This window comes from Cygnus olor, chromosome 8 (assembly GCF_009769625.2).
Source record: "Cygnus olor isolate bCygOlo1 chromosome 8, bCygOlo1.pri.v2, whole genome shotgun sequence".
NCBI lineage: Eukaryota > Metazoa > Chordata > Aves > Anseriformes > Anatidae > Cygnus > Cygnus olor.
Window position 1 is genome coordinate 15,421,892 of NC_049176.1, and position 1,153,433 is coordinate 16,575,324.

Consider the following 1,153,433-nt stretch of genomic DNA (forward strand, 5'->3'; position numbering starts at 1 on the left):
CAGCACTCCCTCGCCTTGCCGTCGATGGAGGGTAGGGAAGGGATCCCCCGGACACATGGTCATGGCACAGTGCTGCTTCAGAGCATGTCCAAACCGCTGCTCTGGGTGCTGAGCTGCTTCCTGGCATGATTGTTCTCCTGATACCTTTGTCATCTGGCAATTCATAAATTATCAGGTGAACTTCTGCTTGTGTAAAAGAAAGATTAAAGCTTTTTTTTTTTTTTTTTTTTTTTTTTGTATCTCTGTGCCTTCATCTGTAAGCAGGTATTGTTCGTTTTTATTCCTTGTATAAAATTCATCAAATCAGGTGACAAAGCAGCCGTGCATGCTGCCTGGCAGCAGTTGCGTGCTGAAGGTACTGGAGAGCTGAACTCAATGACCTAAAAAAGTAATTTGAGTTGTGTTCATTGCATCCGTGCATGCAAATGTGCTTATAAAAACATCTGCTTGCACACTAGGAATGACATCTAACATTGTTTAAGAGGCACAGCTGGATAAATTGTGCTTGGTTGTTAAGTTTATTGGTGCAGCGCTGCTGGCTAGTGTTTCTTTTCTTTCCCAACTCACACTCAGAGCTACCCTGGGCCTGGCTTTCCTCTTTCTGTTTCAGAAAGTCCATCCAGGGACAGAAAAGACAGAATCACAGAATCATCTAGGTTAGAAGAGACCTCCAAGATCACCTAGTCCAACCTCTGACCTAACACTAACAAGTCCTCCACTAAACCATATCACTAAGCTCTACATCTAAACAGATAAGGTCATCTGCTAAGGGTGTCTCAAATCCCATGTGGAGCACCAGGGCCCGACAAGCTGAGCTCCCAGAGCACTGCCGCAAGTGCAGGAGCTGGAACCCTCCTCAGGCTTCCCAGCAAGAAATCTGGCTGTGCTTGAGCAAGGCAGTGGCTGCTCAGGCTTTTTACCATTTATGACCATTGGTGTAAGAACGTGTTTTTAGCTTTCTGGCCTTCACTTGATTTCTCAATTCATTGTTGAATAACTACAGACACTAGTCTGTCTGGGTTTGTGCTGATTCTCCGGACAGTGACCAAACCATGTGTGAAGAAGAGGTTCAAGCCCAGAAGCCTGGAGGATCCTCCATCTGCCCACAGGTTTTCCCCAGGGATGAAGCAGCCCTGCCCGGCAGCACTCAGCCCCACACCTCCGTATGTCAACACACCTTGGCAGGTGGGCATGGAACGGAAACGTGCCAGACTGCTGCAGTGCCGTGCGTCGGTGAGCGGCCATGGGCAGCGTGGCAGTGGCGACACGTCCCTCCCTGCACTGTCCCACCCATCCTGGCCACGGCCTGCATGCAGCTGGGGGGGCGGATGGTTGGATTCCAACCTCATAAACTAATCCGTGTGTTTCAAAGGTCATAACGCGCTGGCAGTGGTCTTAGAGTGGAGCTGCCAGAAGTAGAAATGCCTCTGAAGTCAAAGGGTGCCAGAGCTCCCACTTGTACCCTGAGAACATAGTCCTGCTGGAATCACCATGCTGCCGTGGGAGTGATGACGCTCGCTTTACTCATTATCCTTCTGCTTCGTTTAGCATTAACTGTCTGCCCTGTACTTGGCAAGGGGACATAACCTGTCAGGCACTGTTACTCCCGCATTTTCCGAGCATCGTTCTCTTCTGGTAACTGTTTTCCCTTCCGTCCATAGTGGTGTGTGCCCTGCATCAATCCATTGCTGTAAACATTTAATAGCTTTTATATTCAGCCAGTGCAGGAAAACAAACAGTGGTGAATTCCTGGCTCAAAGCCTTGGCAAGCCAGCCTTGTACAAAAGGTGTGGGGGGGACCCCTTACCCATCTCCGGTTCCCGAACACGTCCTACGTAGTCAGTGGGATCATTGCAGCTTCCCGGTCTGCCTCTGGCTCCTGGCCCAGGGCTCCTCCCTGCCCTCCTTTTTGTGCTGTATTCCTCCGGAGGACTTAGATCCGGAAGAATTGCGCAAAGTGCTGCATCTCTGCATGGGTTGCCTAAGCAAGTCATTTGTGGGAGAAAAAGTGGGACCGGCTGTGCCCTAGCAGCATGGTGTCCTGGGCGGTGTAAGACAGGGCCACGTGGCGCACAGGGACGGTGCCCAATGTGTGTGTGCATGGAGACTTGTGTGACCAGCTGTGTGCCACTGGAAAGCCACAAGATGTCACACTTACTTAAACCACCAGCATATATAAATTCATCTCTTCAACGTATAAAACACATTTGCCATCTTTTGTAGGGTATGCTTCATCTCTGTAGCACAGTTAGACGCTGCCCTGTTAGTGCCTAGGGGAGGCCCAGGGATGCAGCAGGTATCATGGGTGTGGGTCAGGATAAGGGTCAGGAGGAAAAGCCGTGTCCCTTCCCTGAGAACCAAATGGCAGTGGGAGTAGGCTCATACAAAATGGTGATCACACAGCCTCTAGGTAGCATGAAGTGTTACCGGCTTGTTTTTTTGGCCTGTCTGAAAGATTCGAGAGCAGTTGCTCTCACTGGGACCACCTGCTTATTTGTTGTTGTTCTAAGGTCATTCAGCGCTCTTCATACAGCTATTGTACAGCATGAAACAGCCACCAGCATATACTGACCGTGTCCCTCTAACAATTCCAGGATGCGAGCAGGAATGGTGATAGTGCACTTGGACAAACAGCAGGAACCAGTCAGTTACATGCAGTAAAGATCAGAACGTTTCCTTCACTTACTTCTCTTTGCATCTTTTAATGGCTACGTACTTCCCTCGTTGTCCTGGCGGTGGGGTGGTTGTTCTTTGTTTTTAATAAAGCTTTAGGTTGTCCTACACACCACACTAACATGCTAGGAAGGGTGTTTGCTCTGCAATTAGGTAGCCGGAAAGTAGTGAAAGGTATTTCTGTCTGAGAAAGAGGCCATGTCTCTAGCTGAACTCTAACAGTGTTCCCGACTCTTTGCATGGCGCCTCCCACCAAGCACAGTGGCTTCAGCACCAGGGCTTTGGCCCTGCTGTGCACCTGTGGCTGTGTCCTGCTGGCTGCAAAGAGAAAGTCAGTCACTGGGCTGCTTCTAATCTTTAAGCCACATGATGGACAGAGAAAGTAATTAATTTCTACCATTCCTTGATGCATTATTTAATTAAAATATAGGGTGATGACTGGGTAAGGCCAATGGAGAGCCAGCAGTTTGTTTTCAGCACTGATGCCAATGTAAGTGAGGCTCCCTAGGAGATCCCATATTGCTCGCTGGACCAGCCCCAGTTCTGTAGAGGGGCACTGGCCAACAGGGCTGCAGGCTCGAGCCTACAGCTGCGGTCCTTAGACACTGAAAACCCCATGCAGTTACTTTATTTTAATGCAAAAGATAAAACTCCACACACAGGATTTTGCTAACCTTACCTAAAGTAAATATAAATACAGTAGAATATTTATTGTTCATTAGGATTTATAAAGATTTTGTTTTTAAACGCTAACAATTAACAACTGCACAATTTGATGTGGGCATGTGCACATGCACACAAACCAACCTGCCTCTTACCACTCAAGTTAGTTCACAAACTAACTAATGGCACAGCTGACATTCCGGCCTGTTAGGACTAGGGTCAAATAGTTTTTGGAGGTAGAACTGAGCAGATCTATTTGCTCTGCCAGTTAATCCAACATTTGTGAGTCTTAAAGCACATGGGATTGGCATTTTGTAACATAGAGTGAAATGTCCAAGGAAGAGAAGGGCATGGCCCATATCCTCCTTTCTAATTCAAAAGTTCCCTTCAGCCAGTAAATGACTGAAAACCATACAGCTTACACCGTACAATAAACCTAATTTTGCTCTTTCCTCAGGCCTGCGGTCCTGTGGCACCACCTCAGCATAAGCATCTCATGCCCAGATGGGCAAGCAGCTCCTCCTGTTCGAGCTGCAGCTGGACACCTGAAAAACACAGCACGGGACACCAACCAGTAGAGACAATTACATGGATCTGTCTGGAAATGTCATTGATTTCTGTCTGGTAAGTAAGTTCCTAACCCTAAACTAAGTAATAAGGTTGCCATAAAGCATTTGAATCCCATTATTTCTTTATTTCCCCTCCCAAGCAGCGTATAATAGACACTGGTTCTTTTTCTTCATGCCTCACAGTGGAAATAAATTCCTTCAAGGAAATAGTTTTCAGTGTGCTTATCAGCCTTAAAAGAAATTGAATGGCTATACTTCTTAGCGCTTACTCTCATTTGTTGTTCCTTCTCAGCATTACCATGAAAGTTATCTCCTTCTTAAATTGCTTTTACTTTTCAAGTCAGGCTTACAAGAAACCAACCCGTTTCATTTGAAATCTGTCATTTGTATAAATAATTTGTACAAAGAGCAAAATGATGTTAAACATCCTTATTTTTCAGGACTGTCTCACTTCTTGCAATGGATACTGAACAAAAAGCAGTTGACGAAAAATGGTAGGGCTTTCACTAGGGACGATTATTAAGGGAAGCATAGATTCAAAGTTCCATTAAGGAGCTTTTTGGCCCTGTTGTGAAAAAATGCTCTTGAATGCTGGTGATCATCACTCACTTTGCCTTAGTGTCAGGTGGAGGGAAGACGGCAGAAGTCAGGTGGGTTATCAGTGGCAGGAATTATTCTTGGGCTATTCCTTGCAGCCCAATCATGCTGCAAGAATCTGAGGCTGTCTCAGCAGCAGGGGTTCTGTTGACATCTTGTTCTCACATTGAAAAACTGCAGAACTTTCACAGGGAAAACTGATAGTTGCCAGTAGGTTTTAATCTCAATACCCTCTGTGGATTTTTTTTCCCATTTTCTTTTTTTATGTGCATTGGAATTACAGCAATGTATTTAATGTTTGGCAAGAATATTTACAAATAGACACTTCCTATACATGCAACAAAAATTTAACTTTTAGCAAAATCCATCTTCTCAGAGGAAATGACATGTCTCCTAGACAGTAGATGCTGGCTAAACTAAGAGGACTTGGTGTAAGTAAGAGGACTTATGGTAAGTGCAACAGCCTCTGTGACTTTTTCTGAAAAACTGGAGGATGAGGGAAGCCAGCAGATCATTAAACAGGAGATGTGGCTGCATTTGTGTAAGCAGCTCCCTGGTTTGCTGGGCACAGTACTTTTCACATTCTTCACTGGTACTAAAGGCAAGTGCCTTACACGTGGGAAAGACTTTATTTATTTATTTATTTTTTACAATGATAAAACTTGCAGCAATCTCAAAGGCAATGGGAACTTTTATTTTGATTATTTCCAATGTACTGACATTGTCCTCTTATGAAACCTTAACTGTAGAACACTCTTGAGATACTGCATAGAAAATACAAATAGGAAAAAACATATATACACTTTCATAAAAATAGAATACATCTTGGCAAAATTACTTGTGTACAGTGTATTGACATTATTGAACCAAACTTACTACATCTTTGGAGAAAAATGTTCTATTTGAAAGAAAACAAAAAACAAAACATTTAAACTGAGGTGGGAGTACTGAAATGGATATGGTTTTGAGCTAAATAAATGGCTATACCAGAATGTCAAATGTCAACTAAAAAAAATTATAAAATACTTGCTGTATAAAGTAGAAGTAGCCATGTTGTTTTTTTTTCTTCCAAACAATAGCGATGTTCCTAAACTTGCACAGAAAACAAATGTACCAATTCCAAATTCTACGGTAGATTCTTTAGCTGAAAACAAACTTTACTAATGTCATGTTTCAGCACTTGCAATCATTAAGTACAGTGGTATTTGTTTTATTTTTTTGAGCACATGACATAGTATATGTACAGGCCTAGTTCTATCAGGTATTTGATAAGAAAAAAAAATCTAACAGATCTAAAATTTAACACACTTAGCAACCTTTAACATATGTAGACCATTTGAAATTGCCATTTCTTCTTCTGGTTAGGCATTTCTTTAGTTGCTTTTAACAGAGGCTGCTCCTTGCTTACTGCTTTTGACCACATACTTCAGCTCATACATTGATTTGTTCTGCTAGTTTTCAGAACAAACTGTGGAAGATGACTACTAATGTAGCCAGTTGTGTAATAAATACAGGAAGCGGTAACGGGTCCTCAAAGCCATGGATTTTCCTCCTGACTTGGAATAATGGGACTGTATAGGCAGCCTTGGGGTAGGAAAAAGAAAAGAGCATAGCACCGTTTTCAAGTTACATGGTTCACAACTGTTTGGCAGGCAGTAGAATCAGTCTGGAAGTGGTAATACCCACTGGCATTTATGAATGTGGTTAAAATACTGTGATTACTGTCAAGTAGTTTGGGTGTTTAATAGGGATAGGCTGACACGGCTATATAAACAATGAAAGTTGTCTGATACTCAATGTTTCCATCAATGCTGTAGGATAAGGCTCTGACTCTCATGCGGTATGTCTTTGGCTCTCGCAGTGGTCTGATGGTGAACACAACTCCTTTCAAATTCTCATCTCTCAGGGCAAATGGGATTGTGGGGTCCTCATCTGCCATTAAAAAAGTTGTCCTTGGATGCATGACTTGATCTTGTGTATAGGCAACCAGTCGGATTAGATCCTGACCAGCAGCTATGCCAAAGGGGAGGGAAAGGAGTTTGTATTCCAAGGCGTAGGTACTCAGGGCACACTCCAGATCGTTGGCTGGGCAGTTTTTGAGACAGAACCTGGGAATAAACAGAGCACTGTAAGTCCTACTCCAGTACCTGCCATGTAGTGCCTAATCCCTTGGCTAAAGATCTTCCCATAGATCCTGTTGTGATATACAGATTCAAACTTCCCAAGAGAGCTAAACTCATGTGCTCTTTATCCATTCTTCCTTAAAGTTGCATCCCAGTTTAACATCCCATCTTCCTCAACAGGATCATCTCAGAAAACACCAAGAGGATATATAAAAGAAAAAACAACAAAGGCAGTATTTGCCATTGAAGTGAATGGTGCATGTTTTAGTGGCCCTGCTCTTAAAAAATAGAGTTGAGAATATTTGTGTAAAGCATACTGGCAGCTCCATGTGATGGGTCTGTGTGTTAAATCATAAAATAAAGAATTTGGAATAAAGAAGGGCAGAATTAATTTTACTTCTACTAATCTGTAGTCAAAATAGAAGGTCCCTTAACTCTGTTCATCAGTGAACATTTATCCATTTCAACTTAAATGTCATTCTAGTTCGTACTCAGAAACCATCTTTTGTGATCAGACTGAACCAAGCTATTTCCCTGCTTACATTTTAAGATTAAAAATAGTTAATATGTTGTTTATTTTTCAGAAGAGGAAAAACATAGAGTAACTTAAAGAAAAACTGCCTATGAACTGTAGTGTTATTCTCACAATGAAAATAATACTTCTAAAACTTTGAAAATGATGGCAAATTAGGACTTCACAGAAGTAAGTCAGAAAACTTAGATGCAAAGGTAGCCCTGTAAATGACAAATGAATGATGCTGAATCAGGAAAAAGGATTAAAGCACACTGCCTGCCAGGGTTCATTTAAGAAAAAGACATTCTGATGCTATTTCCATGTGAATTAATAGTAACATTCTGCATGGATACTGAGAGCCAGCCAGCTGCCTGGACCTCATACTTTCTTGTTCTGCTGGAAACAGGAAATACTGCTGCTCTATACTGATACTGCTACTACTGATAATCTTGAGTTTTAATGTTTCACCTTTTGCTAGAATAAGCTTTATTTATGTCAGTTAAACTTAGATAAAGTTTATTCTGATGATTAAAGGTTAAGTATTTGAGCTTGGAGTGGGCAGGAAAACAAGACCTAAAAGGTGCTGCAAATAAAACATACCCAGAAAGAGGTTCTCGCTGATAGTTCGGTGGACAAGGTGTGTCTATGCACTGGTAGCTGCCTCTCATGTTGAAACACATTTGATTTGATCCACAATCAATGTTCTGTTCGAGACACTCATCAATATCTGAAGGTTACAAAAAAATAGGTAAATTAGTTGCTGGTACCATGACGAATTTAACAGAATTAGAAACTAGTTGGATCAGTAAAGGCTGAACAGAAGACAGAGGGCACCTGTACCCACAAGTGAGATCTTTCAGAACCCTGTCTTGCTATCTGAGGCACTGGAATTACTGGTTCCAATAATATGCATTTATTATATTTCATAAACCATAGTTGTCTTGTCAATAGAGGCTAATTAGTTTTTTGTTTTTTTTTTGTGGAGCAGAAAATCTGGCCACCTTTTTTTTTTTCCTTCTGTCCTTCTCATTTTCTCTCTTTTTTTTTTTTTTGACAGAGACAGGTTAAGGATTTTATTGGCTTTGACCCTAGAGTTGCTGTGTACTTGCATGAGTTAAATGTGTAATGTGTAAACGTGTAACGTACAAGAGGTAACTTCAGAGAATAAGAAGTTGCAGTTGTCTAATTTGCCAGTATTATAGAAAGTGTTATAACGTGAAATACTTGCCATTTTGAATGCTGTATCTCAAAGCAAATTCAACAAGTGCTTATACATGCTCTGAATATGATCTATATCTTATGATTTACGAACACGTTTCTGAACACTTAAAGAGACTTCTGTACCTTGGCAGGTTTTGCCATTGGGTGTAAGACGATAACCAGGTGGACAAGTACACTGGTAACTTCCTAGGGTATTTCTGCATTCATGCTGACAGGTATCTCTGGTTTCACATTCATCAATGTCTGTGGAAAAGAAACATGGAAAGATGGAAAGATAAAAGTCAGGCTTACCAGAACATAGGTATTTCTTGTTCTATTTATGTACAAACATATGGACGGAGCTGGAAGTTACGGGGATCTTGTTTTCTAAGGGGGTTGAAAGACTAAGCCTAGCAAATTCCTTCCCAACTTACCTGCTTCCATTCCCTATAGCTTTTAAAACCTTATGCTTTTTTTCTCTATAGCTTTTAAAGCCTCATAGCTTTTATGGCTTTTAAAGCCACCTGTCCTGGTTTCAGCTAGGATAGAGTTGATTTTCCTCCTAGTAGCTGTTATGGTGCTGTGTTTGGGATTTGGGATGAGAAGAATGTTGCTAACACCCTGATGTTTTAATTGTTGCAGAGCAGCGCTTACACTAAGCCAAGGACTTTTCAGCTTCTCGCTCTGTCCTGCCAGCGGGCAGGCTGGGGGTGCAGCGGGAGCTGGGAGGGGACAGACCCAGGACAGCTGACCCAAACTGGCCAAAGGGGTATTCCATACCATATGGCGTCATGCTGAACAATTAATAGGGGGGGCTGGCCAGGTGGGGGGACCGGCTGCTCGGGGATAGGCTGGGCATCGGTCAGCGGGTGGTGAGCAATTGCACTGTGCATCACTTGTTTGTACACATTATTATTAGTAGTAATATTATCATTATTATTATTATGTTCCCTTCTTTTCTGTCCTAATAAACTGTCTTTATCTCAACCCACAGGCTTCATTTTTTCTGATTCTCTCCCTTGTCCCAAAGAGGGAGGGGGAAGGGTGAGCAAATGGCTGTGTGGTGCTGAGCTGCCGGCTGGGTTAAACCACACCACCACCTTTGAGGGGATTCTCACTTCCTTTGACAGCAGCTATAACAGGTCTCTACTAGCTGGAGGGACCAGTCTGATACAGAGTTCTAGGAAGAAAAGGGGATACACAAGCTACATAAATCCACAAAGGTTACAGATATAGTCTTGTCCCAGAAAGCAAGCCAAGCTGCCTGACGATAAGGTTTTAGGCAGTATGCTTAGCATATGCACATATCAGTTTTCTTTTCAGAGAAAGCCTTCACCCCAGGGAGTTGTTCTTACAGTTAATCCCTCCTCTGGCAAAGCTGTTTCCTCTCCAAACCAATCTCTCTCATGCCATGGGAACGAATCTCAGTATCTGGAAAGGCTACCAATAAATGCTCTCAAACTTTTTTTTTTTTTTTTTTAAAATCTCCCTCCCAAATACAGAAGTAGCAGACCACTTCATTTAAAATTTTCAAAGCAGACTAATGTGATTTAGATCATATATAATTATTACTTCTTTTGAAATTTCTGCCTGCTTCAGGAGGGTAACAGAGCTCCTACTCATTACTCTCATGTGCAGGAATTAAGACTTGATTAAAGCAGTTGAAGGAAGGTCTTTGCTTCCCCTCTCTTTGTTTGATTTACAGGTCTTGCATTAGATAAAAATGCAAACACAAAAGAGAAACAAATGTGACACTAAATATTTAATATGTGTTGTTATCAAATCCTGATGGTTGTCTACTCAAAGGACCCTCTTAAAAAAAAAGGAACATTATTGGGATGTATTTTTCATATTAAACAGTAAATTTTAAATCTACATATTTATTCCTTTGAAACAGAAGTACAAGAATATTAACTACCTGGAACTGGAAGCTGGGGTATGGATCATACAGTTCTAGTTCTTTCAATTAAAACAGCTACACCCATAACAAACTGTATCTATGAGACTACTGAAATGTCATTATAATGTAAATACAAGGTTAATGTGATGTCTACTTATCTATAACTTATCACTGAATAAAAAACATTCATATTTTTCAATATTATATATTGCTATATAATTGTAGCAATAACTCTGGTGGTTAGAATCTAGCTGTAGATCACTATTTATCCTGAAGGTATATTGCTCCTCCTATGATGTGTCATTGGTATATATATTAGGTTGAGGCACGTACCTAAAGCATTACAAACTGCTATGTTAAACGTGTTGGGAAAAGTTCTCATAAGAGCTAGACTGCAGTACCCTTGGTCTTAAACTCAGCAGTATTATCAAAAAATAATTGACTGTATATATATATATTTTTTTTTAACGATACTCAAAACATGAGTTAAGGTGGCAAAAAACTGGCCTAAGAGAAGCTTATTTCAGAACAATTAACTCATGCTTTGATATTGCCATGTTTCCTTTGGTAAAACAGCACCGCTGCTGCACCCTCATGAAGCATAAAGCGAGTGCAGGCTGCGTGTGTGGCCGTCATCTTTCGCGGGCAGGCAGGGAGCTGAAGGTAGGCTGCGCGCTCCTGGCTCCAGACTTGCAGTTCCAGAGGGTCTGGGACCGCTGCCACGAGCGGCTGCCTCATGGGAAAGACCTGAGATTTCTAACTTTTGAGAAACGTGTTTTTTTGTTTTGGCTTGAACTTCATTTCTTAACATTTAGCGCAAATCTGTTAATGAGCAGTGCAGGCGCTGCTCCTTTCGTTTTTCATGAAGAGCTGAATTACCTTTTTAGTATTTGTGAAAAGAACAGAATTTTGTCGAAAAACCTCAGAGAAGCTCACACAGTAAGGAACAAGTGAGCTAAATGCTTGATAGACGTGCCAGACACCTTTGTTTCCTGTTGGTCAAAAGAGTGGGCTCTGAGCCTTCGTACCTCTTGAAAAACAAAAATAAAACCTGGGACAGAGGTTGCCAGTTAGCATAACTACCCTGCTCTCCTCATCATGGAAAAGGAAATGGCAATGCTATCGTTGTCACAACTTGCAACAAACACCAATTTGTTTCCATGTAATCCATCTCCACTGCTCAGTGAATTACGTTACAGCTGGCTGTATACCATAACTACAGAGAACTTCAAAGCCTCTCTTTATACAGCTCGTATGGCAGTGACTTGGCTCTTGTCTCTGTGCTGTCGCTGCCCCAGTGTGTTCCATTCTAAAATCTTGATTTAAAACCCTTCTGAACCAGGTTATTGCTACCATCAAAGTCTGACATAAGCAACATTGCCAGGACTGGAATGGTGGTCTTCTGTTTTTTTGGTGTGAGAAAATTTGCAAAGGTGAGCTACCATAATCAGAGGAAAGTGATCAATGGAGGGAAATATTTTACTAAAACACAGTAAGCAGCACAATTAAAACATAAGGAGGTTTGAAAATATTTTTGCTATGCTTGCTTGGGAAATAAAAACATGCATAACTCACTGAATATTCATCATGGTAATATGAAAAAAATACAGCACCACAAACCATAGGCCCCTAACATATACGTAACAGTAACCTAAGAATAAGGTCTAAAACAAAAGAATTACATAGATATGACTGACATTTACCTACACATCTGTCATTTCTTGCCTCATAGCCTTCAGGACAAGTTTCTCTAATGTTCCTTCTAGTCCTGGAGAAAGGTATTCTGCTGTTCCTATACTCTGAGAAGGAGCTGTAGAGATTTGAGGAGTGCCTGTAATATTGTTGAGGTTGATAGTTGTCTCTCACAGGGGAGAATTGAGCATAGTTATAGCTATTGTAATAGGCACCGTTATTTGGCAATCTCTCCAATCCAGCGCAAGATTTCCCATCACCTAATAAATGTTGTCCAGGTGGACAGATACACTTGAAGCTGCCGGGGGTGTTGGTGCATTGAAATGCACAGGGTTTAGGCACTTGTTCACATTCATTAATGTCTGCTCATGTGACATGATCCAGAGCAACAAACCATGTGGAAAGGAAAAAAAAAACAAAAACAAAAAAAACAACACATAACTATATGTGTGTATATATATATATATATATATACATATATACTAAACGCAGTCTGTGTAACAAACTGAAGACAAAAGTGAGATCTTGAAGGCAGTAAAATACAAAGAACACAAATGCCAAGCAGGCAGTCTTTCTTCTATCCTGTACAGTAATATACCTTTATTCTTCTTGTAAGGCTACCTGTGACATAAAACTTCTCATATAGGACAAAAAATCTGTTGAAGGTCTTGCCTTGAGCGCTACTGAAGGTAAGATGTGACTAAAAAACAGGGAACCAAATCTCTTCCCCTGCTTTTGCAGCAGCAGAGCTGTGTGATAGCCTGACTACTGCTGACTGTAGTGAGCAATTCCTGTTGCTTACCCAAGAAGAAATAAGCGACCCCTAGTACACAAGCCATTCATTGTTTCCCTGTAAGCTGTTCACTGCTACTACAGAATTTTTTAGTTTTTTACTTTCTTTAGTGCTCTGCAGACGAGTGGGAGAAGCTGTGGGGCTCCTTCTTAAAGGAGGACACAGCACAAAGCACTCTCAAGAAGTACAATTAGTCTTCCAGGTCCTTCAAGCTGGTACTGACGTAAGCTCGAAATGCACTGATACGGTTGATGCACTCTGTCAGGGGAAAAATCCCGTCTCGAGGACATGTTGCAGGGCTGCAAGGGAAGGAGGCTGGGTATGTTCTAACCTTTGACATTGTTATTGGTCATTCCAGTTATGAAATTTTAACACTTATCAGTACATATTAATTCTCTTTCATATAATTTAAGAACGGAGTTATTTCTGTTTGCTTAGGGAATCCTTTTCTCAGTACACTTCAGTTTCCCTTTAAACTGTAATCCCAAATAACTAGACCAACCCTAGCAGTAAACTGTCATCCTTAAAACCAAAACAGAGAAGTGAGCATACAGAGTATGGCAGCAGGTTTAAGGATGTAACACAATGAGTGTCCTTCACTGAAAATAAATTCAGGATGAGTGGTGGATATTGTAGGACCCCCAGTCTCTCTGGCACTAGCAGAAAAAAGTTTACCAAAGTTTTCACTGAGTTTCTCTGGCCCAACTGAAAATTTGACATACACAGTATTCAATTCCAAACTTGCATACATCCAGTACTAGAAGAAGGCAAAAGACGGCCAATTCCAACCAGGAATGTGCAATTCTGGAATGACCAGAAATAACCTGATATTACTAAGATATTATTAAGATACATGACATGTTTATTAATTGACATATATCCCGCAACTTTTTAAACTACAATTTAAAGGTTATTTTAATGGTGACTCAGTAAGGGTTTATTTCGTATTAGTGGAAAGTGTGTATTTCTAAATTATTACTGTAAAAATGCCATTAAACTAGCATTACGGTGGTTTCATTTGAACATATTTTGAGCATAGTGTGTAAACCTATGCATACTAATGCATAGTATGCATGCATACTAATGGTATTTTGAGAGTAATGCTGTTTAGAAACTTTTAAAGATTTTTTTGGTATTAGCAATTTAATGCTTTGAGAATCAGAAATCCAGGGGTAATTTATTGTAGAGTACTGCAGTATTATCCAATTGTTATTTCACAAACACATAATTTAACAGATATATGTCAGTTATCATTGGTGTAATATTGTCAGGTGTTGTAAACAAAAGAACTTTATTTTTAATAAGGTAACAACTAGTATGATTTTTAAGAAAATCAGAGCAATTTCTTTTGCAAGGAGCAACCTATGCAATATCAACAAAACTGAATACAACAAGCCATTGCATTTACACCATTGCCATCCTTGTGAAATTTGATCACTTACAGACTGGTAAGCCAAACTTTCCCTGGACAGTATCCCTTTGATCATGCACCATAAATACTAAATATTTACAAGAATAAAGTGAAATGACTTTGAAACTAAAATAGTTAAATTCTCCGGCTTTCTTTTATTTTAAGAATATTATTTGATTTTAAATTCTAGATAACCTTACATGTGTTGGATGCAAAAATGCTTTACAACAGCTTTTGACAATGCCCTTCCATCTATAGTATGGCATGTTGAGATGGGACATAGTTCACAGAAATGTTATAGTTTAGTTGAATGGGCACACACAACATATCTATGCATGTTTTGATGACAAATACCTTACCCCATCTAAATCTAACAGTCAGTGAACTGTGGCACAAATCATTTTACACAGGGCAGCAGTGGCACAGGTGGGAACAAAGTTCGACTCTTCTGTTTCAGTCTGGGTTCCTACTTACTTTTCAACTCTCCCATGTGCTCACTGGAAACATTAACACTAAAACCTATTTTTATTAACAGGTGAACTACTATTTTTGCATATATGTTTCAAATATATTTTAAACAGATAAAAAAAAAATCGAAGGAGCATAAATGTCATACTTCCTTTTATTTTAAAGAGGGAACTTTCAGTGGTCATTGCCCTGAAAACAGTTTTAGGGCAGCTGCTGGTGTTTTCTGAAAATCTGTAGTCCTAAAGTTCATCCCTCTTATTACTGTAAGAAATTTAAATGTTTTTAAGATATGTTAAGGAGTCTGGGACTGATTTTATTTTAGTAGAGAGGAAGCTGGTGGAAGAAATTTCTTGGTCTGCAGCCAAACAGTTTCTTACTGCAATTTAATCTTTAAAAAAGCATTTCAGCCTGGCTTTTGGCAGTCCAAAACTTAGGCACTTTAAAAAGAAAAAAAATCCTATCCTCCAAAGCAGTTACTTATCACTTATGAAGCCTAATATTGAAGAACTCATGATGGAGGAAAGCTCCTCTGATATGATATGTCAGAGCAATGGAAACTGACTTCACTTAGTGTCACATACCAACAGTTATAAATGATTATATTTTAGGAGGAAATTCTTCACTGTAACGGTAGTGAGGCACTGGAACAGGTTGTCAAGAAAAGTTGTGGATGCCCCATCCCTGGAAGTGTTCAAGGCCAGGTTGGATGGGGCTTTGGGCAACCTGATCTAGTGGGTGGCATCCCTGCCTACGGCAGGGAGTTTAAAACAAGATGATCTTTAACGGCCCTTCCAACCCGAGCCATTCTACGATTCTATAACTCTCTGATTATAATCAGGGTGGATCAGCTATTGAATTTTAAATATTCTGCATATATAAATTGTGAATATAAATGATCCTAGTGCCATGCTGAGGTCTGTGAAATGCCAAGGGAATTTTTTTTTTTTTTTTTTTTACACACTTGCACTGACATCATACATTAAATAAACTCTCTTGCTATCCACATTAGAATTACGAGAGTATCTGTGAAACACTATGTGTGTTTGCATGGGCAGAATGTCTGCACATTTTTGCCAAAGGGTTCTACGTAGATAGCATAGGGGAGTAACTACATGGTCAGCATTCCTGTGTCTGTGGGGATTCCTCCTTCCCTGGTGTGATCCACCCAAATCAGAAAAAGGAGTGTTAACTGATAAGTGCAGCTTCCTCCCGTATGGGGAAAACCCTCTGCAATTCCAGAGGGTAGATAAGGGTGTTTGTGATATTTGCTTGCAGATGCAGGTTCTGGGTGTACCACGCCGCTTGCAACACACTTCCTTTGGGTGTTCTCCTTTAGTAGAGTCCACATCGCTCCCTGCTTGACTGGCTTCACATGTGAATGGATGCAGTCCAGTGTAGAGCCAAACATGTGTCACTGTCCAATCAACTCACAAATCTGATCTGAATTTTATAAATTAAGCCTGTTGTTGAGTGGTAGGTTGTTGCATCCATCCATCAGTACCTTTGAGGTCCTCAGCCCTTGTACACTTTGTTTTCAAGGTACGGGTCTGTAGCAATCTCAGCTTGGAATCACTGAGTTTTGACTACTTGTTTTGACTGGGACACTTTGTTTTATATGGGTAACTTTGAATTCAAAGCAGATTTATCTACATAGAACAGTCTTCAAATAGAATAGAATTGTTGGATGTAACTGCAGAAAGCACAGACAAAACCAGTAGCAGAAAATATGCAATACTAGCGTGATTGGACAGCTTACCCACACAAGGTCTTCCAATTCCCTGGGACCGATATCCTCTTGGACAAACACAGCGGTAACTTCCTCGTGTGTTCTCACAAATCTGGTTATAGCGGCACTGATGGGTTCCATCTCGGCATTCATCAATGTCTGCAAGCAATAGGGCAAGAGTCAGATTATTTCTTGAAAGTTCTTACAGCTTTAAATTTTTTACATGTAATGAATGCAGCTAAACCACAAGCAAATTTGGCTCTTTAGAGAGATTTGGCTTCTGAATACACTTTTCTCACCATGATCAAGAGTTAATCTTTAACAGTTTGTTACAAATCTGTGAAACAATCTTTGTTTCACAATCTGAAAGTAGATTTTGAACAGATACATAGATTTTTCAACTGCACTGCATTTACTCTTCCCATTAACTTTCAAAACTTTGAATTGAGGATTCCAGTTCTAACAGTTATGCTGTCCAAATAGACATAATCCATCTTTCTCTCATATCCCATTATATTTGGTAACCTGTGTGATATTAGTTATGTTTAGAAACAGCCCTGAGTAGCAGAAAGGACCGGCAGTCTTGATTTAGAGCTCCTGAGACAAACTCATTAGAAAGAACTCACACATGGGGCAAAACATTTCAGTCAATGAACGATTTCTAGAATTGAAGGTGACAATGCGGAAGAGATGCAGATGAGAACTTCCCTGTTCTTACTTAAGAGCAAAGGAAAACTGGAAGTGGTAAGGATATATCTATTGTGGTTTTTGTTGGGGGGGGTGGGGGATTAATTAATTGGTATTAAAAGAAGTTAAATATATATGTTCCCATAAATTAAACAAGTCAGTGCCTTGATATGTGTGAATCTTAATGACTGAAAATGGACTGTCTCAAAGACCTTTCTTTCAAAATATATTAATCATTGTCCCTGTGTTTACCATCACCATACAGTACACTAATGTTTCTACTCACCAATGCAAGTTCCATTTTCTGCTTTGGTCATTCCATTTGGGCACAGATCAATGCACTTATAGCCACCACGGGTGTTTTTGCAAAGTTGATCAGGCCTGCATACATTCTGCCGGCATTCATTTACATCTTATTAAAAAAGAAAAAAAGCAAAGAAAGCAAGAATGGAAATGAACATACTTCCTTATGTTCAATTCCTGAAGAGCAGAATAATCCATCTGTAATTACGCTGTGTGCATACATTTGAATGCATTTCATGTACATTTATTGGTCAGCCCAGTTCCCACTCTAGATTTTAGTACTGCTTCACAAACAAATTCAAAAATACATCCCGGTATCATTCGTAGTAGGAGTTTCAATCATAAGGTTTCGGATAAGATTGCATATAGTAACAAATACATATTGAACTATTTCCTTTGTAAAGAGAGAATGAAAATTCAAAATTGATTCATACCCATGCATTTTCTGCCCTTTAGCTGGAATCCTGGATCACAACCACACTGGAAACTTCCTATAGTATTGAAGCAACGGTGGTGACAGGAGTTGGGCTCTTGACACTCATTAATATCTGTTGGACAAAACAGACTGTCAATATCATAGCTGTGAATCACCTTGTCATCATTTAGATGAACAGTGTTCGGTTTAGACAACATTTTGGGCTCTGCTTTGAGCTCTATTTATTACACTACTGACACATTCGGAAGTGTTTACTTTATCACTTCTTCATAGAAGAAAATGCACATGGGACACAAAAGCAAGATTTTAATTTATTTCTAAAGATGGAAAAAGCAAAAGGTTTAAAAAAAATCTTGCTAGGATAATATTGAAGATTTATAGACACCTTAGTTGGAGATGTATCTTTTTAAAAGTTACTTTTTATTGTGTGAAAGACATTTTCAGTTCATGAAAACTAACACCAACAACCAAAAGGTAACTCCAAACCTTGGCAGCTAAATCCATCAGCTGTCCTTCTAAAACCATTCCCACATCTAACTACGCAACGGTATGAACCAATGATGTTTTCGCAGTCTTGGCCAGCATGGCAGGTATGTCCACCTAATGCACACTCATCAATATCTGTAATTAAAAAGAAGCTGTAAACCTCACCATGGCAAAATGACACAGATTAAGTAGCATCTTGAACATGATGAATTATGAAATACTTTATTGCAAACATACTCAAAATAATTAGAACACATTTTGTACAATGACAAAACTGCCCAGCCTGAACAAAGCATTTACCAAGCGATTTATTTGCCATGGGACTTTTTCTGTCAATAACAACACTCATCTTACCTTGGCATGTTCTACCATCTGCAGAGATGGTGAGGCCTTTTGGACAGGAGCAGTGGTAAGTTCCTATGGCATTATGACAGGTATGGGAACAAGGATTTCGCACAACACATTCATCTTCATCTGGAAGAAGGAAATATTAGAAAAAAACAGTCAGACTTTACAGGACTTTAAAAGAAACTACACCAAAATAACCTTCATAGGAGGTATGTGTCTGGTACAGATCCCAGGTCAAGACTAATCTAGCAATTCACAGCAGCTTCACAGAAAACAGTTCAGCAATGCATGCTCCTTCCTTCCCATCCCCATTCTGTTCCCATGGTAAAGCAGCACCTGCCTTGCTCTCTGCGTCACTCAGAACACCCCTTCATGAAGCTCCCAAATCACATCAACAAATCTCACGAACTCCAGTCTCTGCTTGTTTGGCCCTGCTCAGCTAAAGCAAAAGGCCACTGTGGTCAGCAGAACTACACCAGGTAACCACGTGCAGTCATCCTTGGGTGCTTTAGGAAAGTGGCAGAGGCATTAGCAAGGCACAAACTGGAGCATAAAAGATGCTGTGACTGAAGGTCTAGTTAAATCTTAGTAATAACCCCATGAAGCCTCCTTACATGCTACTGGTGTGAAATGTCCACTGCTATAACATTGAGAAGACTAGAATTTGCATATAGTACATTCTTCTATGTCTAATTTAAGATCCTACTCTTTACTGCTACCAACACCTACACTAAGGCTCCCAGAAATCTTGCTTGTGTTAGATATGCAGGCCTGGGCCACTACTGCAGTAATGAATGTTTGATACAATCTATTACAGATATCTCTTTACAACAGAAAAGACGGAGTTCAGTGGTTATTCTTAGCATCCCCCCATAGACTTGCAAGATTATTACGTTTTCTGTATACAATTTTAGAACTCCATTGTTTTACAGAAAATCTGCAAGTGGAAACTTTTAAGCAGCTTTATTATTTTCAGCTTTCCTGGTTTAAAATTTTTCTGATGGCATAGCATTTTGTTTTTAATTTCCTTAATTTTTAAACTTACCAGGGGCAATGAACTAAGTCCACAAAAGTATCAAATGATTGTTTCCTAAAACAAACATGACTCCAGTCATCTAGAGGAGACAGCTAAATGCTTGTTGAGTTTCTTTTCACACTCACTCCCCAGGCAACCGTTGTTTTTTTTAGTGGGCTGTTGTCTAGGTTGGCAACCCTCATCCTTCCTCCCCACAGATCATCTAAGTGCTTCACTGCTTTGCAGGCTCAGCAGATAGCATAGTTCAGCATCCCCAGCTCACATCTGAAGAAAGGCTGCCTGGGCACTACTTCTGTTCTAGATGAATACAGAAGTGAAGTCCTCATCCACCTCTGGATCCACGCCCTGTAATCAACAGTAATTTTCACTTTTTGAAGTATGTACTGCATGCTTTGAAACTGTAAATAAAGGTGATGAAGCTGCTGGTGGTTGATTACATATTACATTTGTTACATCATACCTGTACAGTAAGGCCCGATTGAGTCCAAACCAAACCCAGCAGGACACTGATTGCTACGATCTCCTACATGGTAAAGGAATCACGTTACTGTGGATGCAAATATTGCTGTATTATTAAGAAAAGCCTTTACATTTAACATTTAACAGCAGCCCAGCTATTACAAATAAAAGATTATCAAATCTTTTATAAAGACTTGTTCTACTTGGACATTAAAATAGAAACTTTAAAATCCAGATTTTAGTGCTTTTTCTGCTTGGGCACTACAAGTCAGCCTACATTTCTTGCTGTTTCGAAAAAACATTACACAGGTGTGGCAACTGTAAGTTACATCCCAGCCTAATACATCCTGCAAAGGCCCTCCTTAAAGCTTCCATTATTTCATTGTTAAAGAAGGAAGGCCAGTTCCACTCCATGTCAGAGGAAGGAAAATAAAACCAAACCAAAAATATCATCATGTCATAGTTTGTAGGAATTCACTGTAGAACACCACTTCGTACTCTTATCAACTACACTGGAAATTCTGGTAGACCCTAATGAAAATCCACATATATTTTGCTGTACACTTGTACTCTGAAAAATCTGATTCAATAAAGATGACAACTGTATAAAGCAGTATAATAATTGTTGGAGGAAATAATGCAAGTTCAGTTTTTAAAAGCATGGAGGGGTTTATGCATAGGCATAATTTGCTTTGGGAGATCTCCTTTAATCAGACCTGTTTTTTAATGGAAAAAAAATCTCATTTGGCTTTCAAATTGCTTGGGCAGTCCATAGTCTGACAAGTGGGGAAAAAACATTATTTTACTTCAGTCTAGAATACTGTTGTTGAAAGACTCAGATAGGTGTCCCACTGCTTCATTTGCTTTCAAACCTGAGTTATTTCATTTGAAAATACTGCTTCCTGTGAGAGCAATGATGTCAAGCCTCATTGTGTGTAGAAAGGGATGGGACGGGATGGGACAGGGGAAAAAAGAAGCCCAAATAGTATACAGGAAGAAAATGGATCACTCCACTGACTAATTATGAACTTCTTCACTAAGGAAAATCACCTGCATGAAATATATGCTATGTTCCCTCAAATCATGTAAGTAAAAGGATAATAAAAGCTGGATGTTAGTAATGAGCAGAGCAACAAGACACAGTGCACCAGGTCTAGGATCTACCAGTTCACTACCTCTTGGTTAGGACTTAGCAGATTTACAAGCATTTTGTCCACCCAGTGCTGCATAACTGCACACCAGTCATTATATTTTCTGTATACCTTAAAACATTCTGGAGACAAACAGTCTGAAGAATGGACTTGGGATGTTTTAGCATTTAAGTGCTGAATTTTGCATGTTCTTCTGTTTCTACAGCCTCATTACCAAGTTATGTCAATGTGAATTTGGTTTAAGAAGAAAATCCTCTCGTTTTCTTAATAGCTATGCAAAATACAAACCCTACCAAACACCTTACCCCACCCAGAAGGGACAGTAGAGGAACACTTTGGAGAGCGAATTGTACATGCAAGGAAATGGAGAAATATTTGAGGTTGCCTATCTGAAGCTACTGGTTCACGCTATTAGTAGTGTCAGCAAATGCAGACTGAGATCATTGAGGGGAACTGCAGGGTAACAGGAAGTGTAAACTGCAGCAGCTTTTACATATTATTCTGTTGATGTATTAACAAGACATACAGGTTCCAGGATCTACAATGAAGTTACTCGAGTTTAACAGCAGGTCTCTTTCAAGACCATAAACAGCTTTCAGAATATAGGTAATGAATGCTAGTAAAACAGGATATTATTCTTCCATTGCTTTATTTTTGTGAAAGAATTGAACAATACCTTTTGCAATGGAAGCATGAATTTTAAAAGCCACAGTTTCTTCCAGGGGGTTGTATTCTGTTGTGATAGAGGCAGCATGGAGTGTTTTCCACCAAGAAAGGCATTTTTCCTTTAGTATAATCATAGGTAATAGTGTGGTTCCATGTATAGGGAACACTAACTCCATCTATAGTGAAAAGACGAGTGGAATGTGCATACAGCTGCCCAGGGCCGGTTTGAATATAGTCCTCTGTGTAATCCTGAAAACAGCAAAACATCAGCCACTGAGTACAGTTAACACCATGGGGTCTTCATGTTAAAAGATAAAAAACAAACAAAACAAAAACACAACACTTTTTCAGAATATAATAGATGAACAAATTGCATTTCACATAATATATCTTCTTTACTCTTAATTTGTCTGTTGAATCTTAACAGCCTCTGTATGTTTCTTTTAATAAGAAATAGGATGTCGATCCTGATGATTGGGACTACAGCAGAGAATATCCTACAAAAAACAAACCTGGCCATATTGTTCAATAACAATATTTGAGGCCTAAATATTTTTAGTCTTCTAAGTCAGATTCTGAGAACATGCACTAAATAAACAGTCAGTAGAGAAGAATTATGCTACTGAAAAAGGGTATAAATATTGGGGATGCTACTTATGGAAATGTATCAAAATACTGAGAACTTCATAAATATGTATTGTATTGTAGGATTAATATATGTTTGTACAGGTTACCTACCACCAACTAAGTATCACCTATGTAAAAACAACTTTAAAGAATGCTCTTTCTTGCAGAGTAAAATCAGTTATCAAGCACCTGATTCTAACCCAAAATTTAATACCATGAATTATATTAAGTAAAATGTTTTTCATGGCTTACACTAAACCCAAAAGGTAGAAAAACAATTCCTTTGAACTTCATCATTCTATTAAGTGTACAGGGCCAGTGACAGAAGCTTGCTTTCTTTCTACTAGCATATCCTGGAAAAAACAGACAGAGATTATAACCTCTTGCCATACTGTCATGCAAACCACCCTCTCTAATCATTCTTGAAAAAGTTTGAGAGATTTCATTCTTTGGAAAGGAAAACTCTGGAAAATGTTTCAGAGGCATTGTGTAACAGGACTGTTTGCCGTATTAGATACCTGCACAAGACCAAATTTTGATGTTATGGCAGAGAAAGGAGTGTATCATTAACTGCATCATGACAGCATGCATGACATGAATGCATAAAATGGCCTGTGATGTAATCTGATTTGGAATCTGTTAATGCTGTCATTGCAATTTTCTCAGCCAAAGAAATGTTTCTCTGCCAGACTATGTATAATTGTAGCTGCAAACAAATCATCAGTAACATTCCAAAGTTTTTGCAGGGTGCCATGGCATAGAAAAACTGATGAAAAGCTGTAAAATCAGAGAGCCTTAAGACACACTTCATAGCTCTATTAAAAGCCACACATGCCTCTCTGCAGTACCTAGCACCAAAGACACTTCAATGCTCCCTTCTAACATCTCAGAATTTTGAGTGACCATTACTACCTTTCTGACAACATCTTTTAGTTTTCAAAGGCAGTGTTAACGTCTGTCAATTAAACCAGGCATGAAATAAGTTACACACAGTAAAACATTTTTCAGGACTTAATGTCTACCACTTTAATATAGACAGGTGAGGAAATATGTATCAATTAGAGAGGAGAGGGTGGCATCTGAGGGCAGCTTTACCTTCACATTAACATCGGCTAACGACTGGAGCTGCAGAACATGGCCACTCACAACGACATCCAGCATTAAGGCTCCATCTGAATCTAAGCCTCGGGCAATATGAGTCATTCGCAGAATCTCTCCTATGAATTTTAAGAGCATGCTGATTTATAAAACATCCTAACTAGGGACTCCTGTAAACCACACAGTATCTGAACCAGATCCCTTGACCACTTATTTTACACTAGTATTTTTATAAGGCATACCATACCTATAATATAAACATTACATGTTCCAAATTAAAGCTCTAAGGCTCTAAAGCTCTATTTAAGCCATAGATACTCAGAAAACAGTGTCATGAGCACAAGACAAAATTCAGCAATGGTGAGGTGGTGTTTTTAAAGGAATGTGGTATCTATTAAGCTTATTGGAAAGAGATGGTGTATCACAGGTAGCTAACCAGTTGCAAACTCCACTTGAGTTTCTCTCTTGAAGACCGCATCAGTGAGTGTAAACCCATTCATTGCTTCTCCAATTTCTTTTGCAGTTGTCCAATAAACTGGGCTCAGAATAGAAACAAGCTTTCTAAGGGCTGGACCTGAAAGAAATCCAATATAACATTTGAGTTTTTCTTCCTAACTGTGTATGTCCCACATCAGTAGGTGCTGAAAGAAGACAAGTGCCTGAAACTAGTATATAGCCTTAAGATTTAAACCACAAAATATATATATATTCAGAGGAAACATTTTACAAATATTCATATACTGGAAATAAATAGTGAAGATTCCCTTTTCCCCTCTCTGTCTATGAAAAGTTTAGGTCAGTTTATCCAGTGACATTAAGGAAATGAAGTAGTGAAAACTAACATTGCACAGAATTCAATATAGTTCAAGAAAAAAATAAATAAAAAGTAGCAAAAAGCCTACCAAGGCTCTGAGGGATGTTGGTAATCTTTGCTTGTATTACTCTGTTTTCAGAGTCAAGGCTGTCTGTTACTGTGGCATTCAGGAAAGCAATTCCAAATTCAATATTGTTAATGTTTCCAATGATACTGCCTTTGGCACGAGAAGGCCCACCTGTGCAGGGGATGGAAGGGAGGAAGGAAAAAAAGAAGTGCCATATGAAAACTCAGTCGTCTGATATTTTGGGGGGAGAGAAAATCCAGAAATATTGCCTGTCATGTTAAGAAATAAAGGTATTTCTGCATATATTATTACTACAATAATTGCAACAGTAAAGCTTACAACCTGCAAATAAGAGGATGCTGTTTATATATGATCTAAGATATACACACAATAACACAGTAATCACCTTATACACTCATCTCTGTCTGAAAAGCAGCTATTCTTCAGGAGCATACTGTAGTGCTAAATAACAAGTTACAACAACAGATTTATCCACCCGCAGTTGCAGGGGAGATGTAAGACAAAAAAATGTACCAGTTAGATGAGGAGAACCACAGGCTTTCATGACATTCTCACTGTGCACTGCTGTAAATTAACTCACCAGGACACGGCTGGATATTGCACCTGGAGATCTGGGAGGAGTCTCCAGGACAAGGACGTCCACGATTTAACGGGGCTGGATTGCTGCACAGCCGTATTCGGGTCTGCTCTCCTCCTCCACATGAAGCAGAACATTGGCTCCATGTTTGCCACTGCCCCCAGTTTCCATCCACTTGAAGAAAGAAAGAATGAGGAAAACAACATCTCAATTAAAATATTTTAGACTGCATCAGTCATGCTTTTGTGTCATTCCTTCTTGATGGAAACAATGTGATAAAGAAAAGATAGCTAAAAGGATGACAAAAAGACCTTAATGGGTAGGGGTGAACACTTCTTCCTTCAAGAAACACACCACCTTCAAAATTTTGTTTTTATATTGGCTATACGGGAAATGAGGAGGCTCCTCCAGGAAACGTTTCCTGTGTAATGGTTGGGGATTTGGCAAGAACTGGGCGAAATTCTTCCCTGTGTCACATCGAATAGCTACTTCTTCATGGCTGGCCAGGAAAGTTTTGAACAGTGTGAACTATGCGAGTCCCTCTGCACAGCCCTGTACGACCGCACCAAGGGCGGTGCGTCGAGAGGCCCACTGTGCACAGAATTATCTCAGGCTGCCTCTGGGTGTGCCTATACATCATGCTCTGTGGGGTGAAGATAATCATAACCACGTAATCAACTGCTGCCTAACTTCTGCGAGCTGCCCTCTCCAAGAGCTTCTGTAGAGATTCCTTTCGCCAGTCTCTCTGCATCTGTCCTGAGAATATCAAGCTACACAGAAACTGATTTCAAAACTAAGAAGCAGTGTTGAATATGCGCAGATCCATCAGAAACCAGTTTGTAAAGAACAGCTGTCAATATTCACAATCTCCTATCATCCTTTTTGGTAGTCTCTCACTAGAGAAGCAACCTATCTGTTCAGAGCTCTGAGTGCTTTTCCTCCTAAAAAGAAGTTATCTGAAATTGCATGAGGATAAAATTGATGGAAGATTACAAGAAACCAAACAAACCATATATTTTGCAAATAAAGAACACATGTAAGAGCTCAATTAGATTTGGCTCAGATTACATGGAGGGGGAGTCTACATTGCCTCCTCTTGGTAGCATGGCCTCAATAACAACAGATTTAACTATAAGAATGTGGCTGTATACAATGTGAACAGAGTATCTGGAAATGCCTTATCAGAGCTGACAGTTGCCCAAAACTGACAATGGCAAGGAGAAGGTAACAATGAAAAGTTTGCTTAACACAACCATCGGCCAAATTAAACAATAACTGGAGAAATACCAGGAGACTTTCTAGTAAAGGGAGAAACGGTTTGAAAAGTAATATTAGGTTTACATGGCAAGGGGTTGGTAGCAGGGGAGCTGCAGGGATGTCCTCTGTGAGCAGAGCCCAACAGCTGCCCCATGGCAGATCAGAGCCAGCTTCAGCCAGCTCCAAAGGGACCCGCTGCTGGCCAGAGCTGAGCCAGGAGGGCCTCTGGGAGAGCAGAGTTAAGAAAGGGAAGAAACTGCAGCTGGCAGAGAAGAGTGAGAAAATGAGAGAGAATGAATCCCACAGACACCGAGGTCAGTGCAGAAGGAGGGCAGGAGGTGCTCCAAGCACCAGAACAGAAGTTCCCCCGCAGCCCATGGAGTCCCATGGTAAAGCAGGCTGTCTTCCTGCCACCCATGGTGTACCATGTCAGACCAGATCTCCACGCTGCAGCCTGTGGAGGAGCAGGTGGATCTGGCCTGCGGCCCATGGAGAGTCCCCACAGGAGTAGGCCCCACGTTGGAGCTGCAGCCCGTGGAGAGGAGCCCACACAGGAGCAAGGAGTCTGGAGGAAGCTGCTGCCCTGGGGGAGGCCTGTGATAGAGCCATTTGCTGCTAAAGGATGGACCATGTTGTGGTTTAGCCCGGCTGGCAGCCAAACACCACATAGCCGTTCGCTCACCCTCCCCCCTCCCTCTGTGGGATGGGGGAGAGAAACGGGAAAGTGAAGCCTGTGAGTTGAGATAAAGACAGTTTATTAAGACAGGAAAAAGAATAACAACAATAACAATAATAATAATAGTATTAATAGTAATAACGTGTACGAAATAAGTGATGCACAATGTAATTGCGCACCACCCGTTGACCGATGCCCAGCCTATCCCCGAGCAGCTGGCCCCCCTCCCCCCCCCCAGCTAGCCACCCCTATATATTGTTCAGCATGACGTCAGATGGTATGGAATACCCCTTTGGCCAGTTTGGGTCAGCTGTCCTGGGTCTGTCCCCTCCCAGCTCCTGCTGCACCCCCAGCCTGCTCGCTAGCAGGACAGAGCGAGAAGCTGAAAAGTCCTTGGCTTGGTGTAAGCACTGCTCTACAACAATTAAAACATCAGCATGTTATCAGCGCTCCTCTCATTCTAATCCAAAACATAGCACCCTGCCAGCTACTAGGAGGAAAATTAACTCTGTCCTAACTGAAACCAGGACAGACCACTTGGTACAGAACAATATGGGAGCAGTTCTCAAACTGCACTCTGTGAGAAGCCCACACAGGATCAGATCAGGAAGGACAGCATCCCGTGGGAGGGGCTCCACACTGGAGCAGGGGAAGGGAGTGACCATGAATGAGAGGCAGATAAGAAAGCAACGTGGACTGACGCAGCCCCTGTTCCACTGTGCTGCTCAGGGGGGAGAAGGTAAAAGAGGGAGGATGGGAGAAGGTGGTTTTAGTTTGCTTTTAGTTCTCACTGCTCTACTTTGATATTAATTGGCAATAAATTATATTAATCTTCCCTACACTGAGTCTGTTTTGCCCATGACAGTATTGATGAGTGATCTCCCTGTCCTTATCTCATGAGCGTTTTTTTTTTTTTTTTTTTACATCATATTTTCTCGCTCTGTCCTTCTGAGATGGGAGACTGAGATAGCAGTGTGGTGACAGTTAGCTACCTACTGGTGTTAAACCACCACACAAGTATAGAAGCAGCATGAAAATCTGTGACTGGGGGGAGAAACCCAAATACGAGGAGAGTAAACAATCAAGTCAAACTGTGCTTGGCACTGCCTTGCCAGAATTTGTCCCACCAACACTGCAACCTCCATCAAGACCTGATGGAGCACTGTCCCCCTCGCACACCATGAGCAGCTGGGATCCAAGATAGAAGGGCTGACTGTATGGGGTGCAAGAAGCAGAGGCCCACAGCCCATGAGTGTAGATGTGTCCTTGGTAGGGGCTTTGTCACCAATGTGTGGGTCAGCATGGTGTCAAAAGTAGCACGGGTACACAAAAAGCTGCTGCATCTCCCACGAAAGAAAGGTATGTAAAGGAGTGTGCACAGAGCAGGGGTTTAATAATTTCTTATTATATCAGGAATACTAGTAATTTAATAACAATGCTTTCCTGGGATGAATTATGGAAGGAAGTTTAGAACTTTGTAGGTGTTTAGTAAGTCTCTAGCATCATGGTTTATCTCAAATATTGCTGATATTGATTTTGAATGCGTAAGTTCATTGACTGCCCTTTGATTTTGTGTTGTTAATAAATCAGTTTACTGCTTTGATCATGGCTTGATTTAAACCACATGAGCTTAGCATTCTTCCTTGCTCCTGGAATACATTATGAAATTTTGCTGGGAGCCTCATAAACTGTATTTACTGTAAAACAAAAGTAGAATTACTAGGTGTAGGAGAGATTTTCATATGCTATTTCCTGTTTAGGATTATTCCACCTCATTTTGGTAAAACCTAACATGTGAAAGGGGAAAGCATGGTAAGGTGACAGTCATGTAAAGAAAAAAAAAGGTGAGAGTAGATTATTAGGCTGTATGGAAATGTAAATTACAGGAATGTTCTACATTCCTCTCATAACATGAAAATATTGCATACATTATGTGACCTGCAGTATTCCAGAGAAAGCTGCATTTAATTTCTCTGTTAGGCTGAGGACTCACCAGGGCACAGTTCGGTGCTGCATCTCTGTATTTGCATATCAGCCCCTGCACATGCCCTTCCACCACTGACAGGGCGAGGATTGTCACAGGTCCGGTATCGCCTCATCTGCCCTCCATTGCATGTGCGACTACAAGTTCCCCAACTACTCCATGGGCCCCAGTTGCCATGAACTGTGAAAATAAATGTTAGATTTTATCTATCTTCTCCTTAATAACAGATACTAAAAACAGACACTCAAGCTAGGAAAATATTCCTATTGGACAGTAATTTTAAAATACTTTTTTCCTAAAATAAAAAGCAAAATAATCAAGTGAAAGATCTATGAAAGTTATCTTGTCCAGCATTCAGTGATTTCTCAGTGTGTATTAACCAGCTTTGGAACACTGTAGCTCATTAACTGACTAATATAGGAAAGCATGAAGCACATATTGTTAACAAAGGGAATCACTAGATTATGGTGTGAGATACTGAGAGATTTGATTTGCAGTATTTTGTGACAGGACAGTGTAACTTTACAGAAGTGCACAACCAGGTTATCTTGATGGTTGGACTTGATGATCTTGAAGGTCTTTCTCCCTCTAGATGTTCTGTGACTTCTGACAGTCTGGCAGGAGCTTATGCACCAGCTGCCACCGGTTTGTGTTCCTACCAGCTGGTGTTTAAAATGCCACAGTTTTGCTGATGAAGAAATCTAGTGCCACTTACCTGTGTTCAGATCCTCTAATTTTTCTGTGTACACGGAAAGGGAGTACAGACAAGTGTGTGATTTGTAGAGGACTTCTGTCCTCTTATCCATCCCTGCAAACCCAGTAGGTGGATAAGCAGCTTAACCAGAAGCACTTACTGGGACAAGGATCACTGTTGCAAAAATCAATCTGTATGTCAGATCCTTCACATTTGTGACCCCCAAACTGTGGGGCTGGGTCTGAGCAGTGGCGTGTTCTCTGCCTGCTGCCTCCTCCACAAGATACAGTGCAGGCGCTCCAGCTGCTCCACGTGGCCCACTTCCCGTCCACTGGTTAGAAAGGCAAAGCATGGTACAGTTATAGTCACTGATGTTAGAAACAACAAAGTCAGGGCTACACCAGGGTAAAGCTTACTGTAGGATGTTATTGACAGTCTCTGTAGAGTATCTCAGCTATGTAGGGATTTCTACATAGGGATTTCCAGGAGTGAAAGCTGGAGAAAAGCACGTCTTTTAGATAAGCTGTGAGCCTGACTAGATCCACAGTGAGGGATCGCTGAGTCCTTGTGCTCAGTCACTCTCCTATTTTTAGGTATCCACATATAAAGTAATGCCCAAAATTACTGCACTCATGGTACTCGTGCCATCCTAAAAACCCAGTTTTTAGTTGTGTGTCCTCCCTGGTTGCAGCTGCACTGTCTGAAGATGTGACCATTACCACCATCTCCCTGCTCCTTCTTAGCCACGCTTACTGCTTCCTTTGATTTACAGGCTCAGCTGTTTATATGAGTTATTGCTAAATTATCTCACATGCAGAGGTCTAAGCATTTGAATAGTAGGGTCTTTGCTCTCCCACGATATGGTGGCACAAACTGTTATGCATACATCCATGTGAACACTTGAGCTGGTAGCTGAGAAGAGGCAGGTTCATCACAAATCAGCTGTGAGCAATAGCATCCTCTGCAGAGGTACCTCTAGCCAGATAAATGTGCAACATCAAGCCCTCAGTTGCTCAACTACTACACAGACACTTCTCTCTTCTACCGCTTAATAGTTACAGGGGACACAGCTTAGGATCTGGCATGAGCAAAATGGAGTGTGAAGCCAGAGGAATCTAATCTGAACTGCTACATATTCCACTTCATTAAATTTCCCTTCATTATCCCTGCACTCAGCCAAATACAAAGGTCATATTTCAAAAATGAGCTTTCCTGTCCAGTCATTGAAATGTGGAAGAAAAGGATAAATGAGTAACAGAACCTCAGACAATTTAAATTAAAAAACAAGTTTAGGAAACCTGTAATTTAATTGCCAAGGATTCAAAATGCTGCTTTTGCACAGTGGAAGGGTAAAGGAAGGGACATAAGGACTGGAGAAGAAATCCCATGTTAGGTCTCTAGAGAGATGTTGAAGATGGTGAGAGGGGGCCACTGAAAACAAAAGGCTTCAATGGAATTTTTTCAGGGATTTCATTTTTAGAACTGAAAAGCATTAGATTAAGTACAAATTAAGTAGAGTATGGAAACAAGAAGTTTGTCATGTTTCTCTTCGTATCTGATGTATCTTACCTGGGCAGTGTTTCTTGTTGCAAACCTGCATCTGTGCATCAGATCCCTCGCAGTATGATCCGTCATGTGAAGGAGGAGGGTTATTGCAGAGCCTCAGTCGTGTCTGAGTACCTTTCCCACAAGTCTCACTGCAAGGACCCCATGGCAGCCAAGAACTCCACTCACCATCAACTGCAAAGGCAGCACAGCCATAAAACTGTTTAAACCATACAGCTACTTTAACTTGAAATTATAGTTCCAAAGACTAAGGCAAAAAGAAAATAAAAAGGAAAAAAAAAAAAAAAACACACTACCTTCTTTAATACCAATAAATGAAATACTGTGAATAAGCCCTTTATAAAAAAAAAAAATTCACCTCAAGCAACAGCTGAAACAGATCAGAAGTTTCCAAAGGAGAGATTTTTTCCTTTTTATTTCCTGAATCACTTCACCTGATTACAATCTTTAAACAACAGAACTGAATGCTTGATCAAGTCTGGTGTTTTCATAAATTACCTGGATCTGAATGTTATGTGCTAGCTAGGCTGAAGGTCTCAGGAGGAGAAGGGGCATGCCAGCTAACAGCTGGCACACTAGCTTCAGAGGCTACCAGTAAGCAGGAGCCAGAACTGACTTTGTTGCCAGGATCCAGAGAAATGAATCTCAGGCTGCGGATGAACATTTGGCTTCATGGTGGGACGAACATCAGGGAAAAGGGAAAAATCAATATAATAAAAAATGTACAGAAGGAAACATGCCAGTGGTTACAGGCTATGAATAAACTACATCCTGTCAAACGGAGTAGGTAGTACCAAGGCAGAAAGGAAACCTTAACATTCAGTTAATGAGGAGAAAGACATGGCTGAAAATTTAAAAAGCAGAGAAAAAAATACTGATAATGTCTTAAAGTATTAATAAGCATGCTTTACATGGCCTTTTTATCTTTTTTTTTTCAATTTTAATAGGCTTTGCAGAATAGGTTTAGAGTAGCAAGTTTTACTCTGTGATCACATGCGTAATAAACACTGAAAAACATAAAAATACAAAATCAGCATTTTAATTGGGTATGGGAAAAAAAAGAGAAAGTGCTGAAATTTCTCCTTGTATTTAGTTTTATGATTTCTATTTCCAAGAAGTGCTCCCATTCAATACATTACAAATAATGTTAAAACAAAAAAAAAAAAGGGCATTTAATTCTTTTATAAGCTAATCACTTGAAACAAATGGGAAGAATTTAGGTTTGCAAAAAAAAACAAGAAATCTACAGAGAAAGTGCCTTAAGCAGCTAATTCTAAACCAATTTTCCCTTACCTGGGCAAGGCCTAATATTACACATGACTGAATCCACAGCGCTACCATCACATGGCTTCCCACCGTGCTGAGCTGGTGGACTGTTGCAGATTCTGGTTCTGGTCCTGTTACCTTGTCCACAGCTCTTTGAACACTCTTCCCAAAGCCCCCACTCTGACCAGTTGCCATCCACTAAGAAAGAGAAAACCCCAGCTTTAATTTTTTTTCCTTTTTTTTTTTTAAACAGTATATGCTGAAATTTCCTTTCCACAAAAGTCAAGATGAATTCCACCTTGTTAGAAAAATCCAGCTGTCATGAAGATCCATGGTGATAATCGTTTATTACTAGGGCACTCAACGTAAGGCAAATGCATCAATTCATTAAAGAAATACCTGGACACAGCTTATTGTGGCAGCTGCGTACTTCTGTATCAGGCCCCTCGCACATCTTCCCACCATTTGCTGGAAGAGGGTTGTTGCACTGACGAATCCGCTCCTGAACACCTTGACCACATGTTACACTGCAAGGTTGCCATTCAAGCCATTCAGAAAATCCACCATGCACTGCAGTGGGAAAAATGATGCTCTGTTTGGAACATGTGCTTGTGGTAATAACTCTTAGATTGACAGAGCAGAGAGAAAAATACATTTGTGAAGCCATACTTTGAAACCCAACTCACTTCATATCTTCATTACTGCAGAAATATCTTTCTACAGGTTCAGAGAACACCTCAGCTGCTCTGAAATAGTTACTGTTTGTTTCTAAATGCTTTTCTTTAGAGATATGATGAAGTAATGGCTTATGTTCTGAGAATGGGATCAAGATCCTTTCATTATTATTTATATCTCTCACTCCTTCACATTCATCTGTCTCACAAAGCTGGGTGAGTATAACACAAGGAGCAAAATTACATGAAGCACAAACCCACTGACGTCTCAGACTAGGTTTAACATGCACCTAATGCATATATGGAAGGGACAAAATAAAATCTTGCTCTTATACTGAATTAATGCTGGAATCTACCAGTTTGACAGTCACAGTCCTATACTTTGTGCACCTACCCTGGACGATCAGTGGTACTCTGACAAGAACAGATCCCATTAGATTCCTTGCTACACACTCATATTCAGACGTATCTTCCTTCCGTGCTGCAACAATACGCAAGGAGCCATTAGACAGGACAGTCACCCTCTCCTCACTCACAACTGGATGACCTTGGCGGGACCATTTGATGGTTGGAGGAGGTTCTCCATTTGCCTGGCAGTTCAGCATTGCTGTGGCACCAGCTTCAATAACAGTCTCTGCAGGTTCAGTGGTGATGACTGGAGGACCTTGAAGAGAAACAGCACACGGGTACATTTTTTCATTGTGTTAAATATTAAAGGTCTGGTCAGAAAGAGGGCACAACAACCTAGTCTGTTTATTTTGACTACAATTATTATTTCGGTCTTCCACTGTCAAATGGTAGGTTACACGCAAGTTAAAACAACACTGATAGGCTGCTTTTAATGTGTAGCAACCTGAGGGCCAAGGTTGGGACTGAGGCCTAACTGTATGAACATACAGTCTTCCCATATTGCTAAAATCTGTTGCTTTTTATAAAACCTGCAGGAAGACGCTATTAATCATACCTATTATACATTAATTTATGCATAATATATTAAAATTAAAATAGCTATTATATAAATTATAAATCATATTAAATTATGCATTACACCTATTATATATTAAACCTATTATATACACATTAAACCTACTATATATATATTAAACCTACTATATATATATATTAAACCTACTATATATATATATATATTAAACCTACTATACATTAAATTATATATTAAATCACACACTATTATTGTATTAATCAGACGCTATTAATCATGATGATCTTCAGAGGACCCTTCCAACCTCAGCCATTCTGTGATCCTCTGATACCCCAAGACAACTGAGACATAAGTAATACATCCATATGGGTTAAGGCTATAATAGAAAAGGGATGTTTAGAAACTACCACCAGTGAAAAAATAATTCTAAAATATTATTTCCACAAAGCATAAAATATTGTCAGTGAAGGCTGGAATTCATCTCATGTAACTTTCTCAATGTAAAAGTTAGTTCTACTTTAATCCAGTTGTACAGACTCTAAGTCAGCTAAGAGAAATGGACCCTTTCAGAGGGTGATTCTTCCTTGTCTAAGCTGGTTTCTAAGATAAATGGGCTAAATCACTCTCTGCATTCTTTCCTTCGTTGACCTCAGTCACTAGCTTAACTACTAATGATGAAAGATGAGGTGAATCTTAACCTTAAGTGCAGTGAGGTGCCCAACCTACAAAACTTCAACAGGAGCTGCATATACCTATCCAAAGGTAGATTACTGCTCCAATCTAGAGTTATTGGACTTTTCATTTTGAGTCTTACTCTGAAGCGTTAGTGTCAGACTGCGTTCCACCACACCAGCGTCATTGGTAGCCACACACTTGTAGTCACCAGCATCTTCATTCTAAAGAGAAAATAGCAAGCAATCATATAACTCGTCAACATGTTTGTAATGAGGGTTTCAGTTTACAGTGCACCTCATGTAAGTGAATTTTCTGCAACATGGCATGCACTGGATCCTAAGAGGCACACTGTCACATTTGACAGTATTCAAACATTTTGCCTTTATTAACAGCAATACTGTGAATTATTTTTACTGTGATTGTTCTATTTCTGATTTCCTTGAATTTTTAAACTTTGAGGTATATATTTTTTTCTCCTAAATCAACTCCAGGGAGCTCTTTTTAACCTTACTTCAAAATACAGGCATGAGTTTATGGTGAGGGGTGGGTGGGGAGGATCTTGTCATTCATATTAGGAATTTGGATGCTACGAGGTTTGCACTTGGAGAACACAATTGCTTTTCAGCTGACCTGACTGGGTAAAACTCTGGCTCTTTTAAGGTCCAAAGAAAAATTCCCATGTAATTGGGCATCACCAGGATTTCACACACCCAAGATTAGTATGTAGATGCAGTCCTTCTTACAATTAAAGAGAATGATGGCTCTCTGGATTTTTTGTCACAATAACTGAACTGTATTCTAGCCTGAATTAAACCAACATTTGTTAAAGGTAAAAGCGAAACTGGATTAAATGTCTAGCCTCAGTCTTTCAAAATGATATGATCTAGAATGCCTTTATTAATTAACTGCAATGCACAAACACATTGTAACAGTCCAGTTACTCACCACAGTGCCATAAATAGCAAGAGAACCATTGTTAAGCTGTTGGATCCTGTTGCTGATCTGAACATCCACTCCTTTTTTGCTCCACTGGATGGTTGGAGGTGGATCTCCTCTGACTTCACAATTCAACATAGCATTGCCACCCAAGGGCTCAATTCGGCTAGGATGGTAATCTCCTTTGAAGACTGGAGGCTCTGAAATTCCAAGTGATAGCAACAGATAGCAGAGTCAAAATAAAATGCCCTGAGTGGAATCATTCTTCCATGACTGTAAGACATTCTGAAATGTGAATTTCAACCTGTTTCTATTTTTTTCCACTTAACCATAGACAAGGTACCAAATAATATGAAGACATCTGCATAAAACTGTGACAGTGATCACAACTGCTGTTATTTATACATACCTTTGACATACACAAAACCAATAGCTTTGATTAAGCCAACTGTGTTTTCTGCTGTGCATACATATGTACCAGAGTCATCTTTAGATACTCTATCAATAACAAGTTCACTGTGTCCATTTACATCATCATACTGTGCTGAAAGGAAAACACACAGCACAAGATTACTTCAATGATTTTAAACATATATTTCTTATGATTGTTTGAATTACAGTGCTATTAAGCAGCACAATGGCATCGTGCCATTTCATTTCTGAGATGCCTCAGAAACACACAGAAAAGTCACAGCTACAACATCTGCCAACGTGCATGTATTCACTTAAGTTGTCCCTTAATTTCACGCTTTGTGCATCTGTATTCTATGAACTGCTGAGGTTTTCTTCATATTTGAGAGAAATAGCTTTAGCTGTTGGATAAATGTCATCAGTTACTGAAAGTTTTTAATGTGTTACGTTATTGGCTACAGAACGGGGACAATTTCTTCATTCTCTTTCTTACAGCTGTGTCTCAGGCAATTTAATCACATGACTACAGAATACTGAAGATATTTCTCACACAATTGCTGCCTAACAAGTTTCTCTCTGGATTCTTTTTCTTCCTTATGCCAAACTAATTGTAGTGCTGTGTGGGGAAAAAAATCTAGAGCAGAATGACCAGTAAGATCCAGCGTTTCCCACCTGGAATGATGTTATTGTTAAAGGTCCATGTTATTTTGGGTATAGGTATCCCAGTTGCTTTGCAAGTTAATCTGAGTTGTTCTCCTTTAGTCAAAGCTACATCTCCAGGCAGTTCAGTAAAAGCTGGGAGTACGTGGACAATGAGAATGACAGTATGTGTGTCTTCTCCAGCAGCATTGTTAGCAATACAGGTGTAATTGCCAGAATCTTCAGGCTGAAAGAAAGCATATTAGGGAAATCTCAGTTGTGATATATCCTAAACAACATTATCACATGTAATGACAAGAGAAGCTCAAAACAGCATTCAGTAGAATTGCTCATCTGTACTCTTGCTTCCTCTAAATTTGAAAGATGACCTACACTTGCTTTTGCCCTTTCTGAGAATTTATCACTGCAAGTTTTTCACAGACATTTTACTCCTCAGTTGAAAATGAAATGTTTATGAGGACTTTGGAATATTAACAATGAGAAAAGAAGCAAACAAACAAACAACAACAAACTAATCCAGAAATGAGTGAAAATGAAGAGAAGAAGGGTTGTATTATGTGCAAACTAGTCAAGTCAGATCTTAAATTTAGTGAACTTACAACAACATTGTCCAAAATGAGGTCTCCATCTGGCATGGCCCTGTATTTTCCCACTATCTCTGTTAACAGTGTATTGTCCTTCTTCCAGTTTATTGTTGGTGTTGGAATCCCATCAGCCACACAAGCCAGAACAGCCCTGGAGTCCTCCATGACAGTGTACTCCACCTCCGTACTGCGAATCTTGGGTGGAACTGTGAAAAGGTTTATTTAAATATATAAATAAAGTTACCTCTATGTGTTATCCAAGCTTTACTGTGAAAACATACAATACTGGATTGAAGAAACTTGGATCTTCTGTATTGTTTCTTGTCTCAACCAGTGACCTCCCATTAAACATGCCAGCCAAATGTGTGAAATACATGCAGCAAAGTAGAAATTGAGCTCAGGGAATGTAATACTCTTCCTTAATTCAAGCATCTGGCTGATGCTACAAACCAATAAAATTCACACATTAAGGAGCATGACTTCTCCCTTACATCCTAGCTCCTCACCCTCCATGGGTTCATGCTGTCATACACAACACTGTTTCCACACAGTCCCACTTACTGTGCACAATGAGCTCCACGCTGGAACTGCTGGACCCTGCCAGGTTTGCTGCTATGCATGTGTATCGACCCGTGTCAGCAGGCTGCACAAACACAATCTGCAGAGTGCCAGTGCTAAGAACTCTTCTTCTCATTGACTCAGTTATCTGCTGTCCATCTTTATGCCAACTGATCTCTGGCCCAGGATAGCCTTCAGCTTCACACTGCAGATTGACAGATTGATCTACAGGAACAACATGCTCCTTCAGGTGAGACTTGATGACAGGAGGAACTGAAAAAGAGTTAAAAATATTTAGAAGATAATCAGATGATGTAAGAAGCGTGAAAAACTTCAATTCTTAGTGAAAACAACCCTAAAAGCAACCTTTGATTCTAAAGTAGACAGACAAATAAATGGAATAAACCTCCTAGGCTCTGCTCAGTGTCACATCAAATAGGGAAGCATTAGGTCTTTTTGTGTTGCTCATATTTAGGCTTTGACTAACAGAAAATGTGCATGAATTTCCTGTCCGTAAATCACAATAGTTTAGAAGAAAATCTACCTTGAACTTTCAGTTTGATCTTCCCCAGAGCAGTGCCAGCTGGATTTTGAGCAACACACGTGTAAGTGCCAGCATCTTCAACAGTTGATTTTGCAATCTGTAAACTGCCACTGGGAAGAACCATGTAACCGTTGCCTAAAACAAATATAAGCAAAGTATGACTTTCTTTTATTCAAATGAATGGCTTTCTCAGACATAAATTTGAACATTCATAGGAGAGAGAGAAAGTTTCTGAGTTCCTGTAAATAGGCTGGAATTACAGGCTTCAAGAAGATACCTGCTGTGATTATATTGATGCCCTCCTTTTGCCACATTATTATGGGTTGAGGTGTACCCATGGCTTCGCACGGTAATAGGATGGGATTGTTCACAATGACATCCAGCATCCCTGGTTGAGTTTGGATAACTGGTGGTTCTGTGCAACAAAATGCAAGGCAAAATGCAACTGGTAAATTTTCAAGGCTAGAAAATACAGAGGATATTAGAAATCATGTAACATGAGGAGTCTGAGAAGGCTGAATTAGCAACAGCTTGATTCTGCCATCCTTTTGAAGAGCTCAGTGGAAGTGCTCTTCTACTGACAGTCCAGTCTGTGCTTACCATTACTCTACAGCACTTGTACTTATATAGGCAATGCTTTCTGACAGAATGCATTTTCTCCTCGGCTTCCCATCTTACCCTGAACGTGAAGAGTGGCATGTCTATGAGCAGAGCCAGCTGCATTGCGGGCCACACAGGTATACCGACCTGCGTGCACTAACTGAGCGGCAGGTATTTCAACAGCGCCTACAGCAGAGATAGAGAGCGTTACAACATACAGCAATACCCTATATTCATGGTGAACTCTCTTAAAGCATTCATCTTAAGAGGTCTATACTCTTATTCTAAAAAAATTGGACAGTTGTGCTTTTTTTTTTTTGACAGACTGTATTTAATTTATTACTTCCAGATGTGCACAATCATCCCCCCCAAACCCTTCACTAATTTTCTGCATCTGAACCCCATCTATGCACAGTACCTGAAGAGAGTATTCTGTAGCCATCTCCTCTGGGAAGCAACTTTATGCCATTTTTGGTCCAATGAACTGAGGGAATAGGAACCCCTGATGCGGTGCAGGAAATTACTACTGGAGACAGCTTTGTTACCAACACATCTGTGGCTTCATCTGCTATGGATGGGGGCACTGAAAACAAAGATCAGCGTTACTTGCTCATTTTTATTTGCTGTGAATTCTTGGAATTAACTTATTGTCTTTCTTGGGAATACCAGAGACTTAAGGATATCAGTATCATAAAAGAACCGTATACAAATCTCATTTTAAGATTGGAATAATCCAGTGAAATGCTACACATACACATGTAATAGCAATATCCCCTCTACCTTGAACAGAGAGTTCAACTGCTCTTTGATCTTCTCCTGCATCGTTTGACACAGAGCACTCATAGACAGCTGTGTCATCTACAGTAGGAGAAATGATAACTAAGGAACCAGAAGACAGAAGTCTGAAAAAAGAGAAGAGAAGAAAGTAAAAGACATTGAAATACTTCTTTTCTTCTCAGGTAATCAGACGACTGATTTTACAGGCTATACAAGATTACATTTATGTATGGCTGGTTTTTAAAGTGCCAAATTCATCCCTGAACATTTTAAACCCACAAAGAAATGAAAACATCCCTCACCTGTAAGTATTCTGGTTCTGGTCAACACTAAGCAGATGGCCATTCTTTTTCCAGCTAACTGCTGGCCTGGGAATTCCAGCGGTTTCACAGGGCAAAGTGGTCTGCACATTTACAGTAACTGTAATATTAGTATGTCCAGGAGCAATAGTCGGAGGAACTAAGGACAAACAAAGCCTAATTATTCAGAATCATTATACACATATGTCCTCCCACCTCTCCCCCCCCCCCCATATACACAGAGCTGCACTGCCTGAGCACATTCACTTGATTTTTATAAAGAGTAACTTGGCAGTAATGAACCTACTAAATGTGTAGTATTGGATGTGTCAGGTCTTTCTATTTCCAGTTGGTGCGCACACAACAGATAACAAAGAATAAATATTTTCTTTTCACTTATATTTGGTTGTATTCCTAAAGCTGTCAATTCATTTTTTTAAATTTTATTTTTTAAACAGAGAAACTGAAAAGGGGCTAAACTTAATATTGGATCAGGCTGAACAAGAAAAATGATATATCTGGACTTTAGACTTGTAAAAATAAGTATATTTATCTAAAACCAAAACTTTTACCAAGGACCTGCAGATCAATTCGTTTGCGCTCAGTGCCAGCTGTATTAGTTGCCATACACATGTATCTTCCTGTGTCAGTAACATGTGCTGAGTGGATGTGTAGAGATCCATCCTCTAATATGGAATATCTGAAACAAAGCCACACAATTTTTCCTACTGTCCGATCAACAGAACCATAGGCCATTCTGATAGTACGGACGGAAGAGATGACTGTCTGCACAACAAATAACCTCAACACTTGGTGTCTTAATTTGGGTACATACAGTTTTCTCAATTATTGCAGTTATTATGACTTCATTTTTTCCAGCACATCCATTTTCTTAAGAAATTATGAAATCTGACATAGCGCTTCTACATAAACAGTGACAGATTTGCAGATATCCAAAACTTGTTTTTATGAATTCCTACTTTACCTCAAAAAAAAAAGTTAATGCTTGTATATTTTTCTTTGAAACATAACTGAATTCTTAAGCGTTTGCCCAGTTCTAGAAAATGCCTAGCTAATTTCCCCTAAAGCAATCAGAAGACAGAAAACATTCATTATAATAAATGTTAATACTAGAACATGTATATAAAGTATAATATATTTGAAGCTACAGAGTACACTCAAGGAGCTTTTGGTCTGCATGAAATCGCTTGGCTTCATCCTAAATCTTCAAACCTATCAAAAATTGTAAATATCTCCCAGATTTATTGTTCAAAATCTTCAATATCAGAAAAAAATCATTACTTTGAGGTTGTCAAAGGAGGCTTTTTTGTTGTTGTTGTTGTTTTGTTTTTTGTCTTTCTTAACAATAAAAGGGTGAAATCTTTGTTACTGCTACTTTTCTGAAGAACAACTTCTTTAGATATCTATTTTTGTCACAGTATTTTCTACATTTGGGTCTATTTGAGATGATAGTACTAATAGCAGATCTGATCTGTGAAAACAAAACTCATTTATGAGTCCTTGAAGTCAAATCAAGCTTTCTGTAACTAATACATTGCTAAATCAAAAACAAAAACAAACAAACAAAACAAAACAAAAATACTAAGGAGAATATTTATTCTGACTATTGCACAATACCTCGTATTGTTTCCAGTAAAAACAACCCCATCTTTCCTCCATGTAATTCTGGGGGTTGGTACTCCTTCTGCAATACACTCCAGAACAGCAGACGCGTTTATATGGACAACAGTAGTCTGAGGGCTACTTCGGATTGTCGGAGCCACTGTAAAGGAAAAATTCCAAAAGGTATCAGAAAAAAAAAGAATTCTGCTCTGACTGAAACTCTACGCATGAAAACACATGCAGTAACAGGTACAGGGATGATTACAATGACGGAACTAAGTTTCTTACCACTTTGAGCAGTACATAACTGCCACGATGCAGTAAGGAATGAAAAACAAAGTCTGTCTTAAATGCACTGTGAAGATCACCTTTGTTAGTTACTGTAAAAATTACCACATAGCTAAATCAGCAGAAGAGTTTAGCATATTTAACTCAGCAAAATAAGGCTGTGAAATGATATCCTTGCTATAATTAAGGAGGAACAAGAATTTTAAATGGACAGCCAAGGACAGTCACTGTGGGGGGCACAGCATAATGCAGGTACTTATGAGTTGTTAAAAGAACAGAAAGAGGAAAAAAGTTTTTCAGCATCATAAGAGTGTGAGAATAGAATAGTTTCTAATCAGTCTACAGTTGAGGAAAAAAAAAGAAGGGGGGGTTTAAAATGAAATTCAGAAAGTACCAGCGGGCCGATGGTATTAGACGGCAGGTATCAGGATGTACAGGGCCCTCCAAACATTATGTTCCTACCATCTCCTGCTTCTAGCTGCAGAGAAGCCCCAGTTTTCAAGTAACTTGCAAAACCAGTGGCCAAAACAGCAATGCAAACCAAGTCCCTCAAGATACCAGTGAATTGCTTTAACAACTTGCATAAATTTGCCCGAGAGCATTTCTCTGTCTTGGATCTGTGTGTTCAGTCTGGATGTATCTTGACTCTGTATCAGGATGAAGGCGGGATGCACAGCACCCTCTGTCAGCAGGAAGCACAGAGAGACAGAGAGGGAGCCATGGTGAGTCCCCAGCAGGTCTTCCAGCATGGGGGACAACTGTGAACTGCGATGGTGACACACATGAGGTAATACACCTGGTTTCACAGTTCAGATGCAGCCTAAGTGGCCTGCACCTGGCTACAAAGGGATTATTAATGCTTCTTTCTTGCCATTTGAAATCCAGCAGAAATACCATGCAAAGATCAAAACCAACAAGAACAGTTTCATTATTTTACCATGCACTGTCAGCACGAACTCCCTGGTCATTTTTCCTGCAATATTACTTGCCACACATGTATAGCTTGCTGTATCACTGAGGTCAGCATTATTGATTTGCAGGTATCGCCCACTGGATAGGATTCGAACTCGAGGAGTTCCCTAAGGGGAAAGAGAGAGAGTTTGATGGATTTAATTTTATGATTGTTCTCTTTCTAAAGATAGAGCATTCTTTTGTTGCAGAGTATGAACAGCCATGAAAGAGAGACAAAGATAAACAAAGGACTGAATTAACTGCTAGCTTAACTTTATTTATAGCCATGAAGATAATAGGATAAACAAGGTTTTAATAAGTTATCATTGAGTAGTGGTTCCACCTTGAAACTCCTTCTGGAGCTTGTGCCTGAATAAGGTGACTTTTTGGGTTAACTAATCCACAACGTATAGCCAAAGGGCTTTTGAGTTTTTACAGAAAAGGGGCAGCCATTAGCACATGATTATTATTTTTTCCCCAAAAATCCATGCACACCACCGGCAGAAGAAATACTAGTTTCTCTAGACTGTTCTTCAAACATTACAAGTCTTGACCAGACAGGATCCAACATAAACTTAGCCTATTAAGATTGCTAGCCAGCTTTTCTGGATATGAGGAAACCACTCTTTTCAGCTCTGTGATTGTACAGCACCTGCTCAGCAGCCATTTGAAGTCAAGGCTTTTTTTTTTTTTTTTTTTTTTTTTTTAACCACAGCTAATCTGGATTGGAGCTGAACAACTGAATGACAGTAATGCCAACTACAGGTGTTCAAAAAGCTGACTGGATAAAAAAACAGTAACCTCCCCCCCCCCCAAAAAAAAAAACCAACCACAAACCTTTACAGTATGCGCTATGCACACTTTGGATAACATTCGAAGCTGACATTCCCATTTGCTCTTTTGGTTAGAAGGTCTGCGGATAGCAACTACAACAGATATGTGAAACACTTCTGGTTCCTCACCCCTCCGCACTACCACACAAGTACTCTGGTCTAACACTAGGCACCAACACAGCAAGTCTAAGGACGCAAAACAGACAACAGTGTCGGAGCCTCACAGGTGAAATGATTCACCACCAGGATGGATTACAGACACAGATTTTGGGTCAAAACTGTTATTTCCTGTTGAGTACATAGCCTGTGCTTCTAAACAAAATAGCATATAGAAGACAAAACACAGGCAATGAAGCTATTGATTAAATCTTTCACTATACTCAAGGCATGTCAGAAACATCAACTTTTAAAAAATACAAATTCAGCGATTCTTTTAGTGTCTAAATAAAGATGGACTAGGTCCAGACACTCCTATCTACTTATTTTGGTAACACTCGATGTGCATTTCCCAAAAGCAAAGGAAGAGTGCCAAGACTACGACTGCCAAAGCCGTTCCAGGCTAGGTCTTCCTATAGTTCTGCTACGGAAAGTGGTGGTGTTGCACAATTACATCATTAAACACAGAGAAGTCTAGTGAGTTCAAAATCTGCACAGCGGAAGACAACAAAATGAGGAGGAATGACACTCTCCATTATAAGGCCGTTCCAAAAAGCAGCAATGACTTAAACCAAAGTAGCACTGCAATCTGAAAATCTGACTTCTCCAGTCATCTCCTGTCATCATGAAACCTCAATGTTTCCAAGACAAGGAGGTCCATATCACAGAACCACAGAATTGTAAGGGTTGGAAGGGACCTCAAGAAATCATTGGGTCCAAACCCCCTGCCAAAGCAGGTTCCCTAGAGCAGGTTGAACAGGATGGCCTCCAGACTGGCCTTGAATACCTCCAGAGAAGGAGACTCCACAACCTCCCTGGGCAGCCTGTTCCAGTGCTCCGTCACCCTCACTGTGAAGAAGCTCTTTCGCATGTTGGTGCGGAACTTCCTGTGATCCATTTTTTGGCCATTGCCCCTTGTCCTGTCCCCATGAACCACTGAAAAGAGGTTGGCCAAATCCCTCTGTCTCCCACACTTAAGATATTTGTAAACATTGATAAGATCCCCTCTCAGTCTTCTCTTCTCAAGGCTGAACAGACCCAGGTCTCTCAGCCTTTCCTCATAGGGAAGATGCTTCAGGCCCCATACCATCTTTGTGGCCCTCTGCTGGACTCTTTCCAGGAGATCCCTGTCTTTTTTGTACTGGGAAGCCCAGAACTGCACACAGTACTCCAGGTGAGGCCTGACCAGGGCAGAGTAGAGGGGGAGGATTACCTCCCTTGACCTGCTGGCCACGCTCCTTTTAATGCACGCCAGGATCCCATTGGCCCTCTTGGCCACCAGGGCACACTGCTGGCTCATGGCCAGGCTGTCGTCCACCAGGACCCCCAGGTCCTTCTCTGCAGAGCTCCTCTCCAGCAGGTCATCCCCAGCCTGTACTGATACATGTGGTTGTTCCTTCTCTCTCAAGGACTCTACACTTGATCTTGTTAAACCTCATTTGGTTTCTTCCTGCCCAGCTCTCCGGCCTCTCCAGGGCTCGCTGAATGGCAGCACAGCCTTCTGGAGTGTCAGCCATTCCTCCCAGCTTTGTGTCATCGGTGTACTTGCTGAGGATGGATGCTATTCCCTCATCAAGGTCATCGATGAAGATGTTGAACAAGACCAGACCCAGCACTGACCCCTGTGGAACACCGCTAGTCACAGGTCTCCAGCCAGACTCTGTGCCACTGATCACCACCCTCTGAGCCATAGGGCACCTCTCTTTCCACATGCAGAGAAAGCTCTTTCCCAGCTGCTTACTATTAGTAGACTATTATACTTTTTCCAGGTTGAGAAAGAAACCTGGGAGGGGAAACAATTCAGGGGGACACTGATGTTGTCCTGATACCTGGAGTATATATTTATCTAAGCTAAGATGAAGAATGAAAAGGATGCTATAGAACATAATAAACCTAAATCTGCTACTTAAAGTACACCTGATGAATTAAGAGGCCCACATCTGGACTAAATTTATAGCAGCATTAATTTATAAATTCATGTTAGAGAAGAACCAACTCTAGAGACTGAACTTCCTTACTCTGCTATAAATCAGAAGGCAGAAGATTGACCATATTGCACAATCAAGATGCATCAATCCTCACATACAGACATGAATTCCTAAAAGCAAAAAGAGCTAATATTACAGTTAATTCCTAAGTGTTCAGCTGAGTATCTATGTCAATCATAGCATTCCTCTATTTTGTTCTGATTTCTGGTAAATATTTGTAATAGTGTCTTTTTTTTTTTTTTAAGTTAAGATGTAGAAAAAGGAAAAATCTCAAGTACTGCTTAAAACACTAGCTTTCCAAGGTAGACTCATGTAAAAAGTATTCATGTTTAACCTCCAAGCCTTGTTCCAACTTGTTTCATAAATAAATTGCTACCCAATTAAAGAACTGAGTATTCAGAGGAAGAATTGTTTCTCTTACACTCATTTCTAGCTAGTTCTTATGCAATATTCAAGGTAACGTTCCCTACCAGCACTTCGTAAGACACAATCACTCCCAATATTCTTACTTCTACCACAGATATTTCATTCTTCTAAACTTACAATAGAAAAAGAGCCTGAAGAACGGGCTGACACAGGTAAAACAAAGAAGCAGAACTTTGTATGAAGACCTACTGATGGGCTACAACTAAGGGAGACAAAATTCATAAGATAAATTTGTTTCCTCTTTATTCACAAATAAAGATCAATATAGGGAAAATTATTAAGTTTAGTTAATAACTTAATTTAAATTGTTCGGTTGTAAATCATCTGGCTTCTGAGTCATCATAAAATGATGAGAAATTTAAAAAAGAAAAAAAACACACCATTCTGTTTAAACTATCCTCATCTTGCTAATTGTCTCTCAACCACCAGGGACTCAATGCCTTATATGACACTACATGGAACCATGAGTGAAAAAGATGCATTTGATACAAAACCTTGGTGGTTAGCAACCCGTGGTTTGTTTTTTCCCAATGTAAAGAATTTTAATTCCTTCCTAAATGCTACTAGAATATGAGGATGCATAATATACCCAAAGGAAACATATAGTGTAGTCTTCTCTCAGCTACCTTTCCTGGGAAGCCATTCAGGAGTATACCGAAGGCTTCTAGGATTGTTCAGAGGATCCAGGAGGAGCAAGGGATCCCCCTAAAGGAAAAAAGAACAAGTAACAGCGGGATGGCCACTTCACATGCTTGCTAGCTTCAGGTACTCATTTAGGACTAACTGTATTTGTGCTGGGGCAACTCAGCTTGAATTCAAGGCACTGTAACTTGACTGCACTGAAGGAGCAAGTGAACAGAATAAGAAACCTCAAGCATTGTGTGTAAAAACTAAAGGGAGCAACAAACTAATACAAATAATGTAACTGCTGTACCTCTAAAAGTTCTCCATTTTTAAGCCATGAGATCGTCGGAGGTGGTACAGCATCTGACTTGCATTCCAGTATAACTTGTCTGTTCTGCAACACAGTGAGGTCCTGTGGACCACTGGTACCAGCAATATTAGGAGGAACTGTTACAAAAATTAAGAAGAAAAATAAACACCACAGATATGAGCCACCATTAAAACTATTAATTGAAAAATTCCATTTTATTTCTCAATATTTAAGATAAAGACAAAGCTACAGTGCCACTAATTAGTTCTGCTTTTCAATACTTGTGTTAAATACACCACGTTCGTATAACTGGTGAACCTGTTTCTTAAGTCACACACTGGAAACTACTGTGACAAATTAACTTAAAGTCCATTCTCAGTGAAGGCACCAGCATTTAAGCCAGACAGAGTGGGGAATCACAGAATTTCCATAAATTCTCCATCAAGAAACAGGGGAGCTATAACCTTCAAGAAGAAACCTTAAGCATATTGTAGAACTGCAGAAGTCCTGGTGTTTATACTACCTTAACTGACATTACATTTTATGTATTCATTTGTAAATAGATTTCTTAAGTTTTTCTACTGAAAAACTAAGATCATAGACATCATTACACTTTATACTCTTTTTAATATGCACAATAAACTCAGTTCAAATGACCACTGATGTTAATTACTGATATCTGTAACCTTCCTATTTATTCAAAATACAAGACTTGGATTGCATCAGGTAGAACTTTCCCTTTTAATTGCTCGTAAGGTTTAGAATAGTTAATCTTATACAGAAATGTTAGTTATCATATGATGTAACATCACTTTCTCAAAACACATATTTCTTCTTTAGTAATACATAAGCTGTTAAACTGAGATACTGTTACATACCTTAGGAGTTTAGAGTTTGAGGAGTATTTTTTGCCTAAATTAAACTTACCATGCACTCTTACTAAATATTCCTTATCATCATCTCCCGCTGGGCTAGACGCCAAACATGTGTATCTTCCTGTGTCCTCCACCTAGAAACACATGAACAACTTCAGCAAGAATTGCAGTATCTGGGAACAATTCAGAAAAACAGTGAAATATAAACATTGACAGCAAAATTTAAAGGGCAGCACTTAAAAGTAAAGACAACAGATAAGAACTGTCTGAAAAGAAATGAAAGAGTTCTTAGAATCATAGAATGGTTTGGGTTGGAAGGGGCCTTAAAAATCATTTAGTTCCAACCCCCCTTCTGTAGGCAGGGACACCTCCCACTACATCAGGTTGCTCAAAGCCCCACCCAAACTGGTCTTGAACACCTCCAGGGACGGGGCATCCACAGCTTCTCTGGGCAGCCTGTACCAGTGTCTCATCACCCTCTGAGTGAAGAATTTCTTCCTTATATCTCATCTAAACCTACCCTTGCTTAGTTTAAAACCGTTATTCCTCGTTCTTTCACTAAATTTCTTGATAAAGAGTCTATCCTGTAGGTTACTCATTTTTCCTATAGGCACCCTTTAAACACTGGAAGGTTGCTATAAGGTCTCCCTGGAGACTCGTCTTCTCTAGTTCTTGGAAACTTGCTTCTTTTACCATGGTAGGATTGTACAGAGATTGCTTAGGAGCCGCAGGGCTCTAAATAATCTCTCTGGGTAATTTGCTTCCAGGAAGAACCTCTTCTCTTTTTGATGCTTTCTGCAATAGGTGATCAATGAAGAAGGAAGTGGCTATAAGTATCCATCTAAGCAAAGGTCAGTTCTGGGTACTAAGGAAGTTTTTTTATGCACGAATCCTCAAATATCTTTATGCTTTCTCTGTCCTGTAAACTCCTCATAGTAAAGATGAGAAGTGTTTGCTTTAGAAACAAAACCAGCTCAAATGAATCAAACTGCTTGTCCCTCTTCCTGAGCCCCGTCCCACTTGTGTTTGGTGACCTTCAGCCTAGCTGAGTGTAGCTGAATACAGTTTTAGTTTAGTGGTCTAGTTCTGTACAAGTTACTTTTCCATGGACTCTTTTATTGTCTGAATTAATCTGAAAGCCTTTGTATTGTCTTTATTTATTTTTATTTAACTTTCACATAGGTGACTGCAAAGGCATTTTTTCCCTGCAGTCTATGGCCTATACATGTGAGAAGCAAATAAATATTAGGAAAATCTCAGTTCTCTGAAAAAGAAGAAAGGCTGAGGAGGAACTATAAAATACGGAAGAAGAAAAACAAGTGACAGCAACAAGAGTCAAATAGGCAGGAAATCAACAATATAAGATTACAGATACAGACTAAAAAGAGAAATAAACCCAGAAAAAGGCACAAGTCCCTAGACTTGATTGTTCTGCTTCGTGTGAAAAAGCAGCAATAAATAAAGAATGAACTTGAATAATGCTCAGAAGAGGCAGAAGTACTTGGTTACTCTTAACCCGTAATATTACTGCCTGTTCTGTACGGAAAATTCCAAGGCAAGGCTGGAAAAATATACTCTCCAACTGCACATGCAAGCAGATGATTTTATAGAGGTTTTTGAGGACCCCTCTCAGGACGGCCCTAATAGCAGACAATTCTGTACACTCCTCTAGGGTTGGCTGTTTTGAAACAAAATGTTTTCAAAACATTTGAGACTGTTTTGAAACAAATGCTTTACCTGAGCACTGGTTATTCGAAGCACTTCTCTTAGGACTTGAACATTGTCATTCTGCAGAAGTGGGCGCCCATCCTTCATCCATGAGATCTTGGGGACTGGAATGCCAGTAGACATGCAAAGAAGTTCAAGGGGGTTGTCAACAATCACAGAGAGCTCCTCTGGTTGATCAGAACCATTGATGTGAGGAGGCTCTATAGAAGGAAAAACATTCACGTTGTTTACTGACTCAGCCTAATTCACCAACTTGTGTTCAGACTTTGTAGAATTAGTCTGCATCAGTATTATGCCTGGCTGTACAACTGGGTATATCATGATTTCCATCTACCTCTGTCTAGAAATTTGCACATTTTGTGAAATTAATTTAGTAGTCAAAGTTTTCATAATCCCAGGAAAAAAAAATATTACATAGTATCAGTGAAGATTTTTATTATCTCTTTAGCTGTTGTACCTTCAGCTGTGCTATGAACCCGTCAAGCTGAATTTCCACTAACCCAATTTGTTTGTTTATACAAAATTACTTTGCAAATCACTTTACTGCTAGTTGGCATATTTCAGTACTCCTGAAATCTTGAGTAAAAATACATATATTACACAAACATCTTTAGGTATGTTCCATATCCTGTTTGTTTTATTAAATACAGAAGATGTTTCCTGAAAATACTCCCTTATCACTAGACAATTTTTGAATTGTTGCCCTGAGTAGACACCCATTTACTGCTTCCATTTTGTTCAGCTGACAGGTTAACCTTACCCAGCACTTTCAGGGAAAAGTGTTTGCTGATATCTCCAGCTTCATTGGACGCTACACAAGTGTATTTGCCTGTGTCACCAATTTCTGCTTTTACAAAATGAAGGACCATTCCTTGGTCACTTGAAATTAGGTGCGCTCCAAGGCTTAAAGGATGTCCATTTTTAAACCAGGACATAGTAGGGGCAGGAGTGCCATCAGTAAAACACTTCATTGACGTTGAACTGCCTTTTACTACAGTCATGTCCTCTGTTCCTCCAGCATTATCCAGGCTTGGTGGTACTGCAGAGAAACAAAGAGCTGATTCACACAGAGTACACACAATAGTTAATTCTGAATATAAAATAATTGCAATGCAGCTACCCTTTTGCATATCCTCACCTGCACTCCTTATTTTATGTTAAGTAACTAAGCTAAAATTCACTTGAAAATTATACATTATTACTCATTCTAAAAAAAACCTGACACATCATGGGTGCCAATTCAAGTAAGGACTCTTCTAGGGTTAAAACACTCTGCACTAAAACAAAACAAAGAAACAAAAAACAAACATAAAAAAGTGAATGTATTTCAAATGATTATCTAAGTATGAAACACTTGTGGATGTCTGCAACTTTGTGTTGATGAGAAGGAAAAATGAAGATTAGGTTTAAGAAATTAACTGAGCAATAGATTTTTTACATATAGCTTTTCAGAGAAATTTACCAAAAATTTGAAGGCTGTAATGCTTGTTGTCCACTCCAGCTCTGCTAGATGCTACACAAGTGTACACACCAGCATCAGATACCTGCACTCGGGCAAGCCTAAGGAGAAAATCATTTTAGTTGAGCTGTAAATGGAATACAGTATCACACTTTTATTATGGCATGGTTTGGATCAAATTTTACTCTTGCTTCCAACAATGCTAGCTAGCAAAAGACAGAAAACCCAGCTAGCTAAGTTAAAATAAAAGAAAACCAACCTTAGAATTTGCCCAGCTGACAGCAACCTGATCTGGGAGGAGACAGACAGAGGAAGCCCATTCTTTAACCAGTTTATCTGCGGAGATGGAGTTCCAGTAGCAGTACATTCAATATTTATGGAGGTGTCCAAAAGAGCAGTGAGGTCCTCTGGTTCATCTTTTTTATTGGTTATTGTTGGAGGAACTACATTTTGTGAATGTTGAAAAGGAAGATGGTAAGACTGGTTCTTAAAATCATTCCATATATGTAATCTTGCCATACTTGGAAGCCTATGAAATCTTGCACCTAATGTCCCACAGGCATTTAAGAAAGAAGAGGCCCCAATTTTTTTAACAGTAAAACCTCTAACAATAATATTGAGCATTAATAAATATTCACGTGCATATTTAAAACCAGAGGCACAGCAGAATGATTATAACACTCCCTCTTATTTGTGCTGGCTGTGGCAAACGAGATCTTTGGGCTCAGAGCCTGAAGCTCATGGGGAAAAAATGGCATTGCAGGGGGGAGCAAGTTGTCAAGCATTAGAGGGAATGGGTTGAACCTCTTAAGGGCCAAATGGGACTTTGCAGTTTGCTGCCAAAGGTATCAACTTCAATGAACCTTAAATAACATGAAAGCTAGAATCACGAAGGAGGAAAGTTAGCTTATTAACTTTTAGATGTATAGGCTGAGAATTTTAAAACATACAGAAAACTTCAAAATGACTGGTTAAGTATTCTGGATCATGATTCTAAAAGAACATTGTTTTTAGCTGTCTTTTTGTTTGGTTTTATAGTTTGAAAGCCTTTTAAGTCCTGGGGGCAAAAAGGGACTCACTTTATAACGAAGGTCCGGGCACATGCAGCTCCAAGCTCTGGCTGACTTAGGATCCCATTGCACACCATTACAGTTGCATGGTAAGATGACTTAAGTTGGTTATTGCTCGAGCCTCAGCTAATACAAATTGACCAAAACAGTCTCCACTGTTGTATAGTGATGTGATGTGGTGCTTTTTTCAGTATTATTTTTTATTATATTAAAGGTCATCTTGTTACTCTTCTCACACTCATATTCCAACTAATTCTGAGTCTCAGTGTATAACTGGGACAGATGCTTACACCTCTGTGAAATGCTTCCTATGCAGAACTTTTTCACACTACTCACAGCACATCAGGATCTTATTTTTCAAAAAATAAAACGTCCACACACTACAATGGTAAAGAAGAATCATGCTGTCTTCTTTATATCATTTTGTGTAAGAAAACAAGAATTTCATCCCAAACTATATCATATTTCTTTTAAACTCTAAATAATCTATTTCTCAGGGAAGAGGGAACCTTTAACAATTAGTGTTCTACCATATTACTTTGGTTTTACTGATGTACTTTGACAAGAATTAATGCAGATCGATTAATAGGAAAAAAAAAAGGAATATCATGGTAAATCAGCCCCCAGTGAATCTCAACAAGAAAAAAATCACCAAAAGCAGAATTCCTCTATTATAAAATACACCAAAGGAACTAATTTCTGTTTATCCCAAAACACATTTAAGAGAAATTTAAATAATCTTGTCATTGACAGAACATCCTGTGTAACATACTGTGATATCTACAGTACATGAAATTGGAAACATGTGCATGTAGTATTACCCTGAAGACAGGCATTCATTTCTTGGCCCTCTCTTGAGTGCACTTACAAAGATAGGATTATGGACCAGATTTTAGTTTCACATCTGTGAAAACTCACCATATACATTCAAGTTGAAAATTTGGTCTTCTTCTCCTGCAGGATTAGTAGCCACACAAGTGTATTTTCCTGTATCAGAAGTGAGAGCTCTGAAAATGGTTAATGTGCTGCCATCTGGAGTTACTCTACAAGGAAGGTCATAAAACACGGTGAATTTGTTTATATACTACTATGACCTGGCAAATAAACATTCAGTTTTGCACATTTAAATCAATTCCCTCTATCCTCTTGGGAATTTCACTAGAGAGCCACTGTTTTCTGTAAATCATTATTTATTAGAGATAGGCTAGGAAGCTTTTTTTAGAGATGTCCTGTTTAACCTTGCAGTAAGATTTAATTCCAAACAGGTTTTCCAAGAATCCATAATGAAAAGCATCAAGATCTTTCCCCTCCAAAAGAACTTAATGGAACTTACAGAGCTTTACAAAATTGAATTAATCTGATGAACTTTCAGGGAACTTAGTAATGGAGAAAAAAAACAGATATCATATATCTATCTCAGTATAATTTTATTTTATTTTTTAAAAATCAAAGTAGTAACAAAGTATACTAGAATGATAAAAGATGAAGAGGGAGATGATGTTCTTAACCTGGCTAACCAAGACTCAGACCCTCTTTAGGCACACTTTAGGAACCTAGAATTAAAGAATGGTTCCTCTTTCCAGTCCTCTTTGCACTCTTCACATTTTAAATTATACAAGAAGATAATTCAGTGCCTGCTAACTTTTACTTGCCTTATTCTTTGTAAATCGTCACTGGCAACTGTTTTTCCATCTTTAAGCCATTGCATAACGGGCATGGGCACACCATTAGCATCGCAGACAAGCTGGATTCTTTCTCCAAGGAGGACACCGACCTCACTAGGCATTTCAGAGCCAACAATATTAGGAGGAACTAGGAATGTAGGACAGTAGGAAGAGAACATTTATCAGCAAGAGACATAATCTAAGCTATAAAAAGTAATGCTACAGTAGCTTAGTAGTATTACTAATTATTGTAGTACCTCCAACACAAAATTAGTTTAGAAAGTATATGATTACTTTGTTTCTAGAGGGAGTTCTGTGAAGATAAATTCAAAGCCCTTTTAATCATTTCTGAAACCCACTCATTTACAATATTACAGAAATCATGTAATACTTGCCATTTATTTAACATCTAGCTACCTGCTCGAACAACTCTGGCTAACATGAACAATAATATTATGACAATCCCAGTTCACACAACATCACAATACACAGTAACAACAAAATGCCAGCTTAACTCTTGAGCATATGCTTAGTACACAGTCAAATGCCCTACTGCATCAAGACAATCACACTCCCATCAACAGACACACACTTGCTCCGCCCTAACCAGCAAGCCATTTTCAGTCTGTTCTCCTAAAGAACACGAATGACAATCACGCTATCCATCACGTCTAGTCCCACTTGTCAGTTCTGAGCATTTCAATAAATTTAAGTCAAATTAGATCAACCAAGTAGCTTGATATTCAGTTCCTAAACTTGAGGTAAACTGGCATGTAGGCAGGGATACACAAGAACTAGCACCCCCACAGAACAACTGCTCTTTTGAACAGTCACTGGATCTGTGTGGCCTGCTAATGGCTAGCTGTCACATCTGTACCTGCTGGCACACCCAGCTCACAGCTCCTGTGCCTCTTCCCCAACCAGCAACTGCTGGCCTGGGAAGGGACCACAGCAGAAAGCTGCAGATGCTGTACAAGCAGTGTGTTACTGAACATGGGAGGCTAGTGAAATGAATGGGGATGAGTCATTAAGAACAGAAGAAAGCAGAGGTGCTTGCAGCATAAGAGTGATGTATAGGGAGGCAAGAAATATACAATTCCCTAACAAATAAGGGTTTCTTATTTGACTGAGGAAATCATTTTTTTTTTTTTAATAAGAAAATTCTTCCAGTACTTCTCTTCTATCTCCTTCTGTTTGCTATGAGGAAAAAAGGCAACAGGTATTATTGCTTCTGGAACACCATGTATGTATGTTGTTCCACACTTAACCAGTGAAGCTTCGATGTTCAGCAGAAGGAAGGATGTGATCAGCTGCAAACACACAGAATGCGTCAGTTCCTGACAGTTTTCAAGCTCTCCTACTATGAGAGGTAAAGAATATTCTTTTTCATGCAAATTTCTCACTAACTATATAATCTTCTAACCATTTTTTCCCACTGGTTGCAAATGATAAAAATACTGGTCCAAATTCTCCACTTCTCCGTATATGTTACCTCAGTGTCTCTAGTACAGATACAGCGTCATACTCAAAAATTACCAACCAATTCTGCCCACTGCACTCACATGACTTACCTTGAATGGAAAGAATGTAAATTTTCTGAGCTTTTCCCTCTATATTTGAGGCAATACATGTGTAGGTCCCACTGTCCAGAAGCTGAGAGCGAGCAATCTGAAGCTTGCTTCCACCAGACAAAATATGAACTTCAACAGAATCAGAATTTTCTGAAAATATGTAAACAGGTAGTCATTCCAAAGCAGGCCACAAAGAGTAAACACATCCTGAGAAAATTTTTCATCAAAATTTCAGAACAAAATAAAAAGATTCCAATCGCTTAACGTAAGAGTCAGCCTAGAGACAGATGAAAAAAAACAAAGAGACTACAAATTGCACAGCAGTACTCCAAAGGGGGAAAAAGAGCAGAAAAGAGCATGAAGGAATGTTACCTAGTGGTTTTCCATTCTTAAACCAGGCTAGTTTCGGTGGAGGAATTCCAGTAGCATCACACACAAAGGTAACAGGATTACCAATTGTTTCATTCATCCACTCTTGTTCGGGGCCTTCTATATGTGGTGGCACTACAAATCAAATGGAAGTCTGAATAGTTTGCTTACCAAATATTTTTGTAAATTGATTTTGAATTATTTGCTCTACAATATCTATGACATTATAATAAGGACTACTGCAGATAGTGTGGAGTATGCTCACCATAAACATTAAGATGGAAATTTTTATCATCTTGTCCTGCAATATTTATGGCTTTGCACACATACTGGCCAGTGTCAGAAACCTAGAATAAAAATTTAAGAAAAATTTAAAAATAATTTAAAACAAAAACAGCTTATTATATAGATCTTATATTAATGCTACAGTATAGAGATATTAACAGCTTTTGCCAACTCAAAATCCTTTTCACAGAATTAAAGGCCTCCAGCAAATGTATCTCCTACGTACATCTAGTAAAACACACCCATAAAGAACAAAATAATTGCTTAACAGTAGTGGAGTAGTGGCAGATGCAGCATCCCACAAGCCTGACCTACCTCCGCACCCTTGATTCGTAATGTTTGCCCATCTGCTAAGATCTCCACATTTGCAGACTCTGAAATTATACGCCTGTTCTTGTACCAGGTGATGACTGGTGGTGGGATAGCATTGGATTCACACTCTAACATCACCGGGGTGCCCACTCTCACGTTGAGCACTGTCAGTGAGGTTCCACTATGGTCTTTGATGCTTGGGGGGACTGTAGAAGAAGCTCAGAGTTATTTCTGCCTTTGTTTTGTGAGAGGGCAAAAAACAACCTAAGAAAAACCCAAAATACTGCATTTTCTAAGCAATAGATATTATCTTAGGAAAATAGCAAAACTAAAAACAAACCAAGGACAGTTAGGAAGCTCCTCTTCTGACTTTCCCCAGCTTGGTTTCTGGCAACACAAGTATATTCACCATCATCTGATAGTTTGGCTCGAGGGATCTGCAGAGTCCGAGCACCTGAAGTAAAAAGAGAAGTGTTGATATTTATTCTGCGGTTATGGTATCAATTTCAAATACGACAACAGAATTGACAACAGACTGTGTCCGACAGACTGAGCATAGGCACCAAATTAACCTCAGATTCAAAAATGTACACAATTGCCATTGTTTTTTATGGTTCATTAATCCATAAAAAAATCAAAGAAAATTTTAGGGTCTTTCACTGGTGCTGTTAACTGTAAGTTTGGACCACTAACACACCTTTAAGGCCTCTTTATTTCATGGTTGCTAAACCCTCTGCTAACTTGACTATGCTCTTTTCCCCAAGCTCTGTCACTATCCTACCCTTTATCCCCTATATATCAATTGTCTCCATTTGTGAAGCTACTGCCTGCGCCTGAATTACTAAACTGCATATATGCCTCTGCTGCCATTAAGCAAGTTCCAAGTCTGCACTTTAGTCTATGCTGTTAACACAGCCCCCAGCCAAGTAATAGCTGCAGGACAGGACTGAGCGCCACAGCAAATGATCTGCACTAGATATTCTGGACTGAAGATAAGCAGCAGGAGCAGAAATGACACCGACACTCACTCGTCTCATTGAGTGAGGAACTTTGAATGGGTAAGGAGATAGCAGATACAAGGATTTCTTCCTAAGAATTCAGCAATCACTAAGGGTTCACCCTGTTTCCCATGGAAGTAATGGGAGGGTTGTTAATTTTTGTTATCTAAGCCAGCAGAACTAATCCCAGCCTCCATCACTATTTCTGATCATTTCTTTGCAAGGTGAATCAAAGTGACTCAATTTTAATCAATACCTCTATCAGAGGACCTCTGTTTTACGTGACTTGCCCAACAGTCTTTTTCACACAGTTTATTTCAGTGCTTTCAGTCAGAGCTAGTTCTCCTTAGAAGAGAACCCATCCAACAGCCAAGACGTTATTAAATACTTTAAAAACACAATAGGCCAAGTGCCTTCTCTACTCACTGGAGCAATACTAAGAATACACTAGCTCCATAACTGGCTGTCACCCTTATCAATACAAAACAGACAGAAGTCCAGTACAAAGGCTGTAGAAATAGCTGAGATTCCTCACCAGGCACAATAAAAGTGTTAGCATTCAAATTGATAGGTTTTCCATTCTTGAGCCAGCTGAGATCAGGAGGTGGAAAGCCAGTGACCTCACAAGTCAGAGAGATGAAATTATTCACCACCACGGTCAAATTCTCAGGATTAGTACCAACAACATTTGGAGGAACTGCAGAGAGAAATACATTAATAGTATCTTTGACAGCATCAGCAAACAATATTCTGCAAGATCCCGATCTACTAAAATAAAGCTGAATTGCTGAGCTTTGCCAAAGGGCAAAGTTGCAAAAATCTTTCACACTTTGTGAATGGATCCTCTGCTTTTTGGATGTATCTGGAAACAATTTCATCTACGATTTTTCTCTGCTTGGAATTTGGGAAAGTTCAGTGACCTCTAAAAGATCCTACAATTCCTGACCAAAGTACTATGAATTTTAAAAGACTGTACTCGCAGAACATTTGTTACATAAGGCAGGACAAATTTTACCTTGTCAGGATATCTAAGAGGGGTAAGCATCATTTCTTGCTGATATTGTATTTTTCCTGTTCTTTCCGAAACAGACTATTTTCCCATTCTAGAGAACCAGAGTACTTTTTTTAACCAGACAAACCTGTTGTGTAATAGTGAGCTAAGCAGTTTAAAATTCTGACACACATGCATTGCTCATAGGGGTGCATTTTTAAGCTTCCAAGTCCCAGTGCTTTTAAAGAGAAGACTATTTAGACATTTGACCTTTCTACAATAACTATTTAAAAAGAAATAACTGTAAATCTTTTCCTTTTAATAAACCCCAAGTTTTAGTTTCCATGTTTTTGCAGTGTGGATATATAAAACACTTAAGAGGAAAGCAAAAGCATGTTCTTGGCTCAATTGGGTGGAAAAATCATTCCAAAGTACACATGGAATCCTCTTCTTCAAAGACAGAAATGTTAAAGTATTTTGGACCATACCCACCATACTCCAGCTGCTTTCTGTCATTTGAATGACACAAAGCAGTCATTAAGCCAAGTTTATTGCTCCTCTGTGGCACAACAGAAACAAGAAGAGTCGATGGAAATGGGAGAGTTCATTCCATATTTTTCAGCATGGAATATCTGAGGGTTATTTCCCTGATAATGAGTATAAAACAGTTCGCTAAAATTAGTGGAGAATTCTGATCTGATGACATTTTATAGATACTTACATTTATTTCCTTTTACAGTTACTTTCCCACAGATGTGATTATTGGCAGTGCAAGACAGTGGACAATTAAATAAAAAGGGCCAAATCTAAGTTATTTTTTAATGAATTTTGCTTAAACTGCATTTCAAATTCTGCAGGCTTCTACTGTGTGAGCAAAGCACCCATAAATGCGCCGCAGGTAATGCACACATGCAGAAGTATTTTTGTGTGTATAAAGATGCAGTAATGGGCTCAATTTTAGCATTCAGTGTAAAAAATGACCTGTTTATCATTTGTTAGAGATAGAGATTTTTAAAAGTGGATGCTTATTTTCAGGGTTGTTAAGGTTTAATTTTATTATTAAGGTTTAATTTTATTTTTAAGGTTTTATTACTCATCTTGGAGGTAAGAAAAGAATTTTTCAACTTATTAAAGATGATCTTTAACACTTTTATTTGATTTTACAAAAGCAGTTATTAAAAACATATAAAAATGCTAGAAAAACTTTTTTTCTGATGCTGGCAAAACAAAGATTATGCTGCTTAACGATAATACACTTTCATCAGTGCTTCACCTTGGGTGGTCCTTTCTTAACAGCATTAGTCTAATTTTTCAAATGAAATTGCATTCAAAGATTAATAGCCCCAAATTAGTAATATTGCTGAGCTAGAATGCAAAGAAGCTTCATACAAATATTTATTTTAAAACTACACTATTAGACTATGGTCATTATAAACAAATATTTTAAAGACAAGAAGTTTAAGTTAAAACACAAATGTCAAGAAAAGCAAAATTTTTTAATTTAAAAACAAAGCTCAAGCATCAGGAAATCTGGGTAGACTCCACTGAAAGAAAAGAACCTCTCAGAGAATAGGGGCAAATTCCTTCCATAATAACACTATTTTTTTGGCTAATTGAATCACTGAATTGAAAAAAGCACTATAATTTGTTTCATTTAGTATGTAAATTTGCTGCAAGATTTTTTTCTTCTGTACGTTATAACCTAAATCATCAGATGTCTTGGATTATGGGACTACACTCAAATAAGACAGAGAAGACTGCACTTGTCTTCTATCTAGTATGTAACTGTAAGATTAGCTAGCTAACAAGGATATGAGAAATGATCCTTGTCATATGTAGAAGACTCCAGAGGCTGGAATAGATGATCTTTAAAAGTCCATTCCAACTCAGAACATCCTATGATTCTATGTCTCTAAAGTGTACTGTGAAAGCAGATAAAAAATTTAGTTGCCAGTATTCCTTGGTAGGTTTCAAAATGCAATTGTGCTGCTGACTTTCTGGGAGTAATGCTTATTTGATCTTCAGTTTGGAATGGAGACGTTAAAGTGGTGGGATGAAGAGTGAGCAGAAATAAAAGGGGAAGTTACGGTTAACTCTGAAATGTTAATTAGAACTAACGTGATTTTCTGAACTTATCAGAAAAGGTTAGGGAAGGTGGTAGAGAAACATTTTTAAAATAATGGAAAATGTTTTAATTTCTTGATTATATTTGTTTTAGACCTGTGACACCAAAGGCACTAATTTATTTTAACCTTGCTCTAACTCAACAGCAATAAAAAAGAATATAAAGGAATCTTAAAAGAGGAAACAGAAGAATACGTAAGGTTTTACAATGCTTTATCTCTTTGGTTAATGTTTCTAATCATAACTTTCTTGAAAAATGCTCTTCTTAAACAAATGAAAACAGGCTGTTATTCAACCTGTTTGTAATTCATGATCATAGGGCTTAGCAACACCTACATAATAAACACACACAATAACAATTTCCACCTATAAAGATGGGGTAGCAAAAGCCATGCACTGCCAAGGTACTACAAACTTGTATTTAATTTCTAGTACATGAGAATTTCCATTACACCCAATATCGTGACTTACACACATAAGGCTAAGAATGTACCTAAATGCTCTGCTAAAACATTCAGATTGAACTAACATTTGGAAAAAAAAACAAAAATAATCAAATTATGGATTATTATACTTACCATGAACATTTAGGTTAAAATACTTCTTGGCACTTCCAGCTATGTTTTCCACAACACAGACATACCTGCCAGTATCTGTTACTTGGGAATTCAAAATCTAAGAGAAAGAAGAAGACTGTTGTTGAGATAATATATATAAGACAACTTACTCTCAGAACATCAAGTTTTGGGGTCTCCCCAGAGACCCCAAGGGTCTTTGGGGCTTACAAGTCTACAGGTTTGTTTGTTTGATTTGTATTTTTTGGCTAATGCCTTGTAGTGTTATGAAGAAGTTTATCTGAAAACTGATGATACTTCCACTGATGCTACTCCTTTCAGAATCTCTTCTGCAAAACTGTGCATCTCAAACTTCCAGAAAGGTCATTGTAGTACTTTTCCCATTAAGTTCGTTCAAAATTAATAACAAAACTAATATTCACAAAATAATTTAAATAAAAATCTTAATATTCCATATGGCTTTTACATTTTATATTACATTCCTAGATCATGCTATGAAAATAGAGAGAATTAAGCTCAGCTTTGTAACTGTTTTAACAGTTTGATTCAATTTCATCTACTGATAGGAAGGGAGCAGTTCTTCAGAATACACTTTAGAGAAACAGTAAATTTTACAATAATTAAACACCATTAGTTTTGACACAATTGTTAATTAGTTTAACACGTGTTAATTGTTTAACACAATTAAACACTTGGATAAAGATGACAGCACTATGTTGTTCTCCACAAAAATCAATGTTATTTTAAACCAAGTGATTTCATTGATGTGGTTCACAGCATGACGCCACAAACAGTTGGGTCAGTACAACTGAGGGAGCCACAGAGGAATGGGAATAAGCAGCTCAGGGACAGAGACAAGGGAAAGAAAGTCCTTAGGTTTTCAGCACCTTGTAAAAAAAAAAAACATCCATAATCACACACTCAACAAATCTGAACAGATTTGTTTTTACAGGTGATTTTTGTTTGTGATGCTAAAAAAGTTCTCCACGTTCTTCACTTAGAGCTACCTGTAATCTTCTTCCATTGGATAAAAATGTGGGTTTGTCATCTTCTGCCAGAAGGTGGCCATCCTTCTGCCAGGTAATACTTGGAGAAGGGCTGCCACTTGCGACACAGTCCATCACTGCAACCTTGTTCACAAGTACCGTCACTTCTTCAGGCAGATCACCATCGGCTCCACTGATGGATGGTGGCACTAGAAAAGAGCAAAACATTGTAAGAATACTGTGACTTAGCATGTCCCAGAGGTATTTTTCTTAAGATGTCAGAGAATAGGTTTGCAGAAGGAAACAGGTAAATCTTCAGTGACTACAGTGAAAGATAATAAAATCCCAAGACTAGTTCAGCTCGAAAGAATCAGTATAACTCAAGGGACTGCAGGAAAGCTACACTTATTCACAGCAACCATAAAGAGGAGGGGAAACTCATTTTCCAGCCAATCTGTTAAGTTCTTTGCTGCCAGAACAAAGCAGGACTCCCAAGGCAGGCCCCTCTTCCTAACAATAACCCAGTGCTTTCAGTGGTAGATATAGAAATAGAAATAAAGACAAAAACCTTGATTACATCAAGGGGCAATACAAGCAACATATAAATATCACACAAGATTTTTGTGTAATATTTGTAAATCAATCATACAAAATCGACTCTACAGGCATTCAATGGTGAATCTGAATCATCAATTCCCTTCTGACTTTGGGAGTTTTGCAGATATTTTAGAAAATCATGATGAAAATCAGGGGAGAGAAAAGTCTAGAACAAGTCAGATTTTTGAACTGGAAACTGGATAGAAAATAAGAGATACCAAGATAAAACCAGGACTTCTACATACACTTTTCTTTACAGTGAAGTGAAGCATGCTTGGCCTAATGCAATTGAGTTCCTGTAACAATAACCGAAAAACATCCAGAACTAACCACTGTTTTCATCTAATTCTGTATATTTCTACAAAACTCTAGAAATTTATATAAACATATTAAAAAAAGAAAAGCAGGAAAGCTCACAGAGCACGCGGACATCGTAATGAATGGAATCCTCCCCAGCTTCATTTACTGCCACACACATGTATCTTCCTGCATCTTCAGCCTGTACCCGTGGAATCTGTAACACTCGGCCTCCTGGAACATAAATACACTTAAGATTTAAATGTAAAATCATGCCATTTCCATCATTTCCACACCACATTTCACCAGACACCTGAGCAGGCAAAATTATGAATGGTCAGCATTTGTTCTGGATTATAAGTAACTCAAGACTTTTATTTCCCAGCTACTTTCTGTACTGGCAGATACTTTAAATTCAGAAACGTTCATACTGACATGTTAGAAAAGAGTAATTAATTCCACAGGAAAGAATAATGTTCTTCAGTAACTGACAGCCATACGTTATCTCTAGCACTGCGCTTCTTTACAGACACTACCCAAAATCATCCTCTGCACAGAAAGACCTTCCTTTTTGTACTCAGCATTATCATATCATGGAATTATATCACAGAATGGCTCAGGTTGGAACGGACCTTAAAGATCATCTCGTTTTAACCCCCCTGCCATGGGCAGGGATACCACGCACTAGATCAGGTTGCTCAAAGCCCCATCCAGCCTGGCCTTGAACACCTCCAGGGATGGGGCATCCACAGCCTCTCTGGTCAACCTGTTCCAGTGCCTCACCACCCTCTGAGTGAAGAATTTCCTCCTAACACCTCATCTAAATCTCCCCTCTTTCAGTTTAAAATCATTCCCCCTTGTCCTGTCATTATCTGCCTGAGCAAAGAGTCGATCTCCATCTCTTTTATAAGCACACTTCAAGTACTGAAAAGCTGCAATGAGGTCACCCCTGAGCCTTCTCTTCTCCAGGCAGGACATCCCCAGCTCTCTCAACCTTTCTTCATAGGAGAGCTGCTCCATCCTCTGAGCATCCTTGTGGCCTCCTTTGGACCCACTTTAACAGCCCCACATCCTTCTTGTGCTGGGGGCCCCAGACCTGGATGCAGGACTCCAGGTGGGGCCTCACAAGGGCAGAGCAGAGGGGGACAGTCGCCTCCCTCGACCTGCTGGTCACACCTCTGTTGGTGCAGCCCAGGATGCAGTTGCCCTTCTGGGCTGCAGGCACGCACTGCTGGCTCATGTCGAGCTTTTCATCCACCAGAACCCCCAAGTCCTTCTCTGCAGGGCTGCTTTCAGTGAGTTCTTCTCACAGCTTATGCTCATGTCTGAGATTGCCCTGACCCAGGTGCAGCACCTTGCACTTGGACTTTTAGAACCTCATCAGGTTCATGTGGGCCCACTTCTCAAGCTTGTTCAGGTTCCTCTGGATGGCATTTCTTTCTTCTGTTATATCAACCGTACCACTCAGCTTAGTGTCGTCTGCAAACTTGCTGAGGGTGCACTCGATCCCACTGTCTATGTCATTGATAAAGATATTAAACGTTACTGGTCCCAAGACAGACCCCTGAGAGACACCATTCATCACTGGCCTCCACCTGAACATGGAGCCATTGGCCACCACTCTCTGGGTGTGACCTTCAAGCCAATTTCTTGCCCACTGAATGGCCCACCCATCAAGTCCATCTCTATCCAATTTGGAGACCAGGATGTCATGTTGGGCCGTGTCAAAAGCCTTGCAGGTGTCCAGGTAGATGACATCAGTCAGTCTTCCCTTGTCAACTGATGCAGTCACTCCATCAGAGAAGGCCACAGACTGGTCAGGCACGATTTGCCCTTGGTGAAGCCATGCTGGCTGTTCCGGATCACCTCCTTGTCCTCCATGTGCCTTGACACTGCTTCCAGGAGGATCTGTTCCATAATCTTCCCAGGCACAGAAGTCAAGCTCAATGGTCTTCCTTTCTACCCTTTTTAAAAACGGGAGTGATTTTTCCAGTCAGCAGGGACTTCCCCTGACTGCCAGGACTTTTCAAATAGGATGGAGAGGCTTGGCAACTCCATCAGCCAATTCCCTTAGGACCCTGGGATGCATGGCACTGGGCTCCATGGACTTGTAGCTGTTCATTTTCATCAGGTGATCTCGAACCTGCTCTTTGCTTATGGTGGGAGGGCCTTTCCTCCCCCAGCCTGTGCCTAGAGGTTCAGGGAAACAAGAGACATGGGAAGCCTGAATGGCAGGGAAGACTGAGGCAAAGAAGGTGTTGAGTACTTCAGCCTTCTCCATGTCTTTTGTTACCAGTTCTCCCTTCTCTTTTATCAGAGGAGGTACGCTCTCCTTGTCCTTTCATTTCTGGCCAATGTACCTATAGAATCCCTTCTTGTTCTTCACATCCCTTGCCAAGTTCAGGTCCATCTGTGCCTTGGCTTTCCTGATCCCACCCCTGCACATCCAGACAGCATCCCTGTACTCTTCTCAGGCCACATGTCCCTGCTTCCAATTATTAGCTCCTCTCTCTCATTTGCCTAAGTAGAAGCTCATGGTGATTTTGCTACTGTAATATTTCCATGTCTCTGTCCCTGGTTGAGAGGCTTTTCTACTTTAACTGTAATTTTATCAAAGTAAAACATATTAAGGAAATAAATCAGAAATACATCACAAAGTAGATATTGTTGTATTTCATTTTTCAACAGTGCTCACATCCTCACCATTTCTGCATTTTAAATCAAAAAAGGTAACAGTTTGCTTAAATCTGATCACTGGAAAGAAATTTCTCCAGTCAAGAAAGCCTGAAAAGAAAATTAATGCAATGTTTTCAAGGAGAAAAGTTAGTAGTAGCATTTGTATGGTAGTACCAAACACCATTTCTTAAGGTCCTAGTGTGACATATTTTAATACTCACCAGGTAATACTAGTACTTTATCACTAGAGCTCAGAGGATAGCCATCTTTATACCATGTAAGAACCGGAGGAGGAACAGCATTGGTCTCACAGTACAGTGACAGGGGATTGTTGACAATCACATCCTTATTTTCTCCACCTCTTCCTGTATCCACCATGTTACCAGTTTCCCATCCTTTATAAGGCTTTTGGAAACTAGGAGGAACTACGATTGAGAAGGAAAAAAAAAAATAATTTTACAGTGGAAACAACTAGTTATGAAGTCAAGAGATACAAAAGATACTGTAATTGTTAAATAGCAGTAAGTAAAATTAAGTTTATTAAATTAACCTCCCCCCATTTAGATTAGCCAGGATAATTCTACTACTTTTCAACAGAACAAACAATTGACCAAGCTACTGAATGTTTTCCGGAGGCTAATAAATAACAATGTAAGAGGACCTGATAACAAGACACAGAGGGTATTGATTAACAATAATTATTTAAATAGCAAACTATCTGCTTTCAATCAAATTCTAATTTTGTTTAAAATTTCACAAATGACTAATGAATGTCTTCTTGTATTTACACAATGCATAGGCCAACTGGGTGCTTATGCCTGGAGCCTCCAAGTACTACCTGATACAGTTAATAAAATACGACCTCTCAGTTTAAGCTAAATTAAAACTTTTTCATATAAGGTAGAGGAAGATCAGATCTATGACAGCATTCCACTGATTTTAGACACTCTCCATGTCACAACATGTGAAACAAAGAAGAATCAAATACTGTATTTCTTAAAGATGAACTAAATATACATGCAATAGAAATCACACAGAACACAAGAGTATTAGAATAGACTAAGGAGGACTAAAGGATACAAAAATTATAAAGAATTCCAACATTCCAGAACATAAATAAGGAGGCTCAGACTACCAAAAAATAGGAATTTTATTATTTGAATTCTGTTTACCTTGTATATTTACATCAAATTCCACTTCATCCTCTCCAGCAATGTTGGATGCCAAACAAGTGTAACGACCAGTGTCTGATACTTGAGCCTCTTTAATCTGCAGAAAATGGCCACTGGCTTGGATAATGACATGATCATCTGGTTTAAGAGGCTGTAATGTATTTTTAACATGTAAATTAATAATATGGAAATCATAAATTAGGAATAGCCCTATTTGTGGTAGCAGTATGACATCATCTCTCTTGGTCAAATTCTGATTGTTTCAAAATCCTTCCTAAGGCAGCATACTGGGAATAAGAACTTTTTTTTTCTTTTTTTTTTCTTTTTTTTTTTTTTTTTTTTAATATTTCCTCTGTTTTGATAGCACTGACAACCGAACATCCTTCAATTTTTGGTCATGCTGCCAGCAAGGGCCACTTTCAATTCTTGCAAGGGAAGCAGTAGCTTAGGACACCGCTTGGGGTGCAGTCCTGAGCCAGGTGCTCCTGGACTTGCATCCTTGGCCACAGGTGGTGCAGGGGAAGGAATGCTTTGCACAACAGCGGCAAGCCCAGCTCTCCTCCGTCATTCACTCAGCCCAAAAGCTCTTCCTCCTGGAGTAACTCTACTCAAGCCCCAAGCCCTTAACACTGGAGACAGTTTTGCTTTTCATCTTTGTCAGACGCTGTGTATTTTCACCTTTCTGATCTTGGTAGCTGGTCTCCCAAGGGGATGTTGTTTTACATCACACCTAACCCTGTCTGCTAGCTGCTGCTGAAAGGAGCAATGCCACCCTTGTCTGGCTCTTATGGCATCTGATTAAAGCATGGTGACTCAACCCCTGAAGTCACTGGCCAAGCTGATGAGCTGATGGAAAACCTACACTTGGAGAACAGTTTTCTGTGAGTTTTACAATCTGATCTAACTCATCCTACAGTCACACAACCACTACGATCTGCTGCCCAGGAAGGACATGGTGTGAACATAAAACTGATGTAGTAGACATGCACAGGATTAGATGTTATTGTACCTACAAGTTACATCACACGACAACACAGACTACAGCAATATAACCTACATCTCTCAATAACAAAAATGGAACACATTAGGGAGTCACCTAATTCATGGCCTTCAAGGGACAATTCAGTCCACGGATGTGAATGAAAGCCATTTTCCCAGGGGCACAGCAAGAAAAAGCTGCTGGATGTCAGTGCTCTGACAATGGCAGCAAGCTGCTTATAGCCACTGTCCTTCTTTGAGGCCCTTTCAATTCTCATTGGCAATATAATCAGTACGCCCAGGAGGGCCTAGAATTACAGCATATGCTCAAAGCAGGCAGAGAGTGTATACACAGTCTCTCCTGTGACTCCAGGTTGTTTCTGCATGCTCCATAAATCCAGCAAGAGCTTGTCCAGCTGCAGAGATGCAGAAGTCTGCCCACATACGTGCCCTGCCAACAACAGCTAAAGCGAGAGCTGTTATGTTCTCCTTCCTTACACAAGAGTTGCACTGTTTCTTTGTTATTTACAGCAACTCCCAGTAGGTTACACATCAGTATGATTCTGTGGCATCGCCCTTCAAAACTGCTTCTCCTCCAGACCGATGCTGCTGCAAAGGCTGCGTGTGGCAGGAACCACACCTCATTCCCCCTCGCAGAGGATCCAGATGCTTTTGTGGCTTTGCACACTCTGCCAGAACGAAGTGGGAGGCTCTCTGCAACTTCTGCAAGGGCAGCAGTTAGAGGAACCAAGCATGGGGCCATTCTGCACAAAGGCCTTTGGGGAATGCAAATGCTGGCAAAGCGACATGTGGTAATACCATGGGACGCTACTTCTAGGTAGAGCCCTCCCTCTTTAAAGCACAGGCCAGCAGTAGGCCCTGGAAACCCCATGGCTGATGTCTCAGTTGTACTGCGGGGCACCCACAAAGAAACGAGGGTCAATTTGCAGAGATCTGACCAGCAGCAAGCATCCTAAGAGATTCAAGGGGTGATTCTGCCAGCAGGAGACAGGGGAAGATGACTTCCTACTGACTTTAGCAGTGCAAGCGAGCCTGCTGCACTACATGAATGTTCATTAGTAGCAATAATGAATATGCAGTTGTTTCTGTAAGAAATCCACCCATTAGAAGGAATTAAAGTAGTCACTGGCCTGTCCATCCTTGTACCAGCTGATTGCAGCAGCAGGAATGGCATGCACTTCACACTCCAGGGTAAGGCTGTGGTTTACTTTGATCTTCACTTCTTTAGGGGAGAGACCCATCCCTGAGCTATCCCCCTTGTTAATGGTGGGTGGAACTGCACACAAAAACAAAGGGAGTGAGAGAGAGCTTCCTGAGATACTGTCTTATGCAGAATTTCAAAACTGGCTGGACAAAGGGAAAACCCAGACAATAACCCTGGGAAAACCAAGTGCATTCCCCATATAATCTGGCTCTTTCCCACAACTCAGCTAATATAGTTCAGCCGTGTTCAACATTTGTAGACATGCAAACCTACTATAGCCTTACCTAGCTATAGCACTTTATTACGCATTTGGCTTAAATTCTACAAAGTTCAGTGTACTGCAGTCATTAAAAAGCATTTTAATGGAAACCAATATTCTCAGAACCATATGTCTGAACCAAAGTCCACACTCAGAGTAGCTGGTTAAAACTCAAAATTTCCATTCCACTGAAACCCCAACGTTGCAAAATCTTGTTTCCTTCTGAATCAGAATGAAAACAGAACATTTCAAAATTCTTAAACGACCCCCCAGCCTGGTCTCATAATACCTCTGAAATTATTTTAAATGCTTTCAAAATTGTTCTATTTTATTTTTTAATGTGATATCTTAAATTCTCCCTAATGCTTACAGTACCGTAATAGCTGACAGTTGCAATGGCAGTGGCGGGGGGCTGGGTCAGGGGGGTGCTATATAGTCATACTTCAATTATGAACTCTCTTCTCGTTATTCCTAGTCCAATGGGGCCTTATTAAGAACTTTGTGTAATTAAAATAACAGTATGGTTACTGTGAGAGAGCAAACCAAACTCCAATTCAGACTGAAAGGTTAGCAAATTAAAAAAGAGAGAGAGATGAGAAACTATGCTTGACTGAGCCCATAATGAAGAGTTTGAGCATTAAAATAGAATATTAGGCACAGATGCCCAAAGGACAATGTGCTGACAGGAAAGCTTGAATGGGAAAGCTTTTGTGCATATGGTCTTTTACGGGAAGATATAAAAATAGTATCCTCCTGTTTTACCTTACTCAAGAAAGTTTTCCATTAGATGTTAGGGCTCCCCTCCCCTCCTTTTTTTCTAAAAGAGTTTCAGTACTCACGAGATTCTCTGCTCACATCTATTGTGTTGCATTTGTCTGATTTGAAAATCATGACCAAAAACATTTCAAAAGAAACTGAAGTTCATCATTTCTTAAATGTCTTCACCTGGGTGGTACAAAGATTCTTGGCCCTACACCAGCACTTGTAAAGGATGCAACAGCAAACTTTTCCAGTACCTTTCTTCAAGCAATGACATGAGCTAATGCAGATGTTTGGTAAACAAAACCACTAACAGAAATCCCTTCGTGCACCAGGATAGGTAACACACTGAAAAAAATGGAAGAATGCAAACAAAAAAAAAATTATATTGGAAGCGTCTCCTTACTGTATACTTTCACTTCATAGTGTTTCAAAGTTTCTCCAGCCTCATTTGTGGCTATGCAGGTGTATCTCCCAGCATTGTCCTCCTGTGCACTTAGAATCTGCAGGGTCCGACCACCTGCCAGAAAAGATCATTCCTTAATAGTGTCTAAGTTACAATCTTTCTTTCTGATTATTTAAACGATTTCTGCAGCATGTTTTCAATCCTTTGGTCTTGATTCTGCCCTTAGATGAGCTTAAGAAACTGAATGCTTACCACCATGTATACCCTGCAATAAATGAGTGCATAATTTGCAGCAGTGCTTTGGATCACAACACCTGTTGCTTGGAAAAATCTTGGAAAATCTTGGATTCTTGGAAAATCTGTTAACATAGCTTTTTAGTAGAAATTTCTTGAAGATAGTTAGAAAGAAGTGACTTAGGATTCTGCACTTCATTCACAGAAAATGGAAAAGTAGGTATTACCACTGAAACTAAGCAAAACCAGAATATCCAACATAAATTGGTAGATGTGAGCCTCTGAACTGCATTTCATTTTCAGTGCAGTATTTCATATGAAATAGGCCCCCAACTCCCTCTCCACAGAACGGATAGCAGCAACAGCTACAATGTGAAATGAAATTTAAATATGAATGAATCAGTCGGATTTAAGACTTCAGGTGGCCTCTACAACTTTGATATCCATCAATTTCCTTCCCATACTATCTTGTTTATGATTTATATTGTCTGCATTCTCAGAGATGAGTCACTGTTTAATTTGGCTGCAGCTCTTTTCGGACTCTTCCTAAGAATTGTACCCCCATGTAATAATTCACTTCCTCGCTGTCAATATCAAGACTCATTCCTTCTCTGAACAGCTGCAGCTAATAATGCTGAAGTACTGGTTCATGCACATTACTTCAGTGTTACAAGCAAAGCTTTTTCCTGTTTTCCACCTCCATAGATGTTTTAGGTAACAGTTACTCCACAAATTAGAAATTGCAAACTACTAAATGCATAGAAAAATGACACCTCATTCTTCATCACTAGCTTTGTTGTTTTTCTCTCTCCATCAAGTTCATTCCCACACTTAATTTCAAGATACCTCCATTCATTAGTAACTCCAATGAATTTGTTTGGCATCATTTAGCTCTATGGAACAAAAGGATAAATACTTGAATACAAATAAAATACATGTAATTAGTCAGCTAGTTGTGAAGCACTTAAAAATAATGGAATTGCCAGTGCTAAAATGGTACAAATATTGCACTTCACAGAAATACATTCTTTGATTTATTAAAAAAATGTAGCAGTAACTAAACAATAGAAGAACAAAGCATTATACTAGTTCTCAACAAGAACAAAAAATTTACCTGGCAAAATGCGGATATTTCTGTTTGATTCTAAAGGATTACCATCTTTCAGCCAGGTGATTGTAGCTGGAGGATAGGAATAAGCCTCACAAACCAGTGATGTCGGGCTTTTGAGGATAACAGTGATCTCTTCTGCATTGCCATAGCTGTCTGCACCCACAATGACTGGAGACACTAGGAGCAACAAAATCATCAAACAGAGAAAAGACCGCTCTGAAAAGCCATTTTTGTGTTCAGTGTTCAGCCTCAGAATCTGGTTCCAGCCTCAAATAGCTGGGAGGCATTCCTAGTAGGCATACTGAAACCCAGAACCAGACAACATTCATTTGGTTTTACATTTTGTACTGCAGTCAAAGGTCAGCCCCTGTTGGTGGAATCCATCCACCCTCAAGCCCTTGTCAAACACAGGTCAGCAGGAAGCCAGCCACTTCTTGCACAGCAGCTGGCAGACCCGCTGCCTGATGATCCTGTGCACAGCAAACTGGTAGGAAGTATGAGCCTAGGAAATGAGGATGTGGAAAACAAACTCACCATTGTTTGTATTTGGTTATGCAATAACTATTATGGAAAAAGCAAACTGCAGATGGTTTCAGCTTTTACAAAAAGATTACAATCTGATACTCCTTCCTTGAATCACAGTAAGCCAACATACTGACTTGCTTATTCCCCACAGATAAGATCCTGTTATAGTTCTGCATTTTCTACCTCTATATTGTTTAAAGCACGGAACTGCTGTTTCTGTTGAACTACTGTCATTTATCGGTTGCATAGCCATTAAACTTTAATCATAGCCAGGCAACTTAAACCTTGCTATAATTAAAAGACTACAAAATTCCAATGTGATTATCTGTTTTTTTCCTGAGATTAATATTTTTTCTCTAAGAGCCAGCCCAGCTGTCTTACCAAGTACATTAAGACTGTAACTTTTGCTCTTATCTCCAGCTGTATTGGATGCAATACATGTGTATCTCCCCGTGTCAGTGACTTGAGCATTGGTGATTTGCAGGAAACGCCCACTGGACAAAAACTTGTGATCTTCATCCTCAGCTAGAGGTCGCCCATCCTTTACCCAGGTGATCTGTGGTACAGGATTCCCTTAATGGAGTTAAGAGAATTGCAAATATTAGCTGTTGTATAGCCTCCAGGATATTCCAAGATTTCTGAATAACAGAAAAATTCAATTTTGATGCCACCTTACAATATATTCGTTAGGAAGATGCTTTGGAATACATATTCTATAGTCTTTGAACATCCTGAAGTAATATATACCTCCTGTTAAATTCTACAGGACTTTAGAGAAGAAATACCACAGCACCTAACCTCTTGGTTACGTTTTATACTACCTTTAAACACGGGGTGCTAGTCCTGCCACATGCACTAAGGTTAAATCTGAAATTTAAAAATTCCACTGAAGTGAAAATTCCATTTAAAACACCCTGTTCAGAACCAGTGAAGATCAACACTATGAGATCAGATCAGTAAAGGTATAAATACTGTATACTTTTACCTATCACTTCACATGTCAGGGTAACACTGTGCTTCTCTTTCACTTTCATATCTTCCAGCTTATTTTCACCCACAATCCCTGGAGGCACTGGAATCAGACAAGGAGACAATAACAGCAATTATTACTTACAAACAATTTAAATATAGCAAAGACTTATTGAGGCCACGTGTGTCAGGGTGTACTTCCCTTAGTCACCGAAATCAATAAATGGTTCCCCTCTGACAGAAACAGCTCCAGATGAGAGACAGTGTAGAGCTACCCTGCCTGGACAACAGCTATACCTCTGTTCTGCACCCCTTAAACATGCTGGTCCATGACAAGGACAAGAGAGGGCCACAGACTCTGACTGTACCTCCTCACTGTTTTCACAGCTAGAGATTCAGGGTGCTGAGGCATATTCCCCACATTTCTAAGTATGGTTATCAGGGCAACATGGATGAACACTTGAGTTACTAGTAAGGCCAGGTTTGATTGTATGCACCACTAAGTTTTATAAGTTTGCAAACAAATTCCTTCACTCACATTAAGCGGCAAGTGATTCATTTGCTCAAACAATGTGCTTAAATTTAAGAGTTATTTTCCAACATTGATTGAAAGCATCCATCTAGAAGTCTAGGGAAAGAACAGATTTAAAACAAAACAACAACAAAAGCAGTTGGACAGAAAAAGCTCGCTTGTTCACATACTATGTGTGTTTTTTTTTCTTACAAGCACACTCAAAGCAATACAATAGATTACCAACAAGTAGGTGCTGTGTAAAGACATAAATGTGTTTTACGCAATTACAGCTGCCAGAGAGGCAGCTGAACAAATTACACATCTTGCTGTGGTACAAATCATGTTTCTCTGGGGAAATAAAAGATAAAACCATACCATTAAAATACCTATCCACATCCTGAATAGCTAACTCTGTACAAGAAAACTCGTACTGTATGACTGACTACTTGATGACATGTTTCCAACTAATCCTGGTCAACAGAACCACAGACACGTTACTGGATGAGGGAGGCCAAGCTGTCAATGTGTTGGTGAGGAGCCTCTCAGGCCCACAAACTTCCAGAGCACTGATGAACTGTTTCTTTCAAAGTAGAGGCAGTTGTAGATTCAGGAAAAAAGAAAATCAAAGTAGGCATGGAGTATTACGTATTTAAAAGGAGGCCTGCAATTATAAGAAAGCAGCCCAATCTCCAAGAGATTTGGGAAAATTTTATAACAAAAAAGCTGGACTAAGGGGCCAGATACTTCTCTTTAATAATCCTATAAAATGCAAACTTTCAGCCTATATGGAAGGTCTAAAAAAAGAGGAAGTAAAATATATTCAACAGCTTACTTGTGACCTACCAGTAAGTTGGAATCGAAAGTTTTATTAAAATAACAACCACGATAATATGCAGAATTCATTGTTAACAGAGAAAAATAATATGATACATGTGATCTTCCATACTAATGAAGAGTGCAAACTAGAGTAAGGGAAAATAAAAAGTTAAAAGAGATTCGAATTTCACTTGATGACTGGAATGGCAAAGATGCTGCTTCAGCACATCGAGAAGTTGGTTTCTGAACAGGACACATGGCAAGATGAGGGTTAGCAGAATTTAGTATGCAGGAAGATGGGGCCAGTACTGGCACTTTTACCCCCTTGTGGCGCAGTTATGATCACATTCCCTAGTGTGACTGTACAAGCAATGCAAAACAGACTTTGATATGTGTTCTAGTGTTCAAATATGACAAGACAAAGATGCATCAACTGGAGGAATTAGATGGGATAAAAAATAACCTATGATCATAAAGGTCAGGACATAAGTCTGGCCAGAAGTTAGTACGCATAAATAAACAGAGCAACTCATCACTTTGGCCCCAAAATAACACAGTAAGATGTCAACACATTTCAGAACTAAGACAAAGCCACACCAAATGTTTTGCAAATATGTAAGTACTAGGCTTGTTACACCAAGCTCTCCATGCAAACTGGCTCGCCTGTTGCACCTCCTACACCAATTTAGAGAAACACCAGGATGTCTCTGTATGGTTCCTATTTACAATGAGCTGGTGAATATAGTCTGTGTCACCATCAGGCCACATTCCTGTAACTTTCCTCTAGAAGGACAAAGAAATTACTGGGGGGAGGGAAGAAGAGACTGAACAAAGGAATTTTCCACTTATCCCACTTGAAATCAGCTTCACTGAGCATTTGTCTTCAAGGCAAACAAAGCCTATGCAAGAGAGATTCCCAGAAGCCTCATGAACACCCTGCTACTAACACCCTCCAAAGAAAACAGTAAAACAATGAATGCTTTTCAGTGTTTATACATCTCTTCCATTCTACCAGACTTACACTTCCATGAGCTCATCAAATAAACATGAACTGACATGAACATAAGTTATCATTTACAGACTGAATATGCATAAGTCAGCTGAAGGCAAGTGAAACTGATAGCACTCAGCAGCTTAAGGCACTTGGAAACTTAAGGCAATTTATATACAGTAATGCTGCAAGACAACTTCCATCAGGCCTGCTAATCATTGATAGAAATAATAAATAGCTACTAAACCGAAAAGCAGGGAGTGGGAGGGAAATAAAGTAAGTAATGTGACACAAATACTCATTAAGAGTTCCAAACAGCCATTAGTAAGCCTGCTGTGCTTGTATAATACGCTAGCAGGGTCACCCACTACTACCACACTTAGATATTTGCTTTACAATACCAAAAGTTCCAAGATTGAAAATTTCTGCTGGATCAGAGATCTGTTTTTCAAAATTGATTCCATCTCGTGTTTAATCTCCCTGTAGGTCCTGGCTTTGCATTCACATCTTTGTTGCAACAAATTATCATCATGCAAGTCAGCTATACACATTACTCCCAGTGCTGATTTTAATTCATGAGCATCATCATACAGGGTTGCAACCTTCTGCCTTCAAGCATTAGGTGCAACAGACACATAGAACAAGTTACACGTGGTTTTCTGAGGCTGTAGTTTTCTTTCAACTTTAAAACACCTTAAATTCAGGCTGGTGCCAAAGGAAACAGTGTTACTTCCCTGACCACTCACTCTTATCATCTTCCTTTCACCAACACTGGCATTCACAGGCTATGTGGTGAACAAGCAGGGAACTGACCTGGCTGAAAACTAACCAGACCAGGAAAAAACAACCTCCCCACTTTTCCAGATCACCTATAATCTGATTCACATTGTTCATCCTATCCAAGGCATAGAGAAGCTATGAGCAACAAGCAACTGAAGGGAGGGTGGGAATCTGGCTGTCAGCATCCCCCCAACTTCCATGAGACTGAAATAACAACGTAACTGAAGCCAGAGGTACATTGACACAGATCCTTTTCAGAAAAGGACCAACAAACCGCAAAATGTAAGTAGCTGCCAGTTATTCTAAATTATGCCTGAAGAATCTTAGTTTTTAAAAACGAAGAGTACAGCAAATTCACATGTAGAAGCAACTTCTCTTTAAAACCTGATTTTCCGACCATGTTATCAGATGCTTCTTTCTTTCGCCTAAGGATGTTTATTTTGGCATAATGATTTTTTAAATACAAGCAAAGTATACAGTATAGCCCCATATCTTTTCTTCTTCTATTGTAACAAAAATTATCATGTACCTACCTAGAACAGAAAGGTCAAAATCCTTCCTCGCTTCTCCTGCAGCATTGGTCACTACACAAGTATACTGCCCTTCATCTGATACAGTTGTGTGTGTCAAACGGAGCGTTCTACCCCCTGAGAAGAGAGTGAAAAAAATGTAGAATTATTAAAGTTCTGCTCCAACCAACATGCTCCCAAATCGTTAGCTCCAATTTCTTACGTTTTACTTAAATTTACAGGAGTATTTTCCTCTTTTTTAATGTGCTTAGTTTTGTTGAACAAGGAATAATGTAAACTGACCTTACCCCTACTCCCATAATTGTTGTGTGTCTGTGCAGCTCCTCAGCTTCCCAGTATTTTTAGACCGGTGTTTTCCATTGACTATGCTACTCTTCCTATCCAGTAATTGCCAAATTACCCTGACACATCCCTTCTCCCTCCACTCCCACACCTTTATTTTTTTTTCTTCAACCAATTGTTTTCTGGAAGAAATCAACAGATCAAATTGAAATTACTGAAAGCTTGCAGAGAAAGAGCATGCAGAGAAAATGCAACCTGCCCTAGACAGGTCACAAGTTGTATACAAACACATCAGAGGTACAGCCCAGTCCACATGAAAGTCATTGGATCAGTGCGGACACTGGATGCAGCAGGTACACTTTGTCTACAATATGCAGGATTTGTGCACATTCCTTCTACGCAGGAAATTGTGACAGGATAGAGTGTCTAAGACAGCAGGACTTTTGCTTACATAAGTACTTTGCTGTACTGGAATCTACATGACTGCACAGGAAAAATAATAAAGCAGAGAGAGAGACAGAGTGATGTACACAGAAAAATAAGTATATTTTTTATAAACACATGCATACGCTTGTATGGTTGACCAGAGGACCAAGAATATCCCCACTTTGACCTAGCAGCAAAACTTCTCATTGCATCCTTCTGGCAGAGGAACAGCAAAACAAGCTTCGGTGAGCATTTAAGTGTAAAAACAAACATGGTGGCCATCCCTTAACCTTTTCCAGTTTCTCATCAGCTGCTCTCACATTAACAATCATTACCACACAGGACACTACATCTAAACTGTTTGTCTGTGGATCTCCACTGGGTCTCATTACCAGGATGTATCCCACAAATTTATGTTCCTAGTCATGTGCTTTGAAGGAAGAAACTTAACCCGCTTGATGGATAGATTTCTTTCACCGAAGAAATCACACCTGCAGGACTGAGAAAGGCTCTGTTCTTGCAGTCTCATGTCACCCTGATCCCTTCTCCCACCCATACCCTGAACAAAGCTATGTAAAACTCAAAATGAAGCAGACACCTGCCTGTAGGAGACTAACTTTCCATGATTTAACACACTTGCATACCCAGAGCTCCAGTGCTGAGGTACGATTCTCCACATTCAGCTACAATTTAATAAAACCATCTCTCCTTTCTAAAGCTAGCATGCAGCTTAATGCATGGTCTGCAAAAATGGCAGATGTGGTGGCATAGTGAAAACTTTTTTTTTTTCCCTAAAGGAACTATATCAAGTATCTTCAAAAGGAAGCAGCAGCCTAGTATCTGAATTAACAGACAGTTGCCAGCAGTGTGTCCACACATTTCAATCATCTGCAATGCCAAGTATGTTTTCAATCAACAGAACTGAAATATTGCTTTGGCAGAGTATTTTATCTCTTAAATATTAGTCAAAGAGGTTTTTTTGTTGTTGCTGTTTTTCTTACAGCTATACAAGCACAAAGGGAGTCTCAAATGCCATGTTGGTCACAGTTCACTACCACAATATGTAGTTTTCTGAAGAACTATATAAAAGCACAAAGCTTGCTGGAAAACAAAGCACTGAGTTCTGGCTTGCTTCCCCCCTCCCACTGCAGCTAACATTCAGAGACAATAAACATCTTCTTGCGTCTCACCCTTCCTGACACTGCAATCCGGGTGGTGATATTAATGTGGGTGTAGAAATCAACAGACAGAACAGGAACAATCAAGCCCAGAAGGCATTGTTTTTGTTGATGGCAACTACGCACCAAAAGGAATGCACACCAACTCAGATACTGCACAATAATCAGACACCACCACCCCTTTTTCCATGTGCCATAATTAAAAATAGGAAAGAAGAAAACAGGGCTACATGCAATGTCAAAAGCTACACTGATGGAAAAAATTCCTGACAAATTCCAGCTTCAAATACAGTCTTAGCTGAGCTTCTAGTTTCTTTACCTTTCTGATAGTTTTCTTACGTTCATGCTGTAGGATGGCTTGTCTTTGCATGGTGGCTACATTAGAGTATTAGAAACTTTGTGAAAACTTACTTTCATGAGATTTCTGGTGGCAAACCCAAGATCAAAGAAACATCTCTGTTGTTGTCTATATGTATCAGTTCTTAGCCAAAGACTTTATTACTTCTACACAGTCCACAAAGCTGATTTCCAGACACACGAAGCCGAAGCTAAACATGTTGCCTGCTTGGTACACAACTTCCATTTTAATATCAAGGGTTGCTAACTCCATTTCCTATTGTAAACAAAAAAACACAACTGCAGCTGCTAGTCAAATACTCTCACTTCCCTACAGTATTGCAAGAAGATGGTTTACAGAAACAGGTGCCGAGCCCTCTCATTTCAGATGCCTCTGTCAATTGCTACTGTCATAAAAAGATGCTTGAACTAGTTCTTTGTAGGTTATGCCAGCTTGAAAAACGAGACCCCAGTGAATTGGGTGTGTCATTCTGACCACCTGTCATACATTTCTCCAGATTCCTTGGGTTTCATACTATACTTGCTAATGAAACGTTCTGTGCTGTCCTTGACTGATCACGCAATTCCAGCTTTTACAAAATGACATTCTGAAGGTCAGATTCAATTTGCTGCAGGGCCAGTAAGTATTTACATGCATTAATTGATGAGGCTCATGAATAGATTTCCATTTGTTTTTATATACAGACACAGATAAATGAAAGATGTATTTTGTTTATGGTCATCCGTATTCATCTGAGGGAAGAGGAAACATCGTATTACAGCTTTCTATGTATCAGCACTGACGAAGACATCTCTATCTGACGTATTTCTGGAAACACAGATACTGGACTGACATACAGCTAGAACTATGGCTTATTCCATGTCAAAGACTGAACAGTTACCACACCTTTGACCCACATATGTAAAGTTTGGTAACAATTTACACAGTTTACTTTAGCTATTTGATAAGCACTCCAGCCTGACCTGATACCATTACTGAATAGCTTGGATAACAGTTTCTTTTCTCTCCATGTCTTCACAGATTATTAAATGAAACTTTCTTCAACGTGAAATACATGCACTATAGATTCAGAAGGCCCTTCACTCCATTCCCTTTTTCAAAAATAACTACAGCTTTAAATATGTGCCATACCTGAGAGGATGCGCACCGAGCTGTTCAAAGTGACAGGCCAGCCGTTCTTGAGCCATGTTATCGATGGCAGGGGAATTCCTGAAGCTTCACAAACCAGAGAGACAGGATTCTTCTCCACAGTGCTGATGTTCTCAGGCACCTGCAGGTCACCAGCAATACTTGGGGGAACTACAAAATAAGAGAAAAGAAAAGTTACTTCAAAACAAATAAAAAAAACTTTTGCTCTCAAAACATTCTGTCAACCAAATAATAATTCACTGAAGCTAAGATAAGCTTGGCAAGTGAGGAGCAGCACAAAACTGAGATTTATTACAATAATGACTTTTTTTTTTTAAACGGTGCAACTGCATGGAAAAATTAAAATTTAATTCTACCAGTACTATTACCTTTATCTAATGACTTAAGACACCTAATGAGTAACAGTAGTTCTGTCCATTCTACATTAATTATAATTTCCAGTATCTAACAAAACAATATGAAAAATTCTAACACTGTCAAAATTACATCAGTAAGAATAATTCCACTTTGGAAGCAGTTCTACAGTTCATATTATAAGACAAAAAAAAAAAGGGTTCAAGAATTGAACAATATCTTCGAGCCTCTGAGTAGCCTGAGGAGGTTTAGTTTCTTTGTACTACCCAGAACCTTGATAATACAGTACAGCAAATACTCCAAGTAAGAAAACAATAAATGCATCTGGGTAAATAATTCTGGCCTCTCATTTTCAATAATGAGAATTCCTGTGTTCACTTTCACCCTACCTTTTGTTTTTCTCTCTCCCACTACCCCTGGTTGTTGTAAAAGCCTTTCCCACCTCAGTGCAAGACACAACCTGCAGCCCCCACTGTAAAGACACTTGAAAGCCTCTGTGATACAGTGGGATTTGCAGAGGAATATTGCAGCTAAACCCCTGTAATCTGATGTCCTGATTCAGTGGCATAGTAACGCCTGAAAGGAGTATCTCCCTTTCTTAGCGATAGAACTCCCTTTCTTTCTTGGCTTTATCCTTTCAAAACATAATATTCAGTTATATGAGGCATAAAAAAAACACATGCAAAAAATGTCCCATTCAAGTTACAGTGGCTGTACCGTAGCATGATGCTATAATCCATGCCATCAAGTAATTTTAAGTAATTTTCAAGTAAAATTATGGCAATGAATCATAGTTGGAGGTACCATCTTAAATTCTTCTGAGAGTAAAAAACAAGAGAACTTGTCTATTAGATACTTGGAATACTGTCTATATTCATGACTATCTTCTGGTAGGGGCCACACATAAGGTGTTCTTGGTTAAACCTTAACTTCTATCTCCCAAAACAGAATCCAACAGAATATTTCCTAACATGAAACTCACCCTAATATCATATGAAATTGTACTGTATTTTGGTTTTCTCCTCTTGGGAGATACAGTAGCTGGGGGGTGGATTGATATTAACAGGGACAGAGGTAAGATTTTAATTGGATTTGGATTTTTGTAATACATCTGCAATTGAAACTGCATTATGTATAATGCCTGCAATAAACATAGGTGGCAAATTTAGCTACACAACTATTTCTTGAATATGCTTGGGTGAACTTAAAGGCCTACTTTGTTCGTTATGTATGCCCCACTTTTTGCATACTCACCATGAACATTTAGATCATATTTTCTGTCAGACAGCCCTGCCACATTGACAGCGACACAGACATAGCGGCCTGTGTCTGACACCTGGGCATTTCTCAGTTGAAGAAAGCGACCATCATGAAGTATTCCTATGTCCCTTCCACTGACCAGCGGATGGCCATCCTTCATCCACGTTACTGCTGGTTCTGGAATACCCTGAACCTTGCACTCCAAGGAAATTTCATTTCCCTGGGTGACAACAACCTCTGATGGGTGGCTACCACTGTTGAATACAGTTGGGCGAGCTGCAAAAGAAAAAGAAACACAATTTACAAGTCAACTAGAAGCTACATTTCAGAATATTCACCTGCTTCTGAAAAGAACGGCAATCAAGCTTGCCGGATGAGCATTTTAATGAAGACAGTTATTGCAGGCCACTGCTGCCAACCCAGTTAGGGGCACTCTGCAATTCATAACATTTTCCACAGGGCTGAGAAACGACAAATAACCTCTCTTTCCTCCAGCCCACAAAATAAAAATGTTGTTAAAGTAACTTCCAGGTGATTTAAAAAATAAAAACAGGAAAATAACTTGAAATTTTAAAAAAGACTGCTCAAAATTCTGTCAATCCCTCCATATTTTTGGAGATTGTCTTCTTCTTGGGATTGTTTAAAAATACCTCACTTTATGTCTGACTGAAATACAGAATTAGCAGTAAAACTGTAAGATCTAAGCTCAACTAGTTGTCATCACTACTACAGTTCAGTGACAAGAAACAGTGCACTACGTAAAGGGGGCTATATCCCTGTAATCATCTCCGGTCAAATGCATTTTAAACAGATATATATAATTTCTTGTTCAAACTCCAAGTCCAAATCATAAAAATTATATTTACTTATCTCCTCTGAGTATCTTGCAGTTGTTCCAGACTAGACATTTCGCAGTTTAACATCACTATACAGATGACGCTTTCATAACGTACCTTTTTCAGAACAGAATATTTCACGGCAACTTACTGTATACTTGCAAGCTGTATTCTTTCTTTGCACTTCCAGCTACGTTTGAAGCAATACAAGTGTAAGATGCAGCATCAGACTTTTCAGCAATTGAAATCTGCAACTGCCTGCCTCCAGATAATATCCGTACTCTTCCTGAAAGGTCAGCCACAATTGGAGAGCCTGCAAGAGACATTCTTTCAGATAAAAACACAGAGAATAGTAATGAGCTTGCTCAGGTGGTGTAAAGTCCACTGGCTCATTTAAAAATTATAGAGCTGCACAATTGTCCATTTTAGAACTGCTGTATCAGAGTTTCCTTGGACATCAGAAACCGTGTAAGCAGATTCTGAGGACTTCCCATATTAATTCCTGACTTTATGACACAGAGCAACCTGAGCTAAAGTAACTCTCGCCATGCTCACATACATCCAAAGTGTCTTGGACACTTCCACAAATTCAGTATTTTCAGTAAAACCTGACTTGTTGGACATACAGTGTATGACCGGCTCAGCCAGCCCAACCAGTACAGCACATCTTACACCTATGTGATGTAGTCTGCACTCCTGGACCATCTGTGTATTGTGTCACGTGGCACATGTGAATACAATTCTGCTCAGCAGAAATGGTACAGTCACAGCTCAGCAAAATGATATGACATTTTCTGAGCAGAATTTTCAGTCTTGGAGACCTAAGATTGGGCAACTATCGTCAGCTTTATAAAATGCAGGGAGATCTTGTGACAGAAAGAATACTCCTCCCACTGATTATTCTTACAAGCTGAATTTCCATTTCTCAGTCACGCATTTTAAATCCTCCCTCTGAAAATGTGCATTACATTTCAAAGGTGATGATAAATCCGGCTCCTGCATAACATTCAAAATTGCACTACTTTCTCACTGCCCTTCAAGACTTTCAAACAGTTTCAAGTTTACTTTTTGCAATTTAAGTGTACATATTTCAGCACTGAAATACATTATTATAACATCTCATAGTGTCCCTTTTTGGCTTCCAGCAGAGAGGGTTTAGAAAGAGCTTGATAAACTTAATTTTCTCTGAAAATTTTAAGCAGTAAAAAAAGTGTTTTGTAATTAAAATCTGCTCTTTCTACAAGTCATAATTAATTAAAGTAGGCACAACACTGAAATGTACCTTCTGGAAAAAAAAAAACACAGATAAATAAGATAAGATTGATTAATAACACAAAAACTACCATACCAGAAGAATTCGTCATTTTACTTTGTCTATTATTCTGTCTTCAACAGTGCCCATGCTTAAAAGAAGGTGTTAAAAATACCTACTTTTATAAGAACACATTTGTCGATGATTACTTCAAACCCTAAAGCAAAAAGGTGTGCAGACTACTCTTAAATATTAAGATGGGATGAGAGAAAGGTTCAGTAAGCCCCCAAAGCAACTGCTATGCTAGATGCATTTTCGTCACTTGGCTGTGTGCTACAGCTGCAAAATTCAAAGTAAATTTTGAGGAGACATCTATGCTATGCTAGTGGATCACAAAGTAGAGACCCCCAGCTCAGCCCCACAGTACAGCACTGTGACTCACAACCACGCCAGCTGGGATACATGAATAACTCTTGAAGCTGTCCCACTGCACTGTGTAACAAGTAAGTGTATTAAGAGGGGTTAAGTGCTTCACTAACATATATAAGCTTTCCAGTTTTAAGTCAGTTCAGGAATCTCTGCACTGCACTGTGTGCTCCCTCCCCCTCATCCTCCCTGAACACCTTTAGGAATAATGGCATCTAGGCTAAGCACTTGTGAGTTAGAGAATGGCACAATCTAGTTCTGTAGTTTATTTTACTCAATATCGGGATTGTTTAGCTGGCTACATGTTTGTACTCCTCAGAACACACCACCTAAAACGTCCACAGGAAAAAAAGAAAAAAAATGCCAAGTCAGAATTATCACATTTGCTTTACAAAAAGGGTAATGGATGGTTACTCACCACTCTTTTTCCAGGTGAGACTAGGTGGTGGGATGCCACTAGACTCACATATCAGGCTTATCAGGCTCCCTTCAATTGCTGTCAGCTGAGAGATGTCATCTGAGCCAAAAATACTTGGTGACACTGAAAAGAAATACCAAATCAGTTCATCATTTGAAATAAAATGGTATCGGCCAACAATATAACCAAACCGACCTTACCACAAAAGTGTCCCATTGTGTTCTGAAGAAATTACAAGGATTGCATCCTCTTCCTCGTCATGCAAACCAGACCCTGCCTGAGTAGGGAATATACTTACGAACAACTGCATCTATCTTTCCAGCCTCTGAGGTCTGGTGTATGCATAGGCTCTATTTCTCACTGGCTTTCGAATGGACTTCCCAGTACAGAGCCATTTCTGTGAATTATGTAGACTGACTTTAAGAGGCTGCCTAGCTCATAGCCTTAGCTCATAAACCTAAATCATATGTCAGAAAGTAACTTTTAAAATTCAGCCACAGTTTCTCCCTTGAATTTATGTGGCAATACACTGGCTGCCACATGCAACACGAAGGGCCCCAACCCTTCAACTGTCCTACTATTGCAGACTGCCAGTTTTGTTCAACAGCTCTGTGATTGTAAGCCAGTTGCAGACAAGAGGGACCACTGTTTTCAGTGTCATTCTCAAGGACTTTGGTTCAATCACTAGGGAAAGGATAATTGCCTTCTTGAAATGGAGGAACCATTCTCTTTAGATGAAAATAGTGTAGGTAATACTTGAAAAGAGACCAAAAAAAGCAGAAGAGAACGTAGGCTGAAAATAGAGTAAAAGCTCGCTAGTGAGCAACTTATCCACTGCATTTAAAATGCACATGACAGTAGACAGCTTCTTCTTCTGACACTTCAGACTAACTCTTTTTTATTAGCAGCAACCAGATGTATGGGTTTCAGAATGACTGACTGCAAGCAAAGAACTTTATTGTACTGGACTGGCTTCAACCTTTTATTTTGTCCTGCTTCAAGTCACAAAGTTTGTGCCATTCTCTGAGGAGGTACATCTTACAGTTAACACATGGGCTGTTTCTTCTCGTTCTGGAACCAGAGTTAGCCCTCAGGATCTCATCAGTCCTCAGTAGGATACATTTCCTGGATTTAAAACTTAGAAATATGGCAGGCAGGACTTTTGGTCCCCGGGTGTAAACAAAGACTATAATTCTAAACAGTTACCCACAGATGACTTTCACAGGCAACTTTTGGTTTCTATTAAGTTTAGTCCATCAAAGCTGCTAACTAGCAAAGAATTATCCCCTCTCTCAAAACCCTACAGAAATGGTCTCACTGCACAAAAGAATAAACCCTTTTCCCTCCTGCACTAAAGGTCCTTTGCAACAGTACAAATCTTACAAATCTGAGGAACGAAGAGATCTGAGATGATGATGACAAGCTCAGTATATGGACATATGCTTTAGCATGGGAATATCACATGGCCTTGTATGATACTACAATATTGACCCCCTAATTTAAACACCAAATAAATAATGACAATGTTCAGTACTAAGAATTTTAGTTTCATCATTACAAACCCTGTTAGCTAATTCTAGTTTCGTGATTTAAAAGCAAGAAATTAATTTGCAATAGCAAATAAGGTGTATTTCAACTGGTATACAGGGAGAAAGTAATGGTGCCAGAAAAGCTAACCAAAATCAATGGTTTAAATAAACATCATATGCTACATTGATCGTCTAGTCATAGAAACATTGTACTAATGCTATTACTATGATTTAGTCCTAGTAATTTTGCCAAGCAAACAAAGCTAGGTAAAATAGTTTGGTTTTCTTTTTAGATCTGAATTTCCATGCTTCAGCATTTAGAAAAGTTGGAGGTTGTTAAGTTACTCTATATGAGTGCACAAATAGGAGCTGGATACAAAGCCAGTTAGTTTCTGCTCTAAACTATCATCATGCATGCAAACCCAATCTGACAAAAGCCTACAAAGTAGCTGGTATTAATTTAGAATCTAACCAAAGCAATTTGGAAAATGCGTGCACTTTCTTTAGACTGTTAACTACAGCAAATATAATAATATCATCCTGCACGAACCTCAGCATTTATGTATTTATGAACTACAGAAAATTTCAGTGTCTCACATCATAACTCCACTCTGAGCTCCATTCCCATTCCTGGAATAAGCTTAAATCTTACCCCAAATATTAACATTATAGTTCTTTTCAGTTTTTCCAGCAACATTTGTCGCTTCACAAGTGTAACGGCCAGTGTCCTGTACTTGAGCTCCTTCAATCTAGGAAGAAAATAAAAATCTGGGTTTTTTCTTCTTACATTGTTGTACAGGGAAGTTACAGGGAGAGGTTGCTCAGTTTTTTTGTGTTGCTATAGGTCACAGCCAACATGGGTTCACAAGGGGTAGGTCCTGTTTAACAAATTTAATTTCCTTTTAAGATAAGATCACCCATCTGGTCAATCAAGTGAAGCCAGCTGATGTAATCTTTTTGGGTTTCAGTAAAGCTTTCAATATGTTTTCCCATAGGATCCTACTGGACAAAATGTCCAGCATACAGCTAGATAAAAACATCGTACAATGGGTGAACAATTGGCTGATGGGTAGGGCTCAAAGGGTTATGGTAAATGGGGTTACATCAGGTTGGCGGCCAGTCACCAGTGGGGTCCTCCAGGGCTCCATTTTAGGGCCAGTTCTTTTCAATGTTTTCATAAACGATTTGGATGTAGGACTAGAAGGTGTTTTGAATAAATTTGCTTATGATACTAAACTGGGAGGAGTTGTTTACTCTGTTGAGGGTGCAAAGGCCTTGCAGAGAGATCTGGACAGACTGAAGAGCTGGGCGATCACCAACTGCATGAAGTTTAACAAGAGCAAGTGGCAGGTCCTGCACCTGGAAAGGAGCAACCCTGGCTATACGTACAGACTGGGGGACGAGATGCTGGAAAGCAGCCCCGCAGAGAGGGATCTGGGGGTTGTGGTGGATAACAAGCTGAATATGAGTCAGCAGTGTGCCCTGGCAGCCAGGAGGGCCAACAATATCCTGGGATGCACCAAGCACAGCATTGCTAGTCGGTCGAGGGAAGTGATTGTCCTGCTCTACTACTCTGCACTGGTGAGGCCTCACCTCAAGTACTGTGTGCAGTTCTGGGCACCACAGTACAAAAAGGACGTGAAACTGTTGGAGAGTGTCCAGAGAAGGGCTACAAAGATGGTGAAGGGCCTAGGGGGGAAGACATATGAGGAGCATCTGAGGTCACTGGGCCTGTTCATCCTGGAAAAGAGGAGGCTGAGGGGAGACCTCATCGCGGTCTACAGCTTCCTCGCGAGGCGGAATGGAGGGGCAGGCACTGATCTCTTCTCTTTAGTGACCAGTGACAGGACCCGAGGGAATGGAGTCAAGATGTGACAGGGGAGGTTCAGGCTGGATATCAGGAAAAGGTTCTTCACCAAGAGGGTGGTCGCGCACTGGAACAGGCTCCCCAGAGACGCAGTCACAGCACCGAACCTGTCGGAGTTTAAGAAGGGTTTGGACTGTGCTCTTAGTCATATGGTCTGAATTTTTGGGTAGACCTGTGTGGTGGCAGGAGTTGGACTCGATGATTCTTGTGGGTCCAACTTGGGATATTCTATGATTCTAAGTTTCAATTTTTATGTTTACATCTATCTCCCTAAATATTAGTAACAGAGGAGCACTCCTGCAAAACCTCTATAGAAACATCTAGTTGTCTATGATCTCTCAGTCCTTATCTACAGCTCTCTGTTGCACCAGAGGGCCTGATGTTACCCAGCCTCTAACACGTACCTAGCACCCTCACGATGGGGATACTCCCCAGGAAGCGATCACTGCTGGAGCCTGACCACCCAATTTACCTTCAGTACACTTCCATCTTCAGAGATGCTAAGACCTGGTTTCTTCAGCAAGGGTCGTCCATCTTTGAGCCATGTCAGCACAGGTGGGGGAACAGCATTGCTCTGGCAGAGCAGCTCCACTGCTTCACTGATGAGCACAGAGACATTTTGTTCCTCTCCCATGATGTTTGGTGGAACTATAGCAATAAATCAAAACAAAGGACCTTTGAGCATTGCAGACTCCCCAGAGTAAGACATACTGTAGAGCTAGCAAGTCTTCATTTAATGAAAACAAAATGGCAGTTACTACCTTTTTGACATAGAACTTAAGTTTCCTTTAGATCTCAACAAGCACCAAAATAATTTTGTTACCGACAGAATATCCTCTACACAAGATACATGCTAGTAAAATATAAACGACAGAGAAATTGTGTAGGTAAGCCAAGACTTGCAGAAAAATATATTTAGAAGGGAAAATCACCATTATATAAATATTGGAGAAATACACCCCTGCTAAAATCACACACACACACAAAAAAAAATAGAGTTAATGAGCATAAAGGTTCACAAGATAATACTCAAACCAAGAAGGTTAAAATGTCTTAAACTGTTCCAGACAATGCCAGCATGCATAGTTGGCTCTAAGGAGAACTCTAAGAATTTTGTCCAGAGATGGCCAAATACAGAAGACAGAATGAGAATTTACACGTTTCCAGCCAAGTGAATGGGTTAAGAAATTAATCATCAGTGAGTTGTAATTTATTATTACATTATTGTCTATTTGTTTTCTGTGGTGTCTGCTAGCTTGTTATTGTGATTGTTGGCACTGAGCACTATATTTAAATTTGTGCAACAGTTGCAGTGACAGCAAAAAATTATCACACGTTTCCAAATTACAGGGTAGGAATATCAGATTTTGGAACAAAAGTTGTCCATGTAGGAGACAAAAACGCTTCCGGACATTGAAATTGCAGCTCATTAGCTGTTCTCAAGTGGTATAAAGATTCAAGAAAGTGAATACTTTTCCCTCATTTTAAAAATTAGCTGTTTTTTCCAAAAAACAAAGCAACTGAGAAGCAATTGAGAACTAAACCTTGGAACACAGCACGTGAGCAATTTTCCATTGAGAAAGTATTCATGGCTGGAGTTGAAAAGAACTCCCTAAATCAAGGAGGAAATATTACACTGACAAGATGAGGTTAAATTAAAAGATTAATGACTGAAAACTCTTTGCAGTCCATGGCTTTGTATCAGTATTCACAGCTCAACCAAATGTTCTTTGGTAACAGCATACTGCATCACTGATCACAGATTTTCAGACTCCCAGGCAGCTTTGAGTCATTGACAAAACATTGCCACAGCAAGAGTTTTAAAGTATTTCAGCCTGAGATACACACACACACTTAGAAAATGGTGAGAGTGTAGTAGGCCATCATGCTCTGCGTTGTTGCTGCTTACTAGCAGCTCTCCACTGGAAGTTCCCTTTCCCAGATCAGAGCCAGTGGGACAATATCTGGGAGTGCTCATAATAAACTCAGTACATCACTAACAGCAAACTAAGAGCAGAAGTGCTTTTACTGGGCTGCTCAGACATGATCCAGAAGAGACTCCTATTTGTGCTCTTAATGGCATGTATGTTCTTAAATCCTTATGGCAACCAATAGGGATCACCTTTCCTTTCTTGCAATTTAAAAATCTAAGGCACGCTCATTACAGACTCTTGACATTAAGGCAACATTAGGTTTGCAATTTAAGATTTATAAAATCAAAACTTCTAGCAAGAATTAATTCATCTAGTTATATATAACTGGTGAGATTTTTATACTTGCGGTGTACTAAGACTGTTCAGTTCACCCAATAAAATGTTGACCAGGGCCAAATATAAGAGCCCTTATAGTCACATTTCCTTTACTTTTTATCTTTGCAACCCGTTAGTCCAAAAATTGCATGTCTGATTGCCCAAAACATACGGGTATGAAGGAGGGTAGCAGTGGGACTGTCCATGAGAAATACTCTGGGCTTCAATTTGAACACAAAAGATACTGAATTAATTAGCACACATGAGATTATAAAATGTCCCAAAGCGGTACTCAGTAAACCAGCAATACAGTTCTCAAGATGTCCTGAAAAATAACACTAACAATAAAGCTTTGTTTTTCTTGCACAGGAAGTACTCAGCAGAGCAGCTGATTTCACAGTTTGGAAATAATTTAGGGAAAAGTCTGGTCTCTGTGGATAAGAAATAGAGTAACTAAAAAAAAAAAAAATCTGTTTATCTTACTTTCTTTGTAGAATTCACAAAGGCCTAGATTCTTTACGAGTGTTGTGGAACTGAAAATTGGAAGCTGATCCATTACTGCAGAAGGCAAATTTATTTCCAAACATTTTTCCACCAATTACTTTTCCTCTCAGCTAAATGAATTGAAATGTGTTCAAAAGGAAACTGAGTTTATGAAACACAGAAAGACAGATACTACATCATTTGTTTCTGAAGGAATAAGGTTTAAAATCAATCTAATTATGCTCATGGCAACTATACATTATCCAGGTTGTTCCAACTCCTAGACTGGCTTAGTGTACCACTCATTTCTAACTACCTCAGCACCAAAAGCATTCCAAATTATTTTCCTCCTGTGACTTCTTAATTAGACTATCCATATGAGGTTAAATCCCAAGAGTGATATTACTTTTTGGTGACAGCCTCACTCTAGACAGCCCTGCAGCTGAGCTCAAGCCTGGCCAGCTTCTGTTACAACAGTAATTGCAAACATACACAACTTCTAACTCACTCTTTTCATTTCATCTAGCTAAAAGGGACAGAGGTTCCAAAAATAAAAGAAACAATAAAAAAAACAATAAGAAGATCCATGCCATTTCTGCAGTTATGCATACATACACACCTGTCCTCAAACTCCAAAATGTACTTTAATATTCCTTGCTCTAGATTAAAATGTTCTAGCCCACTTTAAACTTGAACTTGCTGTGCCAGAATCCTGAATTTCTGAACTGCCTCTTGCAGATGAAAAAAGTAGCCATGACTCAAGTCACGAGTGAGTATCCTAACCACAATGCCTTTACAAGTCTATTCTGAAAGCCAAACTTGAAAACAAATAACCAAACTGTTCCTATTTGCCTAAGGAAACATCCAAACTCCTAACTCCTCTTGCAAGATTTTCCAGAGAGTCTGCTTACAGTCGCCATTAAGCTAGAGACTGGCAGACCAAAAACAGTTTTCTCCCAGCTGATCTATAAAAAGTAAAAGAGAACCCACAAAGATTCTTTTATTCCAAAACCTTCTCTCCATATCTGGTACCGTAAGATTTCTAAAACAAGTGGTAGATCATTGTTCATCCTCACTCAGCTGTCCAGGGAAACTTAAGACTTGCTACCATCAAGCTCCCTGGCTTCCCTCCTGGCAGTACGTTATGCTCTTTGGTGTGTGTACATCACCAGTGATCTCTAAGAACAAAATATGAAAAGGCATCTAAAACCAGTCTCAAGAATAAGGAGGAAGCTGTAAATGTTACACAAAATGAGGAGGAAGGATGAATTTACATGAGTTCAGTCAAAAAGAATTCAGAATTAACTGCTTGACACAATTTGGAAAACTAGCAAAGCACAATGGCTAAAGAGATACGTGTCCTGCTTCTTGAAAGAGACAAAGTTGACTGGTCGGGCTCAATATAGCTCAATACAGCATCATTGTTAGCACTAAAAAAGTCACCACCATTTTGGCAGGTGTAGTAAGGGCCTGAAAACAGAATGGAAGCTTGAGATGCATACGGCAAATTCACACCAACTCATTCTGGTAAAGACAACTGAGCTCTGGCCACAATAACATCTTTTGTCCATGTGATTTACATGTTATTCACACAAAGACAAACATATTTTCTCCTAACATTTATAAATGAGCCTGTGTGTATGAAACATATAAATGCACTGCAACTATGTTTCTTCAAGGATACAAAAAAGAACAGATACCCATACTTTAATACGTGTCTGTATGCATATATAAACTTACATACATGCACATACAAACACCTCCTGATCCCTTTGTCTTTCATTATGAGTTGGAACCATTTTTCTTTAACGTTGTTAACCATCTGGGCCACATTGTGTTTAACTAAAGCTCCATGAGTGGCTTTCATTATTCAAAAAAGATTGTCAGAAAATCTCACCATAAACTCTGAGATCAATATCTCTTTGACTCTCGCCTGCAGCATTCACTGCAACACAAGTGTATTTTCCTGTGTCACTGATCTGAGCACTGGTCAGTGCCAGGACTCGGCCCCCAGACAGAACCTGCAATAGAAGCACAACACATTCAGTATACATGCCTCAAAGTAAAACAGAAGCAGAGAGAACCATTAGGTCTCATTTCAAAACAAAATACTTGTTTTGCCACTGCTTCCTACAATCTATATTTTTACCTACACTCTTCCCTGCACTCCATTGTTCTTTTTTTCATCAAGACATGCAAAAGCAAAAGTCTAACTTTACGCAAGTCTTCAGAAACTCCTGGCACTTAAAAGTCTTTGTAGGACCTGGACATTCCTCCCTCTCATTAGTTTCAAACTTTGTCACATCTTCTGTTTGTGCCCCAAATGACCCAAAGACTTACACAAATTTCCCCTCTCTCCTTTCAGATCATAAAACTGGCTTTCAAAGAGCAGCCATGCTTCCTCCTTTTAACTCAGAAGCATCTCCTTGCATCATAGTCTTCTTTTTTCCTCCCAAATTACTATTTTTTGTAATGAGATATTACCCAATCTTGGACTCTATGGATCTCTTCAGGATAGAAATGAGGTCCAATTTACTCTTGTAAAAGTGAAAAATTTGCCTATCCATACTTTTACTCAGTATGACATCAGCTGAAGGAACCACCATATTTCAATATATCCATAATGAGCGCACTTCACACAATAATTACTGTAAACATGCAACAATATCCCAGAGCAAAAAGCCTTACACTCGCATTCCAAAACCTCCAAGTTTTTCTGTTTCATTAAACTGCACAAGTTTTAAAGTCTCATACCAAAACAGGAAACAACACAGATGGCAGGATTTGAACCCAGTACCTGGAGTCCATCGCTAAAGCTGGAAACAGGGCTACCATCTTTCAGCCACGTCAGAATAGGCGCGGGGATGCCTCTTGCTTCACACTCCAGTCGCACTAGATTATTAACCACCACTGCCACCATGTCATTGCTGCCAGAGATTGATGGTGGGACTGGAAAAAGAAAATAAATCTGGAGCTGCTATGTAGGAGCATAAATCACAATGAAATTAAATGGGATGCTTACTTTTGGACATTGTTTCTCTTCCTGCAAGCACTCTATTGTTGGAAAGATTTCTAACGTTACCACTACTGTCATTTGTTTGCTCTTTGCCAAATACTGCTCTTTATTGACCTAAAAAGTCAGATAATTTCAATGAAACTACTGTAAGCAACGGTAAGCATGACTGGGCCCACAGCCCAGAGGACAGCTGTGAAACCCAGGAACCAGAACATAAAACCTGAAAATATTCCTTCAGACTTTTATAACATTCCATTTAGACCTCGTGAAAGGCATTAACAGTGGTGGAGATTAAAGAGGGAAGTATATAAGATAAACTGAATAAAGCAAATACATGCACAGAGTAATAAATCAGCCTTGCAGAACTTACGTGAACATTTACCAGATCAACCTGTATAACATCTGCCTGATGATAAAAATCATCTTAATGGTACATCTCAAAACAATTACTTTAGGTATAAGGTCTAGTGCATTTTGCAGCACTATGCTGAAACAGGAGACAGGAACATATCTAAGATTTCCAGTATATTTCTTTTGTTATTTCTATGGTTCTTTCATTCGGGCTGTTCATCAGTAAGCAAGTGTGGGTGTAGCACTGATGCATGGTTATGGAAAGAAAACAGCTTTGAAATCAAAAAGCTGTTTTCAACATGCGATCAACATTTGCATTTTAATGTGTAAGTGTTGGAAAAGGAAGATGTTTCATTTATCAGGAGAATTAAAGCTATTATTTGCTCCTACCACTTAAAACTTAGTGATATAACTTTACTTTCACTGTCAGTCACAAAACATAATACTTGAACTCTGAGAAAAAACATTAGACTGGAGTGTTCTACTCATATATATACTATGCAAGAAAAAAAAAGTTCAGAAATTCTTTAATGAAAATAAGATGTGTTAATAAATTCAACAATCTGTGACAGCCTATAACTCAGACTACCTATCCTTAGATAAATTCCAGTAATAGCAGAAAAGGTAGGAAAAACACAAGTGTGATTTTACAATCTTTTTTCCATATATATGCACAATTTCCCCATTTCATTTCAATAGCATTCATTGTTTTCTAATGCCTGAAAAAGTTCTAGTGGTGAGAAAGGAGTGCAAAAATCTTAATACAATGACTTTATAAGAATAAACTAGGCTGGAATTCAACCTGCTTCCTTTAAACAGGCCTGCCTAGTTTCATTCAGTGTTAAGCCTGCAGTATCGGGCTTTGTTTTAATGCAAAAATCAGTTGATAATTTCTACCATAGCTACTGCACCCACATCAGTCCATTAATAAGAGAAGTTGTTGAATGCAACCAACAATCGACCAAGATAGTTGCTTACTCACAATGCCAGCTGCCACACAAAAATCTAGAGCAGGCTTTCAGTAAATGCAGTGCAACTTTCTGTGGCTGACACTTCAGAGTTTGTTCTCCCTTTAGTAGTCATTCTTGCTTCTACTATGAACAGAAAAGAAAGCTTTCTCTTATCAAAATCAAACTCTAAATAAACTGGATGAGAACCTTGTTTCTGTGAAATCCAAGAAGCACTCCATTTTAAGCCCTGTACCACACAAGCTGAATAAAGTAGGTTCATGGATAACTGTTTCAGCTTCCTTTGATGCAATTAGCACTGGCTGCAACTGCATATATCCTATTGTGGAAGGGGATACAATTTTATTTGTCCTGTCTACACAACTAAGTCAGAGAGTATGAGTTCCCCAGAAAACTCTGTACATATCTGCTGAAATTCCACCACCCATAAGACGACACGCATATACTTGGGAGTTATTTTTCATTTCTTGGTCTAACCAGAATAATGACCTTGGCTCTAAGTATTTCCTGGGAATTAATCACTGGGTGGAGTTAATTGCCTTTGACCATGTCTTGAGCCATCAGTTTTTCCCATGATGGTCATTAATCACATGGAAATGTACTGCCCAACTCCTTATTTGTTAATTAACTTTAATAGGAACTATATACTGGGTATGCATATGAGTTGGGGACACTGGGCCAAATTTGGGCCGCAGTTTTGCATGGAAGACTCCCACTGAAAACCAGTTACATGCATATGCACGTATCAAAGATAAGAATTTGGATTGGGGCCTGATCCTAAATCCACTGAAATCAGTGGGAAAGCTCCAATTTGGCTTTTGACCAGGTGTCTCATGTCTATAAACACCCACACTTTCACTTCATCTTACTAGACACAGTATATTTTTCTTTAAGACTCTTGGATTATGAAAGAACATTTGATTTGTGTCCTGTCTTTATCTACTGTAGGTTTTAAAGTCATCCCCAGCAAAACGCAGCAATTGCAAGTCCTTCCAAATTAAGTGGAATATAAATACCTTTATATATATATATACTTATATTGGATTTATATTTACATATAAATATATTATATTTATGTTTGTATTTTATAAATATTTTATTTACATTATCTCAAGTGGTAATATAAATACCTTTTCCACCAATCTGGTACCTCTGCTCATTCTTCCTAAAATTGAATTCCCTTACCATATCTTCCTAATATTAAAAGCACGCATTCTTAGTATTGGTAAAACAAACCAACAAACAAAAGAAGAGTAAATTTTCTCACATTGACCCCTGCCATATCTCTTCCAGTACAATGGTGTGCTGAATGATGGTAAGACTCCTAAGCAGGCTTGAAACTTGAAAAGAGTAAAAGTGGTGCACGTAGGCGTTTTTCACAAGTTTTGCAGTACTTACCATGAACCTGAAGATTGTAAAACAACTCAGCTGAGCCTGCAGCATTGACAGTCACACACTTATAAATGCCGGTGTCAGAGATCTGAGCACCTTCAATCTGCAGAACCTGCCCTCTGTTCCGGAAAGTGGCACTTGTAGCACTGGTAAGTGGACGACTGTCTTTGTACCATGTGATAGCTGCATAATGAAATAGGAAAGTTGTCACAAGTATTCCCCATTACAAACAACAGGACCAAAGATTCTTCAAATTTTCCATCTGAATTTTCAGATACATAAAACCAACATTTACAAATCAATATATACTTATTATAATTAATAAAAGTAAAAAGTAGCTAGGAAATGAGAAAATCAGCACAAAACATCTGTGCAAAATACTAACTATGCCTACAGGTCTCAATAGCAAACTTGAAACTATCATACATGCACACCACGTACTTATGAAAAAATGTTCTGAAGTTAAAAAAAATATAACACAAAGCATACTTAAAGGGATCTACTCATCTCATACTAAGGTCAACAGAAGCTGTTTAAAAATACACAATAATATCATTTTAACCTTTTACCCTAAAGTACTGCTACACTAAACCGAACCACCTGGAAAAGTTTATGGAGTCAAAACATGAACAGTCAAAACAAAGGTCATCTTGGAGACTAAAAAAATGAAAACAAAAACTGGAAAACCAGTATTATTTCAAAGCAATATATTATAGGAACCTAACAAAAAATGAGGATTTTTTGCATCTCAGCCAAAAGATGGCACCCTCTATCAGCACAGTGCTGGTGCTAACCAATGCTTTACTGGCATCGCTTCACTCTGCAGTTACATGAAACTGCTGCTTACTGAATCATTTTTTGTAACACAAGTTTTCTGTGAAAGACTCTCATTCAAGAAGTAGTCTGGCCTGACTGATGAACAAGGCTGTGTGCAAGGTTATAACTACACAAAGCATGAATAAAATAAACCACAAACACATATATAGGGCCTGGTTTTCAAAACTGAGAGTATAAGGAGAACCCTGAAAATCATAAGTATAATCTTATCATCTGGGTAAGCCACAGAAAGCATGGCACACACACACAAAACATTTGCATTTACGCATGCCAGGGGCCCAAACCAAACAGAGATTCCTGTAGATTTCAACAGACTTTAGATAAGGTTCTAGATATGGCCCCACTTGACAGGCACACTCAATACTAAAGTTATTGTTTTAAGTTTGCTCTATACTATAAAATATTGACCTGATGAGTAGCTGTTTAAAGCGGATTTTGTAGAAGACTAACCATATTATTGCCTATGGACCAGGCACTGCTGTATGCATAAGGGTGTAGTTTATCCTTCTGGTTTTGATTTATTTTACTAAAAATAGTGAATTCCCCAATATTTATTTCACATCACTCAATATATTGGCATTTTCCATCATACAGCGTTTAATACTTCATAGCTAGCTTCAATACCACAAAATTAACTTCATATTCAGAATACCCATTATTTTCAAAAGACATATAAAAGCGAATACATGCTATCAGACTTTCTTCATGTTCTCAAAGGTACATGTGCATACCTGGCAGAGGGTTCCCAGATGCTCTGCATTCAAGATGGATTGGATTATTCAGGACCACTGTTTCATTTAACATTTTCCCTGCATCCTCCAGACTGGGTGGTTCTGGGAAAAAACAAAAGCATTAGGTTTTCATTAGTTCAGCCACCCAGTTGGCAAAACTTCCAACCGCAAAGTAATCTGCCTTCTGAGAAACTCTAGGCAATGAATTGCCCAAGCTTTAACTAACTACTGGGTGACTAAGAAATTTCTCAAGAAACTGCACCTTTGGAACTGGACTACTTTCATTATATAGCCTCATTAGTGTTAAGAGGAATAAAATGTGTAAAATGTGGGTGTTTTCTGGGGGGCCAGGGAGGGAGGGCAGGGAAAGTGATTCTTAAAAATGGACTTGCAAGAAACGGGTGCACAACACAGAACAGCAGTTCTTCTAAGGTTGCAAGGTCACTTGAACTGGTAATATTAAACTGAATGTTGTACAGTGCTTTAACAAGGCAAGACTCTCTATTACTGATATCTATAAATTTGGAATGTGCCATAAACACCAGATAACGACACTCTGAACATGAAGATCACAAGCAAAATTTGTGAGCATGGGACTGACACCAAAATCAACTACGGTGCAATTACCACAGTATAAGATGAGTGCAGCTTCTCTTTCCAAGTCTCATTCAGGGAGATACTGAAATCTTATTTCTGTTTCAATTTAACATTTCCCAGTGACTGACTCTGTTTAACACTTAAAGTCCACATAATCATACTCATGAACACTTTGTCACAGTCCATCATCACACCTCCTGTACCCTTTGAGGACTGGGTCACATCAAGCATGCACAATACTTCATGACCACTTCTGAGGTAAATATACGTAAATCATGGTGAGAGCATTTACCAAATTCATGTGCAAACAACAGCTTCCGAAGTTTCCCTGATTTCTTTTGACTTGTTTTTAGCTGAAAAATAAAATTGTTTTTAGACCGTCTAAAGAGTCGTCACATGAGAGAATGTCTCTTTCTCAGAGAAATTCATGTAGAATTTCCCCTTTGCAAGTTCACGGGCAATGCCATTTTCTCCAGGAGATTTAGATTAAATTAATAATGCCAACGGTGGTACATCAGGTCTTGATTCAGAAACATCAAGTACACTTCTGACTGTCTTGGTCAGAAAGGTTCTTGGGATAATAGAAAAGTTAACTGGAAGGTTTCTCTTTCGGTGGCCCTCAGTACCACACGAGAAAGGCCAAATCCCAAGAAAGACAGCTTTTGCCCTAGCTTTTTACTAACGGAGTGAGACAAAGAATGAAAACTGAAAGATGGATGTGCACAGGTAACAAAAATGCCAGACAGTTTAAAAGAGAAAGGAATACAGATGTAAAAAAGCTGCCTTAAAACCACCATGTTTAGCTTCTAACTAGAGGCAGAAACATCATTACCATGCACATGAAGCCGAACATGCTGTTGGGCTTCTCCTGCAGCATTTGTTGCCACACAAGTGTATCGGCCAGCATCCTCGAGCAGGGCCTTGACAACTTGCAGAATACGGCCTGAAGACTCCAGCTGTATGAAAACAGAGAGCAGGGAACCACTTTACACAATGATCCCAGGCAGAGTCACTAAGCATCTCAAGTACTGTGTTCAGTTTTGGGCCCCTCGCTACAAGAAGGACATCGAGGTGCTCAAGAGAGTCCAGAGAAGTGCAACGAAGCTGGTGAGGGGTCTGGAGAACAAGTTTTACGGGGAGCGGCTGGGGGAGCTGGGATTGTTCAGCCTGGAGAAGAGGAGGCTCAGGGGTGACCTTATCGCACTCTATAGGTACCTTAAAGGAGGCTGTAGCAAGGTGGGGGTTGGTCTATTCTCCCACGTGCCTGGGGACAGGACGAGGGGGAATGGGCTAAAGTTGGGCCGGGGGAGGTTTAGGTTGGATATTAGGAAGAACTTCTTTACTGAAAGGGTTGTTAGGCATTGGAATGGGCTGCCCAGGGAAGTGGTTGAGTTACCATCCCTGGAGGTCTTTAAAAGACGTTTAGATGTTGAGCTTAGTGATATGGTTTAGTAGAGGACTTGTTAGTGTTAGGTCAGAGGTTGGACTAGGTGATCTTGGAGGTCTCTTCCAACCTAGACGATTCTGTGATTCTGTGTAATAGCACAGTAGACAGGTGTGCTGAATACAGCCAGTCTCATCTTTGTCCTAACCTGGCGCTGATATTCATACAAGAGGTGTCTTGCTAATTCAGAGACCTCAGTGTTCCTGGGACAATGGGATTATTTATTAGCTGTACAGCTGTGAGGAGACCCAGATGGCAGCGGGGCAGGCAAGCAAGGTGAAGATGGGGCTGCAAGCAGAGAGAACTGCCTCTGGCATGATGTCAGAAACTGCTGCAGCCTGAAATAAATCAAAGCCATTACAAGCACTTCATCCCCTGGAGCATGCAAGCACTAGGAAGGGCTGTTCACTGAAAGTCAGAATCTTACAATGAGAAGGGAATGTACAAGTAGGTGCTGCAAGGGCAATGCTTATAGAAAAACTCATCTAATCCCACATCATGGTGGCAGGCAGGGAGAGCTACCTTCTAACTGACAGATGACCATACCTTGAAGGCTAAAGTGTAACTGAAAGGAGCCAGATACTGAATTTACAGTCACAAACTCTTCTGGTACAGAGGTATCTTATGGGATTCAGTCTACTTAACAGTGCTATTCAATCTGATATACCATCCTATTCAGGTAAAAAGCCCATCATTCTCCGGGATGGATCTTTTAGCATCTTTATATCGCAGCATGAGGAAAGCAAAAGGAAAAGAAGCACTAACACATTTAACTTATTGTAATTATTTTTCACGGTTTGAATTCCATAAAAGTAGTGCTTACTCTAGTATTTCCTCTGGCTGTGTTTACTGGTTGGCCATCTTTTAACCAAGTTATGGAAGGGCTGGGAATGCCATTGGCTACACACTGCAGCGTTACAGGTTTGTGTATCACAACAGCTCTCTCGGAAGTGCCAGCTGATTTGATGGTTGGAGGAACTGCAAGAAGCACCAGAAACAAAAATAAAATATCATTTGAACATATACCTTTACATACACAGTGGCAATAGCCTTCCAATAAGAGTAGCTCTATTTTGACTTCATCTACTCTCATATCCTACTTTTCAACCCACTAATACAAAACAAACAAACAAACAAACAAAAAAACAGAAAATCTGAGTATTTTCTTGCCAGCCATGTACAGTAGTGGAAATCTGCTGCCTTTTTGCCCCTCGAGTAACCTACCATGCACAGTAACATCAAATTCCTTTTCATGTTCTCCTGCCGTATTTGCAGCCACACATTTGTAGCGGCCAGTGTCTGACACTTGAGCTCGAGAGATGAGAAGTTTTTGTCCATTTAATAAGATCTTATGTCCAGCTCCATCTTCAATTGGCTGACCATCTTTTAACCACCTACCAAAAAGAAAGTACAAACTCAGACCTCTATTAGAGTAAGAGTGACAACAGTCCTAAAATATGCACATTTCTATTAAACAGAACATGTCAATAACTCTTATTTGCATTTCTAGGAAGGTTTGGAGATCTCAGGTTATATTTTGCTTTTCCAAGTGTCATGGTCTGAAGTGGTTATCATGAGAAGGGAATATAGGGGAACAGGCACTAAAGAAGTCATCAGAAAGGTGACAGCTGGGAAGCAGTACAGAGAGCAGATACCACCAAAGGAGGCAGATACAAACCTCCAAAGCAAAGTCAATCATTACTGGTAGATGATAAATACATGCTTGCATTAGCCATGGAAGAAGAATTTGGTCAACTCTTGTTATCTACCCTAACTCCTAGGAGATATATTTTGGCACAACCTACCCAACTACTTCAAAACAAAATGGGACTGAAATCCGGCAATGTACGTGCCTGCCACTGTCTTCAGTGGAGATAAGAGTTTATCCTCCATATATTAACTATCACTACATAATACAGGCAGTTTAGAAACACTGCCTCTAAGCTCACTTCATCAAATAGCAGATTTCTTTTTATTTTACTGTCATACCAATCCCCTTACAAGATAGTTGGTGAGGGTGTCCCTGTTGCTGAACAATCCAACTCCAAAGGACTATGGAGAATCACAAAGTAGTCCAAGAGCTCATCTCCACCTTCCACAAATGGCGGGACTGTAGGAGAGAAACATCCATCAGCAGAAATGTTTAAGTATCAGAAATGTCATAAAAGCTTATCAAAAGTAGTAATGTTAAAAAAAAAATCTTGACATCCATCTCAGTTTGAGACATGGACAGATTTGGAGTTCATTAGGAATCACTGTTCCTTTTTGAAGCAAAACATGTAGCCAATGATATTTTCTGAATTCAACTCACTATCCTCCATTTTTCATGTTTCTTTATTTTTTTCCAGATTTGTCTGAGCTCTCTTGTGAAAGTGTGTGCATGCTAGTGGGGAGAGCCTTTTAGTACCCTCTGTCAGTAAACGGAGAAAGCAAAGGCATAGAGAACCTGTGCCACTCCTCCAGGTCCTCTTTGCTCTGTCTCATCCTCCTGCAGGGGTGGGTGGGCTGGGAAGGAAGCACTGCGATATGGCTTCTCCCAACTCCTTCACTGTCTAGCAAGCTCAGCAAGATAAACCTGGGAATGGATGCTCTACATGTGCATGCAGTAGAGTGCCAGCACTCTTCAAGAGGGTACTTCAAAGCCTAAAAGTGTCTAGACAGGAAAAATCAAGTCTTTTTGAAGGCCTGAAATAAATCCTTCCATGTCAAGAAGGTCTCTTCAACAATTAAAATTTGTACAATTCATTTACCTAGAGACAGACAGAAGGGACTGCTGAGATTCAGACCATGGTAAAATATTCAATAGAATGAAGCAGAGAAAATCCTTCTCAGAAAAATGTTCAAAATTTGCAAAACACAATTCAAACTCAAGAGAAAGACGTTCTCCCCTCCCAAAGACAGCTACTCAGTGATCTTTTTTATCTGATTCCTTTCACATTTACAATCTCTCTCTAGGAAGAGAAGCTAGAAGAATTTTAAATGTTCCTGAGAATAATATTTACCTAACCACATGCATGAAAATTCTCTAAGAACTAACCCGAAACTAAGTGTCTTAGAACTGTCCTGCAACCCTGGGCAGAAAAACTGTGCAGTGCCCAGCTTTAACTAATTAAGCAGCAGATTATATAATGATATCAACAGAAATAAAAACCTGCTTAATCAGGTCTATATCAATATGATAAATCACTATTTCTGTTGCTCACACACCTAAGATTTCAACTTCATATTTGATTTCTTTTTCTCCAGCTATGCTTGTGGCCACACACAAATACTGGCCCCGGTCAGCCTCAATAGCATTGAGAATCTCCAGTTTCTTCCCACCAGATACGATGCGGAGGTTGCTGCTTGCTTTCACAGGCACACCATCCTTTAACCAGGTAAGGAGAGGCGGAGGGTTGCCAGCAGCTTTACACTCCAACGTCAGAGAATTGCCAGCAACCACCTGCCTGCTCTGGGCTGTTTCAGCATCGCCCTCAATTACTGGAGGAACTGTAGAAAGGAAAAAATATATTGCAAGTGATTAATTCTGTAGCCAGGAAATGTATTAAGAGCAAATGGGTTAGTTCCTCCCCACCTCCCCACCCACTTTGGCTCTACATGCCATTATGTCACGCACAATTTCATGTGAGAATTTGCTGCTGTGGCAAGCCAAGACAAAAAGGAAACAAAGAAGTCAAACGATGTAGTTTAATATTGACCAGTTGTATAAAAGAGAGAGGATATTTGGGGCTTTGAGATGGAAGAACTGAATTTGAAGGTCTTAAAACAGTACACCAGAGATCCTGCCCACAGTGTCTATTTCAGGTAAACATTGTTCAGCATGCACATGTGGAAGGAGAAAGGATGCATGGAAAATAAATTGTTCTGATACATCACTAAAGCAAAGTATCAAGGTCCCTGAAGTCAAGAGCTTTTTAGGAGTCACTTAAAGCACATGGTGTAAAGCTCCCTCTACAAAGACTTACTAAACAGGTCAGTGTTTAAACGCAACCACTGACTGCTGTTCAACCCTTGACAGGCCTGCAAAGGCTGCTTACAGTACAAAGGCAGAAAAGCTTTCAGTACACACTTCCTGTAACATGGCAAATAACCAAGTTCAATAAACTCTCACTTACCATATACATCCACCTCATATATTTTTTCAGCAACTCCAGCAGCATTAGTCACATGGCAAGTGTACTTTGCAGAATCTGACACTTGGGCCTGAGGTATTTGCAGGAACTGCCCTCTATCCACATATAGAGCTTGGGGGTTGGAAATAATCGGACGACCTTCTTTGTACCATGTAATGGTAGGAACTGGGATTCCCTTGGTTTCACATTCCAAATTTATAAGATTGTTAAGAAGTGCTGATACCTCTGTGGTAATATTTCCTCCTTTAATACTAGGAGGGACTATTTCAGAAGACAAAACAACAGCATTAAAGCCTTAGTATACACGTCTGTGCAACTTTAAATCAAATAAACATTAGAATGTTGTAAGAATAGAAGATTTTTAGCTTAATCAGACTTCCAACCCTTGCTGGTGTTACCTGTCTTTCTCCCCGCACAGTTACACCTTGTCTGTACAACACTCTACAGCACACAAATTTGGAACCATGAAGACAGCACAACACAAATGGAATCTAATGTCAAAAGGCCACCCTAGATTTAAGAAACAAGTGCCACAGCATGGGGCACTGGAAAGCATTGCTGCCCCACTGTAGGTACCTGGGACCATTTCTACCTTCTAGGCTCCAACATGTGCCAAGTGAGGTCATCTGGGCCTCTGTGACACCTGCAAACCATTTGAGCAGGGCTCTGTCCCTTCCCAGTCTCTCGGGGGGTAAATAAATAGCAATGCCTATATGTCTTGGGAGCTGCACCCTCCCAGGAACAGAAACCTGCTATTTAAAATACCAAATACATCCAAGAACCTCTGTGACTGGAATGGGAACTGCTCGGTACTCAGAACTTCTGAAGATGAAATCACTTACTTTGAGACTAAATATGAGCTTAGCAGTCTAGCTTTATGCTCCTATTTTCGAAGCTTTTGGCCCACAGTCATTTCACTTGCTCACTAGGCAGCAGTACTCACATTTTTTCTAGCAAACAAGCTCTCGTGTAAATCAGCCAATATAAAGAGTTCGTAAATCTCTGTAGAAGTAATAAAAACACAGTGCAATTGGCAACAACTAAATTTATGACTGCTGAAAGTACCAGACACATCTGGCAAACACATTAACTCCTCTGCTGCCAAACATGCTCAGTATATCCTTGACTTCCACTGACTTTCATAGGGCTCATTTAAAATGCCACCATAGAGATGTAAAGTAAAGTGTCAGTGAAGGGACCTACAACTATGAGATGGATCTTGCCAGTTACCAAACCATGATGAAATATTTTCTTAATATTATGTGTGCAAAAATATTAAAACCTATAAAATATGCTAAAATATACCCAGTTCAAAGGTGAATGCATTTCTCTATCAATGAATGCTTTCATTCACAGAGATGGGGAATGGTTTTAACACAGTGTTGTGGGAAAATATAAAAGCCAAAAGTAGAGTTAAAGATACAAAACAAAGTAAGAACTTGTGGGAATTAGCATCTAGGTTCCTCACTTACTCTGTGGGCTTCCATTTGTCTGGCCAGGCTTAAGAAATTGGAAAGTAAAGACAGATTCCATTCTACTACCACAAAATCATCTCTCCTTGCTGAAGAGCCTAAAGTAAGGTCTACTCATCTAGGGGAGATCTGAGTGGCTTTTATGCCTCTAATCTCATGACTGCCACAACCCCGATCACCAGAGAGTCCTCACAGCATTTCCTTTGCTCCCAACAGAAACAGACTTCACTGTGATTGATGTACAGGCATACTTCCATGCATGTGGTTACCCCATGCTTCAAAAATGTCCAAATGAGGGAAATAATGTAACAATTTCAGTTATCAGCAAAAAAGAGGCAACAGCTTCAGAAGCAAACCCATAGCTAACAAGGAGTCATCCATCAGCTTGAGGGCTCATGCAGATTCCCACCATTTACACTCTGGACTTAATAGTCTTATCCTACCTATAGATTCCTGCATTTGTTTTCCCCATCATTTCTGCAAGCACTGTATGCTTGCAGTTTTCAGGTATGACTGGGCTTTCAAATGCTCTTTGTCTTCCAAGTGGAAAAACTCTTCTTCTTGTCTCCTTTCACTTCTCCTTCAAGTCTTCTTTCAAAAGCTCCTTTCTGCTTTCATGAATTTTTCCCTTCCTTTTCTCCCAACTTTTTATTTCCACATTTACCTAAAACTTTTGTATATTGATCACAGGAATTAATCACAAGCCTGTTCCCCATGCAATTTGCAAAGATTCGACTATTAGTAAAAATAAAAAAGCACCCTCAGTGCGCTTTAAAGTTCTTAAAATAATGTTAACATAGTTATCCACTGCTAATGCTTCTTCCCTTATTCTTCCTTTATTATTCAGTTTACACCAGCTAGAGAGAGATGACATACCACACTACCTGAAGATTTTCTGGACCATTCTATTTCAAAGACTATTGGGTTTGATTCTTACTGGTTTTGCACTCTGCCTTGTATTTTTGCACTGAATTTAGTTTACTCCTGGATAATTAATTTATATTTGTTTGAGCATCTCCATTCAAAATAGAAATCTTATGTGCAAAATTGAAATATCTTCTAGGATCATGGATTCTGTAAACTTACTATGGATGATCAGCTTTATCTCCTTCACTTGTTTGCCAGCAGTATTAGTGGCACTACACTGGTAACGACCTTTGTCAATTCTTCGAGCACTCCGTATGTGTAGAACTTGATCTTTGTCCAGAAGCTCAACATTCGGATCGCCCAAGAACAAGGGCCTGGAATAGAGATTATTTCACTTCACGGAACTCTGACGTCATCCTTTCAACATCAATTTAAACTGACAATAATAACAAGGGGTCCTTTAATGGCAGTAACTGTATTAAAGAGTATCATTTAGCACTAGCAACAGCATTAATCTGAAGAACCACTGTAAAGAGACAAACTATTATAATGATTTTGACGCCTAGTTTTCAGAATAAACGAAAACACAAAGGTACTTTATGCAGGTCATCCAGAATACCAGCATCAGAGCCAGAGTCCTACTCCTGATCTCAGTTTCCTTTTCTAAGTACTAGGTCATGACAGTCCTTTGCTGATAACAAAATGTCCATGTTTACTAGATCAAAGTATCAACGTATTAATCTCATGTCATATCAGAATGAGTATTAGCCAATGTCTATACTGAACTATATTGTTTTAAATTCATCCTGGAAGATGAGATGAAGAATTGAAACATGCAGGCAAAAACTGTTCTAAAACCTTTAGTGGCACAAGGCACCAGCTAGAAAATTGTTTGACATTGTTACTGTCTACCAATTAAAAAAATCATGCCAGCAAAGCAAACATATTTTAACTAATACTACATTTCAAATAATCCAGATAGCATAAACTCAAAGAAATGGTTACACCTATCTTGGTTCATGCATTGTCCAGTTTCCTATACTGCAAATATGCTCTGCAAGTGCCTGCGTAATAGGACAGTTCACAAAGAAAAGCAGGATGCTAACTTTTGATTAAAAGACTTGCCATGTCACTACCAAAAATTGTATCCAGTCATAACAACTCAACATTATGTAGTTAAAAGCAGGGCTTGCTGATACTGTGCTTTTTCCTCTGTGTTCTAAGGAAGGAATAACTTAGACCACAAAAGCAATGATATACTTACTTGCCATCTTTGAACCAGTGAATGTCAGGAAAAGGAAAGCCTTTGGCTCTACATTCCAGGCTGATTTCCTGGTTGAGGATGACTGCAATTTCACTGGGGGTGTCCGCACCTATTATACTTGGTGGAACTTTAAAAAGACAAAATGTTACAGTAAGAACATTTAAACAGGGAAGGTGAGCTATGAAACTAGAAGAAATGTAGTAGTAGTGAGTCATACTAGTCCCTTGAAACAACTTTAGTTTTCACTGCAAAACTACGCCTGCTAGTTCACAACATCACTTCTACCACCACAAGCATTTCCACACCTGTGCTGCTGCGCTGCACTGCACAGAAGAAAACTCCTTTGTATCATAGAGCACAGTACCCCCAAAATACAAAACAAAGTATCAAATACCAAAATCCAGAAATGAAAAACAGCATTTTGTCTCTGCTACTATGAAAATGGCAAATTTTAAGTATTCATAAGCCATCATGAAGAGTGCTTCAGCAGCCAATACTTAATGGACAGTGAGAGGGAGAACCTTTTTATACTAAGTTGAAATTTACTGGCTTCTTAAATATCAACTGTTTTTCAGATCACCATCTTAAAAACAAACAAACAAACAAAAAAACTAACCGAGTATATCTAGGTTGAAGAGTTTCTCAGAACTTCCTGCTACGTTTATGGCTTTGCATGAATATTGTCCAGCATCATCAATAGCAGCTTTAAGGACCTTCAGTATCTTCCCGTTGTGCAAAATCTGGAGAGCACTGCTTTCCACAACCTTAAAAGAACCCAAGATATTATGTGATCCAAGTTACATCGGCCAAATATCACAGACGGATTTTTTTTTACAAGAAAATGGTAGTTTCAGTCTAAGGATAGCCTATTTCCCTTTTCAGTTACAGCACTAATCTCCTCATCTTATGCAATCTAACCAATATGACTTGTAGCTCAACATAGAATAGAGGGTGAGAAAACCAAAGAAACTTTGTTTATCAGTAATGTTTAGTTATAAAGTTGCATAAAGACGTCTCTCTTCATTTAAACTCACTTATCAGCTATGAGTAGAAGCATAGGACCCTAGGATAATCCTGAAGAATTCAAATCACCTCCAAGAATTCTCATTTCTCCAGCCACAGAATGAAGAAAATACTATTACTGGTCCCGCAAGTCTTCTGTCATCTATAGTACTGGGAAATTGCTAAGGTTAATTCTTAGTGAAATCATGAAAAAGAGTTTACTTTTGACTTGTTGAATAGATGAATTAATGGATTAGTCATATTCATCTGTCTTTGTGTAGGTGTTCTTAGTGAAGTTTAAATATACATACAGGTATGTACATGTATTTACTTTAAATGAGATCTAATACCAAGCACTCAAAATCAAAATCAACACAAAATATTCTGGAACTGCTAATGGCTATGGTTACTTTAATTAGCTTAACAGTACCTACCTGGGTGTCTTCTTTATACCAGGAGATGATTGGGAAGGGGTTACCAGACACTTCACAAAAGAGACTTACAGGATGATTAACAACTACAGATGTATTTATCACCTTTTCTTGATCTCTAATTTCAGGAGGAACTACAAGAAAGTTCAAAATCACGCATTAAGCCTTTTAATCCAGTGATTTCCCACTTCATCCTTTCCCCAAGTCACGGACTTCTATCTTCTACATTTCTCAGACACTTTTCACTCCCTCCCTGATGCTTCTGTTTCCCTTTTGGCTCTGGACATAGCTCCATATGTCCTTTCTTCTCTTTCTCAAAGAACAGACTCTTCTCTTGTCCTATAACAGACTCCCAGTGAAATCCACTGAAACACAATCATCAGCAGCATTTTAAGATAATAATCTGTAAGATGTCACGTTATTTGCTCAACATGTAAAGGAAGTTGGACTCTCTAGAGTCGTCCTTCTTCTTCATTGCTCCAGTCATCTCCAACAGTATTTGCATATCACTTATCTCACTATGAGTACAAAGAGAATGGTGCTATGTGGTAGATTAGAAAATTCAAACCCCCCTGACAAGGCCCTGCTGGCACGTGATGGAATTCCTACATTTCTCAGAAAAAGATATAATCCTGCTTGGGCATCGGAGCTCACAGGGGAAGTGAACAGGGCTGGAAAAAAAAATACTCTGTAAGAAGCAAAGTGTACCATATCAAAACATACCTCACAGCCATCTATAGATTTTCTATTTTGCAATTACGATTAGGAAAGAAGAATGTCAGGAGCAAGTCTTCTCCTATTTTACACTCCTTCTGACAAATAACTTCTCTTGTATTTATGCTTGAAAATGCAGACCTATCTATCACCCAAACTTTAATTTTTACAGTGCAAAAAGTCTTCACTTGTTACTTGCATTAAAGTTATCAACTATAACCAGAGCTCTTTACAAATGAGACTCACCTAACTCTTTGAGCAAAACAAACATGTTTGGATACAATGTTACAGTAAAGAGAAATAATAGAAAATACATGAAGTGTAACAGAACTGTAGAAATACAAGTACTTAGATTCATTTTTTTTTTTATGAATTAACTACACATGGGCAGGTTTGGGACACACAATTCCCAACAATGAAACAGAAGATGCTCTTCCAAAACACTTCCCCACTAGTTGTACTTATTATTTACCATGAACTTTCAGGTTATATTTTCTTTCTGTGTTTCCAGCTTCATTGGTTGCCACACAGATATACTCTCCATTATCAGAAGGTGTAACAGAAGCTATGACCAGCAGTGTGCCATCCTCCAGAATTGAAATTCCTGGTTCGCTGCCTGTCAGCTCTCTTCCGTTACGTAGCCATTTGATGACAGGCTTTGGAATACCTAATGAGAAATACGAGAAACTTCAACAGTTCACTTAGCTCAGAACAAGAGGGATTCAAATAATTACTATTGCTTGCTGGAAGTCTTGCTGGCAAGCACAATCCAGAGGGAGGCCATGAGCCTTCTGATTTACAGGAAGCCCCTACTGTTACAGTATGATGGTAACATAAAAAATCTTAGTGCTAAACATTCTAACATCCATGTTAGCTAGTAAGGACTTTTTACAGAGTTTCTATGTGCAGTGGTTGTTTTAATCACTGTTAGTTTGAATTTTCCACATAAAGTACCTATGCAAAACACTGTGTATATTGTACATTTTTACCATGACAGGGAATACAGAGAAACTTAGCAATTATCAGTGGTCAGCAGAAAAGTATACTTTTGTCACTGGAAAAGGTAATAATGATACACACCTCTTGCTGGACACGGGAATGCAATGCGTTGATTTGCCACTCTTTCTTGAAAAGGACTATTGTATGGAGGGTCAAGATCATCTATAGTAGGTGACTCTGAAAGAAAATTAGATGCTTAAAATTTTTTGAACTCTGCTTCCAAGTGCGAAAATACAGTCTGGCAATTCCTAACTTTTAAGTCTCAGTCACACAAGGTCAGATTCCAATAACCTGCAGTGATAAAACATACTACAAGCAGTTTTGACTTCAAGAGGAATATTTAGGAAGCAAGCAGTACAAAGAAACTTTCCAGTTTGACTGAAATTGATTCTAAAATCCACTATATTTGTTTTGAAGGCAGAGACAGCATTTCTACAAATTCTGAAAAATATTAGATAAATTCTTCTTTCCCATACCACTTCTTAGTATTCCTTTCATCCTTTGTTCTTGCATCTCATTTTAAACTTGTGTGTGGACTAAGACTACACAAAGAATATTGTTTACAATTAAATAAAATTACTGGCAGTTCTTTGTTGTTCATAATGAGCAGTTCTCAGCAGCTCTAATCCAATAAATCAGAATGTTGCCTTTAAACTATTACAAAGAAGAAATACTGCCTGCTTAAGTCAGTCATGCTACACTGCTGTATGTCAGCCGATCAAGTGAGGAGTTATACTATATATTTAAATTGGCGTATAACCATTGTTGCCCCATCACCATTTTAATAGCATACTGACTGACAGAGCTCTTCTTTCAGATTACTTCAGCAAAATTCTAATTCCATTTAAATCTATGCCATCAGGCTCTGATATTCAGAAATAGTCTGTGAAAATGTGAGATGTGAACACACACAGAATATTTTAAAAGGAGGTTTCCCATACTGGAATCTGGTTTTAATTATCTAGTACAAAACAAACAAACAAATTGTAAGTACCTTTAAGTTTAAAAAAAAAAGCAATATATTTTGAGTTTCTTATTTCTGCTAACTCCGCAAAGATTGTGTGCCTGCTCTAATTTTCCTTAATTAACATCAGAACATAACATCTAAAACAGGCTTGGATTTTACATTATTTAACTGTCAACAGCAAAGGGTACTGTCCTCCAAAACATAAACCAGACAGCACTGGCATGAAATTATACTCAGCCAGGGCAGGAGGCAAGGTTGTGACTCTAGCAGAAATACCTTGAACTTGTATTGTTATCTCTGATGTGTCGCTGCCCACTGCATTACTAGCAACACACTTGTAGATTCCAGCATCAGGAAGCTGGACGTTACTGATGCTCAGAGATCCATCCAGGCCGCGGATGAACTGCCTGCCATCTATCAGCACAGCACTTCTGCCTCTGAACCAGGTGACTGTTGGCGGAGGGATCCCCTGGGCACTGCAGGGTATGTCAACTCTGTGGCCAGCTTGGACTTTCATAACCCGAGGCCCACGCTGTATCTTTGGAGGAACTATGCAAGAAGACAAGTTAAGTCCACAGTAACGTGAAGAAAATGATGTATGAGATCATTCTTGAATGAAATTCTTCTCTGTCATTTTAGACAACATCCATTCTTATTCAATGAAACACAATTCCCTCAAGTGACTAAAAAAACCAGAACTGCATGTCCTCTACAGATAGGATGTACAATCACCTATTGCTAAACTTATCTGGAGAAGCTACATTTCAAATTCTACTGCATTACTTGCATGAGTAGTTTAAGCTCATTATATTGAGCACATTTTAAAAGCTATGGGTACTGACTCTTCACAACAACAACAACAACAAAAATCAAAAGCTTTTATGATAAAGTTAATTACAGTTCCCCTCTGACATTCTAATTTCCTTCCCCTAATCCCTTATCTTTGTATGCTTCCAAACACAAGTTCAGACAAGGAGATAAAGTATGACTGGAGATGATTTTTTTGGTCCCAAAGAATAATACAAGTCTGACTTAACTCTTTTGCTGCAATGTTTTTCTTTCTAAGGATCACTGACAATAAAAAGACTTATAAAGAATGTCTGAAACAATAACAAGTACCATTTTTTCAGGCTGTCTGTTAATGTACAGTTACAGATAAACAAAGATGTGCACTGATATGAGACCTCTCTCTACAGGAAACCAGACAGTAGTCTGTTACAGTCATTGTAACTGAATTAGTGTAGTTGAAGTCTTCAGAACTGCTGAGGGCATGAGTTCCAAGCTGGTACATTTGTGGTATATGATCCACTTCAAAGATGTGTGCTGGCAGCAGGCACTGGCAACAACACTTCCAAACTCTACATGAAGCACAATGATAGATCAGCTTCGTCTGGGCTGTGCCAGGCCACGGTTCCGGCACCCACTCTCCTCTGTATGTTAGCATTTGCAGCAGGTATACATGCACAACCTGTACTTCTGTCTGATGCAGGTGAGGAGGAATAAATAGGAGAGCATAGAGCTAACATTATGTGACTATGTAGGTGGTTAAGAGACTGTGGCTGGGGCCCCAGCACAGTGAGAGCAGGAGACAAGGGTGCGAGAATTTGATGATTTATGGTAAGAAGGGGAGTGAAGGGGACACAGGTCCTGGCTTGAGCAAGAGACACTAGAAACCTTCACTGAGGGGCAGGAAGGTGAGCACAAGGTCTTGTTTGAACAGAGAAAGGATGGTAAGATGGGCTAAGGTATTAGTCTGCAAAGGCGGGTACAGAATGCATATGCACACAGCAGGAGACAGCAGCAACTGCCTACCCATAGGAGATACAGCTGCACGCTGGTTTATCTACCACTAAAGCCAGCGTGCAAGCAAACTTGGACATGCACTGCCAACAGAGTTTGGATATGTAATTCCTATCAAGTTGGTGGGAACTTGGCATCTGCAAGCCACAGGCAGCTTTGCTATTCTCAGCCATTGTTTGCAGACTTACTTCTGAGAAACTTCTTGCACAGAGAACATGCAAGTTCATTACAACAAAAGTTTTCAGTTCTTAAAGCTCCTCTGGTTGACGTAAGAAGAGTCAAATGTCCTGTATAGGTATAATTCTTCCTTGAGTCTAAGTAACATTAAAGGAAGGTGTACATATATGTGTATATATATACATTTTTAGGTAGTATGTGTGTATACAATAATTCCGTTTCATATAATCAATACCAACAATTTGCATATGAAGATAATATGACCAGAAAATATACAGGTTGATAGCATTTAATGTACATAAGGGAAAAATGTTTCAAAATCTCCACGTGATGCTAAATCCCATGTGGAAAATTGCAGATGATCATCCTTTAACTTAAAACTTACCATGTACACTTAGCTTCACTGACTGAGTCACATTCCCAGCAATATTTGTGGCTACACAGAAATACATTCCACCATCTGAAATTTGTGTCTCACTGATCTTCATTGACCCTGAGGGAAGGAAAGTGTGTCTGGAAAAATAAGAAGCAGATACGCTGTATAAACATGTACTGAAAGGTGAATGACCTCTACTTACACATAACTGATTGCTATGAGCTATAATAACACCATTCTACAGAGCACACTGAGCTGTGCCATATTACTAAACTATGACTTATTCATTTATTCTAACTCTTTACTGGGCCATTACATTTAGAATACACAGCAAATATCTAAAATATAAGATCCAAATTACAAAATTTGGTTCTAGCTACTTAGAGGAGATATTCAAACCTGCCTTATTTCTAGAAATAGAAAAAAAAATCAGGTAGAGAATTGGAGCTCTTCAGCCCCCCATCACAAATTTATGCTCATCCCATGTTAGCAGGGTCAGAATGTTTGGGTTAAACAGCTTGATTCTACTTCATCAAGGTCTAAAAGACGTTATGGTGTTAAAGACAGGGGGTGGGGGGTGAAAATGTGTGTGTGTGTGTATGTTCTGGAGAGAATATTCTGACTCAAGAGAGTATTCTGACTCTGAGAGTATTATGACTCAAAACTGGTGTTTATAGAATTTGTCACTATTCTTGACTAAATAATTAACCACATAGCAGTGATTTTTACTACAGCTGTGGTCACAGGCTTGCAACATTACAAAATACAGTCTTGGCCAGCTAAGCCAAAGTCGTCTTCTGCAGAAGTTAAAAGCAATAGAGGAAAAAAAATAAGGAGGGAAGAAAAAATGACAGCTAAGAATTAACAGGAAGTAATTAGCACTCAAAGTTATATGCAGAATTTAGGCAAAGTTGGTGGGAATACGTGGTATCACCCATCGTCCCTTCTCTGGCAACTCTCTAATCAGGACAATGTTATTATATGGGTATACATGGTGAATTTGGAGATTGTAACAAGCTGTAGAGATGAATGGAAAGTGAAATGTACTTCATAATATCAGACAGATACGGGTGGCCTGAATGATTCCTCCTCTATTGTCCCTATTTTTCCAATGCTTTTTTTTAATAACCCCAAAAGATACCATTACAGGGGTAACTTTACTCCCATCACTTTGCCCATTTATTATATTTGCTTTCTGGTAGAAGTTCCTTTATTTCTGCTTTCATTCTTCTTTTGTTTACTGGTCACATTTCTAACATCAACTTTGGGTGGTCTCAAACAATTTTGTTTGTACTAATTCTTTAACTTTTGCTGACATCTGTAAACAATTTTATGGAATGGGCTGAGCTGGACTGCTGCTACTCTGGACAACTTGGATCTCTCCACAGTGAGCAAGTAGCCTAATTTATCTATGTCTCCTGAGGTAAAATGAGGACAAGTAATGGACCAAGAATGCAGATTCATTAATTCAAGCAATTTGCTCATAGGACTAAGCAGAAAATTCCACACGGAGTATTAACACCAAATTAACTCCCTGTGCAAAAGCCTCTTCCACATAAATTGCTTGCCCAGCAGTTATCAGTTGCTAAGGCTGTTACAGACTCACTGGAATGGGTGGATCTGAGGCCAAGGTCTGGCTCACCTTCAGGTCTGTACGATTCCTTAACATTTCATTCGGATCACTGAGAGACGCTGGGAAATAGGCACTGCAATTGCTACAGTGTGCACCTGGCAACGTTACCATATCCTGGTTTCCGAACACAGCTGTAGCCCTTACACCTTCTGAGGTATCTTGGAAACTAGCAAGCACTAGCACACCCTGTGAGGGCGCCTGGCACTGCAAACGAGTGCATACAGCCGATAATTGCCCTATTCCCTCTCTTTTTTTTACCATACTAAAATAGTATGGTAGAACTCCAACATCGTAGCCCACAACATATACTAGACAATCCCTAATGCCACAGTTTCTAAGGCTGTGTGTAAAAACTCAGTGTTTTTACAAGCATTTGACTAAGCTTTCACATTTTCAAGAATACATGAAGAGTTCGGGATTCAAAGCACAGAGAACAATAAGACCTTGTAAGTACTCCCAAACATTTATCATCTCTATTCTGCTGGGGGCCCAGACTTTACATTAGTAAGAGACCAGACTTAACATTAATGAGAGACACTGTTGTCCTGAGCATAGATTTGAAGTTTTTAAGAAAACAAAAACAGATTTTTAAAGATTTAAAATCAGGCATAGATTATGTGGGTCCCTGGACACCACCACAGTACACATACTACAGGATCCTCTTTTGGCCTGGCCTCCTGAAATTGCAAACTTCAGAGCAAATGCTGAAGTTCTGTATACAAACACATGCTGGAATGGAAGCCATACAATCACGTACAGTCTTAGCATCTTTCAGAAAGACATACACTCGGTTTGGGAAAGAGTTTTCTTAAACTTACTAAAGCGGGGTCCTCTTGGAAAACAACTTAATACTTTCCAATTGACTGTTAAGCAATTGGAAATTATATACCATTCCAAAATCTTGGTATCTTAGACACAACTTCCTTTTTCTTTTGTTTTCATCAAACATTGTTACCTTGGAGAGAACGGAGATATGAGCTGCATCTCTTTGGCCCAGGTAATTATGGGAGGTGGCAAGCTCTTTACTTCACATGGAAGGGTGACATCTTCCCCTGCAGTTACTGAGATATCTATGGGTTTGTCATATGCATTTCCTTGCTGGTCTCCAGGCCTGGATACTCTAGGTTTCACTATAATATGGAACATGTTAAGTAGATGAAATGAATATACATATTTGTACAAATGTAACACTATACCATTTTACTTCAAATTACAGAATCACAGAACGGCTGAGGTTGGAAGAGATCTCTGAAGATCATCTAGTCCAACCCCCCTGCTGGGCAGGATCACCTAGAGCACATTACACAGGATGGCACCCAGGCAGGTTTTGAATATCTCCAGAGAAGGAGACTCCATAACCTCTCTGGGCAACCTGTTCCAGTGCTCTGTCACCCTCACAGAAAAGGAATGCCCCCTCATATTCAGCTGGAACCTCCTGCACTTCAGTTTGTACCCGTTGCCTCTCATCCTGTCACTGGGCACAACTGAAAAGAGATTGGTTCCATCCTCTCAACACCCTCCTTTCAGATACTTATATATATTAATGAGGTCTCCCCCCAGTCTTCTCTTGTCCAGGCTAAACAGGCCCAGTTCTCTGAGCCTGTCCTCATATGACAGGTGCCCCAGTTCTCTAATAATCTCAGTAGCCCTCCTCTGAACTCGCTCCAGTAGTTCTATGTCCCTCTGGTACTGGGGAGCCCAGAACTGGACACAATACTCCAGGTGTGGCCTCACCAGGGCTGAGTAGAGGGGGAGGATCACCTCCCTTGACCTGCTGGCAACACTCTTCCAAATGCAGCCCAGGATACCATTGGCCTTCTTGGCCATGAGGGCACATTGCTGACTCATGGTCAGCCTGCTGTCCACCAAGACTCCCAGGTCCCTCTCTGCAGAGCTGCTCTCCAGCAGGTCAGCACCCAGCCTGTACTAGTGCTTGGGGTTATTCCTCCCTAGGTGCAGGACCCTGCACTTGCTGTTGTTGAACTTCATGAGGTTCCTCACAGCCCACCCCTCCAGTCTGTCGAGGCCCCTCTGAATGGCAGCACAGCCCCCTGGGGTATCAGCCACTCCTCCCAGCTTGGTGTCGTCAGCAAACCTGCTGAGGGTGCACTCCGGTCCATCGTCCAGGTCGCTGATGAATAAGTTGAACAACACTGGACCCAGTACTGACCCCTGGGGGATACCACTAGCTACAGGCCTCCAACTAGACTGCACCAATAAGAACAACCCTCTGAGCTCTGCCATCCAGCAAACTATCAATCCACCTCACTGTCCACTCATCTAGGCCGCACTTCCTGAACTTGTCTATGAAATTAAACATTTATTTCTTGTATCGGGTATATAACATTGCAATCCTATTTTTTTTTTTAAAGATGTGTCTGCGTTGGACTTGCTGCTGTAAATCACTGTAATGCTGATGTGCAGTGCCTGGTTAGCTCAGACACCGGCTGATGCCTACCTGCAACACCACAAATATCAGCAAGACTGAACTGTCTGCCTAAAAAGCTGGACAGCAAACAACATATGCTGTTCATGTACATGCTGAGGTCTGTATTGCATACGTAGTTTGCAACCAATACCTGAACGAACTTATACTGCAGCATCAATAACTACAAGCCATAAACATCTTGCAACACAAATCTAATAAATCAAATTTTTTTACTATACTGGGAGATGGTATGAAGCCTTAGGAACAATGAGATTAATGGGTCTTCATTCTTTTATCAGCAGGAACTTATATTCCTATAGAGGTACTTCCTACCCACTTCTATAAAGGATGAAATTAAATCAGCCCAAGTTCCTAGGTCCATGAGCACAAGGTAACAGGCACCGGGTGGTTTTAAGGGAATCACAGAGGCTGAAAAATTGGCTTTTCAATACCTGCCATTTGTAAAATTGCCTAGTATGTGGATCCAGTAATCTAGGACAGAGCCAAAAGCACTAATTAGAGATCAGTTTAAATCCTATTTGCACTGCGGGTATCATACTTCACTATCTACCTGGAGGGGGATTGCAGGCAAAACTAGAACTCAATGAGCGGATTGAAAAATGACACTAGATTTTAGCTCGTATATACCATAGACAGTCAGCTGGACTTTCCGCGTAGCATAACCAGCAGCATTTGTTGCAGTGCACACATATTCCCCAGTCTCTTCACCCCCTGGTGAAACTACATACAGACTTCCATCAGACCCTGCAGAAAACTTCCCATTGCTGGGAAGAATTACTTCTCCTTTCTGTAGAAAGAAAAAAAAAAGTCCATAGTGCCTGGATGTTAAAAAATATAGCAAGTTACAAATATTTAATTCAATAAAAGCTAAGCCTTACAGAAAGAAAATCTAATGAAAACATAAAAACTATTACAGGAATATAAAATTTGTTAGTGCCTGTAGCAGCTTAATTCATTGCTGCAACCCATTTGTATGAAGACTGCTGTATTTTCAATATAATGCTGGGTCCAATTTTTCACAGTTCTGTAGACAAAACAACTTGCAGGCAGTCTGACTAAACTAAGCAATACGTAATATACATTACAGTACCGCTTCTTTTGTTTATGGCTCATATTGTTTATGGCTGAGATGGACAAACTATTTTGAATTAACTAAGAAGTTTAGCCCCAAAATTCTATCCATTGAAATTAACTAACTAACTTTTTGCACTGTTTTAGGGTCACTGTCTGAGCAGTAACAACAGCAGAAACACAAGGATTCATATCTAGAAAACCTGTTATTTTGCTATATATTCAAAAATATATATAAAAAAATTGCAGGACCTAGTTCTTAAAAAAAAGTCAGCATTTCAACTTAATTAATTTTGATATTGGTTTCCAATGTCAGAACAGATCTTGTACACATAGCATAAAAAATTTCCCAGCAGACCGCTCCTTTTCCATATTGAACTTCCATGACTAAAAATCATCTTAGAGCAAGCCTCTTAAACAAAAATGAACTTTCAATCTGTGGCAGGTTGCCTAATCTGAAATTATCAACACATAACAGGAATATCAACAATTTCTGAAGTATTAGAAAGTATAAAGATACAGGGATAAACCCAAAGAAATCTTTCCAAAGAACAGAACCTTGATCTATGTCTGGACCATGGCCAGGAAGTACTACCCTAAGAAACAAAAGCAGTTACAAATAGAGATTTCCAGATCCCTCACAACGCAGTTTTTTGGCTGCATCTCTTGCCTACAGTTTTATGACAAGTAAAAGATGTCTTCAATTCATTTTCCACCATGAACAGCTCAAAGATGAGATGTTACCTTGGACCAGACAATAGACGGCTTAGGAACTCCACTTGCTTTGCATGGCAATGTTACTGGGATTCCTTCAATGGTGCTGAATATCTGCTGTCCATGCTGAATAACAGGCAGAACTAAAAATAAATGCAAGTATTAAACACGTGCAAAATATTTCAAACCACAGCACAACTCTTGCAATAAAGTCTCTATACTGAACTACTAATTCCTACAGACAGCAAGGGTTGGGAATTTTCAGCCTGTTCTCCGAACCCTCTAGTTGACATTTACCTGCCACCTTCTCCTCCTCCGCTCTCCAGTCGTTTATGACAGAACATGTATCTGTTCATAACAAAGCATGTCAGTCACAGGTTGATTGGTAGATCAGGTACACACAGCTTTAAACTAAATGTAGGAATTTCAGCTGATTGCAGTCATTTTAGGCAGCCTTTATCACACCATTCACTGATGACATTTTAGGCTAGATGCCTGAAACAGTACTATACAGGATCTATCCTATATAGCACCTTTCATGAGAATGGGCTCAGCATTTTTGGTGCTGAATCACTTTCTATTGCTGGACAACACTTTGAGAAGAGCAGATTTGAAAGTGAAGAAAAAATCTCTTTACAATTTCATTTAATCTTTGTTATAAATGCTACAAAGTTGTAATAACTGCACTGCTGGTTTCTGCGTGGACTGGGCAGACTGAGAGAGGAACTTGAATAAAACCACCAGATTACTTTATTAAATCACTATTAAGAGGTAACAAGAACCTCAGTACCCCTCCCTAACTGAGCTGGTGCTCAATTAACAACAGAAAGAAGAACAGATTTAAGATATGGTCAGACTTAAGGTTGTAATACCAAGAACTAGATCTTTCAAAAACCATATAAATATATTCCCTTCTGTCCTCAGGTTCTGAAAAATTCCAAAATCTACTATGCACACAGAAGACCTTATCAGACACTGCATACTTGTCTGAATTAACAAGCAACAGCTATTATTAACATAGAACAGTGTTCCAGCATCTTCAGTGAAGCTTAGAATAAATCTTCCATGATTAATTTAACACATGAGAAACTTTCAGGCTGTAGTCCATGAAGTAGATGGGATCCCACACAGCGTTAATGCATGAATTTACGGCAGAAATACAGACGGGTTACCACAATCCTAACACTTGTCTTGCTGGCAATGTAATTTCTGATAGGACTAGGAAAAAAAAAGGTTTTGCAAAAGTTCTAATTTATTTTAATTGCAATTCTCCCATGAGTTGTGCATCCTTTTATCAGTTATGAAAACCCTCAGACATTGCTTTTCATGGTTTTCAATAAACTCGCATCTGTTTTGTTAATAAAGCTAAAGATCGAGTTTGCACAGCTTGACCTTTCTAGATGTTTCAAAATGAAGATTTTTTACAACCATAAAATGGTGTTATTTTTGTTTAATTTTAAAACAAGTCTCAATTGCTCCATTCTCTCCTGTGCAGTGGACCATGCTACTTTACAAAGCAACATTACTATAAAGAGGAAAATTGAGAAATTAGTATAGCTATAATGAGAAAGCACTAGTGAGAGCTCCTGTTAGTAAGATACACACTTTTATCTTCCAGCCAGCACAAAACAAGACAGTGTTCCTTACCATACACATTAACAGTAGTAGTTTTGTTGTTTGTCCCAGCAACATTACTGGCCATGCAGGTATAATCGCCTCCATCCTGCAGCCGAACTCTTTCAAGGTGCAGGCTTCCATCACTGCGAACGTTAATGTAGGGATTGGGAACCAGCTGCCAAAATAATGATGTAACGTTTTACTAAAGAAAATACTTGCTTGATAATATTTACTTTGGGATGCAGCGCAGCTGTACTTTTACTCTTTCACATTTTTAAAAAAATGATGTGTTCCTGGAGAACTTTACTAGAGCTTTTCCTACTTTCCATCTTTCATAAAAAGTTAATTTTAAATTAGAATTTTAGTAGCACCTTGTATATAATGCTGGAGTGAGATTAATATCTAGAGCAGCAACTCTGCTCTGTCACAGAACATATGCAACTGCCACTGGTGCTTATAGACATGCATTAAAGCAAGAACAAACTTAGTTGAACTATTTTACTGCACTTTGTAGTTATACCAGTAACCCAGTGTCATTATAGATCACCTCTGATGAGTGCAATGACTTCTTGACTTCTTCTTCTTCTTCTACAAATAGATGACTTGTTTGTTTTAGGTTTTTTTAACAGTTATCAAAACCTTCTAAAAACTCTTGGCATAACCATCATGTACAAGGGATCATCTCTAAGCATACCTTCACTCTCTGAGCATTTCGTATAGACTTTAATTGGCAGCAGCATTTAAAAAGTATCTATTGCAAAAGATAATGAAAACTTGTACCTTTCACCAAAAGACATTAATTATTAAAAATTACCTGCCCTCTAGCAACATTAAAAAATTCACAGAGATCTTTACCAATCAACTGGAAGAGCTCTGCCTAGAATAAGCTCAGCAACACAGACTTGCCTTACACAGAGGCTGTCAGAATGAGAAATTGTTCCAGTCCTGCTCTGGTCAGAGAAAACTACATTCTTTTCTGAATGCAACTTGCTCCAACACTTTCCTTGGAGTGGAGCTTTTGTCGCGTGCATACAATTACAGGAAACTAGTACTACTGTACAGAAGAATTAGCAACTCAACAAGGAGGATCCTGCCAGTATTTCTCACAGAAGTTACAGCCTCTGTTATTTGCACCTTCACAGTCTAAAGAAAAGGCTGGTGATTCACAATGATACAAAAATTCAGCAGAAAACTCTAGCAAGTAAAAGGTCAAGTAGTGCCAGGGTTCTGCTTGGTAGCGATAAAAAAAAAGAGCAAGGTCTCCCTGAAGCTACAATTATGAAGGCAGGATTGCACAGCAGCCTGTTTGAGGAAAAAAAAATCACAGAAAGCATATCTAATGGAAAATACGAAAACCCACATAAAGACATTTTGCTACCAATTTTTTAATTACAGCCATGAAGAAAGGGCGTTAGGGAGCAATTTGCAAGCAAGATTTAAAATTAGGGATCTCAAATTCAGCAATTCAGCCGCTACTAAAGAAACGAAACTTCACTCAGACAACCAGCCCAGGCGCAGAGTCTGTGTAAGCTTTCTGTCTGCAGAAGTTATAAACTGGCAACGGTGTGCTCTCAAAGGAGAGAGAAAACATACAAGGTTTCATGCTCTGAGCACTGCATCACTAAGAAAGGAGTGCACGGTACAGGGATGCTTACCTCATGTCAAAAAACTAAATCTACAGAGATTTTCTAGTATCTTTATTTTAAGAAATTAGGGAAAAAGAAATACTTTTCAGTCAGCAGGGTTTAAATTCCAACACTTTTGTTATTCTGGTGGGTATTTTCCACTAGCATTCCTATTTTCAAAGTCAAAGGCTACCAGGCAGGAGCTAACAAGAATGCATGAAACAGCTTTGACAGTACGTAAAATAGAAGATAAAAGGACAATTCACAAATACTTTGGTTCCAAGTTCATGTATAGACACTCCTATTCCCCACTACCATCTTCCATTCCCTTATCCATGCCTCAGAGTTAGAAATTTCCTACAGTGGGCAGAGATCACAGTGAGGCACAATGGTCAGCATGCCACACTTCCACTTTCGTATTTCAAACACTAATAAACTGTCATTTCTCAAGGGGCTGCACCCCAAATGACAGCACCTGCGGAAACTAAGAAGCAGCTACTGCCTCACAGATACAGCCACGTGGCATCTCCTGGGGAAGCAGCAGCTTCTGCTGCATGGTGGTGGTCAGCTGTAACTTACCTCATTGACACCACATCCTTGTTTCCAGTGAGCCAGACAGATCTCACGAAGCATCTTTATTGTAAGCATAAAACCTGTCACTATATTTTAACATCAGTTTTTGGAAATTAAACCCAGTTGTCACCATGGCTTAAAACATCAATTGTTGATTTTCTATGCCAACAAATCTTACAAGAAACAAAACAGTCTTACCACCATACTGTTCCTAATCCACCTCCGGTCTGGAATGGGGTTTCCAGCAAGCAGTACACATGGCAAAGTGAGCTGCTGCCCCTCGATTACATTGGCTGTGTCTGGACTTATTCCAATCAGAGGTGTAACTTGGAAAAAAAAAAAGAATTAGAAGTAATAATAGGATTATTTTATTTTTTAAATATATATTCATGTCTTGTCAGTAATGCTCCTAGTGATGCACTAGTGATGCAGCAGCATCAGAAAAAGGTCTCCTTGTGCAAGACACTATACAAATACAGAGCAGGAAATTTTTCCGCAATGAAAACCATATGATTTACACAGAGAGGGGAAAAAAAGTTAGAAAGAAAAAAATTGTAGCAGTCAACAAACAGCATGGTAAGTGCCAACATACTTAATCTTAGGACAAAACATACCAGATAAGGTTCTGGTATCTGAAATGTCAATGATGAAGGCAGGGAAAAAAAAAAAACACACAAAGGAAGGGATGGAATAGCATAGGAGAGGAAAGGAAGCTGAAGGAATACACATACAGTGATCCTAAGATCAAGGAATGGCAGCAAAGAGAAGACATTGTCCAGTTGAAATTAGATCCAGTCCAGCATTTTCCTGGAAAATCATGTTCCTGTGGATACCAAGTTGATATACCATTTTTCCTTACCTGGGCAAAACACTGAAGAACAAAAGTAGCAGTTTTGGTGAGCACAATAAATAAGCAGTAATTTCCTCTGGGCGTAAAATTTTAAAGGCTTAGAATTGACGTCAATAGCACAGCAGAAAATTCTGTGTGATGCAACAGAACAAAATCCTGTGCATGTGCTTCATAAATTGCTTTTAAATAATGGGAATTAATTAACAATTTTAAATAGGTAAAAACATCTCGTCTATCAAAGATTATTAGCATTACAGATTTCTACCACATGTTTTAAGTTAACGAATGTTTTCTTTGATGGCAGACAGATCCATTCTAATCCTCCCACAAATGTGTACATTCCATTGCATTATTTTTCCTTTTATTGCCAATTGCCCAACAGAGATAATAAACAACTCCTTAATAGCGCAACTCTTGTCGAAGCTGGACATTTATTGTCTTCTTGGATCACTAAGATTCCTTTCCAGTTATATCATCAATGCATTGCCCTAAGAAAGTTCATTGCTGCCTTTTTTTTTCCTTTTTTTTTTCCTTTTTTTTTTTTAATACGAATTAAATGGCAGAAAACCAATCATTAGCATTCAGCATTATGGTGATTTTTCATTCCTTAATCAATTTACTTAGCAATAAGAAACAGGACCCAAGATAAATAATTGTTAAGGTCTATGCTATAATATGTAGTTGGAATTCATTCAAATTATTGTAGCCAGTAAAAAGACAATGTTCTAATGTGCAAAATTCACTGAATTTAATTACAATCTTCCATGCAAATGTTTTCTGATTCAGTTGGTGTGGCCGACTACACACGTAAATGCAGCTACAGGTGCAAATATATAGATATACGCCTGTGTATGTAAATAACCCATAGACATCCTACGTATCGTAAAAACACCACTGACTGCCACCTACTCCAGTATATTCCCAGTATGGAAATGCTGCCACTCTTTCCTTTCATGGATGTCACTGACACCAAGCAGTCTTACCCAGTCCAGTTACTGTGATTGTGGCTGGCTGTGACTGAATCCTTCCAAACTGGTTTTCAGCCTCACAGATATAAGTCCCTTCATCACTGACCCACAAATCTAGAGGGGAAAACAAACAAACAAAAACGAAAGATGAGATTCCAGCTGTTGAAATGATACTGAGAAGTTTGCGATACATGAATACCTTATCCTTTTACCTTTCACTTTTAAATATTCTCTTTTTGCTAGACCATTCCTTTCCTTCTGTCACCAAGTAGGGAAACAATGACTATATGAGTGCTTCAGTGAAAAAGCATGGCACAAATAAGATACTTTTCATCACTTATATATTGCATATACTTTAATACAGTATACACTACTGCGTATAAATAATATATAGTAGTTATTTACATATCCACACATACATATACTATCGTACAGTGCATTTTCTGTGGTATACTGTTTACTACATACTGCATTGTGTGTCTGTGTTTGACTAGATGCCCACATAACACATGAATTACTATACTGTACAGATAGAATACAGGAATTACTTCACCCATCCTCTATGTCTAGAGAGGAATAAAAGAGATGATTAAGAAAATGGAATAGCATCATTTAGTCTATGGCTGACTGAAATGCTCCAGATGACTGAAATTGCAAAGACACTCGCAGAGTACTTAATTATTACACAAATTAGTACTTGTCTAAAACAGTAAGTTTAAAAACACTTCTTAAAACAAACAAACAAATAAATAATAATAATATCATCTGTGGTTCCTCAGTATCAACACAGACAATGACCCACATTTATTTAAATAAAAGTGCAATTATTTCTATGAAGAAGAGTGAAGCCAATGACCACTCACAACAGAATTCACAGACTCATGGGAAAATGATACATCTCAACAGCAATGAAATCAGTATCAGAAACACAATCTCTGACAAAATACAGTATTTTTACAGAGGTAACATTATATAGTAGCATAACAACTTAAATGCATTGTATACATCGTATTTCCCTTTGGCACCTTTTCTTCATAAAGTTTAGTCTACTTACTATTAATTGATAGAGCTCCTGTTCTGAATTGACTGATGGAACTAACAGCAAATGGTCTTGAGAAAAGGGAAGCACCATTCAGACGCCTCCATTTAACCTTTGGTTCTGGGTAACCCTGAACATAGCATGGCAGTGTGATATTTGAGCCAATATTAGCAGATTCATCACTGGGTTCTTGCGTAAAAACTGGGGGAGCTGGGAAAGAAGAAAGAAGAGTACGGAAAGTGAATTGAGGTTGTAACATGACAGTAAAGTTCTGCTTGTGCTACTGACGACCCACATTTATCTACCATTTATGTACAACAGATCCTAGGAACCGATTCCCAACTTTAGCAACAGCACACAAAAGCAGCCTTGCATGCTGCTTAGTGATATTGAGGAGGTCAGAAATGGGTTAAACATCTCAAAATAATGAAAATACAGCCACCCCTTTCATATGAATGTGAATGCTCAAGAGTTAACACCAAGTTCTTCCTCTCCTTCAAACAGTTTTCCCTTGATTCAGAAAGTATACATGACTGACAGGAACATCCATTTAGTGGGGCATGACATGTCAGGCCCCAGGCAGTTAGAAAGATTTTGGAAAAGAGGACAGGAAGAACTAAGTTACAATAAACTTACATAGTAACTCAAGTTAGTATAATGTATTCTCTACACGAGAACTATGTTAGGTTGAGGTTTGAACAGTTTCCTCCTTCTCTGGCTCTGTCTTCCTCCTCAAAACTTTTATGCTTTGCAAAAGAAGAGTAAGGGGAAGTTGGGAATCCAAATAGGACAAGGCAACTTAGCTCAGTGAACACCACCAAATAGGAGTTCCCAGTACACACAATTATTCAAAGACTTGTACATACGTATTTGTGAGAAAAGCTCACATAAATAAGGCACTATAGCAAACTACTTACAGCCAACATCCAGAGTTATCTTTCCAGAAGCTGTCCCTGCATCATTGGTAGCCACACAGGTATAATCACCTGCATCCAGATCTTGTGTTTCCTGGATCTTCAAAAGACCCCGACGAGAATCAATAATGAGAAATGCTGATGGCCTCAACTCTAAGTCACCTAAGTTCAGACAGAAAAAAAAATAAAAATGAAATATAACAGGGTATTTACCAAAATTACTCCTACAGAACTGTGTCCAAGTTTGAGATTAGTTCACAACTTGACTGTATTCATTCAGTAGATAAATACTCTGATTTTCATTCAACTCAGTGGGAAAATTCATTCCTGCATTAGACACAATCCCATTTTATTTATATTTATTTTACAAGGGAAATATAAACTGAAGTAGCTTTGGACAGAGATCAGCATTAGGACAGTATGCCAGGCTGTATTAGAGACTATTTGTGGCAGCCACTTAATTAGAGACTATTTATGGCAGCCACTTGTCTGCCAGCTCCATGCCAAGTTGGGAACTCTGTAAAACCTAGAGAACAGCTCTGCTACATCTCAAGCTCAGCAGAAGCCATAATACTGCTGTGTAACTTTAAGAATTGGCCCACGCATTGAAAGATGTTTTGTGACTTTTGTAGCATATAGCTAAGCATGAAGCATAAGGCATGAAGCTTAGTTAAGCACAAAAGAGGCACAGCTTTTTCTTTTTAATTATGCTAGGGTAAGTTCATTATTCACTGTATTTAAACAGGAGCGAGAGGTTAAGTGCCATATCTTCTAGATTTAGAGAATTTCACAGGTCAGTCACTGGTTGAATACTACATAAGCTTTTGAGAAAAATGAAGTCCCTTCAAGATCGTTGTTCTAAATATTGCTGTTAAAGTAAATAAATAAGTGCACCTTTAAACCATTTAACCTGGGGATGTGGGATTCCAGTTGTTTTACATTCCATAATAGTTGTGTCTCCAAGAGCAACCAGAATTTCACTCTGAACTACAGTCAATGTTGGGCCCTCTATAAAGAAACAACAGAGAGAAAATGAGTTCCTCATCAAAAGCATTCACCATTTTTAAGATGAAAGACTTAACTTTCTCTTGGTATACAAAAAATATTTGCACTAAAAATCAAACAGGCTTTAAAATCATGTGAGGTGACAGATAAATACTAGATAACAGAAAAAAAGAGTAGAGTTTGGAATGTCAGAACACCTGGACCTTATATAGAATATGCAGGAATAGAAGGAAAGAATTGGAAGAGTTTGACCATTTAGAAAGTAAAAAGCTTCAAAGCCTTTCTCTCCCTCTTCAGCCAAAGTTTGGTCACTAAGAATTTTAGTACTCTATTAAAATATAGGATAGTATTTAGGGGATATGATTTGGACTAGGACTCCAGATGGCTAAGCACACTACAGGAATTTACAGAAACATGATTCCTTCTCCAAAGACCTACTGAGTTTTGCATGCCTACCCTACATTAGTATTCAATATTTTTTTTTTTTTAAACAGCATAAGAAACAGGAAGCTACTAATGCATCCTAACAATACTGTTCAGATTTTAACAGAAAACAAAAGGGACAAATCTCTCCAGAGCTTTGGGAAATTTCGACAAATATGAGCTGCATAGTATCACAAATTCTAACTGTACCACCCTGATGTTGTATTAGTTTGCTTTTTTAGTTTCACTACATCACTTCTTTTACTTACCAATGTATGTAAGGCTGGATGTCTGTTTCTCTGTCCCAGCTGAGTTACTTGCCAAGCAACCATAAACTCCCTCATCTTTTGGAATTGCCTTTCTTATGATCAAGGTGCCTTCTGGGGTCAGCCTGTACCTGGAAATACATAGGGGACCAACCAAAACGGCTAGTTAAAGAAAAAAGTGTTACATCTACACTCCAAGCAACAACAGCAGCATGACCAGATGGTTTACAAACAGGTATTGCTTTTTCTCATGATAAACAACATAAACAACTTGGTATTATTATTTCTATTAGAGGAAATCAATGCATGTTATGAAGACAATTGAGTTAAATCTTGTAAAAAACATTCCCACAGCATTCTCCTGGAGAAACTGGCTGCTCAAGGCTTGGACGGGTATACGCTTGGTTGGGTTAAAATCTGGCTGTGTGTCTGGGCCCAAAGACTCATGGTTAATGGAGTTAAGTCCAGCTGGAGGCCGGTCACTAGTGGAATCCCCCAGCGCTGAGTACTAGGGCCAGTTCTCTTCAATATCTTTATCGATGATCTGGATGAGGGGATCGAGTGCACCCTCAGTAAGTTTGCAGGTGACACCAAGTTAGGCGTGAGTGTTGATCTGCTCGAGGGCAGGAGGGCTCTGCAGAGGGGTCTGGACAGGCTGGACCGATGGGCTGAGGCCAACTCTATGAGGTTCAACAAGGCCAAGTGCCGAGTCCTGCACCTGGGGCACAACAACCCCAAGCAGTGCTACAGGCTGGGGGAGGAGTGGCTGGAAAGCTGCCCGTCAGAAAGGGACCTGGGAATATTGGTTGATAGCTGGCTGAATATGAGCGGGTGGTGTGCTCAGGTGGCTAAGAAGGCCAGCGGCATCCTAGCTTGGGTCAGGAATAGTGCAGCCAGCAGGACCAGGAGAGTGATTGTCCCTCTGTACTCGGCTCTGGTGAGGCCGTACCTTGAATTGTGTGTTCAGTTTTGGGCCCCTCACTACAAGAAGAACATGGAGGTGCTAATCACAGTATTTCTAGTTTAGAGATGAGGTAATTGAAATTAAAGAGTTATAAAGATGAAAGTTGAGGTACTATTTCCTAAACTTGCAGGCTCCTGTGGAAGAAAGTCAGAGTATTTCAGCAATCTTCACAACTTCTTTCTCATACATATAAAAGGAGGAGAGGGGGAGAGAGAGAGAGAGAGAGAGAATTTAATTCCTACCTGTATGAACCAATAATAAACATTTCATTGTGTGTCCATACTACTGTTGGCTTTGGATAACCTGTTGCAGAACATCTGATGGACACTTCAGAGCCTTCTGTAAAAGTCTGATTCTTAGGCGAAATGAGAACCCTAGGTGGTTCTATTAGAAGAAAAGAAAAGCAGCAATTAAGAAGATTGATTACACATTATAATTATAATTATATATATATACACATTATATATGTATATAATATAGCGCTTACACATTATAACAATCATTTTATTTCTGTTTCCAAACAGTTCTATAGTGAGAAAATGAGTCCTGAATGAGTCCTGATAAAGGTCACATGATTGTTCCCGTACAACTGCCTCCACTTAGCACAAATAATGACCATCAGACACACATGAACTGACTCATAAGGTCAATTACTGTACTAAAATATAACCAGTCTGGTGATAACATGTTTTTTTAAAGTTTCTTCTACCTATAACATTATTCAAAGAGTTTCTTCTTGAATTAGCAATCCTTTTTCACAGGCCACTCCCTTCTTCTTTTTCTGTACCACAGTGTACCACTTCCTCCACATAAAACACACATGCTTTTACAAAGAAGTTACTAATTCAGGATTCAGGCTACATGAATTCACATGTCTACACAGTTTGCTTCATTCTGAGATACAGAATCTGGAGCTCTTATATGTAGGCATGAATTCTGTCAAAAACCCACCAGAAATGAGCAAAGTTCACCAACACAACCCACCAAGATCATGAGGCCAGGCTGAAATAAGAATGGATTTCAGCTGTATTTTCTCAAGAAGAGAGACTGGTGAGCTTCATCAAATTCATCCACTTATATCCTTAGACAGATTGTCTCAATAAAGACCACCAAAACAATTCACTGTGATAACTGACATTTTCTTCTATGGTACTTATGATTTTGCCTACTAGCAGCAAGGAGAAGATCTACACCACTCAGCGTAAGAAAAAGTAGCGCCCTGTAGTAGGAACTGCTGCTCCTTCACCTTACTCAGGCATGACACTGGCTGCTAGATCTTTGTTTGGGGAGCTTTCCTGTTCCTTCATCAGCCACTGCTGGAGTTTTACTGTGTGTTCCTCTGCAGATGATTCTTACTAGCAAGTTTAGACAGAAAATCCTAAGCTTAACTCTTTTTGGAGAGTAAAAGATGCTGAATACACATACACAGAGGTACCTTGAATCTAGGGCTGCTCTCCATAGCTCTTTTTCATTAGTGTCTGTGGGAATTACAGCCTCCTACAGACTCAGGTGACACATCTGACGTTTTTGTTGCTGCTAAGAAAAACATGTGCAACAGCGAGGACAGCCGCAATGCGTTTATGTGTGGCATAATCCATCAAGGACAACATAAAGGTGTCATGCTAGGCAACTTTCAGGTTAATAGCATGATCTTTCCTTGTTCAGTCCGTCACCATGCAAACAGAAACAAAGCAGCTCCTTTCCCTGAAACAATTAACAGCATGCCCTTCGGACAATCACTGCAGGGGGAAGACTGTTGTCTAAGCTCTGTGGTGCAATGACAGGTGCTTAAAAAGCTGCTGACACAACCACAGGGCTCCCGCCCCATGGCACAGCCTGCCTTGCTGCTGCCCATCCGTGCTGCTTCTGCGAGGTCTGCGCATCGCCACGCAGAACTTGGAGCCCCCAGCAGCCTCAGCACACTAAGGGAGAGGGGATTAGTGCCTCCGGTGCTGATGGAGCAATGGAGACAATGAGAAATTAAACATCAAATTCAGGGCACAGACAAGAACAGCAGAAGACCTCGATCCCAGTTGCTATAGGCTGATTTGTCTCCACAGGGCATCTTACTGCGTCTGAAAGCAAGTTTGCCAAGGAACAGAAAAATAGTTTTAAAATTTATCAAATATACATATATAGTTTTAAAATATATTAGTGGTAGCATCAGCATACAAGCCCCGAACATGCTGTTATTTAACCTCTGTAGTATACTTTCATTTAGAACAATTGCAACACGCTTTGTGCTTTGGATTTCACGATTAATTCACGTCTGTTAGTATTTCATGAAAACCTATCTGCAGGCCCCTGTCCCACACATAAAGCCCCTCTGTCGAGAGAAGGCAGGAGCTGTGCCGAGGAAGGCTTTTGGCCACGGTCTGGCAGCGGGTGTCGTGGGGGAGCAGAGCCAGTGCCAGGATCCGTGGCCTCTGCTTTCAGTCACTGAGGGAACGTGTCAGCATGTCAAGGATCCTGCGATCCTTGTAAAAATGCATGCAAAACCACATGGCCACACTGCCAAAGGCAAGGAAAAAACTAAGTAATAAACAGCAACTAATTTGCACACAGATTTGCAAAACTAAACACAGATGCATCTACATACTGCCTCATCCTTTTCTTTCTTAAATTCATGGTGTTAACCTCCCCCCAGTTTCATTTTCACTTCTAGAGGGGATTCCACAGGGTCCTGAAAAGCCCCTCTAGCATCTCGTGAGGGTCTGAATCCTCCAGAACCCTGGATGAAAGGCACCAGAGGAAGGCAAAGCCGCAGCGTCAGTAATACCGGGATCAAATCCAGACATGAGGGGGTAGGGAGAGGCAAGAAATGGATGCAGGCTACAGGATTGTCCTCAAGTGATTGAGGACGTGCACAGCTTTCTCAGCTATTTTTTTGTTTTGTTTTAAATCCTGCCAAGAAACACTGGGAGATATTCTGCATGCTTTGGTCTTAGGGAAGGCCTGCGCTCCTGTTGATATTAGGAAGCTCTTTGTTTCAGATAGCAGTTACACACTGTGCTGTGACACTGTCACCCACAAAGTTATTGTCACATTGCAATAGCACCAGGTGAGCAAAAGAAGGCGCAAGTAATATTTAACACGCAAGCTATTAAATTAATTAAAAGAAGTCAACAGACACAGCTGTAATACTCAAGCTACCACCTAGGCCCCCCAAGGCCACAGTCAGCACTAATTAACCATCTCGTTTTCTTGCTCAAAAGCCAGCCGGGGGCACAGAATTGGCTTTCTTTTATGGCAGGACAACTTGATTTCTTTTGCTTTGTTGTTTGTACCAGAAGGGACGAGATTTGTGCGTGGGCAGGAGAAGCACAAGCTCCTTACCATACTCATCCCATTCAAGTCTGTAGAAAAAAAAAATAATATATATACATATAGCCTTTTAAACAAAGATCACGTGTGATTCTTCTGAAGATAGTGAAGGTTGGTATGGAGACTCCAGACTCTGAAACACTCACACTTGCACCTTTCCTTGGTCCATTTAAATCATTAGAAGAAATTTAACTTAACATGAATGAAAGGACAGCAAATGCCAATTTTTTCTTTTATTCAACATTAAAAAAATATTTATCACCATTTATTAGCAAAAAGCAAACAGTCTCGCTGACAATATTTGTCATTACTTTCTGCATCTTTTTTCCAACAGAAGCTTTTCCCCCAAGCCACGCTGTAGAGGATATTTGACTGAACCATTACTTTTATCAATATTTTTTGTGCAGCACCCTCAAGCTTATTTCTTCCATTTTTGCTAAGAGCATCTTTGAAAAGCTGAAGGATTCCAACTGTTAACCTGACAAGTAATGTCCTAACAAGGCTGATTAACTATTTAAACATATTTTGATCAAAACCAACCATGTCATAATGCAATCACTTCAGAAGTTTGCATACACTTGCTGCAGAATTTTTATTTATTTATTTATTTTTACAAGGGTTTGATTTCCATCAAATGATGGACTGAATTTGTTCATGCTCCTGTGAGCAATCTGTACCAAGGACTGCATGCAGCCCTCCCGGAAGGGGTGCCAATCCAACACTTTTCTTACAGCTGCGGGTACAATACTTAACAGCTAAACTAATCATTTGCTTGTGCTTTTTACAACTATGGCAGTAACAGAGGCCAAATACCCTGCAAGAAGCTAGTTCCCATGGGATTTGGAGGGAATGCAATGAGCCACAGGTTTGGGTGGGTCAGCATACATCTAGAAATGCTGACTTCTAAATTTGGTTCTGCTCCTTCAAATTTCTTAAAAATTCTTCTAAAGAGCTAGACTTTCCATGAGAAAGCAACTAGAAAATAATCTCTCTCATTTGATGTCATGCGCTTGCTCATTAAGATGCATGACACTTAACACATCCTGTTTTATTTAACGCCCTAATTTTTCATCCTTCATCAAGTCTGAACTCAAATTCATTGCAGTAAGTACTCTCCCTACTATGCATAATCTGAATATTACAAAAATTACAAGAAATTAATCACCACTTATTTAGATGAATTTGTGATAAATGATACAGAAGAGACTTGGAAAACCAAAAGATATTTTTAGCTGGATGAGAAAGCTTTGTTTGTCCCACTTCTGCACTGATCTGTAGAGGATATCACAAAGGAATTTTAACAAAAGAAATGCCTGGAATAATAAATTCAAGCCGAGTCATAAAAACAAGCTGTCAGCGACTGGTCTTATAGCGCAAACCTTTTTGCCCCATCAGCTCCCTTTCTCTGAATGCAGACAAGAACCTCTTAGGAACCACAGTACGGGGAGCAGATGAGCAAACTTTGGGACTCTCGCTGATTTTCCTGAGCTACAGAGAACTCGAGAGGGGCTGCTCGGGCAGTTCTTGACCCTGCTGCTAACTTGCTTCTCCTGCACAGGAAGCTCGCTTCTGAAGGGCAGCTCACTGACCACCTCTGAGCCTGCTGTGAGTGGCAATCAGCACCTAGCAGAGGGACACCTACTGATTCAGCTCTTTTTCTTTCAGACAACTTTGTCTTTTGCATCAAAGAAGTGCTGGAAGTTTAACTGCATTTTACTTCCTTTCCTTTTAGAGCAGGAAGTGCTACGGTGGGAACAGGTTACAAGTCCAACCTGTTGAGAGGAGTTGAGCCATTTACACTATGGATCCACCTTGTAATAACGTCCAAAACTGAGGGTGCACTTTAGAAGTCAGAGCACTGACTCAACACCAACACAACCCTAGGAGGCCCAAGAGACTGTACGCCTCAGTATCTCAAAGGCCACAAGTTCCGAGACCTTCCAGCCTGCTGCGAGCAGCACAGCACCATGCCACAGGCGGGCACAGTTTTTAAACAGGACTTTCGGCCAGCTGGGCTCGGTGCTGGTGACGAACAAGTCATGGCTCAGTACAGCAGCTAACACAGAACATGCAACCGGGGAAAAAAGTCAACTCCCATTCAAGTATCAGGCTGTATTTGTACAGCTGCTGGTCTAAAAAGAACATAAAAAATTAAAAATCAGATGAACATTCCCTTTCAGAAGAGCTATCAAACCAAAAAAATTTCAAAACAATTCTATTCAAAACAAGGGTTTACTACAACCCACTTGTAAAGCAGACGCTGGATTATTTTTAGAGCTGAAAACATTTGTTCTCTGCCTTAACTCCTACTGCAGAAAGAAAATGGGGATGAAAGCATTGCTTGTTCTCTTATGACCCAAAATTCAGAGGTCTGTATTGGATCTGTGCCAACAATAATAAAGGGATCTGATATGAATTTAATATGACATTCAGAATTACGTGCAGCTACATAAAGCATGAACCCATCTCTATCTATTAATAAGACCACAAATTGCCTTCTTTCAGAAGGAAAACATTACAACCCCTTTAAGCTTTTTCTCCTTACAATAAGCCATCCTTGACTCTTTTGCTGTCAAATATAAACCATTCTTTTCAATATTCTTCTGGACCCTAACAAACAGTATGGGCTGTGAACAGTTAATCATACATCCGAGTACCTCCAGAAATTTGGTTAAAATCATTTGGTTCAAGCAAAGTAAAACAATACACATACAACCATCCTGACACCACTCAGCTTCTGCATACAGCCATTCAAAAGGTTGGCTGGAGATTACATTTTCCAAACACCACAAGACAGACATTGCTGCAGGAATCTGAGTTCAGCTGCAGCTCACTGTTTGCTACATTTGCTACCTCTATTCTATTCCAAGCATCTTTCATCAGAAATAGAAGAAAATGCTTCTCAGACTGCCAACTAACCCTGTGTAAACTGTCCAAGAAGGTTATCTCAGGCACGTTTTAAACCTGTTAGCAATACCAATACCAGCCAAAACGTAATTCTCAACTATTTGATATAATCATTCTACACATATAAATGATTTGAAACTAAATATTCTGCTGTGGCAGCACTAAACTTCTCTATCTCTACTGTAAAAACCTGCCAGATGTAATTTGCTCATCGTGTTAAATCTCCCAGCTGGTCTACAGACCTTAGGGACAGAATCTAAATCCCAGGAAGAGAGGAATGAGGGAGGGGGCACTTTTCTTGCCTTTGACATGCTTGAATGATTGTCTTGATGGAAAAATCCTGTGGAATTCAAAAGTTTTCCAAACATGTATGGGCTGAGTTTTTTTCATGGCTTTCCCCCTCTCCCCCTTTAACTTACTAGAAATTTAACAGTTATAACTCAAACATAGATATCCAAATGGTAATTCAGACAGAGCAGTGAAGAAACACCTCACCGCTACATTTTGTAACAGGTCCTACATAATTGATTACACACCTATTTATTCTGCCTTGGCAGATCACGAAGAGCTGCATCCCGTCAGTAAGCATTACAATTCCATTTTTGACCTCTTTCTTTTAGAGCACCTTGATGCAGGCAATTCTTTCCCCCCCCCCCCCCCCCCCCCATAATTTTACGTTCTCCATTAGCTAATAAAGTAGTAGGATTACAGCAACAAAGTTAGTAAGGTACCCTCTCTGCTCAGAATATCATTAGCAAGCAGAAATCCTGTCAGAGTCACCAACAAGTAGCTTATCAAGACAGCCAAAACCCAAAAATAAAAGACAGAATAGTTTTCTGTAACGTTTTGCAGTTCTGACTCTTCTTAGCCACAGACTGCATGCTGGGAAACCGCGGTTCAAACCTCCACATGACCAAGGCAGTCAAAACCAAATCTGAAGTACTTTCAGATTTCAACAGAATTAGCCCCAATTCAAATTACTGCATTTTTACTTTTTTTTTTTTTTTTCTTTTCTCAAGTTTGTTCTTGATTTGAAGCAACAACATGAACCTAGAGCTTGCTTGATCTCAACCCATGGCCTCTTCTTCAGTCCTGACATAGTCTGAAAGTCCTTATCTTATCTAGTCCTTCATAAAACCTTGATTAGTTCTTAGCTTGTATTAAATGACACACGATGACAGATACAATAATACACAGAAACACTTAGAAGTATTATTCTAAGGAGATATAAAATAATCCAGAAGAACACAGAAACTCTTACCAATTTAAGTGCACATGTGTAACTGTAGTTTCACTGAAAGGGAAAAAAAAAATCACACATGCAGTCCTTAACTTTTCTCAAAGTCAGGCTCGGCTACGAATATTGGGACTGATGCTGCTAAGAACATGTGTGTGCACATACACAAACAAGAACAAAGTCTGTCTGCAGCTACCTCTTTGTGCTCTACACTTTAGGAGACACTAACAATGAAGATACCTGAGGCTTTATACAGACGTACAGCAGAATTAAGCTGGCAGTTTCAGAAGTATCAGTATCAAACCATGGTTCGTAGAGGCCCACAGCATGAGGCAGTGTCACAAACTGAGCACAAGTGCTGTTTGGTGACTTGCACAGATATTTTTAAAACAACGGAAAAACCACATTACTTTCTACCAGTCTCTAAGTTGTTTCATCAACAGGCATAAACGGCAAAAGTTACTATGAGAGACAGTTCACCAAAAAGATGAAGCAAGTTAAAACCATGTCAGAGGAAGCTTAACAGGCAGTTTTCTTGTTACCTTGTACAGTAAGGAAGACAGATGCTGTGGTAGATCCACCCTCGTTAGAGGCGATGCAGTTGTACTTGCCAGCATCTGTGAACTTTACAGTCTTCACCTCTAAAGACAGGTTGCTCAGCACCCTTATCCGCAGGGGCTCCTTCAGCCTCACATCTCTGCCATTCCTCTGCCAGGTGAGATTGTAATGCACAGTGCTCAACGTTAGGCAGGTCAAGACGGCTGCTTCACCAGGGACAGCCGTGACATTGTTAGGAACCTGAATCATGGGTGGAGGCTCTGCATAGAAAGAACAGAATAAAAAACAAAATAAGGAGAAAAAAGATTTGGGGACATTTGCTTCACTGGTGGATTCTTGGTAAATAACTTGAAGTATGCTCTAGTGCAAAACAATTGTAATATTGGTTAATATTTTATTTTCATTTCACATTGCTCAACCCATGGAACAGAAATCCCAGGCCAGCATCCTCGCTCCCTGACGAGAATACACCTGATTTATGTGAAAGAAATACTGCATCACACAGGATGAAATACCACATCTTGTATAAGAGGATGTTGTGCTGTTCTTTGAGCTAATCTTGCACCGGGAAAAGCCAACACAAGATCACAGCCCCACAACCAGGTCTGTAAGTGCTCTGAGGTATGACCATGCACGGTATAATCTGAGTTCCACTCTAGAGTTTTGCGGGCTTGTATATGAAGAAAAAAAAAGGGAAAAAGTGCTACTACAACGCTCTTCTAACAGAGATGATGAAACCAAGTCACCAGCTGCTGCAAGCATCATCATTATGTTCTTTACTTGACTGGTTTATTTCTAAGGATATGTGGAAGGAGACACTGCTCCTTTAAGTCTCCCTGATCAAGGGTGTTACTGAGCAGAGTGAAGGAAAGGCAAGGCAGTAAACAGTACGCAGAGGCACACACTTGATAGACAGTGACAAGAAAACTCAGTCACGCTAATTGATGGGCAATCAAGCAGCTTCTGCCATCACTTCAAAGAGGGACCAATCTGGCTTTGGAAACTGATAGGGGTGCAAACCTGGGGTCTTGGATATACCTGGAGCTCTTACCCCGGCAGCAGAACTACAGAAAAGGATTCAGGGGAAGAAGAAAGGTGGGAGTAGACAGAAAGGGGTACAAAAGGGTCCTGCTACACGAAGTATTACCAGTCAGTGCACTTGCTGGACAGAGCCCTGTGCCTGCTCACCGCAGCCTGTCCTATCCTCCTGCTAGATCTCTTCTCAGCTCCATGCTCTCCCTCGCCCCGATGCACACACGCTGCAAGCGCCAGCTGCCAGCTGCTGTCGAAACCAGCGTGAGAGGGCTGGGTGCCAGCCACTGGAGTCACAGCAGGGGCAGGGGCAGGGGCGCCCGCTGCCTGGGCATCACCTGCTGGGGTGCCCGGGCTCCAGCACCAGCTGCTGGAGGGGGCGATGGTCTGAGCCACCAGGCACTGGAACGGGAACGGTGTGTGTCCCTAAAACCTGCCCCTGGAAGGGGCTGGCACCAGTGGAGTGAATGCAGGGCTCAGTGCCAGGGGCTGCAGCAAGACCGAGGGTCAGGGCCCATGTCAGAGTCCCCCGAGTGCACCTGCGGTCGATGTGAAGGGGAAGGCAGCAGCAGTGCTGTGGGGCTGCGACAGAGCCCCAGGCCCCAGGCACAGCACTTGGCAGGAGCTGTGGGCATGGAGCTGCTGGGGGCAGCAGCCGCTCACAACGTTTCAGATAATTTCAAGCTCCTTCTTCCTATCTGTACATATTTTATGTTTCAGCTTCCGCTCATTGTTATTGTTTGCTTTCTGCTCTACTCATCTGTACATTTTTAATTGCATTCCTAGAAGGATGCAGCTGCAACAATTGAGCACTGGAATTTAGCTTTGAAGCCACAAATGCTAAAAATAGGAGCAGTTGTCTCGATACTTCTTGAGATATCACTGACAAAGGAGAAAACGTTTAAATGCTGGAGAACATAAATTATGTAACGCTGTGCATTCCGTATGCATTCCATGTACATGGTATGCATAAGATGTTACATAAATTATATATTTATATATTCCATTTGCTGGTTTCCCCACCACTACCCCTGACTGTTTCTTGCTAAGAAAAATCTTCAGTGAATAATATTCTGACCAGGACGCTTTAGCAGAAGTAAGACAGCTGTAAGAGCAAGACCAAATCTTTATCAGCACACACCAAAAATCAATTATCCTAAGCAAAGCAAGCCTAAGAGAAAAAAAAAACATATCTGTATTTATTAAGGGTGAATGTTGCTCCTAAACTCAGAGCCAGCCATAACTCTTCCTCATTTAAGTATCCTGTGGGGTCTCAGATGAGGTTCACAAGCTTTAGGCCAGCTCTCTGCATACCAGTGACTCCCTCATACATGCCGCATGCTGGGCGTGCAGCTCTGCTTCCCACGGAGCACAGCCCCTAACACCTCTCGCTCTCACTACCAAAGCAGTGCATTTCAACACAGAGCAGTATCAAGAAAAGCTGGACTTGCTTACTGATACTGGAGTTCCAGTATTGCACTTCAGGTTGGAGGGGTTATTTTGGAAGAAAAGATAAATCTTCTCATGTTTTCCATGGGACTATCCCTAAGAGCACGATACTTAAACTTGGAAAGCTAAGAATAGAAAGAGATGAAGGCCAGTACAGAACTAAAACCTCACCATTATTTGACTGTCAGTCCTTGGGGCACACCTCTAGACTCTTAGAACAACAGTGAGCACACAGCAATCCCCTGGTCAAACTCTAAACTGAATTCGTGGTATTCAGAGCACTTCAGTTAATGTGCCTGTACAAGCTAACAAGCCAGCTGACATTTTAAAGATTTAATACTAGTGAGACGAAGTCAAACTCAAGTGTTTGCTTTTCTTGAAACTGGAAAATGTTGACACAGTTCCAATACCTTTCACACAGCAGCTGACAAAAGGGATAATCTGTGATATACTGTCTGTCAGCTAGTCAAACTAAGAATACTTGAAAAGATTGTTTACTTTGCTTAAAGAAGAAATTTCAGATACTTTTCTTACAAATGTTTGCATACAAGGCTTTCAAAGCATCTCCCTTACATTACTCCTCTGTATGGCTCAAAACAGAACTAGCTGCTCATGTTTACACAGTGTGTCAAGTCTTGGTGGATCTTACAGCGCTTTGTAAGTGAGACAATACTGCAATTTCCCCCACACACTCCCCCTTTACTCTCAAGTGCTACCACCAGTATCACAGGAAAAAGGTTAGGAATCTCTTTCAGTTCTCTCTGTAAGGAAGAGGATAGTTGCAACATCCTAACCAAGAATCCTTGTGCACACAATTTCTGAGGGTGGAATATAACAGCTGCTGGTACTCGTACTCCAAAGCACAGACTGAAAGAAGCAAATGAGATATCTTATTCACCAGAAGCATTTTGGTAGATAAAATATGAAACAGTGCTCAGCTAGGACTTGAATAAGTATTGATGTTACTTGAGTACATTGTGTGACTAAAAAGATGTTCCTCATCTCAAATTTACCACTCGCTATAAGAAGGCTGTTTCTCTGCAAACTTCGCCTTGCACAGAATCAGTGATGTCAGGCTGTTGTTTTTTTGTTTGTTTTTAATATGCTCATCCTGCAGTGAGAGGAATGTGCACATCTGTAAAAAAGAAGATGGAGGGGTATATAGGCACAGTCTTCAACTACTGAGAGGGACGTTTTAGAGAATACGATCTCTGAGCACAAAGGATGAGAGTCCATGGTTGTAATATCCAGCATGGGAAATTCCAACTAGATCATTACGCAAAATATTTTCCTAGTGAGGGCAATTAACCACTGAACAGGCTGCCCATGGAGCTTGTGAAATCTCTGTCCTTGGAGCCATTCAGTGTTTGATTGGACAAAGTCCCTGGGAAATGTGATCGAGCTTGGAAGTTAGCTCTGCTATGAGCTGAAAGCTGAACTAGGTAACTTCCAGAGGTCTCTCCAACCCAAACAGTTTTGTGATTCTGCGAATCATGATTCAGGTTAACAATTCTGAATTAGCTAATGTGGGAGATAAAAGACAACCTTGATTTCAAGCAGCTATATGAAAACCTGAGGCTGAATTCAAACCGCTGTGCCAAGCTCTGCTATCATCACTGCCACTTTGACTCAGCTCCAGTGTCTTCCTTATTCAAGGGCACTGATTTACACTTCTACATGCCATCTGGCCTTCTGTTTGGGTGTATCAGACATCTGTAACAGATTTTTATTTCAAAACAGAAATTATTTTTCCTTTCCTTCAGACTGCACCACAATTTTGAAAAGTAAGCGACAAAGTTTGCTACAGTATGGATAGGGTTTTCACTCACCTACCCATGTATATAAGCAAGCTTTTCTTCTTTAATTTTTCCAACATAAGGTGTTTTGCGAAGGTTTCATGAACTTCATGAACACCAGCAGATCGGTGTTTAACTGGAAGGTAATTACTGAATACACACAGTTCTGCTCTGATTAAATAGTCAGGTAGGGACATGATCATTCAGTGCAATCACTGGAGTTGTTCTGTCCATTCTCTTCACCTGCTGAACTCAGTGACTTCGCCCAGAAGCCCTCTCAGTGTCTGCTCAAGTACCACACCTGGTTTTATGTCTTCTCCATCTGTGCTTAGGGTGCCCCTTGGCTTAAAGTAACTGAAGCAGAATTTTTCAGATACAGCAAAGGATTCTCAGGGAAGTAAAGCCTGCTGTTTTCCTTTGGGAAACATTTCTAGCTGATACGAAGCTGAAGCTCTTAAAATCATATTCTGCAGTCAGTAACCAGTACCCACACATCCCAGATGCCAGCCTGACAGGACACAAGCAGTATAGCTTTACATTCGCCTTTAGAGAAGACCAACTTTATTCTCTCCTCTTCTTCCATCCCAGATGCCTACACCCTATACTTGACCAGGATGCCACTATTCACTTCACAGGAAGGATTCTCTCTCATCACAACTAACTTTCACTAATAATACTAATAATGTTTCTTGGGCATAATCATTTAAGTGCACTGAGTCTAAACTAACACGAGGAAAACACCCTCAGGAATTGTGGCACTCTGTGCTTTATGCTTTGGAACTGCTTTAACACATAGGCACACCAACTATTACTAAAAGAATGACCAGGTTTACACCTTATCTTCCTGATGAAGTCAGGACCATTTTAAATTAAATAGAAAATGAAGAGAAACAGTAATTAGAATAATAAATTGGATAATCCCGTTAATCCACCTGTCAAGACACACTGATTGCCCTTAACATTGTACAAGTCAATTGTCTACAGTCACATTTTTGGGCCAGCAATCAACTAATAACAGTTATTCAAAAGTATCTTTGAGATTAGCCTGATTTATTCACTTACTTTCACTTCCTTCATCCAAGTTATTCACATTTTTAAAAATTCAAAATAATAGATAAGAAAAAAGACTTCCAACAATTTACTGAATCAGAACAATTTTGAACACAACTTTTCTAATTCCTCCTCTACAGGATAATACCTACAATTAAGGAAGCAAACATAATTTCTACAGCTTGAAATAAAAATGAGAACAACTGACATCTCAGATTTCAATTTCTGCTTCTGTGGGCCACATCTATTCTGTAAGTCCAACTGCTTGCAGGAACTAACTAAAACAAATCCCATGCTAATATTCAAAACAGGTTTCCTGAGTAAACATCAACGCATTTGTGTACATCAGCGAGAAAAAACATACTAATTAAACATATACTTAGAACTGGAAATACCTTTTATTGGTACCAAGTGTCAATTCTTTATGTTAAACATCCCAGTACAACATGTTACCATATTTCAGCATGGAAGGATGAATTAGTACCCACCTGATACATCCAGAAATGTCTGCGCACGTCCAGTCCCTGCACTGCTAGTTGCAACACATTCATAGAAGCCTTCATCAGACAAGGAGACTTGGTCTATTTCCCAGCTCATGCTAGATGATTCTCTGAAGAAAGGAAAAGGCACATTTCACTAAATTTCTGAAGGAATAAAGAGGTAAAAGGACTTGGTTTCCTGACTGCAGGCAAAGATTTTCACAATAGGTTAGGTTAGAGGAAAAACAGATTCTCTGCTGAATCAAACTGGATTTATCTATGAACTTTAGTTAAAGAACAGATAAATACATTGTCAGTCTTTTTCTAAGTATTAAGAAATGCAAGCTTTTGCAGAATGTTTCAGTTAAACTTCTACAAAGATGACTAACATACGTGAACATGTGCCATACAGTAACTAACACCACAGCATTTGCAGTCATTCACTCAGCTGATCACACCTCATTGTTGCATTTACTACTCAAGAAGCAGTAGTTCTTCTCTCTCCTTAACACCCACCAGTTTCTTCGTAGAGCCAGTCGCAGTACTGAACCCACGGCTCTTACTAGAAAGGCTAATGAGGGTTCATCTTCCCAGTGAAGAGCTTCTCATCAAATCTTTCTATTTGTAAACCCACTCTTAGGCTCATGGATTGGGGAGGGTAGCACCTACCCTACTACCTGTTTCAAGGGGACTACATCCAGGCAGCTCTTCCTGCTTTTCAAACTGCAGGGACTACCTCCACCCTAAATATTTAAAATCCAGCAATGAAGTATCCATATGAAGATGACAACAACAGAGGTACAGCCAGGAGAGCAGAAGTTATGACAAGCACTAACTACATTAGCCCAATAATCTGCACATTGATTGCCTACCCACACAAAAATAAACAGTGCAACAACTATAAAGACTGAATTGACAGATCCAGGACTAAAAACAGAGAGCACAATACAGAAGAGATATGAGCAAAATAACAGAACATGAATTCAGAGAAATACCTGCAGTTTTTTCCTACAAGTTGTGCAAGGTAAAGCTGAGAGGTAATTAATATCATGCATCTGTCACATGTAACGTTAAAGTGGATAAGAAAATAAAAACATGACTGCATTGACTGGTGGGGTCACGTGCTTAAAAGCAAACACTTTTACAGCTTAAGATTCAAAACCACATTTTTTTGTTTGATAAGAAATGGTGCAACAAGCACATGGACAATGACATAACAGAGAAAAGCGGGGGTTTGCACAGTGCCCCAGAACTCCCTGGGGCCAGTTGCTATGGTTTACAAACAAAACCAAGGAACACAAATATATCCACCATGGCTTGGCAAGTAATTTCCATGTTATGGGAAAACACTAAATTAGTGACCCCTTGTTCTCCATTTTGCTTGTCAGAATATGGTGATTTATCATCCCTTAGTAGATACAGAAAGAAAGAGAAAGCGACTTGGAAAATCTAAGGAAAACAGTGGTGACCTTAAATGGCTTCCTGGTTATTCTTCTTCCTTTATATTGATTCTAGATAACCTAATATATCATATGTCAAATGACATTTAACAGTGCTACGCTGGCAAATGGAAATGGCAGCAATTGCCAACACTAAGGATTAAAATAGTATTTCTTCCAAGTGAAAAGTGAGAAACTTCTTCAAGGAAAGTATATTAAAAGTGAAGTTATGCGATCCTATCCTTCTTTATTCCCAACTTTTGCTATATACCAGACGTAGAACATGGAAACCCTGAGAATGGAAGCATACAAGGAGTCCAGAGTGGAGAAGCTTGGTGAACACAGGCCAGGGGGTCTGTTAATAAATACATACAGAAATACAACAGCAGCGACGAGTAACGTACACCTCAACGTTTCTGCTGCACAGTTCAGCGGTAACTATGCACAACTCCTTGCAGTATGTCTTACGGCGATAAGCCAGCACCTTTCACAGCATCGTCATTTATATACCCAAACCATTTTATTTTCTCCACATACACAGTATATACATTTAGCTGGTCAAGCTGCTTATCTTTCAGAAAATACAACCTAGCCAAGCTGCAGAGTCTGAAGACCAAATCACATCCTGGTTTTTGGTTACTGTAAAAACCATTGGCAGGGAGCACAGTGATAATTCACGTCATATCGAACTTCAGCTCTTGGTCACCCCAAACCTCCGCACGCTGTATCACCTTTTTCACTCAGAGTGTGATCAGCAGCAGGCTATGGCTTGCATGACTGAACCAAAACCAAACAAGCTTTCTCTGCTCGTACTGTGCTACTTACCACATAGCTAGGCAGAATATATTCTGCATGGCTTAAGCAAATCAAATACCAAACTTGACTAACAACCACAAATACCACCAGAGTTATTTTTATTTACTTCTTTTTTAAAAATACATGTGTTGCCTTTCATGTCAGTGTTACACATACTAGTTTTGCTGTTTGTGCCCTTTGCAGGGTTGGTGTTGCCATTTGTAATACAGGATGGGTTTTAAAGAAATTAATGCTCATTTACCACTGGAATAAGGTGCTCAATTATTGTTCTTGGTCTCCTAAATCAGACTGGTCAGAAGCCTACAAGAACATTAATCAAAATCCCAATTTCCTTACCAGACTACCACAGGATGCGGAAATGTAGGAAAACAAAGCTTTTTCAATTTTAAGGAAATTTATTTTCCAACAGATATTATTACTCATTTAAAATTAGGAATTGTAATAAGAGTTGACAGCACGTCTGGAATCAAAATGAAAAAAGTCTGTTTGTTTCAAAAACCCTTAACATAAACTCACTCTAATGGTACTTTCACAGGGACAACTGTCATGCTAGAACTACAATATCCAACTTTTATCCAACAATTGTCTTTTTGAAATAAGTAGAAAAAAAAAGACAGCTAAAATGACACCTTGTCACCAAAACAAAAAACTCAAATTCATCCAGTGCAGAGCGATAACACAACTCAGTTCTGAGTTCAACTAGTAAACTGGACAAATCCCATACAGAACCTCACTACTAATAAAATGCAGAGAACTCAAATTATATCCTGTTTGCCTGCAATCAATAACATTTGGCTTGAGATATATTTTGTTAAATTAACTCAAGTGATCTATTCATTCATCTGTTCTGTAATAAGAGAAAGAAAAATGAGTCCTGATCATGAAGGTGCTGGATATGTGAAAAGCAAAGAGCAGATGTGGGTGGTTTGATAACTAAAGAATGGAAAAAATTACACAGCTACCAAAGTATGTGCCAGAGTTGAGTAAACGTAAATGGTACATCATTAAACAAAACAAAAGCAGAAGAGCTGCAGCATTTTACACTGCCAACAGCATACAAGGAAGTTTCAGAGTTTATCTATTTAGTCATCATGTACTTGTTACTGAATGTTAGAACTTCATCTTCAGTTTTCTCCTGAAATGCTTCAGGCTTTACATGAGGCTAATGTAGGCTGCTGATGTTTTTTTTCTAGTATATATTTCCCTTTGTTTTCAACTAGCAGAATCATAAAGAAGACTTTGAGTCTATTCACTTGATTTTATTTATTTTTTATTCCTACTGCATTCTACAGAGAAAGAGTAGTCCATTTTCCACACAGTAATCTGGAGAGATTTGTGATAGATTCAGTGTAAGTTTTCCTCTTTTGGGGGACTTTCTAAAGAGGATAATTTTCTAGGATAGGTCATAGATCACATGTCTAAGGGATCCATGAAAGACAAATTGAAATAAAAAGCAAATTCCTTTATGCTACATAGTCATCTATATATAATTGCAGAGGTGTATTGGGAGCAAGGTAGTTACTGATCTATTTTACAGAACTTGTAAATATATAAATTAAAAAGCATTTGCCTTCTAGACTTCTAAACACAGCTTATGGTAATTTAAGAGCACACATTTGAGGGGATTTTTGACCAAAACCATATGATCTCACCATCTATACAGATGGTGTGCTCCCTTGTGAAACATGCATATTTGTTATAAATCTCTCCATAGAATATAGATTCCCTAACGATTATCACCAAAAATAAAAGAACATAAGTAATAGGATATAAAATACAACAGTAAATAGAAATCATAGGATATAAATAGGATTGGAAAAAAGAAGTCTCTACTTACTTGAAGAACTGATCCTCTCCTAGTTTTACTCCATTTTTAGTAAAACGCTGAGTAAAAGGTATAAGACTTTCTACATGGCAAGGAACAGATCCTGGCTGTAAGTAATACCCTGGAGTCTTGCTGGGCATTGTAACTTTTGGAGCATCTAAAGAAAGGAAACATTTCCCAACAGATTATTAACAGCTACTAACATACCTCGTCTTTTCCTTTTATTAAAAGGAAAATCAATTTCTGTTTTCATTATCTGTTAAGTATAACAATTAACTTGTTCTTCAAAACTCTGAAAAATAACTTTGGAAGAAAACGGAACACACAGATACTACTTGTATAAAACAGAAAATGATGAGATACCAATTTTAACTAAATCAGATATGACAAATTTACATTACATTGAAATTAACATCTCTTACCAGGAGTAATACTAGAAAATGAAACGCTTGAAACTCTCTGAAAAAGATAATCATCCTTGTCATAGCCCATTATTTTAACAAAAAAAGCTTCATCTGGTGGAATAAAGTCAGAAATATTCCATAGTCCATAGGGCTTTCTGTCAGGATAGTATTTCACAGGCAAGGTCTTAAGAAGTTCCCCTGTAATACTCAGAAGTTCCAGTCGATCTACTCTAGCTGGAAGAAGGATCCCTGTGGTATTTAGTAGCACGAAGGTAGGAATCCCTAGAAAAACAGAAACATGCTATTTCAAGTGTGTGTTGTTTAAAAAAAAAAAAAAAAAATTAAATTCCATATGTTTGGCCCGCCATCCCATGAATGCACCATTCAGTTTCAACCTTTACTTACCAAGTAGTAGGAAACTAAACTGTTCTAAATTGTGCTCTGCATATTAGCTGTCAGGAGACACAGCACTGATTAGGGCTGAAATTACTGACTTCCAACAGGTGTTTCTGAAACAGCAGCCACTTTATTAACTCCCCGCCATGCCCCAAAGAGAAAAGCTTTTTCTTAGTCTCCAAAAGTAACAGAGTTGCAATTTTGAGGCATTTCATAGCGAAAAATGTCAGAATTTATGGGACATTAAAAATAAAAGCCACAGAGCTAACACAAAAATACATGGCAATATGATGAGAGAAGAACATTGGCTGCTCTCACACATTCAAAGCCCTAAGAACAAGAAGGCAGTGGCCTCAAAATTATCACAAGGTTCACCACAGAGATCATCCTAGAGTTCTACTTGATTCTGGGGGCCTCAACATACTCTCAAAAGAGGTTACTGCTTAGCGTGGAGTAAAATGGAAACAAACCTTGCACTGGCCTGCTGGATGTTTTCTTAAAGTCTAATGTCGGCTTCTTAGAAAACCCAGCTCGAAAATCAATAGTGCTGAGACCTGTGATCCGAACAGAGTGCCTTCCACTGCTTGATGTCTGAAAAAGCAAGTTGAAGATCACAGGCACCATGAGCATTTCAGGATTTCCAAGTTTCTGAACCATCCACCAAGTTCAGTAGACAGAATTCAGCTTTCATTAAAAACAAGACAGAAAGGAAGTGTACATCAAAAGTTATACATAAGAAGGCCTTAATAATGCTTTACTTTTAGATACTGCACCCGACAGCTGTAGTGTCTGCAAAAAGAGCCAACTGATTTGTCTCCGAGGTACACAAGTCCAACAATTACTTGTAACATGTCAGTGATGGTAATTGGAGAACGTCTGGAAGTTAACATTTTGGCTACTTTAAAAGTATATTACAAAATAGGAAATGAAATGGAAGTCAACAGGAAAAGTCAGTGTAAATTTTTCGCTGATGTACAGAAATAACAATTTATGTCCAGTGCTACAGTAATTTATACCACCCTTTCTATTTACTAAAAAGATCATTTTTTTTAAACATACACATAATCAATCTTATCTGTGAGGCATATGCAAACATTGCAGGCATTGCATATGCTGAGATAAGCTGCACGTACAGACTAGCCTCATTCAATACTGCACATTAAAGTTCTTCTCCTTCCTGGTCAAGGTCTCCGTTGGAAAGCAGAGGTTGCTCCTCATCCTGCCTGTCCCCACCCTGCCTTAAGCTCATTCCGCTTGTATCAGCAAAACCCCAGAGCGCAAAGCACCCCCAGCCAGCCACTCTTGCACAGCGCCGACCACTTTGTGAAAAGCCTTTGTTTGATGTTGTTTGGGGGTACAGCAACTTCCACGCAAGTCCTCAATCCCGCAATTCTTTTGATTTGCCTTCTTTGAGCTACCTTCTGTCACTGCATGCTGAGAAGGAAAAGGCTGCCTGCTGCCTGCCCAGGGTGCCCAGAAGCCCGGGGGCATTTGTCCTCCCCTACTTCCACACCACTCGGGTGTTAGGGAAAAACCGCTGTACTGCACTGAGCACACTGTTAGACTCTACAGACACCTAACACTGACAAACCCATGGATAATTTCAACCAGAACAGTAGGAAAAAATAAAAGACTTGAAAGGCTGTGAAGAGCGATGTCTACGATGCCAAGATCTCATCTGAATTTAGTAGAACCTACTCTGATTTTTTCTTCTGAGACAATGCAACCTATGCGACACACAATGTAAAGAAAATCAGTATCGAAGTGACATCCTTCCATTAAGATTTATCTATCTAGAGCATTATCTGATCCAATCTAAAAATACATAATTCCTTCAGTTAGTAAGCATCTCCAACACAGCCGCAGGTGACTATTAAATTAAGCAGTTGTTTCTTATAACTAACTGCCAGGGGAGAGCTGTTCAGACACTATGACAAATTGCTGTCTGTGTGATTAAAACAACCTATTTGCTTCTATTTGGTTGGCCTTTCACCTCAGAAAAAACTACCATTAAGGCCTTCTTCTATACAAACCAGCTGTTAACAATACAAAGAAATATTTAAGTGAAGTGTGTCAAACTCATGTTAGCAAGCATTAATTAGCAGTTAAAATTTTGTTAGATACGGTGACAAAATTCTTTTTTATAGCCTTACGCATCTGTATGAGGAGTTTACAGTACAATTAAACTTTTCATAAGGCTTTTCCTTGCACCCTTAAAATCTTAGGGCAAATGAAAAAAGCCAATGTAAACAACCCAAGGAAAAATAATCCATTGGGAAATTATTTCTCTTTAGGAATTATTCAGACTTTTGGATACTTGTGAAGTTTTAAGGCAAGAATAACCTTATAAAATATTACCATTTATTAATAATAAATGCATCTAGCACTGTCGTAACTAGAAGCTGGCAGTGCTATGCAAACACCTAAGAATAAACTTCATCCCAGAGGACTGCTTTCCAACTAGTAATTTTCTATTTTCAGTATATGTAGTTTATCAAGGATCGCTGGAATTGTACATTAGTGTTTCTCCTCCCAGTCTGGATGACTGAAATAAGAATAAACAGATATAAGAACAGTTCCAGCCCAATACAAAAAGCAAACACATTATTTGTCAAATGAGTCAGGAAAAAATGCTTTCTTGTCTGGCAAACAACAGAAAATAAAAATTGCCCAAAATGCATCTATAAACATGTTTGAAAAGTGCACAGGTTTTGGTTAAAAAAAAAAAAACAACAACAAACAAACAAACAAAAAAAACTAACAAAAAAGCACTAATTTTTATACGATTTGTTTCACACAACTGAAAAAATCAAGCTACTATAGCTAAATAATTTTTAATTGCATAGTTATATTTACGTATTTATATTTACAATGATGGAGATATGCAGCTGAATTAGGCTTTAAGGAATGCACTCATTAAGCAGAAATTTTCTAGACTCATTTGTCATTACACTCCTTTGAACCAGTTGCATTTGGCTGCAAGGCTGACTTGATCACAAGTTTTTTCTGCTGATTTCTCATTGCTTTTTCTCTTCCTTTCTCAATCACACAGATGATCATTTAACCCTAACCAGGAGGGAAGATTTTGTGGCATGGCTCATCTGGAAGAGTCACGTCCTACTGCTTAACAACAGACTCCAACAGCAGCTGGTGACTTCTCACTTCTGCCTCTCCCCCCAAGACTCACCTGCATCACCCCCTTGCCTTTTCAACTGGAAACACCTTCCCAACCTACTTCAAAGAATCTTTTGAGTCAGCAGACAGGCCTTTGTGGGAGGGATTTAGCAAAAATAAACTGATGCTCCCTCTTCTATTAAATGTTAACAGTCAGACTGTTCTATTGAGGGCCATCTGATGGTAGGTAATACAGCAGTATGACCAGCTTGTCTCAATGTTACACAGTGAGCCTTTAAATGTGGCATGCTCTTCTCTCAGCAGCTTCTAGAACCCAGAAATTTGGGCAGCACCGTGCAGACACACGCAAGTTGGAGGTCTCTTCCAACCTAGATGATTCTGTGATTCTGTGACTTGGCTCAGCTCCCAAAGAGGCCTCAGAGCCGCAATGGCCAGCCAGGGCCAGGGAGAGACCACAGAGCTCTCTGCACTCTGCTTCTCTGCAGGGCATGGAATGTTTATTAAATTGCATGTTTCTCCCGAAAGACTACAACAAGCTATAGAGCTGAGCTGTGAGACCTAAGGCTCCGACTGCAGAAGTTTGCCCAGTACTCAGTATGCCTGATGTTACAAAATCCAGCAGGACCCAAACCATTTTTTTTGCAGATCACCAGGGTGTCTCCGTACCATTTTTTTCAGCATTTCCAGTCCTGGCAGCATACAAACATTCAATGAGTTCTCTATATAACTCAACATTTGAGTATTACTGCTAGTCATGTTGATCTTACCTTCTTAACATTTCCACATCTTTTTGGATTCATTCTGTAACTGAATGTGCCAGGATACCACTCACATGAACAAACTGATTTACAATAATGTAGGACTCAAATAATTTACTGAGAATGAGTTTGAATTAAATGCAGATTTGCTGACTTTGTGAACCCGCTAGCAAAAATCTTTGGCCTACAAAGTACATATCATCTCCCCCTTCCAGCCCTCCAGACTTTCTGTGCACAGCAAAGCCTCTCAATGCCCCTGATCTCTACAGTCTCTGCTCACTAGACATCAGAAAATTCAGTGTTCACTTCATCTTTTTTCCATCCAAAGAATTTGACCTAAACCAGTAACTTTTAATATGTTAACGTCTCATTAAGAATTTTACACTACTGCCTTCAAAATGTATCACATATAGTTGAAAAAGGACATTTAGTATAACACAAACTCATCTGTGGGTATCTATGACAAGAAAATATAGTAAATCATTACACGACCCTCTTGTAAACTCTGGGAAAATTCATACACAATTTCTACAATAACTATACCTTAATTGTCCATGTTCCAGGCTCTGGGTCTTTGACATTTACTACCTTTGCAGAGTTGTGGATATTTAGCAGTTCATTCAGTCCTGATCCTTTACTGATCTGCTTACCTAAAAAACAAACAAGCAAAAAGAAACAAATAGAGAGTAAATACAGTACTGCCTAAAAAACAGTAAATGTAATATTTTTCTTCGTGTCTGATGTACAGTTGATATTTGACTTACTCACTACTCAGTTGAGTCAATGACATTTGCAACACTCAAAATCCCCTGTAAGTTCTTGCAGGGAATAGAACACTAGAAATGCTCCTTAATTTTCACTCTTTTCATTCATGTGGGAGCCTTAATATAACCTTCAGCATTACAGTTGCTGGGTTTCCTTACAGCTGTAAGTAAAGCAAGTTCTCTTCACAGACAATACTCAGCTCTCAGTGAAAGAAGGCAGCACAGAAGCAAACTCCCTCAAAGGGGATCCTAGAAGACACTTAGCCTAACCCACATGGCAGCTGCCAGCCCTCCCACTGTTCCATCCTGCAGACCTGTTCCAAGCTGGATAAACCCCACAATGGATAAAATCCACACGTAAAAATATTGATAAGCAAGGTTCTCTTGGCAGACAAGAATTAGCCTGTGGCTAACAACAGCAGGAACGCTTGTAAGATCCTCACAGAAGATTTAGCCTGTTAGACATCATAGACCTTGACAGAAGTTAAGTTTTCATAATGGACCATACCACACTTCATGTGTACACCTTTCTATACAAATATATGCATGGTTCTATGTAGGAACAGGTTCCCTGTAGAGGAATTTTTCTCCCCCAAGGCTGACTGAGGAGTACCATCATCAATCAAAACAGGTCTGGATGTTTCAGAGCACTGAATGGAAAGCTTAAGTTACGGATGGGATGTTCCAGTGTCAATTTTTAAGAGCTTACCAGACAAGCCTCCACTAACTTCAGTTAAACTACATAGATTTAGATGCATGGAGCTAGCTAACCTACAAGAAAGGAAAGCAGACAGATGGGGTCAAAGCTTCAGCTGAGCCTGAGAGTTGTACCCAGGATTGTGTGTTATTGTGGTTTGAAGGGACACTGAGTAAATCTCTTTCCTGTAAAGAAAGAAGAATGCCTCAGTGGAGGACACCCAGATTGTATTGCTGGGAAATAACCCTGTGCATACAATATTTTCAAGATACTATAACTTATGCTATATCCTCAGCCAAAAATCATTCAAGGAATACAAAGTATGATTTGAATTTATTTCTGGAGGGCTGGCTCCAGGTTCCTAAGGCATCAACATAACAACAAACAATAACAATAAACAGTAGATTTGTTGAAAATACTTTCAACTACAAATTAGCATCCAAATATGTGATTCTCCTTCCCCACCACACACTGTTCAGCTACAGATGGGTGCATGAGAGAGGATTTGATTCTGAATGCTCTCTCAGTTCAATGAATGTGGAGCTTGGTTTAGCACTCACCACATAAAAACAACCATCATGTGCGATCCATTAACAATGGTTCAATGAGTATACAAATATAGGATATGAAAAGCAAAAGAAAAGTATCCAGAAATTTGGAATGCAAGGACAAATACCAAGAAAGCAGAAGGAGGTGAGAAGTGGTCAGAATAGGGAGGATTTCCAGGTTCCAAGTGCATATATCCAGAGATCCTGTATTTGAAACAAAAAATAAAAAATAAAAAAAATCCTGAAATCTTGGTACTGCTTTTCAGAATTGGAAACACATTCATGGATCACATAAGTATGGTCTTCCCTGTTTGAAGACAGTAGAGATTATTTGTCTTTTTCATTCACTTTAATGGTATCATAAAAAAAATCACAAACTACTTCACCTAATGGATCACGAATCTCAATTGCTGGTGAAGGACCACTCAAGGACACAGTAACCTCTTTTAGACTTGGATCAAAAGGGATCTGCCAAGTATTTACAGCCATGGTCAAATGGTCTGTAGACAAGAGATGCACTTTGGAGGCTTGAACCGCTTCTTCGACCCATTTCAACACCTACGAAAGAAAGTAACCGTCATTATTCTGTTGAAGTATCATAGAATCATAGAATGGCCTGGGATGAAAAGGTACCTTAAAGATCATCTAGTTTCAACCCCCCTGCTCTGGGCAGGGTTACCAACCAATAGAGCAGGCTGCCCAGAGCCGCATCCAGCCTGGCCTTGAATGCTTCCAGGGATGGGGCATCCACAACCTCTCTGGGCAACCTGTTCCACTGCCTCACCACCCTCTGAGAGAAAAACTTTCTCCTAGTATCTAACCTAAATCTCCCTTGTCTTAGTTTAAAACCAATCCCCCTTGTCCTATCACCACCAACACATGTAAACAGGCATTCACCCTCCTGTTCATACACTCCCTTCAAGTACTGGAAGGCTGCAATTAGGTCTCCCCAGAGCCTTCTCTTCTCCAAGCTAAACAAGCCCAGTTCCCTCAACCTTTCTTCATAGGAGAGGTGCTCCAGCCTTTGATCATCTTGGTGGCCCTCCTCGGGACCTGTTCCAAGAGCTCCACATCCTTCTTGTGCTGGGGGCCCCAGGCCTGCACACAGTATTCCAGGTGGGGTCTCATAAGCGCAGAGTAGAGGGGGACAATCACCTCCCTCTCCCTGCTGGCCACTCCTTTTTTAATGCAGCCCAGGACATAGTTAGCCTTTCGAGCAGCAAGCGCGCGCTGCCGGCTCATGTCCAGCTTCTCGTCCAGTACTGTCAATAATATTTGTCAATATTATTATTAACAATTAATTTGTCAATATAATTAATAATATTTGTACTGTCAATAATATTTGTTATTGTTTTCTGTTGAAGTACTGTCCCTACTGTCTTGCAGAGATTCCATGTTAATTTGTTGTAATACAAGACCCCAACTTTCACCTAGGTTGTTTGTTGTTTTGTTTTTTAAATCATTGGACATCACACAGCTACCACATCACACTGAGCAAACAGGCTGGTAAAGGACTTGCCTAATACAGTGACAATACATTAATTTCAATGAAGATATTCTACAGACAGTGTAAACAGGATTTGCACTCATATCAGCAGGACGCGATAGCACAGGAATACAAAAAGAACTGACATTATATCACCTCTGCACTTGGAATACATCGGAAAAAGAACCAACACCAAGTGAAGGCACGCTTCTGTTTCTACTTCAACTGTTCACATCAAGAATACACACACACAATATGACAAAACAGATCACCTGGAAAAATAACAAGGAACAGAACTATATTGTCTTATCTGTGGCATTATCCGTTCTGAAGTGAATAGGCTTACTTGACACATTAAGGAAAATATATTTTCAAAAATATTAATAGAATCACAGAATCATCTAGGTTGGAAGAGACCTCCAAGATCACCTAGTCCAACCTCTGACCTAACACTAACAAGTCCTCCACTAAACCATATCACTAAGCTCTAAATCTAAACGTCTTTTAAAGACCTCCAGGGATGGTAACTCAACCGCTTCCCTGGGCAGCCCATTCCAATGCCTAACAACCCTTTCCGTAAAGAAGTTCTTCCTAATATCCAACCTAAACCTCCCCTGGCGCAACTTGAGCCCATTCCCCCTCGTCCTGTCACCGGGCACGTGGGAGAATAGACCAACCCCCAACTCGCTACAGCCTCCTTTAAGGTACCTGTAGAGTGCGATAAGGCCGCCCCTGAGCCTCCTCTTCTCCAGGCTGAACAATCCCAGCTCCCTCAGCCGCTCCTCGCAAGACTTGTTCTCCAGACCCCACACCAGCTTCGTTGCACTTCTCTGGACTCACTCAAGCACCTCCATGTCCTTCTTGTAGCGAGGGGCCCAAAACTGAACGCAACACTCGAGGTGCAGCCTCACCAGAGCCGAGTACAGGGGGACAATCACTTCCGTAGCCCTGCTGGCCACACTGTTTCTTATGCAAGCCAGGATGCTGTTGGCCTTCTTGGCCACCTGAGCACACTGCTGGCTCATATTCAGCTGCCTATCAACCAATACTCCCAGGTCCTTCTCTGCCAGGCAGCTTTCCAACCTCTCATCTCCCAGCCTGTAGCGCTGCTCGGGGTTGTTGTGCCCCAGGTGCAGGACCCGGCACTTGGCCTTGTTGAACTTCATACAGTTGGCCTCAAGCCATCGGTCCAGCCTATCCAGATCCTCCTGCAGAGCCTTCCTACCCTCGAGCAGATCGACACACGCACCTAACTTGGTGTCGTCTGCAAACTTACTGAGGGTGCACTCAATCCCCAAATACCACACAATCTACAACCAAGATCAGCATGGTGTTGAAAGGAGTAAAGAAAGATCTCTATAGAGCATCCACACTTACACTGTAGCATTATATTTTCAAATAGAAATTAGCAATACAAATGCATGCGTATTTCTGGTCATACACCACTAAATACCTGAAGCAAGAAGGAAAGTTCCCTTATTCAGGTGTGTTGACTAATCGCCATTTATGGACTTCGTTGTTTTTTGGTTTTTTTTGCTTGTTTTTAAATCTAAAGCACCTAATACAGAGTACTGTTAGACACAGAATGCAGGACAGAATGGAGAACAATGCTGTGGAAAATAAAGTTCTGTGACTAAAATTGAATTTGTGCTTTACAGAATTTTAATCCTTAACTGTACTGTTTTTAATCAACAATTATCAAATAAAAATTCAAAACAGATGTACATCATCACCTAACCCCTCTGTGAGGAAAGCTGGTTCCACAGCAGGCCCACCAGCCAAGACGGCAGCGCCTCTGTGAAGGCCTGCTTTGGAAGGGAGAACGCTGCATGGTGGTGAGGAAAAGAAAGTGAGAAACAGCCCTGCAGCACCACGGTGACTGCACAAGATTTTGAACCGAACAATAAGCTAACCTGGATGTGTCACCTACCAGCAATGGAGGGCTCTCAGCAGTGTATTTGTTCATACATTTTATACTAAAAATGCCCAGGAACCTTTGCATCTTTGCACATATGTAAAAGAATTTTAAATAAAGGTCATCATCCAAAAAACATGTGAAGTGGTGGAGGTGTGTTTTCATAAATTGTTATCCCTGTACTACCAGGGATGCCTCACCTGTGACATGCTGAATGCTCCCAGTGCAATGTGAAGCAAAACAGCATTGGCCATGTAACAACAGCGCTGTGTATACGCCACACAAGGGTCTGCGTTAGCAAGGAACTTAAGTGTACTTTAAAAAGAACATGCAAAAATCAGAGTAAAATCAACTATGCTACTCAAAGCCTCTGAAGTAATAGTACCCAAGAGAGAAAGACCATTTCTGTAACAGCTAGTGATACCAGCTATTCAGCAACTGTTTACTTTAGATGAGCTGTTGAATGCTGAAACAGAAACAACAAGGCTTCAAAAAGATCCAGCTAATTTTACATTTTACTTTTAAAAATTATACGTTTGGCTCCAAAAATGCTTCCCAAAGTGATTTCAATCTGCTCCACTCATGCTACACTGAGATGACTGTGCCACTTGTTTGTGGTAGGTATGTGGAAAGGTTTCTAGTTAATTCCAAGATCTTACCTTTGCAGGAAAGTTTTTAAACAAATTGTAAAATTTAATTAACCTACATGAATTTTCAGAAGAAAGGAATTTTCCAGTCTAGCTTAAATGTGTTTCATATTAAGCAAAATAAATCAGGTCACAAGGTAAACTTCTGCATCCTTGTAGAAGTTTTACCAATAGGTAAGTCACACTGTTATTTATACACAAAATTCTTTCAAAACTCAACCCACAATGCCAAAATGGCAACCCACCCATTGAGTGCTCCTGGACCAGGTCCTGCGCTTAGTTCTCACATTTGTAAAGAATCGGAAGGTCCAAGCCGTCAGCAGCTTAGCTCACTCCCATTCACTAGCCTTGTGAGAGACGATTCTCTGCAACTTGTTCAGTTTTCTAATAAAATCATTATTTCACAATAAAAATAAACTAGAATTTGATTTCTCCCCAGTGCAGCATAGCAATAACTATCAGACTTTCCCAACAGGCTGCTTTGCGACAATTTTACTTGCTGGGATGAACCCTGAATTGCCTTTTGTCAGCAATTCTCCCTTCCCTTCCTCCCCTTGCCCCCCCACCACCACATCTCCCAAAAAACACAACCAACTTTTTTATATTACTAATTAATCATGATTAATTTTTAGTTGTATTAATTGAAACTGTGTTTTTTTTTTCCTTTTACAGACATAGCCACCTGTATTAGAAAGCAAATGGAAAGAACACAATTCTACCTAGATCAATCTGGAAACACTACTAAAGCTTGACAAACCATCTCTCCGCATTATAAACCAACACAAGATACCTGGCCAAGATTGCTCTAAACCACTTCTGCACCGAATAAGTGATTTAAGTTTGTTGGGATCACAATGATAAAATTACTAATGGAGAACATACATGATCCCAGTGATCCCAAAGCACTTTGCTGATCTTTGACTTAGCTATTGCTGCGGTCATGCTGCAAAACAGATAGTTGAAGGATCTGGATTTAAAACAACCCAAAGAGGGGGACATCTTAAGCTGCAGTCACCAAAACTCCATAGCAAATAGCTTCAACAAAAGAATTTAAGGAAAGCCATATCCATCCAGATTTAAAACAAAGAGCCTGTGGGTTTTTTCCCCTCCCATTATTTCTCTTAGACTACTACATCATATTAATTCCCCTTAGAAAAGATCTCACTTTTATACAGCACAGCTCGCTTCAAGCCACTACAGTGCTATGTTACAGCTTGTAAAATTATGGGGGGCAAGTGGGAAGGCTCTCCAGTGGGAAATTTATCAGCAGCATGCAACCATTTATTTCAAAACAAAAATCTAATCAAAACAAATACTTTTATGAGCCCCAGATATCCTTTTTGGCAGAGAGGAGTGCTGAGCCATGGAAATCATTCCAAAAGCTCACTTTTTTTTCCAAAGGTAAATTATATGAGGCCTTGGAGCCTATAAAAGTATTAGAAGAACAAAGAACACTTTTAAATTAGAAAAGGTGTTTTCAGCAAACACAGTTAAGTGAATCCAATCCTCTTCTACTCCCCTTTTGCTATCTGACAAAAAACCAATTTCAGTTAACCATCAAGTCAATTCAGACAACATTCTGCCACAAAATACCAACACCGATTAAAATAACACAGAAAAGAACCTACCCATCAGCCCAGCCCTGTGCACGTCCATTGCTGAAAAAGCTAGTATACTTGTAACTGTGATGCTACTCTGGTTATTCTAAGGAAAGCTGCTGGTCTTTGGGTAAAAATAAACATATCTAGCATTAAAATGGTTCTGTTTCAGCTTCTTCTGAGCCACCCTTCTTCAAACAACAGTCAGACAGCACCTCTTGGGCATGTTCTGCAAAGACCAGCTATCAACTATTTCTGTCTGTGGAAGGGAACCAACTCTTTAGCTTCTGGCTTTCCTGTTAAGACAATCCAGCATAGTACTCGCTGCATTAAGCCATGCTGATTTTGGAAAGGGAATGATACATCTTACCAGAAATGGGAGCTGAGCATCCTTGATAAAAATCTAGTAAATAGTTCATTAATACATAATCAAACTAGATCAGAAGTCTAATCTGAAGGGCATATAATTATCTGTCTATGAGTCCATTAGTAATGCAAAAATACAGGTCCACAGGTTAGTTTCTGCATTGCTTTGTCAGATTTCATATGATTGAACTACTACTATATGATCCCAGATGTCTGCATAAAAACAGAAATAAGTTTATACATATTTGCAAGACAACACATTTCAGAAGTTGTAAATCACAATGATTTGATTGATTTCCAAAGTTGTATGCTGAATGTGATTGGTTATGGCATTTCTCAGTACATCTGGAAAAGTTTGGTAATAAACTTAACCTAACGAAGTGAGAGAGAGATGACATGTCTGACACAGAACAATTTGAACATACCGCCACCAGCACACAATAAAAATAGCATTGATCTAACAGCAGATGACCAAAATTGATATGACTAGATCCTTCAGGAAATCTCAACACAGAGAATTAGTTGTGTTCTCTTTCCATGAGAATGGAAGGTGACTTCTTCTCCATTTCTACCCTTCTCCCCTCTTCAACTCTCACTTTACAATTAAGAATGTTCATTCAAAAACTATTCATGCCCACTAATCCATTGCAAGGTTTAAGTTAGCACATAAATGCAATCATAAAGCATTTAAACTTATTTTTTTAAAACAGTAAAACACACAGAGCCCCCCCCAGAAATACATTTTTAATATCCCTTTGCTTTCAGAAAGATTCAAAATGACAGCTTCAGAGAGGAAAAAAAAAAAAAAAAAAAAAAGTCTTGTATTTTTAGATCAATTTAAGCCAGCTGAGTTAAAATTAAGGGAATCTTCAACTGGATGGATGAGTACATGCTAAATTTTGGAGTCTCTACTATAACTAGATAGTTTCAGGCATAAAAATAAATTCTGAGGAGGTAAAAATACTTGAACATTTACCAAGGTCCAGTCCAAGTCCAGAACAGAGATTTAGCTCAAACTGTAAATCTTTACCAATTCGCTTTCTGTTTTAAACGAAAACTGTCTTCCACTATGTAAGAGTTTTCCCGATACCCTGAGGATTATTCTGCTATAGTTTGATAATTTACCCTGCTGGAATGGATATAAAATTAAAAAGACTAGTATTACCATAGTTTCATCTCAGATATGTTACATGAATTTCAAGGATACTAGGTTTCCATTTGTGTATCTGACAGAACAATAACATTTACCTTCTGGTTCTGATTGCCTATTAGTATTATGACACTAACTAAATCCCTTCATCAACTTTCTGGGCACACAAAGTAGAAGGTGCCACAGACCACTCAGCATGGATTTTCCAAGGGTGGTAGTGGTTAAGGGACTGAACTCTACCCAGGTTACCATTAACGGCAGTTTGGTCTTTCTTCTTTCACTCTAACAGCTAGGCAGTCAGATGAGGACATGAATACACAAATCACTGCCAGGATTTTAAAAGTAGTACCTCCTACTTTTATAGCTTATAAGTGAAATCTTAAAACAAAAAAGTTTGTATCTTCCACTTTCCAAGTCTATGAAACAAAAATTAGTAGCGTCACCAAAACGAATAGTGTTTCTGAAGAGCAGCCATGCCCATTTTGACCTATTGTGAATACACAGTAAAATAGTGTTGGCTTGAGAGTTTCAGGAAAATCCAACAAACAGTAAACATCAGACATGGGCTCTCAAGCACATATTATGCTAATGTAGTCTGACATTAGGCACATGGAAGTGTATTACCTTATACAAATATATATAAAGTATAATCTTTAGACCCTCTAGTTCCTTCTCTATATTTTATATTCACTAAATTGACAAGGGTTCTGTCTTCATTCCTTTAATTTTAGTTTGTGCAGTTACCTTGTGTAACTCCCAAGCTATCACATTAGCCACACCACCTTAATCCCTTTGGTACTCTTTTACCAGAGGGAGAAGAGCAATACCTTTGTATCTCTCGGAATTGTTATGGGAAAAGACAGAGCAATGCTTAGGAAGTACTCTGATACTACAGTAAACCTTAGCTAAAATTTCAGTTTATGAATTGTATGCAGGCTGGCTGATGACCATGAAGCTATTTCAATTCTCTTACAGCAGAATTTGCCCTTAAAGTAACTTTTCCCTGGGATGATGCATTTTGTGTTGTGCAACTGACATTACAGAAAAAAAAGAGAGCAAAACCACCTCTGTTTTTAACACAAATATACATCAGAACTGGAAGCTACTGTGAGTAGCTTAAATTCAGAGCAGAACCTAACCTCAGTTTTTAAGCACATGTTTCTGAGAATTTTTCAAGTTCAAAAGTGAAAATGGAAGCCAAGAGAATTACCCAGATGTCGTTAGTCTGGCAATAACTTGCTTGTGAAGTTAACTTTTTTCCCCCTGAAGCTCAACAGGCGATTCTGAGAGATGCATTTCCCAACCCTGTCATTCCAATAAGGTTTGCAATACTGCTGTAACACTGGTTTTGAAGTAGCTTTTTTTCCTTTGGGACGCTTACAGAAAGCCCCCAAAACAACTGCAACTTTTGTTGTTCTGCCAAAATCTGACTCGATTAATATTATTAGAGGGGGAAGGGCAAATGCAGAAATTTATAACACTTCTCCAGAGAATTTGCTCTTGCAACCTGCCCTGCTGTCAGGTCATTTCTTGGAATGCATACTGAAACCTGGAAAATATATGGAGAATGGTCTCTATTCCCATTTGTTTATTCTTAGTCTCAAGAATATTTCTCAAACAGTCAAAGCAACAGGATTTGAAGTTAACTGTTTCATTGCTTAACTATATGTAGGCTCTTACTTCCATCCAAAGAGAAAATATTCTAGTAATGGATGTAGAAAAATATGACCAAGACACTGCATGTGAAAATTATACTATGAAAATATGTCCTAGGTTGTACATAAAACTATACGTTATACAGATCAAAAAACATTACTGAAAGAAATGTATTAGTACTGAACCTCGAGCACTTCAAAATTAGGAAACACAGGAATTAAGTCTGCCTGCTTTCAACTATCCTTAAAACATCCTCTTTGCAGTTGCTTTGTGACAGCCCTTACGTACATGATCACAGTCTATTTCTTCCAGAGAATCCAAGTTCCACATAAACCAAAGAAAGAACAGCTGTAACTACTTCTCTTGCTTGGCATTTACTGTACAATCCGTATCTTCAGAGTAGAAGCATACTCTCCCAGGCAGCATTCAGCTGCCTCAGCCATGAACCATTCCCTTTTTCTGTGATAATGCATGCTGACTGCTAGGGAGGGAAGGAGGGAGGGAGCAAGAAGGCAACAAGAAACAGGGCTAAGCAATCGACCTTAACGATATGCCGCAGTTTTGTGCTTTGACTTTGCTGCCTTTGTGTTATTCTTGTAAAACACTGGAGGGGCCTTTTACACTTTTAGCAAAGTGAAACAAAACTTAAAATGATTTCCTCTGCAGCGACATCTAAACATACACCTGGTGTTCATCCCCACTGCAGACCTTTAACGCTGACCCGGGCCATGTAGGTGTAACTCAGAGTAGTTGTCCTCAGTCAGGACTAGCAGCCAAGAGAAGTAGGATGCTTTCCAGCAGGTTTGAGATTTCTGTTCAGAGCAAAGAATTCATCGCTGTGAAGAATACTGGGCTCCATACCAGATCCGTGTGAACCTACAGACATTCACCTTCTGTGCCCTGCCCACAAACATGACTCCTTTTGTACCACTTCTTTTAACGTGTTCTGTTACTGCTCGTCCAATCTCTGTCCTCAGCTCCCTTCTTACCTCCTCTCACTCACATCATCGCTTATATTCACTCACTCAAATTCCAACCTTTTTATTTTGATTTTTAAATCTAGTCCCATTCCCCTCTCCAGTCACTCAGTAACACCCTCTTTTACACCAAAGTCAATACAATGTCTCCAGCCACCTTCACAGTCACTTTCAGTTCTCCTCCCATCAATGTTCTGAAGCCCGTATATGAAACATCCACTTCTACTTATTTTAAAAATCATTAGGAAAGCTGTATTTTTAAGCAGGAGAGTCTAACTCTAACCAAGGGAGAGTCTAACCCACGTTTAATGAGGATACTCAATGCATTTTAATTTGGAGCAATTACTGATTTTGTAGGCTCTGACCTTAATTTGCAGCCATGGAACTTTACTGCAGCCAAGGAAACCTCAGACTACTGAAACACATTTCAAGATAAGGACTTAAATGCTTTGATAAGACAAGCATAACCATCTTCCTAAGACAGAGGCAAAAACAAGAAAGCTACTGTTCTTTCATCTAGAAGAAACTTCACTTTCAAACTGACTCACTGAGATAAACCTCTGAAGACTAGGGACCAGCTGGAAAACTTCAAACTGAAGACTACTTAATGAATCTGTAGGTAAGTACAATCACATTCACAAATCATTAATAAAAGTAGAACTTCAAAACCAAAATTTGAATAGTAAATCTTTCGCTTTTAAGAATTATGAAATACTTCTCCTCTCTGACAGGCCTGGAACCATATAACCCATCAGATTTTTCCAAATATGATAAAAACTTATTTGGACTCATACTATTTGAAACCTGTAATGTTTTCTTTCTTGGACAGAGTTACCTCTGCAGATGATGGCAGACATTATAACCCAAACCTACAAGAAATCTAGAAGAAGGTTTAGGTAATAAAACCACAACTTGTATTTTGGACATTGATAATATTCTTATTTCTCCATGCACAGAAACTTTTCCAATTTCTTCTAAAAGTAAGAGAAGAAGGTCATGTTTTGAAGAGCTTCATTCAGCAAATACATGAGTAGCTCCACTTAACTCTCTTATTTCACACTTTTCTGGCCTGAAGCCAACGCAGCTTGGCCAATTGACAATAAATGTGACCAAGTTAACTGTAGCATTATCATAAAAATCTTTTTGCAGAGGTGGAAAAAGGGCAAAAAGCTTTCTTAGTCTTCTTGACAACACAAGCATTGGAAAAGTATCAAGTACTGTTTTGTTGTGTTTCCTTGTAGCTAGTTATAATATTGCTTAATTCTGTTCATTCTGAACTTAAAGCACAAAGGGCAAGGATGAGAGCAATGGTTTGAAACTTTATACACTAAAAATAGCTTTGTTTATTGGGGGGGGTGGGGGGTGGGGGTAGGATAATCAAAAATGTTGAAGAAAACAAGACATTGGTTTGGCAGGGTATTCACAGTCTTGGTTCTTTCCTAATATACAGTTCAGCATTAGTCGTCTCTAGGCCCAAAACAGTGACTGTGCTTTAAAATTTATAAACTTCATTCTTCACACATCATTGACTACTCAGATAAAAAGGAGAGAGAGTTCTGTGTCTGATGAATCTGAAATATATACCATTAATAGCTAATGCTGATTACTACTACAACTCCTGTTCATTTGCATCCATACAGTAGGGCATATGTTCCTCGAAAAGTAGTATTTCTGATCCAGAACCGAAATCTGCAGCAAAGATTTTATTTGAGACTGTAGACTTTTGGTAAGCTCATTTTCACAGTCCCCTATCCCAGAAGTAGCTGTATGTAAGCTCACTAAGGTGTTGTGGTTTTTTTGTTTGTTTGTCTGTTTTTTTCTTTTTAAATGCAATTTGTTCAGCAGTTACGGTGTAGGACTTCCAAAAGTGTTGTAGAGTTTTACCAAGGGGACCATTTGCAGCCTATGATCACTGAAAGGAGGTGTAATTATATAATGCAATGCATTCGTCCACCACCACCCCCACACCCCCACCCAAAAAAAAACCACAACCACAACCTGCAAGAATAGCACCTAACGATATCATCACTTGTCGGTATCACCCTCTGGCTCTTGTACAGGCTGTGGGTTGTCTACCCCAGAGATGAGAAGCCCCATTCTTTGCTCAAAGAAAATGCTGAGATGAAGCAGGAAAGAGGTAGAAGTGGCTACTGAAACTCCCTGCTTGAAACCTTACTCAAAATTCACAGACAGACCAACAGTTCAAACAGAAGCTGGTATTCTTAGAAATGGAAAAGTGCTAAGTTCAGAAAGCAGAAGCAGACAGCCAACAGTACAGTGCATGTCAGCTCTTAACAATATGGTACTGCCTATTACATACAAGTCGCTTCTGCTCACTTACCTCCCAAAACCAGAAGCAAAACAAAACAAAAATACTTTATCCTCAATCTGCAGACCTGACAAAGAGCATTTCCCATTGGCAGTATCGTGACTCTTTCAGTATAAAGGGATTTTATGGAGTCTCGCAGACAGAAGTTTTACCCTTCTTACACAAAAAATTGCAAAATGCAGATCAGAAACTGCACAGTCCCAACTGTCGATTTCTTTTCCTCTAACTTTTAACCTATCTAATTCTGGGCGGATAAACCCTTCGGGGAAGTTCTTCCTTTTGATCACTTTCACATCATTGCCAGTACCTTATTACGTCCCCAGTAAGAATTTCAATCTCACTAACCAACAGCAGAAAACTGCAATGCATGTCCAACATTTGTCACTGTCAAAGTTTTAGAAATAAAAAGAAAAGGAACAAACTGAAACTAAAGTTTTATTTAAAAACCTCATCCAGTTATGGCCTATACCAAGAAGTCAAAAGGAAACATTTACAACATGTATAAACAACTGCAGCTCCCCAAATAACTAATGTGTAATTTCATCTCTCTCCAAATTATTTTCTCATGCACTATTGAAATTTCATTTCTGTCTAAGAATCACTGGAATTTTCAAAGAAAATATTCATTCAAGGCTGTGAGTCAACAATTACAACAAAGCATTTCACCATGACTCAAAATTACCATTTGACAGCAGAAGTGTCAAAAGTGTTGAAAAAAAAACCTCAATTAAAAAGTATCACAGTTGCTTTGTGAACAATGGAAGCCTGCTAGCTTACCTGTTCATAACCTTATATCCTGGCTTATTAGTCATCCTTTGCTTGCTAACAAAGTGTTCATTTAAAGCTGATATTGCACTTGCATTCAGAAGAGTAAAGCCGCTGGTTTGACACTCACACAGCACAGAATTGTCCCTTATATTAAAGGCTTTCCTCCTGGAAGCTTTCCAACACAGGCAGAGGGAACTTGGAGAAGCTCTGGTTAGATATGGCAGTTCAGACTTCCCTAACATAAATAAAATTCATAGAATTGAATCCTGATATAGCAGATGGAAAGATGGAATGTCCATATACGAATTCGAGAACATTTAGAATTTCTCCTTAATCACACTATCAGGTCATTTAACGACTTAGAGAATAAACCCCTGCCTTGTTCTATATAGCAGAATTTGGGCAAATTTACCTCATTAACTTGCTTTTTGTCCAAGTGAAAAACTTGACCAGAGCTCGTCGAGGCAATTTCTTCGTAGACTTTGTAACCAATATGATCCCTGTCATCACAGTCTCCAGTTAGCACAAATACTACCTGTATTAAAAAATAAAGAAATCAAATCCAAGTCACATAGTACATGGTGAAAGCTTTTGTAGGAAAACATTTTACAGCTAGTATGTAGGCCTGACAAGAAAAGAACTGTATCACTCAGCAAGGGTTCATATTACTTTACATACAAGGACAGACATACTGTATTCATTGCTGGTGAAAAGAACAATGCAGAAAGGAACAAACAAGAATAACTTTATAAGTCACACTCATCTATCAGCACTCAGACTTCACAGAACACTCATTTCAGAACAATATAAGGACATCCACATAACTGGAATGCTGACCATATACTGGCAGAAGTTTCACTTGCACTATTTAAATTAATAAAAGGAACATTTCTTTTTAATGTTGTCAATTAAGTTCTTATTAATCAGATCAGATACCTCTTTATTTAAAAAAAAAAAAAAAAGAAAGTTCCAAGAACAGCAGTATTATGATCCCTTCCATAAATAGAGATCTCATTAAGTCTCACATAGTGGAATTTTTCCCTTCAGTACGGCAAAAACAGGGCACTAAAGACATAGACCAGCTCAGAATGTAAATCCCCTCTGTACCTGTGATTGTTTCTGTTGAATGAGCTGAAGTACTTCATGTGCAAGTCTATAATCTTTGGATCGTGCATCAGTAAATACATAGATGAAAGAACCGGGAAGAGAAATTTCTAGAGCGATCTTAATTGCTCCAATGCTCATCTCTGGACAGTCTCCTCCACCCTGTTCACAATTAGAAGAAAAAGAAATTCTAAGAAAAAGAACATACTAACAAAATTATTTTTCTTTTCGAACATTCAAGGCAGACACTTTCTCAGCTTCTAATAATTTATTCACTTTTTTTTTTTTTCCGAAGCACTGTACGGTTTCTGCAAAGTGCAGTCACAAACTCACAGACAAGCAGCAACTACAATAATTCCTTAGGGAAAATAAAGTCAAAGGAGGAAATTGTGGTTAGCACTGAAAATGGCTGGTGTCTCTTATCTCTTCTGGGAGCATCCAGCTCCTGCGACAGCTCCATTTCCTATACTCACACGCTCCCTTACTGACTGGCAAGTTAATGGCTCCAGTAGTGCGCAGCAGCCCCGGGAGGTCACAGTCAGAGGTGCAGATGGGAAGTGACCTCAGCCCAGCAGCGCTGCTCTCCGGGAGGACACTCCAATTCCAGGACAGCAGGAACTCGACCTAGACACCATGGGGTGGGCAGTGCCAATGCTCAGCAGGTGATATTCCCAGTGACCTGCACTGCTGCGTAGACAGCTGCACAGCTGAAGATTTTTCAGACCATGGATTTAAACAAAATGCTTCCAAGTATGACTGTATTTAACTTTATGGGAAGAGAAGTTGACCCTTTCAGAAATCAAGAGTTAGAGAAAAATACTGTTTAAATAAAAGTTCACTTTCACTTACGTAAAAGTTTACTTGACTTATGGAAGACAGAATTTTCCAAACAGCTGAACACAAACTATAAAACCCAACCCTGCACACAGCAACAGATCTCTGCGCTTTCAAGATTAAATACAGAAGTCATTTCTTGTGTTTCTATAATCATCATGACTTCACACATTTTACACACAAAACTTCATAGGCTGGGAAGGAAGAAGAAAAAAGATAACACAATTGTTGCATCAGTTTTTAGTTCTTCAGATGCAATCAGAAATTATGCTTTGAGATTAAACATTCACATGGGGGGGGAGAGGGGGATAAAAAGAAAAATCTGCCTCCCACAGTCCCCCAGACTTTAAGAATTTCAGCTGACCCCAACAAAACGTTCACATCAGTAACAATTTTTAATCTGTTAGTATCTCTGACCTGATTTAAAAACAAAAATATCTCCAAACTTCTCATTTACGTTAAAGAATAGGTACTTGGTCATTTTTCTTTTTGGTATGTCGGTCCTTTCTAAATGTAGCCCTACTTTAATGGGAGAAGCAAGTGGCAAATTCCAGAGTGCCTGAAAGTCAAGAGATAATTCCGATGTGCTAAAACGTTTTTGGAGACCTTCATTTAGGCAATGCTTATACAATCCTATGGGACAAAGCAATATACCCAAATGATTTTTTTTCCTCCTCTTGCAAAGCCAATGTCATCTTCAGCAAAAGACTCTCCTACTTAAAGCTTTAATTTGTAGGCAAAATCAAGATAATATCTAATTTCTCAGGTACTGAGAAGGTGGCTGTAAACTATCCCACTTTTGGTCTGCTAGGTTACTGTTTCACATAATATTTTAAGTGTTTTATGTGGCAGCATCTGCTGATAGGAGAAACACCATCAAGCTAAATGGTTGTTCTGACAATAAGCATGAACGTGTTATTTTTATAATGTGGAAGAGAAGTTTACTCAAAAGGCAGCTAGGCAGAACTAGTAAACAAAAATATATCAGCTTTATTACCAACAGTTTTCCTTTCAACATTTCCTGCCTTTCTTTCCAAACTCCAATTAAATATGATTACGATTGCCTTGTGAAGTTTTCTGAAAAAGAACAGGGGTGACAACTACAGCTCAGAAAGTTTTATTTTCCTCTCAGTTTGGACCCGCATACAGATATTTGGGTTGTTAGCTCAGCTCATCTGTATTATTCCCTTTCTTGGGTCTGAATTTAATATTGATATAACTATTTATTTAAATGGCATTGTGTCCACTTACACAAAGATAACTTTAGTATCTAATTTGAAAGGTGTTATCAAAAACTCTTAAAGAAGACTGATTTTGGTAAGTAATTTGTCATTTTTATTTTCAGGAACACCCAAATAAGACCTTTTCATAACTGCTCATACAACTTTATAGGCATCTGTACCGTGGGATCATGCAGCACTCCCTATGCTTTAAAAGACTTTATATAGACAAGATTTCATTATATTGCTTATGCAAATAAGCGATAAAAACTGTAAAAAACTGTAAAAACCATTGTAAAAACTGCATTTAGTATAAGGATACACTAAAAAATCTGGTTCCCTCTTAAAAAAGAAGTGACACTAAGAACGCAAGTACAAGTTATTGTCATGCTGCCCATAAGAATGATTCACACATCTGTTCATCTGTTAGTTACAGATAAAACGTGCAAAATACTAACACCTTACCCAGTGTCAAAGGGGTACTTTCTTCATCAATTTAAACATAAAAAGAACAGGACGTACTTTCTTCAGTGAGATGTACACAGACTAATCTTTACTGTTGTCAAGTGCCAACACAATTTCCAAGCCTATTTCCAATGTCATATCCAAACACTCAAATTGTTCTGCACCCAGATGGATTTTGTTGGAAAGTAAGAGCTGGGTTTGTCCTGATATCTTGGGAGGGTAAGTTTCACAGATAGAAATGTGCTAGGAAGACTAGCTTGTTTTATATATACATACAACTAAAATAATTTAACTTCACCTTAATTTTAGCCTTGTTCACTAAGATTTGTTTTACAATCTTTTTCAAAACGCATCTATCTCAGAATTTCCCCTTCCTGCATGTTGTTCATTCTTGCATCTTTTCACCACCTCTCTAGGAAAAATACCCATAATGAACTTTATGGAAATGCTCACATTTTCTGGGAGAACTACTGCAAGATATCCTATCAGTCCTGACCTAACCACTTTTTTAATTTTTACTTTGGTCCTTCATCAATATAAAGAATAATAGTAAATCAGTTAATGTCTTAGTTCGGTGGAATGAGCACATCTTCAAAGTAATTATGAAATATGCAATCAACCAGGATTAAAGACAGAAATCTTAAATTCATTAGACAGTGACTTTTAAACAACTTGCTAGCAAATTAAGAGTTTTAAATTCCCAAAAGCTTCATCTGATTCATACCCTTTTTCGAAACAGTTACAGTTACAGTTATTTTCCAGAATAGCTATTACGAAAACAAAAAATAAACACTAGAAGGATTTTTAATTTCCCTACAAAAGGGAAAAGCACAACAATGACTGGCATTTTCTCTCTCCTTACAAATTTACTACGGTTTTCTCAGAATTTCAATCTTTCTGCCAAATTTTAATCTACTCATTCTACCCCAACTAGCACCATCGACTTCCAAACAATCTTTTATTACAGGGATTAAACCATATGCCCATTTCTAAAACATTGTTCTTTAAGTCAGAAGTCTGTCCAGCACTACTGACTCAGGCAAGGCTCTTCCCAAAACAGATGCATTTTGCTTGATTGAAGAAGGTAAGACAGTAGGATCTTTCAGTAAAGGTAACTCCACTCCCATACCTCTCTTTCCTTCCAGCACCTGATCCAGGTCTCACTTGCAGTTCATTCTCACATCAAAGAAACTCTACCAAGGGAAATATACTGGTATACTGGCTCAAAAAACAAAACAAACAAAAAAAAAAAACTGCTCATTTCCAAAGCATGGCTGGGGAAGCAATTCACAGAGCTTGGATAAGACCAGAGAACCTAAACAAACCTGTTGCTTTTGAATCAGGAGGTGCTGGTTAACACAGGGCAGCGGAGGAAGTGCATATGTCACATTTAATGGGTCTTAGAGTCCTGTACATGAATTAGTTCACTAATTGGAACTAAGGAAATAACTTCCAGAAAACAGTAAAACAGTTCATATAAGTGTCTGTGAACAAGTGGCAGGACTAATAAAATGTAAAATAAATACTGCATTAAGTAACTAGTCTTTCTTGTATTACTGATCAATTAACCAAGTCTCTGTATAACAATGAAAACTAAGACAAAGTAAATTGTAATCACAAAGTAAATTGTAATAATAAATTAAGATGACCAGAGAACAGGCAGATGACAGTTTGTGCAGGTAAAATGACCAAGATAGACAGCCTACCTCCAGATGAAGCATTACAGAAGGAACACTAACAAGAGAGGAAGGATTAGCGGGAGGGAACTGGGCCTGGTGCTAGAACCACACAGAGAACAAACACGTTACTCACCTGAACGTAAAGCTCCCTGAGTTCAAACTGAAATTTCTTGGGATCTGTGGTTATCGTCACCGGACCAATTTCTGGGATATAAAAAATAAAAAAAGGAAAACGTAATATGAAGGAGACACAAAGCTATCAAAAGAATTTCAGCTGAAGAGTTAATGGTTTTTCAAATTGATAAAATTTGATAATAAGAAAAGAAAGAGTATTTAACAGCAGAAAGGAGGACTTTAGAAAGATATATCCCGCGCTGCAATCTGTAATTCCAAACCTAGTCATGCTACCATCATTCCAGCATTACTACTTGTAAGTGTCTTAAGGATTTATAGGCACATAAGATGTACTGTGTTGTTTCTCTCACATACATTTATTTTTGACCCATCATTTCACTGCTCTCAGGAAACACAAGGGAACAAAACCCCACAAAACAAAAGTGGCTGCACCAGAAAATCATGTATTTTACCTATACAACTCTTTCTGAAAAACACGAAGGAGAGGCTACCTGAAAAAACTACCCAGCAGCAGTTGCCAGAAAGAACTGTGGAAGCATCAGCTTTATTCATGGTGTTTGCCATGTTGTTGTATGCTGAACAATGGCACGGCACCATCCAAATGAAGCCAGCCATGTCGGCACATAACGTGTCCGAGAGCTCCACGAGCACACTAGCTGCACCACAAGCCTCCCTCTGCTGCTCAACAATTGCCTTCCTAATTGGTATCAAATGTGATTCTAGGCAGCTGTTTTCCTGAGGCTGCTATTTCCGGACAGTTTACCTCAATCTAACTTGGCATCCCCGCGCTCCGTGCGCTGCCTGCCCCAGGCCCGCATTCCTGCTGCTCCCAGCACAGAGACAGGCACTCATCTAGCTCGGCAAGCTGGTTCACGGCACTGAGCCAAGCACAAATAAGTATGCACATCGGCAAGAGACAAAAATTGATTTCCACTAGCTTAGTGCCCCAAGCCACCTCATAAAGAGATCAGCTGAGTACCAGCACACAAAGCGGGATACGATTACGCAGTCAGGATGAAAGAAAAGCATGAGACTGCCATGGTGCCAATTTAATTCAGCTGCAGCTTGCATGGAAGTGCTGCCTCAGCAGACCATGCAGCGCTTTCCAAGCTCTATAAACTTTAACATGTACTTATCATCCATGTAATCTAGACATTTGTCTTTCCTGAACAGTCCAAAGTTTTATTTCACTGGAGTTTCAACATCAGCCATCCCTAAAGTTGACTACAATCACACTTGAGTTTGCTTGAGGGGCTGTATCTATGCATGCCTTAGCTGAGTGTAGGCTTTTAATTTGGTTAAAAGTCACTCACAAGATCACAGAAAAGCTCTCCTAGAATATTAAAGTGTCTTGACGGTTTCTTGTATGCCTTTGATTTGAGCCATTTCTCTGTGAGCATTACTTATTACCCGAGTCAAAATGCTACGCTACCACCAGAAGAGCCGTTCCAAGGACTCATGCACCGAGCTCTGTGAAGTAATTGCCTAAAGTGACTAGGAAAATTAAACTAATATTCACATTTTGAAGAAAATGTATAGCACTGAAGGAGCTTACAGGATGGAGTGTAGCTGCACTACCTAAGTGTTCCCTAGGCCTCCAACCTTAGATGTAACCGCAACTGGGGGCACCTGGTGTGCTGACTCTAAGGAACAGCATGGAGTGTAGAGCGGAGTGGAGACACCATGGCTAGGCTCTGTGACAAGAGGGGGAATCAATTTTTCTTGTGCTCACTGGGATTGGTAGGCTGCACATTTGCTACCCTGAGACAACGACCTGTCATGTTTTTGACAAAATGCTGTGCTCTAGTGAACTTTGCTCATTATAATATCATTACAATACCAAAACACACCTCCATCCCAAAAGCTACCTGCCTCCAAGGTGTGACCACCCCTCACTGCGCATGCGGTCTGAATTTCTTGGAGCCTGTACCTTTAAATGAAAGCCAGAAAACTTTTTACCAATCATAAGCAAGATATGTGCGACTAGAGTCGCTCAAGCTCCACCTAAAAGATAGAAAACAATATAAGCTGGCTTAAGAGAGAGGGGATGTTGGGGAAGATACCGTCATGACTTCTGGGATCAGTCAATGGGCAGAGCCTCTCTTCCCCCACATTGGGACACCATGGGGTAAGGTTTGAACACTTGGTTATACCACGTGTTTCCGCAGAAACTTAGAAATCTCTAGAGTCTTTGTGCCTTTTAACGTGTTAATAGCCATGCTGTGTACCTGTGTATTTCATGCATGCTAGCTTGCTTTTGCAGACAGTGGATTTATTGCTGGCAATCCAAAGAACCTGTGTACCTGTAGCTGTAATAAAGTGCACTTCACTGCATTGTTCCTAGCCATGACAGTTCTCCTTGAATGCGATTAGAGTGAGGGTGTGCTACATTGCTGGTGAATCCGTGACTGTGATAGTTCAGTACCCCGAATTTGACCGGACCCATAACAGTTAATCAGCTACACCCCTTAACACAACAAACTCCTCCTGCCATCCTCCTCCTTCTGCTGCTCAGCCTGGTACCGCATTACAGGCATATGCCTGTACTAAAGCTATCTCTAAAGTGTTTTGCTTAGCATCTGTCCCCTGCCAGCCATTGTTCTAAAGCTCAGAGTAGAGTGGGTTTTATACATGTAGTAAAACCATAAGCTCCATTATGCCCCAGCAGTCTAGGGATTACATTTTTCAATTCTAGAGCAGTAAATCCTTTGGAAAGGCTTTCTTTCCCTATAAAATAAAGATCTGAAAAGTAACGTTATTTCAGCTAAGTTAAAACAGCCCATCCAGCTTAGATGGGAGGAGAACATTGCCTCTTGCTCCACAGGCAGCCAGGGCTCGCTCCAGCAGCGTGCGGGTGCCAAGCGGGGCCCTAGTCAGCATGCCGCAGGATCACGGCAAAGCACTGGCTGCCCTCTGGTCTGCTCTCAGCAAAGAGCAGATCTTTGGGATGGCACCTAGCTCCGAGCTCAGAACAGGACCTCGGGATAGGAGGTCAGGAAGGGAACCCAGGCTAGGCAGCGTCGAGCAGGGAGCTTTGTCAGGAAAGACCCAAGACGCTCTCGAGAGCTGGACAGAGCACAGATCTCTCCGAGCAGCTCTGCAGCGGGGGCAGACAAGACCCCAGGAGCGAGTGAATGGGCTCCTTCATGCCTGGAGAGATGCTGGGCTCCTCTGAGGGAGGAACAGCAGCAACACAAGTGACAGAGCCCCAGAGCAAGACAGCAACCGAGCCTCCCAGCGCCAGCCATTACGAGGGACATCACAATACCTCCGGCTGCAGGCAGGTAATCTAGGCAGGCCGGCAGCCACAGGCCAATACAAGACCAAGCGGTCACAGGCCCAGAAGGCATTTGGAAAGGCAACACCACCCATCTCTGGCCTGGTGTCACCTCACTGTCCTCACAATCTGATGGCACAGTTACGGGGAGGTTATTCAGTGCCCCTCACACGTAACTTACAGGACCACTGCTCTAGGTATAACAGGTGCTGTGACTGGCTCTCACCACCTGAATGCCCACTGACCTGTACCAAAAACACAGCACCAACTGTTTTCCAAACACTACCATGCCTCCATCGAGTGTGTGTGACATGCCTGCCCTAAGGGCTGAAATAGCCTCCACCAAGCTTTCCTTACCCTCGTTCTGCTACTCCCCAGCTGCAACCCAACAGGACTGTTTCCCCAGTGCAGATGAAGATGGGCCTTCAACACACTCCAAAGAGGAACGACTTCCAAAAAGGACTTGAAGAAAGAACGGTAACTCCTCTCCCATAGTGCCATAAAACTCTTGCAGACTGTCAAACGAGCAAGACAGTAAGGTCTCTAGAACCTGAAGGCCAAATCAAGTTACAGCTGTCAGGCCGGACATGGCTCCGTGGAACAAATGAGCATAGGCAGGTCGGAGAGGCAATGCAATCAAGACACTACTGCTAAAGTACAGTGATGTAAAAGAATGACAGGCCACAGTGGGGAATTGTTCCTGGCACTTCAAAAGATGCTGCCTGTGAAGCATGAGTGGGTGGGCAGAGCTCCTGAAGGAATTTAGAGGGTTTAGCAGCTACCGTCCCACACTGTACAGGTTCACCTTGTATAAGGACTTCCACCCAAACAACATGGAAACGCTTTGTAGAATTAAACTAAGATAAGACATGAAAAAACGTATAGTCAAGTTATACAAAATAGTCAATATTATAGAAAAAGAGGAACATATCTGCGTTCAGAACACTTTTTAGTGCCCTGAGAACAGCAGTGAAAGCACAATGCTGTTCCTTTGTGCATCAGTAATAGCACACAGATAGCCAACTCAGAGATCTAACTGCACATTCACCCACATCCCAAACTGCCTGAAGTCTCAACAGCTACATGCAGAAATCAAGCACACAAGTCACACATTCCTCAAATCAAGCATACACACAAACGTGAAACTCTAAATACAGAATATTTACACTTACACTAGGTCCTGCAAACATGCCAAGAAAAAACAACACGCACGCACACATATATATTTATAGTTACTTCACTAGTTCTTCACTGGATTGATACCTGAAATACTCCAACAGAATAATACATACATACCGGTGTTGCGATGCAAATCCATGTTTAGGTGCTGACATTGGAACATTTGGGACTAGTTTGTTACGGAGGTTTTCCACACTGCTTGTTACCACAAAGCTCTCCCTGGTCCTTCAGCAGTGATTATGGGAAAGGTGAAAACCCGATACAGATACAGCAAAACAGCTTACCTTCATTAGACAGTAACTAAGTTCTCTTGTCTTGAAAGTACAACATAAATGACAGTTCTTTCAAATTGACATGGTGATCCGAGGCTTAACATCGCACAGAGAACTGATAATGTAGGAAAGGAAACATTTTAAAGGAACGGTTGTATGTTATTAAACAAAGACTGGACTTTCTAAATCAACATCACCAAACTCTATGCAACCAATACAGCGTTGGAGCTTGTACCTAAGCAACCAAAAAAATACAACAGCATAAAACCGAGTACCTGTCCATTGGATAGACATTACGAATCTCAATGCTGGGTTTTTGTGTCAAAATTGATAAAAGTCCTCTCCTTTAGAAATAAGCAGAGAGGTCCCCAGTAATGCCAAGGAACTGGCCATTCTGAAAGGCTCTGATGCTCTTCCATGACTTTCTGCCACACCTCAAATGACTGCCTGTTTATATACATGCCAAACAGCAAGCATATTTGGAAAGCCACAAACTACCCACAGACACACAGTCGCTCATAATTATTGCTGAGGGTGTTTGCAAATTTGGCTTTCCCTTAATCCTGACCATGCAAGACATCTGCCCTAAATAGCTGGTTTGGAGAGCTGGATGTATTAGAATCTAGCAGAGAAAAACTGGAGCCATTTGCCTACCTCTAATCCATTCAGAATACTGAATTTGTTTGTTCTAGAAGGAAAAAAAACACAACCACCACCTGTAATTGGTGCTTAGCAGCCAAAAGGATTTTGGCAGAGAAGCCAAATCCTGCAGAGCTCTTTCACCCACAGAATTCCTTCTTCTAATTCAGAGCAAGGACATTGTTCTTATATATTCAGGATTAAAAGCAAGTAAATAAGCACCCAAAACAAGCAAACACAACCCCAAACCTGTGGATACCTTCCAAAAAGGAAATAAACTTCAGAACTAGTACCCCATGGAGGAGGACCAAGCACACACACAAGCAACAACAACCTGATATTTTTAATAACCAATATAATTAAGACAGCCTTTTACTACGTGTTTGGCTACATCATTCCTGTTTAGCTGTATCTTTGCAATGGAGTCAAAGAGTAGCCCTCCATGGCCTAGAATTGTACAGGAAGGCTGGGCACTCTTCAAGAAGGAAATCTTAATGGCTCAGGAGCAGTCTGTCCCCACATGCGCAAAGACAAGCCAGCGCAGAAGAAGACCAGCCTGGCTGAACAGAGAGTTGTGGCTAGAGCTTAGGAAAAAAAAAGAGGGTTTATGATTTTTGGAAAAGAGGGCTGGCCACTCAGGAGGACTATAAGGATGTTGTAAGGATGCGCAGGGACAAAATTAGAAAGGCCAAAGCTCATCTGGAGCTCAATCTGGCTACTGCTGTTAAAGATAACAAAAAATGTTTTTATAAATACATTAACATGAAAAGGAGGACTAATCTCCATCCTTTAGTGGATGCGGGGGGAAACTTAGTTACAAAAGATGAGGAAAAGGCTGAGGTGCTTAATGCCTTCTTTGCCTCAGTCTTTAGTGGCAAGATGAGTTGTTCTCTGGATACCCAGTACCCTGAGCTGGTGGAAGGGGATGGGGAGCAGGATGTGGCCCTCACTATCCACGAGGAAATGGCTGGCAACCTGCTACAGCACTTGGATGTACACAAGTCGATGGGGCCGGATGGGATCCACCTGAGGGTACTGAGAGAACTGGCGGAGGAGCTGGCCAAGCCGCTTTCCATCATTTATCGACAGTCCTGGCTGTCAGGGGAGGTCCCAGTTAACTGGCAGCTAGCAAATGTGACGCCCATCTACAAGAAGGGCTGGAGGGTAGACCCGGGAAACTATAGGCCTGTTAGTTTCACCTCAGTGCCAGGGAAGCTCATGGAGCAGATTATCTTGAGTGTCATCATGTGGCACTTGCAGGGCAACCAGGAGATCAGGCCCAGTCAGCATGGGGTTATGACACATAACCCCAATTTAGTGGATGAGGGAAAGGCTGTGGATGTGGTCTACCTTGACTTCAGTAAGGCTTTTGACACCGTTTCCCACAAAATTCTCCTCAAGAAACTGGCTGCTCTTGGCTTGGACTGGTATACGCTTTGTTGAGTTAAAAACTGGCTGGCTAGCCGGGCCCAAAGAGTCATGGTGAATGGAGTTAAATCCAGTTGGAGGCCGGTCACTAGTGGAGTCCCCCAGGGCTCAGTACTAGGGCCAGTTCTCTTCAATATCTTTATCAATGATCTGGATGAGGGGATCGAGTGCACCCTCAGTAAGTTTGCAGACGACACCAAGTTAGGTGCGTGTGTCGATCTGCTCGAGGGTAGGAAGGCTCTGCAGGAGGATCTGGATAGGCTGGACCGATGGGCTGAGGCCAACTGTACGAAGTTCAACAAGGCCAAGTGCCGGGTCCTGCACCTGGGGCACAACAACCCCAAGCAGCGCTACAGGCTGGGAGATGAGAGGTTGGAAAGCTGCCTGGCCGAGAAGGACCTGGGAGTACTGGTTGATAGGCAGCTGAATATGAGCCAGCAGTGTGCTCAGGTGGCCAAGAAGGCCAACAGCATCCTGGCTTGTATAAGAAGCAGCGTGGTCAGCAGGTCTAGGGAGGTGATTGTCCCCCTGTACTCGGCTCTGGTGAGGCCGCACCTCGAGTACTGTGTTCAGTTTTGGGCCCCTCGCTACAAGAAGGACATCGAGGTGCTCAAGAGAGTCCAGAGAAGGGCGACAAAGCTGGTGTGGGGTCTGGAGAACAAGTCTTATGAGGAGCTGCTGAGGGAGCTGGGATTGTTTAGCCTGGAGAAGAGGAGGCTCAGGGGAGACCTCATCGCTCTCTATAGGTACCTTAAAGGAGGCTGTAGAGAGGTGGGGGTTGGTCTATTCTCCCACGTGCCTGGTGACAGGACGAGGGGGAATGGGCTCAAGTTGCACCAGGGGAGGTTTAGGTTGGATATTAGGAAGAACTTCTTTACTGAAAAGGTTGTTAGGCATTGGAATGGGCTGCCCAGGGAAGTGGTTGAGTCGCCATCCCTGGAGGTCTTTAAAAGACGTTTAGATGTAGTCCTTAGTGATATGGTTTAGTGGAGGTTTTGTTAGTGTTAGGACAGAGGTTGGACTAGATGATCTTGCAGGCCTCTTCCAACCTAAATGATTCTGTGATTTTGCGAGATCAAAGTACATTTGTCTATTTCTTCATTATGTACTATGTAGCTAAAGAAATATATAGCTTTCTCCACTTTCAGGCACAAAGAATACCTGAAGATTAGATATTCCTTTAAAAATAACATGAGCAGCAATTATCTCCCACATTCTTTTGTATTTATAAGGTGAACTGACAAGTTTAGCACCAGGCAACTGCAAAGTAGACACCTGTACTCAATAAAACACACATTTTTTTCAAGTTATACGTTTCATTGTTTAAGGTATGCATTTAAAAAACTTTGATATCCCCATGAAAAATATTTTCAGAACTGCTGTACACAAAATCACTGCATCTTCATCAGAAAGTTGCATTCACAAAGCAACCACTGGTTTCACCATTCACTGTACATTAAGTATGACGATTCAAACAAAATAGTATGAGTAAGAACTTAAGGGTCAAACTATGCCAGTGAGTTATTAGTATCTTCAGATTGTCACCTAAATATCCTATTAAAAAAAAAAAAAAAAAGCAGGAGAGTCTGAAGTACTGGGCTCATGAAAGATACCTGTCACACCACTCGGACACCCAGCACTGCTGAATTCATGCCAGGTCTACGTATTCTTCTGGTCTCATTCTTGCCAATTCTCCTTCAAAAGCTCTGGGGTGAGACTGGATCACAAATAATCAGCATGCAGAGTATCCATGAACAGAAAAGGGGAAAAAATTAGGGGAGGGAGGAAATCATGCGGGGGCACAGTTACCATACACCCATCTCATGGGTATTGACAATTTAAGCACTTTCCATCCTGCCTTTCCATCTGAGCGCTGCTTCTCAGTTATGGCAATGTTGACAGTTTTGAGATCAGAAGGCTAATACAGGTTTCAATATACACATACACACAAACTACATACATATATATACACAAACACATACCCATATAGATATATATTTGGGGGGAATGGGTGCAAGTGTTGCATCAGCTCCATCTCCCAGTCTTGTCTTCCTGTACAGAACCTCTAGCACTTGTGCCAGTGCAAGTGATGAGGTGACACAGGACTGGGAACAGTCATTTGGGACAGCTAAGATGCCTAACTCAGGACAGCTGCTGAAAGAAACTGGTGTGCAATTATTCCTTAAGAGCTGTTCTCCAGCAGTGCTGAACATTGAGCTTTATTTGATGAAAGAAAATAACGCTCTCCTTCAAGCTTACTTTTCTGTATCCAGTTGATTTAAAGCTCTGCCTATAATTCTTCCGAAAGGCGATTAAGAAAAGAGTAGTAATGGTAGAGTTACTCTTAGCAAGCCTCCAGCCAGCTGCCTGTCCTAGGGGCTCGCAAGCAGAAACCCTTAATTTCCTAACAGCAAGTTGGGTGCTATATGTCAGGGCTTTGCCCAGCTACTGACCACTCGTGAGATGTCTTCAGAAATTTTTCACAGCAAGTTTCTTCTCTTTTCCAACACTGGAGCAAGATGTCACAGCTGCAACTACAGAGAAAATACTTCTCATTGCAATCTTTCAAATTATAGTGAACCTTTTTATTTCTCAAAGAGCTGCATTATGACACAGAACCAGATGAATTATTGTTTTCAACATTACTGCAATTAAAACATTGCCCCAGTTTTAACCAATTCCAAATTTCCGTAGTAGACCACTCAATGCAAGCATCTGACTGAAAACCTAAGCTAGGCTAAGCATTGCTAACCACCACCTAGAGGAAAAATAATAAAAAAAAAACCAAAAGCCTTACAGCCCTGTGCTTCATTCTCTGTAGCGAAGGACCCCTTAACTCACAGTAAAGCTGGGAGCTGTGCAGACGGACACCTTGCTGAAGCCTTCCTGCAGCACAAGCAACAACTCTGGGGGTGCTGCCCACCTCCACCACCACCCACTCCCCCAGGCCAAAGCAAGCCCCACTGGCAGCATCCTCCCAGGGAACTTGAGAGGTGCTGGAGTCAGCCAAGATGCTCAGCCCTAGTACGTGCTACTGGCTTAGTTTCTTCCTAATGATATTCCCTCATGACTCCGTCACTTTTAGCTTTCAGGCTCTAACCTGGGTATAATTATATTAATGTTTAGAAAGACCAAGAACTGCAGTGAGCAACTTTTGCCAGATTCTTAACCAAAGGGAAAAGAAGCCAAACCAACCCAGCAACCTCATGTTCCTTTAATACACTTTTTTTTTTTTTTTTAATAGTTTTCAGCCTCATGACTTATGACTATTGACTTTAACATGCAACTTCAACTTCAGAAGACTGGAAGGGGTCAGTCTGCACATACAGCCTTTCCTCCTGTCGCTGGCCATCCAGACAAAACCCATGCAGACCATCCAGGCAAAGAGCAAATCACTGTCAAGCAGCCTAGCGTGAAGGATTGCCAAAGGTCCATCCTCAGCTCACTGCTGGACACAGTCACCACCCTCATCCATCTAATTCTCCAGCAGCTACCTCAGGGCAAGTGGCCAAAGCATGGATGAATCCTAGAGACCAAAGATATAAGAGAGATTTTGCTAAAAATCTGCCTTAACAAGTTATTAATTATTATTATTATTATCTATATATCTATTATTATTTCTCATTCTTGTAACATTTAAGAGCCTTATGTTGGTTTTTCTTTGATAAAGAAAAGTAACTATGGTAAAAAATGACACTATACATGCTTATATTTCTTGGAAAAGGAAAGCCAGCTTGGGGATTTCCAGGGAAGAAAATCTATTATCTTTCATCTACTATAACCAGCATTAAATTCAGCCTACGGGTCTTGAGTGTCATTTTCTACAAGTTATTTACCAAATGCAATAACCAATAATAAAAATTAGGTGCTAGTTTGCCTAGCACAATAACAAGCCCATTGTTAACTTCTCTAAGAACTACAGTAATAAAATAGGATATGCAGAATAGCCTCATTGTCTACAGAGACAGTTAAAACAAATGTTTGCTACAAATTCCCTGTTAATTGGCTGACGCACAAAACAGCCTCACAGCTTCTCCAGCCCCTAGCACGGGTGGCACCACATCACACTCATTATGGAACCACCCACAGAAAACCTATTTCCTCAGGCTGGAAATAAGAAAAAGAACGCCTGAATTAAGTAGGTCTCCAGGATGATTTTTGTTCCAAGAAAACAATTCACTTGAACATCCCCTCTGGTTCCACTGTTAGGGGAGAAGATTTTGTTTACTGCTGGCGCACAAATACCAGGCAAGGAGACCAGAAACCTTGACGCTGTGTGGTTAAAATTCAAAGCAATGCCAGAGGCTGTTACCCCTCCCAAACGTAAGGAGACTGAAACAAGGCAAGTTTTTTTATTCTGGGGATAACAGACCCTTCTGAGTGCTGGCACCTGCAGGGGACCCACCTTCCTCCCCCATCCCCTGGTGGCTCCAACGGCCCCCAGGTCCCCCCTCACCAGGGCCGGCAGCCAGCATTTCTGAAGTGACTCTGGCCATCTCCAGCCAGCTCTCAGTGGACAATTGCCCACGCTACAGAACACACAGCCACAGCTGGCAACCCAGCTGGCAGCCCCTAGGAGAAGCCGAGGGACAGGAAGAGCCACAGGGATTGCAGAGCCTTAGCCAGGTGGTCCTCCGCGTGCAGGCCTGCAGCCACCCCAGGGACCCCAGCCCGTACACAACTGCTGCCCGTGCTCATACGCATCTCCTTCGTGCAGGAAGTCTTGGTTTTAGGCTTCTTAGCCTACTGCTGCCAAGAGTACACAAGTTTGTGACGCTTCTTTTCTTGTCTAATAACAAATCGCCAGCAGACAAGAAGAAAATGCATTTGTTGACTCTATACAGCACGCAAGCATTGCCCGGCTGCTTTGCTTCCTTCAGCCCTACAGTAAGGGATAAACAGCTGATAAGAGCCGCAACCGCTGCTTCCTTACTGTGCGGCAGGGGAGCAGCAAGCATTTACTGAAGCTGGCCCATGCTTGTAGCTCCCAGGGAACATCTGAGAAGGTCATCAGATTACTTTCTGCTTTTGTTTATTTCCCCTTGTTAACAACAATCTGAACCAAGTAAATTCAGTTCATAACGCTCTTTAAATTCTTTCTCCAGACTGAACTCCAGTTCAGTCCAGGTCTATTTCTGTCTCATCTCTGAGTCTGTGTATTTTGGCAATACTCCTTCAGCACTTGTAACAGTGCTGGATAAAGAGCTTACACTGAAGGATAAGGCAGGAATGAATGTAACTACAAATTTTACAGTCCTATTTTGTGATTAACAATCTTAACATGTTGAAGTCAAATCAAACGGTCTTTAAAACTCAACTTTTAAATCTCATTTTACACTTGGCGCTAGGTTGCGGGGCTCACTTATTTGCTGCAGCATCCCACAAAGCTCTGTGTCAAGCTGCTGCCCAAGCAGCTGCTGGCCAGGACCCACCGAGCTCCACTGCCGGCAGGCTCCGTGGGCTTCCCCGATGGCTCTGTCTGCACTCACCTCTGCTTCCCACCACATCTCCTGAACACATCCCAGGACAGTAGGAGTCCGTAGGCTGACTGGCAAAAAAGAAAGCCATGGCTTATTTTTCCAGAGTCAATTAATTAAATTACAAGGTCTTAATTAAGAGCCTGTGCTGCTTGAATAGTTATATTGACCAATTAGTTTGCTCAAAGAGACTTGGAAGATCCTTGGAGAGCGCCACCTTACTCAAGGCCAGGTCAGCTTTTTGATCAGACACACAACCAGAACCAAACAAACAACTGGCTCACGCTGGAACTGCAGCCACATGGCTTTCATGAAGGATACAGGATAACTAACAACCTTAATGATTCTATATGGTTAAAAAAATATAGATTAAAAAGATATCACAGATGTAACACAGTGCTATATTTAAATGGCTCCATTGGGGTTTCTTTGCCCACAGAAGGTTAAGTGATGTGGGACAAGGCAGAACAGCACACAACTGACCTAAAATACATTCAGATGCCAGACACAGTCCTTGAAAAGTTATTTAAATAATTTTGTTTTCTTGCACTCTTGGCAATTATCAGCAAGCCACACAATTAGCCAATCAGCCCTAAAGAGAAAAGATAATGAGACTATAACCACAGACCTAATTATACTTGCATAATTAAAACAGAACTAAATAAGTTTTCCTCAGTTTTCATACCAAGCCACCGGTTTCTCAAAAGAACACATGGAAGATTTCTGACAGAAAATTCTAGGAGAATGAAAACAAGGTTCTATGCCATGAGGCCGTGCACATGCATACATGTGCATTTCTGTGCTATAAAATGTTTTATGGTGTATCCAATTGCCATCTTTTGACAATGGATATTTCCAAGCATAACAAAAATACTCTGAGACCAGCTGCTAGGAAAGAAGTTGCAACACTCGGTACACGGCTCCTTGTATTCTGCATATGGATTTACTCTGTACCAAAAGTCTTTTTTTTTTTTTTATATATATATATACTATCAAAAAAGCATCTGTATTCAAGTCAATGACAAAGTTTTTCTTGATTTCAATTAGAACTGACCCAAGCTCCCAATAAGTCTTACACCAGATAATTAATTGCTAAAGGATTACCAACGTAAAACCGTTAGAAACCCAAACTGTTTCCTTTCAGCCATTATAACTGTAAACTCAAATCCTCATACCTCATTCTAAGTAAATGTCCACTTCACAAAACTAATCCATCTGCAGCTGGCAGAACATGGAATTTTATGGCAAATAATGTTGTCTGTATACACTGCCCGTTCACTCTGACAACACACAGTTGTTAGCGTTACTCCCGGGGCTCTAAGGATGGTTCAGTGCTGCCTCAAAAACAGCTGTGAACAAAGAAGCAACAAAGAAGCGACAATTTGCTTAAGTTAAAGCATCTATTTAAAGATGTTTGATAAGGACCAGTAACTGATGTATCCCATTAAAAGCAACTTTTTTGTCCTTTTTAAAATCTACTATTAAGATGGAAGACTTTGTAGATATTTTATTTCTATTTCTACTTTACAGACATTCATGATCCCTGGCAAGGCTCTATTGCACAAGAAAGTGACGGGAAAAAGCTGCAGAAAACACCTGCAAAATTGCTCATCTGACAGAGCCAATCTATGCAAAAAAAAAGGATTCTGAAACATTTTAGCTCTATTTTTGAAAAGATGAAGTTTGGATTGAAGCGGTGATTTGAAAAGAAAGATATAGCAAGTTTTTGAAGGCCAGCTAAACCTCTCAAAACCCTTACTAGAGCACTGTTTATTTTGGTAGCTGACAAGTCAGATGCAAGCAGTTCTCTCTCATCCCTTCGCTTTTGCCCATATCATTTGCAATTGTGTAACTTTCTAAAAAGCACCAACAAAAACAATTTTAAGCAGCAGAAATCATTCAGGAAGGAATAAACTTATTGCAGAATTACACAGAAGGAAGCCTGAGAAACTTTAACAGCCACCACAAACCCAGGGAAGGATTTGCACAGCCAGGCTGCGGAGTTCCTCCAGGGCTGCCAGAACAGCTGGGTGGTGACAACAGCCTTACGCAGCTCCTTCCTTTCTGGGTACAAACTGCCAAAGGTGCCTCGTGGTGCGGCTTCTGCTTCCTTCCACCGCTCACACTCAGAGCGGCTGACCAGCCACATCCTGGCACCCGCAATCCTCCTCGCTTTAGCTGCTGGGAGCCATTTCACAGCTGCGCAGAAAGTGGTGAAACTTCTGCCACCTCCATGGAAGAGCATTTATGTAATCCTTTTAATTTGGGGGAGGAATCAAAAAAGCAGAGCTTGTCCCCCGAGTAGTCATGCAATTAGTGTCTGAGAGTATTTGTTAAATAAATCCTGTTGTGCAGAAGTCTCCCATCCTGACCACAGAATCATAGAATATCTGAGTAAGAAGAAACCCATAAGGATCGTCAAGTCCAACTCATGGGTCCCCAAAGGACCACCCAAAAACCAGATCCTGTGCCTGAATGCGCTGCCCAAATGCTCCTCAAACTCCAGCAGCTTGGTGCCATGACCACTGCCCTGAGAAGCCTGTCCCAGTGCCCCACCACCTCTCAGTGGTCTATCCCTATAGTCCTCTTTCAGGTCATTCATGTTTACTGATTATTTGGGAAAGAAAACCTGTAAATTCCCTGACATTACGTACGTGCCATGGCACGTAAACAGTCTTCCACTTCAAATCCAATTCTCTGCTGACAGTCATTTGGGCTATTGAATTGAGACCTCAGACAGTAAAACACTATTGTGTAACAACATAATTTTAAAAATCTAATAAGGCTAGAAAAGAACCAAACCTGGAAGTCTCGTGCATTTGTCAGAAAGCTGTTTCAGCTTGCTTCGCCAGCTGTGGAACACAGCAGTTTCATCACCAACTGCTCGGGCATGTGTGCAGTGCAAACTGCACTTGCAAGCCACCTCAGGGTGAGAAAGCCCCACTCAGCAGTCCCTGTCCTAAAACTTGATTTGTCACTTTCTTTTCCATCCTCCAGGCTCTACCTAAAATGTTTTGGGCTTGAGCAGCTTTTGAAGCAGATGATGCTGCCCTACCAAGCCAAAGGACACCACTGGCATCTCTGTGGAGAAGACGCAAGCACAACGATTTTGTACGTTGTATGGGTTAAAGCTGAATCAGGTCTGGGACTCCACTGCCAAACACGCAGCACTACCAGTTAGTTACTTCTGAGCAGGCAAAGCGAGAGCCCTTGCTAAGTACTCTCAGTGCCACAGTGCAGCGTCCTCGCTCCCTGTGTGCAGCTCCCACCTCGAGAAGGCAGCCAAACCCACAGGCCTGGCTCAGCATTAACTCAGAACTAACGCCACCCAAGTGTTTCACAAGAAACTTGTTTTAATTTCACAAAAATACCAACCAGATGGCGGAGCCTGGTGCTGCCACCTTGCCAGCAGTTCCGCCCAGGTGCCACCTATGAGTCCCCGAAGCAGCATTTGTTTCATTCGCACTGGTGGCTCGCTTGCAAGCGCGCTTCCTTTTCTGCTGGCTCTCCTACGCACGCAGTAACTCTGGGCAGCTCATTACAGAAAGATTCATGAGCACTTAACTGGTTGGCTATGAATCCATCCAGATTTACCATGCTTATCCTTGCGGCGCGGCTCGCCACGCCGGCAGGATCCCACTCACGTTCTGCGCAGATTTCTGTTGCCCCTTCATGGTGGCTCAGTGCCCTGACCACAAGAATGGGACGCGGCGCATCCAGGGGTGGGATGCCCCAGCAGAGCAGGGGGTTGATGACTGTAGGGGAGCTGTTGCCCGGCTTCGGGAGAAGAAAGAGGAAGATAGTGAGAATACATTTGCTCTCAGTGCAGGTTTGAGTACTCACCAGTTTTTAGGAAGCTGGGGACAAGAGGGAAACATTTTTATTCAATTAAATATTATCTGTGGATTATAAAATTCCACTGAGTTTTACCACATTAAAAATGCAAGCACACTCCAAACTAATTCAAAAAGCAGATGTGGGGAAGGAGGGAGGAGAAGGATATGGGAACATTAACTTTTTTACCCCAAACAAAATAGTCTTTTTCCACTACACATAAGGATTACCTCAATGAGCTAAACAGGAATACTTCATGCAAAAACATTGTTTTCTGTTTTCTCATCTTTCATAATTTGTTTTAAATAATTCCACTATTTATGCTCAGGCTGCTGGCATCAGCTAAAACACAGAAATCAGCTCAGACTTCTCAGTTGCCTTGATCCTGGTATTTGCCAGTTTCATCTCCTGTCTGACACAGCCCAACAAGACCGGAAAGTATTCAGCACACTGCTGGAGACACACAGAACTTGCGCGTGGAAGCAAAATGATAAATCACCAGTAAGTAACAGTTACTCTTAGAGTAACTAAGTTAGTTACTGAATTTTAAAACTGGAAGCATTTACCACACATATTGTTTACAATAAATTGTTTGGACTGTTTAAATGACACAGAGCACAAAGCGTTCTTCCTTTGCGAGAATTTAGATTTGGGGATGCCATCAAGCACCCTGCATAGGGCGACAAAAGCTGATCCTCTTCCAGATGCAACACAACGCTGAGAAAGCCTCGCTCTGTGAGTGGGACGGTGCTCTAATATAGCCCTTCTGACAATTCAGGCCGGGATACTTTAAGTAGGATCCGCTCCAATGCTCGAGTGAGCCCAAGGGAAAGGCGGGTGCTGGCTTCCAAACCACAGCTGCCAAGTACCAGGACTGGGGGTGCTGCTGGCAAGTAGCGGAGTGCTCTCAGTGCAGCCTCAGATTTCTGTCACCCTCTGGAATTTTCTCATTCCAGCCACAAGGCTTCCACCACCAAGGGCCTGAGAAATGGGAGCCAACATCTGGCCCACAGCGCAGACCTTTCTAAGGAGAAAGCACAGCTATCCGAGCTGATGGCTGCGCTACCGCTGCCCTGGGCTTCTCCCTTACGCCTTACCTCTTGCCTCCAAAAGAAGGTTTGAAATCAGGTGAAAATTCAAAATCACGAGAAAAAAAACACAGCTATGAACGGCACTCCCAAAGCAACCCAGAGGTCCCACGCACATTAACAGTCAGGCTAAAGTGCCTGACGAACTCTCTTTAAGTTACTGTCTACGTACAGAATCGAGGAGCTGTCTGTTTCTACGAACTGCCCACCCATATGCTGATGGCGCAGACTGCAGCTACCTGGAATGCAGGAGAGATTCAGGTACAGGCATGAATATTGATTCAGGCTTTCCATAAAGCTCAGGTTCAGGTTTTTGCAGTGTAAAATGCCACGCAAATGATTAAGATCGCATCATTCAAGTTCAATCGCTAGCTCTGCCAAAGATTCTCTTTGTAGCCTGAGGCAAACCCTTAGGGCCCCATTCAGGAAAACACTTAAGCATATGAAAAAAAATGCATCAAAATCAATAGAATATATCCAAAGCCATTTGTATGTGTTTTGACACAGACTTAGCTCCTTTCTGCCCACGGTCTCCAAGCCATGAAAGAAGGGGTGCTGCTCTTCTTCTGTCCTTGCTTTACCACCACAGTAAGAGCAGGATACTCTGGACAGGACTATACATGATCAAATGAAGGTCAAGACACTGTAACAGTATCACAGAATCACAGAATCATCTACATTAGAAGAGACCTCCAAGATCACCGAGTCCAACCTCTGACCTAACACAAACAAGTCCTCCACTAAACCATATCACTAAGCTCTACATCTAAACGTAGAGCAGTTTAGTTACAGTAGAAGCACAACTGTAAAGCCATTTGTACCAGTGCTATGATCACATGGACCAAGATCCCAGTGGACCAGACAAGCTACATACACACTGATAAAAACCACCCAAACATCCAATCTTAACAGCAAACCCAACTTAACCAACAGAACAACCCTGATAAAGCTCAGATGTCTCTCACACATCCCAAGTTAAAACACTCTGTCGCAGAGCTCAGAGTACCCTTGTACAGAGCTAATGTAATGTCAGGAAATAAAAACAGGAACAATTTAATTCATCCTGTTCTCCAAAGTCACATCTAGCATTTGCTAAGCTCTTCCAGAGGCATTATGGTGCTGATTAAGAGGAATGCCTTCAGGCACAACCTTTTGCGGAACTTCAGAGTTAACGATGCCTTTGAAATGTCACTGAGGCATACGGTTCTTTCTCAATGATAACATCGAAGGGCAGCCTATAATTTAAAACACCGCACTTCTAATTGACAAAATTGAATCAAGTAGGAAAAGCAGGATGAATGCAGATCCTATCTCAAGTACAATGAAACTTCAAACAGGGCTGAAAAAATAAGAAACAGCTGAGCTAATAAAAAGCAGACCCTGGGTAAATAATCTTTCAGCAAGTACATTTTACCTACGTTGTTACTCTTGGAATTTGGGAAAGCAGGAGGAGACCGCAAGGGCTGAAGAGGAGGTTAGAAAGGCTATTTGGGAAATATGCAGTATTTAGGAAGATAGGAAAGTGGACAACCCAAGCCAGACTCTGACCTCAGTTATATTGGTGTAAATCCAGACTAATATCATTTCCTATAAGGGAATTACTCTGCATTTACTCCACGGTAACTGAGATCAAAACCTGCTCAATGAGACAGAGGATCAAAGTGGAAAAACTGGCTTTTATATCTAGACAATGGGACATTTCATTGCCAGTAACTAAGGGCCTGTTTTAAGGCTGTGCAGCCACAGCACAAAAGGTGAGATGCGCTTGAGAGACCACAAATTTTGGCTGTGGACATTTGTGATGTTAGACTTTAAGTGCATAAAACCTTTCAATCTCTGAACAAGTTTTATACAGATAAGAGAGTTAACTCAAAATGCACTTCACTTACTTAGGGCTTCATATTTTGTTTCATCTCAAATCATACCCATCACAAAACAAGACCCATCCCCATGAAGTAAGCGTGCAACAGGGTCTCCTAAGACGCCTCCCTCGTGCCCTTCCCACATCTACCCTGCGAGAATTTCTGTGCTCCCAGTTAAAACCGGGGCACGCACCCACATCGATGGCTATGCTGAAGCCCAAGGGGCTGGAGCGACCCACTTCAAAGCGCCGCCGCAAGACAAGGGCAGAGCTGGAGGCCAAAGAGGAGCAGCCCTACTGCCAGCCCCCTTCCCTGGGAGGTGCAGCTTCCTGCAGCTGCTTTACTCCACACGCAGCTACCACATTCTTCCCAGGGAGTCGCTCCTTCCACGATAAAATTGCTTAGTGCTTTAAAACGCAACAGAGCCAGCACGCGCTGTTGTCACCTTCGTACACCGTGGTAGCAGAACAATATTCAAGTGTTACAGCAGCAAGGCCGCCTTCCCTTTCCACGCCCCGATGCAGGCTCTCAGGCAGCACTCCGGGAGGCAGCGCTCCCGCACAAGCACCGCGCTCTTGCAGGCCGCAGCAGCGCTGTCGGCACCTCTCCCCACGCGACCTCCCCCAGCCGCCTGCCTCGGCCTCTGCCGCTGCCTCCCGGGGCCAAGCAGCGCTCCTGGGGCTCCAACTCCGGCAAGCGTCAGCACAGCGATGCTGGAGATCTCCGATGTAAACCACGCTGCCGCTGTCTTGGTGCCATACGGGCCAAGTAACACACAGAATGAAACTAAACGCAGAGCCATTTGCCCAACCAGCCCTCGCACGCTTGCCTGAAGCCATGCGCACACCCAACCCGCTCACCTACTTACAGCCTAAAGAGCTAGCTGGGACACAAGTTAAAAAGTCACAGCCTCCTTGAGGGTTTAGTTACAATGTAAGTTAGTATGGGGACATAAGAGAACTCAGAGTATTCCAAGCTGTTCTAAGGCTCCTTATTTTTCTTGCACAACTTTCTCCTCTTTTTCTGTTCCTCAATAAATTATAAGTGGAAAAGCTTACTAGTTCAGTGAACTACACCGAGACCTCACTAACTAAACAAAAGGCTCTGTCCTTTGGAAAACAGATTCAGACATACCATTGTGCAGCTTAAGAGAACTCAGGAAATGTTTCAGTGATATTCAGCATCCCTAGAGACACTTAACTTCAGCTCATGAAAATACACTGGTGTCCACAGCATGAAAATTACAATGGCTTCCTGCTTACACCCCCCTAGGCCATGAATGTAATTTAAACAAGATGGCAGGGATCCAGCAGTAACCTGTGGTTGCAGATTAGAGCTGCTATCCCAAGCAAACACAGGAGGCATTTGGCTAAGGCTGCAGCTACCCAAGACATTCCTTCATTTTCACTTAATTACGCAAACCCGCCCCCACTCCCGGCACTTCAGCAGGGATTTTCCAGGCTGAAAATGTGGGGTCCCATTCTGCTCTCAGCTACACCTAATTGCATACCAGTGAGGTTGCAGGAGAGCTCTACTGACTGCAATTTCTCTAATTATAAAGCTGATGCTGAGGATTTGGCTCCACTGTGCATCAGGCTGCATGAAGTTGTCTTTCAAAGCCGGCTTCGTACTTTGCACTCCTGTGGCTGGAGCAACAGCAGAGGCAGGAAGCGTTACAGCTCCCGTGAAAACACTGAAGTGCAGAAGTACAGAGTGAAAGCTCAGTCCTTCTCCATTTCAACCCTGCAGCAGGCCCAGCATCGTAAGGGGGCAGCTGTCTGCCCCAAGAGCCATCGCACGCTCTGAGGAATGGCTTTAAATCCTCTCCACACAGCGCTGGCACACCCATGATTACTTTGGGAGTCCCGCCGTATTGCACCCACACCCTGAACACATTTGTGCTTGATCCATCGTACCTGGTATCATTCACGAACTTCGGTGCTACTGGAGCATATGGTGCCACAGGAAGCCTCCATTTCACAGCAGGCTGCTAAGAGAGCTTAATGGGAATGCATTACTGACAGTAACTTCAGCACTTTCAATTCTCTTTCATTGTGTGCGATGTATGCAGCTTATTGGCTTGGTGTCTGGGAACATGTCATATTCAAATATGCAAATATTTTACCAGTAATGTGTTGCAGACTGAACTCTGCGGTTCAGTATATTTTAGGAAGATGGCTACAACTCGCATAGAGCTGGAAAACTGCACACAGTGTCTCTGCAAAAAGGAGAGCTAAGGATGCCAAAGAAAACCAACATGGAAGAGTACATGGGACACAGAACAGTAAGTTAACATCTCCTCAGAACCACACAGAGCCTGGTGACATTTGTAATACACATTACCAAAGTGCATCGTAGTCCCCATCTGTGGCCGATCCCCACAGCTAGCATCGGTCTCAGAGCTGCCAGTTACCCCATCAGCTTGCACAGAGAGGGGCCCTGGTCAACACCCAGGGTTCAAACTGTGCTGATAACCCATGTGAAGGGCAAACGAGGCGCACTGATGAGCTACATCCTCCGGCAACAGTCGTCCCCGCCACCCTTGGCAGAGTAGACTCGCAGGAGCCCCTAGGCTCGTGCTGGAGGCCCCTCACTAGAGCTGAGTGTCACTCGGGTTTAGCTCGAAACGCCCAGCCAGAAGAGGATCTTCACGGGGATGGGGTGGTGGTAGCACCCCATCAGTAGCAAAAAAATAATTTAAAAAATGACTAATAGTCACGAGATACTGGCAGTCCTTCAGCACCTTCCCACAGCCACACCCCGCTCCTAGGGGCATGAGGGTGCCCCAGAGCAGCACCAGGGAGGACGCCGCAGAGGGGTGTAACCCATTCCCCATGGGAGCTGGGCTCACCTGGGTATTCCACATGCTACGGCAGGGCAATGCCAAGACAGAACAAGCCCGAGGGACAACGAGCTGGACAGCCAGCCCCAGAGCAGGAGGAAGGCAGCAAGCAGAAAGCCTCTCACTTGACTTCATTGCTCCTCAATTCAGGGCTTCAGCTGAACTAACTTTTGCACCCTCTGCAGTCAGTGAAAGCAAATGAGACCTGTGCACTGGGTGGCTTCGTGCACCCTGACATAATGCGATCCCATTCGAGTCCTTCAGGAGCATGGAGTCACTGCACCTCTCCTTTGGAAAAACACGGAGAAGCTTGGCACAAATCTGGAGTCACCAAAGAACAGGTTGCACATGTTCTTCGAGAGGCAACGAGAGAAGTTCAAAAATAGACCACAAGGGGATATGCGTGATCTAAACCCCTCTGACCCCACTTCAAAATACAACGAGGCAAACTGACCCTATACAACACGCAAACCTTGGGCCTCGAGTCTGACCCACAGCAACAGCCTAACGTGGATCCGCAGTAGGCAGAGCTGAAGGAGCTCACAAATCAGGTTTAAAAGCAATGCACCTGACATAGGAAAACCTAACCACTGGTTGTATTGCACAAACTGAATTATGTTCTACAATGTAATTGAGGGGTAAAACCCATCCACCCTGCCAGTAGTAAAGAAAGCATACGAAGCAGCCAGCCCAGAGCACATTTTGTTAAAGCCATCCTATTTCTTCTGACAAAACTGTTGATTATCAAGGCATGGCAAGGCAATCAAGTAACACCATCAGTCTCTTTCAACACAGAAATTGTTTTGCCATTTGCAAACTCAAAAACATATGTTCCCAATTTTTTCTGCACAGTATGCATCTCCTTCAAACCAAAGCCCACAGAATATGCCAGAAATCAAAGCACTGATTAGAAAACACACACTAACTGGCATCTGAGGGCTTTCACCATCTGAAGGGTTCCTCCTGGCATTCCTTAGGCCACATTCAAAATCCGTTAACTAAATAAAGAACCTGCTCCTTTTCCAGGAATCCAGCTTATCCAGATCCCCACAGACTGAGCTGAATCCACTCTAGCAAGAATTCCAAGCAGCCTCCAACACACACGCACACAGTGTCAAGCATGAGCCAGGACACTGCAGAAGCTCACACCTCAAGCCGACACAGCACCCTACAAGCAGCTCTGAGGCTGCTAAGGAGCGGGCACGGCAGGACAAAGACAGCCACAGCCACAGCACGTGGCTCCGACCCAACAAAAATTTGCTCTGCTCACAACTGGTTCAGAGACGTTCAGGCACAGCCTGTTCCAGCCGGCTGGATCCAGCCCCATCACCTCGTGCTTCTCCTCCTGCAGCTAGCCCAGCTCTGTGTCACCAGGCAGCGCGTTCAGGGGGGCAGGGGCACGTGATCCAAATCCAAGTTTGTATTGCTGGATGGTAAAGAAGCACACAGAGCATGGAGTGCCTGAGCGGCCTCTCAGGTGTTTTCTTCTTTATTCTCCTCCTAGACAGCCACTGCCACAAACAGGATTGGCTTGGCTTCCGTGTGAGACTTCACGTGGAAACACAAAGTGTTGCAACTCTGGAGAACTGAAGTCAAAGCGGAGGAAGAAGAAGGAGCAGGAGAACAGACTGGTAAGCTGGACAGCTATGAAATCAGCTCTTGTACAGCAGGGACTGTCATTCCCTGTTTTACAAGTGCCTTCCTCAGCTGCCTCAGGCAGGCAGAGAAGACTGCTTCAGCAGACACTCCTTCCACCCTGCCTTTCAAAGGAATTGTACCATAGTTGCTGCCTGAGTCATTCACAGAATCACAAAACAGTTTGGGTTGGAAGGGACCTTAAGGATCACCTGGTTCCAACCCCCCTGCCATGGGGGTTGCCCACTACATCAGGCTGCCCAGGGCCCCATCCAGCCTGGCCTCAAACACCTCCAGGGATGGGGCTTCTGTGGGCAGCCTGTGACAGTGCCTCACCGCACTGAGTGAAGAATTTCCTCCTAACATCTCATCTAAATCTCCCCTCTTTCAGTTTAAAGCCATTCCCCCTTGTCCTATCGCTACAGCTCAGGACAGGGTGAAATGCTGTGCCAGCCACTTGTTACCTGGGGCAAGGGTTTGCTGTTCTTTACCCCCACCATTCAACCGCTCTCTGGCCTGGGTCAGTACTACGTAATGCCTACCTCAAGATCAACCAGGAAAGGGTGAGGAATCACAGGGCAGCCGCCTCAAGCAGGAAGGCAGGGGTAAGTCTTTCTGTGCAAACAGCAGCAGCCTAAATGTTGACCACAGCTTCACAGGGTCACTCAACAGACACGTGCTGCTCCCTATGTTTGTGTTTTGCGATGCATGCCTACACACCTACATTGATGTTAGTGAGAACAGCAACAAGTGGCTTCTGAACAGGCTCTGCCTGCTGCGAGTGACCGAGACACTCTTGTCGGCAGCCACGCATCACCCTCCTGCTCCGCCCAACACGCAGGACCCTCCAGAAGAGCCTTTCTTTTGCCATTGGCTGCTCTTTGGCAAGCGTCAGAGTTGTAAGTGACACAAAGAAAAGCCCACTGGAGCTGGAAGTGAATGAGTCTTCAAGCGCGTGAGGGGATAGTAGTGAGGGTAAAGATTTTAAGACAAACAATAAAAAGCTTTCACAACAAAAATCACTGTATTCAGGAGTGAATTTTAAAGCCCACACAATTACCTGGTTGCACACGGAATGGTTGAGCTGTAATGGCACTTACAGTGATGTCTGCGTGAGAAACAGCAACATATGAGGTATTTGTCTGGAGTAAGCGTCGTACTCTACATAAATTCAGGAAGCTACAGAGAACAGGCACGCACTACTAAACAGCAAGGCTCATTTGCACAACTACATCAGTCATAATTATTGGGACAGAATAACACTGGGATGCGTTACTAATGAGCTACAGAGCTTTTCACTTATTGCCACCACTTGGAGCTGGGGGTAGGAAAGCAAAACAGAACAAGTAACTTCTGTGCAATTCAGTATGCAACAATTTCAGATGCAACATGAAAAATAATTCATAATGCAAAGCAGAAGAGAATGAAATCCTTTATATCTTTCGGCAAAAATACAGATAAAAATCCCTTCCCTTCAAAAAAAAGATTCAAGAACTGAGGGTAAAACTTGCTGATGTGCATACACAGACTTAAGGTGGTAGAAAAACAGAATTTAAAGTGATGTTCTCATCAGTCTTTGGATGATGGCACCGTATTTCAGCTGTCTCAGATTCGGGAGCTTCTGGCACTGGCAATCTACATAACTAGCTACTTTTAGAGGGACCCCGATAAGTCCCTGCAGAAGATGAAGAAAACATCCATACAGTTACATACAAATGATTTTATAGATACCATAGCAACTCCATCAAGGACAACAATCAGGTTTCAAAACAGCCATTTCACACATGCTCAGGACGATTACCACAGAAGGCTCAGATAAAAATATCTATCAGGAGGTACCTCCGGCTTCTTCCCTCCCAGCTGGGAGGCGTTCGCTGCCACGTGGTGCTGCCACTGTCATTCCTGGGATGACAGCAACAACAAAACACTCAGGAGCGGTAACAACAATAAAGAGACAGCATTAGAGCCTTCGGGAAACAGAGTATTTCCTGCTGGAATTGCCAACGGTGCAATGAGAGGCAATAGTAACTCTGAAGCAGTTCCAGCACAGAAGGACGGGTTAACAATTATTATGCCCCGGTCTGGTTGTTGTTCGTTTTCAGACATGCCAAGACAGCCCTGAACAGCTGGACATTTACACTGCGTCTCCTAAAACACGAAGGAGAAAAATTCAAACCTTGGAAGCACAAGCATTATTTCTGTCATTATATATTTAAGCAGGTCCAAAATAAACCAAATTCCCCAAAAATTTACACAACCTTGATTTTTTTTCAGGTAGGATTTCCAGAAGTTTGAGTGAAGAGCACTGCTCTGAAAGATCAGTCTGGCACCTCCAACCTGCTGCACTGCAAAGCGCCGACAGCTGCCCTGCCCAAAGGGGGAGGCCAGACCTGCCAACTGGCCCACTTCGGGGATTCCAGGAACACGATGAAACCCACCCAGCTCTCAAAAGAAAAAGAGGACCGGAACTGAGTGGAGAGAATCCTTTTCTTTGTCTCTGACCTTCTTCTTACCAAACACTGCTGAGGCAATGTCTTTGTGTCCTATATAACCTATGGGGTTTTGCCACGCACTCCACTCACCACAAACAGAGGGAACCCCACAGATGACCTCTTCCTTCTTCAGGCTGTTCCAGATTGACAAATCAACTTTTCCTGAATGGGAGAAGGTTTTCTACAACTGATTTCTATACATTCGGGCTTTGCTTGAAAATGTTAACGGCCACCCATCAACCCCAAGGCTGACACAAGGGGCAGAGCACCCAAGGGCGAGGGCTGGGCAGCTGGCGAGACTCTCAGAAGCTTGCTGCAGGAGGCCCACGGGGCTGGAGGATGCTGCCCGCCCCAAGACGTGGAGCTGTGCCGTGCTGGCTGAGGCCAGACAGGTCGCAGGGAAGGCACAGGAGCAGCTCCAGCTGGGCAGGGGCAGAGGCTACGGCCTGAGTAATTTGCTCTCTATCACTCACATGCATCTTCCTCAGGGCAGAAGGGAAGCCGTGAAGGAAAGCCTGTGCTCCTCTGTTTTCACCCACAGCCTCTCATCTCCCTCTGTTGCCCATCTGATCTAACAGCCATACTTTTTGTATCAGAAAGTATGAAATATTTTAATACCTCTAATGGGCTGGTTTTAATGTCTTCTTTTTCTGCTCTGGGGGGAAAAAAAAATATTTCTTCTTCTTTATAACTTCTAAAAAACCATCAAATGTACAAAAACCAAAGCTCTCGGGACCTTCCTATGGCCTTCTGAACTTCTCCCAAGTTAGGACGTGGTCCAGCAACCTAACCTTTTTTACAGCTATGGCACTGCAAGTCTGCTAAATAAAGGAGACTACAGGTTATGAAGTTAAACACAATTATGAGCCCTTACTCCATTTTAGTCAGAGCTTTGTTCTCAGAAAAGCAAAGTGGGACCAAGGAGAAAAAAAAAGTGTTATTTCTAGCTCTCCTGTACATTCATTGTGTGGCCCTAAGTGGATAATTTAAGTTCAATACTCTGTTCTGATCTGAACAAAGCAGCTTGAAGGTTTTCCTGCTTGTCACATAGGCAATACATTGCCTGTCCGATTTGTAAGAAGGGCTAAGAGATGCTCCTGTCAGACATCTGTAGACATTAGGAGTATTAAATGGCATTAACATCATCCTGTGCACTTTGAAGCCCAGAGCCTACATAACCATATAGCTACACTACTGCGAGAACAGTTAAATTCCCTGAAAGGGAGTTGTGGGGAGCTGGGGGTCAGCCTCTTCTCACAGATAGCTATAGAACAAGAGGGAATGGCCTCAAGTTGTGCCAGGGGAAGTTTAGGTTGGAAATTAAGAGAAATTTCTTCTCAGAAAGAATAGTCAGGCATTGGAACGGGTTGCCCAGGGAGCTGTTGGAGTCACCGTCCCTGGGGGTGTTCAAGGAAAGGTTGGACGTGGTGCTTAGGGACATGGTTTAGTGGGTGACATTGGTGGTAGGGTGATGGTTGGACCAGATGATCTTGAAGGTCTTTTCCAACCTTAATGGTTCTGTGATTCTACTAAATATTGCTGTGTGCGTGCTCCTATGCACAAGCTCAGGCACAACAAACTCTGGCAGCTTAGTCCAGGTCTCCAGAAACCTTATATTCAGAATACAACTCAAACAAGACCTTTCTTCAAGATGAAGGGGACGAGTGAAGAGTCAGAGTTTTCCTGTATATTTCTGTTCCATGGAAAGAAAAAAGGTATGTAAATTCTGGCTAACCCATTAGAACAACAACATTTATAGGAGTGGGTTTCCTCAAAACTTAATGATATCACATAACAATACATATATAAAAAAATGTGTAAAGCAACCCTATTCTCTTCATTTTACTTGTAATTAAAATAAACTGCTGGAGTTTGGTCTTTAAGATGGTCATTCACACTAGAAGAATGCTTGATTGAATCATGCAGAGTCAAAGTTATTACTGGGATAATTCCATTAGCTTTACAGAAAAATGCTAGGGATGAATGTGTCCTCTTGGGCTTGTTTTCCATTCCAAAATTCCTTAATGGCATAAAGAAAAAACAGAAAAGCTGGCCACAGATGTTAAATAGAGATGTTCCAAGCCCAGTTCTGTTTCCACAGGATACAATGGGAGTTAGTTAGTAGGAGATCAGCACCCACAACACGCAACTACAAAAGCATTCAGTGATCTTAAGCCTTAGCTCCAATACAGTATTTTCCTTTGCCAACTCTCCTTGATTTGGGAGATATTTTTTCATTTTTTCCCATTGAATACAAGTCTGGCAAGAGATTTCTTTGTCAAGAGCCCTTTTCACTAGCTACAAAACTTCTGTGATAGTGTTTAGGCATTGAAAAACCACAACAGAAAAATTCCTGTGATTTGCTGGCATTGCACATTCTGACACACTCAAGACAAAACCAAAACGCTTTTCCAAAATGGAGATCTCAGCATACCACCAGATGGCTCAGTGGCATCAGCACGTGAAACCCATTACAAGTCTTTTCTGTAGACTGTAATTCTGCACTGTGCCAAAAACCTCAGGTTCAATTCAACAAAATAAACTTGTCAGTTATTACTGCTTTACCAAAACACCACAGTGCTAGCAAAGTACCACAGCAGTGGTCATGACACTACATTTAAATCTACCATCAAAGGCCACCACAGCGCATTGGCATATCACTATGCAGCATCAATACGCAGCATTTTAGTAAAAACACATTTGAAAATCCTGCTATATCCTACTGCATAACTCAAATTATTTATAATCCAGATGTACCTTGTGCAATGTCAAATACTCTTTCAGGACAGATTAATGCATGGTTTTGATGAATACTCTTCTCTTTTCACCAGAAATCTGTCCGTCCTGAGGCTGGTCTGAAAGCACTTGAGCTGTGCCACCAGCCAGCAGCAACCAAGCAGTGTTGCAGAGCGACTGCCCCTGGCCCTGAACAGGGCACAGGGTGCAACATCAATGACGAGACCAATGGAGTTACATTTGTAATTACCCATCAACAAACAGCGTGTCTGGATCAGGATAGCCTTGTACAAACCAGAAGCTCCATGGAGCTGAGGTTCAGCTGCATGTTGTGCTCCTCCTAGCGTCCCATTCGCCTCTGGGCCACGCTACCTCACAGAAACATCAAGAAAGCTTGTCTGTGGGACAGCTGTGTACAAAGCTTTTTTCTGAAGAAGCAAAAAGAAATCATCCAGTTGTGCAAATAAGCAGACAACTTGGAGGGAAAAAAAAGAAATCTCATGCTCATCAGTTTAGTTGAGCTGTCATCAGACAGAACCACACTAGGTAAGTGAATTGGACACTGAAATACAAGCCAAGCAACTTCAGTTTTAAATTTTTATTTTATATTTTTTAAAAAGATTTTTCTGAAAATTTACTTCCTCTAGGTTCATAGAAGGTGTTAAGGAGCTGGTCACAACACTATTTCCTTCATTTTCTTTTGAAGAATCTAGATTTGGTCATCAGTAGATGTAAGATAACAGATTATCAGCAGCTACGTCCATAAAGTTCAAGACACCAGCCTGTGCTGTGTCCTACTAACTCTAAGAAAGACATACAGAAATAATTTTCAGAAGTCAAGACAAAGTAAAGTTTAAACTTAAGCACCTTTCAAACGACATTAAGACCTAACAAGCCACCCGTGACAGTGAGAAGCATGGCCCCCCCGGCTGCATGAGGAAGCTGGACTTCCCTAACAGGAGACACCAATGCAGATCGCTGACAAGAACTGTCTTTCTCTTCACTCAGCTCCACGCAGACCAAAGTTTCAGCTACTCTGCTGGATGCAATCTGCCGAGGAAAGGGATCTCCTGGGGAAAGAGAGCAAACGGGGCAGGAGAACAAGGAGCCTGCAAGGGGAAGAGACGTGAAGCAAGGAGAGGAAGTGGCAGCAAGGGATGCAGGGAGCAAGGTCGTGGTGGCACAGGAAAGTGTGGTTACAGGGCTCTGGCTGTAACAGACACAAAGACCCAGAGAGCCAGTGGAAGCAAGGGGGTCAGGGAAGAAAGGAATACAATGGAAAAACCAGCCAAAGGGAAGACCAAATGAGGAAACAAACACACGTGGGATGAGGAGAAAAAAAAAAGAAAAAAAAAAAAAGCAGTGACTGAAACAAGGGATTTGAAGCTGACCTGTGATGAGAGCTAAGCACTGGAAGTATCAGTGACACCAAGGCTGCAAGTTTTTTTCTACACAAACGCACAAGAGTTGAGAAGAAAGGACCACGCAAATAGGCTCACAAACTAAAATCACATCACACAAGGCCATCTTCTGGCTCTCAGAGTTGGTGCAGATATCCAAGCCCTCTGAAAAAGTGGGTTATCAACCCTCACAATGAACCACTTCAGTGAGCAGAAACAGAAGATGTAAAGAGTAAATGTAAAGTGAAAATGTAAATATAAAGATGTAAAATCATGGAGAGAAAAAACAAAACCACCCCAACCACCATGGTGGTCTTCTGCCCCATCCCAAGGAGAAAGAGCTCCAGGGAGAACTGTTAGCTTGGCTTTCCAGCGCGGCAGAAAAGAGTTCTGGGTGCGACTGCCACAAATCCTCTCCCCTCTTGCTCGCATCTGTGGTATGGCATGCTTTACGTTCCACACAGGTTTGTCTCATAACAAAAACACAGAAGTAGAAGAAAAAGATGTGACATCAAAGGTGAAAATAGTAAGATACGTAAATGGATGTTTTTCTGATACAACAAAGACAGGCTCTTCATTAAAAGAGAGAGAACCTATGCAAGCTCATGGATAACAAAACAGAAAAAAAAGAAAGTTTTTCCCTAGTTTTCCAAGCAATTTGATTAAGATATTGGTAACAATGGCAAGCAAATGCTTTGCAGGCAGAAGTGTCCACGGCTGGGGAGAAACAGGAGGGGTGCCTGGTTTTGTTCGATGACATTCCTGCAAAAAACAAACTCTTAAGCACCGACCTCGGGAATACCCCGTAGAATCCCATAGAAACTAGCACCAGAAAGGCTACTTTCAGGGGCCTTTACGCCCCATCCTCCTCTGATTTCTTTTCGTAAGAAAAAGCAGGCGTTTGCGGCGCCGGGTAGCGCAGGCATCACCGGGCTGGGGCATCCTGTTCTGGTTTCCCCTTGCAGTCGCCACCAGGGCTGTGACAAGGAGGGAGGCAGCCGGCCGGGGAGAAGGAGAGCAACGGGAAACAGCTGCGGCGGGGAGACAAAGGTGGGCCTGCGGGCGCTGTGCGAGGGACGAGGGGCAGGGGGCCCGCAGGAGGCGCCCGGCCGCGTCCCGGGGGCGGCTGAGAGGAGCCCCCCGGCGGCCGCCCCGCTCCCGGCTCCCCGCTCCGGGGCGCCGCGTCCCTCCCTCAGCGGGGCCCGGGACGAGCCCTCACCTGGGTCGTGGAAGGGCACCAGGGCGAAGTTGTACAGCGGCCTCTTGGGTCGCTTCAGCGACGTCTCCAGGATCTTCGACGCCCCTTCGATGACTTGCACCAAGTCGTCGTACATGGAGCCGGTGACATCGAACACGAAGGTCAAGGTGGAGGCTCCCTCGGGAACCGCCTCGGCGCCGGGCTCGGGCTTAGCGCGGGGGCAGAGGGCGAGCAGCAGCAGCGGCAGCAGCAGGAGGGAGCCCGGCCCCGCCGCCCGCGCCCCGCCGAGAGCCATGTTCCGCCGCCCGCCCGGCTCCCCTCAGCGCGGAGCGCAGGAAACGCCGCGGCTTTTGTCTGCGCGCCGCCGCGGCCCCGCTCCGCCTTTCTTATCGGGCAGGGCCGGGGCTGGGGCTGGGGCTGGGGCCGGGACCGGGGCAGCGCCGCCCCGAGGGAGAAGGCAGAGCCCCGGCCATGCCGCGGGCTGCGGGAGCTGCCGCGCCGCAGGGAGCCCCGGCTGCGGCGCCGCCCGGCCCCGCCTCCCTCAGCCCAGGGCCTCCGCGCGCGGCGACCGCGGGCGGCAGAGGCTGAGGGGCCGGGACCGCGCCGGCACCTGCCGGGGAGGGGAGGAGAGGGGAGCGCTGGGCACCTCGGGCCGCTCCTCCTGCGCCGCCACCTCTCGCCTCTACAAGCGCTACCTGAAAGGTGCGGGCCGGAGCCCCGGTCCCTCCCAGACCGAATCTTCCCCTGCTCCTGTGAAGCGGTGCTGAGGTCCCTGCTGAAGGGGACAGAGAAGCTGCAGGCACCGTTTGCCTGCAGCCCGGAGAGCAGGCAGCAAGGGAAAGCAAGCGGGCGGCGCGGTGCTTCCCGCCTGCTCTGCAGCCCACAGGCAGCATGCTCGATTTAAAGCCAGGTTTTTCAGAGATGCTTAGCTGTGTCCCAGCAGGCACATAAATACCCCTTGAAAATCTGATCCTAAGTGCCTTGAATACCTCTTGAAAATCTGATCCAACCCAGTGCCGCCTGAAAGTGGAGTGGGGCTGAGGCGAGGTGGCCACAGCCCCGCTCAGTGCTGGGGTCCCGGCCTTACCACCCACCGGTGGAGGCCATCGCGCTCCCAGGTGAGCGGCGTCACCTGGTTGTAGTTGCTAAATGGGAGGAAAATCGCATCCTTGGTTTTTGGTGGGATGAGGCAAGCGGGTTCTTGTCAGCTGCGCTTGATGCGGCTGGGAAGGTTGGGCGATGCAGCAGAATCTGCCTCATTAGCAGAATCTGCCTCTACGCATCTTGAAATTGGTGCTAAAACTGCGCACTCAAACCATCATATTGTGACTGGAAAATTAATCACGTTGAAACATTGCTTATCCTAATCAAGTTATAAGTCTGGAATTGAATTATAAAAAACAGATGTTTACATTCTTTCTCCCCTTCAGCACTGATGTCATGAGAAGGAAGCACATAACCAGAGCTGTGCAACGCATTCGCCATAAAACCCCAAACCATGGAAAACTTGCCTCATCTGTAACTTTCCTACCAGAAAACTCGGACCAGGTTTGTCAAAATATTCACAAATCTTGTAAGTAGAGACACATTCAAGCCATAAAGTAGGAATATGTATTTTGAACACCCTGGAGACTGGAAGTGCTTGGATTTAAGGATTTTGTTTAGTCCTTTGTGAAGATGAATTCCTGTTACATTTTTCCTGACAAAGAAAGCTCTCATGTTCTTTCTGTCTTAAATTATTTCTCATTTAAATGTAAACAAGCTAGAACAAACCAAGGCAGTGTCCCTATGAAAAAAGCAACTCTTTGACACATTGTGCCGCTTCTCAAAAAAATGTCATTTAATGCAGGTTTTAAGGTACAACATAAAGAATAATAAATCTTACTTTGTAACAGTGGGAACTGATATTTATTTTGGTTGCCTAACACTTTCCACTATAAAATATTCTTGTAGCTTGGAAGCTCTAACACTATTATTCACAGCAGACCTTTGAAACTTGCAGGAAGAAAGCCCTGTAGCAAGAGAAATGATTTTTTTTTTCCTTCTCCAACAAAATTATTTTCATAGTTTGCCAAAGAATCATCTATTGAAAAAAATCACCATGCTCCTCTGTAGACCTGTGACAGTGTGGCAGAGCCACGGCTGAGCGGGGGCCAGGCCTGTGCCCCGGCGCAGCGAGACCCTGCTGCAGCCTGGCTCTGTTGAGCATGACTGCCCCGTTCCTCCCCCCTGCACTTACATCACTCTGAGTGTGAACAAAGCATTACCCACCTGGACTGATAGGTGGCTATATAATTGCCATGAATGGCTGTAAATTGTTAGGAGAAGTGGAATAAAGAGTTAAGTGATTTAACTCCTTTCTTCCTAGCTTGTCTCAAATATAAAAAGTATAACATTTGTACACTGTGGGGAAAATATACTAGTTCAGAAGACTGGGAAGGAAATAAAGTACATTTCACCCTTTGGGCCCTCGTCTTAATCTGCTCCATTTTGTAATATGCAGCTAAAATATGTTACTGTCTAATGGCTGCTAACAAAGACGGAGCTGCTGGTTTCAGTCCAGTTCACAGAAAACAACCGTCCACTTCAAAAACTGAAGTTTCCATCTGAAGGAGAATATCAGAATGATTGTTTTTAAAGCTGGTGCTACTCTCTAATTACAGAGCAAACTGCTGATACCAAAACAGATTCTCCTCCTTGGATCCCATGGACCACTCTCAGCAGGCTGCGCCTATGGAGCTCTTTCTCACGACACCTCTTTGCTGGTCAGCAAACTCTGCACGTATACCAGATACTCTGAGCTGTTTTGTCACAGACATTTGACAAAAGTTCCTCTGCAACTCCACGCACATTAAAAAGTTTTACTCCCACTCCTCCTCCAAGTCATCCCGCTCCCCCACCCCGTTTTTTTATTTTATTTTTGCTTTGTTTGGACTTCACTAATTGTTGTGGAAAAGGACGGAATCTTTGCTGTTTGTTTTGGGTATCTCGCTTTGGCTATCTCTGTGAGAAGTGTATGTATTGTATAGCAAGAGCTCTCCAGTTCATAGACGGTGTTTTCTCAGCCAGTTTTTAGTCCTGTCTTTCTATTTTATGTATATTCACACTCCAGTCTTGCACATGAGAAGTGTAACTTCGTACTTGTCAAAGACATTCACTACTCCAAAACTGAAAACAATGTTTTAGGTCTCAAATTCTGAGCTTTGAAGTAGCATGCAGGCAGAACTTCATTTGGGAGGGACAAGGTTAACATGCCATCCTAGAAGAGGAAAAGGAGTTAGCAGGTATGCCAAGGAGCCTGAAACCAGGTAAAGCTGCTGCTAATAGCTCTGCAACAAAAGATAAACAAGGAGCAGAAAAGAGGAAGGACAGACAGGTGAACCTGTGGTTATATTTGGCAACATCTTCACATTTATGTACAAAGAACCTAGCACTGCTTTTGGGGGGAGATTTTGTTGTGTGAATGCCATTACAGGATCAGGGTTCAAACTCAGAAGTGATTAAATAAACACTGACCCTGAATAAACACTGACCACTGAATAAACACTCACAAATTTTGTAAGCCACACGGCTGGCCTCATATGAAGACTATGCTTTTAGCACTCACGTTGTCTTTCCTCTGGGTGACCAAGGCATTTTGTCTGACAGTTAAAGGCTCTTCTCCAGACTGAACAAGATAGCATTTATACCCAACAACCCTGATGCTTTATTGTTTTAGTCACAGTAGATTCACATCTTTCTGTAAGATGCATTACATTCGCCAGCAATACAAAGCCTGCCACAATATAAAAATGGCATTTGTGTAATTTTGTTTAACTTCTGGCTTCTGAATATTCAGAGGGATCATATATTGTAGGTTTTCTTAAAAAAAAAAAAAAAAAGAAAAAAAAAGTGACTAGAAACCACCTGCTTTTGTCAAGAAAACAAACCCTGGGATTCTAGAAGGATCACCTCTCTGTAGGAATTGATGCCTTTGAATGGACTATTAGATAATTCCAGAGTTTGAAGAACTGCAATTTTCTAACCTCCACTTTTCCAAAAGGTTTGTCTGAATGTGAAATCAAGCTACAGGCTGTATTCCCTACTCCTACCCTGCAGGTATCAGCAGAAAAAGAGAAATTTGATCCAGAACTGTATTTTGAACTGTTCACATACATATGGCTACATCCGGTATCTTACGGTTACTGCTGCCTTTTAAAACTGAACCTGCATTCAGCAACGTTGGAATTTTTCATGGCTTGGACAATTAACACTTTAAGCAACTTCAGAGCAGACAGGTGAATGCTAGCAATCCTATGCATTCTGCAAACATTTCTAGACGGTAGCAAAAATCAGATTTTTAAGATGTTGTTTTATATTGTAAAGAAACTACAGGCCACATAGATATAATCTTTTGCCATTTTCAATCTCCTTTCTCTGCTCCACAGAAGTTTGCTCAAATGTCAGTTTGATTCACAACTCAACACATTTCAAAATATCACATAGTAGTGAAAAAGAGCTACACACAAGCAGTAAGTAACTGTAGCAACTGGAGTAGTTTGTTTAATAAACCGTGTGCTTCAGCCAAAGGGTCGTTTCACACTTCTAGAGCACTGAATTCTCTCTCATCTGCAAAATGAAATCACTTTCCTTTTGGTTATAAAACATTTGTTCTATAAAACAGGTCATCCTGTGATCAAGACATAGAAGTGAGGGGCCAAAAGTTTTGTCTCTGGCTTGCTGCTTTTATTAATATGAAAATGTATCAAGAGTAGGACCAAGCTAGGACCTGCTGTGCTACTTCCTTGGAAAAGAAAAAAGAGTAAATAAAATGAAGGATGGAGAAACAGATTAATCAAATATAGGGCCTGTACCTAGCGGGCAAGGCAGTCTTGATCTACTTATCGATCTTTACTTCCTGCACTACAGCCTAAGCACTTATGAGCACAAAGTACAAATGCATAACTAATCAACATGTCCTTATAAAATCTGTAACTTTGAACTATTAAGTTCCCATCTTACGAATGAGGAGCGAAAGCAGAGAAGGACTAATTGGCTTGCTGAAGGCCACACAGGAGATCTGTAGCAGAAATAGTGAGCAAAGAGCTTTAAATTTCACATAAGAGCATTTTTCTCCTTCCTCTGTTCCTCAAGATTCCTTAGCACTAAAAGAGGATTATGCATCTCTTTCTCCCCTGAATATTTGCAGGAAGGGAAACACCAGCAAATACAAAACACACGTTATTTGCTGTAGAGAGAGCCTTGAAAGTGCAAATACTCTGTATTTCAGTAAAATAATAAACTTTTTCTTGTCATTTACAAGACATGTTGTTGGCATTCCCTTGACTAAAAAGAACCCGTTCTCACAACCACTTCTGTTTTATAATTGCAGGCTAAATGTTGTCAGGTATAGAGTCATCTACACAGTGTCTGAAGAGCTACTAGGGAATATACTTCCTTCTAACCTATATTCGAGATCAGATCAGTATCGTGAGTGGCAGCTGGGCCTCGGCTGACAGCTAAGGAAGGGAGCTGGAGGTGACGGGTTCAGAGACAGCAGGTACTGGCACTAAGCCTGGTGACTGCTGCCCGTACGGCGAGTCCTGCGCAACTGTATGCATGACCACTGCTTCACATGTGGATCTCTTCCCTTCTAAGCTTCTGAGTTGGGATTTCAGAAAGGATTTCAAAACTGCTGCCTGAAGGTCCTATTTGAAACAACCTTTCCAGCAATATAGGCACTAGGTTTCCGTACAGAACTACGGGATTGTTGCTCTGCAGCTGTAAGAGAAAGCAGAGACCACCACATGAGAGGTATGCAATATAATTCTGTACAGATGCCTGTGTCAATGAGAAGAATCACCTTCCAAGTCACTCATTTCATTCCCCCAGGAAATGCCCATGTGTGTACATTAAATCACACTCACAAACCTTCCATTAGCTCACATGCGTAGAGAGCTGACGCGATGGAACCAGCTAGAGGTGATCTTGTTACAACACTTCGACTGCTTTCACCACTCAAGTAATTGCCTGCTAGATGCAGGAATTTTCACAGAACTTCTACAGTACTATTATAAAGGTTGGGGTTTGTTTTGTTTTGTTTTGTTTTTTAAATCACTGAAAGTTAGTTTATCCTCAAGAATTTCAAGTCAGGATTTTCAAAAGAGTTTACAAACAATTAGGCAAACACATCGTATTATGAAAATAACAGTAACAAGTTTAGATTGAGCTTCAAGAACACCATCTCCCTCTACTGGTAAATCAGAATGAAATGTTTCAAACCTGGATTACAGAAAAGTATACACTTTTATTCTTATTTTTAATAAAGATAGAGAATAATGTATGATTTTTTTCATAGTTAAGGTTGAAATCAACCTTAAATTATAAGCAGAATTTCCCACAAACACACAGGAACAAATGTTTTGTACATAGCAGTTACGCTGGTCTCTTCCACAGGAAGAGTTTTCTGGAGAATTAGTTGGACAGACTGATTCTAGTGATATGAGAATTCAAAGAGTGTACTTTTTACATTTTAGGAAAAAAAAAAAAAAAAGATTTTTTTAGAGAATACTTTTTCAAAACTGGACCAGAAATGATACATTTAATTAATTTGACCAGAGCAAATCTAGCAGTTATGAGTAGTTTTATGTTGTCTTATTAATACTTTTGGGTTAATTACAGTGGACTTTTGAAATTCTGAAAAAATACAAAATTTCCATTACACTATAGTCTATAGTGTGCAAACAGCGACTATCAGTATGAAGAACTATTCTTGATTATCTTAATATTATAAGCAATTCATACACATTGAAAAATAATATCTTAGATGAGGTATTTTATGTAGTTCTAATACTTTATGCAATGTGGCAATATAGCTCTGCAATCTCTTATCTGTCAGACAAGCAGCAATACATCCTGGTTGACAACTAAAATAAGCTCCTGAAAGAAGAGAAAATTATTTCAGGTATCATCATCCCGTGTTACAAAGGGCAGCTGCATGGCCACTTTGGTCTATGGACCATTTTGGAGTCACTGATAGATACTTAAATAACGGATAACATCAAAAAACATCCTATTCCTCTCATACCAGGAGCTATCCTATGGAATGCAGTTTGCAGTCTTACAGCCCATGAGCTTAATTACTGCACCTCATGCCTCTGAATGGTCTTAATTCTTAATTTCTTTAATTAATTTCTTTAATTCTTTAATTCTTAATTTCTCAGAGGAGCTAATTAGCATACAGCATCATATTAACACTTGCTGGCAGAAAGGCCTCCCAGTTCACAGAGCTGCCCTGTAGGTGTATTCTAACAAAGCTGTACTGAAAGAGAGACAGTGTTCCTTGAGCATAAATTATGAAATAAAACTACTCCCTTAAACAACAAATGAGTTTGGGAATTCACGTCATTTGCTTAACAAAGACAACAAGAAAATAAATGCTTAGTTCTCCAGAGTTTATAGAATCATTATCATACCATAGAACGGTTTGGGCTGGAAGAGATGTTAAAGACAATCTTGTTCCAATCCCTCTGCCATAGGCAGGGACACCACCCACTGGATCAGGCTGCCCAAGGCCTCATCCAATGTGGCCTTGAACACCTCCAGGGATGGGGCATCCACAGCCTCTCTGGGCAGCCTGTGCCAGTGCCTCACCACCCTTACAGTGAAGAATTTCCTCCTAACCTCTAATCTAAATCTCTCTTCTTTTAGTTTAAAGCCAATCCCCCTTGTCCTATCATCATCTGCCCAAGCTGAAAGTCACTCTCCATCTTTTTTATAAGCCCCCTTTAAGCACTGAAAAGCTGCAATGAGGTCACCACAAAGCCTCCTCTTCTCCTGAGTGAACATCCCCAGCTCTGTCAGCCTTTCTTCCTAGGAGGGCTGCTCCATGCTGGCTGTCTCAGATCACCTCCTCATTCTGCATGAGCTTTGACATTGCTTCCAGGAGGACCTGTTCCATGATCTTTCCAGGCACAGAGGTAAGGCTCGCTGGTCTGTAGTTCCCCAGGTCTTCCTTTCTACAATTTTAAAAATGGAAGTGATGTTTCCTTTTTTCCAGTCACCAAGGACTTTACCTGACTGCAAAGTATATACTTTGCTCCACTTCAGCTTATCAAGAATGTATTTTGCTTAGAAAAAAAGTCCAAATTTCCTGCATCTGTCTATGCAGGATAAGCCTATGATGAAAGCTGTGTGGCATTTCTCCCACCACCTATCCTCATCCCCATGAAAGTGTTACAAGAATTAGCTCACAGTTCCGATCTCAATTTATTTTATTTTTGTATAGACTTGGCTGATTTAAGTATTTCTCACATTATTAAATATCCTGCTTTAAATTTCTCCACCAAGACAGCACTAACTAACATCAGGCATGTGAAGTGTGTTTTCCTGGCATTTGAAGAAACCAGGTTCACCCAGTTTATAAGTTCATAATTTTTTAGTGTTTTTTTAGTCTGCAGTTTCAGTCTTTATATTTAAGCCCATAAAGACCGATGTGCCCTTTAAAATCCTGCCAGACTATAAGTTAGCACCTCACCAATAGTTACCAAGTATAACTTTCCAAAACCTCTAAATAGCCGGAGAGCTAGTTTTACTACCAAGATGGACTATATTCTCCACAGTCACACATTATTGGCGTAACGGAGATATTCTTAACATTTGGAGTGTTTTTCACAGCACTTCTCTCCTTATAGTCTGGTGCTCCTTCTACTGAGAAATGGGAGACTTCTGTCAGGCAGATCATTTCGGAGATGACATATAAGAATTTTATCCATAATAAGAATAAAAAGCCTTTCATAGAAAAGGGGATAAAAAAGCTTCCCCTTATAAAATAGAGTTGTTACACAAAAGTGGCAGAGATAATTCATCGTTTATCATCAAGTTACTTGGCAGTTTCCATTACAACCCTGTTTCGGGGCCTCCACATTTTTGTTCAACGAATGGCCTGGTCCAAAACTTTCCATATAAAACGTCCACTTTGAGCTTAATTTTGTCGCTGCTCAACCAAAAGAGCTTGGGCATTTCCGAGAGCACTCACTGCTCTAGAAAAGACCATCTCTGTTCTTTCCTGAGGAGATTCAAGAAGCAGACCCGGGCAGAGCAGGGCGCAGTGGGCCACGTGGCAGCCACAGCACAAGGACCTGCTGGTACCAGGTGGGAAGAGCGTAACGTCCCGCACCAGCACAGGGACAGATTCCACTCTGCTCGCAGCTGCTGTTTGGTCACTGAGGAGCGGACACCAGACGAGACTGGCCCACACCCCATGAGGGATGCTGAGGTAAACATGGGGCGAGGCACTCGGCCCAGCGCTGACAGCACCATCCAGAGCATGGTGGGACATCTGAGCACACAGCCCTTCAACTCACCTCCTTGAATCCACTGAGCAAGCTGAGCAGCCAGGTCCCTGTTATTAGGATTATTATTTATTTTCCTTTGTCAGATGAAAAACTTGAATTTTAATATTTCCTACAAGTCTCTGTATATGCCACTGGCCAGGTACTCTGGTGTCTCCAACCACAAATATGTCCTGCCACTCAGAGTTTCACTTCTTCAGGCACTACAAGAAGCAGGAGAAATGTCTGGTTGAACAAAAAAGCCATGTACAGCCCTCCAGCTACAAAAGCTGGAGACCACAAGCCACAGGTTTCCCTATATACAACCCATTTTCTGACATATTTTCAGGTATCATTTCATGTTCTTGATTGTTCATGCACTACAGCTACAGTACAGCACAGGTACAGTATCTTTACTGGGGTGCTACAACATATATACACAACTGTCCTTGTTAGATCCATGCTATTTCAGTTTTCAAGAGCCATTTAAAGCAAGAGTTCCAGCAAAAGTTGAACTAACTACACTTAAACTAAAAACCACGCTATTTCTCCTGGCTAGTTTATCAAATCTGATTCAATTAGTTGAAATATATATCCATTATGGGCAACAGATTCAAACAAAAAAAATGGGCATCTAATTTAATATGAATAATCAATGACATATTGAAGATCAGACTACATTATTTAGTAGCAACTTAACAGTCTCCTACTCTGATTTAAAAAAAAATAGTTTTCACCCATACGCAACTGTAGAATAATCTAGTGTTTTTTCACAACACAATTCTTTGAACAAGCAAGGACAGAAAAGAAAGCAGGGTATCACATACTGTGTTTAGTAACTAAACATGTAAAAAGCAATCAAGCACGGCATTGCTAGGCAGTCGAGGGAAGTGATTGTCCTGCTCTACTCTGGTGCGGCCTTACCTCGAGTACTGTGTGCAGTTCTGGGCACCATAGTACAAAAAGGACGTGAAACTATTGGAGAGTGTCCAGAGAAGGGCTACAAAGATGGTGAAGGGCCTAGGGGGGAAGACATATGAGGAGTGGCTGAGGTCACTAGGCCTGTTCAGCCTGGAAAATAGGAGGCTGAGGGGAGACCTCATCGCGGCCTACAGCTTCTTCACAAGGGGGAGTGGAGGGGCAGGCACCGATCTTTTCTTTTTAGTGACCAGTGACAGGACCCAAAGCAATGGTGTCAAGCTGCAACGGGGGGGTTCAGGCTAGATATCAGAAAAAGGTTCTTCACCAAGAGGGTGGTCGTACACTGGAACAGGCTCCCCAGGGACACAGTCATGACACCAAGCCTGTTAGAGTTTAAGAAGGGTTTGGACTGTGCTCTCAGTCATATTATGGTCTGAACTTTTGGGTAGACCCGTGTGGTGCCAGGAGTTGGACTTGGTGATCCTTGTGGGTCCCTTCCAATTTGGGATATTCTATCACTCTATGATTCTGTGTAAAGCCATAAAACCTGTAAGTATGAGAAAGCGTTTTGCTGGTGGTGTTTTGTTTTTCCTCTTTTTGCCACTCCAGAGATAAGGACGCAAAAGTCTGTCCCACTGTGGGACTGGTAGTCCTTCAGAGAGACTATGGGAAGGATTTGGAGAGAGGGGAGGTGGTATTGCCTTGGTAAGAACTGAAAGAGTGGGCCTCACGTAAAGCTCCCTCAGAATGAGGGTTGCTTAGCTGCCACACCCTGCCTTTGGGTTCCAGCCATAGCCACTCGCAAGGATGCTGCGTGTGGGAGCGAGGAGCCAAATTTCTCAGAGCAGCCAAGAGCTGTCATGGGTCAGCTCTTCCCTCCATTTCTTCTACTCTCCACATGCTTTGCCAGCTCCTGCGTCTGACAGGACTGAACTCCGACCTGGTGCCCCTAAAAAGTTCTGTCCGTACAGCGCTTCCGTGCTAACTAAAAGCAGAAGTTATCTGAGGAGTTATAAACTGATTTTTGATGGCAAAATTTCAGGCTCATATACTGAGACTCAATAAAATCTAATTGTTTGCACAAATACCCACAAACGCAGCTGGACTTCTACACAACCCTTGCAGGCTCTTTGGCTTTACCTTACAAAAAGCGTACCACAGCCAGGTGGCTTGTCTGCAACCACAGCGGGCATAAAATGAGGTCCTGCATGGGTACTGGGATGCCTCTGCAGCAGCATGGCAAACGAAACCACAAGACAGCAGCAGAGAAAGCAGCAGCAACACTTTTAATACAGTTGCTGGATCCCTCAGCTGCTATCATAGCATGGCAGTGGTTCCTGTCACTGCTTCAAGACCATGGTTTAAGATAAGATTTGAAGGTGCCATGTCACAGGCTCAACTTCTCTTATGAAGACTAACTTGCAAGAGAGAAATTTGGTTTGTAGCCAAAACACAGCGGCATGTGAGAGAAGCAAGCCCGTTCTACTCTAGCTCAGCAGAGCATCAAGTCATTTGGTCATTGCCTGTGGTTTGTCTCTGGTCCAAACGAGTTAGCTGTGTTTTCTCCTTATTTTGTATAACTTGATGACAAGCCCTTTCTAAAGAACCCCAGCAGATCTTTATAAGTTTGCATCATGAATAACTAACATTGGCTGAGCTGGAGAACTAATTGTTCCTGCAACAACAGCTGCTGGCCTATACCCAAGAAATTTTTCTGAGTGCTTGTAAGCAAATTACCATGGCTACACTTAGAAAGACAAATTCATATTTAAATGCTCCTTTCTTGCCACGTGTCTCTCAGGTAAGATTTACCTACTGGCTTCAAGTTCCTAGGACTAAGCATCTGAAAACCAAAGATTGTCTGCTATGCAGAAAGGGTTCAGAAATAATCCTGATCACAGCTAAATAGAAATCATAACTCATCACTGGCCTGGACTGATGCTCACTGAGATGAATGGGCTTCTTCTATTTGCTTTTCAGCCATCTTCAGATCAGACCATTGCCTTTTATACAGCCAGTGTGATCATAATCAGAATAAGCTGCGACTCAGTGTGAGGGAGTGCATGAGTCTACCTGGCAGATTAGATGTAGCCAGCTAAACTTCTTCATGTCTCCTAACCATGTACTGAATTTCCACCACGAGATTTTCTGAATCCATTGACTGACCACCTCTCGGTGCAGAACCTTTCCCTAACACCCAGCCTGACACTCCTGTCACAGCTCCATGCCATTCCCTCAGGTCCTGTTGCTGGCCCCAGAGAGAAAGTTCTGCCAAAGAAGAAGAAATGCTCACACAACAATGCACAGGAATGCAAACAGCATCCTCATATTCATTTTAATCTCATTTAGAAACAAGACAGAGAATTGAATCCCTGCTAGATGTGCACATTGTGTCTGGAGACTCCAAATGTCAAGCTCTAGAAATATCAGTGACATTTTTCAGCAAAAAGTTCAGCTGAGCTTCCAGGCAGTGCCATTTCATTGCACACTGAGTGCTATGGCAATCCAGTGCTTATGAACAGCACTGCCTTGTCCTTTAAACACAAGAATTTCTTCCTGTTCGCAGGTGTGCAACAGGCACCAACACTGCAGTGCATCTTTTGGTGCTCAGTAGAAATGACCACAGCAAAGGCTGATGTGAAATGATATTCTGCCTTTGAAGACAGCCTCTCTCTTACGGCTGCTGTTTTCTTGCCCCTAAAAGGCACCCTTTAAAAAAAGGTTTAAAAGGTCTTTAGCAAAGATCAGTACAAGGCGATCTTGAACAAAAGCCTACCAGCACAAATAAGGTATTCCATATGACACAGACAGAGATAAAAGCCTAGGTCTATCTGAAAATATTGTCTTTTATGGCATCCTCCATGGGCATTTAGTGACAAAATAAAAATCCAAGTGTCACAATAATGGCTTCTAAATCCTGCTAGTGGTAAGCGACCTATGCCACCAAACAGAAAGTCAAAAGGAGGTTGCTTCATGTGATATGGTGGGTATTTTTATTTTCTTACAAGGGTGAATGACCTGCCAACTCTGTACACTCTTGTACAGTGACATGGCTTGCCATTAAGCAAAGTGGTATTGCCCTACCTGAACTCTTTTCTATCCTGATCTCTGCAGAACAGGCACGTGATGGCAGATTTTGTCCCTAACACCAGGTTCCTTGCAGACAGAGTTCTCTATGCACAGCTTCACACACACCAACCTAGAAATAACCTCTGCTTCAGCATCCTCTCAGCATGAATGCATGCATCTGTGCCCACCTGCTGCAGCCACATAGACACCCTAAGGGAATTAATGTGAAACAGGGTTAGCTATGTTGGTGACAATTTCTGTACAGATGAGTTCTCATTTTGTGCAAAATTTTTCACTCAGGACCCACTGTGAAAAGTGAATTCATTGATATACTTTATAAACAGCTTATGTATTGTCTTTTACTGGATCCAATATGCTTACAAACAGCTTTTCTAATTACCAGCTCAAACTTAAACACAGGATCTTTTCTTTGTGCATGTCATCCTAGAGATAAGGGCTCGCAAGTCTCACAGCATCTCAGTTAGACTCTGCTGTTTTAGGGTAATCAGCAGATGTGAAACTAATTGGCCCTGCACTGCAGCATAGCCTGAAAATTTGGCTTTGCTGCACAGAGTGGTGTAGAGCTTTAGCACATCTCTTCTCACTTACACTGGACACCACATTTTTGTCACTCAGACGAATCCTGGAACTGAGTCTCAGAAGAGCCTGGCAGACGACCATCTTTCACATGTATGCACGTCTTTAAGGATTCACAAAGGCTATCTAGCAAAGTCAGGAGGCAACCATAAAATGTGCAGCTTGACTTCTGAAGTGTTCAAATTACAGGAAATTGATGATGCTTATAACTCGAGAAGGCTGCACGTTTTACACTGCTAGCCACAAGGTGGAGGCCTTTACAACCGATTAATCCAAAAAGTAAGGGCTGCTGGGAATACGCACACCTGCTTATCCAAGATTGGGTTGTTAGCACCTGTATGTACAAGCTATTTCTGCTGCATCGCCGCCGTCAGAGGTTAGCATAGGGAAATGCTGCATCTGGCGCTGCTTTCTGCATTTAAGAATCACTTGCAGTACGCAAAGCATGCAAGAACGGCACTTTCCTGCCAAGTGTCACATTAAAAAGGACATCCACTGTAACTAAGAGTGATCATAACCATGGAGGAGAAACATTTCTTTTGTGTTCAGAAACATACCTGTGTAGCTGCAATCCACTTATTCTTTTTGATAAAGTTCCTTAACCTACGATTGGTGTCTTGGGGCTGAAAGACTTGCTTTTGAAAATATGCATTTATATACTATTTTGTAGGTTCTTATACCTTTCTTTTCCCTTAATTAAAATAGGAACAGGGAAGGGTGTAAATTAACATGAAACAGAACTGTTAGCCAGAAATGCCTGTTTCCAAAACAGATACTTCTTGTGACTTTGAAAAAAAAATACATAAACCTATGTTTTTCCAGCAGTAAAACAGAGATGATGCTTTTACTTTGCTGCTTTACAGATTATTTTGAAGGAGTTTTATTTTCTCTTTCACGGATTAACAATTATTAATATTGCTATTTCCTTTGCCCACTCTTAAATAGAAACAATAGGACATACAGCAAGATGTCCCCTCTCTCTGTCCAAACCTCCTTTCTTCTGCTCCCCTTGAAGTCTCTAGGGTAGTATCACCTGCCTACAAGCGGAACAAGTTTTGTGGAAGGTATTATGATTTTACTGTTCGTAATCAAAAACTGGCAAAAATATTCAGTATAACTACCAGACAGTTATGAATTTGACCATGCCTGTTTACAGAAACCTAACAGGAAGACCAGCATTACAAAATATGGAAGCAATATTAGCAACATTGTATAGAAAAATATAAATTTAACACTTACGGAAGACACTAGACTGGCACGTATGCCTCTCTTGATCCTACAGCAGAGATTAGCACAGCCCCTTCAGGCCCCACCAGCAGCTCATATTGGTGATTCCTGACTCCTTGGGACGGGTGGAAGGGCTAAGTAAGCAGCTAGATGCCTGGTGTTTGGGTTCTGAGTTGTTATCCTCACAGATCAAGAGAGAATCTGAGGAAACTCTACCCAAGTCTTTGCTTGGGGTAGAAGCTGTAGAGATGCATTTGAATTTTGACCAGGTTTGCACACGATTGCAGAATGTAGGAAACAAATGAGATCCCAAGGAACTCTACCAGAAACTGCCTTGGTCACTGCCTCGATGATCATCAAACGCTGTCAGTAAGCCGACCTGTTAGTTCATCTAATATTCCACCTCTTTATTCCACCAAGTGCAGGTTTTCTCAATCACAATGCCACGTGACATTAACTCAGCCAGTTCCATCATTCAACCAAAAACAGACACATTGCTTGTTCAACAAAACCTACCTTCCGTGAAAACCTACTGATGGGCACTGAATATATTTTTAGCCTCTAATTCTTTGTTGAGAGAGTCTTAAGTAACTGTCCTATGACTTTTACCAGAACTGACACCAAGCAAACAGTCCCTTAACTTTCTGGGTCACCTTTTTACCCTTTTTAAATATTGAAAGGATACTGACAAACCTCCAAACTGTTAATAACCTTCCCATTTTCTTTGGGTTTTGTTAAACAATAACACCAACAGCTCTGAGGATTTTAAAAAGGCAGTTGGTGAAATTAAAAGCAGCAGAGCTGGACTCTGAATTGTTTGGATTTGCTCCGCGTTTTTGCCTATATTCCCAGTTACATTGTATTTTGATATTAGTAAAGAGCTCTACATGAAATGCAAAAATTGCATTTGATACATTGTGTTTAATTTTTTGCTCTGACAGTGAAGCAACTGTAATTTCACTAACTGGGATTATAAATAATCTGTAGGCAGGAAGTAGCAGGCCATGGGTTGAACCGCAAGCTCTAGTATTAAGTATATTCATGCAGCGGGAATTAATATTTTTTCCCAGAGTTTTGAAAAAAATACAGGGCTAAAGATCTTTGTGGCAGTCTGATTAAATACATGAAATTAGTAAAAATAATGTTTACTATGCAGTGGTCTACAAATAGGCTTTCAAAATATGCAACTACTACAAGCTGAATGTAAAGGGCTATGAAATATACACTGTGTGTAAAACACAGGGGGCATTATTATGCTACAAACTCTAGATGCTGTGGATTCTTCATTGCCTTTTTGGATAAAATGACTGAAATGCCAGTAGATGGCAATCTCCTGTCCATGACCCATTCTTTCGAGAACAACCCACTGTTCTTCATGAGTATACCCCACCATGACCTGGTGTTATTTAACATGCCCGGCCATACTGAGCAAGCACTCACATAGTTACCAAATCTCATTATATTTTATAACCAGTCCCAGATTTCAGATTTAGCTGATCGTATAAGAGTCAGAACTTTCATAAATAAAAAAGTCAAAATTGTGAAGACCACCCAGCCCAAGAATATCTGTGTGGCTCCAAAAAAGGCCAGTCCTACATAAGCATCCCCCATAACCCAGCTAATCACAGTTTTTAAAACAATTTTAACATTTGCATCTTTCACGAGTTTCTTGAATACTTAAAAATGATAAATCATGGACGTAAATGCAACTGCTCCCCCTCTGAGACACAGTCCTTCCCAGTCATCTCGAAAGCACCTGCAGCGGAGAGTATGCTCATTTGTTCTTTTTTTTTTTTTCCCCCAGCAGATGAATCAAAGGCTGAAATTTCTATTTTTTTAAATCAGGCCAAACATGCTCATAAACAGTAGTCACAAGATTCTAAAGTTCCACATTTAAAATCTTGCACTAGAACTATAATAATACACACTTAATTGAGAGAAAACCTCTTGTATTATTAAAACACACAAACACTTCCATAATGCTGAGTATTGTGATAAAAATAACTGCAAGAAACAGTTACTCAACTCCTTACAGAAGCAATTTTGGATTTATGTCTTGTGTTAACTTAGCTTAAGTATTTTTCAGCACAGAGTATTCATTTTTATAAGTCAGCTTAGCTTTCACTGACCTCCAAATAAACGCATCTGCAGACCTTGAGAGGGATATGAAAATGGTATTTTCACTTTAAGAATGACTTGAAAACAAGATATCCATAGGAAAAGCAAGGCATTGCCAGCTTTTTTTTTTTTTACATTAACTTCTCTAATTATCTTTTCTACTTCACTACAGCATTATTGTAACAATTGCAAAGGATCAGACTCTTAACAGAGGTTGCATTAGATCTACGTTCATAAATGCACAAGGCTTACCTGTGCTACTTGCTCTAGAAAGCGGGGATTATCGCATGACTGTTTCCCTAGCAAGCAGAAAAGGAATGCATAAATTCAGCTTAGCTCCAGACGGGCATGTTTTGCATCAAAAACCAAACACTGTATATGGCTAAAGTTGAGGCATAGCCTTCATAAAGTACTCAATGACTGACTGATCTGGAATATCTCAATTTTGTGAATGCCTCTACAGAAACAGCTTGAAAGACACTAAAGCTGTCTGAAACAGAGCAAGCCAACGAGCAATCTGCTTATGCGTGTTGCCTAGGCTGAATATACCCCGCTGAGAAAGGACTTCAGTTTCCAGTGCTGCCTTTTGACATTTTACAAAATAAGATGTGTTGATGCTGCATAGTTTTTGGATTCATGAGCTCACTTGTGGGTTTTGTACATCTGCTCCCATGTACAATGTCTTCTTTTCTTACATAAATACTACTAAAAAAAAGCAGGGAAATTGTTAATAAGGAAATGATGGATGGCCATAGACAAAGCTGCTTGTACCAGTAGGCTGGTGGTCTGCTGCACTGGGTAGAGTATTATTTTCTTGAATGCTGAGTGTATACATTTAATAATCCAAAGGCAAACCTTACTGTGCAAGAGCCTGCCTTATAGCAGCAGCAAGGCACATGTTTCCACACATCTAATTCACTTTTCTTTAGAAGTAGTTTTATCTATGACATACTCTTGTGTTCTAAACACAGCTTTCTCAATATCTGCTTTCATACACACTCCACATATTGAAATCAGAAACTGATGAAGCCAGGAGCTTTAATACATACAAAGCTTAGGGTTTCTTTTAATCAAAGGAGCAAAAGACTGCTTAATACTAGATGGAAGCATAAAGGAGAAGGAACACAGATGATAAACATGTCTTGGAGGCCAGACGTATGGTAAACTACAAGTTGCTTAACTGAGGTTGAGTTAGATCTTGCAAAATAAAACAAAAATGGGAAGTTAAAAGTTTTAAAATAAAAATCCATAAAAATAAACACATTACAATATTTATTAGAGGAAATACAAACCTGTTCTATCACTGCTTCTTAACCAGTGGTCCAGTGATCCCCAGGATATCAGCAATTAGTCTCAAAACAACTACACAGGAAAACAACCTATCAAGCACATTCCTACATTGTAAGCAAATGAACAAGTAAAAGGGAGGTAAAGAGGGGAACAAATGGAACCACTGATGTTAATTGTTAGCTGATCGTAAATGCAAAAAACCTGCATGAACTGCATTCATGTTTGTTTTTTGTTGCCTGTTTCCCCCAAAAGGCTAAGTAGTTCCTTTTAAAATTGTGAGAGTTTCTTTCTACTGTGTAACAAGAATGGAATTCAGGTTATGTTATAGAGATATAGCCCCCAAACATAAATTAATATTTTGCCTCAGTTAGCAATAAAGATATTGAATGTATTAATCTGAAACAAGATGTCCATGAACTGATAACGCGATGCAATGAACAAAGAAAAAAGCAAACCCAACCTTTGGCACATCAAAAGCTTCCCGTTAAAACCATGCAAGCACTAGTACCGTTGTACTGACACTGTGAGACTTCATTTGTGTATAATTTTATCATCCAAACTCACAAAACATGAAAGCAAGTGCAGAAGGTGACTTCAAGAAAGATCACAAAAGGAGTCAGCTTATTTACATTGGAAAAATTAGTAGGGAGCCAACCAGCTGGTCCCAGTTTAATACAAGGGGGTACTAAACATGACTCTAAGATGGTCATTCAGTGGACTTCTTAGCTCTGCAGATAACCTGCGGCATAATGTTTTAAAAGCTTATGTTCCAACTTGTAAGACATAATTGATCTGAAAAGTCCACAGCTTGCTCTAGCATATTGCCAGATGCAGAAATACTGGACTGAAAGATAAAAAAAAATTCTTTAGCATATAGGACAATAAGAATACCAACAGGTATTGAAGGGTGTTAAAAAAAGATCCATCTAAAAAGAGTCTTGGCAAGGCCATGGTATGTTTCTGCCTAAAACAGCAATGGACATTTGATTTCTTTGTGAATCAGCAGTTACGGCTACCAAAACATCCATGCTTCAGAATCATCCCTCATGAAGTTCCTTTCAAAGGGGACCTATGTACCCTGAACAAGAGATGTGTCAGGTCTCACATCATGGAAACATGGACTGGAAGGAAAGGCATGCAAACAACTCAAAACTGTAGTATCCAACCATTTCATCAAAAGAAGAATTTTTACGGCATAGTTGTAAATAGCATACCAATGTACCTGAGAGACCAGAAGGAGGAATCCTCCCACTCACTCAGAATCAGTATTAGGAGACCACATTCAGATGAGAAAGCTTTCCTTGCGTAGACACTGTGACATTTAAAGAAAAAAAAAAAAGTTTATTTTTCCCCCTTCATTCTCCTTTGCTAGGTTCTGCCAGTTACAACATTTAAGGCATTTTCAACTTTAAAGCAAGAAGCACGAACTCTTCTCACTATGAAGTTATCAGCTTAAACACAAAGGGCACAGAGTAAAACAGCATCCCCTGGTTTAAAAGAAAGGATATCTTTTTATTCTCAAGAGATTTCAGTAGAAAAAAAAATTATGCCAGGGATTACCTGAAAAAAATAAATATCCTGGCAAGAGCAATGCCCTGCCATATGACTTAAGCATCACTGGGATTAGATATTAAGTATGAATAATTGCAACCATACAACTTTCCTCTTTATCTCCCTTATGCAACACAAATCGAAATAAATCTGAAAACAGTGACTCATACCCATCTACTGTGCACTAAACCTGATGGTATGTAACCCCATTGTTCAGACTTTAATAATTCCATTCAGAGCTACCTTTTGTTCCTCTGCTTTGTCAGTCAACCCACTTTAATACCCATAGAGGCTGTTAAATCTATAAAGCTTCTGAATTTTTGCAGGGCTCATCTTGTTACAAAAGCTTATTACACAACGTAGCAGTTCTTTTCATGGTGCACACTGATTAAGAGTGGATACACTGCTGCTCTGTCAAAGCAGGAGCACCACACTGCTCTAGCCAAAGGATGTGTTTAAGGTAACAAGCTACATGGTCACCAGCCCCGCTGCTACTCGCATGTTTCGCTGTAGTCAGCCTCTGCATATCATGTACTTTTGTAATTTTGGTTGCTTAAGGAAGATTCCTTTCTCTGCAAAGCAAAGCATATGATTTAATGTCAACATTCTCAATCGACATAGACATTTTTTTGGTGAGGACAGGCCTAAAAACTGATCCAGAACTGTAAAAACAAGTGGCCTTTTCTGTTAAAATAAAAGTCTATTTTGCAAAGCAGGTCCCAGGACAGGCTACAGGACAATGGCTGCAATTCCAGATTTCTGCATACTGTTCTCAGCCCCAGACCTTAAGCAAGATATTTAGCCCCTTCATGTCCCAGGTTCTTTATTGCTTTGCTGAGGATAACAAAAGCAACTTAAAATTTTAATTAGTATTTTCAAGGTATCTCAAAAACCAAGTCTACATCTCTGAGTAAATGGCAATGAAGCAATTCAACAATGAGTTTCCAGTTGTCATATTCCCTTGAACAGAACCCATGGCACATGAGAAGTCGAAACTACTGGGTTTGTTCAGCTCCAGGAGGAGAAGTCTAAGGGCAGATGCCTACAACCACCTTATGAAAAAGTGTGGAGGAGACAGAGCCAGCCTTGGAAGTGCACTGTGAAACTGCAAGAGGCAACAGACAAGTTGGAATGTGGGAAATCCCAGTCACATGCAAACAAAATCTTTTTTCACAATGAAGTCACTTTTCCACAAAATGGCACAGGCCCAGAGTGTGTGAAAGCCCCTTTACTGGAGACAATCACACCTGGGCTAGATGAGGCCTTGAGTAAGCAGATCTAATTTGACCCAGATCTAATTGTACCTGCTTCAAGCAGAAGGTTGGACCTAGATGGCTTCCAGAGGTCCCTTCCAGTCTAAACTGTTCTGTGATACAATTATTCTGTGATGACAATTATTTCTTTATTCTTAGGAACCAAATAATATTCCAGGAACCAAAAGAGAAGGAAAAGGTATCTTCTGCCAACAGAAAATCTCTCTCCTTTCCCCAAGCCTTTTTCCTGTATTTTTGCCAAATTCCAAACTCTTAACCTTCTCCAGAAACACCCCGAAGGTAACTTCAACTATTTTACTCTAACTGTGATTAATTCTCAACTTTGGAATAGCATAATTTTATTTTCCCATTTCATCTCATCAGGTGGCACTCCAAATATAAAATTAAGAGGGAACCCAGACCTTTTTTTTTTTTTTTTTTTCCTCCAATGAGCCCAAATGAAAACCATAGGCTCAAGGATGTTCATACTCTGGTGATAACCAAATGTAGTACAAATATTTCTGAGCTGGGCTATTCTGTATCCTTACATTGGATTTATGCTAATTTCTGGTAAGAAGTGCCAACTCACCCACTATTACTGTATGCATTGTGGGCGTTATTTTCCAGTAGAGATGTTTTAATTACCTTTTGAACCTGGTTAAACAACAACAAAAATAATCAAGACTCAGTTCATTAAACATAAGAGAAGACAGACTTGTTCATTAGCTTGGATCAAAGCATACTGTTCATTTAATTTTCTAACAGTTTCACTGCTTTCCAATGAGGCATTTACATTAAAATAACCTCTATTGTCTCCGCCTTTCTAGAAGTTTTATCTATTACATAACCTACTTCATTTAGAGATCTCAAAGCACATTTTATTCATGAAGATATTGAACAAAAAAGCAGTCAAAGAACTTGCCAAAGTCACAATCTGTAGTTCATTGTTAAAACAGAGCTTCATACATCCAATTCCCTGCTACTCAGCCCACCCATCTTATACAAGTACCCACCTCAACAGTCAGGGAAAACTTTTGGATGGCTGTTGTTAACCAGATGTGGAAGGGGAATGGAATATGAGCAAATTTGCTCAATTTGCAAGGCGTCATGCAGCTTTCCAGACTGCAATCTCAGAAAATGTTAGTATTATTCCAACAGCAGAGCAACTTTGCTCCTGCACGTGCTCCTCCAGAAGTGTTCTTGCCATCTCTTGTGTGCAGGCAGAACATTTCCACAAACTATCCCCAGACAGGCATCCTTTCACAGCCTGCCTATGCCACTCCAACTGCTAAGGTCAAAATTTCTCTTTTACAACAGTAAAGAGCACTGTACACTGAAAAATACTATATATACAGAAATACTGTAAAGTAATAGGTAGTTCTTGCTTAAACAAGAGAAACTCAGTGAAATTCAAATGACTGTGAAAATAAAGAGCCCATCACCAGCAGCTAGTAAAGACAGTTAGATTATCTGCACTTCTATATTCACAGCAGCATTATGAGTATCAGGGAAGAGATAGAACTGGGACTATTCCCAACAATTCACTAAATCCTTTTCATTCCAAAACATGATACATTTCTAATGCATATCTCCATCATGAGCTCTGCATACAGAAAGTACGCAGCTCTGCTTTCCATGATCATCAACATGCCTACTATATTTTTTTTCTTTCCATTTGTGCCAGGTCACTGAAACAAGACAAAAAACATTGACGATAAGGACTGGGGGGCTTAATAGAGAGATTTCTTTTCTATTTCTGTGCTTCTCTGTCCTTGCAAGCTCATTCTGCAGTTAGAGCTACTTTGCCTGAGGTTGGAGGATATTTGAATAACTTAATTAGTTTTATAGAAAGATGGTCTCACAACAGAGTGATGCAGTTTTACTACCCTTTTTTTTTTTTTTTTTAAGCTTTTAATTACATCAGAGCTTCATTTAAAAGGTACTAGCTTGATGGCTCCAGATGATAAAGCTGTCAATTGATGCAGCAGGTCAAGCTTAAACAAAGACTTTCTCCACACTGGTGCTACAGTACACCCACCCTGAGATGAATGAACCAGGCATGGCTTTAATGAAGGAGAATGAGGAATGGAGGGAGAGGAGAGAAAAAAGGGGGTCTTCAAACAAAACTGGCCTTCTCAGCACTAAGTTTTCAACCATCTTTCTCTATCTGGCCATCTTTTCCAGAAGTCCCAGAAGAATAGTTATGGTGCACACCCACAGCACTTGTCTTGAGAAAATGGAGTATCTCTAGTGGATGCAGGAAGCACCCACCCTTCTACTCTGAGGGGAGAACTTGAGTCACACCACAGCAGAGTGAACTTCCAATCACATGAGACAGCCCATAGCTCTCCCCATTTAGAGTGGGTCTGTATCCACCTCCAGAGCCACACTCCCCCTTTCACCAAGGTGGAATGATTAGCGTTGTGATGCCTCATGTACACAATGTGCCATGAATACTAACAAGGGTGCCAAAAACTGGTCAACTGATGGGGCAGTCAGCACGAGAAACATCTTCATAGTGTTTGCCGGTCCTTATGCACTGCTGACTTCAACAAGTCTAACAATGATGGAAGGTCTCTTTCTAAAAACCTCCTACCTACCTCTCAAGAGGGGCCTCCTCTCACTGCCCTCACAGATTTAACTAACCATGTCGTTCTTTCAAAGCCCTCAAAATTTCATTTTCTATTGCATTTCTCAATTTAAAGCTCCTGCACACGAAGCACCAGCTTGCTTGCAAGCTGAACTGATCACTGTCATGTTAGCAGAGACCCTGGCAGTCAAACATACTGCTTTCTTTCCTCCCCTAATCACACCTCCCCTAATCACACTTCTAGAAAAACTCTATGGTCTTTTTAAATTTTCTTGAACAATTAACAAATCAAGATATAAGGAATTGAGGGTTAAACTCATATCTGCTATGAAGGACAGAGACAAAGCCTTTCTCTTGCTCTTTGGGAAGTAACACCAACACTGAGCAGAACCCAAGGCCCAGCGCTCAGGAAGAGCAATGGGGTGTGGGGCTACAAGAGCTTTTCCACTTGCAGGAAGACACCTGGAACAAAGTTTCTGAATAAACATTTTTGGAAAGGTGCAGGAAGCAGAGGCAGGGCAACCACATCAGTCCTAACAAAAGTTGGCCACACTGTTTCATCTGAGAAACTTCAACCTTTAATAGCTCGAAGACAAAATGACAGTTAGTCATCACAACTCTGAATTTAACTTTTGCATTAAAAATGAGAATACTTGCTTATGAAAAGCTGCAATTACACCACTGGGAGGAAACAAGAGGGAAACCTGGCTGCTGTAACTCCCATTCTTCCCCAAGTGAGAAGGTTTTAACAGGAGGGAGCATTCCTGTCAAAACAGGGAAATAGGTCAGTCTTCAATCCTATTAGAAAACCTGTTTCTTTTAGGAGCCAATACTAAAACCAGTGAAGTCCTATCACTCCTCCTACAATCCCCATACTCAGTGATGAACTTATCCAATTAAACAAGTTAGAAATATCTTCCTGACTCCACCTAGGAATGAGATTTGAAGCAGAAGAATATACAGCTTTTCGTTCCTTCCCAGCTAACTGCAAAGTAAGCTCAGAAATCATTTCCTGCCACGAAGAAAACAATATGTTGGCAGCATGTATGCCTGTGTGTGTTGGTGCACTGTATGAAGATCCATTGTTTGGCATGTCAGTATGTTTGTGTACATAAATATTAATGAAATAAAGGCCAAACAGGAACTGAACTCTCTCTGGGAACTGCTCCTTCATGGCATACCCAGGGAAGCAGGGAATGAAACGTTCAGCAACTGTGCAAAAACTGCTGAAAAACAAACACCGCTATCTTCTATTGTGGCTACCTTCTGCATAAAAATAACTCTGAGAAACTAAACAAGCACGTTTACGTTCCTCTCGAGTGAGGTTTCTTGTTGTTTTTGTTTTGTTTTAAACTAATTTGATTTAAATAACAGGAACAGTCCAAAAATTATTCTCATTGAGGAACTTACAAAGGAAAATTGCCTATCAATGCCAAACAAATTCTCTAGTACAATTTACGCTTTTTAGAAAGTATTTGAGAAATATATAAAGCAACAGTATAAGCTTTTTGTACTGCAGAAGAAACCTAGTCTTCTAATGACTTTCTTAAGGAGAAACAACACATATCAACAGACAGTATTTACAGGGGAAAACTATTTGTTCTGCTGTATAATGAGACAGATCAAAATACCACTTTAAAACTACGTTAATTTTAATTTATTATCATTTGTAATTTGCTTTAAACAGTTCTTGGAGCTCCAAAATGACAGGATTTTTACCACTCTGATGACAGCTATGCCAAACTCCTCCACTTTGTGCAGGTATATCATTTACATCCATTTCCTATCTTCAGCCTATATCTGTCCTAGAAACAGTGGTACAACTGTTGCATGCATAAACATAACTGATCTGTTCTTAGGCACTCTCTGGTACTAACAGCTAAGAAAACACAGAAGTACATATACTTGCCTTTGGTGTCCAGGTCTGTCTTGGGCACTAGGTCTTCTCTCAAACATATTATGCTGCAAAGGCAACAGCTGTATGAAAACACAAAGATTATTTAGAAAGGACTTCATTTCCCATACCTCAAACAGGAAAAAAACGTGCTTTCTAGGGATTGAAAGTCATTTATCAGAAAACCTTCCTGAAGGGGAAATGTTTTTTGTTCTGTTTGTTTTATTTCTAAAGTGTTTATCAAAATGATTAAGTTCCAAGGTTCTGATTTTGAGAGAATGGCCACTTGCAGAATGGGATACCTTCCAGATACCTTTTAGAGGTATCTGGAAGAGGCCACTTTTAAAAAATCTTTCTTTAAATCTGCTGTGACTGAAAATTTTGTAACTATGACAACGCTGTACCGTCTGTATAACAGGATCCTGTTACAGTATCCATCTGGTAAGAAAAGGATTACTTCATCAAATCTTACATTTAAAAATCCATGCAAGTTGGAAACGTGTTTATGCTGCATGATTTGAATGGAAGAACACAAGACAGCAGAAGAGCTGGCTCCTTTCTCACAGAATTGGACAGACCATCAAAATAACACCAAGGTTTTGAGATGGTTAAATGGTTAAAAATGAGCCATTACATTTATTAGATTACACCTCCCTCCTTTCGGAACCTCTTGCCAGGGAGACCCATGTCTGCCAACAGTTTAATTCAAAGCTCTGGTTTCAAAGAGCTGATAGGCAACACCTAAAGTAACAACACAGCTGAGACAGGAAAATCCCGTGCTTTAAATATTATGCTATTAACTGTTTTGTATGAAATACAGGAACCTGGACTAAGATTTGTCATTTTTTCTATTCCCATTTATTGCTTGAAAGATCAGGTTAATACTTATACAAAGGATTCATTAGTCAATTTTATAAGTGGATGAAAACACCCAGAACAAGGAAAGGAATTTATTATACTTTGAAAAGAAAGTCATGGGGGGAGAAAGAGAAGCAGAGAGAGGGAGAGCGAAGCACTTATAAATGAGCAAGCCATTGACCTTTTGTGTTAGTTCTGTGGAAATTAATTTTTTCATTTTTTAAAGAAAAATGAGATAGGACCTCTCCAAGCAACAGGACAGCCTGTCACATATTTGACTATTAGTTCATCTCTAGTAGGAGAGCAAAAGAGTGACGATCTGTGGAAGGAAAAGATAAGTAAGTCAAGAGAAAAGGGGAAAAAAAAACCCTTCAGAGAACATCACAGAGTAGTGGCAGCACGAATCGACACCAACATCTCCTCGGGCTTACACATCCATCAGGATCAATAAACAGCACTGTCTGGGGACATGCAGAAGTGAGACAGGTCTAAAACAGACTGATGGAAGAGTCGATCTTGATGGCTTGACAATTTTCCCAGCCAACTGCTTCAAGATTCTCGGTCCAAACTCACCTGAAAATTTAAGCCAAACTGAACTTCAGAATTTAACCACTGATTCTGTCTCAAATGTGTAGGTTGAAAAAGCATTACATTTCTACTTGCCGAGCCCCTTTGAGTCATAGTCTTGTCAGATGGTACACACTTCTACCCCCATTTTTTACTGAAATTATTAGAAATGTATTTCGTTCAGTTTAACAAAAAAAGTTTAGTTCCAATCCTTAATTAAGCACATCTTTGGTGTAGCTTGATGACTCACAAACATTTTTGATTCCCAAAACTTTAGAAAGAGAACATCCTCCATGTATAAAGTTACCCCTATGTGCTGTTCTTTGCAAAATGAGGGAGGTGGGGGAGAAGAATAAAAACATTGCTTGACCTGTGACCACTTTTGGATAAAACTTTCTGACACAAAAATCTTGTGTCTAAAGACATGATCTCCACTGCTCTCTGGCACAGGCACTGCTGAATTAGTGCTCTTGGAGCAGAAATGATGCAGAACTGCTTCCAGGGTAGACTGAGGACACTATTGATACATTTTGAGTTCCATATATGTTCTTGAATTAAAAATAAATAAATAAATAAATAATGCAGGCTTCTCAAAATGTCCTGGTATAAGGAATCCTGTCAGCTTTGTGGGATACTGCATTTGCAATGATATTTAAAAATAATGCACTGGTGCCACAACATTGGCTTCTCTGGTTTTCTCCTTGAAAAGCAATGAAATATTGTCCTTCCTTTAGTACAATGGGAGGAGTACTCCTCCTGTCTCTTGGCTACCTCTTCTTTTCTCCAGCTGTGTATCATAAGCATTTTACATACTTGGTTACACTCTTGTCATTCAGTGAAATGAAAACATCGGTCTACACTATTTTCTTTAAACTCGCCTCCTGATAAACAAATGTGTCAAAAAGGAGGCTTGCTTAGCATGAATTAGCAGTGTTTTATATGTATTAATGTTTACCCACAGGGAATTCTTTTGTTATCTAATAATCTCTGAGTTGCTTTCACCTTGCCTTCTTGCTTAGCATCCCTTCCTCATTCATTCTGCTGTCCATATCATAGCTGAAGAGATGGATTTCTACCAGTAACTTTAGAAAGTAGGCAGCGCTAAGAGAAGTGGAGCTTCCCACTCCTGCCCTTGAGCAATTTGCTTCAGTGTCAGAGATAAACTCTGTTTACATTCCTGAAAAGATCATGAGATTATTTAGATGATGTCTGGACAGTGCTTTGAACTTTTAAAAGAGCCACATAAAGCTAAGCATTAGGATGAATAGTCTCCCCTTCCTTTTTAATACCCTTATTTCCAAATACATATAGGCAGCCAAAACAGAGTTGAGTATGCCAGCAATTCTGGTGTAAATCCCTGGCATCACACATCAATATGCTCTTTCATGTGAAATTAAAACCTCCTCTTCAAGCATTAGTGGAAACAAAAGATGGGCACTTGAACAGTCAAAGGAAAAACAGAAAATGGGAAGAGAGGTGATTGGAACAAATTGAACTGAGTTAACCTGTCTATTCAACCCTAACCAAAGGGCAGCTGGAAAAAAAAAAAAAAGGAAAAAAGATTATCTGCTCAGCTGCTATCCGTGTTAGTCACAAAATATCCCATGAGGCTTACCAACAGGTCCTGACTAATAGCACACTAATTTTGACACCCATCGTTCATTGCATGTAGTTGCTACAGTGTCTTCCACCTAAAAATCCAATGTTAAAAGGGTTCTGCTTGCTCACCTTAACATAGGTCTGCTGGTGTGACCTTGGAGAAATCCAGGTTTTCTGTATTGCCTATACAGAAAAACAGAAAGATACAATTTATATCATGACTTTTGCTATATTTAAGTCAGTTTTGATGGCAAAGAAGCTTAGAATTTCATACTAAAAGTTATTATAAAACATTTACTTCAGCCAGGAATGTTCACTTGTAAGTGAAGAGCACTTAAAAATTAATATTCATTTAATAGTGAATTTAAGAATAGCAATATTAAAACAAAATACACAAATTACTAATGGTTTTGATGAAATGTCGTCCTACACCCATACCCATGAAAATCTATTGACTCGAGTGTAGCACTGTTTCCAATTACAACCAGCTGATTTATCCCATATGTTGGCTACAGGCATGAAAACACTTTTACTTGGCTTAACAATCCACTCATTCTGCAAAGTGAAGTGCTGATAGTCCTCAGCTATAGCCTAGTTCTATAGTTGTTCTTGTTTACCCAGGAAAGATGAGGAAATTAGGCTCTGAATGTTATTTCATTGCTTCAGAGCCATCAAATCCAGCCTCTTTTTGCCACAGTTTTTTTGTATAATTATTATATAATCCCTTTCATAATGCATTCAGTCCCTCTTAAAACCTCGCTTCTCCTCCTAATTCTTCTAAGAACCTCATTACTCTGTTTAGAAGCCTCCATCCAATTTCCAGCTTATGTTTGGACAATGCATATCCTTTTGTTCTTATGTCAACATCTGCCTTCAGCTTTATAGCTCTTCCCCTGCTGATACATACCCCCCAGCTCCATTTGTAGACAGGAATGATCCCACATACTCCCACAAGTCCCTGGGAAAACACTGAAGGGCTGTTCAGCTCATTTGAACAGAAAGAACCACAAAGTAAACCCAGAAGCCCAAGAGACCAAAACAGACAAAAGCAGGAAAAGCACAATAACCGAGATTTGCTGCACGGGTACACGAGACCTGTTGGTGCCACATGCCATGAAAGACACAGGCACTGAGCATGATTCCCCTGACCATGATCTGTCTTGATAATACTGAATCTGCGTGAACCCCTAAAGTACTTTTCTTCCCTTTCTACCAGGGTTATGCTAGGCATAAAGAAATTCCTACTGCTGCTGCCTGTGCTTAAGAAGGGGAATCTGCAGGGCAGACAATGGTGTTGACACTCCAGCAGACCTTCAGCAGAACCACTATGGATTGCTGTGCATGTCTGCAACATCAATTATGTTCTCAAAATAGTATGACATGTCTTAGCCACATCTTCGTAACCTTCTGCCTGCTCAGCCTCTTGTGACTGAAGGTGGAAAAAAGATTAACACAGGCAGGACAAATGGCAATGTAGCTATGTGCTGAGGAGGGTGTAATTTCTCACACATTTGAAGAAAATAATCTACGGGGATTTAAAAAATTTCACAACTTTTTTTTTCCCCTTCATAAAATCCACAATAAAAACAGACCATATTAAGCAGAAACGAGCCTACCAGAACTTATGAATAACTTGCATTCTTCCATTGGAGCCTGGCCAGTTACCCTTGGAAAGAATTCCTGTTTACTTTGTAGTGAATGTGAGAGACACGCAGTCTGCCAGAAGCTATTACGACAGTAAAAACACAGCCAGAGGCTGTCACAAATGGGGAAATCACAGAGAAAGTTAATTTGTTAACTTCAAGGACAAAGATTAAAATAATATTCATTCGGTAAAAAGTTATTTACTTTATCACATAGAAGACAAGTTGAGTTTACATGAAAGCTATTCTAGTTCAAAGGCAACTTTCAGATACTTCAATGGTTAACTTGCTTTTAAGATTTGATTAGATTTACAAAGAAAAACTTCTTTCCTTACCAAAGGTTTTGTTCTCTGTTTGGCTGAGATGAATATCTTGCCCTACACCTGCATATTTCTTCCACAAAGCCTCAGCCAGGATGGTTGCATTAGGAGCTCAGGAGATACCAGTGTCCTTGCTCAAAACACTTCCTAAAATCTGAATAACTTGTCCTGAATTCTGAGGCCTGATTAAGAAGACAAGCTCATTTCAGAGAAAAAAAAAGTGTGATATGTAGCCCTTACAGTTTGCACATTTTTGTATTTTAAGGTTAGATTTACTACATTCTGATCTTTGACATGGATGAATGCATTTTTTTTTTAATCAGTCTCCATACTTTTGTATACAACATTTGCATTCCCCCTTTCTTGGTAAATCTTAATGTAAACCATTAGTTGAACATAAAGGCACTTTCTCATTTTCATTTGCACTCTTAATTTATCTTCTCATTTAACTTGTCTTTTATAAGCAACTTTCCTCTTCCCCCACAAACTAATCAAGGGCTCATGATCTACAGATGTTTGCTGCCTCAGATGAGTCACATGCACACCAGCTGTCACAACTTTTCTGTCTCTGAATTTTTTTTCCTATTGTCTATCTCATTCCTTAAAAGCACATTCTCTAGTCTTTGTTGTTTTGCTTTATACTTGAGACCAAGAACATGTTTAAACCCTTTCCTGAACCAGAATCCAAGAACTGGTGACCTGATAACCCCATAACAGTAGTAAAAACAGGAGACAAATATCACCTCAAAGAGACACTTGAGCATATCTGGCCTTGTCAGAAACAGGAAATACCAGGAGCCTTACTTAAAATGTTTCTAACCTAAATTTGCAGCCCGAAGAGGCTTGAATGGTTTAAATAAGGTTCAGATAAACATCCAGACTTTCTGATGATTATCCAAAATTCTTCGACAATCTGCAAGTTTTGAGGTTCACTCATTAACACTACCTTGAATACATCCTGGAAGCAGCCTGCACCTTGAAGAGAGCAGGAATAACGTTATGCTTTTCCAAAGGCAAATACAAAAGTATTAACTAAATCATGTTGTTAGGAAGTTATGAAACAAGTGATGCTGTAGAGATTGCCCAGTGACTCAGGAGAAATAAATCAGAGTTTATAAATATCTTCAGAGTACAAATACCAGTAATTATTCACAGTCCCAGAAAATATAGGATCTCTATGACAAGAAAGAAAACGCTTTGAGCACCTGCCTGTGAAAGAAATTTCTAGCAAACGGGGAAAATTTGCCTATGGAAATCCTCCCTCCTTCCCCCTCAAAGGAGATGTTGATGGCTGTACATCTTGAAAACCAGATAGCACACCTCAGAAGCTGGGAATAACCACTGCTGGTGATTCAATTAGCTTAGGACAGAAATAACTTATTAAAGTTGCTGTATTTATCAAGAGCTTCTGTAAACAAGGACAGTCAAGAAATTAACTTTTAAATCCGAGTAAATAAAATCTCTACTCAGAACTCAGGTAATGTTAATTTGACTTTGGGAATGAAGCTAGCTATATCAAATTAAGGCCACTTTAATTCTGACTGTGACTAACCACCCGAAGACTTACTGCAGTTTGACTAATCCACATTAAGTTCACATTTTTAGTTAATTCAGATTATTGCTTGAGAGTTCCTGCAAAGGCAAGTCCTAAATCTCAGCAATGTTAATTGGCCAAAGGAAGGGAGTCCTTTCATTACAGCTGTCTTTCTCCATTTGTTTTGTAACACCTTAACCTTGAAATCTGTTCAACTTAGTGCATTAAAGCAGCAAAGAAAGATTTTAGGCTGCAATGGGCAAAGAAAATGTTTTTGGTAAAATTGCTCAAAATAATATAAAGAGAAAGTATTTTCAGATGCGGTTGGTACACACATCTCATTGAAGGATCTGTGCAGAGTTGAGGGTGCATACAAATGGACCAATTCTGATCTGTAATGAGAGAGTGAAGGAAAATTTAATATCTCCTGCCTTTTCTGCAGCTTCTTACTGAAAAAGAAAAACAAAAAAAAAAAAACAAAAACTGATTTCCAGTCTCAGCAACTGATTTATGTAATTATTTTTATTTTTTGTCTTTAGAGGCCAGATGTCTAGGTACTCATACAAACTCAAGTCTTCTTGGGTTGACTCTATTAGCAAGGGATCCCAACCTTGTCTCCAAGAACCTTCTTGTCTCTTCCAGCTTACCAGCACTCATAAACCTCACTTACTACCCACAAACCATAGATATACCAACATATCTATTTATTCCCACTTTTTTCATGTGCTTCAAATAAGGTCTTTGGCACTTTCCAGATACTTTTTAGAAGCCCAGATTATCAAACCCGAAACAAAATAGTTCAACCCTGGAGCACCTATTGCCAGCTAATCCTTTAAATGAGCTAAAAGCAATCAGCAGCTCTGCCTCATTAAAACCTCAAGAACAGCGTATCTCACCAAACCTTTGTCAATTTTTCCCCAGTTACAGTAATTGGTCTCCTAGGGGATACTGAATCTACCTTCACACCTTGCTTGCTTGTCTTTGCAGGTGTGACAGCATTGCCACTAAATCGTGAACACGGCCAGCTGCTGCAAAAAGGCTGATACTCCCTTTCCTTCTGCTGTGCTTCCTCTCCCATGCTGAACTCTCATAGGGTCACTCAAAATATGCAAACTATCCATCACAAAGCATTACCTTTCCTATCTCCCAGATCAATGACCACCCTTAAACAACCCTAATTGCTGATCATGCCCAGCATCACTTTAGGAAAAAAAAAAAAAAAAAAAAACACTATATATAGTCCTCGTAAGTCAGGATTTTTTATGTCAGCCCTTCTGGATTTAGTATTTTCGTCAAAGATGACTGAGAGAAACAACACACTATTTATAGAAAAACTCTTACAGGATTTTAACAGGCTCTTATGCAAAGCCATTGTTTTGCTTTCTTATTTGTTATCCCTATGGAGCTATAAACCCCTGCTTTAAATTATCAACTCATATCTATTCATATGCAGCAATGACTTTCAAGACACCACAGGCTGGCTGCTAGTGCCAAAACAATTTAAGGACATTTACTACCATTTGGAATATTTTTACTTCAAAGGAAAGGATTAATGAATATTATGGAAATGATTCTCAATCTCTGCATTTCCACTGTTTTTCTCCCAGACACCACATAATGACTTGTTAAACTATGTGTTAGTTTTACTGCAGAAAAGACATTTTTAGTGCAATGCAGCTCAGGCAATACAATCTTCCAGATGTACATACTGCTTCCCCTGTGAAAACTTTTTTTGAAGTGCCAGTCCAACACCCCTGGCACTTGGACCTACTGTCCTGGACACTGAGGTATTAAAAACTCCCCTGGTATTTCCCCATACCCAATAAATATATATCAACTCCAACATGAGGTGCAACTACTGGCATTTAATTGGCACTGCTTGAGGAAAACGTTTGCACAGACTTTACTCACTTCCAGCCTCTCTTGAGCTGAAGATCTACCATGAATCCATTGTGTCAACAGTTTTATATAACCATGGAGATGGTAGGAAACAGAGAGAAAACAAAATGAGTGTACAATGATAATACATCTAAACACATGAAAGAAAGACAATTTAATTTGTCAGGTCAGCAATGATAACATCAACAACATGCAAATTTATCTTATTTGAGTTCTTAAGAGTAGCTTGAAGTTTCATGGCACATCATCTATACTGATTCTACCTACTCTATCTAAATTGACTCCATCTTGACCTACTTTACCAAAACTTTTGTTTAGAGACATGAAACTTGTCAAATCCCAATTACCTGCAGTCTTGTCACGCTCGAGAGTAATCAAACAATGGCACAAGTTGCCTGAAAAGATTTTGGAGTCTCCATGCATGGAGATATTCAGAACTTGACTGAGCTTTATCTAAGCTGGCCTTGCTTTGACCAGATGACCTCCAGAGACTGCTTCCAATCTAATTTTCATAAGACCATTCAGGTTGGAAAGGACTTCAGGATGTCTCTGGTTCCAAGCTTCTGTTCTGTGCTGGGTTACTCTGAGATCAGACTAGACTGCTCAGGGCTTCATCCCGTAGGGTCTTGAAGATATGAAAGGATGAAGACTGCACAGTCTCCCAGGTTTCACTGTCCTCACAGTGGAAAAATGACTTCTTATATCCAGTTGAACTTATGTTTAAACTTACATCCCTCCTACCCTGCACTACAGTGAAGAGCTCCATCTTCTCAATAACCTCCTTGTAGGTACTGTGAGGCTGCTGGGATATCCCCCCAAAGCTGTCTCTTCTCAAGGCCGAACAAATTCCATCTCCTCAGCTTCTTCTCCCTTGGCAAGTGCTCCAGGAGCAAGCATCCTGGTGGTCCTCCACTGAATTCACCTCAGTTTGCAATCTTTCCTGTACTGGGACCCCAAAACAGGACACAGTATCTGGATGTGACCTAACAAGTGCTGAGCAGAAGGGGATAATCCACATTTTGATCTCCTGGCCCTTCCCTGGTCTGTGCTGCCCGGGTTGCTGCTGCCAGGGCATGGTGGGCTCCTCTCCACTCACTGCCAACAGACCCCAGGAACTTTCCTGTAGAGCTGCCCCCCAGCCAGGCAGACCCAGGCTGGATCACTGCCAGAGACTCTGCCTTCCCAGGGGCAGGGCTTTGCACTGAATTGAATTTCATAAGGTTCACTCACCTCAGCCCACCCCTCCAGCCTGTCTAGGACACTCTGATTGGCAGCTCCACTCTCAGGCTGTCACCTGCTTCTGCCAGTTTTATGTCACTGAAAACTTGATGAGACTGCTCTCCACAGCTTCCTGCAGGACATTGACAAAGTTGTTAAGCAGGACAGGTCCAGCTACAGACACCTGCAGTACTCCACTGTTGATCAGCGCCCTGGTAGAGAACCAACACTTAACTGAATTCCTCTGAGCCTGACCATCTAACTAGTTTCTTTAAATGGATGGACAGCCAGATGCATAGACTGTGACTCCTATTCTATGTTCCAATGAGCAATTTATTTTTCAATGTAACACAAAAAAGGTTTTCATTTCCTTTTGCAATATGTTCTGGAAGATGCCAGCCAAAGGATGTTGGAATCACCCAGATGTGAAAATGTCCTCAACGTGCACATTCAGTCAAGTCAAAAATCTCAGTACTGATTTCTAGAGAATATTTAGTACAATGTATGCAGCTTATTTTATCACTATAGTGATACAGAAGAGACCAAGAAATTATGATGAAAAATTATTTACCTGAGAAAATAACTCGCAACTAATTTTAACATCAGCCATTAATAGAGTAATCACTGCCTGCACAATTGGTGGTTTTAACTAAAGGAAAAGTCTGAGGAAAAGTCTGCGTCAGGACTGCCTATACCCACATAATCTGGTTTATAAACTTTTTTCAGATTTGCTGAGTTGTGAAGAAAAAGGGTAGAAAATGTTTCAGCAGTCACTTACCCCAAGGCCTGTTTATTTTCATCACAGTATCAGACTAGAAAAACCAGATTCTTTGGCCCACCCTGTCAGGTAGCAGACTGGTGATGCACTGTGGGAAGGGAAAACCTCATCTCCCTTGTCTACTAATGCATTTGATTAGGTGAACACAACAGGAGTTATTCAAATACATGTGATATAACACTGTAACAATTACATGTAGCTTATTGCACAGAACCACCTTACTTCCAAACAAGCAGAATGATGTTGTGCAAGTTTATGGTATACTCTTTGAAAAGGTACTTACCTTCCTTAAGCAAACAAGTTTTAGATATTTTAAGTCAGGTACAAGTCACCTCATCCTTAGAATCAAAGTATTCTTAATGAGTAAATGAGGCTACTCAGACTTTGCTGGAGTAGTATTTTGGTTGTTTTGTTTAAACATAAATGTATTTCCATTTCAAAACAACTCATTAAATCTTATCTCATTTTGCTGCAATTCCAAATACACCAGACAAATCCAAAAATATTTTTATGTGCTGACATCTGTTTTGAAGGGATTTTCAATGGCAGATGAGTTTAATTTCAATGGAAGATGTGTTTTGAAACCCAGACAGCTTGCCCATATTTGGTAAGCATTTCTCACTTCACCTACCTGGTTTCAAATAATATTTTTAACAGGATATGTATGCAGCATATTACTGATAGGAATGGTTATAAATGCACTCTCACTGCCAAGAGAAGACAGATCTACTAGAGTGTCTTAGTAGCCTCCTGTATAGCTAGTGGGCACCACAGGTTACGTGCAGCTCTATTGCAAGGCGAAGCCTGATTTCACCTAGTGCAGAGACAACCACATTATCTAGCACTTCTTAAAAGTGTTCTACACCAGCCAGGGAGGCTCAAGAAGTTGACGCTATGCCATAGTTGGGTGATCACAAATTTGATACACAAATGCAAGCTGACCTTCTAATTTCTCTTACATAAGAAACAGAATGTGCAAGCAACATCTTGCCCTTGCCAACTAAATCCTAGGTGGCTTGCAATTACAGCTGACAATAGGTGGAAAATTGCAGCAACAAAATGCCAGAAGCTGGTGCCTTTCTACCTTTAAATTAGTAGTTTAGTGGATCAAAGTAAAATATTTGCGTATTGCTGGATCACCCTGAAAGTATGTTAAACATTGTGTTAGGGAACAACCCTGTGAGTAGATAAGAAAACAAAATCTGAAACTATACCTTGATTTGCAGGTAGGAAAAGATCAGGGACTTAAAGAAAACTCCTACACCCGCAAGTGAACTTTTCTCTCTTCTTTTAGAAGCACCTGTGAGAGTATGCAAGAAGAGTACACCTGAACAATTCACACATGCAAATCCACACCAGCTGAAGAGCTGACTTAATTTCCAGCAGCAGAGCTCTTGTGCAATACACACACTGGATCACTCCAGGGCTTGGAGCCACACTTAGCAGATTTGCCTCCATTCCTGCTGGGAGTTCCTTGTGCTTGAGGCCCTTTTTCCCAGCCTTTGCTGGAAGCTTTCTTTCCACCTCCTGCCCACATTCATCAGGTGTAAATCATAGACAGGGATTTAGTCACTCAGGGTAAGAAATAAAAATAAAAATAACGCAAATTTTAGAGAACACTCTTCCGTTTGCATTTTAACTCTGTTCAATAAGCCGTCACTACTCCAATTAACATTTTATTAGGCCACTATTTACCCCAGTCTGTTAGGGCAGAACAAAGATTCATGGCTGATTGTTACTTAAAACATGTAAACTTACAGGAAAAGCAGCCATGGGCTGCAACACTTGAATGCGGGACACTTGTACTACACAAGAGCATATCTGCTGTCCAGCAGCCTTCAGAACAGAGGGAAAGAGGAAACATATTAGGTTAGGTCAGGCAGAGGAGAACTAAGGCAACTGGAGCAAGAGGAAAAGGGAAAAGGTAACAAAGTAAAATAGACAATAGAAGTCTAAAACCAGAACTTTCTGCCTCCATCGGGGGCTTTTGTAAGTAATCAAGACTTATTTTGTCTTGCATGATTCTTTGCTGGATTTACAGGATCCATGAGTGAAGTGTTGGGGAGGAGACAACTCTACCCATAAATAACTGGAAAAGAGAAGTAACAGATTTCAAGGTTTGCTGATTCAGCAAGAAGGCATGAAATTTTTCTTCTTCAGTGTTTAAACATACTTAACATAGAACTCATGGAGAATAACATTAACAGCTAAAAGTAAGGATGTTAGGACAACTAGGTTATGCTGACAGCCCTCATTGATCTAGCACTCGTTTAGTCTTCTAGAAATGTTGGGACAGGAACGTACAAGCCGTAAGATTCAAAGCCAGCATCTGCAAACTTTCATTCAAGGTTCCTAATTGCTCTCTGGTTCAGCTAAATGTGTGGCTCTTTTTATTTATTATTTGTGAATATTCAGGCAAACTGGCTGGTGATAGCACATGCTTGGGGAACAGCCTTTTTTCAAGGTGGTGTTGGCATATTTCCATTTTGTTTTTAGGAGGTCAGTGGTTTGGGACCGGACTGAAACATTTCAAAGCCAATATAAACATTTCTTTTCTTTCAGATTATCCCCAGGGAAAAATAACAGTTTGGCCATTGCACAATTTTAAGAGTTACAGCTTTACTTTTGCTGGGATTTTCATTCATGACTTACACTAACAACAGTACAATTACAGAACGCCTCAAAATAATGAGAGATTGCTTTGTAGCTCCAACACTGAAGACTGGCACTGCTTCAGAGCACGCACAGATAATACAAGGAGGACAATTTGTGCTATAGAAATAGTCTTCAGAGCATACAGATTAATTTTAAAGAGCACAATAATGCTCTGTAATGCTCTAGGTCATTGACTTTTTATACAAACACATAGTATGTTTTAATTGAACACATAGTATGTTTTAATTGCACAGCTGGTGGCAAGCATCTAACCAGCACTGCCTAGGAAGACACTGCAAACATACAGACAAAAGGGATGAAGTGTGTGTTAAGCTCACTCCCAAACCAAAGGGACAGGCATTATTACTAGAAGATGCTCTAAGAAGATGCCCAGATGCCTAGAAGATGCCTAGACCCACTGGAAATACTTATCCAGGCACATCTCTATTTCACCTTAAGAAAACAATACCCTAAAACATGAAAAATGGGTCTAATATCCTTAGGCAGAAAACACACACTGCACATTGTAACCTCAAGAGAAAATGAGTTAGGTGATCCCGGTACAGCTCTGACTTAACTTAGTTCCTTCCACTTCTGTTAAAATGCTTTATTACGAGCACCATGCTGATAAAATCTTTCTGAGTTATCTCAACAAATCTCCTAAACAATTAGACCACCAGGGTATTACTGACTTTAACTGGCATCCAAGCAAATAACTCAGAGACAGATTACTTCATAGATGGGTGGAGAATGGCTGTAGGTCATCAGAAAGCCAAACGCATTGCAAGAAGCAAAAGCTCTTTTGAGACCTTTGCAAACCTGCATCCCACACTCCTCCCCACTGAGGTCATGCCAGCGTGCAAGGGCTCCAAGCCATGCCTTAAGCCATCTCTACCCAGCTTTTGGTGTGCAAAACATCAGAAAACAGTAGCAAAACAGAGTGAATTTCTCAAGACAAGTATTGGGAGAGGCAAAAAGACCCAAGTGTATCTCCCCAGGTTTCATGTATTTAACACATATGGTAAATTTTGAAATTAAATTATTTTTTTAAGTGACCACCTTGCTCACATAGGTGCTAAGCTCTTCTTTAACCCTCCTTCTAAAAACCAGGCTGCAGCAAAATATGATGCACACGTGTAATTACAAGAGATTGAAAGATGCAGGCTCGTGCCACCCTGACAAGGCTGCTCAGAAGTGCTGGCTATACTATCTACCTGGCCCGTCTCTCTTGGTTTCAGCCAAATCAAGTCTGTCTCTTCTGCTTGGGTGTCACATAACCATCCTCCTCATAGACTACAAATAGCATCACAATACCTCAGTGTTACTACATGTTCTAGCTACTGCAGTCTACCCTGCTTTTCACCTGCTCCCAGCTTTTGGAACAACACAGAATCTCCATTTACATTGAAAAATTTATACTGTAGCCTCACTTCTCAAAATATGAGATTGAAAAAAGAACATGAAAAGATAAAGGACTCACTTAATCGTTGACTTGACAGTCATAACCTCTTAACCTTCAGCAATGGAATGCAGAAATCCCTCTCCTCCATGAAGGGAATAAACATGAGCTGATTTCTGGGTAAAGCACTGTGAATGCACCTGCGACCAATTTTCCATCCTTTTCTTTAAAAAGAGGAAATTTATGAATGAGAAAGGTAAGTTTTTAAAAATGGCTTAAGCCAATTCAAATTCTGTGCTGCAAAAATGCATGCACCCACTTTTCCCAATTCCTGCCCTCCGAGTAGGGCAAGTCAGTAGATCCATCTGGCAATTAACAGAGGAAAAAAATGTATATAAATTGCTTTCCAGGCACTCATCTGGCTGGCAATGAACTCATATAATCATTACTGCTGCTGACACAAGGAGAGGCATGACTAGCATTTTTAGAGAAAGCAAATTTCAGATCTAAAGACAATGATAAAAATGTACCTAATTGTGTCTCAGAAGATAACAGTGACTTATTTTGCTTGAGCTTTGCTTGAAGAGTCCAAAAAGAAACCCTTGGTCTCCCTCCCCTAAAGAGGAACCCAGAAAAAGAAAAGACATATATTACTGAAGACCAGCATATCGTTTGCAGTATCGTACGTCTCTTTTGGAGATGCAGATCCAGGAAGTATCTGGAAATTAGACTAAACATGTCATGGACTTGACAGCAAAGTGGGAGAAGAGGCCTTTGACCACAGGCATGAAAGAGCTATAAAGAGTGTGTGCCAGGAGAGAAAAACATCTAAAATTGGACCCAGCAAAGAAAGAGCAAGCTGGACAAAAAAGCAGTGTCCATGTAAGTGTGCACCTCACCCTTCCCACACAGCCACCAGTTGATTTATTCACTGCTTGAGAACACCTAATTCAGTTTGAAATGGGTCTTTACCTGTTGAGCACTGAAATTATCCACTTAAGCCACCAAAACATATTTTGTATTGTATAAAATTCTCTTCTCTTCTATTTCTATGCTATAATAGGCCTTAGTACCTCTTAGAGAAGCCCAGATTTCAAAAACAGGTGAGTACAGCCCTGCACCCCTAGAAAATAAGATACAAATATTTCCTGGCATATTTGGTGGATATTATTGCCAGCACTGTGAAGTCTGCTTTCTGCAACTTGAAAAAAAAAATCGCACTAATGCAAAATAGGAAAAAACAAAGGAAACCGTAACCACACATAAGCAGCCTGAACTTCCTCCCCCTTCCTTAGCATAGGGCTTTGGTTTTCCCTCCACCACTGTTATGTTCTGGGAGGTCAGAAAGGCAGCTATCCATGCCCTGAGCTCTCAGGCAGCTGAAGGAATAACTCCTGACAAGATGCTGAGGGCCTGAAGAGGTTGAGACTTGGTCCTATGCGTGTCAGTAGCTAGCCTCCAATTGACTTCAGAGGGCAAAGACCGTATTCAGAAAGGTTTTGTATTTTCCAGCATTTCCTTGGGTGAGGAATGGTTTGGTATCCTGTTCCTCAACAGAAAATGGGGTAGACCCCAGAGACAGAGCAGAGCTAAGTAAGTCAAAATGCTTTGGGGGCAGGGGTGTGTGGAAGGGTGGAAAAAGGAAGAAGTGGAAAAAAAAGTCGTATTCCAGGTAACAAAATAGACAAGGAGAAAGCAGTTCACTATATTACCTGTGCAGCTGCGACTACAGTGGTGTGATTTGTAGCATACATGCTACATTCTGTGATTCAACTAACAGTAACTGCAGTTATTCTTCTTCTTTACTTTTGTTAGTGTATTTTGAAACACTTTAAAGATGTGCAACAACATAAGCAAGAGATAACAGTAAATGTGGAATAAAACCAGCTTTTCCTTGTAAAACATTTCAAGCCCTATCAAGGCTACCAAGTGTTACCCTTGCCCTTCATTTACCATAGGTGCAAGACACCATTAAATACTTTTACAGAAGCAGCTGGTTGAAATAAATAGCAGAAAACCCTACATGTCCCATTTGGGACTTCAAATCTTGCAGATGAGCAGCATTGCTGGGGACACAGGTAGAAGATACAGTAAATAAACACGTCACCTATGCACGTTTGTGTGCAAGGCTGGTATGTGTGAGGGCTGAGAGTGAAGAAGAACTTTGGGAAGACCTTGGAATGGCTCAGCAGCGTGTTATGGATCAGTAGGACCAGCTGAAAGAATAAACAAGGAAGTGATCTTCCTGCACTCTGGAAAATGGACCTGCATAGCTGAGTGCCACCTTGCTACTTCACAAGGATGTCCCTGACTCGATCACAAACTTCTTTCAACTCTGCCGACCTGTAAGATCCCAGAGTGTCTGTCTGGGATACGTCCTCAGCTGTACCAGCTATAACTTTTCAAACACCAGAACATCTCAATTGAAATGGATAGAAAGAGGTGGCTGGTTCTTCCAAGGCTTGTGTTTTAATTGCTAGTCCCATTGTGCTAAAAATATCGAGCAATTCACTTACTCAAATATAAAGACTTGTCCCAGATAAAAACACACAGCAGGCAGGTAATAACAGTTCGATTTCATCAGCATAACCCTCACCAAACTATGAGCACTTTATGCTGGAGATTGGATGGGTTTAGCTGGGGCTGATACACAACTGCAGGGGATGGATATATGTGGATTTGCTTTTAACCAAGGCATATCAGATGTATCGCTCATTCTTTTCAGGATGTATGGAACCTTCCCAACATATTATGGACCAATATTTTTAATTTCACATCAGAACAATAGGAGGCTGAGTTTGCCTACAGGAACTGGTGATCCACAGAGATTCCCCTTTATGCAGTGCGTGGTCTTGTTTGGTCTAAATACAATGAGAGAACAGTCTAATGTGATTTCGGACCCCTGCCCCTTTCGTCGCTAACCTAGAGATGTTTGTGCATCAAAAGGAAGAACACACAATGTGCACTCAACCAGACACAGCCGAACTGCCTGCAGCCAAAATACAAAAGATTGGATACGTATTTTTTTTTTTTTTGTAGTATAATCATTCTGTCATGGATAATGGATGCACAGGCACAGTTTGAGCTTTTGAAAACCTAAAGCAAAGCTTTACTTTATTCCTGTAAATCTCACTGGCTTCAAATTGATGCATTCTCTTCTGCCAGCAGCACATTGCTTAGCAATGAAATTCCATGGCCCAAACAGGATTTTCAGACCTCAATCATAGTCTAAAAATAGATTGTTATTAATAATTTTTGTTATTGGGGGGGAGAGGTATATGAGATACAAGAGCCTTAATACCTCCACATCATATAAGGGGTGTGGGAAGCAAGACACCAAATAAAGACACCAGATGATCCCCAAACTCTGTTCTTTTTCAGGTATAACTAACTAATATTAAGACTAATATTAACTTAATATTAAGACTAACTAATTAACCAATTAATGTTAAGACTAACTTTTCCAGAGGTCTCAGAGTGGAAGAAGCTAAAGGTGCTGAGACAGGAAGTAAAAAACTTCTGGATGCAGAAGAATCTGGTTTGCATATTGTCCAGCACTAAGGAATTAATTAGGCAATAATTTTGCCTAATTTAGTCTATTCAAGAGTGTTTATGTCTCACAGTAATGTCATAGATCAAATCACCTCAAGTACGTGGCTTGTTTTCTTCACAAGACAAGCAGAAATGTAACCCTTGTTTTACAGAAAGGGAATTATTGGGAACAACAACAGCAAAAAAGAGAGAGACCGGATGATGTGCCCCAGATCAGCCAGCATGTCTCTGGTGCAGGTGGGAATGAGCCAGATGTCTCTCTCTTTTAGATGCTGTAACTGCAACACCACAGTTCCTTTCCTAAAAATGAAAGTCATATTTTCATACTGATGAGTCTGAGCTGCAGTGTCCAAATTGTAACCAAAGCTGTGGATGTCTGGTATCTAGGGCATTCAAAACATTCCTTCAGCGTGATTCATTACAAAGGATGAGGCCACCTCACTCAAATATAAATTCTTAATTTTTGAAGTGGTCAGTACTGAACCTCTGGCTCTGATAGCACCTGCCCAGATGCGGTGAGGTCCCCTTTGTGCCACCATTGCCTTCAATCATTCCAAACAAGGGGTAACAACCCATATGTCTGGGAGCTGGTCGCAAGACATCCCAGACCTATTTTGAACAGGCACAGTGCAGTAATAGCCCACATGCAGCACTAATTTCAGCCCCAATGAGTTTTTAAGGCTCAGCCCTGTAGGGAGAAAATTCCCCCAGCACAGCCACTACAAAATTATCCAGAAGAGGGAGTGCATAGCATATGTACATGTAAATCGGTACGTTGCTACATTGTCCTCAAACTCAGTGCAGATCATGGGGGCTCAGCAAACGTCCAGCCTGGTATCAGACTCAGCCGCGTGCCCAGCGCTACACACAGCTCAGCAAAACACCTACTGCACAGCTCATCCAACAACATCACTCCTCTCTGCTGGGTGCTTGCAGTCGGAGATTTTCTTGGACGTTTTAAATATATATATATATATATATATATATATATATATATCATTTTTTTTGCTTTTTTTTTTTTGCCTTATATAATGTCTTGCTAATCAAGCTATTCTCAAGCAACAATTTAAGTAAGTTTGGTTACAAGTCTTTTACAATCACTCTTGTCTCCTGATATAAGTAATTCAGGAGAAATGCTGCAGAATACAAATTCAGACTTAATTTCTCAGACTTATTCAAGAGCAAAGTTTGTAAATTCATTTTCTGTAAACATCAGTTTTCTCAAGTACAACATCCATTTAGGTTATTTATTTAAAACAACAACAAAAACCAGAGCAAAACAGTACCTGGACAGTGTTGTAGGTGCCCTTGACAATTAGAAATGCAGTCGACCACAAGAGCAAAGCCACAGGCAACCAGCATGTACAGTACTTAACCAGTTAAACCTAGAGTATGGAAAGGAAGCAAGAAATGGGCATGCATATTAAAGCAAGTTTATAAAGAAAACGTTTCTGCTTACGTTTTCATTTTTTTCTTAATATCTGCATGGACACATATCCTCTCCCTTCTTAGCACATGCTATTCAATATCCTACGCAGTGATGTTCTCTTTATATTGGATTAAATCTCTGACCTTGATTTGACTTTCTTCATTTTGCTTATCTTTGTCCTTCTCTGTATTTAAGAAGAAAAAAGAAAAAAAACAACAACAAAAAAAGAATGCATACCTTCATTTTGAAAGGACTGAATGGCTACATTAATTTTGTTTAGCTCCTAGTAATAGTATAATTAGTAACAGAAGTCTTTAAGTGATTATTACCTGTTTTTATGTGCCTCCCTTACCATACACTTTTTTTTTTGATGACTTCTACAGATTATTAAGAGCTAGTATTTTGTTGACTTTTGTTACTCGTTAAAAAATGAACTTCAAGGTCATTGCAGCTTTTACAATATATTTTGTTATTATGGTTTTGAAAATAAGTAACTTCCTATGTAGTTCAGTGAATCAAATCTTGAAGAGGAAAAAAAATGAAACGGAGTTCCTGACAGTGCTGGAATCGAACAATTCTATCTAAGTGGGTTAAAAAGAAAGTCAGCACTGTAATTTAAGTTATCAGTACAATATACTGCTTTATCTTGCTCAACAGGCACTCTTTTTCTACAAAAGCAAAAACCAAAATAGCAGGTTCAGGTAACAACTCCTGCTATCTTCAGCAAGTTAAAAAACTGAGGATGTCACCAGCAGTAACTTGCAACATATGAGCATCATTTCAGCTCTGTTATCAAGCCCTGAAAGTTGAAGGCCCAGGTCCTGACCAGTTTCACCTGATCTGCGATTACACAGCAGAGCAGTGGAAGCCTGAGGACAGCACATGTGTATCTGTGAGGCAGCTGCAAAGTAGGGATATCCCTCACAATTGCTCTCATTGAGCAAATTACTTCCTGAGAAGACTGAGAGAAGAGGCTTTGTGGCTTCTCCTTTCACCTGCCCCCAGTGCAGCGGGTAGTTTTCTCGCTGTGCACGTAGACTGGCCTGCGTTGCAATTCCCGGCCAAGTGTCTGACGGCAAGGTCGTGCCTGCCAACTGGGAACTTGAAGGTCTTCCGACTCCCAGAGGCTGTTCAGGGCAATAATCACATCCAGAGCATGCCGGTGCCAAGGACACAGGTGAGCCCTAAGCAATAAGGGAAAAGGCATCATTCAACAGTGATTTAACAGCTGCTGTCCCAGGCAAGAACTGGCAGAATAACTACGGACATCTGGAGAGTACATATAAATCCCAATCTATGCATTTTCCCTTTTTATAGACCTAAAGCAGTAGCTACTGCCTAATGCTACTAAGGCACTGGCATTGAAAGAAGAGATCTTCCAAAGAGCTTTTCAGGAGACAGCAAGTAACAGATTTCATTTTCCTTTGCAGACAAAGTCATTCTGAATTGTTTCCATGAAGCCCCAGCACAGGAAGGACTGGGCACACATGGCTACTTACACCACAATGCTTGGCAAAGAGAGTAGCTTTTGTTAAATGGCGTCCTAAGGACTAATAAACCACATAATAGTCTGCATTCAAACATATAGTAAAATTACCTACCTACATTCAGCTTATCAGTTTTGTCAACTGAATCAACCCTCTGCTATAGTAGCTGTGAATGGGATGGAACTTCAAAGGCTTGCTGCTAACAAAGGCTAAAAAAAAAAAAAACAAAACAGCCCCTCCTTTGCTAATACATATTCCTTATTCAAACAAAAGAAGGCAATGGCAGTAGGTGACACCTGTTGAATTACTAGTGTCAATAAGAACAGTCATGGAAAGTGGAAAATGACGACAGAACTAGAACTGTGTGGCACACAGCTGAGAGCCTGGTGTAGAGCAATGAATTACCCTCACCTAGCTTTCATTTCATCAAAAGACAAGGGTATGTTGTTTCTTTTACCACCTGCCCCAAGGAGTGGTTTGCTAATCTGCTAGAAGCTGCATCTGTTTCTAAAAAGAACCAGTTGTTATTCTACTTAATGGTTGAGCTAGAGTACAGCTGGGGAAAAAACATAAAATAAAATCTACTTCGTGGTAGAATCCAGGGCAAGCTTTTCTATAGCAGTTTCCCATGAGGAGAAAATAAGTCCTTTCTTGTTGACCAAAATTCTGGACTAAATTACAGAAAGAACAAAAGGCTACAGAACATCTCCTTGTTACACAAACCAGGCTTTCATTAAGCTTAACTTAGGAGCTGAAGGTCTCTGTATAACCCTTGCAGTCTCCAGAGCTTCTCAAAACATCTTAAAGACCTCTCTCCTTCTGCTGAGAAAGGGTATCTTGGTTCGTAGGTTACAGCAATGCCTTCCACATAAAGTAGTTTTTTGGAATACCTTTCAGTTTGACCTCCTTCAGTTTCTTTATTCCTTAAGTTTTTGCAGGGATTTGCATACACATATTAAAAGCAGGGCAATCTATTTACCTGTCTGGTCTGATAAGAAAATTAATTTCCTGTCATAGTAGGATTTTTATTTTTAAATAGAAATTCATGATGCCAGCAGAGTAGCCAAAGATAATGAAATGTTCGTAAGCCCTGGGCCCCTGACTTAAAGCCAAGAAGATACTAACACTGACAGTCTGTATTTCAGCTTTCTTTTTAAGAAGTTGTCAAGTAAATGTAATGATTCTATAGAGATTCGTAACATATTTGAGGTCCCAGGTGTATGTTTGAAGAAATAACTATCGGACTTCAATGTCCCTTTTCCTTCATAGTCTCCAAATAAACAGCACACAGAAAGGTTATTCCATTAAAAGATAAGAAAGAAAATCAACAGAAATTCCTGGTGTTTGGTTGTTTGTACATCCCCATCTCACATGCTCGGAAAGATCACAAACATCAGATGTGCTATTGTTTCTGGAGAGGGTTTGGGTCTTTGTTCCCCCCCCCCCTTTTTTTTTTTTTTTTGTTTTAAGGAGGCCACAGCTTTACAAGCTCAAAGCAGGGACTCCACACACACAAAAATTTGTATTTGTCTGGTTTTGGGGGAGCCTTTTTTTAAAATTCATTTTAAACAGTTCATTTGCTAATTTGCCATTTCCAGAATGACACAAGACATTCAACAAAAGATCTGTGCCTTACCCACAAAGCTTAGGCACCAGTGTAATGAAACAGACCAAATAGCAATTCAATTCTCCAAGCAATTTTGTTATCCCAGTTCTGCAGTAGGTCTTTGATTTTAGTCTTAGATTTTAGAGAAAATCTTCTCTCATTGCAAATCTCCTCAAACTGCCAGTTCAGCAATAGACTCACAGAATCACAGAATCATTTATGTTGGAGAAGACCCTTAAGATCATCAAGTCCAATGATCAACCTGACACTGCCAAATATTAATGTATCTGTGGAGCAGCAGCATAGGCGGCCCATGGGAAGGTGTTGCGATTTTTTTTCCCCTGTGATGAGTAAGCCCTGTTGAGTGTGTTTCACCTGAGAGCTGCTCTGCAGCAGCAGCAGCAGCATACGCATGGCCAGCATCCTGCCAGGAGCAAATGCCAAAGTAATCACTGCAGCTTGAAGTAAGAAAGCTACATAAAAGTGTGTAAACTTGGTAAAAATAGTAAGAGACAGCAGCTAAGAGAAATCCTTGCAAGTTTTCTGACTTCTTAAGAGCCCCACACTGGAAATAGGAAGCAAATGTTCATCAAAAAGATTTGAGAAAAAGCAAAAAGAAAGAGGCATGGCCAAACAGAATGACAGAAGTTATTAAGCAGACACCCTTCAAAAAGCTGAAGTTAAGTACAAATGAAGACAGGAAAGACTGCAAAACTCTGACAGGTTAAACCTAAAAAAAAGTAATTAAAAAAAAACAACACATACAAGCAGAGAAAATAGTAAGGCAGGCCAAAACAAAATTTTTGAGGAGCAATCCATAAAAGACAAAAATAATACTAATACTTTTGCAAACATCAAGAACAGGGTGGCTGTTAAGGTGAGTGTCTATAAAATGTACTCTCTAAGATCAAATTTATATGGGAGAACAACTGACATGTTAATGTATTCATTCCAAAAGAGATTGATGAGGTTCTGGTGCTGGGATCCTCCTTTTTGAGGAACTCTTATGAGGACCCGCTTCAACTAAATTGTCAGTAGAAAGGTTACTGCGCTAAGGCAGAAGTGAACATTGGGATCAGATCCAAGAGTTTCTAAAAGACTGGTGATGGATTCTGCAGGACTTCAGTGACATGACCGATGGGTTACTACCTATGCCATGGAAAGGCTGTCTTGAAACTGGAAGTTTGGGAAGTGGCAAGTAACTTAACCAACTTTTAATACGAGTATTAAGAGAAGTCTGGAAAACTACAGACCAGGAAACCTGGTATCTAAATTAGGCAAATTTCATCTGCTGTAAAAGATACAGTTTTTACAGTGAATACTTAGATAAATATGATTGGTTGGAGAGACACTAAAGATTTGATTTCAGGACTAAGATCTTCCAGAGAAACCAAAGTCTGATTAACTCGATGTAAGGACCCTAGGTCCCTGTGATCACACGGCTCTTGCATACCTCTCGTCTGTGGTGGCTGCCCCCCTTCACATTATGTGTAAGACAATTACACGCACTTAACCAATATATTTCATATTTAATTCACTCTGATTGGAGTCTGATCCCCACAAGTTATAACAAAGCATCAATTCTCCTTTTGCACTTTGTTCCAGCCCTGATTGCTGTAATCATCCAGGAAGAACATTCAAAGTTAACTCTTACTGTTGCTGGGTGAAAGTATTCATCTGCATAACTATTGCACAGAATTAGACATATGCTCACAAGGATAAGGAAGAGTTGGAAACAAGTCCATTCAGTAGCTATACTGCAAACATTTGAGTAGTTAGATATGGACCCAAGATGACGTAGGCTTGCTTTCTAAGTCAGAATCTAGGACAACAGAGTTCAATGACACTTGATCAAGTCTTCCTCTGTTGCCCAATTTAAAATTCATAACAGGCTTGATCCATGAAGACAGGTCAATTTATAGTTTTCTCTTCCCTATTGGAAGATGCTAGATATCAATATGAAAACATGCTCATCTATTCTGCCAAGTTATACTTGAATTTTCTTGATTTTATGTGTATGAACTGCAATCTGTTATGGGAGAAGTATGAACTTGTTCAACAGAAGAGCTGTGTGGCTACATCCAGGATGTTGAGAGCACCTGGGTCCTTTTATAGTCCTCCCTGTGACTGTGTGTAAACAATTTTAATAGCTGTTATAATTGCACAGAATGAAAATGCACTATAATTGTGTTTGTGACTGTATATATCTCAACTGCTATTTCAAAGAAAAGGGGTGTGGGAAGACAAATACTGTGGAAGTTACTCCCGACATAAAAAGAAAAGAGAGAGAGAGAGAGAGAGGGAGTGAGGGAGACTAATTACAGTACAAACATACAAACCCTAAGTCATGTGAGTAAACCTTTCCCCTGCAAACAGTTTTACTGACATCAAGATATGCTCCTTCTGTGAGGCAGGATTACTTATGTGACCGAGGGCTTGCAGGATTACATCCAAACATTTTTTCAGAAAGATTATGTCTTCAAGATTATTTTAATTATTTTACCCTTTGTAAAGCAGTCATTCATCTGAAATTCCTTCTGATAAATTCAATTTATCCTCTGTATTTTCTATTACCTTTCTATTGGGTTTTGGTTACTTTCTTGCAGACATAATGATTTGAACCTGAGGTTTAATTTGGCAGCAAAAGGTAAACTCATTGCAAGATTAGTTTACAGTAAAATAAGACAAGTCTGGCTTTAGTTCAGCATTACCTAGGATCAGAGTTTATATACTGCCACTCACTGATTTCAGAAAATGTCAGTATCTCTATTTCCATTAGAATTATTTGATACAAGATTTCTGTGTCAAATTATTACATTAGAAATCAAGAAATCCAACTTGCAGAAGGCTTTAAAGCTTTTAATATATAAATGACAAAAAAGAAAGTCTCCCTTTCCCATATAATTTCAATTATATTATGCCTCTATAGTACAAAAAGGCTGTATTGTAACAGCATTTAACATATTTCAGTAATGTATTATCATAATAAAGTCACATATCATATCAACACTTGTTTCTACTGAATTTTTAACCCTGTCCAACCTCACACTATTTTATTATGAATTATAAAGCAGTACATTTAGAAGATCATTACCACAATATCAGCTCAAGTATAAATGATTCACATTATGCACAATGGAAAAGAGAAAGTAGGGTTTTTAATTTAGAAACTACCTTCTTGGACAATTGTTGAAATAGTGTTGGCCCTTAAAATAGAGTGTATTAAATTATTCATCTACCAGAATACTATAACAGAGTGAGCAATATTGAAGTGTTTACACTATGGCACCTTGAACCTTATTCAAACCTTATTCAAAGTTATTCAAACCTTTATTGCTTTATCTTAAGCAATAAAAGCATATGAGGATATGCACAAGTTTATGTGCCTCTGTGCTGTGCTCTCAAATGCACCAGTTTACCCAGAAATGGGGCACTCTTGTCTCTTGCTGTAATCCCAGCACTTAATTTCCCACTGCCAAGTTTAAGATGCTAGAGAGAAACCCAGACCTCACACTAGTAAGAAAGAGAAGAAGTGCTGCCAGAGCCAATTTTAAAGCATGCAGAAGAAAACATCTGCTCTGGTAGATCTTCCATAATACACTGTACATGGGGCAGGGGAAAATGGCCTCTTGAGGGCTGTTTTGTTTTAATCTAGATACAAAGAAAAAAGCGTACATAGATAAAAGCATCTCTTACCAGTTAGGTCATCATCTGAACTCCATTATTCCCCATGGCCACACACAAAAAATTGTTGATCAAGTTCAAGACAGACACAACTCAGGTTTCCAGATTAGCGCTGACTATAGGATTGATACAATTTAGGCCTACAACAGAGAAACTCTGATCAAAGTGACAAATAGAGATCTGTACACCAGACTTGCAGTCAGAAATACTCTGTTATACCATACCTAACACAGTTTCCAGACCTAACATATAAGCAGACACTGAGCTGCAGGAAAATTCTGCTGTTTTGGAAGTATTAAGCTGAAGAGGATTCAGACTCCAGATTTTTTATTTTGAAGGTACAGAATTTATTCTGTGGGTTTAGGTAATCAACCATTTCCACAATGACCAAAAAAAAAAAAAAAAAAAAGCAGTAGATGCTTCAAATACAGCTTTTATACCTAAACAGAAACAGGCTTGGACTGGTGTACGTTTCGTTGGGTTAAAAACTGGCTGGATGGCCGGGCCCAAAGAGTTGTGGTGAATGGAGTCAAATCCAGTTGGAGGCTGGTCACTAGTGGAGTACCCCAGGGCTCAGTGCCGGGGCCGGTCCTCTTTAATATCTTTATCAATGATCTGGATGAGGGGATCGAGTGCACCCTCAGTAAGTTTGCAGATGACACCAAGTTAGGTGCGTGTGTCGATCTGCTCGAGGGAAGGAAGGCTCTGCAGGAGGATCTGGACAGGCTGGACCGATGGGCTGAGGCCAACTGTATGAAGTTCAACAAGGCCAAGTGCCGGGTCCTGCACCTGGGGCGCAACAACCCCAAGCAGCGCTACAGGCTGGGAGATGAGTGGTTGGAAAGCTGCCTGGCAGAGAAGGACCTGGGAGTACTGGTTGATAGGCAGCTGAATATGAGCCAGCAGTGTGCTCAGGTGGCCAAGAAGGCCAACAGCATCCTGGCTTGTATAAGAAGCAGCGTGGCCAGCAGGTCTAGGGAGGTGATTGTCCCCCTGTACTTGGCTCTGGTGAGGCCGCACCTCAAGTACTGTGTTCAGTTTTGGGCCCCTCGCTACAAGAAGGACATGGAGGTGCTCGAGCGAGTCCAGAGAAGGGCAACGAAGCTGGTGTGGGGTCTGGAGAACAAGTCTTACGAGGAGCGGCTGAGGGAACTGGGGTTGTTTAGCCTGGAGAAGAGGAGGCTCAGGGGAGACCTCATCGCTCTCTATAGGTACCTTAAAGGAGGCTGTAGCGAGGTGGGGGTTGGTCTATTCTCCCACGTGCCTGGTGGCAGGACGAGGGGGAACGGGCTAAAGTTGCGCCAGGGTAGGTTTAGGTTGGATATTAGGAAGAACTTCTTTACCAAAAGGGTTGTTAGGCATTGGAATGGGCTGCCCAGGGAAGTGGTTGAGTCGCCATCCCTGGAGGTCTTTAAAAGACGTTTAGATGTAGTCCTTAGTGATATGGTTTAGTGGAGGTCTTGTTAGTGTTAGGACAGAGGTTGGACTAGATGATCTTGGAGGTCTCTTCCAACCTAGACGATTCTGTGATTCTGTGAACAATACTAAGGTTTACAACACCAAGGCAGGGTGTCAGACCATCAGAACAATTCCCTGGTGAAAATCCCTTTTTTCAGTGGATATGAAAATTTCAAAGATGTCTGTTGAAAAAATCAAATCTTACCTTGGTGGTGCATGGAAGTAATTTCTGTGGATGTTTACCTGAACATCTTCCTAGTAGTATCCTTTTCCTCACTCCTTCCTTTATTTCAATCTTACTTGGTGGAAGGAAATGATGCTGAGAAAAAATATCCAGACAGGAAGTTAACAAGACCAAAAAAACACAAAAAAACAGACAACCTCTTTTGTTCTCCCATTATAAGTGAAATCAAGAAATCCAATGCCACACTTTTAAAAAATACACTTCTTTTTGCCTTGTATCAAGACAGAGAAAAAAACAAAAAACATTATATCTACCATCTGAGAAACATTTCTGAAAAACAGTCACTTTCCTAGGATTGTGGTACTGCTCCAGACAGCTGCTGTACTATTACTAATTTACTTGATCTTTGAATTTAGCTGTGACATTTTTCAATGTTAATTTGCCAAAGTTTCCTGCAAGAATAGGTGAACACAGTAGCCAGAGCACCAAGCACACCAAGCACTGCCAGCAGGGCAATCTTTCACATGTATCAATAAACCATGCATTATCAAAAAGCAACACTACAGAGATTATAGTTACATTGCTTCTGCGTTATTTGGGTTTGGGTTGTCTTCCTCTTGGTGAAGGGATGGGGAAATGAGGTGCAGAATGAAGGTGAAAGAGCCTTTTCTTCCAGTAACCAAAGATTTTGGAACCTGAATTGCAAACAGATTTGAGGATGGCAGCTCATGGGGATGGAGCTGAAAGCAAACCACCCCTTGGAAGTGAAGCAGCCTGCAGCACAGTGCTGTACTTCTCCCATCCCCTCCACCCTTCCTCGGTCCTGTCCCTCTGCAATGCCCCATGGAACTTGGCATTCCCTTCCATATTTACAAGTCAGGAATAAATATCAAGGAAACTTCAATCACAATGTTGTTTTTACAAAAAGAATGAACCGCACAACAATTAAAGTTTTCTGCTTGAGTTAATATTCTTTTTAGTTTTGTGTCAAATGTGGTAACTCCTTTGCTAAGTGAAGAGATGTACACAATCCAAGCTAAGAACAAGACGGAAGAGTAACAACAAGGTGTTTAGCATCTTTTATGTTTGTTTGTTTATTTTTTTTCCCCGGTTCCTATCTAGAAGGAACTCAGCTGGTACAAATCCTTATCCCTCCTAACATGAGCTTCTGGTATAAAAGTCTCCACCACTGCAACACTGGATCCTAGTTTCAGTACAAGCAGGAGGAAAACCATTCTCATTTAGGGGCCTTTTTCCATATCAGCTGGGTTCCCTGTGCTGCTTCAGGTTTACTTGTTGTTCTTAAACCAGATGCACATAGGGCCATTTTTTTGACCTGCAGGAGGAGTGACTTCTGCTGTAGCATTGGTATATAATAGCAAACAATGTAAATGTTGGCTAATTCGGTGGGAGTAAAATGTAGCAAGGCTTCATCCTTGTACCTGCAACCAAATGCACCGACTTCTCTGTTAAAAATGCACATGTGCAGAAAGGAGCATTCAGCACACAGTCTACTGTTCCAGATAATACTTAACACATTTCATGTGATAAGAGGGCTGCTCAGAGCTAACCCTAACCAGATGCAGGGGTTTTTACTTTCTAACAGCTCAAGAAAACACAAACGGAACCTAACTGAAATTGGAATCCAAAGCTAGATGCAAGCTAGATGTCCTCATGCTCAGGTCCTGATTTTCATTAAAAAGTCATTGCTAAATTGAGATTAGACTTTAGGTCAAAGTTGCATGTACTTACACCCTACTTATTTAAGACTGTTGAACAGTGAGCCACAGTATTAAAGCTAAAATGAAGGTATATGTGTGTGAGAATGATGAAAGCATAACTAAAAATGCCACGATTTTTAATGGGTTTAGAAGGGGAAAAAGTCTCATCTTTCACAGAATGCATCATCCAGTATCATGAAACATGTCACAGACAGATGACAGACAGAGGATGCAGACTCCTGCAAAATAAGCATCTCTGCTGAGACTCGGATTCACGGTGTGCTTCACAACACCCTTCTCCTGAGAAGTCCAAAGCGCTACCACCATCATCTTCCCCTGAAGCTTTTAATTCCAGAAAAAGGTTGATAGTAAGAGCTGGAGGCCTTCTAACAAATCACCCCAGCTGAGCCTGCTTGCTAGGAAATGCACTTTGCTCTTGGATTTTGCTCATTGTCCAGCTTCTTAAAGGGGGAAAGTAGGAGAATGAACAATTCCTATTTCTCCCATGTTCTCCAAGGACCATTTTAGTGATAAGCAATGGTTTATGTTTGCACAAACCACTGTAAGCCCCAAAATGAACACAGTCATTTAGGCAACTGATCAGTGCCACAGAATGCGCCTGCAAAAGGGTCAAGAACAAGTACTTGGGAGTTTCTTTTCTCAACTACTCAGCATTTGATTTTATTTTTGTGATTTTTTTTAAAGCTTTAAAAGCTGTAACTCAGCCCCAAATGGCAATATTTTACATGTAAATGAGAGAAAAAAATAAAACAAAGTAAATGTGGAAAAATATTTCATAGCACAAATGGGAAAGTACCCTCTTTTGAAGGATCATGGCTTAAAACAATACCTTTGATGATGTACTTGGGACTCAAGAAGCAGTGCAGCAGGTCCACCATCCATCTAGGGACACTTGCATGCAGACCACCACTGCTTGAGCAGTTGGCCAAATTGGCCAAATGTTTGAAGTGAGCTATTGCATTTTTGCATGAGTCACTTGTTTATTGTCAAATGAATCAATGACCCTATATATCAAAGTTTCTAATGTTGATTTGTTTTGTTTTCTTTTCAATATGTTAAGTTGAAACATCTATTCCAGTCATCAGGTAATCTTGCAAAGTATTAACACTGTCATCCATCCATAATAAAATTAATAATCAACAGCTAAACAGAGAGATCTTAACAGGACAAAAACCAAATATTTTGTAAAAACCACAAGCTTTGCACATTAAATTCTTTCTAATTCAAGTCGTTTGTATTTCCAGTTAGGAAAATGTGATCCAGAATGAAAAGGTTTCCCTGAAAAAGATCATCTTACCAAGCCTAAATTTCTCTGAAAATTGCAAACAGCTTCACTGTAGGAAGCGGGACGAGAGCAAGACAACAGATCTCCTGAAATCTGTGATGCCTGTATCATTTCAGCTCAAAATAGTTGGTGGAAAACTGACCACCATGTTCTTTCCCTTTCTCTGTCAATAATATTTAAATTCAGCTAAATTTGGTTCAAAGAAACTGTTCATAGACTATCTTTCTGGACTCGTGCTTCACCTGAACTAATAAATTTCTTCTCAAACACAGCATGGCTTAGCAGCAGAGTAATCCCATGAGAGATTTCAATGCAGTATTCTAAAAGAAAGCATCAAACTTTGAAGATATTTTCCTTCTGGGTTCAACACACTCGTTTATATCAATATAACAAAGAAAGCATTTGCTGTGAGAAAAAGCCTTCACTGTATTATGAATACAATAAATTAAAACTGGCCATTTGGAATTCTAGCCTCATTTAGGCCACTAAAATAAATCCACAAACATTTAATTTGTCTGAACTCTAATGATTTGTTCTTCCTCTGAGGACATTAATGCATTAAGACCAAAAACTCCCACACATACCTCTTTCTATTTACCCACTGTAAACAGAAGAGGGGCCTGAGTTACCAACTGAAGAGTGAGATTTGAACTGCCCCTAATATCAGGAGTGCCCAGTACAGGGCTTTTGGTGTGGGCCTTCCTCCCATTATCAGGCTCTTTAGTGACAGACAAATCTTAAGAAGTTAAGATAAAGCTCCTAACATGATTCAAGTCAGTGGCAGTTTTGATATTGAAATCAGATCTACATCCACATCTCTTTGTCCCTTTCACAGCAAATGCAGGGTTTTTAATGAGATTATCATCTGCCTCTGCAGAAAGTAGATGCACAAATACCACCAAGCAGTACCATTTCGGGAGCTACTGCCAGCCTCAGGCGCAATTTTCAGTCTCAAGGAATGCAAGTCAGCGTGAGCTCCATAACACTTCACTCCTGTTTCTACAAAAAATACAGCTCCAGTGGGGCCACTTCCACCCCGAGAAGTCAGTTTGCAGAGAAACCAGTTTGGGATTATCAGTGACTTGATAGAAACCAAGCTGTGAGCTGTCTGTGCCTGCTTGCCACTCCAGTCACCAATCTACTGTTCATTATCAGCACCTAATAGGCTCAGAGCCAGCAAACAGGAAATAGCAGGTGGAGAGGATGAACTGGAATTTAGGCAACAGGACACAAGCCTTTTAAGGCATCCTATTTACAAACATGGAAGAAATTGACACCCAGGCTTTTTCTTTTGTCAAGCCACTGTCTGTCATGAAGTACCTACTGGCATGTTTTCAAACTCTGATATCAAACTCTGTCAAAGAAGGGCAAGCAGGGAAGAAAAAAATTCAAAAGGTGGTGTTAACATTCATCTACTGACCAATATATTTGTATAACATCTAAATGAAGCAGCATGCCAAAGGTTCCATTTGCAGATTAAAAGACTTCCTCTATAATCCTCAGTTTGCTTTAGATTTGCACTGATGTAGTAAAAAAAAATATCTATATATACCTGATTACATTCATATGTTTTGCAACAATTCAGTTCATGAAATCAACAGCAACAACAACAAACCCAAATATTGATATATTTCCTAAGTCTGAAAGCCCCATGTGTTTTGGTTTTCTGCCTTATCTGGCCAATACACATGGCCTTATAATGTATTATGTGTTTTCTAAAAGTCAATTTTTAATCAACTGCAGTCTTAGTGACCTCCTTTGGAGCATTCAAAGTACAGTCCAGGTTTGGTTTACACATTGATAGGTCACTCCAGAACAAGATCAGTGATCCATGGAAGCATTTCATATGAAATTCAGCCAACAGCATACCCTGCCAATAGCTGACCGTACTGAAAGCCATCCTGAGCATGCATGGTAACTACCTTTTCTAGCTGAGCCTGGTCCAGTCTCCCTCCAGACAGTCATCACTCTGTTGCAGGTATATCTAGCTGTGTCTCGCATGATTTCCTCTGGATCCAGGCTGAATTCAGTCCCTGTTTCTCCTAAGAGGTCTTTCAGGCATGCCTGCACTCACCTCTTGTCCCAGTGCTTTCTGTAGAGATGCATAGCTGTAGCTGGTTTCACTTTCCAAAAAACGGGGACCCAGTTGTACAGTTGCACACACTCCCCCAAAATGCTGCTTAGCTCTTCAGGCATCTGGCAGCAGATGGTATCCTCAATACCAGTGGGAACTACTGTGTCAAAGCAGGCAATCAACTGATGTACCCAATACACATAAAACTCTCAACAGAGAGTCATCCTCACTCCCCACCATCCTGAGATGTAGGGAACACTGAGGAAATGCAGTGAGGGTGCAGCACTGAAGGACAGGAAGCAGGGCAGAGGGTATGCCAGGCAGCAGGGATACGCAGCACCATCTCCCAGGCCGGGAGCATCAGGAAGTTTCCACAACACTTGCAGTGTGCTTCCTTCAGCAACCTTGGAGCTAAAACTGAGTGGCCCTAAGGACACTCTATGCACCTTGCGGGGATACAGCTTGTCTGGTTTGTCCTTACGTGATTGAGCTCTGAGCAGAAAGGGAGAAGGATCTGGGCATACCAAAACCGTACCATCAAAACACCTACATATTACAGCAAGAAGTGTTATTAAAATGAGTGACACAAGCATAAACGGATCTACAACAGGCAAGGGAAAATATGAACACAGACTCCTCAAAGTAAATCAGAAGTTTGCTCTTTGTGCAGCTATCATAGATCATCCTATAGGTATTCCTGGACACTACTGTAATATTTCTGTCTTGAATGAAAACTGAGCAGAAATATGTTTTATCCTGTCTGTTGGAAAAATTTCTCAAACCCACTAGCAGGTTTGTTTTGTTCTCTAGGACTTTATACAAGGCTCCTTTATACAGCTAACCAGCAAGATGGATGGAAATCTTGAATTCCATGTTTTTAGCCAGCTACTTTAATTTACTTTAGCTACTTTCAAAGTGTCCCAAACACAGCAATAATCTGTAGTATTAAATAAAATTGGATTTACTTTAGCACTAATTGAACTGTGCTACCTGCCACCCCTTGTTTTGTATACAGTAGATAAATAGTACAAGTAGTTTTGTGGAGTTACTCTGGGAATAGTTTATTTCTGTTTCCCTTCTCAAAGCTGCACAGAGTGTTCCCTCAGGTTCACACTTAACCTACTCCTTGTGCTAACATTGTGCTGATGTTTTTAACCACCTGAAATATATTTGTTTTAATGACCCATATCCTGATGTCAACCTGGCCACAAAAATAAGTTCATAAAAGTACTGGGAAATAGAAGGTACAAGTTCAAAGGCAGGCATTTCTGTTTTGCCTGGTTTAGGGTCGTGCTGGCCAGCTTCCAGGGAACAATGGTTGCATCTTGTTTACACAAGGCCGAGCAGACAACCCCTTCCTGCCAGGAGTACTTGAAAGCCTGCTGTCAAAGTGGGCTACCTGCCTGGGAAATGGGCAAGGAGGCAGAGACCCGTCATCTGGAAAGGTTATTTTTCCCGCAGTCAGGAGGACAGCTAGAACTGCCCTTCCTCCTTGTATGTTGTTTTCAGTTTGAATCAAGATTGCACTCTCAAAAGCGCCAGATCCACTCCACAAGCCTGTAAACAATCATATTCTCTTTTAAATATTTACAGCAGAAAGAAAACAGGACAAGTTTTGGTCACTTTGCCGCAGGAGTATGTATGACTACTGTGTAGTTACAACACTAGTGCAGTCTTACACTTGCCTCACACCCACCCAGGACATTGCTTTATGCAGTGCTTTCTACAAAGAGCTGGGCTAAACTGTTCCCTTATTTTACACAGATCACTAGATTGGACCTCTCCAATAAAACACAATATGTGCTATGTCCTTGCAGAGGTATGGGCTGTTTACCTAAGCTTGCTAAAACAGGATTTGATCTGCAGTATGTTGAGGAAATATACCACTGTCTTAAAGGTGAAAAGAGAATCTGAGTAGTGTGTCAGTCAGCCAACCTTTAATCCTTTGAAAAGTCATGCTTAAACAAATGTGAACCAAGAATACAGGCTAATTAGAATAAGGCAACAAGTTGTCAAAGCAGTATACCTTCCTGCCTGGATGGGGCAAGTGCTCTAGTGGCTAAAGGTTTCTTCCCTCGAGGTAGAAAGGGACATTCCCACAAGGAACTGCCACCCAGAGTATAACTACCAAATCATGGATGTGCAACACGCTGAAACAAATTCCTCTCCAAATGCAGCCATCAATGAAAGATTAATATCAGACCTGGAGGGTATTGCAAGTGGGACCATATCACGTTTAGGGCAAGTCTAGAACTCATATCTTAATGCAATAACTTGGGTGAGAATAGAGGAAGTGTGCTTATAAAATTTGCAACGCAATTGCAGATGCTTTGGAGGACAGGATAAGAACTGAAAGTTGGCACAACAAATTGAAAAGGAGATCAAAAAGAAAAGAAACAGGACCCCAAAGAGCTTATCTACCCTGACCCACAGGATCGGTTGTACCAACACAACTACTTCAATTTTTCTGTCACACTAGTTCTTAAAATCCTCTAGTGGTCAAATTTCCACGTACTCTGTATTTATTTTTTCCCCAGGGCTTTACTACACTTACTGCTAGAAGAGCTTTCCAAAAAAATAAACAAAATCTCCCCTACTGCAATCTGAGGGTTTTTTTAAGGGTTTACAGATTTATGTCCCACAGTCCTTCCTTTGGCTGTCTTTAAATTGGAAGAATTGGGGTTGTTTTACTTTTTCCCTAAAAATTATATTTATATTATATTAGATCTTTGATCACACTCACTGCTTTCCTCCTGATGCTCTCTGATCAGCCCGTGCCTCTCCTGAAAAGCAGCATCCAAAGCTGGACCCAGCTCTCCAGTCAAGATCTTACTAATGCTGAGCAGAGTAGGCACATTACTACTCTTTTTCAAATAACCCTCCTCATTTCACACTGTTACAATATTACCTTCTCCATAGCAGCAGACCATTGCTGCTTAGCATTTGATTTGTGATTCCTTCTGCTGGCCTCCATTTCTTTGCTGTAGCTTCCTCGGTGCAACAGCTTCCTCCATGCCAACAAAATGACCTCTTGAAATCAAGCTAGAAGTTGAGGGCTCTAAAGTCAGAAGCCCACACCTCCACTTTTCCAGGGGAAGGCCAAATGACACAGGTGGTTATAAGCTTTAGTCAGTGGTATAGTTGTGACAGTTTGCCGGAATCTAAAATACTGTTGTAGGCAGAAGGAGTTTGCAGATTTACCCCAGGGGTTTCATCATTGCAACATAGTTAGCCTACCAAAATGAAGATAGTGCTCAGAAAGATTAATGCAACACCAAGAGGCACACTCACAGCATCTTCCATGTGAGTGACATTTCCTTCAAGCACCTGCATAAACCTGACTAATCCTGATCTTTTTTGAATCAAAGTGACACCCTGCTTACCAAGGAACTTTATTCAATCAGTACGTGTCATCTCACTGGAGCCAACAACCTCTCCCCTCCGGTCTTTCAGGAAGACCTTTGTACAGCTGGCTTCTCCTTTGATCCCTAAGCTCTTGGCAAAACAGCCATGTCATCCGGGTCAAGTAAGGTAATCTGAATCTTTAGATCTATTACCTTGCTGCTGTTTCAAAGAGTATTGTTTGGAGTCCCTTACAAGGCATTAAACTGCATTGGCCAAGAGATTTCCTCCCCTTGCCTGGACTTTAAACATGCAAGGAAATGCACAAAATTACCCTTTTTTTTTCCCCTCACCCCCTTCCTTTCTTAACTTTCATTCTTTCTTTTCTCTATTTCTCTCTTGCACTCTCTCCTCCTCTTTCTCTGTCTCTTCCTTCTCCCTTCCATCACCACCATGTATCTTACCAGCAACAGATAATAATAAGCCTCATTAAAGACTCAATTATTCAGCCTTAGGTTCCACAAACCACAGAAAGCTAGCATCCCATTTTCAGTGATGTCAAGAAGTCAATGTTTTAAAAGCCCACAGGAAATCTTGGCAAATACTATAATCCCATTACAAATGGGATTTCAATTAAAAATAAACGAGCACGCAAAATAGCCCAACACCTCCACGTCCCAAGTCAGGCTTTCATTTCTCACCCTTCCTGCTTAAAATCGATTTTTGCTATTAAAGGTGCTTTCAGAATGAGACCACACAGGACCCTGATCTTATATTTATCTACAGAAGGGTGTTGTATATGAACATAAGCATTTCCACATTGCTCTGTTGTCATGGTCCAGCCTTTTACAGGTAAAAGAGCAATTCAGCTGCTGTCAGCTCCAGGAGGCTGACAATTTGTCAGTGCGAGCACAAAATGGAGTGTTAATAGTGCAGGAGAGGGAAGGCTGGAATGACAGCTTTCTAGGAATCCACTGTTGACCTCCACTGGACTAACATCTCTAAGCGTCTGCTGAGGAGATGGAAAACCATGCTAACACATCCAGACATTTCAAAATACACTAAGCTTTGCATCAAGCAAAACCTGAAAGATATTCAGATTTCCATTTAAATCTTTTTTGCCCTAAAGTATAATGAAAGTGTCGGTTCCTCACTTCTTCACCCACCTCTCTTTCCCCAAAAACTTTTCCAATTGCCTTTTCAAATCTGGAAAAGTAATAATGTCAAAAGGAAAACATGTAAGGGTCCTAAATATCACCTTGTTAATAAAAAAGATAATAATTTGATTTTAGAAACATAAACACATCCAATTCACTTTCAGACCGTTGTTTTATCATAAAAATTCACATGGGAGAGTAGAAGTTTCCACCAAGAATCCTTCATTCTTACCTCAGCAGAAGAGAAATAATTTTTCAGGGACTAATAGCCACAAACTGCAATGCCCAAGAAAAGAGTACATATAACAGAACCTGTTATATTCACCCAACTTACTCCATCAGACACAAGAAAAATTCATTTATTTTTTCTTTTTAAGCTTCAAAATCACTCATCACTGCTATTGCTAGTGTTCCATTGCACAATCTTAAATCAACAGGTAACAAGCAGAATCGCTATTAGCTTTCTTTATCTTTCTGTTGTAGAAAACCATGCAAAAGTATAACCTAGAGAAATTGATACAGTAGAGTGGTCCAATTCAAAAAATCTGAAAAAGCAGGGGACATTGGCTCAGATAGTATCTGTTGAAGAAACTACGGAAGAACAGGGTGAGTAGTCTATAAGCACAAATCAACTAAATTTATAACTACTTCCTTTCCCCTTAGAACCTTTCACTCATACTTAAAACTTTAGGCATTGGATCCTGCTGTCACCGATTTTATGGTACTGCTTTGGAACAGACCTTTTAAAAAAAATTAAGATCAGAAGCTTATCTTGGTCTAGAAATATGCACCAACAAAAATAAAATAAGCACAGGAAGGTCAAAAGCAAACAAACAAACAAACAAAAACACAATGAAAACAGAATGAAACAATGAGCTTACCTTAAAAACCAGATCAGCAAGAGTTTACCAGTGGGACTTGGAGTGGTGAACTGCTGCTAGCAGCAGCACTGCATCAGTGGTAACAATTACTATATTAGCTTGTGGTATTTCCACTAATTTCCCACTAACCAAGCGGATGTGCTGATGTTAGCAACAGTGCAGCTTTTCCCAAATACACTCTTTTGCATATGAAAGCCAACCTGCTGACCAAGATTTGTAAGTATCTATGTACACTAAACAAATCATCTTAGCAGGAAGGACCCTTATTACTGACCCTTATTGAGCTACAACAGAAAGATCTTCCCTTCCCTTTTGATATTGCCTATTTCAGTTAGATCCTAAAATACTGTGAACCTGTAAAAAGATGAGCAAATATTTTTGTAGATGTTTTAATTTTTAAGATTATACTCAAACAACAAAACTTATATGCTGGTGAATTCACCTAAATTTCCATGAGGACATAGTCTTTGACCACGGTAAATACAAGACACCGTATTTATCCTCTATATTAAAAGTAAACTAACTCACACATGATTAAGAGTATCCCCATGGTAAATAATTTAACTCCAGAATAACTTTCCCACCTGGGTAAGTGTTGAGTTTCACTGTGTTTACTTTTCTTTATATGGGTAATTTCACCAGGGTTTAAAAAAGACAACAGGTATCTCTTGATTTTGCTAGAGCAAATGTCCCCTTGAATATGATGAACTTGCTTTCTAAGCATGGAAGCTACCACTTCCCCTGTCTGTGTTGCCTTGGAAACACAGGCAAAGATTAATTTTCTTAACCAGGCCATTGATTCCCTCTTCCTTATATACTCACAGTATATTTCAAGCACAGCTGCAAGAGTTTTGCTCCAATGAAACCACAAGTTTGCTTTCATATTGTCAGAACTGTTGGTATCAGGAGGTGCAACTGATATGATTCTTTCATTCCTACACTTCATCCACGCTTGAAATCTAACACAGAAAATATGACAAATATGTACATCAAAATCTTCAGATCAGTTTTGGGAAAGAAGAAAGTTGGCAATTTTCAACTGCTTGATCCAGCAAGTGCTTTTTGCTGTTTCATATTTTACTTACCTTTTGTGCTGTCCCTTCCCCCCTGTTTATAACCTTATGAACATTGATAATCAGAAAATCACACTTTTAATTTTGGTGTACAGCAGCTTCACAGATTTTCCCACTGGTTTGACTTTGAATTGGATGCTGAATCTGACCCAGTACATGAGAGCAATTTGTGGATGATACTGATTGTATTTCTACTTGGAGCAGAAAGAATGAAAACCCTGAAAAAATGTCAACATCTTTAGTTTCTTAAGTGGTTCCAAACAAGAGCGTATTCTCTGTTTTTAGTAAGCATGACTGAGGAACAGCCTAAGACTCATTCCAAAATGCTTTGTTTAAGAAACCATGATCTCTACTGTCTATCTTCTGTCAATTTGCCTAAAATGGATTTGCAAGTTGTCTGTTCAATGTAGAAGGTTACAGACATAAAACAGGAGTAAGACGAGCCTCTGCATCAGGTCTCCATAAAACAGTACAAGCAAGATCAGAACCTGTACCTCACCAGCCCTAGAATGACCAATGCCGTTTAAGTCAACAGAGTTAACCAAAAATTTGCCCTGAAGCTGAATTTGTCCCAAAGATGACATCTTTAGTTTCATGGCTAGTATTAGGACTTGCAATGATGAATCAAGAATTCCATGTATTATATGTCCATATTAAAAACTAAGGACTAAAAAGGAAAAAAAAAGGCACTAGGAGAATCACTGAGATTTAGCCTATATAGGGCCACAGTATGCATGGGGAACACAGAAACAAAATACAAACTCTTTGCTATTGATTCTGGGAGAGTATTGCATCAAGAAGTGTATGTACCTTACATCTGACAAGGGACACCTGGAAGCACTAAGAGAAGCAGAGCACACAGAAATAGAGCCACCACTGCAAATCCATCTCTATAGTCCTGTAAAATGTCAGCTGTAAGCACAGGAGCAGAACTCAAGAAGTCCAAAGCCATTCACCTATTTTTAACTGCTCAACATAAAACAGTAAGAGACGTTATTTCAAGTAAAGGTTTACCAACGTTGACCATTTCTAATGCAACAAATGATAATTCAGTGGGAAATGTTAATGATGTAGATATTTATGTGTTTGCTTCTTGCTCTTCAGTCATACCTTAGGAACATTTAAGCAGAGACTCTCAGTGAACCAAGGTGACTGGGAAGTTGATTAACCTGTCACTAGTAAATAATGCACTCAAAATTTGAAAAAAAATAAAATAATGTGAGGTCATTAAATGCAATCCAGTTTTAACCTATGTGATTAAAACAGAAAACAAAACACTTAGTAACATCTCTTTAATTGTAACTAATGTTTAACTGTAATGGCACACAAGGCAGACGTGGAGCATTTCAGGAAAACAGGACTTTAATAACACAAACAGGTTTTCTATGAATGCAGTGAGGCACTTTGTGAAACACAGGATGATATTCATACACTGAACATCCCACACTCTCCATACCATCTCCCAGTACAATTACTGACATGATGGTATCACCAAGCCCAACAATGCCCCAGGAGATACAGACACAGAAAATACCAGTGCATTTTCATTGATTTAGAGACAGCAGTGGCAAACCAGCATTGACAAGTAGAGATGAACATGACCTACATCTGACAAGGGATACATGGAAAAAAAAGAAACGCAGGGCAACAAAAAGCCTATCTTAATTAGCTTTTATTGACCATGTTTCTTAAACTGACCAGGTAGCAACATCACAGTAAGGTGCTAGCTGCATTTTTTCTTTGTCTGTTTTCCAAAATTTCACAGGGAGCAGAGGTGCCAAGAATATTACGTCCTAGGTACATGAGCTGCACAGCACTGGGCCAGCCTTAACACCCTAGGAAAACAAACCAAGCCCAGGGAATAGCTGATTAATAGTCTGGGCGCAGGGATGAGTGATTTCTGGGGAAGAAAATTACCAATATATACTCAAAAAACTAATCTCAGGAGAAGAGTTTTTATCAGCTTCTACCATGTTTTCAAATGCAAAGCCTATTTTTTTACCTTAATTAAGCTTACCAAAGCTAGAGTCTATCACCAATTTTGCTAGCAATGAAACAGCATTTCTAAGCAGTTCTGTATGGTATAAGAGGCATTTCCTTCAACAGGAGACTAGCAAAAAAGCTCTAAATAAATACTGAGTTTACAGATGAGTATTTCTTTAAGAAGAGGCTAACACTCCCATTTAAAAATGGCACAAGAGGAGAGGTAAACACAGATTAAGATGCTAGACTCATCATTAGTTTTCTGAGAAGCAAGTTTTATGACAGTACAGAGACAACCAATTCATGTTGTATACCAAGAGAATGTTGATCAAAAAGTCTTGCAAGGAGCGGCTGAGGGAGCTGGGATTGTTCAGCCTGGAGAAGAGGAGGCTCAGGGGCAACCTTATTGCACTCTACAGGTACCTTAAAGAAGGCTGTAGCAAGGTGCGGATTGGTCTATTCTCCCACGTGCCTGGTGACAGGACGAGGGGGAATGGGTTAAAGTTGCACCAGGGGAGGTTTAGGTTGGATATTAGGAAAAACTTCTTTACCAAAAGGGTTGTTACGCATTGGAATAGACTGCCCAGGGAAGTGGTTGAGTCGCCATCCCTGGAGGTCTTTAGAAGATGTTTGGATGTTGAGCTTAGTGACATGGTTTAGTGGAGGGCTTGTTAGTGTTAGGTCAGAGGTTGGACTAGGTGATCTTGGAGGTCTCTTCCAACCTAGATGATTCTGTGATTCTGTGAAAAAGCATGCCAAACTGTCCTTAGGACTCTCATATGGCCAACTATTACTGAAAATACAAGAGCAGAAATGGTGGTGATGTTTCTATTCTAGATAGTGGCAGTAAAAGCTATTCCAGAGAAAAACTTAACATGCAGGCCAGCCAGTGGAGTTTGGAAGAGTCACTGCTGGTGTCTTACAGACTAAGGGGAACAATTTCTGACTAGCTGCAACCAGCACGTTGCTGAAAGTAGGGGAGATATTTGAAAACGTCTGCTGAAAGGGTTACAAAAAACAGTGCTGTGCATTATCCCCTGCTGGTAGGGAAATTGAGCAGGAGCACATCAGTTGGCATACAGTCTATTTGATTAGCCACGCATGCAAGCAGACAAACTAGTTTACACCTAAAGTAAACACGGAAGAGACTCTAACCAGGCAGCTCCAGCAGGAAGGGGGAAGCAGAGGCTGGGTTTTGCTGTTGTAGAGAGCAACAGAGGTTGTAAACCAAGCAGAAATTTGAAATGCAACAGACTTGCTGAACCTGACAGATAAATTACCCTTGATTTCTGCATACTGTGCATATGTTGTCTTCATTTGTGAAAGACAAAACAGGTCTCACATGAGAGAAGTACTTTGTTGTTCTGCATCTGGATCTGGAGAGAACTTCACTTTTCACCCTGTTTAGGAGTTCTCTGGGGAAGCTGACTATCACCTTTCTTTAAAGCATTCTTCTCCCTCATATTTCCCAAAGTTTAGGCCCTTTTGGTGGGAGGTGCATTTTTGCTGACATCCCTTCTGACTCACCCATCAATGAGTCTTACCGCAGTGGCCACGTTTCACCTCAAGCACAAAGCTTAAGGTATGTCTGATAGATTGTGAACTACAGCCATAAGTCACGAAGACACAGCAGGGGATGAAACATTTCCACTACATGTATTAAAAGGCACTATTGCTACTCATTTTTCCAAACTTGCAAGGAACGCTACCAGTGTTTTAAAGCAGAGTTTTAAAGCAAACATTTAGAGACAGAATTAAGCCACATGACTATGGAAAATAAACAGTGTATTGAACCCTTCTGTAACCACACTGCAATAGTCTTAGAAAAAAACAGCTATAGAAATAATCTCTGCTGCCTGGCCTTTGGTTAAAAAATAAACAGTATCTTACAGCTGAGAAATGAAGCTGTCTTCGTGCTGCAATTCATCCTTTTCTTCCAATTATTTTTCTTTAGTCTGGAAGTGCTGTTTATCTCTTCCACAGCTCTGAGGTGTGCTAAACATGCCAACTTGCATTTCTCTGTAGCTACTGCAACTGCAGCCACTGTCAGAAACTTTGCCTTAAACACAAGCTGGCAAACTCTATTTCCGTAGTCCTCTTACAGAGATACTTCAAGCATAAAGCACTGATTTCTTGGCAGCATTCGCATTTTCAAGAAATGGCAGTAATGGTTGTTTGGAAATCAAATACAGAATCACACTATATAAAAAGCAGTCCTGGAGCCTGGTTCTGGTGTCACAGTTCACCCTTGTGATAGTTCCTTACTGCTAATAAGTGCAGAAGAACTGCAACTGTCTTACACAAAGCACAAGATCAGAATCAGGAGCTTAAAACTATGTCATGACCAGCCTGAACATCCCTTGTATGGCTGTTTGAAGTGTTACATATGCATTAAATAGCACACACAGTCATACCCCAAGGGGTAGGGAGCATTACTGACCATGTAGTACAGATGTGGAAAACAAATGTAGACGTAAGAACTAAAGTTTACCCACACTGAAGCACCACGGATAAGCCATGGCTCGGTCCCATGCTCCACAAACCATTTTAACTATGACGTGAACAGACAATGTCATATAAGTTTAGGCCAGCAGTAGGATCAAAACTCAACACATATCTAGCTTTGGTTCTATTCTCAGGTCACTGAACCATCTAATTAGTGCGATTGAGTCTCTGGTGCTGATTTTTATACAGAGAAAAAAAAAAAGAAAAAAAAAGACCCACCCCAAAAAAAAGCAAAAATGGGAAAGGAGAAGGGAGTGCAATGCTTGATATCCACGACTATTTAATAATGGAAGACACAGCTCTTCGAAATAAGGCAATTAAAGAAACTAAAAAGGTTCAAAACCATAGTGGTAAATTAGAATAGCTTCCTGCCTGCAGTGATAACCAGCTTGCCAAAAACCTTTGCAACAGATCAAAATCAGCTTATTCCTCATCTGTGCCAACAGGAGCAAGCTCTTTGCCTGCAAGCTCACCCAGATGGCAGCATGAATCACAGAATCATTAAGGTTAGAAAAGACCTCCAAGATCATCTGGTCCAACCATCCCCCTACCACCAATATCACCCACTAAACCATGTCCCTAAAATTAAATTCTTTGCTTGTTATACCCATTTCTCTCAACAAAAGAGCTGTAGGATAAAAAGGCCATCAGCGCTGATATCCTAAGACTTTGCCTGTCCCGCCAGAACAGCCCTATGGCTCCTCTTTCTGTGTTGTTGCACCACTCAGGATGTGAGACGAATTCTCCCCCAGTTCCATCTTTGCTGAAATTCCCAGGAAAAGGACCATTCCTCCACCTAGCCACTTCCCCTGCACCAGCTGCCATTGCTGCTCCAAGCTCCTGCCACTGCCAGCCTTTCCCTCAGATTATTTTTTTCTTAATGGTACCTTCCCCTTGGCCCCGTACATTCCCACGGGCATATCTGCTGCATAGGCTTCAGCCTATTCTGAAGTCCCAAAGAATTTTATGGCATGCATGTGGCTATAAATGCTGAAATTAACTATGACCCAACACTACAACTCCAAAAAGTTGTTACTCCTCTGGACTCTAGCAAAGATGTAAAAATGAATGATAAAAAATCAAATAACGTGGCTCTAAAAATAAATATAAAAATCAGGTTACTCATGAGTACCCTTTTTTTTTTTTTTTTGTACTTACACTGTATGCTGTTATTGTCAATCGACTTACATTTTTGGAATAGTCCTCCTGGCTGCACCACCTGTACAAACTTCAGAAATATCTCATTTCAACAATATAACAGCTGGATCAGGGAAAAACTTTGTAGGCTTACACAGGTTCTTACAGTATTTTTTTTCAGTATGCATTTCAGAGAATGTTGTCTTAAGATTTATGCATATATTTTTACATTCCTTGCAACAAGATAGCTAATTAACACATGCATAAGTCTTTGCATTATTACAACCTAACATAACATGATACTGCTATATGTTTTCTGGTATATGTATCTGCTACAGAACTAAATGGGTTCATTAAAGAGCCTATTTAAAGCATATCACTTTCCATTAAACTCTTTAACAGCTTTGATTATCACAGAATCTCCAACTGGTTCATCCTCATTAAATTCTGGATAACTTTTCCGTGAGAGTGTTTTAATAGAGGCTGACAAACTGTGAAGATTTCATAGATTTTCTAAGCATTTGATTATTTACATCTGTAAAAGTACTGTGCTCTAGACAGTGAAATTAATTTCAGCTGGCTTGCGCTAAATTTTTTTTTCCAGCTTCTCAAGAGATTTTGCTACTGGATTTAAAAGAAACAATATTAAGCTGGTAAAGAACAAAGTATGACGAGATTTGTAGAACAATTTATAAATCTCATAGATAATGAAATTTCAGGGAATTAGACCTGTTTGAAATAAAGGAATTACAGTGCAAACAACTGAAGAGAAAAACCTGCCCAAAATAGTGGTGTTCTTACCAGACAGTAAGCCTAGGTATATGATTGATTTTTCTGTGTAAAAATGTTTTTGTAAACTATTACTTGACTACTTTTGCCAGCTACAGGTAGGACTGGGAAGAATCTAAGGAAGGACACTTTCATACTCAAAATATGTTCAACTTCACCTAGCATTCAACATTGAAAGTCTGCAGAAGCATGCCATAATATCAGATGCACATTAAAACTACCCCTCTCTCACTAAAAAGAGCATCCCAAAGCTCTTCTACAGCCAGAGCTTCCCTAAAGGACCAGCAGCAGCAGTCCTCGAGCCATCATTTCCACAGAGTTCCTTCAGGCACTACAGATGAGCATATAGCTCTCCAAGCTGCAAGAAACTCCTTGCAATCAGCATACCCCTTGCCTTTCACACGGACAAGACATAACAGATCAGTAGTGGTAATAGCGGCAAGGGACCCCCCCCTTCCCTCAGCTGCCAGGACTGAGTGAATGCACAAGTTCCTGCTGACTGTGAGGATCGACAGAGTCTCATTTGGTCTCACTTCTCAAGGGGCAGCTGTTCCTGACTCCCAGGTCCTGCTGAGGTTGTAACTACATCCCCCACTCCTCAGCTGCTGGCTGGCTTTGTAACCGGAGCAACAGGCCTTTAATTGAAGGTCTCAGTGTGGAGGTATGGCACTTTCCTAGAGAAACTTCTGCAAACTTAATTTTTCTTGAGGTTGTGTACTAGAGATTTCATAGACATGGAAAACAAATTAGTCCTTTTGCCTTTATAGCAGCTTTATATTCCATGAAACTGTACATCCTTTTTCAGTCTCCTCTTCCTTAAGCTACACAATCTTCATGCTTTCAGGTTGCCTCATACACCTTATTTTCCATATCCCAGATAACTCACATCACTCTTGTCTGGACTGTTTGCAAAAGATCTACCGTATTCTCAAAATGCATTCCTCAAACACTGCAAACAGAATATCTCTTTCGACTTATGCAAAGACAAAAGCTTCTCCTTTAAAACCAGTAAGTTTTTGCTGTAGGAAGAGTCCCAGACCTTGGTAGTCAGACTAGGAAAAGGAAGTTACGATAAATCCTTTAGTGACAGAATGACAAAAAAGGAAACACTAATATTGCATTTCAGTTTCAGATTTCTATAATTAGTCATACCCATATGAGAATATTTTCAGTAACTTGAAGGTATCTCATTAATTATCCATTACAAAGCATGTGTAATTGCAGATGGCATAGCTGTTTCACATATTTTTGTTACGCAACTATGATTATGGTGACCTCAAACTGCCACCACAAGATATTTAACACTCATTTCAGGCCAAATGTAAAAAAGATAATAATATGCCTAAAGATGCAGATTGAAATAACTCAAACTGCTAATGCTGATTAAATTCAGTATGCATATACAAGTACGATCTTGCAAATACCTATTATGAAAAATATTACTTACTAGTTTTGGAATTGCTAAAATAACATCAGCTAGAGAAAAATGGACACTGCAGGAACTAGGGTTAAAACAAAAACTTTCATAAAATCATCGACTCAGTGCTTGGTAGCTGCCAAAAAGAATAGGCAAACCTCAGGAATTATTAAGAACATTATACACATCCATGATTCTTTCACACCACATACCTTGTGAAGCTTTGGTCACATGCAAAACATAAAAAAATTGAAAAGGTTCATGAGAGAACAATGAGGATGATCAGATGTATGAAACAACTCCCATATGAGGAATGATTGAGTGGAAACTACAGTACAGAAACAACTTGTCTTAAAGGAGGTTTATATACACTTTAACAGCCTGGAGCAGGTGAATAAGAATCAGCTTCATCTCATGAGCTAGTTCGTGCACTGCAAAAGAAAGGAAATCTTGCAGGACACAGGTTTAGAACAAACTAATCTTGTTGGCTCTTTCCAAAGCACGTGTTCAGCTGTATTTCAAGGTCCTGTAATCTGCAGCTACAGCATCCTTTGGTGAAGAGTTGTGCAGATCTACCACAAATTGTGTGAAGAACTGTCTCCTTTTGTGTTTTGGCTGTAGAGTTCTCCTCAATGAAATGTCACATGGAAGTTGTTCCATACCTTTGCTGCCCTTTCCATTCATTGCCGTTTCCGGTTTTAATACGCAACAAACTTACATAAGATCACAAGCAACTGGGCAAATGCCTAGGAAATACGTGCAGCTGGCTTTACAAAATTGATGATACATCAGACTCCAGAAATCCCTTATTTGAAAACAGCTGGGGGTGGGAGAGAACATGGGGGTAGATAGGAAGAAGGGAGGGAGAGGGAGAGGTGTCATGTACACTTACACTGTTTTAACTCTTCTCGTGCCATCCATCTACTTCTGGCAAACGCTGGAGTCAAAGCAGTGTGCCACATCACTGTGCTTAGAAGTAACAATAATTAATAAATAGTAATTAATAAAAAAATATTGATAGCATTAGGAATATTGCTGTACAGTTCATGATTTATCAAGATGCTTTGCCAAGATACTTTTTCATGACTCATTTTTCCAGGATATTTTTTCCCTTCAGGACTCCTGTAAGCTTGCCCTGGTGACTCATTCCTGTTATTTATTCTTCCTGCTAAGGGCATGGCTATTTTGTGAGGATCACTGACCAGACTGATGGATTATCATCATGATCAAAACAAAGGGGAATGGACAGCTTCAACCTTTCACACAATTCTGATGTTATTAGACAGATCGCTTATAAACTGATCTAAAAGACACAAACCACATCACTCCAGATTTTGGGGTATGTCCAACATTCTGACACACAGAAGTTGTTAAGTGGTACCTTACTCCCTGTCTTTGATAACACAAAGGCCAGAAATGTGTGATTCTGCGTTGTAAGATAGCTGATAAGCACATGCAGTTGCTTCCCGCTTGATATTGCTGTGGATCTAAAGAGCCCATTACATCCAGCCGTAAGACCTGACATTGGCAAACAAACTCTTTTCTCTATGCTGATATTTTGATTCCTTTGATCCTCCTATTTCAAAACTGGGTCCAAAAAATCCCTATTTATCCTCATTTTAGGCTAGTACTCTGAGCAAAAACTATCTTTTAAAATCCATTAAACTTCTGAACAGTGATGAAACAATGTATTCTGTTTTTTTCAAACCCAGCAGCAGCATTCAGAGGGCAAGGGTGGGCTCAAGAACAGCACTACTAAAGTCCTTGACAGAATTTTTACAGAAAATGTGGTTCTCTGATGTAGCAACACAGGCTCAAAGCATGTTTATTACATCTAGTCCTGCACAGAACAGGTTCATTGCAAATACCAGAGAAGCCTTACAGATCTTGGGCTCTCCTGTTCAGATTTACCTTGCCATTTACACACTGAGAATTTTCATATTCAAAAGAAGAGTGTGGACCAATGCTTCAGCATTTTTCCATCGGAAATCAAACAGTTTTGCTCAGTTCTTGTATTTGCAAAGCATTTGCTAAGTTAGCTTACAAGCCAATCTGCTGCATTTATAAATTCTTTCACATAGCAATATTTAGGGAGAAGCACAAAGAAAGCTTTTCCACAGACAAACGAGTTCTGAATAACCAAGTTGTAAAACCTTGCTATAGAACAACAACATAAGCTGCATAAATATTTTTACATTTCAAGACTGTGATAAGTAAGCAAGAGAATTTCTAGAATTAAAAAGGCAAAAATAATCAAATCAAAATGGATGAAAAATGTATTTACTAAATGCGCTTTCAAAACTTCCTTCCTGTGAGACTGCATGCAGTCACTACCAGTAATTCACTGTAAGCCAATTACTGTTATGTACAAGTCAATGGCAGCATGCACCTCATAAAATACAGGCTGTAAATTTAATTCCTTACAAGGTTTCTCCAGATTCCTTCATTTAGAATAAGACTAAAACAAGTGAACCAAGCTTAAACTTATCAGAAGGAAAACCTTATTGCTAGTATAAACATTAGTGAAGTGACATCGCAAAGGGGAGAAAGACTTCACCATAAATCCAATTTACATTGTCTGATCTTCTCCAGAGACAAACACTCTTAATTCCAGGAGAGGTAACCTAAAAGCAGTTTATCAGCCTGATCACCTTGTCTTTGTAGGCCAGGCCTTCTTTACTAGCCCCAGGAATTGTGCTCCTACACTCACCTGTCATTTTGGGTCACTTGTATTTTGTCTTTGTGATTACACACACTTCATTTACTCTACCTTACAGAAAAACAAAGTGTGCACAGAGACCAACAGCACCTCCCTCAAAGGAAGAAAGCAGGAAAGGGTGGCTGAGAACAACATGTGCAAAAAGGGATTTACCTATAAAAATCATTTGAAAATGCATACAATGAAGTAATATAATAATGCAGTCTGACAGCAGAACAGATGTTAGCATATTTTTTCATAGAATGTATGACTTTTCAAGTAGCCTTTCTACACAAGAGTTGTGCATTACTACAGTAATTCAAAAGCATAAAATGTGTGGTTTTTTTTTTCTGAGATGGAAACACAATATTTTTCCCCACTATTCATTTAAACTACTGTGAGCAAAACTGTCCCTTGCTGTGGCCAGATGCTTTGGAGACATAGCAGTTCCCAAAAGTCTGCAGAGAGGTGTATTTTTCCTTTGACAACTCAGACAGTATTTCCTTTTAGCCCTGTCATACTGCTCTTTCCACCAGATGGTTTGCTAGTTCCTATTCTAGCTAAGAAGGATTTAACCAGCTTGAATTAATCCTTACAGTTGTCATCAGGTAAGTGTTAATGCTCTGACACTGATCTAATCCTGTGGGATTTCTTTCCCTTCTGCCCCTACCATGCCTTTTTGGGAGGTAGGAGAATCCTTGCGGTGTTGAGCTGAGGGAGAAAAATGTGCTCCATTTCTACAATGTTACAGTACCCACCAGGTACTTTCATATGGCAAATGCAAGCAACTGGGAAAGCTTTTTCTACCATAGGAAAACTGAGCAATATAACCGCTTATATGAGAAGCAAAAGCCAGTACACATGTAAAATTTTGCACATTTGGCTTGTCACTTTTTAGTGTACTCAGGCTAGTTTGTGTTGTTCACACTTAATTTTCTTTTTCATGTTTTAATATATTCCCTTTTCAACTTTCAAAACTACAGTCTACTTTAAAATAGCCCTAGTTCTGTTTTCTTTCGTTCTATAGTCTATATGCACCACTTTACTGCTAAGACTAAAAATCCCATACACCTGCATGCCCTCTGTGTGCGTTAAGAACAATTCTTGGAATTTGGGTCATTGGCATATCACTAATCTCTGGAAACTAATTATTAAGCACATGCCCAATTTACGCTGACCTTTTTACCACATGACTTAGAATCCAACTACTCGATTGACAGACTCTTACTTTTCTCTTCCCATTGTCCCTTGGGGAAGGCAGTGTTTTCAGTAAATCTGTATCATCTGGCAGGCATTTAAAATTTTGTAGGAGACGGTAATGTTTGTCATTTGTTTATCAACAGAAGCCAATATACAAGGGGAAAAAAAAAGGTGTCAGAAGAAGCATCTTTGCCACTGATGTAGCGCCTCTGTGGTAAACCGTGCCTCCAGAAAACATTTAAGCTCCTTCTGCAGAGCATAGTGTTTCTGTTACAGAGAGCAGTCTGGAAAGCATCTATATATAAATAGGATGATTATTCAGGGTCAATCTTCCTGCTGTCTTTGCAGGAAAGCTAAGCTTAACAGAGAAATGATTTTGGCTATTATGATAAAATCAGAAGCCATCTTTTGGAGGAAATATTTTAACCAACACAGCATCAGATCTGTTTTACTGTAACAAAATCTTTTCAGCAAAAATGGGCAGTCTCCCACTTCCAGATGTTAAAGCAATTGTATTTGATTTCTTAATTTTATTTTTTATTTTTTGCAAATTTTTTGATTGTTAGGCTTGTAATCTTTCCTAGGTAAATTCTCTCAACAGCAACCAGACAACTCTAGACCTCCTAGTTTTAGTAAAGAAACATGCAGTAATTTAGCAGAATTTAGACTGTGATCTCACATTGATTGAATTTAATAACCATTCACAAGTATGAAATTAATACCTTTAAGTGTTTGCAGGATGAAGCGTTTAAGTAAACATTTTCAGACACTGAATGAGTAATTTCAGAAGAGAATATAAGCCTTCTTTAGTTACGGCTGGAATCCTGAACAAGTCATTCACATTTCCAATTTTACCTTTTTTTCTCAGTATTTTTTTTTTTAATTTTTTGCACTAGCACTTTAAGGAACACAACCAAAGTGTTTTTACAGTAGAAATGTATATTTATTCTACTTTCCTTCAATGCTTTCATGAAGAAGCAAAGGGATTTTCCCTTAGTTTTTGCAAAACACTAATCTTCAGGCAGCAACAGGTCATGCAGGACTTCTGCCCCAAAATGATGCACATGTAAACATGTTGTTATAATGGAAACTGCAGCAAACCTGCAGCTGGTATGACCAGCTTCCTGTATTAGGATTTAGCTTATATTTATATTTCTAGATGTATATAATTTCCAGCAGCCTCTCCTACCTCTCCTCATGTTTATACACATTACATATTCCTTCTTTTTATACCCTACTTTAACAGGACCACATTTCTATCCCACTGCAATGCCTGAGCTCTGGTCTCTCGCTCCTTTCACCAAGGAGAAAACAAACACAACTATTCAACCAAATTGTGTGGATCATGGCTCCTGAATTTATATAACATAATTATTTTTAAGTATAATCTTGAATAGCAATACTAGAAGATAAAAATGTAATGCAATTACAAACTGGGGGGAGACTTAGTATGCTAGAACAGCTTTGATTATTCATTTTTTCATCACAGAGAAGTGCATCATGTACTCTTAGCTTGGACTGACTTTTTTTCCCTCCTCCTACTCTATTCTGAAAATTCTTTATGATAAGATGCTGAGACCAATTTTGTTGGGCTTTGGATGAGTTTGTAAATATTAAGGCTAGAAAAGTTTAGGTCCCAAATCCCATTTTCCTCTCTCACATAACAGAAAGTTTGCTTAAAGTCAGGAATTGTCTCCCCCATCTTAGATTTTGGTTCAAGGGCCTTTTTTTAGTGAGCACACTGTGTTTGCAAGTGTCTCAGTTCAGCAAAGTTCAGCTCTATGACTGATTTGCAACGCCTAAGTAGCCCCTCCCCTAAAGCAAAACGATTATTCACACAGTTACAGTAAGTCTCTGTTGGCAGCATGAGACATACAAACTCATGAATCACAAACACTACCCATTCTTTCATATTACCAATCCCTTTCTCCTAAAAATTGAAAGTATACATTGAGAAATCAAAAGCAATTTTACCTGGGGGGGGGGGCTCCAATTTTTTACAACCTCCCCTTCTCCTCCCAATGGAGACATAAATGGCAGTCACAGTACTGCTTCTTCTCACACGCCTGGAAATTCAGTTTGGCTCAAGCTTACACATAATGAAAGCATGACAATGAGGAAAAATATTACAATAAGCCATTGTCGAGTGTGGGGGCTGCCAGAAACCCCAGCTGTGGTGACGCTCCCCAGTACCGCAGCCCTCAGTGATGGGGTGAAACCCACCTCTGGCCCTGGGGCCACACTGTTCTTGCATTCCCATCCATCCAGGGTCAACCAAACTACAGATTTACCAAAGATTTGCTTTTCTTTGGTCACCTGGGCATGTGGCCACCTCTCTGCTCCCTCCCTGAGGCATCTGCATGGCCAGATATCGGGCAGGGGAGATGTCAACCCCCTTGAATAGCCAAAATGGCGCCCACCAGCCTGTCCCCTGAGGTGAGGAGAGGCTGGGGCTGAACACAAAATGGATGCCACTAAGGCAAACAGCAAGCATGGCACCATGCTGCAGCCAGTGCTGGGGGAGGAAGAAGCTTTGCTATTATGCAGATACTAAAGGGACCTAAAAATGGATAAGGAAAAATAAGCCAAAAAGGACTGGAGTGACCATTACTGAAAGACCATTCAGCGCACCATGGAGAGCAGCTGGAGACTGTGACCGGAAGGAAGGTAGAGTGACTTCGTCCCCTTTACAAATTCCCCAATCTGAGGAGAAAAAGTCCCTTTTGGGGGTTCACCACTGCCACCATGAGGGCACCCACCATTGTCCCCTCACCTCAGCAGGACCTAAACACTGGCCATGGTACAGGAGGGGCTCCATCCTGGTGTCAGGCAAAGGAGGACAAGCTTCTCTGGAGAAGGGAAATGCATTCCTGGCATCAAGGCAGCTATGCAAAGCATTCACACAGCAACTTAAAGTCTAAAACCACAGACATTTTGTTCAGATGAAGATGCAGGCCCTTGAGGGTAGGTGGGAGGAGGAGGTAACATGTTCTTGAATACTAACTCAGATAATGGTTTTCTCCTCCTGTGGGCCAAAAGAAGCCATTCTTCACATTCTCCCTTTCCCTCTTGCTTGTCAGCACATCTGACACTTAATGTAGCTGCTGGACTAGTTTCTTATGAAAGAAACTACAGAAATATTTTCAGGATTTTTTCTGTTTTTTTTTTTTTTTTAAGCAAGAAAATTCATATTCAGTCCTCAGTGAATTTTACAACAAAGCAGATGCTTCAGGTTGCCCTCTCCACTGAGTTTTAATTAATGATATCTTCCTTTCACATTTTATGCAAGTGAGGTGTTGATTGTGTGCCAGTTGACAGGAGGGACATTACCTAAACAGACACAACACAAACACAGCAAGGCGATTGATGACTGTTCTGTTCCCCTCAGTTTCCATGCCATGTCCCCAAAATCTTCCATCACATGCTTGTCTTGATACACAGACAGTATGCTTACTACTGACTGGTGGTGGTACAAACCTGTCCTAAGATGAGTGCACTTTTCCCCTTATTCCAATGAATGACAGAGAAGAGGGGATTTGCTCAGTGTCAACAGTAGGGAGAGTTATATCTAATCTATGAATCAAAGCATTTCCAGATCTTAACAGTTGTACAACAGATATTAGTTACCTACTACCTCTAGTTTAATCATTCATAATGTCAATCGTTGTCAACTTGTTATTTTATTAATGTGAATATGCTTATGCAGACATATACTCTAAGCCTATAAATAAAAACTGAAAGTAGCAAATAATCACATTGCAGGTAATCACAAGAATTGGTTTTCCATCAAGTGCTATAGAAAGCCTGCGCCAAACAGTTTGAGTCTTGCTGGCAATGGTTTTATCTGATGAAATGGCGTTAACCTACTGATGTATGGTGATCTAACGTCTATGATTTTCCTGAGGTGCTGACGGAAATAGCATTCTACATAGGGAGGATTACCTTTTTATGACAATGTTCTATCTCAGGTTGAATTCCTAAAACTTGTTGCTCTCTGCTGTGCTCGAGAGGTTTAGATTTACTTTGGTTATATACAGTACATTTATTTACTTGCAAATGCCTTCAGAGTTATGACTGTTATTCTTATTCCCTAAAGACTGTTAATTTAAAAAATCTTTTCATTAACATCACAGCATTATTTTGCATAACATCGGTGATTACCTCTGCTATTACTCAGAACACCTTGTATAAACCTGCGTCCAACAGTTAATAAGATGATGACTTCTTGTCAAAAAAAAGAGGGCCAACAACTATTTTACTCATTCTTTCTTGAATTTAAGCCCTGACATGTGAACACACTCACGTTAAACACCAGTATGGCTATGGTCTTTTATTCAAAATAAGTATAGATGTATTATATTTTAAACAAACACAGAGATCTGGCTAGAACATGTAACAAACAACTAGATTCTTGGTCTTGTTGTAACCTGTAACAATCACCATACTTTCCAACAGGCTGCTTTAATGTTTGCTTTTATGAATATTTTCCCTTCTGCTCACTAGTTAAAAGTGGTTCAAAACAGAGAGGGAGTTCACCTGTACTAGTGGGTGCATGTTGCCCTACACACTGCATCATCTTCTGTGGTGAGATGTAAGAAAAGCAGACAAAGGAGCACATATGCCAGGTTGTAGAGAAAGGAAAATTTTTTATGTTGCTCATGCAATGTAAAAGATAACCCTTCGTGCTGCTGCATCCCCACTCAAGCAGTTTGACAGAAAGCAGAAAAAGACTTCTCAGAGCAGTTTTCTTTCCTGGACTGGAAACAAAGATAAAGCAAAAAGAAGCAGTGGAACTATCTGTGCACTCATGACAAAGACAGTCAAAGCCTGTTCTCTCAGCTATCCCTCATAGGAAAAAGATGTGGAAAAGATAAAAGGCAGCAGATGTCTTCTCCATTAAAACTACCCACCTGGTCTTTATATATTGCTTTAATGGACAGTAGCGTAGAAGCAACAGAAATTCTGCACTCCTTTGGAGTATACGTTACCTTCTTGTCTGAAGAATGTATGTGCCTAAAGGAGCTGGACAAGCTCCAGGGCACCACAGCACACCATATTTTTCTGCTCAGAAAAAATCCCATGAACTCAACAAACCTTGTTTGATTTAGACAGTTTACCAGACCTGTGTCCTTTCTCTCCCCATAATGGCTTGAAATAGTCACACAGCTACAGTGTCTGTTTGGGTGGGTTTTTCTACCTGGAAGGATAAGGTCCTATGTGGCTCTGAACTAACCAGATACCCAAAGGACCGGAGTTACTACCTAAAGCCGTTTTTAGAGACCCTTGGCCAAAAAAATCACAGGAAAATTAAAATGTGTGCTTAGTCTATATCCCACTGCAGGTACTAATAGGAAATTGCAAATTTATTCTGGTGAAAAATGCTATAACTTAACCATGTCAGATACCTTGTTTTGTCAAGTTAACAACAGGCTTTTATATCTGCGGTTTTATTACAGGAATCTAGAGCTCTGCTTTCAAAGGAAATAGCTTTAGGCTGCAACGCATGTTATACCTCCATATGGTGATAGTTATAAAACCTTTTTCTTAGACATATCCAGGAAAACTCAGAGTTGCTGTCAAAGCTGACATAACATTCTGCTTTATCTCCTTAGTGGATGAACAGACTAAAATAGCCTTTTTCTCACTGAATGCTAATACAGTTCTGTTTCTATATATAAAACATGGATTTATTGCAAACCTACTGATAAACCTAGCAGTACAATAACTTCTGCAGACTACTTAGCATTTTTTTCCCCTTTAGAAAATTGAAATATACTCAGAGTACTTCTCATTTTAAATCTTTTTAAAAGTATCTTTAGGAAAACAACATAGTTTCAATGCACTCTAACACTTCCTAATTCAACAACCATCTCAGAAAACAGACATGACTTTAACAATGCTAATTCATACATTTGAGCTCAATCTGTCAGCTAGAGAAGTAAAGTTAATATTCTATATAGGCATTAATTTATCAAATGTCCAACTAACAATATCTTGCCCAAATCAATTGACATCTTTGTTGACAGCAGCGATCTCTAACCCTGCCTGGCTAGGATTTAAACTGGTGATCAGTTTTCAGAAGACTGTACACCACTCACTGCCAGTAACATGAGTTATTCCAGCTCCCATAGACTTTCCTTTCCTATATAGTTTTGCCTGAAGCATTAGTAAATCTTCATTTTAGACATACATTCTGCATACTCTTGATAGCTGGTGGTATGCCAGCACCCTTATCCTCACCTATTTCCAGTTCTGCAAATAAATTTTTAGGCAGTTAAGTTTTTAGTAAGCTGAAGGGGGGAAGGGTGGGCAAGGAAGGTTATTTATGGTAAACTTTAAGCTGCATTTCTCCCAGATTCTTTTTACAAATTTCTTCTTTCTTTCTGCTTTAACTGGCAGGCTCTAGCTACTTCTTCACTGTGCACATGCAAGTTTGAGATCTGATGTAATTCCGACAACAATAGGCCACACCTTTCAATGGCAAGTTTCTAAGGTGTGGTAAGAATTACTGTCTCTTGTGCTTAGAGGGATGGGTAAATAGGTAAAATGCAGCTGGATCTCAAAGTGCTATTACATAATGCACCCACCTCGAGCTCCAATTATCTAGTAATGCAATATTTTCTTACAGTTCTGGGCGAGCTTTTTCTGGAACATGTTAAGTCAACGTAGGCTTTAAATGTGAGAATCTGCTCTTAGCACTATTCAGCAAACACTTTTCATTTCCTGGTAATTAGTAAACACTGGCCTTGGTATTCCACAGCTAGAGCAGAACAAAGGCAAAAGAAGCCTTGGATAAAGCCAAAATGAGAGGGTACTTTGTCTTTTTCTTCTATCTTGACAACTCGTTTATGGTGCTCCTTCCTTTTCAAATTGGCGGGGGGGTGGGGAGGGGGGGTGGGGTTAGGGTGATTTTTTTCTTTTTTTTTAATGACTTAATTTTCCCTAAATGCAGAAGATCATATAGAAATATCCCATTTACAGGCCGTTGTGCTGGCCATCACCTCTACACGCTAACACCAGATGTAAATTTGCACAGAAAAGCCTTGGCTAGCCAGATAGCTGAAGCAGATCTTGAAATTCAGGAGGAGGTGGGGTGGGCATTTGCATGTCAACTCTGGTATAATGACACTTGAATTTTAGTTTATTAGTTATGCACTGACTACCTAGAAATCACTTTTAAGTCAGATAATTATGTTGCTGTTCATCTCTAATATTTTGTTTTTAATACTACTGTATCTTGCTCATCTCCATTTAATACGGTGACGTTTTTTAGGAAGCGCAGTTTAAAAACTGTCACAGAAACTGAAACTGAGCCAGCCAGGAGAGTAGAAGATGTTCCCTTCCTTAAAAACATCAAGTAGAATAAAAATGAAGAACAGATCTTGCAGCACAGTTTGCATTTTCCACTGTTACTTGCACTATCTGCATGCTGGAGATGGCAAGAGAAAATAGGTCTGCTCTGAAACCTCTTCATTGCTCCTGAGTAGTCTTGTTTGTCCATATATCCAAACCTCTCATTATTCAGACAGACACTCCTACTATTTTCACCTTCTTGCTTTGTTTATCCATGAAGGCATGTTTGAGTAGTTTTCTCCTTTAGCATGCATATAGGTGTTATGATTTATGCTTTGTTTTCTTAAATAACCTCCTATAACAAACTCGTTCTTCTTCAACATACAGTCTCCAGCGCAGTTTTATTTTTTCACAGGTATCAGGTTAGGTACCATTCATGTTGTCATTTCTCTAACCCCAGAAGAGTGGCAGCCTGGCTAGAACTGAGCAGTACTTACACTAGAGCAGTCTGTCAGCCACAACTTTGACATAAAAAAAGTTGATTGAGTGGCCATGGAAGGAAAGAAAGAGTTCGGTCTTCAAATCTCTTCAATCCTTGTCCTTTTTACTGAAACATTGGGTAATAGAAATATTTCTCCCTCTGGAATAGAAGAAACATCACATTTCTAGCCAGCCAGCAAAAATTGTACAGTTTTTAGCCCATGCCAACCTTGACGTGAACTGATAACTTCATAGATGAAAGTAATAAAATCCCATTCTTCAAACCAAACTGATTCTTTACCACTGGACATTACATTTTCAACTACTCAATACGATTATATCATTGAGTTTTGCACATTTCTCCCACAGGAATTACAAGTTGTAAGTACTAGTGCTGATCTATGACTTCAGTAATCAAATCCTGTTTTGCAAGTCAAAATGACAGAAATCTTCCATTATATGATACCAGAATTTCCAAACCAAACATGCCCTTGTAGATAAAAAAAAAAAAAAAAAAACATAAGTGTTGTTATTTCAAGGAAAAAAGAAATATTTGGTAGCTACTACTGAAACAAAGCAGAGTAAATACAGAAGGACCGACACATTGTACTTATTACTGGATAACCACTTCACAATTAGATCTGCTATTTCCCAAATACATGGACAGTATTTACATTACAGCTTTATTATACATGGAGTGAAAATATTCTGAAAACTTTGTCACTCAGTAAATATCTTAAGCTAATTGTTAACACTAGATGTTAAAATTTAAATTTCCAACTTCCTTACCCTGTTGTACTTCATCATGTCTTCCTGAATAATGTTTTTCTATTAAACATCTTTTTGAATTGGTTTTACTTTGCTTCACTATTCTTAAAAAATCGCTAAAAGAAGTTCACAGGATAGGGATTTGTCATGTCTTTCCAAATACAAATGCATCTCTTAAAGTATGCAGTCCTAACAGTCATGAGGTCTCCCAGCCCACTTACTGTCTATGTTGTAATAAATAAATATTGTACTTATAAACTTACAAGAGTATGAACTTATAAACTTAGAAGCACAAAGATGCAAAGCTAATCATATGTGATCTTAATTCATATACCCCATATGGTTTGCCTTAAAAAAGATTTGGTCTGCCACAGGTCAGTGCAGAGATCTATGTGGGAAGCAAACACTGAGATAAAACACTTATTTCCCTGCCTTTTGTCTTCAGATTCAGTCACTTGTCCACTCCTTTGTATAAAATAAGGAAGCCTCAAGCTTATTTTGAGTCTGCCATATACCAAGGCTGTTTTGTAACATATGCTTTCATTTCATTTTTCATCATGCATACATGACCCTGCTTGAGCAAGGGAGTTGGACTAGATGATTTCTGGAGGTCCCTTCCAACCTCAATCATTCTGTGATTCTGTGATATCTTTGTCAAAACCCACTACATTCAAGTAATGAAAAGAAAAGGCTGTAGTAACGAGGCAGAAATTTTCTTTTGCTAGAAAGACCCAGCAGGTTTTTGCTTCATCGGTATGAGGTAGCTTCTACTCAGAAAAAACATTTGGCTAATTACTCTGTATCCCAAGCTATGTTCACAATTTTTGTTTGTCCTCAAGTGTGGCCCCTTCATCCTAGCACAGTTTTCTTTTTTCAACATAGAATGATACTGATAGTTAGATACCTTTGTTCTTCAACCGTGGGCACTAAATTGTATGTACCACATAATAGAGTTATAGTGACTTAAGTCATTCTTTTTGTGATACTCAATGATCAGAAAATACTTCTGCAAATTCAGTAATGCTTCATCAGCCATTCCTTACACACTATAATAGTTTATTTTTCTTTTCTTTGCTTACAAGTTTTGCCTCTGGAGGCTAGCGGTATTTTCATATATTCATACAAGCTCTCAGTTTCACAAATGATAACAGCATTTATGATGGTAGCAACATGAATAATTGCTATCCCCCAAGAGGGATGCAGAGCCTACCAAGTTCTTCCTTAAAATTTTGAAAAAAACTTATCTCACACTAGGAATTTTTTGGTTTTAAGTGCCTCCAATTAATTACTGTTGCCCTGCAGATTCACAAGCTATTCAGTGTTTCCTGGAGAAACATACAGGCTAAATTCTTTCCAGAATCCAGAAAACAACACTTGCTCACTATAGATAATACTTTCTACTGATTTTGTTAACAGCTAATGTTTCTTACATCTTGAATAATTATAGCCTTAAAAAATTTTACAACTTGTCTTTATCTTCCATTTTTTCTCCCTCCCCCATGGTGTCATATGAGATCTGACTGTGTATCACTAACTGCCTGATATGTTCTGGATATAATCTGGAGCCAGGCCATTTTCATGTTAAATTATTTTTAATGAATTTTAAATAAGAAGCTCTTACTCCATCTATTAAATATGTTTTATGTTAGCTTCAGCTTTCAAACTGCCTCAGTGCATGAAATCTCCCAGAAATTTACAACTTATATACTATGATGTGATACCTAATTTAGTTTACGCTATGAAATTCTGATCCAGTTCCCACAGAAAGAAATGAAAAACCTTGTATTGACTTGAAAATTGGATTTGACTCTAAAAGTGTATAACTCTGCTTTCATGAACAGAGAGGAGAATATGGTATTTCTTTCAGTGTTTTAAGTAAGAATGAAAATTTGTGAACCTCTTATTTGAGAGAAGGAGAGAGATAAAGACATAATACCAGTGGAGTCAGCAGAGATAATGTGATATAAATTATTTCAGATAAATTGTTCTATTCTGACAAATGATGCAAAACTGCAGTAGCTGTTAAAGCCCCAGGTAAAAATCAAGACTCAAAATAAAAATGATTTGCATGATAGAGACTCTACTGCATTTATGAGCATAAGAAGATATATTCCTCTCAGCATTTTCATCTTTTTCATTTTATGCTTGCATTTATGATCTCCTCTAGATTTCCTGCTCTTGTTTTCTTAGCGGTCGTAAACCTGCTACACTCTTTACTTAGGGACTTTGTGAGCTATTACGGATTCTGCTTGGAGAGTATATATTTCAATCCCTACAGAGCACTGCCTCAGCACTATAAGCTGGCTTTTTAACTCATATGCTACAGCTTTCATATTTGCAAATGGTATTTCATGTAGGGATAAGTTTCCTGAAAAATAAACCTTGGCCACATCAGCAGAAGTCCTGAGGTCTTCCTGTGTTCTGCATTCTATGGAAAAAATAGTCTTCCCAAAGTTTATGTTGTTGCTTCCTCAGATCTTCCAGAAGGAAGCAAAGCAGCTGAAAAAGTTTAATTATTCTGTGCTGTTAAGACTGTGTGTGACTGGCATTTGGGGATACACGTAATTGCTATGAAGCCCTTTCTGATAGCTTCCATATAGCATGGGTCAGACTGAAGCTGTTACCACTTGGTGAGTGTGAAACACGGTAGCACCCATTTGTTTCCTCCTTATATAAAACTCTCTGCAGCATTACTATCTAATAGAACTATCACTGTGTATCTAGAACCATCCCGTAACAAGGCTGGTCCTTAAAATGTGAATAATAGTCATCAATGACATGCTGAAGTAGAATCTGTTAAAGTTCTACATACTTTTATATTTACTTAAAAGACGGCAGTAACTCACCCGAAATGTGGATTTTTAGAAAATAATGTTTAATACTAGCAACATCTGAAGTGGAGCCACCCTTTGAGAAAATTATGTTGCTTAGACTAGAGTCAGATTATCGGCTTTTTTTAGTGGCTGAACTTGATCTGTTTCCTCAAGTGAAGAAGGGTATCAGATGTTAGGCCCAGCCGTTCCTCTGCACGACAGTTCCCATAACCACAAAGAGTAAGAAATCATGTTTGTGGTAACATTGAGGTTCTTCATTTAAAAAGGCTATACATTAAGCAAAGAATATAAAAACAAATTTTAGAAGACAAGGGAATACTATTAGTAAAGACAGAGAATAAGGAAACCTAGCTAAAGTTCATTTGATTAATACATTATGAGTAACAAAATAACCCAGGTAATGTTAAGCTTCCCAGTGTTAAGTAACCATATTAAATTCTACTTCTCTAATACAAAAATATATGCTTGCTGCAGCCTTCTGTTGCGTTGAAAAATAAATTATACTTTTATTTACATAATTCTCAGTAAAAGCAGCATATTTTAAGAAGCAAAAAATAAAGTAATAATGTTTTGTATTTAGGGTCTGTTCTATAGCCCCTGGAGTTAAATGTAGTCTTCCACTGAATCCCTAGCATTAAACTGAGCCTTATTAGTGTGAAGTGTTTCATTCTGGGGTGTGTAATTGCTCTCTGACCTGTCTGCCACTTACAGAAATATTGTATTTACCACCTTTCTGTAGGTGAGAAACTGAGTATCAAAATTATGACTCAAGCTCTCTACCAGGTTTTACAGCATTGCATTGCTAGGAGGTTGTGGAGAGCGGCGGTTACCAGGAAAGATTTGCTGCTACCCGATCCTCAGCAGCCCAGACTCAGCAAAACATGAAGCAAGAGCACGTTGCTCCCAGCTCTTCCATTTGCATAAGGCCAGAAATTAATTTAGTGGCCATGAACGTTGTGTGTGGTGGAGCCATGGACCCCACTGGTGCTTCCCAGCTGCATCTTTTCCACTTTCGAGGGGTGAAGCATGGCCAGACTGACTCTGTGCATTGGCAAGCATCTGCCATCTCTCTCTTTAGTAGCTAGATGCTGCCAGTTGACTGAAGACCCAAGCCCTAGATGAACTGTTAAAGGACAAAGAGGGACAAGGTAAGAGTTAACATGAAACATTCGAAACCATATCCTCCTGTTCATGAATTCACCCCTTTTTATATATTTTTCTCAGTGAAAATGATTTGTGAAGGGAGATAATAGCTGTTTATAAATGTGGCAGCGTTTGTTATTACTGTGAAATAAGAACGACTCCTGAAAAACATAAAATTATCTGAATTATGAGAGAGGCCGTTGAACCCCACAGTGCTGACATTTAGAACGGTAAATATTGGAATGAAGCAAACAAGTGAATAATGTCTTTCCACAAAACACTGCACATAATAATCGACTTTTTCAGTCCCTACTTTATTGTTATGTTGTATGTTAAATACTATTGCCAAATTAAAATATAAATTTCAAATTTCAAATGTTACAGAAATAAGTCTCACTACCTTGAGGAATGATTTTAATGTCAAACACAATGAGCTCACCAGTAAACAACAGCTTATCTTCTGTTACGGGCATTCTGCAAAGACATGCAAAAACATTTCTACAGAGGTAAAGAGCTTTGTAGTGGGGGTTTATAGTACCCCTCTGGAGCATGTATTATTATACAAATACCAGTTTCTTTTTACCTGTAGCTATGTTTATCCTAAAGTACTCCATGGCTCATGTTCTAGATATGATTGCTGATGGTATGGGGAAAGGTATGGGGAAAGGTATGGGGAAAGATGGTGGAAACGGGGAGGGAGAAAGGTTGAGGAAGGCGACCCTCTTTCCCTCTGCTTACCCCACCATCCCTCCAATTCAATTCTCCTGCTTTCAGATACAGAAGTACACAGTAAGGGAGCGGTATGTGGGCACAGAAGCTCTCCTGAGAGAATTCCTACAATTTTCAAGATTTTTTTTGTCTGCAAAGTGTGAATACTATGTTCTGTACCACAACACTCAAAGCAGAGAGGAAATGTAAAAACCATGAATCCCTAGACTGCTTTTCTAGGCCTCATGGCGGCCTGCAGCTCCCTCACAAGGGGAGCAGAGGGGCAGGTGCTGAGCTCTGCTCTCTGGGGACAGCAACAGGACTTGAGGGAACGGCATGGAGCTGGGACAGGGGAGGGTCAGGCTGGGTGTGAGGGAAAGGTTCTGCACCAAGAGGTGTTTGGGCACTGGGACAGGCTGCCCAGGGCAGTGGTCACAGCCCCAGTCCTGCCGGAGTTCAAGCGTTTGGACAATGCTCTTAGAAATGTGGTTTACTTTTTAGGTTGTCCTGTGTAGAGGCAGAAGTTGGATGCTGTGATCCTTGTGCATCCCTTCCAGCTGGAGATATTCCATGATTCTACATAATTTAGATTACAAAGACAATGTCCCAGCTACAACAGTGTCAGTGTGATGTGTTGAGGCCATCAACAGCTGTGCATCCAGTTTTGGTCAGTGAATATCTGAGGTTTATTAATAAGAAGCACTTTTAATACTTACTAATGTATGTGCTATAACTAAAGCCATTTTTGCACTTCAAAGGAATTTGCACTGTATTTATTCCCTTTTAAGGAGCTTATTTTTCATCTGGAGACAGATTTCCTGTTTTGAAGTTTTAATATTTAAAACTAATATTATCTTATATTAAGGTTGTTACCTAATGATTAAGACAGGGATTCAGCTCAACTGGTCAAGTCACTTCATATCTCTCCAAGATGTCAGCTTTCATGAGATGAGATTGCTAACATCTGCCTCCTTCATGCAAAGATGGGACAAGGTTTATTAGCTTTTTGTAAAGTTTGTTGAGTGAAGGACATTGACTTTGTGAAGTGAGGGAGGTTTTGCTGCTTCTTGTAAATTATCCTCCTGCACCACTGACCAGCGTAAGACTCACGTTTTGCAGTCCAAAGGAGGGGTTGTTGGGCTTTAGTGACCCACTGATTCACTCAGACACAAAGGTACAATTAGTAGGATGTACCTGAGCATTCAAACTTAAAACCTCTACTCCAAAGGAAAAACTGATGCCAGGTTAAGTAGCTCCCATGATTTGTGCACTCCATAATGCACCACACACGAGGCAGCCCAGCTCTTTTCTGAGTTTTGCTGTTACAGATTACTTTTCTCACTCTGTCACAACTCTGAATGTGAAAGCCTTGCTAGTGTGATGTTTCTCAGGCTTTACAGATTTTTTTTTAATATTAATTTTCAGGAAATATTTGCACAAGACTTTACAAGCACGTTGCTTTCAGAAAAGGAGGCGTGTTTGTTTATTCTCAGATTGCTTTTGACTCATAGACCTTTCCCAGATTAACAATTATTTCCAAATTACACTCTTGGTTTCAAGCTTAAGGAGAACAAGCTAATTGCAAAGAGACTTTATGCACACAGAGCTATTAATTGCAGTTAGAGTATAATATACAGGAAGGCTGAGAGAGATAAAATTTTGTTATCTGGCTGCAATCAACTCACATGGACCAGGGTTGTAAACTTTATTTCCCATCATATGACTTCTCTCTCTATTGCATGGTAGGCAGCCTTGAAAGACACCATTGTAATTTACAAGTCCTATTAAATTTTCATAAATATTAAACTTTGGTGGTGATTTACTGAGTGTCCTGTACTTTATGTCCTCTTTCATCTTGGAGTGATTTCCCTTGATAAACATTCATGAAAATGCAAGCAAAGTTAATTGACACAATTTCCCATTTTTATTCTGAGTGCAGTTGCTCTCAGTTTTACCCTGTTTGCACGTCAAGGATCAGTTGTCTCAGAGATGGACTTACTCTGCCTGAGAGAGAAAGCTCCCTGTTAATCATAACATTTTTCCACAGGCATGTCCCTAAGTCTTTTGCCAGTCATTTTCATACCCAAAGATAGCATTAATCTTGTGGAAAATCCTTATAAAACTGAAAACTGTTAGAAATCAAGAAGCACTCTTTCCCTTCCACACAGCCCCATAACTTCTCCCTGAAAAGATACATCCCAGAAAATAGATTTTCTAGCTCTATTTTAACCAGAAAGTAGTTAAGAGTTTGCTTTTCTTTAGAGATTTACTTCTTCTCTAAGAGCCATGATATCAAAAACATTGTTTGGCAGTGTTTCCTAAACAGTATTCATAGCACTCATTTGTCTCTAACCAAAGTCCACCAAATATTTAGTGACAATACCAACTACTCTTTCTTAAAAATAACAGCACCAGTTGCTGCATTCCTGAAGATTTTTATACCATTTCATACTAAGGTTTCAAAATAGGAAGATAACCAGAGAAAATAAATGTATTTTTGTAACATTTAATTTTGTTTATGATGTCATTATGTACACAGAATGCTTTCTTCAGACATGCCTCCAGCTTATGTATTATTTCCTTGCTCAAAGCCCTCCAAATATTAGTGAATATGTCAACATCAGTTAGTACAAAAGCAGCCTCCAGGACCAAAACATGATGCTAGTAAGGTTTGCAATTCTGTGCTGAAAGGTCTTACAGTTATGAGTGTGTCACTTTATTCTTACTATGAGCTATAAAATATCATTATATTAAGAATTTGCAAATATTTTTGGTTCCCTTTTTTTTTAAGGGAATGTTGTTACCATGTTCCTAAAGATTCCTGAGTTTTAGCAATTTTCTAAAGCTTCTCCACAACAAATTCTGACTTCCCTTCCACTTGCCGGGCAGTTCTCCTGTTTTTCTTTTCGCTGTAGCTGCAGGAGCCAACCTGCTTGCCTTTGGGTTCCAAGAACAAGACCACGCAGAGTTAATCAGACAAGAGATTTCCCTGCCAAGGAATGGACAGAGTCAAAGAATGTCAAGAAAATTTGTGCATTCAATCCCATCTGATCTCAGCTCTCACCTCTCTAATCCCTGCAAGGCCAACCCTGCTGAGATCCTCCTGCTATGGGAACTAAGGTATCTGGACACCTTGCAAAGCTGGGCTCGTTGCTTGAAGGTAACCTGTGATCAAACGATAAAAAAATCAGCACCGAGGCATTCTGTGGCATTCTAAAATGATTTTATTTTTATATTTTTATTTTTATTTTTTTATTTGTTACTGGAATGGTATAGCAAAATAATCCATTCCCTGCTGATTGGATTTTCAAAGTAAGGCCACAGTTTTAGCATTCAAATTTGGTTTTCTTTAACATTAAATCCCCAATACTAGTTTTTTGGAAGTACCTAAGTCCTGAAGAAAATGAAAAGCTTCGGGTGCTTTTGAAAATATCATCAGGCCTCTGTATTTTTCACATGCTTAAGCAGCAGCCTTTTCTGTTGGAAGAGACACAGGGGTTAGTCTCTTCACCCCAGCATCTCTAGATGAAGAGATGTAGAAGACAGTGGGGCTTTTCTGTCTCATTCATCATCTGTGCAGAAATTCTGCTTCTTTAGATGGGTATTGGGCCATGATTGTGTGCTGCAGTTAGAGAAATAGAGATGAATACAGAGGCACGTACAGATCTACTCTACAGCCTGATCAGGAAACAGGATGTGAAGGGGGAGCATTAGTACAATGAAACTTTTTTTTCTGCAGGCTTTAAACTTCCACATTACAAAACAGACACTGAAAATGATATATTAGTATGGGTAGTACGCATTCATAGGTGATCAGATCAGAACCAGGGATTTTCTCCATACAGGGGGATGGCACGTAAATGGGGTGGTGAATGAAAGTGGTGAAACAGCTGTGTGTGTAATGGGAGTCAGCCTGTGCCAGGCTGGGGTGCTCAGGCATCACTTTGAGAAAAGGTGGCTGAGACCTCTTCCCTGCAAGCTCTCCATCCCACAGATCACAAACCAAGAGGCTCATCCACTCTTCTGTAGCCACTTATGTTCAAGGACTCACGTTATTTCTATATCATATAAACTAACATAGAGTAAGAAATTACCTGGTTACGTATCTCGCTGTTCTCTCTGGTTTGAGCTGATAATCAAGGGTAGGCACACCAATTCCATGCAGCAGCTATAGGATTAGTGTTTGCTGTTGAGAGATACAAAACTGGTAAAATACAACAGCCTAATGCAAAACCTCCTTTTTTGTTTGTGGAGTGACACCCAAAGATTTCAAGGGGATTTTGCTCAACCTCAGAGCACCAGATTTTCCAAAGATATTTAAACGTCTAATGGGATTTTCAAAAGTACCTTAATAGATTAGGCATCTAGTTGCCCTGAGATTTATGCACCTCATTTTTTTTCATTAGATCTTCATTTGAAAATGTGATGTCTGGGTGCCAGCTGCATTTCTGGAAATCCAACAATCTTTTCAAATTTGACTGCTAGCAGTTTGCCAGTGAGCACCTAGTATGTCAGTGAGCAAACTGAAGAGTACTAGCTCTGCAGCCTAGTGATTGTGGCTCTCTTTTTGAAGCCTTAAGCATTAATGAAATTTCAGTGCATGAGTATGTCTGACTGACATGAATAAAAATAACTGTAAAGACATCAAAAGTAATTCCATGTCCTGTCCATTCCACATTAAGTTTTATGGGAAAAAGAACAGATATTTGTACTCTAAAGAAAAAATCCACTTTAGGTTTTGGCTTTAAAAGTGCAAGTTAATTTATTTTTATCTCATCTGGATGTCTGCTTTTATTTTCCACAGTGGCTGAAAACTCTCCATGCATCATATTTTTTTTTCTTTTTTTTTTTTTAATTTAAATCCCTCCTTTAAAGTTCTGTGCCCTATACTGCCTCTTCTTCTTCATGGAAATTTTTACCATGACCAAATAGGAGCAGGCTGAGTTAGGGTAAGGGATACCACTTTATTTCACTTGGCCTTTGCATGGACCTACATACTTGCTTCTGATTTGCAAGGTTGCTGCTTTCATCTGGGCAGAAAGTGGTTGCTAAGCAGCAGCATTGCTTTTGAAAAGGCAGACCCAGGGCCTGATCCTGCACCAACTCATACATGTGCTTATTCACAGGCTTGTGCCCAAGGAATGGGAAAAAAGCAGCTTATGCATACTTGCCACCTACACACTAATGTATGTCTCTGTACAACTGACACAGGTGTGTACATGCATGTATATACATGTACCCAGAGAGAGAAAAAGAAACAGTGTTTGTGTGATATGCATTTCTGGGTGCATTGGTACAATTTGACTTAAAAGCTAGTAGCTGTGCTATTAAATGAATAACTAATTGCCTGTAATTGTGGTGGTGGTATGCAGCAGATCCACTGACTTGTGCCTTCAAACGATCCATCACAAAAGCCTTGCATCAGCTTTTTCTTGTGAGCTTCTTGCCAGACTTCAAACACAGAACTGAAAATCTTTGAAGCAAACAAACAAGGTTCATAATATATACGAGAACTATCAAGTAATGTCTCAGCCATTAGTGCATTGTCGTGTCTCTGACATTATTTTTACTAAAAATCACTCATTTCCTGAAATTTATGCAAGTGTGCAAGATGCACAAGTGTAATATCATTTGGAAATTTCTCTCATTTCCTGAAATTTATGCAAGTGTGCAAGATGCATGACTCAGTAATAGCATTTGGAGATTTCACTCATTAATTCTTCACTGAGTTTTTACATTTGGTCTTGAACACAGCAGTCAGGAAAATTCATGCTGTTATTTTCATCTCATAAAACAGACCAAAAGCCTTAGAGAGTGCAAATACATGAATTAATTTTAGATGTGCAGGTGAAGTAACTTTACCAAATGTAACCTAAAACACTGGAAAGCCACCATTCCATATAGTACCGAGAACTGGTGTGTTTTTAATCTTCAGGCTGCTTTGTATGCTTTACCTAATTCTCAGTAGTGCCCTTGAGAGGTGAGTCAGGTATCTGGGTGCTTGTGCAGAACTAGGGGAGCTAAAGCACTGCAGTGACTGTGTTAAACAGTGGGTTGGATTGAACAGAGGTGTCATAAATTCCGTGCTTCGTGAGCCTTGTGGTAAATAGGCTGGACTGCAATCCATAAAACTAACTCATAAAATCCCCCAGATCTGGCACAGGCTGCCAGGTGACTTGGGGCAAACCACATAGTTTATCCACATGTTGTTTTCTTTGTGTGTATAATGCACTGCTCTGGCTCAGTGTTGTGGCACAGGGGAGATAGCGTTGTAGCAAACCAGGCAACATACACGTGCTGGACAGCTCTGGATCATTACGGGGCTACACACATGCACGTGTTTAGATAACTGTCTGCAGATCACCGTGTTCTCTCTTTCCTCCACCAGCATCTGCATTTTTGTGGCAAATCATGCAGTCATGAGTATTAAATGACATGGATGTGAACATTTTGAAGTGTAGTCACGTCTGACAAGGAACAAGGTTGTTTTTCTTTTTTTTTTTTTTTTAAACAGGCTTCTGCCTCACTCTTTCCCTGTTACTTTTATAAGAAACAGAAGACTGTAGAAGACCACAGAATCTCAGAATCACAGAATCATCTAGGTTGGAAGAGACCTCCAAGATCACCTAGTCCAACCTCTGACCTAACACTAACAAGGACTAGATGAACTTAGAGGTCTTTTCCAACCTTAATGATTCTATGATTCTATTCTATGACTGCAGCTTCTTTGTACAACTGGAGAATCTTTCGGCATCAAACAAAGGCTGGGGCCACAGTTTTGTTGAAATGAGCCCCTGTATGCAATCCCATGGACACAGAAGAAGAATGGGATGATATTACTTCAGAAGAGCATGATTAATTTGGAGGTACATGCCAGTAGCACTTAGCTCAGGTTAGATCCCTGGTACAAAAGTTGGAGCAAAATGAAACAAGCTTCAGAAGCAAACACTCTCACACTGTTGTGGTACTAAGGCCAGGTTGTTAAAACTCTGTTTGAAGTACTATAGAAAGAGGACAAGGAAAAGCTAGGGTAAATCATCAGGGGTTGTCTCATTAATCCAGACAGGATTATACAATATACTTCAGTGAGCATTGCAGTCTTCCCCTGTATCTGTGTTTATTATTTTTTCAGACTACCCACCTTACTAAGCTTTAATAGTTAATTAACGATATATGAATACATTGCCACAAGAGTGGGACTGTAGCCTAAACTTCTCATATTTTTTCCACTGCTGCTAACATGAATTCATTTTTACAAGGTATTCCAGCAACCAACATTTTAACCAGTCTGATGCTATCTTGGTCCGACATGGTCTAGACTGCTTGCTTATCTAAAATAACTTCAGCAGCCACTCAGTAGCTGTGTTCCACCATTGATTAAATAAGATACTCCTAGTACCTCCAAATCTGAATTTTAGATATATGCAATCATATATACTTCTCTCATATTCTATAGCATTGTGTAAATGTCAGAGTTTAAAACGACTTTGCATTCTTAGCACATGAAAACTTAATGCTTTGGCCAAGTCTCCAGTTCTTGGAAGAATTTATTGCTGTTTCTCTTCAGTGTCGAAAAGCAAAACTGATTTAAAGTATATTTTTAAAAAGCCAGTGGGAAGTTAAAAAGAGAAGTCATACACATGACTCATGGTCCTGGAAACAGCTGTACTGCTTTTGGTAACAAAGGGCTGCTTTTATGCCTTACGTAACTTCGGCAAAATCAATATGCTGCAAACGTACTGAGCCAGAAAGGAATTTAACCCCAAATTTTAAAAATAATACAAGCTGTCCAATCTTATATCTTTAAAAGAGGGCTCTTGTCTCTCCAAATATCTTACTGTCATTTCCAGAGAAAAGAATGAGTGACGTGTTTGTGGTAGATTGGGTCACCGGGGAGCACCACAGATGAGGATGGGTTCAGGGTTAATCACTGCTATATCAGGATTGTTTAAGAACATAAGGCTTGTTGATCAATAAAAAAAAATGACAAAACACCAAGTTGCACCTAGTCTAACTGCAGACATCTTCATAGAGATAAAAAGGGTTATATGGAACCACCAGGCAAATGCATCTGTATAGCACCTACCTTTCTCTGGACTTCAATCTCCAGAGATCTCTGTACAGGGTTCTCAAAACCGCTCATTTCCACACTTCCCAAGTACTCTGAAAATCAGAGCAGGAATGCTGCTTGACTCTCTTAGGCACAGATTCTATCTGATACCAAAAGTGCTGGGTCGTGAACAAGTAACTTTTTCTTCAGTATGTATTTCAAATGGTTATTTTTGTACCTGGCTGTATTTTGTTGCCCAGTACCCCTAACAATTTTTAATCTTGTTTTTATTGCTATGGTATTCTGATCAGATTCTATTGAGCACTGTACTAAAAACTAAAGCAAATCCATGTATCTGAGATATATATTTAGCTACCCCAGGCCTGCTTATATAAGTGGTATAAGGAATGCCCTTAGACCAGGTTTCCACCTCCAACAGTGACAACAGGAAATGCAAATTCATCCATGAATTTGTCTAATTCCATTTGAGATTTGCACTTACTATTTACCTTCATCACCTCCTGTGGATACCAATTCCAGACATTTGTTACACTCTTTACAAGAAGTACTTTCTTTAGTTTTAACTGCTTCTTACTAGTTTCAACACATGCCCCCTTCTATTGAAGGATTTAGTGACTAGCAGTTCTGTATTCATCTAGCCGCCATTACTTTTTACTCATTTTGCCATACAACTTACAAAACAAATACAACTAGCTGCTTTATGATAAGGCACTGCCTCTGCCTTCTACTGGTCTTCTTAAATATCAGGTTAGTGACACCTAGGATTACACTGCATGCAGTACTGCTGTCCTCACACTGGATCCCCTTGTGTGCCAGCTGTAGTGGCAAAAGTAGGTGCAAGAAATTCCAGTCAGCTGTCCATACCCCTGCAAACTCGATCTCTGAAATAACTCAGGTTGAAAAGCAGAAAAATCTCCCTAGAAAAACTTGTTTCTTGGCCTAGGTAATTTCCTTATCCTACGTTACAGCATGTCCCAGCAAACAATTGCCTTGGCGCAACACAGGGGGGATAAAAACCACTGGGGTTACTCTTCCCAGTAGCTTATTTCTTCAGCTGGATTTGCAGAACTACAGCAATGTTAGTAACATTTAATGAAGGAACACGTTTATCATATTCCGATTTTCTGTTAGAAGCAGATCCAGATCCTTGTGAAAATAACCTCTTTCCTTCCGGACTCACAGAGATTTCACGTAGAATACATCCCCTTTGGTCCTTTTTTTCACCCTAATTTGCAGAACCCTTTAACTCCATGTCTACTGGAGGTATGGGCTGATGTGCTTGTCCTATCAAATCTCTCAAAACTGTTCCTTTACTGCAGTTTTTGGATCTGCTCCTGGAGAATAAAAAGACATTCCAAGTAATCCAGTGGGCTGTGCAATAAACTGTTGTAGATTATCTCCACTGCAGGAGAACCTGCAGTCCTGTACAGCAGCAAGAGATGGATCCCTTCATGGAACAGCTCATATTCTTATCTTTTCCCATTCTCCTGAACAGAAAGTGAGTACAGCTGCAGCTGGTATGTCTTCCTCTGTAGCTCATTTTCTGTATTTTATCCATTTGAATCATATATCCACCAGCAAACTTATAACCCCAAGATAGTGAAGCACCTGTCCAAAAGCTCATGGCGGTGCTGTGCCCAACATCACAAAACTTGGAGACAAGTTGCTGTGGGGCAGGCGATCCTACAGGTCTGTTTCTGTCTTCACTTTGTGCCTTGCAACTCCTTTTGGTGGTGTACCACAGTTGCTGTAGTCCCTGAAATCTGCAGCACACCTGATTCTCATCCAGTATTTCTAGTACCACAGCACTGAGAGGAGGCAAAGGCTAAGTAGGCAGGACTCTGTGCAGAGCTGACTTTCTTCTGCCACATAAACTCAGGACATGTTTTCCATATCTAGGAATAGTTCTCTTGCTGTCTGATCTCCTGTTCCTTTAGATACAGCAGCAGCTGCATGCACAGTGTACCAGTGGTCTGAGATAGGAAAGCAAGTGTTTCTGCATCTGTCAGGGGGTTTGTGAAGGAATGGATCTCACTTCACCACTTCACCACCTGCTTCTCTAACCTAAATTCTGGGTAAGGGAGGGAGACAACAATGAGCTTGGGAGCAAGCAGAGAGCGTTCAGAAGTGAGAGGTGACGAGAAGTTCGATAATAAATGAAGGGTTTTCAGGCAGCAGACCTAGATGTGTGCCTGGGAATGTAAAGGGAGACTGGAGAAAATGACTGGGGACCACGATGAGCTAAACAAGTCCTAAGCTAAGGTGGAGTCAGAACTGGCAAAGTCAAATTCATGAAGAGAGTTAATTTTAGGATGAAGATGAATTGAGTCTGTAGGTGGAGAAGGGTAAAGGAAAGTGATATAAGGACTGCATCTGAAAAAGTAAAAACACCACAAAATGTCAAATAATACCACATCCATTTCAGTTTGTTGTCTGTTTTTGTTCGTTTGTTTAATTCAGAAATCCTGGAAAGCTTCAGAATGTTTCTTTCTTTCCCTCCTCCCCCAGCCTTTTTGCTACGATCCTGCTGTTACCAGGATTCTTTCACCAAACATACACTTTCCCAGTCCCAATGTTTTATTTTTCAAAGTGGTGGCTAGGAATACCGCACAATACCTGCAGGTAGCCAGTTATTTTGGCCATCAGTCTTCACTGATGACTTTAAAAAAATCTCAGGTTTTTAATCTTAGCCAGACTGATTTCTGGGTATTTCCTCCTTAAGATCAGGCTGAGTTATTCAGATTCTTAAGGTGGTGCTCTTCTGGTTATAGTTACACAGAAGAGAAAAAGAAGCATGCATGCATGAGTCATTTGCTTTATTCTTTCTTCACAACAGAACAATAGTTGTATGGTGAAAGTGTTGATAGAGGAATTGGGTAATCTGAATTTAATTCGTAATTTTGCTATGTAATTCCCTTGTGATTTAAACCAATGGCTTAGCTTTGTTAAGCCTCAGTTGCTTAAAATGTAAAATGAGTCTACAAATCTGAGTCATTTTGAGACTACAGTCATTAATCTTGGTTATAGGATCAGAAACTACAGTGGGGAAAACTTTAAGAAAAGTAACTATGGTTACTGTATATAATATAATATACTATATAGCATAGTAGAATTCCAAGTAATGACAGGGCATAATCCTGATCAGCTCATAAAAAGGGAACGATTACAAAACTGAAAGAGATTGAACTTTCATTTAAAGATTTGAAATGTGTTTTCCTTCTATACATTGTGGCTGCAACTTGTAGTTACGCCACTTCCCTTTTCCTATCAAGCATATTTTCACATCTCATTCTTGCTGTCATTTGTAAGCAAAAGGAAAAGACATCCCATAAAAGTACTACAACAGTAAAGTAACTGGATATCTTTAACAGAGAATTTGTAATTTATCACTTTGTTTTTTGCCAAGTGACATAAAGAAGACAATGAAAATTTCTGAAGAACATTCAGAAGACAGACCATAAATGAACAAGACAAAACAAGAGAAATGAACAAGAGACAAAAATTAATAGATGAAGATACATGATCTTCATTAACTTCTTTGGAGAAAAACAAGAGAACATTCTCAGTTTCTCTTCGGAATTCAGGCCCCAGCCATACAAAGTGAAAATGTTTCTGTGGACTGATATAAAATGAGCATCTGCCTTGTTTGCTGTAGTGACCACTAGAATTCACAAAGGCTGAATACACACTGTATATTTTGGAGAGGCTGTATGTTATGTTTGGTCTCCATGCATTATCTGAAGACTGCTGGTAGAAAAACACTAATAACTTTCTCTCCTTTTCCTAAACATATATCTTTCCCTTTCTAATATTAGAAACTTACAAGATAATTAAAAATGTAAATCATGCTGCAATTACTTTAGTAAATTGGCTAAAATCAATGTGTAAGACTGATCGGATGGGTGAAGTAAGTGTTACTAAAGTCTATTATTTCACGCAATTACCCAAGAGGCCAGTTCTTGGTCCAGCAGAGTTCAAAGGTAAACATGCTTTCAGCTATCACAGGAGTAGAAACTTGATGTTGCCAGGCTGGGATGGCTGATGAGCTTTAAAGCTGGAACAAGATATACATAGCTATCACACATCAATAATCATCTTGGCACAGACACATTTTTATACCATCACATTGCAAACACTTAATCTTAGGTATGATAATAACATAACAGTCCTTAACATGAAGGTCATAATGTGGTATTTCATCTTAATAAAGACTGAATTAATTAAATTCCTCTCCTGAGCATGCTGGTATGCTAATATACGACACCTAAGAACAGCAGTATGTCATATATATATGTACTTATATATTTATATAAAATTATATATTTAAAGAAATAAACTGATCATTTCACTGCAATGTGTTTGGCCAGGTAACAAAACTACAAATACTCCAGTGAAACATGAGGCAGCCTGTAGCAGTTACCATTCTCTGTGATAAAAGGACATTGCCAAAAAGTGAGATGTATGACCTTATAATGGAATTTGCAGTCCTCCGTAGAGCAGATATACATGACACTGAGTGTTGCATTTAGTTTACTCCCATTGGCAGCCAGCATGCTGGAATTTTAAATTTCTGCAACCTTTTTGTCTTCTCTCAAGTCTGTGCTGTAATGCAGATTTTTGGAGGGATGCTGGTGCTGCAGGAGAATTGTTTTTTTGCTCCAGACATGTGCCTTTACACATGTGCTGCTCTATCTTCCATAAACCTTTAAGAACTACTCCTATTTACATTTGCTGCTCTATCTTCCATAAACCTTTAAGAACTACTCCTATTTACATTTGTGTGCAAGCCTTCAAAGTACATGGTATTTTCATTACACATTTTTTCTGTGACTGCATTACATAGTGTTGGCAACATGAAGTTGCTTCTGTGCATGAACTGATCCTTGATTAAATCAATATGTGGGTAAACTAAATGTAAAATCAGCCTGCTTTCTTCCTGTTTACTTGTATTTAAATTAATAACTCTCACTAAGGAGAAACTTGGAGCTACCGGTGTCCTTTAATTTTAATGGTGACAGTTTCCTTAGGTATTATCAGGTCACACTACAGACATTAAATATGAACATCTCCCGTTAAAATTGTGAGATATTTCCTCATACTAGCATTGCAATCAGAAGCTACCAGCCTAATATTTAAAAAATCAGAACTGAGAATAGTGACCTTCACAGTTTTGGAAAGGAAGTATGTAAGCAGAAGGAGCCTCAGGTGCCTCAGTTATCCTTTCAGCCCAACCACTGAAGAGATTCCTACTGCAATAAATACAGTGACATCCTTATAGCACCAAGTTTTTGTAGCTTTCCTTACATGTCCCCTGTCTGCCATATCCTTCAAGATGAGCCCTGGCCTCTTCCAAGCTCTTGAGAAAGAACAGAGCTGCTAAAGAAACAGGGAGTTACCACCTCTGCAGAGCAGAGGAGATCCAGGCAGCAAAGATCCAGCCCCCACACAGATCTCAGGAGGGAACCCTTCAGCTGATAGGCTGGAATTAACAATGCTATAATCAAGGCTGTGCTGGAAGTGGTTCGGTACAGCTCAGTACAACCAGCTGTGAAAATCACAGGCAGTTCTCCAACCTCCTCTTAAAAATCATTTCCATCATTTGCTTTCTGCTGCATCTCCCTCTCATTGCTCCCTCCCAGGAATTTTGGGTCATCCCTAGCATGAAGCACTATGCATGTGACAAATGCCACACCCCGCGCTTGCAGAAGTCCCACAGAACTCCTGATTAGTGGAGATTGCCCCAATTTTCATTTTCTTGCGTTCTCTCTAGATTCAGGAGTTGGGCAACCTACTTCTTTTCAGTGTTGCCAGTTACACAGACTCCTTTTGTGATCTCACACAAATCAGACAGTTCTCTTCAAGGAGTCCACTCATCTGTGAAGAAAAAAAAATAAGCAGAGAATAAATATAAAATAATTATCTTCTCCAATGCATTTCTATGCTGCTGAATTAATTTACATACCGTTCTGAGGTCTTCAAACAGAAAGCATTCCGGAATTGCAAAGTATCATGACTCATGAAAGAAATCATTCCAACAGATACTCTGCTGGCTAAACTCTACCTTTGGTTCAAAGACAGCTCATTTCTGTGAAAGCATTGCTCAGGCATATTGAAATCCACAATATAGTGCAGTTGTAGCAGTCATCAATGTTTTTGGAAAACCATACCAGTAAAAGAGACATTTCACAAATGTTAAATGAACAAACAAACAAACAAACAAAAACCACGTTTTATGAACTCCTGACACGGATGAAGTCAAAGAGGATCTAAGTCCATGTATAAGAGAGTTATTTTTTCAGATACTACCAAGCTGCAGCATAATACAGCATGAAGACACAGTTCTAATAACTGTATTCTTTGTATTCCACAGAGGGAATAAATTATGAGCTTTTAGGTTTAATTCATTGCTATTGATCAAGAAACAGTATAGCTCATCTTTGGCTTGTTCCTGTGCACATCTGAAAAACAGCCTGAAAGGAGGCTCTCTCATTAACCTTTTGCTTTCCTCTCAGGATGATCTACAATGAGAATAGCTTTCCTTTTGCAGGTCTAAAATGATATTTATATTTTTCTTCTTTTTTGAAATGAAATCTCTTAGAGCATTACTGTGGCTAATGCATATAAGCCGAGTTAAACTTTAGAAATAATGCTACTCTTCTACTTGTGCAGAGATTATATATGCATAGTCTGGGTTTTAAATCAATTCTATTCACATTGGCTTTAGAAGTTAGCACTATGTTAAAAAAATAAATAAATAAAGGCAATAGGTTCTTCTTCAAGATTGTAGAAACACTGAAAAAGGAGCTTTGCTTGAAAAAAAGCACCAAAATGGGAGCTTTAGACCTACTAGTACAAATCTTTGCTCACTGCTGCCTGGAACAGTTGCTGAGCTTAATTAACAGTTCCTTAATGGAGGAGGATGCTTAATTCTCTTTTATCGTATGAGAAAAGCAGATAAAATGACCTGATTGTTTGTGAACTTACAGCCTTTGTGCTATTTTAAAAGCCAGCCCGAGATGGTGATGATGGACAGTGTATTCCTCACAACCATTGGAATGAAAATAATCTAGATACCTTAAAGGAGGCTGTAGCAAGGTGGGGGTTGGTCTATTCTCCCACGTGCCTGGTGACAGGACAAGGGAGAATGGGCTAAAGTTGGGCCGGGGGAGGTTTAGGTTGGATATTAGGAAGAACTTCTTTACGGAAAGGGTTGTTAGGCATTGGAATGGGCTGCCCAGGGAAGTGGTTGAGTCACCATCCCTGGAGGTCTTTAAAAGACGTTTAGATGTAGAGCTTAGTGATATGGTTTAGTGGAGGACTTGTTAGTGTTAGGTCAGAGGTTGGACTAGGTGATCTTGGAGGTCTCTTCCAACCTAGATGATTCTGTGATTCTGTGATTCTGCAATCTGTCTGGAAGCCCAGTCCTCAGCGCAGGAATGATCTCCTAATCTGTTAAGAGGGTGCTATGCCTGCTACCAAAGTTGTATGCTAGTGCTTCTAATTACAGTCATCAGTTAAAGACCAGATTAGGGATGTAAAATTCTGCAGAAGTGCAAGTGACACCACTGGCAAGACGCAGCCTTTTCTAGCTGCTGTGCCATAATGGGATTCACCGGTTCTTGGCACAAGAGGCAGCTGCTGGATTTGCATGTCTCGCTTTCTTTTGCCTGTGTGATCTCACAATAATGTAACTTTTCTTCTGGTTAGAGGCAATTAGGTGTTTTTTTGTTTGTTTGTTTTCCAGAGATTTCCAAATGCTACTATCCTAATGCTTGAAGAAATTCGCATAGTTGAAGATTTCTGATTTCTTTTTTAGATATTTTTCATTAGATCCCTGAGTGAAAGTAATGATGTAGTTTATGTGGTGGAAGAAAAAAAAGAGAGAGAGAGAGAGAGAAGGAAAAAGCTAATTGGGAGCTACCATGCTGCAGTACAGCCAACAAACATATTTTGTGAAAGCAACACTAAGAACAAATGGTACAAAGCTCTTACTTGCATGCACTGTCAGAAGCTGGCAGAAAGTTTAAGGGTCATGAAGGCAAACAATTTAAGAGCAAACAGTTTTACAGCCTTTTATTGTAACACTCTGAACAGGACGTTTCTGCCAAAGAAACTATTGTCCTTATGTAACCAAGAAAGACGTACAGGTATATGGAACAAGTCATCATTTTTATAATGATCAAGTACAATATATTTGCAAATATCATTGCCCAGCAACCATAAATTAATATAGCTTGAAATCAGGAAAGAGTTCAGGAAATGTTATTGGTTCATTTTAACCAATAACAAAATTCCATGTTCTACAGGAAAGCCATAAACTGGAGATTTTTTCTTTAAAGGAGGATTCCTGATCCAGCTCTTGAGAGGCTCTTGAACATGCATAGTCCAAAGGACTGAACTTAAAGCAAGTCTCTCGTAGGTGTCCCACCACATTTTACTGGGGAATCAGATTTCAGTATCAAATTTTGATTTGTTTCCCCAGACAGCAATGGCATGGCAGATACTGCTTCGTGAACACTATTACGCAGTTTACATATGCAAATCCAGTCTTTCAGGTTGGCACTACACCTTGGTTAAACACCGTTAAAAATGTTGCAGGCCAAATAAAGATGACTTGTAACATAAATAAAGGTGGTATCTCCATGCACTGAATGGATACACTGACAGTCACCAGGTAAGAATTGTCTTGAAAGAGCTATAAGAGCTATACTTTTTCAAAAATTGTAGCTATTTTCTCTATGCAAGATACATCTGCAGATTGGAGCTCCCATGATGCTTCATGATAAAAGCTGTGTTTCTGAGACTGCAGGAATGATCCTTCAAGGACGGGTAGCTAGATGAAGCTATTTTTTTTAAGACACTAACTAGTGGCTCTGTCAGAATCCTGTGCATGTTTCTTATTGGCTTAACCCAGTGTAATTAATTAAAAGTAATTCAGTTTATTTAATGTAAATTGGATGAGACACAATTTATAATCTTGGTGTGGAGGAATCATAGAATCATTCAGGTTGGAAAAGACCTCTAAGATCCTCTAGTCCAACCTTTAACCTAGTACTGGCAAGTCCACCACTAAACCATGTTACTAAGATCTACATCTACACATTTCTTGAAGAGAGTCTCTGGTTTTCCATCCAAGACAAAACTATTTGAAATCAAGGAAGTTCATTGTGGTGTCTCCTAAAATTAAGGAACAAAGTTGTTTACACCCCTTAAGAAAGATGAACAGAGACTTGATAGAAAACTGGCATTTAAAATGTAAGGACACAGTTATTAATACTATTCTTCCATACTGTGTCTAAATTTCTAATAATCTTTGCTCCTAAGTAAAGAATTCATCCAAGATTATCATGTTTTGCCTAAGAATAAATAAGGAAAGGAGATGAACTGCACTTCTCAGAGTAGCTGTTATCAGACAGACAGGTGGCAAGCGACATGCCAGAATTTACAGGAAACAGTCCAACACAGACCATTAATTCCAACACAGCCTCTACACCCCAAACACCATTAACGATGTCACTGTTAAGGATTCTAAGAGCCAAGACACTAACAAAACATGTTCTACACAAGGACTTCTGCAACCATAATGAATTGCTGAAAATCCTTCCAAAATGTAGCAGGGAAAACTTACGGAACAGTAAATTGGTATACATAATAATGTGGGAGAACACGAAAGACCTTTAATTGCAATACCTATCTATATATATTTTAAATATATATAGATATTAAGTGAGGTTTCACTAAATTTTATTCAGCTTAACAAAACATTCTGTTCATTCATAAAAGCTATTTGTATTTTTAAAGGAAGACAACTTAAATATCATGGACCTGACCCTGGTAATGTGCCTCACTAAGGCTGTGTATGTCACTGAGCTATACTAGTATGTGTCAAAAAAGAAAAGCTCCATGATGCTAGATTTAAAGATATAGTGTTGAGTTGCTTACCTGAAAGCAGGATTTGTTGTCACTTCTAGGACTTAAGTATTTTTTCTTCATTTTCTCCAATTTTAATGCAGCAATCCAAGCCACATATTTTGCTCTCACCAAATGAAATATTTTCATGTCAGGTGGTCTTTGTGACTAAGCTGTGGAGGAAATAGAGTTTAATGTTATGACAATAAGCCTTCCTGGTACCACAAATTTACAAATTCAGCCTCCACAAGCATAACTTTAGTCTTTTTTTTTTTTCTTGAAATACAGTGTTATTAAAGCCATGGTGCTGTTAAAGAAGAGTTCTCAACATCTTAATATCACTGTTACAGCATAGGACAGCTGTCAAAGTAGGAGCTCTAGGACCCTAATGAACATCACCATCACTGCTGCTCTGATGTTTGCACGTGTGCTAACTAGTTCTTCTGCTTCAGCTCCCAGTAACTTAATTGTCTGGTATCAACCTGATCCCACCAGCCCCTTTCAATAGTGTTCTTCTTTATGAATCAAGCAACCTCGCTTAGAAAACAAAAAATTGCAGTCACAGCTTTCTGCATTCTACTCATTGACATGCTTCAAGAACTATGCAATACTGCCTACTTGCCTCTTCTGTTCCACCAAACAGATTTTTCCCATCCAGAGACCTCATCTAGATAGAGTGATCTCCTGACGTTCAGTGCTTGCCAGTGGCCAAGTTTTGACTACCAGTTTTTAACGTGTATCATCCACAGTTCAGTAACATGGGGAATGGTGCAGCTGCTATCTGAGCTTGGTCATTTAAATTATGATATTTATGTAAAGCTGCTCAAGAGCTCAAGATACACTTTTGGCTAAGCCATTGGGCAGCCTACGTGAAACTCAAGCAGAAAATGTACTCATATGTGCGATGTTAAATCTACTGTTGGATTGTTATATATGAAAGAACAAACAAAGCAAGAGAGTACTACCTGAGTATTTCTGAGAGATCTTGCTTTCTTGAGCAAAAGTGACAGCTGAGGAGAGCACACTTGTATCTCACTTTCACTGCTCTCTCTTATAAGAAGAGTGATACTTGCGTCTAACATTTAGCGTAAGTTTCATAGAGACAGATACCAGAGTATTCAGCAAATTTAAATAAACTTATTTGCATGTTACAGAAGGCTTTTCCATCATCACAGGAAACAGTCACATATCAGCTGTAACAACGGTGTTTTAATAATGTATACTGATTTCATGTGAATCACAAAGCAAGAAGCACCTTTCTGGGGTTGTGAGTTTGGGTGATCATAATGCAACTGGTCCCAAGAAGACAATGCCCGAGATCAGAGTCTAGCCAGTCTCAAAAAGCACAAACATGTTCCTTTGCCACAAGGATCTATGTGAAAAGAACTGGAAATACCCACCTGTTAACTGTGCTGTAAAGAAGATGCTATGCTTGCTCTTTGACATCACTAAGAGTAGCTGATAATGAAAATTAATGGTGATTCATAAAGACGTATCCTTTCCTAAGAATACTGTAACAGCAGCTTGAGTAATACCGAGATTTACTTAATTAAGGAACATCCCCAGAACTGTTTCATTTGATCACAGTACTTGTGCCTTGTCTTCACCTCCCTCTCCTTCCCAGCTTTACCACAACTGCCTTTGATTAGCATGTCCTTAATAAGAAGCTTCATTCAAAAAGAAAGCAAAGAGTGGGAAGGTAGGCACTGAGGTGTGGCTAGTAATTTAAAAATTGAAAGGAGCAGGGACTGGAAATATATCAGAGAGAGGTGAGAAGCCAAGACAGTTCTGTTTGCTGCAGGCAGCATGAGAATCTGGAAAGAGGGCCCAGCATGGGCGCTGCGTTACCACACACATTTCCAGAGAGTGGTTAGATATGTATACCTGAGCACTGTACCTGTGGCTTAATGCCTCTGTTCACCTCTCATTAGACAAGACAACTACTTTCAGCACACTGAAGCACTTTCTTCTTGTAACCTCATAACCATCCAACTCCAGTGTTTCAAAATATGCTACTACTGAGACTCTTGAAGAATATTAGGTAAATGGGGAAATATTATCATATATGTCTTATATATTTGACAGCTTAGATTCTGAAGCTGCGTCTAACATAACCTCCTATAAATTCCCTAGTTTCTGAACAAGGTGGCCCCAGAATCACGAGAAAGTACAGGGGGAAATAGTGTGGGGAAGCATATCACTGCCTTCCGGGTGACCTTGATGCTTTAAATTAGGAAATAAGCAAGGCATCTCAGACTTCATCCAACTACATGTTTTATTTATTATGATATTACAGTAGCACTCAGGGCTCCAGCCATGAATCAGAAACCCATTATGCTATCTCCCATGCAAACACATAAAAAACAGACAAGACTTCACACACCCCTCATTTATCAGCAGTGATGTTTGAAAACTCCTTTGTCTAGGAAGATATGATTTATCTCGAAAAGCAGGGGCATATTTCACATTCGGATGGGAAAACGCCTTTATCCGAGCGGCTCACAGAGTCTGAGGCCAGAGCCGGCTGCCACACAGGGCAGGCTGCCACGGGGAGCGTCCGGCACTGCGCCAGCTGCCCTCAGGTTATGCCTGTCCACGTATCTGGCTGTCTTCAGCTACAGGCCCAGGTGAAGGGAGGCCACCATAGCTGGGGAGGAAAGGCGTGACTAGGTGTGAGAAACAAAATCATCGAACTGGGCGTGCTTGAACTAAGAGCTACCAGTAAGGGCGCAAGGGCATCCGCTCAGACACGGCCCAGGGCCAGCCTGGGCCTTCTCTCACGCCGCCGCCGCCGCCTCCTTCCCCTTCGGGCGCGTTGCCGGGGGAAGGCCTCCCGCCTCCCGCCTCCCGCCTCCCCTCACGGCCCGCCGGCCGCCACCGGCTCCCGCTCCCCTCGGGCGGCGGTAGCGCCCCCATCCTCCCGCCGGCCACCTCGCCCTAACCCCCTCGGGAGGCAGGGAAGGACGGAACGATAGAGGGCAGGAAGGAGGGCGGAGGCCGGGAGGGCGCGATGCCGCCCGCCCCAGCGCCGCCTCCCGCCCGCCCCGCAGGAGGCGGGGGGCGCCGCGGGTTCTTCCTGCTCCGGCAGCGGGTCCTCGGCGCTGCGCCCGCGCTCCCGCTCCGCTCCGCCTGCGTCCTTCCTTCTCCCTCGCTTTCTCCCTCCGTCTCTCCGCCGCCGCCTCGACCCGCTCCGCTCCGCTCCCTCTTCCCGGCTGGCTGGGGCTGCGTCTCCGCCTCGGCTTCTCCCGCAGCCTGGAGCCTCCCAATATGAACGGCGTCGTCTGCGCTCAGAGGCACCAGGTGGGGTGGCGGCGGGGCCCGGGGGGCGGCGGGGGGCCGCGGCGCTTTGTTCCCGGCGCGGGGCATGGCGGCGGGCGGGGCGGGCAGCGCCGTGGGACCGGCAGGGCGAGCGGAGCCCTCCGCCTCCCCGCCGGGCCGGGGCGTTCTGCTTTTTTCGAAACATTTCTCAAATCCCGAAGTTGCGCTGAGGAGAAGAGGCGTGATCCGCCCTCAGGCGGCGCCCCAAGGTCAGGCCGCCGGCCGAGCCCCTCAGCCTTAGCCTGGCCGCCCGAGGAGAGCGCCCGGAGCCGGGCCTGGCGCGCGGCGGGTCGCGGCCGTGGGCCGAGGGAGGGATGCGGGCACGGGCACGGCCCCCCCGACACCCGCATCGCTTCTGGGAGCGGGCTGCGGGCCCGTCGGTGCTGCTGGAGGCGGGCGATAAATCAAACGCCCTCTGGGCGTTAACGCTCGAGGGGAGGGGGAGAGCCACGGCAGGGCTGTGTGCCTGCAAGCCCGCCTGGCCGGCGGCCTCTCGGAACGCCTCAGAGGCTTTTCAAGACGGGGAACACCCCGGCCTCGGCAGTTTCACTGCTGCTCCCAAGACTCCCAGAAACATAAAAAGCGAGTTGGTTGCAGTTCTGTGAAGGGTGAAAAAATGTTGACAAAGTGAGAGGCGAGGCATCCGAGTTACTTACGAAGGAAGGATAGCAAGGCCGAGTGGTGACAGACTAGTGGAAATTCAGTATCATATAACTCTCTCCTTATTCGTCACAGTTTGTGAAGGGGAAATTCTTTTTTTTTTTTTTTTTTTTTCAATGATGGGTGTGTAGACATCACATTTATCCTTTTCCGTCAGGGATCTACAAAGTAAGGAACTAAGCAGGATGTACTGCTGCGATGGTGAGATCGGTGTAATTTTAGAAGGTGGATTTTGTCACCGCAAACCCAGCTCCTGGAGCACAGACAGGATGCAGCAGTCAGCAAATACATGCCAATTAGGAAATGGTACTTTAGCTACTGTAAATAGGTATAATTTCTTTCCTCAGTTTGAGTGTTTAAGAAGTGGGGAGTGTTAAAGGCAAAAACTGCCCAGCTGGGAGGGATGAGACAACAAACAAACCCAAACAGTTTGCTGGTTGTGTGATAAACATTTGAAGAACTGTAGGAAGTGTGTTGGTAGAAATCCATGGGGGTAGGGGGTGGGAGAGAAATGTTCAGGTTTTAAGAGACTACATATGAGGCAGAAAGTAGACAAAGACAATGAGAACAACAACAAAAAAGTTTTAACGAGGTGAAAAAGGAGAAGAGGAAGTGCAGAACTGGTATGGAAAAAGGAACATGAGACAGTGAAAGAGAGTGTGTCAGAAGCATGGCAGAAAAGCACTGGAAATGAGTCCTAACTGGGCAGCTGGTGTGTTGCAGCTGAGTTGTAGTGGAAGGAGCAGTAACATTCTAGCACAAAACCTGCTTCTTGTAAATTTTTCTAGGTCTTCAAGCACACGTTTGTGTATACAGAGCTCTGTAGCCTTGCTCTCTGTAATGCAGTCCAAGTATTGCATTTTCTTGGACTGCATGTAAAAGGTGTTGGAAAACGTCCATAGTACTTTCTCCTTTCCCTTCAGTCCTTAACTGGTGGTAGCAAATGCTCTATCCCTTTCTCCTCACTGTGGGGACATGGGGCATGGTGTGGGTTGATTTGCAGCAAAACACAACAATTTCATTTACAGGTTAGTTACCAACCAGAGTAAATGTGTAGTGGAAAATAACCAAAAAGTAAATACACAAACCAACGTTGATACATAATCTATGAGTCTTTACTTGTATTAAATCACTGGTGTAAAGAAGTTGAGTCAGTTCAGTGGTGTAAATTATGTTGGTATATGTTTTAGCCCATAGTATTTTACCCAAATTCAAACCCAGACATGAAAATGTATTATATTATGATATGGGTAAGGGACTGCAAGTACTCATAGGTCTGACCTACATTTCTTCTAAACTAGGCTGTGAAAAGCAGGAAAGCCCTCAGCGAGCAGAAAACATTTAGGAACACCAACTGTGGTGTTAAATTCCATTTATGTTCCACTGTATCAACAAGTGTCAATCATTGTATCAACAGGCACAATTTGTAATCAAAAGTTTTAAAAGCATCTCCTAAACTAAAACATTAACTGAAAAATCAATGGTTTAGCGTTGAGTCGAAGAGGTAATACCTTAATATGGTAAAAATCTTGTGCAAAATTGGCATAAAGCATCGACTTTAATTTTTTACTGAAGTACTGCACATGGAAGTACCACCGGACTAGACCCAAGTTCTCAGCTGGGAGGAAAAATAAATGGCACGTGTGGCGTTTGGCTGTGGGCAGCCTCAGCGCTGGGACCTGCCGGCCTGGTACCTCACCCGAGGCTGCAGCACGTGCTGTCCCCAAAAGTGGCTCTGTAGAGGACAGTCCTAGGTCATGGCAACGGGTTTAAGACCTCAGAGAAATTCAACAGTAATCTTAATGCAGGTTTTCTTTAATGGCTTTTAAAAATATCTTTGATGTTGGAACGTTTTCTGTGTGAGGGGATTGTAAGTACTGAACACAACCAACAATGTAAAATGTACTAATTATGACATTTAATTGCTCTTCTAACTGCCTGACCTAATCATATTTCAGTAGTGTTTGCATTGCAAGATAGGTGTAAGAGGAGAGTGTAGTGAAATATGAGAAGACATTGTTATTTAAATGAGTCTTTTTCAAAAATGCACCTATAAGTGTATATGCAGTGAAATGACGAGATGAGTTTAAGAGGAGAAAATTTCTCTTCTGGGAGTCAGCTAAGTGCAGTGAACTTATCGTGGAAAATTTTATCTGAGCTGTGAATCTTCCATAAGAAGATATACCACTGGAAATGGAGATCTCAGCCTGTGCATATGGGTAAGTGTTCGGGCACCGCAGCTACGGGATGCTAGTGACGTTTCAGTCGAGCGAGAAGGAGGCACCTGAGTCGTGGCGTTTCTCTGCCCGGCTGCAGCAGCGTGACGGGAGTGCTTAGCGCCCTCGAGCTGGCTCCTGGCTGTGGGGTGATGCCTCCAGGCTCAGCACCAGTCAAAATCCTTAAGGCAAATACTACAATGCAAACCCAGATCATTCGCTTCTTGCTTTGGTTTAAAACTGTGTGCAGGAAATAGGCCTTCTCTCAAGAAAGAATTTTCTCAAATGGAGATACCCAGTTCCTGCTCAGGAATGCTGGTTCTGTGGCTTTAAAGTCTTTAAATGATTCCATTTTGATGGAGCTTGAAAAGTAATTTCAGAGGTATCAGACCTCATGCTTTACCTAGCTTACAGTGATCTGTGACTGTTACACTTGATTAAAAAAAAATTAAAAATCCTGGAGAATTAAAATAATAATTAAAAAAAATGCTGATAGTTCTGGTGACAGTTCTTGATGGTGAGCTAGAAGGGAATATAAGCAAAAATCAGAAAAATTGATAATTAAAGGGCTACTTAAATTTCAAAGTGACCACAGAAAGGAATTTGTTTGTTGTACCTTTTTATAGCTTTTGAAGTAGCAAATGTTGTCATTCTTGGCTTTTTGTTGATTTTTAACTGATGAAAACAATTGTTCTACCATTGGTGTACCAAAACAGAGAGAACGCAGAATGCAAATAACACAAGCATATTCATTAATGCTACTTTTGAATACTAATATTAGCTGTGGTTTGCATACAACAGTATTAAAACTTACTGGCAGTAGTTAAGATGTTCAAACTCTTAGAAAACATTAGAAAATACTGCTAGGTGCATAAATGCAGAGTTTTCATTCATGTGCAAAGGAACACTTTGAAGGACAGATCTTTTGTTTAAGTCCAGAGTTATTTTGGATGCCCTTTATAGGTCTTGAAGGTTGTAAGCGAGCACACAGGACGAAGTTGAAACGCTGCCCATGAAATTAAGTTGTTCTGTTAGAACAGAACATGGTAGAACATGCCTGGAGATGCAGACGGAATGGGGATGGTTCTGGCGTTTAATTGAAATTATTTGAATAGTTGTCGTGTAACTTGAAATCTACCCAAAGCCTTGACACTGGTAATTAGCAGCAATTCCAGTGAATATTGAACAGGGGAGTACATAATGCGATGCGCAAGCAGGCTGGAAGCCTGTTTGTCTGGATATGGCAGCAATGTACATTTAATTTGCTTTGGTAATTGTGGACCTCAGAGCAGGTGAGCAGTGGCTGGATGGTGGTCCCTGGGAAGGAGAAGGCAGGTTTAAAACCTGAAATTGCAAATGCGGAGGTCTCATGGCTGTAACTCCTGTACATTTGAAAATAGTCTTGATGAAGCCCAACTTCTGCTACTTTCTTAGAACTTCTTTTTGAACTAGTTCACTGCCACGCTTGTGTTGAAATAGCATCTCTGCATCTTTGAACAAGAGAATGTTTCAAATGAGATGAATCTCCGTGGGAAGTGTGGACGCCAGGTTGTTTGCTTTGTTTTTAAGAAGTGAAACTCCTTGTTTGCTTTAGAAACTGGAGATGTTTTCCCTGCTGTACCAATAAGGCAAGAAGTATTGACTTCCAAATGCTTACAGTTGAATAATATTTGGTAAATAGAGTTCGGTTTCAGTTTTGTAACATGCCTGTAGGATCATTTTAAAAAAAACCATATGTTTAATGTACAGAGATTCTTTTCCCAGCAAAGTGTGCTGGGACGAGAGCGCACTGTGGGAAGCTGTAGTCCCTTGGGGTGCCGTGGTGCCCCCCGTGCTGGGGGTCCTGCTTGGCAGACAGGCACCGCTGCTGCTTGAGCGCAGGTGTTCCCTTCGTGTTCGTGCCTTTGCTAGTGGCCAAATGTAGTCAACGCTAATTCTGGCTACCTGGCTGTCTGCTGACTGCCACGGCCTCTCCTCAGGGTTGCGGGAAGCTGATAGGGGTGGATGGAAGCAGTTTCTTTCCCTGGGGAGCTGCTGTGCTGTGGGATAATGCCCCCTGCTGCCCGGGAGAATCGGTCCCGTGCTTGAGCTGCTGCTGATCTGCTTGGAGTCCGAAGGAGAGCCAATTCCTGACAAAATGATCCTGGCTGTGGCCAGGCAGGAGAGCCACGGGGCTCTTCTGCCTGCTCTGTAGGTGACTTCTAAGTTTTGACAAGGAGAAATGGGCTGCGCCTATTTTGAGGAAACCTGATTCCCAGCATGGCATTTAATCTGTAGCTACAAATATCACTTGGGAACTGCAGCGGGGAACTCAAGTGGATGAAGTGATCAATGTTTTCCCGAGGCGGCAGCAGGGTCATGGAAAGTTCCAGAGTGGGTGGTTGTTGCCTGCTCCCTCCCTGCTGCTGCTCCTCCTCCTCTTCTCCCCTCCCCGAAAAGGCCGGCATAAACAGCCCCCGCACGAAGGATCCCACCAAAGCTACCCCGGGCTGCAGTGTCAGCGTGGGGCTTGGCTGCAGCTGACGGGTTCTGCTCGGGGGTAGTGAAGAGACTTGTTATCCAAGAGGTTGTCGTGGAAAACAACAATTTCTGACTTTATAGTTGTTTTTTTTGGAAGTACCTAAGACTGGAGACATGCCCAGTCCTTTCAGACGTGTCCTTAATCCATCTTCGGTCCATTTTAGGCATTTAGGAGAAGAAGGATACAAGTAGACAAGTACATGTAAAGTAACAGGTAGGAGGCATGTGGAGTGGCTTCTTTTTTTATATATGTTTAGTAGTTTTTATTTTGTTACTTAAGAGTTTGTCTTCTTGTGTAAGCAAGCAGTAATATCTAGATATAGGAAGTGCTGAAAGTCAGGATTGGTAAGGAATTGTCTGAAAATTGGATTCAGCTGTTTGTTTTTTTTCTAAATATTGCTGTAGCTACTATCTTGTCTCTGTGTGGATAGGAATTGGTATGGTGCACCTGTTGTTAGACATGAGGATGTAGTGGTGTCAATATGGAATTTCTCAGGTTGTTCTCTCTTTGTCTAGAAAACTTGTTTTTGGGGGGTCAAGAACTTCTACTTTAGGAGACTAAATTTCACCAGAAATATGTGGTAGCATTATATATTGTCCTTACTTGATAATTTCTTTATTGCAGATTATGATGCACGATTATCACAGAAGAAATTCATGTCTATAGCTCTTAAGGACTTGATTACATCATCTTCAAGCCTGGATAGTTTTGGAATCCATATTGCAGCTGCAAAGACACGTCTGTTTTTGCATTTCAACAAACATCTTCCCTGTCAGAGGATACTGAAACTGAAGTGCTCTGTTTTGACACAGGGATACCATTGGAATAATTTAAGACCTCCCAGTTAAAAATTTACAGTAATATATTTGCTAGGTAAGTTAATACTGGTAGGTGTGTATTCAATAATTAATAGTTTTGCTGAAATTCTGTGACTTTAAAAACTTCCTGTCCTCTTTTTTTTTTTTAATTTTAAATTGTAACAATTGAAAATCTATGCAAATAGAAACATCTGGAAGTAAGACTGTTGCCAGTTTACAGTCAAATACTGTCTGTATTAAGTGAAGGTAAAACAAGTGGAGTAAAGCTAGAATTATTTGTGTGGAGCTTGCTATTATTTTTGTACTGTTTATTTCCAATTTTTGTATTTTACTGGGGGGGTTGTTTAATCTTTTGCATTTCTTTTAATTTCAGATGGAAATATAAATTATTGCTGATAATGTTACTAGCATTCCATGTATTATTTCCTCTAAAATTGTTGAGGAAATTTTACTTTTGCATATGTTGGCAACTCAAAGATTTGAGAGAGAGACAAATTCAGTATGTCATCTCAGGGTCATGTTTTAGTACTCTTAGTTAGCTTCCTATTTGTTAAGAGGACTTTTTTCTAAAGTGCTTAGATTAAAAAAAAAAAAAAAAAAAAAGGAGAGAGAGAGTTAAATGACTTACAAAATAGCTTTCAAATTCAAAAGATAGATAGTTTCCTGAAGTTATATTTCCAGTCTTGGTCCAAGTTGCATGAGGTGACATGTTTGTATATGGGTAAGATGTTCAGGAGAAGTTGCTTTAGCTTCATGAGGACTTAAAATACATGGTGGTGATACAGAATATATTTCAATCTGTCTGTTTTCTTTTATAGTTTTCAGCTACTCTGAAATATTTCAACCATTACACTCATAAAATCAAGCAACTTTTTTTTTTTTAATTTCTCTGGCTATTTGACTTCCCTTTTTACTTCAAATTCTCAGTTCTTAGTTTTTGATGCAGGTGCTTTTTAGGTCTGTGCAGAAATAAATCTGGTCAATATGACATTTTATGCAGTGAGCAGAAAATAGCAATGAATCTTCCAGATCTGATCTTCGTGGAGGGAAATAAAGCTTCTTGCCTAATCCAGAGGTTTCCAACTTGCTCACAGAGAGCAAGCACAGGTTCAGCATCTGTTTTTGGAGCTGGTACCTGCAGAAGTGATGTGGAAAAATTGAAAGGGAAAAAAAAAAGAAGTTGTGGAGCATCTCACTTCGAAAAATCATTAATCTGGTCAATCCGAAGTATTGTTGTTAACACATAGTCATCAGCAGTAGTACTCTTGTAGTTTTTCTTTTTTTTTTTTTTTCTGAGGTGGATGTTTTTTTGAAAAAGTTCTTACGAATGTTTGCAAGTGTTGTGTTAATTGTACTTCTATATGGAAGCAAAATGTTATATCTGAAAATGATACGCATTCTGTTCTCAGCCAGACCAACTCCAAAATGATTCCTAATGGATATTTGATGTTTGAAGATGAAAATTTCATCGAGTCATCTGTTGCCAAACTAAATGCCTTACGTAAAAGTGGTCAGTTCTGCGATGTCCGACTCCAGGTAACTTTTTTCCTCTCATGTATTATGGTTGAATGTGTTTTTTCATTGTTTTGTAGTACTATATATATTTTTTTTTCTGGAATTTTATATTTTTCCATATTTAAAAGAAGAAAGATACTACTTTGAGAGAAACACTATACAACACTAATGAGTTTTTTCAGATGAAGTAAGTTGAAGGCAGTATTGATTAATTTATTGATTAATAAATTGATTTGAATGGGGCCATTCACTTGGGAAGGTCTTTATACTGCGTTACAATATAAATGTATTTTTTAAGAAAATCTTACAACCCTGTGGATTTTTTATCTGTTTTTTAAATAAAGGTGTGTGGACATGAGATGTTGGCGCACAGAGCTGTGCTGGCTTGCTGCAGTCCCTACCTGTTTGAAATCTTCAATAGTGATAGTGATTCTCATGGAATTTCCCATGTCAAATTTGATGATCTCAATCCAGATGCTGTTGAAGTTCTGTTGAACTATGCCTATACTGCTCAGTAAGTACTTTACTGAGAAATGAGAGAGGGCAAGTTTTAATTATAAAGAATCAAAGTAACGAAGTTACGTTTCTTTCTTCAATAGGTTAAAAGCTGATAAAGAACTGGTGAAAGATGTATACTCAGCAGCAAAGAAGTTGAAGATGGAGAGAGTTAAGCAGGTACAGTTCTCAGCTCTTCCAGAGGTCTGTTCTGTTTTCTCAGTCAGACAGTGTTATGCTTTTTGGTGGTAATGGGACTAAAAAATGATTCTGTGGAAAAAGTGCTTAGCGGGTAAGCTTTTGTGTAGTGTTAATTTGAGTGATATCAGGATGTATTGCTTCGGTTTGTGTTATCTTTGTGCTGAAGGGCACTCTGAAGCTAAGTTTTTATTTGTGCACGTGTAAGTAAAATGGCTTATGAATCTTAGCTGGTTAATTACCTTAAGGTTCATGGGAGCACTGATGTGCTTGGTTGTTTTGGGGGGGGCATAATTGGCTCTGTAACTCTGTGGCAGTGGTATGTGAAAAAGGAATAACCCACACACTGCGGAATGTAAGTTTTGAACTTGGTTTCCAAAATGCTTGCTCTTGCTGAAAATGGGGATACCTTTGACAAGGGAATTGGGATTTGTCTTCACTGAATTGCAGGTAGGCAGTTTTGAACAGGTTTGCAAAGAAACGCATATATGTAAGTAGCTTTTATATGTGTAGGATGTTCTTCTAATGTATGCATATTCTTATGGAAGGCGGCACTTCATTTACAGCAGCTAGTGCGGGGAGATGACAACAGACAAACAGTCACTGTTCTGCAGTTAAAAAAACTTGTTTCTGTGTGTTGGGGTGGATAATTTGTACATACAAAAATCGTGTAAATTAAGATGCAGCTTCCTTTTTTAAAAGGTTTGTGGTGACTACTTGCTCTCCAAGATGGATGTTCAGAGCTGCATCTCTTACCGAAATTTTGCAAGTTGTATGGGAGACTCACGTTTGTTGAACAAGATTGATGGCTACATTCAGGAACATCTTTTGCAGATTTCAGAACAGGAGGAATTTCTCAAACTTCCACGGTTAAAGGTTAGCTGAAGTTTGTAGACTTACTTTTGGTATGGGACTGCAGGCAATGTGAAGGGAGTTACAAATCACCTTTACAAAAAGTAATCCAAGGAACAAACATAAAGCTTTCCTGCTCCCAAAAGGGAAGCCATAGTATGCTGAGTTTTAAAAAACAACATGAACATTCTGTATAATATTCATGCTAATGTGCAACTTGACTGTAGAGCCTATGCACTGTCATCCTTGTCTAGAATAAAACGTAACTGCAGTTGTACTTCAATGAGCTTACTAGTTTCTACTGCACAAACTGAAAGCTCCTGCTGTCTTCTAGCTCCACTGAAAAGCAGGAGTAATGCTCACTCTGTAAAGTGTGGTATGCTGCAAATAAAAGGTTAAAACCTGTGGAGTAAATCATCCAGTAATTCACTTCCCTTCCTCTTCTATTTCAAGCTTGAAGTAATGCTTGAAGACAATGTTGGCCTACCTAGCAATGGCAAATTGTACACAAAGGTAATCAACTGGGTACAGCGCAGCATCTGGGAGAATGGAGACAGCCTGGAAGATCTAATGGAAGAGGTTAGTCTTTAAGAAAATGGGATTAAACGTCTTTTTCTTTTTTTTTTAATATAGAAAAAATCAATATGAAGGATGATCCCTTTTTCTTTTTTTTTTTTTTCCACTTTTTTAACTATGACCCTAAAGAATTTAAATTTTACTGTAGGTACCCCTAAGCTGAGAAACTGGGGGGGTGTTCAGGTGAGCTGAATGAACTGTTCAGTCTGGTCTTCCGCTTTCCTTTTTTGCTCACTATGTGCTATATAGTAATCTCAAAAGTGGCATGTATCTTGCTTTAGAACTGGGGAGGTGGTACTGAAACTTGCTGTAGATTCTTGATGTTTTCCTTTGCAGGTTTTACTTGTAAATGCAAAGTAGGTAAAAGCTTCTAATGGTTGTTCCTCCCCATTGATTTATCTCCCCATAGGTTTATTAACAAAACTAGGATACCAAGGCTGAAGAACCAAGAAGAAACCTCAAGTGTATTGACACGTACAGAAGCAGCAGTCCTGCCCCAGTTCTCCTAAGAAAATCCGCTGTGGGCAGAGAACGATGATGATGATTTAATGGTGTTTACTTACTCCTTTACAGGATATATTATTTTAAAAGTTGTGTGTTATTAAATGGCTTTACTCATGAATAATAATGCTAGATGTAGCCTGGGCAGTTTTTAATGGAAAAATTGGTGGGGAATTGAAATTTCTAATTGGCTGGAAAAAATGGGCTTTAGAAATAGACACCAAACATCAAAATTTTCCCAGTTTGTTATTACAGGCACGGTAGATCTTCAGAAACACTTGTATAGGCAAAAGTACATGTTGATAACTGTCATACCTTCTTGAGTGTATATTTCCTCTTGGAATAACTAATTTTAAATTTTGATCATGTTGAAATTCAGATGCATTTCATTGAAACAGTTGCATCTGATGTTTAGACGTGGACAACAGTTTCTTCCAGAGCTTAAATTTGTGTTGTCTTCCCTCATCCCCATACCTTTCTTTTAGAGTCCACTGTTGGCTTCCCTTAACTCTTTCTGGTCAACATAAATATGTGTATTTTTCAGAGCAGAAAACTTGTTTGCGGGGATAACAAAAATGCTTGCATGAGATTGTGAATTTGTGTAATTCTGCAAATTAATGTACCTCTTGCTTGTCTAATGTTTCTGTGCTGGAAAAAACAGTAGAAGTCCTTGGAAACCGAAGATTTCTTTCAAGCTGAGAAAGTAAGGAACCTTCATCCAATGTTTGAAGATTGCCACCATGACATCTGCTTCCTTTTAGTTTTGTCATTCCGCTAGATTGAGATGAGATGACGAGAAGTATGCTGGCGACTGCCTTTTGTAATCTGCCTGTAGCTAAGTAATAATGGAGACAGTAGCCACATGGGTATTCTGTTGTTGTTTTTGCAGGTTCAAACGCTGTACTACTCAGCTGATCACAAGCTGCTTGATGGAAATCTGCTAGATGGACAGGCTGAGGTGTATGGCAGTGATGATGACCACATTCAGTTTGTGCAGGTACAACTTGCAGAGAGTCCGAGGTAACCTCAGATAGACTGGAGCAGTTCACAGCAACCTGAAGTCTTGTATACTGTAGCAGAGGAAGCAGCAGTAGCTTTAATGGTGAAATACATGACAAGAAAGCATATCTTTCTCAAAACTGCTGGACGCAATGATTTAGACTCTGTCAGTTTATCAGCAGACTGACTCAAAGTGAGCCTTTGCAAAATTAAGTGCTTTAGGTTTGACTTTTAAATAAATCTTGGGCTGTTAGAAGGAGGAAAAGGTAGAGAAGCAGTCAGCTGTAGCAGGTCAGTTGTAGCTTAGTAGAAATGTCCAGGAAATCATCTCCAAGAGACTGAAAAGAATCGTGGACTGACTGCTTGGCTTGCAGTTTTCCTGTTCGTGAGACTGACTTATGCATCTGTTAAGATTTTGGCACAGAAAAAGATTCCAGACATAAGTTCTAAGCTTTTAGCTGCCAGCATCCATTTCTTTTGTTCAGCTGTATTGGTAATGTGCAAGAGAGATTTAAAAAAGCATCAGTACATAATTTCTGAGCCAGAGAGGGCTGATGCTTTGACTGTCTTGTGTTTTTTGAGATTTTTTTTTTTCTTTTTTTACTGCCAGCCAAATATGGTACTGAATCTCAGCTCCTGCAAAACATGTGGCTTAGGACAATAGAGACTATTTAAGAAACAAACAAAAAAAATAAACAAAAGCTAATAAATGTAAATTGTCAGTTGCTTTATCCAAATATAGTTTAAATTCACTGAGCTAAAAGTATGTGCATTTTAATTCATAAGTGATGTGTGCAAGTATATATTTCTTGAAATTTTTTAGCAAATGATTATGTAAAATACTTCCATCTTGGAATGTGGATTTTAGAAGTGAAGAGAGATGAAAATGAAGCCAGCTAATATTCCTCTTGTTGTAATGTATCTTAGTAAACCTTCACAGATTTCACTACCTTTGGATGCTATTCCTCATAGTAGTTAAAAGCTAAGAGGTGAACTTTCCAAAATTTCTTCTTCAGTAATGAGGCCAAAGAGTCCTCAACTTTTTCTTTTTTAAATCCTTTTTGATAACTGGAATTAACAATTTCAGAAATTTGCATCCAGCCTTTGGAAAAGTCAGGCAGTCGAGAGAACATCAAAAGCGCATAGACAATGGGTCTGGAAAATGGGTCAGTAATTTTAAAATCTCTGAATTACAGATGTTTGCAATGTCAGTGACTGTTGAGGTAGTTTAAGGATAGAAGAATAAGCTCTTAACTGAATGAAGATTCAGAAACAAAAATGCTATCCACAAATAAATTGGTTTTCATGCAAAGCTGAGTGTAGCTGTCAAACTCTGTGTAAGGTTATCTATGAGTTAGATGGTGTGTTCTGGAGATCTTATGACAGTTTCCATAGAAATCAGACTCCAGGGAACTGTGCAGGCACTGTAAATTTTGGTCCTGTGGTTATAATGTCTCTTCTTAAAAAAACAGACAGAATTTTAACCTCCCTTTTGGTTCTTCAGACTCAGAAAAAGCCTGCATAATCCTACCAGCTGTGTCTGAAATGTGAAATTTTGGCTTTTCTTAGTTTAGCAAAATAATGTAAACTACAGTATAAATTTAATTGAAGAAGAAAAGAGAGCAGTAATCTCCTGTTAGTGGGAAGTATCAAGGGAGTAAAATCCAAGAAACGCCTAATCTGAACACAGAGAGGAACTGAACCGAAATTAATTCGTCTTCAGGGAATGAAGAGAATAGTTAATTCACTTCCAACAGCTTTATACAATTAACTCAAGTTCCAGAAGCAGAGTTCAAGTGTGGCTTCTACTTTGTGAATCATTTTTTTTCCAAGTAGATGGAGGTTTTTCCTTAGCCTTGAAAAACCTGCTAGTAATGCATATTCTTATCCAGGAATTTGAAATGATTTCTAGTCATACACCAGCAGTACAAAGGTGCAATCAGAGGATGAAATGAGTACCAAGCTAAGATGTAGGGTGGTGTTGGCAACTGTTGTTGAGTATGCAACAGTAGGTGGGCTATACATGATGCTCTGTGGAGGTGGTAGCTGAAGTGTTCTCTTGAATAGTTATGTATTAGCTCAGGGAAGCAAAGGTAGAAAGAGGAGCAGTCTCTGGCTAGGTTTCTGTAGCTGCCTTTTGATTTTGCAGAAGAAGCCACCACGTGAGAATGATCACAAGCAGATAAGTAGCAGCTCCTCTGGAAGTCTTTCTCCAAGTGCTACTGTTCAGAGTCCTAAACATGAATGGAAAATCATTGCTTCAGAGAAAACTTCCAGTGAGTATCTGAGGAGGCAGGGGAGTTGTCTAAAAGATGCATCTGGTGTTATGTACCCACCACCTCTCACACTCAAGGGTTCCCTTCAACATCTCTAAGCAGCACTTTTTCTTACTGATGATACACTAATTTGTGGGATGTTTCTAAAATAACTGGGGCCAAGCTGGGATCACCGATGCTTTGATCCTGTGTCCACAGGGCCATTAGAAATCCTGTGGAGTGTATAATTTGACCCAGAAAGTCCTAAGTCATTCGTATCAGTCTTCTCTCCTGTTCTCCTGACTTACAGGTAATACCTACCTGTGTCTCGCTGTTCTGGATGGCGTGCTGTGCGTGATATTCCTGCATGGCCGCAACAGCCCTCAGAGCTCTCCCACCAGCACGCCGCGACTGCTGAAGAGTCTGAGCTTTGAGCTTCAGCCAAACGATGTAATAGAGAAGCCCATGTCTCCCATGCAGTATGCTCGGTCTGGATTGGGCACAGCTGAACTTAACGGCAAGCTGATCGCTGCAGGTAAGAGAAGTAGGAACAGTTCTTTAAAACAGCTTGCTCAATTTGGAAGGGGTGCAATTGGTCTTTGGAAGTTTGATACCATTTAACCTTTTGATTTTAGGTGGATATAACAGAGAGGAATGCTTGCGCACAGTGGAATGCTATGATCCGCAGAAGGACGCTTGGACTTTCATTGCACCTATGAGAACACCGAGAGCTCGGTTCCAGATGGCAGTTTTAATGGTGTGTGGAGATCAGATGATATGTTGAGATTATGTAAACATAGGTGGGACAAATATTGGAAACCTTATAAAACAGTACTACAAGTTGCTTAATTGAATTTACAAGGTTACTAAAGTGGTAATGTTTTGAGTTGACCGCTTGTATGTGAAAGGTACACATTTTTTCCATTTAGGGGCAGCTATATGTCGTGGGTGGGTCAAATGGCCACTCGGATGACTTGAGCTGTGGAGAAATGTATGAGCCAGAAATAGATGACTGGACTCCTGTTCCGGAACTGAGAACCAATCGTTGCAATGCAGGTAACGCCTCTGCAGCTGATCAACTGTTATTTTCTTTATTAATTTATTAGCTTACTTATTATTCTTTCCTACATGAATAGGAGTATGTGCCCTGAATGGAAAACTTTACATTGTTGGTGGTTCAGATCCTTATGGCCAAAAGGGACTTAAGAACTGTGATGTGTTTGATCCTCTAACAAAATCGTGGACAAGTTGTGCTCCACTTAACATCCGTAAGTCTGCTGTGTAATTTGGGAGGGAGGGGAAAAAGGGCAGTTGCAAAACCATGGATTTTAAACAAAAAAGCTGGTTAAGTTTCAGCTGCTGTGGCAAGTTGTTAGTGCACTGCTTCTGTGCTGCTCTGTAACTCGTGGTGTTCGGTTGCAGGGAGACATCAGTCTGCAGTGTGCGAGCTCGGCGGGTATTTGTACATAATTGGGGGAGCAGAATCGTGGAACTGCCTGAGCAGCGTGGAGCGTTACAATCCAGAGAACAATACCTGGACTCTGATCGCACCCATGAACATGGCTCGACGGGGAGCTGGAGTGGCTGTTCACGATGGTAGGCTTCTGCAGTCTTACGCAGCCTCTTATGCTTAATGAATTTTTCATGTTGAGCTACGGTGAAAGTAGAACACGAAGGTGTATTCCTTTGTATTCTAATAAAGGGAGTAAAAAATACTGGAAGAACTTGGTTTATGCCTTCAATTACTTAAAAACTGTAACCAGAAAAATGAAAAGCTCTGACTTTAGGAGCATCTCGCCCAGCCCTTTTTTCTGTTTCTCTCTCTTTCTGTGTTTCTCTCTCTTTTCTGTGTTTCTCTCTCTTTTCTGTGTTTCTCTCTCTTTTCTGTGTTTCTCTCTCTTTTCTGTGTTTCTCTCTCTTTTCTCCCCCCCCCCCAAACATCACCCTTGCAGCTTCCAGAACTGCACCTGTTTGAATTTGGGCTTTGGAAATTATTTCAGACCAATCAGCCCTAATGATCAGAAGAGCTCAGCAGGTCAGTGCTGTGAGTCCAGAACCTAAAAAAAAGCAAGTTTCTGCCAGGAAACCCTTACGTTCCTTCGCTCTGGCTTGGTCTGCCGGGAAAGGAAGGCTGTGTTTGGAAGTATAGAGGGTGCTTAGCAGTGAAACACCAATTTTGTCTCTTTTTCATAGGAAAACTCTTTGTTGGTGGAGGCTTTGATGGCTCTCACGCGGTGAGCTGTGTGGAGATGTATGACCCTGCTAAAAACGCGTGGAAGATGATGGGAAATATGACTACTCCGAGAAGCAATGCCGGCATCACGACGGTGGCAAACACTATTTATGCAGTTGGGGGATTTGATGGCAACGAATTCCTGAACACAATTGAAGCCTACAATCCAGAATCAAATGAATGGAGCCCCTACACAAAACTTTACAAGTTTTAGGTGAATTAAATTCCCTTTTCAAACTAACAGGCGTAGTGATGTAATTGTGTTTCAGTAGAGGTACACTTGTGAATAGGGTTGGGGAGGGCATAGATGTTGCCAACAGCAACACAGAGCTTTTGCATATTGCATATTAATGTGCTGTACATATTTGTTTTGGAAAGAATATCAAGATGAAGGGTTTTTTGTGTATTTTAGAACTTTGTTTCAGGGTGGTGGTTTTTTTTTTTTTTTTTTAAGACTTTGACGATATTGCAAGAGAAACTAGATGGAGCATATCATTTCAGGAGCTTCCCCCAGTGTTTGTTTTTGTCACTTTGCACATTAAATGATGTTTTCTTTTCTGTACAATGTGTTCTTGGGGCAGGAAGTGTAAAGTTTATGGGGGGGATCGTTTTTTCATCAGGCCTTGTTTTCTTCAGTAACTGGAACAATCTGTAACAAGAAGCCTTATTTAAATAGATATAATGGCTATTTTTTTTATTAAAAAACCTGACATGCCTGCCAATACCTTATCTTTTATGATTGCCTTTTTATAACAGTTTTTATATACTCAACGGAGTATTTTATCTGTTGAAATGAAAACGGCAGATAAATGGTTATTGAAGCAAAAAGACAACCTTGGAGTTCACAGATAGTGAGTGGGACTGCAATTTACCACTGTAGTTGAGCTTCTGAGCTTTTGCCTCTGCTACAATATTGCAACTTAGTATGCAACACTTTCATTAGATCTAAATGGAGTTTCTGAACATAACATAGCTGTGACTTTCTAGCATGGGAAAATTACTTTGGCTCCAAGTATTTTGACAAAAACGTAGAGGGTGCTTTCTGTACAGCAGTTTTGTTACTAGGGTTGACCTAACATTTGTAAAACAAACTTAAGTGTGGGGTTTTTCTCATGTTTTTTAAACTCTTCCAAGTTGGCAATGAAAATGTATTCATCTGACTAGTAACTGTTTTAAGTTTATTTTTCTAATATTACAAACTGAAAATGTGATAGAACACCGATAACTTGACTTCGAATGTACTCATAGTGCTATGTTTTAGTTCACTTTCTCTATTCATATGGATAAAATGTTGGTTTGGATGACTTGGTGTTGAAGGTGTAGTGCTGCACATCTAAACTCCTGGTGCCAAGACTAGCACTTAACTGCTTGCTGCTCATGCAAACACATTAAAGGTACCTTTTGGGAAATCCTTGCACCACAGGCTTTGTGTGCTGTGTCTTGATGTTCATTTCTTTAACGAAACAGTTTACAAACAACTTACAACAGTGAAATGGGAGTTTCAGATGCACATAGGCTTCAGGCAAGCAACCTAGGACATTTAACTGAACTGCTGCAGCTCAGCCTTAGGGGGGTGAAGGGCTGTGTACCCCATGTGCCTGTGGTTTGAGATCCCTGAGCTCGTGGGTGCAGGCACCGAGGCCTGGCTCACCACATCCAGCTACTGCCCCTGGGTGTGAGAAAGTGTTGCTCCTAGGGGCCATGCAAATTGAAGTGGGGTGGTACTGAAGGTGCTATGAGAAATTGGTCCTGTGTCTGAATCATTTCAAGAAACTTCATTTAGGTGTGTTCCTAAGCATTAAGCAAGTAGGTATAGGAAATAAAGCTGCACCCATGGTGGTGCTTGTTTCTGTCCCCATGCCGTTCTGAACTCATCACCTCTCAACAAGGTAACAGCTGACTGATGCTACCACTAGGAACAGGCTTCTGCTACAGCGTGTTTCTACTTGATACCGTGTAATGCATCAGCAGCATACTACAGCTGGACAGCAGAGCAGAAAATCGAGACCAAGGAGTTACTGATTATGCCAAGCTGTAAAACTGGGTGTGTTCTCACAGGAAGAGTCTTTATAAGAAAAGAAAAGCTGAAGTAGTGTCTTAATCTGTCAACTCTCTCCCCCTAAAGTTTATCAAAAGTAGCCATGAGCTAAGGCAGACAAATGTAATGCACGTAAGTAGGTCTAATTTCCTATGTATATGGTACAAACTGCCAAATAAGATTATCTGAACACAGTGTCTTACCCACAACTGTGGGATAACAGCATCAATGGGAATATCCCCAATAAGAATTTTGCTCTGATAGTTACTTTTACAAGCTACTTAGCACTAGGCACTTCAAATCAGGGAAGAGAACTGCATTAAATTTGCATCCACAGCAGTTAAGCAAATAGAGTGAAAATAAAGCTTGTCAAAGCAACACTATCATCTAGAATTAACTGTCATTTATTATAACAATAAATTAGATTTTTATTTTTTTTTACAATAAAGATTTTTACAAATACATCCAAAAGTTAATATCAAAATAAACACTTCTAGAACTTTACTGGTCATCTCATCTCTATACAAATACATACATAAAAGAGGTAGCTTTAAAGGCCACAGCAGCAGTGAAAATGGCTGTTAGAAAGTTTTGTTGACTTAAAGCAGTTTTAGAAAGCAACAATACAATACATTCAACGAGAGATGTCACCTGAAGAGCAGAGGCAAGTCACTGTAACACAGAGGAAAAAAAATGCTTGTGTCTTTACAAGAAAAGATGACAGAAGGATGAGGACTTTACTAAAAGAATTTTTCTAGCAAGTTTCCACTGCATCAAGATTTAAGTGGATATTTTAACAAAGGAAAAACGCCACTTTCTTCTGAACTTAATACTTTTTTTTAAAGCATATTTCACATGCTTAATTACAAATGATCCTGGTTTCACTGCTGGTAACAGCCCAGAGTTTTCACTGGAAAAGGTCATACTGAATATTCTGACAAAAGTACTTAAAAAGAGGTTCAGGACAAACAGTTACATGAGTTGTGGGGTGTGTGTGTTGTCTGTTTGTTTGTTTTTAAATAAAACAAGCATTAATCCATTTCTTTCCTCATTCTATATCCTCCCTTCAGCCTTATGTAGTGCAGTACATAGGACACATATTGCATCTGTGTTTTAGTCCTTCATATCTGTAGGAGTGCAAGCATCATGGGCATCTGGCTTTGCAGTCAACTGCTTTCCTTCCAGTCTTTTCAGAGCCTAGATATCACAAAACCCTTTTTTCCCCACACTGTTCACTTCCAGAGTGCCAGGAGAAATAAAAACCTTACCCTTATTTTTCTGTATAACCATATAACTATTAGTAACAGCTCTGACTTCCAACACAAACTTCTAGCATTTAGAACACCGGTCCAGCACATCTTGGTGTGTCCCAAAATTTTGTTGTATCGATCCAGAGACCCTCACTTGAGACAGAAAATTCTACTAGCTTGCAACTGGCAGAAATTCTGACATTTAATGTTATACATGTATAACTTGTTTTTGTTTTCCCTTCAACTCAAATATAAAACGGCACCGTTGAGAAAGAAGAAGGCAGATTTTTTTGGCTCCGTGAATATTCCCTTCCCTCCCACCATGCCCCTGAGGAGCAGGACTTCATGTGGGCAAGGCAAACAAAAGGAGGTGAGCACCGCAGCTCCACACCTTGAGTCAAGTGTCACAGCCAGCCCCTGTTCTTTGCTTCCATGTGAGCAGATGCGTTGCACTGCTTAATAGTGTGCTCCAGCTGGGCCAGTTGGCAACATCCAACTTCCAGTCTTTCTCTAGAGACGAAAAGATACAAACCCAGGTTATCAGGACACAGTGGATCCCATTTTATAGACAGGAACATTTCAGCATATTGCTTTAAAACAGAATTCCAATGGATTCTAATACTGTGCTTTAACACTGTCAAAAGCAGAGAACATTCTGTACCTCTGGAAATCCAGATGTTAATCTTTTGCTGTAAAAATAAAGTAAGCTTATTGCAGAGCCAGCTAACCATTACATGCTCCCAGCTGTATCCTGCAATGAAACCTTTAAAATGCAACAGCCTAAAAGGCACACAGCAAACACTATTTCAATCTCAACACAAACCAAGCCTTCAACTAACACCAAATTTTGCCACTTTTCACAGAAGGTGTTTAGCTGCAGTTCAGCTCTGCAGTTCCTGTACATCTCTGGCCCACAGACAGAACCAAGTTCCACCCACAGTTGTTATGTTACAGAGATCCGCATTTTAGGCATGTGGAAAGTTTAACTTCAGTCTCTAGTGGGTATAGAAGGTCCTGTGGCTCTTGCACTTGCCTGACATCTGTATTTTTTCTGCTAATCCCTGGAGCGCCACCAATCACAGAAGAAGAGACACTTTTATAAGCTTGTGCTCGTAGAAGTTAAATATAAGAAACATTTTCTGGAGTCAGAAAAGCCCAAAGTCTGGTTTGGAACACAGGGCAGGCTGGCAGACAGTGATGGGTTTTGAAATAGTAGCTCGGCATGTGAAAACCTTTCCAATGCCAGTGGTTCCTCTGAAAGAAAGCACAACAAACCTTCCATCTTCACAGTGCTTAAGTAAGCACTGGCAAAATGACCGGAGCCAGGACATTCTTTCCGCATGTCTCGCTTCCTAAAAATCAACCTGCAGACACCGAACCACCACAGGTCTGCTGCATTTGTACCTCCTCACGTGGTTTGAGGGTTTTTTCCTGCACACTTTGCCTTTTCTCTAAGCTGTAAACTTGCCAAAATACCTGTTCTTGTTTTTGTCTCCAAACTTGGAATTAGTTGGTAAAAAAAAAATCCACACATCTACACACAAGTTATTGATGCAGCCACTCCCCCACATTATCTGCTGGGTAACTGCCAGTATTTGCAGACAAATGTAACATCTGAGCCGGAGCAGCCACCACAAGGTGCTGCTTGCCTACCAAGACAGTGGCTGCACAGCTTGAAACCTGCTGTCCTGACTCAAAGAAAATACAATTTATTACCATTTTTAACTAAAAAACGATATTACAAAAGACAAACTACACAGTTGTGATCTATATAATTGTAGAGGCAATTTCCATAAAATGCAAGAAACAGCAGTAACTTTTGCCTTAAAGCTGCTAAAAACAGGGGTTTTACACAAATACCTTAAAAAAGCCAAACTGCAACTCAGCAAAGTGGCAGAGCTGCTTTGGATGTTTTGCTTTTCATTGTAATACACAAAGGTAGTTTAAAAAAATAATCAGTGTTGAAAGGCCACTTACATCAGCTTTCTTGACAGAACAGGGATTTTATAATGGTAGGTACAATTCGAACCATCGCTCTTATGTTTGCATATTTACACACGCAGTAAATCTCTTGACTACAGAGACTGGTTATTTAATAGACCTTTGTTTCGAAAGAGAAACCTAAACCTGCTTACACAAAAAACATTCTGCAGCTTTGGTTTTCCAAGATACTTGCTGAAAAGAACATTTAAAAGACTCTCCTTAAAAAGCAGGATTAAATCACGACTGCAGCCTGAGGGCTACCAGACCAGCCTCTTAAATCTTTTTCCTTTTTAAACCATGCCAAGCACAAATTTATGCACTTTACTTTCTCCATGGCTGTACCCATGCAGATTTTATTCCCATCAGCTAGATCTGTTAGGTTTTCTTTCACTTGATCAACTTCTAAAACACATACATGTGTATATCTATATCTATATATTTGAATATAATACAATTCAAACTAAGGCAGTTAGAAGGATACACACCATACCCTCGGCACTTTTCACTCTCACAGGTCACTTAGGTTGGAGGATCAGCCCGCCAGTGCAGACGACTGAAGAGCAGTTAAAACAAACAGCATTTCTCTGGACATAACGCCCAGCACTGGCAGAGCCGCACTGACGACCACCCATCCTCCAGCCAAAGGAGCTCCATCGCCAGGTCCAACCTCTCCAATGCTGCAAGCGCCTCAACAGTCTTTAGAGAGGAGTTCTTAAAAACTGGCACAGAGAAATAGCTCAGCTGAGCCTTGGGTAATAAGTCACCCATATCTAATTAAAATCTCCCCTACGTTATTCTAGCAGCCGCTGTGCAATGGCTAAAATGGTAAATTGCATGATACTAGCACAGGATTTACACCGCGGAACAGTGCAACATTTTAGCTCACATGTAATTACCACAGTTCCCGCCTGAAATAATTTTAAATGGGTCGAGAGAGGGTGTTTCTGCACCTTCCAAAACACAGTGATGGATGGCGGACGGCAAATACCTTCCAGCAGACCACCGGGCCTGTCCCGAGGGGTGGCGAATGCAGCAGGGCACGAAACTGCTGGAGGCGCCGTGAGACCCTGCTCGGCGTGGCGATGGCAGCGTGAGGGTGGCGAACATGGCAGGGCGCCCGCAGGACCGGGACCAACGTACAGGAGGCGGGGGAGTTTCACGGGGATGGCTGGGGCCGTGGTTTGCAGAGCCCGCGGTAGCTGGGGACATTTGATGAGTCCGGGTATGCCTTTATCGTGCGAAGGAACGCCTCCACATCAATTCATTGTCTGTCGACACGAACTGCTACCAGCCCCTCCACAGGGAAAACTCCAAAGCCTTAGGGAGCAACCTGGAGACTCTAAGTCTCCGCATTAGCTGCTTGCCACAAAAACGAGTGTCCCCTCTGAAATCTTCCTGCCACCCAGCACCTCTGCTCCCCCCAGAGCACAGCTGAGCAGGAAGGGAGGGAGGAAGAATAAGGGCTTTGCATAAACTCCTCTCCATCTACCCAATTCTTCTGCTGAAGCAGCTCAGGGCTGTGGTATGTTCCCACTATTCAGAGGGAAAAAGCTTCACTCCAATGGTATTTTTGTCATGTTACAAAAAGCTTTGCTTTCTCTCTCTGCCCCCCCCCCCACCCCGCTTTCACCATATCTCTACCACTATAAGTGAAGCAGCAACAGGAAAAACAAACAAAGAGAAAAGCAGAGCTCTCACATCAGCACTGCTCAGATCTGTAAGAGGAAGACCGGCATCTATTAGGCAACTGGTAGGGAGGCTCAGTTCAAAAAAAAAAAAAGTTACACAGAAGTTCCTGGTGTCTTACTGGAAAAACCTGTATTGTTAACTTGTTGAAAACGCAAAAAATGGCAACAACTAGATGTCTGGGGAAGGGTCAGACCTTTGTTACATTTATGTCTTTAAGATCCGGATCTTTATATCGTAAAGACCCGGGCTGGCATCTTCTAAAGGCTGCTGTGATACCAAAGCCTGTAGCACCACACAGAGATAGGGAAGCAGTGAGAACTGTGCATGTAGCTGTGGCTATCTAACTTTAACAAGTCCTTTTCTTCTCCAGATAAGAAGGAATACTTTGGGTCAAAATCTCAAGTAGAGAGCATCTTGGGTTTATCCCGAGAAAGGAACAGTCACAGTACAAGTATCCTGCACTAAGCCACCTCCTCCAGGGGCCAGGCTGAAGTAAAAATGCTCACTGGTAATTGACACTGGGGAAACACTTCGTTCAGGAACTTCTGCTGAAGCCCGGGTAATTCAGCCTGCCTTAAAGCAGCCTCCATCCTGCATTTTTGCTCTTGGAACACCTCCTTTTAACTGAGTCCTTTTAAAAGTTCATTTACCACCCCACGTTTATTGGGTGGAGTTATGTTTTATTTCCCGTCTGTAATAGCACCTAGCTTCATTCCTGTAGTAACTGACAACAAGAGTTAGGCATAAGAGGGATTTTAAAATCCTGTGGATTAACTTTGTATGTTTTCAAAGCTTGTAACCTCTAGATAACAAAAACATCCCCCTCACCCTGTAGCACCACTCATCACAGAAACCAAAGTTCTGCTGAGAACATCTTTTTTGGCCATGAAACCTCCTGTGGCAGACAGAAATCACAAAAACACTCCACGTTTTTGGGCCCTCTGACAAAGTACGGACCTGGGGACACCTTTCAAACATCAAGAAATTGGAGTTTCCTTGATACCCGTAGCACAATACCCAAGGCTGTAACACTGTAGATTTTACACAGACAATGACAACGATGTCCACAAATGTCTGAAAACTGCTGTTTGGGAGCTGTGGTCACCAGCTGAAGCCTGCTAAGCTCGCAGACCACTTGTCTCTGCTGACACATGGATGGAATCTCTCCCTTCCCTGCCTAACTTTTCTCCCACCACCCAGCAATGAGCACTTTTAAATTCACAGAAGAATTAGGAAATCAGTATCAATCCAGGCAGGCAAGTGGAAGGTTTCCAGAACAATTTTCCTACTTGGGTTAAAATAATCTGCAAGCCATTTACACAGCTCATGGAACCACACTTCATATTCTGGTAAGTTACAGCTAATTCATATATATATATATATTATATGCATGCTTTAACAGGAACTTCAAAGAAAATATTTACCTACCTTTTATTATCCACTCATGATTTATTAAAAAAAAATAAATTTATTTATATAAATTCATGGCATTTTAAAAACTCCATTGAACCTGATTTTACAAGCCCTCAATTACACAAATTCAGAAAAAACCTTCTTATGAGCCAGAAAATTTCCAGTAAAGAACTAAGACTTGTATGACAGTTATTTTTAGATTAATGTTTCCAAGGTCTTTAACTCAGCTGTACAACAGATCGTTTATTTCCCTCTGGCTGAACTGTAAGAAATAAAATAAAATGGAAACAGAACTCGGAACCTTAAGTTTGGTTCTCCTTTTTTTCTAATTGTACTTTACTACACACAATGGCTTAATTTATGACTAAGTTCTCATAGTAATGACAAGTTCTGCTACAAACAGAACTGCAGTTATAATCAAATCGATTTAAATGCAGTCTCGCATTCTATCCTACCTTATAAGAGATGCTGACCTATAATGGCTCTGTCTGCCACTAAACCATGAATCCAAAACTGGTACGGGGTAGCGGGACCAGCACCTTGCCCTGGAGTCAAACAGCTGAAAATCTCCTGGGTGCTGTTGGCTCATCTCTAATTTCTATTCTGTCCTCTCGCATTCTGTTGTAACAGTATATCATAAGAAAAAAATCTCCATTCTTCATCCCTAGCCCCTTCTTAGGATGGCAATTATTTTATTTAACAGAACAATTTCTCTTACATTACTCTGGTATATAGTAAAATGCTGTCCCAAAACCTATTTGATGTGGTCAGTAATTGGCTTACCGATACAACTCTTGTGAAACACACTCATAAAGCTCCTCAGCAGTAAATTTTATACTGTTATATATCTAAAACAAAGAACAAAGAGCAAAGAATTACCAAAGTAAATTACCAAGTATCGCATATCAATTAAAATTATACAGCTGGTGTAACAGATAGATATTATTAATGTATTATCTAACAGGCTCTCAAGTTCAGACAGTACATAAATGAATAAAATCATGCTATGTGCTATAATATTAAATATTACCAATTAACAATCACGATTGTACATGATGGGAGGGACAGATACCACCCCAGCTCCATTTTTGAACCATTTCTGCAAAAATGTAGAAGATCTTCAATTGTTCTTCCTCCCCTCTTATTTTACCCTTTAAATCTATAGCAACCAAAGTAAGTTCTGATTTGCTTTAATTCCATAAATACAGTCACCCCATATGTACAGGTCTGAAAAACAATAGATATATTTTCCTGTATAGAAGAGGACTGCAAATCTGAAAAATGCAGTACACTAAATGGAAAAACACCTCTATTATACTGCAAACATTTATTTCTATTTCTTCTTAAAGTCCTTCAGCACAAATGAGTTAAAATTCATGAATAACTGATAATTTCAATCTATCTTCTTTTCTCTGAACTACACACAGGATTCTCCATAGAATTACCCAGCTCAACGAATCACAAAATCATAGCAGCATTTAGGTTGGAAAAGACCTCTAAGATCATCTGACCCAATCTTTAACCTAGCAAAACTCTCTATCCTCTTAAAATCACTACGTCAGGGATGGTTTGGAGACTTCAGCTTCAATGCTTTTACTCTCTACAAGTCCTTCTTAACAAACGAATGCACCAAGAGTCAGGCAAGCAACTCAAATACTGGTACAGATTCTAATAATTTTTGGTAGGTATCAACTAAAAAAATATTTTTATGTCTAATGTCTAATAAACAAAATATAATCCTCAAAATTCTAGTTTAATGGAAATATAATGATGAGACAGCTAACCTCCTGACTATTTTAAATAATCAGAAAACTGCAATAGAAGTGTATCTGACAAAACAATAATGAAAACTTCATACCTCATTGCTTATGAGGAAGTTATAGAGTGTCCAAATGTCTTGGAAACTACTGGTTGGGGTCAAAATTCTGAAAAAGAAATTTTTATTATTTTTTTTTAAGTGTAAAATGATTCTATGGAACAATTAAAAAATAGCAATCAGAAATGCTTCATGAAAAAATCTTATTTTTGAAAAATTTTCCCTTCCACCCATCCTTTTCCACTCCTCTACAAGAACTAAAAATGAGCTTATTATGTCTGCAAGGATCTTCTATGAAGGCTTTTCATAATTAAAAATTCAACTGATATTTTTATGAGCAATTCCTCTGAAAACCAGCAATATTTAAAAGCCTTTTGTTTCAGATAAGCAAAGCGTGTTGCATTAATGTGGAGCAACAGAAAACCGACACGCTTAAAAAAACCTTCCCCCACTAGCTAACGTTGTATCTCACTCTCTCCAGTACGTTAACATACAGCCCAAATTTTACATTTTCCATACCATTTTTGCTACTTCTAAGAATAACCAATTCACATCGAATACTGAAAACTGAAACTAGGATTTGACAGCCGGAGAGGTGTTATTTTAACACAAGTACTGTTATTTTATTTAGCCCCAGAAGGCGCAGAGCAGCCAGCAACATTCTTGTCCTTCCCCAAGTCTCATCCCTGTCCTACACACTACGTTCAGGGATACCACCTGAAGAAACCTGTAGCTTCAGTGTCTCCATAGAGAGCTGTGAGGCTGAGGGATGTAAGCCCTTTTCCACAAGGCTCCAAAAATGATCCAATAAGGAAGTGATTCGCTCAAAAAAAAATTACTTCTCCTAATCTAGTTAAGCAGATATAATCCAGTTATACCTCAGTGTAACCTCATTTGCATTCACAAGGAAAAAAACCAGAACATTCTTGTATTACATTAAACATCATGTAGCACTTTACATATATTAAGAAATCCTGATAAAACTCTGCTTTATGTTACATTCTAAGTATGTAAATAGATTAAGAAAATGATTTAATGTGAAAAAAACTGTGCTTTTGGGAAACTCTATTTACTTTCCCATGGGAAAGTGCCCCAATTCTCTTCCCCCCTCCCTCCCCTTGCAAGTCATAAGCCCTTATAAATGAATTAATTAGGAACTGAAAAGAAAAAACAAACAGAAAACTAACAGAATCAGTTAAAAATCCCAGATAAAAACGACACCGTATTTTAAACACGCTGGAAGACAGTGACATACTCCAGGATTTATCATAACTTGTAAGTCTGCTGCTTATTTTCATCATGATTTTACACAGGAATTACCACTGTTCACAAAAATTAGTCACACATTCTTACCCCCTTCATAAGAAGATGCACCCAGGATTTGTTCCTTAAAGTGGAATATTTAGACCTGCCAAATAAAAGTCAGCAAGAGAACCCACTGGCTAGCCTTCCTAAAAATACCTCGAAATCTTCAACAGCTACCTCAGTGAGAAAGCTATCAACTTTGACAGCATAAAAACCCCTGCACAGACAACCTGGCAAACATCCTCGTAAGTGCTGGGAATCTTGGCAGCTTGAAGTGCATTGCCGCTATGATTCCCACCGACGAGCTACGCGCAGCCAGAGCCAGCAGCCCTGTCTGCATGGGACAATGCATCAGCTTTGGCTATCACAGCCCTCAGCCACGGCATAAATAAATGAGCCTACCGAAGCCTGGGAAAGTGTGGTTTCTACTGCTGCTGATTTTTGTAACCGTTCTGCCTTCTGCTTTGCGCCAAGAGGAGAGCCTGGGTATTTAACTGTTTTCACAAAACGGAAGGCAGAGTGCTGCAGTGCCCAGAAGGTGAGGCACTACAGCAACTTCCCCCGAAGGCCATCACATGCTGCCATGCAACACGCTAGGGCAAAATTCGCCCATCCATGTATCCTCCTGCTCTGGCAAGGACACACAGGGAAGGAAGAGTGCTGGGGTGGGAAACCAGCCAAGTAAGCTCTTCACCTGGGGGAAAGTGCAGCTGGGGAGAGAAAGAAGAGCTGCAGGAATTACAGGCTTCTGGGCCCTGCGGAAGAGAAGCACGTGGGAGAGGGAGAGACCGAGGGCAGAGCAGGCGCAGGGTGAAACCATGCTCCGTCTCCTGACCGTACTGCACCTGGCGTGGGGACTTCTGGCCACCCGACTCACCACGTCCCTCTCCCCAGGGCCTGAGACCTTGCGTGTCCCGCAGCCCTTCTCAGCAAGGCTACCTTTACAGAGAACCCGTCTGAAAGTCACTCCCCAAGCCGTATCAGGCCTTCGTTCTAGGTTCATTTTTAGACCACTAGCTTTGAGCACAATATTAACTGTGGACTTAAACTGACACCTCCCAGACCGTGCACTCCAGGCACCAACCAAGATGACCCTCACTACTCCTCCTATTAATTTCTGGTGAGGGGATCAAGTTGGAAAGCACACGTATTTCTGTACTGGTGCCAAATGGTACTAGCAAACTGCTAACACAATCAGTTCAGCTCACCAGACCCCAGGTGGATGTACAATCCGGCTGTGTTTCCAGTTCTTTGAAAAAATCCAAATGAAACATGTTAATAAGTATATAAGTAACTTACTGTTCAGTCCTGCAGCTTATTTTATGGAGGCAGACTGGACAGTCACAACCGTTACTTCTAGGTTTGTTAACATGACTAACATTTGGCTCAAAGCACTACGATATCTTCAAATGAAAGGCATTTGTTGTCTTTAAGGAGGAAACATCGCTATGCGGGGAGTTCTGAAAAGAATTTATCGAGAGAGGAGCCTACACAGCAACTTCCCCCACAAATTCTTAATAGGTCAACATCCATAAAAACGCTTATTGTTGTTTTCAACTAAATAGGAGCTTGAATACAAGCTCCAGGCTTGGGATACATGGGCAGGGATTTTACACTGCTGCTGCTGTCTACTGATTTCAATTATTTCACATTCCTTTCATCTCCTGTAGCCACTATTCTGTGTTATGGAAAACAGAAACTTTAAGAGATGTACATTTGGAAATCTGGACATGTTTGCATGTATACCTACTCTGCATCTACTTCCTCATTAAATCACACTGATCAAAGTTTCCCAATGAAAAAAAAATCTACTGCAGCTACACAAATATAACTAGAAACCAACCTCTAAATCAGTAATGCAAGAAGCAAGTGGACTCTTATGAAAAACTCTCCTAACGAGCAATTTCAGTATAGTGACCGCTGCAGTATTTAACCACTGCTTTTTCTTCTCTCTCAACATCAAATGTACTTCAAAGGCAAATCCACTGACTCACTTTAGTCTTATTTTACTTATATTACTCTATGTCATGCACTTTGACTTTTAATTATTCCAAACACCCTGCTCTAAGCAGGTGTTGGCAAAGTTCGATTGTCATTAAAATGAAATTAGTTCAGGCATTGAGCTGTAGTATGGTTCTGTGCAGTTTTATGAGAATATTTAGTGCATGAGGTACAGAATGGCATGCTACAAAAAAACACAATGCCAGTATGGGTACCAGCCACAAAAATGGGGGTTAACTCTTGTTTTGGGGGGAGAAAGGAGAGAACCAGACTTAACAATTGCTACCTCATAAGCACAAGGGCTTTCCCCACCCCTCTGAATGTTTGTTTACCTGCTGGCATCAGACAAGTGATAGGACAAATGCACACAGAGTGAAATATATGATAATCAAGAATGAAAATGGGTGGGAGACAGCTCACAACGTTGTTCCTCACTTGTGCATGCACAAGACCTCGGAAATGAGCAAAGCCTATCTGGAAAGGGTCAGAAAATTAAATTAGCAAATAAAGAATAATTTGGCAGGGAAAGCAGGTCAGCCTGCCACCTACTCACAAACACTGCAGTCCTGGGCAATGACAAGCAAAGCATACGGCTACAAAGCCGCATGAGAATATGCGGCGAGTGTTCCCAAATCTGTCCATACCTCAGTATTTGTTACCCTAAGCTGATACCTCTCTTCAAGGGATACATGTAATCGCCTGTGGTGTAAGCCTGAGGGAGCCATCATGCAGCGCTGGCCAATTTGATGAATCCATGGGCTTCACCACAAAGGCATATGTGACTTAACTGTATAAAGTCAACTTAACCCATTAAAAGCCCCATTGAACCTCAATGACAGAAGATCAAGAAAGCAGAAGAGATGACAACTGGAAAAACAAACTACTATGTTGCTTAAAATCTTGGTAATTTAACAATTCCTCATGACGCTATGCTGCAATAAGGGACTCAAGCAGATGTTGTTATAATAGTCAACACATTTCAGGATTTTGTTTAACTGCCTTTTGAAGAGTTATGGGGATTTTTCCCAAAATAAAGTTAAGCTCATGCTGTCTTCTATAGTGGAAGTATTTCAGATGTTAGCTCTCAGGGCCACTTTGTCTAGATGATGCCTGTTCTGTAGCTTTACAAGGCCAGAAAGGACCATGGCTTTTATAGCTTTAATTCAGTTATTTCTAGTTATTTCTTCCAAACTTTCAGACTGGGTTAAAGGCAGTAAGGTGTAGGCACAGCATCACCTTGGCCCCACATCATGTGAAGTGCTGACCCATTTCAGCTTCACTCGACAGAGGCAGAGGCGTTGAAACACTTTAATTTCTTACAGCTCCCATCTAACTAGACAGCTGGATAAAGGACCAGATTTGGACTCTGGCAACAGAGAAGGCTGTAGGTAAATTCAAATGGAACAGAAGATTACAAAGACTTCACTTATGAAAGAAAATGTTACCACTGGAAGAAAACTGTTTGCCAGATACTGGTTTCAACATTATTGTTTTCAACAATATCAGACAACAATTAAAGGACACGATACTACGGAAAGATGAGCTTCATAAATGTTATTACTGACATATAGTTATTTTTTTCTTAGTAACCACAGGCTGTTTCCACATTAGTGCTGACCCCAGGGGGAGGGCCGTTTCTAGAGGCAACCCCGCACTGCGAGCTCCCTCCAGCCACAACCCTGCCCGCAGCCCTGCCAGCCCAGCCTGGCGCGGGTGTAACACGCCCCACAGAAGGGGCTACAAATCCCCTCCCTGCTCACTGTTTGCAGGTTACTCGAATTACGTTAATGCAGCTTGTTCAGAGATCAGAAGACTGATCACACGTAGTACACGCTGAAGCAGCGTTAGCCTCAGGCAGCGCCGTCGGCCAGATCTGACAAACTGCACGTGGACCCGTGCCCCACGTCCATGCAATGTCTAGGTGCTGTATTTCAAACAACCGTTTCTCATCCATCCCAATTCGGTTTACCTTGGAAAACTGCACGGAGCCCAGCACTCTGAGGCTGAAATTTACATTTAATTTAACTGCTCTTCTTTAGTGGGTCAAGAATGTTTCACATTTCACCTAAATTAACAATAAAAGAACCAAACAGCTAGTGCTAGGAAAGTCCAACAATTTTTGAACTAGGAACCACTCTCTGTTTTACCTGCAGAAGGAGACAGCATGCGGAGGAAGATTAAAAGTAGAGCTCTTAATATAGAGACTTTATGATAAAACTGACTAAATATCTTGGCAGCCTAAGGGAAGAAAGACAATTTCCTAACTAGACATCAAGAAAAAGAAATCTCAATTCCCTCACTGACTAGCTGAGGAAAGTTTCTCTGAACCCACAGAATTGTATTTAAATTAGCAGAACTGTTTTAAAGTTAGTTAATCCCAAAACATTCAATTCAGTGACCAGATCTGATACAGTAATGTTTTACTTTAGAAGACTACTGTTTTACTGAGATCTTAAAAAAATTATACTTTAAAATTACAAATATTTATGGATTCCTTATCTAAATCAGTGCTTCCCAAACAAGCAAAAATATTAGAAATTTGACCAGAAATTCCATTCAGGCAGAAAAAGGAGAAGTCAGGTCACAGAAAACTATATTTATACCTGACACTATCCTAGCGTAACTGTCTGACTATTGTATCTAAGAGTATTTGCTGTGAATTGTGAGCAATTTTCACGTTTGCATATAAACAAAACATTTTTTCTTAGCATACAGATGAAAAAAATAACAAAACGAATAACTAAATCAGTTCACAAAAGACTAGGATTTTTTTGTTGTTGTTAAAAAGAATTTCTTATCTAAAACTTGGGCAGGAAACACGAAGGCACAAGAAGTTTCCCATGTAAAATTCCCCAGAGGAATTTTGCATACAAACCCTTGAATCACAAGTTATACTCAGCTGAGGGAAAGTGAGGCCTTATATAAACCCCTACAGACACATTTAAATGCTGCTGTTGAAGCCTTTGAAGGTGTAAGAAAGCTGTCTAACATTCCAAACAGTATGTTAAGGGGATGTTTTAAAAGCAACAAGACAAAAATATATTTCAGATGACTGATCATGAAAAGCTCCAAGTACTTCCAATCTTCAGCTAGCACTGGCACACGCCTTAACTTCAACAGGTGAAGAAACATATCCTGCATGCAGAAAGTGGAGGGAAGTTATGATGCAACTTTAGGAGAGCGTCAAATACCTCTCAAGTATATATACCTGCTAGCAGCGGTCTCCTGCGAGGCATTCTGCACTTCTTAGAACAAAATTTATTAAGAGCTAATTATCTGTGATAAATACTTTCCTTCTTTCTTCTCCAAACCTTTTTCCTCTCCAAATAGGGAGGGTCCAAATGTCTTCCACCAGAATCAGTGGAAGAATGTTTCTACAAGTGATGAAAGACTTGGCACAATCCTGAAAACCCCTAGTTGCAGAAATACTTCTGTTGCCTCAGAGAGCTACTTGAAAACCAAGAAAATATTTCATGGATCAGGACTTGAATTAGGCCCCTTTGTAAATTAGTTCCAAATACTATCCAACATAAATAATCCACAATAAATATACAAGCGTGAACGATCACTGAAAACATGCATAAATATTGTTCCATGCAAAAATTATTTTTAAAAAATATTTTAGTTATGTAAAATGACTTATGGACCATCATCACTTTGGAACAACTGAAGGATGCCAAAAGATTTTCCGAATCAGTCAAGCCTTCTTTCTCCTCTCCTGTCTGAAATTTTATATATAACTTAGTAAAATTGCTTTAAACATGCCAGAGAAACACCCAGGTAAATTCCAAGATACTGAGTGTGATAGATGAGGTGCTGATTTTTGGCACTGTTGTACACCTAAGAAACATTTCATGGCTTCATAACTTCAAGCATAAATTTCAGAGGTTTAAGAATGTTTGTTCATTCTTGGTCAATGTAATATACGTGGAACAGATATAATGCCTTCTGCAATCAAAAGTGGAAAGGAGCCATTTTTTAAGTGAGCAAATCTCAAAAACACAGTGATAAAACAAGAGCTGCCAGGATCAGCAATATTTGAGAGAGAACTATAAAGTAACACGTATTTGTTTAAATAAGAATCCTGCTCCCAAAAGAAACAGGTAGGTTATCTACAGTTGCTAAGCCATACTAGCTATTGTCTTTATTGTAGTGCTGAATTATTGTAAAACATTTATGGCATGCAGCACTTTACAGCATACATTCTATTCTGCTATCAACATCATCATAGGAAGAAGCAAAGATAAAATTAAACATCTGTACTGTATGACAAAAGTTTCAAAACAGCGTATGATGCAAACGCCTATTAGTAAGAACTCTTCTATCAAACAGCTGTGATTTTTTTTTTCTTTTTTAATATCTGTATTTGTCGTAAGTATGTTCCGGTTATCAGTCTGAATAGCCATAGTACTGACACAGAATATATTTGTTTGTGAGGAAGTACATCATCACATACTTATCTCAAGAAGTGTGATTGTGCTTTTCTAATTGTTTTTAACAATCTGAAAATCTGAACTTCTAATGCAGTTGTACTTTCAGTACAATCTATAGAACTTCCAAACTTTCACAAGACAGTTTCTTTCTTCTTTGTTCTACAAAGCAAGGAATAGAAAATACCGTAGAAAAGGCTTACATTTTATCACTAAATGCTGTATTGCCTCCAAATATTCAAGTTTTTTTCACTAAGTTTTCTCCAGATGCTTCCTTTGCTGTAATCAAACCATTAGGTTAACTTTAAGTCTCTGAAAGGTATTTTTTTCAAAAAAAAAAATAATATATATATATATTCTAAGTACAGTCTTAGAAAGGCTGAGCAACCCAGGTAAAATGAGCATCCTCACTTTTGCAAACTTCATTTTCTGTTTGGCACCCTGTAATACATATAAACCTATGATGATTTATAAACATGAGTTCTGACTTTGGAAAACCTACTCAAAATCCTCAAACTAAGATTAAAACAGATGACACACTTTCTGAATTTCTTGCTCCACGATGCCCCCTACTGCAACTCTGAAGAACAAACACAGAGTAAGCATTTCAGAATGAAATCTTTCCAAGAAAATTCATTCATAGAATCGTAGGGTATTCCAGTTTAGTGGTAGAAAAGAAATTTTTAAGGAGTACAAAATTAATTTTTGAAACTATTTCATAAGCATTACTGATTGTCAGTGTAATCACATGGAACAGAAGATAGCCTCTCCATTTCAAATAAAGTCAAACGACTGAATCCTGACTGAATCCTGAATCTTGCTACAGACAATAAAATCATCCTCTAATCAAAAAGCACATCTTTTGAAAAACAGATTTCTCTGATATAATAGTACATCTTATTATTTTTAAGGAGTTCTTCCATAAGGGAAAATTAGATATGTTGCTTGCGCTAAAAGGAAAAAAAAAAGTATTAAAAACACATCTGTAATACAGAAATAATGATCTTGAAGCATGAAATTCACATTAGATCTCATCGACCAGATATATAAACTGATATCAAAGGATTTCTTGCAAGAACTTTAGGACTGGATTGAAAAGAACCAAGTTTAGGAGTAAGATGTGTTATTAGAACAATTTCTTCAGAGAAAAACTGACATTGTCATTACTAAAATGTAATCTCAACTGGGAGTCATCATCAATGAAAATGAATCAATTACCGACAAGCTTCTCTAACTCTGATGTCTACCTGCGTTTTTCTGTTCCTACTTTAACAACATTTAGACCCGTTCTCTCTCAAGAAAAGCAACAATTCCTCTGAATAGATTTGCCCCATTATTAGTGTGCTGTACATAAAAGATCAGACCTATTACTTAGGCTGTAACGTGAATGGTGTGGGAATGGTCTCTTACGGCCATGTGAACACACTACTTCATACCTTGTATGCTTGTACCTTGAAGTTTGTTTGGGACTTCAGAATATTTATTTTCCTGAAACATTTTCATTAAAGAAATACTGTTCTGGCCATAATAAAAAACAAAAAGGCAAGAAAAAACTTATTTGGAAGTGGTGGAAAGTAAAACAAACGTTTGCACAATTCCATCATCATTTTTATTGAAAAAAACAACCCCAAACTCTAGCAGTAACAAAGGAAGAAGAGCTCAAGTCCTAAGTGACAGAGCTCCAGACCCCTGCTACAGACTTTGGAAGTGCCTTGACCAGTCAGACCTCATACTTCTCAGGGTCCTGAGGGAATTGGCTGATGTGGTCACCTAGCCGATCTCCATCATATTTGAAAAAGCATGGCAGTCAAGCAAAGTCCCTGTTGACTGAAAAAAGGGAAACATCACTCCTATTTTTAAAAAGGGTAAAAAGGAGGACCCAGGGAACTACAGACTGGTGAGTCTCACCTTTGTGCCTGGGAAGATCACGGAATGAATCTCCCTGGAGGCAATGTTAAGGCACATGCAGGACCAGGAGATGATCCGGGACAGCAAGCATGGCTTCACCAAGAGCAAATCATGCCTGACCAATCTGGTGGCCTTCTCTGATGGAGTGACTGCATCAGTTGACAAGGGAAGACCGACCAATGTCATCTACCTGGACTTCTGCAAGGCCTTTGACATGGCCCCACATGACATCCTAATCTCTAAATTGGAAAGATATGAAGGGTGGACCACCCAGTGGATAAGGAATGGGCTCAACGTCCGCACCCAGAGAGTGGTGGTCAATGGTTCTATGTACAGGTGGAGGCCGGTGACGAGCAGTGTCCCTCAGGGGTCTGTCTTGGGACTGGTGCTTTTCAATATCTTCATCAATGACATAGATGATGGGATTGAGTGCAACCTCAGTAAGTTTGCTGATGACGCCAAGCTGAGTGGTACGGTTGATACCAAAGAAAGAAGAGATGCCATCCAAAGGGATGTGGACAGGCTGGAGAAGTGGGCCCATGTGAACCTAATGAAGTTCAACAAGTCCAAGTGCAAGGTGCTGCACCTGGGTCAGGGCAATCCCAGACATGAGCACAGGCTGTGAGAAGAACTCACTGAGAGCAGCCCTGCAGGGAAGGACTTGGGGGTTCTGGTGGATGAAAAGCTCAACATGAGCCTGCAAGGGCAACTGCATCCTGGGCTGCACCAACTGAGGTGTGACCAGCAGGTCGAGGGAGGTGACTGTCCCCCTCTGCTCTGCCCTTGTGAGGCCCCACCTGGAGTCCTGCATCCAGGTCTGGGGCCCCCAGCACAAGAAGGATGTGGGGCTGTTAGAGCGGGTCCAGAGGAGGGCCACAAAGATGATCAGAGACTGGAGCACCTCTCCTATGAAGAAACGCTAAGAGAGTTGGGGATGTTCGGCCTGGAGAAGAGAAGGCTCCAGGGTGACCTCATTGAGGCCTTTCAGTACTTAAAGGGGTCTAACAAAAAAGACCGAGAAGGACTCTTTCCTCAGGTAGATAATGATAGGACAAGGGGGAATGGTCTTAAATTAAAAGATGATAGACTTAGACCAGACATTAGGAGGAAATTCTTCACTGTAAGGGTAGTGAAGCACTGGAATGGGTTGGCAAGAGAAGTGGATGCCCCATCCCTGGAGGTGTTCAAGGCCAAGCTTGACGGGGCCTTGGCCAACCTGATCTGGTGGGTGGCATCCCTGCTTATGGCAGGGGGGTTGGAGTTAGGTGATCTCTAAGGTCCCTTCCAACCCAAGCCATTCTATGATTCTGTGATGACGGTGATCCTTCAGAGAACATTGTAAAGAGCATTACTAAGTACTGATAATGCAAGTTTAAAAGTTCACTACTAAATAAATTAAGAATACAGGAAAAATACTTATTGAAAAAAATTAAATGTTTCTTAGACAATCTCTAACAAAGTTTTAACTGTCTACGACAGAAATGTATACCTCAGTGCTTACTTAAGAAGCACTATTAATGTACAGGTCAAGCCCAATTGTTTGGATGCATCTTTTTGGACAGTTTTCTAATCTATGTGCATCAGTACAATGCAAAGAATTGTGCAAAGTGATATTGTTTTCCTAACTGACATACCTCTAGACTCTTAGATTCAAAGCCTGTAACAATTTAGGATGCCCACAGCAGTTACTAGAACTTCAGCCGCCATTACAAACCATTTCCTACAAACACCCTTTAAAGGCAGTAAGAAACTGAGGGAACTCTACTATCAAAAGAATTTAAAGCACTTTCTGTAGCTGTTCCTGCTGGTGAATAAACTTTACTGCTATAAAATAAGGACTAAGCTAAGACTACACAGGAAGTACCTTAATCTTTTTGAAGCTTCACTTTTATTACTCTGCACACTTTAGAAAAAACAAGGGGGGGGGGAGAGGAGGAAGAGAGAGGGAATATCCTGCCAAATCTGAGAGTTCAACTGATTATCAACTGCTGTGATAGAGGTTTTGACTAAAGAAATATGCTGTAGAATTGGTAACAGTGACATCCTCCAAATGTATGGCTATATTGGAATTTTGCCCCAAATCCAGTGGGCCTCACATTTGAAAAATAAATGTTCTAAATTATCCTCAGCTCTTGCCATCAGAGCTAATATATCATTTAATCATGTCACAGCTGCTGTTTCACTATAAGCAGATGTCAGTGGTTTGTCATCAAGTACTGGAAAACAAATCCCAAGTCATAAATGAGAAAATTCACTAAAAGGGATCTGAATGTCCACAACAGTTTCTTGTTCTCTTGTTACAAAGAAATGATTCTAGATACACATAGTACTGATATTTTACTGAAAATTTTAAAACTAAGCGTGCACACTTAACTTGTAGTTTAGCATCAACAGCTTAGTGATTTTTATAGCTTTAACTGACTGCTATTAAAGGAACCTGGACAAGCTTGAGAAGTGGGCCCATGTGAACCTAATGAAGTTCAACAAGTCCAAGTGCAAGGTGCTGCACCTGGGTCAGGGCAATCTCAGACATGAGCACAGGCTGTGGGAAGAACTCACTGACAGCAGCCCTGCAGGGAAGGACTTGGGGGTTCTGGTGGATGAAAAGCTCAACATGAGCCAGCAGTGCGTGCCTGCAGCCCAGAAGGGCAACTGCATCCTGGGCTGCACCAACAGAGGTGTGACCAGCTGGGGCCCCCAGCACAAGAAGGATGTGGGGCTGTTAAAGGAGGCTCAGAGGCTGGAGCACCTCTCTTAGGAAGAAAGGCTGAGAGAGCTGGGGATGTTCAGCCTGGAGAAAACTCTGGGGAGACCTCACTGCCTCTTTTCAGTACTTAAAGGAGACTTATAAAAAAGATGGGGGGCAACTCTTTACTCAACTGGATAATGACAGGACAAGGGGGAATGGTTTTAAGATAAAAGAGGGGAGATTTAGATCAGAGGTTAGGAGGAAATTCTTCTCAGAGGGTGGTGAGGCACTGGCACAGGCTGCCCAGAGAGGCTGTGGATGCCCCATCCCTGGAGGTGTTCAAGACCAGGTTGGATGAGGCCCTGGGCAAACTGATCTAGTGGGTGGCGTCCCTGCCTATGGCAGGGGGTTTGGAACCAGATAATCTTTGAGGTCCCTTCTAACCCAAGCCATTCTATGATACTATTCTCACTAGGTTTTAGGACTAGCTTAAACGCTTACCTACGAATTCCTTCAAGGATGTCATTCACAGCTGCCAACAGTTTCTGCAGACCTAAAAAAGCTTCTTCAAATGAAGACCTTGCAGTTACTGTGCTGGGGTCCAACTTTTGGAAAATTTCAAGACTAATATTACCGAAAAAAAAAAAGACAAAACAGTTAATAAAAATCCTCAAAATTAAGAGAAACTCAGTACCTATTCCATGCATTGTATTTTGACTATTAAAAAGCCAAGGTCAAATATAAATCTATACTACTACCATGTTATCTAAAGCAGTCTTGGAATAAACAGTGGAAAGACTATGCCCTAGAGCTGTACTTCTCTGTTGAAATTTTTCCTTGGTAATTGTACTCTATAACAGTATTTCACTGACTTTGACTTAAATAGATTTATCATTAAACTTCATTTGACAGTGAAACCAATTCCTCATACACAACCTGAGTAAACCTCTCAGAAGAGAAGAACTGCTAGGCTGAAGAAGCAAAGTAAACTGCCTTCTTTGCATTTTTCCAAGCAGTTTCATTCTCCAGATTTAGAACAGGATTGATACCTTTCCTTCAATAGTTGCATTGGGATAAGCTGCATTGCACTTGTGAAGAATAATCTCCACTGGTGGGAGACAAGTAGTATTTTCTTGACAAGATGAGCGTGAAATGAACTATAATTCTAAAATTGTATCTTCTTTTCACCGCAAGGTTGTTAACAGCTGGCAAGAACCAACACCTCAGTTGCAATTTCATTATTAAGGGATACCTTTGAAAGAGGTCTTCCTCTTGAAACAATGCCTATATGAAATTTTGAAGTTCACAAATATCCCAGTAAGAGAACCAATTATCTCCATTTTGGAGGCTAAACTGTTATACGCTGACACTGTCCTCTGGCGCAAATTCTCATTTGACTTGAACACTACACCAAGCCAACTCCTCACAAGCTTAAATGCAGATTAATTTGCACTGGTGTTAAGAGGAGTTACGCTGGTGCAAACCTATAGTATATTGAAATGCTAGAGTAGAAATGGCATTGGTAGGGTTACTATCATTACATATTGTATGAGTCCTTTAGAGACCACCAAAAATGGCGTTCCTTTGTGCTTGACATAGCTCAGAATCCTTCCTTTAAAAAGACTTTAGATTAAGACTACAAAAAGAAAACACAGTATTTATTCTGATTTTTACAGCATGCAAAAGCATGGTGCTTCAACAATTTTTAAGCAGACTTTTTAAAAACAACCAAAATAAAAACAGTGGTAACACATCTAGGTGGAGGGGATTTTCATTTCATGCAATTTTAAGTTTATGTGAGAAAGGAAATTCATTGCTAGATTCTGCATTTGGATACTTCACCTTTAATATGAAGGATTTTGCTTAACAAGAAAATTGTCTATGTTGTAAACCAATTGAAATAATAATTTAAAAAAAGTAAGTGCTTTTGCTTAGACTAGTACACATCCACAGGGCTTGAAAAGAAAATAACCACAAGAAAATCTAGAGCTTCGACGCCTCTTTTTTATGGACAAAGGTGAGATTTTCGTGGGTGTCTCCCATTTGTGTTTCTTAAAGGGCTTTCAACGCTATTCTCTGAAACTACTTGTTCTAGCCACTGTCATGAAAAAGAGCAGCAAGCTAGACAGACAGCTCACAGACTGTCTAGTTGTATCTATGTTGTAAATTGTATCTTCCTAACTTCTTTGTGTGACAAGCTGTGTGATGTTTTTGTCAATCTGAACTAATTACTAACAGGTTTTTCTCTAAAATGAGAAGTAACAAGCAGTTCCTATGGTATGTTTGCTTAAAAATTATGGAAGATTATGTAGAACTTCAGAATTTATTTAGCACACTGTACCTGTACAAGTTCATTGTATTCCATACACCTTCAAGGACTGACCAGATTTCCTGGTGCCTGTTTTCTTGAGACACATGAATGCTTGCAGGTAACTTTTTTTCTTCACAATTTTGCAGATTTGGTGTTGTTGCTTCCATTCTTTCACATGGAACACTTTCTGAAAGAACCATGATGTCTTCTGATAAATCCTGCTCACTGTCTGACCTCACCTTATAAAAGTTTAGCAAACAAACAATGAATGTATTTAATTCCTAACTTAAGAAAACTTGAATGCTTCTAAATGTTTTGTGGTTTTTTTTTGTTTTTGTTTTAAAAGTAATGTTCAAAGTACCAAGGCATATCTGTTTTAATTGTACCTATCTTTATTATACTCTGTATCTAAAGCATCTCTCAGGCTTCTACCAAGTCTTTCTGCTACATGTATAGATCAGGAAACTGAAGCAAAGGGAACCCTACACTAAAGCTTAACACGTACAGTAAGCTGGTATAAACCAGAGCTGCCTCTTACTTGCACACATGAAGAGACAACATTGCTCCCTGTCCCTTGACTGTTGGCACACTCCTCTGGAATGGCATAAAGTATTCACATACTCATGATAAACTGGTTCAGGAAATTTATCCAGGTAAAACTGGTCTGACAATCTAGTCCGCGTAATGGCAGTTCTTTGCAAAGTCAAATGTCAGACAAGGATGGGAGGAAACAAGTTTTCCAACAGAAAGGCTGCTTCTTATGGCAGCACTGTTCACAGAACTGTAGGATAAGTGGCCAACTGCAGTGCATGCAGAAGGTACAGCAGAGCAGAGAATCAAGACTCCCTAGCAAAAGCTGCTGGAACATCCGTCCTCTCCTTGATCTTCCTCTTTGTCCTTTCCCCTTCAGCTTTCTCCAGATGTGAAAAGAACTTTTTAGAGTTCTGACCTGTACTTTTTTCCACACATAGAAATACCTGAAGTCATCCATGCTCACTATTCCCTTTTTTATGCCATTACATTTGGGACTAACAATTACCACAAACCAAGACACCAAAATTTCTCCCCCAGCAAATCAGAGATGAGCTGGGTGCAAATGCATATTTCTCAGAACACAAGATGTATCAGGACACTCTCAACCACCACAAAGCGCATGGTATAAAAAAGTCCCTGATGCATGTGTAGGAACAGAGCTACCAAGACAATGAAAGCTGAAATAACACGCCCAGGAATAATGTCAAAAGTAGAAATTACAATTTTATTTTTAATCTTTAAGGCCCTTTTTTATCAGTTACAAATGCAATAGAAAACTAAGATGCTTTTCTTGAAGGTAACTAAGCAATGTTTTTCGGTCACCCTTCTGATACCAGCACATTTATATTAGAAAAAAGGCCTACCAAGCACAAACATAGAGACAGATATTTGCTACAAGAAAATAGATGTTAAAATTAAAATTAATTTAAAAAATAACCTAGCAATAATATTTCCTGCAATAATTTGTTGAATTTATGGGAATAATTTAGAAGTGTAAGATGGGTTTTTAATACAAATATAGAGCATCTCCAAGAACCTGTTAAGTGAATGAACACTGAAGCTCCTCTTACCTCTGTAAATGTTTGGTACAGCTTATTCACTTCGGCATAAGCCTGGGGAAGTACACCATTATAGTCGGACCTTGAACTGAAAGCATGCAATAATTTCTTGGATTCCTGGAGCAAGATACCAGCTGTTGAGGAGTTCACTGTTTTACCTGATATTTAGACATTAATATGGGAAATTAAAAAGAAATAAACTAGATGTTAGGAGATATTACTCTTAGGAGGCAAATCTGCTACTCATATCTGAATTAACTGAAGCGCATATAAAGCATTGAAAATGGTTCAGAAACATTAAACAGCCTCAAGAGAAATATTAACAACAGTGTATAGGGTTAAGACTTCTCCCTTGTTAACCAAGTCTTCCCAACTTATCCAGTTTGGCAAGAGGCTCAAGTGGCATATTTAACACAACTGAAGAACAGCAATATCCCAGAGGATCTTTATCTGTTATAAACAAATTTGTAAAAATTACATTAAATAAATGAAAGGGGTTTTTCGTTTGGTTGGTTTTGCTTTTTAAAAAACAAAGCTCCCTGTCTTCATCTGTCACATAAAGTAATCTTTACCCCTCCCCCATTTATTTAGCAAATGTAGATCATTTGGCCACACACAATGTGGTGGCAAATGAAGGGAGAAGGATTATTTGCTTTTTAAAAATAGTTCAGAAACTTCAGTGACCACTGCTGCATATGTCCATTAAAATGTTTTTTCCTTGATTTTTGCAGATACATAGAGATGTGTGAAATAGATAACCTTAAATTTTAAAAAAAAAAGCAGAAGGAGATGGACTACATTACTATTTATACTATTTATATATTATATTTATATTATATTTATAATATATTATAAATATATATCAGAAATATATATTTATATACATATAATTTAATTTAATTACAATATATACAATATATATATTTAATATATTTTAGATATTTTAAAAATATATAAACATATATAATATATATAATGCAATATCATGCTATATAAAATAATATAATTATATACAATGTAAATAATAATAATTATTTACTTTTTATTTTAATATATTTATATATAACAATATAATTATATATAATTATATGTTTAATTGAATTTATTTATATATAATATATATTATAAATTTATAGTATTTATATATTATATGCTATTTATATATAATATAAATATAATATTTATACTATTTATAGTGTCCACCCTCAGCAAGTATGCCGATGACACAAATGTGGGAGGAGTGGCTGACACACCAGAAGGTTGTGCTGCCATTCAGCGAGACCTGGACAGGCTGGAGAGCCGGGCAGGAAGAAACCAAATGAGGTTTAACAAGATCAAGTGTAGAGTCCTGCACTTGGGAAGGAACAACCGCACGTATCAGTACAGGCTGGGGGGCGACCTGCTGGAGAGGAGCTCTGCGGAGAAGGACCTGGGGGTCCTGGTGGACGTCAGCCTGGCCATGAGCCGGCAGTGTGCCCTGGTGGCCAAGAGGGCCAATGGGATCCTGGCGTGCATTAAAAGGAGCGTGGCCAGCAGGTCAAGAGAGGTGATCCTCCCCCTCTACTCTGCCCTGGTCAGGCCTCACCTGGAGTACTGTGTGCAGTTCTGGGCTCCCCAGTACAAGACAGACAGGGATCTCCTGGAAAGAGTCCAGTGGAGGGCAACAAAGATGATACGGGGCCTGGAGCATCTTCCCTATGAGGAAAGGCTGAGAGACCTGGGTCTGTTCAGCCTTGAGAAGAGAAGACTGAGAGGGGATCTCATCAATGTTTACAAATATCTTAAGTGTGGGAGACAGAGGGATTTGGCCAACCTCTTTTCAGTGGTTTGTGGGGATAGGACAAGGGGCAATGGCCACAAAATGGAGCACAGGAAGTTCTGCACCAACACGCGAAAAGTTCTTCACGGTGAGGGTGACGGAGCACTGGAACAGGCTGCCCAGGGAGGTTGTGGAGTCTCCTTCTCTGGAGATATTCAAGGCCCATCTGGATGCCTACCTGGGCAACCTGCTCTAGGGAACCTGCTTTGGTAGGGGGGTTGGACCCGATGATCTCTTGAGGCCCCTTCCAACCCCTACAATTCTGTGATTCTGTGTGATTCTATGATTCTGTGATTTAATCATACAGACTATGTGCCTTTTCAAAGTGTCTAACTACTAAAACCAGAACAATGAGTTTATTTTCAAGTTTATAATTAACTTTCTCTGAGATTCTTACCTGTACAAAGGTGTTTATAGAGACATTCAACAGTTGCAAGTAAGCTCCTTGGCACAACATAACCAAAAACAGCCACCCAGTGTTTTTTAAAACACTGCAGCAAGTTTGCTAATGTCCATGGTGGCTTCAGGTACAGTATCTGAAAGAGAATACATTTAAAAATCCATAGACATAGTCGTATACATTTCAGAACAACTCTGTTCTTCAATAACGTTATGATTTGTGCTTGCTCAAGTATAATTTCAATGATTCCTCAGAAATAGTTACACTCAGATTTAACAAATTTATCTATCTAAAAAATGTGATTCGGTAACATCATGGGTTACGCAGAGATGCTCATGTAGACGTGTCCAGTGTACAATAATAACCTTTCAACATTTGCATGAGGCTTTGTTCTCCTTTTCTCAAATATTGAAAACGTCCTCAAGTAAACTCTACAGAGATTTAATGCATTGTTTATGTAGAAATGCCAGAATAACAGTAAACATGCCTTTGATTATCTACAATTACTGAAAAAGTAAAAAGAAACATGTTTCCTACCTGTGACTATACATACATGAATATGTACATATTGCAGTGAAATTTTAATTTATTACTACAAAGTAAAACCAGAAATTGGAAAGACGTTGACAAGTATCAGTTAATTGTAAATGCCTAAATACTTAACACCTAATCAAAGCTCTCCCTTGTGAAACAACATTCATCCTATGCAAACCATTTTTTTTTTTAAAGCCACAGAGGTATATCTTCAATTTAAACTTCTGACTAACCCCTACCAGCCATAAAGTGGAACCTGAACCAAAGCATGGATAACTGGAAAATGTGTTGTACCAGAGTACTTATTTTTTGCTAACAGTACTTTTGAAAAAGTGAGTGTTTGGACATCCTGGTTAACATCCCTTTAATTCTGCATCTGAAGTGTAACGTGTGAATAACCTTATGCAAGTAGTATATAAAAGCATCAACTCTGATGGGAGATAAGTGTTTGCAACAAGTGCAATATTATATAAAATATATTATTTAAAACATGATGAAAGTATTTCTTGAAGTACATATTTACAATGCAGTGATTTAACCACACTGGAAATGCAGAAATCTAGATCTAATGAAATTAATACAAAGAGGTCTGAAAACTCACACTTCACAGCCAGCATTTCTATTACTGTATTATTAAAAGACTGCCCATATTACTAAAACACTGCACGGTCATTACTGGTTAAATACAACAATCTTGTTAGAAAGTGAAACTGTAAAATGGAACACTCTTGTTAAGTGAACTGTTACGTTAGTGAATTATATGAATTAGCTGTTTGGTTTAGCATAGGTGCTAATACCATTAAAATACCAAGGACACTTAAACCTCTTAATACTTGAAATATTAAGAAAGATGTCATATGAAACTACCTCCATCCACAGGTTTCCAAATGCAATTTTCATTTCAGTCTCCAAAATACATGATAAAGCTTCTCCTAAGTTCTTTTCAAGATCTGGAAGTATATTTGGGAATTGAGCAGAAAGATGAGCTTCGCTTCTTTCTGTTTTCTGGAATTCCGCATCTGTAAAACCAATGGCAATAAGAGGTACTTATTGCAACTGCTTCTATAGCTAATTTAGGTTGATAGCACACAAATCACTTGTTCCCATAAATAAAAGTCAGACTGCATTTCATATTTATGTTACAAAGCAGATGAGCTAATTAAGTATCAAACATTTTTACTTATACCTACTTGTATTGCAAGTATTTTTAATTATGAGCTACTAAACAAGAAAATCTTATTTCTCCAAAGCGTTATTAATTTGTGATCTCATTCCACGTTACTTTTTTCCTTAAATAACTGAGATTATATACAGCCAGTGGGGTTATCAGCAACTATGAGCAGAACACTACTTACTATTGTAAGCTGTGTAAGCTATTGTATTTGCATTTTTAGAAACATGAACAGGCAACCCAAGAATCAAGACTTACTGGTTGGGATGCAGGTAAAGCTATTATTACAAAATGTAAAGGAGTGATCTAATCGTACAAAATTTTACAACTAAATATGAATAGGACCCAAACTGGTTCAACTGGAAAAATCTATTTTCAGTCCTAAAAATTTCAGAACACCTTTTAAATGACTATAAACACAGGTAATCCATGCTGTGGGTTTGTTTCTTTTTTCTGTCAAATAAAAATATGTCTCATGAATTTCCTCAAACCCTACGAGACAGATGTTTTAATAAAGGTCTCAAACTTTCAGGGAACTGTTTACCTTTGAAAACAGAAAACCTGTCCAAAACAAGAAGTATTTTTATCCATTCAAAGCGCATAAAAACTGAGCTTAGAGTAGAAACTCTTCTCCTGCTCCTACAGTGATTACTGTCTCAAAAGTCAGCACATTTATGTACACATTAAACAAACTTACCATATTTTGACTGTTGCAGCTCAACACAATTCTGATGCCTGTTTACATTCAGATTCTGTAGAGCAGTAACCAAATCTGCTTTGCAAAATGCCTTGACCTCACTCACAATGGCTTTATTGCATAAATTTTTATCATCCCTAGAAGAGAATTAATTTCTGACATAAAACCGACATTACTATATATTAAGTAATAAAAGTAACACACTGAACGATTTATCTTCTGTAAGCTAATTTTGTAAGCTTCATTATATACAAAGTTTTCCATCGCAAGCAATTAGAACCAGTGCAATGAATTAAACCAGAATATTAACTAAAGCAGCTATTGTGAAAAAATATGTTCCAGGCTCCAGGCTTGCTTTACTGAAAACAATCATAAATACTGTACTAGTGACACCCAGTTGCTATCAACTTAGAATGCAAACACAGCAATGATTCGAAGACATATCTAATTAGATTAATATAACAAATCCTCTTTTTTTACACCCATTTCTACTGTTCTGCTGGCCAAATTGTCACAGATGCCACCTTGAGGCATACATACTCCAGCAGAACTACTACAGACATGCAATACAGACTTGGATTCTAATAGTTTCCCACAAATTCCCATTGCTGCTATTGATAAATGCATTTTCAGATGAAAAGCGCTTCTGAAGTCACCTTCAACATCTCCTGTTCTTTACTCTGACAAATCTAAAATCATACCGATACTGACTGAAATAGTATTTCCAGCAACATCCCAGTTTCACACATCAACTTACACAAACCTATGAACTTAACCCCACTTCCTGAAGCTACACAGCAAACAGTTTTAGCAAAGACCAAACTATATACAGTACCTGTCAAGTAGTATAAACCTTTTAAAAACTAGCTTTACATGACTTATATCAAACCGAGAATCAATACTCGAAACTCAGCTGTTACCATCACAGAACAGGAGGCAAATCTGTCTCTGTCTTCCATCTTTCTATGATTGCCCTTGTCAATGTTTATTATTATGTCCAACCAGGTGGGCAGAAGCAAGTACCTAACTGGATCTCAATCATTAAGACGATTTTTTTTTCAATTTCATAACTAATACTTTTGTGAGAAATCGGAATAAAATCTGAGAAAGCTACGCTTTCAAAAGTTTTAAAATTGAACATTGAATAAACTTGGTCCTACTTCAGGCCTCCTGCACATGAAGGTGATTAAGCCTACAACGTTTGTGTTTTATTGTACCCTTCTACTCCAGCTTTTAAGAGGGTGACTGCTCCTCAAAAACCTTACTGCTGAAGCAGTTCTTCACTTTAAGGTATGACTTGAAAATGCTGTATTTGGCATGAGACTACCTTAAACTTCGTAAGAAGTCTAGAAACACAGGAACTCACGTGCACAGTATGACAACAGCTTGAGGAAAGAGGCTCTGATACTGCAGACAACATTGTAAAACACGATCATCATTATTCTCGTCACTCAGGCCATCTGTAAATTTAGTTAAGACAGTGCTGACTTGTAACTAAACATAAGAAATACTTCAGTGTAGTCATGGTACTGTTTTTAAATGTAAAAGTCCCTAAACAAGGACAGAGAAGTAATCAAAGCACAAATATGAGTTTTGAATTCTGAGGTACTGCTCCACTCAAAAACACTACAGTTTTGCCAGGAAACGTCAAAGTGAAACATGCATAAGTTTCTGAATATGTTAGATTTTGCAACAACTTCCTCAAAAGCAAAAGCATAAAACATATCCTTAGCTTGTAGATAAAAAAAAAAAAAAAGGAGTAACCAGATGAATTTTCATTAAGTAATCCCTCACTTAGCAACATAATATGTGCAGCTTAAAGCGAGAAACGACCAATAAAACAACAGTGCACAAAGCACTAACACGAATAAGTTATTTGCAGACTATAGCCTTGGATACGCTCCGAAGGCTGCTGTAAGCCATTAGTGAATTTTTATTAGCAAAGTGTAAAGTCAGAGTGAAAACTCAAAATTTGGTGCTGAGGTTCACACTAGGTGAAACCACAAGGATTTAAGAACCCAAAACCAAATAAACTGCATATCTTACATGTTTTTTGAGAAGCAAGCTGCATGGATTGCCCCCACAATTTTGAATCTTGTTTTTTGAGACACATGTAGATAAACTGGACTGCAGGGATAGCTTTGTCCCGAACATGCTGCAACATTTTCCCCTTCTTCAAATTGTCCAACTCTTGTAAAACAACCCAGGGAATTATCAGTGCAAGTCTGCCGACACCTACAAGGAAAAAAACAAAGACATTTTGAAAGATCAACTGATAATACAGTTAAATTTGAATCCAAACACCATATTTATGTAAGCTCACCCCCCCCCCTTTTTTTTTCCAATAGTTTTCATTTTCAATGCTCAGGAACACCTAGCATTAAAAAATGAACAGCTGAAGTTCCCTCTTTCTAATCTAACTTCAAACTGGAAATGTACTGATTACATGTAAAAATAACAATATTAGGCAAACAAAAGGAATAAACAATTTTAATCAAATGAATACCTTGAAAACAGTGTGTAGCAATATTGTAAAACATATTTACAGTGATTAACACCCCATCACACTCACCGTAAAATGTTAAAGCAAGGTGACAGTAGCTGAAAGTACTGGAATGACCATGATAGTCACTATGCAAACACAAACATGAAATAAAAGAGTAATGGTTTGCACTAACTGTCAACCAGCATTCCTAAGATAGGAAGGGGAAGTATGGATATTGGACCATGGTTTTATTTGTAACTAATTCAGAAATTTTATGATTGTTTTGTTGGTCCACCCAAAACAAGTACTTCAACTGTTTTCTTTCCCATTCACGTGATAAGAATATAATATTTAAGATATCCATTAACATCCATCTGCATTGCAGTAAATAGGTCAGTAATCATCAACCTTCTGAACCTTTTGTGTAATGGGTCTGGTGCATGACCAGAAACTGGGAGCTGCAATATTCTTAAAAAAATGCATCTGAGCCAGCAGGTCCCAGTTTACACAACGCAACACCATTCCTAACTTGGGAAAGAGAAATACAGTCTGACACACTCTTGAAAATTGCTTGGACCCTTATTAAAGTTATTTTCCATTTGGCTGGAATAGGCGTATTCATTAGCTAAGAGAATTAAAGCACCACAAGCACTCTGATAAATTCAAAACACGTCTAACAACAGCTAACATGCACCTTCCTAATTCTGCTAACAGTAAGTCGCTAAAACATCACTACCACTTGTAACGGATTAAATGTTTCAAAGTATATTCTTGCAATATGTAAGACTTATTTACTTCTAAAAATTCATACACATTCCTGGGAATGTAAGTACACAAGTATAAGCATAGTAGGTACTACTTCATATCTGAACTTTCCCTAAGAGGTAGCCTGTTTGGGTTCACAGAACCAGCCACGGAAACAGTGTGAGCCTCTTGTCTCTGCATGAAACCTGATGTCTTTTCAAGGAGCCCTTTTTTTTCTGTATTTTTGTTTTGGTTTTTGTTTGTTTCATATAGTCTGAAATTTTTACATCTGTTTTTTCTTAAAATTTCTTGTTGGCCACCATGTATTCACATACCTGGTATATCCTCAGATTTCAGGGACTTGACAAACTCAAGGTGACTGATCATTATGTTTGTGTCAATCACCACTAATATGTTCAGACCAGAAGTAGAAGCCCCTGGGGAAAAAAAACAAACAAACAAAAACAGTTATGAGAAAATCAGTTGTATACTCTTTACTCAGGTCACTGATTTTAATGACCAGATTCAAGTAGATACCAAAGAACGTAAGACCACGACATACCAGCGGAAATATTTAAATCCTGTTCTGGAAGATCTATTTCCATACTTGTAAGTTCTCCACAGGTCTGTGCTACAGACAGAGACATCCTCTTTTCAATACGAGCAACATGCAAATCTTCAACTATCTGCATCTACAATGAAAAATATGTACACATATGAACTTAATTATGTATAAGTTATCACTTTTGAATTGTTTCCAAATGAGATATATTTGCATTAATGGTTTTATGTTGAAACTGACTAAAACTGGAACAAAAAATTTTAAGTTGGTACAGCAAATGTAAAGCTGTGAGAATCTTCTGCCCATCCTCCACTGTAAGAAGTCCACAAAAAGACATCCAAAATATGGCCTAGAAACCTTTGTTTGTGACCTAGTACCCAAAATTTTTCTTCCATTTTTTTACTACACAGACTGCAATTCACCTATCAGATGTTTCTCAAAAAGTATCTCTCTTCCTTCTGGAAAGTTACAGGTAGGCAAATGTGATAGCTAGGGTATGCAAGCAACTACAAAGGCCCCCAGTGCTGCAGAGAATAATAGAAATATTATACCTTTCTATCTCAGAAATATACCTTTCTATCTCAGAAAGTTCCTGACTGGCAATACTTCACTTTAGTATTGAAAAAAATACTCCACATATTTAGAAGTGTAGATCATAAACCATCAATGAAGAATACTAGGGAAATCCATGGAGTTGTCTAGCCACAAAACTCCATTTTTTAATATAACTAGGAAGTGTTAAATGAAGCATTACTAACCTCTTGGTCTCCTTCTAGGTTCTCACTGCCTTGAGGGGGTGGAAAGGCTTCAAAGCTCTGTAGGAAGAATTACAAAAACATACCAACACCACAAAACATCAAGGAAGACTGAGGAACAAGTGATCCCCTTGTCAGGAGTTTCGGAATATAGCTCTTTAGTATTAAACAAGTACATCACTTACCTTGTGGATAGATTTTATATTCTCTCTGACTTGGTAGGAGTCAGATGTGCATGGGACCTCAAAATTCTAGAAACAAATAGTAACAGAAGTAGGATATGTAAGTCTTTCAAAAAGAATTATTTTTAGAGAACACTGAATATTGCCAAGTGAAATTAACAGGTAACATAAAGTGTGTTTTTGATATCCATGATAAAACATCTACAACAGCATTTTAAAGGGCTTATAAGGTTGGCTTTCCTTTAAAATAAATGTAGTGGTTTACACAGTAAATTTATTTTTCCGATCTCTTGTGGGTTTCTGATTATGAACTCTTTAAAATATTTTTTTTATGACAAACACTTAAAACTATTATTGAAGTATCCAATGGCTTTAAAAGCTTTTTTTTTTAAAAAAAATCCTTTAGAGTTTGTATTAAAATTTTAGCAACTTAATTAACTCCAGTAAACCGGTGTTTTTCTTGATCTGGGCTTCACAGTACAAGAAAGATCTATTAATGGAGTTGCACAAAAGGTTATTAAGATAATTAAAGGTCTGGAGTGTGTCATGTAAGGGAGGCTGAAAGAGCAGAGACTGTTCAGCCTGGAAAGGGAAGGCTGAGGGGGCTCTTATCAATATATATAAATATCTGATGGGATGGTGTAAAGAAGATGGGGCCAGGACCTTAGTGGACTACGGACACAGCCCAAGAGGCAATGGGCATGAATCGAAACAAAGGAAATTCCATCTGAACATTAAAGTTTTTTTGTTTGTTTGTTTGTTTTACTTTGAAGGTGCTTGAACAGGTTGCCCAGAGGGGCTGTGGAGCTGCTATTCTTAGAGATACCCAAAACAGAGATACCGGACACAGTCCTGGATAACCTGCTCTAGCTGACCTTGCTTAAGTAGAGAGGTTGGACTAGACAATCTCAAGGCGCCTTCCAACCTCAATGATTCCCATGACTGTATGTGATTATCATCTTCGCATGTGCACAAAATGATTGCACTACTACATGAACTGAAATTTCTAAAAATTAATGCTAGGCATGTTAAACAACGACAACAAAAAGTAAGGATGCTCAAGATAAGAAGATACATAAATAGAGGTGCAGAGACAAACACAACTAGAACTCACAAACAAACCATATCACAGCCAAACAAGAATTTATGCAGGAAACGTACGAATTCAGTCCTAGATCCACAAGAACAAGTTCTCCTGGCATCACCTTGCTGGCAATAAGCACCTGTTTGGCAGGGAGTTTCATTGACTCAATTTGTGCATACAGCCCTGTCAGCTCAGAAAAATATTCCGTTGACTTACACCTAAATCGAAGTAACCCAAACACCTGGCAGTAAGGTAAAGCTATGGAAGCATATGTGCAAACGCAGTCCTAACACACAAGACATTTATTCTTCCAGTTTATCTAACCATTTAGCAGAGCAGAGAAGCATTTTAATGTGGTTTACAGTGTGATCAGAAGAATCCATCTAGTTGGCTATGGAAGCCTGTTTGAATTCTGCAGGACAGTCAGCCTACGTAAAAACCACCAGCCATTCAGAAAACCTGCCTGGAACAACTATCTGCATAGTAACAGAAATAACTGTGTTCTTGTTACCTGCTTAAAACATACTGCTGGGGCTTCAAAGTCTGTTTCCTCAGTCCTTGAATTACCAGTAGCTTGATGAGAATCAGCATCCTGTTTTTTCCATTTACAACAGTCCCATCGTTGAGGTGTTTCAGTTGATAGTGTACATTTATTAGCTTGCAGATTTTTCTTAGAAAACTCCTCATATCGTTCTTCATACTCTTCTTCACAAGTCCTAGATAATTTATTTGACTTCTTAGTGAAAGGCCTATCATCATGCACATCTGTGGAAGTGCTAGGTGACTTTTTTGGAATTCTGACATCTTCGCTCCATTTTTTGTCTCTGTCTGCCTTCTTACAGGGAACATGCAAATCATACACAGATGACTTAAATTTTTCCAACATAGTTTGTTCAGCTTTTGCCTTTAGTTTGCAGAGTTCAACTTTCTCTTTCCTTTTCTTCACCACCTTGTCCCTCTGAACTGCAAAGCTATGCCAGAGTCTTTTTCCTTCTGTTCCATCAAAAGGACCTTTGTTGTGATTTTCCCTGCTAGTAGCCACTACATCAGCGGTGCTTGCACTTTTTCCACATTTAATTTCTTTGGATTTAAATTGTATAACTATTCTCTTTCGCTTTTCAGATTGGATTAAAGAACTGTCTGTAGTTCTGCTTCCGTTTGGAGATTTCCCTTGGGATCTTCCATCAGCACCACTCTTAGAACTTTGGTATCGTTTCTTCCCTTGCCCATCTTCCTCTGTTTTGAATCTACAGAAATGTTACCAAAAAAAAAAGCTCAGTTGATATAATAGAACAAAAATCAAAGAAACAAACAAGCACAACTGTGCTTGATTTTGGCAGTTACAACTACGTATTTATGAGTAGCACATTGGTGTGTCCTTAACCATGAGCAACATCTGTCCTTTAAAATAACTTCATACAGCACTTTTGGTATATACATCTTTACCAGCTGTACAGCAGTTTCAATTTACCAAACTGAGAAAAGATTTTTTTGCATTTTACTACCTTTTGGTTTGAGAGTTGCCCTAATGCAGTCTAGTTCCGTCTTATCACATTGGCAAGTTTTAACGGCGTTTTAGTGATGTGTAAGGTGTGTCACCCTAAAATTCAAGTATGCAGCAGTCTTGGTCACACAGTGCCAAGCACTTAATGGCTTTCAAACAGTGCAGGTTAAACAGGCTGAGTAACTTGGAAAACGAATGACTGAGGGAAATACATTAACATTCTACAGGAATTATGACAGGAAGACTGCATAAGAATCTATTTCTTGTAAGAGCAGAGAAAATACTCAATGAATTTATGATACACTAGGTTTAAAATACCCAAAAAGTTTCTGCCCTACTCTATAACAGTGTTATCAAAAGTACTGGAGCGGCAAAGGCTGTTTAGGCAACTTGTGTAGGACAGGTTACTTAAATGCACTGACAAGCATGCAACAAGATTTTGCCACAATTAAGAAACAATCCAAAGCTTTACCATCTCAGGATTCATGAGATCATTCTTACCTTGTATCAAATAGTTTTTGAACACTGTTTACACATGCTATGCTTAAGGTGAAAGATTGCTTTCTTTGCTTTGGAATCAGCTACTTCACACATCTAGAGAAATCAATGATTTCAGGACTACAGGGGATCTATTAAAAGTGCTAATATCACTGCAGAATTATCCACCAGACTTCACTGTAGCCTTTTTTTTTTTTTTTTTGCTAACAGAACATGTGTAATATGCAGTACGGATCAAGAAAGTAATGCTCAAGACAGAAAAAAAAAAAGATTTTTTATGACAGTAGTGTTGGAAGGATATTATTCCTATCTTATTAGAGTTTAAAAAATGTTTGAACCCTGTTTTCTCCACTATCTCAATATGACCATCTTAGACAGAATCCACTCATAAATGCAATGCCAATACTTCATCCGTTAAAATGCCAGATTTTACCTGAACAAGTCAAATACAAATCTTAAATTCAAATTCAATTTAAAACAATCTGATTTTTTCTAGCAGTTCTATTTAATGACAGAGCAAAAACTTACCTGTGAAATTCTGTCTCTCCTTTCACAGCACGATTATAAGATCCTGTGTCTTCAGAGTTCTGAAAGAAGGGAGAAAAAAAACAAGAGTTTATAGAGAAAACGGCCATAACAAAACCTTCACAAGGTGGAACAAGCTATTATTTCATGCTAGATTCACTATGATTTCAAGTAAGTTAACCTTGAAAAAGGCAGATCCATACCTGTCAAGATCCAAAGAAGGTGTTTTCCCTCAACCTAGTCACGATGTGCTATATACATTATCATCTTTTGAATTGTTCTACAGTATGTGATTCCCTATGGAGTTGGATTAGATTCTCTAATTCCCTTAAGAACAGGAACCAGAGTTTGTATTTCTAAAGGTGCAGCTAATATAATAGCTTCTGTATCTAAAAGGGCTGTATAGGTGGCTAGTAGCAATTTTTTCCCAAGGTATCATGCCATCACTTTGAACCAAATTGTAGAGCAGTTAATTGGCTTTTCTCAAGAGCTCGTTACCACAGCCCCTGCTGATATCCACTCACATTACTTGTTCCTTATCAGGAAAATCCCTGATTACTCTTGGTTTGAGTGGAACTTGTTCTATTTCTTTAGCTAAAGCCTGATAACATGACAATGTAGGGCTGTTTGAATCCTTACGGCAATCTAATAAACGTATATTGTATTCCACCCCAGGTAAAAGCAAACCTTTCCTGGTCCTCAGGTTGTAATGGGACCATGAAAACATATCCTTGGTGCCTGAGGCACTGTGGTGGGTACACTCCACTCCTGTACTTGGCATAAGTCCTACTCAGGCTTATGAGTGGCAGTAGGCCTCAATGAAATCGCTCCTTGAAGGGATAGCTCGTTAACAATTGAGCCCCAGGCAGAGCTCATGCCAGGACACAACCTGATAAGGAATCTGAGATGGACTAGGAGTCAATCACTTCATCTAATGAATATGAAAGGAAAAGCCATCATGGCATCATTCCTCATTCCTCTGTTACCTCCAGAATTTGGTGAACTCTGACACTGTCTCACTCCACTGTTGAGGACTAAGGGTGGTGGTGGTGGTGAATTACACAACTTCATTCCTAAACAAATCGGCAAAAAAACTAAATCCTGGAAAATTACTGACCAAAAGGCAACGGCCTCGCAATCCTACAAATAGTGATCCCAAACAAGAACTCCTGGAACTCTCCAGGGACTGCAGTGGTCTGCACCCTCCATCTCCCCCTGAGCTGTGGGGACTTCAGGACACCCCTGAGGAGACACGCATCGCAGGGCTGACCCTTTGAGGAACAAGCTCCTCTGTGGGACAAAGTAAGAAGGAGGCTGAGTAATTCACTCCCAACAAGGGAGGAGGGATACCCCTGAGGGGATGTACATCTCAGGGCTGAACTTGAGGAACAAGCTCTCTGCAGACCAAGAGGAAGGCTGAATAATTCACTCAAGGGGATATTTGGGAAGCATGTGACTGCATTTTTAACACACACCCCCCCCCCACCCCGGACCCCGTGGTAAGTCCCAGGTGAACCTTGCCATTCACAAATCTTTAAGTTGGTGTTTCTACTGTAGCAAATGTCTTTAGATCATTGTGTTAACTAACTACTACTTAGATACTGATTAAGTGCTGTCAAAATCACATCCCTGCCCATGGCAGGTGGTTTGGAATTAGATGGGGTCCTTTCCAACCCAAACCATTCCATGATTAAATCTAACTTTGTTATTTGTTTTAATGGTATATAATAAATCTTCAATCGCTGCTACATTAGAGTTGTGCAAAATCTAATTCCATGACAGGCACCATCTAAGGATGAGCCACTTGTTATAGACAGTAACAGAGGTGACAGCAGCATGTAACGGTCTGGTATTTTCATTCAATTTATAATAATCTATTGTCAAATGCCAGGTGCTATTAGGCTTATGAACAGGCCAGACAGGGGAATAATATGGGGAATGAGTTTTCTGAATAATACCACAACATTCTAAATCCCAAACATGATATCGTTATACATGAGTACATGTACTTTGCGACAATTTACTTGCGGCCTCCAACAGAAAAGCAGTAGACCCCTCATCTGATATTTCGCCCATGGAGATTACTAAATTTTGAGTTAGAGGGTTTGGCACCTAAGTACCTAAAGGAGCCTCAATGCTCTGAGATTTTAGTGTATCTGTACCTAATATGCTTAAAGGTCCTACCGCAACAACAGGTCTTCCATTGGGCAGAGTCAGTTTTATCCTGGCTACGGGAAGCTCTTGCCTTTTCCCAACAATTCCTGTGACAGAAATTCTTGAGTTTTCATAATTAATCCAAGAGCATCCTCCACCCTGGATTGGTATTGAGGCCCCCATATCCATGAGAAAAGAGACAATATAATTATCATTTACCTTTAGCAATATAGAAGGACTGTCGCTAATATTAATTCCAACAATTTCAGCCACTTGGGACAGTTCATGGGAACTCCATGGGCTTGAGTTGAGGAGTTCTTCTGTCAGTTTCAAGACAGAAAGGCCGGGGAATCAGGTAGAATATTATCTGGGGTCAGAAAAGAGGAAGCAGATGGAACAAGGCTGTCTGGCACCCTTCCAGCATTCACACTAGGGGTCTGAGCACAACTGCAACCCCTCCTGTGCTTATCCCATAATCTCAGAAAGAGAAATGTAGGCATTTTATCTAAATGACCTGATGCAAGACCTACCTTCACAGAAGACCACATAAAGACCTCAGTCTAGGTCTCCATCCCGTCTATCGGAGAGTCTACTGTAACATCAATTAATTTCAACACGGAATTTAGGAACATTTTGTCCCTTATGGGGATTTCCTTTTGACATTTGGGCAGCCCTAACCTTTTTTTCCCTGTGGCAAGTAGCTGAGTCAGGATTATTTTTGATGAAAGATGTCGTTTTGCAGCTCTCAAGATGTTGTTATTACTCCAAGTCTGGGCTCCACTGTGTAACATGCATTTATTTGCCTCAGAGCACGTAATATTGAATTTAATAAAGAGAACACATTTCGACCGACCCCTGCATTGCGATTTTAAAGAACTATTCTGTTTCCTAGGAATTTCTGTCCAGCCTTATCCTGATGAAGCATGAGAGCCCCTGCTCCCAATTTGCAGCGCTGTCACACCTATCCTAACTAGTCCTCCACTGAATATTTGGAATATTGTAGGGATATCCGCCTTAGCTGATATGCAGTGTAACTGGCAGCAGTCACTGTGACCTGACGTGGTGGGGGAGCACCTCTGTTGGCAGGAGGGAGTTGTACCATGCAAGTTTTAATGACAGGGATCAGAGACTATATATATAAAACTATCTTGGTTAGTTCAAATAAGGATGCAGGGGCAGAAAATTCAGCCTCAGAGTCAGCATGATCCTCCTCATCAGCACATTTCAGCATGCATATTCTTTCAAGGATTTCACTCTCTGAAACTGGACACGTATGCTCTTGTTCTAACCAGCATAGAGCCAGAGGTCTGAGATTAGTTTCTTAATTGTTTTTCATATGACTGTGGGATTCAAATGGCAGCTGCTCGTGTTTTGGCATCTTTAGATCACTGTAAAGCAGCCCACAAGTCTGTTTCTTTTCTTCTAGAAACTTTAGTTTCTAGTTATTACAAAAAAAAGTGCCTACAGTAGCAACTGGGTCTGCAAAGAGCCCAATGAAAGGTCCCTTTCCTTCTGCTCCTTTTACATTTATGACTTTCTTGACACCTCTGAAATTCTTCTTGCAGGATTTCCCAATTACAATTCTCACCTACTGAACTCCCATCCCCTAGACATTTTCCTTCCTTTATATTCTATCCCATTTTGCTATTTTTTCCACAGCCTCCCCCCACGTATCCATGACTTGTGTATTTCACAAAATCCCCTTTCTGACACCAATTAAGGTCCAAGGTGTGGAGCTACCCAGCCCACGGGTATACAGAGATCACAACACTGAGCTCAGGTAGAACTGTTCAGTTACTAGTTAGGGGGAACATTTTGAAACCAGTTGCACAGGCTTGGTTAGGAGTACAGATAGTCCCCAAACAAAAAAATTGAACAGTTCTCGGTTAGAAGGCAGTTACACTACTGCTTGGTGTATCCATATTGTCAGCTGTGTCACATTAGTGTCAGAGATCAACTGGAATGCAATTTGATCAGGTCAGAACAGAAGCAGTTCGCTACTGCAGTTACAGAAGAGAACACAGAGCAGCCGAATGACAGACTCTACTGATACAAACCCTGCCCTCCGCTGATATGACTTCTGACCAGTTAGTTTATATACCTTTGCATTATACGACTCAGTTTTTGCAGAACTACAGCAGAATGCAGTAAGTTACAACAGGGAAGGGTAACATACGGAATACTTCAGATAAGGAAGCTGTAGACGGTACATCCTTTTACAAATAATTCAATCCTTCAGCTATTGGGTCACGATGACTTGGCAAGGCCATTAGGTCACTGCTGCAGACATTTTCCTGAACAGAGAGGCTTGCAAAGGCCTAGGAGACATTAGCTAGTTTGCTTGTACATTAGAAAGCACTTAAGAAATAAAAGGGTTACAGAAACCAGTGGAGCCCTAAAGAAATTAAAGAAATCTTGAGAACTTCTGACTGTGGCTGACTCTGGAGTTCCAACAACAGAAAAAGCAAAGAAATCATAAATTAAAAGGCTGTTACAGGCTGCTGCCATGCAGAATCATGTCATGTAACTTGCTGCTGGAAGTGCTGCTCAGCTCACATGATTATAATCAAATAGGAATCAAAGTGTTTCATTGGTTTATTAACAATTTGATCAACTGGCAATCAGTGAGCTAAATGCTCAGAATCAATACCAACAAAGTCAAACCATAATAAAATTACAAAATGATACAAGGTTAAATGATTTGGTACCAAAAAGTTTTAATCTCACAGACCTACATGACGTACAGTGGCACAGTTATTTACACACGCATGCTGCTGGAGATGCAGGAGCTCCAGCCCTGCGCACAGCCGTGCCACTTCTTACAACCCCCTAACGTACACAGGGATGAGAAGGGCCCCCGTGAGCTCACGCACACACCCCCACGGTGTGCAGCCCTACGGGTTGCACCCCATAGCATCATCCCACCGGCTGGAATGAAGGTCACTGGGCATCTGACCAGGAGGGTGCTCCATCAAGGCTAGGTGGAGGCTGCGATGCTGGTGGGGCCACAAAATGCAGTAGTAAGTTTGACAGCTCATCTGTTACTGCTTTCTCACTTCAGGTCTCTTCCCCTTCACCTACAAGTTCTTGAGATTTTTTTTTTTTTTTAAATACTTCCTTTCAACTTAAACCCTTCTTTTCTCAGAAGTCTCTTGATCATTCCCTGATTTTCACTTAATTTGGTCATCTTAAGCAAACTTTCCTACTATGACTTTCCTCTTAGCATTACTAGTCTTGGGTAAATGTCCTCTTAGAAGAGACTGTTTTAGGTGTTGTATTTACACACAATTTACAATCACATGGCAATCATATCAATCATATCATCTGTTGTTATGCAGGCCACATTACCAAGAGGTGGCAGTGCTGACTCTTCCAGACAGCTCTATTTAAAGCTGTTCTAAATTATCCTGTAACAAGTGTCCTTTCATTCATACTTCCTGAATTATACGCCAAACAATTAAATGCCAAAAGGCATAAAATCTTCTGTAATCCGCAGTCATAGTTACACCACACAAAAGCAAAAAAAAAAACCACAAACACCCTACAATTGTACCCAAATATGACGCCATAGAAATAGCTTACCCTTTCATCTGTATGAGCCAAAGATCTCTTATCCGTACTATGATCACACTAAAGATACACTTGCTACTATTCAGAAGTTTCCTTATCATTTTGCTATTAATAGATTAGGTTCCCACTGTTCTTTGCACTAGGTCAATGCTTGCATGTAGCAATATTTAACTTTGGCCCAAACAGACTGAAGACATGCAATAGTGAACTCAGTACTCTTCGAATTGGTATAGGCATTAGTAAAGGCAATACAGCTGTAGTAGGAGATTTCAAGCAAAATCTTTAACCTTTGTACTATAGAAGAAGAAATAAAAACAGCAAAGCCTTAGAGTAAGCTAATATTAAAAGACAAATGGAATAATAAGGAATTTGGGGGAAAAAACAGTAGTTACAAACATTTGGCTTTGAACTGTAATTTCTACATGTGCAAAAGGTTTCTAATGTGTATAACTCAGTTTATAAGGCCACAATATCACATTCATCAACAAACACTTGTAAACATTTGTTGAAAGATAAGATAATATGATAAGACAAAAGCACTCACCTTTCATATATGCTTTACAAAAACCAAAGAAAAAATCTAGCAAACTGAAGCATGGATTTATTAAATTACTGATTTATTGGCTGTATATTACACTAGTAGTAGGAAATCTTTCTAGAAGTTCAAATGAACAATCAAAAGATGAATGGGAAGCTACATACAAGCATGACCAAAACGATTATCAATGATTTTATACACACACAACACACCCTAGAATATACTAAGAATCTACATACAATTTTAGTTATTGCTTTGAATCTCATTGGTTAAGAGGAAATACCTGAGAGTCACTTGTTAAAATATTGCAACTAACCATAAGTTATATATATATATGAGACAAGATAATGAACAACCCAGGAAAATGGTAGTAGTTTTGGTTACAGATTTCAGCTCTGCATTCCTCACCAGGAAGTTACACTTAAAAAAAACAACTCACAACTTCCGACACGTATTCCACCCACAGGCTCTAGAGAAAAACATATACCAGCTACCTGACTAGAACTTAGTAATTATCTGACAAATTCAGTCCTCCTGCTGTTTTTAGTGGTCCTACCTTTCATTTTACAGTTTGATTCATCCTTCCATAACAAAACTGTTAAATAATTCATATTCCTCCCTTGAACGTGGGCATATGATTAAAAAAAATAGCAATACAACTATTCCTACTTTGTCATCCTGGCCATCCAAACTGTCCTCTTTTCCGGTTAATTTCTTCAGTTTCTTTTTAGGCATCTTCAAATTCTAATGGAAAAAAAATAAGTGTTAGTATTATTATTTACTTCAAATTTTTAACCCTTACTGGTATAAAAATAATTTAACTTCATTATGAAAAAAATACTTTGCTTTCTCTTCCAAGTATGAGCCACAGCAAATTTGAACAGTGTTGACAATCCATATCTCACTGACAAAACTACCCTGAAGAAAGGCTGGCCTTACTCTACTATCCTTACTCTACTATCTGCTTCCGAGATGTAGATTTTCTACTAGTAAACGTACCAGACAAGCAAAGCCTAACACCCTTTTATAGCCTTTATTATAACAGTGAACTTTTAAAGCAGTTCCAACTCTAATTCTTGCCTTAGACTCCCCCCTTCCCAGGAAGGGGGATGTTATATGACACGGGGCTCTTTGGATGCTGAGCGACAAAACTATACATGAAGCAATACCAAGTTTGCCATGACTTACTACAGAATTGAAATACTAGTTTTTGCCAATGATAAGCAAAGAGCAGAACTGGATGACAGAGAGGAACAGTAAGCAGTTGCTATAGCTCAAGTCAGTTAGGTCTCTCACCCCAAAGAGACTAACAGGGAAATCTGCTCCACAAACAAGTCTCACCCTGCTGTCACACCAGGACAATGCCTTCACCAGGCTGCCCCTCTGGTCCAGCCGCCCAAGGAACACAATTAGTGCTCCCTCAAACCGTGTATTTAACGCAGGCTGACGCTGGGAGACCTTCCTGCTCCCTGGTGAGCTTGTCACCTCATTACTTCTGGCCCAAAACTGGACGTGCTGCCTCTCAGACCGTGCCTCGCCCCAGGCCGACGCGCCCCATGCGAGCAGCGCAGCGAGGAGCTGGACGAGCCTCGTGCCTGGCGCGGCGGTCTGGGGGCACAAGCCGCTTACCCCCACCAACGACGCCAGCGGCGGGCGTAGAGGGCCATAGGAAAGCTTCACCGCCCGCTCCCAGACCCCGCAGCCGGCTTCCCGAAGCACCGGCCAGCCTCCGGCGGAGCGGTGCCGCAGCAACTGTTGAAGTAACCGCGGCCGGAACCGCCCCTTAGCCGAGGCCCAGCAAGTCCCGGCAGCGCCTGCCCCGGCCCTCGGAGCACGAACCGGGCGGCCTCCCCCCGGCCCCGGCCCCGGCCCCGGCCCCGGCCCCGGCCCCGGCCCCGGCCCGCACCCACCGCCCCGCCGGCGTCGCAACGGCTCGGCTCGGCGCCGGGAGCCTCAACCCCTCGCCCCGCTCCGGCCCAGAAAGCAACCGCTCCCTGCTCCTCGCTCCTCCTCCCCCCGTCCTTCCCCCGCCGCGCAGGGCCCGGCCCGCGGCCCAGCGGCGCTCTGGGAAGTGTAGGCGGTGCTCGGCACCTCCCCTCCCGCCCCGCCATCGCCGCGCCCCCCGCCCGCCTCCCTCCCTCCCTCTGTGCGAGGCGCGGGGATCTCGGTCCGGCCTCCGCTCGCCTGCCGCACGGCCCCGGAGAAGATGGCAGCGGAGGAGGCCGCGGAGGCCGCGCTGGCTCAGCTGCCCCCCGAGCGGGAGCGGGACGAGGAGGAGGAGGACGAGGAGGAAGAGGAGGAGGACGAGGAGCGGAGCCCCGGGGGCGGCGGCGAGGCCGCGGCGCTCAGTAAGGGCCGCGCGGGGGGAGGGCGCGGGCAGCGGCTCCCGGCGGGCGCTGAGGGGGCGGCCGCCATGCGGCGCCGCGGCGTGAGGGGCGATCGCTGCGGAGCGCGGCCGCAGCGCCGAGCCGGGGCCGGTAACAAAGAGCGGCGCTCGGCCGTGCCAGCCCGCCGCCCCGGGCAGCCGCTGAAGGTGCGAGAAATGGGCTGCGGGGTGCCCGGTCACCGACGATGCGGGCTCTTTTCTTGTAGTAACGTTAGCAGCCGCTTCGCAACACGTGCGGCCGCGTGCAGGCCTGTTTCTTCTTACAGTTCTCTTACCAAAAAAATCTTAGTTTTATCTCTTCCGTTAATAAGCTGCGTAGAAACCATCACCAGGCACCACGTAACTCTTTAATAGATGAGTAGGCAAGACATCGAAGTATGTCTCAGGTGAGTTTTCAGCTTTAAAAATAGATCTGTGAGAAATACAGCGATACTCTGAGTTGCAGGGCTGGCCTGGATCTATTTCAAGGTACTTGGAAGAATTTTGCTCTGCACTTTCTCCATTTTTCTAAACTATTTTTCTCTGATCTCTGTCTTCAGGTGTTCATTCCATTCCTCTTTTTATTTCTTTGTAATAGGCAAGATGCATGTCAAACTGCGATGTTTAAAAGCAAACAGACAAGACAAAACAAGGGAGCCTTAAGAACTGCTGTAAGATCTATTCGGGCCTTATCCTGTCTGTAGTAGTGGCCAGAAGTAGATGACTGGGGGAGGAACAGAGCAACCAGCCGACCATTAACGCATTCTCCAGAAATACTTTCAAACACAAAACACCTTGTGGCTCATCATTTTCTTGAGCCAAAGGTAGCGCTTTGGGGTTTAAAAGCCTGTAGTGGATTTCTCTGCAGTATAATACTTTCTCTGGCACTCACAGACTTGCAGCAGCCAGTGGCAGGGAGGTCTGCAGCATAGCAGTAGGTTATACAGAAAACTTCTGCTCTGATTTTCCATCTGCTCTTTTCATTTGGTCCATCCCAGGTTCTGCTGGAGCACTGCTGATGTCTGTGCTCCCCCTGTGTCTCATGACTTTATGGATGTTATGTACAGGCTGAAAAGTCATAGCCTGTTCTATTGTTTCTCCATGGCTAAGAACCTATGCCATAAATCTGTTGTTTCTTGTCACCCTGTGAACAGTATTGAACAATACTGTTCAATACGCAGGCTTTCTGCATTTTTTCCTAGAACTTCCTTATGCTGGGTTTTGGAGAGGATTTATACCTGTTCTTTCAATCAAAATTGTTTTAAAACCCTAAGATTGTAATCCTGATGATGCTCAGCTCAGAGCCCATCCATTCGTTCCATTCATATGTGAAATGAAGATTATTTTTCTCCCATGTTCACCACTTCTCTTTGTTTGTTTCTTCGCCCACTCAAACTCCTTTTTCCAGATTGTTCAACTAGTCATAAACAGTTCTAAACTTATGCTTTTAAACTTCATTTATCACTACTCTATGGTTAAACATATTTGGACTTACTGCTTGCCTGCCTTGTCTTGTGTTGCATTTTGCCAGAAAATAACATGCAAATATTATTTTATTAACTTTAAACATCTGATAATACAGATGGGTGAATGGTTTCTTCTGTGGATTCCAAGAATAAGCAATAATCATTCTGATGTTATTCTCAGTAGTGATTATACAATTTTTCTCCTTCACGGTTGTTAGTCACATTTGCTGTTAGAAGCGCCAAATTACTGCAAGCAAGTGAACTCAGTTGTATAATTCAAGCATATCAATGACAATTTTACTGGTGTTTTCTTGTTTCATTTGCTTGATTTTCTTAAGATGGTGTGATCGACCCTGGAATGGTGAAAAGCAACAACCTGGGTGTGAAAGTTGCTGAGTCAGAAGTGGAAACCAAAGAAAAAGGAACTGAGGAAGAATCCACAAGGGAGTCTGAAAGTAACATTTTGGATGTTTCGTCTGATTATCCAAGAGGTTTGCTAACAAACTATAAGAATATTTGTGTTGTGTGCTTGAGCAAAGGAGGAAAAAAGTAAAAATAGAGGGAAAGAAAGGTAAAGGGAATGTGTGAAATTTCATTTTTAATACATCTGATAGGTATCGATGCTTTTTCCCGTGCAGATGCATACTAAAATTTGTAGATGCCGCTTCAGAATTTGTGCATAATACAGTGGCGAAAGAGAAACCGTTATGTTGGATGAGGTATAATCTGCGTCAGGGTCTGATGCTAGAAGCATCACAGAGAGCAGCGAAAATTGTATCCCAGTGCAGAAACTGGGAATTAGGAATTGATTTTAACCTTAGCTTTAAAACCAACCGCTGTATCTTCATACATCAATCAATTACTTTATTTGTTTCACGTAAGAAAGTCTGAAAGACTAGTCTTGTAAAAACATTGTGTGAAGGTTTAAAATCACTACAGTATCAGTATCGCTATAAACTGAGATGTTCTGTGTGCTATAACCAACAAAATTGATCAGGTAAACTAATTTTCTTGTTTTTAGCATATTCTATGCTGTTCGCATAGATAAGTTGAAAAATGGGAAGGTAGTTTTAAAGGTTCTCAAACACTCTCCTAAGGAAAAAAAAAAGTGATAGAATTTAATGTATCCTGCCTGCACAGTGAATAATTGCAACGGGTCTGCTTCTGGCCAATACTACAGTTTTGCCAGGTAGTTCACGGGATGATTTTATGATTTTATACCGTTTTGTGTGTGGTTCGCATTCTATAACAACGCCATGCAGTAAAGTCACAAGTAAATGGTATGTGACTTGCTCACTTCTGCTTGTTTTTTCAAATGAAGATCATTCCAGTTTGAGAATTGTGATGTGTGTCAGCATGAAAAAAGCAAGTAGAAATATTTGTATCTTATTAAATTACCATTCTGAGGATAAATTTTGGAAGTTGTACCTTCTACTATAGTTTTGCGTGTAAGCTAAAGGATGAAAACAAGTGTTCTAATTGGTACAATAGGCCTTCCCTAGTAGTAGGTTTGAATTGATGGATTGAAACATAGTAGTAAGCTAGAAAAAAGAGTTTTTAATGAAGTATGTTTAACTTCAAAATATCTCTTGATTTTTAGAGAAACATATTTCCATTCAAAGACAGCTTGCTGAACTAGAGAAACTAGCTGACCTGAATGAAGGTGAGTTTACCTTGGCAGTATACCAGAACACAGATCTTCATGTTACAGGTATTTACATTCTTCCTTAGTTTTTATTTTTAAAACATGACATCACTTTTATTTCTTGATTCATTTGTGGTGCTGAAAGATTAAGGGTTTCATAAAAAAAAAATAGTGTCGTCTTCCCCCTCCTTGTTTACCAAATGTTGTATTTCTTTCAGTAAATTTAAGGCTTTAACGATTCCTTTCCATCAACTTTCCTCTGCGTTGTAGCACTTCTGATGTTGGCAGTGTGCATGGAATAGCAAAATGTTAATTCTAGCTATACGTCATCAGTTTAGTCTCATTTATATTTTACTTCAAGTGCCACACAAATATGGAAGCTAATTTTTGTCTTTGTGGTGTTTGAATATCATTTTAAACAGGTATGTCTTCTGTTTTGGTTGTTTCCTTTTTTTCTCTGCATTCAGTGGTATATTGGAGAGTTGCTTGAGAGTGCTAAGTGTTTTTATTACACCTCTTAGTTTTTCTCAGATCGCAGGTATGTATTTAGTGCTAATAGTGGCAGCCCTTGCGACTGAAACTAGTTTTTATTCACAGAACAAGAAAAACATCAGAGTGCACACAGGTACTGCATCGTATTGCTCTTGCACCTTAATCATCTTTTAGAATATCCACTGACAGAAATAATAGCCTGCTTCCATGGCTGTTTAATTTTACTAACAAATATGCCAAGAGTAAAACTACAGAAGTTAGCTTGTTTCTTATTTAATGAGGAGTTGGGTCATAAATAGTTCTTAGGTCTGATATTTATGTTTTTTAGCCATTATTGAATTGAATTAGATGTAGATCCACAGTAGCGATTAATAAATAAATAAATAAATAAATATTCCCTTGCCTATTCTCAACAGTCATTTCTTTCTTCTGCTGAGAATGTGACATTCTTCTGCTATGTGCGTTAACGGACTGACTTGTATTTATTACCATCACCTCATGTATTTGAGACTCAGTAATGTGTGACAGTAGCAGAGTCTGATCAACATTAGAGAGCAGTGGTGATTTATGTGAGCTGTAGGCCGCTGTCGCTGGTTTCAGTGGCATGAGATTCTTCACAGACAAGGTAGTCCACTCATAAAAAGGCCATATCAAAGCAATTTTACTGTCGTGTGAGCCTAAGTAATTATTACATGTTGCCCACATTGTGTGGCATGTTTCAGTATTCATCCTGTACTATTCAAACACAAGCCTGTCTGCTAAATTCTGCATGAGCGGTTGTTTGATTTTCAGCATTGTAAGACCCATCAGCAGATGTATGCACATTCTGATCCATAATTCTTATGTATAAGTGTGCAGCATATGTCTCCCAATAGCTAGTTTTTACTCAGGATAGTACTTCAGATGCTTGAATGCTTTTGTTGTCAGATAATGTCACTCTCACTCTTGTGTTTTTGATGCATGATTTCCAAGAAGAAAGGTTATTTTTAACACTGAGTACAGTATTTTTGCAGCTTAAAAAGTTACCAAGCACTTGTTTTACCCAAAAGCACATTTGGAGGCTCAGGGCGGAAGGAAAGACAGATTTTTACTCTTTAACATCATCAGTTGGGATGTCTTGAAAGTCTCTATAGAGTTCTATAAAATTCTTTCATTCTGCAATGCTCTTAAGAAGTTAGATGGATCAAATGGGTCTAAAATAGAATGTCCAAAAAGTAAAACTAACAGTTGTAGAAGTTGATGATCTTGAAAGTAATAGTGGTTCTGGTCCATATTCCATAAAGTAGAAAGCAGAGGCAATCCATATGTGGTAACGTTATGCACACCTGAAATCGAATGTGCCTTGCAAAATTCGTCTTCGACTCTTCCTTCTTTTTTCTTTTATCAGGCATCTCTTTTGAAATACATGGTAACTGCATCTTACATGTTTCTCATACTTTGTGTTTGTGTTTTTAGATGAAAAGAAGCCTTGTCCATTGTGTCCTGAGGAGAAATTCAAAGCTTGCTATGGTCATAAACTCCATCGTCACCTCCAGAATTTGCACTGGAAAATTTCTGTTGAATTTGAAGGTAAAGGAAGTCATATTTTAACAGTAAATACCAGACGGAGTAGTGTAGGACGTGTAGGACATTATTCTGCATTTTGTCTTGTTAAGTTCTTGTTGACTTAAGCATGAATTTCATGCATCTTGTTGTCAGCTCTCAACTAGAACCATATTTTGATAAGATGAATTTTGCCCTGGGATATAAGATGTAAATGTAAAATAGCTCTGTATTTTCTACATGACAAAATAGTCCCAATTGTGCATTTTCTCATTAAAAGAACAGCAAATGCTTGGCGTTTCATGATAATGAAATAAAACATATATATTTATTTCATGAAAACTACTTTAAAAGTTTTTGTCATATCATTAATAATCAGAGCGATTTCCACCATCACTACCACCACACTCCGCCGAAATTTTTGGCTTGTCATAAAGATTACATAGTTTCAGATAACTACTTAAAGTATTTATTTAATATCAGTATTTTGTAGCTTTTTCTCTCATACAGCCAAACTCTCTGATCTGTTTATAAGATGCATTAAAATCCCTACTAGAAATTTAAGAAGGAAAAGAGAGTGAGCAACATCTGTTGTTTGTTTTTTTCTTTTTAAAGAACTAGAGGTATGGCTTTGCAAGAAATAAAGTAACCAACCAGAATATAGACAACATTAAAGTTAAATTTAAAAATGATCCAACTGAGGTTCTGTTTTTGCATGCATCAGCATGTGTCTTCTCTTTGTTTTTCTTTAAACCACAAGACAAGTTTTTACAGGAGTCTTCACACAAGTCTGTTAGCCAGGTAGCAACACTTATAAGTGTTTGTATTGTATTTTTGAAAGTTATGTACTCTACAGCCTGAATACTCGCTGTATCTCTGTAGGAAGCTAAGAGACTTATCAAAATGAATTGTCTTTGTATGATTTTTGAACACTTCAAAAATTCAGTGTATACGTAGCTGATAAATGTCTCTGTCCATTGGTTGAATGTATCTCGCCATTGTCTTATGGCAGTATTTGGGAATCTTAGTTGAGACCATGCAATAAAAAAAAATCTAAAACATTCTAAATCAAAGAGTTTCTGGTATAGGACATAAGCAATTCTGTTTGCTTACTGTACTGTGTTGTGACATGCATTTGTTCTCTAGGGTACAGAATGTGCATCTGCCACTTACCTTGTCGTCTAGTAAAGCCAAACCTCGTTGGAGACCAGGTAAAATGCTGAATCAGAGAAATATTTGTTGCCCTACATCATGGGTGAAGTGGGTGATTTGGAGGAACTTCTGCAACCCATTCTTAGTCTCAAAGTATGGTGCTCTATCCATTCTGGCAAATGTGCATCAGTTGAGAATATAAAGCTTTCGTGTAACCTTCAAGTAGTTGAATGTAGTTGTCTATCCCTCTTATTTTTGTGGGTAGCTGCCTTATCATGTAGACAGCAGCTTTGTATGGAAGAAGTGAAGGGATCAGAGTGCCCCGCAATGGGTGCATCTCAGTCCCTTTCCTGTGTGCTGAGTAGACGGAGTATTGGCAGGCAGCTGAATGTCGCGGTGCTGCGACAGGACAGCTGTGCTGCCTCTGTGGGAATGATTATTTCAGTCCCCGTAACTATAGATGCAGGATATTTTGTATGTTGTAGAGTTACGGATAGATGACTTCTTCATCTCCCGATATTTAGGGATAGTTTTACTTGAACCGTATTTGTGTATTCTGAAACTGCGTATGTTTTATTTCACAGACATTTTCAAAGATGGGAGCCCATTACCATTGCATTATCTGTTCAGCAACTATCGCTCGGAGAACTGACATGATAGGGCATATTAATCGTCACGTGAATAAAGGAGAAACTGAATCAAGGTTTATTACAGGTAGGTTCTCACTTCTGTAAAATGATCAATTCTTTTATACCATGTAGTACTTGGGTTAGCTATGATACCTGAGTGAAAAGTGTAAGAAAAATTCCAGAAGAAAATTATTTAGGTTTACTAAAGAGAAATCTGCCCTTAATCTTTCAGAACTTGTTTTTTTCCTCAAAGACGTAGGAGTGTTGTGATTTTTTCTCTGCATTAACTAGTTTCTCTATTCTTACTGATAAATAATATTCACTTCAAAAGCAGTTTAAAGTTGTAAATGCAGGCTTCTGCAAAATAATGGAGGACATGGTATCCGTAACACAAAATCTGTCCAGAGAATTTCATGCCTTTCTTTGGCTGTATTTGTTCTTTTATCAGTCTTCAGTAAATCTCTCTAGAATATGAAAATGCTTTGCTCTTTTTAACCAAACTGCATCAACATGAATTTACAAAACAAGATGACTTTCTTCCAGTACTGGAGAATCATGATAGAGGCGTCAGTGTTTCTTTGGTAAATTATAATCCTTGTCTGACTCTCTCAAGAATTAGAATTCTGTTTCTAAACTTGGATAAACTAGATTGAAATGTCATTTTGAATGACTAGAATATCAAGTGTTTAAAATTAATTTTATTTCCTTTATCTTTGTAAGTTTTCTGTTCTCTGCAGATACCAATTTAAAATTTTCATTATTGATTACCTGGTGTGTAAAAACTCGACGGCTTTTTTTGTAATGGCCCAGACTGTTTACTTTGCAAATTGGTCTTTTTTTGTTGTTGGTGGTGGTTTTTTTTTTTTACCCCTCTCTATCTCTGTATAGATGTGTGGATTTTACCTAGTTCTAGTAAAGATGGGACTGGAAGCTATTGAGGATCATACTTAGTTCTGTTATCAGTCTGCGGTTTAGGGAGTAGTAGCTCAGTGTCTGGGGATTGGTTTTCATGTCTAAGAAGCAATAGTAGGACCTATTTCCATGCCTTTAACTTAAATAGAGTTTGTGACGTGAAATACATTAATCTGTGCATCATTCCCTCCAGAGCAGTTAGTACAGAATGGCTGATTTGTCTTTTTTACGTGAAATGCCCGTGGTTATTTTCCCTCATGGAGAGAGGTGAAAGCTACAGATGACATGTTTAATACTGAGGAGGTACTTGAATGAAAGTTGAAGGCTGTAAATGTGGAGCAGGTGGTAGAGGAGTTGAGATAATGTACTTGAAAGCACAGAGGGATAGGCAGGCCGTGCACAGAAAGGTATCTGGTTGAAAGCTAACAAGTTTTGCCTGGTTGTTTCTGGGTAAATTTTGCTACTCTTAGACTGGGGATAAATTTCTCAGGGGAATGACAATGTGCGTTTGCAGTTGTCAAATCAAGAAAGCTTGTTTTGCCACAAACTATTTTATACAAAGCCTAAGTGCTGAAATTGTCCCTATGCTTGTGCTATCTGTACACATTTCATGAAGCTGTTCGGTAACTTACAGAGATTGAATCAAGGAGTTCAATGGTATAAATTCAGCACTTTGTTAATAGGGTTTTAATTACTTAGCAACATACTACATATGAATGTGCAGAACAAGTGTGGTAAGCCTCAGGCTCAGGGGCTTCCCTTCTAAAACTGGAGTGGATACATGTGAGAGCCCAACTGAGAAACGGATCTGGTGTTCTATTGGAAGAAAATTGTGGTAGAGCTCCAGCCTAGTCAGCCACTCTTAAGACTAGAAGATAAATTGTTGCTTCTTTTTTTCCGGGGTGTATGAGTTAACTGATCCATGTGTGCCAGCTGGATTACTGCAGAGTTTAGTCCTTTTGCTACCTTGGAGCACATTTTCAATTTCACGTATCAAATGTGCTAACGTTAATTTCAATTCTCACTCTCCTTCCCACACAATTACTTTCTTTTTAGCTCCTGCTCCCAAGTCATCTCATGAAGTGCTGAAAGAGTCAGACACAGATGTGCAGGTTCTTCCCAACTACTCCACACCGCAAAAAACAGATTCCTATTTTAACCCCAAAATGAAACTGAACAGGTGAGAGAACAGGGAGTGGGAAGATACACAAAAGGGATGGTGACTTTGTAGTGAAGAATATTCATACATTTTGAAAAACAAACCCTGTGAACCCTTTGTTCAGAGGGAAGGAGAAATAGCTTTTTCAGCAACAAGATGGTTCTTGGGATAAGATTCCATTTAGATGTGTTCCATTTTATTTGTCTGGTAAGATAATTTTTGTTAATTTTGGAAAGTTCTCCATCAAAAACTCTTCTTGACAAATAACATGTGAAACCAAAAACACTGTGTGGGAAATACTATTGTCTCTGAAGCAATTAAGGATGTTTACATAATTAGTTTATGCAAAAGAACAGGATTTTAAAAGAAGAGCACACTTGAAAACTCATTTCCTTGTACACACTTTGTATGTTTTTGTGTGTCTCCACAAGATACAGTGGTTGGTGACTGCTCTCTCTCCTTTAACTGAACAGCAGCATACCTATAATTTACAGCTTTCATATTGCAAGCCTTGTTTATATAGGCTTTTCTCTCTTGGGTGCCAAATTCTCAAAAGTTCCTTCTCATATTTGCATTGAAAAAGATGAAGGAAGGGCAGGTTTTTTGTTTATTTGTTTTGTTTTGTTTTTTAAGGAGACTCATAAATTATTTCTATACCACAACTAAAATGTGCAAGCATTAGCACCAAAGCATAGCACTAGGCTTCAGCCTGTGCAGACTCCTCATGTGTTCAGTGCTGTAAATATTTCAGCTTCCAGGTTTAAAGTTAGCTCAGATACATTTGTCAAAACTTGCCTCTGAAGAATGCCATTGCAACTAAGTTTGTGGCTATTCATCTGATTGTGCTGGGAACGGAAGAGAAACTCTACTTACTTCTAAATGCTTACCACTTTTTCCAGTGCTAGAGTAACTGTAAGATGATTCAGGATCCTACTTTATGAATATTCTGATGTGTTGAGTCACTAAATTAAGTATGAAATACTGTCATATCAATTGAAAAGGTTAAAAGTAAACAATTATTGTATTTAAAAAATGATCTAGCTTAGAAGTTATAGAATTATGTTCAAGGGAACAAATAACCAAGAGGAAGAAAAAAATGTTTCTCATCTTACTGTGGCTTTTTTTTCCCCCTAGGCAATTGATATTCTGTGCACTAGCTGTTTTAGCTGAAGAGCGTAAACCAATAGAATGTTTGGATGCATTTGGTGCCACTGGTAAAGTCAATTTCTTTAATCTTTAGCTATTATCCTATACTATGAGACTGCAGAAATCAGTAGTAACTGATACTGTTGTGTTCCTCAGACTGTTCAACTATGCAGTTTTCCTCCTTAGGCCGGCAATCATTGGCTTCCATACAAAAAACACAGCCTTCAAGAGCCTAGAAGTCCTTCAAAAAGATTGTAAATAATAAATCAAAGTTGAGTGATCTGCTTAAAAATTAGTTGCCTTAAAATGTCCTTGAAATACCACCTTACTTAACATGTGACCAGGGTCCCAAATCTTTTGTGACTTTGTAAAATCAACCTCTGGTTAAAAAATTGAAATGAATCCGAGCATTCTCTACAGATTCATCTGTAATTGATTTCAAAAATTCTGAATGTGAACTAAATGTAAAGTCATTCGGTCAGTGTCCACTAACCATCTAGAACAAAAATCTAAAGAAGTCTGACCTCTGCTGCCTTATTATCAGTCTGCTATTGTAAACCCAGGGTTATAGTTAAGAACAGCAGTAGCTGCTTAGCATTTTTCATAAAAATTCTTGGTAATGAATTTATCACTGTTCTGAGCCAGGCCAGATATCACAACTGCAGCCTGTCCTGCACTTCTTCATTGTTACAGAGTTTACTATGGAAGTCAGCAATAAAGTTTGGAGACGGTGTAAGTATCTTCAGGAAGGTGACAAATTGACTACTGCACTTAAAACTTATTGTTGTTACAATTACAGCACTATGTGCTGATGCAGAAGGTCACCAACACAGTTTTTTATGGAACACACCAAAACTTGCATCACACTTCCATATTATAAGCGTTTAAAAGGATGGATTTTTTTCTCACTGATTTCAGTGAACCAGAAAACAACTCGTGGTTTTGTCACGGAGTTACAATTCTGTCTTTCCCTAGGTATAATGGGATTACAGTGGGCAAAGCATCTCAGAAGTTCCGTGAAGGTTACAATTAATGATTGTAATGAAAATTCTGTGACAATGATTCAGGAAAACTGCCATTTAAACAAAATGAAGGTGAAACTGAACACTAAGGAAGAAGACAATGACGAAGCTTTGGGAGGTGGAGAACAAAATACTGACACCATTGAGGTGACAAAAATGGATGCCAATGTTATAATGCATATGAGATCATTTGATTTTATGTAAGTGTTAAAAGTTTATCTTAATAAGCTTTCTGTTTTGCTAATAACATCCCATATCCCACCCCAAGCCCCCACCGTATGATAGGGAAGTTGGAATGAAAGAAGTAACCAACAGTCAGTTGATGATTCAAAAGTAATTGTATTGTCCCAGGACAGGTGTGGAAATGGAACATTAAATGTTTTAGAGATTACTGAGAAAATATTGTCAAAGCCTTCAACATCCAGAATGGAATATAAATATGCATGAAAATTTTAAGCCAAACTATTTTTCGTATAACTTCATTGCCTGTTTGATAAAGAGAAATGTTAAATTTGTCCTTTTTTTCCCTTGAGGCTTTTAATTAGTTAAAAATTCATTCATTTGCATGCTGTTGTATAGGTAGGACTGCATGTTTGTTGCATCGCTTGTTTTAATCCGTTCTGCAGCGTGTTCATCTTCAATTGAAGCAGTCTGCTTCTTTCAAGTTGGACTTACAGACGAATACATTCAAAACCCATACAGACATCAGAATAAATTATTGGATTTCTTTTGGTATTGATTAACATCCAGTTTGTAGCTAATGAAGCAGCATGTATTCAGAGTGAAAATTATGCAATTTAGTACATAAACTGGAATGCATACATTTGAAAAGCAAACTTGTTTTTAGAAGTTTCCTTTTCTTTTAAGGACAAGGATAAGCATCAGGCCGATGTTCTTGTAACATGAACTAGTCAGGGGGTCAGGATGCCAAAAAACAACAACAAATAACTGTCAGTTTTTGTGGTGATGTGTATTTTCCAGTACAGTTCGGCCTTGGTTCTTGCAATTTGACACTTAATCCTCTGGTATTCCAGACTAATTCATGAGAGATGTGCTGTCAGTTTTAATCCTGCTTTCTCATCTTGTTTTAAACCTGAGCATAGGTAAAGATTCTTAAAGTTTTTATTATTTTAACAAAGGTTAGACGGTTGAGCATCTATAGATGCAGAGCAAGACTTGTTTTCATTTCAGACATTTGGACCCATTCGGAACTTCTGTGAATTACCTGGATTCTGCCTTTAGAAATGTGAGAAATCTTGGAATCGTGTCCCTGACATCCACAGACATCAGTTCTCTGTATGCAAAGGCTCAGCACGTTGCCCTGCGTCATTACGGATGTAACATTGTCCGAACAGAGTACTACAAGGAGCTGGCGGCCAGAATAGTAATTGCTGCTGTGGCAAGGTTCTGTTAAAACAAATCGGATCAAATTCTGGGAGAAAATTGTTTTTGATACAAAACTTCAGAGTGCTGCTGTAGGTTGTGCATGTTGAGTTTCCAGAATTCTTTAATTCTAAAAAGCAGACTTCTCGATACGGAAGTTATGTTTCATATGTTATGTGTGCTGCTATGGGACAATGTAAATCTTAAACTAAAAGACGGGGGAAGGTAAAAATGCATAAATGGGGTAGGGGGTTGGGATGGTGGCAGGTTTTTTGTTGTTGTTGTTCTGGTTTTTTGTTTGTTCGATTTGGTTTTGGCTTTTTGGGGGAGGGGTGGGAAGGTGGTAATCTAAATAGTAATAGCCAGACTTGCATATCTGCAAGTTCTTTTGTTCTTTTCTCAACTTTGTGGTCTTTTCAGTGCTGCATAGGACTTTGCAAATGTTAATTAAACTACTTGAGTGGCTTCTAGCTAAGCATTACAGTTACACTTGCTTCAATGAAAACTGAAGTTAACGGAAACTGGCGTTCACTTAAGGTCCTCGTGCTTGAGGTTAAAATGATGCATGTAATTATTAACTTGTGAAATAAGTCTTTTGCATATAGACATTCTTACAAACTTCAGTCTGATAAATAAGTGAAGATAGTAAAACTAGTTCTTAATTGAGGAAGAAAGATAAAGGCAAGAGGATTGGACAACTGCTTGGGGAGAGGGGGAGAAAATAAAGTGTGCAGAGGTCTTAAGCATGCTGGAGCTAAAATGCCCACCTGAATTCTTTTATTAAATTCTTTTAGATTTTTCTTCTTTACATCCCTGCATGTGTTAGGTTGTCCCTTGGGGAATGTTTTTAGATACAGAATATCTGTGTGACCTTCCTATGAAACTGTGTGATGAACTGAGATTTTGGCAAGGGGGGTGAACTTCTTGACTGTTGAAGCAAAGTTTTAACTGTGCTCTGGGTTACATGCTCCAACTCCCCTAAAGGTTTCTTCTTCCTTGTCAGTGCTTACCTACCAAGGAACTGCTCACTTACCTTCCCACAGCCCTTATTTAATTAACACGTGATGATTTAACATCATGTGTGTCCCTCTAAATCTCTACTTTCTTAGATTTTCATGTAGCTTGTTAATGTTTTTGTTACAACACCCTGTCATTAAGCAGGTAGTTGTATAGAAAGATGATGCAGAGGACAGACTGCTGTTTCCAAGTGTGATAAAAAGTTAAACGTGACTTCCATAGCCTTACAGGAAGTAGAGAACACTGCACATTTAAGAAACAACTCTCTCCATATCACTTTCTGAGATCTTCAGTATCACTTTCTAGAAAGTGGATGAGATCAAGAATCTTCGAACGGGTTTAGGTGTCTGCGGAAATGTTAGTCTGCTGAATTCAGTACAATGTGTGTTTGTGTTTGTTCTTCCTTCGCAGAGCTGCAGCTCGCTGTAACAAAGGCATTGAAGTTTTACTTGCAGTAGCTCTAGAGCACTTTGTTCTAGTAGTGGTCAGAGTTTTAAGGGGACCATCTCCTGCGGATGATTCAGCAAAGAAAGTAAGATACCTCATCCACTGCCAGTGGTGTGAAGAGAGAATTTTTCAGAAAGAGAGTAATATGGTAGAAGGTAAATAGATCTTCCATTGATATTCTAGAAGGTCTGATTCCTGGATGTTTGGGTGGCTGGGTTTTTTTTGCTTGTTTAGGCCTTGTTTATATTTACATGCTTTTGGCAAAGTAGTATTCTGTAGTATTTCTGTTTAATGTAACAAGAGTATTGCGTGAAGCGGAAAAAGTATTTCCAATGCAAAATACCTGTTTTATGGTACCAGGTTAGATCCGTTGTGTGTGTGGATTTTGCCATAAATGTACTGGATTTGTTTGTAGACGGGGTGTTCTCCGGCTAGCTTTAGCTGCTGAAGGGTGCTCGATAGGCCCTTGGATCTGTCCTTTCAGTGAAGGGCATGAAGAGTGGGACACCTGTGGCTGCTGTGTTGTTCCTCCATACAGGGGCAGCTTGATGAATTTAGGTGTCAGATTGCTTTTCTACAATATCACATTCCCCCCAGGTTAGGGTCTGTTCTGCTTGACCTTGGGCAGTATCAGTAAACGCCTGATGGAGATAATCCCTGTTGTAGGTGTGGTAGGCAAGGTATGCAGCATTCCTGTGATTTATCTAATGCTTGGTGATAAATCAAGGCAGCCTCTAGGTTAAAAGCCAGCTGTTCGTGTGCAGTCTCTATACACAAGTTAGAGGTGGGAGGCAAAAGTTAAGCTAAGGAGTATCTCCTAGCCAGATGGTAGCTTGAATAAATACAAAAGGAAAAACCTTGGCTTTAGTGTTGCGGGTTCTTGGATACCAACTACTCAGCTGATGGTGTCTTTGAACAAAGTCAGGTGCAACAGTGTGCAATGACCTTCTTATTAAAAAGATTTGGTCCTGTTTTAAGAACAGAAATGAGTAACTGACAAGAACAGTGTTGTGGTAGAGATCTTAGTAAATGAATTGTTTACTTAATGCCTTACCTGCAAGCAGGCTGACTTACGGCTTAGAAACCCTGTAGGCGGCTGTATTTTGTATATGTAACTGACAGATGGTTGCATTTTTTTGTTGTTGTTGATACTATCCTTGACAGCTGCTTATATAATCATGGGAAAGAAAGCTAGTAATTTCCACATTGTTTGAAATCTGCCAAAAAATATAGCGCATTAGGTGGCTTTTTGGTGTTTTTTTCCCCTTCAGTGTCATTTCAACAGTGATTAGAGATCAAGCCATCAATCACTAAATTTTCACAAGTACTGCAGCACTGCTTGTCAGAATTGAGAGTGGTGTTGCACTTCTGCTCTTGTTTACCCTTTCAAATACATCCACTTAAGTAAACTAGTACTTCATATCTGTATCATCTCTCCTCAGCAAAGTGAGCATTGCTGGCTATTTCAAAACAGCTTAAATTCTGTTTTTCTGTTGTAGAAAACCCTTATCAGCAGCTGCCTTGTGATTGTCACGGCAGTATGCCTGGGAAGACAGCAGTAGTTCTTGGTCCCCTCTGGTAAGTACAGAACACAGTGAGGAATCAGGGAATAATTGAGGCTGGGAGGACATCTGGAGGTCACATTCAGTCACATAATAGAAATGCAAGTCTGTTGGATATTTTAGCATTACTAAAGGAAGTGTAGCAATCAGGAGTCATTCAAGAAAGAGTTAATGGATGGTAGTTTCTGAATTTAGTACAGGGTGTTCAGGTTTTGGTTATGTTCATAGAGTCCAAACTGGTTAATATATAACAAATTCACTCTAAATTTTATATTTACTGTGACTGTTTTAATACATCCTGCACAGGAGAACCTGGCTCTGTGTTCTTCTAGTTGCCAAATGTCAAGCAGCTCTATTACTTGGTACTTGCAGAAAATGTATGTAGTAAATCCTTACATGTGCTGACAGTAGCAAATAATACACTACTTGATAATTAATACTTTGATTTCTCACAAGAGAAAATTTTAAATCCTTCACTAAGTCCTTTAATGGTTTCAAAGCAAATTAAAAATAGTTGACAATTGACAGTACCTTTCTTCCAGACAAAAAATAGGGTTAGATGACTTTCTCAACTTAGTTGGGCAAGTCAGTGGTAGAAATAAAATTCCTGAGATGGTTTTTAATGTGACATCAATGCTACTGTCCTTGGAAACAAAGCAATGCTGTATTGCTGCAGCAAGAACACAGTCAGGTGCAGCGCATTGGTGTAATGTCATTGCTAAACAATTTGGGTGAGAGATTTTTTTAAGGAAACTTTTTTTGCTTTCATTAATAGGTCTAAACTTCTCACTTGTCTTGTGTTTCTTAGGTCAGGAGCCCTTTTTAATACTGGATTCCTCAGAAGAATGCTGTTTGAGGCGGTCCAATATGGCTTAGATGAAACTCAGCCGCTTTTGAAGACGTTAGTTTGTGAAGCTGAGTGTACAACTTTAAAGAATTTTTCTACCCATAGTCCTTACGATGAGAACAAACAAGGTAAGAAAACCAGCAGTCATTTTGCAAAAAGTGTGACCTGGTGGTGATTTTAGAGGGAGAATGCTCTCTGATAACTTAATGCTAACAGCAGTGTGAGCATTAGTTAGGTACACGTTAGGTCAAGAAAATATTTGTTGCTTTGAATCTTTGACTTGTCTGTGCTGTAAAAAGAGCATGGTCTGTCAGAGCCAGAGTGCTGGATTTTAACATCTTCAGTCAGTACAGCAGATTGTGAAACAAGTGAATATCGTGCGGGCAGACTGACCACTGTGAAATCCAGCACGTTCCCCACAGGAGCCAGAAACAGCATGTGTCTGTCCGTTCTCTGGTGTACTCTGCTGCCGACTTGGGAGCCCGTGCCATTAGGAAGAGAACTCAGCTGTCCTGCTCTGCATTCTCTGCGGGAATTGCAAATCACAGCACCAAAAGAAATAGTCTTCCATAGGGGAATGCTGTTTTACCATAAAATGAAATTGCTTTGACTATCCCAATGCTGATTGCTCAATCAGATAATGACAGGACAAGGGGGAATGGTTTTAAAATAAAAGAGGGGAGATTTAGATTAGAGGTTAGGAGGAAATTCTTCTCAGAGAGTGGTGAGGCACTGGCACAGGTTTCTGTGGTGGTTTTACCGTGCTAGGCTGCTGAACTCCACCACAACCGCTATCTCACTCCCCCTCCTCAGAAGAGGAGGGGAAGAAGAAAAGGAAAGAAACAACTCACAGGTTGAGATAAGGATAATTTAATTAAAGGAAAAATAATTATTAAGGGAAAATTATTATTAATTAAATAATTTACCTAAAGGGAAAAACCAAAAACAAGCAAAGGCTGTGTGGAAGCACAGAGGAAAGAAATTACTCTCTACTTCCCACCAACGAGCGATTCTTGAACACATCCTTGAAGCAGGGCCTCAACGCACTTAGCCATTGTTCGGGAGGACAGATGTTTTCACAACGAGAGCCCACCTCTCCCCTATTCTTCCTTTTCCCACCTTTTATTGCTGAGTGTGACATCGTATGGTATGGAATATCCCTTTGGTTGGTTTAGGTCAGCTGCCCTGGTGATGTTCCTTCCTCAGCTCTTGCCCACCCCCAGCCTGCTGGCTCTGGGGGGGGGTTAGAAAGAGTCCTGATGCTGTGCCAGCACTGCTCAGCAGTACACACAACACTGGTGTGATGCCAGCGCTGTTCTAGCTACAAGTGCAGAGCACAGCACTGTATGGGCTGCTGCACAGAAAGTTAACTCCATCCCAGCCAGACCCTGTACAGTTGCCCAGAGAAGCTGTGGATGCCCCATCCCTGGAAGTGCTTAAGGCCAGGCTGGATGGGGCTTTGGGCAACCTGGTCTGGTGGGAGGTGTTCCTGCCTATGGCAGGGGGGTTAGAACTAGATGATCTTTGAGGTCCCTTCCAACCCAAACCATTCTGTGATTCTATGATCCCCTGATCCCCTCTAAATTCAGTTACTGAGCTGGTAGGTAAGTTACCCGTGTGTGTGCTTCTTTAGGCTGCGATATGGTGGACGTTCTTTCTGTTTACCTAAGGTATTTTGCCATCCTACTGTTTTACAATAGACTTAACTTTGATCTTTAATTGTATTCTAGAAGAGTGTGGCGTATATATTAAAACACCAGATACTTCAGCAGAATCCTGCGTGTTACACGGTAAGTAGATCATTTGGTGCAACTCCAGCAGCTTCAAATTAAAGTACAGTTTAAGTGATGGCTAAACCAACCTGGTGTTCACATACAATTTTTCTATATTCAATGATACTTAAGTAAAAGTTATTTTCCCACTGAATAATGATTTTACTTTTTCCAGAACCATATTTTCTGGTACAAGCAAAATGCTAAATACTGAATTACGCATACCTGGCCTCACTTGTTATTACTGAAAATGGTGTGTAATTAAATTCTGGCTAGATTTTAACTCTGCAAAATGTTATCTCATATAAACATACATAAAGGTGTGCGGTTGCTATGTGGCTTTTTTGTACTTCCTGTCTTTGGCTTCACTGGCATTTTTTGTGGACTTTACTGAATATTCAACAATTTCAATGGCATTTTTTGTGGTCCAGGAAAAAGAAAAAATAGTGAAGTGGTGCGAAATGCAGCCAAGCGACAAAAATCTGACAACAGTGCTGAGCACCCTGCATTCTACTACAATATCCACAGACACAGTATTAAAGGAATGAACATGCCAAAGTAAGGCTTTAAGTTCCACCCTTATATTACTGTGACAACTAATATGTAGCTTGTATTGAATCAGCCTTACTGGTGTTAACTCCTTTTTAAATGGCTTTTTCAGGTTAAATAAGTTCTTAAACTATCTTTCTGAAGCTGGATACAGAGTAAGTAGGACCCACTTTGATCCTATGGGAGTTCGCACGAATGCGCCCTTGGCGCAATTTAAGACTATCCTTGTGAAGTACAGCACTCCCACATACACCGGGGGGCAGGCAGAAGGCCCTCTCCATCTCACTGAAGATGTCCACATGGGAGACCAGGTTCCAGCTGCTGCAGATGGCAAAGCAGGAGATGCTGAATTTCTGGAAGATACTAAATCTGGAGACACTGCCACCATGTTCACAAACGACTGCTCTACTCACTGTGCAGCTGATTAATGCAAATCGTCTTGGTCAGGACTTGGCAACTACACCCTGTTTGAGTACACCCATACTTCTTACAGAAAGAACTGCATTTTGACAGTTTGAAGCACCTGCTATTTTCATTTGAGAAGACAGTTTAGAATTATGTAGCAGAATTTACCACTGAACACAGCGTGTGTGGTCAAGGTACTCTTGCTGTGGGAATGTCTCTAGACAGTTCTTTCACGCTCACATCCACTTTTACACCAAGGCATTGTGGTTACCCCCAGGTCTTTGTACAGCCTTATTCAAACTGCTAGAACAGAATCCAGAAGAGTGGATGGGGCCAAAAGTCTTAAGTGTTTCTGAACATAAGCTTAGTATAAAATGGACTACCATTCCTAAACCCTGACCTGTTAGAAATCAGAGGGAGGTCATGTTAAGATGGTACAATAGTACAGAATGAAATGTGATGTGAACTGAAGCAAGCAAGAAATTGCTAACTCAGTGCCCTTCTAGCTCCACATTGCCCGTGTAATTCGGCCTTCAGTTCCAATTTTGTAGTTCTACCTACAGGCAAGATCCTAACACAAGTGAGAACAGAAAGGAATGGTTACAAAACTGTTACATAAACTTCAGTTCTTAACCAAACTTCAGTGATTTGTGTTTAGTCACACTAGGTAATTGTCAGAGATTAAATTTGGTTGTATACCACGAGAAGGAACAGTGACCAGACACAAGTTGAAGTTCTGGAAAAATATGTTCATAATACAATCTTTGCTGTTAAAAGATCTCTTCAGTGAATGAGCAAAGATGCAGTGTGTTGGTAGTCATTTCTGATTTCCTTAAATATATGGCAGCATTCCAGCCAAATAAGCTTGACTTTGTCCTTTTTTCCCCCACCCCAAAAAAAAACACCTTTTTTTCAGATACCTGCATATGTTTCACTTGACTATCACATTTGAAGTAGTAATTCCAGTTTTTCACAGGCTTGGTGTGCAGCCTGGCCCAGTGCCAGGTTCTCTGAAGAGAGTGTGGTGAGGGATTATTCTTATTTTCCCATCTCAGAAGCTTTCATTAAGAGCATTAATTGTCACTTATTGACAACTGAGTGCTGAATAAGAGTATTATGACAGATACAATCCTGATAGTGCAAAGCTTAATAAGCTCCTCTCAGTCCAGAATTGCTACTGCCTTTTATAACCATCTTAAATTCATGGCTGCTTCTATAAGAGTTTATTATTTTCATTTATTGCCTTCAAAAATGTAGTGCTTTTCCAAGGATAATTTGAGATCAACTTGGCAAGAGGAGTCTGAAGAAAAAGAATAGTTTCAGTGTTCCCCAATTGTTCTGAACTAAGTATATTTTTTAAGTGGAGAGGATGGTTAAAAGGTTTCACTTGCAGGTAATGCACTGCTCCCTTTAGTATTAGCGTGAGATGTAATCAGTCGCAAGATCACTTAACAGGAGTAGAGGAGCGTGCTCTAATTACAATGAAGTAGGCTAACAAGAAAATGTAACTCATGCCTTTGCAGGGAGTTGTTTTTGATTATTTTTGGCTTCTCCTAAGTAACAAGGTATTGCACATCTGTCCTCTTTGAAGCAGTTATTCCTATATTCTTAGATGGACATCAGAAGTGACAGAGAAAGCAAACTTCCATCTCATCCGTGCAATTCAGGCTTTTTCCTCTTGTCAAATGGGGAGAAGCATCTGTAATCTGGCCCATGGAGTGTCACCTGTTCCAGGAGCCTAGCAGCAAGGAGTTTGTGACTCGGGCCTGTTGGCCTTCCCTTTCTGGTCTTTATTCATGTTGCTAGACCTGCCACATTGCTTGTTGATCAGCTAGGATCGCTCTGGCGATAATTAATCGCTAGTGTTTATTTAGGATTGTTGGCTGGGGGCGTCCTATTGTTTCTTGTCTCTGTTAGAAGGCATGGCCAACATGGTGTCCTCCTGCTGCAGGGAATGGGCTCTGGGGAAGCTCCCCAGCCTGCTCGGCTGCACCTGAAACCACCACCAGCAGGACCCAGAGCTGTTCTGGTGAGCCTGGGCTATCCACGGTGCCACAGTTGCCTGTGCAGAGCCTAAGTGAGGTGGATCTGTTGGCAGGCTCACTGCTGCTTCCCTTCACGTTCCTATAGCCACCACGTATTGGGTCAGGAGCACTTTGCCAGGCACCTGTGCCACCAGCACACCACAAATCCTTGTCAGGAGCTTGAGATAAGCTCAGGCGTGATTTGACTGTTGCAAACCTTTAAGGTACTGAAGTCAGTATTAGGTCATCAGCTCACCTACCAAACAAACACCAAAGGATGATGGAAAATGAAGTTCCTATAGGATGTGGTTAGTTATAGTGGCACTTTGCATGCCTTTTAGCTGAGGCATGTGTCTGTCTACCCCTTGAGGGCTACTGCACGCAGGTGTGGCACAACTCCTGCTTCCTTTCCTGGCATGCTGGGGGTGGTGCTGGCACACAGTACGAAGGACAGAGGCAAGACCTGGGTTGGAGAGCTGTGGAGGAAGTGGGGCACTGGCCCCTAGTACAAACCTCCCTCAGGGTAGTATGAACCTGAGCAAACTTCCACTCTCAAGTATGTTTGACACAAAGAGCCAGTGGCAGATGCAGCTGGCACACCTTGCACTTGGCTGTGAGGCTCAACAGGGCTGCAGCACGAGCTATATCCGATACTCTGCCTCTCAGTTTGCAGAGCAGGAAGTTGGTAATAGACTCTACCAAAAAAAAAAAGAGCATTACTTTCCCCATTTTCTAACCCCTGAAAAAGCGAGGTCTTCAACATCAACTCATTTGATCATTCTTCAACATTCCTCTACCCTTTCAAGTTAGAGGGAAACCAGTGGTCTGCAAAAATAAATACATGTGTAGGGAACTAAAACTCAGCTGTTTGTAATGAGCTTCAGAAAGCTCAGTATCATTAAAGTCCCATCATTCACAACATGCTGTATTAATGCTCTTCAGTATTCTGGAAGAGTAAAGGTGATTCCTAAAATAGTTACCTTTGTGTTGCATCACACATTCAGGGCTGCTACTGTATTATCTCAAGCATAGGCTTCGCTGAAAATGTTTTCAGAAATTGGTTTGATGTTCATCCAAACTACGAAGAAATATATGTTTGAAATGCAGCAGAATAGCTGCATGCAAGCTCTGTAGCATTCTCTGGGTCTTCCCAGTTCAGCTGAGATTGAGGGCAACTTTAATGGAGATAAATCTCTTCAGAGGCAACTTTGAAAATCGGTGTCAGCACAGCAAGCAGCCCGAGTACAGCCTGAATGGGACCTCCCTCTTCCCCTGCCAGAGAGAAGTTAAGCTCAGTGCATCTCGGTATACCACACCTTTAGCATATGCAAGAATTTTGTCTTCAACTTTTTAAACCAGAAAAATCCAATCTGAGTTGTTTTATAGTTCTGTGTAATAAGTACAATTATTACAATTATACATATGACAACATCAATATGAAGACAAGAACATGGAAGTTTTTTTAGTTTATTTTTTTTTAGATAACGTACCTCAACCTAAGTGATTTGTTAGAGCTATCCTATAGGTTCTGTTTTTGTTTTGTTGTTTTCTGTTGAACCTACTCAGTCTACAATTAAATGCAACCAAAGGTGTTGCATTTAACCCAAGTGCTGTGAAAATCCTTGCGCTTCTCAGGATGCAGACCTCTGCGAGAGGTTGTGGCAAAGTGGTAGAAGAGCTATTAGCCTTTACTTGCCACGCACACGTGCTCCACATCACCTCTCTTTCTCATTCACAGTGTGTGATGTGCATGGGGGTTCAGCTGGTTTCAGTGGACTGTAACAGTGCTAAAGGCCAAACTCAAATCGCATTCTGCTAGCCAGGATCAATATGCGTGGAGGTCAGCTACATCTACTCAACCTTCCCTCTGGAAAATCCCATATACGGTAGCACTAACCCTCACACAACCAAAAACTAGTTAAATTTGTTTTTAAGAAGCAGCAGCATTGGAATTTCCATTAGTTCATTTATAACTTTTGCTTTTATTGTTAATTTATAAGAAGAATTTCAGCGTGATTGTAGTTGGATACTAGAGCTTACCCGTACCTAACACGCATCATGTACTTAAAGTAACATGGCTTAAAAAGATGGAATAGTAAAGTCATTTTGAAAATAAAATAGTTTATAGCACTAATGAGTCGCAGTGCAATCAATGGTTTAATCAAACAACTACATTATATATAATATTTAAAGAACATAAATATTCAGTAAATTCACTACAACATGAACATGAAAAATAAAAGCTTCACATTCCCCCACACTTTTTTAAGAACTGGGGACAAAGTGACAGACAGTTCCTAAACAGACTGCTCAGCTTCACGAACACCTCTCTTGCTTAAGGGACTGGACATTACCTTAGCTATCACAATGGGCAGGTATGCTGCAACTAAACTAGACGTTTCCCCATAAATTTTAAAGCATTTATAATCACAACACCCCCAGCCCCCCTGGATTATATTCAGTGGACATGCACTAATAGTCTATACAATGCAACACTTCACCAGAAAGGAATGAGTAAAGTATTTAATTAAAAACTAACCCCCTGTGATCTGGGGCCTGAAAACTTCAGTTTCATTGTCACAAAGAAACAGGTGTTTCCAGTCAGAGAAAATAATTATTCAAAGAAGCCTGTGTAGTTTTCACATAGGGATAAAGCTGAACTATGACAGCAGTCAGAACAGACACGTATTTACAAGTGCTAAGCTTGAAAGACAGAAGGAATGGAAGGGTAGTTCCTTCCTGAGAGAGTCCCCGAGCAGTTGGATACTTACGTACCACATGCCAAAAGCTCAGTCTAACTACACACAAGACAAAGGAGCAATACCACATGGGTTCAGGTATATTGCTTCTCACCTATTACAGCAACTCTTTTGCCTCTAGCTTCAGATGCAAGCACATGAAGGCTTCATCAGCAAGTCTTAGAGCAACGGGAATCTCGCAGTAACACAATTCCCCTCAGACGGGATGCTAATAGGTACAGCAGCCCCCATGAAGTGACAGCAAGGTCCAGTGCCAGGGAAGAGGAGCTTAACATGCACATGAACAGCAGCTACTGGACTTCACACAACAGCCTACTGCCAAGCTTTAAAACTTGAACCTAAATTTAAGACACTAAACGGTAAACTTTGTCAAGTACTAAAATTTTCTTCCAAAGTGCTATGCCACATTTGTTAAAGCTATGGCGCAAAAAAAAAAAAAAAAAGTAATCTTAGAGCAGCTTATGGTTGAAGTCCTCCCTACTCAAACTGAAGCCTAGATAAGCTCACAGCTGGGGTGGCAAGAATTCTATAAAGCAAAAGTATTTTGATGGTGCATTTTGTCAGTGTGCTGGAATTTAGAGGATTTATGTTCAACAGAAGTTTTCAAGACAATTCTTTACAGAAGACTGATACATTCACAATAAAAATCTGTTATAACAGGGAACAGAGTAGGGCTGTAAAACTTCCAGAAGATTTCATTTAATTAAGCTTGTGAGGACAGGATCATCACTGCAACAAGGGCCAGATGGGAAACTGCAGCGTGAATCAAGACTGGGATGTTCTACACAGGGAAGGGCTCTGGGTTTGCTTTTTTCTGGTTTTGTTTGAACTATGTGTTAGAAAGCAGATCGATCTCACGAATCACCTTGCACTGAAGCCCAGTAAACAGCAAGGTTTTAAAGTGTCAGTTTTCTCACTATAGCTGTATTTGCTCACAAGAAATTGTCTGAATAATAAGTCTTTCCTCAGGAATCTGATCATCTCTAGCTGCAAGACCATCAGAAAATCAATTCTCTACCATCTTTTATATGGATAACCATTAGCAAATTACAACATTTAACACATTCCTTGGCATATGTTACTATTGAATAGACTTACTTAGCCATCCAATGCTCAATACTTCACAGAGGCTACTATAACTGTGTCAAATGTAGTAGAAATCCAGATTTACCTGGACAAAATTAAGACATTCCAAACTGGAACACTCGTTCAGTTATCATGCATTGGGAACAAAAAAGCATGTCAAACACTGGAATGCACTGGAGAAGGTCATTTAGTCTCTTAGAGAAAAAAAGTCTAAATTAAATACAACCAAGAATACTGTCTAATCATATTAATAAGTATACTGAGAGAGCCTGAAGGCATCGCATGTATCGTCCATGAAGATGATGGTGGTGCCTGCTCTTAATATTGAAGAAGTCAGCTATAAAAACAGTCCCATCTCAGTTTTCCAGCACAGCTTATTTATGTTCCTTTGTTGGTGCATAGTACAGTTCCATGGGTTTGTTCACTTTCCAGTACTTCTCACTGACCAGTTCCAAGGAGAATGACCCATTTAAAACCTGGAAGAGAACACCAGAACAGAAAAGAGAAGACCTGATAGCTTGCACACGTAGTACAGTATCACTAGAAAACAGCTTACATTAGAGCAGCGCACTGACTTAAAGAAGTCACTGGTGAAGTGGAACAAGTTATGGCTAAACACTCAGTGTCAAAGAGCAGCAACGCAAGCTATTTTGGACTCCTGACTATCTCACTAAAATAGTGCAGGAAAACTGTTTTGCTAACTATATACAAATGAATATAATTGTAAATGAAGTGAATTTCAGGTTTCCTGTGTCTGTAGACAAAGAGAGTAATAGGTGTGTATTTACACCAGAAACATCTACTTTTTTCTAAGGGACACTCCGCAGTCACGTTTGAAAGCTGTTCAAAATAGATTCTTATTGTGAAGCATCTGTGTATCTCTTAACCAGAAGACTTACTTTATTCAAATGCCTAAGTATAAGACCAGGCTCAGAGTTCAGGGCAATACTGCAACTGGATTGTTGTTGTATCTGTATTCTCTGAAGTCAGCAGCTGAGAGGAGGGATTCTTCCCTAACTGTGCTCAGAGCAGCTCTTTCATACTGGAGTATAAGATTACGCTAAAGCGGAGAAATGCCACCCTTCAAAAGACACTTCCTGCTTCTAGGAAGTGCCATCTGCTCTTCAAAGAAGATTCTCAGATGACAGGATGTTTCCCCTCTTCAATTATAACTGTGAAATAAAAGTTCAGGTCCTCACCTGGAAGAAGTCAGTAGTTGCTGGCCACACCATATTTCTCCCAAATAATGTATATGCCTTTTTTTCTACTAGCCAAGCTTTGGCGATATACACTTTCCTACAAAGCAAACTATCTGCTTCTGAATAAGCAACCTGGTGCTATGAATTTTATCCCTACATCAACTCAGGAAAAGTCCAACTGCGTGGATTTTAATCAAATCTTTATCAAAAACGTACTGATGCTCAGTATCACTCTTATCACTTCTACTTACAGTGAACTGCCCGTTGGCAGTAGCTATGTAAATGGTATACTGCTTCTCACTGGCCGTGTCAAGGTTCATCTGGTTTGACTCTCCCTTGCTACGAAGCTCTTCCAGAGCCAATCTCACAGCTAGGTACTTGGACAGGTGATCAACGGTGGCATTGCCTGAGGTCTTGATGTATCTGCACCAACAACCACAAAGTTAATCAGACACTCGTGTTATGCGTATGGGAAAAAGACGTCTGGAAAACCCCCAAACATTAAGCATCGAGTGTGAAAAGGCCTTTAAAGACAGTTCACAAATAAGAGTACTAATTGCTTTTACCCGAGACATGCATGCAGCTTACCAAATAACATTGTTCCGAAGAGTCCTTACATCTTTTTGACACTCCTCCCACAGGCCTTGAGCTCTTTGTAAGTCAAAAACAGTGCTGTCCTGTCATCTGCTTGAAATGAAAAGCCTACTAGCAGGCTGCTAAGGGTTTTTGAGAACTGCTCACAACTGCTGAAATCTGCACATAGATGCAGTCTGAAGTGCCCAGACATGAATCCATAAGGTGTGAGAGTGACACCACTCTCTGCACCTGTGCTCCTTGTACAAGGTACTCTTCCTTACTGCCTTGTTATCAATTCCTCTTTAATTCTTCATGCAAGAATTAAAGTCTGACACAAATGCTGCAGAGGCCTCTCCCAAAAGCTTTGCTTTCTCTTTGCCTTTCAGAACAACCCCCAAAACTCCCTTGCAATTCCAAACCAAAAAGAAAAGCTGGCTGAATCTTATAATATATTTTTAGACACCACAGAGAAATGTCTCATCAGAAGAAAAAGCCAGGAAGAGATCTGAGGAAACTCCACAAGACTGCTCATTGCTCTGATCCAAAATTTGCAGTCTCTGCTCACACTGGATTATAAAAAAAATGTCAGGTAAAGCTTCTAGCCTACAAATCATGCTGACACAAAGCTGCTCCAAACACTGCTGACACTTATGCAAAGTTTGTTTATTCCCAAATAATCTTATAAGAAGTAAATATTATATCATCGTGATATTATACTATTATCCCAATATCTACTGTGAATTGCTAGAAACCCTTAAAACCACCTTTATCTCTGATCAAAAGCTTAAAACAGATTGCTACTGTAACACTATTTTTGATAGTAGTTGAGCAGTACCATCAACCACACGTGCACGTAGTTAAAAAGGAGGTGGTACAACCGCAGCAAATTAATTTTAAAAAGCCCCAAGAAGCGACAGACAAGAAAACAAAAGCGACAGAAGATAACAGCAGAGTACACGAGAAGGAACAGAAGACATTTACCTCGTCTGTGCGCTGTCATCGTTCTCCATGAGGGTAGGATGAGGCCTGAAGACTAATTCTATCTCACTAGCACCATCCATTACAGGGTCTATGGCCACAGTTGTGTTGTTATTGTCCAGTTCTAGCCCAGAATCATCTGATGTTTTGGTCCTCTTATTACTAGGCCCTGCTTCCTGATTGCTGTGTGTTGAGGCATTGCTGCAGTGCGAACTGTCACCATTATCTTCTGCTCCACTGCCATTCTCAATCTGCTGTTTCTTGCCCCTCTGTAACCTGATGATAAGTATGTAGAAATGAAGCTAATCCGCACTCGGAACTCACCCAATATACACGCCCAGCCTACTCATACAGCTCCTCCCTCTCCCCATCTCAGTAATGCCAGAAGTTAGACATGGCTAACATACCGCAAAGTATATACATGCACAAGCACTAAACATTTCTGAGACAGAGTTTAAAAAAGAAATTAAAAAAAAATCATTCTTATATAAAGATAACCATATACAAGACTTTGGATTTTTCCCTATCCCTCAAACTTATTTTAGGCATGTTTTAAGATTGTTTTTAACGTCACTCAGTTTTCACTCTTCACTACAACAATGTCTGGGGTCTCCTTCCCAGCTAGTTCTCAAGTTTAAATGCACACACACAATTCCAAGAGTGTGTAAACACCACATATTCCAGTCTTGGGAGGTAAGCTGCAACTAATACTTTCATCCTGGCATTACATGCATTTGTTCACACGTAATGGCAATACTTGTACAGGATTTATTGCATTACAGTCTATTATTAAAGACACAATATGTGATTTCATAAAACAGCATCTAGCTGCCACAGATGTTACAGGGAGTGATACAAAGTTTTCTCTTCATAGACAACTGTTAAAAGATATTTTAGCAGCCTTCACAGAAGAAGAGAGGAATCTCTTGCTACACAGGGAGCAAGGACAGGTGGTGCACTTCTAGCATTAAGGCAGACGGACTGACCTGAGGACAAACTACGCCATCACGTACCTGTTCATAGCCTGAATCTTTAATCCTTCCTCAATGCTGTGACTTAAAGCTTGCTGGTTATTGTGTTTGCTGATTCTTGCTAGCACTCTCTCCTGATGAGCTTCATATTCATCACGGCTTGGATAAATTTTACTGATGAGAGCATCAAAATTGGGATCTGGTCGCAGTGATCGTTTTGACACTAGCTTCTTACGACAAGTGGGACATTCTTTGTTGCTAGACACGAGGAAAAAGAGAAAACAATACTAAGTCTATGGCAATAACAGAAGTCTGCCCCAATGCTGCATTTCTTAGACTCAACGTTTACAGTAAATCTGGAAGAGGGCTTCTATCCTTTGACAGATCAAGTAATTCAAAATATTTAAACAAAATAAACCACGCATCTCCTTGCTTCAATTTTTAAAGTGTGTTTAAGCAAGCTGTATTTAGACTGAAGAATTCAAAAGTTCTATGCTGCAAATTGTTTCTTCCCTTAACCCTCTGCCTGGATTCTCACCTAGAAAAGATGCATTTTGCATGGAAGTTATATCGAAGGCATCGTCTTTCAGAGGACTCTGAAAGGATGTAACAGGAGGATGAAACAAAGGTTGAGGAACCCATTCTGAAGTTCAAGCACTAATTACTGGCAAAACTAAAACACAGTCTTATCCTTCCCACCATTTTGGTCTCATTTAACTAATGCATTAGGTTTGTACGGCTTTTTTTTTCCCCCTGTAAAAGGAAGAGGCCTCAATAATGGAAATGCGGACTGTCTTGAGGACAGTTTTCTTGTTTCTCTCTAATGAAAAGAGTATTTTTCCTAACCACTCATCAGAATTTCCACAGGCACAGCAAATTAAGTGTGCCCTCTGAAGACGGAAATAGATATGTAAATCACTGGCTAAGTTGCTGTTGATTACTTCAGAATTCTATCGCTTTTTGAGAAAATATGAACTTGTAATTGAGGTATACAAGAGAAATGATTTGTACTTCAGCATAGGTTGCTTCAGTTAAGCTTGAATGTTTTTTAAGGCCTGATCTGGTCTGCCACAGGTGGCTGAACACAAGGGAATGAAACACGAAAGGTGTGCTACCCGTTCAGAAATGTGCAATGCACAGGCACATAACTCTTACTCATCAACACCCAAGATTTGCAGGATTTTCTTGATCATATTTTCATCTGAAGCGAAATCCCTTTTCCCTGTAATGATATTTTCATACCCGCTCCTGAGGGCTGTAATGATACAGTCAGCACAGAAACGATGCAAACACTCTTTTGTCGTCATGGTGTTTTTTAACATATCCAAACAAATGGGACACATCAGTTCACTGTGCAGGCTCCTGGGTGACACCACTATCTCCAAGCCATCAGTGATTGCTTCCTAGTGTAAAATAAAGTAAAAGTTCTTTAATGAAATTTAGTGACTTTCTCACAGAGATTGCATGTTTTACTATTCTTTTACATTAAAAAAATAGATGAAACAAGAGACATACACAGCCACATCAAGCACACACACCCCTATTGCTAAAGGAATGAAAAAGACAGACAGATCAAACATCAGTATAGTTTTCTAATATTACGAGAGAGGAGGAGTTTTGGGTGGAGTTTTTAAAAACATGCTGTCAATTAAAACAGGCAGTTAGCACTCTTAAAGGAAAATCTTAAACATCAAGTTGTAACAGGTTTAAAATGAAGAAAAAGTCCTGCCATGAAGGCCAGCTCTTCAGCATGTATTACCTGAGGCGTTCTTTGCAACTCGTACAAACTGAGCTCCCAGGTTTTGCTTAAAGGCTGCGTTCCGTTGGTCTGCACAGCTTGAGACATGGCTGGGAACAGAAAAGAACACATTGCATGGTCAGGTACACCTGACTCCAAGGGCAGCTCTTCCTCCCCCAAGCAGACTTTCTTCCAGGGTCCCTTCAGACTCAGCGGCCCAAGTGCCAACAAAGCAGAAATACAGTGCAAGCGGGAATGCACCCTGCTAGCAGACTGCTCGGTGTTGGACACAGATAACCCCATGCACTGCACCACTCCAGAAAAATCGAAGGAGTCACTCAGCCACTTTCCAAAATATCAGTTAAGGGCGTTAAACAAAAGTGACACGGACCTGAAGGCCATGAAGTTTGGGCTACGTGGTGTGAACGTTTTGCACAGCGGGTGGCATTTGCAGCTTTCCGGAGACCCGCACTCACACGTGCGTACGGGTCAAACAGGTTTAGCTCCTAACCAGTGGAAGGTCAAAATCATGCAACCACACAGGAAAAACAGCTGAACACATACATTGGAAGCACCCTATAATGCCTCTCTTTTTCTTCCTGGATACACATCCCTAAGGTTTCCCAATCAAATTCAGAGAAAACTGAATGCTTCCCCCCAAATTCTGGGATTACTGTTAAGAGATAAGCAAAACTAATACACATGTTGATTGCACTCATGCCAAAGGAAGTCGGGTCAAAATGACAGCAAATGGTATTTCTGAACAGAAAATATTTTCACGTTGGAGAGGGGACAGTCATCCCTGTCTCTCTAAAAATGCCTGACTTACATCAGGAAAGCTTATCCTAGATTGTGTTGTACATTTGGAAAAAAAAAAGTAACCATAGAAGAGGCAAGATTGTAGTAGCTGACATTTCTACTAGGTGGAGAAAGCAGAAATGACTTCTTCCTTTATATATATACATACATACATACATATATATATTTTAAATCTGTTTGTATTTCCAGACCCTTCAAATTGGCAGCCAAATACAGATTCTATTTGCATCCACCAGGTATGTTATATCTAGTCCCAAATTCATCGAGTTCTACATGAAAAGAGTCAACCTCTCAAGAGAACAAGGTTACTTTATAAGCTTTAATTAATTGTTAGGGGGAGAGCAAGAAAAGCAGTGCAGTGAAGATTATTGCATTTGTTCTTCTTCAGGACCAGAGATTAGATTTCCCACCTTATTAAAAAAAAAAAAAAAAAGGGGAAAAAAAAGCCTGACAAAAAGTAGACATGATCATTACGTCTAATAAGTAACAAGGGTCTGAAGGTGTTAAAAAAAAAATGACAGACTTCCAACTCCAGTTTTTACTACGTATATACTGTCCCCTAAAAATCCAGTTTACTTGACACAGGAGATATGTTGCTCCGCATGGATCAGAAGGATGAGAGCAGCAGCAAGTACCTCGCCCCCACGCTAGCAGGGAGAAGCCACCATGACCGCGCCGCAGACTGTCAGCTCCACGTCTGCCAAGCACTGCACCACCCTGTCTGGGCATTTTACTTAAAATACTCTGAGATATGAATTTAATTATGGTATTAAGTAACACATCTCAACAAAGAAGCAATGTTGAAAAGTGTGCCAGTAGAAAATAAAGGAAATTTTTCTCTGCGACCTAATTTTCACTATTATTTAGAATAATTCCAGGTATACAAGAAGTCAGGTCCTTCAGACAAGGATTTCTGTTGTGTGCTGTTATCAGTCAGTTGTTCTAACAGAGATCCAACATTATTATTCTGTGTTTGCCTTGAATTAAGCACTCTTGAGTGCTTTTGGAGCTGAGATATTTAATTAACTATCATCTCAACTACTGAAATGCATGAAGCTGCTAAGCACACACCCCTCCCAAAATCTGCTCAAGCACACGATCAGACTGCAGCAGATTAAGACACGTAAGAGATCTTGGACTTACTGGGACTTAGCAGAAAGGCCTGCTTCCAACGTTACGCAGCTCCACCACCGTAAAAAGCTCATTGAAGCGGCCCACAGCAGAGATCATCACGTGCAGGTACCATCTTGCCTAAATGTGCATGCTCACGCTTGCTAACACAACGGCAGCTGTTCTGGTGCCAGACCGTCAGCAAAACCCTCAGGCCGGAGAACAAGTATATTAACATCATCATTTGTATTGCAGCACTGCAACATGCCAGAGGCTACACTGCAGAAGACATGGTACAAGTGTCACGATAAATAATTGATTAGCTTTCTTTTAAAAGCTTCTAATTTGAGATGGAGAGTGCTTAATTCTCACCCTAAGGTCTGCAGTGATAGCACTTTCAGACTTAAAGAGGAAAACCACTGGCCCTAAAGCTAGCTGAAAGCGGGAGAGAGCCACACACTCCTCTTGGTCACCAGCAAACACCTCCGCTGTCACTGCTACATACAAAGTCGAAATCAGAGGAACAGTGGAAACATGGTCAATTCAAACAGGCTGGAAAGCAAAATCAATCAACAATCACATCACACTATATGGAGTTTTTCACCTGTTTGACGATGAACAGAGGAGCTTCCTTAGCATTTTTCCTGCTTCCATACTTTTTATAATCCATTTCCAGATATGTACTGGGCCTGAAAAATGCATGCGAATGAGGTTTAACTTCTTTTCCTGACAACACTGTTGGACACCAGCTATGAGAAGAAATGTGATGCAATCTAAAATCTAACACAGCAGTATCAACAGCTGGCACCAATGTCAAGGATCAAACTCCACATTCTGACCTAAAATTGCACTGACCATGTAATAGCCATTAAGTAGCAGCCTCCAAATCATCTCTAAAGTGATGGCCCCCTGGTTATGCTCATTGCTGACTCATCTCCTCTCCTCACTTTGGGGAGGGAGGTAGGAAAAACCTCCCCATTAGCTGACTCTCAAGTCAAGCATTATAACCAAGCAGGAGGAGCCTGCACCAGCCCCTTGCCGTTGGGATCGGCAGCAAGTAGTCGGACAGCTATACTGACATCTGCTTTAACCAAGCGAGCACTGTACCAGTAGTCATTTTGACAGCACATTTTTTTTTTGACAGACACAGCACATTTTGACAGACAAGGCTCACGACAAGGCACGGCTGCCCTGCACTTCGCTGCTCTTGTGGCTCTTGCGCTGGCTGTGCAGCTGAGCAGCTGGCTGCAGACTGACTATCTCCGGCTCTCCTCGCCTGGCACGGAGGTGAGTCCCACCGAAAGGCTCCTTCTGGCTGTTCTGACAGCACCAAGACGTTCACAGCCTCAGTGGCAGTGCAGAGATTGCTCCTCAGTTTGGCTTTCTTTTAAGGCAGCCCATCTCCATCAGGATTTGACGCAGCGACAAAACTAAAAGAAATCAACTGGTCTGGTCTGCACCAGTCAGGATCCTTCCTAAAGCTACAAAGCCAAGAAAAAAGGCTTTGGTGAGCCAAAGAAAGTTTGCTTTTGTGTTGACACTTTGTAGAGAGTGAAAAACAAAGCGGAAAGTTTCTAGGGAGAAGGAACAACAGACTTTCTATTAACTGCTGCTGGCAAGGGGAGAAAAGATACAGAATAAATATAAAACTCATATTTATTCATCAGTCTGGACATTTATTTCACTGAAATCTCAACCTGTTAAGATCAGTCAGATCTTTGCCGACAAAGTTCACTATCCATCTGCATCCCTCACAGCATTTTTTTTAAATTAAGTCTTACAGAACAATGCTCTTGTGCTCATTTTTCCAACTCAAAATATTAAGCAGATTTCATCATAATAATATCTACTTCAGTTTTCAGCTATTCAGTACTTCAGATCTTTTCCACTTTATCAGCAAGGAAGACGGGATCTTTGGAGGTCGGGCGCTGGGAACAAAGTGTAGACAGAAACCCCCTGTGAGCCTTTTTTTCATCATTAGTTTTTGAAAAAAATTCTAACACACCATGACTTTATACTTTTTATCATTTTTTACCTTTGTGACTTTTCTACTCCCTCTGGCTACAAGAGGAAAGCAACCAGTCACATGACAATGGGCGCTACGAAGGGGAGAAGCCCAGCCCGTGCAGGCAGATCAAACACCTTTCTCACTTCCACTAATGAGTGCCAGTTGTGCGATTTATGCCGTAGCCAGAGGGCTGCTCTTGCCAGCCACTCAAAGAAAACACGGGATTACAAGGACACCTGCAATCTTTCAGACTGACTCACTCTACAGGCACAAGAAAACTCCAAGGCACAAATTTTGCAATTATGGAGCATGCACACCTGCCACTATCAAAGCTGGAGACACCCAAAAGAACCAAAAGACATGAGAAAAACATGAGAACCACAAACGCTATGAATCTCCTTGGGTTTGATTTCCTGTCACCCTCCTGTTCCTAACAGCATTTGAAAAAAAAAAGAAAACAAGTTAAGATCTAGTAAATATGATTCCATTTCTTCATAAAATTTGCCTAGTTGCTTCATGTCGTTTACAGAAGAAAACTGGAAGATAAGTCAGGGAGATGGATGAACATTACAGAATATATATACATTTTAATTCATTTGTACCCAAAGGGTTTCTCCATTCCCTCCGTTGCCATAGCATTAAAAACAAAACAAAACCCACCTGTGCTATTCTTAGTCTGTTTCAAAAAGTTTCTGTCGATTTTCTACAACCAGGGTCAACCTCCAAGTTGAATGGCTCCCTTACCAGAGCCAGAAGATGAGCCTGCCAGTGCCAGCAAAAAGCACTGCATCATTTCATCTGAAAGACTTGGCTATTTAAGCCTGACGTCCTTGGAAAAGGGGGCTTACGCAATCTTGCTCTTTGCGCTCATCCATTTGCAGACTGTTTTCCACAACTAATTTGAAGACAAATGGCTGGGGCTTAAAAACACAACAAGTCTTGTTCCTGCAGTGTTGAAAACCAGGCAGAGAGTTATAGCAAAAAGAACAAAAAATCCACCACAACATGAAAAACCCATATGAAAAGCCACTGACTCATCTCCTGCCTGCTTACTGACCAGACAATTTGTGCCAGAAAGTCATTACAATGCACTCAGAAATAACTCCAGTAGAGCAACATCCTTGCTTGCCACACACACTGTACAAGCTCCTAGGCTGAAATACACTTAATTATTTGCTCAAACATGAGCATGAGTCACAGTAGGTCAGACATTCAGGTATCCCATTCCTGAAACTGCCCAGCACAACTAAATCCAACTGGCAAAACGTGCATTTCAGACATCTCAGAGCTGCCACCAGACATGCTGTTCTGGCCACGAGGGAGCCAAAGGGCTCACCAGCAAGTCCTTGCCCTTATTTCTCAAACTGACAACGTTTCTCATTTGTGAGAATTTAAGAATACATTGGCTGCAGCTTGGAACTAACCTTGGCACTGGTCCTGCTTGAAGCAAGGACTGAGGCACTTGCTACAGGATGACATTCAGAGATTCCCTCCAAGGCTGAACCTTCCCTGAAACACGAACCAGTGCCTATTTTAGTCCAGGCAGAGGTTGGAAAGCAACTGTGCATGTGGTCGTGCCAGCACGCCTCGAGGTGTGAGAAGGGGTGGAATAGTACCAAGCAGCTGGAGCCACAACCCACAGAGCCGTCTCAGGTGTGGCCATAGCGGTGCCGGCTGCTACTTTACACAAACCTACGCATTCATTTCCAAAACTTTCATCAGCAAACACTTTTGAGGGGGGAAAAAAAAAGAAAAGAAAATACACCAGGCTCTTTTAAATAAATATACACATAGTAGTATTAAACATGTTAAAAAATCCACTAATTTCTGTTCCAAACATCAGAAGTTAAATATTTAGACTTAAAATAGTAAGAGACTCAGACAACTTTTCAGCACGCCAAGTTCAACAGCGTTTTCAACTCTTCTGATTTTATTTTTTTTTAAACAAGGATTATGTATATACATATTTAAATAAAGAGGTATCATAGTCCAGTTACTTTACAAGCTTAATGGATTTAGAATTTTCCTTTTACTCTTTCTGATACTGTAACTAGTATTAGAGACAAATTGCCTGTTTGGACAAAGTATTCTATGCAAGAAGTTCATTTGTTTATATTCATTTAATCAATTAAGGCAGTCTTTTTCTTTCTTTTTTTTTGTTTGTTTTTACTTCCTGGCTAGGAGCTTGATTTGAAAAATATATATATATTTCTGGAAAGACGCACTATTTCACAGAATTAGTCTTCTCTAGAGTTCACTGTCAGCTCAGGTTGCTTCACACTCAGCTGTAATCTAGGACAACTACAACTAGTCCTTGAGTACAATCCAGTATATATTTAAAAAAAAAAAAAAAAGCACACAACAAAAATCTGATTTTAAGTAAGATTTGAGGTATAGAAGAGTTCATTCTTTTCTGAAGTGCCCTCCCTCCCCCCCTCCTCGATCTCAAAATCCCTAGGAGACAGCCAAATCAGGCTCTGGCCTGGAGGTCATTTTGTTCCCAGCTCTGAAATTAACTGCTTGATGATCCTGAACAAGTATGTCACTGCATTCATCTGTGCCCCCTCTTCCTCTTCTGCTTGTTTATTCACATTGTCACCACTCCTGCAAGTGTCTCTCCTAATGTTTATATTGCATTCACTATAATTCTATGCTGATCGCCAAAGGGGGTAAGCTTAAGAGAGGAATGTCTTACTGAAGCACGTTTAGTTCATTCAGCTATCAGTCCTTGTCCTCTCAATACCAAGCTTCAGTGTCACAACCTCCCTTAGTGGGAAGGCTGCAACTTCTTTCTAGTTGCAAACTGCATTCAGTATTATAGCAGCTACGCGCACTGTCATCTTCTCTTGACACAATCAGCCCCTCCGCTCCCCTCATGAGGGAGCTGCAGGCCGCCATGAGGCCTGCCCTCAGCCTGCTCTGCTCTGGGCTGAACAAACCGAAGCACCTCAGCCGATCCTCACGTCTTCCCCTCTAGATCCTTCACCATCTTCACAGCCCTCCTTTGGACACTCATAGCTCTATGTCCTTTTTATGTTGTGGTGCCCAAAGCTGCACCCAGTGCTCGAGGTGAGGCCGCCCCAGGCAGAGCAGAGCAGAGCATCCCTCCCTCGGCCAGATGGCAGGGCCGTGCCTGAGGCACTCCAGGGCACGGTTGGCCCTTTGGCTGCCAGGGCCCGCTGCTGGCTCATGATCAGCTTGACATCGACCAGAACCCCCAGATCCCTTTCTGTAGGGCTGCTCTCCTGCCTCTCGTCCCCCATCTGTACGTACAGCTGGGGTTGCCTGGATCAATCAACTGGACGTGATTCTGAATGATCTGACCTAACTGGCCCTGCTTTCAGCAGGAGGCTGTCCTAGATGGTCTCTGGAGGTCCCTTCCAATCCACATTCTTTCATTTATACAGTGAGATATATATATCTCACTACCAGAGAAATTCACACGTAATTTTTTGTACAGAAAGTGCCACAGCCAGGAGAAGCGGATGGCAGGTGCCGCCAGTCACGCATGGCTCTCTGAGAGCGGAGGAAGCCGCAGCAGGGACCTCTCCTGCCCCATCCTGCCTCATATCCCTTCCACAAGGAAACCAAGCAGTATCAGGCGGCTTTTCTGGGACTACACTGCCTCCACACAGCTCAAACTGAGGGGTTACACTTCTTATTAAAACAGCAACGTGGGCACTGAGCCTTCAGATGCTGATATGTTATAAAAAATAACCACCGAGTCTTCTAAACACTGGCATTTCCTCTGCAAACATGATAAAACTGCAATTTTAAGCAAAAGAACACTTTCCTTAAATACTTCCTGAGACCCTGGAGAATAAATCAGCAGTAAAATTTATACTGAGATATTTTTGTCTGACATGAAGAATAAGCCCTAAACCACTATACAAATGTTTTCCAAGAATAGTTTCTCTCCCCTGTACATACATTTAATCTGGACAACAGCATGCAAAAACACCTTGTTTTTTGGCAAAAGCAGCCCTCTCTTTGAGAGCTTACGGTATCTGCCAGAATTTAAATCTGTAACTGTTAGAACAGAGCTGTAAATGGTGATGGATCAGTAGTCAATCTGCAAATTCATGAGGATCAGAATTTGAAAAAAAATTAAAAACGACACATACAGATTACAAAATGAATGTTACCAAGTGAATAGTTTTAGCTACTATCAGAGAACACCTAAAAATATTATTCACAGGCTAATTTCAGAATTATTACCAGACCCTTTATCAGTTAATACTCTACAGTACTGTAAGTGAGCTCCTTTGAAAATGCCTAAGACATTTAAAACCGAGTGGTTAGCAACACTTACACAAAGCCACTGTTTAAAAAAAATACTTTTGTAGACATTAACTAGAATTCTATCATCTGCAAAGCACAGAGCCAATTAAAATGCTATTAAAGATGCCAAATTAATACTAACTATGAAGCTGAAACTTCAAATAGTAATTGCATTCTCCAGAAATCAGATCTGATAACAAACAACAAGTACTTACACCATGCTTTCCACCCTTAAGATGCACCAGCTTGCAAACAAGCACATCTTTGCACTCTACTTGGGGGGTAGAAACGCTGGATTAGAAAAAAGCAAGGGAGAAGAGAAGCTATAGCTCATTTTTATATGCTCCATGAAAGGGGTGAAAGCAGCACACCAGCAATGCAATGGGCAACAGCACTGCTGGGAAATAAGAAAGCAATCAGATTTTTGTCTGACCATCATCCTTGGATCCTGAACTGGACTTCAGCCACTTGTGTTAAAGCCACCTGCATCATTACAGCCCTACCCAGCACCTCCGCTCTTCCACCTCCCTTCAAACCTTACTGCAGGAGCCAAGATGGTGTCAGCCCAGAACAAAACCTCACCACCTCCACTGCGCATCCCACTGCTGCCCCTACACCCCACCCCAGACAACTGAACGACAGCACAAAGACCACAGTTACAAGTGCTCAAAGGCAGATGATAAAACCTGCACCTTAGGAAAGCTACCAGCCTCCAGGCACTCACATAGTTAAATGCTCTCCTTGGTATCACTCTCTTTCCCAAATTCATTTTTAAGGGATTCTGCAAGTCACCCTTCAGGAACAAATCTGGAAACCTCCCCACTCCTTTTTTTTGAGCTAAACAAAAACTAAACAGAAGCCAAATGTGAATAGAAATGTATTAAAATGAAAAATGGCTGGGACTACCCGGAGGCCACACACTACCGTCAATAATCACGTATATTAATGCAAGCAATCTGACTCGGTACACATCCCAGCCAACGTTTGGTGTGATGAAACAACTGGAAGGCGGCCTACCCTTTCGTTACTTTAAATCATTTCAGTTTCAGTTACACTTGAAGGATAGCGTGGTACACGCTGAGAAATAAACACACACAATGTGACAACCATCCTGACAATCCCATTTTAACAATGCTTGCATCTGGTTCCTTGCCATCCTATTTTCTTAATTTATTTACAGAAGTAAATTAAAAGGTTAACATTCAAATGTTTTCATCGATTGCATCAATCATGCCCAACCATAACCGAGAAAACAATATAAATAAAATAAATACCAAATTTTACTTTCAGATGGGTACATCCAGCTCCCATTGATGTTAGATAGCAATCAGCTGATACAACGAAGAAGTTACTACTATAATAAAATGAATTGTACATACACAAGGGTCAGATGTTCCCCACACTCAAGGTTTTGCTGAATTCTACATTCAAAATACAAAACCAGCCTGTTCTGTATGGAAAATATATCATATTCTCCTTTTATTTATAACACAGTGGGGACACATTTCCTAAGAAGTTTGAAGTACACATTCCTACAGTTTGCTTGAAAGAAAGCACGTGATCTTTAAGACATTTTCTCAGATTCTCTCAATTGCCACTTAAAATTGAACCTGGATTTCTCAAAATGCAAAGTTCATTGGAATTTATTGGAAAGGTCACCCTAGAAAGATTCATACTTTTTCCTCTTATCCCATTACTTTCAATAACAAAGTTTTAATTAGGAAGAGACTGGACCACATGAGAAGTTGTTTTATGGCACTGAACACGTTTAGGGAAGCTACGTTCATTCCCAAAGCATTACGAAGCTCTACATTTTTAGATGGTTGTACTGAAGAAAAAAAAAGTTCATCAGTCTGTGCGGAGAATCTAGCAGACACTTCATTTCTGCTGCACAGCACTGCTATCCAGGAGAAAAAAAAAAAAAAAAAAAAAAAAAAAACACAAAACAAACAGTTGTGTAATTCATTCAAGACCCCACACTCAAAAATGTACCAAAGCAGCTGGTAAAGCCAAAGAATGCAGAGAAAGAAACCGGAGGCACAGGCACAGCTCAACAGCACTACAGAAGTTTTCCCAATATGACTGTTGCCCACAGCCACACTAGCTCTGATTTTTCACTTTTCTGGATAACTAGTCCCAAGCCTCCGTTCTCCCATAACCTGCCCCATAAAGTCAGTAAGCATTTCTCTTTAACATTAAAAAAAATTCCTCCTTAAAATCCCTAAACACCCAATACTGTCACTATGAAACCTGCAGCAGGCTCCCTGTCAGATGACATCTGCCTGAGGATGGGAAATTTCCGAAATCCAGTAGCTTGCTAGCGTGTGATCTTTCACTGCTTCTTCACTGTATTTATTCTCCTACAGAAGGAAGTGATTTGCCTGGCGCCTTAAGGCACGGAATCTTCCAGTTAATTGCCATTCACAATTTACTGGCTCTGAAGTGAATTGATCCACGGAGTTTAGCAGCATTTCCAATCTGGCCGTCAAGCTGCTCATCCTGGCCTTAGGAAACATTTGTGCTATGACCTCACACAAACCATCTGCTGCACACATTTACACCTAGGGAATAATCTGGTGAACCTAACGCTGGTAGAAGTGACCAGAAATGAGAGACAATCCTCCTACATTAGATGCCAGGAGCATCAAAAAAAAAAAGAAGTAACAAGTTAGTGTTTTGGTCATTCTCAAGGCTGCTTTACCACAGTCTTAAGAACAGCCACACACTTTTGGGCATGACAGAAGTATATGGTTTTCAGTTGATGTTTCCGTGTGTTTCCAGCAGTAGAGTAAAATAAAGTATAGGCACCGCATAGCTATATGAGAGTAACGTCCATAGACGACACTCAAATTCCAATTTATTCTAACGGCTTCTATATTCCCTGCCAAGGGCATCAGTGGCCATTTCTGCTGCCTCCCAGATCACTGCATTATTGGTCATAGCCGAAATCCTTATTGTTAATGTTACTCAGTTCTGCTTCACACCCTCCTGAACTTCTCTGAGCTACAAACACTGCAGCACACACGATCACCACCCCACTTCCAGAGAAGTTTCTCTGCACCACATTAGTTGCCTCCAGGTAGTCCAGAACTCACAGGGACACCCATCTTCCCCTGGTTGCCATACCTACAAATGCTCAGATACATCACATTTCAAAACCAGGCTATTCTAAACTAAAAGGCTGTGGGTTTTTGTTTGTTTGCTGGTTTTGCTTTAAATATTAGAGGGATTAAGTAAAAAACTTTTCAATTTTCATACAAACAGGAGAAAGAAAAAAAACACCAAAACCAACATTGCCCACTGTTCTAATGCAGCAGGTAGTACGATTATTTTAATCGTTACAACTAAAACAAACTGGTACTTACCCTCCACAGACCATCTGTATCTTGTCCAAAGTGAGTACTACAATTCTGCTGGGAGTGAAAACGAAGCTGTTACAGGAACAGTACCTGTTCACTGCTGATGTGGGCCAATAAATCAGACAAGAACTCGACATCAAAAACATCGTATGTGCCAAAGACCTTTGCCAACAATTGATATAAAAGAAAAATAGCCACGACCGATTTAGTGAAGTAACACTACTAAGTAGAACTCTGGGAGGGAGAGTAGAGTTACCACTTTCTCTGTTATTTGTTAACTTTTATGCAGTTTCTCACATTATCAAGCATGCTACTGTACATAGTGCCTATGGCTGCCCACATGAGCTTCAAAAATGAAGTTCTTATTCTAGGGTTGATTTATCTCTAAGAGCCTTCAAAATTAACAGCCAGCTGTAAAGGAGAAAGGCCAAGCGAATCTTTCCCTGCCTAGAATTAATTCCAGTGCTGTATCAGATCAGAACAGGAAGGATAAAGGATTAAAAGAAAACAAAAGTGAACTTTCAAACCCTGGAGAAGTTGAATCTGTCACAGAAACTAAACACATACAGACAGGAATGATGCACACTGCCCTAGGATCAGACTTTTTTCTTCCCCTTGACTAAGTGCATCACCTAGCTTTACCAAATAAATAAGCATGATGTACGAGCAGAACTATGGATAGAGTAAATCTCTGCAATAAAAGCACTCCATTACTTTCACACCAAAGCAGTGATAAGAACGTGTATTATGATTTATGGTTATAGTGCCGTATAACTCTCAGTCTGCAGTAAAAGACAAGCTTTACATGCATGTGACTGCGTGAAAACACCACACACCCTGCTATCGTGGAGTGCACCCCCTAGCCACAGAATTATGCTTCAGAACCAGTGCTTTCCTTTTTACAGTGCCTTCTAAGCCACACAGCGCTGCTGGCACATTTTTTGAGGCTAACCAATTTCTTGCTAACTCGCCGAAATAACAGCTGAAGAAGATGAGAATTGACCACCCCATTCACTAAAGATTAAGTTTGATGATTTCAATAGCACTGTCATTAGCGCTTTAGCTTGCTGTACATTTTAAAAGAAATCCTATGAACATACTTACACCACAATTCAAACAAAGCTTTCCACCTCCATAAGCTCAGCAGCAAAGCTAAGGTCTCTAGAACACTATTTTTTTTTTTTTTTTAACAGTTGGAAGCACAGCGATACACAGTCCTTGACTGATGAGTATGCTGAAAGAAAACCCTTCTATAGCTACAGCCACACCAGGAAAAAAAAAACAAAACCACACTCAGCTGTTTTCTGCCCAATAGGTGATCCCAGTTTAGCTGGCGACAGTGACTGAACTGCACCCTCCAGACTGTGCAGATTTAGCGCAGCGCTGTGCTCACCCCGAGGAAAACACTCCTGCCAGAGCTTCCAGGTTCCTTCCTGACAGCTGCGGTGGCATCAGGCGCTGTCAACATCAAAACCTGCAGACACGAGGGGAACCTTTAAATGGCGTTAATAACCAGGAGTACAGAGCCTATCTATTACCTCCAGGCTACATTTGTTAGAGGACCCTGGGGGCTCTACCTCCCGCTCCCCCCCACTGCAGCTGCCCCAGACTTCGGACGCCACTCGGGGTCGAGGGGGAGCAGCTCCGTCGCCAGCAGGGTGTCGAGGCTGGGCTCATGCAGGGAGCTGCTGCACCACCCCAAACTGCGGTGCTTTAGAAGCCAGCACAGATCTGCTCCCGCATCCACTGGGCAGCCACTGTGGTTTGGTTTTTAAACTTCGTCAGCAGCAAACCCAAAAGCCTGCACACCCGCTTCTTGGATTACCAGTCTGCTTTGTTACAGTGCCACAGTATCCAAGCTGCTTCTTGAAGAAACATCGTGCAGCCTCAAGCCAACAGGTGAGCACACCTCAGTCAGGTGTGCTGCTCTCCCCGAGCCACTGGGCTCACACCAAGCCAGCCACTTTGTTATCCTCCTCTTCTGCATGCACCATACCTACCATCCACCACATTTATCAACATCAAGGGCAGCAAGTAGCAGTTTTCCAATGTGTATAGATTGTGGGAGAAGTTTTGAGAATATCAGGTCAAGAAAGATGCTTGTTTTTCCAATTCTTCCACGGATATATTAGCTAGCCACAAAAAGTTCTCATCCGCTTGTGGTCTCACCAGATCACAAATAACAGTGATCTCATTTTATTAGTAAGAACAAAAGATGGCTTCCTCTACCTGGCTATTAATGAACGGAAAATAAACACAAAATTAGAGAGACAAAAGGACAGACTCCAGGAATCGTACACATGACTGACTTAACACCTCCAACAAATATACAGAAACAAAGCTGTTAGGTAAGCGTGCAGCTTTCCTCTAAAGCTGGGTGACAGCTAACAACAACTTGCATCTCTCTCAAACAAAACTGTATTTTACAAATAGTATGACAGGAGCAATACTTACACAGTTTAAAGCCAGTAATCATCCCAAATAGTTTAATTTTATCCCTTAGAGGTGAAGAGTAAAGAATGGATTAGGTTTTTAATTAGTTAGCAGAACACTGCTGCTAGCTCCCAGCTGTTTGCAAGCCAATTCCATGATCCAGAAGGGGGGGAAGGCAGACAGGGATAATTCCTAAAATACTTCTCCACTGCAACAAGTCCAAACAGCTCCATAATACTGAACTCTGCTCATTCCTCAGAAAATTAAGAATTTAAGGTCAGCTTCAGAGGCCAGTTATTTTCACCAACAAACAGAACCCAGTTTAGGCTCAGCAACATCCCTTCTCCAATCTCCTTCCTCTCTGTTTGCATCATTACCAAACTGCTGTTCCAGTCAGTAAAAATAGTTATAGGGTATTTAAGTATTACTCTGATATTTTCTTCATGCACGTCCTTTAAATTGGTGCTTCACTAAGAACAGATCCAGCACTGCTTTTAAGAAAAAGACAACTGAACCGTTGCAGGCTCATGCCTCATTTTTGAAGTTCCCTTTTCCCCACAACATTTTTTGCCTCATGTTCTTTTTATTCAGCAAGACAAAGAGAAAACTTAAAGGAAGTAAAAGAAATTCACATTCCCCGACATCTATTGCACATTTTAAACTGACAGCTGTGCTACAGATGCCAATTGTATTCCTAGTTCCTGATAAAACAGCCCTGACGATGCCAGCATTCTGCTCTTGTCAACCAAGATGCCCAAGTGAGTCTCTCCACTCAACATATTACCATACATCAATCCTAAAACACACAGCGTCATTGATAAAGGCAGACCCATGCAATTCATTTCACTGGTGCTTGTGTGCTGCTCAAACTGTAAGACATGCCAGGCAGTGCTTTTCTTGGCAGCTGCAGCAGTGCTGGTGTTTCAAAGCTGCAACGCCAAAGGTCAAAACCGTAGCCACCGAAGAAGTTATAAACCTCCTCCAGGGCAAAATCCATGTCCCATTGTTATTATGAAGCTGAATGAGGCATTTATTAAACATGATAAACCATAACTCACAGAGCCAATAACCTCTAAAGAAGTTCTAAGTTTATTTAAATCTCATCACTGAAGCATGACAGAGCCACAAAGCTTGCTACCTGAAAGCACGGATAATGCTAACGTCTGTCCAGTGAAAATTCCTCCCATCTCCAAACAACTGGCACTGCTAATCCTTCAAATCATGATATTTTTAAACGTTAAAGGTACCGCTTATCGATATCTGCTACTCTCAAAGTGAGTGCCTCTGTCTTAGCTGACAATCTGAGCGCCAGCTCTGAACTTGACACGACGTAGGAAAATGTCAAATTATCTCATTACAAAAGTTTCTAATGAAAACATAGATGAATACAAATGAGCATACCTCTTCAGGGAACTCCTATAACAAATCAAGTCTTTGTCACTGAATGAGTGACATATTTGATTAAAGAATTTTCCCCATGTAAAAAAGGATTTCACTCGCACACCAATCACATTTTTTTCATATGCAAGCGATTTCCTTTAATCCTTAAAAGCCTGCGTGCAATGCATAGTTATTGCACAGACGGAGTTATAGCCACTTCCAAGCAGAACTGGATTATGGTTTATCCGCCTGGAAATCATCTTTCTCCACTAGTTATGGTCCAGATTTCTAGGCAGTTAGGCACTTAATCTGGTTATTTTCCATAGCAGAGGGTCTGAAAAGCAAACAGCTTAACCAAAATCCCCCAAAGAAGAATACTGCTTAGAGCATTTTTTTCATGCATGCAGTATGCTGCGGGATGGGGCCAAGGGAGGCAAATGACTCTGAAGGGCCAGCTAACGCAGAGCGTGAAGTTGGCAAGAAACAGGTGCCACATTTGTTCTGCAAGCAGCGGATGGAGACGCGTCCACGGCGCCTGCCTCCCACTGACACCCGATGGCATTCCCAGGGGAGCTGCCGGGTGCTCCTGACGCCGCTCCATCAGCGGCCGTGCCTGGTGGGCGATGCGCTCCGGCTTTGGGGGAGACAAAAGACTGGCGGAGAGGACACACGCAGCGCAACGAAGCGCACCCCATCTTTGAGCAGCGACGATTCATAAACTAAAAGCAAAGGCTCATGACTCCGCTGATCGGCTCCCTCTCGCTCAAGAAGGCGTCGGGCAGTGCCCCCCTCAGGGCTGGAGTCACAGCACCCCAGCCCCGTCAGGGGGGCGGCCGCGGCCCCAGTCACCCCCCCGGCCCTGGGAGGGCTGGGGGCGGCCGGGGGGGGGCCGCAGCCCCAGACTCGTTCCACAGCCCCCGCGGGAACGGCTCTGGTGCCCCCATTTTACCTCAGGAGAGGGCGGTGGGGAAGGAAGAGCCCGACCCCCGATCCCCCCCCTCAGCTCCCCTCCAAGAGCCCGCCGCGGGACCCCCGGCACGAGTCGCCCCACAGAGAGGACCCAGCCCCGCGGCTGAGGGCTCGGGCACCGCTGCCGGCGCCAGACGCCCCTCCGCAGCCCCACTAGGGGGAGGGAGCCGGCGGCGGCGGTGGCAGCCCTGGTGGCGGCCCCGGTCTCCGGCCCCGGCCCCGGTCCCGGTCCCGGTCCCGGTCCCCGCCCTGCGCTCACCTCCCGCCGCGCTCCCGTCGCCCTCTCTCGCCGGCGGAGCAGCCGCAGCCCCAGAAGCACAATATGGCGAGCAGCAGCCTCCGCAATGGAGCTCGGGAAAGAGAGGGGAGTTACATATTCATGGCTGGGGCTGGGCAGGGGTAGCGCGGATGGGGCTGCCGACACCGAGCCGCGCAGCGCCCGCCTACCCCCACCGAGACGCGGCGGTCGGGGGCCGCTGGTTCCTTCCCCGCGCCTCAGCGGCGGCCGCCCGGCCCCGGCTGCCCGCCACCGCCGGTCCCGGAGGGCGCCGAGCCCGGTGGGGCGCCCACCGTCCCCGCCCTTCCTTACCTCAGCCCGTAGTTCTCCCGCCCCGAGGCCGTGCGAAGCCTTGGGGGCGAGCTGCGGCCCTCAGCCCCCCACCCCGGACGGGGAGCGGGTCCGGGCTACCGGCGGCTCGGTGCCTGTGGGGCGCCGCCGCCGCCCCCTCAGGACCTGGGACGGGGGCAGCCGGGCGCCGAGGGAGCTCTCGCTGCTCCCTGGTGGGCTTCAAAGCGCGCACGAAGTGCTCCTCGGGGCCCGGACCCGCTCTGCGGCAGCGAGGCGAGAACAGGCGTTTGTCTTCGGGGGTCGGCGTTTTAGCGTCTGGTAAATTAAGGGGACGGCTCTCATGAGCTCACGGTCTTTCACCGCGCCTTCACTGGTCTCATCGTTAGCTGCTCGAAGGCAAAAGCAAAGGGTCGCACCTCGTGTAGGGTACCTGAGCCTGGTGAAGGCAAAAAGCGAGCAGAGATCGTCTCGTGAGACATAAACTCATACTTCAGTCTTTAATGATGCTACAAAATAACGTAGAATTGCTCAATATGGAGTATTTCAAACGTTTTAAGTTTTCCTTGAGTTTTACAGTTAGCAGTTGCACAACTGGCATATGAACAGGTAAAGTCCCGGTTTGGATTTTTTCTCTCTTTGCAAAACTTCTTATTTTTAAGAAATTCTGGCACAAACCAGATTACTCCTGGTGGTTCTAAACAAACGTTTTTACCTAGCAGCTCTTGCTCCCCCACGCTCCTTGTGACCTACACAGCAGCCTTTATAACTAAAGCCTCACAAGGGCTTGCTTAGCAGGGTGGCCAGCAAGAACCTCTCTGTTTTCCAAGTGTGATCGAATCTCTCCACTAAATCTCACAGGCAGTAAGATAGGACTGGATTTAACAGTTGTCTTTGCTCCTGACATGTTTTCGGATTTTTTTTTCTTATTAAGTGAGCTAGGTTGGGCTTTTTAAATGTTAAAATTCAAAAGCTGTATAGAAAGATTAAAAAAAAAAAAAAGAGAGAGAGAGATCTTGATCAGTTCTATTTAGAATGAAACTGGTCAGAATCAATAACTGAAATTTTTCTCATGTTTCAGCTGTTCCTCAGCAGTGAAGAAGGGAAGACTTCAGTGAAGCTGCACCAGAAAGCATCATTCATGGAAACTGCCTCGCTCGCTTAGGGTCTTCAGTACTTGGGTGAGTGAAATAGTTCATATCTTAATGTGCGGCCATTAGTAAAACTGTTCTGAGATGAAAAAAGCCAAATGAATTGAATGTCGTAAAAATAAGATTGGCAAAATTAAAGCACACAGTTTCAAGGAAGGCAGATCTCCAAAGGAAGATGGAGTGTGAGGTATGTTGGAAGCATCTGGTAAAATCCAGGAGTATACAGTGGCACGTAAATTTAAAACAAACAACAACAACAACAACAAAAAAAACACCAACCACCACTAAGCATTTTTAAAAGCAATTGGCATAAAGAGAGACAAAAAGAAATTCAGCACAGTTAATCAGTTATGTCAGCGGTAGCCAGGTCACCATATTTATAAGAATATTTATTTGATTTTGGTTTATATTTGTCATATTTACCGGTTCATAACAGTACATTGGATCTTCTCTGAGACACAGTGTTGTCAGTACTTTTAAGGATATTAAAAAAAGAAAAAAAAAAAAAAGAAAAAAGGCCACTGTATACTTTTCAAGTGCAGGCTGTCAGTCTGCCAAGACATTGACATGAAGAGGTTTCCTGTTCAGAGGAAATATGTGGTACAGATGCACAGATCTGCTCCATACCAAATACCCTGCTTAGTGTGGGAGTGGGGAGCCTGCAGAGTCTTGGCAGCACTGAGGGCAGCAGCACCCTGGGTGGTGTGAGCAAGACATTTGGAGGGGATTTTCCCCCTCTGTTTAGCAGTCATTAGATCGCATCCAGGTACTGTGTCCAGTTTTGGGGCCACAGTACAAGAAAGGCATGACTAAACTGGAGTGCCATTGCAAAAAAATTAAAACAAGAAAGGTTGGACAGAATATGAGAAAGACACAAAAGCAGTGCACAGGTTGCCCTGAGAGGCTCCACCATCCCCTACCGTAGGGGTTTTCAGGACCCAACTGGCTCAAGCCCTGACCCCAGAGCTGAGCTGCTTTGAGCAGGATGGTGGACAGGGACTTCCTGAGGTCCCCTCCAGCCCACGTTATCCCATCATTCAATGATTCTGTTCTCACAGTACAGACAAGGAAGCCTAGGATGTGAACAATATTGTATTTCAAGCCTTGTCTTTGTGATCATTTTTGTTCTTTGCAGCTTTCTCTGTAGTAGGTAGAAAAAACATGCTGCATGATAACTGAGATAGCTTTCATCAGCTTGTGACTTCCAGTGTTCCTTGTGTAATGGAAACTTTTCTCATGCTCCTTGTAGCAGCAAAATAATAGTACAGAAAATTACCCCAGTCAACTGAGACATGCTGTTTCCATGTCCTCATTCCAGGTAAAATATTTATTACCTGTTAAAGTGATTGAAGGTCACCCATTCACTACCTTTTAGAAACTAGTATAAATAGAGAAGAAAATGGAAAATAAAGTACTCCCATTTTCAAAGTCTGGAGGCAGAGAACTGTAAGTAACACATAAAATGTGGAAGAAGGTAGGAAATGTCCACGTTGGTGTGTTACTTTGCTGATGCATTACACTAGGGAAAAATGAGTGTATAACTAAATGACAATGAGGAAAAAATACACAGGTGGTGGATTGGTAAAATGAGGTAAGGTAGTTGGTGGTGCCCCAGGTAGGCTGAGAGTCTTGTCTGCCCTAGCATTGGTAAAATCAGCCTTTCTCCCTTGCTGGCTGCCCCTGCTAAACAGGGCAAGAGAAATTTCCGACACATTTACCCTTTGTGCTCATTGCAGATTGTATACAGAGGATCGCATCAGAAAGAAGGGAGGAATGAAGAAAGGGCTCGGGTTCAGCCAGTGTTGGTTCAGAGGAACAGAATCATCATTTTGCTACAATTTAAAATTTAGTTTCATTGCAATAAAAGCAGAGGCAAACAAGTTGTTTGATCTTAGTTAACAATGAAAAACGCTTGATCCTATTAATGATAAAAGAGTGACATTAAAGAAGATTGCTCAGCACAGGTTGTGTTGTGACAGACCACATTCTAGAGAAAGTTCAGGACACAAGAAAACCCTGTATACTTGCATCTGAAGCTGTGTTCCAGTTTCAACGCTAAATTAAGATACCTAAAGAATAAACATTTGCTTGACAATGATATCTTGAACTGACAAGCACAACTAGATCCATGTGTGCCAATGATGTGACATTGTCGCAGTGTGGCTTCTCCTCTTGCTAGGGCTGTAACGATTCAGTGAAAACATCCAGTAGCAATCCAGAGTAAAGACCCTTCACTGGACGTAAGAGCAGCACAAATGTATGGTAAAGGAAGGAATTACGCCCTCTCATTAAATAACAATTTGCTTTCATACAGACATTGTGTCTGAAGTAGGGCTCTCTGGCTGTATATGGGTTTAATAGACCCAGAGTAATCAGTGATTGGGTGTATCTTTCATAGCAAGGCTGAATTTATGTCACTTTATGCAACATTTGGATGAATATCTTGAAGATAAGTGTAAGGAGTTACTTCCGATATACTTGCTAACAGTGTGGTAGGTTATGCTGAGCAGTACTAAACATCTAGAGCCATAGACTTTATATCTGTTTCAGTAGTGGGTCACATGTTCTAGACAATTGTTTGTGTATGCCTCAAAAATAATTCATTGTGTGACGGAAAAGGTCAGCTCTGCTGTAATCTAGATTAATTTCCATGATTCACAGGAAACATAATACCCCACCAAAGTATTTCTCAGAACTTTGAAAAGACAGTGACTTTATTTTGAGACTTGTAGACAAAAATACGTGTGAAGGAAAAAAACATGGCACATTATCTACTCACAGACGTAATGTGCATAAATGGGAATTGTAGCAGAATCCGTATTACTCAAGGATCAAATTGCACAAATTATGGATTCTATCTGCTTTATTCATTTGGAAAAGAAGTTCTGTGTGAGGCACTGCAGGATCTTCACTATTCAGGCCCCACTATTATATAGCTCTTGCTTTCAAAAAAGGTCGCTCAAGACCAGTACATAGCCAGCATTTGGGCAATCAGTGGTGACTCAGTGGCAATCAGAAGGAAAGTTATCTCTAAAAACAGTGGTTTGTAAGTCCTGAATAAGCTAGAGGTAGCAGAGATGGGAGCAGATAGTAATACAGTGGATCTTGTTTAGGATGAACCGTTTGTCTTCCTCTTCAATGCTTCCTGAATATGTTGAGGCATCTGACCCTAACACGTCCTTAATCAACTCAGGACTGCAATGCACTTCTTATGCAGTGTGCAGAATGGCAACAGACTTTGAGCAATCAGGAGCGTCAAATGTTTCACCAGCTTTGATGGTGAGTATCAGGCCAAACTATCTAATGCAGATTACTTATAAGAAGGCAAAGATGAGAGTGTAGGGAAAAAAAAATCATCTCAATTCTTAATAGGAAGAAATTACCTCAATTCTTAATGGACAGTGTAGTCTAATAGCTTTGGTACAGGCATGAACCATTCCAGTGTAGGTACAAGGCAAACAATCATGCAACCCTGGAATAACAGTAGTACAGTGGTATCGGTAACTGGTAGTAATTCAGCAATATTTAGTATTTTCCAGCCACTGTTTTCATAACATGATTGAACTGCGTGCTTCTGAAAGTAATCATATCAGCAAAGTAAAATCAGAAGTGACAACTAGCCAAGAACTTCAGGAGCAGCGTCAGAAAGGAAAGATATTTCCTACTTCATAAAATTAAGTTTCAGGCAATGATAAAAGGATTTTGTCAATGAAAAAAAAATAGTTCAAAATAGCAAACCTCCAAATTACAGAAATGACATATAACAAGAAAGTTAGTACATGACATTCAGATTCTTAAATATTTCAAAAGGCAAAATCCCAAACTTGCTTAAACTGAAAAAGATATATTTATAAAATCTGTAGCCTTAGGGCTGGTGCTTGAAAATATACAGTGCTTTCATAATATTCATAATTTGAGTAGACATTTTATGTCTCCTTAGTTTGTGAAATGTCTTTAAGACAGATTAAGATGGTTGTCTGAAATAACAAAGCTGGATAATGAAAAGTATTCTTTGTAAAGACTTGCCTAATCTGGACTTCTGGGGTGGGGTAGCATGCGCTTAATGGCAGGTATTAATTCTGAACTTGATATTTAAGACAGTATGTTAACAGGTGTAGAAGTTCAGGGAGACAAAGTAATTATTTAATCATGTAATTAGCTTATTAAAGATATTTTCTTTTGCTGGGAACTCTATCTAGCCATTTCCTTTATCCCTTAAATATGGTAAGAGAAGATAATTAATTGATTTTATCCGAAACATATTGTTTAGCCACTACAAAGGCAGTAAGCATTTTTTCTGGCATGTGCTGCCAACAAAAATCAAATGTGCTGCCCAAAGTAGTACCTTTCTGACAGTACTTGCAGCCATTCAGGTGCTCTAACATAGGTGTGACTTTACTGTTGCTAACACATTGTGTTCTGGTATAGACTCTAACTAAAGTGAATGGAGCTGCCTGGTATTTTCAGAGTACAGTAAACATTTTGGCTTTGATTCACTAGTGATATCAACTCTGATAGCAGAGTATTCCCCTTGCTCAGCTTATTTCAAGCGGTGAGAGCAATGTGCTGAACACACGTGGTTTTCTTCTACTTCTGGGATGTTGTGCAGGCTGCCCTGTTCCATGTAGCTAAATGGACATTCAAAATCCAGGCTCTAAAAGATGAAGTGTTAATAGATACCCTTCCATTCCCAGAAATCCCAGGCCAGGAGATAAGGACAAAAAAGTGATAAATTATTATAAGGAACTAGGAGAAAGATGCTGCTCCTCTTGAATGCTAAATCAAATCTTCTGTTAGGAATGCATCTAGAAACGAAAACAGAAGAATCCCACTCTATTGTAACTATTCTAAGAATCAATTCTAGGCAGGGAGAGTTCTTCACTTTCCCACCAAGCACATTTGTTCCCTTTAGAAGGAAATTACAGAACGTATGTGGCTGACAAACTACCACTGACCTTCTTCTGTGCCCCTGTAGGCACATGCAATAAAGATTTGTAATCTTTTCTTCTCTTCCTAGGGGACAACGTCCTGCCGTTCCACACCACGTTTCCCACTAGTGTCACAGCTAGGGGCCAGGGCTAGTTTGTGCTAGCACAGTTTTTGCTTGCAAAGGCATGAATGAAAGGCAAAATCTGGAAGACAAACTTCAAAGCTGCAAAGTGTGTGTTACCACCCAAAAGTACTTGTGCTACATGAACCATGATAAGGAGGAAGCTGGAAGCCAGAAAGCAGCAGCAATGAGTCAGTTTCTAAGTAAGGGCAGGAGAGAACAGGAGAAAAACACCCCCACAAGAGAGAGAATTTTAGTAGGGATACAGGACTCGGGGTTGCTCTACTCCCACTCCTGGATGAAATGACTCAGGCCCACCTTACTTTCCAATGTGCCAAATTATGAGGTCTGAACTCCACAGCGTGGGTTGGCAGCAAAGAGAAAACACAGGTAGAGTTTGGTGTTTGCAAAGGTGCTCCCCTAAGATACTTAGAGCAAGTCACTAGTAATATATCCAGGAAGTTCTGGAGTGAGCCAGAACTTAGTGGGGAATTGGATCTCCAACCATGTTTGTGTTTCATGCTGCCATTAACTCTTTTTTTTTTTTTTTCTTTAGGGTTTAACCAACAGACATAATTTCTGTTTTCCTAATTCTCTTTGTAGGGGCTTCTGCTTTTAAGCAATTGTTTCAAAATAGTTACAAGTGAGTCTTGTAAATTTGCTTTGGATGACTTTTTGAAATGCTTTAGTGAGGCTGTAGGTATTCCTGCAGTCAGCCACCTTTCTCTGCAAAACGGCAGTAAAGAGGACAGAAACCACACTAAGTGTCAAGTGGTATTTGGTTTTCCTATAAGTCCTTTTTTACTACTTAACTTACCTTTTGCATTATAACAAGTGGATTGAGAGGAAAGATATATTATATATATTTATCTTCTTATTTCCCCAAAATAACTGGAGATTTTCCACATACTTTCAGAAGAATCTAATTATTCTCAGGGCAGAGAGAAGTGCAAATCAACTTTGGTTGTAATTGGTTATTCAGCAAACATGTTTGTAATGTCATGTCCTCTGCAGTAAAGAAACATTAACACCTATCATATGTGGTTTCCCATGGGGGAAGTTCTGTGCAAACATTTTGAAATAGTTGTTTTTTTTAAATAACTATATATACTTTGCAAAGACAAGGTCAAAGTCCTCTGAAGCTTGGAAGGTGGTAGTGTTTGGGGGAAAAGCTCTACAAACTGAGACTACCTCATAATAAAGACGTCTCTTGCACAGATGAGCTTTTCATTTGCAGTAAAATAAATAAATAAAATTAAAATTGCATTATGCCCTGGAAACAAATTTGACGACCATAGCTCTCATCATAGAGCTCTAGGCAGTGTTTTAGGCAATGTTTAGGGGCGCCACAAGATTGCATGGTAGTAAGATTGGAAGTGGGGCCACATTTGTGTAACATCATAGAATCTAACTGTAGAAGAAAAACCTGCTTCCAAGCTGTCCTCGAGATTTGAAACAGAAGCAGCAAACTTCAAACTAAGTTTCAACAGAAACACTGAACTTGCCTCTGAACGTTTGTATACTGAAGGCCTGACTTGCAGTTGGTTAATACTACTGCTGATCTCTAGTTGCAAGGAGTTGCTTTTTCACAATAGCCTCCTGGATGGTATTTTAGGTAACTATCTGGTGCCCTCTTGTGGAGTTTTTCACATCACACAGCAGTAGGATTGAAGTACCTTACAGCGTCAGCAGAGATCTCATTAAAGTAGGGCACTAATAAGTTTAGTTAGTCACATTTGTAAGTGAAGCAATACGAAACCAAATGAAGAAAACTCAAAGCTTTCTCTGCAATTATTACTACAATCCTGCCAATGAATACCCCAACCAAGAGCATCTTTTCTGAAGTTGCTGAAGTTTTCTGCTTATATTGAAAATGTATACAGGAGGTAAATAAATATAAAGATGCCTTGGTTTATTGTGTTTATCTCTACGAGGCCATTATACAACTAGTGAACAAGAGGATATTTTAAAATAGGCAGTCCAGGATAAAGACAGAAGTAGGTAAAAAAGAGGAGAGGGCGAAAATCCGGAGGGGTGAGGAGGGGGAGGGGGGGGGCGAACAGGCACAGTTTTAGGCAGACCTGGCATACACATCAGTTATAGCAAATAAATGACTCCTTATTCCCTCTCTTTATACCTTATTTTAAAGTATTTGCCATAGCGCAGATTTACCTTGCTTTGCAGCTGGTCAATAAAAAAAAAAAGTTAACTTTATGCAGGATTGCATCAAGCGCGGGCTAATATTTGCCACTGGAGAAGCTCAACAGATTATTGTGCCATGCTCTTCAGAGGCTGGGTAAATTTTGCAAGACTATCTCTCTAGAGCTGTGTGTTTCAAATATAGTTTAAGGGGTTTTTCTTTTAACTCATCTGTTGTTTCCATTATTTCATCTTCAGCAGTGACCTCAAGAAAGTGTGAAAAATAGGTGTGTGCCAGTTGTGTTGTTTCTGTGAGCGTGTGGCCTACCAAAGCAATTCTGTCCACTTCATAACACAGCTCTTTCCTCATAAATGTCAAGAGTTGTTTAACTCAAAGACAGGTCTGCTGCTATACTCTGGACAACCCTTGAGTTTGGGGCACGTAGATCTGAGATCTAATTTATTTTGGGGTGGTAGTACATATTGCACACCCTTACATTTCAGTCCAACATAATAAATAGGATTTTGCAGTTAGAGAGTTACTGTGCAGGGAGGAGGCCCAGCTCAATTTCCACTTGTACTACAAATTGTGAATGTGAACCCAGTCAAGTCACTTAGGGCCTGTGAATAGGCTTCTACACCTGATGACAAAGATAGCAATTGTCAGGTAATCTTCTAAACACCATTATAAATTAGGCTTCTGTAGTGACCTTTGGTAAGTGCTGGGAGCAGGCATTAGGGTAGAGGTCTAAAGAAGAAATCATTTCCCTTTTTAGGTTCTGCCTCCACTGTCCTTTCCTTATTTTGAAGTTAAGGTATGGGAGGGAGATCTTCATTGTATGTTAGCTGTTTTTAAAGCACCTGGCTCCACTATTTGGAACAGTTTTGCTTTCCAAATGACCAGCAAGAACAGAATTTAGAGGAAGATAGCCTACCCCTCTTCTCTGCAGCCTTGCACATCTGGTTCAGATTTGTAGTAAGAAGAGAAATGAGATGACTAATACAGGTTTATGAATGAAGCAGATGTGTGCTTGTACCTGCACACACACATGTATGTTGGATACAGAAGAACTGACCCTTTTGGATTCAGTTAAATGAGGCATAAGGCTAGCAAGAAGTACCTGACTATTTGTTATAGTGGTTTCCGTGTCACTTGTAAAGAACCCGTATTCATGAAGTCCACCGTAAGAAGTCTGATAATGAGGAGTGCCTTGTTGCTGAATGTCTTCATGCAGTAAGTCAAGAAAGACAGCTCAGCACTTACTCTTCCACTGTCCTTTTTTCCTCAGATGAAATCTGTCAGAAAATGGATTTAGAAATTAGTGGTGTGGAAGTGAAATCCCATAGATCTGTGGTGCCATGTTAAAAGTTGTCAGAATTTATTAGTATCTTTAAAACATGCAGTGGAAAGGCTAAAACCTATTAAAGGCCAAATAGGAGGGAAAAACAGAATAAGCCAATCTTTTCAGACAAAGGAACAGATGAGTATTAATGTACAGACATTTTAAAATTCTGGCAGGAGATAACTCCCCATAATATTTGCATTTTATAGTTTAAAATTGTCAATATTAGTGCATGTTAAGTAAGTTAAAATTATTCTGTTTCCAATAACTTCTTCATGATTAGTTGAATAAAAAGATCAGTGAAATGCCTCAGGCTCCCAGTCGTTCTGAATCTATTTTTCTATATCGATTACTGCAATGTACATGAGCAACGATGGTCAGAACAGAACATTTAGCGGTGTGGTCTGTGGGGGCAGCAAGTTTACAAAGCCATTGAAAGTGGTTTTGAAGAGAGCTGACAGATTACTACAATGATTATCATTGTTACAGTCTCAGTGGGAGTCTGGTTTAATCTAATTAACATAACAGCAGCAACACAATGACAATAAAAATTAGAAGGACTAAAGAACTCTTCTATTATGTAGCCGGTGTCTGACTGGAAAAGAGAGACGTGATGAATGCAGAACAAGAGAATGCTTGAGGATGACTAATAGATCAGAGAGGCTTTTTTTTTTTTTTGTACTCATAAAAGATGGGATTTTTTCACACAGTGTACTCTAAGCACCAATTTAAGGTATTCTGAATTGGCCTCTATCTACACGCCTTTGAACTGACTGAACTAGCAAAATAGCTTTGGTCCTCTGAATCATACCGAAGTTAGATGTATAGAATGAGCTAAAGCTGAAGTTTCTGTTCAGGTTCAAACATGTAAAAGTAAGCTCCAATACAATTTGAAGTTGAGCTTAGAAAGTTAAGCAAGAGAAATCGCAGAAGGTATGATTGACAGATTCCATCATGAAAACAAAAATCCAACTAAGTTCTTAAAAGCAGATTTCATTAGGTTTTTTTGTTTGATTTGTTTAAAAAAAAATCTGTGGTGTGTTTCCACCACAACTTTGGAATATAATAATTGAAGGGAAAGAAAGGAAGGAAGGAAGGAAGGAGGAAAAAAGGAAGTAGCGATTCTCTTTAGGTAATGATTCCTACACATCTACAGGACTAAGGTATATAAGCCATACCTATTTTTAAAAAGAACATGTGTTGATTTGAGAACTTAACATTTTCTCAAGGGTCAAAGTTAGAGATTCTGAAATACCTTGAAGTTAGTGGAAGCAGGTGGGAGAAAATTGACTTTTTTTTTTCCATGAACCACAAAAATCAGTCTTTTTTTGTAATAATTTAGCAGCAAATGGAGAACACTTTATGAAGAAAAGTTAGAACAAGCCTACTTCAAACCCTGGAAACGATTTAATGAATTGGCTTCAAACAGAATGCTGTTTGAAAGGAGTTCCGGGCATCACTAGTGATAAACTAAGTTGTCATGGAAGGAAACCGTCAATAGATACCAAAATATTTGCTTCCATAAAAAAGTAAGCGTTACTGGAAGCTTTGTTATGTTCTTCTGTATTCTTTACTGAACTGCCTACTGTGTTTCAGGAACAGATTTACTGAAGTATATCAGAGAGTAGGTGGTTTCAATTTCTAAAATTTTTGTGGCTTCCTTTTCCACTACTTTCAATAATTTATTTTGCAGAATTCAAGTGGGTTGTTGTGCATCAGGAGGTCTTGAGGGGAGGGATGACCTAAATCCACAACGCAATTATAGAAATAGCTTTCACAAATTTCCATGCTCAGCATATATCCTGGCCTTAAATGCTTAACTCCAGCAGGAACATTTAGAGCCACATTCTCCTCTTTCCCTAGGAGATAAAATGTAACATCACATCATAGGTTAGTCAGACAAACAGAAATTGCAAGTGCCTTTTTAGGAGGCTTCATTCTGTCACTCACCACTGGCCCGGGAAGTCTACAGAAAAAAAATTGAGTCCAAAGAAGTCAGTGATGCTGAGTTCTTGAACAATGAAACTGCAGAGCAGATTTTTCCCCAAAGCAGCTGAGAACAAGTTTTTAATGTATTTTCTTGTGAAAGAATTTACTGTAGTATTGTGTAGCTATTGATCAGAGAATAATCGAACAGGCCACCCTGCAGAAGTATTTTTCAAAGATGCCTAGAGAGAATGAACAGCCAGTACCTATGAATTTTTACTGAAGGCAGGCATCTACTTCTCATCCAAAACCTACAATGAAAAAGCCTTCAAAAATGTCAAGATCAAATACAGTAAGAATTATAGCAGAACATTAACCAAGAGTCAAAGCATTCTCTGTGTTGTTCTCTAACACACAATTTCTCTCTTTTTTAGTTTCTTGCAGCTTTTTGTGAAAAACTAGAAAAATATGCTAAAGAGAAATTTTGGAACACTGAACAGGGATGAGGAAGCAGTGCAAGCAACTTGACAGAGTATACAAAAGGCAAGGAGGAGGAAGGAAGTGGAAGAGAAAGTGATTTGGCAATCAGCCCATGAGAGGAGGATGTAGAAATGTGGTGATTAAGTACTACCCCCATATTGTTTCCTTTTATATGAATTCCTAAACTCCTCAGAGTTTGTGCCCTACCTTGCTTTTTGTGGGATTTGGGACCATGCATTTGCATCTCCAGATAAAGAGATGGGTTCAGTGTCACTTACACCAGGGACAGAGGACACATACAAGGAGCAAATTTTCCATTTCAGAGCTACTGTTTCAGATAGCTATAATCTCAGCTGGATGACCTGATGATCTGCTATTAGGAGGCAGAAGTCAAGTCACATCTCTGAATGTCTTCTACTGAAGATGCAATCGTCCCTCTGTACAAAATTTCTCAGTTTGGAACAGTGACACAAAATGTCTCTTCATTGCCTCTGCTGAGCGCCGGGACAATCACTGCTGCTTAGCTATTGCTGCCTTGCCACGGAAATGGAGTAGCAAAAAGGCTGAAGGCGGTGCAATGGTGGTGAGGATGCAGTGAGACTCACATCGATTGGCTTCAACTTCAGATGAAGTTGACTCTATGAGGGAAAAGGTAGAAGAGGTAAAAGAATTACGTTGAGGAGGTAAAGACACTAATACTAGTCATGGCGTTTTGTGGCAAGGGTAACTATTGTCAATAAACCAAAGACAACCAGCAGGGAGCTGGGCCATGGTAGGTTGATGATGCTAGGTATAATTTTGCTTTGTAAAGACAACTGCCTGATAACTATTCATTAACAAAGTCAAGGTTGCCTGGAAGCCTTTCAGAGTGTAATGAGAAGGCACAACTTAAGTATCTGAAAAATAGGAAGGTAAGGTTTGCTGGGTCAAGAGTGACTATTGTACTGAAGGGCCTTACCAGAGGAGTGGGAGGACGTGGGCAGATACTCTCTCCAACCAGAACAGCCTACACAAGTAAACGAGAGAGGGCGCCAGATAGCAAGGAGTACTTTTAGCGTGCTAACATCTTAATAAAATGGGGAAGGGAACAGCTCGTTTGAAGTCTAGGCATAGGTTATGTTTTCAATGGGGTAGGGTGGACAGCCAAACATCCACACTTGGTAGCTACTGCATGCAACATTCATTGCAACAGTCAAGACATATGAGCATTGACCAGAAAGTATGACTTCCTGCATTCATGCCAACCCCTCCAGCCTTTGTTCAATCAGAAGAATGGCCTTTGTCACTCCACTTTAAATAGAAGTGTGAGAGCAAACTCGGTAGGAACTCTACAGCTTCCTTTATTTTTTACTGTCACTCTGGTACTTCAATTACAACCATGTGATACCAGTCTCTACCCTGAATTGGTTCCTTGTTAAACTAGAAAAATCCCAGACTTCTGTTTGCAAAGACTTAAATCAGCACAGTCAGAGCTGGCTCTCTGTGCTCCCAGGATATTGAATTAGGCTGTATGCAGCTAGGTTACAGCTTCGGCTCTGTTCATTTTCAGAGCTGTAACCAGCATGAGGTGCCTGCACTCAGCAGACAGCAGAACCATTCAGGAAAGAGGACACTGGAGCACTGTCATACAGGGTCTACCGACTCCTTTTGCAATGGCAAATCCAGAATGCATGAACTGGGCTGAACAACAATTGCTTCTACCTGTCCTCAAACACAGCATGCTTCCTAGAAACTTCTTCATGCTTGGTGGACTTTCACAGTCCTTCAGGTATTTATATAGGTTGCATTTCATGTAAAGCTTTCACTGGGCTATCTTTAAGTTTATATACTCAAACATCTCTCCTATTTCATTGGTATGAAAACCTACTGGCAAGATGACTTTTGTGCACCACTAGTAAAAATCTTCAGAATTCATTTCTTTGAATCTTTTTCACCACTGGCTCCCTCACAGCTGCAATTACAGTCTTGCCAAGCTAATGCAATACTTTTCCTCACCATTCCTTGCAGCTACACCTAAACATAGCCAGCACAGTTGTCATCTGTGCTGCTCACTCTAGTGATAACTGCCCATGATGGGGACCAGAGTTAAGGCTGCCTAGCAGGTACTTCAGTTTCTGTTTCCTCGTTTTCAGAGGATTTTCGTTTTGCACAATGCAAGACTATGAATGACTCAAGATATTACCAGGATATTACCCATGAAATCTCTCCTTGCCATTTGTTTTTGTCCATGGATTAACAATGCTACCAATGCCCTCAGCTGGGAGCAAGCAGCAAAGTGGCTAGCAGTGATAACAAGAAGAAAGAGGCACAAGTGAGAGTTTGACCTCACAAGCTTTGTTTAGATGGCTGCTCCTTTTTAGTGTTTCCTCTTGTTATTCTTTCACGTACTTGGGGGAAGAGAAGGGAACTGTAGCCAAACCATTATACATGTTCATTCCATAATCTAAACATTTTTATCCTCTCTCTCTCTCTCTGGCAATTGTTTAAGTAGCTATAGTAGTATGCCAGAGAAATGGACACTGGAGTCTAAAATTTTGCAAGATTTTATTCTGGGCAGTGCACCAAGTATCAGGTAATTGTTGGCAGAACTACAAGATTAGATTTGCATTCTGCTTTGAGTCTACAGCAGTGCACAAAATGAGAGTCGAATAGAGTCCTTCAGGCAGCAGCTGGGACCCTTACAGCGCAATTATAATGTGTAGGCAAAGTCCTAGGTAAACTTTTAAAATGGGGTGGCCTCCTGCCTAATTCCTTCATTCCCCAGTACTTGACAGAGTACTTCAAGACTACCCGGTACTTACGGAGGCTGTGCAAAGGGGCAAGAAGAGGGTTTATGGCAGCATTTTAAGGTTTTTTGTTTGTTTGTTTTTGACTTGGACAAAAACTAGCCTTGGGGTAGTTCAGTTACTATATATTTGGCATGACATCATCAGAAATAAAACAAGGCCACTGCTGTTTCTTTTATTGGTTATTTAGACAGGCAAGTGCTAATTTGCTTATCTGACCACATCAAGAGAAAACACATTAAGTCTAATACAAACAAGTTGCTCCTAGGAGAAATTCTGTCTGGATATAAGTAAAATAAAGTTACATGGTGAGAACAATCAAAGGTTGGAATAGGTTGCCCAGGGAAGTGGTAGAATTTCCCTCACTGGAAATATTCAAGATTTGGCTTAGCAGGGCCCTGGACAGCCTAACACAACAGCCATGTTGCCAACAGAAGGTTGGACCAGATGGTCTCCAGAAGTCCCTTCCAACCTAGATTCTTTTCTGATCTATGATAATACTCCTAATCATCATGTTTCAAAGTAAGTTGGAATAACAGAAGAAGGTTTTTATTTTCTCTCATGTCAGACAGTGAGGATTCCAGTGCCTACAGAAATACTAACTTTATTGTGAAATGGTAAAGGAAGGAAAAGCAATGGTTGCATTGCATTTACAAACATTATTGCAACCAACTGTGGTCATAACCAATCTGGTAAAGCTACACTGCATAGATAAACAGGAGAACAGAGGTTCCTGCAAAGCACCATCAAAAAAAGTCATGTTTTTTTTTTGTTTGTTTGTTTTTCTTCCTGAAGAGCGCAGCTTTATTGCAGTAAATGTGCCAGTATGTTCAACCCAGTACAACAAAAATACTGGAGTTGCAATGATGGATGTGTGTGTATGAAAACAAGCAAATTTTAAGTATTATTCTTTCCAATGAAAGCAGAATAAATGGAGATATTTAAACTGCTTATTAAAAAAAAAAAAAAAAAAAAAGTCTTACTAGTGATTTGATAGAGCTTATCCATTGTAAATAGATCACTATCATATAGAAATGCACAATTTAGACCAAAAGGAAATACTAGATACTTTCTGAATTCCGCAGATCAAAACTGTATGTTTCACTGCTACTACAGCAAACCATTGTGTTTGGTACTATACAAATTAGCATTATAAGAGACATAAACAACATTGCCAGCTTGGCCATGCACTTTACATGTGTGCATAAATTGCACAGCAGTAATACAGGAGTTTACTCTTCTTTTTCTTTCTCTTTTCTGATTTTTTTTTTAGACTTAGTTACCATAGAAGAAGATAAAACAAAGCAAAGTTTATGTAACCCCTTGTATTACAGACAGACATGCATTTTGCAAGATACAGCAACTGCTGTAATGATGGCTACAGCAAACACAAGCCAGATAACAAGATAAAGAAATGGATTACTTGTTACCCACATTAACAACCAGAAGAGCAACACAGTAAGTGTAAGAAAATCAGTGCAGAGGTAAATAATATGCTGGTCAATTACATTTGCTCTCTTAGCTAGCAATGAAGAACTATGTGTCCAAATCTTACTACCCAAATAAATCTTGGTTATAATTATTTGCTAAGATTCTTGGTTCCTGCTTCAGCATAAGATGATAGTTACAGTTAATATACCAGTTAGCAATACTGTAGCAGATTCTGTGACATTGACAAGAAAATGCACCACCGTGAGTGCTGGAATGAGGGAACTGCCCTCTGGACCTGCTTCTCTTGCCTGGGCAACTTCTTGCATGACTGCAGATGAGCTGGAGAGGAGCATGAGGCTAACAGGATTACAAGGATCAGCAGGCACCTCACCCACTGACATGATTAGTACATTGTGCCCTTTGTTGTGAAGGCTTATCACTGCATGGCTTTCCCATGTCAGAAGCTAAGCTTGTATGGATGGATTTATGAGGAAGGAAGTGCTCTGAGAATCTAACCTTCATGAGCAGAAGAACCTGTAAACATTTTGGAATCCATTTACTACAGTTAGAAACCTAGGAGTGCTAAGGTTTTCATAACTTATCTACAGAGTAAATTAAACAGACAAGACAATAACTTCCAAGAGATAGGGAAAAAAAAAAAAGAAGCCAAACTATTCAGCTCTTCTTTGCGTATCAGCAATGCTTTTGAACTCTTGCAACACATTCAGTGTGCAAGATGGTTTAGCAAATCCCATTTCAATCACTATGTATGCTGTCTTGGATAGGCTCCCAATAAGAAGCTTCTCCATGGAAAATGGAGACTTGGAACAGGAAGAGTACATTTAAACCCCGTGCTTAGTCTCAATGAATATATTGGTGAGGGGGGAGGAAAGGGGAGGAGGAAAGGCAACCGAAACCATCTGTGCCCAGAAGAAGCAAACCCAGATGTCATGGGGACTTAGTGCTCTCCTTCTTTAATCCTATCTGCAGGATCATTCAGCTTCTGCAGCACATACCTGCTGTATTTTTGAAGGATAGTTAATAATATGCGAACATCAGCTCACTTGGGAAGAAAGTTTTGGTCACATCTTTGTTAATCAAATGGAAACAATTTCTGCTCCAAGTAGAATCATGCTATGATTTACCTAATTAAGATGAAAAATGACAGGTCTAATTTGTAATTTTTGATGTCTTGCCTCAATAAAGTCTGTTTAAAGACAGTGGAATGCCTCTTTTGTCTGATGCATACAGTGGCACATCTTTTATTCAAACAAGAAGTATTTGGTTTTGCTCTTTAACTCCTGTAGGACCAGTTGAGGTGTACGGTTTGATCATGCTCTCTGCCAGACAGGACATGGAGTAACTTAGATATAAGATTTCATACTGGCTTTTAATTTCCAAACATCCTGAACAGGGTAGAGCCACCTACATAACAGCAACAGAATGAGAAGTTTTCCTCCTCTTTACAAAGCCAGGCAGCAGTGGAAGTCACTCAACCTGTCTCCATCTACCAAACAGCACCGTACTTGAGCCTTCCCGTTGCCTGTGCTGAAAGCCTCCTGCAAATACCACCCTGTAAATGCATTTTCACCACTTACATAGTTTTTCTTTTTGTCTTCCCAGGCAGATGTGGGTGCCGTTTTGAGGAAGTAAAGAATCCACTGGATCTACAACAGACAGATTTTATTGTGAACTTTCCACTGAGATCTACAGATTAAGCTGTGCCTTCTAGTTTGCCCTTCTACAGCTGTGGAAAGTGCAGTTAGCTGTGGTTTTATGTACTGGTTTCTATATGGCAACCCTGTTTCAAGGTGAGGGAACAAATCCATGCAGTTTGTCTGACAACGAGGAAGCTTGCCTCAACAATGAATTTGCAAAGGACTCTATGTTAGCTGTTTTGACAAGAATGTCGTAACAAATTAAAATATAGCCTCTATTGGCAGCTGAGCAGGAAGGATCACCTCTAGCATTGTCATTTAACAGATTTCATAACCTAGTGACTAAGAAGAGGAGGAAATGGTGTTTGAATTTACCAGATATGATTTGTGTGTTTAGTAAACAAGAACATTTCAACATATAATTTATTTTAATTTGTGCATATATACAAAAAAAAAAAAAAACAAAAAACAAACAAACAAAAAAAAAAAACATAAATTACTTGGCCACTAGGACAGGCAAATGGAGACATTTCTAGACAGCAGCCAGAGGCAATTCTCAGCTCTAGCATTCTTTAATTTATAGGAAAGATGATCGAGAATCACATGTTAAGAATTCTGAATTTCACAGCCCTGTTCAGAGACTTCATTCCTTTCCCAGATACCCTTACTCCATTGTCATATTATCCTAACAAACTGAGTTTCCTCCTTACTGATTCCCATTTGTATTTGGTTTACTGAAGCTCTTTACTTTTCCTGTTCTTCTAGATACAGCATTGCCTCTCCAGCCTTCCAAAGGCAGACTCCAGCTTCAAAGAGTTGTAAGGCTGGTATCAAAAGAACAAGATTAAAATAGAGCTCTCATTAAGTTCTTGACATGGCAGGAGAAAGGGCCAACAGCTCCTACAGTAAAAAGAGAGAGAGAAGGAGAGAAGAACAGGGGAGCTGTTCACCACAGGGCTGGAGGATAAATTATTTCAAAATTAAGGTACGGTGCAGTCTCTTGTTTTTGTGAGGTTACTGGTTTCAGAGGATTTTTCTATTTAAGTTCACACGGTGTCCAGACTGCTCTTCCTTCTCCATGACCAGAGTGTCTAGAGCTGTACTCAACAGAATGTTTATTTGTAATAAATCAATTTTAGAATGTGTTTTTAAAAAGCAATCTCAGTATGCAAGTTAGTAAAATGCCGTACATACTAAGAACTTGTGTATTCAGTTATAAAAAAGTATAACCTACTCAGAATATGTTTACAGGTTTTTGTTTGCATTTCTTGTGAACTGGGAACCAAGACAGTGTAGGGCCTTTACAGATACAGAAAAGCACATACCTTCTCTTGAGTGTACACAGTTAGCAGGCTGCTACTCTCCTAATTTTGGAGAAGCAATTCTTAAGCAGCATGCTTATGTTCTGCTTACCTAGTGTCTTTAAGGCCCAGGTACTTAAGTCCTCAGGAATTTCAGGTATCAAAAAGCAGAAAGGTCCTAGCCATCATTTACAATGTAGCATTCATGACCCTATTTTACTCTTCAATGACTAAGAAGAATGAGTTTTTTTTCCCCCAAGTGTTCTACCTTTCCTCTAAAAGTACATATTTCTGAGGAATAAGATGTGTACTGTTTGGATACTAAGGCTGGAAATTTTAGATTTGTAGCAATGCAAATGTCTAGTTGAGCCTCACTAGGTGAGCTAGGTGTATATATTTAGTAATAGTGGGAGGAGAACCACTGAACTCTGACATGTCACCATTAATGCATTATAAAAACATTTCATTGCTGAAAAAAAGATTTAAAATCTCATGGATTGTGAATCAGATTCAATTGTGTGGACTAAACTGACATATATGACATTTATAATTTGGTATTTTATGAGCACTGGTAGTCAGTGAGTATTCAAATGAATGTTCTTTACATGTTGAATGGCAAGAAAACAGAACTGGGAAGAAAATAAGAGGTAAGGAAGCAAGGTAACAAAGCCTACTCCTGCATTATGTTATGCACTCATTGGCCTGATCACATTTCATCCTGCATTGCTTTTTACACTACGTTCTTTCACAGAACTACCGAAAGACAGACATACCCTTAAAAACAATATAATTTCACTACCGAGATAACTTATGCGTTTGAAATATACCTTTGCCTTGCTTTTCTTCCTTGATGAGTCATTCATACTGCCATCCATACCTTCTGAAGTAACAAAAATAGGGGGGTTTGTCTGTTTTCTTTCCTTGAATAATGACCGTACACACCATTTTTCTCTCTTCCCTAGAATCATAGAATATCCTACTTCTCGTCCTTTTGGCTAAGATCATATGTAATATCTGTTCTTATCAGTTTACATCCTCAATGATTCTATGATACTGTTTAAAAGCTTTCAAGAAACTTTGCGTGTCAAGATAAGAGAATGACTGAAAAACAACAACCATACAGCATGAACCTTGTATGAACGTAGTCTTCTTTTATAATACAGCTACTCAGACAACATAAATATAATGTACACGTTAACACACCCTTCCAGAGCTTTTATTCCTATGAAACAAATAGAAATAGAATATAGTAGCACTTCATATGCTGTCTCCACGTCACACCTTTCCCTTAAGAGTCAATCAAAATCTGTTCTTCTTCTGTCTGTGGGCTTTCAGCGTTTCTTGCCAGTCTCTCAGAATTAGAGTAATAGCTAAAGCACGTCCAACTCTTACCTTTTTAAAGGTTATTTTATCAAAATACTATTTTTTGGATCCCCAACCAACTGTAATTCTGTTAGAGTATCTTCCCCAGCTAGATTTTAAAATCTTCTAGCCCGTTGAAAATAGCTTATAAGAGTAACATTTTTCTGTTACTTATATGGAAGGGATTCAGAATATATTTCACCCAACAGCCTGACCTGAGAAAAGGGCTCCTTTTATTTTTTGATGCGTCTTCCTAGTATTTATTATATGCAGCCTGGTTTAGACTTGCAGACAGTAATGATTAACAATTTCCTCTAGCAATACATAATTATTACATATCCTTGATGATTTTATTATTGCTGCTGTCTTTGTCAAGAGCACATTGTTATCTTGCTTACAGAAGTCAGCATTCTTAAATGGCTACTTTCTCTTGGAGAAATCTTACAAGGTAGTTTTGGATAATTACTTCTCTCTCCCAAAGGAAGTCATATGCATTTCACTTAAATGGTTCTGATAAGGTACTGTGCTTTTGAGGCAACCAAAAAGTTGTGGGAGAGTACACACAGGATGAACCCTGCAGCTCCCTCTTAAGCAAAGGCTGCAGTCAAGTGCTATTTTGCACCATGTCAAAGCAACTGGTTCCTTGCACGCCTTACAATTAGAAAAGAGTTGGTACGCAGGGGAAGTAACCAGAAATGTGGCACAGATTTTATCGGTTTCTCTGATGAGCCATCTGCAGTTAAACAGCCTTGTGGTCATGGTAAGGACTGCGTGACTAAAAACCACTCAAAGTATGGTGTAACTACCTGTGTTGCGATGGATCTTGTTGTCATGTTTATGTCTTAGTCACATCAGGGTTACATTACAGGTCCCTCTACAGGGAGATAATAAAGAAGTGAGAGAATGAGCACAGAGACAACCTCCTTCTGCTTCCTCTCTCAAAATAAAGCTGGAGGCTGATACAAAATAAGGCAACCTAGTAACTATGCAGTGCACTTTTTTGAGTATGAGTGCTCCCAGTATGTTCACTGGCTGCCTCATGGGTCCAGACCACGTAGTGAAGCTTGGACTCTGGTAATATAAGAAACCGTCTCTCTCCTGATGTCATGCTGCCACAAGTGAAGTCACAACAGCCACCAGAGAGGGATCTTCACTCCTTTGTTTGGGAGGAGATGCCAGCAGGGTATTCTTCACCTGGTTCCCTTGTTCACTTTCTCTGTAAAATGGAAGAGCTCTACCACGTTGCCCTTTAGGATATAATACAAAACAGCTATTTAGAGAAGTAACTATTTAGGAGATAAGTGAAGCTGATTTTTTCCCCCTCAAAGATCAGGATTTCACAGGGAAAAAAAAAATCAGGGAAAATGCTTGCTTTGTTTTTGCTGGTGGTATTTTTGTTTTGGTATTGTCACTTTATCATTGACAGTTGCTGTATGGTTGTGCCACATCAGATTAAAATCTAACAGGGCCAATTTCTCATCTTAGAGAAAGATGGGTTTGTTATTAAACAGTAGAGAAGTAGGATCTGTTATCTGGATATCTGTTCCAGACCTTGCTCACATTTCTCATGGTATTTTTTAAGATGTTTAAGGTACAAACTTTGATATTAAAGCACAGCATTTCCTTATCTTAAAAGGAAAATTATGGTCTTTAATTAGCTAGCATTTGTGAAATGCTTGGGGATCAGGTACTACCAAAGTGTAAAATGTAATTAAAAAAAACTGTTCAGTTTTAATTTTGTTTTTACCTTCATTGTAATTAGACAGGGAGGTTTCCCATTCTGTACGCATGCTGACATCTGTTCTTGAGTATTAAGCTTTTGGGATTTGGCGTATTTTCATCTGCTGAATGGCGAGACAGAACAATCCACTTTAAGGCTCATGAATTTTCCGTAGGTTCCCTCTCCACTCATGGAGATGGCTTGCATCTTTCATGTGACTGTACATTATGAAAGGCTTCTCAAATACATTTGATAAAAGATATGCCACACCCACTGGAGGCCAAATTCTCCTCTGAGTTAAAGCCTTTAAAACACGCAACAGCACACAGCATGTTTCCTCTGTCATCTACTCACACAGCTCTAAGATGCACAATGAGCAAACCACAGCAGCCCCCTTTCTGCTTCAAGCAGAGCGTAACAATGAAATACATTGATGAAAGACTCCGGTTTACATCACACCTCTAGAAGCGCGGTTCTTTTAGTATTAGGCTCAGTTCTCAGCTGAGATATTTATAGACTCGGGAAACACTGTTTTAGTGATGCTCTGGATGAAGCCAGTCTCCTTGGGGGAGTTAAGCAATCGCTCCGTCACACTGCCGTACAATTCGCATGTGCCTAGAGGGAACATCGAATAGTGAGAACTTACACTGAAGTTTCTTTCCACCAGCTTTAAGGAAGACACTGTTTAGCAGAACACTGAACTTGATGTCACATAAAGGCTTCCACACTGTCTTCAGTATTTTAAATCCGATTGAGTTCAGTGTTTGTTTAAAAACTGTAAGCTTTGATCTGAAAGTTGTTAATCATCCTGTGATCAACCAACTGGTAAATTTTTGAATGTACTTAATGCACAATCAGCTTAAGCAAAACTTATGTTAAAAAAATTTCGCAGGAGGTGACAGATGTGGGCAAGTAGAATTAAAAGTATTTAAGTGTGAAACACAGAACTTCCAGTCACTACAAATCTGAGAAAGTCGCATATGGTAAAAAGCCGCACTGAAATTATTGTTCAGGGGCAAGGAAATCCAGCTAGCCGATCTGCAGTGCCTTACACTGTGCACCACAGCTGCCTGTCTTTTGGAGACCTCCAGGGATGGCGACTCAACCGCTTCCCTGGGCAGCCTGTGCCAATGCCTCACCACCCTCTCAGCGAAGAAATTTTTCCTAGCATCCCACCCGAACCTCCCCTGGCACAACTTGAGGCCACTTCCTCTTGTCTTAGCACTTAGCGCTTTCGAGAAGAGACCGATCCCCTCCACGCTACAGCCTCCTTTGGGGTAGTTGCGGTGAGCGACGAGGCCTCCCCTGAGCCTCCTCTTCTCCTGAGTAACTGCTACATAACGGCTCCTCACAGGACTTGCTCCCCAGGCCCTCCACCAGCTCCGTCGCCTGCTCAGACCCCGCTCCAGCGCCCCCCCAAACCCACCGCCCCGCTCGAGGCTCGCCCGCCCCCCGGTGCTGCCGGCCCCCCCCGCGGGCAGGCAGCGCTCCCAGGCGGCCCCGAGGGGGGCTGGGGGCGGCTCCGGCCGCCGGGGCCCGGCCTCCCGCTGCCGGCGGCGGGCGGAGGCGGCGCCTGCGGGCGCGGCGCGGGGCGGGCGGCGGCGGAGCTCCGAGGCCGCGCTGCCCGGCAGCCCCCAGCCGCTCAGCGCTCCGCCGCCAGCATGGGCGGCTCTGCCTCCAGCCCGCTGGACGACAGCAAGTGCGCCTACATCCGAGGTAGGGCCCCGGAGGCTTTAAACCCCCGGCGGCCGGCCCCCGACGGCAGCGCGGGGCCGGGGGAGCGGTGCGCGGAGCTCCCCGCGGGGCCGCGGCCGGGGCCGGGGCTGGGGCTGAGGTTTGGCCGGGGTCGGGGTGAGGTCTGGCCGGGGTCGGTGGGACTGGTCCTTTTCTTTTGCAAAGCCCACTGAAGGCGGTGGAAGAACGGCGAGGGTGGCATTTGGGTGGGCAACTGAGACTGTCAGAACAGTGTTTTGTCCCACCGAGGGTTTCGGAGAGACAAAGTGAAAACCAGGCTTGCTTTAAATGTGTGCGTGTTGCTGTTAAACTACGAAAGGAAAGAGCACAGCGCTCCGTTTGGGGGTGTGTGCGCGTTACTTGAGCACCAGCAACTGAAAGACGAAATAAAATGCATTTTGCTCCCACCTGGCTACCTACGCTCCTCACCACCGCAGCAGCAGGTAGGACACTGAAAAAAAAAAAGCATTTTAAGGCTGGAGAGTTGCAAGCAAAGTAAAAACTTTGCACGCACTGGGGCAGCCCTGTTCCAGTGCGGTGCGTGCGGCATGGGGATCCCAGCCGTGGCCACTTCTCTTGATATCACAGCAGATCTTTCAAGAGATTCCCAGAGCAGGGAGGACTTCCAAATGTTAGATGGCTCTGACCCAAAAAACAATTGGCAAAGCTGCGGGCCTCACACGCAGAGATTTTGCTGCGGTGTCCACTCAGTACTGTCATTTTTTCCTGCCCCGTTGAGGGTTGTCTCGGGTTCATCTGAGCCGAGCCACGAGGGAGTAATCTCCGTGGACTCCGTTTTCATTGGCACTCACTCCCATGTTGCAGCCAAAACAGCACTTAGACGCTGGAGTGTTTCAAGTTTTCTGCTCTGTGTCTGAATGAAGGCAGTTGGGAGTGCCTGAAAAGCCTGAAGTGGAATTACTGAAAAAAAAAAAAAGAAAGAAAAAAGGAAAAAAAAAAAGATTCAGGGAGCTTATTAGCTTTTCACAGTTGTACAAGAGGAAATCATGCTGATCCTTGGCCTGGGCATCGCCACACTTAGAATGGAGAACTTGTGTCAGAGGCTGGGGAGCTCTTGTCTAAAAGTTGGGTGTGAGGCTGGGCTGGATGTGAATATCTCACGGCAAGGGTGCCACTGCTGTGCCGAGAGCACGTCGCACACAGCTGCAGCTTGCCTAGCACATCTCTGCAGAGCCAAATGATAAAGCAAAATCATCATGAAAACCACACTTAAAGTGTTGGCTCAAGCCTGCCGTCCTTGCTGGAAGTGAGAGTGCCCCGCTCACAGCTCTTGCTTTGAAAAATAATGAGGCGCTTTGTGCAGAGGCAGCCCATAAATTATTACTTCCAGAAGGAAAAGCAATCAGGAAGAGCATCTTAAATCGAAACGTGTCTCGAGAGCGCAGCTCGCCAAGCCTACCGCTCATGTCAGGGCTGGTGTCGGTGTGATGCAGACCCCGCTTATCATCCCGCCGTGTTCTGGGCTGATGGATGGCAGGAGCTGGCGCCGCAGTGAGCTGTCCTCCATCAGGGAGGAAGCTCACCAAGTTGCTGGTGCTGTAGGTTGAGAAGAAAAAACAACACATTTTTAGCTTTTTAAAGGTTAGGTGGGTTTCACCGGGGGGCTGGGAGTTTGGGTTTTTGTTTTATTTTTCCACTCCAAATATGATGCTGGGGGGTCTTTAATAAAAAGGGAAGGGAGATGCCTGCTCTTTGTCAGTAAAACGGCTGGTCCGTGGCAAGGACAGCTCTGGTGAGGGAGGCTGTGAGACGTCAGGCTCGGGGAAACACCAGCCTCATCAGACCAGTTGGAGACGTGAGTCCGGAGAACATGATGGGAGCATCCGACGCTGAGTTGTGCTTACTGCCTGCAGAGGCTGCGACTTCCCCTTAAGCCTGCTCCAGCTTCTCTCTTCCTAAGGAAGAAGTGGTGGCATTGAACCAGCCCAACTGCGAGTCACAGAGCGCTGCCCGTGTTTGAACAGGGGGCTTACGGGGTTTGCTGCTGGGTATGAGGTAGAGGGGATTTTGGGGAGAGTGGGGTGCTCTGTAGTGCCAGCAAGGGGGCAGGCAGGCAGGCCACACACGCTGCAGGGTAACCCGTGCCGAAACCTCAGCTGCTTCAAAGATGTCCTCTGTTCTGTGCAGCCTGCTTTTCTAACCATACCTATGGTATTTTTTTTCCACTTATTTAGGATCCTGAAGATATTTTAATGTACGCATGTTATAAGCAGTAAAATGTCTGATTTTTGTCTCTCTGAAATTAAAATAGATTCTTTGTAGGATTTTGGTGGGACTACATTAGAATTATTCAGGATGGAAAGATGCAAGTGAAATAGAGATTAAAAAATGACAGTAATAATTCACAGACTGGCAGTTGGTCATGTGAAAGGATTTTATTAAAAAAATTCATTCTCCCAGTTTGATGAGGCATGGGCTAAACCTGTGATGGGAGGTGTTTGTTGCGTGATTTGTCTAATGATGTTTAATGAGTGTTACGCCCAACAGGGAGCAGTACGGGCTGGTAGCGGGGAGTTATGGACTCAGGGTGCAATTATGCAACTGAGGAAAAAGATGAAAGTGCCAGGAGAAACAGCTCTCAGTATGCCTTGAGAGACCGTGCTGGAGATTTCAAAGGGAGCTGGTAGAAATGTTTTGGTTTGGGTCTCTGCTGTTAGACGAGGCACAGCCGAGGGGGACAGTCGCACAGCGGGGAGGAGGAGGGACAGCGCTGGGGGCTTCGTGGTTTTCCATCTCTGTAATCTTAGTGGGGCAGTGGTGGGCCCAGCTCTGCTCTGTCACATGTAGTCTGTTGTGACCAAACTTTTTAAATTTGGAGAGGCAGAGAGATTTCACGGACTCAGCGTCAGCAGGTACATCCTCAAAAAAGCATAGCATACGAAAATTGAGCTTCTCCAAAGGTTGTTTTTTTTATGCTTGACCATATCTGATCTATCCATTGCTGTAAAAGTAAAGCTGTCTGGAGGACAAGGCTTTGTAGTCAGCCGCTTTTGATTTGTTTGTGTGTTTAAAAGCAGTTTTTCTTCCTTCCTTTCCTTCTTTTCCGTCGTTTCTTTTCTCGTCCAGGCAGATGGGGCAGCTCTGGCCAAGGGCCTCAGTGATGGTGCTGCGACTCCTGAGGGTTTCCTCATTGTTCAGGACTTTTTTCCTTGCAGACCTTCCAACCATTCATCTTTTCATCTGACAGTGAGAGCTATTAGTTAATGTCTGCAACAGATTTCTTTCTGGTCATTTGCTTTGCCTATGAGTTTCAGCGTGGTACTAATTAAGATGGGAATTTTTTTGCCCAAGGATAAAACACTTTTGGTGTGTTCCTGCAAGATGCAGCGTAGCTAGAAAATGTGGATGGACTCCTCCTGTTCTGTCGAGTTTTAGAGGCTGAAGAGGAGCCTGGTGTACCCTTCACTTAGAAAGCAAGATAAGGAAATTGGCTGCTTTAGAGGAAGCCATGTGTACAAATACCATCAGCGTTACGGAGAAAAGTCCTGCCGACTCGGAGAGAGATAACCCAAGGGCCTGACACAGCTCTGGAAGCAAATCCTTGCCAGCAGCCAGCCGGTGTGCACATAGTCATAGGCAGGGGTGCTGGAGGATGGGAGAATAACTTGGAATTAATTGTGGAAAAGTTGGCCTTTTTTGGACAGGCACTCAGCCTGTATATTTGATTTTCTGCTTTAAACTGTCGCGTAGTCCTTCTGGTTTTAATTTGGTGGACGGCTGCAAGTACAACAGAATTTTGAGAAAATCTAGCTGTATTTACTGCCTTTTTTCTCAGCCTGTTACAAGTTATGTTTCGCTGTTTTTTGGAAATCCTCTCTCTCGTTTTCTGCAGGTTAGCATAACTGTAAGAGCATGCACAGTAGGTGTAAATAGTCACGCGGAATGAGGAAAAGGAAGGGAAATGGGTAGGAAATTCAAATTGCAATATGAATATGAGTTTCTATTCTTCATTATGTTCACCTTGCTAAGCCTACCAACTTCTTGCAGATCTTAAGAAATGAGATTTTGAAGAAAAATCCTTTTGCCTTTACTTGATTTCTGAGAAGTTTTAGTCCTCAGAGAGGGTATTGCCGCTGGAGCCAGTGGCAGATTGTCATCCCATAGTTTTAAAAACTGGAGCCTGCCTGTATTGGAAAGGAGAGCTGGCTTCTCTTTGGTTCTTACACCCTTTAATTCTTGGGGATGGACACTTTATCTTAGCTTTTGACTGAATGCAAGCAAAGGCAGTCAAGGGGCATGAATGATGGGAGAGGTATTTGCCACCCAACTTGAAAAGAATTTACTGAACTGGGTAACTTCCTGATTTCAGCTTTGGGAGAATAAGGCAGGAGACACCTTTTCTATTCAGTTTCCATTGCTCGCATAGTCCCATTTACTAACTTCTTTGAAAAGTACTGCTAGCAGTTTTGGAAGTCTGCAGTCAGGTTGTTTTGCAACCAGCATGGTACAAATGAGAATTTCCCTCATCAAAGCGGGAGCTAAAATTTTTTTCTTCAATTTGTCAATAAAAAGGTTGTCTGTGCTCACACCCCGTTCCCCTTCTGCAGGTGGCCAGAGGTTTTCACAAAGCCAGAAATGTCAGGTATCCATTTTCATGGCGTGGATCCCGCTTCTGCCATGGCAGGTGGAGAGACGGCTTTGGTGCCAGCCCTGGCTGGCCTGGTTGGCCCAAGTTCTCTTCCACCAAAGCAATCCATGTTGCTCACAGAAGAATGAACCCTGTGCTATGTAACACTTGCTGCGGAAGCTGGCTTCACAAACTGGAGGGTGGCTTCTTGCTGGGAAATAAAGTCTCTTTGTGGTACTGTAGGTGAAGGTAAAGCTCAGTGTGGAGAAGAAGGCACATACATTTCTGCTCTCTGTGTAGAAGCTGTGTGTGATGTTGAATTAAGCACTGGGCACTAATGGAAAGAGCTTCTTAATAGGGAAGGTGAGAAAAGTGCTCACATTGGCCCTAAAACTGTAACTGAAAGTCGCACTATAAGCGTGGTGTCTGCTGCTCTTTTGTGCTTGATGTTCTCCAAAATCTTGAAGATTTGAGGATCTTTAATTAGCGCAGCTTGGCCAGAAATTATAAGACAGTCTTTGCATTTGATAGAAATTTTACAGATATTGAGAGGAGAAAAAGAAAACTACAAGATAGTCTTTCAGATGATTAAAGCAGCTTTGTTGTTGATGCCTTTAGGCAGTAACAGCTGAAAAGCCAGTGTCTGGATTGAGAACGATGATATTCATAAGCAATGTGGTCATGGCTGCTTGTAAAGTACAGCAGCATTTCTTTTTCCAGCTTTTTCCCTTGCATATAATAAACATGCTGTTCTCTCCTCACTTAATGAACAATAAAAAGTAGCTTCAAGCTTTTGAACATGCATGCAAGCATTTTAGTTGCTTTTGCACTTGAAGGACAGTGATGAAACACGAGACTGACTCTTACATAAAAGCAAGATTAAAGCTTGTTGAAATGGCTGAGACTTGTGTGAAGAAAGGATTAGCATGTTTGGGTTTTCTAAAGATTTATTGTGTACTTTTTGATTAGTTTTACACAGTAGAAAACCATGGTGATGATTCTATGCTAGTGCTTAACTTGATATGCCTAACCTAAGATATTGATGAATTAATTTCTCCAGGTATTTAACTTAATTTTAATTTTTGAAATCCTGAGCATTAGTTGAAACAATGCTCCTGAGATATTAGTTACAACATTAGGCACTATCAGTTGCTCTCTATTTCAGATAGCAGTAAGCCTTAAGCTTACAGAGTAGGCCAGTGTAGTGCTGCCAATCCTACTATTCCGTTATTGCACCATTTTTTTTAACTAGGTAAATGTCTGATATCAGGAATTAGAAAGCAAATGCAAGGCTGCCTCTAGTTTTTTTTTCTCATTAGTTGGTTAAAAACTTAAAACACATTTAAGTTTTAAAAATCCATAGGTTACTTTTGTATGGTTCAGTTCTTCCAAGACACAAGAGAAATAAGAAACAAGCTAGTCCAACTTATTTTCAGAATACATTTACCAATCCAAAACCAATTGTTAGAAACAACTCTCTGAACCTTCCGATGTTTGCGATTGTCTTAATCCTAATCCTGTTCTTCTGTCTTGCCCTGAGCATCGTGTTTCCCAGGGAGGACGCAGGTGCCATGGAGGCTGTCGTGGATGCTGTTGGGTGTTAATGTGGTCCCTGCTCACCTCCAGAGCAGCCCCGCGGTGTCTGCCAGGTAGCTGGACACTGAACAGGGGAGGCATCGCCTTGTGTGTCAGAGCCTGGCCACGGTGGCCGGTAGATGTTGGCTGCTGGCTGTTGCAGGCGCCCGGGCATGCTCCGGGGTCTGTGGGGGTGCCCATGTGCCAGCCTGTGGGGCTGCAGCAGCTTTGCTGCCAGCCCGTGCCACACGACGCACCGGGACGGCCGCAGCAGCGGGGTGCAGCATCGCCGTGATGCCTGGGTGAGCAGCAGCAGCAGAGGTTTCTGGCTCGCTACCCAATTTATGCATCTTCCCAGGTGCGAACTGCGTGCTGTCCTTCAGGGTAAACTCTGCTTTTGAAATTAATGTGGTCGATATGTTTAGCTGAGCTTCAGGCTATGAGGTTTTACTCTATGCTCTCTGCTGACACCACCAGTGGCAGTGATGCCTTTCCAAATGATAGCAGACTCGTAAGGATACCATTGGCAATGGTGTAAGGCAATCAATTCCTATTCTCCCTGAAAATGCCTGTTTTTGGAGGTTCATTCTGTGTCCTGATTCTGAGGTCATCACTCAGGTTGAATGCAGATCCCGTGCATTAGAATCACAGAACCATTAAGGTTGACAAAGACCTTCAACATCATCTGGTCCAACCACCACCCTACCATCAATATCACCCACTAAACCATGTCCCTGAGCACCACGTCCAACCTTTCCTTAAACACCCCCAGGGACGGTGACTGCACCACCTCCCTGGGCAACCCGTTCCAATGCCTGACCACTCTTTCTGAGAAGAAATGTCTCCTCATTTCCAACCTGAACCTCCCCTGGCACAACTTGAGGCCATTCCCTCTAGTCCTATCACTAGTTACCTGTGAGAAGAAGCCGACCCCCAGCTCCCCACACCTTCCTTTCAGGGAGTTGCATAGAGCAATGAGGTCTTCCCCGAGCCTCCTCTTCCCCAGACTAAACAACCCCAGTGCCCTCAGCCACTCCTCACAGGACTTGTGTTCCAGGCCCTTCTCTAGACACACTCCAGGGCCTCGATGTCCTTGTAGTGAGGGGCCCAAAACTGAACACAGTACTCGAGGTGCGGCCTCACCAGAGCTGAGTACAGGGGAACGATCACCTCCCTGGTCCTGCTGGCTGCACTATTCCTGATACAAGCCAGGATGCTGTTGGCCTTCTTGGCCACCTGGGCAGGCGAGCATCAACCAGCACCCCCAGATCCTTTTTGCTCTGCACAGCTTTCCAGCCACTCTCCCCCAAGCCTGTCACACTGCTGCATGGGGTTGTTGTGGCCAAAGTGCAGGACCCAGCGCTTGGCCCTGTTGAACCTCATCCCACTGGCCTCTGCCCATCGACCCATCCTGTCCAGGTCCCTCTGCAGGGCCTTCCTACCCTCCAGCAGATCCGTGCCCAAATTTCATGTTCGCTGTTGTATGTGGGGTGCCTTGATCCTCACAAAGAGCATTCATGGTACAAACCATGTAAGACAATCGTTGTTCCTGGTTGCTTATTGCTTACACAGGCAAAATATGCAAGGCAGAAATGAAGGCGTGAGAGCAGGGAGTGCCAGAACAAGGAGGAACCTGGTGCAGGGTCAGGCCCCTGCAGGGTTACGTCTGCAACATGAGGCAGGGATCGGCTGGACCGTCAGGCACTTGTGATCACTAAGTACTTCCACAGCCAGCCATAGGAAGGACTGGCAGTGACTTCTTTTTGTTATAAAAACATCTGGGGTTTCCCACTGAGGTTTGTTTTCCCCACGTCAATGAAGTGGCAGGTTTTGCGGAGCTCTGTCTGCGCCTGCTGTTTCTGAACACCCCCTGCTCACTGTTGGGGCCGGCTCCTTTGCAGGACCCATGCCTGCCTGGAGCTGCTGCTGGTTTGAGTTTTGTGCACTTGAGATCCCAGCTGAAAAAGTTGGCCTCCTGTGATGAATCTGGAAACCTGCTGTTGCCAGAGAGCTTTTCCCTACTCCTCAGAGACATTTGGGCATCATTTCTTCGAGTTTACAAAAGGTGCCACCATCAGCCTGGCACTCAGCATGTAGCTACTGAGTAGCACTCATCTTTAGCCCCTTTCATTTGTTATCCAATGCGGTAATCTTTAAAGCTTTATGGGATACTTGCCTTCCTTTGCATGAAACCACAGCTGCTGTTTGTGCTTTGATTCTCCTCTGCAGAGGTTTTTGGTGGTGCCGATGACCCACGACCAGATTCTTGAAGGAGCACTGGGGACATGAAATATATTAGATGAACATTGTCTAAAGACAGACCTGCGTTTGCTGGATGTGATACAGTGGATCCTTGAGTATTTTCAAGTATTTTCTAGTGGTCACAGTAGAGGGAAAGCAAGCTATTATCATCCCTGGGCAAAAATTTAATGGCAGGGTCTGTGCAAATGAAAAAAACAAAAGGCTTTTTTGCTCTTAGGAGTATTCTATAAAGTAATATGACTGTCCGGCATTTAGTCTGCCAGACACTTTCCACTGTTTTCAATTGCAAATGAGGCTTTGCCAGTCTTCAGCTGTTCAGACTGAAGTTTCCATGCTGAGTGTCTGCCTCCAGTTGCAATTTTGAGAGAACCTCAGCTAAAATGGACGAGCTTTTTTTTTTTTTTTTCCTTTTAGGATTAAACTAAAGAAAACATGTTTTTCCTCAATTCAGATGCTCTATTGAGCATCTCAAGCGTATCCTGGGCTAGGAGGGAAGGTGTTGGGGCTGCTGATGTGGAAAAGGGACAGCACAGGAAGTATTTCTGAGTGCTGCCAATGTTTACCTGCCCACCTAAACACCATTGTTTCTAAGTTTGCCCTCTGTGCAGTCTAGCAAATAGCTGCAAAACCCACAGCTAACAGCTTGTTCACCCTTGTAGACAAAAGCGAAGCCACAAAGCAAACACAGCTTTCTGCTGTTTAGTGTATTAGGAGAGAAGGTCCACGGATCTGAAGTCCTCACCTCACCACGTATGCCTGAGGGAGACCAGGATTTGAAGGCAGCTGTTTGGTGTTTTTTTTCTATTGGCATTATTCAGTAGAAGGCCCCAGATTTGGTAGTTTTCTTTGATTTTTTTGTTTTTTTCCTTCCGAGGTTCCCTGCAGCACACCTGATGCACTGCAAAGCATGCTGCAGGCACCGGTCCACTGCTCATCCCACTGAGATGCTCTGTTGGCTGGTGGCGTTACGTTTCACGTGGCAGGAGCTGTGGCTGTTCATTTTGGGCAGGCAGCTTGACAAGCCTAGTCCTTCACTTTTCAGGAAATTGTCCATTTTAAAGCTCTCCCTGGATTTCCGCAGTGCTCAGCTGTGGCACTTCGGTAAATCAGAACAAGGAGGCAGCAGGGGCCACCTGGGAGCGTCTGCCCTAAGTGACACCCATCTTGTCCTGCTTCATGTCTTGCAGCAGAGAGGTAGGATCTAGTCCTCAAGGGTGGTATTGCCTTAAATACAAACCAAGTCCCTGCAATTTCCAGCTCTCCACAAACTTAAAGAGTTCCATGATGATAGGGGCAACCATATTGGGATGATTATATGATGTGATTTTAGATGCAATTGTGAAGAAAAGCAGCTTCAGCCACTGCTGCTTGTGCTCCGTTAGTCTACGCCCAGGAAGCAGCATCAAAATGAGTGACATGAGGAGTGTCTGAGGTTGTGGAGATTCATGAGCACACCTGGAAGGACATACCCAGATGTGAGGGTTGCGTTTGATGTGTCCCCAGGGATCAACCCCCAAATCATCCAGGTTGTCAGCTGATCCAAGCTTATGGTGAGTTTCACAGGTGCTTTAGGTGAGGAAAAGATGCCCGGTTGCAGTCAGTATTTTATGGTACGGCTGACCTGATTTTTGCTCACAAACCTGATTTATTCCCAAAGCACCTTTCATCCTTTGCACTTAGGGAGGCAGCACTATAATTAAAAAAAAAAAAAAAAGAGAGAGAGAGAGAAAGAGAGAAATATTTAACGATGCATTTAAAAATGTTTCAAATGCACATAGAAAAGGGGACTGACTGAATTAAGTGCACAGAGGAGACACAAGTTCTTGATTTTCATGTGTCCTTTAAAATACAGTCATGAGCCAGAAGTGGAGATCATTTATTATAGTCAACAGGCTGAAGATACTTCTCCGTGGCACCGTGGCCCACAGAGGTGTGGAGACCCTCATTCGCAGAAGACAAAACAACCAAGTTATGAAGTAGTGCCAAGTGCAGGTCTGTTACACTGCCCCACTTTTAACAGAGCGGGGAAGGCTTAGACAGAGACTATACCATCTATACCATCTCCTACAGAGTGATGTTGAAAAAGTCATTCCAAAACCAAAACTGAAAGCAGCAAATGTCAGCCAGCCTGGGGAAGGCGCATCCACCTCCTGTGCTGGTTGGGGTTAGCAGACCAGTTGTGTGTGGAGAAAGGGATGATGTGCTGTTGAAAACAAAGCTGTAAATCCCTGGAAAAGCCTACATGCAAAAGTAGCACAGCTGCTGGATTGCTCACGAGGATTTGTGTTTTATACAACCCGCAAAAGAAAGCTATCTTTGGCATTTCATGGAGCAGACCTTCAAGACATTGTGCTGAAGCATACCAAAATGAGCGGCGGGTGGGTGCACACCTGGTGTATCTTCCTATGCCCTCTACGGGAGCCTTGCGAGAATGGAGCCAGGGGATTTTCAAGCATGTTTTGGTTTAAAAAAAAGTAAACGGTCAGAGATTCCATGAAGTGACCTTATACGTGCTGCACAGAGGATTAGGTCCAGGAGAATTGATCAGATTAAGCCAAGTGTGCATTCTGTGAAGGATGGACATGTCTGTTTGAATATCAGATGTAAGGAATGTTCTGTTTACCTCAAATACAAAAAAATACTCTATCTAAGCAGGCTGGCAAGCTAGGATAGCCTCCTTGTCCATTCACTCAGCTTGTGGTATAAATCAAACATCACAATTTGGAGAGGGCACTGGAGTCTACTGGTGGAAGGCCACAGGATAGGCATCGCTCCCAGTATCCATGAGTTTTCTTGCATTTGACCTATATGTGGAAGGTATTTGATGTTTGTATCTCATGCCAAAGTCTCAATTCAGCCATCACAGTGTATTTAATAGAAGAAATTGATCTCTAAAAAGTTCAAAAACATTTTGAGCCATAGAAGCAAATCATGTGCTAGGTAGAAAGTGGTGTTAATGGCTGCTTCTGTCAGCCTGTTGGTCAAAAACAGGCTGAAGGAATGTGGAAGGACATGGGGGTCAGTGTGGACTGGCATGGGATTTGATGCAGTTTGGCATCCAAAATCAAGGCATCATGAAAACTTGAATTCTAATTTCACTTTACTTCAAGATATATAATGCTTTTTAGAAATTGAGGTCATTAGGATACCTCAGGTCAAAATCCCCATCAGTCCCAACTATTAAAATTGTTGGAACTTAATAAATTATTTCAGTTTAAAAAGGCATTTATTTTAGGGAATTACATCCTTTTTGATATAATAGTAATGGATACAAGAAATGATTTAAGTTGTAAGTGCCTACAAATAGAGTAGGGAAGGAAATACAGAGCCATTTCAGATGTCTCAGTTCCTGTTGTGCATTCAGCATAAACACTCCCAGCGCTTTGCAGTCTGTTACATTGGTCACACTGCATTTTTTTGGCCACTGTTAGGATTTGGCTCTCGTTTCTATCATTCCTTTTGAGATAAGTATTTTAATTATGTGGTGTATGTTTTCCTTATGGAATGGCTGCAGCATGCATGCGTGGTTTCATGGTAACGTAGCTGCTGAGCAGCCTGAGCAATGACCATGGTATTTCGTTAGGACAGCAGTTGCTTTTGCAAATTCACTTGTCCTTATTACCGGCTTTCTTAGAAGCTGTAGAAGAAATCCGTCCTTGCTGTCAGGTGTAGTTCATCATTCTCTACCACTGCCCCAGTTCCTTCCTGCTGGCGTCGGGGTGCGGCTGCTGAGAGCCTGGTGTCCAGCTGGGTACTGCCACGTCCCACCGAACCCAGGGGGAGCGCCCCAAACCCGCAGCTGAGGCTGCATTGCAGTGAAACACACCCAAGATCTGCGACGAAAGAAGAAGGAAGGCCCCGATGTGAGTTTGTCACTGGCTTCCCGTGCGCGTGGAAAACATGAAGTTGCCCAGCACATCTTGTACCAGAGTGGGGACGTCTAAAGCTGACGATGCTCAGAGATGCAGGGGAGTTACCAACGTAAGCAAGCATACAAAGTGAGTGCGCTGGTAAGGGTGTAAGATACTGTGTGGTAATGAGCAAGAGCTTGTGGTTTGTTAGTTATTAATCTTGCTACATGGCTTTTCCTTAGGGTGCCTTAAATATTTAGGCAGCAGGAAGTGTGGTCAACTGAAAAGCTGCTGAGCTGCTGTGCTTGTTCCCTAGTGCTTGGCATTAGCAGGTGCTGGTTTCATGAACACAAACCGAAATCAGACTTGCCTGGGAGGCTGCTCTTGCATATCGGGTGGCATAGCTGAACACTGTTGGGGGTTTAATGGTTGCTAGCTGCAAAGAGCATTTTTAAAATAAAATTAGCCCCTCTGATCGCTGATGTGTCTGGAGTTCTGCTGTTGGAAGAGACACACAATTTTCTGAGAGACCAAACCAAATGTAAATCAAATGCTGAATTTGAAGATGCTATACAAAATGTCAGGGTGACTTTCTGTGATCATTGCATGCAATAGCATAGACTGAATTGATGCCAGAGATGTTAGCGTGCACAGTCTTGGAAGGATGTGAAATCCATATTTCAGATGGGGCCCATCTCTCTATTCATAGTTTAAACTTCTTTTGGATGATGAGAATGGAGACATCTGTAAAAAGTAATGTCCCCTTTCCTTCCAGAGTAAGACTATGAGTTTTCCAGCTGTTGGCTGAGACAGGTTTTCCTGTTGAAATAGCTTTTGTCTGATGTAAGGCTAAAACAATATGGTTATGGTAACTGAAAATATTTCTTTGTCGGTTCTGTCCCATCTTAGTTTTAGTTGTAAATCCAAGTATTTTTGTTCATTGTTGCTTCTCATAGCAACTGTTTGATTTTTAAAATCTTATATAGTCTTCCAGTAAAGTGCATGCTGCTGATAAAATGGGAGTATTGCTTATATTCTCTTGTATAGTATTTTCTTTGCCATATAGTGTGGCTAATTTTCTTTTATCTTTAGAGTGGATTCTCATGATCTCAGAACATGCTCTTACTTTCCTTCAGAAGTCCTGTCATTGTGAATAATGCAAAAACCAGGCCATAACATTGATTCATGTGGTTGCTGGTTGCAACCACAGTAATATGGACTGTGCCATATATTTGTCAGCTGACGCTATTCTATATTCACATAACATGCCTAGAGATCTTTTTTTAGATGTGTAGAGTTTAAAGATTAGCTTATTAGGCATCTCTCAGATGTGTAATTATTCTGGGCTGAATAATACGTTAACCAGAAGATATGTAATTTATATGCAGTAGACAAGCAAAGTAGAGTGTATGTTTAAAAAATGAGCTTTCCAGAGCAGTTTTGCAAAAATGATAGTTCTAATGCATTTAAAAGACTTTTATTTTTATTTAAATAACTTAAAAAAAAAACACAGTGAAGTGCAGGCTAGTGAAACAGTTTTACTTTTTTGTATCTTATGTGTTTCTTTACGTCCTATAATTCTATGTTTTTCTTTGTTTGTTTGATTGATTTCAAGATACAGCATTCTACAAATAAGAGGAACCCTAGGAAATGAAGAATGGAAAAGGCATGTTAGCTATTTGTTCAATCTTAATGCCAGGGCTGGATTATCTCCTCCAACTTTCTTCCCATTGCTCTGTACTGGTTGTTCTTGAATGAGACAAGATTTGATTTATGCACTTTTTCTCACAGAAGGTTCTTCTGAAATACACTGAGCAGATATTTTTAATAGATCCGTGCAAAATTAAAAATTTTAGAACTTCCTTTGGCATTTAAACACTTGGTGTGGTTCTGGAGGTGCTGAGCACATGCCTCTCCGGAGGTCGCTGGTATCCAGCAGTTCTGAAAACATGAGGAGTTGCTTCACACCAGTGGCACCAAAAGTAATTTTCCAGAAATACCTTTGAATCTTCAATCACATATAGTAGTATCCTGTTAGTGACAGAGGTAATTCTAAAAATGAAATAATTATAAGGACCTGAACTTGTTACTGATTCAAAGGAACTTGTAAGAAGACTTGCATCTCCTAGACTGTAGTTAGTGGTTGTTAGCTGGGGCACACGTTTTGTGAGGGACATCCTGCGTGCAAAAGCGGAAACGCTTATGTTAAATCTGAGGCTTGTGTTGTCCTGACTTCTGAATTTCTGAAACAGGAAAGAAAAAGTCGTTGACCCACTGTAAAAGCAAATTTCTGAAGCCAGAAGATTCAGCCTGACTTTGCTTATCAAGCTCCATTTAAAGCAGAGACCATAACATGCACTTTTTCAACACTGTCTTTTCCTAACGGCCATGTTTTCGCATTGGAAATTATGAAGAATTCATGAGTCATATTGGTGTTTTTTTTTTTGTGAAAAAGCTTTCCAAAATTCTTGGCCTGTTATTCTTATTCAGTATTCCTTTTCACTGTTCTGCTTTTTAGTTAACCGAGAGCTGGCTCATTTGCATGAAGCTGCTGGCTTTATGTAAAACCTGTGGTGAAACTGTTGGTGGAATAATCACTCAGCAGGGCTTGAAAGGGTAAAGAGTGAAGAAGTTATGTCCCGGTGTACAAAGATTTGCTACTACATGACTGATCAGAAGAGAGGATTGCACTGTCTAGTAGAGAAATGAAGAGATCTTTAGGAGTAATGGTAAGGAGTAGGAGAGTCTCCAAGAGGTGTTGAACATTCAAAAACTCTTGGGGGTGTTTTGAAGTTGCACTGGATGCTGTTAGACACTGCAGAAATTCCTCGCTCATCCTGTGATGAGCAGCGTCATCAGGCTGGTGAATGCCATCAGCCCAAATGAAGACAGAAAATGGATTTATGCAGCTTTCCCTGCATTTGTTTCTTGGGAGGATGCAGCCTGACTTTAAGCCACTTTGCAAAGAATGCAAACCTGGCTTGAAATCTGGTTGTAGTTGGTAAATGCAGGCAGCCATTGGAGGAATTCAGGTTTGGATGAGAATCAAAATTAGTTTTACTCTGTTGGAAGCTGTTTGTGGATATTGGGCACTGCTGTGGGCTCATGGCCAGTTTTTGCAGAGTAGCCCTGCAGCATCAGGGAAAAGCTAGACCTTCCCATAGTCTCTCCTTTGTGTTCTGCGGTCACTTCACCAAAGAGTTTGGGGAAAGGGACAGCAAAAAATGTATAATTTTGAAATTTCAAGGCAAATCCACATAACCATAGTTGTTTATTATTACTCTGAATCCACTCCTTGTTTTGAAGATGTGCATTAACATAAACATTTTGTGACCCCTTGTGCCTTCAGCATCTTTCTGTCCTGCTATGTGTCTGTAAATGACACTGCTGCCTGACTGCCTCCCTGGTGAAATGAGCTGTGTTAGTGTGCTTAAAATGCAATTCAGTAGATAGGAGCTAAATCTGTTTCATGTAGCATTACTAATGATTACTTCTGCATTCAGATAATTAAAATCTAATCTGATGTACTTAAATTTGCCAGATAAAACTCTTATCACACAAAAAGATATTTTCTTTATTCTTAGCAACTCTTGCACGTCGCATTTTTTGGGCTGTTTTTTTTTTCCTTAGTCCCCTAAGTAAAACACTTTACAAAGTGCAGAAAGATTGATGTGGACAAACAAAACAGAGGACCATGTTCCCCTCCAAGAGAAGTATCCCTGTTGATAGTAGCTCAGATAGGGTCGATGGGGGAGAACTTTACAGAGACATGTTGGGAGAACTGCGACTTACAAAGCCAGAGCTGTAAAATTGATCATACAAAGGCAAGAACACCAAAGGTAGACTGCTAGTGCACTAATTGAGGTATCACCACCAAAGACACACCTGTAGGTATAAAAGCAGGCCATTTTAACATGTTCTAGTTTTGCTGCCTGGCCTGAAAATGTTGAACATTTAGATATATGTGTTGCTCCAGGCTGTGGCACGTAGGCAAGTACTTTGGTATGTCTGTGCACAGAGGTCCCGCTGAAGATCTCAAGGGGTGCAGGGTTACTATGAACCTGCAGGAGAGCTCTCACCTGCCAAACCATTTCCAAATATATCCTTGGGAGTGAATTTCCTCTTCCTAATAATAATCTGACCAGCTGTTTTTCTAAGCCTAGAAGCTCACGTGGTCCTACTGTACAAACACAGTGCTGGAAGAAGGTGGTTTTGGTTTGGTTTTTTCCTTTCAAGTTGTGTTGAGTTGTCACAAGCACTTCTGAATGTAAAAGATAAATGGAGAGGAAATGAGGGACCTTTTTTTTTTAAAAAAAAAAAAAAAGGAAGGAGCATTGAAACTTTGAGGTGAAAGAACTGAGCAGCCAAGGAGACTTAAACACATGTTAAGTGAGATACAATAGCTGACTGTCGCTTCTTCCCAGGAAGTCTTCTTAGAAATGGAAAAAGAAACCAAACAAACACCAGCACTAACCCCATTGTCTTCCCAGTGATCCTTTCATGAACACTTGAGAAACTGAAGCGTGTCCAGGCGGAAGAAAATAATGTATACCACTTGGCAGAATGTCAAGTGGCTGGGCTGTAACCCCTCCAAGCTTGCTTCCACGTATGTAAGTGGGGATTTTGTGAAATCAGCTGCACGGAGAAGAGATGACTCGGAGACTCTACCTGTGGATCTGCATGCCACCGCCATCCCTTCACAGCCAGCAACAGCAGAGCGATGTCCTCCTGCGAGTCGCAGTCACACGCTCTGTGGGGTTCTGGTGTTTCTCTGAATCACAGCTAAAAAAAGAAGTCTGAGAAAGAAAATACTCTTCAACAGTTTGCCGGGGCAAGGAGTAATTAGACCTTAAAGCCCAGCATTTGCACAAGAGTGACTCTAAGATAAAGGTGTGGCTTTGTATTTTTCCTCTGTTATTTTTCCATCAAAATCTTTCTGAACACAGTCCTTTTCCTTTTTTGTTACATTCCTTAATGTATGGCCTTGTAACCTGGGAGCATTTCTTCTACCCGTGATGGTCTAGATTGCTGGCAGTGGCTGGTTATAGAAAGAAGAGATCTAGTGAACATGAAGGCAATCTTTTATCTTTGATACTTCTGCAACTATGGAAAGTTATGGGTTGCTTTCGTTTTTACTTGAATCCTTCTTCTGGAATTAATTCTGAATTTGACAGCAGAAGGCGTATGTTTATTAATCGGATCCCAATTTTAGTCCAGAAGAATCAGAGGCATAAACTCTGCCAATTAAGGAACAACAAATTAAATTTAATGAGTCCTTTTAGCTTTGGGGAAAAAAAAAAAAGAAAACAAACAAAACCCACCAAATATTTCGATCATTTTGATTCCTTCTCTTACAGTGCTTTGGAAATACTGGGATCTTGCTCAACTTTGTGTGGGAGAAAAAAGGCAAAAGGAGGCCACTGGCAGGTCTCCCATGTTCAGAAGCCCCAGACAGCCAGAGGGCCATCTCCTGTCTTCTCTTTGCTTGTACTCTGTTATTTTCTTTTCAAATCCTTTTGTCTTATTTTGTCTGCTTCTGCCAATAGATTGTCCCTGGACTTTATTTAGCAGGGGCTTTTAGAGCAGCTGTATTGGTTTTGTAGGGGAAGGGAAAACTTGCTTGGCTCCATTGCAGCCAATTCTGTTGCTTTTGCACCCATTTCACAGATGGACCTAACCCAAACTGAGACCGGAGCAGGGCTAGCAGTGAGCAGCTGCTGCAGCTGAGCAGAGCCTGTTGAGTAAAACGTGGGCAAAAGAGAAAAACAGAAATACTCATTCACACAGAGGTTGTTTTGAAGTGTAAGAGGAGACTTGTTCATGGTCTCCATTTTTAGCTGAGCATCAGCACAAGCTCACATCTAACCAGACATTTCCTTAGCTCTGAAGAACCCTGAATCTGGGCGGTTAATGCTCTGGTACCACAGTAATAAATAGTATTCGTGGTGTTTCTAAACTAGCTTGAACTGTAAAGCTTGTTTGGAAGCCTTTTTGCATTGCAGAGCTGTAATTTCCCTCTCGTGTCTGTAATATGCAGAGAAAAAGAGGCTGTTGTACATGGGGTTTGGTGAGCAGGTTTGTGTAATAATTGCACATCTTTTTCCTAGACTCTTAACCTGAACTGATGCTATCTTACAGGAGTGGGAAGGAGCCTCCTTCCCTCTGAGCACCAGACGAGGCTCCAACGCTTCCTCCTGTCTCTTTTGCAGAAATAAAAATGCAGTGAATCTTGCGGTTGACCTGACTGGACAATATTATCTTCTGCAGAGAAGTAGAGAAGGGTTTGTTTGTAAAAGCGGAGGCTTTTAGTCGCATGAAAGGTGCTTGCTATAATACTTGAAAGTTTTTCTTTCAGAGTGAATGCGATATTTTTCATGGCATCACTTTTTTATCCATTTATTTCTCAGGATTTAGCAAATGTGTTTAAGGACATTGTTTTTCTAAACATGACAACAGACTATCAGCAAAGAGAATTTGTTTAGTTTGGGTTAGATGAGGCACAGAAAGATTAATCAGATATTGGGGAAAATCACTTAAAAATGCCAGAACTAAGAAACATTTCTCTGCTGATTCATTTCTCCAGCTGAAAACCACTAGTCCACACTGGTCACTATTCTGCAGTGCTGAGTGTGCATATGTATGTATGATATGATGAAAATACCTTTCTCAATACATTTAATGCAGATACAAAACAGGTTACTCAAAGTCAGAGTAAGTAATTCCGGCAAGCACACAGAATATCTTCTGGGATCGTGTAACTGCACCTTACAGCATAGTGCTGTGAAGCATTTGGTTTTTTGTAGGTTGTGCCAGCCATGGACAATTCCTGCTGTAGCATCTTTATTGCCAGCACAATCAGTGTGGTGTCATGATTGATTTTATATATATATATATATATATATATATTAGTTTGTCCATTTTAAGAAAGGGAGCAGAGCACTAAGTTGATTCTTGCTTTTCACAGGAGGTTGCCTTTTTGTCCATATAACAGCCTATGTTGTCAGCTAGTAGGGATGAATACTTCTATCTCCCTTGCTGTTTGAAATACACGTCTGTTATTTTTCCCCTCTCTGGTTAATAAAGTCTGCAGCACAACTATCACTGTGGTTTCGACTTAGAAGAACTTCCTGGAGAGCTCTAGCAGAGATCCAATTTTAAAAATACGTGTTTACTGAGAAAGCAATGTGTTGAAAGACCACAAGAGGAGGATGCTTGAGAGGTTGCAACAGGAGGATTTCTGCAAGCCTCTACGCTGGAAGTGGGAAAGAGGCAGTCTGTGGCACCCACTCTGCACCACAAAGGTGCTTTTTCCAGTTGCACATCCTCATGTTTTGCTGACCATCCTGTGCGTTGCGGGGCTGCCGGCTGTGGGGGACATCCTCTGGGCAGGTTTCAGTAATGGGGCATCCTTCTGGTTCACGCCTGAAGCTTGAGCCGTTGCCATTTCACATCCCATCTTCTCTCTGAGCAGAAAGGCCCACTGGCAAGCTGTTGGCACAAGCTAAGGACACCACACAAAGCTGGAAACGGGTCCCAGCTGGCGCACCACTGACCTAAAATGTATGTGGCTTGGACTGTAGGTCAGCAGCTTCAGGAATCTGTGTGTTGAACCCATTGGTCTTTTGGGGTTCGGAATGGCAAGGAGCTGCTCTACGGCTGCGGTTATTTCCTGTGGTAAAATTAAGACTGGGCTGTGACATTTCAAAAGCCGTCAAAAAATAAATGCCTGTACTTTGAGGCCTACGTGTAATTTAGTTCAGAGGTGAATCCTGAAATATTTTTACTTTTTTTTTTTTGCACATAGGCTATCTGAGATATTGTTCTTTGCAATCCATGACATTTATTCATTTTCAGTGTACATGGAAGCAAAAGAGAACAAAAGGCCTTGCAATTCAGTGAGAAAAATTGCAAGGAGAGGGGAACCGCTGGTACCATGATTCTCCTCTCGAAATCCACATGTAATGGAATAAAATATTAATTTGGGATAATGGCCTTTCGCTACAGCACTTAAGAAGCAATGCATGAATGGAAGACCCAGTATCCTGAGAAGGCCGTTTGGGTTGACTCAGACTGGACTAGTGGTGAGCAGAGCTACAGTGAATAGAGGGAATAAAGGGAACTTTAAGAGTCACATAAGGTAATCTCAGCATAAACAAGAAGCTGCATGGTAAGACTTGTTTGTGCACTCAGAATGTCCTATAGGCCTTTGAATAATTTTGAATAGAGCTGGCTGCTATGGCACAATTTTGGCAAAATCATTAAGACATGAGCGCTAGCATGTCCTTGATCTGTATGAGCATGTTGCATTGCACAGGATTAACCTTGTGCAGGCCTGTGTGTCTACGTCAATGTCCATATATTTGGAAAACTCTTCAATTAGTATTTTGTGAAGATGGTTACTTCTGTTATCTGTGTCTCTGACATGAGCAAGTTTTTCATTATTTTATCTTGTGGATGGCTGGGCAGTGAAGTAAGTGGCTGCAACGCCTGTCACCCGCAGGGGAGGGAAGAGGGAATACAGCGTCCTGCTTTAAAGGGTGATGTGGCACTGGCTTATGTTTTCGGAAAGCTGTTTAAACGTTCCCAAAAAACATTCTTGTTCAACTGCTGTAACATGTAATGTGATGCTGAGATCCAGGCTGAAGAAAGCCATTCAAGATGCCTTTGGTGTCCATTTAGTGGTTCAGCCTGTGGCTCATGGAGGTTAAAAACACACACACAAACAAACAAACAAACAAAACAAAGCTTTAAAACCATTGACCTTCACCACATTAGCTTAATACAGGGCATATTTTAGCTTCTTGTGGCTCCCAGGAACTAGATTAGGTTCATTTGTTTTGTTAAATCCCGAGTTCTTCTGGTGCTGCGAAATAAGGCTCTAAATAAAGGTTTGTCAGACCTTACTCCTGTTGAATTTGACCATGCGTAACTGTTTCTAGACATAGCTTTGCTGCTTCTAACCCCATTACCAATAAAGGATAAATTTCAGCAACTTTAATGATAGGCTCCTCTGACACGGTGTTAATCAAACTTTGGTTCACGTCGAGCTCATTTCTGCCTGATTAACCACAAGCCTTGGCCTTTATGTAATTTATGCCTATTGTGTTTTTTTCCTCAATCTGACAAATGCAAGGGCAGCTCATGAACTGTCGTTTATCCCCTAAATGATGATTTGATGGTAGGGGTGATGCAGAGCTCCCAGACCACCCCACCACTTGCTGTTCAGCAGTTCTGGAGAAGCTGATGTCCATGTCTTGTACGCCTCACGGAAACAGCCTGTTGCTCTGCCATTGCAGATTGATGCTAAAATCTATTTCTCTGGGCTTTTCCATCTTACAGCAGCTGGCCTCAAAGAAAATACACTTGCAGCATGTGAAGGAGGGACTTGCGTGCTTCTTGAGAAAGGCATAATGTGGAAACAATGTGATTGCAATGGAAATACCTTCAAGAGAATTTCAGGTTTTAGCAGACACTTGTGAAGGCGTGGAAGACGGGCTGTTAATGATGGGTAGCAGCAGATCAAAGGTGTGATAGTCCTGTCTGTGAATTTCCCGAGAAGAATTTTCTTGATCCAGGTCTGGGAGGGAAACGTGTCTGTAGGAATCAACCTTTCAGTGTGACTTGGTAGATGAAACACCTTTAAGCAGGATTAGTGCTCTGTATTTTTTTCTGTATTTTTAACAATGAGGAGACAGTATTCAGAAATAGGAGAATCCATAATTAAATCACAAGCTGCTCTTGCTATTGGGAAAATGAGCCTTTTTTGTAGAGTCTGACTCACTCAGCTCTGTCTCTCTGGAATACAAGATGCTCATGCAGTTGCATAAGAAGAACATTACAGGTATATAAACCTATTGAAATCTGTCATCATTATGCAACTCAGTATAAAATCCAGCCTTGCTTTACAGATCGTTCAGTAAAGAGCTATGTACTCGAGCTGTAGAAAGGGAGATCAGCGAGGCTGGAACAGAGCCTGTTATGTTAGGCTCCTCCTTTGCCGTGGATCATGAACTTACAAATGTGTTTGTTTAGCTTGCCCAGAGAGAGGAGCTTAACTTTTGGTGGAGCACAAATTCCACACCCACAGCCTAAACAGGCAGAGCTGCAAAGAAATCTGTTTTTCTTTTTTTTTTTCAAAAGACCACATCGGCTTTCACACCTTTGCATAGAGAACATGGGTTAAGCACCCAAAGAGTGCTTATATGCTGAGATTTAGGAAGAGGATGATCTGAGGTATTATTCCATCCTATGGCTTTAGTTTTGGGTGACTAGCTGGAATTTTACCATTGCAATTCAGCATCTGCATTCCAGATGGATAGTTCGGGGATCTGTGTGCACACTGGTGTGGTTGCAGCATTATACATTTTTTATGAGAGTAGTCTCCATAAATACAAAACAAGGCTGACCATAAATAGTGGGTTTCAATATTTTATCAGGTGCAAACGGCACTTTACAGTGTGTCTGCATCGGGGGGGGGGGTGGCTCCGCTAGGGAGCTTCTTGGTTTGGCTGCATGGGCACAAACAAACCTGCAGAGATGTGATTCACCCAAAGCAGAACATGGTATTTGTGTCTGTCATCTCTTTTTTCATAACAGGTATTAAATGACTCACGACTAATCGGAATACTATTTCTATAAATAAAGATCAAACTGAGGAATGCTTTCAGCAACAAAGAGAATATCTTGCGTTGCCTCCCTTTACATGTAGGACGAAGCCTAGGAGCATTTGGAGTTAGTCAGATGTAACTTCTAGGTGGTGCCATAAGTACTGCATGAGAAAGACCATAGAAAAGAGGGAATCCATGGTAATTTCCACTGCACTATTACAAGTCCCAGAGCACTGGAAGCTGGTAGGTGCTGTTAAAGAAGATATCCTGATCACTTTCATGGGTTTTCTGGTTCCCAGATATATTTAACAGGTGATGGTAAGTATGGTATTGCAGGAGCAGGAGAAGCTGAGGCTGTTTCTCCCTCTTCACAGCGAGCATCTGACATGTTTCAGAGCTGCCAATACTGAAATCCAGCTTTGCCAAGTCACAGAGCTCAAGTAAAGCATCACAAATTTTAGACATTATCTCAGTCAAAGGTTGTGTTTATCTTGGATGTAGGATGGAATTGTCCCTTGAGGTGAAATCAGAAATTATTTTCTAAACTCATTTCACTGCTACCCTGATGGGCTAGGAAAAGATTTTCTATTTTCTTATATAGGTTTGTATATGTATGTATAGCAGTAATTTTTAAGCTCACTACTGAACTCACTGAGTATCATTAAGGTACGTGGTAGGAAGAGCCAGCACATCCCTGGCTGCGGTTTGCAGTCCTGGATGGTGAATGTGGGTATGGTCAACTCATCCTTTCAGGTTTCCTTCTGGCAGCTCTGCTTGCAAGCTTGTGGAAGAAGCACAAGGAGAGCGTCGGTCATTCCCAATCTGTCTCAGCACCTCACAGTAGTTTGAAGTGCTGGGCACTCACCAAGTACAGTAGTTATTCTTTTATGTTTTATTTTGTCTAGGGTTTGCTTTTATAAAGCAAATAAGCTAAGGATTTTTACAGTCCCCGTCCCGTGGGGCACAAAGTATATTTTCCAGAGGGCTTAAATGGTTTAAGAAGATAAATCTCCCCACCCTCCAGAGGGACTCGTATCACTGATAGTGGTATTTTTTGAAAGCCCCGCTCAGAAGCAGTCATGCTGCAAAGAAGGGTTCTGGCAGCACCCTGGTGCCGGACGCCAGCGCTGAGGGGCAGTGGCAGCCCTGGCGGCCAGCCCTTGTCTCTGCCCCTTCCTGGCTCCCAAATGGCCACAGCCCTGTGGCTGGGAGCGACTCCTCTGAGCCGGCACGGAGGTTACCGCTTCCAGGGGGACAACCAGCAGTGCTTCTTGCTTCCGAGTGCAACAACATCTGTTTCTGTGCTTCGAAGACGCAACGGAATTTGGGCTAAATTGCTGGGATTGAGTGCAGGCACGGTGCTGTAAAGCAGGAGGTGCAGCGTGAAGCGATAGGAGGGTTTGTTCTGTAGCAAGATCTAAACCCTCAGCAGAGGGTGAGCATCTGCGAGTACAGCCCTTTGACAGAAATCCTTCATCCCCCATCACTGTTGTCTTCTCCTGCTCGTAGTTCTGGTTGCCTGCAGGCTTCTACTGGAGGTGGTCTAATTTCGTGTTCTCTGAGGATAAATGCCCATTTTGCTGCTGGATACAGAACGCGTTTACACGGGCTGGAGCTGTGCCGTTGCCAGCCCAGCCAACTGGGAAAGTTGGCCTTGCTTCATATAAACAGCTCAGACTAAGAAAGCCACACTAAATTTGGAAAAGAATTAGGGGAACTCATTTTTCAGCTGTCCTGGAGTATTTTATCTTGAGTTGCCCCATGTTATCATCTCATGGGAAGAGATTCTATTACTCATTGCTGTTTCCATCATGTTTATTTTCAGATAGCATATTTTTATCTTCTGTAAACCAAAACATTTAAAGATCCACTGGCAAACAATGGATCAAGGGTCTGCTGCTCTTCCCGCCTGCAGCTTGTGTTGCAGCTCCTGTGGATCCGAACGCTGTAGGGTCAGGTCCTGAACAATTCAAGTGACATTCACAATCTCATCAAAAAAACTTTCCTTGTAGTCTCAAGAGCATTTTTAATACTGCGATCCTTTGCAAATAGTGGTGCCAGGACTAGAAGAAACAGCATGAAACATTTGCTCCTTGAGTCATTATTTTGATTGATAATATTCTGCACAGAAAAATTGCATTAATGTCATACTTCTTAGTATATATATTGTGAATTGCTTAGTTCCTTTCTTTTGGGCCATGATACTTTAAGCTAATCTAAGACATATTTATGCTGAGGAATCACCCTTCTGCATCGATTTAGCCATAATTGAAAGACTTTGCCAAAATTACAGGTATTTCCTGTGATTGTTGGGTGTTATTCTAACACCAGAATTTTGTCCTTGTCTCATTTCCTCTAAAAATTTTTACTGCAGGATGCAGGCAGTGGGCACTTACAGAGTCAAGTGATGTCCAGCGTCCCAGAGCCCCCTGTAACAGATTAAGAGGCCACTAAAAGCTGGAGGAGAAAAAGCCAGGGTGGAAAACAGGGGCAAACCCTGCCAGTGGCCTGAGCAGGAAACTCCACTGGGGCTGGGGCCAACAACATCCTACAACATCCTACTGCTGGCAGGGACCGGCCACTTTGTGAATCAAAAAAAATGCTGTAAAGAAGGTTTTGGGAAGCCTTGTCCTTATTTGGAGAATAAGTTTATGCCTCTGCCCAAAGCAGGCTGGTTTTAAAAGGCTGTCAGATGGGCAGGGATTTTGTGCTTCAGCAGCACTGATATCCTGCTATTATACGTGAGCACATCCTATAATTACTGATCTCAACAAATCTGGTCGCTTAAAGCTGGAGGGTTGGAGTCTAGATTCTGATTTAGGTCTGTCCCACAGCTGAATTTGTGAGAAACTCACATACTTGACAATTTAGCACATCCCCGCAGAGGCCTCCTCACGTCCCCCCTGCTTTGTGTAAGGATCCTGTAAAGGCTGCAGGCAAGAGGGCTGTGGGGCTCGGAGATAACCTGGAGATTTTACAACACGGATGCAATTGCAACTGTCTGGAAGTTACAGAATGGGCAGACTTTATAAGAGATTCACTTACTGGATTATACTTCCGTAATTCTTTTGTTATTGCCTGTCTCTGTGAACTCCTTAGCAAACTAGCTATTTTTCCTTGGCAGTCTCAGCCACACAGGTTTGATTTGTAAATGGAAATAATGAAGCCAGAATTGTTAGATCTTGGACCATAACATCCCATACACCGGAACATTCCATGCACTTATGGTCATCCACAGCTTTCCTCTTTCTTTAACTGTATTTGTTTTGATCTTTAAAATTATTTGAGATGACAAAATGCATGGACATCCTGGGAACTGTGACAGTATATAAACTCCCTTTATGTGTATGTGTTTGTGTGTGTGGGAAATGGCAATAGAATCCATGGTAATACTGGAAATTTTTCATGATTACTTTAGAAGGACTGTGGTTATATGCTTGAAACAGCGAATATGACAAGACCTTTCTATGAGTTCATCATAGCTGCTCCATACTTACAGCCTGTTGTATAAAATACAGGAACATCGTGAACCCCCCAGCAAGGAATTCTTTTAGGTGGCCACCTGGTGGGTGGCTGGGAGCGTTTGTCTGTCTGGGTACATCACCGTAGGGGGCAGGTGGTCCAGACCCTGAGCACTGCATTGCTTCTTGCTGGTTCCCGTTTCACCTTTCAGGAGTGCTGAATGTCGGTCCTGGTTTGGAAACCCATGCATATGAAAGGCTTCGAAAAAATCACAGTTTGGGAACTACCTATTTTTGTCTTACATATTTTTTTTTCCCCAAGTGGGATAAAATGTAATTTTGAAAGCGTCAAAATCGTTTGAGGTGTGAAATTATGTTTCTGTGTCCTGTGCTCAGAAGAAACCTTTGTCACAGGGCTCCTTAAAACAAAGAAAAATGGGCTGCCTCCAGTACCCAGCATGCTTTTCCAGAAATCTAGATCGTAGTCCAGGTTAGGGATTTTGCATTGCTTCAGCGTCACATAAGTATACGTGACTTTAACTTTTAGCTTCACTTCCCTGTAAAGCATTATTATTTCTTTGGTAGGGTTAATGAGTTAATCACTTGTAAATTGCTGTAAGATTTCCAGGAATTAGACCCTCAATGTGTTTACTGCTGCTACTGCTGCTGCTGAGATCTCGATCTTAGCAAGACAATACAAGATTAATGTTTCATGCGATGTGACTGAGTATCTGTTTACATTAAAACAAAGAAGGGGCTGTAGTGCCCAAGCGTAGAAACCATACTTTGTCAGAGCTGTGAGTTGGCTTTAAAACCTGATTATGTGATAAACTTGGGTAACATGTCTGAACACTATCCAGTACCAATTGTGTGTGTTTCTTTGGAAACCTTATCAGCTATCAAACATACGACTCCGACTCCGTGGCAGTATGTTCCTGGGAGAGACAGAGAGCATCTTTACTTAAAGTAATGGATTTGGGGTATGTTTTGCCCACTTCTGTCAGTCCTAGAATGAAAAAGAATATCAAAAAAATCTGTGCTTGTGTTATCACAACAGCTGAATGCATCCATCAGGGTTTCCTGACCTGCTGTGCAGCAAGTGGCCATTGGTGCAGTTGGGCAATATTTTAGGTTGGTGGTGATAACTGCTTTGGTTCTGCATTATAGTTCCTGAGCTAATGTATATTAAATATAATTAATCTTTATTTCTGCTTCAGGAAAAACAGAAGCTGTCATAAAAAACTTCAGCCCACACTACAAACGCCAGTACACTGTGGCTTTCTGCAAGCACGTGCAGGATGAGCTGGAGCAGCACCGTGACTCCCAGTCGCAGTTCCTGAAAACCAAGGTAGGAGGACATGTGGGCCTGGCCCCATCCTGAAGCTGCCATACAGCTCTGCTCTCTTGCATGAAATAATTAATGCATTAACTATTTAAATAACCCATTTAGTAGTTGTAATGTATGGAAAGCATGATCTGGAAGTATATTAGCTGCCAACTGAGCTCGGTTTTCTTGTTTTCCCAGTGTTTAATGCCCTCAAGTAATGTTAATAGGCGGTACAGATACTCAAAGCTTCTAAAAATCAAGTCCAAAATTCTTGCAAAGTTATTTAGATGTTTCTGTATGTAAAAACACAGACTTTAAATACCTAATAAATGGGTATCTAGGACATTTTATATGTGTACTTTCTTATATATCACCCAAGTTTACGCAATAAATTTGCAAGTGTGGATGCTGGATTTGGTTTGGTTCAGTTTTAGGTGGAAAAGATGTATTTGGGTGTGGGTTTAAAGTTTACTTCTGAAAATTTTTCTTAGTTTTGGCTGTTTTACAATCTACATCTTTTGGGAGGGCATCATAGGAGAAGAACCTGAATGTGTTTCTGGTACAAAGTATGCATTTCATCAATGTAGAGTTGTACAATTGGGCAAAACCAGTTGTTTCCTAATGATTGCAAGGTTTTGCAAGGATGTTGGGAGAGATATTTTATGTTTAGGGCAGAAATTTAGGTAGGAAACTCAATTAATCCCTTCAGCCATGGTTAAAGGATTCCTTAAAGAAGATGATAATAATCCCCTCTCTGAAATAAGCTACAGAGAGGTGATTTTTTGTTAAGAGCACAAGAGAAAAAGAGAGACAAAATTCTCCTTATTAGAGGAAAATGTGGAGAACCAACCTTTAATATAAAGAAGGTATAAATCTAATTTTTTTGGCTGTGTTCAAAATCATGGATTTCTGATGCTCTAGAAATGAGTAGGGAAAAGATGTGATGTAGAGGGTGCGGTGATAGAAAAGCAGCATCTTTCAAAAATGTGTGTGCCAATTATAAGAACACAGGTGCAAAAGTATTACAAAGAAATGTGAAATAATTGACTATTTTGTAATAAAACTTGGCTGCATCAAAGAAATATTTTAGTGCATATTGGAAAGTAGGCAATAGTGACCTATGTCATCTTACATTCAGCATATCAACTGAAAGGTACATAAGAACATCTCTGCCTCAGAAATCTGAAAGTGGTGTTGCAAGGCAGAGCTTCTCTGCTGCTTCATCACCACAAACTACAATAATTTGATTGTGTGTGTAGGATCTGCCTGGTTCAAACTGATGTGCATTACTCCAGATTTCATCTGAAGGTTGAAAAGCTCTTGTAGCAGTCTTACAGAAATAAAAGCTTCAAAATGGCCAGTAGTACAGAGTCATTTCAAATCTAGAAAATTGTCTTTGCAGCCAAAGGCAGAAGCTGGGACAGTCTTATATGAAACAGAGTTGCTGCATTTTGTTGAGGACCTGAAGAAGTGGAAGGACAGATATGTCGTTATCAAAAATGACTATACTGTGGATTGCTTTGAGACCAAAGAGGTAAACGCTTCTTCCTGTTACATTCTTCTACGCTCCCAAAGAGACCAAGATCTGATGAATTTGTTGCTGCTACTGTCTTTGTTTTAAGCAGTAATAGATGAGATGCTGTCTCCAGAAAGGCTGCTCCAGCCTTGTGAAGTTGGCTGGAACTTGATAAGGGTGCCTGAGGGTGCAACGAAGTACCTTTCATTGGCCATAGACATTTGCATAAATTCGCAAATTGCTTACACAGCACTTTGAACCTTCCTTCGAATATCACAGAACACTTTTTTGTATGTCATTATAACATGTCACCAGGTTGGGTTTTAAGTAGAAATTTTTGGGTTGCTTCAAGCCTGAGTATAGTGAGGCTTTTTGTTTTGTGTCTGCTGTAGTCAAACTAGCCATGGCTGACAAATCAAACAAATGTGGCTTAGCAGAAAATCCCATCCTTTTCCCCTCCTTTCAGTCCCTGACTCTTCACCATGGCTGATAAGCATTGAGAGAATATTTTTAAATATGTTTTTTACTTAAAGATGTTTTAGATTTGACATGTGCAATGAATATATCTGAAATTCAGTCTGACAAAACCTTTTTCATTTGGGGAATGCATGCATTAGCTTTGTAATGGTATGATTATTTTATGTTTTCCCTCTCCTTAAATCTCAGTTTTGACGCCCTCTGTCTTGATTTTCCAGGCCTACCTGAAAGGACTCAGCCCTAAATATCATATTGTTCCTGCAGGGGGCAAAGTGCTGACTTCAGAAGAAGATTACAATTTACTGTCTGATAAACATTTTCCAGATCCTGTTGGTAAGCACTGGTAAAAGTTTAACTGCCAAACCTCAGGCTCTTTTTCTTACACAAGCCACTTCTGGGCAGACATTGAGGCTAGACTTTAAAGTAGATTAACAAAAGATGCACAGAGTCAAATCCTAATTTCAAAGTGGACATGCACAGAAGATGCCACAAACTAAAGTTCAAAGAAATGCTGGCTGTGTTTTTTTTCCAGTATCCCTACACAAACCCTTTGGAAGCTGTGCAGAAGCGGAGCAGGAACCACACTACCATTGTTCCCAGGCTTTGTTCATATTCCTGGTTTATTTGTTTCCATTTTTAGATGCCAGCTGCCTGTGTTGATTCACAGTTGATAATATGTCCCACAGAGACGGCAGGAAGGTTGCTGTTGCTGAATTTGTTGTTTCTGCGACAGGAACTGCTGGGATTCTGCCTGCCCCCACTCCAGCCCTTGAAGATGAAGAAAGTTCAGTGTTTGAGGGACCAAGTCTCTCCATGTTGTAGAGTCAAATTTGGAAAGGGATAGGGGCAACAAGTAGATAAGTTGTTGGGGTTTTTTTTGATGTCCTGTCTCATACTATTTGACTTATGAGTTCTGGGAGGTGTCCCCAGTACACCCTTTCCCAAGATGGTACCACTGGCGTAGGACGGTCAGAGGCTGACATGGGGCAGCAGAGCCTGGAGGTGTCCTCAGCGTGTCACCACAGCTCCAGAGGAGTCAGGGATGAGCAACGTGGAGCAGCCCAAAGCCACACCACTTTGGCCTTCCCATGACTCTCCCTCTGCAAAGAGTGGCTCAGTTACTCTTTTACAGCCTCTCTGCCCTTTTGTGCGATGCTGAGATGAACGTCTTTTGGCTCTCGATGCACAGCACTGAGACAAGATTAGTTATATTTGTTCATCTCTAAATGGTGTTGTACAGTATCCCCTGCACGCAATGACTCAGGTCAGGCTGCAACTGCAGGTACTTTATGCTGTCTTTGCTTCACCACCAAGGGCTTGAAGTGACAGTCCGTCAGGCCATGTTGCAGCTCTGAAAATCTTGGACCCAGGGAAACTGCTGATGTTCCTTCACAATTTAATGCAGTTTGTTTCTACATGGAAGACTGTATGCTCCTTTACGGTCTCTGTGTGGAAGACACCAGAGTTGCCCAGTATCTTACTTATTTGCCATGAAAACCTTTTCCCTAACAGTTACAGTCCAATGACATAGTTTCCTTGAAATTTTACCAAAAATATGTAGTTTATGTCTACCTTGAATATAGAACAAGAGGACATCAAGCTGCTACAGTATAACAGGGAGGTATGTGGCTGGTGCCAGCTGAGTTTGCTGGTCCTAGTTGTGTCCCACTGAAAACCCCCGAACCACTTGGATCATGACAGGACCTCTAATTCTAAATTTTGATTTTGACATGTCACATTCATTGCTCAACTCTAGCAAAGGTCTCTTGTTTTAACAGTTCTGTCTGTGCTGTCATAGAAGAGAAAAAGAGCCAACCCCCAAGACACCAGAAAATTCTAAGTTGAGATGTGTTTTGTGTAGGGTCAAGCGAGAAGGAGGTTGCTCAAGCCTTCGTTCAGCTGCCTAGAGAGTTCCCAGTGTACCTGTGGCAGCCATTCGCCCGACACAGCTACTATTGCTTCCAGGAGCCAGAGGCTCAGAGGCAGTTCAGCGCAGTGCTGAATGACTGCGTGAGACATTCAAATCATGGTGAGTGCAAAAAGGATTTCTGCCTGTACATCATTTACACCGGTGAAAATTTAAGTAGCTTATAATAGTAAAAAAAAGAAAAAAAGGTATGAAAATGAAAGTCACTTATGAAAGCTGTTCATTTTTCAGTGCTTGAGAGAATGCATTAACATACCCCTTTTTCTTGCTTTGCTGAGAGCTGTTAAATTGGATTTGAGCTGCAATGTAGTAAGCATGGAATAGAAGACATGGGAATGACTTTGAAAGTGGCACTCTCCTTTCTGTCAGTTCATGTGAAGCCAGTATCTTGATACAAAGTCATATGAGTTATTTACTGAACAATGCATGTCAAACTCTCACCTGTGTTTGCAACCTTAGCAAATGCAGCATAAATCTAGTAGACCATGTGTGTACAGTGTTGAGGGAATGCAGTCCTCCAGTACGCATTTGAAGTCTTGTACATACATCTCCAATGGTCAAACATTTTCTCTTTTTGTTGGGTGTTGAGATGGCAGCTCAAGTCCTCAGCCAGGGTAGAGCCTTGTGGGTGGAACTTGAAACATGTGTCAGACACGGTATTGATTGTTCGCACAAGGGCGCATTTTAAATGTCGCTTTCTGACTACATTAGACTATCAAATTTGCAAAAACACACAAACTTGTGACTTGCTAGGAATATAAAAATAACCTTGCACCCATGAAAGTAGAAGAGCATTTATGAGTTGGATCCTTCAGAAAAAGAAGTGCTTTTCACTTTTTCAGATGAGTGAGTTGATGTGATTTTTCTCTTTTTTCATCAAGCTGACCTGATTCCCCCATTGATGTCCAGGCTCTTCCATGCCTTTAGTGTTGCTTTCAGGTCCCATTTACTCCTGCCACTCTCCATGGGAGGTGGAAACAGAGAAACTTCTCCAACAATTTCATCTACTTGGGCCTGAAGCCCATGCTTGTAGATAGATGAATTGAGAGCGCAATGTGTAGATGGTCTGTTTTGCTTACAGCAGTTGCTGCCAATGTTTTTTTAGCTGTTGCTTTTGTCTGCTGGTCATCAGTTTCACCCTATTACCCTCAGACAGTTGTCTCATGCTGTCCTCCCCAGATTCTTCTCAATTGCTACCTCTTCTCTCGTCTCCACTGCCAAAGTTATTCGTGGTCCCCTTTAAGACTCCATTCCCTGATGACAACACACATAATTCTATTTCTAGGCAGTCCCCTAAGATGCACAGTTATGTGCCTAGGGCTGGGTGGTGGCTGGTGGCAGGCACCTTCTTTGCAGGACATGCAGGACTCCCAGTCCCGATGCTAACCAGGTCATGTACACTCCCCCAGCATGCTGGGGTCCCCCTTGCCAGCTCGTTTCCAAGCTCGTGCTGAAGGTGGAGAGACACAGCATGCCGTTCTAGCACTACCAGTGTCGTACAAACCAGACAAAGCATCTCTGATACAAATCCGTGTAGGCGTGGGGAGGCTGAGGGCTAAAACACTGTGGTAAGCAAATACCCAGTCATGGGGACCATAAAGACTGTTTCATTACTAGATTAGCATATGCTAGAGGCAACAGTCTAGAGGGAACACACCTTCACTTGGCACTTCCAAATAGTTCAAGTCTATAGTCTCAATAAATATTCCTTTTACAGCTGGCAGAGGAACCCACATTCCCATAGTGTGCCTGAAGGCAAAGCCTGCCTCTGTGATTTACGGTTCTGATTAGCCTGCTTTTAGCTGTGGTCATCCAGTATGAAAATGCTCCAGACTTTGGAAAGCTACCCCTTTTTTCCTCACCAGGGTTTGGTAAGGAGATGGGGATACAATCAAGTTTTCCTGGCAGTGTGAGTCCTCCATGACTTGAAGCCTGTTCATTAGGTTTGGGTTTTTTGTTTCCCTATTCTGGAGCAAGTGTAATAGGCTTGAAAAGATTTTGGCAGCCTTTTTTTTTTTTTTTTTTCCCTTAAAGTTCAGCACATCACTCTAGGGCACAATTCTGAATTGGCAAAAGCTGGGACTAGATGACCTAACAGGTCTTTTCCATCTTCAGTGCCTGCAAGTCTGTGTTTTATTATATTTCATATGGCTCAGCTGTTGCTCATTTATGTATCTGTTCCAGGATTTATTCCTCTCAGCTTTTTCTGTGGTCAAGTTATTATCCAACAGAAGATTTTTAGTGACACCAGAGTACCTTTATCAAGGCTCATCCTTTCTGTCACATTATTTCTGCTTGACAGACTGGGAGATAAAGACAGTCTGGATTAAGACCTACTGTTACAATGGTAAACACGAACAGGTTTTTATAGCTAAGTAAACGGGACCCAGTATTTTCTTGATTTCTTGCAGTTTTACCATCTCCTAGAAACCAAAGTGTCATCAGTGGAAAAATTATCACTGACCTGCACCTCAGTAACCTTAGCTCTGCCCTTGGAGTGAACTTCTTCAGTGTTCTTTTTTTAAAGGACTTCATATCATATTGATTTATATTAGTTCCTGTGTGACTGAAAGATTACTTTATTAATAGTTTTTTTAAGCTTTTTTTGCAACCAGTTCCATCCACAAAAAACAGGCATCTGAACAACTTGACAATATTACATATACATGCAGCAATACTACAGATTAATAAAGCTCATGATACAAAAATAAGCTGTGTTCTTATATTAAAGAAAAAGTGAAAAGTGAGAAGAAATGTGAAAAATCCTTTAAGTTTGATTAGGGAATAGAATTTAGTGGGATGAGGAGCACTGGCCAAGGCAGCACTCTCCCCATCTCTTCATTGCCAGGGCAGATTTGGCAAGGGCAGGAGAAAAACAGATGTAATGTCTGATCAGAGGCTGCCTTTCTGTGTTTTCTATAAAATAACACTAGGAGTTCTGGAAAGGAATGTATCTTACTGAGTTTCAGCCAAAAATTCAGAGGAGTTTTTAGTTAAAATCAGTTTTCTCCCAGGAAGCAGAACTAAATACTGTCTCTCACTGAACACAAACCTTGAGTGAATCAGCGTGTGGTTTTGACATGGGAGCTACTCTGGGATTCAGCTATTTACTCTCTTTAGAGTCTCTCATCTTAAATAACTGGTCCGTCCTGTGTTTCTGGGTTTTCATGTCAGAACTTATGGTCAGAAGAATAATTACAAACACGTTTGGATTTAGGGATTACTGCTTGCAGGTATGATTCAGGTGTATGGACTGTGGGGTTTTCCTTCCCCCTCAAATTTTCTATTGTGTTCAACTTTCCTTTATAGTAATTGATGAGGGTTTGTAGTTCAAAGGAGCAATATTTTACACCCTTCTTGAGTACAATTCAGATAAAACATATTAAAAACCTTTAAAATGTGCCTAAACCAACCAGGACCAGATTGGCCATGGTACCATAAATATTCTAGCTGAACAGGATGTGTACACCGAGATTCTGTGAATTAGCCTGATTTTGAAAGTTGAGTGATGGATTAATCTAAGTACAGAAATCATCCAAGTTCAGTGATTCATCTGGGCAGCTCCCCTTCTGCTTTTTGCAAGTTGGCTTTTGTGATGCCTCAGGATTTGGAGAGGAGATCCAAATACTTTGGGGGTTTGCAGCTGTGAGGATGTGTGATTAAGGGCTCATTGCTGAAAACACAAATACCCAGGGAGCAGCAGAGGAACCCTGACAGAGAATAACAGAGGAAAAAGGAGATAAAAGGCGCCAATTAGGTGTAAACAGGAGGGTGGTGAGTCCAGTCAAGCCCCACACTGTTATTTGCTGGTGAGTGAAGCCTATGTACATGTATACCAGGTGGAATTAAGGATTTCAGTGGGCTGCATTAACGAACATTGCATGCAGCTCTGAAGTGCCATGATTTGTGGAATGTTACCTGGTGTGCACGTACATAGGCTTCACTCGCCAGCAAAAATCAACCCAGAGTATTTGGCAAGTAGGAGAGGAGATCTGGGAGGCAGCGACCGGACAGACCACAGGACTGGGAGCGGGGCTGGAGGGACCATAGGTCTAAGCCAGCTAGTGAAGTGAAGTAGGGGCCTGAGAGTTACTGCCGTGGGACCAAAGCATGGACCGGCTGTCTGTGGGGCAGGTAGGGAAGGATGTCACGAGAGCTGCAGCTACTGGGCTGCCAGATTTGGCAACCCTAACATAAGCTATGTTTGCGTTTGATACTCTTTCTGGCAGAGTTCAAGTCAAATAAATTTCAAAACTTGTTTTCACCATTCAGTGTGTGGCCCTTCTCCTGTTAAAATTAATAGTTATGAAACTTTGCTTCTAGGGAAAAAAAAAAAGCTAACTGTAAATTTGCACACTCAGTAAGAGGTGCTGCTATCTAATCTTGGCTGTTATCTCAAAACTGCTTTACAAAAGCTCCATCAAAAAGCTTCCTTCCCTCCACATTGTCCAGTTCTTTACCAACACCTTTGTAATTAAGGATTTCAGTGGCTGCTTTAAAGAACATTGCATGCAGCTCTGCAATGCCATGATTCATTTCTCTTTGAATTTATCCTAAGGCATAGGATATAAAACATTATAATGGGCATATTTTCTGCTTTCAAAACTTTTTGTCTATTATGAATGAAAGGGTGAGCTAAATTAGTTAAATGACTTGAATGTGCATATAGAAAGATAATTTTCAGGGGAGGTCTCTATTTAGAGAACATGGGTGAGCCAAAAAAAATGTTCATGGCAGAAGAGGCTTTTTCTAAGCCAGCAAATACAGAGGAGTCAATCATAAAATGTGGTGAAGAGTAATAGGATTTAGTGATGACTCTTCCTAGAGATAATTCCACATGCAAAGAAGAAAGCACAGTTCTCTGGGCACAGTGCTACACAATTAAGCTTTCAACATTTGTTTGTCTGTCCTTGTGCTGTACAAGACTTGCAGTATTTTCCCAGGGTGATCATAAAGCCTTCAGTGTTTCAGCAAAACTGAAAAATAAATGTTTAAAATGGCAAATGTGTCAAGACAAAAGAGAGCTGTCAGAAGAAGATGCAGGTTCGAGGGCTACTGGAAAACATGATGTGATCTTAGTTGGGACACATTCACAATGTAGCAAGTGTGGGGTTATTGATTTTCGTAAATAATTAGCATTGTTGACCACAGTAGAATTTTTTATATTTAAAGACCCTTTACTGCATCATTGTGTCAAATATTTTGCTATATTTGTTTCAGTTTTCATGATTCATAGGTAATTCAGGAGAATAACAGCATGTGACTAAAATATATATATCCTAATACTGTTTTCATATCAACTTCCCAATAGAAGGGACAGCACGAAGGGGAGTTTTCTGCCCATAATACTGTTTTTTAACTTTCTCTTGCCAAGTTTTTCTTGACTTATTTTTAGGTTGACAGGGAGGAGCTGCTGACCTTTCACTGTTACTTCCAGAATGCCTGTTTTCAGGTTTCTTTGGAGTTCAGACCTTCAACAGTGTAAGATTTCATATAATACTTACGTAAAAGTGAGTATTGAAATAGTTATTAGTATTTTTTAAAAAGTAGTTTTAAAAACTTGTTAAAAACTTTAAAAAGAAGCTATGCTTGAGTCGAAGTGGATTGTGGAAGGAAGTGGCTTCAGCTTTTCTTCTCTTCTCCTGACCTGCTATTCCCCAGTTGAGATGTGGGCTACAGCACGTGATTCATTTCTTTTCCTTTATCTCTTTCCACTTTCACCTGCAGTTTGAACTAACTCAGGTTCCGTCCCCATCCCTATTTTCTTTGTGGAAAATAGAGAAGTGGTGAGAACTGCACACCTCACATTTTGGGGGCAGTTTGCTGCTGAAATGGCCACCTAACCCCCAGTGGTGAAGCACAGTAATGAGGGAAATAATCAAAATATTCACGGTGCTCTAATATTTAGCATCCTCCATTTTTTAATCCTTTACATTTGCGTGCCCTTTAAATCAGACAGAATTTTCGTTTGAACATTTCTTCCTTCCTTTCTTTTCCTTCCTTCCTTCCGTCCGTCCGTCCATCCATCCATCCATCCATCCATCCATCCGTCATTTTAGGCAGGCTTCTCCTTTCCTATACAAGATTACCAGCTATTGTGTTTCACTTGGTATTTGCTGTTAAAAGAGAAGGCCAACCAGTTGGTGCTGGGATGTAGGGAAGTCTGCGTAATGGGAAGGAAAATATAACTAGCTAATTCTGGGAGATGCAGAGTTTCACTTCTTGTTTTTATATTCTTTCATCTGGTTTGATTTCACATCCGTATCTTGATAAACACCCTCATGACACAGGAAGCTAGGGGACTTTCAAAACCATATCCTGCCATCTCCAATTTCACCATAACTAAAAAAGTAGAGAAAAAATATATTAAAGAAGTACAACATGGAAACGTATTAGGCAAGGGAGAAATACAAGATGTCATTTTAACCTTATGCAGGACATTCTGGCACAGCTTGGCTGCGATAGGAGAACTGAGACAGCATCAGATTTACTATCTCTGTATGTAATGTTTTGGATTGCCACTAGCTCTGTCCATATTTCCTATTTCAACTCTAAGCTTAGCTGGCAGTTGTTTTTCTCATAATTATTTGTAGCTTTCCTACATGTACATGTGTATAGTACATACAGGACTTACCAACTCTTGGACTATAATTCAAAATAATTATTGAAGTTTTGGTAAAGGTTGGGAAAAGGACATTTCATATTCAAGCTGAAGGAAGGGTTGGCTGTATCAGGAGAAATACTGTCTTTGTTAGACACTTCCTTCTCCTTGTCATCCTCTTTACTAGCTATGTGCAACTCCATGCCTCTGAACCTGGTTCTGTACTGCTTGTCTTTATCCCTGTACAGAGCAAGGCACATGTCATGAGTCCAAACAAGACTTTGGAAAGATTTTTGAGTCTTCATTTTACAGACAGGTTGGCTTTTCTTCTCTGGAGAGGGCAGCTGAAGGAAAGAATTTTCTTGTTCAGATATCTTATTCAGGATTATCTTTTTCAGAAACTGTGCAGAATGACCAATTAAAGTAGAAAGGAGTAGTAGCTTTGATACCCTACAGTATTTTTTTTTTTATGTTAAAGGAAGATAGCTTTTCTCTGGGATGAAAGCAAGACCTTTCTGAAGGTTTGCATGATATTTTGGGTCTGGGCAAAGGTATAACATAAGCAGTATTCAGCCTTCCACCTGTATGACCTAAACCTGGACTTGCATCTTGACTTCTCTCACTGCAGCTGCTGCACTTTAATTAATTAAATCACTTTATGATTAACAAGATCAGATCTCCTGTACTCCACATGAGTGGCTGAGGTGATGGCTGGTCTGCGCTATGTCTCTCACCTTATCTGCAAATCTAAATATGCATTCAAAAGAGGTGTGTAAACTGCCATAGAAGTATTAACACTGTCTTAACATTCAAAACCATTTTCCTGTAAATACGTTTGACATGGCCTGTGGGGTGCTACAAAACCCATGAAATGTTTTAGGACGCAATATAGAATTTTATGTATAATTTGCTTAAAGTGAGACTATTTTTCCTACTTGTGGGGTGCTTTTACTCTGCAACATTATTTCCTTTGTTGAGTGATTGACTTTTCCAGTAAGCCCCTCTACCTTGTACTGTAGTTGGGATTTTCAGTCTGTGGGAGGTGTATTCATTCTGAAATGACAAGATGATTAACGTGTGTAAAATCCTAATTGCAATTGTGTTCTTCCTACCTCTGTCACCTCCACACCCTGGTTTTATCTTTCTTCTCTTGTATGTTACAAAGCAGGGGGTGGTGCAGAGGAGACGCTGCCTTGCGCCCACCACCTGAGCTTGTTTTAGTAGCTGTGAAGATACCCATTTGTGCAGGTGTAAGGCTGTATTTGGGCTGCAGCTTCAAAGGTCAGTGGCAAAAGAATTCTCATCTTTACCAGGAATACAGGAGATGGTTTGTAAAGCACTCGGAGATTATCAGAGATGAATGAATCTGTGGTTTAGACTATAAAACACCAGCCTGATGTTCCCGGCAGAGGGAGGTGCCATGTAATCTGTTTTGTGCTGCTTTGAACAGCTTTAATACAGGCATTGCATGCTGCAAAGCAATCATCTGAAATGCTGGTTTAATGTTTAGGAGGGAACTTGCACTGCAAAACTTTATTTGCTATAAATACAGTGTATTATTGCAGGGTTGTATCCTGCTTGGAAATGACCTCATTTAGCTTCTGTTAGTGGTTAGCAGTTTTATACCACATGGTCTATGAATCATACGGTACTACATTGCTCTCAGGAAAACATCAGAGCTGTGAGTTTGATGCTTCTTAGACCCAGGACATTATACTTCACTTCGATCTCAATTTGGGGTAACAATATGACAGGACTCCATTTTGTAAAGTTAAACGATATGTCCTTTTATTCATATGATTATTTCTGGAGGGGCTGTAGCTGCATTACAAGCCCTGGGCAAGCTGTCTTTTCCTGACGTCCAGTGCCTTAGCTCTTCTCATCTCCCCTTGTTCAGACAGATGGATTCACTTTGATTTTCTCTTTGGGTTGGGACCATATGTTTGTTTCTTGGGAGACAGAGTTTTTCATAACTTCAGCCTTTTGGAGATGATGGCCACTACCTTTCTTACCAATTTTTTGTAATATCTTACAAGCAACAACTTTTGAAATGTGCTAAGAACTTGGATGGTTGCTTTTTGCCATCTGATAACAGGATGATAGGTTGGTCTTGCTTACTTGTGCATAACAGACTCTGGGTCTGGGCTCTCTCTTTGGCAGTTCTCTGTGTCTTGTCCGTCATTGTCTGTGTGATGGTATCGCTCACACACCTCCTAGTAGAAAACTGCTCATCATTAACAGAAACTGTATGAGCAACAGACATTAACCACTGCAGTCCCTACCCACAGCAAATAAACCCCAGGCAGGTATTACCAGAAATACTTGAAAAAATGCTATTATAGGAAACCTGGGCTAAATAGATCGCTCTTAGAAAGGGAAACTGTTCTTTGTCATGTTCATTTACTTTCTTTTGATGGGCATCCCCTAATTGTGGTGGTGGGAAGTTGGCAGAATGATTCTTTAACTGCAGGAACATCTCTTATTCCCTAATGTTCTCCAGATGCCTTCACCCAAATCTGTTGGTGTTTGGCACTGTGCAATAGCTTTTCTTCAAGTACCAGTACAAGAGATAGAAATGTCCTGTGTAGTGAGATGGCTAAGAGATGTTTTTTTTTCAGCAGCCTCCCTCTGGTTTTGGGCTGTGTGTTTTCTTTTTTACCAGCCTTTGTTTAAAAAGAGCTGAATTTTAAAAGAAATTCAATTAGATTTTTTATTTTTTTTTAATTAAAGAGCATGTTTAATGCAAAGCAGAGGAAACACAGCAATCTAAATATATTTGAAAGAAACAGATGCCAGGGGAGGGGGGGATGACTCGGAAGGGTAAGAGAACTGAGAAAAGTTTAATTTGCATTTCTTAGCATAAAATCTGTCCTGTTGAGGGTAATGTCCAGTGGAAATAGTAAGTGGTGGAAGCACCATCTTTTGAGACTGCTAAAACCAAAGGTAGAACACTGAAAATCCCAAATATTTTTGAGCTTTATCCACCTCCTACTATTCTGTTCATAGCATCACAAGAAGCACAGCCCTTCGCCATTACTGTACAACCAGAGATATTTCTTGTCCCAGGAAAATGCTGCATAAGGGGATCAGCAAGAAACACCTACAAAATAGATGTTTTGGCACTACCTTCATCTAAGCCAGACTTTGACCAAATAGATGAGGAAGCAAGAATATGTTTCTGTAAGGTCATATAAAATTAAACACAATTTCTACTAATTTCTCATATCCCCAGAATTATAGTAAGTGCCAAATACTCTCCCAGTCAGTGAAAATCCACCAAACTCGACTCCTCTGCCATCTTTACAACCTTCCAGTGAGCACCCTCCTGCCTTGACTTCCCCACTCCTTAGCTGAGGTCAGTCTGTCACTTTGAAGATTTGAGGTATTCATGGGTCCTGTAGTGTTATGGGAGGGAAATAAGAAGTATAACAGGTTGTTAGCACTTCCCATATGTGAGGAAGAGACATCTGACCAAAGCTGCAGTTACTGAGGATGGTAGGGAGGAGCCAGGCAAGGCAACCTTCCTACCTGTGGGCCTATATGTGATCATCGCGTATAAATACTGCCATTGCTGGATGCCAGATTGCTCCTATTATCAAACAGAGTTACCTGCAGGCAGAATTCAGGAACCATATGGAAAGTAATGCTCTCTGAATGCAGAATCTCACACCAAACTGTACACAGTTCTCCAGCTCAGGAATATACACATCGATGTCAGTGCTGCAGGAAGCAGAGGAAGCCAGGGTGAATTTCTTCTGAGTTTTGGTAGTCAGATGATAGGCATTATGTCAGAATCAGCTTTTCTTTAATTAAAACCTGTGCTCTGTGAGCTGAGGCTTCTGGATTCTGTTTTAGCATTGGCTCATCTATGTCTTCTTTGGGCCTCAGCTTTTTGCAAAATGTCAGCTGTAAAGCTTAGATTACTCTCAGTGGTTTAGCTAGATTTGGTGAAGCACTTTGTCCACAGTCAATATCCCCCTTCATTATTATTAACAATAAAAGTAATAAATTTACTGTAAGAGAAACCCATAAGGGAGAAGGGCATTTGCAGGATTGCTATATGGGCACTGCATTTGTTTTGAAGAATGACATACTCAGTTTTTACACATCGTAAAATATCCTGACTGCAGCTCCTTGGCTCTCTGAACAGCTTCATGCTGTAATGCTGCTGCTGCGTCCAAAAATGAGCGAGTCCCAGTTTGCAGGATTAGTCAGGATGCAGAAGGGAACTGTGAACTCTTGGTGTCCCAGCAGAGAAAACCACCCCATAAATTGTGGGAGGTGGAAAATTCTTGCTTTCTGGTTATCACATCTGACTGCAGTCCCACCAGGAGCTGCAGAAACGTTGCCTGAGCTTCCCAAACATGGCCTTTTCCATGCGGTTGTATGAGAGGTACAGAAATGAGCTGTGCTGCTGCTTATCGGAAGACTTTATTTGTTGACTTCATGTTTGTTAAGTGAGTAGATGATATGCCAAGTGTCTACAGACACTTATTCCCATTCTGGTTGTTGCATGACCATTTTAGTCTCCTTTTTCATGCTGCAGTAATGAGTTTGAATAGTTTTACTAGTAAGTATTACTTTTCAGATAAAAATGGGTATTGAAGCACTTTTTAACAGCTAGCATGGCAGGTTAGGATATGTAATGTTAAAGAGGCACCTCCCCTCAAGCATAACTAGGAAAATGAGCATCTGAGTGATTAATCATCAGCGAGAGACCTGATGCAGCAGCCTGTAATACATACAGGTAACAAATTTGAACAGGAATGGTCAAACACAGATTTCCTATTGTCCAGATCTGCTGAAAATCCACAATTTTATCTAGAGGCAGGGAGGTCTAAGGTACTCATCTCTGATAACAAAGTCTATTTCTAGAAATTTTTGCACACAGTCAGTGTTTTGACCGGTGGTACAAGACTGATCGATCTATGGCTGTCGGCGAGACTGTGTCCACCAGGGCAATTAATTCTCACTGCTGCCTTTAGACACACGAGAAGTGTTTGTAAGCCAGAAAAATTGTTCCGGTAGCCCATCCTCTGTCCCAAAGGGCTTGTAAATGATGTGCCAGCAAGACGTCTATCCTCAAACAGAGGCGCAGCTGGCCTGTCATGGGATGGGACAGCACGTAGGAACTTGAGACTGAAGATTTCCTCTGTTACTTGCCCATACAATCAGACATCTGCCAAATGATGAGCAGGACCTGAAGTGTATAGCCTGGAGATCCTCACTAAGAGACAGCAAATCTGACAGTGGCAGAAACATCAGATGTAGCTGAAATTGGGCACGGGGCCTTCTAAGTTAAGGGTTCGGCACCAAGAATTCATCAGTGCCCACTGCACTCTTTAGTGGGTGTTGAGGAGTCTGGTCTTTTGTGTATTGTTTTGATGAATTAAAGTTTGAGATTTTTTTTGGTGGGGGGGAAGGTTTTAATCTACTTATACACTGCAGGGAAGCTCACGTCTACAGGACACCTTAGACACCTTTATGCAGTACTGAACAAACTCAGCTGTGTCTTCGTGAGACATGCAAATGTGGGGAGATTTATGAAGCCAGTGTGTTTCCAGTTGTCCTTCCATCTTTTAAATAGGAGCTTTACAGCAGTTACTCTATGAATGAACTGCTTTTATTCTATGTTTATAAAAGGAATGTATTGTTAGTGGTATCTTATCTGTGTTTGTTATTTAAATTAGACTCCACACTTGGGTATTAAAACACAGTCTCTATGTGTCTTTTCTTGTTTTAAAATCAAATAGACCAAAGAGAATTTTAATTTGCTCTCCACAAATATGCAGATGTTATATCCATTAGCAGCTGGAGAAGCTGTTTGGGTAACTTTCCAAGCGCAGACGAGCCTGGATTAAGCACGTAGCATGAGTCTGGTACCCGTAAAGCCTCTCCAGCCTTGTGCTGGCGGACATTCAGTAAACTTTATGGCTTGCAGTGTTGTTGTGGAAGATTTGCTTGCTAACTGCTTCTTGTCCAATGACGATTAAATGTTTCTGTCCCTGGCTTTTCCTTTCATAATGAGATGTAACAGGAAGGTGGAGCAAGAAGGCTATACATGTGCACTTCAGAAATGAGACTAAGCGTATTCAGTCTTGCCCAGGCTACCCAAAAGAAAAGTACATTTTTCCATTTTGAGGGAGGCAGCAGCTGGCCTGAGCAGAGGAGAATAAGGTACATCATGCATGCAGAGCAGATGTTTCCAGCTTTTTCTGGTTTTGAAAGCTGTATAGATGGCACAAGGAAGAAAGTGGATTGTGATAGTCCAGTACAGCTCCATGGAAAGAATAGTGATGTGTGTTAACGTATGCCTTTACCTGTGAAATACATAACGCGGTGCTGTATCTCAGATTAGCTTCTAAGGAGCCTGGAACTGGTGGAAATAAAACACTACGCCACCAGATGACTCCCATGCATTTTGTGGGAGTCGGACAGGGATGACCCACAACCGCCTTTGCACCCAGCTCCCCTGGCACACTCCAGTTTCTGCAAGCAGCAGGGGCAGACCCATCACTGGCAATAGGTGCCAGCCAGATCACTTGAACGGGAAGCCTCACAGTGAAGCACACGTTGTCCTTTCTGCTGATGAACAATCGTTCCTGATACCACAAGGGTTTACCACCTGCCCTGTTCGCAGCTGCAGTTTCTGGTTCCGTCTCCCAAGCACCGTCCTCTCTCTTGCACGTAAGCAAGGCTACCCCAACAGCTTCTTCATTGTTTTCCTTACTTTGCCGTTGTATAATGGAGCTGGCTGCCAATCTGTCTTCAGTCCTCTAGCCTTGTCATAAACTGCTAGATCTGATTTACAGAAGCCCTGGTTCTTCCCTGCTGAAATCCCCGAGGATGTGCTCTGCAGCTCCTTTCAGCTTGGGTACAATTCCCCTTTCTCAAGCCATATCCCATGAATGCGCCTCTGTCTTGTCTCCATCGCCAACAGCTTCTGCATGGGCCAATGCTGGATGGATCTAGTTGTTCAGTGTCTTATCTCTGATGCAATCCTTTCCTCCTATGGAAAGTGAGAAAAAAATGCTTAAAACAATTACAGTAAGCCTTGAAGGATAAAGCCGCCTTTCTACTTTGAGCTGTTTTTGTAGTAAGACTACCATAATTGTGTTGTTCTCCTGTGTTTACTGGTATAGGAAAGAATGTATGATTTGGGATTCTATGCAATTTACAGCTTGATATTGTTCCCAAGAACTATTCAAATGAATTGCTCTTGTTCTTTTAGCATCTTCCTCCCACTTTTCTATGGGTCAGGGACAGTCATAATAGAGAAAATACTCCCTTGAGTACAGAGTTCGAAACTTGATGATCTTAGAGGGGAGACTTGTCAGCCTTGGCAAATCGTCACCTCAGCAGGTCCAAGATCCAGCCCTTTGGATGGTCTGTTGTCCCTTTTGGTTAGGAGGGAGCACAGCTGCGAAGAAGGAAAACATGTGAGTCACGATGGGAGGGCTGCAGGAGCTGCAATCTCCCTTCCTCCAGCCAAGCCTGGCTCTCTTCTGGTCAAAATATTCAGAGTTTGGTTTTGGGAGGACAAAAGTTTTTAGATGCAACACGTTTTTTTCAGGTGGAGTGCTGTTCTTTCATCAAAGCTGCTGTCAGAGGACATTCTTCTCTTGGCAGTGAACAGGCTGATTCTACAACTCCTAAACTGGTATTTTAACATCCTGGTTTGTGACTTGCTATTAAAAATGCTACAAATCATGGAGATAGCAGTGAATAAATGGTTGGGATTTTACGTGCCTGCTGTTCTTGATTGATCAACGTGTGGGGGTGAAGAAATTGATCTCATACAAATATCTGCTAAACAGGAATGGTATCTACAAAGTGGCAGCGTGAGAATGTTCACTGTGCCTTAGTATGTATAGCATACTTTTCTGTAGCAGTTACTGCTTTCAGGGGAAACTCTGAAAGAGCAAATTCTGACAGAGATCTTAAACCTCATTGCCCACCTTGCAGATGTAACTGATACAAAGCTGTTTTCAAGTAATGAAGCATTGGTAAAATAGTTGTACGTTTCTCCTGCTTTCCTTTCTGTGTAGAATGCATGGAGGAGACATTTTGGGAATTCCTGTAGTGTTAATCTTCTGTATTCCCCATAATTTGTGTAATCCCTGTATTGCCCTTGGTGTGCATACAAGCCTTCTACAAAGCTTTTGTCATTAGAAGGTTTCACAAACAAGTCAAAGATATGTCTTGCTTGACAGGTAAGGCTTGAGAATTTACTCTCTGACTTCACATAACAATTGCTTATACATATCAGTATCTTGAAAAGCAGTATACTTACCTTTGATAGAATTAACATTCCCCTTCCCTGCTAACATGCACACAATAGGACTTCAGCTGATCAAGGCTGCAAGTAGTTAACCTTGAAGAGGTGACAATGAACTCCCATCAGTTTGTTTTTCCCTTAAGATAATAATCCTCACAGTAGTCCCAAAACTCTGACTCAGCAAAGGCAGCACTTAAATTCCTGAAGTATTTCAGCTGTGGTTTCTCAGCCTGAAATTCTTACTCAGGTCAAGGAGCCTCATGGCTCTAAGGAGCTTTTCCACATTTTGAGACAGAGGGACGATTTCTCCCCAGATCATGACAAACTAGTTCTAATGTGTGACTGCTATTGCAGCCTTCATTAGATGTGGTTTTGTGTGCTTTAATGTGAAGGAGACTGTTGACTGCAACTATCTCAAAAGTCTTGCGGATTGGAAAGAAGAAATTGCCTGAGATATAATTTCTGCTGCATGGCTGGTTATCCGGTATTTATAAGAGCAAACTAGTTTAGCCACTTGTTTTCATTTTTTTTTCCATGGTGTAGTCCCATTTGTACAGCATAGTGCCCCCAGTCTATCTTCATGTTCTTGGGACAAGCTGCCATCTAGCCGTAGTAGCTGTGGATGGTAACCAGGCACTCGATCTGTGGTTAAACATGCCTGAAATATCGGGGAAAAGCAACGCAATTTTGTCAGAAATGTTGTTCTTAATTGGTATGAGCACAGAGCTTACTTTGTCCAGGTCTGTGTTATTATATGCCCATGAAAAAATCATGCTGATCATCAATTCCATAATAAAACAATGAAATAGAAGATTACTGGGAAGCAGTAAGTCAGGGTTTAGCAGTTTCTCAAGGGCATGCAACATGCTGTAATATGCTGCCACTCAGATGATTATCAGTATCTTAAATTCATAAAATTTTATTTTAAATTTAAGAAGCGGAAACTCCCAACTCTTGGCATTAGGACCTGCTGTCAAAGTCTGCCCATGTACCATCATACATAGCTCATAGGTATAAAAGTAAGGGATGAGCTTTCATGTGTTAATGACTGCCTTGTCAAAGTCTCCCACATACAAAGCTTGCTGTAAAACTGTTATCTTTTACTGTGTGGCCCATGTTAATACCTGCTGATGTTGGTTTTACTTATCAGTTTAGATGGGCTGGCTTGTGATAGTTTATATGTGGCAACATTAAGCTTCTGAATCTTAATGAAACCCCAAAGGTCTTCAGACACTCAGGCTTAGAAAATGATTGGAAAATATTTCTGCTGGACGCACATGGAATAAGAAAATGGATTAAAAAAGGATGTTTATTTTAAAGGTTATATATGGGTAAGTCCTTTGTACTACCTTTTTTTTTTTTTTCCCTTCAGATTTTCTCAAGCAGACCACATATGAAGTTGAGGCGTTCTTAGAAGCCGTTCAGTTCTTCCGGCAGGAGAAAGGCCACTATGGGACATGGGAAATGATAACTGGCAATGAAAAAGAGGTAAAAGAATATCATCCTAATTTGGGGAGGCTTTGGCTATAGCAACTCTGAGGATAGTGAAGGTTGTAAAGACTCTTGGGAAAAAAATTCTATTTTAAAAAAAATCTAGTAGGTAGAAGTTCCCAAGATTTCAAGACACTTCTTAGTGATAAGTAAGAAACATTTATATCTAAATAAACTGTTCTGTATTTTTTTAAACTAAAAAGTGAAAGAAAGTGTGCAGTGAACTAAAGTTGTGGTGCTCATGCTGGAATATTGGGATGGCCACATTTCCACAAAAGGCTCATGCATCTACTTTATTTGTATGAGCTGCAGTTACCACATGGTCAGTGGGTGAATAAATGCTGTCTCTAAAACAAGGTACTTTCTAACATCTCCCTCCCACATTTGGTATGTTGATAGTTCTGGTAAATCAGCGAGACCAAAAGTACTATACGCCAAGCTCAGAACACACAGTTTGTGCAGCAAATACTTGCTGTCTGCTGCATTGGACTGTGCTATGTTTTTCTACCTTCTGAGATCTTCTGTAGATAAGAAACGTATTTTCTTCTGTTGCTATTACCTTTGATACTAAACACAGCAGTTTCCAGTAACTTGTGGTCGAATGCCTCCAGATGCCATTGTAGGAGATGAGGCTTTATGAAGAACAGAAAGGCACCAATGCACATGTTTTGAAGAATCTCATCATTTAGTTTTTCCCAGTTCTTTGAGAGTGAAGCTTTTAGATCTGAGCAGATAAACTGGTAGACCTACTTCTTGTGCCAGCCTTCTGAAATGGAGTCTTGCGTAGTAACAATTACACTGGGAACACCAAAAATGTGTGTGTTTCAGTACTTCAGAAATGAGATGCAAAGCTTAGGGTCGAGATCCATACTGAGTGATCCATACTTGAGTGAGCAGCTTTGGAGCACTGACGGCAGATGAAGTAACTCTGCCAGTCCTTCTGGCATCACTCCAGGTGTATTTTAGTGCAATTAAGACATTATTTGTGCCCTGACTTATACATACATTTTTTTCCAAAGCACTGAGCGCCCAGTAGTAAATATTACTTTAGTACCAGCTGCTGGGTGTTTTCCTTGATGAAGTCTGGCATCCCTTTGGGAAAATGGAGAAAAGTCTGATAGTGTTGATGATACAGGGTTTTGTTTTGAGAAACCAGATTATTTATTTAGGAAAAGTATACTTTGGAAATACTGAAAAATATGGGAACTGGAAAAGAATTTATAAGCAGTGTCTTTCCTGGTGCTGTCATGTCAGGGACCGAAGTTCCCTGCTAACATCTGATAATAAATACCACAAAATAAGGAGTTTCATCATTCCAGTGGAGGGACAGGGTTTTTCTCTTTTCCCCTCCTCCAAAAAGTTATGGAGCTATTATAGTGCTAATTTCATTTTGTGCTTTATTTTGCCTGTTTCTTGCCAACTCCTTATTCATAACCCATACACCTCAAGAGAACTGTAATCAGAAGACATCCAGAGTAGTTATGCCACTGTCTTCTTAACAATAATTCATTCTTTACGTAGAGTATGTTGTCATGCCTATTTCGATGCAGTATAATAATTGTTTTAGGCAAATATCCAAGCTAAGTGAATGGTTTGGAACAAGCAGGCTACAATTTGTTGCTGTAAAAATTTCTGCAGAATGCCAATAAATATATCTACTGACATTTATTTATAATGGCAGACTCTCCACAGTATTTTCTGAAGCAGTCATATCATTAGCTCATGCAGTTCTGCCTTGGTACTGCAACATGAAGGTAGCAAAGCAAGGATACAGTAACTCACCTGAAGACCTAAGTTTTTTGGGGGTTGTAAACGTTTCTTTCCCTTGTTTTGTTTTTGTTCTTTTTCATTTTTAATATTTTATTACTAACAAAGGATATATTGAATTGCAGGTGCTGTTTCTGTAGGTAAGTGCTGAAAGAGAGGGTTAAAACTAGGGAATTTCTGAGAACACTTGTTACAAGCCACAGAACAGCCACACAGTGAGAGCACTACAACGCCACTATTTTATTCTAGCATAACTCCATTGATCAGTACTACACCAATGTAGAATAACTTAAAATCCAATCCAATCAAATCAAAATCAAAATACAATCAAATGTAAATCAAATACAGATGGATAAGGCATTAAAAAGCCTAAAACCCCTATGGTGCACCTTTCAGTAGAGGAATATAAACTCAGTCCAGCACTTCTTAAAAATGTTGCCAGGGAGCTCAGATTCTTCAGAATGTGTTTGATCAGTTGTCACATTTATTATTTGGTCTGTGGTGCTCCGGTTTGGGTTATACATGAGATTATCTTTTTTAAGTGACTCAGTAGTTTAGGACCTGAATTAGTCCATTGGTTTTCATAGGTATATTTGAGTCAGTGTAGCTGAATCCAAATGGTGCTGTAGCATAATCTGTAAGTACTTAAGTAGAATAGGATATTGCATATTACAGATATAGGTATATTAATAAGTAGGCCATTGTGTTAAATTTCTGTAAGGGTTGCTTTATGCTAATGAAATACTTTGTGTTATGCTATGTGGCATCCAGTCGGAGCCCCTTCTTACTTACTCTTGCTGTCTACATTTCTGCCATTTCCCTATCGTGTTCTTGGTGCATCATTGGACTCTTGATAGCAGTAAAGGAGGAGCACGTCACCACAAAGGGAGTCTTTCTTCCATCCATAGAGCCCTTTGGTATAACAGCTGGAGGAAGCAGTGTTGCTCACTGACTTCAGTATCAACTATATCTAAAACCTGCTCGAGCAGATGTAATATGTGAGGTTGCATGTCAAGAAACACTGGCACTCTATACATAATGAAAATAAAAAATTGCATAGTGTTTTGCACTCTGTGTGGGTTCAGCCAGTGGCTGGGTGCATCAGGGCAGGGATCCTTGAATGAAGGCTGAGCTGGGCCACAGCTGAAGCATGACAAGATGGATTTAAATACACATTCGCTTAACAAAAACCCTGTTCAAGTCCCACTGGAGGTGAAGGAGGACTACATACTTTGTCTGAGAGACTTTATTGAAACTGTTGAGCAAACAAGTAATTCTCCACTCAGATTAAATGAGAAATGTGCAGAACCTTAAGATGTATTTTTCTGCTTTTTTTTGTAGGGTTACTATGTCTCTTTGATTTACAAGATTTCCACTGCACTTCAAAGCATTCAGGGTGCTGTGAACAACCTTACACGTGCTGTACAGTCAGGACAAATGAAAAACCTTGATTAAAGGTTTATGTGCTATTCAGTATAGCACATGCACAATAGTACTGCCTCAGTCATCATAAATGAGCAGGTGTGCCTCCATAACTAAAAGACAGTACAAATATACCTGGGCAACATCTATGAACAGGAAATGAACATGTCCAGAAAAAACAAGATGCCCCTCCTCTGAATCATGAGTTCAAGTAATGACTGAACCAAACATGGGACTGCGGTCTTGAGGTCAAAATTAAAACACCTTGCTTAGAGAAATTTAAGAATCCAGCATATCCCCAGCACCAGTAGATGCCTTTTGGGAAAATCTTTTTAATAACTAATAGGTTGGAAATTAGGAGACATTACCTTTAGGTTGGACATTAGGAGACATTTCTCCTCAAAAAGAGTAGTCAGGCATTGGAACAGGTTGCCCAGGGAGGTGGTGCAGTCACCATCCCTGGGGGTGTTCAAGGAAAGGTTGGACGTGGTGCTTAGGGACATGGTTTAGCGGGTGACATTGGTGGTAGGTGTATGGTTGGACCAGATGACGTTGAAGGTCTTGTCCAACCTCAATGATTCTATGATTCTAATTAAAATTTCCCTTGTTTCTGCTTGTGGCCATCATCTTCATCCTTTCCCTGTGCACCTCCCAGCAGAGTCTGGGTCTGTCTGCACGGTGTCTCCCCATATGTGCTGTGGACAGCAGTAAGGCCTCCCCTGAGCCTTCCATTCTTAAGTCTGGGCAACTCCACCTCTACCCACATGTCATGTGCTCCATCCCCTGACTGTCTTGGTGGCCTCCGCTGGACTCATTCCTGTATCATGTCTTGTAATGGGAGCCCAACGCTGGACACTGCTCCACATGTGGTGTGACAAGTGCTGAACAGAGGGCAACATTCTCCTCCATTGACCTGCTGTTGCCCTTTGCTGCAAGAGCACCGTGCAGACAGATGCTGAATTTGCTGTCTACAAGGATGCTCAAATCCTTTTCTGCAAAGCTGCTTTCCAGCCAGTTGTTGCCAGCCTGTACTGGCGCCTGGGATTGTTCCATCTCAAATGTTGAACTGTGCATTTGCTTTTCCTGAACTTTATGAGGTTTTTGTCCACCCCTTTCTTCAGCCTGTCTAGGTCTCTCTGAATAGCAGCCTTGCCCGCCAGCATATTGACTGCTCCCCCAAATTGTGAGCATCTGTGTTCCCAGTCTGATGTCTTTTATTTCTGATTGGAACCAGCTGCAAGCCTGAGTTGCCACTTAGTAGCTGGGTTCAGAAAGGGTGATGCATCCCTTCTACAGCTGAACCCTGCTGCAAACTGAGAAAGTTACTGAAAGGGAAAAAAGTACTCAGTGTCAATTTAGAAAAATACAGCAATGAAAAACAGACAATATACTTAAATAATAAAAAGTGGGGCAATGATAACTTTTCCTTAGTTTTTCTACATGCCAGCACAAATGCTTGAATGGAGATTTTAATGTATATAAATTCTACAATGTGAAAATTTTACTGTATTTGTACCAGTTTTACTGACAGAAGTAATTGTTTGAAAAGTTTTTCACAAACTCCATCAGCTATTCATTTTATCCCTTTTGCCTCAGGATAGCCTTGGAGCTAATGAATCTTTTGGATTGTGCTACGCTTCTTGAAAAAAAAATCAGAGTAGAATTATTTGATCTACAGATTACCCCAATTTCTGGATTCCCTTTCTGTCCCATATCCGGGTTTTACTGGGACCTCCCGTCCTTGTGTGAATTGTGAAATTGGTGTTCACAAGAAATACTCCTGAAGATCCACATCAGTATCATTCTATCTTGCTTTTTTGGGTCAAGAGTCATAGAATCATAGAATGGATTGGAAGGGTTGGAATTGGGTTGGAAGGGACCCTAAAGATCATTTTGTTCCAACCCTCCCATGCCACCCACTACATCAAGTTGCCCAGGGCCTCATCCAACCTGGTCTTGAATACCTCCAGAGATGGGGCATCTACAGCCTCTCTGGTCAACCTGTTCCAGCACCTCACCACCCTCTGAGTGAAGAATTTCCTCCTAACACCTTATCTAAATCTCCCCTCTTTCAGTTTAAAGCCATTCCCCCTTGTCCTATTGTCTTCTGCCCAAGCAAAAAGTTGCTCTCCATCTAAAAAATAAGCCTCCTTTAAGTATTGAAAAGATGCAGTGAGGTCTCCCCAGAGTCTTCTCCAAGCCAAACAGCCCCAGCTCCCTCAGCCTTTCTTCCTAAGAGAGGTGCTCCAGCCTCTGATCATCTTTGTGGCCCTCCTCTGGACCCGCTCTAACAGCCCCACATCCTTCTTGTGCTGGGGGCCCCAGACCTGGATGCAGGACTCCAGGTGGGGCCTCACAAGGGCAGAGCAGAGGGGGACAGTCACCTCCCTCGACCTGCTGGTCACACCTCTGTTGGTGCAGCCCAGGATGCAGTTGCCCTTCTGGGCTGCAGGCACGCACTGCTGGCTCATGTTGAGCTTTTCACCCATCAGAACCCCCAAGCCCTTCTCTGCAGGGCTGCTCTCAGTGAGTTCTTCCCACAGCCTGTGCTCATGTCTGGGATTGCCCTGACCCAGGTGCAGCACCTTGCACTTGGACTTGTTGAACCTCATTAGGTTCACATGGGCCCACTTCTCAGGCTTGTCCAGGTCCTTTTGAATGGCATCTCTTCTTTCTTTGGTATCAACCCTACCACTCAGCTTGGCATCATCAGCAAACTTACTGAGGTTGCACTCAATCCCATCATCTATGTCATTGATGAAGATACTGAAAAGCAGCAGTTCCAAGACAGACCCCTGAGGGACACTGCTCGTCACCGGCCTCCACCTGTACATAGAACCATTGACCACCACTCTCTGGGTGCGGACGTTGAGCCCATTCCTTATCCACTGGGTGGTCCACCCTTCATATCTTTCCAATTTAGAGATTAGGTTGTCATGTGGGACCATGTCAAAGGCCTTGCAGAAGTCCAGGTAGATGACATTGGTCGGTCTTCCCTTGTCAACTGATGCAGTCACTCCATCGGAGAAGGCCACCAGATTGGTCAGGCATGATTTGCTCTTGGTGAAGCCATGCTGACTGCCTTGGATCACCTCCTGCATGTGCCCTGACATTGCTTCCAGGAGAATCTGTTCCATGATTTTTCCAACCACAGAGGTGAGGCTCACCGATCTGTAGTTCGGTGAGTCTTCCTTTCTACCCTTCTTAAAAACAGGAAAAGTCACTGTTTTGCCCCAGCAATTGCTTAGAGGTTCAGGGAACAGCTGCAGAACTTACTTGCACCAGCTGGGAATCGAACACGGGTCACAAGAATGGGAATTTTTCATGATACCACTACACCACTGTTGCTGCAAGGTATTTTCCTATTAGAAGTGTCCTTTGGCTGATGAGTCTTCAGAACAACTTCTCCTCAATGATGCCTCTGGGAGGGCATCAGTGTCTCAGAACAAGGTCAGCTTCGAGAAGCAACAGTCATTATAACAGCTTTTCAAATGTTTTTGGTAGTTGTTTAGCTGACATCAGTCATTTTAGCTCCATTGTTTTTCACATGGCAATCTTTCTAACAGCATACAGTAAATTTTAATAGACATCTTTGTCATCTTGGTTCATCTTCTGTTAGTTGATGGTCTTTCAAAGCCTTTCAGAGAAAGATTCTTCAGATGGAATTCATAGAGTTTCTCTCAAACATACCTGATATTTTAAAAACAGTCCTCCTGGCAACCTGGGACAGCTAAACTGTTGTGTGTTTGGGGTTGCCTATATTTACATGTCATTCTGTGATGCAAGTGCTCAGTTTTTAGATGGCAAACAATGTATGAACAGGTCATTTTAATCTCTTAACCATATAGATCTTGAGCAACCTTGTGATGGAGGAACTCCTTCCTAACCTTCAGACGATGATCCTGCCTAAAATGAAAGGAAAGAGGAATGACAGGAAGCGGGCCTGGTTTGGTGTAAGTATGAATATTTCCAGAGTAGTTGTTTCTCATGCTAATTGTCTGAATGTGCTGATTCTAATCTTTGCTTTTTAATTTAATTTGAATTTAGTTTGTAGAAGAAACATATGGCTTAGTCCAGCAGCAGGTTTCAGAAGGACTGAGTACCTTGAAAGAAGAGTGCAGAGATTTTGCAAAATCTCTTGAAGGAACCATTCGCTCAGACATGGATCAGATTCTGAACTCCAAGAACTTCTTAGCTGGAAAAATCAAAGGTTAGTAGGAAAACAAATGTGTTTTGGAGCGATCCTTAATGTTTCCCATTGTGCTGCTCAAATTACCAGATGTCGTTGTTTTGAAATCCTTATGTGTTTTGAAACTCCATCCGGAGATGCTCATTTTCAGAAAACAAATGCTTTGAGCCCCTGCTGCCTTTGACGGGAACTGACACCTGGGGCAGCTGCATCTGTGAAAATACAAAGTCTTCTCAAGTTGGAGCTAGAGCTGGCAGGTTATGAGTATCCTGATTAGAGTTGCGTATTCTGCTTTGATTTTTGCTTGGGCAGCTTTGTGAAATGAAGGTATAGATTACATGAGCATAATTAAAAGTGTGGTGGTTTTGACCTTATGTCAAGAAATGCTCCACAAAAATAGGTTCTGGTTAAGTGACAAGTTCATAGGATACCAAAGCATGATTAAACCAAAGAGCTTTTTAAATGATGTGAAACTAATATGAAAAATTATATATTTGCTATGAATGTAAAAATGAGTGTTAAAAGTAGGCAAACATCAATTGATGTTGCTTAAGTTAGCAAATAAATAAATAGCTGATCACTTAGGAGGTGTTTTGATAAAACTCAGGATGTTACATTGATATTCTCAGATAACAGCCTAGGATGCTTTCAGTGAACTGTGGAGTACCAAGGTCAGATAAATCTTATACAAGCACCATGACCAAGCTTTGTGCAAACTCCCCAGTATTTACCAATACTTACAGCTTCCCTTTCCTCTCCTCTCACAGTGCTACCATGCTGCTAGTTTGCTTAGGGGGGGCATAGGAAAAGATGTTTCATTGCTACTCAAAAAACTATAAACTCTCCTTTTATCACCCTTGTCATCTCTGAGGAGGTGTGACTCCAGAAAAAAATACGGGGGCATTTAATCCATTGTAAAGTATATCTGTTCAGATTACATTTTTCACTGTATATTTTAGTAGCCTAAAATGCATCCATTGTATTGTCTTATGCTCCAGCCACTGTTTCTGAGCCTGCTCAGAAATGCTGCACAGAAAATATCCAGCCATTTCTCACATCCATATTGGAGGAGCTCATGGGTCCCGTGAGTTCTGGATTCACTGAAGTTCGCTCACTTTTTGATAAAGAAGTTAATGAAATCATCCAGAACTTCCAGAAGACAAATGATATCACAAAGCTAAAGGAGGTAAGACAAAAATATAACTGGAGCCTTTTACATTAGCACTTTTCTACCTAGAACTTGAGTGACAGCAGTACTTGCTTCCCAAAGTGGTACTATATTATTGCTTTGTTTGTGGTCTAGAAAGTCTTGTGGCAGTTGTGCAACCAGAGTGTAGATACCAGAATTTGTTTTAGGGCCACTCTTATATTCTCTACTTAAAATTGGTTTCCAGCTGCTTTTTCTCAAAGCCTGTTTTTCCTCCACTGGAATGCAGAACGTGGATCAGCTGATGAACCTACCATTCAATTCTGTGAAGATGGAGCCTTGCTATCTGAAAGTAAACCTCCTCCAGGAGCTCCTTCAAGACCTCAAGAGTCGCTTCAAGGTCTACCACATTGACTTTGTGGTTCAGAGGACACAGAACTTCATGCAAGAGGTACTGTAAAATCCAGTTTTTCCTCTTCAGAGAACAGGTTAGGTTTGTTCTTCTAAGCTGCTTCAAAGTAATCTTGATGAAGAGCTGATTCTTGATGAGGGCAAGAGGCCCCAGATATATACCAAGCAAAATGCAGATTAAAAAAAATAAGAAAAATGCAGCTAGAAACTCATTTTCACATTTATATTTGTGACATTGCATGCGTGAGAGTCTTTCAGTGAGTTACAAGAATTTTGTATGGATCAACTCTTCCCATGAACCTTGACATTCTGAATTCTTGGTGTCTTAGCACCCAGGAAGGTTGTGCTTATGCCAACAAGGTAGCTAAAATCCACCTGATTTTCATTCTCAAGTGTTTATTTTTCAGGAAGAGTCCTGAATAATTTTAACAAAATAGAGTGTCTCCTTCTCCTTCTTGATAGTTTATTTTCTCATGAATATAAAACAAGGCAATTAATGTTAAAAATTGCCAATTTCTTTGACATAAATGGTGTCTCAGGATGAAGCTATTTTAACCAACTTCACTTCTCATGGGGATGGTTGAAGTGAAATCATTTCATCATTTGAGATGAAAAAGGAATGTTGCCTCTTTTCCCCCTCCAGTGTGTATTGGTATAAGCTGTAATGTTGCTTTGCTTTTATTTCTTCTGGATCCCTGGCCAGAAATCTATTAAGACCTGGCCAGTAGACTTCTTTCCATTGCCAGAATGCAGGGCAGATTTGGCCTTATAACAATATGTTGAACCCTGTGATTATAATCCTTAGTTGAGAAATTAAGTAATCTAGTTGGTCATCTTGTGAAATGGAAGTGGTTCCCTCCCGTGAAGTGGGAGTTATGAACATGGAAAATAAGTTTCTAGCACAGTGTTTGGATAGGGTTTTCCTAAAAGCAGTTTTTCTAATTACAGCAATGATCAGCAGCCAAAGAATTAATCAGAAATAAAATTCTGATTTCATGTCTCAGTCTTTCAAGGAAACCATTCCAAAATGCTGCTCAAATAAAATGTCGTTCAGTAAGTGAAGACCATGAACCAAGACGAAGAACTAGACAGAAAATATATCCTGTACAAACCAAGTTTTTTTTTTTTTTTAATGTAAGGAAACAAAATTCACAATAAATAAGTTAAATGAGAGTAAAAGTTATTCTGAAAATGCAGTTATTGTTTATCTCTCTTTAAAAGGCTATTATTTTTCTCATAAAAATAGTAAGTAGCTTCACTTTGTGTCCATGGACATTTATTTTATCAACAAGTAAGGTCAGATGTGTCTGTGCTCATGCATTTTTAATATAAAAGAATAATTCGGCTTAAGTCTAACTTGGGTGGAGTATTCCTTCTTTCAGTGCACAGTTACAGGCTTGGGAGCTTGGCATCCTCTAGTGGTCAAGTTTAGGGAATTTAGGAGAGAAACACTCAACTAGTGTAAATAAACCAACTCCAGTATCTTCAGCAAATCCACGCCAGTTTATGATTTGCTCCAAATAATAACACAAATAAAAAGTGAGTCATTCATCTTGGAATTAGTCTCAAACTTAACTATACATTGTTCCTGTCTTTGTATTGTATGGGAGGTCTTGCAATGCCTTTAATGTATGGCCTCCTGATACATGCACAGATTGAGTAGACCTCTATCTTCTCCATTTTTATCTAAAATATAGTCTATATAGTCTAATTTCAAGTTTTCTGCAAAGTCAGTTATAAAGATCACCCTTTCAAAGTTTTTCACTGCTTATTTTCATTAATGAAAATGTTACTAGTCTAGAAGGAATTGAAAGTGTGTCTTATCCATAAGTATCTACATACTCATTTACAAACTACCTCTTTACTACAAAGTCCTCTTTACTATATGATGAAAATCAACTGGTACATTCCCATGAGATGTGAAGGAAGACCCAGCAGTAATGATGGCTTCCCTATGGACGTCCCCATCCCCCTCCAATAAGAGTAAATTAAAAATTGAATGGAAACACTACTTAAAAGAGGCAAAGCCTCTTTAAGTAGAAATAATTACCACTTGCAGAACATTTTTTTTTCTGAAATATCTTTTTGTAGTAAGGTTTTTAATATTTTTAATGAATCTTTGGATAACTTGAAAAGATGGCAAGTACCAGCCTAACATAATTCTTGAGAAAATACTGCTCTATCTGAGATTTTTGCTGATAACTATTTGTGTTATAAGAAAAGCTACTAATTAATGGCTTTTTTAAAAAAGTCTCATCTACAGTATTACTTACTAAGACCAATAGGATCTGATAGCAGCCAATGATAGTCTTCTTATTAGGGATGAATTTTGTCTGTGGCCTGTATATATAGCCACTTAATTCTACTTCTTGTATTTGTCACCACCTTTTTGGATAGTGACAAGAGATTAAATCCGTACAGCAAAGCTATTATATTAGATTAAAGATACTAAGGCTTAATTTCCTTTATTTACTGCAACATTTCTATGCATGTTAGCCTTTAGAGTACTAAAATAGATAGTAATAAGAGAAACACAATTTTGGGACAATATGAATCTACTCTGAATAAGTTTGCGAATACAACTGTTTCGCAGACCTTCTGGTGACCCTCCTTTATGCTCAAGGTAGAATTTGAGGTAGTTTCATTTTCCTGTGCTCTTGCATTAATGTAAGAGATTATTCTTTTTGTTGTCCAATTACAAAGCTGAGTGTTGAAATCTAAACTGGGCAAGGCTTTTCTTCCCCTTCCACAATCATTTGAAGCACTTGAAAATATGTATTGATTTTTTGATTATTCTTTCTCTGTTTCACCTCTCAGAAACACAATTTAAGTTAATGGTTACATTTATCAGGTTTCTTTATGTATGTAGACATTTTGTGTTACGGGTCTTTAAAATATATTTCTTCTTATTATTCTTAGCTGATGGAAAATGCAGTTTATACTTTTGAGCAGTTGTTCTCTCCCAGTCGCCAGGCAGACTCAGCGAAAGTTGCAACAACCATTGAAAAAGTCAAACTGAGAGTACTGAAGGTAAATGCTACAGCTTTTGTGCAGTAAGATCTCGTGTTCTGCCTTTTAAGAAACCTAAAGAGAGCATCTCTTACGTGAATTTACCTTAGTATTTGAAAGAAGATACCTCTTACCGTCTGGTGGGAAATGCTGATTTGGTGGCACTTAGCAAAGCTGCTCATTTTGGGGGTAAAACCTAGTTCTGGGCAGACAATTATAAGAGTATTTACGTGTGCAGTCCTTTCAGTTACAATTAAATCAACTGGAAATGATGCTGTGGATCTGAGTAAATAATTTTATATTAGTTTATAATCAGCCTGCCCCTAGAATTCATTACCCTCAGTGCTAAAATACCTGGAGAGAGCAAGCATGAGGCTGTTTCTAGCTCAGACCAAAAAAAAATGAAGGGAAAGAGATACCAGAATCTCCCTGATCTCAGAGTATTTTTCCAAAAGCTGGAATAACCTGCATGGGAATTGAAACCCCTGCGTGTACCAATGATACAGCATCCTTTGGTAGTTCCCTGTCACCAGATACAGGTTAACAAGAGCCAGTTCCTCCTGTGAATGATTAATAACACCAAACATGTGTGGACTTGCTTCTCTTCTTGTCTGTCTTTAACAGCAATATGATTATGACAGCAGCACTATCCGGAAGAAGATATTTCAAGAAGCACTAGTACAGATTACTTTGCCCACAATGCAGAAGACACTGGCTTCAACATGCAAACCAGTAGGTTACATTACTGCTCTGTGAGTAAAAAAAAAAAACAACAAAACAACAGTAGTAAAAGGCAGGAAAGGATTAACACCTTGACTATAAATCCTAAACTTTGTAAAGCTGTTTTCTCTCATGCCTATTTGGAGAAAATATGTTTATATTTGCCAGTTTGTGGATTGATGTAGCAGCACGGTACAAGATGTGGAATGGAGTGAAGATTTTGGGATACAAGGAAGCTGCATATGCAGCTTGCTTCCTCAGAGATAGCTGCAGACCATTGCCCATCCCCATTTCGCTTCTTCCCTAGAGATCTGAAGACCCCTCAAACTGAACTCCTCTCTCTATCTGACAATTGCAAGTTTAGGTTATGAGCTTGTCCCTGTGTTCGGCATCCCTGCTGCAAGCTGAAATTTGGTCATTCGGAGAGGGCAGCACCCAGAGGCACCACTGTGACCATACACAGCCTCTGCTCACAACCTCCTTCAAAACCAAGCGCCTGCTTGGGCAGCAGGAGCAGCAAGCAAACAGGCCATGGGCTGGTATTCAGTGATTTTAAATTGAAGTAATTGTGTCAGCAGTCAGGAAACAAACATACAGGGACTGGCTCTGTTGTCCTTAATCATGCTGATAGGGTAGTACTCTGCAAACACCATCTGCCAGAGTTTCATGCAGATGTTATCAGTGTGGCTGCATGAGGGGCCAGCTGGAATGCTGTTCACCTTGGCTCAAATGAAATAGGCTTTCCCTTTCTTGCAGACCACGCACATTCACTTGCATTCTCATTGTAGCTGCTGGAAGATGACTGCCATAACCCATCCCTGCCCTTTTGTTTCCCTGATGTTCATCAGTTCCCTGAGGCTCTTGCTGAGCCTCTAGCTTGTTTTGGTTTAAAAAACAAGTCTAAAACCAAGTGTTTATTCAAGTTATGCTTGTAAATCTTTGAGTACAGATCATTCAAACTCAGGACTTCAAAAAATGTATTTAAAATCACTCTCCTCTCTATGTCATTCTACATACTATCATATCTCAGAGTAACAGTTGTAGTAACTCTTTGCTGAGTGTCAGCAGTGCCTTCAAGACATGGTGTTCATGCACAGGGGTGAGCAAGGAAACAAAACTATTTCACCCCCTTAAATATAGAGCGTGGAGTCCTATCTAGAGTCTCTGGGCCAGAGGAAGCAGTGGTGGTGCAAACATCCCAGAAACCTTTTGAGTTTGTGCCTCTGCAGAAGTGAGCAGCTGGCTCTGGAAGCAGATGTGTGTAGCACAGCTGACAGGCCCAGTCAAGTCTTGACCTTCTAATAGAGCCTTAAAGATCATCTAAGGCCACCCCACCTGCCATGGGCAAGGACACCTTCCACTGGACCAGGTTTCTTAAAGCCCCATCCAACCTGGCCTTAAACACTTGACTTTAAAGACTTAAATCCACCAGATGTTAGTCTGTAGGTATCCCTTTTAGAAACGGGCAGCAGTCACTTCATTTTCTTTTTATGGACCACCAAGCTGCTTCCTAGTGATCATGACTCACTTATTGCATAGATACAGCCTATTACATATAATTCAGTAAGCTCAATATGTTACACACCTATTAAAAAAAACAAAACCAAACCCTGGATCTCCCATGCTCACTGTGGATTTGCCTCCTTGGACAAACAGTGAGTGAGGCATTTCCTCACCAACTCTTTATTTCAGAATTGTTTATTACAGTGCAGATGACAATGCTCTATAGTTCTTCTAAATGTAATTGTAGTGTAAGAACGGTGTTTGGTAAGTGCATAATGAATGGTGAAAATATATACTTTGTTTACTCATAGTTCAAAAGAAGCATTGCAAGACCTGGTAGATGCAGGTGCTCCACTGAAGTAGGATGTTCAAAATCTCTGAAATTGCTGTGTTTTTATGCATCTGTTCCTTTCTTCTGTGTCTGCACAGGAGCTGCAGAAATACGAGCAGTTCATTTTTGCTGATTACACTAGCGTGATCCAAGTAGAGAATGTGTATGAAGAGATTTTATATCAGACACTGCTTGAAGAAACCCTGAAAGGTGAGGATACTCTAGAGGTGACAGTAATAGCATTTTGGCCATTGGCCAGTGGTGAGCTATTGCTCCTGGCTGTCTCTGAGCCAGGTCCCAGCTTTCCCAAAGACCAGGGATTACAGTGCTACTATTTGTATTCAGCTCACTGAAGATGTGTGGCGAGCCCTGAAATTTAAATTCATGTAGTGACATTACTAAGCTTGGGAAAGTCAAAATTACAGCGTGGCATCAGCGTATTTCTGACAAAATGTAACCTTCATTTTATCTTGATTTCCTGGGCCCAGGAGTGAAATTATGCTCTTATTTGTAAAGGCCTGGTGACATCTAATGGCAGTGAAAATGAATTTCCCCAAATGAAATGTACTGCCAGGTGCAGTTTCCCATACATCATTGATGCTAGTGCAGTACACCAGGCAGATGTCTCTGCTTGTGTGCCAGAAAATGAAACCATGCCAGGTGGTATATAAAGATACATAAAATATTTGTATCTCTCTGGATCTGTCTGCCTATCTATATGCTAGATAAAGACAAGCTTCTGTGTTGCCCAACGGCCTTTTGTGGCACAACTGTTCCAAAATATCAGTATAATAATTAATGTAATAAGCACACTTTTGTTCATGTATTCAGTGTAATCACTTCCGCATTTAAACATTACCTTTGTGCACTGCAGGCCCTCTGGTACTTTTGTATTACTGCAATTACAAGTTTAGGTCAATATTGGAGTTCCATTAATGAAAACAGATAAACTCCCCAATAAAGATAAACTGAAAACAAGTTGAAAATGAAAATTACTATTGTTTGTAATATCAATATATATGACATTAGAAACTCAGGGAAATAGTGTACCTTCTTTGGTGTACCTCTGTCAGTCTTTCCAAACCGTTTTCTGTTTTATTTAGTGATAAAAGAAGCTGCAATTCTGAAGAAGCACAACCTCTTTGAAGATAACTTGAACTTGCCCTGTGAAAGTGTGTCCAGTTTAACTGACCTGAAGACCCCTTCAGGATCAGCACAAACCACTCCCGCTAAGAAGCCTTCCACTGCCAGAGTAGAGATGTCAGATACTGAAACTCAAAGTGAGGAGACACTCATTGTGACCGAAAAGATTTCTTGGGAGAAGGATCATGATGATAGCAAGCCATCAGACAAAGAGGCAGTCATTTCTGTTAATACGGCTGGTAATCAGGCAAGCAAAAATGAAGAAGTGATCATTACAGACATCAGTGAGAAACAGGAGTCCCTTGCAGCTACCCTTACGGAACAAAAAGTTCCAGAGGAAAATACTGCTTTGGAGAATGAAGACATGGTGAAAAGAGACTTTGTAGGGGACACTGAGACAGAGCTTACTACAAAACAAGAAGTCGTGGAGGAAAAAGTAGCTTCGGGGACTGAAAATGCATTCAGAGATTTTGGAGTCAGCCCTGAAAAAGAACTTAAGGTACATGAAGAAGCAGTAGAGGAGAAGGTAACTTCTGAGAACAAAACAGCAACGGATGCAGCGTTTGACGGTGGCACTGAAAAAGAAAGCAAAGTACAGGAAGAAGTTGTTGAGATCAAGCTGACTTCCCCACATGATAATGTAGTAGAAGCAGAGATTTTAGGAAATGATGAAATGAAAATCAAGGTGGAAAAAGGGATTACAGAACAATTATCACAGAGTGAAAATGCAGTAGGAACAGGGCTTGAAGAGGAAACTAAAAAAGAAACTAAAGGCCAAGGAGTGAGTATTGACATGAGGGTTACTTGTCAGGATGAAAACACAGGGAAAGGAGGTTTTGGGGAGAATTCTGAGAAAGAAAGCAAGTCAGAAGAAGAGAGTTGTAAATCCCCTGATGATGTGAATGAGATAAGGAATTTGCTGATGGTAGCAGTTGAATTACCAGCAGATACTCCACCTGAGAATATAAAAGAGATCTGTGAAGGTGAGATTTTAAAGTTGCAAGAGCATGAAGGGAACCAGATAAGCAAAATAGCTGCGGCAGAAATTGAAGTAAGACAGACGATGATGAATAAAGATGCAGCGGAAACCACGGAGTTCAAGGAGGACCGACCATCTTCATCTAGTTTGGGGACAGGTGGTAAGAATTTAGTGAGTGTGTCCAAGGCGGGCTGCAATATGGCTCAAGCAGAATGGCTGGTGGAAATCTCAGATACACCTCAAGTGGTAAAATCAGAAGTCGAGATGAAGCAAAGTGTTTGGTACACGGGTGTGGAAAGCTGTGACAGGGACAGATTGCAGCCAGAACACACTGAAAACGCATCTGAAGACAAAAGATTAGATGGGGAGGGAGGAGGAGCAGGGGATAGTCATGCTGTCCCAGTGGAGGTAGGGACTGAGAGCTTTTCTCATAACCCTGCTGAAAATCCAGACACAGCACAAGTGCCTATTTTGAATACAGAAAAGCCAAGAACGGGACTGATAGATGTGCCGGTTTCTTTGGCAGTGGATCAGGGAGAGGTTAGTTCCACACAGGTCACAGGAGGTGCTGAGCCTGGCGAGGGCAAAGGGAAGCCAGAAGATGAATCATCTTCACATACGGAAATAACAAGCTCAGAAGTACAAGATATTTTCACAGAAGAAAACAGGGAAGGTAGTTATGTACAGCAAACCCCTGAAGAGTAAGAAGTGTTTTTCAGCCCAGCCCTTTAGGATTTATTTGCTTCAGTAATCTCTGTTTAATCGTGAATACTTACTTGAATTGGAGCTAGAGGAAACGGGCTGTACTGTGGTATTACCAGCTTGCAGTTTTGTCACAGATCTCTTCCTGAGTGATAGGTGATAGGTTTCCTTTCATTTAAAGCCCTCACTGCTTAAAATCGGATCGCTGTCGGGAAACCTCATCTTTCACTTAAAATTTGCTGCCTATTATGGTCATAGAAAAGTTTGAAAATGTCACCACGGAATGCTTCAAAAGCAATTCACCCCTGTCTATAGAGTTATTTTAACAACTTAAGACAACTTCTTAGGTGTTTTAACTGGGGAGTGGCTCATGATTTTAAAATGCATGGATTTGACAGTACTGTAATGATTCTTAGATGGTTGGTACATACGTTGCTATTCACGGATGCTTTTAGTATTTGCATGCAGTATATGGGAAATAAATAAAACCGTTAGTAGTGAAACAGAACACAATAGTTAATTTAGTAGGCTGCTCAAAAGCCACACTTTATGCAAATTCTGCAAACTGATAACATAATTATTATGAAGTTTTGACAGGTATTAAAGACAAGCAACTTTTCTGATTTTTTTCTTATTGCTATATTTAAAAAGGGGGGAAGATGGGAGCAGGTTTCTCAGTCCCACTCTGCACTTCTGGGTTATTTAGCCTTCCAGAGCACTTTACAGTTATTTTATTTTATTTTATAGACGGGAAAGATGAGAATGTTTACAATAACTATAACCATAAGGCAGCATCCTTATGTTTTACTTCCCACCATAAAACATATTCACTTACAGCTATCTAATACCGAATATTAAGAGTCCTGCCATTCCCATTCTTACTGACTTGAGTTACTCACTTTTGTAGGGCTTTCTAGGTGCGTAAATTACATCATAAATTGCAATAATTGTGAAATATTATGATGATTGCATATAATTTCTACTAGAAAAGTTAAGTGAAGCAAAAATCAGCTAAGGGCTATTCACTTGTGCTTAGATTTTGGAGGGCAGAATCAAGTTTCAAAAGCAGTAATTAAAATGAGACTTGTTGCTTTCATAGCCGGCATACTATCATCCACGGCAAATTGTGATCTATGCACAAAGTGGCTTATAAGCATTATTTGCACACACAATATAAAGACTGTGCACAGAAAAGCTTGGAAATGAAAAACAGCATTTTAACAAATTGGGCTTTGGAGATAAAGACTGCACTTCAGAGGTCACTTTAGGGCACCTTAAAAATTTGATCTGGGGTTTCTGACTCTTTCTGAATAAATGTAAGACTGTACAGGACAGCAAGATTAATAATAATCACAGTAAGTAAAGGACTGAGGCATCTGCATTCATAAAGACATGGGAAGAAATAACAAACTCCAGAGAGCATAATATTTGTTGGCATTTAACAACCTGTGTAAAGTCTGTTATTTAATGCTATCAAAATCTGCTATAATACTAACAGAGAATGGATACTAGAGGAATAGGCAAATATTACTGCCTAAGTATGGAACATGTTGAGTAACTTGACAGAGTGGAGTGTCACTGTTGTAAAATAAATGCAACTCCTATTTATTCCAGAAGCTGTAGTGCGGTGTACAAACATTAATGTCACATATGTTTTCCTCGCAAAAGTACTTTTGAATAGTTTCCTCCTTCATGCAAAATTGCTTAGTTATTTCACTATCAGCTTTTTCTTTCCTTTTTTTTTTTTTAACAAATCATTAGCTATTTCTAATTGGTACTAAACATTAAGTGACTTCAAGTTTATAACGTGCTTTAGAGTTGGGCAGTGGCAGTCTCTTTTAGCAATGTCATGGAATAGGGGACATGAAGTTTTTCTACGAAGATGCGTACAAAAGAGAATGGCAAGATGGCGACGGTTACTCTGCAAAAATGGCTGTGTTCTACAAAAGCTGTTTATGACTAACATGAATTAGAGACATCTGTACATACACAGTACAAAAAATATATTTGGCATTAACACTCCCATCAAAGCCATTTTTGAGTTATTCCTATGGCAGGCTTAGATCAGGGTCATGTTTTCCTGTAGGTATTTGAGCACGGTGGTGTTGAATGCAGGCGCTCAGCGCGCTTGTTCTTCACAAGTAGGATGGGAAACGGCAGCAAAGACTTGTCCCCAACATCTCCCTGTCGGCAGATTTGTACTGAAATTCAGCACTTCACGGGCGTCTTTTGTCTTTGCGTATGTTTTCTGACACGCCGTGGTGCTTGCAGAGGGACGGAGAGCGGCGTTCTTCAGAGCAGCGTTCTTCACGTCTCTAACGAGGCCTCGGGCTAACAACGGGGTGTGGGGATCGGGTCGCGGTGACAGGAACGCCGAGGCCCGCGACCCGCACGGTTTCACCGGGCCGCTGCGGGTACAAGAAGCCACCGGTCGGTACTTTTGGCCCGTGTCTGCAGGAGCTCCTGCCCGTGCCGGGCCCGGTGCGGCGGCTGTGGGGAGCCCTGCAGGGCCCTGTAGGGCGGCAGCGGGCAGGCCGCCTTGCGCGACGCCGGTGACGGGAACAAATCCCGCTCCGCCCTTCCGCGGCCAGCGGGGCCGGTTCTGGGCCGGGTCAGCGCGGGGCGCTGCCGGGTCAAACACGGGGGCTCCGGGCGGCTCCGCGGGCCGAGGGCTGCGCTGCGGGCCCGCCCCGCGCCTTTACGCCCGGCGTCCGAGGGGCAGCAGCCGGCGGGGCCCCGCGGGCGCCGCCGGACTCGAACGCGAAGCGAGCGAAGGAGCGGCGGCAGCGGGCGCAACGCCGGCTCCGCGCGACGGCGCCGAACTACACCTCCCGGCGAGCGCGCGGCAGCCGCCCGCTGCGGAGCGGCGGCAGAGCGCGCGCGAGGCACGCCGGGAGCTGTAGTCCGGCCGCGCCGCGCCCCCGCCTCCCCCCATCCTTTTGTCCACGTCGCCTCTCGCGCCTGCCGCGGTCACGTGGCCCCCGGCGCCCTCGCGCCGCCGCGGCCCGCTCCCATTGGCCCGCCGGGGCGGGGCCGAACCCGGAAGCGGCGGCGCGAGGCCGTTCCCTTGGCTACGCCGCGGGAGGGCCGGGCCGGGCCGGGCCCCGCCGCCGGGAGCCGCGGCCGCCGCGCCGCCAGGGGCGGGATGGGCCGGGGCCGGGCCTGGGCCTAGCGGCAGCGGGCGCGCGGCCGCGGCCATGAGCGGAGCTGCGGGCTGCCAGGGCGGCGGCGGCGGCGGCGAGCGGGGGCCTCGCTGGAGGAGGCCGTGGAGGCTGCTGGCGCTCGGCCTCCTCTCCGCCTCCTCCGTGCTGGCGGCCGCGCCGGGAGCCGGGGCCATGAGCAAGGAGGAGAAGCGGCGGCTGGGGTGAGCCGGGACGGGGCGGGGAGGGGTCGGCGGGGACGGGGCCGCGGCCCCTGGCGGGTCCTGCCGGCGTCCCCTGGCCGGCTCCGGCCCTCCGCCGGGCGCTGGAGCCGCAGCCTCGGGGGTTGCGGCCGCCGCTCGGGTGCCTGCGGGTACAAGCGGGCGGAGGTGAGCGTCCCTCCGCGTGCCGGCCGGCTGGGCGCCTTGCGGCCGCACCTGGGGAACGCGGCTGGGGGGGGGAGTAATAAAAAGGAGACCCCGACGCGTGTTTCTGCCCGCTTCCGTTGCTGAAGGCAAATTGCAGCGGTCCCCGTTTCCTAGCGTAGCCCAGGTTAGAAAGGACCCCCGAGGGGGGTCGTCGAGCCCAACTCCTGGCCCCACACGGGGCCCCTCACAAACAGACCCTGTGTCTGAGAGCGGTGCCCAAACGCTTCCTGAGCTCCTGCGAGCTCGGGGGCTGTGACCCCTGCTCTGGGCAGCCTGTGCCAGCGCCCAGCCCGCCCCAGTCTGTGCTGCAAAGCAACCTTAATAAAAATCTGTGCAAGAGGCCCGGAACGTGTCTCAGTCAAAGCGCAGATAACGAAACCAAAGGAAATCACAACTGGAACCTTGTCTTCACGTTTATATTTGTGTGAGTCCTTTAGTAAGGCACAGTAAGTTTAGATGGGTCATCTCTTCCTGTGAACCTTGACATTCTACAGTAGAATCGTAGATTCCTTTTGTATACGTGTAAGAAGCTGATTTGCTTTTAATATGGCTTTTAGTTGCATGATAAAAACTACAATATAGGTGGCAATGTATTGCACTGCATGAAGTAGTTGGTTTTTTTAGACAGACCTTTAATCAAGCTCAGCATGATCTTATTGCCAGGGCAGCTTCATCGTCATTGCGTTCACATCAGCTGGTCACTTGCAGAGAATAATGATGCAAAATGTGCGGGGAAAGCACTGTGGAGACTTTCAGTTGTTAATCACTGGACGTAAGCTGATATTTAACTTCAGTGATGCTTACAGTTAGTTGGGCTTTGCATCTTGGGTTGTCAGGGTACATACGTTGTGTGCTTTCCTCGTGTCACCACTTAATGGGTTTAAACTTCCCCCTTTGGTTTAAATTTTTTGTGTTCATAAATTCAACTCCGTGCACCTGCTGCCCCTGGTGTGTGCAAGCGGTCTTGCCACCGTTTGTGTCTGGGGGCTCTCAGCTGGGTCGTTCACTGCAGGTAAGCCATGCCTCTGTTCCAGGACAAGGTCGTGTCAGTCACAGAAGTCCTTTCAGAAAGTGTCCTGTAAAAGCAAGTTGCATGTAGAGAACTAAAGGCAGTGAGAAGCTTTGTGTGTGCTAAATCACAGGTCGGCATGGTGTGCTTGGTGCAGCTGGAGCTGGTGCTCAAGTGCCGCCGCAGGTACGGGCACTGCAGGCTGGATGAAGCCTCCAAAGTACCAGGAAAAAGCATCCTGTCCTTTTTTTTTGACGGCTTGGTACACCGGATGAGTGAAAACTACTGCTTAGTTTTAAGTCATTGAACTAAATCAGTTATTTGGAGTATAATTGTGCTGTTCCTGTCTCCTGGGTTTGGTTTTATCATCGGAGACTGTGAGTTATATAGCTGTTAGCTTAGAAATTAGCATGCTCTGTTGTAAGCATGGCTAGGTACTCAGTAAAACAGTTAGGTACAAATGGAAGCAGTGTGCTCTCGGGAAGACAGCACTGTTTTATGTGGCAGTGCTTCTCACCTTGACTGCTTCTCAAACACGTACAATAAATATATCTTTGAGGATTTTCTTTACTGTGTGCTTGCCAAGACTCCTAATGCAAGGAAGATGTGTATCTCATCACTTATCTGAATCACAGATCGGAATTTAACGCTGTGTCAGTTGGTTTTAGTGGGGGTGATTACAAGACGAACATAACTCTATATGCTGGTTTTTGCTGAGCAAGGAACGTGTCCTGTCTCTGGCTTTAACGTGTTAGTGACATCTACAGCTATCAAAGAGGAAGCACAGGAGGGTGAAAGAGAGTCCCCACATGCCAAATACTTAATTTTGTGTTAGGCAAAGGAAAAGCCAAATAGCAGCCAGATTAGGGAAAACTGTTTTGCCTTATTTCATTTACTTGAGTAGAGTACGCTAGTAGAGGAGCTGTTCCTGAGACTGAGATTATGGTAGCACATCTTGCTGTTCTAAGATAGCATGGTAAAGGATGTTGTGATGCAGACCACCAATGCTGTTCTTTTTACTTTTTGTTTTTGTTTTTTAGAAACCAAGTGCTGGAAATGTTTGATCATGCGTACAGCAATTATATGGTAAGGAAAATACCTGTTTGTTGAACTGTTATTGCTGACCTGGAAGAGAAAGCAGGGTACAGTACTTGACGTTCTAGAGAAATAGCAGGAAGGCATTGGGGGAAAATAAAGCTAAAATAAATAAGAGCGTCTGTATACCCTTTAAAAGGAATTGAACAAATCTTACTTTCAGGAGGAGCAGTGTCAGGAGAGTTACAATGGATTTCAGAACGGTAGCTAGGAATTGCTAGCTGTAACTCTGTCAATCTCTGCCTGATGCTTCCTCAGACTGGTTTCTCTTCCATCAGGTTATGAGCAGTTTTCATCTTCATTAAACTCTTGGGTCTGTAATTCCAGACTCTTAAAAACAGTGAAAACAGGAAGCTTGAGAAAACCTGTTATCATCTGATTCTGGAGAATACAAAATGATCCTATTTATTTTGTGGGTAAAATTAAGTAAACTATTTTTCTTGCAGGAAGACATGCTAGATACAGTTCGGTAGGTTTTGTTTTTTACAAACAAGTACGTTTTGTAGAACATAGCAGAACAAAAAGAGGATTAGGTGTCTTGTTTGTGCATTGTACCCTCTTCTGGGTATGTGACTGTCATACGGCAGCGAGCCACACTTACCGTGGTTTCTTCTAATATGGCTTGTAATTTTTCTGTTTAGGTGTCCTCATGTTCTGAGTATGTGAAGCCATTTTGCAATCTAATCAACTTTGAAGTAGGTTAGCTTAGGCTAGATGTGTTGCAGAATAAAGAATTACTCAGTGGACTGACTCCTCAAGTGATAGTTACTTTCAAATATACTCTAATTCTGAGGAGACGCTGCAAATGTGAGTAATATAAAATATGTATTCTTGCATAGTTTTACGAAACAATCTTTTTGTATGTTCTTTGTGGCTGTTACAGAAACCTCTCTCTTAAGTTGCACCAGTTCCTGCAGGACAAACTCGACAGTTTTTTGACAGTATCTTGCCATGTGTCCCAACTTCTATATCATGATTTTGCCATTTAAAACAAAGGTGGGGGGGGGGAAGCTTGTGAGTTTATTATTTATACAATTTATACAAAAAAAAATTATAAATTAAAAATTAAATTAAATTTAATTAAAATAATTTAAAATTAAATTTAATTAAAAATTAAAAAAAATATACAAATTTATACACTGCATGAGTGGTACAGAATTAATGAACGCCAAGAGTATTTTCAAAACGGGTACAGTTTCCTTCTGAACTTCTGAGCTCCTGCTTTTGACACCTTAGCAGTTAAACATCTGGCATTTTGGTGTTGATTTGTAACTAGTTACTTGAGACCTGGTTCTGTTAAAATCACTTGGCTTGGTTTTCTCATGACGTTCAGAAGTAAAAACTGTTAAGGATTTGGCAAAATTGGATAAAAAGTTGGCTGTAGAAAGGATCTGTGCTCCTATTGTTCGTTGTGATCGACTAGAAACAGGTAGGTGTCTTGCTGCATCTGACGCAAGAAAATTCTGGATTCAGGAGAAGAATGACTTTGGCTATCCTGGAAACTTTGAAGCCAGAAAGATATTTATTTGCCACGTATGCTGGAACACTGAACAAACAGAGATGTGGCTTGTTTGTTCAATGCTGAAGAAAAGATTAGGGTATCAGGCTTGATTCTGACAGCAAGAAAATAAAGTGGTTTTGCAGCTGCTTTTGAAACAGCCAGGTGAAAAGTTCTGATTTTCTGTTTCTATTAATACTTATTTTAGAATTGAGTCGCTGAAAGACTGAAAATTTATGCTTGCGTGCAAAGGGGAAACCCCCTTGCCCAGTTGGTTGTTTTTTTTTTTTTTCAGATATGAACAGGAGCTTTGAATAAAAAGCTGCTGTTATTTTCAGTCCTTCAACAAGATTTATAATAATTGGGAAGTTTTCTTCTTGACTGTCAGAAAGAAAATGTGAAAATGTCAGTCGCTTCAAGTGTGGAGGTATTTTTTGCTTTGCAGCACTCGTAGCAGTGCGTCTTTTTGCTTTGTTCAAGTACCGTGCTGCACTGAATTTACAGTCCAGATATTGAGAAGTCTGATCAGTGCTTGTATCAGAATGTGTAGAAATTCCAGAGTATCCCTCAAGCTACATTCGTATAATATTTTTCTGAGGCATGTTTACGGTATGTAACATGTGCCATATTTTATATTAAATATGTCTTTCTGTTTCCTTTGAGGTTACCTGAAGGGGAGAAGTTAAAAGTTGGGAAACCACTTGTTGTATTAGCTTTTCCTGCTCTAGATAGAGACTACACAAGCTTTTATTTTTTCAAAGCTGTTCTAGTTCGTTATGATACTGTAAGATAAAAAGTCTGTTTTCTTCTTTTACTGCCACCTTTTCTCTCCGTAATTTAAGCCAGAGATCTTAGTTTCGACATGGCTCTTGTCATGTACTTCTTTAATCTGTTTTTCTGAATACTTTGCACAGATATTCAGAAACATCTGAGCTGTATTAAAATGATCCAGATTCTGGCTTTTGCAGTTGAACTTGAGGAGAACAAAGTCATGCAAAGACTGAAATACCCGGGTGGTAGATGGGGAAACAAACCATCAGTTTCAAAAGAAGTTGCTGTAAGAGCTGTTTATTTATAGAAGAATGTTCCTTCTTTGCCTATTTTGTGTTTGAATATAGATTATTTTTTGTACTGTATATTTGGAAAGACTCGCAATGTGTTTACTTGCAGTTTCAGCTGCAGTAATTGAACTTTTTTAACCTGCCACATGTTAATTAGCCATGCTGAAAGTAAAATAGCAGAGCACGGTACCCCAGCCAGCTTCCTGATGGAATCAAGAGGGAGAAGCTCTGTACCGATTCGCTTGTGTTGGGCTTCTAATGGAGAAGCATTTCCATGCATATTTTTGGATTTGGATATATATGAGTTTCATCTTTCTGAATGTCATTGTCCACTTCTGTGATTTTTCAGTAAACATCTATTGCACAATGATGAGTTACATATTTGTGTGTATTTCAGCTGATACCCCATTTTGGTGACAGTTTAAACCTACGAAACTTGCACTGACTTGACTGAAAGTAGAAATGGGTTTTATTCAGTGGGCTTGACTTTGGCAACAGTGCCGCTGCTGCTATTTCTGCCTTAGAGACAAGAAATCAGGTTACAATATAGCTTGCTTGTGCTTTTCTAGAAGCATGAGGGTAACCATTGCTTTTCCCAAAAATCTAGCAATGCCTCACTCTTAAACTTCGTTGAATTTGTAAATGGGTTAGTTTTGGTAAGCTTTTTTGTGAATGTTATCTCTCGTTCTGATTTGTGTCATGATTTACTAAATTACTGTTTTACCTTCCAAGTGAGTTCTCATATCAGGTACTGATTATGACCCTGAATCACTGGTGTTCACTTGGCAAAGTTTCCAAAGTGACTTTAAGGTCTAATTCCCCTGATTTTTCCATGAAATATCAGTCACTCAATAACATCTGCATTAGTACTCGTTCTTCAGCTCATCTTTGAGGTGACTTCCACCTAAGAAACATTATAGGAAGCATCATATGAACCTTGTTTTAGAAAGTAGAACTACTTTTCAAGGTAATTGGTGGGGCTATGGCTTTTGGGGTTGTTTTTTTATGTGCCATTATTTGTTCCAGACTTCTATGGGAGGTTGTAGAGAGGTCCTATTGCACTGTTCAGTTTAATCATTTTTGGCTAGTCATGCAGGTTTTACTGAAGCACAGCAGCATTGGGCTTCCTTTTAACAAGCTCTGAAAATTTCCAGGAATGGCTGTAACAGTTATAACTTAATTCGTTTGTTTTGTTTCCCTACAGGAGCATGCATATCCAGCTGATGAACTCATGCCTTTAACTTGTCGTGGACGAGTACGGGGTCAGGAACCAAGTCGAGGGGACGTGGATGATGCCTTGGGAAAGTCAGTATTTGAAACGCTTACTGTCATATATAAACAGCTAGGAATCTATGTACAATTTGCAGCTTGTAAAACTTGTCTCTTCAGTCGACACATCCAGAAGCTTAGTATTATTGAAAACAATTCTGTCGGTGCACATAAATCAGTAATTTGTCTCAAAAGTTCTGCTTTGAAGGGGAGGAAAAAAAACTATTAGAAAACTGTAACTGTTTACCTTTCTTCCCAGTTAGGCAGAAATAATTACATTTTTTTATTTCCTCCTATGATGTTAACTGATGTGAAACGTTACCTTAGTCAGGAAGAGAGCATTGACAGGTGAATAAGATACAAAGATAACTTTTTAAATTCATTCTGCAAGTATTTTCTGTAGCAGAGCCTTCTAAAGTGAGCTCCCATCTATGGTGTTAGTGAATTTGACCCCTAAATAGGGTTTATAAGGTTTAATTATCAGCTGCACAGAGCAGTAGAATGTTATCCACTATGCTGGCCTTATAAGTGATATATAAAATGCTTTTTTTAAGTAGAAAGCTCTCTGAAAACTTAATTAGTCAAATGATCATCACATGCATGGTAGCCTGAGGCCCTGGCCCGAAAATAAACCATTATTTCAGACCTAGAAATTCTTCACAATTTTTCTCTTAAGATAACTTGTAATATAAATTACTAATCCTTTATCAAACAACATGTAGATTTAAGGTACAGTTTTTCTCCAATTTAAATTGAGCAAAGCCAAAATTGAATTACTCTGAATGTATTATTTTCTACAAATGTCTGTATGTGTGCATTTTATGTTCCTAGAGCAAATAATTAAAAAAAAAAATAGCAGACACTGATTTTATTGATGTCACTGCTTAGTGTCCCTGAGCAGAATAGCATTAATCAAAGGTGAAGTGCTTGTCTTAAGTACCTCATCTAATACATTATATGATATTGAGCATGTCATTTTGGTTATTTTTGGTAATATAGAAAACTTCATTAATCTAGAGATTTCTATATAATCTCGCCATCTGTTTAAAATTGCACAGATTGACCTTGGAGGTATTGAGAGAGATGACTGATGGGAAAGAAATGTCAAGAAATTGTATTTTTAATCTGGTCATCCATTTTTTTAATGACCTTTATTTATATAATAACATACTATTGTTTGAGTGAAAATACCTTTCAGCCTCATTGGTGCGTTGAATAGTTTGGGTACTTATTTTTCTGTATGCATGTTTTTTATGGTCCTAATAATCAGCAGTGTTTGTATTTCAGATTTGATATATAACACTTTTTCTTGCCAGCTGGCTCATCAGTCATGTTCTACACCATTCTTTGCAATCAGAATGTAGTTTAAAAAAATAAATCACAGGATGAGACAGCTAGGTCAGTTGTACTTTGCTGTAGGGCTGGGAAGTATACTTGTACAGCAGCCTTCTCTACAGCTGTGTAATACACAACTTTTCCCTTTTTTTTTGTGGAAAAGGTTCCATATTTGTTACTCTGCATAGCCACTAGTTAGTCTCTTTCTCTTGTAGAATGACACCCATGAAATGCCATTATATCTTTGTGAATTAAACTAAAAAAAGTGACAGTATATGACCACTTAACTGCAATGCTAATTATCCTCATGCACAGTCATGTGTTGCCTACAGTGCCCAAAATTTGAGGCACTGTGCTTAAATTCTTTACATGTGTTCTTCAATAGGCAGGTGTGATTGTTTCCCAAGTTTTCAATTTTAGTGCTGCTTACTCTGCGTATTCTTTTCCACGCATGTTACGAATTAGTTAACATAAGAGCGATTTTATTGGGTTAGGCCAAGTGCTCATCCATCTTAGTATGCACTAAAATAGTCATAGAGAAGAATCCGTGGTTGGGACAGACCTTACTGCAATACTACTGTTCAAACTGTATGCATCCAACTGTAGCTGGGCACCAGGTGTTGTCTCTTAATGACGTGTAGGTATTTATCCCACGGATTTTGTCTAATCACTTTTTGGATCTGTGGAAGTATTTGGCTTTCCTGAAGCTACCTTTTGCAACAAGTTCAGTGACTTGATGCTTGCTTTTTCTCACTTTCATACCATTTGCAATTTTGAAATCTTTGTATAATGACGCTTCTGCAGGCTGAAAAGTGGGAATCTGTTCCCTTGTTTGTGGTACAGAAGTTGCTATGTACTTTCAGCCCTCGCTGCTCCATTTTATACCTTTTCCTGTTCCGTTACATCCCATGCAGAAGTTTCATAACAAAATAACAGCACTTTCTTTATTCTTTCATCAGTAAGTTGTAACACTGAATTTGATTGCAATAAATTGCAGCTTTTCCTGAAATAGATATTTGGAACAATTTCTGATAGGAGAAATTTAGCTTGGACTGTCTTTTTGATTTTCCTGAATAAATAAACTCTATTATTGCATTTAATAAGTCAACATTCTTCATTTAAAAAAGGGGGGGATGGGGAGTTGAAAGAGACTCGAATGTTCTGTTGGGTCTCTTCTCAGTAGATTTGATTGGAGACTAGAAATAAAAACTTAATTTGCTTACAATGCCTTTGAAAGTTTTGCAGTAAATAAAGGAATCTTTATAATCATAGTTTTGTTTCAGTCATTCTGGTCACTGAAAAGGGAAGAAACTTAGTATCAGCAGGATATTAATTTTGATGTTAAACATGCACAGTTTTTTAGTAGCTGGTGACAATTCAGTTTCTTCCATGGTCTTAGTTACTATTAAATATGATTATATGATTTAATTTTGAAACATACAGGTCTATAATGAATCTGTTTTAAATTTTATTTTATAGGTTTTCACTGACCTTAATTGATACCTTGGACACTCTTGTGGTAGGTTTAATTTATTGGTAAACTTTTATAAAACAAAAAATGATCTTCAGCTGTTCAGACTTAAATTTTTTAAGAAAAAAGGAATCTAAAAATGTATATCATTCATCACCTTTAATCTTTAGCCATCTGTTGGAATTGGCTATTGCTTCTAAGAACTTCCAAGTGCTGTGACGATGGTGTTCCGAATTCATTGCAAGAAGAATGCTGGAACACTTCTTCTGTATTTCACTGATGCTTTGTCTTTTCTTTTGCTCTAATTTAACAAAAACATATGTGAGATTTTTTCAATTATAATCTATGGCAACATGCTGACACATAAGTGAACACCTCTTAGTATCTACTGAATTATTTATTTTTAAATTGCATGTGCTTGTTTCATGGATGAATTTGCAGGTATTTAAATGTATATTTAAGAAATTCAGCCCTTAACGTATTTGCCAGGAAATGTTGCCAGAATCTCTTAAGAGATGCCGGTTGTTAATAAACTACTTTCCATTAGTTTTCAATCCCTTTTTGGAATATATTGTCATGATAAAATAAATTTTGGAAATTAGAAATTCAGCCATTCATATCTCCTGGTAAACAGCACTAAAGCTTTGAAAATCTTAACTGCACTTCTTTGTTGTGTGAATCATATAACGTTCTTCCTCTGACAGCTGTTCTCTTTTTACGATGTGCTGTGAGATGACCCTTGACTGGTTTTGAATCACAAATGTTAAAAATGTGGAATCTGTTACTCCCAGTCTCTACATGAACGCCCAGATGGATTGCTAGGGTTTATTTATTTTTTTCTTTTCTTAGGGCAGGATTAATACATGTGGGATTTAAAGGTACTTACGGTAACAAATTGGAAAAGGTACATTAGTTCTGGAAGATTGATTAAAAGAAAGTCAGTGTGAAAGAAAATCTGTAGGAAATGCTGGGACTGTTCTTCAAGCAAAAGAAGAAAACTGCTGGGAGGAGGAAGGCTGCTGGGGCTGTTCACTGGGCTCAGGACATGGCTCCTTACACCATGGATAGGAGACTTCTGTGAAATCAGAGGCACCGCAGCAGTCCGGCCACCACTTACCCTGCTAGTGCAGATCCAGCCCGCTGAGTCTGTTGCACTGAAGTTGTGGGGTGGGAGTAGGGGAAGGAACAAACAAATCCCTGGCTATTTGTTGAGGTGTACTGTTGGTGACTTTTTCTTTACGTAGAGCTTTGATTCTCTTCCACGCGTCTCACGAGAAAAACAATACTAATGTCTGTTCACAGTGTATCAGAGTATGTCTCTGCAGGACCAGAATATCAGTCTAAGACATTGGAAATTTTTTTTTAAACTGTTGCTCTTGTTCTTCCACACCTGAGTGTGACTGTATTAGCTGTGGTGGAACCTAAATGTTTGGTTACATTTGTATTCCAGGTGTTAAATAAAACCAAAGAGTTTGAAGAGGCTGTAAAAAAAGTAATAAAGGATGTTAACTTAGATAACGACATAGTTGTATCTGTCTTTGAAACCAACATAAGAGTCCTTGGGTGAGTAACTTTCATGTCTTCAAAATTCTTTAAAACCCCATTTTAGCCAAATGTCCTGAAGGCATACCTTTATGTGCTATTTCACCTCATTTAAAACAGTTGGTCCTCTGTCAGTTAGCATAATTCAACACTTGCCCTAAAAAAGGTTTTAAAATGCTAGGCAGGTATTGATGCAGTGGTGCTGAATCAAGTCGACCCCATCTGACTTCTGCAGATGCAGCTTCTGTAATTAAAAAAAGCCTGGGTGCGCTGAGGTAGCAGTGTTTTTTAATGGAAATAGTCTTAAAGGTTGCACTGCTCAATACTTGATTTAAGAGAGAGAATATTTCAACACTTAAGAGTAGTAAATTATTTCAGGTTGGAAGGGACTTCTGGAGGTCTCCAGTCCAACTTCCTGCTCATAGCAGCATCAGAGCAGGTTAATTTTAAGCTATTATATGCAGTTTTAGAAGTGCTATTTGTTTCTCTTACCAAATTTTGTTGGTCAAGAAAAGCTGTTTTTCTTTATGAATCCATGATTTGTCTGTAACGTGGGGCTGAGTCCTAAGCAATAAGAATTGCTTCCAAATTACCAACACCTCATCTTGATTGTGGTTGGAGTTGCATCTGCTAAGCATTTCTGAAAACTGCAGCCATGTGAACATAGCACAGTTATTTACATATGGTCATTTACATGATAGAAATTTTTTCATTGCTGGTGAGATGGATATACCTGTTGAGCTGTGGATATTTTCTCTTGTGTTTAGAGGTCTCCTAGGTGGGCATTCGGTGGCAATTATGCTGAAAGAAAAAGGTGAACATATGCAGTGGTACAATGGTGAACTTCTGCACATGGCGAAGGAACTAGGCTACAAGCTTCTACCTGCTTTTAACACCACTAGTGGTCTCCCTTATCCAAGAGTAAGTTCTGTGGTTTCTGCAATTGAGAAGTATTTCCATAAGAAAAATTTTTGTTGTTGCATTTTAATCTCAGTTTCTGACTTCACAGGTATATTTAAGCATACTGAAAATCAGAAACTTGTAAATTGCTTGTTTCCAATACATGCTACCTACTGTTTTTAAAATACAGCTTTTAATGCTCTGAATCCCTGCATTTCCAGCTCTGCCAATTCTTATACACGTTGTCATGGGTAAATAATAACAGCAGAAATCTTGGCTAATCACTGTCTGCTGATCTCTTGCTCCTACAGGCACTATCAAGTATCTGAGAGTAATTTTTGTTTTGGTACATATCTCTCAGTCAGTGAAAGATCAACTTGCAAGCACATGCAATGTAGCACAGAACTGATTGATCTTCATGGTCTACATCTGATTTTTTTTTTTAAAGAGGGCAAATGTAACTGGAAAGCTGTAGTCTAAAAATATTCATTTAATATAAAATCTGTCGTCGTATTCAAACAAAGTGTGGTACATAGTCTCTGAATGACAGAAAAATATTCTGTGTATATCATTCATTCAGTATGTAGCTTTGACGCCACATACTCCTGCTGCATACTGTGGGATGTAGCTTTGATTGGAAACTTTCCTGTGAGTAACGACTCAGGCTCTACTGAAAATGTCTAATTCAAAATGTTCATTGTTTCTCAATCTGCTGGTGAGATGGCCCTCTCTAGAGTGCAGACAGCTATGTTGTGCCTGGTACAAAAGCAGGTCCATCTGCCTGGTATATTCCCTGGAGCCAGGAGTATTGAGATGTCTACAAAGCTTAATTTCCACGAGCACTTCCGATGTTGTTGAGTTTCTGGTTTGAAGGTTAATAAGGTGCTAGAATTTTATTCTCGGGGTGGTATTCTTTTTATTCAAATGTCTAGTGAACCAAGCAACAGGTTTTGGGGCCAGTCCTAGTTTTGCCTTAGATAGTTCTGGAAATTTTATATGCATGTTTGAGGTGACAGTATATGGTGAAGCAGAGCAAAACCGAATTGGTTGAGGAGGGGAGGGAGTGATCTTTCTGTCTTGGAAAAAGCATAGATGATCTAGTTGCTGTACAGATGGGAGTATGAATTTTCTCTACATGGGAGTATAAATTCTTACAGCTAGTAAAAATAAAGGTAATAACCTCTACTTTTCTCTAGGTTAACTTAAAATTTGGTGTAAGACACCCAGAAGCACGAACAGGAACAGAAACTGACACCTGTACGGCTTGTGCAGGTACCTTGATCCTTGAGTTTGCTGCATTAAGCCGATTCACAGGAACATCTATATTTGAGGTTTGTTTTTTATCATCTTTTTTCATATTAGGTATTCATTAGTTTTCTGTAATTTTGAAAAAATAATTTTGAATGGATGCATATGTGGACTGCTTTGCACAAGAAGTTTGCATGTGTTCAGATTTGTTTGTGCGCTTTTTCTAAAAGCATTCCTTTTTTTTTTTTTTGAACATACAGGAACCGATTTTATTTGAAAGCAATTTCAGTAATACAGAAGTAAACAAATATATTGAAGACTCTAGCTAAAGCATATCATTTGCATAGTTTTTGGGTAGAGGGGTCAGGACTAGAAAAAGGAAAAGTAGTCCTTTTCCTTGAGGTCCAAGAGATATTTGTACCTCAATATGCAACTTAAGGAAGAAAAATAAATCATGCTTGTAATTATTTTGCCATATCTATCTGCTAGTAATAAATATTCTACTGACACTCTTAAAACTATCTCCTAGTGCCTGTATAGATGGTGTGCTCACTGATTTTAATTTTTTTCCATTTTTTTGAGACTTACTGTCTACTGCTTAGCATCTCTTGCTCAGTTCAGTTTGTAGTCTCTTTAGAAATTCAGTTAGTTGAAGAATACTAAGCAATGACAATATATGGCAGTTGCTATTAGATAATACCGAAGTTTTTAATATGGTAAGAAAATTCTACTTTGGATTTTTAGGGTAAACCTGATCTTCATGACATTTTTTTCCATTTTCTTTGTCACAAAGCAGGAAAGATTAAAATAGTAAAACAATTATAACTCCCTTTTATAAAGAAAGAAAATCATAAAACTATCAGTACCATGGCGTTCTGCTGTACATTAAAGAGTATATTTTCAAAAGTGCCTCAATTAGTGTAGCTCCACTGAAGTTGTACAACACCTATCCAGGGGTATAAGGACAACAGAAAGATAAATGAAATGTTTGTGTGTGTGTGTGTATATATGTATGTGTGTATATATATATATTTTAAGATACTAAATAAAGCAAGCTCTTTCAGGTTAAAATTTTTTGTGATCTTTCAATATGGCATTTGATTTCATGAAAGCAAAGCTGAGCCTCTGTTTAGTGTTTTGGTCATACTTCCCCCCTGCCCCCCCCCCCCCCCCCCCCAAAATCCAGTGTATGGGGTTGGTGATCTGGAGCCATTTCTGTAGGGTGTGTTGTTATCTTCAAGTTACTTTGCATGTATGTAAAGAATGCGTATAATTTGTGTACTAATGCGTATAATTTGTGTCTGAAAAGACATAACAATTTTGATCAGAAGGCCATTATGTTTCTTGAAATATTTTTGAATGAGGTTACGCTGTCCTGACTGTAGGCAGTATTTCACAGTAGTAAATGTGTAGAAGATTGTTTGTGACTTGCCTAAGAACATACTGGCAAATAGTTGCGTACACAAGCACTGCTCTTTCTAATCAGCAGTAGAATAATTATTTATGTGAAGTGTGGACTAAACATTCTTCTACTTAAGTGTGTGTAATCTAATACAGAGTTTTACAGTTTTGTTAGACATGAAACTACTTTATAGCATCTTAATTTTAATAGACAAAAGAATAAACAGTCTTTATAGTCTCCTTTAATGAGTTACAATTTCCTTTAATGAGTTTTTTTGTTTTTACAGGAGTATGCACGGAAAGCACTTGACTTCATTTGGGAAAAGAGGCAGCGCAGCAGTAATTTAGTGGGCGTTACTATTAATATTCACACTGGAGACTGGGTTCGCAAAGGTGTGTGATATTCTTACTCAAGAATCAGTGATTACAGGTGGTTTGGGGCAAGGAAAAAACCTTAATGTTTCTTTTCCCTCTCTGCCTTTATGTAGACTATTTTAAAATGTTAATAGGATAGGCAAGTGGTATTACGTACTTGAGAGCTGGAGAAACAAATGAAGCCTGGCTTTCCTCTAAAAGAGTATTTTTGTTGAGAAACTATTTTCTTTCAGTGTAAAGAAAGCATTCGCTGATTCACTTTAATACCGAGAGTGGAATGCCTTGGGATAAATTCCGAGAGATTCTACTATAAATACAAAGTGAAAATATAAATAAGACTCTTTGTATATGGCTGTCAGTAGGAATATTTTCATAGGAGAAAAGTGCAGCTGGCTTAAATGCATGTTTGTTTATATTATTATGTGCATTGATATTGCAAAACCTTTAGTATAGATGAACAGTATTGTGTATCTGCATCCATCTGTGCTTTAATTCTAGTTAGAGCCCATTTTTCCTTTTACTGAAAGAGCCTTTAAAATCAAAATGAAGTTATGTGAAAACTACTATGTAGTTACTTAAACAAAAAAACACCTTTTCATTTTCTGTTGTTTCTAGATAGTGGAGTTGGAGCAGGAATAGATTCATATTATGAATATTTATTAAAAGCCTATGTCTTGCTGGGAGATGACAGTTTCCTGGAAAGATTTAACACAGTAAGTTAACACCTTGCTTGGATTTGTTCCTCCTGTAAGACTAATGTAGGACTAATTGTATTGTCAGTCAGCTGTTAGCCTGTGAAGCCTAGGAAGAGATCTTTAGCAGAATCTGAGATTTTGGATGTCTGCAATGCGAGTTCTTTCTGATGCGAGTTTTTGCTAAACTTGGGTGAACTATCACCTCAGCAGTTATTTTAACCCCATCCAGTGAAGGTTGGAATCTTCTCCTGGACCTTTTACCGTGCTTCTAGTAGAGGAGAGCTGTGTTTCAAGATCACCTTGAGAGTGTAGTGCTGCAAAGATTTCTGAAAAACAACAAAAGAGCTTCTTGTTAAGAACTGTCCTGAAGCAATGGAGATCTGAAAATCAAGATCAACCTTGCATTGCATTTGCAGATCCCAAGGCCTAGTATACATTTATGTATACTTATAAACTGAAGATTAGATTACATTATTTTGTAAGATTACTAAGTAATTTTGTCAGCATTGTTATTCTTTCATGAAAGATTATTCTTTCTTTTGAAAATAGCAATGTCCAATAAAAACATTTTATATCATAAAATGATTTATACAGCATGACTTTTATATCATACACAGTACTTAAATTGGATAAAATCAGTAGCTAAAGGCCTGTTGCAAAACTTGAAGTGTAATGCTTATTTTATATATACTCGCCTTTTAAAGCCGCCATTATTATATTTACCTTCAATTATATCTGTTAACTGTGCTTCCTATTGTTTCGGCTCATGCTCATGATTTACCCTCTGTGCTTCTGAAAACAAGTAAGACAGCTATCTTGAAAAGAATAGGATTGGAAATCAGAAAGCTGTCAAGTGAGCTAGGGGTTTTTTAAATTGTTTTCAGCAATTAAGTCCAGTTGCTTTGGTTTTGTTTTTTTTAAGCCTACTTTTCCCCTTCTCCTCCTGAGTTGTACTTGCCTTTGAATTCTCTTTTATTCAGAGAAAGCAATTTCAGCTTTGTTTAGCATGCACTTAAGGTGCAGTTGTTTAGACTGAATCTTTAACTGTGATAGTTGCTTGTTGAGTATACTCATGGCTTTTGAGTATACCTTTTTATGTGTGTTACTTGGAAAATGTGACTTGTATAGCATGTACAGTACTGTGGAGCATTGCAATAGCTGGTACCCTTTTGGTTTGCCAAGCTAGAAACTACTCTGTATTGCCAAATGCAATAATGATTGAGTGTGTGGTACTGGTCCTTTCATTGAAATAGAATGCCATAGGCTCGTGATCTAAATCTGTCTTGTAAAACACATTGATAACAGAAAAATAACAAATTTATTTTATTTGTCAGCACTACGATGCCATAATGAGATACATTAGCCAACCACCTCTCCTTCTTGATGTTCATATTCATAAACCAATGCTAAATGCTAGGACCTGGATGGATTCTTTGCTAGCTTTCTTTCCAGGATTGCAGGTAAGGTTTAAAACCCATGTGCAGATTAATTTTTATAAGTAATAAGCCGTTAAATAGACTGGATATGTAATCAACAAGTCAAGCTTAGTAACTTGGTTTTCAAAGAAATTCATTTGGAATTTCTGTACTCACTCCTTTTATTTATATGCTATGATGCAGGCTGACTTACATCCAGAAAAGTATGTTCATATGATTCACTTCCTTCACTCCTAGTCATGAAAACACTTGAATTAAGCTGCCTTTTCAATAATCTAGAGACAAGTTTTCTAGCTTGTGTGCAAGTTACACCTTTAAGATGAACTAAATCACGTTTCCACCACGCTTATCTGTAAATGGTAGTGATTGTTTCTCTACACAGGCAGTAGTCTTAATGACCTCACTGATTTTGCTTAAAAAGCTCTTATGAAATATCTGTGACGTACTCTGAAATAAGGTAATACAATGTGTATCTGCTGGGAATGTAGAAATTCGTGTGTGGCTTTACACAGCAAGTGTGCCTAACTTTGAATATTATTTGTATGCGTGGTAAGTTTGTGTTAATTTTATTATTGAATTTTAGGTGTTGAAGGGCGATATTCGACCTGCTATTGAAACTCATGAGATGCTGTATCAGGTTATAAAAAAGCATAACTTTCTTCCTGAGGTAAGGTAGTTTTTTTTATCATGTAAATTGATTCTTACCTTACATTGAGCAGTATCAGACATACATTTGAAAAAAATAGTAGGTTATGCGTCACTAAAACCAAAGGCATGCTTCCACAGCATTCTTACACAGTTTACAGTTCTACATGTATGACAATAGGGATACGAAATATTTTTCCTTCAGTTAGGCTGTAATTAGTACAGTAATAATAACTAACAGTTGCTTAGACTTTATATTTCAGCCTTTCAAAATTGATTTTGACTCATTTCAATATGCAAAGTTTATATAAACACATGTGGTTGTAGCTGCTTAGTAACATAGTAGCATTAATGCTAAAAATCAGTCATCTTCATTAACCCAAGGAAGGAAATTGAAGGCTGAATTGTTCAGAGAATGTTCTGAAATCTCATATAATGTTCCTGAAAGTAGGAACAAGAATTTGTCTGTAGATACTGCATGTGCAGTCTTTGAGTGAGTTAATTCTGCACAAAAAATCTTGCTTACCTGTTGAAGTATGTCATTCTGTGATGACCCAGAACCTATGAGAGAGCTTCTGACTCTTGGTAATTTTGACTTTCATCTGGTACTAGTTTGTTTCTTTGAGAGGATATTTTAGTTAACGTTACTGTGGAAACAGAGACCAGAAAATGCTCTCCAGTCACTGGAATGATTTTTTTGAGTACTTTTGTAATGATATGATTTTCTTCCTTAGGTTTTTGTGGTTCTTTTTTTTTTTTTTTAGTGCTTTGTATTCACAAAGGAGATTTTGAAAGATCTGTTAGTGGTATTTAAGCCGATATTGTATCCCCCTCAGCAAAGACTTGGTTTAAACTCTATTAGAGACTAGTAGTGTGTGTAAGTCATCACAGAAGCGACTTCTGCCAGTGCACGTTGAGAGTGAATAAGCAGACTAGGAAATTTTTAGATAACTGACTTCTGGTCTCTGGTATTTCTTATGTCAAACAGCTGTTTACAATCTGTCAGTCTGAAATGACAATTTAATGCACTGGAAGTGTCAGGTGGTATGTATGTTTGCAGAAATGGTATTTCTTGAAGCTCTGGTTGGTCTCTCTATGGCAACCCTGCACCAGGCTACTGTGGTTGGCTTGTAGCAGCGTGCTGGTGCAGGTGGGAGCAATGGGTGGCTGTGTGTTCCCTCCTGGGGCTGGAGCACAAATTCTCATCTGGCACCTTTTGCCTTCTGAAAGCCCTGCGGGACTCCACTTGCTGGACATTTCTAAGAGGCTGGATGATGTCAGGACTCCTGTGCTGACACAGCTTAAATCTTTCTTGTACTAAATATGCTACAGCACTGTTTTAGGTTTGGTCTCAAGTGAACTAACTAAAACGAGGTTCTTGTGGCCTCCTGAAATTGATGTTGGGCATCAGTCCTCCGCTGGTATACTTCAGCTGTTGTAATATGGTTAACAGAGAATTCAAAGTAAACCCATGTTTGCTTTTATCTTGCATTGTTTTTTTCTTCTTCCTCAGGCTTTCACAACAGACTTCAGAGTTCATTGGGCTCAGCATCCTTTAAGGCCTGAATTTGCCGAAAGCACTTATTTCTTGTATAAGGTAAGATCAGTTTCATTTCTCTTTTGGTTGCTTTTTCTTGCACCTAGAATTTTGTTGGCATTGTAATTCAGTTACGGAATGAGTAGCCTATCTCCAGCTTATTTTATCTACCGGAACCAGTTCTGTATATAGACAGGACAGAAGTATTATTGGTATCAAAAATTGTTCTAGTAATTTTATATGCCTAGAATTAAAAAAAAAAAAAGTCATTAAGTGACAAAAGTCCATATTTTCAAAGATTTGCTGATCTCTTAGATCGTGTAGAGACTTAAGAACAAAAGCTACTTGTACCTTGCAGAGTAACGCCTAATGTCTTGGGTTTCTGTAAATACTTTCATGTGCTTATCTGTGTTTCTGCGAAAGGTGACAGTGTTGTACCTCAGAGGTCCTATTTGTGACTGTTTAGCTCCTATTGATAAATTAGGCCTTACTGGCATCTAAGAAGCTATGAAAACAATATATTACAACATGAAAATGAAAGCAGCTAATTGTGAAGTCCGAGTATGCCTAAATGTTGTTTGTTGTTGTTGTTGTTTTAATAGGCTACTGGAGACCCTTACTATCTAGAAGTAGGAAAAACACTCATTGAAAACTTAAACAAGTATGCAAGAGTACCTTGTGGGTTTGCAGCGATGAAGGACGTTCGTACAGGAAGCCATGAAGACAGGTGAAAGCTTTTGCAGTATTTTTTTCTATGAAATTGTATGGGGAAAAAAAGTCTATTTACCCTGTTGATAAAATTGAGTTAATTGACTTTTGAGTAGCTGTCCGTCTTCAGGTTGATAACCAGGTCTGAAATTATCCATATTTGTCATAGTCTGTAAACTATTTCCATAGTTTTACAGATTCTTTTACATAAGAATGTTTTTAGTTTAATAACCTTTAATTTTATAGCACACTTTCATTAGATTCAGAGCAGTAGATTAATTACTTTCAAACAAAATATACTTCAAATCTAGAAGTTTCTAAAAAAAAAAAAAAAGAATATTTGCTTTTGTGTAATGCTGTTTTGTATTGAATATGCTGAATCATTTCATTCCAAATGTAGTTTTCTTCTAATGGAGTAAAGTTCAATAAGAATAGTCATGAAGACTTCAGAGATGGAGCAATATGAGTATTTCTTTTACTGACATTTTAGAACAATGTGTATCTTAAAGGGCATCTGTTTTTTTTTGTTTGTTTTTTCCATAGAATGGACTCTTTCTTTCTGGCTGAAATGTTTAAATATCTTTACCTGCTGTTTGCTGATAAGGAAGACATGATTTTTGACATAGAAGATTATATATTCACTACAGAAGCTCATCTATTACCACTTTGGCTTTCCACTACAAACCAAACCATCTCTAAAAAAAATACAGTAAGTAACCTCAGGTTTAATGGTGCTGTAGATCGGTTCCTTTTTTGAGAGGAAATGGAAGAAAAATCATAGTTTGTAGTATGCTAGTTTTGACAGTCTGTTTTGTCTGAACTGTTTCATCATATTAACACTGACAGTCACATGCATCTGAATAATGTTTCCATAATCAGATTCTGCACCACTCAGTCTTGAGAAAAAGGTTGTGGATTATTAGCGATATTTAAAAAGGATCACTCTTTGTCTTGGGTTGTATAAATTTTAAAATCACATGCTTTGATATTTTTATCTTCACATATATTTTCTCTTATTTTTCTAAAACATTTGCAACAACATTCCGAAGTCTTTTTGTTGCTTATTTTACTACACAGGCCCTTTGCAGATTTTCAAAGATTTTTGAGACTTCTGCAAGGTTAATTTGACAAGATAGTTATAGCTTTTGAGATGTTTAATTGTTCTAGTTTGTGTGATATGCATCTGTTATGTAAATGTAAGACTATAAATGTGTTTATAAATTATCTTCACCTTCCAAAATACCTTATGTTACTACAGCTGTGTCTTGAAGCATAGAAACGCTTCTCTTATTTTTATGTTCAATAACGTGGTATAGTTTATTTATAAATGAGTGTCATAAGGTTGGGTTTTTTTTTTTTTGTTTCCTGATGGTGGGATATCCTGCACTCTTTGAAGTGTTCTTTTCTTGAACATCATCTTTTGTCTTTGAGTTTTGGAAACAGGGATTGTGAAGGAATTGCAAATGGATTTAAAATGGACAGCATGTATTACCGAACTTTTTCAACGCCTCTAATGTAAACGTTTTTTTTTGCTGCTTTTTTGTTGGTGGTGTGATCAACGTTTTTCAAATTATGCACAAAGTTCTTCAAAGGTTTTTAAAGATCATTTTATATAATTTTCATTCCCAATATGAAAAGGTGATTACTTCTGAGATGCTCAGGATTCCCACAGCTGATGCTTTTATGAAGTGCTGGCCTAATGTATGTGGTCTTCTTGACAATAACAAATGTTCAGTAAAAAGCCAAAGAAGAGGATAGAGTAATTTATTTGAATGTAATTATCTTAAGCGTTGTTAAGTCTGAATTACAAATGTGCTTAACACAAATCTAAGAAAGTTTCCATTTAGTATGTTGTTGACAACATGCATGAAATGTACCCTTAGTGGAAGAGGATCAGGTCAGGGAATTCTTAAGCAAACTGAACGTTCATAAAGTTCATGGGCCCTGATGGGATGCACCCATGAGCGCTGAGGGAGCTGGTAGATGTGATTGTGAGGCCACTCTGTATAATCTTTGATTGATCCTGGCAACTTGGAGAACTGCACAAAGTTTGGAGGAAAGCAATTGTCACTCTTGCCTTCCAGAAGGGCAGGAAGGAGGACCCAGGGAACTATAGGCTGGTCGGCCTCACCTCGAACCCTGAGGAGGTGATAGAACAGCTCATCCTGGAAACTATTTCCAGGCACATGAAGGAAAAGAAAATCCTTGGGAGCCAGCATGGTTTCACCAAGACGAAGTCATGCTTGACCAACCTGATAAGCTTTTATAATGAAATCATCAACCTGATGAGGGTCAGGCTGAAATCACCAGCCTGAGGAGAGATCAGTGGGTATTGTTTTCCTGGACTTCAATAAGGCCTTTGACACTGTCTCCCATAAGATCCTCATAGAGAAGCTGTTGAAGTATGGGCTAGATGAGCAGACCAGGATCAAAAATTGTCTAAATGGCTGGACCTGGAGGGTGGTACAGTCTAGTTGGAGGTCAGTGCAAACAGAGTACACCATGGGTCCAGTCCTGTTTAACATTTTCATTAACAATCTGGATGATGGTTGGGGTGCATCTGCAGCAAATCTGCAGATGATGCAAAACTGGGGAGAGTGGCTGACTCGCCAAGGGCCGTGCTGCCATCCAGAGGGACCATAACAGGCTGGAAAGGTGGGCTGACAAGAACCTCCTGAAGTTCAGCAAGGAGAATTGCAGTGTCCTGCACTTGGGGAGGAACAGCCCCAGGTACCAGGACATGCTGCGGCCGCCGAGCTGGAAGGTAGTGCTGCAGAAATGGACCTAGAGGTCCCGGCTGTGACACCAGGTTGAACGACTCAGCAGTGTGCCCTTGCTGCCAAGCAAGCTAACGGTATTCTTGGCTGTATTAGGCAGAGTATTGCCAGCAGGTTAAGAGAGGTGATTTGCTCTGCATGGCACTGGTGAGGCTGCACCTGGAGTACCCTGCCCAGTTCTGTGCAAGAGAGACCTGGACACTCTGGGAAGAGTCAAATGTAGGGCCACCAAGATGATGAAGACTGTCCAGTGAGGAGAGGCTGAGGGAGCTGGGATTGCCCAGCCTGGAGAAGTGGAGGCTCAGGGGGAGCTCATCCATAGAATCATAAAATATCCCAAGTTGGAAGGGACCCATAAGGATCATTGAGTCCAACTCCAGGCACCACACAGGCCTACCCAAAAATTCAGACCATAAGACTGAGAGAACAGTCCAAACACTTCTTAAACTCTGACAGGCTCAGTGCTGTGACTGCGTCCCTGGGGAGCCTGTTCCAGTGTGCGACCACCCTCTCAGTGAAGAACCTCTTCCTGATGTCCATGTCTCTAACTACCTGCAGGGAGCTGTGGAGAGGATGGAGCCAGGCTGCTGCCAGCGGTGCCCAGAGGCAGGGCCCAGCCTGGAGCCCCTCAGGCAGCATATCAGGGCTGGGTGGGTGCTGAAGTCCTGTCACAGGCTGCCCACAGGGGCTGTGGGGACTCCTCCTTGGGGGGCTTCCAGAGCCACCTGGACGTGGGGCTGGGCACCAGCTGGGGGGGGCCCTGCTGGCCTCAACAACCCCATGAAGGGGCTAAAAGGCTGTGAAGCTGTGTTACTTTTTAATGGAATTCAGCTAACGTGGAAAAAAAATGGATAGGAAAAATAGAATGTGTAAACATATTTTTAATGTAAACACAGTGAGCTGAAATGTCTATGAGATAGTTGGTAGTAGCAAGCCAACATCCTGTTTGTATTTATTCTTGTAAACAGGAAAGGTCGTACCGTACTATGCTGGAACATGCAATGTACTGTAAACCTTTCTGAAGTGACGTGACTACCGTTGGTCACACCAAGAGCAGAGATACTTGAAAGTGTTGATTCCAGTAAGCTAATAGCCTTTTAGATCTTTTTTATTTTTATTTTAGGAAGCCTTTAAATAGATGTTTTTAATTAGCTAATACATTGTAAACAGTGTTGTTTTTTGTAAGTAAATAAATACTACCTTAATTTTTATAGGTGGGAAAATTAACTTGCCGGTTATCCAATGTGTTATTTGCAAGCAGTGCAAAGAAACAAAGTGGAGACTAAATATGGCTCCACTTTTTCCACTGTACACACGCTCTACATGATTTCATGTAACAAAACAGTGATTTGTGCAAACGTTAACTGTCATCTTTTCTGAAAATATAGAATGCTAGAATTATATATAGATACATCCTTGCCCCTTCACAAGCTTACAAGTCTGTATAATTCCTGATGAGGAGAATCTTTTGTTCATAAAAAAGTTTTCAAGAAGCCCCTGGTTTTCCTTTTGTAATATTCTTTATAAACATGCGTTTAACTTTACGATGCATGGCTATTGTGGTATTTTATGAACGAAGTTGATCTCCTACAATATTTTGTAGATTCTTTTTTTTTACCCAAAGGAAAGATGTGACATTATTAGTAATCTCAAATAAGAATTGCTTAAAGCCTGCAGCTGCTTCATATGGCATCAAGGCAATAACAAAGAAATTGTAATTACTTCCTCAAGTTGTCAAGCTTGTGAAGGTACGGGGACACTAGATATGTCATGAGCAGGCTTGAGAAATACTGTGTGCTGGTAGACAAGTAACTGTGCAAAACAGTTCTAGAAACTGAATGCAAGATTGTCAGATTACAAATTGGAAACAATGCCTTTATTGCCTAAAAAGGGGTTGTGGTGCACTGATTACTTTTTATCATTGCATGGTGAGGCACAGAAGAATTATGCATTTCTTATTTCTGGAAACTGTGTGGTTGTAGGACATTTATTGCATTCAACTGCTGTGTGTCCTGAGCACACTGATGACTTAAGGGTAGGCCTGTTTGTTGATTTTCTTCTTATAAAAATGTAACCTGCGTTTTTAATAGGTGATCTGTATCTTTCATTTTAGACTACAGAATACACAGAGCTGGATGACAGTAATTTTGACTGGACCTGTCCGAACACCCAGATCCTTTTCCCAAATGACCCAATGTTTGCTCAGAGTATTCGTGAACCTTTGAAAAATGTGGTGGATAAGAGCTGTCCTAGGGGTATTTCCAGAGCGTAAGATGAATATCTTCTGTCTTTTGTTACTGTAGGAATGACAGGAATAATGTCTGTTATGCGTGGGAGGAGAAATAGGAGGTCTACTGGAGCTTGCTGACCTTGAGCTTATAGTCTTTTTGGAATGGAGAGGCTAGCTTTGGGGAAAAACTAGTTTTGTCTGGCCTCATCGGCAATGCTTTGTTCATTTCCATCAGGAATTAGTGGATGTTTCAGAGCAAAAGGAGTTTAATGAGCCATATACTCCAAATGGAAATTGTAGCCCACGTACTACAGGAAATACATCTTCTGAATTTATAAAATTAATTCCTGTGGTTTCTTGAACAGTCCTGCAACTCTTTTCTGTAGTAAGAAAATAATGTTGCTGTACATAATTTCAGATATTTTGAAGAGCTTAGGTCAGTCTGAAATTGAAGTTGGTTATCCTTCTGACCATCTCTGTGATATTTGTGCTTCATGAGTAAAAAACTGAGTAGCAATTGTTAGGAAAAATGTTTTTTAATCGGTCTTATAATTACACAGACTACTTAGAAATGAGAGGCAGCATGTGATAGGTTCGTGTTATCAACATTTTGTGTTCTTTGTCGCAGTACAAAATCATCAAGAATATAGGCAGCTTCTAAAAAAGGCTGAGAAGTTCTCTGTTGAAATGTGTGCTCAACTTTATTCCAAAAAATTGTAATCTTGTGGTGATAGGAATAACCTGTGGAAGTTGTGTGAGAGTTATGTTTCAAGAATAATCTTTTTTCTTTTTATAAAGCTTTGATTTCTGATATCTTTTGTCAGAGAGGAGAGTTTGGGAAGTGGACCAAAACCACCATTAAGAGCCAGAGATTTCATGGCCAGTAATCCTGAGCATTTGGAGATACTGAAGAAGATGGGAGTCAGCTTGATCCATCTCAAAGATGGAAGAGTACAATTAGTACAGCATGCAGTGCAAGTAAGGCCCAACAGTACCTCTTTTGAAAACTTCTAGTAAAATCGTACTAGCTATGATATTTAACATTTTGAGGTTCAGGAGGGACAGACTGACTGGAAAGGGGAGGGAGCGCATGAGGTGGATGTGCAGCTGTATTTAGCAGGTTTATATGCTGTTAATATTTTGTCAGTAACACTTTTAACTAATCTTCCATTAAATTAGATGGAGGCTTTTCATGCCCAAGTAATGTAGTTAATAGGGTCTTATCTGAAAATACAAAGTTTTCAATGTTAGGTATTTCTATTCATTTAGGAGTTCTAATTATTCACAGATTTTTAGTCTGCAGTGTGGTGAAATTGCTAAAAAGTTAAATTCCAGTTTTGAAATGGTGAATAAATGCCAAGAGCATCCACTCTGTATCTTAAAATCTTTGTAGCATTGAATGTTTGCCAACAGTACTGTTTTGTGAGGAAACTGATATAAAAACAGAGCATTATTCTGAACCATTAAAGTACTAACATATGTGATGTAAATGGTGGCCCAAGCAAAGCTAACTTTCATTTTTTTTTCTCCAAGTTTGTCAGACATTTAGGATGAAACTTTTATTATTTCGAAACTTTATTATATCTTTACTCTTTAGGCAGCAAGCTCACTTGATGCTGAAGATGGCTTACGGTTCATGCAGGAAATGATCGAACTCTCCAGTCAGCAACAGAAAGAGCAACAGCTACCTCCTCGTGCTGTTCAGATTGTTTCCCATCCATTCTTTGGCAGGGTGGTCTTGACTGCAGGACCAGCACAATTTGGGATGGATTTATCCAAACACAAATCAGGGGTGTGTAAGATGTATCTGGGATCTGTTTTACAGTGCTTTATGTTACTTTCCATATTGCTGAAGCCTAAATTTTACAATATTGATACTGTTTCAGGGTAGCTAGGTAGAGTGTGATTAATTAATTACAGGGGTTAAAATGACAAGGGTGCAGCAAGACAGAACACATTTTTTTTAGATGAGTGGCTTATCGGTCTGTAGCCTGTGTTCTGCTCTTGAGCCATCAGTCATGATTGAGGACTTAATATACATGCATAGTATGACTTTGAAACAAATTCATATAATTCGCAGTGCATTTCTCAAGAGGTGCTCAGTTATAAGGGATGGTTTTCCTAATATGTCAGCCGTGATTTCACAGAAGCCCTTTTAGAGTAGGCTATTGTTTTCATAAGCTTTCATAAAGGCCTGTATCTAGATGGAAGAGGAAAATACCAGAGTCAGTGGTTCGTATTAGAAGCAGCAGGAGAACCGCATGACTTTGTTGGGCAAGATACAGCCCAACAGATGAGTCCCAGACTGCCAGTTCACAGAAGAAAATTTTCCAGAGACGATAGTTCACGGGTACAGACGAAATATGAATATAAGAATTAGGTTTTCACGTGGCAGTTCTTTGCTGCTTATTTCAAGGTCCAGGGTGTGAAGATTACCTGTGCTGACAGAAGATACTAAATGCATTATATTAACTGGAAGAAAAAAAACTAAAAAGCTCAGGAATCTTTTGCAAGCTTGAGCGTACTGCTCTAATTCTCTCTTGCTTTGTTTTTGGTTTTGTTTTTCCACACAGACAAGAGGATTTGTTGTGACCATTAAGCCATATAATGGTTGTTCAGAGATCACTAATCCTGAGGCAGTGAAAGAAAAAATTGCCTTGATGCAAAGAGGCCAGTGTATGTTTGCTGAAAAGGCACGAAACATTCAAAAAGCTGGAGCAATAGGAGGCATTGTTATTGGTAAATAAGATTTTAATTCATTTGTATAAATGTAACCTGTATTTTACAGATTTGATTATGTTGGAAAGCTGACAAGAAGCTGCTAAACTCGCTGAAATGACGGTATTCCAACACAAACTGTGCTTTCAGAAGACAAAGAAATGTTTTGCTTATGTCTGTTTGTGCATGAAGTGTAACCAAACCAAGCATGATGGGTGATTGTCTCTGGTTTTACAGAGTAAAGTTGTTATTTTAAAGATCACTGAGTGTTGGAATAATGCTATCTAGTAACTATTGAGGCAGACTTAAGGTACAAAGTAAATGAAAAAATGGTAAGGAGTACAAGTACACAAGTTGTTGGGTTTTTTTTGCTTTTTGCACCTGATTTACTATTACCTGCGAGGAGTCCTTAACTGACTGGGCAGTAGGAAGCTGCTCAAAAAGTCTGCTGAACTTTGAAGTTGTAGTCTGTTTATCTACCAGAAGGGTTTGCTAGCTTTTTCTTCTGTGTGTCTGGCTAGATGACAATGAAGGAAGCAGCAGTGACACAGCTCCTCTCTTCCAAATGGCCGGTGATGGAAAGAATACAGATGATATCACAATCCCCATGCTCTTCCTCTTCAACAAGGAAGGAAATATTATACTGGATGCAATCCGGGAATACGAGGCAGTGGAGGTGCTCCTTTCTGACAAAGCAAAAGACAGAGGTAAGTTCAAAGGTGTTTTTATACAGAAGTAACTTCTAGCTGTGCCATTGAATGATGTGAAATGTCTGAGAGTGATTTCTATTGCTACCCAGAGGTGCAATATTAAAGGTGCAAAGGTTATTTGGTAATGTTAGTTTTCTGTTTGATCTTAGTATTAGTTTTGTTATATGAAAGCCATTATCTGAGGGCCTCCCTCCCTGCACCCCGAAGTTAACATTAACATCCAGAAATGCTGTTCATAAGTTAAATGTCAGTTTAACTAATGAGACAATACAGTCCTTTGGGTTCCTTTTGAACCCTTTTTGTCATGATCTGCTTTGAAGTAGTATCAGAAATAGCACAAGTGTTTTCAGTGCCCTACATTGTAAGCGTAGCTCCCCAGTGACATTCTTGGTACCCAAAAGGAAAGAGACAGCTATTATAACTGCTTTGCCTGTCAAAGCAAAAGTGGTTATCATGCGAAATAAGGTTGCTGACCTCAGGTGCTTTTCAGTTTTTGCGTTTATAATACAAGAAAATTGCAAGCTAGTACATATCAAATTAAAACATTTGTGTACGGCAGAAATTTCTGTGTTTTCCTTTTGCAAGCTTTCCTGGTAGTATTGCTTTATCTGAGCAGAGTATGTGAAGAGCTAGTATCTCTAGTAAACTAGTGACAGCATTTATTTTCTGCCCATTTGCAAAGGTGATATTCTGAAAGCTCCAATACTATTTTTTCATGGCTGCTTACAAATTCTTCTTGTCTGTAACTATGGTTAAGCTGGTCTAACAAACTACTAAACACAGAAGATAGTTCTGCATTTGAGAATTTGTAATACATATTTGTTTCTTCCCTCCTCCTTGTGCTTTCGTTTGGAATCCCAGCAACAATCTTTAAAGGTAAAACGATTCCAAACTACATTATTGATAGCAGTAAGTATCCTGTATTAAAAATGGCATATACAGTTAAACTCCCTAGAGGTCTTGAAATAATAGCATCTTGTACACTAGTTACAAGAAATTTGTGTGGTTAAATTCAGACAGCTGCTGGAAATTTATAAGCTAAATCAGTGCTAGACACATCAGTGTTGTTTTGAGTGGAACTATGAGGAGGGAGGCTTTCACTCTCTTTAGTTCGTAGGTTAGTAAGCTGGTATAACTCTGTATCTCCCACTTCCTCACATGTGGCATCGTGGTGGATCTGGGAGTGCTTTCAAACTCATCATTAAAGTTCAGCGCACACAGTGGATGCTAAAGTATTTGCTGAAGTCTGGAAGGGAACTACGAAGCGCTAGTCTAGGCAACTAGCACTGGCCCAGAAATCATGATTCAGGTTTTGGAAACCAAAACTAATCTCACTAGACTGCTTGCCCTTTCTAATGATTAAATGTTTTCCCTCCCTTCCCTCTGTAAAATACATTCCTTAGTAGCATTAAGTTTTCGTATCAACAGAAAGTTTGCGCTTCCTTAAGTAATAAGGTCAAAGGAAGTGATCTTGCTTTTGAATTTTATAATAAAATGCTACCTTTCTATTTTTTTCAAAATGCCTTTTCTTTCTCTTCCCCTCTCAAAGACTTGGAAATGGAGAATATGGACCAGAAATTATCTGAAAATGATTCACATAAACAAAATTCTGAAGAAGCTTCTTCAGCATCTCAGGATGTTGTTGCGGTCAGTGAGGAACCAGAAGGAGAAAGCTCCGATGTTACTGACCCTGATTCTTTGTCTCCTGCTCATGCAGACAGTGACAGCGTTTCCATTTCAGATCAGGACTCCTACACCCCTGGAACTGATGAGGCTAGTACTCCAGAGCCAGCATGTATGCAAGGGGATAACCAGCCTCAGGAACAAAAGACCGAGACAGAGTCAAACTCCAAAGTTAACTGGGATAATAAAGTCCAACCTATGGAATCCATATTAGCAGACTGGAATGAAGATATAGAAGCATTTGAAATGATGGAAAAGGATGAACTATGACTTGTAATAATGACTTGTTAGTAAACAAATGGAGAACTCTTTGGGTAGAAGTGAGGCCCTGATGTCTGAGAACTAGAAAACATTCAGTATTGTGATGAGCAACCAGGTGTCACCTGGAAATTATTATATAAATCCAGCACACACTCTTGTTTTGATTTTTTCCTGTTTAAAAATGGGAACGTGCAATTGAAGCATTCGTATGGCTCCACTGCGTGGTGCTATTACCCCGGGAGGCTCGTCAGGGAACGAGCCCATCTTCTGCCTTCCAGGTGCCAAGGGATCACACGCTTTGGCCTCTGGAAAGCAAAAGTTAAATGCAGTGGGGCTAACATACCACATCAACGGTTTGGGCGGGAGCACTTGCTGTAGGCCAGCCACTGTTCGGTTGGAGTGAAGGTGCAATTTCACTGATCTCTACTCAGTTGAAAGCCTTCATTGCTAGCAGCAGGTGAAATCATTTCCGGTTGTTGTCTTTAAGACACTGGTAGAAGCAGTTTGATTTTGTTCTGACATATCATACTGAGACACAGTAGCGTTGCTCATCGCTCCTTCCATCTGTTACCATGAAGAATGACCAAGATGACTTGTGAGTTTTTCCTTCTGCTTTACTTTCAACTAGTGAAACTATATAAACTGAAGGCAGCGTGTGCTTTGTGAGCAGGTTCCATCAGGGAAACGAAGACAGTCCTGCTCATTTGGGATCTAACAGGTAAAGGTTCAAAGTGTGCTATGAAAGCTGTGTTTGAGATGGAGGTAAGGTGGATGGGGCAGATGTTGAGTACAGGCATTTCCTTTGGCCTTCCAGGTTGAAAAACCCAATCTACCCTGAGACGGTTTAAACTGGCAATAGTCTCTGAAAGGATACTAAACAGAATTAGATCAGCTATAACAAAAACTTCCTTTTTCTACAATTTTTATTCTAACAGCTTGACTTCATTGTCATTTTTATATGCAACTTCGGTATGTGTGATACTTAAGGCAATGAGGCCAGTACCAGTGGTGAAGTGCGACAGTTCTGGCTGTTGGGTCCATAGTTCAAAGTATAGTGGTGTGAATTGTGAGAATGACTGGTATGTTACTCTGGGCTTTGGGAGTTTGTAACAGATAAGTGTGGGTCCTAATTTGTTATCCCTATTATGAAAAGCATTATTTAAATAAAAATGGGGATGCTTAAACAGCTGAGATGTTTTGACTGTGTCCAAAGAAACTGCCAAAAGCTAATTAAGTTGATTTAGATAAACTGCTTGTTAGAAAATCATGGCTCAAAGAATTGTTTTATATCAAAGAATAAACTAACACTGCCTGTATGCTGCACCAGGCTAGAAATGAAGTTTATATTAATCTTTACAATGGATTTTTTAAAAACTGCCCAAATCTGAAGTGCGCCTTTCATTTAGCTGGTGAAATTATGCGTGCTGAATATGCAACTGTTAATTAGTACAGCCATACTGTATTTATTTATGTATACTAATGTACAGTATGAATGGAGAAATCCCAGGCAAATGTTGTATACATGTATACTTGACACTTGCTTTCAACAGGTTCAAGATGCACAGGCACCTTTTGAGAGCATGACAGTCAGTTGGAATACTATCTGTAAATTGAACAATAACTTTAAATCATTAGAGTAGGAGGTAATTTGGAGGAGGAAATGAAGCAGTAGCGGAGTAGTGAATAAGTGTCCTTTTAAAATAAATTAGCTTTCAAATGTAGTTATTCCTTTGCACAGCTAACTATGGAGGCTTGAACTGAGTGAGTAGGGTTTGCAGCAGCTGAGGTTTTTCAGTTGAGTTTTTTTTTTTTTATGTGGGTTTCTTCATGTAGGGAGTTTGACCATGGGAGCCTGTTAAGTGTCCTTTGTTACTCAGAGCCCCGCTCTTCGCCAGACACAGCGCTCCCCTGGCAGAGCCGGGGCTCGAAACCACACGGCCCGGGGCAGGCAGCTATGGCACTGAGAGCGCCTGGTGCCGGTCACGGGCCTTTGCCCGGCTGTGACTCCTTTGGTCTGCCAGTGCTTGGTGCCACAAAGGAGCACTTGCGTTCTCGTGCTCTTCGGTGTGGACTACGTCCTCATTAGTTCTTTTGGTGAAAATAAAATTATTTTTATAGGCATAGAGGTCCTCCAGTCATTATGTTAAGACTGTCAATATTGCAACTGAAGCTTATCTTTTTTTTTAACCTGCAGAAAATTTAGGTGTAGTTGTAAAATTTTACTAAAAGATTAACTTCTCCTTGCCACCACAAGCTCGTGGTTAATCACAGGTGTGGATGAAGCAGTTAAGGAAGGAAACCTCTCTCGTTTCAAGGGATTCTGCGTAATCCTGGAGCTCAGTATAGGTTTGAAGCATGGGTTTGGTGGTGGCCTACCTCAGATAACTGTTGCCCCCTTCCTTCTGGATTGATTTTTGTCGTTGTTGTTGTTTAAGTTTGTTTTACTTTCACTTGGAAATGATCATGAGAGCCATAGCCACGTTTCACAGGTGGGGTTCATGCTTGGTTTACAGAACTGAACTGGGTAAAGTTGGCCTTTTGGGAAAGAAGAGTAAATTGGGGGGGGGGAAGAGGGGACAGTTTTGTTCAGGTTATTTTTACTTTGTGTTTCTTTATGAGGAAATAAGCTGTATTTAACCTTTTCATATCATGCTGAAAGTAGTTCAATTTCCTGTCACTGTCATCTTAAAAAGCAAAAAGAATGTATTAATCTTTTTTTAATCTTTTGGAGTTGGGGAGTAAGCGTTCTTTCCAAATTTTTAAGACTGCTCCATGTGGAATATTGCTCATGCATCACTAATGGATTATTTGTCTGGTATTGTACATTAATTTGTATAGTATTGAACACTGAAGAATTCAGGAATCTGAGATGGAACTAGCACTTGCTCCATGCCATGTAATTCAGATTAGCCAATTAATTTCTCATTTGATATTAGAGGAATATTCTCAATTGTTTACATTTATTGTTTGTTAATGAAGTTCTAAAACAAGCCCAGCTTTGTTTCTCCTCCTCGTGCCAGCATACCTGAAGGTATTAACATCAGTCATGAGTATGTTGAGAAGTTGAAAATGGGCCATCTTATGCAAAAGGCATCACTCAGAACATAGGAAGAAAAAAAAAAAAACATTCTGTGAATGAAATATTGTATGTTCAGATTTTATAAGATTTTTTTTTTAGCCAGCCCAATTTACAGCCGTATATTTTCTTATGAAAGATGTCTAATAACAGGTGCTGTAACACTATTGTTGGGTTTTACTGTCTGGTGGTAAATGTATACAATATTTCTAAGGGCAACTATGTACTGTGATGTAAAAGTCTGGGCTAAAGTGTATATAATCTGTGTACATAATTGTGTACTTATTATAATTGCTGATTGTAAAGATTTAATAAAATGTAAATATTCTGGTCAAGCTGTTCTAAACTGACACTAGCTTCTGAATGGCCTGGCCAGCTGTGTTTACCTTGATTTTTTAATTATCCTTTTTAGCAAGGCCTGTGGTAGGGACACCAATACTGCTTGGGTTCTTCATTAATGATGCCCCTTAATGAGGGGCTGGTGCTGACTCTTGCCATGGACAGGGCTGGATGGGGCACAGGGAGGCAGGGATGGAGGAAGCAGCAGGCACCTCACCCTGCCAGGAACTTGGAAAGGGGGTGGTGTTTCATGAGGGTGGTCAAGCACAGGGACAGATACATGGCACTGTTATGTATAAATGATACATCAAATTTTATACTTCAAATTTGTTGTTTAGAGGGTCTGGTCTGGTAAGTCTCAAAGGAGAGATTTTTCCGTTACTGTGTTACTAGCTGTTCTGTGACACCTCAGTGTCCCGAGGAGGGCTATGAAGATGGTGAAGGGCCTATAGAGGGGAAGACGTATGAGGAGCAGCTGAGGTCACTGGGCCTGTTCAGCCTGGACAAGAGGAGGCTGAGGGGAGACCTCATCGCGGCCTACAGCTTCCTCACAAGGGGGAGTGGAGGGGCAGGCGCCGATCTCTTTAGTGACCAGTGACAGGACCCGAGGGACTGGAGTCAAGCTGTGACAGGGGAGGTTCAGGCTGGATGTCAGGAAAAGGTTCTTCACCGAGAGGGTGGTTGCATACTGGAACAGGCTCCCCAGGGACACAGTCACAGCACCGAGCCTGTCGGAGTTTAAGAAGCGTTTGGACTGTGCTCTGTCATATGGTCTGAATTCTTGGTCTAGACATGTGTGGTGCCAGGAGTGGGTCCTGGGTTCTTGTGGGGCCAACTCAGGATATTTTATAATTCTATGACCTCTGCTCCTGTGAGGCTTTGCATCGGGACTTCAGGCCTCAGAGTGTTTCAGAGCAAGGTACCTTCTGCCTTCCTCATTCCTCGAAGGCTCCTTAGAGCAGGATGTTCAAAAAGCATTTTGGTCTAATTCCCTTTGGCCCGCGGTTATCCTCCTTGGGGGCACATGTTGGAGGGCTGCAGGGAGAAGGAGGTGGGGAAAAGCCTGCACTGGAAGAAGATACGTGTAGAAGGAGAAAGGGTCTGAAAACCGAGGAATGAGAGAAGTTATTTGGTGCTGGGCTTGTAAAGTGAGGAATTGCCTTTTCCAGGGCTGGTGGTGGGTGCACAGGAGATGCTGTGATGGGGACAGCACAGGGGCATTGGGGTCAGCACACCTAGGGCACAGGTGTGCAGAGGCAGAGAAAGCCATGAGGAAGGCTTTTCACAATCCCATCCTTTGAAGCAACTTTTAACTGCCTACTTAATGAAATGATGTGACCAGTGCTAGTTTCTCTTCTGATGTGTGCTAAGTAAGAGAAAATGCAGCAGGGGTGAGGCTACAGCTGTGAAGTGATGCTGCTATCCCTCTTGCACACCCCATAGTAAAACTAGCTTTAATAATTACTTTATGGCAGTGGTTGTAGTGATGGGATGTAATGTGCAGGTCTGTAATTGGCTTCTCATGGGAATTTCTCAAGTGTGAGAGATTCAGTGTTGCCAACTCAATTTTTGCATTTCAGCTTTTTGCATCACCCAGCCCCGGGGGAATTTGGTGGCTCTGCCAAAAAATTCATACTCAGCTGCTGCTCATCCTAAAAACCATCATTCACGGTGGTCAGAAGGTGCCTGGGTCAAGAGTACTGCTTTCTTTCTAAGTGATCCATAAAAAGGTAGCATTGATCAACATTTCTAGCAGGCATGGTACCTATAAGATACCATTTGCCTGGGACTTTAAAACACCAGCGCAAAGTGAGTCCATCTTTAGCAATCCGTGGGTGCAGGGGAGGAGGGACGGATGCTGAGCACCAGCCCCTGCAGCTGGGCAGCACCAGGACCATCCCGAGCCCCTTCAGAGCCCCACTGGCTGCGAAACCCGGACAGACCTGAGGGCAGCAGTGCAAGTCCGAGAATGAGAGAAAATGCAGAAAAACAGTGTCACTGTTCCTTAAAAACCCTACCCGGCTATTTCTCTGCCTTCAGGACCTTTACTGGGTTCAGCCATTGTCTTTGCTTCGCTCCAGGCTATGAGTGCTGGGGTTTGTGCTCCAGCAGAGATGAAACACTGAGAAATTCGGAGATGGACGTGCTGAACTTGATGTGTTTTAGGATTTCCTCTATGGACCTCTTATGTGGCAATGACAGAGTAAGTGTTGATGGTTTAGGTATGTGCATCATCCCTGCTTACATGGCAAAAGCCACTTTCTCTGCTCCTCACATTCCAGTTTAAGAAAATTTGTGAACAAGTCTTAGCAAGGCATAAAGGAAAAAAAGGAACAGGATCTGCAGGAAATGTGAAAAAGGCATTTCCCACAAGTGATGGCTTCCACGGCTCTTTTATGTAACGAAGCACGTGGCTCTCATGTTTATTTTAGGGCTCGACACAGGCGAGCTGATTGCCAGCCAGAGAGCATCTCTGTTAAATGATGTCAATCTTCACTGCACCGGCATTACAGCATCATAAAAAATTACATAGCTGCTATTTTGGGTAGCAGCTCTCTCCGACTCAGTGAATAAATACGTCTCCATATGACTCACTCTGGGGGTTTATTAATAGACACAAAGTCAGAATGCCAAAACCTGAGAATATCTCTCTGTTCCCACACCTATCTTTCTAGTTCCTTGCAGCACTTGAGAACTTTTTGTCTCAGGATTATTATTATTATTATTTAGAGAGAGAAGGAACACATTTCCTGACTTCTGAAGGCTGGGGGTAGCATGCGGTGACGCAGGGAGCTTGGTGCCTCAGCCCAGTGCCCGCAGGGCAGCGCGCACACCACCCACACTGCACGCCAAGCTAATACCAGTCAGGAAAAGCCACCTTTCCAGGGGCCCGTTAAGGTGAGGCTGCTGCTCTCTTCAGATCTTTAAATGAATGCTCGAATCTCCTCTTTGCCTGATTTAAGCAGAAAGCATTCAGGATTGCAGAGCAGCGCTTTGCCCTGTAGCAGTCCGCGAGCAGCAGCCACCTGATACAGGCTTAGCTTTGGAGCTTGCAGCCCTGGGGGGGCTCGGTCATTCAAATGGCTTTTCAGTAATTGGGGTGAAGCTCATCAGTGAGGGTCTCCCACACAACAGGATGCATCGTCCCAGCCCCACCATGTTGAATGGCCATGCTCCAAGGGCGTTGTCTTTGACAGCACTGGCAACCCTTTAAAAAAAAAAAAATTAAAAAAAAGGCATGTTTTTAGCTCCTAAAAGATTCTGTCAGCATTCACAACCCTGCTAGGGGTGCATCCATGCAGGTATCTTGTGCTGGCCTTTACAAAGCAGGTGACAGGTTCCCAGTTCCATGCTTGTTTCTGATGATGCTGAAGAAGAGGAAGATGCTGATGATGACTGTGCCAATATCAAGCTCAAAGAGAGCATGTTCCTGTTTGGTGGGTAGAGGTATGCACCCCCTTTTAATAAACAAATAAATAAATAAATACAAAAGAAAAATGTGATTTTTTAAAAAATTCTACCATGGAATCACAGAATGGCCAAGGTTGGAAGGGACCTCTGCAGATCATCTAGCCCACCCCCCCCCACCCCCCCTGCAGAGCAGAATCACCTAGAGCACATTGCGCAGGATAGCAACCATATGAGTTTTGAATATCTCTGGAGGAGACTGCACAACCCTCCAGCGCTCTGTCACCCTCACAGCAAAGAAGTGCCCCCTCATATTGAACCTCCTGTGCTTCAGTTTGTGCCTGTTGCCTCTCGTCCTGTTGCTGGGCACAACTGAAAAGAGATTGGTTCCATCCTCTCAACACCCTCTCTTCAGATATTTATATATATTAATGAGGTCTCCCCCCAGTCTTCTCTTGTCCAGGCTAAACAGGCCCAGCTCTCTCAGCCTGTCCTTGTACAACAGGTGCGCCAGTCCTCTGATCATCTTAGGTGCCCTCCTCTGAACTCGCTCTGGTACTTCTATGTCCGACTTTTATTTTACGAACTTCCACATTTTAAAGTTCCCCTGAGCTGGGATTCAGCTCCCTTCACTGAACACTGTGCCTGAAGCAGCACAATAACTTATATATGATTTTTTTTCACTCTGTACCTACCCAACTTCTTAGGTAATGTTTGACCTCCAGGTTTCCTCCCCAGCAGGAAAGCAAACAGCCTGCCTGCACCTCGTGTCTCCTCATCCCACTGCCACAGGGCCTTCTTGCTGCACATATGCTTGCATTCACACAGCTCAGTAGGTGGCATTGGCTTTGGAAGATGTTCAAAATTTGTTGGGTTGGACCACGTCAGCTTAGAGGTGGTTGCACCAAGCACATGGTGCCCGGCGCCAGCCAGGGAATGAGGAGGTCATACTCCAGAGGGATCGGTTCACTTGGCAGGCTGCCAGAACCCAGGTCTGCTGGCTCTCAGTTTAGGAGACAAAGGCAAAATGGTCAAGGTAAAATGGACGTGTAAATCATGCATGTTGGACGTGGAGCCCGTGTGGAGTCATGCTCGGTGCTCTGAGAAGTGGCAAAGCCTGCTGGAGCTGTTGGTGGGCAGAAATGCCAACAGCCATTGGACTTCACTAACTTTGGTTTAAGACTTGTCTTAAATTCATTGCTCAGTGGATGCACACCTGAAGCAGCTGGAAGCCGCTCCAACCTGAAGGTCTGGTGTGTCAGCCGAGACAGTTCGGAGTGGAGCCAACGCTAACTCCAAAATCAAAGTGACAGCTAACCATCATGTTATAGTCTTGCCAAAGCTGAAATAGCTGAGATCTGAGTATTTGCCCTCATTCTGATTTTCATGCCGTAGTGGCAACATTTTTGGTGCCAACCTGCAGCCGCAGGGATGGCGTGAGCTCTCTTGTGCGGGCAGAGGTGCCTGTGGGCGGTGTGCTGAGGAGGTGCTCCGTGCAACCTGGGTTTGGAGGGTGTGTGGGGGGGTGCAGCCCTGCGGCGAGGCTCTGCGGGGCACGGTAAGGAGCGCTGAGCTGACTCAGGTGGTGGCCTGCATGGCGTGGGCCTCCTCCTGGCATACACCAAAAGCAAACCCTTCACCTCCAGAATGAATTCCCCAGCAGATGGGAAAGTGCCCCCACGCTATATTGGCAGTGGTGGTGATGCCCGCAAACCGCCCAAGGCTGAGCTCCCACCAGCAGTGCGGTCAAGCCCACCAAAGTCACTAAGCCTTGTACCTGCAATAATCGCATTGGGGTTTCCACATTAATACAGTGGGGACAAGCACCTGGTGGGATTAGTTACCATTTCAGGAGCCTGCCCTAATCCTGCTTTGATGTCAACAGCCGTGGTAGTTGTCAGATAATTAACCAGCCGCTTTGATGGGCCTTTTAAAGCGTAAAAGCTTCTGATTTCTCGGTTGTAGCAATTCGCCTGTCCATCCACCCGTCTGCCCTGGGGTTTTCCAGGCCACCCATTACCCACCATTGCTCCACATCGTGTCAGTGCCTGAGCCCCACACCAGCACCAGGCAAACCCAGCTGGGGCCCCGAGTCCTTTGCGTGGTGTCAGTGTGGCTCCCGCGCCTGCACGACCAGACGTGTTTTGGCGGGGTACTGCCAAGCAGATGTGAAGAGTTAGCGGAAAGGGGATTTTCTAAACGTTTCCAGACAGTCCAAGAAAACTTCCTAAAATACACTGGCTCCCACCAGCAAAAGCCTGCTTCTTCATGGTAAAGTGTGATGCTCCATTAAAAAAAAAAATAAATAAATAAATAAAAAAAAATTAGAGATGCCCAGAGCTTTCTGGTGGTTTCTAAAGAGCTGAGTTTATGTGGACATCGCAGAAAATCCCAGGGCAGCTCAGCGAGTCTGCCAGCCACACAGCCCATGGCTCCTGGAGGCGCCCCAGTTATTTATTATATTTATTATTTATTATCCAGCCTTCTGGAGGGAGGCTGGGAACTGGCGACCCAGCACAGCTCTCAGGCACTTTGGGACAGGGCATGCCCAAATATGGATTTACTTTTTTTTTTTTTTTAAATCTCCTTTTCATGAATGAAATTTGGGCACTGTGGTCTATTGCATGGGTGTTTCACACTGAGCCAAGGGAGGCATTTTGGCTCAGCTTTGGCCCCACCAAGCTGCAAGGGGACTGGTGCAGCCCCTGCTGCTGCTGTGAATCTCAACCCAAGGGCATGGGAGAGGAGCAGGTGAACTGGGTGCTCCTCTGCCTTACCCCGTGCTGCCAGGCCCAGAGTAGAAGGGGAAAAAAAAAAAAAAAATGAAAAAAAAAGTGCACGGCCTGTGTCCACATCTGAATGATGCAAGATGACACCCTGCAGCCTTCCAAGGTGAAAAAAGTAACAATATGGTTTTTTTGTTTATTTTTTTTAATCCCCAATTTAGATGTGAAGGCAAAGCCTTCGCGTCCTCCTGCCCACCACGACCAGCCCTGCCCCTTGGATGAGCTCGGCGCTGCATGGAGGGGCGGAAGGGCTGGGGAGGGGGCACAGGTGAAGAAAAACTCTCAGTAATAAAACGGAAATAAAAGCATCTGACTTTTACGTCAAAGTACATGCGTTATAACAGGGTCTTGCATGCAGGCTGAGCACCCCCAAGGTGCTCATGGCCAGGCTGGATGGGGCCTGGCAGCCTGGTCCAGCAGGAGCTGGAATCAGATGGTCCCTAGGGGCCCTCTACAGAACTACAAAATGCCTTCACCACGACCTTGTCCAAGATCCCCGACTATAGCTTGTAGCTAATTTAACGGTATGTCAGTCTCCTAAAGAAAAATTTGGCCTGGGATAATTTTCTTGATACTTCTTTTATAAGAAACATTGAAAATCCCATTTACTAATAAGCACAGCACACCAGATGCAAGCAGTTCTCCTCTGCCCACCCTCTTTTCCACCCTGAATATATTTGAGGCATGGTTCCACAGAGAGATGCATTTTAAGCTACAGTAATCAGCTTATATTATTATAGATCCTTAGCGGAGACATGTATGCAGACTTCTAATAGAATTTACTGGGACTTCTGCAAAGGCAGAAGACAGATTAAAGAGCAACATCCACCTGAGCAACCCTGTGGGGCTGCCTGTGCTATGCGCAAGTTCTTAAAAAGCTGGGGATAAGCCAAACGCTGGTTTTCAGCCCCAGCAGGGCCATGACCTCACTCTCAGGTGGTTTCCGTGGCCCACAGGGAGATCCATTTTTTCCCTCCTTCCACCTGCTGCACTGTGCTCACTCTGGACTTATTTTTTCAGCAAGCTGTAGCTCAAGGCTTGAGGAAACGGTTACCCTGCTTACAGTAAATTACCAGCACTGATCTTTGGTTTTCCATATCCCTAAGAGTTTAAGAGCAAGTCTCCAGCCTGACCAGGATGCTGGGTCAGCAGAAAGCCATCAGCCAACTTCTGCCCAGCACACAGAAGATGGTTGAAGAGCCATGGCCAAGGATTTGCTGACTTGATGCGAATAGGTGATGCCTCCCACGCCCCCCAACCCCCTCCTCTCTGCCCCTTCCCCCCAACTCAAGTCTGCCCCCATCTTCTGCAGAAGGTTAGAGCAAATTAAGTCTGCCAACCCTCACCCCAGTCCCACCAGCCACCTGGGGGAGGTGCTGGCCCCACATCAACGTCCAAGGTACCCACTGCTTCCCTCCAAACCTCCCACCCGTCCTCGTACCTCCAGGCCCAGCAGCAGGATGGGCTACCCAGGCATCAGCAAACGTGGTCCTTCAAAGGCACACCAGCCACATTACGATCTATACGGGAGACTAAAGTACTTGCTGCTTAATGTTACAAACACATTAAGTGCTTAGGAAAGATAGGAAGAGTGTTTCCGCTCTCACAAAGCTTCCACAATAACCATGCCATCATCAAGGAAAAAACAACAACAACAACAAGTTAAAACTATTAGCTGGCTGAAAGAAACTCTGTGTAGAAAGAGGCTGGTGTATTGACAGACCATGGAGTATCTGTAACACAGGATTTGTATGCAAAATTTATATAGGAGATGTTTGGTGTTTAGAAAATGAAATGTTTTAAAAGAAAGGACCCAATTCAATCACTCCTGCACAACTTGCAAAGGCTTTATAAAGGACTTTTGAGAGATGGATTTGTAGGACCAAGCCCCAGGACCATTTATTAATGAAAGTGTTCAAATAATTCAAATGCACAATCTCTTGACCCTCCTTAGCATGGCTACCTGCTCAAGAGCTGATGTAAAGCATGGAAAAAAATACATATATATATCATATGCAAGACTGCAGTTATCACCTGGAAGACTTTGTAACAGGTTAAATGGCTCTATAGCATCAAGACCCCAGGAGCCCTACCCAAGGATGATGTGATGGGAGGAAGGCAGTGAAAAATCATCTTCACTGAGGTCAAGATCTCTGGGATAGCTGCATTGCCAAAACTGCTGCCAAAATGGAGCAAAGATTCAGGGTCTGGCCAGCAACCTTTGACCATTAACAAGTTAAAGATGCATGTGGTGGAATGTGCCAGCGAGGACCCTGATGCTGAGCGTCTACATGGAAAACTACTGACACTACAAAGCACTTGAGTTGTCCCAGTCCTGTGATGGAGCAATCATTCAGCTCAAATTGAGGCTGACACATTCTCCCTACCACGCTGCCCCATCTGTGGCCAAAAGCAAAAGGAAAGCCCAATGTGGGGAAGGAAGCATAAGCAAACGGTGTTTTTTGACATATTCTAGGTGTAGCACAGCACTAATGGCATTGCCGGGGGGAACTCATACAAAATCTTTTGCCATGGATTGCCCAAACCCACTCAGAGTGAATGATGGAGGAAATCTCTTTAATGACGAAACTCCCTAATATTTTAGAGATTTTTAGAAGTCAGAAGGGATCTTTGAGAGACTCAGTTGAAAAACTTTAAGAGAATCTGGTTTGCAAAAGACCCTTAGAACTAGGCCAGTGAAAAATGGAGTACTTTAAAGGGTTTTGGGTTGCGTGCCCAAAGCTGACATCTGGCACATCAGAAATGATGCTATAAATGCAGTCTCATGGTCTATTTGACATACACAGTCCCGCACAGTGCACTGACATCAATACGCTACTGAAACCTACACCCCGAAGATTCACTGAGAGTTTCTGCTTGGGATGCAGGACAGACCTGGCACTCACACGGTGTCACAGTATGGAGAATAAACATTGGCACAGGTAACAATCTCTTCTTAAAGAATAAATACAAAAGGTGTCTTTTTTTCCTTGAGTTTTTTTTTTTTTTTTTTTACTCATGACAGTATTTGTTAAAAATATTACATCTGCTTTTGAGAAGATAGCATCCTCTCTGTATAATATGGAAAAATAAACTCTACAGGACATGCAACAGATACCCCCAATTGACACATAGCTGCTTTAAAAGATCAGATCCACAGAGTCAGAAATGTGAAGGGTTGGTTTTGCCTTGCCTGTTCCCAGGCTCTTAGAACATTGTGTTGCATGAATGGTAAAAGACAAGAATACATAAAAACAGTAAAATGTTTATTTTCTTAGAAAAAAAGAGATTCAAAATGATTGTGATCACACTCCCATTCGTGCTCAGCAAAGCCAATACTGCAAGCTTAGTCCTTGATTAAGATACCTATTAAATGAAACTCTTTTCCTCTTAAAATACAAATTCCCGCTCCTGCATCACTTCCAGTATTTCAGTGATAACATGCTTTTAATGGATAATAGTTTCTCAGCCTTCTTCTGAGCAGAGAAACAAGGCCTGCCATGGCAAAACATCCCATCTCCAAAGCTTGAAATCACCAGCATTAATAAGCACTCCAGCCCGTACGCGGACTGACAGACAGCTTAAGGGTGTTCTCAGATGCTTGAATGTTCACTTATGGAAGCTTTGTATAACACTACCTTATTAGATAGAAAACAGGCCAGAAGCCTTAATAAAATCAACAACGTCTTTCAGATTAACTTTAAGGATTTGCTGCGTATCTGGACACAGAGAAAGTGAAAAGTTGCAACAAGTTTTAACTAGCAGCAACAAAAACAGTTCCTTACGAGTTCTTAGCAATATTCCTCATCTGTTCATTAAGAAACACTGTAACTGAATGGAGCATATAATGTGGAAATGATCTTCTTCTGTTATGTAGTGCTGTTCGCTCTAGAAGACTTCCAAAAGGTGTCAACTGGGTTGTAATCTATTTACACAGTAGTATTCCTGGTTTGATTGGCAGAATTGGCACTATGTGACATCTTCCTCTTCTGAACAATAATCACGACCCTGTAAGGAAAAAAGCCAGGTATTTTGTAAATCACTAACTGAAGATAAAAATAGCAAATAATACTTACAAATAATGTATTTCAGGTCTGTGAAACAAGGACACTTAATTTCAGAGCTAGGGAGAAATTGAAAAACAGGCAATGGAGTTTGCAGAACTCCTACAACCATTTCTGGAAGATCTGCATGAAACCAGGATAGGAAGTCACTCCCTTTCTGTCACCGTGAATCTCATTATTTTCATTCCCCATACTGAAGCTCAGGGGAGTCCAACACACTGATTTACAAAACTATTTTATGTAAAAACACGCCTTGATGTATACAACCTTACAGAGTCATCACTAGAACATAATCTCCTATGCAGAAGCAACAAAGTACATAATCATATGCTGCTGTGAAGAAGGATGCTGTGAAGCGGCTGTCAGCTGCTGTGAAGAAGGATACTTCATCTGATAACCTGAGCAAGACCTTAACATAAGAGCAAAAGACACTATTCATACTGAAATTATGCTTGCAAAATGGAGGAAAACAGGCTAAGCTTCAAAAACCATGGGTTTTGTAGAGACTAGGTGTGCTACATTTTCTGTCTCATTCAAAATGCAAGACTTGCAGCAGCATCTACCTGGGCATCACCCTTGGAAGGTCGGCAGAAGATGTATTTTGTCCTGCACAAGCTGTTTCTTGCAAAGCGACAAAAACAGGGGATGACGGCACCTGCTGTCCTCATTGCTCTGCACAGCTGGAGCTGAGCTTTTGAATGCACAAACCACCCAAGATAGCCTGAGTAAAACAACGGCTTCAAAATCTGGTATTGAAAATCTCAACAGCTGGACGGCTTCCCTTTGGTCCTGTGTGCTGGGTTGGGTCACCCTAGTGCCTGTGTGAAACATCCCAGAGGCCGAGCAACGGACAGGCAAAGAAGGAGAGGACAAATGTGAGAGTCTCAGACCCGCCGAAAGTGTAAAAGCTCAATTCTCTGTAAGCAGAAGGGACCAATTCAACCATGGTAAAACAGGTGAAACTCTACTAATGCCAGGGATACCAAGCCAACCCACAAATTAAAATGGTTGACTGTGCTGTCTGGAAAGAGGAAGACAAAAGAAAAGAAGGAAAAATGAAAAGGGAATAATGCATCTTGATACAATTTACCTGGGATGCACAACTGACGTAGGGTACCAGCCAGGAACAAAGGTTGGTAAATAAAATCCTCTGCAATGAAAAATACCACTGACGATGCTGGGGTTGCAGAGCTCACCTTGCTGGAGGGTCCCCCCCTTCATCTCACTCCGTGTCCCGCCCATGTCCACAGCACCCACACAGCTCAGCACGATTAGTCAAAGGGCTTTCTTAGTATGACAAAAAAATCCCAGGAGACTAATCAGCCTTAATTTCAATTCAGCAGTCACTGATGCAGGAAGAAACAAAGAAATGCATTTTCTAAGTAGAAGGTTTGATTCAGGAAAAAAGAGTTGCTGATGGGATGCAGAAATACTTCAGAGTGGCCACATCCATTGGTTTTCTCTGTGCTGGGGACCACGATGCATTTGGATACTAATCTGGTGACGACGAAGGCTGTGTCCAACACGCTTCAGAGCTGTGAAGGCCATTAGAGGCGATGAATGGCTGCCGCTTGGGGTGTGTCCAGCAGATTCACCCATCTGGTCCCCTGCTGCCCATCACTCCCCAGCACGCCCTGCATGAATGGCCACCAGTGCTCAAGCAGGCCCAAACTACTGAGAGCCGTCTTACTTTTCTTCCTTCCCATTCCTCCCGCTGTTCTGCTTTCCGGTTCAGACCCTGACAATGGAGCACGCTGCTCCAGAAGAGGAAGGAAAGAAGCTGAAGCCCAGGGTGCTGAGCAAGGCCCCGCCTCGCTACAGAGATGCCACCTCTCCTTGGGTGCTGGCAGAAGCCAGGCTGCTGCCACCAGATGCTCCAGTCCCATTTCTGCACCCTTGGGGAAGGAGCCATGTCGATGTCTAGGAGGTGGCCTTCAAGGCCATGTCCCTCGGTGGTCGCTGGGCTGCCGCCGAGCCTGCCGCCAGCCGGCTCCTTCCACCTAACGCATGTGGGCAGCGTGCCACAGTCCAAAAGGGGAGGAGCGGAAAACGCTGGGTGAAACACCAGCGGCACCTCCTGGGCCTTCCTGAAGTGTGAGGTGCAGGCCTCGCACCCCCCAGGCTCTGCACGGAGGGACCCCAACCACCTAACTCAGTGCCCACATTACGACGGTGTCCGAAGGCAGGACGGAGAGCTCCCCCCCACCCCCCACAACGCAGTGCTACGCTACAGACTAAAATTGCATTTTTGTTGCAGAGAAATGCCTCAAGGCTGCCGTTGGCACGTTTCGCTTGCTCCGGCACGGCAGGCAGGCGCCAGGCCGGCCTCCAGCTGATGCACCAGCTGGTGGGAAGGCAGAGGACTCAGTGCGGGACGGAGGAACCAGAACAGCTCCTGCAGCCACCCCAATCGCTGTGCTCTTCCCACGGCTTGAGGTGGAGCAAAGCTCTGCTTAAAAGCCAAATGGAAAAAAAGGCACTTTTGGTTTATGGCAGCCAAGAACAACACCAGAGTGAGGGCAAGGCAGCCTGGCAGCTTGCATGCAGAATCAGCAATTTTACTTGCACGTGGGTTTTGTCTTAAGAGGACTTCTGTTTTGTTTTTAGGGTAAAAGTTTTTGTCTAAAGCTTATTCCCTAGTTTTTTTTTTTTTTTTTTTTTTTTATCGGTAACAACAAAGTTTGTGTTCCTAAGAAGATCAGAGGAAGAAGAAGGCATCTTGATGCTGCTGCCTTCCGTTGTTGCACTGTAGATGTGATGCACAGGGACTCCTCTTGGTGCTCCTCAGAAGAAAGCCAGGAGAGGCCTCCAGCTCCTGCCTGGCAGCGCTTTGGTCCTGCTGAGCACTGTGGCCCCAGTCCAGCAAAACATGTAAAAAAATGTCCATTTTTGCCTTCCTGGCCCCATTGTTTTGGAGGACATTTGATAGATGCTGGAGTTGATGATACCTGGAGTGTTGGCACCTGCGATCAGTTAGAGGCTTGCTGTGCTTGAGATGGGAAATTACTGTGGTGGGGCTGGTGAAACGACTTGAAATGGTGAGCTGGCCTGCAAAGCTGTAAAGGTCCTCTGGAGAAACCAAAACAGAGACCAAGAAGGAGCAGTTGGGGATAAGTTCTGCAGCAGAAACAAAGGGCACAGGCAGCACCTGAGTGCAGACCTAAGGGACGGTGTGCTTCTGGGGGAGCAGCTGCATGTTAGGAAGGAAGAGAAGAAACAGGGGAAGACAACAGCCCCCCGAAAAGCAGCAACATTGTGGTTGGGCAGACACATCCCAGTGCACAAACCCACTTGAGCCCTTTGGCAGTTTCTCTTCCTACCCTGAACACCGGCTAATAACTGGAATGGATGGGCCATCATTCTAACTAGTACAGGCCATTAAAGAAGTTTTAATGATTCAGAGTGTAAATGAACTATGTCAAGGAAGACGAGATAGCAGCATACGCATCCAAGTCCAGGTAATTCCTGAGAAATCCAGTCTTCCTCCCCTGCGGTTCCACAATCCAACTTTCAGTTTTGGAGGATGACCTTAAGCATCTTAAGACAAGTGTGTGAATTTAGGTAATTAAAAAAAAAAGTCCTTACACTTCTTTCCTGCAAAACCAGGGCAAATGCTTCATCCTCTGCTCTCCCCTCTCAGAGGAGAAGGAAGAAGAGGAGGAGGAGGTCCGGTGGCTGCTGTGGCTTTGTGAGGGACCTGGAGGCTGCTCTGCACCTCCTCGGGTCTCTGGTGCGGCGGCTGTGCCTTGATGGCTCAGCTCAGGCGAACCACTTCTACTTCTGATCCTTACCTTTCCCACTTAATCGGGGAGGCTCTCGCCTTGCTGTTGTCATCTGCTGGAACGTGATTTCAGGCAAGCCAAATTTTCAAAAAATTACAATAAAGCTGTCCGCAGATAAGCTGCCTCCTTACCGCTGCCTGTACCTGCTTTGTTCTCTTCCTGAACTCTTTGTATGGTGTGCCATTCCATATCCGAAAGTAAAGCCCATGACTATACTCGCAGCAACATGAGTTTCAGATGACATGAAAACCCCAGGAGGTCTTGATGCAGCTCCTGGCAGATGCTGGCAGCATTCCTACATAAGCCAGCTTTCACCCTAGGTCCCAGCTCTGGTGCTGCTCACAGGTGACCTGTTAATTCCTTCTCCTCTTCTCTCCTGATGCTTTGCACACCCAGCTTTTGGTCAAGCAGAAGCTGTGTTCACCGTTTGCCACCAGACCCTCACCATGTCCATTGGCTGAAAACACAGAGCCGCACAGCCCCTCGCCATTTATTCATTCAGCTTTTTAATTGCCTGTTTGGATGCATGTTGCTATGCCACTGGAACACTGCCATGAGAAGCGCTCCGTGGTCTGTCGGGGATTAAATGAATTCCAGAACTACTGTTTCCTGTGCTGTCAACTCCTTAACTCTACCCAGCTACTCCGATCCTCCCACTTTATAATCCTGCCTTTCTCATCAGGCTTTCTTCCATTGTTGTTTTTTTTTGTTTTGTTGCTTGTTTGTTTGTTTTCCAAATTCTGGCACCCCTGAGATTATCGGAAAAAGGTCCAGTTGACTCAAGCAGAACCAAAATGTAGCTGAATGTATTCATAGCTCAGCATTCACCACCAAACTTTATTTTAGGATTTCTTTTTTCCCCACAAATCCTATGGCTTTAATTATCACAATTACATGAAGTTCCATAATGCAAGTCCAGTCCTAGCTCTTCTCTCAAGGACAGACACTCAAACAGAGATGCTAACAGACATCTCCCCACGAATGTTTCACAGTGTTTTGACATTGAATTTTGGTAGGCAGAAGCTTCATGCACTGGGTGTGACAGTCCGATTTTTACCTTTGGGTTACATTTGCAGAAGTGTATTCAGCTTTGCCATGCCAATACGTGCAGCCAGCAAAACAGCACATGTGGAGTACCGACAGGAGATGAACTTTGTCTCAGAGAAATTCTTCAGATCATTTCCTTAAGGATATTTTGACCTCCAGGACTCATAAACACTTTGTTTTCAGTTGCTAAAACATCAGCTTGTGTCCTTTGGAATTCCACACTTGGATTAAAAAAAATTTATTTCAGCCAGCCTTCCCTTTGCTAAATCCAAAACGCACTTTTAATCTTCCCTATAATTCTTACTGTGCATGTTACAATTGTTGTAACTCATTTCTATTAAACGACCCAGCACCCGTCAGGTTTTCTATGCAAGTTGAGGGATATTTTCCTTCTGACCGTAAGGTTTCTGCAGACACAGCCTGCAGCGTCAGCGACTGACAGCGTGTCTCCATTACAAATTGTGCTACACACGGCCACGGTTACCAAATTAACATTACAACATGGTTTGGGCCCTCGTCAACCACAGGCAGCCCCCCCACTTCTGCTGCCTATTTCAGCTGAAATTAGTGAGTTGCTCAGTGATTTAATTCTTTTAATTGTTCCACTGCTGTCCTTCATTTCCATGGAGAAGGGGCTCAGAAAGCCGTTTAGGAATCAAACAAAACTAGTATTTTCTGATCTTTTTGGCACTTGTGGCAGATACCTACAAAAACAATATATTGCTGGCAAAGACTAATTAGAAAACAAACTTCTCTTATGAAGACAATTTCCTCAGGCACAGGAGGACCCCATACACAGCAGATCCCATGTTCAGCTGTGCATTAACCCCTGCCAATTTCATCAGATGTCAGAAGCTTGAAATGCAAAGGAGCTGTCTTGTCTCTTTCACAGATAAAACTATATATTTCATCTTAATAGACAGTCTCCGGATCTATGTGATAAATCAGTATAAGAGCCCTGGAGAACACCTGCAAGGAGCTGAGAGCATGATCCAAACAGCAAGGAGACACGGTCAACTGCATCTCAAAAGTGGCAGCTGGCAAATGAATGGTATTACTGCCCTGAAACAAATCTAGAAAACAAAACTAACCTGAATTCATAATTAGATACAGTCATCAGATGGTCTGGTCTGTAGATAAGACACATCTTTGGAAAATCCATTTCACTGGAGATTCTGTGTTTGACATTATGGAAGGTGATGATGTACAGAAAAAGCAGCTAAGTATTTATAGGGTGAATGCATTTGTTCATAGGAGATGTAGCTCTATTGCAGATATGTATAAATTTTATTTTTAAATGCATTTATAGAAATGTCACAAGTTAAGCAAAATCCTTCTCCTGTGAAATACTGGTATATATATTTATACTAGTATATATTCTTCTCAGGAATCTACAAACTCCTAACTTCTCATCACATACTCTTTCATTTTAATCTCATTTTTTACTTTTGTAAGTATTTTTTTTAGAGTAGCATAACAAATTAGTTGCTTGAGACAAAGAAGGGATTCGCCCACCGTAGCACTCCAGCTCCTAAGATCAGGAGTGTGGGCAAAAATGGCAGAAATTCAGAGTCATCCAAGTAAAAATTTCCCTCCTTCTTTACAATTCAGTAGTACAAATTACTTCAATCAAACTGGGGAATCAAATATTTCATACCACGTATTAAATAATGTATGCCACTCCAAAATATGAAGCGTAAAGAGTATAACATCAGCTCAAGGTGTAAACAAGAGTTGAAATCTCACTTCTAACTTCTGTTGTAGACATGCAATATGATCCAAATAGCCCATTTAATTCCTAAAGTCTCAGTTCCTAACGTTCCCATCTGTGTTGTGGTATAATGATTCTCTAACAATAAATAAAGAAGCTGGGATTTTCATTTAAAAGACTTAGAACTTTATAAACAACGAGTGGTATGGGGGATCTCAGACCAGAGTCTCTTCAAGTACTGGAGGATGTGGATGCTGTCCACTTCTCCTCCCCGTGGAGCTGGGAAACCTGCCTGTCCACTGCTTGGGACAGCAAGCAAGAAAATGGATGTTTACTGTGTTGTTCCTTACCTTTTCAATTTTTTCATCAAGCATTCTGAAGAATTCTTGTTGGCTTTCAGAGATGTGCATGCTGAAAGACAAAGGCAGAGTATCAGTACCAACAGGACTTTTCCCAATTTAAAATGCTGACACTGTAGTCCAGAACTGTCAAGGAACCTCACTGTAAGTTTTTACCACTGTGGAAAATAAATCACTTTATACTTTGGTCTACAATGACATTTTTTTAATTTTCCCCTCCCCCCTCCTCTTTTCTTGGGTTAATCTAAGGTTTGCCCAGAAAAATTACTGCATTTGGTTCTGTGTATGTGTGCTAGACTTGGGATGGTAACTAGGACCTGTGTGCATCCAGAGGAAACTATTCCCTTTTTCAGGCTGATTACAGAAACTTACCAGCCTGCTACCTTTCCTTGGGCTTGTCCCTTTGTGTCAGGACAAAGTTTTGCAGACTACCAGCTTCACCAGCACAAAATTAGATGTCTGCAATGTGAAATTAAGGTCTAAATTACAGCCTTGCTCTTGAAGACCTTCCTGCACTGCTACGGCTGGGCTCTTGCTTCAAGTACCCATGTATGGCTTCAAGCTCAGGCTGGGTGACCCTGCAGACCCAGCAGATCATTCACTTCAATTAATTTTGCAGCACCAAGAGGTTTAGGGGTTAGTGATGGGGTTTTGCATTAGTGATTGGCTGCAAAAGACTGTTTCTGGTGGTCTGTAAAATGCTGATGGTGGCACAGGACAAAAAAACCCTTCCCCAAGGGGGACCTGCAATCCCAAAATAGAGGAAAGTCAGACACAAAGGAAAGAATGAGAAAGACAAAGACAAGGATGTCGAACAGATGGGATTTGGTGTGTGTCTGCTCTATTTAAGTTACAGGGTGATAAGAGCCTCTTGCCTGAAATAACGATATCCCTTCTGCAATGTGAAGGTGGAGCACCCTCTGTAAATGCAGCAAAGAGAGTCTGGGGTGCCTGGCACATAGGATCTGCAGAGAAATGCCAGGTACTGAATGCAGGATGAAAAAGGAGAAAAAAGGAAGGATGGGAGACTGGTGCCCGTGATAGCAGTGCTGCCAAATGGTCAGAAAGACACACAGCTTTTGGAGCTTTTCTTCAACACTAAAAGCTGGTTCAGCTTGCTTAAGTCCCATCTCAGACTCCTCTCCTTTGGTACGATCCTTTCGGCTGTAATGAGTTAATACTTCTACCAAATGACCAACAGCTCACTGCACTGTCCTAAAAAGCTCAGCATTCATACTTCACTCACTATCAGGATGAACATATACAATGATATACCTACGCTGGACGTAAACAGAGGCTCAGTTCACAAGAGAAGGTCTCAGAAGTTGCATTAAAACCAAAAGCTGCTGATTCAGGAGAGGGAACAATTCACCTTTCAGTGGCTGTTGGAGTTTTTGTCTCCAGCTATCTGCATTTCCCTCCACCTGAGATAGGGAAAACGTGCTTGTATGGGGCAGCATACCCTGTCACTTGCCCATTCGGGTGACTCAGAGAGGGGCAGTCCACCTCTCCCAGGGCAGGCAAGCTCCCAGCCCTGGAGACCCATTCACTTTACAGATGATAAAATAATTCTTAGAAGCAGTTGAAAAAAACCCTACATTTAGAAAACCCAGCAGATTGCAGAATTCAGTCCTCCAAGCATTACCATTGGACAGAAACAGTTGTTGGCAAAGGCTGCTGCCCTGTAGCGACTTCTTGGTCTGACAACTGAAACACAAAGATTTCTAAGCAGATAGAAGGCAGCGTTAGCATGAGCCCAGGTGTGACTCTGGTATATCCAATTTATAAGAAGATGCAGGAATTTAGCCCCAGCAGAGGCCCTGCAGGACCTGCAGAGTATGGCAGGGAGGGAAAGCACCCACCTCGTAGCACAGCACTTGCTGCACTTCATGAGGCGGAGAGAGCACTGGAAACATACTCTTGCCTTTGCAACAGCACAAGCCCAGTTTCTAGTGAAATGAGATGATACTGTTGCAACTCACATCAACCATAATTTGAAAGGAAATTAAATGGAGGGGGCAAAAAAAGTATTGCACTGCCATATACATCAAAAGTCCCACTGGGGGTAGGCCATGATCTGAAAAGTTTAGCTGGGCAGTAAGACTGCTGTGCTATTTTAGAGATGCAACACACAAATGCTGACAGCGTGTTTGTTTTGAGGAGCTGTGTGAAATTATAAAATCTTTAGCAGGGAACTGACAGTGTTAATGAATAACTTTAAGAAACAGAAAACCACTGAATCTAAGCAGAATTTTTGGGCATTCCTTCAGAAGAAAATAATTTCCCCAAATAGAAATGTGGAAATCATTATTTTCTAACAAGCACATCAGAAGGCATGTGAGTGCTCTTTCAGATGTTTCATGGCAGGCTGATGGAACACATTTTACGAAAACATGGGATTCCTAACAGGGTAAAAATGGTATGAAATACCACTTCTTTCATTTTATGCTTCAGGCACCGTTACCCCATCAGTTTCTAACATGTCTCAAGAGTCCTCAATGAAACGTACTTTATCATGTAGCTTGCCAAAGATGTCAGCAGAGTCGTTTTTGAGGATGAGCAAGTGCCTGAGAGCTCAAGGCATGGTGCAGGGATGAAGGAGGTTCCGGCAGGTATTGGCACCCATCATGAAGAGGGAGGACCAGCTCGTTGGCCTTGGTCTACGGGTTCCCTACACATGTTGCTTTTTGAGTCCAGGGCTCCAGATGTAGAAATCTGAATCCTCCTATGTATGGGAAGAGCCCTTGCAATCTTCCTTTGCTACATAGTCTACTTTTTGTTTTGAAATAACACCCATTCTGCAAGAAGGGTCCTCCAAGAAACATCATTTCTGCGTTTATTTCTGCTCTTTTAGCTAAATAGCCCTTTCCCACACAATGCTACCTTCCCCTTTGCAGTCTGAATTTTCCTGGTTTTCAGATTATAAACCTAAAAAAACCAAATGTGCACATGGTAACAGATACTTGCTGACTTGGTGATTAGGAACTCAAACACATGTACCTACTTCACAAAGACAAATCCAATGGTACACATGAACAGTGTATTGGGTAAACAGCAGAGGCTTGGGCAAACAGTGAGTGTTTCACCCAACAACCTAATGTTACATTCTGCAATTCTCCTAGAAGCTTCCTTTGCTTTTTCAGGAATGTTACAGATTATTTACCTTTGCCAAAGTATTATTTTCAGGAAGGTGCTTTTTGGTGAATGAAAGTCAGTTCTGTTTTCTGCAGGAACTTTTAAGACTGGAGTCTGAGGATAGAATGGTGTCCCTGAACCCACACAATCCTTTTGCCTTGGGTGCACCAGAGAAGGCGACCCATGAAAAGAAATGTCTCTTCTTTTGGCCCAGGCTGATTTACACTGGCAGTCACAGAGGAAGATGACTGTGCCTCAGTATCAAAGCACTTAAATGCACCTCTGACCCTGCTGGGAAGAATCAGGTGACAGTAATGAAACACAGTTTTGCTGAAGGGTGATTTTACCTCCACCTCCTTGCTGTGAACTTCTTTGCAATTACAACTGAAGCACTCATTTCTTCTGTTTGAAAGGAGGCTGAATTACACTGTCAGTTCATTAGGAAATTACTGAAGTTTCCAGATTTGAAGCTGCACACAATGCACTTGGTATGCAGCAAGTTTAAGTTAATAAGTGCCCTGAAGACAGAGCATAAAGAACAGCCCTTCTGCTATTGTTCAAAACTCAACAGCAAAGCTTTATCACCTCTTCGTTAAGAACCTGATATATGGCTCCACCTAATGTTATTTTCAACCCAATTAGTGATTAAAATGTAACAGTGATTTAGATAAGAAAGGAGCTACTACTACCCCAGGAGCTAAACATTTCATGGCATATGCGACATGTACTGATCTCAGCCAGGGCACAGCACAGAACTCTGGCTAGGGACTGGATAAACCCTCAGCTGCACATCAACCCTAATTTTAGAGAAACAACTTCACTATTTTAAATGGAAAAGTTTGCCATTACTTATCCCAGGGGTTTGTCAGGCTGTACATCTGATAACCAAAGCCAAGAGACAGCAAAAACTTCCCTGGGAACTTAACTGCTAGTATTTACGAACATTAGTGCATATATAATTTTGTTTATGCTTAAGTTGTATGGAAAGGTGAGAAGTAACACAGTATGGTACATCTCAGCCATGCAAAGGACAGGACACTGCAGGGATGTCGGCACCAATGCTACACAGCTGTGTCCTTGCTCTTACCTGTTTTATTTAAAGTGGGTATGGATTTAGGGCTGTTGGAACCACCAATTGATTTGTGCTTGGCAGTAACTGGGAATTTCACAGATACCTCTTTAATTTTGCACTTATTTGTATTAAATTGAAAAAAAAAAAAGAGAGAGAACTTACTTTGCTCTGGGTTGATGTACTAATCCTGGGATCTCTTTATTAGATTTAAGTCTTACATTTGAACTGGCACTTTTTTCCTGAAATACACAGAAAACACAGTAGAGGTACCATCAGTATTTATCAAGCAGCAAAGCATGACAGGCATTTGGCATCACTGCGTCACATGCTGCCGGGTCCAGCCACCTGTGCAACCAAATGAGAAAAGCTCACCAAAAAAACAAAATTAAAGGCAAAACCATTGATGCTACAATCCTGTGAAACACGGGCTCACTGCTGCACAACCCCGGGTCATGGGGCGAGTCCCTGGGGGATTTGCAGCCATCAAATGCTGCGCTGGCTAATGGCCCTCCTGCAGTCCACGTGCACCGGGGGATGCTCTTCACAGAGCTGTATGAACACCACCACTAATTAGCACCTGAAGGTAGCGAGGCAGAGCCCCAGAGTCACCCAGACCTGTAGGTTTGCTCAGAATGAAGGTGAGACGTGAGCATTGCGTGGAGAACGATGTATGGGAGAAAGCATATATTAAATATGGGAGAAACCACATGTTAAATATTCTAGCAAAGAGGAGAACATCAGTGGCAGATTTTACTGGCTCAGCCATGAAACTGGACACAAGGGGCCCAAGCAAGGCCAACAGAACATGTTTATTGACAAGCACACAATCGAGTCCTTTGTGGAGAACCAGAACCATTAAAAACACAACAAAACAAAACAAAACGATGGGGAGGGAAGAGAGTTGAGTCCAGAGCCAGCATTTCAAGGTACCCCTTGCTCTTGTGCCAAAAGTTGCTGTGAACCAAAGTGCATATGCTTCTGTTGTCTGCGAAGACTTGGAGCAGGATATAGCCCCTTTCACATCAGCACAGTGTGTTAGGGAAAGCTGGCGGTGTAGATGGAAGAGAGCTGAGTTAAACTTTACAGCCCACCCGCCAAACAAATTCTTCTCCGTTTCTTCAGTGCATCAAGCCCGTGACAGTTTAAGAAATGTAAAACCAAGAATTAGCGCTTTTGTGGGTAATTTTGACAGTTTTGTTTTGTCTTATTTAGTCTTTGAATGTCTGAATCACACAACATGATTTATAAGAGGGCTACTAAATCACTGAATTAAAAAAAAAAGAAAGGCTGTCTAGCAGTTAATATTTTAATGAATAATTCTACAAGGGCTGTAAACATCAACTGCCTCAGCATATTTAACACTGTTCAATGGATATCTTCTAATCCTCCCAAACTGAAAACAGTATCTTGCATGAAAATAACAGTGAGAGAGAAACAAGCCTTCCTTCCCAGCCCTACCAAACATCCCTGCTTCCCTCAGCCACTGCCCTCCCAGCATCCTGTGACAGAAAGTCAACACAGCAGAACAGACGATGAAACCATTTGCTTTCAAAGCATCTCTGAATTTTAGCTGTGAATGACTCTCTATATGCACGGTGAACTCATTGTCAAGCAAAATAAGAGAAGTAGGTCGCATGGGGAAGAGGACATGAAACCCAGGAGCCAGATGAACTCCAGCCTCACGCACCAGGCAAGCCCAGCCTTTATCCGCAAGTCTGCTCGGCCAGCTCATTTGTTCTCCACCAAAAGACTACTGTGAATCCATTGCTTCCATTAAAAGGCAAGGGAAGCTCTGATTTACAGCTCCCGCGTCTGGAGCTGTGATAAATCAGGGTGACACAAACCCAGCTTTCCACACCTCCACTTGTGGTTTGGCATCAGCAGAGCTCTATCAGTAGCTGGCATCAGCACAAATCCCAGTATAAAGAAACTTCTGTCACTTAGGAACAAATAGACAGACACAAGAAAAATACATATTGCCGTCTCTCTGTGGAGCCCAGAATGTTATTTACCATATTATCAGACTTACACATGGAGATAGAAATAAAATTTGAGTTTACTTGACTTCAAGAGTGCAAAGTATTCTTTCCCCTCCTATTGCTTCTGATAATTAACAGACCTCAATTATTTATTGCTTACAATTCTTCTGTTTAATCAGAGAACATGTCACCTTTTCCATCTGCTCCTCAGCAGGAGTAAACAGAAGAAGAGGAATTAGGAGAAAAATGAAATCCAACCAGCCCCTGAACTGGCTCAGTACTTTGCTCATAGCTCTTATTTACAGCACTGATACGTCATTACGTTGACCAAAATATGGACTTTGACAAAAACAGATATTCAAAAATAATTCTTCAAAATACAAACAAATGGAATATTTTTTTTCCTATTGCTTTTGAAGAGAAACTGATTCATCAGAAATTAATGCTTTGGATTCTAATTTCGAGCAAAACCAGCCGGTTCGTTAGCCACGAGCCATACGCTCAGCTAGCTCACACATTCACAGTTACTACCAAAGTCTTCCTCATCCCCCCCATGTTTCCAGGCCCAACCCACTGCTTAATTCAAAATACTTTTTGAAGTAATTCACCTCCACAAGTAAGCTGTTTAATGGCAGCATCAAGCACCGATGGGTTTTAGCAACATTAACCACAGGTTACATCTGACAGACAACACGATGACACCCAGCTGACAAACCCAACATGGTTTAAGGCAGTCGGATTGCTCTTTGAGGCTGACCTGACCTGGGCTGAAGTGTCACTTCCCTCAGTTCAAACTCATTTTCTCTGTCTTTGAGGCACGTGAGTCAGTGATTAACACTGAATAAGTTACCATGCATCGGCAGAACTGCAAGTGTTTTCAGAGTCCTAATCTGCTGCAAGTAGAAATTAATATGCAAAATTTAGCTTTTAAACTAGCTCTGCTTATAAGGATTATTTGAAGGAAACGCATTAAATATTGCCTCTCACCACAACTTTAAAAATAAGCCCTGCAGAATGCTGTACTTGGATAGGGGCATTAGCTAGTCTGTGGTAAGAACGCTAATAGTGGACATTTTACTCCCCATTATTTTGCAATTAATCATTATCAGGGTAAAGCTGTCATCAAATCAAGGTGATTTCATCTGATAGATTCGTTAATTATTGTTAATCTCTACATAAAGAATGTGCCATTTCAGAATTTCAGGGTGTTAGCAGATGGCAGTGATTCCACTGCCAGATGCTATTAACACAGCAACTGCCACTACTGCCATTATAATTATGTATCTGTCAGCATTCCCCTTGATGCTTGCCCTCTTACAAAGCCATGGGAGCTTCATTTTAGGCATTTTCTTTTCTTCCTCAGATTGCCACAGATGGACACAAGTAAGCTGCAAACAGTCTTTCTGCTTGACTCGAACACTCATGACCAAGCACAGGGCTTAATAATGTAGGGCTGATACAGAGATGCTCTCAGATATTTAGTGAAGAGACTACATATCATTTTATGTGCTTTTTTTTCCTTAATTGATGAAATTGTCCAGAAAGAAATAATTAAAGACACAATTAGCAATTCCGCCACCTAATGGCTAATTTTCATTAACTGGCAATCACATTTTGGTCTTTAGTTGTTTTTCTCCAATGTTGCAATAACTGAACAAATATGCAACCAAACGGGGAAAAAACACAGAATAGTAAAATTTAGTGCAAGAAAAATGAGCTTCTTTGTTTCAACACTATTATTTTTGCAACTCAGAAAAGGCTGAAGTATCCAACTTGCAGCTGTACCATGGAGTCACCAATGTCTGAAAATGGCACATTCACCAATATTAGTACTGTTTTTAAGATACACTTGTCTGTAAACATATGTTTTGCTACTAAAACACAGTCCGTAGAAACATAAAGGGTACAGACAGTGATCATATTTTACTCAATATTGGTAGTTTACAATTATTCAAATACTTATAAACAACATTCCTGATTTATATCAAGATTATGTTTTCCTTCAAAGCAGCCTGCAGCAGCTTTCAAACTAGTTTCTGGGGCTATTTAATTTACCATTAAAATCACTTAGGGAAAAAATTATTTTTTTTTTTCTGTTTTTATAACGTACTATTCTTCAAAATAATTGTAGTTGAAAAGAAAGAACAAATGGCTCAGTTAGAAACAGTCTGAAAGATGAGATGTAAAATTTCAGTCTGGCAGCTCAGCAATTTTTTCGTCCCTCAGTTACAAGAACCAGCCTCAGGTAGTGATATTTTATATGCACTATCTTGATAAATGAGGGGGAACATGGGAGAAGGACAGACTTTACTGATTTTACAAAGAGTTTCCTTGCTCTCTACATACACAAGCATTGACTTTTTATATCCCCATTTGCAGGAAGGCCTAACAGAGCCTCCTCCTTCTTTCTCCTGTTACTTGGAAGCAAAGCCGTCTGAAAATGTTATTTAGGATAACTTGCTAACTTTATAGTGCAGGGGCAAACTGAACATTGAAAAATCTCTGACGCTGGTGAAAGGGGAGGAAAATTATTCTTTAATCCCATTCACCAGACAAATCACATCATCCCTACCATAATGTGCGTACATACATACCCTGTGCGGTCCAGAAGGGAGTCCTGGGGACACTCACAGTAAGTCAGGGCATGGCACGGAGCGTGTACATCAGATAGTGCTAACACACAAAGCCCACCCTCCTCCTCCTCTTGGGATCCTATCCAAGTCACAAGGGACAATGTTCACGTTGAGGAGATGCTTCAAAAAGCTGTTATCATCCCCATCATTAGAAGGACCTCATACCTTTCCACGGTAAGTCTATCAACATTCGTTATGAGAAAAGCAAACGTTGGCACAAACTCCCCTGATCTCCAAAACACCTCCCAGACGCCTGTGACTGCTGATATTTCACAACGTGGACTCAGTCACGTAGACTCCTGAAGGCACAACCATGACACAAGTCAATGGGTGCTGGACTCCACTACTGACGCACATCTTGCCACAGGCTCCTAGAAAATGCTGTCTGCCAAGGGAGCCCAGCTTTGGGGAGCACCTTGTACTGAGTGTTAGGCCAAAATTTCCCCAACTAAGAATGAGGGACTTGCCCATGATGCCTTACTCCTGTAAAAGGTCTTTTTTAATAAACTGGACATCAGAACATTTCTTTTTTGAGTAGGTTTGTTAAGTTTTATTCCCAATTAACAAAATGGGAGAAACTGAAGGCTGAAGACTTCAGGCTGAAATTGTGGCCATTCAAGCATGGACAGGGGAGGGAGAAACAGACACACAGCTGGGCATTTATTTTGGAAAAGAATATGATTCCACGAGCCCAGCCAACAACACGCAGGGAGCCTGCACAGATGCCAGGAGCACAACTCGTATTTGGCAGAGAGAAATCCTGTGCTTTTATCAGCAGTCCATGGTTTCCTCAAATTCATTCCAGAGGCCTCATCCTGAAACATGATGCTCCTTGCCAGGTACTATGGGGAAATTTTACTATAGTGACTCTAGCTCCTGAAATGTAAAATGGAAGAAAGGGGTTCTGAAAACACAAAAAATTTAAAAATTACTTGAAAAGTGATAAAAGCAGGTAAAAATGGGGTGAATCCTGAGCAGCTTTTTACAGCCCACCAGAAAGTCATCCATATGCTGTAATCTGAGAAATGCTTCTTTTAGTGTTTATTTACCAGTCAGTGATACCCTATAAGCACGCATACACCTATTCATCTTGCTCAACAAGGTCTGATTTAAAGTCAACAAGAGTTGTTCCATTGAGTGCTGGTGGCTTTCAGCCCAGGTCTTCAAAGCACAGAAGAGAAACAGTTGTTGTGCCTGTACAAAATAAATACAATCCACGTGGAGATACTATCACCAGATAACCTACTGCAGAAGCCAACACAGCAATTCAGGGCAAGCGTGACTTGGAAGAATAAAATGAGGCTACAGAAGAGTATTGGTTACAAGGGCTGGATGAATCTGGAGACCAGATAGAAGAAAGAAAAAATTTAAATAAATAAAAGACCTTGCTCCAACCTCTGAGAGCAGTTTGAACAAAGCCTAATTTAACCCTCCAAGAGAGTAAGCAAACAAAGCACTTGCAGAGTGTGGTTCTGGCTGGAGGCAGGGTAACAAACATGCTCTATCTGCAGGTTTGGACTCATTTCAGTTCTCACCCCACTGGCTCCCCTGTATTAATCTCCTTCTTCAAGGATAACTTACCTGACGTTGCCTGCTTTCTGCTCTGGCTGCCACCCTCCTGCTTTTTTTTCTTGGATCAGTTGTTTGCATATTGAAAGCAAGATCGACTAGTGAAGTAAGTAATTTGTAGTTGCTTTTTTAAATGCCTATAGAGGTTAAAACCAGGGGGTGATTATTAGAGAAAAGCCTACTGTGCCTCTTACGCTTAGCTCAGGTTGCAGGATAGCAACAAATCTGAAAAGTCCAACCAGAAATGTAAAGTTGAAAAGAAAAAACAAACAAACAAAAAAAAAAAAAAAAAAAAAAGAAAGCAAAGAGGTCTCTCTGGAGAAAGATGAAGGACTTCTGCAATATCTCAATACAGTTCACTCTCAGACAAAGTTACTGGTCTTTGAACTTTGATGAATAGCATCACTGAAGAGCAGGAACAAAAAAAAAAAGGGGGGGAAATTCCTATCACTAAAGGGTTTTCAAAGGGCATTAATATTTACTACATCTAACACCTACAAGTTTTTAAACTTACCCATTAGCTTTTCAACTCCTCATCCCTCACTATGAACATGAGGCTATTTGGTCATGGGAATTCCAACGAATTTTGTAGGGTAACCATATACCAGGAAGGCTAAAGACAAACTGAAATGCAGACATGGGAAGAGCTGGCATGAAGACAGGAAATGAAGAGAGGTAAACAGATGAAATTACTGATAAGGAACATAAATGTTAAATAAATATGACCAGTAAATCCCCCGAGAAACTCTTACCTGAACCTTGCCATCCTGTTCTCTTTCACAGTCATATCACCCCTCCACAGGGATTACACATTTGAATCCTCTCCTTTCTACTCAGCTTGTGACACAAACGTCCAGAAAAATAAGAACTTTTATTTCTATCTCAAAGTTCTTTTCTGCAGATAGATTGCCAAACTTCAAACTTCAAGGTGTCGCTTACACCTAGAAGTGTGATCACCTGAAAAGTGCCTCTGTTCTGTAACAGGAGGTTTACACCACCCTAAATATCAGGGTTTCCTGGTTCTCCATTTCCAGAGGGCAACAGTCTGCAAAATGAAGCTGAGGAATGTCCCCTGTTAAGCTTTGGAAGGGGCTGAAAATTGGCCCTCACAGTTGTGTACAACAGATATCAAGGTGATATGGGATTGCTTCAGGGTATCAAGAACATTTGCTTACATTGAAACATATTGTGAAAAAAATGCTGTAGGCAGAAAGGAGACCTGCTCACCAACTCTCCTAATGTATCAGACCTTTAATGGCTTTGGTACACCAGCATGGTTGAAAGTTTTATCTAGCAAATTAAAAATAGATGGATAAAAGTTAAAAACTACATTGTCGACAAATTACAAGATTAGATTGACTCCTTAGAAAACTTTAGAGGTTTTTAGGGTACTTAGCAACAAAAAGCACAACCAACCTTGCTCTTTTCTGGGTATGTCAGTCTTCTGGATTGTACAGCCACCCTGGATAACAAAAACTGGCTCAAAATTAACTTACTGCTTATTAAGCCTGTGTCATTAATTACTCTCTCTCTCAACAAGCTTTCACAGAAATACACTTATTTACAGTAAATGTATATATTACTCATACCCTCGTATTTTTCATGTATGTCTCCCAAAAGTAGTTTGCCATCAAGTGTACTAATGTGGAAGGAGCTGGCATTAACTATGAAACAAGAGTATGGCATGAAGTCTGTAAAACATTTATAGCCAGGAATAAACAGTGTAGACAGTCTTAGAAGTAACTTGGAGTATTATGCAGCCTGTCTGCAGCAGGGTATGTATCCAGTATTTCCTGAATAAAGCACTTTGCTGGAATGGCAAGCAGGTTATTGCTACTACAATTTTTGCAGAGCTTTTTATTGGGATGGCTTTGAAGAACTTTATGCCCTTCAAAGATATACAAGAGAAATATCTAGAGAACCAGATGTGCTGTTTCATGGATTTTTAAATAGCTGGACCTAAAATTTCATCAGAGGCAAGACTGAGCTTCAACAGCCTGTTTGCAGAACATGCTCTACACCCCCCACTGGAGAAGCAGTTCCCTGAGAGGTGCCTCCAAGTCAGGCACACACACGCACAACACCCTAAGATCTTCCTGCACTGCCAAAGCCAGCCAAGACCGCTGACAAACACAGCTCCTAAACATGTGAAAACTGTATGCTGCATGTGGCAGGCTGATGCAGAATGGACACTGCTGCTAACCACATCTTCCACTTGCTGTGTGTCTGACAAAGGGAATAAAAACACATTAATGTATGTTCCAAAACAGCAAGAGTTCCCCACAATAAGCTCTCATACTACCAGCGCTGTCCAAGGTGAAAATTTTAAAATTTTTGGTAGATTGCAGTTATGTAAATGCCATCACTGGAACACATTTTCAATGTCTGCATTGTGCTCCTCTCAGTGTCTGTATTATTTGCATTAATTCTAAAATTTGTAAGTGGTGCAAAATTTAAGGCCCAAGAGAGCAGAGTTACAGTTCTTGCTACATAGGCATAATAGTTTCAATATTATTAAGTGTGACAAATGTACTATGACGTACATGTGAAGTATTAAGGCTGCAGGAGGAACCTTAAACTGATGCATATGTTTTGTACAATCTTTTCATTGTTTTGTTTAGCTGTTGCTTCTGAATAATAGAAAAAAAATTATCATTTCCCAATGAATACAGCAGCCTGCTCACTTACTGAGCTTCCAGTCCTCAGGTGTATAGGAATGGATTTTCCCCGGATTTTCCAAACGAATTTATCTCAGAGTAATACTGAGAACAGATATGATATACAGCAGAATGAAAGAAATCAAAAGCCATTTACAAATGTTATAAGCTATTTCATTCAGTAACAGAAGCTGGATTTTTAGGTGTTTACCTCCTCTAAGTTTCCTTGGAAAAAGAGCAGATAAATAAGTGTGTCTCCTCAGTGTTAGCAAAACAGGGCACCAACAAAGTCAACACATTCCATCCAGGATGAACAAAAATAGCTTTGGATGCTTGAGATGTTGCAGATTAGAGGCAGATAACCAAACCAATACTGGGTGAAGAGCTACCTTAAAATCCAATTGCAGGCCTGAAAATACCGATGTCCAACATATATTTAAGAGTCACTAAGTGACTGTGTGCCTAAGAAGCCCTTTATTATCCACTTTGATTTTAAAGTGCCCGTCAGCTCACTTTCTGTACTGCCTCTTCCCAAAGCCTCGCAGGTAGGGGAGGGCACAGAAAAGACTCAAAATGAGCTCTGCCCTCTTTTGCTGGAAAACAGCAAATCTTCTTTTGTCTAGTAAAACATTAGTGCTGACAGTGCGGTTGCTATGCGTAAGTCCCAGCAGTGGCATGGCCATGGGATGGCATCTGCTCCATCAGGAGAGACCAGCAGCATGAGAGGAGGTCTGGTACGCCATACGAGATCAGCCTGGCCAGGGATGGATCCTCCACGCGCCCAGCAAATGTCAGCAGTCCCTTGATCAAAATGTGAGATAGCATTGTGAAACGGAGCGATCAGTCACCTGAAAGCCTCCCAGGGTACCAAACAGCACTAAAGGAAGACATTTCAGAGTATGAATAACCCGAGGGCACATATCTAAACCACATCAAAGGATTTCTGTCTAACTCATTCTCCAAACCCCAATACTGCAGGTTTTCTCAAAAGCCTGTCATTGTGCCACTTCCCTGAAAGTTCAGACATTTTCCTACTACCTAGCTTAAATCTTTGTCCAATGTCTTCTTGTATTCCTGCGATCATAGAGGAAAGCTGACTGTCATGCCTTTTAAAGTAACTTTTTATATATCAGGTGACTTGCATTTCCTTCTGTATTTTAGGCTAAACAAATCAATTAATTCCATCTTCCATTACAGCTTAAGTTTGCTAAACCTCCTATCCTTGTCACTCCCCTCTGGGCTCTTTCCCTTGTGCCTACATCTTTCCTACAGAGTGTGCTTCCAATTTCAGTCACAGTATTTAAAGCCTTACTGAAGTCAGGCTGTATCATGTGTTTTGCCACATGTGAGAGCAAGACAAGCTCCTGTTTTTATGTGACATCTCAAACCAGTGAGGTTAACCCAGCACATCCAGAGACGGCGTATCTCTGCTAGCAGCAGCCCTATCTGAGACTCTTAAGCAAATGGACGGAAGCTGCATGTGGCTCCACCAACTATTTTTACTTTCGAGGTTTCCCTAAAAATAGAAAATATGCTTAGCTTTGAAAAACAGGGCAGATCACATATTTTGGGTTTGTGAGCCCAACTCTTTCAAAAACAGAGGCAGCACTGGTTCAAGCCTCTTTGACTTCTGTAAGTCTTCTCAGGATGTACTCATTTTGTTACTGGAAAGCATGGTTTACAGCTGACATGTCCCTAAGTTTTATTACCACATATGGAGGGGACACCTATACACTGTGCATTCGTACTTCAGAAAAAACGAGGCAAATAAATGCTGCAGGAGAAATAAACTGAGCTCAACTTCTCTAATGGGTACCTAAAATTTGTGGTACGGTGCTCAAGATCTCTCTCAAGCCAAAGAGCTGTAAGGGATGATCTGTCTTCCTGCCTCAACCATTGGATTACTAAAACAAACAAACAAACAAACAAGCCACAATGCTTTAGTACAAACACATGATTATAATGTAAAATATCTGTGTGTTCCATGACTCACAGCCCAACAGGTCTTCCTAAAATTAACAAAAATCACATGCAACCAAAGCATGCACTCTTACATCATCTTCAATTTTCCTATTTCTAATCAAAACCAGCTTTCAATTCTGCAATTTGACTTTCAGCCATTTGCAGATGCCAAGTTTTAACACACACTCTATTTTCTTTTCAAGCCAGGAAAGTACAATGATAATAAAAGCACCTCTAAAATTTAATAGGGTTTTCCCATCCCAGGAATGTTCAGAAAATTATGTACTGCCACGTTACTACCAAGAGGTGCAATATTGCCAAACATGAAAGCTATCTGCCTGAGTCAGAAGCATACTCCAATGCACATTTCACAGGAATGGTACTGAAAAGTAGGAGAAAACAAGAGTTTGGTATGAAAATAGTCCCATTTTTCACTACAGTTGTTGCAGTATTATCAATTGCTTCCCTACCCTTAATTAACTACTTGCTTAATCTCAATGTGATGAGAACTTTAATTCAAGCCATATACTACATCAGTGATCCTAACAGCAAAAATAGATTTTATTAAAGTCACTGAAGCCCCACAATACCTCTGCCTTTTTATAACAGTATGAGCCACATAAAAGCAGAGCAGCTGCAACAGGCAAAGAACCTTCCCTGATTGCTGCTAAGAACATTAATAACCAACATCTACTTTGAAATCACAATGCGAGTATGCTGTAATCAATATTTCTTGCTTGTTCATGTCTCTGGCAAAGCGAAAAGCAGCCAAGACATGGCTATCAGGGCTCTACAGATCTTATATATGCGTTCTGCCAAACACCACAGCAGGTTTTCTGTTCTGTGCAATGAACTCGCAACTTCTGAACAACCCTCAGCAGAAATGATGTATAATCCTTCCTTGGCCTTTCTTTAGGAAGGGAAGCCCTGGAAAAAGGCACATGCTGCAAACTGCCAAGAACAGACAAGAATTCATACCTCAAGACCCAGCAAGCAGCACACTTGGCCTTCAAGAGGCAGGCTTATCAGTCCCAGTGAATGGATCATGTAACTTTTACTAAGACATTTAAAACGCCATCCTTTCTAAGCTTGGTGCTTAGCAACCAATTCTGACAACATTCACCCCAAACTTCTCAACCTGAAGGACTGCAGGAGCAGTTTTGAAACGCAGAGACGTGAACCTCGTGTCAGGATCACCTTCCTCCCTGCCAGAGGAACGCAGGGTGGCTCTCGCTGTCTGCTGGTGGAGAGCGCAGCCTCTCCCACTGCTGAGGCTACTGCACGTGATGAAGCAGGTCCCTGTGGAATTACATGCTTAGAATCGCTGCTAACAGTTTTTGGGGCTCTTTGTGATACTGCTCTGTATGTTCCAAACGTCTGGGAAAGGCAAGCAGGGAAAGAGAGCCAAGAGGGAAGGTGGGCAAACAACCAGCTACAGGACGGGCACGGAGGCCAGCACAAGGAGCCACAGCTGCGTATGGGCAGGATTTCCAAAATAACCTTCAGAGGAGAAAGGAAGGGCACACAGCAGATGGGGGAGCACAAGAGGCCCATTTTGTGATGTTTAAGCCCCACGTAAGCATCAGAGATCAGCTGAGTGCAATGAGCAGAAGGAAACACGCTCCTTTCAGCCAAGGCTCCTCTATCCACATCTTCCAAATGAAACGCAGGCAGTCACGCACTGCCTCAAACTTGCAGCTAAAAATAAGCGGGTAGTAACATGGCACTGTCCTATTAACGGTCCAGGATCACTAAAGCCTTTCTGGTACTATGAATATTTGATGCCTCAGTGTTGCCAGGGCTGGCTCTTCTGCCTCGGAGTGGCCTCCTGTAAAAGTACCTGTACGGAGGTGCTTGCGTCAAACCTGCAAGCTGCTGTGCCGTGAGACTTCCATGGCTTCTCTCCTCCAGCCCATCGACATGCTCTCCTCCTGCTCAGGCAGCACCAAGGGCTGTGACTACTCCAGCCTCTCACCTTGGACCCAGCGCACAGCTATAACCCTCGTCTGTTCGCTTCCAGAAGGGCATGTTAACTTGTTAACTCAGTATGAGTTATATGAAGGCTTACCATGTTATCAAGGATTATCTGGGAAGACAAACACTTAGATGATTAGGTGGTCTCCTCCTAATCCTCAAATCCACAGTTTAGTTTAAGCCCCAAATTCCTGAGGCCTAAAATCACTTCCAATTAATTTTAGCTGCATCACTGCGAGCTTGCTGGGTAAGCAAATTTTTGTCTCCACAGGCTCCCAAGGGACCCAGGGGAGCTGCACCAACACTCGGCATATGCTCTCTTGGACCAAGCAGAAACTCTGGCCAACATTAATAGTGGCTAATAATGCTTGTGCAGAGACTTTTTTCAGTGCAGAAAGGCATTTACCTCTTGGTAGGTCCTTCTCTCCTTAAGACTGTGGTTGCACACTCAGTTTACGGCCATTTTACTGAGGTCTGCCACCAGGAGGGTCCCAGCCATGTACTTTCGGTATGCTCCTGCAGGTATAGGACCTGTCTGGCCCTGTAAGGAGTCCTTTCAACTCACTGATCTGCCTGAAAATGAACTTTTGCCAAAGCCAAACACACCAGGGAAGCAATACATCCGAGGGAAACATTTTCTCTCTCGGTTCCCACCTCAAAGCTTGCTTCTGTGAAAAGCTGCAGAACATTAGTAGCTCTCCTCTGTACCCACTCCTACCTCATCAGCTGTCATTTACTTATGTACAAATGCTACTGTGAGAAGAACAACGATGCCTCTGCTGTAACTAGTTCATGGCTTTGCGTTCACATTATTTCCTTCACTTTACTCACATCCACTAGCTACCTTTGCAAAGTCTTCCAATTTATGCAACTCATGTCTTTGCGTGATTATGAACAGTGCCCTTGACCATGGCTGCAAGGAAGGTTCCAGAAGAGAACCCATACATTCCAGGAGTAAGTCCTGCCTGCCAAGCACTCAGTAAACCCAACTTCCCGAATGTCTTCTGAAAGCAAGTTTCACAGTGCAATTATCTTGCTAAAAGACAAAAGGATCTTTCAGACATTTTGTTTAAAATTATCTAGTATCTAAGTATCGATTAAAACATTTTAGAATGACTGCTTATTTAGCACAAAACCCAGAATACAGCAAATAATTTTAAGACAAGAAAAATAATATAACAAATACCATAATTAAATTCTACATGCCGTACTCTCCCTCTCGTTATATTTGGTCTAAGCTGTCAGCCTACTGTAAAAGCCAGCCAAGAATTCTTCAAACCATGCCAGAGCCAGAAATACTGGCCAAGAAATATTTGTCATATCACAGCTCAGTTTCCAAAAAGTAAGAAGCTGGACTTCCACAGCCAGGAAAATATAAGGTGCAAAAGGACAATAAAAAATGAACTTACTTAATATTGTTGGAATGCATCAGATCAAATGAATCCAAGTGCTCATAATCCTGTAGGACTGTGGCATGACAAATATACTTCATTTAGAGTCTTTGGTCCCCATGAGTCAAATTAGTCTGAAAGATTCAGCCACGCAACTGCTGGATGTTATTCAATTAGCATGAGGCAATCATTTCCAGCACTGAGCAAACACGGCAGCCTTCTCCTTTAGAGAGCTAGACTGTTTTACCTTGGATTAAATTTATTGATTTTTCTACTTTGTATACAGAACAGCGTTGTCAGGCAATTTCAGATGAATTCACTGACCACAATATTAATGGATTTTGCTAATTTTTTCAAAGCACTCATAAAATACAAAACATCAGTGTCTTACAACTAGGTGTCACAGCACAGGCAGCTTCTGAAATAAATACATCTCCGAGATAAATGTGTTGCCACAGATATGTCCCTAAGAAGCTTGGTTTTTGTATTTACTTACTGTAGATTAGAGTATCTGCAGGCACAGACAGTCCTACTCATCTCAGCGAGCCTACGTAACGCAGCAAGCCCCGCTCCCAGGAAAAGGGTACCTGGAGGAGCGAGCATCTCTCAGAAAGACCATATGTACCTCTGCTGTTTTATTCAGGACTCAGACCTTCGCTAATCATAGTCGTCATGGTCAAGGTGAGATATTGTGTACACTAGGAACAAAAACTAATTCTTTATCTTGGATTAGTGGCAGGTATGCATTTGCCCAGTCTAAAAGCCAGTATGCCTGCTGTAAGTTCGTGTTTTTCACCCACCTTGCTTGCAAGTGGCCGTAATGCTCACCCATCTAGTGTATTTACCTATTCACAGTGAAAAAATGCACAGAAGACACTCTCTGATTGGAATCAGGAGGATCCTTCAGAGGAGATCAAGTATAAATACTTGATTCTGAAAGAAAGGTTAAGCAGGAGTTTTATGTTATCTTAAAGAAGACAAGGAAACACTTTTTAAGCTCAGTTTTGACATAATCTAATGATAAAGTACACTACTTACACATCTGTGCTAATTGATCAGACTGACTGAATCTGAGCTTTGACTAATACTGAAGTGTTATGTAATGAAAGCAGTCAGCACCCTTCATGTCACAGCAATAAACTCGCTCCCAAAATTCACCCTTGGGCTTTCAATTATGCTTCACAATCTAAGCTTCTATTTTAAAGCAAACATCCATCTTGTGGTATTACTATTTTTAGACAAAATATAATGGCAAGATATTGTAAAGTAACAATACTTGAAGCCTATTAAAAAAAAACAAAACAACTCATATTTATGTAAATACCATATTTCAGTTATATTGGTTGCAACAAACATGTGATACCCCTTGATTTTCATAAGGCTTTTGTCACCATCTCTCCTGACATTTTCATAAACAAGTTTGGAAAACCACGTCTGTTTTTCTAGACCTGCTAGATAAAAGCACTGCAGGGTAAGTGCAATGCTGGCTGGGAAGCCACACGCCAGGTAGTTTTGCAGTTGAACACTGTCAAAATGGAGGAATGTATTGGGTAGGCTTTTGTTGGTATCTGTCCAGGAGCTGAATTTTCATTAGGGACTGGGATGATGAATAACAATGAACTAGAGACTACGTCAGCTTTCCAAAACCACAAAGAGCATCAAGCCAGGAAGGACTGAATTTTGCAGGTTTCTAAGTTATGCTGACAACTTGGAGGGATGTACTGAAAGAGACAGGAGATGATGCAAACAGGGGCCTAAGTGCAAGGTACTACATTTCTGCAGGAATAATCAACTGGATGTATACAAAATGGAAGCCCCAACTTATATAGCAATTTCCTGAACAGGATCCAGAAGCCTGCCGGACACAAGCTATCTTTATCTGCTCTTGTAAAGAGGCCCAACATTGTACTGATGGATGTAAAGGCCGCAATGGGCTGCAGAACACATCACCTCCTTCAGCTCCATGCTCTGAAGTCTATGAGAACCACAAAACGACTGGAGCTCCACAAAACGGGACCATCAAGAAAACTCTGCATGAACAAGAACTGCCCAACCTAAAGGATGACAGAAGCAAGACACATCAAACTTCAAGAACATCATGCTGCTCTGAAGCAGGCCATTCTCCACACCCCCAAGGCCCCCGCCAACCATGACGCACAAACTGCCCACCGATGTGGAGGCTGGAATGGCAGTGCTGTTAGCAATTGCCCAACGTTTGCTAGAGGTATTCTGCTGCAGTCCTTGCTTCGCAGCCCCCTTGCCTGCCCTGTCCTTGCAGCTCCACCAGCCCCTATGTGCCCCCCAGTGACTGTTCCTGACAACTCCTCTTCTTGCACAAGGCACTGGGCTTGAAGCAAGAGCAGAAAAACTATTCACTAACCCCCGCCCCAATGTTAAGCTCCTCTAAACTCAATTAATCACAAGAACCTCTGGCAGCCCACAATTTGCCAGCAAGATGCGCCACAGTAATAAGTGATTTCACATTCTGCTTTTGAAGACAAGCTATTAAATTCACATACTGTAGTACTTTAATCAAGAATAGTTAATTAAGCTGTTCCCTTGATACAAATTTTTATCATTCTGCACCAGCCATACATCACTTTTATAAAACTCAGACTGTGGCCATGATGTGCGTTTGCAATCTGTCTTTCCAAATTAATCTGTCAGCATTTGTAAACTCAGAGCTGATCCAATGCATTTTGTCTCACTTGCAGCTGGGCCAGAAGTTCAGGGAGACCGAGGGCTGGAGCATCGCTTCACAAAAGGGTTTCAGTGAAAAGCTGAATGACAAATCCCACTGCAGTTCGTCACCCAACATGATGCCAAAGTTATTACTTTAGTGCTTTGCATTTGCATGACTTTTACTTCCTTAAGTTAAATCAGCTTTATGGCCTATGCCACCGTGTTAAAACCAAGTTCAATAACTTACATGCAAATAGTAATCATCATACATAAGCCATGACTCCTAAGTATGGGCCTTAAGACCAGGGAGATCTATAGTGTCAGATTATTAAAAACATGAACATCTGAGAAGAACCTACAGTCTAAATTTAAAGCAAAATTAAGAGCTAAATTAAGCAAAAATCCCCAATGATTTTCTATTGCATTTCCTGAACTCAATTTCCTGAACAGGCTCGCACAATGCTTTTCTAGAAAAAAAATTCAAAAACAGCAGCCACAGGAACTTGATTTGAATCTTTTCTGTTTTAAGGCACTCACAGAAGTAGGGTATGAAAAAAATGACATCACTATTTGGCTGCATGACTTAATCATAAGAAAAGAGCTTTTTAAAGTAAAAAAGAAAACAAAATGGAAACTTGGCCAAGCTTTCCAAACCGGTACAGGGATTCCCAACAGGGAACACTCTGATATCATACTGTGAGAATCTGCTAAAATTTACCCCCAGGAAAATAAGCAGCACAGAAGACAGAGAAGACATAGAGAAGACATGTTGTTTCATCTGGACTTCTGTGATTGTATACCAAGCCAAAACAAGCCTTTCATATACCCATTTAACCATTTTTACGTTGGTTTTCTCAAAATTGAACAAATGAGGTTGATGTAAATCGGGTATTTTCACTCTGAGACTACTTTATGGACCCTGATCGAGATCTACTTCCTTCCTCCTCTAAGGAAATGCAGCCATGGCATTAATAACACTTAGATTTAGTAGGTGCACAAGCCAAACCTCAGGCTACAGGCTCTGAGGCAGGAGTCTGGCACAGCAAACAGGATGGTCTAATAGGGGAACCACTGGATCCGTGTCTCCATTGGGACTCCACTGAGCTGACCTGGAAGAGACTCTACAGATGGAGACAAAAGGAAGAGCACATAAGGACACCTTGTTAGGCCACTTACTTAAATGAAGATAGAAAAATAATCCACAATGTGTTTTATTTAAGAGAGAAAACAAGCACAGCCAGAAGAACAGCTTCCAAAATGCTACTGAGCCCACGAGGAATATGCGAGTCCACTTGGTTGAGCCTTTGAATGGGCTGGCAGTGCATGGGCCTTTTATATGTTTTTCCCATTTAACAGTTAGATTTGTTTAAATAAACTCATAAATGCGGTTATTTACATATAAAGATAGAATGGTATTTTACGGATTTGAAGTAGAGGAAAATTCTTTCATGGTAATCATAAAATGAAAGCATGCCAAACTTTAAAGAAACATGTTCTAACACTGAGAAACTTTTATAATTAATCCTTGCCTTAGATCATCTCAGAAAGAGTTATGAGTCTAATTAGCATTAGCTGAGAAATTGCTCATGTTCCTGAAATTGTTGAAACTAGACTCTTGCTAACAGACAATCCGCATCCCTGCTGCCCCATGACCAATTTACAGCTGAGCCCTGACTCACCCCACTAAGTCCGAAAATTTCTCAGCATTAGCAATGGCTCACTGCAGACACAACCTAATGAAGGGACTGTCAGGGGGAAAAACTCCACATGTCTATAGCACAGATACAGACAACAATTGCTAAAACTATTTATTTATTTACTTTTTTTTTAAAAAAAAAAAAGAGCACTGGGGCTATTCTTAGAGGACATGTCGTGGGCAGGCAGCAGCTAGCAAATGCTTGGCCAGCGGCCAGCCCTGGCTGGGATTGCTGCAAGGCTGAGCAATGCTAGCTGATGTGGTGCCACAGCATAAGCTCAGTAAAAGATTTCTGCTTTTTTTGTTTTTGTTGCTTTTGTTTTTTTAAAAAAGAGGATGCAGAAAAGCAGCTCAATGCACAACATGCTGCGAACAAACCGTGCTTTGGAAAGAGGTGCCGCCATCTTCTCACATCTGCTGTCAGCAATTCCCTGGCGTGGCTGAAGTCCTGTTTCCTTGCTAAATGTTTTCACCAGGAAGGAAATCAGTGTAAGCATTACTTCAGTGTTCCCATGCAGATGTTAATCTTTTGACTGGGCAGGACGGAGTGACTTACGGGGATGGGAGCACCAAATCCTATGAATACACAAGCTGCTAAATTTCTGCATCCAGTCAAGGCCTTATAAAAAATAAAGCATGATTTGCCTTTGATTCCTAAAAACTATGAAATGACTCCAGTAAAGCCAGTCATTTCAGAGCCCAGTCACCTGAAAGGCCAGGATTTTCCATGTGTAACTCAGGTAGACCTGCTAAAACAACAAAGCACTGTGTGCTCCCCAGGTCTAAGAAGAGGAAGATCCAGAAAACAGGCAGCATTTTACTGGCAGAAGGACATTCCAAGCATCTCTCAAATCCTGAAACCATCCTCCTGCTGCCACTACCTGTCCCTTTGACAGTCTCCTCTCCATCACAGCAGCCTCCTTTCTCCGAATGGCTAAAGGAAAGAAAAGCAAGGGAAAACAGCAGCTTGACAGGCTTGCTCCCTCCCATGCTCCTCCAAATTGTCCCCCACATTGTGGGGTCGTACATCCAGACGCCGGGAAAGGAGGGCAGTGCACCAAGCTCTGCTGTATCTGTGCCCTCACTCTCTCCAATGTTTGCCTTTGATTTTATACCTTGGGAATTGGAAACTCACCCCCGAGTTGCTTCCCTGGAAGCACATGCAAACGTGCACTTTTATTACATTTTGAAACTGTTTGGAAGAACTGGTAGCGTATGGGCTTTTAGGGGTCAGGCTCCTTTATGCTGTGTTCGGAGACAGAGAAGCCGATTCTGATTCCTGACTACTGCCTTCAGGTGCTGCTGCAATACAAACTGCATTTGCTATTTAAACATACACATACACACAAACAGAATATTATTACATTATTAAAAATCATTGGTTTTGCGTTCCCATGCATAGACTATCAGGCAGCTTGTTTATTTACTTAAAGCTGCCTGCCTTTGATGGTATCCCACAGAAAGATTACGTCTCAGATAAAGTTGTGAGAAGAAGCACGCAGCAAGCAGGGTGAGCGCAGAGTGAGTGTGGGAGATGAAAACGGAGCACCGCAGAGCTGTATTGGAACTCGAATACGTTTTCTTGCAAGAGCAATGAGCAAATAATTTTAAACCAAAAAAAGGTTTTCTGCCTGGTGAGAACAAACTTGGTAAGCTGTGTATTAGCTTAGTTCACTGTCGCCTTGCTAAGTTAGTAACTTACACTAGAAAGTACTCATGTGTGGGAGTCCTCATAGGAGCTTCATTTTATAATGTGCCTATGTATAATCCCAAACTGCATCATCCTCCCTACACACAACAGCCTGAATTATCTGCCCAGCATTTCCTTAATATCAAAAGGGTTTGCTTTTACAAGAATGTATTTCACCATTTTTTCTTGACTTTTTTTGTTCCTTTTTACTGAAAAAACCCTAAGCCCTTGAAGGTTATCATCCTATAGTGATTCCCCTCCTCCCAATCCAGTCTTTTCCTCCTCTGCCATGCAGTGCCACCCTGCCCACTGGTTGAAAGGCAGAACCCCCCCAACACATATCTTCATAAGCCTGCGCCCCAGCAGCAGTACAGCTAGCTTGGTTTGGTTACCCACAAAAGCAAAGGGGTGCAACTGAAGGTAAAAAGCTTAACTGTAGTGAAAAAATCAGGCTGATCCCCTTCCATTGCGAGTATAAGCATGCATGGTATGGTACAGATGGAGACGCTCTTCATTTAATTCTCAGGTGTGGCTGAAGCATTCATAGTTCGAATTGAGACTGAGACCTGACACAGGAAGTTTTGCTCCAACTGGTGCTGGCAGCGAGGAGACCGGTGCCAGTCCTATGAAAAGAGGACCACAAGCCCGCACCTTCGGCCACGGAAGGCTGAAAATTCCCCCTTCGCAACACCCCTCCTCCCCATTCCCTGCTCCCAAACTCTCCGCCTGAGGCTTCATGCAGCCCCAGCAGCCTCCACAGTGACGGTCTCAGCGTGAGCATCAGCACGGCTTTGAGCAAACCCTGAGCATGGGGCGGACCGAAGCAGGTTGAGGAACGTTTTTTCCTTCCCTGTGGCCCCAAAAAGCGCTGTGTTCCTGCTGCAGTCAGGGGAGCGAGTTACATTTTCACTCCCAGTTTCAGGGAGACCTGGACTTGCCACAGTGTCAGCCCAGGCATGCAGTAATTATGGTGAAAGACCTAAAGCTAACCGGAGCGACGTCAAACAGCTAACGAGCTTCCCCAGCAGCTCTCTCCAGTTCCCCTTCACTTTCTGTAGAGGAGGCATCATTAAATCAGGATGTTTTCTGCCTACTGTTGGCGCAAACACCCCTCCACTGCAGCACCATTCCAGCAAGCCCATGCTGACAAAATGCCTGGGCAGGCCATTATCTGCATGGTCTCCACGTTACTGTCAAAGAATACAAGAAAAACCCCCACCCAACACTAAAAAATGTCCACTATAGTTTTAAATAATTTCATCTAAAATACCATCAGTTTCTCCTCTGCAAAACTCCTATTTAGATTTTAAAGATTTACCGATGTCACTCACATATCATGATGGAGCACAACCAAAATATCAAGCAAGACAACATAAAACAATGGCTGAAGCAGTGAAAAATGTTCCTGCTCAGCGTGAGCGTACATTTGCCTGTCAGGTGCAGTGGAAAACATTGCTCTCTCAGTGGCAAAAGCTGTGAATGTTTAAAATATACACAATATCAGTTCATTCTCATTCAGTGCAATAGCCATTATCTTTTTGAAGATTAGTTAAATAATTAGTGTTCTCCTGCTACAATTTGTATTCCTGCAAGCACTCCTCACTCTTGGATCTTCCACTGTAGACTGCTTTTCTTACTAAATAACCCAGAAGAGTAGAAAGGGAACAAACCAAAAATAATTTGGGTGATGAAGGAAGTCTCATGTGGACTGGATATTGGAAAACACTTGCATCGTTTTCCTAAAAAAGGAGACAAAACACAAGTGTTTCAAAACTATCATGGTGCAAAGCGGATGGGGACCTTCTGTTGTTCTAGTCTCTTAACACAGGAGCAATGGCATTGTTACAGAAAGCACAAATTCAAAACTGAAAATGCTCATTTGAAAAAAAGATGTTAGATTTTTTTTTTTTCCAAATAACTGCTCTCTAGATTATGGATCTCATTGCTACAACATACTGTTAGTGACAAAAGCTCTGACCTGCCTGGCTGACGGCTCTACATTGCTAGGGCCAGCAGGGCCACCCCAAGGGAGAAGCCGAGCATGGATACCTGAGAACAGCCCCGTCCCTGATGGGTGCAAGCACACAGGCTCTCAACGACGTCAAAAGCACCACAACAAAACTGGTTTTCAAGGCCCACAAGAGGACGAGTGTGGTTGGCTACGCTGTGCAGATTTACCGCTGAATACAACACTGACTCGTGGCATGCTACCTTTGCTGGATGAAACCCTCACGTGTTCCTACCCATGACTGTTATGGTGCACGTCCCGTAATCACACGCCATCCTTCTACCTCAGGGTGCCTTGCTGCTTACGGGAAGGGTGCTTCTGCTCAACCACTGCCAGCAGGTAAGCTGAAGGCTGCAGAGGGACTCTTTGGAGCTCTGGACCGCACTTACCCTAGCAGCTCTGCTGGACCCAGAAGACACCACAGTTCTTGCCTGTGACTCAAGAAGATGCATTAAATTCTTCCCGAGAGAGACATCTAACAGGGATGTGAGGTCCACTTTACACTAGAGAGCTGTCAAGTGTCATCCGCTTCGCTGTGTTTCAGATAAAACTAGCTGTCATCAACCTCAGAAGACAGCATAAGCAATCTTCTCTAAAAACACAAACAAATCCCATCCTTTCGCGATGGTCCGTCCTTGCCTTTAAATTTGAGTTCAGTATCTCTGTGAAGCCATCATAATTCAGTGTGAACAACCTGAGCTCCCACCTACTGGAAAATACTTTAAAGATGCATTCCAGGCCAGAAGATCCAAGCAATGACACTAGTCAGAGAAACACAGGATAAAAGTAAAAGGAGGAAAAACACAGAGAGAAGGAAAGCTCTGTCAAAATTCAAAAGTGGACATTTTTGCTTCAAAGCAAAATTAATATATTCAATTTCAAGTGTGAGTCTAAAAAGCCCATGCCATCTCTCAGCTGCCTGAAACTTTCTTTTCAGGGTGTGGTATGGCGTTCAAACTAAAATGTAAAGATTACTAAGGTTGCATGGTTAAGTATCTAATGAAGCATCGATGTATATATTTCCCCATTGTCTCCATGTATTTAAACAGCATTAAATCAGCATCTCACCAGATACAGAAATCCTGGGCCTATATTTTCTTCCACAACTGCCTCAACTGAAGGGGTGCTATGCCTGAACAGAAAGTTTGAGCAAACCTGCCTAACACCTACATGCGAATGTCCTGTGTGTCTCGGGCTAGCAGAAGGCACAGCTGCTAACATTGCCTCAGTGCCTGGACTTGCCAGCTTTATTCTCCACTAGTGACTTTTTATGATTTTAGGCATTTCTGTGTGTTTGTTTCTGCCTGGTCTTGTCTTACTCTCTGTTCCAGAACAGCAGAATTAGTAATTAATGCTTATTAGGCAATCAATGAAAAACTAGTACCAAAACAGAGGATGTGGAGAACTTCTATTGCTGACAGCTTTCAAAATCTTATTGCTCATCTCTCTTAAAGCTTCAGTTCTTCAAGTTATGTTTAGAGACTCTCAAGCTTTCAAAGAAAAAGAACCTCAGCTCTAAAAAAAAACACACCAAAAAACAGAAAAAAAGGGGCGTTAGCTCTTACGATCATGGAAGACACACTGGAACCAAAGGCTTCCAGAGTTTTGTATGATGCTTTTAAATAGCAAGCTTCATATATAATCTATATATTTTGGTCAGCTGACTCATCTCCAAATGGCTGGTGTTGGCAGCACTGTGACGCAAGCAGGCTTGCCGCAAAGTGCACAGTAAGCTGTTGCAGAGAGCAGCATGCATTTCTACATCTCCTCCTGGAGATTATCTTTGAATTTGTGTGTCCAAAACATACACGCCATATCCACAGCCTTATATAGTAGATTGTTTCCAGCACAAGGACAACGATAATGAAAAGGACAGGAGAAACAGTCACATCCTTGGTGTTGCTGGTGGGCCAGTATGCTCCAGGCTACAGATAAATGTCACCGTGCCCACTTGCTGCCGCTGCCAGAGCTCACCGCAGCAGACATCCAGTTTGGGCTTCAGGCACTGATGTTTACAAGTTCTGGACAAGGTGGTCATCCACATGGACGTGTTTCAGCCAAAGAGCTGCAGCTCTTCAGCCCTTCAGCTGAGCTCCCAGGTCAGACTCCCACGAGAAGGGACTTCCTTGGCCAAGATGACTTCTGATGAGTGCAGCCAATTGCTCCGGCCGGCAAACAGCTCTGTGCCCATCTGCCCTCGCAAAGGCATCGGCTTCCCCAGAGCAGAAAAACCCATCCTTGGCAGGAACCCACCCACTGAAATAATACAAATATGGAAAAACACAACCCATACAGAAAATAATCAACTCCCACAACTGATGTGAACGTTTCTGTTCACACCCCTCCACAGCTGGTCCTGAAACCGTGCTCCTTCCTGACACCTGCCCAAGGCTGTGCATAATGGCCAGGGCAGCTTGGGCACCCAGACCGTTTGTGTTTAGAACAAGCCTTTCACAAGCGATTTTTGTATTCCAAGGCATTATAAAATAAAAATGAGATAAAAGTTTCACTAGGTAAGTATTTCCTCTCTTCTTACCTAGATGTTTGAACTAGAGTGGTCTGAAATGCTGAAAATATGAAGTGGATCGTAGCCATTAGTTGTTTGGTTTCTGTTGCTTTTATTATTTTTTTTTTAACTACTTCTTTTTCGAATGGCTATGGAAACGCTGCAGAAAATAATGGCGTATGGATCACAAACATAGAGCTGGAGATTTATATTTGACCCATCTAGAGCAAAACATACACTTGGGCATTAGACCTTGACTAACACATTTTTTTTCCTGGCAAACATTAGTAAGACTGCAATTACACGTTGCTTCTGGACACTGTTATTTTAATATGCTTAGAAAGAAATACCATTACATTTTTTAAGCTTTCTATTTTAAAATCACATTCTGAATATGTTTCATTCTACCTCTCAACAGAGCACTCTGCAGGTTTACTTACTGGAGGGTGAAGACTGAAATAGACTAGTCTGAAACAACATATCTGGATCATATTTAGCTTTTATATCATTTCTGACTTGCTAAAATATTAATAGTATCCACTTGCTTTCTAGATTTTCAGAAGTTAGGTATTAGAGAAAAAATTAATACTTCTTACATCAAATTTGTTATGGGATCCAGAGGAAAAAGAATATTAATACTTAGTGCAATCATTTACTTTGATCTCTATATAATATGCAGTGACCCGTAAGTGAAATGAGCTAAGTGACATAAATTCATTAGGAGAAGCCATTCTTTGAAGGATATCACTGCAAATTTTAACTGAAATAGGCATTATGGAAAAAAGCTAATTGCATGGTGTTTAAAATAACAGACTCTAGTAACAATATCCTTTCTGTGCACTTCCAAATCAGCTTCAAATGCATTTCTTCCAAAAATATTGGGAGAGGCTGACTCATTAAAATTGAAATGTGTAATTACTTTCTTCTTTAGTACCGATAGTGCAGCACTCATTTAGAGTTTCAAACTCTGAAAAAGTCTGAAGGGTGATTTCAAGATTTTAATTTCCCTGGGGAAAACAGAAGGCAGACTGGGAGCACGTGCAGCACAAAATGCCCCAGTCCAGACTCTACCAATGAAGACTGCAGAAAAACATATCCAATAAGCAACTATGTACTCCCACAGGAATTTAGGGGGCATCACCTCATAAAAGTGAAAAGGAAAATTCCTCTTGCTTGGTGGTGCACATCACTTGCTTTGTCCAGGTAGTGCTCAGAGCGGCTCTGCCTGAAGGAAAGGACACTTTGCTTGGCGGACGCTGCCTCCTTTATCCTAGTGTGAACCCTGCCACCTACAGCAGAAAGGAGCTTGGATTTATGTTCGTCACTCCGTCATTTAGTTACTTTTAAATTTTAATCCGTGCCTTTCATTTACTTACTTATTTTGTAGTGGCTTCTTTTGTTCTGTGTTTTTTTCCTTAAATTCAAAGCAGGAAGAGTCCAGATGGGAGCATCTCCAAGCAGCCTGCTTGACCTGTTTGCGCAGACCTCCCTTGGGATAGGAGGATTTGGCTGCAGCAGCAGCAGCCAGGCAAAGTGGATGTCTCTACTTGTGGGAAAACGGGGGGGGGGGGGGGGAGAGGGGGATAGGGGTAGCCCTGTTTTGTACCCCGCAACTTCCCTGCTCTCTTTTCCAGCTCCCAGGATATAGGAGATGCTGACAAAGCAAGGGTGAGTGGTATAGCAGCCTGTGAGCAACCCTGCCATGTTACCAACTCATCCAGCACTACCCACTTTTATTATTATTATGCCTCAGGAACCAAAAAAAATAAAATAAAATTTCATTCCCCCCCAGAACAACCCAAGCTGTACTTTGCAGTCTGCTTTTGCAGGTCGCTCCCTGCCCAGGTCTCAACTCAACAGCCACAAACAACTTCAGGAGTTTTGTTGAACTGAGGCTTTACATCTGCAAACAGGAGAAGGGAAAATAGGGCAGCAAGAGGCAGAGCAGTTAGCAGCCTCTCCTGTCTGGGCAGACAGACACCGAGAATCCATCCCTGGCAGCAGACAATGAACCAAGCCCATGCAACTGCCTTCACCAGCGCAGAACGACAGGGTCTCCTGTAGCCAAGTAACCTGGGGCTTAACACAGGGCCTAACTCTTCAGGGCAGATGAAATTTAAAAACAAACAAACAAAAAATCCTCTTCTTGCTAAGGATGGAGGGCTATGGTCCTGGGCATTTCTGGTTTCCTTCCCCTGACAGGCAGAGTGTGAGCAAATTCCACCCTGAAATAGTGTACTTTGAACTGCTCTTGTTATAAAGTGGTTTAAAATAAATAATTAGGGAACTTACAGCTTGAAATCTTAATACTACAGTATACATTAATATGATAGTAACTTTCATTTCTACAAAGCTCTTTACCAATGTACTAAAACAGCACCATGATTAACATACACACTTAGACATTTAAAACACAGCAATTCAAAGCTTATCTAGAAACAATAAGCAGCAGTGGATTTAAACACTTTAAAATACCAAATTAATTGGATTACCACGCTTAAATTTCCAGAGCCATTTGTGGTATTTTACTTTTGTAGAAAGGAAAACACCAGAAATATCCCCAGTAAATTTAACCACAGAGAGTCATGGTTAGCTTCTTTCTTTTACGTATATAGACCAGTGATCTTGGCAATAGAATTAAAATGATATTTTCCTAAATCAATCAGAAATTCAGGCATCTGTCCAGATTTGCATCAAACATCACAAAATGTTTATCTGATTGATGGATCTATAATATATATTTTGCATACCTATTTAAATATTGATATTAGACACAGTATTTCACGTGTTACATTTTATATAGTTATTAAAGTTGCTTCATTAATCCTTTTCTGCCAGGCTTTTAATTTCGTACACTTCATCTATCGGTTACTACCGTCTACTTCTAATGTATCACTGCAGAAAATGACAACTGCTGCTGAATACAAAACGATGGCTACTGAGGTTGTGCAATATTAAGTACTACCAAGCTGAATGATAAATGCAGAACAGCAGCTGGCTGGAGAAGCTCAAGACATAGGAAATAACAGTGCACGCAAAGCTGACAAAAATGACATTTGCAGGTAAGTGGAGTGGAAATTTATACTTATTGGAAAAGAAAACACAAAATATTGTTCATATTATTAAAGGCGGAGTGAGAGATAGCAAGAAAAACACAAAGAGGTAATTTTCTTCCAGCTCCAGCAGGAATTCATCTCAAGCTCCAACATGCAATTTCACTACTGAGCTCCAGGACGAAACAGAGGATTATGCCCAACTGTTTTGAGGGTTTGGATAACAAAGCATAAAAATTCCAATAGGTAGCCTTTTGCAGCATTGCAGACCAGAAAATGATTTCCATTAGTAAAAGTTACAAAAACATCCAAGAACTGAGCTACAATACAATTCTTTACTGAAATGGTTGTTAGGCATTGGAATAGGCTGCCCAGGGAAGTGGGCATCCCTGAAGGTCTTTAAAAGACGTTTAGATGCAGAGCTTAGTGATATGGTTTAGTGGAGGACTTGTTAGTGTTAGGTCAGAGGTTGGACTAGGTGATCTTGGAGGTCTCTTCCAACCTAGATGATTCTGTGATTCTGTGAATAAATATTAAGTTAACCATCTAACAAAAAATGTTATATTCTAATTTTTCAGAGGCATCTGTACTATTGCAAACCATCTCAAAGGAAAATTGATACAGCTCATCGAATTTCCAGCACTGCATGAATACAACACACCTTATCTTACCTTTTTTGGCAATAAGATTTTACAGTGGAAAACCAACGGTGTTCTGAGTGGATGGAAATGAGGACAATGAAATTAGTCCTGTGATGAATGTTAAATAGACTGTTGTGATTGTGCTTTGTATATTTAACATGATGTTGAAGAACTAAACAGTAAGTCCCTTCTAAACAAAAATTAATAGGTCTTTAGAGAAGGTAAAAATTTATTACTTATTCCTGCTTGTAGCAGGTATCTTTTAGAATAGATTGAGCCTTTTAAAATATTAATATTACTGATTTTTTGCATTTTAGTTCTTCAAAGTGTTTTTCTTCAAAGTGTTCTTCGCCCAGGCATGTGATGTATGTTACTAGCCACGATCAGCTTTTGCTTGCTGGTAAAGCAAAAAAAAAAAAAAAAAAAAAAAAAAAAAAAAAAAAAAAAAAAAAAAAAAAAAAATCCCAGATCTGCTGAGTAAGACACTCATCAGCTGGTAAAACCCTTTGGTTTGGATTATAGTGATCCTAAAAGCCTGCAACCCTTTTCAGTACTGCATAAGCAACCCATCGGGGCTCCCAGGGGGGAAACGCATGCAGGTCAGGGAAGATGCTGGAGCTTAACTCTGGCAAGCGAAGAGACAGCCACCGTCCCCTGGCCCCAGTGGTCCTTGGCCCCATGAAGCACCACGGGCAGCCCTCCTGTGTCTAGACACCAGGACTAAAACCAGGAGCTGAAACATCTGACAGCAAGCACAGAACAGCAAAACCAACCTGGGTAAAGCAGTGAATCATTATTTGACAGAATCTGAAACAAGCTTGGCTTTTCTTATTCTTTTAGGTTTTTTTCTGCCAAGAGCCTACATTAAAATTCGATGAGGCCTTTCATTCTGCCAGAGAATTTCTTCACATGGAGCATCTTCTGCTTCGCCTGGCACACAGCCCTAGCACAGCCATTCCTGCTGTCGGTATGTTTTTGGAGTATTTCTGCTTTAGTGTCAGCGTTGAGCCAGTTTTGAGCCCTGATTAACCTCAGGTGGACGCTGAGAAGACAGCGACCAGTGATGGGGCTTCATTTCTCCCAGCGATACCCACAGCGGTGCCAGCTCCCCACGGGACAGCACCTCATCAAAGAGCCTCAAGTGTAAGGGAAGCAGTTTTATTTTCACCTAAGCACAGATTTCTTTTTTTCAAGCCAGCCTTTAAAACACTTCAAAAAGGAGGATAGGTAATTCTGAGACATGCTTGTAACAGGGCCAAAAATTTGCTGTCATCCGAGTAACATTCAGATTCAAGGACATTTAAGGACAAAGTACCAGAGGGTACGATAACCCTGAGAGAAGCAGTTCCCAGGGAACTGACTGAAGACTGTAACGACATGTGGGTTATGCATTTCATCCTGGTCCCATCTCTGAAGGAGATGTGAATTAGCAGCCCTGCAACAATAAACAAAACGTGGGATTAAGGAACAAGGGAGGAGGGAAAAGGGCTGGATGATTCTCCCACCGCCGTTTCTTGTTCTGACAATTTCTGTTGCCTGGAAATGTCTGATGAGAAGACAGGATTATGTAAGTGCTTGCCAACTTTTCACGTTAAGAAAAGTAAAGCCTGAGTGATGGGTAGCTTAACCCATCCTCTAAGCAGTGAGCTAAATGTGCTTACTTGGGAGAACTCGAGCAGTGAAACCCACTTAAAAATCCAGGAATGACGAGGACCTCACAATTCCCAGGATTAAGCTGCATACATTTACAGCCAGTGTAATCTCCCTATAGTAAGATGAGGAAAAGGAAAATAAAGTCTTTTTGGCGTGCAAGAGGGTTTTTGTTTTAAAGTATATACAAGCAGTCTGATTGAAGGCTTTCTTGCATTACTGTTGCTTTTTCTCCCAACAGATATGACAGACAAGAGAGCTATATTAGCCCTCCAGCCCTACATTAAGTTATACTTTCCACCAACCCCCTGCTCCCATCAAGCATGACCCATCAACAATAAAACAATAAGCACTGTGCTGTAGCAATGTCTCTTGCTAAATTGAATCAGACTAACACTTAAGTGCTGCAAGAATGCAGAAACCAATCAAAGTGCAAAATATCTGTATCTGCTGTGTCACTTCAGCAGACCTATGCTTTCCCGAACTCTTCCTGGTTCTCATGCAAGTGGTATTTTACCTTCTGCCAGTACTCTAAGTGCAGCAGAAAGTAAAAAAAAAAAAAAAAAAAGGAGAAAAAGAAAAATTAAATTGCTAGGCTTCTTCTACTTTTACCAAAAATACGTATTGTGATCATTCTTCCTTTTTTTTTTTCTTTTTTTTTTCTCTCTCCTGTTTACCAACAAAGCACTAGGGTCTCTAAAAGGAGCAAAAATTCTTGCAGTCCCACTTCTCCCAGTTCAAAACAAACATGCTTAAACTGCAGTAATGCTGAGGGCACTGCGGATGCTGCTAGAAAAGGCGATGTTCTCAGCAGTGTTTCACTAAAATATCCCCAGCATCCTGCTGCAAGCTGAAGAAGGTGTGTCCTCACTGGAGCATCAACAATGCAAAACTGCAAGTAGCCAAGGCACATGGAAAGCAAAGCAGAAACGGTGCTGTGTGCTGCTCAACCTTCACTCCAGGACCTAGGCTGGGACAGCACACAGCAAATAAAGTCTGCTGTTTAGAGCAGGAAGGCATGTGTGGTTGTTTTGTACTGCAAGCACGTGCATCTAGAAGAGGGAAGGAAAGCACATCCAGGTTGCCCGCAGCTCTATTACGCTCCTCCACACATCTTCAACAAAAGACAAATTCATGGTGGATTTTTGGACAGCTGTCCAGTCATAGCAAAAGCTAATCTTGAGCTGGTGATAATGGTCATAGGTCCACTGAATTATGTTCAGTGGTTGCTAATTACATTCCCCCTTTGGTCCTACTGACAGGGGGAGGAAGAAAAACAATCCTATATGAAGAAAGCTGTGATGAGTGAGGGGAACCAGATCTGAAACTTCACACACAACTATTATCACTGTGAAGTGTCCTCAAAAAATTAAACTGGGTGAAGCCCCAGCTAACCAATTACAAAATCTACATTCCTCCAGTTTTAGAATAGAGGTGGCATTTCTCAGAAGTCCTTTCACGTGACTCAGCCACAATTTGAGCCACCTCAACAGCACCCCAGCTATTTCTAGCAGCACTGAGTTTACCTGAGATTTCCTCCCTGACAGCAGAACTGTGAGCCAGCAAGTTGCTTAAGTCAGGGAAGACACAAAATGTGCAGAATGATTTTTGCGACTGCTCTGTTATGAATATATTGCTTTTGCTATCGTGAACTGTGAATTTTAAAATATGTAAAACCACGAGGCACAGAGCAAATAATGTCTACTTAAGTAGGTCATTTTATTAATGGCAGGGCACTGCTGTTTTACTACCAGCTCATTTGCAATATAGACACAGACATTTCAAACCGGGTATATTTATATCTGCAAAGGAGGTGAGTATAATCTTGGAAGCACTCCCTCCAAGATCAAGTAGAGCCTAATTCAGAAAGACAAGCATGAGAAAAAGTAGTATTTCGCACTGTCTATGTGAGCTTCACAGACAGGTATGACATTTTCAGGAAAATCCTCTTGCTGTGTGTAAGCTGCAGTCTCAATGTGCTGCATATTGCATAGTTCATTACAAAAGCAGAGCCATGTTATTTCATTAAAGAAGTGATAAGTTCAATCCTTACCAAGTTTTCTTGGTTCCTGGCTGCTATTTTCTGATCATCTTCTCCCCCATTTTTCATGTATTTGACCTCTTCCACTGGTTTGATCCTATACTCATCTGAGCACCAAGAAAAAAAAAAAGAAAAAAAAAGTTTTGAACCAGTGTAGTTCAGCAGCTGGGGAAAAATAAAAAATAAAAAAAAAAGAAACTAAACCCAAAACAGCTGACTAGAAAAGACCCTAATTCAACAAGGCAACAAAAAACCACAGGTATACAGTTTCAAAGGCTTAAATGGGACTGATACCAAGAAAGTTGTTCTAGCCTCCAGAAATGGGTGGGCAGCTCTCTCGGCTGGAATAGCCTTGGTACTGTGAACAGTGGGTACTGGGAATATGGCAGGACAAACTCTTTTCAACCTCCCTAGTTTTCTGTATAATATGTCTTAATACAAGCAAACTCTCTGCTACTGCAGCCTCCCTAGTTTTTTACTATCAGTGGGCAAGTAAGCAATGTATGGTACGCAGAGGAGGCTGCTCACGTATGTTCTTTGCACTGATAAATCAAGCAACGCTGATGAAGGCAATTTAAAAAATAGGTTATAATCTGGAAAAAAAAAGAAAAAAACACCCCCAAACACAGCATCTTTTTACATTCTTTTTCCTGCACTATTTTAATAGAGTTAAAGCAAAAGGTACCCAGTGCCAGTCACATGAGGATTTCTGGAGAAGAGGCAGCATGCTGACTATCCTCGTCTCCCCACTCCCCACCACAACCATTTCTTCTGCACATGAACGATACCCAGAGAGAAATCCAGCATGAAAATAAGGAATAAGAAAAGTAAGACTCCCGGCTTGCCCTTACTATTTATCAGCTAGACATTGCAGCTTTTCAAATACTGAATTCCAGCTCTGGTGTCAGTCCTGTAATGCTATTTTACGTATGGATGCTACGCCATAGGATGCAAACAGCATCACTCAAAGCTGGAACAATGGGTTTTTCTTTAGTAGGACATGACATTCCCAAATTCCCAAGGATTTGGGGAAAAGAAATTCTTCTCTTCCTTTCCCTCGAGCCTCGAGCTTGCAGCACCAACAGCGCCGTTTCTCAGCTGCTCTGACAGCTTTTTGCTCCGGTTACCTTTGGAGCAAGCGAGCCCATAGGAAAGACGTCCAGAGCTCTGGAGCCCCTTTCCTCCCATCAGGATATACTACGTGGAAAGGAAACTGGCATTTTACCGTATGTAAACATATTAATGCAAAATGAAATGAGAATACACTGGGAATAAAAGGTGAAACCTGGGCAAATGAAAAGAAACCATCCAAACTTCATTATTTTTCTTTGGGTTTTCAAGCAATTTATCTTACTTGCTAAGGGAAAAACAAAACACAAATGGATTTTTCTGGGTCTATTGTATTTAAATAAACAAACAAACAAAAAAATTAAATAATTTAGAAGGAAGCTTGTTTTGAGGAAACTATTAATCAGGTAGTATACGTTATATAAGCCTTTTTAATTTTTTTTTTTTAAAGATAAACGCTGCATTTGGCCTAGTACATATCTATCTTTTTAAGATTATTATAGAGTTTAAATAAAATTGCAAATTTATCAAATAGTAGCAACTCAGATGCAGAGACCCAAAACAGATGCAAGAACTTAAAACATATTAGAAGAATATTAAGAACTACGAATTAAGAATCATTAGATTGGTAAATGTGAACTTGTTTGCTGAACTTTTTTTCTTTTTTTTAAATGGAATTTAGGTAGTCAGGAGATGACAATTCATAAAACCTAAAAGGCTGAACACAATAAAGCCCGAGAATTAGAAGTACTTGATTGACTGCAATATCTAACTTATATTCTCCTCACTCCTTCAGTGATCTCTGTTGTGATTAGCAATGAAACCCACACGTAGAAGAAGCACACAGCTCCCACAGTGGCATTTATGGATTTGAATAAGGGAACAGATGAGACAGAGAAAATGGAGCGAAGGAAGTTTGCACAACCTGCGGCTCGTCCACATCAACTCAAAAAGACAAGCTGAGAGGAACGAGCAACCCAGCCTTGTAAAGAATAAGCAAGGCATGGAGGTCCTGATGTTCAGGGGCAAAAATAACTTCTGCAAGGTGTCTCCTGCCTATCCCAAGTGACTTACTGTAACTCAACACTGAGCGCCTGCCCGGGCAGCAGACCACCCTGTGCGGACTGCACGTATGGGGCCACATGAAGCACGTTCTTTCTTGGTGCATGTAGCAAGGGCACCAATGAGGCCATGTTTGATAACTGGTATAATCAGCTTTTTGTATGAAAGTTTGATGCAGTTCTATAGGATGGAGGTAAGATGGGAAGGAAGCTCTGGCTGGCAGCTTAATTCTGGATTTCTTCTCTAGCTGACTGCCACCAGTCCCGAGGGGCACTGCTGTTCAGGTACCTGAGCAGTAGGCATGCTGGAACCTGGCCTCCAAATATTCATCCCCACCATCTTGGCCACACTCCTGTAATTATTGCAGTATTGCTACTTACAAATCCAGGCTGCTTTTAATGGGCTAATGAAGTTCTTCAGCAGAGAACTTCATGAATCGTCTGGGGTTTGTAAAGAGGCCAGATGTTAGAGAAATTGTGGACAGAGTTACGCCAGGCAAGGGGAAGGATTATGAGGTAGACACAGGACATTTAAAAAATTTCTTGTATAATTTCCACAGCTGACTAACAGCATTAGTCAGCAAAAGTGTTTTTCCCCAGTACTTTACTTATCAATACAACAGCTACTCAATTATCTGTGTGGTGCAGTGCAGACAGCGTGACTCTTCCTCCATCCTTGGGACCGGCAGAAGTGCATATGCCTGGTACAATTAAGGCCTGACACACTCAGCAGCAAGAAAGCTTCCAAAAATAAAAGTCATTTTTCATTACATTTTTTGGGATAACTTGAAAAAAACATGTCAGCTAGGAAGTCTTACTCCAGAGAAGTCTGTCTTCCCTTTAAGAGGATCACAGACTGGCTTGGGTTGGAAGGGACCTTACAGACCATCTGGTTCCAACCCCCTGCCATGGGCAGGGACATCTCCCACTAGACCAGGTTGCTCCAAGCCCCGGTACAAATAAAAATAATCAGGAGGTCAAAGTGGAAGACACCTGCCTCTGTGAACATTAGTAAAGTTAGTCTTTTAATAGAAAGTGTCTTACGAACTTAATGCCATAGCTCAACTATATAGTATGGATTGGGGCATTAGAAATCTCTACCCGTATCTCCAAAAGCAATGTAAATTTGCCAAAATCTAAGCTGACAACCTACCTTAAAAGCCAAGAGACAACCTCTGGAGGGATGAGGCACATAAAGGAAGCGGCAGGCTGAATGTCCAACACTCATACCTCAGTGCCTAAATAAATGATTAACAGGCAGGAGTGCCAAGCAGCTAGCAACGCCATCAAACCCACGAGTTTTGAGCAAGAGGTGCACACACCAATGACAAGCAAACACAACAGTGGCCTGCAGAAAGCAAGCGATCAACTTAACTTCAGGAATAACGCAAGAAGCAAGGCCAGGACCACGAACAAGTGCTGCATCATGAACACATGAAATGATCAGCATTGTTAAGTTTGAAGCAGTATCATTACTCACAAGCTATCGTAATTTCCTATCACAGGCAAAATATTTTCCTCAAAATATTGAGCATAAATACAATATATTGGCATCATTTTCTCATACTGAGTAGTCACTTGTTGGAGGTAGGTATAAATAGCTATGATTCCACTTTCAAAGGGAAAAAACAGCTAAGTAATTATACTGTCAGTGCAAGAAAAAGGAGGACTATCCAGCTGACTATAAACCCTACAGCTTCCTAGGTATGGTGAGGGACTGCTAGAAACATCCACTTGTCAAACCACCCAATTCACCAAGGAAAAATGTTTAGGGACATGGCTTACTGGGTGATATTGGTGGCAGGGGTACGGTTGGACCAGATGATCTTGGAGGTCTTTTCCAACTTTAATGATTCTATGAAAATACCCATCTCTAATTAATTCCAATGGCCTTTGAACTAGGCTGCTTCAATGCCAGAACTGCCTAAACCCCAGCTAAAATGCTGATGTCTATATCTGAAACCTTCCTGCTATCTGATGAGAAACACTAAATTTTGCTTGCAGGTCTCCCTTTGGCATTTATAGAGCTCACTGACAGAAGCTTCGTCCTTCATGTTCATGTTGAACTTCCTTCTTTTTCCTGAATCAAGCTAACCCATAAAACCTCTTCATTTTTATGAGCCCTTCACAAATCTATTCAAGCAGGGATCTGACATGGAAAATGCAGAACAAGCTCTGAAAGCAAGGGGACTGGTCAATATTTTGCACTCTCCCAGCCCTTTAACACTGATTGTAATGAGTCTTTTGGCAACCAAAGAGGTGCAAAGGAGGAGGAGAAGGTGGTGCTAAACAGTTTAGCTAGGTGGGACATCGCTAGTTGGTGAAACAGAGAAGAAATGAGTCTGACACCTAACACTGCGGATGGGACAACATCCCCTACTTCACATACACTAAATAGACCAATAAAATTCAATTACGCAGTTGGAGAAGACAAGTCTTGCATCATATTATTATTAGGAGGACAGAGCTATGTATAAACTTTTAGACCAGGTGACAATTACATTTATCTTCTCTAGATAAGATATACATGTATGTAAGATGGGGTGTTCAGAAGCCATGAATCCTGATGTATTTAAGAGACTGTTCTTGCTCTGAAGTTACTGTCAGGATGAGAGCAGAGTAAATGCTAAAGATTGGACGTTTAAGCAACTGACAAAGCACCCAGAAGCGTGTCACGGGGTATACGTCATTAATGGCTTTAAATGAATATGAAAATTAGATTAAAGACAGGTTGGAGAAATGGCCTTTGATGCTCTCCCTAAAGGCAGCACTTTCAGTATTCCCTTCAGTATTTAGTAAAAATTTGGCCATTCAGAGGGGCGTGGGCAGGCTGGATAGTTGGGTGGAGGGGAACCTCATGAGGTTCAACGAGGGCAAGTGCAGGGTCCTGCACCTGGGGAGGAACAACCCCAGGCACCAGTAAAGGTTGGGGGCTGACCTGCTGGAGAGCAGCTTTGAGGAAAAAGACTTCGGGGTCGTGGTGGACAACAAGTTAACCATGAGCCCACAGTGTGCCCTTGTGGCCAAGAAGGACAATGGGATCCTAGCCTGCATCAGGAGGAGTGTGGACAGCAAGTCAAGAGAGGTGATCCTCTCCCTCTCCTCAGCTCTGGTGAGGCCACACCTGGAGCACTGTGTGCAGTCCTGGGCTCCCCAGTACAAGAGGGATGCAGAACTTCTAGAGAGGATCCACCGTAGAGCCACAAAGATGATTAAGGGATTGAAGCATCTGTCCTATGAGGAAAGACTAAGCGAGCTGGGCCTGTTTAGCCTAGAGAAGAGGAGATTGAGAGGTGATCTTATCAGCCTCTACAAACACCTGAGGGAACAATGTAAAGAGGATGGGCCCAATTTCTTCTCAGTGGTGGCCAGTCATAGGACAAGGGGTAATGGGTATAAATTGAACCACAGGAGGTTTCATTGCCATATGAGGAAGAACTTTACGATTTGGGTGACAGAGCACTGTAACATGCTGCCCAGAGAGAGAGGTTGTGGAGTCTCCTTCTTTGGAGATACTCAAAACCCGCCTGCATGCCATCCTGTATCTCTAGGCGACCCTGCTTGAGCAGGGGGGTTGGACTAGATGACCTCTGAAGGTCCCTTCCAAATTCAAGCATTCTGTGATTCTGTGAAAAATGCTCACCAGGTTTTGCTTGATCAGGTAAGGGTGCATCTGCAATTGAAGAAGTAAAGGATGCTAAACTCACCTTCTGATTTTTTACTTTTTGACTTCTGCTACAGTAAATACAGCATTTTGAGATATGTTGGTCTGAGTGATCAGAAGCCAATCCAGAGACATTCTGAAGCGTTAATTAGGCCCTACCTGATCTCAATCAAATCTGACAATGAACAAGACCTTTAAAATTATATGAAGTTCACAATAAATGAAATTATAGAGTTCTGTGCATATTTACCTTGCTTTATCTTGCTAACCAGCCATATCTTTTTCTTTTTCCTAAATACAGTTTTACATTAAAATGGACAAAATGCAGTATCTTCATGCTTCTTTCATGTTCAAAACTAAACATCAAGCAGTGAACATGAACAAAAATTTAGGACACTATCATTCAGAGTGTAGTACATCACGTATAAAGGGAAATAAATCTTTATGCTTCTTTCATGTACAGAAGTAAAAATCGAGTACTGTCTTCCAGTGTGTGGTTTATTATACAAAAACGTGGAGTAGCAATAATTCAAATGGGAGAGGAACAGGCTTACAGGGCTGCCACGACAAATACTGCATTGAAGAAATGCAGCCCAATGGAGTCAAAAGAAAATCAACATAAATGAACCACAAATTAAAACCAGAAATATTTTCCAGCATAACGTCCACCATAAAAAACATCACGGGATATAAACTAGAAAGCAGCAACACCTCTGACACAACTCTTTAGAAGGGTAATGAAAGAAGAATTTTTAAGTTGAATGTGCTGGAAAAATTCTCAGTGAGCAAATCTTATGAATGAAGATCTCCATCTGGAAACAGATAATTCTACTCAAACATGTCACCCGGTTGCCATGGAGACGTGACAAAGAAAAAGAGCACTCATTAATAATGATTTCGGTGATAAATGAGCATAGCAACTTATAATATTAAAACAATTACTAGAGGGGGGGAGGAAAAAAAAAAGAAATAAACCTTGTGGTTGTCCCAATGAAAAACGTTTCTTCGGCACCTCCACACATTGCTGTAAGTGCCATTACCACAGCAACATCAGTTATGATGCTATTTCTGGCCCAGTTAAAAAAATACAAACCAGAACATGAACCACAAAAACACAAAAAACAAGCACAACTCCAACACATATATCTGGACTCACTGAGACCTTTGGAGGAATCTTTTGTTGAACATCCAGCCTTAAAAAAAGAGGAAGGCTGATTTACACTCATATCCATTCCCACTTCATCTCAGATGGACAGATCTGTCTGTGCTGTTGTCAAAAGGGATGGCGGGTGAGCCTCTCTTATCAGTGACATACCAAGTAGCACAGCAGATATGCGGTACTTCAGTCACACCACCAAGAAGAAAGTTTCTAACTACACCTTCATTTTCCTCTGCTTCATAGTGTTCTTCAGCATCTCTTGCCTTTGAAATGAAGGATGTACCAAGATTCATCCTTCATCCATAATGAAACATGTCTGTTCTGTAAAATACAAACTTTTTGTCCAACAAATTTCTCTGTACTGTGCAATAAGCAAGACACTTAGATGCTAAATACAAACCATGCCAAACATCACCTATAGTGCCGCTGCAAAGGAGGAGGAATACTCCTACACTGGTTGGACAAGCAGCTATGGCTTAAAAAACAGACATTAGGAAAGATCATTAGCTGGAAGGAGAACAAAGCACTGGAATTAGGTAGCTTGGGTGGTTGCAGTTTCCATAATCAGAGGTTTTTAAAGACCATTTAGTTCATCAGCCTTGAGCGCTACAGGTAGAATTTTGTTCAGTTTGGTTGCACGAGATGGATGAGATGGGCTCATCAGAATATTCCAGCTCTATTACTGTATATGGATATCAGCTGCATGAATGTCAGCTGAAGTGATGTCAAAGATCAAAAACAAGTCAACAGTTAGAGAAAAGTTACAAAAATTCTGTACATGAATGTTTCTCAAAGTAACTACTAGATAATGTAGGATATCCCAGTTAACTACTTAGCTTCAGCTTCACCAAACTTAAAGAAAGAAGGATCTAAATGGTTATTTCAACTCGACATTGTTAATTTGGTTCTGACATAGTTGCTGATATTTGCAGCTGTGGGGGTGGATTTCTGATCCACCTGGACGTGGGCTGAGAGTGAAACTTCACTGGAGATAGAGCAGCAGTGGGCGAGTGGCCCGTTATCGTCCTCTGTCGTCGGCCCTCAGATCTATCCACTCCTGGGCAATTCGTCATCCTGGTGATTGAGCTGTTTGTACTAATGTGAACTAAATGGAAAAAATAGCTTAGGAAGTATGCCAATCCAGTTGTCTCAAAAGTCTATCTGAAAATGCTAATTCGGATTTCCCAAATGAAGTTACCTGTACCTTAATCCAACCTGAAATAAGCCGCTTCAGGAAGCTGAGGTGGTGGACACCAGATACTGAACACAATCCAGGTGCACAAGCAACACACCAATATTGCCAGCAAAATATTAATCATCAGACAGAAAAGCTGCTTAAAAACCTGAATGTACTGCACAGATTTCAGCACGTCTGAAAAGATCACCATAAAGTATTTTCTTCATCCTACACCATCCTAACATGGACCCGAGGAATGCCGAATGCTGCTTCTGCACAAAGCAGATGTGGCTGCTAGGGTTACTCTGGGGGGAGAGAAAAAGGGGACCAAGACAAACAATCAGAAAAGCAGACACCATGTGTGCAGGAAGGACATTTGCCCTGAAGCAAGGCGAGACAGGGGCCACTCTGCTAAGCTTTTTCGAGCAGTTCCTCCTGCAGCCCCACTTCATGATGCTTCATGGAACATCAGCTCCCTCAAGGGCGGAAACCACCTTGAAACCTGCTTGAGGAAAACCTGCTTGAAACCACATGGGAAAATTTCAGCAAATTCCCTTCTGCTTTATCAGACTATCCTTTTCCAGGCCCCAATCATGACTGCTTTCAACACGTTCCTCCTGGGCCAACAAGTTTGACAGTAACACAGTTCCGTTAACTCAAATGACTTCATCTTGATTTTTGCTTGTGTAAAAGCACAAAAAACTTCACTGCCATATCAACCCACCCTTCATTATAACGCTGTCAGGAGTTCCCAGTGCTGCAAACTGCTTGCACCCCTTGATCCTTTTGTTATCTCTGTGCTCTGACACGAACAGCATAGGCTGACTCCTGCCTGGGGGAGAACATGATGTCCTGCCGCCTGTGATGCTGGTACTTGTACCTTGAGTTTTCTGGTTTCTTTTCTCCCCTGATCTAATAGAGTGACAGCTAATGATGAAGCCATAATTTAGCTCCCTTGTTTCCATCACGCTAATTTTCAAATTCAGTACATGACTTGCAAAGAGAAACATTGCTGTATGCAGAACATGTGCAGCTGAACCAAGGAATCATAGAATTGTAGAATATCCCGAGTTGGAAGGGACCCATAAGGATCATCAAGTCCAACTCCTGGCACCACACAGGTCTACCAAAATTTTAGACCATGTGACTAATTGCTTAACAGTCCAATTGCTTCTTAAACACCAACAGGCTTGGTGCAGTGACTACTTCACGGGGTAGCCTGTTCCAGTGTGCGACCACCCTTTCGGTGAAGAACCTCTTCCTGATGTCTAGCCTAAACCTCCCCTGCCTCAGCTTGACACCATTCCCGTGGGTCCTATCACTGGTGACTAAAGAGAAAAGACTGGCGCCTGCCTCTCCTCTCCCCCTTGCGATCAAGTTGTAGACTGCAATGAGGTCCCCCCTCAGCCTCCTCTTCTCCAGGCTGAACAGGCCAAGTGACCTCAGCCGCTCCTCATATGTCTTCCCCTCTAAGCCCTTCACCATCTTCGTCACCCTCCTCTGGACACTCTCCAACAGTTTCACGTCCTTTTTGTGCTGTGGTGCCCAGAACTGCACACAGTACTCGAGGTGAGGCCGCACCAGCGCAGAGTAGAGCGGGACAATCCCTTCCCTCGACCGACTAGCGATGCCGTGCTTGGTGCACCCCAGGATACAGTTGGCCCTCCTGGCTGCCAGGGCACACTGCCAGCTCATATTCAACTTGCTGTCAACCACAACCCCCAGATCCCTCTCTGCGGGGCTGCTCTCCAGCGTCTCGTCGCCCAGTCTGTACGTATAGCCAGGGTTGCCCCGTCCCAGACGCAGGACCCGCCACTTGCTCTTGTTAAACTTCATGCGGTTGGTGATCGCCCAGCTCTCCAATCTGTCCAGATCTCTCTGCAAGGGCTTTCCACCCTCAGCAGAGTCCACAACTTCTCCAAGGGATTCATCACGTTTTTTTTCTACCACTTAGGTTTCTTCTTGGCCAAAAAGCTCCTAGGCTTACTCTCTATTTGGACTAACACGCAATCCAAGTACTATAAACATCTACAGTGGTACGCATAACTTTCTATCACATCATGCATAAAGGATCATGCTAAGCAACCTTTTACCAAGGGCACTGGCCCACTGCAGTGCCTCATGCCAGCTAGGTCTCCGTCAGCAGCAGGTCAGACAAGAACTTTGGCAGGGAAAAAAATAATATATATATGCATTGGTATGCATGCAATTGAGTTTTTTTGTGAGAAGTAATGCAATCTCTATATTAACATCACCTGGAAGACAAATTGCAACCAACCATGGTTTGCATGGCTGGCCTCCACACGTGTTGGTCATCCGCCCCACGTTCACAGGATGAGAGGGACGACAATCACCGGTCAGGGTATGACCAAAAGCTCTAGCTCAGCCTTCCTCCATGTTCCTCGGGGTTAATTCTCCTTACACCACAGACCGCTAGCTAGAAAGTATCCTTTGCTGCTTCACAGGGCTGCTGGGAAAATGCACATATAAGAAGAGACACTGAGTACTCCAAAACTAGGTGAAAACCAACTCCTGGGGACAAGTGATCTCGAGGGGTAGCGTGTGTGTGGCCAGGGGAGGATAAGACATCTGAACATCTCCTGGACGCTGTGGAGAAAAGAAACACTCTGCTTCTGCTCTGCTTCATGAAGGCTCCCAGGTGAAAATGTCAGACACGCTCCTGACCAGTTCCCCCAGAAAGACAAACAACATCCAGAAGCCAGCTCTCTGCATCTTTTTAACAATTTCTAGGACATATTTTTTCTAGGAAGTTAAACTTGCACAAATGGCCAACAGCAGAACTTGTCCAGTTACCAAACAAGCAATTTCCAGTCTTTAATTACACAATCTCCAAATCTTTTAAATACCCATTTGTGTTTTAGATCTGAGGAAGCTCTATACATAAGATGGCATTGAAAAAACAGCCATGTGATAATATAATTAAAGACTTCCGTGTACTTGAGCATAATTAAGCAGCCAAAAACCAGCTCTGATGTTCTGCATGCATAACTATCTAGCAGCTATGCAGTTTTTGTATGCTTAAACTGTACAACTCATATATATATATATGTACGTTCACACAGATTTTTGTTGTTTTTTTTTGTTTGTTTTTGTTTTTATATTTAATTCACTTGTAACATTGTGCCAGATCCAAGGTTGTTCAAAGGAAACCATTTCTCAGGTGAAAGAGATTATAACTACGGTGCTCTGCAGGAAGGATAAGCAGTAAATGCAATTATCTAGCCCACTAAAAAGATCAAATTGAGAAATGAAAGCAGAAGAGGAAACAAGAAGCGGAAAGATGTTAAAGGAACAGCCGTCTGGAAAACAAAGGGTTGGTGCCTTGAAAAACACTGCCATCCAGGTGAAATCAGTAGACAGGTTTTCAGATAGAGGTTGCAACTTTCTGCTAGGGCACCACCAGACCACAGCCCTGTTGCAGCGCAGGGACAACCCAGGAAAGGTCTTGGTGCATCTTACAGGAGCTGAAAGTTCAGCAATTCACTTCCAATCACTCATTACATTTAAAAACCATAAATGGATTTGGTGGTTGGCAAGACCAAGTAAATTGTGTGGCCCTGCCCTGAAGAAAAAACTCTGCACCACTCAAACTGCAGAAGATTAAGGAATTGGCTTCACTTTGATAAACCTCTTAGTTATGGAGCAGAGGAAGGGAGAGAAAAAAGGGAATATGAGTGGGCAAGGAGTAAACTTTGCCTTGGAATATAACAAACTACAATAAAAGAAGGGCTAAAACTTCCTACTGTGATATTGAGACCCACAGCTCAGATGTACGGAGCACAGAGAAACCCTCGAATCCGTCAACAGGTTTTCCAGAGCACCTCTCACAGCAGGTTTTCAAAGCCCTTTGTGAACACTAAGCAAAGCCTCAAACTCCTGCCAGGCAGGCACTGCCTTCATTTTATAGGTGGAAAAAAAAAACACCTTGGTGATTAAACAACTCGGAGGTCACAGCAGTTCAGAAACAAGGGGACACAACTGGGCGACTTTCACACATCACAAATCGAACTGCGCTATGGTAACTACTGTAAGCCTTAGGAAAGTTTCTGAGTTCACAATATACTTGGTGAGCAGCAATCCAACTATGAGACACAAGACAAGCAAATCTGTAGGTAGCAGTGACAAAACCTGTGTCTTGGAGGAGATGCAGATGCTGTACAGCAATGGAGGTACCGGCTCCTTACAGCCCTCCTGGAGTCTCCACTGTTGCATACCAAAAACCTTCCCTGAACTGTGCAGCCCCAAGACTTCCTTGACAAAATAGGAATAAAACCATGCAAAATTACACATTTCCTGTCATTGCAAATACATGACAAAGCGTCTTCAGTTTCCTTGTCAATAAAGTGTTGGTTTGTCTTTTCTTAAGAGGTAATGTCATTCTCAATCAGTCAGCTATCAGACAAGATTGTTGTCCCACAACGTATGGCTTAGAATCTATTTTCACATCCATCCTGGCTTAGAGCTTTCTTCTATTAATATTAGTCTATCATATTCTCACTGCTCATGTACCTCAGAAAGAGTATTTGTAAATCCACGGCTATTTAATTTTACTAATTGCATTATGAAAAGGCCAGAATGATTATCCAGGACCAGCCACGTCCTGAAGATTCACGAGGAGCACCAACGTCTCCTCATCGCTGGTACTTCTGTAAACCAAAACGGGAGGGGGGACTAATGAAAACTTAATTTATAAAATACAGCACACATTTCCAGATGCAAAAGATACAAAAGTTAATTAGATTACTTTATTGCAGGCCATCTGATGAGCTACAAAATTAACCTGTCGCAGAGATTAATATTTTATCCTTGTTGCAGTGTTCAGAGATAATCTGTTATCTCTGAAAGATGTCCACTCTCCCCAGCAGCACCCACCTTGCAAGGTTTTATCTAAAGCCCCAAAAGCAATCATGTACCACCACCCAAGGAGGTGCAACCTTCAACAGGTGATGATAACAAAGGGGCCACCCTAAGGAAGCTGCAGTAGCACAAGGGACCAACCATGCAGTTGCAGGAGACATACAGTCCCACGGGCTTGTGTAACACCACATGTGCCAAGTCACAAATCAGCTCTCAGTTCTCCATACCAAGACGCAAGTGCTCTTCCACACCACCTTGTGCTGTTACTGATCTCCTCCCTTGTCCTTACCGCCATCGCTTGCACGTAACCTGCCGGTGAGACTGGAAGCACTGGTCCCATTCGCTGCCCCGCTGCCTGCTTCCTTGAAATCAAATTGAAGCTGCTACATGCCAATAATACATAAGCACACACATTTAGGGGATGCTGGAAGTGCAAATGATTGGGTGGGGAAAAAAAAAAAAGTATAAGAAAAGGGAGTTTTTAAATAATAGCTAAAAAAATCAAAATAGGAAGTGTGTGCTTAGAGTGCTCGTATTAGTCAAACACTTTCATCCTAAAAATATCTCAATATCCTTCCAGTTCCTACAGTTAGAAATTCAATATATATTTGAAGTCAAAAAACAAGAGATAAAATGCATGTAATTTCAATGAATACAACCATGAATACAGCTTAGGAGACTTCCACAAAATAAACCAAAAAAACTTCCCCCAAGTAGCCCCTCACAGAGCTCCCGCTGGAAGAGTGGAAGGGAAATACAGAATTTAAGTGCACCCTAAACCTGATCCTGTTTGCCAGAGCCCTGCCTTGTACCAATAAGAACAAAAGACACATGGCAGGGCATGCCAAAACCCACTGGTTTTGTTCGCTGACTGCTCACCAGGCAGCAATCAGAACATTTCCTATGCTTTTTGGTGCAAGTTCAAGACAAAGGGGCCTCAGACCAGGACGATGTACTGGGTTACACCATTTACCTGAAATAGCCAGGAGGGTTCAGTGCTTTGGAGAATCACCCAGTGGAAAAATGTCTCCTCCTTTAGCAAGCAGATGTTTCACAGTAGTCTGAGAACACAAGGCAATGCAAGATTTCGGGAGCCTCTGGAGAAACTAAATTTTCACAGCAACTAACCTGTGTCTGTGTATGCTAGAGTACACAAATACTCACCTATTCGTTATCTTTTTCTTGGATTTGGTAGTTATTTCTGTTAGCCGACACTCCTACTATAAAATTAGGGTCTCAAGTTGCTGAAGTGCATACACATTCGGGCAGCTTCACCAGGCCTGAGGCTTACCCGGTAAACTGGAGGATTTTCCCCCAGACTGGGGTTTTCCTGGACAAATTGCAGTATTTGGTTTTTATTTTCTTTGTGGCCAAGAATTACAGTGCTTGGAAAATGACAAAAGGAAGGCTGCAAGAACAGTGGCCTTTTTACTGTGATTTTTCTCATTTCTACCTACTGGTAGGCAATAAATACTAAGAGTTTTGTCTTAAAAGATAAAGTAAAAAATAAGTTTGTCTGTAACAGAAAATAAAATGTTTTCCTTCTGCACCAAGGCTGCCAGAAAATGCATCGCAGCTTCTTCCTAGCAAATATTAAAGGTGAATGTATGTCCCTATTTATAGTACACTCATGCAATTGTGAAATGCATACACCATGCACTCTGTGTCTATTCAACTTTGACCATACTATTTGTGGAGCTAAACAGCTTGTGAGATGGGGCATTTTCAAGACCAAAACTCTGTCCATGTATCCACTGCTTGCAGAGCTTCATGGGCATTCCTTCAGGTGCTGTGACACCAGCGTGCAGATTGCAGAAGGTGAAAGCTTACATTTAATTAAGAAGTGGGGAAGTTACGACCTGCCTGTGATTCATCCCTCCCCTCAAAATGGGGTTAACAACTGTTTCTCCACCTTTTGGTCATCTTCTCTCTTTATATAATAAATCCCTGCCAAAGGTGCTGGGCATGATTACATGCGTGCTATGCCAATGCCACGGTACCCAGACTTCAGCCTGGAAACCCCGGCATTGCTGCAAAATAGGTAAGAAATAGTAACTGTACTAGAGAAGGTCTGCATAAAAAGTGTGATATGGCTTTGCCCAGTCAGACAATTGCTCACCGGTCATGCCCAGTCTTGACTGACCCCAGTGTCCCATCAAAGCAGAAGTTACCTACCATCGCGTGCACAGCCCTGTAGGGTGGGGAGAGGTTCCTTAACCCTTCCTGGAGGGGAACCCCACTGCTACCACTAAAGTTGGGTTGCACAGGAATTACTGTACCTGACCAAGGAATGCCTTCGACTGCTGCCCATGTCTTCACTGAGGTGATTTACAGCAGCAGAACACAGTACAACTAAGTCATTTTCCAACAGCTGGGTATTTAAGGAGCTACTCTACTGTGACTTCTGAGCCAGTTTTCATCACAGCTGGATCAGGGAAGCTAGAAGCTGAAAACCAACCCTGGCAGAAGTGGCAAGCTATCATCCTGGAGCCTACAGGACTCATTGTCTTGGACCTCATCCCTGAGGACCTCCAGACCAACACTGCTCCACTCACAAGCAAAAACAGAAAGGGAGGTGTAGGAGAAGGGAGAGCTAGTTCAACCACAGTCATCGCGTAAAGCTGTTCAATGTTGTCAGGGCCCTGAGTGTATTTAGGAGGCCATGGCCAGCCTCCCCTAAGACCTCGCTCGCACCTTCTGCCCACAGATCCAGGAACTTCATTTTTGGCTCAAGCTGTGGCCTTCAGTACTTGAGCGGTGTGCCTGTCTCCTGTCCTGCCTCTGCTTCTGCCTGCTGGAGGGATCTCAACCCCCCACTGGAGGTACCTTATCTCCTGGACAGACCCTAGCTTGTCCTCAGCCCTGTCTCCAGCCTCGCCTCCTGCTGCTCCTCACTGCGCTCCCCGGCCGGACCCCAGCCCTGCTTTGCTGCCTGGGACTGCCAACAAAACCTGCATCCAGCTCTGCACTGTGCGCAAGCCCCATGGGACTTCACCCCACCAGTGAGGACACTGGGAGCACTGGGGTCACCCTCGACTCCCAGCTCATCAACCCTCGTCAGAGAACCCCGCTGCTGCTCCCAGAGAGATGCTAGCCCATTACACCTTCCACGGAAGGCTCTTTATATATTCTTTACACATTTCTCTCTACCTTTACTTGCTGGAGCAGGATGAAGAGCTTGTTTTACTACTAGCCATTGTGATACCCAAAGCCCAGAAGAACTTCTTCCTCACATTGCAAAAGCAGTGTCCATTACAAAAGGGCTATAAAGATGAGCCAGCTTTATTCACAAAAGAAGAAAACACAGATTGCATTGATGGGGAAAATGCTTTCTTTGCAAGCGCTGATCGCTAATAGGTCTCTAGAAAAAAATATGATGGCAGGATTTGGTTTTGTTTTGAATTTTTTTTAAACCTTGTTGCTTCCTTGTAGAAATAAAATAGTAAATTATTGACTTGTTAAGGGTGTTGTCCTAGTTAAACAAATACACCATAAGTCTAGATAAATATGTTATTGCATTTCCCACTGAAAGATTTTTTTGTTTTATTTTTCTCGCTCACTTCCTGAAACAGATGCGTTTAATACTGACTCATGTTTACTTAGATAAGAAACCAGACTGTCATGAAATCAGGTTAGAACAGTATGGATAAAAACAAAGTTGTTGTTAAACTAATAAATACAATTTTATTCAAAAGAGACGCTCTACCTTACCATGTGTTTGGAATTTGTTCTTCAGCAACAGTTCTTCTAAAATTAATAATAAAAAAAAAGTCCAGTGTAATTCTGGAAGATGCTCACATACTGCAATGTACCTCAGCCCTACGCTGCAATACACTCAGCTGCTTTTTCTGGTCTTTCAAACATGTAAGCAAGAGCTACTTTACAACACGAGCTGCTGAAATCACAAACAACATGAAAGTTACCCTTTCGGGAGCTCAGCTGGAATTTGAATTTAAGCAATGAAAACCTCCTCCTTTAAAATGCACAGTGATATTTAAGGTTTTGCACCTCTGTCCCCTGAGACCAGGTTTTCAGAGAACGTGCCACTCACCTCCATGCAGTGCAGAATTCAGCGCCGCTGGAGTGAGCACCTGTGGTTGTACCAGATGCACTTGTTCATGTTTGAAATGTCTTTAGAAGTTATTGTCTCAAAATATCTACTTCGGTATTAGGACACTGCATGGTGCTGGTCCCTTTATGTATAATCACTACTGTTCCTAAAACAAGTAAGGTCTGACATTGCAGAAGCATGTCAGGACAGACAAATGAGCTGCAGCAATTACTCACTGAGTGCTAATCAGCTGATCAAGATAGTCAATAAAATAAATGCTGCCAGGCAGAGTGAGCTGCGGGTCTGTGTGAAGCCTAGTGCAGAAGGACCTCATGATCATGGCATGCATTCATGGCTAAAATGACAGAAGTTATGTTCCTTAAGCTACTTCTTTCTAGGCAGTTTCAGTTCAGTATGGGCGGCCACAACAAAAGACAGCTTGGTCAGAAAAAAAAAATAAATCTCATTCTCAACTTTACCATTTTTTTCTGACAGTTGAGGGAAAGAAAGAGGTAATAGGAAGGTATTATTCACTGAAAATGCTTCTAATACATTTTTCTCACTGCAGTTTTTATCTCAAAGCTTCACTACTTAAGAGCTTCCAATGTGTGGAAGACCATCTGCAGAACTGTACGCACAAGAGCTGGATGGAGAAAGACAGGCATGGGAAGTTCTCTCTCATTAATTAAGGACATCTGAACAGTCTGCTGGGCTCACAGGCCAGCAAACAACAAGTGTCCCAAACAACAATCTGAGACTAAGCTTTGGGTAAGATGATGCTTCTAGTCCTGCCAATCAAGGAAAGAGCCTTCAAAACAAACTAATCTCTACAGAAGTTCAGGCACAAGATTTTTGGGGGAAATGATGTATATTTAGGAAAGGTAAGTCCAGCCTCAAATTTCTCTTCCTGTGTACAGTGGGTATGTTTTAAAAGTTTCAGTTATTTTACCATCTTTCAGCACTCCATTCAAACTCAATTATTAAGTCAGAGCTCTGCTGTATGCGGCAGTGGGCAGAGATGCCCACACGGATGAGACAGGGCAGACACGAGGACGGAAACAAGCAAAGCAGAGTTTATCAGGAGTGCGACAAAGCTGTAAAACACACAGGTAGCAAGAAAAAATCATGATGAGTTGAAAAAGTCTTTGGGTTTTAATCTGTGGCACAGGTGAACAAGAACCTAAGCAAAGATACCTCCTTCCAGCTCAGTTAGAGCAGCTCCAGAGCAGCACCTCTGGGTGGCTGAGCTGAACTCCTCCATCTGGGCAGAGGAGGGAGCCCTCCCTGCCAGGTGGGTCACTGCTTTCCTGACACTGCAGACTGACTGCCACCATTCAGGGCATATGTTCATCAATCAGTTTTTCAATCTCATTATCATACCTCAGTGCTAAAGATTTCCTGTTCTTGCAACGTCCCTGTTGTTCTGAGATAAATTGGTTTAAATACTATTGTGCTTTGCGTTCAGCTTTATTTAGACTGGTTTAGCAATTGGAGCTGCTGCTAGTAATAGAAATCCTATCTGACAATTGCAGCACTGATATTACCAATTTGCCATAAGATTCCTCCCTGCCATGTTTACTCTCACTTCTGCAAAGTGCCCAGGAGCTCCATATAAACATCTGGATTAGACTCCAAGATTAATGAACAGATTCTAAAGTTGTTTTTACCACAACACATCACATTACCAGTTATTTTCTTACACAAAAATTACGTCAATAATTACTCCTACCCTAATGAACATCACATGATCTTTTTTAAAAAGGAGCACATAAAATCTAATCTACAAGAGATGTTACATTATTAAAACATATCCTGAAATCAACAACGCTCAAAGCTCTATCATGACATGTTGTTCTTCACTGGTATTTACAGTATTACAGTTCTTATGTATTGCTCCGGAAATCAGCTTTGAAGTAAAATGATGAATAAATGAAGATTTATTATTACTATCCTTATTAGAGGGACTTTAAAGTCATTAGAGACCAACAAGGCATAATAATCATATTATATTCAATCTTCTCTAGAACATCTCCTTTGATAGGCCCGCTAACTCAATTATTTAAATATACATTACAACAAAATGCAGGGTGCCTTCTACAGTTTGGGATGAAACAGAAATTTTAATGTTTTGTTTGCAGTTAACCAGAATTTGTTCTTACAGAATTCATGGGTTTCGTGGTGCGTTTCTTGGTTTTGAACATGAGGGATTCAAACGTGAACACCTGGCTCAATGTGTCTCCTCAATTGAAAAGAACGTTAAAAGCTGGGGAAGAAATAAGGCACTGGAGCATAATCATAACCTGCAGTGACTTTCGGAAGTCCAAAAAAAGCCCTCACGGAAGTGTTGATCTCTCCAATAGTCATTAGACTTGGCTACAACCAACCACCAGCAGTGAAACAAGGAAAAAGCATTCAGAGGCTCTGAGGAAGAGCAAAAGCTGTAAACTGCACCACTCTGAGCAGCTCAGAAAATGTTCCCTGGATCCAGTGTCACCTACAGTCAAGCAAAACCCACTGGCCAGGAAAAAATGAAAATCCAGACATAGTACACCTGGTAACTGTCTCCTTTTCTTCTGCAGAAGGTTGGATTAACCATAAGACAAACATTCCAACCCCTGAGGACAGCTTTGGAAATGTTAAGTGATCTTCTAAACAGGCCACCTTTGGAGGGCTCAGAGGGAGGGCTGCAGAGCAAATACAAGGCTCACGGCATGCAAGTTGAGTGGCAACAAAAAGGCAGAGGGCAAAGCTGCAGCCTCGCTGGCACTAGCAATGCCTGCATGGCTTCTCTGCCTGCTTCTGCCCTGAAAGGAAGAGGAGAAAGCGTGGAAGGACTGGAAGTATGTTCACAGCAATGGAAGGCAAAACTGCCTACACAGTAACGATGCTCTTTCTGGGAAGTTCTGCAATGTGAGGAGAGGATTGTTATCCAAGGCACAGAGGGCAAAAAGCTGCATAGCAGTTACTGATGTCCTTTCCACCCTTCCTTTCCCATGAAATCCTGTTCCATGACTTAGAGCTTACCTAAAATGAGAAGCCTGGAGACATCACCACTTACACAGCTCTGAGACTGCCTCAATGCCTTCTTCAGTTCAGACAATGAAGGATATTTCCCAGCCTCCACTACACACACAGCAGACCTTGTTCTCAGCAAGAATCCATCTTTAGCTACAGCCACACAGGTCTTCTCCACTTACCCCAGCAAACATCCTCATTCTAGCTACGTCTCTTTTCCATCAGTAACATGCTGGAACCTACTAACCCCAGGCTATGACTAACCCCCTTCTTCTCTGACCTCTGAAAAGAGGTCATCATATTCAACCTTGGCAGCAGAGATGGTATGGAGCAGCCACACGCTTGGCATCACTGTAGGCTGGCACCAGCAGTTCTCATTGCCTACCTGAAAAACAGCTGCGATGGCAGTGACGGCCATCTCGTTCATTCCTTGGTAGGTAGGTCTTCTTGCTATTGTGAAGCCACAGTTATAGCAGCGGAGCAAAGTGAGAAAGCTCTTGAGAACCAGAGGAGACAGAGCTCACAGAAGATCACAGGAACATCTGCTTGTCAGAGCACCCACTTGCGGAAAAGGATGGTGTGTGTAAAAGCTAGAAGTTTTTCCAGCTTTGTGGCTCTTGCTTTCTTTCAACCATGCATTACAAAAATCCTTAAGTGGCAAAAACACTCCCAGCAGCCTAAGGCAAAGGTAAGAGCAGAACTGGTGAGAACCAAATCAAGTATTTTCATCTCTCTCCTCATTCAAAATGACCTACTTAATGCAAAAGCAGGGTGGAAAGCACAGTCCTTACTATTGACTCTTTTTGCAATTTGTCTGCAGATGATGTTCAAAGAAGAAAGAAGAGTACCTGTTCCATCTCAGATGCGAGGCAAGCAGCGAGGGGCAATACACTGTATGCCACGTCTTTCAGATGAGGGAAGGTAGCACCAGCACCAAGGTATTTTCCTTGAATCCCATCCTTGCTGTTCCAAGTGCTTCAGGATTTCCTCCAGTTACAAGTCATCTGAGGCAACCCTCGCTACTGTGAGCACAAGGCTCATACTTGCCACTTTTGCATAGGTGCTTTATGTCAGATTAGTCCCCAGATGTGAGCGCTGCAGATGACATGCATACTAATTTTGCAGGACTTTATCAACACTGTCACTACGTCAACCACCTTCCCCCCTCACCTGCCATCTCTATTTCTTTTACTTCGCTGACTCCTACCACAAAACTACTTTTCTTACCAACTGACTCTAATTAATTCTCTTTCTGTTACCTTCTTGTTCCATCTGAGTTCTCTGCCACTCACCTTGGTCTTGCTTAGTTGTTCCGCAATTAAAATTTAATCCCTACAGGCTGTAGAGATGCTCTGCTCTTGGCCACTGGCTGGATGAGACACTTCTGTCCCTTCCAAGCAGTAAGCAAGGAAACATTCAGTAGATTTTGGCACCTGGCAGTGGATGGGGAAAAGCATGATGGAAGTATTGCAGTGTTCTCTACCCTTTGTTGACTCTCTGCACCCTCCCATATATCTGGGAACTTATTCTGCTAAGCTCTATCATCCTAGCTGCAATCACCTGTTCAAATCCAGCGCGACTATGCTCTCTCCTTGCAGGGAGGTGGTTGTGAGAGCCCTCTGACACAGCGCTGAGTGACTTCCTCCTTGATGACTTACAGAATAACTGCAGATATGTTACGTGGAATTCAGGTCTCACGACAGGAAAGTTTAATAGAAAATGAAGCAGGCAGAATACTCTGGGCTGTCAGACCTACCTTATACCAAACAATGCAATTAGCCACTACAATTTCCCCACTACTGGGGATTAGGAATAGTACTGTCTCCTACGATAAATCTCTAGGCATTTGGCAAGTCCAGAAGACTGTTAACAAGTACGATAAAAACAATCTTAAGTGTAATTTTCTTGCCTCTATCTTTACATCAAAAATCCTGTTTGGGAACTATGCAAGGCATGATACGCATGAAACATGCCACTTCCAGCCGGGCATCTAAGCTTCCTGGTGATCATTTATAGGTCCCAAAAGGATAGCAGTAAAGCCAGGCACCTCCAGCTCACCTTTCTTATTCATCCAGTTCCTGAGCTGGAGTCTGTCCCTCAGCAGCAAGGACGAAACGCAACTTCTGTGCCCACTCTGGTTGCCACTCAACAAATCAACGAGTCCCAGACACCAATGGTAAGTAAACTCTGCTAAAAGAGGATCCGTCGCTCAACTGGATCTTTAACTATCGCAAACTGCGTACCTAAACTAAAACATGTACCAGAAAATAGATGACTGCAGGTAGCATTTCTGGTATTGCAGATTTCTGTAAAATAGGGAAGATTAACAGTCCTCAGAAGGATCCCAGAACAGCTAAATGATACCGCTGACACCAGTCCAGCTCTGCAAAGTGGCAATTCTTTAAATCCCTTCAGTCTTCTTGATCTTCTGCCTCCAGAAGTTACTTTAGGTTTCTTGTCATTAAAGTTAGGATCTTCTGGTAGTTTAAAAATACTAATAATAATGCTGAGACACATATTGCCAAAACTGCTCCATTGCTAAATAGTAGCTAAAATATCGACTCAAATTCCTTTCAGAAACTAAGAGAGCTTTTTGTTCATGACAGCACTTAAAGCCTGTTTTAAATAAAACTAACATACTGAACTCAGTTCCAAAACTGGCATCCTTCAGGCTCATGAAGGAGCACACGTGGGAAAATAACATGCAGTTTAGGCTTGAAGCTTCCTGAACAATTTGTTTCTCTTCAGAATAATACTTCGGGTATTCTTACTTTGGGATCAATTGCTGGGAGCAAGCCAGCCCCCAGAAAGATTGAAAAAGTAAAATATCATTGCTTTTGAAATTAAGGGGAGGTATTTTTTGCTGCTAGATGTGTCATACCCACTTCTGCACAAACAATTGCTATAAAAAACACCAGAGAAGAGAAGTTTGGCATACTCAGTAGCAATACACCTATTTTAAGAACAGTACCAAGTTGCTGTAGTCACAGTAAGGAGTTTTCAGATAAGTATCTGGGCAGAACTAGAACTCTCATTTCTGAATAATCTTCCAGACGGTTCCTAATATTTTAAAAACTACATTACTATTTAGATCATTATCTAAAAACTACTTAGCCTGTACTATCAGAATCTGGAGAAATAATCCTGCAGTTGACCATACATTTTATCTACAGACGACTTTTCCTTTCCCGATGCGTAAGTGCCTGTGATAAGACCCTGACCAGAGACCTCTGCCCACACAGTGCCGGGCAGTTTCCGTGCCACACTCCCAGCCTCGCAGTACCACTGACTCCTTCCCAGAAGGGTATTTCCAGTCTCCCTGTACCTTCAAACCTTGTTTGCTACAGGATTCCAGCATTAGTGTTTTATTGCTTTACGGAACAATAGTACTAGGGAATTCTCTTACTGATTTTTTTTTTACTTTACTTTGTTTTTAGTAGATGAGTCAAGCATTTTGGCACCTAATGACAAATATATACACACAGACATATATATAAACATAGGGGTGTTGTGCAATCGGCCGTCTTTGAACTATCCTAGTACTTGAGAAGTTAAAGGCAGTGCAGTACTGTACGTCACTCAGAAGGTTAATCTGCCACTAAGGATTTCACCCCAACCTCTATTTCAGCTATCACGGCACTATCCCTTGAAGGGTCCAAGTGCATTATTATTGTGATTTAGTCTAATATTTCCCTTTCTATTTTGTGAAAGGTTAAGACTCCCCAAAATACCTTCCAGACCATTTGTGATGTTGGAGAAAGGTAAAATCCCACACCACTTACCACCAAACACATCGCCGTTCTGATAGTTTTTCCCCTTCTGAGTTTCCTCTTCATTTTGAACAGTAGAAACATGCTTGGCTGACGCACAGCCCATAGCTTCATTCAGACAGCTCCAGCTGGACTGAACCACAAATCATGTCTAGAGACGCATGCTCATTGTTTTAAAAATAATCCACCTTCCTGCGTGGTTGTCAAGAGACTTTTACCTAAAAGACAGCATAAGAGAGAAAAATATTGAACTACACATATTGACAACATGGAACCGCTAAATGCAGTGCTTCAAGAAAGCAAAATAATGGGGTTTGAGGAGTATGAAAGCACAGGCTGTCTTCATTCTCCTACATTTTTAAAATATATTCAGTAATATCTATCAGTACCATATGGGTGGAGTCAATCCTGAAGTCCCTTCCAGCCCTTCTCTTTAACCTGGGGCTAGAAGAAAGCAAGCCACACACAGATATGTTTCCCACCCACCCAGCTATTCCCACAGAGTGCTTTTCTTTTTATTTTTTCTTTTTTTTGAAAGAAGATTATAAGAAACTGGCAATATTTGCTTCTCCTACCCCTTTAAACAATCTACCCATTAAGCCAGATTCCTAAGAAAGTGTTTTGGTGATTAAGAGCTGCTAATTGCAAGTGTTCAGAGAAAATAACCCCCTAAATCAATGAAAGATCTTATGTTAATAGATGTGAAAGAGGACAGCCAGCTGTATTATCTTTTTCCTATGTGATCATTACTCTACCAGATCCGTAAAACCTCTGCCTCTCAAAAAGGCAACGATGCCCATTTTAAGACAGAATAACGCTCCCTAAAGAACCCAGATGTCACATGAAATAAAAGAGAGGAGAAAAAAAGCTAGTTTACAGCTACTCCGATGCACCCAGTCCCTGTTCCCTGCAGCCAGCCCTCCACGCACATTGTTCTGTGTGACAGCATCCTGCCTCTCATCCTTTTTTTTCCACCCTTCCTCCCAGATATACGCCCTGAGCACAACCTTCCCGTTCTCCCATCCTTCTCTCCTCCCTCAGCTCCCAGTGCTCAGCGGCACCCCGCTGGCATCCGTGGGAGGGAGCGAGCAGACCTCCTTGAGGAGCTGCCTTCCCTCCTGCAAGAAATGTACGTATTGTTTTGCCCTATAAGGTTACGTATGTTTTTTCAGCGAAAACCTAGGTTTCGCAGGAGCAGCCAGGATTAGCCTAGGGAAGCTCTCTGCTTGCTCAAGCAGTGGCCGAGGCCCTTCTCCAAGCTGCCTGCAGTCTGCCTGGCAGAAGCACAGACAGAGCCACGGCCCTGCTAAGAGCCAGCTAGTTCTCAGCATCGCTCCGCGTGTCCCCGAGCAGTCGGTGCATGGAGCGGGCTGTCAAACTGCACTGCCACGTGTGGGATTTGAGCTCCTGCTGAGGAGGAGGTGTGTGCAGGTGTGGGAGACGGAGGAGGAACAGCAGACTGGGAAGGGGAACAGCTACCTGATCTGCGAAGCCACATGTAGTGCTTGTTTTCTTAGACGATGCAAATTTACTTGAAGAAGAGAGTTTTTAAGGGAGCAGCTAAACATCACACTGTAAAGCCAGAGCCTCTACCAAGGAACATCAGAGCGGCGTTACCGAAACACTCATTCAGCTACCCGGGTCCCACCTCCTCTGTCTGTTCCCCCCCGTGCCCTGACATCCACCAGGGCGAGCAGCCGCTCGGCGACATAAACCACGCGCACTTCATCACGTGCTGCTGCGCTGGTTTGGGGCAGGGGATGTTTTGGGGGGGCTACATAAGCACCAAGCGTGCAGAAAATTAAAGAGCACAGAGCAAGCTGCAGCACTGTGTAGACATCTCAGTTACAGCAGGGATTATTCATCTCCAGGGCTTTGCCTCTGCAAAAGGGCAGATAAGGGAAAACAGTGAAAAATGTTAGAAAAGGTTTTGCCTTAATCACTGATTAGTGCCCAGGAGGGCGATGGCCCTGTCACCCACGACCAGCTGCTGCAGAAGGGAAAGGGAGCAAAGCAGCGCAGAACAAGAACACCTCAGGCTAAAGCTCTTTGGGGAAGGAAGGAAAAACCGTCCCCAGCCACATCTCCTGCGGTACCTTGGTAGCACACACCCGCCCTCCTAAAAATACGGCCCCATTGGAAGGCAGGCTGTGATGGAAGAGAAGCATCACAAATACGGGAACTGAAAGTTTTTATCTTTTGCACTAACAGTAATCACAACAGTGTCTGAAAAGAAATACACATAAATAACACTTGGATACTGGGCGGCAACTTCTGGTGCCAATAAATAGGGCTAAGAAAGCTCTTCCGAAACGATCTCCCACACACATATCCAGGTGCATTGCTGGGACAAGCATTAATACAGTGCAGCAAGACAGATGACGCTGCAAAGAAAATCAGCATTAATTCTACAGAAGAGACAAAATCCGTGACACTCTAGCTCTCTTCAGCCTTTCCTGTCCCAGCAGTGGCAAGGTTCGGGAATTGCTCCAAAATGAGGTGCTGGTCCCCACCCAGTGGGCTGCCCGCTGATTGTTTTGGAGATGCAGCACTTGAAACGGCAGCGGAATAACGCATCCACGTGGCCCCCTCCCCCACTTCTTCTCAAATATAGTTTTCCCTTTTGTCTTCCCAAGCGTTTTGGGGGCATACAGATTTTAGAATAAAAAGCGCAAGAAAACCTCCAACCATTTGCCACTCATGTTCACCACCCACCATCATTAATTATCAAGATTTGAGAGGCAATTTACAAGCTCTGATCTGCAAAATGCTGGTGAGAAAAACCTCTTAGACAGATCAAAAGCGTCTACACCACCCCCAAATAAAATGTGGCAGCTTTACTATTAACATCTTCGGTGCAGGTCAAGAGAAGGTGGCTGTACTGACTCTCAGATGCTGCATTTGGTCCCCAAGTTTCATCCGAGTGCTTTCAAAAGGGGAGCTCATTATTAGGGTAGATATTGCCACTGGAAACCTTAAGCAATTCCCTGATATCAGATGGAGGATGTCCAGTGTTTTGCATTAAATGAATGTTTATTCTTCTATTACCAGAGGTGGTTTTTTTTTTGTTTGTTTGTTTGTTTTTTCATTGAGATAACCAATCTTTCGTCTTCTTCAGGTTGCAGATATATCTACAAGCTTCTTTCTGTGCTGACCACACAGGAAATTGGGTTAAAATTTCACAAAGCCAAAGAGATCAAAGCAATGAGCTTTGTGCAGCTGTGAAAAAAAAAAAACTAAGCTACACAGGAAAACCACCCTAACTTTTCCTATAACACAGCCTAGTCCAGGCAGAACCCAAGGATTTAACTTACTGCTCTTAATTATACGTATTTCTTATAAGAAATAGGTCTACTTGGCTTTCAAGTTATTTTTTCTAATCAAAGAGACCAGTACCGTCTTCTGAATTTGCATTCCACAAGGGCTGTTGGAGGTTAGTACCACAGTCCCTCCACTACGATATCCCTCTTCTTCAGCTACCCTCACCCACCTGTGCCACAAACGATGGCTTTTTTTAATTGTTTTTCAACTGCCAAAAGACATTTTTGAGCCAAAAAGAGAGAACTTTTGCCTTTGAAGTGCACCAATGGCCTAAGGGAGGAAGAAGAAGAAAAAAACCACACAGAAGCTCTCTTCCTCCTTCTTCAAATTATTCAAGCCAGCATTGCTGGTGGATAGCAAAGCAATATTGAAAATTAAGCCCATGAATTACTAAATGAGAGGGGTAAGGCTACAGGAGAACAAGGGTGGCAGATGCTGGAGCAACGCCTTGCAGAGGCAGGAAGGGAAAAAGAAAAGTCAGGAAAAAAGGAAGAGTGAGTAGTGATGCTCTGTTCCTTTGAGCACACGGCCACAATGTACTCCCACTGCCTGCTGATATTACTAGCCATGAAATTAAACATTTTGTCCTTTCCATGAACCGTTTGCCCCATGATGCAAAATTCCTGTGCTTATTCCTGCATTTTAGTACCATATTGGAAACATGCTGTTCTGGCCAGCTGGGCGAATGCAGTGGTAATCTTGCTGAAAAGAAAAAGAATGAGTGCAGTGCTATAAAATTAATAATGCACGAGGAAACAAAGAGAAAGCACACCATGTTTGTATAGCATTTTACTCGACCTGCACTAAAAATACCATCAACAAACTAACCAAACCCAGCCAGTCAGTCGGACGGAGGTGGAATTGACATTTGAAATACACTTTGCGTGTATCCTCTCTTGCGAAGCCATGCTCAGCATAAATGATAGTTTAACCAGTCACATTGCAAAGGACAAACAAGAAGACTGTGACTTGACAGCTGAAGAGATTGGACAGAAAAAACACATAAGCTCACTTACCTGGCTTTTCCTAGCAGGGAGGTCCTGGCTTGAATGAATGCTAATAATTAGCATCACCAGGTTATTATAAGACAGACTTTGTCCCACTGAGGCTAATATTACCACTTTTGTGTGAAAAATTAGTGTTTTTTTGGTTTGTTTGTTGGTTTTTTTGTCTTTTTTTTTTTTTTTTGGCAATCGGCATTTCTCCAATGCGTAGTTCTGATATGTGAAAGCAACAAGTGTTTTCCATACAGAACAGCTCTCGACAGCAATGTGGTACTTGTGGGAGTGTTTGCTCCCCATTCAGTCTCATAAGGGCAAATAGTAGTAGTGAGCCCCTGGGATGACATTTCATGCACAGTAAAATAGAAATGAGAAAGGAAAGGGGAATCGCATCGCAATCTTGCTCTGAGTTCATATGGGGTGGGTTCAAGTGGCAGCAACGGGAAAAGCCCTGCTACCCAGGAGCAAGTCACAGGACCTACAGCTTTTGCTTTTTCTATGTAAAGTTAATTAATTTTTTTTCTGTTGTTTTTCAAAACCCCAAACACCTTAGAAGAAGCAACAGGAAGATTACCACCACCATTAGAAAATGTGGTTCAAACATCTAAATAATTCTCCTAGAAAGAGGGGTAAAAAAATAACACACAAAATATTGAAGATGGACGAGACTTTGCAAGACTATGGGCTGGGAAAAACACCCAGGAGACAGTATGTTTCTGGTGAGAAAGTAAGCGTGTCGTACAGCGTATTTCACCTGTACAGCTGTTTCCTTTTCCACATCTGTCCCAGTGCTACAGCTCCCTTTACCGCAGTAGATGCTGTTACTCTCCCAGGATTTGCAAAGAATCAGGACTTTTATCCTACATTCTTGTCCTTTGCAGAAAACAAACCCTTTTCATTAAAAGAAGGAGTACACGGAAATTAAGCTGCACTTCCCACTTCTCTGTGAGCAATTGCTACATCTGCTATGAAGTCATTACAGAATTGCAGTGGAGACCCTTCCACAACAGAGAACGCATTCAGGTATGGCGTTTTGCTATCAAAGACATTCAGAGCCTATTTCAGAGCTGGTGGGTTTCTGCAGTATCTCAGTCCATTACACAGTACTTCCTTCAGGTTACAGTCAGAGCTAGCTGATTGAAAAACCAATACAACACAGCTTGAGGCACCTGATTAAAGGCAACAAGACCTTTTCCATTGACAGTTGATGGCCTGAGGTCACTTTCTAAAACTCAAGTTTCAGGGAAGAAAGGTTTTGTAATTTACTTCCAAAGGGATTTCAGAAACAGACTGCTAGTGATCTCATTCCAGCTAAGCGCGCACGTGCAATGGGGGATACTAAGCAGGACTACAGAAAAAACAGTTTCAATTCTTCTTATTACGTGAGTTTCCTGCTATCTAACCATCATCTCCACTGTAATGGGTAGGGTGCCCAAGCGCCTCTAAAGTATAAAGAAAACCAAGAATAAGCTCAGCTCTCCTATTTAATTTCATTTCTGTCTTCATGGCTTAAAAGCAAGATATGGTTTACTGAGCAAGATATAAGAGAAAGCCCTGAGGTATGGGAACAGTGATTTTTGCCATGTTCTGTACACATCTAAGCACGGGTCTGAACATCATTTCACTTTTGAAAATTCCTCTTGCTTTGCCTAATTAAAAACAATTTAAAGATGCAACTATTACACCTAGCCAATCAACCACATCATTTAGGATTAAACTAAAATAAAATGATACTATATCTGTAGCAGCAGCAGCAACAAAAACGCTTGGTTTGGAGAAAAACCTTGAGGGATAGTAACCACACAGGGAAAAAGCCACTTTGCCCTCCTAAATTCCCTCTGCCCTCTTCCCACCAGTTGCTGGGGATGCACGTCCAGCTGCACACGTTGCTGGCAAGCCTTGGTTAATGCCGCAGCGCTCTCCAGCATAGCGTCAGAGGAATCTTGCCATTAACTGATAATGGCAGGTTTGATACTTGTACACATTCTTGCTTTAGATAAAAAGTAGTTCCCATGGACCAGGGTGCATTTTTTTTAAGCGCTAGGATTTCTGATTCTCTGATTCAATTAGCTGTAACCGCACGCTTTCCGGGTCTTGCCCTCCTTTGGACCCCTTGATCTGTTGGTATCCTAACAGCTCTGCAAGCAAAAGTCCCCTTGAGTCAGTTAACTGGTGTTCCAACTGGTGTTCAGCAACTGGGTGTTCCCTCAAAAATTCCCGAAAATGCATGTAGAATCATTAAGGCTAGAAGAGGCCTTCAAGATCATCTGGTCCAACCACCACCCTACTACCAATATCACCCACTAAACCATGTCCCTAAGCACTACGTCCAACCTTTCCTTGAACACCCCCAGGGACGGTGACTCCAACAGCTCCCTGGGCAACCCGTTCCAATGCCTGACCACTCTTTCTGAGAAGAAATGTCTCCTCATTTCCTCCCCTGGCACAACTTGAGGCCATTCCCTCTAGTCCTATCACTAGCTACCTGTGAGAAGAAGCCAACCCCCAGCTCCCCACACCTTCCTTTCAGGGAGTTGCATAGAGCAATGAGGTCTTCCCCGAGCCTCCTCTTCCCCAGACTAAACAACCCCAGTTCCCTCAGCCACTCCTCACAGGACTTGTGTTCCAGGCCCTTCTCTGGACACGTTCCAGGGCCTCGATGTCCTTGTAGTGAGGGGCCCAAAACTGAACACAGTACTCGAGGTGCGGCCTCACCAGAGCTGAGTACAGGGGAACAATCACCTCCCTAGCCCTGCTGGCTGCACTGTTCCTGATACCAGCCAGGATGCTGCTGGCCCTCTTGGCCACCTGGGCACACTGCCAGCTCATGTTCAGGCAAGCATCGACCAGCACCCCCAGATCCTTTTCCTCTGCACAGCTTTCAAGCCACTCTGCCCCAACTTGCATCTTATTCAGGTTGCTGCCAACCTACCCTGTACTTTGGTCTGATGTTATGTTCCCGCTAAAGTGACCGCATTAAATTTCTGCGTATAGGCAGCTGTCTCCTACTCAGAATCTCATACTCTACTCGGTGCTCCTGTGCCTTCACCCCCAGCCTAGGGATCTATTTTATCTCAGAAAAATTGTTTCAAACAAATTCAGTTCTTACCATTAGAAATTTTAGGGAAAACATGCCACACACAATTTTCTACTTAGTCACGTGAACGTTCTCTAGATGTTGCTTGTATTTCCTTAAACCAAAGCCCATGCAGAATATTACTTACAGAGCAGCGCTGGCTACAGAGGAGGTTTAAGAACGACTGTGCCAGCATTTACACTTTGCCCATGAATGCCAGCTCGGCAAAACACCTGCAGCCCTGAGGAGAAGGGCAGCTAGGGCAAGGGCACCATACCCCTTTGAGAAAGTCCGGTTTGGTTTGGGTGCTGTCGCCCAGCAGCTTCCAACTCCTAATGCACGTCTGCTCCCAGCTGCCCGCGTTGTCCCCTCTTTAAGGGACGCTTGGTCCCAGCAGCGTGAGCAGAACTTCTGCCATTCCAGCTTACCAGGACATCAAGGTCACATTACTCTGCGCCCAGACTCGACTCCTCTTTGCAATGGCTCATTTTGGCTGAATTCAAAGCTATTTGCAGTTGATCCAATCAAAAGTTTTTAAAAGCAATTGATCTAGCTGCTGCTTTGAAATGCAGCCAGGCAGGATTTAGGATTAACCAGCAGCTGATGCAGAGCTGGTCTGAAACCACTTCTGTGTAACAGCGTTGCAACCCTCCAGGTCAGCAGATCTTCAGGGAAGCATCAATGCATGCATATGCCATGGCAGTGACTCCTGCATGCACACAGCAGCAACTCTGTGGTTTTGATTTTTAAATAAATTAATCACTGCTATTTGCTACTGAAAACTAAAACTGGAAATGACTCGAGGACCGAGACCCATTCAAAGGCATTTCGAGTAATGCTCCTGACCCCCTCCACATGGCAGATGGAGCACAGCGCGTCTAAGGAGGAGCAGCAGTAGCTGTCTGGCTGCGAGACCATGAAGTTTTCAAAGGCAGGGAGCTGAATTGCTGGCATGATGCCTGCAGTTGTGAAAGGTATATAACAGAGCATGAACAAATTAGAGGAAATAATCCTGAAAGCAAACGGCAAATGAAGTGTTCTCCCACGCCCCCTCACACTCACCCGGCCACACATTTGAGCTCTTACAGTGATTTTTCTGCCAAACTTGTATATGAATAGGAAGGAAAAAAACAGCTGAAAACATTAGAGCCTCACAGGAGTTGAAGCAAGGAGAGAAAGTCATACAGACTGTATGACATCATACATTCTGCTGACCTGCAGGAGCAGAGAAGAAATGTGTAATAAATTCTTGAAAAAGGTTCCCTATACCGTAAGTGCAATCAGTAGGAACTGATGCGTAAGAGAGCTTTTTGTATGAATTGAGCTGCCAGAAAAATACAGGACTGTAACGCTGGTGGATAACCCATGCCAAAATATCGCAGCGTGGACACCTGAGAGCACTGAAGCTTCGCAGAGTGCCAGAAAGCACTCACCCAGGCAGAGAAAGTTGATGGGAAGAAAAGGCAAAGCAGTGCCGCCCGTTCACACCCAAGACGTGGGGAAATCTCACCTGCTGCACCTTTTTCACCATCTTGACACCACAAGGACAACCCTGATTCAGGAATATTTTCTGATTTCTTCTGCCACCCTCCTGGCAGGCCTCCCTTCTCACGGGGCTATCTGGGCTCTTTTTCCTTCGGCCCATACTGAGCTTTGCTTTTGATTCCTTTATTATACAAATGCTCAACTACTGCTCCTCTTCCAGCTCAATGGCCAATGCATCAGGACCTGCAGCACATTAGTTGTTATATACTGCAGCCAGCGCAAGGAACAACATGTGCTCTCCACATAAGCCCCAAAGAACTTCTAACACTGCCTTAGCAGACATCACCTTCACAAAAATTATTTTGACTTACTGTCAATACTGGTGCAGAAACTTCAGAAAACTGTTGCATTTAAACAGTGCTTGGACTCAAAAGCATAGCATTGCTTTGGGATTATTTTGATACCCGCCCTAAAAGGGTGCTGTATAGCCCTACCCAAAGCTGTCTTATCTTCCTTAGGGACTCATCTCAAAGCATTTAGCCCTGGCAACTTTACTATGTTGCAAAAGTCATGTTGTGTTGGTTAAATTTCATTTATATCTTTGCTCATTCTTCCTTTTGTTGTTATTTCCCTCTTTATGCCCAGAAAGGATTAAGGGCAATCACTCAGCAAGCTGAATCTCCTCCACCCTCACCGTGCCCAGCGGGTCTCGGTGCAGGACCACATTGTGGAGCCAGGCTCTGTGGCTCCCCAGGACAGTGAAACTTCAAAGCACCTGGAGCCAGCATTAAAATGTAGCCAACCAACAGCTGTAAAATGTTAAGCTCATCGGTCCCTTACTCCCCCACTTAGCTTTTTTGCACATGAAAATAGCAGCTGCTTTCCTGGGAATAAATCCTGCAATATCGTTATAGTCTTCCTCTCTCCCTTTTAGCTTCCTGGGTGAGAAGGATTTCTTTTTAAAATTAGAAAAAGAAACAAATTTGTGAATTCTCACAGCAGACAGGCTATCTTAGATATGTTTTTATTATGTTAGGAAAGCAATTTTGAGTCTAAATTCAAAATGCATTGAATTTGGACTTTTTATTTTTTAAGAAAAGTGGCAGTGGGATGGAGGGGAGGGATGGGGAAATCTAACTACTGCCCTCTGCTCCGCTCCTCCAACAGTTGATCGTGCACCTTCCTGACAAGCAAGTGAACATGGACGGCCATAGCTGAGCAAGGAGCTTGTAACTGGAAGTCAATTTGATACCATTTGTAAGAAACACCATATAACTGAGCCTAGTTTCCTAGCATGGCATTAACTTCTGGCAGATCCTGCCCTCAAAACATGGGAATTGTAAATGCTGGCGTCATTTATAGTACCCGTAAATTATACAATGCCAGACAACTGATAAACAGTCTCATGAAAATCAGCTTCAAGAGTGATATGCACCAATCACCATAAAGTCTTCAGTCAGTGTTACTGTATTTTTCCATCACCACATTACATGCATATTCTGAGCAACTGAATTACAATAATGTAGGTGAGCACTTCCAATTGTTACTTTAAACAGACTAATTGGAAGTGTCTACTGCAGAAGTGTCATTAGGATAGACAGCAGAAAACCCCAGAATCTAACAAACAGGATTCTTCTCTTTTCACCTTGTTTATCTTCAATCACACTTTTGATAATTAGGAAATTATATAAAGAATAGTCACTGTTTTGTCATGTACAGTGAATCATCCAGCATGTGCTGGATGCTCATAAATAAACCCTACTTCATCATGGTGAAATTCGGATCTTTGAAACTTGAAAGACTAAATCCAGAACATCAACACGAGGGCTAAAAAAGAGCAGGGACGGATACAATATTTGTTTCATTGAGGCTTGGTGAAGGATGACCTGGAGAGAAGTGCCATTCTGCACACAAAGGGCTTCTGTGAACCCACAGCTGCACCTCATCCTACAATGGGATGAGAAGATACCAGCACCAGGGAACAAAGTGTGGAGCATCTTCCCAGAGACCATCATCTGGTTGTAAGAATGACAGTATATGGATAAAAATCAACTCTTTAATTGACAGGGTTTCCATTTTTCATCTCTTTGCTAAAAGAGAAGCAGCCTCAATGTACAGGCTTCAAAAATATGCTGTAAAGCATAAAACCAAAGAAGGTTAGCATGTTCTGCCTGGAAATTTCTGCTTCCTTCCTAATAAATACTGTACCATAACATGACACTCCCTCACCATGTTCTTTTGTCGTGCAATAAACGTTAGGCTTTCCCATTTACGACACGGCCATCCCCATCCCCATAGGAGTTCCTCTGTAACACCGGCCAGTCCCGGGATCACTGCACGCAACTCCTGGCGGGGGTCTGAGACCCGCACCGGGGTCGGGACTCTGCACCTGCATGGCCAGACCAGAGCCGCCCGGCTGGAAACCATGCACGCACGCACGCTGCTGGAAAAGCAGCTTTCCTGTCAGCCAGCACCTCTGGCCAAACTGGAACATCATCTAAGTATGTGAAAGAACTTTGGTTAGAGCAATATATATTTTATGTGTGTATATTTTCAGTATAAAACAAGATAACTTCGACTTTGCGTAAGCTTATCGGCAACGCTGACTGCTGCTAAGGCCATCAAGGGCGCCCCTCATCAAGGACCCCCCCCCCCCCCCCCCCAAGGTAAGAGATTTGTGTACGAGATTGTACCAAAACGTACGCCATTTTGGTACGGAATCGGAAGGCTTTGTGTCACCAACGCCACCCTGGCCCCTGCATCGGCAACTGCATGTGGCAAGGCAATGGAAAGGCTTGACAGCTTGCCGGCACAGAAGAGACCCGAAAGCAGAGGGGAAGGAGAGAAATGTCACCACACCAGTCAGAGAAGTGCAGAAGTTGCTAAGCAGCTCTGTTATTCCCACAGCTGAGCTGGGTGAAAGAAACTGAAAGTATACGGGCAAAGGAATTATACAAACATTATGTATATTTATACATAGCAAACCTCTTACACAAAGCAGCCACTTGGATTTCATTAACCCAATGCCAACAGCTGCCCCAACCTCCCTGAAATGCGTTTCTGAGCCAGTACCAGGGATCTAACTATAAATACTGCCAAGATACCCCAACAGGGACAACAACTCCTCAGGCGCTTGCTAGGCGGTACTTGCTAGAACAGAAGCTGAAACCCTACCAGCTTGGCTTGTCTTCTCTTTTTAGGCAATAAAAGGATCTTACACAGACATCTGAATTTGAAGAACAGGTGATAATATTATACTAAAATGGGACGCGAGGAGCGATGTGGATTCTCACATACCGCAGGGTTTAAGGCTGACTTAACGTATTCACTTTGGACAATTCACCTGTGCACACAGATCCCCAAGAGAGACTCAATAAAACAAGGATTTACTTGATTCAAATATGCATTTTTGCAGCTGGACTAGTAAAAAGTAACCCATTTTTCCTATTGTTTGACATAGAAGATCAATATGCCTGTGCCCAAAGCATTTCTCTCTCTAACATAACTGATAGAAATCTAATGGAGCATTAACCTTCATTTAAGGTTACTTAAGTGCCTTATTAGAGAAAAAGGATCTGATTTTGTGCAAGCCTAAGGACAGGTTCATGGAAGGACATTTCTATGTCCTTTCACAAAATGGATCTTTTACTTGTTTTTCTTTTTTTTAATTACTTCAGAGCACAGCAGCCTTTTTCACAAGGAAGGGTGCAGGTAATCTAATTTTTACGTTCAGCTCGTGCTAAAATGCAGCACTTTTGTGCTGGCTCTCGCCTCTTCCGGGGGGGCCGAGCCCTGCGGCTGGCATTCCCTGTGAGCGGCCACACACCCTTGTGGAATACCAATGAAAAGGGACGACACATCTGGGAACCCGGACAAGGGACTCCGAAACACACCAGCAGCTTACAGGCAGGAACCTTACTTTCAAAAGGAACAAATCCCATTTGTTCAAAAGGAACAAATCCCAAACTGAACACACAAAAATAAATTCACTGCCCCAATAACTTCTCACCCACTGTGCAGCTGGTAGCTAATGGGGATATTACAGGCAGCATGATCCGGGCTCAGCACTCGAGATGCGTAGCTTGTCTCTGCCATTTTCCAGACCTCCAGTTTGCAAGAACATTCAATCTTTGAGTTATTCAAAACTTACCAGGCAAAAATACTCAATTTTCCATCCAAGCCAGCTAAAGGGAGGAGTTGGAAATGCTCAGGCACGATCTTGAAAATTACAGCTCAGTCCGCCTTACAAGCTGTTTGAAATCAGAATTAATGAAAGTGTTTAAAAAGAACCAGAGAAACACGCTGAATCGAAAAGATGTAACCTGACAGTCACTGAAGTCAATGCATTTGCTGTCTTTGTCCAGGCAAAGAAAAAAATCACTGTTACATGAACGCTTCAGAGACAGTGACAGCATCTCAGAGGGACCCCGCTACAGGAGCCTGGAGAGGCAGCTTGGAAGGCACCCTAAAAAGCCACCCAGCCTGCTGTGATGGTGGAAAGAGGGCAAATTTACCCTCAGCAGGTTTCTGGTAATGCCAGCAGAAGGAAACGGTTCCTCCAGGGGTGCATCAAAGCCAGAGCCTAACTGAGGAGAGCTGAGTGGTCCTAGAGCCCATCTTCCTTCATTTACTCCCCACTAACCTCCCCCAACCAAGTACTAAAAAACTTCAGTACTGAAGAAACCCGCCCAAACCCCACATCAGCGTCCTTTATTACACAGAGACATGGGCCAAATCACACCTCCAGAAGAGAGCAGCCAGGGAAGAGCCATACATGATGGGTGGCACCAAACGATGCAAGTTAATCAAGACTGCAGGAAAGTGCCAAACCCCAAAGGGCCAGAGAAAAGCCAGACAATTAAGCTGACAGTGGAATAAACTTATCTTGACAAGCGCAAGGTAACCCAGATTAGAAGGAATAATGCACAACTGAGACCCGGGCTCCGCTGCAGACAGCTCAGTGACAGCGTACAGTTGGAATTAAGCAAGCGAAACACTGCAAAAGTGTGACAGAAAATAATACTTAAAGGCATGGCGAATCCGTAATATTTTATTTCTTGCCTTCACCTCATTACTTCCCACAGGAAGTTCTGTATACTGAAGGAAAAAAAAAAACAACAAATCAAAACAGCAGAAAGATTAATTTGTATTGATTTGTATTGCAAGAAGAGAGCAAGAGGGGGTGTAACAGACATGCACATTTTTTAGTGATCAGGATTATATCTCGTAACCATCCTCACACACATTTTATTTATACACATGAACAGCCAACCGGTTTTACCACTGGAAGGCTTCACCCCGATGCACTGTCATTCAGATCTCACAATTTCTGAACTACCCTCTTCAAGGCACAGCACCACTTTGGAGCAAGTTTCAGTCAGTGTGAAACATCTGGAAGAGCTGTCATGATGCACCTCAATAATATGCACGAGTGCTCCCGCATACTCTTCTGGCCTGTTAGATAAGCCCTGATTAAAGCCCCAAAACACCTTGCTGCTGTGCACAGCGCCTACCCATGAGCTGTTCCCCAAGCTCCACAGGCTGGAGCAACCCGGCTAGATTAATCCTTCATGTTTAGCATGAGAAACTCCATATGCACAACCGAATTTATTCCTTCAAAGAGGGGAGAATTTTGTACTCCTCAACAGCAATGCAGCGGCTTATGCTACCAGGCAGCTCCTCTCCACCATCCATTCGTTAAGCCTTTATCTCGAAGCTAAGCTTCCCATTCCATAAGATGCCCTGTCAGTAGGCATTTTCCTTGTAAATAAGCATCGCATTGTAGACGAGGATGCCCAGTGAAAGCAACGCAGCAAGGCAACACCACTGCTTGTGTGGCGCATCCTTGTGCATCTCTGCACACGTGTTGGTGTTCTCATCTACACCTTTCCCTCTGACGCAAAACTCCGTGTGTGCGTGCATCTCCCATAGAGCCAAACAAAGCATTCCAAAGGCACAAGCACCCATCTGTGTATTGGAAGAACGGGACTCCTTAAAACGCCTGTCCTCACCTCATTTCCTCCTCCTCTTGTGGTGCCAGGCTCTCGCAGTTCAACCAGATCTCCCAGCACCCTGCGCTGGGAAGAAATATCCCCAAACAGCAAGACTGAATTTCAGCATTGATGCAAGGCAAGCTTTAAAAACACTTTTCTGTTAATTTCTGTTAAAAAAATAAATAAAAAATGCAACAAGCTTGAAAATGATTTCTTATGATTATAGAAAGCTACTTGTATTTATTGCCCTTACCTTCACCCTCAAGTGACCTTGATTAAATATTAATCCAAATGAGACCACTCTCAATAATAATACTGTAAGGCACTTTGAAATTCAAGCAGCCTACTCTACTATTCTGCAGTTTTCCTCTCAGGATGTGTGAATAGGTGTCAAAGTGCCTAATCCAAAGTGACTCAGGATAAATCTTAGTAAATCTGGGACATTTCATTTTTGATAGGAACAACCCAAACCTTTGGATTTATGTAAATTCTTGATGCCAGGCAACAGCCAGCAGCCTCTGCCAAGTTTTTTCTGATGTTTGGGGTTAAGAGGAAGCCAGGAAATCACAGCAAAATTCCAGATGCACAATGAGAAGCGAAGAAATAGCTGTACCCTGCTCGGGTTATGCTTGCCACACTGTTTTCAAACATCAGATTAAACATATAAAGCATTGTTAATATATTTAACAGGCTGGGTGAGTATCAGATTCAAGCGACAAGCCATGTCTTGCAACAGGGCAAGTATCTTTGGTTGCAACTAATAACAATACAGGTTTTAATTAAAACACAGTTGTCCAGGAGCATCAGTTGGGTATCTGCTACAAAGAGTGCTATTTTTAGCTTGGAAAGTTTTTCATTAAAAGCTAAGCATTTGTTATGCGCTGACAATATGCTCATTATGCAAAGCAGAACTTTTCACACTGAACACTATTAAGGAGTTTAAAGGAAGAGATGAGCACAAAGTATACATGCTGAGAAACTTATAGCAAAGAACTATTTTACAGACATTTTCAGTTACTATTAATATCTTTACATAATTGTAGGCTTCTACTGTTAGAGCCTCACATTACAATGGATGGAAAAAACATAAATTAAAAAAAAAAAATGTGCCCACACCACTCATAAATATTATCTACCCTATTCCCTGCAGAAAATAAACCACCAAGCAATTACCTCAAGCAGAACAGTGGGAGAGCTGTTCCACTTGAAATCATACAGAAGGTATTACAAGTTTTTGCCTGTTTATTTTTACCACCACTTTAAACGTTGCTGTTATCTGCTTAGCAGAATCTTGTTCTTTTGCTTTAGAGAATAACAGAATGAGTGGAGTCTGACGGGAAGCATTCGCATGGCTTCTCTCTGCATGTTAAGCTATGTGTCGCAGAGCCCTTGTATATTTCACAATCTGGAGTTTCTTTGCCAAGCATCTCTGGTCCCTACCAGGGACAACCCTTCCGAAAGATGCTCATTAGCGAAGCAGCATTCATCAAGGACCTTCTTGGCTCCTACCTGCAGATGGGGAACTGCAGCTGCTCAGACTCTAACGGCCTACTGGGAGCAGATTAATTACAAAATTGGGTTTTAACAACCGCAAATGTACCTTGTCTTGTTTCACCAAGTACGGTACCAACTACTTTCTAACAATCCCACTGACTCGGGGCCATACAACAGAGAACACCGCTGGCAGTGAATGAGATAAAGCTAACCCCAACTGCTGCGCCCGCCCTGTCTCAACGGAGCACAAGAGGTCAGCCTGGGCAGCAGATACACCAAGATAGTGTCAGCTTACAGAATACTTATCTGTTATTCTTCTAAATACCACCATCTTTTATTGCTTCTTATTTTGCATATGATTTTCTTCGTTGCACAGGAAAATCCCCTTCTTGGGGTTTCAGCAGCCTTTCCCAATGTAGCCAATGGTCCTCCTCAAAGCCTCCTTGCAGGAAGGTGCCTCACGGAGACCAACCATGCTCAGCATGGGTTAGAACATGGTAGACTTTTTCCATAAAACGTTATACCATGTAAAAGTCATCTCACTTCCTTTCTTGATCAAAACAGAAGGAAAGATGGGCTCGATACAAGCCAGCTCTAGTGCTGCTTATACAGCCAATCCCATGCCTACCCCTTCCCTCTTCTAACACAGCATGGGCAAGAGAGCAACTCCATGAGGACCTAAGGATTCCCCTTAGAGGGATTTCTATAATGTCAGCCAGAAATACTGTAAATATTTCACTGAAGGTGAAGAAAAACATTGCCTTCATCAGGGAGCTTCCAACCCAACTTGTGATGCGAGACACGTTTTCCTGCAGTGCCACCCGCCCGTTTGACCAGCGCAGACCCCTATAAATGCTGCCTCATAAATCCTCCACGTTAATGAAGCTGCTTCAAAGCTTAGCTCGCTTTGCAGGTGACAGCCTGGGTCATCAAACAGATGGGCTTTTATCTCCTTCGGCAACTAAATAACGAAAGGACTCTGCTTGGGTTCAAGAGCAATGTTCAGACCAAGAGTTCATGCAAACCAGCGCGGAGCAAGCATGGTTGGAGCAGCACACCCCTCTGGAACATCTCTTCCATGAAAAAAATGGTTCTTCTGGGCAGCCTTAACAGTCCCAAAATTTGCCATGCAAAAATGGAAATCTCCACTAATCCCATGGATCAAAAAGAGGCTTAAAGCTTTAGGGATTTGGCTCTCCTAGGAGTGATTTTCTTACAGGATTGTGTGTATGTTAGACCTCTTTGCTTATCACTTTTTTTAAATGGCATTTTAAAACTTAGTTCACTGGGTTTATCCTTTAAACTGGCACTATGTGAAGTGTGATGTTTTCATACAAATTAACTCATTAGTAATTGCACAGAAAGGTAAAGAAAAACTTGTTGCTTTTTTCATTGTATAGGAGATCTCATTTTTAAGGAACAGCTGATTTTCTGCCAAGCAGCAGCTGGTAGTAGGAATTCTTCAGGGAAAGTATCATGTCCTGGTCAGCTTGTAAAATCCCAAGTATTCTTGAAGGTGAGCAAAGAGGTGAGGAGCAATAGTTAGAGGTGTTAGACTAAGTAAAACACAGTTTAACATAGCATCTTAAAAAATGATACCTACCAGGCATCCCGGGAGAGTTTATTCACCGTGTTTTATAAATAACCGGACAGGAGCCAGAAAGCACAACATAATTTAGGATTTCCCTTATTTCCATTACCATGAATATAATGAGCAAGGCAGTTAGTAAGAAAATACTTCTACTGAAAATAACGATTTCAGAAAAGACAGAGACAGAGCTGTGAATCTGCAAAGATTGTTAGTCTGCTCCCACAAACATGTATAATTGTATATGAGGTGCACAGAAGAATTTTTCAGCATATTATCCACTTTCTAAAATAGTTTGTATTTCAGAAGAAAAAAAAAAATTACCCCCCAAACAGCCATAAGGTCTAACCAGACAGCCAGAGGCACTTAAGTTAGGAAAAGTAAATGTACCAGAAAGAGAGACCAAAGAATAAAAGCTCTGCATAGGCAATGGCAAATTGAAATTGCAAATTGAAAGCGTCCTGAAATTCCTGCAGCCATCTCAAAGGCCAGAGCAGGAGCCCATTCAGGCACCGCAACGGCTGCATTTGGATTCTACGCACAAGCCCGGCGCGCTCGCTGAGAGTGGTAATGGCGGCTGGTGAACAAAAGGGCAGGGAGTGAAATGCTACTAAATTCCTAACTTTTTTTTTTATTTTATCATTTTGGGATTTAGTATTTCCTCATCCCAAATGCTCACAGAAGCACAAGACTCAGACTAACTTGAAAATGGAGGTCCTGAAGTACCAAAGATTACAAAATTCAGAAAACAGGATAATAATGATGAAGATTAACCTATCTAATAGCTTCTTAAATGTTTATTTGGCAGAGGAAACTGGAAGAAATGCAAAGCAAAACAGAATCACCTTCATTTTTTTCAAACTTCTTCAAAAAAAAAGAAAAACAACCTATGGTCTAGACTACATAAGCACCCATTACGGTACTTTCATCTAACTGATCAAGGATTACCTTAGTTTTCTGCCTCAGACCAAACTTTCCTATATGAGCGAATGCCTATTCAAAAAATCCTAAAACCCGTACACCCTTTTCAGCATCCTCCCTTAACATTACATCCTGCAGGGCTGCCTTTTTGATAGATATGTTTTAATTCTTACAAGTCAACCAACTTGCTCACTGAAGTGGCATTCCCTCGGGAGAACATTCAGATGAACTCTCCTTTAAAGTTAAAAAAATACATCTGCCTGAACAAGCACTTGAGTTTCTGTTACAACAGGGCATCCCTCAGTATTTACAGGGAGCATATTCCCATGCACTTCAGTTCAATGCTAGAGAAACATCAGACCTCTGAAATGAAGGTTAAGCATTTTCGACATACAAAAACAGCGTACAAAGGTATTTAGCAGACCACTCATATCATTAATGTCAATAGTGCATTTACATGTTTTCTAAAAGTATGGAATTCAGTGAAGCCAAATGACCATAGGCTACAATATCTAAATGAGGAAAACAAAACCTTAGCTCTACGGTCTGCCTCTTCCTATCAGAAGAAACTATGAAGCCATGGATCAGGAAAACCACAGCCAAGGCTGGTAGGGAAAGGCAGGGAGAGACAGGGAAAAGAGGGAAAGCACCCAACGACAGGGAAGCAGGGCGGGAAGAGAAAGGTAGTGTAATTTAGCAGAGCAGAACAACCTGAACACAAGCAAAGGAAAAAAAAATGGGAAAAAAAAAGCCATTAAACCAATTATTACTGCTTTGGTAAGCTTTCAGTCCCATCAAACAAATAAACACCCTCTCCTTCCATGCGCATGTGCATACATTTTATTTATAAGCAAGGGAAGAGCGACTCTTCCTTATACATACCCCACCACACACACACACAGTCCTTGCTGGCAGCCTGTACATTCAGCCAGTCATAAAAAGCAGCATCCTGTGCAATTCAGATGCACTGGCAATATGAGATTTCCTTGCAGTACTACACGCTGCCATCTGAAGAGCACTTTCAGACAGGCCAATGATATCTGAAATTAAGCAAGCGCTTTCTCAAGCCTCGACAGGGATGCACAGGTTAACACACCGCATTTCACAGGGCTCAGTCCCAGAAGGACAGGCAAGGCACCTGTACAATTACTAAGAAACCAGCTGCGGTTTTCAGCCTTTTAATACTGTGAAAGCTGCATTCACAAACATCTGCAGAAACAAGATCTCTGGTGTTTGCTTAATTCTTGTATCTTAAAGGAATAGTTTCAGATCACAGCAGAAGAAAAGCAAATGATAATGGGAAGCAAGAATTTCTTGTGGGATAATTCAAATGTGAAACCGTTAATTAAATATGCAAAGCGCTTACAGAAGAAGCAACAGACAGACAAAAACCAAATGCTGTAATCTGTTGTAAACAATGTGAACACAGAGAATAAATATATCTACCTTCTAAACTGGGATTTGACTTTCTAATCCCTTGCCTACAGATTTTGTATTCACCTCTTTCTTAAACACATGTTCTGTGAGGAATGTCTCTGCAAGATCAAGACTGGAAGTAAATATTTCAGTGTTTAGAAAAGAAAAGGGGAAAACTGTTTGTTGTTCAAGTTTTCTTGAAGTCCTCAGAACACAGAAACAGCTTCTGCTCCTGTTTAATACACAGGATTTACCAGCACGTAAGTACACAGTGCTGCTTGTTACCAAACAGGCAGCAGAGAGCTCTGACAAGCTCAGTACAATTCTAGTCACAAATCACAGGGTTTCAAATGAGACAGGCAAAAGAACGAGCTGAATGGTTTAAAGCAGTGTGGGCAGGAGAGGAGAGAGAGCTGCCTGCAATTTCATTATTACTTAAATATCTGTAGCATGTAGGAGTAGCATGGAAAAGATTCCCACTGTGCTGGACACTGCAAACAGAGCAAGAGCAGCCTCCTCCAAAAAGCCTGTGTTTAAGTGTAAGATAGAAGACAAACATTAGCACAAAGTCAAACAGAAGACGAATTAAAATTCCTATTAAAAATCATTTTGCTTTGGTTGAACCCACCAGAAAACTAAAAATAAATAAATGAAAATAAAGCTTAACAATAAACATTACCATTGCTATCATCCAGTCCTTACAAAATGCTGCTCGTAGCAGGCACTGGGGCTGTTTTTCAGAAGACGGAGGGTACTACAAATCCCACTTCGCATCCAGGCATGCCGACAACAACCTGTAAGTGCATCAGGCCTATGAGTGCAGCAGGTTCCGGGTTAAAACAGACCGGGCTTCAGTCCCGGCACGCAATGAATTACTCTGGGCTCAGAGGACTGGTGCATAAACCCTGACCCAGCAGCCCAAGCTCTGTGCAGCATGCCTGCAGAGCTGAAGACAGCCTGCCACGAGAGGCAAAGCTGCTGCTCACGATGCTGGATCCCAGCACAAGCACCTTTGTGGGGCCAAGGGGTGAGGCAATGAACAGTGAGGGAGATGCAAAAAGATCAGAATAAATCCTCTGTGTACAAACTGACACAGGCAGACACGCAGTGATTGACACTGCACACAGTAAACACTACTGGTAAGAGTCCAGACAGGTTTTCAGTATGTAAATATCAAATTGCATGAAACATGCTGGAGGGGATGTGCAGCAACCTCTAATTCAAGTTTAAAAGTGAGGCTCAGATACCCTCCCTGGCTCCTTCCCCAAATAGATTCTGCTGATTTGCCTAAGCAGACAAAGCAGATAAACCCAGTGGTTTATAATAACTTTTGAAGTTATTTTAAGTTATTATTTATTCAATTCTCAGGTAAAGAGAGAAAAAAATTTTTTTTTTCCTAAATTAAAAGCAGGCGAGGGAGAAGAGAGTCCCCTTCCCCATGTAGCCTATTCATCCTTCTTCACACTCACGGCAAGCTTCAAAACCGAAGTTGTGCGCAGTGCTATCACTGTACAGCCCAGTGCACACCGGATGGCTGTTTTTTCCCCCTGAACACAGGAAAATAATCTCCCACCGTGTTGTTTCAAAACACTTTTGCCTAAACTATTAGAATGCATAGTTAACTGCTCCTGCCACAACCCTTCTGCTCAGTAAACACTTCACACAAAGCAAATCTGAAACATCAATTTATTACAAGCTGTTTACTTACAGAAATATTTTGCAAATATCAGAATTGCATTACAACTCCTCACATGCTTTTGCAATGGATAGCAAAACCAGAAAGGCACACACGCCATGTGAACTCTTGATGAAGGCTACCCAAAAGATTTGGGGATCTGAATCCAGGGGGAAGAATTTTAGAGGAGTGACCAGAATCGTATCAACAAATGCATGATTGGAAGAACAAGGAAGAGATCCTTCCTCTAAGGCATGGAGATAAATCACTGCATTTTTTTGGCTTGACACAAAGCCATCAGGCAGAACTCACCTGGCTCATCACAAGCTCCCTCTTTGTGCCTGCACATCTGTGATGCCCCAGCCATGGAAGCAAGTCAAGAATGTGGACGAAATGAAACGCTTCTCTGCCCTTTGGGTTTACTCACTCAGAAAATTTGCTCTTTTCGCTCTCTCTCCTTTCTCTCTTTCTTAAGAGAAAACCCGGACAATGAAGGTGTTAACAGACCCGTCTGGAAATGCTGGAAGTGCTTCAGGAGGTTCCCTAATGGAGAAATACTGGCAGGATAGAGAGTTTTTAACAATAGGAAACAGTGAACCTGAGCCCCACTATGAAGGCTAGCACTTAAAGCAATTTATTACTTTCAATCTCCTTATCATTTGGCCTCAAAACAGTTCTGATTCTCTCTTCAGCTAAAGTACTTAAACACACTTCAGTCACTATCAACTGAACAGTCAAAGTTATAGGCACACCAAGAGGTTTGGGTCAGAGATAATCAAAACCACTAGCAAAGGCTTTTGGACCAGACACAAAAACTGACGACTTGCTATGAGTGCTTCAGTGCAATTTGCCCAGTTTGGGCCAGAAGCAGCACGGCGTGTTTATTTTATTAAGTTTACCTTAAGTACGTCTGACACAGCCATCAGTCAACGTAAGATGCCATTCTCCAGCTCTGGCCTCCTCCTGTCCTTCAGGCTTCCAGTAAAATTAGACCTTGAATTAAGCTTCCAGTAAGATAATTACAGCTGGCAGGTATTTTTCAATGCTGATTTGGAAGCCAACGAAGCAAAGAAAAGCAAAACAAAATCAAATAAAGTATTGCTTAACTTTTCTCCAAAACAACTTGTTTCTTAACAATGTCTTTTCACAGGCGGCTTTTTACTCCATCACTATTTTATTTGCATTATAAACTTCACAAAAAGCATTGGGCAGGCATCTCTATACATTTTCCTAAGTCCCTTGTAAATAACATAAGCAAAAAAAAAAATCTTAAGTCCCTCCAAACAAAAAACACACACCAGCTGACAGAGAGAAAAGGACCTGCTCATAAACAATGAACATTGTGGAGGAAAAAACAAAGAGAGAGGGGAAAAAGTAACAATGACCTAATCCTTTTCCAAAGCATAACTTCCACTGGCGTCTGGGGAAGGGACTGGCTTTGGAGCTTTTCTCTATGTCCACAATTGGACAAGCAGAAGGGGTGCTCTGTTCTGGTCTCCTGGCCAGGAAAAGCACACCCGGGGCCAGAAAGGAAAGCACCAAATCTGCCTCCAACTGCTCAGGCAATCTGCTCCACTGCTGATGGCAGGGACGTGGCACAAAATTATTACTTGCACTTTCGGCAAGAAGTAGGATACACTTACTTACATTCAAGTAATGTAAAGCCTCCATGAGGCAATCCTAATCTTCTGCATTTTCACCAGCAGCTCTTCTATTAAGGAAAGAACCTTGTAATCAGTTGGTTACCATTAAATCACATTTATCTTCAGGTAAATATAACTTTCTCCTGCTAAAAGCAGAGCCTTTTTGCAAACCCGGAGGATACGCTGCTCCTAATAAATAATTTCAAAGCTTCCCAAATGTTTACTATAATTCCTGACAGTTCATTTCCTTTTCTTAGAAAACCACTCTTAGTTAGGCCATACTTTCTTTGATACATGACAAACTGTAGTCAAATACAACACTTCACCCCATTTCTTCCATCCTGCTTCTACAATAAGCCCTGCCTGTACCACCGTGCAGACCTCCAGGAAATCTTCCGCACAGGACCAGGCCAACACTGAAAGGCAGAATGGGTACAGACTGAGCGGTTTTCTTTCAAAGTCTTTTGCTTAAACACCGCTGCCCTCGGGAGCACACTGCCCGTTGCTCCATCGCAAGCTCTGAACTCTGAGGACTTTGAGACGCAAGCGTCCGTGCCTCACAATCGGTCTCTCCTTGCTTGGAACAAGCTTGTAAAACTACTGCACTGTCCATGCCCGATCGCTGGTGCTCACCGAGCCTGGAACAGGATCTGGGACAGGACTTCTAGGAAACTTCCCTTTACAAAGGAATTGATGCAGTTTCTCCTCACACTGACATCCAACACAAACAACCTTTCTGAAAAGTTTGGGAGTTCTGTGCCCTAGGCTTTTGTTTGTTCGTTTCTTCCCTATTTGAGATGTGAAACCAGAAATAGCAAAAAAAAAAAAAAAAAAAAAAGCAACAACAAGGAAAAAAAACCTGCATCTTGCAAGACTCCCTCCTGCCCCCAAAACTCATTAACGGTGGTGCCGCTGAGCTGACCCAACCAATTCCAGATGAAGAGCCGACGGACACCACTCCTCCATGGCATCACGCTCTTCCTGAGGAGAGAAACGTCAGTGCCGTATGGAAGTGCCAAAAGCGCATCTGTGCTGGCCGCCACACGTGTGAGGGGTGACGGATGCAGCCAGCCCCATCAGACCCTCGGGGCAGGTCTGCAGCTCTGGCAGGGCAGAAAAGCCATAACATGCTTTCCCGGCCTGTGGTACGTTTTGCCATATGATGCTCTACTGGTTTTCTAGCAATTCCATGGGGGAAGAACATTAGGGAAGAAATCAATTTGCAAAATATCTGGGGAATGAAAAACAGGAAAAAACAAGGCTGAAGGCAAAAGCAGCAGCTCTTGCATGTAGAAGTAAAACATACAGGATCCAAGTCCACTCAGTTCTTAAGAAACCTCCATCCCAATCATCACTTCCTTTTGCGTGCAGGCAACGCATTACCAAATCCTTTAGATAATGTAGTCCACATACACTGCCTAAGTGTTCACTAACACGCCAGCACCAGCATCCATTCAAGACAACAGGAATTCTTTCCACTACACAGCCTTACAGAACTGTAGAAAGAAGTCAGAGAAAAAAAAAAGAGAACTCCCTTTTCCTAAGTTTTTGCAGTCAGTTCATCCCCGGTTTATTTTTTACAACGAGCAACGCTGCCACCAGAAAGCTGTTTCCTTCTGGCATCCCTAGCTCAGCACTTCCATTATTCCACACTTTATCATCCCCATTTCCTGTTTTTGTGCTCGCTGCTGCCTTCAGAGGAGTGGAGGCAGGAGAAAGATTCAGACAGAGCGCTGGGCTTTCTGAACGGCCGTGTCAGGAAGCAGAGTAACACACACACTGACTGCTGATCTTTAATTTGCAGGTCAGATAGCCAAAGACGTGATGCACAGAAAGGAAAAAGTGATGTCCTAACAACCACAGCTTCAAAACCAATCCTGTCCACAGGCGGAAAAACTTGTGGCTGAATGAGAACAGAAAAAGAAAGCCATACGTACTGTTTCTTCCTCTGCTCTGTCCCCCACAGTCTTAAAAATATAGGATACGCTGCACAGAAGTGAACAAGATTTGACTGTAAACACCTTTTGCCAGCACAACTCTCAAAATTGCCTAAAGGCTTAAGGTGCTCAGTTGCTTTAAGTAATAATTGAAGAGGACGTTGGATTCCGTAGGTGGCTCCAAGACCTTTGCCAGATTTCTTTTCCCACATATACATGCAAAGAGGGAAACGGATGGATCATTCTGGAGATGAGTCACTACCGAAACAACCGAATAAACTCTCATCAAATGCTGTGGGGTTTGTGTTTAACATTCTGCAGCTCCTTTTTTGGAGCATTTGGCAAGGCTTTGGCAAACACTCCTCCCGCAGAAATCAAGCGGTGAGTTTATTTGTCAGTGAAATAAATCTAGAAGTGCTTAAATATTCATTTCAGCCCCCACTTATCTGTTCATTCTGCCTCGAGTTTGCTCCCCCCCGAAGCTGGCAAAGGAGAAATGACAGTAGATAGCCACCAAGAGCTGTGCAGCTGCTGACACTGAAAACACGACTCAAACAGGTTTCCAAAAACCCAGCCCACACGAGATGCTCAGGCAGATCCACTGCTGTAGCTACTTCACACTTCATAAGATCACCCAAAGTGCTGCATAACTATATACAACGCTTGAATGTTTAGATTGGCTTTCACTCCTGAAGCCTTCAGCAGCAACATCTTTTCACTAAAGGCCAATTAACAAATTTAAAGGGGGGAAGAGTGAGTTAAGGGAAAGGGAGTCTTTGGTATACATGGCGAAGCAAAAGGAGCCAACAGAGAAACATACGCAAAGCTTGGTGTGCGCTGCTTCCATGGTCTGGGCGTGTACTGCTGCCATGCTCTATTTGCACTTTCCTGACCTGTTTCTCCAGAAATCTTTACTTGCTTGTACGCGGCTGCTTAAGGACATATACCGCAGTAACCACTGTGATCCACTCCAACTGCACGTACGTTGCTAGTTATCGCACAAGATGCAAAAGGCACCAAACCTGGAATCCCAGGTCGCGGCTCCGCCTGCCACCACCATTAACCTCCGGGAAGTCTGGGGACGCTGGCTATTTGTTTGGGAGCGGGCCTGTTCTGCGGTCTGTCCTTCTGCCTTGTCATGCCTCCTGCTGGTTATTTAAAAGCTACAATAAACAAAGTTACGGGTGTTGTAAATATACTGCCAGTTACCACATATACCTCATGTAGGGACACACGCCTTTCTGTAGCGTTACTTTTCAGAAGTGCATGCATTTATATTATCACTGCTCTCACATCTGCACAGAGTATGGAATTTCTTTTGCGTCAGCGGATACCATGACTAAGTAGAGTAAGAGAGAAATTGGTATTGCAGCAATCAATGCTTTGTGCAAGTCTTCTTACCCGCTGGATTTTGCACAGTCCCGTGGCACCGGGTGAGCAGCAAGATGGCTGGAAGCCACAGATGGGAGCCTGCAGCCACCAGCCTGCATCTACTAAGTGGTGCACAACAGATGGCCCTCCACTGCTGCCTTTTATACCCAGTCAAATACCGTGTTGTATCACTACCAAACGCTATGGGATAGTTTCTGAGATGCAAAAAATATGTGTCTACACACAGACACACACATACAGAAAATGAGTGTTATCAATTCGCTTAAACACAATTCTTGTCAGAAGAACCTTTATTATAGGTATTTTCTTAAATGTTTGCATTTGTCTTTTGTTCTGTATTTTTGCTCGTATCCACACTGAATTAATAAAAAGACATTCTACTTAGCTTACAAAGCATTAACTCACTAAAAAAAAAAAAAAAAGCTGATGTGAACTTGCTTGAAAAACAGAAAAACACAGCGAAGGAACAGCACAGCCCCAATGCTGCATGAGGCTCACGCTAGTTCAACCACGCACCCAACACAAAGGCATAACCCCAAATCTGCAAATCCTACGTACATTTTTGTCATATAAACTGAAATAAAACCTCAGCCAGGCCTAGTAGCAATTACACCTTATGAGGAGACACCGAAAGATGGAACGCAGCAACAACTTGCGGTGCCCTCACTCACCTTCAGAACAGAGGCATTTCAGCTGGCTGGGCATTACAAACCCTGGGTGCTTAAAGTGCTGCTGGCTCATCACTTCTGTCCCTGCATGCTGTCCTCAGCCAAGGGAAGAGAGTCTTATGGAGAACCTAAGAATACAGTGCAAGTTTATGGTGAAAGTTTAAACGTGGGGGGAAAAAAAGACACAACAACTGTATCCTGATTTCATAATGTGGGGAGGCAGAAAACTTGGGGAAAAGTGCTTTATGAAGACTTCTTGGGGGGGGGGAAAGTGCAATCTTAAACAAAAATTACCAACTCCACAGGTTCGTTTTTCTGCTGGCTTAAGAGAATCTAAAAAAAAAGTTTGTAACCAAAATAAACCATTGAGTGTATAAACACGAGAAAGAGTTTTTACACTAGCGTGCATTCATATGCCACAGTCACTGAACAACAACATGCAGGGAGCGAGAGCAGTCTCACAGTGCTCAAAATTCACTATTTAAATTGGACATTCAACTCCTTATCGGATGATAATCCATCATCCCTTTGGAGAATGAAGACATGCAAGCACTTCTTTTAGCACCCATCTGAGAGGAAGACTAGAAAACCCTGCAAAAAATGAGAGACAGGTAACACCCCCTCCACACCCTGCAACACAACTGAGTGGTTTCTTCTGGTTCTGGACAGGGGAAATACCTTGCAATTTCTCTGAGCTTTTCCTCCTCAACCACCATGTGCTCTGTACAGGTGGTTTGCATTTTTATATTATCTCACATACATGAAACCAAAGGACAAGTGGCACTGCACAGGCAAAAGAAGGCTTCGCCTTTCCAGCCCTCTGGTCTTAACTGTGCCACATAAATAAGCCTTTTTTAAAAAAAAAAAAAAAAAATGTTAACAGCAACCTTTCACTACGATCCTGAGCTTTCCAGAATCATTGTTCTCCAATAAGCTCAGCTGGGGACGTATGGAAACAGATACGCAGCAGGAGGTGACCGCCCAAGACCAAGCTTCAGGACGCGACACCGCTGCCCTTGGCTGCAGCCCACCACCCGGGAACAGCCTCTATCCTCGTCATTTTGGCAGGCTCGTTTCTTGCATGGCCACTTTGACAAGGAGAAGTACCGTGAAGGCCAGCACCCTGCCATCACAACCTACCAAAAACTCTTCCGGTTCTGAGCCTCTCTCTCAGAAAACTTTTATCCATACAACACACTGTATAAAGAACAGAAAAGGAAGCCTTTTATCATTTCTATCTGCTTGGGTACCACACACCTTGAGATAGTAACGCAAACCATGTGTGGGCCGTAACACAATTTCCTTCCAACAGCAAGTGCATCCTGGTTTTGTTCAGTCAGCATCTCATCTTCTCCTTTTCACGTTTCCAGCCTCGTGCCGTCAGCTGTTTAGCTCTTCGCATTTCATCTCCAGATGTCCACCTTGTCACCTCCGTCTTTAATGCATTTATGCACAGTTGTAGAGTTCCCCCTCTCCACACCATTTCTCTGCTCATTGATACCGACTCCTGATGATGACAACCCAGAAACAGGCCCAGGCTCTGCTCCTACCCCAAAAATGAAGAGAAACCAACCTTGCAGATGTCCTTTCATATGCCTGCAATTATGGCTTTCATACTAGTAGCCACAAAAAAACACCAAAAATCCTTCTTCTAAAGCACTTAACAGTATTAAAAACCATTGTATCTCTAAATGCTCGGAAGCTAAATCCCATAGTTACTAAGCTTAGCAGTAAAATTCTCCGTGACTTCAGCAGTACCGGGTTTTGGCTCCAGGGTACCGAATGCAAGCAAACAAAGGGCCTAAACCTAATCTGCATTGATATTTACATAATTCCGCTATATGTAAACAAATCAATATAGCCACAATATTTGATTGTACTCCTGTCTTCCATGACCAATGAGTCAGATTTGCTCGGTTACAGTTAGCAGCAGCATGAACCCTCCATCAGGTAGCACTGCCTTTGCCCTGCAGAGAGCAGCTCCAGGAGCCCCCAGGAAACAGCAGCAGCCACCCCAGCCCCGGGACAGCGTCGGGAGCGTCAGTGTTGGCCATGGCGGGAAGAGGAAATGCTCTTCTTCATAACTGAACTTAGAAATAGTATTTGGAAAGCAAATCTGTTAGGAGAACTGAATTAAGATACTGAGGTTCAAGCTCATCAAGGGATCTAGAAATATAATCCACATTTCACTCTATTTAATAAAAGAAATGTCTTCACACTAAGCAAAGGGACCTGTTTTTATTCTTCTGACATCCTCAAGGCACAAAACAGACCACAGTCCTACCATGCTCGGCACCACACAGGCACCCAGAGGGCCCCGAGCACAGCAGCTCCAGCTGAGTTCCCCAGCTCCCCCCCCGGAGCACCGCTTGCCACCACGCCACCCTTCCAGCTGTGTCCGTAAGCGTGCGCATTTCTGCCTCCTTAATACATACTTTTAAGCTGATTTTCTGGTGCGTGCTTGTTCTCCTTTATATTTCTTCCCAACATTCTCTAAAACTTTCCTTGCGGGCACTCATTTCATCCAAGCCTTTCTGGAACAGATCTATAACCAAGTAGCAAATGGGATAAAACCCAGGGGAATTGTTAAAGGCAGCTGCACGCAGCACCAGGGGGGTGACATTGCCAGGTAAGTACAGCAAAAACAGCACTCTAATTTTAACCAATATTAAACTTTGTCCCAGCGTATCTCCAGTGACCAGCCAAACCTACCAGACGTGCTGGCTGATCACCGGGAGGCAATGAGTAGACAGAGGCAGGTAATCCAGCCCGCAACCCCTAGCGCCAGGAGGCACACGCTACCTCACGGGCGAAAGTAACCCCTGCCTCCTGTTTTACATCTCCTCCTCGGCATTCAAATCGAGTTACAAAACCAGTCGGGCAGTGTGATGCTACAGGAGGGTGCTGGTGTCTCCTTGGATCTGAGGCCAGGCTGGCGTTCCCACGGGCAGCGTGCCTCAGCTCCCTCGGCGTTCTCCGATACCCACGCTGCTCTGGCGGTCCTGGCACAAAGCAGCAGACCATGAAGCTCACAGGTGACTTTTTCATACCCAGGCACCCTCAGCATTGTCAGAGCAACAAAACCTGTTCCCATTTCAAGCAAGTTCGTGAGCCATCACCGGGACTGGAAGAAGGAACAGAGAAAGAACGAGAAGATTACATCGAGGGAAGAGAAGAACAGGGCGTTGGATGCCTGGGAAAGCACAGAGGTCACCGGTCTGCTCATTCCTGTTGACTGCCGGCTTCTCTGACACTGCGATTCACCCGGTAGGAGCCATCAAAGGAGAAACAAAGAGTCTTCAGGGCCACCTCCTTCCTTACTTGTGGCTTTTATTCCTCAGGATATTCAGAGTCACAACCAAGATCAAAAGCAGAACTCATCTCACACGCTCAGAAAACCCGCAGCAGATTTGGTCTTGGATAGCTTCCTTGGCATGGCTAATTCGCCCGTGACCTTCAGCCCTAGCCCTGCCACACAAAAACCGTGCCGCCTCCTTGTGAAAGGTCACGTCTCGGAAAGTGGGCAACACTGACCACGACTGGCACCACTCTAACGTGCCTTTCCCAAGCACGTGCCGAAAGCAAAAAAGCCCAACAAGAGATTTGTTTCTTCTGCATTTTGTTTCAGGCAAAAAATACAGGAACACAACAGTTATTCCACTATTTGCCTTCCTCTAAAAAGAAAAGGGCTGCAATGGCAAGAAATAGCAAGTGGGTTCTTTATGTGCTTTCCCCAGGGTGGAGGAGAGGATGAGATGTGCCCGTTATGATGCTGTTCTCCATCACAATCCTTACCCTTGATATGCACAAGATCGCTCCTATACCTGACACCAAGCGCTTTATTTCACAGCCAGGCAGTATTGTACCTGTCTTTGGAGGGGGAAGGCAGGAGGGGAAAGGCAGCAATACAACTATTTGCCTTACTCCAATTAATCATCTGGTAACATCAGGAGCTAAGAAATTCCTCCTCATTTCGGTTGGCTACTGCAAGCCAACCTAAAACCCCAGAAAACGTGAGCCCTCAAACTGTAGCACTTAGTGAATGTCCTCAGCAAGCTCCGCCTTCTGCTTTGCGTCTCCTCCGGTGCCCTGCTGCTGCCCAACCTGTTCTGCCTACAAAGGAAGGGCCTGGCTGGGTTTGGACGCGTTTCCCACCCACCAGCAAGAGCTCTCTGTGATGATCTGACCACGTTTGCTCTTGCTTCAACCTCGGCACCCTTGGCATGGGAGGGAAGGGAGCTGGGAAGGAGGCGGCGGGCAGAGACCGGGTGCGCAGCCTTACCCACCGCTTCGGGAGCTGACTCAGCACCGGGCGGGTGGCTGCTTACTGCTGACACAGACCTGCAATAAATCGCTACCTTTCTGGAGCAACAAGGAAGTTGCAGGGCTGACTGAGTCATCCTCCGTCCTGACGCCGTTCCAGGAGCGGAGCCACGGCCGTCCCCCTGCTCTGGGCTGCACCTCTGGCCCGAAAATAGCTTTCAAGCCAATCCTGCAGTCATCACTCCAAGCTGAAACGCTTTATTTACACTCAGCAAGAATTACTGTATGTTTTTGACACTGCTGAGAGTCAACCGGTGCTTAAATCATTTGGTTAACAAAGGAGGCCATTTAACTACAAGAGTTACGCTAAGTATGCAATGTTTTCTGACCCACATAGAAGCTAATAATTTCCATTTTATGGAGCCACTTTGCATAGCCAACCAATCTTAATGGCCAAAACAGGCTGTACAAAAATTAATGATTGAAAAGCAGTCGTCAGCACTGTTGTGCCACAGGTGACTCGCAAACCTCGTTAAATGGCAGTATTAAGCTTCTAACAACTTTCTGGGAAGCTGCTCACCTCAAGAGGTTCTTTTAAGGCACTGGCTCACAGCAGGACAAGCAAGGCAAGAAGCACAGGCGAACACCATCACCAGGACGTCGGCCTGATCCCTGGGCTTCAGCCGAAGAAGGGACTGCGGTGCCACAAGCACCGCCGAGCGGGACACGCTGTGCAGCCCTCCCTCCAGCCAGCCGCTCGACCCGGTTTCTGCCGCAGACTTCTCCCTAAGGCCAAACCAAGCCCGCCCCAGTCCCCACACACCTGCTAGGAAGCTCTGACTTGTTTGCACTCTATTCATTCTCCTTTAAGCTCTTTCCCTGATAGCGCCCAAGCATCTCTTGTGGAAGAAAAAAGGCTCGGAGACTAGCACAGAAACGTAAAGGCAAACAAAAACTGCATCACGAAGCCTAGGATTTTGAAAGTCTTAGAGAAATTACATCCTCCAAATCCCATCGCAACTCAGTGAAGCATCAAGCTCATAATGTTCCATTATGCTTGTAAAGATCCCCAAATAAATGCACAGTGAAACATTGCTTGACAAGGCCGAGCATTTGTTGTTCTCCTAAATGCTGTTACTAAGTCTGAGGCCTCTTGTTCCTTTTTTCTTTTTCTTTTTCTCTCTTTAGGAAATACTCTCACTCTTGCCAAAACATCAGAGATGCAGAACGCTAATTCATAGGAAAATCCACCTCAGCGTCAGCTCCTGTCGTTGGGGGAGAACAACAAACAAACCCTCGACTCTCAGCTGGCAATCATCACGATCTGTCCATTCGGGTTGCGCCACTCCTCACCGGTCTGTCAGGCTGATGGAGTCTGTCTGTTTGTGCTGGGGACGCCAGTTGCTGCTGACGTCCTTGCTCAGGGCTGTGCCGTGGTCCCCGGTACACAATCTGCTCCAGAACACGCAGACAGGCTGTTGCCATTTCAAAAGCCTTCCTGGCAGATTTCTGCCGACTGAAACAGCAAGATCTGGGGCAGCCAGGGGCTAATTTATCTCTATATGAACGCCTGCAGGTGTAATTCTCACAGCTCTTCCAAACAAATGATTCTCACTGTGAGGGCAAAGGAAGACTACCTCCTAAACCCAGTTTGTTTGGATTTTAATTAGTATCCACCACTGCAGCATTTGAGACAAAAGAAATAAATGCTCCCTCTCCCACAAGCATCAGGGAAGTTTCAACCTCAAAGATACACATCTGACATGACCAAAGTAGAAAGGATACGTCTTTTTTTTTTTTTTTAAACAGAGAAAACCCGACAGAAGTTATTTCAGAAGCTTGTTCATTGGGAGGTTTTGATTTTCGTTTGGCTAGTACAGGCCAGCCACTTTTAAATGATAGGGCCCCATACCTGACAACTAGGGAGTAATTAAAAACATATAAGGAAAAGCTATCTTCATAAGAACCCCGAGTGGAAAAAATAACAGAGACAACATTAGAAAACCCTGGCTGCCTTTTCTTTCATCCCCAAAATACTCATACCAGTTGCTGCTCTGTGCATTTCTGCAGTAGGTGGAGGGGAGACCAGCCATATCTGCTCCCCCGGCTTTGGCCTGGCTTATTGAGCAGCTTCGGTTCTGCTATTTCAGATTCGCGCAAAAATAAAAGCTCAGGAGAGAAAGCTGAGCCTCCGGGCATCCACCAGACCACAGTTGCCACGTGCATACGTAACGAGCGCGACTGCCCTGGAAGGCAAAGAACAGCACCCGGTCCTTCAGTCCTTCAGCATCACAACCACACCTTCAAGCGCCGCTCGCACCGGCTCCAGAGGGCACCCGGCTGCTGTGGGCGGCTTCCCGGGGCGGCAGTGCTGCGCACATCCAGCCCCACAGAGAGACCCTCGCCACGCTTACTGCGCGGCAGCTGCCTTCACACGACGGCGTGGCTGAGAGGAGGAGGCCCATAGGCAGAATTAAGCAGCAGGGCCCAAGCTGGGTATTGCCGGAAGAGAGAAACATCTTAGTCATCCCTCAAAGTGAAAGATGAAATGGGCTTACAGCCCACTCCCAGCCCTAAAAAGGCAGCCTCGGTTTTGTTTTACCAAGCGATTCTTTCCTCTGACTGCTTCTAGTAAAGACGTGCAAATACCCGATACTTAGAACTTTATTTAACCGTTCATAGAAATGTAGTGGGAATTCTCCACATAGGCAAACTTCAACCCCTTTTCCCCAGGATCAGGGCATCAACACCAGCATGCCATCTAGAAACCTGCCAGGTTCACGGAAAGTGCTGCGCCACCATAAGAAAGGCAAGAATAATAATTTGCTCCCGACTCTGCCTTCCTGCTAAAACAATCTGCCCGCCCAATATCCTAAACTGCACAGGCTCCACAAATCTAATTAGCCACAAGTCGAAAACGTAGAGGTCTATTTGTCAAATATGCATAATTACATTAAAGTTGTCATGCTTTTATTAATAAAAACTTGGAAAGAGATGAGATGAGATACAAATACAAAGGAGAAAAGTTTAAAAGGTAAGTGCCTCCCCTTCACCAAATAAAAAGCTGTCTTTGTGCGGACAATGCATATATTGGGCAACTTGCATACATTTTTCCTTGTTTATTATAAAAGCACACGATCACCAAGGTCCTTTTATGTTCTGACGTATGACTGGGCTCCAGCTAAATATCGCTTCACGGAGTCCAAGGGGTGAGGCGATGGTATTTATAGATACGCTCAGGGCTAGAATTTTGGTTAGCAACAACATAGCTATGGCCCGAACCGCCCAACACACCCCTCTGGGAAAATGCCCACCTGTATATATAGATCCTGCCACGCTCTTCCTATTAAATACGCGTTTCAAGCAAACTTGCTTTTTCCCCACCGGTTTTGGAAAAAGATCGTGTCTACAGCTTCCCGTTAACGATACGCAGATAGAAGAAAAACAGGCCACTTGCTAATAAGAGGAAAGACCCTTCCGTGATCCTGATGCTCCTTCAGGCATGCTCAGTGGTTTAGATTTTCCAATACCAGCAGCACTTGAGCTCCACTCCCAAAAGCGGGGCCCATCATCCTAGGCACAACCCACCCATCAGGAGGAGCCTCTGCAAACAACTCACAGCTCACATACCTAAAGCAGACAGTGCTCCGCAAAAGAGGCAGGCAGAACGAATGCTTTTCCCTGGTTTAGATAGTGCATTCAGAGCTCAACTAGCTTAGAAGAGCCCTGCCCAGGGGCTGCCCAATATTCCAGTGAAGTCACTTGGCACTGGCATCTCTTCACTTCTCTTCACTCCACAGCTACCTCCCTTAGAGGCACGCTACAGCAGACACCCATGCAGGAGATGCTGTTGGATTAATACTCTGTTGTGGAGATCTTACCCATAAGCACGCCCAGTTGTTTTGTATAGCATCACTATGTAAGTGTCTCTATTTTTAAAACAAACAGGAAGTGTTTGCCAGGTCACTCTCTACTCTTATCCCATCCGTAAACCAGTAAACTGAAATTCCACCCACTTTAATCCTAAATTCACCGGCTCGAGGGTGCAATAGCAGTATAAAGTGACAAGACAAACACTTTCTGTTTGCTTTAAAAAGTGAAAGTTTGACCCACTTTAAACAACAGGATCTCAGAAACTGCCAGAATAATAAAGAACAAATGAACGGACCGCTGGAGGGCCTCTTTTAATAAACCAAACCTAACTGCCATTACCACTATAACCCACACAGACGCCTGGACCACCAGTACAAAAGCAATTACCATAGGTTGATTCACAGTCCAAAGACCCCACCTGCCTGCTACACAAAGAAATTGTGGATTTAAAAGGCAACTTCTTAACACCCACCCATTCACTAAGTGGTCTGGGATGGTGTGGAGAAAGCTAACCAGAAGACCAATGTAGGGAGCCAGTCCTTGGTTTTGCTGTGCGATGCCACACTTCTTGGAAGCTGTATTTCTTAACTTCAAGCTGTTTCATACTATTTCTCAATGCTGTTTCCCGCATCCTTCCACATCCCCTAAACTGCTGCACCAAATACCTTGCAAAGATTTACTTTGGCAGGAACTTCAAACAACATTGCTGAAGTCACTGCTTGGCATACAGCAACTCTTTTGTAGTCTGCATGGTTCTGAACTGAGACTTACTGAAATCTATGTACAGGATGTATAGCTGCAGAAATCTCATTACTTCTTGGGTTTTAACATATTTTTTTTTGCATACAGTCACCTAAATGTGACAGCTGCAATGGTACATAACTAGGAAAGGTGACTGAAAGCGTTGCTGGGAGCATACCTTACTGCAGACATATGGCAGTTATCTTTACATACATTCTAAGGCTTGTCAACATCTCCAAACATAGTATTTTCCATGTAAAAATCTAAAAAGGAAGATAATCTCCCAAAACTCAGATAAAATCACAAGACGGGTGCTTCAAATGGCAGGCCGTAAAACAAACAAACAAAAAGATTTTAAATACTTTTCAGAGTGCACAGCTGCACTGGAAGTTCACCAACACAGGACACTGTGAACACTAATGGGTTTACAAAACGCAATCAACTATTCCAGAGAAGCCCGTCCATCAGCAGCTCTTACACACAACTGGAACTGCCAGCCCAAAGTCCTCGCAGAGCAGGGACTGCTGGAAGACTGCACCAGGACAGCGACAACACTGCAGTTAGGCACCCCCATCAGAGGACAGACACTGAGCCAGACAGAGCTCTGGTCTCCCGGAGAGCAACTGATCTTGTTCAGCTCACACAGCTGAAGAAGACACCGACCTGTCAATAAATTGGAGTTGAAGTAGACTAGTACCGGTAGAAGACATGGTCTTAAAGTTACTGACTGCTCATCACATTACACACCGCCTCTTCTCTGAGCATCCTACAATAATACGGCCTGAACGGTATTTCCAGTTGCCAAAAGTACCTTTTTAGATTCCAGTACACCCAAAATGTGCTTGCATACATTTAGTTGCAAATATGTAATATAGCACAAGGATAAGCCAGTAGCATAGTAATATGTATTTGCAAGTGCCTATGAAATCCCTTTGCAATTAGATGCCTGCTTAAACAGAGGCAACAAGGAAATAAGTAACAACAATTAAAAACAAAAAAAAACTTTCCAGAATATTTTTTGAATGATTATACAAAATACAGCGCTGTTCTATCATCTTCTGCAGAAAGACGGAGGAGCAACACCTTACCTTTCCCTGAACAAGAGGCAGATTGGAAGGGCTCAAGCTCCACGTCAATGCAAAGGCCTCCAGCCATCTGACATGAGTCAGTTATTCCTTCTTGCCCCCAAACGCCCTACGCCACTGCACACCGTCATACCAGTGGGCATATTTCACACTACAGTATTTTTAGAGCGAGGTGCGCTTCCACGGCACCAGAGCCCACATGAGATGGCTGCACTACGAGCTGCGACCACAGATAGGGGTCCCCAGCTAGGCCCTGCACAGACAGATTCAGACAAGCGGTCCTTGCCGTAACATGGATAAACGCCTCCCTCCTCTCCAGCTTCTTCCCCCACATCGCACGCTTCCCTCTCCTGCCTCCCAGCTCTCAGACCCGCTGGCACGGTCTCACCTTTGCTGTGCCGGCGCTGCTGATGCCTGCGTCACACAGCCCATCCCACCCCAGCCGCACCCCATCGCCTCCTCTCCGAGTGGATTCAGGGAGACGAGCCTTAAAATCTCTGCTGCCGCAACGCTGCTTCCACGACAACGAGGAGAAACAGCCAACTAATAATGGACTGGTTGAGGGGCTTGCCAGCTTCAGCAAAGATGTCTGGAATGACTTTTTTCTTATAAAGCATCCAGTTGAGCGTTGGTCATCTTGGATGCAACACCTGTGCTGCAACAAGCAGAGCCCACACAGCACCCCAGGCAGCGTCGGGCTGGGCACAAAGACGTTTGCTCGTCAACTAAATGAAGCTGCAAGCAACTTTGCCCACGCACGCGGGCTGCGCCTAATGCACTGCAGAAGCTCCTGGAATACAGACAATCAATAGTAAGCACATTATAATACTGAGAAGTTTACCAAGATATATTTACTACGTCACTGTGTCCATCCCTTGCGTTTTGGTCAAATATATGCAATGCGCTAACTGCAGCACCTCTCTCGGCTACAGTCAACCTAACCTATGATGTTATAAATATCATTTGTTTACCCGAAGTTGAATGATCATTTCAACTTTGTTAATCTGATTGCATAACAAACTACAGCAGCCTTAAGTAACTAGGCTGCAGTCTCCAGGACAGATTGGTCAAAATCACTCATTTCAGCACCCTGCTTTTTGGAAAAAAAAAACAAAAACCAAAGTGAAATAGATAATGAAGAAAGAAGAAAATCCAAGCACCTGGCTACTGCTTTCAGAGCTGGCTATAGTATGAGATGTATCGCAGCGTGCAGATGCGGCGTAATAACTTCACACCTGGTCCAAGCTGCTAGCACAAGCTAATGTGAAATGTTTGCAACCAGAAAACAATATCGCGCAATTAAAGCACACCCTGTTATGTCTTATTTGCAGCTATCACATAGGCTATTAAGCAAACTATGCAGCGTGTATACAGCGGATTTCCAAAACAAGCGATCGCATGTATACAAACAAAGGGCGTCATTTTCATGGCGGGTCCCACAAAAGCCTCTCTGCCGCCTAGACGTGAGATCTCCAGTCAGCAGTGCCAAGCTGGCCCTGCCCTCCCTAGGCCTCGCACCCCTCTGGAAACACACACAGACAAGGCACCTCCTGAGACAGAGTAACATTTAAAGGGTCTTTAGACGATGGGAAGATTTGTAGTTGCGTTGTATTACATTACCACCAAGTCTCACACAAATCCAGCCGCCCCATTATACAACACTTGGGTTAACGTAAGGTTAAAGAGCGTCAGGCAGCGTCAATGTGCTCAGCTTGTACTGAAGGGCAAACACCTCCGGCCCCTATATGTGGCAGATGTTCAGAAACCTGCTGGTTAAACCTCCTGGTTAGCAAGTTCAGAAAGCAAAACCGAACCGCACGGATCACTCCCAGCAGGCTGGGGCCAGGATACTTGCATCAGGATCCAAGCAAACGGGGCATGTGGACGGTAAAGGCCGGGCGAAACGGAAAGCAAAGAGGGCAAGGAGCGCGTTTGGGCACCTCACTTTCCACCAGCCCCCGAGGAACGAAGAGCCAGCACGAACAAAACCCACCCGCGGGTCGTGGCCGGCTCCCCGCAGGCCTCACCGACAGGCTCCCTCACTCACCCCGCCGGGCGTCGGCCAGCGGGCGGCCCTGCCCTGCCCTGCCTGCCCTGCCCTGTCCCGCGGCCCCCGACGGCCCCGGCCGCCCCAGGGGCACGGGGGGCCGGCAGAGCAGCACCGCGCCGGGCAGGGCAGGACCGGGGGGCGAGCGGGGGGCGAGCGGGGGGCGAGCGGGGAGTCGCCTCCCTCAGGCTCAGCCGCACCGCCAGCCTGACACCTACCGGGCAGCGGCGGTCGTGCCGCCCGGCTTCGGCCGCCCGCCGCTAGCCCCTTCAAAGAGAACGTGGCGTTTCTTTTTTTTTATTATTTTTTTCTTTTTTTTTTTTTTTATTTTGACACGAAAAACGCGCTGCTCCCGCCGCCGGGAAGCCCTGCGGCTGAGGGGAGGGTCCCGGCCCCGCTCCGTGCCCGGCGCCGCTGCCCGCACAAAGCCCGGCCGTGCATAAAGGCTCGCCCGCAGAGCCTCGGCGGTCGGCCCCCGGCGGAACGAGGCAATCCGAGGGTGCACGGCCCGGCTCCCGCCCCGGGGGGCGACGCTGGGCCCCGCTCCCGGCAGCCCAGGCCCGGGCCTCCGCCGGGGAAGCGGCGCCCCCCTCCCGCGGCCGCCCCGGGGGCGCTCACCTCAGGCACCGCCGCCGCCCCGCAGCGGCTCCCCCGCCGCCGAGAGCCGTCAGCGGGCGCCGGCCGCGGGCTGGAGAAGGACGGGGAGGCGCGGGGCGAAGCGGGCGGCTCCGGCGAAGCGTGCGAGCGCGAAGGCGGCGGCAGCCGGGCGCGGAGCGGCCTCTCCGGGCAGCCGGGGCGGGCCGAGGCGGGGCCGGGGCGGTGCGGAGCGGAGCGGGGGGCGGATGGAGCCGAGGAGGAGCCGGCCGCCCGCTCCTCCCGCCGCTGGGGCAGAACCCCGGCCCTCCCGGGTGAGGCCGGGCTGGAGGGGCGGGCCGCCCCGCTCCGGCCGTTCACGGTTGCCCTCGAGGCTCCTCCGAGGAGCCGGGGCAGCGGCTCCTTCCTGCCCGGCACCGCCGCCGGCCCCCCCCCCCCCCCCCCCCCCCCGAGGCGCGTGTTGCGGGCAGAGCTGGCGGGCGGGCGCGGGTGGCGGCTCGCGGCGAGCCGCGGTGCTGGCGGCAGCCTCTTACCGGCACCGTCCTGCGCTGCGAGCTCCGCGGGGCTCTGGCGGAGGCGAAGGCAGCGACCCGCACCTCGGAAATGGCTGGCCGCCACCAGGCCCGCCGAAATTCAGGGCAGGGGGATAGCAGGGTGCAAGGCCTTGCGCGGCCGCATCTCGTCCTGCAGCGCCTTACATCCTCCCGAATCCAAAGTACCAATTTGTCGCGCTTCGGCGAAAATCCCTGACTCGGAGTTGCCCAAACTCTAATGGGATGAGAAAGGCAGATGCACTAGCGTAACCTGTCCTCCCAGTTTCTCTGGTAAGCTCCCAGTAAAGCAGCAATGCCTAAATGTGCTGAGTAGGGTCGGACAGGGCCCTGACTCACACAGGGGCGGTTTGCTGCACGGGCTGGGCTCAGCGCTTCGTGCTTTTAAAATTAATGAGAATTTGTGCGTGGGCTGTCGTTACAGAAGTGCTGAACCGGCAGTGACCTGACCTCACCTTCTCCCCTGGCAGGGACGGGGGGCTGGAGGGCTGATGGCCGTCTCTGTCACCCTGATGTTGGGTAAGGACACGCTGGGGCCATGTAAATATACAGAAATACGTCCCTGTTTCTGCTTAAATGGAGGCAATTGGGCTGGACCGGGCAAAGATTTATCAGTAAGGCTGAACCCTGGAAATCCTTTCCCCACCCCTTTAAGCTCGGGTCCTTTTGGCATTAAGTTTAAACACCATTCCCTTCTGCAACTGTGTCCCCGCCATTCTTTCCTCCTTATTTTGTAGGATTAACGATAACATTAGCTAAATATCTCATTACACTTTCTCTACTTCACGCTATGGCTTTGAGACATTTCTGCATAGCTTCCTGCCTCCAAAGATCTCACAGATAAATCATCTGGTGATGGGTATTATTTACGTTGCATAAGAGTACGGGTTTGTTTGCAGAAGTACCCTAACCCGAAGGCATATGAATGCTGCACAGACTCATTGTCTGCTCTGTCTTGGCTAGATTGTAATTTTGAAACAGATGCATCACACTTAAGATTCTGAAGATGTTTAAAATAGGAACATATCCTTAATTAAAGTGAAGAGCCTCATAAGAGCCCATTTAACAGTAGTAAGTTAGTATTAAAAATGCCCCCTTTCTAATGCTTTGTTTCAAGCACAAGTAATCAGACAGGGTAATGTAAAGTACTTGTGTCATTTTTATAGTCATTTTGAAAATCCTTTAAAAATTTTCCCGCTAGCCAGTTTGTCCTGTTCCATTGACTGTTACAAATAAAATTACAGTTATTATCTACTCTCTGCTTTTTAATTACTTCACTGAAATCTTGTTTGCACACTGGGGATGGCAGTCATGCAGTGATAGGACTTTATCAGGTCAAGCTGTCGTTACACGCTCTCTGATTTTATGTGCAGTGTTTGCGTGAGCAGTTCAATACTTTGAAAGGGTGCCTGTGAGCACAAGGGCAGGGATTTGTTTCATTCTCACTCCTTGACCTAAAAGTCTTGTGACAGAGAAGAAATCTCTGTGGATGGACTTCTTGGCACGCTCTGGAGAACGTCCCAGCACCCAGAGCATCTCAGGGCAGGAGTCTCAGTGTGTTGGGGTAAGAATACACCAGACATCTAAATAGGGTAAGAGATGCAGAAACAGAGACTCCTCTGCCGTTGGTGTCCTTCTCCCATTCAGCAATGGGACACCAGAGTGGTTCTCTACCTTATTGTGATTTTTTTTCCCCAAAATTCAATCCTTTTTAGCTTTATTGCAGCATGCACTCAAAATTTCGCAGGCAAAACTTTTTTTTTGTTTTCACAGAAGCAGTCTGTGGGTATGGAGGCATAGTTTTTCATGAAAATGACTGTCGACTGAAAAAATGGAGGCTGGGGTGAGGCTTATATAGCTTTTTCAGGTTGTTTCTGCCAAGAAGTGCTACCATGTGAACTAGAAAGACTTTAGTAAGCATACTTTTTCTTATCATTTACAGTTTTAGTATCTTCCAGTAAACCAGGCAGAGATGTTTATATCTAAGGACATTTCTCCTTCACCATTATGAAAATGTTAAGATAAATAACAGTTTGTTTGCCAAATCATTGGCAAGATCCCATTTGCAATCACTGCTACCTTCCTCTTTCTAGCAATCTAATTATTTTTCTCTGAATTGGAAATCACTACCGGAAAGGTGGACATAAGCAACATCAAGAGATTCCAGAAGAGGGAATATTTTCAACTCTAGGTTGACAAGTTTGAAGTTGGCCAACTTAGCTTTTTACCCTGTTTGCTATAGAGTGCCTGATAGTGTTTCCTAAGACACATGGAGTTTTCACAGTGAAAAATACGATTGCTATGCTGCTGTAACTGTGCTTCCAATAAAAATGACCAAAAAAGAGCAGCATAAAGCAAACATATTTTGTTTAGCTTCCATGAACAAACTTCTCTGATGTTTTCCTTGTGATGCATGCTGCTAGTTAACATTCATAATAGAATTACTTACATGTATATCTACTTCCCCATGCACAAATTTGTTGATCAACTCTTTGTATACTACTGTAGTATAGTCACTTCTAAAAGAAGAAAATATGTATTTCCCTATTTTCTCATGCTTGATTTACTCATTTTTTTGACACAGCATACTGGGCAGTTGTTTTTAGAAGCTGGAGGATGATAAGTAGTGTAAACAATTTCTGATCTCCAAAACATACTTAGTACCAAGTGTCAGCTGAACCTGATTCTCTGCCCCTGCCTAGTGGTGCCTGAACCCGATTATTAGCTCATTACCCTGAGAACAAATTATGATTTTAATATCAAAACCAAGGGCAGGGCAGGGGGTTGTTTCTGCAAGAAGACAACAGCTTTCATCTTGAAAGAAAAAGAAACCAGCTTTCTCGATTCAGTGCTCCTGGTGCTGTGGGAATGAAATGACTTCGAGTGCGGTATCCAGGGACTTAAAGAGTAGCCAGAGATAAAATTTGCAAAGACAAAACTCTTTCCAGCCTTTTCTGGTTAGAGGATTAATGTAAGAAAAAGAAAAAAAAACTTGCAAGACACTCAGAAATCTTCAAAAGTAGAAGAACGAGGGTAGAAATGAATATCAAGAGAGTCGATAGCTCCAGACTGCAACTGATCGTCTTCTTTTGAAAGAAGCTCCAACTCTGGGCTAAATTCTCCCATGCTAGATTTTAGAACCCTTTCTTCTCTAAGACAATAGCTTGTGTGCCACTGAAATCATTAGGTTTATAATCGGGAAGCTGTGACCAAGTGAGGCTACGTCTGACGTAAGTGGGAGGTTTGTTCATATTGACCCTGACATAGCAATGAACTAGCTGGAGCAGACAGGGATGTGTGCAATTTAATTTCCAACAAAGTCAGCAGGCTTTAAAGTTGTGCACAAATTGGTGAATTTGTGTCTCAGATTGAAATTTTACACTATGATAGATTTTACACTATGATAGATTATTTGTTGGCTTGATCGGCGTTTTTTCTATTCTGATAAATCTGCTTTAGTAGAGTATGGTTTTTACCCTGGCTGCTATATATTACCTCCAGTGTGGATCCAGTTGTGGCAGGATTATGTGCCTGTTTTCTTATGCTCATACTCACATTACAGCATGCTTACATTCACAAAAGAGCGTTTTCAGTACACTGTCACTAAGTATGTAGGGAGATTTAAGTGTTGCAGCTGGTATATGTGCTGAACAAGCCTCAAAGATATAAAATGTAAAAGGGGGTGTTGGAAAAGGCAAGAGGGTAATTAAAACGGCGGTTTAGAAACACTGATTTAGCCCATTTATAGAAAAAAGAAGTATTTGGCATCGAAATGTCAGTATTTCCTGATACTTTAATGAAGCTCTGTATTTCAGAAATAGGAAAAATTAGAGAAGTCATGGCCCAGCTTACAGATAAATAGGTGAAATTGCTACACAATTTTTCTAATTAATGATAGTTGAGAGGAAAACTAAAATGTGTGTAAGTTGTTGTTGGGCTTAAAGGTTCTAACCGATAGGTGTCTAGAACTTGCCTGGGAGATGCTAATGTAAACCTCAACCACAGCACATTCATTTTCCCTTTAAGAATAATAGTTCCAAAACATGGAACTATTACCTAAACATGCTGATATTCAAAGGTCTTTGTAAACATAATCTTTAGGGTTGGAAAATACAATTACCGTGAAAGGATTCTGACAGCCAGGATGATTAAGCCATTCCTCTGTCCCTAAGGACAGGAGGAGAATCAGAGCCAGGCTCACTTGGATGAGATTGCTGGTGCTGCTTGATGAGGAAGAGAGGACAGAAATGCACAGGCTATCTAGATTTAGTCTCCTTTCATGGATTTTCCATGCCCTGTAAAATTTACAGATGTCACTTACAAAAATTTGTACAAGATGGCAAACTTGCTGAAGTGGGTTTGATGTTGTAAATCAAGGAGCTGCTCTTTGAGCTGTTCTGCTGCTTGACAAGCAATACAGGAACAGACGCGTGAACTCCCCGGCTTCTTTTTAATGGTGCATTAACATCAAAGTCTAGCTTTACATATTTAAATGATTACAAATTAGTGCATGTTTGTTTTGCACAATCTGGCCCTGCTCATTGCATTCACTGTCATTAAAATGGAAATAGTGTTAATCTGCAATAAAGAAAAAAATGGATTGCAAATTCTCAGCGTATTAGAGAATGCATTTTAACAAATAAATAATTATTTTAGAGTAAATAATGCCCTTGGAAATGTGGATTGCTCTTATTCACCTCAATGAGCGGTACACCTGTTCAGAGGGCAGGATGGCGACGGAAATATTTAAAAAGAGTCAAAGATTAATCTGCATTACTTAAAGCTGAGTAATACTCCTGAAGTTTCTTGTCTACGTTTTTGTCATCACAGAATAGGGCCTGCATTAAAAACTTGGGACCGAAAGCAAGCCCAGCTGTAGGAGATACCTATAGGTACTCCTGGGAATTTTCAGAAAAGCTTTACTGATCGCAGTTTTATGTGCAATGTTTGTTTCTTTACTCTTCAGATTAAATTATTCTGTTTATACCTGGCCTTGCAATTAGGCAAGATAAGACAAAATAGGTAGATAAGTCCTCAGATAAGCCGTGAACATTTTGGATGCTGTATAAATGAAAATAAAGGTCAGTGTCAGAGCATCCAATTCTGAGGTCCTAATTCCAGATTAATGAATTAGAAAAGCTGTTTGTTAGTTGCAGGTGAAGGCAGAGAGAGGAAAAAGCAAGCAAGAACTGCAGTGTTCAGTTGTTCAACTTTGTTGGCACAGCATAGATACAGCTGAAGTTAATACATTGAGACTGTTAGCCTAAAATATGTTTCACCCTGGGATGGGAGTTATAGGCTGTGTACTTATACTGCAATAAGATAATCCTCTAACAAGGTAGTACATGATCTGAAGATACAGGAATTTAGTGACAACTGAGGACTGGATACTGTGCTCCTGCTTAGACACCAACAGAAAAGCCATTTGATTTTATTGTGCAGAACTGGATCCAAAGCTCATGCTGAGTAATGCTAGTTCCTGAGTTAGCACCAAAAGTGGAGAACATTTTCTTCTAGTCTACACTTGCTTCTCACTTCTACTTTGACAGGCTAGCATGTCTTCTGTTTATTCCTCCTAAGCTAACATAGCTCATTTTGACCCTAAATTCATAAATAGCACTTACGTGAGCAGCTCCATCTCCTGATCTGGAAAGGTGGCACTCTCCTGTTGGGAGCACTGAGGGACACTCTGCTCACCAGTGAGTTCTCCTTCTGGCACAGGTTTTTGCAAGGCACACATCCACTCCCACTCCTCCCCTCTCCATCAGGAATGTACACAGTTTTGTCTGCATTAGAAATCAGACCCCATTAGTTAGAAAAAGAGAGATTGTCCCACAAGGAGACCCCATCCAGAAGTACTTTGGGATCTGCACTGCCTGCTCATACAGACTATAGGTTGCATTCAGACGTGCTGTTGTGGCAAATGTCATGGAGGAGGCTCCCAAGACTGTGGCTTAAATAAGAAGGGTTATTTGGAAGCCATCCTTCATACAGGGTACTTTATTTTGAGTTTGCTGTCTGAGTATTTGGAAAATAGTTGGGTTGGTATGATGGGAGATAAGAGTTGCTATGTAATGATTCCTTGGTGGGACGACTGTAATACAACAGTAGCAGTTTACTTGTTATGATAAGATCTTTTAACTGTTGATGTTGAATATTGAGACCACTATTTTAGGAGATATGCATTGTTAAGTTTTACACAAATCAATCTTTCAGGGTCCATAAAGATAATCTTAGCAAGAACATAAAGCAAAAACTGGTGGTTATAATAATAATGTAGAATTAGAGGATTTTTCATGTATTTTAATGTGCTAGACAAAAAATAAAATAAAATTCCATGTTTTTAACCAGATGAAGGATTGCTTCATACAGTAAAAGCCAAGATGGGTGAAGTTATCATTTGTGTATTACCTCAGACATTTATTAGCATTTCAGTAAGGAACTGTGCACCATGTGCAAAGTTAAACATGTACACAACTGTTATTAGATCAGGGTCTCAGGTTCTGACATCTCTTACACAGATGGAAAAGCAGGGACAAACAATGAGTCAGTAAGTAGCCTACAGAACACAGACTTGGAGAAGAAAAGCTACCAGCTGTGGCTAATAGGACATGTTTTAAGAGCTAGCATGAGTTCCTCCTTTTTATGCACTGAAAGTGGGTGCTGTAAAGAAATATATAAATGGATATTATAAGGAAATATATAAATGGATTTGTCTGTTTAATTTTTGTACCAAAACGAAACTATACTGACTTTAGAATAGTGCTGTCCATATGGGAGAGAAGGTCTATTTCATTGTGCAACATTGCATGTTATTCTTTTTTTAATTTCCAAGCCGAGGAAATAAAGAAAAAATACTCTATGCCATTATGCTGCTATTATGGCAGAGAATTTAATTGAATTCAAATCAAGGCAAAGTTATGATTCCCTTAGAAATTGTAACTTGGTCCAAAACACTGAGCTATTTTGGAATGATTGTTACTATGCACCTTTACAGAAAATATTAAACTGATGGAATGTATGTATTATAATCAATAAGGGAACTATTACTTTGAATTTCACAACTTATAAAGATATATGATTAATCACAATTGTGTTTTGATTATAGTTTTTACATATAAGTTACGATACGGAACTATAGTGTAGTATTTGTCTCCCTCATCTTAGGCATCTCAAAGTTAAATGTCCATGTTACAGCTAGTCATCCATGGCTCCTTTTATAGCCAATGGAGAGAAATAGTAAGGGACAGAAATAAAGACCTCCAAAGGCTGATTTGTCTGACTTTCTTGGGTGAGTATCTTGAGATGAAGTGAATGACCTCATGGAGGCTTGCATTGTGTTCAGGTAGCTAGCTCGAACACGGGCATCTAACTTGTGATGTCTCACCCGAATGAGGTGAATCCCATCCTCAGGGATGAATTCTATAATTTTTATTAAGGCAATCATTCCATTGTAATTTTAGGCAGCTTTCTCTAAATAAACAAGTAAACTGTTTTGTCATTTTTGCTTGCCTGCTTTGTTAGAGTTTGCTTTTCCTACTCCAGAGGAGGAATATGTTCAACGCAGAGATACATGGAAATGCTACCCCTTCAGCAGTAATTACTCGAAGAAGAAGTGCTTTCAGTTCTTTATCAAAACACATTTGTTTGCTCCCTAGACTGCTCAAAAGTTTCTCTCTTGGAGAAAGAAGAAAAACAGTCAGTAGAAAGAAGGATGTTCTTTCCAAAAAAAGACACGGAGAGTGTTGCCAGCAGTCTTTTCTTAGTGATCTTTGTAGCTTCGAGGCAGGGAGAGCAATTGGAGCAGTGGGTTATTGCCGACTTTACATGGTATCTGTTGTGGAACAGAGAGGTATTAGCGTACTTCCTAACAGAACCAATTAATCATATAGCTTAGTAGAAATAATGCTTTGTATATGTCATGTTTGCAGGGTTGTAAGAAGTGACATAAAGGACTTGGTTTATTCTTGGAGTCCCATTAATCAGCATGTTCTGTACCTAGTTCTCTAATTGATTACGGTAGGAAAAGGGGGAATTAAAAGGCAGGTATCTGAGACTACACTTCAAAAAAATCTGCAACAAAGTCATAATAGAAAATTGTGGTGATTAAAAATAGAAAATTGCTACAGAGTTCACTCTAGATAAGCTGAGTTTGGTTTGAGGCCAAATCAGAATTAGTGTTTCCATTGAACTGTGTTAAGATGTGACACAGTTTGGCTGTTATTTACTCATGTTTAACCAGAACGAAAAACTGGTCTCTCCATCATTTTGAGCTAATGTCCAAACAATGGGGACTGGATTGGATATAGAAGTTCTGATTCAATGTTCAGTTAAGAAAATTTATACATCCCAATGTGAGGCCACAAGAAAGTCTGTCACTGTTGGCCATGGGGCTGGAAGGCAATCTGACCTGAGGGGAAAAAAAAGAGAGACATTTCTTCTACAAACGGATGTTGGTGGACATTGTTACAGTTTTGCAAAATTAGCTGAGGTTCACTAGCGTCTTCTGTAGGTTGTGAAGCCACAACAGAGGCAGAAGTCAGGTACATTACTGTGTGAAGTATGTGGTATTAATATCCACCCAGTTGATCAAGCTAAATATAGAGATAATGCATCCTTTTCTGAGCAGGAGGCAAGAGATGAAGGTCTTACCCCCCATGATACAGGAAAAGAAGGGAAAGCTGCAGCCTTTCTACATCAGCTCCAAGATCTGTAGCCTGCTGTTTGTAGGATGGGGTGATCCAGGCTTCCAAAAAGAAGTAGCAATCTCCCCTAAGGTGGGTTCTGCTCCCTGAAGAAACTATAAGCCAAACTAAATATTACCTTACCTCCAAGCATCATAGCAGTGTAATTTTTTTATGACATACTGTGCCTGACATGTTGCAAACATTTGTTACTCGGTTTGCTTTTTGTTTTGTGTACGTGTCTGTGTGTGTATATGTGCTCTTCTGAGAAGGGTGAGGAGAGGCAGAAGGGAATACCTGCCAGTCTCTGAAGTTCAATGCGACTCAGAGTTCCAGGTGCAAAGCTAAAGGAAAGTTTGATTTTGACAGTTTTAAAGATAGATAGCTCTTTAAAGATACTTAAACAAGTGTCTGTTAGTATTCAGAAGTAGAGCTCTCCATCCAGTTTTAAAACCTCGCTTTTCATTGTCTTTGCAATGGTCATGTGCAATTTCCTCACTTTGCACTGCAACCATAAAGAAATAGAAAATGTTATTTCCTCCCTCAGTTACAGGGGGACTGTGTTCTCCCTCCCATGAGCTGCTGTTGGTAGCTAAAAGGTATGGAGCAAACCCAAACCTCTGTGTTACCTGTGACTTCTACCATTGACCAAAAAGGGGGCTGTACTTTTCATTATCAGATCAGCCAGGAAGTTTTACCCCGCTGAACTCAAGTGGATTAGCTGTAGATGTGGTTTCCTCCTAATTGTCTACTGCTTGAAACTTGAAAGTGAGTGGTCTGATGTTTTAAAGGAATTTGTGTCTTGAAGAGAAGAGACTCTTTGTCAGCCTAGAAAAACATTTCAAAAATTAACAAAAATTGTGGCATCAGTTTTGTTCAGTACTTTTCATCTTGTCCCTGTACATCTCCGTAACTCTTTTCCCTAGATAATCTTTGAAAGGTCTGAAAAATCTGATTAAATCTGAAGCTTGATCATTGACTGAAAGCAGTGTGTCTGAAGGCATACTTTAGTAGCAGGCCTTGTTCACCTCTCGTTTGTGTTGCTGTGTGATCTGTATGGATGTCATCTCAGTTCCTTCTTCTTGTTGCTCTGTCTTCAAATATACGTAATTATGTTGAACTGCTCTACAGCAGGCTTTGAGGTATCTGGATGAGCAGGACTAGATATTTTATTAGCTCATTTAATGTGATGAAGGTGGAGGGAAAAGACTGACCAATTTGTACTCTCTTCAGCGGACACCTCTATCTGGAGGTGGAACAATTAAGTGAACAAAAAAAACAGTAAACAAGAAACTGAGCAAATCCTAGTTATCAAGGAGAGGATTATAATATAAAATGAGTGTTTTTCTTTTTTCTGTTTCAGTGAGGACCAAATCAGGCTCCTAAATGTCTCAATGTACATCACAATAATTGGGGAGCAGGAATATTCATTTTAGTTTCATAGCTACCATCTGTGTTCCTTCCAGAAAACAGCTACCTCCATTAATCTTACCCATTTTACTATATTAAGTTTTATCTATTCTTGTTATCTTGTGACCAGAAGGGAGCCTGAATGCCATACATAAGCCTGTTAGATGTTTACCTGTACAATTGAAGAAGTGCTGGAGGAGGTTCCCTCTCGGCCAAACTCCGTGGTGTTGGATGAAGAGCAATCTAGCCTGGTAACTTCGAGACAGAGTGGGAATACCCCCTCCCCTGCCATGCACCAAGGTCCTCTGGGTCAAAAGAGGATTAGGGCTTCTTTGATTGCGAGTGTTTGCAAAGAACAAGGAGCCTTCGCTTCGCTTGGCATGATCAGGACAGTTAGATGAGAATCAGCTTTGGGTGGAGAGCTGGGAACCCAGCCTGAGCTCTGCACTGGGCTTGGTTGTGCACAGCATCAACTTTAGTGCCTCAGTTTCTCAGTCCTCATTGAAAGAGAAAGAATACTTCTTGGTTCCTCACCTGAGCAGTGCAAAGTTTTATTATGCTGTATTTGAACAGCACTTGAAGATACAAATCCCTAGCATTACGATTTGTTTCAGCATGCATGTCCTGCTAGTAAACTGCAGTATAAAAGCCAAACTCTCATCTCAGCCACGATGGTATTAAGAATAATGCAAATGATTCAGAAATGTGAGTGGTCCAAAGCCCATAAAACATACCAGATGTAAGTGAAGCAAACCAAACCAAACCAAACCAACAAACAAAAAAACCCCACTGTGTACTACAAAGCAGTATTACAAAGGACTCTCTTAACAATATATGCAGAATATTATTTCTGTTGTAGGAGAAGCGCTCTATATCCTCTCCGGCAGCAGGTAAATTACAAAATCTTTTCCAGGATGCTCTATAAATGCATAAACCTTCTGGGCTAAGAGATGAGTCACAGACTGTTACCCAATCTGCCCTGGAGCAAGCCAGGAAAGTAGATCTGATGCTGAAAGAGACAGCTATTTCCCAAGATTTATAGACTACGAGTATTTTATTTACTATCCAAGGAAGGAGTCCACACTTGTTGCAAAGAATGAGCATAAAGTGGGCAGGGTTGGATCCTCCTTGGTTTTGTGTGACTGTGAAAATAAATTAAAGCATCCCTGGAAGCTGAGCGTTCAGGTGTCTTTTGGTCCTGTGAGGTTTCTCAGAAAAGGCTGTCCTGAGAGCTCTGCAGTATGCTCGCACGCTTGTGATGTGTGGGGAGCTTGTTAGACCTTAACTCTGAGCTGAAAAAAATACAGATGAAGCATGAATACAGGATATTTAGGTGTCATTTTCAACTCACAAACCAGTGTCCAGCATAGACTGCAAGCTGTTTCTGCTTTTAGCTTTCTTATCGTTGAGTCTAGTCTGTCTGAGCTGTAGTAGTACATCATCCCCAAACGCTTTGTACAATCTAAGCAGTATGTAGGGGTAATGAACATTTTTATTTTGGTATGTGCATTCTCAAAGTCTCATTAGAGGTAGCACTAGTATTTACTCGTTGGCATTTCAAATGAAAGGGGCTCTATTTAACAACATCAGCAATTTGGTCAGTATTGGCACAGTTCCAGCGCCTAGTGGAAAGTTGGGTGATGTTTTCATTAACCTCAGCACTGTATATACGCTGAAGTTTTTCTTGGGAGACTGTGTTTTCTGTCACTGTAGCGAGACCAGGGCTGAAGAGGAAGAGCAGTCAGTAGGGCTGCCTGCTAAAACCTCAGGTTGATTCCTGAATTAGGTGCTGGAAGTGCCTCCAAGCTTTACTCTTCATCATGGTTGTCTCTGTTCCAGAAACCAGCTTGCCTGTCCTTTGTCCATTAAGCACCTTCTCTTCCTCCTTCTGCTCCACCTTTAAATCCTCAACTCCATGTGGAAAACCCCAGTTTTTGCCCCTTACCTTCCACACCAGCCCTGTCTGTAGAACAGCTCCTATTTGTTTGACAGCATCTGCTTGCTGTGACTACAATTTTCTGTTCCAAAGATGTGGTTAGCTGAAAAGAGAAGCACATTTATTCATTCATTGACACTCCTGTGAAAGCACACTACGGGTCATACTGCTTACATAGTTTCTGCGGTAGTCATCACAGTATCTTGCCGATAGAAGTGGATTTTTTCTTAAAAGAGCTTTGAGGAAGGGAAGTGTACTGATTGCTGTGTTAGAGGTGGAAAAACTAAGGCAGGGAAGCAAGATGACTTGCTCAAAGAGTTTGTGGAAGAAGAGTGGGAGGGGAAATCCCATATGCCAAAGAAGGAATTAATCCAGACTGCAGAAAACATGGAGGATGACTCAGTTGCAGATGATAAAAAAAAAACAGAAGGCAAGTGAAAGCTTCCCAGAACTCTGGATGAATGCAAGAGAGAGAGGAACTGTATTTGCTGAAATGACTCACGGGAAGTTATCAGCCCATATGCAGCCAAGAGGGTAACCAGTACCTGGGCTGGGCTGAGACATATCTGTGAGAAAATAGACTGTGTGTTACAAGGTCATCTCTGCTTGGCTTGAGTGCACTGCTGGGCAGCACACTTGGAGGAGAGCTGCCTGCTTACAGGGAATCTGAATTCAAACCTCAGAGCAAAACAACCTCTCTTGGATCAATAGTTCTGTTCACAGCAGAGGTTGCAAGACAGGGTCACTGGAAAGTAGTAGTTGCTTTGCTACTGAAAAATCTCAATTTCTAGCTAGTAACCATTGCTGTTTTCCACCATTGCTGTACTCGAAGTTACTACTCTGCTTAAACTATTGCTATTTCTTGTATTACTGTGCATGATTTAATATTTTTTATCTTTAAAAGTGATGGCAAAATAGTCCTCCCAGCATGCTCCTAAGAGTTCGTATTATTCAGTGTTTTGCATAGTGATGTTATAGCAGAGGTTTAGGTGCTCAGAACTACAAAAGGAATTAGACTATTCCTATGAATTTAGTAAAGTTAGTCTGTACTGGGTCAAGTCCGTAATTCATCTAAGATAGTTTTTCACGTGTTGAGAATAGCAAATAAGTCCCAAGATGATGATTTAACTTCTTAGCTCCAAACCTTGTATTCAGCCACCAAAACACACATGCCTCTGCATCACTTGATGCTTACTCTCAGTTTTTCAGGGGATACACGTGTTGGTGTTGCTAGTGGGAAAACTATGTGTAAAACCAAGAACAAAGTGTGTCTTAGTGAAAGGAAGAAAATTCCCTGTTAGCAGCAACTTAACTGAGCAACTGTTATCTCACTGTGACTGGGGTTTCATGGTACACTTAGTAAAGAAATATTGCACTGTATGAGTAAAGCTCCAGGCATTTATCTTCCAGTATCATCCAAGGAAGTTACCCATGTCTTCCTTTCTGCCACTGGTTGAGCTACAGTACATTGGTGCAGATAAGTACCCAAAAGTACAATGGCTCAATAGGAATGAGTAAAGCCAAGTGAAATTTGAACCAGTATGTTTTTCCTTGGGACGTTTCGGATAGCTCCTATTTCTATGTGGGCTACAGATTGTGAGAAGAGATGTAGTTACACAGCATCTTTTCTGCTCTTTGCCTGAATCCCAGAGCAAAGAAGAAGGGAAGTATAATAATCGTATGGAAAAGGGAACTCAGCGATTCTGTGTTTGGAAAGTATTTCTTACTCATTTTCAGGTCATGTCATGCAGGGAAGGTTGCTTGACTTAAAGAACTTCCTTGTCAACCTTGCATTAGATCTAAGCTAGGTTATTTTTGTGCATAAGGTAGCCATGTGTGGTTTTGGAACTTGTATTTCTATGTGTTTTAGTCCAGAGTGCAGGTCTTGGTGCAGCAGTTTGCTGCTGTTCTTCTTTATCTTCTGCTAAAAGTGTAGAGGAGAATTGCTTGCTTCCCTCGTCTTCATGAAGCTGTACCTCTTCTGTGCAAGCCAGACCATTTCCTGAGCACTCTCAGTGCCTTGTTTGTGCCCTGACATCTCTGATGACCACTGCCCAGAATGTGGATTGAAATGTACTATCTAAATAAATACGTGTAACACACTATTTCTACTTGACGTGAAGCAACTGTCCTTTCTGGTATTCATAACTTTCTGACAGAGACATTTACTGATTTTATTAACAAAAATAACCCTCCCCTTTAAGAGTCAGTTAATTTACCTCAGCCCGGCCACAAAATTTCCTCTTGATGCCAGTGGGAGGTGAAATAAACTTTTAGAAATAAAGACCCTTCATGTAGCTAGTCCAATAAAATGTAGGTTAAATGTAGTGTTGAGGGACAGAATATTTTAAATGAAAGACATCCTTCAAAGCAGTCTGATATATAGCAAACTTGATGCCTTTGAAGCTGGCAAATACCCAAGCTAGCTTCAGCTAGTTTCAGGGAGAAACTGATGATCTGCATAGATTTTAAAAAAAAAAAAAAAAAAAGGAAAGAAGGACTGGCAGTCATACATATTTTGAGAGTTGAAGAAAGAATCTCTTCAGAAAAATGCATGTTGAATTAGCTTTATTGCTTCAGCATGCAAAAAGGTCTTGAATGGTATTGTAAATGTCAGTGTGTATTTGTTGCAGTTCCTCGCTAAACTACATATTGGGTTAATTACAAGTCTGTCACCAAAACTAAATGTTTTAATACAGTTTAGTTCCTTTAGTTCCTCAGACAACATGAAGTAAAAGTCCATAATGTCATTTTTGTCCTAAGAAGTTGTTAGCAGTACCGTGATGTTGGTTTACAACAACCAAGCAGTTGCATTCATCTCAAGCATGATGAAGTTCTGTACTTCCCTACGTGGAGATGAGCTGTAATTCCGATGTCATCGCACTGAGGTTTGTATCAAAGCCAAATGGCAAACTTGGAATGAGTGCTGGACAGGTGATGGAAATTCATTAGAGTGACGGTGCAGGCAGTTACTGCCCAATTTAGATGTGCACATTAGAAAGCTGACTCACCTTGGCTCTACTTACAGTCACTGGAGACTTGTTCAAGCCTGGTTCAGTCCATCTGAATTGTGCTCTCTGGTGAAGACTTCTCCCTTTCCTTTTTTAATGTCTCCTTAGGCACCAAAGTTGGATGCATGAAACCAGGCAGCATGACAAACATCCTTAAGGAAGACAGGTGCTTTGCATCAAGAACAAAGCTATGACACCAGGCTCTCCTGAAAGGGACATGGGACTGGAGTTCTGCTCTTCAGGTGAGTACAGACTTGGGACAGTCCCACAGGAGTGAGACATGAGAATGGAGAAGTCAGTGAGCACAGAGGAGGAAGAGGAGGTTTTAGAAGAAAGCATATATCCAGGAATGGGGTAAGGGCTGAAGACAGCTGAAAAGCAGCTTGCTAACTGGGAATTAACTAGGTTTTAAAATAAAAAGTCCTGTGGATTCTATACTCAGCCCTTACTATTGGTACACTGTGCTTCTACATGAGACCAAGAGTTTCTCTCACAACAGCCTGGAGTAGTCCTTGCAAATGTGGCGAGGCGGGTTGCAAACATACCTGTCAGCTATAGCTTTTTAACCAAATGCTGCAGCAATTTGCAGGAGTAAGTAGGTGAGTAAAAATGCCCTTTTTCTGTAATTTTACTTTCTGAAGCATGTTATGAATAGAAGAATCATCTGGGGCTAGAAGAGAAAATGCAACTAGTAGCTTGACCTTTTATTGGGTATAATGGAGAGGTGATATGGGAAGTGATATTTTAGAAGAGCAAAACAACACACTAGACATCAAAGGAGATAGCACTGAAAGTACATCTAATGCAGCTGAGAGGGTGAGTTCGGGTAGTGTACAAGTAAGGAAGAAGGGGTTGCAGTCTGCTCTGGCGACATGCAGCAAATACATAACAGGGACAGTTTGTGTGAGGTTTCATAGATAACTAAAAACTCTGATCATGGAGAGAGCAGTACAATGACTAAATTTCCCGCCATTTTGTAGGCGATCTGAGAAGCGACTGTGCTTTGAGCTCTCTCTTTGCCCAGGGGAGGTAAGGCTGGCTGGCTGACTGGCTGAGAAGTGTGCAGTGGTGCCTGCACCTCCCGGTAACCACAGGTGGGATTTTTTGCTTTCTGAGAGCAAAAATACACATAAAGTTATGACCTAGTAGGAAGTCGAGTGAAAATAGACCCAGCCATAAACAAGAAAATCAGTTCTGGGAAGAAAGTGTGGTGAAGGTCAAAGCAGAAGGACATTAAATAAATTCATAATGCACATATTCAGTTCTTCCAGTTCTCAAGCTGTAAAAGAGTAAACTGCTTTGGGGCAAATGAGGTGACATTTATAAATCTTGATACCCAGAAAAGAATTCTGGCTTGTGTGTATTCCATTGTTTCATTTTCAAACTTCCTATCTGATAATGTGTAAAGGAACAGATACTCTGGACAAATACCTCATTAGAACACAAATTTGTTTCATAGAAAGCCAGATGTTTTCAATGATATGTAAGAATGCAGTAGCTAAAACCCATTAAAATAGTTGCAGCTTGTGGTGCATGTTAACACAGAGGGAGCCTAAATGAGTACACTGTGCAAATAGGTGCACTTCCTTCCATTGGGCTGAAAATGATTTCATTATTTTCACTGTTAAATTAAAAATGTGCTATGTTAAAGATAGGTCTTTGCATTTTTCCTAATTTTTGTTTTCCTGATTGGAAAACTGAAGACTAAACTCCTCCATTTTCAATAACATTTCCACATTCTTTCTGAAATCTGAATCCTCCTTATTGCCATGCCACCACAGCTTTTTGGAACGTGGCTGCTGGGGTTTGGTGTGGGGAAGGGATTAGGCAAAACTCTCTTACAATGTCATGAGTAATTGAAAAAAAATATTTTTTAATCTCATAAAATAATAGTTTTTTTCTGAATTAATTCTAAAATTTTTAATACCTATTAATTTACAAACTTCTAGATGTCTCCTGCTGCAGAGCTACAGGTTCTCATGAGACGATAAGCAGCAACTCTTCGACATCATAGAGCAACATTTCAAAAGCGTTCCATTTTGTTAGTGGAGAAATCTTTCCAATTGTGGATATAAATTTTCTGATTAATACTCTGTGGTTAGATATGTATCACTCAATGATGAAGAGAGGGGAAAGCTGAAGCATCCCCAGTGTAAGGCAAACATACGAGTACCTTGCATTATATTGTATCATCCAAGGATATCAAAAAACGCAATATTGTGGCAAAGAGCAGCTAGTCAAACGTATGTGACAGTCAGGAGCTTGTCAAAAGCCTCACAGAGACATACTTAGTATTGTTAATTCTTCTGATCACATCAAGTCATTCATCTTTTATCAGTTCAAATGGCTCTCCTTCTGGGGACAGCCCATCTCTCAGCTGACATTTCATGTGTAATGTATTAGTATTGCTGTATCTCAGACAGCGAAGCAAAAGTGCAGTAGATTAGATGAAGCATCAGGAAGATGTTGCTGCAGTGCTGTGTGTCAGCAGTGAGGGCTAGTCTGGTGAATGCAACCGAAAAAATCAAAGAGATTTTTGCCAGGAGTATCAGGCTGAGCTGAGGCTCCCTTTCGCATGCGGTTTTGCAGTACAGTGCTAGCTGTTGCCATGTTGCACCAGCCAGAGTCCCAGTCCCATTAATAATGAGACATGCATCTCCAAATTAAAGATATGCAAATTATGAAATACGCCATCACATAAGGAGTATGCTCTGTTGTTCCTGGTTAGCAGGGGCATTAGCTGAATTCATTTCCTCCCTGCTTCCACAGGAGATCAGCAAAAGGGAAATAGCAGTGACTTCTTGGGGCCAGGGGGCAATGCATCCCTGGGAGGGCAGTGATCTTTGCAGTGTGCTGTGTTGCAGACCCTTAAAAAGACAACTCTGCTGATTGCAGCTGCTATTGCTGCAGCCATTTAACTCTTTAGTAATGAATCCAAAGAAGCTGTCTGGAAGTCTTCAGTAACTGTAATTTTCTGTAATTAATTTTTTAAGTATACTGGACTTCCATACAGTGACAGCAGGCCTTTGAGCAAGGCCATCAGGGAATTAAAATGAGATGTGGCCTTGGCAGCTTCTAGAACACAAATGCATTATATAGACAATTGAGTAGATTGGTGAGAAATGTAATTTTATTTGCGGCTCAAAAATGCTAAGGAGGAAGGAGAAATTTTGAGAGCTGAAAAAACCATGCCAGAAATGTGTGTGCCTTCTTGAACCAGCTGGGACTGAACTTTTTTTCCTTTTGATTGTATAAGACTTCCCGATAATTGCAATTCAATAGAAGAAAAGAATTTTCTGCCATGATGGTGGAGAAATACTGTCATAGATTGCCCAAAGAGATGGACCGTCCTTGAGCAGGAGGTTGGAGTAGAGGACCTCTGGAGTTCCCTTCCAACCTGCGTGATTCTGTACCAGGAATCATGTTTTGGGTTTGTTTTTTTCATTTCTATATCAAATACTAGTAGAGGTTGTTCTGTACAATGTTTAGTGATGTTACCTATTAATATAATCATAGAATCATAGAATGGATCAGGTTGGAAAGGACCTTAAAGATCATCCAACTGCAACCCCCCTACTATAGATCCCACCCACCAGATCAGGTTGGCCAAGGCCCCATCCAGCCTGGCCGTGAATACCTCCAGGGATGGGGCATCCATAACTTCTCTTGGCAGCCTGTTCCAGTGCTTCACTACTACTACTTACAGTGAAGAATTTCCTCCTAATGTCTAGTCTAAATCTATCATCTTTTAGTTTAAGACCATTCCCCCTTGTTCTATCATTATCTACCTAAGCAAGGAGTCCTTCTCCATCTTTTTTATAAGACTCCTGTAAGTACTGAAAGGCCTCCATGAGGTCACCCCGGAGCCTTCTCTTCTCCAGGCTGAACATCCTCAGGTCTCTCAGCCTTTCTTCCTAAGAGAGGTGCTCCAGCCTCTGATCATCTTTGTGGCCCTCCTCTGGACCCGCTCTAACAGCCCCACATCCTTCTTGTGCTGGGGGCCCCAGACCTGGATGCAGGACTCCAGGTGGGGCCTCACAAGGGCAGAGCAGAGGGGGACAGTCACCTCCCTTGACCTGCTGGTCACACCTCTGTTGGTGCAGCCCAGGATGCAGTTGCCCTTCTGGGCTGCAGGCACGCACTGCTGGCTCATGTCGAGCTTTTCATCCATCAGAACCCCCAAGTCCTTCTCCGCAGGGCTGCTCTCAGTGAGTTCTTCTCACAGCCTGTGCTCATGTCTGGGATTGGCCCAACCCAGGTGCAGCACCCTGCACTTGGACTTGTTGAACCTCATTAGGTTCACATGGGCCCACTTCTCAGGCTTGTCCAGGTCCTTTTGAATGGCATCTCTTCTTTCTTTGGTATCAACCCTACCACTCAGCTTGGTGTCATCTGCAAACTTGCTGAGGGTGCACTCAATTCCATCGTCTATGTCACTGATGAAGATATTGAAAAGCACCGGTTCCAAGACAGACCCCTGAGGGACACCGCTCGTCACTGGCCTCCACCTGTACATAGAACCACTGACCACCACTCTCTGGGTGCAGCCATCGAGCCCATTCCATATCCACTGATAACACTTCAAAAGGTTTCAGCAAGATCTCTTTCCATATTATTTTTATTGTAGTCTTAAAAAAAAAAAAAGAGAGGAAATACTGTTATACTGGTTCAATGTTAGCTAGGTAAGTGGTTACACAGACAGGTACATGCCCTAGCTGAAAACCTTGATTGGTAGTTGTGTGTACAACCATGGCCCAGCACTGAAACAGTAACAGCAGCTCAGATTTCAGCCCCAAGTTAAACTCTGAAACATACACCTGCCAGGAGATGACATTAATTTGTTAAATGAATGTCATTGTATCACGTACATAGAGCAAACGTGAACTATGTTCATGAGAAAGCACTGTGTCAGAGGGACCCTGTAGGGCATCGCAGATGTTGTGTTCCTACAACGCATGGATGGCTTCATGCTGAAGGAGGGGAAGGTGACAAGCCGCATTGCTACACAGCACAGAACAGGATGTTAAGAAGGATATGTTCCTCACTCAAAACAATGTGAGGCTCTTTTTTTATCTAGTCAAAATATAATTACAGAGATTTGAGTTTGGCTGCGATACATGGGCTAGCCTGCCTAAAAACGCGAAGTGAGCCAAGCTGTTGAATCCTGGTCCTTGGAAATGTCTTTGGGTTTTTACGCCATAAGATTCTGAGGCTGCTTGGTCCTTTGTTTTTGAAAGTTGACTTTACGATTTAGCTGAAAAGTTATGTGAATTTTTAAAAACTGTATCTACTTATGCTTACATTCTTGTTAAGCCCAAAGTCAAACTGCTGCTATGGGAGTGACAGCTCAGATGTGAGTGAAGGGCCAAATGAAAATTATGTGGAGATTTCATTTGACAAGGCCACTTCAGACAAAAGAAATGTTAAACAAATAGCCTTACACAATGGGAAATGGTGAACTTCTGCTGAACCTTGCTGTTGGCTCTCTGCCAAAGGAAAGTTTGAAGCTACTCGTATGTTCTGATTTGGAAATCTCTCTGGTTTTAATGTCCAGCTTTTGTATACCATTTTAAATGGAAAATGAAAAGTGCTTAATTATCTTTCCCAGGGTATGACAGCTGATAGAAATTAAAATGTCTGCCCAGAACAGAGTGAAAATCCTGCACGCTGATAATAACTCAAACAATGTAAACCTGTGCCATATTAAGCTGTAAATGGAAAAATAGGTGAGAATAAACGATTTCACGAGGTAAGAATAGTATCAAAGTGGAAACATTCAGGTATATCACCCTGGGTGAGTGTTTCTTTCAAGCCACAACTCCTGTCATGAACAGTAAAAGCAGTCACGGTCTGGATGGCTTTTCAGAATTATCTACTTGGCTAGATAATGCAAGACAAGGGCTCTGGGTAGAAGCAATGTCTTTATTAGTGTAGGTAGAGGGAGAAGAAGCTTTCATGCTTTCAGGCCTACAAGTTCTTCTTCAAATAAAACAGAATTTCAATTTCTCTACCTAATATAAATGAAGACCTGGCTAGGAATATGAATTCTGCATGTCAGGAAAAGCCTCTAACACCCAGCCACCTTGGCATTATCTTCTAATACTCCGTATATATATATATATATTGCTGTTACAGAAAAGCTGCAGTCTAATATTTTAATAATTCTAATCATTACTATCTGCAGCACCTGGAAAGAAGAAATTTCTGTAGAGATTGATCTCTTCAATTAAAATTAACCATTTGAAATGGAAAGCTGCCATCATAATCTGATGACACCTATTAAAGTTGCAAAAACTGCTGCTCAGTGTTTGAGGCAAAAGATAGAGCCCAGGACAAGTTGTTTTAAGGCATGTGCTGGTCATTATCCTTTCAACTCAAGATGGGTTTGAACTTTAAATCTGAGTTTCAATGCCATGTGTCCTGAGAGGCTGGAAGTTTCCATCCCAGCCCTCATTTTTAGTAAGAACCTGGTATCTACCTCCTGGTAGAAGAGTGATAGGGTACCACCTTAAAGGCTCAGAGATTTAAGTTAAAAATGCTTCTAAATGTAGTTGGCTGGAAAAGTTCACAGGTTTGCTGGAATTACAATTTTTTTCTCCCCATCCCTCTTCTGTGATGCCTACAAAATTATTGGCCATAACTAGAGCTAAAGAGCCCACGGCCATGGCTTAGTGCAGACAGATGACTATGCCTGCGTGCTCCTGCCTCCTCCCAGGCATTAAGATGGTCAGGTCTTCAAAGCAGGTTTTCTGGTTAGTTTCTGCTGCAAGCCCAGCTACAGGTAAATATTTCTCTGGTGAACTTCTTGGGCTTGACCTCTTTTATTCAGAAAACTATTTCTGTACTCCTCACCTGGCACAATTCCTGAAGCAAAGAACTCTTAACTGCTGACTTGGTTGCACCAGTGGCTTTAGGGGATGCCATTATGGGACAATGCTTGCTAGTCAGGGTATTCAAGTGCCAGTCCAAATCCTCCAGTTCTTTTGAAATCCCAAGTGGTTTTAATGTAAACCTAATAGAAATATTGATTATACTAAATTGGGCTGACCAGTGAGTTTGTCTGCTGTGGAGATGCTGGTTGAAATTTCATCGTAAAATAGCTGGAGGAGCAAGACAGGTCTCTGTCAGTACTTGTCATTAAATCTTCCTTTACAGAGATGATTTGACCCCAAGCATATGTAAAAATAAATTGCAAAGCAGCTCAGCCTGTCACATGGGCCAGACTGAACCAAGTGGTGGGTATTTTAATACAAAATGTACCTGAATCTGCGAACTCCTTACAAAACAATTGCACACTTCCCATACTTCAGCTGGCACCAGCTGAACTCTTTCCTGTGCAATGACATGCACAGGGCTGTTTTCAGGAGCAAATTATAAACATTTCTAGCTACAGGCTAAATACGACTTGGTTTGCCAAGTGCAGCTGAATGTGAGAACATATTTATGCTGAAACAGGAAGACCAATGAACAGCTTGCTCAGCTCTCTGTCCCTTTTCTCTGCAAAAACACTAATCTGTGGCACAAAAATTACTGCAGAAGCTGTTAAACACTATTTTTTTCTGTGTGAGAGGCCATTATTTAAGTGCTGTCCTTCTCTGACTAATGAACATGGGCTCTTCCATTCTCTGGCCTGTCTGCCATGCTGTACTAAACATGCTCAGCTAAAAGTAAAAAGCTTTGATGCTGTTCTCTAGCTGCTAGCTTAAAAAGTCAACTTACTGCTTCTCAGTCACCCTCTCCATTACAAAGATTGTATCTGCAAGATCAATTCTACCTGCTCCAGCCTATTAGCTTCAGTACTGTTGAGAAGGTTCAGAGTAGGAGAAAATCCAGTTTGAGGTCTGTTAGCTGCCAACCCTTGGTACTAAATGTGCTGGGACAACAAGAGAAAGCAGAGAAAGTCTTTGCTCTCTTCTCTTCAGGCAGAAAACAACCATAACTTCATGTGAATCCCGTCTGCTTACTGAGAAGGTAGCCTTCAGCAGTGAATCTGCACTTGCCAGCGCTGACAGCCAGGGACAGAAAATGGCCCTTCCTCATGCTGTGGTCATGGCAATGCCATAGATGTACTGGACCATTACTGAGGCCAATGCACCTAGATAATCAGTTGCAGCTGAGGTTGTGACACAGGTATGGGAAGAACGGTACTGGCTCTAAAGCTTTGGTAAAGTTGTATTTGCTATCATAATCCAAAGATTTCAAGACCTCCTCTGAATGAATAGAGGAGCTGTACTCACTATGCAGAAATGTTTGTTACAAGGCTGTGTCCTTCCACATCTGTCCTGAGAAAAAGTTTCTCAAAGCATGTACTATACTAGGAAGATTTTTTTTCCCTTGAAATTTGTTGGATAGGTATAACTGTACGGTTTTGGTTGTCAGCATGGAAACTAAGCCAGTGGGATCCAGTTCGGTTCTCGGTGTTGCTAGGCTTATTGTCTACCTTCAGGATGATCTGAGAAAGAAGCTGCAACACTCTGTGCACGGTGGGCAAGAAATCTTACATATCTTTTTTCTTCTGCTTAATAATCAGACAGCCCAAATTTATGTTAGAGTCATTTAAATCTTAGATTGAAACCATATGATCTTCTAATTCTCCCTCAGAAAGGAAAAAGAAAATAACAGCTGAAAATTACAGGAAGGAATATTATGAATTCCTACAATGAAAACAACAAGAACAACCAAACTAAAATCCAAGCTGTTTGATGAATGGTGGAAACTTGGTTTCCTTCATTCTGTCTTACACTACTACACCTCTTACACTGCCATACCACAGCAAACCTTCCACGACACACAATCACAGGGCTCCCGGATACAAAGTTCTGTGCAAAATAGATCGAACTCTCCTCTTATCATATCCTGAACCTTTCCTTGTGCAGTTACTCTTTCATGTCACCTGTGGCCCCCACTGTAATCACGTGCCTCTTTTCTTTTAGTGTCACCCAGGCAGAAGACAGCACACGCTGTCCCTGGAGCTTCATACCTGCGGATTAGTTGGCGAGTACATCCATGGCCAGTGGCATCTGCTGAAGACAATAGCTAGGAGGTAAGTTCTTCCTGCCTTTTCTCCTGCAGGAGCATTCATAGTGTTAATTTTCTCTACGTGCTGCTCTATTTTTGTGAAAATTAGAGAAGCTTCATTTTTTGAAGATCTTTATGCCAGCTTGCTAGCTAGCTTTGGTTGAAGCTATTAGGGGTGCTAAAGGTCTTGCAGGAGGACTGGCACACAATGTGATCATATCAGCCTTGTTTCCCCAGGAAAACAGGTTAAAAGATTTCTCCTTGCCTGTAATTGGACGCTGCCAGTTTGAAAAGCTGCCAGAGTCTGTCTGACAAAAGAAGACCTCTCTGTGTTTCCCCTTGCAATTGCTTTCCCATGGAGCCTAAAGGCGAACTGTTAAGGCCATTGATCTCCCTGCAAACAACATATTTGCAGCAGTGGCAGGAAATCTCTGTGGGGATGAAGTGTACAGGAATGACACACACTGACTGCTCATTACACTGATCTGGTACTAACTGGTCCCTAAGTGAAGAGGAGTCACCAAAACTTAGCTACAGGCCATTTGACTTATTTTAATTAGTCACTCCGAAAAAGTCAGCCACTCAGAAGTTAGAAAAGGCTATTAGGATGGCATATCACAACTTCGTTCCAGCTCCCTTGCAAGTTCATCCAGTTTTTAAACAGAACCCTTTCTTTAATCTTTAGATGAGCACTTAATGCCAAGTCAACGTGACAGCCTGCTTCTTTCTAATTATTTGGTGACTGATCCCATTCTCTGTTTTCAGCCCAAGATTGAAAGGCTGATCTGAGACAGAGCTATTCATTCCTTCACGTTCTGGTGAATGGCATTGCTCAGTCCACTGCCTTGTGCTGCACCAGCATTAATCCACACTACCCCCCATGAAGCTGGGGACTGGGATTGTGATTGCCTTATGGATAAGGAGCTATAGCTCCTAAAATTAAAGTCACAACTCTCTGTTGGTTTTGAATGTCCATCTGCCCAGGTTCTGACTCTCCAGAAAAATCCTACGTTACTTTCAGTAGTACTGACAAAGCTCTCATGCTGTAGTTGCAGTAACAAATGATGGACATATCTGCAACTTGACCAAGGAGGATCTCCAGTCAGTTAGCAGAAATCTAGGGAGTGATTAGCTAGCTGCTGTCTCTGAAAAAGTTGTTGTAAGAAACCTGAGTAAGAGTGGCAGTGATGGCAGCTGTAGGACCAAATTGCTGTTCTCCCAGAGATGCTTTCCATTCTCCCAGAGATGCTTTCCATTGTCTGGACTGTAAGGTCACTCTTTATCTTCCTGTGGGCTCTGTCTCACTCTACAGCAAAGAATAGGTCCCACAGAACAGTTTCTATCCCTATGCAACCCTTTTTATTCAAACATTAACACTAAGATCATCCATCCAGTACACCCGATGAAATACAGCATTTCAGGACAAATATGTTCATTTTCAAACCAATTTCATTACTGGGTTGACAACCTGGTCCCAAAAACATTGTCCTGACACAATTTGGGAATAAAAAAAACTGTGGCAGAGATGCAGTTCTTGATTAGCAGCTGGTTGTAGAAGGATTTGGGACCTTTAAGTATTCTTGCAGCTGAAGCCAATGTCACATCAAACCACACATTAACCACATTTCTGAAAGAATTTTGTCTCCTCGGGGAAAAAAATGTGAGTGTGAACTTGTGATCAATGGCTGAGAGAACAGATTTAAGTTGGATATGAAACTTTAATGCTGGCACTTCTGGATATATGAGCACTTGAATTTGGAAATCTAACAGCACCAGTATAACATTGATGTTTCCGTTATTCAGGAATTCAAGACAAGCTCCCTGCCATACCATGAAATCCCATTCCATGCTGATCACTACCTTCCTGGACCATCACCAAAGCTGCAACCTTTCAGCATGTGCCTAAACCTCTGCCACTTGTGCTCACAGAGTAGCTGATTGCAGTTGCTGTCAAGCAGCTCCCAGAGGAGATGGACTTGGACGTTGGCCCTCACAGCTGCTTGCTGGCAGCAAAGCAATGAAGAGATCATGGATGAAGAGATGTAGGGGAGGGGAACCTGCTCATCCAGGCATGGACACGGCTTGGGAACAAACAGGAGGAATTAGCAGCCTGCATGAACTGCAGTGCTGTGAGCTCATTGGCATCACAGAGGAATGGTAAGATAGCTCACACAATTGACATGCTGTGGTGGATGGGTACATGATGCTCAGGAAGGGCAGCAAGAGAGCAGGGGGAAAGCATGGAGTTCTGCCTGCAAATGGGAGATAAGCCAGCTGGGAACTTAGGGGTCAGAACTGGTGGGCAGACCAACACGGGTGATTTTGTCATGAGTGTCAAAGGGTTGTGATCAGTGGCATGAAGTCCAGCTGGAGGCCAGGTGGTGTACCCAAGGGGTCATCGCTGGGGATGGTGCTGTTTAACACTCTCATTAATAACCCAGACGATGGGGCAGAGAGCACCCTCAGCAAGTCTGCAGATGGCACAAAGCAGGAAGGAGCAGTTGACAGAGCAGGTGGGTGTGCGAGCATCCAGAGGAACCTGGGCAGGCTGGAGACCTGAGCAGACAGGAACCTCATAACATTCAGCAATGGGAAATGCAAAGTCTTGCACCTGGGAAAGAACCAACCCCATTGCACCAGCACCTGCTGGGGGCCAAACAGCTGGAGAGCAGCTTGCCAGAAGAGGACCTCGGGTTTCTGGTGCACAACAACTTGAACATGAAGTCCAGCTGGGGTGTGTTAGGCAGAGCGTTGCAAGGTCAAGGGAGGTGATTATTCCCCTCTGCTCAGCACTGGTGCTGGGTCCAGTGCTGGGCTCCCAGTACAAGAGCGACCTGGACATGCTGGAGTGAGTCCTGTGAAGGGCTGCAGAGACGACTGAGAGTTTGGAGCATCTGACATATGAGGAGACTGAGAGTGCTGGGACCATTCAGTCTGGACCATTTTTCTTGCCCTCTTAATTCTAGTTTTCTTTTATTAGACTGAACACCCCTGCAAGTACCCTTCACTCTCTGCACACTATGGAGGCCGTATATCAGCTATTCTTTGCTGCGAAACTTTTCCACCCCATGCCAGCCCAACTCCCTTGCCCCACTCCTTGATGTATCTACTCCTTCCCCTGCTTCTCCTGCTCCACTGGTCCCCATGCTTTTTCCTTCATTATACCAAGATCTCCCCTAGCTCGTTGCTTGGTCTCAGCTATTCCTGAATCCTCTGGCTCTTGGGCTGCCCATTTTTCCTTCTGTCTCGCAATCCCTGTCTGCCCCTTGCATTTCCAACTAGCCCTTCCCCCTATCTTCCCCCTTCCAGAGTTTTCCTCTCTGTTCAGCCCCCTCAGGTGCCCCTTTCACCCCTGTCCTCAGCTCAGACACCCTGCCACAGACAGGGCTGGGGGGCACAGAGAGGCACTTTGCGTGCTTGTGCCCAGCAGAGCCCTGGGGGGCAGTTTTGGGGGGATGGTAAGTCCTGCACAGCTGTGCTGAGTCTCCAAAAAAAAATCCCAAGTGTCCCCAAGAAACAAGAGAAAAGGGATGGAGGCAAAGCTGCCTGGATGCTTCCACTACATGGCCAGGGTGTCCTCATGGAGCAAATGTGTCCCCCACCAGAAAAAAAATGATAGCTGCAGCTGTGTGGATATGATCACTTAGATGTTACAACAGTTATTTCAAGGGCTTGGTGTGAGCTTGTGATGTGGAAGGGAATAAGGCTTTGGGAACCCCTGGCCTGGCTTCTGTTCAAGGGGTGCAAATGAAAACTAGACAGAGCTTGTGTATGGTCTGATTCGCAGCCTCCTGCCTTTACTTCTTACCTCCAAGGTGTTTGTTCATTTGAAGCCGTCACAAGATGGGATCAGGGCTGTTCACCGTCTTTTCCATGACACCTGTCTGGGGCAGTGAAGTCACAACAATGGTTTGTAACATTAGAAACAAAAAAGGTTAATAATTGTGCCCTGAACCCTGGCAGGATCAATTTCCCAATGTCTACAGCAATCTGCAAAACACAGAGGTTTCAACATTTTGTTATCAAAAGCTGGGACAGTGTGTAACAGTATGATGGAAGTGCCTGGAGAACTCGGCTGTTGTCAGACCCCAGAACAAAACATGACTGAAGACCCGAGCTATTTCAGTACATCCCAGTATGTTCTTGCAACTCTGTTTACAGGAAACGTCTTCTTTGGAAGAGATGCTGTAAGAAACAGGAGAGCATCTTCCTAAATGTATTGATTTCTATTATTCTTATTAACCAAAACCTTGCTCAGTAGGAGAGATTTTTAACCACAGCAATTAATTTGTTAAAGCTACACATTGCACTGACTGACAGGGTTTATTCTTAAGACAGTGAAGAAGGATGCACGTGTAGATGTGGCTTGTTGCCTTTTCCCTTTATCACATGGAAGTGCCTCATCAATGTGAAAAACAGAACTCCTTTTTTTTTTTTTTTTTTTTTTACTAGATAAGGCAACTGTGAGAGCCCCTCTCTTCCCATAGCAGTGCTGCCCTCCCCGCTGCCCTGCGTAGGCAGCAGCTGCCGGGCCGGGTGAGGATCTGCAGTGTGCGTAGCGCATGGGCCAGTCTCACAGGGAGCTGTCTGCAGCAGTAACTGTCAGGAGAGGCTTTCTACTGAATTATTCAGAGCTGTCAACTAGAAGCCAGTCTAGGGTGAGATGAGACTGCAGCATTCATTTCAGTTTAGTTTAGACTGAGACCAAATTAGGGGTATATTAATTTTCACTGTTGCATAGGCAATCATAGCTCCTTTGGTACGTCAGGACCTTCAATTTCACCAGGTCCTGGTGCCCTCTTGTCCAAAAAACCTTGGTAAAATATTTGTCAAAGGTCTCTTCACACCACAATGTAGATACTACTAGTCACCAAAGTCTGTCTGCACACGAATACTTGACAACTCACATCCTATTCTTTCCCGCTTTGCTAGTTTTTGAGTCTTCAAATTTGGTTTTGGAAAGACACATTACATGGTCAGAAGTTACACTCAGTGAGTTTCATGGCTTAGCCATAAAAGACTGTGCTCAAAATATGGCAATTAGTCCATGCGGCTGTCCTGGTAAGCAATAATCATAAAAATAAATATTGGGAGAGGATGAAAAGTAAATAGGAGAGTTACACTGAGCTGTCAGGGAAGGGCTGCACTCTGGGGGAAGCAGCTGGCTTGTTTTTTATCCTGGTTTTCTAAATTATGCGTCTTACTCCTGTTTCTAAGTTTACCGTCCATAGAGGACGGCTGAAGTTTAACTGGCTTTTCCCTCTCTAACTCCTTTTGCCATAGAAGTTTCTGTAGGCGGAAAAAAAAATCCTTCCAGATTCCACTGAGCAGCCTCAAACTCAGCAGCTTCTTCCACAGCCCCGTGGGGAACCACGGCCGCACCGCACCCCACAGCAGGAGCTTTGGCTTCTGCCACTGCCTTGGCCGCAGAGGCTGTGTCCCATCTGGGCAGCACAGCTCTCTCTGCTTTGGGTGGGAAAAGCTTTAGAAATAGTCTTGTGGCTACTGGTTTTGCTGTTTTTTTACTGGTTTGCTGACACATGCTGCTGCATGGATTTGATGTGGTGCAAACCCTGGTTGAGAGTGCAATTAGCTGGGGACGTTGGCTTTGTATGGGCATAGCACTGGGAGATCATCAGCTCTGGAAACAAAAGAGTTTGTGGGCAGCCCAGTTTTGTTTTAGCCTAGTGGTACTCAGGGGTATTTATTTCCTCTGTTCCTCTGGGAGCTTCAGAACCATGGCTTCTATTTACAGGCTGATGAAGCTCAGCACCGTGTGTGTACGTGCTTCCTGGGTTTTTCCGCTTGCCCCGAGTGCCCGAGGCATCGCAGGTATGTTGTATATCTGACCAGCATGGTAAGTTTTTCTTCACGAGAAAGAAGAAAAAGGAAAAAAATAAGTGTCCTCAAATTTCATAGGCCTTGGGACAAATCCAAGCAGTGTGTCTGCATGACTGACTTTTGCAGTTAAAATTATTCTGTGGGAGTTAGTCTGAGGATGATCAAAGACTATAGTTGATGGTTCTTGTTTGTTGGTACAAATATGGTCCTTTTTGCTGGCTGAAGGCTGGAGGCAAAGGTGTTGGTTAGCAGGGGCACTTGCTGGACTTGCTGGAGGAGAAAGCACACAGGGTGGCTTCAGCCTCCTCAGCTCCCCCCTTGCACTGCAGCTGCTGAGCACAGCCAGGCGAGAACTGACCGCTTGCTTGATGGGGAATTTGCAGCCTGCTCAGCATGGCTGTGGACATGAGCAGGGTGCTGGCGGGCTCCCAGGATGAATTACTGAGGATGAATTAAGCAGGAGTGTTTCCGAAAATCCAACCACGCAGCTTCTAGAGAGGGGTGAAAGGGTTGTATTCAGGGTCCCTGTTTCTTAAGGATGAGATTTATCTGGTTTTTGGATTTGCTTTCACTTGTATTTATAACTGGTGTCAAAGACTTCTCAGGCTACATCTTTTGTGTTTCCCTTGGCTGTTTCCCAATCACTTTGGGTTTTCATCTGATACCATATTCAGTCAAGGTTTACAGGTAGAGGAGGATTATAGCACCAAAAGCAGCTATACCAAATGCTGTTCTTGCTTCAGAATAAGTATGGTCTTTTGCCTTTGCATTTAAGTCTCTTTCTAAGTGGTGTAGTAGGCCTTTTGATTTTTTTTACTCTTTGGGATTATCTGTGCCTTTGGGATTATATTATGCCGGTGGAACATAAATCTTATCTTCATTAACTGTTTCAGGTGTTCATATGAGAAAATCATATTCCATTTATCTTCCAGCTATAGAAATAATTTAACTGGACATTCAGATTACAAGAAAAGCAAGATTTGCTTTCTAATCATTTCATTGTCAGTTGTTCTAGCATTGAGGATGCTTGAACTGCCTAAACAAAGACTCCAATTAGGGAGACAAAAGTAGCCTTTTGTCAAGCGCTGGCTTGGGGTGCAACATCTGAGTTGCTATTTGCTCTCCAGCTAAGTCTGCTTTGATGGTTTAGCTGGTGCATGATCCCAGCACAGAAAAACAGGCCACGGGAGCAGCGAAAAGACGAACCCCAGAGTCGTCTGCAGGCACCACCCGCAGCCCTCTGAGAGATTTCAAAGTGCTCACCAAAAACAGAAGGCTGCTTTGTGGATGTGGGCTCCCGTGATGATTTCTGGTTAGTTTGCCAGACCCTTTGGAGTCTTTGGCTACATGGAAAAATGGTGAATGAGCTCATTGTTGCCTTTTCCACAAGCACTGGCCCTCCAGCACCAACCCGACTGTTGTTACAGCACGATGCTGCTACCACGCACAGGCAGAGCACCTGGAGGGAGGCTCACACAGGAGGACGGAGCACAGGGGAGGTTTTGTTTCAGTGGACATCGTACCAGTTTCCCTAGAGAAGTGGGCTAGCACCAGCCCTGCTAGAGGAGAGCATGAATACCAAAATAGCACAAGCATCTATTTTCCTTTCAGCACAACACAGCTCCCATCATGGCTATTAATAGTAGTTATGCCTGCAAAGAGAGGTCAGGCCAAATCCCTTGGTAGGTAAATGGCTTAAATGATAGTTCACCCGTTTACTGGTAGCAGCTTCTAAGATCAGTGAAATATTTGGAAGTGCGACAAGTGCCATTTTCTAGGAGAGCCACTGAGTCATTCCCAGATTTCATGTCCTGGCTCCCCAGGGTTTCTGGAAACAAATGGTGAGTATTTTTCTCCTGACGTTTTTTGACTTTCACATGCCAGGAAGTGACAGGAAAGACTGAGCACACTTTAATAATTTTTTTTGAGTCTCATCAAGACTTTGTCTACAACAGGGAGATGGCTCAGGACATGAGAGGAATACTGTTTTCCATCCCACTCAGTGCAGCGTATCGGAGCCAAGGGCGGTGCCAATATTTTGATGGAGATTGCTTGAGCTCTGAGGAGCTGCGGACACGGCCAGACCCCCCCAGCCCTGCCAACACCACTTGTGATCCTGACCTTATGTTCTCGTTTGAGGGTGAAAGGGCCTATTTTTTCCTTTCTGTTAATTTTAAGGAGATAAATATAGCCAGTGAAGTGACCTCTTAGTCCCATGGAAATCTTTGAGTTTAAAGCCGAGAATGTGAATTTTAGCAGTAGCTCTTATTTTATTTATAGACTGGTCATTGTATTGCTTAGCATGAGGTGATGTTGTGTGACACAAGCATAGTTAATTAACACTAGGTCAGCTACCTTTGCAGAACAATGACAGAAGCCTTAACTTCCCTAAAAAACCTCTGTTCTAAAAAAAAAAAAAAAAAAAGTATGTTAAAACGTGACTGAATATAGTCTTTAATAAGGTTTCCCAAATACTTATTTTTGTTTAAATGGATGCTAACTAATTCTGGCCCTATTGACCTTGCTGGAGTTCAGTGTCAGCTTTTACTGTGACACTGATATAACTCCCAACAGGTCAGAATCAGGCCTGAAATGTACAGAAATGCTTGCTAAAATGTGTTTGGTGAAACAAAACGGTGCTCAGGGTTATGAAGGCTGGCCCAGTAAAGGGAGCATGAGCAAAGCTGGGACCGCAGAAGTGAATTTGGGGATGGTGGGGAAAGGGAAAAAGCTGGTCTCCAGGGCTGCAAATCCAGAAAGGGGTTATGGAAGGAGGTTCCACAAGATAGCAAAAGGATCTTAATCTTATACAGTTCCTCCAATGGTGCTGCAGCAACCCTTGTGAAGGGAGCATCCATACCAAGGATTGCTGTCAGTTGTGTGTTTATCAGAGAGGAGGCAAACTGTGGGCAGAGGGCGGCTTTGCAGTGAACCAGGTGGCCTTATTTTTTCAATTTCAACTGACTGGAAGGAGCAGCTTTTTGTGCTTTCATGAAATCTATGAATTTTTTGTGGAGAGGCCACGCAGGCAGCCAGGCTGCAATGATGGTTTTACAGAACCTGCTCCTTCATAAGGTTTGACACAGGTAGAGGGATGGAAACAGCTAGACTGTGCAGGTCTCTGGTACAATATTTAATATTTTTCCTTTATGAATATAATGAGTTTAGATTGTATTTTTAAATAATTGCACAACAGATGTTTGTTCAGTTTCTCAGAGACGCTTTATTTAGCAGGTGGAAAACAAATGTCTGCTCCTTCTTATTGATGTGTACAGCACCCAGCCTGACAGGGCTCTGATCAGGCCGTGCGGGTGCTATTGCAGAGCAAATCAAGTGAAGGAAAACAGAGGCATGAACTGTGCTTTTATCACCCAAGATGTGAGCCACAGGCAACAAGGAGAGATGGTCATCTATAAGAATTATTTTTCCCGTAACAGCAGCTCTGAGAAGGACCTGAATGAGAAGTACTGACCAAAAATAGTCCATGATATAAAATTGGCTTGAAATTGAAACCCTTCCTAGCACTGTCCAAAGCTTTTTATTTTCCCTGGGGTGACTGCAGAACTAATAGGACACGTGTTCGTTAGTCTGCAGGAGGTTATTGTAATGAATAATAATGGATGTGACAGCAACCTGAGGTAACTCAATGACTCTGAAGCTGCTTCCCAGCTCTCCCGTGCTTGGCTTTTGTCCTCTCCAATTTCTGACTTCTGCCACCCGTGCCATTGGCCTTACACACGGAAGAATGAAAACAAATATACTGGGACATCAGTTTATGGGAAAAAAACCCACACAAAAAATGGAAAATTAAACTGCAAACTAGACTGCTCTTTAGGAAGGACTTTGCTTAAGGGTCAGAGAGTAGTGGAGCACATTTACCGTGGCTTCTGGAGGGTCAAGCTTTTCCCTTAACCTCAGTCAAAAAAGATCTGAAAGCATGTCCATGTGCTACTGAAAAGTTTGGTAACTCCTTTCAAGAAAGTTACAATGATGTATTCAGGAGTAGAAGGATGAAATGAAGCCAATAAAGATCACCAGGTCACAGAGTAGTTGAGGTTGGAGATACCTCCAGGAGGTTCTGGAGATCCAGCCCTGCTGTTCAAGTCACGATCAGCTGGAGCAGGTTGCCCAGACCATGTCCGGACAGTGCTTGAATACCTCCACGGATGAAGACTCCACAACTTCTGCTTGCCATCAGGCATTTTTTGGTAGCGCAGGATTGATGTGCTGAAGTATGCAATTGAGTTTTACCCATGGTGTACTCTTGGTTTGGCACTTGAAAACCACTGGTAGCCTCTGACAGTCTTTCCCCGGGGGCAAGTCCAAATTAACCTGCATTCCTGCTAGGGTGTCTTGTCGAGGAGGAGAGAACAGCAATCATGTTCACTGTACATCATGCCAGATTTACTCTTTGTCTGCTTTTTATCGCATTTGTCTCTTACAATAGTTTTAGTACTTTTGTTTTATAAAATGGGAACTGTAACCTTTAGTTGCACTGAGGTGCATGGCTTTTGCTTTTAGCACGCAATTACTGCTAGTTCATATAAGCAAAAGGCAGCTTTGCTACTGAACAGCTGTTTGCTGCCCCTCTGGGTAACTCCTGCTAATCACATGGAGGGAGTCTTGTCAGGCTGCCTTGCCTGTAGCAGTACCTCAAAGCCACTGTTGTCAGAGAGCACTGTGATGTCCTGGAGCTTTAGATTTAATTTATGACTCCACAAGAGCCCTGGTCATAATCTTTTATACAGAGGGAAGCACAAAGTGTATTTGCCAGATCATCTGAAATAATTTTACTTGCAAGGCAAAATCTGCTTCTGTTTCCCCTGGAAAAAGCAAGAGCAGTTTTACCTGACTTTGGATTCACCCCAAAGCTGCTGCAAAGAACTTGGCCCAGACGTACATGATCCTGGGCTGCAGCCGGACACAGGAGGCCCCTGGTCCACCTCCAAGGGCCGGTGCATCCTGTTTTGCTTTTCAGCGGGAATAAGGAGGTTTGGGGGAACTGGTGCTCTCAGCAGTGTGTGGAGCTGCCAGCACAGCCTCAGCAGGTCGGGAAGGTGCAGAGATGTATGAGGACAGACAGTGGAAACCAGAACTATTCAGGGACTCTTGTCAGAGAAAGCAATAAGAACTACTGATTTTTCCCAGGCTGAGCCCACGAGGGGACTTTGCAGCTTAGTAAATGCCTGCTGAGACACCATCAAGTGTGGGCAGTGATGTGGGAGGGGAACAAGAGTCTTCTTGAGGGTACCAGAAGGAAGACTGGTGCTAGACTGCACATATCTGGTCATGCACAGCCTGGAGCATATGCTACATGCATACAGTGTCCTTTTACCTTCAGAGAGGGACAATGTCGCCATCCATCACCTTTCGAGGTGGCTGTGCAAAATGGGGGGATGTTCCTGGTGAAGGAGTTTGGGCCAGCTGGGTGCTGCTTTGATGCTTTCACACAAGGAACCTGGGTGAGAAAGAAGGAAGGTAGCCAGGAAGTTCAATTTGTATGGATTTTGCATGGATTCCTGTGTTCAGGCTGGCAGTCCTATTTATTCAGGAGTTCAATTTCTGTGGGAAGAAAAATATTTGGTTCTGCAATACCTTTGAATAGTACTTTATCTCCTGAGTGGTGGTTTTTTGTTTTGTTTTTTTAGATAGGAGGGAGTTCTGTTCTCATAAATGACATGCATCATTATAAACATGGATTGAAGTTTCATATGTTATGGAAATGCTCCCTGCTCTGAGCCCTCACCCACGATACACAGAAAGCATGATATGCAATTCCTGCTAGACTGCCAGCAGAAATGCACTTTTGAGTCATCACAAAATTAAGCTTTGAGCAAAGGCTGGAGGGTTTGATTCCTGAAAAAAAAAATAAATAAATCAGCCATGGAATGGAGCCTGCTCAGTTTTTTCGTTAGAGTCAAATTCTAAGTCAATGGTACTCTTGAAAGGTTGAAAGGTACCCTACATTAAAGGCTGAATATACAAATTTCTAAAAATACCTGATATTTTCAAATAAATAACCAAGTTCTGCATTAACAGTCAAAAACTATTGAGCGGTGTCCTTGCCTGGTACAACCACCCGCCCCCTGCAATTTAAGTCTGTTGACTCTAGATGGATACCACAGGTCCTTTTAAAAACACAGCTTGCTGTGATTCCCTAAAAGTTTAAATAGGCCTGAGATTGCTGTTCTTGTCTTCTGGAGACAGAAACTCAGCACAAAATGTACCAGCTTGGGATGTACCAAATTAGGTTTGTATCAAAAAAAAATATTCTACTTGCTTCTATGACAACATTGGAGATGTACAAGAAATAACACACTATGCATCCCACACATTAAAGAGATGAAAGTGCCTGCTATCCTGAAGTGACCATAAAAAATTCTCTGGGACTTAAAGGTTTAATGTTCCTTGTTCGTGTGTTTGCGTGACTAAGGTTTTTTGGTGCAGAATATAGACTGTTCAGGAACTGGCACATTGAGCCTGCTGTAACTTCTGTGGCAGACTAATGTCTGCCACTATCACCCTCCATAGGGAGTCTTGAGGTGACTGTAGCTGTGGTGCCTCCAATCTACATTTTAAGAGCCCTCAAATATAGGGAGGCTGGGAGAAGTGACCTGGCAGCTGAGGAGGGCTGGAAGCAGCCCTGTCTTTTGCTGTTCTAGTTGCATGGGGAAGACAATCTTCCATTCTGACGAGAGTATTACTTATCAGTGGTCTGGTGCGACAGAGTTTAAATAATGTCTCTGCCAAATATGGTCCTACAACTAAGGTCCGACTGCTTGACTTTCTCGCCTGGAATATAGAGTCAGAAGTTTCATGCTTTTTCTTTTTTTCTCCATAAGGTAGCCTTGAAGATAAACTGGCTTGCTTGAACTTTGCATACTTCAAAAATAGTGTAAGGGTGAGGAGAACGTGATGTAGGAGTTCTGTGCCCACCAAAAGCTATGGTTTAAGCCTGGCTTTTTGCAAAAACTGTCTGTATTTTTCTAACTTCTTCAGGTGATCTTGACATGAGGCAATATGTCACTTTTGCGTCAACAGCACGTGCCACAGACCCCCAACATCCACCAGCCCTCTTGGGGCTTTCCCACCTTGTGTGCCTTGTAGGAGATGGAGCTGGCTGAGATGGAAGGTACGGAGACAAGGTTCCCAGGCTGCTTGGACCAGGAAATCCTGCAGGGGTACCCAAGGCAAGACAGACTCAAGGTGCTGCACGGCAGCCCTAGGCCAGCTCCAGCTGGACTCCATGCTCCCCCTGCCTGCAGGCCTGGGGGCTCCTCTGAAGCTCGGACCAGTCACGGGGGGCCCAGGCTTCACAGTGCCTGAAATGGCCTCAGCTGCTCACCAGAGGGCAGCGGGACGGGACACAAGGCAGGAGGTGAGGGCACCTATGCTGACCCATTGCACCTAGGCGAGGTGACAGGGCTGGGTGGCCACAGCAGCAAGTGCCTGACAGCCCCACCATCATTTGGAGCTGCAGGTGCAGGCTGAGATCAACGCAAGAGGGACAGATAATGTGTCAGGAGTAGCAGGAACCAGGCACAACCCATGGCATAGCTCAGCCGTGGCTTGGGGAGCTCAAGCCTGAGCCAAAGCAGGGCTCTTAGCAGATGGTACATTGCCCAAGTGAGGCTGGTCAGGGCAAGCGAGGTTTGTTAATGCCCTCTGTGCCCTGCTAATTGCTCCCTCCCACCTGTGGAGGAGTGGAGGATAACTCCCAAGTGTAACTGGACTCCCAAGCTACACACACACACACAAAATTGTTGGTAGAAATTAAGCATGGAGTCCCACAAGTAAGAAAAAGTGTGTTTCCCTGTTAAGGAGCTGCCTTGTTGGTTCAAAGGACTACGTAACATCTGCTGCCCTGAAGGTGACTGCAAGCGAGTGGCTTCATCGGGCTGGCTTCTCGTTATGCTCTGCTGCAGCCTTCCAGGAGCTCTCAAAGTGGGGAGGTTTGAAGATAATGTGCTTAACCAGTTTTCTGCTCAGTCTGTGTAGTAATGTGGAGGGTTCGTTTGCTGTCACTTCTGTATCTTCATCTTAGTTTTCCTCCTCTGACTTCACTTGAACCAGCAGGAGCAGTGGAAGAAGCTTCCTTATTAATTACAGCTCATAATTGTGAGCTTGGCAGCTGGTGGATCAGCAAAGATGAAATCATTTGTGTTCCTGTCTGCACAAGACTAAAAGCAATGCAGAGGAGGTAGCTTTAATTAAAACCAACTGCCGTAGATCATTAAGCAGTCTTATCAACTCGCAGGCGCAGCATGCCGTGCTCCAGAGAGCGCCGGACTGTGGGAAATGGAGATGGCCCACAGCATGAATGGTAATAACTAAGCGTAGGCAAGGAGCTTTGGCATTTACTGCAGAGCAAATCTACCAACCCTGCTTCTTGCTTTCTCTCGTGAGAGAGGCCTTTCAGCCCAGCCTACTCCATGCTGTCACTGTCGGCACCGCATGACACAAGTCCGTGCTTTTGGGATCACACTGCGAGGCTTGTCTGTTTGCCCTGGCTTACAGTATAGCGTAGAAAGCTGTGACCATTATACGTGGTTAATGGTTCGTGTGAGTCCTGGAGGCTCAGCCACTCCCAGCCTAGTGTGTTTGAGCATGTGGGTAGGTCTGAAACTCTTTCAGACTCTTGCTGCTTGTGCACTGAATGACCTTGGATATTTGAAGTGGTACACAAATATTACTTACAGAGCACAAAGTTTACAGAGGTGCTGTGATTGAACTGGAAGATAGTATCCAATAGTGTAAGGCAATCCATTGAAATCACTTTTTAAAAAGGTGAGGTATCACATTTTATGCAAAGCTTTTGTCTTTTTATGTGCTTCGGGCTAAGCCAGGCTGAAGGCCTACACTGCTTCTGGACATGGATTTACATCACTGATATCTGACTGATGCTCAGTGGAGCTCAGACTGGAAGTATGCCTTTGGTTTTCATTAGAGAACTGAATTTGCTGAAAACAGCTAGATGTATTATTCATTAATATCTCCTGTAAAAGTCACAGACCAGCTTTTCCTGGACCACATTCAATGAAACAGATTTAAGTGTAGTATGGCTAAGGGGTTGAAAAGCTTGTGTGAAGCTTATGTTAGCTATGCGCAAAGAAGCTCATGAAAGTCCCAACCCACAAGAGACTACAGAATTACTAACTTTGCTACCTCCAAGAATTCAAAAATCATGAGTCAGGCCTCAGTCATAACTTTTTTTTTTTTAAATACAGAGAAACCTCAGGGTCTTTATTTGCTTACTGGCTTCTGAACATTGAGTTCTTGTTCTCAAATATTCAGGCCCTCATAGTTGTGGAAAGAAATCTATTTCTAAATGAAAAGCCAGATTCTCTTGCAATAGCAGCATAATAGAAGCCAATTTTTAACTGCAAGGTTTTTTTTGTTGTTTTGTTTTGTGTTTTTTTTTTTTGAACTGAACATTTCTGCACTCTTATGATACCACCTAAAATGTTGCTTCTCTATTTGGACTTGTGCATAATACAGGTTATCAGCACTGACATTAGGCACTGATAGCAGTTATTAAAATCTTCCCAAACTGAGCTTTCCAAACCAAGGCAAGCATGTCCAAAGGAGGAGCTGCATGAATGTCTCTGAATAATGGCTATAAAAAAGGTTATTTCTTTCCAGATCTTGCACAAAACTGTGCCTTCAATAGGGGCAGAGCAGCTGCCCCTGCATAGAGTTGTCCTCTGCTTTTTCCTTGGGATGACACTGAGCGGTTATTTTAATCCTAGGGCTGAACTGCTGCCAAACTTTATTTAAAAATATATATAAGGGAAGGCAAGCATGCAAGTCATGGGAAACTTCCGGGTACATTTTAGCCATGTTAGTAATGCTACATGTGTTTCCGTTTACAATTCACTCCTCCATTCCTCAAACCTGATACTTCTGACTTATCCCTCTGCTCTGTCACAAGTGTGGTGGGGAACAGCCACAGCAAGCATGTTGAATGCAGGAACACAGGGACCGTGCTTTACTGGTGTGTTGAGTGAGGTGTTGGATTAGCTGTAGCAGGGGAAAGCAGGTGCCAGCACACACACAGGTGTCAAGACTTCAAATGCAGTGAAAGTTGCTTAACAGAAACCATCCAGGCTTCTGTTCTTCCCTTCACTCTGCAAGGCAACATCAAGAAAAGAAGTGTTTCAAAATTCATCTGTTTCTGTGAGATGCTGCCCTTAAATGTCCTTAATTATGGAAAATTTCCGGTTGCAAAGAGCCTTCTGGAGAAGGTACATTGCACTCATCTAGACCTGATGTTGAACCACGTTCACCAGCTGTCGCAGTTGCATTTAACCATCAAACACTGTTTCAAAGCTGATGTCTTGGAACTTTCTCTATGTTGAGGAAACTGTGCATCTCTAAACCAGCGTGAGCTGTGCTTCTTCCTGCTGTCGCCAGGGTTTGGTGTTCAGTACAGAGGTGCTGGAACCAAGGTTTCAGGTTTCATCAAAAACACTTAACAGTGCTTTGGTGAACTGCCCTTGCACCTTAACACTTAATCTCTCCCACTGGCAACTGTTGCTATTATCAGTCCAAACTGGGTGCCCCTTCCTGGAGCATGTCCCTCTTGGGGAGCCTGGTGGGATGGGGACAGTTGACTGAAAAATGGAGTTAGAGCTAAATCTCTGCACCAAACACTAACCATGCTTAACCATACAAGGCAGCAGTTGCGTTGTCAAATACCAGGAGCTGCATTTACCTTCTTCCAGAATTAACACACCTCAACATTCAGCTTTAATGTTCCTCAGTGATGAAATAGCTTTTGGAGAGTAAAGGGTGAGAGGATCAGGAGAGCCACCACTTTCAGAGCTGGTCTTGGTACTACAGCTCAGGGCTCATGAGAACTCATCAGGGCAGCAGGTTCCCTGCTCTCAAATATTTGTGCAGCTTTTGGGAAGGATTAAGTGAATGTGATGTGTGACAACAGCAGCATCATTAGACTGTGTGATTGTGAGCAGCTGGGCTGAGAGAAGCATTATTAATGTCTGGAGGAAGCTTTAATTTGGAAAACCAAGAGCTGACTCAAGCAGCTGCAATGACTTTGTGCACTGACCTCCTCTTGTTGCTGACTGTGGGTGTTCGCCATGGCTGGGGATGCTGCTTCAGCTGGGAGATGTTCTCTTCCAGCTCAGGGTGAATGGGAGAAGAGATGGGGAAAGGACAAGGAGGAAAAAAAAAAACACCCACTCTGTTAGTCTTTCCTGAAATGCTAAAAAAATTAAAATCGGATGAAGATCATGAGGATTCAGGAGATTTGGGCCAAGATACACATCATCTGGGATGAAAGCTGTCCTAGCCCTCATCTGTTGGACTCTTGGATATCCAGAGCTTTTACGCTGCTGCTGTCTGACAGCAGATTGAGCCACTGACTGTTGAGTTCTAAAAGCACTCTGCCTTTCCTTCCTCACCTCTGTACCTGTGCCTGGCTGCTTCACAGGCGTTGTCAGGTATTGCCCCTCAAGATGAACGGGGATGTTTGTGCTGCTTGGGTTCTCTCTCTTGAGTGTAGTTACAGTTGGTTTGTGACTCAAAAGTAAGGTGGGTTTTTTGACTTCTTTCATTTGTGGTTGTTTTTGTTTTCACCAACAAAGGAGCCACACTTGTCTTTCTCTCTCTTTCTCTCTCTCTCTCTCTTTTTTTTTTTTTTTTTTTTTTTAAGACAACTTCTCAAACATAGTAGTAATCATTAAGATGGCTTCAGAAGTGCTGAGTTTCCTCATTCACCTGTAGTGGCTCATCCAGTCAATGTTTGACCTGTGGTGTAACACCTGTAAAGTTCCAGATGCTCCAGAGGTATCTAAAATGGCAATGATCTGTGTATGTGTTTCTCAAGACAAGATCACTCTGATCTCACCTGTGGAGAAACAAAGCATGTGTATTTGTTAACTCTTATAGTAATGAACACTGAAGTTCCATGGTTTCACATCTGGAAAGAAAATGAAGAGCCAGCAGAGAGAATCTGCCAGAGACATAACCAGGTGCAATGGTACTGGAAGAGTTGAAGACTGAGAAGCAGTAAGTGTTTGTGTTCACAAAGATGTTTGCTAGTACATTTTAACCCATTTTTTACCCAGATTTTGACAATCTGTTAAATATTTCAGCACTGAATACCTCAGTACTAGAGGTTAAATGTATAAATACACTAGGAAATGTCTGTGCAGACAGCTCTTGAGATATCTTAGACAAATCCTTCCGTGTTAGTACACATAATGAACATCAGGTTAAGAGCAAGCTGGAATCCAAAATCACATTGCAGTGGTAACTTCTGTTTCTCTAAATGAAAAATGTTTGATTATCCAGTGAGAAGGCAGTCATTTTCCATATGTTCATATCAGTGAGAAACAAAGTTATTTTTTCCCTTGTGATATTACCCTTCTGACGTTAAGCAAATGAGATTTGTATTCTTACCCTCTAGTGAGGATTTTATTTCAAAGACCACCTCATTTCAGTGCTGAAGAGCCTTAAATTCTTCCAGCTTAGAATAATAATTTGTGACATTTCTTTTATTGGGCTGATGTAGCAAAACATTTCCTATCTCATCTCAACTAGTGAGAAAAATAGCTAATAGTTTTGTGTAATGCAGGGTGCAATCCCAATAAAGCTCTAAAGTTCCTAGCTCTCAAGTTGCAAGGCAGATGGTAGAGGTGCCACACTAGTAGAGATCACAGTTAGAGGAGCATTCTGTTGGGGGGTTGGAAATTTTCTGGGGTCATGGACTGCTCCTCTTCCCATCAGGCTTGGTCAAAAGTTAATGTGGGATTCAGAGACAAGGGGTTTGGTGCTACTTGTCTCAGTGGAGTAACGGTTCATTTCTCAGGTTCTGATAGTCAGCAAGTGATATCGCTTTTATTCAGACCTTTTAAAGATACATGTACCTTTGGGTTTGGTGTTTGAAGTTTTCTGTGTACATATATTTTTATTTTCTCTTTGCAAACTCTTTGTGTCTTTGACTTTTGAATGACTGTAAAATGAGTCTATATTTATAAGAGTGCTGGGCCGATGCAAAGACACCTGTGTTTTACTGCCTTTTGTAGGGATCTTCAGCAAGTTGCTTATGTTCTTTTGACCTTGCTTTCTTCCTTGGCTTAAACACTTGGTGAACTTTAAAAAAAAAAATGCAGTGGGAGACTCAATAGTACTATAAATTGTGAATGAAAAATGGGAATTACTTAGTGATAATAGGTTATTAGCATAGTGCAAATGTCGCCTGCAAACTTTATGTAGGTTATCAAACATACAGAGTATTTAAATTGTATATAAAACTGTTTTTTTTTATTCTTGAAGAAACTTTAAATGGCTCCTAAGATTAATAAATACTGGCTGGCTGCATATGGAGGGGCCATGGAGATTTGCCTGGATTTTTTTTTTAATTTCCTCGGAGGGTATATGTGAGCCATGAAGTCCTGAATCAAATATTTCCAGTGATAAACAGCACATTTGTCTAGATGCATTCATGACCCATGTAATTGTGCTATTCTTCTGCTAAAGATAAATGTAGAGTAGAGCGAAGCAATGATATCATATTCCAATTAAGGGCTTTGGTAGCACACTGAGAAGGGCAGAGGACAGCATGTTCTGCTGAGCAGGACTTGCTGTGTCCCTGTTCTTGGACTGGGCTGGCATAGCACAGTACAGTGACATGTATTATAAATGTCCATTACAGGTCTACTGGGTTTACTACTTGTAAACAAGTCTACAAATTCATGTGACGCAAGCTTGTATATCCCTTAAGCAGTTCTTTCATATTGGAAAATGTTATATTCAATGTGTGCCAGTGTCTTGTGAACCACGGTACCTGACCTCTGCTTGCAGGAGGATGCTGAGCTGTCCTGGGGACAAAGGCAGCTAGTCCTGATGCTGGCTGGCAATTAACTTTTCAGAAAAATTAGCAAGAGCTTTCAGATCCAGTTGCAAAAATAGATGTTACCTGCATTTGCTCTGAGCAGAACTAGGAAGATGCCATCGGTTGCTGAGTATTCACATTAGAGCTTCACTTTGCTGGCACAGAAATTAGAGATGCCTAAAGACAGTCTCAGCTTTATTTCTACCAGCTGGGCACAAGTTATTTCAGAAAGAGCTTGTTTGTGTAATGAAATACCTTGCTGCCCTTGTTTGGTGTGAAAACCATGCTGGATGTTCCAGCTGCATGGCCCCAGCAACTGTGCCATCCTGGAGGGACTGCAGAATATGTACCACTTGCTATCTCAGCCTCCAAAACTCAGACTGAAGAATTGGTTGTAAGTGCTAAAGATGCTGATTAGTCCTCCAAAAAAAAAAAAAAGTAATGGAGATGCTGAGCAGCACCACTAATTACTAACAGTGGCCTGTTGCAGAAAACCTTATGGGTGTCAATACAGACTTTGAAGAACCACTTGAGGTGAACGTTTTATTCTTGATCACATACTGTGTCCCTTGTGCACATTATGGGTAAGGGCTGTGCTTGTTCAGAAGTTCCCAGTGAGTTTTTTAGTGTCAGTATTGTTTAGTAACGCAATAGAAGGTGTATTTGGTGTATGCATGAAGGAGATTCTCTACTTGTAGTATCATCTTATGAGGCAAATAAATATTTCTCACCTGTAAGAAATAAAACATTAGAGTAACACAGTTCTACATATAGCAGAAATCATAACTATTGCTTTTAAAAAAAAGTTTATTCTAACCTATCTATATCTGCCTTGATAATCTGTAATTTTGTGTGCAAAAATTATCCTTTGGTGCAAATTTCTCATTTGTAAGCAAAAAAAATGAAAGGACAATTAACAGCAAACCATCTTATGTGCATTTAGTTAACCATTTTCAATGTTCAACTAAACCAAAGAATGGGTTAGGAAACCCTCTGAAAACTGAGTGAATTTATCCTTACTAGCATCAGTCAGCTCCTAAGTTAATAAATCAAACCCTTACCAGTTAAAGTATCTCATCAGGAGTGTCAGTAGTTAACACACAAGGTTGTTTGACAAGGTTGCTCTTTGTTAGAGGTTTGATGTATGTGCTTGGTGGGAATGAACAGATGACTTTGGACTCATTAGGCACCAGAATTCCTCTCTGGAGAGCAAGATTGGTCCATCCATTTTCCCATCTATGTCCCATGTCTGTACTCATTTATGTGACTTCCCCTTGAGAACATTTCCTATGAATATTGTTCATAAATATTTCCAAGAAACCAGCAAACAATTGTTTGGTGCTTTTTTTACATTTTCTTGAGAGAGAGTTTCTTTAGCAGGGAACAATACTGCTGTCAGCCTTTTCAGCATGTTTGTGGGAGGGGATTACTGTGTCTGGGTTTGGGCAGTTTGTTTGGATGGTTGTTGATTTTGTATTGTTGTCGTTCCCCTACATTTTTGGCAGTCTGGGCAAGTGGGTGGTTCTCTGTTTTTGTTGTTTTTTGGTTTGGTTTGTTTTTTTTGAACACTTGTAAATTATTTGAACAGGCAAGCTTTTGTGGGAGTGAGATTTATTTATTTATTTATTTGTTGTTTTTTTTTTGTGTGTGTATGTATTTCTTTGTAGGGTTTGCTGTATCTGAGGGTATTTTTGTTTTTGTTCAGCTTTTGTTATTCTTAATGTCAGCTTGTTCTTGGTAGCTTCCAAGTGGCTTCTGTGGCTGCTATCTTCTGTAGCTCTTTCTTGTCAGACATACAACCTAAAAAGGCCTTGGCATTTGGTCCTAGTCTGCCCCCTGGTCAGGGAGTGTGGGGCTTCTGTGCGGATGTGTGCTGGTCTCAGCTGGGGAACGTGGTCACCACCGACTTCCCTTCTCAGCAGGGCTAGGGTGTGAAAGAGACTGGAAACTGCTTGCACCACATGGTACAATGCAGCAAGAGTGGTGACAAAGCCACGTGGATCAGTCCCTGCCCAGCTGGTGCTGGAGGGTGCATCCTGGAGACTGAAGCTTATCCACTTCTTCAATCATTAGCCTTTGTTGCTTCTTCACGTGGGCACCAGTGTCACCATTGAAAGAGACCTGGAGCGAAGTGGGTGACTGCAGAGCCCTGTGGCCAACAGTGAAGGATGAGGGTGGCGAGGTAGTATTTATTCTCCTTGATTCTATAAGCAAAGGATCAGGGCTTCGGTAGGGTTGAATGCATCCTCTGAGTTCACAGCTGACTGCATGAAGTTGTGTGTAATGCTATGGCTTTGGTCTGCCATGAAAGAACAAGGGCTGCTGGGCACAGAAGTCATCCATTTGGTCACACTGGGGGAGAGCATTTTTGCCAAAAGTCTCATCAAGCTGATGATGGAACAGCTCAAGTGTAGGGAGTCCTTTTACGGGAGGAGCTGGTGGAGAGCATGGTGGGACTTCACAAGACAGATGACCGTGTTGGGCAGAGCACAAAGTCTTAAGCAACTTGAGAAACTCTCCAAGTCAGAGGCTGGTTCTTTCTAGGGACTTTAACCCTTTGGCTCCTCACAGCAGTAGACAAGCATTCCAGGAGGTTTCTGTAAGGCATTGGGCAGCATCTTAGCACAAGGTTGCAATGAGAAGATTCACAGCTGGATCTGCTGTTCCCTAACAAGGAAGAACAGGTTGGTGGTGTGGTGAGCTACAGCAGCCTTGCCTGAAGTGACCATGAAATAGGGGAGTTCAGTACAGAGGAGACAGTGCCAACAGCCTATTACATACAACTATTTTTGCTTACAAGTCTAGTTGTTTTTCTGTTGAAGGGATGGAGATAGGCTGATTCTCTAGCCACCTCTATCATTGAAAGGAGGACTTTGACGACGGAAGATGCGCTGACAGTTTTTCTGTACTAGCATCCTCGTCCATTTCTAAAATACATTTGGTGCACACAAATTACATACAGACTTTGCTCTTATTGCTTAGTGAAAAAGTGCTGAGTTTTGCAGCCATACCTAGAGTCTGAGCAGGAACAATAACCAGCAGTACACAGCCCTCCCAACAGACTAGCTCTTCTTATTCACAACCAAGAAGAGAGTAGCATCTGCTTCAGTATGCACAGGAGGGATGAAGAGAAAATAGCCTTCAGCTGGCTTCTACACACCCATTTCCATTGAAAAAAGCTAGGGGACAATTTGGATTCTCTCTGAAGCTGAATGACTGCTTTAAAGCAAACAGTTTGGAAGGGATGAGAAGTGAGCCCACAGCCAGGTAACCTGGGATTTGCATTTCCACTATTCCTTGATTTTCAGGCTCTACATACTTAATTTTTTGCACTGCTCTGTGGTATCTGAATAGTGCCTCTGAGATTTATTTCCTGAAGTTCTGAGCCTACAGGGCATTTTAAAAAAGAAGTGTTTCTCCATTTGCCCTACAGCTACCTGCAGCTCTACAAGTATGTTGTGTTTACATTGGATATTTTGTTATTAATTAGCTAATTCCCCAAAAAAACACCTCCAGAAAGTCTATCACTGCCTTAAAACATTCCTTCAAATTGGTTTCTTTCTTTTTTTTCTTTTTTTTTCCTTTCAGTGTTTAACAGAAGTCTCCAGTGTAATAATCTGACAAGATAATTGAAAAAGGTTTATAACTTGTGGGGAAAATGGCAAAAACTTGTGCTTTCTGGATTTTTAATTGAACAAAACTGGAATTTGGAAACTAATGTAGTAGGGTTTTTTTTTGTTTGTTCTTTTTTGTCATTCTTTTTCATTCCTCCCTCATCACTGAGGGTTATGAGAGGGAGGATGCTTCCTCCTGCCTTGCTTTCTTCTCCTCCATCATCCCAGATCTACCTTGAAGATCTAGTAGGTGAAGATAGGGGCTTCAGCTCTTGCAAGCCTGAAAAAAGCAGTACAACCAATATTGCCATACCATCATCATTGAACTTCCAAGCATAGCAAAACTTGTTCTAGCCGTCTCAAGAAAACCTCTGACCTGGAAGTACCCGGCTTATTTAAACCATGATACATAAACCCAAGCAGCTCCAAAGCTGGTTTATTAATTGTCAAAGGCCAAAATTCCCTGTTGAACTGTCCTGCTAGATGGATTTTAGTTTCCCAGCAGTTCTGTAAATGTGGGCCCCTAAAGTCAGTATTACAGCTGGTCACAGGCTATAACAGGAGCCTTCCGGGCATTCAAGGATATATATATGTATATATATATATATATATATTTTTTTTTTTTTCTGAAGCAGTGATACATTAGTTGATTAAAAAAAAAAAACTTTAATCAGCCAAAACAAGCTGAGAGTCCTTTGCCATTACATGTAACAGTTCTTACTGATCAGAATATGAATTATACTTTCACTTGATTGCATTTTTACCTGCACCTGTGATATCATATGGTACAAGGGGATTTCTAACCTAACTCTTTCTCAAGGGACTTACGCGAAAGTCAAAAAAGAGACCTGATTCATCACTGTCTTAATGAGAGGTGCATCTCAGATCAGATGGGGACTCCTGAGCTTCACTAAGTGCAAGTAGAGATGGGTCTGCTTTGAGTAACACGAAGGGATGGACCTGTGTCCTCACTCCAGGAGAACTGACCTTGTAGCATGAAGATGAAGGATTGCAACAAGCATCTCACTTTTTCTGCAACATCGGGCAAGGAAGAGCTGAGGTGGCAAACCTTTTTTTTTTTTTTCCAGGATGGCTTTACTTGCCCACGGCCAGCTATGATGGACCTGGAAGCTCAGGGTCTTTGACAGTTAGTTGAAGAAGCTGATCAGTAGCACCAAGGTACCAACAGTCATCTGTAGAGGTTAGCGCTTCATTTCTAAAGGAGGAAAAAAGGCTGGGGCTGAGTCAAACAGCAGAAGATGAGACACTGTTGTGTTAAAACTGTTTTTTCTTGCTTTCTATGGATGTAGAGAAGGCTTTTCATTAAACCCAGCATATTGTAAAATTTTACAAATACGTATTCTTGTATATAACCTTAATAAATCCAAATAGCAGTCCAGTATGACTTGGAAGAGTCCCTAGAACTTGGGCCAAAGCAGGGTTTTAAAACAAATTTATGAAGGATTGAAAGCAAGAGTGATCATGGGCTCATATGGGTCAGGACCTTGAGCTCTGTTCCTTGCTTGAAAGCTGGGCTCCTTCTCTTATCCACATTGAGATCTCCCAGCTGGGAACAGACACAGGCTTATCAGTTCTGTGGTATTTATCAAGTCTTTCTTTTTTTCTTTTTTTTATTTTTTGCCTGGCAGCCCTAAAATACATTTTTTAAAAACAGTAAAAAATGAGCAGGCAGCTACTTCAACACCTTCACAAAAGGATGTAGAGATATTACAAGTTGATTTCACTTCTGTCTGCTTAAAAAGAGAAAAATAGTTTGTGGTATAAATATGCAATTAAAAATAGTAGCTATTAGAGAGTCTGAAGAAACAAAATAGGAGTGAGCTGTGAGGTAGAGCTGATTTCAGAGAAAACCCTCATCCCTTTTGTCTGTGTTTCTAATTTGAAACTCTATGACATCAGGATCTATTCTCAATAGTTGATGCTTCACTTCCATTTCTGTCACATAAGTTAAATGTCATGGGCCAGACTCTGGTGTAAACTGCCCAGTTTTTAATGATTATCAGAAATGTAAGTAGTCTCTGGCCTCAGATCTGTTTCAGACCTTTACTGTGTGTTGATGGTGTAATCTATGTCTGTAAACCTCCATATGTATGCAGCAGTGAATGTTTTTCCATGAATTGTCTCACTTGTTCACAAATGAAGGAGAAAAATGTCTCTTACATGTATAGGTGCCCACGTGCATGCAAAGAGACATCAGCAGATTAGGAAGGTGCTTTCAAGCTGTCCATTCAAGTTAGGCATTTTAGTATTCTAGGCAGTGATGGAGGGTCTGACAATCTGACTGCCCAAATATATCTCTGTTGTGACTCAGTGCAAGTAAGCAGATTTATGCCGTGATCTTGCCGCAGTGTTAGAAGATAAAGGCTGGAGGGAAAAGAACAAAGTGATGGAAGAGACCCATGCACAGAGGCCACATGACTAAGACTTGTAGAGAACCTCGTAGCAGAGAAACCTCTCCGTAGGAGGGACTGTAACTGCACCCAGCACAGCTCTCTGAAGAGCAAATTGAAGATGTTCACGGGGACTACATCTTAAACATTAAACTCTGCTCTGCCCATCTGTGTTTCAGTATGGGGCTGTCAAGCTTGTTCAGAGGCACGTGGTGCTTGCACAGACGCCCTTCCAGGAATCTGGAGGTAGCCTTTTCCCAGTGCCATAACATGAAGCTGGGAAAATTGGAAAAGTTTACACAAAAGTGTAAAAATGAGCACTGTTTTATATAGCTGTGATAGTTCTTTTTGAAAGTGGAGCCAAGCCCTGGAGAGTGGTGATTTTTCTCACTTTATCCGCAAGATTTGTATTGACTGGAGCTCTTCTGTTGAAAACCGGGTATTAGGCTGTGTCTTGGCCAAGCTTGATATATGCAGTTGTGTGTCTGCAAAAACTCATTCTCCAGACTTTGGGGGGGATCTGCAGTTTCTCTGGCCACATGTATGCTGCTCAGTGAGACAGGCCAGGGCTTGTTGGACAATCCTGAAGACAAGTGGTTTTGTGCAGGCCATGTCTGCCACATTAAACTTTCCTTCCTTGCTCTGTTTCCTGCCTTTCTTGCCCCAAACATGGAGATTTTATTCATACTGCCTTCTGGGGTTAGTCCAGGGCTTGTGTGCTCCCAGCAACCAGGTGTTGCTTGGAAGAGTGCTAGCTGGTGCCTGATGAAACCTTACCAAGGAGCTCACTAAGACTAAACAGCCCCTGCTGTGACCATATTTCATTAGAACTATGTGGTTTGGTACAGACTCAGAGCTTCTGGAGCTGCAGCTCCAGTTCTGAAATGTCCTGAAAGCTGTTTTGTATTTTAAGGCACTTTGGTGCATACAGACACTTTTTAAATGGCCTCCCCAGTCAAGTTGCCTTCAGTCGTACCACAGTTTTCAACACCAGGGCAGTAGAGGCTCCGCTGGTGTTTGCCCACTGCCTCTATGTCATGCTTTTCTAGCTGATGTTTCAGAGCATACAAATGCAGAGGTCACCACAAAGTATTTATTTCCATCAATACTTCCAATGCCATGCTTTTGGAGCCAGCCTCTACTTAGGCACCAGTCCGCGTCCTGAGATGTGGCCATTTGGAATGGGCAGAAATAACAGCAAAGGAACATTTCAAGCCTTTGCAATCATAAACTAGATTGGCAGACATCTAATTCCCTGTGTCCACAATCGGCTTCAGTCACAAAACTGGAGTGCTTTGAAAACTGAGTTCATTTCCTCCCTGCTCTCCATTATTTTTGACATATTCAAGTTGTATTTCTGGTCTATTTTTGACATATTCATAGTACAAACCAGAAGCTTGACAGCTGGCTAGAAAAGCAGCAGCAGCAGTAAAGCTTTGTCTTGAGGAGTGCTTACCTCTCAGGGATCAAAGCATGAAGGTGCCCAGACTTCTTAATTGCAGTAAGCAATTATACTGGGCACAGATCAGGATCTTGTGCTCCTGACATGTTGCTTCCTCTCTGTGGCAGTCTTGAATTGCTGTTGTCAGACTTATGTCTAGACATTTCCTTTTTTTTATATTATTAGTTGTGCACTCAGATGCTTTCTAACAATAATGTTCAATGTGTGCTTCAGGTACTTGGCTGTATAGCGATGACCCTGGCCATGTGTATAAATAACTTCACACACAAGTGGTTGGATGAAGAGGAAGCAGACAGCCTGGATCCCTCTTTAGCTGGGAAAATCCTGCGTGAATTTTCCTTAGCTCCAAGCTGCGCAACTCATTGCTCTGAGAGAGGAGGAAAACAAGCAACAAATTAAGTAGAGTTTAAAAGGGATTAGGCATTGGAGTGCAGTTGGCTTCTCAAAGAGCTATTTCAGTGTCCCCATCCCCTGTGCTGTGGGCAAATGAGTGCTGACTCAACCCTCTGAGCAACCCATGTGTCCATGTCTGTTATCATCATGTTGTCTTAACTTCTTCTGTTTGTCCCTCGGTGATATGACAATCTCCTTGGGGTAGGGAGCGCGTTTTGTCTGGAGTGCCCTGGATCAAACAATCCTGTTTGTTTTGCTGGCGTGGCTGTAACATAAGTGGATAAAATAAGCAATTCACCCAGAAGAGTTTAATTACCCTGAACACCCTCTTCATTGCTCTCAGAGGAATTTTGGCTTCTGCAGCTCATGATGGATGGAGCTGTGGCTCAGGGGAACAGTTCTACCAACACATCGTGTGTCTGGGCTGAAGAAAGCACCTGCAGCAGTGCTGAACTCTGCTGCTGCTCCTCACCATCAGGAGGACTGCAGGTACCATCCTGCATGCTCCTGGAAGGAAAAAGAGCATAAGAAATGCTATGGTAGACAGAAAGGACAAACAAGCATCAAACTGCTCACTGCAATGCTTCTGTCTGCCAACAGAGCCAGTGTGAACTGACAATGCTCACTGGCCTGCAGCTGCAAATCTTTTTGGGTATTGACAATGCAAAGCTGGAGCTTCTTCGGTGCATGCAGAGTAGACATGGGAACAAAGTAACCCGACATGCTCCTGTTTTCCTTCTGATTGTCCTCATTTCTCCCTGTAGGGTGGCCAGTCTTTAAAAACAAATGTAGGAGGAAGGCCCCCCAGCCTGGGTCGTGCCGTGTGACCCCACGCGTGGGTAATGACCCTGCGATCCTGCGGTCCTGCTGGGGAGCTGGGAACCAGCTAGTTCCCAGGGCTGCAGCCTGGGTGGGGGTGATGGAAGACGGTACAAGCCCTGTGCCCTGAGTAAGCCCTAAGGCAGCGCTCTGACTAAGCTTACTGACATGTTGGGATGGACCCAGTTAAACCAGGAAATCTGGGCAAGTCAGTGATTCCTCCCCTCACACAGCACTTGAGCCTTGTCCTTTGCTGTGAGCTCCGGGGGACTTCACTCCTAGCCTTGAGGGATTTATTATCCTTCTTAGAAGAAGTGTATATATCTCCTGTTATCTTCTTCTCTAGAGGTTTATGCTTTAATTGCCCATGAGATGGGCTTGGGAGGCTTTTCTTAACATAGTTCAGAAAACAATTGAGAGGAATTGAATTTTTATTCAGAGCAGTGCTCTGCCTTCTGCGTGGCATCAGATCAGCAAGCATGAAGAGACAACGCCGTCTGAGGAATGTCAGATGTCTGGAAAGGGGGGTCCAATTCTTGGCACTACTGCCCATTTGCATTTTGGTAGAGGCCTCCTGGGTCTCTGCTTCACAGTCTGTAAAATGCAGAACTACCCCATCTACAGATGGAAGGTGCTTCAATGATGGGGAAGGCAGCAGTAAATATTTTGGGGATTTTTTTCTACATTTGCCTTTTTTAAGCAATAGTTAACTAGTGTCCCGCAGCTCTTTGTGACCTGGGAACCAGGCCATGCAGTCCTTGCTCTTTTGAGAGATGATCAAGGTAACTGGAATTTACGTACTTGAGTCAGAGTGAGTACGGAGGTTGGAAGATTTCCTGTTGGAGTAAGAGAGGAGGAAGAATTTGGTTTCTCTCCCACTTTGAAAAACCGACAGGGAAAATGTAGCTATTTTAGCACTTAAGGTTAAATTTCAGACTGAATGCTGAAAGAGCTGAGCTCCAGATAATGCTGCCCTGTGGGGAGCAATTGATTTGCAGTGGAGTCCTTCTTTGAAAGATTTTGGTGTTGTGAAGCTGATCAAATCCTGCTTCCTTGCCATGCAGCTGTGAGCTGTGAGGAGGGTGTTGCTCAGGTTCCCATACTCACACACTCCCTGGTGCTACTTGCTCCAAGATCACTCACAATTTTCCACTAATTATTCACAATGCCCATGCTCTGCATCTCTTCCAGGCCTTTAGCTGAAAGCACAGCAACATCTCCTGGAACCGGCTGGCTATTGCAAGTTCAGTTGTCAAAGTGCCGTCCTTAAATACCAAGCAGAGATGTTCACGCAGTTCCTGAGACTCCAGATTTGGTCCTGTTGTGCAGGTACCAGGGATGGCATGTGGCTCAGGGGTAGCGTGTCCAGCACATCTCCTCACCTTTGTGAGGATGAGGAGGGAACCAGCTATCAGAAACTGTTCATTATTCAGATGTCACTCAGAAGTTTTATTGCATCTAGTGATGCAGGTCACCATGTTATACCAGTGCTCATTATTTAGAGGGAAACCAAGGAGAGAGAACTGGAGAACAGGACTGTTGATGCCATAACGAAGGAGGTAGGCGGGATTCACCCCAGAAACAAGTACAGGAGCTGCCAAATGTCTGAATTTTACTACCAAGAAGCTGGTCTCCTGTGAAGGAAAGCTACCAGGACCATGGGTATCCTTGAAATCTGAACAAAAAAACTGCTAAAAGAGGTTCTCTGCTCAGAAGTAAAGCTAACTACTGTCCTTGTTGACCTTATTTGTAAGATCAGATAGAACTGGAGAAAGAGACATATGCAAAAGGGGAACAATTGCCTCCTCCAAGGCCTCTCATAAGAGAGCAGCAGCAGCAAGGTTGGGTGGGACTGGTCTTGTAACTACATCTTCACTGATTCCAGTGGCTCTGCTCCATGGGACAGCACCTTGGTGCATACAATATCTTGGAGCAGAGCCGAGACGGATTGCAGCCCAAGCCCACATGCAGGCTTCCTCCCTTTTCCGTACAGAAAAAGGCGGAAAATACTGCAGGGGAAATGTTGCTCACATGGCACAGAGGAAACTGGAAGTCCAGGTTTGCTGTATGAGACCCACATACTACAGTGGAGGGCACTGGCTGAGAATAGTGGGGCACTTTGAGGTGGGCTCTGGCTTAGGAAGAAGGATTTTTCCCCTTGCATAGTGTGTCTGTTCTTTTACAACATCTGTTGACATGGCAAAGATCTTCTGTTTCCCAGCGTGGCTAGTCAGTGCCTGACACAAGTTCAAGCCTTTGTTTATTCTTTACATGGTATGGCTTCACCCGTCATATGCTGCTCACTGGTGATTTTAGGTGCAGAAAATGGTTCAACTAACCCACTGACAATGCTCACTTTTTCCACTACCCTGACCTCATTAGAGAAGCTGCGTTGGGTGTGACAGCTCTTTTTGAAGATGTATATATAAAAGAACAACGACAAGAAAAACAGGCCCTTACACGAAACTGGAAACTTCCCCCCATTGAATCAGACCAGCACTCCTCCTGCTCTAAAATCCTTTTGGCTGTAGTGACTGAGATGAGGTATCTCCAAATTAGAGGTGCACAGTAGCAGCAGCTGTGGGTAACATGCACAGGAGTTCCCACCAACCCCAAACACAAATAGGGGATAAGTGAATTTCTGAATATCTTTACAGGACTTTTTGCCATTTAGGTGCAGTTTTGTAGGACAATGTGGCCAGCCCATAGGAGAGAGGAATGATAGCCTTTTGTGAGACCACAGGCTGAGGTGGTTCAAGTGGCTGATCCAACCTGGGGCTTTTCGGTGAACTCGTGGCAAAGTTGTTGTTCAGGCTGTGCTGTTTGCATGATGGGATTCATCACGCTGTGAGTGAGCAAAGGCTATTCCAATGTTGTGTTCGAAGGACTGGGAAAAAAGTCACTTGCTACTGTTTTGGAGTCTTCCCCTTTTTTTCTCCCTCAAATAGTGAAAAAGGCAATACAAACAAAATGTTATTAGCGGAAATTTTTATTTTGCTTTTCTTCTGAAATTCCAGGAAACACATCAGAAAGGCAATGATGAGGCACAGGTAAGGCAGCTCGCAGCTCCAGGATTTCATAGTGCAAGTTTCTTGCTGCTTTTGTGCCTGCTGTGCCCTGGTAAAGGAAAAAGAAGGGCTATGTATTATTTAAATAGAGCTGTGCTTTTTTGGAGAGGATACATCTTTCCCCTTGTTCTAACAATTAGCCAACAGGATCACGTTGCAGAAGACTACAAGAACTGGGATGGGAAGACAGTATGGATGTGAATGTAGATTTCTCATCTGGTGCAATACAAAGACTCTGCTTGTACTACAGTAAGCCCAGCAGCATTAGCAGCCAGATTATTTGTTTAATTTTAACTGCTGTCCTTGTTACATCTTGACTTGCTAATTAGTATTTTAAGTACACGTGGAATAGTTTGGACGCATTCCTTCAGCTTTCACACACATCTCTATTGCTATTCCTTCTTCCTGCCCTGTGTGATCATCTAAGTAACATCATTTCTGCTTCCAGATGGGTTGAATTCTTTAAAAAGGGAGGAAAACCCAAACATCTCTGCTTATTCATCCATGGAGCACTCTTATTTGCATGAGAATAGATCAGGCTGTGCAGCAGCACTCCCTAAAGGCGGGGGAGAAGGGTACCTATGCTCACAAAGAAGAATTAAGGAGGCGCAAACGTAGATGAGCTGCGTTTTTCTCCTGCATCTACTCTGGGTTTTCATATCCCATTTGCAACATTCAAACTGCTCTGCACAGATGAGGTGCAGAAGTAGTGGGTCAGTAACACCACTGGCAACTTCAGCCAGGTTTCACTGAACAATTGCTTTGGTGACATAAACCACAATTAGTAAAACATCTGTAGAGAAGGATGTTCTAAATGACTGGATTTAAAAAATAGGCATGGATTTCTAAATGGACACAGCATCACTTCCAGTGATGATGATGATGACCAGTGTGTTATAATGTGACACACCGCTAATCAGATGCAGCAGTAATGTTAGCAGGCATGGGTACAGTGATGAGAGCACCTGTTTGACCTGAACATTAGTTGATGAATTTATTGAAATGCTCCTGCAAGCAGATGAACTCCGCATTACACTCTCAGGGAACCTTAAATTATGCTTTTTATAGAAGTAATATCAAGCAGTTATGCAAATGACCAAAATAAACCAACTTAGTTTACAGATCTCCTTTTAGTTTCTTGAAATGTACCTTCCTGTAAGGATGCAGGTAGTAACTACTAAAAGCCATTTTCAGTAGTGACATTTTTCAAAGCATGGAGTTGCCCTGGTTGCTATCTATTAATGATGTTTGGAAGGTTCTGCAAACTTAAGAATAAATACATTTTTGTACATGCGCAATTCTAGAGGCACTTCCCAAACATTTTGTGAGAACAAAAAGCCCTTTTCCTGACTGTTTACAGATGACTTGCAAAGAATAAGCGAGAGGTTTGAGCATGGCTGAACAGAACAGCTGCCGAGAATTCAGATCACAAACCCTGCTTTTTCCACAAGCTCTGCTTTGAAAGATACGGAAATGAGGCATGTTCCAAGCTAATGCTGCCCATCAAAGCAGTGGTGAGAAGGAAACCTTGTCTAATTTCCACTCTCCTGACTTGCTCTTTGAAAGTTCATTCTTTAAGCGTTATCATTTCTGAAAGCTTTTTAGTGTTTAGGTTCCAGCCGTGATCTCATGGGCTTTGGTGAGTTTTTTTGAGCTGAAAGGAGGTTGTAATGAAATGTAGATGATCACTTGCATCTGTATGCCGTGTGCACTGGGACATATCAATCCATATGATGAATAATGCACATATCACCACCTTTGATTTTCGCAGAATTGATTTTCATCTCTTGCATATCCTCAGTGGGGCACAGTCTGACTTTACAAATTTTCTAGGCTCTCAAAATGTATATTCCATATTTGTAAAGTACTGTGCTGAAAAACACAAATTTCCTGCAAAGCCAGCCTGGCCCCAAATCCTTGTGTTGCCAACATCTGCATTTGAAAGAGCTGAAAACAAATCACCTGTAAGGTGTCATGTACATCCCCAGTCATCACAGTTAATGAGATAATGCTCAATGCCATTGGGGAGCTTTCTTATCTGACAGCAGAAAAAAGAGATATTAAATCACAGAAACATTACGCTTCAATATCAGAAGTAGGGTTTTGTAAGTTTGTTTTACTTTTCCTTGATTCTTAACGAATTGGGAATCTCTGAAGTCCTATTCAGAAGCTGTTTGGGACATTTCTTTCTTTGCAGGTGGTTTTACTGAACCCTTGCGAATACTTGGCTCAGACTTTACAGCATGCAAACTAAGTACTCAAATGCTATGTAAAACAAAACAAATTCAAAGTAAAAATGCACACTTCTTATGGAGGTGTTTCTCCACAGCTGGTGTAGCATATGTGAAAGCCCTGAGTGGTGCTACAAAGCTTTCACAGGGCTCATTAGACTTGACCTACTTCTCTGTTGTGTTTTCAACTTGTGGATAGAAGCACCTTCAAACTCATGCTAACAACAGTGTGGTAGGGATGTCTTCCCACTTCTGAAACATAGTTTTGGCCTGTTCCAAGCTTCATCTTCACTATAGAGGCAAAGTCAGCCTGAAGTAAGGGTGAATCAAAGGTGACTGCTTTCTCTAAAACATGTTTGTGCACTGATCTCTAACATAACATAAATATCACTGCCAGATGTAAGATATTTAATTTTTTCACTGTAGCTTGCTCAGAGTTCCCACTGGAATGTCTACTAGAGGAAAAAAAAATGGACAAGTGGCAGTTGTACCCTACTGCCATGATGTAACAGGGAAGTGAACTAATGAAAATCTTAAATTTGCATTCTTTTTTTTTCTTAAAATTTTATTTTTAAATAACAGTATTGACATTTTATGTCAACTTCTAGCTCCATCCATGAACTTCTCAGGGTAATAGAGCTGACTAAATTTGGTCCAAACTGATGTCACTTGCAAATGGGTGAGACATTGGAAAGGGAGGTCTGAGGGGCAGATCCAAGGGGTGTTGCTCTACCTTTTATGGGGAACTTTGGGAATGTGTCTCTTTTTCTGGCCCTAGCACAGTAAATAACCAAGAAGTAGGCCATTATGAAGACCAAAAGAAGCAGAGGAATATGTCACCTTGAGACAGACCTTTCTAGACTGAGGTCAAGTAGTAGTGAAATAACCATGGGAACTCATCAGGCCAAACTCATCTTGTTCGTGGGTAGAATTAATTGGAATACAGGTAGGCAAAACCTTTGTCATTGATTGTGTTTTATCTGGGGACTTCTCTGTAATTCTGTACAAGAAAAGGGAGTATATCTGACCTGAAAAGCTGCCAGGGCTTCTATCTATTTTCTTGGAGTACAACCGCCGTTTGTTCCACTGCCTCCAGGGAGTCTGTGCTGTAATGCACACTATTGTGTGTCTACTGCCTATGCATGGCCACCCTTTTAGATTTCTTCATGAAGGTATGCACGTATGCAGTGTGTGATTTTTGAGCTGACAGAGGATGGTTGCACTAGACTGAACTAAACCTGTTCACGTGGTGTAAGCTCATGTCATCCATTCTTTGGATCACAGGACTGATTGCAAAAGTGCATAATGATGAATTAATGGAGACCTAAGGGGACTTGGAAGCCATCTGCTTGACAGCAGAGGTCTGCTAGCCTGTTTTTCTAACAGTTTCCCTGTCAGACCTTATTACATGGTCATGTCTAAGTCTGAGGGATGACAAAGTGGATTAGCATGTCCAAGTTAGACAACGATGAAAATAAACATCTTTTATCAGCTAAGTATCCCCTTTTGGAGCCATTCCCATGCTGATGGCTGTAAGGGCCTTTCTGCTGGTTCTTCCTCCATCCAGTAATGGCATCCCAGAGCTGAGAAAGTTACTTGCCAGTTTGAGCTCTTATGCTGAGATTGTCATCTCTCCTGGGCTTCTTCTCACCACCTTGCAGCTCACAAGCTATACAGCTGGAGATAAGCAGCTCAAAGTGCTCTAGGGCTCCTTTATTACCAAACATGAAGACAGAAATAATTTGTAATACACCACATAGCCTTTACAACCTTTGCTGGTTAATGCAATTGGAGTCAGAGGGAAGGTGCTTTATAGGCTTGAAATACTATTGGGATGATCTTGAGTTCCCTGCTAAGTGCCTATTGCATCCATGCTCCCTCCGAAGTCAATAGGAGCTGACCTGTTATACTATAAGATTTTTCTTATATTTGTCTCAGAATAACCTTAAATACATATATATATATTATATCCATGCACAGAGTGTTGATTTTGACATACGAATACTTAGTCTTGGTAAACAGGCAGCACTGCAGATTTACAACAGGATTTGAACTACCCTGCTGTATGTGCCGGTGGTACCTCCCAGACCTGCTGGTTTTACAGAAAACCTCTTACAAAGAAAAGGATACATGGGGTGAAACCTTGCAAGCCACCACAGAGGCAGCCAGGTTTAATTGGGAGAGTATTGAGGGGTATTGGAAACTGCATATTCACTATTAATATGGAGGGATTCCCACCTCATGCAGTTGTGCAAGCCTGCCTGGCCACCCTGGCCTGTTTCGCCATGACCTTATCTCCATGCTGAACCTATCTTTCCTTCTCACCTTTGCGGGGCTTTGAGGGGATGTTGCAACACATAGAGGTCTTTCTAGCCATTGCCCCTTTCACAGTGCTGCCTGCAATGTTGTCAGTGCTCAGCAGCCTCTTCTGCTGGCCAGTACTGTCATGTTCTTTTGATCTTTTGTGTTTGTAAGTGCTTTTCAGCTGGGACTACCATTTCCTCTGCTCAGACAGGTAAGACCATGTTTGAGCACCCCTGATAGGTGTGTGTCAATAGAAAGTGTAACTATGCAAGCATTCATGCGAGTCCCTGCAAAATACAGCTTGGAAGTTCATGCTTGGTCTGTAGTGTCTTGGCAGGCAAAGTGAGTGGTGGCACACCTGACAAGGAGCGCTTTGCCCTCAGTGAGACATGGCCTTTCCTAGCCCAGCCTTGCTTTGCCAACCAGTCTTCCCCAGGATTTATAGTTAACGCGTTGCAAAGACCCAGGATCCTTGTCCTGATCCCTCTGTGCAGCTGGTGTTTTTGAAGTGATCCAGACCTAAACAAGGAAGCCCCATGCTGCCAGAGAGCATGCTCTCCCAAAGAATTGTATTAATGGGACCAAGAAATGGCAGTGAGTGAGTGAGGGAAAGGACAGCACGACCTAGATCTGCTGATAGTTCATAAAACAGATGCTTTCCCGCTCCAGGCTGGTGTATCACCTAGATGAGTTGTGTTGGAGCTTGAATTAGTTCATTGCAATCAGCATCTGTTAATAAACACAATGGTAAATGCAGGCGAAGACCCCAAACTGACTACAGAGTCCAAAGGTGAGCCACCAGTCAAGAAGACAAGGTTGTGTAAAGCAAGATTGACTGTCAGTTGAGTTGATGTCTCTGTTTGCTGGCCATTCCCTGCTGATAACTTGACTGATTCAGCTCATTTGCAACCACCTACATCTACACTAACACCAGGGACATGCTCTCCATTCTCCACAAAGTGGCCCAAGCAGATGAGGTTTCAAACCTTGCCCTGAGTAATTCGGTGTAGGTCAGTGAAAGGCCAGCACCCACAGGTCTATGAATAGAGAGTGGAAGCACGAGGTCTCAAACACGTTTGCATTTGTTAATGTGATCTCTCCACTGACCATTGCCAAGTCTTGTGTTTCTGCTGCGACCTGAAGTCTATTTGCCGGTATGTGAGGTATGACACAAGTAATTTGCTGCAGGCTGCCCCGTCCGATTCTGATTCCCAGTCCTGTATATGTGATGCCAGCATATCCCTGTGTGCTGGCAGCCGCGGGGATGGAAACGCCGTGTTTATTAAAAAGCTGAATTTGACTCTTGAGTCAAGGACTCACCTCATCCCCCACCACTGGCACAGATATGCTGATACCATGCTGTGAAGAGAAAATCATCCAGGAGATGTCAGTCACTTGGTGTGATAGTGTTTTTTTGGTACTGCTACCGATAGTGCCTCAGCTTGGATCAAACATCACAGAAGATGCATTTCCACACACTTGATCCATCAGACTTGTTCCAGCGCTGACAATAATAGGATTTTTTCTAGACAGAACTGACATTATAAATGAATTGTTGGTTAACTTGCTGCTTTCTGAACATCGATCCTATAGCTACATCCTTAAGCAGCTGTGTCCAAACATAAGCTAAACAGGAGTAAAATTATGACCCAATTTGGATGCAGAGTCGGACTTTCAATCCTGTCAAGAGTTTGAGCGTTACTCATGAAAAAATAGCTTGTCTGCTTGAGTGAGTTTATGTGGGCTGTTCATCAGCACCGTAGGCAGAAGTATAAGCACTTGTGTTTGCAGTGGCCAGGAACTGTGGAGCAGCTCTCCTTTCAGAGCTGTATAAACCCAGCTTACAGGGAACTTCTTGCTGAGCTCAGAGGGATGAGAACAGGCCTGAGCATTTGCCCCATTTTCCACAGGCGACTCTGGCTCAGCTTGGTCAGGTCCTCACTCTGAATCTACGGTGGGTGTGAGGACCTGCTCCAGTGTGACCGAGCCAAAAGACGCCTAGACAACATGGCTCTCTAAAGGCATTGTGAATTTTGGCACATGTCAATGGCTGCTCATACTTCTCAGCTGCTCAGTCCTCCATTCTGAACTTGCAGCAGCTCCAAAGGGTTTGTAGGTCAGGGTTTTCCTTTGGACACATACAGAAGTGTGTGACATGCAGCAAGGAAATAGTGCGAGGAGATAAAATTGAGGAAGAACCACAAGAAAGAAGAAGTGTTGAGGCAGCAGAGCAAGGTTGAAAGACCAGCATGTAAGTCCTGTTAGGAGAAGGGAGTGCATTCCTTCCTTCTCTTTCTAGTTGAACTCTCCTGGGGGAGGTGAAAGAGGATGCCCAGCAGCTTTTTCTCAGGTTTGCTCTCGAGACAGAGGCTTAACATCCTCTCTCCATTGACTTCTTCAGGGTTTGGTTTGCTTTGAGTGGGCAGAAGTGGAAGTTAATTTCTTCAGCCCCATTCAGAGGCTGGTAGAAACCCAGGGTTCCAGAACTGCTCTTGGAAAAGCTTCTGGGCAGAAAATTAAAGAAACTGGGTAAAAAGTGCAGGAATGTCCCTCACAGGGGGAGTAAGTGCAAAAAAGAGGGAGCATGAATAGCAAAGCAGAATGATGAGAACAGGTTAAGAACCCATGACGTGAAGCTGAGCAGGGCTATAACACAGTGTTTTTTTATTTTATTTTATTTTATTTTTTTTATTTAAAGCTTTTATTATTTAAACTTAAACAGTTTGCCTTTCTTTCCAATGGAGAGCAAAAATAATTTTTTTCTCATTGTTGTGATAAGTTACAAATGGGAGGTTAAGAAAAAAAGAGTATCAAACGTGATCTCGAGGAATAAAAAATGTTTTTTTTAAAGTCATTTTTTGTGAGCAAGACAGAACAACCTTTATTCTGTCCAGGGATTTGGTTAGATAAATGCTTTTCTCCAGCTGAAAAAAAATAACTTATACAGCAAAATCTGTCAGCAAGCCACTGAGCAGCCTTAATGAAACATGAGATATTCAGATGTACTTTTGTTTTGCGTATTAAAAGTCTGCTTTTGATATAAATAACCCCACTCTCTCATCTCTACCTGCGTGTTTTTATGCACACCCACACACAGATATATACATGAATATAGATCTATTTATTCCTAAAATTTAAAACTGTTTTTAAAACACATGATAAGTAAGTACTTGTTCATGGGCTCATAACAATGGCTGGAAAAGCAGGTCTGCCCCCACTAGCATGGCTGTGAACATCAAAATGTATAATGTCCCTGGGGCTGGGGCTGTTGCATAGTCCCACTGCATAGGTACCTTCGTCCACCTGGGACCAACTGGTCTGACCTAGTTCTGGCAGAGGGTGAGCTGCCTTTATACTTTGGGGGTGGACTGATCTAACCCAGAAAGCCAGCCTGTTTGTAGGGAATGGTGCTGGCGGGGAAAGGGGCTCGTGAGAGCCTGGTGCTGGTATTAGCAATGAGAAATGTGTCTCCTGGGCTGTGGGAGCAATTGTGCAGGAAAACAGAAAAGTTTCAGATGCGACCTTGTTACCTTCTAGTTTGTCATCTTCATTGCTTTTGTTTTGTTTTGTTTTGTTTAGTTAATTACATTTTAGAGATGCAATGCCATGCTTGGGACCTGGGACAAACTGGGTTATGAGTAGAGCCTGTATGTGTCCCTGGGGACAGCCAGAGACTTACTTATCTCTTGTAAATGGTCACAGAGTTTTCTTTTCCTGCAGAGCTGGATGTATTTAGCTGAGCAACTTCTCTTGCTGTTTTGTGCATCTTCCTACTTGATCTCTCAGATGGCAAGCAAGGGATGAGTAGTTCTTGGATCTACACATCTCCAAGCTACCCTACCCAAGTCATGGTTCCTTGGGAGCTGAGAAGTGGGAGAATAATATTCCTACTACAAGGGTACGTGCCCAGAGCACCAGCCCTTTAATTATGGAAGGAACTGGAGCCAGCTTCCTCCTGCCTTTTCAGATAAGTGGTTTCACTGAGCTTATAGGAGATTACAGCAAGAAAAATTTGGCACCTGCCTCCCTTGGCATGAAGGGGCTTTTTTGCCCACGCAGACTCCTGCCATGGAAATTTGTGTGTATTCAAGGATCCACCCAAGGGGATCCAGTTGCCATGTCAGCAGATTAGTGCCTACAAAAGAGCAGCAAATACTGGGCAGGAATTTAGCATCCCATCTCCCATGCCTGTGAGCTGAATCCTAAAGACATTTATTTGTCCTCTTCATGGGGAAAGTCGGCCTGAGCCCACTCCCCTGCAGGTCCTGCGGCTTTCAGAGCTGGGAAGGCAGCAAGCAAGCCTTCCCCGGAGCCGGGTGCTGCTGCAGGCTGTTGCACTGAAGAACAAGCCAGCTGTGTGTGTGAGGGAGCGATACCTGTGCCGTGACAAATTTCAGAAACCATACGAAATTCATTGCGCTCTATAGCACTGGCTTGGCAGCCTAAGAATAGCTTTCACTGTCTGGTAATTAGGCAAAACACAACCTTGTTTTCCTGCGTTGCAGTCTCGTAGTGGCTGGTGCAGTCTAAGCGAGGGGATGTTGCCCCACGCAGGGAGCTCTCGCGCCCAAATGGTTTCATATCCAGAGGGCTGAATTCAGCTGAGGAGAAATCAGATCTGTAAAAAGCGTTGTTCAAGTTCCAGTGGATACCGTGAATCGTGCTTGTGGTTCTTGTGCAGAATTTGTCTTCAGAGGCTTTGGGAGAAGAAATCCCAATACCAGAAACTTAGGTGGAGGCTTTGGAAATTGTCTCAGTGTTGGCCTAATGCTGCTAATTGCAGAGAACGCTAAAACTAATACAGACTTCAAGGGGAGCTGCTACCCCAAGGGTAAATCTTGAAGATAACTAGGATGCTTGCTCCAGATCTGTTTACATGGAGGAAAGACTTCATAGCTGTGTATTTACCGTGACTGCGCAGGAGGGAGAGTGACATCTGAAGAAACATATGCAGACTTTCTTCTCCAAAGATAAAATTGGATGAAGACAAAAATGACCTAAATAAATATTGGAAGATCATAGGAAACTATTCCTTGGAGGCGGAGAGGAGGAATATATGCATGTAGATGAGGGTTGCTTGCAAAAGTTGAGTGTTGTTCTTTGGGGAATTTCAGTGCATCAAAGGAGCCTGGTATCAGTCCTGGAATAACATCAGAAGAAATGTTTTCTGAAGAAAAGAAGTAAGAGGGGGTGAAAGACATTTATTTGGGAGGAGAAGGTATAATGGACTCTCCAGTGTTATATTTTGAGGTGTTTTCTGGCTTTTCCATGTTTTGCTCACCAAGCTCAAATAAAGTAGGGTTTCTTTCTGTTGAATGTGGGAGAAGTGGCTCAGCAGCCTTCATGGCAGGGGCAGGAAATCTGAAAAAATGTATCGAGTCTGTATGGCCTCAATTTTCTATCTCAAGCATAGGCTGAAGTAACTACGCTTGTGTCTGCTCTACCCTTGTATGATAATGGTCTGCTGCCATCAGCCCACTGTGCTGGTTCTCCGGCGTGCTGATGGACCCCTGTGCACAAAAAAAAAAAAGGGGGGGGCGGGTGAAATGAGGCTATGGACGGGGCTCCTCCAGGCCAGCACAGCCTGTTGATGCCCTGGGAAGAAGTCCCCAATGTGGCTGCAGCAGACACAGGACCTGGCTATCTGCCATGTGCTGGTCATGGGGATGCTGGAAAGCACTGCACAGCCAGGGTGTTCACCCTGTGGTTGACCTGTGTGCGCCCTGGGCCCTGCAAGGAGCAGGGGGTGACAGAAATGGTCCTAGACCTGAGGGATAATTTAGGGAGGAGAAAGCCATTGAAGCAAATAAGTGATGGAATTCAGGAATATTTAAAGAGGGTGTACCTCACAGAGGGCTGATCTCAGAGAGAGATTGAAAAAGATATTGTGACAGAATTTAGTGTTTATTGCAAAAAAGGAAGAAAAGTCTGTGCAGGGCAGAATTTGCTTGCTCCTCCTCATCTCCGATTTTTAGGCCAGGCTGCAGGTAAGCCAGATGGCAAGAGGGAAAGTGCAGCAAGCCATCAGTGACCAGGTGGAAGTTGGTGTCCTGCCAGCAGCACAAGTGCAACAGGAGGAGGATGACTTCCTGAGTAAGCTACTGGTACTCATGAGCAAGTCCCTATGTAAAAACACTAAGAATTAAATAAAGCTTCCAGATGACACTGGGTTAAATGTATCATCTTCAGAGACATCCATGTGCTTTATATATCAATGAACTTACACTGCGAGCTACAAAAAGTGAATTAGCTTTTAAAAATAGACTGTGTCTGAACGCAGCTCTTCCACTTCGAGCCTTCGGTTTGGCTCAGCCAGGATGTTGGCAACACGGCAGGCATGTGCGAGGGCCTGGAGGAAGTGCTGGGCTGTATTTTTAGCTTCAGGTTTCTCTGGTTCTCGTGCCCGAGCCTGATGGCACTGCACCATTTGTATATGTCGGGTGAGTCACTGCGCTGTCTGGTATGAATTGTGCTGCCATGGGCCTGGAGGTTGGCTTCGAAATAATGGAGGCAGCAAGCAAATTCTGCCCCACGTGGTATTTTCCTTCTTCATGGCAAAAAAAACAAACAAAAAAACCCTAAAATGTGTCTCCATACTGATATGCTCTGATATCTCTGATATGCTCTGATATCCTGTTATTCCTCTGATATTCTGTTGAGAAGGACCACATTGAACCCCAGAAGCATGCTGGTGTTTCAGATGTCACTTCTCTGCTTTTCCTCTCTCAGCTTCACTTGCTGCAGGAGCCTCACAGGGTGTGCATCTTCCTCAATACCTCTCACAGCAAAGTCTTTGAAGGGCTTTGCAGGAAAGATGTGGAAAGAAATAGCAGATTTAGATCCTTTTTGCAACCTGAAATCCTAGCCAAGTGTGCTGCCATGCTTTGTATTTCAGGGCTGCACTAGGTTAACAAGGTCACGAAACGGCTCTTCACACTGAAGAAAACACAGGAAAATTCTGTTGTTGTAGTTAGTATCTGAGAAGAAATTGCCACACCAAAGGCAAAAGTGCCTTTAATGCTGCCATGGCTGGGTCTGCTTACCAGGAAAATGGATAATTTTGCTATCTAAAGAGATTCTCAGCGATACCCTCGAAAAAAGCCTTCCCTACAGAAGTATGTTTGCCAAACTCCAGCTGCAGGGGCTGGTTCCCCAGGCCAAGGCACAGAAGCAAAAGAGGGTGGACATGGGGTAGCCAGTGGGCATTCTGTGGCCCCAACAAAGCCACGGGTGGTAGAGCTGGGCTGGGGTTCACCACGTCTGCTGGCCATTAACAGGCAGCTGTACGTCAGCTGTGACAGCCGTAAGAGCTCTACCCTCTCCTCCACAAGGTCCACGCAAGGTGCTCATGCCACAAGAGAGAATTTGAGTCTGTGATGGGAAGTTTAAGGATTGCAAAGCCCAGCACTAGGAAATCCCAGAACTGAGGCCGTGTGCATATCCTAAGTTTGATTTTCTTGTGGATAAGTGTTAAAACAGTCTTTTATTATAGGTTTCAATACTATTTCTTTCCACTTGGTGAATGGAGAGTCACTCAATCATCCTTCTTATCCTTCCCATCAGTGTGTCACTTTATGGATTATCCATCAAACAGTGTCGGGACGCAGCAGCACTGAATACAGAACTCTTGCCTTTGGGGTGTTTCACCAGAATATCAAAACAATGCACAAGCATTAGTGAGCTGCAAGCATTGTAATCCTATATAATTAGCTGAGGAAATTAGACAGGGGTGATACTGCTCCCTTTTGCAGCTAGAGATCTGAGGAACAGAGATTAAGGCTGTAAGTGTCTATTAATTTCCAGTGTTCAGTTTCAGATAATGAGAGCTTAACTTTTTAATTTAATTTAATTTAATTGCTCGTGCCTAGCAATTAAACTGTACCTCACTTGTTCAACCTGCCATGGAAGCAATAGCTAAGCTGAAACTCTGTACCTTGAAGTAATCCTCATTTTAGGGAGCTGAACCAAGATACAGAGGCAGGGGAACTATTCATGGCTCATACGCACTCCCACCGCTTTGGGATATAATGTGGTTCTTCTCCTGAAGACTCCAGCATCATGAAGGCCACTTTGAAATAAGTGCAGCACACTGGTAAAGCCCTCTGTTATTATCTTTCCATCTCCGAGACAAACCGTGTGCATTAAGCGATGTAAAGTTAGCGACAGGTCATGGTCTCCTGCCTGGGCTTGGCACTCGCTGTGTGTGGGCAGGGGCATGGGGCTCCGGCAGAGCGTTGCCTCTCTCAGCACCCAACCTGGCATAAACATCTGTTTTTTCACAGGGTTGTTGTTCTGTCAGTATATTCAAATCTTGATGGGCTTCTCAAGACCTTTTCAGCTCTGCTGGTTTTGTATTGGATTGTCTGTACCTGGCTCAGATGGTGGCTGCTCTGGGGTCTGCATGAAGTTTTGCTCAGGTCTGTTATTGCTTCTACACCGAAAAATCCCCCATGCACCCCAAATCACCCTATAGTGTCGCAGTGAGATAAATGCCGCTTGCTTTCCCCTTTCCTTCCATAAGACCTTCCCAGCACTGATGGAGGGGAGGCAGAAGGCAAAGCCCAGTTTTGCCGCAGGTGTGTGTTGCAGCGAGCTGATCCAAATGAACGGTAGCTTCAGACATCTCCCATTGGATTCGACTTCTGAGCCTTGGCTTCATCTCTGCTGCCAATGTGTAGAACTCTGATATACATCTCCACATATATATGTAAACCCCGTTCTTTAATACCTCCTACAGCAGCAAGCTGTTTCTCTTTTCCCAGCGTCTCCAGATGGTGCTGAAATCTTCAGATCTTTAGGGGTTTATTTGTTTGTTTATTTTTAGGTAACTTCTAAAGGCTCTCATCAGGATGCCTCAGTCTTTCCATTTACCAAAAGTCTTGATTTTAGTTCAGTTTTTATCCTCACTGACGGCTTCCTTCCCAGACAGGTCTATGATGAACTGTCATGTTTTATTATGCGCGTTGGTGCCAACGTTCATTTTCTAATTCTCTGTTCTCCAAAATTTGCAGTTTTGCCTTCTGTTTCTTCCTGTGTTGTGATCTTAGTTATTTGCTTACCTACACGCAGGATCCAGCCCTGGTCTCCATGTGGGTTTTCAGCAGCATGCCTTTTCAGCAGCATGAGCAGGGCTTAGCCCGACGCACTGTCCCCGCTGCTGCAGGCACCTTGAGGCTTGGCTATTGAAAAACAAAATAAGAGTTTATTTGTTTGTTTTGTTCAAAGTATAACCCCAAATTGCTGAGTCTCATTTGAGGTCTCTAGAACTAAGTGGATCCCACCTCTGTACTCGGGATGGGTTTTGGGATGGGGGAATGGGTTTCAATCCCAGGCCTAATCCCAGCTGCCCTGCAGCTTCTCCAAGTGCAGCTGAGATAAAGACTCTTCCTGGTTGCTTTCCTCAAAACTTCATTTTGGATCAGCTGCCTTTCAGGTTTGCAGTGGACCTTCCTTTTTCTTGTTGAAGTAAGAAAAGTAAGTAATGCTTCTTAGTTGTTAAAAAGAGACAAGAAATCACAACCCCTCATCCTTTTGATTCTTTTTTTTTTGTTACATTCCCTTTATTTTTTTGCATGCCCCATAAAAGCTTTTGCCATATTTTAGTTACATCACCTCCTTTGGGATATAGCAGTAATAATATACAACAATAAATACCTTTGTGGCATGTCATCCCCCAAATTTTCTTTAAGGTTGCCTCTGCAGAAGCAGTCTGATAACCAGTTCTTCCTGTTAGCAAAGCACTAGCCTCATTTGCTCTTGCATAATTTTCAATTTGTGAGCTGACCTTCAGATTATACTGCTCCTGTTTTAATTTTAATTTTATTGTTATTGATGTTGCTAACTGGGGGAGAAGCTAGCCACCTACAAGCAGTAAGCTGGTTTTTGCTTGCAGCTTTCAATGCTGGTGGTTAACAGTCCAAACCACCGCACCATGCTGAAAAGATTGATGTGGTGGTTTTACTCGGGTGGGTGGCCGAGCTCCACCACGACCACTCTCTCACTCCCCCTCCTCAAAGGGAAAGGGGGAGAAAAATGCGATGCAAAGGGCTCAAGGGTTGAGATAAGGATGGGGAGATCACTCAACAATTATCATGATGGGCAAAACAGACTCAGAGCAGGGAGATAGTGAGATTTATTGCCTATTACTAACAAGCTAGAGAAGTGAGAAACAAAGGAAAGAAACCAAAAACGCCTTCCCCCCTATCCACCCTCTTCCACCTCCTCTCCCTGAGCGGCACAGGGCAATGGGGGAATGGGGGTTATGGTCAGTCAATAGCACTTTGTCTCTGCCGCCTCTTCTCGGTCACTCTCGTCCCCTGTGCTGTGGGGTCCCTCCCACAGGATGCAGTCCTTGCCGAACTGATCTGGCGTAGGCTTCCCACAGGCAGCAGCTCTTCAAGAGCTGCTCCAGATATGGCTCCTTACCCCGGGGTCCATCCCTCAGGAGCAAACTGCTCCAACCTGGGTCCCCCATGGGCAGCAGCTACTGCCAGGTCACCTGTTTCTGCGTGGGCTCCTCTCCACAGGCTGCAGCTCCAGCGGGGCCTGCTCTGGTGGGGATCCTCCACAGGTCGCAGCCTCCATCAGTGCAGGTCCACTTGCTCCACTGTGGTACTCCATGGGCTGCAGCGTGGAACCCTGCTCCACTGTGGTACTCCATGGGCTGCAGGAGGACAGCCTGCTTCACCATGGTCCTCACCACAGGCTGCAGGGGACTTCTGTTCCAGCACCTGGAGCACCTCTCCCCCTCCTTCTTCACTGACCTTGGCGCCTGCAAGGCTGTTTCTCACTCCTCTCACTTTTTTTTTTTCCCCTTTCTTAAATATGCTCTCACAGAGGTGCAAACAACATCGCTTATTGGCTCGGCTCTGGTCAGCAGCGGGGCCCTTACCTAACATGGGGCAGCTTCTAGATTCTTCTCACAGAAGCCACCCCTGTGGCCCCCCTGCTACCAAAACCTTGCCACGTAAACCCACTACAATTGGAAGTGCGGCTTTCTCAGTAATCCAAAATATTATGGTCACTGAAGTGCTCTGGGTTGCCCACAATCCATCTGTGCTGCTGCAGAAATAACCCTGGATATCCAGCTATTTTGTTACGTTTAGAGAAAAAGGGCATTTTACCTGCAGCGCTGTGCCACAGAGATATTGTGAAGCCTGGGCAGGTCCTGGTAAGGAAGGAGGTGCTGGCACCAGGCGAACATCTGTCCCTCCAGGAGGTCTCCAGAAATGAAAGCCGGTGCTTGGGTGCTAGGGCTGTGCTGATCCAAGCTGTGCTCAGCTGTGCAGTGGCACAGGTCACTCAGAGAGGCTCTGCCATCCCCAACCTTGGGGGTTTTCAGTACCCAACTGGCTCAAGCCCTGAGCAGCTTGGTCTAACCCCAGAGCTGAGCTGCTTTGAGCAGGAGGGTGGACAGGATCACAGAATCACAGAATTGTAGGGGTTGGAAGGGACCTCAAGAGATCAACGGGTCCAACCCCCCTGCCAAAGCAGGCTCCTTAGAGCAGGCTGCCCAGGTGGCATCCAGACAGGCCTTGAATATCTCCAGAGAAGGAGACTCCACAACCTCCCTGGGCAGCCTGTTTCAGTGCTCTGTTACCCTCACCGTGAAGGAGTTCTTCCGCATGTTGGTGCGGAACTTCCTGTGCTCCATTTTGTGGCCATTGCCCCTTGTCCTATCCCCACAAACCACTGAAAAAAGGTTGGCCAAATCCCTCTGTCTCCCACACCTCAGGTATTTATAAACATTGATAAGATCCCCTCTCAGTCTTCTTTTCTCCAGGCTGAACCTGAGAGACCCAGGTCTCTCAGCCTTTCCTCATAGGGAAGATGCTCCAGGCCCCGTATCATCTTTGTGGCCCTCTGCTGGCCTCTTTCCAGGAGATCCCTGTCTGTCTTGTACTGGGGAGCCCAGAACTGCACACAGTACTCCAGGTGAGGCCTGACCAGGGTAGAGTAGAGGGGGAGGATCACCTCCCTTGACCTGCTGGCCACGCTCCTTTTAATGCACGCCAGGATCCCATTGGCCCTCTTGGCCACCAGGGCACACTGCTGGCTCATGGCCAGGCTGTCGTCTACCAGGACCCCCAGCTCCTTCTCCGCAGAGCTCCTCTCCAGCAGGTCGCCCCCCAGCCTGTACTGATACGTGCGGTTGTTCCTTCCCAGGTGCAGGACTCTACACTTGATCTCGTTAAACCTCATTTGGTTTCTTCCTGCCCGGCTCTCCAGCCTGTCCAGGTCTCGCTGAATGGCAGCACAACCTTCTGGTGTGTCAGCCACTCCTCCCAGCTTCGTGTCATCGGCGTACTTGCTGAGGGCAGACACTGTTCCCTCATCAAGGTTGTTGATGAAGATGTTGAACAGGACTGGACCCAGCATTGACCCCTGGGGAACAGCGCTAGTCACAGGTCTCCAGCCGGACTCTGCGCCACCGATCACCACCCTCTGAGCTCAGCCAGTCAGCCAGTTCTCAACCCACCTTACTGTCCACTCATCTATCCCACACTTTCTCAGCTTTGCTAGCAGGATGTCGTGGGAGACAGTATCAAAAGCCTTGCTAAAGTCAAGGTAGATGACATCCACTGCTTTCCCCCCATCTATCCAGCTGGTGATGCCATCATAGAAGGCAACGAGGTTGGTCGAGCACAACTTCCCCTTGGTGAATCCATGCTGACTACTCCTCATAACCTTCTTCTCTTCACGTTGCTTGGAGATGGCATCCAGAACAAGCTGTTCCAACACCTTTCCAGGGACAGAGGTGAGACTGACTCGCCTGTAGTTTCCCGGATCCTCTTTCTTGCCCTTCTTGAAGACTGGAGTGACATTGGCTATCCTCCAGTCTTCAGGCACCTCTCCTGTTCTCCAGGACCTTGCAGAGATGATAGAGAGTGGTTAGGCGATCACCTCTCCCAACTCCCCTAGCACACATGGATGCATCCTGTCGGGGCCCATGGATTTGTGTGCATTGATCCCACTCAGACGCTCCTGAAGGACAGGGACTTCCTGAGGTCTCCTCCAGCCTTGATGACTGTATTGTGCTACAGATCTACTGCTTTGCCAATCTGACAGGTCAGGGAGATAATTTAATGCCCCCACATTGAAAGGATTCAGAGGAAGTTTGATTTTTACTGCTCGTGATCACTGGGATGGCTCCTGCAAAAGAGCTGCAGGCTTCCCCACAGCCTCTGGCACTTCTTTCCTGTGCAGGCTGCAGTCCTGGCTCTCCTTAGTGCTTTCTGTCTCACAACCAAGTCAAAAAATACTCAAGTTACTGAGGTTTTCCCCATTTTTTTGTTGTTTAATGAGCACCCCTGGAGGACTGAATGGGTGGTGTAGAGGGAGAATGGCTGTGACTGAAGAGCACTCCATCCACTGCTCTGCTCTGCCTTTCTGATTGATTAGTTCTGTTCCAGGTCTTCTCCCCAGCCCTTTTCCCCGTGTGCCCAATTGTAACACCAGGATTTTTCTGTCTCCTCTCATATTCCTAAAACCCATGATTTCATGGAACAGGAGAGAAGCCTTTCTTTGACACATGCCAACAAAATTCAGCTCCCTGAAGGCAGCAAGAGAAGCGTGATTCCCCCCTGTGCCTGCACTGTGCAATGCAAACACTTCTTCCCTCTGGGTTCTTCCTTCTAACAATCCACCAGAGCAACATTATTTAAGCAAATAAATGTTTAAAAGGCCAGTCCCTGCAGACTGACAGCAAAGATGAGAGAAAAGCTAGGCTAATTATTATTTTTCTTCCCTTACACAGGCCTCTCTGTGAGGCCCTAGCAATTAAAGATGATGCTGGGGAACAAGCTAGATGGGAATTAGTTTGACAGGGGGAAATTACCACCCAGAGGTTTTGGGGGGGTTTGTGCTGCTGTGTAAATTCCCTTTGCTCAGTGTAAGCTCTTTTAACCAAATACATTGCTTTGACAACACATTTTAACAGCTGGTTTAAAACAAACAAACAAACAAAAAAACATTTTAATATGTTTGCAGCCAGTTCTGATTCTAGCCTGTGTTTCTCCCAGTGGCCTTGCAACGCAGACACCCTCCTGAGCCTCTTCCCTAGAAAGCTCCCCTCACCAGGCCCATACAGCCCAACTGAGATGTGGGAGCCAAGAGGAGAAACCTCTCGCCTGCTCATTCATGTACACCAGCCATCTCCCTTCCTGTGAAAACAAACCCGTAATCCCAACATAACACCCACACTGTGTGAAATGGTGTACATGCAGGAGCTGTTTTCTCTGGCCTCTGCCACCGTGACAAAGGTCTGTGTGTGTGTAATCCTCCAGGCACCTTCTCCTTCTCCAGCAGCAGCAGGGGCCAGCTGAATGTTGGCTGATGCGACGCCCTCGCTGCAGCATAATAACGTGCTTCAGGTGGGCTCCTTCCTGGGCTCCTGTGCAAGGATGGGTCTGACTCTCTGGACAGTAAATGTGTTGGAAGATGCCATGACCTGCAAGTGATTTGCAAGTTTGATTTTTTCCATCCACAAGGGTCCTCACAGCAGTAGAAGTCCTGGTCAGATGAAATGTTAAAGGCTTGGTGGAGAAAATAATACAAGCATGGAACTTAGCACAGAATCAAATATTCCTGGTGGAGAAGAGTTCTGTGTGTTTCCATGAGAACTGGTTCTGATCAGATGGGAAAGAAGCCTTTGAGCACGTTCAGCCTCCTGTCTAAGGACCCATTTTGCGCTCGCTGATCCCCATCGCAGCTCCCTCACACGTCTCTTCCAGGAGGGATCCGCCAGCACCCAGCTTGGCTGATGGGGCCTGGATGCCCAACAGTGCCTACAGCATCCCAGAGATAGGGCAGGTGTGTTGTTCAGTGGCATTGGTGCTGGTAACTACTGGGTTACATGTCGCTGCTGGAAATAGTTTGCCTGAGAGCTCCTAGAAAATGCATTTCTCTTTTAATAGCCATGCTATTTGGTGGCATTTCGCTGAGTCTGGCTAACACATTCAGATCCTGGTTTCCATCAGCCTGTTGGTAAACCAAAATATACAGCATAGGTTTGTACCTGGACGTGCAATGCTGCCAGCTGGACAGAGGTATTTTCTTCTGTCTCTCAGTGTCATTTTCTCCTCCTCACATGATACTCTCCCTCCTCTTTTGTATCTTTTGCTGCCTTGTCACTTAATTGGCATTGCCCTTGGGTTTAGTCTAAGACCATCAGTAAGAATGAACAATACCAGATCCAAAGTCAGCCCTTGGACAAATCCGTGAGTAACTTCCTTCTACCACGGTACATGCATGCAACTCATGATTTATTTCCTAAACAGTTTCTCTTCTAGCTTTCTATCTCAGCTCCAAACCCATTTTGCTAGTAATTATGATTGCTCTCTGTTTTGTAATTTTGCTTTAGCAATAGGCTAGTCAGAGTATCAGCTGAGCCCATCCCTTTTTAGGACACTGATGTTTATAACTAGTGGCAAGCTGGCTCTAAGGAAAATAAGCAACATGTTTTCAGTGCTGGAGTTCCTCATCTTTGATTTATTACTTTCTTTCTATTTTCAATTTTGTTGTTGTTGTTTTGTTTTGTTTTTCAGTAAGTTAAATTTTATTGGGAGAATGACCACTTTTTCTTTTGCTCTGCTGTTTTTCTGCAAAATGTACCATATTTCTAAGAACAGCGCATTCCTATTCTCAGCCACTTATTTTATAAGGCAGTATATTATTTATGTTGCATTATAGTCTTTTACATTAAATATGATCTTTTGTGACAGGATTCAAGCTGGATTTTCCCTCCAGATATCTGTACAAAGCTTTTAAAAGATGCATGCACAAACCTAGAAGTGTTCCTATAGCTCTGCACAGGAGGTGGGCAGCTGGGATTACTCTCGTGCTAGCATCAACTTGCTGTCACAACTGATAATGCTTTATGTTGTATCATTCTTGAGGATATTCACTTGTGGAGAGAAACTTTTAATCATGATGATCAATGCAGTGCTTACATCCTGAAAATTTGGTCCTGAATCTCTCCACAACCAGAGAGAAGGACAGAACTGTCTTATATTTGCTGGAAGGGGGGATGAGATGGGAAAGAGTGAGGACTGGGGCGGGTTTTGAGAAGCTCACCATGCTGACTGTTTACTTAGAGGCTACTACAGTATCTAACACACAAACAGAGGAGGCAAAGTGTGCTGGCTGGCTTAGAGACCCTTTTCTGGTGTTTTGCTGTAAAGCTTGGCAAAGCTGCCCTTGCTTCGCACCCTGCCTCCTTTGCTGAGGCACCAGGGTGGGAGGATCAGCTGCAGGGGATCCAGACAGTAGGGAGGGATCTGAACACCACAGGGACTTGTTCTTGTATTGTCTAAGAGATAGAGGACTGGGCAAAAGTCAGTGTCCTGAACCCTGTACCATTCAACATAACTAAGTTGTGTAATGCAATTAATAACTAAGGAGGCTTAGCTGAGCCTCCAGAGAATACCAAAATCATGTTCTCTTTCACTCCATTATGTAAAAGTCAGACGTGATAGAAAACCGCACCCACCAGCTGGCTGGTGGTACCTCAAGAAGGTAATATCAGCTGGCATGGGGAGGGCTGGGGGTGGCACAGGCCACGAGCAGATTGGGCACATGCTTCCTGTGCTGACAGGTGGCACAGGCAGATACCTCGGGAAGCATTTGGTTTCCACAATTTTCAATGCATCTGTCTGGGAATACAAAAATATTACAGGAATGCCTCTAAAGTCATGAGAATAACTGAGGTATTGTGGACTGCATAGCTCAGGGTGCAGAATTTCACCTTGCAAACAAGCGCTGCACTGGGGAAGGGACGCGAACCCATTCCCTGCCAAGGATGTGTGCTTACACGGTGTTTTTGTTTCCTCCTTTTGTTTGCAGGAACCGAGCAGCAGCGCAAGGCCTTTTGCAGAGCACCCAGAAGAGGAGGGCTCCAGCTCAGTAGTCTGTAAGCGCCCTCTGGTGCAAATACAGCTGGCTGGCTTCGACCCACTCCACGCCACAGCTTCACCCAGCAGCTGGCTTGAAAGCCTCCAAACAGGGCGTCTGATCGGGTGTTTTGGAGAGCAGATGGGGGTCACAGCCACCCTGGACCGTGGAGGCAACACTCTATAAGAGAGAGAGCCTCCTCTGCAGGCTGGACATCGGCATGCTGCTGGTGAGAGCTGGCTTCCAGTTGTGCTGAGGTTTTGGGGTTGGTCTGGTGGAATCGAGATGCCTGGTTGGTACCTGGATTAGGACAAGGAAGTGGCGTAGATGGCTTTTTAGAAAAAGTGCGGACACCCCAGCAGAAGACAGTGGAAGCGGGAAGGTTGGAAAGAAAGGGGAGTGTCTAGATAGGGCAAATGGCATGAAAAGATAAATTTGAGGGTAACAAAGGGCAGAAGTGTTACTTACGAAACATGCCAGAAAAGGGAAAAAGCTGCAAAAAAAGCTCAGAAGAGCCACTTAGGTTTGGCAAAGAAAGCTTGGTGGCCAGACAAGAAATGTGGGGAGAAGCTGGTAGCTGGGTGCGGAAGCAAAGGGTGATTAATGAGATGATAAAGTATCAGGGCAATAAATTATGTCAGTTAGGTGCAGAGAAGACAACAGACAGCACGTAGCTAACAAGGAGCTGGAGCGTTCATTAGTTCACCCAAGCAGATGGGCTGTCAGTCAGGTTTGCTGATGGTAGTGGCCAAGTCCAGGCCTCCCCAGGCTCATTGCGCAATGGAAGTGGGAGCATCTGAGAAATATGGAAGGAAAATGAAAAAGAGATCACCTCCCTGGGATACTCTGAAAAATGAGGTGCAGCTGCAGCTATTTTTGAGGAGTTAGGCAAACCTAGTTGCTCATAATTTAATTTCTGGATGAGGATTACCTGTTGGTGTGGCAATTTGCTGTCAGCTGGAGTGGTCGGAGATCCTCAGCAGCGCCTCGTGGGCTGGTACCTGCTGTAGCTGGGTCTGCTGAGGCAGGATACAAACCAGGGGTGCACCAAAGTGCTCAGTGTCCTGCGAAATCAGGGAGTGCTGAGCTGTGACAGTGATATGAACGGTGGTAAGAAAGCTGTTTAAAAAGCAAAACAGGAGGGAGGTGAAGAAAGTGGACAACTCTTAACAGAAGGGATGGGAAGGACTGGAGTTTGGTGTAATTGCTTCAGCCCTGCAAAGTAAGGTTTATTGATGGGATGATTAAAATGGAAGTAGAGATGAATGAGAAAAGTAGAGGTGAAAAGCTACTCAGTCTGAGAAATTTCAGTTAGTAGGGCTTGAATTCATCCCAGTTTATTTGCTTTGGATAATGACTTAAGGAAGTTTAAAACTATTGGACTGTAATGGAGGACGGGAACATGCCTGGGGACCAGAGGGGGTTAATAGTAAGCCCATTTATATCAACCAGGACTTACAGGATAGCTGATGGAGTTTAGATTCCTGAAAACTACTGAGACAACCTATTAAACAGCTAATTCCTACAGATCTGCAATACTAGTAGGATGATTAGTAAATTCATATGGCTGTTTATTAGGGAAAAAAATATAAATTAAACAAAGAAGCATCTTTGCTGGGTTGCTGACCAAGAAACGGGAAAGATTAAAGTCATTTGGTGTTGGCAATATAACTGATATTTCCATGTTGTGTGCAAGCAAAAGATCCTGTGGAAAACCTTGTCCAGCTTGAGTTACAAGAGGAGACCGTGTCTTTCTTCTAATGATTTCTGAAAAACAGAACTGTTTTGTAGGAAAGCTGAGGCCCAATCTGGAGGGCATGGGATCCTGCCCAGGGTGTGGTTTGGAAGCAACAAGCCTTCACCTGCTCACCGCGTGCCGAGCAGCGCTGCCAGGCACTGCACTGCTGCTGTGTAAGGGCGTTTCGAGCAGGGTCGGATCGCGAGCCATCCTTCACTGGCCTGGCTGCTCCATGCTGAGGTTGCACACACCACACCCAGCCACGGGCACGTAGGGAGAAGCCCACCGCCCAAACACACGCCTCTGCATTAGCCTCTGCTAATTCAGCACGCAGATGTGGAGAGTTGTGGTAGTTACTGACTTTCAGCAGCCCTCTGCTGCAGTCCGTGTTCCTGGCTGCTTCTTGCAGCCACAGCCCCTCCTTCTGCATCTGATGAGGCTTCCTGCTTCCTGACCAGTGTTTTTTTGCAAAATGCTATGTGTGCGTTGCATGTGGTTAGACTGAGTACGGGACAGCTGGGGTGATGATGCCAGTAATGCCTCAAGGAAACGAACCTTGCATAAACAAAAGCAGACACTTACTTATATAACTGGGCATCAAGTCTCGCCATCAAATCCACGCAAAAACATCACTGTGCTTTTCTATCTTTCTTTACTTGGTGAGGAAGTTTCAATGCAAATATCTCCCTTGAAGAGAAAAAATACTTGAAACAATAATCTACCAGAATGTGATACTCTCATTGTATGATTTTAAAACATACCTTCTGTTGGTCAAGGGGGATCAGTAAAACAAATCAAGCTGTGCTTAGCAAATAAAACTTGAAAAAAAAATGAAAGGATGGCAAGATGTAGCCTGTAAAATCTTGTGGACTGAAAGGAGAGATTGAATTTGCGAAAGCTTTGAGGCCGGATGTCACAAGTCACAGAGTAACACTTGAATACTTTAGGCACAGCACCAAGATCCTATGGATTTAGGAATTTTAATGTGCTACTGTTCTGAACTGATACACTACCAAGGGAAGTCTCTTCCTATCTTCATTCAGTGCCTGGGACAACAGAAGCTCTGCTTTGTGTGCTTCTGAGTTGACACAGAGAAATAATACCAGACTTCAGTAAAGGAACAACACAGCTGGCTCTGAATTTAATAAAAATCCCCATGTTCACATTGTAATACCTATGGGACAAACAGTGCAATGATACTACCTCTTCTTCTTCTTTTTTTTTTTCCCTTAGAAATAAAGAACCACTGCAATCTAAGAAGGCTGGAAAAAGGCCTATATCATCATTCTTCTGTGGGACACATGGCAGAAATCAAAGTCTTCAGACAGTTTCTCCAACAAAGCTCCTGAAGACTGGGTAAGCAGTTTTCAGTATATAAAAAAGAAGGCTCAAATTATGCTCCTCTTTCTGTGACTAGAAATTATAAAATGAAGGGAGGAAAGCTAGCATCAGTCACACAGCAAACTACAAAATATCAATATTTTCTAGAAATGAAAGCACGTTGCTTTTGGAGTTAAGCATGTGTTGCTTAAAATTCTTCAACGTGTAGTATGTTACAGCCTTCTTCACGAAAAAAAATATTCTTTTCCTGCACACACTCATGCTGGGGTTGAAGTATAACAGCTTATAACAAGGATGATTTACCTGATGGTATGTAGCCTAGCAAAGTGTTAAGATTTGCTTTATGGAATAAGTAGTAGAGTACATGAAATATAGATGGTAAGGTCAAACAGAGCATGCCAGGAGTCAGCACACAGGTACCCTTTTAAGACAGTGTGGCATTGGACCAAAATAAAATTACATTTTTCCTCCATGAAGGGAGCAAAACTGAGAAAAAGAGATTTTTTTCTTTGCATTTCTCAAAGGCCAAAGCCCACAGAGGTATGGTCTCCCCTTGCTCTCTGGAAAACAAAACAAAACAAAACAAAAAACAACAACCATTTTGTTTCTGACTGCATCAGAACATACACAGCCTCATGTATGGTTTGTCTAATTACCAGGTCAGGGTACATATCTGTACTGTTGTATCCCATCCAAACTCAGCCTGTGCAGGATCAGATTAATAGCTGAAAACAAAAACTGCAGGAAGCAAACCTTTCTGAGCTGGTATTAGCTGCCAAAGCTCTTACCTCAGTGCACCACAGCCCAAATGTGAGGAGCTAATCATTAAGATTGTATGGTCATAACTTACAACAGCAAGAAGTATTACCAATAAAAAGATCAAAAAAGCAAATTCCCCCAGTCAGCACTGCATGGTCCCCCTGGATGTTGGTGCTGGTGGTGAAGTGGAGAAAAATGTTTTTCCTCTCCATCCAAGGGCGCCATGCAGGGCTCTGGATGTCAGCACACCCTTCTCCCCTCCTCTACTTTTGCTGACAAAGCTGGGAGGGCTCAACACGTGCTGCAAGCAGGGGAACACCCCAAGAGGGCTAAAGGCGAAGCGAGTCAGAGAAGGAGTTACGTCCCTGGCCCAGACTAGGCGACTGCAAGACACTTGCAGAATCTACACCGAAATGGCACATGTGGTGTGAGGGCCTTCCTGCCCTGAGCTCTCCCTGCTCAACCGTTCTGCCTCCCAGCATATTTGGCCTAAATAGATTCAAGCTCCACAATTGTAAAAACATCCACTCTTGTTGTAAGGATACTAATGCTTTAATGACCTTTCATGTCCAGCCTGATTTTTTGGATTCTCTCCCATTCTTATAACCCATGCAAAAAAAAAAAAAAAAAAGAGCTCTTGTACTTCAAATTTTGAACGTGTGGTCCTTGGCCACATAAATGTCATATGGACATTTTTGTATTCAAGAAGCTGCTTCTGGGATGGCATTTGATTGCCAAGAAACGCTAAGTTTAACCTGAAGAAGACTGTTATGTGAAAGACATGGAAAATTCCTGCAGAAGAAACTGAAAGCCATTCAGCTACTCCTAGCTGAATCATCTCGAGCAGCCCGTTTAACTACCAGAAGCTATGTTAAAAAAAAAATTAGAAATAACAATGGGTTTTGAAACCTGCTTGCTACATTATGCAGATAACAGCTAGCATCCACTCATAGCGTAGGTGGTGACATGCTTTAGTGATGGCAAAAAACGTGCCCCATTGTCATGCTCCTCTTCAGAGATTTTAAGCACTACCTTAAAGTGAAGCACTAAAAGTGTGCTGAAGCTATTTCAGTCAGGAATCCCAAGGAGAGGGCAGGGCATCGTTTAGCCAACTTCATCGCACTGGGATGCACACAAGGCACTTGCAGTTCTTGGACAGCTGTCTAACATTGTATTGGGAATAAGAGCCTGCCTGTGCTTTGAGATCGTGACCTTTACCTTGTGTGCATTCAACTACATGGGTCAACGCTTTCAGGCGTGGCTGATCCAGTCACAACTTACCTCCCCAGGAAGGGCCAGCCTCTCTGCTCACAGGTTCTTGAGCCAGACCTGGGGCCTCCTCTTTACTCGTCTACACTTTGTTCTAGTAGCCTCTGGTATTACAGTAGTCAGTTTTCCCTCTACAGATAAAAATTTCAAATAAGGTATTTCTGGAGAAAAATCTCTTCTCCAAAAAGCAGGGGAGAGAAGGTTAAGTGTTCAAAAATGTAACCCGGGAGGTAGCACAAGCGTTTTTCAACAGAGTTAAGATGTATGAACTCTGTAAACTACAAAGCCCTTAAATCAGTAACAGTATTTCTGCCAGAAGCCATTAATATTTACCTTTAATAAATATTTATAATATGGGTAAGGATGTGTTTATTCTGTTATGTACCCAAACAGGTATCAATCAGAGACTAGCATTGCAAATTTCTCACAGGTATAATTATTAGTTAGGAGCAATCTGTCTCAAAAGCGCGACCCATTTCATATTTCAAACGGTGTTTTATTACAGTGCAGCTGCACAAAACTCAATTCCCCATGAACATACACTTGATACGCAGAACACAAAGTTTTACACACTACTTATTTACATACGTAAGTTCCTGGATTTGTTTTGGTTTGAGGACAGTAGTTCAAGGAAAGTCTGTTTGTCTTAATTATTTGGAAAGCTTCTTTCTCTTCTTCTTCCAATGTTTATTGTCCACATCTTCAGTACTGTCAGGAGGCTCTGGTATTACAAAGCCATCAGTCATTTTGTAGTAGACTACTGTAGAATCTGACTCAACTATGGCCAAGGTAACTGACAGTGGGGTGTCAGGATTGTCACATGAGAGAGAAGCTTTCTTCATGATTTCTCTTAACCTAGAAGAGAAAAACAGTTAGCAAGGACTCCATAACAACCTACTGATGGCACAAAGGAACAAGTGCAGTATTGATGGGTTTTGTAGTTTTTGACACTGATGACATTCAAAGCAGAAAACAGTTTTTCATACTGTCATGTAGGACAGTCAGATTCTCTAACTTGAGAGATGTTTTTACATACTATTTTATTTTCTGATCTTTAATACCATGCCTATAAAAAACATGCTTGCTCCCAGAAAGCACAAGAAAATTCATGCAAAGCTTGGAAGGATGGAGGAGTAATTAGAAACTTGTATTTGAGCCTTTCAAGAGGGCTTTAGCACAACTGCTATTTAAAAAGCTGCAAGAAGAAGAGATTAGTGAAGACAAAAATAGGCTTTTTATTGGATAAAGAAAGTGTAACATGTTCTAATAAAAATCCAAAGTCCTATAATCAAGCAGCAATCTCTTAAATAACAGTGAAGCTTATTTTTTCCTAAAAAATTAATTTGGATGCATACATCTCTGCTGCAAATAGTTCAACATGAGCTTCTAATCTTTCCTTAGCTCTATTACTATGCACATACCTCGACCATACTTTCACCACCCAGAATCAGAGCATGGTGATCTCTAATGGCCATTGTTTTCATTAGAATAAAATAATCTAATTGAACACCATGTGTGAGGGAAAAAAAAAAAAAAAGAGATATCTTCTATTTGTAGAGATAAGTCTTCCAGTCTGTGTGCTACAGTTCTCTGTGAGTCTATGGAATACTCAGGAACCAAAGCCAGGTTTCTCTACCTCCCCGTCTAGACTAGAAGCCACAAGACTAACGATCTTCCTCAGGAAAGTCTGCATAAATAATGTCTTCCTTAAAAATTCACAACAACGTTATGCAATTTTTCCTGTGCAGTTTATTTTAAGAATAACAGGCTAGTTGCTTTTTAGTTCAGAGCTGAGAACAACATCGATTCTTGGCGTGTTACTGTTCTGAGCAGGGCGCAAGCACTGACGGACGGAGCGTGATGCCCAGGGGCAGAAAGCAGCACTCCCCACAGCAAACATTACCACGGGGAGCTTCCTCCTTCACCCGGAGTCCCGGTGCTGCAGGGTTCTCCCAGGATTGCCAGAGAGGGTATGCACTGGGGAGAGATCAGCTCTGCACTGCGAAAAAAACCATCACCCCTCACATCACGTGCCCATGAGCTCTCTTCCCCCAGAAATGCATTTCTGAAGCTGGGCACTGTAGTTGAAAATAAGGTTCTTTCTAAATGCATCAGCTTTCAAACTTTAATCATCACCTTCCCTTCCAAGCCACTTTGATCCCTTAATAAAAGCCAAATGGGAAGTGGCAGAGAAGCAGCAGCAGCCTGGAAAGCCCATGCTGTTAAGCCCATGGCCCTCTTATGTACCCATCTGTGTTCTGAACTGGTCATAATTCAACTTGCTGAAGTCAGTAGTGCCTTTCCTTTTCCTTTCACTGCTGGCCCATGTATAATGCAAGGCAAGACATCCAGTGCAGTCAGTCAGTCCATGTAGCAAAGATACTAAGGCTGTGAAAAGCCATATTCTGGTCCCCCTACTGTCAGATTTTGTAACAAGAGAATAAGGAAAGATACTGCATTGGCCACCGTCAGAAGAGAGGCATCTGCAAAAGATTCCTGCTTCAAGCAGTATGACACTAACTGCTCTGCTCCCTGCCGTCCTGGCACGTTTCTTTGGCTGGTGCCTCAGCCTGCAGCTGTGCTGTGGGAACACTAACTGCGCTGTGGGTAGCCAGGAGAGCGCAGATGCAAGCCTGCCTTCCAAAGCTGTAGGCAAGCTGTGGGTTGAGGTGCTCTGGAAAAGGAAGGAAAAGCATCCCCATATGAGCAATGCCTCAAATACACCCAGGCCTGCCAGTGGTGCGCTACCTGGTAAGAGGGGCATGCACCTGTGGTTGATAAGGGCCTGGGAAAGGACTGCGGGCGTCCTTCTGGACGCGCCACACATGTACGGAGCAAGAACCCACCCATCACACCTCGCATTTTCTGCCTTTCTGAATAAAAGTTGGTGGTGGGGCCAGTCTCCTGGCAGAGATAACCATTAAGAAAGAGCTAGTTATTGGTTTTGTGTAGCGGTGGAGGTTAATCTCTCCCCCAGCCTGGGAATGAGAAACAGAACTATCATTAAAAAGTCAAATAACAAAGGGTACAGCTACCTGGGAGAGAGATTCTGGGACCCAAAGAAACCAAACCTGTGTTGAGTGTGGCCTGCACTTACCTGTCAGCCAGGACAGAAGCTCTTTCACAATTTCCTTCATAACTGTCACCATTTCTCTCCCTGCTCTGTTCAGGGGATGAAGATACAGTGAGGCCTCAGATCTATGTTTCCCATCACTTGTGATCTCTTCTTACAATGCCAAGTACAGACACATGAACCTTTATTCCTCTTGCCATTTAGCACTTAGGCTTAGAAGATGCGCCACAATCACAAAAGCAGTCAGGTCCTCACAACGGATCAATGAGACTTCTTCAAGTCCCTGGCCTACTTTTCATGGGACTGAGTTTCAGGCTTTAAGTAGAGAGCACAAGGACATTCCGTTGCTTCAGGATGATCTGCTAACACTGCTGGCCACGGAGCCCAGTGCTCTCCACTGCAAACAGAGGATCAGCCTCTATCAACTTACAGAATTAGAACTGCAAATGCAAGATTCTCTGCTACCCCCTTTTCTAGATACAAGCAGCACCAAAACAAGAGCTCCTGTTCGTACAGACCACAATGCACCATAATGCAACCAGCACATCTGCAGATTAGTGGAAGGTATCTTTTAAAAGAATAAGCTTTGGAATTCAGGAAGTCTGTATCAGACGCCTGCATTTCCTCTCCTCCCCTGAAGGCATCGTTGTTAGCCTCTGCATCCAGTGTGCTCACAAAGCTTCTTTGCAGCATCAGACCTCTCAAAGGAGGAGTCAGAGAAGAACATCTGGGTTTGTCCTGATTTCACTGCACTTGCTACCTGCCACAAATACAAAGATGAAATATTGCAGGAAAAGTTTATTTTTAAAATTCTTTTTGATGTGTCTAATGCTCTATATGGAGGGGGGAAAAAAAAGGGCAAGAAGTGTTCTTGGCCTCCTGAAATTAAAAGCAATGCATGTGTTTGTTCATCACCTCAGATTAGCTCACCCACAGGCTCAGCCTCGTTAGGAAGATCAGGGACAGATACTCTGTACATGTTGCCACCTTCTTGGGATTTACACCAGTGTCTATCTGGTAAAAATTACAAGGCATCTGGAGTCCCAAGAGAGCTCATAGATCAAGCACGTGTGCTGCTGCATACACAGTGGGAAGTCTAGAAGTTAAAATATTCTGCAGCCACTCCTTTCCCTCCTCTCCCCCTTCCCAGGAAGAAAAGCCATTGAATGTTAAAAGAGGCAATACTGAAGCTTTACATTTCCCCCACAAAAAGGTACCTTTGAACAAAGGCCTTATGAAAGGAAAATAACATATGTAAAGCTAGGCACCCCAAGAAGCACTGGAAAGCTTTATCTAAGTCCCGTAAATAGAGTAAGGTTAAACATTTTTTTGAAAATATGAATTCTCAGTTGTAGATCACACAGTAAAAAATTCTCAGAATAGCTTGGAAACCCATCGCTAACACTGATGGTGTCTGCATGTCCAGTGAAAGCCAAGATCTGCTCCCACCAAGACAAATCCAAGTAGGATGAAGTCCTCAGTTTCCACTGAGGAAGCAACCTCATATGCACCTCACATTGCAGAAGATGAAATGGATTTAATTTCAATCATACGAAAGAGACACTATTATACAAAAGTAAATTTTTGGCATTGCTGAAGTCTTTTGCTTCAGAAAACTTTAAAGGGGCTTTCCAGATACCTACAAGCTACATTCAGCAATAATTGCTATTTTTCTACAAAAGAATTAATTGAAAGAGCAGACTTAACTTACTTAACATCATGCAAGGACCACTGCAGCCGAGGTAACATCACTACTACTGTCAGCCTGCATCTGCCCTTACTGCTGCCTTCAAACTAAATTGCAACAGGGAACTCACCTGGTCTTCTATCACTGTTGTAACTAACACCTTAAAAAACAAAACACAATAAAAACAACAACCCCTCACCCACAAAAACAAAAGCAACACACACACAAACACACACAAAAGAAGAGAGGATTTTTCTACTCTTCCCTCATCTTGTTCTGACCAGGAGGCTTTTGTATCAGGCCTTAGGACACATATTAGAAATCCATAGTGTATTTCCTAATGACTTGCTCCTAACAAAGTGATATTGCCCTTTTTGTTCGAGAGAAAGAAACCAGTATACAACTGGAGAACTTTGGGCAACTGTGGCTTGAATCTTCAACTGACTGTCCAAAACCTGGAAGGGAACAGAATCATAAAGGAAAGAAAATACGCAGGAAGTTTTGTGCTGAACAAAAGTATTTCAGTGATGTATCCCATGCAAGTACTGCTGAGCAGCAGAGGAAATACTGGAAGCTCTGAGTAGTTTTAAGGAGGTTGCATAGTGCTCCATTTAGCTGAAATGGAGCTGCTGCCTTCCTTACCATAAAAGCCAAAGGCTTTCAATCTGCCCTTTGTACCGGGATGAATAATTCATTGCAGGCTTGGCCGGCCTGAATAGCTCCCTCCCCTCCATGCAAGGCAGGGCTGAAGAGTCAATACAAGTTGGTCTCTGTACTCTGCATCGGGTGCACACTATTGTGCCAGACAAACTCAGATAGGCCCCCTGACAAGAGAATCAAAGCAGAGGAAGCCTCCTATAAAGCACAATACCTTGAATTTTGCCAGCAGTATGCAAACAGAGCAGTACAGTCTCTTGCTCGCCATCAGGAAAACACTGCTCCAGACGCTGCTGCCTGCCCTGAAGTTAGATGAAGCTAGGGCCTTGAAATATAGGGGAAGCAACATGTGGTGTGGGGCAGGGGAGACGGTGTGTAAATGGACACCATTGTTTCTTGTGATTTGCTTCCTAACTACAGGAACATGAGATGCTAGAAAAAAATCATGTTTTTGTAATGGGAAATAAAATAGAACCAAAGAAAACACCACGTGCCTCACTGGTCAGAAAAGGAAATTGAAACCCCAAGGAATATAAAGTCGTTTTTTTCCACGGAAGTTGAAAAAGAAAACAAGATGAATTATGCAAAAGGGAGGAATTGGAGTTCAGCAAAATTCTACACGGTACACAAGCTATAGGAAGTTCAAAGGTAGTACTGCATGCCTAACTCAGTTCTGTAAGCCACATCAATCACTTTTAAACTATTGATAAAGAATTTGTACTTAGAAGCCATTTTATTTGTACAGTAAACCACACATTAAAACTCAAATAATGCTAACAGCAGAACTACTGACAAAACTGTCAACAGGCTGCAAGATGAAGAGCACGTCACACTCCCAGTGCATTTATAATAACGGTGCTGCTTATAAGCAAAATCACTTCAGATTAGAGGAACATCTATTTCACACAAACTACAGACTTAGAAGAGGATAAACCACTTCCAACTGCCAGATTTGTTTCTAAGGATGCTTATTAGCTCTAAAATGAAACATTTTTTCCCCAAAATTAAGTTACCATTTTAATGAAATAATCCTTTCCCTCTTAGCCTGAAACAAACTTCACAATCTTCATAACCAGATGTAACCAACTTCATTCTTCAGTTCCAACTCTTGCACACAAAGAACAAACAGGACAGTGACGTATCATTTAATCTAATGGTGTATTAGTAACAGACATTTTGCTTGGACAATGTTATTTGTCCAGGATAGACAGCACCTAATTCCATTAGATCCAGCATCTAATTCCTTGATCCTGGCAGGCTCAAGGCTTTTAACGCTATCTAGCAAATCTAGCTGTCAACGCTACAAGCTCTCATACACTCTCTGAGCTTGGTTTATCCAAGTAATTTCTGCTGGCTTTGGAACAGGGCTACCTGTATTTAACTGCTTCAGCCCCTTTGGGAAGCCTCAATTCTGGAACGTACCAACAATTAGATAATCCCTGTGCACTAAGATGTCTCTGGTGGTGAACAGGAAACACCTCCCACCCAATGGACCTCTGGATTCATCCTGCAAGTATGTGTCACTGAATTCAAGGGAATACACGCACAAGGTTCTCTGAACCTCATGTGTTGGGAGAGGGGTCCAAGAGAGGAAGAAGTTGTATCTTATTCTCCAGGTCTTTACTCACAGAAGATTCACCAATCTTCGTTTTAAGAGCAGGTACACAAAGCACAAGACTATCATTTGCATTGGTGGTCACTTTGCTCCAGACCCCATAATTCTGTGATTCAGTGAACTACCATGCATGCCAGCAGCTCAGGATGATCAGCTTCCGTCACGCTTTTTATGGAAGGCACTGAGCTTAGTAAGTACAGCAGCTTCCGCCTTAAGCAGTTAACTGTAATGCGTAAGTTGGACACAATGAAATCTTATAACAGGCTAAAAAACATAGAGCAGATTGGTTTTTTTATGGCACTCTGATTTATCTTTTGCTCTGGTACCTTGCTGGTAAGTTCCATATCAACTTTATTATGGCCTTTTAAGGACACTTTCTTCTGAGTGTCGGCCAAACATGAATCTTCACAAGACACCTGGGAAGGCAGCGCGTGGCAGGTCTTTGCTGAAGTGGCTTCAAGAGGAAAACCACCCCTGCAGCTCCTACCCAGGCCTTACTGTTTAAGCAAGGAAATGCTGCCCATAAATGCTGCCAACTGCTGCACAACATTTCCAGGCCCAGCAATGAGGACAAAATATTTTCACGTTCCCAACCACCTCCAATGGCTTACATTTCAATGTTAATTGAGCTGCGTTTCTTTGTACTTCTTCTACCTTAGAGCAAGTAACACAAAAACCCAGCGCACTGCTTTTGAACAGAATAGCAAAGTAACTAAGTATGAACGCTTTCCTGTCTGCCTACAGCTTGGTAAGTCAAATGAGAAAACATTAAGACATCAGATACCTAACAAAGCCTCCTGCTACCAACAATTGCAACAACAAAATATTCACAGCTGTCAGAACAAAGAGGCAGTAGCACTGTGACACTGTGTTTTCTACTCCTTCTTTAGGATGCCTTTTTAATGAACTCCCTTCTGCACTGCCTATGTCTGAGGCACGGTTACCGTCCATACCCCCTTTATTGCCTCCTGTTCCAGCAAAGGAACTGAGTTGATTCTGTCCTTTCTCTATAAGATAGACCAGGCCTCTGATCAGCATTGCCCTACTAATGAAATTCCAAGCATGCATATGCACATGCACATATAACAACACAAATTCCCAAAGCTGTTGTGAGGCAGAAGGATAGTATATGCTTGTATCAAGCACATACAGGCTTTAGCGGACTCACCTGGCATCACAGCACTGTATTCAGCTCATTTTAGTGACAACATGCTCTATGTACTTGCTCTATAGCAAAACCTAGTCACAGACTGTACTTTTAATCAATGTGATGCATTCAGTCTGTGCTTCTCTAACACACATCCTTCCAGTAATGGATTCCATCCACACCTGGTGCCAGAAACAGAGCAAACAGTATCACCACAGTACAAACAAGATCAGAGACTCCAAATGAAAAGCCCCAATGAAACAGTAAAAGATAGGACATACATGCAGTGCAGTATCTCCCTGTCATTAAAAACCAATTAGAACATAGTTGCTGGCATTGACCCAATGCCAGGAATCAAAGTTTCCAGCCTAGATGGAAACCTACTACATCAAACAAGCACAATTCAGCATGTAGGAGTTATTTCTCAAAGGTCCCATATCCTAATTTGCTGCTGTCTTTTCCCATCCAAAATCCAGTTTGAACTCTAACACTGTGAACAGCAGCGTGTCCCTGTCACACACATACAGCAATCAGCTGCTCACAGAGATGCTGAATGATGCTCAGTATTTCATCCTGGAAGACCTGTCAGCAGATTTACTCTATCACACTGTATTTCTCTGTAAAACTAAGCCCACAGGAATGACTGACCGCCAGTATTTGCAAATGGAAGATTTTTCAGCAACTAGATAGTATGTGAATCCATCGATACCAGGTAAGTCATTTTCTTCTCTCTCACAAATGAATTGCTTCTGAACATAAGCTCTTAGGAAAACACATAGCAGAATTAAGGTGGAAGTCTATTTGCAAGAGACTTGTCACTTCTAAAACCTAAGAAAAAGCAAAAAAACATAGCATGTCTAAAACGTGCTATATCAAAATCACAGTTCAAAGGAGAGTTGTATGTTGGATTCTGGAGAAGTAAGAGGCATTTCCGTTTGAAAGCAGCCAAATCATACTTTCAAACCAAAAAGCTAAACAAACGAAACACACCACCAGGCTTATCCCTGAGATTCAACAATTAAAAAAAAAAATCATTCTTAGACAGGTCTGGGGGGATTTCTTTTCCTATTTGGTACTTGAAAGCCCATTGACATAAAGAAGCACCATTAGATTTCCCAGACTACAAATATGCAACACAAGAATGTTCAAAACATAAGCTGTGAAGGTCCTGGGTTCTAACCTTGTCTCTCAAACGCATACTTTGATATCCATTGTTACCTGCTAGAGCAAATGCAGCTTCTAAACAATATGAAGTGTTTATCAACAGAAGGAGTCGATTGCTGTGGGAAGCTGACATCAAAGGCTTACCATTTCCAGAGAGGAAGAAGCAGAGACTGATGCAGCTTAGAAAAAGAAAGAAATCTCACCTTTAAATATATGTTTGCAGCATCCAAAATAACTCTGCTTACGGGCTGAGATATTACTTTTCTTGTGATATTCCTTGTTTTCTCCCACTTCCCCCTTAAGCAAATTATCAGCAGCCTGTTAAGTATACCTGCTCTTCTTTTTATCTTATTAGCAGTGGGATCCAAACAATGACCACAGCCTCACCTTTCGTGGCTTAATGATATGTCCACAGGTACTGGCACCATCACTTGGAGACTGTCCTGCTCTCTCTCACGTGCGTGTAAACATATGAGCTGCAGTTCTGCTAATCCAACATGCTTCACTTCATGCCAGTTTCTCCCTAGAAAGGTTTGTCATCGACGAGATGGACCAGAACACAAAACACAAGTTCCAATCATTCAAGTATCAAGTTTCAAATTCAATTTAACATCTTCTGTTGTTATCCCTTCCTCTCCTTACAGGGGAGACAACTACCCCATACAACTGGCAAGTTTTCTTTCTGAGAAACAAACCTGCTAAAGAAACCTGTGGGAGCACTACTACTGTGTTGAGTTCAGAGCTACACTGATGGATGGTGGCTGGAGATCTGTTTGACAAGACTTTGTTTCAAAAAGGTAAAAAGAAGACAAAAACTTATCTTTAGTCACCTGCTGCATAAAACTGTAAACCAAATCAGAAATTTATCAGTACCCAAAACTGTGTGGAACAGGTGCTACAGGCATGGTTATTGATGACACACAGTTCTTCCCTTCTGCTTGAAGAGATGAGGCTAAAAGTTTTCATTGCGTAACTATAGGAGCATTCTCTTAGAGCTTATTAAGACATTTTCTTTAAGGGGTTTAACAATAATTATAACAGATGTGGTGCTTTCTGGCCTGTAATATTCCCCCATACCCTGACACTGAGAATCACCAGCCTCCAAGAGAAACTCATTATTGTTACTGGGCTGGCTGCCTGCCTATGTGCAGTCCCTTCTCAATAGGGCCCATCTGGGAGAATTGCAAGCAGAGGTTTATTATCACATAACACTATTCCACTCTTGTAAGGCATCAGCAGACTATGCTAAGTTTGTCGTAATTACTGTCACCAGATTTCTAAGCAGTCTTCTTTCCTACAGGAATCCTTGCCCCTTCCAGAAACCAGCATCCTAATCAGACTGGCACACTTCAGGCATTTTCTAAACTGTAATCTTAGGGAGATGCTATGATTTAGTAGCTTTGACATTAACCCACAAAAGAGGATTCTATTATCAGTACAACTTGTAACTTTGCCTTTCTATATCCCCTTTTCTTCCCCTACTCCTCTTCTACTTTTTTCCATGCCAAGTGTCTTTGCTCTGGAAGGCCTGCACCTGTAACTGTGACTACTGGCTGAAATGGGCCCTAGTCTTTGTAAAGGCTCTGGGTAGGCACATGATAGAAATCTCTGGTTCTAAAATACCATGTTTCTTAGGTAACCATCGCTGCATGAAGTTTCAAAGCAAAGCCAAGGACTTTTGCAGGAAAGGCTCTGATAGTGCACAAACCTTAGTTAACGCCTAACATGTTAATACATTTTTGGTACATCTGTCCAGTCACTTCATTGAATTACCTTCTAAGAGGTCCAGGTATACCAGAAACGCAGCATAGATTTGACTACTGTCAGATATATCAAGGGACATCATTTCTGTGAACTGAAACCAAAAAGACAACATTGGTCAAAGGAAGATGAAGTTACATTAAAAACACAAAGACCAGATCCAGAATCTATACACAGCTGTCTAATCTGTTGAGTCTGAAACCAGTTTTAAGGACTAACAGGGAATTAAAAGACAGGAGTGGTTTTCTGACAATATCTTAAGAGCTTTTTTCCACATCCCCCCTATTTCAGCACTTAAGAAAGCAAGCCAAATAAATAAGCAACAGAGGAAATGCAACTATATCTGGAACAGAACTGGCTTTGTGGACACCTATGAATTTTACCTATTTTTGCTGCAGTACATCAACACAAGATGACAGCCAAATTAAATACCTCCATGTTTTCAGCATACTAAAAATTCAGATGGATTTAAAAGTTTACAGTTGCATTTTCCAGCTACGGTTTCAGCATCTAAAACTTCACCCCCTGCTAAAGCCAGCATTCCCCACAACCCCACTGGCTTTCATCACAGGCCAGGAGATAAGCTCCCCCAATGAACCCAACCCCCCCAAAACATGTTAGACTAAACCCCCCTCCCTGAGCACCAATTCTTGGTGAGGGAAGGGTGACCTGGCAGCTTCACTGGCCCCAGGGCCCAATATGCTCCTCAGAGCAACAGTGGCCCAAGGTAGCAGAAAATGCCATCCAGAGGAACCTAGACAAGCTTGAGAAGTGGGCCCATGTGAACCTAATGAGGTTCAACAAGTCCAAGTGCAAGGTGCTGCACCTGGGTTGGGCCAATCCCAGACATGAACACAGGCTGTGAGAAGAACTCACTGAGACCAGCCCTGCAGAGAAGGGCTTGGGGGTTCTGGTGGATGAAAAGCTCGACATGAGCCAGCAGTGCGTGCCTGCAGCCCAGAAGGGCAACTGCATCCTGGGCTGCACCAACAGAGGTGTGACCAGCAGGTCGAGGGAGGTGACTGTCCCCCTCTGCTCTGCCCTTGTGAGGCCCCACCTGGAGTCCTGCATCCAGGTCTGGGGCCCCCAGCACAAGAAGGATGTGGGGCTGTTAGAGCGGGTCCAGAGGAGGCCACGAGGATGCTCAGAGGCTGGAGCACCTCTCTTAGGAAGAAAGGCTGAGGGAGCTGGGGCTGTTTGGCCTGAAGAAAATAAGGCTCCGGGGTGACCTCATTGCATCTTTTCAGTACTTAAAGGGGGCTTATAAAAAAGATGGAGAGCAACATTTTGCTTGGGCAGATGACAACGGGACAAGGGGGAATGGCTTTAAACTAAAAGAGGGGAGATTTAGATGAGGTGTCAGGAGGAAATCCTTCACTCAGAGGGAGACGAGGGGCTGGAACCCACTGCCCAGAGAAGCCGTGGCTGCCCCGTCCCGGAGGTGCCCCAGGCCGGGCTGGATGGGGCTGGGGGCGGCCCAGCGCCGCGGGAGGCGCCGCCGCACGGCAGGGGGCTGTAACCCACCCCCACCGCGGGCCCCCCCGGCCGCGGAGCTCAGCGCGGGCCCTACCGCGGGGTGCGCCGCCATCCAGTTGCCGCCGGCCCCTCCCGCCCAGCGCCGGCCGCCGGCAGAGGAGCCCCCCGGCGGGCCGCAGCCCCCCTCCGCCCGGCCGGGCTCCGGCTGCGGCTGCGGCGCCGGCTGCGGCTCCGGCTCCGGCTCCATGCTGCCCCCGGTGCAACGCGACTCGGCTCCGGGCGGCGCCGGAGCGCCGCGCTTTCCCCGGCAGCCGCCGCAGTTCCGCCGCCGCCGCGTTCCGCCGCGTTCCGCCGGGGCCGGGCCCCTGCCCCGGGGGGCCCCGCAAGCAGCCTCGCCTGCTGCCGGGCTGACGCGTACCTCGGCCGGCCTCTCGCGGCCCGGTTTTCCGCTCGCAAGGCCTTCTATTGAGAAGGAAGGCAGGGGATTTCGAGTAACCAGCTCCGGCCCCCGGCGGCGGGGGGAGCGCAGAAGCAGTGCCCGAGGCGAGAGGAGGCCGCAGAGATGTGGAGCCTGGGGAAGTTTTAGAGGAGCAAGACAGGGAGCAAAACAGAAACAAAAGCAAATACTATATTATTGATGTATGGCGTCCAAAGTGTTTATAGACTGGTTAAGACATTTAGATTCAAGGTATTGTTATTAAAAGCATCTCAGGCTGCTTTATTTAGGAATATCTCATACTGCTGGTACAAGTATACATGCATACGTACAACTGCTGGTCTGGCTTATCAGCTCTGTCTGTCTTGGTGCCTCTTTTGATAAATTCAGACACTGGTTTAAATGAAGTCAGGCCTGTGTCTTACAGCATTATGAATGGCTTCAAGCTGGTGTCCATGCAGGAAAAAGCTACGCACTTTTAACAGATACCTAGAGCATATTGTTGTCACAGCAGATGAGAAACTGCAAAGCCCTTCCTAGTGCACTGTGCTTGTTCTTAATCAGGCTACACCAAGGAAAATCTGGCTGACATTGAAAACAGGCCGACAACTACACTGATGAGAGGAAACGCTGAGTATGATCTTGAGATGATCAAATTGATGCAGGGCCTAAATGAGCAGTCTTTAACCCATCTTAGTATATTATAATCATTAAGCCTAGAAGTAAAGCATCAATGAAAAGAAATCAATATGTATCAAGTACCTGAATTGGTGTGTGGCTTGTAGCCACACAAAGACATATTGGAACCAATCTTACTCAAGAAGTTTTGAGGAGGTTGGCCTCTTCAAAAAGCATCGTTTTAGCCAGCATTCAGTTCCCTGGGCACAAAATTAAAAATAGAAATTCCAATCTCTGAGACTTTCATGGAAGGGTTGGCAATGGTGGCATAGTTGGCTGCTTGGAAAAGAATTGGATGGATTTGAGACCTCAGAGGTGAAAATGCAAGTGAAAGAAAATAGACTTGTCTGTAGATTCTTCTAGGTGCGTATACATGCTGTGCTTTGTTAGAAAGATGGATCCTCTTTTTAGTGCTGGATGGGAAAAAAAGTCTGAATCAGAAGAAAGTTGCCTCAGAGAATTTGTTACCTGCCTCGCTGACAGAGTATGCTGCTGCTGGAGACAGTTCCCACAGCTGGACTATTCTTGTTTGGTCTGGATATTAGAGGAGGCTGAGACAAATGTCCTAAAAAGTATTTCTGTGAGACTTCTACAGAAAGCTGTTTCTTCCCCAGAAGCTAGAATAGTTCACCACAGGGCAGTTAATTGTTCTGTCACAGCAAGACTGGGTCTTGGTTTATAAAAAAACACAGGATACAACTTTGGCTACTAACAACTTAAAAGTGTATACATATTTTTATATATATATATTTGTAAAGATATATGCATTTATAGATGTAAGAATTATATGCATTGTAAGGCTTACTGTTGACCTGAACTTTCCAAACTTTCACCTGGCTGGGAGTAGAAAATTAAGCTGAAAATTAAGCCTTTCTCTTATGAGCTGAGAAACAGCTAATGTTTCAGGCATCTGCTGCCCCCCTCTCCAGGGTATGGAAGGACTTTTTTCCTTTGTGTACCAACATGAGGAAGCCAGCAAAGTGACTGGTACGAGTGAGGAGAAAGTCATTTTGCAGAGAAAATTACTTGTTGTGGGATGCTGCTGGGGGCATTTTATTTGCCTCCAGCAAATTGTTAAGGTTCTGATGCTGTTCACAAAACAAAAAGAAAGGAGCAATCTGAAAAGCGTTGACACCAGTTTAGATTTCACTGAAGACAGCAAGAGTTGGCACAGGCTAGACAGTACACTCCACCTTCTACAAGCATGCTAACTGCACTAAGGCTTTGCTGGATTGTACCTTTGTGCTTAGCTTTGCACATCAGACAGAGCTGTGGCTCTGCAGTCTGCTTCCCACGTCTTCCCTTGTTTCTGGGAGAAAACTGTCTGTGCTTGGCCCTGATCCTGTGCTAACCTGGCCACGCTGGCTCTGCAGTATGGGAGCATGGCTGACCCCACCTTCCCAAATGTCCCCATCTTCCAAATGCAAGTGGTCCTGCGGGTGACAGTGGTATTATACGCATGTGGAATCGCCTGGCTCCTGAAAAACCCTTATCACTTTGTGCAGACTACAGCACTGTTCCTTCTATTCGATTAATGAATCAGAGCATAAAAGCAACATGTGGCAAATGAGCCATGAAAGCCTCATTAATGTATTGTTCTAGAAGGACAATTACAAAGGTGTCGTGAAGGGCAAGCAGGTAGAATATATTCTCCTTAATTGTTCAGGAGGACACTTACAAATTGCAGAAGCTTCCTGAATTTTAGTGCCGTTGATGCGACCTCTGGAGATTCTTGATTGAAGTTCAGCTTTCCTAGGGTGATCCTTTTTGCGTGTGGGTGATAAATAACGTTCTGTAAACCAAGAGCAGTGCAGACATGAGTTAGCGGTATGCTACCTGGGCCGCAGACCATTCACAATGAGACAATGGATAATTAATGGACAGTTATTGGTTTGCTGGACATTTCCTCCCGTTTGAGTCTTGCCGGCACACAGGCAGCAGCGCTGCCCGCCTGGGTTGGCTCTGTTCGGCTCGGGGGCACTGGCTGCTCACAGCAGGGCCCAGAGACACCGTGCTGTGGCCCTTAGAGTTAATGAAGGATTTCGTCTCAAAAAGGGTTTAACATGCCCAAATCCTATTAACTTCTAAGAGCGCTGTGATTATTATGCCTCTTTTAAGATGACGGCCCAATGATTTTAATTACCGTAACGTGTTTTATACGTTTCGTTGTTAAACCGTCACCTGCCCCTTAGCAGCAACGCTCTCCCCGTGCATGGGAACGGCCGCGTGACGGGTGTGGACGCGGTGCGGGGAACACCTTCACCTTCCCGACCGCAGCCCGGGCAGCCGCGCTCCTTGCCCCTCCTGCAGCTGGAGGGTGCCGGCCAGAGCCCCGAGCACCTCAGGAACGGCGGGGGTGAGACGCCCGGCCGGGCGCTGCTTTCGCGTTGCTTTCGGCTCCAGCCCAGGCTCCCCGCCGAGCGCCCGCTGCCCGATATCGGCGCCTTTCGCCGCTCCGCCCGGCGGCCTGCCGGGGGCGTGCCGAGCCGTGCCGAGCCGGTCGGAGCCGTGCCGAGCCGTGCTGCCCACAAAGGCCGGCTTTGGGGGCGCCGGGCCGGCACCGCTCCTCCCCGCGGCTCTGCTCCGGCACCCATCATGGCTCCGCGCGCCCCCCGTCCTCTCCTCCTCGTCCTCCTGCTGCTGCCGGGCGGCTGCGGGGCCGGCCTGCCCCCGGAGCCACCGCCGCCGCCGAGCCCGCAGCTGCTGCCCCAGCCCCTGCCCGAGTCGGCTCCGCAGGAGCCCACCGTGCTCCTGGCCATCATCGCCCGCAACGCGGCGCACACGCTGCCCCACTTCCTCGGCTGCATCGAGGGGCTGCGCTACCCCAAGAGCAGGATCGCCCTCTGGTAAGGGGCTGCGGGGGGCCGGGGCCGCGCAGGCTGCGAGCGTCCCCCCCGCTGGGATGTGGGGCGAGAGGGGCTCGGGGGGCTGGCGGCGGGGCCGTGCCTGGGAAGGGGCAAGGGACTCGGCTCAGCCCCCCCCCGGCCGCCCCTCCGAGCCCCCGGGGGCTTGGGGGCGAAGCTGGCCTGAAGCCGGGGAGCTTTCAAGTTGCCTCAAGTTGTACCAGGGGAGGTTTAGGTTGGAAATGAGGAGACGTTTCTTCTCAGAAAGAGTGGAACGGGTTGCCCAGGGAAGTAGTGGAGTCACCGTCCCTGGGGGTGTTTAAGGAAAGGCTGGACCTGGCGCTTAGGGACAGGGTATAGTGGGTGAAGGTGGTGGTAGGGTGGTGGTTGGACCAGATGATCTTGGAGGTCTTTTCTAACCTTAATGATCCTATGTTTCTTTCAGCGCTTAGCATTTGTCCAGACCCGCAAACACCAAGTACTCGCGGCTCAGTACGGAGAGCTGGGCTGCTAGGCTGCCGTTCTGCTTGCTGGCTGCTAAATGCCAGGCTGTCTCGGGAGACTGCCAGGGTCTGCCAGGGCTGCAGGGTGGATGTGCTGAGTAGGTGCTGGGGGGCACTGAAAAGGAGCATTGTTGCAAGGCTGTCCTCTGAAAGACGCATTCAAAGATGTATTCAGAAGTCACAGCATGGGGGCAGCTGTGGCAATGAAGCGTGTGTCGGGATGGAGGAATTAGACCAATTTGGAAATTGGTCAGTCATTATCTGTAGGGATTAAAAAAAAATTCTTTCCCTCTCAACTTGACATAAATGAGGGGAGCAACGGGACCTGCCTGGATGGGTCCAAAATAGTCTCATTATTTTAGGCATGGAAATCATGGAAATTGTGTAAAAAATAAGAAATGCTGATGTAGGGCTTGATCACAAATCACTGAAGTCAGTGGGGAGACTCCTGTTAACTTGGAGTTGATAAAGTAAAGTGTGCCTTTGCATAAAGGGATGTAGGGAGGATACGTACCCTCCATACACCCCCTGGTCATTCATTGACGCTGAAGTAGCATTAAGTCCGCAGGACTAGATGTGTCTGCCTGTATTCCAGGAACATGCTTGTTACTTGTCCTCAGGTCCTCTATGGGTCTTCACAGAGAATTAGCGACAGCTTTATTTAGTTAGTTATTTTAAGTTTAGTGTGCACAAAAAAATGTCATGATAGCAGCACAGACATGGTGTGCTGCACAGACAAGGTGGCTGTGCAGTTACAAGTGGATGTTTAGTAGTGGGTGAATGCAAGACTCACCTGTGTGTAGGTATGTGACCCTGCTTTCATTTCTATCAGTAGGAGTTTTGCTGGTTTGGATTTCATCGTATCAGATGAGGGGCAACGGAGCTGGTGAAGGGTCTAGAGGACAAGTCTTATGGGGAACTTGGGTTGTTTATCCCGGAGAAAAGGAGGCTCGGGGAGGCCTCATCACGCTCTACAATTACCTTAAAGGAGGCGATGGTGACATGTGGGTCGCTTTCTTCTTCCAAGCACTAAGTGCTAAGACAAGAGGAAATGGCCTTAAGTTGCGCCAGGGGAGGTTTAGGTCGGATATTAGGAAAAATTTCTTCACTGAAAGGGTTGTGAGGCATTGACACAGGCTGCCCAGGGAAGTGGTTGAGTCACCATTCCTGGAGGTCTTCAAAAAATGTGTAGATGTGGTGCTTAGGGATATGGTCTAGTGGTGAACATGAAAATGTTGAACTAAAGGTTGGACTGGATGATCTTGGAAGTCTTTTCCAACCTAAATGATTCTGTGCTTCTGTAGGATATATATGAGTAGATATTGTCAGACCCTATATATATAGCCTGTGATTGAGCAAAGTGTGCTTGCCTGATGTCTGTAAGCATAGACCTGTTCACTAAAGCAAAGCAGATCCTGGAATGCTTCTCACTGTAGAAGTGCAGAAGTGTTTGGTTTTGTGTTTTCTTTGATTTCTTATTTAAGTCCTGCAAAGCATTAACTGCCTCTACAGCTTTTAAAATGGAGTGGTATCCCTGGGAGGATTGTGTGCAAACACAAGGAGTTGGATAAACTAGAAAAACTGCTGTTGAACATGGCAGGCTTTTGAAAATCAAAATGACTAAAATGTCATGGCACCTGAAAAGGGACTTCTGCAGACCCTGTGAGTTGCATCAGTGGGAGAGGGAGCAGCACATGTCAGGCGGCACCAGTTTCTGGGTGAACGTTAGTCCTGGTCACTTCAGCTCCCCAGTGACAGGCTTTTTCAGACCTGCAGACATTCAGGACACAAGCACCCACCGAGAGAAGGCTTCCAGATTATATCTGTCAAGTCTCTTGAGAACAAATGAAACCATAAAATCTATTTCTGGAAGCATATTGTGTTTCAGCCTCCGTACCCGACAGTGCTTTCAATAGCTGAATTCCAGATTTACCTGTGTCCGTGTGCCATGGCTTGTGGGGCTACTTTGGTTGGAGTGGCAGTGAAGCGGTGGCTGTCAAAGAGCTGCATTCCTTCACTGCCACTTGTATTCCACTTAACAGTTTCGTGAGTAAGTCAGCATTTAAAAATGCACAAATGCAGGTCTTGAGAATGAAAATTAAAAACATATATAATCTCTTTAACTTCCATATGGTCTCTGTATTGCTTGAGGGCTTAAATTCTACAGTGGATTTCTCAGACAGATCTCTTGGAGGAAGTTTTATTACTGACAGCAAAGATGGGTCAAGAGACAGTGAATGAGTTTGAAGCAGACACTGAATTTTCTGTAAGCATCCTGCGTCAGTAAGTCTCAATCCTTGTTAGCCTGATACCAAATGAAGGGTGCATGCTGGACAGTCCTGTACTCCCTTCTTCCCTTTGGTCTTAACTCTGACTTGTTCAGCGTCTGTAGTTGTGAGGAAGGACTTGCTGGCCACATGCATCCTAATGCATTGAGCAGGCCATTTGGTCTGGGGCCAACTGGCATGTTGTGTCCCTGGTCCGTTCAGTTAAATGCTTTCTTCCTTTCCCCTCCAATAGTCAGGAGGTCTGTTGGGAATGGCCCCTAGCCTGCCTTAACCCCAGCTGTCCTCGTCTTGTGGAGCCTGGTTGGCACCAGCCAGGGCTGCCTTAATGCCGCAGTGGCGGGGACCTCTGTGAACTACTCAGGTCTTTGACCAGGCCTCGCTTAGTCTGCACTGCCCGCAGCCTGTCCGGAGCCCTGGTGCTGACCACCCGGCCTGGGACCTGCCAAGTCCCCACCTTAGCAGCAGAAGCCCGCTCCCCAGACAGGCCAAATCCGTGAGGCTGCCTCAGGCTCACCCTGGGAGTGGCAGCGGGGGCCTCCTGCAGCCCTCCGGTGCTGGGCTCCCCAGTGCGTGGCACCGCGAGAAGCAGGCCAGAGACCTGCGACACTGGAGAGCACTCAGGAAAACAAGGCTCTTGGATCCATATCAGTCTGTTTTTTTGGCTGGGGGGTGTTCTAATATGCTCCCGGTGTGGGTGCAGTTGGCATGTTTACTGGGGTGGGCCGAGTCAGCGACGTTGTGCTGTGAACCCAACCTAGCCGAGCGGGAGACTGGGGCATGTTCTGGAGACTTGCTGCAATCTTGCGCTGGGGTCAGAGGAGAGCTGCAGAGGGAGGGAAGAGTGTTCCTCTGTCTTGGACAAGAATGACCAAGAAGCTACACAATGGGCATGCCCCAACCCCTCTTTTAGCTGGTTTGGGGTGTTTTTCCTGTTTTGAAGAGTAGCAGTGCAGAGATTTGTTTATTTAATTATTGAGCTCCACTCAGTTAAGAAGCACCTTGGCTGTAGTAAGCAAATTAAAAGTGTGTGTATTTAGCAGTTTATCATGTCAGTTTACACTTTTCCTTACCCCCAGATTAGGTGACAGTGTAGCAAAGAAAGTTGTCTGTAATTCGGTCTTTAAATACCTGTTCATTTTGGGCCTTCTGCTGTCTCATCTTTCACTAACCTGGGGATTAAGTACCTACCTAAATGAGTTGGTACTTGGAAGCAATAATTAGGTTCTTTTGTGCTTGAAAATCTGTGCCTGTCTTGCCGATTAGAACATGCTTACACTTCAGAAATGAAAACAAGAGCCATAGTTCAGATGGTGGGAGCTGGGAGAGATCCTGGATGATAGAGCGCTGGATGTTCTGTAACTGTTCCCAGTGAGTAAATGGTTTAGACTTAAAGGAGCTAGTTGTAGCCAAAAATAGAAACTGATGACATCAGTACAGTAATGATAACTTTCATAATTATACATCATTAGTCTACAACTAGCTCATGATACTAAGCTAAGTATTTTCTTGTTCTTCAACAATTTACTTTTAAATTTCTACTTTGAAATTGGAGTTCTACGTGAAGCCACTTTCTGGTAAAATGCAGAGATCATTTGAGACCTTAATGGTGTTATTACTCGCTGGGAAGCATTGGCTTTCAAATGTTCTGTGTTTTCTGTGCTTGTGTCTGTTTGTGCAACGAGGCCACACTTATCTTTATGGTCAGTATCAATCCCTCAGGAATGCTGAAGTTTTGGTCCCTGGCTCTGTGTGCGTTCCTTTTGTCCACCCGTGTTTGGTACCTGTTTACAAATCGCTCACCTGTGCTGTGACTTGCACATCGCAATATTAAAACTGAAGTTTTAGAAATCAAATTGACTTTTCACTTGGTTTGCAATTTAAACCTACTGGATTTAGTTTCCCATTCATGTTTGTAGATTTTTAAAAAATTAGATAGCTTTAATTAGCTTTAATAGCATAGTCATAGAGGGTGATTATCTTGTTGTGCAGGATGTCATGTTGAGTCTTTCCTCCAAAGAACTTGCACTTAAGTTACAACATCAAAAGAAAGACTGGGAGTAAAATGCTTTTAATTCCTAGCTGGGGAAATTAGGGAAGAAAGGTTAGGTAACCTATACAAGATTCTTGGATCTGTGAGGACCAGAGACAATATTCAAAATTGACATTTTTTGAAACTTCTTTCTTAGTGAGGTCATTTTTACACTTCAGTCCTGTAAATTTATGTAAGAAATGGAAAATCAGGGAAGACTAAAGAAATGATCCTATCCCAATATCCACAGAAACTTTTTTTGTCCTTTGGGTCTGCCTCCCTCATATAAGTCTTGGCAAACTTACACAAATGACATCATGAAATCCTTCAATGGAAGCACGTGAAGGGAAGCTGAAAGTGACTGCTGTGCCTAACCGAGGTCTGCACAGCAAGACTTATCTACTCTTCAGCTAAACACTTTGCAGTGCTGCAGAGAAATGTTACAATAAGCATCAGCCGTATGATGGCAAACATTTGCTGGGTAGCAGCAGTTTCTGTATTATTTTTTTCCCACTGTGCTCTTAAATTGCCAGATTATGATGCCTCTGATTGTGTTAAAGAACATTGTGAACCACATCTTTTATTAGGGTCTGCTAGACATGAATTTGAATACTGGGATCTTACATAAAATTAATAATGAGCCCTCTTGGGAAAGAGGGAGGGAATTATAACACAAAAATGACATCTTGAAATGCATAAATGTTCTGTGAAACTAGTTAATACAATACAGTGTGTTTGTTTTTGGTTTTGGTCTAAATTCTGCATACTTTGTGTCTTTGAAAATGAGAGTTTGTTATCAGCTTTTGCTTTTTATTATAAGCTTTTGCATGCTTTCAAAGGTCAGGGATATGTATTTTTTTAATAGGTACAAAGTAGGGATGAAAAGACCTCAAGGAGTCATCTAGTTCATTGCTGCCCAGGGCAGGATCTCACATTATGCCTTGTCTGTCAGGCTGGCTCTGAAGTTCCCCGTAGTGGGGATTTTTTGTCTAGGCAAGGCTGCAGACTGTCAGGGTTTTGTACCGTCATGTCTTCTGAAGTCTGTGCAGTGTGGGAGAAGTGGGAGGCAGCTGTGGGAGTGTTGGTGAACCAGCTGCAACCAATGTTGGCTGTAAAGTACTGGAGTTAATTCTTTCTTTAGAAAAAAAGAAAAAAAAAAGTTTTATTTGTGCATTTCTGGCGTACAAGCTATTTCAGCTCCTTAACTTCTGGTGAATCTGGAAGTATGGATCAGTTAGGAATGATCCAGATGAAGTCTGCCCCGTTCCTGCTGTCCTCCTCCAACTACGAGGACAAACACCTCTTCCCTTCTGCATTGCTCCGCCAGCTGGAGCCTGGTCCCTAGGCTGATGTGCAGTTAAGGTTGGAAGGTGCCTGTGGAGGTCATCTAGTCCCAGCTCCTGCTCAAAGCAGGCTCAGCTGGAGCAGGCTGCCCAGTAGCATTTCATTTCAAGTGCTGAGTATCTCCAGGGATGGGGACTCCACAGTCTCTGGGCAACCTGTTCCAGGGAGCCAAGCACTAGCAAGAAGCATCTTGGAAATTTTTATCAGCTGAGAGTGAGTCTAGGAGGGTGGCAGACCTTGGGGGAAGGACAAACTTGCATGAAGACTGTTGCTCCAGTAGATTTTTTTCCCCCCTTTTGCTTGTTCTTTCTGCTTCATTAAGCATGCCTACTTTTCAGAACGGTGCCAGATCTCTTCTTCGGAAGTCTGAGAGGGGGCAGCAGGGCAGCTACGCTGTTGCTCATCAGGATGAACCCTCGATTTAAGGCATTTTTTTTTAACTTTTATGTAAAGTACCACAGCACCTGCAGTTATTTATCTGAATCCCCTGAGACTGAAAGCCTCCATGTACTGGGTCAGGATTTTCTAAAAATAGATCAGTGATACAGATGGTGTGCAGAGCACTGGGAGCTGCCTATTGCCAGCACTCGCTGTCATCCTTCAGTCGCTTGGGACACCCAGAAAGGCCATATGGGCTATAGGAGCGAGGCAGGACCAAGACGAGTGAGTGCAGGGTACTGTGTCTGTCAGAACCTGGTATTTCCTTCCTGTGGGATGATGTCTCAGACTTAGCGTTATTTCAACCTATTTGTGTGCATTTCATTTCCTTTATTTTAATGATGCGTAGCTTATGCTGATGATGTTTTTAGCTTCATCTTCAAAGGTGGATTAGGGCTAATGGGGCCCACATGCATCAAAATTTCAGGGTAAAGAAAGGAAAAAAAAATGTTAGTATTTTCCACATCTGCCAAAATGCCCAGCTTCTCCAGACAATCATGTGGCACTGCTAACAGGCCCATCAGTAAAGAAGAAGGACATTTTTTAAAATGGAAATGCACTATTTGCTTCATATAGCACAAGAATCCAGTTTTTAAACACTGAAATAATTGCTTTTGGAGTTTGTGTGTTTGTTTATGTATATAAATAAAATAAAAGTTCCCAAGCTTGAAGTAATGGGACCAGAGTACCACTGTTACTGTAGAATGACTCTAGTTTTCTTCTTGGGAAGTTAACAGGGGGCCTAGCAAATAAGTGGCGATTTGAACTTTTGCTGGCTGACTAGAATTGAGACGTGCTTTCATATGGGGTTTAGTTGTCCCTGTTTTCTGAGAACCACCTTGGTTGTGATAATGTTTGATAATGTAATGTAACATGTTGATCTCCATCTGGACAGATGTGGCACTGCTGAATAAATGGCTTAATGAGACTGCAATAGGAGTTTCACTGCAGAGGGCCTGAGTTGTGCTCAGGCACTTTCTTTGAGAGGGGATTCAGGAATGAAAGCTGGTATGTCACCAGTTATTTACATGATCAGTATGTCTTCCCCACTTACTAATACGTAACTCTGCAATCAGGTAAAACGGCATAAAAAATGAGAGTGTTATTTTGGGATTGGAATATGTTTTTGCCAAAATCTGTCCATGCTCTTTTCCAGGGATTTTTCAAATGCTGGAAGTGCTGAAGGTGTCTGCTTCAGTGTTGTTCCTATTGCCCATGTGGATGTGGTACATGAAATTGAACAGGTTTCTAACTTTTTGTTCTGCCTGTATGTGCTGGTAGGAATAATATATCTCTTCAAAAGCATAAGCAGATCCTGAACTGGACCAGAAAATACATTAAACTTGGAACTGTCCCACATGCTTCCTAGGACTTACGAGGATCTAAACTCATGCTGAAGCAGAAGACGGGAGGGAGTCCATGGAAACCGAAATGCCCTGGTAGGGCTCACGAAAACTCTTTCACATTAGTTTTGAAAGACTTTAGTTCCAGAAGAAATGGATTTTTCAATCTCCCTTCATTATTAAAGGATTGTTTACTTACTTTTGCTCTTTGATCCCTCTGCAGGGGAAGGGTTATGTATGGCTGCAGAATGGTTTGAATTTTTCCCACTGGCAAACTAGGTTGCATTAAGTGTGATGTGTTGGTTTGTGTTGAAGCTGATAGCAGGTGGCTCTCTTTTGTTAGCAGATCAGAATCTTCTTGTGGCCACTGGCTCAACAGCTGCTCCTGAAAGAGAGAACTGCACTGAGCCTTTGGGAGTAGCCCAGGAATTCAGAGCTGTCGTTTGCGTTATTTCCTCAGTGTTTTCAATCATTCTTGTCCTTAAAAGGTACTTAACAAAATTGGAGGAAAAGGCTGGTTTCCAGCACTTATACTTTGAACTGCTAATTATGACGTGGATGTTAAACTCTGCCAAATGCAAGCACCGATTTTTTTTTTTTTCCCCGTTTATTAGTTTGAAGCCATGAATTATTCCCCACCAGACTTCAGCCTTAAGTTCCTGTAGTCAGACTAGTAAGTGAATTGTGTTGTTAGTCAAAAGCCACCTTGTAGCAGTCCTAGAAAGAGGTTAACTAGGAAGCTTGAGTTTTAGGCAACCAGAAGGAGTAGTGAGAAATTTTTTGTTCCTCTAGTTGCTGAGAAACTTGAAATAGGAAGTCTTGCTAATGTTAATGGCAGAAGCAGGGCTCTTCTCTCTCCTTTAATTATCAGCACTTAACCAGTTTATGGAAGGATGCAGGGATATTAAGTCAGCATTGCATCAAAAATAAATCAGTGTGTTTAAGTGAGATTAAAAACTCTTTGGAGAGGAACCAATGTGGGTTTTTTGGTTCTTTTTTTTTTAAAAATGTTTGCGGCAGAGAAGAGGAGCACAGGTGCAGAGCGTTGACCTCAGCTGCACTGAGTTGGGCTGCTGTAGCTAGTTAGCTGTTTTCCCTGATGAGTGCTGGAGTGTGGTCCTTGGCTGCCTCATCTTGTGTCCTGCCAGCAGGGAAGTGACTGTTTGGGGTAGTTATGTCTCCCAGCTGCAGCTCTGTGTGAGAAGGTAAATAAATTCTTCAGCAGCAACACAGCCCCCAGAGAGGCATGGTGGAGGCACAGGCTGATACAGGTACTGATATAGCAATACACCGGGGTGCCTGCTTTCAGAGCTGTTTCAGGTGTGAAATCCCACGATCCTGACATTTAGCTGCAGATTAGCTACTCAAGGGAGTTTCAGCATTGGGATGCATATTAATGCTATTAACTTCCCAAGAGGTTTAATGAGGAATGTGTGTTTGCTCTCAAAAATTCTTCTTAAATTATTAGCATCCGTTCCTGTAGTCTAAAAAGAATTTGTAACTGATGCTATAACCCGTAAAGGCAGTGACAAAAATGATCTAAAGAGAAGTGAGAAGCACAGCAGTTATGTGTACGAGTCACTGCAGGGATGCTAACAAAAGGGGAACAATGAAGGATGAAGAGTCGGGGTGGGAGCTACATGTCTAGGGCAAAGGCGTCTGTGGTTTGGAAGACAACAGAAGCTGCACTATTGCTCTTTTCTGCACACTGGCAGGTTAAAAAGAGTACTGGTGTCTTCAGGAACTGATGGCCCGTGTTTTATTTTCCATTAATTCTTGTCTAGGATTGGCTAGAAAGATGACATGAAAGGCTGTGGTTGTTCCATCATTTTAGATCAACCAGAGTGATCACAAGGGGTTGGAGCTGAGGTTGCAGTTAGCACTTGGGAGAAAAAGGTCCGAGCAGTCACTGTTTTAGAAAACTGCTGCTGTTAAGGACCAAAGAAAGTATTTGTCTTATGTTAATATAGTATTGATTCCGTAGACATAACTGGAAAAGTCACAAAAACAGAGGGGGGTAAAGTTCAGATTTTATGCAGAGATCTCTGCTGCTAATGAGCAGTGGGGTGAGGAGCTTGAATTCTCTTACTGTGAGATGTAATGGGACTTGGGTTTAGAAATTCTTTTTACTTCAGAAGCATGTTTATTGCCAGTCGTGCAGGGCCCACAGTTTTCGGGAGGAGGCAGTCGCCTTGTGGCCATGGTACCTTACGCTCTGTTTTACTTGAGAGATTGGTCTCCTCTGTACGAGTAGGATTGGGAGTAGGTCTGGGGATTAGACTTACGACTGAGGCGTGTAGAGTTCTGAGGTTGTTCCAGGCCTTGTCTGTGGTCAGCAAGAGGGTAACACCTTATTCTCTTTTATGATGTAGTTCATAGTATGGCTGAGAAATTTGGAAGTTCAGACGCTCAGGTCACTGCTGGATTCTGCTGCTTCTGCAAAGTTGAGAGCTTTGTCCAGGAAAACCAAAGCTGTATGCTGTTCTTTTATAGTTTGGTGGGGTTTTCTAGTTCTAGAATATTTCTATTACAAACTCCAAACAAATCCTAGTTGAAAAGCCTTGTCTTGCTGCTGGATTCTACAAGCAATAGCCTTTCTAATTAGTTTAGCTCCTTCTTTGTCAGTGCCATGTGTTCTTTTTGTTTTGAATGGATCTACTAGTTATAATTGAGGCTAGTGTTAGGTATGAGCACAGATCCTGCAAAACCCGGCAGGAAGAGATGGGAAGAGAGGTGGTGTCAGCGGGTAGCAGTGTTTTCTGGTTTGATGTATATGAGGGACCTCTGTGTGCCACAGCTGGAATAGATTGGAGGTTAGCTTTCGGGTTTTGAAATCTGAATATTCAAGGGCCTGCTTTATTGATGGGTTGCACAGGCTTAAAAAGTCAGGGAGTTGTCAGTGAGGGGCCAATGTCTGATAGATAATTTTTTTTTTTTTTTCTGTGGATATCATCCCTTACTTGGTTAGGGTTAGAGCTGAGTTTGTCTTGGGACTTTGAACTCCAGTTACTTCTGACCTGTGCAGAACCTACAGATGTAGAGAAGGAGCTTGTATTGGTGGAGCACTTGCGTTATGATCTTATGTTTTTGAGTGAACTGAGATTTGGGGGAGGGGCAGTATGGTTAGGGGTAAGACTTGGAAATTGTAATTTACTGCTGGATTTTTGTGTGGCCAGTAGAAAGAAGGAAGAAGGTTGGTTAGGAACAAGGTTGGTGTTGACTGTGCACGTGCCTGGAACTCTGTAGCTTCTATGATTTGTCTTGGTTGCGTTACTCGGTGCTGTCAGGTGGGATGTTGGAAGAGGTGAGTTCCTTCTATTTTCACTTGCTACATGGAACAGCTCGGGTCAGGATTGGGTTCTGGGAGTTGCACGCTGCTGCAGGCTGAGGTACCAGCAGATATTCACATCCCAGAGGTTCAGAAAGAGGCCTGTTGCTGATAGCACAGACTAGCATGATGCACTCAGCTCCTGATGTGTATGTACCCTGTTTGTGATCTGCTTTCAGGGCAAGGCTGGGGAGCCCAGAGCTTCCAGGCCCCAGAATGTTGTAGAGCTGACAAAATTAGGAAGAGGCTGGCATGGGCTGAGGGCTGATGTTCTCTTGACAAAGCAGAAGAAATTTCTTTGGACCTGAAATGAAACAGGCAGTCCTAGTGCCTGCTGGGAAGAGGCACCAGCATAGCCAGTTCTTGTAACTAAGCAAGGGTGGTACCCTAAGACCCTAAGCAAGGGTGGTACCACCCTAACAGCAGGGTGGCAGACCAGAACCATGCTTCTTTTTCCCAGTAATGTGCCATTAGATTTACTTGACTCACTGGCATAAATCAGTTTCTGGATACAGCCGGTGTGCTCCAAATGATGCATGCGTTGTCAGTAGGAAGTTCTGGGTGAAGTTTCCACCCGGTTGTCATCTATGACTGGCCTCAGGGCTCTGGAGGAGCCTACCCAGACTCTTCTAAATAGGTTAGCAGAGAATAATAATTGCTTTTGGGTCTTTTGCCTCTTCAGATATTTTTTTCCTCCAGCTCTGGCTGTTGGAGGCATTGGTTACACTATTTTTCAAAACATTAATCTGAAATGAGTTCAGTGTGTGTGAATGGAATTTGAAAATGTCACTGCTGCTAAATATCTTAATTTATTATTTTCTGAATGTAAAGCAGGATTTAAATATAAATTATCATCGTTAAACCATGGAGTGGGCTTATGTTACACATTTAATCCCTCCTAGCACCGATGCACTCGCCCCTTCGCCTCCCCCCATCCTTATTTCTCTCACAAACAAGTGAGTTGTGTCCACAAAAAGTCTTGTCAATGAGTTGTTATTTCAGACTAGTGAGCTCATAGCTGTCTGCTGGCAGAACACTGCTCTGACTTCTTCATACAAACTAAGGCTGCTGCCAGGATTTTTTGTTGAGTACCTGGGCCTTGAAGGAAGCTCTGTTTTACAGAACAAGAATCAAACTGCTATCGGTGGGGTTTCCTCATGTTGTGACTGCAAACGTCACACCTGCCTTTTTGGACCAGCCAGTCTTCATAAATATAGATACAGGTTTAAAGGATAAAGAAAGGGTGTTCAGAGCTAGGCTAGAGCTAAGTAAAGCAGCCGCTTCTTTTCTACACTCAGCCAGTTGCAAACCTGGTGCAACCACGTTGGTAGCAAAGATCACATACTCAACCTGCAGGTAGCTTCACTCACCTTTGAGTTTGCTCTATTGTCTGTTGCAAGGTGGCTGCTGCGTGGACTGTCATCTGTTGCTGCACTCACTCGGGCTGCAGACTGCATCTTTGAATGCAGACTGCCCAGCCCCTGCAGAGCAGGTGGATATAAATCACAAATGCTAGCAAGCATAAATTCAGTGTACCATGGAGGAGGCTTGCTGAGGGGAAACCTGGTTCAAGTCTTTCTCAGCTATTTTTTTACCTCCCCAGTTGAGTGAGAACTCTGAGGGAAAGCAATTACGTATTACAGCAGTTATCGCCCGCCTGACAAATCTGACCAGCTCCTGTTGCGGCTGCAGAGTGCGTGGCCAAGTTGGTCACTACACATATGATTTGGGACAGCCTGCAGATAAAGAAAAACATCTGGTTATAACAGCTTGGGCACATAGTTGTTCAACCACACAGCACATAGACCAAAACCCCAGCATTTTCTGCTCTGGTAGACATATTTCTTCCAGATCTACTCGACCAACAAAGATACATTTCCTCCGGGTCTCCTGAACTGACAGCACAGATGGAGCAATAAAGCAGCACTAACTCTGGCATCGATGTTATGAATACACTTGGAAGAGACCAACTAAGGAGCCAAAGAAACTGAGTTTTCAGCTTGTTAGGTCTTATATCAGGTTACTCGATCTGAATGGGCTAATGAAACACTTTAGCACAAACGGTCTACTTAATCGTGACAGGGCAGAAACAGTTTATGCTGAAATGGTCTTGCAAGGTGTCTGCTGTCTGCCTCAGGTGCTAAGTTTGGAGCATGAGAAAAAAGGGCTACAGACTGGAAACATCCTCAGCAGACTGATAGCTCAGAAACCTGTTATCTGTTCTTTGGGTTCTCCCAGACAGAGGCCGAGCGAGAAACTTGGCAGATGTTTAGGAGAGACCAAATGATTTTTCAACTGAGACAAAACTTGTCTCAGTTTTTCCATGAAGAAATTAACTGATTACTTCTATTTCATTTATTTAAGAAATCCCTCTAGTGGCCAGTTACTTACATGACACATTGGCAGTTTGCAGGTCATGTGACGCATCGGTTGCTGCTGTTGCATGGATTTCAGGTGAAACTCTTGATGGCTTATATGAAAGCCTTCAGAAAAAGAGCCTGAGCCGGTTTCAGATGAAAACTTTTTTTTTTATTGAGTGGCAAGCAGGTGATGCTAAAATTTTCAAATTACTTAAGGTGACACTAAGTGATGCTTTGCCTGCGGTATATAGCAGGTTAAATGTTCTGTGGGATACCTTGGAGTGTAGCTTCTAAGAAACTTGGTAAAGAAAAGCTGAATAAGGAATTAGGTTTCAGTTTGTGTGTCTCCTTATATATCACATTGCTATTTAAAACCCAAAGCACCCTATGTTATTTTACATTAAGAGGATACTTGATTTATCTGTTTTTACTGTTTTATTGTTTTATGCTGTCTGCCGTTCTGTATTGTAGTACTGGAATCATGGTGTGGATGGTGTTTTTCACTAAAAGGGCGAGCTTGGGATTGGCTTCCTACACACTCAGCTGACGCTTCTCCTTGTTTTCATCCCAACCCCAGCAGTGCCTTGTGATCAGCTTGTCAGATGTTCCAAAAATTTAGACATCTAGCCTTTGAAATTGCCTCAGAGCCCTAGGGAACTCAACTGTCTAGGCATAAGGACGCTGCTAAACAAGTACCGTGATACAAGCAAGGGCTATTTGGGTCAGTGCATGTCCCTGTTGGATCTAATGCCTGCAGATGTGTGTGGGAGTCTCTCCACTGATGGTAGAAAGCTCTGTCTTTGACCTTATCTTGTGCAGTTCATTCCCTGGCTATAGCTATTTTAATGCTATGAATGCCTCACACTGGTGGCGGCACAGATAGAAAGCACACTCAGCAAAATAAAGGTAAATGTGTATTTTATGGAGCTTCCAATTATCCAATAAATTCAGTAATAAGTGGCTACTGAGATCAAGTGCTCATTTCCTTTCTTTATTTACAACCCCACAACGAAGGGAAAAAAAATATTCTCAGAATGTGTCTCTGTGGTCAGGATTAAGCCTTAAGAAGTCAGACTAAATGGGGCATACACATTCTTCTACTCTCAAACCTGCACAGAGAGGGCAGACCAGCAGAGTGAGAATGGCCACATGGTGTAAGGTCCTGTAGTATAATGGGAACAATCCCATGCTTTGTTTAAATGCCACTTAATTTAAACAATCCCATTTCCTTATTGGGAATGAGAAAGACACAGCTTTTCTCATATTACTCTGCATTCCTTTTTAGGTATGAGACTAGGAAAATGCCGTGAACTTGTTTGTGTTTCTTTCACTCTTTAGAGTTAAGTTAGCCATCAGTGTAGCATCACTTTCCATCCGTTTGAGTGCAGAATCGGACCTTTCCCAGAGAAAACAGGTTATAACTCAGAAATCCATAGTATGGTACACATGGTGTAGCCATGTATCATGCAAATGTGTGTGTCTGTGCCTCCCTCCATAGGAGAGGCCATATGGATTCCTATATGTGTGAGCAAAATATGAGATGACAAATAAGAGATTCAGACTCAGAAGTTTTAGCTACCCCAAAGTATTTAAAATTTTAAAGTAGAAATGCTTTGCTTGCACACTGTCCTGTTACGTGATGAGGTTGTGGATTATCTAGCCGTAGTTCGGAGGACCTGCTCTCAGAGCATGTTCTATGCTGCGGTGTGTGTCTGAGGTGACAAGCATTCCTGCCCAGCTGGGCACTCAATTAGCAAAACTAAAAACAGGTTTTGCTGCCCACTTGGACAGCTTGCTTAGAGACAAGACCTTCAAAGTACAAAAAGATGTGAGGCAGTTAATGAACCACCTCACAGCTGCAGCCCACTGCACCTTTTCAACATGTGAGGATGGAACCAGGGCCAGATCACAAGGTCGGCAAAGGGAGCGGTCTTGTGACCAATGAACTCAGCAGATATGGGTGTCCTATTGAGATGCTAAAAGAGTAGTAAGTCATGTTGAGTAATGCTACTGCGGAGGCTGGACTCTAAGTGCAAGCGCTTCACTGCTTTAAAAAATAAATCTAGAAGTACATCTCCAAAAACCTAGAGCTCTTTTCAGTGATGAAAGCAAAATACTTGAGCAGGAAGGGAGGCTTTGCCTTAGAGCTTTTGTGAGATTCTTGAAAGCTACATGGAGGAAAATTTGCTCTTGAGATTGCCATGGCTGCAAATTTACCACTAGAATGACAAATACTCTGTGAATGTGTTAAGTAAACAGCCCTACAGAAGCTGAATGTTTGTAATTTATTTGTGTATATACCAGAAGGGAGGGTAGGCTTGGTTTATCATTCCCAGCCCTGACACCCACTCATCTTTTGTGACTTGTAAAAATCCATTAATCTCTTTGCTTTTGTTTCCCTCCCTGCAAAATGGAGCTCTAATGCTGCCTCAGTGCAGTGCGCATGGAGGCTGTGACCTTTGCTGGAGGTTTCAGGGGCCTCTAGGCATGCCCTCTAACCCACCTGATTCACGTTGCCTAATTCCCAGAGGCACCTAGAAGATGAGTACACCCAGCCATCAAAGTGAGGAACTGTAAAAATCTGTCTCTGGTAGAAATTCAGAAAATTTTGAATTGATACATTGGCTATTTCTTGTTCACACAGTGCTGTGCCTTTTTTTATATTCATAATCCTCTCAGTATAGAAGGTGTCGCCTTTCCAGCTGTTTCTTCATCTAAAACATGATGGACAAAATTACAGATGACATCCACCAAAACTTTTTCATATACAAGCGTTGAATATTTTTTTCCAGCTTGGCAGAAGTGGTTGTTTTCCTAATCTCTTAATTATATATAAATAATTTTTAGCCACTTGCCAGCAAATATGACATAATCTATTCATTTTGAAGCCCTGTACCATTCCCTGTAGTTCAGAAAGTTCTGTTTTTCCAGTCTAACTGGCTACTTAAAGGTTAGGCCAAAATTATGAAGTCCCAAGTTCCATGCTGGGTTCTGCAAAGTGCAACTCTAAAATAACTTAGTCATGACTGCTTAATGTTGGTGAAACCAAAATTTGGTGTAAAGTACTTTTTACCAAGTGAAACCTGTGCCAGTGAGAGGATAATGAAGCCCACTATGTTTTAGTTTGCTGAGAATTTGCAATAGTTCAAGACAAAAGTACAGTCTGATGTCATTAGATACTGTGTGTGGTTAACTTTATCTTGTATGTTCATGGGAATTACGCATTGCTTGGGCTGCTGGAGGGCGGGGATTGGCCTTGCTGGGTGGGATGGGCTAGTTTTATCTCCAGCATTAATGCTTTGGGTTTATTTTTTTATTGTGCATTCCTTGATCCTGGAGTATAGGAGATTAAATGAGTTGTTTCTCATTGTGTTCTTTTCAAGGGCGCTCTCCAAGGCTCTGATAATCCCAGAAAATCAGGAGCTAGTGCAGGAGCTAGCAGGACTTGTGGAGAGAGCTTTGAACTAGCTACGATGGGGAAGGGGGTAAAACAGGGCTCACCAGAGAAGTGCCTAGGGGAACAATGCTGAAGCTGGGGGTGAGGCAGATGTCTCATCTGAAGTGCATCTACACCAATGCAAGCAGCAACAAACAGGAGGAGCTGGAAGCAGTTGTGAGATAGGCTAACTATGGCCTAGTTGTAATAACTGAAATATGGTGGGATCACTTCTACAACTGGAGTACTGTGATAGATGGCTACAAGCTCTTCAGAAGGGATAGACAAGGTAGGGAGGGTGGTGGTGTGGCTCTTTATGTTAAAGAGTGTTTTGATGTTGAAGAGCTTGTGGTTGGGAATGATACAGTTGAGTGTCTATGGATAAGGATCAGGGGGAAGGCCTGTAGGGGTGACATCTTGGTGGGGGTCTGTTATAGACTGCCTAATCAGGATGAAGAGGTGGATGAGACATTCTATGAGCAGCTTGCAAAAGTTACATGATCACCAGCACTCGTTCTCATGGGAGACTTCAACTTCCCTGATATATGCTGGAAGTATAATACTGCACAGAGGAACCAGTCCAGGAGGATTTTAGAGTGTGTGGAAGATAGCTTCCTGACACAGCTGGTTCAAGAGCCTACCAGGGGAGGTGCCCCACTAGACCTGCTCTTCACTAACAGAGAAGGACTGGTGGGAGATATGAAAGTTCGGGACTGTCTTGGGCAGAGTGACCATGAAATTGTAGAGTTTTCTATTCTTGGTGATGTCAAAAGGGTAAGTAGCAAAACTGCTGTCTTGAACTTCCGGAGGGCGGGCTTTGACCTATTTAGGACACTTGTTGCAGTGGTCCCTTGGGAGTCACTCCTGAAGGGCAAAGGGGTCCAGGAAGCCTGGGTGCTCCTCAAGAAGGAAATCTTAAAGGCACAGGATCAGGCTGTTCCTGTGTCCTGTAAGGTGAGGTGGAGGGGAAGAAGACTGGTATGGATGAACCGGGAACTTTTATTGAGACTCCGGGAGAAAAAGAGAGTCTACATCCGCTGGAAGAAAGGACAGGCTACTTGGGGCGACTACAAGGAAGTTGCTAAGATATGCAGAGAGGAAGTTAGAAAGGGAAAAGCCCAGCTTGAACTCAGATTGGCCACTGCAGTAAAAGAGAACAAGAAGTCCTTTTACAAATATCTTAACAGCAAGAGAAGAACCAAGGAAAATTTCCATCCTTTACTTGATGCAGCAGGGATTGTGATCACTGAGGATAAGAATAAGGCTGAGGTTCTCAACGCTTTCTTTAGATCCGTCATCTGTCTTTAATAGTCGGATCAGTTATCCTTAGGGTACTTTACTCCCTGACCTGGACGTCCCCTGTAATTCAGGTAGAGAATCACCTGCTGCGATCCAGGAAGAGACAGTTAGAGACCTGCTCCTCCATCTGGAATGTCACAAGTCCATGGGACCAGAGGAGCTCCACCCTAGGGTGCTGAGGGAGCTGGCGGAGGTAATTGCCAGGCTGCTTTCTACCATTTATCAGTGTTCATGATTGTCTGGAGAGGTCCCAGAGGATTGGAGGCTTGCTGATGTGACTCCTATCTACAAGAAGGGCCGTAGGGAGGACCAGGGGAACTACAGGCCTGTCAGCCTGATCTTGGTTCCACAGAAAGTTATGGAGCAAATCATCTTGGGTGAGATCACACGGCACTTGCGTGGCATCCAGGAGATCAGGCCTAGCCAGCATGGGTTCACGAAAGGCAGGTCATGCTTGTCCAACCTCATCTCCTTCTATGATCAGACTGGTAGATGAGGGAAAGGCTGTTGACGTAGTCTACTTAGACTTCAGCAGAGCCTTTGACATGGTCTCCCACAGTATTCGCCTGGGGAAACTGGCTGCCTGTGGCCTGGACAGGTATATTCTTCTCTGGGTAAAGAACTGGCTGGAGGGCCGTGCCCAGTGGGTATTGGTTAATGGAGCTAAGTCCAGCTGGCGTCCCGTTACAAGTAGTGTCCCCCAGGGACCGAGTCAGGCCTAGATTGCCGGTCTTACTGTGTTGATAGCACATGAAGATGTTGTACAGCAGAGACTGAGCTACTTGGAGCCAGTGGAGTGCCTCGAAGCAGAGAGTAAAGCCCATGAAGGGGGGTGTGAATGGGGAGTGCAATATAACATAAGGTGCAGGCTTATCCACGGGTGGGTACTGAGCAATAGCTAAAGAGCAAACCTGCCCTTCTGGGGCTGCTCTGCTGACTGGGAAAACCTCTTCCCTGTTGCAGAGAGGGCAGCTCTGTAGCCATTCCTGTCTTACCCTTTGGAGACAGTAACTAATGAGTTGGAGTTCTGCTGAATGCTTGAATTATTTTTAATTTTCTTGTACTACGTTCACTGTATGGCCCTTTATAATGTTCATGCGAGCAGTAAAGGCAGTGCACATGCCTTGCTTTGAAGACAGATTGCCCTGGCCTGAACATGTTGGGCCCTTTTCATTTCCTCCACATGTGGCAGGCAGTGACATCTTAGGAGCAGCTGCCCAGGAGCAGCCTTGTGCTGTGGCTGACTTCCTACTTGTGTTTTCTGCCTTCTCCAGCAGCAGCAGCTGTCATGGACACCTTGGATGTCTTTGGAAGTATCTGGAGATGGTGGTGGGTGGATTTCATGCTTTAGTCTTCCCTTCCTACTGTGAAGGGGCATCCAATACGCTGCTAATATTTTTCTATTTTGTTTTGAAGCTTATTTTTGATGTTGTGAGTCAGATTCAGACCTGTTGTAAAAAGCAGAAACTTTTTCTTCAGTGGAGGGAGGTGTTAGCTCTGTGATTTCACAGCTGGCTGTGCTGTTTCCCACTAGCTGTGTACCTGGATGGCTAAGAATGCGCCTCAGCACACAGCAATGCCAGATGTTTCCACATGATGGATAAACAACACAAGTCCTCTATCAGTTCTGACGCGTGGGGCATCCAAAGCTCTTGGCCAAGCTGTGGAGCAGTGCTGTGTCCAGTGTTAAGCTGGCACCAGGAGCTTCTAGGCCCCTGTGGCAAGTTCCTCGGCAGTTCTGCTCTGTGGGAGGGTGATAAGGCCTACCTGCTGATGCTTCTGCCTCTGGTTCTCTGTGGATGGGGCACTGTGCAGGCAAGAGCCTTCTACGTCTGTGGATGGGCCTCGTGTGAAGGGAAGACAAAGCTGTGGCAAGTTTCCTTCCTGCCAGGAGTTTGTTAGAGCCCCATGGTTGACTTTTACTTGCTGTACCTCCATTTTAAAAGCATATTCTCTGTCAACACTTACCATCCCACAGGATGCTGACTTGCTAGTACAGGGGAAACAGCCAAGAAATTTATTTCTGTCTTTATTCCTGTGTACTAAATGTTATAAGCACCTGGGGTTTTATCTTCCTTCTGCTTGCCTAGATTTCCTGTAGGCAGAGAGTAATTCCCTGACCTCCCAGGAAAGCAGGAGTGTTTACTACATGCCCATGCCAGCATTAATCCAGTTATCTGGCACTGTAAGAATAAACTTGCATTACTGGTAGTGACAGAAGTTATATGAGTTTCTAGGTACACGGATTAATTTTGCTGCCTGCTTAGATTACACTGTGGATCACATAATGAAGATTAAATAAAGGCATTGATTCTGATGAGGGTCTTGATACTGATTCTTCTAGAGCAAGTGAAAGAGGAATGGTAGTTTGTGGGCTGAGTGCAAACCCAATGCATTTTTCCTGTGGGATTGCAGACCCCTGTAGAGCAAACTTTGACTTATGTACACTGGACATGCTTCTCTCATAAGTTACTTTTCAGAAACACGTAAGAAATAATTTCCAGGTGTCTGCTGATCACAGTCTGAAAACTGCTGCTCTGGAGCAGTAGTGAAGATGTATTCCTTTGAAAAAGTCTTACTGACTTTGGCTGTTTCTGTAAGTCTAATGCCTGATATAGTACAGCCAGGTACGTCATACTGATCTGCTCTAAGAATCAGGAAGGAATTACCCTTCCTGACTGGGTTCAAGTTTGTGTTTTTATTCCACTCCTGGTCCATTGCAGATCATCAGAGTGGAAAGAGACTCCTGTGCATAAATAATGAGAGGAAATAAATGTTAATTTAATTGTTGGAAGTACTGTTGCCTGTGCAAAGCAAATCTGGAGCTCTACGTCAAGGTCTAAACTTTGAAACTTGGCAAAATTATCCATGGGAGAGCATGGCAAAAAGAGAGCTTTGCCTTTGACAACAATACTTTGCGCTCTGACAGCAGGGCTAAGATTTCTCTGTGACTCTAGTGATCTGTTCAACTGGTGCCTGCTCCTACCACAGCCTGCTCCCTCCCCAAACAGTGCGTCCTTTCATGAAGGAGAAATGCAGAGTCGTATTTCTGAGCATAAATTGGCCAGGGGGTGTATTTGTAGTTCAGGCTCTGCCAAGCTCCTTCCTTTCAACAGCTACAGAGTGAGAGAGCTGTGTGGAGCTGGAAGGGGGAGAGAGCCGGTGAGCAGCTCTGTGTGTGTGTGGCTGGTGGGCAGAGCAGCCCAGGGCTGCTCCTCACCTCCTGGAGCCTGTCCTTCTTCAGCCAAATGCTGTGTCCTCTGCTTTGTCTCGGCATCTGTCTTGATCAGATGCTACATAGTATAGTGCAACTGAAGTAGAATACTTTCCTTTGTCAGCCTGCATGCCCCAGGAACAGGATTCCCACTCCTCAGGAGCTAGATGGGATACTTCTCTGGTGGCTGCATTGCCACTGGGCGACTGCTCGCTCAGGGTGCTGCTCTTGGCCAGTCCTGTACTTGGTGTGGTGACCAAGTCCAGCCTTCCTTCCTGCCTGTCTCTGCCCTATTCCAAGCCTTTGCAGGCAAAGCTGGATGGCTGTGCCTGGCAGAATGGATGTGCGCCCATGGGGCATGTGTCTGTCTCAGCTTCTTCCAGCTCCGTGCGGCTGCCGACCAAGGAAGCCTTCTCAGCATCTGGGGCTGGTTGCAGAACAGGTCCTCCATTCAGCTGTGCAGGTTTAGTACAGAGCAACATGACTGCTGTCCAAAAGACTAAAGAAGTGATATTTTGCAGGCTGTAGCACAGCAAGTGTGTATGTGAATCCATGAAGTTCTTCAAACCTGCTGAACTGGAAGATTTCTCTTAGTACTTGTGCCACGTTTTCCAGAAATCACTGCACAGACACGAGAGGCTTACTGTTGGGATTTTCTTTGTCATGTCTCTGTGCACCTGAGTATGTAGGCAGGTAGCAGCTTGCTGGAGATGAGGCCTGGAGGGCTTGGTGCTCTTTTCCTATTGACAATACTATTCGGTCTGCAGCAACAGCGAGGGATTTCCTGGGTTTGCCAGAGAGGTGCAGGGTCTGGCTGGTGTTCTAGCTTCAGACAAGTAAGTTGGGGTGATGGTTACTGTTTCTTCATCTCCATTAGGATTGTTGAAAGACAGCTAAGAGAAAGTAGCTGCTTTGCTGCAGAGCAGGCCTTGTTTATTTAAACAAGGCTAGAAGATGACCAAGTGGCAGGGAATGCATGTCCCTCCAGTTCAAGAGCATCAGGGATTCTCATCATCATGTTTGCCTGGTGGCTCTTTCAGTTGTCTGTGCTTGGGATTGCCCAGGCCCAGATGCAGGACCTTGCACTTGGCCTTGTTGAACCTCATGAGGTTCGCACAGGCCCACCTCTCAAGCCTGCCCAGGTCCCTCTGGATGGCATCCCTTCCCTCCAGTGTCGACCACACCACACACCTTGGTGGAGAGGGATACTTGGTTTTCTTTCCTGGCACACTGCAAAACCCACTTCTACATTTTTTAAGTCTGAATATTGTATATGTAGAATTATAAAGAGTGTAAGATGTACCTCCAGATGAAAGCTCTAATGGGGTTGTACAGGAGCTGGGGGCAGGCACTGCATACTTTCTCCTATACGTAGGACCAGCTTATAACTTGGGGATGGTAAGGGGCAAAAAATATGAAAGTAAACTGCTGAGTGCAATGACTTGGGTCTGCCTCTTCCTCCTGTTCTAGGCATCTGGTGGTGCCTGATCTGAGGCTTTTTGCTGGAGTCAAGGCAGTCAGTGGGAGCCTAGCAGTCATTCTTAAGCAAGCTTGGTACAGGGACTGAGAACTTTTCAGATGTTCCTGTTTTGGGGAACCCTTGGTAAGGGGGTATGGGCTCAACATGCTTATTGAAAAATCAGTACTGGGCATTTGAGCAGATTCTGACCTTCAAAATCTATCTTGTTGTTGTTGTTACCAGAACCAAAATATTTCTAACTATCACTGTTCCTTCCCAGGTGTTTACACACTTTCATTAATCTTGGGTTAGCTGGGGCCTCAACTAGCATTGAGGAACAAGCTATCCCTTCAGAAATTATGGAACTGTTGCAATTAATTCCTTATTTGAGCAAATTGATTTCAGAGGCCAGTCACAGCCCTGATCCTGTGCATATGGGATTTCCTGGGCTTTCTTCATGGGAATTGTTCCTTTGAAGCCAGGTCTGCTTGGTTTAAACGCTTGCAAGGCCAGATGCAGATGTTCTTTTTGCATGCTTGAAAGCTCTGTCCATGCTGAAGCTATCATGGGGAGAACTAAAGCAAGGCAAAGGGACTTGGGAATGAAGTGGCAGGAACTTCTGTTGCACTGCGGAAGAATCCCTCGTGTATGGATGTCAGAGAAGCCATTACACATGGATTTCTGACTCTGAGGCAGCTGTGAGCAGCCGTAGTCTGATGGCTTTTCTGTGGAGATGTTGATTCCCCTTATGTGCTTTCTAGAGGCTGTTGACTGTGTCCGCTGGGCTTCAGCGTGTATCTGTCATGGCACTGTGCTATTAGCAGCAACCCCAGAATTTGGGGGAGTGAGACACTACTACTATGTCCTACAGTGTGACTACATTAGTGTGACTGGGAAACTGCACTTCAGAGCTCAGTCTCCAGGTACTTAATCTCTTCTTTCTTTATATGCTAAATCCAGGCATAGAGCTGTATCATGCCTCTCTGCGGTTGTATTGCTCTGGGTTGAGAGCCGAGAATGTCTGGGAGATTTATTGAGGTAGTGTGGAAAGAGCAAAGACCCTGGTGCATTTTCATATGTGTACATTTATACACATCTGCGAATCATTCTCTCACTTAGGCTTGGAACATCACTGAAGGAATCACTGCTGTTGCCAGCAAAATCTGTTATCCACAATTTGCTGAGGGGCAAGGAGAATGAGTTAGAGGGGAGACACATTTGTTGCATTCTTGTACTGTGAGGTCCTGTTCTTGTACAGCTGCCCAGCCTGGAGAGCCTCACGGCTCTCGTGACTGGCTTTACACTCCCACCATTCCCTGCCACTGCTCCAGGCCCCAACTGCCTCTCCACTGGGAATTCACATATGAGGACCCAGCTCAAATGAGGGGGGGAAAAAAAAAAACAAAACAAACAAGAAGAATATAAACCATAAACAGAACAACAAAAAATCCAAGATCAAAAAACAAGGTATGCCGAAAAGCCTGTCCTTAATTAAGGAAAACCCTAGAACGTATGGTGATTCCGTGTAGAGCCAAAAGGTCTTACGAACACAGTTGAATTTTTAGCAACCTGATTAAATGCTTAAACAGTTCTTTGAATGTGGGCCTGAATGTTGAGTCCTTATTAATGAAGTGTTGTGAGCATAATTGTTCAAAATTTAGCAGTGGCAAGAAAAGTTTACATCTGTTCAGTCTCTGAACTGCATTGTTGTGAGCTGGCTTGGCTGGGTCCCAGGCTGTGTTATTATCTGATCCCACTGGTGTCAGAGGGACTTGAGGTATCTGTTGCAGGTTAATCGCTGCAAGGTAGAGCTGGCAGTCCACCGAGCAGTGCCACTGTCTACAAAGCAACAGAGCATTTCTAATGAAACAAAAATTAGCCGAGTCCCCTCGATGCTGAGTGAATGAGAGCCATACTTTTCTGTTAATGGGGCAGTATCTGAAAGGTGTAGTGAGTCCTGTTTGGCTCGCTGTACTGTTGAGAAGATCCTGCACAGGAGACTGTCGAAGTAGTTGATAGTAACAACTCCACTTTCTTCTCTTTGGTAGATAAAGATGTTTTCACAGCTGAAATGAAGCTTTAGAGTTGCCTAACTGGATGTTGAACATCTCTTTCCCTACACATGAAGTTGTACAAGAGGCAGTGGAAGCCACCTGCACTGGGGTGGGAGGGAGACTGCTTTTTCACTGGGTTTCCAAAGTGTTTTGCCTCAGTTTTGTTTTGAACGTTTTTTTCCTCCCCTTTAGGATCCATACCTTCTCTTCTGGTCTCTCTCAGCTGCACTGCCTCCTAGTCAAGGTAATTCATCTCTGCTTCACAGTGGAAATTGCCAGTTCAGTGGTTTTTGTATTTTTGAATTCATTTTCTAAGTCTGGCAGTAGTCAAACAAAAAGACAGGGAGAAATGACTCTTCTGTTACTTTATTTACCATTTGTTTTGGGAAATCTGTGTTCATATTTGTATTTGACTCGCATTAGGACTCTACTGCTGGATTTTGTTTCTTCAGTTACTTTTGGCAGGGCTGAATTCCCGCCCAGAATAAGCTCTGTCATCAGTCAGGGTAGCCTCTTTGACACTGAGCTCCGTTCTCTGCTCAGACCAGGGAGCTCTTTCTGAGCTGACAAAGGTGACTGGAAGCTGCAGTGGGCTTTTGCTGCAAGATCCAAACAAGTCGGAGACTCAACAAGTCTTACAAACTCAAGGACCTTGCTGTCTTCCCTAGCTCTGCTTTCCCTTTAGTTCAGCTTAAACCATTAAATTCATGCCCCCTGCTCCATTCTCCATGTGTGAACCATTGTAGCACCTCATTAGCAATGGCTACGGCTTGTTGAAGTTGCACAGCCTTTCTAATTCTGCAGGGTTTGAATTACAGGGTTATTTCCCAGGGCAGAAACCGTCATGAGCACGCAGAACCCTGCTGCAAGGGCTGTGCATTAAGGCCCTCTCAGAGCATCTCCTAGGCGGCTTTGGCCACAGCCTTCGGGCCTGTTGGCACGTGGCTCTGCTGGCTTGGAGCAAGCCATTCGGCAACGACACTTTGGTCTCTCAGGCTTCTCCAGAGACTAGCCAGATTCATGATGAGGGTTTGTGCTGGTGGGAGGTGGCTTCGTTATGGATGACCATAGAACTCCACGTTTCTTAATATGCTGGAAGGTGGCAGGCTAACTGGCCATGCCGGTCTTTAATCTAAGCAGAAAGAGAGCCATGCCTGAGATGTCACATTCCTCTCAGGCGAGTAATTGCCTGCAATGAAACAGAAGTAGGGGACCATGCCTCAAGACTTCCTCCAACAAGAAGGAAAGAAGAGTAACAGTCATAGGTGACTCACTTCTGAAGGGAACAGAAGGCCCCATATGTCAGCCGGACCCTACCCATACGGAAGTCTGCTGCCTCCCTGGGGCCCGGTCAGGGACGTTACCAGGAAACTTTCTGACCTTGTTCACCCCTCTGATTATTACCCCTGGCTGGCAGTGATGAAATATCAGAGAGAAGCCTGAAGGCTATCAAAAGGGACTTCAGGGGAGGGGACTGGGGTGGTTACTGGATGGAATGAGTGTGCAGGTGGTGTTTTCCTCTATCCCTTCAGTGGCTGGTGGGGGTATTGAGCAGACCTGGAAGGCCCAGCTGATCAATACATGGCTGAGAGGCTGGTGCTGTTGCAGGATTTTTATTTATTTTTTGATCATGGGGAGGTTTACTCAGCACCTGGCCTGATGGCTACTGGTGGGACCCACCTGTCCCAAAGGGGGAAACGAACTCTAGCTTGGGAGCTGGCAGGGCTCATTGAGAGGGCTTTAAATTAGGTACGAAGGAGGATGGGGGGAAATAAGACTCAATAGAGATGAGCCTGGGGGAGCAGTCTCAGGGTTAAGGGTGAGGGCAATGGCGTGACTCAAGCGCATCTACACCAATGCATGCAGCATGCGCAACAAACAGGAGGAGCTGGAAGCCATTGTGCAGCAGGCGAACTGTGACCTAGTCGCCATCACTGAAATGTGGTGGTGGGACCACTCCCATGACTGGAGTGCTGCAATGGATGGCTACAAGCTCTTCAGAAGGGACAGGAAGCTAAGGAGAGGCGGTGGTGTGGCTGTCTATATTAGAGCTTGTTTTGATGCCGTTGAGATTGGGGTTGGGAATGAAAAGGTTCCTGTGGATAAGGATCAGGGGGTTGGCCAACAAGGCAGACATCCTGATGGGGGTCTGATATAGACTGCCAGACCAGGATAAAGAGACAGATGAGATGTTCTATAAGCAGCTGGTAGAAATCGCTCAATTGCCAGAACTTGTCCTCATGGGCAACTTCAACTTCCCAGACGTGCTGGAAATACAATACAGCCCTGAGGAAGCAGCCTAGGAGGTGATAGGACTAGAGGGAATGGTCTCAAGTTGTGCCAGGGGAGGAAATGAGGAGACATCTCTTCTCAGAAAGAGTGGTCAGGCATTGGAATGGATTGCCCGGGGAAGTAGTGGAGTCACCATCCCTGGGGGTGTTCAAGGAAAGGTTGGACCTGGTGCTTAGGGACATGGTTTGGTGGGTGACATTGGTGGTAGGGTGATGGTTGGACCAGATGATCTTGGAGGTCTTTTCCAACCCTTATGATTCTATGACCACGGTGAACCTGCTTCCCATCCTTTCTCAGTGCTTCAGATGTGAGAGGCTATGGAGGGTGGGGCTCTGCAGCTGACAGAAGGGAACCTCCATCACTGTTTTGCTGCGTAACCTCTCTCTGAATGCTCGATTGCTTCTCTCTTCTGTATTACTTCACACTGGGATGGGCGGAGAACCCCATACCCTCAAGGTCTGCAGTCCTCAAAGCACTGAGGGGAAGGAGAGGGATCCTCATAGCTTCAATGTTTGCAAACCAGCTGCCTCTGGTCTTAACTCTGCTTTGTGGTGTACAGATTTTGAACGTGAAATACTTACCAGTGTTCAAAGTGCTTCTCCCCTAGCTGTTTGCCAGAGGGTAGAGTTGTTAATGTTAAGCTCAGTAGGAAAATTACTGCAAGCCTCTGGCTATGGAGTTTCCCAAAACTTGTGTCACAATGTGACCCATACTCTTGAGCCAGGGGCACAGTGTTGTTTTTGTCCTGTAGTACTTTTCCTCTAGTGATGGTGAAGGTTAAAAAAAAAAAAATTCTCTGACCCAGTGCCTGAGGTGTAAATAAACTGTAAATAGCTTGGGAGGGCACACTGGGATGTGAAGAAGTGAAAAAATGGTTATTTTTTTTTTTATTTTGGGGATGAAAATAGGAGAACCATCAGAGCCTAAATTACTCCCTCTTGTAAACATAGAGTTTGAAGAGACATCACCAGGCTAAAAATACAAGCAGTCTGTAAAAGGCACATTTTTCCTCATATGCTGCTACTCACATTTTACTTAATTAAAACAGTAGGCGCTTAATGTTGCGCTTACTTTTCCACTCTTTATGGTACTTGAGTTTTTTTGGGAGGGGCTACTTTGCTGCGTGTGGACAATGAGGGCTTGTGTCCATGGTAAGACTCCTGTTAAAAGCCAAAATAAATATTGAAGTGGTTATAGTTATGCCGACATATGCCCCTATATGAAAATTCTTCCTCAAACTTTTTTTTAACTTAACTTTTTATTGGAAATTGGTTTAAATCTGAGTGGAAAAGCTGCCATCTTACTTGAATAGAAGTGTTCATCTGGAGGTCTACTCTACCTTTACTACTCTTTTCTTATTCTGAAAAGTGCGGCAGGAGATTTTTATTTTTTTTTCTTGTCGTTCTGCCAGATTTTCCTGTTTACGTCACACAGGCTTTAGGTTGTAAATCCTACAGGAGGCCTTTTTTTTTTTTTTTTAAATCAAATTTGACTTATTTTTAATCAGCTCTTGAACATGCAGTTGCCTCTCTTTTAGTGCAAAGGTCACTGATGTAACTTGTCCATCTTTACTGAAATTCACTTTTAAAATCTTCAATTAGTAGTTGCAGGCAGAGTGCATTGGCTTTCAATTGAGTAGCCTGCAGGGAATCTCTTGAAATTCATCAAGTCCTGTTCCTGGGATGAAAGAACCCTTTGCAACGATGTGGGCTGGGGACTAGCTCTGCTGGGAGGCCTTGGGCTCTGTGGGCTATGGTGTACCCCTGAACATGTTCCAGTTGTGTGCCCTGCAGGCAAAGACCAGCTGCAGCCTGGGCGGGCTGAACAGAAGCACAACCAGGAGGTCAAGGGGAAGGATTGCTCCCCTTTTGCTAGATGTGATTGTTTGACCACATCTGCGACACTGTGTCTGGCTTCAAGCCCCCCATGATGCAAAAAAGGTGTTGACGGGTGTGAACAAGTCCAGCAGAGAGCCATGAAGATGGTGAGGGCTTGGAGGATGATTGGTAAGGATCGTACTCCTTCTTCCTTGCCAGCCAGCTCTGTATCTTCTCTTTCTCTGACTCTCTTGTAGCTCCTGCTTGGTCTCAACTGCACAGATGTTTCAAACACTTCCAGCACAGCTCTGCGATGCTTTCTTACCATTGATTTTTCACAAGGACAGACCCATCTTGTGGCCCTGTCTTGCTGTACTAGATGCAGCAAAGTGTTGGCTGCTCTCTCTGTGTCTCAGTCCTTCCTGACTGTCATCGCCTATGGAAAGGACAGCCAGTTTTCCAGAACTGGAGAGGTATGCTTTTCCAGAACCGGGGAGGTATGCACCATGGACAATAGGCCGGTGGTGGTGGTGATATCTACAGCAGAGAGGGCCTTAGTGTCATCAAAAGAGTGTAAGAATGAACAGGATCCAGCTGGTCCGTCCAACCAAGCCAGAGCACTGAAGCTTTGACTGTGATACTCAGCCACTTCAAGTCCTACGGATCATCCATTACAGAAGTGTTTATTGACAGAATATCCTGTTGAGCCTCTTACAGATTGAGAAGCTGTTGCTGCCAGTGGGAAGTCCTGCTCATATTTTTATTTGCCTGTTTTCCTCGTGTGGAAGTTGTCGTTAAAAATAAATAAATAAATATATTTGCTTGTTTTTCCCCATGCAGTGGTATTGCAAGCACCATAGTAGCTACTTTTTCTGGGGGACTAGGTGGACTATAGTGGCTCAGGTATTACAATAGCAGTAAGTGCTGATTTCTTTTCAAGTTAAATGTGAATTGTCCTGAAACTAATAGTAATAATTGCCTTTTCGAATGTGGGCAGGTTTTCTTTTCTTTGTTTCTTCCTTAAAGCTGGAAAAACAAACATTTGCCAAATTGCTAGTCATAGGGCATGTTTTATCTAGGGTGTGACAAACTTTATTGCCTTTGAGAACTCTGTGCTTAGAAATGCTGCTGGGTGGATAGCCCTGAAGGCAACAGTCCTTTATTTGTGTCAGAGCTTTTTCCCATCTGTTTCTTTGTAAAGGTCTTCTGGGCTGGGAATTTACCTTCTAGCTAACACCACCATTATGGCCTGGGCAGTGAAATGCCATTTTCCTTCTAGCAGTTCCCTTGTCGGCAGCTCTAGAGATTCCTCTGGGTTGCCATTCACATCTCACTTCTGGCTGGAGGCTGTGAGCTCTTGGGGTCTTCGGGGGACAGCTTAGTCAAGGACACGCTGCCCCACCAGGGGCAGGATGGAGAGTCCCAGCTGCATGTATAGTGCTGAATGAAGACAAATCTACAGGCCAAGACAGAGAAGCAGCCAGCACAATGCCAGGACTAACATGACTCACCCATCCACCCACCTTCCCCTTTTCCTCTCCAGGCTTTAGCAAACCCTCCACATCTCCCACCTCATCTTCTTTGAGCTAGAGAGACTGGGATGGGGTTTGCTGAGGGAAATGTGCACATGCTGAGCTGATTATTTTAAGGGACTAGCCTGGATGTGGCAAAAAGCATGGAGTGAGCTGGGCTCCATCATTCTTCAGGATGGCCCCTGTCATCTTCACTCGGTTTGCATGATGCCCGGTTGCTTTGTGGTCCCACTGTATAACAGGAGCTTCTTGATGCACTGCTGCTCCCATGATAGCCATGAACAGAAAGCCCTTTTCTCAGTTCTCTGTGGCATTTGAGGAATTTTGGAGCTGTTGTTCAGTGCCTGTGCAGCTGGAGTGTAGGAGGAAAGCAGAATAAGACCAATGAAGTGAGCAGTAGCTGTGGGACGCCCAAGCAAGTGTCCTCAGCCAGGGGTCTGAGTCAGTGATCCAAAATCCGTACAATACATGGGACAAGTTTGGGTAGTCTGTTCTACCCAGTCAGCAGTGACTGGCAGTTTTCATCTGGTTAAACATCCATGAAAACTAGATTTGCAGTGCGGTCTAAGTAAGATTTTGGTCAAAAGCAAATCCCACAGTTATAACTAAACCCAGCCTTCCTCTGTCAGGTGAGAACAGTTGATAGGAGCAAGAAACCAACATCCATTCACTTGCTGAACTTTCCTTATTTGTTTTAATAAACAGGAATCAATGTTCAATAAATAAGCTTCCTGTTCTTAAGTTATTGTGTTCTTCTGATTATAAATAAGCTTTAAATCTGAGTTCTTGGTTGTGTTTTTGAATTTAAACCAGTATTTGTACTCCCAAAGGAATATAAAGGGAGTGTGAATTCCCCCTGGAGTTTGCAGAGCTGTGGCTGAACCGGCTGTATCCTGCCATGGAGCTGTGCTTTCCTGCCTCCTGGCCAGGAAAAATGAGCAGCCCTTCAGCTAAAGGGAGTTAGCTGTGGGAGTGGCTGTGCCCGTGGGAGTAGCTGGATGTCCTGTGGCAGAGGTCCCAGTCCCCAGGAAGCGCATACTGGGAGGGAGCAGCTGGGAAGTGACTAGGCTCGCTCCCCCTGTAACCCTGAGGCTCCCAGGCAGAGATGAGCTTGTGGTTCCTAGGGCTCCTTTCCACGTGATGACCCTCAGGGATGTGTCTCTGAGCATCCTGTTTGGTTTGTGAAGCTATACTACCTTTCTACCTACTACTATCCTTTGGATGCTGCTTTCTGGGAGGGTGCAGAGGCTAGAGGGTAAGCAGGCAGGTTTCTCCTATCCCATAGTTTGAGATGGAGTGCTGTTACTGGCTTTTAACATGGTGTCTGCACAAAGCTCCTCTGGGTGTTTTGTACAAATTCATGACCTCTGTGTCGCAGTAGGAAAGCGAGATATCTCTGAGCCTCAGCGTTGCTGCTTGCTGGCTATAGCTGGGGGTGAAGGTCCTGATCCTGCTGTACATCAGATCAGGCATTCCTGCCTTCCCCCACCACCTCCGCGTCAGCTTGACCACCCAGGGGACAGTTGTGAGGGGCTGGGCAGGTTGCAGACCGGAGGCAAGTGGATTTCTAGGTCATCATTCCCTGTGCTGCTGAGCATCAGGCAAGGCATTCCTTCTCCTCACTTGCTGTGTGTCTCAGCAGGGGCTCCTCTCGGTGTTTCAGCAGAGCCTCCATCTTGACAAGAGTGATTCCTGAGGTGGGAGGCAGCAGAGCATGCCATGCAGCTTAAGTGGTGTACTTGCAGGGCAGTACAGCATGCAGAGTAAAATCCTGGGGCTTCCAAAGTTGTGACCTTTGTGGCTGGCTCACCACGGGCCATTCATTCATCATGCGATGCCATCCTATCTTTTCCAGAGGATGAACTGAATGCAGTTGAAGGGATGTGATCCTGACAGTCAGCAAGGGGAGTTCAGCACGTGGGCATTACCAGCAGAGTTCAGACCTGTGCCAGCTTAATGACAAAGCAGCTGTGGTTCCAGGGAGGCAGGGGACCAGTGAGAGCGGAGCGGTGTGCAAGGTTGCCTTCATCAAGGGAGTGTTTTTGCGGGAGTGGGGCTCTGCTGTGTGCCTTAACATCTGTGGAGCTGCAACGAGTTTTACCGGGAGCTGGATGTGCTTGTAAGGTTCTTTCTCTGTTCAACTCATTTACCACCTGGGAAAAGGTTGTGAGCATAACCTTCCTTGTACCATCCTAGACCACTGCAAACAGGCAGACTCAGGGATTTAACTACCCTTCATGCCTAAATCTTGTATGAACAGTGGTATTCGTGTTTTTTATTTTTCTAGGGCGGCCACTGACCACAATGCTGATAACACCACAGCAATCCTTAGAGAGTGGCTGAAGAATGTGCAGAACCTCTACCATGATGTGGAGTGGAGGCCAATGGAAGACCCACAGTGAGTACTGCAGTGAGGGGCTGGCTGAAGCTGTTTAAACTATATATCAAATTTTGTAGGTTTTTTCTTTTTTTCTTTTTTCTTTTTTTTTTTTTGATGGGGTCTGTTCTATTGAAACTGTGTTCTGGTGGAACACATAAAAAGGTCTTTGATTTCAGTGAAGCAATTCATGCAGAACTTTGGAGAAAAAAGCATTTTCCATTCAGTTATACAGTATCTGCAGTTGCTCGCTTTGCATGGTAAAGAAATCACATCAAAAGCTACAGGGATTAAAAACTGCTATTCTTTATCTGCAAGGGAGCAGAGAAATCATAGCCTATTCCCATAGTTTCTGTGAAAGTTCTGTCCCTGGCATCAAACACTCAATAAATTCTGAGCCAGGGAACTATGTTTAATTCAGCATATTATGCCTTTGCATATGACTTGCAGGATTATTCCTCTGAAATATACTGTTAGGTTTAAAGACAATCCTCTTTCAGGGAATTAAGGATTACACCTACTTAAATACATGATTTTGAAGTAAAAGAAACGTGTTTAGGTTTTTATTATTAAGATCAGCTGTTCCTTGGTCTTGTTCTATTTTCTATTTATTCTATTTATATTATTATTTATTATACTTTCCCTTTGGTTTAAGCTTGCTTTTACTTCCAAGGTCTTTAGTGTGGTGGTGTGACGTTTGTTGTGCAAACCTACAGGAACTGGTTGTTTTACTGATTTTTTTTTTTTATTTTTTTTTAATCCTTGCATTGGAATTGATGTTTCCTAATCTTGTCGATTTTTTTTTTTTTTTTAAGTTCTGTAAAAAAAAATTTCTGAAATTCTTAGCTCCTTCAGTAGCTTATGCTGGCACTGTTTCAAAGCCATGAATTATATCTCACATAAGGATCTGTCCCTAAGTTTCCTTCCATTTCTGTTGCAAAGATTGTGCTTTTGGATCTGATCCTGAAAACAGAGACATTCACATAACTTTGTTCCCATGATTGGGCCCCTGGGCTTGGGTGTTGGGTGTTTGTTGGTTTAAGAGGTGTTACCAGAATGTGTTAACAGTTACAAATAATACCCAGAGCCTGAGAGAATCTGAAGTGCTCTTCATATTCACATCCTCAGCTGTGTTGATTCTGCTGTCTTTATAGACTTAAAGCCTAGCAGAGGAGCGAGACTTTCTACCAGAGGGTCAGATGAGGTAAATTAGCTTCAGTTCATTTTAGGAGGGTAACCTCTGCTTACCTCAGGTGAGGGTGTGCCTGCTGCAGGAGAAACTGCTGGTGTTGATAGTGCAATTTTGCTTGTGGCCACTTGGTCAGCAGGAAATGCTGTAATGCTGCTTGTTTTCTGCTGTCTTGTGTACACATGCCAGCGTGAAACTTGGAATCATTTTCCCTCAGAACCACTTTTTGTTTGTTTGTTTTGTTTTGTTTTTACCTCTCCTGAGTTGCCTGAGGTGACTCTGATGCTGCTTTTCTTTTTCACAGAAGGCAGCAAGGGAACTAGACTTTTTTGATTGCTTTCTCTGCTAGGTCTTACCCAGAAGAAATTGGGCCAAAGCATTGGCCAAGCTCCCGGTTCACCCATGTGATGAAACTCCGACAGGCTGCCCTGCGTGCTGCGCGAGAGAAGTGGTCAGACTACATCCTGGTAAATACAGTGTTTGATTTATTAACTGTCCTCAGGCAAAAGCTTTTCAGGTAGTCAGTCACTCTGATACTTGGGGCTGTCTGAAGGTTTCCTCTCCACGTAAAGTAAAAGCTCTATGCAGTGAGATGCCTTGTATCATTTCATGTTCTGATGAGCAAGAGTTTGCAGTTAGAGGGACAAGTCCCTGGGTAAGCCAAAGGCTTTATCCACAGGGTTAGGGGTGCAGGCTAAGCTGTGTTTGTCAGGATTGAATATAGTCTGCGTGGTGGGTAAGTACCTGCAAAGAGTCCCACAGACTGAAACATTGCCTGCTTCTGGTGAAATGTAGGGGGAATAGATGAGCAGAACAGCTGTGGAAAGATGTGTGCCTTTTGGTCACAACAGCAGCAGTTAATGGTGGTGTTTCTGCAGCCTCTGAAGAAGGTGAGGGTGTGGGGCCTGTTTTTTCAAGAGTTCTTCCTGATCCTCTTCACAGAATAGACTGAGCTGACTTTTCAGCATTGTTATTTTCCCTTGCATCTCCCGTGCCCTCTGCTGGAGTAGTTCTGTGGAGTCCTCTGAGAGCTCCACATCTTTTCCCATCCCATATTTCTGTCACAGGGGCAGCTACTCCTGTGTTTACCTATAACAGACGTACTGTGGTATAAAAACCACCAGCTCAGTGGTTTTTGCCAATACCTCATGCCTCTGGTCACCTAATTCCCAAGAAAATGTCATGGGAAGCATATTGTTTCATCTAATAACAAATTTCTTTTTCTCTTCCCCTCTTCTTCTTTAGTTTGTTGATACAGATAATTTACTGACCAACCCACAAACCCTGAACCTGATGATAGCAGAGAACAAGACATTGGTGGCACCAATGCTCGAGTCTCGCTCTCTCTATTCTAACTTCTGGTGTGGCATCACCCCCCAGGCAAGTGACCTCGTGAATGGTGATAGGTGACGGTGTAAGCTGTGCTTTCAGAGGCTCCTGTGCTGTGTCTGTGAAGCAGTGGGCATAGTTTCTGTTTTGTAGAATTTACCACCTGTGTTTGTAATATAGACTGCTCCCTCTTCTGAAAAGCAGCTGCTGTTGCTATGAGGCATGTCATGAGGATAGTGGTGTCACACAGTCATCTAAGCTTGCACCTCTCTCAGTGGTGGGATCCAAACCTTGGGTGTGGGTATCTTTGGGAAAGGACCGTACGTTTATGGGGGGTCTGGGAATACAGGTAGAGGGGACACTGCAGTCTATAACTGTTTTTCACGCTTTGTTTTCTAACTGAGCTGTATGTATGAGCAAAGCAATACATGTTCTGCATTGGGTGTGCAGACAAGCTTGCCTCCTCCTCTGAGATTCCTCACTTTTAAAAAGCCGTATCTGGAGGAAGCTGAGCTTGATCTGAGTGATGTTGTTCCTAACCAAAAGTCTGGGGATGTGATACAATCACACTAATTATGTTTAAAAAAAAAAAAAAAGAAAAGAAAAAAGCCATGATACCCACAATCGCACCAGTATTTATATGAGGTGGTTCCATATGTTTGTGTAATGGCCTTAAAACTCTTGGTACATAATTTTAGACCAGCTTTCCTGTATATTGATGCTAATCTGAGAGGAATATGCTTTTCTTACTACAGCTCCCTTTTTTATATAGGTTATTTTTCTCACATGTGAACAAGATTTATGTGGTGGACCAACACCCTTTGCTTTGAATGGAGTATGTATGTGCTGAAGTGCATATGTAAAGGACAGAAGTGCCTAGCCTAGAAATTAGAGTTTTGTGTTACCTTTTCAAATCACATGTACTACATGAAGAATAAGATACAAAAATGTGTTAGTAGAAATAGCATTCTTTCTTTAGAGACAGAATGAGGTAAAGCTGTCACCTGTAAGTTGCTTGTGCAGTATTGTGGTGGGCTGACTACAGCTGGCAGGAAAGTCCCCCTCCAGTCACTCCCCCCAGGTCAGGGTGGAGAAGAGAACTGGAGGGGCAAAAGTGGGGGGAATAAAACATGGGTTGAGATACAGACAGTTTTATAAGTGGCGAAGGAAATAAAACAAACGATACACAAACAGTAACTCACCACCAGCAAAACAGTGCCCAGCCGGTCCCTGAGCAATTTTGGATAAACTTCGGAAAATCTCCCCCCTGGGAGATTTTTTCCAAAGCACACATCAGTGCGCTGTCAACGTTGGTGCGCTGTCAACGTTGGTTTGGTCACCAGTTTAAAACATAGCAGCATATGGGCTTCTGTGAAGAAAATAATCTGCATCCCAGTCAAACCCAGTACAGTCACCTTGTTTATAAAAGGATTTTAGTAAGAGAATCAGTTATATAGAGGGGCAGATCTATCACCACAGTCATTTTAATTTTTTTTTTCCTACTGTTTTCTTTTGCAATGTTTTTGACTAAGCTCTAGATGGGCTTTCCAAGACATTGAAGCTGAGATAAGGAATGCAGTTAGTGATTTTTTTCTCCCAGGCCACAGGTAAACCTCAATAATGAGATGATTTCTTTGATCTGTTCTCCAGTCGGCTGCCATCATATATTTTGTCATGTTTTGGGGAGATGGGATCTGTGTATCTCCTAACCTAGTGAGATTTTTTTCTGCTCATGTTTGCCCTGGAAAGTTTCAGGATTTGCATTTTCCTTCCATCCCCAAATTTTGTCTTTCCTTCATTGTAAATACAATAGACAAATGTGCTTAAGCCTGAGCTGCAGATATATCTTTAAACAACCCTGGGGCATGTGAATATGAGTACTTCAGAGGGGCTCCACAGTCCTAACCTTCCCTTTCCTCTTGCTTTATTCTGGAGAGCTAGTTGGATACTAATTGTCATTATTGCTGGAATGAAGCACACTCCCCTCTTGCATTTACCTGATGTAAAACATAATTGTTTCTGGTGTTACAAGCAAAGTGAAAACATAGCAACTGTTCTGTAAATCAGAAAATGGGTTGCTTGCGTTGCTTGTACAATATGTAAATCAGCTTTGCTTCACAGACTGAAGTGGATCCCTGCCTGTGTACACCAGCCTCAGCCCTGGCCCCTAGTGTCACCTGTTCAGTAGTAAGTTTCCATCAATTAGCATTAGCTAATTGAATTAGCTGCAAAGAGAAGAAGGGGAAAAAAAGTAGCAACAAAAGCATCTTGCAGAATTTGAGGAGAAAAAGCTGCTCAAATGAAAAAGAAAGTTCCCCCTTTTATTCTTATTCTTATTCTTAGTTGCTGCTGGCTTGCTTCTGTGCTTGCAGTCCCACATCTTCGCTCTTCTCTCTCAGCCTTGCTGTCCCTGGAGAGCTGTGGAGGGAATAACAGCTGGAACACGCCCTGCAACATGGCCTGCAGCACTGAGCAACAACAAGCCAAACCCAGCTCCAGACAGCTTGATGTTTAGTTGTCATGAAGCTAACCTTAAGAAAGCAGGGCAACAGTGCTGACAAGTTGGAGTCTTTCTTGATTACACATGATTTACAATCAGTAAAAAGCCCTAAAAGCCCTAAAACCCTGTAGTCAGTGATTGGAGGAAGAAAGGTCAGTTTCCAGCATCTTTTACCAGTGGACAGTCTCCAATGTCTGTTAAAGGTTCAGTGTCTTAATCTTTCCTTCGGTGAGAATGCTAGTAAGGTCTGTACCTGCTCACTTTTCAAATCAGGCTGGCTGTGTTTGAGATATCTGGTCCTCACAATGTGGTCAGAAGGTATTTGAATGGGAGACGGGGGACCACAGATGCATAAACAAACAGATGCACCACTCTCCTACACAATACCAGGGTAAAGTGGTTTTGCAGCAATCTGCTTGGCTGCTGTTTCTAGAATCCTCATGGAAAATGTAACGTAGAAATAACATCAACTTATTTTAGTGACTCATCATTTCTGTAAAGACCAGTGTCTACTCTGGATTCAACTGTCAGACGTGTTCAGATGTCTGACTGGTGCCTTAGGACTTTCTTTCTGAAGGAATTCTGTGTATTTATTTCCAAAACTGATAGCTTTAGATGTATTGCACCTGCAAAACCAGCTGTGAGCTGCATGCTATGGGTGATGCACCCACAGGGCTGGAAGGCTAGCAAAGCTTGTGGGTACAGAGAAAGGAGCTGACTGAAGTGCCTCCCCCAGAATGACTCTGTGGGGAGAGCTCAGGAGTTGGTATTAAACCTGTTTGCCTTGGGATGGAGGAAGCAGGGATTATTACACAGCTGATGGAGACACAGATGTTTTCTTCCCAGAAGTCAAGTAAATGTTTTTTGAAGTCATGGTCAGAAATAATTTGTAGGTCCTGTTTTGAGAGACTATGAATGCCCTTTGTGTGTGTTGAACATGGGGGATGCCACACATGCTCAGCAGCCTCCAGGATCAGACCTGAGAGTCTGAGTACAAAAAATGTTTTTGGAGAGCTGGGGTAAAATAGTCCCAGGTTTGAAGCTCTATTGCAAGGTGATTTTGCAGTGGAAAGGCTCGGATTTCCGTTAACTACTAAAAGACAGGGTCAAGCTTTACCTTCTGAGATGGGAATTCTTTATAAATACTTGACTGAGAGCCCTTTTCAAATGGGGTATACTTCAAAATCTGAGAATTGGGCACTGATTCATCCCTGCTGGGGAGGGCTAACGGTGAGAGCTTTTGCTAGGGAGCATCTATGAAACAAATCCCTTGTAACAAGCAGCCTGCTCATTGTGTTTGCAGGGCTATTACAAAAGGACCCTGGATTATCCCCTGATTCGGGAATGGAAGAGGACAGGCTGTTTTGCTGTCCCAATGATTCATTCCACATTCCTCATTGACTTGAGGAAAGAGGCCTCTACCAAGCTGATGTTCTACCCGCCCCACCAGGACTACACCTGGAGCTTTGATGATATCATGGTCTTTGCCTTCTCCAGTCGCCAAGCAGGTATGTCTGGAACCTTTGCTGGGGAGGATTCACTAGTAGACATGCAGATCTCTGCTTGGAGTTTAGAGGCCAAAAGCCATGTGTTGACTTCAGTGGTGAGTCTGTACCCTGTTCCTTTGCTCTTTTGAATCTACTCAAGGATAACCAACAAGTGATTGGCAATGCAGTGTCAAACCACAGCTAGTTTCAAAGGCCATGGGAGCAACTCTTGGGATGGGGGAAGTGTTTCGGAGTCTAAATATGTGGCATCTGTCCTTGATTTGTGTTGCAGCAAGGCGGTAGAGAACACAGGTGAATGCTGTGAAAGTGGAAGTCTGTTGGTAAGGTATCTAAAGTCACCACTTCAGGAGACTCCTGAGGAAGGGAGACTTGGCAAGAGACTCTCTAGATGTAGCAGTCATTGTGGAAAACAAACAAAAAAACCAAGTTGCTTACCCACAGTGCTCATGAGGCCTTGGTTCATGGCAGCTCAGCAGTTGTACATGAGTTGTTGGATTTTTTTGTCTTAAAGCAAAGCCAGTGCAACTTTCAGGCTGTGTTGAGAGGAAATCATAGCCAGGCAAGGGTGGGTTGGAGCTGATTCGTCAGTAGTAAAATCTTTGCATAGTTGGCACTGTTCCTTTGGTATATGAGGAGAACCAGTCAAGCGCTGAGCTGTCTTGAAACCCTTGGAGCACAGTGGAGAGAGAGTGTGCACCACTCTGGCTGATACTGGGGTCTTTGATGGTGGGAGGATGTCAGCTGGACCTGAAATACAGGAGTCCTTTTAGGCTAAGCCACAACCTTGGTGTCCTCATCCCTGTTCAGGAATGGCTGTTGGTGTTAGCAAAGAGCTCCAAGTGTCTCAGAGGAAATGTTGTGTCTCTAAAATGCAAGATGCTACTGCTGCTTGTACTTGTGGTGAGGATGTTAAGTCCCATTTATTCTCGGAGAATGGATCTGATGAGTATTCTGCCTCCAGCAATATCCTGGGTAGCAGCAGGCCTATATGTAGCAGTGTCAGATCTGAGGGTTGCTCCTGGAAAGCCTATGTCTTTAAAGGCTATTTGTATTTTTCTTTGCCCTGTTGTGTTGGAAGGAGAAAGTTTAAGGCTTTATAAGATAAAAGGGACTGAAGAAACTTCAGCAGCACCAGTGAAATGCACTTCTATCCAGAGCTTCATGACTAGTTTTGCTGGCTTGCTGAGGTGAAATAGTATTGTCAGTCCTCTCCCTCATCACAGCATGGGGCTTTAAAAAGGAGAAAAGTTGTTTGTGGGTCCTCTGAGTGATGGGCATGCAGTTGGTGTTACCTTTGTTTATTTATTTATTTTGCAAAAGAGGCAAAGTTACGGTGAGGAGGAAGGGCTGTTCTTGTGGGACAGACAAGTGGAGAGAGTGAAGAAGAATAGCGTGTTGTTGGTAGTGACCTCTGAAGAACAGACAGGGTGAGCAGGCCACTTTTCCCACCAGCACAGCATCCACCAGCTGTTTACAGCTTTTCTTTTAGTGATCCTTTTGGTTTGAAGCTCTTGACAGCACTGCAAAAGATGGTGTTGTCTTGGCAGACTAAGCAGGGTTTTTTAAAACTTAGCTAAAAGGGTATGAGGGGCTTAAAGTGAGAAAGGCAAATGATAGAGGAGTGGCAGCAAGAGCTGAAATTACAACCCTTGGGAGACAGAAGAAGATAGGGGAGGTGAGAGTTAAACCTGCAGGGCCTTTGGAGCCCTGATGTTGAGAGTCAGGACTTCAGTACCTTGGCTCCAGAGAAGTCTGAATAGCAAAGCGGGCTCCTTCAGATCTACCTGCCCTACTTGTTCCCTCTGACAGGTTTCCCAGAGATGCACCATCCAATGAGAGTGGTAACTGCATTGCAGTAGCTCCAGCTGTTTAAGAAATATTTCAGGGATTCAAACCCATCATTTTTTCCTTTGATTCTAGAACATTTTAATTTTTTCCAGTACTGACCCATGACATGAAAGCCAGTGCTTTGGTATTCTGGCCCGTCAGTCTGTTCAGATTGTTGGCTTTTGTCCTGGGCTGAGTTTTGAACCCTGGATAAAAGGATAACATCCAAGTTCAGAAATGTGCAAAATGTATGGACTTTGAGGCAAATTTCTCTTTGGAGGAATTTCACTTACTTGACTAAAGTCACAGTGATGTTGGGTTTTGTCCAGCCCAACTACTACACTTAACACCACATATCAAACCAGCAGTTTTCAGCAGTGAATCTATTGCTTGACACAGCTGTTCCATGATGCTCCAGAGAGACTGTCCCACTTTTGCTGGGAGGACGTGGCCCTTAATGAGACTACTGACTTGCAACAAAGCTCAGTGCAGGTGTTTTGTTGAGTGATGGGCCTGCATACTGAGAATAAGAGACAATAAGAGATCTTTCTCTTCTTGCTTTCTTCTTCCTGCAAAGGTGTGAGGGGCACAGCTGAGAACAGAGGGAGGTTGACATTGTAGAGCTGCTTGCACTTGCAAGATATCATTTTGTCAGCCATATCTCCTGAGCTTCCTTTCAGGCTCTGAAGACCTAAAGCCAGCCAGCAGGAAGGTCCAGTTACAGGGGTGGGGGGGAAATTTAGGTTGCCTGAGTATGGCTGTGGGTTTGGTCACTGCCTCACATAGGCTAATACAAGTATCTATGGCTTTTCTGTCCCTTGTAGCAGTAGTTGTTTTTATTAGAAAAACAGAGCTGGAGAGTGAGTCCCCCTCCCTGTTTTAAGGCAGTTTTACTATTTTGAAGTAGCCTTTATCCCAGAAGGAACAGAAATATTGGTATGAGTCTACACAGATTAACTGTGTTTAAGCCAGCGGAAGATAAGAACAGAGATCAGTGAGCCAGATAAGATGAGTTGATTAGATCAGTGCCAAATCCATTAATGTCAGCAGGTCATACTTTTTTATTCTGCCATTTACCTAAACTACAGCTGACAGCTGAATGTGTTTTGGCAAGTAGTGCAGCCAGCAATTTACTTGCAGAACTTAAAATGGTGTAAACATTAGAGTTGTAATGCAGACAGTTCTGCTCTGCTAAAAATACCAGGGATTAAGGGGACCAATACATGAAAGCATCAATACACCAGGTAGTGTCTGCTTTTCATTTATTTTCTACAGAGAGGGGAGTGGTTGTGCTTGCTTCATTAAATAGGGGAGAAAATGCAGAAAAGCTTCCAGGTTTGAATTTATTTATTTATTTTAAATCTGCTTGGCCAGTTGAATGGGCTTTAGCAGCTTTAAGATGGTGGTTAATTAATAAAGGACCTTGCCAGAGCTCGGTGCTGATCATGCGTTGCTGGGACATTCCCGATGAAGAAGCTTAGCAGTGGGTGGGTCTCTCCCTTGCAAAGGGCTCTGCTCTGAGAATCATAGAATCATTAAGGTTGGAAAAGACCTCCAAGATGATCTGGTCCAACCATCACCCTACCACTATCACCCACCTTTCCTTAAACACCCCCAGGGACGGTGACTCCACCACCTCCCTGGGCAACCCGTTCCAATGCCTGACCACTCTTTCTGAGAAGAAATGTCTCCTCATTTCCAACCTGAACTTCCCCTGGCACAACTTGAGGCCATTCCCTCTAGTCCTATCACTAGTTACCTGTGAGAAGAAGCCAACCCCCAGCTCCCCACACCTTCCTTTCAGGGAGTTGCATAGAGCAATGAGGTCTTCCCCGAGCCTCCTCTTCCCCAGACTAAACAACCCCAGTTCCCTCAGCCACTCCTCACAGGACTTGTGTTCCAGGCCCTTCTCTAGACACACTCCAGGGCCTCGATGTCCTTGTAGTGAGGGGCCCAAAACTGAACACAGTACTCGAGGTGCGGCCTCACCAGAGCTGAGTACAGGGGAACAATCACCTCCCTAGCCCTGCTGGCTGCACTGTTCCTGATACCAGCCAGGATGCCGCTGGCCTTCTTGGCCACCTGGGCACACTGCCAGCTCATGTTCAGGCGAGCATCAATCAGCACCCCCAGATCCTTTTCCTCTGCACAGCTTTCCAGCCACTCTCCCCCAAGCCTGTAGCACTGCTGCATGGGGTGGTTCTGGCCAAAGTGCAGGACCCAGCACTTAGCCATGTTGAACCTCATCCCATTGGCCTCTGCCCATTGATCCAACCTGTCCAGGTCCCTGTGCAGGTCCTTCCTACCCTCCAGCAGATCGATGCTTCCCCTCAACTTGGTGTCATCTGCAAACTTACTGAGGGTGCACTCAATTCCCTCATCCAAGTCATCAATAAGTATATTAAAGAGGATGCGCCCCAACACCGACACCTGAGGAACACCACTTGTGACCGGTCGTCAGCTGGATTTCACTCTCTTTGTTGGATATCTTCAGATTCAGCTCCTTGAGCAAGCAGTTGTGAAAGCTTTCAGGTAGAAGGAAATGACGTTATCACTTTTTTTGAAAGTATCTTTCCTCCTCACTGGTACCTCTCTGTATGATTTTCCTCTCATCTTCAGGCCACTCTAAAAAGTATTCCTAGAGAGGAGAGTACTATGGTGGCAGACTTGACATTTCCAAGATGGTTATCAAACATAGTCCTCAGAGTTCTTTGCCAACACGGGTGAAAGTATCTTGTTTTTATGTTCTAGCCGAAGCAAGCAGAAGCTGGAAGATATATGACTGCAAAACTCAGACTGAATTCCTTGCTAAGCTAGTAACAAACCCTGTAGCTATACTGATACCTTGGGCTTTGCAACTTCATCCTGTATGATTCCAGGCAGGGCCTCCTCTCACCACAGAGAGATGGGGTGTCCAATAGGACTACTTCCCTTTCACCTGAACCCCTTCACCCTGTGCAGGTTTGTAACAAATGCAGCCCTCCTGTGTTTCAAGGGGGAGTCCTGCCCACTCATGAGTGGAAATGCCTTCATCCTGAGCTTTGAATCCTGCATGCTTTTCCTGTCTTTGAGACCTATTTTCCCACTCCTGGTTTGGAGGCTGTTGCTGAGCCCTGGATCTGTGCAGGGAGAGAGGCTCCATGCCATGTGTTCACTGTTGCTTCTCCTTTAGCACATCTGCAGTCGGAAGCCCATTTGACTTCTGTGCCAGCCATTTTATCACTTGAGGCTGGCTTACTCAGAGGTTGATAGCCAGTTCCAGTACCCTGCTTCTGGCTCTGGGTCTGTGAGGGGATTGTGATAGGTGGGGTACCGGGTGTGAGCAGTGCAGTTGTGGTTTTGGGGATGGGGGTTTCTGTGGTACTCTCCAACTTTCTACAGTAGTCCTACAGTTTATCAGTCACTGCTTTTGCTAAAGGCCAGTTCTGCCCTCTGCTGTAGGATTGCTTTTATACTGTGAAGGCGACGGCCAGAAGAGACCCTTTCTCTGGTCTAAGATGTGGGTTCCCAGTCTCTCCTAGGAGAAAACTGATTGCAGTTAAAAACCCTTGCTGTTAGGGAGCAAGTAGAAATTGTTTACATAGGAGAGGCCAGTTGCTGTCATACAGTACAACAGAAAATGGCACAGTGATTTTTATTGACTCATGAAATATCCCAAGTTGGAAGGGACCCATAAGGGTTGTTGAGTCCAACTCCTGCCTCCATGCAGGACCACCCAAAAACCAGATGCTGTGTCTGAGAGCATTGTCCAAACACTCATTGAACTCCAGCAGGCTCAGTGCCATGACCACTGCCCTGGGGAGCCTGTTCCAGTGCCTGACCACCTCTGGGTGCAGAACCTTTCCCTAACACCCAGCCTGACCCTCCCCTGTCCCAGCTCCATGCCGTTCCCTCGGGTCCTGTCGCTGTCCCCAGAGAGCAGAGCTCAGCGCCTGCCCCTCCGCTCCCCTCATGAGGGAGCTGCAGGCCACCATGAGGCCTGCCCTCAGCCTGCTCTGCTCCTTTGGACACTCATAGCTCTATGTCCTTTTTATGTTGTGGTGCCCAAAGCTGCACCCAGTGCTCGAGGTGAGGCCGCCCCAGGCAGAGCAGAGCAGAGCATCCCTCCCTCGGCCAGATGGCAGGGCCGTGCCTGAGGCACTCCAGGGCACGGTTGGCCCTTTGGCTGCCAGGGCCCGCTGCTGGCTCATGATCAGCTTGACATCGACCAGAACCCCCCAGATCCCTTTCTGTAGGGCTGCTCTCCTGCCTCTCGTCCCCCATCTGTACGTACAGCTGGGGTTGCTCCATCCCAGGTGCAGAATGTTTTTGAATTGTTTGCTGATGAAGCAGAACCTGTTGAGATTGAGGTCCAGGCATAGGTTTGGTTATATATCAACAGAGCAGTGAAATCTGCTGACAAAAGACTTGACTCTATTTTCTGTTTTTCTGTGATCCTCAGGAATTCAGATGTACATCTGCAACCGTGAGCACTATGGTTTCCTTCCCATGCCCCTGAAATCACATCAGACGCTGCAAGAAGAAACTGAGAACTTTGTGCACACGTTAATTGAAGCTATGAGTAAGTCGCTGTGCCCTGCTGTGATGGAGCTCCCTAGTTATTGATGGTAGAGCTCTCCTGCCAGTGGCCCAGCTCTTCCCCTTGGGAGTCTGAGAGAATTTGCATCCTGATCTGTTCTCACACAGTTTTGATATGCAGGTTTTCCGATTTCCACAGCTTTTCTACGTAAAGGTGTAATCATGGCTGGGTCAACTCTGTTCACAAAACCCCTCAACTTCCCCAGATCAATTGTAAAATTGCATCTTTAATGGGGAAAGGATGCTGCAGAACCTCGTCTTTATCATGAGGTCTGTTTGGCACATGGGTGCTCCCTTCTGCTGTGCAGTGTGGATGCTTTCTGCTGCACCCACTGCTGCCCTGACTGCACATCCCAGCTCCCGGGGCTTTAGGCCCAGTGATGAAGACATATGCAGATACATTATATCAATTAAGCGTATACATCAAAGTGATGGTTGGGATTTCTCCTCTCTTACAGTTGACCGTCCTCCCATTGAACCTTCTCAGTATGTCTCTGTTCCTCCAAAGCACCCTGACAAGATGGGATTTGATGAAGTAAGAAACTTAATTTGCTGTCCTTGTCTTCCCATTCATTACTTAGAGGACCCGGGTTCTCCAGGTAGCTGAGCTTCCAGATGTTTCTCTTGGAGTATATTATCTTTTCACACAATTAGTTCTTTCCCAATTATTCATTTTTGGAGTTAAACTTAATGCAAGGAGAAAGCTATCCTTAGCTATTCTTATCTGGGGGAGAAGTTCTGTTGAGCACACATGAGGCCAGCCAGGTCTGTGAGCACTTACCACCCGCTGCATGGCTTCTGATTAAAAGTGCTGGTTTGTGTGCAAGGGCAGTGCCCAGCAAATCTTTGGGATTCATGTCTGTTAATGGTGTGGATGTTTAAATCCAGACAAAAGGAGATGGCAGAACCGAGGGTGAAAAGCAGGTTACTACCTCCACATTTCTTGTCCTGTTTCTTCTAAATCTGACTCTACAGAGCAGCTTCGCAGTCCCTTCATTCTGTGATAGAAAATGGTCTTTTAGGAAAGCTCTCCTGCTCTGAAGTGACAGAGGAGAATGATTTCTGTAACCTGAGAGAGACATTATAGAGCCCAGAGCAGCTGAGGGAGACAGGCCTTGAGCTAGGCTCTAGCCCAAGCTGGGTATGTCCATGAGAGATGAAGATCACTCATGTGGCCACCTTACTGTGGCATCTGTCCCCCTGTTGTGTTTAATTGCCACATTTTTCTGCTACAGCCTTAAGTAAAAAATATCTAGAAAGATCGTTGCTGATGCTGGTAGTGCCCCAAGACCTTGCAGAAATTCCTCTCACATCTCTTTCTCACATTGTGGAGAGAGTAGGCATTGAGGGGAGAGGGCTGGAGAGGGATCTGCTGTGCTAGTGATTAGCTAGTGTCCGTGTTTTTCAGAGCCGTAACCCCCTTGTGTATACAGCTGCCAGGGTTGCAGTGGCACCGTGACTGAGGGAATTGTGGTGATCAGGGGAGCCTTTGTTTTTTCGTTGCTTATTTTGCTACATCTGTTTATACAACTTGTATAGTAAAGTCTGAACCTGATTTGGCTATGTGTGTTTGAGTGTCTGTGTTTAGAACACAGCTGGCATAGTTTTTTTCCATGTTGTCCTTTGTGGCTGCACTTTATTTATCCAATGTATTATTTTTGCATTTGTACTGGGCTGGAATTTGATCTGCTTCTTACTGGGATGAGGTTTTGCTCCACAACCTACAAGGCTTCGATTGTACTTGTCTGTCTGTGACTGAAAAATATCCCTGACCCTCCTTTATCTGTGGAAAATACAGGCTTGGCTCTAGCTGTCCTCTCATCTTTATTCATCATTGAAGAGCAACTTTCCCTTGTTCCATAAAAGGTAGTTGTTGGACAAAGAACAAGCCTCTAACCTTTCAGCTCAAAACCAGTCCTAACTTTTTGACAAATTCTAAATAATCTCGAATGAAAACACACCTGGTATTTTCATAACATCTGCTTTTCTTATGCGGCTGCTAGAAAATAGTGGATCAGGACTTCCTGTTCTTACTCCCTCCCATACCCGGATGCTAATGTCTTTCTCTTCAACCTAGATTTTCATGATCAATCTGAAGCGTCGGAAAGACAGACGGGATCGGATGCTGCGGACTCTCTATGAACAGGAGATTGCAGTCAAGATAGTGGAGGCTGTGGATGGAAAGTGAGTTTCAGCTGGGGTTGCTGAAGTTTGCAAAACGTGGATTGTGCTTAAGTGCTTTGCACCATCTCCTTGGATGCCCTGACCTTCCTTCTGGTGAGGAAGGGTGGGCTGAGGGGAGAGGTGAATGTCACTTCTATTCATGGGTCTAATGGTCTAAGTGAGGCAGTTCTGCTGTTTCTTCCTTCTCTTGAAATCAGTCATTCTACATGAGAGAACCACGACAGTGTGGTTCAGGTGCGGTTAGGAACCATCTACTGGTCTTGAGTCTTTGGGTACCCATCAAGACCTCTTAGAAAAATATTCTAAGCCAAGCAACTAACAAGTAAATGGTCCCACAAGAAGTTACTGGCAACATTAAGGGTATGACTTGTCTGTCCTTAGGTCGTGCTCTGCCTTGTGGATTTCTCTAACATGGTATATTAGGGAAACAGTTTGTAAGCAAAAGTGGTTGTGACTGATCTGATTTCAGCTTCAGCACTGGTAGTCTCAAAGCAGTCAGGTCACAGAAAGTGAGGGTGGCTGTTTGGGGTGAAGGTTTTCATGGTGGTAGGCATGCTTGAAGGGGAATGCTGCTGGAAGGCTGCAGCTTTCTGTAGATATTTGTCTTCAGACATTTCCAGTGTTCAGTTAGATTTAGAAATGTAAATTAAGATTTTTTTTCTTCAGGTTTTTGAGCAAAACAAATACAAGAATTCCACAACATACGACTTTTCCCTGAACATCAGCAGCATTTCCTGTGTTGCTTCTGTGTCTGACTTGTAATTGATTTTTTTTTTTAAATGGTGATAGATACTCTCTTTCCCAGAGCACTGAACGCGAGTCAGCTCAAAGCTCTCAGCATTGATATGCTTCCGGGTTACCGTGACCCGTATTCCTCCCGGCCACTAACCAGGGGAGAGATCGGCTGCTTCCTTAGTCACTATTACATCTGGAAGGAGGTAAGAAGTTTTTGGGTGCTCAGGGTTCCTGCAGGACGTAATAGGAAAGTACACAGCTAGTCTTAAGGCAGAGCATCAAATACGGTATAGGTTTCTGGAAGCATAGCATGGAAATGTTTTCCTCAGTTTATAGAGGATCATACACAAAGTTTTTCTTGAATGCAGTGTTCAGCTTTCCCTTCTCTGTATTCTATTTGCCAACGGCTTTGAAGGATTTTATCAAAATGCTTTCATAACTGTTTTTGCAGACCATCCAATAGCATACTTGAAGCAAATTTGTTTAGGAGAAAGGCTGGAAGGTTTTGAAGAACAAATGATACTAAAAAACTCCTCTCTATCTTTGTTGTTGTTGTTGTTGTCTTTGTTTCTACATCTGTGCTGAAGCAAGTTCCAATGACTCTGCTGATTGACTTTTTCAAGTTGATGTGTTATAATTATTCTTACCAGCAGGGACCTCTGTTACTTGAGCTAGGAGAATCTTCTTTGGGTAGTAAAAGCTGTGTCTTCTGGCTGTCCCTGGTCACCTGGGGAGTGATGTGCGAGAAAATCCAGGCCGCACTGGTCAGAGATGCTGCAATTACATGTCCTGACATCAACAGGGGACGCTGTGTCAATGAGATGTGGTGGAGGCAGGAAGAAAGACTTGATAATAAAAGAAGAATGGGCAGTGGCAGTGGTTGTCCAGATCTGACAGTGAGGATTGCACCTGCTGGTGCAGGGTCCTATATGGATGTATAAGGAGACAACCCTCTGCACACAGAGGTTTTAGTTATAGCACATCTCCACAGGGCAGGGCATTGATCTGAAAAGCCTAGGGCCAGCAGGAGTCATTCTGCCTTGACCTCAGTCAAGGCAGGCTGAGCTTTTGGGCTTGAGACTTCCAAATCACTAACAGTCAGATAATAACGGGAGCTTGTATGCAGGATGCATTGCATGTATATTCTCTAACTGGTCAGGGTCAGACTTAGGATATGCTGGATTGTCCCCCTTCCCAGGCAGCAGGAGGTGGTGGCTGTGGTTGTGCTAGTTGGTAGCTCGTGGTGCAGCATCAGATGGAGGGTTTCTCTAGGGGCACCACGTTACAGGTGCTCAGCCTGAAGGATATTTTCAGGCCTGTTCTCACTGGCTCTTGCAGTCTCTCCCAGCTGAGCTATGAATTTGAGAGTGGTTCTCCTGCCTCCCTGTCGGCAAGGTCTAGAAGGTACTGTCAGGTCAAGATGACCCCAGCAAGTTCAGGGTGCAAGGAGTGGCCCAAATGGGTTGCTGTGATCACTTCAGTACCCTCTTGTTTCAGGTGGTGAACAGAGAACTGGAGAAGACGCTTGTTATCGAGGACGATGTGCGCTTTGAACACCAGTTTAAAAGGAAGCTCATGAAGCTGATGGATGACATTGAAGAAGCACAGCTAGATTGGGAGCTTATGTAAGTAACTGGCCCTCAGCCACCTGGGAACTCCTGGGCACACATACTGTGTCATGGTAGAGATGCACGTTAGTGCCAGCCAGAGTTGCTTCTCAGTGGGCTCTTCCCATAAGGAGAGATTTGCCTCCTGGGGCAGGCTACTGCTGGAGTGACCGAACTGTAATGGGTACCGTACTGCCCTCTGTGGGCAGTCCGGAGATGCTGCTGTGACAGGGGAGCTGCCATAGCCCTGTCCTGGAGTTTGGGCAGTGGCAGCCTAACTCCCTGAGTCTTTCACAGCTGTGCTGCCGACTGGGTTAAGGCACAGCTGTGAAAGATTCAGGGAGTCTTTCAAATTCACTCTCAAATTCACAGCTCAGCTGGGAGAGACTGCAAAAGCCAGTGAGAACAGGCCTGAAAATATCCTTCAGGCTGAGCACCTGTAACGTGGTGCCCCTAGAGAAACCCTCCATCTGATGCTGCACCACGAGCTACCAACTAGCACAACCACAGCAACCCAGTCTGACAGTGATGTTGGACAGAAATCTGTGAGCGGGGATTACTTCTTGGAATTGACTCTCTGCCCTGTCCTGGTCAAAATAAACAGTTGTGTGGTTGTAATTGCTGCAGATTCACTTCAGCTCAAAATTCTGTGTTCTTTTCACACTTTCAGATACATTGGACGGAAAAGGATGCAGGTGCAGCAGCCTGAGAAAGCAGTTCCCAATGTCATGAACCTCGTGGAAGCTGATTATTCTTATTGGACCCTGGGGTATGCAATCTCTTTCCAAGGTGCTCAGAAACTAATTGGAGCTGAGCCTTTCAGCAAGATGCTGCCTGTAGATGAATTTCTGCCGGTCATGTACAACAAGCACCCTGTGTAAGTAGGATGCCTTTGTTGCTCAGGTTGACACGAGCTGGGTCTTGCTGAATGATCTCAAACCAGTTGATAATGTGTCTCACTTCTGTAGTCTGGGTGGTGGGGAACAGGGCTAATCCTTGTACTTTTTGGTTGTTTGCAGCAGAGCTGACGCAGGTCAAAAGAGGTGACAGACCTGCTGCAGAGGGGTTATTTTGCCCACCCGGTGCAGGGCTTGCAGGCTGGTTCTGAGACATGTGACTGTCTGCAAGAGAGGCTTTTTGTAGGTTGTCTGTGGTTGTAAGGCTGTAGAGTGTCAGACCTGTGGTTGTACGGCTGTAGAGTGTCAGACCTGCTTTAGACCCACCCCAGCAACTACCTCCCTGCCCCAGGACCTGTTTGCTCAGTGGATTGACTTGCATCTCAAGTTATAACCAGTGGCACTGATGAACATTCACTCTGTTTCTGATGACTTTTCTCCCCCCTTTAGAGCAAAGTACATGGAATACTATGAGTCCAGAGACTTGAAAGCCTTTTCAGCAGAACCACTGCTTGTTTACCCCACCCACTACACAGGGCAGCCAGGCTACCTCAGCGACACAGAGACCTCTACTATCTGGGACAATGAGACCGTGTCAACTGACTGGGACCGAACACACTCCTGGAAGTCCCGGCAGCAGGGCAAGATCCATAGCGATGCCCAGAACAAGGATGCCCTGCCTCCTCAGTCATCTCTCAACACGCCATCCTCCAGGGATGAGCTATGACTGCCTGCTTCCCCTGGGCTCTGTTGGCAGCTGAACCTGCCTCACACCTGCTTTGCACCCTTGAAAGTTGTAGAGCAGCTGTTCATGTGGTCTCCTTCCTGCTACCTGGAATGGCAAAGCAGGGTGGTTGGACCTGGTTGTGTTACAACTTACCAGGCTGCTTTTCCAGGACTGCGGGGAGAGGAAGGAGGAAAAAGTGTTCCAAACTGGCTGAAAAAAGGCAGAGATCTGAACAAAAGCCTTTGCAAGCTTTTGTAAACAAACAAACAAAACAAAAACCTTGAACGACGTCTTTCTACAGTACATTGTGTAGAATACTGTATTTATAAAGATTAATATATAGAGGTGTACAAGTGTTAATACCTTTCTGGATAGCTGTAACTGGGCTGCTGTGTAACTGTTACTTCTTGTAGGTTTGTAGGCTTTTATAACCCTGTTTGCTGAGAGAAGCTGCAGGCAAGTGTTTGGGTTATTTGGTTTTGTTTTTCAAAGGAATCCCTGTCAGAATCAACATGGTTTCCAAAAATGTTCAGTGCACTGGAGCGGTGCTCCAGTGTAGTGTCTTCTCCTTCATCGCACTTCTGCAGAATAACATTTCTGACTCCCCTCTAAATTTAAAGACTTCCTAGATCCCATCCAGGTAGGTCTGCCAGTCTGGAACTGATACCTTGGCATGTCTAGAATCTTGGAAACTAGCAGATAAAGTGGTGGTTGCCCCTTCTGTTTTTCTCTGCACTGTCTGAAGGGAACATGCCTTGCTTTCTCCCTGCCTCAATTTATTCCTTCGGGAAAAGAAAGCCTGACAACCTTTTTGCAGGCCTGTTTAAGTAGGCTACAAAAACAAGCATAGGACTTCTAGGACATTTGATTTTTATAGTTCTGGTTACAAACTTCTTATACTATCCTAATAGAACAACTGACCAAAATGTTAGTGCTGTCAACTGTACTGTTCTCAACAGCCTTGATAGAATTGTGTTACAGGACGGAAAGGCAACTTGTCTTGATATTTTTTCACGTGAGGAGCAAACTGACTTGCTGTTGGCTAGCATGTCAGCAGAGTGTGATTTTTTTTTTTTTTTAAAGGTTTCTTAGAGGCCAGGTGATTGTGGACTACACTGCTTAGGTTTAGCTGGCACAGGTCTCAACCTGCAGGCTCTTGTTGCAGGGGACAATGTTCTCCTGCACTAGCAAACTGGAGACTCACCTGCTGGCTATTCTGTACAGTTGAGTATGTGTGGTTGTTTGTTTTTTATTGTTGTTTGTTTTTAATAATTACTGATCAAAGTTGTGCTTTCTGCTAAAGAAGACATGTTATTATTACCTGTCAGCGGGTCTGATAATACATAGAACCTGGTGCAAGACAAGCCGCTGTGTGTACTCTTCATTGGGTGGGAGCAGGCCCCAGCTGGGGAGGCCAGTTCTCTGCCTCTGGGCTGGCTCACGCTCAGCTGTGTTGAAGTAAAGTGGTTTCCAACAAGCCTGCTCTGGCTCTGGGAAGACATTGAAGTCCAAGCTAGTGAAGTCAAGAGTGTTTTCAGCTATGTTACTGTACCATGGAGTTGTTGGCCATTTGTTTGTACTGCAGCTATTGCCTTGAAGCCATGTTCCTTCTGCTGTTCAGGATGGAGCAGGTGGCCCTGCGGCATGGTGAGTATGGAGGGCAGGTCTGCCATGTGCCACCATGCATAGCCTGGACTGTTCCTCTTTGACAAGACCTCCTGCCTCTTCCTTAGGCCTTGCTTTACCAGCAGCAACTCTGACCCATTTCAAGTGTTGTTGACCAGGGCGATCCCAGAGACACTGGTAAGAAGCTTAATGTGGCCTTCAGAAGTAGATCTCTGAGCTGGTGAGCACCCAGCGTATTGTCACATGTCGCGATGTGTAAGAGTACAGCGTTATGAAGTTTTTCAGTTACGTCATGCTTCCCTTGGGACTGGGGCTGATTTCTTCAGGCCTTTGGTAGTGCTTTTTGAGAGCTGGGTAGCTGCTGGAGCCGTGTTGGGAAGGATGCACGAGAGGAGAGGGCCCCAGCTTGGTGTCACTCCCTGTGGGCTTGCAGCCTTGCTAACTAATGTGCGTGCATATCTGAGACTGGCAGAACAGTGGGGATGAGCCAGTGTGGGATGGGTGAGTGCCTTTGTCTTGGTGCCGTTTCCTAATCTAACTGTGGCTGCCTCAAAGGTTTGTTACAATTATGCTGCATATCTCCTCCAGCCTCGTGTGCTTTTTTGGTCAGTGTTGGACCCATCTGTGTCTGAGCGAGGCCCGTCTTCCCCTAGCCATGGGAATGACTTACCCATGTGAGCACTGCTTTGGCCAGCCCTTCTTCTCCTGACCTTTCATGACCATATTGAAGCAGTTCCTCCATGAACGTCTTGGCTGAAAACATACCTTGTGCTGCTCACGGTACTCTCCGCTTCGTGGTGGGGGCTGGAGAGGGCTGGCAATGGGTGCACGTGCATCATCCCAACTCCCAGACCCACTCGCTGGGCTGGGGTCCTGCTGTGCTCGAGGGTGGGTGGACAGCAGAGCCTGGCAGCACTCCTTCCTTCCGCCCCTTCCCTGGGTGCCAGGCTCAGGGCCGCGCAGCAGGAGCATCACTGTGTGTTGGGGAGAGAGGATGGTTTCTTGCCTCCGTGGGGGCTTGATCCTGTAGCTCATAGTGAGGGGGAGTTTTGTCTGAGGAAGGTCTGCACAAGCAGGCAGCTAGTGAAGCCATTGCTGCACTGGCCAGGCAGGATATGTATCATGGACTAAAAAAAATGGAGGTTGGGTCCCTCTGCTTTTTTTTAACCTTACTGTAGCTCATTCAAATGATTAAAAAAAAAAAAAGTCTCTCTGCATCACCACTACAGCCTTTTGTGTTGGAGCACTGGGCTTCCCCAGCTTCACAGCAAGCCCCGCTGATGTGCAGAGGGAAAGGACGTGCGACTGGGTGAGGCTGGCTCTGGTCAGCGGTAGGTGCTGCGCGGCCGCTTGGGCATGGCTGCCTCTCAGCGACTGAGCTGGCAAGCGTGGCTGGTGCTGTCTGGAGGTGGTGCTGTTGGTGGAGGTGCTTTGGAAGCTCAGGTAAGCTTAGTTTTATTTAGCTTTGATTTCCTGGAGCCAAGCAGTAGCAGTTTATTAAAAAACGACAGCTGGGTTGGGTTTGTTTTTGTATTTCTTGTGTGTGTTTTCTTTTAGTCGACTCTGGAAGTGCATGTACAGGAGTTTGGTATTTTTGGGGGGGGAGTGAAACAAATTAAGAATGGAAGTTATAATTAATGAATTAATTGAATGCATCCATTTCAGAGCAGACCTGGTCTCACTCTAGCTCATTATTATTTTACCTATAGACATCTGCATGTGTGTGTGTACATGGACAATGTTTTATTTCTATGTGCCAGATGTGGTAGATGGCAGTGGTTCTACCTGCTATGACAGGTGCTGTTTTTCCTTGCCTCAGTTCCTTGGCAGGTGGTGCTCAGGCTTTGCCCTACTCAGAATGAGCTGTGTTTTGGAGACGTAGGAGCCAGTCAAAACACTTCTGCTGTTTTTCCACTTTTCACGTACTTATTTTTTTGCCTAATGTCATGAGCTTCAAAACGAGTGGAAGCAGGAGCCAGCTTGAAGCAGCCTCCTGGCTCTGGCTGAGACCCTAGTTTGCTATGGGCAGTGCAGGACACTGGGGCGCGGCACGGCGCAAGCATGAAAGGGGTGTCCCTGCTGCGTCTTGCATGGGCAAGGGGGTGCCTTGTGGTGCAGCCCTGGGCTTGGGAGGCCTGGCTCAGAGCAGGCAGGCGGATGTGGTCGGACTTGGGATGCAGCATATGAAGTTGCAGGGTGAGGAGAGCGCAGCCCCTGTTGTCTGTATGCCAGTTATGCATCTTGAAACTGGGTTTGTGTTAGCAGAACTTAAGTGGTAGGAATTTGCCAGGCAGCTTGGGGAAGCAAGGAAGGCTTTTTTTTTTTTTTTTTTTTCTTCTCTCCCTTCCTCACCTCAGGTTTTTGCTCTGCTGTGGAACATCTGTGCTAAGCCCCAGGAGGCGCCAGCTGATGAAAACCACCCAGCAAGTGCCTACCGTGCTGAGGCTGGCGACAGACCAGAGGAAGCTAGAAACAAGTTTGACAAAGAACAGGTAGCATGACAGCTGAAAAAAAGCAGCTTGTTTGCAAGAAAGGTTACAATGACAGGCCCTAAAAATGATTATCTGCAATAAGACTGCTTATAACCTAACAACTCTGTCTTTGCTTTTGTTTAAGAAGTGCTGTTTATAGTGAAAAATAGGGCAATACGAAATTCGTAGTTGACAAATACATTGTGTATGTCCTGAAGGAAGCCGAACAGGCTTTGCTGTTGTTGGTTCCTAACCCTGTGTCCATCTCCCCTCTCCCCCCACCCCTAGGTAGTTTAATGAGAAAAAGAAAAAAGCTGCAGCATAAATTCAGAGTATTCCTTCTTTTGCCTTGGCTTTGCAACATCTGAGTGGCTCTTTAGTGACAAAGACAACTTCCCCACCTCATAGCCTGTGGCAGATGACTGCCGGTAGTTTTACGCGTCTTGCCTGATGAGGAATGGCAGGTCAGCTGCGGGGGAGCCACGAGGGGAAGAGGCAAAGCAGCTGTGATGCAAATGCCCCATTTTTGTACTGTTGTGCAGGCAGCAACAACAAAGGGTTGTGAGGCCAGGAGAAAACATGACATGGTGGTAAAAAGGGGCAAAGATGGACCACTCAAAGCATTCTTTTTTTTTTGTATTAACTTGCTGCAGAAATCATTCGGTGACCCAAAAGAGAATGCGGTCATGAAAAAGTAAAATTTGTGCATAGTCGGTGTTCCCCAGTTAGCTGCAACAGAAACATTAAACAGAAAGCTCAGGAAACAGTATAAAATATTCCATAGAAAGCAACAGATTGGTGTGTTTGTGATGGATGTGCTGGGATGGCTTTTGCTTTGCTGACATTTACTTTTAGCCCTCAGCAAGTTCCTTGCATTCCTGCAGTGTGACTGTGGAGGGCCTGTGCAGCTGCTGCCACTCAATGGGCAATGCAGGTGAGAGGGAGGTGACTCAGAAGCTGTCATTGTAAGGTGTTTTTTTTTGAAGCACTGCTGTGATTCTGGTGGTGGTCACAAACAATATAGAACTGCTACTTAGGGGGATGTCAAGAGTGGAACAATGCTGAAGGAAGATTGTAGCTAAAAAGTTACAGCTAAAGGTAAGAATAAGCTGCCATTCGCAGCCCTGGAAAGAGAGGGTTTCAGATGGGTTGTGGGAGCTGGAAGAAGCTGAGAACAGTTAAAACAATAAATGTGATGATGTTGAAGATGTGACAGAAGGTGGTGTGAAACGTAAAAAAAAAAAATTAAAAAAAAATGCATGAGTCATAAAATCTAAGAAAGTAGATTAACTTCAGACAACTATTAGTGAAAAAATGTTTATATACTTACTGTATAAAGATTACAGATAAGCAGTTAATTTTTTTAAAAAATATATAACTTTTTTTTAGGGGGGCTGTCATTTAAAAATCACTTTCAGCTTAATATGGGCACACAACCTCAGAGTTAGCAACGCTGTAATTTACAAAGGATACGGTACAGGCATCAATGCACGCTTATACAATAATGCGAGGAAAACAACTTCTTTTGTAAACTTGTGCTAACTCTGGGCAAAGGTTAAGGCTCAGTTATAAACTCAACATCTTCACCCTCTCACCAGAAATAGTTTGTGTTTTTGAACTACTCAGGCTATGACCTGTACAGTGCTGCTTGTGACTAGAGGTCACAATCGTGTAGTCACATCTTCGTGTAGTGCAGAACACGGCACAACCAACTGCTGCTTGTATCATGAGTTTATCACTGATTGTTAAAGTAATCTGAGCCCAGTTTTGAAAATGGCAACTACAGAACTGGTGGAAAAAAAGCCTCAGGCATGTGTAAAATTCAGTATTTGAGTTTATTTTAACTCATACTAATGTATCTCAAAGACAGCCTGTTCTGTAAGGGCTGTTTACAATCCAATGTCTCATTTATGGCTTTTTAAAATCAAACCTCTGTCCTTTCAAGGAAGCCTGTATTCTGGGAAGAGACTCTAGGAAGATGTTACTTAAAGTTTCACAGAGAGCAGATGCTTAAATTCTTTATTCCAGCTGAAAGAATGTACCATGTCAGGAAATTCATTTAATAGATGTATATAAAGAGCAAGAGAGGTGGCTGGAGATTATGCATAATAATGCTACAACTATATAAAATCTCTGGTTGGTTGGGGTAATGCTAAAAACCTGGCTATTTTCTCTCAATAGCCACTTTTAAAATAAAAGGTTTGTAGTTGCTTCTCGTGGAATGAAACTTGGATTAATGCAGGCAAAATTTTGCTCCTGAAGAGTGATTGCACATTACAAAGAGGTACATCTGTCATTTCAGAGTACATGCAAAAGGCATCGGTTTCTGTTGAATGGGTTAGCAAAGCAAAAGGAAAACCGCACAGTAGTGGCATTAAGACAAGCCCAAAATCCATACAAGTAGTGTTTGTTGCCTTGTTCATTAACAAATCATGACATTCATCTGAAAGCAAGTGCGGTCCATTCTCTTAATGTTCTTTGGGGGGGGGGAAGAAAAAGGGGGCTAATTTTCTGGCTTTGAACAAGTGCAAAAAAGAAGGGTGCCAGCAGTGTGACAGCAATATGCGCACTTGCAGTTACTTCTTCCTTCTCCAGAGATGAGTATTTTGGGGACATACCCACATTGCTTTTTCATGAATGCAAGTGCCTCCGGAGGCAGCAGTGGCTAGTGGCACCCAGTTCACCCACACATTCCGCAAACCAGTGCTCCCCTCCGGCAGCTGGAGGCTGGCTGGGACCTCCTGCTTGGTTCTGGCAGAACTGCATCGTGGCTTTTTTTCTCCAGTTTTACAAAAATAAATGTAGGCGTTCTTGTTCTGTGTAATACTGGCACAACAAAAATGTTTTTTTCACAAGAAAAGTTAGGTGTATGTGGTGTTCTGAAGACAAATGTTGCAGTCCTGTTTTCCCCTCTAAATGGGGCTCTCACCTTCCTAGGCTAATGTGCAAAACAAAACAAAAATCTGAGTCCGGACTGTCTCAGAAATCCATGTCTGTCCAGCTCCAGGGGAGGAGACACATCTCTGGCTGTAGGTCTACCAAATGCTCACTTTGCATTTGTCTCAAATATCTTCAAAGTTGAATACTGACACATTCATCTGCTGCAATTCTGTAATACTGGATGGTAGCAAAGGTACAGTCCTCATTCAGTTTGCCTCAGTGTGGCCTTGCTCCCCCTCAAAGCGTAATTTTGCTGTTCCTGTTACTCCAGCACCCCCGTTTGGCAGTTCTGGGGAGGGTCAGGCTTGACCGACTCCTCATTTTCACCTGCTCATCAACTGAAGCTTTTTTCCGCAGGATGAAATCGAAGTTCACCTGGCTGTTCATGGCATAGAACACGTTGGCGCTGTCTGGTATCACCAGCTCTGCAAAAAAGGGACAAGAGCAAGTGTGAATTTGTGGTATTGCAAACTGCAGAAGGAAAGGCAGGGAAGAAAGGGAAGCCGGTGAGTAGATGCGCACCCAGACAGCTGGGGCAGTGCTGTTCCCCTCCTTATTCTGCTGCCCCTCTTCAGCTGTGCCACAAAAAAAGCAGGTGAAGAGTTACGGAGGACAAGAGACAGAGGCCAGACCAAGTCCAGCTGGGCAGAGGCCCGGGCAGCCACTCCCAGAGGAGGCTGTGCCAAAAACTACCAGTTTATATGGCCTGACAGCGCAGCAGGGATCTGGGCCTGCCCTGACTCTGCCAGCAGCCCCTTTGGCCACACTGCTCAGGGAACACGAGCAGCTGCGCGTCAGTAGGTCGCTCTGCCACCACGGCACACACACACAGGCCTGCCTGTAGCAAGTGGTGCGCTGACACGGGCTGTGCTAAACCACCCCCACGCATCAGTTATCTAGGGGGTTATTCTCACTGGCAGCTATAATAACACGTCTGTGGCATTTCCACAGTTGCTTCACGTTTTACCCCTTCCTTCAAAATGAAGCACAACTTTTCAAGCAGCATCAGAGTTCTGCTTCCCTACCTTTATCCTCGGAGATGACCTGTACAAGCTCATACTCCTCAGCTGCATCAGATTCCAGGTTGTGCTTCGACATAGCTCTCTGGATGACAGCAGGAGTTTTGTCTTGGCTAGTTAGCTGGAAAGATAGATTTGTAATGAGAAATTCTGCTTACTCACTTATTATATAATGATTTAATGATTAGTAAAGGCCTGTCTTTTTGTAGCCCACTTGGTCTTGCAAAAGATTTTAGGGAACTGAGAAATTACAATGGATCAGTAACGAAGGAGATGTGATATGTAAGACGTGACATGTGGGACATTTGGTGGTGGTGTTTTTTCTAATTCAAGACGACAGATACTGTACTAGCAGGCACAGCACTAAATCACAGTGTCTGCTCCTCGGAGCAACCACTCTTGAGAGATGTTTTTTCTTACTAGCCGTAAATTTCCACATAAATAACTGTCCCATCTGTTGTTTGCAGACATCAATTAATCTGGAGTGTCATGTGCTAAATACCTTCTTTGACATTCTGCAAAGAATTTTGGCCTTGTAACTTAGTGTACTGTCTGCTGTGGAGGTGCATTGTGTCCAGAGCAGACACAAGGCTTGCTCCAGAAAGGGAAGATTTGGCTCTTGGTGGCAGAATATGTCAAGCCCCCAGGGAACTGCTCTTTGCCATTTGGAGAGGTCAGACCATTAAAATTGTGAAATAGCTGTATTTGGGAAAAAAAAGTTGTGTTTTTTTTTTTTTCCCCAAAGGCCTGAGGGACCCAAGAGAATTTGCTCAGCAGCTGAATCTCTGTCTGGAGAGATCAGCAGTGGGCAAGTCACGTCACCCCAGGCCCTGCACTCTCTCTGCTCTTGGCCCAGCCCTGGCGGTGTCCATCCGTGGAACCACATCGAGGGAAAGGTGGGAGCTGGTGCATTGTGTGCCCACAGCTGTAGCCTTTCAGCCGCTCCTTACAGCTGCAGGCAGCACTGCCTCCGTCTCACAGCAGAGGGGCAGAGGGGCATCCCGGGCCAGGAAGAGTCCTAATTTAAAGATTAGAAAGTGCCACGATACTCTATTATATTCAAACCTCTTGTTTGTACCATGCTCCACGTATTTTGAATTTTAACATTTGTCATTTTTACTATCAAGCCAGTTCTGAGTAGTTGGTTCAGCAAACAGGTGTTTTCAAAACTAAAAAAAAAACACTTTGTGTTTTAGCAGTCACCCAGAATGAAAAACTTAATGAATGATAAGAGTAGTTTGCTGTTCCACACTGCTCACCATGATGCTCTTGTACATATTGCCATTGTTGTCTTCTACACTGATTCGGATGATGCACGTGTCTTCGTTCTGCTGGTTGTAAACAGGAGGCAGTACTGTTGAGGTAATGGATGTCACAGAGATAGAGCGCTTGTGGATCTTGGGGTTGGAGGACAAGACGGGAGGGGATGAAATTACGTTGGTTAAAGATGACACCCCTGAGGAAGATGTGTCCATGGAGTGGATGGAGGAACAGGAAGAGGAGGATTCTGAGAGCTGTCCAACAGAAAGAAAGAAAAAACACAGAAACTTGACATTGTGTGTGTGCAGGGCGTCATTCTGGAGGAAGAAGCTGAGAAAGCAGGAGGTGCGTACAAAACCTCAGTGATCTGCACTTTGTCCAGGCTGGCAGGGGTATTCAACACCTCCAAAAAATTAACTTGATTAATTTCACTGTTTTAATGCAAACTCGCTTCCAGGTCTGTGCACTGGACACACTGTGTGCTGCTTGCTTTCCCACCGCTTTCAGGAAGAGCAGGCCAGGAGGTGGCAGCAGAAACAACGAATGAAATGAAGTTGTGGGCTCCCAGCTGGGGACAGATGTGGGAAGAGCAGAGTGCCCTGCCACCGCTGCTTTGCAGCGAGTCCCAGCCTTTACATGGGGAACTGGACTCAAAACTGGTATGAAACACTGGCCCACCTCCCTGTCCCAACCCCCACCTTTCCCTTCATCTGCCTTGCTCAAAACCTGCTGACAGAATGGTGCCTCTCCAACTTGATCATCAAATCCACCGTAACAACTAATCAGCTAAACTGTTTGAATAGTTTACATGTATGCCAATGTCTGGAACCTCATCTTCCATTTGGTTTAAGAACATTAAGTGCAATTTAATTTAAAATATCCATCAGCTAAAACCCAATATACCACTCTTTACCAAAACATCCCTAAAAAGGTCTTCAAAGCATTTTAGTACAAAAAAGGAAGTATCTGCTGGTAGGAAAGACCTTGTGGCTCACCCCCATCAGATCCTGTCTGCTGTTTTCCTGCCTTTATAATTTGCCTCTCTGGAAGGTAATAGAGCATGCCTGGCCCAGCCGCTGTCAGCATGGACCCACACAGCTTCATCATTACACACGTGTTGCTGGGGGATGTCCTGGCTGCCAGTGTGCAGGGTGTGGGGCTCTGCCAACCTCCCCCCGCCAAAAAAAAACACTAAAAAGGCTGGTGAGCTGTGACCTCTCTACCAATCACGTGGCCAAGCGCACCTGCGCTACTGCCCCAGGGTTACAGGGCTGTCACTGACACACACCAGCTCCCCACCTGGAGACACCACCTTTGCCAGAGCACAGGCAGATCTGTACTGCAGGCAGGCTTTCCTCAGGGAGCACACAGCTGCTAAAATCACGTGGGCTTACCCAGATACAACCGCTTCAGCTGCTTCAGCATGATGAATGTGGCAGCAGGCTGATAGCCACAGTGCAAATCATCAAACTTGAGCTATCCTAGGAGAAAATGAGCAGCTGCTGCTCTTAACTCATATTCAGATGATTCCATCTCGTGTTTCCTTTGTTTTTATTTGAGCTTATAAAGCCTCCTGTCCCTATCACTGCTAATGTCACACTGCTGTGTGCTGGCAAAAAGTGCTGCCATCTGCAAGCGTGATGCTCAGGCTCCTCACCCCAATTCCTGGGGGCTCCAAGGTAGAAATGCTGCTAGTCTGCCCCCATCCCTCTCAAACAGTGTGGTGGGGGACTAAGAGAAAAATTAACCTCATGCTCTTCCAGGGCCTCATCTAAAACAAAAAAACATCATCAGGCACCACAAGAAAATATGGTTTTAGGGAAGGAAAACTGTAGTCTGCCTTGTATCCTGGCAACACAAAAGGGATCATGCAAAAACTGACTGGACTGCTTCCATTTTTAGACTCTCTCCATTCCACTAAAAGCAGCACTCTAGTCAGGACTAACAGGCCTGGGAAGACATCTAGTTCCTGCCCGCAGTATGGACAGTCTGTCTTGGTGTAATTTATGCCAGCAATGAATCCCAGACTGTACCTTTTTCTGAGGCTCATCAGGGGTGTCTATGGGTGTGATGCAAACTTCCTCAGACTCCGAGTGATTAGACTCGCACGACGAAACACTGACCGAGTCCATGCTTTCACCAGAGCTCCCACTTGGAGTAGATTTGGGTTGCTCTTTGGTGGGTGTACTATTGGTGATCACCTCGGATCCTAGGAACAGTCTAGAATAGAAAACAAAGCATAACAGTCAGTGAGTAAAAGTGGAACAGAGCTGGGCTGAACAAAGCTGTCCTTTGGTTCACAAGCTTTTGTACCATTTTGTTTTTCTGTCTTGAGTGGCCTATTGTTTTCATTTCCTCCACATTGTTTATATGATTTGTCAAGAGAGTTTGTTTAACACAATACTTTCTTGACCATAAGTTCCAGCTGCAAGACCAAAATCAGAGCTAATGCCTTAATATCGTAAGTGAGGCTTCTTTTCAGTCTTTTTAAATTTTGGACTCGCTTGCCAGAAAATGATTGATTGTAAATCGTACATTTACAAACCTAGTTAAGAGGCTTGGCAGCTCGCTCTGCCTTACTGACTTGTGCATGCTGCTGTCACAGCCCTGTTCCTCTGACACAGGTCAGCTCTAGACGTACTCAATGCTGCAAGTAACTGAAAAAGCGTGTGACAGGTAATGTAGGCCATATACTGGAGAAAGGTCTTCAAAAGGCAGGTTCATCTCTGCTGCAATTTTTTTTCACTCAGTTAAGGTGCCACAGATACCAGTTTCTCTCTAGGAGTCTAAACGGACATGTACACAATGAGATCACAAGAAAGTGTAAATTACAGGCTTGCCCTCTCTGAAACTCATTTCTAAATGCGGGTCAAGTAATTTTAAAGGAGTGTCAAAGGAAACAAGTTTGTATAATATATAAGGTAGAGAAACAAGGTGACTTGGATATTATGTCAGCAAGCAGTTAATTATTTAAAACGCTTTAGAGTGGTGTCACTTGGTAGTTCCAGGATAAATTATGTCAGTCTTTTCTGCACTATTTATTTGCAAAATACATTCAGACTGCAGATGAAACAGTTCTTTAAACAAAGACTGCACAGTGCAAACAAAGTTGATAGTACAGTAAATTAAAATACTAGAGCCCTGAAACACAGTCAGAAATGAGAGCCTAATCAGCAGGGATGATTGTTACGCACAATTTAGGCATGCACCAAAAGAGAGACTTGTGCAAGGCCACTGAGAGTTGAGGCACTGCTTTCAAAGCTCATGGTCTTTATCACAACCAACTTGCATGGACTAAACAAAACACTTTCCAAACAGCTGCCCACGTTTCATTTTTATTGTTTTGCAGATCAGAACACAACACTCTTGATCGAAAAAGCTTTTTTTCTTTCAGAGCCTAACCTGCAGTAGTGCTGCTCTGAAATGAATGGCTGCTCGTTCTTATGAGGAAGCCAGGTACAAGAACCAAGTGCTCTTAAATTCATTTTCCCCCTCATTTTGATGATGCCACTGATACATGGGAGTCTCTTCATACTTCCTCTCACATCAGGTTCAAAATTCTCGCCTTTAAGATATTTTCCCTTTGGCTCTTGATCTCTGCTTTCATTGCCTGTAGCTTTGCCTAAATTCCTGCTAGTCCGTTGTTTCCTGTGTCTGCTTAGCTGCATGCCCCTGTCCTTCACCCACCTCCTGTCTGAATCTTTAAGGTATTAGACTAAATTGGACCATGGCCCTATGATTATTTCCTTCTCCAACCTGAAGGCAGTTAGGTGATTGTTTCTATTATCAATGCCTTTTTGCCAACCTTAATTATCACATTAAAATCCTGCAAGAAGTTTTTGCATGTGCAGTAAATTAGACTAATGATAGGCCAAACTTCATCCTCATTTACTCTGTTTTGCTACTGCATTCAGAGAAGTCATGACACAATAGATACTGAATTTATAATCCACCACTAAAACTGTTCCTTCTTTTGACACTTTAAAAAGGCTTATTTGTTTCTAATCTCTTTCATCATTCATAAGCCTTATGATTAGTTATAGCAATAGAAAAGGACAACTTCAGACAGAACTATGAGTTTATAGCTGATGGTGTCTCCTTAAAGTAATGCAGTGACCAGGTTTTTCAGCTGGCGAAATGAGTACTGCTTGTTTAATTTATTCTGGTTTGTATTAACACACCAAAGGCCACTATAGCCCAGTCATACTCACAGGCTGAGCCTCTTCACCATGCTTTTCCGAGGTTTTGGTGACGTGGTGCTGGTGTCAACAGCTGCTTCAATCTCGCATGAAAGGCTGTAGCTGCAGAACAGAGGCCACTGGGTTAATTTTTACAGCTAATACCATTAGTTATGTATATCAAAGTAGCAATATTCAAGACATTTGAGAAGGCTTCAGTTGTTTCCACTTCACAGAAGGTTGCAACCCCTCAAAGAGGAACATAGCTCTGTCCACATTTTACCACAGTAAAGGGGCTATTTCAATCCGTTAAAATAGTTTTAAAAACTAAAAATCTATTTTTTTGAGTGACGCTCATCATTTTATTAAAAAAAAAAAAACACACAAAAAAACAAAACTTACAAACAAACAAATATTTAACATGAATCTAGGACAAGCTGACCTGGTTTTTGACCACAACTCTTAGTACAATACAGTATGCATAAGACTGTGCTTATTCTCTAAGACAGTGCAGCGGCATGGTATTCAAATATCTGATGGAGGTATTAAAATGCTGTAAGTAAGTTGTATTAGGTTCGTCTAGCAGTGCGTACAATAGCACAGAACTCAGCAGGGCTGCAAAAGCGAGCCCAAATGCCCAGGATCCATTATCCATGTCTGTGGTGAGTGCTCAGTGAGGTCTGTGTTGCCGTGGCTACCTGCTATCTGCATCCGCCAGCCCAGCGCTTGGGGACTGCATCTCGACATCCCTTGGGATCATCTTCTGAGTGTGCGTCTGGGTGTACAGACAGGCCAGACACAACAGACTCTCATATTTCAAAGTCAGAAACCACATTTCCAATCTCAAAACTAAACCCTGCTAAGTGTTGGACAGGTTTTCTACAACTGTTTAGCAGCAAGCAGATGTATTTCCATATTTCCACTATCTGGGAGCAGCAGTATATTTAAGTTCCTGTAAGAGGATAGCTAAAAGCTGACATAACTCATCGAGGTGGACATGGGGTAAGAAAAGCCTGCTTCGCCAGCTGGATTGGGAACCTTACCTCTCCTCCTCGGTTAAAAGCTGCTGTCTCCTGAACCACTGTATGAATTTTTGGTCTGGTGTCATGCAATAACTGTTACATGCAGATTGCAAGAGCTTAATTTGGGCAATTACTTCAAATTCCTAAGAAATAAACAAACAAGAATGCTATTTAGAAAACAAGATAAAAACAGACTCATTCATATACTAAACATATGCAACAACAGATCCAGGAGAAACTTAGTGTGACCAGGTTCAGTTTCAGTTGAGTAACTATTTCAACAATCAGTTTACAAACAATGAAATCTGCCTTTTTTTTTCCCAGCATCCTTAACATGCATTGAAATATGAACATTTTATCAAAGACACACAAATTAGAAGACAAACACAAGGAATCATACTTCACCACAGAGCTTTTCCCAAGTACTAACCCAAGTGCAGCATCAGCGCAAACCGGCCAAACAGCAGCACTGCAGTTTGTCCTCCAGGAGCAAGGGTAGCACAGGTCACAAGTTCTTCAAATTACCCCACCTGCTCATCTCAGCCCTGCAGTGGCTGGACCAGGGCTGAGAGAAGAGCTCTGTACTTGGGTGGTTCTCAGCCAGGGAGCAGGGGTAACAATTAGGGTGCCTGTGATGAAAGTCGAGTCCGACTCTCCTTGGCTTTGAACTTGAGCACTCACACTTGCACCACGTAAAGATACAATGCTACCCTTGATGGTGTGCAAATGGAATGTGTCACTCTTACGTAACTCCATTTGTACACACGCTTTGCCAAAATAATTCTTAAAAACTTCTCATGTCAGAGTGGATTATAGGATCAGGATACAGCAATGGAGCTGAGCACTCAGCATGGTTCAGAGGGCAGCTTTGCTGCTGGTTTGTACGAAGCTGAACCGATGACCAAAGAGAAGCTCATGTATCTCACCATTGATATCCTGAGCTGTGCAGTTATACGTAAAAGACAAGTCCAAGAAGTGGTCTAAACATCTGGGAATCCTTTAAGGAAGGAAATAACTCCATCGTAGCCAAATCCAAGTCTGCTTTCAGGCCCCAGAACGGAGATTTGGCACAACTTTATTCAGACAGATGTGACCCTAGTACCTCTACTCCCACATAGCATTACTTATCTCTGACCAACAGGGATCGGGCTGAAAGAAAAGACTAATACCATGTATTTCCCAGTCCCATGTACCTAGTTCACTCTCTGCAGCCTTCTACCTACAAAACAGTTTATTGCAGTAAACAGAAGATGTTTACAAAGTGTATTTTCTGAAAAGCAAAGGTCTCATGCTACCAGGTCTGATTCATTCGCGACACATAGGGCGCAGGCATACACGTAGAACATAATCCCATGAACATCAAACTGAGGGAATGTGTATGCCCCAGATCTAAAACCATGGAAGTGGCCTGCAGCTCTTCTTCCTTTTACTGTACACATCTGAAAACAAGGTTCTCTTTCTGCACCACCTGTCACAGCTTGGTGTGGGCTCACAGCATTTCAGGGATCTATTCTTTCCTCACATACAAGTAACTTCCATTAAAATTAGTAGCTGTTGTATATACCTGAGCAAAGATAACACGCCTCACCAAAAGAATTCTCTAGATGAGGGCATCAGTAAACTAAAAATCACAGAACATTCAACTTACCCTTCGTCTCTTCTCAAAATTAATCAGGCCACCCTGTTGGAAGCAAAGAGGAAGGATCAGAGTAGAAGAGCACGTGCTCGGTTGAATTTAATCACAAACAGGATGAAGTAGCTACACTAACATAAAGCACAGACCTGCCCTGAGCAAGGACCTTCTAAAAATACCTGTTTCCCAATCAGGTAAAAACCACAGCACTCATATATATATATATATATATATGAGTCTCCAAACAATATCTGTCCTCGTGCCTAAAATGCATGCAAGAAATGAACTGGGCTTTTGCCTATACTGTAAGTTCAGCAGTGTTCCAGTGAGCTTGAGGAACACCGGCTCAACACAAAGCACGGACAAATGGGAAATTGCCAAAAAGAAAATGGATATATAGCAACTCTACTCAGGCCTGCCTTACTGCAGTTTTGCAAAACAAACTGCAAACAAACAAATCAACAGTTACCAGCTCAGACTGAAGTGTATTTGCTCATTCCTTTCATAACTACCAGCACCAGCAAAATGAAGGCTGAGTGCCTGCAACATGGCTCCTCAAGTATCTGCATTAATTGGGGCCCAATTTTCAAAGGTATCTAAAAACCTTTGAAACAAACACTTGAAAATTGGCCCCATCCTAAGTTAAATCCTCTGTTAAACGACCAGAATCCCTCGCAATCCTTTTTCCCTTCCTGTGCTCAGTTGGTGTCCCCCTGCTTGTTCAGCTAAAGAGAAATGAGAAAAGTCTTTAACCACTTTAGGGCTCAAATACATCTGAGTAAATACTGAAGCGCCTCAGCGATCCCTCTGAAGCACCAAATTTGTGATTCTGTGTGCTTTACCAATTCTTCACAGACATTTTTACACCTAAAACCTTGTTTTAGAAAAATAAAATAGAATAATGGAATGCCACCTTCTTTCTTTCTTCAAATTTTCTAACCTAAGATGATAAGACAAAATGCAATGCTGAGCTTCTCTGTTGAATTAAATGGCATTCTTAAATTCACGCAAGGTTCTTGGTGCTAATAAAAATGCATATTCCCTCCTCTTTTTGGAACCAGATTCTTCCAGTTTTGAGAACCACACAAGAACACAGTAAAAGATACAGGAACACATGCAGACAGCACCGTAGAAGATACGCAAATACATGCAGTCAGTGCCAAGCAGGCAGGGAGAATAGTTAGGATTCAAAAAATTGCCTCAAAATACCTCAATATAGTCCTGAAGGGCTGTGTCCAGCATGGTGAGATCAGTGAGAAAGGTACCCAGGTACGGCACTGTGCCTTGCATTACTCCCTGGAAATGATCAGAGCAATGTTAGATTGACTGAGAAATGGTAATAATTAGAATGCTAGAATATTACTGTATAAAAAAAAATAAATAAATAAAAGTAGTTTGCGTAATAAAACAGTGGTCTTATAAATGAAGTTTTCTTTCATTGTAATTCCCTTGGTATCAAACCTAGAATTTAAATGAAATCCTAATGAGAAGCAGGATGCTCTCATTAGTGCCTTTCTATTGCAATATTGTCACCATACATTGATTTTTAATGATCACGAGGAAACCCGGCTTGTGGAAGGAGCATTGAGCACTGGTAGAAGCGTTCCTCAGTTACCTGCTACAAGAGAGAGGGATGGGGAATGGTCCTGGCTAGCTTGTGTGTAGGGTTTCTCTTTTTGCTTCATCCAGTGGGTTTTTAATGATGTTGCTTTAGCATATGACAGTCCAGTCACATGGAGTCACAGATTTTTTTTTAGTCCAAGAAAAATGAACTTCTTCCCCTGCCGTTCCCTGCATTTTAATTACTTAGCATTCACATTTTAACTTTCTAGTCTGCTACCAGTTGTAGAGTTCAGGCTGTTTCTACACTTGTGAAGCGAATGCTTGTTTCTACCATCCAAAAGAATCTGTATTTTTTCCAGTCAAACTAAAAGGCAAATAAAAAATCATATTCAGCAGTTTTGCCTCCCTATCCCAGATTTCTCTTCCCTGTCCTTTAAAATCTTTGCCAACTTTGAGACAAAAGCCATTTTCACCAGCAGACTGGAAACCAGATTTTACAAAGCAATCTCCGTAAAAGTCCATATAATTTTCAAACTATCATGTCAGAAGCTTCATGAGTGTGTTTAAAAGTAAACAAGATTTCTGCTCTAGCCAGAGCTGATTCTCTTTATCGCAAGGATCCCATTATTTACATTACAACTTCTACTAAATGAAAACTGTAGCTTTCCCCCGTTACTCTCTAAAGGATAACAGGAGTGGTTGATAGGCTTGTAGGAGAGAAACAAGACAGTTGAAAGTGATGAGTACATGTTTATATTCATCAATCATTTGTTACTCTTTTATATGACAAGGTTAGTAAATCTCAGGGCGACCTGAAACTAAGCCAACCCTTGGCTCGGCATCCATCCTGAACAGCTGGTTTGGATGTGAAACAAATGCAAGCGGGACAGGAGTAGCACCCGTTTATCCCTTGTCAGGGAACAGGAGAAGCTTGGTGCCAGGGATCATACTGTGGTGCCCACATACATCCAACAAATCCTGAAATTTTGGAGTTTTCTCAGTATGAGATTACTGAACACACTGGACCTGCTGATGCTTTGCACAGCCATTTCCTTCAGCACTTCAATACCAGGCAGGCACTACTGGAGTAAAAGGAGAGCTGGGTTGCACTGCAACCCACAGCTGACACAGCTTGGCAGCATGGCACAGGCCACGCAGCATGTGCTGGACGCAGCAGTGTACCACCAATGCAATTCTGTAATTGTTTATACATACAGATGTTTGCATGTGTGAGGTGGCCTATACATATACATATGCACACACACACACTTATGTATATATCACAGAATCACAGAATCATCTAGGTTGGAAGAGACCTCCAAGATCACCTAGTCCAACCTCTGACCTAACACTGACAAGTCCTCCACTAAACCATATCACTAAGCTCTAAATCTAAATGTCTTTTAAGACCTCCAGGGATGGTGACTCAACCACTTCCCTGGGCAGCCTATTCCAATGCCTAACAACCCTTTCAGTAAAGAAGTTTTTCCTAATATCCAACCTAAACGTCCCCCGGCGCAACTTTAGCCCATTCCCCTTCATCCTGCCACCAGGCACGTGGGAGAACAGACCAACCCCCACCTCGCTACAGCCTCCTTTAAGGTACCTATAGGGTGCGATGAGACCGCCCCTGAGCCTCCTCTTCTCCAGGCTGAACAATCCCAGCTCCCTCAGCTGCTCCCCGTAAGACTTGTTCTCCAGACCCCACACCAGCTTCGTTGCACTTCTCTGGACTCGCTCCAGCACCTCGATGTCCTTCTTGTAGCGAGAGGCCCAAAACTGAACACAACACTCAAGGTGCAGCCTCACCAGAGCCGAGTGCAGGGGGACAATCACCTCCCTAGCCCTGCTGGCCACACTGTTTCTTATACAAGCCAGGATGCTGTTGGCCTTCTTGGCCACCTGAGCACACAGCTGGCTCATATTCAGCCGACTATCAACCAATACTCCCAGGTCCTTCTCTGCCAGGCAGCTTTCCAACCACTCATCTCCCAGCCTGTAGCGCTGCTTGGGGTTGTTGCGCCCCAGGTGCAGGACCCGGCACTTGGCCTTGTTGAACTTCATACAGTTGGCCTCAGCCCATCGGTCCAGCCTATCCAGATCCTCCTGCAGAGCCTTCCTACCCTCGGGCAGATCGACACACGCACCTAACTTGGTGTCGTCTGCAAACTTACTGAGGGTGCACTCGATCCCCTCATCCAGATCATTGATAAAGATATTGAAGAGAACTGGCCCCACTACTGAGCCCTGGGGAACTCCACTAGTGACCGGCCTCCAACTGGATTTAACTCCATTCACCATGACTCTTTGGGCCCGGCTAGCCAGCCAGTTTCTAACCCAACGAAGTGTACGCCGGTCCAAGCCACAAGCAGCCAGTTTCCTGAGGAGAATTTTGTGGGAAATGGTGTCAAAAGCCTTACTGAAGTCTAGGTAGACCACATCCACAGCCTTTCCCTCATCCACCAAGCGCGTCACTTTGTCATAGATCCTTAGGTTCGTTAAGCAGGACCTGCCTTTCATAACCCCATGCTGACTGGGCCTGATCTCCTGGTTGCCCTGCAAGTGCCACGTGATGACACTCAAGATAATCTGCTCCATGAGCTTCCCTGGCACTGAGGTCAAACTAACAGGCCTATAGTTTCCCGGGTCTACCCTCCGGCCCTTCTTGTAGATTTGCTAGCCGCCAGTCGACTGGGACCTCCCCTGACAGCCAGGACTGTCGATAAATGATGGAAAGCGGCTTGGCCAGCTCCTCCGCCAGTTCTCTCAGTACCCTCGGGTGGATCCCATCCAGCCCCATCGACTTGCATACATCCAAGTGCTGTAGCAGGTCGCCAGCCATTTCCTCGTGGATAGTGAAGGCCACATCCTGCTCCCCATCCCCTTCCACCAGCTCAGGGTACTGGGTATCCAGAGGACAACTCATCTTGCTGCTAAAGACTGAGGCAAAGAAGGCATTAAGCACCTCAGCCTTTTCCTCATCTCTCGTCACTAAGTTTCCCCCCACATCCAGTAAAGGATGGAGATTCTCCTTAGTCCTCCTTTTCGTGTTAATGTATTTATAAAAACATTTTCTGTTGTCTTTAACAGCAGTAGCCAGACTGAGCTCCAGATGAGCTTTGGCCTTTCTAATTTTGTCCCTACACATCCTTACAACATCCTTATAATCCTTCTGAGTGGCCTGCCCTCTTTTCCAAAGATCATAAACCATTTTTTTTTTCCTAAGCTCTAGCCACAACTCTCTGTTCAGCCAGGCCGGTCTTCCACGCCAGCTCATCTTTGGGCACATGGGGACAGACCGCTCCTGAGCCTTTAAGATTTCCTTCTTGAGGAGTGCCCAGTCTTCCTGGACTCCTCTGCCCTTCAGAACCTCCTCCCAAGGGACTCTGCCAACCAGTCTCCCGAACAGCTCAAAGTCAGCCCTCCGGAAGTCCAAGACAGCGGTTTTACTGATCCCGTTCCTGACTTCGCCAAGAATAGAGAACTCTACCATTTCGTGGTCACTCTGCCCAAGACAGCTCCTGACCACCACATCTCCCACCAGTCCTTCTCTGTTTGTGAACAGAAGGTCCAGCGGGGCACCTCCCCTGGTAGGCTCACTAACCAGCTGCGTCAGGAAGCTATCTTCCACGCTCTCCAGAAACCTCCTAGACTGCTTCCTCTGAGCTGTACTGCTCAGATTTCCAGGATATGTCTGGGAAGTTGAAGTCCCCCACAAGGACAAGAGCCGACGATTTCACAACTTTTGCCAGCTGCCTGTAGAATTCCCCATCTGTGTCCTCATCCTGGTTTGGCAGTCTGTAACAGACCCTCACCAGGATGTTTGCCTTGTTGGCCTTCCTGCCAATCCTAACCCATAGAGACTCAACCTTATCATTCCCAGACTCAGTCTCGAGTTCCACAACATCAAAACACTCTCCAATATAGAGAGCCACAGCACCACCCCTTCTGTGCTGCCTGTCCTTTCTGAAGAGCCTATAGCCAGTCATTGCAGCACTCCAGTCATGGGAGTGGTCCCACCACGTTTCCGTGATGGCAACCAAGTCATAGCCTTCCTGCTGCACGGTGGCTTCCAGCTCCTCCTGTTTGTTGTCCATGCTGCGTGCATTAGTGTAGATGCACTTCAGTTGGGCCATTGCCTGCTCCCCAGACCCTGACATTGTTCCCCCTGGCACACCTCTAACAAGCCTTATTCTCTCCCTGTCCCCTATCCTACCTAGTTTAAAGCACTCTCAATGGGCCCTGTCAGCTCCTGCACTAGTATCCATTTTCCCCTTAGAGACAGGTGGGACCCATCTGCAGTTAGCAGGCCAGGTGCTGAGTAAAGCGCCCCGTGGTCAAAAAAAAAAAAAACAAAATTTCTGTGTTGGCACCAGCCTCTGAGCCACGTGTTTATCAGGTGGGCTTTCCAGGTCCTCTCTGTACCCTTCCCTGCCACTGTAGGGATGGAGGAAAGCACGACCTGTGCTCCTGCTCCATCTACTAATCGTCCCAGTCCCCTAAAGTCCCGTTTGATAGCCTTCAGGCTTCTCTCTTCAATATCATCTCTGCCAGCCTGGACTATCAAAAGAGGACAGTAGTCAGAGGGGCGAACCAAGTTAGGAAGCTTTCTGGCAATGTCCCTGACCCTGGCCCCAGGGAGGCAGCAAACTTCCCTACGGGTAGGGTCAGGTCAACAAATAGGGTTCTCTGTTCCCCTAAGAAGAGAGTCGCCTACAGTGATCACCCTTCTTTCTTTCTTAGTGGAAGCAGTCCTGAGGCGTGGAGTCAACTTCCTCGCCCTAGGCATCCTCCAGGGTAAACTTTTCACCTCATCCTCACCCACGCATCTCTCAAGCTCCAGGGCCTCAAACCTGTTGTGTAAGGGCACCTGGGAAGGCAGGGCCGGTAGGGAGGGGGGCTGCCTGCGACGTCGAGCAGGGACCTGTTTCCATTCTTCCTCATCTCCTAGGTCCCCTCCCTCTGCTCAACAGGTCAGGGGGTCCACCACTGTTTGGGGTGTCTCACCCCAGTACCTCTCCTTCAAGCCTTGCAGGGAGTTGCTCCACCTGTCTATCTCCCGCTCGCCCTCAACCTCTCCACCTCCTCCTTGAGCTCTGCCACCAGGCTGAGCAGGTCGCCCACCCGCTCACACCTCACACACACAACATAGTACATACTACTTGCTTACTATGATCCATGGCATAAGGGAAATACAGCTTTGGGCATATATCTGTAGGGACAAACATTTTGACTGCATTTTCAGTCTAAACTTTTCAGTTCACTTGCTTAGTATCAGTTAATCAACAGTACTGATGTTTTAGCAATTGTTTTGCACAACAGAAGGCATATTCAAGAGCATTACCTATTGCCACTCGCTTTCTTAAACACCTTTTTAGATTTTGCTTCTCATATATCTAGATTTTCGCTTCTCTCATATCTACCTAGATTTTGCTTCTCTCATATCACCAATTCTAGGGTTAATCACATTACCAGTTCAGAAAGGGGAGGAAAAGGACACCAGACGCACCATATCTTTTTGAAGTTGAAGCCGCCTCTGAGTTCTTTTCTGATTTTCTTTCACACTGCTGTCCAAATTTGCAAATTTGGATGTTCCTTCCTGTAAGGGAAGTAAAAGGCAATTAATGGAGGAGCAAAGTGGTAAGCTGGCAACTGCATTTGTGTAAAATAACTGGAAATACATTTAACCAGGCAAGCTAGATTAGCAAAACTATTTGCTATGCAAGTAAATGTGTATATATGTGCACGTGATGATTTTCTGTGTCTTGAGCACTGCTTGGGAATTTTGAAAAAATCCCACAGGATGACCATAGGGGAACTTTTCTTCAAAATACTTCTACTCTGACCAAATCTAAATGCTATTGCAAATCTCCTAAGAGTTTAAATCAGAGAAGCTTAGGTATACTTCAGGTGTCCAGATGCTTCTCTGTACTCCATCCTGACACTCAAGCTCAAGATTTCTGTTTAATTTCCTAATCAGGACTGGTACAAGTAAACATCTCTATCTTACGTAATGCTTTGTTGTTTTTCTTATGCCGCAACACAGAGATCCAGCAACTAACCTCTGTGGCTTATTGACTAATCCAAAAACATGCAGGACATTGAAGTAATAGGTTTTGATCTCCACAATTCCTATGAATGGATGAGCTATTTCACAATAGATCTGTACCCTTTATTTCCCTGGATCCATATGGGATGCTGCGAGTTACTGTTATTTTTTTCCAGTGGCCAGATAGATGTGGCATGAATCATCAATGTCTATTTAAGCTTGCAAAAAACAACAGCCTGCACTTGTAAAGAGCCTCTCATTACGCTTACTTCTCTCAGTCACAGTTAATGAACAGATCAATTAAACTCTGCCTTTCCTTCCTCGGCTGAAAAACAGAAGCAAATGAAGAAGGAATATCAATGTCCTGAAGATACTGACAGGTAAATGAGATTCTCTAGCAGCAGCAAATGGCAGGCAGGCCCAGAAGCAGCTGCAGCTCGCAGCAGAGACGTTGTTTGGGGAGAAGAGAACAGAGCTCTCCCTCTGTGCCGGACAACCCATTTCATATGGCGCTTTGTCTGCTCTGCACTTTAATTTGCAGGTTGGATAGGCAAGATCAAATACAGCTTCCCTGCAGAGACTATTTATAGTGAAACAAAACAAAGACTTTAAGGATACAGTGGACATTAATCCTCCAATCATTATAAATTGGTCCAAGATGAGAACTAGGAGAGGGGTGCGAGCTAATTCCTTGGAATTTTCCTCCTCTGCTTTCAAAATGTTTGGCAAATCTACTTACAGCAGCTGAAGAGAGTGATTTGGTGGGAGTCAGAAGGTCTGGGCTTGGATTGGGCTGTTATTCTCTCTTTTTAATATTTAGTTCTATAAGCTGTTCCAAACACACATTTCTAAAATTGAGCTACAGGTCGATCATAAGCGGATGATAAACAACAGACTGACAGGTTTGAATGCGCTCACCCACCATTCCTGAGCAAAATACAGTGTTTCAGATATCAAGGCAATGGGGTAAGGTACAAATGCCAAATAGACTGGACAGAACTGCCAAAAAGTAAACTAATTAACTGGTTTATAGAAACTTTTTATGTAAAAAGAAAACTTTGCCACTGACACATTCCCTAGTTTCCAGATAATATAACCATTCCTTGCTATTATTTCTCACTCCTTTCAAGCTCCTGAACTTGTTGGGGTTTGCCCTGGGTAGCAGACAAGTCACACTGTTTCAGACAGAGCCTGCTTTGTTGGCCATCTGGCCACACACAGAGCAGGAAGCCTGTTCCTTCGAGATTCCCAGCCCTGTTTTCTAGTTCCAAGAAAGGTACGGGATAGTTGGATAAACATCTTAGCATAATTCCTCAGTGGCATTGTTCCAGTGAAGTAAAAGGCACTACAGTGGTGCAACCCAGTTGAGTTGTTTGGAGCTGCTTTCTACTCATCAGTGCAGACTTGAGCCTTTCCAGAACTGCTCAGAGGGTGCATAAGCTAGCAGCTCGTCTCTCTGTACAGAGCACTACAAAGCCAACATGCTAATTTGTAGCTCATGTCAATAAAATTACACTGTGCAGCACCTGTTAATTCTGATTGTGGCTCCAGTGCTATCCACAGGTACAATGTGGCACACACAGCTGTCCTTGAGCTAGACGTTGCTGTGCCCAAGGGATCATGACCCACCACTGAACCACAGCAGCCTGACATTCAATCTGGGGGGCTCCAAGAGTGATGACAGTCCTGACCCATTTTATTGTGAACAAATCAATACAGGATCTGTGCAGCTGCAGCCTGCTGTTTGTGAGTATCCAAGTTCAACAGGCTAATGCTGGTATAGCATTATTTCAGGGACAATGAAATCACTTCTCATCCAAGCAGAAAACCCCAAACTTACAAGCTACAGACCAATCTTCCCTGAAGCACTGCATACAGTAGCTTAGGAAGAGATGAGCTTCGGCAGCTGGCTGGAAAAGTGACTAACTTCAGCTTTGAGATTACAAACCTTGCAAATCAAGCTAATTCTCACCTTCATTAGCAGCTCCCTACTTGTCAAATAATTGTCATGATCTGAGAAGATATCAGACAGCTCTTCGAACATCAGCATTCTGTCCCTGTACAGGAAAAGAGTTGAATCATTCAGATTATTAGTATTTTAAATCAGATCATATTACTGTGCAGCTCTTTTTCTTCATGAACTGGTAACAGCAAAGCATGGAAAATATAACAACACCATGATGCATTCAAGGAGATGCTGCACATCTCCTAGGAACCTTTCTGAGACCTGGTGCTCTCAGTAAAGCCTGAGCTCTATTTGACAGTGTCATAAAACCTATAGGTACCCAAACTCTGAGCAGGATTTTCAATCACGCTAAGATACAAAATTCTTGTAAGAAAGTGGATAAATAGATACACAAAGGAACAGAATACTAGCTGAGATCTGTATTCCAAATACTTCATTTTTGCCTTGTTTCATGCTCTCAGTAAAGCTATAAGAATTTAATATATAAGTCCCTTTCTATTGCCCAACACTGCAAACTCAAGACAGCACTATTTTGAACATTTCAGTGGAACATTTTGAACATCCAGTGGAAGGAAAAAAACAGCTCTCTTTCGGGTAAATGCAGAAGCACACTTCATGGCAGGGTGACAGTTTTCTTTGTTTATTGAAGGAAAAGGAGAGAAATCTATTCTTCCCAACAGAATAAGCAGAACAACATTTTTCTTACACAGAGATTTCTGGTAGCATGCAGTAAATACTCCAATTGCACCAAAAGGTATTCCACTGTAAGAAATATTATTTTAAATACAGATCTGAATTTTGTAGTTTGGGGATATATTTTAAGGAAATCTCAGGATAAGGAGAGAGTTTGTAGGAACCCAGACCTCCTCCAACTTCATGGGAGAGAAAACAACAGGCAGCTATCGTGGTGCCGTTCTGCTGACCTGAGAGCAGTAGCTGGGAAAGCAGCTAGTCCCATATTTTTCAAAATAGGCTGTGGAAGATCCAAAATGCTATAAAGTGGCTATATGCCACTGTCCCTGAAGGCAGGCTGTTCTCTCAACATCAAAGAGGAGCTCACAGCATTCAGACCCAAAAAAGGGTTCTGAGCCTCACAGGAATGACAGGTTCTTCTGAAAGAGAACAGATGTTCACGAAGGAGAGTGGGAAGACCGAGAAGAACATGATGAAAAGAAAGAGCCCTGAACTTTTTGTCTTTGTCTGGGGCTAGCCACAGGAGCAGACAGCAAGGGGAGAGGGGGAGGCTTACTTTGGAACAGACGCCCAGGTCTTCTTTAGCCGATAGATGGAGTTGGACTGCAGTGCTGAAACAATGGCCCTCAAGGAGGAAAAATTCTTCAGGATCCTACATTCCTGTGAAAGGAGTGGTTAGAAGTACAGGAGTGTTAAATATCAGTATTACGGCTAGGTTAGTGCTCTTCTGTTTGACCAGTGTCATGCTTCCTACATATTCTTACTCCAAAGCAGGCAGCTGCACAAATACTGAGCATCAAAAATGTCACCCCCCTTCCATTCACTGAACACTTTATGGGCTTTGACACTTATTTCTTGTTTTCCTCACTTTCACATATTTGTGGTGATGTTGCAGTGTTACGGGTTCCAGTTCTATAAAAAATAAAATTTGAAATGAGCCCATGAAGCCAGGCTAAAGAGCACAAATGTTGAGCACAAATGTTACACTTCTCAAAAAGCCCTTTATAATTACCAATCCCTTTTACCCTTCAGGGAGAAAAAACAAGCTTTGCCTCTTTGTTTGCTGCATTTAAAATATAAACCTTCAATCATCTAAATGTCAATTAAAAAAAAAAAGACATGCAAAGGAATAACCTGTTATTCAAGTATGTGCACCTTGTTAAAGAGAAAACCTTCCAAGTTTTTCCAGAGTTTCAAATCCTGACAGAGATTGGTTCATAGACATTTCTTATAGAGCTTCTCTATGGCAAAAGTTCCTGTGGAAAAAGACACAGAAAAACCTCGTCCTCCAAAAGAAGAGCACAGCTTCCCATTGAAACAGATGGAAGCAAGGAGGGGGAAAGTCTGGCCTGTGACTCTTCAAGGGACTCCTGTAAATCCTTCGGTGGTTCACGAACCACAGCATGGGTGCCACAGATATAAGACAACTCTTGTAAATATAAGCTCTCACAAACAGGTGTCTGTGCATGCAAATTAAGCAGACAAAACACATGCCAACTTGCCTGCTGCACGTAAACGACTGTATTCAAACTACAGTTCTGATTTTGCAAATTTTTACGGGCCTGATTATTTGCACTAATAAGACTAATTATGTCAAGTGTCCTTACAGTGAAAATAGACATAATTTATTCCCTTTAGAGCAATTTCTGCACAGGACTGAAAAAATGTAGAGCAAACTTTATATAAACTGAAGTCAGACCTTAATATACCAGTAACTCTGCTCATGAGTCACATTAAAATTGACAGAACAACTAAGGGAAGTATTTTTACTCTCATATATTTACTTAATACATATATATATCTAAAACTCTGTGCAACTTACGAGGTTACATTTAACAAAATACAGCTTAGAAGACGACTGACTAGGCAGACTTTACTTGAAGCAGGTTGGCAGTTAGGCTAGATAAAGACCAACTTAAAGAGCATGTGGCAGGACACCCAAGACCTGAAAGCTGTTCTTGCATGGTCTGGAGCCAAAAAAGCCACATAACAGTTCTTCTTGCTGGGTGACAGACACATTCGAGAAGGAGACCCTTGTTTTTTCATGTTCAACTTGAAATTCAGGCTGGGGAGAATAATGGATTCAGAGACAAATTCTTTTTTTTTCCTTTTTTAAAGTATGACAGGAGTTTGGACTAAAAGCTCCAAGTTGGATCCATTGTGACTTAAAACGCATGTATAATTAAAACCTCATTAGGAATTCAATATTGGACTTTGTGTTCTCAAAGTTTTAACTGACTGCTAAACTTCACCACACTTCCACTCGTATATATGTTTTTTTTAACTGCTTTGAACAACTTTGTTTCATGCTGCGTCTTTCACAAGGGGAAAACCAGAAAGAATCCTACACAGTGCTCAAAAAGAACTTTGAGTTTAAAAGTTAAGCATAACAGGATATTAATGATTTTTACTTTTTATTTTTAAAGAAAATATTGCGTGCATAAAATTGGCTGCTTCTGCTCAGGAACCTTAGAGGTAGGTGGAACAGGGAGAGCTAGCAGTTTATTCAATTTTCCTTGTAATCTAAGAAACTCAATCCAGAAGTCACAGATAAGTAATGTAGAACTCCATACTGCTAAGTTACAGTCAGTTGTCAGTGAATAACTGCACTTTAATGAGTGGATTATTTTCTAATTTGGGCATCTAACTATTCAAAACACTCATTTGCATGCACAAAGCAAGCAACTTTCTTCAGAATTGGGCAGCTAAGTATATCTGCAAGTAGCTATTATACATATGTAATTATTTTGTATAGCATGCACATGCATTTTTCATGTGCTTAGCTAAGATGGAGAATTTAATTATGCGTGTGAACTAAGTGAAGGGAGAAGTATTGGCTTAACAGAGGTGGAGAACAAGGTTCTCCATTCACAGAACAAGGATCATGAGCGTGATGCCTGGCCTGGCTTCCCTGGGCCTTCCTGATGTCCCATGATGAGCAAGAAGCTGCCCCATGCTTGCTCACCCAGACTGCAGCCCAGCATGCCCCCAGAAGACCCCTGTAGCTGGTACCTCTGCAAGCCGGAGATCTGCACAGAAAATAGGAACCAAACTCCCTAATCCATTCACACGGACTATAAAGCAGGCATCAGATGATAACAAAAACGAGTCAGCATGAGTGCCAAAACAGAGGTGAAAGACTACTTCCCCATACCAGTTTCCTGAACCATGCAGTTGCCAGAGCTTAGGTGCCAGTACTAACAATGCTGCCTCTGGAAGGATAGAAGTGCATTGTCAAGGTTGGAAGGCCTCTGTCTGGCTTGAGCTTTTTATGACTGCTTATTTTGTATAGCTTTGAAAGAATCCATGTGATTCTTAAAACAAAGTCAACACACATCCATATTAAAGTGCTTTAATGTTCTTTTCATAAAGGAGACCTAGTTTAGTGCCAGCTGCCCAGTGCTTTGAAGGGGAGTTAAAAAGGTTACAGTGAAATGTAAGAGATAAAATCTAAGAAATTAGCAAACTTAGCAAACTAGAGTTATGTAAAGGTGTGCTAAACTCTTTTGTGCAAAGATTATGAAACACTGAATCTCTTATAAAACAAAGGAATTGAAGCAAAAAGTAATAACTTGTTAAAGAGAAATACAAGACAATGACAAAGCAGAAAAGCAAGAAGATGAGACTGGTGCCATAGTATACCTCTACTTGTTCCTTCTGGTCACTGTTTCTACCTCTTTCTGTGCCCTCCCTTCCTTCCATCCACCCCCCCCCCCCATTCGTTTGTATATACAATGTAAACAGTAAGTCAGTAAGTAAATGACTTTTTGAACTTTTTTGTTCTGGAAACTTGTTCAGTCCAAACAATATTTAATTTTTCCCATGTTAAAAAGGTTACTATTTCTTCGAAGTTAGTTTTGTCTGCACTTACTTAAAATCTAGTATTTATTTGACTTTCATATAAACATACACACGTATATAAATGTGTATGTATGAAAACACAAACAGTTGTGCTATCTCCCACCATTCCGACTTCAGCTCCAACAGGGCTCACAGATGCAGGGGAGGGAGCATGATGCTCACTCACTGAGTATTAATGGCCAAAGGCTGAATAAAGTGCAAAGCTCATTCTGACTGCCTACTGCCTGCACCACTGCCAGTTCTTCATTCTTGTCCAACCTTCCTTTAACATTTGGGTGATATCACAGAATCACAGACTGGTTTGGGTTAGAAGGGACTTTAAAGACCATCTGGTTCCAACACCCTGCCATGGGCAGGGACACCTCCCACCAGCCCACGCTGCGCACAGCCCCATCCAGCCTGGCCTTTTACACTTCCAGGGATGGGGCATGCACAGCTTCTCTGGGCAACCTGTGCCAGTGCCTCACTTCCCTCACAGTAAAGAATATCTTCCCAATATCTAATCTAAATCTACTCTCTTTTAATTTAAAGCCATCACTGCTTGTCCTATCACTTCACTCCCTGGCAAAGAGTCCCTCCTCAGCTCACCTGTAGCTCCCTTTAGGCACTGGAAGGCCACTAAAAGTCTCCCTGGAGCCATCTCTTCTCCAGGCTGAACAATCCCATTTAAACAATGGTTTAAAACCGTTACCTCTTGTCCTGTCACTACACTGTCTGAAAAAGTGAGTGTAACAGGGATCAAACACCACATCACTTCTTTCACTAATACAAGCAGTATTTTCTTCCTAGGGAATTGAACAGGTTGAATTTATACCTGTCTTACCATCAATGTTATATTATCAAGTATATGGCACTCTCCATCTGCAGGGCACAGTATCTGTCTCATCAATTAATTAGCACTCCCAACCGCACAGAGACCAGCATCAATCCCATTTCCACAGAGGGGGAGGAACTAGGGAAAGGGGTGGCGATATTTCATCTCCTATTACCAAGAAAGCTGGTCCAAACCAGAAAGAATTGGAGCTAAGATGTTCCCTGGCCTGGGGCCAACGCATACAACCCCTTCCTCCCCTCCCAACAAATTTTCTTACTCCAAAGCACTTGCACAAGGAACATCAACAGTCTAGAATAAATGCTTTACATGTGCAATATGAATCCACTTCTCAATGATCTTGGCTCTCTGCTGTGTTTTGAGTTCCTTGCTCTTCAGGATCGTGCTGACAACACATTTGGTAACTGCATTGAACTGAGCAATGGTGGCTCTGATGGTAGGTGCCAGGTGTTTGTTTTCTTTCTTATCCCTTCGAGACCAGATGCATCCCAAACAGTGGTGGGGCACAACTTTCTTGAAGAGTTTCTAGAGTGAAATAGAGGTGTCTAAGTCAGCAGGATTCTCCTAGATCTCTGTTGTCCACAAGAAACACATGTTCACAGTACAAATTAGATCTAATATTGTATTACAATGTAAATATTTGTTTTCTCTTAGATTAAAATATACACTTTGGCATACTCTTCATAGGCTTGATGCCCTAGAAGAATTGCCAGCTTAGTAGTCCTGGGAAAATAAGAGACGTCTTTATACAAGTTGCATGACAAAGGGGGAAAAAAATTATATAGTGATATTTTGAAGCAAAATGATACAGACAAACCAAATCAGAGTACTACAATTAGAGTACTTCTACATCTTTAGGCCAGGCAGCAATATAGTCAAAATGTGGTATTTTTTGGTGTCAAATGTTGAAATTTGAAAAAAAGACTACATAGTATACATTAAAACTTTTTTTTTTTTTTTTAATTTTTTAAACCTGCAGAATGACTGAAGGAAAAAACCCTGTGAATAACGCAAGTTTGGATAACCAAGCAGAGCTGTGTTCTCTGGCCCAAAAACAGACCTGTTCTGGAACACTATACTTATATTGAGATCATTTTTAAAAAATGTAGAAGCCCAGCACTATTTCCCCTAGTATTTCAAGTAGTACATATACTCTACATACTGCATCCATGTAAGTCAGCTGCTCTGCCACAAGGTCTTCTCGGAAAAAAGAGAATTCTTCTGGACTGCTAATCTCCATTTCCTCTTCATCATAGAGGTTACAGGGGGAAGTGCTATGGAATCCATCTGTTCAGGATGGAAAATATGGCTTAGCAAATTTACAAAGCAAACAGTAAATCAAAGCAACTGTTAACTTATTTCAAAACATCAAACTTCACAGTATATATAATAGTAGAACCCCCAGAAGGTTCTGTATGATGTAATGTCCCACTACGCTACATATTTTAGCAAGAAAAATGATGACCAGAAGAGTAAGTTAAGCAAAAAAAAAAAAGGTGGAAGAAAAAGAAATAAAGTTAGGAAGAAATGATCTGCCCAAGGTCTGTTAGCTGCGAAGTGGCTCAGCCCACCATTCTTTTGAAAAAACAAACAACCACCCAACAAAACAACTCCTCCAACCCCCTGACCCCATTCTTGGAAAAAAAAATCTTATTAAGATTGTAGAATTTTGTTATTCTTTTTCAGTATTTATGCGGATTTTTAATAATATGAAAAAAATCAATTGGCAAAGGGACTAGAGCTTGATTATATACTCAAAATATTACATTAGGAATGTTCTTATATTCAGATTACTTCTCCCATACACAGAAGGAAAAGGAGACACCAGATTTTACTGGCACCATTTACACTTTCACAGGACTACACAGACAATATTAAAGAGAGGCTGTTCCAGCATTGGACATCGTCCCTCTCTGGGAATTTTTCCCACCAAAGGGAATACACTGAGCATCTACAGCATTTAGCTGAATGTTTCTTTCAGTTTGCACTGAGCAGCAGCAAAAAGGTGCAAGAGGACAGCTCTCCTCACCAAGGGACCAGATCCTGTGCCGAAGGGAAGGGATTTCACAGATGTTCCCATGTTACCTTTTGGCTCCCACATGGAACAAAGCTACATTAAAAAAATAAATAAATATGCCCTTATTTCCCATGGGACAGGAGGAAGTCAAACAGAAAATCCTTAAAATAAATCCTCTTCTTAATGCCTTTTACTGGAGGGCAACAGTAAGCACCAAAGAATGAAAAAAATGGGACTTTCCCTCTTGTTGAAGATGAACAACAAAAGTACTGAGTTTACTACCAGTGAAATTCCATTAACGAGAACAAGCAGTGCATGTCAGAGTATGTTATGCAATACTTCATATCCAATTAAAGCAGAACAAACATTAAAGCAATAAAAGTAGATAGTGGTTCTTCATCATTGTTTTTCAAAATACTTGTTCTTCCTTTCTTAATTCATTTGCAAAACCTGAGCATCAAAACCTGCTACAGTTCTGATACAGCAAGTTATAACTACTGGCTGTATCCAGATTTCCATCTGTCCATTCCAACTGTACATTTTATTGACAGAGCTAAATGTGATAAACGGAGACCTCTGTTTCAGCCTTATTTTTCTGGGGGTGTTTCATAACAATATGAATAGTTAAATGGACTTCTACTCAGCTGTTACAAGAGTTACACATTTTGGCCATGAAACTCCTCATTCTCCTTTCAGCTCATGAAATTCATCTGAAAATCCTCACCACTGAGTTGCAATCCTACTCAAAAATTCACTGTTGCCTTAAAATTAGGTCCTTGAGTGCAATCCAAGATTTTCCTTTTGTTTTTTTCACGCCTGTTTCTCCTTTCACTTTCACGTTCATAAACGTGTAACCAGTCTTCTCCCTACTTCCTAGGAAGCTGGGACCCCTCATGTACCAGAGTATCTCCACTTCTTCAGATCTCTCTGATCCAGTCAGCCCTCTCAAAGGCCCGCTGCACTCTTGACTTCACAGAGAGGGACGATGCACCCTGTCAGAACTGCAGTCTCTGGCTCACCTTGCTTTGTATTGCTCAGGCTGGAAGCACTGAGGCTGGGAATAGCTTTTATCTATGCATCTGGGACTGCAATCTAATCTACTGGGATGGATGATAGCAGCATTGAATGGAGGTTTGATTATTTGATTACACAAACCAAACTGTAGGATTAGGACCACATTTGTAAGATTACAGTACAATATGAATGCTTTAGAACAATAATTATCAGCTAATCTTCAAATCCGATTGCAGGCAACACATAAGGAGTTTTGCAAGAAATCTCTGAAATGAACAAAGATGGAGCATCAATAAAATAAGTGACTACTCTAAAACTCTTCTCTGTAGAACCTTCAGGTTAATTGCATTCCCCTCCTCTTCTTTTATTCTAAATAACAGCCTCTGTTCTGCCACAAATTGGAAAATGTTATCATTCAAATTGACCTGTCCATAACTCAGAAAAGAGCCTTTTCAACTGTTACTTCTGGAAACAAGTGCAGAAGCCGGGCTGCTGGGAACTTGTGCTCGCTTTGAACAACAGATGAATCTAAATATAGCTCTTTTAGGCTCTCTTTGTTTGACATGTGGGAACCAAACCCAGGAAAGAACATCAATAGGCACACATCAGCAACCCTGTTCACTTACCTGTGTTCAGCAAGGAGACCACTTGAGCTCTGTGCAGTACTCCTTTTTATGTTTGTTTTGATGGCAGTGTTAATTTGGCAATTCACCATAATTATGCATTGACACGGTATTTCTGGAACATCCGGCAGACAAGATTTTATGCCAGGGATGAAATGTTTCTTTTCTGTCATTTCCTTTATCCTTTATTTCATGAATTACTCCCTCTTGCCCCTCTGCCAAACCTGGAAGTTGTTTTTAGTTCTCATTCACACACTGTGTGAGTTCCTAGGACTTTTCAGCTTATGCCACAGGAAACTTTCTGACCAGGATAAGGCTATGTGTCAGGCTTGACACTGCACACAGCGTATTTGTGTTACTACAGTTCACTATTGTTTCAGTAGATTGTGACCCCCAATAACGTAAGCTTTTCCTCTGTCCTTGGATACCAGCAGCCAGCCACTCAAATAGGAAAAAACAGCCACAGACACTTCCTTTGACATGATGGTAACTAGGAAGAAAAGCTTCATGGCAACACAGCTTGTGACTCAAGATTTATTTTGTTGCAGCCCAGTAGGATGAGCTTTTTCATTTTATTTTTTTTAATTGATTTGTTTGTTTGTTTTGGGGATGGGTTTTAAGTGAGAAAACCTGAGGGGCAGCTGTGTGTTTTAAGTCAGTGACACGGGGAATATGCTGACAGTTAGCTACTTGACTGCTGTAACAATCTTGAGACTTAGGCTGAATATTAGAAGTCCTGGAACTCCCAGTCTTCCTCTGAATGAGCAGGAAAAGGCACCTACACTGCACTGTACTATTCACACAGAACCTGCAGTCTCATTCAGAGATTAAAAAAATAATAATCGGTAAGCCTCATAATATTGCTTACAATTAGGATGAGTGTTAATGAATGCACTCCACATAAATCCCTGTGGTACCACACAGCCTGGGAAAACAGAAAGAAAGAAGGAAAGGAAGCTCACTATCGTTTTCCACTTCTTGCTTCTGGAACTGCTCCAAAAGGTTCTGCGCCCTCCTCTCCGGGTCAGAGCCAGGCATGCTCCTCTTCAGGTAATCCAGCAACTTCAGCAAGCACGGGTAGTTGGGCGACTCTCTGAAATCCTCAGAGCACTGATCGAGCCACGCTCGTAAGATTGATGCTATCGCACTGAAAACAAATACACAGAGAACACGCTGGTTGCATACAGTTTGTATCAACACAACTGCACGTATCCTTAAAATAAAAACACCGAGACATTCGCACCCCTCGTCAAGGCACTATGAAGAAGCTTATGAGCATGGAATTGCATTCGTTCTTTTATTATGCATGCAGTCTTATGAAGATACCACTCAGATTTTGCCAGTGACCTCAGTGAAGTTGCTGCTGATTCACACTACTACAAGTGATCCAATTACAGCCCCAAAATGCATAGCAACGAAGAATCAAATCCACTTAAGCTACATGGAGTCCCTTCTATTAAATTCAGGATACGAAGTAATGATAGATAAAGCAATTAAGATAACTAATAGAAATAACTCTCTACCAAGCATGTAAAGTCAGTACCTTGAATAAAACAAAGTAATTTTCTATCACTGGCATTCATTATTTGCCTTTGTCAAGCGAGCAAGGCAAGACTTGCAAATTACCTTGGAGTTATGCTTTTTTTGAATAGCTGAAGTGTCCTTGCTTAGCTGTACTATGTCCATGTTTGACTAATACTAGACATCATGCACACAATCAAAAGCAGAACATAATTCCTTAATTCGCTGTTGTGCCAATGGGAAAAGCTGTGGCCTGGTGCGGCTGCAATGTTTGCTCAGTTACTGCTCCCTGGGATGCTGTGAAAAAATACAAGGGAGGAAGCAAGGTATTCGTGGTTCCTTCAGGGCATCAGCTTCCCAGTGGAAGTGCTAAATCAAATACTTCCTCCAGTGCCCTTCCTCTCATCTATCACCACCGCCCAGCCTGGGAACTCAATCCTAAACTGTGTAGTCCCACACCCCACATTACTCAGACGTGTCTGCTCTCTTAGTAGAGAGACTGCCCACTGATCGAGTCTTGGGGCTTATGTATGCTGCAAAAAAGTTGCCTAAGCCTGATCCTAAGCCCCAAGGGCACAGACTGTTAGCGAGGTTACCATGCCTGTGAAGATAAAACTCTAATCATGGCGAGTGCAGCCTGGGCAGCGCTATGTTGCCAGTGCTCCGTGCCAGGCTTGAAGAGCAGAGAGAGCTGAACCCAGGAGACAGATTGTTTTTGTATGAACTGTATGAACTGCAAAAAAAAACCACATTAGCAGAATTTGGATTTTACCCTTAGCCCAAAGACAAGGAGGTGCCGCCAGATTATACCACACAAGACTGTATATCTCTCTTGTGCAAGGAAAGAATGCTTGAAAGTTATAGGAGCGGTTTAAGAAAGATAAGACTACGAGATCTTTGATTCTTCATAGAAATGTGTCAATAAATCAGCATGTATATTTTGCTGCACCAATTAGAACTGACCACAGCACAGATCACAAGCTGGGGAGTCACAGATGGCATATTAAAATACTTCTTACAGAGAATTTAGTTTACCTGAGCTGACAGAGGGATTAAGGGACCATAACCGTTGGGTACAGTCACATAACTCGACACACCAGCCAAGGCCACTGTTTTATGATCACCTACTGTGGTACTGAGAACAGGATGTAACACGAGAGAAAAATACCACGTTCCAGAAGAAAACGTGCAATTAACATCAAGCTTCCAGAGAAAAAAAAGCCCTGGAGATTTTCTCGAGGACACTGAAACCATCCCTGTATTTCAAAGCTCTTCTAGCCAGCAGTCATAAGGGCTGCAGCAGGGAAGAGAGGTGAGCTACAGTTCCTGCTTTCATCGAAATTGGGTGAAGATGTTTAGGAGAGAAGAAATGCTATTTTTTAGGGAAGCAGCTCTCATGAGCTCCACTGGGCTATGCTTTCAGCAAAACCCCTTATCTTTGGGTATCCAGTCTGAGACAGCACCGTGTCAGCCCAGCGAGCACCTGGGCTCTGGGCTCACGACAGTCAGGCACTTGGCTTCTAAAGTTCAAATTCTCAAACACACAGAACACCGAAGCAGTGGCTCTGGGTCTATCATGTTAACAGCTGCAAAATACCCAGGGACAAGCCTGCCAGGAGGACCAATTTCTCCTCAATTTATGAACCTGTGAGAAGAGTTCAGTACGAACATGGATTTCGCATTCACACTCCTGTGCAATGAAGAACCCAAAAGCCAGCCAAGAAAGCTGTTGCAGCAGAGCCGCACACAGATGCTGTTACATTTGTTCTGCAGAACAAATTTGTTCTGCAGGTTAAGTCAGCTGCTCAGTGACACTCAGAACAAGCTAATAGTTAAGAAAGAGTAGAGATCGCCTCTCCCGCTCGCTTGGTCTCAGCTCAAGCATATTGTTTCTTCCTCAAAACTCAGTTTAACTTTTAATCATAGAGATGTCATTTTCCAAGTCCCATCCAGTTTAGTCTGTTGTTTTTTCTATTTCCTTCTCTGATATTGTGGCAACTTCAAACTTATAATTATTGAGAGTATTTGGAAAGCTGTCAGTAATACTGTTTGGTTAGGCTAGCTGACAGGAGAAACTCTGCAATTACAATTTTAGAGCTACGAAGAGTACTTACAACCAAAAATTAACATGCAAACACAGTCTGGGTTTCAGGTTTCACTGCAAACATGGAACAGATGGTGCAGCAAGGAAGACTCTTCACATTTGAAAGCCATTTTGGACTGGGTTTTCACGACTCCGCTCAGACAAGCTTCCACTGCGCATGCAACCGGTCAGGGCTTTGCTGTTTAGGCCAGTGGGTGCGAAACTTTTTACCTGGGGGGCTCTAGGTCCCCTCCCCTCAGCTGGGACTGGTGTCACGCTCCAGTTCCCAAGGTGGGAGCACGGCCACGACAGAGACATCCGCACGACACTCCCAAGCCCTCGCTCCACTCTCCTGTCTGCCCACACTTTTCCATTGTCCCCTCCAGCCCTGCACAAGCCCATCACAAACACCACTGCCCTATACCTGCAGTAATTTCATTTCTTTTCTGCCCCGGGCAGGGAAACACTCTACCTCATTCCAGGCCCTAACTGTGTGTATTAACCTGCTGTATACCGCTTTTCCCCACATCACAAACTCACTATCATCCATACTGGCTCCACTGCCAAAAATATGTTGGGTATTCTTTTCTTATGAGCATTTACCAGTTCAGCAATGATTTCACAGGAGAAGCCTCTCCACAGGACACTTTGTTGTACTGATATTGTTCACATACTAAGCTCAATTTCCAGAGGCTTGGTTGATGGCCACTTTCTGAAGCTGAAGAATAAACAGAGTTTAACACAGATCCAGTCTCTCAGAGCAGGGTGAAGAGTTCACAGCCGTTACAGACGCTGATTTTTGCCAGCAAAATAATTTCAGTCAAGAGGGGAAATCGGAAAGAGTAAAAAGGTACACTATGGCCTACTGACCTCCTATCGCCTGACTTCCTAATTGGTGTGTCAGGGTGGAAAGCTTTCTGAAAACAGGCTGGAAAACTGCCCGTATCTTGCAGTAGCTTTACATTTGCTGCCCTTGAGAAGAAACACCCTGTACTCAATAGCCCCAGAGACAGATAACAATGGGAGCCTTCCAAGATCTCAGACAGAAAAGAAACATTTTCAAAAGACTACATTTTTCATGGTTCATTTATGACCTATAAGTTTTTCCTTTCCAATATTTGCAGCCTATAAGAAAAAACTTTTTAATGTTTAACTCCTGTCCTGCCAACCACAGACTCTGGGCTCTGTTCAGTGATACCTTCAAATTTTGCACCTATCAGCAAATCTTCCAGTTTCCATATCAGTTTTGCTTAGAACCCATCTCTGAACGTTTCAGCCTTTAAAACCTATCTACTGAAGCTGGAAGATGTGTATGTGATTCTGTTGCTTTATGAACTGGAAACACAGAACTACTCACCCACTTACATTTGCCCACAAGCTGCCATGAAATGGGATGAGATTGTAGCAGCTCCAGGTCTAACATCTCTTAAGCTGAGCCAGGAGGGCATGGAGGAGGTGGAGAACAAGCCCCTCATATCACACAGCCACAAGGGATGCAATAGGTTACACGGAAATTGGGCATAGCCCTTTCTCAGATGGGAAGACAGCTGTATCCCTGGGCCTGAAGAGGTCTGCATCAGAATTAAACAGAACACTTTTTGGCAAGAAGGGAACACCAGTGTTTTCTTTTCCACCACAATTATTTCTAGAGAATGAGTACAAGGGAACCTCAATGACTAAGGAGAACACAGAGAACCTCGGCTGCAAAAGAGATTAAATGAGTGCCTTATGAAGTTAGTCAGACAGGAACATGGACAACACTTCCCGTGACCTGCCAAACGCACAGCGAAGCCCAGCAGTGGAATCATCTTCACAGAGGGTGATTTCCTCCCCTCACCATACAATGGCTTTCAGGCTTGCTCATAGAAATTAAATTAAGCCAGCTGTATTTTCTCAGTTTTGCTTGTTAAACACAGGGAATTAAATTTCAGCCCTGAAAAAGGGATAAAATGTATGTAAACTCTATGCAAAGGCTGATGTAATGGTAGCTTCTCCCACCCAGCCTGTTTACAAATAACTTGCTAGTGGCTTGTAGCAAATGCTCTGCTCTTCTCTTGATCTGAGAATGTCTGGCTGAACAGTATACCGCGGGTCTTTCTGTGGGACACATGAAGTCACTAAGGGAACAGCTCTGTAGTTACTCTGTTTTAACTGAGATGCCAATCGTTATTTTTCTTTGCTCTTTTAATTATTCTTTTTGCTTGGTTCTGGTTGTTTTCATAACTCTCCCCCTCTTCCGTTGCTTATACTGCCCTGTATTTGACTGCTTCTCATGTAACCACATTGGTTTCTGCTGTTGTTTTAGCTTAATTGGCTTTACTGGAATGAATGCTGACTGTTGCTCTCCCAAATGAATCTTAACTGCTTCCCACCATGGATTTCCCAAGGCATCAGAAACTTCCAGCGAATTTTATTCCATTTGTCTCACATTCCTTTGGTGTCTGTTCTCCTGGAGTACAAAGTTTCAGGCCCATTTTTATTTCTGCAGTACTGCATCTGCGCATTCTGCTTTCCAGCAGGGCTGCTAACCTCAGTTGGAAGCAAAAGACGAGCTTTCTGTCAGAACAGTCTAAATGTACAAGAAGCCCTGGGACAATGTTTGTTTATCCCTCTGACAAACTCCAAATACTGCAGTAGGACATTTTAAGTTTCGGTATTCGCTATTTTAATGAAGAAGCAGAAGGGTAAACATGCAAGGGTAAACATGTGGTAACTGAGTAGTTCCTTAATTGTCTTTATTTGAACTGTTTTGTCCAATTGCTGTGGAATAAAACAATGAGATTTCAGTTTAGCTTTGAGTTGCTTTGTCTGTAGTTTCCAATCACATGCCACATTCCAAGTTTTAATAACAAATAAATTCCACATTTTGATAATAAAGCAGATGCAACTAGGAGATGACATTCAAGACAACAAAAAAGCCCCAAGTATTTTGATTCATTTCTGTGGCCTGTCATTCACAACCAATGCACTCCGGATAAGCCAAGTGAAGCCAGTAGCAAACGGAAACTATAACCTTATGCTTCAAGAGGAGGCTTGAAAGGACTTTTACTGTTACTCGAGCTCATTCAGGATTTAAAAGCCTCAGGACTCAGCCACCTCAGTGCCTGGGACTGTAGAAGAAAGAGAGGTTGAGGGCTTAAATCTCTTTTACTGTTCCTGCTTCCCAGTCAGCTGATCTGAGTTCTTTAAGAATCCTCCCCTTTAAATTTTATAACGTTGCACAGGCAAGTCCCCAGAGGTACAGGCTGCTACAATACTTTGTACTTCAAAGGCTTTAGGGTTCTTTCTCTGCCCTCCTCCAGCTCCAGCCAGGTATTAGTACCTATCTTATGGGAAAGAAGTGTTCCGCTCCTGCAGTACATCAACTCTTTGAATTGTTAGTTGTCTGCCAGCACCGATTGCCCAGAAATCAAATTTAACACCATCTTTTAGTATGGGGATGGAAACAAGGCACAAGTTTTTCATAGAACACTTTGCACAGAAAACTCAACCTTTTAGCAGTGAGTTAAAAGTTAACTGAGGAGCTCTCCTACTATGGGGACCAGAGATTACAGTGATCAGGCCATATCACCAAAAGCATTGTTTCTAACTATCTCACATGCAACGCACACAACAGTTTCATGAAGACTGAAGTCCTCAAACAGCCTTAATTGCTTGCCTAGCTGACTCCCTTCCCAGAACATGTCAAGGGGATTGAAATCTTTCAGACATGATTATCTCATTTAAATTTCCCATCATCATACTGATAAATTTTCATTTATATTTAGCACATGTATGGTTTTATTCTGAATGTGTTATATCTAGGTATTAGATCTATGTGTTCTGATTTGTTATATCTATTTATTTTTGAAAGTCAGCAGGAGTCCTCAGCTAAAAAGCAAGCAACGAAGACAGAGAACTCCGAAGACAAGGACCACCCAACAAAGACGAGGAAGCCACTCCGTCCTACCTCGACACAAAGGCACCCTGACCTGAGAATCAGCCCCTGGAGGTTTTGTTTACATGATGCAAGGAAGAATAATAAAAAGGACTGCTAATAACAGGAGACAGAGGGTCAAGTAAGTTACTCCTCACGACTCCCTTATCAGACAACTAAGAGAGGCATAGCATCGGATTTCTGGGAACACGGGCTGAAGTCCGTCTAACTCAGACAATGCACTGGAGTATGTGACCTTTCTGAACTGTATTGTTTCATACTGAGATCACAAACTTTCTGGCTGACTAAGAGCAGTGAGAACTGTGGAAAGCAAGCTACTGAACATGAAACCTACGCTGGGACTTGATCCTAAAAAAAATACATGCAAGGCAGTTTTATTAAGGTCACAAAATATTTCACTGGTCAAAGCTTAATCATCATTCTAACATTGTTTAGATCTTTTTAAAGTTACAGAACTACCGTACCTTTGTTTTAACTGCATACTACTGAATACAGTTTTAAAGAAAATGGCAGTAATAATAAAAATCCCGAAAGACATTTTGTGTTAAACATAATTAAGTCAGATCCAAGTTGAACAAAAAAATAAATCTTTGAGCACTCCTGTGGCCCAAAAATGATAGGAATGATGCTTATGTGCACAGGAGAAAATCCCCGTGGCAGAAAGGATCCTCAGAAGGCAGGTTTCGAGCCTAGCAGAAGTCATCTCAGGTCAGTAACAACTCTGTGTCACTGAAACAAGTGTGAGAAGTAACTGCTGGCTCAGACCCAGAATTTAGAAACACAAGGATAGTTTATAGCTCCCACAAGCCTCTCAAACGGTACTGTGCCACAAGTGCTCAAGCCCTAGCGTAGGGCTTGCAGGTTCTTAGCTATATTAGCACTAGGTGGAATAATAAAACGGTAAAAGAAATTCACGTACATCAGACACTTTCCTTCTCAAAATATATCATAGCTCTATACCACAAGTACAAAACAAACAGGGAGTTTCAACACAGAAAGTAGTAAACAGTGGGCTTACAGTATACCAAATATGACAAAAATCCTCTCATACATAAGATTTTGCAGAAACCCCTATCGTTTTTTAAAGCTCCATGAGATATTTAGAGTCACGAATTCTCTTCTCAGCATTGTTTTTTCATTTCTGTAGCTTTGTGTGTGTATGTGTGCGTCAAACCAGTGGAAATGATTTAGATTTCTAATGCCTCAAATGGAGCATTCAAACACCAGAATTGTCACAATGGGAGTCTGATGCATGCAGAAGAGCCCTGGCCACAGACTGTGGGACTTCCCAAGAGATGTTTTTCCTCTGAGAAATGCAGAGTTAAAGGTAAGAAATAACATTTCTCCAACTCCTATAAAACTGAGAACACACCTATATCATGCAACTCTATTGGAATTATCCCCAGACAAGAGAGAACCTGAACTACGTGTTTCACAACAGGACTCTTTTCCAGCCTCTTTTCCAGATAGCATTAATCATAGCTAAGAGACAAGTAGCCAGAGCAACTGACAGGTAATGGAGACTTTTAGGTCAGGAAAATGAATTCACATTTATACAGGATCTGTTAAAATGTGCACATGACATGTAAATTACTTTGTTGATAACTTCATTATTGAGCTTTCTATAAACAAGTAGTTGGGTAACAGGTATCTAATTTAGACATAAAAGATAAAGATTTTTCATGAGGGCCAAAGGATTCATCAGCTGTGCTGAATATATTAATGAAAATTGGGTCAGATAAACTCATCAGAAGTTGTGCTACTGTGAGAACTGGAAGACATACCCCATACTTTTGTCATTTGCTGACTGCATGAAGATGGTGCATGATAAAGGGAAGGCAGCAGGGATGCAGCAGGAAGCAGCTAGGCCCGGGGTGAATGACAGACTACGTGCATGTCAGTAGAAAAACAATTTTGCTTTTAAAATATAAAAGCACAAACAAACACAGACAATATGCTCCTACTAAATGGCATTTCAGTTGCACCCTCACCTTCAGACACAACATCGAATTGATGTTTTGCCCACAGCCTGAGTGACACTAATATCATGATTACTTCCACCTGTTTTCTCTCCATCTCATAATCAAGCTCCTTCAAGTCTGTGGAAAGGTGGGGGGATTAATCCTGACATGGTTTATATTGGTGAAAGCATCTTCCACATCTTCAGTATAAATCCTTAATCTATTTTGCAAGAAAGGTACTGCTTTAGCTCATATTTTATGGGGAAGTCAAATGGCCTGCCCAAAGTAGGAAGAGTCCTTAAGAGTTTATTTTGGATGACAGTGTAGGAACCTGCTGGCTGGCTATTATTTCCTTCACCTACAGCACTCTTCTGCCTTCTTGGTTCTTGTGACCAAGATTTAATTATCACCTGTTCTTTGATGGGTTCTTCATGGCAAAATGGGAGGAAAGTGTTAACAGCTCTCTCTTATGCCAACCAGGAAACAATCAGAGAACTGGGCTCCGGTGTTGAGTCTCATGGGGCAAGAGGAACAGCCCAAACCATTAGAGCTTGTAGCTTTGTGTCTACAGTGTTAAAAATACTAAGTAAATAAATAAATAAAGTAACAAGCACTAATATTTTGCATTAGACTAACTAAAGCCTTTTTTGAGAATCCTTTATCGTTTATAAACATTAATTAAGCTCTACATTTCTTCTGCAGTCAATCAAGCATAATTGCTTGTGTTTTCAGAGAAAGTTGTTGAAACGCTCACAGACAAGGGGGCTTTTACCAATTTATTCATGGTGGTTAAACAAAACAATTTCTACACGGATGACAGAAGGCAAAGTGACCCTACTGTCTGACCACTACATTCAGACAGTGAAGGACAAGAAGGTGTTGGGTATGTTAAAGGAAAATTTCTGGACTGGGGACATTGGAACCATTTTACACCAGACTCAAAACTCCCTGTCCAAAACACATATGCCATCTGAAATGCAGAGAGGTAAGCAGTGTGAAGGACAGGCTCATTATTTTAGGAAAGGATGTGATTTGAATCAACAATCTGCCTGAATCCTAGAAATGAAAATACTGTACTGTATTTCTCAGTCTTGACGGGACTGTGTATTTCACGTGATAAAAAAAATATATAAATCAACATTTTCTTCTATTTCAGAACAAACAGAAACTAAAGTTCTGAGGCCTCTTCTTCAATTACTCCTTGCCAAGTCAGTGCACTGAGAAAAGATTGTAAGGTTTTTTTTTAAACCGATAGAAGATGAGACAGAATTATAGAAAAACAATCATGAGCGATGCTGACAAGAATCAAGCTTCTCCACATACTGTAATCAAACATAACCACTTAGATACTTTTTATTGCCACAGCGCATGCAAAGCACACATCATACAGATGTCAAAGTACAAATTTAACACCCAATGTCTAAAGATAAAATGCAGTTTTATATGATGCTAGGAGGATAATAACCAAGCCACTTTTTTCCATTTAAACCACATTCCAAAAGAGCTTTGCTATTTTTCTTGCAATATAGGGTGACATCAGAATTTAAATTTCACTCAGAAAGCAACCCTATGAATCATAGGGGAGCTAATGAAGAAGGTGCATGCATACACATGTTGCCCGAAACAACCTCAGCTTTAGTCTGCAGATGCAGACTATTGCGTTGTAACGCACAATAAAATCAGTCATAAGCGATAACCATTTACTGCTACAGATAAGGCAGGGAAAACAAACACTCCTTGTTTGTTTAATCAACAAAATGTTGGCCTGGATGCATTCCTCTCTTGTTCAAATACAAGACAATTTCCCTGACTGACAAATCTCTGGGTTATACCATTGGATATGTCTCCATATGACTGTCGATATTTGGCTTTTAAACAAGCTTGTTTAAGCAAGCAAACAGTACTGTGAATTTTCAAATGAAACAACAGCTATGCTGCCCACATCCTCCTCCAATACTGACTTCTGACTGAGTCTCGCAGTACTGTGCAAAACCACACTTACTTCCTGACTACTGTTTTGGATCCGGAGGAATTCTGGCTCCCAACTTCTTCACAGCTTAAGGTCTCCAGGTTTCCATACCTGAAAAATGAGATAGGTGTTTAGAGGAACTTCTACTGAATAAAAACAAAGCCCAAGTAATATAGTTCTTACACAATTATCACAACTAAAAAGTGTTTCTAGCTTGAACTACAAACATGGGATCTAACAGTTGGCAAAACTATGGAGCTTGAAGCTTGCTTCATTAAGAAGCAGAAAGTTCCTAAAGAGACGACCAATATTTTCAAACCTAACTTGTTAATTCATATGAAGAAGCCTGCACATGGGAGGAAGCAACCAAAACAATTTCTTTGCTCAAAGCTCCAGGACCCTCTCTGTCAGTTTTCATGCCATCAGTTCCCAGAGTGATATGCCAGTGTGCAATAAGGCTGTACAAACCACTTTTTCTGACTCAATTTCTGTTTCTCTAGTATTTGCCATTCCTTCCAACTCCAGGTGTGATTTCACGCAAGTTTTTCTAGGTGGCAATTGCCTACTTGTGCCAAAAATCTTGACACAGTTGCCATGAGGGGAAATGGTCCACAGCTCTGTGAAAATGCCACTGGAAAAGAAGAAAACAGAGGTGCAGCTCCAACAGCATAAAGCAAAATCTCTTACGTACATACGTAATGCATGTGCCTTGCAGGCAGGATTATGCACTTCATTTTCAATGGGAGTACCTATTGCTTCAGATACACAGCACCATAAAGAATTTAATGACTCCTTACAGCCAGCTTTAGCGGAGGCACAATTACTCCCAGTTCAGAATAAGACGAGCTGATTTTACACATTCTGTGCTTGAATAACTGTGTTAGTCAGGCACCCGCAATTAATCTGAATAGCTAGGAGAACAAGTGCATCTTTAACTGTGCTACAACATTCTAGGAGCATCAGACAAAGAAAATATAGGGGGCTGTTAGTTTGTATAGGGAAGGTTCATGGCAGAACTGCAACGAATTCATCCAAGGTGTTTTGTCTTGAAGGATAGAAATAAGAGATGGTAGTTTTATGCTCTCTAAAGTATCAGTCTAAGGCTTCATATGTAAGAGCTGCAGATCAGTACAGGAAGATTGTAAAGAACATGTTTTAGCATCCCCATCCCCCACCCTCATACTGATATTCTGCCCTGTCATGGCTCTCAATCTCAAAACTTCACAACACTTTAAAATAATAAGCGAAGTTTCAACAATCTTATGACAAAGGTTTTATGTTGGAGTATTCCACTATGGATGCGGAGCTGAGGTAGAGATCACTGGTCTGAATACACTGCTCATTCCAGCGTGTTGCAAAGTAAACCCAAACTACCGAACGTAAACAAGTAACCCCTCAGATAGCAGCAGCATGGCCGCAATTGTAAGAAGGCCAATTTGGGCTTACTTAACCTTGAGAGTATTGCGGTAAGACAACTTGCATCGTTTAAAAATAGACCCTGCATCTCCAGCTACACTGCAGGTAGCCATAACAGAAAAGGATTTGCTCGAGTTGTTACCGTGTATCTGTAGCAAAGCTGAGAACAAGAACATGGCTGCTTGACTCCAGTAGCTTACTCTGACCACTACACTGTCCCTCATGCAGTGCAAGATCCTAGACCAGAGGCGAAGACTTCAGATATCACAGCATTTTTCTGCCCAGGTAAAAAAGCATACTACGTGCATAAAAACTTGCAAGCTTAGGTTTTGAAGGGCACAAATTCTTCTCAGTTATAAAGAAACAATCCTGCTGATCCTGTAGGACTGCAGCAGCACGAGAGAAGGCTTTAAGGACTTCTAAAAATTGAAAGGGTCCTTAGCCGTGGAGGTACACACAGGATAAGCCATTTCACCATTGTGATTTTACACATCTAATCCAAACATCTAAAGAAAAACATGCTTAGCCAAACTGACAATGGGGTAAGAATCCACTTCTAAACATGTTGACTAACCCCTTGATCTCCTCAGGATCACAGTGAATCCTAGCAGAAGCATTCACAGAGGAATCACTACTTGGTAGAAGAACAAATGTCAAATTTGTTCTGAATTTTTTTGGTGCATCAATGTCCTCTCCGCTTTCTTCTGTGTTTCCCAAGCATTATCATGCCCTATCAATGCTCCTTTTATTGAGATCAGCACTCTTGAAGAGGTAAAATTGAACAGACCTCTTCTTTCTGACTCTGCTATGCCCGAATTCACCACTAAATCATACCTGGCCTCTCTCAGGTCCCAGTCACACCCTTTCCAATTCAAAGTGAATGCAATTCACTGCTTGAGGTACCACTGCTTTACTGCAAGGACAAAATAAATCAGAGAAGCCTTAGAACAATGCTGCTAAACACCTCCATGAAGCCCATCAATTCACTACGCTGAAGTGTAAAGTTCAACCTATTTTTATTTAACTCTATTGGCTTCAATATTTGCACTTGTAGGCCTGCAGATTGCCCTGCATTTCCAAATATTTTAGCACTGGGTGACCTATCTTAACAAAAAGGTGCAAAAAGATGGGGGCTCAGGGGCAGGGGACATTTAGAGAACTCTGCTGACACCTTCTCAGTGATGACTGCCCAGGACAGAACCGAGACTTGCTGCTGATACAATGTGCATCACACGCTGCGGCGGTTGCTCTTGTCCTGTTGCTCAATGAAGAGGATTTCACTCCCCACTACCACGTGCTAGGTAAAAATGACTAAAATAGATCTTAGCCAATACAAAAGACATTTCCCCCCCGGCCCCACTGAGCAAGGAAAGCTCCAGTTCTTGAATAACAATTACATTTTTATATTCTCTTTTCAAAACTTGTCATCAGTTCTTTGAGCAAACTTTATTGAGATGACTCAGAGTAACACCATCCTAATATTGCGTCAAATATAAAATATGTATTTGCAGAACATTAGGCATTTGCATCTAAATCCCACTAGAGATACCCATGCTGATGTTTGCAACATAAATTTATAACACAGTAATAGAAAGCATGCAATTTTCTGTGCAAAACCTGAGAAGTATATAACACTTTGTCACTTTGCCAAATGTAAACCCCTGCCTATCTCTCACCAAAAGGGCTTTGCATGAACAACAGGCCACCAAATATGGGTTAGGAGGAGTTAATGATACATCTGATGCAAAGAACAGTATTTCTGCAGACTTCCACCGCTGTGTTCTCACCAGCTCCTTGACAAAGAGCCATTCACTACCCAGTCTCGTATGAATGCTTTGCATACAAAAAGAGACATGAGAAACAAAAGGATCCTGTAGCGCACAGAACTTTTCAGCCTTGCTTGGTGTTTGCGAAGTTATAGTCTCCACTCAAAAGAACTGACTAAGCAAATGAGACCAGAATGTAATGGGCAGTACTGAATATTTAAGTACTGAAAAATAAAGTAGAAAGCACACCCCTGTATCTCTGTTAAGAAGGGAAGGGAACAAGAGGGAGGAAAATACTCTGAACGACTAGGAAATAAGAAGAAAAGGTGATTCTCTACAGAAGTGCCCAACAAAGCTCTAAATAATGCTTGTAAGCATCAAAGCAAGCCGTAAATAACCGGAAGCACAGATATTCAGCACGAATTGTAAAGTGTTTTGAATTATACATGCAGAATCATGGAAATGAGGTCGCTTCTTCAGCTGGTACAAACCACCTGGTGTACAGGAAAACAACAGAGGAAAGAATAAAAGCTACAACAGCAGTGAATCTAATGCCATATGAAACTACTGTACTAAAATATCTGGATCTGCTGGTGAAGGACCTGTTCCTGCATGCCTCCTAAACCATGGTGGACATGAGGTGGCTGTGAGGAGGGAAGAAGCTCTGGACATAGCCAGAGACTGCTGTGCTGGAGGAAGGAACAGAAAGGCGAGCTGCTCAGACCGTTCCTCCTCAGGAGAATTGTGCAGGAGACATGGCACAAACACCCCAGAGAAAGCTGGGCACAATGCATCAGTTCACCCTACCTGTGGCCAGGGGCTGGGGGGTACAAACTGGAAAGTAACCACCCAGAGACGTCAGAGCCTGGAAAAACAGAAACAGCAAAAGCAGGTGCTTTGGGAGAGTTCTCTTTACCTTTTCATACTTTCTTGACTGACAATTTCTGCCCTCCTTGTGCAGAGTGGCCTAAGGACACTCCCCAGCTTGTGCAGCGCCCTCAGTTTACACTTGCCTCCTGATTCTGTCCTACCCAACCAGGTCCTCCTCAAGCCCATCTCCTCCATGTCCACTCTCCACCTTCACCTTCTTCTCTATTTACCCTCTTATTAAGCCATCCTCTAGCAAAAGAAATGATCCGAAAACGTAAAACTAACTTCTTATTGCCATTATACTGCTAGGCTTACCCAGCTCCAGCTCCCCACCAAACAGCCTCGATTCCCTTCTCTGTCAACCCCTCGAGACAGGGACCAATGGCTACTTTATATGCTACTGTGCAAGCACAGTGTCGCCCTGCTTTTAAGCACCGCTGCAAGGAACAGGATTACCATGACAAAATAAAATACACAAGGGAGGAACTTGGCTTGCATCTGCTCTCATCTGGACAGCAAAATCCCTTTGGCTTCCATCGCACTCGAGAGCACTGGATTCCACAGTGCAGCCAGTAGCAGGGGGGAGACTGAAGGCTGGGGCAAGGGCACCCGGCCGTATTCCTACACCCGGTGCCTGGAGCAGCTCATCTTCTCCTGGCTCAGCCTCCCAGTCCCTTTGCCTCTTTCCAGGAACTTCCATCCTGCATTTCCACATCCAAATGCTGACAAGATTTTTTTTTTTTATTATTTTTTTTTAACTTTACTACCAACTCCTACCAAAGAGACCATATCAGAATGCATAGTGTTAAACACTTGGCAGGTTTTCAAAGCTGTCTAGTGTGTTTAGATGCCAAACTTCCATGCATACTAAAGGGATGGGGCTGTCCAATTACTCCTAAATAGGTCCGAAAATACAAGTCATCCCCCTCACTTTTCAACATCCCAGCCAATGACCAAGATTTTGTTTAGTTTGACTTCCATTCTACGTTAAAAAACCACACCTTTATAAACTGAATGCAGCCAAAATGAGTAGAGCTCCAGTCTCAAATTTAATAAAAAGCAAAAATTTAATTTGAAGCCATGCGGAGGAAAAAAAAAAAGAACAGATTTATTCACAGTCTCCAAGAAATGCTAGAAGTTACTCAGAGAGCAAATAGCACATCTCTGGTTATATTAAAGAACAGGAATTACCAAAGAGCACAATTTAAAGCCCACTACCACAAGCTCTAAGAATCCATTAAGCCCCTTCTGAGCAATACAGAGGGAACTGTATCTGTCTTAAAAATACTGTGAACTTTCTCTTAACAATTTTAAACCTTTTCATATGCCTTGCTTGACATTTTCTGCGACTCTACTCACTGCACTGGATGCGGTGTCTTTAGAAACATTTCTCTCTGCCCAGGCGGTTTGTGCATTTCTGTGATGACAACAGCAGCACAGGATGTGGGAGCCCAAGACGCTGCAAGCAGGAGCACCATGCAACTGTGTGACTTCTGCCGCACACTAACTGAACCCATGTGTTTTTGGCTTTGGGAGGGCTTCCTGGTGGCCCCCTATGTCATGTGAAGAGGAATTAAGGCACTGTAAGCAACGTGCGTGTCCCTTTACCTCATCCTGCCGTGCTGGGAGGGAGATAACTGCCAACTCCTCCACAGCCAGGCCAGAAACGAAGGCAGCAGTGTGCAGCCCAGAAAGGCTCCTCCTGAGCACCAATGGCTGCAGAGCCTCACATACTTACAAGCTGACCACTGCTTACTTTAGCACAGAAAGGCCCAAGTTGGATAAAAGGTCTTGCCCAGATTTCACAAAACATCACCACAGTGCAAACCTATTTAATGAAAGCACATCATTCTGAATTATTCACACCTATAATGAACTCTCTTTTTTTTTCCTGTCCTAATACTTAAGTTTCTCTAAAATACAGCATGTTTTTTTATTCACCTCTATCACTCAGAGGAGAGCATTTCAGCTTTACGGGACGGAATAAATGTTTCATGCCCCAAATTCAGTTAATGCTTGCACTGCTTGGACAGGATACTCTGCAGACCACATCAAATGGTTAATGAGTATTTCTCCCCATGCTTAGGGTATAAAACATCCAGCCTTCCCAGGACACCTGTCCAAGAGCCCCAGGACTCTTTGTTTAATCAGAATTTGTGCAGACACCCCTGCGGCACTCGCAGCAAGGGGTGCATCTGCAGCACATCCAAAGGGAACTGACTGCACTGAGAGCTACCCAGCTTCCACAGGAATTTCTGGGCAAGTCTGTCAATGCATATATTCCCATGGACAGTACACCCCACAGCTAGGAGATGTGGGTGCTGCTCCCTCCCACGCTGTGTCACAGAGCTGCTCCCCTGTAGAAAGCTGGATGGGCCTTTTTGGAGTTGGCCACGTTGCTGTTCTTCCTAATGCCAACAAACAACAAGGGCTCAGCACTGCCAGCCACAGTTGTTCCCTTACACCACAAGCCTGCTCTATCACCAGGAATAAGAAATGGGGTTCAAGCTCTCCACGTGAAGCTCGAATTGACAACTAATGCCAAAAATATTACTTGCTTTTGCTGAGAGACTTTGTTATCCCTTTTGACTTCACTGGAAAAGAAAATACAAGTATTTATAAACAAAGATTATGCACTGACACCCAACTTTGTCTCTGTACTGTTGTTAAGAAGTATTACTAACAAGAAAGTTGCAAAAATGTAAACTCTTTGATATTTATTCTACACTAATATAAAGACAAAAACCGAGCTGGTTAAATTCAATGACTATCCATTTCTCTTTTTATTTTTCCTTTTAACATCTGTTTTTCTTTGCAGGTTCATATTCCACAGCTGCATGTAAATCATTCTAACTTTTACAGTTTAAATTGAATCTATCTTTTGTCCCAACCCATAAAAGTCTGGATTATCCATGATATTTGAAAAACCAAGAGAAACATCCATGGACTCTTAAACATTATACTCCTGAGATTTGTGAGAGGGGAAGGAAGTGGTGACCTCCTAGGATTTCCTGAGGATTCTTTCATTTATTACAAAAAGCTGGGGATAACACTGACAAGGTCAAGCAGCCTACATGCCCCTCTTCTGATGGCTACATTATGATTTGCTCTGAGAGGTACATAAGCCAGAGAGAGATCAGAATTGGGCTCAGAAAAGTAAGTTCTGTTCTGTGGATAATTTTTTTCCCTGTGTTTTCTTGCCCCCTTATGACATTTTCACCTCTTTAAATCCACATTGGAAGAGGAGGGCAGACACCTATCCTTCTGACTTGCTGCTGCTCTAAACAACCTGACTGCCCAAACAATCTGAACTTCCCCTATTCTCCCTTCATACACTCAAAGCCAACCCCACAGGGTTGTTCTTCTCTTAAAGCAGAGCTGCTGCCACAGCAGTGTGTTACCAAAAGCTCTGAAGGGACAGGAGCTCAATCTCTTCAAATCCAGAACACCATGAGGACACAGCAGTGCACAACATCGGGTCAGGATCTTTCCTCTCAATCAACAGCCAAGAAGGATATGAATAGCGAAGGCCTTGTCTTCAGAAGACGACTCCTATTTTCCTGTTTCTCTGCTTGAACGCTCAAATTACATCCATTACAGAATAGCCATGCACAGATTTCAAAGCTAAGAATTCTGTCGAAGAAATTAGTCCTGTCTGCTCAACTTCTTTCCTAACCAATGCTGGTTTTCTTGCTCCTCTGATACCTGCCCGAGAACATGAAAGACTCTTAAATTAGACATGCCACTTCTTTTGTGCTGCAATATAACTGTAATGTTACAGATGTAATGCCCAGATATGAAAATATTAAGAACTTAATTGCAGAGTTAACTGAGCTAAATTGCACCAACTATACAATTTACAGCTACCTTTACTACATTTCACAGGAGCCCAAAGAGTTTAGGTGTCTCATGACCAGTGATTCTCAGAGAATGAGTAATTACTTTCTCCAGGCTGTTTTTAAAATCGTATCATTAACGCCTACATTTAAAAAAAAAAAAAAAAAAAAAAAAACACAAAAAACTACATAGAAGTAGAAACTAAAGCACATGATGCATGAACTTCATAACGATCTTGACTTCTTTCCTTGCTCAAATTCCTGATATTTGAGTATCTGATTCTATGGCTTCGGTGTTTTACTAATTTTGTACATTTCTATTTTTAGTTTGCTATGATCCTTTTCTCTAGGGGAAAATACAGAAAGAAAACAGAACCATTTATCTAGAGGACTTACTAATGTCAGTGCAAAAGCAGGATTCCCAAAAGACTTTTCATCATCCTTATAGCAGTGCAGCCTAGCAGATTTTGAACATTTTAATGGCTAGTGATGAAATACCACAAAACAATCAAAAGCATAACAAGGCTAACTGACTGTAGGATGGACTGTTGTTTCAGTGCCCCCCCCTTGTCCCCAATCTCAAGTTTAAAATTCTTCAATCCTCAATTACAGAGAGATTATTTAATTATTTCAGTATTCTTTGAAGGGCTGAATCGACAGTTCTGGAGAGTGATGCTTCCTATTAAACATCAAAGGCAGAGAAGCTCGAGGAGCGGCACCACAGCTGATAGCCACTTCCCCTGCCTTGGAATCATAGAATCGTTAAGGTTGGAAAAGACCTCCAAGATGATCCGGTCCAACCATCACCCACCTTTCCTTAAACACCCCCAGGGACGGTGACTGCACCACCTCCCTGGGCAACCCGTTTCAATGCCTGACCACTCCCTCCTTCTGAGAAGAAATGTCTCCTCATTTCCAACCTGAACTTCCCCTGGCACAAATTGAGGCCATTCCCTCTAGTCCTATCGCTAGTTACCTGTGAGAAGAAGCCGACCCCCAGCTCCCCACACCTTCCTTTCAGGGAGTTGCATAGAGCAATGAGGTCTCCCCTGAGCCTCCTCTTCCCCAGACTAAACAACCCCAGTTCCCTCAGCCACTCCTCACAGGACTTGTGTTCCAGGCCCTTCTCTAGACACACTCCAGGGCCTCGATGTCCTTGTAGTGAGGGGCCCAAAGCTGAACACAGTACTCGAGGTGCGGCCTCACCAGAGCTGAGTACAGGGGGACAATCACCTCCCTCGTCATGCTGGCTGCACTGTTCCTGATACAAGCCAGGTCCCTCTGCAGGGCCTTCCTACCCTCTGGCAGATCGACACTTCCCCCCAGCTTGGTATCATCTGCAAACTTACTGAGGGTGCACTCAATTACCTCATCCAAGTCATCAATAAGGATATTAAAGAGGATGGGCCCCAACACCGACCCCTTATCCCAGCCCTCCAGCAGCTTGGCCTTTGGCAGAGCCACCCAGAGGGCCCACCGACCCTAGCAGGGTCAGGCCTCCAGCAGAGAAACAACACTTGTGCACGAAACAATCACCTGTCCCATAAGAGTGCTACCTACACCAAGTCCTCTGCCAAGCAGCACACCAAGCGGGGCCGGCACCATGAGAGCCCTTTCCTACTCGTGCGCAGGGGCTTCACGCACACCGAAGAGCCAGCCCTCCATCAATGCCCAGGCAGCCTCCGCAGACCAAGAACATTTCCCTGAATCCATCACTTCAGTGGTCACCCAGCTTAATAGACTTGATGAAAGATTCTGAATTTGCTTGTCAGATACTTGGGGCCTTTTATAATTTATGCCAAGTAAATAAGAACCATATTTGTACTGCTCTTTGTGTAGCAGGCTGCTGCCTCCTGAACAGAGTGAAAAATATCCAGACATGGACATGTAAAAACCAAGCTCAAACTCCAAAACTGTCGTGTGGGGTAAAACCCTTCTTCTCTCTTTGCCTCAGTACACTCCTAAACATCTGCCTAACAGTCTACTCCTCTCCCTCTTTGTCTCTATAATCTTTTGACAGCAGAGGGGCTTCAGGGCGGGGGCTGTTGCAAACACTTTTAGGCGTGTTTGTAGAGTGATTTGGAAAATGAAGTCACAGTCTCAGGTGGGATATTTATTTGCCTTACCAAAATACCTCACTAACAGACAAGTAAGAAAAGAAATCACTAAAAAAACAAAACAAACAAAAAAAAAACCACCATACTTCTGTTGAACTGGATGGCAAACACACATAAAGATGTTTTCTGAGCACTTAAACATAATATATGAACACACTTCTAGAGACAAAATAAGTTACTTGAGTTTTACGCAAGAGCCTTTAATTGAAAAGATAAGTGTGTAGCTTCAGGTTTAAAGCCACCTTTGCTGACTAATTCACATTATATAAGCTAGTTGCAAATTCTCATTGATTACAGAAAGAAAATTTCCCCAGATGCGTATCAATCAATCTGTAAGAACCCTAAAAGAGCTGTATGGCAATCCACCAACACAGAGAAAAAAAAAAGCATTGTTAGGGGAATAGTATTTAAAATAGCCATTTTGGGCAACACATAATTGCAAAGGCTATTATTTTATTTATTCAAAATTTTAAAAGTTTCTTCTGTCAAAAACGTATCTTTAAAAAAATAATTCAATTAAATTATATAGGAAACATTACTGGTTGAAAGTGACAGTGTAGATGCATACAACTATTGGTTTCTCTGACAAATTTGAGACTCCTTGGTAATTAACATTCTTATGGAGTCAGAGATTCTCATGACACATTGTCATTCAGCCATCCAGCTCTGCTTTAATGTTACTAGAATTGCACAACCTCAGTGCCTTTCACACGCTATTCTTCAAAAGATGCATATGTCCAAAACATAAAACCCAAAACTGAGGGTATAGAAAGAATTACGCATTCAAAAGAAGGAATCCCTCAGCATCTTTTTATTCCTAGTTATATGCACAATCGATTTTTGTTGCTTTTTATGCCCTACATCACAATTTGTATGGACTGAGAAGTAAAGCTCACTGTAGTACATCTAACTGTACAGTCTCCTTCCATGGATGGCTTCTCTTTCCTCATCTGACTTCTTACCTGGCTGTGAAGTTGCTGCATTTGAGCAAACACAGTTATTATTACAATCACAGCAGGCCTGGCAGTTAGGCACTTCAATAACATTATTAATTGAGCCACATAACATTCCTATGAAACAAGTGGTATTATGCTCCTTTTCAGACATAAAGGAAAAGGACAGATAACTTATCCATGCCTTGTTCCTTATCTACCTAGTGGGAGAGAGAAAATTAAAACCTAGGAGTTCTAATGCCAGTCCTCCAACTGCTATATGCCAAAATAACTGTTTCTGTACATCATTCAGTTTTGAAAATGAAATAAATATGATACTTCCAAAAAATAAAAAAAAATTTAAAAAAATCACCTTGGACCTAGCCACGTCTCAATTACAATTTCAGGTGAGAAAAATAATGTTAAATGTTCTAAGCTTTTATACAGATATAGCAGACATGATTTAAAAGCCTTGCCATAAAAGCTATCGAGGCATCAAGGAGTTCCTTTTTGGAACAAGGAGTTCCAAAAAATCATGACTGCATGTTCATATGAAGTAGCAGAAGTGGATGGTGCATTTTTGCCTACGTTTGTACAATCCCTGTTTCAAATCATTAGGCCTCAAAAAAACGAGAGCTAATTATGAAAACGCTAGTGCTCAGCAAAACATATGAATCTATGCTAGGTATGACTTTGCAGCACACTTTTTTTTTTGGGGGGGGGGGGGGGGGGGGGGGGGGTTAAATCTAGGTTAATTTTCTTGTGCTGGTCCCAGTTTGGTTCCCTAGCAGCCAGACATGGCACATTTTCCCGACATGGGAATATTTTCCTACCAGGCTTTGATGAGAATTAGAATATAAGCAGCATACATTTACACATTTTATATCTACACTGGAATTCTGAATCTTGCAGTATTCTTGCCATCTGTCCATTGGGTTATTCAGTTCACGTCCAATGAAAGTAATGGAAGAAATTTATGACGTCTCCCTGTCACATAAATGACAGCTCAGATTCCACCATCCACTGGCTCTTACTGGCTCTTACCTGTCAAGGAGAAGCTCTAGTACTTCCTTAGTAGAAGCAAAGCCCCTGTATGTTGAGAGAAAGATACTGATGTAGGTAAAATCATTATCCCCAAAAGCTGTCAGAAGGTTCTCCACAAGTTTCTCCAAAGTTCCAGCTTTTATTGTCCTGATCTTACATGTTTCATACTGGCTGACAGTATGTCCTGGAGGTAACTGGTCCCCTTCAACCTACAAAGTTAAAGCAAAGACAAAACACAAAAATCAGGCAGAAGCCAAATCACTCACACAGCCATCACACTAAAACAGATTAAATTTCATCTTTTCACAGGGACAGTTATTTGGTAGCCCATCTTTAGTTACTATTTTTTGTAGATTTAATTACTATATTTTGTAGATTTGGGCTCACCAAACACTGTATCAAATAACAGAGGTTATTTAGTAAGTTGATTTCTCTGACATGTTCCACAGAATATTTAATATTTTGACTGCTATCAAGTTATCTTGTGATCCCACCATATATATTATGTAAAAGAAAGTTCATTATCCCACAAAGATTTGTTAATCTTTGATTAATCGTTTTTTTGCTTTGTTGCTAGAGGAAACGATAGCGGTGATTCACAGTCTCACTTAACTTCTGAATGAGCACTAAAACTGACCACAGTTAAACTAGCGTCAGAACTTGTGATTCCTTTGCTGCAAATACCAGCTTGGGGCTGATACAAAACCTAAGGTCATGAGCACATTCGGACACAAAGCCTTTCACGACAGCAAAGAAAGTATCAAAGACATCTTGCAAACGTGCCATTATAACACTTCAGTTATCTCCTACAGTTCTTGGTTGTCACAGTACTTGTCAACTAATCACACGTTTGGGCTTTTTGGCTTGGTTGTTTGTTGCGGGGGGTGGGTGGATGTTTTTTTTTGTTGTCAGCATTTGCTTTTACTGCTTATAGCCTGCTTCACATCTGAAAGAACAAGAAACATTCCCTTAAAATTCCTACTTAGAGGACAATTCAAAAAATTATGTTTGTGACTGATTTAAATACTTATCTGTGATGAAAAGCCTTAAAAGCAGGATTATAAATTATACAAGCAAAAAAAAAACCCACACACACACAAAAAAAAAAAAAAAAACGAGGAAATTTCTCTTTACCGGTTGAATAGGCTATCTGTGGAATGTTCAACAAGACCACTGATATAGAAATGGCTGAGCCCTACAGAGGCAGCATCAGGAATAGCACAGCTTCCCTTCTGCTGCTGTTATTTAACAGGAACCAAACTGTCCTCAGTTTGAGAACATGCTGTGACGCACCTGCTCCACTACCTTGATCGCAATTACATGCATAATGACTATTTAATCACTGTAATCACACAGCACCAATACTGTAACAAAAAAAAGCTGTTTCCCTTGAGAGAAAGATGGCCTCATCCTACCCGAGGGTTTGCAATCACAAACAAAAAGAAAAACCCTGTCAAAGATCCCCAGACATCACCATGATTTTTGTACATGAACTTGTTCACATTCACTGAGCTCAGAAAATGTGCTGTTCAAAGCAAATACGTATGTATCTAGGATTAACCCGATTATACAAAGGAAAAATCATGTCATCATGAAATATTTTAAGATTGTGAAAACCGATTCTTAAATCTGTTTAGGTTAGATTAATTATATCAGTTGAAAAATACTACAAGACATAAACTTTTACTTGGCAAGAACAGACAAGAACCAAGCTTAGTCTTTGTGTCATCAATTCTCCTTCAGTCTCAAAACAAAAACCAAGGAGTTCAACCCATTTTCAGCGTAGCATTATTGCTCTGCAGATTTCCTTCTCATATATGCACTCACAGCAAGCTTTCAGCTGGGACTGCTGTGATGATGCTCTTCTGAATCACTGCCATCCTTACCTAGCTAACAGCTCCTTCTGCATCCTGAAGATGATGATGATCCATATCATCATGCCAGATTTCCCAGAGAAGCTTTACAGCAACATTTTACAATTTAACAGCTCTTCTGGGTTTTGAATATTGAGTCCGTGTTCAAATGGGAGCAGAATGATCAATGCCACATACTCCCCCAAGTAACAATTTAAGCCATATTTTGGATTTCTGCATGGCTCCTTGACAACACGTCTCAAATTCACCCTGAAGAATCGCCTCCTGGACTAAGTATGAGGTTCAGGCACAAGGCCATTTTGACCAGAGATTGTGCTTCAGAAATTATCTGATAAGGGATGAGTTAGAAACGAGGCTAAATGTTAGAACAACACCTTGGTACTAGACTAAAGATTTGAGGATACCACATTAATGACTTACAGGTGTTAAAGACTCTGGATTGGTATACTGGCAAAACAAAAAGGAAAAAAAATAAGCTATTTATGAAGTAATTTGGAACGGATAGCCTGTCTATTTCACATTAAGAGCACTAACTTCCATTCCTTTTCAATTGTTTATCACAGATAACCCTTCTTCTCTTCAGCAATATAGACATCCTTAATGAGTCTAAAGCTCTGCTGCTCCTGCACTAGGACATCTCATTTCCCAGCTTAGAAGGTCCAGCAATTTCTCGGTATAACATTAAAATACAACCTACTAAAACAGAGTAGAAAATGGAAGAAAAAATGGGAATAATAGCTTCAGCATCTCTAAATACTACAGATAATTATTTATTTCTAGCAGTACCCCACAATGTTCCAGACCTTCTAGCAAGAAATGGTTCCAGGCACTAGGTTTTAGTAGAAAAGTGCCTGTGTGTGTGTAGGAAGTAGTGGACGATACAGGAGCATCTTGTAGGACCGAGCCACCAGGACCTCTCAACAGAGCGTAAAGACCACTGGTTCGGCTGGCAAGCTGAGGTCCCAGGAAAGGCAGCCATATCTCAGCAGTAAGGTGGCACCATTTCACAGAGGGTCTGTAACACCAAACACAGCCGTTCCAGGGGCCCTCTTCTGCCCACCTGCTGCCATGCTTTTGAGCTGGTTTTCGTGCAGCCACGCAATGAACTGGGCTACAAAAGTGTTCCAGATAAAGCTGAGCCTTTCATGGCACTTGGTGGGGTCAAGCGTAACCCAGACCAGTTGCCCAACCTTTTTTACCCATGGCTGCAGGATCACATAGGCCAGCATAGTGAAAATGAGCTTGGGTTCAAGGAGTAAGACAATTCCTGGAAGCACTGCAGGTTTACCTCTGTAACAACAAAATTACAGGCTGGGTAACAGTCTCGTGTCATGAACTGATTCATGCATTTTATAACTAGACAGGGCAATGCACAGGCCTGCTGCACCAAAACCCACAGCCACGTCAACACAGCCCCACAGGGAATGATTGAAACTACACCAGAGTAACTTGCAAAATTCTGTTCCACAGGTCCTGTGGCTGTTTTAAAGGTATATAGCGTTATATATCTCATTTAAAGGTATGTATATTATCATATCTAACCCCACCATTACAGAAACACCTAAAAGGATATGTTGTTACTATCACTATACACCTCCATTCAAATTTCCACTAAGCAAAAATTGCTTAGAAAAAAATATATTGCTGACCTTTCATCTTATGATTAAAACATACTTTTGAAAATAACTAGTTACACAACATAACCTCTTTCAAACACAGAATAAAGTCTGCACCACAGCACTTAGCCATTAGTCTTTCACCCGGCAGATTTCCCCGCTCCATGACAGGCTGAACGAAGGCTGTCTTCTCCTCCCCTCTCATTCACTGACGTGAACGTGTACCAAGCAAGGACAGAATCTGCTTCCAAGATTGATACACGCTCCTTTAAATTCTCCTTTAATTGCAACACTGCAACTTTCCCAACACATCATGTTATGAGAAGCTTGTTTTTTTTTATACTTAAATAAAAAAAATAAAACAACAAAAAAAAACCCTACACACAAACAACGAACAACAAAAAAACCTCCAAATCCTGAAAATCTAAAACTAAGTTTGTCAGCAAGACATGAAACTGCTAGAAATCATTTTAAGACACTTTTAGGGATTGTTTGTATTTGTATTACTTTAGTAAGCTTGCCTGTAAGTTTAAAAGGAAAAAGGACTTGGCAGACTTTCAGAATAAGACATTGTGGGCTGAGCTAGCATGCTAACAGGAAACTGCTCAGTCTGGATTTAATCAAGAGGCCATCTCTTCACTGACATAAGCAGGCTACCCAAAGGCAAGAGTTTTTGTGTTTGCTTTTGCATTGACTGCCTGCGCAGAGGCATACTGTAACTATTGCTATTAAAAGATTTTCCTAAAGCTCTTTGCAAGTTTTGACAGTGGCACACGGTGACCACTGTTATGTGGTACCAATTGAAGCCACCAGAAGGTTTGCTCTGTTTCCCTCTCCTTCCTTTTGTCTCCATCAACAACACATCCAGCAGCCTAACAAAGGTCCTAGACCCCAACATCTCACAGATTCAGCAAGTTTTCTTGGCTGAAAATCAACAAACAAATATAAAATGCCATATATATATTTAAATAGTCTCACTTTGACTTTTCAGGCAAAGAATTACAGCCTGGATAATCTGCAAGAGTAGTTGATGAGCAAAAAACTTCCTACCACACAGAGGACATCTTTCAAGAGCAAGCACAGAGAGGTTGAACTAAGGTATGTCCTTTCAACTCCTTATTCTTCAGACTGTGTGGGTACTGACCTAGCATCACCGCAACACCTCCACTGACCCTCTGCAACACTGTGCCTTCAGAGGGTTTTGAAGCTCTCTGCTAAGGGCATTGTCCTACAGCTGTAGGGCAGGAAACATTATCCATGCTTACAGTTCCTGCTGAAACAGGAGAGCTCCGCGCAAACTGAAAGCCACTTTAGGCTAAAAAGGTCCTCCAAACGCAGCTGCAGATGCCTGGTGCCGAAGGAGCTGTCTCTTGGTTCCAAGCTGGCTGCAGTTCCAGCCCTGCCCTTGCCCCTTCAGGCTGGCTCCTGAACCCGCCCTCAGTCCTACTCACCAAGGCTTTGTGAAAGTGCAAGGCAGCTGCACACACCGTTGCAGGATGAGGAAGAGACGCATAGCATCTTAACAGCCAACAGATGTGGTCTCTCTGTAGCAGGCCCCAACACAGGGCTTGATTAAGCAGGTCCGAGGTTATGACATCCTGTAATCAAGAAGGCTAACGACCAGGTGTGTACAAACAAGGGGCCTTTCTGAACACGGTGACACACCGTGAGCAGCCTTTCCAACCGCCGCCTCTCTTTCCCATCAGGCCTCCTTTGCAAGGACCGACTATGATACACCAATTTCTTGCCATTTTGTCTACTGAGGAGAGAAAAATAAAGCAACACCTCCACATGCCCCAAAGTCACCAGGTATTTCATTCAGCTTAACAGACAAAATGCAGCTCTTGGTGCCACAGCCTTGTGTGTCAGAGGTACAAATGCTATCTGTTAATCTTCAATGGCATTATAAATTAAATTCCACCAACTCCTCAGTTAGTAAAACTTCCTATCAATAAGAACAACAGGCTCTTCAAGGTAAAGAACAGTTAAAAATCTGAACAGTGCAAAAATAAGCTGCGACCCAAATAGACATAGAGACTGCTAGTCGTGATTTCAGAAGTGTCATTGGAAACAATCTCTTTTACCCAAAACCCACTGATCTGCAGCTTTCTTCAATGAAAATGCTGTCTGTTACGATTCTGAAAGTGAGAATCACAGAATGAAATCAATGTAATCACTTTTCATTAAACAGACTAAAACAAATACTGAAGAAAACAAATGGCATGAACAGTAAGTACATCAGATATCAAATACTAGCGGTTTAGTCATTTAAAACATTACCACTTTACTAAAGACTTGTTTTATTTAAAAATTCTGCAAAAAATGATTTTCAAGAGCACATAACTAACTACTGCCTCCTGAATTCCATTTTTATTGATTTTGACAGTTAGATTTCTAAATGCTTTTGACTTCGTATGAAGCTTACAGCTTTTTCAGATGGGTAGTTTTCCATTCTAGTTATTTTTATTAACTTACTGGACAGACACCCTACACTGGACTAAAACTGCCCAAAATTGCAGTCATTTATATGTTAGGCAAAAATAAGTCTCTTTAATCTAAAGAATGACTGTTTCATTTCAGTGTTTGCCTAAATATCAATCAGCTTTAACCTTCTGAAAGGAGGAATAAAATGCTTTTTGTAATTTTAACCTTAATTTTTTGATAACGCTTCTTACACACAGACTCTCCAGCCTAAGCCTACAATATCCATACTCATCCTTAATTTTATTTTTTTAAATCATGGAATGATTAAGCTTCAAAAGTTCCAGAAATACAATCATCCATAACACTAGTCTGACAGAAGAAAATACTGAGGCATCCTTCCTTTAACAGGCAATCACATATCACTTAAAGTAGCTAAAACAGAGTTGTTTGAAGAACAACCGTATTCCTTGGAAAAAAACAAAAAACAACAAAAAAAAAACTCACAGAACTTAAGCAGCAATAAGGCTTCAAGATGCTATGTAAAACTTCTATTCACTTTGGTCAAGTATTTTTGTAAAAGACAACTTCGAAGATATTAACAACTTATTTGAACTTATTTGGTTCTAATGAACTTTATAATTGGACCTGCTCCCCTTAAAAGGAAGGGAGCAAGACTCTCCCATGTGTGTATTGACATAAAATCCACAGCAGCTGACAATCATGCTGAACTGACTCAAACTTGTGCACATTATGCTTACTGCCCCTGTCCAGAGCACATGATCATTCAAAAATACTATGAAAAATGGTATTTTTGCACTAACAATACCACATAGCAGTGTACATTACAAAGATCAGTGACTGGACTAAGTTTATCAAATGAAGCCCGAGGCTTCAAGCATTGTCAGGATAGGCCCCTGGGTGTATACATCTGTGCTTCCTCCTGTGATCAATTTTGTGGTTCGGGCAGTATGTAGGAGCCTTGTATCCCACCACTGTCCTCTTTGTCCTTGTCCTCTGCGCTGCAGAACTGTCAGCCTGGAAAATAGATCACATGAGATAAGACTCTGAATTTGAAGCTGAATTTCCACTCTAGGAAACCATGGCTGGGAACACAGGAGTGGGGAGGCCAGAGGTAGGATCTCCTGCAGCCTGCAGGCTCCAGGCAGCATGGTGCTTTCCTTCGCTCGAGTGGCTGCTTTTATCATGCTGCACAGTTGGAAATAAAATGAATTCAGAGCTCTCTGCAGAGCTTTCTCCCTTTGCTTACGCCCGTTTCCTCATTGCAGATGCTGCTGAAAATCAGAATTCTGTGTGTTGACTGCACCAAAGTCAGAAGCCAAAATAACTTTGAGCTCCTTCCTATGATCTGACAGCTAGGGGTATTCCTGGATTTCCAAAGCTCCACCCTCTTCCCTTCCTTTCTTACCACATAAATAACCTTTCTTGGCAGCAACCCCAAGTTTCCAGGACCAGTTAATTCCATGATCATTGTTCAAAAGGCATTCTCATTTTCTCATATCCTTAAAGCTCACAGTCTGGCACGTATCTGTCTGAAGATCTGGCGAACAGTAACAAAAGCTGTGGGTCATATTCAGAGGCTAAAAAAAAAAAAGCCTTACACAAATGCTGTTGCTCAGTTAGAACCCTTTCACTCAAGCACCTTGCAGCTACTTAAAGCCACTCAGGGGAAAATAATAAACAATGTGTGTACCAAGGCACTGAGCAGTGCTTCTCACACCTTCTGAAGTTATGCAAATTCAGACTCATTTGGTTATCAAGAATGATGTGGAACTAGCTCTAAATAAATCAAAGCAAAAGTAAAGAAACCTAATTTACATATCACCTCTTGCTGCATGCATATAAAGGAATTTAAGCGAGCCCATAAAGCAGTTGAATCTTCAAAGAGATCTATATTAAAACGGTATTGTCCAACAACAGTGTAAAAAAAATCCCTGCCAAAGGAAGATATAAATTCCTCCTCTCGATTTGGTCCACTTCTTAGAGGCACTTACACCAAGGAATGTGGCTTCATTATTCAATGAGAATCAAGTCCTCTGGCAGGTTCACTATGTGGTACACGTGCTTTTTAAAGAGTCTAAAAATTGCCCCAATGGTGGTCCCAATCTTCATCTCCAGCTATCTTGTATGATTTACACACTTACCTTCGCATTGCTTCCTACACTCAAAAAGCTCCTTCTCATTCTGGCTCTCATCCATCTTACTAAGCCTTTTAACAAAATCAAGAAAAGCCCTCCCACCCTCTTATCTGTCTTCACTGAGTTAAATGAAGCTGATATATCAGATTAGTTCAACTCTTTATTTTATTTTATTTTTTTTCTTTTGACACATTTCACAGACGTGAGAGAACCTGGCTGTGGCGAACTGCACAAGCATCAGGCCAGTGACATTATTTTCATAATATGTTAGGATGCACAAGTATTCCTTGTGATGGTTTTGATTGGACATAGAAATTGAGCAAGTTCCTACTTTAAAATAGGAAACCAAGAAAAAGAAACCAGTAAGTCAGGTAGCACTCTTAGTCATGTGCGTTTCATACTGTTTGAGATGTAGCTGTCATCAAGTGACATTTGCTAGAAATATTTTTCTAACCCAACAAACAAATCTGTCCCATATTATGAGGAGAATTACTTCTGTAAAACCTGGCATCCTCCTCTCTTCAGTGCATAGGAACACCGAAATGTCCAGTCACCAAACTGAGCAATAAATTAATACTAGAAATAACGGATGGCTAAGTGAATAGGGCACCAGAACGAAGGCGAGGAACTAGGATTTACTACTCATTTTGGCAGTAAACTCAGGCCATTCTGTAAAATATTTTGACTTCTGTAGATGAAGGAAATGCTACATAGTGTCTCCACAAAGGAAGAACTCTACACAGTCTTTGGAATTGTGTAAAATTGTCTGAACTAATAAAAGTTTTCACAGGCATGAATTACAGGGAGTCCATGACAGAGGGAAACAGGCAGCTGGGGCAGTTCCCCTGTGCCCCAGGAGCAATAAGTAGTAATTCTTTTTTCTGCTAACATCCCTCATCTTAACTCCTCTTCCTCCCCTTCTCTCTCCACGCACACTGCTTCCAACCTGTCCTGGAAGTCTGTAGGTGCCAAAGCCCGCTTACAGATGCCAGGCTGAGTTGCTTACCAGCGTGAATAAAAGAGAAAGGAAGGGACGTTGAGCAGGGAAAAAAAGTACAAGAGGTGGCAGCCAGCTCAGATACTTCACCTGACTCTGACTCGGAAATGGCTTCCAGTAATCCTGGCTACAGACTGCAATGCTAGGTACACCATGCCTTCCACCTCAGGGGTGCTGGTACCTGCCAGATGCCGCAGTCCTTCCAGCCACAGACGGGCACATGAACACTGACCTGCTCTGGGATGTACTTTGGAGCCCATAGGGGGCATACTCTGTGGAGCTAAGTGGTATCGTTTCTAAGCAGAGGCCACACAACCGGTGTAGAAGACCACCAATCCAACCTCACATTGTTGCAACAAGCAGATGGCGGAAGCTAGGAACAACAACTGAAAACGTGACAGACCAATACACTCAACTCAACAGACCGGATTCCAGCTCAGTTCTTCGTAAGGTTTCCTTGAGAGCAAACAGACTCCTACCGTAAGGAAAACTACTCCCCAGTACCTCCTCAGCCATTTTCCTGTCTTTGGAGGAATCTCCTGCCAGTGCCATGCAATGCCAGTCGGTCTGGATCTTAATGTAGGGCTGAGACACCCAAGTGTTCAATCAAAGAGACCTTTATAAGGCCGTAGCTCTTGCACTGTTACAGAGCGATTGCAGAATACCGTCCCAAGCCAGCAACTAAGGGCACAGCAAGCAAGGAACAGCACAAAGCCAGGTATGGGCAAACACTTTGAAAAAAGAACACTGTAAAAAAAATGGCGATGCTTCTATTAAACTACATGACACACCGATACACGTTATAAGCTGTCAGGTCAAATACACATTGCAGCATGTGGCAAGGACAGTCATTTCTTAGTGGGTAAATCTCCTACAGAGGAGCTAAACAAACTCTGAAATGTCTTTTCAAAGATCTAGTCCAACTGCAAAAGTGTTCCATAGATGGCTACGAATGACTATGTCAACTTCCCAACTCTAAGAGCATTTCTAACAACCATGCACAGATAATAACACACCTTTAATTTAACAAGTTTAGCAGCTTAGGCTGAATTTCCAAGCTAAAAGCACATCTTAGTCCCTTTTGGTTGCAACTATTGCGAATTTCATATGTGGCAGGCTGCATAAACTAGAAGTCAGGTTGCATTATTCAGTGACATGCCACAACAACATGGCCTCTACACAAAATACTTTCTGCTAGTTTAAACTAATCTAGATTTAAAAGGCCTACAACATTGGATCTTTCTCCCCATACCACCCACACCAACATCCTTCCATATATATATATTAAAAAAAAGGTACTGCTGCTAACATCATCTTCCAAGCCCGTAAATAGCTTATAGCCTGCCTTGAGATTGAGAGCTTTGTGTGTCCTTCCAGTCTGTGTACATAACCCTGTCTCCACAAACTTGGCTCCTGGTCTTGTCCAGCTCAATGCCTGTGCTCTACTGCGTAACTGCACTGTCAAAGCTGTGTCCCCTCCCAGCTCCCCAGTTCCCTATTTTATTGTTTTATGACCCCTGACTACTTTGACACAGGGCTAGACAGCACAGTATTATTTCCAGTACAACTGCATTTTGACGCCACTTAATGTTGCTACAGAATCAGCCCAAGTACATCACCACCAACATCAACTGAAAATTCTCAATTATCCTCTTATTTATACACTGCCTGGATGTTAAAGATGACAACAACTATAAATTTACCCTAAGAAAATCTATTATATGAATTCTGTTTGTGAAATACTGCTCAGTGAAGCAATTTGCCACAATTCTTTCATGCTGTGATTTTTTAATAAACACCAAGTATAGCAAAGAGAAGGAATGTTTGACATTGCCGCTTACATAGTCAGACATTTAATATGGCAAAAGTCACGCCATTTGATGAAAATTATAGGTCAACATGAAAAAAAATGAATTTTGACCACTCAGAAATGTAAAGCTCATTTTTCATCAGTGCCTACATTGTTGGTAGTCAAAGACTGTGATGCTTTTCCTGTGAAAAGTCACACCATTTTTTTCTCATCCAGGAATGTAATTTAATTTAATTGTGGAGCTCATCATTGCTTTCTGCTGACTCAGTAGAAACAAAGAAAGTCTTGTGTGAGACAGCAGGCAACACTGCTGAACTCAAAATGGATTTAAGGATGCCAGAAGTAATAATTCTGTTGCATAATAATAACATGAATGAACATTACATAACCCCAAATGGTTTTATTCATCCTGATTGTATCATTGGCTTTCCTTTCACACTATAAAGCTTGCTCAAACAGTATGCAGAAATTAAAATTATACTGACTCAGGAAATAAGTGTAAACTGCTACTGCACTCAGTATAAAAAACAAGGCAAGACTGATAGATTTTAACAGTATGGTGGAAAATAAAACTGTAGGTGTGGGGAGATTATGTGCATTCTGACAGAGGAGAAAGCATTTAGCAGAAGAGTGATTCAGATTTTAATATAAATTGAACTGGAAGCATACAGTATTTTTGTGTAAGAAAAAAAATCAAGGAAATGTTGTTACATGTTTCATAATAATTACTATGTGCAATCTCTATTGCCAAGCTTTTTTAATATTTTAAAACAGAAATAGGTTAGCAGTAAACCATTTTTATGGCCACAGCATGAATACATACCTAAACTGTATTACAAACTTCATTTCAATGGCTGTGCTTTTTACTACCCTTTGTTTTGAAACTAAGGGATCTCTTCAGGGTGGGGCCTGAGCAGAAAAAGCAGTAATAGTAAGATAACATTACCTAATATTGAAAGTTACTAGCTTCAACTTTTATTGAAGTACTAACAGAGTCCAAAAATATTAGTTCAATCAGTAGTTCAGGCCAAACTGCATTTTTACTATGTTATCTAGATATCCCAGGGGATGTGATTATGGAGTCTGTTAAGATTCTTCTCTTGCACGCACACGTTTATGAGTACTGATATGTGTTTGTACCACACCTGTGACAGCAACATCCTTGAGCCATTTCTATAGCTCTATTCTCTATGACAAATTCTGCACTTTGTAGATAAACAGCATAAGCTTATGGTAAAGAAGCATATTATGTATAAATGACTGCATTCTTGTAACTACAACATCTGTCTCTTAACCCACCTCTTCTGACATAGCAGAAAGCAGCACTGGTTGCGTGAGCTGGCGCTGAACCTGCTGCAGCCGTTTGTACTTTGTTTGTAGAATGCTGTTGCAGTTGAACTTAAATCCTTGGGCAACGGACACAAATCAACACGCACATAATTATGTGGAAGTATTGAGTCAGACCCAAATAAGCATAGCTTACAAGTAAAGGAGAAAGAGCAAGCAAAAAACATCAGGCTGTAAGATAAAACAGAAGTCCTCCACATTATTGTCTGTCTTTTGTGTGTGTGTGTTGTTTAATTACGCATCAGGAGTTAATAGCATCTCTCTCTTCTTGCCCGTCCTATTCTAACTCTATGACCACCTCAAGTTTTCTGAACAAGAAGACTGTTTTTCCATGAAGAAGAATGCAAGCTTCGTGGTTCAAGTAAGTGTGCAAGAGTTCATTTACGTTTCATATGCTACAGGGAGCAGCCAGCAGGCTGATCGCACAGCCAGGATCAATCTGTGGCACTCAACGGGAGGAACGCAGAAGTCTAAGACCTGACCTCCAAATGAAGTACATTAATGTTACTTATGAAACATTTCCAACAGCACCACAATGGCTGCCACGTCAAAATGTAAGTCACCATTCCTGCCCTAAAGGGACTCGACTCCAAAAAATACAAAATGCACTGCAGGTAAGGCCAGAGATTACTATAAACCAACCAAACAGGAAAAAAAAAAAAAAAAAGATGTGTAGATATATCTTTCTAATCATTTTCTTGTTCTGTTTGCTTGTAATATATGAGCTGGCTTCCAAATGCACCTCAGGAACATTTGGTTAACTAATCTCTTTTGCACTGAAGACTATGGTTAATCCTGAAGGGTGTAGTGCCTTGCCATTTGCATCCAACACCACTGAAGCTTTGAAATGTTACCAACCTCATCTAATAAATTCAATCCACATGAGTACTGTAAACAGCTGAAGGACATTCTGCACTTAAAGATTTGAGTCAAAACAGCAACTCAGTATGATTCAATGCACACAAGCCAAGATGTGGGGCATAAACTGTTTTCCCCTGTGTTTAGGGGTAAATAACCCCTTCCACCAGTCTTTAATATGGGATGGTCTATTTCTGCTTTTGGATATATAGATACTTGGAAGTTTAAGCCATTGATTTCTTAAGTGTCAGAAGAAGCTACTGAGGTCAGGAAGCCTAAGCTAATACATAAAATATACAACAGGTCTCCAGTTTGAAGCTATGACAATTTGAACATGTCTCAACGCATTCAGCCCTTCCTATCGTTTAACCATTCCAAGACCTTTGAATAGAAAAATGCCACTTTATAATAAAAAATATGTTGGTCTACTTGCACAAAGACCCCATGGACTCCCCAAGAAACAGCTCTTGAGTGGGAGAAAGCTTGAATCTCTGCAAGGAGCAAGGCAACTGTAAAAAGCAGCTGAAGGGGTGGGAGGGGAAAAGAAAACAACCCTTTAAATTGCGTTCAGAACAAAAAAGGTGGGAAGAACATAAGAGGAAAACAGATGAAAGAACAGAATATAGTAACAGGATCACTCAGACAAAGCAGTTTAAATGCCTACACCTTATTAGCGTTCTTGCCGCCCCGTGGCAGCACTGCCAGCTGTAGCCCATGGGCACAAGCTGGGGACCTGTGCAGCACTGAAAGCTCCTGCAAACAGCGACGAGCAGCCCACCCCTCCACGTGCTGCACTGCTGGGGTCCTACAGGAAGGCTTCAGGGAGGAGGAGAAGCACTGGTGGCTCAGCCAACACCCCTCGTCTGCACAGAAAGGGCCGAAGAGCCAGGCCTCCGAGTCTGTAAGCAGCAGAGTACAGCTCTCCACATTTCAAGGGAGAAGCGGCACGGCGGGGTCAGAGCGCACATCAGGAGGACCATGCGGGACTAGAGAGCTCTCACATCTCCAGCACAATGTCACAGTTTTCTCTCTCACAGGTTCGAATACGATCCAGTCAAATAAAAGCACAGCAGTTTGCCTCTACAGTCTTCAGATCATTAGATCCCAAAATGAGCAGTAAGTATGCCTACAGGAGAGAAAATTGACCCCCCAAAAGATGAATTGGTCAGTTCAAATTACAGGGTGAGGCATTAGCTAGTGAATACTGAGAACGGGACTCTGGACCTGCCGTATCTTTTTAAATCCAGTATCACACTTGTCCTTAAATAGGTATGATGCAGATAACTTAATAATAATTAATGTGCTCAATATAATAGGCAGCAGTGAGTTTATTCTGTGAAGATTTCTTGTTACTCTTAAGTAATGGGAGCCAAGTGAAGCAAGGGCAGTTATGGGAACACCATGAATTTCACTGGTGTTTGAAGAACACAACAATTTCTGCACTAATGCAGGACTCAGCTACACAAAGAAGGTTGCAAAAATCCAGACACAAGTCGGTAGTTGGACATAGGTTGGTGGCACACAGGAACAAGTCAAAACTCCATCAGGCTGCAAGCCAGTAGTGTGACAGAGGAAAAGGCTGGAAACTGCTACCATACAAAGGGGCAGAAAGCTTCACACCTAAGGTGGAGGCTGCCAGATTTCATTTTGATTGCCAGAACTGTCTAAGGGCAGCTACGCTCCGATGGGCAACAGATGGCTTATGCAACTAAACACAGAGAAACGTAAGAAGCCAGCAAAAAGTCTTTTGAAAATACTACCCTCAAAGGTCACACTGTGACACCCAGATCAGAGAAAAGATCTGAAGGGCTAGAGTAGGCAGAACATTAAATCTTTCAGCACAGCACTTGGAAGCAGCAACAAAAAGCAAACAATTCTGCAAAGTATAAATTAAGGGTACTGAACCAAGTCGAGGGACATTATTCCTCCACTGCATAAAAGGTCTGATGAGACCACATGTAGAGTACTATGCTCTGTTCTAGCTGCCTTATTTTTAATAGCTTAATACCTTATTTTTAAGGCAGCTATTATGAAGTTGAATGGGGTAAAGCAAAGGGCAACCCACACGATTCCTACCTTCACAGAGTTTAAAACAGTGAGGATGCGGACACTTGTTTTATGCACACAAAAAAAGGCAGGATCTGAGCACCCGAAGTTCTTGTTGACCGGAATGAAATTGTAGGACTGCTGGAAAACAGGCACAGATTATGTTGCAATATGGCCCTGACATCTTCTGGACATTAAAGTTCTCATGATTCTTTTTATGAGTGCCTGTGTTCAATTTTATTCTGCCTCGTTAAATATTTGCTGCAAACAAATTGAAAACAGAACTTTATAAACAGCAACACATACTAATTGTCATTTTAAACTAAACTAGGGTATATTCCTTCTGACAATGGCCGGATGCCATAGAGAAAGGTGAAGAAATAACACCCATAACATAAAGAACAACCAATCTAAAATGGAAGACTCTGCTCAACTGCTGGAAGTGTTTGTTTTAAACCTAAATCGCAACAAATTACATGTCTTCTATTTTAAATTTCATGTAGTATTCATGTATTTGTTCTCATTATTTACATAAATGTCAAATCCTTTCTGAATGGACTCACTGGACTTGGCTACTACCAGCAGAGTGTCCTTCAGGTTAATTACATACAATTAAAAGGAAGTTTCGTTTTCCCCCTCATTTTCAACGCACTGCTTTCCTATCCCACCAAACACTCCCTGGAGTCGAAGCGTTCCTACTCCACTCACTATTTGAAATGCCTTTGCTATACCCTCCTATTCATTTCCAGTATCAGGCCCTGAGCCTGTAAACATTGGACAAACACACTTACTGTTAAACCTGCATGTCAGCCCGAGTTGCACCAAGACTCAAATTTAACAGCCCTCACCTTTCCAGTGTTTCCAAATGCCTACAGTCGTATCCCATCTGTGGATCCCTTTTCTAGTTCCCACAGCTCAGAGATAAGGGAACAAGAATAAAGGACAGCAGAGATACTACTGTAATCTCTTCTAGCAGTAATTCCTAAGCTCCACTCCATTCCCTCCTTGCCTGCTACAGCCTAAGATTTGAGGTTGCTTTCACAACTGGTGGTGAGCGAACGCTTCCACAGAACTCTGGACTCTCAGATGGCCAGGTCTTCTCCCCAAGTGGTTCTAATCAATTCACTTCTGGTCCTAAATTGTTTCAACGTGCTGCTGTGCGTTGTTAGCCAGCTGCTCCTTGCTGCATATATGCCACATGTGGAGAAGATATCCAACTGATAAAGCTACGAAGCCACTAAATAAATATTACTGTGCAACTTTGACAGCTAATGCTTCAAACTCTTCAACAACCTTAAAAAAAAAAAAAGCCTTTTAAAAGTCAGATCATCCCAGTAACGCTTTTTTTCTCCTCTCTTCCCCACCTCCCAAAATAAAGGAGAACTATACCAAATCCAAACAACAGCACTGCTGCTGAGTTGTAAGTCCCACCCAAACACACAGTTTTGTACTGCGTTACACTACAACATACTTCACATAGCCTGTCTGGTGAAAATTTGTGGCTGTGCTTTGAAAGTCATTTGGATGAAAGATGCTGTAAGAATGCATCATTATCGTTTCATTAGGATGTGTTTTTACTTTCTTTCTGGTGAATTATCAGTGGCATGGTACTGAACTCCAAAGCAGCTGTATTCAGGCACTAGCAAGAATTCATTTTGGTCCAAAACAGAGTGATTTCCATAAAAAAAATCCACTCACACATTTCAAGAAAATTCTTATTCCAAGTGTAAAAACCTGGAAAAAAAGATAACAGACTTTATATTTCAGCCCTAAATGTAGTGCTACCTGCTGGTGGAAAACTACAGGTCACATCTCAAGAGCTCGTATGGCCACTTGAGCGTGAAAAAAAACTGAATTTTGGTGAGAATCAAGGCAGAAGAAGTTCTGATAGAATGCAGGTGAGAATACTGACAACTCCCTGGAGATAACTACCGTTCAGCCACTAGGTCCTTTACGGATGAGGTCTAGGCACATCCATGCTAAGTGTACAGAAAAACTTGTAAGTAGCACGTATGGAAGTACCATTCCATCGTACAAGGAATGCTCTGTCAGCCTGGCCAACATCCACTGGGCAAGAGCAGCTTTACTGCTGGCTGAGCAACCCACAAAGGACGTACCATGTCAGTGCAAGACGTACATTCTGTTTTTCTGGTGTAAACAAACCACAACACCAAAATTTATGCATAAAGATGTTTTACAAGCTCTGATACTATCTTACTGGGGTAATAAACAACACTAAGACATCACACTTACTTTGCCTCTGGTCTGCAAGATACTACACACCAGCTATACAAAGCCAAGCAAGAACATGAATCCCACCGCATTAGCATTCGCTTACCCATTTCCCACCAGGTAAGCCCATTTTTCTTTTAGGAGCTAGGCCATGAGCTGATTGCTTTGTGATCATTTCTGCACACAGCTGTACCCCCTTACAACACTGGCTTACAGAAAGTTACATATTTAGAAAATAGATTCCTACAGCAGTAGTAAAAGATGCAAGTTCAAAGCATGCATATACACACTGTCACTTAACATATTTTTAATTAGCTTTACCAAGGCTAAATTTAAATCCAAGCGTGACTAACATGCTTGCAATGCTTCAGCCTGTTTCTTAAATGAAAACATCAAAACCCAAACTGTAAAACTAATGGTTTCTCCAGGGCTATTCTCTTTACAGCATCTCAGTCCAGCTCATATGCTACTTCTCCCAGGCTTTCCGATGACACATAGCCACATTCATTGCCAACACTTCTTCAACCCAACTAGTGACCTAGATCTTCCAACATTCAGAAAGAAAATGCCAGTTTCTTTTCAGAGCAAGCTGATTTTCGTTATTCCTTTCACTTATTTCTTCTTGGAGAAGCAAGGAAAGTAAAATTCAATGAAGTCAACAGCAGGACAGTTAAGATCCTATATTTAAGGGAGAATCTTTACCATCCAAGAAGCACAGTTTAAAAAGACACGGATCCTGGCTATCAAAGGAATTCCCAGTGGAGAGGAATAATAGTACGGGGCGTTGTTATATTCTACATGTCACAGTAAACTGAAACATGCCAAAAGCAGATTTTCATACATAAGTAGACTGGCTGAAAGATTTCCAAAACGCAGTCACACACAATCAGTGCAAAAAAGCCAGAACAGTACAGTCCACAGCAACATCTGCTCTTCTGAGACCTCCCTTACCTCTCATTATTCCACTTAATAGAACAATCATTAGCAGGAGATGCACTCTGCATAGTCCTGTAGGAAGAGAGGCTTCCTGTGTGTCTCTCCCTAGTTCTCCGTGGCCAAGCAAGTGTCCTGTAGCCTCACTCAGTGTTAATAACATGCAAGATTAAAGCACTGCAAACCTGTCACCCTTTGACAGTTTGGAATGTGAGGTTTTAAACTCAACCGAGAGCATGACATCATGCTGCAAAGCTAGTTACCCTTCTAATTCATGCATTTTGTATTTGGGACTGGGAAAGTAAAAGACGGTAATTTTTCAGACTTCAATTTTAAAACTCATAAACAGCTCAGGTTTCATTTTCAATTGTCTGTTCCAAAGACAGCATCTATTACCCAGCTGATGACTGCATCTAAGAATGCTACCTGGAATATCCCTACAGCACAGAAGTGTGCCCAAACCAGGAAGTAAGGAATAAAAAATCCGTAAGTAGTCATTAATAAGGGCCATGATGCTATGGTATGATTATGCCCACAACTGAAGGAAAGGGCAGGAGGAAAGAGCCAACTCAGAACCAAAAGGCAAGCTGAAGAAGACTCCAGGGTTTTCTTTTGAAAACTATGTACCTGCCTACAGGTAAAATCATTCGATTCTGAAATCTACTATACGTCTTCCCTGCGGGTCTCCAGCAGTTGGCAGGTATCTTACACCACCAAATCAACACGAGTAGTGCCCATTTTTCTTCATTCGCCATCTCCAAGATAGTTCCTCAGAATACAGCATTTGGAGTGGGACAATAGTGCAATCTCGTTTCTGCAGGGTGCCTGTCAGCTCCTTGGGAACTGCTCTTCTGCCTCCACCAAGCATATGGCCAGAACTGTACCTTGGCCTTGGTCTGGGTAGTCAGGACAGGCTGCAGGAACCTGGTTAGAAAGAGTCTGATTTAGACAAAAGGGACCAACATATGCTATAAATCAAGAGACAAAACAGCAAGCTGCAGCAAGGACAAAGATCGGTAAGTCCTTGCCTACTGGTTGCACAGGAAACTACACATGACAAGAACATCTGGGACCTAAGGGTAAGATAAAAAGAAAATCACTGAGCTGGCTCAGAAGGGCATACAGGAGGGCAGGAGCAGGCTCAGAGAAAATTTGAGGCTTTGCATGTTCCTAAAATGTTGATGGTTCAAGGCACCATTTAAATCGCAACCTGTATTTAGGAGGTCAGTGTTGGAAAGAAAAGAAATCCAAGCTAAAAGTTCTTTTCTGACATAGCCTTGTCTTTGACTAGAAAAATATGTCCTAGGTCCTAACTGGGATACGTATTAGTTAGAAGTTCTTGAACTGTTTCTGACTGAACTCTCCAAAACCAGCTTCCTGCCAATGTATGTGACTGTAGAGGTGTTTAGAAGCCAAACATGTGGTCATATGCAGTGTGCTACACAAGACAATTATTCAAAAGTCAGTTTTGAAACAACATGCAGTTCTCAGAAAAGGTTATTATCCAATACTATCACTGCAAAGAAAACATTAAAATATTTAATGATAGAATCGGTACTTCTCACCTTTTCCCCATCTCAGAATTGTGAAAACAATTAAAGCACCCTTTCACAGAAGTTCATTTATAGTTTTTGAAGAACATGTTCAGCTGTACACCCAATGCTGTAGCATTAAAGACACCTTGAGACAAGTAATCTTTTGAATCAATCTCTGACTGAATAAACCCCAGAGCCAGAACTCCAGCTGTGGCCAAAAAAGTAAGCAGAAAATAAATAAATAAATAAATAAATAAACGCATATCTAATATCTGCTCTAGAGATATAATGAGGGGCTAACTAAATCAGGCAGCACTGGCATGAGGGAGCTTATTATTTCACCATTATCTGGATATTTAAGACACAAAGGAAGAGCAGTCTGTGGCATCCATTAGCACAGCAAGTAACTTAAGACTTGAGGACTGGCTCACAAAGCTCAGCAGCCATTTAAGATGTGGAGATACAGGCTCTGTAAGGCTCCTCCAGCACACAGAGGCTCAGGGGAACTCCGGTTCCTGGCTGCATTTCCTGTGACCTGCCCCAGTAAAAACTCCAGAGGCAGAGTGCAGGTCTCCTCCTCTCTCCTTCCACAGTAAAGCACTCCAACAGGAAAAACACTTGCAAGCATTAGGGAGCCCCTCCTGTCTCAAAGACTCATTCCGCTCTGCTCCCCTCAGATTCCTTGAGTGCTGGACACAGTTTCCCCACCCCTCCCTAACCTCTGGAAGGGTGAGATAAAGCACTCCAGCTGCCTGACAGGGAGGTCTACAAAAGTGAGTTCACAGGACTGCAAAAACTGTTTTTCATTTTGTAATCTTGTCCATCTGCCCACGCCGCACCCATGCCTTTCACTGCTCATTTTCTGCAGCAGTGCATCCACTCTATTCTTCTTATGCCACCATTCCCACTCCTCCAGTTCCACACCAGTATTTTCCAACATTTTCTATCATTCCTCTGATACTTTTCTGCATCTGCTTCCCCATATTCTGCTTGCCAGGGTATATTCAGACATCTGCACCAGCAAGGCACTCCTCATCCGTCTCGCTGCTGTCCCCTCCTGCCTTCCCCACAAGTAGTCCTCTCACACTGCTTCTAGAACAACTTCCAAAGTAAAATTGTGTTGGTGTTTTGTAAATATAAAATTTCCTCTTCTCATCTCAGTCCCTCCAGCACCAGGACAGACTAGCACCGCTGCCTACCTTGAATCAAGGAAGGCCTTACAACCCTGGCTTTTCTTCACCAGCCTGAATAAGACAACGGGGACTTCGACTGCAAGGCAGCTGTACCAATTTTTCTCCTCTGCAGTCTCTCTTCTCTGGACTCTCCTCTCGCCTTCATCTTCTACACATAACCTGGATCTCCTTTCTTCTCTTTTCACGAACTCCCACACTTTTGCCCCTAAAATTTCCATAGCAATGATCTACCCTAATCTTCCCCCTAGCTGCACACCTTCTTGCTCTTATATTTCCACTTAGAAACATACAATTGGAGGATGTCGTGTTCTGCTACCAAAGGAAATTACCTTATAATCCTTTTCACCAACTAATCCAAACCCAATGTTGATGCTGCTGGGTTCTTTACTTCCTTCACTCTTCCTGGAGTGCCACTCCATTATCTCATTGCTATGATGATTTGAAACTTTCTTCTAATTTCTAGCAAGGTCTACGCCAGTGTAAATTTATACCTGGTGCGAATGGTTCTTTTCCCTCCCTTGTGCATATTTCATGATTTTTTATAGGTATTAATCACTGTCTTCATTTTGTTAAGCTAACAATGCTGTACTGCTCAAATAATAACCAGACACACATCATTTTCTTGATGGTCCCAAAAGTTCTCTACTGTCTCCCAGTTTAAACCAACTTTTCTCGAAAACGACCAGAATTACACAGTGACCCATAACACCATACAAAGGGGCTTGCATTTCCCATCTCTACTGGCAATAATCTAAAACATTTAAGCATCTCATTTGCCTTTTCTGTTTTACATTACGCTGGCGGGTCATATGTCCTTTGATTGATTAAAACACCCCAAGTTGGAAGGGATAAAAGAAGACAAAAGTATCAGCCTATGACAGAAGTTATTTGAATTCTTTCACAAATATGCCTTTGCATTCTGTGCTGCTTAATTTCAACCCACTTCTGTTGCACTAATCCCAAATGTCAGCCTTGTAGGACATTTCCATCCTCCAGGTGTTTTCTTCCTCTGCCAGACCACCAGATTTCATCAGCATGCTTCTGCTTTTATGTCACTGACCTTAATGAACACACAACAGTTCAGTCACAGGACTGACTCGCAGAACTGCTGTAGGCACCTGTCTGCAGACCAGCAGTTCCTCTTTCAGCTTGAGCTGCAGCACCTGCTCTTCAACAGCTCCTTTACTGACCTTATGATTCCTTAGTCTCTCCTGAGACTTTTTTTTGAGCGATTTCAATACTAGATTTTCAAGCAAAAACAGATTAAACCCAGAGCCTTTTCTGAATCCAGAAGATCAGTTATCTTTGTGAGACAAATATCTTCTGCCTACGCATCACATCTCCCCCCATCCCACCCCAAATACAGCTATCACATTTCCTGTTCTCCAGTCATACAATGTTATTTATGACTTGACAAATGAATTCAAACTCCTTGCTGCTCAACTATTATTTTGTGTGTCAGTTCCTTTCTAGTTCTGGGCTGGAAACCAGCAGCTGCCCAGTGCAGGCATATCAAGCTCTTAGGCAAAGAGAAAACTTAAAGACATGTAAAAGGCTCGTGTGCCATCATTACCATCAACCTTCAGGGTCACCTTTATCATATTTGCAGAAAATATGCAAAAAAAACTTTAGTTTTTTGAGTTATATGTAGATTACTTGTAATTCCTATCTCATTCCCTCTGTGAAGATGACTTTATTGCTGCTGGTTTTATATGCCTGACAAACCTTTGACTGCTTGTTTTCATTTGCCTTGCAAGGCTTGACTTTGGCAACTCTGATTTTAACCCTTAAATAAAACTTTCTCAGCTTACGAGCTTTTCTCAGTTTGTCAAAACCTAATCCGTTAAAAAAAAAACAAACAAACAAAAAAAAAAACCTTTTAGATGATTATTTTTACACATTTCTCTGAAAGGCATTTCTCTGAAAGGCTTCCCCCTGCCATTTAAACTCAGGGTCAGTGTAGCATTTGCAATTTTGACTGTGAAACTTCCAAGCTCACACATTCAGTTCCCTGAACTTCCTACCTGATTTCACTGAACACTTCCCCTAGTTTCTAAGCATGCCACTGTAAAACCAAGCATCTCACAGACCTACCTCCTCTACGTACCTTCCTACTGAATCTAAGAATTACCTGAAAACTGACGTAAGGTAACCCCCTTGACACAGCATCATCTCTTATTGGATCACTCATATTTCATGAAGGAATCAGGTAGCAATAATTTCTACTGCTTTGGTTCAATTCTTGTCAGGTGCCAAGAATGTTCATGCACTGAGGTAGCCTTAAATCACCCTGTCTTTGTTATTTACACAGTCATTCCTTTTCTTCCTGCCTTACTGTCTTACCTCGCTCATTCCTTTCTCTTTCCATCACTGTAAGGTCCGTCGTGCTCTCGCTTAGCCCTGGTGCATCTTCAGTGTGTGCATCCACTTGCCTCTGGCACAAACACAACCACCAGGCCTATTAACTTCACTAGAAAAGCCTTTTTTCCCCTCCCCTTTCTTCAATTTTGTCCACTCCATAGTCAAGCAACTTCAAGATTTCAATCTCATCTGCAGTACCTGCAGTCCTGGCGCCTCAAATTCTCCAGCCCTTGTTACTCTTTGCAAAGGACCACTTGAACGACTCATTTCTGCTGTGTGAAAAGCATGGAAGTTTCTTGCCTGTGCTCCTCCTCTGATCCTGTCACTTTTCTGACAGATCCCATCCCACTCCCTTGTACCTCTTTCTCTCATACCTTTTGCCTCCCATATTCCCCCCACTCTCCTCTTCCAGTCAAAATTTCTTAGACTCTCACCTCTTAAAAATTCCCTCTCACTCTCTCCACTTACTTCTTTCCCTGCTGCTTTTTCCTTTCTTTTTAACTCCCTGTTTACATTTCTGTTTGTGATTTACAGTAACTCATTGACTGGAGTTCACCTCTTCCAACACCGTTCATACTCAGCATACTGCACTTGGCAACAGAAATTCAGGTGTTCAGCAGCTGATCTACTTTTAGACCGCTGAAGAGCCAGGGCTCTGATCAGTAGAGCCACTGCTCTACTCCTCTTATCTGCTTCTGGCTACAGTATGACTCAGCTGGTCTCTGAGACTTGTTTCACGGGTACATCGCTGCCAGTTCAAGATCAAAAAGCCCCACACAATTCTAAACTTTTCACCTGTCTTTTCTGCTTTGTTGCCTTTTCTTCACGGACAAGAGCACCATCCTGTTTGACATGCACAGTGCCAGCCTCCCTATGAGCTGTCTTTACAACCTCAGACATAAGCTGGATCTCATTCTTTGGGTTCTTTCTGGGTCATGGTTTTAAAATACAACCTTCTCTTTCTAGCCATATCATTAAGATTCTTTACTGCACTCTCAAACCTTCTAATCCAGTTACTGATACGCCTTTTTCTCTAGTCTGATGTAATCCCATTCAAAATGATGCTGAATGTCAACTCAAAAGGCTGCTGCAGGAAGCATTCGCATCCTGCCCTGACCATGCCGTCCATCTATGTAACCCTCTACTTCCCCTCCTCTTCCCTTTCCTCTTCTACTTCCTTCTCTCGCACAAAAAAAAAAATCAATCTGATTCCACAGCCTTCATGCACTGCTCCCAATCTCCACACCATCTTGCTGAAGACCCTGCCTCCTACCACAGGTCTATTCTGGAGACACCTACACCCGCTTCATTTTCAAAAAAATGTCTTCGTCCTTTCTCTTGTTGAACTGTTCATGCTTGGGAGGGATTCTCTTTAAACATCTCCACACATGGCTTTGGAAATTTTCTTATGGCTCTGTGTTGCCTGGACGTTTACAAATAACTTGAGAACCATCGTCACACTGCTGGGAAATTCATAGCTCTGCCTTGGATACCAACCACCAGATGACATAACATATGTGTACAGACAAGCCTCATTTGATATTTAGTAAGTAAGTTCTTTTTGGTCAGGTTAGCACTTTTGGGCAGCATCTATCACAGTCCTGAGCTATTACTAGGGCTTCCAACCTCTTTTAATACTGTAGTGCCTAAAATCCTAACCTTCACTGAATATTTAGTGACTCGGTATTTAGTGACAAAAACAGTAGTTACTGTTGGCATCCTTTGATGTCTAGTATTAAATTTAAAGCTAAGAAATTCGGTGTTTATACAAAAGCTTCACAGTTTTGAAAGTTATGGAACTGCTGATGACTGTGTAAATCACAAGCTGTTCATTTCCTCTTTTTATTAATTATAGAAGTTTGAAAATAGACATTTTTGCATTTAAATAGGCAAGTGTTCACAGCGCTTAAACTGTAACCTTACGATTGGCTTTTAAATGGACCATTCCCTCAAAACAGGGCCTGTCCTTCAAGAACCCTGGATGGTTTGTTAGGATGGAGAATTTTATGAAAAGTTTATTAGACCTCTTGAAATGTAAGAAAATTAGGGTCACTCACTTACTGGAGCTTCTACAAGAATGTATTTACGGAAGATTTCAAGACTTTATGCAATTAAAGATTGGAAATAAGCACCAACACGCTTGGAACAAATCGGACTTTTTATATTCCCTTTAACACAGATTATATGAAATTTTCAGACATGTAAGGTAATTTACCATCTAATGCTTTTCAGCTGAAAACTCTCGCAAGCACTTTACAAATGCAGCACCACTAAGATCAATCCACTCTGGAATCACTGGATCAAACCCCTGCTCTGATACCACACAATATTTAATATCTGCACTCAACACTGAGGTTTCTCAAGAACTTGAGCTTTTCAAGTCACAGGGCACTTGACCTGCTACGGTAAACCACCAGAACCTCAGTAACTCAAGAAGGTCAAACTAGGTAGGCCTTTACAGGATACAAACTGACACCGAGTAAGTCACTGTTTTTTAAAGTTAATCCACACATACACATAATCAGTAACAGAGTTACTATATTCACTACCATTAAGGCTCCATACTCGCTGATCTACAAATACACTATTCCCATATTCTTCAGCTGACCTTGAATCTTCAACCTTAGCTTGACTTACAGCAACATCAAAAAAGACCAGCATTGATAAATCCAACAGCTTTTTAATTTAGTGCTATGAATTCCAAACCATTGAAAAAAATTAACATCATAAAACCCTGTAAGCTCCAGATCAAAAAAACTCACCTGATGACAATTATAAAAGAGACAATTATGCTTTTCAAGGCAAAACTGCTGGAGGCAGGAAAGCCTATTCATAAATAACGTTCTGGGTTATAGGCTATTTATTGACCTTAGGACCACAGTAAAGCCAGTAATAAAACAAGATCACTAAAATAGCTTAAAATATTTTATGTTCTGAAGAGCTTAAGAGAAACAAGAAGCCCATATGTTTAAACATATTTTTAAATAATGAGCATGAGATTATTGCTCATGAAAGACGCCAGCTCAGAAGCTGAAGTCACCCATTTATGCCCAGAACAGGTGCAGACTTCTTGCACACTGCCCATTCCCCACAAAGAGGGCTCAATTCTGACCTGAAGAACCTAGCACTACACACAGAAAGTCAAAAGTCATCTCCATGACCTTGCAGTCCCTTGTCCTCTTAGGAAGATGAGCACCATCAGCTGTGTTGGTGGTCTGAGGAACACATACACACTCTCACTTTGCAAGTATGACCAAGACTTCGCAACCTCCTGCTACACAGAAGAAACACCACCTCTGAAACAGGAAAAAAGTACTATTTTTCTGAAGTATGCTTATGGGACACAAGTTTACTCACAATGATTTCCAATTCTTTCAAAACCACTAGCTGGGAAATTTACAGGAATTCAAAAATACTCTCTAATATTTTCCCCCACCTCCTGGTAAAACAGGAGGCAGAGATGGGGAATCTGCCACTCAAAGGAAGCAGATTTGAAATTATCTGTTCTGATTAGAACTCTGTGTACTTCTTGCAAACATGGAAGGGGGAAATTCTAAGCACTATCTGTATGCAGGACAAAATTTGCTTATCTTTCTTGACTGTGGTTTCAGCATTTCTGTATCACTTTATGTCATGGAACTTCACGGGAAAACTATTTGATATAAATCTCTGGGTAGTTTTAAAAGTCTTTACAATACCAACCTGGATGCTAGCACAAACCAAGCTCTTACGTTACTGCCTTTGACCCTGCTGAAAATCTATTAACATAAAATAGTACCAAAGTTATAGCCACCTCCCGAGGATCTGGCTCAAACTGCCGCAGCCGCACTGATTCCAATGAAGTGAGGACATTTTATATCAGACAGGAACTTGGCCTGACAAGGTGAAGGCACTCAGCAGCATGCCAAATTAATTGCGTGTGAGTTTAAGCTTATTTCACTCACCACAAAACCTTCATGCTTTAAAATATACCTTTGAAAAACAGCACATATCCGTACTTCTTGCAGAAATGCTGACCAGTAAAAGGGAATACAAACAATCTCATCTGACTGAAGAAACAACACTGAAATAAGACCCAAACACACATTCACTTAAATTTTGAAGAAGTTTCTGCTAATTTTTGAGAGACTCTCATTATTTAAAATACCATGACTGTTTGGGGTACTCAAACCAGACTTCTGGCAGCAGAAATGAGCCATAGCCCACTCTGAGGTAACTGTTAAGATCAAACCATAAGCTAAGATCCTTATTTCTGCATTAAGTATCATCTGATCCACGGCCACAACTGGTCAAATCGTTTTTATACACACTAGTAAAAAAGGAAGAGCCAACACAAGGAGAGAGTTCCTTCAGATGACCCTGATGGACAACTTCCTCAGTGTTGTTTTTTATTTTAAATGGTGAGAGCAGTCAGTGCTAAAAGTTAAAATCATAGCAATTCACGTGGAATTCAGCTCCCTGGAGCAGGCTCCAAAGTCCACGACGCCAAAATGCCACTGCGCCAGCATTACTTACCCCTAGCCATCTTGCTCCTTTGTTGGCAGCCTGCTGAATCTGCACTCTTTTCAGGGTGACATGGTAAACAGCTCCCTCTTCTACTTCTTCACCCCAGTCCTGAATTGAGCTCTGCCAGGAAGAGAGAGAGAGAGAGAGAAAGGAACATTTTCCCCTCTTCTGCTAACCACAATCTATACCAGGTGCTCCATTGCTTCACACAGAGCTCAGAGCAGAAGATGGGCTGCACAAAGTATGTACAACAATCAAAGCAACACAGGATACTTTTAGACTGAGGGAACACTATAGATATTCTTGGCAAGCTGTCCTTTCCTGTGGTATCAAGATACCCTGACTTTCCATTTAGCTATTTTTCCTAGACTAGCACATATTTTAAGTAGTTGTATAAAGTCTTTTCTAAGGAAATAGTTTGGTTTTGATTAGCAGTCTCTCTTCCCTCTCCCTCCCACCCCCTCTTTTCTAAAGCAATTAATCTCTTTGGCCTTTCATTTACGGAAGGAATTGCACTTTTTAAAACTGTTGAATTACTTATGCAGACAGCCTTTAAACTTCGAAGCTAAGAAGCACCTAAAATACAGCAACCCTTTATTTCTTCTGACAGGAGGGATCTAAAGCGCTTGCGGTTTGCTTTCCCGAAACCTATTATTTCAAGTTACAAAAACTTTACAGAGCCGAGGCTTTAAAACTCACCAAAAAAAAAAAAAAACAGAGAAAGAAATATAAAAAAAGAGCCCAACGTCTTCCAAAGTTTAACATGTGCTGGGGTGACTGCTCGCCTCCCGGGTTAGCAGCCGTACAAAGAAGCGCGCGGCGCTGGGTGTCCGGCGGGGCCCCGCCGCGGCCGCTCCCTCCCGTCCCCCACTCGGGGCTCGCCCTCGCCCGCAGCCACACGGCCCGGCCGGCCCCCGCTCCCCCAAGCCCCGCCGCCCCCGCCTGACACCGGCACCCCGCGGGTAGGGGGGGGCTGGAACGGCACCCGGTTACCATTTTAGCTCTCCACAGAAATCTCATCCTCAGTTTCTCGCCGGGCGCCTCGACGGGGCATGCTGCTGCTGCTGCTGCCGCCGCTGGGCGCCAACCCCGCTCCGCCCTGTCAGCGGCCGCCGCCGCGGGCCGGGCCGAGCCGTGCGGCCCCTCGGCTCCGCGGCGCGGGAGGGAGGCGGGCGGGAGGCGGCAGCGCCAGGCCCCGCCTCAGCCCGGCCCCGGCCCCGCCGAGGGGCTTCCTGTTTATCGCGGGCAGCCCCGGCCCGAAAGTTGACGCCGCTTGGCTTTCCCGGGCCGGGAGCCGCGTCGGAACCGAGCGGGGCGGCCGCTGCCCGCCGGTCGCCGCCTGACAGGAGCGGGGCCGGGACGGACAAAGGCGGCGGCCCGGGGGGGAGGACACCGGGGACCGTCGGCGGGGGACACGGGGTGGCAGTCCGGGCCACAGGGCGGCAGGTGGGAGACGAAGAGGGCTGAGGTCGGGCCCGGCGCCATGCCTCAGTCCCCCAGGGGGATTTTCGAGCTGCTCCAGTGTTAGCCGCAGGCCCGTGCAGCCCTCCGCAACCCCCCATCCTGCAGCCGCTCCCCCGCGCCAGGGAGGCCGAAGGAGAGGGGCCGGGGGACATGCAGGAGGGGCATAACAGAAGATAAGAAAACTGCGATAAACAGCGGGGTCGTGAGGAACGTGGAGCAGATGAGGGCTGCGTGGGCAGCGATGTAGGGGAATGGGACTGGTCAGAGGAGATAAGTTTTAGGGTGCTGGGAAACAGGAGATGGGGGAAGGAATTCCTACCCGTTTGACCTGTACATCAGGAAACAAATCCTGGCTCTTTCCACCTGTCTCACCTCAAAAAAATAAAAACCAACAAACCCAAACCAAAACAAAAACCCCTTCCTACTCCTGCCCCTGCAAAGTAATAACACAGTAGCAGCCTCTCCTCGTTGCTCAGCCATGAGGCCTACCATCACAGCAGCAGCCACAGCCCTCCAAGAGGCTGCTGGCTGGACCTTCTCTAAGTCCACTGGACACCAGCGCAACGTTAAGCTTGAATGTGCACAACAGAAGGCACTGATTGTTGTGCTGCCCCATGAGACCCATACCTGGGTGCTTCTATCATCTACTAGTGCAAGGAAGAGAGAGCTACCTAAAACAATTCTTTCAATTCAGCCTCCCTCCGAGGTACCTGTCAGCTACCCAACAAGAAAAACTTCTCATCTTGATTCTGTAATCAACAGACTACTGTCTATTTATTTCCCACCTCCCATCTTGATAAAGGCTAAAACCAAAACATCCTTATTTTTCTAATGGGGCATCCCTTGTTCACAGGCAAGCCTGCATATACCATGACTGTCTTCCCTGTACAAGCAATAGCTGCAGACATCAGCATGGTAACACAAGGATCTCAAAACACCTTAAAAATACTAATTTAAGATGCCTCTTGAGCTGGCATCTTTTTTTGTTTTTTTTTGTTGCTGTTGTTGTTTGTTTGTTTGAAATGAAAGTAAAGAAAAGTTAAGTGCACAAATTATTGTACAAGTCAGTGAAAGAGGTAAGAATTGAACCAGAGAGTTCAGATTTCCTCAACCTGAGCTCTAACAAGCAGCATATTAACGTATTTATACATAAGTGTTATTACCAGTTATGTCAGGAGCTATGCTGGTTCAGAGAGACTTGCAGCTGCTAACATGAGGAAGCATATGAAAGTAAGAAACAGTATTTTAAGCTATGAAACTAAGCTTGAGCTGTGTTGTTATGGGTGAACAGATCTGATTTTACAGGCTGTGCATTTAGTTTATTTGTCTAATACTGAAGTGATCCAGAATGTGCTGAGGAAGATACAAACTTATTAATCTAAAATTTACTGTAGCACACAAATTAAAGTCTAGATTTTCCAAAGTCCCTTGGCTTCTGTAAAACTGTACACAGCCTTCAGAATGCTTTAGATTTTGCATATGGTTTTCCACATAATAATTTTTAGGTGCAAAAAAGGAGTCTGCATTGAATTCATATAGCTAGCCCAGCAGGCATGCAAGCTGTTTCAGAACAAATTGCAATTGAATAGGACAAGTATATGTTAGCATATGAAAATGGATATCCAGCTACAAGGAATATAACAGCAAAGCCAAATAATTACCCAGTACTGAAAGGAAAGTTCTTTCACAGTATGATGTTCGGGTGCCACAGTAAGTGCACTAGTGCCAAAACCATAACTTTGGATGGCAATAAAAAAAAAAACCAGCTACTATTTCTAACTATTTCTCTAAAAGCAAGAAAATGGCAGCAAGTTAATACACTGGGAAGAAGCCCACATATTTGACCCAATTTAGCTTCTGCTAAACTAAAAATTTCAGACTGGGTCCTTATGGAACACCTTCTTATGGAGAGACAAGCTCAGCACTTTTAATTTGAGGTAGGGCATAAGCCCTCTCACGGATGATGTTTCCAAATCCTCTTGGTCACTGTCAAGTGACAAACAGAGACTCTTTTAGCAAGGAGTACCAGATTAACTCATCTAGTTTAGCAAGTAGCTAAAAAGCTACCCTTTTTTATTAACTAGACTTGTCATTAGTCATGCTTAGAGTTGACTATTTTCTAAATAATTTTTAGCAACAAATAAGTTTTAGCAACCCGGACTCTGTAACATTAAGCACAGACACACCTTTCTAATAAATGAATAAAGGCAGAGTGTTATCTGGGTCTTTCCAGCATCATCCACCCTTTGCTGTCATGGACAGTAAACTGATGCATAAAAGTGGAAACATCTTAGAAGCAGCTATTTCCCAGCTCAACAGATTTCAGAGTGAGCCTTTAAGATGATACATATACAATGGGATATTTGGTTCTGTCGTGTCCTCAGACAGCTGATCAGGGAGGGAAATATCAGAATTGGCTTGGAGGAAAAAATGATTGTCTACACTAAGAGTCACTGCTCTTTGAGGAAGAGGCAAAGCAAAAAAAAAAAACCACACTGGTATTTAAATCGTGTGCCTTTTGTGGAAACTGCTGTCAGTATTTGCTTGATAGAAATCTGAATCTAGTTTTTTTTGTTTGTTTGTTTACTTATCGCCTTAAGTCAGTTTGCATGATTAAGCGTCTAGAAACTGTTTGCATTAACTGCTTTATTTCGGAGTGGAAAACTGCAAGCAAGAGGACCAGAACATCACACAGCACGACTTAGCCTGACAAATTCATTTCATCTTACTTTAGTCCCTATCGCATATACCAGCTCAGAAAAGCATGTCAGTGCTGGCTTTACCTTAGCATAAGCTGAAACATTTGCATCAAAGGAACTAAAGTTTTAAGATTCTTTGATGAACTGGAGCCTAGACCCTGAACTCAAAAAGAGCTGTAGGTTCAATCCACCATGGGACTGAATCTTCTCCCCACAAGAATTACATCAAACATTTCACTGCAGAAAGCCCATAAATCACATTTTCAGCAGATTTTCAGTGAAAAACTGGTTATCCAAATCATCCGCCAACTGTAATATTTGCAGTTTTCTAGTTCCTTGGAAGTCTGGATTTTATTGATAACTGTCTCATTCGGTAAAAGGATATTTGTAGGTTTGGGTGGTATCTTCATTAAAGCAACTGACAGGGTATAGGACAATGTTTTCCAACATGGTGTACCTTTCTTATGCCACAGCATTTACTTACCTTCCAGCTAAACAAAGAGGCCAAGTTAATGTATATTTTACATATTATATATAATGTTTTAATTATATGTATATATAATATAGTATATCTTCTACAGACCTTGTCCATAGTTATATCATCAGCTCTCATAGATTCAACTATGTTTTTATGTGAAGTATATAAGAAAGTTCTCTCAGACTGGTAGTCTTTCAAAGTAAATGAGGCATACTGTGCTGGCTGACTATAAATTTGGAAGGGCCCATTTTAACTCCATACTCTAGGAAGCTTTTGTCATTAGCTTTTACCAAAACATGCATGTCTGTGTATGCATATATATGTATTTATTTTGGTCTTGTAGAGAGTAATGAGTATGCTCAGTCTAGACTCCTAAAAATGTACCTTACATCCAAAGACTGATTATTCAATGCTAAAAAGGGGGGGAAAGCATACATTGTACTTTACTTTCATTTAGTTGCATTCTAAGGCCATTATGTAGTGTTCAACAGCTTATTTTAGACGAGGAGATGGGATCAGAAAGCACAGGAAAACATGAAGACAAAGCAGGATCTGATTAATCTAAAAGATGTTCTGTAAAGGTTTCAAGGACAGAAGGACGCATGAAAAAGTCGAAGAACAGCCTGCAACTTGGGTTACTAGAACTGCTGCTTTGTTCTTTCAGCAGACTTTAATCTTGAAACTGATCTATACCCACGAAAAACACTCATGGTCAACATTGTGTTAAATAGTTGGTTCTTTCCAAATCATGTTTGCATGCAATAGCTACATTCCTGTCATAATCAAGCCCTGTGTCTGCCTTTTCTACTGAATCAGAGTCGTTTCTCTCAAAGATCTGAGCATGTATTCCTTCCCCCTCGCAACAAGAAAGAAATACAAACCCACTTGTAAACACAACCTTACGCTTCTCACAGTGAAATGTTATATAAGGAAATACTTTGGGGTTTGGAAAATTCTCAAACTGCAGATCATTGACCACTTACAGCCCAGAACTTGCTGACTGTCCACAGAGAAATAAGTTAGTCACACAGAGTGATGATTTTTCCTTGTTTTCAGCTGTTGCTACAGCTGGCACGCAGGCGCTTTCATGAGTAGACAAAGCAAAAGACCTATAAACCAGCTGGAAATAAAGAACAGCTAGTCTTACTGCTTTTACTAGGGGCCTAGCAGAAGGAGAAGAGGAAACAGAAGTCAGAGATCCCCAAAAAAGGAAAACATTCAGGAGAACAAAGGAAAAGGACAAAGTAACCAGGTGCTGTAAGAATCGCACTAGGCAGCTTCTGCGTGAAAAGCTATGCATCGTGTAGCCTAAAAGGAAAGAAGCCAGGTACCAGAGCACCACATGCAAATTAGTGGCACTGGAAAATTATCATCCAAAAAAGGGCAAACACCCCTTGCATTACAAAACCATAAGTTTCACTATGTTCCTGTCAGTAGCACTGCCAGCTCAAGCAGTTTGCACTCCCGGGTGCTTGATTGTGCCAGGGCTAAAACTGTTTGTACGTTGGATATGCTAGATATTTCCTTTAAACATTGTTCGGATATTACCTTAAAAAAAGGCAGCAATGGCTACCACTTCAAGGGCACTACCTAAACATGTGCAACTGTTAATCAGAGGAGAGGATTTCACAAGACAATCTTTGCATTCATCCTATAGAAACTATCGGAGTCTATGATATAGAATAAAGCACGTACAAAGAGACACCCCTGTGATGGATTGTGCATTAGAAGTGCATGCCTACAAAAGGAAATAAACACTGCTTCTATTAATACTGTTAATGCTGTTTCATTAATTATTAGTGGTCTAGTTTCTTTATAACCACATTTAGTCCATGCTTTCTGTTTATGGCACATACCCTCAATTTGATAACTAATAGGTGCTGCAGACTACAGTTCTTAAGATTGAAGCCATTTTAAAAGTTAAGAAAATTCACATGCAAGTGAGCCACAAAAGCTACACAATGCAGAGACTACAGAAATGTGAACACAAACCAGTCTCATATTGTGTTTTAATGACTGCGGTCTCTGACCTGTAGCTTGGCTGCAGAGAGCTCTTTACTACAGCTTCCATATGAAAATCACCTGATAATATTCCTTTACACTGTGCACACCTGAGTTCCTGCTTTCCTGTCAATTACAGTCTGCCAGGGAATCCTTTGGATCCACTTAACATCCCATGTGCTACAATCCTACCTACACTAAAGGTCCTTTACATCACAAAGCAGCTCTCTGCCGTACATCTCACGCAGTCATTTCCATCAGTACAGCAGCAGTACTTTGCGCATACTGTGTGCTGATGTAAAGGGTAATAGAGGTAAGTCAGGTCCTCTGTCTTCCTCATTTGAAAATAAATTAACTTGCATATTCATATTATTTAAATGAATGAGATGCACTGTTACAATGTGTCAACCAGGAAGAAAAATTATTGGGATCAAAAATTAAATTCTAATTTCAAACCACTGACTAATCAAAGAAACGTTATATTACACACCAAATGCCTGATCTTCCACTGTCTGCAACCTTTGTGATCCATACTCCTCTGCAAAAAGGGAAAAAAAATGTTCCACACTCGCCCTGCACAGTGTTAAAAGATGTGACAATGTAGTAGCAGCTCAGTAAAGAACCAGATATACAAGTTCATCATGCTCCATCTTCATTGACACTAGAACTAAACAGAGGCCTTCAAGTAATTGGAAATATTAACCAGCTTCATTGTAAAATGCCAGAGGAAGTGCAGCAGAGCTCCCATATAAAACTACATTAATGTTTCATAAGGCTGCCTAATTAACAATGCTAAGTCAAAAAATTATGTAGTTAAGGAAGCACACACAGCCTTCCATTGACCTCTCATTTCACATGTGATTGCAATTAGATAAGCATGCACTGTTTCACAAACTATGCTGCCCAATAGGGTATGGGATGTTTTTGTATAATCTTAGATCTTGGTGGCATGTCTGTTCCACTCAAGAGGAGCAAGTGCATAGAGTTCTATTTGTTAAGACTCAAAGCAATGTTGCTTGCAAAACTGTGGTCACGTCACCAGTAAACACCACTTGCAACACCAAATGGAGAAACACTGGCATATTTTATTCCACATACCCTGAACTTTTTGACTCAAGAGGAGCGTAAGTAGTGCTGCAGCGTCTCTGAGTCTGATCTCAAACCTGCCCCCTACTGAGCATACAGAAACCTATCTGGTTCTTTGGAAATGACCTGTAGGAGCAGGAACACTCAAATCTCAGTAACACACATCACAAAGCGCACCAAAACTTTACTTTTGGCTGTAAACACTTTATGAGTCCTTCTGCTCCTCTCTTAGGTCCTGCATGTCCCTGCTGCTCCAAAGCGCTATCTTTCCCTGGCTTTGTGCTGTGTAGCCACTCAGGTGCTTCTTCACAGCAAATCCTCTTGACTGCACCCTTCACCACTTTTGCAGGAAGAAACAAAACCCTGATTTTCATGCTGAGTACATGATTTTCTAAAGCCCATAACTCAGTCAAATCAAAGCCAAAACTAAGACACTTCACAGCTATGGCTATTTCAATGCCAAATTTCGGCATATGGGCCTCAGCCACACTTACTGCAGAGCTGTTCAAAAGAAAGCAGCAAAAAGTCTTTATGGAAGGGAAAAATAGTTTTCCACTTTCCTCATACTTACACATGGATGAAATGTTTTCACTCAAACTTTCCAAAAAAATTCACCTTTGAGCAGAGTCCAAGGGCTACATTTGAACAATTTTAAAACTTTCTGCGAAGAAATATTTTAATCATATAAAAAGACATTGCACAAGTACAAAATTGACTGTGGATAATTCTCCTGATGTCAATTCCATTTCTCCCAATTTACATTGTCTTGTGACCAGAATCAACTCCAATGCCTACAGAGAACTAATAAAAATTATTACTCCCTCCTCCAACAAAAAGTTATGGAAGACTGAAAAAAGAAGGCCTATATATCCAGGAAACATCAGATATGGGTACGTACAGTGACAAAATATACAGCACCATAAAACAGCAGACCAAAATGTTTAAACCTGTAAGCTTCATAACAAAATCTTCATGGCACAAAGTGTATGAAAAATGGTGGAAAGGGAACACTCTAGAAGCATTTGAGGTTGAAGAGGACGATGGCTCCCCAGTAGTCCTCCCAAGCCACGGTCAAACAGGGCTGACCTTGGCATGCAGCTGGGCTTCAGGACAAGCTGGTGACTTCAGCCAGACAGAGATCTGGATTATGCAGCAGTCCCTGCATCACCATAGCCCACATTCATACTCAGCCGGTAGCATAGGCATAGGACTTATACCTGAACTGATTATGATTTGGCTGAGATTACCACTCTTTCATGGTAATTCAATCATATCTCATAAAAATAAAACTAAATATAATGCCACATGGTAAGATGCTTCATTCAGTAATTTCTTACTGAGTCGTAAGACTAAACAAGTCTTATGAGGAGCGGCTGAGGGAGCTGGGATTGTTCAGCCTGGAGAAGAGAAGGCTCAGGGGCAACCTTATCGCACTCTACAGGTACCTTAAAGGAGGCTGTAGCGAGGTGGGGGTTGGTCTGTTCTCCCATGTGCCTGGTGACAGGACAAGGGAGAATGGGCTAAAGTTGCGCCAGGGGAGGTTTAGGTTGGATATTAGGAAGAACTTCTTTACCGAAAGAGTTGTTAGGCATTGGAATGGGCTGCCCAGGGAAGTGGTTGAGTTACCATCCCTGGAGGTCTTTAAAAGACGTTTAAACGTAGCACTTAGTGATGTGGTTTAGTGGAGGACTTGTTAGTGTTAGGTCAGAGGTTGGACTAGGTGATCTTAGAGGTCTCTTCCAACCTAGATGATTTTACATTTCTGTGATTCTGTGATTCTTTGTAAAGAAGATGGTACAGAACAGCTTTACCAAGCCAAGGGTTTAGCTCTGAAGAGGTAACAAGTGAAGAATTCAGATACTGCACAGTGCTTGAAACAAAGCTGTCCTGAGGGAAAGAGGGGTATTAATAGAATCATAGAATATCCCCAGTTGGAAGGGACCCACAAGGATCGTCAAGTCCAACTCCTGGCACCACACAGGTCTACCCAAAAATTCAGACTATATGACTGAGAGCACAGTCCAAACGCGCCGACAGGCTTGGTGCCGTGAGTATGCCCCTGGGGAGTCTGCTCCAGTGCGTGACCACCCTCTCGGTGAAGAACCTCTTCCTGATGTCTAGCCTAAACCTCCCCTGCCTCAGCATGACACCATTCCCTTGGGTCCTATCACTGGTGACTAAAGAGAAGAGATCGGCGCCTGCCTTTCCACTCCCCCTCGCGAGGAAGTTGTAGACCGCAATAAGGTCCCCTCTCAGCCTCCTCTTCTCCAGGCTGAACAGGCCAAGTGCCCCCAGCCGCTCCTCATGCGTCTTCCCCTCTAAGCCCTTCACCATCTTCGTCGCCCTCCTCTGGACACTCTCCAACAGTTTAATGTCCTTTTTGTGCTGTGGTGCCCAGAACTGCACACAGTACTCGAGGTGAGGCCGCACCAGCACAGAGTAGAGCGGGACAATCACTTCCCTCGACCGACTAGCGATGCCATGCTTGACGCATCCCAGGATATCGTTGGCCCTCCTGGGTGCCAGGGCACATTAAGAAGCAAAAGTTGCTTATGCTGTTGAGATTGCTCTGTTTGTAAATAATGGGGCCTTGCTCCTTTATTGCTTCAAAGGGGAATAGGTAAGTGTGCATGCAAAGGAGAAGACAGTAAGGGGGAGCTCACTGATGTCATCCTTTTTTGGGGAAAGGATGGTTTCTCACATCTTTTTTACACTTGCACACACACGATTTTCTCTTCAGTATCATCAATATTGCAAATACTGAGTTATCTGCCACAGCTCTTACAAAGCATCATAAAATAAGTCAAAAAATATGAGAAAAAATTCTTACAGACATTGTGATATGAATGGATTATCATGTATCCATCAGCTGAAAGACAGAGAACTCCTTTCCTCAACTGGGGATCAAATGGCTTGCTCATACAAAGTATCACTCAAATGATTGCCTTCTCTGCCTTTCATATTTTTATTTTTTTTTTCAAGGTTTAATAATTAATTTGGCTGGTCATAGTACAAACACATATTGGGTGGATTTAGCAAAATTCTTATTTTTCTAACTGCGCTCATCTCCATCTATGGCCTGATTCTCCATAAGAAGCTTCTTGCTTTCAATAAATTTACAAATTCATTATTTATACTATTAGCTAGTTGTTACTCAATCCTCCTCCTCATTCCCAAATTATTTGCTGTACTTCATGCTCTTTTCTAGCAACTTCAGTTTCCAGAGCAAGAAATCTAACGATTTGATTAAAAGAGCTCTCAGAACTTCCCATTTACAAACCTAACTTTTTTTTGCCTTCTGCTGTTTCTTTTTGCTTTGATTACAGATATACTGCACATATGCCTTTTATGGCCCTGTAACGGTATGTTTAAACAGTATAAACCTCTGTTGACTATCGGGATTTCTGATTTTCTTAATTTTCACTCTATAGTCTTTTTCTTTTTTTTTTTTTCATTTTACCTCTTAAAAAGAAATATTTCCTCCCCTAGGAGTCTGCATCACTCTGGTGTCCTTTAATCCAAGTACTCCCCAGAGGACACTAGGCTTAATAATTATATGAGAGTGTCTATTATCTAGGATACTGGAAGTTCTTCCCACTCTATCTGGGGCCTCCCATTGCTCCGAACAGACCTTTGCCAGATAGCTCTGTATTTATATCTAACTAGTTCAAAGCACAAGGACTTTGTCCCTCCCACCCATTGAGTTATAATCAGATGGCATGTCTTAAGTTTGACTCATTCGCTTCATGCATACATAGTTTCCAGAAACAGTAAATGAAGAATTTCAATTTAAATATTGTTCCTACAGCAAATCCCAGTAATTACATGTTTTCAAAGGCATTATATATGCTAGACATCACAATTCAAACCTGGAAAAGTAACTCCATAGTTTAGAAAACATGAGGAAAAATCACCATAAAACTGTCTTGTGAGTAGTGAACCCCCAAAAAAAGCTTGGTGTTTCTGAAAGTTATGCATAGACACAACACTGCTAACCTCTAAGAGGTCATTAAAATAACAAGAAAACAATAATCATAAATGTTTGTATTATTATCGCAGTTTATCTTATTTTCCATTTCAATCTAAGTGACCCATATTAAACTTAAAAACTGTGGTCCCGTGTATTGTGGGACATATTTCAAAATACTCCGAACTTCTCAGACCCCATTTTAAGAAGCCTGCTGAATACCTGTCATTTAAGAGAGCTCTTCTGGATGGTGAAGGCTGCTGAACACCACGGAAAGGTTTCTCAGCCAGATCTAAAACAAATTCTTGCAAGCTTTCATGTAAGACAGGCACTCTGTGCAATTCTCTTCTCTCAGATCACAATGCTGTTAATCCAATCCAACAAAGGATTCCCACTAGCATAACAGAAAACAGAATATAGGCTCCCATTCAGCTTGTAGTGAAGATGTGAGAAAAATCTAATTTTCCAGTTGGCTTAGGCTACTGACCCTACTTTTTTCCTAGTGCTCAAAAAACAGTAAGCCAGAGTTGTCATCTTTTTTCTTCTCTTCATTAGATTAAAAAGGAAATAATTGAAGTGAAGCAAGAATTGAGCTTATCTATGGGTCCCTTGTTTTCTTTAATGCTGCATTCATCCTATCAGATTTCACCAAACCCTGTGAGGATTTTATTACCTTCTTGTAGCCCTGCAACATAGACAAGTGGGCACCACTAAATCTGACTCCTACTCCACAACTTTCTTTTAAGCACTGTTTAGATTTGCAGGCAGAAGCAAGGAACAAGAGAACTGTAAATAAATATGGAACGATTAAGGTTAGAAATATATGTACTGATCCCTTGGCAAACACGTAGCATTGTTTCATCATACATACCACTTCCCAAGAACTCAGATGTGAGGGATTTATTAGCTACCACAGTCTTAAACACAGAAATCCCTAAATCAGAAAGGGTATCTTTATAATGCAGTGCAGTAAAATCCAGTCTGGGGAAGGGTAGGGTTTGGGGCTTTTGCTTTTTTTTGTTGTTGTTGTATGTTTTTACCTCCTCCATCTCTAAAATATCTCATAGTCTGATGCAACAGTCCATATGCCAGTGACTTGCCTTCTGCAGTCAGTAGACACTTGTGCCCCAGACGTTGGTCAAGTGGGTTGCTCTTACACTATCTTCTACTTAAGCTGTGAAGAACCAGGTACTTGAAGGAAGAGCTCTGTGCCTATTTGAAAACAACGGAAAGGCAGTTTTTAATTGCATTTACTTTCAAAGTCCATTATGTTTCTGTCTTGTGAAACACAACAATTGAATTAGATCATTATCTATCAAGGAGGATGCTCAGTCCTGTTCATTAGACACAGCGCCAGTCTCCCACAGCTGCTGGCATGGTCATGTACACCCAACACCCATTCCTGGCTCTCTTATGTAGCACTTCTACTTCTTCTACTTCTACTCTTGATTGCCGTGCTTAGCACATGCTATATGCTAAGACTTCCTTGACCAGGACACCTCTAGACTAAGAAAACAGGTACTAAATATGCTTCTCAAAGTGACCTGTTTTACCAGCATATCTCAGCTTCAACCTTTTTCACTTTATGCTGTTACTACTCTTCTGCCTACTGCAAACTCAGCTTTCCACAGCTCACATTCCTACCCCTTAGATCAGTTAAAATGCAGCATTAAGACCTTCTTTCCCACTCAGTTATTTGATAGCCACTTTTAAGATCCCTCAGAATTTGATAACTGACTCTCCCCGTTTATGCCTTTTAGAAGCTTCTCACAGATCAGTGCCTACCACAAGCTCCCAATGGTCAATTTCACTGCTAAGCTTTTTTAAACTTAAATTCTCTTTTGCGTGTTACTAATATACACTTGGTATCCATTTCAAACTGATAAAACCACCTTTGAGACAAGACACACCTTTGTTTTGACCCGAAAATATGCATCTGCATTTCAAAACAATGACATAAAGTACATGTGGGACAGGAACAGTATTTCCTTTTATTAACAAATATTAAAAGATTTGCAACCTGTAATTGATGCGTATCACTAGTGATCTACAAATACTTGCTCTTGCCAGCATTTACCTTCGTACTTTGCCCTACATCTTTCCTATTGCTTGCTCTGCCCCTGTGCTGCCTTTTCATTTTCATTATGTTCTTCAAGACAGACTTTCACCTACTTGCAAAGGGTCCAGGACAAGATGATACAGCTAGCTGTGACCTTCGGGCACTATTACAATACAAAATACCATATATACCATATATACCATGGATCCAGAGAGACCAATATCCAACAGTCATGCCATTTGATGCCACTCTGGTGTAGATTATTACAGCACAATGCACTGAAACAAGTTTGGATGCCTTCCGATGCCTACCAAAAAGTTCTTTGAACTTTTGGGAGAAGCTTCTTCAGCTAAAGAGAAATCCCCCACTACTTGTGTTCCGGCAGGTTGGCTGCTGCTGTAGTACCTATAACAATTCCTTGAAGAAGTGCTGATAGGGATGTTGGTGAATTTACTTGCAAGGGAAAGGTGACAGGACTAGAACCACAGTCTGTAAACACTTTAGTACCCTCTGGGACTACGTTGTTTTATTATTATTGGAGCATTGTGCTCAGACAGCAAAGACATGCATTTAGGGATACTAGTTTCTATTTCCAGCTCTATTACATCTATTTTTATTTGAACTTATTTAAAGACAACACTATCAACCCAGAGACAAAAGACAGGAAGGAGATGGAAGTCCAAAATGCTTAAGACTCTAGACAATGAGAGGAAACAGCCTGTGTTTTGAAAGTTCCCCCATTTCTCTTACAGATGATCTTTGCTAAGTCCAAAAAGCAAAATAAAAACATAAACAAAACCCTGTGAAGGGGAAATCCTCTTGCATTCAGATACCAGCAGAGTGGAAAAATTTAGAGAGAATCCAGGTCTAGAATATTATGTTAGAAAAAAGATATCTATATAAATAGAGGAATTGAACAGCATCACAACAGTAAAAAGACATGTAATGACTCAATGTTCCACTAGGAGAAATTCCACTGCCTGCCTCCAAGTAAAATTATAAATCAAAAAACAAACAAACAAAAAACTATTCTGTGTGCTTTGTGATGGGTACGCTAACAGGATACTTGGTGTTTTTAAAGTAAACAAGTTTTAGGTACATGAAGCCTCAGATCGAACCCATTTCTGAGACCACCACAGGGTCAGATGTGAAATGTACTTCAGTTTATATGTGCCTACTACTATCATTAGTACATGAACATAAAAGCCAGCTGTATTAGAGAAAAGGTAAGAAGGCCTACCAACAAGCAAGCCAGACTGCAGGAAGTTTTGTCCTGTTCTAAACAATCACCCAGCTTACTGGCAGCAGAGCATTATTTACCAAACTCAAACCCTAGCCGTTGTATTGGGATGACATTACAAATGAGGTATGTTGAAGTTTTCAGATAGACAAAGACCCAGTTGAAGTCAAACACCCTTTCTCCACAGGGAGAAAAAAACAAAAACAACTTAAAACTTAAAACTTGGCTGAGGTTGAAGACTGTAACACAAAAGTTCAAACCAACTGTTTTGTTCTCCAGAGATCAGCTGGAAACACACCAATAAACAGGATGGAAGATACTCTTTTCAAGGGAGTATTACAAATGGCAAATTAATTGTGCAATAAGTTACTGTGCTCAGGAAGATGAACTGAATTGAAAAATAAAAACCTAGATCAGACAATTAAAGATGAGGCAGTTATATTAGAAAACACTGAAAACAACAACAAAAGATGAACACTGACTTGGAATTTGAGGGAACTTGTTCTGCAAAGGCTGCATAGCTACTGCATAGCTGTCCACAACGGGAGCAATATATGCACTGCATAAGCAATTTGTCAGTCTTGCTATATCCACAGCTGCCTTCCCCATCACAGGCATTTTGCAGGATCCTCAAAGTATGAGTTTAAACATACAGTCTTTCATCCAAAGATAATCTCTTACCTGAAACTGCCTTGCTAGAGATGACTATTCAAACTGCAAGGCAATTCTTTAGTAACACTGCCAGCAAGAATATCAGAAAGCATCAAATAAAATAAGGGAGTTAATAAGGTTGTCACCAGCACTGTGAGGACTGGAATAAACCACCAGATGCATTTCCCATCCAGGAGCAGACAGTATAAGGTAGCAGCATGTTTCAGTCTTTGCAGATTTATCCTGGATGAAACCTAGCAAGCAAGGAGTGAAATGACTCCGTATCTTCCTCTTTGCCAAAATACTTGTCAAGCATTCTTTATGGCTTGTTTTCTTAACCTTTCCTTTGCAAAGCAAAAAGGAATCAAAAAAAGCCATTGCTTTAAAATCTTTAATATTATTTTTTTTTAAGAAAAGAGAATTTAAGCTTGCTGCAATCCACAACCAGACGTGCATTTATCATTATAATGTGCGTGATGTGTCAGTTGATAATTTGGCACCCAGTTAAGAGAAAGAATTCTGCTTATTTTTGTTCCACTAGCCAGTCCAAAACCAAGTGCAAAGTTGCACAATCCCTCCAACTTTGTTGGAGAGGCAATATTTAGAATCAAGATTCACAGAAGAGAAGAAAAAAACAGCCCTCCTTTCTGGGTAAGTGGTTATATATTAAAAACCAAGAGCTCAGCAGGGAAAAACATTGCTCTTTTGCTTTCCCAAGCAGGTTTCTTGCTCTTCCAAGTGGACTCCAGACTCCATGTGTTTCTTTCTCTTCCTCCCTCCCCCACCCCTTGATGATAGTATTTGGCAGGAACTTTCAATTAAAAAAAAAATCCAGACTGCCTTTGTGCTACCCCAGCAAACCTCTCTGGGGAAATGATGTTCTTTGCTCAGCAATTCCTGTTCAGCACGGAGTGCCAACACGAGGAAAACAGCTGGAGTGACTTCCTATTCTCCATTAAGGCCTAGGAACAGTTCCTCACAAAAACAAACAGGCTGAAACCAACAAAGAATTATTGACGAAGAAATGTGTGATGACTTTTGTACAATGTTATTTTCAGCTCATTTTTTAAAGAAATGCATCCAGTATAACACAAAACTCGTTAACAACCCCAGCCAACAATCACCAAGCTGTGGAAAAAGCTTCCTATCAAGTGGCAACTAGAACAACAGCTTTAATGAGAAAAGTGGACCTGTTGTAAAGATTGTGCAGGGATGACCTGGGCAATGGGCTTGAGCAGCAGCTACTGCAATGTCTGAGCCTGAACCCAGCCTCCAGCACTAACAAATACCAACAGCAACACAAAGCAACAAATATATGTTCTGCATCACCACCTGATTGATGTGCTGAGGCTAGAGTATACGTTTTCTAGGCCAAATATGCGTCCTGATAGAAGTTATCTAGGCAGCACCCTTGCAATACATCATTATCTTATCCTAGTTAGCATTTTCCCTGAAGAAAGCATTTTCCCTGAAGAACCTCCTGATTATTCCCTGGAGAGTCTTGACTTTCATTTAAAGACAAATAATTTTCTATCTTCCAACAGCTGAACATGGCTCCCCCAGTAACTCCATTAACACCTAGAAAATAAAAAATAACACTTTCATTACCTTCAAAAGTCTTGTGTTCATGTCACCCTTGTACAGGGGAGCAGGGGGAGTTTACCAGATGGGATTGATAATTATGTGGCTGTAATCCTAATAGCTGTCGTTCAGACACAGAAGGATATTGTACAGTTTAATCTGAACACCAAGAGATTTACTTTAAACCCTTTCTGCTCTGTAGAAAAGCCATCCTGGCTATCTATCACCACATCTCCGCAGGCTTCAAGACTATCCTGACTATCCTTTTCTCCCCTCACTCCCAGGAAATGCGTCTATTTATGTATGTAGAGAAAGCCAACATTTAATCCAAGGATTACAGCCATGAAGACCTGCTATTCTATATCAGGCTGCTTCTTGGCCTTTAATTTGAAAATCTGTACATTACTTGCTAACTTCCTCACATTTAAACCTCAAAATGCAAAGCATCTGAGATTGTAGCTGGGCTCTGTAAGAGACCCAACACCTAAATCTCCAGGGAAGTCAGGCAAGGCTGATAACTGGATTCAGACAATGATATATATTTGTTTTTTTACTGATAATGGATAACACTCCAGCCTTGCTTTTTTTTTTTTTTCAGCTTTGCTCCCTTCTTCCTTTAAAGGAAAGGTGACCTTTCTGATTGTCTCTCATCACTAATCACATCTAGATGATACTACCCAACCCTTTACATTAGTCTAGGTGACTAACGGTTTGGTGAGGGATGAAGGAAGACTTTCATTGTCTTGAAACCCCATCAAGAACTGAAACAAATCAGTTTTACGATGGAAAGAATGAATGAACCTTTGTTTGCTACCGATTTGTGGCAGAAGTCCTTTCATCCCTTCCCCCCGACACCAGCCCCCTTGCCAAGGCCCCAATCCTGCCCTCTTTCCCACACAGCCCAGCCAAAACCCCATGCCTTGTAGCCAGGCCCCACGGCCACCACCACTGCTCCACTAGTGTGCTCACACCAGCTGCTGGAGGAAAGGGAGAGGAAACGTTGGAGCTCCAATGGGAAGCTATTCTCACAGCAGGATCATGAAAGAAGTTCTCTTCTCTATCCAGGCACTGATTTTATGACATTTGCGTTACTACCTGGGGAACCCCTACCATGCTGCTAAGCTGAGTTGATATCTGGAACGTGATTCGGGATTCAGTTGAACTGCAGGCTAAAAGAAAGTACACTCAATCTTCACTTGCTTAGGCCAATAAACAAAACTGCTTTGAGATTAGAGAGAATTCAAAAATATTGTTGCAAAATGAGACAATGTTTTGGAGCAAAGTAAAATTAGGAAACCTTTAAGAAGGATTGGTCACTTTAATTGACCAAAATATTGACCAAAACAGACAAAGGGGATATAGGACACTGTTGACTCTGAATACAACTAAAAGTCAAATTAAAGACCCTCAAGGTTTTGCAGAACTGGAATTCAGGCTTGCCCAGGAGAACAGGGCTGTAGACTGAGACTGGCCGACTCACAGCAGTTTACTGCCCTGAACCAACACACCATCTGTTGGCGACTTCCAGTTATAGGGAACCAGCCCATTTATATCCACAGTTAAGTGTGTATATATCCTGTCTGGTCATCCACCTTCCCTTCCTTCTTCCAAACCAGACAACATAAGTTTGTTTTCACAAAGATCCTTCTGCCTGCAAGATGGTCACTCTTCAGCTTTGGCCATGAGCCCACAAAGAAAGAAATCTTATTCTCATTCATTCTCACCAAGAAAATACTCTTGTTTCTAATGCCTATTATGATGGACTCCATAAAGCAAAACCAACCCTGTGTCAGACACTTTATAAACAAACACAAAAATACTTTTCTCACCCACCAAGAGTTTAGTTCCCATTTGTAGAGCACTTTGAAGTTGCCAGACTGAAGGTACTACAGAGATAAATGTTAAAAATCATTAAAAGCAACTAAAAGAGCAGGTCTTCTGCCATGTCAAGGAACTATGCTTTTCTACCACAACACAAACCATGCATTGGGTGGAAATCTAGGTTTTCCATTACTCAGTACTGTGCCTGGCCCAGAACTGAACACAGCTCCAGGCCACCCATGCAGAGTTCTACTTATTTTTATTTTGAAAACAAATTTTATCATCAGGCATTTTGAATTTACTTTCACTGAGCATTTTAACAAGATCATTTTAACAGTATTATTTCTTAGTGAAAAAAGTAGACAGATATTTAAAGTGTCCTTTCTCCTGCTAAATTAAGAAGGGAAAAAAAATCATTCTAGAAGAGCAGAACAAAGAAGAGAAAATTATCACCGGTATAGGACCATAAAAACACCCATCCCCAAAAACTTGAATTGGAGAATATAAGTATTTTTTTTTTTCCCTAACAAACAGCTACCCTGTATTCTGGGTACTAGCAGAAACTACAACCGTGGAAGGGGAAACAATGAGTTACAGCTCTACAGACCAAAAAATGCCTGTGTCCTGTGCACGGCAAGTAACACAACACACCATGCAAGCCCAGAAGCTCAGAGGCAGCAAAATATCTCATCTAGTGCTTTCAAAACTGGTATCAAAATGGAGACACAGCATTTTACAGATTGAGTTATCAAGCATTTGTACCTAAAATAGGGATAGAAGAGATCATCTAGGTAGCATCCACATCTGTCAAAACCTACCTGCAACCTTTATATATTTTTTATATATAAATAAAATCTAGGATCAAAACAACACCTAACAGACACACACAAGCAGCTCTGCATTGTCTTTGAAAGGGCTGCTATGAATTACCCAAGGTATTTTTAAGCGCTGATGAGAAATCCAGACACAACCCAGCTAAAACATTTGAAATCCTAAAGAAAAAGAAAATTCCAGTTATTTAAGCATTTCCTAGATCCCAGCAAGATTTTTCTCCCGCTCTGGGATATAAAAGCCTCAGCTCTTTGCAAAAGGCACAGCAATACCAGATGTACATTTTTCTCGATCAAATCTATTTTAATTTCTCTTTTAGAAGGATATGGTTTTACACTTCACATTAAAGTGCATCAAAGGGTTGTACAGAACAATGGATTACCTTCCATTATGATCTGACTTGGTAGGCAAACCATACGAGCACAAAAGACCCACTGTTAACTCCAGCACAGTTTGGGACCTTAGAACTTGCTTTTTTTTCTTGACGTTTAGCACTTTTGTTACATCCTTTATCAGGTCTCCTCAAATTTTACAGATTTTTACTGAATTAAACATCCCACGATTCTCTAAGAACCAAGGATGAAATGTTGCAAGGATGAATGTTACGGCACAGGAACTGAAATCCTGGCAGTTAAGACACAGGGAGAGACTGGCTCTGTGCGAGAGCTGGAAATAAATCCCAGAAACGTTGATGTGCCATTCTTTGCCCTAGCCAAGGGGTTCAGTCAAGGAGCTATGCTTTTCTACCACAACACAAACCATGCATTGGGTGGTGTTCAGTCACACTCCTCTGGCCTCAGATCTTTATGCTCCTACCTGAACAGCCATTAGGAGTTAAAGCTGAAAAAATGTTAATTTGAGGTTTTATTTTCCAGGTTAGCGCTCCATGTACATAATGCCATGCAGTGTCGAGGGAGGTCTAAGCCCAAATGCTAACTTGGGAACTGAATTCCTGCCTCCTGAAACAAGAGGCTGGAGTCCTCCACTCACAGACTTATTATCCACCTTGCCAATGCATCAGCTGGCCACAGCAAGGAAGGCAGTAAAGATCAGAGCCTTCTTTTCTGCAGAGCTTCTGCCAACTACAGTCTTGAAAGCAGAGCAGGATATGATCAGGAGAGCACTGTGGTGTCACTCAGAAAGGAAAAGCATGCAGCTCCTCCCCTTGGCGAGTGCCTGCAGAAAATAATCGCACACAAGGAAATGGAGTCCTTGAGGCAGATTCCCAAAAGGCCACATTCTTTGGGACTGCGGTGAATGGACCAGGAAATCAGCAGCACATCTCCCCAGCTCACCCAATGCTCCCTTGTACGCTAGGTGAGGGGCTTACACCTCACTGGCTGTCTTTTCACATTCAGCAATCAACCGCATGCACAGTCACTGTATACAGCAGGCGGAGGTACCTCTGTATCATTGCGCAGGGCTTTGCAAACACTCCCAGGAGCCAGCAGAGCAATACCTGAAAATAAGTAGGCTGCTATTTTTTAAACAAGCAGCAACACAGAATGAAAAACCCCAAACATCCAAACACAATAAATTGTGTAAAGAAACACTGATTAAAAGCAAACAAACAAGTGTGTATACATAGGGAAAAAGCCCACACCATGCTTTCTGCTGCCGAGTTGGACTCCATGCAAAGGCAAAGCTGCAGCAAGCAAGACCAGTAAGCTTCGTTCAAGAATTTGACATTTATATGAATTTAAATCAAACCTGCAGTATGCAGGTTTGGCCCATTTGGTTGTCCTTCGGACCTGGGGCAGGAACTGCCACCTGATATTGCAAGTTACATGGGAGGCTGGGATTCTCCGAAGTGGCTGAAACTGGTCTTTTTCTTTTTTCCCCCTCCCCCCAGACATGATGCTGATCCAGACAGAGATCTCTGATGTACTTCTATAAGGTCCAAATCTAGGGGGATGTGAGAAGGCTACCAATTGTGTTTACTTCTGGCTCGTGCTACAGCACATCTGGCTTGTAACGGGAACAGCAGGCACACACGAGCATCAGGGCAATGGAAGAAACTGCTGTTCTGGGGAAAGTTAGTCTTGCTGCTGACACAAAGCTGGAAAAATATGGATTCTTTTCCTGGCTCAGTCAGTAACTCACCTGTTTCTTGCTCTACACAGTGAATGTAAAGGGTTGGGATTCTCAGTGACACTGAACGCTGCTGGTACTGTGATTTCACAGACACAGCTCAGAGAAATGGGTAGTCCATTCCATCGGTATTTGTAAGAGTTTTACAAGTCCTGAAACAAGGGTCTTATAGCGTAAGAGGACATCAATACTTTGGAAATAATCTCATTCAGAATAAAGAAAAAAAAAAAGAAAACATTCCTTACCTACAAGTTTGTCAATCTAAAATACTAACAAGCATTAAACCTTCTACAGTGTCTGGAATGTCTGGACAGAAATACCAGAACAGAGGCTTTGAGGTATTTTCAACGTAACCAGAAGCAGGAAGAACCAGACTTCAGACCCATGAGATTTAATTTGTATAGATAACTTCCGTGCTTATCTGATCTACATCTGCAATCTGAACCTTTTGAGGTTCGCCCACCACCACTAAACAAGACACCAAGTTGAGAACATCGGAAACCTCAACAGATTTAGTCAAGAAATCACGTAAGCAACAAAATGAGGTCATGCGATTCTTGCAGCTTAACGCTGGCAAAAGGGAGAAGGGGGTAGAAAAGGGAGAGAAAGGAAGTCCTTTATCCTGTGAATGGGAGGCACTCCACAGCCAGCAATATTCCCACATTTCTCTTTGTTTCATCCACTTCCCTGTTCTACTTCCCCACCACCTTCCAAGCTCGTCAGCAGCGCAAATAACATGAAACTCAAGCTTCACTTCCCATTGTCTGAATACCATCAATGATACCATGAAATGCCTGGTTCTCTCCTAAATGACTCCGATAAGGACCAGCTTAAATAACACAACGCACACATCTGGAACAAGTTAGTAATTCACCTTGCAATTTTTACCTGACCTTAAAATGACTAACAGAATTTGGGTAGTTCACATGAGTTGTAATTAGCCCAAATAAGAGAGCTCAATGCCGTACACAGAAATAGCTTCCCCCTATTTAATCAGTGGCCACGTAGAGCTGCCCTACACATATCAAAGGAATCCAAATGAATTCCCATCATTCACACTGAATGCATCACTTTATCCAGCCATGGCATAAAAGAAAAAAGCTAGCTCTTTTCTCATCAAAAAGAAAACAGCAATGCCTTGAAATCACGTCTTCTAGGCAGCTTCCCAAGCACACTTTGTTTTCATTGACTAAAATAATGCCTTACAATAGAAATTGAAAGCAGATTTTCCTACACTATAAAAAGTCTTATTCTGTTAGAGACCAGCAGATCCTGAATCGTGTTATTTAGCCAACACATCTCTGCACATTGAAAGAACATAGGTCAACTAAACAGAGAAAAAGTAGTGACTTTCTCCATTCTTCTACTGTTTTAATGACTAGATTATAGATGCAACCTGCCTGAAACAACAGTCTGAGCCCCTTTGGAGCTGGTTTGGGAGGGGGAGGCAATGGGTGTTGTCACCGCTTACTGCGCGCCTAATGTTGATGTGCCTAGTTTGTAGCATTACTGGAGCAGAGTCAGAAGTCACAACGCTTTCATGCCAGTGCAGCTCATTTATTTGAAAAGAAGTGGCCCTAAATTAGAGAAGTGGAAGTGAGATCAGAACAGGACAAAACACTGGGGCAATTAGAAAACGTACACCGTTCATACAAAAATACAAATGAACATTTCTGCCTGTCTTACGACACTTACCCAACTAGTTGGTAAAATTTTCTCTAGCCCCATGCTTCTGAAAACCAGCCTAGCTCTACTGATCTTCACTGCAGCAAATCTGTATACATGATAACCACTTGACACTGAGTTTAGATGATCTTTAAGATTCCTTCCAACCCAAACCATTCTATGATTCTATGATTCATTTCAAATTATTTTCTGAACTGGTATTTTCTAAGAATGAAATATGGCTCTGAGTCCAAGGATCATCTTCATTTTAAACAGAACAAAGACAAAAGGTGGCATAGTGCCAGCAGTTGTGCCATACAATAGCAGTTCTCAGTCATATTTTCTGTTAATGTCTTCTTTCTACATGCTTTATGTGTTTCATTAGAGTGGCAGCCAACTCGGTAGACTTGCTTCATTTTTCAGTCTTATAAAAGCTGACTGTTAAGTAGAACCAAGCTCAAAAGTATTCTAACAAAAAAAAAAAAAAAGACGTCTCCTCTCTATGTCTAAACTTACATTTTGTTCCTTTTCTGTCTACAGAGGCTCTCTTGGCAAGTTCATTTATTTGTTGTTGTTTGTTTGTTTCCGCAGGTTCACAGGTTGAGGAAACCTGTCCAATTGTTTGAAAATCAAAGCATACTGGTAACAGTTTAGGAAGCAGTATGGAAGAATTTCTCAACCTAGGATCTGTACTGTGACCACACTCAGAGGAAGGGGATATATATATATATATATATATATATATATATATATATATATATTTAATAATAAAAAAGAAAACAGGACCCTATATTTTTTTTCTCATGTTTCTTACTATCCTAAAATTTAAACCATTCACCCTATGGCACTTAAATATCCCTTATTTGTTATTCACCTTCTGAGCAACAGCTGGCCAAAGAGCCATCAGGAGGGCAGCGCATGCCTATCCCAAGAGGGTGAGCAGGAAGAGCATTGGTAGAGCGCTGAAATGAGTCTTGCAGAGAAAGGCGTCAGGAGGAGGGTGGATGCGACTCACTAGTTTACCCAAATGGATGCGACAGTGTGTATCTCAAGGTTACATAAGAGTCCATGAAGTGTGAAGGAAGACTGATGGCTTTTCCTGGTTTGTGGCTTATAGCTTATTCTTGACTCAACAGTTTCCTGCTTTATTTAAGATGGCCAATATTCTAAAGACAGAAAACATTTGTCTTTCATTTTCTCTGGTTTTACTTCTGCCCAATTCAGACAATTGCAATCTTTCTAAATAACATTCTTGCCTGCTTTTCAATATATATATATATATAAAACAATCTGACAGATGGAGTTTTTAATCAGTTAACAATGGAATATATTTTTTTCATTTTTATGATCTACTTGGTTACACTTTTTAAGTCTGTGGAGACAATCAAAACAAGGCCAGATTTTCCCCATATGCTAGCACAGAAGTAACCTCCTGCAACATACAAACTATATACAGAAACTGGCAAACCACTAACCAAACTTTCAGCAATCCATCCTTAAGCAACAGCCAGGAAAACAAACAAACAAAACAAAACCAAAGCCAAACCACCACCATTTTCTGTCTGGTGAAACTTGACATTTTGTACTCTTTTCAGAAGAAGAGTATCAGTATCCTCCAGAAATGAGGATACTGATAAGTAACATGTCAAGTTTCACTCTGCCTTCGATGCCAATAGCACATATTCTTCAGCAGTCTCCAGTTAAAGAACTGCACATAATTTCACGAGACCCTTCATATCAATTTCTGCAATTGCATTTTCTGTTCCCTAGAAGAATGCAGACTTGAGGACAGTATTTTTCTGGCACAATAGATAGACGTATGTTCGTTCAGAGCTTCATAAACTGGAAACATGATGGCCTTTAAGGAGATTATTATACAGGAAAATAAGGCAAACAACTCTCATTCGCTGTACCCACATGGTTCCCTGAAACCCGAGCACACGAATGTCTGGTTCTGATCATTCACCCGTGTCAGAGCGTGCAAGCCGTAGGCCAGTCAGGAAAGGCTGAGTGAAAACTTAGGAAATCCGTCCCTTGCCTACAGATAGAGCCAATGAAGTAAAAGTCAGAAAGCAAATGCACACATGAATGTCCCCTTCCTGCTGATGGGCTGGAAGCAGTCATGAGCGTAAATACTTCACGAAGTCCTGAAGAAGGGGACAAAAAAGGCCCCAGGAGTGTCCCCCTAGAGACTCAGGAAAGCTGCTTGGAGCACTGCTGCTAGATTACAGAAAGAAACTGCAAGAATAATTTCTCTGAAAAGAGGAGGAATGAAAAACAAAAGTTAGAAGACTAAGACAGCAAGATACTGTGGATCAGTGCTCTCTAAAACACAGCTTGTTTCTTTTGAAAGCTAAAGTAATCCAAAGGCCTTGGAGGGGTTGAGAGGAGCATGACGTGGCCAGGAAGATAAAGTTATACAAGAGAGAGATGACTGGAAAACCCTGAGCAGCAGGTGGCACATGACAAGTACATAACATCAAGCTTCACACTGCAGGATGAGGCACCTGCTACCTCCCCATGCAAATCTCACCAACATGACTAGCATCCTTCCTCTCACCTGTGTTGGCAAAAAGAAGAAACAGGTTCAATGTTATGAAAGAAACTGATTCTTCTTTTCAACAGAAAACTAATACTGACAATTTCATGAGCTGGATCTCCTCCAAACCCAGTCAAAACTGTGGGGTTTTCCAAGATAAAGCAATGTAGTGAATTTTATGCCTGGCACTTCAGGGTACCAGATCCTTTGCACTGCTGCAAATGAAGCCAAGACAAAAGGGAAAAAGTGAAGACTATCAGCAGTGTGCAGGAGGAAACGTGGGTAGAAGACACCAAAACAAGGCATAACTAATGCAGAATTACCTTGGACACTTTAGTCTTCTCCACGGATATGCTTTAAGAACTTTGTTCTACCTGAAAGAGAGAGAGAGATGAACACACATGAAGTACAAACAATCATCCCTTTTAGATAGCAAAGCTCACACTTGGCCCCTGAGATAGGACTCCGGCAAACAGAATCAGGTTACTGCCAAAGCACCCCAGTGCTTTTCACTTCTCCCAGTTTTGAAAACTTTTTCAAAGTTTGAAAGATTTGGTATAGGAAGGCAGATGTGCCCTTCTTTCAGGAAAAGGGGCTGAACTTTCATACCAGCCTCAGGAAGTGCTGAACACGGGCACCAGTACCAGTGCAAATCCCGGATCCTAATTTATTTGGGGAACATACAAAGAAATGTGGCATCTGCAGCTGTCATTTGGCATATCTTTTTTGCTAACAACTATTTACATTTTTTGTCCAACCACATACTGACCCAGACTCGTATCTGTAAGACTAACAGCAGGTATCAATTTGACGAGTTTCCTCCAGCGTTAACCAACCTTCTCTGCAGACACTACATTCCCTCACACAGTAACTAAAATATCTTTGGCAGCTGTTACTGTTCTAGTCTCGTACCCTGCAAAGATTTACAGATCTGGTTAACTTCATGCACATAAACAGTCCCAGTGCCATTAGCAGAAGCCCTTGTACTTATTAATTTAAACACATGTGTAGACATAGTAGAATTAGGACATTGCCTAGAATTCTCACAAGCAAATCAAATCAGAGTCTGAAATAAATACAATTAACATTTCTTCACTTTGTGTTTTCAGGTTCCCATTTTTCACAATGCCTTCTTAAGTGGCTTTATGCTCAAATGTGTGCCTTCAAGCCCAGAAAGTCTTTCAAGGGCTCTTCCCTATGTCTGCTCATTTGCTAGGGAGTGAAAAGCACCAAGAGGAACAGCACAGAATCACAGAATCGTGATTCTTAGAATCACACAATTCTTAGAAAACACTTTGATACCAGTTACAGCCTTTTGCCTTGACATTTTTATAACCACACTGAATAGAGATCTACATAGACTAGTTAAAGCAAACTAAATGAATCAAACAGTAAGCAGCTCACGAGCCAGTCTAGCATTTTGCGCATCTATTTTTGCTAATCCTGGCTTAATCCAACAGCACCATGCCGTGAAATGGCTGTTCCAGGTCACCGGTACCTACCTAATGAAAACCAACCACGAACTGGTGCAATGGATTCTGGAGAGAAGCACAGAAGTCTGAGGAGTGCCGGAGATGTCAGCTAAGACTGCCTGGTCTTCCTGATTCATGATTGTGCAGCTTCCAGATGGAACTCCTTTCCTTGGACACCTATTCCACTGCCTGCTGTAGCTGCTCCGACTAAGGGCATATGAGCTACAAGATCAGGGTCCCTTTGTTACAGTTGCCAGGACTCATCCACAATGTGCAACAGGTTTTCCCAAGCTTGATGCCAAGGTGAAGAGGCTTCATTTTCAATTTCAATTCCTCTAATTCCTCAAAAATGCCATGGCTGAAATGCTTAACTGTCCAGTGTCACTCACGGCCCCCTGCAGGTCACACTCCCAGGCCACTACACCTCCGCGCTTCAGCTCTCACAAGCTTACATTTCCCAGTGCATTCAGTGCACACCCCTCTAGCACAACGTTTATCCCTTCTAAAGTTCACGCACATAGGAAGTGATTTTTAGCTACAAAGAATGATTTGGCTGTAAGTTGGTAATGTGTAGTGCTTTAGTACCCAGCAAATCAACAGTACTTTCAAAAAGAAGCAGCAAAGCTTCCATTTTTTTTTTTTTATTTTCAGCTTTCTGGCAATTCATGCTGAGACCTTCTGCCCAAGCTGATGCAAAATAAGTTTTTCTCCTCTTTTTTTTTTTTTTTCCTGTTTCTGCAGGGTTATTAGCCTAAAATCCTAAATAAACAAAGCATATGTAGTCTTGCTGTCTTCCTGCCCCAATTCTGCTCTGTTCTGTGTGATTTCTGAACTCATTGACTCATGTGAGCCCATGGAACCCAGCTGAGAAATGAGCAGAGGTCACTAATATGCTGAGTTCTTACTAACTTCTGGAAATATCAGCAAACAAATGGAGACCAAAGCAAGTGTCCCCACTAAGGAAAATTTGCCAGCGTGGCTCACGTGCTGCCCACCGGCTGAGCTGTATCTGCACAGCTTGAAACTCGCTGCAGCCAGCATCTTTTTCTGCCCTGCAACTGGTGCTAGGGGTGAGATTATACAGAATGCCAACAAACCCAGCAGTAGTTTCCAGGCAAGGAGGTGGGGATCAATAAGATGGACATAGAACACAAGCTCCAGCAGTACCTTGCAACCTCAGAGCTGCTTTCTGACCACGTCCCCTGGAACGAGCGGCAGTTTGGCTCAGCAGGACACTCTGCACTCCTCGCAGGTAGCGCTCATGAGCACCCCAGCTGACTGACATGCCAACCTAACAGACGTGGAAGGCCAGCCACTGCTCACCCATCACAAATTGATCCCTGTATGGAAGAGTTCAGATGTAGCCAAACTTTGCTTTTTTTTTTTTTCACATTCCCTTCTGAATATAGGAATAAGGGAAAAATACTTATTTTTTAGATGTAGAGCTAGAGAAAGGGAAACAAGCACTGGGACTCTGCAAAACCTCTGGAACTGAGCTGAAAATTAAGTCGCTTTGAGGCTTGACAAGAGAGGTGAGGAAAAGTTGGTGGAACAGTTGTGTGGGGCTCTGATTTTCATACAAACTCAAGCGGGAACCGTTCCAAGCTTGGGACCTAAATCCCTGTTAATCTTTATGGACTGGTGGCAGAACGCAAAATACCAGGGCTCCACTGGGGAGATGCGAGTCAGCACTCCTGCAGCACCAGGGAGCTGAACACGTCCAATCAACTTCAGCCTGCTGAGTACAGAGCCAAGTAATTCCACAACAGCTCAGGTTTACACTGTCCGTGTGGACATGTCTGTTAGCAGTTTGGAAGAGCATTCTCTTTCTTCCCTCGCTTTCTCTCCTGCTTCTTTTTAAAATCTTACAACTGCACAAGAACTTCAGGTCTCTGGCTGTTTAAGGACCATGTGACTCTTCTGTACTTTGAACTCAGATAAACTTCTTACTGAATGAAGTCATGTGTAAAATGCTTTCCAACACAGATTATTTTGAACCAAGCCGTACTAAGAAATGCAACAGAATTTCAACACTCATATTTCAGCAGCAAAAAAAGGAACCATTCTTGTACAGAGGGCAGCGCTCTGGGGGGAAGCACCACATTCCCTCACACAAACAGAACTGCACTTGTATCAGGCTACGGGAGTAGATCATGTTTTAGTCAATGGAAGAAAGATTACACTTCCATACAATCACTCCAGAAAAACAGCTTTTGCCTACTACTGCATTAGGCTTTAATCTCTTCATGCAACTTTGCATCCAAAAGACATCTTCATAAACCACAGTACCCCAAGTTGAAATCAGTAAAACCTGTACCAGACCACTGAGTTCCAAACTGGCCACATTGGGATGGATCAGTATCTCTGTATATTGAAGAAATATCAGATTTTAGCTAATATTTGGATTTAAAAAGATGTATGGCCCTCATCATCATGCCTTTTTTTTTTTCCCCCTAGGAGCACAACATATGGCTTGTATCTGGCTAACTTCCAATCTGAGTAATTACATTCCAACCACGTAAGTTTCCCCTGGGGTTTTAACTGGATATAGCATTCCTCTCCAGTTCCTCCTGTGAACATTTATGCCATGTTGAGGAGCACTATTAAACAGCTACTGCCCTCTGCCCCAGAGACAGCTGCATTTTAGTAGTAAGTGAAACTATTTTTAAAAAAATGATAATTATATTCCCATCTCCCCGTTACATTTTGCAGGGGGCAGGGGTGTCTTTCCTTCCTCAACGTATGTTCTGAGTTCCTAACTGTATCCACGTCATGTGACTTTCTGTATCAGGACAATGTTTTCACACAATTAAATGGATAGACCAAGATGAAGATGGTATTTTCCTCGTGGACCTCAAGTGTTAAAAGACCTGCCCCTAGGTCCATGCAGCATATTTAAAATGAAGCATTTCTTCTGAGGATCTGCAACAGCAATATAGGCTCACGAAGGCCTATGTGTTGAAAAAGTTAATATTAAAGAAGATACGAGCAAGATTTCTGCTCAGACATGTGGGACAACCAGGTGAAGCAAAAGAAGAGTTGGAATATCTTGCTTTTACATGGGCATTGCCTGCTTTCAGTGGTGTATTCTGTTTAAAGGACAGAGAGCCTCAGACAGAATGAGCTATACACCACCATGTACAGCACCACAGCCTAGCATGTATTTCAGAGATCTCAAAGCACTTTACAGCTGTTTGATGCCTATGGGAAGTACTGGAGACGATCACTATGAAAGCTACAGACAGAACTAGGTACCAGGACCAGGTAAAATTCTTTCTCCCCCAAAAAAATAAGGATTGCAAACACTGAAGTCAAGATGAAAACTACCAAAATGGAGTTTGGAGTACCTTTATTTCTGATTTCACAGCCTAAAACCATTGGAATTCCAGATTTCAGGCTTATCTAAACTATTAACTTCTGCTAAAGCCTGCAGCATCCACTATCTCTGCAAATACATCAGGATCACTGTGACAAATGAGGCATCCTGCAAGTCAGAGGCCACTTTAGCAGCATCCCCTGAACAGGATCAATGTGACACTAAACAGCAGAAATACCACTTACACCAGTCTATATTTTAACCACTTGGTCAGATTTATAAACTACTTTGAAGATGATAAATGCTACAGCACTGTTCAATATTATCAAATAATATTGTGCATGGGAACAGAATTTTTTCTGCTTGAGAGCTGGATGAGGAGAACCTCTTTTAGCCACATAATTCTCCTGCATGTATATGCACACTCTGCCCTATGTGCATGCAGAGAAGCCTGCAGAGGCCGAGCGGGGAGCCCTTTCACCATGAGCCCCAGCAGGCTCATGGGGATGGTACTGGCAAAGGAGCCAAAGGCTGGTGCAGCTCACACCCCGCAAATGGGGTACTTCAGGGTTTGAGTGCCATCCTGTAAGGGTACGACACCGTTAATTGAAAAGACTGAAAATTTGCTGGGTTTGGAACCGGCCAAACCACCAAAAAAAAAAAAGCAAGTTTTAGAGGGAGATATAAAATGTCAGGTCTCTCTGGCGGCATCCCTTTAAACATACTGAAGCAGAGCTCAGGCCACTGCCCTGATCAACAAGCATATAAACTGCAATGCATCTCCAGCGTGCAATATTGCCATCACGCGGACACCCCAGCTCTGCTAGCACGCCAGCAGGGACAGAACGAATCAGAACCTTGCCCGAAATTTACAGCTTTTTAAAACTGTCTCTAATAATATCATCAACCTCCAGGTGGTGATAACTCTCTTATAATGTGCCTCCCCCAAGAAAAACACTCCCTGCTTCAGACTTGCTCTTTTTTATGTTAGGTAGCAAATGCACTTTTCATTTTCTGAGACACACTCACCCCTGCCACGTAATTATGTTGCAATGCATGGTTATCAACACCAAAAACTGTACAGAAACATGAAAAATGACAAATGCAGCATTCTTGATGTCAGGAAGCCAATCTTGAGAAGTAATCTGAATGAGAACGGCACAATGGCTTGGACCAGGAAAGAGCTCCAGCACAGGAAAATACATGGAAGTTGGCATAGAGTGAGGAGTGGAAAACAAAGCAAATGAGTCATTAGTAATTTAAGAAGAAAATGAAATACTGACAGAGGACAAAACAGTGTGGGATGTAGAAGCAAACTGTAATAAATAAAATATGCAGATGGAAATATTGTACATCAGCAGAGCAGCGGTAACTGAATTAAACCAGATTCAGGGATGGTGAGTGACTCAATGAAAGAGGCAACGAGGAACAGTAATTATCTGCCTCAGCACTTCAGTCAAAAGTTGTTTATCTGCACAAAACTCATGCTGGCACTCAGCTGGCGCCCTGCCCAAGCAAAGCAAGCATGATTTCACTTACTCACAAAACAGCTCGCTTGAATTACAGTCTCACTGAGGGACATAAGACTTCTTAATGAAGGGACCATGCTGCTGCCTGCGTACGGAAGCTGAAGTACAACAGGAGCTTTCTACCCACCTGGCACAATAGCCAGAAACCCACAGGAATAACAAGGACCTGGACTCAAATTTAGTAACATATTCCTCAGAACCTCCAACTTGCAGCTATAAAAACCCTGTATCAAAGCAGCACCAAAGAAACAAATAACTTAAGATAGGAAACAAATACCGACAGGCAAAGAACAGAAGCTTTACCACCGCAGGTGGCTGGAGATATGAAAGAAAATCCTGTTTGTCCCCATCTCTTAGCACTAGGCACCTGTAAACATCCAAAGGAGCCCGTCCACTGTCCACAACCGGAGCAAAGTCACCACATTTGGACAGTCATTGGACCATGCCCTCATGCCTGACTGGGGCATATAGCAAACTTCTGACAAACTGGGTGGTGGGGAAATGTGCACAATGGAAAACTGATGGTGTTTTCTGAAGAGCTGGTTTCCCTTTTCTGTAGAAAAGGTCAACGTATAAATGAGAAAAGTAATAATAAGCATTTTATTTAATTTTATTTTTTCCAGACTGGTTTGCTCTAGTTAATTGCCATACGTTGTTCTGTCTGCAGGAAAGGGAGTTCTTGAAGAACTATGTACAGCAGATAGTTGATATCAGGCCTAATTTGTTCCTTGTTGAGAAGACTGTGTCCCAAATTGCGCAGGACATGCTGCTGGAGCATGGTGTCTCTCCTGCCATCGATGTTAAGCCGGTGAACGTTTCATGACAGACATAAGACTCCACCTTGTGGCGGATCTCTGTAACTTCTCCTTGTAGCAAGCTTTTTTTTTTTTAATGGTACTTCATTTACAAGACAAAACAGACAAACCTAGAAAGTAATTTTTCCTCACTAATTTCTACCAACTCTCTGCTGTACCCTTGCTGGCAGGTCTTTGTACCCTGGGTCGGTTTTAGTTAACTCTGACTCATATTTGTAGCAAATGCTACAATCTTCCCTGTCACCGGTAATATTTGCCAAACAGCTTTTCTAAGATTCTTATGTATTGGGGTGTGCATGTCAGTGACTGGATTTAATCCAGAGTTTACCTCACAAAGTGGCAGGTTGCCTGGATAGCACTGGCATTTTTTAGAGTAATCTGAAAATACTAGTGTCCTATTGTTCAGGACACTGGTAGGGAGGGTCCCTTGGGAGTCAGTCCTGCAAGGCAGAGGGGGCCCAGGGAGGCTGGACGCTCCTCGGGAAGGAAATCTTAAAGGCTCAGGAGCAGGCTGTCCTCATGTGTCGTAAGGTGAGCTGGCAAGGAAGAAGACCGGCATGGATGAACAGGGCACTTTTGCTGAGTGTCCAGGAGAGAAAGGGAGTTTATGTCTGGTGGAAGAAGGGGCAGGCAACTCAGGGAGAGTACAAGAAAGTTGCCAGCATATGCAGAGGAAAAATCAGGAAGGCTGAAGCCCAGCATGAGCTCAAACTGTGGGGCCTGAAAAAAGCTGAACACAGTACTCAAGGTGCGGCCTCACCAGAGCTGAGTACAGGGGGACCATCGCCTCCCTGGTCCTGCTGCCTTCACTATTCCTGACACAAGCCAGGATGCCGTTGGCCTTCTTGACCACCTGGGCACACTGCCAGCTCATGTTCAGGCGAGCATCGACCAACACTCCCAGATCCTTTTCTTCTGCACAGCTTTCCAGCCACTCTGCCCCAAAACCTGTAGTGTTGCATGGGGTTGTTGTGACCAAAGTGCAGGACCCAGCACTTAGCCATGTTGAACCTCATCCCATTGGCCTCTGCCCATCAATCCAACCTGTCCAGGTCCCTCTGCCAGATCACCACTTCCCCCAACTTGCTGTCATCTGCAAGCTTACTGAGGGTGCACTCAATTCCCCCATCCAAATCATCAATAAAGATATTAAAGAGGATGGGCCCCAACACCGACCCCTGGGGAACACCACTGGTGACCGGTCACCAGCTGGATTTCACTCCATTCACCACCACTCTCTGGACCTGGCCGTCCAGCCAGTTTTTAGCCCAGCAAGAGTACCTGTCCAAGCTATGGGCTGACAGCTTCTCTAGGAGAATACTGTGAGAGACAGTGTCAAAGGCTTGCCTGAAATCTAGGTAGACTACGTCAACAGCCTTTCCCTCATCCACCACATGGCTTACCTGGTCATAGAAGGAGATGAGGTTGGTCAGGCAGGACTTGTCTTTCATGAACCCATGCTGTCTGGGCCTGATCCCCAGGCTGTCTCGCACATGTGTGACTGCATTCAAGATAACATTCTTCCATAAACTTCCCTAGCAGTGAGGTCAGGCTGTGAAGATTGTAGTTTCCCATACCTTCCTTCCGACCCTTCTTACAGGTAAAAGCCACATTACAGAATCACAGAGAGATTTAGTTGTGGACCCTGTCCTCAGACAGCTTCAGGGTACGTATCCAAGAACTTTGGCAAATTTTGGAGGGAGTTAGATGCCTTGAAGCTTCTCTTGCCTCTACTTGATCTTGTTGTGCAAAACTTTTTGGCTAGCACCAAATAGAGAATTGCTTGTAAATACCAGATGAATATCCCTCCGGGTTAGGACTCTAAGAATTTTGGCCCTACTTTGGAGGTAGCTGCAGGCCTGGCAGCTACCATTGCCTCCTCCAGGGAAGCTTCTGCAAATGTTGGGGATTCTTCCTGAGAGACATTTAGTTCTGAATATCAGCTGCAAAGTCGAGCCCCCGGAGGACCCTGTGCACTGACTCCCGCTGCGGCCCCGGACACCGGGTCAGACCCTGGGCACTGACTGGCTGAGGCCCAGGACACCACGGCAGACCCATTGCGCCAACTCCTACTGAAGCCCTGGACACCGCGGCAGACCCTGGGCACCGACTCCCGCCAAGGCCATGGACCCCACTGCTGACACCAGACGCAGACTCTTGCTGAGCCCCCAGACCCCGCAACAGACCCCCAGAGCCGACTCCCACCGAGCCACCGGATCCTGTGTCGGACCCTGGGCACCAACTCCCGCTGAGGCCACGGACCCCACAGCTTACCAGGAATCTGACATCTGGAATAGGGCAGCCTTCTATCTCTCCCTCTGAAATTATTTCCATAGTTTGCTATTGATGTAAGAAATTTCTTTAACTGAACTTGATGAAAAGGAACCCAGAGCTCTATTAAAAGTTCCTTCTAAGCCTAAAGAAAAAAGCAATTATGTCCATTATAGTTAGCAGCTGCCTAAAAGAAAGGTCATTTAAGCTATCACTTAACATCAGTTAGAACTGACAGTATAAAGAAGAAATCAAGTTATGTTTTAGGTTACAAATTAAATCAGAAATGAATAGAGTTCAAAGGTCCTGAAATTATAGAGCAATAAAAAAATACACTTGCAGAAATTTGGGCAGCATCTCGGTTCTCTTAACCATCACAAAAATTCTCATGCTAAAACTCGTCAGTTTCTAGAACACTGCTACAGTTCCTGTTAAACTGTCTGGGAAGGGATCAGCATCCTCCTCTTGTAGGGCAATAGACCTACAAATAGAACACAAATAGATGAATGACTACTTTGTAAGGCAGAAGGAAGATTATACTTTAAAAGTATTACAAATAAGAACCTTATTCCTAAGCTTAAAATGGAGAATGAATGTTCAGAGATCTAGGAAGTACTTCATTATTTTAAACTTACATATCCAAAAACAATATTGTTCGACCCGCTTCAGGCTTAACACATCTTTCAACCAACCCATGCTAACTAGTTTCTAGCTAATCCACTTACAAATATAACAATCAAGTCTACATAATGCAATGTGTGGGGGGTTTTTTAATGCGAACTTTATAAACTATGCATGAAACAAGAAGTCAAGGCACAAATATGAGTTTCCTATCTCCTCCCTCAATCTTGTATCGTCTACTCTCCCAGCTACACTAAAACACAACAGCTAAAAGACTGCAAATACACATTCTTCAGAGCTGACCACCACTACTAGTCTTTCTGATGGCCTATTATCTAAACCAAGTACTCCCCCACAACACTCACTTTCTCTAATTCTACAATAGATCACCAAAAAAAGCAAATTGGTTTACATTTGAAGAATCTTTGTTCTCCCTAACTTCTATCCACTCTCTGCATAGACCACCTGTATTCAGTGATAGTTACAAATTAACATGAATGTTCTCCAAGGGAAAGGTGCTCAAATTACACGCATGATGAAATTTTGAAAAAAGTTTCCCATAATTGCTGAAAGAGACTGCATAGTTACTTATATTAAACATTGCCACATTTAGGGAAAAATGATGCAAATTACTTAGCTGTAGTTAGAAAAAGTTACATCAAACATTTCCAGTTCCCATTAGTCAAAAGCTAGATTAGAAGGAACTGAAAAAGACACTGCACTGATAAGAAATTTGTAAGACAGCCAGCAGTAAACAGCATGTACATATACTGAAAGTATGTTTTCCCGGGCACAGCGTAAAGGCTACAGTACCTCAAGTCTGTTCTAGTAGATGTAGTCTGAATATATCAAAAAAACAACAAAAAAGAAGTAACGTGACTTGCTAAGATGCAACTATGAGTTTTAAATAATCATAGCATCAATTAAGATTTGATTCAAAACAAATTTGGTAGTCAGAGGGAAATACTTGAAATACTTAACCATAGACACTTTAAACAATAACATTTAAGTGTTTTATTGCTACAAATTGGTACATCTTATCACAAAAAGCTACAAGGCATACTATTACACATACTCTATTATACAGAGTGCAATGCAGTCCCCAAAACAGCCACACTCAACAGCACAATTTTTGAAGTTTACTCATTCTGTATTGAGAGGTAAATATGATAAGCATATGCCATACAGCATTTAAAATATTTACCCCACAGACCAGCCTTTCTTTTCAGTTGATTAGACCAAAAACTATTATATCCAACTTTCAGTACACACACCAAAAAAATAGGATGCTTAAAAAAATATACAACACAATGTTTTAATCAGCTTTAACAGTCAGTTTGCTATAAAAAGCTCAACTAAAATAGTCTTAATTTCATTTTAAACAAAATCAGAAACACAGAAGAATTATATAAACAAGTTCTCCACAGAATGGAATGCATGCATAGGGTGGGGAATCTTCAACAACTCTCATTTGAGACTATTAAAGAGTCTTAGCCACTTTTGAGCAGAAATAAAAAGCTGTTTTGCCCCCCCTAATTTGTTTTCATTTGTGTTTTCTTTCACTTAGTTATCTTCAGTGTGGTCTAAGGTGAAGTCAGTTTGCTCTTCAGTTTCTTCTTCCTCTTCTTCCTCCTCCTCTTCCTCACCTTCAGCTGGCTCATCAGCCTTGTCCTCTTCTTCTGTCTGCTGCTCCTGAGCCTGATCATTAATTTCAAATGGATTTTCACCCTGCAGGAAAAACAGAAAACAGACGTTTTAAATATTTTTTTCAAACAGTACAAAATAATGTTTTATCATTTCAGTGATTGGAAAGCTCTTAGTTTGTATTATCTACTGAGTCCAATCAACTCATTGGCTAATCAAAGCCAGAGTTGCCACATAAAAACACCCATGAATAAGGCAGAATTTTAAATTTAAGATACTAGTGTTTCGCTTTTTTAGAAGTAGACTCTCAAAAGTAAGGGCCAAGTATATAGAAAGCCGGTATAACAACTTATCGGAGACCTACGAAAACAAGAAAACCCCAAATCTCACAGTTACAATTCAGGCCACTTTTTAGGTGAAGCGCTATTATGCAAGTGCTGAGAGGCTACAGAGCACCAAGAACTATTTCACCCAATCTGTAACACTGTCCAACACTGAAATACCAAGGATACCTATTAGCTCAGTAAACTGGCTTGCGAAAGAAAAGAGAATGCCTGAACCAGTTTAACTCTAGCATCAGTGGAAAGCATTGTGAAATAAAAAGCTAATCATCCAAACCTTACTTCAGCTGGTATTTGTGCAACTCTCCTAACTGTACCCATCTACTTTCCTTTCTGGATAGAGAAGTGAGAAAGACCTCTTGACTACAAAGCCTCTGGTACTATCCTCCTTGGGCTCAAGCAAGTATTTTCAATCACATTTGGACATAGCAACAAGGATTTCCAAAGATGGGCACAGAAATAAATGGAGTTAAGAATACTCCACCTGGTTAGATTCAAATACACGCTCAACAGTAAACATTAGAGTGAAAACAGGTAGGTACATTAAGATCTTTAAGCTTTTAATGCTTTTCATTAGCATTAGCTTTTCATTAGGAAATAGTATTGTTTCCTAGTACGAGAATAAAAATGTGGCTTGTATCTGTAACAGATTCACAAGGATGTTATAAGTATTTCTACAGATCTGATACAAAAGGAAAAGACTAAAATCCTCTAATGTCTATGCTAGCTATGATGATGAATTGCAGTTAAAGAATGTACTTCTGAAAGAACTACTTCCACACTCCCACAGACAACTCAACTGTTCCTGACTCCTGGGGACAAGCTACAGAAAAATTTTACTGTTCATTCCTGTGAAAACGGTATGCAACTTACAAGCAATCTACAAGAACTGGATTCAGCACCCTATTTCTAGCTGAACAGATCTCTACACAATAATCACCCTCCTCCCCCACAAAAAAAGATTTTTCCCCCTACTGTTTTTTCAGAGAAAAAAAAGCATTTTAAGTTCTCAAACTAAGGCAAAAGTTACTACCCTCAAGGGAAGATCCTAGTGATTGCACTCTTTTTCCCAGTGATGTAGCATTTAACACATCCAACACAGTAACAATGTTGATGCTAGTTAATTTTGACAGCCACACTGGTCCCATCTTCCCAGATGGCTTAAATATATATACACACACATCTATGGAACATAAGAATGTAAGCAGGTAAGTATTTTATTCCCAAGAGATGCATCCTTTGAGCTCCTTGTCTCTAGAATATTTAAGTTGCACAGAAAGCTTGAAACTAAAGTGGTGTTTACAGGCAAATGCGTTCATGATTCAGGTGACCCCAGAGACTAGTCTCAGTATTTAATTGTAACAGGTCTAACAAACCTGATCCAAAAAGATACTGCAGTCTGCCTACCTCAGAAGTAAACTTCAGAATGCCTTCACTAATACATATGAACAAACAGTCCTTCTGCTGAGTTTGTTTTATTTCATTTTGCACATATAGCAAGCAACCTGTGGAATAGTGTTCTACATGGAAAGAAGATTAAATCAAAGAACAGAAAAGATTTTCCATTAATTGTTAGGTAAAGGAGTAAGTCACATGTTGAGCTGTCACCACGTTGAGCCCGGTCACCAGACCCACCGGTGAGTTCCTGCTCACTGCTGCTGGGGAGAGCCCTGCGGCAGGCACACCTGCGCCTTCCCAAGCCAAGGCCACAGCATCAGCATCCAGGGCAAGCACCACTCCAAACCCTGACCGTGGCTCAGTGTGGAAAGGTGCTTCCTGAAGCTGTCCATCCCACAGCAGGTGACTCTCCTGGGTGATGTGGGGACAGAGCTAGGCCCTACAAGTTCCATCTGAAAACAACCCTAACAAAGAGTCCCCAAACTACCAGTTCAGCCTCTGCTGAAGAAATGGCATTTTGCTCAAAAGTAGCCACGGACTCCCCAAGACAGTTATTGCTTGTCAGTTAGCTTACTCCAGACCAGAAGTCAGTCCGCACCCCCAATTTACAGTCAAACATTAGCCAGAGTGTTCAACCCTGAAGAGTCTTATACAATGCAAGAGGCAGCAAATATCCCCAAAACTGCTTGCCTGCTATTTGCCAGAGCCAGGCAGTCAACACAGCCAGGACTCAGCCTGCCAGGTCTTCCCTGCTCCAAATTTCTTCTTTCCACTCTGCATATGCTGCATACACAAAGCCTTCTGAAAGAATGTTTTTGTGCGTGTGTTTTTGTTTCCTCAAGCCAATCTGCCTATAATCTCAAAGCAACTGATTTTCAGCTGTCAGCAGGATTTTCTACTGTCTTGAAAAACTGCAGGCATCAAATACATACACTGGTTCATCACACGCTGCATAAAAACTACTGGACTCCTTCGGTCTGCAGTTGATTATACATTAAGATAATTATGAGAGGGATTTGCATAACCAAGAAGCTAGATATATCTCACTGAGCAGGTGCTGCTAAAAGTGAATTGTGTTTGGGAAATACCAATGGTAAGCATTCTGAAAATGGCAGTGACCTCCTTGTGAAGACAATCTTCAATTTTCCAACTAGTGAATGGCACATTTCCAATCCCCTTTTCACCAGTCCCCCACTAGGGGGCTGTAAGGGACAATGCACATGCATGCCATGCCATAGAGAATACCAGCAGAGAACTGAAAATAGAGTCAAATATTCTAAGCTGTGGTACCTGGTAATTTGCCATCTTTTCTTAACAGATATAGAAGAGCTGTCTGAAACTGAATTATGCATCCAATTGTACATAATTCTGCAGAACATGACTAAATTCAACCTTTTAAATTACAATTAAATATTGCATTGGCTGACACCTTGTCATATTTCTGCAATACAGTATTGTTTTTTCTGAAATTATCTATTGGTTAGGCACAGGGAAAATGTTACTACAGAAAGTCACATATCTGGCCCAGAAAAGGAAAAAATATTTTGCCAAAATGATTTCACATATTTCTCAAGCTGTGAATTTGTAACACAGGCTGCCACATCTTTTAAATTCTCTGACCATGACAAGTAATGTTGTAAGCTTCCACTGTTTGTGTGCTGCCACGAATCCTAGAAATTCTATCAAATAAAATTAGACAAGTTGTATGTACTGTACTTTACAGTACAAAGTCACCTGCAGGAATCCTCACTTCTAACCGAAGATTAACTCATTTGTAAAGGGTTTTGTACTCTTCACATCTTACCTTAACATACAGCTCGTACCGTGCCTTGACTATTGGATTATTCAAGATACTGGTAGCGGTAAGAACACTCTCCCTTTTTATTTGTTCTCTGTAGGCCTAGGAAACAGATTTAACAGTGAATAATTATTATATACCTATTCTGACTGTCACATATTTGAATTCGTAGTCTGTTTCTGTAAGGAAAATTGTGAAAGGAATAATGCATGAAATGCTCATTCTTGGCATTCAGTTTATTACGCAGCTAGGACTTAAGTTTAATAGTGTTTATAGTTTGTTGCTTTAGTTTAATTAAGATATATATTCAGGTCTTGGTCATATAATGAACTACATATAACCATGCACTTATCTACTCCCACAGTTAACTGTTCTCACCTACAGATAATACCCATGCTTCTCCACAACTGCCTATGGTTCATAATTATAGAACTTCATAAAAAAACATTACTTTTGAAATCTTTTTTTACTATGGCAAGTTGGATTATTTTTTTCATTCATACCATGCTTCTAATGTTGCTGGAAATGTTGGATGAGTATCCTGAATTGTAACAGGATCCAATTCCATACTACTTCTAACTCTAAATTGCACTCACTTTTCTTCATATTAAAAGGATAATAGCCAATCAAAAAAAGGACACTAGTATTGTTAAATTGCTGGAAACATATGTATTATGTTTTACAATTTGTCAGAAAGATTGTTACTCACTTACTGGCAGCAAAATTCCCCTAAAATAAAAATGAAGTTATTCCTAGTAACATTCTCGGAATTTACTGTTGTCAGCTATGAAACACACCACCTTTCATTCACTGTGGGCATTAAAGTGCCAGCTAGTTCATGAGACATTATATTTACAGAGAACATTCTAGATATCTACAGAATAAATAGTGTTGATAAGAATTTAGAAGTTATTTACACCGAGTACCACAACATTTCTCACCCACTACGAAACCATGCCTTTTTTTTTTTTTAAAATCTCTCTTTTTAAATATGCCATATCTTACTTGTTTTCCTTTTGTGTGATCAGGAGATTTTAAGTGTTGCTGAACGGAACTATGTAACGCAGGAACATACACACTGCAAGCACTGCAATGAACAGTCTCAACTTTCATCATGTGGTCATCAGCAGTAACCCCTGCCAAAGAACATGCAACAAATCATTAACACACAAAGCGTTATACCAGGGGAACAGGAGAGGGGATTGGATGTTTTATACCAGGAAGTTAGAGCTCTCAATTGGTAAACATGTCTAACTGAACCGCAGGGGAATAGTCACACAAATTCAGGCATCGGAACTAGGCTTGCTGAAGACAATGTTGGTAGAGAATTTTTTTTCACCTGATGCTCCAATTCCTTCATTCCACAGACTATGTATGAGATTCAAGCAATTATGTTTGATGCCTGAGGTTATGATATATGAACACCTTACCTGCCTAAATAGAGGGAAATAAAAATGATAAAAAAACCATAAATTGAATGTACAAAACGTCTGCTATTTAAAATCTAAAATGACCAATGTTCTTAATAATATACATTTTAATACAAGAAACAAACCTTAAATCACTGTTTTTCACCAAAGTAGCTGAATTAATTTCACCCCTCATAAAAACACCTAATGTATTTCCTTGTCTCCCAATCTCTCAACACCAAGAAAAACTGTATGAATCCAATGTAAATGTCTTCCAAGTTCAAATGTTAGCTTGCCAACAGAGCATTCTGATCATAAAGGTAAACTGGCCCTCCGGTACTTAAGAAGAACACAAAAAATAACGCGAGATGTTGGTTACATCCATTAAGTAACTTCTAAAGTTTAAATTCAAAAGAAGGCAATACTTAAATACATTTATTGTTTGAAGTAAAGGGACTCCAAAGATGTCTTTTCTGGCCCTAGTGCATTTTTTGAAAGCTCTCAAGCAAAGGTTAAAGCAGCGGGATGTGGCACAAGAAGGTAGAGGGACGCAAATGCCTTTAGAAAACAGTCTGTAGAGCAGCCAAGGGGGGAAAAAACAGTAAGTCAAGGCCAAGATGCATATTGGGTAGCCATGGATTAGAAAGTGCTCCAAGTCCTCCTTTTGTCACAGTCTGCCTCAAAAACACAACTATCCCACTGGTATCATCTAGCTCCTTGACATCATATTGATCATTATCACGTCACCACTTTATTAAGTGATCTTTTTCAATCTAACTGCACCCAGCTGTTGCCATTCCTCATGGATTATACTGAGTAAGACTGTGGCAAGGCCTACATAATTCTATTTGTCAAGTACTTAGCAAAACATTATCTTGTTTTATGACAAGGCTACCTGGGCAGGAAATCTAAAGTTTGTTATCTCTGCTTACATTTCACATAACATCAAAAATGAGTCAAGGAACACAAACCAGGTAGAAAAAAGGTGTGGGAACTGATCTCCATAGTATGCACTATCACTACTCACCTTCCATTATGTCTTTTTCAACAGCTTGAGCATTGTCTGTTTGGTTACTTGTCTGTTGCTTACGCATAGCTGTCTTCTTGAATTTATTTACCATACACTCCTACAGAGAATCAGAAAAAAAAGAAATTGTAATGGCTGATGTTTGAGGGTTTATGTTCCAACAGAAACCCATAGTTAAAATATTACTCGGAATAGCTGTTGGAAAAGAGAGCAAAAATAAATAGCAATTAATTGGGCATTTTTAAGGCACTACTTTTAATTGAAACTGAAGTTACAATTGTAACACTATTTTAATGACTCTGTATTTGTCTCACTTTCAACAATACACGCTGCATCAGAAGTCTTCTCCAAAAGGAATGATGATAAATTAAGCATATTTTGAAGACTAAATGATACCTTCTAATTACACTCTAACGTAAAAACATCAGATAAATTTTAACAATCCATTGTCTTACATGAAGAAACTCCATCACTACTTTGTCAAATTTGGTTTGCTTCTGGATATGATCCAATGTTTCCTGGTGAGCTGCACTCTCCAGATGGGACTCAATCTCTTTTTCTTCAAATGTTCGAAATTTACAAAATGAGCAAGTAAATGCCATTCTAGCAAGAGAAATACAATAAATAATATTACAATTAAAGAAACATTCTTCCCTCTCCCCTCAAAACAATGAGAACTTGACAAACCTAACCAGAAAAGTAATAAGAAAAGCATTCTTTAAAGAAGCCTAAATGGAAAAAAAAAATCTACTATTTTACCATTAGGAAAGATACCTGCTACAAGAACCAAATAAAAAAGGCTAGTCTGAGACTAGTAAATTATCTATGCAGAAGAAAAACTACTAAAACCAGATGCTAGCTATCATAAAACCATATTATTGTGTGTTTATCTATCATAGCTCTCCATTTTGTGTTATCTTTTGTAGTACTTATCAAAGTCAAGCCAATGATTTACTAACTACAAACCATTAAAAGAACTCACCCAAAGCTCGTTTTCCATACAAAAACTAAATCCTTACAAGGAAATATGGCCTCCTCAGTACTACTGAGGCACTAATGCTACGACCATACACTGCGTTCACATAAAGCAGAACAGCTTTGTACAGCCCTGGCCAGCCGCCTGCTTGGCTGTGACAAAATTGAAGTTAGTTACAGAACTATCTACTTACTATTGCTACAAAATAGCTCACCATACATACAAAAAAACAGAACCAGGTCAATTTCTAACAACTTAGCTCAACCTGAATATGAATTTGTTTCACTGGAATATGAGTTTCAAAAGCAGTACCCTTCTAAGCTGCTTCTCAAGTGTGCACTGATACACTTGTCAGGGAGAAGAGGTAAGTAACTTGTGCGTTTCCTGACACAGCGAACGTCGTGCAAATCATAGAATGATTTGGGTTGGAAAGGACCTTAGAGATCACCTAGTCCAAACAACCCTGCTACGGGCATGGACACCTCCTAGGTCAGGTTTCTCAAAACCCCATCCAACCTGGCCTTGAACACTTCCAACGATGCAACATTCACAATTTATCTGTGCAACCCCTTCCAGTGTCTCAATACCTTTACAGCGAACTTCTTCCAAATATCTAATCTAAGCCTACTCTTTTATCTGTTACCCACCGTCCTATCACTACACTCCCTGATAAAGAGTCCCTTCCCCACCTTTCCTGTAGACCCCCTTCAATGTCTACAGACTGCTATAAGGTCATTATAAAGTCTCCCTGGATCTCTCTTCTCTAGGCTAACCAATCCTAACTCTCTCAACCTGTCCTTGGAGAAGAGGTGCTCCATCCCCTAATGATCTTTACCGCCCTCCCCTGGACCCACTCCAACAGGTCCATGTCTTCTTTATGCTGCAGGTCCCAGAGCTGAACATCCAGGGTGCTGTTTATTTCTGCTCATTTGTCCATTTATTTTTATTTTGAAATCAGTCCATAAGGGCCTTTCAGGAATGAAGGTATATTCTTACAAAGCAAGGATAAAGCAGAAGAAAACCACACCACATGAGACAAGTTATAACACAAACCTGTATCCGTCACCATATTTTTCGCTGTTTTTTTCCCTTCTACGCCTTTGCTTCTCTCTTCTGGCCTCAATTCTTCGCTTTTCCTCTTCTTCGCTTTTAACTTCTCCTTTGGCATCTTAAAACACAGAATGATTTTAAAGTGTTATATTCCCCAAAAATCTGGCTTTCCAGGCAAAGCGTTTGTCTTCCCTGTCTCCTCCACAAACACCTTTTATATAGTCACAAAATGCAGATCCTACACCAACATTGTTTTAAGGCTTATTCAAATACCATAGAAGTTTTCTTTTGTTTTCCTCCATTACAAATGACAAATTTAAATACCTGTTTCAAACAGGTAGGGGTCTAGATTACATGCATAAGAGAAAGGAAATTCAGTATTAAAGCAGATCCTATAACCACAAAGCAGACACAATAACCACGTAATAAAGAAAACACACGACGGATGTTACAAACGATTTCCTTCTCCATGGCCTAAATTCATAAAATGTGTTAAAAAAGTAAGAGTCACGCTGTGCAATAATTATTAGAGGTCATACATACATGCATACTAAATCTATTCACCCAAAGTCACACAAATACAGTATCTAAAAAACCTTACCTGACAAAGCAAACTGACTTACCTCCAAAAGTCTGATACCCGAGATCATAAGCATCTCTTGTAAAGTCTTCATATATAACAACTGCACCACTCGTGTCCACTTCAATTTCCTAAGTCAAAACCAAAAATTTCATGTGAAAAAACAAAGCCATCCTAAATCCAGCAAACAATGTGAATTATTTCCACTAATTTGTTACCTGCTATTTTTAATCAAATATGACAATGGACAAAAGTGAAATGAGCAACCACATAAGACTCAATGTAAAACCACCTTAAACTATGCATTTATCTTTCATGCCAGGATATCTTTATAAATTAGTTTCAAAGTCAAAATTCTCACTGTCTTCTACATAAACCTTCTGACTGCCAATTCAGACATTTAAATACTTCCTTGAGAATGCGTTAATACCTCCACTCAATGACAAGAAAAAAACATTTCAATCTCTTAACATGGAAGAAGGATATATACACACTTAGCTTAATAATTGCATTATTGCATGCTGTTGGCAACTAATCTTTCTGCAGGTGGCAACTAGTCTTTGCACCTTAACAGAGAACATCTGTTAACAATTATTCTCTTTTCATTTACCTTCTCCCCTTATTGTTACTGACATCTCATCTATCCATTCTCCCTCATTGCTGTAATTTCCCTGTCATTTTATACTTAATTTCTCAACCCACCCAAGCCAGAGGTTATTGGTATGTGAAATCAAGTTGACTGCCTATGACATGAGAAGAGTTCACGTGACAGCCGTGTATTACAGAAATAGCTGGTAGGTGTACAAATACACTTTAAAGTTCCCTTTCCAGACTATTTGCACAAGCTACCCCTTTCACTTGAAGTCAGTAAGATTTCAAACTGCCACTAAAATAAGACAGTTTCAAACAAATAGGAAAAAAAAATCAAGTTTGGAAATACTTACATAGTTAAGCCTTAGTTTTTGTACCTCTAAAGTAATAATTATTTGTCTTAAGGTATACCATTCAAACTGTGAAAGAATCAAGCATTTTCTAGTTCTGAGATTCTTTACCTCTATAGTAGAATCCTGGAAAGATGTCTTCATGTCTATAAGCATAAAATAAGGAAGAAATAATACAAAATTGCTGTTTAATATTACTACCTATTAATTTTAGAGCAATAAAATATTCAGGGAAAAAGTCAACTTATTCTGCACCTAACACAGTCTAGATCTACAATTTATCATATTTTAATAATAACACTAAAAGTAAAATCAGGTATTCTTAGGAATATAAACTAACCAGTCTTTCAAAAACAATCGCTGGTATCTAACTCCACAAAACAAGAAAGTCATGACTAAAAGGACAGTCATAACTTTTTGAGATAGATGAGACATTAAAAATGATAAAGACATTTTGAGACACATTGCACGTTGTGTACAACCACATTCTCCTGTTAGTTGATATCCACTTTTTAGTTTTCAACTACACAATACCGCTTAGAGCATCTTTCAGTTCAAGTCTTCAAAAATTGTACTAAGCCACTCAGTCTTCCCACACACCCATCTCAGAACCACAGAACGAGATGATTAAAAGTGCATTCTAGTGGGCACCATCTACTCCATTAACATAGCTTCAATCTTACATGGTATAGAACAGTCCTTGGGTTGTGGAAATTAATGAATGGAAACAGGTAACACACTAAAAGTGCTCTGTCTGAAGGTAGATTAGGAAAGTAGAACCTACAAAGGTACTGAGAAGAGCTAAGAGAAGAAACCATTGACATGCAAGTCTTTTGAGATACTTGGATGTGTATTTTATGGACCTATTTCACGACACCAAAGTTAGTGAGTCCAGTATTACAGTCCCTGTACAAAATGCATATTAATGTGTTCTATATGCCCACCTGTTGAAAATTTTATCTTAGCTTTGAATTCAAAGCTAACAGCTTTTTAATATAAAATAGAGCAAGTAAGAATTAAAAATCATAAAGTTTCTCCCAAGTCTGTACACTTACCTTGCTAGCTTTGAGCCTAAGTAATTTTAAACGTTTTTCAGGCGTGATTTACAACAAAACTATATAAAACATTGCAGATACAAATCACTGAGAAAGCTACAAACACAAAACCAAAATTCGACCACTGTACATGCTGTTCGTAATACTTTAACTGAAGTTTACATTGCCTCAAAGCAAATAACTTATTCAAACTGTATTAGCAAGTTTTCTACCTTCAACTTTTAGCTGCAATACAACAATTAGAGTTCTAGGACATCTTCAAGGAAACTACAAAAGTCAAGTGTCGCTAATGCTTTGTAATTTATATCTCCAGTTTATCATCTTTAAAGTTCTTGCCTTCACTACAGAATTTCACTTGCAAGAACAACTCTCGTCTACCCTCCACTGTTATAGAACAATTTTCCACTGTTTTCTCATTTCACCTCCCTCTCTCTCTCCTCTTCATCCACACTTTATGCCTTTATTGTAGCTGCACTACAGTTGATGCTCTATTTCACACATACATCAAGGTCTTTGGGCAACCAGGCCCAGTCTTATACAAGTGCACATTTTAAGGTTTGTCAGCCATCACCAATTAACAGAACACAAAATCTGGTAATATTTTCAGTGGTAAAAATTTGCACCCATGAAGTATCTTTATGAAGTCTAGATGAAGCAGTCCTCAGCAGTACGTATTTAAACACATCAAAATATCCACATTCATTCAGCAAGTTATCTTTGCAGTAGAAGAGCTAGCAGAGTAGAAGAGTAATTTCAAAAGGTCTGTTATAGACTACTTCAAAGGTAGAAAATAAAAAGTTACAACACAGCACAGTCTTTTTTCTAAATATTAAAACTAAATAACTCCAAATTAATTTAAAAAAATATCAATTTTAACTTAATTTTGGCACTTATTACTTACTAGGTGATTTTTTCTGAGTCAGCTTCAAAATAGGTTTTGTCATTTTGGGTTTCTTGATAAATGTCCCACCAGGTTTGTTGTAGGGCTGTGGTATCATTTTTCTTTTTATTCCTCTCGCAGCAACTGCTGCAGGACTGGGTTTGTTATGATAGTCAACAACAATTCCAGGTCTGTGCATTCCTCCAAAGTCTCCCATATGCTGGAAATTTGGGAAATCAAGAAAAAGGTATTAGTATATGACATCAATAGAAATACAACAATTACTCGGCACAAGTGTTTATTTTAAAATTAAACTGTATATTAAAATCTGCATTCTGGAACAAAATGCAGGGGGAAATTTAAGTTCCCAGTTTTGATGTTTTGTGCAATGGTTTTTTGGCTGTCCAGTAGAACACATGTATAAACCGTGTTTCTGCTTATTCAGAACCATTGTCCAGATGATGAACATGCCTGTCAAAGTTCAATCTCAGCCTAACATTTTGGCTCCTCTCTTCAGATTCTCTAGATGATGAATGACTTTTCCCTTGCTGAAAAAAGAGAGCTAACCAAACTACTTTTTCCTACGCTCTAGTTAGCAGCCGAGAAAGAAAGAGAGAGACTTCTTTACGCTAAATTATTAGCAGTGATTTGAAAACTCAATAAAGAAAGTTGTTCAGTGTGAAACAGTGATTAACTGACGGAAGCTCAGTCTTTCTTTTACTTAATCATTCCAGGACAATGCACAACAGTGAATTCAGAAGTTGGGCTTGGAGGGACTGATACAAAAACCATGTCAGCAACAGGAATGAAAATTCAGTTGAAAGACTAAATCCTTCTGTTACTTCTGAAGTGCTGTACAGACATTGGTGGACACCTGTTTATGAAAGCAACCTCTCTGAAGGCATGGAATAAACGAGTAATCTGAAGAGGGAGAACTTAGGTAGCTGCATTTTTTTCAAAGCACCAACACATTTCTTAATATTAGCTCAATTATTTGATTAATAAAGGTCAGAAGACAGCCCACTAACTGGATGGATGAATTGGATAAGCAGAAATATTTGTGTCACCATAAGAAGAGAATTAGTACTACGCTATCAAAGAACATGAAAATAACTTCAAAATACTTTTCACAAAAAGGATACCCATTTTATTAGCAGATTTTATATGACAGACTGAATGCATCAAAACAGGCACTTTGCTTAATCAAAAGTCCATGCACAAGATCTCCACGTTAATTAATTTAGTTGAGACAGTTACAGAACTACCTAGCATGTACATTTACATTGTATGTCTATAAATTTGGAACGAAGTAGGCACTTGAATAGTTTCAAGTACTTTTTTAAAAACAGTATCTATTAAAGGTGCAATGCATTTTAAGTATGGTAAGTACTTTAGCCTTTATGTAATAAAGGATAATGTAAAAGACTAAAAAGATAGATTTCAAAAGCAAAAATAAAACAGAAATAAGGCTACTTGGTCATCATTTTGCACAAAACTTTCAGATCCAAATGAGTTCTGAAAGGATGGCATCCAAGCTTAAGAATCAAACACTTTCAGCTTTACAAGCAGAGAAATATAAAGATTAAACTATTTCTAATACCGTGCTACATGCTAGCTAGTAGCCATGTGCAAATCTAAAATTTGAATATGACAACTACAGTATTCAAGAATGCTGCAAAGTAGACCTTCTGAAACAAGACCACCAGACAATTAGGCACTTCAAAGACCCAGAAAAAAAAATGATCTTCATCTACACTTCGAGCTACAAGCAAGTTGTATGGTTTAACATTAAAGAATTGCTTCCCAAAGAGATATGGCACACTTAAGAATTTTAAAAGTTAAGTTGTACCTAGAGGCATAGGTGGAAAAGCGTTCACTGAACTCTTCCCACTTTAAAAAAATCAGTATTGGGATTATAAAACCAAAGTAAAGGGACACCATCAACTTAAAGTTAGTACTTCTGTCAGGATTATTTTTTATTCTCTTCTGCTGTATTTTTCCCTAGCTCATTAAACATTAAGCATGACTTCTCCAAACTGTGATCTACTATTTTGTGTCCAGTTAATTTGGACAGTTTTTACATCCTACACTGGAAAGGAATCCACTGAAAACGAGGTAGAAGATATGTCAGTAAAGAAAATGAATACAAGTCATAGGGCTAGACACATTACCTGGAAATCAAACTCAAGTTTGCGAAAGAACTCGATTTCAAGTTGATGATGCCCCTTTAATCATGCTTTAATTTTAAATAAGAATCACTGTAACTGCTAGCCACCTACCTTTGCAAATTCCTCCCCATCACTCTTTCGATACACAAGTCAGAGTAAGAACTAAGTTTAAGAGAAGACTTGATGTTTGATAAAGCATGTGTTGAACATACTAAAGAATTAGCTAAAGTTTTACCTTTACAGGAAACGAAAGCTACTCTGGCATTCACAACCGGGTTTTATTTTTTTGCATATACATTGCACCTTTAACCTACTAAAAACTTCAAATGGCTTTGAATTAAACTTTCACAATATTCAAGAATTTCCCCACCAGCAACGAGGATGCTAGTGCTTACAAGGAAAAATGCAAGTCCTTTTAATCCCTTTTAGACCAAACCTATTACTTTGATCGTCGCCTTTCAAACAAAAGGAGAGATTTAACAAACCTTATCAACTAGTCTTCTATTACTCATTACTTTCAAGAGCGAAAGAGAGACTGCATTCTACTTGAAGACAGCTTCAAGGGGGTAAACAACATTGTCAACCATGATAGTTTGCTTGGACAAAAAACCACACTGTACTGAACAGTGTATTAATTTTAAAGCAGTGGTCTTGAAAGGGTTTAAAAGAGTGTCTAGTGAAAAGAATCTGAAAAGATTCTGTACTTACTCCTCGGCCTCGGCCTCTGCCTGTTGATGGTCCTCCAAAAGCATCATAGTTTCTGCTTCCAAATCCACTTTCAGGATAAGCAGGCGTTCCTCTCCCCCGAGAGCCTACAGGTGCAGGCTTCATATGGGGTGAAGAAAAACTGCTGTAGGAAGAGTAACTCTCTCTTCCTCTGTCCTCCATAAACCCAGGCCTCAATTTTGAACGGGAGTAAGGTGCTTCCCAGCTAGACCCGCCCTGGTTTCTACCTCCGAAAGAGTCAAGGCTATTCCGGTAGGAGTTGTCAAATCGACCACCATAACTACCTCCGAAGCGGCTTTGTTCGGGTTCATTATAACCATAGCCAGATCTGTACAGATCTCGCCCACCCAGAGAAGACCCGGAGTCGTAAGACTCATAAGGTCCAAACCTGGAAAAGTTGCACAGTGAGGAGAAAAAAAAGTAAGCTTACTAATGTTATACATTTCAAAAAGACAAGTTATCAGTTGACATTTATCAACTAAAATCAATTTATTACTATACTGGTCGGTACAGTTGTGTTATTGTTTAATCTTGATTAGGGCTGGGCAAATGACACTATGACCAGATAGAAAGCTATCTGAGCCATTTTTTCTACAAACAATTCTAAAGTTCAGTATGCCTGAACTTTGTTCAATTAAAATTTTCAGCAACATTTACTAAAATATTATTAGAGCCCAGCCCTAGTCTCACAAAAATAATGACCTGCAGACATTCACAGGCTAGTCAAACTGTCCTTTCTTCAAAATCATGCCCTCATATTTTAACAGTTAAACAGCAGTTAAAAGGCGGCTTAGTTCTCAACTGAGAGTAAAAAAAATATCAATTTTTAGTGGTACAGTTGTGAGTCTTAAACACCCCAGAATTCTAATTTTAAAGGAAAACGTAAGTGCTCTTCCATGCATGTTTATACTTTTTGGAAATCATCTTCCCTGCAATATTCAGTCACTCAATCAGAGATCATGATCTTCAATGCACATATATCTTTTCCTTGCAGACCATTAAGTCTAGAAACTCTGGATTTTGAAAGTCTATCTCAATACACGCACAGTGGAAACAAAAACAGTCCTTGAAGTTTCTAAGTATAGTAACAAGGAGCTGAAATCTTGAGCTATTTACTATGAGTCTGATTTACTTTAGCAGGAGTCAGGCTGGAAATCATCAGTATTTGTACCCAGTTGGAAGGGAAACACATTAGTGTCCCTACAGGGTTATAACAGGTGATTGAGCAGGAGTTGGGAAAGACAGCCCCTTGACTGATAAAATATAAACTAGAACAGACTCAAAGTTCTGCCTGGATCTATAATAAATTGAATGCCTTCATTTTAAAATACATTTAGTCTTGGAAGACCGAGAAGTAAACAGAAAATTGTGCTATCTAAAGGAGTCCATGCACAATATTAACATTACATGGCAAGAGACATTTCCGTGTTCAAGTAGTCATTGAAACTCAATCATATGCAGATTACTGTATGGTAGGTACAGCTCATTCCTCAATCTCTGCTCAGACTTTCAAGTAAATCTTATGTTCATCATTAAACAAATTATAATGAACTAAAATGTTTAACAGAACCATGCAGCAAAACACAACATTTCTCCAGCCTCCCTACTTAGTTCTGTCCTTGCCCAGTGGCACTACAGTGACTACAAACAAGAATCATACAGTAGTCTGGCTACAGCCAGACAAGAATTCAAGGGCGCACACAAAAAAACCATCAGGTTATCTAAGTTTTCTTCACATTTCATTTCCTCCAAGATAGAATCACTACTCTGAAAAGCATGCTACTTCGAATGTGATATTAAAAGATAAATCAAATCAGCTGTTCCCTACTGTTTTTATCTGAAAGAGCAACAGGAATAATATCCTAGCATTAAATACACAACTTTAAGACCACTGCATCAGAAATTTTACTTTTAGACTAAACCATCTTGCAAAGCAGCCCAGAACATGCACACAGTTTTTAGTGTAATCAGTACCTGCCAAAGAAATAATCTGGACATGACTTTCAGATTCAATACCAAGACCATTTAAGCACTGCACATTCAAACCAAAGAGCACATACCCTAAATGTTCCTTGAAAACGGAATGTTGATAGATTCAGTCTAAGCCACTAAACCAATTAGGTCTAGTCTGCTATGTCAGAAACAGTATGTCAGGCCAATCAGTTATAAATTACTAACCATTACAAAAAAATAAAGCTTGTTCCATTTTCAGTCACAGACATATTGTTTCAGTGTCAAACTTTTCCACAAAAATGCTAATTGTTACAATAATCTAGCTCTTACAGTTTAAGATTTGCCAGTAGTTAATGAACATGAAGACTCAGAACGAAAGTGTTCATACAAAATCATAACAACATGCCTCAGGAACACTTAAGTTAGAAAACAGAATGACTGAAACTTAAATCGTATTTGATCAATTCTTGAGACAACTGAAGGATTATTTTACCTGTTACCACCACCACCACCTCCTCCGCCTCCACCTCCATGACTCTCCATCCCATAGGATTGGTTAAGGTAAGAGTCCATGGATCGTGGGCCACCATAGCCTCCATGCCCATAATCACGGTCCATGTCTAAAAAAGAGCAGAAAAATGTTTATAAAGAAAGCAAGAGAGAAGTCTTATTAAGTATTCTAGCTTAAATTCTTAAGTAAAATGTTTAACCTGCCACAGAGCTTACAAACAAAATACAGCACTCTCAGTTGTGAATCAATTTCAACAATGTGCTGAGGGAAGCTGTGTGTCTTTGTCATCAGAGAACCTCTTAATTGAAATGAAGATGATATTTTTTGTCAGTAATGGACAGGTCAGGATTATTGTTCTGTCAGCTGGAATTCAGACGCAGGTTAAGACAACTAAATGGAAAAAGCCTGATGTGGAGCATCAGAAGTTAGTGAAGAATGATGACCACTTCCTCCCTTTGATAACACACACAGTCCAGACACCTGGCTATAACAATGCCACAAAAAAACGTTCATAAGTTGACAGAGACACTGGTTCAAGGTTACAACCCATGTCACGCTGCAATGCAGATGCTGCATACAGGCTCCAATCAAACTCTCCCTTCTAGCACCAACAAAAAACCACCACAGCACCACTGAGTTGCAGGTGACCAACTCTACTAAGGTGATGGTACTTCATAGTTGAGCTGATGTCACTTCATGACACCTTTGTATCCTATAAGGAAGTCTACCAAAAGAACCAAGTTTCTCCTCAACACTCAAAGTCCTATATAAAAGTATGGTTAAAATAACCACACAAAAAATCAAAGCTCTAAGACAACAACGTAGATCCGCAGAATGAACATGACCCTCAGCCTTCCTGTAACATGCACACTTTGCACCACATCACCGTTCTAGTGGCCATAACTGTTTCCCAGAACTGACCAACACTAACTTCTAGGTAATAGAAAGGAAGCCTGTCAAGTCAAGCCTCGTTAAAAAGGTAAGGTAGAGAAGGAAAATCAGTGAACACAGAAAGAATAAAAATATAACCACACAAAGATTTGTCCACTATTTCCTACATTTCAAAAAAAATTCCAAGGCTTTTCCAGAACAGGACAGTAAGTCCACTCAAAGTAATATTTCCCATTTAATGAAACATAGTAATTCTGTGTGCCTATTAGTTTTGTGAAAATAACCGTAGTGATGAAAGTATATACACTATTTCCCGTTTGTAACTGCGTTTTGTTAGACCAGACAGCCATTGCAATTTACGTTCTTACATCTGCAAAGAAAACTGCAAATGGTACTTAGCTGAGTATTTCACTGTTACAGATGTCGCTAACAAGCCTGAATAGAATCTCCAACTAAGATTTGCTGGTTTGTTTGTTTGTTTTCCTTTTAGCGACCATAGGTACTTTCTAAAAAGTTGAGAATGGTATTTCTAGAACTTGGAAGTCGCACTGCATCATCCCATATTTGGGATGTACAATAAAGATAGAGCAAAGCAGAAAAAACTTCTCCAAAATAGTAATCATATAGCATCACACAATATCAGTCTAAGCTGTAGGACATTACTTTAAGGAACTTGCTGAACCTTCTAATATGAGTATCTAATATTCCTCTCTGGTGTGAGTGATCTACCACCTAATCCAGGGCAATACCCTAAAGACTGCCTACATAAAGATGCAGGCATGTAAGAAGAGTAAGTAATCAATAAAAAGAATTTCAGAGCTTTGCAAAAATTAAGTTTAGCTGATCCTATGTTCAATCTCAGATCCAAAGTACTTTTTTAAGTGCAGTTTATCAAATCAAAAGACACTGACATCCTGAAAACTGCCTGAAGGGGACGGGCCAATAATTCACCTCAGTTTATCCTGCTCCCTATTATCTACAGGCCCTGTGATGGCACAAAGGTAATTAGGTTAAACAGGCTAAATCACATCATTCAACAAGGAAGAACAAAATGCATTGTCAAGATCACTGCCATCACAATCTGATTCTAGTACAGTGAGTGACCAGTGTGGGGAGGCTACACCGCCAACTTTCACATTCACATGCAAAAGAACTATTCCAAAAAACGGTTTGAAGCATAGCTTCAAATAAAGGTGGTTTTTTTTTTTTTTTCTAAAAATTTTAGCACAAAAGCAAATATTAAAATATGCTTCCCAGGACAGCATCTGATGTCTGTTTCTATTCAATGCTCCCTTTACTCATCCAAGGTTTGTGCTACCCTTGGATCAGCAAGGATATCTGTAACATCAGCAGTGTGGCTGCCATTCCCCTAATCTTCAAGTCACTGCCCTTAGGGCAGCAATTTCTGTTCCCTAACTGACCAATTTACTCTTCCTGCCCAGACTGGCAGCACTGCATTTACCTACACTAATATGTTTCTCTTGGAAAAAAGGTTTAACAGGGGAATACAAAAGGTACAAAGTGACAAACTATTACACCTGTGGTTTTCTACTACAAGAAACTAGAGGTAGTGAACAAAACTTTCAAAAAAAGCTTAAAAAATGAACTGGATGCTTTTTCACAATAGATTTCCAAGTCCCAGCACTGCCCTGTGACACAAAGTTATTAAAAACCTACATGGATTTAAGAAAGGACTTGGATAAATCCACTGACAAGACATTCAAAGGATGTCAAACATTAAGACTTCGACTACAGCTCAGAAAGTCCCCACGCAACTAATCAGCCAAGACTTTTAAATATACCAAAGGGGCACTCGTACTATTCCTTCCACACCCCCAAACAGGCAGTGTGACACACAGGAGGTGAGGTGGGAAACAGAAGCATCTACGACCTGACCTAATCGAGTTGGTTTTACCATCATCTTCCAACTTCTTCATTGACTGTTCCAGATTGCTGAGCAGTAACCTATTGTCCCAACCACTGGCCTCCCACCTGATCATTTTGCCAGCTGCAAACTTAGTCAAAAATGTACAGACTTTATGAATCATGCCCAGCGCTTGACAAAGATATTGCATTCAAATAAGCAGTGTAATATTTCTTCAGGTAGAGCTTTTCTTTACTTTCAAAGTCTGTTCTCCAGATAGGCTTTATTCTAAAAGGGGAAAAGAGAAAATAAATGTACAAGAAGGCAATAAGCGTTCACTGAATATACCTGAATGAGAATCACTTGCACAGATTTAATTATTACAGTCTCAAGGCAAATAGCCTACTAGTTCACAAACCTGACAACCAACATACAAATCTATTTGCGCTGGCCTCTTTCACACTTTTGATTCTTCTTCTACTCACTAAAGCCAGAGAGACAGACGTGGAGCATAAAACAAAAAGCTGTGTCCGCACAGAACAATCTTCTCAGCCTATAGCCTGCTCCCCATTCACTTCTACGTTAGCTCAGGCTGTCATTGCTGGTGGAGATGCACAGAAGCTGACTGCATACACTGCTCAAACTAAATGTGAAAATATTTCACACGTTAAGAGAATGTGTACTCAAATGCTAGGAAAAAAGCAGCTAGGAATTGTATTGCAGTGCTTCGAACCCAGAACAACTGAGAAGTTTGGTACTTCTGTTTCATTTAAGTTTAAAAAGTAGCTGTTCAGCAAAGAAACCTCTGAAGAAGTATTCTGTGTATCTATGAATACTTCAGAGAGGAAAAAAAATGGTTCATAGTTGCTCCTGAAGTTTAAAAAGAAACCAAATCTTTGACACAGTTGAAGTATCTGAAACAAAGAGTTTGTTAGAGGAATAAATCGGGTTTTGGTATCTGCAGCTTCTTGCACACAGTGTTGATGAACGAGCTGCTGAACTAAAGTACAGAAACAGAACAGAAAAGAAATATTCCATTTTCCATTTCTAAACCATATCTAAATGCTCTTGGAGTAAGGGAGAAAAGTTATGACAAAGGGGAAAAAATATATTACCCCTAAAATCAAAAAGCATAGGCCACTTAAAGAAGAGATCAACTTACAAATTAAAGTGTTAACATAGATGCATTCCTGAAGTTTAACAAAAAAAAAAAAAGAAAAAGCCTGATCTAGAGGAGAGATCACTTAAAATTGCTGCAAGATGACTTCTCATTATACAGTGAAGAAAAATCTGTTTTCCTTCGGAAAAGAACTAGGAAGTTAAACGTAGTAGATAAGAATCAGGTTCCCTTGGTACAGAGGACTCTATGAGACACTGACACTTGTAAAGAAAAAGCTAAAGATTAGAGGATATTGAAAACATTCACAGCACAAGAAGCGAAATCATTTCCAATAGCGTTCTCCACATGGAACATGTAAGAAGCCTAGGAGGATGAAAGAACGGAGAAGGATCTTACATTAACGAATCATGAATAAAAAAAACTTAAAACTTTAGTAAAACTTAATATCAATCTCAAAATAATTGAAAAAAAAAAACAAACACAATTACAGGCTTGAAACAAGCTATAGTTGCCCAGAATATTTTTCATTTGTAATTTATGACAAGAATAAACTTAAGGATCCATTGTGCAACTGTAACCTGCATTTTTTCCAGACACATTGCATTTTCCATAAAATTTATGCCTGCCTAAAGATCCCAACTTTGTCAATAGATACAGAAGATTTAACACATTGAGTCCCATGCAAAACAAGGCACCAATCCAACAACTAGATGAATTTTAGGATTTGCAACAAAAGCCATTTTCCTTTCCAGATTAAATGAACACTGGTTACAGTAACCAAAACCTCAATATATTGTCACAAAGTTTATTCTACAGGCTATGTCATCTGTGCCTCAAACCAAGTCATCAGCTAGGGACAAGGGTGGAATCACAGCCACCATCAGCCGTCCAACAAAAAGCACACTTCAAATAGGCTAAAAATTTCCATTAGGAAGAAGTTAGCCAAGAACTGGGCAAAGAAGAAAATGCTCAACATTCATCCTCTGTTGCCATCTACCGGACCTCTACAAAATAGCCTTTAGCCCACTGTACAGAATCAGGGTAAGACAAAGGCTCGTCCATTACTTACTAACATACATGCAATGCACAAACATTAATATCAAATGTTTCAAGCTGCAAACATCATAATTAAACTTGTTGAATAAATTTAAATAATGTAAAACAATTATCACAAAGATTCTTACAGAGGTACATGAAAGTAATGGTTTAACTGTACAATATGTTTCATCATTTACTTATCATAAGGATGAGCCTAGATTCATTTTAATACTGCTGTCATCAGATATCAGAAAAGCAGGTTCTGGTTATTGACTACAGTTAACATTCCAATAAGAATTTAAATTGCAACTTAAGAAGAATCTATGTAAAGGACATTTAATTAGAAATCAATGCAGAAGATTTAAAAAAACAAGTCCAGAGTTTTTAATTATTTATTTTACTATGAAGAAAAATAAATCCAAAACACTATTGTTGGCAAAAGAGCTAAGACTCAAGGAGTGTATCACGAAAATGGTCATACTGCAATCGCAGATGCTTCTGTAATCCATGTTATTTCCATGTAACGGCCAGCAAGTGTATGAAGAGATCCAATACCAAATACTTATTTGGTGACATCTGTAAATAAAGCTTAGGTACGGTTTATTGTAAAAGTTTTATATTGATACATTAACATCCTTTTGGTACTTGTTTGCATGCTGGCAAGAGATTTCAAAACATTTCTTGAGTCTTGCTAAGTTTAAAACCTTACCTATAAAATCTGTATTCTTTTCAGTTGCAGGTATTTTAACAGTGTATAAACAAAAGCTAACATTTGCTCTATCACATTTATTTTTATGCTTTTTATATTCCTTCCCACACCCTTACTTAAAGTAAGTTACAAAAGAAAATCTAGGTTCTTCTTTTCCCATGCTCGCATGGGAGAGGGAAACATTCTCTGACCCCGTTTCTGCTGCTTTCTTTTCAATCTAAGCAGCACGAATCAAATATAGTAGTCCATGAGAAAATAAAATACCGATGTATGCAAACAACAACATCGTAAGTGAAGTCTGCGTTCCCTCCCATCCCCACTCCTCCAACACCTCTTCGTTCGGACTCGGAATGTGCAGGAGCTCATGTTGACATGCCCAAGATGAGAACTGAGTCTCACTCCCCGCCAGTTACAACTCCTCCAGAAAACAACATGTGCAGCCATACCACGTTATGTACTTTCAATAACCCTTTTTAACATCTTTGGCAACACTGACTGTTCAGCCCCAACGCTTTTTAGAGGTTAGACGTATTTATAGCTCATACCTGAGACTGACCCACTGGGCATGTTCACACCACAATGCATGGGGGTATCTGGGAACCTCCAATCTCTGTCTTCAGCTGGAGAGGATGGGTCAGTGAGAATGACTTAGTGCTTAGCGAGAGCTGGAGGGGAGACACCGGGAGCCGCGCCGAGAGGCGGCTCTCCCTGCTGGCGGCTCTCCTGGCACGACCCCCTCACGGAGCTCGCCCCGAGCTCCCCCCGGCCCTACCCGCGCCGCCGCCGCCCCCCCCCCCCGCCGCCTCCCCCTCGCCCCCCGCTCGCCCCGCGCCCCCCGGGCGCCTCAGCTCGCCCCCCGCCCTCGCCGCCCGCCCGCCCGCCCGGCCCCGGGAGGGCCCCTGGGGCCGCTCAGCCCTCCTCAGCCCTCCTCTGCCCTCCTCCTCCTCCCGCGCAGCCCGCCCGCCGCCGGCCGCCGCAGCTCCCCCGGCCCGGGAGGGGCGGCGAGGAGGAGGACGAGGAGGTGTGTGCGGGGAAGGGGGGGGAGGGGGCGCCCTGCGCGGAGCGAGGCGGCCGCGGCCGTGCGGAGACGCGGCCGGGCCCTGCCCGGCGCTGCGGGGCGCGCGCTCACCTTCCCCGTAGTCCATGATGGCGGCGGGCCCCGCTCCCGGCGGCTGGCGGCCGCGGCTGGCAATGGCGCCCTCCGCCACAACGAGGCGAGGCGGGGCCTGCGCGCCGCCGGGGAGCGCGCCGATTGGCCCGGCCGCCGCATCACGTGAGCGGCGCGGCCCGAAGGGAGAAAGGGGCCCCGGCCGCCTGAAGCCGCCGGCGCCCGGCGCCCGGATCGGCGGGGTCACGAGGGAGGAGGCTGCGCGGCGGCCATGTTAGGTGCTGGCAGCCGCCATTTTGCGTCATGGCAGCGGGCCTTATCTGGCTTGAAGGCGCAGCGGGGTTATCGGCGGTGAAACAGCCGCGTCTTTGCCACGCCTTTTGTAGTCCCAACGCTTTCTTTCCTGCCACACGCCCTTTGGCCCCGGTGAAAACATAAGGGGCGACGGCAGCAAACGCTGCCCTCAGTACACGAGGACCAAAATGTGCCCTTACCCTGAGCTGGAAGCCAGGCAGTGCTTGGCGGGAGTGACTCCCCGCGGCTCCACAGCGGTGCGGAGTGAGGAGCCTTGTCCTGTGCCAGCCCACAACAGGGGCGGCTGCTGCTTTGTGTGAACGTATGGCTGTGCCCATCTCTTACGTGGCTGTATTTGGGAAGCAGCTCGGTGATGTTACACAGAGGAGTACTTGCGCTGTCCCCTCGTCCTGGCTCCTGACATGGCTGCACCATCCACAGTGGCCCCTTGGGCTGCCTCGAGGCCTTCCCAGGAAGAGCATCATAAATAGCTATGAATAGGCCTCGATATTCACTCTTTCCCCCCAAAATAGCAAACACAAGTAATCCTGTGCTGAAGTGTAGCCTTCCTTAGTCAACACAACTCAATTAAGCAGTATCCTCCCTGTAATAGTCCCCTTCGATCAACCTACCGTTAACACCAATTCATCCATGAATCCCAGGACAAGCTGTTTTAGTTTCTGTAACAGGCTGCATTGAAACACTGAAACAGGCTAAATGTAAACACAGGCTTCATTCAATTCAAGCTAGTTGTAAGACACCACTTTTCTACTCCCATAGCCAAAGGTTTGAGAGAAGAAAAAAAAAAAATAGATACACCATGCAACAAAAACCAAAGACCTTTGTGAGACTCACATCCTGAGAAATGTTTCATTCCGTGTAGCTTCTTAATGTTTTATACATTCCTGAACGGGGGGTGGGAGGACTATGTGAGAGAGAAGCAGAGAGCAGATCTGACAAAAAAGCTAGGGAGTTGGCTCTGAGGACAAGCTAGAGACACACTTTCTGGTTGTAATGGTGGGCAAAGTCACTATCTCTTGATTTTTGATTTTGTCAGGGAAACAGGTCTTCCTTCATTCTTCAGTAGCTAACAGGCTTGGATCAAAAACTGCCAATTTCTCTGCAAGTAATTACTCTGAAAAGTAATAAAAGCCCCATTTGGGGAAAGGAAGGTTTCACTCACGTAGGTCCAGAGTCCAAGCTTTTTATTAAGCTAAAACCTGAGTCTGACACAGCAGTCAGACATTTTCCCTCCCCAAGCTCTGGATGGCAGCAGATGCGAATATACTTGAGCCACAGACTTTGGATACAGCTGAGCGAAAAGGACTGTAGCCTGCAGATTTCCCTGATGAACTCTCCTCTGCTAAATCTCGTCTCCTGTTTCTCTCTCAGTATCACCAGAGAAATACACGCAGAGAAAATGGTTATTCCCTGCCAAAGGAAATCTTTCGTCCAGCCTCACTGCTGACTTCTCAGCCAAGGATACATTATGCTTGGGCAGAACAGAGTGATTTCTAGGGCCAAACAGTCCACATACAGACGTGTTTGTGCACCCATCCCTTTACACGTGCACCCTTGTGCAAACCAGACAAGTTTCTTGCATTCAATATGAGGTTTACACAGTGGGAATTTTCCTGTACATTCACGGTTGTATGTCTCATGTTTGCAACATAGCAGCCCCTTTTCTACAACCTTTCTTGCTCTACTAGACACTAGCTATTCAGCCTGATCTGTGGCCTTGTGCTTGTGAACAGGAATGAGCAGATCTGTGCACAGATGTACAGTACAAGCAGTTTTGCTGGAGGGCACCTGCAGGGAGTGCCATGGGCCGTCTGTCTTAGTAAGCTTGCCAAAGGCCTGCAAACCCCTTACCACAATCTTCAAAATTTGAAGATTTTTTCCCCATGCAAGAAAATGCAAGGGCACAGCTGTATACATTTTGCTCTATGCAAAATAATGTAAATGTGAGGAATTAAACAAATGCATATATGTGCATGGAAGCCAAAAGCTATCCTAGGTAACAATTCATTACAAATACAGTGGGAATAAACTGATTCTCCCAGGTGGCCTGAAACAAGCAACAGTCAAAACTAAAGAATCATCTCTGCTTAAGGAATTCTGTGCATGCTGCAAGATGAGCTGCTAAGGAATGCACTAAGTGTGTCCTGACAGACTGAGAATGGGTAAAAGTAGGACCAAGGCACCTAACACTCCCTATTTGTAGGACTTGATGCCAAAAGAGGCATCTTCTTGTGAATCTCTCCAGTATTCTGCTAAAGCACATTTGTTCAGTGACTAATCCATCAGCACATTTACTCATTAGAGCATCCCGGAAAATAAATGCAATAAGAGATGCAAAACACAGTTAAGGAAAATTCAACAGGACATTAACAGTAATAACTGCAAATCAAATTACAAGAACACATGCTTCTCTTTTGCTTAGTGCCAAATGTCACAGGGTTAAACCTCTATGTTTTGTTATACTAAAAATCTGGCTATGAAAGCTTAGGTGTAGTCTCTGAAGAAACCAGTGATCACCAAAATCAGCACAGACATTCATATAGACTTCAGGAAGCTCTGAATTGGGTCAATGCACATTATGGCACGGTTACATATAAATTGTACACAACCCCCAAATATTATTATGAGAATTACTGCTATCCTATGGGTCATTTCGCCATCCGAGGAAGTTATTGACAACTGAGGTGGTTGTTATGGGGACTGCAGTCTGTCACGGAGGGCACATGACAAGGAGAACATCTGATGATGAAGAAATCGTTCTAGTACCAAATTAGCACTCCAGACATCAGACAGAGGAGGAGGTGCTTTCACATGCAACCCTGCAAACACGGATATATTTGGGATTTTAAAGTTATTGTCCCAGAACCAGCAGCTCAGGGAGAAGAAACTGGATCTGGGGGCAGACTGAGGCTACAGCAGGTATAACGTACAATTCTTTGGATTCAATACAAACAGGTCAGCAAAAGCGTATTATTTTAGACTTAATTATGATCAATGGCCCACTGTTGGTCTGAGTCTTTTTAAAACAAAGGCTCCTTCTTTTCTCCCTGCAGGACTCCAAAAAAGAAAAATCTAAGCTAAGCAAAGCCAAACAAAATGGAGACATAAAAAGAGACAGGGAACAGAACTGTATTGTACTTCATTCGTTCTTGATGGTCCAAAACATGAATGTTTCAGTTCAGTGCAGAATCTCCTTGTGCAATCCCATTCTGCTCTTGAATTCATGTTCTGCTGCTTCCTTGTTTTTCTGGTTTGGTTTGGTGGCATTTTTTTTTTTTTTTTTTGGTAAATTCTTCATAGCAGTACAGGGATAAGAGAACAATCAGTGATTTATCCACACACAGCAGCACGGTTATTGTGAAATAAAGTTCTTCTGTAGTTCGGTACTGTAACTACCCACTCCCTCTCCTCCTCTTTCTAAGTGTTGTTTTCTACTACCCTTTCATTTAAAGTATTGTCTAAAACCTAAGGAAATTGTGTAAAATGCCTATCAGTTGCAGCTAACTGTGGCTAGCAAACAGGTACTAGCAATTTTGGAGACCCCATGGTAACAAATCCTCTGTATTTCAATGCAGTGGAGTTGATCTAAATCTTATTGGCAATACTGGTACAGGGAGATGCTCTTCTGGCCTTTGATGAAAGCTGTCTGTCTCTTAACTCTGCTTAGAGGAGGTGTGATTGACATAATGTTTAAATCTACAGGAACTCATCTCTACAACCTACCCAGTGGTGCTAAAACAGCATTCACAGCAGTGGAATATATTTATATACATACTAAAATACATGCTGACACGTGACATTTTCAGGAGACAGCCTTCTTTGCATTTTAGGACAATGGGGAACAGGACAGGAACATGAGAACACTGTTGATTCTTTATAGAATACAAAATCCAGTTCCCTTTGTTTCTTCTAAAATGTTAACACAGAAGCAGATCCTTCCATCTGAGCCTAGCTGAAGAACCATGGTAACCATCCAGAGCCACGCTGATTTCAGTGGGCTTTAATGTCTGTCATCACAGCAGAAACCAGAGCCATACTATGATATTTCCAAAGCTGAAATATTATGGCTTCTGTACATATATATCGTACAGCACAAGCATAAAAAAAAGTCCCAAAATTCAGCAGGAGGGAATGGAAACATCCAGAAACGTCCTAATCACGTTACTCATTACCTACAGAAAACAAACAAACAAACAGACAAAAAACACCTCAGAATACAGATTAAAAGCTAACTTAACAAGTTTCTTCGCATAGTCCCTTTACAGGAATGACTAGAAACTTTCAGATGTGCCATAGCACAGACCTGCTGGAGCTCGTGTGCTGCTATGGCCCCACCGGTGCCTCGGCAGCCTCTCAAGCAGCAGCAGGCACTCACCAGAAAGAGCAATTGCTGCAACTTTGGGGTCACAATGACACACAGAAGTGAGGGTAGCAGAACCCACTTCAGACTTTGGTTTGATTTTGGCATAATTTCCAGCAGCTGGTTGGTTGGAAAAAGAGGATACCAGCTTCATTATCATACATCCCTAGGGGAAACAGGATATTTGCAGAGCAACCTATTAGTAATTGGCAAACTATCAGTGAAGTGCTTTACTTTTCTTGCATACAAATATTTATGAGCAATTATGCCTATTGCTTTTTAGGTTTACAACTTTTCCTTTACTCTCCCTGGAGGCCAGCTCTAGTGTTATCTAATCTTGCAGGAGAGTGCTGCTGAAGGTGGGTAGGACTCAGCTGGGCTTTTTGCCCTATATGCTCTACACCGGGCAACTCACAGCTGCATAAGTGCCCTAGGCAAAGATAGAACTGGACTTGTCCTTGCTCATTGTCCGTGCACTGTCAGCCAGTCCATCGACATCCTGGAGCACTTCAGCCAGCGGACTATTAACTCCCACGTTAGAGATGCCTGTCCCATACCTCCGCCTATACTTCCCATGCCCTTCAAAAACAACAACGACAACAACAAAAGACAAGCAAGACATATAACTAACACAAGCATACATATCCATACCAAATGTTTTTCAAGCCTTCTGTGTATGTACTTACGTACCAGAAAGGGCACAAACCCTGTAACTTTTCCCTCACAAGAAACTTTGCATTTAAGCAGATTTTATGCACATTACCTCTCTCACACGGAGTAGCTGAAATAGCAATGTGCCATCCACAGCAAGAGTTCATTCACACTGTTTTCCTAGAAAGTTTGACCATATACATTTGAAACACTTTTTAGATGGAAGCATGTACAAGGAACTGTGAGGTTCCAAGAAGATAAAACCATGAAGTTAAATAAACTTGCAGCACACAGCAGCAGTCAGACACTTATCTCGGAATATAAAAGCATGCTTATATACATTTCCCTTTAAACTAAAAGTCACCATTAACTAAGACACTGTTATTGTGACTGAAGACAAGAAGGCTGAACACAAGAGCCGTGAAGGCACTTGTCTTCTTCTAGCAAAAAATAAACTGGGTGATTTTTGCATACAGCTCAAGTGGCTGAGACGTTTAAGGCCAAAGATCTTGGTCTCTAGTCCTGCTTGTGAATATGGGTTTTATAGACAAATCCATGGGTTTGTTGCAGAAAGAAAAAAGAGAAGTCTGAAGAGAAGGACACCAGATGGGTGGGGAACTTCTCCAGGCAATCTCCCCAAAGAGATCTGTTCAGAAATTGAAAACTCGTTCCTGTCATGGGAACAGAAGAAAACCTACAGCAGGCTGCAGCATTCAGTCTGACACCGTCTTCCCTCTCTGGGCATTTAGGGGCATGTGATAACATATTTGTTACTGCTGTTTTGTAGGGAAATGGATAGAAGAGACCATAGCTCCTTTTCTTCCATGCTGCCACAAGCTTAGAAGATTTTAGGATGTAGGCTTCCCTAAAATAATTGTTCGAAAAGCTAAGAGCCGCCCATGCTCTTGTGCCTCCATCCTCAAAACTGCCTTTAAGGCACAAACTTAAAAATAAGTAAAAAAAGAAAAGAAAATTAATGGTATATTTATTTGTACTCGAATGTCACTTTCTGAAACTTTGTTCTTGGGTTTCATTCTTGAGCTTTTCTCTGTGACTCTGAGCGACATTTTTCTCACTTTCAACTTATCATTATTATTGTTATTTAAAGCTCAGGTTTCTGTGCTCTCTTGAGTCAGACTCTAGAGGTGTTCAGCAAATACTAGGTATTACAAGATCCATGATAAAATCACCAGAATGTCAACATACTGGTTGACATAACATTTCAGATATTTTTTCCCCATATTTCCAATGTAGTCTGCTTCAAGAACAATTTGCATGTGGCTCAATATATCCTGCCACGCCAATGCTCAGCATTTTCTCATTAAATTGTGTTATGCTTGTAAGTACCCCTGAAGGAGCTGGTCTGCAGAAGGAATATTCCCATAATGCAGGAAGGGAAAATTGTCATCTGCTTTTGCCGGATTTATGGTATAGTGTGTACCCAGTGGGATGAAGTCAAACCTTCGTGTAACAGTTTATTTCCAGGTTACTGGAAATAAGCTACAATAGGGGAACCAACGCACAGTTTTGCTAAAACTTATGGATCTTATGCAGAATCCTGTAGAATTTGGAAGAGAATGAGATAGCGGCAGTCTGTTGCTCACGCTGCACGCGTTCCACTTCCTATTCAATTCAAGGTGACAAAAAAAGCAGTGCTGGCTGCCTCTTAAAAGTCCCAGTGAAACATGGATTTCCTTCAGCTCCACGCTCCAGAGGCATGTGCCTCCTGAGCCAGCGTCGTTGCCTGTGGTCCCAATGCAGGAGCACATTAAGTGCACCTAACCTCCTCCAGCAGCTATCACAGACATGAGTACAGATGCACAAACCAGGTTTTCTGCACCTCTGTGCACACACACCCTTTTTGATGGCTTTTTAAATTCTCATCCTCTCACGCAGTTTATGCGCAGCCACACGAATAGCTGAATCAGCTCCCGTGAAAGGGCCTTCTGAAAGGCAGAAGTGAGCATCAGGGGAGACAGGGGCTTCAAAGGCAGTTTTTCTCACCTGGTTTTGCTAAGAAGAGGCACATAAAAGGCAACAACACCCCCAGATAGTGTGTTCCACACAACCAACCACGTGCTGCTGCGACCATGTCACTGAAGGACCCCTACTGCGGTCGCTGGAGATGACACACCATGCGCAAAACCCAAAACTGGACCCCAGTGCTTGGGTCGTTCGCACCCAGGTGCAAAGGCCCGCTTGAGCTCCCTCTGTTTTGGGGGCTGTTTGTAAGATGTCTGCCCCATGAACCATGGGGGTTAAACCAGCTCACACTTCTGCTTTCCCATGTTATTTCTAGATGCTTATATTGTTGTTTTTGTTTTTTTTTTCCTTTCTTGTTTCCTCTGGGCAACACCTCCCTCCTTTTGCATAATTTCATTAAGATGTATAAACTCTCCAAGATGTATACCAAGGGAAGAAAAGTGAAAGCTCCAATCACAGAATAAACAAAATACCAATTTCTGTCCAAGTTACACAAAAAAAACTGCAAAATCCCTTGGCAGGGGGAATGGGAGCCACCTCCCAGCAAGTGAAGGTGGGGTTCCTGTGTGTGCAGTCACATTAGTGAAGGTGTTTGTACAGACACTTGAAGTACCCAGAGTATCAACACTCCTTGCTGACGCCCGTGCCACTGCTAGTCGGACCAGCCAAATGAAAGGCAGCACCGGACATCACCCTGCCTTGTGATTGTCCTCTCCCCTGGCATACACGTGTCTCAAGTGAAAGGTCAGAGATCCCCACGTGTTTATTCACATCACAGAAAACAGACTGGTGTTCCACGTGGGACAGGGCTGCTAAGGATGTCAGCTGTAGGATGTGGAGCTTTGAATCAGAACTTCACGTCTCCTCAGATCATGTTCACCCGAGGATTTGAGCAAGGATAGGGAAGAAGAAAACCAAAGTTGCTTTTGAAGTCATATAGCCCTGCCAGGCCTGATTCCTTGAGCAAATTAAAGACTCCTGTATGCTGACCACAACAATCAAGGTAATGCCCCACCTGTCCAGGACCCATCCAGCCCAGAGAGGGCTGCACCAGAGCACCTGTCTCTGCACTGACCTTCACCGTTGTCCTCCTCGAAGCAGCCACACAAGCTGCATTTAAAGCTAGTTCCCAGGTGCTTTTGGTCTCAAGAAGGACATGGCTACAGATCAGCAACTGTGGATATGGCTTTGTCAATTCTGGCTCTCAGATTAAATCGATACTCTCACCATCTAACTGCTGCATGGGAAATGAAAATGAATTGATGGTCTTGGACCTTTTCCCAGCAGGCTAGTGTGCACATCTTGATGTCACCACAGTGAACAGCATTAGCTGGCTCTCCTCTCGAAGCTTGTGCACAGCACACAGAGCAGATACAAAGCACAAACTGCCTCCTCAGCCCCACGCCCGGCTTCTTCCTACTCCTGGATCAGGGCACCAGGGCAAGGCTGTGTGGCCAGCCTCTCGCTGCTCCTTCCCTGGCTGAACCAGATCAACAAAGGCAGGGACAACACAGAGCTTTGACATCTTTTGGGCACAAGCGTGTTTCTTTGCCTGTTACTCATGTCCTTGTAAACATTTATACCCAAATGGCATTGTAAGAACCAGATTCTGTAAGGTATTTGTATTTGCTCTTGGCATGTCTTGGACAGTGAAAAATCAATAACAGCAGTTTCACTTGCAGGAGTTTAAAGCCATGGTGTTTGCCCAGTAAACATCACATACACACAGTCCTTCATTTCCACAGAGAACTGCACAGAGGTACAAATATTGCAGGTACTTCTGATATTAGAGCTTGTAAAAGGATATTCTTACAGGATCTGAAGGGCTGGATTGTGCAACTCTTACAACACCGAGCACCTACTTGCACAAACGGCCCATTGAGAAAGCCTGGCACAGAAACGTTCCCCACGAGTCTGTGGTTTCAGTAAACCAGTAAATTAGTTAATGAAGGACGGCAGCATCTCCAAAGCAGCGGGGGTCTCAGCCCTGAATTTTAGAGGGCACCTTTTTCTGATAAACTTAGCATAAACATACAGTAAAATCCTTTCAGGAAAAAATTATCCCCATGGGTCAATAGCGTGTTGCAGTAAAATGATTCCTCCAAATCAGTGGAAGTTTTGCATTGGATTTTAATAGGGAGGAAGGATCTAGCCAGAGTCCTTACTGTTCCAAAGTGGCAGCAGAAAAGAAGAAAAAGCATTTACTCAAGTGATTTATTTCAGCAGCTTCAGGACAGCCTGTAGTTTCTTAAAGGGACGTAGTTGAAATTCAGAAATATATAAAAGACCAGTCCAAATGCCGTATGTACTTTAATCCAACAAAGATGTTGTAGGCCACTGTCAACCTGACTGTGACAAAGAAATTTCTGGAAAAAAAAAGAAAAAAGCCACAGGGAAGAGAAAAGACAGCAGAGACTGTTGTCAAACTTACAGTGGATTGAAATAGGAGCTGCTGTGTACAACGGCTCGAGTGAGCAGTTTTCAAAAGAGGCATCCTGAAAAAACAGGCTTAGAATCACTTTGGATGTAAAGCCAAAGGAATGGAAAATAAACATCTTGGGAACAGAAAAAATCCATTAAGAGGGGGCAGAGCAGAAGCAGCTTACCTCCACCCCAGCTATTGATCAGGCTCTGAGAAGCACCCCAGGTGTTCTGGAGGATGGCCACAGTGGAGCTCATTTAACCCCACGCTTTATATGACAGAGCTTCAAAAACTCAGTGGTGGAGAGGCTGAACAGCCCTGTGAACAGTCAGCATGTTGACCTGCAGGGTTTCTTTGCTTTTTGTGGTGTGTTAGGACCGATTCCAAGCTCCCTGTAATCTTAGCATTAATCTCACAAGCTGTGCCTGACTTCAATTCTACGACATAAGAAACAGGAGATTTCCAGCCCTGACTTTGACAGCCATGTATCCCCCATCTTTTACCTTTTGTGTAAGAAGTTAGGAGGAGGAACAAAGCCCCATGTCCCCAGACACAGGGACTGCTCCAGGCATGGGAGCACCCCTGCACCTCGGAGTCAGCTCCGAAGCACCCAGCTGGCTGCGCCTGGAGCCACAGCACTGCCCCAGCACAAGATGGGGGAGCCACGTTTGGGCCCTGCTGTGCACCATGCTCTGGAGAGACCTGGTTTTAGACACAGAACCAGCGAGAATGTTCTTCCCAAAACACTCATTTTGGGAAACCACTGTGTGGTTCAACACAGGCTGCTCACCGGTGCTTCACACCCCATGCCTGCTGCTGAGCTCCTCTGGGTTAGTCAGCAATTAGGACCCCCATAATGAATGTTAAAAGCATTTAATTAAACGAATACATTCAGAGTTAAACATGTGGCTGAGGCTGATCAACAGGAGCGCAAAGCTAAGCAAAGCCCCGCAGGCACAAGGACCTTGCCTGGGCGGGAAGGTGACCTGGGAGGTGCACTTCCCTCTCACTATGGGTGCTCCTCTTCTGCCCGGTAGGAACGGGCTCACCTGGCAGCAGCTGAGGCACAGGATCACAGCGGTTTCTGACCCCCAGCATGTGGTGAACCCAGCCACGTTGTGTGTGAAGGCTGACCGCTGTGGTGAGAGGGACGCAGACTTGGTCGCCACATGAGCAAAAATAGCTTTGAAGGTTTGAGGAGCTTTCCCAAACGGTAAGCATGTGAATTATTCACCCACAGTAGTGCTGGCTAGCAGGGACAGCACGGCTTCACACACATTTAACACGCTGGATTTTAAAGACAATTTCTTAACCAGATTTTAGGACAAAGCCTAGGAAAGTATCTTGTTCTCCTGGGGTCGGAGCATGCTGAGATTTTCTTAGATCTCAAATACACATAAATATCTACAGTGACAGGGAGCAATTTCCGTGTGAGTTTGCCTTTGTGTTTCGTTAAGTACGTTTCCCAGTTTTAATAGGTTAAAACCTGAGGTCCTTGGAGGCATTCTGGTTTCCAGCTATTTCACGCATTACAGTCCTGCAAACCTGGGCACATACCCAGAGCCTCCACTTGCACAGTATTTTATATCCAACTGCAGTGAGGAAAGAAGTCCACGACAAAATGCTCACAATAGGTGAGCTCAGAGAGCTTGGAGGCCACCCCCCTCAGGAATGTCCCACACACTGCAGAGAAACCAAAAGAGCAAAGCCGAGTAGCAGTCACCTGCCCCTGAGCGAAGGCACTGAGGCGTGCAGCACCCAGGTTCTTTTCCCTGCAAATCTTCAGGCCAAAGTCACGATGGAAAAAAAAAAAAAGAAAGGTCTGAGCCCTTCCCACGGGGATGCCGGGCAGTGGGTGTAGCAAGGGTCTCTGCAGGGCCGCCCAGCCCAGGGTAAGCAGGAAGGCTTGGCGGCAGAGGTGCACGAGGGGTTTAGCAGCCCTGCACTGCTTGTCCCCAGGGAGGCCCTGGCTGAGGCCCTACCAGAGGCAGCACTGAATTTGTCAGACTCAATAAACTGACAGAGCTCAGGGGAGCAGCAGGAGTAGCAAGTGTTAGGAAACAAACACGCCCAAGCAACACGTGTAGAAAGGCTGAAGGAATGGGTTCAATCTAGGGCAAAAAAAAAAATCCAAGGAGCGCAGGATGTGTTCACTGCTGAAGGGGCTGTGACGAGGTCAGTCACCAGGTGCTCTCCACACCTATCACGAACAGGATAAGAAACGCCCAACCCCAATTCCAACAAGCATCAGGGAAGCCCTTAGGACACAAAACAGTGGGAGCCTGTGGAAATTGCTGCCTACAGATGCCACAGGAACTCTTCCCAGCAGCTCCCCTGGGCTGTGAGAACTGTGGGCGCGCAGGCCCTGTGGGTCCCCGTCTGCAGCACTCCCTGGGGTGGGAGCTGCGGCCTCGCTGGGTGCCAGGGCTCTGCCCCACAAGGGCACTGCCTGCCAGGTAGGGCGGGGACAATCCCCTCACGAGGGGAAGCTGCAGCTCCCACATCAGGCCTGGGCCCTGACAGCACCAGAGGTCTCCCTGTGGGGCATGGGGGTGGCCCCCGGCCTGGTTGTGGGGTTACGGCCGTGTGGCATTAAGCACTAGGGGCTCTGCAGGGCAGAGCTTATCGCAGATAGTGGGGCAGGAAAGCACGCAAGCAACAGTCACATAGGCACTCGAAGGTCCTGAGAGACAGAGGGGAGAGAAATGTAAAATCCCAGATAAAATGAGAACCAGAATCTCAGGCTGTCCAGTGACTGAGCTTTGAGTGAGTGACTTTGGCCTGAAGATTTGCAGGGAAAAGAACCTGGGTGCTGCACGCCTCAGTGCCTTTAGGCAGGAGCAGCAGGCAGGATTTCGTGCAGTCTTTCCAAAACTTCTGAAATTTCATGCTCTGTGTGTGTGGATACTCCGTAAGGACTGTTGATGCCCCCCCCCCTTTTTTCTTATTGTGCATTTCCTGCTGTTATCATGCTCCCCATCTTCCAAACCAAATGCATCGCTTGGCAGCACATTGCATTCAACAGCATTCCCTTTATGTTGTAGCTGGGGACACAACCCCACGTGGCATCTCCCAGAGATGATGCACTGGGAGGAGCGAGGTAAGTCCAGCAGCAGCGAGGAGCCCCGCTGGCAGCGGCTGTGGCACCCCAGCCCTCTCCCAGCCCAGCTCTGCTGGGGCAGCTCCAGCAGCATCGCCTGCAACCAGCCAGTCTGCCCCATGCCTGCAATCTCGGCTCCAGAGACATGGCAGGAGGGTGTTAGGGAAAATCCACTTCTAAAAACCACCTGAAACAGCAGAACTACCCAGAACTGGTTACCAGAACAGTAACGTGTTCACACATTTATTCCTAATGGTCTATGCAACCCAATCCCAATCCACGATTCTGCTGTTTATGGGCACAACATGTTCATTTCATGGGAACAGACCTGCTCTGTGCTGGAAGGCTTCCTGCAAGAGACTGTGGTGTTAATTCAGAAGATGGCATTCTTCCCAAACAGTCATTATTAAACCAATAACCCTACGTTACCTCCAGCATCAAGGGGCAACGTGATGTTGGAGGCAAGACAGAACAAAGGTCCTGGCTCTAGCAATTGCAAAAGAGCTTAGGGGCTGTTCTCTTCAGGGAAGGGAGAGATGCAGCCTGGCCCAACTCCAGTGCCTGCGGTTTTAGCGACCCCCCCCACATCAGCTGCATTGTGTGGATGTGTACAGTTACAGAGCTGCCACTTCTGCACCCATGCCTGGCTGAATCACAGGAGCGGTTTTCATCATCTCTCTGCCAGAAGCAACATCTCCCATGACTTTTATCATGGAATGGGTGCATGTTTGTAATCAGCCTGGAAAATCTGTTTCTGAGCTTAATTCTAGAGCCTCATCTCTGCTACAGAAACAACTGTACTCAGTAACACAGCTTTCCCTCCCTTTAACAGCATGAGGAATGACTTGCTGTCCTGGGAAACTGGTCACAGCATAAGCCCTCAGGGTTTTGCAACATTAGTGCTCGATGCCTTTAGTTTAAGTGCTGAACACACTGTACAAGCACAAGTGGACAGCCTGAACTGGGAATGACTGGGAATGCTTCTGATAAAATCACCAATCATTCAGGGTACCCTGGGAACTAATTGGTAGTCCACGCCACAATTTTAACAATTCACCATGGCAGAAAAGGGGTTAATGCCAAGGTTAAAAACACTAAAGATTTTTTCTCAATTCTTTCAAGTCCGGTAACCTTAAGGACCACCCTTTTAGCATGTTCCTAAAAAAAAAAAAAAAGAAAGAAAGAAAGAAAGAAAGAAAGAAAGAAAAGCACCTTGATAAGCATTTTACTTAGGTGCCTCCCCAAGATTTATTTCTGAAGGAACAGACTACCCAGGCTCTGCAGCGCACTAACATCAGCCTTCAGCCTACAGCGAGTCAGACCAGCCATAAACCAGCGTGGTTGCCGATGGCCTTGCTGTCACTGGAGAATGCAACTTTTTGCATTACACCTGTAACAAAACTGGGGCTCATCAATACAGCACTTGTGCTTTTCACAATTATCCATGTATTTTACATTTACTAAAGAAGCACCGATTTATACACAGGAAATGTGAATCTTTTTGATGTCCATTCCCCCAGCTGAGCTGAAGGTTGGGACAAAACCAGAAGTAGGTCCCAAGTCCTGGGTGTGCTCTTCTGCCTTTAGCCTCCCTCCTCAATGAGGACCGAACAGCCGTGCCATGCTCTGTGTTATCTTCAATGCCAGTTGTTGCACGGGCAGTAATCCCATCACACAGAGTGACAGCAGCCCCGAGAAGCCACCCTCAGCTGCCACTGCACCCTATGGGCTCTGCCATCCACACTGGAATGCCTCAGGAAATTCAAGGCTTTTTCTCACCATTAGCACCCACAGAGGTTCACATCTCACACACCTGACAGAGGCCTCCCTTTTGCATGTTCACACATGCTACAGATTTACTCGGGATTGTCATGTTCCTGCACACAGTTCCCTGTCTTGAGAATGGAGGAAATTTGAAATCCTACAAGAGAACAGGATGATGGTCAACGCTATACCTGTAGGAGCACCTCATTTGTTTGACTTCAAGTAAAAGAAAGTCAAACTCGTTGCCTTCACACAACCGTAACGCCATTAATTTCTGAGCACATGGAACCACGTTATACTTAACAGCTATTTCTGTAAGATTAAAATATACAGTCCAGTGAGTGATACTTGGGGTGGAGCAGGGGTGGGTGGGAAGAGTGGACTGCCCCTGACTAGACATGACCCTACAGTGTCTGGGCTTCTCCCCTTGCTACAAGAAAGCAGTTCAGGACTGCAAAGCCATTTATTTAGCAGCAGAAAGCCTTTCATTAGTGTCAACATCCTCCTGTACACTCAGAGACTTAATACCTGCTCGGAAAAGCAATAGCTCATTTTGCATCACAGGAAGCATCTTACAAAAGGACAACTTATTGGAAAACCCAAGGATCTTCACAGAAATACGTTGCAGTGACAGAGGCAAACAGCATGGGCATCTCCTACTTCCCCTCATTTAAAGAAACAACCATTTTTCTTCCAGGGCTGTGCAGATACTGTGCAAAACTCCACTAGTCGAGTAAAAATGGTGGGAGAATATTTAGATTATGTAGATGAAAAAAGAATCCCATCTATTCTGTAACACTGTGCTCTAGTTAGAAACCATACCCACAGGATTTACTAGGAGCAGCTCCTCATACCTCCTCCTCTTTAAATTTACAGGCGCCAAAAAGAGCAAGTTCAGCATAAGACACTTGAAATCAGAGACTTTACTATGCAAACATTTTCCCCATTAAAAAAAATAGATTAGAGGAAGATATAAACATCTTATTTATTAAATCAAATAGAAATGCAAAATATGTTTCACATGCCTTACATGGAAAAGAGATGAACTTCAGAGACCTTAAAGCAAGACTGTGTCAGTGGACACGCAGGGAACAGGAACATTATAAACAGTCACAAAAAGGAGGAAGGACTGGGGAGGGAGGTGACCTGGGGAAGATGAGCAGTTCCTCCCCACTCTGAGAAAATTCTCCTAAAAACAAGAAGGGAGTTTATGCCGAGTAAGCATCACAAGCCTGAAATTAACTTTAAAATGTACATATTTTGGAGGAAGCTGTCTAAAGAAGTACAATTGGCTAATAACTAGTCAAACAGTGATCTAAATTATTTATACCATACTCATATTAAGAGAACATGGGCTTATTTTTGAACATCAGTAGGGACAGTAGGAGCATCAGAAACACCAAAAAAACCTTTAAAAAGTAGGATCAATCTATGGCCATACTGTGTGACACTGCTGTTAAAATAAGAAAAGATGAAAAATAGAACTATTTTTCTAAACATTAATAACTCTGTCATCCTCCAACTCTTCCTCCCTCCCACACAAAATTTCTAGGAAGCTGAAATGACAGTCAACAGCAAATACAAGGCATACACCAATATTATATATTCCACAGTTTTTCTAAGAGTCAATAGTCCAGCAATTTTAAAGTGATCTATGTGCAAAAAATAAACATGAGTTTCTTAAAAACAGAAAAATTCACTGCAGCCTTAACAACTCCTACTTAAAAAAAAATATATAATAATCTGAGAATTAGCACAAAAATTTCCCAGTGGAGGAGAGATCAGTAACTGTGAGTACTCTGCCAAACCTGTGACTTCGTGTTGCAGAACCGTCAGCATCCCAAGTTTACTACCAGCTGGCAAGGAGAAAACAGACTATATCCCCAAAGGAAGTGGGAAAACCACTGTTCATAAACCGGTCTTCTGATACACATAAACATATGGTGCAGGTATGTATTCAGAGACTGCTGCCTACAGCTAAGAACAGTCATCCCAGCATGACTAACAGTAAATAATTGACAATAAAATGTGCAAGATTCATAAGAGCAGTTTTTAAAATGCTTCTGACTGCTCAATGCCCCTAGGCCCAAACTATCCCCTCGTTAATAGTGGTGTAAGTCAGGGCAGCTCTGGTTAAGTTACAGTAGAAATCGCTTTGCATGAGGATTTCTGCGTGAGAATGGTCTCTTGAATGACAGACTAGTTCAGTCCTGACCACACTACAATAGGGAATTGTGTTTAAACTATGAGTAATCGCATAATCATCTCCCAGCATAGTACTTCTTTTCTGCACACATGGAATGTAAATGGCCAAGATTTACAACTGATGATTTTGCAGATTTAATGGATTGTATTTCTCTAATGGCTTTGGCAATGCAAACTCAAGTTAAAAAAACACCACGAAAAACAAACAAACAAAATCTCACGCTCACTGCTGTCTGCTTTTTTCTTTATTTGATGACTTATCTGGCACACATTTAGGGTTTTCTAATAGTGCATAAGTGTTCAAAGACATCAAATTACTGGGGCTGGGGGAGAAGGGTGGTCCTATAGTTAAAGTGGAAGATAGGCTGCAACAAGTGATGAAGCTAAATCATGTCTGGGTAAATTCTAAGTCTTATGTCTCTGTCATTAGTCTAGAAAATAGAGCAGACAGCCCAGTTTCTAAGCAAGGGCTGTGAAACAAAACGATCACCAACTCTTGTAAAATGTCTTGAATTTCCCCGATGAAAACTCTGAAGAGGAGCAGAACATGAGCAGTGAAGTCACCTGCTGTTTAATGACTCTCAAAGCCACCATGCAGAACAGTTCAAGCGTCAAAACTATCCCCAACCGGAAAGCCCAGTGGCACTACTCTCTCTTCTACCACCCATTGCTGCTTGGGACAGAGGAGCGTTATGGAAGCTGGGGGAGATCAACTGTGGGGATGGAACAAGGCCTCACAGCTCTGAAGGAGTCACACTGGATTACAGAGCAAGTCTCATCCAAAACCACGAGGCCTTGAGGATGAAGAATGCGGGCAAACACCTGGCCTCATGCAAACCACATACCTTAGTGCACGGAAATGGTGGTTCTGCTGCAGTTTGAAGCACAGCCAAACTGGTTTCGTTTGCTGCGAATGGCTGACACTAACATCACACACCAACGTGTTTCAAGTGCTGCAAGAACCACACCGTATACAACATTTATCTTTGTTTTTCCTCCCATAATGCACTAAGATCAATCCAGACCTTAAAGAATAACTTGCATAGTAAGAAAAGGTCATCAATTTAATCATTTACTTTAAGCAGGCAAGCAAATTTGTAAACATTCAAAAGCGGCAGCATCCAAGTTACAAACAATTTAAGGAAAAAAGAATTGAGATTATTAAGGTTCTTTATCCTCTCAAAAAATTTGGAAATAATCTTTTAAAACACTGCAAACATTGAACACTCGGTTACATCTCTTACAATCCTGCTAGTAGTCCTGCCTTCCAAGGAATTCTGCTTTCTAAAAATGCATGGTCTCACAACAGCCATACTTTTCAACATTTGCTGTTTGGAAGTCAGCTACTCGAGCATTTCACCTCAGCTTAAATCCCATTAGCAAAGGGAATGCTTGTGTCTTGGTTCAATACCTCTTTAACTTCCGAGGGCAAAGTGTCAAAGAGGTGATCTTCCACGACAAGCCCGCTTTTCCTGAGAAGCTGACACTGCCCCAGTGTGGCTGGCAGACGGTCTATGCAGTTTCCCTTCAGTTCCAGATGAGTCAGCTGCAACAGTTGACCAACTTTATCTGGGATTGAGGTAATACAGTTTTGTCCCAGACTCAAAGTCCTCAACTTAACACATTTAAATAACTGTTTTGGCAAAACGTCGACTTTGTTTCCCGTGATGTGAAAATGCTGCAGATTTTGAAGCAAACCTATTTCCACTGGAATCACTGTAATTGAGTTGTAGCTTACATCTAAACACCTAAGTTTCTGTAAACTGAACACTGCGGCTGGTAAGGATTCGAGTTTGTTATTGGAGAGGTAAAGAGACTCCAAGTTCTTTACATGGGTAATGGAGGAAGGAATGTTGACTATTTTATTGTGCCACAGCTTTAAACAAGTCAATCTTTTTAAGTGCTGGAAACTGATGATTTCTTCAATTGTGCGTATGCTGTTTGACTTTAAATCCAGTTCCTGTAAGTTAGAGAGGCTGAAGATGGCATGAGGAATTCTCTCCAGTTCACAGTTCTGCAGTTCCAACTCTGCAACATTCATCATTTTCTTAAGGCTATTCAGTACCACGAGCTTAGTGCCATCATTATGAATGACTAGTTTTGTTAAATGTGGTGCCACATCTGTGATATTGGGGGGAATTTTGGTCAAATTGCTCTTCACATGGAGAATTTTAAGGTGTCTCAATTCTCTGAGAGACTCAAGCCCTATCATTTTATTGTTTTCAGAGTTCAAGTTGCCTATCAAGTACAATTCACGGAGGTTTTTGAGCAAATACACCCACGCAGGAATTTCTGCAACATCTGTGAACTTCACATAAAGGCATCTCAAGTGGTCCCGGAGGAAGCTGAAGGCCGTCTGCTCGACCTTTGCAGGGCAGTGGCACAGATGAAGCTCCTGAAGATTTGTCATCTGGGAGATTTTTGCTGGGATTTTCGCTTCAGGAATCAGCTCCAGTTTTAACACATCCAGATCTGTCAGATCAAAGACTGCATCGGGGACCCCCGACAGCATGAAAAGGTGCAGCTCTTGCTTATCCTGGGCATTGCGGGACACGTGTTGCCGCAGCTTTTCAAAAGTCCATTCGTGGTTTAAACTGATTTCACGTAGTTTGTTCTCACTTACCTCTGACAAAAAGACACCAAATCGCTTAGAATACAGCTGGTCGTACTGATCTACCATATGCAAAAGAAATGCAAAATCGTTTTTCACATCAGGAATATCACTGAAACTACTCTCTTCTCTGACCTTTTCAAAAGAATATTCTTTTAAGGGTATTCGGAACAGCCAGAAGAGCGTGTAGAGGCAGATAAAACCATAGACACAAATAAGAGAAATATAGCTGATGAGCAGCTTCTTCAACATGTAAGCCATATTGTGTGTACATTCAAACTGCGTGTAGCCAATCAGGTGTTCCACTTTGGGGTTGCAGATGTGTTCAAAACTAATGGTGTTGACAAAGTTCGCGGTATAGCAGAGAATAAATATGAACTTGAAAGTCTTGATGATAGTCTGGCCAACATAGAGCTTGTAAATCAGATCGCTGTCCTCCACGTGAGCCCGGAACTTACGGACTTTCTCAAAGAGCGCTTTCGCTTGTTCTCCATCTTTCTTGTCTAAAATAGTGACACTGGGGACCTCGATCATCGGCTTGTCAGCTGAAAACTTGAAGCCAGACTTCGTTATCATGGGAGTGCTGGCACTTGGGCTTCCTTCATCGCTGCTAGTGGAAACATACTTGGGCAGGGACTGGGCACCAGTTAACCTCTGTTTGTTCTCCTCAGAGTCCTCACATGCTGTTTCAGACAGTGCTTTTGTAGTCCAGGGGGACTCAAAGCACTTCCCTAATATAGACACAAAGTGCTCAATTTTTGAGCAGGTCTTGGGATACTTGAACCAAAAATTGCTACTGACTATTAAAATAATGGTATGGATGAGAACAAGATAGGGAAAATACTTTGAATACCAAGGAAGAGCCAAATGATAGCACATCTGGTTAATAAATACATATTGCTGAAAATCCAGATTTGTTTTACGGCCTGAAGAATCCTTCTGCTCCTTCTTCAGCTCCTGACCTGATTCAGTGGGTTGATACTGAGAAGAGGTAACTCTGCTCAGAGGTACATCTGGTGTTACAGTAGGGGCACTTTCAAAGGAAACCGTTCTCATTGACGCGTCTTCTCCTTGACCAGTGGTTGTTTCAACAGTGGTAAAGTCAGCCTTCCCTGATGTGCTGGGTTGTGCTTTTGAATTTACAGTAGACTGCAAAACTGGCAAGCAGACCACCTGGTCTTTGGTCAGCTGCATGGTTCCAGCAAAAATGGCAACCATTAACATAACAACCGCTAGATAATCCATAAACACATCCCACCATGGTTTCAGGATACGATAGGTTGGCTGGATGTCATTGAGCGATGCAACTTCTGCAAGGGTAAACATTCCTACAAGAAAACAAAACCAAAATCAATGTTGTTGACTGGTGAGCAGGTTACTTTACTATTAAAAGAACAATCACACCATGACATGCAAATCTTCAAAAGGTTTAAGTTTTCATTAGGTTTTGTTGCATGTCACATGTTGTCCATCACTCCATTCAACAGGGTACTCTCAAAGGATACGTACTGAAACAGCACATTATTTTAGCATCAAAACTGAAGGAAGGCTTCTCACTTCAGGCCAGATGATATTTATGTAGCTTTGCCACCTCACAGTACAAGCACCAAGGTCTGCTATGTTCAACTGAAATATCTAAAAGATAAGTGCCGCAGCTTATGTGTGTTAACAACATGAACAGCAACAACTGAATCCACTGCACAAAATCCGATTCTGTAAAAATGACTGCTCGAGTCTTTGAAAATGTGAAATCCAGCATTACTTTTTTTTTTGTATTACCTTGCATTTATACACAGAGTAGACAATGTTTGTTAGATGCTCTGCACATTGCTCATCTTGCACAGTGCATTTTAGGTCTCTTATTCCATTGTGAGCAAGGTCTCTCATTTCTTTTTGTCTAACACAGTAACAGTCAGCATCTCCCACTCCTTGCAATTCAGCATCCACATTGATTAACAGATGGATCGTCTCCCTGTCTTTAAGTACCAGCACACAAGTGAAAGTCTTGCAGTTACTATGTGAAAACTTGGCACACGTTTTATTTTCATTTTTTTAAATGTGTTTGGATGATTTACAGTGACAAACCATTATGACCTGTTTATCAGTACTTTAGAAAAATCTTTTTTCCCCCCAGTCAATGAAGTAACCCTTCTTCAGACAAAAAAAAACCAACACCAACAACACCACAACCCACAACAAAAGAGTTAACCAAGAAGAAAAATAATGTCTTTAAAAGGAAAATATTTTTTAGATTATCATCACAGCCTGGTGATGGTGAGCTGATTAGCCTAAGATAGCACAGGAACAGGCTATAAAACTTTCACTTTAATGTTTTAATGTGAATGTATGCACTGAGAGACAGAAGTGGTGAACTGGGTGAGAATCTAAACCTCTTTGCAGCTTTAAATAGCTAGCTTTGCTTTTTGTTTTGACAAAATCTAGAGGATTCCACTTTTTTTTTTTTAAAGCTTCCTGTGCAAGCAGGATGTGGTAAAATCATCATTTTAACTGCTGAACTCATGACCCAAATTTGCTATTTCTGAAGTAAAACAGGCAGCTTGTATGCACACATGGAGTGGGGAAGGAGACAGGTTGTACGTTATCACTTGGAGTCTGCATCCCTTTGGTTGACAGAAGAACAGCTTAGCAGAACACAAGATCACAGCAGGGGGTAGAAAGATGCCTGAGATTTATTACGTTTAACTTGTAGCATACCAATTGGTACAGACCTGCACCTTACCAACCCTAAAGGACAGTGCCACAGGCGATGAATATACAGCATGACGGTTTGATTATTCTAGCACACATTTCTCGTGACCACAGACCCCGGCACAGAGCTCACAGTGCTGGGATCCAAAGGGAGAGCCCCGCTCAGCTCCCACGAGCTCTTACCAGCCGTGTACCTGCCTGACGTGGGGCCTGGCAGGGGCAGCCCCGAGGAGAGGCTGTTGTCTCCCTGCAGCACTTGGCTCACTGGTGATCTCCGCACGGTTGTGAAACGTAAGAGTTCCAGTTTCTCAGGAAATGGGCAGAAGGTACTTCCAGATCTTTCTTTACTTATTTTCCAGTGGGAAAAGGAACGTGCAATACTCTTCCCCCACCAGCGACACAAGCTGCTGGGATCTCACTGCCCTCCCTGCACGCAGCATGGCCCCCAAACCTTCCCCACTTGCCGCAGCAGCGCCGAGGGGCACGGCGCAGCGACACCCGCAGCTGTCAGTACCTCACCTTGCCCTGCTCCACTTCGCTGCCAACTCCCCATTCTCATTCATGTCTCCCGGTGCTTACCTAGGCTGAGTCACAGCGTGACTGCTTGGCCTGCAACTGCTACCTTTGACATTTAACAACTATAACAATTGTGGGCGAAAGAATAGCATTAGTCATAACGGACGGATATCAAAGGACCCTCCTAACTCCTAAGGCACAGTTGCTACCTGCCCAGGAGGTGAGCCACAAAACGGCAGCACCTTCTTCCTGCATTGATTTTTTTTCCTTGCAAGCTCTCAGGGCTCTCTAAGCTGTTTTCACCACAGTCTCGCTCACCTTGACATCGACACGAAATTCCCCTCCGCTCAGCTGCTCGTGCAATTGCTCAGCAGGAGAGCAGGCAGAGCTGAGCACCGAGCGAGGACAAGTCATGCCTGCCTCGTGCCCCGGCATACACAGCCATTCCACCTGCAGGGAAAGGTGGCAGGACGGAGAGCAGTGAGCCATGTGGTGACTGCTGTAACACATCCGTAGCTGCTGCTTTCCTCTTGGGCTAGTCTGTTCCTAAACTTTGCACTAGCTAATTGTGGTAGAAGTTATGTCACTGCAGTTTGGGACAACTGGCAAGAACTCCTTTCACAAAATGAAGGTGATTTTTCTTTGCTTTTGCCACGAGAACACTTGGATAAAGCACTGAAACCCAAGCACTGCAAACCTGTCTGCTCCAAGCAGCTGAAATGATGGAAAAGAATGAGAAAGCACAAAGTGGTTTCAGCTAGAGACATAGGAAGAGCCATTATAACAACAACAAAAAAACACACTAAAAATCACCTCTATCAGACCTCTGTTTTCCACATACACAAAATTAAAAAAAAAAAGTTAGGAAATGGGACAGAGCTGGTATAATCCTCTTCGTTAGGCTGTAGTCAGCATGATACAACAGGAGCTTTACATTCAATGCTCTGAACGTGTCTTCTCCTTAAAGTAACCAGTACTTACAAAGGAACTGCCGTTTTGGCAGAGATCAGCAGTTACAAAACACATTAAAAAACAAAACAAAACTGTGTGGTATTACTGCCTAAAACCTTGTGCATCATAGAAGAGAGGCAGACCTTCTTCTAGTTAGCAAAATCAATTCCAGGAGCAGGTTTCCCTCCTCACATGTTTGAGATACATAAATGCTCTGAGCCTTAAAAAACAAAACGCTAACTGTAAACCTACACACAGTCTAAAGACATGCTCTGACTGACAAACTGCAAATAAAATTGGTATTTCTCCCCCTTAAATCCATCATTACATTTATTGGTCTTTGATTTTACTAAATTACTAACCATAAAAGTTAATTTTTGTTTTATTCTCGCACATGCCCAGGAGAGGTCAAAACATTAAGAGGTACTCAGAACAACAGATCCAAAAGTGTTATAATGCTTTGGGGCTACTTTATCCAAAGTTAAACTATTTAAAACTTTTTAAACCTGCTTTCTAAGTCCACTGTCTGGAATATTTCTTGGATTAGATATTAAGTATTTTCATTGCTGATTTTCACCTCCTTTCAAGGGTGCCACATTGGGGTTGGGTTTTCATGACAAGCCGTAGTGACGGCTAAGTAAGAAAAAAACAGATGGAAATTTCAGCCTGTATCTGGCAGGCACGAGCCGTGACTCAGTGTCCTGTGTCTTCTGCCTTTGAGGCCAGTGTGGGCTCCATTCACAACACCAGTGAAAAAAACACAAAGAACTGTAAGGCGGCAGCTCAGCAAACTGAAGAATAAAGTATTATGCAGCTGAAAAGCCAAAATATCTGATTTTTCATGTTAAAAACATGCATTTATTTCAGCCCTTACAGCTCAAAAGGCACCAAATGGACCTTGGGCCTCAACAGAGCATGAGGATCAAATAATCCTCTTTCCCCTCAAACCCTTTGTCTCCCGTTCCGTAAGTCGGATGACTTTCTAGGATAACATCAACTTCTCCTAGCTCCAGATCCATTACCTGCAGCTATCGATTGGGTGGTTTCTCGCTCGAGACAACAATGCTGTGATGTAAGCACATGTAACTGTTCCAAGCTCAACTGCTTCTTGCTACCTCCTAAGGTGGAAAAGCTTAAATTCTGAAAGCAGAGAAGTGCTATCTTCCTTTTCATTGCTAAAACATTACGGAGCTCTAGAACCAAACCCACAAGGTTTATTTTGCAGTTATATAAATGCATTATAGAAAGAAACAACTGCAGTGAGAACTGATGATGACAATACAATTGTTCTAAGTCACAGGTCCATGTCAAGTCAGCAACGGTAACAACAGATTTATTAAATCACACTTCTTATCCAATTATAATTTTTTCATTAATCTTAAGGAAAAGCTATGGTAGAGCTCAGAATGTGATTAACCTGTTGAATTCCTCTAAGAAATTTCAGTCTATAAATGCTGAAATACCAAGTGGGTACATTGGGTTTATTTCCTAAGAAACCATTCTAGCTTAAATACAGAAATTAGAGGAAAAGGAAGCAGCAGATTGGTATGTCACTCTAATGTTTATTTACATCCTACTTCTTCCTGTACTTACTGATAAAAAACTTCATCTGTCTGCCCCTGTAATTCACTAGCACTCCTATTTTAACATCATATTTAAAGTCAAAGCAACTTCAAAATTAAAACAAACACAACCAGAATCACAGCACATTAACCTCTTGTTTTACCCTCAGGTTCCCAAGACTCTGAACAAGCCCACTTTGTCTCAGGAAACAAGGGGATTCTTGAGTTAGCCTTGTCACTGCAACTGGTCAAGAATTAACTAAAAACAAAAACAAAACAACAAAAAGCCCACACACAACATTTCTAGTTGTAAAGAAAAAAAATACTGCCGTGACCAAATGCATTTGCTCCCTTCCCACAGGAAATTAAGGAGAAGAAAAGTTTTCCCATAACTGAAAGGCTTTGCTTTCCTGCTTTTGATCAAGCCACCATAGGTTTAAATTTATTTCCTCTGTATATTTTATTATCTCTTTCCACTAGCCATTTCTACTTCCTTTGTTTTTCTACTTCTGCAATATCCTATTAAGACAATTGGCCCTGGATGTGATAAGAACGGCATCCCAGCCCGGGCGCAGTGAGTATCGATGGATCCACAGACAATCTGCAACAACCAGGAAGACGACACCATCCTTTCTTTTTCTTTTTGTCCCACAGAAAGAAGTGTAAGGAGCCCCAAAGCCCATGTAAAATAATGCATATAAGCATTCACAAAAGGAACTAAATGAACGCATGCTTCCTGAACGCACAGACACATGTATTACCTGCATTGGTTATTCATTTCCTGAGATAAAAGAAGTTTAGAACAAACTGAAGGAGGTTTAACCAAGACACCAGAAGACTTTGGGATCTAATAGCGATGGATGGAGATTGTCCCTGCCACTGTAACCTGGAATATTACAACTTTGCAACCTGGTTTGCTGCTCCCTGTATGCGGCTGAGGCACTGCCTCCAGATAGCTGTGGAGAAGCAGCAGATCGTTTTAGAAAAAAGTTAACTCTGCTGCTTTATTCCACAGTGGATTATTGTATTTTGTTCTGCGTGACAGGACTCAAGCTACAAAACCAGTATAACTGCGGCTACAGCTTCTCTTCCATTTGTAAGCATCCTGGCAAAACAAAACCCAAAATTCAGCTAAACATGGATTTATGCATTGAGTTCCTCTGTTCCCTGAAAAATCCAATAAACATTCCACAATAAAATACAACATACATATTCTTAAAGATGTATTTACCTACTGTTTGAAATCTTTTGCTGCTCCTTTAGCAGCTGAAGGTATTGCAAAATATACGTGACATCAGAACACAAAGACTACAGTGTGGCTTGTGGTATCAGATACTTCCCTGTTAGTGCTTTTGTGTCAGGAAGATCAGACAGATTTCACATAAAGAACCTGTTGTGGAAAAAAATCCTCTTTTTTTCCCCCCCAGCAAATTAGAATGACAGGAATTCCTACTCACTACTACCTTCTTAAAGCCACTGCCTAAAACATCCAATATCTACCAAATCCGCCAGTTGTAGATCACTTTGCAAGACATGGGCTCATTTATTTTTGTTTGGCTACCCCTTGACTGAGCATATTGTTACTGTGTTGACCTATTTTATATTTTAGGCTAAGCAAATTTCTACAGGATGTGATATTTATTTGGCTTTCTTAAAATTAACTGCATGTCAACTCAAAGGTAGAATTTTAGAGACGGTGTACCACAAGATGCTCTGTGTACAAAACTGGTGATAACTGAATAAGGGGAAAGCAACAAGAACAAAGCTGAAAGTAGATTTCCTATAGAGAAAAACATTCCAACTAAAGAACAACAGTTCCACAATACCCTTTAAGTATACATAGAACTCGTGTGTACACAGACACACACATGGAAAAATACATTGCTGTTATTTGATACTTACGCGATTAAGGAGAAGGACTAATTAGCACTCACTGAGAAACAGAAGACAAAAACACACGCAGCTAACCCATCTCTTTAACTCCTCCATCCCACTGCTCAAATTGCATGACTATAATTCTGGACATTCCCTTAAAGGGAATGTAAAATCTCTCTGATATAGACTGCAAATAAATTCCCCAAGTGAAGAGTCAGCATCTTTATGAACAATATTGAGCAGACTGACAGTGATTCAGTAAATGAAAAACTATCAAAACCTAATTCCTTTCAGACTGCATACAGACGTGTTCGGCTCCAGTACGCTGGAGACAAAAATAAGATTCTTGCTTTATAGAACTGATGTCAAATTAGTACTCATTTACAAAAAATGTTCTATAAATTTTTTTATTTATTTATTTTTCTTAAGTCTTCAAAAATTCTGCCCTTCAAAACCGGTCTTTTTCAGGTTGTATAACAATCTAACCTACTTTTGGATCCTGCTATTTAAGTGTTTACACTGAATCTTCCTTGTTTATCAGCTCTTTGAAAGTCTAGTGTTATACATCACTCCTACACAGATGGTTTTGTAATCAATGTGGTATTTAAAAAACAGTATTAGCAGCCATAATTTCCCTAACAATAAACTCTCAAATCATACATCATTCTTCCCTTGCTGTAAATCACCAGAGGTCTGTTTAAGGATGACTTTCAAGATAGAAGTCCGACGTTGCATTTCTGACTACTTCCCAAAAGGCACCCGGAGGCTATTAACACAATTAACTCGGTGTTCGCCACACACGAGCTCCATTTCCACTGAGCACAGAAAACAAACCACTTCCCGCTTGCCTGCTGTGCTATTCCAGAGCAATTCTCTTACGAGAGCGGTGCTGCTTTGACCAAAAGTACAAGCTTAAGATTTTATTCACATTTATCCCCAGGTTTCAGGATGTAGTGCAGGGGCTCAGCCTCCTCCAGAATACCACTTGTCAATTTTTGACCTTGAAAAGCTCAGAGAGATCCCAAGCTGAACGTTCAGCAATGCTGTGCTCCTTCCTCACAAGTCAGTAGCATCACAGACCATAAAGGGAGTGAGAGAGGACATGGGAGAAGGAAAAGAGTGGACAGGAGAGCGGTCCTCAAGCATCCCTCTACACAGGTCTCTGTGGCTGCTGAAGAGCTTGCTATGATAACTAGGCTCGATACGGTTCAAGTCAGATAACCATGTGTGATCTTACCATTCCGAGGCTAGCCACCCAGCAAGGCGACAGGCAGGAATCCAAGACGTATGAATAATGAGGCTGGACCCCAGCAGGGTTAAGTACCGAACTTACTCACATCTCCAAGCAATAGCCCATGACTGCACAGACGCTGATAGGCAATTTCTCCTCTCCGGAAGAACATGAATCTTGTAATGCACAACTGCCTAGACAGAAATCTTAGAGCAGAGTAACAAATGGACCTTGCAGATGATGGCACTCCGAACCCTAGCTCGCTGCTAGGAGCACTGTCATTACACCACACTGGTCCACCCAAGGACACACACCACCAGTGATGGAAACAGCGACAGTGGGGCACAGTGATCAAATTCCCAACGGTGTTTTCTCCTTTACCTAAGCAGAGTAAAGCAAAGGCAGTGAGCAGACACTTTGGATCCCACTGCAGATAATTCCTAAGGCACATCCCAACCAGTAATCCTCACAAGGCAGCCTGCCTTGCCTGCTCAAGACCCACAGTCTAACAAAGCTCTTCTCAAAGACAGACACAACACAAAGTTCCTGCAGTTGATTTAACCTGTGCTGACACAGGCATTCAACATAACTGAAACTTACACCACACAATAAACTATATCGGCTGTTTGCACTTGAGAGTTAGACATCTAATCCCTTTGCCATATCAAAATCTGCTGTTCTCCTATCTTGTAGCCAGTGATGTTTCTCCAGTGTTTTCACAACTGCTATCAGAAGTGCAGGAACACACGGAAAACATCTGGTGCTTCTACTGACCAGAGCACTTGGGGAATTTATCAAGATGCAAAAGCAAACTGCACCAAAATAAAAGCACATCTGGCAATTCCAGTCCCTACAGCCTGCTTTTAATCACACACACACAAAAAAAGATACAATTTAAAAAGTCATTAAACAGACTGGAGGACAAAAAGGGAAAAAAATAGCAAAAACTGTATTTCCTTTTTAGTTTAGAAATCTGAAAAGCAGAACAGTTCAATGTTGGTTTTAGACCCTGAGATGTTATTTAAATTTGCTTTAACATAAGTAAGCTCACATGGCTACAAAGATTGTTATATAAAATTACTTGATCTCGGGTAGAAACGGCACACAGCGACTCATGCAATTGCTCTGAAAAAATATTCTTTTCTGATCTACAGCCACACACACTGCCAGCCTCTGTCTCATCTTGTTCTGGATTTCACTTGGAACTGGGGCAACTTCAAAAGCTGTAAGAAATTGAACTTGGCAATGAGTTGCTCATTTGGTGATTTTAAGCCACAGCCTGTGAAGATATGAATCTTACTACAGGAGATATTAGTACCTTTAACTACACACCCTAAACATACAGCAAGAATAGGAAGGAGTGTCCAAAGAAAACAAGACTTATCACTGCAGTTCACGTTGCTGTAGGTTTTAAAAGTCCCTCTTGAGAGGGGAGCTACCCCTCCACCCTGACTCATGGTACTTAAAATCTAGGTTTACATTCTGATGGGAATATGGTTTAGAAATGAAGTAAGCAAATTTACTGAGTAACTGAAGCCAGTTACCTTCAGTGAATACTTTCCTTTTTTTCACTTCTAATGGATGTGCCAGCAACCTTGCTCTGGAACATTTATACAGCACCTTCACAGAGATCGAGGGCCAAGAGCAGACAAAGTTCCTTTAGCTAAAGCACAGGGTCCACTGTTCCCTACCTGCGCTGGTTCATCTCTGCAGACAGAACAGCAAACACAGTGACTCTCACTGGGTTACATATTAAACAGAAGTTTCATATAGACGATTTGCCCACAGATGAAATACTGCATTTGAAGTACTCCCACTGACACTTTCATTAGCTAAAAGTGATGTATGAGAGGTCACACAAATTAAGTAAAAAAAATTAAAACAAAGGCAAATTAAAACACACACAGAGAAGCGCCCAGCGACACAAAAAGCTGCATGTAAACACCAGCCTCCTACTTGCATATCAAAGTTCCTCATTTCTGCCAAGATCTGTTCTGTGGCAAGAGCAGAGTGAAGGTGTGCCAGCGCAGCTGAGAACCAGGATGTGCAAGCACACTTCTGAAGGGACAAAATTCAGACTAAGCTCGTACACAAACATCATGCAGCTTCTTCTCTCCCCCGGGAGAAGGGGTGGACTTCCTCACTCAAGCTGTACAGCCACATCACAGAAACCACTCAGGGTAACTACCAGGCAGCCCCTGATCCCCCTCCTGCCACGCCGTGTCCCTGTCCTGTCCCCCAGGCAGACACCTACTGACAGTCGGCTCCCAAACCTACCTGCTCCTTATCGAGCAAGGAGATCTTCCGTGCTTCAGATGTCCTGTCAGATGGGTAACAACGATGATTTCTCTGAAACTCTGAACAAGAGATGAAGGATGACTTACTAATGTTACCACATTCCTGCCAGGCTTCCAATAGTTGAATCTTCAGTGGTTTCATGCCAGGACAAAATGCCGGCAGCTCAAGTGTTTATCCTCAAAGAGATTTAAGATTACTCTATTTCTTTTTCCTCGTCTAAACTTAAGCTCCTTTCCGTAAGAGGTAAGCTATTTACTTAAGTCCATTTAGTCCCATAATTGTTTGGTTCAGGGTGTGTACTTCAATCTCAGTACTTAAGCATAAAAAAGGGATTATGCTACCACACATCTTTTGGAGGCTGGAGTTTTGAAATTTTACTCAGATCCAGACCATCTCCTTTGTTTTTATGCTGGATTTTCCCCAAACCCCATTCAAAATCTTGCATTAAAAACAGAATGAAGCGCTCCAAATGACTTGCCATCTTTCCTGAGACTGCAGCATACCTGCCCTAACAAGCAAGCTTCCAGCTCTGCACAAAGGTTCAGTAAGGCTCAGTTGTGTTGCTTGCTGCTATTCACCAGCACCAACATACCCACACAACCTCCAATTTAAATATTTACTATTGTTAAGTTTATATTATGATTTGACCCAAATGTTCCAGCTGGAATTGTAACCTCTGCACCATGGGCTCTCCTGCAGAGAGTGGGCAGACAACCCTTGCCCCAGAAGGCTTACAATCTAAGTGATTATTTGTTAGGTGATGATAAGCATGCTCATGGCTGTAAAACTTAAAGCAAGAAAACAAAAACCATCAGGCTTCCAGAAAAAGTGGAATAAGATTGTGGTAAAAAGCATAGTCAAATTTAATATTTTATGAAATATCTTTGAAAAGTCTAAACATTATGTCCAGATAAATCCATTCACAGTTACAACATTCCTATGTACTCCTTCCTATTGGTTTGAGAATACTATCCCAAAAAAAAAAAGGCACAAAATTTAACAGCTCTTGAAACCTACCTTTTCCAGTCACATCTGTCTTGGTAAAGACAATGAAGATTCATGAGTATGTACTGCAGTTCAACTCAAATAGCCAAAATAAGATTATAGAAAAGAGAAATTATATTCCACCTCATCTATGGACAGATCTCACTCCAGCTCCAGCAGGAAATCCAGCCACATGCTCTCCCCAGCACACGTGAGAGCATAAAATCCATGCCTCCTGGAAAAGATCGCCCACTGCAACTGCTGCTCCCTTTCCAGACCTTATCGCCTCGCCACGATTACTACAGCCTTGACCACATACTCGCAATAACTTTTTTGGCAGCCACCTTCACAGACATCCAGTCATGCACCATCTCACTGTCTGGGCTTTACAACTGATGTGCAATCTGCCTGGCTGGCCAAACAGGTGAACCAGTCCGTGGAGGAAGCTTTTCTTTTTGTGCAGGCAGTGCTTCCCCCTCACCCCACATGCTTGCCACTTGAGCTACTTTTGGCAAGTAAAACAGCACAACAGCCGCTCCCCAGCTGCTTCTGAAATAAAAGGAGAGTTGCCCTGTCGTTGGAGGAAAACAAATCAGTCGGGGTTTTGTTGCCACTGTTTCCACACGCAGCCAAACCAGATCATTTTCACATCCTCCAGCAGGCCCAGGAGGCTCTGAGTAAAGCTCAGGTCCACAGCAAAGCAAGCTCGCAACGAAGCATTAGCATCGTACTGACCCGGGAGAAGGGTTCTTTCCTTTTAATCATCTTCTAGCCTTTCCCCCACCATGCCAAGATTTCAAGAAGCAGGGTAAATGAAAAGCCTGAGCTCATGTAAGTATCTCACTGCTGATCTCAGAGCCCTGGCTCTGACTTCCACCAGGCACAATGCAAGGGAGGTGCGAGCCAGCCCCTCACTGTCCTTGTCCTGTGCAGAACAAGGTGAAGACTCAGGACTTGTCCTAAGGCAAATTACTCCATAGCTTCATTTCCAGCGGTATTTCTAGAAGCATGTGCCATAGGACAGGGCATCACCTACTCATATATGCAAAGCAGGAGCAATGGAGCCAACACTGCTTTCGTCTCGTAAGGGCCCAGAAGAGGAGCTGCAGGGCGGCAGGCAGGACGGGCTCCTCTCCCCCAGGCACGCACAGACCTACCTGGCACTCCCCAGGCGATGGGGTGGCGGGACACAGCCCCCAACCTCGTACAAGACAGCCTAGAGGCAACCTGCAACTATCAGGGAACACGCAGGGGTTAATTCAGTGCTCACTCTGTGTTTGAGGTTACTGACTCGACAAAAAGCAAAAACACAAAATGGCCAAAGTGCCCACAGTAACCCCAGCCACGTATAGCTTAATGCAAACAGTCTTTGATACGCCAGATCTATTCATTAGTTTGACTAGCAGCATCTTAACAAGGATCTAGTCAAGAACATCAAGACAACTAGCCAGCTGCTTTATTTGTATGTTCCTGCTATCTCATCTGAACACTTGGATGGCTGCCTGCGAATGTGGGCGTACAGCAATAATATACATATGACTACATTCCCATAAACTGACAGTTGAAAGCTTAGGATTTGTCATGGCCAGACCAAAACATGAACAAAACCATCCATTTCATTTATAATAAAAGTTTTGCAACAGCCTGTTTTTGACCAAGAAATTTTGTATGCCAAATTATGTCTCATATCTTTTGTAAAAAAAAGAAAAGTGTTATCAAGGCCCAGAACACTGCCATAGTTTTTGTTCCCCTTTAGGCAGAACAGCAATTCTAATCTGTTTCAAGTTCCTCAAGGGCTAATAATACAAACCTTATCTCCTAGATGTAAAACCAGCAACCAGCTTTGGGTTACCAAACCTTACTAAGTCATTCCTTTCAGCATTCACTGAATGCCTCTCCTCTAAGGAAGCCAAAGCGAAGGACCACCCTCTGCCTCGTCACAAAGCTTGGGGCACCCACATAGCAAGAACTCACCTTGCAAAACAGACCCCAAATGGTGACTTGAAGAAGGTTATGAGCTACTGCTGTAAGCTGCAGGTTTTTGCACGTGGACACAGCCATATCCATGTTCACAGTGAACTGGTTCTGGACCACAAGGACTTCACACCAATACCAGAGTTGTTCACCGCACACAAGCAGGCTGTTATTTTTGGATTGGAGCTGAGAAAGGGAAGGGCCAGTATGACAGCTGTCAGACAGGCAGTCGGACAAGCATCTTTCTTTAGGCTTGATGGGAACTTGCAGTCTTGTCCCAAAATAGGGCTAATGGCTTGTTGTGCTGCTTGCTCTGATATGAGCAGCAGAACTATCCTTGGGTTAATTTCTATTTTTTTTTTTTTTTTAAATGACAGACCATTATGACAATCCTGCTCCTGACTCATTAGGGGCGTCCTCTCTGTCTGATCACACTATGCATCAGATGCCACCATCTTTCACAATGCTTGCACTGTATGCTCTGTGCTCCTCATTCAGCCCCTTGCATAGCACTCAGCACTGGGTCTTGGTCAGAGTTCCTTGCTAGTCAAACAAAAAAAATTGCAACTTTTGGACAAACACCTAGACTCTGCTAGCACTTACTTATATTGCACAAAAGATTCTACTTCCTATTCTGTATTAAGGCCTTCCTGCATCATATGTTGTGTAATCAAAGTACCCTGTCTCAAAAAGATTACAGCCCCAAAATTCAGTTGAATTGCATCAGATTTCATACTGCATAACACAGCTGAGTGTTTCAGGAAGGCAATAGTTTCAAGCTTGACCAGTTGTAAAAGGAAAAACCTTCAAGTCTATGCCATGGGCTTGAAACAAGAATAAAGCTCTTTTTATCTGCTATATTAGCAACATTTTGACCACAGGAAGAGTCATAAATTAAAGACATCCAAAAAGAATTTAAAAGTATTAGCAGTGTGTTGCAATTATTCCTTATCATGTGATTCTGTTTCAAAAAGTGATTTAGCAAAGATATAATCGCAAGATATAAAATAGCAGAAAAATCTGCTATTTCAACATATGTGTAATTTTCACAAATACACTTTTTCTCTTCTGTTATCAGCACTCTTCCTCAGATCTGTATGTTTCCCATGGTTCAAATGTAAGCCTAAGACAGTGGCTCACTCACTCCAACCACACCAGGATCCTTTATCTAGCTATAAGACACCGTGTATGTTCTTCAGCAGCACAAGGGCCTCACAGGCTACTGCCGTGCATCCCAAGTAAGGAGCACAGTGGAGGTTTCTACTTGCACTTAATCTGATAATAACACTTCTTAGCCCTCTGCAGAGACTTACTTGCTGAAGCTGGTCGTAGTCACTGATACTTGTTCTGTCAAGTTAGGAGAGAATGGACTGTAAAAAAGCTGTACTTCCAACACTAAAGGGGGAAGATACAACTGGCTGCATAAGTACAAGAAACAAATGAAATGAGTAATCATGAAGTGGCTTTAAAACAAAAACAACCCCCCCAACAAAAGTCAGAACACTCATGGAGGTAAAGGCCAAAAGACTTAGACTACAGGATCTTAGTTATAAGAATATGAGTAACAACGTGACCGTGAGTCATTTTATTAAGGAATCTTCACTGCCTTCCGTTAACCAAAAAATTGTGTAATGGCACGCTTGAAATTAGCCAGTTATATAAAATAACTTTTCTTCTGAGTTGCTGCTTGTGAATAGCTGCAATTTGAACAGAGATGTGAATAAAAACTCTTCTACCCCCTCACTGTGTAACACCGAATTACAATGACAGTATCTTTGCAGTGAGCAAAAGCATAAGCAGCTTAACATGTAAAGTTCAAACTTTCAGCGTTAGACTTGCATATAAGCTTTACAGTTAGGAGCTCTACACCGAAGGCAAAGGTCAGCCAGGGACAATTGATGGAAATTGAGAATCTCCGGGTCACGTTGCTGCAGCCAGCTGCTGGAGCTTTGTGCTGGCCTCCTCTGAGGCGGCTGTCACTGTCAGAGCCAAACAGGCCACAGGTCCGATCCTCCAGCTCCCAGACAAGGTCCCCCTGCCAGCCAGAACACCATCCCACCGATCACCACAGGCCAAACTATTTCTTCTTAGTAATTTAAGTCACTGAAAACCACCGGGTATACAACTATGAATTACCACAACCATATGTTACAAACCAATATGGCCAAAATATAGAGAAATAACTGTACTTTGCTGCTATAAATTACAGCCAAGGGATCTCTAGTGTATTCTAATACACAAAACCAAAACACCAAAGCACGTTCCTTGGTAAAAGCCCAAAGACCACTTAAAGGTCCAAATTTTCAAGATGTCTTAGACTACATAACTTATTTTATTACTCCTCCCCCTCAAACAAAGTACAAAAGCAGCTTCAGTTTCCTCTGCGATCAGTTTTTACTCCTGGAACTCCTGTGGGCAGACAAGAACACCAAGAGCTGTGAATGCAGCTTCTATGTGGCATTAACTGAACGTCTTTAATTTATGATTTACGATTACTTTATAAATGCACACATACACAGATGTCTCTTACCGATCAAGCCATCTTTCCACAGTTAGTAAGTGATGCAATTTACACAGTCATCACAGTCCAGATCAGACCAGTGTCACTGTAAGACATCACGCAAGCAATACAATAGCGTGTACTGAACAACTACTGAAAACTCATTTAACAAATAAAATCCGTCTCGTAAAAAAATCCCATGGGAGTCTTCTGCTGCAGTATATCATCTGCGTTTCAGGCTCAACATTCCCAAATATTTAGTGTTTTCTACAACAAAGAATTTGTGTTGGAGTTACTGCATGCAGGGAGAAACTGCCTTCATACAAGAGCCACAAATTATCATGCTTATCCTGTGTCTTGGTGCAGCTCTTCAGAGCTAATTCGTAGCATCTATGACTTTAACACTGTATTTTCCGCTATTTAAAGTTCCAGTATCCCTACTTGAATGCTTTGCCATAGTACTGCATCAAGGTAGACAGTCAGCCCAGGGAGGTATCACTAAGCTGTTAATTTTATCCTAGCACAGATCAAAGGAAGTCCACTCATTGGTCCCACCTTTGGACCAGGAATGGAACGACCACAGGATAACCATTTGTACTTGGGAGGACAGAGAAGTTAAAGAGCTTGATCTCCTACGTTTGCTCCAGTTTTAAAACTTTTGTTAAAACCCTCTGTTTTGCTTAAAACTCTCTGCAAATCAGCAGATTCTTTTCCACACAGACTCTTGGAGAGTGCAAATACATGGGTCACAAAAGATGACCAGGAACGGACTGGGTTTCTTTGAGCGCGTACATGTGTTTCAGTGTGGACACAAACAGCAACAAACACAGAGGAGCTTTCTGTCGTCCAAGTGATACCTCAGGAGCATACTGAGGGGCCAACAAGGCTGGCTGAGCTGCTCCTGCCTAACTGCCTGCAGCCTGTACTCGTACCTGCCTGTCAAGGATTTCTGTCTATTAGGAGCTACCAGATGCATGTGTCGTAAAGTTATGGTTGTGCATGTGTGTGCTTGCACATATCTTTGGGAAGGGGAAAAAAATGGAGGGGGAAAAATAGAGTAATGAAACTAGAAACACTTGAAACTCAATGTAAGAGCAGATAGAAGCTTTCTCCAACACACACATCAGGAGGTAGTTAATAAAGGAAACTGGAGACTTTTGCTTATCGAAAAAACACAGCCAGGCCTTCTTCCTTCCACATCTTAAATCTCCTTGCTTCACTCCCTTTCCTCTGTCCACTTATAAAGACATCAATCCCCAAAATAAAGGCCTTGCATTTTCTCTGCAGGTCAATTCCTTTAAATACAATGGAGTGACACTGTACAAGCATGATCCCTGAAAAGCTGAATGCTCAAAACCAGTTTGTTACTCTGACGCATGTATCCTCGGTTTGTGTATCAGCATCTGTGCCCTGCAATCAAGAGGCACAATGACACATTTTAGCATGCAGGGTGCGTTCCGCCTTTATCACCACCTCCCCTTGATACACACACCCTCGGTGTTCCTTCAGCTAGTGCTACGCTCCTTCTCATATTAAATTTAGAAACAGACCTCTGAATCACCAGTTCCTGTTGTCAAAAGTAGCTAGAAACAGATGCTACAGCAAAATGCATTTCCTAGTAAACAGTTATAGAATAAACAGCCCACTACATTAGACCCCATTGCTACAAAATGTTTTTAGACCTTAGAACAAGGGATTTTATAGATTCACATTAATGTAAATAGTTAAATTCCCTGAGATCTCTAATCCTTCCTAGAATCGTATTAACTCTTACCCATAATGATATCATGTGGCAGAGAGTTCCAGAGGTTAACCGTCCACTATAAAAAAACAAAAACAAAAAAACATGTTGCTTATAAACTCATTACTGGAGAGTGTCCCATTGCACTTACTCCATCCATTCTACTTGTCCCTGTCACTTCTTCAGATGCATCTTCAACAAGAGGAGCAGAAAGATCTGACCTACTACCTCGGCAAGAGAAGAGCAGCACAAAAATACCCAAACTGGTTATGTGCCAAGACCACCAGTTTCAGGCACAGGAGAGCAGAGTCCGAGCAGTGCTGCACACAAGCCAATCCACCCTGCAGACAGGAATTACTACCTAGCATAAACAAAGTAGAAATGTTTCCAGATCTGAGTCCATCAGTTTCCAGCTGAAGAGTATCTGAGACGCTGAATCCCATGGTTAAGAAACTCTTCACAATCACTTGTGGACTGCAACATCTTCTGTAGCTCTCAGAATACTTAAGAGGAAGTACCACTCCGGCCAGGAGGCACCATCCCTGTATATGCTCCACATGTATAAATACATACATGCATTACATACTTTCTATCAGCGAGTCCAGCTGGTGCCCAATTGTTTCAGCATACGAGGAACATTAGTTCAGGTTTGCATAGTTCTCTCTATGAATTACTGATGCCGGGGGACAACGCAGACCACTATACGCTATTATTGCTGTATTTAGCCCAGAGGACTGTACCTAACTATAAGCCAGACCTTTGTTTGCCTAACGTAACACTTCCAGAGAAGCTTTCAAGCCCTGGGAACATTTTGGATAGAATCCACCATTTCCCTTCGTCATTTATTTGTTCCAGTGCTTACTCTCTCTCACCATTACAAATGCATGCCTTATTTCTAATTGCCCAATTTCAGTTCCCAGCCATCAGCTGTGAGCTCTGTGTTATGCCTGTCTCTGTTAGCCTTTTAGCATCCAGCGCGCTGTGCTCTCCCTCAGAAGGTGCTTGCCTCCGGTTATCAAATTGCCCCATTTACCAATCAAGAAACGGCTGACCCAGCAGCAGAAGGAGCTCTGCAGGCTCTCCTTGTAGAAGCTGAAGACCACCCAGCCTTCAAATATCTCCTCTGCCTCTTTTCTGAGCTCGCTCCCTTTCCCACCAGGCTGCCCCCAGCCCCAGAGCCGTACCGTACACCACTCCAGCACCGCTCTCACCTCCTGTCCGCGTTGCTCCTACTTGCTCACGCACCGCCCTGCAGAAGGAAGAGCGGTCGTGTCTTATTTACTCACCGCACCCCTAAGGACCTTTCTCCCTGGGTTCCTGTTCGGTCACGGGGCTGCAGCACGACATCTGCAGGCCCCGTGGTCTTGCATCTGACTAATTTAAAACACACTTTTGATTGATACAGCTCACAGGAATCCCCAGACTGTTCGGTACGCAGTGCCGTGCCCTCACTTACCGCGCTGCCTAGCACGACGCTGCCTGCCGACTGCGCCTCAGATTCTGACCCTGTCTCCAGATACCCGATGAAAATGTTCAACAGAATCTGGCCTCACCTCAAGCCTTAAAGCAGATGTCTAGAAGCATTCACAGTTGATAATGATTCACTGCCAGTGACTAACTTGTAAACGTCAGTTACTCAGTTCTTAATTCAGGTGCTTTTGCAATACCACATAGCACCAACGTGTGCGGACAGGAGTCCCAAAAGGGTACGCCAGAGTCCTACCTGGCTGCCTCCGCTGGAGGCAGGGAGGGACCGCAGGTAGCAGATGGAAGGAGCAAGGGAGCGGCAGCATCTGCAAGGCAGGACTGCCCCCCTGCAGCTGCACAGCTGCCTTTGGCAGGCATAGCTTCATTGCATCTCATGCAGATCCCTCTCCCAAGTCAAACTTGGTTTCCAGCATGTCACCGCGTTTGCTAAGATGCATTTCTCATGACCTGACACACACTGACATTAGTCTGTCTAATGTCTTTATCGATTGAATATAGCATTAACTTTTCCAGTATCTTGAGGAAAAATGCCACCCTATCTGGAATAGGGCTAAAACAGTCACCCACCCTTCCCTTCTCTGGCACTGTTAATTCTACAACCCTCTATGCCAACAGTTATTAAAAATTGTTGTCTGCAGGCCTGCAGACTTTTCACAGCAAGCTCTTTTTAACAACTGAGTTACAACTCTGCTAGTTTGCATATGTCTACCCCTAGAAATTATTAAATCCTTAATTAATAAAGATTTAAAGAAATTCATCATCTTCTGTTAGAATGGCACAGTATCAAATTCTGCACGTTCTCAAATACAGGAAAGTATTAATATTTCTACTTTTCTTGCATGACCTATTTCATTATCTTCATCTAATAACTTGGATTATTTGTTTCCTAACGCTTAAAATATAAAATATATGTGTAGTTAATTCCCTAACTTATTTCCTTACTTCTAATATGCATTAATTCTCATGTATTTGTTGTCCCCTAAATTGCTGTATTTTGCTTTGAAATGTCTAGATGTGTCCCGAAGCCAGAGGGCTGTTAGCCTGGTTGTTGTCTTTTCTTTTTTTTTTTTTCCCCCTCCCCTCTTTAAACCAGAATTTCAATGTTTTGGCTACTTGAAATATTCTTAGAGATCACCATTTCCAATTCACACTCTTCTTCCTACAACAACATTCACTAAGCTCTCCATGATGACAAATATGGTCTTTTGAGGCATCAAGTATGTATTTCCTTGGGATTGCTTTCTGTTTACCCATCCTTTACATAACTGGGCCAGAGTCAACAAAACAAAACCGACAAGAGTGCGCTACGGGAGGCAAACCTGTATGTTTGCTGATTAGCCACTTGGGACATCTACAAAAAACATTTTTGGGAAAAAAAAATCTGTATTTGTTTCTCCTATTCTTTGACTTTAAAGGTAAGGCATTCACCAAGCCATTAATTTGATGAGTCAACCAAAACTGGACAAAGGACACATTCAGGCTCTTCCTCATCAGCCTGACTCTCAGCCAGGTTAAAAGCCTGTGCATGGTACCAGCCATCTGCTGCTTTTTGGATGAATGAGGCAAGGCAAAAGGAACTGGCCTCAGACCTATATGCAGTCTCATCAGAGAAAAAAGGCAATGCAAAGCACACGCACTCTGCATGTACATACAACACTCCTCATCTGCCCAAGGGAGAAGCATCCGCCCTCCACCTGGATTTGCACATGCGGTGGATTAAGCCTTAGTACAGAATCAATCCTTAGCCTCTAGGATCAAGTCTTTCCCAGGGCAACAAAACAACGTATTCACCAAGAAAACCACAACATTTGGTTTTGTAATTGCCACACCAGTAGGAAAAATATTGAGAACCTTCCAATCTCAAGCATAACTTGATTTAAATAAACATGTTCACGATTCATACACCATGAACAGTTAAGCGTTCTAGAAGCACATTGGCACCAGCCTACAGATGTAATTCTGCACTTCAGCACACATGGACTTCTCCATACAGTCAAGAGTCCCACATGGCACCTACAAGCACCTACTTACATGCATTTAGTTAGAGCAGAAATTCATTATGATGTTTAGCAAGAGTCTACATTCAGTAGCTGAAAAGGAAATAACCTAGGTACTTGCCGCACAGATGCTGCAACTTACTTTGCACAACCAAAACTGACTAAGAAAAAATACATACTGTACTTTAGGCATTCACTCTTCCTATTAAAGCACCAGAATGAGAGGGAAAGCGAAGGAGGGGAAAATGGACTGTAAATGTACATCAAAAAGCAAAACGGAGAGCCCTGCCCATACCTTCTGCAACAAATTACCCCTAAATTAGGCAGCAAGTATTTGAAAGCATCACTCTGCTCAGACAGTTCAGGCTGTGAAGTGTACACTCCCTGGGCTGGACTCCTCTGTTCCCTGCTCTCAGGCTTGGAGGTAAACATTATCATGCAGGTCACCAAAAGCCTCAGCTCCTAAAACTTTCAGCCCTTTTTTTACTACACAGATTTTGCTGAAGTTCTCTGCTTTGTACACATATCTAAAAATCTTTCTATGGGATGGGAAGAATCTCAGTTTGGGCTGCAAGTCCAAGACCTACAGAGAGGGCTTGTACTCCTCCAACTTCCTCCATCTTCTTCCCCATCAGCTTAGAAAATTCTCACAAGAAACCAGCAAACGGACTTCACCCACCAAAAAAGTGCATTCCATTGACTATGAAAGATTCAATGAGACCTAAAAGTTTCTACTGAAACTTTCAGTGATCACAGAGTTAATTATAGTTTTAAGAGGCCATAACAATGCTTCAAAAGTCTATTGCACACTGAAGTCAGTCCACATTCCTCTCATAATTCCTGTTTAAGGTTAGCTGGGTTGCTTGAATATTAAATTCAGATGAAAAGTACAGAGTGATTTTAAAATGCAAGTGCTATTCCTGACTAGTAATACTTCTGCATCCACATAAACCTTTCAAAATCCTTACGACCAGACTTCCTATATAACATAATCCACTTTGAGGCTCTGTCTGCATAAGGCATTTCAGATTACTTGAGAGAAAAACCATACAAATTTAAAAAATGGATTGGTTAAACTGCTTGGGACCCTCTCCAGACACTCTTTTCCAGAATCAGACTAACTCTCCATTATTCTTCCTCAGAGATGTAAAGCAATCCACTTGAAATTCACACCTTAGGCTGACTCGAATCATTTCTCAACAGCATGTGAAGACAAGCCCTTAGCTCCAGAACCACACACGGGATTTACTCGGGACTAACTGTTCAAAATATTCCCCTCAGGAGACAGGCCCAGACACCACAGTGCATCACGATGCTGCTTCAACACCGAACACATCTAAGAACGCAAGAAACCACACAACCATAAAAGCTTGAATTCTGGTAAATAAATTCATGACTGTGTATTCGCCAGGTTTGCTTTAAATAAGGATTTCTGACAGGCACCTAGCCTTAGTTTAAAGCCTCTTATTCTGATGCAGCCTGCCAAGATTTCTCCACTCCCTCCCTCCCATTCCCTGCGAGCTGCATCCCCCAGCTTCTCTTTCACAAACCTGCCCTGCTGAAACCCCAGCCTGCCAATGCTGTGTGCAGCCTAACACAGCACAGCAGCGACTGAGGGCCCTTGTTGTGGGATTTTAGGCATCACCTGGAAGACAACAAGCAGTAGACCGAACAGGAACTCCAGGTTCAGAGCCAGCAGACGTGGCTTCGTGCGCTCCCGCCCCCGCAGCTCAGCCTGCTCTGTTTTTTCCTGGGGATACATTTTCAGATCCCAGCCACGACCTGCTGCAGATACAAATCAGCTTTGCTCATCCCACAGTTTTGTCACTGACAAAAAATAGCTCTGGAGGGAGAGGAGGAGGTTTTCAGCTGTTTTCTTCCCCATTCCTCTTGAGCTGTTCCCTCTGTCCTCTCTCAGCTTTTACACCTTGTAATATGGGATAAGCCATTTTCTTACGTTCACAGCTCAATGTCAGAATAGCTATTTTCTTATTCTACAGAGACTGTAAATCCCCACAGCTGCCTTTAAAACAAATTCAATAGTAGCCACAATGTTCCAGCAGCACCTCAACAACACTATCACCAGGCTTTTCATGGGGAAGCTGAAAGAAGCTGGCGACTGATCGTTTCCTCACCGAAGGCAGCCCTGAGATGCAGCTGGGGCCACACTGGAGCGGTTTGGATAGATGCTTCGCCTCGGAGTTCAAAACAACAGCAGGAGAGGGACATTTTCCTAGGCAACATCACAAATACCCGGTTTTAAAGATGGCTGGAAAGCACGTAATATACTGTTCTTCCATTTCTCATGAACAGTAACCTTATTCTTCCCAAAACATTGATCAACATTTGATCTTGTTATGAACAACTCTGAGGCCTCCCCCACAGAGCATCTAGCTGCATCGCATTAAAGCCGTTCCTTTCTCCTTGCCTCTAGCATATTCCAGGCATGTAAACAACTCTGCTGTGCACACAAGCAAAGTCACAGCTAGCCAGCAAAAGCTGCAGCAAGGGCACTGTAGGTACCAATCCAATCCTAACAACCAATTATTTTCATAGAGCACTGTATTTATTAACTAGAATCCAACTACTATAAATGCAAATGTACAAGTGAAAAATGATTCTATTAGAAAAGCTGAAGAAATATTTTAGAAAATTATTTTTCATGGATAGAGTCATGTTTCACAGGCTTAGTTACCCCCCTAACCAAGACACACAAGAAGAGTCAGTCTGAATGATCTTCAAAGGAGGTTTCTCACCACTATAACTGGAAGAAGTGTGACAAGAACAGAAGAAAGGCAAGTGTTAGAAAATCCAAGCAGGCTTACTGTCTGGGGATTTCCTAGTTGATGCAACATCACATGACAGGTAATGTTTTTGGAGCCAGGCCTGAAAACCTATGGGAACTATTTGCAGTTCATAATTAAAAACAAGCCCCCCACATACCTTAGCACTCATTCAGAAGTGAAGTAATTAGAAGAAGATGGATGCACTGTTACAAAAGTTACCAAAATTTAAAGCAAAAAAGCATTGCCTCGCCAATTACCGTGTAATGTTAACTCTTGCTTTACACTCTCTGGACCACGCGTACCAGGCAAGCTACCCTGGTGGGACCTGCTTCTCTGGGCAAATTTCAGCTGCCAGATCCATCCCCTTTTGCCATGCAATGCCCTTGCAGCTCTCTTGCTCAAACCACACATCTCTCCCCACACACAAGTCTGCGAGTAGGAAATATTGAGGTCTGGAGGAAACACAGGTCATCTCTGACCCCTATCTCATCCTCCCACGGGTTCCGAGCTGATCCCACAGGAAAAACGAATGTAACTGCAACTAGGCCTGCTCAGGGCCTTCTCTGCGTTCGGAGGCTTCCAACGGCAGGGATCCAGGGAAACGGCTCTGGAGCTGTGAGCCGAACACTGCGCCAGCCTCAAACAGCAGCCAGAGCAGCCCGGGGTGCCTCGCGACCTCTCCTCGTGACCAGAGCAGTCACACCATTTGTCGCCTCTGAGCTTACAACAGAGCCCTGCAATTCCTTGCTTTCCTCTTATCCACACCGACTCGACAAACTGGAGCGAATCCGTTATGGCCCAGCACCCACCAACTTCTGTGGCTTACTTCACATGCTCATGAATGTCAGGCTATATAAATTCCAGGCCTCGATTCTTCCTTCCACAATGCAAAAATTGCCCTGTTGCACACATCCTTCTCCCCTCCCACTTCTTGTCAAATTTCACTGCCCGTACTGCTGCCAGAGCAAGTTTTATCTCCATGAAGCCAGGAAGTCATCCAGTTCTCCCCAGCACCCCTGTAAAGCAAACTGCTTTCTGTCCTCTGCTGCCCGGCAGCCGAACACCCACTCAGCCTGGCACGTGGCACTTACCAAGGAGGCTGTGCGAGAGGAAAACAAGCATTCAAGGTCTAGTTTCACACACAAAATCGAGTACCCCTCCTTACAGCTAAGATTTCTTCATCTTCTTCACATTTCCCACCTTCAACATGTTTAACACAAATTAAAAAAGCCTTCCCCTTTCATATTTTGCGTCAAGGCAATGAGTGGTTGTTTTATTACCAAGGCAAAACGATTCCTTTGACAAAACTGGAGTTTAACTCCAACGCTACGCTTGCAGAGCAGTCCTGTACTCTCCTTTTTCACTCTAAAAACCCTACTCATGGTAATTCCGTACCAAACATAATACACATTGTGAAGAATTCACACGGCACTGCAACTAAATTAAACTTCTGACTAAGGTAAATTAAAGTTCATGGTTAAAGCAGGCGAAAGTGTATCTCAGTCTGCACATTGGAAGATTCAGACAACTCTTTACAGATTCAGGCCTTGAGAAGTGCAAGGTTCAGTTGCTGCACCCTGTGTATCTGACAAGATGCACGGTCATAAATACCAGCACCAGAAGGTTGTAGCTCCATCTCAGTGCCAAATATCTGACGGCCGTCTCCTTATAAGAGGTGCATGGTGAGAAGGCTATAGCCTAGACAGAACTGACAATTTAATTACAAAGGGGGACACTCCGTTGAACTGGAAATGTGAAGCAGTTCAGGTGAAAATTATGAATTATAGTGACAGCCCAAATTAAAAATATTACAAATTTTCATTTACCATTTACGGTTATAATAAAGTAAAAGTGAAAAAAGATCAGAGTGTTTGGTTTTTTTTTGTACATTGTTAGCAAACAAACACCTTTGGTTATATTCACTATGCACAAAACACGTTCAATATTCAATATCAAAAATGCCCAGCACAGGGCATAGCATGATTTTAATTAATAAAAAGACAAAACTCAGTTTATTACCTCTTCAAGGATCAGAGTCACACGATGTGCCTCATATCAAAGATTTGCCCCAGGCAGAAGCACTCAGAGCACATCAATTTACATCTTACAGGATATCAAAAGGATGCTGAAACTGCTGCACCTTTCATGAATTGGTTTTGATCGACCCCTTGTTTTAGGCCCACTGCAGATGAAGAACTCAGGTGAGATTATTTAAGCTAATTTAACTGAATTCAAAGGGCCAATTTTGAGTCATCCTGTCAGGGTCACACCGCAGCCTGCAGAGTTCCCCAGTTTTACCACTAACCCAGCATAAATGCATAAAGGCACCATGGCACTCGGGTTTACTGTTAGACCCCCAGCTGAAACACAAACCTGTTGAAATACAAGGCCTTGACTGACATGTGCTTGTTGTGGAAAAGCAAATTAAATCGTATGCAGGAGCACACGAACACTGAAAAGGGGATTATGGCTATTCAGGAAGCACCTAGTATGCCAGTGCAACCCAAAAAGGTTAAGAAACAAGTATAATAAACCTTCATATTTGCACCCAAAATAATGGGAATATTTGACTCCTTCAAGGTGCCATAACCTCCTAGGAACACTTCAAATTAATTTGACATTTATATCTTTATAAATAATGTGAAAACAAAAGCATAGGGAAAGCAGCATTTGCAGTTTAAGCAAAGACATCAAAACAAATATGTCCATAGCACTCAAATGCTAAACTGCATGTGAGAATCTTTTGAGTGGCTGAAATCTGGGACACAGAGGAAAGGCGTTCTTGTTTTTAAATTAATTATTAATCAATCTTTTCAGCCATCAAATCCCTGCAATGACTCATCCACTTTCTTTACCAAAGTCTAAACTGTTACGAGAAGATAGCAATTCCACTTGTGCATTACCCTCCTGAGTGCAATTCTTAACCCTGCATATGAGAAAGGATTTTAATAGGTTCATTCCTCCCTCCCAAAAAAAGATTATGTTCTCATTGACCCTGAAAAGAATATCACAAAAAAACAGAAGGAAAAACAATATTTAGAATTTTTACATTAAGAGAAAGAAGATAAAGTCCACCTCAGTTATGAATAAGCAAAACCAGCATTCTTCTGGTGATGGAAGTACTTGAAGCAGTGAGAAAATTCACATCACCAGAAATCCTCAATAAAAATGCCATTAAATAATCCAATGCTTTTACATTCACGCAGACAATTCATACTGTCTGTAAAGGAATTTAGCTTTATGGAAACGTGGTTTGAAAGGAGGTGCTTTTTAAGCTTACAAAATTAATAACTTGATCCTACACCCCACATCCATCTAAACCTCTTTTCAGAGTCAGCAGCTTTATTTCGTGAATTCAGCTGCAAGACTGGAGCTCAGTTGGAGATACCTACGTACAGAGCTTGCTCTTTTCCTGCGCTAAAGTTGTATCAGAACATTACAACACGTTTGCATATCTCCCACACACATGGAGGGTTTTTTTTGCCAGCAATAACATGACAACAGCATCAAGGCTGAGAAAACATACCAGACAGATAGGGAATGAGAGGGTGGAGTTTGCTGCAGGAACACCCAGACTGAAGTCCAGCAGCTCCGGGGGAAGGTGCTGCCTTTCTACCAGCCTGATGCCTTCCTATCAGTCCCACTTTCCAGTGGGAAATGTGAAACTCCTCCCAGGAAATGAAAAGCTTCCTATAGTTTCTCCCTTCTCCACAGCCTCTTTTCTATCAAGAAAAGTGATATCACTCCACCCTTTTTCTGTAAGAATGGTTTCCATTTTTCCCTTCCACTATGTTCAGCCTCGTGGCCACAGTGGAATAGGAAGGAAAAAATTAAAAAAAAAAAATCTCTGCTGGGTGCTCTTCCCTAGTCTCAAGTATAGTTTCACTGGGAATATTTCCACTGGCAACCCACACTGCTGCCCTTGATTTCAATCATACAGAAGTAACGTGAAATTCACACGACACTTGTCAGTTTTACAGCCACACAAGTTCTGCAGTAACATCACTTAAAACAATAAGACCTTCTTCTTTTACCCCACCGAAGCTATATAAAAAAAAATTACAGGTAGCAGACCTGTTGGAAGAGTTTGACTTACACATCTGTGCAGCTATTTTCAGAAAAGCTTTTGGTTAAAAAAAATGCTGACAGTGCTGCAGATTTTTGGCACCTTACCTCCTCCTAAGCTGCCACAAAAAAAAAAAAAAGTACATTGATCCAAGTACAAGGAAGCAAAAAACATTACTATCAATCACAGGAAGGTACCTGATCTGCCACAAATAAAGTGTTACCAAGGTGTAAGAATAAGTAATAAGTTTCAGCGATCTTGAAAGTCAACAGTGGAATCCAGTGGAATAATACAAGGTGCACTCCACACTAGAAATTGTAATTTGAAGGCTCAAGTTGTACAGAGCCTTGGCCTTCCCCTGATTCTTGCCAGCTGCCCATTTTTCCCAGTCCCACCCCACCATGGTATCCCAGTAGAGCAGCTTGGAAAAATACACAACCTGAACAAGTCAATTAATCTGAAACTCAAGAAAGTCTCAATCATTGTGTAGGAAAAAACTGAAAGCAGGCCCATAAAAGTAAGGCACCATAACAATAGCAGACTAAACACAATACACCCCCCGCCCCAAACGATTAAAAATCTTTTATTTACCATCTTGTTACACAGTTACAGGGAAAGTGCCTTTGTAGCACAATTTGACAAAGGCACAACTAGAAAGCAATGAAACACTACATTTGCTACTGTCAAATCAGGCTGAGTACAAACCACGTACACAGGACAACGCTCTACACTAGAAGGTTTTCTGACACCAGCATGCACAGGGAAGATCTAAATTGCGGTGGACTGGGGAATGGAAAAATGCAGAACCACGTGAAAGAAAGGCAAACCCTGCTTACAAAACAGCAATGAATCAGCTCTTGAGGACTGGTCTATGACTGCTCTAAAAACAAGATGCACATTCCTGGTGTGATTTCCAGTTATACAGAATGAAAACAAGCCCTTCCCCTACACACGCTTTTAATTTGGTAGGTGATATTTCAAAAAGGTATCAAGAAACATCAGCAGCATTGTTTAACCCATTCAAACTTCAGAAAACATTTTCAACAAGTGCTGATCCACACAGCCTTTTAACCCTGTGTGCATCAATCCACGGTCAATGCATCCAGTAAGCAGGAAACACTCATAGCCCTGGCTTCAGATCGATCAAAAACAACTTATCTTGGGGATACCTCCAACTGAAAAAGGTCATTGAGTTATTTTTAAGAGACTCTCCTTCTAAAATGCCATGACCTCTTAGCCCGCCTAGTTCTGTCATCTTTGATCAGACCATCCAGAAAGCCAAGAATATGCCCCAAGGCCTTTAGTGACAAGCTGTGAGACTCAGCCTGATATAATGCTGTAAGTAACACTAAGTCACACGACTACTCTGAGCATTTAGTTGGAGAGCCCCACCCTGTCCTCACGGAAAAAGCAAAGACAGCTTTCAGGTTTTCCTAACCCATCTCCCCTTCGATGAGTGCCCTTGGCTGCAAGCAGCTCTCCTGTTGACCGCGTTACAGCTCATTTTGTTGATGGGGGCTTTCTGGTCTTTTGCTTTCTTGTTGCTGTCCTCGTTTCCAGATGTTATTAGTGACTGGGGCTTTCTCAGTATATTGACTACTTCTGAAAAGTTAATATACACTCAAAGAATTACTGCAACACATGCAGAAAAACACAGGTCAGGCAAGGCAGCTCTATCACCTTACTTTGCTGACACATACTAAACCAAGGTGCTGGCCGCTGAATACCATGTCAGCATACACCGCAAGGAAGCAACTCGTCCAACCCCTCCCAAAAGAACAGAAACCTTTAAACTTGCTCATTTCAGGGAAAGGATAAAAGGTTGTTTCAGGTGCTGTTTGTGCACACTGAATCCCTCTGCCAGGTGCTGCAGTTTATCATTACTAAGCACTTATATTGCAGAAGTACTTAGAGGCCTCAAGTAGGTCAGGGCCTCAGCATGCAAGGCACAGAATATATACATAATACATGACAGCCCTTGCCTCATCATCTTTTTCTATATCAAGTGTTTGTCTCTTCCCACTAACAGCTATGTGAGCAACCCACACAAACAAGAGAAACTTGTGACTATGCAAAAAAACCCACCAGCCACAAATTCCACCAACTATGTACGTGTTATCCAACATACAAGAGCTACAAGTGCTATTCAGTGTGCACAGAAGAAATTCTTCTCCTCGTTAGGATATTACATGTGAGGGTCTAGAGAAAAGTCTTATGAGGAATGGCTGAAGGAGCTGGGGATGTTCAGCCCAGAGAAAAAGAGGCTCTACAATTACCTTAAAAGAGGCTATAGTGAGGTGAGGATTGGTCTCTTCTCCCAAGCACTAAGTGATAAGACAAGACGAAATGGCCTTAAGTTGTGTCAGGGGAGGTTCAGGTCAGTTATTAGGAAAAAATTCTTCACTGAAAGGGTTGTGAAGTATTGGAATGGGCTGCCCAGGAAGTGGTTGAATCACCACCCCTGGAGGTCTTCAAAGCATGTGTAGATGTAATGCGCAGTGACACGGTTTAGTGGTAGACTTGGCAGTGCTAGGTTAAAGGTTGGACCAGATCATCTTAGAGATCTTTTCCAACCTAAATGAGTGCATGATTTAGCTAAATGTCAAACCAAAGCATGCTTGGGGCTTTTAGTTCGGCGTAACTCCAGTAATTATAACAAAGACAGAAGTAGTAGTTGAAATAAGCTTTGCTAAATGCTTATGGATGAGAGCTCCAGTTCTCAACCTCATCCCTGCCGATCCATGCATACTGTTTTAGTGAAAGTCACAGTTCCTCTATTGTTACTTTCAGATTGAACACTGGTTGAGACAGAAGTTGTGTGAAACCAAGAAATACGTAAGTATTAAAGTTACAGGAGTTGCAGGGAGAAAAACTACAAACATAGTGCTAGAAACACATTTGCATATCTTAAATCAGTTGCATTAAAGAGGAATGAACATACTATAAATTTCAAATGATGCTTAACAAGATGATAGAGCTCTATGCAGCCTGATTATTTCACCAAGCTAACTGTCAGTCATTCCAGATTGTCTTGATCTAAATGCTCATACCAGGACAGCACAGCCCCCAGAGGTGGACCAATACATTACCCATGCTCTTTACTCCACACAGCTGCCCCTATCGATGCCTCTCTGTGGCACCACCCACCCAACTCTGCCACCCCAAACACACACCCACATCCTAGAGCACTTCCCCGCAGCTGAAAAGCACAGGTGACCAACAGCTCCAGCTGCAAACTACAGGCAGACCCTGAGCTGCAGTCCTTCTGCAAGCAGCATTTTTTTTGTTATTTTTTTGAATATTTCAAACACAACATCATTAATAATCACTAAGTTCCTTACATAATTCGAACTGACCAGAAAGATGGGCTTTGCAGGCAGCTTGGAGAAACATTTGACTTCAAAAGGTGGCAGATTCAGTTTAGCAGCAGAAAATTACATTTTTTTTCCACAGCTCTTGCAGAAGATATGAGTTAAGGGAATGGGAAAGAGACTGATGCCTTACTGATCAAATCAATTCTAATTATGCAGAGAAAACTTTTCTACAGCTTCCAATTACACTGAGCAAGAACTACTTCATGAAATGCAAAGTCAGATAAGTGAGAAGTTTGGGAGCTCAACAACAAAAGCCAGGTTTGTTATATTCAATCACCAGATGCAGTAGAATGTTACAACTGCAAACAAACTCTAGCATTTGAAATAATAAAAGAAATGTATTATTCATTCAAATGTAAAAAAAAATCTAAAAGGACCCATAAAAAGCTGTGAACAGTGACACGATATTACAACTAAACCACAGCAACATTGAAATAATTGGGCAAAGAGCTGTTTACTTTTCCACTGCAAATATCTCTCTCTCCCCTCATCTTTACTGTCTGAGGTGCCAGACAATAATGTCACCAACTTTTTATAGTATGTCCTTTTCACCACCAAGAAGTGAAAGTACAACATTACTATACAAAATGTTAAGCAGATCTACATACAATCAAGTCTTGGAAAACTTCACCCTTCCATCCCAATCCCTTCTACCGTCCTTAACTGCTGGAAGTGTTTCACTTCCCAGCAAGATTAAATAAGGTCTGGATGAGGATAGGCATACCTTACTCCTGATAGTCAGCCTCACTACACCAATTTCATGCTCTTGGACCATGAAGCCTCCAAGACAACAAACACTGTGATGGAGCTGCCTTACTCAAGAAAGCATCACCTACCTAAGGGAAGGGACGAAGCTTGAGAGAGTGACAAGTTGAGGAGCTCCTTCCACCTATCCATAAAGTACCTCCTGAGATTCCAGTGGAGAATTCAGAGAAGGATAAGTATTTCAAAATGACATCATATTGTGTCAAAACACATAGCTAAGATTACTAAAGTCTACTGAATTTGCTTTCTGTCTAGTTGAATATAGGTCTATATAGATGAAAGCATTACACATAACATTACTCCATTAAAGGTTTAAAGAACTGCTACGTTTTGACCTTTGTCACACACTCTATGCTACAAGCAAGTTTGCTGACAGATATCCATACTCCACACCCTTTCCTCCCGGAGGTCCTGCAGTTGGTACTGCTGCCCACAGCGGGGCCAGGTCCGAACTCACAGAAGAACAGCCGGCCAGAAGCGGCTCAGCTTGCAGCAGACTGGCTGTGGGGACTGGCCTTGGTTGTCACTGATGAACAAGCCTTTTGTCTATTCAAAGCAGCATCAAAGCTAAAAACAGCAGAAAAAACACCAAAGTAAGGTTATTTTCCAGTTTCTGAGTCTAATGTTAGCACTGAAAATTCTGCATGACAAACATAACTCTACCAGTAGGAAAGAAAAAAAAAAGACAACGTGACATGGAAGTAGCAGTCCTGGAGAGATGTACATAGAGGTCCTTCTTATTGCAAAGAAGCAGTTGAAATAAAATCTGTGCTGAAACCTATGAAAAAATTTTCTTCTGCTTTGAGACAACCTTGACAATAACACTGTTGCAGACATAAAAGACTTTACTGTTTTGGGGTGAATTTCAATTTAATTTACTCGTAAATTAACTGAATTCTAACTACCATGTCTGGCATTGAAAGAAATGCACGCACACGCTCATTTGGGAAAAACATCCCTTGCTCTCCAGTCCCCTCACCACATGCTGTGCCTGGTTCCTCTGGTGAGGCAGTGCAGGACATGGGGCCAGCGTGCTTCCTCCACCAGCCGCAGCCCCCCCACGCTCACCTTGCATTAGATTTAGGTTCCAACTGGCTCCAAAAGGGATCCACTGCTGGCCAACAGGCGACGCTGGTTGCACCTCTGTGAGAGCATATTTAAGAAGGAAAAACCTGAGAACTAACATTTTGTCTTACACCACCCAGACGTGCAACGTGCTGCAACACCTCTCAGCAGGACACAAGAAATCAAAGAAGAAAATAACCAAGCAAATCTTTGCCTTCCTCAGGTCCCTTTCATTCTAATTCTAGAAGGTCAGCACTGCCACTTGCTGCATGCACGTGGTAAACAAATAGCTCATACAGACAAGCTGTTTTTAAAACTTATCAAAAGCACATCAGTGAAATGTGATTTAAAATAAACGAGCTGTGTTTGAGGATATCGCTATTTCCCCTGGCACTTCATGAGTTTGCAGCTGCCGAAATTCCTCTTAAAAAATTCAAAAGGGGTTTCTAGACATAAATTTTATATATTTATATTTATGCATACACATTTCACCCCAGTTACCAGACCAGCCCCTAGCCACACTTTAACATGTTGCTGATTTAGCTGTATCAACCAAGAATCCGTCTTCTCTCTTGCCAGCAAAAACTTACTGTAGAAACCTTTCTAGTGGCTGCGAATTTTCTTCTGCCTGCACAAACTGTTCCTTTCATAGCACCTGGTTTAAACGGCACCAGCAGAAAAATCCCTCTCATTGCTGTAGGGGCACCTCAGGAGGAAGTGGTGAGACAGGGTAAAAAAAGCTTGAATGTGGGAGGGGTGAAGGAAAAGGAGAGCATTGCATCAGCACAGCTCACATCCACAGAAAAAGGGAGGAAGTGGTAACTGCCATCACACCAGGTTTGTGCCAGTAGAAACTAAACTGCAAAGTCAAAATCCTACCACAAGAAGTAACAGCAACAGTAGTCTGCACACAGGTCAGAATCACCAACTTTATTTTGACATGGTGTCCATTTGGATTTGGATTTCATTTTGGTTTCTATTTGGATTTTTGTCATATTTTGTGTATAATGTGTAATCTTCCCAAATTAAGAGAGCCCGAAAACATACATGCAAGCTATTCCATTATGTCAAGTGGATACTAATCTTATTCCACGCTTCCCCCAGCAGATGATTAAGTGTCAGTTCCATTAATTGTTTCACTGCTGATATGATAAATATTAACATTTCTTTGCTAAAACCTATCTCACAACTCCAAGTCACCTGTAAAAGCCTCTTATGGGTAAATCCATCCATATATTTCTCCATGCAGGACTAAAGAATATCTCATCTTCACTCTTCCTAATGAGCAATGCAGCCTCATTCTGACTACATGAGAAGTACTCAAAATTGAGTAGACAACTATTGGTTAAGAAACAACAAAAAAGCTTTAGACAGGTTAAGCAGAGTCATGAAGACAGCCTGTCTGCATTTCTACTCAAATATAAATCTCTGTGTTCCCCTCCCTCCCTTTTTTTTTTTAAATCCAGATCTGCTGCAGGTTATGCAGCCTGCCACATCACATCAATGCAGAAGCCAGTACGGCCTGGCTGCAGAATTTAGGTCAGCCTGTCTGTGGAGTACATGAGGTCTTGCACATAGCCATACATTTTCTAGTAATGCTTCAGTAATCCCTCTTCATCCTCCTATGCGGCTATTTCAACAGCCGCTACTAGCTTTCCTCTAACACCCTGGCAAAGACTCTCCACAGGAGGGATGTTTGCAGGCAAATGAGCCACTATCTCTTCTTCCTGTGAAGCAGGAAGCTGGTTGTTGAATCAAATAAATGCTGATTTTTTTTTTCCCCAGGGCAAAATAGTGAAGGCTATGCTAGAAATGCATGCTAGAAAAAGACATCCCTTTTCCTAACACTAGGAGGAAAGATATAATCAGATTGAGCTGTAAATTACCCCCAAATCATTAAGATTTTTCATAATAGATCATCTAAACAAAAACTCATTTTCTTCCACCTGGGTCAATAAACAAAAGCATTAAAATGTGACTGGAATAAATTCAGACAACCTGAGGGACAGATGCTGATATTTCTGGAGACAAAGGATCACTCGAGGTGAAAAATACTATATGTCTCCAAAGAGACTTCCCTCCAGAAGTAAATTGTGGGCTGCTGTCATCCCAAGCATTGGATGAGCACACGCAGTGGTAAATTCTTAAGGAATTTTTAAGGTGCATAGAAAATATGCACAAGTCTTTTCAGAACATGGTCCTCAGAGCAGGAGTTCCACATCAACTAAAAAGTACAGTTATGTAAGGAACAAAATCTAATACAATAAAGCAAAACCTTGAACTTCTCTGACTGTCTTCATCTAAAATGAGCCTAACAACCAAAGATGTGCATACAAGAATAAACATCAGTTTCCAGGAACAGTTATAGGAATCTCAGCAAATAAAAGTTAGCAAGCTGCCAGTTGGTTTTGTCCTAAAATTCACCAGTCTGCTATCTTTCTGTGCCGCATAACGTGCTTCTTGAAAGCTGGCACTTAGGACTCCCAATAAGCACAAAGAAGAATATCTGTCCTTCAACACATCAAATTGCTCTTCAACACTCAAACATTCATTAAGAGTATTCTTAGCCAATTCTTTCCAACCCACGTGGAGCCTGGGTACTGGCAAGCACTGAGCTGTATCAAACACTGAATGTCTAAATCAAATAACCCAAAAAACACAAGAGCTGCATCCGTTTATGTTCACCTCAGGTCTAGTACAGAGTAGTAGCTTACAGCACGCACCCACGCTGGGCACACAGGGGATGAAGATGTCATTCCTGGGCCACAGGCACATCATGCATGCCCACAACACTTCTTAAGAAACAGAATTCTATATTTATTTTTCTAAATCAACAATCATTCACAATTCCACGTTACTCAGCACCAGAGGACTCGTCCCGCTCCCGGCTCAGTACCTGATCAGGCTGTGCTTCTCCTCCTTCCTCCTCTGGCTGCAGCTGGGCTGAGCTCTGGCTCCAGGAGGCTCCGGTGAAGGGAACACCAAGCCAGGTGCTGGCGGTCACTGTCTCATTTTGGTAAGTGCCTTGGACGCTTCCTGTGTAAAAACAAACTGCTGTGAATCAAAGCAGCCGAGTGAAGTATTGGCACTTGTGGGGGTGTCAGAGAAACGCCGCTCTGCGACACGGAAGCAGAGTTAGTCATCCTCTTACCACCAGCGCCTGGTCTCTGGGGGAAGGCTGAGCACACCCTTATTTTAATAATTTCAGAAACACTCTAAACGAGTTGTCTTAAAGAGCCAAGATCCCTCAAACTAGCAATTTGCCACTTCACCCGTATTTTATTAAACACATTAGCTCCCCCACCACACGCAACCAAGCGCACCGCTATTTCCACGCTGCACCCCCCTACAACGCCGTAGCGGCCAGACCAGACCAGTTTCACGCTGATCCCACCCAGACCGCTGCCTTACGGCCGCGTGCTGGGCAAGCAACCCACAGGCTGCCTGGAAACCTCACGCCCGTATCCCTGGGACAATAACATGGAGAAGAAACGGGGCTCTCCCCCGGCCGGGGCCCCGCACGCCTCCCCTTGCCTCCAGCCGCCCAGGCAGAGCTCAGCCCGCAGATGGAAAGCAGCAGCTCAGCAAAGCCAAGAGCCACGTGCCGACAGGTTACTCATGAGTATTTATTTTAGTTTGCTGCTTATGAAGTATGCCTCGTTATAAATCAAGTATTTTACAGTAATTGCCTCCAATCAACAAACACCGAGCGAGCCGCTGGGCACGCTGATGCCGCTGCAGAGCCCAAACCCCAGCACGGCCGCGGCTCCCCCTGCCACCCCCAGCCCAGGCCCGCCACCACGTGCCTGCCGCCTCCGCAGCGGGGAGGCCGGGGCCAGCAGATGGGGAAGGCGCTGCCGAACACGCAAACAAGAAGTGCATCTTAAAGTAAAGGGGTTTTTCTTTTTCCTTCTTAAGAAGGGTCAGGGGATTGCAAAGCAGTGGTCAAGAGGTCTCTTGGGAGCGCTCAATCACTTCACAGGCCACAGCACTGAAATCAGAGGCTTCAGAGCCTGCTTGTTGTCTTTAAATGCATGGGGAGGAAAAAAAGCCCTGACTGGGTACTTTACAAAGGTCTGCTGCGAGCAGGTTTCAGGAGAGACCTTTGGAGCGTACTTGAGCCCTGACAGAAAACGCTCCGATAGCCGCAGGGCCGTTCACCTTGGCTGTTTCCGTAACCTTCCCTTGCGAGGTCAGAGAGCCGCACAAGGGCCAGGGCAGGGTTTGCCATGCCTCAGCCTCTCCCCTGCAGCCATCCCAAAGTCAACAACCAGCGCTTGAGAACAGAAGGCGAAGGCAGCTCCTGCTGCCAAAGTGAGAGGACTGATTTTTTTTTTTTTTTTTGAAAACGCATCAGCCTTTAAGGAGAGGTGTCAGGAGAGACCAACCACCACCACCACACTGGTGAGGCATGGAAGCAAAGGACAGCTTGTCTTCAAGGGCACTATCTCAGTCTGAAAGCCTGCTGAGTTCCACCACCACCCTCCCCTTGCCAGGGCAGACCAAGCACAGGAACTGGAACATACCTGGAGGAGAGGCTGAGGGAAACAAACAACAAAATAAAGCACTCAAGAATACGATTTTGGTTAAAAATAATAATAATAAAGTAGAAATTCTCATATAAATCATATCAGTGTGTAAGGAAATGCCTGTGCTGAGTGAGACAAGGCCAGCAAAGGAATTTTCCCTGCAGTCCTTGCACAGAAATTCCCCTGGATTCTGTTCCAAGCCCCGTTTGAAGAATTCTTCCATTTGCTCCCCCCTCTCATTTCTGAGGTGACAACTTCAATTTACTAAAACAAAGCAACATCCTATTTACTGGAACATCTGCTCCAATACAAGATTACACACCCACTCTTCCACAGCACCAGCATGTGGGATAGCTGGTGTGAAGGAGGTTAAATAGGGAGCACACGTACCATTTCTATAACCTCGTCTCTCCTCCAACTCTTGTTCCCTCTAGTCTTTTGCTGTGCTTTCAGGCTGCTCAGCACAGGGAAAGCCTCACACCCCAGGTACACTGGGGTGAGGGCATCAGGCCCGAAACTTGGCACATCTGGCAAAACACATGCAGCCTCCAAATGCCACATTCTGTATGTTGTAGCCTACGTGTGGCTGCCTTCGTTGGTGCAGTCACTCAATCAAACCTTTTTTTCCACTACTAAAAATACTATTTCTGTTGCAATTAGCATGGAAGCAATCATTGCTAACAGAATGAAATAAAAAAGAAATCAGATGACATTTGCAGAGCAAATTATTGTGAGTTCTGTAAAAAGAGGAAAATGCAGAGAAATCACAGTATTTTGCCGAAGAAGTAGAGATTTTCAGGGGGGTTAAAAAAATAACTATAAATGAACCAGTGTCACTCATCAAGAGGTTTAGTTTCAGGACAACCAAGTAATTCTCAGTTCCACACACATACATCTCCAAGGGCCCAACCAGCCGCCGACATTTGACAATCGCTTTGGTTAAAATGCCATCTTCCTCCCTTGTTGCTGCATGAGAAAGACAATCAACAAACCGCCACACAAGAAAAATGTCATGCTACCAAGAGAGAAGAAAACTCCCTAGCCAGCACGGAAACCTACTACAGAAGTATTGTCAAAAGCAGCATGCGACCTAACCAGATAAATACCAGATTTTGCTGCTATCTCCAAGCGAGGTTTCACAATCGGCTCCAGCTGACTGGAGGCCACCCGGGAGCTTCAAAGGCCCCAGCCCTGTCCCCAGCTGCGTGGGAGAAGCAGGCAGGAGGGCAGAGCGGGTCTGCCCCAGCTGGGCCTGGAACCGCCTCACCTCTGGAAGATGCCTTAGGTGCTGCTCCCACTCCATGGAGCCCCGGGGTCCCGACGGTGCTCCCCACAGGCAGGACGTCCCGGTGCTACTGGCAACCCGTTCTTTGACCCACAGGCAGCAAGAGCGGGAGCTGCTGGTGGTAGCTCTGCTATTATATTCCTTACCAGACAGCAAGCCAAGTTCAGGATCTCACAAGCTCAGGCAGCAAGCAGGTAAACAATCAGAGGCTGAAGAAGCCCCTGATGGAGGGGGTGACGGTGGCAGCTACCACCCGCAGAGGAGGAAGTGGAGGAGCAGCACTGCGGCCTCACCCGCACGGACAGCTCTGCAGGTGCAAGGCCAGGCTCTTACCAGTCCAGCCTGGAAGCCTAGAGGTGCCAGTTACATTCGCTGTGACAGATGCCTATGACCACGCACGGGTCTGTATCACTTCACAAGGTGCTTCCAAACTGGTTTTCACCCAGGAGAAGCTGGCCACAGGGACAGGGAACATGCACACCCTGAGTCTGGAGAGGAGACCACCCTCACCATGCTAGCCGACGCACGCACTTTCTGTGCGCCCAACAGCATGTACCACCTAGCGCATTAAAATCTTATTTTATATTTACTCATACTTTTCTCAACAATCCTGTTACCTCCTTGCCTTTGCCATGTTGTTACTCTTTTATATTTTTGCACGCCTCTTTAGCGGTTTTATTTCCTGGCTTTACTGTATGCATTACCATTTTTGTTCTTCCGCAAGACCTGCTCAGCAATTTCTTTAAACTGATTGATGCTAATAAGGACGCTCATAACTTTACCTTTCAATCTAGGTACATCTTAAATCAAATTACACTAAAAACAAACAAATACCAAATCTAACAATGAGTTTTAACCACTGGAAATAGAGTCTTGTCCAAATCGTTGCATTTCTCATGTTCTTTTTTCATCAGGACACTTCTCTCTCATTCTCAGTTTACTCTCGTTTCCAAGAGCTGTTCTTCTTCCCTTATTCTTATTAGACACCCTCCTGCCTGCTTCCCACTGGGGGACTCGCCCTGAGCACGCTTGGCTCTGCAGCACGAGGAGCCCCGTGTCTCTGCATTCCTCCGCTTCCTTGTTCCAAGGGCCAATGGATTTGTTGTCAGAGGGATAGGAAAGGTGGGGAGCAAAACTATCAGCTGCCTTCCCTTTCCCTCTGCTAACAATGCCAACAAGGTAAAACAGTGAAGAAATTTAGTACGGATTATAAAACAGCAAACATTACTTACAAAAAAAGTCATATGCATAAAAAGCTTCATGTCCCTTTTGTCAGTTCTTCTAGGCTGAGGCAGTTTAGGCTTTATTTCTTAATTTAATTAGACAGAAAGCAAGCACATGAAAGTTTTTGGATGGCAGCCACTGAGAGAAACTCTGTATGTAGATTTGTGAGTCTGTATTTTTAAACACCAGTCAGATTAAGTGTGAAGTCTGGTTCCTCTGTGCATCTTGGATGAGGGCAATTGCTAATACACGCGGAAAGGGTCGGTAACCGTACCGGAGCTGGGGAACAGAGCAGGACAAAGAGCTGCTTTTCACACTTCTTATTCAAGTTTTCATGCAGTGACCACTGGATTCTCATTCCCATCCTCCCTTTCCACGAGCACCAGGTACAGACATGCAGGATGGACTTTTCAAAATCTTTCACTGACATTTGCATTGGTTTAGCACACAAATTTCTACTGAACAATCAGAACGACACAATCTTGAGAACGTGTTCCTCTGTGAAGACTGCAAAGGCGACAAAATGTCTATTACATAATACTTCTGTATAAAATATTAATATTCACAGAGGGAGCTTTTGAACTGAAAGGTTATTTTCTATGATTAGCAAATCACTGTTGTATAAGCCTGGTTTTTTTTTGGTTTTTTTTGTTTGTTTGTTTGTTTTTTTAAAATCACTGTATTCGAGACAGACAACCCATACTTTCTGTTGACAAAAGATGACAAAATCAACTTTATAGGTACACATATCAAGGTACCACAAAAGATCTCCTTGGTGTTACCAGCCTGTCTTAACCTTAAGTACTGCAAGGTTACAGAACCACCTCTGTTCCTAGCACACAGCTCCCGCAAGCCCACACCAGGGTTATTCCAGTGTTCTTCATACAAGCTCTCACACCAACTGGAAGGATAGAAGTTCCCTTTCTTTCCTATCCTGTGATGGCTGAGGAACAGACAGATTATTCAGACACCATATTTATATACATACCACATGGATTTGTTTTCTCCTTACAGCTATAATCGGAAGCTGGGAAAAATCACTGTAGCAAGAATGAAGTTTGTCAAATGAAGTCCACCCAAAAAAAAACCCCACACTGCTTTTAGCAGGCATGTTGGTATCTGTGGCATCAGCCAGGCTTGAAAACACCAAAGGTGTGGCAGTCCTGTCTTCTGCAGAACCCAAGGGCAATCAAGAACACCTTTTATAGAGAAACTTATCTCAGTGCTAACTTGTTAAGAATGAAGTCCAAGGGGAAAAAAAAAAAAAAAAGCATCTTGGCTGGGGCTTTGCAGCCATTTGGCTGCATGGGGGTGGGTAGGAGCCTGCCCTGCTGCTTTGTTGGAAAGGCTACGAAGAGCATCCGCATTTGTGCTTTTTCCTTTGTGTCTATCTTCACAGAATGGAACAGGGGAGGGGTCCAGCAGATGCTCAGGGACACAGTCTGCTGCAGGTCTCCTCATACTTGCCAGCTCCATGGGAGCTGCAGGTAAGACATGCAACACAGCATTTAGGCAGTCCCCAATCTTAACTTCAACACGGGAAAATCAGGAGACACGACCCAGGCAGAAAAATCCTGAGCAAGTGAAGAGAGAGGGATTTATATTAAGGCTGTTTATAACCCTGGTTTGGGAAGTGTGCAACTTTTTCAAATTTAAATGCTTGGCAATCGGTTTAAAGAGACATTTGACAACAACAGGTAGCAGTAACATTTCGTTATCTGTTATGCCTGCCCCTTGCGTCTGGGAAATCTTCCACCACAGCACAACTTTTAACAAAGAGACCACATAGGGAAAGTGATCATTCTTAACACTACGATGGAGCAAGACGGGTCACAAGAACCAGACCATTTCCTCTGCTGATCACACAACACAAAACAGGACCACAGGGAATAAAGGTGACTGCTATCCTCACTCACTGCTGGATGCCATATGCTCTGAGCCTGGTTATTTTTTCTGCTTCTTCACCAGAGCTACCTTCACCAAAAAAGGGGTCTCAGAAGAGAAGAATATCTGAGCAACAAATAACTTTCCTCCTCTCCTAAGGTCACTGTAACGTGATTGTTTCTGAAATCTTGAGCATCACAACTACTTCAGCCTTAGAGCAAACCACTTCTGAGGAAAGTGGCTCGAGTGGAAAGAAGGAAAATTGTAGGTAGAAACAGTTCTGAGACTACATGAACAACATGCTTTCACAGCCTAGATTGTACACGAAAAGGAGGAAGAAAAGGGGAGGTACTTCTTTTAGAGAAGTACCAACAACCAGGTCCTTGGTGCAGCCGTGCTCTCTTCCCATACCACTGCTTTCCTCCAAGTGTGGGCAAAAGAAGCATTCTGCTGGCTAAGTCCAAACAAACAAGCTTCCTCCTTGCAAGGATGTTTCCCTCACCACTCGGGGAGCTGCTACATGAGGACTTTTGAGTTGTCTTCCCTATCTGCTTCCTGGAGGGGACCAGCAACCCACTCTTCCAAGACTGGAAGAGCACAGTTGTAAAGAATACAGAAATAACTGAAAAGAACCTCGATTCTTTTAATTAAAGAAACTTGTGTCGAGAGAAAGATTGAAGCAGTGTCAGTTAAAATTAACGACGTGGAAATTAGTATTACTGATGGTATTAGAAAGCGCCAACTTGACTTGTGACGCACTTTGCTTTTTAACGTGCCAAACCCCAAGATGATTCTCAACAAGTCAAACACTAGAAATGCTGGCTTTGTTCTTTCCTAAATTTGTTTGGAATCTCTGAGGGGAAAAATTGTTTGGCAAGCAGTCAGTACCTATTCTTTGTTATATGGTTAAAAGAAAATTGCATTCAATTTGCTTAGACCAAAAGATTATGAGCCAAACCCATCCCCAACGCAGGCAAGTCAAACTTGGAAAAAAACGTGGCTCAAAGTGTTCTCAAGGTAAGAGGCACGGAACTGCTTTAAAACAATACCTACAGTTGGCTTTTAGGAATATAATGCTGGAAGCTGCTAGAAAACCGTATCTCACAAACATCCTCCTCTGTATTTCAGCTCTTTTCTGGCAAATACTTACAGGTACAGGCCCACAGCAGCTCAACATTACAGCCACGAATAAATACTTGCAAAATCAAGCACCACTGCTGTGGCCCCAGAGAGACTTTTGCATGCACGTGTGCTTGTGAGACCATACACGTATAGAAAATTAGTCATATGCACAAGTCTTTGCATGGTGAAGTCCACAGACTTTTCACTGCTTGTTAGAACAAAAAACGCTTAAAATGTCAGTTATGCAAAAGCACAGACAACTCTTTATCTAAATGCAAAGCTTCTGGGGAAAATTATTTCCATTTTTCTTAAAATATCAATAGCATTATTATTATTTTTTTTGCCATGTTATAATCTCTCCACAGCCAAGAGACAAAAAAAAAAAAAAAAAAGAACTAGTGCAGTCTAGTTTCAATGCTGACAAAAAAAGGAGAAATTTAAACAGCAGAAACTTAACATGTTTTATTCTTTCTACTTTACATAGTAACATTTGAACATCAGGTAAATACTGCTAGTTATGTTTTATGAATATTTAGGAATCCACGGTATTTTTATGAATTCACTGGAAGATACAGATTGTTCTTTTGAAAAGAAGAGAAAAACCTTTCAAGTTCACTGCTTGGCAAAAGCAGCTCTAACTACGTGGAACTCCTTTCTGTTTGCCTCCAGTTGAGAAAATAGCTTACTGGCTTTCCCCATGACACCATTTGTGACTCAAGCTACTTTTCAGTAAAACAGCCATCACCAGCCCCACTGATAAGAAGGTTTAAGCCTCAGGACACTAATTAACCCTTCGTGATCAGCCAGTTTCCACGCATTAGTCAGTTCCCCCGCCAACCCCGCTATCAGAGGTGCGGGAAGAAGCCGAGGCACCGAGTCAGCACTCTGCCTCCGGAGGTCCCGGGGCAGCCATCAGCGAGTGGCAGGACGAACTGGCAGCGTGAGGGGCAAAAAGCCTCAGCCAGCAACACAGGACACGATCCAAAATCCATTTATGCCCACTGGCTTTGAACGGGACCTCGACACACTGCACGAAGGAATGGGAAGACCTGGGGAAGCGAGAACTGGCTTTGAGGCAGGAAGCCTCAGCGCAGTCACTTCTCATAGAGCTGCACCAAGCCACAGCACACGTGGTCGCAAGTGCTTCTGACCACAGGAACGCATGTACCATTTTCTCCCGTGGCATTTATTCTCCTATCATCCTGTCGCTGGCAGGACCTATTGCAACAGCATTTGCTTTTTCCTCACTCTCCAGGCGCGCTGTCAGAAAAGATGCCCACGCACAGGACGTACAGCCGTGGTATCTCCACGGCACTCCCTGCCTGCTGGTACAGGAGAGAAGGAGGCTTTTCTGAGGTGACAGAAAGCAGGGCTGAGAAAAACCTGGAACTCAGGAACTGCATTTCACACGTTCACGTGCATTAGTGCAACGTACGCTAGTTAATCTTCACAGCAAGCATTTAAGTGCTTTCACCCTCCTTGCAGGGCTATCACACCGGTTTGCTCCTATTACTAATTACCTCCCGTGACAGCAGCTCACAGACTTCCTCAGCTGCTGGTGCTGCTGCTCCAGAATGCCTTCCCCAGGTCTGAACGTGCCACACGGGTTGCCTGCCGTCCCCCCGGAGATGCCAGGACCAGTGCGGGTATCTACTGTGCACATCTGCATCTCACAGCGCTAATTGCTGCTTGGTGCGGCTCCCTTCTCCGCCTTACCTCATCCAGACTTTGTAAACTTTGGATCTTTACCACAGTAACCTCACTTGCAAATAAACGGGGAATATTTAAATTGATGCCGCTATTGTGTGCGAGAACCCGGAGCCAGCAGACATGACAGACAAGTGGTTTTCACACTAGGCAAGATACAGGCAAGGCACCAAATGAGTTTACTAGAAAGGCAGTGCTTCCTCAGAAGCACAGGAGAAAATGGTGTACGGCACAGAAAATATAACCAGAGTAGCATATTCCTAGGTCAGGACCTCATAAATCAGTTTCAACTAACAACAAAAGGTTTACAGGGGATTTATAAATCACAAAGACCGAACATGATCCTGGCCTCGGAGCAAGGCTGGGTGAATTAATTTAAGATGGCAATCAAGGGCAAATAACATAACACCAACTATCTACACTACCAGTCCTTACTCTAAAGCCGAGGAAATGTGAAGAGAGGTGTTTTTCTCTGCTCTCTCCGGGGGAAGAGGAGGAGAGAAGCAGAAAGGGACTTACCTACCCTGCCTGGGATGAGGGTGCTTTTGCGGCAGCTCCGGTCTGCGGGATCAAAATGTCAGTGCCGCTCCTGCCAATTTCTCGCATCCTAACGCCCCCCTCCCCATCCGGGGGGCACAGCCATTCCCCACCTTCGGTCGGAGAGGCAGAAAAGATGGTCCTTCCCCACCACCGCTAGCAGACGCGTTGAAAAAGAAATAAATAAAAAAAATACTGCTTTTTTTTTTTTTTTTTTTTTTAAGCCGACACCGCCGCCGAGCAGCCGGCACGCCGGGGCTGGGGGTGGGGGGGGGACTCCCCGCGGCGGCACGGGCCCGGCAGCACATCGCTTTCAGCACCACCATTACAGGAAGTCCCGCCGAGCCTCGCCGCACCGCACAACAGGCTGCTCACCGCCGCCGCCCTCCATTTTCCAGCCGGAGCAACCTGCCGCGCGGCCCCTGCGCACCGGGGGCCGGCCCCCCGCCAGGGGAAACGGGGAGACGGGCACGCGCCTGGGGGCGGCTGCGGCCCCGAGACACGGCAGCGCCTCGGGCGGGCTGCCCGCAGGCACGAGGGAAGGAGGGGAGCCGGGAAGCGCAGCGAGAGGGGCGGCGAGGGGCTGCCCGTGTCGCCCCCCCCCCCCCCCCCCGGGCCGGGGCACGCCGAGGGGCCACACGCACCTTCCTTCTCCGCGGTCGCTCACTCCCGCGGCGCTGCCATGCGGCGAGGGGGACAGCCGGGCCGAGCCGGGCCGGGCCGGGCCGGGCGGAGCTCGGCTCCTAGCGGCGCCCTGCAGCGCGCTCTCCGCATGCGGCGCGCACCCGCATGGCTCGGCGGCACGGACGGCACCGGCAGCCGGCGGGGGCCGGTCCCGCGTCCCGGAGCGCCGCCCGCCGACCGGCAGCGGCCAATGGCCCCCGCGGCGCCGCGCATGTGAGGCCCGGCCCCGCCCGCGCCGCCCGGCCCCTGCCCTCAGGTGCCGGCGGGGAGCCGGGCCCGGCCGAGCGGGCGCTGAGGTCCTCCTCATCCTCCTGTGGCGGCTGCAGAGCCCGTGTTTTCATTCCTGAGACGCTCTGTGAAAATAAAATTAAATATGTGCTTCTCTGGGATCCAACCGGCCGCCGTTTGGGTGGCGGGGGTGCGCCGCGCACGGCACCGCCACACACGGAGCGCTAGCGCCTGAGGGGGGAGCTGGCCCCAAACCAGGCTCGCCCCAAAACCTCTTAGAGCCCTTCTTACACTGCGAGGGCACCCCCATCCTGAACTCTTCACTGGGTGCTGACAACTGACCAGAACCGTCTGTAGATAAATACTTTAACTAGAACTGGATGTGACCTATTCCTTTTGAAATTGTTGCACTCGATCGAAAATAGAATTCAAAACAAAAACAAACAAACAAAAAAGGCTTATGCCAAATTTTCCTTCATCCCCCATGACTTCTAGGAACTGGAGGGGAAGGGAAATGATCATTAGGTGCTTATTCGGAATAGCTTTCTGTCCCTTTAAAGACTGAGAATCTCTCCTTCACGTTTTTAGTTGCATTTTTAATCAGACCTTCTCCTCTGACGGCAAGATGTATCGAAGATCACAAATGAAAGCACTTCTTAGGAAGCACTTAGTTTCCGAGACCAGAAAATCAGGGCAGCTTGTCCTGCTCTCAGCTGCTCAGCACTATTTTCATACCAGTGTTTTCATCTGGCAGAGAATTTTAGCAGAGTTCAGATTTAGTCTAATAAGTTGTCATTTATTTTAAGCTTTGATTTTCAATACCTTCATCTGGGCTTTTAGTTATTTTCTTCTCTGAGATCATCAACACTTGCATTATTTTTGGCCAGCGTTTTAGACCTTGCTGTTTCCTCAGTAGGGCGAACTTGTTATCTATCTATCTATCTATTTATTTTTGCTCTGACCCAGTGCCCAGGCCACATAGGGTCTGCAGTAGCAGGGCTCCACGCCGAGGTAGGATTAATAGAGATAAAAGCACTACAATCTGGTAAACATCAAGGCAAGTGAAAACAGATAATAGCAAGAGCTGCTGGCTGGGAAGTCCTGACTCGCAGGCAGCTGGCAGGGAAATTCAAGCAGAAGAAAAAGGATTTTTTCAAATGCCAGAGTTGGTCAGAGCCAGCTGAATCCACATTCACTTGGCAATCACAGACACCTCGCCGAGCGGACATGCAGCAGCAAAACAAACTCATAACTCCGGGGACAGGAGGCAGAAGACACCCGGAGGCTGGGCAGATCCAGATCCAATTAGAGGCCATTTCTGACAGGGGCAAACACAAGTGTGAAAGTCTTACCTCCTACAGAACATATGCTGGGTTGGTTGGATTGTGGTGTTTTTTTTTTTCCCCTTGTTGTGATACATATGTAAAGGTAACTCAATTCTTTGATAATTTAAAACTCTCCATGTTGCTCCTTTTCAAGTGGAGAGTCTTCTCCCCCTGTTTCAGGCTTGGTCTCATCTGGGCCCAGGTCAGGGTGCTCCTGGGCAGCTCTCTGCATTGCTGGTTGTGGCCCTGCCCTTCTGGTACCTGCTTATGTGGGGTCCAGGAAAGAGGAGGGGATAATAGCCTGGTTGGGGGAATCGATGCCCCAGCTGGTCTGTGTTCCTGCTGCGGTCTATAGGGTTGTTTCAGCAGAAGAACAAGTTAGCCAGCTGCAAGTTGCTCCATATCACAACAGAGGCCAGAAAGACACAGACAATGGAGGAAAAATGGCATCTTTCCACTTGCACAGGCCTGGTGTTGGCCCTGCACAACTGAAAAACACGCCTATTGCTGTTTTGATCTGTGGCTCAGAGGTCTGAATTCGGATGTGGGAGCTGCTTTCAGAACGGCGATGCAGCACAACTCTGCTATGCCCCCACCGCGCGGCCCAGTGGCTGTCCACACTCGGTCCGAGGCGGGCACGTGCTGGGGGGGCACCAGCAGAAGGTGAGCGTAAGGAAGAGAAGGTGCCAAAAGTGGGGAGTGCCAGTGGCTCCTCGGAAAGCAATGAGGAAACTCCACACCGGGCAATATTTCAGTCCTGGCTTTGCGCAGGCTGGCCGATTTTTCTCCCAAGACAGATTTAAGAGGAAGGAGAATATTACGACTTTAAAGCAGTGGATGAGGTAGTTATTTGTGAAGAGATGCAGGCGGTAGCACAGAAGATAGAGCAGGGAACTGGATTTCCCCTCTCCAGAAGCACAGTAATTTGCCTTCATGGAACATACAAAGCTTGAACGGGAAGACTCCTGCTTAAACAAGGCAGAGGAGGCATATGAGTCACTTGAATTGGATGCAGGCCACCATTTCCCAGGAAAAAGGGTTTGTAGGTGCTAAACAGTTCAGCGTGTGATCCAGGCCAGGCAGGCAGGAAGCCAGTGGGGCTGCAGACACTCATCATGCTCACCAGCCCCGGTGTGCCACCTGCCACCCGCCCAGCCGATCGTGCCACCGCCGTGCCCCGGGCCCTCCCACAGTGGCTGTGGTGAGTCTGACTTTCCAGGCAAAATTAGGCAATGCACTGGCAGCTGTTTTATTGCCCTGCAGTCCAACGACATTGGCAAGGGCTTGCTTTGCCCGTGCCTGCAGCTAGCTGCGGAGAGGCTGCTGCATGGAGAGCCAGCCCAGGAGCATCAGGCCTCTGCAGCACAGTGTGCCCTGCCACCCGGGCAGCGTCAGAGCTTCCGAAAGGCTGGCATAAGTTAGTCGTCTCTTCAGCTACAGCTTTACTGGCAGTCCCAAGGATATCAAAGCAAACCAGAGAAACATATTTTTCCACTATAAAAAGTGCTGCAAAACTTTGTTCCTATCATAGTAGGTAGATCTGTAAATTTATTTTTTTTTGCTACTTTATAACCCCTTTGTATATAATTATCCAGACCCACATTACCACTCTTTCTGAAGACACTCCACTGCTGTGCTTGTCTTCAAACACCCGGCACACAGTCAGCGAACAAGGATACAGCTCTGTTAAAAGCCCACAGCCACTTTTAAAGGCCTTGCAAGGCGTGTGTTGTGCTCGGCATGTGACTTGTTCCTTGCTTCAGAACTTCCTGGTTGGAAAAAGACACTCTCCTTACCTGCTGTTTGTGCTGAAAAGAGGAGTCGTCTCTGTTCTGCAACGTGAGAATGATTGTTGTAGATAAAATGCATTTTCTTCCCCTTCTAAATACTTCCAGAATGCCACAATGTGCTCACCAATTCTTCTGTTTCATTTGAGATGGTAAGAAGTCATTCACTCAGTGTGCAATACAGCTACCTGAAATGGAATGAAGATCTGGGGTATGAGGCCTCATTCTTAACAAGTACTACAGCCTTCATATTTTGAAAAAAGAGGAGCAGCTGTGAGTGCATGCATGGTAACCAGCATGTGTTGTCATACTGCAGTCCAGAAAAGTTTTTCAAGTGAAGGCAAGAAAATGGAACAATTTACGCTTGCTGCTCCAGATTGTGCAGAAAATCTGTGTGTGTTTTCACTTTTCATCCAGTGGACGCACCACCAGATGGCTAGTTTCCCTCATTCTAGTGCTTATCAATAAAGGACTATAAATCCGCAAGGCGCACAGAGTCATCTCAGTTGAAAGGAGGCATGGCAGAAAAGCAGGAAGCTCTGCTGCAGGTAAACACCATCACCTGCCCTTCAGCCCTGTTGCTTGCGTGAGCAGGGCTTTGACTTGGCAGAAGAAAGAATAATGTTGCGCATTGCTTGGTCAGCCCATGACAGAGTCCACGTCAGAGTCAACCATAATCCTGTTAGTGTGGCATCTTCATGCTCTTCTCACTTCCCAAGTCAGCAGCCACCAGGTACCTGCACTAAGGTAACAAGAACTTTCAGAGTTCTTTGGTGCCAGAGGGCTGGAGGGGGTTAGTCTGTGTTAGGATTAGACTGTTTAATCTATTTAGCTCTTCCTATTTTCTTAAGTTTGCACTTAACCCTTTCTATGACCTCTACTGCTCACGCTCACCCTTGTTTCCACAAATACTAGACACTGACCATGGAGACTGAATAGGAAATAAAAATTAAAAACCCATGATAGGCAGAGTTAGCAGGGTAAGACCAAAGAAAGCTTTCAGCTGGCACAGTTTGTCCAGCCCTGCTTGCTGGAGCTATTCCCCTGCCTCCCCCCAGATATTTCAGCCTGTTATTTCTTTCTTCAAATCATGACTGAAAACCTTTCTTCCCTCTTCAAATTGCAATTGGCTTTCTCTGTAAAATGGCTGTGGCACTGCGTACAAATGACACGACACAAAACCTAAGTGCCCTACCTGGATGTAGGAAAATAGTGGTCTTTAAAGAAACGGCAAGCCAGTTTGTCTTCAGAGTGCTTAGCTATACCTGTGCTAGCACTTAGCCTTTACTTTCCCAGCTCCAAAGTTACAATAGTTAGAGCTTGTTGATTTTCTTATTTCTTTACAAGAACTTTTCCTAAAATAGCCTAGCCAAAAGGGCATAATGAGGTGCACAGCTGGGAAGAGCTTTCTGAACAGCATGAAGAAAAAGAAAGAACATACGTGGGGCCAAAGTGCTCAGAGCCTGCAAATGACTGACTTCAGTCATTCAAATGGCTGGAGATTAAGGATTCACCCAGCTGGACCGTTTAAAAAAAAAAAGATCTGAGAAAGACCAGGCAAAAACAGCAGAAAAAAGGGGGACGGGAATAGTAAATTATTTCTTACATGCTGCATCTTCTCTCTGTCTTTCTATGTTTCCATGGGGCAAAGACACCTTCAGACATTCTGTAGATGAAGAGGAGAGAAAGCATATTTAAAAGCAGGGATCCTTCATCAGGGACCTAGAGGGTCTTGGGGCTCTTTTCCCACCTCAACAATTGAAACAAGGCTGCTGTGTGTGCGCTCAGGAGCCTGCAAAAGGCAGGCTTGCCAGCACAGCACTAAGAGAAGTTGATTTTGCCTGAAATGGCTAGATTAATCTTTTTGCTTTCACTGCAGCACCTCCTGCTAGCTGCTTGTACATATTATAGATCAAACAAAATCAATTGCTCCATTCTAGAGACTCTACCCAAGGGAAAACGTAGCAACAACAGGTATAATTACAGCTCTGAAATCTTCTTCCCAATACTTTTTCAAATACAATGAAACCAAACTACTTGAAGTCCCTAAAGCTTCTCCAAGTAGATATCCACTGTCAATTCAGCATCACCCTTCTCCAACACGATGCACCTTACACATCCCAGGTATTCATGTGATTTCAATCCACAGCTGCTGTGCCAGCTAGCATGCTCATTTAAAACCTGCTTCATCTTCTGCTTCAAAAACGTACATCTGAGAGAGGAGTACTGCACATATGTGCTGTGACAGGGAAGCGGGTTACCGCCTCACCAAATCTTCTCCGCATTTACCTGCAGAACATAAGTTAATTGGAGAAAGCACTGACCATGTTTTTACGTACTGCATGGTAGTGGATTCACTGCCAACACTGTAGCCACCAGAAAACAACTAAACATATACCTCCCCCAGCTGCAAACACCTCCACTTTAATTTATCACCAAACGGAAAAAGGTAGCGGGAGAAGGTAGGTCTGATCGTGCCTTAATGCAAAACAACGTTTTGCTTTGTCATAGCAATTATGCTTTCTGACAGCAGGAACTGAGATTAGCAGGCGGTTTTCCCCTGGGTTGCCCAGAGACTGTGGAATGAATCACGAGGGCTCTTGTGCTGCGTCCAGGACCACGGGGAACAGGCGATGTAAAGACTGAAGTATTTATTTTCCTGCTCAGATCCCTGTGGCTAGGGAGTCATCTCCAAGCGCTGGCCTTGCAGGAGCTGTGATGGGACTGACTGGTATTGCTGCCATCCCACACGTGGCAGAAGGGCTCATTGTCTTCCAGCCTGGGTGCGTTTACACAGCCACAGGGCACAGGCACTGCATGGCTTTGATTTTGGTGTGAATTCACGGCCTTAGTTTCCCAAAATGTCACTGGAACTTTCTGAGATTAATTTGACTTGAGAACAGTGTTCTCAGCACACAGCATTCTCCTTGAGGAAGAAAAAAGAAAAAGAAGGGGGGAAGGCGTGGCAGCCTGACCTTTCTGACACTTGCACCCGCAGAAACCGCCCCCGAGTGACCAGGACCCTCCCCTCCTCACGGCCCCTTCGCACCAGCCACCCTGACGGTCTTAAACCTCAGGAGACAGACTGCCCGGGCCCTTCTTTTCCCGTCAACTTTTTCAATATCCCCCAATTTCTTCCGCCGCAGGTCTGCCCGGGTGCTGCCCCGCCGCGGCCCGGCGCAGCAGCGCGGCCTGCAGGAGCGCCGAGGCCTGCAGCGCCCCGCGGCCGGCGGCGGCTCTCGCCGAGCTCCCCCTGCTGCCGGACGGGCTGCCAGGCGGGCTGCAGGGCGGCCCGCGGCCCCGGCACGGCGCTGGGCGACAACGGGAGACGGGAACCGAGGCCGAGGGAAAGCGCCGGCGAGAAGGCGGCCGGGAGGGCAGAGCAGCGCCCCTGCCCCTGCCCGTGGAAGGCGGGCGCCGTCCCGGCCTGCTGCCTCGGAGCGGTTCCTGCTGCCCCTTCTGAGTGCCGGCCCCCTCTCTCCTGCACCCCTCAGCCGCACAAATCCTCCTTGCACCGCCGTGCCTTTTGCTTCCCCGTCGCCCCTATGTTGTTCACACATCTCTCCTCTTCCCCAGTGCCACCCCTGGGAGGGGCACGGCCATCAGCCCCCAGATTGAGCCAGGCTGTCCTCCTGCGCCCTCACACCATCAGCAGCATCTCTCGCTCGCTCTCATCTATGCAGCTGCCCCCAAAACCGCCTCTCTTCCCACCTCCTAGTAACTTACACCTCCAGCCTTACTCCATCCTCTCCTCTGAATCCTCACTTCCCTCCAGGCTCCTTCGCCAAGCTCCCCAAGGAAGGCACGTTATGATTCCCTGGCTCACGTTCCCTCCTGTCTTTCTGAATGGTTTCTGCACTCTGCCAACTTCTCCCCCTGCGCACAGCCCCTTGGACCGGGTCCCCCAGTTCCCTCCCTGCCACCCCAGGCACACTCTTCATCCTTCCCCCCCACCATCTGTGCCCTCTCCACCCGGGAGTCTCTGTCCTCTCCTTTCTCCCATGCAAAGGACCCAGACATGGTCCCGGGCACCTTCTGAAGACGCCTCTCTGCCCCAAGGGCTCCAGCTAGCACCTACAGCGCTGCTGGCCCCTGCTCCCGATGGGTGTCTGTGCATCTTGCATCTCAGCCAGCCTCTAAGCTCTCCCAGATAAACTGAGCGCTGCTAACACAGCCTTCACTGGTCCCCTTGCTTTTCCTTGCACATCCCTTGCATTTCCACTCCGTTTACTTACTGGGAAACATCACCACTTCACACCACCAGTGGTCATGGGGTCATTACTTTTAGACTGTTTCTGCAGGACAGAATGTGTGCACGTGTGCACGTGAGAAAGAGCACTTAAGGATGCTGTAAAATTAGACAAGGAATTTTCCACTTGTATTATATTTTCATACATTCTTCAGACCATCTGCAGAAAGCTGTCAAATGACTAGTTAGAAACATATTATAAAATCTTGTTATTTTACTTAAAACATTAATTTAGCAGGCTTAGATCCGAGAACTCAGCAAAACACTAGCAGTTTTCCTGTGCTTCCCAATTTTGTTCATCTTTGTATAATATGAAAATCTCATAGCTTATTGTGCCCAGGAGTCTTCCTGCCATTCCTTGAGTCCCCATTTGACTGCTAGCTTGTCTGTATTATCTGTTGCTGTAGTCCCAGGTCTACGCGTGCTTGTTAACACAGCCTGGAGAAGTTTGCATGTGTGTTCTCAAGTCAGCAGAAGTGAGATAGCACTTCATTATTTTGTAGCGACACTTTTGGACCCCATGATAGGTCAATTACTAAGTCTTTTAAGCCTGCTCACAGTGTTCTTTTAAGTGCTTTTTGTACACTGTGCTGCCCTGTTACCCATATATTTGGGCTCCAGATTTCCAGCTCTCTATTCTCACTGCCCACTGAACAGCATCCCAAATACATTTGAAGTTAGCTTTATGGCCATCTCTTTCCCAATTCCTAGTATTTGAGAACTTTCGGTATCTGTCCAGTTTCCAAATGCCATTTTGTGGTGATGCTGGCCTGGAAGGGACTGAAAACTCTATATTCCTGTTTTTTTGCTATATCAAATGTCTTACCTTTATTTCAAAATCTCTGGAAAATAAATAAATATATAAATGTCTATTTCTGTGCTGTTACCCTCAACTCCTATTTTCTGATAGATTTTCCTTATTCAGAACAGCTTGTCTTACCTGCGCTTACTGCTGAATTTCTTCTTCATGTCTGAATATCTGTTGTTGAACCCATTTTTAAATTCTTGTTGCACACCCTTTCTAGTGTGTTGCCACCTTTGTCCTTGTGCTACCAACAAGCTTTTCTTCCTTCCTGTTCAAAAACAGCTATGCAGACCTTTCCTGTATGTGCTCATCTACAAAATAAATAAATAAATAAATAGAAAAATAAAGTTAGTGCAATAGAAAGTGAGAGACAGGTACCCACACTTCAAAATATCATAACCCTATGCTTGGTGCTGCTGTGAAGTGAGCTCTGCTGGTACCCAGATACATAGTCCTGATCTGCATTTGCTTCTGTTGCAAACTCCTTTGCTTGGAAGTCAAATCAGTCAACCGGAATATATATAAAATACCTATAAAACCTTACTAAATCAACAGTAAATCCACTGAAAAGAGTTTGGATTTCCAATTCTCACCAGTTGGGCATGCAACATTTGGTAGGTTTCCTGTACAGACGATGCTCCCTAACCATATTCCCCAGAGGTGTGACCTTCGCACACGCTAAGTCTCAGGGCATTACTTGTTGCAGGAAGAGCTGGCTCCACCAGGCAGCATTTCCCACTTAAAGCTTGTTTACCGAAGCAGAAATGAATCCCCCAGAGTGTAAGACAGTCCCACAACCTTGTTCCTAGCCCCAGAGAATCCACATTTTTCAGTTCTTTTATAAATGGGTTTCATTTCACAGGATTTCTTTTGATACAAAGGGATCTAACACACTAACAAGCAGCAGATGCACGGAGCAGTCACCACTTGTGTCTGAACAAGGGTGTTTCTGGAGCAAGAGCCAAAATGCACTGAAGGAAGAGCCCCAGGAAGGATTTGGTAGACAGTGCCTTGGGTTAAAATTGCACTCCACATCAGAATGTCCCCTTTTCAGAAATCTGAATGACACGTTGGAGTACAAAACAGAGATTGACTTGGGGAGCTGCTGCAACTAATACCCTGCCCTACCTGAGCCCAAAGCCATGCAGCTTTAGAGGTGGTAGCTTTGCCAAGAAAGGCCGATTCCAGTCAGAATCGGAGCATGCATCAGGAAGCAGATAGGTCCTTAGAAATGCAGGTCTTATCCCTGCAATTTTCCCATGAAATTTTCCGTCATAAGTTCAATATTTTCATGTCCGCTGGCCAGCTCTTTGCGGTAACATCAGACATCTGGCAAATGCTTCCTGCTATTGTCTTTGCATCTCCCAAAGGACCTTTGGCTTGACTGTCTTTGCCAAGAAATAAGAAGTAGCAAAAGCAGTTGACAGATCGAGATCAGTGATGATGATAGAAATGAGCTGACCATGATGCTGGTTGCTGTTTATTCTTCTGAACAACGTGCAGCCTCTTTGCCCAGGCCTGCATGAACAGGAAGGAACAGCCGATCTGTGCTATGCCTGGTTAAGCATGTAATGGTCTGGGATGAAGCCCCAACTCAAGAACCTGGCATGGGGGAAGCTGAAGATCCCTTCAATTCATCCGTGTTGCACTCTTTTTGTACTTGCTCTTTCTGTGTGCAGTTCCTAGGTCTGGTCGAGCAGAGCAGCACCTCAGACTGATGGGCTGGGCTGCTGGGCCTGGGGAGGGGAAGGACAAGGCAGGGTGCCAGTGCCAGGGCCATGGGAGACACAAGTTAGGGAGGGTGCTCTCCTCCCTTGCTCTCCTCTCCTCATTTGCCTTCACACAGGGGGTGGCCTGAGCCTCACCTCCTCCTTTTGGGCTTGGAGTGAACAGGAGGAGTGAGAGCAGAGCGTCTTTCCATTCAACTCAGCTAGCAGAGACCAAAAGTACAGCAAAATCCACCAAAAAAAATGGTTTGAAAGAATGGCTCTTTTTACGTCAAAAAAGCAGGGAGACTTACTTCACTCTTTGAGTAACCATATGCAAAAGAACCACAGAAAGCTGCATGAGTACAGATAATCACATGGGGAGCACTGAAGGGAAATTCAGGCCTCCCTTTCTTCCCATCATTGTGTTTGGAATATGTTTCCAATTGCACTAGTCACAGAGCAATCAAAGAAACTCATCTACAGTGGCAATTGAAGATGCCCTATCAGACCACATTACAGGGAGCTATACCCTACTTTGAACGCTTAGTTGCAGCAGGAAAAATAACATCCACATGGATTCTGGACACAATGCAGCCAATTTCCCTGTTAGCCATATGCTTTAACAGAGAAGGAAGAACAATTCTTCAAAGCAAATGAAGTCTGCCTTTGGAAGATGCCTGTTAACATGCTCTTCGCCCCCTTCCATCCCTGCCCAGGATCCCACCTTCCCTTGCAGGAGGTGGGGAGGAAGCGAGCCCACCCCTGCAGCCCTGAGCGGCCTCGAGCCCACCCCCCTTCCCCGGGGCCCTCGGTCCTTCCCGGGCCCTGGCCCCACACCTCCCCGCTCTCCTTCCATCACCTCTGCAGCTGTCCCCGGGCTGCAAGAGGAAGCCACTGTCTCACTGCTTTGCTCCTTTAGTTTTGAGCGTGCCACGTTCAGCATTCTTGGGCTTGTTCCGCTCGCCTGCTGGTTTTAATAGTTCCATGAAGGAAGAAGAAAACCAAGTTTTCAAGTAACCCCACCATGGTAATAAAACATCTGGGGCTGGCCACGGGCAGAGGGAGCAGCCTGGCTCAGGAGGGCTCAGGACCTGCCGCGCAGGGTGGGAGCCCTGGTTAGAAATAACTTACCGGTGTTCTCTTTGTTGTTCTCCCAGATAGTGGCCTTTGTGGTATTCTTTGAAATGAATCGCATGATTGCAGCTCTAGACTGGCATCTTCCACAAACCGTGGTAAAATGAACGCCTTATTCAAGCCCAGGGAAAGCATTCCTTGCTTCATGAGGCCTTTGCCATACTGCAATAAGTAAAAATTGCAGAGGAGAAATATTTACTTTGTCTCTTACTGCAAAGATACTTTAAAGGTGATTAGACTTGGAAAGTAAACTCTGCTCAAGCTAAAACTGTTCTCTGAGTTCTCTGAGGCAGGGCTCCGTGTGAATTATCCTGGTGAGGCTGCACAGCAATCCACTCAGCGTGCGTGGGAAGGTATTTATGCAGGCACTTGACCCTTCTACAACTAGGTCAGATTCTCAGGCAGAGACTCCCACTGAAACTCACGACTGAGGTTCACAACCCAGCCCAAACACCACACACGTGTGCTGGGTTGAGGGACGTGAGTCGTCCCTGACACACGAAGAGAAAAGCATTTCCCCAGTGCGGGTGTGCACAGAGCCAGCTGGGCAGGTGCTTGCCGGTGGCTGCCCCGGCAGTCGGTTCCCCTGTCCCTGCGCCCCGGTGCTTTCCCTGCAGCTCCTGTGGTGGCCTGGGGCATGGGCCGGGTTTGGGGCCTCTGGCTTCAGTGCAGGGGAAGCCCCAGCGCAGGGCAAGCCCCTGCAGTTGCTTGGGGCCAGCTGTAGTGCAGCAGCGAGCTCCCATTCAGCACGGCAGGCAAGGCTTCACTGTGACCTTGTCACTGTGACCTTGCCACTGTGATCTTGCACCACAGCACCTGTCCTTGATACTTCAAGGATTTGTGCTCATGTTCTGGAAAAAGGCAACGTTTTTCCATTTCCCTTACTGGTAACAGAAGCAGCCAGAGGAGAAAATGTTCTATGCTGCTAAAGCTATGTTCTTTGTTGTTAGAGCTCCATTCAGTTTTCCACTTGTTGCTGCTATGTATTCATATATCTCCCTCTATTAATGACTTCACCTCATACTACTTTCTTTTTAGCAGTAGTCAGTGGAAGTCTATAAGAGATGTCCATAGGATATAATTACATATAATAATGACGTACAGTTACTGAACGGGGCAGTTTGCACTTACTGCACAGCTCTAGTAGCATAGGAGTGTCTGCGGAGTTAGGGGACCTTTGTATCTCCCCAGGCTTGCCAGGGCAGTATAGCTGTCTCTGCCTGCCCTGCCCACATGCTGAGGTTTGCCTCCTGGATCTGTTTCTGTGCATTATCCAGCTGACAGACTTTTTGCTGGCTCAACCAGATTCCTTTCCAAGTGCATTGGAAAGCCTCAGCTTGACCTAAGATAACTGTTTTCTCAGGCAGTGCCATCCTTATTCTCCTTGCAGAAGGCTTTGCTGCTGGGTGAAGGACTGCCAGCTTCCCATCAGGCTCTAATCTGGGTTTCCACTTTATTTGCAGGCTGCTCACTCGGACTCCAAGTCTTCCTGCAATTCAGTGATCTGAGAATCCAGGTCACTGTTTCCGTCAGAGCTGCTTCCTCCTCCACCTCCCCAGAGCTGCTCGTGGCTCTTCCTTCCTGGGCAGACCTCTGTGCTCCTCAGGCTGCGCCAGCAGATGTGGTACCACCCTCCTGTCCTGTACACCCTGTCTCCAGCTCCCGGCACGGTTTTCCTCCCTGAGTGACAGACAACAATCATGACCTGAGGTTCATCGCACAGTTCCTGCCAGCAGTTGTTCCTTGCTGCCCGCAGTCAGTGGGGCAGCCTTGCCCATGGTTCCTCGGCCCTTCAACTCACTGGGGCCAGGAGCTGCCTTGGGGGAGCCATCCCAGGCAGCCCCCCCTATTTCCCCAGCCTTGCCAGAAGCAGGGCAGCCAGAGGCTCTGGGGCAGCCCCAGCTCTGGGCACCTCCCTGGGGATGGGGCAGGCCGAGATGACTATGGCTGCAGCCCTACGTGGAGGCTTTGCAGAGCAGTGGGAACACCCGTGGCACAGGAGCTCGCACGGCTGTGACAGCCCCTCCTGGTGCATCCTTCCTGCAGGTTTGGGCAATGGCTGCTGGGTGTTCTGCTGGTCCCTGACACCATTCCTCGGGGTCACTGCTCCTCACCCCATGACATCTTCAAGCATTTCCAGTCCTCTCATTACAGACCACGGGAGAGCCTTGCAAGGCATTTCTTCCACAGCAGAGCAGTGTCCCATCACACCATCTGTACTCCAGCGTGCGCAAACTCCACCGGGGCAGCTGCTGTGTATTATGGATGAGCCTTCACATTCTTAAATCTCCCTGCATTTATAAAGGAAGAAAGAACCTTACTTCTTGCAGTTCATCTGTTGACGGCTGCGTGGTAAGAGCTGATTCCTAGAGGAGCCTGCTCCACACCCCTATGCATGCTGAGATTCCCATTAATAATTACTCGGTCTGTCAGCGTTTTTTTTAACCTACAGGATATTTTGGTGTCTTTCTTACTTCTCTCTGGTTTTAATGTGATAGCACATACAGTCTGTGCTGTGAACCAGTGAAATAGCATGTTCAAACTTCGATAGAAACCACTGACAGGCTCTATATTTTATGAATCAAAGGCATCTATAATTCAGCAGGAGGCTTTCAAAGTGCATACATATGTACATAGGTTCTCCTTTTTCTTTGATTTAATATTTTGCCAGCTTCTCAGAGAAAGTAGCGGCTCATCACCTACCTGAACCATCATCACTTTTAAAGAACTGGAAACCTGGAAATATTTGCATTTCTGTTTCATTTTTTATTCTACTTACTTGTTTTTCAAGTTACATGCCAAAGAGCCTGTTTTCATTACTATGATTTTTTTCTATTCTTTAATTACTCCTGTACATCTCTCCCCTGCTCCTGCTATGTTATCTGAATCCTCTTAGTGATGCTTAGAGCCCAAGTCTCTCTCTGGATAGCCCCAAGTCACTGTAAAACAGGTCTAGCCTCTGTTCTTCAATCACATTAAAGGCATTTGACCCTTCTTACAGATGTAAATAACTGCACAGAGCTAGCTCTCCTAGGCTTTTCCCTAGGCTTTGTCTACTAAAGATTTGCAGCAGTGAACCTGAAAATAACCACCCCGCACTAGACCTGATTCCCTGGGATTTACAGGTGATTCCTATTAGCCTCTCCTTCCCTCTTGCAGAAGAGTACATTTCTGCTTGGTCACTTTCTGCAAGCAGGAGTAAATTAATTTTTTAGTATACTGGAAAATTTCATTATAGGAGTTCAGGAATTTTCTGTGCTTGCTCCAGCTGGACATCTCAGCAGATCCAAACAAAGTAGTTCCCAGAGGCAAGGCCCAAGAACAAGAGGGCAAAGGTAAAAAAACAAACAAACACACACAACTGACATCCATAAAGCAAACCACACTTGTAAACAGATCGTCTCACTGAGATAACAAAAACTTGCTCTTGCTCCTGTCACCAACCCTATTTTACTCCTTCCCACAGCAGCCTGGTCCCTGAGCCAGGTCATCCCTGGTGATCCTTGCTTCCCTGCTGGCTGCCCAAGGGGGTTCCTGGGCACCCTGTGCTGCACCTTCAGCAAATCCAGTGCATGGGGTGAGAGGAAGGGCCAACACGGCAATATAGGGCTAAACATCTCCTGGACTGCGTTTACAGTGCAGTTATGCCCTTTGGGGCAACGCTGGTGGCTTTGCACCCTGTCTGGCAGCCAGCTGGCTTCCAGGAGCTGCAATCCTCACCCTGTGGCAGTTTCCAGGTCCTGCCTGAGTCTGGAAGAGCTGAGCAGGAAAGAAATCTCTCTGTGCCCAGCCCTCTCCTCCTGGCAAGATCAGCACACGGCACCAGGGCTCAGCACCCAGACTTAGCGGCTGAGCCAGGCAAGCGCTGCAGGAAACAGGACCTGAAAGAAAACGCAAGATTTCATTTTGTGGCCAAGGACATTTGCTTATCTCCACAGTGCCTGCAGAGCACTGGTCCATCTTTTTTCTTCCAAGAAAAAAAAAAAAAAGGGAAAGAAAAAAAACATCAAGAAAAACTTTGCTCTTGCTTTTACAATCAGCAAGATAAAGACAACAATCCACAATAACAGCACAGTGCAGAGCTACTGTAAGAACTGCTGATGTAGGGCTGCTTTTCAGCCAAGTGGTTTAAAGAGTCATTCTCCCTCATGCTGCCAGTTCTGTATGGCTGTCCTGGGCAGCACACCCATATGCCATTAGCCATCGGCTTAGGGGTACCTATTTTTTCCATTTTGGCCAGCTGCAAACTTGAGTGAAAAAGAGCAGCATTTCTGCCAGCTGAAACACTCCCGCTGTTTTGTGCGGAGCTGCTGGGTCGAGCACAGGAGCTGTAACCTTGAGCAGACTGATAGGGCCGCAGGCTCTGCGTGCTGGCCCTTGTCACTCGGGCTGTGCATGGAGTCCCCCCGGCAGCCCCTGTGGGATGCCCCCAGCCTGTCCCCATGGGAGGGACACCTGCGAGTCCCAGCCTGGTGCTGGGCAGCTGGTTAGGTTTAGGGCACTGGCTGCCAGCCACAGGTGCCAGGGCTGTGTAATTGCAGCTCGCTGAGGAAGCTGCCCTAGCATTAAGGTCAGAGATGGCTAGTCTTAAAAAACATGATGTGGGTCCTCAGTGCTAAGGAATATTTGTGTCACTGCCACCCCACCCCTCAAAAAAAATAAATCAAGGAAAGAAAAAGAAAAAGAAAGACAATAGGAATACCCAGCTGTGCTACAACGTGGACAATGCCCCCAGTGCCTCAGTGCCAGGGCGGACCATTACAAACCGGGAGACATCGCAGCTGCCTCACAGACCTTCCTGAGGAAGCTGCTGCGGTCTGAATCCTGACATCAGGCACCCAAACGAGCAGTTAGGCGCAGCGCTGTCAGAGCTGCCTCTATATCTGTAGCTCAGGGTGTGTAATTACTCAGCCCTGACTGCAGCCAGGCTGGAGCTCCAGCTGCTTTCGGGAATGCCTGGAGAGCAGCCTCTGCTTCACAGCTGAATAAAGCACAGCAGGGACCAGACAGCGATGTTCTGGGGCAAATACGGGCTAGAAAGCTGCCCGCAGGGTTGCTGTGGGTGTCTGTGAGCTGCCTGTGGAGCAGCAGTGATCACACCCAGCTGAGCGCGAGGCTGCTCCTGCCTGCCCCGTGCGAGGGTTTGTTTGTGGCACCAGCCCCGGGCACTGAGCTAACCCCCCTCTGACACAGCAGAAACACCTCTGCTCCCCTTGCCAACACCTCCTCTGGGTCTCTGGCAGAACACGCTCCCTGTTCAGAGTCAGCACCCCTTCTTGTCCTCAACAACTCACAGGTTTTCCTTCAAATCCATCGTCGTGTATTTCTCCTCGTGCTCAGTTGGATGAGGAGATGCGTGGACAACGACGAGCATCGCAGCCGCCTGCCTCCCTGCCGGTGCCTGCCCCTCAAGGTCCCGCCTCGAGAGGTGCCAGAAAAACGACACTTGACAGTCAGATGCTTTCCTCCCGACTCTTTTCCAGTTTCTTTGACCCTCCTCCTGTTTTCAGGCTCACATGTGCTGAAGTAATTTGCAGCGGTGTCTAGGTTTTGCATTGCCACTGACTCCATTAGCTCATGGATTTCTTTTTCCCTAGAGTTCTTGCAGCTGCTGATGTCTTGCCAGTTAATTTCTCATATATTTCCTTTCAAATCTGAATTGAATTAGTGAGCATTCGTAATTAGACACAGTAGGAGGAAACAAAAAAGCAGATAAAAGCTGACACAGACCAGATGCCTCTTTCAGCTGCTGCAACACCAATAGAAAGTGTGGGTAAATGTCAGGTGAATGAGAGAAACCAGGACATAGCCAAACAGCTTGCCAGAATTTGATCATACGCTACTTACATAGGGGCTTTGAAAATTTCCTGCCCTCAGGATATCAACATTTCTCTGAGCTTTCCAAGTATCCTGCAGCTCAAGGAAGATGTTGAGAAGGAGCTTATTTGCATTATAAAAATATTGGGTAGTGTGGGAACCACTGGCTGAAGGAAGACCAACAGAAAATACCACCCTAGGGGAGCACAGCACACGAACAACAAATGATTAAGAAAACCCTGCCTCCCATCACCTCTTCATCAGGATATTCTGCCCACCCTTGAGACTGCTTGTTCTCAGGTATGGGTGATAACAAAGGTGTGTGTCTGCACTGCAGCACACACGCGTGAAGCAAAGCATTCAATGTCCAGGAGACATTACCTCTCCCTATCAACAGCACCACAAGTGTAGAGCTGTATATTGCTTCGTGCCCAGCTGCTGTGAAACCATTCGAGCACGGTGCTGCTCCCAGGCCAGTGCCCTATACCTGTCACTTCGGCTTCCCAATTTAACCTGCATCAACACAGCTGGTCCCACAGCCTGTTCTAGCGTGGTGTAAGCAACAGCACGGCCCTCATGCCTTTGGTGCAAAGTCCCTCTTTCTTTATAAGCTGTATTCCTGTACTGTATACAGGAAGGAAAAAATCACAGATCACACGCATGCTAGAAACATAGCTCCTCTTCCCAACCTGGTTTAAAGGCAGCGTGAAATGCTTCATAGGCTTCTGTGAGTGTAACTAGTCACCAGTAAGGCCTCCTTCCCCAAGCAGAGTTTCGGCACATTTCAGTGCTTTCCCCTGTGAACAGCTCCACTTGCACCATGTCAGCTTCTAGGCTGAAGTGAAGGGGATGTGCACTTTTATAACAACTCTCTCTCTCTCTCTCTTTTTTTTTCTCTTTAAATCTCTGTTAAAGTGACATTAAATTATCTTGGAAGAACTGGGGGGATAGCTTTCTGATGACAGGAAATAGGCCTAAAAGATTTGTTCACAGCATTTTTAAGTGTTTATTTTTCAACTCCTCAAATTTCCAATCCCCCTTGATGAGCAGAGCCTGCAGTTAAAGGCTTGTTGAAGAAGTGGGAATGCAAAATTTTTAATATAAGTGGTTTTCTCACTTCTGTTTGCCAGATATTTTATTAAGTGTTAGGAAAATAAGCAAATTAAACCTCCCACTGGTTTTATTATAAATAGATCAGACACTTCAAGCCCTCCAGTTAGTTGCAATTTGTTTCACAAAAAAAAAAAAAGCTGTTTTTCAATCCTAATGTTCTTCCTGCACAGTAATGGAGGAGGAAGGTACAGCTCTTCATTCCTCATTTGTAGTTTGCTTTTTAGATCCGCTTTCTTCCTTCTATGTGAGCCGTTTCTGGCAGCCAATGGAGACTTTTTCTTCTCTGTGCTTTAAGGGGGGCTTGCTTGAGATGTCTCCAGCATTTTTGGAGAAGAACCTGTCTGCCTGGCCAGCCCCTCTTCTGGCAGCCACCTGTGTCCCTGGTCTGTGCCGCATTTTATCCCTGTGCTATCCCCAACTTCATCTGAGCCCAGTTTCCTACGAGCACTGTGTCCCACGGGCTTTGCAGGAGGCTTTCCTTTCCAGAGGGACGATGGTGCTTTCAATCCCCTTTGCCCGCAGGCTCTCTCTTAGTCCCCCAGGGAGATAAAAGGAAGCGACTGTTTATTAACAGAGGATCCGAATGCGAAAGAGCAGCAGAAAGCAAATCGGACTGAGGCATTCCCTGAATGAGTTGTGATAATTCTGCCTAGAAGACTGTTTTTGAAGGAGAATGAAGCCAAGAGCAGCAAAAAGTTCCACATAGCCAAGCACTGGGAAACATTCAGAGAAATACAGCATTTCCCCGTCAGATTCAATCAGTGCTCCTTTTTTTGTGTAATCAGCCTGTGACTCCAGGAAGCCGGGCACGAGCATTAAGGTGATTTAATCTAGGGCTGCTTTTCTACATGCTCTGATCTGGGGAGGCCTTTGAATTACTGCTTGCATACCCGACTTGCATTAAACTTCCCCAGCTAGGTAAGGTGCTTCCTTTGCTTTTAAGAGCTGCACAGGCCTCCCTTTCCCCCTCTCCAGGGGCAGCACCTTGGTCCCCAGAGAAGCCAGGGAGGTCGGTGTGCCCCTGGGCCCTGCGAGGCACGCGCGAGCCACCCGTGCCCGCAGGTGGGTGGCAGAAGGCACTGGGTATCAAAAGAGACAGAAATAAAGTTTGGGAGAGGAAGTTCAAAAATAGCTGACCTTTTCCTGTAAGTCTGTGTTTTTTGTTTCATTCGTTGTTGTTGTTTCTGTTTTAGAGGCCTTTTTTTTCCCCTCCATGGCAGGAGAACTAGGAAAGGAAGAGGCTTTGGGAAGCAGGTGAGGGAATAAAAGAACTTTTAAAGCAAATAGAGGCAAAAAAGAGAATGGTTTTCAGAGGAATGATAGCAAGGACAAGAGCTTCCCCTAGATAGCTATCACATTTTAGTTATAAAGAAAGAACAGAAACCAAGAACTGCAGGAAAACCTCCTTCCTCTTCCCCCAAAGCTTCAGCTCTGCCCTTTGCAGATGTCCATGTGGCCCTGTGCACAGCTGGGGCAGGGCTGCAGCATCCCCATGGCCACACAAAGCTACCGGGGGTCAGCCAGACAGGCCACCACAGCATGCGTGCCAGCTGTCGTGTTGGAAGTGGTAAAGGAGCAGAGATCATCGTTAGGCCAGGGATGGAACTGTATTTCCTACCATGGCACATCAGATTAATTAACATCTGGTGTACGCGCAGCTACCACCTGAATCAAATGAGTGTCTGTTACACATGGACCATGACCCACATGTGGGGCCCGGCACAACCCTCTCCTGGGGACAGGAGCAGCGGCCAGCATCAAGCTGGGTGCATGCCCACGGAGTTCACTGGCAATGGAGGGAGGGAGGCCTCTCCCAACACCCCCAAGCCACATCTTCAGTGAATTCTGCTCTTGTCACCTCAGAGAGGGTCGTGATACAGAGGAAGACCATCACCGCTCCGTGCTGCACACGGCAGCGCTGTGCGAGGGCCAATGCCCCCAGGCCCCATTACCGCGGTGTGCTCGCCCCTCAGCCCCGGTGCCCCACCCTGACACGGTGCTGCTCGGCGTGCCCCTGCTTCCCCTGGCCTCCGCAGTGCCTGCTGCCCCTCACTGACACTGCGAGAGGCCTGCACCCTGCGGTCTCACCTCTCCTTTCCACGGCCATAAAAGGAAAAGCAAAATGTTTGAAATTGAATGCTTTGAAGTTTTGCAGAATAAACAAACTTCTTCATGTGGACTGCAATGGGGAAAAAATTCACAGAATGCTCCGTAAGGCATAATAAATCTGGCATCTATTGCATTATCTGTGCACCCGCGGCAAATAACACATTAAAGACCTGAAAACAAAGTGCTCAGGGACACCATGTTATTAAAGAGCAGCAAGTCAGCCTCACTATCTTGGAAGGCAACCAAAGCACCCAAGGCACACATAAAGATGGGATCAAAACCCAGCGAGGGAGCTGTGGGGCTGGTAGAAGCACAGCAGTAATGGCGTTCAGTTTAAAGGCTCCTATAACTGAAAGGATTTCTTATATAATGACAGAGGGTTTAACGCCGGATGTATTTGGAGGCCTGAAGCAACTTTAAACACGCACTTACGCAGTGATAAGAGTCTTCTACGCTGTAGACAAAAAGAGCGTGAAAAATGGAAATATACTTGGGATGGAGGCAGCTTGAGACCATTTGTCTGCACTCTGTCTGAATTCCTTGCTGGCCTGGTTTCTAAATCATCATTATCACAGATCCCCAACAGCTGAGTGATCTCTATAGAATAATGTTAAGGCAGTCAATGTGTAAGGAAAACATGCTTACACATTAGGCAGCTTTCTCAGGCATAACTTCTTCTAAACAAGTACTGTACAAAAATGGATGGATTTTGATAGGATTTCCAGTCTCTCTATAAGACTTTCTTGGAAAGCTGATTAAATGAGATTTGGATGAAGTTAAGGCTTGACTCTGCTGTTGTCACGGGAAAACATCCACACACATTATTAATGAGCAACTCAGGGGTGGGGGGACATTGCTCACTTTTGTTTGGGCAGTGTCTCAGCCCGTACCAAAATCCTGGCCCGTTTTTCGACTGGCTTGTGCTTTACAGAGGGTTACACCCAGCTGCTGGAAGCAAACATCCTTCAACACCCAGGGATGGTGGTATCTGACTGTGAGGAGTTTGGGCATGGCCCTCCTCACCTAATAGCCGCTTGGCCTCTTGGCCTCCTTTTGACATAGCCTCCTGCACCCTTATAAATGGGGACTTGTCAAGCCTACCTAATGGGAATCAGGGCTGTGAAATTGGGGAAAAAAACAAAACAAAGCAAAACAAACCTTCAGTAAATGCTATTTTTTTCATACATGAAAGCCCAAGGTTTCCTAAAGGCAAAGCGGGTGATGGTAGATCCTGGCCCTGGGCACAGAGGCTGCCCATGCCCCATCCCGCGGCCTTGCCCAGGCCCCAGCCCTTCGCGCTGGCTCTCTGCGAGCTGAGGAGTGGAAGAAAAGGCGGCTGTGCCTACGTCCGGCTGCCTGCACTGCCATGGCAACGCAGCTGCTTCCTCCATGTTCCTGCTCCCTGCCAAGGGAGGGCTCCAGGCCCTGCAGCGTCAATGTGAGCCCAGGAGGAGCCCAGGAGGAGTCCAAGTCACAGCAAAACCCCTCCTCTCTGGTCCCTCACACCCCAGGCCACAGCCCTCTCTTCAATGATTGCCAAAACCAAAGTTTTCCTGCAAAGAACCTGCCTTGCTGCTACTGCCCAGCTCACAAAAATGCCGTATCAGCCCCGAGGACTCAGGTACCCTTGTGGGTATCGTCATGCCCCACAGGGAGCAGCAGCCCCTGCCTCATCACCTCACTCTTTTCACTTCAGAGGCCTGACGAGCCCCAAGTTGTCCTTTCTGGTCCTTTTCACAGGTTTCCCACTACAGATATTTTATTTTGGGAGATCTGTGGCAAACCTCCACTGATATAAGCTCCAGCTGATGCACCAGCTGCTCACCCACCAAGCCCCAGCCTCACTTGCCTGAAGAAAAGACCCACGAGCGCTCTCAGAGAGCGTGCTCATGGCTCCCACCGCGCTGGAGGGGTTGCACAGCCCCAAACGGCACAGCTCCTGTGGCAGAGCTGGCTGGGCAAGCCCTCGTGTGGCCGGTTCCTGCGGTTGGGTGCAGTCAGCAGAGTGGAAGTGGCTCCTCTCAGCTTTCACAACTGCAGAAATAGTCACTGGCCTAGGCAAGGCTTGGCTCCTCTGGCAGCCCGTCAGGCCACTTGCAAAGAGACCCCGGTACGGCTGCAGGCGCAGGAGGAGCTGGCGCCAGCCGGCCCAGCCCTGAACCAGTGGGACCGCTTGGTTGTTCTTCCGCTGGGCAAGTGCCAGGCTTTGCAGAGCCTGGCTCAGAAAGTCAAATTTATCTTTGAAGGTGTGAAACCAATGGCCGGGTCCTTGGCTTGGTTGAAGCTCTTCATCTCATTGAAGCAACTCTGGTAAAATCCCCCAAAGGCTAACTGTGCTTTAAAGGAGCAGTGTAGCCACCAGCTGGGAGCACAGATGTGATGTTATTTATTTACCACATCTTACCCCATGCAGAGTGCATCTGCAAGTTTTGACATGCTGGTGGTGACAGTGAGAATGGTCAGTGTTCCGAAAATGTCATGGGTTGCACACCAAGTCTGTGTAGTGAGGATATTTAAAGAAAATAATAAATCCTGTCCCACTGAGCCTGGCAGTCCCCTCCTGCTCAGCATGCCTAGTGCAGCCAAGAGGGCAAAGAAACTGGCCCACTAGTGGCATCACCTTCAGAGGATGGCACAGGGAAAATGGGGTTGCAGAGCTCACCAGCAATGATCCTGCCTGGTTTCACTCCTGGCACTTCAGCTTTCCAAAGTTACTCTTTGCCAAGGGGATTACTTTGCACTTTGGTTTGGTTTGCAACTTGTTCTGGGGTTGTAAAAATCTCATTTAGCTTCTAGCTGTAGCCAGCAACTTGTTCTGAAGGGTAACCTTGCTACCACACTGAAGCTCTGTGCTCATTTAACTACTTTCTTCTCTCTGCTCACAGTAAGGACACAGGATGCCACAGCTTTGCCAAAATATTTTCCTAAATAAATAGAACTGCAGGCAGTCTCCACAAGCCAATCTAGCAGTACCATATGACCCCAACTGGCAAGAGACAAGGGTTACATTTAAATTCAATTTTAATTCAGCAAAATATCAACACTTATTTACCACACTCCATAAATTTAATGCGACAAAATACCTCTGACAGATTAGTATCCCTCTTACTCCAGAAATGTAAAAGCACGACAAATCAAGTCAGTGCATGTTCTGCAGTATCACACAAGGCTGGCAGCAACACGTGTGTTAGCAAGTCATTCCTCGCTGCAATCGCCATGTGCTCTGTGGCTCAGTGCATCTGGCTGTCACAAATTCCCTTGCCACCTGTGGTCCTGAGGGACCTGCCAGTTGTCCGAAGCAGGTAAGGGTCCACCTGCGTCATATGCCAGCCATGGCAGCACTGTAAAGGCACACAGACAAACAATGAGCTCACCGACGTCCCAATGGCTTTGAAGGAAGCACCATCTTGCCCTGTCCTTTCCCAACACCCATTCCCTTGTCACCTTGCCACATCAAGGGTGCTGCTGGATGTGCCACGCAGACACCTCACTTTAGGTGCAGCTTCATGAGCCTTCACAGCAGAGGAGAGGAGGGGCTGATAAAATCGTGCTTGACAGCAGAAAGGATCATGCTTGCCTGCACTGTAGGTGTTTTAACTCCACACCCTGGGATTACGCATCTTGCCAGCACTGCCCATGGTAATACCTGCAAATTTTGCCCTGGCCGAGAGCCACCAAACCCCACTGGCCATGATGGTAGTGCTCCTTGAGGTTACTGCATTTGTTTTCTCACTGGAAGTACAACCTCTGGGCACATCCAGGCCCTCACAGGCCCAGTGGAGGAAGCCATGCTCTTAAAGCCAGTCACCTGCCAACAGCCCACGTGTGAGGACCCATCACAGCCCTACAAACCACCACGAGTAGCATCACAATTTACTAGACAGAGCCAAAGCAGTCAGCCGCAGCCCAGTCACAAGACAGCCTATTTAGTATCGAGACAGTGATAAAAACAACTTCTCTGCCAGCACAAGCTCCTTCAAACACATGCCTGGAGCCAGAGGACTGGAGCAAGGTCCTCACGATGGTCTGGGATTCCTTATGTGGAAGCTCTGGGCCTGTTGCCGCCCATTGCATGTCTGCCAAACCTCATGTCCGCCTGCAGCACGTCAGTCCTCTCTCATCCCAGTGGGGACAGGGCAGGTCCGGCCTGGATTAGCCTGCCAGGTCCTCTGTTACAGATGAGGGCAGGACGTGCGACGGGAAACTGGGAGTGGTGCCTGGGGCGCATGGGCGCCGGTGTGTGGAGGAGGGCCTGCAGGGACCTGCTGTGCCGAGCCGCCCCAACAGCGGGACACTGCCTGCCCTGGCACTGCCCCAGCTGGGGGACGAGGAGGCCGAGGGCTCGTCCAGCCGAGGCCTGGTCCTGCCTCCATGCTCCTGTGGTGGCCCTGGCCTTCACCTGAGGACCACTGCTCCCACGTGCCCGTCATTCACAGGGACGGAGATGGCTGGGGGAAGACCTGCACCCTTGGTAGGAGAGGCATTTCGGAGACAATCACAAGAGAGAGAAAAAAGAAAAAAAAAGAGAAGCCACCTTTTTCTTCTTCACCTGGCTCTTCAGGGCTTCATGTACATTCCAAAGGAGAAAAGAGGACAGACACACGATTTGCTTACCATGGCCTTCACTGTTAAATGCAATACACGAAAACAAAGCATCCATCACAGCTATTGAAAATTCCCAGTAGCTATTTGGCACGCAATGAAGGACAGACTGGCTCTCATGTTGCTGTTCACTGTTGAGCAGGCAACCCTGCGAGTCCCTCAGGTCCCACTTCCCAGGACACGTCCTAAGCAAACTGAAAGATGAGGTTTGTCAGAGCTCAGCTCGCTCAGGCTGTGAGCTTGTCCTACAACCACAACACTTAACAAACATGCCAGGACCCTGCAATGGTTTTGCCAGTGTCATTGCGCCCATCCCGCTGGGTGTAGCCCCAAAATGCTGCCTCCTGTGTGCCTTTTGGGAGTGGGCCAGCTCTCCTGGCCCTCCACATCCTTGCATACATCAACACACTCCATTGCTTCCAACCTTAAGAAAGGAGGAACACATACCATGATGAACGCAGGCAGCACGAGCCTGTTGCCTTCAGGAGGGAGACTTATAGGGAGTTGCATCAGCCGTGAGGGCTCACAGCATCATTTCCCGCACAGCGCAGGCGGGCGCCGGGCCCCCACAGCCCCCATGGAGCACAGGGAGCTGCTCCACAGGGACGGCCTCTTTGTGTGCCCTCGAGTTGGCTGCAGAGAGACGGGATGGAAGGAGGAGCGCAGGAAGCCAAACCGTCACTGTAAATCCTGTCAAGTCTAACGATGTTTTCTCAAGTGTGTTTTCCTGACTTCCCTCCCGAGAGAATAAACCCAAAAGATGGTTATGTCTGATCTTTAGGTAAACCAGAAACAATTGTTTTGTTTCCAAAACAAATAATCACGTTGCAGTCTGACAATGTTCATTATTACAAAAGAACATTTATTTCACTTTTTCCTGGGTGTACTATATTGCAATGTAACACTAGGCAGGTCTATTATCATATTAAGATTCTTGCTACAGAATTAAGGTGTTTGTCCGTTTGGTCAAATTTCAAAGATTTTCCTTGGCATTCTTACAGGACTTGTCACCACTTAAGCACATGAATTAGTGGAAGTGCCAGAAATGTGGTATGAGACTCGGAGCGGGTGCTTTCCAATCCGAATTTGCAAAAGTTGCTGGACTGCTGGATGCACGAGGTCAGCACAAATCCTAATTGTGAAATTAGGGGGGAAAGTGTACATCTCCAGATTTTGATCACATAGTAGATTTGTTTTTCAGGCTTAATATACTATTAAGGTTGTCTTCTTATTTTTGAGGCACTCTGTCATCTCTGCTTCCATTACCAAGGAGATTTATATTATTTTTGAGCACTAATGTAAAATGCCTTGCTTATATTCTGGCAATTGTATTATTTGTTAGGCACCTGATTAATATAACTAATTATATAAACTCATAGAAACCATGCCTGAAGTATTATCCACAAAAAGTCCATCCATTCTAAGTCAAATACTATAGTTCACAGAAAAGTCTTCTATTACGCAATTGCATGTGAATATACATATGAGCAGTACATGAATCGCTGAGTAAATATGGCACTTTTACATATTTTTCTGGAGGTCATACAGAATTAGGAAACAATCTTCTCTTAGCTGATGCACTTCTAAAATACTGTAATATGGTTTTGGAAAATACACCCCACAGACCAGACAGTAAGAAGTTTAGAAAAAGTCAACAGTGCAGCTACCTGAGTTTGTTCCATTAAGTTTAAGCAATAAACAGTAATTTGATATTTTATCACTATGTGGGTTTTCTACCCACAAAAGGCATGCTGCCTAACCCTGCTATAGATGCAACAGCACAGCTCTCCAAGCACATGGCTCGGCAAGACAACAAGCTGACCTAGCACCCCTAAAGTGCCCTGTCCTTCCTCCTCCTTGCCCAGACCCTGGCTGTAGAGTCCTGTTCCCTTGCTGCTCCCACCCTAGCATCCATTGACCCAGCAGATCTGCCTTTTTTTTTTTACTGGCTTAGTTTTCTGCTGGCTTAATAAACTGATACATCCTGTGAAGGGATCAGACAAGCACCAGACCCATAGAGGTATGAGAGAAGCAGCTGGACCATGTGGCCAGGGATGGGAGCAGGGACAGAGAAAGGAAACTGCCCCTTTTTGGAGGGGATACACATATTAGCTGTTCGATTGACTAAGCTGTCTCAGCAGACCAAACCCTTGGAGGAGATAGTTATTAGCGTGAAAGTGCTTACGCTGGTATAGTTTCTTCCTACCTAGAAGGTAAATAAAGAAATACCAGCACAAGGCACTTTATACTCATGTAACTGTGCCCACATGAGGGATTGCCCTGACATAAATATAATCAGTGGCAAACAAAACCTCCACATCCTCTAAGTGATGAATTTAAAAAAAAAAAAAAGGTGTAGAACCAGTCTCCAACCTTCAGTTATGAGGTGTGCATGATTTCCATTCAGAAGATAGACCACTACACATGAAACATTAGACACAAAATAAATTATGGATTTAAAATGCTACATCTAGGAATATAAAGATTTAAAAAAAAAACTTCAAATGTATTCCCATATTTCAAATCTAAATAAGATAACTATACAGCTCCAACAATTACTTGGACATTTTAAACAGTTTACATTCATCAGAGACAACAGCACTTTGGTTTACATAATTAGGTTAATATGAGCAATGAAACATTTCTCTCCCTCACATTACATCAAAGTGAAATACATTTAGAATATATATATATATATATACTGCCAAGCTGTTCCAGTAAGTGCATTCCATATGAGTAAGAGTAGCTCTTGCAACAGCTACATCAGTTATAGGTCTTTTACAGAACTAAATTAAAGCACTTTAAAAAAAGCTTGTTCTGATTCTTTCACGCCTGACCCATTTCTGATTAATCACACAGATTTTCTGCAGAACATAGCCAAGCGCAAAAAGCAAGTCTGACTTGGTAATGTAGCAAGCCCACTTACCAGATTGCGCAGCATGCCCTGGATTAACTAGGAAATATTTATTTTAGATTGTCTCCCCACCTTTATAAATCAGACTCAAAACAACAATAAACTCAAGAACCCAGATTAACTGGAGTTCAAGACATGCAACGGCAGTTAGAGAACATTGAAAAGCAACCAATCTGACAATCATCAAAAATTATTTTACATAACTTTAAACAATCTGCAACTCAACCTCTGCAATTTATAAACAGCATTGCCTCCTACAGAAAGAAGTAGTTACTCCTAGATATTCTTGCAAAGCATTTATCCAGTGCCTGCGTCTGACTCAAATATGCGTCATTGGAGAGGATGAAGAGATCTCCTCCCAGCAAGATATTTTGCTTGGTTATTTTTTATATGGTTATTTTTATTAGCTTAAATTAGCTTGTGAGTATCACGAGAGTTATCAAAGACTATACCTGCCAAACTTGCCTAAGAGAAAGGATGGATAAATAAAAGGCTGGATAAATTAAAAAAAGCTGGATAAACAAACAACTGAGAATGGTTTCAGAGGACAAAGTTCCCAGCCTGATACATTAAAGATATTACAGATTATTAAAATATTTTAAAAAGCTGACATCCAACTGTATGATTTCCAATTTAATTACTATTTGGGAGATGAAAATATAGCCTTCATCGCTGCCCTTTGGTAGGCTGAGGGTTTTGAGAAGTTAATGTATTCATTTAACCTCATTTTTCCAAATCTGCAAATGTTCCTGTGTTAAGCTTGTAATACAATACCAAAACTCAAAAAAAGGAGCATATTAGCTGCCTAAAATACTATCATTTCCTTGCCAGAAGCTTTACAAACTATTGCACTTTTTCTGAATCCCAGTCCTGCAAGGTGCCCAGCATCCTTGAGGGACACAGAGGACACTTGCTCACTTGCGGTACTGGGCTTTAGTGGAGGATAGGTGAGGGATTTTTGAAATTAGTGTTTTATCTCCCTGCATTGCCTTTTCCAAAACAGTGAGTTCATTGCACCCCTTACACTCAGGTCAGCAGGAAATGGGCCCCTGAACCTCTCTGCATTGTTCAGAAATCTTCAGCATGAGTCATTTTGGTAGTGACTCCTCTGTGACCTGTGGCCTTACTCTTCCAGCTCTGGAGAGGAAACTGCAATCAGTGCCTCCTGTTCGGTGCTGCATGTGAATGGAGACCTGGACTAAACTTTCCAGAAGGCCCTGGAGGAATTCTGCATGCTCCCTCTGACCAATTAAAATACCTCCAGCCCTTGTACATAAAGAACCTTTCTACCTGCTTTGACCATATGAGAAAACAGTGTCATAAATAAAAGGAAGGTCAACCCAGATCTTGTTAGATGTTGAACACCTTCAGCTCCCACTGAAGAAAAGAGGGAACAGGGCACTCAACAACTGTAGGATTACCCGTTGAAGACCACATCCTAAGGGATTAACAATAACCAGGAAGACAATATAATCACCTGTTACAAATTATGCAATCCAAAGCATACAACTTAAACACAGTTCCCTGTTGGGATTAGCCAAAGTAAAAAAAAAAAAAAAAAAAAAAGTCAGCAGATAAAAACATTTACTTTTGCCAGTAAAAATTAAGTTACAGACACCCTTGTTCTCAGGGTAAAATAAACTTAAAATATCTTAAAACAGTGAAAAAAATACGAGAAAATTTTATTAAAAATATATGTACTCCTTACTCCAAATTGCTTTGTACAGAAAGGACTTTTTGAAAAAGAAAAAAAATAATCACAAACTAAATGCATATTCCAAAGTATGCACTTTCTACAGCATATTTGGTAGAAGCATTATTTCTGTAAAACTGAGCAAGAGGAAGTTAGTTATTCAGCTTTCATTTGTTCCCTGACATCAGAAGGCAACGTTTCAAACAAGGTGTCCTCTACAGTGAAACCAGTCCGCTTCAGAGATCTACATTCACCAAGTTCAGCTGGAGAATTTCAAGTGATTGCCTTTAATATCCAAGTGGGATAGGAATACCAAATTACCAATTTTAGGTGGAAAGGACTGACAAGGTTATTTTCCCAATTTTCAGAGTCTAAGTTTTTGCAAAAGTATAGTTCATCTGGCACACTCTCCACTTTGTTGCAAGTAATGGAAAAGTACTGTAAACTCTGAAGAACTCCTATTTCAGGTGGGATAAAGCGAATGTCATTGTAAGACAAATCCAAATATCTGATTTGTTGCATAGGAATAGGTGGGATGGAAGAACCTCTATTTTGTTATGGCTGAAGGAAAGCCGTTCGAGACTAGTGAGTTTCTTTATATGCTCCGGGATGTATGTTATACTGTTGTACCACAGCTTTAGGATTGTCAGTTTTCTCAGATGTTGAAAACTTACTATTTCTCAATTGATTTGAGGTTGTTTCCTTTAAATCCAATTCCTGAAGACTGAGAAGGCTGAAGACTGCGTGAGGTATGCGTTCCAAATCACAGTGAACCAATTCCAGCTGTGTCAAGTTGACCATCTTCTTCAGGTTGTTGAGCATCACTAGCTTAGTGCCATCATTATGGATGCACAATTTTTTGAAGGTGACTTGAAACATCGACAGCAGATTGTGGGATTTTAGACAAATTACTTTTTATGTAAAGAACTTTAAGGCTTTTAAGTTCCCGAAAGACTCCAACGTAATGTTTTGGAAATATCGTGACTTAGGGAGCCAATTAATACAGTTCTTCCAAATTTCTGAGGCCATACATCCAGTGGGGGAAGTTCTCTGATGTCATCAAACTTGACGCTCAAGATCTTGAGATTCTCCTTCAGAAACGCCAAGGCAGCGCTGTGGATCTTCACAGAACATTGGTGCAATGAGAGCTCCTGGAGATTGTCCAGCTGTGCAATGGTCGCTGGTATCATTACATTGTTAATAATTTCTAGCTTCAAGACTGCAGCTCAGTGATTTCAAAAACGGTGTCTGGTAGTCCAGAGAGCATGAAAAGCTGTAGCTCCAAATGGCTATGGGAGTTCATCTGTAACCGCTGTCTTAGTTTATCCGCAGTCCACTCATTGTTCAAGTTCAGCTGTTTCAGCTTATTTTCACTGACTTCAGACAGGAAGACAGCAAACCTCTTGAATAGAGAGGATCATATTGATCTATCATATGAAGCATAAAAGCAAAGTCGTTCTTGACATCTGGGATATCATCAATTCCTGTCTCTTGCCGAACATATTCAAAGGAATATTCTTTCAGCGAGCGATAGAACAACCCAGTATAAAGTATAAAGGCATGTGAGGCCATAGATGCTTACAAAGCACAGGTAGCAGTAGGAGAGTTTAGAGAACAGATGTGCCATCGTGTGATTACAGCAAAAATTCTTGTATCCTGTCATGTCTTCTATATCAACATTACAGACTACTGTAAATTAACTTCTGAGACGAGTGCTGTGTTGTATGCAATAATAATAAGGAATTAATTACCTAAGCACAGTCTGGCGAACATACATGACATAGAGTATATCACCCTCCTCAACATGCAGTCTAAATTTCTTCACCTTTTCAAACAGTGCTTTGGCCTGTTCACCTTCTTTCTTGTCTAATGCCCCAGGCGTTCCCTTATCCACAACCAGCTTCTCAGGGATTGATTTTAAAGACTGTGTCTTGACCAAAGTGCCTTCAGCGCTTGGCTGGACAGTATTAGACTTATTTATGTTGTTCTTCCTGTTATCCTTCTCTTCAGAGTCTTCACCTGATACTTCGGATAAGGCTCTTGTTGTCCAGGGAGAATCAAAACATTTCCCAAGTATTGAAATGAAGTGTTCAATTTTGGAGCTCGACCCAGGGAATTTGAACCAAAAGTTACTACACAGCATGAAGACCAGCGTGTGTATAAGGACAAGGTAAGGGAAGTACTTGGCATACCAGTGTAGGGCACGTTCATAGCACACCTGATTTATAAAGCTGTATTGCTGAAGGTCCAAATCAGTCTTCAGCCCTTTCATTTCAACTGTAGCTGGAGGAGTGGATGGCTTGGGTGGAGGAAGAGGGGTTGTATCTGGGATTGCACTAAACACATTTGAACTATTAGATTGGTTCTGGCAAGGCTGTACTCGTTTTGGAAGGCATATTATCTTGTCTTGCATGACCTGAAACACACAAAAAGATATCTTTTAAGCTGATGTACAAACAATGGTGGCAGTACCACTGGGTAGCTGTCCTTGGAGTTCCTCCAGCTGTCAGGCATTCCTTCCCATAGCCTGGCACTCGATCTCACAGTCTGTGCTATTATTATTATTGTTGTTAGTCCCAACAAGATACTTGTTCTATATGCCAGGAACTAGGTCACCCCTTTTCATCAATGGTTAGCTTTCCATAATTTGGATAAAAGGGCATTGACATAATCCAGAAAAAGCAGAAGTATGGGTAATGCTTCCAGAAAAGACCAGGGATATCCTGCACTGCTCTCCCCAGAGAAAGACTGTTCTTGACGGTTGTATTCATCCTGGGAAATGCTACACAGTATTCAGAAAGAGCTTAGGCTTTGAAAGCAGCATAACTGCATTCATGTGGCTTTACACTTAAACTGTGATGTCTATCACACACAAAATGGCTGACAAAGAGCCAACGCGGGCATATCTATGCCGGGAGGACGCTGTTTATCTTCAGTCTTAATAAATACTGATAGTGATATTAGAGAGTCAATGGCATTTTATACATGTACGCGCACGGACATCATTTTTTCAGTGTCTCATACAGAGACAGTTCTCACAGTACACACCTGTGGGAACAAAGTACCTGTCCTTGACTGTCTACAATGCAAAAGAACAGCAACTTCTTTAATTTGGGCTCGCCATTCACGTTGGTAAACTCAGGTGGAGATTGCCTTTAGGGACAATCACTTTTGGTTTAAGTGGGATAACAGTCTGATTTCAGGGCTGTGCTCCCAGAGGTCTTAATTTTAAAATACTAATCCGTGTGATAAACCAAAAGATCTGTAATTTGCCCTGAATGACTACCTGGGATTAGCCAACTAAGAACATGCCTTCTACTGCAGTATGAATGTATCCTTCGACATCGTGATTGTTGAAAGCACTAAAAATAGGGTATGCAACAAGAGCTTCCAAAGGCAGATCCTCCTGACGATCCACGTCTGGTGTAGGGAGATGCTGAGATGAGATCACACGTTTTTAACCGTAACTGTTGACACTTCAGAAACTCCTACCATTAATTTTTGCCTGTAAATGCTATTCTGATATTCTCACACTGCCATTAGTTACACTCTAGATTCATACCTCTGGTAGTAAGTTGAAATAAAAAGAACCTGCCCGTCATTTGAAGTGTTTCCATGCATTATTTTCCAGCATGCTTCATCCAGTCAAGCAAGTAAACTTTAGAAACACGGATGCTCTACTTCATGTGCTTAAGCAAACACTTAGTTTATTATGCAAAAAACAGCACTGTACCGAGAGATTTTTAAACATGGACATTCCTATCTTTTCAACTGAAATATTTAAATGGTGAATACAGCAAAACCATAGTTGATTTCACATGAAACCTGGGACTAGGTAAGTGAAAATCTTAGGCCATATAGGTGAGCAAATCCTCCTGAAATAAGAGCTTTGGTCAGTGTGTCCCTTTAGCTCCATTTCTGAGTCATGCCAAAATACATGGACCCACGTTTGAGCCAGTACTACAACTTTCTGCTTCCTGTGGAGTCCATACCAAACAGTACTTTCCATTCTTTTTCAGCTTTGGCTCTTCAGCAAAATTTAGCTACAGTGAGTGACAGTAATGTCAATTGTTTATGCGTCAGCATCCTCAGAGATGCTTTGGAATGGAGGAGGCGTAATATTAGTTGTGGGTGGTGTTAATAAAATAAGCACATGCATTTCAAGTCCCTTTGAAACACAAAAGCAAAAAGTATTAACATTTGCCAAATAAGGAAAAACAGAAATTACAGAATCACATTTTTCCAAGCTTCTAAGCAAAAAAAAAAAAAGTGGTACAAAAAAGAACTTAATTTGATCATCTGTTTTGTTATGCCAGATTGTGGTGAAAACAGGCATACATGCACAAGCCAAAGCAACAGCTCTTATCTGAGCTGGCATCACTCCACTGACTCTGGTGCAGCTCTACTGATTTACAGCTGCAGAAAGTCTGGTCTGTGTTATTTGATGTTTCTGCCCAAGCAGCTTTAATCCCCAGACTAGCAAATTTTTGCTTTGTTCACTGCAAATTCAAGAGATAAACAATGCAAGGCACCGTCCTCGCAAGGACTGTCCTCACTTATTGCTCTCTCAGTGCCCCCGAGAGCACCTCCCTCGGCCGATTTACCTGCAGCGTGCACCCAAACACACCGATCATCACATGGCGACGGAGAGATAGTCTGTGAACACATCCCACCGGGCTTCAGCACTCTGAACGCTGGCTGCTGCCTCTGAAAACTGGCGAAACTCGGTCACGGGAATCATCCTCCTGGAAAAGAGCAAGGCCAGCGATCAGCCTCTGCAGCCAGCACCCACCGGTCTATGCAAGACAGTGAGAGGTTCTTCCGAGAGGTTTGACACAAGCCGCTCTGGACATGAGAGGCCTGGGATGGGCACAAAGTCACCAGCTGCCTCCCAAAGGTCCCTCGGACACCCACCTGACAAGGGATACTCGTGCTGCCACCCAGGAGCACCAGGTCCCGTGCATGCAGGGAGACCAACGTGCTCTGTGCTGACTCCCACCCCACCCGACGGGTCAACGCGGCCTTCTAAACACTGCCAGCTCCGTACGCGCTAGCCTTGATCTCAAAGGCCGGGCTAAAGCAGTTATCCGGTGCTCGGAATTCACAGGCCCGTTTAGCTATCGTGTTTCATTCGCTTCCGTTGTATTCATAGTGGTTTCTGGGATGCTCTTGAATATTTGTGTGCATACTCACTACAGTTTTAAATCTACTACGTTTTGAGCGCAAGTTGCTAAAGTGCTTTAGCTAACCAGAACTACAGGCAGTATGGGCAGATCAAGGGCTTTATCTTCACCTCAGATGTCTAGGCTTACATCATCACCTCCTCGGAGAAATCAGCTCCCGCACGAGCATGTACAGACAGACACCGATCTGTAAGTCCGCACTGAGTTGTGTAACTGAATCCCTGAGATCAAACCAGCACTGAAACTCCCCAGTAAGTTACAGTGGAAAGATAAATACACATGGGAACGTAACAGAAATACTCCCAAGGACAATTTACGAAGAATGTCCTTTAACTAATATCGGAAACGCTCACCACAATCACCTCATGTCACAGCCATATTTTAAGAGTTTACAGTCCCGGTTCAGCTGTGTGCTGGAACCCACGGGGTGGCTTTGGTGCCACCCAGCAGCATGACGGCTCAGCCATGAGGGTGCACGTGCTGACACACTTCCCAGGGACTGGGGGGATTTGGCTCATCCAGAGCCAGGCAGGGAAGGACACTGCCCTAACTGCAAGTGTACGGCCATCTTACGAACGTATCGTTGCTCCCACTGCACCAGCCATACTTGGGTGAAAAGAGGGCCAGCTCAACACCCCCTCAAGGAGCAATGTGTCTCTGCTTGCCCAGCAGCTCCTCAGAAGCTGGACCCATCCCCATAAGCAGCAGCATGCACGAGGTGACGCCTGTAAATGAGCTTGGGTTAATAGCTGGGCTGGGGCTTCACCACTTCCTGACTGGGGAGCATAAACACCTCCTAGCCCCTTCTCCCTGCCCTCTTTCAACCCTTTTGTGTTGCTTTTAGCATCACTTGGGTGGACAAGAGAGTCTCTGTCAGCTTCTCGTCTTCAAGAAGTAGTCCCCAAGACACGACGCAGGCTATGAAACCAGGTGAAGCCGTGCACCTCCCTTGCACAGCCAGCAGTCCCCTGCAGCACATGCAAATTAATTTATTATTAATTTTATTAAGCTGCCAGCTGGCCTGAACAGCTGCCTGGTGGTAAAGGGATGCAGCCGCCGGTACCATCCACACCCCGGAGCCACTCCTCTGGTCCATGCGTGCTCGGCTAGGCTGCAGCAGGGGCTGGGAACTCTCTTGGACCCATGGCACAGGGACAGCCCTCAGGACCTGCACCACACAGCATAGCTGTTCCATTTGATTGGCTCCACTCTGTATTTTTAGGGTCCTTTGTTGTGTTATGTGGTTGCTTTATTTCTTGTAAGTGACGTGTGGAGAATTTAAATGAAGGGAGATAGTTCCTGGTGGCACAAATACATGCTGCTCCCATCCCTTGTTCTCTTTTGTGGTCACTGTTTGCATAGTGTGACTCCTCATTAGCAGAGTGCACATACTGTCACCCTGATTAATGGTCCAAGCGGGGAGACCTGTGCACAGCCAGCCTCTCTGAGCCATGCCAGGTCTGCAGAGCAACACCACAATCTGTTTTCCACTTATATTTTCCTTTATTTTTTTTATTTTTTTAAAATGAAACAGTTACTGAACAATGGCAGTAGTACTGCACATAGCGATGGTAAATAACCTAGCAGTGTCTGATGACAGGCTACTTCTTTTTTAGCTTCAGAAAAAATGACATTCACAAGAAGCTTTAAATGGAGATTGGACATGAAGAAGGTGGATAACCATTTTCCAAGATTCTCTGGAGAAACCCTAGTGCTTCTTTCATTGTGACACCAGCACTAAAGAAAAAACACTGGAAAGAAACACACAGGAGCCTGGGCTTGCCAGCACTGCTGTAATGGCATGACAAAGAGTTACACAAAATCGCGCCGTCTTCATCTCCCTCTCCCTGTCACTACTTTCACACTCTGGCCTGTCCAGTGACCAGGAGGACATCCATTAGCAATGACTTCAGAGCCCCAGCAGAGACACAGCAGGCCCACACAACCCCGACATAACCCTCCTGTCCACAGCAGACACCCGGGGCCACGCACACAAACAAGACCTGTTGTGATTCTCTCAAAACAAAGTGATTCTGTCAACCTTTACATTCATTTAAACAAATCAAACCAGAGATGGTAAAAATTCCTACCGCAGCCCAAAGAGCCATCTCTGGGACAGCACACAATCCATTGCAGGTCGCTACCTCCTCTTATCACATGCAGATGGAAGAACATGAGTTTAAAATTTCAGCTGGTGGAAATTAAGACAGTGTGACTGATTTCAGCTCGCCTACATTCAAAATGCTATTTAATGGCACAATTTACGGTACCCAAAACGTGAAATGTGACTTAAGTTTTAACCCACCTCTTTTAACCCACCTTAGGAAACTTTGAATTCTAAATATTGGAGTAACTTTTCTAATTACAACCAGAATTTGTTCTTTTTTTCTCTATCCTGTATTTCTAACAATCCTCAATCTCTAGAGAAAAGAAACTGCACATGAGACAGATCACCTGGCATTCTGCTACCAGTAGGAAATCAGAAAGAAACTCAGATTAAGAGCTGTACTGGCTCATTGAACAGTGCTGCAGAAAAGTGCTTAGAGTTTGCCAGATGAAAAACAAAACAACGACAACAAAATGGAAGGGGAGAGAAACTAGGAGGTTTTTATTATTTTAAATTTTCTAGGATATAAAGAAGAGTCAATCAATGAAAGTACATGATAATAAAATGAAATGCTGGAATCCAGGAAGATGTGTAAATAACACCTGAATCTTCTTGCAATGGAAAAGGAGGGTCAAATCCAGTACCCTGAAGGCACGTGCAAAGACTTCAAGATAATAAGCAGATACGGCTTTTGCTGGAAATAGAGATGTGGAAGACACCGAAAACAAAACAAAACAAAACAAAACCCACGACATTCAGGTCCAAACTCTTCACTGATGTAAACAGGAACAGCTTCCAACCAAATAGCAGATACTTACTCCTGCAGAAATCTAACCACAGAAATCAGCTCATGCATGGGCAATGAGAAGCACAGCACGATGACTTAACGTGACCTGAAAGAGCTAAGGAGAATAAATAGGTTCAAGTGGGAAAGGAAAGTACTAGACACAAGTTAGACTTAATAAATGAGAGATTAAATCAGGGGATGACTCCGAAACAGCCACGTCACAAAGCACCTCCTGAGCAATTGGCCTTCACCAGGGGAAACGCAGGGATGCGGTGTGGACACACGCTGCAGAACGTAAAGGAAATTAATTAATTAGCTGCTTGGCTCTGGCAGCCCGCAGGAGTGGGCAGGCAGGGCTGCCAGTGGGATCTGCGGCTGTGCCAGGCTTCGTGCTCCGAGGAACGGCTGCGTCAGTGGCCGGACGGGGGTAGGCCGACAGACATGGCTTCCAGCTGCGGCCACCCTGCCACTCCCGGTGAGACCAGCGGACACACCAGAGCCCTCCTGCCACGGCACTGCAGGCTGCCAGAGCTCCTCACCTCGGCCCATGCTCAGAGCAGCCTGAGGGATGCGACATGGTTACAGGGTACAGACACGTTAATGCTCGTGGCTGTGCACCTCCAATACAGTCCTCAATAAACACGCTGTTGGCTCCTCGCGGCTCCCCACGCTCCAGCTATTGCTAGGTGACCGTTGCTATTTTTAAGTAGATGCTTGTGGAGCGACTTAACTTGTTTTAGGCGGCGTAACTCTGAACGGACACAGATAACTGGGCATCCCTGCCTCTATTCCACCTCTTGGTGCAGGTCTGTCAGCACCCAGACCCCAGCAGGGTACAGCGGGATGGCTGTGGGCTGTCACTTGCTGTCCTTCCCTCACCGTCCCCAGGCTGGGGACCGGCCTGGCCATGAGGGGAAGGATGACCTCCAGACTGCTGAGAAAGCTGCTGAGCAGCGAGGCCTGCTGCCACCGTCCCAGCTATCACATCCTTGCTGAGCAAAGCCCGAAGACGTGCCCCACACTTTGGGCCCGGCCCGGCCCACCGTCTGACAGAATGGCGGCGGCACAGCTGCTTGTTGTGCTGCATGTGAGAGACTGCGGCTTGGCAGCGCTGTGTTTGTCAGGCTACAGACATTATTCACCAGAAGGCAAGCTCTTTGCCATCTTACTCTTCCAACAGGTACTCAACCACGTTGCTGTGCCCTCCGGCAATTGCGGTCATCCATCGCTTGTTTTAGGTAACATCCACAGCCTCGCACCACAGTCGGGGCCCCTGCGCACTGGGCAGGCAGTTAATGTCAAGGTTGCACTGGTTCAGTTAGGGCAGGGTATAAATAACAGGCCAGAGGGAGAAAGGAGGAAGAGCACAGCAGTAGGACAGAGGTAAGGTTGCAGAAATGGTTTAGTTTAGAATGAGGAAGCACAACAAGTTGGTGGTATCTCTCAAGCTAACCAGAAAAGATGTGAGCATTATTCGCCAGCTGACGCTGAACCACATTTCCCTGCCATTGCACCAACCCCGCCTTGGGCAGAGGACCGGCACCACCACCTCCTAAGCTCAGCCCTGGGCACCGCAGCCATGGCCCCGAGCCGCTGGCAGAGATGGTTTTCCGCAAGAGAAAATTTATACTGGGACCATGCAGTCCTTCACATCAAGATCTATCAAGGGGGAAGCGTTGGACGGGTAGAACCAGCTCTCCTTGCTGTTTTAAATATATTGCATATGTTAGGATAAATTATGAAATGCCTTTGGGAATACCGCTGCACAGTAGGTCTCTGGGCTGGTTCCCATACATGATTTATAGCATATTCAGCTTCATTAAAGGAACAGAGCACAGCACATATGTAACAGAGGCCACAGCAATTACAGGAAGCGACGAGCTCGTGACTTGGTGGCAGGGACTTGCTGAGCTCTAGGGCACATGGGACTGGCATCACGCATCCCCAGCGCCTGCAGCTGGCTGTTAAGTGGTCACCGCTCTACAGAAATACTGTCAAGTCACTTTTCAGGTGGCACCAAAAATTGTTCTAACCACTTCTAGAAACAGGCTTAGGGGAACAGCACTGGACTATGCATGTTACAGAAGTTGCTGTCTTTTTTTTCAAACTTTCCAGACCCCTATGACCCAAAATTTAGCCTGTGTATTGGGGAAGCATTTTTTACTGCACTGTAAACATCTGCCCACAGCTGACTAATTTTAATTTATAAACCTTGGAAACTGTGGTTTTGCATGTGTCTGCTAGTTGTGGCAACTACAAAGGCTGATCCTCGTCTCCAGCACTTGCCCTGGAGTCCCCCACAGCTCCTGGCACTGCTTGTGCTGGCACCGCAGACACAGATAATGAACCCATTCCACTTCGTCACCTAACCGAGAGGGGAACAAAAGTGGGCCCAGTGACAAGGCCTCCAGTCTGAAACAGCACTGATTAGACTAAGGGGGAAATAAGATGATAAGGGCTGGAATTAGCAACTCCTAATTCCCAAGAGTTTGATGCTGTGCCCTTATCTGAGTTCTTACAGAAATCGTACGTGCGGAGGAATGGTATCTGAACTGCCCTGACACTGAGCTCTGGTAATTACCTTGCTATCTGTTTGCACTGACCAAGATGTCCAGCATTTGGTCTGCTCCCATGTAACAGACAGTAATACCGTTACTAGTAATTTCTCCCTGGCTTTGAAGCATTGCAGGAAACTAGTGTCCCCTGTCAGGCTCTACAGCCGTTGGTGTTTCCTGTAAAATAAAATAAAAACTGTCTTTTTGGGGTGGGGGGGGTGAGGGGGAAGTGGGGGTTGGAAAAACTACTTTGAAAACCGAGTATTTGGAAGTACAGCAAAAAGGTCTCGCATGTTGCCATTTCTTCAAACATGATGGGCTACTTTTTGTTCTGTTGATCACAGCAGAGGTTTTCATAGGAAGAAATACCATCATTTGAAAGAAATACAAACAAATGATGCTGTTGCTTAAACATAAATCCCACGTTAAGGAACTGGAAAGTCCTTAAAAACAATCCATTTGCATCCAAACAAGTTATTTTTAAGAGACGTATGTTTACTGCATCGTCAAACAAAGCACTTGACATTTGTCTTCTCGGGGGTGAAGCTGGCAAGGAAATGTGGCCAGAAGGAAGGACAGAGCGTGAGTCAGGACTCCCGTCAGGAGGTGGCCATGGACTCCCTGCCTTGGGCACGCCACATCGCCCTGCCGTGCCTCCAGCTGCAAACAGAAAGGTGCCTACTGCCTTTACCGGGAGGGATGAATACAAAACCACAATATTCCTCTTTCCAGTTCTCTGCAAGTGATTGAGTCTGAACTCACAGCAAGCCCAAACTCCTCTGCAAAGCCACCGGAGCTGTGCTGATGCCGCACGTAACCGCAGCCGCCATTAGGCTGCCATGCGGGGAGTGGACAGAATACAGCCAGCCCGTAGGACGCGTTATTCCAGCACCCACAGTTTGGTGGCCCTACAGCCCACGCCCTGCCCAACGCCCGCAGCCAGCGTCGCGGGTTCAGAGGCTGCAGTGACCGCCCCGTCCCTGCTGCGGTGCCCAGGGAGCCCCTCCCAGCCCCGAATCCAGAACTTGGAGCAGACCTGAAGAATGTAATGAGGAAGTGACTTTAATAATTGCGCATCAAAGTATATGCTGCAATTTCCACCTACACATCCAGTAAGCGCCGCCTTGGCGACGGCATCCCATACAATACCCTTGTTGTTTTAATTGAGCCTCGGTCCTTTTTCATGCATTACACACCAAAAATACTTCCTATTGTCAGCAGCTCTTTGACTTCTGTTTGGTTGGACTGAAGACAAAAAAATGTCCAGGGCCAGATTCTGCCAGATAAAATCTCAGTGGAATCGATAGCAGCTCTTTTGTACCATAGTGCTGTGTGGAGATGTAGCTTTGCTGAACTCTTTGCCCAAATTTAAAGAAAAGTGAACTCTACATTTCCATGGGATACTCTCCACTTTTGGGCTTTGGCAATCACATTCTTAGTTTATCAGAGCTATCACTGAAGCCTAGGGCCCTCTTTCCAGAGCTGCAAAATGTTCTTAATGCACGTGAAAACCTTTAACAGCAAACCCAAGAGCAAGAAACTTTCCAGAAAGTACTATTTTAGTACTGCTGAAATACGTCTGAATGATTGAGAAAAGTAAATGCTGATCAAGTTTTAATCGAAGCTACAACAGGCTTTCCACAAACACTTACTGATATATTCAGATAATGAAGACAGGAACCATGTCATAGGATAGAGAATTTACATAAACTAGTGCCAGTCATTATCAAAGGAATATTCAGGGACTCCAGGCTAAAACAAGTGCTCAGAATAAAAATGTTCAGATGATATAATTAAAAGTTAATTCCTAACTGGGACGTGAAGCACAAAGGGTCCATTCTGAGTCTAAGCGGTTCAACCATCTGAGAAGTTAGTTAAAACTTTTTAAGCGGTGATTGAGCCAAAAACATTAAAGAAATGCTGCTTTCACGATTTGTGAGACTACTTCGCATAAGGGATCTTTTCTGCTCCTGCTCGCATGCTACACAAGAGAGCTTTCTAAACTTTGCAATAGTCTCGTAAAACACAAATCCCCAAACGCCCAAATAAACATGCGGGTATTCTCAGCCTGAAGCACGGCTGATGCATTTTCCTGCCCCCAAACCATCCTTTGTGGCAAAAATCCCCAACAATGAAAACATAGCTCAGTCCCACCTGCACTTCTGAAAAAATGGAAAGACTAACATATAGAAACTCAAGCATGGGCATTCTTATAACGGGTATGATCATCTTGTTCAGATGCAAACGGGTAAGATAAACACGAACAGCTACAGAACCCGAATTGCTACTCATGCAGGAAGACTTTTAAAGATCACCAACCTCAGAGGTTTGGGAAACCAGAGCTACCTGCCTAAATTCTTTACCAGACGTTTTCAGTGCAGCACCCAGCCGTGGCCCGCTGGAGGGATTAGCTCGAAATGCACTCCATCAGAAAGCCTGTCTGTGCCCCACAGAACGAAAGGCTGTATCCACTGAGCCCCAGCTTCGCCAGATCAAAGCCATCGCACAGGGCTCGGACCGGGCTGCTGCAGGCGGGGCCTTTTCCAACAATACCGTCCACAAACACCCACTTCGCCCTGTGAGCTCGCATGAGAACAGCCTACCACTGGGACTACTGCTCAGGCACACACGCTGGCTGGCAAATAGAGACACCTGACAGTGCACTCTCAGAATACCGAACTGCTTCCTTACAGCAACCCGTGCTCCCGAGCTGCCACAGGGTGACGTGAAGCCGGCACGTGTCAGCCCCTCACAGCACAGCGGGCAGGGGCAGCACCCAACACATGCTCTGCTTCACCACCAGCTCCAGAGCAAGCATGCAGTCCAAGCTCCTACCTCGTTTCCACGGTGAGCAAACAAAACTGGAAGTGTTCTCAGCAGCAGTTAGCAGTCTCATGCTGGCTTGTTGAATTTGTGATTCCCATCAACACAAAAATCACTGGGTGCTATTGCCACTGAAGGGAAACGTGGGCTGGTGTCTCGCTTGGTTTCAGCCGGAGCATCCTTAGTCCAGAATTTGAAGTTGGTATACAAGGCTGGGTGCTGCTTGCCTAAGGGTCAATGAAAAGTTGAAATCTGACTCCGGCAGAGAGAGAAACATGCCTTTTATACCACTCTGCAGGAACAGACTCTGCCACCCGCGCTGGTTCAGACCCCGGGGATCTTCACACTCACTCCAGCAGCAGTGCCAGCAACTTTCCAGGAGAGCTGTGACATGCTGCCCTGCAGGGGGCATTTCTTTCATCACCGCTGAAACACCAGAAGCAGACCCTACACATTACTACAAGCCTATCCGAGATAACACAGCCAAGAACCCTGCACTCCAGCTTAAAGCAGGATTCTCCCAACGATTAGAAAACGCACAAAGCACATACATGGCACCGCCCTACCTACCTGATCAAACACTCGACTGCAAATCAGCCCTTCATGGAAGCAGCCGACACAACCTCCACGCTGGAAAAAAAACGGAGAAAAACCCCACCATCCCGATCCAAGCTTCAGCTCTCCGGATGATGCAGCTCTAGGGTCTGTCCTGTGCCTGACCAGACACTGCGTCAGGCACCAAGGCACCAAAGGAGCGCGGTGCAGGAAGGCTGAGCCAGGGCTGCCAGCCTCGCAGGCAGCCCACGATGCTGTGCCTGCCTGGGGACGGGGCAGCACTGGGCCTGCCCTCCGCTGCAGTGGGAAGCGACACAGCAAATGGCACTGTCGCATCTGCCCAGAGAGTGAACCAAACCTCCCATCTTCCTCGGGGGACAGAGGTCTCAGGAAACACCAAAACCCAACCAAAGCCATTGTGCTACGGCTTGAGCTTGCACCAGAGCTGGGTCACACAGAACCGCTGGGCGCGCAGCTCGGGGATGAAGCAGAGAGAAAAGTTTCCATTATGTCGAACACATGAAATCCAACGCTGGCTAACAGTCTCCTGACAAACCATTTTGGAGAGAGAGTGGCTTCTTTGCTGCACTAAGATTTTGGGGGGAAGTATTTTAGAGTTCCTGTCTTTTTTCCCTGACATACAATGTTTCCTCTTCAGGCGGTTCCTTACCACACGCCCCCCCTCCGCTGCCCTTCACAGCTCCCCGGCAGCGAGGACAGGATCTTTTCACTCAGTTTTCTCAAGATGGAAAAAAAAAAAACCTGTAAAATTCAACTCTAGCTCCTGCTATTGTGAATTGTTTGGAGTACCATTGGAGCTTTTTAACTTCCTGCAGCATTCAAAGAGGCTTGGGCTGGGAAATGCCTTTCTGGCAACAAATAGGGGCCACTTGAATCAATGCTAAGAGGTCAATGCACAATCAGGGGAACTGCTGCTCCCAACAGCCTCCGGCCCGTTTTGTTTCGGACCCTGCGGCCACTCGGGTGACCCCCATGCCATTTCACCTCCCCGCCGCCAGCTGTGACGCTGCCCCGCTCGCGGGCAGAGCCCTGACCAGGGGCCTCCAGCCCCAGGTGGTGGCTCCAGCGGTGCTGCCGCAGGAAGCAGCCCGGGCTGCTATGGGATCCGGCTGCCTGATAGCGCCGGGCGCTGAAGCGAGGAACTTTTGTGGAGTTCAGGAGTCTCCGATGCTGGTCTTCTCTGGCAGCCAGCGCTGGCCATGTCCAATGCTGGGCACACAAATGCTGGGCACACAAAGTAACGAATTTTTAGGGTTTCTGTCAGAAAGTTTCTTCTTAAAAGTTATTCCAACAGTAAACAATTAAAAAAAAAAGCTACCACAGAACGGTGTTATTACTGTAAAACCTACAGCAGGGCCTGTAACTACCCAGACGAGAGGAAAGCAGCATCACCGCTGCCACACATTTTAGCAAACTCAGAGTGCAACTGGAAAAGGAAATGATTCAGAAACCACAGGTGCTCAGCGCGGGCTGCTGCGCCTTGCTGGCAGCCCTGGGCACAGGCGAGGTGCCGGGAACCCGAGGCCAGGTCGCGCCGGGGAACTGGCTGGGAGCGGAGCTGGGCCCGGCCCCGGCTGCCGACCGCGGCGTGTCCGGGGAACAACGAGAACGGGCCCGGGGACGGGAGCGCTGCCCTCGGACTGCTTCCATCGTGCCAGAAAGAAAAGTAAAAGCGGCTCTGAAATCGCAGGGGGGAGGGGAAACGTGCCCCCTCGGCTGAACAGGGAAGGCATTTTTCCCGTGTTCCCCGCACTGCCATCTTTTTTCCTCTTTTCCCCACCACCTCGCGAAGCAGCCCCCTGCCTCCGCGGGCTCTTCTCCAGCATCCTGCGGGGCTGCCGCGCTCCCGGGAGCGAACGCGCCCACGTGCGTGGTGAAACCCCGCTGCTCACCGACCGCACGTCCGACCTCGGAGCAAGCGATTACCAAAACCCCAGCAGGCCACAGCTCGCACGCCCATCTCGGCACATTCCCCCACTTTCACACGTTTTCTTCCCAATGAAATCCTACCAGACGCATCCTGCAGCCTTCCCCAGCCTCTCACCGCGCTTGGCCAACTCTCCCCGGCGAGATGCAGCGGCTGCGGGCGAGCGCCCGCCAGGGCAGGGCGAGGCGAGGCGAGGCGATGCGGGGCCGCCCGCAGCCGGTGCAGCAGCACCGGGACGCCCCCGCTCCGCGCCCCCGGCGGGCTCGGGAGGGCCGCGAGCCCTCAGCAGCCCCCCGGGGCCCCGCTGCCTGAGCCGCGGGGGAAGAGCCGGCGGCCGGGGTCCCCCGGAGCCGCCCGCCGGGGCTGCCTCGTCCCGGGGAGGGCAGCGCGGAGCCGCCGGGGCTCGGCACCTCCCGGGGCCGCCCCCGCCCAGCGCCAGGCCCCGGGCACGGAGCCTCCCGAAGCCCGCTCCCGGCGCCGCGGGGCCTACCTACCTGCTGCCTGCCGGCTCGGCGCGGGGGTCACGGGCGGCGGCCGGGCGGGCGGGCGCTCATGCCGCGGTGCGGAGCGGTGCGGAGCCGAGCCGAGCCGAGCGGGGCCGGGCCGGGCGGGGCCGGGCGGGGCGGGGAGGCCGCCGGCAGCCGCGCTCCGCCCTCGCCGCCGCGGGGCCACGTCTCCAGCCCGCGGCAGGCGGCGGGGCCGGGCCGGGCAGCGCAGCCCCCTCGGGCCCGGCCGCGCTCCGCCCCGGGGCCGAGGGGGGCCGGGGCGGTCACCGCAGCCGGCGCCTCCCCGGGGGGCGGCCCGCGGCGGCGCCGGGGCCTGGCGTGAGGCGGCCGGGAGGGGTCCGGCCGCGGGGCGGGTGGCGGCGGGGGGAGCTGGGCGAGGCCTCGGCCTCCGGCGGGGCGGCCTGGGAAGGCTGTGAGGAGAGCGGGCTGGCAGCGCGCTGACAGCGGCGAAGCACCTCAGAGGGTGACAATTGGAAACACAAACTTGCAGCCCGGCGATTCACAGCGCGCGGACTGCAAGCTGCTGCTGAAAGGAGCGGCGTGCTGGAAGGGACTTCTGCCCGGCGCTGCCAAGGAGGATTTACGGCTCTGGCAGAGCCGGGACGGGACAGGCTCAGCATCAGAGGGAGGCGCTTGCTTTTCCTCCGATGACTTGCCCCGACCCTTAGGGATAGCGTGTGTATCCCCGCAGGGACACGCAAATATGTAAACACGGAGAAACTCAAATATATAACCCCCCTGGGGGGAGTTAATGGAAACAAATACGCCATGAGGCATCACAGCTGTCTTACTGCAGAAACGCTAACTGGATCGGGATGTGGACCGAGGGGCTGCTGCGGGGAATTCTGGCTTCGCGTCCTTCTGAGCCATCTGCTTCGGGGCTGCTGAGGGCAGGCGCAGGTTCCTCATCCGGGAGCCGCTGATGTGATTTATAGCAGTGGAAGTTCAGCTCATCATCCGACCGAAGCGTTTGCTTAAGTGCTTTGCTGCACAGAGCCGCTTCCCTCAGCAGAAGCCCCCGGTTGGGTTGTGTTTTCTGAGGAACCTCAAGAACCAAGGGCTTGAAGCTGGCGCAGCTCCCTCCTGGTCCTGCGGAGCCGCCAGCCTAAAAGATTTCCGCAGTAATTCACCATTATATAATTTTCATGCTTGTCCCCAGGCACCGGGGAATATGGCAGAAGATTAAAACAAATGAGCAAGATTTCCATACGGACAAATGCCCTGGGTTTCTTTTTTGAGCTAAAGAAACCGTTACCATGACTGCTGCATTCATTTTCTTTTTATTGGTTTCTTTCCATTACTCTTAACTCCTGGCAGCAGCTTAAGAGAATCCCTCCCTGTCCTGGATGGTTTCTTCTTTCAGCCATCTGCAGTTGTTCTGTTCACCCTTTCGTCATCACTTAGCTCATTTAGTCTTTTCTCATAAGCCAGTCCCTCCCATTACCTAATCACATTGCTGCTTTTCCCTGAAGTCCCTCTCGGTTGCTCATTTATTTCACAGTGACATGGTGGCCAGTAAGCCTGCCATTGTTAACATTTCCTGTTGTGGACTTTTGGGCTATTTTTGTTCGGAGTTGCTGATGTACTCTGAGCGTTGAGCTAAACTTCCCGAAGAAGAATAATCACAGGCAAGGTCACTGATATTGCAATAGAAAAGACAGTCCATGGATAATTACACCTGGTGGGATGGAGGCTTAGTGCACTTCTACTGCATGAGCTCTTGGTGGGATAAGGCCCAAAATTCACATATGAAATTAAACACACTCCTTTGCTACCTGCAAAAAATTGTGTAATTTATTTGGAAAGTTCCCCTACTGTTTTAAGGCCATCCAGGCAGTTGAAGCCTGAAGTCCTTTGGGGGTCTTTATTTTACTGAAAGCATCATTTCTACCACAATGAAACAGGATTCAAGCACGTGTGTGACTGCAAGTTTGCTTGCTTTGATTTCAGATAGCCTCTTTCTTTTCCGTTGACTCCGAAGGAATGTGGGACAGGCCACCTAAGAAATGCCATTGCTGCCGACTTCGTTCGTTTGCCTTTTTTGTCAATTGGCCTATTCTATCATTCATATTTTACAAATTCCGGAAGTGTTATTGCTGCTACTGTGTGCTGCCTTGCAGCATTTACACTGCAACAAAACCAGTGCAGCGCTGGTTTGCTCTGAGTTAAACCCACGGCCGACCAGCCGGCCGCAGGGACAGCCGGCACCGTCAGCACTCACCCCGTTCAGCTACACGCGGTCTGACTCCTTGGCGTGATCCAGGGTCGGGATGCACAGTGCCAGCACAGAATCTGCTGGGATACAGCCCTAAATTTCCTATTCCCCCTCAAAATCCCCAAGCCTCTTGGCTCCCGAGAGCAGCCCTGAAGTTGGGGACGAGGGGATGGTGCCGCTCAGAGCTTGGCAGATCCCATCTCCCCTCAGCCTCAGGCGAGAAACTGGGGCAAGAGAACAGGGGCTAGAGTACAAGAGCTTTGACTATACTTGGAAACAGACCCACAATGAAAATGCTTTCCATCAGTCATCTCTTTCCAACAACTGTTGAAAACAGCATAATCTGCTAACACAGAAAGCTAAATTGCTTTCAGACAAAGTACTGAAAAATTACTTCTGTGATTTAACTCGCGTCCAAGCTGCATGCTCTGACAGCTCTAGTGCTTCTCAGCTACTTGAAGTTTGTCAGTTTATCTTTTCTCTGCTTTGCTCTCCTCCAGATTTACATTTTAAACCCTTCTCCCTCCACAGCAGTGTTTTTGAAACATGACTTTGATTTTACACCACCAGATGCTTAAACAACGACAATGTCCTGGAAATGCAGACTTTTAAAATAGATCATGTGGATGCTATGGATTGAATCCAGGTAGGAGAAGCAAGGCTTCAGAGCAAGGTGAGTAGTATGCTACCATCTCTTAAGCCTGCAACTTTTTTTTTTTAAACATATTAACAGCTACTTTAGTCAGAAGGAAAACACAAGAGGATTTTTAATCTCATGGACTCTTTTGTTGTTCCTAAGTAAAGAGGAGCCACATTCAGCACTGCTACAATTACAGTGAAAGCAGTACTATTATATCAGGGAAGAATTTGGCCTAACTAGTTCTCTGTGGAGTGCTGTATTGACAGCACTCCCCACATACCTTGTATTGTTCAGAAAACAGAGAGCAAAAGACATGCCAAAAGAAACAGGACTAACTCCCATTTTCTGACCTTTGGCTGAACTGGAGCTCCTGGATTTGAAAGGCGCTTTACCTCTGTTAGGCTTCTGATCGTTAAGTTTTCTTCAGTGATCTGTCTGCAAACTTAACTGGGGAGCCGTGCAGCTACGCTCGGTACACCTACTGCAGCTCTGAGCCACGTGCTTCACAGGATGCAGCATCTTATCATCTAATTTTAGAGGTGATGCAGTAAGGGGGGGTACTGCACACAAGGCAGGAGGGATGGAGCCCAGCAACCAGAGCTCAGAACAAGCACTTTATAATTGCTAAACACTGCCATCCAAACAGTGGCTGTTCTTATTACTACCAGTGCATCTTCATTGGTGTGACCGAATAAGCAAGCAGGAGCAAGGACATCTTCTGGGGGAGGATTTTAGGACGAGGGGTAGCTGGGGCAGCCCGGACACCTTTGGCTGCCTGAGGTCCTGCCTCACAGCCTTCCCCTAACTCTGCCCCCTCTGACGGTCCCTGCTAAACTGCTCTAGTTGGTCTCACATATGTACTGGCTTTTTTTCTTTTCCTCTATGGGCACCTTCTCTTACCCTCATTCACACACCAGATGGCTTAACTCAGGTGATCACTTTTCTCTTATACTTGGTTTTCTCAACAGCCTCCTACCCCTCACAGAAGCCAGACCATAATGCTCACAGAGCCAGCCTGCTTGTAAGCAAATTAATGCACAGAATATAAATTAGTACAAAATGGCTCTACTTAGAGGGGAGTGTCTGTTTGTCAGAACGGTGACATACCCTGACTGGTGTCCTGGTTGTGATGCTGTATGGGACTGAATCACTGGCTCCGTGACACACTCCCCTGGTTTACATCATGGAAAGAGGTAACAGACTGGCAGTTATGGTACACTCTGCATCATGCTTTGTGCTTGGATCTTTCAAAGATGAACCCATTTTTTTCTTGTCATTAGACCCCAGCTTGGATTTTTTTTCCCTATGCCCTCCCCCCATGAAATTCCACTGTCAGACTGCTCATCTTTTTGTCCACTATCTTTCAACAGTTATTTGCAGATCTTTTACTGCTAGCAAATCTGTGTCAATAAATCAAATTAAAAACAAACAGGGTGCTCTCAATGAAAATATCCTCTTACACATCTAACAATGATAAACATTTGAGAAACAGGTCCCTAAACTTCTGTGGTATTTTAAAAGACATCTCAAAATAAACAAAAAGAAATGTTTATTGATCATCTGGAATTTTTAATTTCCTATTTTGCATGGGAACCTGAGTAATCAGACATATGGCATGCTTATTAGCCAGGAAAGGGTCAGGATTGGAACAGACTCTCAGAATTAGAAAGTACTAAAATATAGCAGCAATCTTGGCTGCCTAAACTTCAAATAAACAATGCTTTGTGTTAATCGCTGGAACAGATCAACACTGACAAAAAACACAACTAAATGATTCCCTGAAATTTGTTGCCTGACAGGGGAGAAGGCTTGGTGGACTGGGGATGAGCTAGTCAAGTTACCCGCAAAGGTGATTAGCTGATACAGACATAGCTAGTAAGGAACAAAATGTGAAGTGCTTTTTGGTGGCTTCTCTGTGAGCTCAGGAGCTCTAAGAGCCATGGGATTCTGCATGGGATGCAGAAGTGTCAGGTCAGATAAAAGCAATCACATCTTGGATTTATAATGCCACTGAGATACTAGGCACTAAAATTATGTTCTGGCACAGCGTGGAAGCACAGCTCTCAGGCCATCCTGCTGCCAAAGGAGGCACAACAGAATGAAAACCTCCCCATCACGCTAGCTCAATGCCAGTGATTCTTTAAACCAGTAGTGTAACAGCAGAAGACAGGTCCCAACATTTTCCTGTGTCATTAGACGAGGCCCTCGCACCAGATGAACGGATGCATGCTTTGCTGCCTACATATGACACAGGTCCAGGCCTACACTACTTCCAACAGAGGAAGCCAGCATACATCCTGTCATGGGCTTTGTGCTTGTTCATCACTGACAGTTGCTTACGTGGAATGCATCTGACCCCACTCCAATTATTAATGTTCAGACTTGCCCATATTTCAGCGCACACAGTAAAGAGGTGTTATTCCCTCTTGTTTTTCAATCGCAGTTTTGAGCCTTGTACTTTACTACAAATCAATTTGAATCCAACTCTTAGGAAAAAAAACCAAAAAACTTAAGTTCACAACTTCAGCTCTGGCTATTTCACGCTTCTTCAGGAGGGAACCAACCCAAAAGACAGGATACTCCATTGTTTCAGCACTTTGGTAAAAAAAAAAAAAGCCCCAGTGGGCACAGTGTCTGAAGAGGGTGACTGCACAGGAAAGTGAGCAGCATTAGGGAACTTGTAACAGCCTTTCGACATGAGTGGGCATCAATTACAGCAACCTGTAGACAACACAAACAGTCAGTCCAACTATTCAGCTACCATACACAAGGCACGCACCTTTTTCATTTTCACTTTCTCCAGGTTGTTAAAGGTTGGCTCTCCACTGCAACTACACCTGATTCAGCTACATCAGCAACTCCACGTTCAAGTCTGTCTTTACCTCTAGAAGTGCTTTTCAGTCCTCTGGGCTCTGGCGACAAGCCATTCACACAGTTGAAAGCGTGCAATCCAAAGGCTTCATTCTTCCCTTCTCACAGCTGTTAGCGTTCCTGGTGGATGCAATTTGCAGAGTTGTCCAAACAGTCCAGGTTACACTGCCAAAAGTCTGTATCTGTATGAACAACTATCACACCTAAGAGTGATAGTTAACTTAGAGTTAAGGCTGTACGTATGTGGGTACATACATGTATGCTTACTAAAACGAGCCTGCGTGCAGCTGAGATGAGAGAGAGGATTGCTTCTTGTACCACAAACTTAAGGAGATGAACCCAAGCTAGCTGCTGGCTGGGCTGTATACAGTAAGATGACTCTGTTCAGCAAAAGGCTACAGATGTATTTATACCGGAGACCTTTAATAGCCACCGGACTACGCAGTAGACGACTTCCGCTTTAGATTGGCTAGTAACAATTTAAGAGACTGAACCATTCATTTTTCTCTGCCTGGCTTCATCGGCTGTGTGGCACTTTTAGAGTGCTGCATATGACAAACCTTCCAGGAATCCCAAACGCAAATGGAAGCTCCACTGAATCATTTTAAGCAGCTGAAGAACACCATCAGCGAGGCCACACAACTGTGTGGAATGTGATGGATTTCCAGGAATAGGATTGTTTCCCGGAGATTGTGTAAAATACAAGCAGAACCAGGGAACAAAGGTAACGCCGATGGTCTCTGCACTACGAGGCTATTTTAGTTTGTGAAAAGAAGAATGAAGAAAGCATACTTTACCAGGCTAACAGGAAGCCTTTATGTCAAAAGCAAACCATGAAATAAAACAGTACAAACTGATCTCAGCATAAGATGTTAGCTGTCTGTGACTTTATCTTATGAAATCAAATCCATTTTTAGCTTGAACTCACTGCTAATGGAAGTGTTAAGAGCTCTACGTAAATGCTTCCATCCAGCAATAATAAAGGAGTAACTGGTGGTCATTAGATATGAGGACAGAGGCAATAATTCTATATAAACAGGTGAACTCTGCAGTTCTGAAAGGAAAGAACAGTGCATCGGGGGGTGAAAAAGCAAGAGGAGACATCCATTCAGGTTCATGAAGAAATCTATTCTGCTGCCTTGATTCATGCTGACTAGAAACTACTCTGAAGCAGCGGAGAAGCAGAGCACTGTCAAAGCAAAGTACCACACAGCATGAGCAGAAGTGTGGCCTCCGGATATAATGAATGCAAACCTCCCAGTTAAAGCCTTCTGCTCTCTTCCTTCAGGGAACCTCTGCTCCAACATGCCGGAGGAAATCTTACTTTTAAATAAGGTCAATCTCAGAGGTGCAAATCTAGTATGTTTTCAACCCCAGAAATACTTGCTTCTCAGCTTTATCAAGCACAACTCAGGTCCTGAAACTGACTACTGGTGAGTAAAGATTGCAACTTCCAATAAGGAATCAAGTATCAAATCCAGGTGACTTCATGCTTACTGCACAGTGCTTGCATACTGCAATTTCTGATGGTCTTTTCACCATATACAAAGATGCCTGTTTTTCTGTTGTTACTTTTTGGTCCAGCACAGAAAGAAGCAGGAATATGAAAACCCACTTACATGAGTCCAAGGATATGCAACCAGTTACAGACAGCTTATTGATGTTTAAGTAGCAGTGACATAATACTACAGATACTTTTCATATCTATGTATTGCAAAGAACAGCCTGTGTCCACATAGCTAAACTCCCTTATTGCCACCACCAGGGCTAAAATCAAACTGCCAGCTGGCCTGTGCCAACCAGAGCCATGCTTGCACGCTGTTGGGAAGGATGCTGACTGGGCCAGAGCTGTGCTGTGGACAACATTACAACTTGCAGTATGGATACAGCAGATGCAAGTGCTTTGGCTTCCGCCCCAGGCCTATTTAGCTTACCCATGCACACACACGTAGCCTACACAGCTGCAGAAATATTTGCAGACATAGGAGGGAGCGGAAAAAGGGCAGCAGGGCTACCTCCCTCTGCTGTACCATCAGTTTGTGCCAGCTCAAACTATTCAGGGAATTTCAGCTGCAACACCACCATATGACAGCTAAACAGCCTTCCCCCAGACTTGCACTCAGAAGAAACACAGGTGTCAGTCTACTAAAGGTGATGCACCAGAAAACAGGAACTGAACACTTCCCACCAGCACCTATGCTTTGCCATCACATCCACAGCATCTCTCTGGCATGGACTTCAGTCTCCTCATTGCTGTGTGACTCCCCATATGCAAGGCACCACCATGCAAAGATCCTGAGCTAGTCCAGATGAGCTGGAAGCACTGCCTGGCACAGCCCAGGGCACAGCTTGTAGCCCAGAAGCAGCAGAGGTGCATTAGCTAAGAATGAGAAAACAGGACACAGCACCCTGGTTAGAACGGAGGGCAGTTTGCATTCCCTCTCCTGGCAAGTCTCTTGACTGCAATTAGGAAAACAACTCCTATAAGAAAAAAAGCGTTTGTAAAGTACTGTTTTTGTTCTTTTCCTTCCAGTGTAAGAAATACCAGCTTAAGTTCCATAAATTTGTCAGGAACACCACACTTTTATGAAAAAACAGGAACACAGTAAATTATGAGCAACTTTACAATAAAAGGAACAACAACAAAAACCCTGCCTAGGTAAGGCCTTGAAAATTCCACTCAGGGCCACTCAGGCAACTTCTTTGCCTTTTTAGGCAGGTCAATCCTCCCTTCTTCTCCCTCACTTTCAATGTTCCTCTTAGACCCACCAGGGAAAGTTATAAGCCAAAAGCAGATTTTGTACATAGAGATGCACACTTGAAACTCTGATCCATGTTCTCCCTAAAAATGTTGCATTCTTCTACCTCTTCCAGAATTTATTAGATGTGGAGTAGATGATTCAGACCAGAGAATACTGCATTCATAACAGGTAGAGTTTCTGCAGATTTCTTAGGATGAAGACTATTTATTTCATTTCCACAGGAAATCAGGTAACAAAAAAGCATTAAAATAATGTGATCTGCGTTATCCCCTTAATAAATACTGAATGCACTAGTTGATTTCAAACAAATGCAACAAAAGAATATAAATCTCAAACTGATTTCCTTTGAGTTGCATGAAAATATGCAACTGGATATGTAGGGGACAAGGATCCTGCAAGTCCTCCAGCCAAGAAAAAGCCTGCAAGATGAGAACACAGCAGAAAATCTGGAAGAGGGAGGTCACTTTTAAATACTCTAACTATGAGGAAATCTTCAGGGACACTGATCTGTAGGCTAGGCTTCTTTCCTTCCGCTGTTTGTTAAATGATGCAGTTCTGGGCTCTTCCTCCCTCATTTCAATTTTCTTAACTTCATCCAGTTATGGAGCAGTTAGTCTGAGACTTCAGAAACAGCCTGCATGCTTTTCCAAGCTAGAAACAGTAAAAAAAAAATCTCTAAGAAGGAATGCAAAGATAACACTTCTGCATCTGGAAAATTTTTGGGATCCCCAGGAGTTCTTATGATGCTACATTGTGCTGAAAGGAATCCCTGGCTACACACGTTAGCTGGGAGACCCCACAAATCTGACACACAGCAATGGCCTCAGAAAAAGAGTTTTCTTCACTGCTCTGCCCTGTTGGCTTTATCACTGTTCCAAAGCACTCACCAAAAGCAACCTCAGGCTCAAACGAGCAACAGCCTTCAGCTTCCCCCACCCCTCCTTGCTCCTGGTATCCTTAAAAAGCCCACACTGTAAGAAATGACTATCTCCTGTCTTTACGCCTTCTCTCCTCTTGACCTCGAGCAGTGGCAGAATCAGTAACATCGTGTCACGAACATCTAATATATGGAAGCATGAACTGCTACAAGACATTGTCCTTTGATTGTGTGTGAGTTAGTGCTCTATTAGGAGATGATAATGTTGACCTCTAGTGACTAGTCTGGGGATACCTGGTGACACAATTACAGCAAAATGTTTCTGCGAACAGCTAGCCAAAAATTTCACTGAAGCTGGCACAGAAGAATAGTCATCCTCCTCATGCAGATGAGTAATTGCACATCCCTTTGATGGAACAGAAACCCCCAGCTGAAACAATGAGCCCAGAAAAGCTGCTACATAGTATAAATTATGCATGCACAGATATATTTGAATACAGAACAATGGTGCACAGACGCCTTCAGCTGTACAATGGCTGCAACCACGAGAGAAAAATGCACTCAGTGAGAGGACTGGACAAAGCAGTCCCCAGAGACAGACACTGTGGTATAGTTTTAGAAGAATATCAGCGGGTGAGGAGTCAGTTAAGGAAGAGACCTGACATGAAACTGGTGGATTAAATCCATTTTCCAAAACACAGAAATGAAGCAGGAGGAGGTAACTGTGACTTCCTGTAAAAAGCAAGACAGCAAGGGAACGCTTCTGTTTCTTCTATTTCTTACCTGAAGTAACCTATTAGATGCAACATTTTTCCAGATTATTACTAACAGAAAGTAGTTAGACACAAATACTGGACATCAGCAATGTATACACTTGTTTTTTCAACCTCATCCATTCTGCATAACAGGACTACTTAATTACATTTGAAAAATCATGTACAGTATGTTATGCTGCACATTCATAATAAATATTAAGTACAGAAGACAGATTTCTTTGGAAGTTACTCAGATCTTAGCCACAGTTTCCAAATAACAAGTACTCTATTTTCCTACTTCTTCAAAAGAAATGAAGGAAAACACTCTTCTCAGGAAAGCCATTCCAAGCATACCAAGAAAACAGCAGATTTTCAGGAAAAAGTTAAAGAAAGAGTATTGGGAAGGAGAAGACACTCCAAACTAATGACACAGCAAAGTGGCATACCGACTTTCCTGAAAAAGGAAACAGGTGAGTAGAGCATGCTTACCAGTAACAGTTCTGACATGGACTTGAAGTAGGGAGAAAATCTAGTTCCTCCTGAATTAAAGGTAGCTGTTTCTCAATGGAAAAGGACTTCTCCCATTTTTTGGAGAACTTTTATAACTTTTCTTGTAGAGCTTAACATCCATCTTAATACCACTGTTTACTTGCTTGCACTAATTAGCTCCAAACTGGGTGAAGACACCCTGCTAACCAGCAAAAAGTAAACTAAAATGCACATTTTTCCACTCAAATACATAAGATTATTTTTTGTGTGCTATTTGGGTATCGTGTTTGCTTTGCACACAGTGGTTAACTGGCAGCGTGAAGACGAACTGGTACTGCCATGCCCCATAAATGTTCCGTTCTCAGTTTTCATGGCTTTGCTCTATAATGCAGCAACTTGAAGTCTGGAGTGTGTTTACATCCAAACTTCAGAAAGATTAAATTATAATTTGCATCTGCTTCAATTATTTGCATTGAATTTACTAAAATATTTTTAAACTGTCTTTTCAAAGAGATCGTCCATGCCTGAAAGCATCTTACTGTACCAACTCAGTCATGTGATAGTGCCGACAGAGGGAGACAAAGAGCAAGCTATGCCTCAGGCTGCATAAAGCACGGGTAGGACGGAAGTTTTACAATGAAATGCCTCATACAGCATTTAAATATCATTTAAAAACAAAATTAAACTGTCATTTAAGTAGGGGATTTAAAAAAGAAACAAATGAAAAACAAAATGCTAACAAGCAAGAGCACAAAATAAATATTCTCTGCAAACACTTGTTTTAATTTTCTGGGTATAACTGATTACTTCCGAACCCTTACCTAGTAGCTTAATTTTCAAATTTTAACAAACAGTCATACACACATACCTTATATGTTTGTGCAATATTTGTAAATAACTGCAATCCTTTTGTTAGGGTTCCTCAAGGTATATTCTCTCTCAGCTGGTTATGTTCTCAGCGCATGTAGCATTTGGGAGGGAAAGGCAAAGACATCACTTAGCATATCCAAATGCATCGGGTCACTAGCTGTGCAGGATGCACATCCCACGCTTCACTGGTAATCCAATCCAATACCAGCATGTACAGCTCATGCTAAACTTCTGATTTTTTAGCATATTACTTTGGCTGAGAAAGAATTAAAGTAAATGTTACTTCCTTCCCACTGACCTATGGACTTGGGTAGTGTTAAATAAAGAAGCTACTGGTTTAATCTTATGAAGATGGCAAAAATAAAGCCATTAGCTAAATGAATGCTAAGAACGCAAACTGAGAAATGTTCACATCGGGAGGGACTCAGCCCTTTAACCAAAGCTTTCCCCTCCAAACAGAATTCCCCTCCACCCACCCCCACCATTCTTTGCCAGTTCGGTTCCTTCAGTGTGTACCAGGGACAACTTCCAGAGAAGTACTGAGTTTGCCTCCCAGTCTGGTTGTTTTTTACTCAATGTTCTATACTTGGGAGTCTACGCTACTTAGGTCACAGTTCTACCTACAAACAATCAAAACTCACATGAACTGGCACAGCCACGAAAATAATCAGCACTATTGTGCCCCTCCCAGCTCCTTCTCTCATGCAGCACAAGCGTGAATGTAAGCAATGGCTGGACTCAGAAGCCACAGTGATTAGCATCTCCCTGCCCTTGGCACAGAAACCAGATCACTGCTTACCTAGACACAGGGAGATGACTTTCACTGACATCTAGAAGCTGTGAGGGATTCCTTTGTCCTATGCAATTATAACTACCACTAAAACTCACTCAAGAGTGGGCTGTTACACAGAAAAGGCAGGGTTGAAATCAACTTGCACACAGGTTTTCCCTAAATAGAGGATTCTGAAAAATTCAAAAGCGATATTGCAACTTGAAGGAACTCAAAGCCTTATTGAACATACTAGACTTCTGCAGCACGACTTCATTGTTTTCCTTTAAAGAAAAGGCGACAGGTTTTACCAGGGAAGATCCCTGAACCTTGACTTGTCCTATCCTCTAGTTCCATTTTCTTGAGTCTGCAAGGTACCAGAGCAATATTCCAAGTGAAGCAAATGACTGAGATCTTAACTGATTAAGCCTGAAGTTTTAAAAGACAGCTTGTCATGCACTATTTGCTGTTTCATTGCTGACTTGAGTACACTTAGTTCCTGTGCTTTTTCTTCTTCCCCATCTGCCCATTGCTCCAGCTTCTCACTGACAGCTGTGCATTTCCAACACACACATCTTTTATATATTAAGAACTAAGTAAAAGCAGCATAAAATATGCAGAGTTTTTCATCAAAATATCTAAGTACCACTTACTTATTAATTTTTATTTGTGAGCTTAACTTAAAAGCCTCCATTTTTAACATACATAATGTAACTGTATTGTAACCTAGAGAAACTAGAAGCTTGATGGAGAATTTCAGATTCCTTTGCTATGGCATACAGTGCTTTGCTTATACTCTTGATAGATCTATGTGAACGAACAGAAAACCACTCCTTCTTCATAAACCACTAAAATTATTAAATCCAGAAAAATACGCAGCTATAGCTAAAACTCAGTAAATTTGGAACTGAGTTTGTACCTAAAGTATATCAAAGTTTCCTCTGAACCAATGCAGGGAAGAATGTTATCAGTTAAGACTAGTTAGTTGATTTATTTCTCAAGCTAGCAAAACCACACACACTTGGCATGAAAACAGATTTAAAACAAATAAGATTCATATGTCCTTGCCTTTGACATTGTTGCTTGTTTCTAGCCATTTTTTAAAAGAGATAACTGTTCCCCATTTCCTTTTCATGCATGTGTTACGATTTATACCCACAGAACAGACAGAAAACAAATCATTGTTTTACAAGCTCCTTTTATCAAGGCATCTTTGAGAATAACAAGGGTTATTTGAACTAGTATGAATACCCTGAACTCCCACTGACTTTGGGTAGGAGTCAAGCTCATTCACATGAGCAGTTACTCAAAAACTCAGCACCTTACAGAGTAAATCCCTGCATAGCCATCAAGTTACTTCATGTGCTTTCTGTAACAAGACAGGCTGCTTTGAATAAAAACAGGCTGTGTCTTTCACCAGCCAGAACAAGGAACTGATTCAGGAGTAGAAGCATCTTGCTTTACAAGTGACTATCACAGGTTGCACACCTTGATCGGTCTGATTGGCTTCCCCTCATTTTCCTAAAGTTTTAGGCAACCATTGCAGCCGAGGTAATTGAGCATGTGTCATCCAATAGGATTATTTCAAGAGGTGCTATTTATAAATTCTTGATAAGTTTTAAGTATCTTTTATGCTTATACTTTCCACTTCATTAGTATCTTACTTTAAGATCTTACTAAGATAAAAGAACATATTCAGTACATTACCGTGTCCTAGACACGCTTAATACTAGATCCAGACTCAATGTGAGCCCCTGTAGCCAGATACGTATGTGCATTATAGCTCACCCACAGAAGGCATTATCATTTGGTTGTAAGAAAGTACTGTAAGGAGCAGCAGCAAAGCATGATTACTTTGCAAGCAAGTGCAAAGCTGCACCCTAAGCAACCATCACAATGGGAGGTTTTGATCCTTATCCCATTTTCCTATTGACTTTGGTGCCTGTCAGACTGTAGCAAGATAATTCAGCTTGTTAAAACAGCAGAAAACTAGCAAAATAATTAATGTTTTGCTGCTACTGAGACTGCAGTGAGTTTGCAGTGACTGGCATTTCTACAGATCTCCACTACAGCTTTCATCCTTGCACACTTTTTAAATACTAATCCTGTTAGTTGCTTTACAAAGTATTTTGACAAGAGCATTTGTTCTGCAATGGTCAGATATGCAAGTATGAATGGAAAAGACAAAGGAAGTTTTAGCTGCCGCTTCACGAAGAGCAGCACACTGTGGTATGAAATATAATAAAAATAGATTGAAAGTTATTAGAGGTTGGACAAAGAACAGATATATTCACGTAAGTGGAGGAACATAAGGAAGCCACAAGACAGAACTGTAACAGCTCAGTAAACACACTAAACTGAGTTAGTGCCTAAGCCCTTTCAGAGGCCAGTCCAGCCCTGGAGTGGGCTGCTGCTGCCCCCTCCATCACCTACGCGTCCTGGCAGCAGAGGACAGGGCCAAACTCTTTGTGTAACGCCAGGACGGCGCCTTCTCCAGACACAGGAATTCCAGCGACACTGCCATGTCCTACAAGTGCACAGTGCTGTAGTATTACTGCCTGATGCTTCCTATCAGTCAACTACAATCCCTCCTCTGTTGCCAGTCCACGTTAGCTGCCAATTGCATCGTGACAGCAAGTAAGCTGCAGTCTCTGCATCTCAATTGAAATTCGCCTTCTGAGATGCACAAACTACTGCCAACAGCCTCCACTAGGAACTAAACAGTATGCTGCAGTGACAGCGCCTGCTTTTAGCTGGCAGAAACAGCCAGATTGGAATCATTTTGATACTAGCTGGAAAACATACGGAACTATTCACCCCACCCCCCAAAACACCCTACAAACACAGAGGCCCAGAGCAAGTGATCTGAGGACCCGGAAGCCCCTTAGTTTACTGCTGCGAGTGAATGGGACCACTTTAACATCCTAGATCTCAACTAAGATACACAAATCTCCCACTGGGTGTGCAGGGTGTCAGAAGTGCAGAGCTCAACCCTTGGGAACAAACAAAAAAGAATGAATCAAAGCTAAAAACGCAACTTGTATGTTCAATGCTAGCTTAAACACGTTTGTATCCATCGATTAAAATAAGGTTCAGTTTAGCTTTCCTGATCAGCAATGGCTGAAACCATTCCACCATAAAACATCCAGCATTGTTCCAGAAAGCCTCAAGCACTACAGTAAAGCCAATACCACTCTCTGGGAAACAAGTTGCCATGCTTGGGCATTTGAGGGACTTGCCCACTCAGTAAGGCTGAATAAACTAAGAGCTTGGGCAATTACTAATCTCTAGAAATATCCAGAGTTCCATAAAGCCTTTGATATAAGCAATCCATAGGATGCCATGCACTGCCTTCTGCTTTCAGGATTTGGGATCATGTGCTTACTAGCAGACTCTGGCTGGTCCCATATTGCCCTCTATAATCCCAGCATTTATTGGGGTGGAAAGGGAAGAGGGGAAGATTTATTTACAAATGATTACAGAGAGAACTTTGACTCACATTCTGAAGATGGAAAGTCTGTATACCAATGATGATGCAAGTCTACTGGCAAAAAAAAAATCAAGCCATTTGAATATAAATAAATAAATAAATTCCCATGAAGACAGAATATGTGGATCTGAAGAAACCCGAAACAACAGCTGAAAGAAGATTTGCCTGATTTTACTAACATTACCACCCTCCAAGAAAGTAAACTGCATGTTATTTTTTATTAGTTATTTAATTTCATCTCCAAGAAGAAATAGAGATAGTTCTGTAAAACTGGCTAGGAAGGTTCTTATTTTGAAAGATACAAAGCTAGCAATTGAACATGTAACATGACTTGCATGTTTGTTTGTTTTTGCCTCCTTCTCTTCAAAACAGAAGAGCCAAACCAGGGTTTCCCACAAAAAAAAAAAAAAACAACATTATCAGGTACCATCTTGCATTTCAAGAGATGCGAGATCTTCAAGCTCACAGAATACGCAATACTTAAAACATACGCATGGCTTACTACATGCAGCATTATTTTTTTTGGGAAAAAGCCAAGCTGGGAAGAGAATCATTGCCTTCCCACTTCTCCCAGTAGAAGTCCAGGCTGCATTCCATATTTACTGAGCTCCCAAAAATCAAACTGGGGGACCTGCAGTTTCTCTAACAACAATTAAGACACAAGTTTAGTTCTAATCAACACAAGAGCTTCTCTCCTGGCCCAGAACGTGAGAACTGCATTGAAACGGAAGAGAAGAGCATCCATTTTTTCCACACCTTCCTGCAGCAGACATGCCTACTAGGCACATAGATACAGATAGCTGGAAGCAAACTCTTGAGCTTTGCATTAGATGCAACATCTCATTTGGGAAATAAAGAACAGTTCATAGAATTGTAATGCAAAAAATTTAATTTTTTTAAAAAAAAGCATTCACGATATGGAAGGACACAATACAAAGTTCTCAAACAACACAACACAACTTGAAAAGCCTTTTTTTGATTGGAAGCAATTGTTTAATACAAAGACTAGATGCCAGTACCGCTTATTGTATAAAGCTTATGACAATGTATTCAGATTGATTCCCTGAAAACCTCCTCTCTTTGAAGAAATACTGAATATTAAGGTCACAGCTGAAATAAATTCAAGAAATTCAGGGTTATATGTGTCTCCGTCCTCTCTTCTAAACATTGGGATTGAGCTTAATGGTAGAAAACGAATAATAAAGGCACACTGTGGATTGAAAGCAAGGCTAGAGATTCTAGCCTTTAACCTTTCTGGCTTTTCTCTGGGTGTCTTGTAAACATTCAAACATACAGTGAAAAAATCCAACCCTCTCAAGGTGGTGCACACTGAAAAAGATTTCTGAATGAAAAAATGTAAACTACTTAAATTATAAAACATTGTTTGTATACTTATGCATTTTTTTTAACCATTTCCTTAAAAGACTTGAGATTACACATTACAGAAATGAAGTACCTTTCAAAGTTGTGTGTTATTTGACTCTGGCAGAACTACCATAAAATGCATACTTCAGATCATTGCTCACCTATCAGTTGTGTTGATTGTGGCAAAGGGCAGATTCACTGCTAAAAAACTGAAGTTATTGGCCAAAACCATGTACGCAGTTACTTGCTTATTCAACTTTTTCGATACAGCTTTCCAATTTCAAAAAAGCTTTGAAGAAAATACTTGCCTATTTTTTCAAAGAATTACTAAGCTGCAAGTCTCAGGTGTCAAATTATGACATGAAGCATTCCCCAGTGTTAATTTACAAAGTCCTAACATAGATCTACTGCAATTATTAACAAAGCTCCAGCCACAGGGGTGCAAATCACCATACTCCAGTTTAATCGATCACATCTACCATGACTGGCTCTGTTTGTGAACCACATCAATTCCCATGGAACTATTACACAACTCAAATTTAGATGAAAATAGAGTTTGGGAGAGCTACATACGGTTGCTATGAAAGACTATTCAAACTGTACTGATCTGCACATAAAAACAACTAATCAGCTTACACTAACCATTTCTAGAACTACATAAAACATAATTACACATTTTGGTTCCCTGAGAAGAAAAGTGCTCTAACTACAGAGGTCTTTGGAATACCATCAGTACAGTGAATAAAGAGGTACCTCTTGCACTGCTACTGCAGAGACATCTCCTACTTCCACGCTGATCACTCACTTTTGGTATTTTCATTCAAAATAAACCCTACTCTCCACAGAAGTGGCACTGAAACGGAAGCAAGAGATGACTAGAAACAGTCTAATACTAAAACTGTCTTATCTGTGATTATTTGTTATTGCAAACTGGAATGTGTAGTTAGCACACTTGATGACAATGAAGTCTTTAAGAGCACAATTTATCACATTTATTTTACTATAATTAAGATTGTTTTTGAAAACTTTAATATACTACAATAAGTTTTCAAATCTGTGTTTTTTGGAAAGCATGCTCTTTTCTTTTTCCAAGGGCAGAACTTCTTAAGTGAGCATAATAAATGTCTGCAGAGTTAAGTTTCAAGTACAATAAAACAGCGCACAGCAGAAAAATTAATAAAGTCAGGAACCATTTTATTTCCATCCAGTTTTGCAAGTATTAAGGATGGCATAAGAACTTATTTCACCACTGTTAATTATGAAATTATTCCATCCCTCAAAGAGACAAAGTTTATAACGTTTTCCTGGTTTTCCCTCCCAGGTACTTATGAACTGTGTGACTATTTGGTTTGTTTTAACTTTGTTTTTCAGTTCCTATCTAACACATACCTCTTTCTTCCTCTCCTCAGCCACCAAAATACCATAACTGGGCATGGAGAAGCACTGAGGCAGTCAGTAAGTGAGAGGTTATAAAAAACATTAAATAGCAACATAGATTACACTGACACCTGGGATGCTCACAACACACAGAAGACAGCTTTATAACCTTATCGTGTTCTGTTTGCCATCATTATCTATGAAAATCAGTACTGTAAAATTTGACTAGTACACGTGCACAACAGTTATTCCAGATTCTTCTGGTTCCTCCCAATTTCTAGGCAACATTTTGTACTTACTATTTAAGACAAAAATACTGAAACTGATTTCAGATATTATTGCCCAACTGGTTTTAATAGCAAGACATAAATGGCATCTTCCACAATTATAAAATTAATACTTAGTACTTGTCAAAAATCTTCAAAAATTAAGGTATCTTGAAAAATGATTTTCAGTATATCCCATGCAATTGAACTGCTCAAATAGTTTAAATTCTCAATTTAAGATATTCTAAGTTAGTGAAGAGTTCACATTTAGAAACTAATTCCAGACAGTTTTTAGGCCTCATATGGCAGGAGATGAAACTGTTTAAAATTATCACTATCAACAGAAATAAATTTCCCATAGGAAAAAAAAAGTATATACACACACTCACTGTAGCCAGGCAATCAACTCTTCCATTCTGATGCTATCATAGACATTTAACTAAGTTATTTCAAATAGTAGAATCAAATTGGCAATTCATATTTCAGACTTTCCAAATATGTGATTACCTGTTAAAGGCTGTATTTTCTGTTCAAGTCCAAACATTTTTATTTTCCAATACAATCAACTCTGTTCAATGCATTTAGGTTTAAGACTAATCTGTAAACTGCTATTCTCTCCATCTATACAGATCTTTAGAGAGTATTAAGTGAAAAGGCTTACAGGATGCACTGATATAGAGTTTCATTTCAAGCTTAGCACTTATCTGAGCATGTCTGCAAACGCTCCCTTACACGAGGTGGAAGTGTTTTTAACAACCTTTCTTCTACAATTAGACTATTCCGTTTTAGGAACTGACATTCTTCTAGTTCAGCAGGAAGTGATTCAAGATAGTTTCCAATGAGCTCTAATTGAACAAGATTCAGTAGCTGACCCACGCAAGGGGACAAATTCATCAGACTGTTATTTCCCAGAAGAAGAAATTGCAGCTTTTTGCACTGAAATAATCCATCAGGCAGCATTTCAATCTAGAAAAAGGAAAGAACAAAAATAACCTAAGTTAAAATACGTTAACTTGCACATAGCTGCAAGTTTTTACATTTCCCGATTTTATTTTAAGGTAAGAAAGCTCTTAGTTTATGGAGGGACATGGAAGGGATAACTAATGTTTTTATCGTTAGGTGAGAAAGTGCTTGAGAACGCTACAACATTTTATATGCAATTTTTTGTTAAGTAAATGCTTAGCTACTGGCAGAAGTCAAGGCAGAAGCATGGCAGGGGAGAGCATATGTATGTGTGCACACGCAGGATTGTGTACAAACATGTGCATGCGCAGGTGACAGGGGAGATAAATAGACCGCCATCTCCTAAGAACCATTTAACAAAGACAAAGCACAGATTCTGTGGAGAGACATTAGCAGCTCCAGTGTTGTGAAACCTGTACAAGCAGCACAGCGGTAATTAATCCCGGTCCACACTATTAACATATAAAAACAACCTTACTAGTGAAAGCAATTTGAAACCTGAACAGAAGTCCTCAGGTCATAAACCCCACAATAACAAGCCTCTCAGTTCAGCACTGCTGCTGAGGTTACCAGCTATTTCCCTCCTCCCAATCAGACAGCTGCGTTGCTCATAAAGTAGCTGCTGATTCACTAAAGCTTTCACTTTGGCCACTTCAGGTAAAAATTTAACACAGATTATTGCCATTAACATACTACATAGGATAGACAGGTGCAGAGAAATGGAAGGTACATTTTAGCATCCGTCCCAGCCTATGCTGTCTGTGATTATGGATCAGAGCCCTGAAGGCACTTTAGGACCAAGATAGTACTTAGTATTAAACAAGCTTTCACGACACCAAAGTTCTAGCAATTAAACAAGTACTACCTTCTTTCAGCTCTACCTGGCTTACTTCAATCATGAGCACTACAAAAACGTTTTGAATCAGGGACTACTCCAGAAGGAATGGGAAGTCAAGTCAGTATTTGATTTTCTTTTTTTAAGTAGTAATTCAAAGTTCTACTTACATGGTTTTTTGTCAAAGCCAAGTACTGCAGATTGGTCAGATAACTGATTTCTTCAGGTATAGAGGTTAGCTTATTATAGCTAAGATCCAAATATTGCAACTTTTTGCAAAGAAATAGCTGCAATGGAACATTTTTAATATTATTGTAATTTAGATACAGTTGTTCCAGGTTTGATAATGCACCAATCTGCACTGGAACATATGAAATGCTGTTGTGCCACAGTTTTAAGCAAGAAAGGTTCTTAAGATGCTGAAAACTAATTATTTCTTCCACTGTTCTGAGGTTATTTTCTTTTAAGTCAATTTCATGCAAATTGTTTAGGGTAAAAATAGAATGGGGAATGCGCTCTAGATCACAGCAGATTAATTCCAAGGTTCTCAGGTTTACCAGCTTCTTCAAGTTATTTAGCACTATCAATTTATTTCCCTCGTTGTTGATAGACAAGTGTTGCAAAGAAGGCAGAAGATCTGTAACCACTTGAGGTATACGGGAAAGGTTGGTTTTTAAGTGAATTGATCTCAGATTTTTTAGTCCCTGAAAGCTTTCATTGTAAATGGAGTTGTGATGATCTAGCACGAAATATCCCGTTAAGCACAATTCTTTAAGGTTTTTCAGATGAAAGACCCAAAAGGGAATTCTTCCCATCTCACTCGATTTCAGACGTAATGTTTTCAGATTTTCTTCTAAAAAGCTCACTGCTGGATAATCCATAGTTAGTGATGAATGATAAACGTTGAGTTCTTTGAGATTGACTAGCTGGGTCACAGCAGAAGGAAGTTTGGCTTCGGGAATAAGTTCCAAGCTTAGGACTTCTATTTCTGTCAGTTCAAATACACTGTCTGGAAGACCATTTAACATAAAAAGGTTAAGTTCAATCTTGTCCTGGGAATTTCTTACTAGTTTATTTTTCAGTTTTTCCACTGACCATTCATTGTTCAGATTAATCTGTTTCAGTTTGTTTTCACTCAAATCAGACAAGAATATTGAAAATCGTTGGGAATAAAGAGGATCATACTGATCTGCCAAGTGGAGAATAAATGCAAAGTCATTCTTTACATCAGGTATATCACTGTAGTTACTCTTCTCTCTCAGCTTCTCAAAAGAATATTGCTTAAGTGAACTTCTTAACATCCACCACAAACTGTATGTACAAGTTAATCCATAGAAGATCACTAAAACAACATAAAACGAAGCCAGAACTTTAAAAATTTCTGCTAGTGAATAAACACACTGGTACCTTTTGTAGCCTGTAAAGGCTTGAACATTAACTACACAATCTATTTCAAGTGTAATAAAGGATAAATAATAGGGAACATAAATTATTATTATTACAAACACAATGACTTTGACTATGATCTGTTTCATATACACTTTATATATGACATCCTTCTCTTCAACGTGTACTCTGAATTTCTTCACTTTTTCAAATATAGCTTTAGCTTGTTCCCCTTCTTTTTTGTCAAGAACACTCGAGGAGTTTTCTCTTCCAGTTGTTTCCAAGCCAGGTTGCGTATATGGCAGGGACTGTCTGCTAGCCCCTATATCTACTGAACTCCCAGGTGATGAAATCACTGCTTTGGATTTGGCTATTGGCAACTTCCTCACAGACTGCTCGGCAACTGTTTCTGAGAGGGCACGTGTTGTCCATGGAGAATCAAAACACTTCTGAAGAATTGCTACGAAGTGCTCAAGCCTGGAACTTGTACTAGGATAGTAAAGCCAGAAATTACTGCAAGCTGCAAAAATAAAGGTATGCAGAAGCACTAGGTATGGAAAAAATTTGGCAAACCAATGAAGCTGTCTCTCATAACATACTGCGTCAATATAGGAATACTGCTGCCGATGGAGGTCATTCTGGATTTTAAGCGGGATGATTATCTGTGCTGTAGAGCTAGCAGACATGTTAAGGTTGGTTTTAACTAAATCCCAAGGCACGGCACAATGATTGTCAAATTCTAGCTTGCAAGGAAGACAACACAACACTCTGGTTTGAGTAAGCTGGAGAGCCCCAGCAAGCACAGCAACTAGCAGCATTATCATGGTGAGGTAATACCAGAAGACATCCCACCATGGTTTTAGTATGTGGTAGGATGACTGGGCATCTGCTAAGTATTTGAGTTCTGTTAGCGTGATCATGACTTTCACCTGTGAGAGAACAGCAGCTGGTAGAGGAAAAAAGAAAAGACATCCTTAGAGAATGGTTAAAAACAATTTATCTCACCATTAAACACTTGAAGCTTATCACCATTTTCATGATTTGTAGATCTAATATGAAATATTGGCCTAGTATTCAAAGTATAGCAAAAGGATCCAAGAACTCCTGATACTTAACCATAGCCATGATTTCATTTTATTTTTTACTTTATATTAAACTAGCACCAGAAATTAGGAGAAATGCTTTGATCAAGCATTTGGGTACTAGTCAAGTAAAAAGAACAAGCAGGTAGGAGCTTAAGTGCCTGAGATATTACTAGCAGTCTTTGACCTCTATCCTAAGTTTATGTAACTAAAGTTATTTCTCTTTTATTAAGAATGCCAAAAATCAGAGCAATACTGTAACAGGATTGCTCTTGTAATTTAGGATTTTCTACTGAATTAAATCATTCCACCCAATTTGTAAAGAATAAAGAGTGAACAAAATTTCTTGAAACAACAGTTCTGCATTACATATTCTTACATATAATTCCCCTTCTCCTACCAAGAGGATTGAAAATGTAGCTTTCTAACATTGTTATTGTGCATTATTGTCATTCACATACACACATATACATACACACACGTGTATGTAATTGGCAAATTTAACCCCGGCAGCATACATTTGATTAATACTTACTTTATTAAAGAGAATGAAATATACAGCACCTCTCAGTCAGGAGGTCTACACCTTTTAAAATTCCTTGGACATGCCATCTTCACATTTGTCTTCATTCTGGATGGGAAAACATTGAATATACTTTACTTGGGTGAAGCTATTAAAATATAGAGCAAATATTCAGCTTTCAGCACAACTAATGCCTTACTGCAGACATCAGGACCTGTTAAGCTCTGCACTGCTAGAGCTACACAAAATGGAACAGAGCACATTCAGACATGAACATCTAGAGTGTAAAGTCAAAGTTTTACACCATCATATCAACACAAGAAAAAAGAGGAAACAGCCTACAGCTAACTATTTCACTGGAAAGTATTTTTTTTCCAGCCAAACAGCTCTATGAAAATAAAATACTCAACATACAAGACTTTGAGAAATAGTTCAGTCAATTTTGATACACCCAAGTTTGGCAGAAAGGTAGGTTTCTCAAAAATGGAGGGCCATATTTTACTTTGTAAAACAAATTGTCCACTGTCAAAAGCAATACCACAGACACTGCCAGTTTTGAGGCAAACTTACTATAAAATTTTGTTAAGCACTACAGATAACAAGGAATGGTGATGTTCTGTATTTTTCCTGATGTACTCTTACTGTACTTTTAATTTCCAACAGAGTTGACAAGCTGCTATAAAAATACAAATAGCAAAACTAAGTCAGAACCATATTCTTATCCTACATTCACATTTGAAGAGAGAGGAATGGCCAAAATTAAATTAGTATTTCTTGATTTGACAAGGCCACTTTTAATAAAATGGAGAAACTTACCAGGCCGGCTCAAGGTAAAGCAGCTGAAGAAGGACAGGATGGTTGTAATATGCTCCTGGAGAGAAATAAGGTATCATCAGATCATGAAACATTTGGATCCCCACAGCTCCGTAATACAACAGCACTTCAGTAGTATTTCCACAGCAGTGTTTTAAAGGTCTAAGATTTAATAAGCTAAAGTTCTAGTTAGAATCCTTTAAGATACCACCCCTGTGAAATATTTACCGGGTCACTACCCAAGCATTGCTTTCCGTGAAGTAGAGATGGAGTAACAGCCCTTGTCATTGTCACCTAAGTGCTGAAAAAGCCATTTAAGCACAAACGGTTTTGCATTTACATAATAAGTTGCTACTCCTGCAGCTGAGGTGTTATAACCACAGCTGAGAAATAGCAATTTCTTCATTCACTGCAGCTCAACTTGCAAAAACTGGTCTGTAAGTGTCTTTAAAATCAGTTCTTTTGGAATAATTCTCTGGGGCTTGGACATAAATTCACAGGTGTAAAAACACAGAAACCCATCAAAACACTAAACCCATCAAATTAAATTGTTAGTCCCTATCGCATATCCTAGAAAAAAAGCTACATTCTTACTGGGGTTTTAGAACAGTTTCTAGCAGAAAGTGAGCATCTCAGTATTAAGGGCTTAGATACTTAAGTTCCGGTCATCTTAATGACCACTTTTGTAACCTCCTGATGAAGCATGTGTATTTATTACAATTCCACATATGCAAAATCAACTTTCCCATTGGAGAAATACACAGTATATACAAGTATAATGTAAACATGTGAATTATTAATGATAATTTTGCTCAAGACAGTTTTCTTTCAGATCTTATCTGTATGCCAAGACGGACTAATCAAATGGAAAAAAGCTGAAGTGTAATGGGCTTGATGACTCTCATCTCCAGCTGCTTTCAACCCATATCAGAGCCATAAAAGCTTTTCAAAGTGGCCTAATTCAATTGGCACTCTTTCTCAGAAGATGAGAGAAAGAAATTTAGCCCCAAGCTAAGTGATGACTTCAGGAGTTACCCCAGGCTGGAACCATGCCTCAGGCCAGAAAAATAAAGTAATAACATTCACTACTATCTAGGTAATTTTTAATTACTTCATGCTTACAACTTCAATACAAACAAATCCAGCATATGAGTAAGAAGCTACCATTCTGAAAAATATTACCTATTACCACCAGAAACTTCTCTCCTCCCCCAAAAGGTTACTTGATGTTGCATTACTCTGCCACTTGGTCACTGCTTATATAATTGTAGGCACAATTGGTTAGGGGTGGCTCTGACACAACACTTCTCCCCAGATGATGATGGGCTACAAAAGCCAATACCTGGCAGGAGGTTTCATTTTACACAACTTAAAAAATAGCCTTAAGTATTGAACAGATGTTTCTGACAGTTAATCAAAATATATTTTATACAACTAAAGCATACTTTGACAGGTATTTCAGTGACACTGGAATAGATAAATAAATAAATCTTCATGAATATTACCAAAGGAAAAAAGGAACAAACCTTACTCATTCACCCCCAACACATCTTTTCTCGTTAAAACTTCCCATTCTATAGGCATGCCACCATCTCCTTTTTTAAGCGTCCCTAAACAACAAAAAGCCCAGGTACTGCAAGAGTCCTAGGACAGGTCCAAATTCACAAAGAACACGACTGCTACACAGCCTCAGCAGATGCCTTCACACACCTACCGCTTTTTGTTTCAGCTTTCTACTGAGAAGTGACAGAATACTCAATCCAAGCGATAGAATACTCAATCCAATCCATTTGATATATGGTCTTCCAAAACTTGTACTTTGACCACTTGCATGCACGGAGATTTAGTTTTAGGATCTTTTAGATGGGGACTGTATTTTTGCATCTGCATTCCACTGAATGCCAAACAACACGCAAACAAGATTAGAGAAAGCTTCTTTCTAGCTCCTTCTGAAGAAGGTCACAAATGATGATTAAACTTAAGTGATTATCTTTCTGTATTCAAAATAAGCCTGAAGACATTCCCAAACTCTACAACAAACGTTCCTCGAGCACAGGATGTTCAAGACTACAGTAACAATAGCATTAGAAGTTTTCCAAACTTTCAAACCATTAAATACCTGAAGACCTTTCAAACAGTTTTGGATCTTAACCACAACTAGGCAATCTCAACTCTCTGTGTATGGATTAGCTAGTTCTTAAGCACTGCTGTGCTCAGGACAGTACTGCTGAACATAAGATGCGGACCAGTAATTGCAAAGTCTTCCACTGTTTAAGGTAGTCCTTTCTCTCTAGAGAAGGCTACTTATACCAAGCTATTTGGCCCACTCATTTCTGGAAAATCATAAACATGTTTTTAGTATAAAATTTAGTAAATTAGGCTATGCTTATATTTTCACTTTACATGGGTCACCATCCTTCCCTGCTACTGCTTCAAAGTTAACTGCCTAGCACACAAGCCGATAAAAGAAAAAAAAGCCTTGCAAAATTAAACTACTATCTACCACTGCCACTACCAAAACTTCCGCAAGCTGAGAAACTAGATTAGCATGCAACTTGGCAAGGATATAATAAGTAGTTTCCCCAACTACCCAATAGCTTGAACATTCCTAGGCTCAACACAGAAGGCCTTTGAGCATGTGAAAAAAGGTGTCTTGACGGCACCTAAACACAGAATATCAGTGTTGATTTTTATTACTTCCTTTCTCTGCTACGCTTAACTCAAGAGAAATACTTTATCTTGCCGTCGAATCTAAATTAGAAGCAAGCTTTATTCCAAAATGACTTGCTTTACAAGCAAAAGGCTTATCCTTGAAATCTGACTGAGCAGGATTACCTACATCACGTTACGCATTTCCAAGCTATGCTGAAGCACTCCTGAAAAGACCACGGTCTTCCTCAAACCATAGGTAGTTAACTTCTCCTTAAATGCCACCAATATGAAAGGATTGAATCTGTTCTGTGTTTAAGAAAGTCCAGTAAAGAATTAGTCTGTGATATTAAAACAGGACCCTGGTCAAACAGTCACTAGGAGATGGATCACCTCCCAACAGTCTCGTCGCACAGCCAGTTCTCATTACCTGCCCGTAGGCCACATGACAATGGATTGCATCGGTGAGGTCTGCCCAAGTGCACGGCCTAATTACTAATTACTTGGGCCTAATTCTCAACACTGGATGGGAGGGAGAAACCAAGTTAAGTATTTTGAGGGTTAAACTTCATTACGAAGTCATATTACAAGTCTACAAGATACATACATTTAGAAAAAAACAATACTTCTAGTCTCATACTAAATTAGCTTGGAGAACAATTCTAAACACATGCTTCAGCTTTAGTAAAAGCACTTCCCCAGCCCTCTCCTCAAGATGTTGCCTTCTAGCCGAAACAGAAGGTCACAACCTATGCTCCTAGAAAGGCCTGTACTGGTGAGAAACATTTATGCACGCAAGCTAAAAATAAAAACAAACTACCCAGTTTAAGTTCAAGTTTAAGGCTAGACAGACAGTAGTTGAGAGACAGCTTACAGAAAAATCGCTGCAAAACAGAAGTGGCAAGTAGGCACAAAGCTAGCCTTCTGGATGGGTGTGTTTGAGTTGAACAGCAACCTGATGGTAAAGAAAATGCGAGGAAATTGAGAAGTAGACCTGCTTTGTCTGTCTTGCAGGTCATTGCATCAAGACTGATCTCCCCAAAAGTAAGCTTTCTGCATTCTAGGCAGTGATCCTCACTGGGATGCTTTCCCACTGCGCAGGATGCTTTCTGAGATCTCTACCGACCCATGCAAAATCTGGACTCTGAATCAATTCTGATTTACTTTTCTAGTGAGCAGCAGTTTGTACAGTTTCAGTGGCCCAGCAATACTTTCAAACTCAGACACGCATATTTAAAAAAATATAAATTTTTAAATTTTTCAAAAAAATATAAATTAAGATTATATCAGATGGTGATGGCAGTGTAACAGAGGAAGGGTTTTCACTAAGCAGACAAATGTTAGTGTTGTGGCCTCCTCCTTCCTTAAGGAGGCAACGTAAATCTTCAGCCAAGCTATATGCAGTAGCTTCCCTAGACTATGGATTTATTTTCAACTTGTGCTCTCATCCTTTTAATTAACTAAAAATATAAATACATTAGCTTAAAATTAATAAAAGATATATTAGCATCTAAAATATTGATTACAATCAATATGGAGAAAGCAGAGCTTTGTATTGGTTATACAGAGAAGCCAAATGGTAAATTCACTTAGAGACATGTTTTGTTTCACCCTAATATTTAATTAGCAATTCAATCAACTTATTTAATTTGTATTCTCACAGGAAACTAGCACTTTTTCCATAGAAAACAGAGTGTTTTTTTTGCACTCCATTAGTTTCCATTTCTTCAAACACTTGTACATTTCACATATTTCCCTGTAAAAGGAAATAACAAATAGTGCACCAGAAGTTTCACATTGGTATTCCAAACTTGAAAATATCAGCCACCTGAAGCTCTACCATCAAGAGTCTGCTTGGCAATTGCTGAAGAAACAGCAAAACCTATTAACGCGTGACGAATAACTGCAGTTCCACAAGGCTTTAATTTATTTATTTTTTTTAAAGTGAACATAAAGTGTAGCACTGCTGACTGGAAAAGGAGGACATGGAGGAGCTTGGGACCACCCAACAAAAAACAAGTCCCAAATATTTGTTGTGCAGCACCACACAGTCTAGTCACATTCATTCATTTTCAACACAAAGAGGTTAGTATTCACAGTGAAGCACTGTCTTCATTCAGCCTCCTTTTTGGCCCCGTAACGTTTTCAAGTAAACTAAAATTTCAGTATTGAATTAAAAAAAACATAGGAGAAGGGCATGGATTCCTGCTAGCGAGAGATCTGCTATTTCTGAAGACATACACACTTCTAAGAACCCAAAGAAGTCTATTCTTTTAAGCTTGGCATTAGCCCATAATGACGTACACCAGTTGATAAAACAAAAAAGTCAGTTCACATTAGTCTCAAAAAGGGGACACAGATACATAAGCAGGATCAGCACCCAAACTGTACACGAGACTCATTTAAACATAAATTTGAAGCCAAGCACATTCAAAGAATGCATGAAGGATCTCTCTGTAGACAAGCTACCATTTTTGTGAATTGTTAATGGATTTGTGGAATAGGATTGACAGCACTGAGGTACCAGATTATGTTATCCACAGCAATGTACTCTAATTATCAACACCACCCTAGAACAGCTCATGCTATCACCCAAATGTACAATCATGAACTTCACATACACTTTAAAAAGTCCACTTTTAAAGAAAAAAACAAACCTCTAAACTATGGCAGTCAACATTGCAGATGTAGAAGTAAAAATTAAACAGAGCTTGTCAGACCAACTAGTTGCATTTCTTTGATAAAGTAAATGTTTTTCTAAACAAGCCAAACGTAAGAGATTGAATCTAGATTACTGAGAGCTTCTAGAATGACTCCATACTATACCAGTTTATACAAAGTTGGTAGTTTCACAAAAATTAAAAGCCACTCACAGAAGGGGAGACAGGTCACAGGCCATGCTGAACAAAGAAGAAAGCTAGACTAGAAGAAAAAAAAGATTTAGCACTTATAAGGACTACCGCAATAGGAATGTGTAAAGACGAAAAGAGGCAAAGAACTACAAATTTTTGCTGTGACTTGACCCATGTGTTGGAAGCAACCAGAAGAGGGGAAAAGTCCTGCCTGGACTAATCCTTTGTAGGAAAAATACACACCACCAAGGATGCAGCCCTAGGAGCAGCAAAGGCTGTCCTACATTAATACCAAAGAAAACACTTCTACCATAGAAGGGTAACATCCCTGTACAAACCTCTTTTGCATTATGAAAGATCATTATCATCTCATTTAGGAAAAAAATACAAAAAAAACACAACAGAATCAGGACTGCAAGGCTAAGAATGCTCAGAGGACTGGTGGTTCTTAAGCAAGTAGTACAGGAGAAGAGATGAGTGAGAAATGACTGGGGGTGAAGAGGAGAGAACAGAACAGCCTGGGAAACATCTGCCTTCTCAGGACAGATGCACACAGCCCGTCTGTGCTCAGCTAATGCTTATTCCAACCAGCGTGGGAGGAGACCACTCTCTCCAGGGATGACTGCACGCATGTCAAGCAGTCAGACATTCCAGCCCAAGCGTGCCATGGAAGATATCAGGGAAGCAGCACAGATTACACTCTCAAGTGATACCTAAAAGGAGTTAAGAACAGGCCTCCTTTGCTGTCCCCTCAAGTCCCAGCTTTGAAATCAGTACTGCAATGCTGAAGATGGAAATCCTTTGCCAATACTACAAGCTGTCCTTGCTTCCGAGTTCCAAAGAAATCTGTGAGCAAGTTTGAAGCAGTAAGTACGAAAAGTCTCCTCCTTGGCTCTTCACCTATGCTTTTGGTGTAATCTCGCTTAGGGAAGAAATCTCAACATGTCTAGACTGGGTCCGATATCTGTGGCATGTTGTACCTTCTATAACTTTCTCAGAAACCACCTTAAAGAACAGTACACCAAATCTTTCATCCCAATACTAACATGACTAGTACGGTTAGACATCTCCCAACCGCATGGAACTAGATTTTCAAGCTCACTTTTAATGCCTTTTTATTCTTGTATCCACATTCCTGAGTCTTCCTCATGCTGAGAAATATGAATACATAACCGTAAAACAATGGTATCAGCAGGATCCCTCCAGCATTCTAAAGGAAGTTTCAATAGTATCTACTTAATTCTGCATACCAAGATAAGTGCTACAATAGAAAATTAATTCTTATCCTCTTCATTTCCAGAAATCAGACAGATACTCACGATGTCCATTCATTGTGCTGCTATGCTCAGGACATCAGAAAGCAAAGCATACCAAGATAACACGAGAGAATAGTCATTACTTAAACGCTACAAGGTTCCTCTACCAGCAGATTCTTTAATTATAATGTAGTTTGTTATCTTCAGTCTTCAAGAGCAGTACAAGTACAAGAGAGGCCAGCTGCATAAAAAAGTTAAGAATATTTAACAAAAGGCCATCCTCCCCTGGGAAACGGCAGGGAATTGTGCAGACATGCTCTTCCATTTTCAGTGTACTTTCCAATAAACTGATTCCTGGAAAAACTGTAAATGGCTAGAGACCCTAGTAATATCCAACATGTTCCCAGTGAGGCTATAGAAATCAAGTCTGAAATACGGAAATATTCTGAGAAAGAGGAACCTTAGAGTATGTACGCACACCTGAACAAGCTCTGATTTAGTTTTCCAACTAGCACCAGCAGTGCTGCTGTCACAGCACAACAGAGTGGACTACAAATCCTACCCAAGAAGTCAGGTAAGCGTTGGGCCGGTTTTGCAATCCGCAAGGATCACGGTGCTACAGCTACGCAGCATGGCAGTGTACATGCTGCTGTAAATCAGTTCCGTGGGTACCGACGCATTCACCAAGCAAGGTCATGCCCTGGTTTGATACTTCTGGATAAAGGGCCTGGGAGGAATTCAGCAGCGCTGAACTGAGATCAAGAGCGAAGTGGCCGACATGCTACATATGATGGGAAATCTTGCCTGTTTTGCTGAGAGCAGAGTACTGAAATTCAATGTATTTATGTAATTATTTTATGTTGCGAAACTTTTTAGTTAGGGAAACTGATGATTTTTCGATAGTTATAGACTGCCAAGACCAAACATGTCCTATCAGGATAACAGATGTTAAAAAAACAGAAGCATTGAGTTCACAAATGAAAAATAAATACATTCTGCCTGTGCAAGATAATTATTACCACACAAACATAAATACAAGATTTAAGAACAAATGAAAAAAATGGTGTTTTGGTTTTAAGTTCTCCAGATACTGCATAAGTTTCAAAGAACTTTCCAGAAGGGAAGATTATTACTTCCACAGACCAGAAAAGAATTTAATTGCATCTAGGAAAACATAATTATCACGGCAGTCATACAGAAATGCATCTGATTTCACTCTGTTACTTGACATTGGAAAGTTGATTCACATTTTCAGCATGGCTAGTATCTCTTCTTAGAAGAAGCAGCATGTCTTCTTGTTTAATTGGAAAGACAGTTACTGCCAAAAGCCAGATGACAAGTTGAAACACTTGATTCTAGATGTTCCATCTAAATACCTATAAAAAAGAATAGATAAATATCCAAAATACATCTGATTCAAACTCAGCTACTCTGTGTATGCAAATTCTCCCCAAACCCATCTTGCTAGCATTTTGAAGAACCTCCACACTTCAAAGTCAAAAAAAAAGGAAAAAAAAAACACTTATGAAGCTCTGCAGTCTAATACAAAACTCCCCTGAAATGGAAGTGGAATAGGCTTTACTAACCAACCAGCAGGGTGCATGCTGTCTGCACAGTCACCTCAATCTCCTAAGCATCTTTCCATCTCTATTACTCTGCATTATCCATTTATCAATCCAACCAATTATCCATTTATCAATCCAACCAATTATCCATTTTTCTTTAAATAAATTAAAGGACTGAAGGACAAGTTTCCACATTGCATGTACTATGCAATACTACATTTTCTGAGAACAGGTCCGCATGCAACCCTCAGAGCTAAAAGCACTGTTACAGTTACCTACCAGAAGCATCTCCTAGAACAATGCTGTTTCACAACAAGGTACAAGTGATCAGAACTGAGTGCTACAGTAAACCTGCGGTAATCCTGCTTTGATACCTTGACAGACAGTTAGCTTAGCATGTAAACTTACTCTTTATACTTCTGTCAAGTCCAAGCATGCTACGCAACAGTCCTCCACCGCACCAAATCACCTTTAAGAGAAGGCTGTCTGAGAAGACCTAACAACTGGCAAGATTTTTTTTTTCCTTCCAGACAGCATTACTACAAGAACAAAAGCCACTTTTCAGTATGAAGCCAAATGTAGTAACTTCAAAAACAAAAGTCAAGGTTTTACCACCGCTTTAGTCAATTAAGAGCTTTGAAGTAAAAAACCTCCAGCCCCCAGTTTGTACGAAATGGAATAACAGCTCCAAGCAAAGCTGACGTTACTGAACTCCTGTTCAGAAAAGCACTTGAACTGAGACAGGATGTGCCCGGAGTCAACTAAGCAATGTTTTGGTGCTTTCCTGACTTTGAGCCAGTGTCATTGTAAAATTAGTATTTAAACAATGTTAATGTTTAATAAAAGACATTTACTTAGAAAACAAGTGCCTTTACTTGCAAGGGCACTGGCTAAGTAATAATCACTTTCACACTTCCATTTGTTGTGGGTGGAAAGTGATAGATTATCATCCCTGTTAATAATTTAAACAGCCCAGAAACAAGCAGTTTCAGTTGAAGCTTTTCAATCGCCTCCCTTCTTCAAGTATTTTGGATTACACTACAACTGCATATCAAAATTTTGCCTTCATTCACAGGAAAGAATTTAAAGGTTAAATACATTAACATTAGAATCTAAATTTGCAGTTCTCAAATTCCAGCTCAGTAGACATCTACGTTTGCATGCAGGAGAACTTAACCTACCATAAAATATCTGGATAAATATAGGAAAACCTCAACTAATCACAGAATACCAACGTTTTCCCCAGAAAACTATAGCAGGAAGGTCTGGGAAATCATGGGTTATATTTCCAAGGTTTTAAGTGAGAGCATTAAAATTGATGTCACTAATTATTGCTAAATGAACTACACGACCATAGCTTTGTAGCTGTTATTGCATAAAACTGAAATTTTGCTTCCATATTAAACAAAAGCCACAACTCAAGCAAGTATCTCCCAAACAAGCAAATAGTGCTTGCAACACAACAATGCAAAACAAGTCCTAAGCCTACTAACAATTAGCAGCAGCAAAAAGAGATTGCTTTGCTAACGTATTTTTTTTATTGGTATCACTGGATTCCTTATTGAAGGGATCAAAAATGCCAGTTTCCTACACTGAAAGTTCTCAATTTATGAGAAACTGCATTCCAGCTTACAATACTAGAATACGATGAGAAGTTGAACGCTTCTCATGGAAGTGCACTCACACCATCTAATTTGGAGCGTGTGTTACTTTGAAACAGAATGGCACCAGTAGGAATTAAACGGAAGACACGCCATTAGGTGTTCTCTCCACGATTCCTTTCTGATTGTTGAAAGACTCTAGAACCCTCTCTGGTGTACATTGGAGGACAGCACGCCTGTGTTATGCACCAAACTGCATTTGCAATGGCTTTCTTGATAGCTGTACTGTCTACCTTTCTTGCAAAGTACTATACCAATAGAAATCAGTCTTCTCATACCAATTAATTGGGGAAACTACTCATATGTATTCTAAAACTTCAGTTCAATATGGAACACAATTTGATTTACCAGCTACAACAAAGCTGAGTTACGAGCTCATAGCGTGTGGCTCCTGAACTCACTCCATACAGAACACAAACCTTTGTCAGATAGGACATGCCATAGCTTGTCACCAGTTAAGAAGAATCAAGCAAACGTTTCATTAGTTAATTAGCAAATTAAGAATAGATTCCTCTGTTCCTAAAATAACATAGCCTACCCCACTCAAACATTAACATTCCAGCATATTTAAAGATTCAAATATTAATTCCACTTTACATTCCCTCTCCTTTTATGTAGCTACCCTAGTAATCTGAACCAATTATCTCCATAATCATAGCACAGGCTTCTAACTTCTTAAAAAGAAAAAAGAATAACTGCAAGAGCAACTGGCAGAATAATGCTATTTGCAAGACAACAGCTGAACAGCTGTTATAAGGATGCCTACAGGAAGGATAAATACAGCCCACAGGTTAGCACAGGAAATAAAGGCAGCAGTGTGAAACAGGCAGCTGAGACCAGTACAAACCATGCTGTATCCCCTTAGTCACATGAAATATCCATTTCTAATCCCAGCAGAGTAAAGCTTTATGGCTTTAGCAGCCTGTAGTAGTATTACTAGAGCTACAGCCTCCTTCACTACCTCTAGTGTGGCAGGCAGGGCAAGCGCAGAAGCAACTAAAGGAACCCAAGACTTTCTTCCTCCCTCCTCTCATTCAAGAAATCCATTATAAAAATACTTCTTTGGCAGTGAGATACTGCTCTACGAGGCTCATTTTATAATGCTGAATTACAGATGGATGCCTCTTTAGTATTACTGCTCTGTCTAAAATTTACTCAACATGCTGTCATCAACTTCAAAGAGCACTTGTACAGGTATCTTGTGAGAAGCAGAAGGAAATTAATTTTATTTTCATCCCCATGATAATGCTATCTTCCTTAAAAAAAAAAAAAAAGGAAAAAATAGCGGTCAGACCAACAACTTTTTTCTCTCAAGAGCATAAGAGAACAAACATGCAAATTTCTATGAATTACATGAAACCTACCGAAATTGAAACGGTTACTATGTAAAATATGTGCTAGCATGAAACTCTGTGATAAGCACTGTTACCTAGCTACAACAGGATGTTTTAAAAACACTAGGGAAAGCCCTTAAGGGAACTTGTAGCCTATCCTAACTCCTGGTTCTACGGTGCAGCCCTTCTCCCTCCCGTTCTCTCTCCTACCACATCCTTCGCTCTGGTCAGCACCGCAGCTGCTGAAGAAAAGCGCTACTTGGGAGTACTCGTCCATTCCCCCCAGGGCCTGCTGGGTTGCACAGAGTAAAAAAATGCATGCAATATACGGAGACAATACATAATAAATTATATGAGTGATACCCTGTAAGATGATATTACTTAAGCCTTGTGAGCTCCCTCCCTCCCCCCAAAAAAGTTTATGAATGCAGCCAAAACAGATAAGCAATCCTTTGACCAGCTGCCATCCCTGCTAAGCAGGTACAGAGAGGAGACTCCTGAGACACGGGGAAGGGAGCGATGCCTTATCTTATCGCTTCAGCTAGCAGGCAAGGGAAGCCAGCAGTCAGCAGAACACACCGCTGAAACGCCTGAAAACGCAAGTGAGCACGGAGCTCCCGGCTTACTGCAGCGTTACCCAGGGCTGCTGTTGGAAAGGACCGCACCAGGTGTTCACTCGAGCAGAGCGAGCCGAGCAGCACGGTTAATGACAACCTCCACGTAGAACCGAGCCCCGGGGAAGCCCGTTTCGGTGCTTTACCCCCCCACACCCCGCAGCACGGGCTGATCGCCCCCCGGACACGCCGCTACCAGGAGCCAGGAGGGTGCCCCCGGCTCCGGGCGGAGCAGCCGGGCCGGGCAGCAGCGAGGAGGCCGCGGCCCAGCGGAGCCCAGGGCACCGGCAGGTGCCGCCGCCACACCTGGCCCAGCGGAGGCGGGCGCGCAGCGGTAACGGCACCCGGCGCGGCGCCTCCCCCCGGCCCCACCCGCACGGCGCCGGCCGCCAGCCCCAGCCCCAGCCCCAGCCCCAGCCCCGCTCCCCTGGGGCGGGAGGGCGCGGGGCCGTTCCCCGCAGGCCGTGGCGGTGCGGCACCTGCCGGCGGCGGCTGCCCGGCGCTTACCTGGCCGCGGCGCAGAGCCTCGCCTCGCCCCTCACCGAGCCCCTCGCCGAGCCTCACCCGCCGCCTGCCCGCCCGTCAGCGCCCGTCAGCCCGCAGCGCGGCGCGAGGCACCGGCTGCAACCGGCGCTCCTCGGCTCCGGGCCCGCCCCGCCGCGCGTCACCGGCCGCGCCGCCCAATGGGGCTTGCGGCCGGCGGGCCCGCTGACAGGCCGCGGGGCGGCGGCGGCCTGGGCGGACAAAGGCGGCGCCGCGCACCTGCGGCCCGGCCCGGCCCGGCCCGGCCTGAGGGGAGCCCGGCGGGCACCGGGCGGGGGGCTCGGCTGAGGGGAAGGGCTCGTCCCGCCCGGCCCCGGAGACCGACCGGGGCCCTGTGGGCGCACCCAGGCTCGTCCGGCACCGCTCCGCACACCGACAGCGGTCCCGTCACCGGGTCGGGTGCACGCAGTGCCCGTCCTCCTCCTGAGAGGGACAGCCCAAAGCCGCGCCGCTGCGGGGCCAGAGCCTCCGGTGGCCATGCAGCTCCAGTCAAAAGCAGATAACGTTTTACAAAACTTCACAAGTATGCACAGCGCTTAAAAAAAACAACCCACACACCAAAAGTTATTTGACTTTCCTACTCCACTTCCTCTTTCTCCAGCTGACAGTGCAATTCCCGCCCTCAGCCGTGTCTGAAAAGCTGCTTCTGCAGGGGTAAATGTGTGAAAGCCTGAAAGAAAAGGCTAATTTCTACCTAGATTTCTCCCAATACCTCAGCAAATGGGGTGTTTCTGCCTCCTCTTAGCCAGATGTACAAACATCTCGATCTGCTCAAGAAATTTTCCTGTAATATTTTCACTCTTAGCCACCCTACTGCAAAAAATCTATTCAGAACTATATTTCCAACATAATTATACTCCTTACATTCATTCTGCTAGAATAATGTTTGTTAACTGTCTAGTTATCAGCTAGGAAAAAGAATCTATTTTCAAAACGTTGCTTTTCCTCCATAAAACACCAATATCCTTTTCCTCACAGCTATACAACCCCCCCTTCATTTAAACAGCAGAGCCTCTAGATTTTGTGAAAATAATTTACAAATCATACGGAGCTCACATCTATTATTATCAGTTCAACTTGAAAGAGCTATTAAAATACAACATACTTTTGTGCAAAACAAGTTTTGGAACACAAACACTGCCGTTGAGCCCAAACTGAAACTACTTACAAATAAAAGTGAAACTGGTGTTTTAACCCAAACGTATAGAACTGCTAATGCAAATATGTACGTTGTAAAAAAAGCACACTTGTTTTTCCAATTTGCAGCCATATTGCTAGCATAGTGGAGAATGTATTTGTTTTGCATTTGTTTCAGGCTGATTGGTGTTACTTATGGTGATACACTTTGATTAATAGTAATTTTTAACCTCAGAGGTGACAATAGCAAGGCATTTTCTGCAATTTCTTCTCTAAGAATCATTCTTAAAGTTTGGTAAACATTAGCTAGGCCAGCAATCTTCCTAAAAGACCAATTCCCTTTTGTCTCTTGACCTGCCACCTTCATAGCCTTCATGTATCTTGACTTCCGCCATCAAGATAAATCATCTGCTCTGCTAGCATTTGCCTGATTAATGATTTCATCTGTTTTCCCCTCTTGGAACTGTCTACCCTTTCTGTGAGCAAACTAAATAAAAGTATGTCTTATTCTATAATATTTATTTCTACTTACTTAAAATGAAATGTCTGTCTCCATGATCTGCCATGCTTTTCTTTTTGTCAGCAATAGGCTAGGAACACAAATTAATATTTCATTAAATTATAAAACCAGGAACACTTTGTTGTGCTAAAAATAAAAGGAAAAATATTAAGTCAGAACACAGAACCTAATGGCTATAAGGTTCATAATTGCTTGAGTAACAGACTGAAACCTAACTTTCTAGGTTTGGTTCTTATTTACTCTGCTGCTGAGTGGCTCCTGGGGATCCACAAGGGGAGCACTCCTCTCACCGATCACTCCCCACAAATCTCCCAGTGATGATACCTGAGCAAAGGGAATATTCTGTTAACCGCCTACTCAAAAACAACATTGTTTTCAGCTGTGCAGCTCCTGACTGTAAATCCAGCAGATCAAGCTCATCTTCAGAGTTATCTTAGTGCTATTACATTAGGATTAATTTCTTCAGTCTTTTTCAAGCAGCGCTATCCAGAAAACATTCTTCAAGTTCTAACACCCTTTCTAGTCGTTCGTCACAGACATTTATAAGATACTGAAAAACAACAGCTTGACAATCCAAGAAAAGTTGAGTTTCATTTCACACATCATGCCATCCCCTCATCTTTTTTAACTTGATATTTAGATGTTACAAAACCAGCTTTGAATCTCAAAAGAATTAACAGTTTCAAATGCTATACTCAGTGTGACTAAGGGGTGTCTTGAGCATGTACTTCAGTCCCTCCACATGCACAGCTCTGGGAAATCTGATGCAGTAAGAAAAGGAAAGCTACATGGCAGTGTCCTGTATACTTACGAGGGTAATATTTGGAGTTGAAATTTCACTTTAAAATATTTCTAAATAAACATTCTTTCTCAGATCAGACAGGTGATTTTATACTTGACTTTTAACCCTCCAGTACCGCTTGGAGTTGCAGGAGCAAAAGCATCATGATTGACAATTGCTCTGGAAGCAGTTATCTGAAACTGGGCCAGTCCTTTTGAATAAAGCATTCTGTGATGACTTGCCTTGTGATCACCAAGTGCACTCCTGACCATCTGTTTTTCAAGATCTCATCTTTTCATATGGAAGGCTACAGCTTCAAAGTTAGCTGAAGCATAAACCAACAGATCATAACCCTTCAACCTCTAAAATGCCATACAAACATTTGTTCTCCTACAGGGAATAAAAAACATTTAAGCTCCATAGATCTAAAGATAATTTCATTTCAGTCCTTGGCACATCCCGATTGTTACCATGCTTACTGTTTCTGGCATTGCTAAAGCTTCTTTGTCTCCGGCTGAGAATTTATAAATCACATATTACACAGGCTCCAGATGATTGATCTCCTGGTGCAATACTGTGACTTGCAGTTTGTAAATCAGGCACTCACCGCAGGGGTGGGTATTTTAGAACAACACTTCCCTCTGCTGGATCTGTGGGCAGTGACAGCTGTCCCTGTGCTGAAGGGATCTGCCCAAACCCTGTGTCAATAGCTTAGGCAGGATCCCTGCTCCTTCCAGACAGCTTTGGACAGTAAGATACTAGTAAGGGTCTTCTTAATTTATCAAATAAATATGGTAATCATAACAGTTTAATCCAGAATCAGCTGATCAGGAATATGAATTTATTTTCTGTTCAACACAGAAGTATCTCAAAGCTGTAAATACTACTAAAATCAGGAGTCCTAGGGCCTGTCATTTTATATTCACTCTAAAACCCAGACACGTTGGATCTTGAGCTGCAATAAAGTAGTTTATAGAACAAAGAGAGACCAGATAAACTCTGATATTATAAAAACATTTAAGCATAAGAGAACTGGAATAGGAGATGTATCCTTGGCTGGATGTACTTCAGTGAAAAAGCATTAGGATCTTAGGGCATCCCCAGAAAGACACCATACACAGGACATCCTGCAAAATACAGGGTATTTGAGAAGAAAGCTTGTTCTTCATTCCCTGTTCCGTGCTGCTGCCTTTTCATCTGTGAGGAAGTGAGCACAGGCAAAGAGACAGCAGCATGTTAACATCATTTTTTGTCCCATTAGAGAGCAGGCAGCATAAAAACCAGAAACATGTAACATACAGGGCTGTTAGCATGAACCCCGCTTTGCAGACAACGCCTACATATGGATCCATTGTCTGCAAAGACTTTCTTATGCAGCCAATGCTGATTTTAATTGACAAATTAAGGAGTTCTCATTCTTAAGTGACAAAGGGAGCCTCAGGCCAGATAAAACTAAGTGAAAATACCTTTTACTCAGACAAACAGGCATTTCTTTGTAGAGTGTGTGTATATACAGCACTACAGGAAGAGGTTAACTTTTTTCAGAGAGAAATATTGGCCACACTTATTTTATGACTCTGATATAAACCAAAAAAGAGTGGTACACTGAATTTTAATTGGGTGCTATACTTCCTATCTGGCCATCTGTTCCAAACTGCTAGTAATAACCAGAGTATGACATTTTATGGTAGTTTTTGATGGAAACTACCATATTCAGATAGTTTGAGTTTGAATCTTACTATTATAGGAACAGTGTCCACAACTGAGGGAGGAGGGAGAGCGGAGGGAGGGGAGAGAGATGGTTGTGGAGACAACTGACTAAAGCTGTGCTTCATTCATGTTCTCCGTGGACAGGAACTGGTCCCAGTGCAATAGTACATGTGCTCCTAACTCACTTGTACAAACACGACTTAAAATCGTAACTAAGCATTCTGCTGCACAAAGATTCCATTCACATACTCTGCTGAATGAAGGCTTTTGGTGGACGTCGAAACATAGGAAGATGACAAATAAATGAAACATGGGGGAAGGCGAGCAGACAATATAGATATAATCCTAAAACAATATTCCCAGTCAGAGAAATTTACTTTGAAACAGGAAGCAGAGAAGTTCCACAGAAAAAATCGTCAAAAGATTGGATCAAAGTGGTACTCAGTGTTAAAAGGTAGAACAGGTAACAGTGCTGAAGGCTGAGGTTAAATGGAATAAACCTTCACTAGAAGGCAGGAAACAGGTGATTACACAGTAAGTAATTCCTGATTTGTGTTCAGAACAAAGCCTGTACTAAACATACCGTAGGTCTAGTTAGAAAAGATTGTATAAGAAATATTTCTCATGAAATAAACGTTTTAGGTGGGTTGGGAGAGGAAACAAATGGCTTGAATAAGGAAGAAACCAGAATGCTGGAACCCAGGTGAAATCCTAAATAACAGCAAGAGGTAAAGGAAATAAAAAAATGTACAGCATAAACAATGCTTTTCTAGGCAGGATGTTCTCCAGTCATCACTTATGTTTTAAATGCTGAAGAATAAGGATTGCTCTCTGCTTCTCTTCAACTGTATTGCGTTCTTGTCTCCTGGTATCTTATTCTTACTGACTAATTGTGAAGTCTCGTCTGCTAATTTTCAATAAAACATATGAGGTGGACTCCTAGTAAACAGAGCAACTAATGATGAGTATTTGCCCCCTAATTGCTTTCAACACAAAGTAAACATTTATTAGCTCTACTAACCCTATAGGCATAAACAGTTCACACATGACACAATACTGCATTACTAATAATTGATGAGTGCCTACTAGATAGCTACTAACAAAATTGAAGGTTTTTTTCAGTGCTTAGGGATTCCCCTGCCACTCACTTGTGTTGTTTACAAATGCTTTGACTCTACTGTATATTGCAACTACAAGTCAATAAAAATACAATTAAGACTCTAGCTCTTGAAACTCTGCATCGCATACTTTTCTGCAGAAAACACAGGAAATTCTTATGCAGACTCAGATTTCTCACAAGCATCCTAGGTCTTACCTTCTTTTATGCTATGCTAGTTTTTGTATTTCACTCGCCTTGTACAGAGATGAAAGAGTTTTACACTGAGTAACTATTTCATTAATGTCAGTTTCTGTTTGCTCAGCACTCTTGCAAAGTCTCATATTTCTAGTTAACCCAGAACTTGTCTGGAGACAGCTTTATGCTTACTGTAGAGGTTCGCAGACTAGAAATCGGAAGTTCTCCAGTAGGAAACTACTTGTTGTGCTGTTTTATGAAATCACTGTTGCTTTAATCATTAGGCCACAGACATGCAGCTCTGATTTCAGTTGAGACAACTCAAGACGTTCACCTCCTTCAACTAACCTCCTGCTGCTGCTGGTAGTCCCCGACTATTTTATCACCAGAAATTACTGTCAGAACTGCAGTTCCATTTATGTGTGATGTCACTCCCCAATTTGGTTTGACCAAAACCGATCTGATAAATTAAAGAAACAATTTGGGATCACCCAATACAACATTTTTCCCATTTAACTTGCCCTTACAATACAGAAGGACTTGCTCGGCACTCTGCAGCCTCAGATCCACAGAGATGTTGGATAAAATGACCAAAACCACTTTCTTTGTCTTTCAGCACACTTTCATTCTGGGCCTTTATTTCTTGGTCATTTCAGTCTTCTTTTCTGAAGTGTGGTTTGGGCAGTGATTTATCTGAAAAATATATTCCCAATGCCCCTACAGAAGGTGAAAACACCAGTTCTGTGCTATTTGCAGCCCCTGACAACAAAAATGCCACAGACTTACTTTCTGGTAGATGATCAGATCCTACATCTCAAGCAGAAACTCACCTTTTTCTTTCTGGAGAATATGAAAAAGACAACATGAAAAGGTATGTTAGACTGAAGCATCTCTTTCCAAATTTAGAAACAGAGAAGGCACCTCTGGAATTTCTCAGCACAAAATCAGCCTTGGCAGTGTGAACAATATCCAAATAAATAAATATTAATTTGGATATAGATAATGATAAGGAATGCTAGAATTACCCACCACCTGCTTCACTCTGCAATTGTATTCAATTTTCTCTGAGATATACAAAATGTATGAGGTCATTTAGAATTGGAGTGTTCTCAGCACCTGCTAAGATTAGATCTTTAGAGGCAATAAAGCCAGCATAATCTGAACTCCAGGATCAAGCTAATTGGCTATGATGCCTTTTTTAAAACAGTGCCAAGCATATACTGTAGCTACTATCTGATAAGTAAATTGTTACAGTGCAGCCTACCAGACAAAAAAAAAAAAAGGCACACACAAATCCCAAATATTATTTTTGAATGAGAATCAAAGTAAATAATAAATGCATAAAGCACAGTGTGATATGAGGAGTTCCTTGGCACATCATTGAAATGTTTAATCATAAAACCATGTAGTTAGACACCAGTCATACAGCTCACCCCAAATGACTGAAAAGTCTTATGCATTTGTTTAATAATGCATACTGTGAGTAATACAGGAAATTCTCACTGAAGTATTTCCAGCTTCGTAGAGTCCCCTGATGCAATCCAGTGTTAGTCACACAGTGTGGGAGCACTCAGATAGCCACATCCTCTTCCCCAATTCAGATGCTGGCTGGATTCAGCCTTTAGCAATAAAGCTGTGAGATATTTGGGCTGTATTCCTTCACCTGCCTTATCGTACATTTTATTTAAAATAGCACACTAATTTCTCAGAACATCTCTTTAATAAACAGTTCCTGAAGAAAAGATTCACACTATTTTTCTTGAACAGGGCTTACGGCCACAACAAGGCAGACTGTAAAGTGTCAGCTTGGCAATCAATGGGCTGGGAATAAGGAGGGTACCTCCTAGCTGAGAGACTCTTAAGTTATTTGTGGTTAAAAGGCATGGGGGTGTCCTGCCTAATCTACTGCAGAGGCGTGGGTGTAGGACTGGGCAATAAACTGCTGCAGACATCAGCATGTCTTCCTGCGCTTTTGCTTGAAAAGCAGGACTGGTAGCACAACATAGTTGTGCAGTCCTGAGGAAGAAGAGGAATAGAAGAAAACACAAAGAAGAGAAATGATGAGCAAAGAAAGTCTCTCATCTGCTGTCCAGTTGCTTTTAGGATCAGAAAAACAGCATTATCTTGTTAGCATTCTTGTTATCATTTCTTGTTAGCAAAAAAACTGTCAAAGACCTGAATGCCCCATCAGTAATTTAATACTTTTTCCTTTTGGCAAAAAACAAAACAAAACCACAAACCCACAACCTTGGGGTCGTAAATTCAGGTAAAAATGAAATTATAATACATATGTGCCTTTTTGAGCTGTCAAGTGAAAAATTTTATTTTTATGATTTGCATAACACCACTTTGGAAAGCACTGGCTATATTCCAAGGGAAAGCTGATCTAATTTTTTTGTTTTTCATCTCTACCTTGATTTGACCAATATCCAGGTTCATTAAAATCTTATGTGCTGCAGCTAGGCTAGAAAACTCCAGCAGACAAAACTTAGCTGAAGTCAGCTGATTTTCTATGGACTGTCAGTAGCATTTGTGCATCCAAGTCCTGCCAAGGAATTTTTTCCTCTTCAACTGAGATGCCTCTCACTAATCTGTGTTGAAGTGTAGAGATTCCTGACTACCATTCCTCCTTTATAAATAAGACATATATAAATAAGACATAGATGAGTTACATTAAAATAAATTAATCTAAAAATGCACAAATTCTCACTTCCAAAGTGAGAATGTGTTAAACAGCTAGACCAGCCATGCAAGACTTTTATAAAAAAAAAAACAGGTCATACAATGCAGTCACAAAGTGAATGAGATGACTCTAAATTGAAAGTCAGTATGAGATAGTTGGGGTGCTTAAATAAAGCCAGAACAATTTAATGAGGGTGCTGGGAAAAATAATTATTATTTTAAGTATGATGATAAATATTACTTCCAAGTACGAGAGATGAATTTGAAAATGCAAATACCTCACTATGCCTAAATTTATTACTTCAGCTGAGTCCTGTGATGCAGGACCATTTTCATTTTATGAACACTATTGAATGCTGAATTTAAAAGATTTAACGTATTTAGTCATTAGGCTCAGTCAGTGTCCCCATCTTCCCTGCCATGCCAGAACTTGGAAGAGCCTTTGGAGTTAGTGGTCTTTGAAACAGAAGCTTTGGGCCCTCACACTGTTGACACTGTCAAGACTGAACTATTCAATCCATTTCTCTAACACCAGGAGACAGGCCCCCTTCAAGACCTGATTGAGATATGAAGTGAGACTTTCCCGCTTAAAGCACAACATTCCATTAAGTTAAATTAAATTGTCAATTTTGGGTGATAACTTGAAAAAAACGCTACTCAGTATTGAAGCAACTAAGCTTTTCATAGTTGTCTATCATTACAGCAGGCTTTGTTTGTTGCTTAAGTCAGACCTGCTATAAGTTTTTCTTATTATTTCAGCTGAAATTTAAACCAAAACTGTTGCACCAGATACTACAAAATTGTAATTAAAAAAGCAGACAATATTGCCTTTGCCATGTTAATTAAACTACAGTGAGTTCTATTAACTCATGTTCTCTTAAGATTCTGTTTTATAGATATGTTGTTTGTTAAAATCAAATAATCAGATGTCTTGCAAGAGATTAAATGTCAGAACCAGAGAGGAGATGGGGCAGATGAGCCTTTAAAAACCCCTTTATTCTTCTCTACATCAGCTGATCCGGTAGACACTAAGCATCACTTAAAGGGAGAAAGAATAAAGTAGTGCTTGTTTCATCAGCTGCGGATGAATCAGCAGTATCTTAATAACATCTCTTCAACTATTTGCATCATGGACCTAGAATAGTGCTATTGTGCAGAGGTTAGCCCAGAGAATATGTCATTCTAGGGATTTCCCAATTATGCCTTCTTTGTACAATAAATTAAGTGAAAAATCTGTGCATTGATGTCATGAATGGCCAATGGAAGGCTGAATTTTTCCTTTTTTGATTATTTTTGGAACCTCCTTGTGGTGCGACAAGGTTTGTGATCTGCTGCCCTCCGATGGATACTTACAGAGGTTACGTCTAAAACAGCAGGACTGTGCAGGCACAGCAGGAGCAACATGCTTGAGACCATTAAATTTCTTAAAAAAGCACTACAGAAAAAAAAAAAAAAAGAAGTAATGAAGTGCTAAGTTCTTTGTGTACCACATTTAGCATAAAAAACATATCTGGGTCTCATTTCTTAATATTGCTTTTTTTTTTTTTTTTTTTTGGTCAGGGTACTTTTACGTCCAAGTAGATGTGTTCTAGTTCATTCTATGACACATTGGTCTTTTTCAATCAGCTCTCACTCTCATTATACATAAATACATATAATGATTACATATATTACATAACACATACAGTAATGATATCCCAGTATCTATTGCATCTGATATCTGCATTCTGCCTGCTAATAATCTCTTCATGATTATTATCAATATCCTAGACCTCAGTCTAGCGTTAAAGTTTAAAAATAAAACCACGGAGACTTGCTAGGATAAGTGTTTTCTTTTTGTCATGCACACTTCCTCTAAAAATATTTATCTGTATTATTGGACATTTTAGAACAAGAGATGAATTTGACATGTAGTGTCTTGCCACTTCTACAGGCCCCCACAAAAATCTGGTGTGAGGCTCCCTCAGCTCTGCAGTGGTCTAAGACACTGGATGTTAAGATCACCGCATTACAGAATGCGTACATCCTTTCTCAAAACTGTGGTGATGTTGGTATTAAGGCAAACTGGTTTTGTGAGGATTTATAGAAGCAGAAAAAGGTTGCAAAGAAGACATTTGAAATACATTTTCCCTCACTAATTTAGTGCTGATGAGGTGCTGATTAAAGGGAACCACACACACCTATTTGGAGCAAGATTCAGAAACAATCAGGGTGTCCCCCAACAAGGGTACCAACAGCTCTTTTTTTCCTCTGACCTCAGCTGTCAGTTAAAAATGAAGTTTCTATTTGCCCGATGTGGATGTGTAAAGAATCTTAGAAATGTAAATCCTGTGAATTCGTGGAATACCTTGAGAAACCCACAAACCCCTTATTTTCTCAATAAGGGGTGAACTTTCGTATGACATCATTGTTAACGAGTTAGACATTTCATTCCTTCCTGAAAGAATGTCCCAAGAGGGTAACGAGTTGGGTAACTGGCCCAGTTTACGCCAGCCTAGCACCAATTCTTACATTTTTCGGGGGACTGCGTGCGCGTGGTTTCACATCAGGAAGTATTTGAGAACAAGTTGATTGGGAAAATCATAAATCAAGCTTTGGCAAAAAAAAAATAAAAATCCACCAGAACTGGAAAATTCATAGGCTTTTCTAAAACGTTCAGCCAAGTTGATTGCGTCTTTGTGAGCCTTTCAGCAGCCTTTCACCCGGTATTTCACCACACATCCCTGAGACCCGCGTGCAGTTCCACTCGGTTGCCTGCCGCGATGTAACGAGCCATTTCGCGCTCACTGCCCACGTTCCCCTCGGGAGGGAAACCCACGGCCCCACCACAGCCCCCGCTCGCTCAGGCACCGCCTCGGGCGCTGCCCGCCGCCGTGCCTGCCCGCCTCTCGCTGCCCCGGCTCCTCAGGGCCGGGCTGGGCCGAGCCGGGCCGGGCCGAGCCGTGCCGGTGACCAGCTCCGCCCTGGCGGCTCCGAGCCCTCCCCTTGCGGGCGGGAGCGCAGCGGCGCCGGGCGGTGAGTTGTGGCGGCGGGCTGGGGCCCGGCCCGGCCCGGCCCGGCGGGGGAAGGGGCCCCGGGGCGAGCCGGGCCTCGTAGGCCGCTCCCGGCCGGCGGTGGGGTGGCGGCCGGCCGCTGCCCCGTGCAGGGAGCGGGGCCTGGGGCCCTCGGGGCAGCCTCGGTTCGCCTTGAGTCGTGTCGCTGCTGCCGGGCGCGTTCGTTTGCCCCCAAACCAGCCGGGAGCCGATGGAGCAGAGGCCGTCAGGGAGGGAGGGAGGTCCGCTAGTGGCCGGCGCTTTGTGGCCTTTCATACTTTGTACTGCGAACTCGGAGTGCTCCGAGCTGCCACTGAAAGCATGCTACCTGCCGTGTAAAATGTCTTAAGTGCCACAGCTGCAGTATGAGGGAGAAAAGTGATACCCAACCTGATCCATCTCCTCACTCTACATTGTAAAGTTTGTTTCTCCACGCTTGGTTGTCTCCATTTCGTGGAGGCTGCAGAAGGTGCAGTGACAAAATACTGTAGGGTGTGGCAAATCACCACATACAGCAATTTTCAAGTTCAGTGTCCTTAGTAAGAATAAGCAGCTTCCCCGAGCCCAACATTTTTAACAACAGATCTCTTGGCTTGTCCTGTCAGAAATCAGTTTTATGTGGCACAAAAAGCTGTGGAGAGGGGCCGGTAAGGTGGCGCCCTTTCTTTCTCTGAAGCTTTTGCACTCTGGGCATGTACGAAGATGCAGTCCTTCAAAGACTTCACAAAGTTTGGCTGAGAAACTTCCAAGTTTGCATATCCAACGGATATTAAATCCAACACAAGCATAATAGTGATTGCATTTAGATTATTGTGGTGAAGGACTGAAGGACTTGCGCTGGTTTTAATAACTTGTTACTGGGAGTGCAGAGTAAATGAGACTACTTTCTGCATGGAGAAAATGCACCAGCTGAAGGGGTCTGACCATAAGTTTTTCAAACTCAAAGGCATTTTTATAGAGATGGTATAACTGAAGTTCAAAAATGAAGGGACAGCAGCATTTGGTGTATAGTTTCAACGGGGAAAAAAATGACTTCATCAGAAACAGGTAACTTCACATAAAATTTTCCAGTGGTACAGCAGCATCATAGCTTAGGGCACTGTATGACCAGGAAGCTGCGCAGCTGCTGTAAAGTGAGTTAGAGACCCTGCAACTCAGAGGCTGTCTCTGTATTTGAGTGATTATAAAGCACAGCATGAGCTACATGTTTTTTAATGCACAGATGTATTCTCAGAGTTCACATGACAAGAATATGTAAGAATATGTATTCTCACATATTCTAGGTTGGTTGAAGTCACCAAATCTCCCGAGTTTAAACCAGATTGACAACCAGAATCAAAACCATGTGTATCTTCCTCCCAGCCCCACTAAAAATGTCACGTTGGTCTTTCTAATAGCCTTCTTAGCTTCTCGACCCTAAACAAAAAAAAAAAAATAAAAAAAATAAGGAAGTTGCAGGAATAGTAATTTTTTACCCTTTTTTCCCCTAGTATTTTGACTTTCCTGTTTTCTGTACGACTATGCAAGCCTAAATTCCAGAAGGACTGACTATGACTAAAAGCATGAGTACTTCAGAGCACTGAAAATTAGAATGGGATGAAAAGTACTCCTAAATGTTAATTTCTGAGTTTAACAGACATGACTCTGGGTCAAAAAGTCAGTGTCTGGTTCCAAGACTGAAAAAGGAAACATTACATTTAAGAAAGAAAAAATTAATACCTTTTCACTTCCCCACAAAGACCAGTGTGTTGTCTGTGTCTGAAGAACCTTACAAATTTTTAGAAGAGTTGAAATAGGGTTTGCAACACCCTTGTAGCTGTCAAGCACTGTGTAACTTTCCTGAAGTGGAAGAAACTTTCTGTCTGGATGAGAAAAACTTAACATAGGACATTATAAAACATCCCATTGACAAAACATGTATAGAGGTAATAATAAAGCATGCACTCATCCTAAAAGTAACAATAATTCTCCTGAGCTTGTGATATGTGTTAATATGTCATAGACAATAATAGTGGGAATATGTGTGTGTGGAAAAAAAGAGCAGGTCATGCTTGCTTTTTGATGTCAGTGTGGGGGATTGCCTGGGTATATTAAGGAGGCCTTTGCCTTTACTTCCTTGAGTAGCTTAAATGGAAGCATTCAGTGTTGCAGAACTGCAGAGAGAAGAGTATTTCCTGGAAAAGCATCATAAAGATTTAAATGTAGCAGTACAAATTTTCCATACTGGGGCCTTGACTTGGCTTTTTGAGGCCATTCTACAAAATATTTTTTCCATTATGTTCCTTATAAAGTTTTGACAATTTCTACAGTTCTGCAGTGTTAAACATGGATATAAATTTTTAATTCAGGTGTTTCAGGTACCTTCAGAGATTGACATGATACAGATCTGGTGCCCCTCATGTGATGTGGTTTTGTGTGATTGCCTCACATCAAACAATGACCTGTCAAATACCACACTGTCTTTCATGCAGCAATAATGTGAGAAATATTTACAGATTCTACTTTTTTTTTTTATTAAGGTTGCAAGTTAGTTTTGTGTGTCAAGTTTGGAAAATTTGGATTTCATTTTGCTACTCCTCAGTACAAAATGAAACAGGTAAAAATATGCATATTTGTCACACTGCAGTAACTACTGCAGTTGTTTGCAGTACAAGTAAGGCTGACTCTTGGGAGAACAGCACGGTTGTTGTAGTCACATTGTAAGATAATATCCATATGTTATGCAAATAGTTTTTGTCAAAATACGCAATGAGAAAGGCTTCACTCTGTAGTTGTGAGAGATTATGTCAAATATGCCAGGTGCATATTTGTGTATTATTAAAAATAACTTAAAATGTATTTGCAGGTCTTATTAAACAGATATATTTATTTTGTTTCTTTCAGAGTATCTGCTGACTAGTGTAAAATGTTCAGTTCTTGTTTGTTTTTGCTACTCGTTAGGCCAGCAGAGTTGAGGAAAATGCTAGTGTTTCTCCTTTTGAAGGGAATCTCAGGGAATTGCATACTTGCATGTCACTAAATGGACCTACGCTGGTATTACTGAGGGTCTAATTGAGTTAGCTACAACTCAGTAGTGTGTGGGAAAGCCTGTATTTTCAGAGCTGAGACTAAGTTTGTAGCACTGGTGTAAGAGGCAAAATGAACATACTTTTAAAACTTAACTCATTCAATGAGGCATCTTTAAAAGGAATATTTGTGGACCTTTTATGTTAGCTTACATTTAAAATGGAAGGAACACTTTCTTGTTGTAATAAATCAGTTCTTCATGAAAAACTCATCCTGTACTATTATATTTAATTACCCTCTCAGCTTCTCCCTGCAAAGCTTGCATGGTATTGTTTTACAGGTGACAACATTAATATTTTCTAATAAAAATAGTGTATTATTTTTTCTTTTTTTCGTTTCTTTCTGTTTTCAGGTAGCAAAGTCTGGAGGGAAGTGGGGGCTGCCTCTTCTTTAATAAGTAAGCTTTGGAAAACAAATTTAATAATTATATTGCTGTGTGTACTGTGTTTCTAATATAGGTCTATGGGTTATATATTTTTCTCTTACAAATTCCATTCATTTTGACAACATCATCCAATGTGTGTGTTTAAACATACATCCTGAAAGCAGTTACCTTAAGTACCAGCTCTTACTTCTTTTTTATGGTTATTGATTAACAGGGCTCATTTTCTGTAGTCATGGAATGACTTGTTACTCCACACAGAACATCCTTCCTAGCTCTCTGTTTTCTCCCATTGCAGATATTTGATGTTCGCCAAGTCATTGAGGCAAAACTTAGTATAGCTATTTAAGCTGTGTAGGCCTCCATCTCCAGTGTGACTGGTCATCTTGAGTATCTCAGTTGCAAAGTGCATGATTTTAAACACTTGAAAATTGAGACCAGTTTTAATGGGGTGTGATTTTTTAAAAAAATTCGATTCTTTTTATTTCACATCTAAACTGGCAACTCTGATAACAATTTTTATTACACAAACATATTTTCACAATTTTAACAGAGACTTTGAAATGCATTTAGTCTTAATTTTCATCCAAAGGAAAACAACAACAACAACAAAACAGTGTTTTCAGATAGAGGAAACCTTAGCTTTGTATGACATTCAGCAACGTTTTTAAGCCCTGTCAGTTAATGTTTTGTCCTCGATGTTTATAATACATGAAAAGGAAATAATTTACTGGAACTGATTTCAATGAAAGAAAATTGCTGAAAGGAAGAGAAGAAGATCTTACCTTTTAAAATTACTTAGTGAGTCCTTAGTTTACTTAGGTTTCCTTAGTTTAGGAAACTTGTTCCTGGAATCTGTAAGTTTTTTTTCAGGTTATGTATTTATTATGCAGGCATGCTATGTGCTTCACGAAGCTTCTGTTGCCTTGGCATTAGAACATACCAGCTACGAACCGATTTGCTTTCTAGATCCATCAAGCTTTCAGCCTCTGATGTAAGTATTCCATCAACTTCATAGATAAAACTATTTAGTGCAATATTTTAGAGATGCACTGATTTTGTAATGTTGCCAATAAACATGTATTAGCTGCACTTTCTTTACTTCTTGTTACATTGACCCAAACTTTTAACATTAAGACTACAGTAAGTTATTCCAACCAGTGAAATATTTAGCCACACTAGCACAACAGTTTGGCAATCATTGCTTTGTGTATCCTTTTCAGTCTTTAAAGTCAGAGCTGCAGGTACCAGGCCAGAAGGATCGCCTAGTTGTTAGGGCACTAGCCTGAAATATAGGAGACTGATTCGATCCCACCTTTATCACAGACTTTTGGTAAGTCAGTTAATTCCTCTGTCAGTTTTCTGCTAATGAAACGGGAGTAGTTGTGCTTCTTGATGCTGCAATAACAAGGGATGTATAAGTACCTCAAACTTAATTTTATACAGTATCTTCTTCATTTCCCAGTTTAACTGCTTATGAGGTTGTGTAACTCCAGTTTAAGTCTTTCAGTTTTGTTGAGAGAAAAAAGAGCATTGCAACATGATGGGTGGCTGGAGGTCATGCTCTGCATTGCATGTAGAAGACTGGAATGTAAATTGTGCTCCGAGGTCAGAACAGGAGTTCATCTAGTCAGCAGCTTGGGTCAACTAACGCACATGTGAGATTGCCCAAAGCAGGTGTTGAAACAAACTATCATGCAGACAACTGCAGCATAGTTTGCTTACATGAGATGCTTCTTTTAACATACAAGCCACTTTGGGGGCTGGATTTTACCTGAGTCAGTTTTTCATCTGCTGTAAGTATTTGTATTCTACTTAAGGTACCTGGATGTTCTTACTGACCATGCTGAAATCTAATCCTGTTTTTCTTTTTGAATTTACTTAAGATTTTGGCTTCAGTTGTAACTTTCAACATTGAATTTCACAATTAAATTATGTACCATGTAAAAGTATGTATTTCTGTCATTAAACATATTCCCATTCAAGTTAATCACAAGTTTCTTTGTATTATGAAGAAAGATAAATACGAGTAGCACCTGACTTTCCATCTAAAGCAATCAGGGAAAGCAGGAGGTCAGAATTAGAACTTGATGAGGACATGCCTCTCTTGTTTAATGCTGATCTTAAACTCATTGAAATCCTATCCTTGCACTTAAAAATGGCTTGAAGATGATCAAGCTATGATGTAACTAGGCTAAAACAAAAAAGATTCTTAAGGATTTTCATGACCTTCTGGAAGAAAGAATGCTCTTTAAGGTATCGTTTATAAATGCAAGGTATTTTGTTTACTTTCTCAAGGTAACGAGGTGGCTCTGAACTCTGCTGTAAGTTGAACCCCTGATAACTAATGCAGGTCCAGCTATTCCGTTTTAAAGCTACCTTCAAGGCACAAGAAAAATAGGAAGACTTGAAGTACTAAGTATTTAAACTTAAGATAGTAAGAGGGCTGTAACAGGCAAAGGCTTTTTTTCTCGACTGTGTTTTTTTGGCTAGGGAAAGTTAGTTGCTGCAATTAAGATTTACGTTACGTTTAAGGGTAAAATCCTACAGTGTGGATAAGCCTTTAGTTTTTAGTAAATTGAAACAATTTCAAGAAGAGTTGGTCAACAGAACGGATTTCCCATGGTACCATACAGATTTCTTATTTCTAACTGTGAAGATTCAAGGTGAGATTTCTTTTTCCTTATAGTACGAGTAGTAGTCTAGCATGTGGAAAAAAAAAGTGTGTGTTAGGGAGGCTCAGAGTAATACTTGTGTAATTGATATTTATATAGTACAGCCAGGGGTTAATTTACTAAGACAAACATTGGAAAATTGGATTCATCTTTTAAACCATATGTGTTTTTCAACAGATGCAGTACAGATCACCTAGTCGGAACTCTCTCTTAACTATGTTGTATGTTCCATATCAGGGAGTACAACTTCACCTGTCTAGTTACCTTGAATACATATTTTTTCTTCCTGAGGATAAATGAAAGATGTCACTGTTTGGTTCCTCTGGTACATGTGTTTTACAGATGAGGTCAGAATTAAATCTGTGCAGAAGGCATACAAGTGGAGAAATATCTGTTAGCTTAATAATATGATTTTCCATTTTTTGAATCATTACATATGTGGTAGCTTTTTTTTTTTTATTTATTTTTACTGTAAGCAAGTTGAGTACAAATGTGTGCCTGTGTAATAATACTTCAACTACAAGTTAATCCCATCAATTCAAAGTTGAAACTTTGAGTATAATGGTAACTCAGACATCTCACAGTGTGCTAGCTGGAGTATGCTTTTTAAAAATTTTTCACAGAATGGAAATAGCAAGCAGTCTTACATAAAAGTCACTAAGACAAGTAGTCTGACTCAAAGAAACAGTTTCTGGAGTTTTGAGGGACTTGTTTTCTATGTGTGTTTTTTTTTTTTTTCCAGTGTCTAGCTGGTTTACAGATAGAAAGGGGCATGCACTGCTTTTTTGTTGTTGTTGTTTGTACATACAAATAAATCTGTTGATTTTATTTTCATTTTTTCTTTTTTAGCTTAAAAATACCTGAACCGTCAGTAAGTTTTGCTCTGCCTTTATAGGGAGGACTCAATGAAAGGCTATTCTAAAGACGTTTTCTAAGGCCTTAACTGAAGTTCTGAATATACAGCAAAAACATGCTCTAATGTGATTTTGCTGTGTTGTAATTAAATATTTAAAAGTGTTGAAAGCCTGAATGAAAAGATGAAATGTCTATCCTGTCTTCTTGTTAGCCACCGATTTAACAAATAAAATTGCATAGAAAACACACTTTCCAAACTGGGTTGGGCTAGAAATAAATCAGTCTTTAAGTCCTTAGTGTATCATATAAAAGAAGAAGAATGAATGTATCCTTTTATTATTATTTTATTTTTAGGTCATCTTCTCAAGTTACTGACCTACGTTATGCATCTGCTCCATTCTTGCTGCAAGTTCAGTGGGTTTAGATGATAATTAATGAGGATTCAGGACATTTTTGTGTATTTTCTTGTTAGTCTGTATTCAAGCTATTACAGAAGCTTTAATGAAAGACCATGTCTATAATTCTGTGTAACAACTGAATTCAACTGGCAATGCTATATTTGAGAAAGCATGAAAGAGGGTTTGTCATGCATAATCCAACAATAAAGTATTTTGTCTTTCTTAACAAAACCCTTATGTCTGTATATTTCAATCTTGCAGACAATGGCCTTTAGACACAAAAACACAAGACGAATTGAAGGCCTTGACAACAATGTGTGGTAAGTAAAAGGAAAATAGCAAATTTCAGAAAATGTCTTTGGCTGATGTATTTTCTTTCCAAATTCATAGTTACTACTAATAAGAACATGCATAGCGCTTGCTGTCTCTGCTGAAATATATTTTGCACCTGTTTAAGACAGAAGCAATGAATCAAATTCTGTTAAAGCTCAAAAATAATAATTTACCTTTAAACATTAGGCTTAGGATTCTGTGCATTTAGTAAACCACATGGGAGAAGGATGGCTCTTGGGTGTGGTAGTATAACCGGCTTTCAAATTTAAATGTGAATATTGCTGAATAATTACTTCAGTTACACTCGCCTTTTGTTTCTCAAATTAATCTGATTTTATTTTTTAAACCATTATACTTGTCTTGATAATTTAATTCATTCATCTTAATACGCTTTTTTTTGTAGGTATTAAATTGGTCTCAAAGTGCTATTGCCATCACTGGTAAAGATGGGATTTTGTTAGATGATGGTAATGGTGTTTTGGGCTTACATTAGTGTGTACGTGTGTGTGTGTATATACGTATACACGTAAGGTGTTTTGTCATCTGTCCTCAGACTCATTTTTTAGCAATTTGTGTTTATTTTTGATTGAACTGTGATGCTTTTTTTTTTTTTAACTACTCTTAATATGGGTAGTGAGGAAAGGGTGAAATGTAGAACTCCTCCATGAAAAGAGAAAAAAAGTAGTTCAAGAATCCTAACATCAGTTTCTGGCAGGGTACTAGGAACAGCTAATAAAGAGCTTGCAGCAGTTTGTTGTCTAAAATCACACACAAAATTATAGTGCTCTGAGATGACTCGACAGCTTAAGTGACACCTTCACTTGACAGTATCTAGCCTTTAAATCATTTAACATAGCTGTTCTAATTAGGTCTACTTCATTTTGCAAAGAGGGTAGTATTTCATTTCTGCCCATGTCCAGAGATACTGTATGTTTGTGTGTGTGCACATCCAAGTACAGTTCTGCTGAAAAGAAAGTTGTTCTGTGGAGGCAGGAAATAAACCTTTTACTGGGTTCTTGCATGACTCCTGTGCTTACTTAGCATTGTCCCAGCGCCCATCTCTCAATGTGAGCACTCCTTACATAAAGATGTTTCCACCGCTGTGAGTTTGGCAAAGCAAAATACTTTTTTTGCCTTCTAATGTTGATGAAGGAGAAGATAATTCTGTTTGGTATGTTAAATTTAAGCTGTTTTTTCCCTTTAGGGTTGAATTTACAAAGGTGGCAGCAGATCCCTCAATTGTTAATCTTGGTCAAGGCCTTCCTGATATATCCCCTCCCAGCTATGTTAAAGAAGAGCTGGCGAATGTAGCAGCAGTTGACAGACTGAACCAGTACACGCGAGGCTTTGTAAGTACTGTGGAACTTGAGGACCCAAGTTCAGGGAGAAAATTTAAGACTTTACTTTAACTTGGTTTTACCAGTAGTTTGTACTCTTATGTCCCAAATTAAGTTTCCCTAATAGCTTTATCAGTTACTAACCAGTGTCCTCTGTATACGCTTCTTCAAGGCAGAAACCTTTAGCAAGAGCAAAATGGTAGAGCACATGAGATTGCATGACCCTTCAAAGATGATATAAATCAATTCAAAGGTTAAGGATTTGTAAATTACACATTTACTACTGATTTTGGTCAGCGTAAATGTGAGTCAGATTGGCTAATCCTAGAATGCGACAGAAGTACTTGATATCAATTGAGACAACCTCCTGGATCAAGAAAAGATTCACCCATAACGTTAGTAGAGATGAGGAAGTGGTTGAAAGAGTAAGGTTTTGCCTCTGGAGGACAGTCACTACATGCTGCATAAGTTGTCTTGTAGCATTTATGTCTTGAGCTGGGTGTGAATGTGTGGCATTTGTCATTGTCCAAGGCAGGGCAATGCCTATTATCCTCTTTTAGTATGATTGTTTTCTTGTTCCTGTTTGGTTTGTCTTTCTCACTTTTTGTGGTAAAGATAAACCATACTGCCCAACTGAGAATCACGTGTTAGGGTTGCTACAAGATCCTAAGGAGTCGATCTAAGGTTTTTCTAGATGATCACATGATGTAGCAGGGATAGGAAAGCATTATATAGATGGTAAGCCAGTGGTTGAGTTGGTAGTTGTAGCATCATTGCTCATATATTCCAATGTAACTTCTTGCCTATTTTCTGAGGATCTGCATGTATTAGAACTGGGAGGGAGCAGCAATGGCCAGCAGCTCCCTCAGGGACAAACTATCACAACCAGCAGGGCAGAGGCCTCATCAGCCAGGGCCCAGTGCTGTGGTACCTGAGCAAGGTAGGCCCGGAGGTGGTAGCTGAGGTGAGCCCAGGTGGCCAGGAAGCTTGTGGTGGTGAGGTGGTCTGAGGTCAAGCCAGGGAGTCAGCGCACAAACCAGGCCCAGCAGTGTTAACCACGGTTAGACACAACCCAGGGAGCTCTGGGCAGGTCTAGAGGAAGAAGGCAGGTGTGAGGTCAGCCCGCAGGTAGGGGCCTAGGATCAACGGGGGCCATGGACAGGTACAGGCATGGCTGTAACAATTGCAGGCCAGAAAATACAAACGCATAGCACTTAAATGGAGCCTTTGGACCAGGGGCAGTTGTGTGGGTAGAGGCCCCAGGTGAGGCTGCTGAGTCTCATTATTATTAGGGCACTTGGGACCCTGATAAGAATAGAACAAAAAATTCCTTACTGAATGCAGTCTCATTATCATCCCTATTTAGGTCACTTTGTTTAGTCACCTTTAGCTGATTGCAAATATATATATGTATGTGTGTGTATGTATATGTAAATCTTGAAAGTGTAAAGCCATCGTTTAGTGTAGGGGGCACTCAAAAGATAGCTGGAATTTAGTGACCTTCTGGACTAAACATGAATATGTTTACCAGCCACAATAAGGTACCTGAAAAATCTATGCTTGCCAGCCAGACTTGGTTATGGAGGAGCTGTGGCACGGAACTGTTACAGACAGAATGGGCTACGGTCCGCTGTTGAGCAAATAACCACAGACCGATTCCCTAAAACAATCTGCAAATTAAGCATAAATAAAAATTTTTCCAATGTGTGCAATTATTCAGTATTTAGTTCTGTCACTTTGCTCCTTGCTTCTAAATTCCCTTGATATTTATGAATGTTTGCAGTAGTTATACTATGAATAGTAATTAAAGAGGATTTTTTTAACCAGTATTTTCATCTTCTCCCTTTGTGCATTCTCTACAAACTTCTGCAATTCTAAGGTTTTTGAGCACAAGTATTTGTGGATAGCAAATGTGGGAGGGATGAATATGAATGATGTACATCCATTTGATAATTGAGACATTGTCCCAAGTCTCTGCAGCGCTTGGGCCTCTCGTTGACTGTAGGGCTATGGTCTGTAGAGTGACCTAATGTGAGCTGGGTGGTGCAGCATTCTTGTGCAGTTGACATCCTCATGGGAAGAAATGGCTGTCATTTGAATCAGCAATGATTTGCAAGCCTTAATTCATGGTAATGTTTTTGTTTACAGAGGGGTTCATGATGTTATGCCTTACATGTGGAGGTACAATATTCAATATTTTAGTGAAGGGCTTTTTTATTACATAGCTGCATTTTCTTACAGAGCTGTTTTCTATCTTTATACCAAGTATGAAAAAAGATAAAAGATTTTCAGAACAGGAAATCTTTAGTCTTCCTGAGTAAACAGAAGTGTGCCGCCTTATTTGTAAGTTGTAGGTGGTCTTTGTTTAATTGTTTTCTTGTTCTTTGTGCATTTTGAGAAGAATACACTAACCACTGTTTTCCTGCAGGAGACAAATGGTAAATGGTGCTTTGAGGTTTTGGGGTATCGTTATATGAATCATAATTCCGATCACAAGTGCAGTTTATCAGGAGTATATAAAAAGGATTAAAAAAATTTCCTTTGCACCAAGAAAATTTTAGTTGAAAGATAACAAAAGAAACAGAAGGAGCTTCAGGTGGAGATCTGGTCAGGTTGGAACAAAGAGACTCTAAAAGGAGTGAGGATGAGCTGGTGTCGGAGTATTCCCTTCTCTCCTCCTATCTTTTGTTCTAGCTCTTCTGTAGGCTACCTGAAGCTATCCTGAGATACGATAATAAGATAGATAGAAATTCAAAAGAACTAGATTAAAAAAAAATTCATAGAAGATACAAATAAATTCAAATAACTTTTCTTCCCCCATGTATAAAAAGTTTAAACCATACCGCTTGTTAAAACCCATTACTACTGAGCATCCATCCCCATATTCTTCTGCTCCAAAATGTGTAATTTCCCTCCATGTGGGGAGGGGGAAAAAACAGCAAAAAAATTTGTTGCGTTCCTGAGAATGTACAAAGTCTATCAGTTGCATTTCTTTGCTTTGGACAGGGGCATCCGTCGCTGGTGAAAGCCTTGTCTCAAGTGTATGAGAGAGTTTGTGGAAGAAAGATCGACCCTCTCACAGATATCCTAGTGACAGTAGGAGGTTATGGATCTCTCTTTAGTACAATACAGGCTTTAATTGAAGAGGGAGATGAAGTAAGTTTTTATTTAAAATTCTCATTTCAGAGAATTTCTCTGCCTTTTTGAGAATGATACTAAAATTAATTGGGGGGGGGGAATATTTCCTTGTGCCTACAGTGGACAAGAGTTTCTTTTGTTGTTGCATTTTGCTTTCAGTGTTTCATCAGTTTCATTTGTATATTGTATTCTCATCTGTATCCTTTATTCCTTTTTTGTTGCTCTGATAGTCACTTTTTTTTTTAACAGTTCTCTGCTCTTAGCTTTTCATGTTTGTTTGTTTCTTTTTTATCTGCCATCTTTGGTTATCTCCCATCTTTGTCTTGCACTTTCACATCTCTGTGCAGGATCCAAGCATCCCTGATGTTACATGTTGACATCTGTAAAGTAACTAGAGAACAGCCTGTGTCTGTCAAAAAAATAAAAAAAAAAAAAAAAAAGAGCAGTGCTTATCATACTTAGACTGAGGGCATTTTTATATGAAGTTATGTGATGGTGGAGGAACATTCTGCAATTTTAAAACCAGGCAGGAGTGCCAGAAACATTATCAAGTTATATTACCAAAGCAAATCTGGAAATATGATGGCATCACACACTGAAGATTTTCTGTTTCTGATACTCATGATTATAATTTCAGGTAATAATAATAGAGCCATTTTATGACTGTTATGAACCAATGGTAAAAATGGCGGGTGCGAAGCCTGTTTTCATTCCTTTGAGAAATGTGAGTAGCTTTTAAAAATATATTAATTATATTCAACTGTTCTTCGATACCTAATACAGTTTGATGAACACCTTGTAGGAGATGCTTTTCTCTATAGTTTTTCATAATATCCAATTATATAAAAATGAGATAGATCGCTATAGCGTGAGTCGAAGGTGATGATAATCCAAAGCAGGTAAAATATTTTACTAGTATTGGTAAAAGTAGGACAATGCTTCTCATTTACCTTAATCAGCTTTCAGAACGCACAAATTAATGTTCCTTTGTCTGGATGTGATCAGAAAATGTTTTCAGTAGAAATACAGGAAGGATGATCGTATCAGTGCAATTTCTGTATCTGCCGCATCTCAAACTATTTGGTTTCTGATCCCTTCAGCAACTCATACAGTGATAGAATGCAATTTCTTTTCTAAAATCCAACTTACTAAATAAGAAGCGTTTGTGTGGTAGACATTTTCCTTATTGGCAGCTTGCAGAGGTTTTTATGGATACGAAGTGTTGACCCTGTTATTGGGGGAGGGCTGAGGGACTGTTTGGGCAGTACCGGGGGACTGGGTGAGACTACTCCTCATGGTGCCCTCCTTCTAGGGATGGGGTTCCTCCATGGATTTTCTGTTTCATGTGTGTTTGTTTGTTTGGCCCTCTCCCAGAAAAGCACACGTGTCAAAGTTAATATGGCCATGCTTATTGTTCTCAGCAGCAACTGACCCAAACTTCTGTCATCCTCATGTAATGCCGCAGTAACTCCAGAGCCTCAGTGGAACAGATTTTTAACTGTTAGGCTGTCCTCCCATAGATGAGGAAGGAAAGAGCTGACGTCCTAGTCCAGCAGGCAGTGATAAGTCTTTCCAGCCAAACATGCACCCACTTGTTGTAGTGTATGGGGAGGCCATGAACTCTCCTGTCGTGTGCCTGCCTGCATTACACACTATGTGGTCGGTGTGTGTGTAAGACAGACAGTGGCCAGGAGAAGACTGCCGCTGTCATAGAAGTGTATCTTGCTCTTGGCCTCCCTGCCTGTTCTGGAGTTGCCTCCTCCCAGGAGAACAGGACAGGTGGGATAATTTGTCGTGTGTGGTTAGTAAAGTGTCTGAGGGTGATGAGTTGGGCATCTCTGTTTAGTCTGTAACGTGTTGCATCCCAGTAATGCATGTTAAGTTCTTATTTATTTATTTTTAAGAAAAGTGATGGAAACTGTGCATCTAGTGCTGATTGGGTCTTAGATCCCGCTGAACTTGCAAAGAAATTTAACTCCAAAACAAAAGCGATTATTCTGAATACCCCACACAACCCTATAGGCAAGGTAAGAGTCCTCCTTTAACGCTATTGTAATTTCAGAGTATGCCTTAAAGACTATGATTAATGCATTGCCCTTACTTTCTTGCATCCCAGGTATTTACCAGAGAAGAGCTCCAGGTAATAGCTGATCTCTGCATTAAACATGATACCCTGTGCATCAGTGATGAGGTGTATGAATGGCTGGTGTACAAAGGAAGAAAGCACATCAAAATAGGTACTGATTTTTTGTGTGTGTGGAATCGTAGAAGTGGCTGTGGAATGGTATCATAAACATGCCTCTCAAAGATAACGTTTACTGAGAGAAGTTCAAACTTAAAGCTTTTACCATTTTAAAATCTCTAGAGTGGCAGTAAAAGAAGCTCTCCATTAGTGAGGGCTACAGTAGGAGCACGGCATTACTGTAGAAACTGATTCTTACAAATAACAACAAAAAAAATATATATCTAAATGACCATGCAATGCTCAGCTACACGGCTGCTGATCATACAGCTGTGCTATGCTGATTGTATTGGCCATGCATGGGCTGAGTCTGTTTTGAAAGGCCTGACTTTGTGGCTGTTGTGGTGGCTTGATAGAGATACCTTCACGTGATCGTAATCTGAGTTAGTACATCATACCAAGTTACCACAGTAACTGGTGCTTTATCCTGTCCCAATTACAAAGTAAAATGAGTTAGATTAAAGCTTTCTTCATGGACTTAGCAGGTGGTTCATGCAAATAGCCATCTTTAGAACCAAAGTCTCTGTGGGTGGTGTAAGGTGATCCATTTTCCTTTGCCATGGCAGCAGGTTTGAACACTCATGTTGTCAGTTACGCTTTGTCTTAATAGACAGGTGGTGAATTCTTAAAACACAGTAACTCTATTGTTCATTAGTGTCAGTATTGTCATGTTAACGCTTCAAACCAAAACATTTACAGTTGAACAAAAGACATTCTGTAGTTCAGCAGAAAATGTAAAAATCCCTTGTGGTGATAATGCAAGTTAAAGCCTGGAAAGTTAGTCAACTTGGTCTCGGTATATACTCTGTAATTGATCCCATGACATCATCTTTTAACTTTATTGTTAAAATGACCGTAAAACTTTCAGGATAAAACTGTGAAAAATAGCATTATTTCAGTAAAAGAAACAAGATCTGTTAACTTCAGTTTCTTAGACTTCTTTAAGTCTACCAAAAGATAATACAAGAAAAAATTGAATGTTATTTCTCTATTTAAAAACTCCTGTTTTCATATTAACCTTTACATATTCCATCAAATGCAGTGACACTTCCTTTGTGAGAGGTACAAAATGGTTATTGCATCAATTTAGCATCTGATCTGTTAAATTATATTAAGAAATCATGGAGTTGCTAGCCACAGGTCATAAAATTAGTACAGTTTTTGCGCTGTCACTGAGGCAGTTTTCTGTAGTGTGGAGCACTCAGTCATGTTTCTCATCATTATCCAACTTCTGTAAAACAAACAAACAAAAACAAACAGTGAACCTCCTCTAAGTAATGATTAGGGTTGCATATTGTAACTGAGGATTCAAAACAAGCATCTCAACAAGCTGAGTGCAAGCCCAGGTAACAGGCTTATGTGTGTTAGTTTGCACTTTGTTAGTTATAAATTGTAATCAAACTTGGTTGTGGTGTCATATAATGATGCTGCCATATGGCATGAAAGAATTTGCCTATTTAAAACCTGCTGCTTGTAAAAATGATGGAGCTGATCCTTCCCTGTGCCCTTTTGCTGCAGCTATTGTTTGAAATGCTGTTGCTTTCTGTCTCCCAGGTTGAATTCCCATGACTATGTGGCAAAACAGTATCACTAGAGGGCATTTGCTTTGAAATTCAAGTCTTTTTGCAGTTTGTGAGAACTAGTTTGGTCATCTTCAGGAAGTGATGTATGCTCTTGACCTAGCTAGCTAGAAGATGCATCTGTTCAAACTGCTTTTCTGTTTTCAAGGTCACAGAGCAGTTGAGTGAATATGGGTGAGCTAATAGGAATATGAGTCTCTTTCCTGCTAATTGTTTTGGTTCTTTTATTGGCAAGCGTGCTCAAAAGAGTACAATGCCTGTTTTCAAATAATTGCAAAGACCTGTACCATGCCTAATGAATGTAACTGCTGCAAAAACTTCCTTATGAAAAATAAACGTTTTTGTTTGGAAAAATCCGTGTTCACTGGTTTCCCCGGAGAGGGAATTTAACAATTGACAAAATCACTGGTAGCATTGTAATGTACAAGTGTGGTGGAGTCAGGTGGCGTTGAGTGCTGTAACTGCAGCTGCAGTAATGTTATGACCTTGTCTAGTTTTCTCTCTTGGACTTAAGTGTGTCTTGATTTACCTGTTTCTGCTGAAAATGAGTTGAGTTAGAGAGTCCAAACTGTGAAGCAGTATACAAAAGAAAATTGCAAGCTGACAGAAGAGACTTTTGCTCTGTCACCTCCTCTGAAAGAAAACAGAGGTTTTGGTCTCCTACAAGATACAAATACAGAGATGGAGATAGGCCTCCATGAATCCCCTAATCCTTGCAGGCATCCTTAGCTAGCTTTTATTGCTTGTCAGTCCCAGACCTGTTGACCTAATAGAACAAAACGTAATGTATTTGCTCAGTCTCTCTGCTGACTTTCTGATTTTTGGGGCATTTGGTTCTGGGTTAGACGTCTTTAGAAACCTTCTTTTTCTGATTTGAGACATGCAGTGATGCTGAACTGTTTGCTGAACAAGTCTGTTAAAATGGCTGTGAGTGCTTGAGTTCATGTTGTGTATAGTGTTGTTACCAGGCATCAGAAATAATGCTTTATTGAGATGAATGTGTAGCACATAAGAGAGATTGTATCTCTTATGAATAATTTTGCATCTTAGCTGAGGAAAAGTAAGATAGTTTTCACCAACTGTGCCTCTATTTATTTTCTTTTTCTTTCTCCATTCATTAATTCTGATGCTATTTTTTTATGCCAGAATCACTGGCCCATATATTCTTTCTCACTTGTTACAGTTGCTGTAATTTTAGAATGTTCTTACTGCAGTGGTATATGAACATATTGTAGTTCTTATCTAGGGGCAGTACAGTTCTTCTAATTACATGGAATATGTGAGTGTGCATGAAACCAATTAATCTTATTTTATATACAGCTACATTGCCGGGTATGTGGGAGAGAACAATAACTATAGGAAGTGCTGGAAAAACATACAGTGTAACTGGCTGGAAGGTAAGAAGAATCAATAGAAAAGAATTTAGTTATATGAATTACAGAATGCATCTATCACACTCTGGTTTTGTTACCTGTCTTTTGAAAGCTTCTGGCAAATCGGTGTCTCCAAAAAGTGAAGATAACATTCAGTTGGAACAACTGTCTACTTGGAACACCCATGGTTTTAGGTCTATTCTTATCTCTTGATTAATTAGCTCTTGTGAGAAAACAATAATAATAATAAAAAAATACTGCATGGTTTGTTCAAAATCAATCAAAATTATTGAAGAGCACTATCATATTTTAACTTTCTAGTTTTGTGGTGATATTTTCAGATTGAGGTAATGTTTTAGAATGGTTTATGTTTCTGTAAAATATTTAATGATAATGTTTTGCCTGACTTTAAAATACATATCAGAAAGTAAACAAAATATTTAACTGTTTGGCAGCTAAATTCTTTCTTCATCACCACCTGTGGTCCAACTGACCCATCGCATTTGAGTTGTATCTGGTTAAGAAATGTATTTGATTCAATAGTAAGCTCTTGTTTTATGCTCAAACTACCCTACACGTGGACTCCTATGAGATGGAAAGATCCTAAAACAATTAGGAATAGGATTCCTAATAAAAGCTTTGTTTTAACTCTTCATATAAAAGGGTTAGAAATCAAAGTTTGCTCAGTACCATTTGAGAGGTGTGGATAGGTGAAGCTGTAACTGTTGCCTCATATTTAGACTTAATGGCATCATTCAGCAAAGTTTGGGTAAACTAGCCCTTTTCTGAATTCTTTATCAAAACTATTTCATGACTAATTCTTAAAAAGAAAAACTTGAGACATTTGCTAACTTTAATGTTAATTTGAAGTAACAGCATTGCTGTAAGTATAACATATGCATGTTTTCTTTCCTTAGCTTGGTTGGTCTATTGGCCCCCAGAACCTGATTAAGCATTTGCAAGTTGTTCATCAAAATACACTGTATACTTGCCCAACTCCATTACAGGTAGGTACAGATGAAGTTGAGGAGGTTATTTTTTTGGGCAGAGCAAATCTGTAGGCCTCACTATGATAAAACAATCACAACGATGAATTTTCTGGGGTGCTAAAAGAGGAAGATAAACTCAGTCAGCTCACCAAATGTTTTTAAGAACAACAGAAGTCTTTCAGCTACAAACTGCTGCTTTTTGCATAAAACAAACATGACAGTCTTTGTGGTTTACTACCAAATAGAAGTAAAAGTTGTTGCAATAAGGTCTTGTTTTACTGAGCATTATCTCTACCTGTTAGATCACATTTTTTTATTAGTGTTGTGTGTATGATTACTGACTAGTGAGTACTTGGGTGCTTGGGACGTTGCCACAGCACAAAGAAAGAAACAAATGATGCTACTGGATGTAGCTTCTCTAACTTGCTGATTTGCTTAATAAGGGCCAGATCCTGCTACAGGATCAAGGACAAATCTACGTGATTTCAGTAGGAAGTGTGTGTGTCCGAGTGTTTTGAACATTGTGTTTCCAGGAGGCTTTGGCACGAGCATTTTGGATAGACTATAAACGCATGGATGACCCAGACTGCTATTTTTACTCACTGTCTCGAGAGCTGGAAAGCAAGCGTGATCGGATGGCTCAGCTACTTCGAGAAGTTGGATTGAAGCCTGTCATTCCAGATGGAGGATACTTTATGATTGCTGATGTTTCTGCATTAAGTTAGTAAAAAGCTTATTAAAAAGTGTGCGGAAAGCAAATAAGTAGTTAGTTCAAAATGAAAGCTGCATTCTCAGCTTATCTTCTCATTTCATATTCACATAACACTTGTCAGAAATACTAATTGAGACTGGAATTTTCTGTTTGACTTTAGCCAGGAGCTAGATTTTACAAGTTTTAGGAAAATGTTTGTGATTCTAATTACTGTCCTTGTTTTGCAAAGCTTTGGCAAAGTTTTAGGAAGGGTAAAGGCGATGGATAAAAACAATTTATATTTTTTAAAAGTTTATGATTATGAAAAGTTTGGGAGCCAAGCACCTGGCTCTATATCCTGAGTTTGTACTCGTTAATTGTTATAATTTTAATAATATTTTTAAGTAAAATCATACATCTTTATTCTGTAGTATTAACTGTAAGAGTGCTGTTAGCAAATGCCTTCCCACTGGGGTCTGGGAAATCTTACAATATGATGTCTGTTTTAAATTAAATTTTTTTTAGATGTGGATCTCTCTGATGTAGATGGGAATCAACCTTATGATTATAAATTTGTCAAATGGATGATAAAATCTAAGGTAAGGTATCCTAGCTGTACTCTATTCTTAGACATGCTTTTTCTAATGAAACCAAGAGCAGTGCAACCATGCTTACTTAATAACATAGTAGGGATACTACTTTCAAAATATTGTTTGGTGTTTATACTAACTGCTGGAAATGATGTGGCTAAAATATTGCTAAGCATGCTTTGTGTTAAGTCCCAGCATCTGTTCTTTCTCCAGGCTTAAATGCTAGTTGTAGAAAAGTACCTTTAAACTGTTTTGCCTAAGAAAAGTTTAAGCCTAGTTAGTGAATACAAAATTCAACCTTGTATTTCCTTTTAATGTTGGGAGACTTATAGAAATGGAATAGTAAAATCATGCTTAAAACTATTTTTTTATGTATGTATAAACAAATAATATTTCTGTTTTATTTTTCAGAAACTGTCAGCAATCCCTCTTTCAGCATTCTGTGGTCCTGAGACAAAAGGGCAGTTTGAAAAATATATACGTTTTTGCTTCATTAAGGTAAATGTGTGTCCTGGGAATACCTGAGGCTCAAAAATCAGTGCAGTACCAAAATCTGTAAGAGGCCATTTGTTACATTTTTGCCGAGGATCTGAGTTGGATGGTTTTAGAGGCAGAAAGTTAGTTTGGTGTCAAATTCAGCACAAATTAACTTCAGCTGTCTTTTTTGCTGAGAGACTTGAAACCATAAATATGGGCAGCATGGTTAAGAAGGGCAGCTGCCAGAAAACAACTTGGTGGTTAGTCTTTTTTTAGCTTATTCTATTGATTTGTAAAACATTCTTGACCGATGGTGACAGTGGAAAATGTATGAGGCAGGTATGCTATCAATTAAGGTGGATTCTCTAATCCAGAATGAAGAATAATGCCTATGTTAGCAGAGTGGTATACTGCATGTCCATTCAGTTTCCAAAAACAAAAATATTAGGTAGGTCAGCTTCAAGTTTATCTTACTTACCTGAAAATACCGAGGGTTTTACACAGGCTGCAAATTACAAAAGAAAACAAAGACACAGGAAGGAATCTCACCCGTTTTTGTTTTGAAGAAAACAGGAATTGTGAATGGGTTGACATCTGCCATTTTGTGAGCACTTGCTTTTCATATTTTCTTCCTCCTGTTTCACCCACTTCTGTTCTTGAAAAGAAAGACTTTGGGGATGTGCATAAGCTTTGATAAATTGAGTGCCCTAAAAGATGTTTCTCCTATTGCTTTGTCACAGACATAACATGATGGAATGTGTGCGAACTCTTTAACTGTCAGAGTATAATAATGTGCACCTTAGCTTGAACCAATAATGAAGGGCAGTTTCTGATTATGTTGTTATAGCTCTTAGGATGAGGTATAAAGACTGATACAAATTGAGCCAGTAACAACCAGGATGAAATTTGCTGGTTGTTAATGTGGCTTGTCAAGAATGAACTGCAGTAATCGTGCCAAATTAAAGCCTGCTTGTATGACTGACCAGGTTGCAGCCAAGCCACGCAACTGGCCAATGGATTACCCATATTCAGAGGGGTTATGTTTAAGTAGTTAACAGCATAGCTCAGTTGCATGAAGATTTAAAAACCCCAGCTGTACACCTAAAGATTAGGAAACTATATTATCGTGTTCAACATAAAGCAGCAAAGTACATCACTGTGTAAATGCCAAGCATTTATATAATAAGTATCCAGTATCATTGAATTTGATAATATTAATGCTGAGAAAAATGTTATCTTTTAAACAAATATACCTAATAAATATTTGCAAGGAATTGAGATTCTCTTGTGTAGTATAGATTTGTAGGTATAACTGTTAATGGGAAAACTGACTGGGATATTTACAGGATGTAAGTGACACTGCCAAATACTGATTTGGGATCATGTAATTGCGATTGCTACTCTGTTTTCAAGAACTCTGTACTTGTAGTAATAGTGGTATTCCATTTTTTGCAGGAAGACAGCACACTGGATGCAGCTGAAGTGATCCTGAAGAACTGGACTAAACAGACAGATTGATATATATATATATATATATTTTTTTTAATTAACTCTTCCATCTGGTATAATTATCTTACACTAGAGTTTTTTATTGCAAATTTAAGAATTACTTAATTACAAATTTCAGAATTAATTATTACTTAATACAGTACAGAATTAATGATATTGTAAACATTTGTGCTGCCACCTGCTGAGGAGTTAAAATGCTGATTTACTGAAATGTGTAATGCAACTCAAGGTATTTCCAGCCTTTTCAAAATTCTTTTTTTCCTTTTAAAAAAAAGTGGTATTCACATCTTTTATTGAAAGACAAAGATTTCTGGGATTGTATAAGAATAAATATATGATACAGGTATTTTAAAATTTTTGGTATGGGGTAATACAGGGATTAGGGGTGAGACTTTAACGTTGTGATTTGTGAAACCCAATAGCCTGCAGTGGAGGAAAGCTAAGACATCACAAATAAGGTAATTGCAGTGCCTTTCTACATACCTGCCTACCATATCTGTGAACAAATTGCATCAGTTTAGGTAAAGTGATTGAGTTAAATCAATATAGTGTTTATATATAGGCAAGATATAAAATGCTAAGTTGTATAATCACTATTTCATTTTGTCACAGTAATCGTGCTGTTTCGAAGGTATTCAGTCCTCAATAAAATTATAAAAGTGACATCTAGAATAGGAATTCTTTTGTTTATGCCTACCCTCTCGTTTACCACGTGGATGAACCTACAAAGCGGAATAAAAGAACTTGCTATAGAGGCTCCTTCACAATCAGATGTACAGTGAGAGAATTAATCCTGTAATCTCTCTTCTGCTCTTTGCATGTTCATAAAAGCTACTGGTAACTTCACATCAAACTTATTTTAAACCCTTAAGATCTAGGAACATGGAGATGAACCTAATATTGTGCTGTGGAGCTCAATTTTCCACTGTTTCACGCTCAGTGGATAAAGGACTGATTCAAAAGAGATCAATGTGGAGAATTCTTTCATTGTTGCCTCCTGTCTGTGTGATCTTTTTAATCTCTAGATAGTTTCCCACTAGCAGAAGCAATCCAGGTAGGTAACCTTTTATGTCTGTGTTGATGTTCTTCACGTTATTTTACATTGTTCCCACAGGCCTTATGGTAGAAAGTCTGAACAAATTCAATAGCTGGTTTTGCAGCTATTCTGTGGTCACAGAGCTGGAATCTAGCTGAATTCCATCAGTCTGTGACTATGGCAAGGCCTAAAAATAAAGGATGGAAACTGGGCT

The 1,153,433-nt window shown here is 42.0% G+C and overlaps 16 protein-coding genes and 7 long non-coding RNA genes across 80 annotated transcripts; 9 read left to right on the top strand and 14 right to left on the bottom strand.

The window, feature by feature from the left end:
* Positions 1-940: 940 nt before the first annotated feature.
* LOC121073850 lies at positions 941-5,126 on the top strand. The gene is made up of 3 exons (XR_005821967.1): positions 941-1,185; positions 2,595-2,657; positions 3,794-5,126. It is a non-coding gene; the product is annotated as an uncharacterized LOC121073850 (long non-coding RNA).
* A 49-nt stretch (positions 5,127-5,175) lies between these two features.
* HMCN1 (hemicentin 1) lies at positions 5,176-205,763 on the bottom strand. The gene is given in 108 exon segments (XM_040565286.1): positions 5,176-6,610; positions 7,740-7,866; positions 8,484-8,603; positions 11,943-12,293; positions 16,360-16,488; positions 17,303-17,428; positions 17,754-17,867; positions 18,242-18,376; positions 18,596-18,715; positions 20,086-20,148; positions 21,912-21,996; positions 21,998-22,150; positions 23,624-23,745; positions 24,063-24,200; positions 24,529-24,678; positions 25,109-25,279; positions 29,032-29,202; positions 29,877-30,047; positions 31,286-31,456; positions 32,576-32,746; positions 32,948-33,118; positions 33,617-33,886; positions 34,980-35,061; positions 35,786-35,976; positions 36,186-36,320; positions 36,860-37,073; positions 37,447-37,637; positions 37,993-38,262; positions 38,534-38,668; positions 38,811-38,948; positions 39,212-39,319; positions 39,552-39,716; positions 39,914-40,035; positions 40,213-40,369; positions 40,782-40,909; positions 41,848-41,992; positions 43,058-43,199; positions 47,409-47,545; positions 48,336-48,417; positions 50,021-50,211; positions 50,772-51,050; positions 51,474-51,571; positions 51,730-51,913; positions 53,459-53,583; positions 54,193-54,352; positions 55,776-55,925; positions 56,148-56,279; positions 56,410-56,491; positions 56,745-56,947; positions 57,082-57,195; positions 58,275-58,436; positions 61,433-61,529; positions 62,437-62,624; positions 63,430-63,543; positions 66,207-66,410; positions 67,158-67,308; positions 69,287-69,432; positions 70,785-70,898; positions 72,133-72,306; positions 73,036-73,227; positions 73,640-73,726; positions 77,258-77,371; positions 80,630-80,797; positions 82,256-82,537; positions 83,249-83,410; positions 85,194-85,316; positions 87,375-87,471; positions 89,062-89,237; positions 93,219-93,342; positions 94,119-94,270; positions 97,055-97,231; positions 98,617-98,718; positions 100,046-100,169; positions 101,481-101,635; positions 101,882-102,051; positions 102,659-102,767; positions 103,865-104,146; positions 104,773-105,051; positions 107,349-107,503; positions 108,394-108,520; positions 109,010-109,157; positions 109,830-109,960; positions 111,013-111,207; positions 111,621-111,716; positions 112,783-113,055; positions 114,869-114,996; positions 117,448-117,622; positions 119,569-119,728; positions 120,757-120,869; positions 122,374-122,518; positions 124,740-124,867; positions 126,375-126,473; positions 127,414-127,608; positions 128,316-128,474; positions 129,207-129,320; positions 130,010-130,137; positions 131,213-131,354; positions 138,981-139,256; positions 144,812-144,933; positions 148,895-149,039; positions 149,305-149,568; positions 150,153-150,273; positions 154,119-154,225; positions 155,971-156,142; positions 168,889-169,011; positions 169,584-169,742; positions 173,912-173,982; positions 205,294-205,763. Coding segments are annotated over 108 exon segments (16,926 nt in total). The 5' UTR covers positions 205,568-205,763; the 3' UTR covers positions 5,176-6,243.
* Positions 205,316-208,803, top strand: LOC121073849. Its single transcript, XR_005821966.1, has 3 exons — positions 205,316-205,433; positions 206,703-206,820; positions 207,936-208,803. It is a non-coding gene; the product is annotated as an uncharacterized LOC121073849 (long non-coding RNA).
* Positions 208,804-231,107: 22,304 nt separating this feature from the next.
* Positions 231,108-288,482, bottom strand: LOC121073851. The gene is made up of 3 exons (XR_005821968.1): positions 288,345-288,482; positions 234,247-234,300; positions 231,108-231,176 (listed from the first exon to the last, which is right to left on the bottom strand). It is a non-coding gene; the product is annotated as an uncharacterized LOC121073851 (long non-coding RNA).
* Positions 288,483-297,900: 9,418 nt separating this feature from the next.
* On the bottom strand, positions 297,901-299,656 carry LOC121073958. The gene is made up of 3 exons (XR_005822031.1): positions 299,567-299,656; positions 298,537-298,637; positions 297,901-298,461 (listed from the first exon to the last, which is right to left on the bottom strand). It is a non-coding gene; the product is annotated as an uncharacterized LOC121073958 (long non-coding RNA).
* A 16,849-nt stretch (positions 299,657-316,505) lies between these two features.
* LOC121074397 (influenza virus NS1A binding protein) lies at positions 316,506-334,031 on the top strand. 3 transcript variants are annotated; one of them, XM_040566449.1, is made up of 15 exons: positions 316,506-316,752; positions 322,792-323,040; positions 324,395-324,521; positions 324,845-325,014; positions 325,100-325,175; positions 325,896-326,069; positions 326,499-326,624; positions 328,012-328,119; positions 330,271-330,397; positions 330,687-330,911; positions 331,012-331,133; positions 331,306-331,432; positions 331,513-331,644; positions 331,799-331,972; positions 332,570-334,031. In XM_040566449.1, the coding sequence occupies exons 3-15, from the start codon at positions 324,411-324,413 to the stop codon at positions 332,821-332,823; spliced, it is 1,926 nt and encodes a 641-aa protein (XP_040422383.1). In that variant the 5' UTR covers positions 316,506-316,752; positions 322,792-323,040; positions 324,395-324,410; the 3' UTR covers positions 332,824-334,031. The 3 variants fall into 3 exon arrangements, with proteins under 3 accessions (XP_040422383.1, XP_040422384.1, XP_040422386.1); XM_040566450.1 differs by having other exon boundaries at positions 324,399-324,521; XM_040566452.1 differs by lacking the exon at positions 316,506-316,752 and adding an exon at positions 322,042-322,380.
* Positions 334,032-335,036: 1,005 nt separating this feature from the next.
* On the bottom strand, positions 335,037-380,429 carry SWT1 (SWT1 RNA endoribonuclease homolog). 9 transcript variants are annotated; one of them, XM_040566437.1, is made up of 19 exons: positions 380,167-380,429; positions 378,926-379,000; positions 371,998-372,056; positions 369,979-370,714; positions 368,387-368,452; positions 368,205-368,261; positions 367,447-367,576; positions 367,220-367,321; positions 365,702-365,890; positions 365,022-365,115; positions 363,656-363,792; positions 362,655-362,806; positions 361,251-361,389; positions 359,047-359,192; positions 357,473-357,681; positions 355,633-355,755; positions 342,841-342,907; positions 341,766-341,830; positions 335,037-336,407 (listed from the first exon to the last, which is right to left on the bottom strand). In XM_040566437.1, the coding sequence occupies exons 1-19, from the start codon at positions 380,365-380,367 to the stop codon at positions 336,302-336,304; spliced, it is 2,853 nt and encodes a 950-aa protein (XP_040422371.1). In that variant the 5' UTR covers positions 380,368-380,429; the 3' UTR covers positions 335,037-336,301. The 9 variants fall into 9 exon arrangements, with proteins under 9 accessions (XP_040422371.1, XP_040422376.1, XP_040422372.1 ...); XM_040566442.1 differs by having other exon boundaries at positions 380,163-380,272; XM_040566436.1 differs by lacking the exon at positions 335,037-336,407 and adding an exon at positions 336,422-337,151.
* On the top strand, positions 380,413-400,628 carry TRMT1L (tRNA methyltransferase 1 like). Of its 3 annotated transcripts, none has more exons than XM_040566446.1 (16): positions 380,413-380,604; positions 382,426-382,578; positions 383,688-383,798; positions 385,680-385,793; positions 386,913-386,977; positions 387,503-387,632; positions 389,516-389,639; positions 390,753-390,832; positions 391,740-391,986; positions 392,978-393,190; positions 394,598-394,788; positions 396,133-396,211; positions 397,004-397,170; positions 398,773-398,832; positions 399,246-399,372; positions 399,476-400,628. In XM_040566446.1, exons 1-16 carry the CDS (start codon positions 380,463-380,465, stop codon positions 399,789-399,791), a joined length of 2,319 nt encoding a protein of 772 aa, XP_040422380.1. In that variant the 5' UTR covers positions 380,413-380,462; the 3' UTR covers positions 399,792-400,628. The 3 variants fall into 3 exon arrangements, with proteins under 3 accessions (XP_040422380.1, XP_040422381.1, XP_040422382.1); XM_040566447.1 differs by having other exon boundaries at positions 383,688-383,750; XM_040566448.1 differs by lacking the exon at positions 380,413-380,604 and adding an exon at positions 380,722-381,028.
* A 3,087-nt stretch (positions 400,629-403,715) lies between these two features.
* On the bottom strand, positions 403,716-428,320 carry RNF2 (ring finger protein 2). Of its 6 annotated transcripts, none has more exons than XM_040566455.1 (8): positions 427,718-427,868; positions 424,070-424,150; positions 411,121-411,209; positions 410,604-410,764; positions 409,404-409,619; positions 408,394-408,666; positions 407,088-407,259; positions 403,716-406,113 (listed from the first exon to the last, which is right to left on the bottom strand). In XM_040566455.1, exons 3-8 carry the CDS (start codon positions 411,205-411,207, stop codon positions 406,012-406,014), a joined length of 1,011 nt encoding a protein of 336 aa, XP_040422389.1. In that variant the 5' UTR covers positions 411,208-411,209; positions 424,070-424,150; positions 427,718-427,868; the 3' UTR covers positions 403,716-406,011. The 6 variants fall into 6 exon arrangements, with proteins under 6 accessions (XP_040422389.1, XP_040422391.1, XP_040422388.1 ...); XM_040566457.1 differs by lacking the exons at positions 424,070-424,150; positions 427,718-427,868 and adding exons at positions 413,062-413,307; positions 413,401-413,835; XM_040566454.1 differs by lacking the exons at positions 424,070-424,150; positions 427,718-427,868 and adding an exon at positions 428,192-428,320.
* On the top strand, positions 428,235-448,123 carry LOC121074399. Of its 2 annotated transcripts, XR_005822303.1 has the most exons (5): positions 428,235-428,344; positions 429,105-429,204; positions 444,172-444,356; positions 445,953-446,140; positions 446,753-448,123. It is a non-coding gene; the product is annotated as an uncharacterized LOC121074399 (long non-coding RNA). The 2 variants fall into 2 exon arrangements; XR_005822304.1 differs by lacking the exon at positions 444,172-444,356 and having other exon boundaries at positions 445,953-448,123.
* A 3,808-nt stretch (positions 448,124-451,931) lies between these two features.
* Positions 451,932-519,001, top strand: NIBAN1 (niban apoptosis regulator 1). Of its 2 annotated transcripts, none has more exons than XM_040566461.1 (14): positions 451,932-452,086; positions 479,666-479,796; positions 481,178-481,309; positions 481,987-482,101; positions 483,630-483,797; positions 499,947-500,062; positions 507,103-507,207; positions 507,302-507,464; positions 508,442-508,629; positions 508,880-509,041; positions 511,921-512,031; positions 512,635-512,742; positions 514,663-514,774; positions 515,668-519,001. In XM_040566461.1, exons 1-14 carry the CDS (start codon positions 452,032-452,034, stop codon positions 517,389-517,391), a joined length of 3,390 nt encoding a protein of 1,129 aa, XP_040422395.1. In that variant the 5' UTR covers positions 451,932-452,031; the 3' UTR covers positions 517,392-519,001. The 2 variants fall into 2 exon arrangements, with proteins under 2 accessions (XP_040422395.1, XP_040422393.1); XM_040566459.1 differs by lacking the exon at positions 451,932-452,086 and adding an exon at positions 479,350-479,579.
* A 1,549-nt stretch (positions 519,002-520,550) lies between these two features.
* EDEM3 (ER degradation enhancing alpha-mannosidase like protein 3) lies at positions 520,551-553,967 on the top strand. Of its 3 annotated transcripts, none has more exons than XM_040566462.1 (21): positions 520,551-520,752; positions 523,006-523,051; positions 526,824-526,924; positions 529,703-529,742; positions 531,145-531,257; positions 532,004-532,157; positions 533,333-533,467; positions 535,073-535,178; positions 535,776-535,873; positions 537,190-537,315; positions 537,875-537,958; positions 539,450-539,533; positions 540,076-540,200; positions 540,725-540,890; positions 545,072-545,226; positions 546,013-546,166; positions 546,786-546,980; positions 547,762-547,927; positions 548,428-548,613; positions 549,478-549,525; positions 550,166-553,967. In XM_040566462.1, exons 1-21 carry the CDS (start codon positions 520,586-520,588, stop codon positions 550,567-550,569), a joined length of 2,853 nt encoding a protein of 950 aa, XP_040422396.1. In that variant the 5' UTR covers positions 520,551-520,585; the 3' UTR covers positions 550,570-553,967. The 3 variants fall into 3 exon arrangements, with proteins under 3 accessions (XP_040422396.1, XP_040422397.1, XP_040422398.1); XM_040566463.1 differs by having other exon boundaries at positions 549,478-549,492; XM_040566464.1 differs by lacking the exon at positions 549,478-549,525.
* A 9,447-nt stretch (positions 553,968-563,414) lies between these two features.
* C8H1orf21 (chromosome 8 C1orf21 homolog) lies at positions 563,415-672,188 on the bottom strand. Of its 3 annotated transcripts, none has more exons than XM_040566478.1 (6): positions 672,061-672,188; positions 631,327-631,532; positions 607,484-607,578; positions 575,502-575,578; positions 571,124-571,184; positions 563,415-564,177 (listed from the first exon to the last, which is right to left on the bottom strand). In XM_040566478.1, the coding sequence occupies exons 2-6, from the start codon at positions 631,418-631,420 to the stop codon at positions 564,139-564,141; spliced, it is 366 nt and encodes a 121-aa protein (XP_040422412.1). In that variant the 5' UTR covers positions 631,421-631,532; positions 672,061-672,188; the 3' UTR covers positions 563,415-564,138. The 3 variants fall into 3 exon arrangements, with proteins under 3 accessions (XP_040422412.1, XP_040422410.1, XP_040422411.1); XM_040566476.1 differs by lacking the exon at positions 672,061-672,188 and adding an exon at positions 671,552-671,746; XM_040566477.1 differs by lacking the exon at positions 672,061-672,188 and adding an exon at positions 654,184-656,474.
* Positions 672,189-672,217: 29 nt separating this feature from the next.
* Positions 672,218-829,481, top strand: COLGALT2 (collagen beta(1-O)galactosyltransferase 2). 4 transcript variants are annotated; one of them, XM_040566471.1, is made up of 19 exons: positions 672,218-672,351; positions 672,503-672,597; positions 687,228-687,361; positions 696,053-696,162; positions 713,889-714,008; positions 748,981-749,257; positions 752,000-752,122; positions 764,123-764,275; positions 803,696-803,806; positions 805,324-805,441; positions 806,220-806,354; positions 810,107-810,311; positions 816,580-816,699; positions 817,175-817,251; positions 818,794-818,900; positions 819,706-819,838; positions 821,133-821,260; positions 821,913-822,119; positions 822,589-829,481. In XM_040566471.1, exons 9-19 carry the CDS (start codon positions 803,793-803,795, stop codon positions 822,863-822,865), a joined length of 1,521 nt encoding a protein of 506 aa, XP_040422405.1. In that variant the 5' UTR covers positions 672,218-672,351; positions 672,503-672,597; positions 687,228-687,361; positions 696,053-696,162; positions 713,889-714,008; positions 748,981-749,257; positions 752,000-752,122; positions 764,123-764,275; positions 803,696-803,792; the 3' UTR covers positions 822,866-829,481. The 4 variants fall into 4 exon arrangements, with proteins under 4 accessions (XP_040422405.1, XP_040422402.1, XP_040422404.1 ...); XM_040566468.1 differs by lacking the exons at positions 672,218-672,351; positions 672,503-672,597; positions 687,228-687,361; ... (3 more) ...; positions 752,000-752,122; positions 764,123-764,275 and adding an exon at positions 768,933-770,675; XM_040566470.1 differs by lacking the exons at positions 672,218-672,351; positions 672,503-672,597; positions 687,228-687,361; ... (3 more) ...; positions 752,000-752,122; positions 764,123-764,275 and adding an exon at positions 779,916-779,937.
* Positions 754,619-767,045, bottom strand: TSEN15 (tRNA splicing endonuclease subunit 15). 4 transcript variants are annotated; one of them, XM_040566474.1, is made up of 6 exons: positions 766,810-767,045; positions 765,252-765,333; positions 763,866-764,001; positions 757,233-757,297; positions 756,657-756,809; positions 754,861-754,990 (listed from the first exon to the last, which is right to left on the bottom strand). In XM_040566474.1, exons 1-6 carry the CDS (start codon positions 766,960-766,962, stop codon positions 754,986-754,988), a joined length of 594 nt encoding a protein of 197 aa, XP_040422408.1. In that variant the 5' UTR covers positions 766,963-767,045; the 3' UTR covers positions 754,861-754,985. The 4 variants fall into 4 exon arrangements, 3 of the variants coding, with proteins under 3 accessions (XP_040422407.1, XP_040422409.1, XP_040422408.1); XR_005822305.1 differs by lacking the exon at positions 756,657-756,809 and adding an exon at positions 756,039-756,134 and having other exon boundaries at positions 754,939-754,990; positions 766,810-767,040; XM_040566473.1 differs by lacking the exons at positions 756,657-756,809; positions 757,233-757,297 and adding an exon at positions 756,039-756,134 and having other exon boundaries at positions 754,619-754,990; positions 766,810-767,034.
* On the bottom strand, positions 828,781-910,148 carry RGL1 (ral guanine nucleotide dissociation stimulator like 1). 3 transcript variants are annotated; one of them, XM_040566465.1, is made up of 18 exons: positions 909,966-910,148; positions 908,982-909,092; positions 881,085-881,293; positions 869,137-869,214; positions 858,595-858,779; positions 855,141-855,265; positions 854,288-854,503; positions 849,842-849,945; positions 848,599-848,683; positions 846,087-846,176; positions 840,224-840,310; positions 839,030-839,062; positions 837,403-837,524; positions 836,393-836,482; positions 834,215-834,401; positions 832,181-832,435; positions 830,928-831,042; positions 828,781-830,327 (listed from the first exon to the last, which is right to left on the bottom strand). In XM_040566465.1, the coding sequence occupies exons 1-18, from the start codon at positions 909,990-909,992 to the stop codon at positions 830,140-830,142; spliced, it is 2,307 nt and encodes a 768-aa protein (XP_040422399.1). In that variant the 5' UTR covers positions 909,993-910,148; the 3' UTR covers positions 828,781-830,139. The 3 variants fall into 3 exon arrangements, with proteins under 3 accessions (XP_040422399.1, XP_040422400.1, XP_040422401.1); XM_040566466.1 differs by lacking the exon at positions 909,966-910,148 and having other exon boundaries at positions 881,085-881,129; positions 881,242-881,293; positions 908,982-909,062; XM_040566467.1 differs by lacking the exons at positions 908,982-909,092; positions 909,966-910,148 and adding an exon at positions 862,602-862,807 and having other exon boundaries at positions 881,085-881,129.
* Positions 910,149-946,168: 36,020 nt separating this feature from the next.
* Positions 946,169-970,523, bottom strand: ZNF326 (zinc finger protein 326). Of its 3 annotated transcripts, XM_040565556.1 has the most exons (13): positions 970,378-970,523; positions 969,794-969,868; positions 963,609-963,735; positions 961,145-961,550; positions 958,290-958,488; positions 956,445-956,479; positions 955,436-955,523; positions 954,816-954,930; positions 953,242-953,389; positions 952,787-952,886; positions 951,356-951,486; positions 950,357-950,452; positions 946,169-946,897 (listed from the first exon to the last, which is right to left on the bottom strand). In XM_040565556.1, the coding sequence occupies exons 1-13, from the start codon at positions 970,391-970,393 to the stop codon at positions 946,733-946,735; spliced, it is 1,701 nt and encodes a 566-aa protein (XP_040421490.1). In that variant the 5' UTR covers positions 970,394-970,523; the 3' UTR covers positions 946,169-946,732. The 3 variants fall into 3 exon arrangements, with proteins under 3 accessions (XP_040421490.1, XP_040421493.1, XP_040421491.1); XM_040565559.1 differs by lacking the exon at positions 969,794-969,868 and having other exon boundaries at positions 970,378-970,469; XM_040565557.1 differs by lacking the exons at positions 969,794-969,868; positions 970,378-970,523 and adding an exon at positions 969,021-969,063.
* A 3,267-nt stretch (positions 970,524-973,790) lies between these two features.
* LOC121073967 lies at positions 973,791-980,871 on the bottom strand. Its single transcript, XR_005822036.1, has 3 exons — positions 980,097-980,871; positions 975,047-975,197; positions 973,791-974,843 (listed from the first exon to the last, which is right to left on the bottom strand). It is a non-coding gene; the product is annotated as an uncharacterized LOC121073967 (long non-coding RNA).
* Positions 980,872-988,215: 7,344 nt separating this feature from the next.
* Positions 988,216-1,036,786, bottom strand: LRRC8D (leucine rich repeat containing 8 VRAC subunit D). 11 transcript variants are annotated; one of them, XM_040565549.1, is made up of 4 exons: positions 1,036,582-1,036,786; positions 1,026,546-1,026,685; positions 1,008,142-1,008,187; positions 988,216-991,095 (listed from the first exon to the last, which is right to left on the bottom strand). In XM_040565549.1, the coding sequence occupies exons 3-4, from the start codon at positions 1,008,143-1,008,145 to the stop codon at positions 988,523-988,525; spliced, it is 2,577 nt and encodes an 858-aa protein (XP_040421483.1). In that variant the 5' UTR covers positions 1,008,146-1,008,187; positions 1,026,546-1,026,685; positions 1,036,582-1,036,786; the 3' UTR covers positions 988,216-988,522. The 11 variants fall into 11 exon arrangements, with proteins under 11 accessions (XP_040421483.1, XP_040421479.1, XP_040421484.1 ...); XM_040565545.1 differs by lacking the exon at positions 1,008,142-1,008,187 and adding an exon at positions 1,023,653-1,023,727; XM_040565550.1 differs by lacking the exon at positions 1,036,582-1,036,786 and adding an exon at positions 1,035,924-1,036,097.
* An 89-nt stretch (positions 1,036,787-1,036,875) lies between these two features.
* LOC121073968 lies at positions 1,036,876-1,052,239 on the bottom strand. Its single transcript, XR_005822037.1, has 6 exons — positions 1,051,893-1,052,239; positions 1,051,579-1,051,739; positions 1,047,856-1,048,020; positions 1,045,151-1,045,326; positions 1,041,568-1,042,887; positions 1,036,876-1,040,703 (listed from the first exon to the last, which is right to left on the bottom strand). It is a non-coding gene; the product is annotated as an uncharacterized LOC121073968 (long non-coding RNA).
* A 13,841-nt stretch (positions 1,052,240-1,066,080) lies between these two features.
* On the bottom strand, positions 1,066,081-1,082,257 carry LRRC8C (leucine rich repeat containing 8 VRAC subunit C). The gene is given in 18 exon segments (XM_040565560.1): positions 1,066,081-1,066,374; positions 1,066,376-1,066,437; positions 1,066,439-1,066,478; positions 1,066,480-1,066,618; positions 1,066,621-1,066,787; positions 1,066,789-1,066,964; positions 1,066,966-1,067,068; positions 1,067,070-1,067,106; positions 1,067,109-1,067,142; positions 1,067,144-1,067,325; positions 1,067,328-1,067,513; positions 1,067,516-1,067,645; positions 1,067,647-1,067,804; positions 1,067,807-1,067,850; positions 1,067,852-1,068,522; positions 1,070,711-1,070,742; positions 1,070,745-1,070,851; positions 1,082,148-1,082,257. Coding segments are annotated over 17 exon segments (2,376 nt in total). The 5' UTR covers positions 1,070,848-1,070,851; positions 1,082,148-1,082,257; the 3' UTR covers positions 1,066,081-1,066,262.
* An 18,595-nt stretch (positions 1,082,258-1,100,852) lies between these two features.
* LRRC8B (leucine rich repeat containing 8 VRAC subunit B) lies at positions 1,100,853-1,121,314 on the bottom strand. Of its 7 annotated transcripts, none has more exons than XM_040565567.1 (5): positions 1,121,062-1,121,314; positions 1,106,922-1,106,976; positions 1,106,118-1,106,213; positions 1,103,285-1,105,446; positions 1,100,853-1,102,282 (listed from the first exon to the last, which is right to left on the bottom strand). In XM_040565567.1, the coding sequence occupies exons 4-5, from the start codon at positions 1,105,418-1,105,420 to the stop codon at positions 1,102,010-1,102,012; spliced, it is 2,409 nt and encodes an 802-aa protein (XP_040421501.1). In that variant the 5' UTR covers positions 1,105,421-1,105,446; positions 1,106,118-1,106,213; positions 1,106,922-1,106,976; positions 1,121,062-1,121,314; the 3' UTR covers positions 1,100,853-1,102,009. The 7 variants fall into 7 exon arrangements, with proteins under 7 accessions (XP_040421501.1, XP_040421500.1, XP_040421496.1 ...); XM_040565566.1 differs by lacking the exon at positions 1,121,062-1,121,314 and adding an exon at positions 1,119,951-1,119,975; XM_040565562.1 differs by lacking the exon at positions 1,121,062-1,121,314 and adding an exon at positions 1,119,357-1,119,504.
* A 9,128-nt stretch (positions 1,121,315-1,130,442) lies between these two features.
* Positions 1,130,443-1,152,843, top strand: KYAT3 (kynurenine aminotransferase 3). 9 transcript variants are annotated; one of them, XM_040564818.1, is made up of 16 exons: positions 1,130,509-1,130,531; positions 1,133,068-1,133,144; positions 1,133,967-1,134,011; positions 1,134,890-1,134,990; positions 1,138,186-1,138,244; positions 1,139,462-1,139,606; positions 1,142,601-1,142,750; positions 1,143,370-1,143,456; positions 1,144,637-1,144,759; positions 1,144,849-1,144,969; positions 1,147,875-1,147,951; positions 1,148,845-1,148,934; positions 1,149,450-1,149,636; positions 1,150,133-1,150,206; positions 1,150,609-1,150,695; positions 1,152,130-1,152,843. In XM_040564818.1, the coding sequence occupies exons 4-16, from the start codon at positions 1,134,892-1,134,894 to the stop codon at positions 1,152,190-1,152,192; spliced, it is 1,362 nt and encodes a 453-aa protein (XP_040420752.1). In that variant the 5' UTR covers positions 1,130,509-1,130,531; positions 1,133,068-1,133,144; positions 1,133,967-1,134,011; positions 1,134,890-1,134,891; the 3' UTR covers positions 1,152,193-1,152,843. The 9 variants fall into 9 exon arrangements, with proteins under 9 accessions (XP_040420751.1, XP_040420757.1, XP_040420752.1 ...); XM_040564821.1 differs by lacking the exon at positions 1,130,509-1,130,531 and adding an exon at positions 1,135,220-1,135,329 and having other exon boundaries at positions 1,133,073-1,133,144; XM_040564817.1 differs by lacking the exon at positions 1,133,068-1,133,144 and having other exon boundaries at positions 1,130,443-1,130,531.
* Positions 1,152,844-1,153,433: the final 590 nt, after the last annotated feature.

Bases quoted from the DNA above. Each gene is read 5' to 3' on its own strand.
- RGL1 (XM_040566465.1), bottom strand. From the start codon at position 909,992: ATGAGATTTCTGTGGAGAGCTAAAATG. The intron at 881,294-908,981 runs GTAAGTAATGCT...TTAACTTTGTAG, and splicing joins AAGGAGCAAGATGGCTAGGG to GTTGAAGGGGACCAGTTACC. The intron at 840,311-846,086 runs GTGCGTCTGGTG...GATCATTTCCAG, and splicing joins TTCAACTTCAAAAAGATATG to GGAGTAATGCAAGGCACAGT.
- LOC121074397 (XM_040566449.1), top strand. From the start codon at position 324,411: ATGATTCCTAATGGATATTTGATGTTTGAAGATGAAAATTTCATCGAG. The intron at 328,120-330,270 runs GTACAACTTGCA...TTGATTTTGCAG, and splicing joins ACCACATTCAGTTTGTGCAG to AAGAAGCCACCACGTGAGAA. The intron at 330,912-331,011 runs GTAAGAGAAGTA...TTTTGATTTTAG, and splicing joins CGGCAAGCTGATCGCTGCAG to GTGGATATAACAGAGAGGAA.
- KYAT3 (XM_040564817.1), top strand. From the start codon at position 1,134,892: ATGCTATGTGCTTCACGAAGCTTCTGTTGCCTTGGCATTAGAACATAC. The intron at 1,138,245-1,139,461 runs GTAAGTAAAAGG...TTTTCCCTTTAG, and splicing joins GGCCTTGACAACAATGTGTG to GGTTGAATTTACAAAGGTGG. The intron at 1,149,637-1,150,132 runs GTTAGTAAAAAG...AATTTTTTTTAG, and splicing joins TGCTGATGTTTCTGCATTAA to ATGTGGATCTCTCTGATGTA.
- EDEM3 (XM_040566462.1), top strand. From the start codon at position 520,586: ATGAGCGGAGCTGCGGGCTGCCAGGGCGGCGGCGGCGGCGGCGAGCGG. The intron at 523,052-526,823 runs GTAAGGAAAATA...GTTTCCCTACAG, and splicing joins ATGCGTACAGCAATTATATG to GAGCATGCATATCCAGCTGA. The intron at 535,179-535,775 runs GTGTGTGATATT...TGTTGTTTCTAG, and splicing joins TGGAGACTGGGTTCGCAAAG to ATAGTGGAGTTGGAGCAGGA.
- LRRC8D (XM_040565544.1), bottom strand. From the start codon at position 1,014,790: ATGTGTGGTTTGAGCAAGAGAGCTGCAAGGGCATTGCATGGCAAAAGG. The intron at 991,096-1,014,636 runs GTAATTGGCGAG...GTTTTCTTGTAG, and splicing joins GCAAGAGTTAACATTACACG to GAATGTTTACCCTTGCAGAA.
- NIBAN1 (XM_040566459.1), top strand. From the start codon at position 479,510: ATGCATCCATCAGGGTTTCCTGACCTGCTGTGCAGCAAGTGGCCATTG. The intron at 479,797-481,177 runs GTAGGAGGACAT...TTGTCTTTGCAG, and splicing joins CGCAGTTCCTGAAAACCAAG to CCAAAGGCAGAAGCTGGGAC. The intron at 512,743-514,662 runs GTAGGTTACATT...GTGTCTGCACAG, and splicing joins TGGCTTCAACATGCAAACCA to GAGCTGCAGAAATACGAGCA.
- SWT1 (XM_040566436.1), bottom strand. From the start codon at position 380,367: ATGGCGGGGCGGGAGGGGAGGTGCCGAGCACCGCCTACACTTCCCAGA. The intron at 365,116-365,701 runs GTAAGATATGCA...CTAAATTTACAG, and splicing joins GCTTGCTTCTCAAAAAACAT to ATGGCCTGAGTGACGAGAAT. The intron at 361,390-362,654 runs GTAGTTTCATAT...ATTCTCTTTCAG, and splicing joins TTGGAAACCTGTGGATGGAG to ATACTGTACCTGAAGCCACC.
- C8H1orf21 (XM_040566478.1), bottom strand. From the start codon at position 631,420: ATGGGCTGTGCGTCAGCCAAGCATGTTTCTACTGTTCAAAATGAAGAG. The intron at 607,579-631,326 runs GTAAGTGGTGTG...CTTGGTGCTCAG, and splicing joins GAACGGCGATGTGTTTGGTG to ATGAGTATAGGATCAAACCA. The intron at 571,185-575,501 runs GTAAGTTCTCTC...TTTGTCTTTCAG, and splicing joins GTACATCAACCCAGAGCAAA to CATGCACATCTCTGAAAGCC.
- ZNF326 (XM_040565556.1), bottom strand. The intron at 955,524-956,444 runs GTAAAGAATCTC...GTTTTGACTTAG, and splicing joins TCCAGGATTCTACTATAGAG to GAAATTGAAGTGGACACGAG. The intron at 953,390-954,815 runs GTTTGTGTTATA...TTCTCTTGCTAG, and splicing joins AAATATGGTGACGGATACAG to AATGGCATTTACTTGCTCAT.
- COLGALT2 (XM_040566468.1), top strand. From the start codon at position 770,425: ATGGCTCCGCGCGCCCCCCGTCCTCTCCTCCTCGTCCTCCTGCTGCTG. The intron at 770,676-803,695 runs GTAAGGGGCTGC...TTATTTTTCTAG, and splicing joins AAGAGCAGGATCGCCCTCTG to GGCGGCCACTGACCACAATG. The intron at 803,807-805,323 runs GTGAGTACTGCA...TTTCTCTGCTAG, and splicing joins AGGCCAATGGAAGACCCACA to GTCTTACCCAGAAGAAATTG.
- LRRC8B (XM_040565567.1), bottom strand. From the start codon at position 1,105,420: ATGATCACGCTAACAGAACTCAAATACTTAGCAGATGCCCAGTCATCC. The intron at 1,102,283-1,103,284 runs GTAAGTAGAACT...TCCTTTTTCTAG, and splicing joins TGGCTTTGACAAAAAACCAT to ATTGAAATGCTGCCTGATGG.
- RNF2 (XM_040566454.1), bottom strand. From the start codon at position 411,207: ATGTCTCAAGCTGTGCAGACCAACGGAACGCAGCCTTTAAGCAAAACC. The intron at 410,765-411,120 runs GTAATACATGCT...ATTTTACACTAG, and splicing joins AGTTGCAAAGAACGCCTCAG to GAAGCAATCACTGATGGCTT. The intron at 406,114-407,087 runs GTAAGTAGAAGT...GTTCTCTTCCAG, and splicing joins CTGCCAACGGGCAGTTCACT to GTTTTAAATGGGTCATTCTC.
- TSEN15 (XM_040566473.1), bottom strand. From the start codon at position 766,962: ATGGAGCCGGAGCCGGAGCCGCAGCCGGCGCCGCAGCCGCAGCCGGAG. The intron at 765,334-766,809 runs GTAGGGCCCGCG...TTTTGGTTTCAG, and splicing joins GGATGGCGGCGCACCCCGCG to TTCACAGAAATGATGTCCCT. The intron at 754,991-756,038 runs GTAATGTTTGCT...TTTCTCTTCTAG, and splicing joins GAAGGAGGAAGCTCCCCGTG to GTTAAGAGAAATCATGAAGA.
- TRMT1L (XM_040566446.1), top strand. From the start codon at position 380,463: ATGGCAGCGGAGGAGGCCGCGGAGGCCGCGCTGGCTCAGCTGCCCCCC. The intron at 394,789-396,132 runs GTAAATAGATCT...TTTCTGTTGTAG, and splicing joins AGAGAGTAATATGGTAGAAG to AAAACCCTTATCAGCAGCTG. The intron at 396,212-397,003 runs GTAAGTACAGAA...TGTGTTTCTTAG, and splicing joins GTAGTTCTTGGTCCCCTCTG to GTCAGGAGCCCTTTTTAATA.